The 1,153,433-nt window shown below is 39.0% G+C and overlaps 1 protein-coding gene and 1 non-coding gene across 2 annotated transcripts; both read right to left on the bottom strand.

Moving 5' to 3' along the window:
* Positions 1–32,008: 32,008 nt before the first annotated feature.
* CNTNAP5 (contactin associated protein family member 5) lies at positions 32,009–892,121 on the bottom strand. Its single transcript, XM_037849799.1, is given in 26 exon segments — positions 32,009–39,165; positions 41,714–41,785; positions 45,884–46,102; positions 86,913–87,000; positions 94,448–94,578; positions 144,646–144,870; positions 155,261–155,500; positions 173,087–173,305; positions 181,556–181,726; positions 181,914–182,041; positions 207,052–207,208; positions 304,667–304,867; positions 330,693–330,732; positions 330,734–330,777; positions 330,780–330,812; positions 383,857–383,963; positions 424,458–424,629; positions 427,465–427,614; positions 445,064–445,325; positions 474,416–474,559; positions 492,604–492,788; positions 506,256–506,459; positions 527,081–527,228; positions 679,641–679,834; positions 701,157–701,261; positions 891,723–892,121. Coding segments are annotated over 26 exon segments (3,918 nt in total). The 5' UTR covers positions 891,805–892,121; the 3' UTR covers positions 32,009–38,968.
* Positions 892,122–921,541: 29,420 nt separating this feature from the next.
* LOC119545090 lies at positions 921,542–921,648 on the bottom strand. The gene has a single exon (XR_005219064.1). It is a non-coding gene; the product is annotated as a U6 spliceosomal RNA (small nuclear RNA).
* Between the last annotated feature and the right edge of the window lie 231,785 nt (positions 921,649–1,153,433).

Here is a 1,153,433-nt window from a genome sequence, read left to right on the forward strand (position 1 = left end):
TTTATTTCCATAAGGTCTTCTATTTTTTTATTTACTCTTGCAATGTCTTCTTTATGCTCTTCTAGGGTCTTCTTTATGTCGCTTATATCCTGGGCCATGGTCTTCTTGATGTCCTTTAAATCCTTTGCCATGTTTTCGTTCCTCAATTGTAGTTCTTTGATTAATTGTGCGAGGTACTTTGTCTCTTCTGATATCTTGATTTGTGTGTTTGGAGTTGGATTCTCCATATCGTCTGGTTTCATCATATGCATTAAGATTTTCTGTTGTTTTTTGGCCTCTTGGCATTTGCTTTGCTTGATAGGATTCTTTCAAGTTGTTAAAAAAAAATACTTATCTAATTTTTCAGAAACACAGTTTGGTGGCATACACTTTCTCTAACTAACCAGCAGATGGTGTCTGTGAGTCACCTACACCCCTCAAGTCAGTTCTCCATCTTGTCCCCACAATGTGTGGGGAAATGATTCTTGTGGGGTTCAGTTGGAGAACTCAGTTTGGGTGTGTTGCTGGAGCCATCTGCCCTGAATGTGGGGTGTGTGTACAGATGGCCAGGCAGGAAGGGCAGCTTTAATATTCAAATCCCCCAGGTTCCCAGAGATTCAAGACCACTGCAAGAGTCAAGCCTTCATTTTATTTCAGCCCCAGACCCTCTCCCTCACTGTCCCACAAACCACCAGACTTGGCATAGGGTTGAGATCATAGACTCTACACCAGATTCAAATCTAAGTGATGTTATTTCCTAGCAGTATAATATTCCATATGCTGAATCATGTTTGAAGCTTATTTTCTTCTCCTCCTCCTTCCATTTGTTTCTTTTTCTTATAATGGGGAGGATGATACTATTACACACTGGTAAGGAAAATGAGTATTCCATAAATTATTGTAAAAAATGAATTGATTCATGAGAAGTGCTTAACTCACTGCCTGCCTGGCTCATAGAATGGGCTCCAAAATACGTCATATTTCTTTTATTATTATTATTACAGTCTTTGCCTAAATAGTAATTCAACAGAGACTTTCCTACTAACTTTATTTAAAATAGCATTCCCTATCACTTATTAACCCCTTACCCTGCCTTATTTGTTCTCCTAGTACTTTAGGAAACCACAGATTTTTTTTTTTTTTTTGCTTTGTTCACCACTGTGTTCTACAAAGTACTGGGCAAATGGATAGAACTAAAAAAGTGAATAATTGATCATCATAGAAAGAAAATATCTGCTGAAACCACTTTACCTATTTGTCTTTATGTCTACTTCACAAAGGAATTAAGGTAGTTTTTAAAAGTAAGCACAATATAAACAGCCATTAAAATAAAAAGCACACATAAAAGATGATAAATTATACTCTATTGAAATAAAACTTCCACTCATCAAAAGATATCAGAAAGAAAATGAGTGTGCAAGTCACACAGTGTTAGAGTATATTCAAATACACACACACACACACACACACACACACACACCCCTTGCAAAGAACTGGTATTCAGGATTTATCCAAAGCTCTTAGAATTCAATAATAAAAGGGCAACCAATCCATTAAAACATGGATAAAATATTTTAAAATACACCTTACAAAAGAATATGCAAAATTGCCAATGAGCACATGAAAAATTGTTCAACATGATTAGAGAAACAACCATGAAATCTACAAGATAAAACTCCACTCCACTAGAATGGCCCACATTAAGAAGGCTCACAAAACCAAATGTTAATGTGCATGTGGAGCAGTAACTCTGATACATTTTTATAAGTATATTGAATGATATTACACATAACTTCCCAGAAACTCTAAAGTACTTCCCAAAAGAAATGAAAATATATACCCACAGAGTACTTATACATGATGTCCATAGACACTTTTTCATGGTAGCCAAAACATGGAATAGCTAAATGTCTCCAACATGGTAATTGATGAATAAAAAAAAGTGTGTCACATTCATGCAAAAGGATATTACTCCAATGAAAGGAAAGAACTACATACAACAACATGGGTGAATCTCAAAGATAATATATTGAGTAAAGTAAGCCTTGCATAAAATTCGCCATACTGTATGATTCTATTTATATAAATTTCTAAAATACACAAATCTAATCTATGGTGTTAAAATACACATACACATTCACACACACACACACACACACACACACACACACAAACCTCAGAGTAGTGACTGTCTAGGCAGAAGGTGCACAGAGGCAGGGATTAATTTGGAGAACATGAAAAAAAGTTTCTGGGGTGGTGGGAAAGTTCTTATATTGATAAATGCTTGGTTACATACATGTACTAATTTTTCAAAAGATAAGAAAAGAAAACTCAAGAATTGTACATTTCATTGTAAATTTTATCTCAAAGGGTTCCCCCTTTTGAGATAAAATTATAAATTAGTTAATGACATGCATACTGGAGTATTTAGCATGCACATTTAATTAATTTATTTAATTTACTTTGAAATAAGGTAATATTGATGGATGGATCTAGAGATTAATAGAAGAGCAGATGTGATAAAGCAAGTGCTATAAAATGCTAATGGTAGAATCTTGAAGGTGGTCACTGTAAAATTCTTTCAACTTCACTGTATATTTGAGAATTTTCATGATAAAATGTTATAAAAAATAAAATCAGATTTTGAAAAATAGAAGAAACAAAGAGATTGTAGGTTTTCAGGGCCCCTAAGGCAAGTTAATTAGTCTGTTTGGCTCCTTGAGTTTCCAAAATGCCAAACCAAAGGTCAGATGTGCTGAGTTATAAAGTCTATCTTTCCTGGAACCAAATGGCCACTGGCCAGGCAGCAATCTGAGTGAGATGTTATATAGGACCTACCTGGTTCTCAAAGTATCACTTTAGCTTGGAGATAATCTAATGCAAAACACAGTCTTTCCCTTATCTTTGAGAGATAAAAAGTAATATATGTTTTCCAAGAAAGTTCCATTTAAATGTCACAGATGTGGGCTACATTCCAAGACCAGAGGATACTTGCTGGTGCCCTCAAATGAAAGCTGGCCCAATTCTGCCCATGTGAAATTGCTCAGCAGCAATCACACACCCTGCAGTTAAATCAATACATCAAATTCAATACCTGGAGTTTTGGTGTTTTATCACCACCAAGGGTTTCCAAGCATGCTGTTTCACATAGTTAGTTCAAAGACTATTATTTGAAGATGCTTGGGAAGAAATATAAGGCTATAGGTCTCCTGGAAAATAAAAATAAAAAATAATAATAATAAATATAAGTGACCACTGATGCAAATGTTGCAAAGTAGAAGGTAAGAGTTCCATAATAGACATACTTTACATTTCCCATCTGAAACTTTCCTCACTTTGCAAGAAAGATCTAGAAGCTACAAGCCTAGGAAACAATTGCTCTTAGCATTTCTTTTTTTATATTTATCACCCTGTATTATAACTATTTGCATATGGGACTTCCTACTCATACGAACCCCATCAGGAAAGGCCAATCCGTTTTTCATCTTAGCTAGGTGCTAGATGTATTTGCAAAGTTGAGGTAAAATTAACTGCTTGCTAAATGAATAATGAATGAATGAATGGTAAGTGAATGAATATTGCAGGTCAACTTGATCCTATCTAGGGTTTGATTCTGACTATTTATGATATGATGCCACATCTGAAGTTGGTGTATCCATTTGGACTCTTAGTTGTTATCAACAACATGAACAACAAACCAAATTGGCTTAAGGAAAAGCTCACAAAATGAAAAATTCGGTTGTCAGATGGGCTTTAGATGTTTAAATTCCGAGACTAGTGCAAAATGGATTTCTCTTCATCTCTCCATTCTCTTCTACCCTGCTACTCTTCATATCTTGGTGTTACTCACTGTCATACTTGCATCTGAGGCCCCAAAGTGGCTTCCTGAGTTCCAAGGTTAGACTCGAGGAGGTTCTGATCAAGGCGGGGGAGGGCAAGGGATCTTTTCCCTGTACCCACAGCAGTAGTCCTGAGAGTTGCACTACCTGTTCCAGCTTGTGCTTCCCCCACCTGTTAGCCAATCAGCATGACCCAGGAACATGTTGCACTCCATGGCTTACCAAGTCCACAAAACCTGCCCCTCAGGCCTGGGGTGCAGCTGTAAGTAGATCACTTGGCAATCCGAAGCACATCCAGGAGACGAAGGGAAGGCAAGGCGTTTGGAAACCACTCCGATGGGCCGTGATAGAAGGCTTGTGTTGACTTCTTCAAGGATGATACTTCAAAATTTTTCATTTCAGCATCAATTTCCAATTGATACACAATCTACAAATTCTTATTTGAAATACATATATAATCACATTTTTGACATATTCTTCATGCAATATTAGATACATCAAGGGCCTGAATAAAATTACTTTTATTAATTTTTCCTCCAAATATGCTTTAGGCCAGACAATGTGTTATATGTAAAATCACCTCCTTCATATTTTTTTCCTCCTTATAGGCAAAACTGAAGAACTAGTTCATTTTGCTAAAGCCATTTCCTTCACCCTCTCATCAATTACCTGAATACCACGCAGTCCTCTTTCAAGAATCAGCTCAAATCAGCCTTTCCTCCAAATCCTTTCTAACTATGCTAGTTGGAAGGTAATATTTCCCATCTCTGAACTGTGATGATATTTAGGGTCACTGCTCATCATTGTGTGTAACCCATAATAAGCATACTGGCACACTATATGGTCCTTGGTTTGGTCAAAGCATTCTGAGTGAAATTAATCTGTGTCAATTTCTGTCTTCCCCAATTTTTCTTAGCTTGCAAAATGAGGAGAAAACATGTATGTCATAAAATTTGTCCAGAAAATCATCAACAATGTATCCAGAACTGTGTCTGATGTACAGCAAACATTTCAGAAGTTGTAGCTGCTCTAGTCATTATTTAGTTATTACTCTTGGTTATTCTGAATCATATTTTAACAACAAGTTTAAATAAAGTTGTAAACTCTTTGAGGACAGATAATCTGAACTATAGATTTTCCTTTCCTTAGCATCTACCACAAGGCCTTGAAGATCTAAGAGGGTCCATAAAATGGGATTTTATACTCCCTCTTATCTTCTGTGGGAGATTTGTGTAATGGAAACTCAAGCTGGTCGAGATGTGTGTTTTCAGTAAAATCAGTGTTGATGGATTTCTTATCTTTCCTGAGATTGTTTTCTTCCCAATACATTCTTCTCAAGGGCCCTTGTCCATAGATGTCTATCCATGTAGACCATGGTTATCTGTAAAATGCTGCTATTTCTACCAATAGTAACACTTCCCTTCCTTTGTCTTGTTGTGATAGAACGTTGACAGATAAATGATTCAGAAGGGAAAAAGAAAGTGTTCTTCGTAAGTGATTATTTTAGTATATGTAGGCTCCCTTTTTTAAGAACATCCTTAGAAAATGATTTTCAGCAAATGCATTTGTCTTCATTGTACATATATCTGGAAGATCGTCTGAGTAAGGAGGCTTACTTTTTAGCTATTTTTAAATTAGTACCCTAAGTAGAAATATGGTTTGTTTTGACATGTGATCGTGATTTGCTATTGTAGCAGGTTTACCACATTTGCAAGTTGCTAGACAGGCTTGCCATCAAAAAGCAGAGTCTACTTCACCTGCCCTGAACCTGGATTGCCTCTGGGACTGCCTCGATTCGCGTGAAATGGTAGGAATGACACTGCATGACTTCCAAGGCTGGTTTAGAAAAGGACATGTGGCTTCTGCTGGTTTCTCATGGGACACTTGCTCTGGAAGCTGGGAGCTGAGAAGTGAAATGTCCCACCCTGTTGAGGTCCCCATGTGAGGAGACCGAGTGGAGAGACTTCATAGAAACAGATCTGCGTAAGGATCCCCAGCTGTTCCAGCCCTCCATTGTTTGAGTCTCTCCAGCCCAGGAGCAGACATGCGAGGGAAGGGGCTCCCAAAATGGCTCCATCTCCCACCGCCATCTTCCCACAATGACATGAGACACCCCAGGTGAGAACTGCCAAATTAAGTCCCAATCTGTGGAGACATGGAAAGTTCCCTGGCTCCATAGATTATACAGTGGGCCCACTTCCCAAGCTCCAGATGCCTGAAGGCAGGAGACAAGTGGGGAAAAGGCCAAAGCTTTGCATGTCTGAAGGCAAACAGCAATTTAGATAAGGGCTCCTTGCTGGGCTCCTTCTGTGCTCCTGTCTCCACCCCTGCTGTTTCCCATCTGGCCCCAAAGAAATTGTCCCTTGAGATTAAAGACTTGTAAACACACCTTATGGCCTTAGAAAAAATGTACCCTCCCTGAAATACCTGAAAACAGTCACATAGGAAACTACCTTGTATGCTATAAAAACTGTAGAAATGAGTAGAATAAAACTTTCTTTTGCAGGAACACAGAGGATGGAGTGTGCTCCCCTTCTTTCACAATTGGCGCCCCGTGTGAGGCCTCACCAATCCTGACCATGACGTTTGGAAGCTGCACAGAAAGTACAAGCAAGTTGTCTCGCGGTGGGTCAGAAGTTTCAGCCACTCAACGATATGGGTCAGTCTCTCAGTGTTCCCCAGCGCCGGTTTGTGTTAATTTCACAATGGCTGCTGCAGACTAGTGAAGCTTCTGTTTCAGAAGATAATTTGTACTCTTTATTGTATGATGTTGTTCAACATAACCCTTTGTTTCCTGAGAAAGGCACATTAGACTTAGATGTGTGGGAGTGCACTGGACAAAATTTAAAGTGCCACTTTGAGCGAGGACAAAAAGTTTCCTCTAAAACATTTGCTACATGGGCTCTTATTGGCACTGCCCTGGCCGCTCTTCATATTGCCGAGACTGAGAGTTCTAGAACTGAGGTCCCTGAGAGAGAAACCGCCGCTCTCTTCGATAACTGCCTCCCGCCCCCCAAGCCCTCGGTCCCCATACCGCCAGCCGATAAAGGTGGCGGGGAAACGACTATAGCCTCGCTCCCTCCCTTTCCTCTTTTATCGCCACCACCACTGCCTTCCCTCCCTAAAAGTGCCACACCCATTTTGCAACGCTGTCTTCACAAGGCGACATTAGCTGGAAATTTTGTTTGCCCTATTATGCTTAACCAGTTGCCCAGAAATTCTTCCTAGAGTACCGGGACTGGGAAGTCCACATAAAAGTGCCTGCCACAGACAAACACCAAACACAACTGAGTTAAGGTAGCTTTGCAATTCAATCTTTCCCTGTGCTGGGTAAGTGTGTAATTTTTTGTTTATTGTCTTTACCTTGCTTTCTTTTGTTTCAATTAGTCTATTGCATAGTAAAGCTAATTAAGTTAATCCAGGAGTCATGCATGCAAACTCAGTGGGTTTGAGCCCCACTAACGGTAACCCCAAATTTATAGTTCTCCTTTTAAATTTTGTGCAGTTTGCACAGTTTGCATTTGTGTGAAAAACCAGTGTCATAAAATAATATCTCTACTGAGGAATCTGATAATGAGAACTTTAACTCCCTCTCTCTATAAAGAATGTTTTGTTTTAAAATATTTAGCATCATTCTAACAAGTTTAATTTTGGTAGTAATAGCATGTTGTATAGAAGGCATAAAGAATGTTTTTCTAATTAAGGGAAAAAGGCAAGTAACTTTGTCCTAAATGACTGATTGCTTAGGAATGTAAAATAAAGCCTGGAAGGATAGGAATGTGGGATAAAGCTTAGATGGATACAGAAAGTTGTAGAAGGTTTGTAGAGTGGAAAATTTATTTCTGTAGTCAAGGTTGAAAGATAGGTACAGAAAGCTGTAGAAAGTTTGTGAAAACCATTATTTCTGTGGTCAGAGTTAAAAAATGGTAAAAACTAGTAATAACACTGCTTAACAATAAAACCTCACAACTTAAAGAAAAAAAGGTGGTTTTATAGAACAAAATAGCTTTAAATATTTTAACCACCACCCAAAGCAGTAATTAATATTCAATGTTGTGGGTATGTGCCTAATAATTCACAAAATATAAACTTTCCTCACCGTACTGCAAGCTCCTCATGTTATGGTCTCCTGCTGTTTTTATTAAGAAAAGGTTTCCTTAAATTATTAAGGTGTTATCTCTTGATAAAAGGTTATAGAAGTGTTTTTCTAAGTAATTAGTATAGGATGCAAAAAGTCTCTTTTATCAAAATAACTTCTTGCACTCAATGTATGTAAATTTATCATGTCCTTAGTTGTTTAAAAATACTGTCTTCTCACTTTTAAAAAGGCTAAGTCTTTTCCTTAACTTTAGCTAAATAAAAAATATATATATACTGTTTCAAACCTAATAACTTTTAACATTTTACTTTCTCAAAATCAAACCCTAAAAAAATCTTTTTTTATTCCCAACAGTTACAAAGAATTTATTCTTTCACCTTAGAAAAATAAATAAACTACTAAAAAATGATTAAATTCATGTAATATGTTATAAATTGTAGAAAAATGTTTAGACAATGTTATAAAAATTAAAAACGTCTGAACTTCTTTTGGTTCCTAATGTGTATAACATCAAACAACAATGTAATACTGCTAATTATAATCTCAGTTATTTTTAAAAGGTTATCTGTCACAAAACAGCCCAATGGAACCCTGGAGCCCACCTTTCTGTTTCCCAAAGAACCAACAATGCTGCGCTATAACAACTGTACAAAGAAGATACCTCCCGAAGCTGACTCCAGTGCAAATGGACCAGCCTAAAAAAATGTGGCACCCATTCCTGGATCCCCCATGATATCCCTATGAATGAGCTTTATGTCACTACACTAAATTGTAATCATAATAAAAAGGGGGGAGGTGTGGAGACATGGAAGTTTCCCTGGCTCCATAGATTATACAGTGGGGCCACTTCCCAAGCTCCAGATGCCTGAAGGCAGGTGCCAAGCTGGGAAAAGGCCAAAGTTTTGCATGTCTGAAGGCAGACAGCAATTTAGGTAAGGGCTCCTTCCGTGCTCCGGTCTCCCCCTCTGCTGTTTCCCGTCTAGCCCCCAAAGAAATTGTCCCTTGAGATTAAAGACATGTAAACACACTTTATGGCTTTAAAAAAAATGTACCCTCCCTGAAATACCTGAAAACAGTCATGTAGGAAACTACCTTGTATGCTATAAAAACCTGTAGAAATGAGTAGAATAAAGTTTTCTTTTGCAGGAACACGGAGGATGGAGCAGGCTCCCTTCTTTTGCACAGATCAACAGATTACAGTTAATGCTTTAAGCTACTGCTCTGTGGTGGTTTATTATGCCTCCACTACATAAACAACTGTCTTCACCATTGACCTAAGGCTCTTAATGATGTTGAACTTGACCCAAGCCCTGTGATCCTGCTAAATTCCACCTACCCTTTGTCTTTGTATTCTTACTGCAAAGAAACACCCTTTCTTCTATGACCTAGATAAGACTCATAGGTGATCCCTTGTTTACCTTTGACAAGACCTGACAAAGACCCTTCAAATTCCCCTTCTTTGCCTCATAAAAGACTAGCTGAACCGTGGGTACCCACTGACCAATCTGGACAAAAGACCTGCTACTTTGACTTGGCCAAATTTTAAGATTCTCCCCTTCCCCCAGACCTCTGAACTTTGACCTACCCTCATCTCCAGAGCTAGCACATGGCTCCTTCTTAAAGGCCCCTCCTGAGAACAGGCTGGTCTCAGGGAAGAACATTCTCAGATCTGCTATCTGATCATGCCACCCTGTTCGTTCCAATTCCCCACACTAAATTCTTTGAAGATTCTTTAGTCTTCCCGATAAAGAAAAGCCCTTTTCTTTCTAACTTTTGGGACACTTGCAGAACTCATCATCAGAGCATCTTCTTTATTTGAACAGTCCCCTTTGACTATTGCAATAGACTCCCTGCTCTTTTTGCAGTGATCTTTTTGAATAAAATCTCTCCTTACCTAACTCTGGTTTTGATTTTTATTTGACACTCTATTATCAAAGTATTCCAATGAACCAAAGTTAGGATAGAACCTTTTCAGCGCCTACATGGAGGGGTTAGGGTGATCCAGAAGTAGTTGATTAGGAAGAAGATAACAGGTGATAAATCTGACTAATCTGTTTCCCTAATTTTTGATTAGATTCAGTGTTCCCTTTCACATTCTGGATATGACACAGGGATATGATATTCTTCTGAAGATTTATACTTTTGCTAATTTACTTCTTTATTGCTGATTTTGTTTATTGTCGGTATCCATTGACCTCCCAGAAACAGGATTCTTTTTCTGATTTGTTCACTGAGGTATCCAAAGAGCCTAGAGCAGAACAGGTCACAGAGCAGGTGCTCAATGTATATGTGTTGAAAGAAGAACAGATTACCCTTAGCAGTAATTAGGGGGAAATGCAAATTAAAACACCAACATTTTATCTCACATCCATTGAGTTGCTGGTACTAAAAAAAAAAAAAAAAAAAAAAAAAATCCAAGTGCTGACAAAGAAGTATAGAAACAGGAACCCTTGAACATTAGGGATATGGGAATAAATTAGTACCATGGTTTTGGAGATCATTTTTATAGTCTCTAACAAAATTAAGGTGCTCAGATCCCAGAGTCTATATGTTTAACTTCTGGTCATATACTCTACAGATACACACCTATTCACACACCTAATGAACTTTGTTTACATTTGTGAAAAAATGATGGAGACCAGCCCAACTTTCCATTGTTAGGTGAATAGATAACTCCCATCACAGATAAATAGATAATTTGTGGCATATACAATAGAATAGCTTATACAATAATTTTCATCAATAAACCTGACCAGATGAATAAAAACTGAAGACATGATGGTGAGAGGAAACAAACAAGTAGCAAAAGGACACAAGCATTATGATACCATTTATGTTAAGTAAAAAAAGAAATTTAAAAATGTATATACATGCTATGTATTTATCTAATATCTATATATCTATATCTATATATGTACTTATATGTGGTCTATTTTATGGCCATGTACATATAGAGTAACTGTATCAAACATGAATCAGAATAATACATAGCAATTTCAGAATACTGGTTACGTCTACCGATGTGTGGAGGGCAATGGGGACGGGAAGGAAACAGCATTCAGTGGAATATGTTATACTTGATGTCCTTAATAACAATAATAATAATAATAATTGATTAATAGTACTTAAAAGATCTGCACCAAAAATGGCAAACTGTTACAATTTGTTACATCTGGTCGATAGATGCATGGGAATTTGCTATTTTTTCTGTTCTTTGATCCATATTTGAAATATTTAATTAAAAAAGAGCTAATTATAGACTCAGGATGTATTTGAAACATTTCACAAAAAAGAAGCTAGCTCCACAGGTCTCAGGGTAGGAGTATGTGTTGAGGGCAGGGAGGCTCAGATAAGACAGAACAATTTTTCTATAGCCATGACAAGGAAGACTTCATAAAGGAGACAGAACTACCTTTAATGTTGTTCACCAGGGATGCATATTGGGAGAGGAAATTCCATTCTTCAGAAACTGCACCACCAAAGACATGGAGGCGGGAGGGTAAGTGCTGTGAAAATACCATATTTAAAGGAAGTCTTAGGCGGGGAGTGAAGCAGAGGGAAAGTTCAGGCTGAGCTCCAAGTGGACAGAGGACGGACACTTACAGGAGCTCCTGGGTGTGGAGATCTCTTGGTCACAATGCCAAGTCCAAGCCAAGCCTCTACTTTACCCCAGGGGCACAGCCAGCTTATTTTATAATCACGCCAAGTCATATTTTTATCAATCTCATCCTCTACAGTACAAAATTGTTTGCAGAATTAATAATTTAATAAAACTAAAATTATCGACAGCATGGTCTGTGAAAATGCCCTTTTAAGGATCTTTGTTTACATAATCATGGCAATAAGAAATGTTATAAACATTCAAAATTAAACTGAACACTACAGTACAAAAAAGGGCAAAAAAATCACAAGAATATATTTCTATTTTAAATGTCCTTCTCATGGATGAATCATATTTCATGTATGAATTAAATGTTGTGCTTATCAAACAAAAATGTTGTAACTTGCAGTTTCTATTTTAAAAAATTTTGAACTAAGAATTCCACTTGATCCCATAGAATAATAAATTTGAAATAATGGACATTCCATTTCTTCTTGTTTTCTATTATCGTGTTATCATTATCCACACATCCACCCCACCACAGGAATATGTGTGATGCTGCAGATCCAGAAGCTAACTTGAACAATTCCAAACCATCACCATCTTACTCTTCAAACGAACCTGTTTACTTAGTCAGGCAAGCCATGTCAGTCCCTGACCCCTTCTGCTCTCCCCTCAAGGAATTGGAAACAGCAGTTTGTGAGCACCTGGAGAGTGCGGGTATTTGACCAAGAAAAGATGCTACATCCCCTACACCCTGCACCGCAAGCAGCCCTCTAGCCAGCAGCTACAGCCCCAGATTGTGAAAGGCAGATGATTTAGGCTTAATACAGTAGAGTTCTAGCTGATATCTGGTTCTGGGCATTTTAAATTCCACAAATGAGACCGTGTTTCTCATCTATTGTAGAATTTCATTACAAGAACTACAAGAACCTCTTGTAGTTACATAGGTACTATAAGACCATAAGCAGAGGGTGGACCACCCCATACTAAAAAATCATTAAAAGAACACTGAAAGAGAGAGAGAAAAAGAATTTGTCATTTTGATCATAACCGGCAAGTCCTTCAGGTCCAACAAACTGGCTGTATAATCATGAGTTCCTTGAGTTTATCACCTAAGTTCCCCCAGCTAGAACATCAGCATGACACATGAGTGGAGGCCTCAAGGTTGCTACCTCCAAACTGCCTTAGACTCAGAAATGAGTTGCCTTTTCTACCTCTACCCTTTTGTCAGTGCCCTTCTTTCTCCTTGTGCCACCTCTTGAAATTGATGGATGTTTGAACCACGCTTTCTGGACTTGCATAGTCCCAGGCAATTTACTTGTGCTTTGATCAGGGCCATTACTGAGCATCCCCTGCTGTGCACGGCAGCCCACCCAGTCTTTGTTCTTTCTTTCCTTCCAGGCTGACAACTCCTAGAGATTAGTGGGTGGGTTCACTCTGCAGGATCCAGCTGAGAACAGTCAGGAATTAGTTGGTAAAAAGTTGTTCTCATTATCTGATAGCCCTAAGAGAGACAACACCTCATTGGCAAGTCCTTTTGAGGGTTGTTTTTATTTCCTAGGTATGGGAAACCTGTGGGATTAGCTGATGAGACAGGTGGAAGCAGGTTAACAGCTCTTTTTGAGGATAGGGTCCCCAGGAAGCAAGGAGACCAGTAAATCCACTCTCCCCCATCCCCACTGCTGTCTGACTCATTCCCTCTGGGGAGCAGCATTTCCCTGCCCACCTTATAAACTTAAATCTCAGCAAATCTGGCTTAAACAGGACATCCTTTCTGAAAGCAAGTTTGCATTCATAAGTTTTTTTTTCATCACAATTTCATTACAAACGTCAATTTGAGAGAAAGTGTTAGAAGGGTTTGCTCAAACTCATATGTGTAATGCAGTTAATATTGCTGAAGATGACAGAAGATAGAAGATTAAGAAGAACAGGATGCTATAATAAAAGTAACATACAGATAACTAAAAGGATTCTTGGAAATTAAAACTATGATGACAGAAATTAAAACTTAAAAGGGGAGTTGATAACATTGAGGAAATGGCTCAGAAAGAAGAGAAAAATGATGGAAGAATAGAAAAAAAAAAAGAAGAGAGATCAGTCCCATATGGCAAAAAGATTTTTTTTCCAGAAAGACAAAGAAATCTGAAAAGAAGAAGTAGTGGTAGAGCTTTTTCAGAAAGGAGTCTGGAGAGGTTTCCTGGATATACAATGAATGGAGAAGAACCCATGCACATCATGGGATTACAGCAACAAAGAGAAGACTCTAAATGGTTGGAGAAAGGGAAAAATAAGCAGTCATTCCATAAAGAGTGAGGAGATTACAGAGTAAATGACTTCTCAGTTGCTGTTTCACAAGCTAAAATTGCAGTGGAGCACTAACTCCGAAGTCTTAAGGGAAAATATGTTCAAATTGAAAATTCTAAACCTCACCCAACGACTAATCAAGTGTGAGAGCAGAATTAAGACTTTGCAATTGAGCAATATTTAAAATTTTTCATTTGCCTTATATGTTTGTTTCTGGGTATATGCTCCCAAACTGGGACAGAGAACCAAGAAACAAGAAGTCATTGTATCTAGGCAAAGGGACTACAATTCAGAATAAAGCACGGTGTATTTCCTAGATGATGGTGAAGGGAAAGCCCAGGAGAGTAGCTGAACAGCAGACCCGGGGAGCAGAGAGCCTGACTGGAGCAGTAAGATCAAGGGCTTCACGAGGGAAGGATGAAATGAAACCGCATACCTGATGTGTGTTAGCGTATAGAAAGGAGACTCATACTTCAGGCAATTTAATGATGAACTCATGAGAAGCATAGATAATCAGGGAAGTGAGAGCATTAGGGAAAAAAGAGATTTACAAAAGAATAAATGTAATTAAGGTGCAGCCATGGCTTCAGTTGGCTACAGGGTCACACAGATATAAACCCTGAATATTGATGTCATCAACAACTCTAAATTAGCTCTTCTGGGTTGATGGTGCAGGGGGTTGGGGAGTGGGGTGAAAGAAAGCTAAATCTTTATTTTCAGCAATAGGAGAACCAGAGTAATATCTGAAATTGAAAACTTAGCATAAACATTTTATTTAGAAAAGCAAAGGATATCAGAAGAAACATCTGAAATAGTTTAAAGTGTTTTCTTTTGGGGAGTTAAAATGAAGGAGGGAAGAAAGATGGGGCAGGGGTCTATAATTTCTGTGGAAGAGGACAATCTTAGCATGGCCCTTGGCCTTCCTGAACTCATAAACACATCCTGTACTCAGGACCAGGTGTGTGAGCCTAGTAGGATCAAACACAACTCCCTAGAAGATAAGGGACTGTTGGATCATCCCTTCCCCTATTTTCCCAGGCATATGCAACCATTCACAGGAGACAGTCTGACTCTGTAGGGCATGTTTTATGGCATCTGTCTCATGCGCTGGTGGTATATTTGTCCTTGGCGGGGAGGGAGTGGGGTTCCTCCACTAGCACAGCACATGCACACAAGAAAAAAGGCTGCTGTGTATAGAACATCTCCCTACTTTGGCCACAGACTGAGACCCACTGGCTATCAGAAACTGACATCCATGAGTGAAGCTGACCTCTGTCTGTCTCATCTCTATGTGACAAAAACATCTTCCCGTTTTGGAATGGGTTGACCTCTCTCCTTGTGGCCAACAATTTCCACAATAAAGCTTACCAACTATTTAAGTTTTTAAACTAGGTACATGTCTTAAATTGATTTAAAAAAAAATGAAATTTTAATTAATCAGTGAAAATGAACTGTGGGAAACCTACTATGACCTAGAAATTAAAGTTGGCACCGTGGAGAATATGGGAAATTCTGGAGAAATTGCAATATATGTTCTGCAGAGAAATTGTAATTTAGTTGAAAACCAAAGCTTTGTGCATGAACTACTTAAAGACTTATAATTACGTGGTAGGTTTTCTGGTGCATTATGGAGTATATTTATTACGGTTCACTAGAAAACAGAACCAACAGGAGATATCTGTAAATATGAGATTTTATGAAAGTGTCTCACACAACTGTGGGGATGCACGAGTCCAAATTCCATAGGGCAGGCAGCGAGCTGGCAACTCCGATGAAGGTCTTCAATGAACTCCCAAGGAGAGGCTGGCTGGCTAAAGAAGAAATGAAAGTTCTCACTCTTCTCCCTTAAAAACCCTCAACTGATTGGATTAAATCCAGCTGATTGAATTCTCTCATTGCAGAAGACACTAACTTCATTGATGTAATCAGCCACAAAGGCAATCAACTGACTGATGATTTAATAAACCAGCCTTCTGGTTTATTAACCAGCCACAAATGTCCTTGCAGTAATGGTTAGAACAGTGCTTGCTTGACCAGACACCTGGAGGACCATCACCTGGCCAAGTTGACATGAACCCAACCATCACATGAGATCATGGGTAGTCAAAGATGGCAGTCCCATGTGGGCCAGTTAGACCTGGGACACTTCACCAAGATGCTGATTTTCAGGGCTCTGAAGGAGATGTTTGATATGAACTGGAATTTGCCAGTGCTTACTGAATAGTCCCACTGTGCCATGTGCTATCCTGAGTGATTTCTATCCATTATTTCATTTAATTCTTGATTGAATCCCATGTAGTAGGTTTTATTATTATCATCTATCCTTCTCAGTTGAGACACATGAAATTCTAGGAAACTTTGGGTCCTGCTCACAATCACATAAATCAAGTAGCCAGTTGGGGTTGCATGAACAAGTCATGCTTTAGTTTGCATATTTTGCAATTTGATATTTTTCTTATCATAAAAATAAACATTTTAGGCTAAGTGAACTGCAAGCTCTCTTTCATGGCTTATTCTTTGAACTTAGAATCCTCCAAATTTTGAATTTCATAGGACTTAGGAAGGGGTAGTAACAGGCACCCAATATGCATGTGTCTGCATTTTGCAATTTGAAGACAAGCACTTATTTCCTTCCAAGCCCCCAGTGTTAAAAAATTCACCAGTGCATCAGCCGGTTAGCTCTTGTGATCCCAGGTCCTCTCCATTACCATTGAAAGGTAGCTACTGCTTAACTTCTATGTCAGTGAGTTCTAGGTTTGGAAAACAGCCCAGTTTATAGGTCCAAACATTCCTAACTTGTATTTTAATTGAGGTGGGTCTCTTGGTTGAATGTTTGACAATGCAAAGCATTGAGTCTCTAGATGATTAGCCTCACTTGTGAGCTCCTTGTACACTTAGTGTGTTCATGTCCATGTGCTCATTCAGCACAAAGGCTAACACTGGTATTATCAGGTCTCAGCCTGGGCTTTCTCATTTGGGTGTATTTCCCTATTGGCCACTGCGAGGAAGTAAAACACAGAGGTTAAGAGCATGGGGTTTCTTGTATGATCGGTTTATTCAAACACCATAATTGCACGGAACTTTGAATAGGGAGTGAAATCTGGTTGGTTTTTACAGGTTAGTGTGAAGTCCTGATACATCCCAGAGTACTTTGGGCACAGAATAAAATGTATTCCAAAACCCACTTGAGGGATTGGGGGAAAATGTGGAAATATTAAACTTCCCCACCTGGGGAATTACTAACATTCTCATAAGCATTAGGGACTACCGATTCAGAATGAGAACCCTTGATCTTGGGGCTTGCCCTTATGAAGTTTTTACTGCAATGGAAAAGTTAAGCCTGCTTATAATTGTACCTAAGAGTTACCCCCTGAGAATCTCTTTACTTCTTTTGTTGCTCAGCTGTGGCCTCTCTCTAAGCCAACTCTGCAGGTAAACTCCCTACCCTCCCCGCTGCTTGGGACATGACCCCCAGGGATGAGCCTGGACCCAGCATTGAGAAAGCCTTGTGAACCTAAAGGGAGAAGAGAAATGAAACAAAATACAGTTTCAGTGACTGAGAGATTTCAAATGGAGTAGAGAGGACATCCTGGAGATTGTTCTTGTGTTATATAGATATCCTTTTTAGTTTTTAGTGTATTAAAATAGCTAGAAGGAATTACATGAAACTGTTGAATTGCAATCCAGGGGCCTTGATTCTTGAAGATGATTGTATAACTATATAACTTACACTGTGTGACTGTGTGATTGTGAAAACCTTGTGGTTCATATTCCCTTTATCCAGTGTATGGACAGATGAGTAGAAAAATGGAGACAAAAAGTAAATGAATAATAAGGAGGGAAGGAGGAGATGGGATGTTTTGGATGTTCTTTTTTACTTAGTTTTTATTCTTATTCATTTCCTGTGGTAATGAAAATGTTCAAAAATTAATTGTGGTGATGAATGCACAACTATATAATGGTACTGTGAACAACTGATTGTACACTTTTAATTGTATTGTATGTGAATATATCTCAATAAAATTGAATTTAAAAAAGTAAAAAAAAATGAAGAGCATGGGTTTTCGATACAAGAATATCTGGCCTCAAATCCTTGCTTTCACTCTAACTGTATGGCCCTGATGCTTAAACTCTTGAAGACTCTGTTCTCTTATCTGAAAAAAGAGACAAGAAACACAAAATAGCACCTACCCCACAGGGATGTTTTACCAAGGGAGAAAGTGAATGTAAAAGTTTTAGCACAAGGTCTAATCTTTCAAGGTTTAAATAAGTATTAGGCATTGCTTTTTATGTTGTGTTTCCTTCTTTTTTTTTAATTTATTTATCTGGGACTTCGTGTATTTCCACCCCAACCCCATTCAACTCACTGGTTATTTTAGGACCACTCCTGAGTAATCTGATTTCAGAATCGACTATTATATATTACCCAGCACCTTTGTACAGAGTCCCAAACTTAGACCTCCAGGTATTGTTCATTACTACTTTGAGGACCATTTTTCAAGATGGCACAGGTAGGTTAACATGGTAGGGTTGGTTACACTAAAGACTGGAACAGGGAGTCAAATTTCCTGCATCCCACTTCTCCCTGCTCCAGCAATTACTAAATGAGTAGTAACTGGAGCAGTTATATAATCTTTTGGAGACTAAATTTCCTCATCAGCAAAATGGGAACACTGGTTCCTTTCTAATTGCACGAGAATTAGAGATAATGCATAATGTGTAGCACAAAGAACATAAACTTAATAGAAGATGCTATCACCATCTCAGCTAGAAGTAAACAAGAATTATTCGTTATGTTTACTTCACAATCTGATTATGATAAATACCAACATTTCTTTTTATTTTTAGGGTGGTGGGGTGTGTTAATAACATAGCTAGTTTCAGTGTTCAGTTGATTTGTCAAACACACACTAGCCTGATTGTTAACATGAGGGTATTTTGAGGATTTAAATCATTAGTCATTTAGTTGCATCTATGGTTGATTGCATCTACAATCAACAAAGGAGATTGCCTTCAGCAATGAGAGAAGTTGAAGGACTTAAAGGGAGAACTGATGGTTTCAGCAGTCAGAATGGAGAATTTCTATCTCTACTTCAGATAGCTTGCTTCTCCTGGGGAATTTAACATCATCTTCATTGAATTTCAAACTTGTAGCCTACACTATGGAATTCAGATTTGCTAATCCCTGTGGTCACATGAGCCAATTCCTATAATAAATCTCTTCTGTTTCCCTGGAGAACCCTGACTTAATATAGAGGGAAAGGGTTAAGTTTTGTATTCCGTGATTTTCCTGCAGATTTTCTAAAATATTTCTTGAACTTTCAATAGACTTCTATTTGTTTCAGAATAGAATTGTAAAATCGTGAAATGAGTGGAGAAGGGCCACAGATCTGAGGCCAAGTGGGAAAAGAACCACCCAGCTGATTTGAAGAAGAATTCTGCTTAATCAGAGGGGCTTCACATCTTTCTGGGGCAGCATTTGTGATCTGTTCTTTGCTGAGGTTTAATATAATGCTCTGCTTTTAGAAGCCTCTTCAGCATTCAAGATGATTCAAATTTGTAAAACGAACACTAAGAATGAAGTTATGATGCTGTCCTCCTTCTTGCCTCTCCCTTTGCTCTCCAACCTTACCACAGCATCTTTTCTGCCCAGAAAAGGAAAACTAATCCTTCCAGTTAACATCTTCGTGCTGATTTGGATATATTACATTCCCCAGAAAAGTCAGGTTCTTTAATGCAATCTTGTGGGGGGCAGACTTATTAGTTTTTTGATTAGGCAGAAACTTTTGATTGAGTGTTTCCGTGGAGATGTGACTCACCCAACTGTGGGCAAGAAACTTTGATTAGATTATTTCCATGGAGGTGTGGCCCACCCATTCAGGGTGGTTCTTGATTAGTTCATTAGTGTACTTAAGAGAAGCTAAGAGCCAACACAGACCATTGGCTTGGAGACCGTTGAAGATACAGACAGAAGGAGGTTTGGAGATGCTAAGCTAAGAGATGAAGCCCAGAGTTTGCCCTGGAGAAGCTAAGAGACACTTAGAGAGAAAAACCCCAGGAGAACCAAGCAGAGAGATGAGAGAAGCTAAGAGAGATAAAAGCCCAGAGACATTCTGGAGAAAGCCATTTTGAAACACAACCCGGGAGCAAAGAACCAGCAGATGCCAGCCACGTGCCTTCCCAGCTGACAGAGGTGTTCTGGATATCATTGGTTGTTCTTCAATGAAGGTATCCTCTTGTTGATGCTTTAGTTTGAACACTTTTATGGCATTAGGACTGTGAATTTGTAACCAAATAGGCCCCCTTTATAAAAATTGATCCATTTCTGGTATTTTGCATAATGGCAGCTTTAGCAAACTGGGACAATCTCTATCCTGCTTTAAACCAAGCTTCAGGAATAGTGATCTTATCTGAGAACTCATTCCAGTTTCCACAGAGCTACTCAGAAAAAGTGTAACTTAAAACTATCAGTCTAGTTTCTGATTCTATGAATATGCTTATTATAATTATTTTTTATCACTGAGGTCATTCAGAATACAGATTACCAGGGGCTGGGGTTGGGTAGAGAAGGGGGAATTGATGCTTAAATTATTTGGGGTGATGGAAAAGTTCTGGTAATGGATGATGGTAATAGCACAAATTTGTGAATGTAATTAATAGCATTGAATTACATATTTGAGTGTGGCTAAAAGGGGAAATTGGGGGTTGTTTATATATAGTTACTAAAATAAAAAGAAACCTTAGAATTGTACAAAACACACACAAACAGCTAACAGTTTAGCTCTTGTGAGACTGACACTTCCCTACTCAAATTTCTGAAACTGGAAAACAACCATTTACCCTTCTCTATTTTCATCTGAATAATAGCAATCCTCCTAATTTCCTTTTGGGATCTACTCTGCTGGTCCATTACTTCCTCTCCATCTCCTCTTTTCACACAGCTAGAGAAACCCCCAAGGTATGACAACATTTTATTTATTTAAATAGACTCAGTAAGTAACTTCTTCCTGAGAAGAGGATGTGAGGACAAGCTAAGCCAATCGGGAGTCTTGAAGTTGGAAAGAAACAATAACAAAAAAAAAAAAAAAATCAAGAGATGCAACCTAATACCACGACTGCACCAAATCTTCCTGACATTTTGTAACTAAGACCATTTCCTGTCCTCAAGTGTGATAGAGAAGGGGAAGCTCGGAGGGGGCTCAGCCATGTGCCTGTCCACGCATCCTCCACCAGGTGGCGCTCTCCCAGTATTCTGCTCCCTCCTTCAGCCTCACCTGCCTTCAATTTCTGGCCCAATCACAGCCGGACTTTGGGCACGTGACTTCATCTGTCCTGTGCTCAGTTTCCTTATGTAAGAAGGGGATCAGAACACCCTGCATTCTCTAAGAATGTGAAATAACAGTGCTTGTCTCATTCATCATCTGGTAGGGAAGAGGCTGCTACGGCTGTTGGTGGAAAATTAGGGAAAAATGAAAGTATTCATCTTAAATTATTGGGGAGAGTGAGGTCCCCTTAATCCTTCAGATTATTAGTGTTGGTAAAACAAACAAACAAAAATAGTCTTTCATGTTCCCACGGAACCCAAACCTATGGAAGTAACTGCTTTGGGCAAGTTTTAGCAGCTAAATAAATGTATGGGCTGAAGAAGGATCGTTGGAAGCTAATTAAGAGGGATATGGGATAAATGGGGAATGAAGAAGGTGAATTGCACCTTGTGAAAGATGCCATGTTAGTTAACTAAACTTCCTTGCATAATGCCTTTCTTGGTGTCTTCTTGCAAAATGTTATAATCCCAGACTCGGAGGAATATTGATTTCACGCAAGGCACAATTCTTAAAGTCTTAATGTTTTGTGCCTATGCTATTTTTAAAAGAAATAATTAGTTCTATCCGTCCTAATCATTAATATAATTATTATGTGTCCTTTGGCTTTACCTAGACTCATATTGAAAATCTCTACAGAAGCAGCCTCCTTTCTGCTTAGGTCTTTTCAACAAAGTCACAAAATGTGTCAGAAATAGATTTGAGGCTAGGTTCCAACCAGTAAAGCTTTTGACTCCCAGACCAGGACACTGTTCAAATTTATAGAGTAGAAACTAACTAATGAGGTTCGGGAGAAAATGACCCATGATCAAAACATTTGATGGAGTGGAATAAGCAAATTTCCTCATGTTTCTTTACTGAAGTGTTTCTTAGAACACGTCCACTGGCCAGATTTGGAGAATATATAGTTCTCATCAAATGTTATTTGCTAATGTAGTCCTTTTTATTTTATGGTATTTCAGTTTGCCATGGAACATCTGTGTACAGCTTTCGGAACTCTTCTGCCAACCACAGTTGAGACGAAGCTGCATCAATTATCCATGGCCTTATCTCAGTCTAAACTTAATGTCCCTAATCACAGGAATTGTATTAAGTATCCCTGTACCCTGGAGACCATTGAAGATGTGGCACACAATGTGAGTTCTGAGTAGCTCTGTTTATTTTCATATCCATAATAACAAAAATGATGCTGATGTGCAGTTAGCCAAATGACTGAAACTAAATGGAAATTAATGATCGTGTGATAACCCACCAAGCACTCATGGGACGCATTTTAATAAGTTGCCTAGAAGTCTTAAATCTCTATCAGTTAGAAACAATCAATCAGAACTTCTGAAATATTTTTCTTAACATGAAGTTAAGATTTAAAGGATGTTTATGAAACATAATGTAAGGAAATTCAATAAATTTTCATGAGAAGAAACTGATAATAACTCATTCTTCCAGAGTAAACCAAATTATTTACTTTCCCCTTCTTCAAGGTTTACAGGGATTCATGTCATATATTTTTGTGTTTATCAAATCCAAATTAACTTGGGGGATCTACTTTACAGTACCTTTTATTATTTTCTAAAGAGTCATCGCAGTCTTCCCATGTTCCATATTTCTCACTATAGTTTACATGGCATTTTAGTCTAGCATTCGACCACTGAACCATCCAGTAACATCAGTAGAGAAGCCCCAAAGCCTTCTGTGTGCTCAGCAGTGTAGAAATGAGGGTACCAGGGCTCAGCCATGATCCCCAAGTGTGCCAGTTTGAATGTATTGTGTCCCCCAAACGCCATTATCTTTGATGTAGTCTTGTGGGGCAGATGTTTTGGTGCTGATTAGATTTGCTTGGAATTTGCCCCAGCCAGCTGTGGGTGATGACTCTGATGAGATATTCCCATGGAGGCATGGCCCCACCCATTCAGGGTGGGCCTTGATCAGTGGAGCCATATAAATGAGCTGACTCAAAGAGAAGGAACTCAGTGCAGCTGTGAGTGATGTTTTGATGAGGAGCAAGCTTTCTAGAGAGGAATGTCCTGGGAGAAAGCCATTTTGAAACCAGAACTTTGGAGCAGATGCCAGCCACGTGCCTTCCCAGCTAACAGAGGTTTTCCGGACGCCATTGGCCATCCTCCAGTGGTGAAGGTACCCGATTGCTGATGTGTTACCTTGGACACTTTATGGCCTTAAGACTGTAACTGTGTAGACAATGAACCCCCTTTTTATAAAAGCCAATCCATCTCTGGTGTTTTGCATTCCGCAGCATTAGCAAACTAGAACAACAAGTAACTGAGATAAAGAGGGACAAGCATGGAAACAGATCATTGTTAAGTATAGTTCTAATCACGGAGTCAGATCTCCACTGAAATGGAAGAAAAGCTGAGGAGCAGACATCTTCGGCATATTTGAAAAATTCAGCGTGCACAAAAGTTCCTTCATTTCGCCATTTATTCATATTAAATATGTCTTTTTCTTTGATGTTCAGTTTATTTTCTCCTATGCAAATCCCTCCCTTTTCTGAATTTATGAGTGTTTGCTATCTTTCCTCATGCTCATCAAATTTCATCATTTTTTTCCCTTTTTCAATAGTAACATTTGGCCAGTGTATCATGTCATGCTGAAATATATCCATTTCTTCTGTATTAATATTGCTACCTCATGAGGTTCATCTATATATTTGATGAGCATACTCTCAATATCTTGAGACAGGTTATCATAAGTTGTGTAACATAACGTACTCTAGAATTGATTGTTTTAAAATAATATTTATGGCTTTAGTTGAGAATGAGTTATCGATAATCACTTTCAACATCAGTTTTTTTCCTACCAAAATATTATACTCAATTCTGCACTATTCTTGCTTATCAAGAAGAATGTCTTTTAAGATAGAATTAATCAAACCTTTGTAAAAAGAAGATAGATGACTTTTATTGTTTCCATCTTGTTTCTACATCCCTGCACCTTTTCACTGGAAAGAAATAAAAAAGACCTAAATTGGCCTAGAAAGATTTGCTCTTTTCAAAGTTTTGTGTTCTAATACCATGATATCCCATACCCTTTCAGCTGACTACGGAAGGGCTATTTGATGATTTTCTAGAATATTTCTTTTTCTATGAATTGCCTGTAACTTTCTAGAATTTTGTTTTTTCCCCTCTTAAGGATAGTTACTAGAGACAATGCCAGGGATTGTGGCCAAGCCCATTGATTTGCATATGGTGCTGCTGTATCTTCTTTATCTTTCAGCATTTAGAGTTGACCTTGCAACCAAAATGACAGCTGTTCAACTCAAAAATTCACCTCAAGCTTTCTTAAAAATGAAAAGTGAAGGAGTCATTCAAAACCTCAGAATTCTTATGGCCTTCTCTTAAAGATATATATATGTGTGTGTGTATGTGTGTGTATATATATATATGCACACACACACATATTATATTATATTATATTATATTATATTATATTATATAGCAGAGCACACTTTTTGATCAATTGTCTTACAGAAATTTTGACCTTTTTTATTAACTTTCTTTGTTTAGCATTCTTTTGCTAACTGTACTTTTCCTTTTTTCTTCCTTAAGTAGCTGTTCATTTGGTTTTGTCTCTCCTAACTCCAAAATGTAGATCTGAGATTACAGACCATCCCCTATATTTCCCACTCCAATCAGGCCATGATTTCAGGAGTTTGGGAAAAGGCCATCAGCTTGTGTGTTCCAGCCACCCTAAGCCCTGCCATATCTCCCTGGGAAGGTTCAGAGAATCAATATCTTACTACACACCCAAAACCCATACAAGGCACACAGGATTGGAAGCTTCGAATTGTACTAGTGACCTTCCCATACATTAATGTCCTCTATACCAAGCAAACAAGATCTCTCTCTCCTTAGTTATTTTTATATTTTTTTAAAGTTATTCACTTAACCTAATTAACTTGATTGTGCAAGTAATGGTACAAACCAGTCATATTCCTGTGGATTCTTTGGAAGTTTCTAACTGCCATCTTCCCTATAAGCAAAGTCTCAGAAAAGAAGAGAGTTTATCATACCTCATATGAACATATGCTTTATGGTTAACCGGTATTTTCATCTTCATAACATCTTTTCTTTTGATTTCCATGTCAACTCTTTGAGATAAGAAGAAAACTGAGGCAACCATTTCATGCCTATACAAACTGTGACCCAAGGGCACCTCTGCCCCAAATCCTTGTCTGTTCAGATCATCCAAGGGTCATCTTGATCTCTTTTGAATTCCACACCAGTCAGGGAGCTCTCTGCAATTCCTTGTTTTCTTAATTTGTGTGCACATTTTAAGGGGATTGGTTTCCCAAAGAAAAAGAACATACATTTTTTTGTTTCTACTTCCCACAGTAAGAGAATCTAGACTTCAAGTTTAGTAAATGTTTGTCTAATACAGGGTTCAGAAAACCTGGCCAACCTCCCTTTTTGTATGGTGAGTGAGTAAAGAATATTATTTTGACTTTTTAAATGGTTGAAATAATCAAAAGAACAATACTTCATGATATGTGAAAATTTTAGGAAATTTCAATTTCAGTTCCCATACTTAAGTTTTATTGAAACACAACTACAACTATTCATTTGCACATTGTCTATTGCTTCTCATTATGATGGCAAAAATTGAGTAGTTTCAAAGGAGATGTTATAGCCCTCAAATCCTAAAAAATTTACTATGTGGCCCCTTTCAGATAAGAAACACAAATCCATATTGTAAATGATGGATATTGTTGCTTTCTCTTGGCTTACAGATGTAATAATAACAACTAATATTTGTATTTCTCTGCATAGTTTACAAAAGTACTTGTACATTTTTTATCATATTAATTACTCATGGCAATTCAGCAAGGTAAATATTTTATACTCATCTTACAAATTAGACACCCGAACTCAAAATGGGGATTCGATTGTTTCTGGATTTCAAAACCACAAATGGGATTGGCAGGCATGGAAAGGAAGTCTTCTGAGACCAAATCTCTTCTAATGCTTTCTCGGACAGGATGTGGACTAAATATAATTCTATTTCACTCTTACATGTACCCTATTTTTTGCCTTTGCTTTCCTTATCCCATTGCAGAAACTATGATGAAAAAGGTCATTTACCCATCTTTGCAGGGCTGCCTGTCACTTCTGAATAACAACTTTCTAACCTTATTCGATGCCTTTTTGAGCATTGCACAACTTCTGGAATTGTCACACTCACCCTGCCTGTGCCTGTTTTTGAAATGCTGTTTTTCCTCTTTTACTTGCCATTTTGCCATTTTCTACTGAACATCCTAAAGTCTCAGCATCCGCCAGACCTTCAAGACCAAATTAACACAAAACCTGAATCAGACACCTGCCTGTATGTGCTAATTATTTCCAGAGCCTTTTTCATAGTACTTGCTATATAGTTCTGTTATTTTCACACTGGCCTCCCTCCTGACACCATGGCCCTTTGGAAGCAGATTCCATGACCTATTATGTGATTATTCTCACTCAAAATCCATATCAAAAGTGCTCACCAGTATGTATTCAATTGATGAATGAATGAATTAGGAAAAATAACAGTAACTCTCAGATAATACATGATAATAGAGAGGGTATTATACTGTAACATTAACACTGTTATGCCTATATTACAAATCTAAAAATAAAATTAGAAAGATGTTTGTCATCATGATTACATGGGACTTTGAATAGAAACTGAGAGCTGGTAGGTTTGTATAGGTTAGTGTGAAGTAGCAACACATCCCAAAGTAATTTGGGCAGAGAATAAAAATATGTATGCAGGACCCCCCCGAGGAGCTAGGGGAACATGCAGAAGTGTTGAACTTCCTCACCTGAATTGTTGTTGTTGTTCTCATAAACACTGGATACTGATGGCTTGGTATGTTGAGCCCTCTGTCTTGGGGTTTGCCCTTATGCAGCTCATTATTACAAAGGAGAGGCTACACGTGCCTATAATTGTCCCTAAGTGTCTCGCCCTGAGTACCTCTCTGTTGCTCAGATGTGGTCCTCTCTCTCTAGCTAAGCCAGCTAGGCAGGTGAACTCACTGCCCCCACCCCCATGTGGGAACTTACTCCCAGGGGTGTAAATATCCCTGGCAATGTGGAACATGACTCCCAGGGATGAATCTGGACCTGGCATTGTGGTATTGAAAATGACTCCTTGACCAAAAAGGGATGTGAAATGAAATGAAATAGTTGCAGATTTAAAATGGAGTTGAGAGGTCACTCTGGTGGGCATTTTTGCACTCCATATAGATAACCCTTTTTAGGTTTTAATGTATTGGAATAGCTAGAAGTAAATACCTGAAGCTAGCAAACTCCAACCCAGTAGCCTTGACTCTTAAAGATGTTTGTATAACAATGTAGCTTTCAAGGGGTGACAGTGTGATTGTGAAAACCTTATGGATCACACTCCCTTTATCCAGCGTATGGATAGATAAGTAGACAACTAGGGACAAAAACTAAATGAAAAATAGGGTGGCATGGAGAGCATGAATTGGGTGTTCTTGTATACTTTTATTTTTTTATTCTTTTTCTGATTCTTTCTGGTGTAAGGAAAATGTTCAAAAATGCATTGGGGTGATGAATGCACAACTATATGATGGTATTGTGAACATTTGATTGTACAACATGGATGATTGTATGGTATGTGACTATATCTCAATAAAACTGAGTTTAAAAAAAAATCAATAAAAAGATGTTTGTCCTATAAAATGAAACGCCAAGGAACCTGAATACACACATTGATTTACTACCCATATATCTGATTTCCTGAGTTTGATTTGTAAGTTTGCCTTATCTTTTAGAACTTAAATAGAGAAACCAGAAATGGGCAGTTCAGTATCTATTGCATGGAAGATTCTCAATTCATGCTGTGTCTTAAAGTTTGATTAATAAACTTACCAGTTCCTTCATAGAAAACCAAAAGGAAGAACTTCAGGGCTTGGGGTACACTGTGACATGAGTTCAGAGTCAATATGCCAAGACAAGCACCATGGCAGATGAGAGAGCCCTATCTGTTTATTGGGAGGGACCAGTTGACTTCTACATGGTTGACATTTATGTGATTAAACATGTTTCTGTTGGCCCCAAGTCTAAGTGAGATGCTACCGCCATTTTCGGCACCCATCGAGAACCTATTGGCCTACTCACCCATTCATGGGGGATTGATCTGATGTGGCTACGTCATGGAGCTTTTCCTGCAGGCACAAAGTGATACTTATAGCCCCATGATCCACCCTAATGCTATTTCTATTTCCACATTCATCCAGTGTAACTGGTTATAGCCCAAGAAAGCCTGTTTGGTGTTATTGCTCTTTTACAGCTCTCTTTAGCACCTGTTAGCCTATCTATTTAAAAGGGTTTCCTCTAGTTCATTGAGCAGCAGAAGTGGAGAGCAGAGTATTGCACCAGAGACAAAAACACATTGTTTGCATTAGTCATAGCAGTAGCTAGGTATAGCTAGGTATGCCTTAAAGCAGTATCCTTACTCCCCATTTATAAGCTGTTATGACTCTAGAAAAGAGGCATTACTGATACTGTTTTCCAGATGAGAGATTGAGTCACAGAGAGGGTAAGAGCCTTGCCCAAGGCATAACTGGCAGAACGGACATTAGAATCCAAATATATATTACATCAAAGATGAGGCAGTTTCTTTAGCAAATGAATTTAATTTTCTCAGGCTGGATACCTCTCTTACAGTTTTACTATGACAGAGATAAGACAGATATAGTGCTTGACACTCAGCAGGCCAGCAGCAAATGGTAACTATTTTATTAAAATATTATTACAGTTGTCATCGATGAGAAGTTTTGATTTGTACTAATTATCTCCATAATGTCAGTTTTTCTTAAACAAGAGAGTCACACACGACACAAGCCCTGAAAGACAAGGGCATGTTGTTTTACTGTTTTGTTTTATTGTTTTCCAAACCAAAGTGTCACGGAAGCGAGAGCTGTCGTATCTCCTGTTTCGTGGAACACGTTCCTGTGCAGTAGTGTTCAGTGACATTTCTGCTCTTCTCTAGTGGAAGATGCATTCTAAGACAGCCTTTAATTCTCTAAGGCCCTTCTGAATGGTTGACGTGCCTCAGAGGATGGAGCTGAACTGGATTTACCTCTCTGACTAGTCAGCGCTGTCGTTAGCCCTGCTTTGTCCTCCGATGGGATGGATCTCACAATCACAGACTTGACTTTCACAGCCTCCAGGTGCTGGTGACAGAATTGTGCACGGCCACAGCTCACATACACACAAAATGCTTTTAGGACTGGTCTCTGGCTGTGATTTATAGATGCTGGGACAGAATTTACTGATCAAATCCAGGCCCACTGAAATTTGTTTTTCTTGAGCAGTTACGAAAAATAAAATCCATTCAAATGCTGTTAAAAATTAGCTTACTAGAAGTAGTGTGAGTTTTTCCCCACATGTTATATGTCTGTTTGGATGAAGAGACATCCTTTTCTTTTATGTTATAGGCCTAAAAAAAACAAAGTACAGATATGGAAAGGAGGATTCAAATTAACAGAGCCCTTCACTAACTTCTAATTTTTCTCTGATTATTTTCTGTGACTGGAAAGCAGATTATGAAACCGAAGGGAGGGAAGCAAATATTTTTTTGAGTAATTGAAGTAATGCGTGATGACTAATTAACCTCTGAGATGAGGATGGTCTTATTTACTCCCTGTCCTTCAGCTACCAGTTGGAGGAGATGGAATTTGAAGTCGTGGCTCTCTGGCCAAAATTGGAAGGGCAACTGGAAGGGCAACTTCTCAAACATCACAAATTATTGCAAATATTTAAGATAATTGATCTGTTTCATAATTTAGAATCATATATTGCCTTTTGTGGGGATGTCTGAAAACTTTCCATAGATCGTCCACAAATGATGTAGTCAAGGTCAAAATGTGAAGCCGTGACAAAGCCTGATCTAGAACTCAAGAAAAAGTCTGGGTCAATCCTCTTTCTAATAGCAACTGAGCTCCATTGCTGAACAAAGCATGGACTCCCTTTTCTATGCATCATTTCATTTAATTCTGAGTGATATTTGTCAGTTGCTTTCTACAAATCACAAAATCTTAAAGAAAGAAGTAATCATAGCTGGTTTTTATGGTAGGCTTTGCTGATCATGTACATGGAATTCTACAGAGAGGATTGTGTGTATTATTTAATCTAATCCTCAGAATCTAGGAAGTTTCTGTTTTGTTTTATTGTTTTCCAAATTCCATATGAGAAAACTGAGGAATACAGTGGTTAATTTATTTCAAGTGACAACACTAGGGAATTGGATTGTATGGGATTTGAACTCTGGTTTGCCTGCTTCTAATGTCCATGTCTCTACCATATTACACCCTTCAAGCCTCATTCAGTTCTGTCCTGTAGCTTCTCCATCCCCACAGCTGACCCCAAATCCAAGTTCCTCCCTACTTCTCTACTAAGTGGCTCTGAAGAGGGTCATCAGTGCTTGAATCTTGCTAAACCAATGGTGTACTATTTATTCCACTCTGACTTAGTTTCCCTGGCATCTGATTAAATATTTTGCTCTTTGGGGTCCAAAATACTCATACGGTTTTTCTCTTTCCTCACTGGGCACTTCTAAGTCTCTTTGGCCAGCTCCTCCTCCTCTAATAGATGATTCCCTCCCTTATTTTCTGGTTACCCTTACCCCTAGGATAGATGATCTCATCCCATCTCCCACTTTCTTTCCTTACACACACAGGCATACACATGTGTGCACATATATACCTGTCTATGTATTATACATAATATGTATATTATTATATGTATTATACATAAGTATTTATAATATATATACATGTGCATGCATATATACATATATGCATACAACTCCCAAGAGTCCCTCCAGACTCCTGAGCTGCAAACACATGTATCCAACTATCTATTCAACCTCTAGATGCCTCATTGGAATCCCCAACTTAACAAAACCAAACTTGAACCCATTACCCATCCTTCCGACGTCACAACCCTCATTCCCCAAAACAAAACAAAACAAAATAAAACTAAGATTCTGCTCCAATCCATTTCAGTTGCTTAAGCCAAAAACTTGAATCTTCCTTGATTCTTTTCTTCCCTCATACCCTCTCTCCAATCCATCGGCAAACCCTATTGGTTCAGTCTGGACCCAGCTCCTTGTTACAGTACCTACCATTAGAACCTCTTGTCCAAACCATCGTCACCCTTTCCTGGACTTCTGAAAAAACCCCTAACAGCTCTTCTTCCTCTACTCTTGCTCCCCTATGGCCCATTGAGCAGCTAGCTGTTTTTTTAAAGGGCAAATCTGCTAGTATTACCCTCCTGTTTAACACCCTCTGTCAGTCTTTAATTTCTGTATGCTGGCTGACAAGCCCATTCACAGAAGTCTTAACAAACACCACGTGAAATGAATTATATTTCACTACAATGAATGTTTAGTTTCTCAAATGTATAGAGTCCACTTGGGGTCAATGCTTTGTGAGAAGAAGCAGCGGGAAACATGAGATGGAAAACACAGGGGTGGTTGACCAGGCACAGAGGACCGTCAGGAGAGGCCCTGGGGTTGAGTGTGTGCAGCTGAAATCAGGAGGGCTCCAGAGCCCTGAGCTTGATGTTTTATCAAGTCAATGAGCTGATCTTATGCACATTGGAGCTAGGCAGGCAGACAAGGCTAATTCAACTGAGCAATGAGAAAGCCCATGGCAGTACTTATAGGAATGCTGAAATCAATAACCCCAAAGAGTGCAAGTTTCATGTTTCTCCAGCAGCCCCATAGGTCGTGTTGTATGGGAGTTAATGATCTAAGGAATGATAATGGGGGCTAAGGGATTAATTGTTTGATTCTTCATTAACCCAAGAAAACACAGCAGGACACATTTGTCTTCCACACAAAATCTTACAAAATTCTCTCTTTATTAAATATACATTATTTACAGTTTGAGTCTTTCTTCTGTACAACAATAACCATAGAAAACAAAGAAATCTAAGGCTAACTTTTATTTTTCCCCATACAGTGTATTAAGACATGTTACATCGTCTACAAAACTGACTTGGATTGAGGCAACATCACTTGGGATTTTGTTTTAGGAACAAAAAATCAGAAGGTGGAAAGAAAAAGTTAGACTCCAGGAGATCCACAAACAGAGGTGACCTATTTTGTGCTTTTACCATAATAGAGTCTGACATAGATATATATATGGGAGGGGGCATTATTTTGCCTTTCTATGGTTTACTTGTTAAAAGTAATCTCCCTACTGTCTCTTATTCCTTAAAGAAGAGGACTCCTACATGCCAGAGTGAGACTGATTACACATTTGAGATAGATGCAGTAATGATCTACATAGAGATCAGCAAACTACAGCTCATGGGCCAAATATGACCAGACACTTTTTTTTTGGTAAATAAAGTTTTCTTGGCACACAGCCACACCTATTTGTTCATATATGGTCTTTGGCTGCTTCTTGCCATAATGGCGGAGTTGAGTAGTTGCAACAGACACATCTAGCCTGCAAAACCTAAAATATTTGCTCTCTGATCCTTTATAGGAAAAGTGTGCTGCCTTCTTACTTATCACGTTCTTGGCTCTTGGCTCTTGGCTCCCCCTTCACCTTCACTCCCATCTCCGGTGACAGCTCTTTGCCTTTTTTTACCACTTCTAGTTGACAGAGGGAAGCAACAACCCAACAATACAGGATATCTGGAGATCTGTCAACCACCAGATTCAGAAGGTGAATATTCTTGGTCTTGGCCCTTACTAGACATGGAGTCTCTCTCACAGTATGACTACATTGCTTTAAGCATGGTTTGGTACTTTTTTTGCTTGGATATCTTAAGGCAGGACAAGGTTATACACATCACCACTTACTGCCATTCAAAGAGAAGAGACTATGTTAAAATTTCATGTGAAACCTTTGGGATGGGGGTTGATTATAATGGAAAAATATGATTAGCCAAGTGCCCATAAGTATTATCCTTAAAGTTGCAACAAAAGAGACGACTTATAGAGTGGCCCTTCTAAGAGACTGTAGGGTAATAGAATGATCTTGTTGCATTCCCAGTACCTTTTCACGCCCTCTGAGACCATGGCTGGAGTCTGAAGCACGTAAAACTAGGATGCTAATGAAAATAAGACCATGGTCTAATCACTAAATAAGGTAGCTTCACCTTTGATCATGGCCTCTGATTGTTCTCCTAATTGTGTCTTGCTATATTTTGAAGGATTTCCCTGGGGAGGATTGAAGAAGCGGGTGTTCCTAGATGAACTCAGAAGGTGGGTGTCTGTCAGTACTCACTGACAGAGTGAGGGATGGACAGTCTCCTACCTTCTTATCATGACATGCCTAGGGACATCAGCGCCAACAAAGGAGAGAGATGATCGTGCAACTGATTCCATAACCCCAATACTTGCATCCAAGGGTGTTTAGATTCAGGATATGGATCTAGAAAGTTTTCTAACAGGTTCTTTTCCTTAAAGCATCTGGGTGAGGACATGCTCAGTCTGGGCAGCTGAGATCATTGTGGTGATCACTCTAAAGCACCGTGGAAAAATCCTGATGGAATGAAGCATTTAAAACGAAGGGCTGGCCCAAATGTCATGCAAAGGTGAGTAGCGAGTTCCTCATGCAAAGCCAGTGATATTGCCTCTTTCCTTGATGTGTGAGATCATGATTCAAATGCACTAAAGAGACTCCAGAATAAGGAGCCAGGAAAGTCGGGAGAGCTGCCGGCACTGGTGGGAGCAACGGCCCTCCTCACCTGGGACAGGAGCCCCCCTTCCTCTTGACATGTGTGTGGCCAGGTGTGGCCTAAACACAAAATCACTCCTTGCCTAAATCCTTGCTTATGTCTGCTCAGCCACTTTGTAGATGATAAACATTGGAAAAGGCTGACAACTGGCTTACAATGTATGATGTTTCACTAAAAAAGATGTTTTTCCGTTCCTCCTCAGTGTAAAGAGAAAAATTGCCCAAAAACGCAACACAGTTAAACAGTAGAACTTCATATAAAGGATTCGAATATTTGTCAACACAAAATGGAATGTGTCTCTCCCCACCAAACAAATCTAAGTTGAATTTTGCTTAAATAACAGCCCTATTTTTACAGAGATTTTTTTGTTTGTTTTTTGTTTTTTTCCCCTTCAGGAGATTTAACTACTTGGAATTTGTGAAAGCAGAGCTGAGAACTAGCAGCAATCAAAAAACTATAAGCTAGATAGCTTACCAAGTAAGAGTGTGGGTGTGGAGATGGAGGAGAGGTTAAAAATCCTAAGAACAGTGTATAAAAAGAATTCAGTGGTGTTAAATGTCTTTTAAAGACATTTTCAAACTGTACGAGAGACATGAAATAGCACTCAGTTCTCCTCCAAGTATCCTGAAGGTTTTGAGTTTGCCTGAACCTTCTTTCATTAACCACCTTTGTCATCTACGGGAACAAGGGAGTTTATTTATTTATTTGGCCCCCGGATGACCTGTAGGGTGATTTAGGATTGAGTATGTCCAAGCCTTTCAGTCAAGGAACAATGAATGGCAGAATTGCACACTGTATCTCCAATTCCTCTCGGCAGGTTGGTGTTACAATAGGGTTTTAATGGATTGTAGCTATGGGGGAATTCAAAGGAAGCCTGGGAGTTCAGAGCACAAATTGGCAAGGCTTTTCACAACAAATAATACAACAGACCTGATGCTTATCTCCCTGAATGCTGGTGCCCTGCTTGTGATGCTCTTGTGAATGAACGAGCTCCCTGCATGGAGGTGACACATGACCTTTGGGATTCGAAAAGTTGACCCAAGACACAGAGGGAAACCTGTCTTGGAGAACAATTTTCTGTCAATTATTGACTCAAGGATATATGTCATCTGGTTCTGAGATCTTCCTAAAGAGAGTAAAGTGGTTCATTGGAAAAAGGAGGTTTTAGGAAAAGCTGGATACAACAAAATCCCCCAATTAGTGTCTCTGAGTCTCTAAGAGAAGTGACATGTAGCAGATCATAAAGAGACGGCAGTAAAAGAACTGGGCAAAGGAAGGAGCAGAAGTGGAGGTCCCTTCCTCCCCAAAAAGTGTCCATCTGGTCACTTAGGTATGACCCTGAGAAGGAGAATTTTGTAGTCTCCTGGCCAGAATTGAAACAAGATGGAGAGAAGTCAGCATGTCAAAAAGTTCACTAGAGATGGGACCATTTATTCTGGCTGTCCCTAAAAAGACTCAATACATCTCCTTCCTTCCCTAGGAATGTGTTGGCATAAGTTGACATTTTCCTTGAGGACGAGAAACAAAGTAGCCTATAGAGGGTGGAAGTAACCAAAGAGAAATCAAATTATAGATATTTAAGCAGAATTTTGTTTTTCTTTCAGTCTCTAAATAGTGCTTCACAAAAAAATAGTAATTTTTCAGGATCTGTGTTCTACATTCTATAGCACTTCATGTGTACCCCTATTATAACATCTGCCTCCCCTACTGGTCTCTAGCTCCCCAAGAGCAAGAGCAAGGTATTTATATTTGTATATCTAATGCCTAGCACAGTCCCTGGAGTATGGGCCGTTCAATAAATTCTTCATAAAGGAATAAAGAAAGGAAGAGAACAATCTATTTCTTTTGTTCCGATCCTACTACTGCTACCCTGTGGTGGGCATGGGTCTGATAAAAGGTAGAAGAGAGATGAATACCATCCCTTTATTACTAAGGGAAGCAAAAAATGTTGTTTTAAAAAATCAGCCCCTGCATTCTAAAGATAAATCTCCCATGTGCAATTGAGAGTGAATACAAGGGACTAAGCTATTCATAAAAAATATCTCTGGAGAAACAACAAACGTCTTTCTCCAGAGGAATTCACATAGACACCATGGCAATCTAACTTAAGCACACAATGAATGATGTGGCAGGTGTAAATACGTTTTAGGGTAAGTGAATGTAGTGTCCCTGACATATAGAAAATAGGTTTGTTTGGGGTACATGACGTCAATGAGACAATCCCTTTAGAATACGAAATTGCATGGGTATTCTTTTTTTGTTTTTTGTTTTTACTGTAAATAACTGATTCCATAAAACCTTTTTGTAAACAGCAGTTACCAAAGACTAAAGGTTAAAAGAGAAAGAGATTATGTGGCTGCACATGGCCAAAGTATGCAGTCAGGAGACCAGAACACAAAAGTGGCAGGAAGTGGCTTAGAAGTGATGAGAATGCTTTCAGTATCTATACAGTTAGTTTTAGCATATAGTTGTCCAAGGATTGAAGCCCTCACATGATTGAACGATCTAAAACTACATGGATCTTGGTACCACCAAGAAAATCAGGCAGTTAGCACTTATTTCTAACTGTAAGTTGTGTTTAGTTTTGGAGGATGCAGCTCACTTGCTTTTCACATGCATTTAGTGAAAGTTAGAGTGTTCTTGGGCATTATGCAATAATCCAACTCTGTAAAAATTGTTTATGAATTAGCCCTGAGCCTCCACTTATAAGAGTGGTGTGCAGAATATGCTATGTCTTGGCATTTGTCTTTAGGTATATGGTACATAGTCCATGGATGTGGGAAGGTTGGTATATGTGAGAGGAGCAAATTCTCCCTCTACCAATTTATATACAAGCATATTTAAATAGATAAGAAAAGCAAATACTCTGAGTTGGCTTTTGCTAGTTTTCCTTTTTCTTCTGTCCTCGCTGTCTGCAAAGCATATCCCTTGGTTCTCAGAGACCTGAATAATGAGGAGTTCCAACTTTATTACTCACCCTTCCTTCTCCTTTCCATTTCATTACTGGAGACACAGCAGGCCAGACCAACCGCACTTCATGGTGACTTTTATTTCATGGGACAAAGGAATATGTAGCCAGGCAAAAGGCTGATTTATATAGCCTTTTCCTGGAAATAGAACATTCTAACGTGAAAACTGGAAATAAGGGATAGCAGAGCAAGGAAAAGCTGGTTTCAAAGACTATTCCTCTTATTAAAGGATCATTCATCTTATTGAAGTGAGAGGGAAAAAAATGATAGAAAATAAAACTATGCCTTGGTGTAATCACATTAAGATAAATTTAGTAGGGAAACGATATACTGGGGATGCTGAGATGATGAGGTAAGAATCTACATAAAATTTTAAGGAAAGAATGTATAATCAGAACAATACCCTAAAGTTGAGAAAGCACAATTACAAAATAAATCCTTAACTCATGTTTTCTGCTACTGGAAGAGAAGCATGGCCTGGAAATGGGATGAATGAATGAGCTTGCCATTGTGAGTCTCTTTATGCAAGGGGAGTGTTAAATAATCGGATGCAACACACACACTGAGGACAAGATAGAACACTTGTCAACAATCAAGACTGGCAAACAGCAATGAGGGAAGTGTATCCTCAATCGAATCTGTCTTGCAAAGATAGTGGGTCAGTACTTTCCACATCTATGGATCTTTTTCTCCAAGATGGTCCAGAGACAAAGTGTTAAGTCACAAGGCTACAGCAACATCATCAGGATCTTTTCCACCACCTCTTGAATGAGCTCAAGTTGTCTTTTAAAGGGAATGGCTGTGTTTCTTTGATGCTTTATCAAAAGGGACAAAGACCCTGAAATTTGTCACCACCTCATCTGCAAGTTTAAGCCTGCAAAAAGATGTGTGTCCTCTTTATAGGCAGAGGATGTAGCAGATTTGAAAATGCAGTGTGCTACAGAATCTAAGGACTCTTCTGAAATCAAGCCTAGAGTGACAATAATGTCATACATCAGTCAGTGCACCCTAAACCTCTTAGAAAATGGTTCAGCCAACAGAGGTTGATTCATCAATTGTGTTCTAAAATGTGAAACCTGCATTCACTTTTTTTAGCATATCTTTAATGAGTGGATTGAAAGGAAGAATTCTGTTTGGGATCTCTCTTCTTCCATGCAGCTTTTTTTTAAAAGCTGAATTAAGACAGATTTAGTTCTTTTATGGAACCAGGTACTATTTTAGACTTATTTGGAGTTATGCTGCAGCATATATATATATATTTATGTACTTTACCTTGGTAAATAATCCCAAGAATAACCTAGCTAACATTTCTTACAAAATGGAAGAGGCGTTTGGAAGTTACAGAATATCTACTTCATAGTAGCCTTCTTTTTACCTCCTGGTTTCAAGCAACTATTTCCCATGCTTCCCCTTGACTGATGCTATTATATGCTGTTCTAAAGTGTCAGCCCCATGGAAAAGTACTTAGAAAGGAGCAGAGAAATTGTTCACTCCTATCAGAAGTCCTATATTTTGAAATTTTTCAGGGAATAAGAGCCAGAGTGCAAAAGGAGGATGGGTTAGAGCCCTGGGGCTGCCGATGGAAAGGAAAATGAAACCAATGCAAAGCAAACACCTCTTGTTCCTTTTAAAATGTTGGGGAACCAACCCAGGCCTCTAGGATCTTCTCTTTCTACCCTGGGTTCCCTGCTATGAGTGATCTTGAGTTGGAGAAGGATGTCAGGGAGGACATTACAGGACTAAGTCACAGAGCTCAGGGTGAAGGTAAGCCTGCAAGACTGAATGGCCGCGAAACTGAGGAGCTCGTTTTGGAAACTGACAAACACAGAAATGAATATGCACGTGTGCACACATCTCTTCCTGGGTCTGAAGTAGCAGAGTTGGTCTCTTGAGTGGTCATTGTCACCGCGATAGGTGATGTCAGAGAAGAGGGCAGCAGCAGTGACTGTCGGGTCTCCTGGGTGGGAAAAAGGGGATAGATGCCCAGGTGGAGGCAGGTATTTCCCAAAGAAGAAATGGCAAAGAAATAAAGGGAAGGGGATTGCCAAAATTAAAGACAGCAGAGAGAGAGAGAGAAGGTAGAAGAAAACAGTTACTTTCTTAAAAAAGAGTATTAGGTGACCCTGCAGTTTTTCAGATGAAATATTCCCGCTTGCACTCGCTCACTGCATTTTGCAAATCAATGTCATTTCTAAAGGAACTGTCCAAATTTTCTGGATATTCTTTCTCCTTCATCTGGTTCGTGCGTTGCGACTGCTTGTGCTGGTAAAGGAACCGGGTCATGATGCCGATGATACAGAAAATGATGAATATCACCACTGCTATTACTCCTGTAGAAAAGGGGGAAAGGAAGAGAGAAGAAAATCATCACAGACCTTTGAGGCAAGGACAAGACAAGAGATGCTCTTAGGAGGAAACACTAAAACCCCAAATCTCTGCCACACTCCCAGAAATAAAGACCTGCTTAAATGCTCTCAGTCTCCAGTAACTAAAAAAAATCTCTTTCCTCAGATTAACTAGGGTTTTAAATCATAGAAGGGCTTGTCTGACGAAACAAGAATGCCATCACATAAATATGGAACTGTAATAGCAAAGGATTTCTTAGTAAATTTCCCCAAGACCTGCTTGAAATATGTGTCAGAATGGTTTGTAATTAACACATGCCTTTGTCACCAAGCAATTATTTTAGAATGACTTTAGGATCCTAGAGACAATGTTTCAGTATCACACATCCCAACACAATGTTTCAATATAACACATCCCAACACATGCTCTCCTGCTGGAAATTTGTTTATGCTATATGTTTGTTTTGCCAGGAAAAAAAAAAAAAAGGTCCATTAATACTTAGATGGTTACCAAGCATTTAGGGAATTCCTGCTCTGCTCTGCACCCTTTTAGACCCAATGTAGTGCAGAGAAGATATGCCTTTGCTCTTGAGGGTGTCAGAATTGACTGAGATGACAAACTACTGTCCAGCATTTCAGACTGTCCCAGAACTGACTGCATGTGGTCTCACTGAATCTGCTTTGCAAGCTGTCCTTGCTGATCCTAAGCCCTCATCGAATCTTTGCCAGGAAGGCTCTTAGTGAAGTCAGCCAAGGAAAGTCAAAAATTTGGAAGTGGGAGAATGTGTCTCTGCCTGAATCTAGATTTTTCCACATTAAAAATATTTGAAAAGAACATCTGCTATTCAAAGACGTTTTCCTAATGATTTTTATGTTTTGCTGTTTTGTTTTTCTAAGTAGAATGGATATTGAGACAAATGTTTATTTTAGGGAGTTATTTTTGGACACCCTGCAGGATGATTTGTATCAGCATGGATATTTGCTAGTTAGATACGTTGAATACATATCTCCTACTAATTTTGTGTAGAGCTGAGGCCTTGATTAATGTCACTTACTTTTTTATATTCCTAAATCGTTTTGTGGCATTTGCTGCAATGATTTCAGAAAATGGCAGAGAAAAACTAGCCAAGTAATAAACATGAATAAACAAGGCAGTAGTGAGTGTGGCCCACTCTGGGTGGACTGCAGATTTAAGAGAGGAAATATAGAGCTGGTTTTTATTCCTTAGATGCCTGGGGTTTTCAGGGTTGGGGACTGCATTCCCCCTGGGGATGAGATGATTTTGCTACATTTCAAGAGACCGACAGAAGCAAGAAAACAGTGGGAGGAAATCAGCAGTGAAAAAAGTCTTTCTTCCTCTTGTCAAATGGGAAACAGTAAGAAGAGAAACAGGTACCATAGTCTGATCCATGTTTCCCGAGGCCAAACAATTATTAAGTTGAACTCTCTTCTCTAAAGCAGAAGTTTAGTTCAGACCTTTAAAAAACTTGACTCCCAGCTTGGCTTTCTTTCCTTACAACGCTATTGTAATCGCCCAAAGCCGTTAACACTTCCCTTCTTTCAACACTCTTCCAGTTCTACAGCTGTGTGTTAACCCACCCCTTTTCCCAGCTGGGTCGTGAGTTCTTGGAAGACAGCCTTCCTGTTTTCCATCCCCATAATTATGCTTAGCACAAGGTCTGGCCTATAGTTGCTGCTCATTAAATATAAGTTAAATAAATGGGCACTGCAGACTTATAAAAAGAGAACTCCATCTGGTATAGCTCAGTTACTTTAGGCTTCTAGAAGGCAGGGATGGGGTCATCAGCTAGGGTTATGCTTCTCAGGTGGAAATGAATTTACTCTCTCCCAGGCATCATATGTTAAACAAGGTTTTGGAAGCATTTTGTGTAGCAAGACACAGGTGGAAAAATCAAGCTCCTCCAAGCAGCAGCCAGACTGAGGCAGAAGAAAGAGGAGTGAGGGAAAGAGGCAGTGAGAAAAGGGAAAAGTGAGTGAGATAGGGGGAGCGGGAGAGAGCTGAACCCATAGCAGAGCAGAACAACCTGTATCTGTAACCATCTGTGCAGCTGGATTGGAAACCCAAGTCGTGTGGGTTTCACCCTGCTCATTAGATCTAACCCAAATCACTTGGTTGAGAAAACCCGACAGGAATGCAGCTTTGCCCATCTGTCTGCCCCAACATGGCTTCTTCCCCATACGTAGTTTTATTGGCTTGCTTTGTCTGTGCTTTAGGAAAATTGACAACTGGATGAGACGCACAGGATGCACGCATGCTGCCTGTCGGTAAGTAAAGGCTCCAGCTGTTGACTAGTGCTCAGATGCCTAATGGATAAGGAGCTGGCTGCATCCGCAGGGCAGCTGGCGCTGGGGTAAAGGCCTCCTTGGATCATGTAGCACCCGTGACGATCATGCAAATCCACTGGGACTCTGACTGCTGGACGGCCATAGCTAAGGAAAGCTTCCGATAGCTTTCTCCACAGACCAGGATCACTGATGTCTTTTCTGCTTTCAGAAAGAAAGAATGCTTTACCTCCAATGACGGCCGAATCACTGCGAATGGCATTGGTGAGCGGTTCCCGCTCATCTGTCTTCCCAAAGGGATCTGAAAGGGGTCAAAGACACAAAATCTCATTCCTCACTCAAGAGAACTACAGTGTGGAAACGAGGAGCAACTCAGACAAACATACACAAACAAGAAGCATATGAATTATCCTGCCTCTGCCTCATAGCTCCACAGCTGTTAGTTTGCATGTAAATTATAGGATAAGGGGTTAAATCAGCCCTCTGCTGGCCCCTGATGTCCCCTGCTGCTTTGCTCCTCAGATTTTATGCATAGCAAGGACTTCTAACCTCAGGCACTCTTGTCTCACTGCCTAAGGGCTCTCTTTATCTGCAAGAGGATTCCATCAACAGAGGACAAAAGTATCAGAGAATCAACACCCCACAGGAGCAACCCTAATTGGTGAAAGAGGGACTGTGCTCCATGTGCATATATGATATACATATATATAGATAGATATACTGTGTGAACATTACCACACATGGTACCAGCAAAAGAACATCAAGCTTAAAGGCACAAAAACTTTTGTTCAAACCTTTGCTTTGCTTCCTGTTGGTCCCATTGAGCAAGATCGATAAATTTTTCAATAAAATTTTGCACGTGCTAAAAAGGGGGTAATTCCACCTATATGGATGTTTAGAGTGCATGTGCAATTTCAGGACCTGGTGGGTACTATGCATTCAGTAAATAGCTGTTATTATTGCTGTATCATTTCATCTTCAGGAAATGACTGCAATAGAAGTATTATTGTTTTATTTATTTTTTCTTATTCCAAAGATAAGGAAACTGAATCTGAGCCGATCAATAACGTGTCCAATGTCCCGCAGATCATTCATGGCAGGGTTAGGATGTAAATCTCCAACTGCCCAGTCAGGCCCTTTCTATTATTCTTCACTGATACTTATAACAAGACCAAGACTAGTGATAAGCAGGTAGCAGAAGAATTCAATTTCCTTTCTTTGCTCACAATTAATTACTTAGGGAGCAATTAATCATGTCCTGCCTTGTGACACCATTGGGTTGCCATGCATCATTTAAATTTTCTTATCTGTAAAATGGGGAAAAAATGATAGTCTATCTCATATGGCTTTGTAATAATTATGCAAGTTTGTCAATGGTTTAATAATGGTGCATGATACAATGAAGGTGCTCAATAAATCTTGCTGCTTATTAGGTTTATGTTGATTATCATGCTCCTTTATAAATACTAAAATTGTAACTCTCCATCAGGGTTCAGATCATGGCCTTCTTTTTCTTTCTCTAAACTTCACTGGGTTCTCCCATATTTAGTCCTTGTACCTCTTTTAATATTGTAAACCTCGGTAGCCTTGATTTTCACCAAGTTTTCTAGATCCCAGACATATGTTGATGATATGTTGTTAATGGTATGTTGATACCCATGTACTCAGTTTGTTGCGTCTAACCCTCTAGTGTTTATTTAAGCTACAAATGAAACACTTCAGCTCTGATATGACGAAAGCTTCAGTAATACAACCACAAAATACCAGCATCCATGCTCAATGATCACCATCCTGCAAGGTAAGCCCCAGGAGAGACATCCATTTACTTCAATTGTGCTGCCTCTGTTCACGCCATGTCTCAGTCGGCTTTAACAGCTTTAAAAACATCCTTTAGTTTTAATCCCTCCCTCCCTCCCCTCTTTGGGTGAAAAATGAATGACTCAGTTCAGTAGTATACCTCATAAATGCTGTATTGAAAAATCATCACTCTTTGAAGAATCATGTGATTTTTGCAAAGGCTGAATGTTACTGGAAACCAATCAGTCCTTAAAGAGTGACTATTTTTGTGCCAGTTATGATAGTGAAAAAAATATACTATGTTCTCTTCATTTAATACCAGAAGAAGAATTTCCAAAATATTTGAAACACTAAACAAAATCATAGCCAAGAGCCGCATTCATTTAGAAGGAAGTGTGTGTGTGTGTGTGTGTGTGTGTGTGTGTGTCATATACTTACATTCTTAAAAGACAAAAGCCAATCATAGTACATTAGAACTAACCCTATACAATAAAAAATTGATCTGAAATAGATTGAGGTTATGGAAAAGAGTTTGTAACAGGATTGAAATGCCTTATGTTTTTTGGAGTTTTTTTTTTTTTTTTAGGTCCATAATGCATGATCTAACATTTTATAGAACTCACTATTTTTGAAATGTCTGAGTCCCCCACCTGTACCTTATGATTAATCCTCAGAGGGTTACCCCTGATTATTAAACATTCTAAACCCCTCCAGGAAATGCACCTCTGCTTACGTAGTATTCTTTGTAATGGTTTTCTTCCTTCTGAAACCTGCAAAAGCCTCCCTATGCAACTGTGCATGACCCGATTTTCTCTACATCTAACATCAGTTCTTCTGAGAAGAATTACTTGCTCCTTTCTCTGTGTTCCATACCCACCCGGAACTCTGCTCTTACTTCTGCTGTAGCATTCAGCCATTGGGCATACAAACTCATCCCCTCACCTCCTGACTCATCAACTTGCACCAGATTTGCAGTTTTCTGACATTAGGGACTTTGAGTGTTTGGTTGTTTATATATTTATTATTTATATATTATTTATTTATATATTTATTTATTTATATCTCAACCCACCACTGAAGTTAACACAAAGTAAGACCTTAATAGATACATAACGAATGAGACAAAAGGAGAACCCCTCATTGTGCAAGACACCCCAAGATGACTTTTTAAAATAAAATGATAATACTTAGTGTGTAAAAGGATATCCAATACATTCCTGGAAGAGCAGAATGGACGGGCATATTTGATTTAAATATTTTCTAAGCTATGAAAAAGTAAGAAGCATTTCTTTAAAAAATAATTGCCTTGGCACTAAGGGTCCTTGGCCAAGGGTTTTGGATAAAGGTGCTCTCATCTGAAACAGAACCTGTGTTTTTTGAGCAAATTTCTCAAGTTATTGAAATCCCTTTGGTGTGTTCAGTAAATAAAGACTTTTTTCTTCCTACAGACACACCAAGTACCTATCACAGATCACTGTTGGGAGAGTCCCTAATTTGCAGGAAAATCATGATAGTACAAATACTTTTGTAACAGTGGGTTTTCAACATCCACCATCATTCTCAGTGTGTGTTGTGGGAGGGTGTGGGTGAGTAGGGCAATATCAGAGTAACCTGGAAAATTTTATAAAAAAGCACTCAGACTTATCCCCAAACTCCACAAGTCATATCATATGAGCAGTCAAATCTGAACAAAGCATGTGTCCTGGATATTTAGAAATAGCTCCCCAGAAATCTCTGACAAGGCCCCTTCACTGAGATTAGAACCACTTCAACTGCATAATGTCAATGCACATTCTATTACTATTACTTTTCTATCTATACAGTAACAACATATTGATGTCTCCATTTTAAATAAGGAAGATGGTGAATAAAAAGTGATAGAAAACCAGTTTATGGGCAGATGAGTAATAAAATAAAGACTCTCTCTCTCTCTCTATATATATATATATAATAGGGGGATAAGTAAGGGGCATGGGATGTTTTGGGTGTTCTTTTTTCATTTTTATTTTTTTAATTTATTTTGAAGTAATGAAAATATTCTAAAATTGATTGTGGTGATGAATGCACAACTATATGAAGATACTGTGAGCCATTGATTTTATACTTTGGATGGATTATATGGTGTTTGAATTCATCTCAAACCAATTACGTTTTTAAAACATGACAGAAAAGATACTTTAGAAAGTGGAAAGCAAGATGCATGATTTTGCTCTGACAGTGGTGGTGTGGGAATTCCTGATCTTTATAAAAGGGATCATTTTAATGACATGAATTATAACCTTAGTCCAGCAAACCAGCCTGCTTCCCTGCCCCTTCAACTTGCCAATCCTCGAAGGAATAGCCATTTAAACAGTTGTGGTAATACATATATATATGCAAATATTCATTTACTTCTAATTAGTTATCATATTTAAAATGCAATTATATTAAATATGTTTGAAGCGTCACCCAGGAGAAATGAGTCATATGTCTTAACCTCCTGTAATCATGCAAGGTAAGAATCCCTTCAACCTGGAGGCTTCTAGAAGATAAGACACATAAGTCCTAACGAGGAAAATTCCTTTGAGAATTCCTTTGGCCTTTTTTTTTTGGTTGGGTGTACCTGATGAGGAATGCACCGTGGTCACTGGATTCACGTCCAAATCTATCATGGAGCCACAGCTGGATTCTGTCAATGCCCCCAGGACAGTGACAGGTGCAATGGTGGCATGACGCAGGGCTGCCTTCAGCGGGGCTATGTGGTTGTACTGGACTGAAGACAGACACCCAGCAAAACCCAGAGTGTTTGCTTTGGCGACTTCAGGATCCAACCCAAGATTCTCTGCAATGTGAAAGACAATCAATCAGAAGGTGTTTTCCATTTTCAAACTCTGCATGGCATCCCTTTCAAGTAATGTCTGAGAGTACAGAAATTACCTTGTCATTCTTTGAGAAAGGAAAACCCTCTCCTATTTCTTTCTTTATTTCCTATCCGCAAACCCCTCCCTTGCTCCATGCACCAATATATCAACATATTTCATGGAAAACTTCTAAGGCTATCTCTGCATTGAGGTAAAAAAAAAAAAAAGTAAAGAAAAAAAGACTTCACACTCCTAAACATTCAATCAGGAATTATATAAGGAGTAGCAACAACTTAATAAATCCATTCTAAATAATAGACTTTTATAAACTTTCTATCATCTCCATCAACATTTAATGATGGCTGCCTATTATTAGTCTAACATACTACAAAGCTCATTCTGACATTTCATGTGAAAACATAGCAAGAGAAAACTTGAAAAGAAACAAAGAAATCAGAAGTCAAAGTTATCCTCCCAGAGTTTTACGTATCCATTATTTTAAGTCTTCCATATAGACTGACCACCTATTCAAGATTTCCACCTGCTTGGTTCTACGTGTGGGGTTTATTGATGAACATGGGTTTTCTATGACAGCACTCAACTCCCCAAAGCGTCTTAGAGTCTTTAGAAAAGATGAAGATGCAATCATTTGGGATTCACAGCAAAACCACTTGTCTCGTGTTTCAGGAATTATTGGTAATAAGATAATTCAGTTTCCCATTTTTCTCTTTTAACAAGGAAAACTTACAGAAAATGCAATGATGCAATTATATAAAACCAAATGATCACAATGAATGCTTAATAAACCATTTATTTTTTATTATTTCTGACATACCTACATGTTTCAAACAGTTATTCTCTAATGAAAGTCTGTTTATTTTCTGGATAGGGTAGGGCTCTCCTATCAGCCAGGGTAAATTTTAATTTAATCCAATTCATAAATGTTCAAAGAGTGCCTCCAGTGATCTCCAAGTATATATTATGTTGGCAGTATTGAGGAAGAGAAATGATTAAGAGAATATAGAAGAAAATGAGAAATGAGCATTCTTTAATAATGCCCTTTCTAATGTATGTCCTCATTTAGCCTTTCCCTTCAACATTCATTCAAACTTCATCAACATTTCGTTCCTCTCTTAAGTATACAAAAAGAGAAAGAAGGCATGTGTATTAGTTTTATACAGCTGCTGTAACAAATTACCCCAAACATGGTGGCTTAACATAAAAATGTATTAGGTCTCAATGGGCTAATATCAAGGTGTTGGCTGGGCTACATTTCTTCTGGAGGCTCTAGGGGATAATCTGTTTTCTGGCCTTTTCCTTCTCCAAGAGACAACCTACATCCTTGACTCATGGTCCCCTTTCACTATCTCTAGAGCCAGGAATGTTGCATCTCTCTGTGACTTTCTTCCACTGTTCCACCTCTTTCTGACTCTCCACCTCTGCCTTCCTCTTCTACCTGTAAGGAGCCTTGTAATTACATTGGACCCACCTGGATAATCCAAGATAATCTATTATAAAGTCATCTTATATGCAACTGTAACTCCCCTTTGTCTTGTAACCTAACATATTCACAGGTTCTAGGATTTAAGTTGTGGACATCTTTGTGGGCCATTATTCTTACTTGCATACCATGTCTGAGATTTTGAAATAACTTTCCAAGTGACAGTAATGAAAATACAATAGAGATGTGGAGCAACCCTCTGCCTCATTGTGACGAGGAAAGAAACTTCCACAACTTCTGTCTTCCAAATGGTCAGCTAAACATCCTACAGTGGGGGTACATATTTGTCACTTACCCATGAAATTACCACATATGGGAAATTCTTATGACAACTTACAATGCCTGTGTCCCATAAAAGACTTATTGGATGTTGTTACATAATAGTCATCCAGATGAAAAATAAATAGATAAATAAAAATCTTTAATAAAGCCTGGGTGCTATTTTCTTGGGTAGCAACAGAACTCAATGTACCCAGTTATAATCCAGAATACACTTTTGTTACAGATTGGAAGTTAGCAAGGGATAGAGTTAGAGATCAGAAGTATTTTAAGAGACAATAGGAAAAACAAGGGCATCATGAACGGGCATGAGGCCTTCACTTTACAGGATTTCAAAGCAGTGGAAAATGACATGTCATTGTAGCCTTAAGGGTCTACCTAAAAAATGACAGATCCCATTCTCAGAACTCAGCTGGAAAGAAGTCTACACTTGTGCCAAGGTCTTTGGAGGACATTACTATAGTGACTGTCAGAAACACAAGCTCCAGTTACAAGAATAGGCACACAGATAAATTTGGGGAGGGCCAGAACATGACATTCTTTCCTTAAAGGAAGAATTGTTGTGAGTAACATCTTATCTCCAGGGAAGTACGGGTATCCTAGATGTGTAACAAGGATAGAAGCCTTGAGATGTTACCAAAAAGAAATGAAGAGAACAAGAGTCTTTGATAGGAGAATATTTTCCATATGGGGGCTCATGCAGTGGATTCTTACATTCTTACATAGATGGAAAGGGAAAAAAAAATAACACGATAAGGATGGTTCTGAATTATTTTTGCTTCTTCACATTCTGTTGAAAAATAGATGGTGGGGAATTATTCTTAGCAAACAAAAAGCTGCAAAAACTCAATATTTTACATTTATTTATATCTACTCTATAATGTTGAAATAATTCTTCTAATAATATTATTTTTATTCCTCTAGAAAGTTGTTTCAGCTACATGTTATCATCCTCCCAAATTTACAGATGAAGAAACTGAGGCTCAGAAAAGTTAAAATGTGTACTGGAAATAACATGGCTGTGTTGAGGTTTAAACCACAGTTTTTAAAACTTTAAATGCCAAACTCTTCATTTAAGCTCTGTTGTCTCCCTAATAACCCCCTCCCCCAATCTCATAGAATAACTCAATTCTATGAGAATAAGAATCACAAATACTAAGGTAAGGTAAGCACAAGTTATTAAGATCGAATGCTTTACAGAATTCACCAACTGTATATTATATTAAAGACATAATGCATTTCCTAACCTATTTAGTTCAGTTTTTAGGTTACAACTTGTGCCAGTTTGGATGTATTATGTCCCCCAAAATGCCATGTTCTTTAATGCAATCTTGTGGGGGCAGATTGATTAATCTTTCTGATTAGGGTGTGACCAGCTGATTGAATGTTTCCATGGAGATGTGACTCAATAACCCATGGGTGAAACCTTTCATTAAATTCTCTCCATGGAAATACAGACCACCCTCACTCAGCGTGGGTCTTGATTAGTTTACCGGAGCCCTATTGAAAGCTCAGACAGAAGGAGCTCAGTGCTGCTGCAGCTTAGAGAGATATTTTGAAAATGGCCACTGAAAGCTGATGTTGACGATTTGGAGAATGCCATTTTGAAACGCAACCTGGGAGTAAGTAGATGCCAAACACATGCCTTCCCAGCTAACAGAGTTTTTCTGGATGCCAACTGCCTTTCTCCAGTGAAGGTACCCGATTGCTGATGTGTTACCTTGGGCACTTAATGGCCTTAAGACTGTAACTTTGTAACCAAATAAACCCCCTTTATAAAAGCCAATCCATTTAAGGTATCTTGCATAATGGCAGCATTAGCAAACCGGAACACAACTGCACTGACTTCATGAGGACTTGGAGGGTGGAACTAATTTTGTGCTGAATTAGAGGTTAAATATCAGAGACAAACATAACAGTGAGCACAGCAACTCAGAGGCAATAGAATGAGAACGTAAGCAAACACCCCTCCCCTGGAAAATACCAGAGTTCCCTTTCTCACTCTGCCTACGATTTTCTGCTGACATGAAAAATTCCCATCTGAGCAAGATTACCAGGCTTCTCCTTTATCACTTACTCCACTCCCTTGAGAAACCACATGAATCTTATAAAGAAATAACTACTGCATTTCCAAACTTCTTGTTTACAGTTGCCTTAATTTCTCCCTCTCAACGCACTTTAAATCACTGAAATGTAGTTTCCGATTCTCATTAGATCAGAGGAACTCTGACCTCAAATACTGGTGTAGAAGCGGCTTGCTGTGCTGAAAAAGAACATTCTGGAGATTGGAAAGTCCTGAGTTAAGGGAATCATGTCCCTGCATACACAACCCATGTTTACTCATCCCTGAGCTTGTTATGTCACCTGTGAAAGAGTGAGGATAGTATATGCCAGGTGAATTGTGATGGAAATAAATATAATAATGCAAGTAAGAGTCTTAGCTCAGTGCCCTTAATTACATTGACTATAATGATGATATTGATGATGATGTTGATGATAATGATCTTTTATTCCTCCTACTAAATATTAGTTCCAAACTTCTTTGCCTGGGTTCAACACCCATGTAATGCAATGCTCAAGTAATATTGAATTTATATGCAAGAACTAAGTTGTAAATGCTGACCTGCTCACAGTGAAGTTTCTCCACTAAAACTTTACTTCATATTGACTCACAACAGAATAAAAGTAGTATTCAAACTTTCAATGCTTAGGTCTTTGTTCGTTAATTTTTTATAGACTAACTTTTTCAGGTCCTTTTCAACTTGGCTTTCTACTTTATCTGCAAACACCCTTATTTTTCAAAGCAAAGCTATGCTCCTCCATTAAAGCAGGTAGATTCTGAGATGCCAAGAAGAGCAGAACGGAAACAATTTTAGCTCCAGAATGTGCAACACTTAACACAGTCACAATTGTTCGACATGAAGAGTGACAGAGCCAATCCAGACTCTTTATGGATATTAAAAAGAAGAAAAAAAAATCAGCTCTTTGCTAAAAACACACATGGCTTTAGGATGTAATGTGATATCTGCTATATGGCAAAAGCCATTTATGACATTTAAATCCTGAAGTGTCACAATAGCAGCCATGCAGAACCAGACAAGCTGGGCTTCTAAGAGAAAAGCACTGCACCAACATAAAATGTAAGTTAAGGAAACCAGTGTTAATGCAAAGTGTTAGCAGCATACACAAGTAAAGAGCTTTCTGCTCCAGGGCAGAGTTGGTGGTAACCTTCAGTTAAGGGAGGAATCATCTGAAAATATAACTACCTGGAGAATCAAATGCCCGAGAACCATATCTCTCAGAGAAAGCACATCCAGTTTTTGGGACATACTTTCTTCAGTAGCATAAAATTTTAATCCTGAAAGGGGAATCTCAAATTGTATTTAAAAAATAATACTTGGCATTTGCTTAGTGTTTCTATGCTTGTCATGGTGTGTTCATTTGTATACCCTTATGTAATGATTATGACTTGGTGAAGTCAGAAAATCTGGGCTAATGAAACCCAATTACCAGTTAGGAAAATAAAAATCCAGAAGATCAAGTGATTGCCTACAGCTAATTAACCATCCCTGGCCAATCCAGGCCTGGACCAAGGTTTCCTGGCCCCTGGCCTACTTTTTTCTATATTTAGTTCCCTTCAGTAAGCATTTAGGGGAAGTTGCTAGGGATAAATGTTTTTAAATAAATGCCTAAAAGGTGAAAAGATGATAACCATGCATGACTGGGTTGGGAGAATATTCCAGATATAAAGCAAAACCTGTATAAGGCTGAGGGTTAGAAAATCCTTCACATTGGAGACACTGAAAATCACATTAACGCTGTCTTAAGTAAGGCAAGAGATGGGTTGAAGAGAGAGGCCAGAATCAAATCGAGTTAAGGACCTGTTCCTTCGTATCCCTAAGGCATTTGCTTAATTCTATTCCACGGCTTTTATATCATGATAATAGTTACAAATCGGTCCCTTTTCACAGGGTGAGAAGCTCCTTGCTCTCAGGAAGCAGGTCTTTACTGGGTTTCTATCCCCATTCACTTCCATATAATGCTCAGCACACAGCACCAGGGCTCAGTAAACATTAATAAAAGGAATGAATGAATGAATGAATGAGTGAATGAGTGTTTCCTCATATCAACAGTAACACAGCCTAATCAGAGATACTATATAATTATACACACACACACACATATACGTACATATGTATAAATATGATTCAAAATCCTTCATTTCATTCTTCCAATTTCTAAGCACTGAGTTTCTTCACTTTTATGTTCACACTCCTGCCATCTCATGCAGAACTCTCTCTTTGATGAGGCAGGCCAAGTTCTGATGAGAACGTCATAACAATTTCTTACTGCTCTGCCAGGAATGCATACGGAATGCTTCTCTTCCTCATCTGTAGCATGTTGTTGGTCAGTGCTAATTGGAATGTTGGTGTGGGATCCGTGTGACCGCGGCCGCTCCGCATCACAGCGCCTGTTCTGTTCACGGTGCCCCGCGCTGCTCACCGTGCAGGATGTGCAGCTCCTCTCCGCGCTGCCAAAGAGGCTTCCCCTGAATGCTGCCTGACAGGCTCTTTTGCTTCACCTCTGGAACTAAAGTCCCCTCCCCTGGCAGGATTTGCTTGGGCTCCTTACCAAGGAGCCCCTCCTCCTTCCTCCCAGTCATTGTCTAGCACTGCAACCGGGTGTTTTCCTTTCTAAAGCTGTCCCACAAATTTGTGTGTCTGTGCATGTGTGTGTAACTATCAGCGCATTTCATATGTATAACTCCAGACTATATGCTTCACGAACGAAGCGTACCTCTGTGGTTTACCCCAACCACCTAATTTCTAACATAGAACCTTGAGGACACAGAAGATGCTAAATAAATATTTATATGATTTTGCATTTCACAGGGTCTGGCACGTGCTGGGTCCTCCAAGACTCTTCCTTAAGTAAATATATGGAATCTTACTTATGCATTAATTAAATCTCTCTCTCTAGAGAGAGATGCTGATGATACAAGAATCTCCATATCCACAAACAAAAATAACCAAGTCAATTTAGTAAACTAAAACAATGCCATTTGAGAATTAATTATTTCAACTGAACAACTGTCTGGCTAAACTTTACTTTTCATTTTTCAGTTGAGGTGCTTAGCTACATGCAGTATGTATAGGCAACTCTATGGATATAGGACAGCAACTATTGGATCAGTAAAACTTCAGCAACATATCAAAATTTTTAAAGTTCTATGTTATCACACATCCAATGCGAATCATGCTTATTTTCCATATTAAAAAAAAAAAACAAAAAACACTTTTCTGGCCTTCAGACAGGTATTTGTAAGTTGATGTAGAAAATCATTCCTTTGGATTTGAAAAGAAACAAAAGAATCCCTCCCAGTGCTCTGATTATTTGTTTGATGTGGGAGCAGAACCAGACAACTCAGGTACACGGTTTTATACCTGTGCCTTTACTTACGCTGTTAAAGGAAATGAGCAAAACCAGGGCATCTCACGTCCCCACAGAGAATCTTTTATCAGACTCCAAAAATAACAAACAAAAATACATTCTTGTATTCAGAATTGCCAATTGTGGAGTTAAAAGCACCAAGAAAATTGAAAGCCACAGTAGGCACCTTGAGTGATTCAATGGTATTTCTGTTTTTGTTTACGGAGGTAGGCACATTTTATTTGTTAGGAGGCTTTCTGCGGCAGGTAACAGAAAATCCAACTCGCAGGGACCTAAACAACACAAGGATTAATTATTTCACATCACAAGGGGTCCAGAGGCAAGGAGGGCTCTGAGCGCTGAGCAGCAGGGCTCCACTTCTCTGTGGCTGCCTTTCCGCAGGCTGGAGCACGGTGGTCCTGCAGCTCCAGAATCACTTCCAGATGTGGCAGTGTCCAGAAGCAAAAACATGACAGGGCTGTCTCATCCTGTGTCCCTTTTTAATACTTTTTCGGGCAACAAACACCCGTGCACCCTGCAGATGTCCTCATTGGCCAAAATGTGACATAAGTTTATGCCTAATCCAAGCACTGGTGAGGGATATGGACCATAATCATTTATCTGGGCCAGCTGTCTCAAGCTCCTTTACACCCAAACATCCTGAAGATATTTGGAATATCCATCTAGAGCTATGTTTATCTATCAATATCTATTGCATTAGAAGATAAAATTGGGACTTTTTACAGCAAGAACACACAAGTGCATATTCTATCAGGCATCAGAGAGATGACAGCACTGAGTGTCAGGCAGTCTCTGGAAAAGGCCACACTACGTATGTGAGAATGAGAGTGAAAAGACTCAAAATATCTGTAGTGAAAATAGTTTCAACACATGGATTCCCTGGAAGAGTCTCAGGATCCCACCCCCATGTCCCCCACCAATGTCCTTGGACAAAACTTTGAGAACCACAGACTGAGACCAATTAGGAAAAATCTGCAGGGATTGTAGATGGAGAAAGCCTTCCCGGGAGCACATGACTTCATGGAGGAGGGAGAATGCTTGAACAAAATTGAGGTTTTGTTAGGAAGGGGAAAGGGGATCAAAATGGGTGTTGGGTAAGCAACCAAAAATGTTGGCTATATTCATGCGAGCCAATCTCTGTAAGCCAAGCAAGTTTGACATTATTTATATATACATACATATATGCATGTATGCTTGTATAAAAATGAGGTACTTTTAATGCGTTATATATAGGCTTCTATAAAGACCCTACTGCTGAAGTTGAGTGGCCTAAATTCAGCAGCTGTCAAGAAAGACAATTGGGGCAATTCTCTTGAGACTGAATGACGGTCGAAACCATGCACAAAATTATCCCATGGGTAAGTCTCATATTCAATTTTTCTTTTTGTTGGTGCCAATTTTCCTCCATTCTGCTACCAAACTGTACCACATGACCTCATACTACCAGACAATAATATATGCCACTCAGGATGCCCTTGAAAGACTGCTACACAATAATACAACAGATACTAACTATTGAGCACCTTCCAGATTAAGTGCTGAAGTATCACACAGACAAATGCACACATTAGCTTTAAGACCAAGTGATGGGGCGTTATACTTATATGCAGAGGAGGAAAAGGATTTCATAGAGATTCAGCAAGATGCCTAAAGTCACACAGTGGCTAGAATTCCAAGTTCTCCCATTATTAATTATTTTTTTTCTCCCCCTTATGCATTGTTCTATCCTTTTGGATCCATTGACTAGTGAAATAACCAAGCCCCCAGAGTAGCTTACCCACCTTTACAAAATGGCTCATCTTGTAGTTCTGAACAGTCTTTCAACTAATATGAAATAGATAATTGTGCCAGTAGGTTGTGTTATCTAGAAATCCTTTAAAGAGAAACCATTATCAGCTTGTCGGGACAAAGGTCAGGGTTTGAGGCTCGAAAGAGCAGAACCTAGGGTACAGAGGCCAGCAAAGGGCCAAACTCTATATACTGTGAGCCAGGTGCCTGGCACTCAAAATTTCTAGAAAACAAACACCAACTGTGTTGCTCCCAAGGCTGGGAGGAGAGAGGATAAGACTTATTTGTCAGTGTATCTCTAGATTGTAATGGTGGTACAGGACAGTCTGAGCACAGCCTGCTACGTTTCCTGGTGCCCTCAAATAAACCCTCTGCTCATGATTCTGTTAAACTGGAGCCTAGGACAGGTGACACATGTGGGCTGGATCCCTTCTTGGGAAGGCCTTGAATTAAAACACATCTCCTAGCAGATGAGGATGTGCTGGCACATTCCTCCTATTGCCCTGAATATTTGGCTAAAGCAGATCTGTTCTATGGCACCAGCTCACCTCCATTGCTGTATCTGGTCCTTGGGGAGGGAGCAGAGTCCCCCCACGATGATGTGAGAACTGTGTATAGACTATATGCCTGTGTCTGCCATGGATTTTGACTAATGCCCAAGAGGGCAGCTGAGCTGCTCTGTCTCTTTTCTATGTGAGTAAATGTTTTTCCATCCAGAGCTTGTGTGAGCCATGCTTTAGCTGGAGACCCCAACACCTGCAAACCATGGAGGAGGTTGAGCCCCTAGGACTGCTTTTCTAGGTGGCAGGCTACCCTATGCCACCCTCCATACAGTGAGAAACATCCCCTGGAGGTGGTAATAGGTGTCTCTCTTTCTGCCCAATAACTTGGCATAGTGAGCTGGGTGCAGACAATAATCCAGTATTACATGGATGATTTTTATACTAAAATAAAAGAACCAATTAAAATAACATATTTGTATCACGGTGGCAATGAAGAACACATTTCAGCCTCAGGTTTTTTAGGTAAAATTCAGCTGAGAATGAAGTATACCTTGGGGTTTGGTTTTCAAGACACCAGCATAATCCATGGGGTGTCAGAATAATGCCCTCCCTCCGAGATGTCCATGCCCTGTTCCCCAGAACCTGGGAACATGTCCCTTACATGACAAAATGGGCTTTGCTGATGTGATTAACTTTAGGGTCTTAGTGTGAAGATCTTCCTGGAGTGTCTAGGTAAGCTCAATGTCTATATGAAAACCCAAGGATTTATATAAGAGGGAGACAAGAAGATCAAAGGCACAAGTAGAAGATGCAATGGCAGAAGCAAGAGTTTGGAGTGATTCGAGAAAGGGGTTGAGAGCCAAAGAATGCAAGTGGCTGGTAGAAACTGGAAACGGCAAAGAAACGGATTCTACTCTATCACGTCCAGAAGGAACGCTGCCCTGCTTTTAGCACAATTTTAGCTTTTATTTTAGATTTTAATTTTAGACTTTAGCCCAATGAGACCTATTAAATATTTCTGACCTCTAGAACTGTAAAACAATAATTTTGTGTTGTGTTAAACTGCCAAGTGTGTGGCAATTTGTTATGCCTGCAATAGAAACTATACACATAGGGACACACTGAGTGTGATAGCAGTTCTGTGTTTCTACTTCAAAACTCTGCCCAGATATTAATATTTTACTGACTAAAATATAATGATAATTTCCCCATTTAAATATTTCTATTCAATAAAGTTGGTCATTTCAAGCAGTCTTCACTTTGCACTGTTGCAATATGCATGATTTTCACTTGCCACAGTTTACTTAAATGTTATTAGTCTTCCAACATGACTCAAATTTCAGTTTCCATGAATATTAAGAGGAAATAATTGCATAAAGTCCAAACTTTGCTGCAAGTCCAATGTCATAGCTCCTCAGTCCACCAATCACTGTGTAAATAACAGATGAATGTTATGGTCAGTGACCAGTCACATCACTTCTTGCAAAATCTGCTGTGACTGTTCACTTCACATCTGTCAGTTGGTGCACAGACAGCAAAGCAAGTAGTTGTGTTGCCTCCTTGCATCTCAGAGGTAAACCTACCTGCTTTTTCAGTGCAATTGATAAATGAAAGAAGGAATTTGTCAACAAAGATGGAATTGCAGCAAAGAACCAAAAAGCAATAACATCAGAAGTGAAATCCAGATGGAATGTAAATGGTCTTATAAAGAAATAATTGACATTGGGAATGTTTACACCACTGTTTGAGATACTCTGGATATGCAGCCAGAGGGACTTAGTGAAGGCAAATGTATGGATATAAAGGAGGAAAGTAGTCTTGACAAAAAGTAGGATGATACTGCGAAGGAAGAGATGCTGACAAAATATTTCACATTAAAGGAACTCCCCAATACATTTTATGACATTAAGGGTGTGAAAGATAACATTTTGAAAGCTTAACCAAACCTAGAGAGGATTATGACAATTCACGAAAGCAAGAAAAGTTGCCACAAGTTACATTATGTGAAGAAAAGGCAAGAACCGTTCAAACTACTCTTGATAAGTTTTTACAAAGAAATAAAAAAAACTCAATAAAAAATAAATCAATATTTCTAAAGTTTTAAATTACAATGTGCTAGATAATTTAATTTTTAAATTTCTCTATACAGTAAGAAGGTTTTAATGCTTTGATCAAAAATGTTAAAGGTCATGGGACAATAGGAATTTTCTCATAAATTATTAAGATGATTTTACAGTTTAGTCTTGCATGGTCATTTTTAGCTTCCTGCACTACTATGCAAACCAAGGACCACCAGTATAATATTCTTGTGCAGATGGACTAAATTATGGTTTAGAGATTTGAAGTAACTTGTCCAAGATCTCAGAGTAAATGATGGCATCTAATTCCAGACAAAGGGTCTAGTGTGACAAATATAGTAACTCAAACAATTTGTTGAATGAATTTGTTGTGATTTGACCTTTAAATACTATACTATGCATTTTTCACAGCAATTGGTAAATATTCCTCCCCTGAACTTATTAACTCCTGTAACCAAGTTTTCTTATCTCAGACAGCCAATGCCCCTTCCTTCCTGAACTGCCCCCTTTCTTCAGGGGCCTGATGAAGATGTTAACTGACTGACAGTATAATCATGTTTGATGATTGCTTACTGTGCTCATCTTTAAAACCGTCCAGTAACATTTTAAAAAGAATCTTCAATGGCTTTGAGAAGAGAAAAAGCATATTTCTGGGATTTCAGTACAAGAGGTATTTTGGAACTATTATGTTTTGAAGCCTATTTCAAATCACAGCACAAATTCAATTCAATAAATACTATTGAGGATGAAGTGTGCACAAAGCATTGGCTACATTGTCTGCATAGGAGGGTGAGTGGGCTTAGCTCTTAGAACATGCACGACACAATTGTAGTGCAGCACCCACCAGTGGGAAAACTGCCATCTCAGACTCAGATGCCTCCCACCTGAAGGTGGTTTGGAGAGAAGGCTCTCTCCTCTGCCCCCTGGAGAGTTCCACACCTATGGCTCCTTCTTTAGATCAAAGCTATGCTTCTTTGTCCAGTCTCTTGAACGGATTTCTCTGGGTGCCCTCCATTTTTCCAGTATAAAGGAGTTCAAACTGTTTTTAATGATCCAGATGTGATCAAACATAAGTTCACTCACCCACTGACATTTCTCTAGGGCAGAGGCCTCAGGAGGGGTTGCCTCGACCCCAAAGTCAACAGTTCTCAGTAATTTATATCGATTTTATCATTATTCTTTTATTAGAACTTTTGGATTTGTTTAAAATAATAGCGTATCTTTTCATCTTTCCTCATTGTGTCTTGGGAGCCCCAAATCACAAATGATACCTGTGATTTTTAATTTGCATTTGACAGCATGTGTCAGAACAAACAAAAAAACTCGCTTAAATAAAGCAAGAGTTTGTTTCATTCTAAGTTAAGAAGAAGTCTGGAGTTAAGCAGTCTAGGGTTGGTATCTCACCTCCAGGTATCATCATGGACCCTGAATTTTTTTCAGATATGCACAACCCTTCCTCTCTGTAGACTGTGTCCTCTGTCTTCCTTCTTATTAAATGACTTTGGAGCTCCAGCCATCAACCCTATTTTCCAAACAAAAGAAAAGGGGGAGGGCTAAGGGCAAAAGTGTACATACTTCCTAAGTTGGGCCATTTAGAAAACCCTAGAGACATCTGCTTGTATACCATTGCCCAGGCAAAAATCTCTTGCCCATTCATAGCACAATGGAGGCTAGAAAATATAGTGGTTTTAACTACGAGCCTTGCTCCCTAAAAAAAGAAGGAAAAAACTGTCCAATTAGTAAAGAAGAGGAGGAGAATGAATATTTAATATTGGGTAGACTCTTAATAGTCTCTTCTCTTTACCTTCTTTCCCTTAAACAATTATCTATTTTACTTTCTAGTTACAGGTTTTCATGCACTGTGAATTGGACTCCCTGATTTCAAAGCCCAGCTCTTGTACTTCCTGCTATGACATCTTTTTACAACTTACCTGATATCTTTTGGGCTCAGTTTCCTCATCTATTAAGTGGGGATGGATATAGCACCTACCTACAAGTGGGAGATTGAGGAAAGCACACATCTTTTGAGTTTTCCCATTGAAAGGAAGGTTAGTTCCTTTCCCCTTGAATCTGAGCTGATTTGTGACTGCTTTGATCAACGAAGTGATGGTCTGCTGGTTCCAGCCCTAGTCTTCAAGAGAACTGGCACCTTCTTCCTTGGTTGCTTGGAGCCCTGAGTCTCCAGGAAAGAGGCCTCTAGCCCTGCTACAGAGATCATGTGGAGACACCCTGAGACTAAATGGAGAAGAGCTCTGCTGAGTTCATCCTTCCAGATGTCCCTTCCAAGGCCACAAGCATTCAAGCGAAACCACCTTAGATCCTCCAGGCTGGCCCAGCCACTGGCGGGGCACTACAAAGTGACTCCAGTCAACGGCATGAGCTGCTAAAGAATCAACCAGCCAAGCCCTGCCCCCAAATTCCTGGCCCACAGAATAGTGAGATATTATAAAACAGATGTTGGTTTAAGCCCCCAAGTTATGAGGTAGTTTGATATGCAGCAATAGATACTCAGAATTCTTAATTCACGGGTTTGTTGTGAGGCTTAACCGTTAAAATGAAAGTAAAGCTCTTGGCTTATTGTCTGGCACGTGCTAAATACTCACAAATTTTTAACTTGTGTACTATCTTCTAAAATCCCATACACCTGCCTGTGGGATGAGACTCCCATTGTCCAACGTAGGCCTCTCCTTGGGAGTCACGCCACCACAGAAGTGTCTGTGTTAATTAGCCTTTCAGCTAGTAGTTTGCTTAGATTTATGTTTCAATACTTTTTCCCTCTTCATGTACTAATTTTCTGTCTTCCTAAGATCGCAAGCTCTGGGAAATGAGGTTTATCCCTTATATATTTTATTTTAAGGACAGACGAATCCAGTTTTGCATATTGGGTCAGCCAATTAGTATAGGTATTGGTGGACTGGACCACTTCACTTTGTGTTCCTCCAGAAGCAGACCCCAAGGCAGGCATTAGCTTGCAAGTAGTTTATTTGTAAAGTGAAGAAAGCGCTGGTAGAACAGCAGAAGGGGCAAAGATGAGAAGGAATCCAGTAAGGGTGCATTATCAAAACAAACAATACTGTGGGCAACTAGTAGGGCTTTGTCTCACAGAGGAAATCCTGGAAACCAATGCAGAATATACCCATCATCCTTATCCAATTGACAACAAGGCAGCTGGGGCATGGATAAACCAGTTCACATTATCGTTGACTGAGGATTGTTCCCAGCAGGCATTAAATACTTGTCAGTTCTGGCTTTCCAGGTACGCAGGCAAAGCTTGCTTCAGTGGCAAGAGGAAGCCCTCCGAAAAAATGATGTTAGGTGCTGGAAATTGTAAATGAGCATTCATTGAAGTGGGAAAGGAAAGGGGATAGGACAAAATAGACCAGCTACATCTGCTACAGTGATGCCCAAGTGACTGACCCTCAATTTCTCCATCTCTCAAATCAGGACACAAATAATACAAAGAGTGATTGTCTTGAACTCTACATACATTATTTATAATGCTCACAAACTCCTGCTCTTGAGAAATCACAGAATAGAACTGGGGAGATAGCTGGAATGAAAAAAATGTTAGTTGACTGAAACTCAGTGACTCTACTTAAAAGCATAATAATACATGAAGTTCTTTACAACATTTATTCCAGTCACCCTAAGGAGAGCAGGCATAGCACAGATAACACTGCTGTGGTTTAAATCACTCAAATACTTTAAGAAAAGCAAAAAGTATACACGGAGCAAAAGGAAACAGCCTATGGGAACTCATGATAATAGAAATGTAAAGCACCAACTGCCGTTTTTATCATCGCGATTTTTGACATTAGCACTAACAGATAAGGTGCTTATTCACATTTTAATTTAATCATTAAGCACCAGCTATTTTGGTCATTCACGGAGCACTTGAATGACTGTCTACAAAAATAATCTAATCTGTGATTAAGGCTCTGAAACAAAGCACAGTCTTTCAAAAATATAATCTCACAGTTTAAGAAAGAGAGGTCTTGAAAAAAAGGCAATGAAAGTGTTATAACTATGAATTCCATCACTCCTCTGTTCAAAACTTTCATGTCTTCCCATGATATTTCTTATGAAGTGAAACAACCCCAGTCATATTGGTCCTTCTATCCCACCCCCTGCCTTCCCTGTTTCTGGCTTTGCAGAACTACCCCTCGACTCATGGGCTCCCCAAGAAAGGAAAGAAAGATAATATGAAAGAGAGAGCTCAGAGGCATGGAATTTCTCATCTCCTGACTTTTCTTTCAGGTCTGAATTCCACAGGAAATATATCTTCCATTTCCATTTGCAGATTCCCCTTCTGTAGCTGTGCCTCTACATAGCAACTAAATATTAAGCGATCTCTATGTGTTGAGCAGTTTGAACCCAAACATACAAGTGCACGCATATTCACAAACACAAACAGTATTACTTAATCATCAAAACAATCCTGAGAGGTAGTTATGATTATTTCTGTTTTACAGATAAGAAAACGGAGGGCCCAATAAATTAAGAAACGCATCAGAATCCCACAGCTAATGGGTTGTCTTACTTTTCCAGACTCATATGACAAATACCATGCAATGTGTTGGCTTGACAATGGGAATTTATTGGCTCATGGTTTTGAGACTAGAAGAAGTCCAAAATCAAGGTTCTGACGAGGGTTGTTTTCTCCCAGAGTCCGGAGCTTTCTGTTGCTGGCCACTGACCATCTTGGGGTTCCTTGGCTTGAATTTCTACATGGTGGTGTCCTCTCCTTTCATCTGCTTTTCCTTTTTTATTTACTTATTTTTTCCTGACTTCTGGCTTTTGGTTCCTCTTATGTTTCTCTGACTTCTGGTTTCTTCTCTTTATAAGGCCTCCAGTAATGTGGTTTAAGGCCTACCCTCATTCAGTGGGGACACACCTTAACTAAAAAATAACATCATTTTCAAGAGGTCCTATTTACAATGGAGTAATATCCACCAGAATACAGATTAAGATTAAGAACATGTCTATTTTGCAGTACATATTTCAATCCATCAAGCAAGTGGTAAACCCAAACTTCAGTCTCTATCTGCTGCCAGAGCTCATACTCTCTTCATTGTGCTCTCCTGCCTTTATAATCCTTGCAAATTTCTCTGCTGCTTGGGTGAGTCTCTAGCTGATAAATGAATAAATAGCTATCTCCTTCCATAGGGAGAGTTCCAGATTTAGAGACAAGCAATATTTTGGGAGGTAGCATGGGCTGCTAACTATGATAAAAAAGTAAGCTAACCTCTTCCTTCACTGGCTGTGGAAGCCTGGGATAGAAAGATATTTTAAACTGCTTAGAATCATTGAAAGGTAATTGTCCATGATCTGAAGTAAGACATTGGAGATCACAGGCTATAGTTGAAAATTTGAATTCACTTCTTTTCAATGGTATTTTCATATTGAGATGCAAACTGCAATTGTTACTAACAAGATGTGATGCCTAGAATTCTAGAGCTCCCAGAACCAGAGGCCAGACAAAGATCTATGTTTATATCTCATTTACAGAGAAGGAAGCCATTTTTTTCTGATTGATATCCAGCTACCAATGGCAGTTTCAGAACTGGAACCCCCATTTTCCACTAGGCTAGCACATCTTGTAGCCTCCGTTAATAAAAATGACTTCCTGCAACTGAGGAAGTTGATGCTTACTGAGCATCAAAGCTTCACAATGAGTTACTCACAGGGATACAATGTGCATGTCAGGTTTGGGACCACAGAGAAAATATCACTGCGGTTTTCTGATAGAATCAGATGGGATTCAGTCCTATGCAATGCTCAGGAATAGTTTTTTAGATAGAGCAAAAAAGGTGACTGAGAAACCCTTTCTTGAGGGCTCGAGTCCCATGTATTAACTCAGCTTTTCTTCTCCCTCTTAAATCATCTTTAGATAGCCCACACTTTTAGTCTCAAATTCCTTCAATCCACCACTACTAAAGTGGAACTAAAGGCATTACATAACTTGAGTCACTAAAGTACCAGGAATTAGGAATTTTTATCCAAGAGGTTTAAGGACTCTCAAAGCAATTACATGGATGAATACAGATTCTGTTGGAAGTTAGTATAGTGTGACTCCAAAACCAATATTCTTTCCACTATGTGAAGAAAAAAGGAGAAATATCAGCATTGGCCAGGATGACCACACAGAGAAGGAACAATGTATTTCCGAAGAGAAGGAGAGCTCACTGACAGTCAAGCATTTGGCATGTGCTTGCTATGGGCAGAATCTCTGAGAAGAGGGCTGTCCTGACAATCTGGGATGTGTGGTCTGTAAATGCACAGGGGAGGGCATAAAAGCAAGTGAGCTTGCCTCTCTGTGGGTGGGGAGAGAAGGCCTGTAAGCCCACAAGCTCGGAAATGAAAATATCCAAAGTTTTGTCTTCGTGTGATTTTTAAACGCTTGACGATACTTTAAGGGGGAATATCATCAAGCTCTATTTCGTTTTGATCAGATATTGGAAAGTTTGATTAAAATCTAGCAATCCACCCATTTGGGTCATTGAAATTGGCTTTCAGTACCCCTTGTTTTTTGTTTTGTTTTTAAATAGTATTGAAATTCGCTTTGGGATCTGCTTCGGCATGAGAATTATCCAAGTCAAAGTGTATAAAATTTCCATGTATCACAGAATCTTATAGTGTTCAGAACTAGAACACTGGAGATCATCTGGCTGTCTTTGCCATTTCAAAGAGGCTGAATCTGCAGCCCAGAAGTTTTAAGTGGCTGCTCACTGTCCCACAGCTCCTATGAGTACAGAGATACTCCTGCCTCTAATCCCACCACTGGCCTTGAGTCTGCTTGCTAATAAAATCTCCTTGAACCACACGTTATAGAAAAAAAAAACTTGGAATTTTACCCAGCGATCATTCTTATCCTAATTATTTGATAATAAAGGGTTAGCAAGGTAGAGTGTGTTTGTCTGCTCAGGGATACGCAGGGTATGGTCACAGAGTACAACTAGGAGCACTCTTTGAAGACCTCTTCATACTGGCCAGGAGGGAGATGTGAGTTAGTGGGTAACACAGATTATAAGATGAGATTTCCTGTATTGACCCCATTAAACTAACTGTAGCATGAAGCGGCTTTCTAAAGGAGTAATGGCATCCTTAGTGTTATACACAAAAGAATTGAGAACAAGTATTCAAACAAATATATGTACACAATGCATTATTAAAAATAGCCCTAAGGGGAAACAACCCAAGTATCCATCAACTGAAGAATGGATAAATACAATGTGATATATAGTGGTTTTGAGCTATGTACCCCATAGCTCCCCAAGACCATGTTGTTAGGCTTCTCCATTCTTGTGGGTGTGAACTCATAAATAGGACCCTTTGATGAGGCTATTTCAGTTCACTTGAAGCCTCCTATTGCTGAAGGATTTATAGAGATGGTCACAGAGAGAGAAAAAGCCAGAGAGAGCAATCAGAAGCTGAAAAATCAATAGTACTGAGAATTCAGGAGAGGCTACCATGTGTTCTGCCAAATCACAGCAAAGCCAAGGACCAAGGATCACCAGCAGCCAGCCGCAGAACAGCACAGTTTTCTAGAAGAAAGCATTGCCCTGATGGCACCTTAATTTTGGAATTCTCCTAGCCTCAAACCATGAGCCAACAAACTGCTGTTGTTTAAGTCAACTTACTGCATGGGATCTGCATCAACAACAAGGAAACTACAAGGTTTGTTTGTTTGTTTGTTGATCAGGAGTAGGGTACAGCTATTGCAAATACCAAAAAATGTGGAAGTGGCTTTGGAATTGGGTAATGGGTAGAGTCTGGAAGATTTATGAGCTATTTGATGGAAAAAAAAAAAAAAACAAAAAAAAAAACTGCATTCTTTTGACGAGACTGTTGGTGGAATCATGGATGCTAAAGGTACTTTCAATGAAGTCTTAGAAGGAAATGATGAATATGTCATTGGCATCAGGAGGAAAGATGATCCTTGATATATAGTGGCAGAGAACTTGGAAAAATTGAGTTCTGATGTTGGACGGCAGGCAGAACTTCATAGTGAAGATCTTGACTACTTAGCTGAAGGGATTTCCAAGCTGTGTGTAGAAGGTGCAGCTCAGTTTCTCCTCGCAGCTTATAGTGAAATAAGAGAGGAAAGGAATAAGCTGAGAAATGAACTCCTAAGTACAGAGAAACCAGAAATTGACTTTTTGTAAAATTCTGAGCCTTTGTAGTTGGTGTGCTTTGAGATAAGGATCTGAAACTGCTCAGTGAGGGACCCCCCTGAGCTTCAGGAAAGTGAATCCCTCAAGAATAGAGCTCCATGTGAGGGATCTTTATTCTCCCTGGACCTGGGAGCTATTTCAGTGGAAGTCATGATTGGAAATGCACTAGTACAGGAAGGAAACATGGAAGGTTCTACTGTCTGATGGTGGTGCATGCAAAGCCAACAAGTGCATGCCATCCTGGATTGAAAAGGACAGAAAAGCAATGAATTAAAGAAGAATGATTTCAAGGCAGAATCATGAAAGCCAAGGTCTTGACTGAAGAGATCTCCTTGTCAAGGGAGTACAACCATCCAATTGTGTGGAAAGGGCAAGTTCATCCCTGCGTTTGGAGTGGGCAGGCCACCTGCTTCAGAGATTGAAGGTGGTGGGCCATGCACCCCATTGTTTAGGAAGAGTGCTACCATCCAATGCTTGGACACAGTGAAACCCTATGCCCCAGCCTTCACAGAAGGCCTGTCTACCACCTCAATTCTCAGAGAGAGGGGGGTCTGCATCCCCAGAGTTCATGGAGAGAATGGCCATTATTCCATTGCTTAGAGAGGGGGAGCCTGTGTCCTAGCATTTTTAGAGCACCTGGCCACCATCCTGATGCTAGGAGAGGGCGGTGCCTCTGTCCCAGGATTTGCAGAAAGATGCACCATCCTCACAATGCTTGGAAAGGGTTGGCGCCTTCACCCTAGTGTTACAGGAAATATTGCCACTGACCAAGCATTTGGAAGGGGTGGTGGTGTTGCACCATCAGTCTCAGAGGACAAAACATCAATCCACAGATGTATCTCAGAACTTAAAATCTAATGGAGTTGGCCCTGCTGGGTTTTGGAATTGTTTGAGACCTATGATCCCTGATTTAGATTTGTTTTCCCCATCTGGAGTGGTAATGTTTATCCTGGGCTTATCTTGTATATAGCAACCAGATAACCTGTTTTCTAGGTTTCATTGGTCCATCTGACAAGGGAATTGTGGCCCAGAACAGACCACATCCATAAAAGATTTTCATGAGACTTTATACTTAGCATTGTCTGAATGTCTTAAGGCTATTGGGATGTTGTGATGGAATGACTGTATTTTGTGTGTGGAAAGAACATGTCTTTTTGCATCCAGAGGGCAGACTGTGGTGGTTTGGAGATGTATACCCCAGAGAAAAACAAAATAAAATATGTTCTTAGACTTCCTCCATCCCTGTGTATGTGAGCTTGTATAAATGGGACCTTACGTTGAGATTATTTCAGTTAATGTGTGGATCAGCTGAGTTAGATGAGTCTTAAACCTATTACTAAAAAACTTATAGGGAAGGTCACAGAGAGAGAGACAGAGGGACTAGCCAGAAGCTGGAAGTCAATGGAACCGAGAAGCTGGAGAGGCCATCCTGTGCATTGTCATGGGATAGAAAAGCCAAGGACCAGGGATCACCAGGAGCCAGCCCCAGGACACCACAGTCTTCTAGGAGAAAGCATTGCCTTGATGGCACCTTAATTTTGGAATTCTCCTAGTTTCAAAACCATGAGCCAAAAATTACTGTTGTCGAAGTCAACCCATTGCATGGTATTTACTTCAGCAATGAGGAATCTGAAAAAAAAAAAATGTATACACACACACACACACATATACATACATATGTGTGTGTGTCTGTATATATATATATATACACACACACATCTACATAGAGAGATTGATAGATAGATATAGTATAGTAGAATATTATTCACCCATAAAAAGGCATAAAATTCTGATCTATGCTACAACAGGGATGAACCTTAAAAACAATGACAAGTGCAATAAGCCAGACACAAATTATTTTACTCAATTTATATGAACTATCAGAATAATAAAATAAATAGAGACAAAAGGGATATTACTGGTTGTTAGGGGTATAGAGGAGAGGAGAATGGAAGTGACTGATTAATAAGTACAGTGATAAAAAAGGTTTGGAACTAGATAGAGGTGATGAAGCCATATGTGCCCCAGAAAAGATCATGTTCTTTTAATCCATTTCTGTGGGTGTATACTTATTGTAGGTGGGAACTTTTGATTAGGTTATTTCAGTTGAGGCAGGCCCCAGGTGGGTCTTAATCCTGGAACTGAAGTCCTTAATATGAGGATAAAAGTCAGACACACACATAGAGGAAAAAAGCCCCAGAGAAGCTGAGAGAGGAAGCCCCTGAAACCAGCAGCTGAAGCAACGAAAGCTGGGAGCAAAGGCCCAGCAGACACCAGCCGTGTGCAATGCCACATGACAGAGGAGTCCAGATATCATCTTATGAGGGCTTGATTTGGACATTTTTCACGACCTAAGAACTGTAAGCTGTAAAAGCCAACCCATTTCTGGTATATTGCATTTCGTCAGCTTTAGTAAACCAAAACAGTCATACAACATTGTGAATGTACTAAATACCACTGGGTTGTTCATTTTAAATTGGTTAACTTTATGGTATATGAATTTCACCTCAGTAAAAAATAAATAAAAATAAAAAAGAGATACTGTGATATGCCTTGGCTAGGCCATAGTTCCCAGTTATTCAAACATTAATCTTGTGGCTACTGTGAATGTATTTTTTAGATGAGATTAAAGTTCTTAATCACTTGACTTGAAGTAAGAGAGATAATCCCAGATAATCTAGTTGGCCCTCATCCAATCATTGAAAGACTTTAAATACAACTGAGTGTTCCTTACCAGATAGTTCCAGCCTGTACTTCCTGATGGCCTGCTCTACCATTTTGGACATCATACCCAGCCACAGTTGAGTAAGCCAGTGCCTTGCAATAAATCTCAATATGCCATCTCCTACTGGTTCTGCTTCTCTGGTTGAACCCTGGCTGATACAGATTGGTTTTAAATTCAGGAGAAATGGCATAAAAAAGCTGTATACTATTCCTTAGCCAACACCTCAGCTGTCCCCTCATCTAGAAATACTAGAGACAGGAATTTGTTACAAATAGAACTTTATATCCTCAATAACCCAAATTTCTTAGAGAAATGAATAAATAGATGCTATGAGACTATAGAATTACAGAAGAGAGGTTAAGAAAATTCTCACACAAAATTTTAGTTTGATTTTAGTTTGGCAGGCTGCGAAAAGCAGATACCATAAAGGGGTTGGCTTTTATCAGTGGAAATTTATTAGCTTACAAGCTTACGGTTTCAAGATGGAGAAAAATGTTCGAATCAAGGCATCATCACGCGATGCTTTCTCCATGATGGCTGGCTGCTGGTGATCCTGGACTTCTCTGCCACATGGTCTCCTGGTCTTTCCCTTCTGTTACAGGTTTTGTGGTTTTCAGCTTGTGGCTTCTGTGGCTCTCTCTCTCTCTGTCTGAATTGCATTCTCTCATAAAGGAGCCCAGAGAGAGAATTAAGACCCACCCTGGGCCACACCTTAACTGAAGTAGCCTCATCCAAAGATCCTACTTACAATGGGGTTTGCCCCCAGGGATCGATTAGCTTTAAGAACATGGTTTGCTGGGTTACATGCAGTTTCAAAACACCATGCTTTACCCTCTGGATCCCTAAAAGACATGTTATTTTCATATGCAAAATACATTCATTCCATCACAATATCCCAAGAGCCTTAAATCGTTTCAGCAACAATGCTTAGTACAAAGTCTCACCAGAATCAGTTACACGTGTGGTCTGTCCTGGGGCACAATTCCCCTCAGTCTGTGGACCTGTGAAACCTAGAGAAGAAATTATCTGTTTCCAATATACAAAGGAGGAACAGGCAAAGGATAAACATTCCCATTCCTATAGGGAGAAATTGGTAAGAAAGAAAACAGTGGTCACAGATCCCAAACAATTTGGAAATCCTACAAGGCATCCTCCATTAGATTTCAAGTTCTGAGAGTCATCTATTGAATGTAGTCTTGTCCTCTGGGCCTGGTGGAGTAGTAGCCCCTTTGCAAAGTCTGGTGCAGTGGTCCTGTTCTCCCCAAACACTGGGGTGAAGGATCCAACATCTTCAAGCATTGGAGTGATGGCCAGGCTCTCAGCTCCACTTCACCAGGCCAAGCTCTCTGCAATCCCCCAGGCATCTGAGAGCCCTGGGGTGGTAACAATCTTCCTGAACAATGAGGCAGAAGGCTCTCCTTCTCCAAGCTCTAGGGCAGACTCACCCTTTCCACATAAAAAGGTGGATCCACACTCACAGCCCAAGAATATATCTTTGGTCCAGACCTCAACTTCCACGGTTCTGCCTCAGAAGTCACTTTTCCTTCAATCTATGCCTTTTCTGTCCCTTTTAGTCCAGGCTAGCAGTGGTTCCATTCATACAGATCTCTAAAAATGCTTGTGGATTTTGCATGTAGTAAAATCAGGTCCAATCCTTCAGGGAGGAGTACTTTCCACAGATCCTTCCTGGATAGCTGCATTTCCAATCCCGACTTGCACTGAAACGGCTGACTGTGTCCATGTCAAGTTAAACCATCACATGGAGCACTATCCTCTGGGGACTCACTTTTCAGAAGCTCAGAATTTTCCAAACCATCAATTTTTGGTTCCTTGTGCCCAGGAGTTCAGTTCTCAGCTTATCCCTTTCCTGTCACATTTTGCTATAAGCTGAAAGGAGAAACCAGGCAGCACTTTCCACAGTTAGCTTGGAAATCTCCTCAGTTAAATATCCAAGCTCATCACTTTCAAAGTTTGCTTTCCCATCTGACATCAAGACTCAATTATGTCAAATTCCCTGCCACTTTAAAACAAGGATCACCTTTTTTTCCAGTTTACACTGACACATTCATCATTTCTAAGACCCCATCAGAAGTACCATTAGCATCTGTATTTCTACCAATAGTCAAAACAATCTAGGCCTTTTCTACCAAGCTCCTCACAATTATTTCCACCTCTACTCATTACCCAATTATAAAGCCATTTTAACATTTTTTGGTATTTGCAATAATAGCATCCCACTCTACTGCTACCAAGACCTGTTTTATTTTGCTAGGCTGCCAAAATCAGATACCATAAAAGAGGTTGGCTTTTAACAGTGTGATTTTTTTGCTTACAAGCTTACGGTTTTGAGGCTGAGAAAAACATCACAATCAAGACACCATCAAGCATTGCTTTCTCCCTGAAGACCAGTTGCCAGAGACCTTGGGCTCCCCTGTCATATGACGAGGCACATGGTGGTGTCTGCTGGTCTCTCCCTTCTCTTTTGGGTTTTGTCACTGTCCCGGTTTGCTAATACTGTCATTATGCAAAATACCAGAAATGGATTGGCTTTTGTAAGGGGCTTTATTTGGTTACATGGTTACAGTCTGAAGGCCATAAGGTGTTCAAGTAAGGCATCAACAATTGGGTACCTTCACTGAAGGATGGCCAATGGGGTCCAAAAACTTCTTTTAAATGGGAAGGCACGTGGCTGGCATTTTCTTCCTTTGCTCCCAGGTTGTGTTTCACTTTGGTGTTCTCCAAAATGTCAGTGTCAGCTTCCAACGGCTGTCTTCAAAATGTGATTCTAGCTGCAGCTCTAAAATGTCACTCTTAGCAGGCTCTAATTCCTTCTGTTTGTCAGCGCATTTATATGGCTCCAGTGATTTAATTCGGACCCACCCTAAATGGGTGGGGTAACACCTCCATGGAAATTCTCCAATCAAAGTCTTGCCCACAGTTGATTGAGTCACATCTCCATGGAAATACTCAATCAATAGGTTTCAATCTAATCAACACTAATACAGTCTGTCTCCACAAGACTGCATCAAAGATAATGGCATTTTCTGGGGGATATAATATATACAAGCCGTTACAGTTGCTTTCAGCTTCTTGCTTCCCTAACTTTTTCTCTCTGTGTCTGAATTTCATTCTCTTTTAAAGGAGCCCAGCAAGAGGACCACACTGGACTATGCCTTAACTGAAGTAGCCTGACCAAAAGGCCCTACTTCTGATAGGTTTACACCCCTAGGAACAATTAGCTTTAAGAACATGATTTTATGGGGTACATATGGTTTCAATCCACCACAGATACTCACGGAAAACATGGGAAATAAATTAACTTATGCCCACCCGATATTGAGACCCACTAGCTCTTTTACCCGGTTAAACTTTTAGAACCTCCTCCAAACAGAAGATCAGAAGAGTCTTTCCTAGGAAATCAGCCTGTCCTAAGACGAATGACCTGAAGACAAAGACATTGGAGATTCTCTAACTAAAAGGGCCAGATATATCTTTTGGACTGCGAGACTGTACTTTCCAGTCTATCCATTCTAGCCACCCTACTCTTTAACATGGGCAGATAGCCCAGGATTATCAGAAATCTGAGAAAAATCTCTAAAAGGAAAAGAGAGAGCCAAATGACATAAACAGAGAAAAAACAACTTGGGAAAAGTGACTATGAGGAGATAAAATGCACTGGTACATATGTGCACATGTGTGTGTACGCAATCACACACATACACACCATTAATAGATTAAGAGTGATAAAAGAATATAATGCAACCTTGAAATTGAGTCTTAATCTCTAAGAGCTGGTTTTCCTGCATGTATCAGCTTCCCTTCATGGCTGGAAAAAATCACTCTACCCACACACACAACTAAGGCCCCCACCTTCCAGGACATGCCAAAATGAACTCTGCAGTTACCAATAATAAAGTAAGCCCTTGCAGGAATGGAAGATAAGAAACTTCCGGTTCAGAGATCTGGAGCAGCTGATGCAATTTGCATTTGAAATCTATGCATTTGCATTGTGTCTTCCAATTGGAAAGACACCGCTGTTCTGCATAAGCTAGAAATAATGTGTCACCCTGAGTCAGCTGGGACTGTGAACAAATGGAGACTTGATTAATCAGGGTTCCAACCCTTGAGTTCAGTCTCCATTAAACGTTTCAAAACCCATAAAACTGAATATGGCTTTGGGTGACCAAACAACCCAGTCTGCTCAAGACTATTTCAGGTTTAGCACCAAAAAGTCCCACATCCCAGCAATCCCCTCAGACTTGGACAAAACAGAATGGTTGGCCACCCTAGAATGGATTATAAAATCAGGAATATAAACAGGCATTTTTGCTCTGGATTAAAAGTAGACACTTGACTCATTTACTCATCAAAATAACTCCTATTGTAAACTTGAATGGAGAAAGGCAAACAAAAGAGTCTAGGCTGTGAAGTGGGTGTGGTAAGAATGTGGATAGCAAAAGTCCCTATCTGCAAAGGCCACAGTCTTCTCCAGGGAAGCAACTACATGCCCGGATGAGAAGTATAAGTCAGTAAATTGTGAGCCGACTCGGGGTGGGGAGAGAAACTTCACGTGCAGGAATGAAATAACGTGGAAATATCCACTGAGAAGGGTCCATATTGGGCTCCCTCTATCTACTCCTCTTCTCTTTGTCTTCCTCAAACCCTGAAGCAGCTGAGCAGGCCTGCAGAACTGACTACCAGGCAGAAGGTAGAGTATCTGCTTCACGATTCATTGCAACCTGCAGCCCATGTTAGGGAGCCTGGCCTCAGACCAGATCAGAGTTGTTTGAGTTCCCTCTGCAATGACTGGACAGGGCTGCAACCCTTTTATTCCTTTCTCTTGTCCCCTGAATCCCAATTCCCTTAATCCCTGCCACCGACCTACCTGGTGAATTGCCTGCATCTTCCAGTTCCTAGATTACAAACATCACCTGCTCCTCTGCAGTTGAGTGCCCTCCTGTAAGTCCAGATTCTTGCCCTTTTTCACCTGCAATGTGACCTCCACACTAGCCCCTCTCCACTTCATCCTACCTGCTACCCACAAAGGACAATGACAACAGCATCTCTGACGGTGAGAGTCCCCTTTGATGGCTTTCTTACCTATACAATGAAATCTGCCCCCTTCTGCAGCCCAGCAGAGGTCCTCTGTGATGTCCTCCTGGCTTCACTTTCTTTTTCTTGCCTCTCTCTACTACTCTGCATGTACCAGACATGCTGAAGATGGCCTATTTAATGTATCTAGCACACCAGCTTTGCCTTCCTACCATCTTATTCAGTTCACACCATTCCTCCTTCCCAGAAGGTGCTTTAACTATTGAGACAAATGCTATCCTTCAAAGACTAGACTCAGGGGTTAGCTCCTTAGGATGCCACTTTAAGTCATCTCAACTGGAAATGGTCTCTCCTTCTTATGAACCCTAAGACGCACACTCCATCTATGTAGCACTTATCAAAATTATTCATAGTGTAATTAGTTAATACTAATCACTTTCTAGTTTACTAATTTAGTTAACTAATAGCTAATTAGTTAAATACGAATTACACATATCTGTCTTATCTCTACAGATATGTGTTTCATTACCTGGGGACAAAGGATCCCTCTGTCATACCTTTATAAAATTTTCATAGTTGTACTTAATGTCTTGCTTTGTACATAATAGCTGCTCAGAGGTATCCATTGAAAGAACTACCCACAAATAATGTTAGGGGGTAATTTTCCTATTAAAACATACATATGCATATCTCTTTAAAAGAAGCATGTCTTTTGCAAAGCTTATGTCCTGTGGAAGCATTTTGAAAAAGTTAAAGAAACAAATAGAAAAAAAAAGTACATATCCTAGTCTTTGGGTTGATTAGAGTAGGCAGCAGTTCATTTTAAGAGAAAGAACCAGAAATTTCCAAGATAGAATAGGATTTCTTCAATTTTCCTCCCCACTGGAAAGCAGGCAATGCAACTCTTTATCAATCAAAAGATAGAGGATTTTAGGATATTGGAACCTGGCCCTGACACTGACCATGGGAAATAATCTCTGTGGAAGTGAAAAGGAGAGCTCCAATGATTGAGATCCTATAATATTTCCTAAGGGGCAATGAGCTTCATGCTAGTTTTAAACTGTTCTGTTCTGATACTCAATTTATCATCATTAATAGCATCCTCCGAACATAATACCCAATAGACTGAATGGCTAACCAAGTGGCCCCATGATGCTCCTTGTGCCTCCGTGTCCTCTCCTTCTCCCTGGGAAAGCATCTGGAATTCTAACCTGCACTAGTCCAACTTGCTCCTTGTGGCTTCTGACCAGTTAGGCACTTCCTCTTTCCCCAAGCCTTGGGAGAGATACCTAAAGGCTGCTGCAAGGAGTTCATTACTCTTAGCTCAGAGCCTCTTGACTTCATTAACTTGTCAACACTGACATTTACAACATGGGCCCTGATTTCCCAGGCAAAGGGCAAACAAATCAATAGCAGTGCCACTGGCAGGGAAGAGGGATACCGGTCAAAGAAAATCATTAGGCAGCGTGGCTGTGTGATCTTATTCACAATGGCTGCTGTTTCCAAGTGCTTCTAGGTGCCAGATGGTCTCTCATCTTCCTAACAGATCCGTAAAACAGGTATTATTATTCCTATTTAACAGATGATGGAACTGAGGCTCAGAGAGGTGAACTTAGTGGTGTGACCTTTGTAAGATTTGAACTCAAAACTATCAGATTCCAAAGCCCATTCATTTTCCACTTCACTGCTAAACACCATCATGAGATAAAACACAGTAGGATCTGAGAATCCTCACCCAGAATCTACCTGCAGTTAGGAAGATTGGGTCAATAATGTGCAGTAAGGTGCCCTTTCATGTCCCTATAGCTCTAATATTTAGATTATATGCCAGTTTTTCCTTCAGGAAACATTAGGGAGCACTTACTACATGCTGGATAATATGGTAGCAAGGACAATAAAATCATAAATAAAATGAAGGTCCTGTCTTTGGAACCTCATAGCTATCTAATGCTGAGAATGGGGTAATCTAATCTACCACTTACTAGTCAGGTAAGCTTGGACAAGTTAGTTAACTTCTCTGTGACTTAGTTTCCGCATCTATAAGATGGGGATGACAATAGTAATTATAACCTGGGTTGCTATGAGGAAAAAATATGAATTAACCTCAGAAAAGAGCTTGGACCAATTCCTTCCAATTATTATCATCATCGTTGTTGTTATTTGGTTCCAGTGAGAAAAACTTAAAAACTTAGTATTCAGCACAGCCTAAAAGAGGTATTCCAAAATTGTGAAAATTTTGAATGTTCGCCACCTTACCCTGATAACTGCCCTGTGAAAGTAATAACTTTTAGTCAAAAAAGGACCATCTTTAGAAAAGGGACACCTCCTTCCCTCCCTCCCCCCCCCCCACTTCCATCCTTCCTTCCTTCCTTTCTTCTTTCCCTCTTTCCTTCCTTCCTTTTTTATCAATACAGCCCAGCACATTGTGTGGCCTATATTAGTGCTCAATCCCTTTTGTTTGAAGAGAACTCATCTAAAATTTGTAATCACTAACAGCCATGCCATGTGGCCTCTGGTAGTGCATACAAATAATCCTTTGCTAACACAGTCAGATCAAGTGGAAAGTCTGCCACTTCCTCGGAAGGCCACCCATTTTGGGAATACATTAGCAACTGCTCCTTCCATCCCAGGAAGGTCTGTATTAGGAAAGAACCTATCATTTGATAACTTTGCTTGATTCAGTATTACCCACTAGTAAAGACAGAGCAGCAACTGAGGATCTCAAATGAGTTACTTGGGACATGCTGTTCAATGGGGGCTTTGGGTCATGCAAAAAATAGCGTTGACTTTGACAGACCAGCACGAGAATGGGCTCCCAACCTGAAGTGATGCATTTAAGATACAGAAATAGGAGGCAGGCAAGATGGCGGCATAGAGAGGAGTGGAAGCTAAGTAGTCCCCCTGGAACAACTACAAAAAACCAGAAACAACTAGTAAATAATCCAGAATAACTGCGGGGGGACAAACGAGACCATCCACTCATCATACACCAACCTGAATTGGGACGAATGCCCGACAACACAGCATAAAATCTGTAAGTAAAACCTGCGGATCCAAGTCACAAGACCCCCTCCCCCATAGCCCGAGCTGCAAAGCCTCGTGGTGCCAGAGAGAAGCTCTCTCCCAGCAAGCGAATATAGCTCAGCTGAGCTCCAACTGGGGTTTTAAGTAGCGAGTGTGAACTGCTCACTACAGGTACGCAGCCCCAAAAAACAGACAGAGGCTTTGGGTGACGACTGACCTGGGAGAGCCGGAGGGTCGCCTTGGACTGGGTCTGAAGGTGACTATCTGTTTCTTTTTCGGCTCAGTGGAGAAAGCCCCAGTCATTTTCAGTTTCCAGGGCTGTGACTCCTGGAAGGGTGGGGACAGCACAAGCAGAGAGCCAGACCATTGAAATGCTAATAACCTCCACCTGGGGGCTCTGTCTTCTCTAGGAGGAAAGGGGTGGGGCCCTTTCCATTCAGAACCAGACCCCAGAGCCTGGGGGAACAAGGCCAGACCTCCTCACACCAGTCAAGAATTATAGGCTAACAGGCATCACCTGCTGGGCAGAAAAGCACAGTGACCCAAGGCATCAAAGGGTGGAGCAATTTTCTAAGACACACCCACAGGGAAACCAGATACGGAATATTTCTTCCCTCTGGGACCTGAGCCTGTTCTGGTCTGGGAAAACCTGATTTGGATAACCAAGGAAACCATGCCTAGACAACAAAAAATTACAATCTACACTAAGAAAAACAAAGTTATGTCCCAGTCAAAGGAACAAACGTACCCTTCAACTGAGATACAGGAATATAAACTAATGCTAAATCAATTAAAAAAGTTTAGAGAAGATATTGCAAAAGAGACAGAGGCTGTAAAGGAAACACTGGGCATATATACAGCAGAAATCAAAAGTTCAAAAAAACAACTAGTAGAATCTATGGAAATGAACGGCACAACACAAGAGATGAAAGACACAATGGAAACATACAACAGCAGATCTCAAGAGGCAGAAGAAAACACTCAGGAACTAGAGAACAAAACACCTGAAAGCCTACACGCAAAGGAGCAGATGGAAAAAAGAATGAAAAAAATATGAGCAACGTCTCCGGGAACTCAAGGATGAAACAAAGTACAATAATGTACGTATCATTAGTGTCCCAGAAGGAGAAGAGAAGGGAAAGGGGGCAGAAGCAATAATAGAGGAAATAATTAATGAAAATTTCCCATCTCTTATGAAAGACATAAAATTACAGATCCAAGAAGTGCAGCATACTCCAAACAGAAGAGATATAAATAGGCCAATGCCAAGACACTTAATAATCAGATTATCAAATGTCAAAGACAAAGAGAGAATCCTGAAAGCAGCAAGAGAAAAGCAATCCATTACATACAAAGGAAGCTTAATAGGACTATGTGAGGATCTCTCAGCAGAAACCATGGAGGCAAGAAGAAAGTGGTGTGATATATTTAAGATACTGAAAGAGAAAAACCGCCAACCAAGAATCCTATATCCAGCAAAGCTGTCCTTCAAATATGAGGGAAAGCTCAAAATATTTTCTGACAAACAGACAATGAGAGACTTTGTGAACAAGACACCTGCCCTACAGGAAATATTAAAGGGAGCACTACAGGGTGATAGAAGACAGGAGTGCATGGTTTGGAACACAATTTTGGGAAATGGTAGCACAACAATGTAAGTACACTGAACAAAGGTAACTATGAATACGTTGAGAGAGGAAGGTGGGGAGCATGTGAGACACCACAAGAAAGGAGGAAAGATAAAGACTGGGACTGTGTAACTTGGTGAAAACTAGAGTGTTCAACAATTGTGATAAAATGTACAAATATGTTCTTTTATGAGGGAGAACAAGCAAATGTCAACCTTGCCAGGTGTTAAAAATGGGGAGGCATTGGGGGAGGGATGCAATCAGCATAAACTAGAGACTGTAACTAATAGAATCATTGTATTATGCTTCCTTTAATGTAACAAAGGTGATATACCAAGGTGAATGCAGATAAGAGAGGGGGATAGGGGAGGCATATTAGACACTTGACATTGGTGGTATTGTCTGATTCTTTATTCTACTTTGATTTAAAGTTATTTTTCCTTTTGCTGCTTCCTAGCTGTCATTTTTTTTTTCTTTTTCTTTTGCCTCTGTACCTTCTTTGGCTCTCCCTCCTGCCTTGTGGAAGAAATGTAGATGCTCTTATATAGATAGTGATGAAGGTGGTGAACACATAAATGTATGACCATGCAGAGAACCATCGATTATTTACTTAGGATGGAATGTATGGTGAGTGAACAAAACCATATTAAAAAAAAATGGGTTGATGACAAAACCTCGAGGGCAATATGCTGAGTGAAATAAGCCAGACACATAAGGACAATTATTGCAGGGTCTCACTGATAGGAACTAATTATAATATGTAAACTCATAGACATGAAATATAAGGTACCAAGATATAGGACGAGGCTTAAGAATGGGGAGTGGTTGCTTAGTATGAGCAGAATGTTCAATTAGGATGAACTTAAATGTTTGGAAATGAACAGGGGTATTGGTAGCAAGATGTGAGAATAACTAACAGTGCCGAATGGTGTGTGAATGAGGTGGAAAGGGGAAGCTCAGAGTCATATATGTCACCAGAAGGAAAGTTGGAGGTCAAAGGATGGGAATGTATAAAACTGAATCCTATGGTGGGCAATGTCCATGATCAACTGAACAAATACTAGAAATCGCTTCCATGAACCAGAACAAATGTATGACAATACAATTAGAAGTTAATAATAGAGGGGCATATAGGGAAGAAATATATACCTATTACAAACTATATACTACAGTTAGTAGTATTTCAACATTTTTTCATAAACAGTAACAAATGTACTATATCAATACTACAAGTCAACTATTGAGGGGGGTTGGTTAGGGATAGGGGAGGATTCGAGTTTCCTTTTCTTTTTTTTTTTTTTTTTTTTCATCTTTCACTTTATTTCTTGTCTGGAGTAATGAAAAGTTTCTAAAAATTGAACAAAAATTAAGTGTGATGGATGCACAGCTGTATGAGGGTACCCAGGGGCAAGTGATTGTACACTTTGGATCTTTGGATAATTGCATGTTATCTGAACAATCTCAATAAAAATGAAAAAAAAAAGATACAGAAATAAAATTCCATTTTAAAATCCAAAGATAGCACACATTCATTTTTGCATGAGGAGAAACTAAATTATCTATTGAATTCTTCCATGGGAAAAAGTGAAATTCATTATTTTCAATATTTTTAAAAGAGCAGTAGTCAAAATCCTATGTCACCCAGTTGCAATTCAATGTAGGTTCTCTACAGAGTAGAAAATTCAAGATGTATATATTTCGGATGTGTGAATTCTTACTGAAATCTGATACTTCAGGATGTTTTAAAACACATCATTACTTCATGATAGCCAGAAGTCAGATTTAAGTTATATATCTGAAATATTTTATTAATCACAGAGTACCATTAAGTATTTTGGGCACACGGTATGAGACAATTACACACAACATTAGAACTTAGCTCAGGAAAGGGCTATACTTCAGGAGCTTTTCTTTACTAAAGAGGTGGGTTTGACTGTTAAGAAAGTGAAACATTTGTTTAAGTAACCTGTGCATTCAAAATGAAATAATTCTTCAATACAGTCAATTGGGAAGCTACAAACTTGTACCAGAGAAGGTAACACGTATTTCTGAAAACAGTATCTATCAACTAAATTTTTGCAGTTGCGACAGAAAAAAAGACTTGTTATACACAAGCACAATGCATTCCCCAAATTACCCACAATTCCTAGGCTACCTACCGGCTGTAACTTCATCCCCTTCTTTCTTGCTTAAGACACCACAGCAGAATGCAAGTGACAGAAAATGTGGGTATTGTTAGACAAGTATGGATTTTGCCTCCTGCCAACACGTCTCATGCTCTTGATTTCCCTGTGAGGAATAACCTTTTCCCCACTTTCAAAGTGTGTGGTTAATGCTGAGCTGACCCCATCACCCCTCCAGAGTCACAGCGGGGCACGTAATCCAGGCATGACTACTCACTGTGGTCGTCTGGGGTTGTCAGCTGGCACAGATTGGTCCTTTGAGACTCGATCTCAGGATTTTTCTAGAACTTTTAGAAAGGAGAGGCTTTCTTTCCACTGGGGTAGCTAAACTGATAGTATTTTAAGCCTGGAGTTGCTAATTTCACCTTTGTTACCACTGACATCCTGCCTGAGAATGAAGTCCCACCCAGAGGTAAGTAGAATCAAAAGTGGAGGGAGAAATAGACAGACAGATTGACAAAAACAGAATCATGTTAATAATTGATGTCTGAACCCAGCCATGCCTGAAGCAAGTCCTACCTCATAAACCTTTCAGTTTCACTAACTATTACATTCTCTATTTATGTTAGTGTTTAAACTGCTATGAGTTTCATAAACTCTTGATAAAGCATTAAGCAATAAGGAAGCCCATGGCCTCATGATTCACCATGGGTAAGAACTGCAAGTTGGGGAGTTATCTTTATAGCCATCTTTTCTGACACATTTTTTAAAACCAGTTTCCCTTTACTTTCCCATAATCTTTAAATATCAACACCAGTTTCAACCAACATGTGCTGAGTGTGTACTAAATACCAACTACTTTGCATATATTGTCTTATGGTTTCCTTACAAAGCTCTTTGAATCAATTGTTACCATCCTCATTTTACTGATGAGAAATTACAAACAGATTGGGGAACTTCACCAATAATGTCTCACAGCAGTTAATTACAGCAGAGAGATTCAAATATGGGTCTGTTTGCTTCTAAAAAGCTGAGCACATTCCACTACATGATTTTGCTTCCTCATTTAATATTGACTCCATTAGATTTGAATCATAAGAAGGCCGCAACTGTGAACAAAATCAAAAGGGAATTAGAGAACAGTCTTCAAAATGAGAACTTTGAAGTAGGCACCTTTCATTTGTATGCATAAATTCTGCTGTTCTCTAAAAATGGCAGCCATAAAACTCACCCTGCGCAAGACGCTCGGAAAATGATTTAACATGAAAGCAATCAGAATATTTATTCAGCAATACTGTGAAGTTGCAGAAGACACAGTTGGCTTGAAGTTCAAAATTGAGGGGTTGGGGAGAATTAAAGGGACCCTGTTCTTTAAAAGCAATCACATCCAACTTAGCCTTAACACGACAAAAGCATATGCAAGTACCTGCGGATAGCCCTGCAATTTCCAGATTAGCTGGGTTTTGTGCAGGTTGAGAAGAAATACTGCCAATACCCATTTTTTTTTTCTTTTTTTAGAGCCAAGGGATGGTTTGATGCTCCATGGGCCAGCAGCCAGCAGGCAGCAGAGTACAATCTAGGGGAGGTGTGAGCTTTTGCCTGTCAAGCCGGCTAGTAGGCAGGGAATGAATAAATGCTGGTTGCATGGGTAAGTAACAGTGTCACCATGCGCTGAGTGCAAATTCAATTTTAATGTCTATTCATAACCGGGGAGCCACAGTTCAAACACAGTACCATGTCTTTCCACCTAAACATAGATGTGTCGCCACATTTTAAAAAATAACAACTTCCTAAATCTGCCAGACAGTAAGAAATCTCCTCTCAGGGAAATAAATAAGTAAACTGATAGATAAATAAATGAACAAATATATCTTTAATTCTTTGTTAGACACACACAAGAATATTTTAATGAAATTTTATGCTATATTTGGCAGAATAAAATAGAGGAAATCAAGAGAAAAAAACAAAAACAATGGCATGGTTTCTTCTAGCAGTTTCAAGGCTCTCTGGTTCAAAGGCCAGGCTAGACAAAACTTACAAATATTTAGATAAGGCACACTTTTGAATCTGAAAAATTCATTTTTACACTTTCTAATGAATTAAGCAATTTTCCAGAAATAGATGAGCTTGCCTAAATGGATGATTTCCCCAAACATGCTCTCTTTTTTTCTTTTTAATGCTACTTTGTCTTGATGCAATATGCCACAACCATGCAACTCTCTCAAATTCAAGGAATGTCAGTAAACCAAGGGGAAAAAGAAAAAACTAGCAACATCTCATCACTTATCCTAGAGACACAACAATGCATTTTTAATATCCATTATTACATCTGCTACTTCCCTGAGCTAGTCTCTACGCCGTAGGAGCTCTCAGGAAAGATAATGCTTATTCATTGTGGTATCTTAGCACTGTAGTGGGTACAGGGTATGTACTAAATCTGTGTAAGCAAGAATGGTGAATTGATACCTCCTGTTAGAAAAGGAAAACAAATAAAATTTTTCTAGCTTTATGCCAGGGTGTTCTCTATGGTGTTGAAGAAAACAGCAACGGTAGATTTGCTAAATGTTTTCACTGGTGGTGTCTACTCAGAATGCTTGCATATTCTTATTTTCAAATGGTGAATGCCCTACAGAGTGCCGAGTCTTTTCTAAAATTATGGAATATACTTCAGTTTGTGTATCCATTTCTATACTATCCTTTCCTATTTCCATCTTCTATGACTCTGAACTCCCTTTCTGATGCTGGATTATTGTTCCTCCTTGGGAGTGAAACTAATTCCCAGGCTTTCTCTCCCTTCACCTCTAGCTAGAGACCTTTCATAGACCACAATTCTTGATGTTATTTGTAGCTCCAAATCCTCCTCTCAGTTTGAATGGGAAAGAAGCCCAGCAGGCAAGAATTCTGCGTCCTTAGTACACTGAAGAAATTTCACTGGGTATTCCTCGTCAACCTGAACTGGGTTCTTTCCTGCATGATAATCAGAAAATTGTGTTCCTCAATAAGGTGGACCCTTACTTTAAAGTTTTATCATGCCATCCTTATGGATTATTGGTTTAAGTTGAGGGGTATGGGAATGTCATACACAGTGGCAAGATTCATGGAGGGAATTTTTTGAAACGAGGGTGCTTTTGGAGCTCCCATTGTGCAAAGCAAGTGTCATGGAAAAGCTTGGGCTTTCTGGTCAGAGAGCTCTAATTATGTCTCCTCCCAAAATTCTTCTGGTTGAAATGAGGATTAAATGACCCCAAATATATAAGCCAGCATAAGACAATACGGTAGACTAGATACTCTAGAAGATACCTCTGTTTGATTGAAACCAACAGACATATTTTAATGCCTTGTTGAGATTCCAGGAAATGAAGAAGAATACTATTAAATTTGGGGGAAATATTTGGGGGGACAAGGCTGAAATTAAGGCAAGGAGTCACGAACCAGCATTAGGGTTGCCCTGGGGAAAATGCCTGCACCATCATGAAGATGTATGAGAGTCCAGCCTTGAGCTCTTGCAAAGCGAAGATGCTGAATCTGAAACCTACATTCAGATTTAGTGAAAAGCAGATCAGGAAAAAAAATGCCAAACAGGAAAGGAAACAAACAGGAAAACTGACTGTATCTAATATGGCTCTGAACTGAAAAAAATAATACAAATGATATAATATTTATAGTGGCAACATATCCCGTGAAAATCTTCAACCAGAGGCTTGTTCTCAGGCAGATGTGGAGTTCATATTTTTTACTCTCCTTTTGTTCAAGTTAAAAAAGAAAAAGACAAAGTGAGAAACTGAAATAGTTCAAAATTTGTAGTATCTCTGGGCACCTGAAAGAAGCAAACATAAATCTTTCCTGTAGGAAAGCTTTCCAAGTTTTGATCCTCAATGTTTCTACAAGTTTATTTCAACCAAATATGTATTTACATACACACAGAGATACATATACTCACAATACAAGGAAATAAGCTACCACAGGAAAACAACAAATAATAGATTTGGACCTTCACAGACTTCAGATATTGGAATTATCAGAGATAAAATAGTGAATAACTATTAATGTTTAAATGCATGAAAATGAAAACAAAGACAATAAGTGGGAAAAGGAGACTACCATAACTGGAACTCTTGAAAATGAACAAAATGCTACTTTAGAAATGAAAAATATAATGAGCAAATACTTATTGAATGAGTTTAATGTAATACTAAGCATAGAAAAAAGAATTAATGAATTTGAAATTAAAATCAAATAAATGTCCCATAATTCAAGATAGAAAAGAGTAAAAAGTATGAAAATAGAGGACAAGAGACATGGAAATTAGAATTCAGAAGTCTGAGCTTTATCTACTTAAGATCTAGGACAACTGAATAGGGAGAATAAAGAAGAAGCACTATTTGATATGCTGAGGAGTTTTGAAAAAGGTGAAAGGCAATCCATAGATATTGAAAGAATAAGTATCAAGAGAGATACTAAAAAAGAAAGTTACGACCAGATGAATGACAATAGAACTTTAAACCACCAAACAAAAAGAGATGACCTTAAAATAGTGGGATGGGTAAAGAGGGATGGGTGGTCAGCTAATTTTCAAAGGCAGGACAGACTGATAATAGACTTCTCAACAGCAACAGACAAGCCAGAAGAGAAAAACACCAATGATGTGATGGTAAGCATTTTAAAAATTGGAAATTGGCTCTACAGAAAAGGCCCCTGTGGGGTGGGGGTGGGGGCAGTGGTACCAATTTGTAACATTTCCTATTTCCATGATGTGAATACTCCCACTATGACCAATTTCAAACTACCATCAGGGCACCTCTGAATGTAGAGTTGGGAAGAGATGTGCATACGCAGCTTTCATAAGCTGGGGTGAACTGTCTCCATCATACCCCTGGAAAATCCCTTCAGTATCTAAGAGGCAATGTTGCTCAGTGTAGTATTGGGTGTCTAGAAAGATTATCTTTCAAGGAAGAAAAATCTTTTTGCAGCTAAAACTAAAGCATTTACCACCAAGCTACCCTTAACCTAGAAGACTTTCAAAAGGAATTACTTTGGAAAGAAGGAAATGAAACCTGGTACAAAGTAGAAAGTTCTGAGATATAGGGAGGAATGGGGAGTGAACAAATCAGGGGCTAAATGAACAAAACTAAATAAAACTTGTCTACATAAAATAATAATTACTATTAAGGACAGGGATTGGAATAAGAAATAAACAAAAAGTTCAATCCAGGAGATAGTTACTGCCAATTGGGCTCATTAAGATGCCATTTGGGAAACTAAAATTGACGTTTTCCATACACTTCTGCAGCTAGGTCTAGAGGCACATTTTGTTCTGAAAATCAGATTCCTTTCTGGATCTGGAAGTGTTGTAGTGTGAAAAAGTCATTTTCCTGCCCTTTCAGCTGCCCCTACTAGTGGGTAAAGTCATGGTAACATGAAGTGTCCTTTGTAGCAGCTTTCCAGAGACTTTCTCCTGACTCTTGGGTGTTGACCAGCAGCACATGGGGCCACAGTGTCCCCTGACCTCCATCTAGATCAGTGCTGTCTTCCCATCAGTCAGCTGTTATTGTAATCATTCCTAGAGACGCCAACATTCCTAGAGACTCTTGCTTTAGGTGCTGCCACAATTTTGTAAGTTGATCTACCATGTGACCTCTGTTCCTTCTTGAAATACCTGGTGTGAATAATGTTTTCTGCACTGTCCTCTGAGTGATGTAGTAATAAAGGAAATGACAGAATCATGGGAAAAGTTGTGCAAATAGAAAATAAGGAGGTAGAAATAAGTCCAACTGTATAACCAACCCCAAAATGTAAAAGGACCTGCATTCCTCAAATAAGGAAAACAGAGATGGCCAGATAGGATATAAAAAGCAAAATCCAGCTATATGTTGTTTAATCTATAAGCTTAAAAAAAGGAAGGGTGGAAAGTAAAAGGATGGAGAATGTAGATGAGGAAACTAATAACTAAAGCAGAACGGCAGTTACTACATAAAAAAACAGATAAATGAGACTTAAGCACAAAAAGATATTATTGGAGTTAAAAAAATCACTTCAGAGTGATAAAACGTCCAATTCATCAGGAAGATATAACAATTTCAATTTTGTAGGTAACTAATACATGCCCTCAACATACATAAAATGAAAATCTACAGAACTTTCAGGAGATAGAGTAAGCCCATCATTATGGTAGGAGAATTCAAACCTCTTTCAACTGTTGATTAATTCGTAGAAAAAATGAAGGATTTCAACAACCCGCTTAGCAGCATCTCACACAAGCTTCCATAAAGTAGATATAACTACTGGCCTTTGCACTGTTGCACACGTATCTTAGCTTCTCCCGTACCAGAAATCTTAGCTTCTAGACCTTGGATATTATGGGACCAAGAGGTTGCTGATTTAAATCAATCAACCACCCTGATGGAAACTATTCATTCATTTATTTTTAAAAAGTGCACTGGAAATATGCAAGGTAGGACAACTCACCTGTTACCTTGCCCAAGGTGAGTGACCTTACAGCTCTGAACTCGACATCTGAGGAGAAGTTGTAACTGATTCGGAGCTGCTGATCCATCTGAGGGAAAACAGAAGACAAAGTCACATCAGCAGAGGTCTGTGGGTAAAGGGCATAAAACACTCCCATCTGGAAAAAGCTTCAAAACGCACACAGAGCAGACCCCTTTCTGGGGTTTTCTCTCTGGAGAGATTAGACATGCCTGGATAATTTGTCCACTAAAACACATAAAGTATCCCCTTTCTGTCTTCTTCTCAAACAAAGGTTTGCACACAAGTCTCCCTGGGAAATCATATACAGCTTTTGACAGGTATTTATCTCCCACTGAGATTTTCTCACCAAATTCTTTGCTGCAAACAAGCAAACAAATGAAGCCTTCCCAGGAGCTGCCTGCAGGATTAGTGCTAAGTGGGAAGCAGGTACCCATCTGTCATTTCTCCCCCCTTCTTCCCATTCTGTCTTCAGGATTATGACTGGCGGAATTTCCTGGGCAAGGGTTCCAGTTTGACAGAAGGGTCATTGGCACTCCCCTAAGGAGGACAGGCTAGTGGGCAGAGGCCACTAAACTGGACTGCTCTTAACAACACATTTGTCAGGGGACCAAAGCCATCACCCGGGATCTATTAGCACTCCACAGGCCTGGGCCTATTCCCTATTTCTAGGACTGTCCTTTAAAGGATGCTGCTTTTCTCCCCCACTGCCAATTGCAATTACATCTGCATGTTTCCCGCCTCCCCAATTCCCATGCAGTACTCCACACCCATCCTAACTTTTCTCCATCCAGTCAAATCACACCAGTTTCTTCCATGCCTGACCCAGAGTGTCCATAGGATGTTATCCCTGGAGAGGATCCTCATTGTCTTTCAGTTCACCTGTATGGACCCCTGTGGAGGCTTTCATACACAAGAGGAGATGAAGGCCCCATCAGCTGGGGGGGTTGGCAACTGATCGAGGTCTGACACCTGTTCTTCCAGATACCCCCTCTTCAGTTCTCCATTCTGACCCCCCTTCCACCTAGATCAGCCCTCCTCCAAAACACCCCTGGGCTTGAGTGCTGTGTCCTGGGGCAGAAGTCACTTGTTATGCCCTGCAGTACATGATTACATATTTTATTGCTATTTTATTGACTAAAGAAGACAATAATAATATGCATTATTTATTGAACACTTAGTGAGTACAAGACACCATACTAATGGATTCTCAAAATGTATTTCTCCCTAAAATACACCTGGAATAGGTGTTATTATCTCTGTGCTACAGATGAGTGAAAAGATGGTCACAGAGATCAACAACTCACCCAAGGCCATACAGAATCTCAACAGCAGCACCCCATCCATTCCATCATCACGAGGATCACCCTCCACATAGCACCGTATCTGCTCTACTTGTCCATTCCCCTCTAGATGTTTGAGCAGCTTGTAGGCAACACTGTGCCTTTTTATTTCTGTATTTCTAGCAAAGTTATTTCATAAACGTTTGATTTTTAACTGTATGCCAGACACTTTTAGTGCACCCAGAGTTCATCTCCTCCAGGAAGCTTTCCTTGATGTGTTGGCTGGGTTCATTGACCCTCTTCTCTGCTCTCAATGCTGTGCTTCTGCCTCAAAACTTGAAAATGCAGCATTGTTTTTAGTTTTCACTAGACTGTTGGTTCATTAAGAACAAGGACCCCATTTGATCCACATCTGTTTTCTATAGGGCCTACCTCATAAACCAGCAAAATCACACCTAACACAGGTTTGTTGGATGAATAAATGTTGATCCTGTACTGATTCTCCTCTGAGCTAGTGGGCTATGAAGCAAAATCCATCACAACTTTGGGATGTGTCTTGCTGTCCCAGTGGTCCCTATACATCTTTAGGTGCAACACAGGGTCTTTGGTGCCCTCTGTCTCGTTCAGAATATCCTTGATACTCCTTGGTTCAGATTTAGTCTTTGCTCTGAAGGAGTTTTATCCCCACCCTCCCTCAGAGCTCCCCCTCTTGCCTTCTCTCTTTGGATCTGCTCATTCCAACAGGGGTGTAATAACTTCCCTCATGCCTTTTTCCAGGCAGGAAAAAGGGCTGAAGTGAATGGAAATTTCCTGTTGCTGGGGATTGAATCATGCCCCCCCCCCCAAAAAAAAAAAAAAACAAAACATGTTCTTTTTCTTAATGGCGTAAACCCATTTGTAAACAGTATCTTTGAATATGTTGAGTCAGGGTGGGGGATTCACTTGTAAACAGGATCTTTGAAGATCCTCTTTAATATGGCCAACTGAATCAGGCTGAGTCCTAATCCATATTATTGGAGAGCTTGAAAAGAGAAGAACTGGATGCCAGAAGTCAGTAGAAAGAGGGAGATCAGACACAAGGAGAGAGATGGCCACGTGACAGGAGGCAGAGATGTAAGCCATGGAACCCCGTGGATTGTGCCAAGCCAGTGCCAGTGCGCTACAGACTTCAGGAAGAAACCACAACCTGTCAAGACCTTGATTTTGGACTTCTAGCCTCACACACCATGAACCAATAAATGTCTGTTGTTTAACCAAAATATTGAGTGACAGTTATCATAGCAGACCTGGCAAACCAAGACATCTGGTAAGCAGAGAACAGTAGAAAGATTCTTAGAATGGGGAGTTGAGATGGGATTCCCCTGGCTTTTGTTCCTTACTACCTCCCACAGGCTCTATAGGGTCAGACACACAGCGGTTTGCCCTGTGTTCAAATGTCTCACACAGAAGAGCTCAATGTTCTTGATGTAGATGAATTGAGCCTGACCAATTTTCTGCCTTGTGGGAACTTGCCCAATCCTTAGCATTTAACCAGATCTCTAAAGAAGGATGGAAGGAGGTAAGTGAATGTTTGTAAAGGTTTGGAGAGAAAGGTAGAGACTTAAGGCTATTGGTGGACTGCATATGGTTGGGGCAAGAATTTGAGCCCCCACCTGGCACCTGAAGTCTAATACTAGTTAGGTGCTGGGCTACCTAGTTGAAAACCTAAGCAAATGCAAGGGGCAAAAGCAAAAAATGTGTACCACAAATATGTGTTTTTAGGATTTTTGTATTTATTATATGTGCTATGCAATCATTGATATGGTCAATGGGAGAATCATCCTTTTGTTAGACTTCATTATGCCATTTTATGGTCTTATATTGTTATGTTTAATTAATTACATTTTAATTATGTTTTTGCATTTAATTAAAATTGGCAGGGTAATAAGGGATTAAGCACAATTCTCTTTTGAGCATTTAGGATGTCCAGTGTTTGTAGTTTGGCCTAGAAAAGCTTGGTCAATCTTGGAGCTTTGGACACTTGGTGACCTTGATCAAATTATTAAATGGATGGGAAAAGGGAAGGAAATGGAACAAAACTTTGTTGAGGAAGTCCTGTTTGCTAGGTTCTGTGCTTGATCCTTCATAAAATGCTCAGAACGAACTGAGGTCAGTTGCATTCACCCTCTTTTTATAGACAAATAGTCAAAAGTTCAGAAATGTGAGTGAGCTGTCCAAGAAGGCACAGAATAAGTGATGGAGCAGGGATTCACATCCAAATCTGTCTCACTCTAAGAATGTCTCTTTTTGCTTCCAGATTTTCATCTCTCAAAGGAAGGAATTAACCAATTGGTTTAAAATACTCCTTACCTCTCTTTCTTTACAGTTTAGTGTTCTTTTGACATTTGGTTAAGCTGACTTAATCTGCTTAATGTCAGCAATGCATTTTAAATAGGGGCATTGAAGTTCACCCCCATTAAAGCATTTGTGGGAGGCACCTGCACTTAAAAACACAATGCAAATTCCAACTGTCAAATCATTGCCAGTTCTTTCTTTCTCCCGGTTGCAGACCCAGGCCCCCACATCTCCTTTCTAGAGTCAAAACCAGCAGAGAGGAGGAAAAAATAGCATCTCAGGACTTAGGGTTGGGGGAAATTTATTCTTAAGGATGGCTGAGTACAGTGATAACAGCCTCCCCTCCCTCTCTAAGAGCTTCTGAATATGCTTGTGTCCTGGCTCCACAGGGCCTAGGGGTGGGTCTGGGGTGCAGAAATGGCCTGCCCTTTACGGTTTTCATTGAACAGTTTGTTCTAAGCAGTGAGATTGGTGGGTGATTGCTGTCAGAGAAGCAAGTGTGCTGTGCTACTGCATCAATAAATTGATTTCAAGTTTAAAACAAAACAAAAACAAAAACAAAAAAGCATCTCCTTTTGCTTCCCGGAGTGCTTTGGAAAATAGCATGTTCTCAACCAATATGTGCTGACTGCTGACTATTAACTGATTGTTGGAAATTCTTTAGATGGAGGAGAGAAGGAAATGCTTCTTGCTGCTCTCTTGCTACTCTGCCTTCGCTTGTGAAAACATGAGAAAGAGAGGAAAAGGCGCCATGGACACAAATGCCTTCTGGAATGCTCTCAGGATGCCCCATCTAGACCTCAGTCAAAATATATTCAAATCAGAATTCATCATTCCCATTCTTCTCTCAATTTGGCCCCAACTCTGTCTTGCACCAAAGGCTCCCCTATGTCCTATTTCAGGACTAAATACTACAGGTAAAAAAAACTCTAAATTCTGATTGCACAGTGGTTGGTATTTTTACCATATATCCAGATATTTGACAATTATTCCTGAATCTCCACCCAATCAAGAAAACTGATAGCCATTCTTGATTTCTCCCATATCCCATACTTGAAGGGTCAACCAGTGCTACTGATTGTACTCCTACAACACCTCTCAAATCCTCCTCTCCAGGAATCCTACTACTATATTATTTGAGGCCCTCACCATCTCTTCCTGACTGGTCTTTCTGCCTTATGTCTCACCACTGTCATTTTTTTCTTTCCATGCAGTAATCATAGCGAGGCCCTGAAAATCAAAATCTAACATACAGCTCCCCTGCTTAAAATCCAATTCCACAGGACCAATTTTGATCTCTCCCACATAGTACATTAAGCCCAGTGCAATTCATTCATTTATCTATATTTGTCAAGCACATCTTATATGTTAGGCAATGCTCTACAAAGTGGGGATTCAGTGCTAATGAAAAAAGACAAAAATCCTTGTCCTTATGAAGCCTACCTTCTTAGAGAAGGGTGACAGTAACCAATTAGATAAATAAGTAAATTACACAGTATGTTAGGTAGTTTTAAGTGCTAAGACAAAAAAAAAAGTAGGTAAGAGGGTTAGGGAGTGTAGGGTTGAAGTTAAGGAGGTAGGTGGCATCATTAAAGAAGGTGATCAGAGGTGGTCTCATTGAGAAGGGATCCCTTGAGTCAAATCCTGAAGAAGTACAAGAGCTAGGCATGCAGCTACATGGGGCAATAGAATTCTAGGCAATGAAAACAATGAGTTCAAGGGTTCTGGAAATAGCCATGAGGCCAGGGTAGCAGGAGGGGGTTTACGGAGTGAAGAGTAGTAGGAAATGAAGCAACAGCTGGATATGGGGCAGGGGACGCCAGATCAAGGTGAACCTTGTAAAGTTTTTCTGTTTAGTTTTGTTTGTCTTTTTTATATTTTATATTTTTTATTATTTTTTTTATAATTGCTTAGTCTGCATGAGAAGGCAAGTGATTGGGGGAGTTTGTTAGAGAGAAGGGTACCAGTATCTGATTATTATTTTAACAGGATCATTCTTCTGTGTTGAAAATAGGATGCAAAAAGAAGCAGAGGTATGCCAGTCAAGAAGCAACTGTAAACTATGAAAATATGTAATAAGTCAAGGAAAGGAGGAGGGTGTCTTGTGGCAGCGTTGATGCTATTGATCAACGGGATGATCATGTCAGAAAGAAAACCACAACTTTGACCCTGAGCTACTAGAAGAGTGGAGCTACCATTAACTGACATGTGGGAGGCTATGGAGTGGGAGGCTTGTTTTGGGAGGACTCTCAGGAACTCAGTTTTAAAAATGTTACACTTGAGATGCCTAATAGACATTCAAATGCATACGTTAAGTAGGCAAGATATATAGGTCTGGAATTCAGGGGAGAAGTTTGGAATATAAATATACATTTGAGATTGATTCATCAGCAAACATGTGCCATTTAAATATGTGGGATGAAATGAGATTAGCCAAGAAGTGAGTGTCATGAAAAAGAGAAGGAATCTGAAGTCAGAGTACTAGGATGCTCCAATGGGGGGAGTCCGGGGAGATGACAGAGAACCGGCAAAAGAGACTGAGAGTGGGAAACCAACAAAATCAGAAGGAAAGTCAGAGGGCAGTGGTATCCTGCAAAACCAGTAAGAGTGTTTAAAGAGCATAGGGCAATGCTATGTCCAATGCCTCAGCGAGGGGAGGTAAGACAAGGGTGAGACAAGACCACTGGATTTTGCAAGAGAAGGCCATCGGTGGTCTTGAGAAGAGAAGTATATGGTATATTAAGAGGGAAGTGGGGTCAAGAAAGAGTTCCTCCCTGCCTGTGAGAGTTGTTTTTTTTCCCTTTAATGGGTATAATAATTGAGTGTTTTATGCTTTGTTGAACCATCCAATACAGCAGGACAATGGTGAAAAGGGGTGGGGTGGGGGGTGCAGGAGTGATATCCTTGAATAGTGAGAAGGTACAAGATGCAGCACACAGGTAGGAGGGTCAGGCCTTAGCTAGACCAGGAGCAGCTCATCCACAGCAAGAGGAGGGGGAGAGAACCCATGGACACATCCAGTTAGGTGGTCAAATGTGGTGGTGAGACTGTGTGAATATTCTCCTCTGAGTGGTATGTTATTCTCAATAAAGAAGAAAACAAAGTCGTCTGCTGAGAGTGAGGATGGGGTTGCAATTGTTGGCAGTAGGAGAAGAAAGAAGGAGGCTTAAAATGGTCATCTAGGAACATAGGAGAGGGGATGGACTAAAGATTAATGAGCAGATTTCAGGGCTCCCTTGATTAAAGGGGATGATCTGAACTCTGTCTAGTAATTCTGCTCTCTCATTATCTGCCCTTAAAACACATCCACCATGGTCCTGCCTTCCAGCCACTAGCTCTAGCTGTGCTCACATGCACACTCCTGAGCATTCTCCTCTCCCTTCCCCATCCAGCCAGCCCCTACTCGTGATCAAGGCTTTGTTTACTCCTAACATTGCCCAAGAAGCACGTACTGATGCCCTGGTGAGATCAGTCCCCTCCCCAGTGCTCCCATAACACCTATGCACATTTCCATCCTCACCCTCACTATAGTCTCCTGCAGTTTCCTCTTCTCCTGTTTGTCTTCCTCATTACACTATAGTTCAGGGGTTCTCAACCTCTAGCAGCCATCAGAATCACCTATGTTAAAACACAGACTGCCACTTCCCTTACTCACCCCAGTTTGAGATTCAGTAGATCTGTTGTGGGTCAACAATTTTCCAGGTACTGCTGATGCTGGGGCAGGAGGGGATCTCCCTTTGAGAACCACTGTTCTTGTTCTTTAAAGGCTCGGATTGAGTGCGATTAATATCTATATCCCCAGCACTAGACACCACAGCTGACTCACAGCAGAAATTCAGAAAAGTTTTGTTAAGCTGACAAGGCACACTTCACTGACTAATAAGAAGCAAAATAAGGTACCTGAATGGTGAGCTCTCTCCCTTCTCGGTTAATTTTCAAGCGGTGCATCCTTCGGTTGGCAAAGTTCTCTACATCGATGGTGAATACATGGCTTTCTTCTTTGCTCAGCTGATAGCGAACCTGTAAACTTCCTTGAAAGAAAAATATTGGAAATTAGAATTAAAAGTATGACCCATAAAATACAAAAGGGTGGTAAGATTATCTTTAATGTTTTAAAGGGAGCCATGTCTGAAATCCTTCTGTCAGTCATTTTTTAAAAAGATATAGCCTAAGTTGTTACTATAGCATCAGTTTCCATATAGAAAATCCTGTGAGTACAGATACAAAATTAAAGTGTATGTGTTTGTATTACCAGGAACCAAAATAGTATTTTAGAAAAAACAATCAGATGCAAGCCTATTTTGTATTTGAATTGTGAAAACTTTAGTAAGGTAGAGTTAAGTGCTTTCCACTCTTTCTTTAATTTTTACCACTTCCTGTAAAACTCCTTTCTCCCTCACTGGCCTCTCCCTTTTAGACCCACGGCAGAGAAGGAGAACTTCATACTATCTTCATCCATCGATGCCCCTGATTGGAGTTTGGTCTAGTTAGGGCACAGTGACACGTTTGAACCCTGAATGACCCATTGGGACATTCAAATTTCTCTAGTATCATGTTTTCCAATTAGCTGTTTGAAATCCATTCGTGCCCAGGAAATCAATTTCCTGGGTCTCAATCAGCATTTCTTACAAAATGGAACAGATTGAAAAGGAAATATGAGAGTCCCAAGAGAAATATTAAGGACAAGAAGTGTATCAACTATGTGTCTGTGTGTGTGTGTGTGTGTGTGTGTGTGTGTGTGTGTGTGTGTGTGCATGTGTGAGGGAGAGAGAGACAGAGAGGCAAGAGAGAACTAGAGAGAATGTGAGCATTGCATCCCAATGCAAAATGTGTTTTGTACTGTGGATCACATTCAAAACAGTTTGAAACCCACTGTTGTAGGAGAAAAACACCATAGAGAACAAATGTTTATCAGTGGCTATTTTTTCCCAGGTGCTGTATCAGGCACTTTTTCTCCTGCAATCCTTGCCACAGTGTCATTGGTTGAGAGTTGGATGGACTAGACAAGTGCATGCTGCCGTGTTCCCTTCCAATATTCGCTGGTAATTGACCTAGTGTCATCAGAGCCCATGCACACTGGATGACAAAGTTGCTTTCCCTGTGCAAGCCTGGGGGCTTGAGGGGCTGTGCCATAGGCTCCTGGCCATTAGGGAGAAAGGACAAGTCACACAGAGTTCATCCTTCTTGGATGGCCCCTCAAAGTTCCTCAGATTCCTGAAACAACTCTGTGACCTTCCTAAGATCTCCCATCCTTCCCTGGATGCTGATTTTAGGAAGACAAGAGACTCAAGTAAACCACCAAGTATTTGATTTTTTTTTTTTAAATCAAAGGCTGTTCATTTCACAAATAAAGCATGCTCATGAAATTCCAAAATACCTGAATATGAAATAAGATTGTAAAATAATCTCAGAATAGAATGGGAGAAAATATTTTGGGACTATATTATAGCACTACCCAAACAGAGCCTGCCCAGAGGAGAAGTTCATTACAGCCAGTCTTGGTTTCCCCAGTTCTTCTTCTCTTCTTTTGGTTCAGAACATCACAGATTTTTCAGATATGAATTCTTTGTTCCCTAGAAGTAGCATCTATGGTGAAAAGAAGAGGTGGGAAGGGTGAAGTGCAGATATGTGTGTAGGGAAAGACCCGTCTCCTGCACAAGTGGGCTGTGCAAGTAGTATGTTCTTCCTGGCTGCTTTTAATTCTAAGAATAGGGGTGTTTCAATTCAAGCCAATAAAGTAAACCAGGGTGTGAATATCATGTGCCAGGAATGGTGATAAGTAACATTCCTTGAAGCCATCTGAACTCTCTTCTAGTCCCACTGTCCTGTTAACACATTCACAAGTCCACATTCCCCATGTATTTGCTATTGTAGATATCACTTCCATTTCAGACATCTTTACTAATAACTATCTTACAACCATCCTCTTTGCTTGTCAAAGTATTCTAAAGTTTCCCCAACAGTGCAGATTCTATCTAAGATGTAACGGCTGCTGCTTCTTAGAAACATACAAATATTTCTCTCTCCTTCCAGGAGGTTTTGATGCAATAAATACCCCTCAAAGTAACCCAATATGATATCCTGAATCCTGCAAACTCATTTTCACATGACTTCTAGGAGAAGAAAACTCAGTCCATGACTTTTCATAGTAAGTCTGACAACAGTAAAGGCTGACTCCCAGGGCTCTCTGCGGCCCACAGGTGAGATGGAGAAGAGGGACTAGGCTTACTAACTGCCTTTACCGGCATCCTCTTCAGCTGCTTGGCCAGGGACCCATGAGCCATTTCTCCTGTCTTGTATTGCACTCTGGTTATTCAGCAGATACAGCAGCTTCTTGCAGGGATGGTCACATCTGTTAGTCTCTGCAGAACTCTGTTACACAAATAAGTTCATGCTGCCCTCGGGCTCTCTTCTGCATGCTCCATCTCCACTCTTCCACTGCCTCCCAGGAGATTTCCTTTCATAATGGCAGACATTGCAGGTTTATAGTCCCATAGGCAGTGAACTGATTCTGAGGGAAGGTGCCGGAATAAATCTAATAAACCAAAAAATGGACTGCCATGGAGAAGAATTCACTGCAATTTCTCTAAGGTCCTACAATGAATTTCTCTCCTTTTTGGTATCATTTATTTTTCCTGTTAGTATGCATCAACATTGCTACATTATAGAGGCCATACATCTTTGCGTGTATCCATATCCAGGGAGGTAAGATGTTCACAACATGGAAATTAGAAATGAGACTGATTTGAGCCCCAGTCAGGCTCTCCCCTGGAAAAAAACATAATTATAATGGAACGACTTTTTGTCATCAGCAGGGACCCTGTAAAAGTTTGAAAGCATTCCATTAATGTTGTAGCATTCAAATGGCCTCAATTATTTCAAAATTGAAATGATACATTCATTATTATTTTAGAACTTTAGGCAAAATCTATTTCATTATTTTTAGAATTAAGCAACTGTTATTATCAATGCCACTTTTTAAAAAAAGTGAAAATCCATCATTTTTTTTAAGTACTTAAAATCAGTGACTTTGATTCCTCAAGTGAAAGAAGGTTGTTGCTAAACTTCCTTGTTGCTTTCCAGACCAAGTTACCACATCTTGGCTTTATGCACACACTTCATCATGACTGAATTCCTCTTCATCACTGTACTTTCATCTGGTATCTGTTTAAAAAAATTTTTCTTCATTTTGCAGGTGAAGAAACAGAGGTACTTTCTACCATTCAAAGTTAGTAAGCGATAAGAGTCTGATTTTTAAACTACAGTGGTACCTCAGTACTCATCATTAATTGGTTCTGGGAGGCACAATGAGTACCAAAAATGATGAGTACCAAACAAATTTTTCCCATAAGGAATAATGTAAATAGATTTAATGCATCCCCAAACCAAACACAATGCACATTTTTAAGACAATATGTAAAAAGATATGGTTGTGTATCATTACATCAGAAATAAACTTAAAAATTAATAAATACTTAGATTAAATAAAATAAAACCTTCACTTTACCTGCACTGAGAAGAGTCCATGGCCTAATGGGATGCTGGGAGGAGAGCTGTGAGGAGAGGCTACTTGAACATTGGAGTGTTACCAATAGAACATCAGGCACTTGCACTTCAGGTAATCTTTCTCTTTTCTGCCTTTTTTCACAGTCTCTGACACACTCTTTGTCACCTTCACTAAAAATTTATCCAGTGAGGACTGCTTCTGTCTTCTTTCCAGAATTCCTCAAAAATGTGAAATTGTTTGGTTACTCAATAAATTCACATTTCTGCTTGTCAGAGCTTTGTCTGGGTGGTACTTCTCCACAAAGTTTTGAACTTCTGCCCATTTTGCGCACATTTCTTTTAGCAAGGAACTGGGGACGTCCTCCCTTATCTCCTCCTCATCGGTCTCATCACAGGTAAAAAGTTGGTGGGGAATAAAACCCTCAGCTCTACATAGTCTTGAAGTGCAATGACCAATTCCTCAGGAGCCTTTTTATTAGCACTCGCTGCCTTGCAATGCCTCACGACACTGTGGATGCCAGTCCTCTTTTTAAAATTATCAAAACAGGCATGGCTGGCTTTAAAACACTTCAACACTCTAATCACCCGTTTCCCATTTGTTTTTCAATACACTGTTGCCCGCTAACTGCTTCTCCTTTACACAAATTAATAACAGCTTTTCAACTTCCAACAGTAAAGTGTTGCTGCTTTGTTAATACTTAAACTCCTTTCACAGCGTCAGCCTTTTTTTAATCACTTCTTTATTCTTAATGATGGTGGAGACCATTGTTCTAGGCATACCGCATTCCCTAGCAGGGTCTTTAATGTGAACACTGCTCTCATATTTGCCTATTATTTCTTTTTTTTGCTCAATGGTGGTGCGAAGTAATTTTCTTTTTGCTCAGCACTATCACTGCCCATTTTCTTAGGACCCATAATGAGAAAAAAAAGCACAAAAATATGAAAATGACCACAGGGGTTTGTGCACAGGGCAAGAGCTATCACGTGAGTAATGCGTGAAACTTTGTTTCGGCTGGAAAGGGTAGCGGGTCAAGAGAGAACTGACACCGGCAAGTTCTAGCATGCATGCATAGCACCAAACAAATGACAAGTGACGAGTACCGGGACAAAATTTTCACATCAAAATGCATCGAGTACCAAATTTGATGAGTTTCAAAGCAGTCGAGTACCAAGGCACCACTGTAAATCTAACTGGTTCCGAAGAACGTGGCTGCCCTTGAACCAAGATGACCCCATGTGATCATTCAACCTTTCTCACTAAGCTTCCTCCCATCCTGCAAAAATCACTGCAAAGTCAGTTCTTCCAGGAAGCCTTCCCTGACTTCTTTAATGTAACTTCTTCTGCTCTTTTCTATCCTAACATATCTATTTCTGTGCCTGTCTCCCACACAAATCTATAAACAACTTGGGTTTGGGGTCATACCTTATACTTGGATTTCCATTGGCTGGCATGGAAAGAATACATTTACTGAATACCAGAAAGCATTCAGTAAATGTGGAAATAAGGAAAGGAGGGAAGGGGCAAGGAAGGAATGAGTGGCTGACTAAAGGAATGAATGCCTGATTAAAGGAATGAAGAAATGAAGGAAGAGGGAGCCAAAAATATTCAACAAGTCTTAGAAATGGTTCGTGCCTAAAGGAATAACCTCTATGGAACAGTACAAATTTAAGTAGGACCTATTCTCATTAACTCCAGAGACCAGTTGATCTTAAATATTGCCTCATCTTGGTGTTTACTGGCCAGGAGTTGGGCCACATCTGTCTAGGAAATCCCAGTGGTGACATGACAAAGGGAATGAATAATTCCAGACAGTGTGCCAGTCTAAATGTATTATGTCCCCCAAACACCATTATCTTTGATGTAATCTTGTGTGGGCAGAACTATCATTGTGAATTAGATTGTAATTCTGAGTGTTTCCGTGGAGATGTGCCCCACCCAACTGTGGGTGATGACTCTGATTGGATAATTTCCATGGAGATGTTGGCCCACCCATTCAGGGTGGGTCTGAATTAAATTACTTGAGCACTGTATAAGCTCAGACAGGAGGAGCAAGCTTGCTACAGCCAAGAGGGACACTTTGAAGACACATAGAAGCTGAGAGAGGAGCTGCAGATGAGAGATAGTTTGAAGATGGCTGTTGAAAGCAGACTCTTGCTCTGGAGAAGCTAGGAGAGGACAAACACCCCAAGAGCAACTAAGAGTGACATTTCTGAGGAACTGCAGCCTAGAGAGGAATGTCCTGGGAGAAAGCCATTTTGAAACCAGAACTTTGGAGCAGATGCCAGCCACGTGCTTTCCCAGCTAACAGAGGTTTTCCAGACGCCATTGGCCATCCTCCAGGGAAGGTACCCGATTGTTGATGACTTATTTTGGACACTTTATGGCCTTAAGACTGTAACCTTGTAACCAAATAAACCCCCTTTTTAAAAGCCAATCCATTTCTGGTGTTTTGCATTCCGGTAGCATTAGCAAACTAGAACAGACTCCAAGCATCTGGAATATTGTGGTCTGTCCTTTCTTCCCACCTGTGTCTGAGGCCATTGTATTTCAGAAATCTTATTATCTTTTTGAGACTTGGACTCCAACAATTGCCTTGAAGTTTTTCCATCTTGTTAGTGTTTATGGTTCTATGTCTTTACCAAGCATTTGGATATGTCTTACATGCTTAGTCCACTGGTTTTCAAATTTGCTTGAAATTATAACATTTTATTCAAGTGAAAACTACAGTGAAAGTTATTATAGAAAACAAAGGAAACTATGGAGCTGCCGGAGCTGAAGTTGGAATTGGTTTCTATAGAGATCTGCTCACTGTCACTGCTTCCCCCACCCCCTGCTTCTCCCAACCTTTAATGTTGGCCAATGGAATTCCTTGGGCTCGCAAGGAACCCTACCAGGATTTGGTCACATGTCTTCCATGGACAGTGTCTTGTAACCCTTATGTGATCTCTGTGAGCCACAGTCCAGAAAGCAGACCTTTCCCCTGCAGTCCAGACCCTTGGGACCCCACATTCCTGGTTTCTGGAAGGTCACAGCTCACCACATATCCATTGGGAGCTCACCACTGTATTAGGCTTGGCTTAAATCAATCAATACTAGTGTCTCTGTGCATCTAAGTAGATATAAATGGCTCAGGAAAGAGACCTGTAGGTTAAAGAAATGATGCTCACCTTGGAAGATGTTGAACCTATTTTCAAAGCTATTCTAATACACACCAAAGTATGGCCAAGTACCTTTTATCAAGACATTTTACTCTTTATTTATTGTTTGAAAATCATCTACACATGATTGGTTTAATAGACTAGAAACTCAGAATTTAAAAACCCAAATTCTATCTAGTTCTGAGTCTTGAGATAAAGCCAAGAGTAAAGATTATTGCACCCCGATTTTTCAAGAACATCATTATCTGCTTGTTTGCTTTAACTTTTTCCGCTTTTCCAATCTTATTCCTCTAATCTGTCCTCTCTTTTGCCATTAGTGTGACTACTAGAACACCTATTTGGCCATGTAATTCTAAAGCCTAAAAAATTCCAAGGATCTCTAATTCTACCTGATAAATTCCAATTTCTTTGTATTAAATGCAAGACCATTTCCCTACCTTTCTAATTGTATCACACACCATATTGTTCAAATCCGTAGTTACACCTGCACATTCAGCATGCCCCCATAAAGAATTCTCTTCCTTGTTTCTCAGCTCAGAACATGTTCCTGCTCCCTTATCTGCCTGGTGATCTCCTCCTCATTCTTTAATAGTCAGCTCAGGTGACCCAGGTCCCCACACACCCTTCAGACTGATAAAATCATTTCCTTCACTAGATCACCACTGGGCTCACTCTTAGAACCAGTCTCATTACATCCTGGCCCTTTGGTCTTTCTCCTCCTTTTGAATTTAAGTTGCCATAGGAGGAATAGTTGCTTATTCATATTTGAGTCTTCAGAGAATAGCACAGAGCCTGCTATTTTAAGTTCCCGAAAGTCATTTATTGAATAAAATAGCTGTCTTGTTGGAATCCACCACTTCACCAAATTTACACATGAACATTTATTCAATGCCTACTGAATGCCAGGCACTACAGAAACAGTTATAACACTATATCTCTATATTTAAAGGGGTTATAATCTGGTTGAAGAAAATGTAGAAAAAGTCACACTTGCTTGTTATTGTGTGCCTGTTGTGTAATAGGTACTCAACCTTGACTATATATATATTTTTTTCATTAAATTCTCAGATTAGAAATGTAATTTCATAAAGGTAAGAAACTTCACAAGTGAAAAAATGGTGAAATCATATTCAAACCCAGGAGTACAGAACTTCAAAGTGTGTGTTCTTTCCACCACACCATGCTATCTCCAAAGAGATGTACGGTAGTGTAGATTGATAAGTGAATGGAGAGACGGATGGCTGGGTGGGCATAGTGAAAGATGGTTGATTTCATAGACAATAAATGCTTTCTGGATTGAAAATAATGGCTAAAGTGATCAGGGAGAGTTTTACAGAAATGGAGGTGTAAGGAAGGGAGGGCAGAACTAACTAGGCCAAGGGGGAAAAAGTACACTTGGTATAGTTGTAGAAATAAAAGCAGAGCAATGTGACTGTATTTCAGCATGCTTGCAGCCATAGAACTGTAAGCCATTGGCACTATTGAGAACCTTGGCAGACATCTGCCCATCCAAGCTACTCATTTTAGATGGGGGCACTATGATTCTTCAACACCAAGTGGGAACTTGGAGGAGGGTGGCAGAAAGAGAGGGCACACTGGGAAGTCCCGTTCCAGAATGCCAAAGAATTTGGACTTGTTCCTGTAAAGAGGGATCCCCTAAAGAGCTTTAAGCATATGAGTGGTTGGACCAATCTACACAAAGCGATATTTTAAGAAAATTAGACTGGGTACCACAGTGTGCATGTCAGATCGAAAGAGGAAGACATGAAGCACTGTTGACTCTCACAACATCAAACACTGGTCAAAAGGAAAACTGAGCTAAGCATTGTAACACCCCTGAGGCACAAGAGCCCATTATCATATTATTTGGGGGCTTGATTTACTTTAATAGGATTTGCCAGTTACTTTCTTTACCACATCATTTTGAAAGAAGCGGCTCTTTTTAAAATTTTATTTTATGAGTCTTATTAAAAATGGTTTTAATGGAAGCTACTTTTGGTTAGTTGATTTTTTAAATTTAGTTTTATTTAGATACATTCACATACCATGCAGTCATCCATGATGTACAATCAACTGTTCTCAGTGCCATCATATAGTTGTGCCTTCATCACTCCAATCAATTTTTGAACATTTTCTTTACACCAGGAACAATAAAAATAACACAAAAAAAAAAAACAAAAGTAAAAAAGAACACCCAAATCATCCCCCTCAAACAACCCCAATCTTCATTTAGTCCCTGTCCCCATTTTTCTACTCATCCATCCATACACTGGATAAAGGGAGTGTGACCCACAAGGTTTTCACAATCACACTGTCACCCCTTGTAAGCTACATTGTTATACAATTGTCTTCAAGAGTCAAGGCCACTGGGTTGGCATTTGATAGTTTCAGGTATTTACTTCTAGCTGTTCCAATTCACTTATACTTAAAAAGGGATATCTATATAGTGCATAAGAATGCCCACCAGAGTGAACTCTCAACTCCATTTGAAATCTCTCAGCCACTGAAGCTTTATTTCCTTTCATGTCATATCCCCCTTTTGGTCAAGAGGATGTTCTCAATCCCACCATGTCAGGCCCTGATTCATCTTTGGGAGTCATACCTTGCATTGACAGGGAGATTTACACCCCTGGGAGTCAGGTCCCACATGGGGGAAGGCAGTGAGTTCATCTGCCAACTTGGCTTAGCTAGAGAGAGAGAGAGGGCCACATCTGAGCAACAAAGAGGCACTCAGGGGGAGAATCTCAGGCACAAATATAAGCAAGTTTAATCTCTCCTTTGCAGCAACGAGCCTCACAAGGGCAAGCCCCACGATAGAGGGCTTGGCCCATCCAACTGTCAGTCCTCAATGTTTGTGAGAACATCAGCAACAATCCAGGTGAGGAAGTCCAACACCTCTGCATTTTCCCCCAGCTCCTCAGGGGGGCCCTGCATATATATTTTTATTCTCTGCCTGAATTACTCTGGGATGTGTCACTATTTCACACTAACCTGTGAAAACCTACCAGATCTTACTTCCTATTCAAAGCTCCATGTAATCATGTTTGAACAAGCTGACTGTACAAATTATTTTGTTTAGTGTACTACAGAAAATATAGATCCTACTCCAGACAACCATCTCTTCCCTTGTTCTCACATCAAAGTTGAAGTTTTAAAACACAGTCACTATCATCCTTTACCCTTTGGCCCGATTTTCCTTAATCCTAACCAGATCTGCTTCATTATTCTTTCTGTTTGAAGTCTAGACTGTTTTTCAGCTTTCTAAACAGTTGCTGTATGCGCTAATAATGATGTTCCTATCTGCTGAGCTCTAGCTCTGAGTTTCAGGTGTCACACAGATATCCCACATTCCAGAGACCAATCAGGCCATACACAAAGTGATCAGCATCTCAGAATTTGGAGATAGCCATTACAATTTAGGAATAGATATGACTGTTGTAAGAGCTTACAGTCTAGGGTCCATTACAGTGAGCATTCCCCTGACAAGCTATGCTCTAAGATTCAATTCTGAGTTTACACATTGTAGTTAGCCCATATTGGTGAGGAGTTATAGTATTTGCCTTTGTTTCTGGTGTACTTCACTCAAAACGCTGTCTACAGGATCCATTCACCTTGATAGTATTTCACAGCTTCACTCCTTTTCTCAGTTGCTCAATATTCCACTGTATACACATACAATAGTTCACCCTTCTGTTTCTGTTCCTCAGTGAATGTACCCTTAGGCCACCTCCACCCATTGCAAATCAAGCATACTGCCTCCATAAACACCAGTGTGCAAATGTCCACCATTGTCCCTGCTCTCAGATCTTCCAAGCATATACCCCATAATGAGGTTGCAGGACCTTATGCAGCAACTCTTCTTTATGTTAGATCATTTCCATTCCATGCCAGTACCCTGTCCCAGATTTACGCAGCTTCTTATGAACCCTTTAGTTTCTACTAATCCAGACCATCCCACCAACTAGCACTTCTTCTAGTCTTCATCTCTTCTTTTAGTGGTACTGGTTGCTCAGGTCAAAACTCATCCTTGCTTCCTTCATTTCCCCTGCCAACACTGCCCCACACTTACCCCATATACAAATAATCCATAATTCCTATTTTCTTTATGTTCAAAATAAATCCTGCATCTCCACCCTTCTCTTTAGCTTCACTGCCACACCCAAACCTAGCCCATCATCCTCTCACCTAAACCATTACAACAGTATCTGAACTTGTTCCTAAGTCCAGTCTTACCTTCCCATCCCCCCATTCATTCTCTAGATGGCAGCCAGAATAAGCTGTTTAGTGTGTAAATCAGACGTCATTGCTAAAAATGTTGTATTGCTTCCTCAGTGCACTTGGAATAAAATTCAAATTCACTGTCATTGCCTGAAAGACCCTAAATGATCTTCCTCTGCACGTCTTGGATTTCCCTCCATTCCCCACTTGCTCTCACTGACTATATTCCAACACTTGACCAACTTATGATCCTCAAGCTGCTGAGCCCATTCCTGCTGTAGAGTCTTTACACCTGCGGTTCTCTCCACCTGGAATTCTCCTCTTCTAGATCTTTTGACAGAAAGCTCCACTTCACTCATTATCTTAGGTCAGATATCACCCACACATTGATCCCTTCTCTACCCATCACATCCATCTTTGTACCTCTGTCTAATGATGCATCTCAAACTGTTGGTAATGATTGATTAGTACTCCATGGAATCAGTATCTGAATTTAGTGTTTGTTTTGACTAATAATGGCAATGCCTCCATAATCCCAACTACTACCTCCTACCTTTCTGGGTCACTCCTGCTAGTACCTGCACTCTAATAGTCCTTGGTCAGTAGATTAATCTCACCACTTTTTCATTGTCCCTCAGCCCCTGCCTGTCCTCTTTTCTCTCCTTACTGAGCTGAAATTGCTTGGGCAATCACTGAACTCAAATAGCTTGGTCAATCACTACATCCTCTTGTAATATTGCCTTAATTCCATGCCTCACTCTTGCTTTGAGTGAGATATTCATCCAACTTTGAATATTTGCTCAGCAGAACCATATCTCTGCTAAAATCCATACCTCGCCTAATCTACTCCAGCAGAGAGCAGCTGGCTAGGGAAAACACAAACCACACACACATTTCCTATGCCACTTTAAATTCATGACCACCAACTTCATGTTGGCCTTTATTGTGTCCTTGCTTATCATCCTAAGTCCACTCACTCAGTCGTTCAGGTCATTATTTAATGCTTCTCCTCTTACCTCAAATCTCCCATGCCACCTTCTCACTCTCAGCTGATTACCTTGTTCCATGCTCCCTTTAGGAAATTGAAGCAGTCAGAAGAGAAATTTTACAAACTCCTGCTACCCTTTTTACTGACGTACCAATTTCTAAATCCATATTCTTTGCCTTCCTTCCTATTAATTTAGAAGAACTATCCTTGCTCTTTTTAAATGGTAACTTATGTACTCCTTTGTGTCCTCTCACCCATTCAAAGTCATTACTCTGGCACCCTCCCTTAATGTTTATTTATTTTTTTTTCTGTCTACCAAATCATTCCCACCAGGGTTTCTCCTTTTGTAAAGGGAAAAAATGAAACTTCTTGAACTTTTTTAACCTCAATCTACTGCCACATTTTTCAGTTAATACCCCTGAAGCATTATCTATCCTTCCTGTCTCCAATTCCTCTTTCCCATTTACTCTTAAAATCACATCAATCACATTTTACCCACCCAAGGCCTCCACCCAAACATCTACTCTCAAGGTAACCAGTGACCTTCGTGCTGCTAACTCCCAGTCTCCATCTTACTCTCACGAGCACTGACGGTCACTTTCTTCTCCATATGACGAAATTTTCTTGGCTTCCAGAGCATTTCACTCTCGTAGTCTTCTTCCTACTTCACTGTACACTCCCTCCCCTTCTCCTTTGCTTGTTCTTCTGTTTCTCTTTGACCTAATAATGTTGAAGTACCAGGGCTCAGTCTATGGATTCCTTCCCTTCTTAATCAACATTCACTTGTTTGGTAATCTCATCTAATCTTATATCAGACCAACACCCAAATGCTATCTCCGTCTTGGTTTTCCCCCCTCAACTCCTGACTACTCTATTTGATTATCTTTTCCACATCTCTACTTGAATGAATAATAGGCACATCAAACTCAATATGTCTGTCTTAGCTTGCCAGAGCTGGAGTGTTTTGGCTTATGTTTTTGAGGCTAGAAGAAGTCCAAAATCAAGATGTTGCCAAGGCTTGCTATCGCCCCCAGTATGTAGCATTCTGTTGCTGGCTGCCAGCAATCCTTGGAGTTCCTTGGCTTGCTTCTTTGCCTCCTGTCACCTGGCAATGTCCTTTCCTTTTCTTGGCTGTTCTGGTCTCTGCTGACTCCGGGCTTCTTCCTGTGTAGCCTTCTCCAATGCCTGGCTTCTGTTTTTTTTCCTCTTTAGAAAAAGCCTCCAGTAATATGAATGAAGACCTATTCACATCCAGTTTGGGTCACATTTTAACTAAAAATAACATCTTCAAGAGATCCTATTTACACTGGGTGCACACAATGAAGATTAAGATTAAGAGTGAGTCTAAATTGGGGTACATAAATCGATCCCCAAGACTGAACTCATAATTTCTCCTCAACCTGTTCCTTCCACAGTTTTTCTCCTCTCAGGATATATGGCAACCCCACACTTCCAGGTTCTCAGCCAAAAGAAAACTTGGAGTCATCCTTGACATCTTTTTGTCATACCCTGTCTCCAATAGGTCAGTGAATATTGTTCACTCGCCATTCAAAATCTATCCTGGTCCTAACCACATCCCTCACTTCTCACCAATCTACTACCACCATCCAGGTCCAGTTAACCAACACATCTCACTCAGATTATTTCAATAGCCTACTAACTACTTTTCATTACCCCCAAAACTTTCCAGACTATTCTCTCCAGAGCATCCAGAGTGATCCTGTTAAAGTAGTAATCAGACCAAGTCACTCCACTGCTTAAAGCCCTTCAGTGGTTTCCTGTCCTACCCAGAGTAGGAGGCAGCACAGTTGTGACTACGTAAGGCTCTCGTTACCTCGCTGTCCTCATCTCCAACTACATTGCCCCCTCTCTCTGGATCCAACCACAATGGATTCCTTCTGGTTCTCCAACTACAAGCACACATCTGTGCTGGGCCTTTGCCCTTCCTGCAGCATCTGCTTGGGATGTTCACATGGCTCACTCCCCAGCTCCTTCAAGTCTTTGTTCAAATGTCAGTTTCTTAGAGAGTCCTTCTCTATCGCATAGAAAACTGTGATGATTTCCCACCCCACATACACACGTGCCTATTTTCCCCTGTAAAGCAATCAGCTTATAGCATTCTGCATATTTGTCACACTTATTGTTTACTGCTTACCTCTCTTACATTAGAATGTAAGTTCCATAAGGGCAGAGATTAAATGAAATTGAAGGGTCTAGAACAGAATATATGAATATGATTCACCATTCATAGGGTATATATTGTATCAGGCACACAAACACCCACAAACACAATCTGGGTCACCATATAAAACCATTTCTCACTGTAGATGATGGTCAAATGCATCTGGAAGTTCTGATCTTTCCACTCACTTTGTTTTATAATACTTATTACCATCTTGTATATTGATTTTTTTAATTTGTTTAGTGATTGTATTCTACCGTTGAATTATAAGCTTTAGGAAATGAATCATACCTGTATTTTTCACTGGGGTATTCCCAGTGTCAAAAAGAGTGCCTGCATACAGTGGGGTTCAATAAATATGTATTGAATTCTTCATTTATAAAATGAATGAGAGAATAGGCAGTTTGAGTGATATTTTAAAAATATTTCCTTTATCTCTCTCACACATGAATATATAATGCAAGTAATTACTTAAGGGTCTATAATGATAATTTTAATAATTATCATTGTTATAACTATAAATGTTAGCTAATGCTGTTGTTATTTGGGTCAGTACAATCGAGATGCCATGTATGGCTTGCCCATTTTATTTCAGGGATCATCTTTAATGCTTTTCAGACATTAACTAATTTAGTCCTCAAAAATATGATATATGGGTCATTATTTTCTGCCAACTTTACATATAAAGGACATATAAGTCTGTCAAACCTGCTTGGACACTGAGCCATTAGTCATTTCACAAAATCTTCTCTTTAAGGGCAGTAGCTCTGCTTTGCTTCCTCTTTTTAGTGCCAACCATACAAAGAGAAAGCATTTAATAAAATCTCCTTGGATGAAGGCATATTTACTCATGATAACCCCTACTCCATTAGACTCAAAGAGAAAATATGAAAAACCAGTCTGTGGTCATTCTGAAACCAAACCAAGTTGCCCAAGACTTGTCCTCAAGCTAATGCACACACGATTAAAAGCTAAATACAAAATGTCTCCTAATTAAGAAAGTAATAATAATTTGTATTTTTAAATTTTCTTGGAAAAAGAGACATTTCATGATTTAAAAAGTTACAGACTCAGTGGAAGATAAAGTCAGTTCCCATGGCCAAGTTAAATGTTAAGGTTGTTCTCCATAGTTTCAATCTTGGGCAAGGTAAGGGCAGATTATACCTGACAAGAATCAGCTCTCCTAAAGAAAAAAGTCAGCTATTTGAGAATTTCTCATGAGTCAGTAACTGCGATGCTCTGAGCATTCCCAGATCCACTTGGCTAGGATGATTTTCCAGGGCTCAATTCATTTCTTATTCAAAATCAACCTTGAAAACTCTCAGAGGAAGTAATAAACAGGTACCAAATCCTGCAGTCTACTCAATGATGGGTTCGGCTTCACTTTATTCAGCCCTATTCTTAGCAACTTAATAAGTAACAATTATCTTCCTCTCTTTCAGAGGTTCTGTTTACCTTTGCACAAAATAGTCCACAACCTGTTTTACCTTTTACTGGAAAGCCATTTGCATAGGAAAAGAGTGTCATTACTGGGAATGAATGCAAACCAACTGCCCCTCTGTCAAACCATTCTGTCTCTGCTGTTTTCCCTATTGCCTGTTTAATAGAATGACCGCATTTCCAATGAAAGAAAAATACATTGGGTTACAAAATTAGGGGTTTCTTTAATTTTTTAATTTATTTTTCAGTTGACATGTGTGAGTGAAACCAAACAGTCTCCTTCAGTTCTGTCTTTATAGCACATGTCAAAGGCCCACTCCATAAAATTCCATGGGACAGACCTGCTGATGCTTTAAGGACGTAAAGATCTCAAGGAGCTACTAAAGACCCTGTTTTCCTTTCTTCTGAGACCCACTTAGAGTTCACTTACATTTAAACACTCTCTCCTCTTATTTGTATATGATTCATGGAGCTTGAAAGCAATAGTCATTAGGACTCAACATAGTTAATTAGTCTTTAAAGTATTCAAGATGAAGCAGCTTTGTAAATTTTATGTTCACTTTTTATGGTTCAATAGCTTTTGAATATAGATGCTTTTGATCATGACATAAAATTTTACAATATTTGGAATGAATGCTCACTGTGTGTGTGTGTTTGAACATTTTTTTTTTTTTAAGCTTTAGCAACACTGATACTGACAGTATAAAGCGATGCAAACTCACAGCAATATTGGGTCATGGTTTCTGGTGTGTTTCCTGGTTGTTGAAATGACACAGAGTCCACTACTTCTCTTTATCAAGGAGTTTTTCTCCTTTTCTTATATTTCCCAGTACAGGACTTGGCCAGAGCAAACCCTCTGTCAATATGCAACAGACAGAAGGTCAAAACCCATTATAAGCCAGGAATGGTGTCATGAACACCGGCTTAGAAAAGAAAGACACACCTTTAGTTTTTTGTCTTCGTTGGCTATGACAAATACCACACAATGAGTTGGCTTAAACAAAAAAGTAATTATTGCCTGATGGTTTTGAAGGCTCCAAGTCCAAAATCAAGATGTTGGCAAGGCTGCAGTTTCTCCAGGGGTCAGCTGTGTTCTGGAGATGGCAGCGGTCCATCACTGGAAATGTCCCTCTCCTCTCTGGCTTCTTTTGGCTTCTTCCCATGGTTTTCTCTGCTGACTCTTTAGATGGCCTATTGCCATGTGGATTAAGACCAACCCTGATTCAACTTGGCCCCATCCAAACAGGATTTTACAAGATCCTATACACAAAAGAGTCTGCAACTTGAGTAATAGTAGCATCTTCCAAGGGTCCTATTTACAAATGGGCTCACACCCACAGAAACTCATATTAAGATCTGAACATGTCTTTTGTGGAGGACATGAGTCAATCCCCAACACAGCCTTTGGCAGTCTAGCCAGCATAAGCCAACTATCAAAAAACAATAAGGAGGAATGATGGATGGAGGATGAACACATTTGAGAAAGCTGGGAGATCTGGGAAGGCTTGCCAGGTATGATAAAACTTTAATTAGTGTCTTTAAGGACATATAAAGTTTAGCCATGAGGATGAGTAAAAGAGAACATGCCAAAGGCTGGTGATGGGAAAGAGGATGGAGTGCATGTTTGTGAATGGGAGAAGGTAGGTGTGAAGGTGGAGAGTAAGTAGAAGACAATACATGATGAAAATCTGGAATGTGAAACGAACTATAATTCATAAGGACAACATCTCCTCTATCCAGGCATGATTTGCTTTAGCCCATTGTTTTGCTTACTCTAAATGTTATTTATGATAATAATTTCAAAAGCACTGCTCTGGATGACTGCTCTGGCACATTTTCCCATCACGTCATTCCTGGGAGTGGGATGGGTAGTGATTTGAACCACAGTAAAAGCCCATCCACATACTAAAGAGCTGAGCCACAACTGCACTTAATAAGCAATTCTGAAACTTATCCTTAGCATCTAATATTGTGTGCATCACTTAATAGACATCCCAAGAAATGTCTGTTGTATGTAGAATGATGAATTTTTAAAAGTTTAGACATATGATAAGCATAACTTCATCAGAATGCTACCCACACTCCCGGCCTCTGTGATGTCCTAATGTCTGTCAGTCCCACGCAGCTTGGCAAATGCAGAGAAGACCAAGCAGTTAGTGCTGGCTTCAGGCACTTCCCTAAATGAAAATATAAATGATGGTCAACTAGTGATGACTTCCTAAACCATTTTCTAAAATCATTAACAGATAGTATAACTAGCGCATGAATAACTTTAGGCACTTTTTACGATGCAGTCATCAGCCATAACCATAGAATCCTGGTTAATGGCACCAAGACAATCAATGGAGTTGTTTCCAGGGTCCTGGGGCTCTGGATTCTGCTGACAGAGTCCCACCTGGTCAGAGGTGGGAACCCTGTGCAGGGTGCTGTCCCTTCTGGGTCACTCATCCTTTCTTATTCCAACATGGGCTTAGAAATGGAATTGTTGATTTGCTTCTGAAAGGTCATTCAGAATGGAGGGAAGTGAGGTTTGTAGAGAGTCAAGCCTTGTTGTACTTACTTATGCACATCACAGTTGACGCTTGTGGTAACAATTTGCAAGAGTTATTCCTCTCCATTACAAATGAGAAAAAATGAAACTCAGTGATATTTAAAATTTCCCTAAAGTCTCGGTCACCTAAACAGCGGTAGCAAAAGGTTTTGAACCTGAACCCTCTATTCCTCCTTCTACACAACAGAATGGGTTTGGAGTAGACGAGAAGTTAGCGAGAGACCCCACCCACCAAATGCATGATGGGTCTCTGTGAAGAGACTGAAACAGCAGCCTAAAAGTTGTATATTTTTTTCTCATCAATCCTTCCTTCCTGAGCATGAGGTGCAACCGAATGAATTAAAAGAATAATTAAGAACAACATCACCTCGCAACATATAAACACACACACATACTCACTCACATACAACATTTTTGTGCACAACTATTCTGCTGACTCTTTCAAAAAAGATTTAAAGGTTGTATACACACTGAAAAGTAATGAGAAGTGATTTTGTTTTCTAGCAAGCTGTTGAATATCATGGAATATGCCTGAAGAGAAAACAACAGCAAACATTAATAATGATACTTGGAACAAATCAGAGACCAACTAATGATCCTCCCTATTGTTACTGATGAGAAAACTGGTATGAAAGAAAGCTGAATGCAAAAACCATGAGGGATGCAATGAAAATGAGGTTACCCATCAATCATACAGGGAGGGTTTATCAAGTGCCCACAATGCGCCTCTCCTTTGGTGAGTGCTGGTGTATACAGCCATGGTTGCTTCTCTCAAATGGTCACCCCTAACAGAGAGGACTAATAGTGAACCCACACCACCAAGCAAAACAAATGCCATGCCACAGAGGAAAAGTCCCAGGCTTTAGAAGAGCATAGGATGGGTTCAGAAGGGGCTGACTTATTCCAGGAATGTCTCCCATATTCTCTAATGCTTGAGTCATTGTGTGGTCTTCTTACAACCATCCTTTCAATAGCATCCTCACCTATATCAATAGCAAATGCCCCTTCTTTCACTATATCTGTGATAGTATTATTGCATTTTGAAGAAACCTCCCTACATATGTATATAAGCGCATCCAAATGACTGATCTATATGCACTAATCTCATTTCAACATTTCTCAACATGTTTGTTAGCCAGATCTCCAAGAATCCCATTCCCATGCCTTATATTACAACCAAAAGAGACATACATCCTCACAAGGTTTATTGTTTTTCTGTCCAGTGTCCCTTGCATATAGTAGGTGCTGCCTAAAACTTGTCAAATGAAAGAATAAATGCATTTCAGAAAACCTATGCATAGAAAGAAAACACGCTACTTTTTCACCATATCAAAGACATTTCTTCACTTTTAGCAAAGTTGAAAAAGGAATCAGTGTGCATTGTTTGAAAGAAGAATAGCATGTGATTGTATTTGAGTTTTCCCAATATTTGGCCAAGATCCCCAGCACTCTCCAAGAAGACTTTCCTAATTGACAGTGCTTCCTGGTTCAAAGGAAAGGGGTCAAAGTGGGGAAGTTTCTGAAAGGAAGCTCAGTTCACCGTGTAAAGCTGGGCTAGGGCAGATGCTCTTTAGCATCTGCCCATTCATTTCAGGTTTTTCCTGAAGAGGTTGAGGAGCCAGGGAATGTTCCAATGAAGAGAATATTGCAAGACATAAGTTAGGAAAAAGAAAAGAAAAGATCTCAGACTTCTGCAAATACAGTGTCTTATGGTGGAGAAGGATGGAGGTTGGCAAATTTTCTAAGAGACTATGAGCAAGTTAAGGCAAGATTGGAAACCATAATAGAAAAGGTGATTTTGAGAGGGAAATCGATGTGGGATCAACAGGGATTTGGTGGCAGGTTGTGTGTAGTAAGGCAAATTGAAGAACAACGACACTTGGCTTCCTAGTTTAGGGGTGAACTGGTCTCTAGCCCCCATCTCACATCATTCACCCCTCTTTCCCTGTGCTTGGTTAGACCTTTCGGTTCCTCCACACACTGTCCTCTCTCCTAAGTGGACCTTTGCACATGCTGTTCTCCCAACCGGAACCAACCCCACCCACCTCAGCCAGCCCTGCTCATCACCCATGTCTCAGCTCCATTGTCTTTATCAGGGAAGTTCTCCTTACCCCTTGGTTTTGACATGATCTCCTTGATAAGAAAACCTTATATTTTCTCACATCATACTTTTCACACTTTGCAATTATATTTTAATAGTGTGGTTATTTTATTAATATGTGACTCTTCCAAACAAATGTAAGCTCCAGAAGGACAAAGATCCTGTCTTGTTTGCTCATCTCTTTTTTACTTATCAAAGCATCTGGCACATGGTTGTTAAGAAATATCAATCTAAAGAATGAATAGACAAATGAGTGAATGAAAAGCTTTAATAAGACAGGGAATAGAGGAAGAAAAAAGGCAGATTTTACAATATGGGACAAATTAGGTTTTAGCTATTGAATTTTATGTGGGAAAATATTTAAAAGATGGTGAAGAAATGGCAGGAAATGTGAGATTGGGGTCTTGGGGAGATGTGGAGGCTGGAAATGGAGATCTAGGAGCCATCTGCAGAGAGGGTGTGTAGACCGCGACCCTGTTGGATTCGCAGTCAGCCATGTTTGATAAGACACTGCTTTATAATGAGAGTATTGCCTTTGGGTTAGCTCTTTGCAGCTCCTCAGCAGAAAGATTGGTTATGAGGTATGGGAATCAAAACCCTGTTATTTCATAAGACGCCCCGTACCTGTTTCAGTGACAGAGTCCTTGTAGAGTTCCACGACATGGCCTGGTTCAGATCTTGAGCTTTTTTCCTTTCAATATTTTTTCTGAGAGGCAGGGGTGGTGCTTAAGAGCAAGGCTGCCTGGTTTGGATCCCACCCTCTCCACATACTACCTGTGGGACTCGGGGCAAATCAAATGGACTCCGATGCTTCACTTCCCTGGTGAGCAAAACGGTGATAATCATAGCATGTGCTTCACAACACTGTGAGAATAAAGGCCACATTAATACCATTTAGAGTATTTGGCACATAGTAAGCATTAGTAAATATTAACTAATATGACAATTGTGATTATGATGGTTTAATCTCTTTGCAACCATATCTGCAGGAATGCCACAAGGAAGCAGGATAAATTACATATACCTGCCACACAGCAGGCACTCAGTAAATGATCATCACCATCATCATAACTAGTTGCCTTGAGCCCGATCCTCTGTGCCATCATTTTTGTTTTGAAAGTGATTCTGAAGAAAGCTCTACTCAGGCAGCGCCATATTTAAGAGCTCCATTTGCACAACAGGGTATTGGAAAGAAACAAGTGCGCTGTTGAATGCAGAAATTGCTGCCTGGAGAGCTTGTCTCATTACCAATTGATATTAATTGAATGTGTACAATTTGCTAGGCAGGCAAGAGCCTAGAAGAATTCTAGAAGACCTAATCTTCAACTCAAGTTCAATTACTGCCTGGTAGAAAGGAAATTTTGGAACAAATGATTTCTTGGGAGAAGCAGGTTTATGTAGAAAGGAACTAGGGGTCTTATTTATTTATTATTTACTAACAAAACCATGCGTAAAATATTACATTTGCTAGATACTAATTCAATTGCAGCCTAACTGTATGCTAAACCAAAGAACGGTCCAAATAATTCTCTCACTCCTTTCCCTGGGTGAGTGAGGGACTAAAAGTAAAGCAAGCCATGAAACAAATAGGGCCAGCTAGATAATTTCCTTCAGTAGAAGAAATGAGTTATTTTAGACAAAGGTGGAATTCAGTTACTAACATGCTTCAAAGCCAGTAATTAACTCAGAATTCTAGAATTGTGGCCCAGCTTTTAACATACCCTTCCCCTTTCCTTTCAAGTTGGTATAGAGCTATTTTTCTTCTAACACCCACTTAACGACATCAATCTGGTTTTTAAAACCGAGTTACAAAGTTAGTGCCTCACAACTTCAAGGACCTGTTGATAAAATCAGCCTTTGATAGTCCACAATTCCCTCCTGCAGGGGAAAATAGGGTAGTTATGCTTATCCTTGGATTATGAGGACTTTGATCCTCTTAGAAAGCTGAGAGAGACGTGGTCTTGAGTCCTTAGAGATGGGCGTCTTGGAAATCAAAGGCATTATTTATTTTTTGTAATTCATATTTGCAAAGTGCTCTGAGCTCCCCCGGAAAAGCTGGAATACAAGCACGAGGTATGTGTACAATTAATGACTCTTCACTGGAGATTGTGGCCTCTCTGGGATGGAGCATATTTATACATTGACACTCCCTCAAGATAGTTAAACCATTTCAAGACAACCCAGGGTCACTTCCCTCTGGATCTAGGGAGAATTCATCTCTAGAATGCTCAAGAACACGCAAGGAAGTTATCACAGTCAGGGCACGTCTTCAATGTGCTCTCATCCTCAAAGAATACAGAGCAGTTTAAGCAGGGAGATGGTTTCCTTGTAGATGGGTGAGAAGGAGCAATGATGTTCTCTAGGTCTAAATATGCAGAGAACCTTTCTCTGAGAACAGTAAGCCAAGAGACACCCAAATCTCCATGCCCAAGTCTTCCTTTCTGTAAACAACTCAGTCCACACCATTGACATATGTGCCTGACCTGAACATATGAATACAATGGAAACCCACATGGGATGAGCTGTCTGTGGCAGAAACAATTTCAGTCTCCAGGCCACTTGGCATTATTTTTAGATGACATTATGATTTAAATGTCTTCCCTGGCACATTCAGCCCTGAATAATAATAACAAAAACAATGATGATGACAACATTATACAACTGTATTTGTGTGGGGCTCTGAGTTTGACAAGGCACTTTGTGAACCATACATTAGCTCCAGAATCTTGCATAATAGCTCCGTGGTGAATAACTTTTTAAAATCTGCTTTAGCCATTCTTTTTTCCCTGTAGCCATCCCTTGGGAAAGGTCTCTTCTTTCTCTCTGCTACCTTCCCTGTCCTTAAATCATTCCCTGGCTCACCACTGACCACAGAGTAAAGACAAAATTGCTTATTATGGGTTACCAAACTCAGTTGCAGCTCTCCTTTTCTCCCTATGTTGTTCCTTCTAAGTCAGAGGAAGGCAAGAAGGTGACACCTTCAAAGTTCAAAGTTGGGGGGGTAGAAGGGTCACTCTGGTTTTCATGGCCTTGGTGTTCTTCTTATTGATAAAACATCTGTGTGAACTGGGAAGAGTTGTGCATCTTTGCATCTCTGGTAGGGCAATCAGAATACAAAGAATTGGGCAGTCATGCTTAGCTGTGTGAGCTCTGACAGGTCACTCAACCTCTCTGTTTCCTAGCTGTGAAGTAAGGCGATTGGTACCTACTGCACAGGTGTTTTGTTAAATTTGATAACATGGAGCATGTTCCAACCTTGCGCAGCACATGACAGACATCTAACAAATATTAATTGTCCAGAAACCCCTCACCCAACACTGTGCGTAGTTACAGGGTGATGCTAAATACCAGGCCGTGGTTGGCTTTTATGCTCAGAGCTCATCACTGCCACGCTCTACCTTTAGGGGTCCATCTGGATGTCCCATCAGATGTGGGCATCCCCAAGGACACTCAACCTGATGCAGGACCCTCTGAGTTCTGAAACGTGGCCAGGGATTCTAGAAAGGCCATGCAAGGACCTAACCTTTGCCAAGTTCTACCACAACCCTTTTGCAAACTAGTTGTCTTGTGTCACTGTAAGGTAAAATGAGTAACACATAGAAATTGGTAAAATCGAATGCCAAAGGACAATTTGGCAACATATATCTAAGGCCTTAAAAAATGTGCATAGCTTTTGACTTGGCAATTCCACATCTAAGAGTTTACCTGGGGAAATAACTGAATTACCAAAGATCCAGAAGTAAGTAATTAATCACCACTTTTTTAAACAAATTGAAAAAGAGCGTATTCAAGCTAAATATCTAATAATAAGGAAACCTAACAAACAACATGATCTAATGCAATCTATTTGCTAGTATATAACAATATAATATGTGGACGTAACATGTCCACAGCTTCTTATCAAATGAAGATGTAAATTCTACATGGAAGATATAGTCAGATTATATTTGTATTTAAACATAGATTGGTAAACAGGTAAATTCATTAATTATGCTCTCTCTGCTAGGTGTTGTGTTAAGTGCTTTACCTAAGTTATCTTATCTAATTCTCACAATAAACCTTCAGGTTATGTATTATTATTATTCCCATTTTTAAATGATGAATCTGAGAGTCAAAGAGTTTGACAACTTGCCCAAGGACGCATAGCAAGTAAGTTGGAGAATCGCAATTCTTGCCCAATGCTTGGCTCCCATCTCTGCTAATGAGTAAACAGGTAGCTCTACAGCAAGATATAAACCAAAATCTTAGCCTATCTGGTTTGGTGTTTTGGTGATGTGATGAAAGGTGATTTTTTTCTTTCTTCTTTTTGTGTATATTTATTTGTTTTTAATTTTCTTCAGTGAATATGTATTAATTGTGAATTATTTTCAAGAGATTTTCAAAGCAAGGACAACAGAAGAAGGTGTTGAGGATGCACCTACCAGATATGTTAAGCAACACTGTCAAGATCACGGTACACTGGAACCCAGGATTACCGATTTTGGCCAGCACGTCCTCAGCGTGATTTAGAGGAGCCTGCTGTCCTATTACTTACAGATCACACCGTGCCAGCCCTTACTTCCAGAGCCATTCAACAAAAAATGTCTCCTGGCAGCTTGCAGAGTCTTTCTGCCCCAACCCCCACCCCACCACCCCCTTTATGTCTGGATATTTAAACAAGACCCACCTCTCCCTGCGTGAAACAGCTGGCTAGGAAGCCTGCACCTTAATTAGGCGCCGCTCCCTAGGGGTTTGTGCTCAGTAAATTCACTCTTCAGAGAAAATAAGGCTACTGAGATGAATCAACAGAATCAATTGCCTAACATTTATTTTAGTAACGTCATTTGTGACTTTGCCTGTGGGGGTGGGGTTGGGGTGGGGGTTTGTCTGAATAAAGATCCTAGACTGAAACCCACTCAAAGCTAAAGTCTGTGCCAAGAAGTTGAGAGCACAGATTTTAGAGCAGAATTTCTGGTGCAAATCTTGGGTTTTCCACTTTATCAGCAATTTCTTTAAACCCGCTCTACCTGTTTTATCACATGTGATGTGGAGATGATACTAATATCTACTGCCTCTGATTGTTATTAGATTTAAATGAGTTTAAGACATGAAAAGCATTCAGTGCAGTACCTGGAATGTGGTAAATATTGTATATTTTTGTAAACATCTTTTTTCTCCTGTGTTGGTGTGCAAGGCACACAATAGGCCCTCGTTCAAACATTTGTTAACAAACACCTGTTTAAGGAGACACCACTTCTCAGGCAAATTCAACTATCCAAGCACAGCTAAGGAAAGACTGAAAGCAGAAGGGAATTTGCAGTTTTGAAAACCTGCCAAGTGGTAGGCTTGGTTTTTGGTAGTCTATATAATCCCTCTTGCTCTCATAACACACACAAAAATGAGTAGACATTATTACTGAAACTTACAGCCACGAAAACAGCCTCTGTGAGATTAAAAATTTCATGCAAGCTCACGACAATGGTGACATCAGGACCTCAGTGAGGACTGTCAAACTGCAAAATTCCTCTGTCACCAGGGCTGAAAACCAAGCCCCATGGTCCACTGTTCAGGCACCTCAGATCTGAGCTCGAGCCCATTTAATCTAAGTTCACCTCCACTCCTGACACACAGGGAACAGTTGAGGCAGACCACAGACGATCAGGGGTGGCAGGTAAGAGTCCTGCACACACACACACCTCTACCCTTGATCGAGAGAGTGACAACCAGGAAGGCATGAGCAAAACTGCAGAACACAGACACCAGAACTCAGCTGCCTTAAGAATCACTCTGTTGTAGTACACATTAATCATCAGTGCTTATTATCCAGATCTGCCTGGAACTCCTTACGCAACGATATGTCAAGTTCAGTTGGTAATTGCAATGAAGAAGCAAAGTGTATTCCACAAAACAAATACTGAAATAGTGGTATTTTATTAAAACATCAAAGAAAAACATGAGTGGCATATGGTCTTCCCAATATCTGCCCTTTGTCCTCAGATATTGCTCCACCAATGAGATGCCCAGGGTCCAGGAATGAGGTGAAGCTGTCTGTTTGGGTTGTGTTTCTCCAAGGAACACAATCCCAGGAGAAGGTCTGGGTTATTGTTGGTTAAACCTTGGGGAAGGAGGGATCAGGCTGGAAGAGCTCACCATTTAGCTCATCTTAATCTCTGTAGAGACACTGGAGTAAAATGACTGGGAAGTTTAGAGATGCACAGCTCTGGGACTGCAAGCACCCATCCCTCCTGGACAGTGGGATGGCTGAGGGAACCAGTGCCGACACCCCCTGTGACGTATCCACAGACAGTGGGCCATGGGAAGTGGTTGGATGCTTGCCCAGTGCTACTGCCAAAGTTTTCTGATGATAAGTATCTCCTTGGCTACTTCCTAACACTAAACAGTTTCTGGGGTCTTGTCCCAGACCTACCGCATCAGAATCTTTAGGAAGAGATCTTAACCAGCTGCTCAGGGAAGTCCTACCTCGAGGAAGTTTGTGATTAAACTGTGGTTCACACACCGGAGCCGGCATTGGAATCCCCTAGAGGGTTTAAAAAAAGTCTTCTAGGGTGGAGCTTCATCATTTGCATTTCTAACAAGTTCCCAACTGATGCTGATATTGCTGTTTCAAAGACAACATTTGAGAATGGCTGAGTTAAGAGATCATCTCTTGCCCTGGAGAAAAACAAGAGAGTGGAGAAGAGAGAATCCAGGGAAGGTTCCAGAATAAGGAGGTCAGGTTCCTGGGGAGGGTCTGGGAGTTGAGTCTGGACGCCTCACACACCCACCTTCTCCCTCTTTAGTGCCTACCCCACACACCTTCTAGTTTCTTTATCGTTCCCCCTCCCAGTCTAAGCCTACTTCATCCAAAATCTGAAAATCTCCGGGGTCTATACTGACTCAGAGAAGACCATGCAACTAGAACATTTAAGAAAAGATATTTAGCTTCACTAGTAACTCAGGAAATGGGAATTAAAACAAGACTGGGATGGTATATGGGAATTCTGTATTTTTTGCATGATTTTTCTGTAAGCCTAAAACCTCTAATAAAAAAAAAATAGTAATAAAACACACACACACACACACACACACAACACACAAAGATACCTAAGATTAGGCACCGTGGACAGGTTTTAACCATGGCAGGGAGGTGGTCATAGTGTTTCTTGGAGGCAACTTTGTCAGATTTCAATTTTTAATGCAGTCATAACTCTCTGGGTCGAGTCTCAGAATTCAAGTGATTCTGATTTCAGATGTTTACAATGTTATAGAATATTAATATATGAATTATATTAATAGGATACACAGGCATTTTGGTGATTAAAAAAAGAAAAAAAAACAGCAAAGTGTGCAAAAATACAGGAGTACCCAAAACAGGTATAAATTCTCTATCCTTTACTAAATAAGCCAATATTTAGAAAGACTCGAGAGACCTTCTATTTCTGCTGTTGCAGACACTTTTGAGGTTCTAATAAAGGCTATAACTATGGGCCCTGTCCACGGAAAAATCCCTATAGACACAACGCACATGGATCTAACCCAGGGGTTCCTGGATTCCTGAGTGCCACTGCCTACCCTCTTCCAAGAATGCCTGGTGCAGATGTCAGAGCAAGTGTTCAGACAAGAATGTATTCCACCCCCCTCAATTCCAGAATTGAAGGAGACCTTTGATCAACAGTCACCTCCAGCTGCCAAATATAACTCCCTCCATCTCAAAAGTTGTTCTGATGGGGAAGTAGGTCCAATTAGAACAAGAAAGAGATTTCATGATACATTCATTTCTCCCACCGTTAGGTTCTGCTTCAAGCATCGGGATATCTTCACTATCTCTAACCCCTGTACAATTTGTTCCGTGTTCAGTTTGAAATTTCTATGTTTGCTTCTCATTGCTTTCCCTGTTACCTCTAAGGATCCTTCTTGGGGAAGAGATCAGCAATTATTTGGAAACATTCCAAATGCTGGCATACAGATAACTATCTTTACTACATAAATAAGGATACAAACAAGTGCTTGATGGGAGTGAGGAATAAAAAATAGGGTAATACATCCTGTCAAAAGCAAATAAATTACAATTTTCCGATTATTTTGAGAACATGAGTTATTTTTCTCCATTAAGGTTATTTATTAATTACAGAGAAGGGACCACATATGTCGTATGCTTGTTGTGAGAGAAAATAGATTTTAACAGAGTTGTATTTTTACATAGAGCCCTCAATATATATGGTTTAATTTATTATTACCTTTATTTATCTTACAGTTCTCAGGTTTTACCATTGTGCTTTTTACTGGCCATTCTCCCATATCTACAACAGTGAAGAATATATGAGTCCCTGCAATATTTGCAGCCTGAAGTTTATTGTTTTCAAGGGAAAAAAGAGTGATGGAGGGAACACCATGGATTTAAACTAAAATTGCTTTCATCTTGGAGATCGCATTATAATATCTTCCACGCAGAGGTACAAGAATTATTGGAAAGTGACTAAATAGATAAATGCAGTGTAAGATCTTTTGCTTGTGTGATAGTTCTGTGACATGCGATTAGTTCAGGGATTAGGACAGGGACATCAGTAAATAAAGCTTATGTACTTGCCCCTTCCATCCAAGGATGATATTCCTAATCGCCTTCTTTCCAGCCAGAGCCGAAGTGGCTTGGGCATTACTAATCAATGAGTGCTGTCGCGAAAGCTGCCATTGCTGGACAAAGTATTATTTTAAATAATTAACATGGGTGCATTTTTATTTCATGCCAGCACACACCAGGTGCTATGACTTCGGAAGACCTCTCCTGATCTGTCTGCCTGGGACCCCCTGCAGCACGAGTTCTCTAACTTATGAACCCCATTTCCAAAGTACAGGGATAAAACGTTCTAGCAAGCTGTGTCATCACAGCTTTTTGTTTATTTCTTTCAGTCAAACAGCCAACACCTGCCAGCAAGCATGTTACTTTCTATTTGGAAATGCAGCAGGAGAATGAGCAGCAAACTGTTTCTGGCATTTTAGCAAGTAATTGAAAAGAACATGAAAATATGACCAAAAGAAAAAAGAATAAGAGATGGCTCCTGGAGAGGGTTTGGTCACTTGTGTAAGAGACGGTCATAATGGTCACTCATTGCTCACCCCAAGGTGCAGTGAGTGCCTACATTATCAATAATGTAAAGATCAACTCTTTACCATGTCTGAATACTTTGCTGTATTTGCTGTAGATACTCTGGTGGGCTTTCACATAGACTGAACTCATTGCCCTCGGTCCACCCAACAGCTACCTGTGCTACTGTTATTACAAATGGGGATCCTGTGCCACAGAAGTCTTCTAGGACCTGCCCAAGGTCACCCAGCTAATAGCTGTCAAAGCTATGATTCCTACACAGGTCTATCTCTATCTACTCTACCACTCTTCTGTCTCATGGGGGCTCCAAAGAACAATGTGAAGGTGGACTTATATTTTCCTCCTTGTAATTAGAGGAGTTGACTGATTTGAAGAAAGTTGCATGGCTGGTTTGCAGTAAAGTCAGCGTTGAAACCCAGATGCTTCTAAACCTGAGCTTGTAACTCTTTCTGCATTGAAGTCTCAGGGCACGTGGTTAGTGAGGTGAAGGAGTTGACCAAGGTGGGGTGTGTGATAGTGGTGAGGAGAGTTATTGGCATGGGACTACTGGTGTACTAGGGTTATTAAGCATTTGATAATGGGTTGGCTTTAAAAGGGGATCCCAACACCCAATACAATAGTTCATAAATTTGTAATGAGTGGCCCCAAAGATAAACAGGACAGTTAAGCAATACAGTTCTTTTTAACACTTGCTCGGGTGTCTTAGGTAGCTTGGGGGAATCTTCCCCAATTACAAGGTTGAATCTAAGCCTACTCCATACCTATAGAATATAACTGGTGTACCAGGAATAGTCCTGAAATAGACCTGCTGTTTGGATGGAATTGTTATCATCTTTTTGTACTCTGTTCCAGTTTGCTAATGCTGTCATTATGCAAAATACCAGAAATGGATTGGCTTTTATAAAGGACATTTATTAGGTTACATATTTATAGTTCTAAGGCCATAAAAGCATCCCAACTAAGGCATCAAGAAGATGATACCTTCACTGAAGAATGGGCGATAGTGTCCAGAAAACCTCTGTCAGCTGGGAAGGCATATGGCTGGCATCTGATTGTCTTTTGCTCCTGGGTTGTGTTTCAAAATGGCTTTCTTCAAAATGTCTCTGGGCTTCTGTCTTCACTCCTCTCTCTCAGCTCCTGTGCATCCTTGCTTCTTTCTCCCAGGGCGTTTCTCTCTAAGCATCTGGAGGTCCTCTGTTAGCGTCTCCAGGGCAAACTCTGGGCTTCAACTCTAAGCTTAGCATCTCCAAACATCTTTCTGTCTGCATCTCCAAGCATCTCCAAGGGTCAGCATCTGTGTCAGCTCTTGAGTGTTCTTAAGTAGTCCAGTGAACTAATCAAGACCCACCCTGAATGGATGGGGTCCACACCTCTATGGAAATAATTCATTATCAGTTCTCACCCACAACTGAGCGGGTCACATCTCTATGGAAGCTTTCAATCAGTAGGTTCCACCCTAACCAAGATTAGTGAGTCTGTCCCCATAAGGTTACATTAAAGAACATGGCTTTTATGGGGGATATAATATATCCACACTGGTATAGACTGTCAGAAATTTCCCTGTTTTGATGATAGATTATTGGTTGTAATATTGACTTTTTTTTTCCTGTGTCATTTTTATTCTGCAAGACCATGAACTCCTTGAGGACAAAAAGCATGCTTCCATACTATATCCTCAAATGTCAACACATTTGAGGTACACTTGGTTCTGAGTAAATGTTTGCTTATGACTAAATGGCATCTTCCTCAATTTTTTTTTTTTTTTACCTGAGATGCCCCTAAATCAAGTTCTGCCTGAGAGCTAGTTTTTTTTTGTTTTTTTTTTTTTAACTAACAAAGTAAAATGTCTCTCAACAGGCAAAATACGCACATTCTAATAGAGTATCTCAAGAACATTTTCCATACAAGCCAATCCTTTCAGCGAATGCTCTAGAAGTGAGTAAACGCAACATCTGCATTTGCTACATAAACAATCCAGATTTGGAGTGAAATGATTCAGAGTTTGCTTAGAAATTACTTGCGATGCTCATTTGTTTCCCTGGTTTCATTGTCTGTAGCCTTGTGTGTGTGAGTACGTGTGTGTGTTTATTATTTTACTTAAAGAAAAGACTAAATGACTTCTGGGTGCAGAAACACTGTTCAAAAATGGCAATAACACATCTAGTTGAAAAGAGACTGCTAATAGCATAATGTTTTCCATGAAGAATTAATGCACAGGCAACCAGCCTCTCATATTGGTTCTTCAGATGATTTGTGTTCCAGAAATACAAAATAGTATGACTATAATTATTTGTGTAATAGATTGGTTAAAATTACCCATAATGCTGGCTCAGAGAATGAGGGAAGCATTAAAAAGGACCATGTTGTAATGAAGGAAAGTTAAGGGTCTTCATGGAAAATGCAAATCAGGAGAGTCAGAGGTTTTCATGGATAGGATTCCCCCATCTAAGCCTTCTGACACCCACCCAGCAGAGAAGTGGGTGGGGAAAGATTAGCTGGGGCTAATCTTCTGGGGACCAGCATTGGCCAGAAGACAGGCAGTGATGAGCCCTGAGGCTACACAGCATGGAAACAAGGGTCCCCATAAAATAGCATTTGGGGCAAAATCATAATTGAAAACCAAGCAGATAAGAAAGTTACAATGGTAAGACTGAGCGGGCAGGATAGAAAGATAGAAGCCAGGTACTCTGCAAAGACATTAAAACTGAGAGATGGAGATGTGTCAGCAGGTGGAGCCTGAGATCCTGCATTTCTAACAAGTCCTAAGTAGCAGGAATATTGAGGACAGACACTGAAAACCTATCCACAGGTGACATAAAGCAATCACAGTGGTTTCCAGTTCATCAGAATCATCTGAAGGTCCATGTCCGCTCCATGGGGATTAGAGATCTGTAGACCTGGGATGGGGCCAATAATTTGCAATTCTAATAAGGTCTCAGGGACCACACTTTGAGAACTACTGCTGTAATCCCTGCAGCCTCTCCCAAGCTTCAGGGAGGATCTATTACAGTTATAGAACCAGTTAATTTAAGTCACTGTTCACTTTTAAAAAATAAGGCACCAAAGCAAAATCTAATTCTATGTGCTGTACATGACACCATTCAAAGCTCCTGGGAACTAGTGAAAAGTGTGAATTTTTAAGCCCCACTTCAGACCTACTGAATCAGAAACTCTGGGGTTGGGCTTCAGTGAACTATATTTTAAGGAGCTCTACAAGACACCTGCTAAAGTTTAAGAGCCACTACTTCAGGTAGAAAGAGACACAGATAGATGCAAAGGCCAAATCGATAGGCTAGAGATTGTATAACCCATGATGTAAGTCATGATCTGTTTGTCTTTAGTTTTATGAGCCTAGGCAGACTTCTTTAGCTCTCTATCCTCAGTTTCCTAATCATACAGTGGACCCACCAGCTCTATGTACTTAGTAAGGTGTTAAGGTAGATTGTATTATTGCCCCCAATACCTCCTCTTACTTCCTTTAGAAGGATTACACACCTTCACCCATGGCAATTGGACTGGAAGTGCCTTTTGGGAGAAAAGTACACTCCCCACCTGGATGACGATGGCCTTGTCTATTTGACTTGATTTGGCCAATGCCTATGGTCAGAAGTTTAAGAACATTTAAGAACCATTGCATGTTTCCACAAGCTCCTTTGCTCTTTCCCTCTGGCACAAGAACAGCAAGTCAACTCCAACTCACAGAGCCCGAGAGCAGAAGCTGACCCACAGGGATATAGTATGAATATTCATTGTGAGATCTGAGCATTGCTTGTTATGACAATAACTTTGATGGCACATGCGTGATATAGAGATCAAAGGAGATAGTGCATGTAAAATCATATTGAATAAATAATAAGGGCTGCCATGTTTAGGGGAGGATTATTAAAACTTTGGAAACTATAAGGACTCCACTGATAGGCTTTTCCTTATTACACCTATTTAATGAGCTTTCTTCATTTTGACTTCCTTCTTTCCTCCTTCCTCTGTGCCATATTCATTTCCCCTTTCCTCTTTCTCTCCCTGCTATCTGACCCCTTGCATTTTTAATTTTCTCCTTCCTTCTTGCCACACCTCATTTGATGGATGGAGTTGGTTCTGCAACTAGAGAGGGAGGACACATATTGTCATCTTGATTACTTATTAGGATTTGAGTTAGATATCATTCTGGTTTAGAAACCCTTCATTCCCCTGGCATATGATAAGACGGGTCAACAACACTGGACCATTTATTCTAAATGGGTATAATCTTTGATTGTTACAATGATGACACTCCCTTGTATTCTGAGGCCTTCAAAATGTCAAATCTACCTTCTGAGTAAGAACACAAATGGAATCAAGATTTAATAAAACACAGTAGATAGCAGCTAGACAATGTGTATGTCTAGCAGGGGCAGGGGTAGGGGAGAAGGTGCAATTTAGAGCCAAATAATCCTAGGATTTCACCCATATCTGTCCTCTTTCTACAAGGAAGACAACTTTCTCAATTCCAGGTAGTTCTATTGGCCTATGAAGTTGTGTTGCTCTAAAGGCTTAAAGTGATATGGACCTGTCACGGCAAAATCCTTAGAGGCCTGATAAGTAAGAAAAGCATGGGAACCAGCAGAAGAAATTTTGGGTAAGGGCACAGAGTAAGAATGTGTCTCTATGGGGTAAGTTTCTACTGTTAGGAAACCTTAGAAAACATGAATCAAGATGGCCTGGATTTTTCCCCCTTTTGTCCCCTACACACTCTATTTTTCCATTGCTGTTTTTTATGTTTTTTGCTCTTCTGGCTTTCTGCGCTTGCTTTCACTTCTTTCCCTAGAGTCTGTATTCTCCAAGCTGGTTGTTTAAGTTTAGCCCCAAGTCTTGAGAATTAAAACATTCAAACAAATGTCACCTTATCAGGTCCCACAGACCAATCATTACTTCGCAGATAAATATTAATTTCAGAATGGGATGGATGCTGATTTCAGGTAGGTGCTCAAACAACAGTGCAACCAATGGCTTACTGATATATTCAAACAAACAAAATTACAAAGGGACTCTGGTAACAGATGATTGAAATCCCCAACAAACCCCAGGTCAAGGTCTCTTACAGATCCATACGGCCTGTGTTGGGAAATTTTTAGAAATAAGATACAGGAACACCCAGTGGTGGGAGGGATTTAATATGGCTAATGTAATAGCTAAACCAAATTACCAATTATTCAGTCCACTAATAACACACTGAATGTTTATAATGTGCCCTATGATTGAATCTAGAAAGAAGGCCTGGGTTTAACTCCAAACACCAAACACTTTTCTAAGAACAGGAGATACAAGAAAAGGTCCATGCCCCCTGGAGATTAGGTTTTGGTTGGGATGACTGACAACAAACACAGGAATATGGAATATAATGTCAGGTAATAAGTTGCTGAAGAAAAGCCAAGCAGAATAGAAGGCTGGGAGTGGAGGCAGAGTGTGGCCTCTGGAAATCCCATCCCTTCGAGTCCACAGCCCACAGCCCATGGACTCTCTGACAAGGTGACTTTACAGAAGCCTAAATGAAATCCAGCCATGTGGCATCTGATGGATGTGGGCTGCAGGCAAAGAGGAAGTTATTCAAAGTCAGAAGCAGTGGTTGCTTGGCATACTCTGGGAATGGGAGCCAGGTGAGAAAAGGTTAGGCATAAAGTCCAAGGCCAGATCACACAGGATCTTGCAGATCCAGGATGGAACCTGGATTTAATTCTGAGTACAAAGAAACATCATGGGCAGTTTTGAGCAGAAGAGTAAGGTGATCTGCCTCATGTTCGAGAAGCATCCCTCTCGATGCTGGTGGAGCATGGTCTGCAGCAAGGGCAAAAGCAGAGGGAGATGGAGTTGTGAGGAGGCTGAGGCAGCTGAGCAGGAGAGAGGTGGGCTAGCCCCTGAGTGGTACAACTGGTGAGAAGTGTCTGGATTCAGAATCTGTTCTGAAGCTCCATGTGAATGGATTATCCACAGATTCATTCCATTAGTTCACTGACAATTTTAACTTAGGCAAACATCTCTTCCAGCCTAATAGTTCCAGGGTTGCGGTTGGACAGTGGGGTTTGGAGGAGGAAACTGAGGGACACATTAGTGTCCCATCCTGTTTGAGAATTGAGACCATCCTTTGAAGGAGGGTCTTTGAAGTAAACATCAGTGTCAGCCAAGTACACATCCACGTTCTCAGTTACCTGTCACATTTTGCAGCATAAAGGGACATATTCTAATTATTTTGAAGTGAATATTTAACATATTTTCTGGTAGCGGCACACTAAGTCAGGGGCATGGTGAGAGCTGTCTGCCTAGTGGGAGAGAGTCTTTTATCACTGGTGTTGCCTAGAATGGCAGATCTATGGTGATAATACAAAGAAGACTGATTTTTATTCAGTTTTATTATTGTTTTAAATTCTGTTCAATGCACTCCCATTTGCCTGTTCCCAGAGCACAACCCTCCACTGCCCTGCTTTCTACTCTTGGTTTGCCTCTGGTGCCTTGTTTGAAAAAGGTGTCCAATCCATGGACCATAGATATTTTTTGAGCTGACAGAGACCTTAAGAGAACGGAGGTAACTTGAGCTGATTTAATTTCCCAAGGCTGCACACTTTGTAAGTGGAAAAATGTGTAGGCTGAAGGGTGTCCTCCTTCAGTAAGGATTGTGTTTGAGACAATGAGCATTCTGGGCATTTCCTAACAATCTAATGAGTTTTGTAGCCCCTCAATATTTCATACAATTCTAACTGCATTGCATTAGAGGGGTGTGGCAGGTTGAATTACATACCCTCTAAGACACATTTTCTTGGTCTTAGTCTACATTCCTCTGGGTGCGATCTCATTGTAAATGGCATCTCTCGAAGATGTTGTTGCAGTTAGGTTGTGGCCCAACTGTATGTGGGTGGGCCTTAATCAAATTACTGGAGACCTTCATAAGCAGAAGAAATTCAGGCAGATAGAATGCCAAGGGGGGAAGCCAGAAGCCTGCAGTCAACGGAACCCAAGAAAGAAAGAACGGGGCATCACCATGTGATGGGAAAGCCAAGGAACCCAAGGATTGACAGCCAGCCAGAATGCCACCGACCACAGAAGGAAGCAAGCCTTCTATCCTCTGAAACCATAAGCCACTAAATTCCTGCTTTTTAAGCCAACCCCTGTGTGGTATTTTTCACAGCAGCCAGAAAACTAAGGCAAGAGGCCTTAAAAACCATCAAGGACAATCTCATTATAAGTATTCTAAAACTGAGATCCATAGAAATTCAGTGACTAGTGTAAGTTTATCCAGATGCGTTTTTTTTTCCTATTGTTTACTTGTTTTTTATTGAAGTATAACGTATAATTATATTTATCTATGGGAAAGTGTACTTCAAATGAGTATATTGCTCCCCATCTTTTCACAAACTGAATATACCCAGACAAGAACATTCCAGCACCCCAGAAGCCCCTCATATCTCCTCAGGTTAACCACTATTCTGATTTTTAATGTTATAGATTAATTTTGAATGTTATTGAAATGTATAAAAAGAGGAGTCATACAGAATGTACTCTTTTGTTTCTCTTTTCCTTCAACATTAATTTGTGCAATTCATCAATTACAGTATACAAATATAAATCATTCATTCTTGCTGCTCTGAGTGAATAGATAAGGGTGTCTAGATTTTAATGATCAAGAAGCACTAGAAACGTGGCAGACAGACCCTAGAGGGGCCCCCTTGTTCATGGCCTCTCTATAACCCCTTTGCCTGAATATAGTAAAGGTGATGGGATGTCACTCACGTAATTAGGTTATGTTACGTTTCAAAAGTCATGGACAATCACTACCATACTTAGATTTCAAGTTACATATATGCACGCACATACACATGACTGAGCTGGCTGACCCGAAGAGACTTGTTCTCCCTTGCTGGCTTGATGGAGCTAGCTGCCATGTTTGTTCAAGGGCCTATGGAGAAGGCCAAATGGGTGAGGAACTGTGGGCAGCCTCTAGAGCTGAGAGGGAACCCCGCTCAACAGCCAGCAAGAAAATGGGAACCTCGGTTCTACAGCTACAAGGAACTGAGTCCTGCCAACAACCTTAGTGTGTTCAGATGCAGACTTCTCCCCATTGGAGCCTCTGATGAGCCCACAACCCAGAAGACAACTTGATTGAAGCCCTATGAGATACTGAGCAAAGGACATAGTTCTCATCCAAGGAAACTGTGCTGTTTTAAGCCACCGATTTTGTGGGAAAGTGTTACACAGCAAGAGGAGACTAACACAAGAACTCAGCTTTCTAGCTCCAGCATAGTGATTTTTGTACATTACACCAATTGTCTCATTCATTCATGATTTAAATGTAAAACAAACACCCTATATATACCTCAACATCCCTTCTCAGCAATAGCCAATTTGGCAAAGGTAGTTCACTCAGTACATTATTCCCGGTATTATAATTTTAAATTTATACTATCCTCTTACTATTGGCCATACATACATGAGACACCAAGTAGAAGAAGTTGAGGTTGAACATCTCAGGACAATTTCCTAGGAAGCATGAGTTTAGAAGAGGAGTTGGGGAAAAAAAAATACAGAAGAAACCAGGGTTGTATATTTTCACGATGCTATTTTAAGCATGTATTTCCGATAGATGCATCTGAAGCACTTTGGAGCAATTCCAACCAGGGTGCAATGTAGATATAAGTCAATATCGTTACAACACAGGCACTTAACAGGAAGACATGAGTGATGCTATTCACCTGATCGCAGGAGAAGAAAGCTCACCCGCTATGGGGAAATAAGTTTCTGATAGCCCATTTCTATTCCTTTTCACTTTGTCCTTGATTTATTGCCTTTGCCCGGCTTCGACATGAAAAAGGCTTCAGCTTTCAGCACTAAATGATATTCCAGACTGCACTAAATATATTTGTAAGACAAGGGCAGCCAACAAAATTAAACTGCCGGCACAAAGACCGGCTGTTATTTAAGCCTGGAAAGAGATTATGGGGGATTATTACTTTATCAAAAAATATTTCAGCTGTGAAACCAGTGCTTATTTCTCCAGTACCTTTGGCTGTGTGCTAATTTATCTCTCACCTTACGTGGATTTAGTCTTTCATTGCCAATTTAATGAAAAGCCTGAGAAATGTCAGTGGAGTATGTTACAGGACACCCAGGCTTATTTAGTTATTGCTGTGGGGAGCTGGACCTTCAAACGGGAATTACGTGCACTGTTTCTTTGATTTTTACCGATGCTCTTTTCATTTGAACTATCAGACATTTGTTTTTAATCTCATTTGTCTTTTCAGAGATTCCATCTAAGGAAAGAAATAAAGGGCTAGATTAAGGCAAGGCAAACAACCAAAAACAGCAGTGTTAGCATGACAGACCTGATCACTGGTTTCATTTCTCTCTTATTTTTGTTTTTAAATGCAGTACCTTATCTGCTTTAAATTGCCTCCCTTTGAAGATTTTTCTTCTCCCTGAGCTCTTTAACATCTTTAACATCCTTTGAGAGGATAAACACCTCCAAAAATTAGAAATAAGGGGATGAGAGTAATCCATTTCTATTATCATCTGTAGCTTCTTAAAGTCTTTTTTTCCTTCTCATTTTAGCTACCAGCTTTTAAGTAAAGTTGCTATCCAATTTAATTTCTTCTATTTGATTCTTAGGTGTGCAGATAGAGCACCACAGAAATAAAACCGTAAACTATTAAAAAATTAACCACTAGAAAATGCTTATTAAAAAAAGGCTCTTTTGCTTGAAAAAAAAAAGAAATGTGCTCTGTTGGCCAAAGAAGCCCTTAAGTGATCTCTCTAGGGTAAGTTGCCTGCCATGTTGGAGTATTTACGAAGTGCAAACACTGGGCAGGTTAGTGCCAGGCCATGCTGAGTGCTTGAAAGAGAATCAGGATGGTGGATATGAGTCATGTGTGAGGGTTACTATAATAGGCTGCTAAGGAAGCCCATTGAATGGACACTTGACAGCTTCTTTGGGAAGGGGAAAGGGATGCTTTCCAGAGGACGTAACCAGGGCTGGAAGAAACGTTTACTAGTGAAAGGAGAAGGGAGGTAAGAAAGGAGGGTACATTTCAAATAGAGGTAGCAAAGTTGTGCAAAGTTCTGAAAGTAAGACAGAACACACTGCACTCAATGGACTGAGCATAATTCAGCACGTTAGAGGGAGCAGTGGAGCAAGGGAATAAGGAAAATTGAAACGTTACTGGGAAGCATGAACTGTTCTAGAAAAACATGAACTGCTCACTGTGATGGGTAATGGGGTAACTTTTCCATTAATAAACTCGTTCTTTTATTCTGTAAAATATTTTCAATTATATCTTTGCTAATGGCTGCCATCTATTCTCTCTTTCTATAAAATCCTATTTGTTATTGAGCACTCTGGTTTTTTAAAAATTTTTTTTATTGTGATTGTTCACATACCATACAATTATTCAAAGATCCAAAGTGTGCAATCGGTTGCTCCTGGTACCGTCATAAAGCTGTGCGTCCATCACCACAATTAATTTTTGTTCAATTTTTAGAACATTTTCATTACTCCAGAAAAGAAATAAAGACAAAGAAGGAAAAAAAAAAAGAAAAAAGAAGAAAAGGAAACTCAAATCCTCCCATATATCCCTAACCACCCCCCTCCATTGTTGACTCATAGTATTGGTATAGTACATTTGTTACTGTTTATGAAAGAACACTGAAATACTACTAACTGTAGTATATAGCTTACAGTAGGTATATATTTTTTTCCCTATATGCTCCTCTACTTTTAACTTCTAGTTGTAGTGTCATACATTTGTTCTGGTTCATGAAAGAGATTTCTAATATTTGTACAGTTAATCTCAGACATTGCCCACCACAAGGTTTCCTGTTTTATACATTCCCATCTTTTAACCTCCAAGTTTCCTTCTGGTGACATACATGACTCTGAGCTTCCTCTTTCCACCACATTCACACACCATTCAGCACTGTTAGTTACTCTCACAACGTGCTACCATCACCTCTGTTCATTTCCAAACATTTAAGTTCAACATAGTTGAATATTCTGCTCATACTAAACAACCACTCCCCATTCTTTAGCCTCATTCTATATCTTGGTAACTTATATTTCATGTCTATGAGTTTACATATTATAATTAGTTCTTATCAGTGAGACGCTGCAATATTTGTCCTTATGTGTCTAGTTTATTTTGCTCAGTATATTGCCCTCGAGGTTTCATCATCAACCCATTTTTTTTTTAAGATGGTTTTGTTCACATGCCATACATTCCATCCTAGGTAAACAATCGATGGTTCCCTGTATAGTCAGATTTTCAAGTGTTCACCACCCTCACCACTATCTATGTAAGGACATTTACATTTCTTCCACAAAGCAGGAGGAAGAGCCAAAGAAGGTAGAGAGGGAAAAGAAAAAGAAAAAAAAAAGAGAAAAAACAAACAAACAAACATGACAGGTAGGAAGCAGCAAAAGGAAAGATAAACTTAGATCAAAGTAGAATACATTTACCTTGGTATATCGCCTTTGTTACCTTTGTTACATTAAAGGAAGCATAATACAATGATTCTGTTGATTATAGTCTCTAGTTTACGCTGATTGTGAGCATCCTGTTTTTACTTTTCTGTCCTCGTATTGTCCACTCTTACATTTTTTTTCAATTTTCTGGGAGATCTCTGTAATTTTATCTTCTGACTTTCTAGATTTGTTTTTATTCCTCTATCACATTTCTAAGAATTCTTTCTTATTGCTTGATGGTTTTATTTTATAGCCTCTTATTCTTCTTTGATGGATTTACATATTCTCTGCTTCTCTGAAGATATTCTTCTTCCCCCTGAATTATTTCTGTTTTCTCCAAGTACCTTTGTTGGCTTATTTGTTTGTTTGTTTGGACATTTATCATCCACCATTGAGAATTTATGGGAATATCTGAAGGTCCTTAGTATCTAGTCACACTGATGAGTGAGACGCTCAAAACTGGGTTGGAGTTTCCATGTGAAGGTCCCATGCACCTGGGATCAGCTTGTCCCCTGGTGGGCCTCGTTGTCAGAAGATATAAGGGCAAGTTGATTTCTTTTCAATGAGGACGTCTCAAAAATTCTAGTGATCATATGTCTTTTCAGTGGGTTGTCCAGTTCCTTAACAGAGAAACACAACCGTCTCCTGGGTGGAGAAACATAAGCCTGAGAGCCCTGAGAGCAAGACAGAAGAACAAAGCTAGGGACCTCACAGCCCTGGGTGCAGAATGTCACTCTGTTTCTGTCATTAGCCTGGTCAACTTTGGGCTCAGTTCAGATCAAGTCATACAGGCTAGGGAAGAAGTCTCTGGTCTCCCGGGGGTGGAGGTGGAAAGGAACTTGCTTAATTGCCTGGGCAGGGAATAATGAGTCGAGGGTCAAGCAGCTCCCTATATATTCTTTACCCAATTCCCCATCTTCTGCCTCAGCCCACCCTCTGTGGTATAGGACAGAGCCCACTTCTGAGCCCCTCCCAGGACCACCAGGTATATCTGCTGCCCACCTATTAGCTTGCCTTAAGCAGGGACTTCTCCTCCATCTGCTATCTAATTCCCCAGTATGTGCTGTTATTTCTTACCTAAGCCAGTCTGTCTTCTGTTTTCTTTGTCTTTTTGCATTCCTACTTTTTATTATTTAATTGCTTTATTGCCATTTTGATGGAGTTTAAGAAGAGAGAGAGGATGCATTGGTGCACCATCCCCCATGTTTAAATAAGAACATGCATTTATTACAATTATTTTTTCTGAACCAAAAGAATGCTGTTGAGTCCTATTAATATTTTTTAAAATCCCTTTTTGTACTGAGAAAGTAGTACTCCCCCATGTGCTATTCCATTTTAAGATTTCAGTGGACTGTGACTATCATGTTTAGCTGGCTAGTCTCCGAACTGCTGGCTCTCACTGTCCCATGAAACTTGCATCACACAAATCAGCACCAACGAGGAATGTTTTGCTTTGTTTTGTTTTTACTTATAGTTGTGTGTGCTTCAATGTGCACCAAAGTATAGTTTGCCAAATAGATGAAGAGATGTGCAGCTACACCTTTTGTTGGCAGTGTGTTTCTAAACATTTCCAGTGGGGTTTTAGTACTCCTCATATTCTGCTCCCACCCCACCTGTTGCCCCCAAATTTCTGTCCGGTGCATCTTTTAAATGAAGGTCTGGCAAAGAAAGGCACGGGGGCTACAGGACATGACTGTGACCTTCCTGAGGGATCAAGCAATCGAGATGAAAGCTAAGCCAAACACCAGGAAGAAAATGAGAGGTACATAGACAGAGCAGAATCCTTTCCCAGTTAAAAAGTGATGCCACCAATTCCTTGCTGTGTCTGCTTGGACAAGTCATTTAACTTTTTTGTGCTTACGTTTCCTCATCTGTCAAATCTTAGTACCAACTTCACAGTCATTACGTGAAAATTGAATGAATCCGAGTACGTGGAGTGCTAAAGCTGTGTTTTAGCGTGTATAAGGCACTTTATAAGTATTACCTCTCATTAGCTATTTTCTGATTGGGGAGATTAAGAAAGTTTCTGTGTGGGTGGTGGTGGGAATTTGAACTTGACTCTTAAGGTAAAAAGACCATCATTTCTCCACTTCAGCTAAAGGGCAGCAAATCTAATTTCTAGAGCCTTCATTTCTAAACATCAAGAGGCCAAGCTATTTACTAAAGTCAACATGCATCTTCAGTAAGTTTGAATTAAGAGAAGTAATGATAATTCAGGGACTTCTTTGCTGCACAAAAGGTAATTAGCAGCAGAGAGAACTGAACAAGCCCCAAGCTTGAACCTTCTGCTGAATTTGCTTCACATCTCAAGATGTAAGTATTTACATGTCAAGTGCTCTAGGAAGAATAAAAACATGTCTTTTCTCTGAAAAAAGCTTTATTCACACAGACTCCAGCCATTTTCTTAATCCTTAGGCCTCTAATTAGAGTTCTAGTCCAAAAGTTAAACAATCAATCTCCCCTTCCCTCCGCCCCTAGCTTAAAAAAAAAAAAGAAAAACCAAGGTGGTTCCTTATCCAGCCAGCTCTTTCTCATGTTTTTTGATAACCCCTCTTTATATTTATCCCACATTTTTCATTTGAGTTTCTTCAATTCCATTACAACAGGATCTCATTAATCCCTTACAACCCAGCTTTAAGACCCTTAACCAATAACAATAATCCCAAACTTACAGAAGAAGAAACCAAGGCACACTGAGCTGTCTTTTTTTTTCTCTTTTTACAAACAAGGAAGCATCTTAAGAATAGATAACAACTATTTCAGGTCTCACACTGGTGGTGGTAAGCAACCAGCCTCCTGGCAAAAAAAATAAACAGTTGCTCAAATCTTGGAAAATGTCTGAAGAGTAATTTAAACTGGGAAAGCACAAATTGAGAGGACCCAGAAGGCACCCAGAAAACAAAGTCACGGAATGCTAGCTCCACAGGTACTTGCTGCTCAAATAGTCCCTGCCCCTTGCACGCTTGTTACAGATGACAGAATGGAATAGCAGAATGAATATTATTAAAGGCACTAATTATCACATTAGCAATGTAATTATTATAATTTGCATTAATGGCCATCTCCACTGAGAAGCCTTTTGTGATGCTGCAGTGGGAATGGCTATCCTTTCTCCCTTCTGTGGCCCCACTGTCATCCTATAAATTCTTCTCACGGAAAATGGGAGAATTTCCCACACTTGCTAGGTGTATTCTTGCATCTCCTCTGAGGTTCTAAAATATGTAACTCAATCCAAGAATACTCAGGGGTCAACAATGTACTAGGTAAAGACAAACGGTATATAATCCTATCCTCAAGAATCTCCAAGAAGCCAATGTTACCATATTCATATTTTTCTTACCAGCATATGGGAAAGCATCTAGTACATTGCAGTTATTAAATAAATGGCTGTAGAGTTCATCATATCCCGTTATTTTTGCTAGCCTTATTTCTATAGGCTTTGATTACTCTCTTAGCTCTGGGCTGCAGAAGACTGACTCTGCTAACTGCTACACCCCCCTATTTTAGTTTTCCTTGACGTTGTCACATGCTACCCGGCTAGCTCCACACCTGCAGTGGTTGGGGTTGAGGAGGGGAGTTCCCTCAGTATCTGACCATGGTTTCCCAAGCAGTATCTTGTAAACCCTGGCTTTGCAGTGAGCAAAGTTTCATTATTCATGCCCATATCTTTTTGCTCAGTTTTTTGTCATTGTTTTCTTTCATTTTTTCCTTTTTCTGCAGAGAAAAATTATCCGACATGTTCTCCTAAGGCCTGGTTCAGAGAGCACTTCAAAAGTCATTCTTAAAGTTACTAGTTTTCATGCTCTTGTGTATCCACATCTGCTGCCTGTGCCTAATGAGTGCTGGCCAAGGCGCCAGGGTGGGCATCTCCTCTCTCTCCTTCCTCATGGGGCTTTTCCACTCGTGAGGAGTTCACCCTCCAGCCTTGGGTGATTTTCATTTTCTCTTTATATTAAATTTTAATTCCACATGTCCTGAATCCCGGCCTTCATATTCATGCTCCGATTACCAAAGAATAAGGATAATTCATATTGTTATTACCAACAACAACAAAATGTGCTTTGTGCTTTATAGTCTACAAATCACATGGGCTTGCATTATCTCATTTGATCTTCAGTGACCAATGGGCACATCACAAGATAAGTTGTCCAAGAGAACAGGAGAGATGACTCAGATCCAGTTCTACCCACCATGCCTCTTTCCCCCTAGGCCAACCCACCCCTTGGCACCGGGGACTGACTCTGTGATGCTGGAGATTCCATTTGTCCCTGCCCAAGCCCTTGCCCTTCCTCCATGGAGGAGGCGTGAGAGCTCTTGATCGCGCCCTAGAGGCTGCAATGTGTCATAACCACACTATGGAAAAAGGGAGGATGGACGCACAGCAAGAGGTTACCAGAAAGCCCAGGAATATAGGAAATGAACCAATCAAAGCAAAGACTGGGGGGATCAAAGCACACTTGAAGATTTCAAATTCAAAAACATCGAAGTGTTGCTTGGCAGAAGCCCTGAGACAGAAGTGATTAGGGCTTAGTAAGGCCAAGGAAGCAACTTTCCCAGGCAGGCCTTTCTCAGGCTGTTTATGAACAATTCCTACTTCCCTGAGGAGCTGAAGCAGATGCTGGTGTCAGGGATGGGACAGCAGGAGATGGCGTTAAACTTGGAAGAGTTTCCATGAGCAAGCAGCAAAGGTAGGGTTGCCCTAATGTCAGCACAGCCCTGGCAAGCAGTTGTAGAGTTCTGTACTTTGAAGATGTCCCTTCTCTTGATTCTCCCTATCCCTGCCTCCCTTGAGTCAGTTTGTTCAAAATATAAAGTGCTTGAAGGTATGCACAATCACCAATGCAGCCCATGTGCTTTGTAGACTGTAAAGCATCTTTTAAATGCAACTGTTTAAAAAGACTGATCAAAAGGAAATGCTGAAGCCAAGTCAGACAAATCATTTAGTGCTACAGGACAGCTCCGCAGACAACCTGGGAAGGTGACCTGGGAGCCCAGTTTGGATATCATATCCAAATGAGTCACCATAGATTGATGGCTTTAGAATTGGCACATATTCTGAATTCAACGTTTTATTTCTGCCGTCAAGGAGCTAAGAAGAGCAAATGATGAAAGAGTAGAAAAGAGAATAGACTGGAGAATAAAAATATTTATACAATAGGAATACAATGGAGAAAATGAGGATCAATCAAAGGAATATCTTATTTGTATTGGAAAATAAAATGTTTGCCTAGAGAACATTTACTGATCTTTCAAGTCCCAATTCCAAATGTCAGTCTCTCCAATGTCTTTTGTCACCACCTCCATAGATAGAATCAATCTTTTTTTTTTTTCTTTCCCTGTTTTACCCAAAAGAGACCTCTCTATCCTAGCATTAATGACAGGGATTTGTTTATGTGCCTGTCTCCAGACTAGAACCCTTAAAAGCAGGATTGTGCTCTGTCCATGTCTGTCCACTACATGAACTAGTATCTGAAACAAATTAGGTTGCCTGGGAGTATTTGGTAAATGACGAGCTTGGAAGAGAACTACAGGGCAGCATGGAAAAGGCAGTTCATGCACTCTGGAAAATGCTGAGAAAGTTAAGTGCATCTTTTAAACATTCTCACCTTCCATAGACTGTTTTCCTCCTTGAATAATCCCTTCTCCTCCAGTTGCGAAGATGTCAAAAGCCCCAGGCTGTGGATCCCAGAGTGTCTTCCATTTTCTAGGGGCTCCCTGACCCTCAAATGTCTCCATTTCTGCCTCTACTCTTCCACCCCCCCCCCCCCCCAAATTAAAATCCTTTTCTTCATTTGGAAAGCAGGGCCTGTCTTGATTTGAAAAGACAGGGGCACCTTGAATCAGGCTGTAGTTGGAGAAATTTCAAGAATAATGATAAAGGGCAAGGATGAATTTGAAAGCTGTCATGGAGAGATAGGTGAGTGTGATTTCAAATCACATGGCTCTGGAGTTTCCCTCCACTGGCCTGGGCACCAGAATTAAACAAATCTGCAAGCCAAGAACTTTGTTCAGCATTTGCACAGTTCATCACCTAATTGCAGGCCCTGGCTTCTTAACTCAGAGTGCTAAAATTGGAGCCATTCTGTAGGATGTGACTGTAGGCATCTTCTTCCTCTTGAGGGAGACAAAGAGGACTCCTTTTAAGTGTGACCCTCTCATAATTTCCACCAGATTCTTAAATAAAAAAGTTTGAGGAAACTGTATTAAGAAAAGACTCCTAACTCCATCTCGGAGAGGTATAACTCAATTCTAGTTATAAAAGCCCCTTCAGAGAAGGACCTTCACCATAATCCCTTCCATATCTTTGCTTTCCTGATCTGTCTTCCACTTCTAAGGATGTTTAGCTTGCATTAGTATTTTCAGAGATTATTTCTTCCCACTGAGATGTATAAAAGTCACATTAAAAATATGCCTAGCACTTCATAATGCAGTACCCTTTCCCTCTCCATAATATTAACTGTTGTAAGTATTAATTAATTAGGTTATCTAATACCATGAGCATTCTGAGGAAAAGTTATAAGGATATCAATACTTAATTCCTCATAACAGCCTTTCAAAGTTCACAAATGAAGTTTTAAAAGAAAGAAATGACAATGCAAGAATACACAGGAAGAGGACAAAGAATCAAAAGACCTAATTTGGGGAGAAATTTAGAGGTTATTTTTCTCAATCTCCCACCCACTGCTGGAATTATCATGGTGGTTTCTCCAAGAAAGGAATATTTAATAATTGTTTGAACAACTGCAATGACAAGGAATTTACTACCACCCAAAGTATTTTATTCCATTGCTATAATCCCTGAATTACTAGAAGTTCCATCCTTACATTTAGCTAAAATATACATTCTAGTTAGATTGTTTGAGAAAAAATGGACAACTCAAGTCCCTCTGCTATCTAGATTGTCCTGTTGCAGGCAGTTTCTGAGTCTTTCCGTTTCCTCCATAATATCTGATCCTGTACAGTGGGACAAGTAATGACCTAGAGAGTTAATGGAAGAAAGAAAAGGAAGGAAGAAAGGAAGGTAGGAAGGAGGGAGGAAGGAAGACATCTCTTAGTTGTATCTCTACGGTATAAAGAGATGGTGAGAAGTACCCAGGATCTGAAATGGTTGGGTCCTCCACCACTGCTTACAGTGAATGAAGATTTCCTAGCACAATGTACAGAAGGAAGAGTCTGAGTCTGAGTGGAAAGGGGGGCACTCTATTACTAACCAGGGCTTGGACACCAAACCTTCAGTGACTGCACTTTCAAACTTGCCCAAAGACCTAAGCTTAAAACAAACCAACAACCCAAAAATACTCAGGTAACTCTTCACCTCTTCAACATTTAGCCAGTGTTGAAAAAATCCAAATGTCTATGGGGCGAGGCAGACCTCCTGATGAAGTGAGGTTTCAAGGAATCAGAGAAAAGAGGGGAAGGCACTGTTCAAGAATGTCCTCTATTTAAATAGATTAAAATTTATTTAACACACCGTGTAGTGTGTTAGACAAACAAAACACTTTTAGTTTAGCTTTTGTGGTTAAGAACATAGAATAGGCTACCAGAATGGGGGAAGAAGGTGATTTCCAGTTCTGGTCCTTACTGGATATGAGATCTAATTCTATACATGTCAGTGTCCATAACTGTAAAAAATCAGGGCAGATTTATACCACCAACCACATAGGGTTGTGTGAGGATTACTTAGAATAGTCCCACTATAAATATCTGACATTATTATTCCTGTTTTGCATTGTCTGCATTCATGGCAGCTGTATGTCTAAAGGTATGGTCCCAAAGGTACAAATGCACCTGTGGGAATCATATCCAAAGATGCTTCAGGGAGAATCCCAAATCTCAGTGCTCCCAAAGCACCTTATCATGGTCCAACAACATCATAACAGGGTAATCTAGTTTAGAGGAAAAACTGCAGGGACCTGGTTCTGGTACCAGCTAGGTCATTAATCAGCTGGCTGACCCAGGCTAATCCACTTAAATAACCATGCCTCAGTTTCCCCAGTCAGCTTTATAAACATCACAGAGACATGCCGCAGTCAAGGTTTAAGAACTTCTATGTTGACATAATGCTCCTTATCATTCAAAACTCTGCTCATAAATAGGAAAGATCTAATAACCCAAATGTCCCCCTCTCTCTTGCAGACTCTTTAAGACCAAATAGGCTTTGAATGACCAATCATCACCCTAATTTCTCTCTCTGTCTTGTTCTTTCTTTTTATTTCCCGTGCATGTTGCTCTTAGAACTGGAACAAATCCTACTACATAGAGTTAGCCATGACCATTACTGTTTCTTCAGGCCAGATTCAAACCAAAGGGCACCCAGTTTTGATCCTTGGCATCCATCTTTACTTTCAATGTCATAAATCATGCTAAAAGAAAACCAAGAAAAAGAATAGCTAGAGAAATATCTAGGTTTTCTTCCAGGGTTTTGGGAGGTCACAGTATATGTTACATAGCCCAGATTTCCTTTCTGCTATGCCCACCACACAGTTCACACTGAATCTCAACTGTGTGAGTTGGGTGGGATTGTTCCAAAACCAAGACTCATCTCATTATACCCACAAATTACAGGAGGAGGAAGGACATAGTATTGGTCATGGGCAGAGTTCAATGAGACCCTACTCCACAGATATCCATGTCTTTGCCCTCTTTGCCTATGATAACAATTACTCCATCTCCCAGGATTTTGATCAAATGTGCCTTTGGCAGAAACTTGTCAACAGTCCTCATCCCTGCAGGGTGAGTCTGTAGTGTGGGAAGGAAACCCAATTTCTCCATCATCACTGGATTTCTTCAGCAATCCTCCTATGTAGTGGATTCCAGCCACTTTATCACTCTAATATTCCCATATTCCATTTTGTGCACACTCTTTTCAAAGTCCAATGCTCAGAACCAAGCCCCCTGTGGCACACAGTAATGACTCTTGTAAAGAAGAATTAGACATAATTCTTCTTTACAAGAATTAGACAATGGGCTTCTATCAATCCAGCTTGCAATTATGCTAGTTGTTTTTAACAGCCCTCACTAAAGGGAATGGCAGCAAAGATGACAGGATATATGTGACAAAGTGTTCTTCTGAAATTCAGATATGGTTTTGATCTTCTTCTTTACACTTATTGGATTCTAGCACAGGATAAATAATAAAGAATCATTGCTACACAGTTGAGAAAAATTCAAGCCCATGCATTTCAGATTTTAGCTGTGAATTGACACTGGCCCTGAATAGAACTTGCAACTTGTGAAGCTAAAGTCTAATCAAGAGTTTGGCTGGAAGTCTGGAAATAAGCTGCCCAGGTGGGACCAAACTTAGGCTGAAATTATGCAGAGATCTGGAGAGTATGCACAGTACCCCCAGATCAGCCTGGGGTTCCACGGGACCTCATGCTGTTGGCACTCACCATTCTTGCAGAGCAGGACAGCCAGGAAATCCGGAGCAGAGGAATTGAGATAGAGCAAGAGGGTGGGTGCCTGAGCCGTGGTAAAGCTAAATGCAATGTTTTCCTTGGATGGCGCTGCATCTGCATAAATAGCTGAGGACCCGTGGCTTACGTTCTTGGTCACAGGGTAAGGTTCTTGAAACATGTAAGTAACTGAAGTTCCAGCCTCGAAAACTGCAGAAACCTCTGCAAAATATAAGAGGGGAGAGCATGCATTGAAACAGTCAGTCAAATTTTCTGGATAATAGTAGCTGCATGTTTATCGTTTCCTATGTACCAAGTGCTGTGGGGAAGTGTTTTGTTTTGTTTTGTTTTTTTTAATATGAATTATATAATGTGCTCCACAATGGTGGGAATCATTATTATTATTATTTTTTTTTTTTTTACATATGAATGAGAAATCTAAGTCTCCCAAAGGTTAAGGGCCTTGACCAAGGTTGAATAGCTAAGGTTTGGGCCCTGAAGTTTACTCTATATTTCAACATGTCTTAGTAGAGAGGATATCATATATCAGGTTGATTTCTTAATAAGCAAAGGTAATGTCCCTGCCTCCTCCACAGCTAGAAAGATTTTACTAGGATCATCTTACATCTTACTTTCAGCACTGGGATCTTAAAAGATCTGGCTTGTTTTTGTGGTGTGTCAGGAGGATTCAACTGGACTCCAAGTTACTAAGAGTGGGACACCGGATGGATGGGTAGGAGAACAGTAATTTTCTATGGTTTGGGGTACAGTGTAAAGAACCATGGAATGAGAAAAGAAGGGATTCAAGAAAACAGTAAACAAAACAAAACAAAACAAAAAATTGGTATCAACTCCTGGACTCGTTTTTTTAGTTGTATAGGAATTGGTGCTCTATTAAAAAAAAAAATAGCAAAAATGGGCAAATAACCCTTGCTATGGAAACAGTTCCTACAGAAAAGCAGATTGGGTGGAGTTCTGCCTCCATTATGGAGAAAGGTGGCATCCTCAAACTGATGAAATTCAATTAGCACAAACATGCAAATCGTCCAAACCTCTCAGGATAATGTTCTAGTTCCAACTGTTATTGTTTTAGTTCAGTGGAACTAGCACAGGATTTGGCTTCAGCACTGGACCTGAAGTCTCAGTGGGTTTCATACCAGCTCGGTGATCCCAAGCAAGTTAGTGAACACTACGGAAACTCTGTGTCCCTCAGGTGGTCAACGGGAATCATAACACAGAACTCATGCACATTCCTGTCCGGATGAATGCAATGGTTTGCATAGAGCACTACATATAGTTCTCCAGCACAGTTTGAACTCATAGATTCTCCATGTTAGAAGAGAGCATCCTTCGTACAATGTATCTGTTTATTGACTGCACATCTGTCCAAATGCCTACTCTCTTACTCTCTTATCCAGAACAGGGTTGCTCTTGACTTGACCTGAAATTTTATCTCCATAAAGTTCTAGGGTACGGAGGAAAGGTTTTTCATGGAACAAAATAGCTGAGCTGGCAGGAAACCTCTGCCATAAAAGTAGCACAATAGGCACCCATAGCGATATGATTGCCTTCCCTTTTCTCCTGAAAGATATGTGGAAAGTTTGCAAATCCCCCTGCAATTCTCTGATTGAGTTGGTGACTCCTAGAACATAATCAAACCTGGCTTTTGTTTCCTAATTCTATTGCAAATTTGTTCCACCTTGTGAAAATCTGTAACAGCGTGTAACACTGACAAAAAAATTAAAGTTGCATATTAATGCATATTGCCTAGCAGACTGGCAATACCGGCTCATTTTTACTAAAGGTTCTGAGAAAGTGTTTTGCATTTATTATGCAGGTTAAAACATCAGTACTCCCGATTATAAAGATATGCAACAAAGACTCCTGACACAGAGGATTCTGGTTAGTCATTAGCTTGATTCAAGCAGTTTCTTTGAGTGAATTTCCTCAGGGACATTTGGCTCAAATTCTGAGATATCATCTCCTAGTTAACAGAATAAATGGCTTCTGTTTGATGTTTGTGTGTGTATTCCAGCATAAGTCTAACTAAGAGCATTCTGTCATGAAGAGCTTATTGGATATGGCCAAATATATCACATTTCTTTTTTTTATATTTGGGACAAAACATAAAATAAAAAAACATTTTGCAACTAGAAAAGTCAAACCAAATCTCTATTCTCCCTCAACCCCTTCCTCAGGTTTATTTATTTTTAAAGTTTTAGGTACTGCCAATTTCAACACAGCAATACACCTGTACATTATTATTCTCTCAGTTTGTGCAAGTTTAAATGTAAGAATTTAAGTTCTCAGATCAAAGAGACTCAGTTGTATGGACATCCAAAACCTTTAGGATAAGTGAAAGAAAAGTCTTAATTTAAAGGTGATTATCAAGGATCATGCTACCCCACGGTCACAAGATCAGTAGGAATGCATCCCCTGGAAACCCATCTGGGAGAGGGACTATGCTAATTAGGTTCTGAGAAGACAAGACACACATTTAAAAGACAAGCACTGGTGAAAGGCAGCTTGGGGTGAGGTGTATCTGGGTGACCAAGACAATGATTCCCAGAAGACGGAATGCAGATGTAGGTTTCTGTGGACAGCGTAACCTGAGAAGACCTGAAAGTGGAGGTCAGCCTTGACTGGGTCTTCAAGGGTTGAACCCACTCAACCTCAGGTTATTCAAATGTAGTAATGAATTGAACCTTGCAATAGTTTTGGATTGAAAAAAGTGGCATACAAAAGCATGGCATATAGTAGCTACTCAATAAACCATGGCTATTGTTGATAAAGTAATAGAAAATAGTTTTACAACAGAGTTGGTGATTTCAAGACACTACTTTCAATACTGAATAGACTTATCTAGATGGAAAGTGAACAAGGAAATAGAGGACTTGAACAATATTATAAGCCAACTAGTCCTAACAGACATACTTAGAACAATTCACCCAACAACAGCAGAATACACATGCTTTTCAGGTGTAAGTGGGTTATTCTCCAGGTTAGACAATATGTTAGGGCACCAGAGGAGTCTCAATAAATTTTAAAATATGAAATAAGATAAATTAACTTCTCTGACCAAATGGAATGAAGCTAGAAATCAATAACAGAAGAAAACCTGAAAAATTTACAAATATGTAGAAATTAAACAGCACAGAATTAAGCGATGAATGGAATAAAGAAGAAATTATAAGGGGGATTATAAAGCACTTAGAGATGAATGAAAATAAAGACAAAACATACCAATATCTATGGGGTAAAGTGAAGACAGTGCTCAGAGGGAAATTTATAGCTATGAATACGTATTTGAAGGAAGAAGAAAACCTGAAATTAATAACCAGAATATATATTGTAAGGATCTAGAAAAAGAAGAGAAAAATAAATCCGAAGGTAGAAGACAAAGCAAAAAAAATTATGATTAGAACAGATGTAAGTGAAACATACATCAGAAAAACAATTGAGAGAATAACCCAACAAAAAGGGTTCTTTGAACAAAAAATTGATAAAATTGATAAACTTTAGCTAGACTGACAAAGGAAAAAAGAGAAAAGACACAAATAACTAAAATCAGAAAGGAAAGTGGCAAGATCACTACTGACATTACAGAACTAAATCAGATTATAAGAGAATATTATGAACAATCATACACCAAAAATCTAGATAATCTAGAAGTGGAAAAATTCTTAGATACGCACCAATTCCCAAAATTGACTCAAGAAAAATAGAAAAATCCAAACAAACCTATAACAAGTACAGAGACTGATTCAATAATCAAAAACCTCCCACCAAAGAAAAGTCCATGATTAGATGGTTTCATTGGTGATTTCTATCAAACGTTTAAAGAAGAACTAACACCAGTCCTTCTCAAACTCTTCCAAAGAATTTAAGAGGAGTGAACACTCCCTAATTCATTCTGAGACCAGATTACTCAGATACCAAAGCCTCCTAAAGACATCCTAAGATAAGAAACTTACAGGCAAATTTCCCTTATGATTAAAGATACAACAATCCTTAAAAAATTAACAAATGGAATCCAACAAAATGTTAAAACAATTATGCGTCTGACCAAGTGGGACTTATTCCAGGTATGTAAGAGTTGTTTGAGATATGAAAATCAATCAATGTAATACACTCCATAAAAAGAATGAAAGGGAGAAAACACATGATCATCTCAATAGACACAGAAAAGTCATTTAATACAAACCCAACACCCTTTCTTGATAAAAATTACCCAGAAAAGTAGGAATAGAAGGAAACTTTCTCAATATGATAAAAGGCATTTATGAAAAATGCACACCAACATCGTATTAAATGATAATGGACTTAAAGTCATTGTATTAGAAGTTCTTGCCAGAGCAATTAGGCAACAAAAAGAAATAAAAGCTGTACAAACTGTAAAGGAAAAAGTAAAACTATCTCAATTTGTAGTGGTATGATCTATTATATAGAAAATTCAAAGAAATCCACAAGGAAACTATTAGAGCTAACAAATGAGTTCAGAAAAATGTTCAGGTTCAAAATCAACAGGCAAATTTGAATTGTTTTCCTATAGAGTAGCAACAAATAATCCAAAGAGGAAATTGAGAAAATTCCATTTACAATGGCATCTAAAAATGAAGTATATAGGAATTAATTGAACCAAAGATATGTAAGACATGTAGCTGAAAACTAAAAAACATTGCAGAAAGAAATTAATGAAGACCCAGTTAAATGACAAGACTTCCCATGTGCATGGATTGGAGGAAGATAATGTTCTTTGGATGTCAATATAACCCAAGGCAACATACAAAATCAATGCAATCCCTAAGAAAGTTCCTGCAGTCTATTTTGCAGCAATAGAAAAAACAGTACTCAAATTCATTTGGAACTACAAAGGCCCTAAAAAGACACGATGATCTGGAAAAGAAAGAACAGAATTGGAGGGCTTAAACTTTTCAGTTTTGAATTACACTACAAGGCTACAGTAACCAAAACAGTGTGGTGTTGTCATACTGTTAGATAGATCTAAGGAACAGAACTGAAAGTCCAGAAGTAGTCCCACATGTCTGCAGCCAACAGATTCTCAACAAGGGTGCTAACTATATGCAGTGGGGAAAGAACAGTCTCTTTAACAAATGATGTTGGGAACAATACATATCCACATGCAGAAGAATGAAGTAAGACCCTACCTCACACCATACACAAAAATCAACAAAAAATGGATCAAGTTCCCAAATATAAGAGCTAAAACTATCAAATTCTTAGAATATAATGTAGGAGAAAATCTTCTTGATCTGGGATTAGGGAATAGATTCTTAGATATGACACCAAAAGCACATGCAACACAAGAAAAAATAGGTAAATTTGATTTCAGCATAACTAAAAGCTTTGTTGTGCATGGAAGGAAATCATCAAGAAAGTGAAAACACAACTTACAAACTGGGAGAAAATAGTTTAAAACCATATAACAGATAAGGGAATAATATCCAAAAAATATAAAGAACTTTTACAATGTAACAACAAAAAGACAAACAATACCATTTAAAAATGGGTAAAGGACTTGAATAGACATTTCTTCAAAGAACATATACACATGGCCAATAAATATGTGAAAAGATATTAGGCATCATTAGCCATTAGGGTCTCAAGCAGATACTTGTACCCCAATGTTTATAGAAACATTATTCACAATAGTCAAAAGGTGGAAACAACCCAAGAGTCCATCAACAGCTAATGGCAGGACAAAACATGGTACATAAAGGCAACAGAATGTTGTTCAACCATAAGAAAGAATGAACTTACAAGACATGCTGCAATATGGAAGAACCTTGGAAATATTATGCTCAGTGATGTAAGCAAGGCAAATAAGGAATAAGATTGTGTGACATCTCTTATAAAAGATGACTATAAATAGCAAACTGCAGAGACAGAAAGTATATTAAAAGGTTAACAGGGATGGGAGAGAGGAAGTATTTATTTGTCAAATAAATAAATAAATAAATAAGAACAATTTTTTTAAAAAAGATACTATGAGGTGCAGAGGCAAACCAAGTCTTCTGAGGATCTTGTTCATAGTGTATGTATATTTTTCACATTGTTTCCAACCATCATTTGAAACCTAAACAGTAGCCTTTCTGCCATGAAGACTCCAAAAACTATATTTTAATAGAATTAGTTATTAGAATAAGAACAAGCACAAAGACCAGTTCTGGGTAACAAGTAGTTTGGTAGTTACTAGAAGTCAGTCAGATTGTAATTAATTATAAAAGAATCAAGCAAAATAAAAGTAAGTGGAACAAATGGAAATTTGAACACTGAATGGATATTTCATAATATTGAAAAAATTATTTTTCTTATGATAATGGTCCTGTGAATGTGTTTTAATGAGCCTTTATATTTTAGTAGTACATATTGAAACATGTATAGATGAAATGATATTATATATGAGATTCTCATCAAAAAATGAAGGAGGAGAAGAGGAGTTTAGACACATGAAATAAAAATAGTCATGTGTTGAAAATTGTTAAAGCAGGGTAATGGTTGTATGAGAGCTCATTAAACACTTCTCTCTACCACAGTGTCTGCTTGAGTTTTTCAATAATAAAAAGTTAAAAATTATAGAAGTTGGCAAGAATGTAAATTATTAAAGAATTTGGACAGCCATTTGGCAATCTGTCAAAAGTACCTAAACACATATACAATGTTTTTCACTAAAATTCCATTATTAAGAAAATAATTGGTACTTGTGTTTACCACAGTATAATTACTGTGAAAAAACTGGGACAATCTAAAGTTCCAAAGCAATAACAAGGGCAAGCATTTAATGAGTCTTTGTATGCCAAGAATTATCCCAAGTGCTTTCTGAAGCCCTCATTTAATACACATCACAACTCTTTTTGAAGGATCCCTGCATTGTCTCCATTTTATAGACAAAGAAACCAAGGAGCCATGAGGTCAAGTTCAGTGTTGCACACCTAGTAAACAGATGAAGCAGAGTGGCAGCCTATAGGCAGGTCTGGTACCAGGGTTCCAGTATTATACTCTAAGCTATAATATTTTTAATGATAGGATGGATTAAATAAGCAGAGACAATTCCATCAAGTGAAATACATTACATTCATTCAAAAATATTTACAAATATTTATGATTTTTATGGGAATACTTATGGAATGAAATAAAGAAAATTCAGTATATAAAATGTAATGGACAGAATTATCTCAGTTACATCAAATGCAAAACAAAAGTACTAGAAGGAAATCAGATTTTAATTTTTGATTGTCTCTGAGTAATTAGATTGGAATTTTAACTTTTCTAGGTTTCCCAATATTCTATAATAATGTATTATTTAACATTTTTAATTAGAAAGAAAAATAAGTGAAAAAAAATGTGAATTTGCGTGATAGCCACACTCAGATTCTTTATATAATAATGGGGTAGTAGGACTGATGGCACAACTGGATATCAACATGAAAAAATGAATCTGAACTCCTAAATAACACTTTATATAAGAACTAACTCAAAATAGACCAAAGATATAAATGAAAGAGCCAAAACTATAAAAACACATAGAAAAAACCATAGGTATAACTCTTTATGACTTTGGATTGTTTTCACCAAAGGCAAATGAAAACAAAGGCAAATCATAGATTTGATAAGGGAATTTTATCCATAATATATAAAGAACTTTTACAACTAAAAATAAAAAGACAAATACCCAATTAAAAATATGGACAAAGGATATGAATAGACATTTCCCCAAAGAGGATATACAAATGACAAATAAGCACATGAAAAGATGCTCAACATCATTAGTCACTAGGGAAATGCAAATCAAATCCACAGTGTGATGCCTCTTCACAACTAATAGGATGGCTATTTTGAAAAAGACAGGCAATTCCAAGCGTTGGGGAGAATGTGTAGAAATTGGAAACATCTTATGTTACTGTTGGAAATGGAGAATGAAACAGCTTTGAAAATCAGTTTGTCAGTATGCCAAAAACTTAAACATAGAGTCCACATATGACCCAGCAATTTCCAAGAGAAACGAAAATATATATTCATACAAAAACACATATACGAATGTTCATAGCAGAATGAATGTCCATCAGCTGATGAATGTATAATTGAAATGTGATGCATCCACACAATGGAATACTCTTTGGCAATCAATAGGAATGAAGTAATGAAAATGCTACAAAACGGATGAAACTTGAAAACATTATGCTAAATGGAAGAAGCACAAACTATCACGTGTTGTATGATTCCATTCATATGAAGTGTCCAGAACAGACAAGTCCATAGAGAAAGATCATGCCCTGCCATGTTGCCAGATTGTCTTGATCAGTTAGGGATAAGAAATATACATTGCAGCCAATAATTATTAGCTAATTTTATTATTATTCCTTTATGCTATTATCAGAAATGCAAAGCAAGTCAGTTAATGGATCATGGTTCTAGCCCAGACATGGATAATAAAACAAAAGTTTATCATACACGCCAAATTTCTCCATTATTTGCATGTCATTTCTGTTAAATATGTGGTGCCAATGTAACTTAGTATGGAAGATTTCCCCAATAGAGAGTACCTTTGAAAAGGATCATCTTAAACCTTCTGGCTCTCCATTCAGTTCCAAACTACCTTTCCCAGTGGCAACTGGCATGGATAAAGGCCTTAGTATATCCTACAGACATTGCAAATATCATATAAGGAAACCATTTCCTTAGGATTCTGAGAAAGGAGGGATGAGTTTGGAAACAGTGAAATATGAAGCAAGCTGAAAAGGTTAAGCACGGATTTATTTACTTAACCTATAGATCAAAATAAAAGGTGGAGAGGGAGCACAGAAGACGTTCCAACATATGTAGGCAAAAGATGCAGTGGCATGAAGTGAATAAAATTAATAGGTGTTGTTTCAGAGACATGAACCAAGAAAAAAATTAGGCTAAATTTAGAACAATATGATATATGAGATGTTTTAATAATATCCCTGGAGAAGTACTTGGAGGAGGTCTACTGTTCATTTTTTCCTCCAAACAAAAGTCTTGGGTATACATCTTGTGAAATTAATCTAGGATGCTTTAGTGACTGTGTCTAGTAGTGATAATTCTAAATGTGCTGCTTCTAGCACATGGGCTCACTCTTAGGGTGGCATTTGACTTTTTCAGGGGAAATTATTCAAAGACTTCCCTTAGTGTGAAGATGCAGTTGCACTTTGCTTGTCTTAGCTCACAGTATGAGGCTATTGGGATGGAACCTGCTTTATTTCAAGCCCCCATGCAGGGCCCAACACACTGTTGGCCCTAAAATGTATATTACTTTTCTCCCAAGGAGCACAACATGCTTCCCAGAAATAATAAGCAAGTAATTCAAACTAATTGAGGAGAAGGTCAGTGTCAATGAATGAAGAGCTTAAATTATAGAATGCTTCAAAGAAAACACCGGGTGTTGTTTGTTTCTATTGTTTTTAAGTTCCAACAGTAAGATGGTTTAAATAAAGTACTTGTTTGGTGGTACTTGGCAAATGCGTTTCAATGAATTAACAAGTATTATTTATAATCGGCATCATTGTTTCTTTGTAAAGGTGAGTTAGAGTGATTACAACATTTTATTTTAAAAGTTTAAATGCTGGTCTTAGAATATTGTTTATGTTATTTGCTCAACTTTTTCCATCAATAAAATAAACTTAAAAATACTGCCAAGATGGATAGCAAGCCAACTCTTTCTCCCTATTTTTGAAAAAGCTACTAGGTATTTGTACCGAATAATGAGATTTTAGAGTTATCTAGAACGATCTTGAATTTCTCTAAAGAATTTACACCACGGACATCATTCCTTGTCCTAGGTGAGCAGCTAACATTGTTAAATTTGTCAATAGAATACAGTCATGACATTGAGAGGGAAAATGAAAAGAACAATTGGGTAGGAATTTTGTCTCCTGTATTCCAGTCCCAGCCCTCTGGCTAACTCAGTGTAGACCTCTGGGCAAGGCTTTTCAAACCTTTGATCCACCATCATCTCATCTATAGAATATGGAGATTTGACTACATGTGCAAAAAATTTTTACTAATTTATCTATATTCTGCTCATTGTCAAAATGATTCAAGATGGCTTAACAGTTTCGAAGCGTACTCAGGGCTAGTTTTCGGAGTGATTCGATTATGTTGGTATGTTAAAGAAATAGAACTGGGAAGACTAGAGTGACATTAACAATGAGGCTAATAACACATCTTCCAACCCCCAGCTGGCTCCCCAGCCATGGAGACCCTGCTGTCCCGTTATTTACTGTCCAGTTCAGCAGCATGGCCAGGGCACAAACACAACGACCATCAGTGTATGTCATGTTCAGGAGCTATGTAGAGTTTCTGAACAGGAGGAAATCAAGGGAGAGTACATGATTATAAACTATGCATTGCTATTCATTTTCTTTTTTTCAAATTTCATGTCATTTTACCTTCAAAATATCTCTCAGTGTTAGTTCTCACTGACACATACATGAACAGTGAACCCTATAGAGGTGGAGGAAGAGATCACAGTAAACTGGAGGATTGCCAAGAGACCTAGTCATCCTGTGACATGCCCATGCGTTGGGTGACCAGCCACTGCACATGGGGGAAGCCAGAGCGCTTTGTGTACCTTTTTTGCAAAAGGGCCCTTCATATGGCGAATTGGTGCAGTCACAGAAGTAGCCGCTGAGCTTTTCCACGCATTTTCCCCCGTTGTGACACATGCTGCCGTAGCTGCTGCAGTGACCAGGGCAGCCCGGCCGGACTCCGGTCGTGACCTTGGCCCTCTCCTCCAGGTCCAGTTTCTGCCCATTCAAGTGTAAGGAGCGAATGCATCCCAGGAAGCCTTTCTGTCTGGATGATGTTCCCCCTTAGAGATGGAAAACAAAGAGAAAAAATGTAAGGCGGCATAGGGGTCAATTTTTTAGGTTTTATACAGATATTGCTGACAGTTAGCTCTTATTCATGCTGAGTTGAACTTTTCTATTTAAGTTTTCAGTGATTGCTAAAGTTCAAAGAACCTGGAAAAAAAATGCATATCCTTCCAGGCTGGGAACCACACACAAACACACACACACACACACACACACACACACACACACACAACAAAGGAACAACAGCAACAAAAATAAAGCAAGATGGCATTGTTCTTGTAGGGTGCTGTACTTTACATGTTTGAGAGTAAAATTTCAGGTGGGCAGATTCTTTGAAAATATCACATTTTCTTTCACAGTATATAGCCAACTCCAGTTAGAAACAAAATGGACTGAGACTGCCCTACAGCAGCATTTTCCCTTCTGACAAGGTTAGAAGCAAGACTGTTAGGGGTGCCAAGTTAGAAATTTGCAGCAAGCTTAGTAATATTTATGCAGCAAAGCCCACGGTGCTGGAAAGAGGGTCGATTCTAGGGTTAGGCAGAAATGGTTTCAAATTCCATGTCTGTGGCCTATGAGCTATAATGGCTCCTGAATCACGTAAGCTTCAGCTACTTGATCTGTAAAAATAAAAATAAGTCTATTTCTTGTGCCCGTGGTAAGGATTACTTAAGAGGATGGAACACTGCTGTTGCTTTATCACTTCTCTTGAATCCTTGCAATGGCTTGAATTAGCAGGTCCTTGTGTTGATTGATTCTAGAGCTCACCCCCAAATTATTATTTTGAAAACAAATTTCTCCTTCTGGAATACAGAATAAGATTGCAACCCAACTTTCTTTTGAGGGTACATCTTGAAACCTTGAGAAAGATTTACAGAGTTCTTTGCATATTATTCAAGGAAAGGGCACATTCAAAGTCTTGCAGGGTTTTTGTTTTTTTAAATGTAAGGAGGAGCCTAGCCCTTTGATATCAGAAAAATGTGTACTGAGAGACAGCAAGCCAGGAAATTAATTTAAATCCTATCCACAGATATTTACTTAGTGCATTGAATTTGGGGGATCCCAAAGAAGTCAAAGGTACAGCCTATCTTTAAAACTCCAATGCACTGGGGTTCAAATACAACAACATGTATAAGTGGGGAGCACAGAATTTTTAAAGGTTGACAAACTATAGTGAAAGAGGAGGCGAGGGGATGTGGGAAACCACCAAAGGCAGGACTTGCTTGATGTTTGTTTTCAGCATCCTCAGGCTCTCCTCCCAGAGTCTTACTCATTTCAACCCCATATCCTACAACTCTGTTAAATCTTGATCTAGCTAATGATCAGTTAAAACTATGTTCACACTAAGGTGGATACAGCTGAGAATTCCAAATGTTTTATCTCAGATAGGGAATATAGCTGTTAAACAAGAAACAAAGCCATAAATTAAATAAATGAATCGGTGATCTGAAGAATTTATGGCACATCAGTCTGGTAGGGTGGGCAAGGAAATAAATGGAAATGGGTGTGGGGGTTGAGGTTGGGGTCCTGCCTTCCCAAGTCATACCAGGTCATCAGATTCACATGTGTGATGCTCACTGGCTCCATCCAAAGACCAAGAGAGCATGTTTTTAAGGGATAAACCTAGCTTCTTACTCTGAAGTAATGGCAAAACTCCTCTCCATTTTCAGTTCTGATAAGTGATGCTCAAGCAGACCAGGAGGTCGAACCAAAATTGCATTCTCTTGTCTGTTTCAATTTTGGTGAGTATATTTGCTTTCAACAAAAAGATAAATCAATTATAAACACAAGCAGATCATAGAGGCAGGTTCATTATTTCTTTCCTAGAGACTGTGTAGACTAAAGAGGGGAGGATTTATGTAGTCAAATGTTTGGTTTGGTTTTGTTTTTCCCTATTTCATAGTCACTCCCTGCAGTGCATTTGAATAACTTTTCATATACCTTGTTAGTGACATTTTTCTTCCAGCAGAGTTGAAGAATGCAAAATCTATTGCACAATTTGCTCTGTGTGGCTTAGTCAACACATTTATAAATGGAGAAGAAGGTGACTGGACTAGTTTCACTGACAGAATTGTACTCTTTGAGGTGTGAGATATACAGAGCATCATGAGAAGGACTCCAAACCAGGGGACCACATCAACCCAGGAGGCCAACAAAACAATGACAAAATGAACTATGAACTAAATTGCACAAGGAAGTAAATTGCGGTTTTCACTAGATTGTCTATTATTATTATTCCTTAAATAGTAGAAAAACTAGAATTAAACTCCTTTGTCTTCTTTATGGAGAAGGAATAATTTGGACTACAGATAAATTAATATTAAAAAGACACCCCCAACCAAACACACACACACACACACACAAACACCAGTGAAATTGTTCTCAGCATTCTCTGATAGCATTGCCTACTTGTGTAGTGTGTCTAAGATGTGAATCCTTCTGCAACATTTGAATACACTGCACAAATGAGGGCACCATCTTTACTCCTCTTCTGCTTCACAGCCCCTCTTCCCCCATCTAACCTTGTGAATTTGCTCTCTCCCATATCTCTGGATTTGTCTTCTTTCTACACCAAGAGCCACAGTCTCAGTACAGCACCCCCCAACCCCCACCTCCATCCCTGCAACTACCTGCTCTCAGACTTGACCCTTATCATCCATCCACAACCTTGCAGCTGGTGGGATCAACCAAAAATGAAAATTTTATTTTTTCACTCCCTGTCCAATGGCCGTCAGAGACTAGTCATTGTTCTAAGGATCAACACAAAATTAGCACAGCCAATCTGACCCTAAAAGAACTGGCTTTGACTTAACTCACCAGCTTCCTCTCCTTGATTCCTTGCCCTTATTTCATTGCATGAGGGTCTCTGAACTACTTATAGCTCCCCAGTGCCCCATGGTCTGCCTTAACTTGGGACCTCTTCATATATTTGGCATTTACTTGTATGTTATCATCACCAAAGTAGTCCGCAGCTCACCCTACTCTACCCTACATCAGAAGCATGTATGCATGTACTCATATACTCACATGTGTTATTCTCCTACCCAGTATTTAATTTTTAAAAATCAGTTGCCAGGCAACACAGGGTATGACTCCCAAGGATGAACCTGGACCCGACATCATGGGATTGAAAACATCTTCTTGACCAAAATGAAACAAAATAAAGATTCAGTGGCTGAGAGATTTCAAATGGAGTCAAGAGGTCACTCTGGTGGGCACTCTTAAACAGTATATAGATAACACTTTTTAGGTTTTAATATATTGGAATAGCTAGAAGTAAATACCTGAAACTGTCAAACTCCAACCCAGTAGCCTTGACTCTTGAAGATGATTGTATATAACAATGTAGCTTACAAGGGGTGCCAATGTGATTGTGAAAACCTTGTGGATCACACTCCCTTTATCCAGTGTACGAATGGATGAGTAGAAAGATGGGGACAAAAACTAAATGAAAAATAGGGTGGGGATGATTTGGGTGTTTTTTTTTTTTTAATTTTATTTTTTATTCTTATTTTTACTTTTTCTGGTATAAGGAAAATGTTCAAAAAAATAGATTGGGGTGATGAATGCACAACCATATCATGGTACTGTGAACAGTTGATTGTACACCATGGACGATTATACAATATGTGAATATATCTCAATAATACTGAATTAAAAAAAAATGGAGTAGCTTCATGGGCATAAAAGTTTGACCTGAATGTGATAAAATATAATAGTTCTTTAATTATGGCTTATATCATTTGCTATACAAGTATAAACCACATTAAAAATATTATGTCACCATCTTAGAAACAAATCAGTTGCCAGAGCATAAAAAGCAGGAAATATTTTAAATGTCTAGTTAGCCTTTCACTGGAAAACCAGAAGATCCAGTAACAACGAACTTGGCTTTCCTGCAGGACACATCTCACCTGCAGCAGCAGTGAGCTCCTTTAGAAGAGGCGTGGGCTTGCCACTTCTCTCAACTGCACACTGCACTCATTTATGTTTCCCCCCTGGGTCCTGTAGGTATTTGATTTTTTCACTGTTATGCTAATACAATTTTCTCTTTATTTGTCTGCATCTTGTCTGGAGTTCACCATAAGGCTGGAACAGTAACCACAACAACAACAATATCCTTAGAGAAGGTTGGAGTCCATTTTTTGAGGGTCTTCTTTAATCCACAAGCTATTTGAGAATGAGAATGATGACTCTAATTCTAAAAACAAATCAACAACCAACCAACAGCCAAAGAGATAACCATCCTGGTTATATGCTAGAATCTCTGTAATCATCTTGTTGATTCCTCAGTGGGAAAGATTTTCTTCACAATAGTTACATCACATATGTGAGAAAACTGAGGGTCAGAGGGTTTGCTTCAGACAGAGTTGTAAGTGAAACTGAATTTTTGTGACAGAGTATGAAGTCAGACCTGGGTGGAGTGACCTTCAAATACACAACTCCACACCCTAAATCCCTAAAATCAACTATCCGATAAGACAATTGGGGTCATCACTACAGTCGGGTGAGTCTTCTCATTTCGTCCTCTGGTCTCTTACGTAGTTTCTTCTACCACATAATACACACCTATGAATTTCTCTTCCGGGCTTCAATATCACTCTTCTTGACACTTACACTATCAGTTAGCTGGCCTAGCTGGAAGCAATTTTGTATGAAACTCTCCAGCTGGCGCGAGGTATGTGGTGCATTCATTTCAATGCACCAGGTATGAATCAACCCTTAATGCCTTAACCGCCATCATTCTAAGCCTGTCTTGAAAAACCACAATGTGTCAGTGCAACAAATGCTCATTGCTCTCAGAGAAGCATCTCAATTTCTAGTGCCCTCCTTGAGCACAGCATAGAAAGCCACCATTTCTCTCTTCTTGGTGCCCTCTCTCTCTTTCCTGCACATGTTCAAACAAAACTCTTCCCAGGGATTTCCTTTCCTGTGAGAATACTTTGGAAGTCCAGTGGGCTTCTGTTTCACAATGCCAGCAGGACGTTCTCTCTCTCTCTCTTTTTCTTTTCTGTCCTTGCCCCTAGAGTAACTTGTTTTCTCTAAGAACTACTTTTCCTAAAGTCAGTGGCTTGCTGAAATGCAGCTGCACAGGCCACTTAGATTTCAAATTCTAAAGTAGCAGCAAGTTTAGCATATATATGAGGAATAAAAACAAATACACCAACCATTTATCCTGCTCCTCCATTTGGCAAAATCTTGGTACAGGAAGGAAATTGTAATGGAGACTTTAATTCCAAAATGTGATTTATTTAAGGGCAAGGGATGCATCTTTTTGAGTTTTATCAGATAAAGTTATTTCTTCCTCATGGAGTCACTGAATAGACACTATTTAATAACACTGATGGTACTAATTGGATGCTCAAAAAGGCAAAATAATGATAATGGTGGTAACTCTGAACTAAGAATTTACCTCTCATCAAGCACCTTCTATGTCCTTCATCAGTATTTTCTGATTTAATTCTTACTATAAATTGTGACAACCCAAACCAAATACCATCCCCATCCCATTACAAGTGGGAAAGAGCTTGTAGATGATTCGGAATCATTTAACAACACATTAAAATTATATCCTTCTTTTTTATTGGTAGAAAGGGATGCTGTGAAAAGCCTTATGAATAATATTTCAGTAATACATACCAAGAGTCATTAAAGCTTTGCAATCATTAGCCTTAGTCCACTTTGTTAAGGAAATAACCCCAAATGGAGCCATAGCAAGGATTGCATCCAGAGAAATTTAAGTTACCTTTATACACACTCATTAAAAATTGAAGGAGATATGTGTCTGACAAAAGGGGGTTTTAAATAAATCATAGTAATTACCAGAGAACTACTGTAAAACAATTCAACTTTATGATGATGAAAAAACTCAATTTTAATGATTGAGTCTCCTCTGTGTTTCGTAGCGTCCATACAAGAAATGCAGGAGTCTACAAACAGATAAAATTTCACAAACTGAATATACCCAAGAATCTAACTCCTAAATTGTAAAGCAGAACTTTCCCAAGACTCCAGAATCTCCTGTCCAGTCACTAACTACGTTCCTTCAAGGGCACCACTGATCTGTTTCTTAAACCAGTCATTGAATACTATTTAAATGAATACATAGAGTATGTATTCTTCTGTGACAGACTTTTTTGCCCAGCATTGTATATATGAGATTCCTCTATATTGTTGCATGCAGTTGCTCGTTCTCCTGGCTGTAGCACCTTAAGAGATCATCTGGTGAATTGTTGCCAAAATTCCACTGCTGATGGTCATCGTAGTAGAGTTTTCAGCTATTATGAATAGTGCTGCTACAGACAATCTTCTATAGTTCTTTGGTACATATTTCGGATGTGTGTATAACTAGGGATAGAATTGTGGAGAATAGGGTATGCGTATTCAGCTCTAGTAGATAATGTCAAACAGGTTTCCAAAGGTATCAATTTATACTCCTACCAGCAATGTATTAGAGTTTTAGTATTCAGCTCTAGTAGATAATGTCAAACAGGTTTCCAAGGTATCAATTTATACTCCTACCAGCAATGTATTAGAGTTTTAGTTGTTCGTATCCTCAGAATTATGGCTTTTTAATTCCTCTTGTGAACATCCAGAATGCCAGTGATTAGTCAACAAACTGTAGATGGAAAACACATGTGAAGATTTGGGCTAATATTCTCCTTGTCTTAAGACATTTATTGGGAATCCTGATTTGTACTTTCCTATTCTACCTGTGGTTTGTGATTAATTTGGAACCTCCCTTCCACTGGGTTCAAAATAGATTTTTCCTACTCTTTAAGTCCAGATGACCTTCTATCATGTAAAAAAAAACACCCCTAACTTAAATATTACAGTTTGAATCTTGCACTGTCTTAAAGAAGAACATCTCATGAATGAATACAGTTTATCCAGGAAATACAGAGATGCCTCAATGTAGGGAAACTAGCAATCAGTGCAATCCCCTGTATGACAAAAAAAAAAAAAAAAAAAATACTGTTACTGTAACACTTAATAACATTTCAGGCACTTTGCATAAATACTAGAAAGGAAGACATACTACTTCATTATTTGCACATAGTATAGTTGTCTACTCAAACACCCCCCAAAATAATAATGACAAACTGTTACAATTAAAATGGAAATATTAGAATGTGGTTGGAAATAAATATTAATATAGAAAAATCAATAATGATCCCATATAGCAACCATATAGCAACAATAACCAATTAAAAAATGTAATAGCAAGAAAAATGATCCTATTTCATCACAAAAGTAGCCAAACACCCAGAAATAAATTTCACTAGATCATTGTGCATATGAAGAAAACAATAATACTTACTGATGGTTCAAAAGAATAAATTTAGAGATAGATCATGTTTCTTTACGACTCAATAATGTGTTGTTATAATCTATATGGCAATAAAATTCCGATCAATAGCCCAAGAAAAAATCATTTTCATAGAACACGAAAAGCTAATTCTAAAATTGAAAAGAGGAAAAAATGCTTGAGAATAGATAACACAGTGTTACAAAGAACAAAGGGTGACTTATTTGTGTGTGGAGGGTGGAGTGTGGCTGGGTGCTTTGCCCAAAGCCAAACCCAGCACAAATGTGGTATTGTTGCAGGATTTTGGAAAAACAAAATCTATTTAAATAAAATAGAGTAGGGAATCCTGAAATGAATTCTTTGCAAAGTGGGCATTTTGTATGGTATAATATATATTGGGCTTCTAAATCACTGGGGGAAAGAGAAATCATACAATAAATGGAGATAGGAAAATTGTCTACCCATTCTGGAAAATACATAATGTTACAAACTCTGCCTCAAATCCTTAAATAAATTCAAGATGAATTAAAGACACAGAGAAACAACAAACCAAATGATGAAACAAACAAACAAAGCTAAAAGTATTAGATATAAAATAATACATTTAAATAAGGCTACAAAATTATAAATAAGCAAAACTTCAATAGACATGTTTGTAAAAATTAAAATTACTGTATTCAGTTACATAAAATAAAGTCAGAAGATGACTGAGAGACTGGAAATAATTGTAACCTACATAATAAACTAGGGTGTAATATCTAGAATATGTAAGGAACTCCTTCAAACCATTAAGAAAAAATAAATATATAAACAAATTTTGAAAGTTTGCAATGGAAATGAAAAAGCAATTCACAAAAGTGAATATAAACAGAAAAACATGTATTTCAACAATTGGGAAATTATTACTTGCCCATTAATTAAATTTTCCATTAAATAATGGGGAAATGTCAAAACAATGAGTTACTTTTTATTTTTATCAGATAGAAAAACATTACAACTATGAAAATATAATAATGGCAAACATGAGGAAAACAGATACTCTCATGGTCTTCAAATTGAAATGAAAAGCACTATATCCTTTAAGCTGGGTAATGCAGCAGGAAGACATATATACATGTGCGCAAAGATATTTTTACTGCATTGTTTGCAATAGTGAAAAAACTGTAAAGGGCCCAAATTCCATATAAGAAGCAAGTTAAACAAACTATTGTGTGCCCTTACTGTAAAATTTATGCAGCAGTTTAAAGGAATGTGAATTTACACTCATATGGTAAGATTTTCCAGAAATACATTAAGTAAAAAATAAAGAGAAAAACAAAGAAAAACAGTAAGCTGTGGTATAATACATATTAGCATATTGTTTATATAAAAATATCCACAAAGAATAAAGCTGCATAATGTTTCCCAAGAATACTTTGATATATGTGAATACATCAAACAAGGTCCCAAAACTTTCATACTGCACTAAATATTATTGGTTACCTCTATAAAGGGGACTAGGATATTACTGAAGAATTTTAAAGCCAATATGTGCTTGCATATTGACAGCATAACTTAAAATAAGTTACTTCATTTATTATGCATATTGTCTAAATATGTTGTCCATCTTCTTCTCCTAAAAGTCATTTAAGAGCTGATTTCCAGTATCAAGTCTCAAAAGAAACTTCTTGGTATAGAATCATATATATCTCCAAAAGCCCTTTGTTAATTCATGTGGTATTTGGATATCGGGGAACTCACCTTTTTCAGTGTAAGTGTGTTCGTGTTTTGTATGAGGGTTGGTGTGTGTATGGATTATTTATCTCACCCCTCGGGTTTTATGCAAAGGGGCTTGCTCTTTTTTTTGGAGACAAAAGGCAAAGAACAAACGCCTTCCTTCTATTTAGCAAAATGGTGGCAGGACACATTTTGCCCAAACCTAGAGATACATGTGCATTCTACACAAATGTCAACTTGCTTATGATTTACAATTCAGGAGGAAAGGAAACAAGCAAGCATCTGAATCCTACCTCTGTTTCTTGTTGCTAATGTGGATTAACAGGGAACAAATCCCACTGCGGCTAAAGGTAGCTGAAATAGTGGCCCCAAAAATCTTGTGAACTCTTGTTTTGCACCACATTTGGTGGTTCTTCTAAAGATCACCAAGGTAACACGGCAAGAATGCCACCATCCTCCCAATCATGGTTTGGAATAGTCATTTCCTCATGTATAAGGAAGAGGGCCATCCTGCCTAAAAGTGAGAGCCAAGTCCCACCTCATTAGGCTCCCCTCTGCCAATGATTTTGGAGATGAAATCAGGTAAAATGACTATCAAAAACACTCTTAAAGTAGGAAAGTTGCAAAAGGCTATTGTGAAAGAGGAGGAATTGTTGTCCTCCTTGAAGAAGCACTAGATGATGTCTGGTTCATCAGCTGGAGGATCTACCTCCTCCTTCCTGGCTGGTGGCCTGGCTGAGTCCTTGCCCAGTGGGCAGCTGTGTCAGGATTCCCTGAAATCCTGATTAGTTTTCTCCAGTGTGACCCTGCCCAGAACAGATAGCCCCTCAGGAGCTCAACAACAGACTCACTCAAAGAAATAAGTAGAGAAAGAAAAAGCCTACAGGGATAAGACTTAAAAATTTATCCCTACTCATAGTGTCACCTGGCCCAAAAGGATAGTATAATGAGCTCAGGGAGCCCCAAGATACACCAAAAGCCTACAATAGAAACCCTAACCATCAAGCCCCATCCACATCGTAAACTCCTTGATGTCTTTGGGATTAATGGATTCTATTGGCATTGCTATAGAAAGTCAGACTGAGCAATCACAGTCCTCTCCCCAAGTTTAAATCTGAAACCTACAATATAGCTGTCACTCATCAACTTCCAAAAGAACAAGGATGCAGCCTCCAAGCCAAAGGTGGAGGCAGGGGGTGGGAGTCCTGCAGGGATATATTAGTTGTCAGGAAAAGGAAAGTTGCAGGAGCAGATCAGGGCCAAGTAGTTCTCAGGAGCCATTCTGTTAGAACTTCCTGATATTTATGCAATTATGCAATGATCTCTGCAGGGCTTTTTCTCATTCCTGCTTGTGGAGGTGATGGAACATAAAGAAAAACACAGTGCAATATCATCGAATTTGAGTAGTGATTCTCTGTCCAAAAAATGATCCAAAACTTGGAATTATAAAGCAACAAACAAGGGTGATATTTGGCCAGTGAAGAGGTGAATAATTTCTGTCCAGTGTGACAGATAACTCCAAAGACAGCCTGTTGGACATGACCTATTTTTATATGAACCCAACACATTTCTCCTAACATTTTTGTTTTGGTTAAATTGCCTACAAATTCCTTAGTGTTTCAGATGTTCTTTGAACAGGTAATAACATCTTACTGGTTCTCTCTTTAATTAGTGGGTTGAATAAAATCTTTGACATATGTTCATTTTCTATTCGCCTGACATTTGTGGTTTTACCTTTATGGAGATTATACTTTATCATGTGATGCTCGTATCAATTAAAATTATGTTAATTATCATGAGAAAGTATAAACCTGCGATAGAAACTGTGTTTGCCCTATGGTATAATTTGACTGGGACAGATAATGATAATAACAATAATAATAATGAATACACTGAAAACTGAAATAACCAGAGGACTTTTACTCTTTTGTAAGCATGAGACAAGCTGTACACACTGTCATCCTCATTGTTCTACCGAGAGTGCAGGTACCTAGAAGTTATATGATTGTCAGGAATCAAGAGGTGGAAAACAAGGTGACATTGAAGAAGAGAAGAGAGATATAAAAGGAGAGTGAATAAGCAAAGGGATAAAAAGAATGACGGCACCAGAGCAAACACATAATACTGCACAATGTGTGTGTGTTTGTGTCAAGGCAGCCCATTGCCCTCCACTGAGTTACTAGAGGTTGGGGGCATGTCCTCTAGGGCAGGGACTATTTCCTGTTTGTGGCTGTATAGGTGAGCTGCAGGCATCCTACACCTAAATCTGGCTTCGGCTGACCCGATCCTGCCAGCAGCCCTGAGCTGCATCTTTGCAGCTTTAATTTCCCCAGGGAATGATGGGGGGTGAAAGGACTGAGAGAAGGGATCCTTGAGAACAAAGGTTTATGGGGCCAGGGAGCAGAATGGAAAGGAGACAATAGCTGTGCCCATAGTTGCAAGGGGCACCATCCTACTGTTTGAAGGTAAATCCAGGCATGTTGTGGGACCCTGGAGCAGTGCAGAGGGTTGGTGGGGTAAAGAGTATCCCTGAGGCTACGTAAGAGAATGTCCACTTGAAGTTACCTGAGTAGGCAGCAGGGCAGGGAAATGCTGGTTTCTCTGGGGTCTTGAGGAATTTGGGCTTTGGTTGTGTGCCTCTAAACCTGACTAGGGGTGGGTTCAGTGACGTCTGAATGAGCCAATGACTGGCTAAACCAAGGGAAGTAATTTGCTCTCTACAACTGAGTGTGCGCTGGAGTTCCAGGCTGCGTTCCAAAGGCTGATTCCCTCAGAGTCTCTACTAATTTTCATATTAACCTTACTTCCCCAGTTTTAAAAAAGAAAGAGGCTAATATTTTTCACCATGCATGAGCAATGGAGGCTCCAGGTAGAGTTAGGGGTAACCTTCCCTCTGCCCTGCTCAAGCCACTGGGAAATACACCCCAGTGGTGTATCCATTCAAAAGAGATCCATGCTAAGGATCTCTTTTGAATCCATTATTCCTCATAGCCTGTATTCCTTAAATAGCCAATGCTGATTATTTATCTTCCCGTTCCCACTGCTTAGCCCAAGGTTGAGAACAGAATGTACATTCAGAAAATTCTTGTTGGATGATTGACATCAGAATAAGAATATGAGGGGGGAAGGAACAAGAGCACAGAGAAACAAGTGGAAGGTTGGGTTGGGACAACAGCCAGTGCTTCACCCTCACTCAGCACATGATGAAAATTCAGTTGTGAAGAACCCGCTGGTCTTTAAAGGGTCTTTAGACAAGAAAGTAGGACAAAATGAAAGTGTTATTTAATGGATAATTTCTGGAAGAAATGAAGAAAAAATTATTCTAATAAAAATTATTCTAATAAAAAAACACAGTTTGGCTTTTTATTGCTGCATTATTCGCAGCAAATCTAAGAAAAGGGCAGTAGCTAAGAAAGGATCATGGCTTTTCAGACTGAGCTACAGATGTGTAATGGATTTGGTTGACTGTCAGATCATTTCATGAAAACAAAGGTATCTTTGAATCACAAATGGAGCAGCCATCTCTGGTCTGGGCACATTCTCCACTACCAGATCTGATGGAATTTTCTCAAAATAAGCCCGTCCTTATTGAACAGAGCAAGAGGGAAATACAAATCTGGCAATAACACCTCAAAAGCCACCATGTCTATGCCAGATGCAATTTGAAGATGGGGTTTATGAAAATTCCTCTCCTCTGGAGATGGTTGCTATGGAAACAGCAATCGCAACTTTCCCTTTTAGAAAGGCCCTACCTCTAGCTTGTGAGACAGTCACACATTACTGTGATTGAACTGCATCCCCCCAAAAGATAAGTTGAAATCCTAGGCCCAGTACCTCAGAAATCAGCCTTCCCTGGAAATAGAGTTATTGCAGATGGCGTAAGTTAAGATGGGGTCCTATTGGAGCAGTGCGGGCTCTTAAAGCAGAGTCATGCCCTTAGGAGAGAAGAAGAGACTGGAGGCAGCTACCAGCTGTGGAACCCCAAGGAGTGGCATCCACCAGAAGCTGGAAGAGGCAAAGAAGGAGCCTCCCCTCGAGATTTCAGAGAAGCATGGCCCTGCCAGCCCCTTGACTAGAAACTTCTGGACTCTGGACATGTGAGAAAATACATTTCTCTTTTTTAATACAACAAGTTTGGGGTTCTCCTTTGCAACAGCCCTAGGAAACTAGAAGGCACATCAACATGTACTGTCATCACTTTTGCTGATTTTGGGGAAAAAGGAATAAAAGCCAACCTGGGGCAGGATCCCTCCCCTTAGGCTATTACACCAGTGAAAAATGTCCTTTCAATGTCAAATCCCCCAAATTTCCAGGTAAAAGTGTCATTATTAAAGCATAATGTTTGGGGTGATGGAAAAGTTTTGGTAATGGATGATGGTGACGGTAGCACGAAATTGTGAAAATAATTAACATCACTGAATTGACTACTTTAAAGTGGTTAAAATGGGAAATTGTAGCTTGTATACATATTACCAGAACATGACATTTTAAAAACCCATAGGATTGTACAACTTAAAGAGTAAATCCTAATGTTAGCTATGGACAACAGTTAATAATATAATTATAACATTGCTTCAATTGTCACAAAGATACCACACTAATTAAAAATGTAAATAATAGGGAAAACGGTGGGTGTGGAGGTGGTCTATGGGACCTCTGTACTCTCTGCATGATTTTTCTATAAAGCTGAGACTGCTCTGACAGAAAATAATTCTTAAAAAAAAAAAAAAATAAGTGCTTCTTTATCCCAGTGAAGTAGAAACACAAATCACTCCCCTTTTGAAATGATCTTTTGCCTATAACTCTTATTTAATAACCCTTAATTGGAGATCCCAAATGGGAGAAGAAAACATGCACATTCTTTGCAACTGATTGCAAAGTGTTGATTATTAGGCCCAGTCAGCAGATGGAAAAACTGAGTTGCAGCGAAGGTAAGTGATTTGCTTAAAACCATGAAATTATGCATTCATTCTCCTTCATTAATGCTCCGGGCATTTACTGAACACTACATATATCAGGGAACCTACACTAGATCCCAAGGATATAAAGAGAAATTGGGCATTATGTTGCCCTACAAGGAAACCACTATACGTGAGAGAGGCAGTAACCAGGAAATTATAACACACCATTATGAGTGTACTTATAGACATATTGCTGGTACAATGCTGATGAAAATGAGGGGTGGGGTGGGGAGTGATGAGTACCAGAATAAACTCCCTGGAGAGAAGACAGTTAATGTGAAGCATTGAAATGTGTATCATCAATGAAAAAGAATCTTCCAGGTAGATTGGTGGAGTGGGGTGAGAAGTCCATTCTAATTTGAGATAAAAGACTGTCAAATGGGAATGAGGTAAAATGATGTGTAGTAGACGCTGAATAACCCACTGGTCTCTATAGAACCTTTAGGACAAGGATAGGAGACAAGGAAGCACTGTTTTATGGTTAATCCCTGGGAGGAATGAAGAATAAAATTTGCTTAAGAACATTAATTTAAAATAATTATACATGAGTGTAAATGGCTGGTCCTTTCAACCCTTGCCTAATTGTTCATTGGATGTGGCCCACAAGGGCTTGGTGAGAAGAGTGATTGTCATCCCTGATAATATACTTGCAGATTGCAGGTCATCAAGTCATAAGAGATCAGCTACCAAGACTATTCATTTGCATTTTTAGATAACGGTAATGAGAACATGTAGACTAATTACTTTTCTACTAAGTCTTATGGTCTGCTTTCCGCTGACCTTGAATTCCTCCTCAGACCTCCTCATTACACTTCCAGGGACAGGAGGGTGTGAGTGCTTGTACTTTTCCTGCCCCGCACAATGTTGTAAGGCATGTCATAGAGAAAGCAAAGCAGAAGGGGGGTTCCCAGCAGGATCTCCAGTAGGGACAATACCACAGGTGTGTAAAATTCATTTCAGAATCTCTGCCTTGCACTTTCTCCTACTCTGTTAAAGAAATGTGATCAATGAAACAGCATAGGGCTGCCGAACTCCCTAACTACTATGGTGATAAAATAGCCCGCAGTTAAAATATTGATTCTGGAAACCTAGCATGTGTTGCATCACGTATCAACACTCCATCCTGTCACATCTCCATGATGGGACCAGTGCTTAAAGGTGCATCCTAGTGTATAAAATTCAACCCATTTATGGTACTCAGCAAGCACTCATGACTATGGTGGCAAGGCAAGTGATTTAAATGCTGAAAGGTGCTCAACATCTTGATCAAAAGATCCTTCAATGGCCAGAGGTATCTAGACAGACCTATCCAAATTAATATTTAAGTAATACCTCACTCAATATACCCCAGAAAAGAAGTATGAACACAGATGATACCTTCTCCTGCCTAGGAAATATAAATACCCAGGGTCTCCAAATGTCTGAATGATAGGGGATGCAATTCTTCAGTTTGGCTGCTATAGCTAAGTAGATTTTTTTTTTTTTTTTTTTTTTAAGAATTGGAATTTACAAAATGGAAATGTTGGGGCTTCAGCATTTTTGGCCACCTGGCATTTCTAAATGGGCACATCACTGAAGACTAAGCAACGAAATTCCAACCAATAGCCTGAAATGACTCCCAACGGTACTTTTTCCTTCAAGTACATTAAGACAAATTCAATAAAGCTGAGTAACATCCGAGATGGGACTTAGCAGAATGAAACATAACAGAAGCAGGTGCTTTCACCACAGCTGACCTCAGCTCCAGCTCCAGCATGATCTTCTCCTGACACGTTGAGGAGTTTTTACAACTCATTGCATTTGTGATCAATTTAAGGGAACTGTCTGCAGTTAAAAACCTCACCATGAAACACAGCTGCATCCTTTCCCTTTTGACTTGCACAACTTTTATCACATATTCAGGCCATATGATAATTTCACAGCTACATGAAATTTGCATGAAAAGATAAAAATATTCTATCTTTATATACTCCTCTCAGCCAGAAGGATTCATAAATACTGCCTGATGATAAATTAAATTTGACATGGAATATAATTAATGAAAATTGCAAAATAACTTGGATTCTACCAAAAATGGTATTAAGTTTCGATATTAACAAGCTTCCTTAGAGAAATAAAATGCTTTTTAAATAGAATTAAAACAGCAATACAAATTTTAAAAAATATTTTAATAGTACATCATATCACTTATGTGGGTTATTAATTAAGTAAATGACTTGTAATCATAAAACTGATTTTAATCACTTATCTTTTAGCTTCTGGTGGAAATGTAAAAATTGACAGATGAAAAAATATATGAGGAGAGCAAATATGACATTCTCATATTTTGTTATTCTGTTCTTTTAGGGGGTATGCCTTTAGCGATTCTTTTCCTCAGAGTTAAAAAGTTACACAAACTCAAATGGAAATGAAGCAACTAAGAAATCCCCATTGATTGCTGATGGCATTTCATTATCACTGGAGATATGTAGTGGGAGAATCTGGTAAAAAAAAATGAGGAAAGAAAGCTAAATATGGATGGACTGGTAAATTTTGGCACTCATTTATATCACTGTCATAAGCAAGTTTTCAAGTTTTATATTGGAACAGCCTCTTGGTTTTGATATTACAATATTTCTAACATCTGAGGTCCTATTTTGTATTTTAAAGTTTTACAATCCCTGTTAAACTCGCTTTTTAAAAATCCTTTCTAAATTAAAGATACAAGGTTGACCCTTTCCACCTGGGCTAATATGGTTGAAATAATCCCTTTCTGTCTGTGTCCGTCTTTCTGTCTGTGGTCTGTCTCCCCACAGCCCTTCATGCTGAGAGCAGTGACCTTGCACAATCCATCTTTCAATCCCCACCGTACAACAAGGTGCCAAATGCGTGCTTGATAACTGTATGGAGTGATTCATTGAATGTTGTCCAACAACTCCACTCTCCACCACCAGCAGAGGTAGCCCATTCCGGCAAACAATCTGGTTGAAGGTTAATTTCAAGTCTCACTGGGGAAGACTCATGGTGAGATAACTGTGTGGTGAGCAAGGAGGCTTTCTTCTGCAAGCTGTAAGGCAACCACCTACCTTGAGGGCTATTAGTGAGTATCAAGGGGGCCCCCTGGTGTAAAAAGAATCCCTCCTCCCACCACCACATTACTGTAGATGGAAGGAAATCCCTTCGAAATGGCATGACATATTCCATTAAACTGTTACCAATAATTATCAGGAGGTAGATATTTTTAGGAAGGTTGTCTGTTGTCTTAGAATCTGTATCTATTAAGGTGTAGCTCACCATTAACATCCTTTTCCTAAGAGTAAATTTTGATTAGAAGGATGGAAAAGAGAAGGTATCCCTTGACATCTGAAGGTAACATATACAAGGGAAAATGATAGAAAAGAGTCTGAGACCACCTCAAAAGTTGCTAAGAGGTGTCATGATCTCTTATTGATATAACTAATGAAGCCAGAAAGGAAGACTTTGTAAAATTAAATTTATGATTATAAATGCCTTTTGGCATATTTTAATTATTTCCCAGGCCTAAAATGAAAGAGCAGTTTTCAGAGACCTGGTCACATGGTGGCCTTACTGGAAGGGCACCTCAACATATCCCCTACCTACAAACAATTGGGTGTTGAGCTGCAATCGGTAATGGCCCTCCTCCGAAGTCTCCCTGACCCTCCTTGGGAGGCTGTCCACCTGGAGCGAAGTCTCCTTGAGGTTCCTCTCAGCCCGGACGTAGTGCCATTGGTTGTCATTCAGCAGAGAAGGAGACTGCACTGTGAGCTCCATGGGGCCATTCCCAACATCGATGGCAAATGTGATCTCAGACGGAGCTGAAATCAGAGAGGAAAACAGGAGGAAGGATGAAAGAAGTTATCTGACTATTTAGGGCACATGTCTGTCTGTAATGAATGGGAGACAAGATTATAAATATAAAGTACAAGAGAGAGGACTTCCATTGAAATTCCTGCAGCATTGAAATGATCATTAACAGTAACTTCCAAATACTGAGGATCCACGATGGTCCTGAACTTGTGTGTGTGGCCCAGTTGGTCTTTGTTTTGCAAATTCCCAAAATGCAGTAGAGACCTGTGCCTCCAATGCTGATCTGAAAACCTGCATCATTGTGCAGGTTCTGGGTTCTTTGCATCTACTATGGCTTTAGCGGTACCCTCCTGAATATCTATAGTCATTCATTGAGCTCGGCACCTCCACTCTAGCTGGGAGAAAACCCATGCCTTGGGAAGCCTAACGCCCTCCCCTCCACGTTGTTTCATTAATACATGTGATACAAGTTTCAGTGTATCACATGATTTAAAAAATTAAATAAACAGAAGGAGCTCAAAAACTTGAAGTGCCTTGCACAAGGAGATGTAGCTACAAGTGGTCATCCCAAGAATCTGACCCAAGACTCTTGCCATCAAGACTGGGGGCCTTCTGCTACTCTTTCTGCCCCTCTACAACAATCTACATATCAAGGAATCTGGCGGACAGCCATTAAGGAATAATACCCATACTGATGATGATGATGGTGATGATGGTGATGGTGATGATAGTGACGATGGCCATGGTGATGATATGGATGTTGATGATGATGGTGATGGTGATAATGGTGGTGATGATGGTGATGATAGTGATGATGATGATGATGATGGTGTTGATAGTGATGATGTTGATGATGGTAGAGGTGACAGTATAGTGATCAAAAGAGGGAGAGAAGGAAGGGGCAGCACAACAAGAACATTAACTCTGTGACATTGTGCTTATAGTTAAGTGGATTCTCTCATTTTCATCCTCAAAAGAGCTCCATGAAAAAGGTGTTATTTGTATTACCACTGAATTTGTGAGAAAACAAAAGTTCAGGGAAATATAACTAATCTGCTCAAGGTTTCCCAGAAAACAAAAAGGATTTGACTTCAAAGGCAGAATTTATCACCATTTTGCCCTATTGGGTATATCCTCTTATATGTTCTGTCATTACACATGGATTTTCTAAATCTCACTGAAGTGAAGAGGGGAATTATAAATGGAGGTTGAGTGGAAGCAGGGTCAGTAACTGGAGCCTTTATGTAGCAGACCTTTCCTTCCTTCTCAGAACCTTGCATTTCTGAAGCCCTCTTCCACTCCCCCGACAGGAAATAGGTGACTGGCAAAGTTATCAATTGCTGGATCTGAATTATCAGAGATAAAAAGATCAAACGCCATCCTGAGCCATTCCCTCCCCAGCCTTTAACCCCAACAGAAAGCCATACTTGGTATAAGAAGCCCTCAGAGGCGGAATTCAAGTAACTCAGAGCTGGAAGGATTTGCTTTCTGGTGAACCTGAGCTCTCTCAGATGTTAAAGAAAGGCAGTGAGACTGAGGTCATACAACTGCTTGGTGCACAGTATGTAGTCAATAAGAGCTAGAGATGATGGGTGATTGCCTTAGTTTCATATTTCATCAATGCAGGCAAACTGGCTTTGGCTTTGAAGGAAACAAAGGGAACAAATTGGGTGCAAACAATTAAAGGATGAATGAAGAGTGAAGTGGCCCCTTGAGCCATCCCTTGCTTCTTACATATTTGACAGCACCCCTTGCAGTCCTGTACATCTCAAAATCAAACTTGCACTGACTGAGACATGGCTGAGTCCCAATTTATTTTTCTCAAAACATTGCAGCTCCAAGATTGGTGAAAATGTGAGAAAGGAATGCTAAATATTTTGTAAAAAGCCTTCCTGCAAAGCTGATCTTGTAGATATTAAGTTCTACCTGGACAGCACACTCTTGTGGGTATCCCCGAGGAATGTCCCCAGTGATTTTGCATGCAAAATTTTAAAAAGCCTCTGTAATCATAAAATAAAAAAATGCCCATCGCCCCTGCCATCCTGCCCCAGGTTGGGTTTCTTGTCTGCATTTAATTCTGCACTAACGTTTCCCCCCTCTGTTGAATAGTGATCTGTTTACATCTGCTCCCCCACTAGTCTGCAAATTCCCAATGAACACACCTTCTAAGTGCCTCATTTATTGTATACCCAGTACCCAGCCCCTACCTCGTACACAGGAAGCTCTCGCTAAATTAAAGGTATACTCAAGAGAGCATTGCTACATTGTATGTACCAGATGCACTTTTGAAGTTCTCTTCAGAGTATTAAGTTTATTAAGATATAAAGTTCCCTGGAAAATCTTTTTATTTAATTTAATTCAAGTAACTGTTAAAGATCTACTCTGTTCAATCCATTCCTTCTAGAACTAGGGGAATCAGTGAAATTCAATAATAATAGCTAATATTTATTGAGTGTTTGCCATGAGCCAGATACTCTTCTAAGCATTTTTCATGAGTCAACCCAATGAAGTTTCACTACAGTTTTATGAGACAAATATTTTGCAGGTGAAGGAAATGAGACACAAATAGTTAAATAAATTGTCCCAACCAGGAAGGGGCAGAGTTGGAATTTGAATCCAGATGATGTGGTTCATATTTTAAACCACCTTCATACCAGATAGCCCCTGCACTCAAAAGGTATGACGTCCAATTAAACATTCAGTCAAAGCAAAAATTTAGAACATAGATGACTGGAAAGAATCATATGAATAAAATGTAAGTAAACAAATGATACATCCAGTGTCAGCTAGTGATTTTGCAGATGGAAAACTTGAGTGGGGAAGTTAAACCTAAGCTTGCTCTTGACCTGCTGGAGGAGGTGATATAACCCAACCCCTGGATTGGAAGGAAGGAAATCACTCACAGCACTGCCTCGCTCATGAACATACCCTCTGGCCTCTCCTTTCCCCACTTCTGCTCCTTTATGGTTCAAGATAAATAAATAACCACCTCAGGCTTTTACCAGTTTTTATGGAGCCAGATTCTGTGCAAGGCACTGAGAATTCAGAGATGAATGAGACATGATGAGCTTACGGTTTACTTGGAGAAGACTGACAAAGGAGAGGACTATTTACTGGCAGAAAGTGCCAAAGCGAGTTGCTACCCAGTACCCCTAGGAGAACAAAAGGAGACTTCCTAATTGCATCAGGCTGTGGGAGATGGGAGTAGTGGGGAGAAGAGGGAAGGGCAGGGAAAGCTTCCAAGAAAAACTCCTGTATGAAATTCTTCCCGATTTGGGCAGGAGGAACTGACTACTGTGCCTTGTAGAGAATTCTTAGTTCCCTCACTGCCCTACGGCTCCTGGTGCTAAGCTCTGAACCTGACTTCCATTCCTGACCTGACTTGCATTTCTGGGTTCTCAGCCACCCCCCTCCCCCCACCAGTGTCAGGCAGAAAGTGCTCTCCGGGACCTGGTACAGAATGAAGAATTTGCAAGACCTGCAAGTAGTCGATTGACCTCGCTGATTTTCGATGTGTTTATCTGTAAAAGGAGGAACATGGACTGAAATAATGCTTTTAAACATTTTGGAGATGTGGAGACTTTGCAGATCTGATGGCAGCTGTGGTTCCTCTCTCCAGAAAAAGATACCATACAGTTTTGCATACAATTTCAGAGACTTTCTGGATACCTCAAAACCTGGAGGAAAATAATTCCATGTTCTCTTGCAGCCCTAACATTCTCCATTTTTGAGGCAGTTTTGCAAAGCAGTAGGGGAGTTGCTCTGAAAAGGAGATAGACTGGGTTGAAATCTGGATTCTACCCCTTAGGAGCTTGATGATTTCTAGGGGAGCTGCTTTCCCTCCCTCAGTGAGTTCCCTCCTCTGCACATAGGTGGAAGAATTATAATGATAGTACAATACAGTGATGATCATAGATAGGTGTGCTCCAAAACAAAGTGAAACAACAAAGGTGAGGTATTTAGTAGTGTCTGGCACAAGTTTACCATAAATATACTGATTATTATTATTATTAATTTTTACTATTCTCTTAGGATGTTATCTTCAAGTTAACATCACATCTGGTAACATTTTTGATATGATAACCCTGAAAACCAGGACTTAAGTGTCTTCATGCGGGTATATGTTATAGCATAGCATAACATAGCATAGTATAGCATCTTATGCATATGTAAAATCATCTCTGTTTTCTCCGATTCTCACTAAGCAACTCAGGAAATTTTTGTTTCTATTTCCATTTAATTCACACTGAAATGGATTAGAGATTCAACTGTTTTATTAGAAAGCAGCAAGGGAATTAGAATAAGATGTGCAAAAGTTTATGTCTCCATCAGTAAGAGAAAGGGATAGTGACACATCCTCTATCAGCTCACAGCAAACAGTACTGGAATTACAACTCTACCTAAAATAATAGTGATAACAATAATGAATACTTTCAATATGTCCAGAATAAGAACAGCCATTCATTGGGTCCATACTCCTTTCCAGGGATTTATATATAATGTATTTTAATCCTGACAATAGGTTCAGGGAATCACCCCAGCTCCCTTTCTAACAACACCCAGACTTTGCTTTGCGGAACCCTCTTCCCCTTCACTTTGTCCATGGGCTTTAGAGAAAGCCATCCTCAGCATGAGGTCTAGGGTGGGCCCTGGCATCAACCGATCTGCAATCTTTCTCCCCTGGTCACAGTCTTTAGTTCCGGGGTGGTTAGAAGACTTGCACATGTCTTGGAAGTCTGGGGGAGAAGTGATGTCCCCCCACCTGGGCTGTGGCTTTCCCAGAGAGGAACCAGCCTCAGAATGAGGTTAATACTCAGAAGTCAGAGCAGGGACAGGCAGATATATTAGATCACTGATAACACGGTTAAGCTGCTGACTTGAACCAGTTACCTACCAGGTCCCAGCTAACGATTTAGAGGCACATGTCCCAGGACCAGGAAGTTCCCATGATTGGGGCTGCCAGTTCAGATAAGGTTTTCTGGAAATCACAGTCAAATATGCCTGGTGGATTTGTGGGTATTGGCAATCCTGTTTTGCATAAATAAGTACTGAAGGGGTGAAGGAGAGCCCAAGACAGCTCCCAAATTCAACTTGGAGGAACTGAACTTTGAATCCACATTTGACTCTAAAATCTTGGCCGTTGTACATGTATTGTGACATAATTGTCAAAATAGTTATTTTTTTCCTTAGTTCCATTTGAAATGCATTTACTAAGACTTGAGAACATAGGGAAGTCTCTTCCTTTTCATGGATATTGACTAACTCCAAGGCCAAAAAACCCAAATGTGTTGGTTACAAATGACCCAGAAGGTGAGGAATGGAAAAGTTCACAGAAACCTGTTGTTTCCATTCAATAAATCGGACATATCAACATCAGAAACTACTGCTCAGATAGTTATAGAAGAACACTCCTTGGGGACAGGAGCAGAATCCATTCTGAGCTGCTCATCTGTTAAAAGGCGATTTCCTTTCCAAGGAGCTGATCTGTACAGGTTTCTTGTTATGAACCCTTTAGGGTAAAAATTCCACCTGCCGAAAATACATAGCATGGGTATAACTGTTAAGGAGGAATGCAAAATCCCCTCTTCAATTTGGGCTTTATTTTCCCTTTAAATAGTAATAATAATAATAGTAAAATAATTGGAAAATACAAGGCCTTGCACCTTTAAAATTTTTATACAATGTGTTCTTGTTTTGGAAAGTATATGTTCTCCAATCTGGGTCACAAATGTGTACAGCAAAAAATTACATCAATGGATTTTAACTTTTTTTCAAATTTAATAACTTCCATTAAAAGGGCTTTTTGTACAACCCAGAGGACAAAATCAATGCCACCAAGTATGAACAATTTAGACATTGATGTGTAATTAACACTAAATCAGCCCTCATTACCTTATGGTAATATATCATGACATTTACCAGTGTTTTAATGAATCAAAAGGCTGTGAGGTCAGATTTTATTAAATTTATGTCAAGGTTATTATAACCATATTATGAAATGGTTGGTACTCAATGCCCCGCTGTCAGAGCTTGGCCAAGATAAGAATGAGGGCATCTTATTCACACCAAAGCCGCAAGTGCTTCCTCCCATAATTAGTCTAAATCATTGGAGTAAAAGGAAGTTAAAACTACCAATTAAGGAGATCTCTTCCCTTGTAGGTATTATGCTGTAACTGCAAAAGAAACACTTAACTGCTTGATGATTTGTGAGAGACTTAAACAAATACCATGCACCGTCTCCTCTAGCCAGCTCTTTTGTCTCCTTCTCTGGCACTCTCGAATTTCCACATTTCTGTTGCTAAGACATGACTTCCGCTTGCAAGATTTCATGCTGTCAAATCATTATTGTGATATGATCAATTGCCTCTATCAGGCTATGCAAAAAATTCACTTAGACTTTGATAGATGAATGGCAAGCACAAGTCTTTACAGTCAAAGGTGTAATGAAAGCCAGGCTTTGGGAGCAATTCACCTTGTGTATAAGAAATAAGGGGGTGCACTGATACCCAGAATCTAAAAACAATAACAGAATGACTAAAATTAGTCTTAATTATTAATTTCTTCTCCTTTTCCTTCTCATCCTCCTCCTCTTCCTCCTCCTCCTCCTTCTCCTCCTTCTTCACCATCATCATCATCATCATCACCATGCACCAGCAATTTCTAAACTATGCAGTGGTAAGTGCCCCTCAACTCAAAAAAATTGGGGAGTGGTCTAACTTCTTACAAGTGCTAGGTTACAGTTTAAGTTTTAACTGTGTATAAGTAAGCTCCAAGGTAGCACATTTTATTACTTACCCTTTAATATTATATTCTATGCAGAAATTAATAGAGTATTCCAGACATGCTGTTGGCCCTGAACATGCAGGCTCAACTATATGTGTTTCTTTTTGAGAGTCAGAACTCAAGTTTTCATTTCTCATCTTTATAGTTACTGTGCTATCATTTTTTACTCCAATCTATTGTTTTAAGTGCATGGATGTATAGTGCCCCAGGGACTGGAGACACAAATTGCCCCCAAAGAGGGCTCAAATCATTCTAAACCCTAAGAAACGTTGTAAGATTTTTCACCAAATAGAGAATAAATCTATGACGAATCTTCTGATGAAAATATTTTAGTACAAATTTTCAACTACAGACATATTTGAAAGTTGTTAAGAATGACCCTGAAAAAAAGATATAGACAGTACTGCAATTTATGGAATTTATTGCAAAATGGAATTTTTATGAATCTCAATGGAACTGACCCAAATTTTTATGTAATCTAGTGCTTCATGTGAAATAAAGCTTTTCAAATATAAAATTAAAATAAAAACCCTTCTTTGATCAGTATGAGAGAAGATAGGTTGGACAAATGAGACTATAGTCTCTTTTGAACATGAAGATGTGATGAAAATCAATGTTACTGAAGTCATTGGCAAAGTTGTAGAAGCTAAGGCTCAGGAAGAGAAACTTTAATATTATTATTATTTCTTATTATTACAGAAACAAATGAATATGTAAGTATGTTTTTTTCCCTTTCTATAAAAAATACATTAATGTAACTAAAAAAGCATTAATCCATTACATTTTCTTTCCCTTTTTTGGTACAGTTATATATTATTGATGGCAAGATTACTCCATATATAAAGTTCAGTAATAGAAAATTTCACTCTCTGAATGTCTAGGCTTTTTCATTTCACTTCCTGATTATTACTGAACGTAAAATGTCTAAAAGGGAAGGAATGTGAAAAGATGATCCACTCCAGCTGTCAAATTCACTAGATCTGTGCTGCTCATGGTAGAGTGGTAGAAAAACCAAGGGACTTCTGATTGGATAGTCACCCACTCACAGTGGTGGGAAGCAAGACAGGGGATTACTTTTGGAGCAAAGTGCAACAGAAAAAGTAATACCTGAATATGAATAGAAGGCATATTAATAATTCATTAGCTTTTCATAGAAATTTAAAGAAAATGTCTTATGGCATGACAGCTTAAAGTCAGGCTAAGGAATCCTCCTGGGACAGATATGGGACACCCATAATAAGTATGTAAGGAAATTTTTGAAATGCATGATTTTGAAGACAGAATGACTGCTTAATTAGATACTGATATGTGACAATAAATCATGAAGCATAACAGGAACCCTAGAGATTATCACTCCTGATTTTACAGATGTCCAGTGCAAGGTCCAAATACCCACCCGTTGTTTGTGTCAAAGATAAAGACTAAAATGCGTTCTCTTGACTAGTTAGAGTAAATTCATAAATGAGGGCACTTACAGCTTATTTCAAGTCGGATGAAGTCTTTAATGCCAAGGTTTTCTAGGAAAACTCCAGATAAAGCCGTGGTTTTAAAAAAGAAGGAAATATCAGCACTGAACTCCGCATGGAAGGTAGGGAAGTGGAGGTAAGAGGCTTCTGTATAAAATGAGACCGCATTCCAGAAGTGTCCTGTAAATGAAAAAATCCTTAAGCATGGTTTATTGGTTTGGAGTGGGGGACAGGAAAGCACTGGGCATGTGAATAATTTTCAAGACTGGGGGCCACTGCAGGGAAAAGGGATAAAGGGAGTAAAAACATCTTGCGCTTATGCACGTATGCAATGCAGAAAGAAAGCTTCTTTCAGTTTAGTACTCACGGTCACCATAGCAACGCAAGGGACCAATTCTCCAAGCAGCTTCTGAGTTTGATCTGTTGGTATCAGTGATAACTATCTGAGTGACAGGCAAGTGGTCTTTGAAGGAAAGAAGGCCAGTATCATTTGTCCTGCAAAACATAAATTTAAGAAAAAAAAAAAAAAAGGAAGGGAAAAATGGGGATCATCTAGGGACTTGTCTGCCAAAACCCCTCTTTTCAAATGTGGTTGGGTGGTCGCAGCAGGGCTGGGATGGAGGAGGGGTAACAGACGGTCTTAAATCTCACAAGGATGTGTGAGAGGCAGGGAGGGCCAATTACAAAGCCCATGACCAGCTTCCGAAAACAAGTGGATTTCACTTCTTCCCTAAATGCCTTTCCAGAAGCACAGATAGATTGCCAGGATTACCACTGCTTGCCATATCAAAGAGTAACCCACGCAACCAATGCGGCACTAATCTGAGATGAAACATCACCTCTCTTTCCCATAAAGAGATTGTCTATCTCAGTAACTAACTTGAAATAGACATCACAAACCCCACTTGAAATCACTCTAAGGACTTGTTTCAGCCACCTGCCAACAGGTTTTAATCAGCTTTGAACATTCCTTATCACCTTTTCACTCAAGGTAAAAACAAGTCTTCATCATTGCTGGTTGGTTGCTTTTCATTGTGTTCTGCTTTTCAAAGTTCTGATGCACTTAAGGACTCTGGCTCTGTTTTTATTTATGTCTGTGGGGAATGGCTAGTCATCCTTTGACAGGAAAGTTTAAAATGAATAAGCTTAAGTCATTGTGTTTTCCGTTATTCCAAGTTGTGTTTTTGGCCTCAGGCTAAGAGTCTCACTTGGCTGAGAGTAAAATTTGATGGTAAGAAATTGGCTTTGAATTGATTACAAATTTGAGCCAGAAATATACTAGTGGAATACACACACACACACACACACACACACACACACACACATGCATTTTGTCCTTTCAACAGCCCTATACAGTGAGCATATTTATCATCATTTCCAAAGAAAACTGAAGCACAGAGATAACTTGCCTAAGTCACATGGCAGAAGGGACAGGATTCAAGTCACATTCTTAGTATACCAAATATCTATCCAATATCTAGATTGAGTTGACATGCAACAAACATATGTCAAACTGAGCTGAACTGAATCAGTCTTAAGCTGTCTGAGAATTGCACACAGGTCAGCCAGCCTCACACACTACCTCAGTTAAGCACAGGATAGAATAATGGACCTGAAAATAGGAGCTGGGTATCACAGCCTCATGCATAGATATTCAGGAAAAAGTATACTCTGATGCAACAATTTGATAACAAAAACACAAAGGGGTTGATAAGTATTGGTTTCTCTCTATAGGCACAAAGAAGTCAAAGAATCACCCAAGAAATACTCAAAATTAATATTATATTTCATGATCTATTTAAATATCTATGACTCTGGGTTTACTGAAAAGGAAAATAATATTCCAATTATTAATTGGGGTAGCATGACAAGCATTCAAGAAGTGTGAAGAAGTCATTTAAGGACATGGCATTCGAATCCCAGATTTGTTCTGGAATAAGTATTAGCTGGAGCAAATATTCATTTCTGAGATCCCTAGTGTGCTCAATTTTAATATTGAAATAGCGCTACCACTGACATTACAGCATTATTGAGAAAATTCAATGAGATTATGTAGGAAATCACTTAGCGTGGTGCCTGGATCTATAGTAAATGCTTAGAAAATGGTAGCAAGTACTCTTATTTTAGTTTTCATCTTTGTCCCTCACACAACATGTAGCTTTGGGCAAGTGAATTCATCTCTTTATACAACAAGCCATTATTCCCTTGTTGGAAGTCTCATACTATGTCATACATCGTGAAAATTTTAATTTTAAGATTTTGTATCCAACTCTTTTGATTTAGAGAAAAACAACCATGTCAAATCATATCTGTTTTATGTAAATCAAATATTCATCTGCACACATACTCTTTGAGATCTATTCATCAAAATTGTAAAGACATACATTCTCCAACATCTGTAGTTTGAGGGCCAATATTTAGGAGACATACATTGAGGATCTGGGAGAGGTTCTTTGTTTCTGGTTAAAAGCACATCTTTGAGTGTTAGGCAGCTACCTAACAAAATTTAAGTATGCACACTCAAGATTTTACAAGCAAAATTCAAGTAGCCAAAGAGAAATGAAGACCAAACTCAGATCCTGTCCTGAAGAAACTCTATATTCCTATAGAACATTATTTCTCTCTGTTTTCATTTTCAAGGTGAAAGTGGCAGATTCTGAAGTCTCTCCATCAATGCTAACTACTGTCTGTCTTACACACCTTGGCATCTTGTCTCCATCAATTTCATGACCTTGTGTCAAAGTGCTGGAATATACAAATAGCACGGTGAGAATAAAAGCCTCTCACAAATAGCAGTGGACAAAAAGCTTCCTATTTCATTTGATGCTGAGAGGCACACTACCAAGAATATTTTTCATCTCATCTGAAAACTAAAAAAAAAAAGAAAGCGCCTCTCCAAAGTTGTTTAAAGCAGCAGATACAAACTCAAATGCCTACAGGGACCAGGCAGGTAGTAAAAATGAGTGAAACCTGTTTCGTGTAAGATGATAACTGGGGCCTGACACACAACTTCAGTTCAGGGAAAAATGCAGAGTGTTTGAAAGCTCATGTCCTTCCTAAAGGGGGGCAGCCGTAACCATTAGCAACAGGTGATTATGCCGTTCACAGGAATGCAGAACCAGTAGGTCAGTCTCTGGAACATCAGTGGGAAGCTTCTCAAACTTTAAATGTTGGCAGTGAATTTAAAATTCTTATAAACCAAACAAATCATGGTAGGAGCCAGCATTGTGCATTAAAACATGTGTGAGGGCTGTCTTCAGCCTCTAGTCAATGGTTCCTTACCTAAGCCTCAAGGGGCACTTGCATTTCTGTTCATGCCCCAGGGTCACACTGAGAATAAGATCAGACTTAATTCAATTTGTGAGTGGCAGGTGTGCTACAAACATGTCAAAACAATAATGGGTAGAACATTTGGGGGTAATGGTAATGGTGGATTTTAGCCATCAGAAAATGATGCAAATTATGGTGGCACCTAGGGATAGGCAGGAAATTGTCAGCTGAAGATTTGGCTTTCTGCACTCTGTCTTGTTTCCTTTCTCTTTGGTTTGAATCTACCTGTTCAAGGGCAAACTCTTCATAGATTTTGACTTTCTTTGGAAGAATGCACAAGTTCCTCTGTAAGTACCAATAGAAGGCAAGATGTTTTAGTGGGCTGGCTCTATGAGATCCACACACTAGCTGTGTGGTGCTAGAGAAGTTTCTCCGGGTCTGTTCTTTTATCTCTCAAAACAGGCATAATAACAGCAATTTGATGTTGCTGTGTAAATCAGAGTAGAAGATGTATGCAAACAGCTAACACACTGACTAGCACTTAGGAATTACTCAGTAAATCTTTGTCAAAATTCCCAGTAAAATTTACAGTAAAAACAGGAAATACAAAGGATAGTTAAAGGGAATATAAGAAAGGGAGGCCTGCTGTTGAAATGACTGAGCAGGCAGGTCAGCGGTTCCAGGTTATGGAGGCCAAAAGGGCTCAGGGATAGTCATGTGGTTAGCAAGAACCATGTCTGTCCCAAAGAATAAAGAAATAATACTAAGAAAAAAAAAACAAAACAGAAAAACCTCATGTATGCTCTTAGAGCAAGGGTGAGACCCAGAATTCGTCAATGTGGTCTCTTCTTAGTTTGTCTGAAACTTAAGATTTCACCATATTCAGGAGAACAAAGTAGAGGAGGGGTAGGGGACCCTAACTACCTTTGGGTATCTTTAGAATAAAAGGTGGGAAAAGTCCACCTAAAGCCACTTATTTTCATCAAGAAATTTTGATTAACTGCTACTCTGCAAACCTATTTTAGTAGAGTCATTTGGGACACAGGGTCTATTAAGAGAAATGATTTATTGTTATGCTTTTCCTTTTTATCTCCTTCCATCTCACAGTTACTCTAAAAGGAACAAATGAAACATTATGCATGAGAAGATGAACTTAGAAAATTATGTATGCAACTCAAGACCTCAGCAACCTTTGAAGTCCTTGCTGGACGTGAGTGGATTCACCTCAAAAGACCCCATGTGCCCTTTCAGGGTCTGTGAAGAGGAACAACCAACAGGACTCCTGCAAACAACTCTCCCAAGTCTAAAGTGCTATATTGATGCTTGCCAGTAATATCCTAGCTTTGGTTAAAAGGCAATTATTTCCCTTGTTCCTGCCTTGATACTGAGTCAGGATAGCATAGGGCACCAAGGCTGTGGTCCCTGGTCTTCTATTCAGTTTCAAAAGAGTTAATACAAACCTGCAAAGCTTCAACTGCAGACTTCATGGAACCAAAATTTCCCCCAAAGCTCTGAAACATCCCCAAACCATAAACACTCATAAAAGCATGGGCCAAAAGCAAAAATTTTCAGTTAATGACAAAAAGCATGGAGTCATGAAGGTTACTGAATACCTGCCCAAAGACAGATTTCAGATAGGCAAAGGCAGGTCACAAGTTCTGAGAACTGTGATGGCTTTCTCTTTCTAGAACAAAGGAGACACCTAGTTAATGCAAAACATGGTTAATACAAACCTTTTAAACCCCTGGTGTTCAAAGGTTACTATGGAAATCTGCCATCAGCAAAACTTTCCTATATAACAAGGTAACTCACTCCCACTCAGTGCATGCTTCTCCTCGAACATGCCCACATTATATCTTTAGTGTGTTTTCTTTCTCTTTTTCTTCAAAAAGCTTTACTACTTATTTCTACTGACCCCCTCTTGTCTCTGAATTCTTTCCAAGGTGAGAGTCCCAAACCTGGAACTGGGTTCTGCATGGCACTTTGGTCAGCAGGCATTGGTTACAATAAGCCTTTCAGACAAACAGAGACCTAGGAAATTAGATGAGAAGAAGCACAAAATGAGCTAAAGGGTTAAATTGCTGCTAGTGAAAGCAAGTACAAGTGTGAACTCTGGTCATGTAGACAGAGTCTGCACTTGAGATACATACATTCTGCTGTGCCCCGAAGTGATCAGATCATATCTGAAGTACTGTTTTCAATTCTTAGCATAAGAACATGAGGAAGAAAATGCAGTGTTGGACTATGTTTTGAAATTTCAGAAATCACATTTCTTCTATGAATACACTAGAAACATGAAACCCTAGAGCTCTTCTCAAGTTGATCTGAGAAGACAAAATCAGGTCTTGGTATATAAACACAACCAAAGTTTACCCAATGTCACTTTACTATTGAAAATTAAAATGGTCCTCAAAGACCTAATGGGTATAAAATTCATAAAAAAAAATGACTATCACAGATGAAGAAATTTAGAGGCATAATTTGTTGAGAATGTTCTCGATGTGAAGGAAAGAAACATTCAGTATGTCATAAAAGATCCTGTTCGAGATTGCAATTCATGAAGAAATAGGATTCAGGAAGCAAGCAGAGGATTCAAAGATGAAATTGTTGAATTACATAACACACACTTGTGATTGAACATCACTTATATATACAAATATATACTGTGTATCTCTGATTCTCTGGAACAAATCAATCTTTCTTGTCCTCCAACTATTCAAACTTCATGAAAATCAAATCCGGTTCCTCCTCAATAACATCCCCTTCTCATCTATCTGTTCTTTCCTGCTGTCTCTGAAACTCTGTCAGCATTTCACTTTCCATACAACTCTTTCCGACATTTATTCATATACTCATATATGGACTTGTCCGTGTAATTACTATTTTTCCCATTGCAAGTCATGCAGATGTTTTGTTGACAATAAGCTCAACATCGATCAATTAGCACAAGTATCCAAAAAGTTAGACCATCTGACCCCAATGAGATTCGCTCCCTCTTGCCTTGAGGAACCCTCCCCATGCACGTGGCTGATAATTTGTACTATGGTTTGAATCCTGTCTTCTCCTGCCTTATCTGGGCTCTTCCTCTCTCCCACACTTCACAATCTAGTTACTTCCTTTTTACTTTTTCTCTTCAGAGCCAAAGTTCTTCAAAGAACTGTGAGCATTCGCTCTTATCTCATCCTCCTTATATGGAATGAATCATGTCCCCCATGAAGACATGCTCAAGTCCTAAACCCTAGTCCTGTGGGTGTGAACTCATTTGTAAATGGGATACTTGAAGACTCTACTAAGATGAAGCCAAACGGAATCAGGGTGGGCCTTAATCTGGAATGACTGAAGTCCTTATAGGCAGAGGAGATCTGGACATAGTGATAGGAGGGAGGAGATGACAGGAGACAGATGGACCTGAGACAGAGGTAGAGATGGAGTTATGGATTGCTGGCAAGCACCGCAAGAACCTGGAAGGCATGACTTTGGAGACAGCATGGTCCTGCAGACACCTTGATTTTGGAATTTTAGCCCCCAATATGACATAATAAATTCCCATTTTTTAAGCCAATCAGCCTGTGGTGCTTTGTTACAGTAGCCTTGGCGGACTCAGATCCCCTCCTCTTCATTTCCTCCTCAACCCACAACAACCAGACTTTTTACTTTCATGCACTGAAACTTCTTTCACTAAATTATTAACATCCATGAAAGATTTCAGCCCCTATTTGACTTGATTTTGTTGCATCATTTCAGTGTTGCTTTCTTTCCTGTTATACACCCACCTACCCACTCACCCCCACACACAAACACATTTACGTGCTTTCTCCATGAGTTTCATTTACCTGCTTACTAAACATCTCACTTGGACATCAACAGGCACCTCAAACTCTTATGCCCAAACCTCCTTGTCACTTTCCCGACAAAAAGATGAAATCAGCCTTCTGATGTAACTGCATTACTTACCTCTGTGTATGTCTTAGCCCCTGCACCAAAATTTGCTGAGGCTGAGTTTGCACAAATTCTTGCTTAGCCTCCTCATTCCTCACTTCTCACTTCCTCCCTCATTCTTCATTAACATCTCCCATCCATTTCACTTTTATATGCCAATCATTTCCACTGCCTTGTCCTTAGCCTCTTCTCCCCACCTCAGTTTATTCTGAGGCCTCAGGCTTAGCCTGGGCCTTGGCGATGGTCCCCTAAACTGGCTCTGTTTCTAATCTCTTCACTCTCTTCCCACCTTTCATTCTTCTCCATACCACTCCTAGAAACACATTTACAAAATGGAAATCATGATCTATATGTCAATGTGTAAAACCCTTTAAAAGGTCTCTATCTCTTACAGGTAAAGTCCAAGCTCTGACATAAATATGGACAATAAAATGCTACTTAAAACCACAGTTGCCTTTTACAGAAAGGAGTTCTCTCTAAAGGGAATGGTCCTTAACTTAGAGACACTGCTAGAGCACGGGGCCCCTATGCTTAGAATCAACTGATGTCTCTTTGCTTCAGCTGAGCACCTGACACCCCTGGAGCCGAGCATGGGAGATACTTTTCTCAGATTACCTGAACATTAAGATAAAGCTCTTTACACATTCTCGTTTAATCCTCAGCACAAGCCTAGGATTATATAATCAGTACCTATATTGCATACAGAAGAAACTGAGGTTCAGAAAGGGGACAGACATCTAAGGCTGCATCATTTGCAAACAGAGAGGCCAGGATTTTCACCCAGATTTGGATGCTAAAGCTTTTGATTTTAACCCCCATGCTGTCCTGTGCTCCAGCCTTTTTCTTGCTCATACGGAGCACAGCTCTCTGTTAAGTGGAAGGTGTTTCACACATTTAGTCTCCATCTTCTCTGGACAGTGCTGGAATAACAGCACCAGGCCCTGAGTCCTTGAGCTGTCCTTGGTGGGCCTCCAGCTGACCATCCCCATTCTGTGCACATAGGCTTTCTCTACCCAAGATACAAGTCAATTGATTAGGTTTCAGTTTACTAATTTGCAATCATTTTCGAGCCCTGCATCCCCGAGATTACATGTGGGTCACCTTGAAAAGAGTTCTGGGAGTCACAAATTCTTCGATCACACATTTACAAGCAATCTCTTGGTTTATTTCTACCAAGGGCAAATCCATCCACTACGTGGTGAATTTTACCAGTCAACTTTGTAAAACTTCGCAGCCTGTTTGGGGGAGAGGGGACCTCAGTGCTATTTCCTTCCTCCAACCAGGGTTTGAGGGTTGAATGGTGTCTGTGGCTGTATTGGCATATTATTTAATTCTCTTGGGTTATGTTATTGCATATGTGTATGCATGCTTTTCTTAGTCATTAGTTTAGCCTCTATAAATAGATGTTGCCCCATAGTTATATAAGATATTATAAAAATAAAGAAAATAATAATTAAATGATTGCATTAACTCATTCTTGAGAACCAACTACATGTCACTTCTGCTTGATACTTTGCACAAATTGTCACTAACTCAGCCAGCATTCCCCAGAGGTGGGTATAATTTCCCTCCCCATCCCCCCCCCCCCCACCTTCCAACAATGAAAAGGGAACCTGAAGCTCAGAAAGGCAAAACAATTTAGGCTCTATCATTAATAAGTGACAAATTCGGGATCTGTTCTTCTCATTACATAATGAAACATTACTTAGAGATTCATTACATTTCACATACAGAAAATGAGGGTGCTTTCAGCAAATATAGCTACAATTGTGTGCACTCTAAATGTATTCTGTGCATCATGCTCATGGCATCTTCACCACAAACTATGAAGCAGATCTGCAAAGAAAATAACTCTTTATTATTTTAAAGGATGAAGACTTGACACTTTGAAAAGTACAGAGTCATGGGATGAGCCCAGAGCATTTCCATGGGCTTCAGAAGCAGCACCAGGCAGCGTAAAAATGAGGACACAGAGAGAAGTAACTGAAGACTCCTGGCCAAGGACTCCAGCAAGTTCTGGACCAAAAGGGGTTGTACCTAGAGTCCCCCTGTATGGTGCTGTTCTGACTCTAGTGAGTTCTGAACATCCCTGTGCTAAAGTTAACTCCCCAGTTAGAGGACCCATTTCATCCCACACAGTAGAGCTTGACGCCTTTCTGAGCTGACTCCCTTGTGGTGTGCATAAAATCCTAAGTTCCTACAGCAATTAGGCTGTATCCATCAAAACCGAAATATACCTAACTGAGCAATTATAAGTTGGTGTTCTATTGAAGAGATATAATGCTTTTAAAAGTTGGAGATGATATAAATCAGGAATCAAAAATATTCATTGCAGTATTGTCATATAGTGAAAAATCATTTATAATTCAAATGTCTGTCACAAAGGAATTGTAAAATAAGTTAGGATACAACCATGCTATGGAATATTGTGCACTCTGCAACCATTAAATGGATGGGGTGCTTTCATAAGCATGCTTATTTGATGACACCAAGAAAAAGATCTCCATTACGAATTTCTTTTTTGGAAAAAGCAAGTTGCAGAAGATTACGTTTAATATGATCTCACATTTAATGAAAAATGAACAAATGTACATGTTTATAAATATAGTATATGCACAAAAAGATAAGTAGAAATCCCCTACACATCCATGTTTTATCTCTAGTAGTGAGATTTTGCAGATGGGATGAAATTTACAGAATTCAAAAAGGTGGTAAGGAGGGGAATTTCTACTTCTTCATTTAAACACATCTGAAATAGTGGAATTTTTATAAGTGTATATTACATGTATTTTTTTGTTCAAATAATGGAACTCCACAGACAACTTGGAAATATTTTGCATATTTGTTGAGCCTGACAGACAGCTGATATAAAAGCAGACTCAATCAACATCTTTAATTGTTTCTGTCTGGCAGAAAATGAGTATCTTATAACTGAATTTTGTTTTTCAGAACCCACAATTCTTAAATTTCAGATTTTAGATACTTTTCCCAACAGAGGATAGGATGATGGCATTATTAAATAATAAAAACCTCCTATTGTGCTACTCTTGGAACAATATCAACTATTTTACTCCATTTGGAATCTGACAAGATTGTGGTGTGATATTTTGGTTTTGAATATTCAGCCTCTGTTTCTAAGCACTTCTTCCCCCATCCCGTTTTTTCACTTTTCTTGTTCCATTAAGCGTAAATGGTCTTCTATTCTCTCTGCTCAGCTGCGTCTCCTCACCACAAATCATTTCATCTAAAAGAATCTGAAACCCAGCAATGGGAACACAAGTGTAAAAAAGTCAGTGTCAAGTCTCCCTGGAAGTGTATTTTAAGGGAAAATTCAGTCAATAGAGCTGCAGATGATAATTGGCAAGAGGTAGTCACGTTTAGCCAGGAAGAGAGAATGAGCAGGAAGGAAATCATCCCATTCATTCATTCACTCATTTATTCAGCAGTGAATGCATGGAAGACCTACCACATGCCTAGCATATTTCTCTTCAACTCAAGCTGCTGGATCTGATCACATTATAAGGTGCAGATGGAAATTCAGGGGCTGAAAGAGCAAAAACCCAGATAAACCCTTCTTTATTCTTGCCTGCTTGCAGCCAAAGGCACTTCCAAAACTCAGTAAGCAGTAGAATAGCTCATGAACAGTTTCATGCATAATGAAGTTCAAACAGCAGAGATTTGCAATATTATTTTTTAAATAAGGGATAGAGTCCTAGAGTGCACTTAAACAGTCTCTTCCTTTCTCTCAGGATTCAGGATTCCAGCCTCGACTCAGCATCTTACCTGACAGGAGGCACCCTAACTGCTGCAAGCCCAAGGAACCCGGAGACAGAGGTTTTGAGGAAATCAAAGAACTGCCTCCATGAGGAAACAGCAAAATTCCAAGCCCCTTGGATGTATCCAGCATCATCCTTCTCAAAGGCAATATGCTGTCTCTCTCTGTCATGGAAAGGAGAAGTTCCCGGGACAGAATCAGAAACGCATTTGTCAAAGTGAAAAACTCATCACCAAGGCAAATGCATAAAAAGATATTTTTTTTTTGGAGCATAGTGACCACTTATGACTATTTTTGATATCCAGGAGGAAATTAATCTGCAGCAAAAAGGGTTTAGGTTAAATTTAAAGGCAAATATTTCTTGTGAAATTGTGAAAGAGCTAGCCATGAAGCAAATACCAGTTTATTCTAAAATGGCTGTGACCTCACCTTTCAAAAGAGAGAGGTAAAAATATGACCAGCAGAAGTCATTTATCTACCGGTCATTCATGGACGCAGCCCCATTCCTTAAATCACTTCTCTGTGGCAGAGAAGCAGAATAAAGTGACAGAGGATGGCTTGGAGCTAAAGGAATCCACACATTAAAATAAAAGAAAGAAAAAAATATATCCTAAAAATATTTTTTTCTTTAGAAAGAAGAACAATAGGTTTCTTTCTTTGGAATTTCATATGACCAGCATTTCAAAGACTACATCATTTTCTCTTCCCATTTTTTTTTCCCATATCATTTTAGACAAGGGTGCATTAAGGGCAAGAGGCAAAGAACAGAGTTATTAAAAGGCAAATAAAAATGTCTGCACTTTCTTCTGAAATAAATAATAGAATGTTTGACTGAGAAGCAAGGGAGTTTCGCTTTGGTGCAACCAGATTGTTTGGAAGAGAAAATTACTCATTTGGCTCTCTCCAACCCTCCGCCCCAACCATCCTGTTTTATTCCTCTCCCTGGATCTTTCTATCACCTACATAGCCTATCCTTTGTTATTTCCATGGACCATGAGATGGAGCTGTTATCAGTTTCCTTTCCCATTTGCAACAGCCTAGTTGAGTCAGAAGACACCCAAGGTGGAAGTCTTCCTGAAACTTGGGTCACTAAATTGAAAAGAAGTTCCTTTGCAGCAAACAGCCATTAACTGTGGACTTGTTATTTGTTACAAGTTTTTGTTTGTTCTGCTTAGATCTTTGGTGGGGATGGAAATCCCTCAGAAGTAAGCTCCATAGTACACCTTGTTCAGATGCCCTTTACTCTAAGAAGGAAATGTGCTTTTTTGTACGCTATGAGTTGCTTCTTTTTTCTCCTCCACCTGCCTTCCCCTCCTGAGCTGCCTCACTGTCATCCACCCGTACAACACTCATTTTCCTAACTTTCTTGGCTCTCATTGACATATAAAACATGAAGAAATTCAATTACAAAGGTTTATTAAAATAGAAAAAAGTATGATCAATTATTGGAGGCTAGGAAGTCACCTTAGGCTCTCTGAGCAGCCTGACAACAAAAAGAAGCACAAATGCCATGATTGTGTGGTTCAAGAAGCCATGGAGACATCTCTGTAGCATCTTCACTGGTTGGCTAAGCTTCCTCAAAATCCCAACATGAGCAGCTCCTTTGATGGAATCAACAAGAGCTTCCTTGGATTCAGCTGGAATCCCAATTCTGCCCTCTTAGTCAGGTGACCTGAACCAAGCCACTTAACATCCCAGAGCCTTAGTTTCCTTTTCTGGTGACTGGAGATACTACAGTTGACCTCAAAGTTGTTGGGACACCTTTAGGGGATAAAGTAGGTAACGTTTTAAGAATAGTGTAGGGGAAGTCGGGGCAAGATGGTGGAGTGGTGAGGAGCAGAATTTCGTCCCTCCCCTAGAACAGCTGGGAATTACCCAAGAACTATATGAAACAGTGTTTTCAGGGTCTCCAGTAACCAGTCACACATTGGACACAAGTTTGGAATTGGAGGAAAAGCTGAGATCGCAGCGAACATTGTAAGTTCCCCAGACCGGGGGTCTGGCGCCCCTCCCCACCCAGACCTCACAGACTGTCTTGCTGCCGGCTCCATGAAAGGGGGGAAAAAAACAACCAAAAAACAGCAATCTGCTGAGGGCAAGAAGGGAGGCTCAACCCAGCCTCAACTGCAGAATTAATTAACAAATTAATTAACTAACTTCGGGAGCTGGGGTGCTAAAGAAGGGCTGGGCTCCAAGAAGTGGGGGCACGTAAAAGCGGGCACCCATTCCCAGACTCCAAAAAATCCATTTTTTTTTTCCCACTACATTTTGTCCCTTCTGGCTTCTCACTGATCCCTTATCTTTTGCATTTCAATAGCCCCCAGCAGGGGTGGAACTGAAGCTATTGGAGAGTAATTATCAGACAATAGCCCAAAGCATATCTTTAAATGCTTTATTCTGCCACTGACAAAACTTCCAGGCTGGGGAAAGACTTTTAAAAGAGACTCTTTTTTTTTCTTTTTTCTTTTTCTTGTTTTTCTTTTCTATTTTTTTTTTTTCTTTTAATCTAAAAGTAATATATGTGGTTATTTTCTATCAGAAAGCCCAGGTTGAGGGACTAGGCTGGGCTTGGGGGGAGACAGAGTGCCCACAGTGTCTTTGAGTTCCCTATTCACTACTGAAGGCCTCCACCTCCGTCTTTAATTGGCAACTCAGGCTGACCAAGGAATCTACCTGGAGAGGCCCCAAAGAGGAGAGGAGAGAAGGGAATAGTGCCCCTGAGAGACAATTGGAGTTCTGAGGATTGGGAGAGTGGAGGGAGGTGCAGTTCAACTGGCAGTCCTCCTTCTGGGAACTCAGACCCCAGGGGCTGGAATTCAGATTCCAGCTTCAGTCAGCCACACCCCCAACAGGATCACAGTCACCAGGAGAACTAAAGTCTACATACCTCCTTACACTGGTGGGGGAGCTGCGGGCTTGCAAGCACCACCTGCTGGACAGGAGAGGAAAAGCACCAATTCTAAAGGCCTCATAGGAGGGTCTCATTCTCAGGAAAACTCCATACCCTCCCAAAGAGACCTAGGCCTCTCTAGACTGGGAAAATATGACTAGGGTCGACCATATCTGAGGAGACCCACTCACAAAAAGGTTACATAGAGGCAGAGCAAGAAACAGAAAAAACAAGAGGGAAAAAATTCTGATCAACTAAATAGAACCTAAGTTAGAGGTCTAGAATAAGTTGAACTGAATAACAGAGGCCAGAGAACAAAGCCAACCAACAAGAAAACCACTAGGTAAAAGACAGAAAACAAGCTCCAAAATAAACTAATCAAGAAAATCAGATGCCTAGACAACTTAAGATAACAAGTCATACCAGGAAACACAAAAACATGGACCAGCGAAAGGAACAAACTAATAGCTCAGCTGAAACACAGGAGTGGAGGCAACTAATGCTAAATAAATTCGATCAAATGAAGAAAGATATAGCAAAAGAGCTGAAGGATATAAAGAAGACACTGGATGACCATAAAGAAGAATTCATAAACTTAAAAAAACAAATGGCAGAACTCATGGGAATGAAGACCACAATGGAGAAGATGAAAAACAAAATGGAGGGACACAACAGTAGATTTGAACAGGCAGAAGAAAGGATCAGTGAACTGGAAGACAGGTCATTTGAATTCATACACACAAAAGAACAGATGGTGAAAAAAATGGAAAAATATGAGCAGGGTCTTAGGGAGCTGAGTGACAACATGAAACGCACAAATATATGTGTTATGGGTATCCCAGAAGGAGAAGAGAGGGGAAAAGGGGCAGAAAGAGTAATAGAAGGCATATTCACTGAAAATTTCCCAACTCTTATAAAAGACAGAAAATTAGAGATTCAAAAAGTACAACGTACCCCAAATAGAATAGATCCCAATAGACCTACTCCAAGACACTTACTGGTCAGATTGTCCAATGTCAAAGACAAAGAGAGGATTCTGAAAGCAGCAAGAGAAAAGCGATCCATCACATACAAGGGAAGGTCGATAAGACTATGTACAGATTTCTCTGCAGAAACCATGGAGGCAAGAAGACAGTGGCATGATATATTTAAGATACTGAAAGAGAAAAACTGCCAACCAAGAATTCTATATCCAGCAAAACTTTCCTTCAAAAATGAGGGAGAGATTAAAACATTTTCAGACAAATAGACACTGAGAGAGTTTGTGAATAAGAGACTAGCACTACAAGAAATACTAAAGGGAGTGCTACAGGCTGATAGGAAAAGACAGGAGAGAGAGAGTTTGAGAAGAGTGCAGAAATGAAGATTATCAGGAAAGGTAAAAGGAGAGGAAAAAATAAGATATGACATATAAATTCCAAAAAACAAAATGGTAGTAGAAAGTGCTGCCCTTACAGTAATAACACTAAAAGTAAATGGATTAAACTCCCCAATAAAAAGACACAGACTGGCAGAATAGATTAAAAAACAGGACCCATCTATATGCTGTCTACAAGAAACTCACTTTAGACACAAGGACAAACATAGACTGAAAGTGAAAGGTTGGAAAAAGATATTTCATGCAAACAACAACCAGAAAAAAAGCGGGAGTAGCTATATTAATATCAGACAAGTTAGACTTCAAAAATGAAACAATTAAAAGAGACAAAGAAGGACACTATATATTAATAAAAGGGTCAATTCATCAAGAAAACATAACAGTCATAAATATTTATGCATCAAGCCAGAATGCCTCAAAATTCATGAGGCAAACACTGCGATCACTGAAAGGAGAAATAGATACCTCTACAATAATAGTTGGAGACTTCAATACACCACTCTCATCAATGGATAGAACATCTAGACAGAAGATCACTAAAGAAACAGAGATGTTGAATTGTATGATAAATGAACTAGACTTGACAGACATTTATAGAACACTACATCCAACAACAGCAGGATACACTTTTTTCTCAAGTGCTCATGGAACATTCTCTAGGATAGACCACATGTTGGGTCACAAAGCAACTCTCAACAAATTTAATATCGATATTATACAAAACACTTTCTCAGACCACAATGGAATGAAGTTGGAAATAAATAAAAGGCAGAAGGTCATAAAATTCACAAACATATGGAGGCTAAACAACACCCTCTTAGAAAACCAGTGGGTAAAGGAAGAAGTTACAAGAGAAATTAGTAAATACCTCGAGGCAAATGACAATGAAAACACAACTTATCAAAACTTATGGGATGCAGCAAAGGCAGTGCTGAGAGGGAAATTTATTGCCCTAAATGCCTATATTAAAAGAGAAGAGAGAGCAAAAATTGAAGCGTTAACTGCTCACCTGGAGGAATTAGAGAAAGAACAGCAAACTAACCCCAAAGCAAGCAGAAGGGAAGAAATAACAAAGATTAGAGCAGAAATAAATGCAATTGAGAACAGGAAAACTATAGAATCAACAAAACCAGAAGTTGGTTCTTTGAGAAAATCAATAAAATTGATGGACCAATCGCTAGGCTGACAAAAAAAAAAAAAAAAGAAAGAGAGCAGATGCAAATAAATGCAATCAGAAACGGGAAAGGAAATATAACTACCGACCCTGCAGAAATTAAGGAGATAATGAGAAGATACTATGAGCAACTATATGCTAATAAACTAGACAACTTAGATGAAATGGACAACTTCCTAGAAAAGCATAAACAACCAACATTAACTCAAGAAGAAATAGATGACCTCAACAAACCAATCACGAGTAAAGAGATTGAGTCAGTCATCAAAAAGCTCCCAAAAAGGAAAAGCCCAGGACCAGATGGTTTCACATGTGAATTCTACCAAGCATTCAAGAACGAATTAGTACCAATCCTGCTCAAACTCTTCAACCAAATTGAAGAAGAGGGAAAGCTACCTAACTCTTTCTATGAAGCCAACATCACCCGAATACCAAAACCAGACAAAGATACTACAAAAAAAGAAAATTATAGAACAATTTCTTTAATGAATATAGATGCAAAAATCCTCAACCAAATACTCGCAAATCAAATCCAGCAGCACATTAAAAGAATTATACACCACGACCAGGTGGGATTTATTCCAGGTATGCAAGGCTGGTTCAACACAAGAAAATCAATTAATGTAATACACCACATCAATAAATCAAAGCAGAAGAACCACATGATCATCTCGATTGATGCAGAAAAGGCATTTGGCAAAATTCAACATCCTTTCCTGATGAAAACACTTCAAAGGATAGGAATAGAAGGGAACTTTTTCAATATGATAAAGGCAATATATGAAAAACCCACAACTAACATCACACTCAATGGGGAGAGACTGAAAGCTTTTCCTCTAAGATCAGGAACAAGACAGGGATGCCCACTATTACCATTGTTATTCAACATTGTGCTGGAAGTTCTAGCTAGAGCAATTAGGCAAGAAAAAGAAATAAAAGGCATCCAAATTGGAAAGGAAGAAGTAAAACTTTCACTATTTGCAGATGACATGATTCTATATGTAGGAAATCCAGAAAAATCTACAACAAAGCTACTAGAACTAGTCAATGAATACAGCAAAGTAGCAGGCTACAAGATCAACACACAAAAATCTGTAGTGTTCTTATACACAAGTAATGTGCAACAAGAGGAGGAAATCAAGAAAAAAATCCCATTTACAATAGCAACCAAAAGAATCAAGTATTTAGGAATAAACTTAATCAAGGACACAAAAGACCTTTACATAGAAAGCTATAAGAAACTGCTAAAAGAAATTGAACAAGACCTGAAAAAATGGAAGAACATACCATGTTCATGGATTGGAAGACTAAATATAGTTAAGATGGCAATTTTACCTAAACTGATTTACAGATTCAATGCAATACCAATTCAAATCCCAACAACTTACTTTACAGAAATAGAAAAACCAATAACTAAATTTATTTGGAAGGGTAAGGTGCCCCAAATAGCCAAAAATATCTTGAGAAAGAGGAATGAAGTGGGAGGTCTCACACTACCTGACTTCGAAGCATATTTCAAAGCTACAGTGCTCAAAACAGCATGGTACTGACATAAGGACAGATATACTGATCAATGGAATCGAATTGAGTGTTCAGAAGTAGACCCTCGCATCTACAGACACCTGATCTTTGATAAGACAGTGAAGCTGAAGCAACTGGGAAAGAGCAGCCTGTTCAATAAATGGTGTTTGGAGAACCGGATATCCATTTCCAAAAGAATGAAAGAGGATGTCCACCTCACACCTTATACCAAAATTAACTCAAAGTGGATCAAAGACCTAAACATTAGCACCAAGACAATAAAAACTCTTAGAAGAAAATGTAGGGCAATATCTTAAAGATCTTTTGATAGGAGGTGGTTTCTTAGACCTCACACCCAAGGCACGAACAACCAAAGAACAAATAGACAAATGGGATCTCCTCAAAATTAAACACTTTTGTACATCAAAGGACTTTGTCAGAAAAGTAAAAAGGCAACATACAAAATGGGAGATGATATTTGGAAACCACATATCAGATAAGGGTTTAATATCCCGAATATATAAAGGAATCCTGCATCTCAATAACAGAAAGACAAACAATCCAATTAAAAAATGGGCAAAAGACATGAACAGACATTTTTCTGAAGAGGAAATACAAATGGCTCAAAACCTTATGAAAAAATGCTCAACTTCACTGGCTATTAAGGAAATGCAAATCAAAACCACAATGAGATATCATCTCACACCGACCAGAATGGCCATCATCCAAAAACAGAAAATGACAAGTGCTGGAGAGGATGTGAAGAAAGAGGCACACTTATTCATTGTTGGTGGGAATGTAGAATGGTGCAACCACTCTGGAAGACAGTATGGAGGTTCCTCAGGAAGCTAAACATAGATTTGCCATATGACCCAGCTATTCCATTGCTAGGTATATACTCAGAGGAACTGAAACTTAAGACACAAACGGACATTTGTAAACCAATGTTTATTGCAGCATTATTCACAATTGCCGAGAGATGGAAACAGCCCAAATGTCCATCAAAGGACGAGTGGATAAACAAACTGTGGTATATACACATGATGGAATATTATGCAGCTATAAGACAGAACAAAGACATGGATCATGTAATATGTGGATGAACCTTGAGGACATTATGTTGAGTGAAGTTAGCCAGAAACAAAAGGACAGATTCTATATGGTCTCACTAATATGAACAGATATTAATGAACATACTTTGGGAGTGAAAAGCTGACAACACAGGCGACCAGGAGATAGAAAGAGGGCAGAGATCAGCCATTTGATGCTGAAGGACTACAGAATGTTTAGGATTGATTGCATAGATCCAGAAATAGATAGCATAATACTGTGTGATGGTAGCACGGTATTGTAAGTACACTGAACAAAGATGTCTGTGAGTAAAGCTGAAAGAGGTGGGATAGGAGAATGTATGACACCAGAGGTAAAGATAGATGATAAAGACTGGGACTGTATAACATGGCAAAAACTGGGGTGGCCAATGACTGTTACTAAATATACAAATATAAAAATGTTTTTGCATGTGGGAAAGCAAATGAATGTCAACCATGTAGAAATTTGAAAAGGGGATGGTATTCAGGAAAAAACATAATCAAAGCAAACTGGAGTCTATGGTCAACAGTAGCATTGTAATATACCTCCATTAAATGTAACAAAGGCAATACGCCAATGCTAAATATATATGAGAGGGGGATATAGGGGAAGAATATGGGATTCTTGGTAGTGGTGTTATTTGCTGTCCTTAATAGTATATTGTATTGTATGACATGTTATTTTTCTTTTTATCATTTTTTTCTTATTGCTAAAAAAAAGAAAAAACAGTTTTTCTTGCAGTAATCAGTATGTTCAAGTTCTGATTGTGGTGATAAATGTACAACTTTATGATGATACCATGAACAACTGATTGTACACTGTGGATAAATGTATGGTATGTGAATATAACTCTATAAAATTGTAGGAAAATATATATATAGGAGTAAAAGTGTTGGAGAAAACATGGTGAGAGGGATGATGCCTCACCAACATGGACTAACTACAATGTGTAAACTCAGAATTGAATCTTAGAACATAGCCTAACGTGGACACAATAATTGTAATAGTCCCTAGATTGTAAGCTCTTACAGCAGTAACTCTATCCCTGAAATGTAATGCCTATCTCTAAACTTTGAGAGGCTGATCCCCTAGCGTATAACCTGATTGGTCTCTGGAACAATGCATATCTCTGAGACACCTGAAACTCAGAGCTAGAGCTCGGCAGATATGAATGTCAGTATTAGTGCATACAGCCACTGTCAAAAAAAAAAAAGCTGAAAAAGAGCCCAGACTTCAACTAGTGATATGAATGAAGCAGGTCTGGTTAAGACCAGGGAAAGCCAGGCCAAAGGGTAAAGGTTGAAACTGATTGTGTTTTAAAACTTCAACTTCCATATGAGACCAAGGGAATAGATATCTATTTGGTACAGGATCTAAATTTTCTAAACGATACAACTCTACAGTCGATTTGTTCAAACACCACAATTGCATGGAACTTTGAATAGGAAGTGAGATACAGTAGGTTAGTATAGGCTGGAGTGAAATAGTGACACATCCCAGAGTAATTTGGGCAGATAATAAATATATATATATATATATATATATATATATATATATATATATATACACACACACACATATATACAGCCTCCCCCTCCCCAGCCCCAAGGATCTGGGGAAAAGTGCGGATGTGTTGGACATCCTCACCTGGACTGGTGTTGATGTTGTCACAAACATTGGGACTGGCGGTTTGATGTCCTGAGCCCTCGAGCATGGGACTTGCCCTTATGAAGCTCATTACCACAAAGGAGAGTCTAAAGTTTTATGTAATGGTGCCTAAGAGTCTCCCCCTGAGTACCTCTTTGTTGCTCAGATGTGGCCCTCTCTCTCTCTAACTGAGCCATCTCGACAGGTGAACTTGCTGCCCTCCCCCCTACATGGGACCCGACTCCCAGGGTTGTAAATCTCCCTGGCAACGCAGAGTATGACTCCCGGGGATGAATGTGGACCCAGCATCGTGGGACTGAGAGTATTTTCTTGACCAAAAGGGGGATGCAAAATGAGACGAAATAGTTTCAGTGGCTGAGAGATTCCAAATGGAGTCGAGAGGTCACTCTGGTGGACATTCTTATGCACTATATAGATAACACCTCTTAGGCTTTAATGTATTGGAATAGCTAGAAGTAAATACCTGACACTACCAAACTCCAACCCAGCAGTCTGGACTCCCGAAGACAATTATATAATAATGTAGGTTACAAGGGGTGACAGTGTGATTGTGAAGACCTTGTGGATCACACCCCCTTTATCCAGTGTATGGATGAATAGAAAAATGGGGATAAAAACTAAAGGACAAATAGGGTGGGATGGGGGGATGATTTGGGTGTTCTGTTTTTACTTTTATTTTTTATTCTTGTTCTGGTTCTTTCTGATGTAAGGAAAATGTTCAGAGACAGATTGTGGTGATGAACGCATAACTATGTTATCATACTGTGGACAGTGGATTGTATACCATGGATGATTGTATGGTGTGTGAATGTATTTCAATAAAACTGAATTTAATAAAAAAAAAAGATGTGGGATAATGGTGGAAGAAATATAAAGTTGAATTATGCTGAATTTATGGATGCAGTCTATTAAACAGAGATTCTCAAAAAAAAAATAGTGCAGTGCTGATATGTAACATTTTAAAGTCAGAATATTATCTAGGACATGTAATATGTTAAACTGCTATCCACTAGATGTCACATTAGTCCAAATAAATTTTCTGATTAACCTTACCAAGAGCAGAAGCTTGAGGGAATTTTATGGCACAGAGAGAGTGGAGGTTTCTTGGAAGCACCCAAAAGGCAAGCGATGCCAAAAGGGGCATGCACACCTGAAACAAACTTTGAAATGTGTGGAAAGCCAGCTTGAACATATGTTGGCCAAAAATGAAGGTAGAAGAATGTTGATTAATGTGATTCACAATTGCATGAGCTTCTGTAGTTTTCCTTCCTGAAGTAAAGAGTAGAGTTGGATAGACAAATAATGAATGTATTTCCACAAGGTTCTACCAGTTTCCGTGCCTGAATGTGTACTGTACAACCGAGAATCATGTACAGTCAAAGCTACTTCGTTTCTATTTCACATATAAGGAGCTTCACAATCTGGACTCAACCATCCTTCCTGGTTTCATGTTCCATATATTCTGCATGTGAAAATGCACAACTATCATACCAAATGAGTTATCCTTTGGGGAAGTTGTATTTACATATTGTTCCATACTCTTCTGTCTGTGCTCGTGGAGGTACCTGCACTACTTGAGCGTTCATTGTGTTAGCAAACTTCTTCTGGTCCTTTGAAAATTAGCATAACTACCACTTTTCTTTAAAAACTAACTCTCTCACCCCATATCCATCTTCAGTCCAAGCAGGCTTGTGCTTCCTTCTATTACCAATTGATGACACCAATCCATTTCTTGTTTACTCACTACTTTTTCTTCTACCCTGTTCTGTGGGCTCCTCGTGGGAAGGGACATTAAAGCCCTTGATTTTGATGCACAGCCCACTGCCTATCTGGCCTGGCGTTGGTGCCTGTTAAACCTGTGATGAATGAGTAATTGTCAGAATGAGTAGTAAGTCTAGTTGCTACTACAGCAATTTATTTTCCAAAATCATTTATCACAAGGATAAGAGTTGTCCTCAGACAGTGAGTGAAATCCACAAGAGTTCACTCAGAATCTCAGCCTCCACACCCTCAGGAGAATGATAGAGGGAACTTTCTGACCTCTTCTCACCCAAGCTTCACCTTGAGGTGCTCAACATGTTACCCTGAAACACTCATGGGTGAAATAGGCATCCCCTACAAAGGAAAGAATTCATTCAATTATTTCCTTCTCATCCTTGCGGATCAGTTGTCAAACAAAACCTACATCTAATAATAAATTTTGACACTCTAATAGAAATTGCTTGCTGCAGAAAGTGGCAGAGGAAGGGGCTTGTCCCCTGGCCCTAAAGGAAATTGAGAGGGTCAGTCATGAAATATACAGTGACATCTGTGAGGACAGAAGTGCAGTAGAGCTGAGATGAGCGAAAGGGCATTCTGAAGAGCTGTGAGCACAGCCTAAAGGGTGAAGTCAAAAGAACATACACGAGGCTCAGAGGTTAGAGTGAATCAGGAAGTAGATAAGGGAGGGGGATGCTAGGATGTGAGTGGAAGAGATGACCACTGGAGAGTCTGGAGAAGAGAGTGGTAGAGACACGGCAACATGGTACTCTAACATTCCACTCTTAAGTGATGTGCTGTCATTGTCCTGCTCTTTGGTTCAGTAAATTAAGCCTTGTTCAGCTACTCCTTGGGAATTGAAGGCACTGAGGCAGTGTCCAGTAGGAAAGGTAGTATAAAGAAAGGGGCCATTCACATAGGAAATGAAACTGTGATAAACGATCAAGAATTCAACAAAGAAAGGATTCAAATGTAACTCAGAGAAATGCTTCCCATTTTAGCAACTCTTTATGTTCCATCTCCTATACCATTTTCTCTAATTATACACAAAAGAGTGGATGCATTTGCATTCAAGTCTAAATCTACAAAATAATTTCCTATGTCCTACACAGTGAAGGTGAATTAGTGAATCAAATAAATGAATGAATCAAGGCTGCTCGGAGCAGAGGATTCTGAATGTTTCCTGGCAACACAACCATCTAACTCTTCCACATGTATCTCTCAAGCATGCGGCTGCCATTTTGTGATAATTTCTTCTTATCAAAGATGTTCTGAATTCATCTCTTCAAGTTACTACCAATGAATGTCTACTGAATGGGGTAGGCATTGAGGGACATAATGTTAAAAGAGATATGATCTCCAATCAGTACACAGGATGTATTTGCTTTGCAGGCATCCATGATGCTAAGATAGACATCTCTACAAAGTAAAGTGGGTACATACAGAATAGAGCAGCCCATTTCACCTCCAGTCAACTTTACTCACTTAAAAATCATGGGCTTAGAAGACATCCAGGTAACCTGCCTCGCCACCCCCTAGCCCTATGATGTTCTGAAGACATAGGCCATCTAGTGGAACCTAATAGAGTCAAAAGGTCAGTCCTATCCTTGCTGAACAGGGATTCTGACTCAGAATTTCATTGGAAACCTTCTCTGCTGTTAACAGTTTGAACAGTTCAAAGAAAAATACTGAAAAAGAAATTTCGACTGGTGTGAGAGCAGCTTGACATAGGAATTTTTGCCTACTATTAGGCAGCATTTGATGAAGCAAGCAAAAGTAAAATACCCAAACCAAGAATGCCTCAAATTCAGTAAAAACAAAAGCATGTTTTAGGTTCTAATGAATTGGGGTAGCTGGTGGTGGATACCTGAAACTATCAAGCTACAACCCAGAACCCATGAATCTTGAAGACAATTGTATAAAAATGTGGCTTATGAGGGGGGACAGTGGGATTGGGGGTGGGGGCATAGGGATCATACTCCCGTTTGTCTAGTTTGTGGATGGATGAGTGGAAAGGTGGGGGAAGGAAACAAACAAACAAACAAACAGACAAGGGCACCCAATGTTCTTTTTTACTTTAGTTGCTCCTTTTCACTTTAATTATTATTCTTGTTATTCTTGTGTGTGTGGTAATGAGGGTGTCAGGGATTGATTTTGGTAATGAATGTACAACTACGTAATGGTACTGTGAACAATCGAATGTACTATTTGTTTCGCATGACTGCGTGGTATGTGAATATATCTCAATAAAATGAATTAAAAAAAAAACAAAAGCATGTTTGGAAATGTTCCCCATATATTTTCAGAATCACTATAATGAAACATAAGCAGTTCTTCTGGAGGACAAAAGAAAAGGAAATGTAATTGACATGGGAATTTAGAACTAAACTGTATTTTAGAGAGGCTCCCAAGTTCACCTGAGTTCTGCACACCACAGTACACATTCTGGCTCTTTCATTTGATAGGTGTGGATGACCTTTGGAAAATCATCTAACTTCTCAGTAATCTAGGGTCTTCAACTTTAAAATGGAAAGTTGAGACAATTATACATAATTAAAAGTGGTTTTGAGGATTAAATAGATGCTCAACAAATATAAATTTCCTTTGTTATATTTTTCTTGGTAGTAAAAGAGAAGGCCAGTGACAAAAAAAAAAAAAAAAAAATCAATGGGAAAATGGGAGAATGAAGAAGAGTCTCTATGATCACACATCCTATCTTCCACCCTCCTTCCTCCGAGACTTATATTCCATATACTACAGAAACACAGACCAACTCATAAAGCTAAACATGACATCCTATTCTTTAGATTAAAATGGACTCTTCAGACTAGAAGGAGGCTAAGGGGTGAGCACATGCCTTCATCTCATCACCTGAGTGATCACCCTCAACTGCCAGGAGCTGTCAATTTTCAGAGTTAAAAACGATCAGCCCAGCAGGGAGCCCTAGTTCATACAGAACTACTCATCCATGTCCTTCTCTGTTTGGGGAAATTCTATGCCTCGATGGATGTGCTTGCTGCGCCCCTCTCCTTCCCATTACCATTCGTCCCTGTCGGCGTCACAATTGCAGAAGTATCGCACGTCCAGGCAGCTCTCGTCCAAGCCGCAGTCACACTGCTGCACGCCAGGCGGGGAGCCGCCCCAGTAAGGGTGCGGTTCTCCGGACCGCCCGATCCACCAGGTAAAGGGCGTGCCGTCTGAAAGACAAGATAGTTCACAGTCACGGTGGCGTAAGCCTGAAGTGGTACAGAGGGTGCCTCGGAAAACCGCAATGAAGACATCTTATGTATCTATAATATATATGTATACCTACTATATGCAAATACATATGCTCTCTCCCATTGCATAAAGGTGTACATACAGATATGGGTACATATACATTTAAGCACACTTATATAGTCACATATTTGCAACGTTTTCATCAAAAGCATTTATATGGTAGAATACTGATTAACTGCAATGCCCAGTAGAGGCAGTGTTGCAGACTTGAATGCTTACTGGAGTAAACAATCATCATGATTGAATAAATAGGGCCAGAATTAGGGAAAAAAAAAAAAAATGAGCTATGGATAAAAGAAATACTTTGTCTTCATAATCTACTAAAGAAGAAACAACATCACCAGGGCCAAGATGAGTCTGACCTTTGCCCTCAGTTTTAGGCAGATGGTGGGGATAGGTGGAGACTAGTAACTAGAGAGTACTGGACACTGAGCTACAACACATGGATTTTTGACCTTGTCCTGATCAGTTTCTTTCTTTACTAAGTTTAGTTTTATGAACACTGTTGGCGTTTTCTTTACTGATTGGAAATATTAGAGTAGCTTAAAATGGACTGTCTTTCAGAAGACCATAATGATTCCAAAACCTGCTCAGATAGAGATGGAGGTATCATATGTCATTAGGCTGAATCAATAGGTGTTAGACCTGGGTACCTCCCAGGAATAGCTGTTTTGTTTCTGCTTGGTCTATGGAAGATGCCTGTTAAACAAATTAATTAACTCTTTATTTGGATCCATTTGTCATGCTTTACCATTCAAATAAAATAATATTTTCTTGAGGATGCTATTAAGTAGGAATTTTGCCTAATTGAGATTTTATTTTACAGGCAACTCCTGGCATGCAAACATATAATTTACAAATCATCCACATATACAAATAGCAGCAACTTTTTCTGAATTTTTTCCACTGCCAATGTCACCTGCTAAAATCACTGAAACAAGTAGGAATAGACAAGAAAATCTAGAGCATTGGAGAATCGCAAGGCTTGGAGTTAGTAAGTTCAGCATTATGTATTTGAAATTCAAACATTCTTGGGCAAGAATCTATGGGTTATGTTACTATGCTCTGGTATGTGGCAAATAATTCATGGTGGAAAATTTAATACCTTTTAGGAAAATATAAAGGGGTGGACATAAGTTAGGAGAGATAACCCAGAAAATTTTTTAAGTAATAGATCTTTTCTTATATTCACTAAAATAAATGAAGACAACACAATAAGTAAATAAACCTCTGACCTGGTATACATTCCCAAGCAATAATGCTAAAGCAGGATTTTCTGTTAGTTAACTTGCTAGAAACTTTTTAGGATTTCCCCACACCAATTACTAGATCACCACACCAATTACTAGATAATTACTAGAACAGTGGGTTTGGCTGGTTTGCAGTCAACATTTGAAAAAAGAGGGATGCTTACACCTTGTAGCTGACCATCTTTGCAAATGTTCATGACCTGAGTTTTTGGACTCAACAATTTTATGTCCATTTCCTAGGACCAGAAGTTTTTCCCAAATTTTAAAGTGACTAGGTTATTTGATGAAGACGTTAAAAATTGAAAAATGTTACACAACCTATCTTTAACCCACTTGCAGAGAGGGCTGCCTTAGATTAGCCCACTACGATTTCTTGCCAGAGCTCTCCCTTCAGTTCATAAAAACACAGTGTGTCTGTTTCCATCTTATTCATTGCAGGGGTGAATTCCAAAGGCCCTGCCCACTTTCTCCATCCCAGGGATCCATCAGTATCTATTTGTGCAATTATCTCCAGTAAGATAATACAGCATCAATTTGAAAAAATATGTTCTCATAATTCTCTCAAAAGAAGACAGAAATAAAACTGTGTATTCTAGAATATCTTATAAAGGGAACTGGAGTTTGGGAGGGAATGTTTGTGAGGGAGAAAAAGAGAGAGAGAAGGTAGAGGACAGGATGGAAAAGGAGGAGAAAGAGAAGGAAAATGAGTGTTATCCCCAACTTCTCTTATTCTACTTGTAACCTCAAAAATTTGAGCCCCATATTAAGTATTTTATGAATTCTTTTGGAAAAGTAACACATCTCAATTTAAAACATTTCAAAGACTCAAATCAAGTTTTGCTAGCATGTGCATGAGCGCAACATCTTGTCCCTAAGGATTTCCTCAGTTTTGTCTCAGGGGTTCAAGGAGAGAAAAACACAAGTAAATTTTATAGAAGGCCTAAGCACAAATACAACTTGCACCTGCTTAGCTCAAACTATGATTTTCCAAAGGTAAGAAATTCTGGGGAAAACATGGAGCAGGTTGGTTTTGCAATTTTATGGCTTAATCTCAATGGCTGTTGAACAGAATTCAAATTGGAGATCCCTGTGTAATCTTGTGATTGTCTTAAATTAAGTCTTGACAACTTGGAAAACAGCAAACACAAAGCCTCACAGTGATAGCTACAATTACAGCCAAGAGAATCTGGCCTGTTCCTACCAGCAGGAAGAGCCCAAGCATAATTCCAAACAATACCAGGATGGAGCTGGAAAGTTCTGTAAATATAGAGACAACTTCTATGTTGAGCGGTTTTTTGCTGTCATCATAGTTACTGTTCTTTATTTTGAAGTTTACACTCATAAGCTTAGATGCTGGTAAACTCAATATGCCAACAGGAACAGTTTGAGCTCCATTTCTCTTATTTTTACAGTTTCAAAACAATTATATTGGTCAACAATTATTTGTTGTACTGTGTTCCCAGAGGGAGTAGACTTCCCTGTTTTGGTCTTGTTACCTGCTTTACCCCATGAAATGTGAACAGAAATGACCATGTCAGTTTAAGTCTAGACTTAAGAAGCATGCGTGTTTCTCCTTGCCCCTTGGGTGCTTCTCTGATGTTAGCATTAAAACATGTCTGGCTAGACAAGCCTTTCAAACTTGAGCCCCACAATGAGAAACGCATGAAGCTGAGCCATCTAAGCCAACCCACATGAGGATAAGTGCTGGATTCTGATGGACCCTGAGTTTTGGCTATTGGGTATACAGCATTATTTTGACAATAACTGACAAAATAATATCAGATATCAACCACAGGAAAAAATTCAATAGTGATTGTAAAGGAATGAATAGAAAAGTCAACTATGATCTTCTTTTGAAAGAGTTTGCAATTTGGTTAGGAACATAAAGGGATGGATATATGTATGAGAAATAAAAGGAAACATCAACTCTATTTTTTTTAAATTCAGTTTTATTGAGATAATATTCACATACCATATAGTCAGACATGGTGTACAATCAGCTGTTCACGGTACCATCATATGGCTATGCATTCATCACCCCAATCTATTTTTGAACATTTTCCTTACACCAGAAAGAATCAGAATAAGAACAAAAAATAAAAATAAAAATAAAAAAGAACACCCAAATCACCCCCCCCATCGCACCCTATTTTTCATTTAGGTTTTGTCCCCATTTTTCTACTCATCCATCCATACACTGGATAAAGGGAGTGTGATCCACAGGGTTTTCACAATCACACTGTCACCCCTTGTAAGCTACATTGTTTTTCAGTCATCTTCAAGAGTCAAGGCTACTGGGTTGGAGTTTGGTAGTTTCAGGTATTTACTTCTAGCTATTCCAATATATTAAAACCTAAAAAGTATTAACTATACAGTGTGTAAGAATGTCCACCAGAGTGACCTCTCAACTCCATTTGAAATCTCTTAGCCACTGAAGCTTTATTTCGTTTCACTTAGCATCCTCCTTTTGGTCAAGAAGATGTTCTCAATTCCATGATGCCAGGTCCAGATTCACCCCCAGGAGTCATATTCTGCATTGCTAGGGAGATTTACACCCCGGGAGTCGAGTCCCATGTAGAGTGCAGGGCAGCGAGATCACCAGCCAAGGTGACTTTTCAACTGTATTTTGGCCCATCTCTCTATCTACCTGCAACTCTATAAAGGTAAGGACTTAGAGCAGGCACTTTAGCAAGTGCTCAAGAAGTCACTTTTAATGCCTATCTCCAGTTGGCCTACTTCCCCTCCTATGTATCCCTTACTTGAACTCCATCTGTGTTCACTCTGACTCTGTGATCCTGTCCCAACCCAGTTCCAGTTATTGGCAGTGTATCCCCTGACTTCCACACCTACCTTTGCCCTCTTCAAATATGGTGCTTGGTTTTCTGTGGAGACATGGAAGGTTCCCTGGCTTGATAGCTTTTACAGGGAGGCTGCCTCCTAAGCATTGTGTGCCTGAAGGCGGGCACCAGGCTGAGAGAAGGCCAAAGCTTTGCATGCCTGAAGGCAGGCAATTTAGATAAGGATAAAGACACCGGGCTCCTTCCGTGCTCCTGTCTCTTGCTCCTGTCTCCCATCCAGCCCCTACGAGATTGTTCCTTGAGATCAAAGACATGCAATCATGACCTCTTGGCTTTAGAAAAAATGCACCCTCCCTGAAAAACCTGAAAACAGTCACGTAGGAGACTACCTTGTGTGCTATAAAATCCTGTAGGAATGAGTAGAATAAAGTTTTCTTTTGCAGGAACACAGAGATGGAGTCGGCTCCCTTCTTTTATAATTGGTGCCCCATGTGAGGAGTTCCAGTCCTGACCATGAAGTTTGGAAGCTGCACAGTAAGTACAAGTGAGCTGTCTCACGGTGGTTCAGTAGTTTCAGCCACTCAACGATATGGGTCAGTCTCTCAGTGTTCCCCAGCGCCGGGAGGTTTTAATTTTACAACGGCTGCTGCAGGCTAGTGGAACTTCTGTTTCAAAGACAATTTGTATTCTTTATTGCATGATGTTGTTCAACACAACCCTTGGTTTCCCAAGGAAGGCACATTAGACTTAGATGTGTGGGAGCACATTGGACGAAATTTAAAGCACCACTTTGAGTGAGGACAGAAAGTTTCCTCTAAAACATTTACTACATGGGCTCTTGTTCGCACTGCACTGGCCCCGCTTCATATTGCAGAAACTGAGGCTTCGGAAACTAATGTACCAGAGAGAGAGACCACCGCTCTCTCCAATGAAGGTCTCCCGCCTCCCAAGCCCTCGATCCCCATACCGCCAGCTGATAAAGGCAGCGGGGAAATGACTATAGCCTCGCTCCCTCCCCTTCCTCCTTTATTGCCACCACCGCTGCCTTCCCTCCCTAGAGGTGCCACACCAATTCTGCAACGCTGTCTTCGCAAGGCAGCATTAGCCAGCAATCTTGTTTGCCCCATTATGCTTAACAAGCTGCCCCAAAATTTTTCCTAGTGTACCGGGACTGGGAAGTCCAGGTGGAAGCACCTGCCACAGACAAACACCAAATGCATCTGAGTTAAGGTAGCTTTGCAATTCAAACTTTCCCTGTGCTGGGTAAGTGTGTAATTTCTTGTTTATTGTGTTCACTTTGCTTTCTTTTGTTTCAATTAGTCTATTGTGTAGTAAAGCTAATTAAGTTGATCCAAGGGTCATGCATGCAAACTCAGTGGGTTTGAGCCCCACTAAATGTAACCCCAGATTTGTAGTTCTCGTTTTAGATTTTGTGCAGTTTACACAGTTTGCATTTGTGTGAAAAACCAGTGTCATAAAATAATGTCTCTACTAAGGAATCTGATAATGAGAACTTTGACCCCCTCTCTCTATAAAGAATGTTTTGTTTTTAATATTTAGCATCATTCTAACAAGTTTGATTTTGGTGGTAATAGCATGTTGTATAAAAGGTATACAGAATGTCTTTCTAATTAAGGGGAAAAGGAAAGTAGCTTTGTCCTAAATGACTAATTGTTTAGGAATGTAGGATAAAGCCTGAATGGATAGGAATGTGGGATAAAGCCTAAATGGATACAGAAAGTTGTAGAAGGTTTGTAGAATGGAAGATTTATTTCTGTAGTCAAGGTTGAAAGATAAGTACAGAAAGCTGTAAAAAATTTGTGAAAACAATTATTTCTGTGGTCAAAGTTAAAAAATGGTAAGAACTAGTAATAATACTGCTTAACAACAGAACCTCAGAACTTAAAGAAAAAACTGGTTTCATAAAACAAAATAGCATTAAATATTTTAATCACGACCAAAAGCAGTAATTAATATTCAATATTGTGGGTATATGCCTAATAATTCACAAAATATAAACATTCCTCACTGTAATGCAAGCTCCTCATGTTACTGTCTCCTGCTTGTTTTATTAAGAAAAAAGTTTCCTTAAATTATTGAGGTGTTATTATCTTGATAAAAGTCTGCAGAAGTGTTTTTCTAAGTAATCAGTGTAGGATGCAAAAAGTCTCTTTTATCAGAATAATTTCTTGCACTCAGCATATGTTAACTTTATCATGTCCTTGCTTGTTTAAAAAATATTGTCTTCTCACTTTTAAAAGAGTTAAGTCTTTTCCTTAACTTTAACTAAATAATATATATATATACTGTTTCAAACCTAATAACTTTTAACATTTTACTTTCTCAAGGTCAAACCCTAAAAAATATCTTTTCATTCCCAACAGCTACAAAGAATTTGTTCTTTCACCTTAGAAAAAAATAAATAAACTATTAAAAATGATTAAATTCATGTAATATGTTATAAATTGCAGAAAAAATGTTTAGCCAATTTTATAAAAATTAAAAACTTCTAACCTTCTTTTGGTTACTGATGTGCATAACATCAAACAACAATGTAATACTGCTAATTATAATTTCAGTTATTTTTAAAAGGTTATCTATCACAAAACAGCCCAGTGGAACCCTGGAGCCCACCATCCTGTTTCCCAGAGAACCAACGATGCTGCGCTGTAACAACTGTACAAAGAAGATACCTCCCGAAGCTGACTCCAGTGCGGATGGACCAGCCTAAGAAAACATAGTGCCCATTCCCAGAACCCCCATGATATCCCTGTGAATGAGCTTTATGTCTCTACACCAAATTGTAATCATAATAAAAAGGGGGGAGATGTGGAGACACGGAAGTTTCCCTGGCTCAATACGTTATACAGGGAGGCCACCTCCTAAGCATTGTGTGCCTGAAGGCGGGCACCAGGCTGAGAGAAGGCCAAAGCTTTGTGTGCCTGAAGGCAGGCAATTTAGATAAGGATAAAGACACCAGGCTCCTTCCATGCTCCTGTCTCTTGCTCCTGTCTCCCATCCAGCCCAAAGAGATTGTCCCTTAAGATCAAAGACATGCAATCACGACCTTATGGCTTTAGAAAAAATGCACCCTCCCTGAAAAACCTGAAAATAGTCACGCAGGAAACTACCTTGTATGCTATAAAAACCTGTAGGAATGAGTAGAATAAAGTTTTCTTTTGCAGAAACACAGAGACGGACTCAGCTCCCTTCTTTCACAGTTTTCCCTGCAAATTAGATATCAGCCTTTCCCAGTGGTGATAATCCTGGTTCATCCTTTTGGGTCCCAATCCCCCACCCATGTATTCAGTAAGAAACTCCTCACAGAGCTTGGAGAAACTTTTCACATGGCTAGCCACTTGACTTCCACCTGGCTGACTTTCACCAAATCTAGTACCTCCCTCCCACAGCTTCTATGCATAGAGGGATGCACGATTAAACATTGAAATGTATTCATATGAAACATATTTAAATATATATCCACACATATATATCATATGCATGTATTATATGATATTTTAGAAATAGCTTTCCATAAGTGATTTCATATTTGTATGCTATGTGAAGGTCAGAGTGTGGTATAGCAGTGATATAAATTTTAATAAGATATTACCTTCCACTAATAGAGCTCATGACATACTGGGAAAGTTGGACATGTAGGCAGTAAATTCAATACCAGGCAGAGTGAGATTATGTGCCAATGCAGAGCTTGCTAACAACATGCTAGGGAACCCTAGAGTAAGAACTATGACTTTTGTGCAGGTGGCCCGAGGAAGATCTCTTGGAAGTGGTAGCATGTGAACATAGATTCCGTTCTGAAAAGAGTCTCAGAAAATGGTGCCTTGGGTGAAAATTTTGTGTAGGAAAAGAATAAAAAAGAAATGGGTCATTAGGTAGCAATGGTTTGGAACAATGAGAGATTTCTGCACATAATGAATATATTTTATTTCACTGACTGTTGCTAAGCCTTGTGGGCTTAAGAAACAGAGGAGAAAGATGTCACTGAATTTATCAAACCAAGTGGTGACTGATGATTGTGCTCAAATAGTTCAGTCCACGATCAGAATGCAAGTCAACAAAACACTGGTTAAGGATAGAAGATTCTGAAGACCAAAGAAAGTATTTATATACTCTTTCCTTCCAAATAGAGTAATAATTATGAGGAAACATTTAGTCAGAAAGGAAAACAACCTCATCCGTATCAGAAAATAATGGTAGACATTCATCAAAGTCAATCTTTGTCTTACTCCTTGCTGGTCAGGATCATTAAATCAGAACATATGTCTAATAGTGTGACTAAGCACTAGCCAGTGACATTAGGGATTAATATTTCTACAATGTTGTTCAACATTCTCTTCTCCCTGCCTAGTTAATTGAACTGAGCCTAAAAGGGCGGGGGATGGGCGAACAAAAGATTAATGCTACCGCCTCAGAAACCAATGATAAAAGTCACTTTGATGGGGTCCTTTAACGCTGGACTTGACCAAACTCTTTAGAAGGTAGCACAGGGATTTTCCATAGTTAGGCACAGAGATGAGAAGAATCAGTAACTTAAATGATTCTATTTGCATGGTTTACATATTTGTGGGAGGATATAATAACACTTTGCATTTTGATAGCATATTTTATCTGAAGAGCTGTAATGATGGACCCCAGCAAGGTTAAATGGCTTATGTAAAGTCACACACAATGAGGGCAAAGCTGGGCTTGAGTTTCCGGGCCCCCGACGGCCAACTCGGCATATTTATGTCTGAACATCTACATTCAAAATGACTCAAATGACTTTCTGCTTTTTTAATGTCTAAACACGTATGAGATAATGTGTGTTGCACAGATGAAAATGACCAGAGACACTATTATAAATTTGTTGGAAGTGGTAATAATAAAGGAACAACTTAATTCGGGAATGAAGTCTCCAGTTTACCACACAATTTCTCTGATATGACAAATTAGGAAGCCACAGTTTTCAGATGTGGGGTGACAAGAGTGGAGAAGGAGCCCCAAACCCAAATAATTACTTTGTTGAGCTGATGACTTTTGGGGGATGGGGGATGTTTCATGCCATTGCATCGTTTAACCTAGACTGATTGATATAATCACAACTTAATGAATGAGAAACAGAGTTGGAAAATTGAAATACCTGATGTCTATGCACAATCATAGAAATTGAGAATGTCAATACATTTGGGTGATAAATCAATCTGTATATTTATACTAGTAATCCTTATAAAAACAGCAAGACTTTAATGAGCATTTAAAATATTCCAGGCATTGTTTTAAGCTCTTTTTATGTCCTAGTTCACTTAATTCCTGCAGCAACTCTAAGATATGTACTTTTAATATCCCCATTTCACAGGTGAAGAAACAAAGGCACAGAGAGAGGTTAAGTTATTCCCAAGGTAACTGTGGTGGTCTGAAGCTGTATGTACCCCAGAAAAACATGTTCTCAAATCTAATCCATTCCTGTGGGTCTGAATGCATCGTAAGTAGGAGCTTTTGATGAGGTTACTTCAGTTAAGACATGACCCACCTCAGTCAGAATGAGTCTTAATCCTTATACTGGAATTCTTTATAAATGGAATGGAGAGGTGGCAGGGGTGGGGGGGTGGGTAGAGAAAGTCATGGAAGCAAGAAGCTGAAAGCAACAAAACGTGGAAGAGAAGGGAGAAAACAGCAGACGCTGCCATGTGCTTTGCCATGTGGCAGAGAAGCCAAGGATCGCCGGCAGCTGGTCTTTGAGAAGAAAGCATCACTTTGATGATGCCTTAATTTGGACTTTCTTTTAGCCTCAAAACTGTAAGCTAATAAATTCCCATTTGTTTAAGCCAACCCATTTCATGGTATCTGCTTTGAGCTGTCTACGAAACTAAAATAGTAAATCAGTTAGTAAATGACAGATCCTTGCCAAAGCCACAATAATCTCTTTTCTAGGTAATAGGACAACCTCCAAAGTAAAATACTTTCCTCCACTTATTCCATCTTGCCAAAGTTACTCTTATAGCATTTAAAGGGACTTCTGAAAGTATATGCCAAATGATTTCTCTCTCTAATTAAAAGCTTCTAGTATTACGAGGAAACTGGCCTTCTCCCAAAATACTTGGGAAAATGAAATCCCTGAATTCCAGACCAGGTTCTACTGCTTAGCAGACACATGAGCTGGATGAGCTTCTTATACTCTCTGAGCCTCTGTTTGTGTCTCTGTAAAATGGAGTTAAACATGCCTCCTGCCTAAATAACTATGAAAGGTAAGCTTAAGTCCACCCTCTGACCCAACAGTTACACTCCCAGGTGTATAGCCAAGATAAATGAATGCACATCTCCAACAGACATGGACAAAGATGTAAATGGAAGTTGTTCACAGGACTCCCAAACTGGAATCAACTCCAATCTCCATGAACATAATAATGGCTAAATAAGGTTTAGTATAGTCATGCAATGGAATACTACCTGCACACACACACATACAGACACACACACACACAACTACTGACAGAGGCAATAACAGGGATGGATCTCACATTTTGTTGAGAGAAAGAAGCCAGACACAAAAGAGGAGGCATTGTGGGATTCCATTCATATGACGTTGGAGAGCAGGAAAAGTGATCCATGGTGAAAGAAGTCAGGAAGTGGTGAGCCTTTGTGGGGGATATGACTGGAAGGGGGCTTCGTGGTAACTTCTGGGGTTTTGGGAATGTTTTGTATCTTGATCTGGGTTGCCTCACATGTTTAGACATGTATAAAAATACACTGATCTGAACACTTGAAATTTACGTTCTCTTTAGGTTATATGTCCTTATATTTCAATAAAACAGTAAAATGAAAAAAATAAATCCTCTGTTAGATTCCCAAGGCAACGAGAGTAAAATACAAACTTGTTACCATGACATGCAAGGCCTTGTATGTTTGGATTTCCCCGTCTTATTTCATTCCACACCTCAGCCCATTCACCACCGTCCAGCTGCACTGGCCTTCTGGTCAACCTCACACACGCTCTTTTCAGCCTGCTGCTTGCTCCACATTAACCCCTCTGTCCACAGGTCTTTACAGAGCCGGATGACATTGTATCATTGGATCTTGAAATCACATCACATCTCTTCTCTGTTGACCGTATCTAAAGTACTCCAAAATCACTCCACTGGTTTCTTAGGAGTACCTGCTACTACTATCTGAAACTGTACTTTTGTTTGTTTTTCTTTGTTTGGTTTATGTTTTCCTCATGTGTTACCCCTTACTAGAATTAGGTCTAGGGCTTTTAACATCTTTTTCACAGCTATATCCCCAGCAGGTAGAACAGTGCCTGCTTTATGGTAGCTACTAAGTACATATTTGATGAGCAAACAAATGACTACATGCTAAGAAAATGAAACATCATCCCAGAAGGATTTTCCACAGACTACATTTTAAAAAATAACTCATTTGCAGGAACATATGTGATTATGAGGTCACCAGTCTCTATACAGGTATATTCCTTTTTGTCATTTTAACCCATCTCTAAAGATATCGTGTATTTTTGTCATTTTAGTGGTAGCACTAGAGAATGATATCTATCAAGCTGCTGAATAAGTGCTTGCTATAAATGTGACATAGAATAAGATCCCCATATATAAAGATATTCACATTACAGTTCATTAATGTATTCAACAAAATGACATAGAACATCTACAGTGGGCAACACAATTGACCGGTTAGAGAATATGAGCACAGAACAGGTATACATGGGCCTTGCCATCAAGACACTTGCAATGTAGTAGGTGAGGAAAGAATGTTCTATGTTATGCATTAGCTTTAATGCAAGTTAGAATAAAAAAGATTTGAAGTAGAGTTTTAAGCAACTAGGGAAAGTCAAGGCTAATCTTTAGTGGGGAGTACAGTTCCAGGGGAAAAATCTAAAGTTGATCTTATATGAATTTACTTGCTATTTATCTTTTCCAAACATTGAAGTAAAATTAGATTTTGATACCATTAGCATTCAAAATGAGGTTCACATAATTTACTATATTAAACCCTCCCAACACTCGGGAAAGAGTTTCATTCTCATTTTACAGATAAGATAATTGAAGCTTAAAAAAAACAAACAAACAAAAAAACTTAATTTCCCAAGATCACACAAAAAAGAAGATTTGAATTTTGGTCTAATAGCTCCAAACCCCAACAATGCTTATACTATACCACATGAAAACTAGTCCCATATAGACAGAAAACAAAAGGTTATCAAATTTTGCACCCCAATTGCTCTTGAGTCAAAAGTGTAATAGTATACATCAAATTACCAATGTATTGATAAAACTGCAGGGCTTTATTAAATATGTATCCCCAATTCTCTTGGGGATATTCCCAATTGTATTGTATTCCCAGCTATGTTGGTCTATCTATTGATTAACCTTAAAAAAAAAAAAAAAAACAAAACAGAAATCCATTTCATAATTTGCAGGTGTCAATTCAAACAGGCTCTGATGAGAAAATGTTTATTCACATGGAGAAGACATAGATCAACGTCAGCTTCACCAGTGGGCGTGGGTCCCCCGTGGCCAGTGGAGCTCTATCTGTAGCTGACGTTGGGAGATGTCTACACATATCGCGTGCTTGTGTAGTCCCTCCCCACTGGGAAGAGATATAACAGCATGGTGGGCTGAGTGTCCTAAAACTTACACACATAACCAGATTTTCCCAGTGGGTGTTTACAGATTCTCATAGCAAAGGGGGAAGGAAAGGGCTGGCATTCCACTATCCGCCAGGGGATGTGTTTTACTTTCTGGTGCCCTTAGAAGGGAATCAGCCACATTCCCCATCCATCCTTGATGACAGGCTGATGCAGCTGGTCCCAAGCAGTGGACTTATTCTTAAGTCACAGGGAAAAGTGGCAGGTTGCTCTCGGACCTACCAATCACTGTTTACACAGTTTGAATCTTATTCAAAATATTTAAGCTCTTTAATTTCCCCCAAAGAATTCTTGATTAGTGATGCTGCAGATTGCTAAGTACTAAAAGTACTTAGTTTTAGATTTAATTCCATTACCAAAATACTTGCATTAGGTTATATTTGCTCCATCTAAAGAAAGGTATATATGGAAAAAAAAAAAAAAAAGACAAATAAAATAGAGACTAAAAATGAAGTTTAAATTGTAACTGAGGAAAAGATCACTGAAACATACGTATTAACTAATTTCTTAACTACTGTGTACCTGCACGTCTTGGTCCAAAATAAATTCAGTTAGTGGGCATTCAGCACCATTCATCTTCTCATGAATTCCCTGGAAAATTCCCCAGGAAAGTATGATCCAAACTCATTCATTCTTTTCTAGCCCCTTTTTCCACCCACTTCAATTCATTCTCCGCAGTAGATGCTGTTACATATTTTGAAATGATTAGAGAGGCCCATTTCAAGTACTCTTATTATTCTTCTACACTCCCTCAAAAAAAAAAAAAAAGAAAACGTTACCAAATCCTACTCCCTGTTAAAGGAGTGTTAAAGGGCTCTCCCATGCTCACTGCTCTTTTGTTTCTAAGGGAAGATGATGATGTTCCGCTCTCCTTTCACCTACCCCCTCCCATCATCTTTTTGGGAGCTTGGCCCTTTGGAGACTCAGATTGCTTTTCTATGCTCTTCTGCATAGATATTTCATCTTTTACTTACACACAAATGTCTACAGAGACTAGACTCCCCAACCCTGCCTTCTTTCCCGAGTGACTTGGTGGCCGTTGGCACTGACTGCTCCATCAGAACTTCAGAAGTGATGGTTTCCTCATTCTCACCCAGGTCTCTTCCATGCGTTCTCATTTCCCAGGTTTCCAGGCTAAGAAAATCAGTGCCATATGCAATAAACACTAGCTTCTTGATGATCCAGGGCCACAAACTCTGTTACTGTTCTCATTAAGCCTCTCTTTTACCCTGATCCCTTTCTTTCTGAATCTGCTGTCACGGCTTACCATTTCCTGCTCACATTCCAGACTCCCCTCTCTCTAATCTGTGTTGCACACTTATGCTCAATGAGCTTTCCTTATGAAACTCTTCAAGTACCATTTTTCTTTACAGCAAAACATTCCATAGCATCTCATTTCCAAATGAAATTGCAAACAAAAACAAAACAAGCACACTCTTAACCTGATATACAAGACCCTTTCCTCCCCACAAAGTATCTTTTCAGGTTTGTCTGTTGTCCTTCACATGTTATTTTTCAGTCAAACTGGATTATTCTTCATTTTGAAATAATTATCTCGATATTTGTTTGCTTCTGCTGATATAATTCTACCCTCCAAGAATGCTTGTATGTCTTCTTTTCATATTTTAATTCTATTTATATTCTTTTTTTTTTTTCAGAGCCCCACTCACTCCCTTTTTTCTAAGAAGTCTTCTCTGACATTTAGCTGAAAGTAGTTATCCTTAACTGTATATTACCTTGAAAAAGTGTCAGGATTGTTGATTGCGTATTCTCTTATACTGGGGCTCTGTTAATTGAGGACAAGTCATATTTCCCATAAGGCATCAAGACTAATTATGAGCATGAGATTCCATTTTTCCAATGCTATCTCAGAGAGCCTAAAGAATATCAGTTACACACCATCTTGTATTTATGTTATAAAATGTGCACCCACAGATATTCACACATACATGTTTCCCAATAGCCTCTAATCTTTTTTGAAAATAAGGCACTGGATAAATCAATAGCTGTGTGTTAAATAAAATGAGAGAGGAACTGATGTAGCATGGCTAATCAAAATGTCATTGTGATCATTCATGCTAGTAAATCCAGCTCTCAGTTATGGTTACCATTTCTCAAGACAACAAACAAACCCAATGTGGTTGTTATCACGAGTGCTTCCACCAAATTATCAATTCCTCATGGTGTTTGCACATTTTGTGGGACTTTGTATACTGAAAAATATGCTACAGAGGGTGAGAATGCTTATAGAAGGCACTCAATAATGTCTCGTAATTTGATCAATTAATGCACATTCACTGCAAATTGCAGAAAATTGAAACAAACACTCTGTAATGGAAAATTCTAAGTTCAGTAAATTTTTTTCTTGCAAAAATAATTTTGGTATAAATTTATTAATCTATTAATATTTTCTAAGAGAAACAAGTTGTCAAGGAAAGAGAAGTAGGGTATAAAGTAAGTTAAGCAACTGAGATTTTTTGGTTGTTTTTTTAATGCAATTTTATTGAGATATATTCATACATCAAATAATCCATCCAAAGTATACAATCATAGGTTCACAGTAATATCATCTAGTCATGCATTCATCACTGCAATCAGTTTGGAACATTTTCCTTACACCAAGAAAAAAATAAAACTAAAAAAGAACGCCCAAAACATCTCATACCTCTTATCCGCCCCCCCTCCCCATTATTTATTTATATTTCATCTTTATTGTATTACTGATCTGCCCATACACTGGATAAAGAGAGCATCAATGACAAGTTTTCACAATCACAGAGTTCACCATATAAGCTACATAGTTATACAATCATTTTCAAGAATCAAGGCTACTGGGTTACAGTTCAACAGTTTCAGGTATTATTCTAATACACTAAAAACTAGAAAGGCATATCTATATAATGCCCAAGAACAGCCTCCAGAATGACCTCTCAACTCCATTTGAAATCTCTCAGCCACTGAAACTTTAATTTGTTTCATTTCTTTTCCCCCTTTTGGACAAGAAGTCTTTCTCAATTATGCCATGCTGGATCCAGGCTTATGCCTGGGAGTTATGTCCCACGTGGCGGGGAGGGTAGTGAGTTAATTTGCAGAATTGGCTGAGAGGCCACATCTGAGAAACCAAAGAGGTTCTCTGAGGGTGACTTTAAGGCATAAATAGAAGTAAGCTTAGCTTCTCCTTTGCAGGAATAATTTTCATAAGGGCAAGCCCAAGATCAAGGGCTTGACTTATCAAATCGGGAGTCCCTAATGCTTGCGAGAATATTGGAATTCCCAAGGTGGAGAAGTTTAATATTTTCACATTTTCCCCCAGTTCCTCAGGAAGACTTTGCAAGTACTTTTTCTTTTTTTTAATTTTCTGCCTCAAATACTCGGGGATGTATCTCGGTATTACATTAACCTGTATGTAATAACAAGATCCCGTTTCCTATTCTAGGTTCCATGTAATTATGTTGCCTAAATAAGCTGACCGTCAGGAGCAACCAAGATTTAATTATGTATTTTCTCTACAAATTTCTCCATAATCTTGATCAAATTTTTATCTCAAAATCACCCACTACAAAATAAAAAAGAATCACATTTCCAGCCAAATACTCTAGAATAATAAAATATTGAAAACAGACAGGCTGTTGTTTATAATGCATTTTATTTAGGAATTTTGCTTTGTTGTTTGTTTAAGTCAAACAGTAACATAGAAAACTAAACTTGTTCAAAGTAAGAGAATGGATTTTCACCTAGAGGTTGAACAAAGAGTTCTAAACAGAGTATATACTCTATTTAAATAATATATTCTTCAAATATTTTATCCAACTTAGAATTGCCTTCCCCTCAACACATATACACACGTGCACATACCCTTCCTCACCCTTTCTAGCATGAATGCTCTTTATTTATTCTTTCTTCTTCTCTCCCCATTCTCTTTTCTTTAATTTACTCGCCTTGTGGCCCCTCCCTCACTCCTCCTTCCTTCCTATTCTTTGTCCCTCTCCTTTATTCAAATTGTTTTCCTTCTCTTGTTTCTTCTTCTCTCGTCCATTTCTTTCTTTGATCCACGTCTAACAATAACTCCTACTTTCTACGATTGAAACATGCAAACAATCCCAGATACAGGGATGACTATAATATAGTATTTTATCACTGATGGTTAATAGGCATTATCTGGTTACGGTTAAAAAAAAAAAAATGTCAACAAGGGCCGCTTATATAACTATCTTCATGAATCAAGTATTGCTTCACATTTTTAAAACAGGTGGGCAAATACATTAAAGAGAACATGAAGGAGATAAATTGAGTTTGCATTGTACAGTGCTAATGAACAAACAAAATCCCCTCTGCATTTACTTCTGTACTTGAAACATAATGGATGGCTGCAGGTCGAATATTCATTAGAAGCTTGAAAAGGCCTAGACAGAAAGTTGATGGAGCTCACAGCTCACACCCATTAGGAAGTGCTGGAAACAGCAGCAAGCAGCAACATAAGAAGAATAAACCCAGAGCAGCTCTTCTAATGAATAAAATATGAAGAACTTTGCAGTTACACAGACCAAAGTGGCCAGAGGATCATAAGCTTAATGATAGTAATAAAATAGGATTTCATGCCTGTATCTCCTATTTTACATCCCCAAATCTGAATAATATTTATTAACCACTCTCCGGTTTATGGTTATTTGCAGGGTACATAACAAAAAAAAAAATAAAGCAAGGCAATGGATTTCCTGCCTTCAAGGATTTTCTGTTCCACGATAGCCTGCAAAGGTCATTTAATTATTCCAAAAGATAGTTTACAGTCAGATATATATGAAAGAGGTAATTTTGGTTTCTGAGCAGGAACACACCATTTAAAATAGCACTTTATTTTTAAAAGAAATATATAAAATGGCCAGTTAGAATAGCTGATTAGCTATGCATGTCAATACAAAGTAATTTTCCAAATAAAAAAAACATGAAATTATTGACTCCTGTTTACTCAGGATCAGTGATGCTCTTTGCAATTACGGTCTATATCATAAAAGGTAGCGAGAAATGAAGCTAAGAGGTTGACAATAATACACTTGAGGGCAAAGATGATTAGTAATCTTATACACCAGCAAGTGAGGGCGGGGCAAGATGGCAGACTGGTGAGCTGTATGTTTTAGTCACTCCTCCAGGAAAGTAGGTAGAAAGCCAGGAACTGCGTGGACTGGACACCACAGAGGAATCTGACTTTGGGCATACTTCATACAATACTCATGAAAACGTGGAACTGCTGAGATCAGCGAAATCTGTAAGTTTTTGCGGCCAGGGGACCTGCACCCCTCCCTGCCAGGCTCAGTCCCGTGGGAGGAGGGGCTGTCAGCTCCGGGAAGGAGAAGGGAGAACTGCAGTGGCAGACCTTATCGGAAACTCATTCTACTGATCCAAACTCCAACCATAGATAGACTGAGACCAGACACCAGAGAATCTGAGAGCAGCCAGCCCAACAGAGAGGAGACAGGCATAGAAAAAAAAACAACACGAAAAACTCCAAAATAAAAGCGGAGGATTTTTGGAGTTCTGGTGAACATAGAAAGGGGAAGGGCCCTGAGGCGCATATGCAAATCCCGAAGAAAAGCTGATCTCTCTGCCCTGTGGACCTTTCCTTAATGGCCCTGGTTGCTTTGTCTCTTAGCATTTCAATAACCCATTAGATCTCTGAGGAGGGCCCGTTTTTTTTTTTTTTTTTTTTTTTTTTTCTTTTTATTCCTTTTTTCTTTTTCTAAAACAATTACTCTAAGAAGCCCAATACAGAAAGCTTCAAAGACTTGCTATTTGGGCAGGTCAAGTCAAGAGCAGAACTAGGAGAGCTCTGAGACAAAACGCAATAATCCAGTGGCTGAGAAAATTCACTAAACACCACAACTTCCCAAGAAAAGGGGGGGTGTCCGCTCACAGCCATCATCCTGGTGGACAGGAAACACTCCTGCCCATCGCCAGCCCCCATAGCCCAGAACTGCCCAGACAACCCAGTGTGACGGAAGTGCTTCAAATAACAGGCACACACCACAAAACTGGGCGTGGACATTAGCCTTCCCTGCAAACCTCAGCTGATTGTCCCAGAGTTGGGAAGGTAGAGCAGTGTGAATTAACAAAGCCCCATTCAGCCATCATTTCAGCAGACTGGGAGCCTCCCTACACAGCCCAGCAGCCCAGAACTGCCCTGGGGGGACGGCACTCACCTGTGACATAGCACAGTCATCCCTCAACAGAGGACCCGGGGTGGCACGGCCTGGAAGAGGGGCCCACTTGCAAGTCTCAGGAGCCATACGCCAATACCAAGGACTTGTGGGTCAGTGGCAGAGACAAACTGTGGCGGGACTGAACTGAAGGATTAGACTATTGCAGCAGCTTTAAAACTCTAGGATCACCAGGGAGATTTGATTGTTAGAGCCACCCCCCCCTCCCTGACTGCCCAGAAACATGCCCCACATACAGGGCAGGCAACACCAACTACACACGCAAGCTTGGTACACCAATTGGACCCCACAAGACTCACTCCCCCACTCACCAAAAAGGCTAAACATGGGAGAACTGGCTTGTGGAGAACAGGTGGCTCGTGGACGCCACCTGCTGGTTAGTTAGAGAAAGTGTACTCCACGAAGCTGTAGATCCGATAAATTAGAGATAAGGACTTCAATTGGTCTACAAATCCTAAAAGAACGCTATCAAGTTCAGCAAATGCCACGAGGCCAAAAACAACAGAAAATTATAAAGCATATGAAAAAACCAGACGATATGGATAACCCAAGCCCAAGCACCCAAATCAAAAGACCAGAAGAGACACAGCACCTAGAGCAGCTACTCAAAGAACTAAAGATGAACAATGAGACCATAGTACGGGAGACAAAGGAAATCAAGAAGACCCTAGAAGAGCATAAAGAAGACATTGCAAGACTAAATAAAAAAATGGATGATCTTATGGAAATTAAAGAAACTGTTGACCAAATTAAAAAGATTCTGGACACTCATAGCACAAGACTAGAGGAAGCTGAACAACGAATCAGTGACCTCGAAGATGACAGAATGGAAAATGAAAGCATAAAAGAAAGAATGGGGAAAAAATTGAAAAAATTGAAATGGACCTCAGGGATATGATAGATAACATGAAACATCCAAATATAAGACTCATTGGTGTCCCAGAAGTGGAAGAAAAGGGTAAAGGTCTAGGAAGAGTATTCAAAGAAATTGTTGGGGAAAACTTCCCAAATCTTCTAAACAACATAAATACACAAATCATAAATGCTCAGCAAACTCCAAATAGAATAAATCCAAATATACCCACTCCGAGACATATACTGATCACACTATCAAACACAGAAGAGAAGGAGCAAGTTCTGAAAGCAGCAAGAGAAAAGCAATTCACCACATACAAAGGAAACAGCATAAGACTAAGTAGTGACTACTCAGCAGCCACCATGGAGGTGAGAAAGCAGTGGCACGATGTATTTAAAATTCTGAGTGAGAAAAATTTCCAGCCAAGAATACTTTATCCAGCAAAGCTCTCCTTCAAATTTGAGGGAGAGCTTAAATTTTTCACAGACAAACAAATGCTGAGAGAATTTGCTAACAAGAGACCTGCCCTACTGGAGATACTCAAGGGAGCCCTACAGACAGAGAAACAAAGAAAGGACAGAGAGACTTGGAGAAAGGTTCAGTACTAAAGAGATTCGGTATGGGTACAATAAAGGATATTAATAGACAGAGGGGAAAAATATGACAAACATAAACCAAAGGATAAGATGGCTGATTCAAGAAATGCCTTCATGGTTATAACGTTGAATGTAAATGGATTAAACTCCCCAATTAAAAGATATAGATTCGCAGAATGGATCAAAAAAAGGAACCATCAATATGTTGCATACAAGAGACTCATCTTAGACACAGGGAAACAAAGAAACTGAAAGTGAAAGGATGGAAAAAAATATTTCATGCAAGCTACAGCCAAAAGAAAGCAGGTGTAGCAATATTAATCTCAGATAAAATAGACTTCAAATGCAGGGATGTTTTGAGAGACAAAGAAGGCCACTACATACTAATAAAAGGGGCAATTCAGCAAGAAGAAATAACAATCGTAAATGTCTATGCACCCACCAAGGTGCCACAAAATACATGAGAGAAACACTGGCAAAACTAAAGGAAGCAATTGATGTTTCCACAATAATTGTGGGAGACTTCAACACATCACTCTCTCCTAGAGATAGATCAACCAGACAGAAGACCAATAAGGAAACTGAAAACCTAAACAATCTGATAAATGAATTAGATTTAACAGACATATACAGGACATTACATCCCAAATCACCAGGATACACATACTTTTTCTAGTGCTCATGGAACTTTCTCCAGAATAGATCATATGCTGGGACATAAAACAAGCCTCAATAAATTTAAAAAGATTGAAATTATTCAAAGCACATTCTCTGACCACAATGGAATACAATTAGAAGTCAATAACCATCAGAGACTTAGAAAATTCACAAATACCTGGAGGTTAAACAACACACTCCTAAACAATCAGTGGGTTAAAGAAGAAATAGCAAGAGAAATTGCTAAATATATAGAGACGAATGAAAATGAGAACACAACATACCAAAACCTATGGGATGCAGCAAAAGCAGTGCTAAGGGGGAAATTTATAGCACTAAACGCATATATTAAAAAGGAAGAAAGAGCCAAAATCAAAGAACTAATGGATCAACTGAAGAAGCTAGAAAATGAACAGCAAACCAATCCTAAACCAAGTACAAGAAAAGAAATAACAAGGATTAAAGCAGAAATAAATGACATAGAGAACAAAAAAACAATAGAGAGGATAAATATCACCAAAAGTTGGTTCTTTGAGAAGATCAGCAAGATTGACAAGCCCCTAGCTAGACTGACAAAATCAAAAAGAGAGAAGACCCATATAAACAAAATAATGAATGAAAAAGGTGACATAACTGCAGATCCTGAAGAAATTAAAAAAATTATAATAGGATATTATGAACAACTGTATGGCAACAAACTGGATAATGTAGAGGAAATGGACAATTTCCTGGAAACATATGAACAACCTAGACTGACCAGAGAAGAAATAGAAGACCTCAAACAACACATCACAAGCAAAGAGATCCAATCAGTCATCAAAAATCTTCCCACAAATAAATGCCCAGGGCCAGATGGCTTCACAGGGGAATTCTACCAAACTTTCCAGAAAGATCTGACACCAATCTTACTCAAACTCTTTCAAAACATTGAAGAAAATGGAACACTACCCAACTCATTTTATGAAGCTAACATCAATCTAATACCAAAACCAGGCAAAGCTGCTACAAAAAAGGAAAACTACCGGCCAATCTCCCTCATGAATATAGATGCAAAAATCCTCAACAAAATACTTGCAAATCGAATCCAAAGACACATTAAAAAAATCATACACCATGACCAAGTGGGGTTCATTCCAGGCATGCAAGGATGGTTCAACATAAGAAAATCAATCAATGTATTACAACACATTAACAAGTCAAAAGGGAAAAATCAATTGATCATCTCAATAGATGCTGAAAAAGCATTTGACAAAATCCAACATCCCTTTTTGATAAAAACACTTCAAAAGGTAGGAATTGAAGGAAGCTTCCTCAACATGATAAAGAGCATATATGAAAAACCCACAGCCAGCATAGTACTCAATGGTGAGACTGAAAGCCTTCCCTCTAAGATTAGGAACAAGACAAGGATGCCCGCTGTCACCACTGTTATTCAACATTGTGCTGGAAGTGCTAGCCAGGGCAATCCGGCAAGACAAAGAAATAAAAGGCATCCAAATTGGAAAAGAAGAAGTAAAACTGTCATTGTTTGCAGATGATATGATCTTATATCTAGAAAACCCTGAGAAATCGACGATACAGCTACTAGAGCTAATAAACAAATTTAGCAAAGTAGCGGGATACAAGATCAATGCACATAAGTCAGTAATGTTTCTATATGCTAGAAATGAACAAACTGAAGAGACACTGAAGAAAAAGATACCATTTTCAATAGCAACTAAAAAAATCAAGTACCTAGGAATAAACTTAAACAAAGATGTAAAAGACCTATACAAAGAAAACTACATAACTCTACTAAAAGAAATAGAAGGGGACCTTAAAAGATGGAAAAATATTCCATGTTCATGGATACGAAGGGTAAATGTCATTAAGATGTCAATTCTACCCAAACTCATCTACAGATTCAATGCAATCCCAATCAAAATTCCAACAACCTACTTTGCAGACTTGGAAAAGCTAGTTATCAAATTTATTTGGAAAGGGAAGATGCCTCGAATTGCTAAAGACACTCTAAAAAAGAAAAACGAAGTGGGAGGACTTACACTCCCTGACTTTGAAGCTTATTATAAAGCCACAGTTGTCAAAACAGCATGGTACTGGCACAAAGATAGACATATAGATTAATGGAATCGAATTGAGAATTCAGAGATAGATCCTCAGATCTATGGCCGACTGATCTTCGATAAGGCCCCCAAAGTCATTGAACTGAGTCATAATGGTCTTTTCAACAAATGGGGCTGGGAGAGTTGGATATCCATATCCAAAAGAATGAAAGAGGACCCCTACCTCACCCCCTACACAAAAATTAACTCAAAATGGACCAAAGATCTCAATAGAAAAGAAAGTACCATAAAACTCCTAGAAGATAATGTAGGAAAACATCTTCAAGACATTGTATTAGGCGGCCACTTCCTAGACTTTACACCCAAAGCACAAGCAACAAAAGAGAAAATAGATAAATGGGAACTCCTCAAGCTTAGAAGTTTCTGCACCTCAAAGGAATTTCTCAAAAAGGTAAAGAGGCAGCCAACTCAATGGGAAAAAATTTTTGGAAACCATGTATCTGACAAAAGACTGATATCTTGCATATGTAAAGAAATCCTACAACTCAATGACGATAGTACAGACAGCCCAATTATAAAATGGGCAAAAGATATGAAAAGACAGTTCTCTGAAGAGGAAATACAAATGGCCAAGAAACACATGAAAAAATGTTCAGCTTCACTAGCTATTAGAGAGATGCAAATTAAGACCACAATGAGATACCATCTAACACCGGTTAGAATGGCTGCCATTATACAAACAGGAAACTACAAATGCTGGAGGGGATGTGGAGAAATTGGAACTCTTATTCACTGTTGGTGGGACTGTATAATGGTTCAGCCACTCTGGAAGTCAGTCTGGCAGTTCCTTAGAAAACTAGATATAGAGTTACCATTCGATCCAGCGATTGCACTTCTCGGTATATACCCGGAAGATCGGAAAGCAGTGACACGAACAGATATCTGCACGCCAATGTTCATAGCAGCATTATTCACAATTGCCAAAAATGGAAACAACCCAAATGTCCTTCAACAGATGAGTGGATAAATAAAATGTGGTATATACACACGATGGAATATACACCAGCAAGTATTAGGAGCTCAGTGATTTTCTAAATTGATAAATAATTGAATAATTGAAAAAATATATATAAATATGTCTGTAGGTATATATATATATATATCATTGTGCGTGTATATACATACACACATATGTGTATGTATATACATATATCCTATAAATATCATCTTCCTTAAAAGCTGTAGCAATACAAACACACCTAATGATAACACCAATACAATTCCCCCAAATATAAATTATTTTACCTAGGATTTGAGACCGAAATTTATAGCTATATTGCTCAGTCAGGTAATTTTTTCATTCAGATGATATGGTGCAGGGCTTCATTCTGCAAGAATTCAGTCTGTTGCCAACATGAGGAAAAGCTAAGTGATCAGAATATAATATGATATACTACATCTGGCACTTAATTCCAGTGCAGAGAAACTTATTCCTTGCCTCCCATCAGGGTAAGCCATTAACAGAGGCTGCCTTCTAGGATCTCAGTCAATAGGAACAAGTCAATTAAAGGGTCTTTTAGTTGACAAAGACAGCTAATTCATTGTTGGTTTCTCTTATAAGTTTAGAATCAAATTAGAGAAATGAGAACATTACATTTAAAAAAAAAAGTTTTTGTGTGTTAACAGGTTTCCAACAGGACAGTGCAACTCAAACAAGATCTAGAACTCATTTCGGCGTATATAGAAAATCTCTCAAAAGAGAGGGTATTATTGTATCTTAAATATCTCTTTGATTATTCTAGGATTGTAAATAAAGATTATCATATTCCATCTAATGATACTTGCCGACCATAATGAGTTGGACCATCATTTTATGTACTACTAAGGAAGAAAAATTGCTGCCAATTTAACTAAGATGTACCATTATGGTAAGATTTATTCAAATTTCAGGAGTATTAACAATGTAAAAGGAAAGTTTTTTTTAAATTCATAAGACAGCTTACAGATATAGTCAAGCCTCATGCCATCTGTAATCAATGCTTTTTAATACCTACTCATGAAAATTGCTTAGTGTTTTTTTTTGTACATCTAACAAGTATAAAGATGATGTGTACAATGGAAAATAATTAGCAGCAAATCCATCAGGATTCTATTAATAGTTGTCTTATGTAGAATAACATTGTTTGGCTTAAATTCAACTTTGACCTTTCATACAACCATTGTTAAAAAATAATTGAAAACTTGATTTCACAAACAAAACTAAAAAGGTAAGCATGTGGTGATTTCAAAACATGTCTCCAAAATTCTTCGACACTCTTCTCCCTGGGAGATAGGGTTTGTGTTTCTTCCCCTTAGATGTAAATGGCTTTGTGACTCCTGCAGCCAACAGAGCAAGAAGGAAGTGACACTATGTGACTACTTAATTAAGGTCATAAAGTTCATTTCCAGTAGTTCCTGGATGATGACTTCAAGAAAGCCCTTGCTGATTCCATTCTGAGAACCTGGGATGTTCTCCTGTGTACTAGCCAAATAAATAATGGGACATGTCATTAGATCTCAAAATGGCCTTTACTAATTGGAAGGTGACACTGGAGAACAGAAAATAACTTACTTTTACACAGTGGACAGTGTACTTTGAGAATTACCAGATTTTAGAAAAGCATCAATCGGAGTATGCAGAGGAGCTTAGACTAGCCTTAAATATTTTCATCCCATATTTTCATTCCTCAAATTTTATTACAAGTTTTACCTTTTTGATGAAACTTTTTGATCAACTCAACTATCAAATAGCTGCCACTTACTTGGAACTTTTGTGACAATAAAATGCATTTGCAAGTAAATTCTATATTCTAAATTATTTTAAGTTCTTTGAGGGGGAGAAAACAAACTTATTTGTATCTATTCATTTCTTTGATGTGAGATGATTTTCAATAAGAACACAATCAATACATTGATGATAAAGTATAAATTAGGACTGTCTTAATAAGAACCAAAGTTATGAAAAGAAGTTCTAAAAATCAGAAGGCTAAAATGACCATGGAACACATTTTATATTCATATTTCAATTTTGGCTCTGAGCTTCCTTGCAGTAATGGAGAAGAGAAAGATACCATCATTTACACATTTCTTACTTACACAAAGAAGGAAGCATATGAACCTCCAAATGAAGTGAATGGTCAACAAACTTTGAATTTGGAAAGAAATTTCTCATCTAAGACTCTTTACGGGGGACACAAAGGAATCTACTGGAAAAATGTTCCCAGTAGACTGCCCACCACAAAGCAAGCACGTTGAGTTCCATATGGAGGGATTTCCAAAAGGAATTTATATGGAGGAATTCCTTTGGTAAAAGCTAAAGTTTTAATGTTAATAAGGGAATTTATAACAGAGAGGGAATAGCCTTCAAATTACCAAGTTTGATCCAAAGGTAGAAATTAAAGAACAAATAGGCCACTTATCCTTTCCATTATGAGTGTCCCCTCCCACACTACTTTTCTGAGCTAGGCTTTGAGTTAGTGCTTGATAGCAGAAACTTTGCAAATGTCCTCTCTGATTAGGGCCGATAATATAAAATGCTGCTTGAAACTAGGTCCAGATGTTTGAGTGAACAGATGAGCCACTGACATGGCCTTCCATACTGTGTTTTAAAGTTGGCTATTGGAAGGAAGGAGAAAGCAAATGGCATATTGGACTGTTCAGCTATATCTATATACCCTTAAATCCCCAAACACATTGCAATCATTGTGGTTGTAACAAAATAGGCTCTCAGAAAATATATGTTAACAGGCTGAATGATCATATGTGTAATTATTTTTAGTTTTTGGTACCATTTGGGATTCCTCCTGGGTTTTTGAGAGTTCTGAATTTTAAAATCCCCAACACACTGAAGGAAAACATCTACTTGCCTTCAATCACTAAGGGGAGTGCTGATAATTCATTAAAAGGAGTAAGGGCAATACAATTTTAGTTGGAAAGTTTTGTTTTGTTTTGTTTTGTTTTGTTTTGTTCAAAATCTATGGACTTTGATGTCTTCTTTGATGTTTGTTTTTGCTTCTGTTTTGCCTCTGCCCTTTCCCAGCATCCAACAAAGGCTGTCTGGCCCTTCTGAAAGCTGTAGTATTTGCCCACCTACCAGGTTCAAGAGGGACTTCAGCAGAGGCGAAGGTGAGTGTTTGAGTGTACACTGTCTTCCTTCATGTGCTTTAACAGGCTTTGCCATTTCCACACCTCGAATGGTAACGTTAGTGTTGCAAGAAGATGGAAGCAGAAATTCTAGACAAATGAACTAGTGTCTGAGCCCACAGAGGATGGAAGAGTATTATTTTAATTGGTTGTGAAAAACAATTTTTACCCCTTTACAATACATCAAAAAGGAAAGAAAAATAAGGGGTCAGTAATTATATTCTCAGTATGATCTGTTAAAAATGTAAACTAATCATTAACCCTCAAAAAAATTTAGCAATTCACTCTTCTATTTTCATAGCTAAAGTGGTATTGGCACAAAATGATGTTTTGTTATTTTGAAAAAAAAAAAATTGAAAGATATATTTTGCTAAAGCACATTGACTTGACATGGCCATTTAATTCACAAAGGAGAGTTTTGTTTTTAAGGTTCCCAGAAAGGCTTGTTCAATTATAATGAGATTCCCAGTTCTGCCTTTTTTAATTTTTATTTTTCATGTCCCAACTCCATTCAAAGTGGCCCTAAAAGTAACAGTCACCTGACCATTTAAAATAAAACTCAAAGAGTGATTTTCCGAAGTCACTGAAAATATTGGGCTTAAAAAAAAGTTTCCTGAAATACCATCAGCTGCTAAGTTATTTCTTGCTTCATCAATTGCATGCTCTAAACTCATCTGAGCAAAATAGGGAGGGAGAGAAGCAAACAGATGTGACTTCAGCTTCAACTGGAGAAACAAGAAGACATTTTCAGAAAATATTCAAAGGAGGAAACCACTAGGTTTTTCAACAGCTTTAGTGACAATACTTAGCAGTTAACATGCTTCAGATATACACTCTGAAAACAACTAATAAATGAGCCAACACAACACAACTAATAAACTAGCAGCATAAGGCCTTCCTTCACAGATGAAGGAAATGAAGCCCACTTTTGCCAACTGGATTAAAGGTGTGGGGTCAGCATAAGAACCAAGATCCCGAGCTAGAGCTCGGCAGATATGAATGTCAGTATTAGTGCATACAGCCACTGTCAAAAAAAAAAAAAAAAAAAACAGCTGAAAAAGAGCCCAGACTTCAATTAGTGATATGAATGAAGCAGGTCTGGTTAAGACCAGGGCAAGCCAGGCCAAAGGATAAAGGTTGAAAGTGATTGTGTTTTAAAACTTCAACTTTCATATGAGACCAAGGGAATAGATATGTATTTGGTACAAGATCTAAATTTTCTAAACTCTACAGTCGATTTGTTCAAACACCACAATTGCATGGAACTTTGAATAGGAAGTGAGATACGGTAGGTTAATATAGGCTGGAGTGAAATAGTAACACATCCTAGAGTAATTTGGGCAGATAATAAAAAATATATTTACAGCTTCCCCCTCCCCAGCCCCGAGGATCTGGGGGAAGGTGCAGATGTGTTGGACATCCTCACCTGGACTGGTGTTGATGTTGTCACAAACATTGGGACTGGCGGTTTGATGTGCTGAGCCCTCGAGCATGGGACTTGCCCTTATGAAGCTCATTACCACAAAGGAGAGTCTAAAGTTTTATGTAATGGTGCCTAAGAGTCTCCCCCTGAGTACCTCTTTGTTGCTCAGATGTGGCCCTCTCTCTCTCTAACTGAGCCATCTCGACAGGTGAACTCGCTGCCCTCCCCCCTACGTGGGACCCAACTCCCAGGGGTGTAAATCTCCCTGGCAACGCAGAGTATGACTCCCGGGGATGAATGTGGACCCAACATCGTGGGACTGAGAGTATCTTCTTGACCAAAAGGGGGATGCAAAATGAGACGAAATAGTTTCAGTGGCTGAGAGATTCCAAATGGAGTCTAGAAGTCACTCTGGTGGACATTCTTATGCACTATATAGATAACACCTCTTAGGCTTTAATGTATTGGAATAGCTAGAAGTAAATACCTGAAACTACCAAACTCCAACCCAGCAGTCTGGACTCCTGAAGACAATTATATAATAATGTAGATTACAAGGGGTGACAATGTGATTGTGAAGACCTTGTGGATCACAACTCCTTTATCTAGTGTATGGATGAGTAGAAAAATGGGGATAAAAACTAAAGGACAAATGGGGTGGGATGGGGGGATGATTTGGGTGCTCTTTTTTCACTTTTATTTTTTATTCTTGTTCTGGTTCTTTCTGATGTAAGGAAAATGTTCAGAGATAGATTGTGGTGATGAACGCATAACTATGTTATCATACTGTGGACAGTGGATTGTATATCATGGATGATTGTACGGTGTGTGAATGTATTTCAATAAAACTGAATTTAATAAAAAAAAAAAAAAAAAAAAAGAGAACCAAGATCCCTTGGGATCACGGAAGGGCAGAGCCACACTGACTTCACCGATAATTCAAAACTCCTTTTGATCTCAGGGCCTCAACCTCATCTGATCCCCCTGGCTGATTAAGCTGTCCATAATTTTCAATTCATCTGTGATAGAATCTCAGTTGCTGAAGTCTCCATCATTTCCTTCTTTCTCCTTGGCTCCTAAGGGGCCTTCAAATAGAGTAACAATTGCATAAATTGTTGCACAACCACAAGAGTCTCTGCAGCACTGTAAGCCACCCTATTCAAGAAGCTTCCTGAATTTCTACTATGAAATTTTCACTCAGAAAGAAAATTAAAAGTAATTGTCATTTATGGCTTGACGTGCTGAGCCCTCTGCCTTGGGGTTTGCCCCTGTGAAGCTCATTACTGAAAAGGAGAGGCTAAACCTGCTTCTAATTGTGTCTAAGCATCTCCCCCTGAGTGCCTCTTTGTTGCTCAGATGTGGCCCTCTCGCTCTCTCTCTAACTAAGCCACCTCAGCAGGTGAACTCACTGCCCTCCCCTCTACGTGGGACCTGACTCCCAGGGTATAAATCTCCCTGGCAACGCAGGATATGACTCCTGGGGATGACTCTGGACCCGGCATCGTGGGATTGAGAACATCTTCTTCACCAAAAGGGGGATGCAAAATGAAACAAAATAAAGCTTCAGTGGCTGAGAGATTTCAAATGGAATTAAGAGGTGTTCTAGTTTGCTAATGCTGCTGGAATGCAAAACACCAGAGATGGATTAGCTTTTATAAAAGGGGTTTATCTGGTTACACAGTTACAGTCTTAAGGCCATAAAGTGTCCAAGGTAACACATCAGCAATCAGGTACCTTCACTGGAGGATGGCCAATGGTGTCCGGAAAACCTCTGTTAGCTGGGAAGGCAAATGGCTGGCATCTGCTCCAAAGTTCTGGTTTCAGAATGGCTTTCTCCTAGGACGTTCCTCTCTAGGCTGCAGTTCCTCAAAAGTGTCACTCTTAGTTGCACTTGGAATATTTGTCCTCTCTCAGCTTCTCCAGAGCAAGAGTCTGCTTTCAAAGACCGTCTTCAAACTGTCTCTCATCTGCAGCTCCTGTGCTTTCTTCAAAGTGTCCCTCTTGGCTGTAGCTCCTCTTCAAAATGTCACTCACAGCTGCACTGAGTTCCCTCTGCCCATCAGCTCATTTATATGGCTCCACTGATCAAGGCCCACTCTGAATGGGTGGGGCCATGCCTCCATGGAAATATCTCATCAAACTTATCACTTACAGTAGGGTGGTGCACATTTCCACGCAAACAACCTAATCCAAACATTCCAACTTAATCCCCACTAATATGTCTGCCCCACAAAATTGCATCAAAGAATATGGTTTTTTCTGGGCGGCATAATACATTCAAACCGGCACAAGAGGTCACTCCGGTGGACATTCTTACGCACTAAATAGGTAACACTTTTTAGGTTTTAATATATTGGAATAGCTAGAAATAAATACCTGAAACTACCAAACTCCAACCCAGTAGCCTTGACTCTTAAAGATGATTGTATAACAATGTAGTTTATCAGGGCTGACAGTGTGATTGTGAAAACCTTGTGGATCACACTCCCTTTATCCAGTGTATGGATGGGTGAGTAGAAAAATGGGGACAAAAACTAAATGAAAAATAAGTTGGGATGGGGGGGATGATTTGGGAGTTCTTTTTTATCTTTATTTTTTATTCTGATTCTGGTTCTTTCTGGTATAAAGAAAATGTTCAAAAATAGATTGGGGTGATGAATGCACAGCTATATGATGGTACTGTGAACAGCTGATTGTACACCACAGATGACTGTATGGTATGTGGATATATCGCAATAAAACTGAATTAAAAAAAGAAAAGTGAATGTCATTTAGAATCTCCCTATTTTATACACCATGGACTGAAAAAAATGAAATCTTCACCATCACAAATCCTGTAGAAGCTCACTACTAGCTGGTGTGACTGCTTTTTATATGTGTGCTTTCTATTTCAGTGAGATTGTAACCATCCAGAGAAAGGAACTTTGATTTCATTTGTCAGACATTTCTTTGTGTCAGGCACAGCACTGAAAACCTGCGTGATAAGGACAGATGTATAGACCAATGCAATCGAATGAAGAGTTCAGAAATAGACCCTCTCATCTATGGCCAATGGATTTCTGACAAGGGTGCCAAGATCCTCAATTGGGAAAGAATAGCCTTTCACCATATGGTGCTGGGAAAACTGGATAACCATGTGCAAAAGAATGACAGAGGACTCCTCTCTCACACCATATATAAAAATTAGTTCAAAATGGTTCAAAGACCTAAATATAAGAACCAGGACTATAAAACTCCTAGAAGAACATGTAGGGAAGCAATTCAGGACCTTGTATTAAGCAATGGTTTCTTAGACTTTATATTAAAAGCACAGACAGCAGCAGAAAAAAATAAATAAATGGAAATTAAAAGCTTTTGTGCATTAAAGGACTTCATCATGAAAGTAAAATGGCAACGTATAGAATGGGGGAAATATTTGGAAATGACATATCTGATTATAGTTTAATCTCTAGAATTTATAAAAGAAATCCTACAACTCAGCAACTAAAAGACAACACAAAAAATGGGCAAAAGACTTGAACAGACGTTTTTCCAAAGAAGATATAAATATGGTCAAAAACCACATTTAAATATGCTCAACATCCTTAGCCATCAGGGAAATGCAAATTCAAAATCACAATGAAATACCATTTCAAACTCAATAGAATGATTACTATTTAAGCAAACAAAGAGACAAATAATAAATTTTGGAGAGGATAGGAGAAAAAGAAATTCTCATTCATTGTTGGTGGGAATGTAAAATGGTGCAGCTGTTGCAGAAAACAGTTTGGCAGCTCCTCAGAAAGTACAGAATTCCGAACGGTCTGACATTCCACTTCTAGGAATATAATCAAACAATTTCAAAGCAGGGTCTTGGATGACATACTTGCACACTGATGTTCATAGTAGCATTTTTGACAGTTGCCAAATGATGGAAGCAACCCAAGTGTCCATCAATCAATAGATGAACAAAATGTGATACATACATGCAGTGGAATATTACGCACCTATGAAAAGGAACAACATCCTGATACATGCGCCAACATGGATGAATTTAAAGCCATCATGTTCAGCGAGATAAGCCAGACACCAAAAGATACATATTGTATAATCTCACTGCTTTGAAATAATTAGAATAAGCAAATTTATAGAGTTAGAAACCAGAACAAAGGTTTTCAGGGGCTGGAGAGGGCTAGGGACGGAGAGTTAAAACTTAATTGGTAGAGAGAGAGTTTCTGTTCGGGCTGGTGGAATAATTTTGGCAATGGATGGTGGTGACAGTAGTCCAACATTTTGAAAGCAATTAACACCACTGAATTATATATCTGAATGGGGTTAAAGGGGAAAATTTTAGATTGCATATATGATACTAAAATAAAAATTAAAAGAAAAAACTTCCCACCCAGAAAAAAAGGACATTATTTGGACAACTTAAAAAAATTGTAGTGTGGACTGGATGCTTTACATCAATATTAGTTAAAGTTCTTGAACTTGATAGCTATTACTTACCGTGATAACAGAGTAAGTATCCTTGTTCTCAGGAAATGTACCTGGAAGTGTTAAGTATTACAGGATGATGATGTATGGGGCCTACTCTCAAAATTTTAGGTACTAGATAGATAGATAGATAGACAGATAGATAGATAGATAGATAGATAGATAGATAGATAGATAGATAAAATGAATGACGGAAAATGCTGAAAGTTGGTAAATCTGTGTATTTGATGAAGGGTGTATTGAAGCCCTATGTATTTTTTATTATTATTATTATTTTGCAAGTGTCCTGTAAGTTTGAAGCTATTCAAAAATTTAAAGTTTAAAAAAAATGTGTGATACATGCACAACACAGGAGACAACAGGGAATTAAACATTTCTTACAGCATGCATTATTTGTTAGTAATTGTAGAATGCAATTTAGCTATGTCATTCTATTTTATCCTTTCAGTATCCTATGAGGGGAGTTTTATTATACTCATTTTAAAGCTAGAGAACCTGAGAGTCCCTGAGGTTAAACAATTACCCAAGGTAAAAGAAGAACATGAATTTAGACCTGGTCTTGTCAGACTGTACCTATGCTTTTTTTCCGTGACACAGTCTGTTTCAACTTCTATGGAAGAGGCACTCAGGAACTTGTGTTCAGTAAAGTTACTGGCTTGACCTTTCAGGAGGCCAAGCCGTTCTCTTTAGTCACAGTGGCAGTCGGAATCATGCCTCCCGTAAACTCCTTTGGGTGTGGACTCCTTTGAAGATGTTATTTGAATGAGGACAAGGTGAATCAGGGTGGGCCTTACTCCATGTGACTGGCATCCTTATGAGCAGAGGAAATGTGGCTTCAGTCATTTAGCAGAGGACTGAGGTCAGTGGGAACCAGAGAAGCAGACACGAGAGAGAGAGATGGCCAACTGTGGGAGAACTGCCGGAATGTTCCGGAATCCAGGAGACAGCCCGCTTTGCCAGTAACTTGATGGTGGGCGTCTAGCCTCCAAAACCAACAGACAGTACATTGCTGTTGTTGAAGCCAGCCTGTTGTATGGCATTTGTCACAGCAGCCATGGCAAACTAAGACAAACACTCTCCAGGGTTCAGCAAATTTGTGTACCTTGTCTATGAGGAAACAGAGTATGAAAATTTACCAAACAATAGGAACAGCTCAGGGTTTATAATCACCAACACTGCTTCAGCAGCAGTGACATTTTTAAGGACGGTCGTTGAGATTTGTTGCTTTGTTTTCCAGTGAATGGTCAGTTGAGCCAGTTTTTTTCCCCTTCTATTTTTTATAATCCGATACTTTGTGACCCAGTCAACACACATTCACAAAAGAAAAATGGGAAAAACAAGGGCCAGAGAAATTCATTGAAGATAGCCTCTACTGAAAAGTGAAGAGTATGTTGGATGGATTTTTACACATTTTTCTAGGTGGAAGGTGAACTTATGAGGAGACAGTAGGAAAAGTCATCTCTCATAGAGAAGACTCCCTTATCAAATCCAAATAAGACAGCTATTTTAGGCATAGAGAAGGTACTTAGCAAATAAAAACACTTTGTATCTTTATATCTATCTGATTTAAAGTTTTCATATTCTATATCTCATTTGATAAGAATAAGGCAGGATTGGGAAATAGGGCCTTCAGACAAAATCAGTCAAGCAGCCACTCTCTTTGCCTCTGTTAATGTTTTATTTTATTTGGTAACAAGGCATAAAATAACTGGTGTGGGTAGATTGTAATAACACTATGTGATTAGTGCTGTCCTGTGCAAATGCATAAACTTATGCTCAAACTTTAATATTGTTTTCAGGAGTGGCCAAGCAATGGAATGTCTATTTACTTTCACTGTCAGAAAGTCCATTCTAATTTATGCTGTAAAGTTGTATTCATATATGTGTATTTGTATCTATCAGTCAAGCAAACATGAATTTAAAGAGAAACAAATCATCTACCATCTACTGAATAGTAACCTGTGAAAATCCCATGTCCATTTCCCTTTAAATTTCACATATCATTGAAACCAGCATGGCTTATATAGCTGGAATCAGATTTCCCAAATAATCTGTAAAAGTGGAAGTCTGTGTTCCAGCTGCAACAGACTCACACGTGGTTCAACTTTCACTTCTTTAAATTGCAAATTCCAGGGTCTAACTTCACAATGATTGAATCAGAATTTCTGGAGATAGAACCTAGAAATCAGCATTTTAGCATCCCACCCACCCCCCCAGCTGGTGATCTTGTGCACAGCGTAGTTTGGGGGACACAATGTCAAGTCGACACTTTCCTTTACACTTGTCTGTGCTTCGTCTATTTAAACCAGGATTTACTGAGTGCTTCTTAGCAGGTGCTAGGTTCCAGACACTGAAGCACAACATTTGCCACTCCTCAAGCTTCTCCACTTCTCTGAACGTGAACCTGATGCAAATTCTACAATTCCACCCTGAAATAAAAACCTTTCATACGGGACACATTATGTCAGCCTGACAGGGTGCAAACCTGATATTCATTATGCCACCACGCAGCACACATGCCTGCCCACCTCACGGCAACTCAAATTGGATTCTAACCATTTTAATTTTCAACCCTATTCTGGAAATAGTGCCATTTGCTATCGTGGTTAAAGGAGATAGTGTTCCTGATTAAAATAATTACATGGTGGGAGCTTGGCCAAATGAAAATAAAGTGCAAGGGATGACCATCTAGAGATTTAGAACTGTGTTCAAGAGGACATGCACTTGGGATATTTAGGCAGGGGGTGATTATGTGTAACGGGACTAAATTAGGCAAAAGAACACTCACACTGAATTCCACAGAAGTTTTGCCAGAACAGCCTTATTTTAGAGTGGGATGATTTCCCAAGGGATGGGTATTTATCCACAGGTTGTTGGAAATTGCAAAGAGACCAACAGCCTAATTTTATTTTCTTTCATCCAAATTAGGTAACTTGCCAGAACAATATATCAGTTGATCTATACCTATTTACTTCTCATCCAGCATTTGCCATTCTAAAAACTGTGTGTACATGTGTGTGTGTGTGCTTCTCATTCACCTCAACATACCCAACACTGAGCACAGGTCTTTGCACATAGTAGGTGTCTAATTGTTGTTTAACTATGACAGGAATATAGTGAAATAAAAGATTATTTTTCACTGCCTTTGTATTTTTTACAGTCTAATATAATTTAAAAAAATTTAAAAACACACATTAATAAGGTGATATTCTATTAAAGATTATTTAGGTATCATATGTGTTACTACTACTACAACTAATTCATCCAGCAGTTTTGAGAGGAAAGCATTTTGTAAGTGAATTTTCTAAATAATAGCTGTGGCTTTCTATCATGCATTTTTAGAAAAAAATATGAGAGTAATATATTTTGATAGAAATTTTTAAACTGCTCCAAGCTTTCTTAAAAAGAATACGGCCTGTGAGATGCAAGGCCATTTCTATGAGCAACCATTATATGTCTCAAATTCTGCTTAAATATTGAAAATTACTTTCCCTTTTGACCTGTTTCTTAAATCGGTTTCCTTTATTTGTGATGGTGTGGGTGGCTTGGCTGGAGTAACGAGAATTTAAAAGGAAAGAACTGGAAATGGGAAGAGAAAAAAAGGCGAGAATAAATGGAAGAGTGAGAGTAGGTGATTTTTTTCCATGTAGCCTTAAAGAAGTTTAAAAAAAAAAAAAAAAAAAGGATGAAAGCAAAGTACACCTGGGGTTGAAACTATGTAAGCATACATCTAAGTGGGATTGGTTTTGGATGGGGTGGAGATTTGTTCTAGTCTATTTCTATGTGAGGTTATCTTAGGTAGAATTAAGCCTAGAAAATCTATATTTTGGAGAAAGGGGAGTGTAGGTCATTTACGTGTCTGCTTATTTCTTTACATGTCCATTTTCCTCTATCAGATGATGGAGCAGAGATCAGTAATTGTTTCTCCATATCCACTCTTCCTATAGCAATGGAATTTTAGTAGAATATGGCCTTCCAGATAAGTATTGTAATTCCAAGGCTTCTTTGTAGATAGGGAAAGCCATGTGACTCAGTTCTGGTCAGGGGTATTTGAGTAGAAAGGGCAGTCGTCTTTTAAAGGAAGGGGTCATCCCCCTTGCTTCTCCCTCATGGCAGCCACCCAGGATCATGAAGAGAAGTTCAATTTGGGGGGCATGACAGAGCAACAAGAAAGAAGAAGGCTGAAATGAAGTAACCTGGATAACTCATTCCAGCGCCATTATGTGAGAGACTTATAAACATATCTCGTGTTCAAAGCGTTGACTCTTTCAACAGTCAAATGTGCTTTCTAAGTAATAAGAACTAAATGTCATGTCTAATGTCATAGACATTTTTGCCTCATCAATGACTGCTCCAAAACCTGACACATAATAAATGACTGAATAGTGGAGGCCAAGGGCTCTGATGGGATCCCTCTCTGTGAAACAACCATTTAGTGCAGCTTCTATGTTTGTCTGACCAAAGACAGGACACACTCTGCATTTCTGGGGCCAACGACAACAATGCCGCTTTGCCTTTTTTTATTACAATTTCCTACTGGCTTGTTTTCTTATTTCTAGCAGTCCTCCCTTCCCTTATGCCCTCTGTGAAATAGCATTTCCTAAATTATCTTACAAACTCATTAACAAAATGCACCAGGATTAAGTCTAAAATTAAGTGCCATTTGGGATATTTTCTACAACTCAACAACAGGCCTTTGTAATTTTATCTTCACCAACCAGAGGCTTTTCCAGATCGTCTCTGGATTCTGGTTTCTTATTAGTGTTCAGAGAGTTAAAATGTATACAGAGGTGGTCCTATTAAAATATTTAATGTAGAGATGGCCCCATATAAATATATTTTTATATTTAATTATTATGCAATATAAAGTATAATATGTAATACATAATGCACATTCTGTAACACATTTTACATTATATAATATACACTTTGCAAACTCAGAAATTACATCATATTCAGAATTTCTTCAAGTGGGTAGTTGCTCTGGGCTTGCTTTAAAGAAACAGGAGCTTTTCAAAAATATTAAGTACTGGTGAATCTTGAATACCAACTTGAAGGTAATGACTTTGTTTTTGAAATAACACCTTGCGTGAAATATGTCCTCCCCTAAAGCCTGCCAACTTCACTCAAAACCGAGGTTATGGTTTTCACTATACCGGTCCAAGCTTTGTTTAGACTTTATCTTATAAAAGATTGCTGTTGTCAGCTCAAAATCTCCTCAGTCCTCATTAAACATGGTCAGGTTGGCCTGAATGAAGAAAGGTCCAGAGGAGATGTTCAGATGCACATAAATTGGGAGACATTTCACGTCTCCTTGAAAGCAGAAGGGGATGAAAGGGGTCAGCAAAATGGGCATCTGAGAGCTGTCAGCTAGGCTGAGAAAAGGTACTCAAAGTCAGTGGTGACTCATCCAAGTTTGTGTTATCATAGGGATTCACCCTACTTAAAAAGGGAATATGCACCTAATAAGATGCATAAATGCAGACTGAAACCTTTACAGGTGTTTAACGAACTAGATTTGTAAGTCGGGAGAAATTTCATTCACTATCATCTTAAATGCGAATGCTGAAACCCTTTACGCTTAAAAACTGAATGAAGTTTTTAATCTAAACATAAAAGCCAAGAAAAAAACTTTTAAAAATCTATAACTTTAATAGATACATTGAATAGCAACTGTTTAAATAATAACAGTAATTTTTTTAATCAATACTAAACAGTAGTAATTGTTTAAATTGTTTAAACAGTAATTGTTTAAATCGAAAGTAAACTGTGAAAGAGACATTTGTAGGTGTAGGAAAACCGTACTTCAAAGCAGCAAAAATACTTCACACCATCACCATCATTCTCATTTCCACATTAAAAGGTAATTGGGTTACAGTGAGCCCCACCCCCACACGCGGAGTTTAATGTTACAAACCCAGTGAGGACCAGTCTTAGGCACCTGGAGTGCGCTGTTGAATTGCACAAAGCCACTCACTTTGGCGCATGCATTCTCTTGCTTTCCCGGGTCGTCCACGCACACCCGGGGAGGAGCCCACTGTCTGCACGGAGCTGAAGGCTGGAAATCGCACTTTGTCAGTCATCAGCACGCCCCTCCCGTCTGCCGTGAATCCCAAACCTCGCGCAACCAGGGTGCGCTTTTTTCCGGAATCGAGGTTTCTGCAACGCTCTTTTAAACACCCTCCAACAAGGAGACTCTGAAGCCTGCAGGGCGGTCTTCAGAAAACCAGCCAGTGTCAAATCCATGTCCGTCCTTTATTTAATGAGGACGCAGCAGCTGCCCGTGTCCAAGGGGCACAGGCACCTCCCTTGGTGAAGACAGTTAAAAACAACTGGAGCTGGGTTGTTTATTGCAGGGGAGCTAAGGTTATCGACGGGGACGCAGGAAACATAAAAGGTAGATGGGAAGGGAGGCAAACCAACACACCCTCACCTCCTTCCCAAGTGCCCTTCTCTGACAGCCAGTTCATAAACACATTCCTGCATTAAGCATCCCATAAAGGGCTGCTCCAGGCTCTGGTACAATCCTGGGGTCAAGGCGCTCACGGAACAAATGCCCTGGTACAATGACTTATTTGCTTGTCTCTCCATCCTCCCAGACTGAGAGAGACACAAGGGCACTGCCAATGCGATTTTTTTTTAGATTACTGTGTTTCAAATGTCTGGTACGTGATTTGTGGTCCATTACAAATCATTTAATAAGAAGATGAATCAACTCATTGCTTCTGCTGTTCCGCATTGAACCCTCACATTAAACAAACTGTGTGATAATTCATTAAGCAAAATGGACATAAATTATTAGAGGTTAATTAAATTACAGGATTGTATTAACCTGTGATGGGGATCTGTTTTTGAGCCTGTGGTGTATTAGGACATTCCCCCTCTATATAAATGCCTGATTTCAAATATCTGCCTCACCTTACTAATATTTGCGCCCCTGAAGGGTATGTCTGAGTAGTTGTTCAGTGAAAATGTAGTATTTCCTCTATACTGAGATAGCTATGAATTCAGAGGTGACTAAGGCACAGCAGCTGCCTTCAAAGGGCTTACACTGCCCTCGAAGAGAGGGACAACTGAGAAGACAAAGGACATCATAATTAATAGACAGAGGGCGACGGGGGGGGGGGGGGACGGCACAAAGGAATCTTGTTAAACCCAAAATGGAAATGATGTCAGAGAAGCAAATATAGAGGAGGTGACATATTGATTGAATTCTGAATTTTGAATAAACACGAGTAAGCTAAGAAAAGAGAAGGCCAAGGGCATTTCTGGCAAAAAAGAGATAATAAGTGCAAAATCCAGAGGGCGTGACAGAATATGGCACTATCTGAGATCTTCAATTCATTAGAAAATGTAAAACACGGAGTACTGGGAGGGATATTTTTTGGACTAGGGCTGAGAGATGGGGGTCAGATCATGATGCGTATCATTTGTCCTGGAAAAAGAGGATGAGATTTGTCCTGAAGGTAATAGGCATTGAAAGTTCTGCACCACAGAAGTAACATGATCAGATGTGTGTTTTGGAAAGGTCCCTATGCTGGCGGTATGGAAGGTGGCTTGAGAGGGAGGTAAGAAAAGGAGCAATAAAGGAAATAAGAAAAAAATGATCACACAGTTACAGTAGCAAAAACATATCAGAGACTGTTGGCAACTCTCCTGGCAGCTCTTCTTCCCACATGCCCTTCTCTCATGATAATAAAATGTATATTTGGTGGAATGTAAGTGGATAAGAAGAGAACTCTGAGATCACACAGCTTTGGGTGTAAATCCTGGTAGCTGCATAATTTTGGACAAAATCCTTTGTAAGCATTAGTTTCTACATCTGTAAAATGGGAATAAAAATGCTATCTATGCAATATGGTTATTTTGAGGTAAAGGAAGAAATACAAGTAAATACTTAGAACATAATTTAGCATGCATTCAATGCTCAGATTTAACTATTGTTATTTGATTCATTCACCTATCCTACATGGTCTTCAAGGGAGGTGCATCCCAGAAGAAAAGCAAAAGTAAATCATAGCTGATCAATGTGTTTCAATTTCCCTTGCAATGAATGATTTAGATATAAGTATATTCTATAATTCTGCCCAATATGATACGGAGGATATCAGGCAAGGGACTTATAATGAGATGTGAGGAAGTCCTTTTCTGCTAGTGTATACCATTCTTTCTAGGGAGATGCTAGAACTTCTATATACATCTGCATATCATGAAGGCAAGGCTCAAGAAAAACAGAGTCGGAAATGGAAATAAACTTGTTTGTGATAAGATGCTGAATTAAAAACCCTAGAACACTCCAGATTACACAGCTTTTTATTAATGAGATAAAAACAAAAAAGATCTTGTTGTATGGCATTTTGCATTGAGTTTTCTGTTACTTGTGGTAAAAGAATCTTGACTGCTACAACTAACACAACCCAAAAAGAACCAGAACTAAAGCAGATTGAGATAAGAAAGGGGGTGATTTTGTGACTCAAAGATATAGAGTATAAAGGACTCAGAGACCATTTGGAGGTTGAAAACAAGGAGAGAGGGAGCAGAGTTCGTTGGTGCTACTCACTATGATGAATTTTGTTGGACAAAGGAATTTAGTAAAGTGAAGGAACGATAAATGCAAGGAAGTTGAGAAGAGAAGAAAGAGAAATCCCCTAGGATGCTCATATGCAATCTCAGTGAGATGAGAAACAGTAGAAAACAATTTCCTGAACACCAAGGAGGAATGATTTCCAAAGAAATCAAAACAAGTTCAAATGCCCCAGCACAGTTAGGCTGAAGAAAGTGATCAGAGATGGTCCTGAGAAGAGCAGTTTCAGGGAAGTAGAGAAGGTGGAAACCACCCTGCATTGGATTAAGGAGTCAAAAGATAGAGACTGGGAAATTCTGCAGCAAAGAGTCAAAGAAAGATGGAATCATATTCTTTTTCATATCTTTTACACAACATTTGGCATATCGTCGATACTCAATAGGTATTTGCTGGCTTGGTGGATAGACGGATGGATAGACAGATGGATAGATAGACAATAGATGTCTGGTCTCCTTGCTGGACTGAGAAGCCTTAAGCATTCTAGGCTCAAGGATTCAAATTTAAACAGGGCAAATCCATTGGTTTCCTCCTGCAAGATGGGTACAAAGGCAACGGATAAACTATAATTCTCCCACCAAAGCTTGTTTTATTTAACTTAAGGAAGAGGTTACAATATGGCAACTCCCTGATCTGATGCAGCCTGCAATTGTCCCCTAGACAGTATTTTTAAATTTTTGAATTAGATTGTCAAAATTCTAAAAAATCAAGAAATTAAAAAAAAGAAAAGCAACAACTGGATTTCTGAACTCTTGGAAATCAGGTAAACTGACAACACTGGGCCCACATTCTCACAAACTGGTGTTCCATTAAGGATTGTCTTGGGATTTCCTCTTTTCCTCTTCCTGTTTACCTTAATCACCAGAACACTGCATTGTCTTTGGGCTCTGAGGTCAAGTGTCTGCTACCATCTATCCATTCATCATGGATGATCAAAAAAAAAAAAAAAAAAATAGATAGATAGATAGAAAGATAGATAGATAGATAGATAGACCTGGTTCATTAAAAAAAAGAGAATAATATAAAGGAAAGTAATTACTTATTATTTTCACATTTAAGTCTATCAAAGATAAGCTGGTTGGTTCTGTGTTTTAAAAAAACTAGAAGACAGCATATCCTTTGTTTCAAAGGAAAGACAAAATGATTACTGAGGTCCTTGCAAAGCTATATTGATACACTGTTTAATAGGCCCAACAAATAATTAAATATTCCAGGAGATTATTTAATTATCCAAGGGATTAATTATTTCTTTAGGAGCTTTATCTTTGTTTGACTTGGTCTTTACTACTGATGAGGCCCACACTACCCAGTAACTGGCAGATTCTTGTCCAGTAGAGAAAAAAGGGATTTCTGACCACAAACGTCATGATTTTATTGCCCTATAACACATCAACAAGTTTGGTCTCCAACTAAGCCAATAAATTGTAGCTTGCTTTCCTGACTAACTAGATAATCTCTGCCCTTAGTGTTCTTTGAACCAACTTTGCCACCCTGCTGGTTTCCTCAGCAATGAGTTGCATGCATCTTTGACACATGCTCATTCCATGTTGATATGAGCCCTATTTTTAACTTTATGCAAATTATAATTTGACATCCTTAAGAAAGACTGGACTTTTCCTAGATATTTTTTTTTTTTTACCCAAATTGGCTCTTTATAGAAAAAATGTCTTCACTCATGTGTGTCACCTGCTTAGACTCTAGAGACATTTTCATTTGGGATTTCCATTAAAAGGTATCAACCCTCACCCTCACAGGAAGTTGGCAGGGCTGTTTCAAACTATTTTCCTTTCCTTGCATCTCAGTTTGAATGAGAGTTCAGACTGCAACTGGGAAGCCCAAGGAAACTTGCAATTTTTAAAAGGGCCTGAGGCAGACGTAGCAAATAAAACTGATGTCAAATATTGTCACTTCACAGTTTGCCCAGGAAAGACTGCTCCTTGCTGTGGAACTGAGCACATTACACTGCGAGTGAGTTAGCCTTATAATTTCCTGTATAGAAGGAACACCACCAGCTGGTACAGGGTGCATAACAGGGGGAACTCATTTTTGAAGCTTCTCTGCAGTCAGGTAAGATCCCATTAAAAAGCAACTCCATATAAATAATATCTCATTTGCCACAGTTGTCAACTGCTGAGCAATTCTGTTTCAAAGAACCCAGCAATTAATGCCAATATTTAATGATCAGTAAGTGACGGTATGAGAATCCGCCACTATAAACAAGCAGTCACACTCATTCTGAAGAATTAAGCAGAAGCAAGGAAACTATTTGTAGCATCTTTTACTCTAGGGAATTTCAGAGAGCTATTTTGCAAATGCAGTTCCAGCAAAGACACATAAATATGTCAGCGTCTGGCAAAATAAGGGACAGCAATGCAATTTACACCCCCATACCCCAAATACACACACAACATGGGCTAGTTATTCTCCCAGAATCTCCAATCCCAAATACACTCCTGCTTCTGTTTGCCTTTCTTTAAGCCCCAGGAGGCTGACTCTTGCAGACTGCAAACATGCAGATTCCCAAGCCCGCTGGCGAATGGGAAGCATGACCAGTAGATTGAGAAGAGAAGGATGCCAGTGTTTCTTTCTGGCTCCCTCTCTGCTTTGGTAGGAACTACCAGTGGTTGAGCCCCTTCACTGATTCCAGCTCTTACTTGCAAGCCCCTCTTCTACTGCCCCAGCTCTCCTCCAGGACTCTTTCCTTCCCTGCTTCTTCTGCTCCAGGACTGGGTGTCTTCATTTTGCCTGTCCCATGCCGGGGTCTTCATTCCTGCTCTCACCTCTGTAAGCAGTTCCTTTAGTAATGGCTACGTCATTTTAACTACCTGAGTTAAAGTCTAGTTCATGCAGTAATAAATGTGAAAAGAAAAGTCCACTTGGTTTTAACCAAGTATTAGTTATAAATTCAAAGAAGAGTTATCAGTCCAATTGTAAATCATAGGCTGATTCGGAAGACAAGAAAAAACAACGCCATCCCAATAGCATTTGGGTCCAAGTAGATACTTGACATATCAATGCCCTTTACTCAATCCAGCATTTTCTATTGATGTCATTGGTGATGTAAATTTCATTTTTAAATGTATTCTGGTAGCAACTGGCTAGCTTGTGCAAAGCTATTCGTCTTCGCCTATATTTTAAGATGTCCAAATTGGAATAATAATTTGATGCAATTTTGCTTATATTGAAAGGAAATTTTCAATGGGTGAGGCTGATGAGAGAACCTTTAGTTTTGTAACAATAATTTAAAAAGATGAAGACATTCTTATTTTATAGAAATGCAAAATGAGATAGAGAAGTGCAAGGATTGCTCGGTCCCATGGGAAAAGCCACTCAGAGCTGGGATTGGAGCTCAGTAATCCATGCTATGCCCATGCACCCTCTCTCTGAATATGCTGGCAAGTTGGCCATGGTGTAAATGTGACTATTTGTTTGGATTATCCCCTAAATGGTTTAGTGATAGCAACGATGGGATAGACAGAGAAAGTTGAGGATTTTTTTTTTCCTTAAGTTTTATTTGCATTTATTGCCCTTTGGATTTATTTAGAAATCTGATGCAAAAATGCAATATAGCTCAATAAAAGAGCAGTGCTTACTAGAGAGATTCTCATTTCCCTTGCTTTGAAAATAATGGTGATTGCCCATATCAAAATTATAATTTGTGGTAGCTTTGATGGAGATTTTTGGAGGAATCTAAGCTTTTTTCCTCCAAGCTCTGTGTTCTCCTCCTCCTCCTTAGCATCCACTCTGGACCAAGTTCACCTCCCTCTCTCTGCCTCAGAATTCTCTAAGGGTCACTAAATCATGACAAGTAAGCAATGGACTAAGAAATGCTTTGGGAGAAAATGCACATATTATCAGATTTTAATATAAGTGTACATTCTCCCATAATTAAATTACACTGAAATTAATAATTTGCATTGGGTTTTAGCTGTGGCTGAGAGAAACAGAAGAGCTGACACTCCCAGGAACTTTAAATTCTCTCTTTTCCTTTCTTTCTAAACTGATGGACATTGATCCCAAGACACACCAAACCAATTATTTCCTACATTTGGATAGGGAACACTTGTATTTTTGGTAGCTCCCTTTGCTACAGTGGTGAAATCTCAGATGATGTAGAATGTTAATTTAGAATCAGAAGTACTACTTCCTAATTTTCTCGTTTCAAGGTCAAATCTACAAAGAATCACTCTTGTCTTCTGGGGCCAGTACCTGTTACGCAGGTCAGAGGTACCAAACCTGGGCAGAAGGAAGTGTTAGACTTTTCCTCTGTGTGCAAAGATCAAAGGCCTGGAGGGAAAGAGCCATAATGAAAGTCCATAGTATTCTCAGATTAAATATCACGAAGGGTAAGGAGGAACAAAGCATGGCTCACCAACGGCTTGCTCGTGAGTGAAGAATCCAGTCTATATCCAAGTGGTAGAACACCTCTACTTTGATTTTTATGCTGCTTAATTTATTCAACAGCACACCCTCTCCATTTTTAAAGAATTATTTGATGTATATTAATACTGTACTCTGATTTTACATCATTGGTAACACCACCCCCATTAGTTCAATGAATATGTAGAATGTCCCTGTGATATGCTATTCTAAGCACAACTTCTAAGTATCATTCTAAGCATATAAGATGCATCACTGGAATTAAACAGAAAAGAAAAAAACAAGATACTCCTGCCATCATGGAATTTACAGTCTGAAAGGAGAGTTATACCCCCCACTATATCTATCTATCTATCTATTTATCTATCTATCTATCTATATAATGCACAAGTACATATAATATGTACTATAATACTATAATAATATAGACCGCAATTAAGTGAAAAGTAATAAGAGTAATGAAGCAAAAGTAGAACGTACTAGGAGAACTGCAAGTGATTGAGAGGAAGAGTCAGGGATGGTACAAAATAGAGGGGTTGCTATGAAGCAACTCCTAGAGAAAGTGGTATTTGAGTCACCCTTGAAGGAGGTGAGGCAGTGAATTAAGCAGATCTGTGCAAGGAATGAGGCAAGCTGGTGCAAAGGAGTTAAGGAGAGAGTTGGGGGATGCTAGCCAGCAAGCAGGCTGGTATAAGCCGAAGCAAGGACAGGGAGGGTTGGAATAGGGGTTGGGGTGAAAGATAGGGAAGGGGACAGACAAACTCTATAGGGATTTATAGGTGATTGCAGTCTTGTAACCAAGACTGTAAACATTCTGGTTTTCTTTGTGCTTGACTTTTTTCTCTCTGCTTACACACAAATATTTTAAATAGGTTGCTATCCCATCAAACATACAAGAGGTAGCTTCTCTTTTCAATGAACAATATGCTAAAATTACTTTCCATGGTCCAGTACTTCAGCATACACACATTTAATGACCACATACTATTCTATTCATCCTTCCAATGGACAGGCTTCAAGTAATAGATATAGCTCTTGGCATATTGCTGGAAGAATGAATGGTATCATGGGCTTCACAGTTCAAAAACTCTCTTATTATATTATTTATTTATTTTGAGGAAATTAGGAAATGAGAAATAAAGCAAAAACTTCACTATGGAAATAATGATCTCTTCAACACTGATCTATGTTTCCACATGAAAATGTCCCTTGGGGAACCCCTGGAGCCATATTTTACCAGCAACCACTGGGCAGCATTTGAGATTCCCAATTCTGTAGTGAATCAAATCATCTGCACTGCATTCCTTAGTGAGGAGACTTCAAACTTCGCAAGGTATGTTAATAAGGAATATTGAAAAAAAAGCAATTTAATAGGGGAGATCCGTGATCTTCTATCTTATGTAACATAACCAGGAAAAAAGCAGGTGCAGGCAAGGCTGTTCAAATGGAGACAGCTGCCAAAGTTGCTGGCCTATACAGAGGAACCAACCCTTCCCAACTGTGCATGGAATCTTGAAAACTCATACCTAAGTCTCAGATAAATTCCTTTAATTGGATTTTGTCCTGTGCATTTGCTGAGCTCTCTGATACCATCAGGCACAAAACCAGGATACATTCAGAAAGAGCAAACATTTTTTTCCAATAAATCTTGATTATTTCAAAAGAAAAAGAAAGGAAAGGGGGAAGGAAGGAAGGAAGAGAGAGGGAATGAGAGGGAGGGAAGCAAGGAGGAGGGAAGGGAGGAAGGAGGAAGAAAGACAAGCCCCAGTTCTATGGAAGTTTAAGAACAAAGAGGTTTAAGGGCTTAGCTTTACTTTTAAATAAAATGCATGGATGCTTATTCTGACATGAAAACAGCTGCCACATTTAACATTATAATGTAAACATCTGTTCATGTTCATGTGTTGATATAAGCACATCAGAAGGTAATGGTAAAAATTTCAGATTGGTCTTAAAATAGTAATTGTTGAGAGCTTCTGAAGTAAATGACAAAATCCAGAGCAGACAATGAGGGAAAGCGGCAAATAAAGTCTTTCGTTGTTCCCCCAACCCCATGAATGCCACATCCCATTCCTTTACCAATCATCTTAAATTCAGTTGTATCTTCTTAATAGCTGCGCCAACAGAATGGGAAATTTTGTTTCAATTCTCTTTCCCCCAGTGCTGTGCAATATTGATATAGGGAACACATTGCTTGACTTGCAATTCTCCAGCCCCTTCTGAAATTCTGCTGAACTTTCTCTTTAGAGAAAATAAAGCAGGTAAACTCAAAGGCTGTGGAATTGGTACTATTAAATTTGAGGACATAAAATAAGGCAATAGAGGAGATAATTTCTCAGTCACAAAGACCTAACACTAAAATGTCCACATCCCCAAGGGATTCCCTTAGCTGCTAGAGTACACATGATTCGACGGCTGCCGTAAGGTCCCTTGCTACTGTGAAGTCCCTCATTTAACAAAAAGGAGGGATTGCAAATAGGTCCACAGTCAGATTTCATCATTCTGAATTGCAGATGATTTGCAGGACAGAAGTGCCTGGGCTAACTGGAATTCTTACTACAACTGACTGGACCCTTAAAATTCAGATCTTCGTGATAAATTCCCAAACTTTGAGGAAAACGTGGTTTTGTTGTTGTCAGGGTCATTGCTGATGATACTTTTCTCTTTCTTGAATGGATTCATGCTTTGTTTGGTGTAGAGAGAAAGAAATTTTGGAGTTTAGGAAAGAGGAGGAGAGCCCCAAAAGAAAGTCCAGGAAGGCTGAAGAAAAAATACAAATAACATTTGTAGATGGATAGTTGTGTGTTAAAACAAACGGAGCAAAATATTAATTGCAGAATTGAATAAGTGAGTATATGGGTGTTCCCTCTACAATTATTTTTATACATATTTGAAAATTTTATAATAAAGTTTTAGGCAAAAAGTAACATCAGCAAAAAGTGTCTGTAAGTCAGTCATGCAAGAAAGTGAAAAGACAACATGTAGAATGGGAGAAAATATTTGCACATCCTAGGTCTGCTAAGGGACTTGTATCCAGAATAGATGAAAAACTCTTACCACTCAGTAATGAAAAGACAAATATCTAGTGAAAAAATGGACAAAGGAATTGAATAGACATTTCTCCAAAGAAGATACAGGAATGGGCAATAAACATACCAAACGATGTTCAATATCATTAGTCATTTGGAAAGTGCAAATCAAAGCCATAATGAGATACCTATTCTTATTCACTTTGGATAGCTCTAACCAAAAAGACAGACAATAACAAGTGTTGTTGAGAATGTGGAGAAATTGGAACACTTATATATTGATGGTCAGAATGTACAATACTATTGCCACTTGGAAAAACAGTTGGGCAGTTCCTCAAAAAGTTTAACATGGATTTACTCTATGACCCAGCAATTCCACTCCTAGATATATACCCAAGAGAACTGAAAATAAATGCTGATGCAGATTTGTATCCATGGATGTTCATAGAGCATCACTCCAAAAAGTGGAAACACCACAAATGTCCATCGACTGGTGAATGGATAAACAGAGTGAAATAGCCATGTAACGGAACTGTACCAATTGGACAAATATGATTCCTAAAAGGGAATGAAGTTCTGATACATGCTACAGCATGGAAGAACCTTGGAAATATTATGCTAAGGGAAAGAAGGCACACACAATAGGTCACATATAATACGATGCTTTCATATTAAACATCCAGAATAGAGCAACCTACAGACACTGAAAGTGGATTAGTGGATGCCAGGGTTGGTATTAGTAGGAAGCAGGAGTGACTGCTAATGAGTACATGGATTTATTTTGGGGTGGTGAAAATATTCCAAAGTTAGATGATGTTAAGTGTTGCTCAACCTTATGAAAACACTAAAAATCACTTAGTGGTGAATGTTCTGTCAAGGAAATTATACTTCACTTGAAAGAAAAATAAATCAATCTTAGGAATCTAAAATTGCCAATTTTGTCTAAAGAGCATGGCAGTTACTTTCTTGACATGACCAAATGCTCCTTTGCCTTGATAATCTGGCCCTACTGCTCTTAGAGGTTTGCTAAGGATGTGCATGGTGAATGTATCTTGTAAGCACATTGTCTGAGCAGTGAGAAACACAAGAAAGGGGTTGGTAGGTGAGCAAGGAAGGGTGGGTTGGCACATCCAGCACAGCCAGGAGGAGTCTGAAGTCCCAATGTACAGCACATGCTGCTTTTGTGACTCTGTTGTGTGAAGTGGTGGTAAAGCTGACCTGCCCCCCCGTGAACATTCTGGAACTCTGTGTCCCTCCTGAATGGGGTGGGAGAGGGAGTGAGCACAGGGCCTGAAGCAGTCCTTCCAATGTGGACGCAATTATTAATTTGAGAAGCTCTGGCACCTTTAAACAGGTACCAAATCCAAATCATGTAAGTCCATATCCTATGAGAATGGAAGAGAATATCTAGGTGTCAAGAAGGTTTACTGAGATAGCAATTTGCATGCCTTTCCCTCCCTGATCACAGCAGGTGACCAGACCTCTGGCTCCCAATCTTAGTGGTGATTTTCACTGCACTGCAGAAAGCACAGGTTGCTTAGAACAACCTCCTTCCAGGTGTTTCTCTCTCTTGCACTGTCTAATATTTTTCCCACCAGCCATATGTGGCTGTTTATATTTCCATTTGAATTAAGTAAAATGAAATAAAAAAAAAAAATTGTTGCTCATTTGCACCAGCCATGTTTTAAGTGATCAACTCTCACATGTGTTTAATGGCTCCAATATTGGATAGTGCAGAATAGAACATTTCCAGTTCCACAGAATGTTCTTTTGGACCTGCCTGCTGCAGTCCTTGTGAGGGATAGAGGCAGAAATAAGGAAAAGAGAGAAGATGCTCTTCCAAAGGAAGAGGACTGGGTGGGTCTTACAAGCAGGCTTAATGATGGCCTGGGGGTGGTAATACAAAAGAAGGCTTTGGTAGACCTGGGATAGCCAGACCCTGTCCCTCAGGGCTAGCAGAGACCAAGATTGTGGGCCTCTTGGCACAGGGGTCAGCAGTGGAAGCCCTTGCTTCAACAATGGAAATATGAGTGATGACCATGACAAAACGAAGTTGAGAAGTCCATCATTCATCACAGGCTATTGTATAAGAATTTCTAAGTCCTCATGCCCAGGGAGATTACCAAATAATCACCAAGATTGCATTCCCTGTGGGACCAGCCAGATGGGGGCTCAGAAGCAGAATGGACATAAAGAAAATGCACACACAAAAAAACATTATAGCTCTTGCTTACCAGGGGTCATGAAATCTAGATTCATATCTGCTACCAGTCAAATATTTTTTTGAAAGGTGACAGAAAAAATATATTAAGCTTAGGAGTATTAACTTCTAGAAAAATGTTTCCAGTTGCAACTCCAAGAGACATGTAGAGAATGAGGGTGAGTGAGGCCTTATGGAAGCAAAATTTCCAAGTGATTCAGATGTTTCCATTGGCCCTGCCTTGGGACAGACTGCCATCTCTCTCACCTGTATTACTCAATTGTGTCCCTACTCTGGGCTTGCCCACACCACAAACCCATTTTGCACACTTGGATTATCTTAAAATATAAATCTGAGAAGGCCACTCATCTCTTCATGACCATTGCATGACTACCTATTTCCACAGAGCCTAATGTGCCCTGAGGATGGTCAAAAAGAATCTTCAAAAGGTGGCCCCAACTCTTCTTGCCATCCCTGTTGTTGACTCCTTACTCCTCTTTAGGCTTCACAACTGCAAAAGTGCTTTATATTTTTATAAGTCTCCACCATTTGTCTCTCTTTGGTCCTCAATGCACTCTGTAGCCCAACTACAGCCCCTGTCACGCAACCTTGTGGTTAAATCTTGGCTCCCCTACTTGCTAGCTTAAAGCGAGGTCACCTGTAGGAGGCTCAGATAAGAAAATAAGCTCTGGAGCTCTGAATCTTCACTTTGTGCCTTGGTTTCCTTGGGCAAAATGATATTAGTAGATCCTACTTCATAATGTTCTTGAAAGGATTAATCAGCATAATTGCATAAGGTAGTACCTAGCGAGCACAGAAAAAAACAGTAGAATGAATTTCATAATAATTGTGCTCATTGTTAACTGATGACCCAGGGCTCTGCTTCGGAAGCATCTGCACTCAGGAGGCCACTCCCAGATGAAGGGACCTCTGCTGAAGGACACACAGACATGACACCCAATCTCTGGAAGGGATATGTCGTTATTTTTAATTAACAGAGGGCCTTTCAAATCTATCCATCTAATTACTCATTAACATTGTCCCCTTCAGATAAGAGAGTCCTTGTCAAAATTCCTTGAAATAAAATAAGACAGTATTGAATAATTGGAGAGATAAGATTGGACTGGAAATCAGGGCCTCATCCTACAAAATTCTTGACCAAGTCCTCCTCTCAACTGGCAAGATCATTTAAAACAAGGAAATTCTGAGAAACTGCCACAGTCAAGAGGAACCAAAGAAGACAAGACAAGAAAACTGACTGTGGGATTCTGGAGCAGAAAAATACACAAGATAAAATCTAAGTGAATCTGAATAAATATGGACTTTAATTAATTATAATGTATTAATATTGGTTCAGTAATTGTGACAAATATATCTCACTAATATATCACATGTTAACAATATAGGAAAATGGGTAAGGGAATATAAAGAACTCTGTGTACCATCTTCTCAATTTTTCCATAAAGCTAAAACAAAACATCACGGCATCAGAGGTGTAGAAGCAGTCCCATCATCAAGTGGATTTATGACTTTGGGGCTTAGATTTAAGTTAATTAACCTTTCTGAGATGTTCTTTTCTCAAAAAAAGGAAGTGGTTGAAAGGGGAAAACTATTTTCCCACAAAGCTCTAAAATTTTAATTCATATCTAAAAATTGAAAGGGAAGACTCAACCCATGTATAATGGACCAGCTGGGACAGAAACCATTTTGTTGAATCACATATGAATCTGAAAATTCAAAGAAAAATATACTTTTGAGCATGTATTTAAGTGCATGCATGTGTGCTTCAGTGTTTGGACATGTGCATATTTGTGTGTATGAATGCCAGTGCATCCATATGCATGTATGGGCAGATGTATTTGCATGTTCATGTGTGTGGGCACATATGTATCACTGTGCGGTACACACATGTGCATTTGTGTATGTATGTGCCTGTGTGACTATATAGTTATTAGCATGTGTTTCCATTTCCATGTGTTTGCATGTGTGCGTGTATGCATGTATTCATGTATTGTACATATGTACATGTATCTACGTGTGTGCATCCCTTATGTGTGTGAGTGTGTGCCTGTGGGGGTTGTGTTGTATGCACACATGAGCATGTGTGTGTTTCTAATGATGTGGTGGTTTCTGGGGTGAGGCATGTGTCTGTGAGTTGAAGGATGGCTTTCCCTCGTTTTACTCATTTAGAGGCTTCAAAAGCCAAATGGGGAGTTGGAAGAAGACGGCAGTATAAAGAGTAGTGGAAGCTAGTTATTTCCCCTGGAACAATTAAACAACCAGAAACAGCTAGTAAATAATCTGGAATAACTGCTGGTGGACAAACGTGACTATCAACATATCATACAACAACCTGAATGGGGAGGAATGCCCAAGTTCACAGCATAAAATCTATTAAGTAAAAACTATGGACCTGAGCCGAGAGCCGCTCCCCCACAGCAGCCCAGACTACAAAGCCTCACTGTGCTAGAGAGCAGCACTCTCTGAACAAGCAAATATACCTCAGCCCAGCTACAACTGAGGTTTTAATTAACAAATGTTGATTGCTCAATGCAAGCTACAAATTCCCATAAAGAAGACAGAGCTTTTTGGTGATTGACATTGGAGGGTCAGAGTATCTCTCTGGGAGGGAGGGGGAGCCCAGAGGACCAGGTGCGATTTCTGGCTGATGGGTGAAACTGAGGGTGGCCATGGACTGGCCCTGAAGGGGGGCTTTTTGTCCCTTTTTTGTCTCAGTGGGGAAAGCCTCAGCCATTTCAGTTCACAGCTCTCTGACACAGACAAGGCTGGAAATAGCAGAGGCAGAGAGACTATCTGAATGCAAATGATATCTCCACAGGGGGTGTATATTCTCTAAGAGAAAAAAGGTGGGGCCAAGCTCTACTACCTGCCTTCTATTCAGAACCAGACCCCAGAGCCTGGGGGGAAACAGCCATGGGACACACCTCCTTATATTAGTCTGGAGTGACAGCCTGATAGGTGCCACCTGCTGGGCAAAAAAGCACAGTGACTTGAGGCCTAAAAGGGTGTATCAATCTTCTGACACACCCTCAGGAAAACCAGATACTGTTGCCTCCTTCCAAGACCTAAGCCTGTTCTGGACTGGGAAAACCTGATTGGGGTAACCAAGGAAACTAGATGCCTATACAACAGAAAACTACAGCCTATGCTAAGAAAAACAAAGTTATGGCCCAGTCAAAGGAACAAACTTACACTTAACTGAGATACAGGAAATGAAACAACTAATTCTTAATCAAGTCAAAAAGTTTAGAGAAGAGATGGCAAAAGAGATGAAGCATATAATGAAAACACTGGGCATGCATAAGGTGGAAATCAAAAGTTCAAGAAAACAACTGGCAGAATCTATGGAAATGAAAGGCACAACACAAGAGATGAAAGACACAATGGAGACATAAAACAGCAGATCTCAAGAGACAGAAGAATACACTCAGGAACTGGAGAACGAGACACCTGAAATCCTACACACAAAAGAACAGATAGAGAAAAGAATGGAAAAATATGAGCAATGTCTCCAGGAATTGAATGACAACATGAAATGCAGGAATGTACATGTCATTGGTGTCCCAGAAGGAGAATAGAAGGGAAAAGAGGCAGAAGCAATAACAGAGGAAATAATCAATGAAAATTTTCATCTCTTATGAAAGACATAAAATTACAGATCCAAGAACCACAACATACCCCAAACAGAATAGATCTGAATAGGCCTATGCCAAGACACTTAATAATTAGATTATCAATCATCAACGATAAAGAGAATCCTGAAAGCAGCAAGAGAAAAGCAATCCATCACATACTAAGGAAGCTTGATAAGACTATGTGCGGATTTCTCAGCAGAAACCATGGAGGCAAGAAGGAAGTGATGTGATATATTTAAGATACTGAAAGAGAAACACCACCAAGCAAGAATCCTATATCCAGCAAAACAGTCCTTCAGATATGAGGGAGAGCTTAAAATATCTTCTGACAAACAGACAATGACAGTTTGTGAACAAGATACCTGTTCTACAGGAAACATTAAAGGCAGAGAAAGGAAAAGACAGGAGTGAGAGGTTTGGAACACAATTTTGGGAAATAGTAGCACAGCAATGTAAGTACACTGAACAAAGATGACTGTGAGAATGGTCAAAAGAGGAAGGTTAGGAGCATGTGGGACACCAGAAGGAAAGAGGAAAGATAAAGACTGGGACTGTATAACTCAGTGAAACCTAGGGTGCTCAATAACTGTGATAAAAGGTACAAATATGTTTTTACATGAGTTAGAACAAATGAATGTCAACATTGCAAGGTGTTAAAAAAGGTTAAGATTGGGGGAAAAATACAATCAATGGAAACTAGAGACTATAATTAACAGAAACATTGTATTGTCCTTCCTTTAATGTAACAAAGGCAATATACCAAAGGTAAATGCATATAGTGTGGGGAATAGGAGAGGAGTATGGGACTCTTGGCATTGGTGATGTTGTCTGACTCTTTATTCTACTTTGGCATAATGCTATCCTTCTTTTGTCATGTCTTTTTTTATCTTTTTTTTTTCTCTTTCTTTTTTTTTTTCTTTTGTTTCTCTACCTTCTTTGACTCTTCCTCTTTCTGCATGGAAGAAATGGAGATGTCCTTATATAGGTAGTGGTGACGATGGTGAATACATAAATACATGACTATACAGGGAACCACTGATTGTTTACTTAGGATGGAATGTATGGTGTGTGAACAACACCATCTTAAAAAAAATGGGTTGATGAAGAAACCTTGATGGCACTATATTGAGTGAAATAAGACAGACACGTAAGGACAAATATTGCAGGGACTGATATGAACTAGTTATAATATGTAAACTCATAGACATGAAATATAAGTTACCAGGATGTAGAATAGGGCTAAAGATTGGGGAGTGGTTGCTTATTACGAGCAGAATGTTCAACTAGATTCAGAATAATTAACAGTGCTGAATGGTGTGCGAAGGTGGTGGAAAGGGTAAGCTCAGAGTCACGTATTTCACCAGAAGGAAAGTTGGAGGATAAAAGATGGGAATGTATAAAACAGTGAATCTTGTGGTGGGCAACGTCCATGATTAACTATACAGATATTAGAAATGTCTCTCATGAACTAGAGTAAATGTATGACACTGTAACTAGAAGTTAATAATAGAGAGGCATATAGGAAATAATATATAACTATTGCAAACTATATACTACAGTTAGTAGTATTTTAACATTCTTTCATCAACAGTAACAAAAGAACTATACCAAAACTATGAATCAATAATGGAGGGGGGGTGGTTAGGGGTATGAAAGGATTTGAGTTTCCTTTTTTTGTCTTTATTTCTTTTCTGGAGTAATTAAAATGTTCTAAAAATTGAAAAAAAATTGTGTTGATGGATTCACAGCTGTATGATGGTATCTTGGGCAACTGATTGTACACTTTGGATCTTTGGATAATTGTATGGTTTGTGAACAATCTCAATAGAAACAAACAAACAAAGAAACAAACAAAAAAGTCAAATGCAAGGACTGCTATTCTATCTGAGCTATAGTTGTCTTCATTGTACCTTTATATATTGATGAAGGAAATATTTGAGGGATCTATTTAGTGAACTCAACTTCCTGCTCGCCTTCAGTAACATATAACTCCGTAGTCAAGGAAAGAGAAACTTCAAAGGTCAGGCTGATTAAGTTCACCAGAGAGAGAACAACTTTTTATTAGCCATTTACAGTCCACTTCTCATTGAGAGGCAGAACGAAAGGAAGAAAATACATGAACATAAGGGGAGATGTGAATTTAAAGGAGTTACTAATCTAGGAACGAATTTATCCCAAGTCATCTCATTTAATTAGTCATTGAAATTCTAGTGTAAACATGAAGGCGGAAAATGTGAGATGAAAAATAAAATCCATAAATCTCTGCTTCTTGGAAGAGATTGACTTTTCAACAGAGGAGGCCTGATTTTTGGACAAGGACACATGAAAGTTGTGAAAAGCCTTCTTTCTCCACCAGAACCTCAAATGCAAATGTTTGAAAGAGAGCAAACTTTCTGCTGATGACTTCCTCACTTTTTAGAGGAAGTCTTCTCTGAACCACTGAAACAGGCCCTACCGGTTCCATGGTGTTTATTCACCATCCAAGTCCCTCCTGATCCTAAGTAGTTTTTACTGTATCCAAATCTCCAAGATGAAAATAAATAAATAAGTGAAAGCTTTGGAGTTCCACTCCAGGTTCACATTTTAACCCCACTTCTTAACAAATAAGTGATTTCGAGCAAATTACTTGGCCTCTTCTTCCACCTGTTTCATAATTTTAAGAAATGGAAACAGTACTATTACCTGGGAAATTTGCTTTAACAATTAAAAGAGAAAGCACGGCCAAAGGACCTTGCGAGATGCTAAGCAAACTATCTGTGCTTTTTCAGTTTCAGTCCCCTGCTTTCTCTTCCCCACTCCTCTGACATGGTCTTGCAGAAAACAGCTGTCCCGTGCTGCTTCTATCCATCACTCTCTAGGGACAGCTTTAGTAACAGGGACATTGCAGTGCCAGGCTGTTTGCCAACACTCTCTCTTCACAGACCAAACATGGTATTCGGGTTCAAGGCTTACCAACCCCCCTTCAATTGACACATTCTTCTTTAGACATATCAAAATGCCCTTTATATCCTTCTTCAGTTTGGTAGCTGCTCTGCCTCTTTTATGTACTTTGAAAATATCTGATACGTTAGGTGTGTATTTTAAAGTCTAATGAACAATGGCGATTGCTTTCTTCCTACATCCAAATTCTCCAGGTACACCCAGGGGTGTGCTATAGCCAGCTTGTCCCAGCTTGAGAGCCAATTACCAAGTTTTTAGAAATTTTGTGAATTGACTGTCAAACAGCCATTATTAAAAATTAGATTATATAAACTGCAATCAAATACGTAGTAAAAACAAAGAGAATAAATACTGAAAACTCATTTCCTAATTATTTTTCTGCACTTTACAATTGCCGATGCCATTGAGATTATTCATGTGTACTGTATCTCTAGGGGAATACTATACAGTGGCAGCTACTGTACATCTCTTCCCAGTTCCTTCCCAATTCCACCTTCTAAAACCTGAAATCAGACACTACAAACCCAGCTTTGATTAATTGTTTGGTTGACTGTCTAGACTGAAGAAAGTGATGATAGCAGCATTATTCACAATAGCTAAAAGGTGGAAACAACCCAAGTGTCCATTATCAGATGAATGAATGGCAAAAATGTGGCATATACACACAATGGGATATTATTCATTTGTAAAAATAAATGAAGTTCTGATACATGCTACCATATGGATGGACCCTGAAGATAGCACATTGAGTGAAATAAGCCAGACACAGAAAGAAAATTTTTGTATGATCTCAGTTACATGAAATACCTAGAATAAGCAAATTTATGGAGACCTATATTAGATTATAGTTTACAAAGGGATTGGGCCATGGGGGAGAGGGAGTTATTGCTTGGTGAGTACAGAATTTCTGTATGAGGTGATGAAAAATTTGAGTAATGGGTGTTGGTGATGATAGACAATATTATGAAAGTAATTAATACCACTGAATTGTACACTCTGATTAAAATGAGAAATTTCAACCATAATAAAAGTCAAAAAAGAAAAAGTGATGGAGCAAATGTTAATGCAGATTACATTTCAAAGTGTGTCATCTTGCAGCCCTTACATTGTAAATGTTGCACAAAAAAATTGAGGACACATTCTACTAGTATTTGAAAACTAATTTGATTCAACAGAGACACTCACATCATTGACAAACAAGTGAAGTTTCAATATGAGTCTTCATTGTTTTACTTCGTCTTATGAATGCAAATGAAAATACCAACCAAGATTCAGGTCAGGACAACACTCTTTCATCAGTTGCAACTATGGTTTACTATGAATACCAGAATTTTTCAAAATTAGCAAAAACATCAATAGTTAGATGGAATTAAGGAATTTACTAAAAAAATAATATATAGTTTTACTATTATCTGCAAATCATATGCAATGCAGTCTTTTTATCCATAAATTAATGATAACCTCATGTACATACATACACATGCATACTTTTTTTTTTTTTCCTGGAAAGCTGGTTGTTAAACGTTTACATCACACTACTAGGGACACCAGAAAATAATATCTCTAAGTAGATTCCATGCATTACAGTGAGTGATTCTTATCTTTTCCTACTACTATGGTCCAGTCAACTGTGGAGATCATTCCAAAATGACTCAAAATACTTGTCATTTCACTGTAGAAACGAGCCTGGTGTATGATGTTTAACTATACACAGGAGAGCATGGTGACAGACTGTGCATTTGACTTCTGGAGCCAGAATGCTTGGGTTCAAATCCCAGCCTTGCCACTTACGAGCTAATGTCTTCAGACAAATTACTTATTCATGTAATACCTTGTCAAAGAATAAAACAAGTATCTTAAATTATAATGCTGATTCTATTCATGTGCTAGGTCACTGAAGAACTAGTTCACTGAGGGGGGAAGTCAGGGCTTTTCAAAGGCTGGAAAGAGAAGTCCATGGGGTTGTGCCAACTCAGTAATGTAAACCAGCAGTCTGGATAGGAAGAATGAGTCCATAGGTCTGTAGAATTTAGTTAAAACAAGTCTCATATTTCTTGGTTTAGCCAAGAGTCCTCACTTAAGGTCAATCAAAATTCGTGATCCCAGTTTGGACTAGTTAGAGCCAGTGGTGATGAAACATAGCAGTTAAGTTGGTTGGATTTGTTTAATTTTCTTCATTTTGCTTTGGTAATATAAACATCATTTAATGTGTTTTATAAGGTTCAAATGGAGAGGGAAAATAATGTTTGATTCGGTTGAAAACAGATTGGTTTAAGCCAATCAGGTGACAACAACTCCTAGTGCCCATTATGGAACATTTACATCACAGACAAGGGCTCCAAAGGATGGTGAAGAGTAAAGGAACTAATCTATGCAAATCACTTAGAATTTAGTAGATGGCAAATGCTCAGTGGATGTCTGTTCTTAATATTCTACTTTGAGAAAATACTGAATGAAAGCCAAATATTGCCTTATATCCCAGTAGAACCCACTCTTAATGCCTCTGGCTCCTAATTTAAAAATGGTCTCCATCACTTCTGATATCCATCATTGTAACTTCAGAGTTTAGCACAGTCTTGGACACACTTTGTTCTCCATAAGTGATTATATGCCTTTTAACTGCTCTGAATGAGCGGCAATATTCCTGGGATTTTTATTTTGAACATTGTAGGAGATCATTTCTCAGCATAGTAAAAGAATCCGTTTTCACCATAAAAAGCTTTAATATGTTCCAAGTATGTTTCCAATTTTGTCCATACTTTATAGAAAAGTGATGCACAGAAAGGTGACAACAACTTTTCCAGGTCCAAACAGCAAGTAAATGGTCAAGCCAGGATTTGAACCTGCAACTCTGTGACTTCAATACTCATGCTTCTGCCTCCACACCTCGCTGCCTCCTTTCTGTGAACCAAAATTTGTCTGTAAAGAATTTCAGAATTCATGAGAAAAGAGTCATATGCCATACTGTTACAAAAGAAAGAAAATTCACTATCTGATTTCTAAAGAACAGATGGATGTCCCCTTTGGGGATTCACAACGAAGGGCTGAAAACGAGTGAAAGAAGCTACACACAGAAGAAACCTATTCATCAGTCAAGCCACTCCCCAGAGACCATTAAATCTTCCTCCCCTGGCTTCTGGACAGTTCATTCTTGAATTCCATTTGGTAACAGCAGAGTCTGATGCCTTAAGCAACTCTAGTCCCACCACAAGCACAGGGTTGGGGATTTTTACTTCATTCCCTCTACTCTGTGTTAACAGTTTCTTTCTCACTGCCAATAAGAAAGGAAAAGAGGAAAAGTTCTAGAACAAAAAATGCATTGAATTTTGTTTGTATCGAGCTACATGTACCCTCACCAACACCTTCTCACCTGAGATATCTTTTGTTACCACTTCACCCTCCATGGATGAGCTGAAATCTGAGAGTTGTTTCAGTGACTGTTGCTGCTTTTGCAACTACACAACGTAGTGCCTTAAAACAGGGGTCAGCAAATTTTCCTGGCAAGGGCCAGATTGTATAAATTTTGGGTTTTGAAGGCCATATGGCCTAAGTCACAGTTGCTCAATGTCACCCTTGTAATGCAAAAGTAGCCATGGGAAATACATACACTAATAGGTGTAGCTGGGCTCCAATAAACCTTATTTACAAAAACAGGAAGTGGGCCTGATTTGTCAACTCCTGGCTCAGAACAACAATTTATTAGTTCTTACATCTTTCCAGGCAGTTCTTCTCAACGTGGGATATTGCCTGTACCTGTATCAGTATAGGAGCTTGGCTGGGGCTGGAATATCCCAGAGGGCTTCACTCCCAAGCTGGTGCCTCAAGCGGGATGGCTGGAAGAGCTGGGAGCTTTCCGGTCCTTTCCTGCACTATGTGGTGTCTCATCATTTAATAGCCAACTCCAGGCTTCTTTACGTGGCAGTAGGATCCCAAGAGCACAAAGGGAATGCTGTCGAGGCCACTGAAGGCCTAGACATAAAATTGACATAGAGTTAATTGGTCAAAGCGAGTCATACAGCAAGATTCAAGGGGAAGGGAAATAGATTCTCTCTCTTCATGGTAAGAGCAGGAATGGAAGGCATTGTTTGGTGGTCATCTTGTCAGGCAACCTACCACGGCCACTGTCTCCCACATCCCACAATTTATTATATGAGGATGGTGTGAGCAGAGGTTTCAGGGCACAGAAGGTTCATGGTGTAAATGAAGAAAAGTGGGCCCACAGGAAGTGTGGAAAGAATATTTCATCCCTCAAACATTTATTTTCAATTGCTGCCAGTCACCCTTCTAGAATGTCAGGGACACAACCAGAACATGGGCACCTCCCTCCTTCAGTTCACAAGATGACCAGATAAAGATGGGCCAGAAAGAAAATATTTCCAGCCATTTAATAAATGCTACACTGGAAATTTATTTAAGTAAAGAATGATGGGTACATCCAAGGGGATCCTGCCTGGAGCTGTTAGGAAGGATAATATAAGAAAGAAGCCTTGGCTAGTCAGGGGAACTATACAAGAACGGCAGGGGAAGGGCTGGACAGGGGTCAGACATAGGGGGCTTTCAATGAGGCGGGAAGGTTTCTAGCATTTACCCTGGCAGCAAAAGCTATCTGATGCAAGGCTGGAGAAAGGTAGGAATTTTTAGCAACACTGTAGAGCAGAAATCTGCAGAACTAGAAACTAGAGACAGAAAATCTGTTAGAAGGCTACTACAGTATTTCAGGCAAGGATTGGTGAGGAGTAGGGGGAAAAAAAAACCACATTTCAACATTTTCTGTTTATTAATGTTGCTAAGCAAGAGGGAAAATTGTTGGAGACAGTTTACAGAGAAAAATACCTGAGGAAGAGGGGCCAAAGAAATAATGAATGCAAAGCATGTTGTCTTGTAGTGGAACTGCTTGAGTAACACTTCCTTCTGAGTGGATCTGAAGAATTAACTTGACCTTCAAGAATTGAATCCTTGTTAGTTTCAATAATGGACCTTTTACTGACACGTAATACATTCTTTACAGATATAGACTGCTGCTGTTGCTTTTTTTTCCATGCCAATAAGAATTCATATTGGTGGGAAAAAAAAAAAATTAACATGCTTTACAAACATTCCTTGTGTCTTCCTGCATTCTAAAAGAAATGTATATTCATTGTAGAAAATTTCCCAATAAGTGAAGATAAAAGAGAGCAGTAAAAAAAGAGGGAGTGTGCAAAGGAAAGCAGAAAAACTTCTCCTTTCAGTTTCTCTTACACTTTCATCCTTCAGTCCCCCCTTCCCTTTTTTCTATGAAAGTATAAATATTCATTGCCCTACATTGACCACAATTGGGAAAAACAGAAGAGAAAAGAGGCAATAATGTTAATTTTCCTTCTTATAGATGTATCTGGTTGTGTGATCAGACGAAAAAACAATTCAATCAAGATTCAAAAGACCATAGGTATGGGAAATTGAGATTAAAGTGCCTTTATTTTCTACCCTAACAGATGCTGGTCTGTCTTTTGTCCCACCTGCCTTCCCACCGTTACATGCACATACACACACAAACATACGCACACACATGTGCATACACACAAAGGCACATGTACACAAACACATGTGCACACACACATGCTATGAAACATGCACACATATACACCTGCCCACACACATATGCACTCACAATATACATGCACACATACACACTGCACATGCATGTGCATATATACACGTGCACACAAACATGCACACATATGCATACACACATCTACATGCACACATACACATACGCACACATGGATAAACATATACATAAACACATAAACACAATCCACATACACTCACATAAACACATCCATATACACATACAGAATACATCCATTACATATACACATATATACACGTACATACATACACAAAAATGCTGTTTCATATGACAGTCTTTGCCCACCTTCCCTCCCCAGAGACTAGTATCCTCCAAGCTCATCCTCTCTGGCTAATTCCCACTCACCCTCAGAGACCTGTCTCAGACTGAGTCATGCTAAAGTCTCCATTCCCTGGGCCAGGCCTCTAAATGCACTTCCAATCCAACAATGATCATTCTGTTTAAAATTATGTATTACCTGTTTATCTCCTCCATTCGACTCTAAGCTGCTGAGTAGCAGAGCCCTCATTTTACTTCTCGTTATATCTGCAGGAGTTAACATAACGCCAGGCAAACAGTAAAGGCTTGATAAATTGTTACTGAGCCTGGCATGGTAGAATGAAAAGTAAAAATAGCCATAGTGCTAATAATGATAACGTCACATTTCTCAGGAGCATAAGAGTGGCCAGGGGGAGACGTGTTCATTTAGAAGGACATGTAATGGGTGATTCTTTATGTCCTAAGTGTGAATGTTATCCACCTATAATTATCTGCCTGCTATTATCTAAATACATTACCAGCGAATTCAATGTTTTCTCCACCTTTTATTGTTAACGTGTTTTATAGCTAACTTTTACCTGTGAACTATTCATAATACATTTTAAACTGGATGTAAGACAATTGACCTTGCCTGCACAGCGCACCCATAATCTCTCCCTGTAATAATTAACTCTCAGATATGGGCCATTATTTACGGGTAATGACTTTTCATCAGTTTGGCCATATAATACTGTTTAACAAGTCCATTTGATTCTATATTTCACATCTGTGCTTCGTACTTTCCTACCCAAGATATAACACTTGCTCCTCAACTGAACACCCACAGATGATTTCAGTGTAGTATTTCCAATCACACCACGAGAATCTTCCCACACTCCTTGGGGTTAACTGGATTGCCATCTACCTCTTTTATTTAGCCAAGAATTTAAGAGTCATCCTAGAACTCCAGAACATTCTACCTGTCTCACTGTTGCAGCTCTGCATTTTTAAACACCACCGAGGCTTACTGACTATTTTCCTCAGATTTACTCCCTTCTCTGCCTTCTCACTGAGAGTTTCTGACTTAGACTATAATACCAGGCTCCTAACCATCTCCCTATCTCAGCCTCCCCCCCGTCAAAACCAATTGCTGATGGCCGCTGCCAGAGAGTTTTAACGCACAAGCCAGACTGTCACTTCACTGCTCAAAGCATTCCAGAATCCCTAAAAGCCCCTGGGATTCTGCTTACTTAAAAAAAAAAAAAAAATGCATCACCACCTCCAAAAAATTTCATTGTCAAAGGCCCAATCGTGATTGCATTTCAGAATAAGAAATGTCAATTAGAGATTTATTTTGTTGGCAAACAATATAGCATAGTTATAGTATGGGATTTAAGGTAAGTGATTACTAGAAAGATCCCACTCAAGAGTATTGTATGGGTGTCAATGTGTTCTCCAACTTACGTAAGAAAAAATGGAGGACCCGAGAGCATGGGACCCTGGGAATTCAGCATGCTTTCCATACATATGGCAGGTTCATATATTTGGACTTGATTCAGACTTGGTGCCAGTAAAACATACTTGAACCAATTCCTCAATCTGTGACTAAACATTCTGGTAAGTAAATGTCTAGCTCAGAATAAGCAAACAGGAAACATTAACTTACTAAGGAGACAGTGTGTTTCCCAACATTTTAATACTCTTCTTGTGTATATATGGTTACTAATAACCACAAATGATCCTCCTGTATTTGCTAAAATGCAGAGTGTATTCCCGGAAGAGAATGCATTCCCTAAAGGAAAAAAAAAAATGGTTCTTTTTCACACAGGCTTTCATAATTCAATCGTTCCTTCCTGCCTGCCATTTACGGCCTTTTCTATAGTCTCCATGCACAAGAGGTACCATCTTTTCTGAATATAGAAATTGCTTCCTGTGATTACCAACCACCTTTTACATCAATATTCTCTAAGCACTCGAGGGAGGAACTTAAGAAGAATGCAATTCTGGGTGAAAGGAAACCCATGAACCATAATGAAACTTCCAGAGCAGTAGGTTTCAGACACATAAAAAGATAATATTTAAAGGGCCCTGGGCAGTATCTAACATATCTAATGAGATGCTTAATAACTTCAAGAAAGCCTACCTGAAGACATTTCTGTGGCCTTCTGATAAGTTGTATCATCTGTAGATGAAGAGTTGTGTTTCCCAAAGTGGGTGGCATGTGGAACCCCTGAACACACAGCAGCTGGGGTCCTTGGACCCTTTATGCAGAAGAACGGGGTGGGGCATTTTAACAAGCACCCCAATCATATGTGCCACAGTGTGAGCGCTACTGACAGAGAGGGTCCTTTAGCTGTAGCTACATGACTCCCCACCCTGGTCCTAGCCATGCAACTTGTCACATGTTGTGCTGGGATGAGCAGTGTTCCCAAAAATTCACGTCCACTCAGCACCTGGGCAGGTGACCTTATTCGGAAATAGGGTCTTGGCCAATGTTACCACACTGAGATGAGGTCAGACAAGATTAGGGCGGCAACTGAAATCCAAGCATGGGCGCTCTTATTCGAAGAGGGACATTGGACACAGAGACACACAGACCCATGCAGAGGGAAGACAGCATGTGAAGGCAGAGGCAGAGATTGGAGTGAGCAACTATGAGCCCAGGAATGCTGAGGATGTCGACAACCCCCAGAAGCTGGGAAGAGGCAAGGAAGGATTCTTCTTCAGAGCCTTCAGTGGGAGCATGGCCATGATTTCAAAACTAGCCTCCAGAAATGTGAGAGAATAAACTCGTATTGTTTTAAGCCACCCAGTTTCTGGTAATTTGTGGTGGCAGCCCTAGGGAACTAATAACAGTGCAAAACAGAAAGGACGCAGCCACAAAACTGGCCCATCCTTAGCCTCTCAACCCAACTCTTGCATGGCCAAAGTGAACAATAAAGTAAGCCACTGCTCAAATGCCTCTCCTTCTAAAGCTTTAGAGCTGCATTGTCCAATGTGGTAGGCAATAGCCACATGGGTTATTTTGGTTTAAAATACAATTAATTGAAATTAAATAAAATTAAACATTCAGCTCCTCATTCCAAATAACCACACTTTAATGCTCCACAGCCACATGTGGTCAGTGGCTACTTACTGGAAAGTATAGCGAAAGAACAGACAGTGCCACCATTGCAGTGAGTTCTATTGGGCAGTGTTTATTTAAAGAATCTATTTGGAAATTTAAATAATTCATTTAAAACTGGTATCAGGGATCAACAGAGGTCAAATTATTTCTCACAACCTAAAAGAGCTAATAATAGATCTGTATTTATATACATTGTATCCAAGCGTCAAAGTGCCATTGTTTCACATACTCACTACCACAGAATAACAACCACCCCCAAATTGCATGGCTCTAACCAACTATTTTTCTAGTTCTCACAAATCCTTGGGATGTCTGGGTCTCAGTTGGGTGGTTCTTTATCTAGTCTTACCCGCAGTTTGTCAACAGGCTGACAGGTGGAATATCCAAGATGGCTTCTCCCACGTGTCTGGCACGTTAGCAGGAACTTTGGGGAGGCTGGGCTTATCAAGGGCTCAGGGAGAGCTGGCTCACTCTCTCTCTCCATGTAGCCCAGATCCACCCCTCTGCAGGTGGGCCATCTTGGGAGAGGATTTGCCACATCCACCAAATCACACTTCTCCAGAATTGTTTTTTTTGTATCACTTAAGTTCACATTTCTCCAAATTTTTATGGGACAAATTTGCTTCTAACTTTGCTAATGGCTTTCATTTGTGGACCTCCAACTTTCAGGTCTCCTTCTCCATCCTCACTGCTCTGAAATATGTATGTTTCTGGAGGAAACGGATTGGATCCTAAATATCTAATATCTGTCTGCCTCTCCTCCACTGCAAGCACTTAGCTGAGTGCTGTGGCCACACTCAGCCATAAATAAATAAATGGTTGAGTGAACTTTCCCCAGACCAGGCGCCACTGTCTCTGTGAAAAATACGAGTGTCCATCAATTGCTATGGGAGCTATCGTGACATCAGAAAACTTTGGAGCTTTTTCCCAACTTCTTGTTGCATCACACTGCTTCACAGGCAATCATGAGATCTTTGCAAGGTAATTGTAGAGGAGACATAAAGCTATGAAAAGTTAATTATGGTGTAAGATGTGAACAACAATAAAGTGTAACCAGAACAAAGATGAGAACTCTTACAGGAATTGGAACATTTTAGCTTGTGTGCCATTCTTTCTTTCTCACAGGAACACTCAAATACACCCCCACACACACACGCAAATGCGTGTGCATGAATTTAGATGCTCGTTGCCTCTGCAGTCTTTAAAGACATGAACCATATAGACAAACTTGCCAACGATGACTGCCTAGATAATAAATTGCACTCATTTTAAAAACCTCAGTTGTAAGCTGTGCAATTTGCTCTACTGAAAATTCAGATTTTAGTGATTCTCGATTGAACACCATAAAACTGCTTTTGTTGGCATTAGATATTTTCACTACCTGAAGTCATCACAAATAGCAAATGTAACTATTTTTCTTTCAATGCAGAGATGCTGGGATAGTCAGACTCATAATCTACAAGGAAAAAATTTTACCAGCTGCCTTAGCCTTTGACACAAATATTTCTATAGGTGATTGAGATGATCTATGTGGGTGCTAAGAAATAAAGTGTAAGCAGAAATGAGCCGTTTTATAGTATTTATTCTGCACAGTCTCCAAAATTGTGAGGAGGGCAAGCTCGGAGATGGGAAAATGGAAATCATGTGTCTTCTTTAATTTATATGAAAGGAACCCCTGCACTTTGGCAGTCGGAATTAAAAGAAGCATCTGAGAGGATTTTCATCCAGTGCACCTCGGCTCTCAAGCAATTTACATTTTGAGGATCAAGAGACTTTACCAAGCAATTTGAAGATTGTGTACCTCAGAGGTTGCCTAGGAAAGTGCTCAAATAGAGTTTTAATCCCAAGGTGGAAATGTGGGGTGAAAGTGGTAATAAAAGTAAAGGAAGGAATCCATCATTGGCTGAGGGTTACTATTTGCAAGGGCAGTATTGTCTTGCCCCACTGACAAGTGTAGTGACCTTGAGCAAATGACTTTTCAAACCTCAGTTTCCCCAAATGCAAGTTGTAGATAATAATAATTCCCTCCTTGCAGGTTTCTTGTGAGGATTAAATGACACACAGCAGGTAAATCCCTTAGCACACTGATGGGCGCATACATTAAGGGTTCAACAAGTGCTATTAATGATAATCTTTGATATTGATTTTCTCATTTTGTCATCCCATTAAACCACCATACAAGGCAGTATTATTATTTTCACTTTACATCTAATGAAACGAAGCTTCAAAGAAGAATTCGAAAAGCTTCCCAAGGTCACCCAGCTATGAAACAGTCTGTTTGAAGGCAAGTCCTTGCTCTTTGTCTGTATGCTCAATGGCCTTTTGGTGAGAAAGGCAGCAATTTTTGCTCCACACAAGAGGAGTTAGCCTCTAAGTGGAAAAAATGGTCACACCCAGAGCATTTGAATAGAGTAAGGGATATTAAAATTTCAGCACAGCAAGGGTTCAATAAATACTTTTTGAGGAAATGAAGACATGGTTAGTAGGAAGAGGCTCTGGCACTTCTGCTGCAGTAGAATGCTTTCACCACACACTTAGTGACAAAGATTGCTAGCTCCAGGGTTCCAGGCGAGCTTTCCCCAGGTGAGCTGTGCTGAGGCTCTGGGAGGACCACACATTAATAGCAGGTTGCTGGCTTCTTGAGTGACCACAACTCTCGGCCACAGACCAATAGTTCCGTCATTTCAGGGAGCATCTGTTGACACGATTTAGCTTCTGCTTCCTTCCCCCAACCCAGATTCTAAATGATGGCACTGGGTCTAATGGCCTGTTACACTTTGCTAATTTACCTATTAATTTTGCAAATGGTCTGTTTCACGGAAGATAAACTTTATCCTTTGGAAACATGGCATTCTTCAGTGCAAGCTGGCCAGAAGGGTCCCCAGGCCTTGTGCCCAGAAGGAAAATGAAATGTCCAGGATGGGATTTCACAACTTACTACCTCCCCAGTGGTAGCGCTGTAGACAAAGTCATTACTCAGTCAACAAGGTAAGGTGATTAGTCAGTCAGTTAATAAATGACAGTTGCCTTACATTTTGGAGGATTGTCTGGAGGGCTATTGTTTTATCCATTTCTGTCATGAAAATGGTAGAAAGTCTAAGTGCAGTACATATAGTAGCTGGTTTGTCTACAATTCAGTGGGGTAAAGAATTTAACAGGAGCAAAACCACAACTGTTCCCTTGCTCCTGGTGATTAATGGAACATAAAGATAAACCTCAGTAAAACTAGTGGAAGATGCTTCATAGGTTTCCTTGTTTAAAGAGCCCACAATAGATAACCCAGCTGTCTAAACTGCTGACCTGAGTAGTGTTCAGGAAAGAAGGGACCGTTAAGAGCACCCCAACAAATCACACTAACATCAGCCCTGCTCTTCTTATAGGGACCCCTGATAATTTAGATTAACTGGAAGAAACACCAGATCAATGATTTCAGGTTTTGGAAATAGTTGATTTTACCCATCAACAACAACAACAAGCAAAACCTACAAAATTATTTTAAATATATGGGAAAATTTTACAATGATCATTATAGTTCGCATGCAAGTAAATATTTACAGAGTGATTGAAATAATTTGTTGCATCAGAGACCTAAATAGCTTGTATCCTATTTGTTTTCCTCATCACTTAGCCAACATCATTTTCTGTAGCTAGGAAAAAGGTGTGATTCACTCCAAACTCGCCCTAAACTTGCACAAATTCAAAATGACAAAATCAGCACTTCTGCAATGGCACAGCAAGGACCTCCATGAACTGATTCTACTTCTGTAAAAATGAAATTACAGGTAAAACTTCTAGCATCAACCATTTCAGAATTCTAGCAATTAGCCAAAGCCACTGAATGAACTGAAAATCACCTATTCGAAAGAAACTAAGAACCTCAGTAAAATAGCAGGGAATGTGATATTCCATCCTCACTTCCTCCCTCCGCAGCTCAGTGGCCTAGAAGCCAAAATCCCACAGCTCTGCAGAGACTGGGGACATCTGGCTACTTCTGGAGCTTCATTAAATACCCTATCCTCAGAGCCCAATCTGCATTTTCTTCTAATTTGCTATTCCCTGGGAGATCTATCCTCAGAATCTGAAGACTATTTGCTTTAACTCAGAGTTCAGCAGGGGTGGGGACTGGAGGGGTCCAGCCATTTCCAAAAAAATAGCAAACAGTTGGCAACATCTCAGCTGCCTGGGGCTGTGGGCAAACAAGGGCAAGGCTGTGAATTTAAAAGCAAATCCAGAGAACTAGACTTTCCTAGGGAATTTTGAAAAGCTCAGGCATGTTCCTAGGGCTCAGAAAGGCTGTATTCAAGTGCAAGGATTATGCAAATCCCATAAAAGTCCTGTGGAAGAAGAAGGCATCAGGCACTCACCTCTGGCTGGCCCTGAGGCAGTGCACAAGCAGTAAGTAAAAGCTCAGGCTGTTTTGCATACTGCCTGAACTTCAAGGGCCTGCCTTCTCCCACTTGGCAAAGGGTGGAAGCACTGTCAGCCAAGCAAGGAAATCTTATCATTGGCTGACCACAAAATTGTATGATCCTTGTATGACCCCTAGGAAGCCAGCTTTAGAAATAAAAACAGAACGTAAAACAAACAAACAAACAAAAAACCCCAAGCTACACACTGCAGGGAAAACAAAATACACAGAAGTAGTCCAAGAAAATCACTATCCACAGAAGCACCAATGAGATAAACAAAGCCATATAAAAGAGAAGGAAGGAAGGAAGGAAGGAAAGAAGGAAGGAAGGAAGAAGGGAGGGAGGAAGGGAGGGATGGAGGGAGGAGAGAGAGACAGAAAAGAAAGACAGAAACTAAAAAAGAAAAAAAAGAAAGAAAGACTAAAGTAACCGGCAACAACAAACTTTGGGGTGTGGAGAAATCTGAAATCTGATACCAGAGTTGCTACAATATATTAAGTAAAACGTGCAGTTTTCAACAACAAATCATGAGACATGCAAAGAAAGTAGGAATTTTGTCATGCACACAGGAAAAAAAAAAAAATCAGCCAACCTAGGCCAATGAAGGGGCCTAGATTTTGGACCTAGGAGACATGAAACTACGGGACCAGAGAATCCCCTGCCAAAGAAGGTCCTTCTGGGACCCATGCTGACAACTAGAATGATCAGAGTCAATCATTTAGAATATGCCTATGAGTGCCCACTAGATGTCAGGATCTGTGTGAGGCAACAGGAAAAGAGTTGGGAGCAAGAAGTTATTCCTGGTCTTCCCAGAACTTTGACCTTTGTAGGGAGCCCAAACCAGAAAAAAACGAGAATGAAATCACAGCATTTCAAGGATAGTCGCAGAAGGTGATCTTGTTAGTGTTTCTGTAGACAAGATTAGAGGATGTCAAGGAAGCCAAGGGTGGGGGTGGGTGGGGGTCCAAAAAGTCTTCCCAGAGGTCACAGCATCTAAGGTGAATGTTGAGGGACAAAAGTAGAACTGACCCTCTTATAAATAAGAAATCTGATAGGACCTTGAGAGAATCTGACTAGAAATAATGCATTTTTTTTTTTTTTTTTGGCTTCCTACTTGAGGATCAGTTTATAATTTTCACTTCTCAAAGCTTCAAAGTCTGAGACTACAGAGATCTGTGTTTTAGGGGAAATGAACTGCTTGAGAATGTGAACAGCTCTGTGCATGAAGGAATTAGCAAAGAAAGGCATTTTGCTTTGAACTCAGTTGAGACAGTTAAAAGAACAGAAATCTAGGCTCCAGATCCAGTCTTGCCTCTTGCTTTCGTTAATGATTTGGGATAAGTTCCTCAGTTTAAGTTTCTGCACGGTGGAGAGTAAATCGCCTATCATGAGACCCTCACATGACTGCTGTGAGGATCACTATATGTGACTGTTTTGTAATCTCTGAAGTGCTTTGGAATAAAAATGGGATGAGACGACACTGGTGGTGGTGATTATTTCAACAGCAGTGTATATCTGAGCAGGCAGGGTAGGCTATTTCTGTTAACAAAAGATAAGACTATGGGGCCCTTGGCAGATTCTAACCCTATGTAGTCACCATCAACTAAGGTGAGCAGTTAGCTCAGCTCAGCTCCTTGAGGAGATCTGTCATTTACCAGGTTTGTTTGTTTTGCTTATCACAGAGGCATCCTCACAAGCCAGAAGGTTATGCCGCCTTTGGCAGCTTTGTCCTGACCATCCATCTTTCTGACAATGTACATGTGGGCAGAGCTGGCAGCTTTCCCTTCTTTGCTTTCCTGCTTGAAATGGATTTCAGGACCCCCACCCATCATAGGGTTGGATTTTTGAAATGAATGGCTTAGGTAGTTCATTTCATGTCACAGACTTTTACTGAGTGACTACTATATGCCGAGCTTGACTGTAACACCCAGGGATGCAGAGTGATCAGAAAGTGTTCTTGTCCTTGATGGAATTCACTTTCTGGAGAAAGGACAGAGAAGCAACAGTTGAGGCACTGGGTGATCAGGGCTGGGGTAAAGATTAGCATAATCATGGAAGAAACTTAGAGAAGGCAACTAACCCCACCCAGGAGCAGTCAGAAGAGGGAACCAAGACAAGAGCAGATGCATTCCTTTCCTAACCTCTCCTTTGCTTAGCAGAAGGTTCCTTTTCATATAATTTCTACTCTTTCTACCCTTCCGAGATGTTCCAGTGAGTCCCCATCATAGGAGATGATATTTAAGAAGGCTAAACATCAAGACCTGCAGTAGGTGCAAAAATCTCGCTGCAGAGAAGTACTTCCAGAATGGCAGGGTAAGGACCTCTGAAAATCCACTCCTTCATAAAAGCCAGAGGAACAATGTGAAAAGTTGTCAAAATCAACTTTTTTTCAGAAGTCTGGAAATTAACCAAAGGTGCGCAACAATCTGTGGACCATTCATTCAAGAAAAAATAGCTGAGTCTTGTAAGAAGAGTGAGCTTTACGCTGTTTTTACTTGTCTTACTCCCATCCCCCTCCCCCTCTTCCATGGTAGCCTTCAAATTTAACAGCCTCACATCTGCAATAACTATGAAAGCCACCAGCCTAGCAACAACATGTGGGGACAGAATAAATTTAGTACCCCCAAAAAGTCCCAACTCCAGAGAACAGCCACCATTTGATCTGTCTGGAAGCTCCCTGAGAAGCTTCATTTTCAGCATTTTTGTTTATTTGAACTGACTTAGAGTTTGTTCAGTGTGACCAGACATATCCCAAGGGTATTTGTCAACAAACAACAATTGTTTGATATTGAAGGTGCCTGAAGCAGTGATACCAGTTGAGATTAACAAAAGGATGCCCATACAAGATTGAAAACCTCCAGCATAGTCCTGGGAATCTAGAGGACCACACACATATACAGGGCTATGCATAGGCCCACAAAAATCTTCTCCTGTGGCTAAACTTGAGGATCTGTGCAAGCAGGAAGTGAAGGCTAAGGCAGAGTTGTAAACTGCACTGAAGGCATGCCCCGACACACAGTTAGAGCCCTCATTAGCTGCAAACAATGCTTGTTGAGCAGATTTCAGTGGCCATGTACCATAAGGTACACAGATTTTACAGGATTAGTGCAGTAAGGAATTTACTATATGACCAAAAAATTTTACTCCTAATTATATGCCCAAAACATTCATGAATGTTCACGGCAGTACTATTCATAATAGCCAAAAGGTGGGAACACATATATACATCAACTGATGAGTAGATAAACAGTGTGGTATATCCATACAATGAAATACCATTCACCAATAGAAAATAATGAAATACTGTATATGCTACTGCATTGATTGATTTTGAAAACATTGCCTTAATTAAACAACACAGCCACAAAATACCATGTACTGTCTAACTTCATTTAGGTGAAATATCTTAAATAGACAAAACCATAAAGATAGAAAATAGATTAGTGTTTGCTTGGGATTGGGGTTGTGGACAAGGATCAGAAATGGGAAATGGCCACTAATAATAGGGAGTTTTGTTTTATATTGCTGAAAATATTATGAAATTAGATTGTTGTGATGTTTGCAACTCTGAATATACTAAAAACCACTGAAATTTATGCTTTGCATGCTTGAATATTTTTAAAGGAATGGAGTATTCCATTTTTAATTTATTTAAAGAAAAAAACATAAAAAGCTTTGTGTTCAATTAGTGTGACCCTATCTCATAGACTTCTTTTCTCTTTTCCTTTTGCTAAAATCTATCAATCAATATCAATCATCATTTATTGGGTTCACTTTCCTTATTTGTAGTTTCCCTCCCTCTCTCTCTCTCTGTCTAAGTTTTATACACACAACTTACAATCCATCCAAAGTGTACAATCAGTGTTTCTTGGTATAATCACAGAGTTGTGCATTCATCACTGCAATCAATTTGAGAACATTCTCATTGCTCTGAAAGGAAAAATCCCATATCCATTTTGTCCACTATTATTGACACTTGGCATTGATATGGTACCTTTGTTACATTTGATGAAAGGATATTAAAATATTACTGTTAACTACAGTTCATAGTTTGAATTAGGTGTATTTTCCTATATGCCACCCTATTTTAAACACCTTGTAATAGTGAGGTATATTTGTTCTATTTCATGGAAGAACATTTTTATATTTGTCCTATTATCAACAGTTCATCATCCACAACAGGGTTCACTGTGTTTTATAGTCCCATTTTTATCCTCTAGCTTTCCTTCTAGTGACATACACAACCCTAAAATTCCCCTTTCAACCATAATCACACCCATAATTCAGCACTGTTAATTATACTCATGGTAACATGCTACCATCACCTCTATCCATTTCCAAACATTTACAGTCAACCTTATCAACAATTCTGCACAAATTAAGCATCAGCTCTCCCTTCTTACCCTCATTATCTATCTCTTGGTAACCTATACTCTAGATTTGAACTCCATGAGTTGGCTCATTATAATTAGTTCATATTAGTGAGACCATACATTATTTGTTCTTCTATGTCTGTCTTATTTCAGACAACATAAAATCCTCAAAGTTCATTTTAAGACATGTTAACATATCTCAATAAAGCAGTAAAACACCAGACCAAACTAAATTGTAATCTCCACTTTTCTCTTTATAGCTGTGTGATTCTGGAAATGTGGCTTGCCCTCTCTGTGCCTCAGTTGCTACTCTATAGAATTGGAAAAATAGTTTATGTGATGATTTAATTATATAGTGCCAATAGTCATTGGCATGGTATTCTAAAACAGATTAGGCATTCAATAAATGGATACTATTTTTATTTTCCTGGGGAATACCTTAGTGTGAATACAAGTGAGTCACAACAGATGAAGCCTACTGGGAATGTTAATAAGTACCCTCCTACTTGCAGCCTTAGAGAAACATAAATTAGCTGAAATATTTAGGAAATCATCCTCAGTGCCAGAAAAAGTGTAACTCACAAATACATTGACATTGTTTATGACATTGCGTTACGATGATCCTTATTAGGAACTGTGGATTCTTAATTCAGTTTGGTTCACCTTCATCATCATCATTAGTGCAATCACCACTACTGCAAGCACCAAATTAAATGCATTCTGGAAGCATATTGTGAGCATTTGTTAATTTTTTAAGATGAGGCAGCACTTTCAGAATGAGCACTCTATTAGGCTCAGACAATACAGTCATGATTACAAATAAGCTCAATAATGCTAATAACAGCACCATTTAAAGTACTGTGTGTGAGACTTACTGGCAGAAGAAACCCACTGCACACTTCAAGCCACAAGTGGTCTCTCAGAAATGATTTTCTTTATTCCACACAAGAACCCCATTTTACAGACAAGGAAACTGTGGTTCAAAGAAGCTGTAACACTCAGAACACAATGAAAGATGCAGAGGTGCAGAGGTGATGCTTCTTATGCTCATTTTTTTGAGTGAAAAAATAGGTCACATTGTCTAATATACTTATTTTAAATCAAGAGTGTCCTGGAAAAGCACAGAATGTGTGGATCTAGACCTATGCTTAGCTCTCCACCATGAGGAGGCCAAACTTTCTATATATTGCTTGATGGTGGTGATTAAGCTAAGATTTACTTCAATGATGAGGGGAAGAGTTGGCATCTACTATATGCAAGGAAAGGTACATAAATACAGATCAGACTCCTGGTGAAAGGCTGCATTCCCTAATGCTCAGATGTCCAGAGCCTTCTATGGATGGACTCTGTTCTAGGCTTGGGGAACAACACAGCACATGTACAGTCATGGAGCCCTGCCTTATGCAGCTTTCCGCATGCGAAAAGATGGAAATTACATCTGTGGGTCACAAAAGAAACCTGGTACCCCTTCCAGGACAGGGGTCTCACTGCATGGTAGGTCCTAAGACTATTCCAGTGCCTGCCCTGGGGAGCAGCAGTTCTAGGGTCCCAACCCACACCATACAGCTGGCAGGGTTGCCATCAAAAGCCCCACTCACACAGGAATGCAATGACGGTGTTACTCACACAGAGAAGAGACAGACCGGGTTAGCTTCACCAGTGTGTCTCTATCTAAGGCTGATACAGGGAGACAGTTTACACACACCCTGTGTTTGTGTCATGGTGGTGGAACCTTGCTCCCTCCAGGCAGGGACAGAGAGAGCAGCAGGGAGGGCCAAATGCCACCAAAGGTCTGGGAATGTTTACATGTGCTGAGGACAAAGGAGGAAGGAACTCCTGGGGAGGTGTTTTGTGTCAAGATGCCCCTGAGAAGGCAGTCAGCCCACATTTGTCACCCTGTCCTCGGAGCCAAGCTAACACATCTCATCCTGAGCCCAGGGTTTATTTGTGGGACAAGAAGCCATACCACGCTCAGCTTCACAATATCGTAAAAAAAAGTGCCGAAGAAAAGTCAAAGGGGGAAGGGGCCTAGAGATTGCTGGGGCAGGAAGGGTTGCAATTTTAAAGGGAGGTGATCAGTGAAGGTCTTGCTAAGGAGGTTTATATTGAGACAAAGTCCTGAGAATGGAATAGGAGCAAGGGCATGTTGGAAATTGGAAAAGAGATTTTTCAGCAGAGGAACCACGCACGCAAAAGCTATGAGGTGCAAGTTGGCCTGAATGTCTAAGGAACACCAAGAAGTCCAGAGGGAGTGAGCAGGGAAAGGAGGGAGATGAGGACAGAGAGAATGAACAGGTCCAGGAGATAGGAGGCCTGCGACACCACAGACAGGCTGTGCAATTCTGAGTATAACTACTCCGAGTCATTGCCGATTTCACAGATCAAGAGCACAGTCCCCACAAACTTCCCTCCCTTCATACACTAGCTGCACATTTGGGGGCTTCCAGGGCCATCCTTGCTTCTGACCAAATTCAAGGGTTCCCAGGACTTCCCCAGTTCGGTAATTCTCCAGAATGACTTGCGGAATTCAGCAAAGACTTAAGACTTATGACGAAAGTTTTATTATAGCAGAAAGGAACACAAATCAGGAGAAGCCCAAGGAAGAGACACATAGGAAGAGGTCCGAGGGGTGTGTGTGTGCGCAGGGGGTGGGGGTGGGGGGTTTCAAATGCAAAGCTCCTCTTCCCATGGAGTCAGAATGCCTTGTTTACCTTGTATATGGATGTGCATTACCAACCAGGGAAGCTCGCTTGAGCTTTGGCGCCCAGAGTTTTTATTAGGAATATTTTATTGGCCTGATTGAAGCAAGGCCCATGGAGATGAATTCCATCTCAGTCCTCATGCCCACTTCCTCTGCTTCTGACCCTCTAATCATGTGGTTGAACTTTCAGGCCTGGTCAAGCCCCCTCACTGTCCCCCACTTGGCCCTACCCTGACTCACCGCACTTGTACAAACTGTTAGGTATGATCTGGGGGCCTAACATGAATAACCAAGACAATATTATATCTCAGGACAGTCCAAGGATGTATAGTTTACTCTGCAGTGGGCAAGACAGAGGCTAGATATCTTACTTTACTAGGAGCCATTGCATCATTGTTTTTAGGGAAGAACCATCTCGTTGGCTACTGTGTTGATAATGAAATGGAGAGACCAAGGGAAAGGAGCAGGAAAATCTATTTAGGAAGCAGTCATGATAATCAAAGGAAACACAGTGTGCCTTGGACCTGGAGAGTGGCAGGGGCTGTGGTAAGAGTGGTCAAATTCTAGATATACTTTCAAGAAAGACAACAGAATTACAACCATAATATGAGTGAATGAGGAAAAGAGAGGAAGCAAGTGTTGTCCCAACATTTTTGGTCTTAGCATTAAGAAGCATGAGTAGCTAGCTATTTGAAAAGATGGGAGAGAAGGGTGAAGACAATTTAGGGTAAGAAGATCAGGAAATTGTTTCTGGACATTATAAGACCAGTAGGCAGGTGGATATATGAATCTAGCCTGGAGATCTAGATTTGAGTCACCAGCACATGCCTAGAAGACAACCCAGGAGATAAATGCTTAGATGAAGAGAGCCAAGGACTGAGCCCAGGCCACCTCCTCATTTTAGGTGTGAGGAGAAAAGAGCCAACAAAGAAGATAAAGTATAGCCAGGGAGGGAGAGGTAACCTGGAAGACTTTGTCTCCTCAAAGTGAAGTAAAGCTTGTACTTCCCAGGGGAGAAAGTGATCAACTGTGTCAAATGCTGTTGAATCAAGAGAACTTCACTGAACATTGCCATGGGATTTGACATTGAAGACCTCATTGGTGACTTTGAGAAGTTCTGGAAGAATGGTGTGTTTAAAACAAATCACTCCATGTCTTGTAAAAGTTGGTCCAGGCACTGAGAATATAAAAATGATTACCATCTGCATGGCTGCTCTAGTTATGCAAATAATTACAATAAAAGCAGATAAATAATAATATGAAAATATGAACAAGCTAAAAGGGGAGCAGAGAAAATGGAGAATAAATCAGCCTGCATGGATCAGAGTAAGCTTCACAGAGGGTTAGAGCTGGGAAACCACGACATTTTACCCCGTGGCAGTGCAGGAGTATTATGGGTCTAAGATTGTCCCCCAAAATGACACGTTCAAGACCTAACCCCCATCCCATGAATGAGACCTTATTTGGAAATAGGGTCTTTGGAGATGTAATTAGTTCAAGTGAGGCCAAACTGGGTTAGCATGGGTCTAAATCCAATATAAAGGCTATCCTTAAAAGAAGGGGAGGAGAGACACAGACAAATACAAAAGGAGACAGGGTTTGAAGAGATGCTGCTACAACCCAAGGCATGTCAAGAACTGCCGGCCACCACGAGGAGCCAGGAGGCAAGCATGGGACACGTTCTACTGTAGAAACACCAGCAGGAGCACGGTCCTGCTGACAACCCCTAGAACTGTGAGACAGTAAAAGCCTGTTGCCTCCCAGTGTGTGATACTTTGTTACTACAGCCCTGGGTAACTAAGAGGGGTTGGAAGGCACCTCAGGGGGTAGAAACGGTGAGTAAAGCAAGGTTGAAGGTATAATGGAGCTGATGTTTCTGGGGAAGGAAAACTGCTGGGAAAATCCTGTCTTTCAGAACTAGCTTCCTGTGTCTTACCATTTCTACCTACACTGTCAGTTACTTTATATATTTTTCTCTTTTATTTAATTGTCCTTAAATGAACAATTTCTGATTAACTTATACCACTCTGAGTAACAATAGATTTAATTATATAGTTTGTTTTTCTAGTGCATATTAAGATAACAATCTGAATAACATTTAAAAAAATGTCCATCTGGGTATTACATAAAACCTTCTTGTGTTTCATACCTTGAAAATCCCTAAGCTCAACAAAAAAAACAAGAACAAACAAACAAACAAAAACCATCAGAAAGTATGGAAGGAAATAAGACTGGAAGTTAAGCAAGAATCTGTCAAGTCTTAGTAAATAAAGTGGATTTGAAGGCCTTACTCCATACCACCCAGTTTCTTGGGTAATTTCTTTCTAGAAATTATTCAGTATAATACTCAATTTATTTGTTTGCCTTTGATGCCTCTGATCAAATGTTCTGCTAAATAGCTCCTCTGAACCTTTCAATTAGTTCCTTAAGATCTTTCAGTTACTCTGACTCTTGTCCCTCCCTCCCCAGGGGAGCCCACTTGCAGAAGTCCAGAGGGAAATTCATAGCATAGAGCAACTCCAAAGACTTCTCACTTGGGATACCCCTAGGCCAGAGGATTTTCTGGCTATAGCATGCTTTAGGTGATGTATCTGAGTCCCTAATGGTTGCATATAAATCGAGGCAGGCAAAAGAGAGCCTGGCAGTGTGACAGGGTCACGGAATTCTCTGACACACTGCCATCAGTCACTTACTTTTAACCTTCATGAAATTCACTCTCTACTCACATGCCCTTCCAATTCCAGGATGAAGGAAACGTTCACATCCCATCATTTGATGGGCCAAGATTCTATCACTTTATCTGCAGCAGAGGTTTCCTGATGCCCCCCTCCCCATCCATTGGGTCCCTCCTCCCCTGGAATGACTTTGATCTGTAAGACAACCTTGTCTCCAGGAAGCTGAGTTTAGACACAGGGAAACAAGAAAGAGACAATCAGGGGCAATTATCACACTTTCTCTTTCATCCACACAGGTGTCATTGCTGCCATTAGATTTTCATTAAGTGGTGTGGGAAGAAAAAATAGGAGAGAGAGAAGAGATATGGAAATGGCTAGTGCTTAAAAAATGAAGCCATGGGGAGCTCTTTCCATGCACTATTAATGTTAATGTAGTGGAATTGTTCCATCCTCTTAATTAGACTCATAATTCTTAACCTTTAGGTAAACTGTGTACTCAGGCACGATGGAGGGGGAGAGATGAAATGAGCATTGCCCTGAGGCAGGGAGAGGGTACCCAACCAGGACCTGGGTGTGGGGGCTGGAGCAGGTTATATGCTCACTGTGACCGGATCAGCACTTAGAGCCAGTGCTAATCAAGCCGGTTTCCATCCCTGGACACTGCTGTTCACACTCCTTAAACCAGGAAAGCATGGCATCACTGAGACACCGGAGACCTGGGTTATCACACCAGGGGCACAGAACTCCAGAGTATCCACATATAACTAAAGAAGCCCCTGAGACACACAGAGCAGGCACCCTGCAGGCAGCAGGAGGGAAAGAGGCTTTTCTTGTGTTAATTAGTCATCTTATAGAAACCCTTGCAAATTTCTTGCAGTCCTGAACCCAACCCCCACCCCCCGCCATCTTTCCTTCTGGCTCCGTTCATTTCCCGGTTAATCCTCCCCAAGCTGCCATGTTGCTTCAAACCCTTCATTATATCGAGAGACTTCCACCAATCTCTAACTGCCTGGACACTTTTATTCTGTTTCACCTGTTTTTCTTTCAGAAAGCACCTCAAGGCTGCCTTAAAATGTGTATTTTCGCATCCAGCAATAATCTTCCTTTGGTTCTCTGCTGTAGTTCATGCTCCATCATTTGGACACATTTGACAGTCTTCATGATCAAATAGCTCCCCCAGTTGTAAAATAGGGAGCAAAGAGGCCACTGAGGAAAGTACCCCAAGCTGTCAGAATGCACTCAGAGCAGGATGGCTTCTGCCAGGGCAACCTGCGTTGGGGCACTGGGCAGCCTGTGTTGGCTGAGAAGGTCCACATGGTTGGGTCATCCTGATTGGCACTTCCACTGCCAGAGTGAATAGGCTGACCCTCAGAGGGTGAGGGGAAATATGGCAACGGTGCACTGTGATGTCCTGTTTTATACAAACACAAACTCAACAGAGATGGATGAGACATCAGAGGCTCTACAAAAGCAGCATTAAAAGGGATATTTGTGTGAACCAAAACTATATTATTTTGTTCAGTTACATACCAACACACAGAGACCATTTTATCCACATGTATTTATGCTTTGTGACCAATCACAGAATTAATTTTTAAATTTGCTTTGATTTAAAAAAAGGAATAAAATGATGCCTTCCAAACATTAGCTCTCCATTTGATACTAACATTAGTAGGGATTGATGTGGAAACTGTTAAGATTAACTAAATACTAAAGCTAAACATTAGCCAAATATTTGATTTTAGCTAAAACTAAAATTTAGGATATAGCTATTCATTGATACACAAATATCTGTGAAGACTTCCAGGTTTAAAAATATCTGGTAATATTTTAGAGGTCTGCTATATTTTCCTTTTGTCTGCTCCAAGTTAAAAAGCAGTATACCCATCTTCCAGCTGAGGAAATGAGAAGAGAAAAGCAATATAGCAAACATGCCCTTTTATTTACATTCTTTTTTGGGTATAACTTTTTTTTTCCTGTGTGTTTTATTTTGTTTTCACTCTGTGATGGGCATTGGGCTATTCATCTGTTATTTCTCTTCACTTTCCAGGCACTTGGTAGGAGTACACTTCCTGGTTCCCCTGAGGTTTTATGAGTTTCATTCTGGGTGATGAGTTGCAAGCAAAAGTCACAGGTGTCCCTGCCAGGCTGCAGCATTTGCATGTTGGTTTGAGGCACTCTAGAGAGCTCTCTTCCAAGATAATGAGCAGCACTTGGAGGGGGAACTGGTCCATCACCCAGAGACCTGGAGGAGGAAGGTCTAGAGCAGAGCTCCAGAGCCAATCTAGGATGAACAACTGGCCCACTTGAGAAATAAAATTTCATTGTTTTAAACCTTTGAGATTTTGGCATATTTGTTGGTATTTGCTTAGTGCAGCATCATTTAGCCTATCCTGCCTAATATAGAAAGGCCCATTTTTGTTTTCCAAAATACCCTTTTCAGTCATGATATCACAAGGTCTGCACATAAAAGAAATATCTTTTAAGCCCCTGCTTTGAGCCAGGCACCAAGCAAGATCCAGTGGCTGCTGAATAAGATGAATAAGATCCAGCTGCTGTCCTTGAAGAGCTTATAGAGATCGAGATGCCTCACTTCAAAAGGAATTTTATTTCAATTTTACTATTGAGGAAATTCATGTCTTCTGTGCCTCTTGGCTACTTATCAGTTGCCAACCTAGGACTCCTCTCGCCACCATATCACTCTCTCCCTTTAAGAAGCCATGTGGGCTGGTGCCACTTTGAATAGTTGGGTCTATATCATGGATTCTTAATTTTCAACACCATGATTTGGGATCCTTGAGAATATCACACAAGATTACTTGCCTCAAGTCATGGCTCCAGGTTGAGAATCTGCTAAACTTTACTCAAGATGCAAAATGGGACAGAACGCAGGATTCTCATTCAGACACAATTCCCCAAGGCCCTTCCCTTCCCTGCCTCCATCCCCCTCTCTCTCCTTCCTTTCCTTCCTTCCCTTCCTCCCCCCTCCCTCCTCTCCTTCATTCTGTCTTTTCTTTCTCTCTTTATTCCTTTCTCCTGACAATGTGGTTTCTGAAACTACTCCAATATTCTGACATTTTATCTTTTCTGAACTCTAATCCAAAAATTCTGCTGAATACACAAATGGATTGTAAGAGTGTCAGCAACTTCGTTTCTGATTTTCTCCTTATCTAACTTCTTTCCGTGTCAGCAATGTGCACACATAGTGGAATAGTTTTCTATTCTTGGGGCATCTTACGAAATGATTACCCAGTTGGATTTTGGAATGACTTCTGGCTGTTTCTATATAATACTGGTTTATGAACCAAATCCAGTCTGGGCTTGACCCAGATCAAGAGAATATTCTATAACCTGCATCTTGGTATCTGGTTACCTGAACAACTCAAGCAAGGATTGCTTTGCCTGGCCATGAAACTGAATTAGTCATAACAGTTTTTGACCAGATTCATGTGTATTTCTACAGCTACAGATAAGGTCATGCTCCTCATTCTTCACTTAACCACTCTGAACCTCAGTTTCCTCATCAAGAATAACATATACCTCACAGAATAGTAAGGATTAAACCAGATGGCTTTGCAATCTGTCAAAACTAGAAGCTAGAAATACTTACTACAAAGCCTGGAACACTGAAGCTATTAGATTCAAAGGCTAAACTAATATTAATTTCTTTTCATTTTCTTTTCTTCTACTTAAAGTGCTTACTACATAGTGACTGTGGATCTGAAAAGGAAAAACAAACAATGTATAAAGTGCACATAGAAATAAATATGTGTGTGTGTATATATACATTACATATAAGGATATGTATAAGGATTTGTTTTATAGTTTTATATACATATGCCCATGTAACCAACCATACATATATATAAATGTGTTCTTTTCCCTCAATGTACTTCTTCTCAGTTGACATAACCATCACACAGGACAAAGGCGAAAGTTCAGAGGCTGATCTTAATCCTGTTTTCCCTTCATGCTTTCTTGGCAGATGTCTACCACTTGTAAGAGCAGGTATTTTGAAGTCAGACCCACCTGGACTCGAATGCTTACTGTATGACCCAAGGCAAGTTGATTCACCTCTGAGCCTCCATTTCCTCTTTGATATAATTGGAATAAATAATACCATATTCAGTGGTTATTGTAAGAATACAGAATTATGAGTATATATGTGTGTATATATGTGTGTGTGTATGAGTGTGTGTATGTGTGTGTGTGTGTGTGTATTACAGTGCTTGGCCCAGTGCAAATGGTTATTGTCATAATTGATCATTGTTATAGTGATGTCACTGTCATAATAATTAATGGTAGTCCTAAATCCTGACTTTCTTCATGGCTTGTCCTCAATATTTGCCAGCAGAGACTCCAGAGTCCCTTTGTGCTTTTAGAGGGTGAGAATTTGGAATTCCTAAATGTGAGTCATCTTTGGGGCTCTGGAGAGACCCTTTGCATCTGTTCTTTGGCTGTTGCTTGGAATCTTTGCTCTCTGCACCCCTGTGAGCCTCTGAGGCTCAGACACTGTTTCCTTCCCATGGTGTTCACGTCATCACATCATCCTCAGCCTCCATTCTCGGTGCTTGTAGCCTTCCCTGACCACATCCATCTCAGTCCCTGCCCCTAACGTGCCATTTGATGGACAGGTGCTGATCCAGCTGACTGTCCCTACTCTGTTTTCTCATCATGTCTTTCTATCAACTTAGCTTCTCCAGCTTTAGTGTGGTGTGTCACTTGACCGTCCCATCTATATCTTAAAATCAGCATGCTGAGTGCAAAATCTGCCAACTTCTTCCCTACTAGAGTCAACTCTTTCTCCAATTTCTTTCCTTCTAGCTTTCTGTTAATGGTTCCTGCATTTTCACCCTTATCCAGAGTTAAAGACACTTTAGAACTGTGCTGAACAATCCTAGACAACCCTTGAAATACGGTCACTATGAATGAAGATATACTGTCATGTCAGTGCTAAACCAAAGTTCAAATATTTAGTATGAAAAAATAAAGTAAAATAGCTTTAATATCTTTTATTCATTACACGTTGAAATGATAACATTTAAGAAATATTGGCATAAATAAAATATATTCTGAAATATATTTCACCTGCTTTTTTTTTTTACTTTTAATAATGTGACTACAAGAAAATGTTAAAGTACTCATGTGGCTTACCTCATTTTTCCCTTATTCAGCACAGTTTTAAAATCTAGTTTTTCCTCAAAACCAATCTCTCACCAGGCAATGCTTCCATCTAAGTGTTATTATGTCATTATTTCCCTTCCTATGTCTACGAAGAGTGGGATGGACATGTAGACATAGACTACGGGGATAGATAACTAACTCATCTTCCTGTCTGTAGTTTCCCCGATCTTATTCTTCCTATTACATTCCTTTCCAGTTCAAGCATCTTCTTTCAGTGATGACAGATGACTTAATCTGTAGACACATGCAGCAAAATATGTGAAACATAGAAAACGCTCCATTTTCCTTGCTCCCTTTTTCCTTCTCTTCCTTCTTTTTATCTTCTCTGCCATATCATTTGAAATAAATAGCAACAACTTTAACTGCTTCATTCCTACATATGATTTCTGCACCGTTCCTTAAATGTGAATTACACAATTCTTCCCCCAATGCCTTTTCCCTGATGTTCTCGCAAACCAAAATTACCCCTACGCCCCTGTGTCTAAGGAGGGACAGTGACTTTCCATAGGAGACCTCTGAGATACCCTAAGGGTCTAAATGCCTCCCTTCTGGGGTACTTTACAGCTCTCTCAATGTATAAATACAATCCAATTCTGCCCACAAGAGCAGAGGCTCCTTAAATGGTAGCAGCTACTGTGGTCAACCCTTTAACATATGAAAAAGCCCTGAAAGTTAGGATGAAATGCTATACCCAGGCTGCAGAGGACAAGGCAAGATTCAGAGATCAGGTTACATGCCCTGACAAAGGCCACTCAGCAAATAAGTAGAGGAGTGGGAATTCTTGGTTTTCTTTTGCTTCCCCTGCACCATTCTGAGATGTAGCTTGACTATCTCTACAACACCTATTTCACTACCTGGAATTACTCACCAGGCACACACAAGCACATAAAGACACAAAATCATGATATGTTTTGGGAAAACTTAAGAGAGCAACAAAATTTATGTTTAGGAAGCACTTCCATTATTTCAAAAGAACTTAGGTTTATTGAAATCTTCAATTAAAAAGACTAATTTTTCAACATTTGTGTCCTTCTAATGATGAAGGTAAAATTGTCATTTATGTCATCCTTATCACAGAGTGGGGAAATTGAGGCTGAGAGCTGCTGAATACCTTATCTAAGGTCACTGACTAGTAAGTAGTCCACCCAGCTCTAGAACCAAAGCAAGTGCCACCCCACCCTCGGCCGTTCACTAGCAACCTGCTGCCTTCCCTTTCGGATGACTGCAGTGAGGAATCAGGAGGAAAGGAAATCCATCCCTGTCTCCACTAATAGCAAACTGCGAGACAACATTTTAGTACAAAGTCTGTGCACACTCACTAACTCATCTGTGCAGCTGATAAATTCAATTTACTTATCTACCACATAACTCACAGAATTGGTGGAAAATGCATGAATACTCAGAGGATAAGAAACTGATATTCTTTCTACTCTTGACTTGTTATGACCTTGGGGGGGGGGTTCATAATTCTCTGAACCTTCCATACTATCATATGGAAAGTGTGCTCTGGAGTGAAAATCAGGTAATTGTAGGTGTAAAAGTAAAATCACCTACTGTATAAATAGATTCATAAATTTTATGGCTTTCAAAGTCTTGCAAAAATCCTTCCAGCCACTTACTTCCTTGCTTCCTTGCTGTGACTCGAAAGTAATAAACTGTGACAAGTATTTTTACTCAGTTTGTGCTTGTTAGTATAGAGTCGTGAAGTGTCAGGGTGGAAAGGACACTTGGAGAACATCAAATCTAACACTCCAGTTTTAAAGATGAGGGAACTGGGATCCATAAAGTCTAAGTAACTGGCTCAGTGTCACAGGGAGGTGATGACAGAGGCAGAGGAAGGACGGCTGCCCCACACCCGAGGCCAGCCCTTTCCACTCGGGGAGGTTTCCCATGGCAGACTCAGCCAACACGGTGGCTTCACTGTGGGTCCTCTGATAAAATACGAACGCTAGCAATACTTACTGTTAATTGATGGGGAACCTTTTATGCACTCAACATCTACTTACTAAATTTTGTCAGGTGCTGGGTACCATTTTAGGCTTTGAGGGGATAAAGCGGTGGAGGAGACAGAGAAGTTCTCTCATGGAGCTCATGTTCTGGTGATAAGGGCAGATAGTAAAGAAACAAACAAATAAATAGAAAGAAAATATCAGATAGTTATAATGACTATGAAGAATATATAGATACAAAAGGGAAAGTGAATCAGAGGGATTGAGTGGAGGTAAATCTAAGGTGAGATTTAAACACCATGAGAGAGCCAAGCAAAGGGAGGAGCTTTTGAGTAAACGACCAGTGCATCGGTACTAGGTGGTGGTGGTGATGGGGTTAATCTCGGGGAGGAACTGAGAAAGGGAAGTGGGCTGGAGTTTAATGGTCTAGTTAGAGAACAGGATCTGATTAGGGACTAAGAGCTGCAGAGCTTTGTAGGTTGCAGAAAGGCATCTGGGTTCTGTTTCAAGGGCAGTGGAAGGATTTTAAGCCAAGTTACATAATCTCATTTTGAGAAGATCATCAGTTTGGCTCCTGTGTGGGGTATAAACTGTAGAGAGGCAGGGTGCCAGATGGGATAAGAGAGGCAGTGGGAGCCAGCTACACTTCTCCGGTCAGGAGATGATGGGGGTTTGAAGTAGAGGTTAGCAATGTTGACTTGGAGAGAAGAGGTTGGAATCCAGTCCAGCTGTGATGGGTGAGTTCAAGTATTTTCTCATATACTGAACGGGGAGTAACTCAAGAGATGATTTATTGAAATGAGAGAAAGAAAGGCTGAGTGGATTCAGATTTTAGGTGGTTTGGGGAGGAGGGGAGGGTGATGTGGATGGAATCATGTACCCCAGTTTGGACATGTTCATGGTCTTGACCTGCATTCTGGTGGGTGTGGACACCTTGTAAATAGGATCTCTTCAAGATGTGACCTCAGTTAAGGTGTGGCCCCACTGAATCAGGCTGGGCTTTAATCCAGATTACTGGAGTCCTGCATAGGCAGAGTGAATGAAAGATGGAGAGAGAAGCCAGGAGAGGCCGCCATGTGTTTTGTCATGTGATAGAGAAGCCAAAACCCAAGGATCACTGGCAGCCAACCCCAGAATGCCACATTCTTCGGGAAGAAAATCATTGTCTTTCCGATGTCTCAATTTTGGACATCTCCTAGCCTCCAAAGTGTGCACCAATGAATAACAATTGTATGGTATTTGTTTAACCTGTTTGGAAACTAAAACAGTGGGGAAATAGATTTAACACTTTTACCAGTGCTATAAATTGGTAAATAACTAAATTTACAAATGAGCAAACTGAGGTTTAGAAGGTAAATTTGTCCATGGTCACAAGCCTGCAAGAGACAAACCCCATCAACTCTTTCATGGCAACACTTCACGGGCTTCTGAGACTCTGTACTGTTAACTAGGGGAGCTAATGCACCCTTGCTCCTTGGATAATGTGATAAAATAATGGATGAGAACACAGCAGTATTTTGACTATCTACTATGTGCATCATACAGCATCACATCTCATTAAATTTTACAGATAAGGAAACTGAGGCTCAGAAAGTCAATGTAATTTGCTCAAGGTCTTAACACCACCATGGGGAAGAAGCAGAATTTAAGTCCTGGTTTTATGATACCAAAACTCATATTCATTTGATACTTCTACTGTACCATATCTTAAAATTAGAAATTAGGATTCTTCTTCCTGTAAACACATTAGAGATAAAATAACTGAACATAGTCTTTCAGGAAGCAGCAAGAAAAATAAAATCCTTACCTTATGCTTGGTCTAAGTGTTGATTCTTGGGCCAAGCACTTGCAGTATTTATATAATGAATGGTCTGAACAGCAATTCATCTCTTGAATTTATATGGGGTAGTTTTTATGTTTCCTCAGACACACACCCACCTCTTTAGCTTCATTAAGGTATATGGCTTCTTTGTGAAATGTACCCACCTCTAATATTGACTTTATGTCCCCAATGAAACACCAAGAGTGAATTATGAGGACATTGGGAATGGTGGCTTTCATACACAGTAAAATGTATGGACTTGATTCATGCAATGCCCTCTTTATTTTTTTAAGACCTGTAGCCAACTCTTACAAACCCACTCCAGCCATATTACTTTAAAGGAGAAAACAGTTCCTAAGTGAAGACCAGACTCATTTCAAACATGAATTACAATTGACTCATCAATGGCTGGTAGGACACAGAGTGGAAACACCTAGATTTTGAGTTGGAGAGACTTGGGTTTGACTGCTGATTCTGCCCCTCATTCTCGGGATTTCCTTAGCCCAGTTCATGACTCAGGCAAAAATCTGTAGAATATATGGAAGTTTAAAAACATGTCCCTAATTCTTCTGCACTTGTCCTATTAAAAGATGGAGTCAAAATTCCCATCCCTTGAATCTGGACCAGACTTAACCACTGTCTTACTGTCTTCTAATCATTAGAAAGTGGAAGCAGTAATGCTACATGGCTTCCAGAGCTAGGTAACAGAATATGATACAGCTTCCACCTGGCTCTCTCCCTCTCTTGGAATATTCCTCCCTGTAACCCAGCCACCATGCTTAAAAAAAGTCAAGCAGCCACCTGGAAAGGCCATGCATCCAACTGAAGTCCCATCCCTGGATCCAACTGAAGGCCCCAGCCAACAGCCAGCACAGGCTGCCACACAGGTGAGTGAGCCTCCAGGTCAACCCAGTCCCAACCTTCAAGACATCCCAACCAACGGTGGGTGCAGCAGAGAGGAGCAGGTCCGATCCCTGTCCAAATTGCAGATGGTTAAGCAAAAGAATTTATGTTGTCATCATTTGAAACCACCAAGTTTTGTGGTCATTTGTTACATAAGGATAAATAACCAGAATGGAAGATGAACCTTTTCTTTGGGGACCTGAACTCCCCTTTTTCTTTTTCCTCTGTGAGATTTTTCTTCTTTTCCTACATGTTGCGCTGGAATGAAGATGGAGGTTAAAGCCAGAGAAACACTTATTTGAAACCGGTGGCATTTAGTATCTGTAAAACCTTGGCTAAGCCACCTAACTTCTCTGAGTCTCCCCTTCCATTGATAAAATGAGACTGATAATACAAACTTCATTAGGCCATCCAGAGGATCAAATGAAATAACATGTTTGAAATTCTTAGCAAAAAGAATGTGCACAATAACCAAGAGCAAATATCATTAGCACTCCTGGAACTATTAGAAAGTCTGTGTTTCTTTATAATTTCTTGTTATATGTAAAGTAGGAATAACTTTGGAGTGAAGAAAATTCTAATATTGCCCTGATATTTATTTGTCTTCCAGATGTCATGGCATAAGTTTATTATTATTATTATCATTATTATTAGTCTCTTCCCAAAATAAAATATGTTTTTAAGTAGCACAGTAGCAATCTGGTGAAGGGAAAGGAACATGGATTTTGGTGTCAGTTGTATCCACACATTCTGTGTGTTTCTGGGTGTGTGTGTGGTTTGTTTGTTTTCTTTTATCCCCACTCAAAAATGCAGCCATGCAGACAGGAATTTGCTTTTGTTCATTGTTTTAGTGCCACTGTCCAGAGCAATGTCTGGAACATGATGATACTCAATAAACACTTATTGTCTGAAAGAAGATGCCATCATCAGCTAATTGATCTTGTTTGATACAAATATTGGGAATCCTGAAATTTGAGTTTTAGTAAACCTAAGAGGGCTCTGATACAGTGTTCATTTTCTATCAGTAATGTGATTTTTCTATATCACAATTCCTTACTTAGATTTCTAAACCTTATCATTAGTTTCATACACATCAGAAGTTGACTATCACAAAGGGAGCATGAGAGTTTATATGCAGACATACATTTATATATCTATTTGAATATACAAACAGCAGAGGATGAGCCTATATAATAGCATATATTGTATAGATGTCATATATTATATATTTAAATTATATATGACATGTTTTACACACATTCAGTTGTATATTTATTATATTAAATAAGGGAAAAGAAGAAATCTGAGAATTTTATATTATTTAAAAATAAATAGGATTTTAACACTTTCAATTCCATATGAACTATGGAGAACAACTGTCACCAGGTAGAAACCACTCCCTTGCCTGCATAAATCAGTGGAGAGGGATGTCTTCTAAGCAGCTGATTGTTGGTGGCAAATAAGGCCTCTAGAGCTCTGTAGGATACTGAATCATTGTTCAACTAGAGAGCTCGGGTAATCCTCATGTTAAACTATTTGCATCACAGGTGTGTTCAGCCAAGTCTTCCTGTTCAGATCCAAGCTAACTTCAACTTAAGCGGCCCCACAGCTATTAGATTCCAAACTGATGGAGTCTGACTTCTCCAGGGTTTGGTGTGTATCAATACTGACTTCTCACCTATGCTTAGAGAACTCACAGGTTTATTGAGGAGAGTATCCCCAGGCACACTCAGAGTGGTAAGTGCAAGAAGTCGCATGCATAAGACACTTGCACCCCAGTGAGTAAATCCAAGGAGAGACTTTTAGGCAACATGGAGTCTGTTGCAAGAGAATCTAGGAAGAGGCAGACTTTACCATCTCCATTCCCAGCTGGGAACTGGGATTCGGCTTCCCCATGCCATCACCTTCCTCTGCCCCTCTTGATCTTGTGTCCCTCCCGGAGAGAGTTGAAGGTTATGGAGCTGATTAGCCCTGGGATGAAAGACTCTTCCTGATGGGGCTGCTGTGCAAGTGTTGCCTGAGCTGCAACCTATTTCATTTCTTATGCTCACCCCATGTCACCTTCAGGGCCCAGCTTCAGGAAAAAATTCCCATGAAGGTGCTGACAAAGGAAGACGGGACCTCAGGGCAATGTCCATGCCTCCCTCCCGGGCCTGTGTTGCTGAGCAAGGCTAGGCTGGTGATCCCTTCTGGGTCTTGGAAGCTGCTCTGCAGTGTGGGGCCTCAAGCCCTGCATAAAGCTAAAGATAGGAAGGACCAAGCCTAATGACAAAGATGCACGGGAACAACAAAGGCACATTTCCTGTACACCCTGATGTCTCAGAATCCTGCTCCTTCAGAGAGTTTCTGGTAGAAATCTTCCCTTAAGGAGAGAGATGACAGATTTCACTGGGCTGGCACTTATCAGTAGTTCAGGGGAAGAATATCAGAGGAAACTGTCGGAAAATGACAGTGTCATGGTTCAATTACTAACTGAATGGAAAAAAAAAACACAGTTTTGAACCATGCATGACTTTATCCTGCCTGTCTTCAGTCTCCTTATTTCTCAGCTGCTGCTGGATGAATGAATTGAAGCTGGGGCTGAGAACAGGTGGAAAAAGGCCCTAGGGATGCAGTCACGGGGATACCCTGGGTGAACCATGGAAGCTGCTGGCAACCAGGCAAGGATGAAACAGACACATTGTTGCTGCACTAGGAATTAGGGCCAGTTCAAACTGACCCTGACAACTGCATGACTTTAGCAGGGGCTGCTCCAGCTTCTCTGCTCTTTTTTTGCTCTATATTCTTCCGCAAAATAAGGAAAGTTATTTACATTCATGCTTTCCCTGGCTAGTTTATTTCCTTACAATTCTTAGCACTTCGAGGCTTTGCATGGCATATCAGAAATCATCACCCCCGCATTGACTTACGGCAAGGCTGAATGTGGTAAATATAGTGGACCCTCCCCAGCCTTGTGGCAAGAAATAAGCATCCTCACCTCTCCCGGATTCTATTATCTGAACTACCAGATGGGGTCATGACCCTTCTTTGCAGATTTTTTGTTTAGATTACAGATGATGTCTGTATAGCACCCTGCACATGTCCTCAAAGATAAAAAATTATGCTTAGTAACTGGTGTTCAATATGACTATGTCTTTATTTCTCTCTCAACTTTCCTTCTTTTATTTCTTCCACTTAATTCAATATAAACCATATAAAATAGTATTTTTTGTGGAGTATTGAGAATCTATGGCAAGAAAATGTCCTTCATATTCCCTTCTTATTGATTTCATTCCACCTGGATCCACAATTTGTATTATTTAATTGCTTCTACTAACCCTGCCATCAGTAGCACCTCCCTTCAATAAGCTGTGGGAATCAGCCTACACATTTTTTTTAAATTAACAATGAAAATATTTATAATTGTCTTTGATCCCCCTTTGTATTATCAGATTGCCAAAGTTGAAACAGGTTGGAAATATCCATAGTTGGGAAATGGACATGTAATCCCACAGTGTTGTGGGGACTATAAATTGATACAATGGTTGATACATTGAAGAGGTCAGTGCATCAAAAGCCTCAAAAACCATGAAAAGGAGATTTGTTAATTATGGTACATTCATATACTTGGATATTCTGTCGCTCATACAAATGAGGGTTTAACACATATAACCATATTTCTTGATATGGAAAGTGTGTGTTCATTTTTTGAGTGTGACAAATACAGGTTGGAAAACCTTATCACAGAGGGATCATTTCTTTTTCATGCACCCTGGCTTCAGCTCATAAAAGAAAATCTTGCTTGGCTTTTCCAGACTCGCAGGTAAGAAAGGAAGAGGTGGCCTCTGTCCTTTTTACTTTTCTTTCTGGGTAGGGAGTGACTCATTGATTAGGGAGAGCAGGAAATTTCCCTGCAGGTGCATGCGGTGGGCTGTGGCTTTCCCATCCATGTGACTACCAGGACTCACTCTTCTCCCCACCCCTGCTTCTACCAGGTGAGCACACCTGAGTCAGGACCCAGGCCAGCTCTGTCCCTGAATTTAAGGGATGTTACCACACTTCCACAGGGCTGCCTGGGTGGGTGAGTGCTGGTCTAGATGTGGAAGTGGAGGTGCCAGGAGCCCCCCCCCTTGGCTCACAGTCTACACTGTGTTCTCTGAGCCAGCTCCCCAGAAGAAAATTGATGCTGCATGTGAAGGTCCATTCACCCACCACATGTGCTTCAGAACCCATAGCAAAAAAGATTAACAAGTAACCTCAACCCCCCAGTGTCTGTAGAGTATGTTCTCATGTTTTTGGGAATGTGCATCCAGAAAAAAAGTCCAAAGGATAAACACATCTCAATGTAACAGCTGTTACCTCTGGGTGGGGGATGCTCTCCATATGGGTGTTTACTAATCATGAGGTTACTGTTACATAAATATTACAATATTCTATTTATAGTGTTAAAAGTAGATATAAAATCCACCTTTGAGCTCGGTTCCCATGACAGCTCAAATTTTGGATCTTCCCTGCTGGGACAGAAGCTGTGAGCAAGGAAGGAAAAGAGACCAGTAGAGTTTGTTGGACACCGACTATGAGCCAGGCATGGCACGGAGCTCACACTATATTTTTCTGTCAGTTCTCACAAATTCCTTATAAATTAAAATTTCCATCCATATTTTCCAGGTGGTGAAGTATGTGCAAGTGCAGAAACTTGTACAAGGTCACAGTGGTCATTAGCAACAGGATCAGAAACTCAATCCAAATATGGCCTTTTCCCAAATGCATCCCTTTCCTTCTGAAAAATGCTTGGGTGATTAAAGACAATTGAGTTAAGTTTTGAAAACTAAATAAAACAAAAGAAAAACACAAAACAACAGTACAAAGTCAATGATGTGGTCAAATTGATAATACAAAATCCATATGCTAAAGAAGATCCATCACCTACAAAACTACCAAACCCAATCCTTAGAGAACTAGAAGCAATGAAATAAAAAGAGTGTAAGGTGGTTTCTAGAGACAGGTACCCTGACAATAGGGCTGACAGTGGGAGATGCAGTTTCCTTAGCCAGGGAATAGAGAAATACGAATAAACGTATAAAACAAATGCTGAATCTCATAAGGTAGCGTGCTCTGAGGACACTGGCAAAAGGGAAACCAACTGGAGCCTCCAATCTTACTGGTTTGCGAGCTTGGCTATATCCAAGGAGAGTATAATAATTGATTTTCATAGTGATGTTCCTGAGTCATCAAGAAAAGGTTACATTTCATGTTCAGAATTCTCTGTTTAAGAAGGCAACGAGGTGTATAATCCATTTGAGAAAGATTTTCATTTAAAATAGTTACAAATTCCTTGAAAAGATTTTTGGTGCTTAAAGGGATAAGTGACAGTTACCTGGAAAATTCACTTAGGTGGAACGATCACTTCCTTGAAGATTCTAGATCAATGAGACAGTGTGTTATATTTAGTTGGGCTTTTATCACTTCTCCTTTGTTGACACTTCATTGTCTCATTTCTCAAGCCGTTCAAAGGTCCTAACTTCCAAGCATATGTCTGTAAGATTCTTGAAGCTAGAGACTCTGACACCCTTTTTTGTGTACTCAACACCCCTGGGGTTCTCAGCCTTTTTTTTTTTTTTTTTTTTTTTTTTTTTTTAGAAATGGCTAACTCCCAGGGTCTGCATAAATTTTGACAAACCCCTTTTTGCAAGAACATAAAGCAATAGTCCAACTAGCCTCTAGGTTTTGGTAAGCAGTCCTAGAAGCTGTTTTGCAAACAGGTTAATAGTTAATCCAACTGTTCACTCTAAAAAATAAAATAACCCTGGGGGTTGTGGAAATAAAGAGGGTTAATATAATATTTTCTAAAAGCAAACTTTATTTTAAAATAGAGTGGAGGGACTTTTACTTTTCTTGTACCATTAGCTCACTGAGAACATACAGGTCTGTCTCCACCTGCCCATTGCCTAAGCCTGCTCCCTTACTCATGTGTTACCCCAGATGTACCACCTTTCTCTTTTCTCAATGCACTGGATCCTTGATGCCTTCTCATATGCTATTCCGTTTGCCTGAAATAGCCTTGCCCACCTCCACACTTGCTTGGCCCAGTCTCAAAGGCTCTGTTCAAGTACCATCACTCTCAAGAAGCTTTTCATTCTCACAAACATTGCAGGATGAATGTTGCCATCATTCTCTTTAGGAAGGCAAGGAGAAAACCTCTGGGGGCTGTGCAACTCGCTCCGGGTTAGAGCCTGGAGATGGGAGTTAGGAGCAGGATGTCCCGAGGCCCCTCCTGACCCCTCTCCATTGCACAACACAATTGCAACTTCCTCCATTCCCTTCTTGGCAAATGCCCCTCTCCTTGATATGCCAGGTTGGAGAGACCCCGGTCATACCCTGGCCATCCTGCGTGGATCACACAGAGTGCAGGGGCGAGGGCGAGCCTTACCGGGTGTGTTGAGCAGGCGGGATCTCCTGCAGTGGAAGGCCACTTCTTGCTCACAGTGCCTGGAGCCATCGATCACGGCCTCCAGCTGCTCCATGCTGCCCGCGTAATCCAGGGCCATGACGTAAGGCTGAGCAGGGTCAGAGCCCCGCACACGGGTCAGCTCCATGCCGTTGTGTTGCACTGTTGTCCAGATCTGGTTCTCTGCCCAGACAACACAATCCAAAAAAGGAAACGTTAGAGGGGAGATCTGGAGAGGGGCACATGCAAGCAGAGCAACTGGTCACTCACCATGCAACCATTAACTGCCTCCTGTGTGCTCAGTTCATGTAGAGAATTTGTGTTCCCCAGGAGCTGAGCCTAGAGCTAGACATTCTGGGAGTCAATAATTCAAGAGTTGACGTTGTGGAGTGTTTCCTCCACAGGCTTTAAGCTAAGTACCTAACACCAACAGTCTCATTTGAAATTGGAGGAGAGTTGATACTGCCGTGTCAGAGGTGAGGAAAATGAGACTGAGGGGCGTTAGGCAGCCAACACAAGAGCACAAAGATAGGAAGTGACTAGGCAGGAATTTGAACCCAGGATGTCTGTCTCCAAAGCCTGTACTTCAAAGCAGATACTGACACACTGCTGTCAAGAGAAGCTCTAGTATGGATAATGTCTTCAGGGAACCATGAGTAATGCATTGAAGATAAGACCTACACCCAGAAAGCCTTTGTGAAATATGCCTCATTAACAGATCTGTGCTCTGTGTGCAATGCACTTACATTGCAGTTTTCTTCTGTTATGTATTCTTCATGCCACATCTATCTGACAAAAATATTTAAAGAGGCTTACAATAAAAAGACATGCAGAGATGAGGACCTTTAAAATCAGGGTGGAGAAACATGTTTTGCCTAATGCAAGGAAGAATGGAAGCCCTGGGGAGAGGAGAGGTTTTAAAGCTTGAGTGATTTCTACTTGAAACCTGTTTCTGCCACTAACAAGCTTGGGCAAGTCACTTCACTTCTCTGCAACACATTTTTATCATCTGTGGAGCCAAACAAAATAAAACAAACAAAAAAGAGAGAGCAAAACCAGTTTTCAGGAATATAAAACGAAACTAAGAATTTGCAAGGCAGTATCTGGAATGTATCAGACACTTGGTAAAAATAACCCAGGCTGCTATGTTTACTGCAACTGGGCATGTGATTTAATTCTGAACATCCTCATGAATGAAGCAAAAGAGGAAATAGGAAGACTTGAAAGGCTTTTGTCATCTGAGAATCTTGCCCACAAAATCACCTCATCATTCTCATAGATTCTCAGGGCTGAAAAACAATGTAGCGTAGAAACCAGGTGGTTCCTTCCCTTCTCATCCCTCTTAGTTTTACAGATAGGGTAATTAAGGGTCGTTGGATAATGAAAGGCCTATTAGGCCATTGTGCTGAAGCACTCATCCCTAAAGTAACTGAGTGTTTAGTACTAGTTGAGGCAGTAGCATGGGTGTTGGCATGATGTCGTTGAAAAAGAAAAGAAGCAGTCACCAAAATCACTGGTTTTAATCCCATCTCTTTCATTAACTTCATCTCCCTGCATCTCAGTTTCAACATACAAGAAGGAGGAAGAGGAAGAGGTTTTGCTTTCAATTATCTCTGAAGTATTCCCCAACTCTAAAAAGGAAATACTTCTTGCAGCATTAATTTAAATTATGCTCAAGAATTCTGACTCATCTTAAGACTGTTTGCTAAAACCAGATCACTGATATGCGAGGTGTCCCCAGTGTTTAATTGAGGTAGCATAACGAAAGTCTAAAAACAAAGCGAAAACTGCTTAATCTTGAAAATAAAAATAGAGCATAATTTCCATTGGTGAAGGTAATAATGTTGCAAATTAACCCCAAACTCCAAAAATGTTGTTGCTGCCAGTATAGAAAAATGCTGATAAATAACCAAATAAAAATAACTTTTCGATAAGGCAATGTGGCACAAGGAAAAGAAAAAGACTGATAGTATTGAAATATCCAAGGGGCTAAGAAGAAAAGGAAAACCCAGTATTCATCTATTACAAAGGATACTATTTATTACATTCCACACTAGGACATGACACATATATTGTCTCTAGTACTTATTACAGCTCACCAGAACAGACATTACTATTTTCAGTTTACAGATGAGAAAATAACAGCTCAAGGAGACAAAGTAAACTTGTCCCCAGTCTCAAAGTGTTGAAATGATTCCAAAAGTGGCCCCTACAGAATCAACAAATTATATGGATTTGGATTTTCCTCTAAGTGTACACAGATTTTCATACCCATATACTTATTCATCCAGTTGCCCATATATTCATTTATCAATCAGCTTAGTCATTGATTCATTTTCCCAAAATTGTTATCCCATCTTTGCCAAGATGGAAAAGGAAGTTTCATTAGACAATCATTCATTTCACAGCCACTGATAGCATTGCCAACCCTGTCTTCTGGACACTGAGGTGAAACTTATAACAGTTCAACAATTGGCAGATAGATAGATAGATAGATAGATAGATAGATAGATAGATAGATCTAGATGTATAATTTGCAGAAGATATAAGGGGACAATTGAGGGCTCCAATTCAGTTAATGGGCTCTAGCCCTAGCTGCAAGCCCAGCATACGCAACAGAAGAGAGATGACTGCTCACAGCTTAAGCCCCATAGCTGGCTCCTGATTCAAAGCTGCCTTGTGTCTTCTGATTATTTTTCTTAATGGAAACAGCAAGACAAACTCTGAAAACAAGGAGGTAGTTGGATAATATTCTATCTACCTTTCTATCTTTTGTTCCCCAGTCTTCTTGGTAATAGTACAGATTAAGCCCTGGACTCTGGCTAAATATTGAAAGGCCAATAGCCAATGCCACACTCGCTGATGAGGGCTTTGCTGGTTACTACTTCCGATGCCGATCTAGGAGAGCACAGAGGGTGTTTTGAGCTGGGGAAGATCAGCTCCAAAGGATTTTCAAACATGCGAGATTGCTTTTGAACAGTCTTTTAGATGGGTGGGGGAGGTGGAGATTCACTCCCAGGTGGACCCATGTGTGAAACCACCCCAGGTTTTAACTAAAACTGAAACCAAATGTTCATGATGGTCAACTTAGTGAATGGGAATAAGAGGTTAATAGACAAAGCTTGTGCTCTGGGGTCAGAAGATCTGGGTCTGTGAGCCAGCTTGACCATTACTAGGTAAGCAACCTTGAGCAAATGATTATCTAAAGTCCAGTTTCCTCATCAGAACATTTGAAATACATCAGTGATATCAACCATGCAGGATGGTTGTTAAGATTAAGTGTAAGAAGATTCATTATTAGTAAATTACTAGATATTTCACAGAAATTTGTGTGCTGTTAGTTTGTGGATGATTAACTCTTCCTTAAGGTGCTCACAAATATTAACAAACTCATTGAGGAGAAGGAGAAGGTGGGGCTGGAAGCAGGTTAGTTTTCACAATAGCTCGTGCTAGCAGGGTTCTTCCCTGGAGAGTAGTCAAGAAACCCAGACAGCTAGAGAGGAGACAGACTGAGCCCCCTATCCTCCATCTGCAGATCCATGGAGGATCATGCCACAGGTTAGATGACCCGGAACAGGAAATGCTCCCCTCCCCCAGGTCTGTGAACTCAGCCTCCACAAGAGAAACCTGCTCAGGTTTCCCTGTAATGCAGGTCAGTGCAGTCTCATGTACAGACTGAGGGGTGAATCAGCTTTGGAGGTGCATCACCAAATCCCCTAGACTCCAAATACCACCCTTCGCTGACATGGCCCCCCCACCAGTCTACCGAAAGACATCTTTTCTTTTCTCTAGAGATGCTTCTGGGGCTTCAAGGTACAACGAAGCACCCTAACTTTACAACCAGTCTGATCCAGACTCAAGCATTTTTGCTGATACAAGTCAGTTCTGAGGATTTGGGCTACTGTTATAATATGTCGCTGAAGTTTGCTCATTAGAAAATGGGGCTATTAATATCAATTCTGCCATCATGAGATGCAAATGATTTGATGTCGAGTTTTACAGGAGCACTTAACAGATATTCGGAAAACAATATTAATAATCATTTGCATTTGCTTTGTTGCTTTATTATGAAAATTTTCAGGGATATTAATTACGATTCTGACTTTTAATGTGACTGCCAATTGAAAGCAAATGGTAATAAGTTTTCCTCCAGAAAACTGCAATAAAGAACCAAGACAGAAAATGTTGCACATGATTTAAGGAAGAAAGAGTGCACCAGAGAACATTATCCAATATCCCTTTTCTCCTTTATGAAAAGCAGAGCACTGATTTTGTGGAGGCAGCCGTGTATCCAATTAAGACAACAATAATAAAGCAAGAACAACAACAACAACAATGTATTAATTTCCTTGAGAAACGGGTACAGCCACGTGTCTAAGTTCTGGCTCATGGAATGTAAGTGGACTGCGGTGGGTGAAGCCCTAGGAAAGCCACTCAGAGAAAGTTGACTCAATTGGCTTGCACTCTCCTTGTCTTTCGCCCTTCCTTTTCACTGGAATACAGAGAAGGTGGCTCAAGCTCACACAATCACATTTCAACTATATTATGGTGCTAGGTCAAAACCAGAAGTCTGTATCATTTCAACACCAGAAAGCCACGGAATCAGGGATGGACCACCCCCCTCCTGACTTCATAGTATGTGAGTGAAAAAGAACCTCCTTACTCATTTACTGCACCCCTCTCCATATACAGGTACCTTTCATTCATAGCTGAACCCAATTCTAATTGATAGAGTAGATGTTAGATGAAGAAACAGTGGGAGGCAGAAGCACTTTGGGGACGAGGGTACCAAGCTGGGTCCAAAGACTTCTGACAAGGGAAGCGGGCATCTATTGCCTCCTTACAATTTTCCAATTTCCTCTAGTTCCCTGGATGATCCCATCAAATATAATAGAATCCCATTGTGCATGGACAAAAACCTATTTCTAAAATTTGCAAAATCATTCAAGTGGAGGCTATTTGCCTGGAGACCATGAATGGGCTTAAGACAATTCACTAACCCACTGAAATTATATGAAAAACATTAGGAGTGTGTGTATACGCACCATCAATTGTGATCATGCATAACACATCTTTATCGGGACTCAGCAGCCTTCCACACTGCCACCAGCTCAGGCTTCCTTATCTCAATGAATGGCGCCATCATCTATCCATCCTTCAAGCCGGAAACCTAGAAGTTCTTCTTGCCCCCTCTCTTACCTTAGCCCCACATCTAAGCTATAAGGAAGGCCTCCAATATATATCTTGGATTCATGCAGTTTCTCCATGGACTACTGAAAATAACTTGTATCTGTTCTCCCTCCTGCCATTTTTGTTTCATCACCACCACTAAATTCCTCTTTCTCCCAGCAGCAAAACTCTTTTTCTGAAAACAATATCATAAAGTAGCCCACTTGAAATCGTCCATAAGCTTCTCATGAAGATCCAAACTCTGTTCCATGTCCACCAGTCCCCTCCCTCCCCATGCCCTCCTCCCCTGGCCCTGACTCATGAAGCCCTAGGAAGTGGCCCTCACTGATGTCTCGGAGACACTAGATACTTCCCCACCGTGGGCTTTCACATATGTGGTCACCTTCCGCTGTGTGCCTTCCTCTGATTATCAGATGATCACCATCTTCTTTTCAGAGAGGGCTTTCTGATCCTTCTCCAGCCAAAAGAGCCCTTTTGATATTTTTCTCGGTGGTACTTAGAATAAGTTTTAATAATTTTATTAGTTCCTGTGCTCTTGCTATTTTGCCACATATGACAGAAAGGGCCCTCGGTTCATCTTTGCTGAATGAGTGAATGATGGAAAGCACAAGTTGGATTTGTCTGCAGTCAGTAACTGTCATCAGGTTTTTAAAGGAGTCTGGCAATCTAAATAGTTAAACTACATATTGGAGCCTTGTTATATCATTATAGTGGGGACCTGGATGTCAGTCCATTGAGAGTTGGGAGGGGGTGGAGAAAAGCTCATCCTTCAAATTGGGTTAAGTGGGATGAACTGAAATTTCTTTGAATATAACTGCAGCTACATATGATAAATTATTACCATCTAGTTCAATTAGTTCTTCATTGTAGAATAGCCTCATGCATCCCTACCGTCATTCATATCCCTTGCATTTCCTCAAATTTCTTTGACAGAATTGGCTTTTTAATCCTCATGGACCCATGAATCTGGCAAAATGCATGATGGAGTTCTAAAGTCCCATCTCAAAAACATGACTGAATTTTTATGTAGACCAGCAAAACATTTCCCAAATTGCCTTGTGAATTTTAGCTTTTCAGTCTATCTCCCCGTAAAGCTATGAGATCTCCCAAGATGTGAAATGCATCATTTGTTTTTGAGTTAAAAAACGTGCCCAGTTTGTTCTCTGCTAGTTACAAAGGAAGATAATGTCCTACCTAACTCCTCAAAGAGCTCTCCTTCTTTTGGGGGAAAAAGTTTGACAGATGACTCATGTGGCATATGTAATTTCAAAATTAGGTGGAAGGGAACTGCTCAGAGATTTGGTGGGGGCTGGTTTGCTAAGAACAGAGCAAGGCTGTTAAAGATGCTTCCCCAGTCAACATTGTCCACAAGTTTACCTTGATTGCTGACAAGTCAACAGGAGTCTTTCACTCATTCATTCTCAGATCACCAGAGTCGAGGCTAGCATTGAGCACCTAGTAGGACTTCCAGATATCTTTGTCAAATGACAAGATAAATTAATCACCACCATCTGTATTCCACCAGGTTCTTTGTTCCAGGATTTCCAAACAGCTCTTCTATGCATGTGTTATGTAATGGTCCAAATTTAAAAGGAGTTTTGCATTGCAAGATCAGAACATGTACAATTACAAATATGCACAAAAGAGAGAGGAAGGAAAAAGAATTTCTACAAAGCAGAGTAGTAGGTATGGAACCTTCTGTACCATCATCACCATGGGGAAATCCAACTGGGTCATTACCTCTGGAAAGACCCCTAGCAGCCCACAGTCCTGGCTCTCTAGGAGACCCAGCTATACTTTCAATGGCTGTAAATTATTTAATCACTGAGCCACAATTTAATTTTCTTTCCTGTTTTTTTCTCATTATATCTGATTGGTATTATTATTGTGATGATCATTATTATTAATAATAGTGATGATAAACTCTATAAGCTGCTCCATCTGTTACCATGGGGACAACCAGTCAGAAAACAAACAAATAAACAAACAAAAAAAAATGGGAAAGTAAAAAAAAAGGGGGGGGGAAGGTAACTCTGATTAATGAGCCCTCCTTCTACATACATATCTGTCTCTTTTCAGAGCCAGAAAAACTGTGATTTTTCTATCACAATGCTTGGAAGGAAGAGAAGCTACAGATTGTCAATACATAGCCCAATTGAACTTAAATCACTGTGGGGAGCTGCTTAGAGCCCTTTGAAAAGTGTGCCAATTCACTTACACTTCTATTGTAATAAACTGAATCTATATTAAGGTCCCTGGGGTCACTTCTGGTACAGTTATCTATGTTGACAAAGTGAATTTTCCATGCCAAGGGTAAAGGAGAGCTTAATAATCCTCAAAGTGCTGTCTCTACCACTCATTTGCCATCTAATCATGTACATCTTTGTAACATCTCTTGTCGTTCTGCATTGAGAGCTATTTAATTTTTCATATGTTTGTACCTTATCTCCCCATTTAAATCATAGGCAATGACTGCTGAGTAAATACAGGCTTGGAAGGGCTGTCGGCGGCTAATGAAGGCAGATGTTACAGGGGAAAGCATGGGCTTGGGGACTGTCAGTCCTGGCTTCTGATGACAGCTCTGCCACTTCCTCGATTCCTGAACATGCATGAGTCATGTAACCTCTCCAAACCTCAGTCTGCTCGTCTGTCAACTGGACAGAACCAAGCATTCAGTGTAGTTATGAGACATGTTTAAAAACATAGGACTGATTTCTAGCTGAGGGGCTGGCCCAGAGTAGAAGCTGTGTACCAGATATCTCTTCTTAGCCCTTAGGTGGTCCCTGGCACCAAAGCAGAGTTGAACTGCTATTAGTTATTTTGATGAACCAATTGAAAGGGAATGTGATGGGCTCCTTGAATTCTTAGAAACAGTTCTGGGACTTGTGCTGAGGGGGTCCATCCCACCACCCCTCTGACTTTGAATGGGGAGGAGACAATTGATGCAAAGCGACTTTCAACTCCTTTAAAAGGCTCCGGCATCCTGGCAAGAGCTGTTTCCTTTCCCTTGGCTGGGTATGAGCCCAGCAGCCTAAGTGAGCATCTACGCCTTGCTAAAACGGCTTCAGTGGCAGCTGTTGGGAAAGCCTTGGCTTCTGTCAGGGAAGCAGCAGTGCCATTACCAGCCCGCGACCTGCCCGCTGCACTGCTCCTTGGCGCACCTGGACTCGGCAAGGCGGGCTGCGCAGGGCAGGCTCCCATCCCTTACCATGCTCACCTCACCTGCCGTCGCGGGACCGGCTTTACCACTACTAGACAACACACTTGACTGTGATTTATTGTCACACTTCGCTTTAGCCTTTATTTTTTATGGACCTTGTTGGGGGATTATTTTATCTCTCCCTTGCTTTAAAACAGGTGGCGTGATCCAAGAGAGCTGGGAAATCAGTTTTATGGTCTCAGCGCATGGTGGTTTTGAACCGACTCCACCTACACTCTGTCTTCCTTGGGTGATGTTCATTGATTTAATACAAATGCATTAAAGATCCAGTGCGTGTAGAACACTGAGTTAGGTACTGGGATGGGGATGGTGAGCCTACGTGTTCTAAGCTGACTGGGGAGGGAAGGCTTTGGCACTAACCCTTGATGCTAAATTATTGGCAGCAGAAAATAGTGGAATAGGGCATGGATGAGCCTTCTGGCCATTGACCTTCAGTGCCGCTGCCTTATGGGAAACGGACAAGGAGAAACGGGACACTAAATCTCAGTCATCTGATGGGAAGAGGGCTGTGAGCTTTTGGGACAGGGCTTTGGTTGCTGATAGAAGATTTTACAGGGTCTTTGAGAGTATCTTCCTGGCAGACAGGATTTTGGTGCGTTTTGAGGCTCAAACCAGGGATTCACTCAGACCTCAACTCAACTCCTAGATCTCTTGCTTGTGACAAACTTGAGTGGGCTTCTTAATGTCTCCAAGTTATCGACTGGCTCCAAATACAAATGAGAAAGGATCTCAACCTCATATTTGATCAGATGATTGAAACGAGATAAACTCTAGGAAGATGTCACCCAGCGCCTGGGACATGGGTACATAATAAATAGCAGTTCTCACCCCTTTGGAAAAGCTAACATTGCCAGGATTGGATCTAGAGGAGTTCATAAGGTAAAGATAAGCCTTTTACTTAAGAAGAGCTATCTAACGGGGATGTTTTATCTCCTTTCATCAGGTGAGCAAAGAAGACAGGCTTCCCCCCCGCCAATAACACACACACACACACACACACACACACACACACACACACACACACTTCAAATTAAATTATCTACTTATTCTGCTCTCATGCAGCTTATATTCTGACTCTGGAGGTGAATGAGAGCAAACAAACAAACAAACAAACAAAAACACCCAGAATCAAGTGGAACAATTTATTTCCATTCTAGCTGACATCCTCCTACTCTCTCCTCCAGGACTCATAAGCAGCTAAATGATATCGGTAGAGAGCCAGAGTCCTCTCCAGGGGGAAACCTTTTGTTACTCCATCAGCATCTTCAGCCTGCCTCCCTCAAGCACTATTATAACTATCTGTTTACACAGCCCCCATCCCATCCCTGCCTTGTAAAACAGTAAGTACTACAAAGGAAAGCACTGTCGCATAAATTTTGTTATTCCTAGCACCTGCCAAATAGTAGGTGTTTACTTAATGCTGAACTATAATTTCAATAGACCCCCAGGATTTTATCTGACTTAAGGCACAGTTCTTGAAAGCAGCAGGCTGCTGTGCAGTCAAGATTATTTAGTCTAAATGGCAAAGTATTGGAAACAATTTAAATGCCCATCAAGAGGTGTCTCTTTGAATAAAGTATCATTAATTGTTAGTGAAGTACTAGGCAACCCTAACAAAGAATGCATAAAACTCTCTTCAAACTGATATAGAATGATTTCCATTATATATTGTAAAGTGAAAAAATCAAGATATTGAGGTGCAGAGTATATTCTAAATTATGTGTAAAATAAAGGAGATATAGGAATATACATAGGAAACAAACATAAATAAAATTGGTTATTAAAAGAGGTGGGTCAGAACAGAGAGAAGGCAAAGAAATGAGAGTAAGACATCTCTGGTCAATTACTCTATATATGTTTGAATTTTGTAAGATGAAAGTGTTTTACATATTCAAAACGTAAATTAAATGAAAAAGGTCAGAAAAAGGCTAACCCTATAACCGAATGTTAAACAGAAACAAAAGAGCATAACTGATATTAAACAGATAACCACTGTGAGGTAAAACACAGTTAATTCAAGTAACTTTTGAACACATTATTCAGCCTGACTACACAAACTTAATGGGATAAGTCAAAGAACAAAAAATAAAGCTAAATAAAAACTTAAACTTTACTTTGTTATTGGTGGTGATTTTGCAGGTATGATTCTGAAACTATTTTGTGTGTACTGTAGGATAGAGTAAATGAACAAATATATAGATGCTGTGGGGCATGTTTTCACCATGAGGGAAGACAGATATATACAGAAGAGAGAATGATGAGGCACAATCTAATGGTGCTTGGTTTGCATTGCTTGTAACAGTATGGACTCATAATTTAAATACATACAAATATGCATGCACACACACACACAGCTTTTCCGGCTCTGTCCTCTGAAACGGCCTAGACGCAATGAGCAAACCTAGTTCTTAGATCTAAGTTTACAAATTCTATTCCATACAAAAAGGGACCAGATTTCTTTTGGGTCTGGGGCAGGTAAAGTGAGCCTGGAATAACTTCTGTGTCCGAAGCAAGGAAATGCTTCAAGATGAATGGGGAGAATTGAAAAAGACACAGGTAATTCTATTTTCAACTTTCTGAGAAGCCACCAGACTGATTTCCACAGTAATTGTGCCATTCTCCAGTGCTACCAGCAAAGTATAATGAGTCCCGTTTTCTTTGCATCCTCACTAACCCTTCTTATTTTATGATTTTTAAATATTAGCCATCCTTGTGGGTGTGAAGTGGCATCTCATTGTGCTTTTGATTTGCATTTTCCCAATAATCAATGCTGTTCAGCCATTCCACAAGCAGTTGAAAATAGAATTAGCATATGACCTGGAAATCCCACTTATTTGTATGTACCCCAAAGAATTGAAAGCAGGGATAAAGCAGGTGTTTCTACATGAGTGTTTATGGAAGCATTATTCATAATAGCCAGAAGGTAGAAACAGCTCAAGTGTCCATCAATGGATGAATGGATAAGCCAAATATTATTCATCCATAAAAAGGAACAAAGTTCCGACGTATGCTACAACATGGATGAACTTCGAAGACATCATGTTGAGTGAAATAAACCAAACACAAAAAGACAAATATTATGTGATCTCATTTATATGAAATGGCTAGAAGAAACAACCTTCATACAGACAGCTGATGGTTTATAGGTTTACAGGGGCGCGAGGTGAAATGGGGGCACGAGTGGAGACGGGCAGGAAGAGGGAGCTATAGCTTCAGGGATGATAGTCGCTGTTTGAGGAGATGAAAAAGAGGGGTAACAAGATATCAGTGATGATAGCACACTATTGTGAATGCAATTGATACCACTGAATTGCACTCTTGAATATGGCTAAAAAATGGGAAATATTGTGCCATGTATTTGTTACTACAATAAAAAGTTTAAAAAAAGACAAAGGAGCAGAATTAATGTGGTGGCCTTGACTAGTTTCATTTGGGACAATTTGAGCATCAAAAAGAATAATCATGATAATATTGATTAAATACTGAAATAATATAAATCCATACTGACACAAAAGGAGGTGTAGATGTTGTGGGAAAAAGAAAGCTTTTCTGTATAGAAGAATGTAGAATGGCAGTTCTAAATATGGGAGGAATGATAGAATTAGAGAAGCAACATTGTACAAATTCCACTGTAATCATTTATAAGGCTCACGATCACTGATGGATGGGAGGAAACACTGTGGAACAGGATATCCACTTACTGTGCATGTATATATCCCCCCTTGGATAACTCACTAATTAAAATGCACCTTCACCATGCAGAGAGCTGGCAGACACTACTTTAGCAAAATTTAGGAGCAGCACACCCCAATTAATGAGACAGACAGACACACACACCTCCTGATGTGACACGAGGAAGACAGAAAAAGATCATGAGGTTTTCTTGCCAAAAATGTTTAAGCTAAATCAAGCAACGAGGAGGTAATCTGAAAAGTCCAGATTATGGAAAATTTTGCAGGACAAGTGGCCAATACATTTAAAAAAATATATATCAACATCACGAAAAGCTAAAAGAAAAAGAGGTAGGGTAGGAGTGCTTGTTGATTAGGAGACTAAAGGTATCTGACAATCAAATCCAAGGTGTGATCATTGTTTGAATCCTGAATAAAAATGCAAAAATAAAAGTTTCCATAGAAGACATTACAAGGACAAGATAGACTATGTTATCAGTTAATAGTGTTGGGTTAATGTTTATTTTGTTATGTGTGGTTATAGTATTATGGTTATGTAGGAGAGTAACTTTGTTCTTATGAGTGATATAAGCTGGAAAGACATTAGATGTAAAGTAATTTGTATGTCTGCAAATTACTTTCATATGGATCAGCAAAACAAAAAACACACATTTTATATGAGAGACGGAGATAGAAAGGGGAGTTGGGCAGATGTGCAATGGAAAATCTAAGTGAAGAATATAGGGATAGTCTTTTTACTATTTTTTCAACTTTTCTGTAGGTTTGAGCATTTTCAGAATGCAAATCTGAAATGCAGTTTGGCATAGTGATTGACATATAAAAATGAGTGCTCAAAAATTATCCTGCTATGCTCCCAAAAACCCTAATACCAAGACACGCACATACACCGAGCTAAAGACAGATCAATCAGCCAATTCAGTCATCTGGACCATGGTAGGCTATCCATTTTCAAATGTAAGTATCTATTAATTCTATTCAATTAATTTTCTGTGTGTTGGGTACTAGATACTCATCAAAGTTATTAGTAATTATTTCCATCGCTTTGTCCCCAGAAACACCAAGAAACCAGAGTCCATATTTCTGGGCACACAGTGATAAAAATAATAATTGAAATTATAGTTAATAAAATAGTGACTGCATATTGAGCACAGAATGTCAGGCATTTTTTTTTCTTGTGGTTTACATGGATTATCTCAGAATCTGCTCAATAACCCTATAAATAGTCTCTAGTATTATTTACAGAGGAAGGAACTGAGGGACACAGAGGCTGTGCAACTTACCCAAGTCATAGAACTTGATAAAACCAGGAACTGTCGGCACTGGGATTCAAACTAAGACCAAGTTCTTCATGACTATGCTGTATTTGGTAGATGGTCACTGATGACACAAGTTCAAGGAAGAGACACAAGAACTGTGATAGACAGTGAGAGGTTTCTCAGGAGAAAAGAAGTAGAGCTTGGTTAAAGAAGGAGCTGAAGGAAAGATGTTCCAGGAGAGCCAAATGGGATACAAGGCATGACGATTGGGCAGATGTTTCATAGACTACACATTGGAAAATCAATGTGGATATGGTCCCCAGGGATGGTCTAACCACTCAAAACATAGACATAAAAATAACATAGTCAAACTCTTACACACTGAGATTAAGAGGCTGATGGCTGCTCCTGTGAAATGAGTCCTCATGAGGGAGGGGTAACGGGAAAATGGCTCCCAGACCAATGGCTTCTGTGCCCTCCCCCATTTCACAGAACCCAGAATCACAAGCAGCAGTACATTTGGGCCTTTATTCTTTGGCATTTCAAGACCGACTTTGATTCATCATCTCCCCCTGGAATCTCGGGCTCAGAGCAACTGTGAACCAGATCCAGCAAGCTTCCTGGGAGACCCCTTGACTTCCACTTGTCATTTCCTTCTTCTGAGGAAGAAAATATTCAGCCAAACCCTTGCACTGTGTCAGAACACACTGGTTAGCCAAGAGTGCTAAGATAAGGCAAAGGGTACTGAGCACCTGCTCATGTATCTCCATATCCTTGATTCTCCTGTGCCCAACAAGACTGATCATTCTTTGTTTTCCTCCTGTCTAGCCCCCAGAAACCCATCTTTCCAGGTCAAACTCAAGTCCTAGCTCTCCCTCACAGCTTTCCTTGACCACTCTGAATTCCTTCGGCATCTAAATCTTCCTGTGATGGTGGTGGTACTGCTGGCTGATGAGGACTTCCATTTCAGAAGCTTTTAGAGAATGCCAGATATTGCACTGGGCATATTAAATACCTTGGCTTATTTAATTCAATCTGAACATCAACCCATTAAGGTAAGAACTACTGTTCATTCCTATTTTACAGATGAGGAAATTGAGCCTCATAGAAGGTTAAGTAACTAGCCCAGGATTCCACAGCTGTTTTCTGCAGGATAATTGTATGAATTAAATGAAATGGTCCAGATGAAAGGGCTTTGAGAGCCAGATGGCTTTATTTTATTAGAGGAGGTGCCAATGGCTTATCATAGCTTGCACAACACTGCAGACAGACAGCTTCTCAATAAATCCTTGTTGGCTTCTGATCCCCAGGGCACCAAAAGGAAAGACTCAAGGGGGATCTGCAATGAAAGGTTGCTGTAAACAGTCCATCTAGAGGAGTCAGGCTAAGCCCTTTGTTCAGAGTTTAAAGAGAGCAGGGATTGTAGTCATTGGCAAGTCTCCCCCCTCCCCCATAAGCCTGGGCAGATAAGAAGAAAGGGCCCTTTTTAAGTATTAGGCACTGTGTTGATCATTTTACATAGGTATTTCCCAAAGGCCAAAGGTTTCAGGTGCTTGCTTAAGATCTATTTCTTTTTATGACCCAATAATATTTATTCAGGGGTAAAAAGGAATGAAGCTGTGATACAAGTTATGACATGGATGGACCCTGAAGACATCTTGTTGAGTGAAATAAGCCAGACACAAAAGGAAAAATGTTGTATGATCTCACCTGTATGAAAATAATTAGAATAAGCAAATTCATAGATTCAGAAACTGGAATACAAGTTACCAGGGGCTGAGATGGGGGGTGGAGAGGGGGATTTAATGCTTAACAGGTACAGAGTTTCTGTTTGGGGTGATGGCAAAGTATTGGAAATGGATGGTGGTGATGCCAGCACAATATTGTGAAAGTAATTGATAGCTCTGAATAACACATTTCTATTTGGTTAAAAGGGGAAATTTTTGGTTGTGTCTATGTTACCAAGATAAAAGCAAACAAATGAACCAAATGCCACAGAACTATACAAAGAAGGAACCCTAATGTAAATTATGAACTACAGTCAATGGTATGATTATAATAATATTGTTTCATAAATTGTAACAAGGGAAGCACACTAATGGAAAATGTTAAAAACAGGGCAAACTCCGCTGTGGGCTGGGGAGTAGGGAGTCATATGAGAACTCTACATTCTGCATGATTTTTCTGTGAACATACCAGTGCTCTAAAAATAAATAAACAATGAATAAAAGGGAAAAAATAAAACAGCTACAACGACAACAACAAAAATATGATTTCTGATCGCTGTCCTAAGCCTACTAAATAAAAATCTCCAGGAATAGGTCTAACCAATGGCATCTTAAACATACATTGCAGATCATTCTTCAGTGAATAAAAATTGGAGAACCTCTGCACTCCATCATTCTCATTTAATTCTCAGAAAAATTTGGAAGGTAGACACAGCGTCCCCATTCCACATATGAGAAAATGGATGATCAGGCAGGTGAAGTGGGTGCAGTAAAGACTTCCATTCTTCGAGACTACTTCCAGAAGGTGCTTTTCCCTGTGGGAGTGAGCTGAAGGAGGGAGTAGCCCCATTTGCAGGGACCCACTGACTGGGCAGTTCAGGCAGAGTGGGAGTCTTTCAGACACGTGGGTACTTTTTGTGCCTCAGGGCCTCTGTGTCCCCTGACCCTGGCCTGAGTAAGCCAGACCTGGGAATCACACATAGCTTTACCACATTCCCAGTGTCCTCCTACCCCTAGATTTTAACACTGGCACGTTTGTGCTATTTCTTTATCACCTGTTGGCTCTGTTTCTATTCTCCCCAACAGGTATAAATTAACTAGCTCAGGGTTGGATATTTATTCAATACTCAGAAGTTTAGTTGGATAATTTAATTTATGACTGACTGATGGAATGAATGAATAGTTGGATAATTTGTCAGTAAGTGAACACATGCAAAATAAATGAGGAAGTGAATGAATGACAGAATGAATGAATGCATAATTGAGAGATTCATCAAGGAATTCAGGGCGTCGGCAAGTGGGTTAGTAAAGGCAGATGAATGAATGAATGAATGAGTGAATGAATGAAAATCACAATGGCCAGAGCACCCCTGATCCATGTCCCGGGTCTGCTCTTCTCATCCACATGGGGATGGAGTCAACCATCCCTGCTAACGGGGTGTGTAAGAGGAATTCTTCTAAGTACCTGTTAAAATTCTTGGCAATTCAAAGGTGACAATGCTTTAATTTCAGGGTAATTCTACAGCTTTATTGCTTAGTAGTTTTGTTTAATGACCCAATTTAGCAGGAGATTATGCCTTCTGCCTCCAGCCCAGACAGACCACTTTAAAGCTTGGGACTTCAACACATGCAGATCCCCTCCCTGCTCCTGAGCTTTGTCTAAGACACCAGCCTCCAGGCAGCCCTGTGCGGTCACCACGCCTCAGCTGACAGAATAATGTACTAAACTGAGAGAGAGAGAGGCACACACACAAAACCTTCCCTCCTCTAAACTGCTGAATTACTACTCTTCTTCAGCCTAAAATAGTCCTCTGGCAAACACTTCATTTACTGAAAGCAAATTGTCCCTCTGAAATATAAGCAACACTACAAATATTATTCCAGCTGATTAAGCTGCTAGTGAGCCAAAACACATATATCAGCCACCCACGGGTCTCAACCAGGAAATGATGCCGTGCCACCTAGGGACACAGCTTGGGGTTGCTCCCGGACGTGAGCCGACCTGCCTCCTATAAAGACAGCAGGCATGTTCCAAGAGAAGGGGAAAGCAAAGAGAAGGGGGAAGATCCAAATTTCAATTAGCACTTGCTCTGTGCCAGCCACTCTGGCACTTAACTGACCACATTCTGAGCATAAGAAGATATCATCACATCCCCCATTTACAGACAGGGAAACTGAGGCATTAAGCTCAAGAGCCCTGCTCATGGTCCCACAGACAATCATTTGCCAGCATTTGGGGGACACGTAATAAAAGTGCCAGGTGCTGTTCTAAGAGTTTTAATTCATGCACATGAACTCCTATCTTTATGATGTCCTTCAATAACTGCAAACCATGAATGAGGAGCTTAGAATTTATGCAGGTGGAGATGGAGATGAGAGGGGAGGCATGGCCAGATCTGTGGTTTTAAAAGATTCCTCTGGTTCCTGTGTGAATTATGGGTCAGGTTGGGGATGGTTTGGGACTTTTTTTTTTTTTGCCACAGGGACATGAGAATATGAACTCTCTGAACTTGAGTGATCATATCTTAGTCATTTCTGTATTCTCAGTGTCTTGTCAGAGTCTGGCTAAAGCAGACAAGCAATGCATATTGGTTCAAAGGGATGAAAAAATGGAGAGAGGTAGAGGAAGTTTGACTCCCACCCCTTGGTATGCTTTGACAAGTTGCACTGCACACTGGACAGAGCAAACACTTTTGATCTAGCAGATTATAATTTGAATCCTGTTTCTATAACTTACTTGCTAGGTAACTATTGAAAAGTTATTGAATCTGCCCTAGCCATGTGACAGCATATGCAAAATAAAAAAAAAAAAAATTACAGTTTGAGATGGATGATGAAAGAGTTGAGGTAATGAATGTTAGTGATTATAACACAATATTTTGAAAGCATTATCACCGAATTGTATACTTGAGAGGTTAAAATGGGAAATTTTGAACTGCATATATGTTACTACAATAAAAAGTAAAAAAAAAAAACATATATGCCAGCTACTTCACAGTGATATATCTTTTACTAGCCTGGTACCCAGCAGATACTCAACACAATTTTGTGCACCCTGTAATCAAGATGATGATATCTTGGCAACAATACTTTTACAATGATGCTTACCCAATTTATGTAAAGAAAAACAAACTTGAGCCTGGCTTATTCTTCTGGAAGCACTTGGCAATGGAATTAGCAGTGGAAGCTAATACTGACCATTTGTTCTGGTTTGGCTTGGTTTGTTTCTTTGTTTATTTTTTCTTTATCTTTGGAATCAAGGTCAACAACTGTTAGCTCTAATCATGTGGACACCTTTCTTTCTTTCTGTCAATAGCTTGGATGATAATCTATTACCTGCAATCATACTGCACAATTATGTTCAGGGATATTGGAGAGACCTCAATTGCAGCTTCTCTACTTACTCCATTATGCACGCGCTGATGAGTTTGAATGAAAACAGAGCCTGCTGCCAAAAGAGTGAGGGACAGAGCCTCATAATAGTGAGGGTGATAAGATATGGAGGCATGTAAGGTAGTTTGCAAATGGATTATGACCTGTTTGAGAATGGAAAGCAAGTTTTGTTTGATAGATTTGACTAAACATTCCTTGCAAATCCCTTGCAATGCTGAATGATTGCAGTAGAGGTCCAGATGCATGAAATAGGAATTATATCCATCAAGACAGGTAATAAATGTGTTTTTGTTAGTGTTTCTAGACAAACAGTTTTGCATATAGAAATGCAATTGTTCTGTGCAGAGGAAACACAGTGTGCAGTTGGGAACAGTTTTTTAACATTTTGACAAGGTGTCTTGTTCACACTAAAAAGGGCAAATTGCACACTAAGTAAAATGAGTTTAAATGTCAAGTTCCAAGGAAAATCTTTTCAGAGCACCTCATCCTTCTAATTGTGTATCATCAATACTAGAGGCTCCCCCTTAGAATTGCTCCCTTGGGGCCTTCTGATACCTCATGGGGCCTGCAGGGGGTGGAGAGACGATGGCTAATAAGAGGAAACTGCTGTCTTTTAAGGTTGGGACGATCCTTCTGAGGACATGTGTGATATGAAAGAGGGCACCACTAATAATTACACCATGTCATTTGGTTACCTTATTTCATGACCATCTACTTTTGGGGACTAAAGACTTTGTATGTATATCCTAATCCTCACGTTAGTCTTGCAAGGCAGTCATTTTTATCATCTCCATTTTATTGATCAGGACACCAAGATCCAGAAATATTAAATGACACAGCACCAGAATTTGAACTCTGGCTGAGCTCCAAAATTTGTTCTTCCATCTTTGCAAAGAAGAAGGGATTTGGAGAAGTTGGGACCTTTCGATGAAAGGTCATGGAGGCAGCGAGGGTCAGACGGACACGTTTTACTCTCGGACTCCTTGGAGAGGTTGCAAATTGGTCGCAATGACTCAAGCCCAATAAAGGCAAACGTTGAGGGTGTTTTCAGGTTTCAAATTGTTATTGATTCAGTGGAAAAGGCCTGAGTCTCAGATAAATTATGGGACATGGGAAGAATAAAATTAGGGAGAAAGGTATATAAAATAGACTTCATTTGGTCGGGTTTCTTGGGGTCCAATTTGCACTGGACTCATTTTGGGGGTGGTAAAAGTAGATCCAGGGGTGACTCACATCTGTCAATTACATCATCGAAGAGTTCAGAGCCCATGCGGCACGTAAGTCAACACTGATGGTTATAATTCAGTGTAGTCAGTAACAGGGTGGAAATACCGAGAAGATGAGATGGAACCATTAAGAGACCACCTAACCCAGGCTGCAGGGATTCCAGATAGTTGACTAAGATCCCTAGAAGCCTTGTTCTCAGGTCATCGTCCTGTTTCCTCTGTTGGTACATCAGCATATGCTCTTTTTGTACACCTGCCCTTTCTTTTATATCATTCCCAGAGCCCTGAACACCTTCATTTCCTGATGGCATCTCACCTGCACGTCCACCTCATAAACATTTTCATCCAGCACCCCCAATCTGAGTCCAACTGGATACTTTATCTTCTCAAAGACATCCCTCCCTCCTTGCTCACTCAGATTGACTTAGCCAAAGATGATCACAGAACTCTCATGTCATTGGCCAAAAGGTCCACCCACATCCAGTCCGGGAGACATGACCTAATGAGGTCCTGAGATGGTGGAGTGAGGCCCAGATGCCCCTGTTAATAAAACATTAAGTTTGAGTGACATCCCAATATCTCTCCATTACCTGCTTTGCAAGGATATCAAAAAATTTCAGCCACTTCCAGTCCAACTTACAACACCAAGTGCAAGTGCTACTGTAACTCAATCAATTCAATTCTCACCCTTAATTGCCCAGAGTTAGGCAAGAACATAAAGGTTAAGGGCTATCCTCTACAAATTTGTCCTTCAGGCATCAGCCACAAGTTCAGGTCCCAGGTCACTCACACCTCTGTTCAACTGGCTACAAATTCAGGTGCTGCTGCCACCCTTGGGTTTGATAATTTGCTAGAATGACTCAGCAGAATTCACTGAAATTTCTATGCTTACAATTATAGTTTTATTACAATAAAATTCTACAAATAAGAAGAAGCCAAAAGAAGAGACTCACAAGGTGAGGTCTGGGAGGGTAGCAAACACAAGTTTCTATATACTCTCCACTTGGAATCAAAACATGTGCCCCAGCTTCAAGTGCCCTAGATTTATATGGGGTCTCATCAGATGGGCAAGAGCGATAGAATTGACACCCACATGGTTGACCTCAATCTGCAGCCCTATCCTCTTCCCAAGGTCAGGGAGGTGAGCTGATGTGGCCTGGCTCAAATCCCTAACTCCTTCATCACCTGCTTGGTCTTTCTGGTGGGACCAGCCCCCAAAATAAAACTGCAGGTTTGACTGATCCTGCCCTGTAATTATCTGGTTTAGTCCTTGGCCCGTCATGAAGAAAACAAAACAGTCCTATCACAGGAAATACTTAGCAACGTTGCTTCCCCAGACACTGAGAACAAAGACTGATCATAGTCTCTATTATACTGCATACTTGTTCCTCAGTTGTCCCCAAATGGAGTGTCTGGATAAGATCTTGGGGTCAGTTAGTCCTCTTGGTCTCTTTTTTGCCATGTGCTTTTTGCATTCATCGTAAACTTAACACTGTTTAAACTGTGAAGGGAGGTCTTTTCTGGTTTAAGGATGGAATCCATTGAAAAACTCCTGGCTTCGTTTATTTGCATGGTTTGTGAATTTCATTCCCAACCCTGGCACCCACACCTATCCTTGATCCTTGATAAATTCTAATCAATTTTCCCCAGAATTCTTTGGAGAGTCCTGTAAGTAGGCTAAGATGGAGGTCTTCCATCGGTCCCACCAGGCCCATGTTCCACTCTTCTCCAGCCTTCTCTATGCCCAGGAAGGCTGGCTAAATGTCATACCCCAGTAGGCACTCCTGCCTTCTGATGTCCTGTTGGATTTGATCAATGGGAGTAGGGGGGCATAGGCAAGGGAACGGAAGGAGCCAGGATGGAGAAGTCCATGTGGTCATGCCCGAGGCTCCTTCCTGTGTCTGCCTTTGAGCTGGCACCTTCACACACAGGTGGTCGTAGGTTCTCTCAAGGCACAGCTATCCACCTACCATTCTCATTCCTGCTCTCACACCGTGCCTACCTCTCCCCTCTTCAGGCCTGTCGGTGGGAACAGCCCCTCTGCTAGTAGCTCTGCAGTAATTCCCTCTCCCACTAATTTCTCTGGCATGCCCAAACCTCTGCAATCAGACCCTAATGTGAGCAAGTGCTCACTTTCCCACAACCCCAACTGTCCTGAAGTTAGAGGCAAGGGTTGTCCCTATGATCCCATGTTTGATGGGGCGATGGCCATTCGCTAGCTAGGACTTAGAATGTGGTCCATCTTTTGCCTGTGCCAGTTATATGGGCTTATTGCTATAGAACAGTCCATGAAAAATAATTCCTTCTCTTCCCTGGAACTGAGACGGCAGATTTTTCTTACTGGGAAACTAGACTGATAGCTTTTTCAAGTTAAATGAATCCATTTCTTTACTATTTCTTCACAGTTGCCTGAGATTTTCAGTGTGGTAATCTGGTGACTCAGCTTGGCTGGATCCCTCCCAGAGTTTGATGGCCCCCACAAAAGTGTGAGCTTGAAGGCCAGCTCTGTTCCTCATCCTGGAACTTAGTTCCTGTTGTTCATTCTGCCTGGAAATTCCCTCCTTCACCAATCCTCCTGGCCAGTTCCCCATCAAAGTCTCAGCAGCAGGACCTGCTTGCTCCATGGCTCCTCCAAATCACTCTAGGCTGGGTTAGGTGCCCTTCTTGGGGGTTTCCAAAGCAACCTGAAAATTCTCTGCCATTGTCCTTCTATCATACTTTGATTATCCACATATCTGTTTCCATGATTAACCTATGAAAGAGATGGAAATGATACATTTTTTTTTTATCCCCAGCACCTTGTACAGTGTCTGAGATATACGAATTTTTATTGAACTGAACCATAAATCATTTATAGAGATGTGAAAAGTTGGCCAATATGCATTCCTGCTGAAAACTTACTCTTCATCATCATCATCCATTACTTTATTCAATTCTCCTCCAAAAACTACCTGTTCCCCCACTTGTTTCACCCATGAGACCCATGAGGAAGCAACTTAGAAAGCAGCTCTGGGGATGACACACTGTCCAAAGTTCATAGTGTCAGAGGTTCATCCACTTTATGAATAAGTCTGATCCCTGCCTAAGTTACTCCAATGTACCAGCCTGCTTCCCCCGTGCAGAGAGCACACTGCCTTACATCACTTAGGGTAGTTGTTGCTTGAGCAGGCAGGGGATCTTGCTCCCCAGGATTACCTGTATGCAAGTGAGATGCACAGGACTCCAGAGGGTTAAAGTATCACTTTGCTTAGAGGAATGGGGGGCATTTACATTGTGCATAGGGAATGCAGGTTTCCAGTCAGATTTACTGCTTTTCCACAACTGCAAACTCCCTTCATTACCCTCAGTACCTTCACTTAGAAGTATACATAGACTTCATGGGAGAAACATCACCTTTTCTACTGAACAATCAAATGATCTCTCAAGGAATTATGAATGAGGAAGGACTTGTGAGACCACCTGGCCCCAGATCCCTATTTTAGAGACCTGAAACTAGGCCCAGAACACTCCAGCACAAGGTTCAGAAGGAGAGTTCAATTCCCTTCACCCCATTGCAGACTTCCTTCCCCCTTCCTCCCCATTGCAGTCTTTCTTTTAATTTATTCTTTCTCCTTCCTTCTTTCCTCTTCCCATGCTACTTTCTTCTCTGGACGACTTTGTCACACAATTAACAGTGTCATCAGTCACCCATATTTAAGGAAGGTGAATATTTAAAATCTACAGATAAAAAGTGTTTGACCATCATTATCTTTATGTATTAGGAAAATGTTTGCCAGTTAAAGATGAGAATTACAAAATTCAGACTGCATAGAGGTTTCCTTTTAGTACTATATGTATTTTAGGGAAAAAGAAAACAAACACCAAAAATCTACGTAGTTTGCAATTGCTTGGGACCAAAGAAAATCATATTCAACATAAATACCCATTCATGCACCATCAAGATGACAATTACAGGGCACAACCTCAGGATCACATCAGCAAAACAGCAGCTATAAAATAAAAAGGCATTCACCTTTACCCATTCCTGGACAAATTATCTAATAAAGCCTGAAAGAAGTCTGCCCCAAAGAGAGGCAGAGGGTTTCATGTAAATGAGAACTCTGAATTGATAATACCCTCTATATCATTGTGCTCACATTATTTTAGAGAGTTTAAAAATTATAAACTACACTGAATACGTTTCAAAATATATATTAATTATATTGGTAAATGCCCATACCTGAACACAAAACTTAAAATCATGATAAATACATGTAATAAAAAATATATATATACACATATATACATTCATAGGAAAAAGTCCCAAGGAAATTCTATAATGTAGTAACCACAGCAATCTCTGTATTGCAGATTATAGATGATTTTAATTTTTTTTATATTTTCCTCCTCAAATTTTCTATAATTAACATTGAACACTTTGATAACAAAATTAAAATATCCTTCAACATAAAACCTAAGCAATAAAAAACATCCAATTACTGTCTCAGTGATATGGATTATTACAGAACCAGAGGCTGTGTTCGCTTTTGGAGTTTTGACTGTGAGTCACAGTATTTATTGCCTCGGGAAAGTCATGAAATTCTCATATTCCGTTTCCTTCTATATGAGACAGAGATGCACATATCTACTTAAATTTTTGTTGTGAGGATTAAGAGAGAGATGATCTGTATAAACGTCCAGCGTAGTTTCCAAAGGAGCTCAGTGAAAGCTATCTGACCATCGCTATCTCTGTTAATACAAGTCACATCTGATCACTCATCAGCAGGAACTTAACACCTTTACCTGATTCTGCAGCCAGATCACATCCTCTATTTTTGGTTAAGGGTGGACCAGGGTCAGTTTGCATCAAAATCACTTGGAGAGCTTGGGCAATGTTGTATTTACTGAATTGTTATTTCTGGAGCTGGGGTAGGGCCTGGGAGTTCTTCTTTATGACCAAGAACCCCCAGGTATCTACAAGTTAATTACATTTTCAAAACACCAAGGTCACCTAGAAGCCTAGCTCTTGCTCAAGTTGTTGAATGCTATACATTTGCCACAAGGATGAAAAGGAAATAGTGACAACCTTTCTAATCATATTTCTATAGAAATGACAACCATATGCCCAGTTTGGAGAGATGCAGTATTATGGAAATGCAGTGCAATGCAACTCAAGGTAACAAGCATTTTCTGCAGAAAAAGCATGGCCCTTTGTATTCAGATGAACAGATTCCTAAGTTCCTGTAATCAGTATTCCTTGCAATGGTTTGCCTGCATTTCTGCATGCAGATTGCATAACATACATTCAATATGATACAGTCAGTGTTTCTTTGCATATCCTCAGTGACCAAGCAAATGTCTGGCTACAGGAAGAGCTTCATAAATGTGGTTGCCTTGTTTCAAAGAAGCCTGGGCCTGAGGACTCAACGACTCTTTGTAGACTCCTTTTCTGCTTTATTTCATGAAGCCATTGGCATCTCTGCAAATCAGTACTTGGGACTCAAGAATGTGTAGGTACCAATTAATGAATGCACAACAGAGGGGATGCTTCCAGAGCTGTATTTGTGCATAACTATTATACAGGGTTTGGCTTTGTACCAATATATTTTCCTAATAATCAGTGAGCACATGCTGTTTTGAAGTCCATCTAATGATTGACTCCTATTTAGTGCTTCTGCAGTTTAGAAAGAAGTTGCAAGATATCATGAGATTGCCAGGAAAAATGGAAACAGCTCACTTTTGTTAGGCATTCTGCTGGGATAATGAACCTGGGCTGATTCCACCTATATTACAATTGCATCTCCTCCCCACAGCTCTGGGAGGTCAGAACTATTATTCCCATTTTGCTGATGAAAAACTGAGGTTCAGGAGAATATGGGGTCACCCAGGTCACACAGCCCTTGAGACCAGACCTGGATTTAAGCATCGCTATATCCCAGAACGTTTCTCCTGGATCAAGCGTCCCTATTTCCTGATTCAGGGATTTTCCTGGCTGCGGGGTTCTTGTTTTGGGTTTTGTTTTTGTTTTCCTTTTTCCTTTCTGTTTTGGAGATTTAAGAGAACAGAATGTCCCTGGAAAACCCTAGAGGAGGCATTTGATGATTAATCCTTGGTTTCAATGAAACTTTATCAAGACTCTGCAGATGCTATTCTCATGAAAATAACCGAGCTGCTAATTTTATCTATCAAACTGCATTTATTTTTTGCCCAGAAGTTGGTACTTTAAACTTTTATTCCTACAGCAATCCCATTCCCAGTGGAATCCCTCTTGCTATGCATCATGCAGCAGCTAGGTTAAGCATGGGTGGGAATTCTGCGTCCTTACCAGTGATATTGCAGTACACTTGGAGGGGTCCCAGTGGCCCCGCTGCCATCCGAATCAATGTAGAAGAAACCAGCGGTGTTCCCTGGTGCCTGTACGCCTCACAGGACTGCTCGTAGAGGGCTGAAAAGACACAAAGGCAGCAGAGAGGAAACTTGCTTTGCTCTGCATATCCCGTTGGAAGGATCAGTGACTCCTCCTTATATTTGCATTCCATGTTAATTCCTTTCTCTTTTCCTTTAGCCTTAACTTTCTCCCCACACCTTAACAAACCAGCATCCCAAATATTCAAGAGTCACATCGCCCATTCGTCCTAACTCGTCCATCCTTCTAAACTCAGCTTGGATGTCACCTCCTGTGGGAAGTCTGTTCATACTCCAAGATGTCCCTCCTCTATGAGTTATGATCATCAATGCTTTTCTGTACCCCCAATGGGTTGGAAAATCTATAAGAGGGTCAGCAATGTCTTATTTGATGCTTGTATCCTCAGCATCTAACAGAGAGTCACACTCAAAGCATGGGTTCAACAATGCTTGATTACTGAATGAATAAGTAAATGAATGAATATATGCAATCACATCTTTTCTTAAGTAACAAAATAAAAGGCAACCATTTTAGCTCTATATACCAGTATTCAGCACTGTTACTAACATATGGTAGGTGCCCAATCCTTTAGTTTATTTTGATTGAACAAGTATCTACTGGGTCTGTAATATGTGTCAACGGGTGTGGGTGCCACTAGAGGACAAGCCTCAGATCAGGCAGCCACTCTGAGCCTTGGAAATCTCCCAGCCTGACTGGCAGCCAAGGGGGTGCTTTGTGTGCTCAGATAGAGACAGGCCCAGGTGCCCTGAGATAGTGTGTTTTGCACAACCTACAGGTTTGAGAAATACATAAATCTCAAGAACCCAATGTGAATGAATGCTGTGGGATGTAAAGGAGGCACTTGCAGTCTAATGCAAGTAAAAATTCACAGAAATAAAGCATGTCATTTGATACTTCCGACTAATTGCAGTTCAGAAAGAACAGGCTCCCCATCCGATCATGTCATCCTCCCCTGCTTAAAACATGGCCAGTGGCTCCCAAACAGTTTTGAGATACAGTACAAAGTCCTCAACTTAACCAAGATTCTCCTTGTGATTAATGCCCTGTCCCAGAAAACAGAAATCTGCAGTTTGCAATGATCAGTGCAAGGTGTGCCTCAGCTGACTCAGTACAGTAAACGTCTAAAGCCAGAAATATTTTCACTTTTTTATGAAATCTTAATTGAGATATAGTCAAATACCATACAACCATCAAAAGTGCGCAATCAATTGTTACAGTACTATTCATATAGTTGTGCATTCATCACCACAACTTTTGAACATTTCATTATTCCAAAAACAAATAAAATAAGAATCAAAATTAAAATAAAAGTTAAAAAAATACCCAAAACATCCAATAGCCCTCACTCCCCAATATTCATTTACTTTTATCCCCATTTTTCTACTCATCCGTCCATACACTGGATTAAAGGGAGTGTGAGCCACAGAGCTTTCACAATCTCATGGTAACATCATATAAGCTGCATAGTTATACGATTGCCTTCAAGAATCAAGGCTCCTCCTCAACTCAGCTTGTATGTTACCTCCTGCAGGAAGTCTGTTTGTACCCCAAGATGTCCCTCCTCCATGAGTTATGATCATCAGTGCTATTCTGTACCCCACTCCATGGGTTGGAAAATCTATAAAAGGGCTGGCAATGTTTATTGAGATATATTCAAATACCATACAATCATCAAAGTGTCAACAGATATTTGATTGTCAAACAGTTTCAGGTATTTCCTTATAGATATTAAATACACTAAAAGCTAAAAAGGAATTTTTTTAACACATAAGAATAACCTCCAGAATGATGTCTCAACTCCATTTGAAATCTCTTAGCCACTGAAACTTCATTTTTTTTTTCATTTCACTTCCCCCTTTTTGTTATGAAGTTGTTCTCAATCCCACCATGCTAGGTCCAGGCTCTTCCCTGGGAGTCATGTCCCATGTTGTCAGGGAGATTTACACACCCGGTTGCCCTGTTCCATGTAGTGGGGAGGGCAGTGAGCTTATCTGCAGAGTTGGCTTAGAGAGATAGAGGCCACATCTGAGCAACAAAAGAGGTTCTCTAGGGGAGACTCTTAAGCACAATTATAAGCAGGTTTAGCCTGTCCTTTGTAGTAACAAGCTTTTTAAGGGCAAGCCCTATGATTGAGGACTGGCTTTCTAAATTGGTAGTCCCCATGTTTGCAAGAATATTGGAATCACTATGTGGGGAAGTTTTTATACTTTTTATAAATTAGGGGGAATTCAAGGTTTCCCTTGTGCTCATGTAATTCTTCCCTGCATTCCTCCACACTTTCTGGAGCTGGAGGTGAATGGGAGCTGTCACAGCTTGCACCCTAGATTTAGAACATACCAGGCAGCTTATTCATGCTTGTCCAGCCCTGATAACACATCTGTGGGTGCACCCCACATGTAAAATGTAACTCTTATGTGTGTTGCCAATAACCAACCTCTCCCATCCTTCCAAGTGGTGACAACATGTGGAAAGCCTTGCAGTTCCCCAGGCAAGCATATATCGCAAAGGGTAAAAAAACACCCAGGCTCCATGCAGGTGGTTGCCAGAGTGGAATCACATGGGGTGTTTTGATGTGGGCTACCATTTGCCATCTATGGAAGCTTGGATAACCTACCTAATCCATGGCAGGCAGCCTCTGAGATGGCTCCCATGGTCCATGCTTCCAGGTATTCACATCCCATGTACTGTCCTCCCTTTGAGTGTGAACAGGACTTAACGACTGGCTTCAAACAAACAGAATAGGACAGAAGTGATAGGTGTCATCTCCAAGAGTAGATTATGAAAAGGCAGTGGCTGCCATCTTGGAGACTCTGGGTCCAGAAGCTCTGGGACAAGCCAGCTGCCCTGTCATGAGTCAACCCTGCAAAGAGGTCCAAGAGAACAAGCACCAGAGTAGACCCCTCCATGCTTCCCACCCCAATTCCCTCATAACTGCAGCCTCGGCTCATATCTTGATTGCAGCTTCATGAAAGACCCTGAAGCAGAACAGTTTAGCTAAGCTTCTCTGGGCTACCCAACCCACAGAAACTGTGAGATAGAGAGGGAAAGTGCTTGCCAGGCCTCTGATACCACATTGGCCAGAGCAAGTCCAGATAGAGGATCCCAAGTCCTAAAAGGAAATGGAGATACAAGATAGAAGGGGATACTGCCCCTGTATGACTGCATGGAGCAGGGCCTTGCTGCCCTGTGGTGCCAGCAAAAAAAGAGACTTTTTTTTTGCTAAGCCACTGAGATGTGGGGGTAAATTACTTCCTTAGTTAGCCTACTGTTCCCAATACACTTGCCCCTTAAAATTGGGCTCAGTTACTGGGAGATCGCTAAGAGTAAATCCTGGCAATAAACATTCCCCTTGAAAATGTAAGAGCTTTGGCAAAGGTAACCCGGCTGGGAAGGAGTTAATATAGTTTATCACTGCTTCATGATTTATTTGTCTTAATACTTTATAAAAATGAAACATCCCTCAACAATTATTTGGTTTCCTTGAAGTCCCAAGATTTATATAAAGAAAGCAAGATTTGATGCTTTCCCTTTAATTTATTACAAGTTTCAGAATATGGAGGTAGTTTCCTAATACCCTCCAAAACAATGAGAATATTTTTACTATTATTATAAACTACATGAATTTAAACATATGTGATGTTAAAATAGTACTTTGCGTATCCTAATAAGATACATCTTTTCTGGAAAAAAAACCAAAAATCTTAAAACACATTAAATAAATACATAATTTTAAGCAGTATTGTTATGGTTTTATGAAACTATTATACATACTGAAAGCTAATGAATAATTTTGTTAATATAAACAGAAAATAAAATTTTTACTATAAGTGATAAAATATAACATATTAAAGTTAATAAAATTCTGTGACCTTAATTTGAGCCAGTAATATCAGTATGAAATCATTATTTAATATTCTTTTCTTAATGATGTATTTCCTAGTTTGCACCACTGAAGGAGCTAGAAGCAACACTTGTGCTCCGCTTGTGTTCCCTAAATACAATTTTCCACTAAAAGGAATGAGGATTTTTCTGAATCCATGTTTGGAGCAAGAAAAGTACAAGATGAGATTTAAATGCCTTGATTTGCCCAACAGCAAGAAAGCTATCAAAGATTGGAATCATGCCAAAATGACACAGGAGCCAATTTAATGGGACAATTTGGACACCAAAAAGAATAATCACTGCTATTATTAAAGAGATGAGACACAATTCCCTAGTTTATATATATCATTTCTATCACATCTATCTATGTATGTATCTTTCTATCTATCCATCAACTATCTATCATCTATCTATCCATCAACTATCTACCTATCTATCACCTATCTATTATCTATCTATCTATCTATCTATCTATCTATCTATCTATCTATCTATCTATCTATTTAAATCCAATGGTCACCTCTGGAGGTTGCTAGAGAAGAATTTCATATTCTGAAAATTGGAAAAAATACAAACCACAGCCTGCCTTTCTTGTAAGGACTGCATTTGAGGGTAACCTGGGAGTCTATGCAAAATAAATCTTTAGAGAATAACCAAATCCAGAAAGTGAGAAATGAATAGTAGAATTTGAAACTCACTCTTTTGTAATCTCTAATGAAATAAAGGATTAGACAGTGATCATCAAAGACTGCTAAAACCATTAGGTAAAAAGTTGATGGGGAACATTTTAATGGTTTGATTAAATTAACCACGCCCCCATTCAAGGATCAATTGTAACATCCCTAAAAGTGATTAACAGGTGCCTCAATGTGATGAAATAATAAATACACAGCCCCACCTAAGATAAATTCTGGCCGAAAATTTGAAACTTGATTTAATCTAGCCCTTAGATCTAAGCACAGTTTTAAAGGAAGAGGTAAAGAAACAGGTTCAACCACAAAAGAAGCACATAATTAGGTCAATTCAGAACATGTGAACTACCGGTTTCTAAAAGAAACAAATGGCAAAAAGGTAGAAGTGATACAGGAGACGCGTCACTCAAATGCTATGTTGGCCCTTGTTTGGATCATGGCTCAGAAAAACCATAAAAGACATTTTAAGACAATCAGGCACATCAATATCAAATTTGGAATCAGATGATATTAAGAAAATATTTTTAATTTTGGTTTTATGTGATAAGGTATTTTGTTTTGTCTTGTTTTGTTTTTAAAGAGAAAGGTCTTCTGTTAGACATACATTCTGAGGTATTTATAGGGAAATGGTAAGATTATATTTTTTTAAAAGCTCCCTTAAAAAAGGAAAGTGGAGATATTAGAAGTATAAACGGCAGAATATTGATAGACCCTGAGTGAAGGGGTACATGGAGGACAATTAGTCTTTGTTTTTGTGTATATTTGAAAGTTTCTTTCATAACAAAATTAAAAGTATATTTAGGCACCAGTTATTCTACTGATTTCAATTTCTTTAAAAACAGCATGTTTTGGATCTTTCTGACATGCTTCAATACGAACTGGCTGTGGTCCCTTCTGGTACATAGCTGTCTCCCCGAACACAACCTCATCCTGCTGGGAATTCCCTTTTGAGATTCGTTTTTTCACTCAGCAAAATTCCCTTGAGATCAATCCAAGCTATTTAGTGTATCTGTAGTTTCTTCCTTTTATTACAGGTATGGACATGGTATATGTTTGTGTAATCAATCACCTGTTGAAAAACATTTCCGTTATTTCCAGTTTTTGCCTATTTCAGTTGCAGCCTTTTCAAATTTCAGTTGCATTTTCTAAACATTCTTCTTCTAAGAGCATGCAATTCTTAATTCATTGATGCAATATTTCTGAAATATCTCTGAGAATATTAATCATTGTTTCATTGACATATTTTTTCTCTCCATATAATCTGTTTTTTCCAAGTCGTGTGTGTTTGATTAGTTGGTTTGTATTTCATTTTGGCTTCTATCATATCTTTCATGTTAGACTCTTTTCCTAATATGTCTGGAAATCTTTGTAGTCCTCTCATATTTGACAATTGTCTGTAATCACTGATTGTAAACTCTAAGGTGTCTGTTGGCTTGCCTTCCAAGGACTTTATTGTAGGATATTAGTGTCCTTAGGGCTTGTCTCTTGGTCTTGTGGGATTCTCAGATCTAGACAGTCTGCACTTGGCTATATATATCTAGAGGAGTCTCAGCATTCTGTACATAAATGTTTATGAGTGTATATAAATGTGTTCAGTATGGCACCTTTTCCTTCAACCATGTGTTTTCTTCCAGTCTCAGAGACTCTGGTTTTTCCCAGAAGATAAATCTCTACGCTTTCTCGGGGTGGTGAAAAGAGAATCACCAAGTTGTACAGAGTTGGGGAGAAGATTGAGAATCTCTCTACTTCTTACACAGACTTAAATTAGTTTCTCATAACTACTCCACCTTACCCTCTACTTTCACAGGTAGCTGATATCACCAGTCCTTATGCCTTTGGGGGATTTTGCAATGTAAATCGGGTTATTTTTTGGATTGCCCTACTTCTAGATTAGGATTCAGCTGTTCAGATCTGCTAATCTGTCCCTCCTATGCATCTATTCACCTTCCAACTTTCCAATTTTGTATGCTTTTTACTCCTATTTTTTCCTTGTGAGTTTATGTTAATTTGATGAATATGAGTTGTATCAATCTTAGCAAAGCTCAAACTCCGTTTTCCAGAATTCATATCCATGCAGAGTTTCAAGTTAGCATGCATCGCAAGGGAGATTTTATGCAAGATCTGGAAAGTAGGAATAACACCACATGAATGTAAGGCCAGTTCAAGTCATGAGGTACTGTTGTAGATCATACAGCAGTCAAAGAAAATGTAAAATGTAAACTTATTTTTGGACTTAAGTTGCTAGTATGAGGCAGGCCACCTGCACAAACCTGAAATGAGCTCCTTCCCTAGTCAGTTTTCTTGGATTCTGGCAAGGTGCATATTTAGGTGCACTAATTTCATCCCATCACAAAAGTTGAAAGTTACAAGGTGGTAAGAATTAAGGTTCTTCTCTGATCAGACTCTAACTGACTGAACAGTTTATTAAAAATCATTTACTATTGTTGATGTGAAGTATTAGAAGGAAGTAAAAGTAAATCCATGTGTTCAATTCACCAACTCTTCCAGGAAATGCAAACATGCTCTCTTGTTTACTACATTGCTACATTACATAAAAAAGTCATATTTGTTTAATGAGAACATACTTATTTTTCTACACATTTTCTACCTATTTTTCTACATGTTTATAGAAAATCTTATTTTTCAGGGACTCTACCTAAGCTCTGAGAATACTAAAAAGTCAACAACAACAAAAACAAAAACAATAACCACCACAACAAAAACTTGGTTCTAGAACTCAAGTAATTCAGGGTCATAAACTTGACTCCAAAAGAAATAGAAAGTTTAAATAGACCAATCACTACTATTCATACTTATCAAAAAACTCAGAAAAAAAAGGAAATCTCCAAAATTTGTTTTATAAAGCAAGTATAAAACAAACCTGAAACCTGACAAAGATCACAGCCACAAAAGAAAACTACAGACTCACAAATATCAATATAAAATTTTTAATTATAACATTAGCACTAGCACATAGCAATAATAATGACCAAATGGGTTTTAATTCAAAAATACAAGAGTGGTTCATTAGTAAATCCATTAATATACAGACCATCATAATAATAAGGCTACAAAGAACAATCATATGACTACCTCCAATCATTAAAAAAATACTTTATGTGAAAATTCCGTCCAGGATTTCCTATTAAAGTCAAGAAAAAACAAACAAATAAACAAGGATCTTCTCTATATCTACTAGTATTTAATAGTGTGTGGAGTTTTAGCCAAAGCAATTAGACAAAAGAAAGAGATCAGAAGTGTAAGGACTAGAAGGCAAGAATTACTACTACTTCTGGTAGATAATCAGATCTTGTATTTGGAAATTCCAAGGGAATCAATGCTAAAAACTACTACAAACAACACAGGAAGTAATAAAATTAACATACAAGTATCAACAGCTTTCAAGTTTATAAAAAAAAAAAAAATAAGAGAATATGAAGACCCCATTAATAATATCAAAAGAAGGAAGGGATGAAGGAATGAAGGAGGAGGAGAGAGACAGAGAGAGAGAAAGAGAGAGAAGGAAAGCAAGAAAGAAATCCAAGTGTAAATTTTATAGGGAACCTCTCAAACTGAAATGACTATAAAATATACCTGAAAAACACATCAAGTTGAACATCCTCATGAGATTTCTCCCAGAGTTAATGAAAATATTTAATGCAATCAAAAGAGCATTAGATTTTTAGTTTGTTTTGTTGTTTGTTTGATCTAAACAACTTGGTTATAAAGTTCATTTGGAAAAACAAACAAGCAACCAAAGAGCCAGGAAAATATTGGAAAAGAAAATCTGTATAGTGGAGCCAGCTATACCAGATTTGCAAACATAATTTAAAGCCTCTACAATTTAAATAGTTAGGTATTGATCCATTAATCTACAGAAAGATGACCAGAACAGAAAATCCAAAATATACCTAATTGCATATGGAAATTTAGTATATGAAAAAGGCAACACTTCAAATCAGCAGGAAAATTTTTAACTTTTCAGTAAGTGGTGTTAGAATAACTGGGAAGTCATATAGTTTTGTACTCCTCACACTGCAGTCTAGGCTTAAACTCCAAATGAATCAGAGATTTAAATATCACAGAATAAAAATCATTCAGAAACTAGAAGAAAGCTAGAATGAATTTCTTTGTCAACTGGAAGAGACAAATTCTTTTCTAACAATGATTCCAAATCCTGCAGCAGTCAAAGAAAATACATGTGACAAGTAAATGGACACATTTTGGAATGGTAAAAGATATCATAAGCAAAATAAAAAATTATATGGACAAACTGGGAAACAATGACCATTTATATCACAAAGCATTAATATCTTTAATATATTAAAATAGAGTAGAAAAAGGCAAGAATCTATAAAAGCATATGATGAAGATATGAAAGTATCGTTCATAGAGAAATAGCTGTAAATAAATCTTAAATGAAAAGCTCTCAAAACTTGCACAGAGTGAAATAAATGCCAATTAAAACTACACTAAGATTTTATCTTTCACATATAAGAATTGCAATGATCTAAATGTTTCACAATATACTGCATTGGCAAGGCTGTGAGGCAACAGGCACTTTAATATATGGCATAGAAGGATGAAAAATGGTACAAATGCTAAGTTACAGAATTTAGAGATATCTAGCAAAATTTTATATTCATTTACTCCTTGACCCAGAAACCCGACTTCTAGTGATCTATCCCAAGAAAGTTTGGCAATAAGATGCCAAAAAATAGATGTATGCATAAGGCCTATTTTTACAGCTCCATTGGTACTAGCAAAAAAAGAGGAATCATTCCAAAGATCCATCTGGTAGAGTCTGGTTGAATAGACTATTGTACCCTGACACAATCAAGTACAGAGGTCAGCTGTGAAAAAGAATGAAGTTGCTTTCCCCCAGCATGTCAAAGTGATCTCCAGGATATTTGGTTATATGAGGAAAACAGAGAGGAGAAAATTATGAGCGATCTGCTAAAATGTATCTATATTTACATATTTTTGAAATGTAACAGCATTAAAAAGTTACCTACCTGCTGACAGGGATAGAAACAAGATTTCTTAGAATAGACCTTGTTTTGTTGATTTTTATTTGGAACTGTGTAGATATTTTACATACTTACAAGGTCATTGTCCATTCTGCAGGGGTATGGGGTAGAAGAGACCCCATAATGGTCAGTATCTTGATGCTAAGCTTTAAAAGCTGAGTAGACATTGCTCATACGGATGTGGTATGAACAAAGAGCAGCAGATGTGCAGACGAAGGCAGGGGGTGGTGATTTGTGTGTGACATGCATGTCCTTTAATATTATATTCCAGGGTCCCTTCCTCCAGGAGGCAATTCCTGTATCCTTAGCTTGAATTGGGCTCTTCCTCTCTCTTTCCTCAAGGAGCACCTATCTTTTTTCTCTATCCTATTTTTTACTCTGTATGGTCATCCTTGGATGCACATTTTGGTTTGCTTTGCTTGACCATAAGTTCCTAGAGTCCAGGCATTTCTTTCTTCATTGAACAGGTCAACACTTAACGGATATTGCTTGATTGTTCCTATTGATGCTAAAGTTGACCTGAGCTAATGGAAAGATTCTCTGGCACTCTCTATGTTCTCTGTAATACCTACTAGAGCTCAAGCCGAAGAGCTTTCCATCAGCTGTATAAGAAATGACATGAGGTGCACTACACCAGTTCTAAGTTACTGCTGGAGAATGTCTATGCAAAAACCACCATGTTTTCTGTTGGGATGAAGATGGGAGAGTGAAGGAAAACAAAAGAAGCTTTATCAGGGGCAGATACTCTCCATTAAGAACAGACAGTATTAAAGGCTGGTGCTACATTTGAAGGTCTAATATTATGGGTACACACAAAGATAGGAGTTTCTCTATGAAAAGGAAAATGATGGACATATTAAGACCCTTTAGAATAGATTTTTATATTAATGTGAGCAGATGTATAATGTAGCTGGACAGAGCAGATGGATCCAGGTTTTCATATTTGAGGAAAATAGTCTGAATCTAGTTCTGGCAGCTAATTTATTGCCTAAGGTACAATTTGAAATGTCCTTGCTATGCCCACTCTCATTAAAGATAATGATAGCATTCAGACAGCAAAATAGTTTTATTTAGGTCTCACCTTTTCAAGTACCAAGGTCAGAGCTGTAGTTTTTCTGCCCTGCCATTTATATTGCTATTGTAAAACTATAGCAATAGACAAGAAACTTACTCAGTATATATTTTAAGGCCTTAAAACCATTCCAGCCCTTCCTTGTTCCCTGTGTCCCCAGCAATCCAATATTTACCCCATGAGTGCATATTTAGTTACAGACCTAAGTATACAGCCTGCAGACGTACATAAGATCAAATTAATTTTAGTAATTATAAATGCATGTAAAGTATTTTGCAATTAACAACAAGTTATTTAATTAAGTTTATCAAACCCCTTGTGCCGTAGATCTGCAGGATGTTGCATTGGCCTTGTTTCAGTGAAGAAAAGAAAAAAAAAATGATAAAGATGATAGCTTTGCTGAAATTAGTTCAAAAAATGTGTCAGGGGATTAAATTAGAAAATAGAGCTTTTGATGTCCCAGTCTGTATGTAGCTGGCACAGGCTGAAAATAGACATGGCTTTTGTAACATTCTCATCACTTAAAACAGAATTTAGTGGAGAAGGAGAACAGACTAGTAATTTCCCAGTTAGGGATGGGGGTGAGGGGTTAGATGTGGCTAGAAAGGGATAATGCTAGGAATTGATCTGATGAATCTCTTTCCTATCTTGATTGTGGTAGTGTTTGCACAAATCTACCCATGATAAAATTGCACATAACTCTACATACATACACTTACTGACGGCAGCATACATAACTGATGAAATCTGAATAAGCTCTGGGGATTGGGCCAAAATCAGTTTCCTGGTTTTGATATTGTAACCTGGTTATGCAAGATGTTATCATTGGGGGAATCTGGGTGAAGGGTACACGGGACCTCCATATGTATATGTATATGTATATGGATATAGATATAGATATAGATATAGATGTGTATATATATATATACATATATATATATGATATATATATATATATATGTATATACATATATATATATGATATAGATATAGATGTATATAGATATAGATATAGATATAGATATAGATATATATAAAATATATTATGAATTATCTCAAAATAAAAATGATTTTAATATGGTGAGGGCAGGGATACAACCCAGCAATTCTACTCCTAGGTATATGCCAAAGAGAATTGAAAACATATGTCCACACAGAAACTTGTACCGGAATGTTTATAGCAGCATTGTTCATAATCGCCAATAACTGAAAATGACCCTCATGCCCATCAACTGATGCAGGGATAATTAACAACCTGTCACGGAATATTATTCAATCATAAAAATGAATGAAATATGCTATAACATGGATGAACCTTGAAAAAGTTATGCTACATGAAAGCATCCAGATGTAAAAGATCACATATTGAATGATCACATTTATATAAAATGTCCAGAATGGGGACACCTGTAAAACTGAAAGAAGAGTAGTGGTTATCAGGGGACATAGGGAGGAGACCTTCTTTTTGGTGTGTTACAAAGGTTGTAAAATTAGGGGTGATGTTTGCAACTCTGTTAAAATACTAAAACACTGAACTGTATACTTTCAATGGCTATATCTAACAGTATGTAAAATATATCTCAATTAAACTATAAAATAATAAAGTGGAAGGGCAAGGTGTCAGGTTAGAAGGCAGGACCTAGAGGTGTTTTATTTTCCTCCAGGGCACACAGTGCCATGCACAGAGTCTCTTAGGTTTGTCCCATGGTTTCCGATTAGGGTATTGTGTTCCTGGAGTTAGAGAAAGAGAAACATAGTCATCTCCAGCATCGCATCCAGTGAAACCTACATGTCTAAATCTAGATCTTCTTCATTTTCTCCTTAGCAACCATGGCCTATTTCATTATGATGAAGACAAATGAAGCAACAATTGCTAAATACAAATTGAGAATCTTGTTTCTAATATGACAGCTCTACATAACATCTATAAATTTTGCTTAACTTCCATGTCATCCTGACCCTCTATGATTCTGTCAATTAATCTTCAAAACTTACAGCAATTGTCCTGAATGATGTGTTCCATTGGAAAGATAAATATGTCAACACACTTGATACAAATCTTCTGTGTAAACCACATCTGAGTTAAGCCTGACTCATTGTGTGTAGGAAACGAAAGCAGCTGGTATCCCCAACTGAAGCAGTGGGTGGACGGGCATGGAGCTAACAGGGAACACCCAGCTTCTAAGGCAGTGATTCTCAACAATGTCAGCCTCAGAGTAGCCACACTTGGTATCACTTATGACTTTGCTAGAAATGCAAATTTCTGTGCCACGTCATGACCTACGGATTCTCTGTAGACAGAGCTGTGGAAACAGTGTTTTATCAAGATGCCCAAATGATTCCTTTGCAAGTTAAAATTTCAAAAGTATTTTCCTAAAGAACCTTCCTTGATGAACCTTATTAGAAGGTGGTGGATATCATGTGTCTAACAATTGTGTCTCATTTTGGAAAAGTCCACATTCCAAAAATTATTGGCATACCCCTAGCCTAAATAATAATTTCTCCTGTTGCCCAGAATGCTAAATCCCTCTATAATTTACCTGTCCCCTTTTGTTTTCCCTAGTTATTCTGAATTTCCTTTTAGGGGAAAGAATCATCATATAAATGTATAAGTCAAGAGTGTAAAGAGTTGAGCTAAAAGAGTGGAGCAGAGCTTGCCAGTATTGGTGGAGCCAATGAAGAGAATCAAAACCAAAATGGAAGCCTTTAATCACATACTTTGACAGCATAAGCCGGAGGGTAAACTGAGGAAAGATGCCAACACGCCATGCATCATTTTGCCCCAAGGCCCTGCATCACTGGGTGATGGTTACATGTATCAACAGAGATCCATCAAGAGTCCTGCAGATTTATGGACATGAGGGCTTAGGCAAGCTTGGAGTGGGGAGGCAAGCAGTGGAGAAGTACCAAGTCAGAGTGGAGGAAAGTGTTTTCAAGGCCCCCTATTGTCCTTGGTCTCGTCAGAGGTGCCTGGGGTTGGGTTAGAAATGTAGGTTAGGAAAGAGCCTGACTGGCCAGGTGGGCCTGGGTCCATGAAGACCACTCCCCTTAGAGATTGTGCTGGCTGTGCACCAAGTCTGGGGGGTGAGGGGGGCAGCTTTCCCCTATGAGAACCACGAGGTTCCTGTCCTAGGGTCCGTCCTGAAACATCATATGTAGAATTAGAGCCAAGAGCCGAGCTCCTCAAAGAGCTGTTCCCAATTCACTTATTTAGTGACCAGACTCTTGGTTAATAATTTTATCATTTCCCCATCTGATATCTTTTAATAAATGATCTTGGTAGGCTCACAGCTCTGAGTTCAAACACCAGGCACACCACTGACAACTCATGAAAACTTTGGCAAGTTTCTTCATCTCTTGAGTCTCACGTTCCTTGCAAGGTTTTTATTGGGATGAAACAAGGTAATGCATGGAAATTGGTTGACCCAGATCTTGGTCCACAGGAGGCAATCAATACATGGGAGCTCTCCAGTTATCATTGATAAAACTTCTGAGACGATTAAAATGGATAAAGTCCATTTATATTGTTCTTCTGGGGATTTATCAAATATATGTCACACTCCAACCATGTGCTAAGTATTGTGCTGGTTTGAATCTACTATGCACCCCACAAAGGCCATGTTCTTTTAATCCAATCTTGTGGTGACAGACCTATTGTGGGTAGGATCTTTTGATTAGGTTGTTTCCATGGAGATGTAACTCACCCAATTGTAGGTGAGACCTTCTGATTATACCGTTCCCATGCAGATGGGACCCCACTCATATGGGGTGGGTCTTAATTGTCGTTACTGGCATCCTCTATGAAAGGATAAAAGACAGAGACATTTTGTATAGAGCTCAAAGACACTTAGAGAGAAAATTTTGATTGAAACCAAAACTGGGAGAGAAGCTAAGAGATAAAATCCAGAGTTTGCCCTGGAGAAGCTAAGAGAGGACCCCCAGACACTTAGAGAGAAATTCCTTGGGAGAAACAAGCAAGAATGCACAGGAGCTGAGAGAGAGAAACTATGACACAAGCCCAGAGACATTTTGGAGAAAGCAATGGAAACAAGAAGCTAAACCTGGGAGAGGACCAGCAGACTCCAGCCATGTGCCTTTCCATGTGACAGAGGAACCCCAGATGCCTTCGGCCTTTCTTCAGAGAAGGTATCATCCTGTTGATGCCTTAACTGGGACATTTTCATGGCCTTAGAACTGTAAATTTGTAAACTAATAAACCCCCCTTGTTAAAGCCAATCCATTTCTGGTATTTTGCATTTTGGAAGCTTTAACAAACTAGAAAAAGTATAATGTCTGGGGATGCACAGATGAATGAGTTAGCATCCCTGCTCTCAGACTGAGTCAAGCAAGGGAGTGGGTTAAGTTATATTCTCAGTTTATGTATCTGTTTCCCTAATGTGATGAATTTCTTGGAACTCAATCCTGAAGAGCTCTATATTCCCTGCAGCATTCCTATCTGGTTCATAGTAATTGTCCAGCAAATGAATGTTGGGTCCTTTATTAGGACAAATATAAGACTGTTCTTTCATGAATTATAAAAAATGATGACAACATTATTATGACATGTTAATAGCAGTGTGGTATATGGGAAAAATTCACCTAATGTAAAGTATAAAAAAAAAATTAGCTAGAAGGCAGATTTATATAAAACAAAAGAGAAACATCTGTGTTTCCAAGACATGATTCTGCCTCAGAGAGCAGCTTTACCAGCCCTGTCGCTTCTACCCCAGAACAGGAATGGGATGAGCACCTTGGCTCTTGGGTCAGGGGATATGCGGCCACCCATGGCGAAACGAGTCACAGTGACACTATTATCAGACATAACCTCACTTTCCCTCAGACATGAGCCAGCTCTATCCTACTTGTGTGCTGGGTTTGTTTATTTTCACTTGGCTTCATGCCCACAGAATGGCGTTGTGGGCCAGTGACAGTGGAAACCCCTGCCCTGGCCCCCCATCTCAGAAAGAACGTCGAAGTCCTCCCTGCAACCCCTGGGCACAGTGGGCATCACCCTGCACCACCTGCTCCCATAATCTCCTAGACCTCTTGTCCCCCTCAATCACTCTGTTCCAGACACACTGGCCTCATCCAGGCCCCCAAGCACAGTCCTGCCTCAGAGCCTTTGCACTGGCTGTTCCTTCTGCCTGACTGTTCCTCACACCCTAGCCCCATCAGGTCCATGCACAGCTCCCTCCCTTGCCTCCCTGGGTCTCTGCTCAAATGTCACATCCTCAGCAAGGCCATCCTTGACCTCACTGCTTCAGTTAATACAACCCACCCATCCTACCTCTCCCAAGACTCCTTTCCTACTTCATTTGTCTCCATGGTACTTATCTCTACCAAAACTATTATATGTTTTCCTTGCTTATGCTTTTATCTGTCTCCATCCATAGGCTGGGAGCATCAAGGAAGCAGGAACCATGTTTGTTTTGTTTGCTGCTCTTTCTCCAGTACCTGGAACATGGTATATATTCAATAAACATTTGCTACATGAGTAAATGAATTTCTAGAATGAATGGATGAATGAATTAATATATAGCTGTTATGGGTGAGCCATATCTGTTTTGTTCACTGCTCTTTCCCATGTGCCTGAAACATGGTATATGTTTAATAAATATTTGCTAAATGAGACAAAATATATACTTATGGGTCTAATATCCAGAATATATAAAGAAATCCAACAATTCAACAATAAAAAACAAACAACCCGATTAAAAAATAGGTAAAAGACTTGAATAGTCTTGAATATATGCAAAGAGGATATGCAAATGTCTAAAAGTACATGAAAAGATGCTCAATATCACTGGCTATTAGGGAAATTCAAATCAAGCCACAACAAGATACCATTCCACATGCAATAGAATGACTACTATTAAAATATGGAAATTTACAAGTGTTGGAGAGGTTGTGGAGAAATAGGAACACTCATTCATTGCTGGTAGGAATGTAAAATGGTACAGCTTCTGTGGAAGAGAGTTTTCTGGTGCCTCAGGAAGTTAAGTATAGAATTACTATGTGATCTGTCAATTTCATTAGGTATACATCCAGAAGACTTGAAAGCAGGTACGCAAACAGATATTTGCACACAGAAGTACATAGCAGCATTATTCACAATTGCAAACCAAGTGTCCATCAATAGATGAATGGATAAACTATAAATGGCATATACATACAATGGAATATTATTCAGCCAAAAAAAGGAACAAAATCCTGATACATGTGACAACATGGATGAACCTTTAAGACATTATGTTAAGTGAAATGTCTGACACAAGAGGACACATATTGTATGATCTCACTGATATGAAATAATTTGAATAAGCAAATTCACAGAGTTAGAATCTAGAGTATTACTTACTAGGGGCTGAGTTGGGGATAGACAGTAGGGAGTTAATGCCTAATTTTTATAGAATTTCTATTCAGGTTGATTGTGAGGTTTTGCATATGGGTGGTAATGATAGTATCACATTATTTTTAGTGTAATTAAGAGCACTGGATTATATATGTGAATATGGTTAAAAGAGAAAATTTTCGGTCATATATATGTCACTAGAATAAAAATTTAAAGACAAAAACAGGAATGCATAACACAGTGAACCCTATTAGAAATGATGGACTACAGTTAATCATACAAGTATAAGAATGCTCTTTCATGAATTATAACAAATGTATGATACTATTACATTGTGTTAATAGTGGGATGGTACATGGGAAAATACACTTAATGTAGACTATGGACTATAGCTAATAGGACAATTTTAATTAGTTACCACACTAAAGCAAAGTGTCAACAATAGGGGGCATGTGAGAACACTAATTTTTACATGATTTTTCTGTAAACCTACAACTGATCTAAGAGAAAAAAAAATTAAATTGAAAACAATCACAAACAAATAAAACATACGGACGAACAGGTAAGAGAGCTCCCTCTGGACCCAGGTGGGCCACACAAACTTCGGTAGCTGATGTGCCTTTCAGAGAACCTCTCTGGAAACTGGGACAGAATTAGATGAGGACAGAGGGGCTGAGGACAGGAAGACAAGTTCAAAGACACTGCAGTAACCCCCTGAGGAAGAAAGAAAGGAGTGTCCCTGGTTCAGGCTGTTCTCTCCTCGGCAGACAATTCTAAGTCTTTTAAAAGCAAGGCCTAAGTGTGGTCCAGGGGCAATTTAATGTACTCTAGAAATTGAAGACAATGATTTTATAGCTAATCTAAGACTCCATCTCTCTGGGTATTCCCCTAGCTGAAGAATTAATGAGACAGCAATTAAAGAGAAATAGGAAGAATTTTTCCTTTTTTTCTAAGGAAAAAATGATTACAAGTTGATTTGATACAACAGTGATATTTAGGCCTGAAATGTATCTGCCATTCTAATGCAAATATCCCTATCAAATTACCCAAATATTCAGTGCAAGCCAGGGGTCATCATAAAAAGGGAAGCAAATAAAAGAGTGCAAGTGAGAGGGAGATGGGTATCCATCCAACGTGATGCTGATGAAAAACTCCAGGCCTCAGGATAATGTTGCAGGCCTGCCTTGTGCCTTTCAAAGCCTGAGGTTCCTTACATATGGGAGACTTTGTCACAGATCCTAGGACTGAGCCTCAGTTTTACAGAGGATCCAACCCTAGGTGTGATGTGTAGCTATGCTCTCAGCATGCTCTCCCATTCACAGAGGGAGAGATCCACACATCTGACTACAACCCGTTAAATATGAAAACCAAATATGAAACTCAGAGACACATTTGCAGGAGAGACACTCCAGCAAACATTTACCAACTTTCTGAGGTCCCCTCTAGTTACCTTTCCAAGTGCAGTTGCCCTTAGCCCTTCAAGTTCTTCAATGTTCCCAGAAGGACCTAGGAAGCTGATCGTGAGTTTCTAGCTTCAATCAAAATTGAGATTGTTGATATTTTTCATTCTTGCAAAGCACTCCCCATAGACAATGTTATTTGTTTTTGCATTTGCTTGATGCCTCTTCCTGGGTCACATCGCTTTCTTTAAGCTAAAATTGAAGAGGCTAATAAGAAATGACTTTCAAAAAGAACTGAATGTGAAGGCAATATTTTAATCTCCATTTTATGGATGAAAAACAAAGCAAAACAAAAAAACAGAAAACACAAAGCACAGGATCTGAGGTCCTGAGAAGTGAAAGCATCTTCCACTGCCCCAGATTGCTGGATCTGGGTTGAGCTGGCTTCTCTTCCTGCTCACAGGGACTCAGAGACCCCTGACCCATATCATTCATGCCCTCTCGTGCAGAGCACAACCTCAAATGCAGAAGGCTGGGATGTTACTGACAGATCAGATAATCAGTACAAATTGCTGGTTCATTCACAAAACTTGAAAATAACCTCAAAAGAGAAGGTAGCCCAGCCCACTCAATGAACCTTGGCTCTGAAATTGAAATCGCCATCTGGTGAGTGAGGACTTTGAGAATCCCCATCTTCCTCTTCCCCAGCAAGAGGGAATAGTCATGAAATGGTAAAATAAGCCCAGATCCCCAAGGCCCCATTTCAGCCCAGCTTTTTAGGTCTGACTTCCCCAAGTCATCTCCCTCTTACAGCATCTTGTCAGACCACAAGTTCAGATCCAGATTTGTATCCTGTTTGGCGTATCTTATTGCTTGTTTCACTGGAGTAAACTTTGACCTCACAACCAAACGGTAAATTCTCTGAGAGTAGAGGTCATGCAGTACTGAGGAAAAGATCATTTTAAACTAAGGAGGCTTGACTTTAAACTGATGAGTTTCAGAAACTTGTTCCCATTACTATTCTAAGTTTCAGTTCTCTGAATTATAAAAGAGAAGTAATAGATCTACTGCAGAAGGTCCATAGTGAATTTCTGAGCTAAACCTAAGGCAAGTGATCAAGAATGATCAGTGGATGAAAGGTCAAGAATGGTCCTATCCCTTTTCCCCACTGCCCCCTGGGAAGATAACTCCATGTGTGTTTCTCAGATATTGACAGAGAAACTTCCAGCCCTGTGTACCCACAGCCAGTATTCGCAGTCCAGAGGTTTACGTGAAGCAGCCATTCCCAGTGGGTGTGCAAATCCTCTCAACAAAAAGCATGCCACTGCCCCAGTTGTTGCATCATCTGCATATCACTCTTGCTCTTCAATTGCTAGTAACAACATTGGGTTTTGGGGATGTGAACAAGAAAGACATTTCTGCTCTCAAACAGAACAATGAAGAAATAGACATGAAAGCATTTACAATGTGGTTTATGGTGAGGAAATGTTGAAAGTCTAGTCTACACTTGAAAATGAGAATATCTGGTCTACTAAAGATGTTGGTTAGATGGCTGAACTGGGAATGAAAAAATGAATAGAAGTTTGCTAGAATGACAAGCAAAAGGCAGCCTTCCCAGCAGAAATGACAGCATGGTTTAAGGTTCAGAGGTATGTCAAAGCAAGGCGTGCGGGGGTACTAAAATAGTTTGGTGGTGTCTGAGCAGAAATGGGGTGGGGACATGTGCCCACTTAAAAGCCTGGCCCTTAAAATTGTCCCAGGTGCAATTCTTTATTTCCAGTCTTACAAATGAATAGAAGATCCCAGGGACATAGAAGGAAATGGCACTATAAGAGAAGAGGGCAGTGTCCCCTTTAAGTGCATGGGTCAGTCATTCTGCAGTGTCATGCAAGCACAAAAGAAACTTTCATTTTGCTAAACCACCCCCAAAAAGAAATTTGGGGATTGTGTACTACTTTGTTTAGCCAGCCTTTCCTTAAAGGGTAGGCTCCTTAAACTTTGACCCAGTTACTGGGAGATCTCTGACTGCAAATCCTGGTGACAAGCATTCCCTTCTATGGATAATGCAAATGAGAAATGAGCTCATGCAATGGGAGAGCCTTGCACAAAGACACCCCAATTAGCAAAAGGTTGATCCAGGAATTGGACTCTGGTTCCTTCTCTGACTCTAAACTCCTTGATCCTCTCCTCTAAACGCTGAAAAGAAACAAAAACTCATCAAATGCTTATATTATGGCCATACGTTTCCAAAACTGGTGTCAACTAGACAGTATAATAAGGGTATTCCTAGTGAAATTTCCTTGAAGGCAGTCTTGGAAATAACTACACAATGTTTATCTGTCTATATTTTATCACCATTGTTCATGAGTCCTGAATCCGCTCTGCAGAGGCCAGGACAGTAAAATAAGTGAATGTTTTGGATTTGCACACCATATAGAATTTTTCTTCCTGTATGAATTGGGGGATGCCTATATTTTAAGCTGTGAGAAAGACACTTTACAATGAAACATGCATGTTTCTTAGTGTGTACAGTCCAAATGATAATCAACATGAAATTAACAAAAACACCCTGAACTACCCTTGCTGAAAGGATGTTAAATTTGTTACCCAGGATGCCTCCTGTTGGTGCAACATGGGATACCCATTTCCAGATTAAGCTCCAAGCCTGTTATAATTCTCCTTGCATTACCTAATGCTTACAAATTCCTTCTCATTTTCACAGTGTTCACAGAATACTACTTGTCATGAAACAATGCAACCACCAAAGTAGAAATCAAGACACATCTCTGCTTGAGATGAATTTATTGTAAAGCTAAAGAAGATTAAGCTTCAGGTCCTCTCCATAAAGCTCTAAATGGTGCCCTAGCAATGTGTTTGCATGGTCATAAATTGAGTCATGCTGTTAATAAAAATATTTTTTCTAATTTTTATTTGGAAATTTCTATGGTACTGGTCGGCTCTTTTTTTCTAAATGTACCAATTGTAGTGAATTCTTTTCTCATCTAAGAAAAATTAGAAAAATATTTTTTTTCTTAAATGGAATCTCCCATCTTATATAAGCTTTGGGTCCTCTGGAATCTGGATCTGCCAAGCTCAGAGCACAGCATCGGGAAGCAAAAGTTTCCTACTTTCCCGGAAAGTAGGAAGGCTGCCTTTTGCAGGGATGTGTCTGAGCTCCTCCACATATGTTGCTGGACAAGGATTTTCATCCTGTCTTTCGACCTCACCTCAGGTGAAGCAATGGGACTGACAGCATCTTGGAGAACTGAAAACCAGGTAGATCCCTGGAGCCAGCCAAAGAAGGAGGAGTTAGCCAGTTACTATTGCACCTCAATGTCCTCTTCTCCAAAATGGGGACACTAATACTAATTACCTCACAGGCTGTTTTTGAACATTACATGGGATAACGAGGCAATACATGTAAAGAGTCCCCCAAATTATATATGCTCCAGGCTCCTTGAAGCCTAAATCTGTCCCAGATAAGAGCAAAGAGACCTCGCACAGCATCGGGAGTTGATCACCAGTGAGCAGGCATAGATAACAAGCACGGACTTCCAAACAGGAAAGCTATTTCAGCCTTGGTGTAAAGAATGTTCTTTGAGCCCATGCATAAACCTAAGCAGGAACTCTGTGCCAAGGGTACTTGAGAAAGGCGCTGCCATCTCTGGGCAGATGGTGTAGGGCAGACAGGCTGGACAGGGGGACAGCTTTGGGATTTACAGAAGAATCTAGTAGACATATCCCCTGGGCACGTTATGTGGTATACGCAGTGTTCCATCAAAGGGGTCCCAGAGCCTGATTTCATCATTCACTTCACCTATTTTCCACTTATTCATTCTTTACATATTGAACTGAACTTAGTTCCCATTCTAGACTGTGCATTTAGTATTAAATTATCATTTGGTCCTGGTTAGAAATCTCCCTTTCATTAAAACTCCCCTTGGGAAACTTATAAAGAGATGGCTTGCTTGGTGAGCTCTCCCTGCATCTTTTATTTTTTTAATTTGGTTTTATTGATATACTCATCCATGGTGTACAATCAACTGTTCAGAGAACCATCATATAGTTTTGCATTCATCACCCCAATCTATTTTTGAGCATTTTCCTTATACCAGAAAGAGTAAGAATGAAAAATAAAAGTAAAAAAGAACACCCAAATCATCTCCCCATCCCCCTTTATTTTTCATTTAGTTTTTGTCCCGATTTATCTACTCATCCATCCACACACTGGATAAAGGGAGTGTGATCCACAAGGTTTTCACAATCACACTGTCACCACTTGTAATCTACATTGTTATACAATCATTTTCATGAGTCAAGGCTACTGGGTTGGAGTTTGGTAGTTTCTGGTATTTACTTCTAGCTATTCCAATACATTAAAACCTAAAAAGGGTTATCTATATAGTGCGTAAGAATGCCCACCAGAGTGACCTCTCGACTCCATTTGAAATCTCTCAGCCACTGAAGCTTCCTTTTGTTCCATTTCAAATCCCCGTTTTGGTCAAGATGTTCTCAGTCCCATGATGCTGGGTCCAGATTCATCCCCGGGAGTCATATCCTGTGTTGCCAGGGAGATTTACACCCCTGGGAGTCAGGTCTCACTTAGGGGGGAGGGCAGCGAGGTCACCTGCTGAGGTGGCTCAGTTAGAGAGAGAGAGAGAGGGCCACATCTGAGCAACAAAGAAGCACTCGGGGGAGACTCTTAGGCACAGTTATAAGCAGTTTTAGCCTCTCCTTTGCAGTAACAAGCTTCATAGTCTCTCTGCCTCTTAGAGTCAAATGCTGGTTCCTGGAGTGGACAAAGGCAGGTAATCAAGGAGTCAACCACTGGAATATTGTCCTCCTGAGGCCAGTCTCTGTCTTCATGTCCTATTTGTACCTTAAAAACATGCAAAGTCACAGACAGGAGATACAACTGCCAACGCCTTGAGACCCAAAAGAAAGAAACAAGCACATTCTCAATGACATGCGGCTCCTTGATAGAGAAAACTTCACCAGATTTATACAATTTGAAATTATAGATGTCTCATACCACTTGTATCTCAATCTTTCAAGATTCATTCTAAAGTAGATTTAAATGAGATTTCACCATCTGTTTTATTAAGTAGTTTCAACTTCAACTCAAAACTCCTGCCTCTCTCTATAAAAGAACCCCAGCCTGGGTTTGCTTTTCTTTCTTGGACTCCAGAATGGCGTCCCTGTAGTAGTTTTTTGTCTCTTTAGGGACAATGGCCTTGGGTACAAGGGAGAAAGCCATTCTCTTCCTGGAGACCAATTATGTGAAAATATAACAGGATTTTTCTTTCTTCAGTTGGCTAAGATGCCACACTCAGCACTGCACAATCCTTCCTGTAAAGCTTGCGTTTCGAGGCATCCATTTGAAACCTGGTGGGTCTCCAGAGTTGAGGGAGTGTCTCTTGACTGATCTTGGCTTGTGAGATTTCCCTTTATATTCAGTTTCAGCTTCCTGAAAACGTAAACCTGAAGTTATCCAATTTCTTCACAAGCACTTGAGCACTTTTTCTCAATCACTGCTGCTTGAACTCTGCCTGATCTCCCCCAATATTTGACAGAGTTCTTAATGAGATTGTTTTATGTTGTCATGCTAGAAAAATTGAAAATGGAGGAGCTTTGATTTCTTAGTAGAGGAATCACATGAAAGAGCCCATGCACTTACTTTTATTCTTTACCTTCTAATTAGATGATTGGACTTTGTTTAAGCAGGAAGAATGAGAGACTAGAGAAAACTATCACACTGACATTATTTGAACTTTTGCTTTTTTCCCCTTTCACTTTCTTTCCTTCCTTAACCTGACTTTAATTTACAATTAAGAAACCTGAAATGATCTCCACTAATAGAAAAAAAAAAATTGAGTTGCTCAGAAAAGAATTTTAAAGAATTGCAAAGTGTAAAAGAGGATGCAGTACAAAGAAAGCCCTTTGCTCCATACATTTCCACCCCAAATTGCTGGTGACTTCCAGTCTGGTTGCCATTGCCTCCCTCTAGATATCCTGCTGTAGTGAACCATATCTGCTCATTAGCCCCCAGCCCAGCTGCTTGTGTCCCTCCCTGTCGTCCCTATCAACATGTCCTGATCCTCTAGAGAGAGCCTTTGAGAGTGAAAGCAGGGCATTCCCTCTTCCTCCAATGACTCCCACCCTTCATGTCCTCCCCAACTTAAGAAAACACCTGGATTCTGCAAGGACATGCTCCTCTTTGCCCTATATGCTTCTGAACTCTTAGAGCTTATCTATCTCACTTGTTTGACAAAAGAACCAGTGTCACCTCATAAATTACTCCACATGTCTATATTTTGCCCTTTAAAATTCTTAACAATAGAGAAGAGTAGAGTAGATGAATGATAGAGGTAGAAAGATGATAGATAGATGGATAGATTGAAAGACAGACAAACAGACAGCATTCCTTCTGACACCACGACTAAATGTAACTCTCAAGCAAATTGGAGCTGAGGAAGAGGACCAGACATCACTGATGGAGCTCTCCTACCACTTGTTAAGAATCCCCAGACCTTTGCATATTGTTACTTCCATTTTCTCATGAAATAATTACCCAACTGGCAGAGATGCAGAAATCTGACAATTCCTTTGTTAGCAAGCCAGTGGGGAAACTGGCATTCTCATGCATTGCTAGTGGGAGGTGAAATTGGGCCACTGCCTGCGGCAGCCAATTTGGCAATATGCAACAAAATTACATATACCCTTTGACCCAGCCACTCCTCTTCTGGAAATTTCACCTGCAGATATACTTGCAAGTATGTGAAATGACATATATTCAAGTTTATTCATTGTAGTGTTATCTGTAAAAGATTGGAAATAATATAAAAAGTCTCTCAATAGGGTTCTTGTAAAATGAATTATAGTAAACTCTATAATAGATTACAAATCAACTGAATGAAGAAAGAAGAAACTCTTTATTTGTTGATATGGAAAGATAAGCTCTAAGGTAGATTGTTCTGTGAAAAAAAGCAGGGCAGTGTATATAATATTCATTATGTTTGCTTGAATTCCCAGAAAGAAATTCAGTAGAAGACACGAGTTACCTGTTGTAGGCTAGAGGCAAATTCAGGTAGATAGAAGACAATGATGGATATAAGGTTTTTGATTTTATATCCTTTTATATGGATTGATTTTCAATCTCTGTAAACATATTGCCTATTTGAGATTTAAATTTAAAATAATCCATATGTTTTAAATTTAAATTTAAAATAATCCAATGTTTGTTAATATATTTAAAAGTGGTACTTGTAAAATCTATAGGAGGATTTCCAGTTCAGTCAAGATGACGTAGACTAATTTCTATCTGATCTTCCTTGCTAATTGCACATATCAATTCATGAAATAATGCAGTAAGCAAATACAGGAGATCTCTGAAAGGCGGTAAGAGGCAACACGCTGGTTTGTGACCCCAGCACCGAGGGTAACACAGTAGCAGGACATCTAAATTCCAAACCCAACAGAAGAAGGTAACTGAAGTCCAGCATTTCCTGATTCACGTCTAGGAAGAGAAGGCAGCACAGGGTTGTATCATTCCTGCGCCAGATTGAAAGGTGACAGCACCGGTTGAAACTGGCAGCACCATGGCAGCAAGGTGGACCAATCAGGAGCACTGACAGCACCATGGCAACAAGATGGACCCATCAGGAGCCCTGATGACAGGAAGCAGTCAGCAGAAGTACTGCCTTCCCCAACCAGACTGATACTCCCCTTCCCCACTGCAAGACACCTGGGCAGCACCTGTGGTAAGGCTCCCACCAAAACAAGCAAGTGTCCTGACACAGGAAGCCTGAGAATCCCCTCACCTGTCCACAGATACCAGGGTGGCCAGGTGACGCAAGCAAGGGGGAGTCGACTACCACAAGTAGCTGGCTCAGGAAGCTTCTGTGTCCCTGTGAATGAGACTCCTGTCCCCCATAGAGAGACACCAAGGTGATTGGGGTCACAAGTAATAAGAAGCCCATCACCAAAAAGGCTGGCCTTGGTAATCACTCTCTGAAGCCCACAAGGGGGGAGATCCCACCTTGAAAAACACCTGCCATGGAAGCATCTTCACCCTAGGAGTCTGAGAATCTCTTTCCCAGTGAGAGACACTGGGATACACAGCTTGGGGAAACCTTCCTTTGCCCCTTTAGCCAGTACCAGCAGCCCTAAGTGACCACATAAATAAAGAAGACTGTTGGAGATTGAATCATGTCCCTCATGAAATCAATGTTCAGGTGCCAACCCCCAGTGTGAACCCATTTGTAAATAGGACCTTTGAAAATATTATTGGTTAAGAAGTGCCCAAACCAAATGAGAGAGGGCTTTAATCTAATATGGATGAAGTCCTGATAAGCAAAGGAAATTGGGGAAAGAGAGAGAGAGAGAGAGAGAGAGAGAGAGAGAGAGAGAGAGAGAGAAGCCATGGGGAGCAGTCAGAAGTTGGAAGTAAACCAAATCCAGAAAAGAAAGAAAATGCTGCCAAAATATACATTGCCATATGATGAAAAATCCAAGGAACCCCAAAGATTGCTAGCCAGCCAGAAGATACTGATCTTCAGAGGAAGCAAACCTTACAGCCTCTGAAACTGTGAGCTAAGCAATTCCTGTTGTTAAACCAGTCCATTATGTGGTATTTGTTTTAGCAGCCAGGAAACTGAAACAGAGATCAAGATTACAGGTTCCAAAAATTGGTCTATCATTGGAATTATAGACTACCAAATAGACTAGGACCTCTGGGCTAAACCTGAGCAGCTGTAACCACCTCCTAAAATAAAATATTTAAATAGAACTGAGGTTCTCCTAACATAAAGGCAAAATATCCATAATACCTTAAAAATTAGATGTCATACCATGAACCAGACAAATCACAACTCAGATTGTGATTGAGAAAATAAATGAGAAAATAAAATCATCTGATACCAACACTGAGATAAATAAAAGATTGAAATTATCTGACAAGTATTTCAAAGCAGTCATTATATAGTGTTTCCGCAACTGAAACTGCAAATTTTCTTGAAATAAATAAAAATTGCAATGAAGAAATAAAAGTTATAAAAATGATCCAAATGGGATTTATAAAACTGAAGCATACAATAATAGAAATAAAATTTCATTGGATGGTATCAACAGTATTGTGGAGAATTTAGAGGATATTATGAAATAGCATTTGAAGAAATAATGACTACAAACCTCCCAATCTGCTGCAAGACAGAAACTTAAATATTCATGGAACTGAATAAACTTGAAACAGGAGAAATAAACCCATCAAAATCTACACTGACACATCATAATTACACTTCTGAAAACTAAAACCAAAGGAGAAATACCTTGAAGCAGCCAGAGAGAAGTCACACGTTACCTACAGGGAAGGACCAATTCCAATTTAAACAGATTTCTCATCTAAAACTAGAGAGGCCAGAAGGAAGTGGCACAACAATTTTGAAGTGTTGAAAGAAAAGAACTGTCAACTGCAAGTTCTAAATCAAGCAAAATTATCTTTTAGTAATGAAGGAGAAAAAAAGACATTCTCATTCAAAGGAAAACTGAAGTAATTTGTCTCTAGCAGACTTACCTTTAAGGTCTGTCCAAAAGAGGTTTTTAAAACAGTAAAGCAAGAAAGAATCTTAGAGCATCAGGAGGGAAGAAAGAATAGCAGAAAGAAAAGACATATGAGTACATGTGATAAATTCCTTTCTTCATGGATTTTCTTAATAATACTTGATGGCTGAAATAAAAATTACAATTCCATCTGATATGCAAGAAAATTATATTTAAAAGAGGGGATGGTAAAGGAACTTACATGGATGTAAGTTTTCCACATTTCACTCAAAGTGGTAAAATGTTGATTTCAATAGATTGTGATAAGTCACACAATTAAATTGTAATACCCAGAGTAACCACTATGAAAGCCTCAGAATGAAATTCACTCAAAAAAAACTATATATGTATATATATATATATATATATATATATATGTGTGTGTGTGTGTATATAGATATATATAAAATGATTGAATCCTATAAAAACATTCAAGCAGACCAAAAAAAGTCAAGAACAGAATAAATAAATGAAAAGCTAGTAATAAAAAGAAAGACTTAAGTCTTAACATGTCATTAATCATCTTGCATGTAAGTAGTCCAAATACATCAGTCAATAGACAGAGACTGGCAGAATAGGTAAAAAAGAATCCAACTATACACCTACTACAAGAAACTCACTTCAAATTCTAAGTAATAGAATGAAAAGAGATATCATGTAGGCTATCAAAACAAAATAAAAATGGCTTTCTACTTTCAGGAAGATGGAGAAAATGTACTTTTGCTATTTCTCCAGCTAAGCAAAACTACAACCACTGGGCATTACATACAAAGCCAACCTGGGGAATGTCTGAAAAGTGGAGAGAAGGGGCAGACCAGCATGAAAACTTGGGATCTGAGTAATGACACATGGTGGGTTGCTTGCATTTTCTTTTTGCTTCATATTTCCCAAACTGGATAATGGAAAAGCTGTCAATTCAAAAATAACAACAACAACAAAAATCTCCAAGAAAATCCTGTTTTATTTTCCAAAGGACCTGGGAAGGATCGTGTAGAAAGACAGGAAACTTTTAGACAATATCTGCCTATCACAGTCAATCACAGAAAAACACCGTGGTCCTATCCCCACTGCATCAGCAAAGGGCAACTTCCTGACCTGGAAGTAAATGGGTGGCACCTCCATTCACTCCCTAGATAAGTGCCAGAGGAAGTCTGCTAAATCACAAGATATCCAGGTGCCAATCAAAAGTTACTCATCATATCAGGAAGATCTCAACCAAACAAGAAAAGTCATTTGACTGATGCTAATAATGTGATGACATATGTCAAATCATGTGATGAGGATTTTAAAGCATCCATTATAAATGCTCAATAACACCTCAACCAACAGGAACTGATCAACACTTATAGAACAGTTCACTCAGTAATAGTGGAATACACATTCTTTTCAAGCACTCGCTGAATGTATACAAAGATAGACTATATCCTGTACCATGAAACAACCCTTAGCAAATTTAAAACAACTGAACTCATACAGAGTATGTTCTCTAATCATAATGGAATGAAATTAGAAATCAGTAACAGAAAGATAATAGGAAGATCTCCAATACTTGGTACTTAACACACCACTAAACAATTCATAGATCATAGTGAAAGTCTCAAGGGATTTTTTTTAAATATGTTAAAATGCATGAAAATAAAAATACACATACACATTTTTGGTACACAGTTAAAGCAGGGCCAAGAGAGAAACTCATAGGACTAAATGCTTCTATTAGAAAAGATGAAAAATAGGAAATGAATAATCTAAGTTCCTTTCTCAAGAAATCAGAATAAGGAGCAAAATAAAAATGATGCAATTAGAGTCAAAGAAAAATTAAGAGCAGAAATCAATGCAATTGAAAACAGAAAATAGCACAAAACAATGAAAAAAATTGTTCTTTGAAAAAAGCAATAAAATTGTTGCAAATTCTAATATAATAAATGAAAAATGAGGTATCACTACAGAAACTGTAGATTTCCAATGGATAATTTGGGAATACTAAAAGAGCTCTACACATACATATTTTGACATCTCAGATGAAATGGAGTAATTTCTTGAAAACAAAGTACCACAACTCAAGAACTGTGAACTAGATCATTTGAATAGCCCTATAATGATTAAGGAAATCACATTCATAATTTCTATAAAAACGGAAATCCCTGGGCCAAGAGGGTTGCAGAGTAGAATTCTACCAAATATTTGAAGAAGAATTAATAAAAATTCTACAGTCTTTCACATAAAATAGAAGTGAAGGAAACACATTCTGTGCCATTTTATGAAGTAAGCAATACCCTCAAACTGAAATCAGACAATTATAACACAAAAACATTTTTACCCAGTATCTCTTCTGAATAAGATACTAAAATTCTTAACAAAATATTAGCAAACTGAATTAGGCAAGATATTAAAGGAAGCATGTGCTATGGCCAAGTAGAATTTATGTCAGTGATGCATGACTTGTCCAATATTCAAAAATCAATCAAGTTCATAAACCATATAAAAGACCAAAGGAAAAAAAAATTACATGATCATAGCAATTGATGCAAAAAAAGTATTTGAGAAAATTTAACAAACATTGAAGGTAAAGACTCAGAAAGATAAGAATAGAGGGCAACTTCAAATTAATAAATAATGTCTACAAAAACATCTACACCTGATATTATAGTTAATGGTGACAGATTGAATACTTTCCCCCTAATATCTGGAACAAGGCATGATTGTGAACTCTTACTGCTCTTATTCAACACAGTGCTGGAAATCCTAGCCAGTGAAATCAGGGCAAATAAATGGAATAAAATTCATAAAGATGGAAAGGAAAAAAAAAAAGAAAGCTGTACCTCTTTGAAAATGGTATGATTGTCTTTGTTGAAGATTCCAAATAATAAACAGAAAACAAAAACAAAAACAAACAAACAAAAAAACTAATAAGATAGTCCACCAAGGTCACAGGTTCTAAATATAAGGTCAACTTATAAAATTCAAGTGTATTCCTATTATCTAGCAATGAATACATGGACATCAAAAATAAAAATATGGTACCATTTACAATTGCTCAAAAAATGAAATATTTAAATGTAAAATGACCAAAACTACAAAATAGTGATGAAAGAAATCAAAGCATATCTAAAAATTGGAGAGACATTCTGTCTTCCTGGATTGGATGACTCAGTACAATAAGGATGTCAATTCTACATAAAATTGTATACAAGTTTAACACAATGCTTATAGAAATCACAGACAAATTTTTGGTAGAAGACTACTCTAAACTCCATATAGAAAGGCAAAGAAACTAGAACCTAATCAAAGACAATTCGGTAGAAGAAGAAAAAAGTGGGTGGAATCACCCTACCTGATTACAAGACGTATGACACAGCTACAGCAATCAAGACTGAACAGTATTGGCAGAAGGATAGGTGCAAAATCAATGGAGCAGAATGGAAAATCCACAAATCCTTACAAAAGTGCAGGGATTTTTGACAAAGTTGCACAATTCAATGGAGGAAAGACAGTCTTTCTAACAAATGGTGCTAGAGAAAGAGGATGTATACATAACTAAATACACTTCTACCTAAACATCATAACTTACACAAAAATTCGAATGCAGCATAGATTTAAAGGTAAAATGTAGAACTATAAAACTTGGAGGGTAACATATGGGAAAATCTTTGTGATTATGTCTTGGCAAATAATTCTTAAATGACACCAAAAATAGGCTCTATGAAAAGTTATTTTTTCTTCATTTAAATGAAAAAATATTGCTCTGTGAAAGACTATGAAAAGAGGATGAAAAAACAAACTACAGACTGGTTGAAAATATTTGCAGGCATTTCCAACATAGGGCCAGGATATAGACTACATAAAGAACTCTCAAAATTTAACAGTAAATGAACAAACAAGCAAAAATCCAATTAGAAACTGGACAGAGACATGAAGAGACATCTCATCAAAGAGGATATGAAGATGGCAAATAAAAACATGAAAAGATACTCAACATCATTCACCATCAAGGAAACACAAATTAAAACCATAATGAGACATTACTACCTGTCTATTATAATAGCTAAAATTAAAAAAAAAAAATAGTGACAACATCATATGTTGGCAAGGATGCACAGAAAATAGATTATTTGTATATTGTTTGTGAGAATGTGAAATGATAGAGCCATTCTGGAAAACAGTTTGGTAGCTTCTTATACAACTAAGCATGCCATTTGGCATATATTCCAGTGAAATGTAAACTTATGTTTACATACACACACACACACACACACACACACACACACACACACAAATGTGTATGTGAATATTTTTATATTGATATCCATAGCTGGAAGAACCCAGGCATTCTTCAACAGATTAATGGTTTAGCAATCTGTGGTGGATAACGTGATACTACTTAGCAAAGTAAAGGAATGAGATCTTGGATGTATCTTCAGGGAATTGTGCTGAGTGTAAAAAACCAATCCCACCTATACATTTCTGACCTTCTCCCAGGTCCTTTCCTGCCACTAGCTTTAGCTAGAGGAAGGAGTATAGAGGAAATCTTACCTTTGAATAAGATTGAAGTATTGATGTCTATCTTAAATTGGACCCTTTTAAATAGCTGAAAGGAGGCAAATGACATGGTGGAAATGTAACCTATAATATCCTTTGAAATTATAGCTCTATACCTCTATAGCTACTTGTTGTATTTTGCTTTGAAAGTCTTCACCTTTCTGTATATACCCAATATTGCATATTGGGGAAAAAACTGAGACTGTGGAACTGTAACCCATAACAATTTTTGAAATTACCAATATAAATGCTTGTCAAGTTGTACATTGGAAGTTAACACCTGTTTATATGTATGATATATTTTACAATGATGGAACTGAAGTTGTGGAATTGTGACCTCTAAAATCCTTTGAAATTTGCTCTCTTAACTACTTGTTGAATCGTACTTTGAAGGTTATCACTATTATGTATATATGATAAAGTTCATAATAAAAAAATTAAAAATAAAAAAATTGGACCCTTTTAATTCTTGCATTGAGGTTATGTTTAATGATATAAAACAACCATAAGAATACTAACCACCTAAGATAAGGAAAAAAATACTGAGTCTTTCCTAACTTTTTAGCCAAAGTTAGTGGATATTTATACCGACTAAATGAAAATTATTGAAAGAGTTGGAGACAAATATAGAGTTGTGCTTTGGTTACTGTAACAGTTTGTATATATTATGTCCCCTAGAAAAAAACATGTTCTTTGATGTAGTCTTGTGGGGGCAGATGTATTAGTGTTGATTAGGTTGGAACCTACTAGTTCAGTGTTTCCATGGAGATGTGACCTAATTAACTGTGGATGAGAACTTTCATTGGATTATTTCTATGGAGGTGTTGCCCCACCCATTCAGGGTGGGTCTTTATTGGATCACTGGGGTACTATAAAGAGCCACAGAGGCCCAGACACAGAAGGCAACTGAGAGTGACATCTTAAAGAGGAGCTGCAGCTAAGAGAGGACAGAACACCCCACGAGCAACATTTTGGAGAATGCCATTTTGAAACACAACCTGGGAGCAAGCAGACACCAGCCATGTGCCTTCTGAACTAAAAGAGGTTTTGCTGGATGCCAAAGGCCATCTTTCAGTGAAGGTACCCTATTGTTGAGGCCTTATGTTGGACACTTTATGGCTTTAAGACTGTAACTTTGTAACCAAATAAACCCCATTTATAAAAGCCAATCCATTTCTGGTATTTTGCAAAATGGCAGCATTAGCAAACTGGAGCAGCTATATAAGCTATCACTTGTACAACATCTTCATCACACCAGGGCTAATGGAAATAATGTTAGGACTAGTGATATTATTTATTTGCTACACAAACCAAAAAAGAAATGTCATACAAAGGAGAGTTGTGTCATGTTAGGCAGGCATATGACTTTGTTACTGTCTTTATTTAGTGATTAAATATGGTTAAAAGAGATGTGGATAATTCCCAAATTGACAGGGGGTGGAATGTGATGGTCAGTTTTACCTGTCAACTTGGCTAACTACAGTCCCCCAGATTTTCAATCGAACATCAATATTGCTGTGAAGGTGTTGTGTATATGTAATTAAAGTCCATAATCAATTGACTTTTAGTAAGAGGAATTATGCCAGATAATCTCTATTGGCCAATTCAGGCAATTGAAATGCCCTAAGAGCAGAGCTGAGGCTTCTCTCTATGAGGAAGAGGAAATCACACCTTTGAACTTCACTTTCAGGTCGTGATTGAGACTGAAATCCTGCAATTCCTGATAGACTCCTCTCTGGATTTTGGACTTGCCCAGCCAGGTTCAAAGCTGCATAAACCAATTCATCGCAGTAAATCTCTTATTTCTCTCTGGCTGGTTCTGTTTCTCTGGTCATTCCCTAACTGATACAGATTTTGTTTGCCATCATTTCTACCATTAGCAAGTACCCTCTGATCTATTCAAGTTGGTCTCCTCACTAATCCTAACTCCAACCAGGTCAAACACACCCTGGATGCCTGGTCCTCCCCCTGCCCTCTCTGGCTGTGGACAGATTAGCAAAGTCCAGAATTTTCTAATGTTCCATCTCCTTCAGGTCTCCTCTCCTCCACTTTGCCTGGTACATATATTTTGATCTTTCAACAAATTCAATTGATTCTTTGACCATGAACAATCTTGCATTATTGTATTAGTATATAACACAGTTTTATTTGAACCCTTTCTCATCTTTAAATCCCTGTGTACAGGAATCCAATCTTTGATCTCTCAGACATCACCAGCAGAAAGCCCAGCTCCCTGTTAGACCAAGAATAAACATCTATTTATACATGCCTGATAGAAATGTGTGCTGTGTGGATGGATGAGTGACCTGAAAATAAGAGAGATTTGCAAGAATTAGCACTGGATAAAAATAAATAACCTCAATGGAATCCAAACAGAACAGGAGTCAAAATAAAGTGCAGATTCAGCTATGTTCACTGGTTTGGGGACCAAGTGTCATTATTAGAATGTGATAATGATAATTGTGCTATATGCTAAATAATATATGTAAAAGCAAATTTTTAATCTGATAATTATATCCTGAATACTTTCTGAATCTAGTGATTTCAGGAACTATGGAGCCCATGAACGTCATATTCAACACCAGGTAACCAAGTGGCGATAGTCATGGAAAACAATAGTGGTGATTCCTTTTCAAAACCCTGTGAGGAGGGCTTCACTGGCAGGTTCAGCATAGTAGACTCATTGCTGACATAATTAAGACTAACCAGAGTTAGAAGGCGGCAGATTTCAGCTTCTAAGAAGAACAAGTCTTCTAGCCAGGGGATATTGATCGTCCTGTTTCTAAGCATCAACTGGGAGAAAGATGTGAAAGACATGTTTGCATTCAAAATTCTCCTCTAAGCATAGAAAGTAGCATTTGTCACTAATCCAAAGTTATCCACAGCAGTTCAGGGAAGGTTGAAGTGTAGAGGATGATGAAGCAAAAGAACTAGATTTAATTGAGAATCTCTTAAATAGTGTTCCGGTTTGGTAATGCTGCCATCATGCAAAATACCAGAAGTGGATTGGCTTTTATAAAGGGGGTTTGCTTGGTTACAAAGTCACACTCTTAAGGCCATAAAAGTGTCCAAGCTAAGGTGTCAACAATAGTGTACCTTCACAGAAGAATAGTCAATGGTGTCTGGAACACTTCTGTTGTCTGGGAAGGCACATGGCTGGCATCTGCTCCAGGGTTCTGGTTTCAAAATGGTCTTCTCCAAGCACATTTCTCTCTAGGCATCTGAGGGTATTCTCTTAGTTTCTCCCAAGCAAACTCTGGAGTAGCAAATATCTACTTTTAATGGCCATCTTCAAAATGTCTCTCTTGGCTGCAACAGCGAGTTCCTTCTATCTGAGCTCTTATAGGGCTCCAGTGATTTAATTAAGACCCATGCTGAATGGGTGGGGCCACACCTCCATGGAAATATTCTAATCAAAGATATTACCCACAGTTGGGTAGGTCACATCTCCATGGAAACATCTAGTCAAGAGATCACACCTTAATCAACACTAATACATCTGTTCCCACAAGATTGCATTAAAGACCATGGCATGTGGGGGGACATAAGACATCTGAATCAGCACACATAGGTAGTATCCCTGATGCTGTAAGTGGGCTCTCTTATTTAATTACCACAACTCCCTAAGACATATATATTATCATCCCCACATTTAGAGATGAGAAAACCATGGATCAGAGAGGTTGGTAGACTTTTACTATATCACCTAATTAGTAATGGCCAGAGCCTGGAATTGAACTCAGGGCAGTAACTTTCAAAAACAATTTGCTTTCCACTACCATGTGGCAACTCCATGAAAGGCTATATGCTTACTTTCTATTTCTTTTATTTCTAGTGGCTAGATTGGATGTCAATGGTCTAAAATCTCCTGTCAAGTAGAAACTCTAGAGAATAGATCCTTGCTCCAATTGCCTGTGAGTCCCAGGCAGTTCTAGTCTTCAAACATTACACAACAGTTATACCATCAATTGCCCAGCAATTACATCAAATGTTCACAGACAGAATGACATGCTTCCTCTTTTAGCCATTGAGGTAGGGAGATGGAAGAGAAGAAGTGATTGCCAAGGACTCCATCATTACAATTGCTGCCAGCAGGAAATCTGTGCTCCTGAAAACATACTCTAACAAAATCTCCATTGACAAACTGGTAAACAGTTACATGTCCTGCTAGGACGACAGATGGCTTCATTTCCTTTTTATGTTTTCTCCACATATTTACTTATACAAAAGTACTATTTATGCTGGTATTATAAAACTATGCGCTACTGTTGTACCAGATAAAGGATGATTTATTTACAAGTCAGTTTGAGAACTAACGGGGAACCTGATCTTTAAAAATTATCCTTTGAATTCAAAGCAGGTGCCTCAGTTCCTTCATCAAATTGTAAACAGGAAGCTTCTCCTCATGGTGGCCAAAGAGAAAGCCTAACAGATAAGTTGGGTCATCAGCTGATTTATTGTCTTCTACCTTCCCTTAAACAATCCAATTAAGTGCCAGCAAGTTGAAAGTTGGGAATCCATTTTCGCAACACATACTTTGCATGTACAGTATTTCAGGGATGGTGCTAGATGTTGGAGACACATACATGAAAAACCAAAGTCCATGACATCACAGACCTAAAAACTGATGCCAGAGAAAGATCAAAAGATCAATAATTACAGCCACATACCATATGGGGGGCATATTCAAACAGCGTGTACAGGTAAAAGAGGGAATTATCTGTGAAGACAAACCAGGGAAGAATATTCCAGGCAGAACCAACTGTTGGTCAAAAGAATGGAGTGATGAAAAAACCCAGTATATTCAAGGAATCAAAAGCAAATCAGAGTTGCATAGCATGGATGACTATGGAACCACACCTTAAAAGAAGGGATTTTTATCATTAGGATAATGGGGAGACATAAAGGATTTGAAGATGGGCAGTGATGTAATCAGGGCTTGTTCTAGTTTGCTAATGCTGCAGAACGCAAAACACCAGAGATGAATAGGCTTTTATAAAACGGGGGTTTATTTCACTACACAGTGACAGTCTTAAGGCCACAAAGCGTCCAAGGTAACACCTCAGCAATCGGGTACCTTCACCGGAGGATGGCCAATGACATCCGGAAAACCTCTGTTAGCTGGGAAGGCAGCTGGCATCTGCTCCAAAGCTCCGGCCTCAAAATGGCTTTCTCCCAGGATGTTCCTCTCTAGCAAACTTGCTCCTCTTCAAAACATCACTCCCAGCTGCACTCAGTTCCTCTCTTCGAGTCAGCTCATTTATATAGCTCCACTGATCAAGGCCCACCCTGAATGGGCAGGGCCACACTTCCATGGGAACATCTCATCAGAATCATTACCCACAGCTGGGTGGGGCACATTCCAAGCAAATCTAACAGCATCAAATGTCTGCCCCACAAAACTACGAAGACAATGGCATTTGGGGGACACAATACATTCAAACCGGCACATTCCACCCCCTGGACCCCAAAATGACATTATCTTTCCAAATACAAAATACATTCATTCCATCACAATATCACAGAAACTTATATCATCTCAGTAACAATAGTCAAGTACAAAATCCCATCAAAATCAATTTAGGCATGGTCAGTCCTAAGGCACAATTCCCCTCTAGCTTTGGATCTGTGGAGTCAGAAGAAGTTATATGCTTCCAACATACAAAGGAGGGACATTTATAGGATAAACATTTCCATTGCCATAAGGAGAAACAGTAAGGAAAACAGGGTTAACGGGAGCAAAACAGTTCCTAAAACCCACAGGACAAACTCCATTAGATTTCAAAGTCTGAGAGTCATTTACAGAACAATGTTGCATCCATGGGGCTTGATAGAGTGGGAGCCTAACCCTTCTTAAGGGCCTTTTTGGCAGCCCTTTCCTCTCCAAATGCTTGGGTGAGTGCTCCAACATATCCACACATTGCGGAGACCACCTTCTCAGCCCCACCCTCCTCAAACATCGGGGCAGCTCCCGGATTCCCTTCCATCTCTGGCGCACACGCTCAACTCCTTCAGAACAGTGGGGTGGCAGCCAGGCTCTCCCCAATTCCCTGGAAATGTGCTCCACCCTCTTTGGGACCTGAGGTGGCAAAACTCTTCCAGAGCATCGAGGCGGAAAGCCCGCCCTCGACCTCCAGGGCAAACTCACCCTTTCCATGCATGTGGGCTGCTCCACTCTCCCAGCCCGAGACCTCCTGACTCCAGACCTCAACCTCCATGGCTCTGTCTTTGAAGAGATTTTTCCTTTAATTTTTTCCTTGTCTGTCTCCTCCAGTCCAGACTGGCAATGGCTCTGTCTATAAAGATCTCACAAAAATTCTGTTGGCTTCACATGAAGCACACAGGGGTCAAAGCCATTAGACAATAGGACTTTCCACAAATCCTTTCTGGATAATTCCATCTCCAATCTTGGCTTGTACTGAAATGGCGGCTGGGTTCCGTGTTTGGTTACATCCTCATGTTGGGCTATAGCTTCTGGGATTCCACCCCCTGGAAGCTCATAATTTTCCAAGCCATCAGCTTCTGGTTTCTTTGTACCCAAGAGTACAGTTCTAAGTTTATCTCTCTCCGCTCGCATTTTACTATAAGCTGCAAGGAGAAGCCAGGGTATATCCTCCACATGTAGTCTGGAGATCTCCTCAGCTAAGTACTCCAGGTTGTCACTTTCAAATTCTTCCTTCCATCTGACACCAGTATTCAATTTTGCCAAATTCTCTGCCACTTTAAAACAAGGATCACCTTTCTTCCAGCCCGCAACAACACTTTCATCATTTCTGTTCAAGGCCTCATCAGAAGTATCTTTAGAGTCCACATTTCCATAAACAGTCTCTTTAAAGCAGTTTTGGCCTTTTCTATCAAGCTCCTCACAATTCTTCCAGAATCTTCCCCTTATCCATTTGAAAAGCCACTCCAACATGTTTGGTATTTGCAGACTTAGCAGCAAAAGCACCCCACTTCTCTGGTGACTCGTGGGGAGGGAACAGAGTGCAGCTGTGAGTGATGTTTTGAAGAGGAGCAAGCTTGCTAGAGAGGAACGTCCTGGGAGAAAGCCATTTTGAGGCCAGAGCTTTGGAGCAGATGCCAGCTGCCTTCCTAGCTAGCAGAGGTTTTCCGGACGCCATTGGCCATCCTCCGGTGAAGGTACCCGATTGCTGAGGTGTTACCTTGGATGCTTTATGGCCTTAAGACTGTCACTGTGTAGTGAAATAAACCCCCGTTTTATAAAAGCCTATCCATCTCTGGTGTTTTGCATTCTGCCGCATTACAAACTAGGACAGGGCTGCTTTTAGAAAATTAAATTTAAAAATAACCCTAGAATTTCACTAATACTCATCTTGCCTAAGGCATAATTTGCTGAAGAAGCTAAGCCAAGAATCAGAATATCTAGGTTCTATTCCTCTGCGGCTCTCGTTCTTGAATGACCTTGGCTTCTCCATTCTAAACTGCCCTGCATCACAGGTCCTTCCTTTAAACACTAGGGAGAAAAGAAAACCTGTCTTGTCTCACACCAGAGTTTCAGCAGGAACAAAATGATGTAAATAAATAAGAAAAATGAACTTATAAGGAAAGGCTGTGATCATACTTGTCAAAGGGATTTCACGCCCATTGACTCAAGAGTTTATCCCAATAGCAATAGGGGGCAGATCCTATTATTTTCCCTTGGTATATGGCACAAGTGAGTCCCAGTTGGTGAAATTATTTGTCATAGTTCACAGTGTTTTGTGCTATAGAATTTTAATGAGTGAGGAAATATCTTTTGAATTTTATCTCTGAATTACATAGTCAAAATATTTTTGCAAGGTTCAAACTAAGCTCATTGGCAATTTTTGTTTTATTTCATAATAATCTGGGTAGTCAAATCTCTGGTTAAATAGCTTAAAATAAAATTGATATTGTATATCGAGCAATCACGCTGGTTTTCTCACTCTCTTATTGCTTACTATTGTTATTGCTCCTTTATTTGACCCATTGCTCAATTCCAAATGAAAGCTGCCAGTGGTTCAACTCTACAAAATGTTTCAAGGACAAGCTCTTAGAGCTTTAAATATTTGTAGCCCTTATGAACTCTCACTATCACCCCAACATGTTTTAACTTGTCTATTTTCAAGGGTATTTGAGGAATAGTGTGAATGATCTCATTGGTTTCTAAAACATGAACAAGGGGTAAACTGTAAGATCTTTGCACATACTATTCTAGGCTAGAACATCAGAAAATGTATAAGCTGAGAAATAGGAACTGGACAGCATGATTAAAGCACACCACAGAGAGTCAACATAGATATGTTCAGAATCCAGCAGCTGGAACAAATCAAATGGTTCTTTCTTAGATAACATATTTAATCCAGGTCCCATGATGTACCTGTGAGGAGTCATGGGTTTCAAGAAAAGAGTGACTTTCCTAAGGTCATTGGTGGCAGGGACAGATCTGCCTCCTGCCTCCTGAGCCTGGGTTCTGTCAGAGTCATTGTGCCTCCCAGTTTTCCATTGATGGCAACACCTATGCTAAACGCTACTCTGCCTAGTGATCTAGAGTGTAAAAAGTGTTTAAGCAGCCATGAAGACATAGAATTGGTGGTAGGGTGAATCATTGGAGGACTCTTACTTCAAAAACATGTCTCCCAGTATTCATGATTTGCAATGCACAGATGGAGGTGGCCTAGGAGAACATCAATGGGTGAGTGAAGGACAAACTGTGGTGTCTACATACAATGGACTATTGAACAGCTGCAAGAAGGAATGAAGTTGTGAGACATGCAACTAGATGAATGAACCCTGAGGACATTATGTTGAGTGAAATAAGTCACAAAGAAAATGCCAATATTGTAAGGCCTCACTAATATAAACTAACTATAATGAGCAAATGCTGAGAAATGAATTCAAGAGCATAGGTTACCAGGGAATAGAACATGGGCAGAGCTTGGGCAATCGATGATGCAGGAGTACCAATGTTCAATAAGATTTATATTAAAGGTTCCAAGACTGTAAGCTCTTACAGAACTCACATCTATTCCTGAGTTTTAACTGTTATTTAAGAGATGCTTATTTGGTGCAAAATTTATATTTTTATAAATTAATTATAATTAAATTAATTATAATTTAGTTACATGGAACCTAGAATAGAGAATAAGATCTCATTATTCTATACAGGTTAATGTAATACCCTGATACATCCCAGAGTATTTTGGGCATAAAATAAAAAGGAAATATATGCCAAGTCCCCTTGAGGGACTGGGGGAAAATGTGGAAATATTAAACTCCCCCACATGAGGAATTCCTTATTTTCCCACAAGTGTTAGGGACTCCCAATTTAATAAGTCAAGCCCTTGATTTGGGGGCTTGCCCTTATGTAACTTATTCTTGCAAAGGAGAAGCTAAGCCTACTTATAATTATGCCTTGGAGACACCCCCAGAGAACCTCTTTTGTTGCTCAGATGTCACCTCTCTCTCTAAGCCAACTCTGCAAATAAACTCACGACCCTCTGCCCTGCGTGGCATATGACTCCCAGGGATGAGCCTGGCTCTGGCATCATGGGCTTGAGAAAGCCTTCCTGACCAAAAGGAGGAAGAGAAATGAACCAAAATAAAGTTTAGCAGCTAAGAGATTTCAAATAGATTCAAGTGGTGATTCTGGAGGTTATTCTTATGCATTATATAGATATTCCTTTTTAGTTTCTAGTATATTAGAATGGCTAGAAGGAAACACCTGAAACTGTTGAACTCTAATCCAGTAGACTTGATTCTTGATGTTGATAGTATAACTATATAGCTTTTATTGTGTGACCGTGTGATTGTGAAAACCTTGTGACTGACACTCCCTTTATCCAGTGTACGGGAAGATGAGTAATGTAATAAAGGCAAAAAATTCATAAATAATAGGGGGTATAAGGGTTATGGGATGTTTTGGGTGTTCTTTTATTTTTATTTTTATTTTTTTCTTTATTTTGGAGTAATGAAAATGTTCTAAAATTGTGGTGATGAATCAAAACTATATGATGATACTGTGAGCCATTGATTGTATACTTTGGATGAATATATCTCAAAAATTGCATTAAAAAGAGAAGTGAAAGATGGGACATAACTACTGACTTTATAGAAATAAAACAGAGTACAAGAAAAAAACATGCCTCTGCTTCATGAAAATATTTTTTAATATCTAATAGATATCATTTAACATAGAAATACCAAATCTCAAACAGTGTGCTAGATACTTCCCACTTTTCACTCCTAATCCACAAAATAATTATGTAAAGGAATTATTATTATTATTTTAGAAATCAGGCAAATGGAACTGAAAGAAATTGAAAAATTAAGCAATTTATCTATGACCAAAGAGCTATCAATATAATCTATATCTGCTTGGATCCAAAGCCTAGGGACAGATGTAAAATATGTCTTCATATACTTAGCTTAATTTGTATGTATTTTCCTGATTACATCTTATTCATGGGACACACTAGAGATTCATATTTCTATGGCAATTAGTCTGCTGATTAAAATACATGAAAAATACATACTCATTGTTTCAGCACAATGTTCAAAGTAAATATCAATGGTTTTCCAAAGGAAAGCAATATCAAAGAATAAATTATTTTCAGTTAATTACCTTCTTTTATAGTTTGGGAACTTTTATTGCTTCTAGGGGATATGGAATAAAGCCAGAATTTGTGATTACATTGCCCGCACTTTTCCAATCCCAAGTAAGTATTTTAAGTTGGCTTTACTATAGCCTAATCAAAAGACAGTTATGGGTGGGTGAATGTGTAAGAAGGAGAGGAAGGGAAGAGAGCGAGGGAAAGAGAAAAGAAAGAACAAATTAGCATATAGGAGATTACTGTGGGAACTCTTAAATCTATGAGATGTGAACAAAAGGAACAAAAGGAAGAAAACTGCTCTAAGGTGAATATATGCACCCTAATTCCACCCCCTCTCTGATATTAAATCTTTGCATAAATTTTGTTTTGAAGTCTGTTGGACTGCCAGAACTTTGTTTCACCTAGTTATGCTGAACTAGATTTCAAGCCTTCTAGAACTGAGTTTAAATCCTATTTCCACCAGTTACCAGCTCTGTGACTTTATGCATTTTGGTCATAGAAGGATGTTTACATTCATTAACCCTCAATCATGGACCAGGCACTCTAATAGCTGCCAGATATACAAAGAGGAATTCAAGGAAAATATGTAGTTTGAAAAGGAAAGCAAAGAACCAAACTGTCAATTTTAATATAATAGAACAAGTGCTATGATAGAAGGTACTGAAGGAGCAAAGAGGAGCAATATCTAAGAAAGATACAGGTAGGCTTCTTGCAGGAGTTGACAAAGGTTACTTAGGCAAAGAAACTGGAATGAAGTCATTCTGTCAAGAGATTTGCATATGTGAAGGATCAGTGGTTTGAAGACTTGCCATAGTTTCATGGGATCAGAGCTAAGTGTGTGAGGGTGGCATAAGAAAATAAGATGACATATATAAAGCACTTAGTACAGTACAAGGCACAGAAAAGGGGCATAACATATGTCTGTTCCCTTCCCCTTAGGCTAATGCCTTGAGTGGATCCCAAGCACTCTTCCATGCTCACCCTATTTCAGGTCCCTACTCTTATCCTTGCCCTTGAAATGTTCTCCCGAGCCTCCTCTGTCTATACAAATCCAGACTTTGTCTACAGACTTGTGCTGGTTTGGATATATTATGTCTCCCAGAAAAGTCATGTTCTTCAATGCAATCTTGTGGGGCCAGACTTATTAGTCTTGATCAGGGTGTGACCTTTTGATTGAATTATTTCCATGGAGGTGTGGACCCCACCCATTCAGGGAGGGGCTTGATTAGTTCACTGGAGTATTTAAGAGAGTCAGGATCCAACACAGGTGCTGACGCTGATGCTTGGAGATATTTGGAGATGTGGACAGAAGGACGTTTGGAGATGCTAAGCTAAGAGATGAAATTCAGAGTTTGTCCCAGAGAAACTAAGAGAGGACCCCCAGATGCTTAGACAGAAATGCCCTGGGAGAAAGCCAACGGAATCAGAAGCTGAAATCAATGCAACCCAGGAGCAAAGGACCAGCAGATGCTAGCCATGGGATTTCCCAGTTGGCAAAAGCTGTTCCGGATGCCATCGGCCTTCCTTCAGTGAAAGTATCCTCTTGTTGATGCCTTAGTTTGGATACTTCTAAGGTCTTAGAACTGCGACTTTGTAGCCTAATGAATCCCCTTTATAAAAGCCAATCCATTTCTGGTATTTTGCATAATGGCAGCATTAACAAACCAGAACAAGACTTAATCACTCCTCTAAGAAGTCTTTCCATTCAGTTCAGCCCACTCTGACCTCTGTCTTCTCAGAGTCATGGAGCAGCTACCCCTTTTACACTCAGTCCTGTACACTTAATTATATACTGACATGCACTGTTTGTTTATTTATTAATGGTTTCAAGGATGTTGGTCTTTTCTCCTAAAAGAGTAAAATTATCTCAATAGTAGGGAAAATCTTTTTGACTCACCTGTTTCCTGACACCTATGATAGAGATCAGTCAACAAATTCTCTTGGAAGATCAAAACCCTCAAATCATTCCATCCACATAGCAGCCTGCTACAGCAATAGACTGCCTATTGGGAAAAAATGGTTTCTTTTCTTCTTTGTTCCCTGATTGTGCCCTGCACCATGTTTTTTTAATTCAACAATTACCGACTACTATGGTGAAGAAATAATCTGAGGAATATTCCCTTTGACATCTCTGTTCATAATCTATTCATGAAACACTTCTGGCAACAAGGTCACCACTTTCCCTTGGTTCACTTTTTTCTTTTCTTACTCCTTGTGATGGTTAATTTCATGTGTAAACTTGGGTAGATTACAAGGTAATGTTGTTTGGTACTGCCAGCACTGGTTCCATTGTAATTGTGAGGGTATTTCATGGATTTAAATCATTAATCAGTTGATTGCATCTACTGCATATTGCATCTACAATCAACAAAGGAGATCACCTGCGGAAATAAGAGGAATGTCTTCATCTAATCAGTTGGAGGCAATAAGGAGGGAGGGTGGGGACTAAGGATTTCAGCAGTCAGAAAGAAAAAAATTCTATTTCTACTTCAGGCAGACAGCTTCTCTTGGAGAATTCAATGTCACTTCTTTGAGTTTCCAACTTGTGGCCTGCCCTAAGGAATTTGGCCTTGTTAAGCCCCATGGTCATGTGACTCAATTCAGGTTCTGGGGAACCCTAACTAATACAGCATTCCTTCTGAATTTTGTCTTAGTTGTAACTCTTCTTGAGTACCTTAAAATGTTTCACTTTCCAGGTTCCACCCCAGTCTATCACATTTGACTGATTCCATCTACTTGAAGTGCTTCAGAAACCATACACCTACTGATTCTGATCTCTCCCTGGGCCTACACTCCAGAGCTGTCCAGCTATTTTTGCACAGATAGCACCACTCCAGACAAACACAGTGCTCCAGACTGAAATACTTACTGCATCTGCTAAATCTTCTGTGCTTACCACGTCCTCTGTCCATTAAAGCAATAGCTAACATGGAAAAGGGATTTTGCATTCACCTGGCATCATGCTAAATAGTTTGTCTAGTTTATCTCATTTAATCCTTATAATATTCCCATGATGTAGTTGCTATTATTAGCCCTGTACTACAAGAGGAAATTAAATCACATAGAGTTCTCATAATGTGTCCTTGATCATGATTTTTGTAAGTTGTAGAGCCTGTATTTGACACTAGACTATCAGGTTCAGCCAGACCTGACCAGTTACTTGCTACATTCTTTGTCCATGAAATCTTCCAAGCTAAAAAGCTAAAAGTCATCTTTCTTCCTGCTATATCCAATTTGTCTTCCAGTCTGCTTGATCTAATTTTAGACATGTCTTTCAAGTCAGGACCCTTTTTTCTAGCTTGCTCAGCTGCCCAGACTTTGCAGATGGAATCCAGTATGTCTCGCTCACCCTGAAATCTTCTAATTTCTGTACATGCTCTACAGTATCATAGTACCATCACAGTTATCATTCCCAAACAACCAGAAAAGCAAATAACAACAAAACAAATGCCAGCAAGTCATTTCTCCACATTAAAATGAAACCAGCAAACCATGACTGGTTCCTGTTTGCACAGCAGATAAGTAAGCTCCTTCTGAATTTCTCACCTGCCTTCCATTCTGGAAGGCATCCTCTGTTTCTCCATCTTCTCCTATTTTACCTGAGATTTGAGCTGTCCCAGATGTGTACTCTCCCTCTCTTGGTTGCATGATCTTCCTTATCTGTCTGCCTTTTCACATGTTTCTCATTCTTCCTGGAAGGCCCTTCTTGTACTAGGTCCTTCATGTCCTTCAAGACTCTGCTCAAAGTTCAATTACTCTCCTCCCCCAAAAAGTAATGGTGTCCTTGCTGGATATTAGTGTGTGCACTGTCTCATAAACTCATGTATTTGTTTATGCATCAAACAGAAGGTATCTATTAAGTGTCATGGATCAAACAAGAAGCTGGAGATACAGAGGAGGTTCAGACACCATCCTGTCCCTCTGAAGTTCCTATCTAATACCACACTAAATTTTATTTTTCTGCTTAATTTTCTGCCTCACCACTAACATGCTATGTCCTTTATGTCACCAATGCCTTGGACATGGTTAGTGCAAATATAAAGATGACATGATTCCTTCTCTAAAAGGAGTTCCTAGTCTCAGTAGGGAAGTTAACATGAATACAAGTAATGATGACACAAAAGACTGTGGTTAGTGTATAAAACTGAAGCAGGGTGTGGATTCAGCAATGCATGACTGTGTGTGTGTGTGTGTGTGTGTGTGTGTGTGTGTGTGTTTCTTCTTTACCTGTTCAGTTGCAGCTGGGAACATCTGCTGATAGCATTCACAGTTAAGATGCAGATGGCTTTTCTTTAGATCTTGATAGGAACCCACAGGATAATATTAAGACAGGAGTTCGTCTGAACCAATAAACCTTCTTGTCACCAGAATCCTCTACCTTCTCCAATAGTTCATTCCAACCACCCAAATGCCATGCAATTAGAGGACAATGTACTTATGGTTAAAATATCAGAAGGGTTCTCTCTCTATGAAGACTACTGTAGAATCTGATAGCCAGACAATTTGATATGCTTCCAATCAATACCTGGCCATTGACTGCTCAAGAAGAGAAGCAATATATCAGGCTGGAGAAAGGAAGGAAGCTGACATATTCTCGCCAAGGTGAAAAGTGAGCTAAAAGGATTGTTAGGATGTCAAGAGGCTACTCTGTTGAAAAGGGATTAGCAAAGGCTCAGAAATGGTGACAAGGACAGATTGAGCCCCATGTGAAGTCATCAGACACTGATATGAGAAGAGAAAGGATGGTCCCACTCAGTAGGAGACATAGACAAGATAAGTAATTACTTGCATCACCTACTGAGTGCATTCAATGTTAGAGTGATCATCAAATGCATGGTTAGTGACACCAGATTTGCTTTCAAAAGGTACTTGATGAGTGATAAAAGAAAATTTTGTGGGGATGATCTTATTCTTATTGTATAAGTCATCTAAAAATTCTTCTCTTCTTCTGGAACACACCAGGATGGTCAGTGATAATTTATATTTTAATATGCAAATGATTAACTAAAAAGAACTGCCCATTGGTTTTATCTATTATAGTAAGCAATTTTGGCAGAGGAGTTGAAACGAGATACCAGGAAATAGTGGTCAGAGTCAAAACTGTAACAAGACTTTAAAAAAGCAAGTTAAAAAAATACAAATCCAAATTAAGACTATTTATATCTTTGACACAATAATGTCATTTTTCAGACTAGTTCTGGAAAAATTATAGAACATATGGGGTTAAAAATATTTAAGCACAAAGTTGCTCACTGTAGAACTGGTTTTAAGGAAGAATATTTGGAAACAACACAAAAATCTTCCCTTCACCCCCAAAAAAGAAAAAAAAAAATGTTCAAGTGGTTGAATAAAAACAAAACAAAGTCACTAAATACAATTTTTATTATGTAGTCATTAAAGTGGTGTTTATAGATATTGCAATAGCAGATAAAAAGCTTTGATTGTAATAAGAAACGAGCTCATGTTCTCCTGGGGAAAGTGCTTTATAGGAATCCCATTTGGACTTCAGGCATGAGTTAACAAATGTAGACATTTTTCCTTTCTTGAGTCATGCAAACATCTGCCTTGTCCAAAAATTCGTCATATATATCCTTACCATCATGCTTTGTCTCTTTCCAATCTGCCCATTTTCAGTGGGCTTCTTTTTTTTCCTTATACCTATTCCAGATTTAGCTTTCCTTCAAATTCTATATCTTTCCATGATGTTCTTTCATTTCTCAATCTTCTGGAATTGAATTTTCAATTATGGTACCACAAAATCCTAGTGTGTCTGAAGTAATATGAAGGATGTCCTAAGTGTTGCATCCATATACAGAGATTTACAAATATTGTATTTCTTTGAGAAAGGAAGTAAGACATCAGGGCTAGCAATCTGGCATCTGTAGCTAAGATGCCTCGGTTCAAGCCCCAACTGCACAATTTACTAGCTGTGTTACCTTAGGTATGTTACTTAATGTTTCTGGGCCTCAATGTACTCATCTGTAAAATGGAGATACCTCACTTTATCATGACATTTTAGACCACCTTATGCACTAAGCTCCTATAATCAAAACCTGTTCCTTTTCATCTAACTTGGATTCCTAAATAAGGTAGACAAGATATACCACAACCAAGAAATGCCCTGAGTTCTTAGAAATCTGACTTCAATTATGCAACCTTCTGAACTTACACATTATATAAGATCGATAGCTATTTTAACTGTCTCTTTTGGTCTCAAAGCCCTGAATATTGGTGGGGTTGCCAGGCTTGGTAAGGACTGTGACGATTATTTTACTTTCAGTTCTTCTCTGGAGAATAGAATACAATGTAGAGATGAATATTACCAAATGAAACAACCTACAGACTTGATATAATATTGTTCAATGGCCATTAATGGGATAAAATGTAGTCCTATGATTCTTCCTCACTTGGGGAAGGTGCCATAGATGTGATAGGAATTGCCTATCACACTCATCCCCTCTACCATAAAGAGGTTGTTTTGAACAAAGTGTGGTTGAAAAGTGACCCAACCTGTAAACCCAAGTTCTTTATGAATCATCCGGTGTTTTAGTCAGCTAGGCAACCAGAATACAATATATCAGCAATGGACTGGCTTTTAACAATGGGAATTTATTGGTTTACAAGCTTACAGATCTGAGGTCATGAAAATGTCCAACTCTAGGCATCATTAAGTCGATACCGTCTTCCTGAAGACTAGCTGCCAGTGATCCTTGACTCCTCTGTTGCATGGCCGGGCACCTGGTGCTGCCTGCTGATCTCTCCTTTGTCTTCCATGATTCACTGCTTCCAGCTTCTGGCTTCAGTGGCTTCCTTTCTGTTTCGGTGGCTTACTCTCTCAGCTTCTGTGTCTTTCTCTCTGAATTTCATCCTTTTATAAAGGACTCTGGTAAGAGGATTAAGACCCGCCCTGAGTGAGGTAGGTGACATCTTAAGTTCAGATCCTACTTACAATGGGTCCAAACCCACAGGAATGGAATAATTTTAAGAACATAATTTTCTGGGATCCATAAAGCCTTCAAACTATCATATTAGGTAAAGAAGAAAGAAAACTGAAATGGAATAAACACTTCTCCCTACCTTTGACAGCCAACTGTTGCTGTATCCACAGATTCTGTACATTCCAATTTTGCTATTTCTTAAAAAGGATATGTCCTCTACCTTCCCCTGGTTCCCCTCTCCTATCCACAAAGGCTGGACAGAAAGAATTTGATCCTGTTTGTCCTAAGATGGTCCCGTTGGTTCACATTTACTAAAAACACCCATAATCAAAATAACAAAAATGGGTGGAGTATTTGCTTGGAACGTATAGAATGTTGGTAAATAACACATATGGAACTCATGCTTGCTGTGGACATGGAGGCACCAATTCATTCACTCAGTTTGCAGAGTGATTCCAATCAATAATCCCCTCCCAATTGGGGGATGGCGAGAGATTAGTTAGAAGGATGGCAGAGTCTTGAATTGTACAGGCATCCAACGTGTGCCCACCAAACGTCACAGCCATCCAAGCACCTGAGATTTGTCCTGGCTGCGTGCCCAGAAGGGAAGATGGATTTCACAGCACTGCAGCCCACTGTGCAGGCATGGAGAGATTTCACAGAGAGGGGCCAGGAGGGTGTTAAACAGAGAATGATGTTCTTAAGTCTTGGTATGTTGAGTCTCATGCTTGTCAGCCTTCACAGGGTTCCTTAAAAAATCATCACCTCACCTCCATTGATTTTCAACTTCACACTTTTTTTTTTAGCTAGAAATCTTGTATTTTTAGCCTGATGGATGGAGTAAATTAAAAGAGAAGAGCATCCTAAAGATGAACCCCACAAAAAGCTGCTAAATTACTCTTGGAGAAAGTGAACAGAACAAGATTTTAAAGTCATAGGGATGCTATGACATGATTTGTCTGAAATTTGAATAGCTTCAAGTTATATCTTCTGCAGGATTCCTATGAGATTGAGGATAATTTTGGATGCCTCCAAGCTTCTTACAGGAACACTTGCTTTACAATCTGGACAGTCCTTTATATGGTCTACAGCGTTTCTATACAAGTACATGTTTAGGTTAATATTTATAGAACCAGGCTTGAAACCTAAAGGCTGATATTTCTTTGGAATTGTAGATTTAAAAAAAAATGAGATTTTAGCCTTGGAAGGGCCCTCAAGAAATCCTTAGTTTCTTTCATAGCAACTGTGAAGAAATTGAGATAAGTAATGACAAAATTATGTACTTGCTCCAGGACAAGAGCTAGGTAAAAGGTTAGTCCAGTCTCAGTCCCAATGTTCTCTTCACTGCTCTAAACTTCTAAATAGCGTTTTTAAATAAGACTTTTCATTTTAAAGCCAGATAGTATTTTTCATTTTTCCAGGAAACTAAGAGCAATAACACCAAAACCCCATGATGACAAATGGGTTATTTCTTCTCTGATTTTATAAGGCTCTTCTCTGGGCATTGTTGGTGAGTGCTACATCCCTGGTGTAGAAGTTGCCATGGAAAGTCTGAAGGATCTTCAGGGAGGAAGACGTCAGCATCACTCATCCTTGATCAGAGTCTGATTCTGGCCCAGCTGGTACTCACTATTCCCTTTCTCCTTCTCTGAGTGTGAGCCAAGCAACAACAGGAACTGGGAAAAACTGGTGAAATCTGCCCCAAAGTGAGACTCTACTGCTGTCTTCAGAACAGTGCCAGGCTTTGTCCTGGCTCTGACCTCTTCCTAGAAGGTTCTTGTTCCCATCCCTCTACCTTCTAAGTCCATTTCAAGTTTCCCACTTTCCATAAAATCTTCCCCTACAACCACAGCCAGCACCTACAGAGCATGTCTTTCTCTGAATTATACTTACAGTACAGAATTTGGCATAGGATTCTTTAATTGGCAAATCTCTACTTTGTCTTGTGTTTCAGTTCGTTGTTCCCAATCAGAATATAAAATTATGGAGAGCAGGGCTCATGTTCTACATTTTTTATTCATCATCCTTTGATTCTTTGTGTGCTCTACCCATGCCCCCATCTCCAGGCTCCTCTCTTTCCTCCTCACTGCCAGCAACCCCCAGCCATGTGGAACTACTTGCAGATTCAGACATTCCATGGTAGACCAGTTTTTATGCCTCCATTGGTTCCTCTGGTCAAGAGAATTCCCTCATCATATTTTTTTCTTCTATATTTCCACCTCAAGATCAGCTCAAGTCTTCCCTTTGAAACCCGTCTGTCTCCCTGGGATTGATAAGGCAATCACCGTTGCTTTTTGCCAATGTTCTCCTTTTGTTGTCCAGATCCCATGGGACAATTCCACTGCATTCCACTTTGAAGCTGGATGTGACAACATGACTCTATTTGACCAATGGGATGTGAGTGGAAGTAACATTTGCACTTCCAGGTAGAGGCTTATAAAACTAGCCTATACTCCCCTGTGTTTCCTTCCCTCTGCCATGGGAACATTCCAGATGATAAAGCCTGGGGCCCGGAATGAAGACAATGTGGAGGGGAAGCCTTGACAACAGGTGATGAGCATGTAACATAAGCATGACCCAGAGTTGGTTACATAAGTCACTGAGATGTGAGGTTGTTTGCTACAGCAGCATTAACTTAGCCTATCCAGATAATAAGGTTGGCTTCATAGCTCCCCTTTGTGCTCCTACAGTATCCTTTCCACCCTCCACCTCAATATTTATCCCAACTCTACGGCAATTATCTCATTTCCCATCTGTCTTCCCAGTAGACCAGAGGCTCCACAAGGATATAACTTATGTCCCTGTATCTTCCATGCCCACCACAGTGCCTGGCATGTACTATCCTCCCAAGAAGCGCTTGCTGAATGAATGAATAAAAAGAGCCTGCCCCATGCTGCATGCATCCTGAAGTTAACACTGACATTCCTGGATGGCAGCCAACCCGTCATTGTCAAACCATGAATCCACTCACAGTTATGGCAGGTGGCACCGCTGTAGCCCGTATTGCTGCAATTACAATGAAAGGTAGACCAGGACTGGGAACAGATTCCTCCATGTTCGCAGTAGTTTGGCAAACACCTAACGAGAGATAATGCAAAAGCAAATAAAATAATCCAAATCGGTTGAAGTTAAAGGGCAAATGAAAACATCTCAAATACACCTGTATTAATTCATAATGGAAATTGATCTGCTGTTCTCCTATACCTGAGTTGGACTCAAATGGCATAAAAATAGTCCTAGGGTTTTGCTGCAAGAGGTGGACCCAGCTATGAGTCCTAGAAATGAAATTCTCAGGGCTGTTTTAGGTGAACAAGTAAAGGATTCCAAAATTGGGGCAAATCTCATTTGTTTAATTTGAAGTGGTCAGAATCTGCCAGGCTTTTCATTTACCACAGAAAGAAATGTATAAAGAGTTTTATTTTGAATTTTTGAAAGGCTTTGCATTTTTAAAGGAAAGTGGAAAGTGGCAGGTAATTGAGGTCTCTGTCCCCATGTTCCTTTTGGGGGACGGCCAGGAATCTATTTTAAACACAAAATTTGAAAAGATGAAACCTGCTTATTTAACATTCAAGGAAATTCTGTCATTTTTAAAAGGGCTAATGCTACCCTTAAAACAAAGCCTTTACTACCTGTGATTCAAAGAAGTATGGCTATTCTGGAAAATATTTCCACCATATACTTTCAAAACTCTTTAACACATTCATATAACTTAACCCAACAATCACACTAAGATGACTCTATTTTAAAAATATAATTCAATATATGAAACAGTCTAAATGGTTGTTAGCATTAGATTAAATTAAATAGATTTTATTCCTACTGTTGAGTCAATGTCAGTGCCCAACATTAGAAAATTTCTTAGGTTACTTATAGCACAGAAAATTAATGGGATAACATAAAGCCACTGGAAAAAATATAATAGCCTGGGGCTAGATTAAGTGAAAATGCATGCTATGAAGTATTTGTACAACAAAATAAAACAAACACTTTATATTGCACAAATAATGGGAAGGAAAAATATTAAGAATTGCTTGAGTGAATGGTAATGTTCATTTCATCTGGACAGAGATCATGGGCTTTGAGATCACATCATTCTGAGTTCAAATCCCACCTCAGCCATTTATTCCATGGTGTCTTTCAGTACTCTCTTTTCCTCTTACATGCAAAGTTTAAAATCTCTACATTGCAGGTGCTATTTCCTCTGGGAGATAACCCAGCAACTGAAACTGATCAATAAATGTAGTGATAAAAATTAAAAGTAAAAGCAATGATAATTACTCAAATTCCTGAAATAATCTTTACAATGTGTTTGAGAGAGAAAAAGGGAATTAAATCCCATGAATTTTAAAGGGGAGAGGGTGTACAGGTTGGAAATATGGAAGCAGTATAATGCAATTAAAGAGTTTATTGAGGAGCTGCATGAGGCAAGCAGAAGTAATGGTTTACCCTAAATGTCCTATAGAGATAGAAAACCCTCCAGCAATGATTGTTTCAAAGCCCCAAAACTAATATTCCTGCATTTGTTCAGACATACTATTAGAAATTTTCTGCTCAGCTCAGCAAATTTATGGTTGTGCTGATGGGACTCATGTTTGCACAGAGCTTGTTGATAACTCCATTGTATCCAAAAATGGCTTAATGAAAGGCAGGGGGAAAGGACACGGTGATTCTGCGATTGAGCGTGCTTACAAAAAACAAACAGAGGAACAAACAAATAAAAAAGAAGTGCCAAACCTCCCTTCCAAATCTAAGCATCCTTTTAATTCCCATGCCCAGGTCCTGTCCTTGGTGGACACAGGCTTCTGGCTCAGCTGACCACTGCCCTATGCACTGGGGAAGTTACATAAACTTGGAGCATCCAGTTCTTATATACAAAATTGGAGTAACAGTAGTATCTGCCTCTGGGGATGTCCTGAGGGAGAAGGTGTGGAGCTAGCATTGTTTCAAATGTCCACATAAACCCCATACCTTTTTTTTTTTTTTGCATCCCAGCATCTTCCTGCTTCTGAAAACTGCTTCTCCTACACTTTACCATTCTCCATAGTTTTCCTCTCTGAAGCTGCCATTTCTTACATGCTCTCAGTTTGCTGATCACAGATCCCATGACTGGTCAAGAATGGATTTTCCAACACTCTCTTCTGCCAACAAAAAGTTAATTCCTTGAAGGAGGGAAAAGCTGAGCATAGCCAAATAAGTAGGTGTATATCCTACAATTTTTTGATTTAGCATCAAAATATTTCAGGTCAGTGTCTTTTTGGTGGCAGAAGCTACAAAATAGCTCAGTGGTCATGTTTTCAGTCATGAGAAGAAAGCCTGTCTGCAATGACAAAGAGAACAAGGAAACAGTTATATGTGGTATGCTGTGGAAAGGAGAGATGGAGAGAGTCCTACATTGGCTGGCTTGTTCCTGATGCTCCCTAACCCAGTTGCACCCTTGAACTTCCTGAGGGCTGTGGTTGAATCTACACTGGATGCTGTGAGATAACTGAGAGCCTGAATATACAAATGGATGATGACTAGGGAATCTGACCCACTATCTGCAGCAATGAGACAAGGAAACTGTCTTTCTCCCTTTAACAATCTTTCCAGGAAACTGGTTGATATCTGCAACAACCAGTCCAGGAAATCAAACCACAATCCCTGCAACAATCAACCACCAAATAGCCAAGACTTAATCAAAGCCTACAGCTTTCTTAATTTTTGTCCCTGCTTCCAATTTAGAACCAACATAGAACCATAAAACCAAATATGATCCCTTAACAAATCACGTAAGATAGCCAACTTCTAGGTTGCCCACCACCAGCTTCTCCAGGCCAACAGCCTCCAATGAAGGCATACTGGAAATTTTTTCTTCTGTCCACTATAAAGTTTTCCCACTCCTCTGCCTGCCTTTGAGTCTCTGCCAAACACAAGTGATGGTGCTGAATAACTTTGTATAGTAAGTTCTGAATAAACAGTCTTTGTTCTCATTCACGTACTCTTTGTTTATTTCCATATAACCCAGGGTCCTTCTAAAAACTTTCATTTGTTCAGTCTAGTTTGAGTTGAGATTCTGTTACTTTCAACTAACTGAATCTTATAACATGGAAGGATTGTATAATTATAAAAAGAAATGAAAACATATTTTTTCTTATAATCTGCCTTTAAAATATTTTTAACAAATCAAGATTGCTAAATTCAGTTGGGCAGGTAGGGGGAGGGGAATGGAGAAATATGTAAGAAGTACCTGTGCTTTTTGAATGGGTCCTTAATAAGCCTCAAAAAACCAGTATTGCAATGTTAATAAACACAATTTACCAATGACAATGTAAGCTAGAACTGTATTTGTCCATGGTCACTCAGAAAACCAATGATGCACATCTGGGAAGGAAAAAGAGTATTTGGGTAAAGAAAAATCTAATATTTCTGGAATGAAAAAAATAAAAAAAAAACATGAATTAATGTTTGTAGGGCTCTCTTTGGGCTTGGTTCATTTTGGTTCAAAACACACTGTGATAAGAAAAACTTAGCTGTAAGTTGACACTCAAAATAAAAAATGCATAACCTCAATTTGCTTATTTATAAGGGGCAGTTTTATGATTATTATTTCCATATCCTTTAATCAGTTCATTTTAGCTGGTGTTTGGTTTCCTTTTTTTCTCTACTTGTCATAAACTGAACATGTAAAACATGTTCCTTCCCAGAAGGAAAACAGTGTAGAGCTACTGAAGAGAAGTGTCCGTAAGGATGAGGGCAGCCACAATCTTAGCTTTAATGCCCTGAATTGCATTTGTTAGGAGACAATCACTCTGTACCTGTGACTTCTAAAATCCTAAAAATATTGTGCACATAACCAGATCGGGATGGTTGTGGCTTCTTTGGTTATATATGTTTAACAAAGAAAATTTCAGCATGCACGCTACAGCCTTCTCCATATTCTTATGAAACTACTTTAGCTAGCATGGGATGCTGTTTTACCTCTGTGTTAAATCAATGTGCAGGCTTGCAAAGAAGATGAAAGAAAGAGTTGAAAGGAAAGCAGGAAGGAGTGAGCAGTAGAAGGAATAAAAACAACTGGGACAAAAATTACAGAATGAGAATTTATATTATTCTGCCTAATCCAAACCCTTCCTAAAGGAGAAGGGTCTTTGCTTGCTAAGGCTGAGGACAACCCAGATAAGAGATTTGGGAAGAAGAGTAATGCAGAGTGGTCCACAGATCTCATCAGAGCTCATGGTCCAGTCTGCAGAGGCATCTGCTTCTGGCCTCATGGTGATTGTGTGGTATGCTTGCTATGTTAAATAAACAAGGAGATGAGAAGGAACAGTGTTTCTGTTTAGATGCAGATGCATAGCAGGAGACAATCTCCAAAGAAACTGCTTCAAAGAAGGGAAAGGATTCTATAGGTTGTCGGGTGATTATTGAGCCAGTTGGAAAAGCAGCGGTAGAAATTTCTGAAAAAATAAACCAGGGGCAAATTTCAAGCATCCTGGAAAGCAAATTTTCAATATAACACACTATTGGTTGACATTAGCAAGAACAAAAGGACCCCTGCAGTTTCCCTTGAAAAAGGTCAGAGTGGTTATTTCTCAGTTACATTGCTTTAACTGGGCCAAATATAAGTTTTCCCCTTCAGAGAAAGTTGCCTGGGAAAAACATTGTGAAAAAACAGTGAGATTCAAGATAGTTCAGGAAAACGCAACCTGCAAGTTTGTTTTTAATTTGCAAAGTTTCTTGGAGGAATATGAATTTCTGGCTTCTTAAAAATATCAGCTTCTTCAAAACACTTATAGCAAATCTCATGAATATAAATAATAGTCACTCCAAATTTAAATTTTTAGTTCAGTCCTCTCTCTCGAATTCTGGACTCTCATATCCAGGAGACAGCCTGGCATGTGCATTTGATGGTCTAATAGCTATTTCTAATCTCTCGTGTCCAACCCGAATTCCTAATCTCCTCTATCCCACCTGCTCCATCCATACTGGATACTCTGCTTATGCATTAATTCTGATTTGCTATCTGTCTCCCCCCTAAAGAATATCAGCTCCGTGAGAGGACTGTCTGTTATCTGTTTGTTCACTGATGTACCCAAAGTAGAAAACAAGATAAGCACTCAAGAAATGACTGTTGAATGAATGAATGAGCATTAGACCCACATTTCTGGTATGAAGCAGTCAGCTGAAGCTGCCCCCCCCAACTCTTTTAGATAAGCCTCTTCAATTAACCACAGCCTATCTCTATCTGGTCTTCATAGATTTAATATTACCTGACTTTCCCTCAGCAGCACCATCAAAACAGGACAAGAGGGAAGACAAAAGAGCTTCATATTTTTCTTTGAAGTGTTGAGGTAAGGGAGAGACCAAAAAAGAAAGACTTCTGAGCAGCCATGGATGATGAGCTGTTTGGAGAGGGGAGAGAACTCAAGGTAAGGGAGTGGAGAACAAGGTGGAACTCTGAATGGGATCCTCTTGGATAAATTCTTAGGGATGCAAGGGAAGGATGCGATTCCTCTTGATTCCTCATGGCTGTCAGACTGTAATGTTGAGCCTTAATAACTTCGTCACCTATGAACTTAGCAATAAAATTGACACCAAATTGGTCAGCAGCAGAAGAGTTTTGCATCATGCAACATTGAGATCCTTTAGCGAAAGAAGTAGGTAGCATTCCTGATAAAATCTGCGAGCAATATTTGATAACTTTCAATGAGATAAAATATCTCTTTGGGGGAATTCCATGTACCTATCTAGCTCGCCTTGATTCTGGTTACCTTTAACCATATCTTCAAAGATGGAACAATCTTTCCCCAGCCTTGTGACACCCTAATACTTTTGACCAGGTGGTGTTTTTGAATCTAGTCTCCTTCAAAGTAACTCCACCAAGAGGCCATCTTTATCTTGGTTTTCTTGAAGGCTTTTCCCTACATAACAAGCTTGAAATGAATCCTTGACATGTGCTCACCATTACGTCTGAGGTGCCCCTTTAACAGTCTCACTTGCCCCATTTTAGAGATGAAAAATGTGAGGCCTGATGAGTTTAATAATTTATTCAAGTGGGAAGTGACCGGGTCATGGGTAGAAGTAAGTTATCCCTCCGCCAAATAATAGGAGAGCCACCTCCTTAAAAGTGAATTCTAAGCAGACTTCTAGGGCATCACTTCTGCAAGTTTGCCCACTGATTCTGGATGCTTGCCGGCAAGCTTGGAGCTCTCCATTTAGATTTCCTGACGATATTTTTGGTTGGAAGAAAGGGGTCTTAATGATATGACAAATGGATTAATTGCTCATTAATATAATGAATAAACTCACACTGGAGAATTACTTCTCTAAAGATTTACTATATAATTAGAATAATAATGCATAATACATTCTATAAATTCTCTGTGGTGGAGAATGTCAGAGAAGGGAGATTTGGATTGTATTTTCCATCTCTCTGCACTACTAACTTCTGAAACCCTTAAAGAAAGTAGCCAAGAGGCAGCTCGGGCTCCTGCCCTGTTCTTTTCTTCCTTCAGATGATATAGCTCATCCTAAGCCTGAGTTACCATATTTGCTTCCTATTCTTAATACTAAAGTAAGAAAATTTTCAGGCTCTACCTTGCTTTCAGTAGAAGGACCTTATAAGTTATTATCGCAAGCCAGATAAAGCCATTTAATCTATCCTATATTATATTGCATGCCACTTAAAATAGACTTAAGAAGTGTATGATCCCACAGAGAGAGAGTGCAAGAAGCCATTAAGGACTAAAGTAAAACAGCAAAATTTTGCATCCATCTTTGATCTTTGAATTTAGGTGGTGTTTATAATTTGAATCCAGGATATGGGCTCCATGACCAGCCACTGATGCTGTTGTGGGGTCCTTGACAGACTGTTCATAAATAGGGCAAAGTGCCATGAGGCGCACCAACAAATATCACAACAAATCTTCAGTACTAAGCATGACGAGTGTCTTCCTTAGGTATAGACTTTTCTAATCCAAGAAATTTCTGAATTCAGTATTGTGCCAGTTTGAATGCATTATGTCACCCAAAATGCCATTATCTTTAATGCAATCTTGTGTGGGCAGATGTATTAGTGTTGACTAGATTGTGACTCTTTGATTGAGTGTTTCCATGGAGATGTGACCCACCCAACTGTGGGTGATAACTCTGATTGGATAATTTCCATGGAGGTGTGGTCCCACCCATTCAACGTGGGCCTTGATTAGTTCACTGAAGCCCTATAAAAGCTCAGAGAGGAGTGAACTTGCTACAGACAAGAGGGATGCTTTGAAGAATGCACAGTAGCTGAGAGAGGAGCTGCAGATGAGAGATAGTTTGAAGATGGCTGTTGAAAGCAGACTCTTTCTCCGGAGAAGCTAAGAGAAGACAAAGACCCCAAGAGCAACTGAGAGTGACATTTTTGAGGATTTGACACCTAGGGAGGAATGTCCTGGGAGAAAGCCATTTTGAAACCAAAACTCTGGAGCAGTTGCCAGCCACTTGCCTTCCCAGCTAACAGAGGTTTTCCGGACCCCATTGGCCATCCTCCAGTGAAGATACCCGACTGTTGATGACTTACCTTGGACACTTTATGGCCTTAAGACTGTAACTTTGTAGCCAAATAAACCCCCTTTATAAAAGCTGATCCATTTCTGGTGTTTTGTGAAAAGGCAGCATTAGCAAACCAGAACAAGTATTAAAGCTTAATAGAATCAAAGCTATAGTATTAATAAATTTGAGTGAAAAAGGGTTATGGTACTGAGAGGGAAAATGCTCCCATAGCTGATCTGCCAGAAACTTTTGCATGATGCAATTCACAGCTTCCTGGGAAAAACTTAGCATCCCTGACTTTTTTTTTTTTTTTTCATGCTTAAACAAATTTAAAATGGATTTTAAAAGATTAAGACCCAATGTTAACTGACTCTCAGTTTGGGGATGAACCTTAATTTGGAACTTTAGATAGTCTTGCATGAAGTCAAGGAGTCTAATAATCATTAATTGGATTTCATTTTATTTCAGTTTGTTTTCAATCTAACAAAGAATATCTCCGTGTTTCTTCCTGTAAAATGTGTCTGTGAAGAATGAATCTAAATTGTCCTGCTAGGGACCTCTTCCTTTGCAATAAGATTATAAAAAAAGTTTGAATATTTTTTTCTTTTTTTGTTGTAATTTATTTTTAGCTTTTTATTTTGAAATAATTTCAAACTTACAGGACAATTGCAAAATTAATTAAGACCCCCTATAGAGAACTTCAATATACCACCACACCTCACCCAGATATCTATATCTATCTATCTATCTGTCTATCTATCCACACACACTATCTTGGTAAAAGTAAAGAAAAAAAATGCAATGGTCCACCCATTTTGGCATGGTTAAATAAATAAATCAAGGTAATTGGTACATTCATACTATGGAATGCTATGAATCAACTAAAATGAGTAAGTGCATCTATATTTATGGATATTGGAAAGTTCTTCAACATAGAGAATAATATTAAGTGGCAAAAGCTGTTTGCAGCATCAAATGTACCATTTTGGCCATTATTGTTGTTATCATTATATGGAGAGAATAAGGTCTGAAATATACCAAGTGTTCATAGTGGTTAACCATGGGAGAACATACCTTATCTCATTTCTTACTCTCTATATTTCTGGGTTGGTCATGGTTTTAACAGTGAGACTGGGAGTAAATATATACATGGGTATGCTGGTTTGGATGTATTATATCCCCTGAAATGCCATGTTCTTTCATGCAATCTTGTGGGGGCAGACATAGTAGTGTTGATTAGGTTGGAGTCTTTGGATTAGATTGTTTCCATAGAGATGTGACCCTCCTAACTGAGGGTAATACCTTGATTAGATTATTTCCATGAGGTGTGGCCCTGCCCATTCAGCCTGGGTCTTGATTAATTTACTGGAGACTTATAAGAGCTCAGACAGAAGGAGCTCAGTGCTGCAGCTTAGAGAGACGTCTTGGAGATGGCTGTTGAAAGCAGACTTGTGCTGATGCTTTGGAGGTACTAGCCCAGAGTTTGCTCTGAGAAGCTAAGCCCAGAGACATTTTGGAGAACACCATTTTGAAACACAACCTGGGAGCAAGCAGATGCCAGCCATGTGCCTCCCCAGCTAACAGGTTTTGTGGACGCCAATGGCCTTTCTCCAGTGAAGGTATATTCATGTTTATGCCTTGGTTTGGATACTTTTATGGGTGTAGAATTCTAACTTTGTAACCAAATAAACCCCCTTTATAAACAATCCATTTCTGGTGTTTTGCATAATGACAGCTTAGGAAACTGGAACAATGGGCATATATATTTATTTTTTGTTTTTCTCTTCAATAGCAGCAAAGAGAACCTCATCCCACTTAGGAAATGGTCTCTAAAGAAAGAATTAAGACCTTGCAAGGCAAAATCAGAGCCCAGGGATGACACCTGGAAGGAGAAGGGGTTCAGGTAAGAAGGACGAATGGGAAGGTGTCCCTGGAAATGGGGTGCCAGAACCACACAACAGCAGATGTGTCCAAAGACTTGGGGCACGGCCTGGACTCAGCTCTCCCAATAACCCAGTGAGGTGTATGGTGGAGTCACATTTTACGTTTAAATCTCCCAAGGCTCTGTGGGCTGCCAAGCTCACCAGCTGGGGCATAACGGGCATTCAAACCCAGGTTTCACTGAGGACTCCCTGCCTCCCTCCTCAAACTCTGGAAACACAATGAAATGGGTGAGCCCTCTGCTCTTTTGGAATAACTCCCATCGTATAATACACTCCCGATGCCCACCATTCATCATGGCCCTCTATCGATCCATGTACATTTTAAAAGTCACTTGTGAAAAGTAAAAGAACAGGTTCTTCTCTCTAAACAAATCAACTCAGAGGTTAACCTGGTGCACCTGTCTCTCCATCGCTCTACTGCAGTGATTTTGTCATCTGCACCGTGTAGATCCAAGCACACCCAAACCAAAACCTCAGCTCCAATAAACCTAGAGGAAATTGTCCTTTAAAAGATAGATCAGCATCAACAAAGCACAAGATCAGGTCAGTTACAATACAAACTCATGGAAATAATTTTCCCTGGATGTCAAAATTCCCTTTTCTCCATTTCCCATAAGAGCCTGAAATGAATAAGACACCTATTAAAAAGCCTTTGAAATTCCCAATTATTCAATTAAACCATTCTCTGTAAATGAGTCTGAATATATTTAGGCTCCACGGAGTTAACTCCTTTTTAAGAGTTCGTCTTTGTACAGCTGAAGGTCAGTTTCAAAATCTATATGCTTTCCTTCTCTAAGGAAAAGAAAGAACAAAACATTTCAGTAGTCCTCAAAACGCAAGCTGACTAATGTAAGCCTTCTAATGAAGCTCATACATTAAAAATCAGTTAGGTTGCGTTCCTTTTGTCTGCTTGCTTTAATTAGCAACCAACTGCATCGATCTTGTTTTGGTCAGATAGCTTTTTTGAAAGCTTTTGGAAACTATTTCTATGCCTCTCCATTCTAACAATTACTATAATCCCATTTTACCCCCACAGTTGGGTATTCATTATAATTGAAATCTGTTGTAATTACAGCGGAGGCAGACATTAAGGATTATGGGAATAAAAAGAAGTGTCAAAAGTCAGTTTCCTAAATTTTCCGGGGTCTAGATCACAGCAGGGAATCAATTGTGGATAGTTGCTGAGAATTTCCTCAGACAATGGACAAGCAGGGGTGATCAAATGAATTTGCAGTGCAAGTGGGCACTGGGGTTTATGGCTGGGGTTGAGGACAGAGCCCATGGCTTGTGCTGGTGACCGAGGAGCAAAATGGGAAGGTCTTTCTGCGCACCACTGCAAACCTGAAGTTTATGACAAAGAAGTTCTCAGCCCCTTCAAAGGCCAGTCTTCAAAGACAGCGGACATTATTACAAAATCAAGAAAAATTGGTCAGGGTTATCCATTACGATTGTAAACATGGAAAACAGTCTGAAGCAATGAAACAAAGAGCAAGTTATTGCCACTTCGTGGCTGGATGTGCAAAGGAACACACCCCACCTCCAAAACAATTAAATTATATTTAAAAAAAATCACAAGAGAAATTCAATTCTTATTATTCGAATTTGGGACTTTTTGGCTAAATAGGTGACAGTTGAATCTTCCAATCCATCCATTTTTCTCATTGGCCTGGAAACACTCCATCAGAATTAAAATAACACCCTACAAGTTTATAGATGGGCGCTGGTTTGCCTGGGAGGGAAATCGGATCTGGTTGCTCTGCCTCATACTGATTACATACAAGGTTTTGTTTTACTTGCACCAGCATAGCATGATATTGTTTAGCATAATATACGGAGTCTCAGTTGGAATATTGGGTTTAATGAGGAAACACATGGGCAGTCTCGAGCTCTGCAGATTATTATAACTTAGTCTTTAAATTTTAGGGCTTCGCTCTCATCGCTCTTTGAATGAGAACAGTTCTGTTAGCTGGCTCAATGCTTCTCTCACTTTAGTTACAATGCAGATGCTGATTTAGTAGGTCTGGGGTGGGGTCTGCAATTTTCTGAGGCCAAAGTTGCTGGTCTCCAGATAGCACTTTAAATAACAAGAGACCAGACTGCATTTCTAGAACATTCTGCAGAGGTGATTTAGGGGTATGTATATCATGTATTTTCCCCCCTTTTCTATTATTCTATTTCTTGCAAGTTTAATTATATTTGTAAGTTTTAAATCAAAGCATAAAAGTTTTTAAACACGCTGCATGTCCAATTTCTGCACAATGGACTGGCAATGTGTTAGTTTTGTACTCCAGGTTAGCTATGGGGACAATGAGGCACCTCCAATCTGTCATGGCTGGGTAGTCATGGGAACTTCATGTAAGTGTGGCATCCATGGAGAAAGATATCACCCTCCACCCACCATCTCTTATCCGGTTTGCTGCAGCCCACAAGAGAAGCCAGTCACTATCCCTATCCCTCAGCCATGTTCACTTAAAAACCAGTCAGGCTCCTGAACATCTTTTTGCCACATGCTCTTCTCACTGCATAATAGTGAGGCAAAGACAAGTGAATGGGTGAACAAGACATCAAAATTATATCACGCTGTTGAAGGTGTTGGAACAGATGATATACTTCTCTGGATTTTGTATTTATAAGGCATGAACAAAGATCTCAAATTTGAACTTTAACAAAAAACTACATCTACTTTTTGGAAGTTTCTGGACGGGTCTTATTGACTCGTTGTGGTATTCAACACTTTAATATCACTTTGTTCTAATATTGAGAAATTTCTCAGTATTCAGCAACCAAAACAGAACAGCCAAATAAAATGGATGCGGAGGCTAATGTAAGACCACAATTTTAATCTGTGACTCCCAGATCAAAGTGCTGTCTTTTTCTCATAGATTGAGTTTAGCAATATTTAATTTTGATTTCAAATATCACTTTTATCTGTAATGGGTAGATCTAACTTTTTATTTGGGGGGAATAAAAGGATTTCACTGCAAAGAAAATTGAAAACCACTCATCTAATACAAAGCCAGAAGGACATGGGTTGCAATCTGCTCCATCCATCTCCCTTTGGGTTTTGTTATCCAGACTCTCCCAAGGTTTTACTCTCCAGTGGGGACACATGTCCTCCAGAGTGAGTCTTGCTCATGGTCACTGATGGACCTAAGACCCACAGATGACATGAATGGATGACACCAGCCGGGTCCAGATCACCCAGGATGCTGAACCATTTTGGCATTTTGTACGTTCTTTTATTTTCCCTTTAAAGGTCAGGCAATAAAATTAAAACTGAGCTGGTAGTTGAGAACCAGAGGATTAGGAACAGTGCCCAAGGCTCTCACATCTGAGCATGCAGGCAACTTGGGGACGCTGCTCTGATGGGGCAGGATTTGGGGGGTGCTCTGGGACTTGTCCCTTGTATCCCAGTGGCCATAGAGTGTGGGTTCCTTCACAAGGGTGAGGTGGTGGGCAGAATATTAACCAGGGTTTGGGATTAGAGAAACCTGCATTCAAATCCCTTTTTTGCCATTTTTGAGTTTTGTAACATTTGCAATTATTTATGCCTTTCCACACTTCAGTATCCTCATTTGTAAAACAAAAACAAAAGCAATCTCTGGATGGTTGTGAGAATTAAAGAAGATCTTGTAGAATGTGAATGTGTTAACCCATATTATTATTGTCGTCTGTTCTTGCAGGCGGTTTATAACCCAGGCACAGACTGTGGTACTCTTTCTGTTTGTTTGTTTTGTTTTGTGAAAGTTTTGATCTTCCCAATCCGAAAGGGGGTGGAGGGAATATTTGCTAAGGTTGCCATTATGGATTGAATTATGCTTCTCAAAAAGACGTATTTAAGTATTTATGCCCAGGTACATAGAATGGGAATTTATTTTTAAATGGGATCTTGAAGATATTATTAGTCAAGATGAGATCATACTGAATTAGGGTGGGCTCTAATCCAGGATGACTAGAGTTCTTATAAAGAAAGGACATTTGGACACCTGGACAGACAGAACATAAGAGAGAAGGCCATGTGAGGACTGAAGATGGAATTATGCACCTACAAACCAAGGAGCGCCAAGGATACTCAGCCACCTATGAAAATTCAGGAGAGAGGCACGGAATGGTTTCTTCCTTTTAAGAGGAAGCCCAGTCCCACCAACATCTTAGCTTTGGACTTCTACACACCAGATCTAAGAGAACATGAATCCTTCTTCCTTAAAACAGCTAGGCTGTGGTACTCTGCTACAGCAGCCCTGGCAAACTAAAGCAGTCAGACTGCACATTGCTAAGCTCAGTTTGCTACAGTTATCTAGGCAGATCCGATGCTTCTTTTCTTCCCTGCTGCTAACCACAGCGGCTAGTTTTGCCTTTATCCACTAGAAAATGCAAACACAGTTCACATTTCATTGGAAAAGATAGTGAATCCTCCCGTCTATAATTTTTTCCCCTTTTAACCTTTTTAGATTCTTCAGTGTCTTACTTAAGGGTGTGAAAAACATGGTTGAAAGATGTCTTATATTATCAGAGCCATTGGCTGCAAATGTCCCAAACCCAATTTATGCCCTCCTAGGTAAAGGAAGAGATATTGGCTCACAGATGCTAAGAAGAGCTGAATACTTTTGAAAGCAGGAAGAGCAGGGTGACACGTGGGCCTCAGAAAAAGCTGAACATGGCGTCTTGAATACAACCAGGGGACTTTCTCTCCAAGGCCTTAGCTTTCCTCCCTGGTCCACTTCATTCACTTGCTATGGCAGGGAGATGGAGGCCACCTGTCAAGTTCTGCCACCCAAGGATCCCACTACCATAAAGAACTCTCTCCTCAGTCTCCCCCCTCCCCCGTCTCTCTCTCTCTCTCATTTCCCAAGTTTGAGAATCCCAAGAAGGGGTCTGACCCAGCATGAATCAGTCAAATCTGGTCAACAATTGTAAGAACACAGAGCTCCCATGGAACCATGTAGTGGGATGAAGAAAATAGAGCAATCCTTGACAATGACTACAAGGTTGGTCTCTGGAAGGATAGAATTATAGAAGGCTTCCAAAAGATTCCTCCAGTTCCCATTTTAACACACTAATTTACCCTCTGTCTTCATGGTCCCTCACCTTTTGATAAAAATCTCTCCTGTCATTCTGGGCCCAATTTATGTTTTATAGCCAAAATGCTTATTTTCTCCAAGTCTACATCTTTTTCTTCTCAAATTAATGATCCATGTCATAAAGCCCAGGCCTTAACTGTTCCTCAGTTGTCCCTTTACTTAGTTGGAATTGAATACCACATTGATAGTCAGCACTTAGATGACAGAGGCCACCTCTCGTTCTTTTATTTTTAAAAAATTTTTTCTCTGCACAAATAAGAAAAAGGTTGAAACTCTTCCTCCTATCCCACCTTCCTTCCCCTCCTTCTATGGAAGATACCACTAATGCATCACTATATTCTTCTCGGCTAAGCCTAAGACCTGTCTTAGAGTCCTTTGTACTGACTAAAACCACCATAGCTACTGTCATGGTTGGTACAGAAATTGCAGCCCATTTGCCATGTCTATGGCTATAGCAGTAAAAGCCTACACTGTGCTCCCTCCGTCATCTTGCAACGTTTCCCGCAAAATATTGACATATATAAAATATTGTTAACATTCCTACCATTGATTAAGTGCTTTCAGTGTCAGCACTGGGCTATCCATAATTATCCCACCTAATCCTAAAGCCATCCTGCAAGACTGGTGTAAGTAGCTCAAAGAAAGTGAGGCTCCCAAGGTTAGGGGATCATTTGAGATCATAAAAGCTCTAAGTTATAAAGGCAGCTATAACTCCAGACGTGTACAAATCAAAAGCATGTGTTCTGGGCCCTAGAATGAGAAGGAAAAAGAACCACAAGAAGTTACCGAAAAGGTTAAGTGTTTGTTTGGTTGAGAAGAGGGGAAAGGGATGGCTACTGTGTGTTTTCGACCCTCCAGGATTTGCAGTCACTTTATCTGCACTACTGTTCACCTCCCTGAGACCCTGCCCCCTGCCAACAGGGAGCACACAAGGGGCTCCTGATTGGTTTGTAACACTCAAGGGCAGCATTTTCAAGAGTGTGTTAGTTATATCAGTAGCCCGGTGGAAAGAAGAGTTGTGTGGTCAAATATATTTGCGAAACCGCAAAATGCTTCTAATGAATCTCCCTGTTGCACAATCTATAATTGCACACACATACACACAAAATACACACACAAACATAGAGAAGAGCTGCAATAAAGAAAGCCATTTAACTTTACTTATTCTAGCATTTCTCAGATTTATTTTAAACCATTTTCCACAGAACACCAATTAATATTAGCCAGAACTAGGAGTACTGTTTCCCAGTGTAGATGGGAAATTTGGATGAGACTATATTAAGGTGAACTCAATAAGGAAATGTCTTTGTTTAATCTGCTTACACAATATTTCTTAAAGACACATGCACCGTCATCTTGGGGTACTTTTTTAAAATGCAGATTCTGTCTCTCCTCCCAGAAGGACTGAATCAGAATCTCTGAGGTTGTAGTGTTCAAAATCTGTATTTTAAAACAGCTTTCCAAGTGATGCTTGTGCATTCTGAAATTTGAACTCAATAGCCAACATAATAGGGGTCAAATTTTATAATTACCTTTAACCTACTTGATAGGGTCAGGAATGTTTCAAGTTAATATCTGCAGTGTGGTGAGTGTCTTCATTTGAGACCTTGTGTGCTAATACAAAGACCCAGCTGAAATCAACTAGCTGGCTACAGAGACCGTAAGGTGGCCTTAAACTTGGCATAATGATCCCCTCCACTGATTGTGCTCTCAACCTAGCAAGGCCTGAAAACCAACCGTTATTGCCAGGACTATTAGTCACCTGGTTCTTGACTTGTCTGTGCAAACTGCACAAGACACTAAGGTTTACTACTAGAATTCCAATTTATGAATTCACATTGAATACTATAATTAATTGTCAGAGGGGTCCAATTTATCCATCAGCCTGACCATGTGTTTTGTTTTTGTTTTTGTTTTGTTTTTGATTTTGTTTCTTTTTTTTAAATTTCCTTTAGGTAAGTTTTTTGGAATTCTGAAATGTTAATAGGTTGTAAGTTAAACTTGAAATCACAGCAAGCGTAGCTACACGATTTCTGAGTTTAATGTCACTATTTTCTGATGGACTGATTTATCCAAATCCACACTAATGAGTGAACTCATACAGGTTTGTTGGCCGAATTTAGTAATTTCTTACCCCAAATTGTTTGGATTTGGGCAGACAGTTTTTAGAGGTCTATCAGTAACTCTAACATGTACTATGATATTTGGAATAAAAAATAATAAGTGAAGATGCTCTCCTTAAAAAAAAAATTACAATCCACAGCCTTCTTGAAGGCCTATATTTAGATTTCAAGGCAGTATTTACTTAAAATGTACCATTATTTAGCAGGTCAACTTTGAACTGGTCAATAGAAACAATACCCCAGAAATGAAAGGGTTTTTTCTGTGTCCCTTGTTAAAGAAGTCTTAATTTAGTTCTTCAGCTACAGTTAACCTTATCTAGTTGATTTTCCTGATTTTTGATCCAGTTTCACACCAACCAAATTTATTGTGATATTTTTTCTTTAAAACTATCTGCATTATGTTAAAAGGGGAAATGTTAGATTGTATATATGGTACTAGAAAAAATAACATAGTCTTAATCCAGGCCTGATTCAAGCCTTGCTTTTTGGATGTTAGCCTGTATCTTTGAGAAAATCCTTTAAGACTAATTAGAGGTTAGGCTTAACTTTTAAAGGGCAATGTAATTTATTTCCAAGTTTTGTAGGGACCCATTTATTTCTAATGAAAACACTAACTTTATAATTCTGGGCAAGTCCCCCTAATATCTGTGAACCCCAATTCCCTCTTTTGTAAAATGAGATGAGTCTATTTTAAAACATTTTAATGCAGCTCTCCATAGATCTAAACATAATTTGTAGGGGCAAATCCCCACAGGGCATCTCACCTGGCACATATCAGATGCTACTAAACTTAGGTGACTCTAGTTAAGAGTCTAGTGCAGAAACAAGTAAGGGGGGAACCTCAAAGGAAAATAAAGTACATCTTCTTTATACTCTTAGAATTATTATATTTTCTGCAAAGAGGCCTTAGGTAGCATTTGGCAAAAGTGGAAAGTAGCTCCCAAGGTTAGTAGACATTAGAAGTTCAACATAGTCAATCAAATAATAGCAATGTTGTTTTTGTCTCTGATGGGCACTTTTGAAAAAAAAAATGAAAGATAAAAGATGTACAGACAGTGACAGAGTATGGACTGAATATGATTTCAGTGATCTTCTTTGCTCATGTGAAATCCTTGTTCTTCAAAAACTTCATTTTCAGATAATTAGCTGATAAGGCTACAGACACATTGCTGCCCTCATTAGCCATTCTTGATTCCACTCCTAATAAGTAAACATTGCCAACTGTACAAGCTTTCCTGGATCAGCATTCATGAGCTGTTTGGAGGTGCACTGAAGCCAGAGGGTGCACTCCTCAGATTCTACTACCAGGACATTGTTGACATCCTTTAGCAATCACCAAAGACATTTTGAACATTTCTTTAGAGCCATCTTCTGTTCACACTCATCTCCTATTGCAGAGCTAAACCTTCCCTTCGTTTTTCTCTTAAAGCACAAGATTGTAATAAGGGTAATGTGTTTGCATGCTTCCTTCCACTGTATTATTTATAGACTACATTGCTCAAATACATTGCTATGGCTTGCTTGTCTAATTTTATGATAGCCTTGCTAAACAAAAATACTCTTGCTAGCTAGTGCTTACAGAAGGAGCACTTAACGCTATGTGAGCGATGACAGCTGGCACCGGCGTTCCTTTTATTAGGCACTCTTGCTATTTAAATAGAGCAATATTTGGCTTGAACCACATTGGGAAGTTTTCAAGATAAGAAAGAGGTGAAGGGTTTTGACTGCCAAATCTTGGACAGCAGTCTCCAGAGGAGGGGTTTGCAAAGATAAGAAAGATTATCAAGTGCATGTGCTATCTTGAGGCAGTACTACACCCAACTCTGAGGTGCATGTTGAGTTGCATAAGCTTCCCATGCAGTTCATCCCCAACTGCTGAGAGCAAATTCTGTTATGGTGCGAAAGGTTCAAATTATTAAACAAATCATTACAAAGCACATGTTCTCAAGTGGACGGCATCAGTAGAATTCAAAAGCTTTCTCTAGGAAGGCAAAACTGAGCTACAAAGCAAGTAATGATCATGGTTGCAAGATAAGTGAAACAAGGATGGAAAGTGCCAAAAAACCCTCCAATAAGGAAAGATCAGTGAGAATCCTGGGGGCAGTCAGTCAGACCTCAAACAGTAGGTAGGATTTGAGCTAGACTTTGAAAGAAGGGCAGGATTTGGGCAAAAAGAACTGTGAGGGAGCTTCAAACAAGTGAAATTGCAGCAGCAAGTGCCAGAGACTGGCATGGGGCTTGTTGCTTTGAAGCAGCAGCTATAAAACAAGTGCTCTACTCCTGGAATGTTCTTCCCATGCCTGTGATCATTTCTGCTTGCCTGACAAAAGTCAGTTGAACAGTAACTCCATGTTCCCCAGCGCCATGAGCTTCCCCACATAAAATGTCTATATTTTATGTCTAGCTAGCCTGCTCTTGAGCTTTGTGAGGGCAGAGAGCATATATTTATTTGATAATAGTAATTATATATAGATATATAAGTTTTTTCTTTCTGTGTTCCCAGTTTTTACACAATGCCCGGGGCATAGTAGATGCTCAGTGAATGCATCCAGATGATGAATTAAAATAGCTAGAGTTAAAGGTGGATAGGTAGGGACAGGACAGTTCCAGGGGAACTTCAAAAGACATACCAGAAGATAAGGATTTTTGTGTTTAATGCTATGGAGTCCATCATATGCTGGATGGCATGTGAAATACATATGAAGAATCTGAAGTTTAGAATAGCTAGAGTTGCCATAAACTATGTATTTTGATTATTGGGAGGTGTGGGGGGATTTGCCATGAAGGGAATTGTTCTGAGCTATTTTATATCCCTATCTAAAAAGCAGTTATATATTTTGGATAATTCTATCAGGAAAAGTTGCATTGAGATTTCTAGGAAGATGGTGGAATAAGAGTGGTGGAACTCATTCCTACACCCAAACCATATAGAGAACAGGAAAAACTACCCAAAGCAGCTGTTCTGGGGCTCAGGAGACCAGGAGAGGACCCAGCAACTTATAGGGAAGAGCTGGACAAAGATATTGAGGAGCTGCAAAGGAGAAATGGCAGTGCGTGGCTCAACCATGGCTCCTGGTGCACCACACCTGTGAGGCCGGCAGTTTCTGGTCAGCACGGCTCCTGACAGGTTGACTGCTGTGGACAGGGAGAATCAGGGAAGCCCTCCCCACTGGGAACACAGGGGGATGCAGCACACTCCAGATCCAACTGCTGGCTGCTGAAATTGGCCTCAGGGTCCCACTGCTTTGGCCCTTTCAAGACAAGCATGTGCAGCACCTGCAGTGCCATCATTTCCACCTGCCTCTGAAGAAGAGGGGGACAGAGGGCTAAAAATAACTTACCCTTGTAGGGCTGTGGGGATCAGTTACGGAAGAGCACCTTCTTCTGGGCAGTCTGGAAGAGTGCAGTCTTGGGAAACTGCTTACTTGACCCTTTCCCCACAGCACTTTGAAACTGATCTGCACCCCCTGCTGGGAACCCTGGCCCCAATTAGGCTGGGAAATACTTAAGAACAGGTGCCAAAGAAGAGCTTTAACACTAACACAATGAACAACAAAATCTTAGGCAAGAGAGGGAAACCAAAGTTCAGAATAATCTCATCAAGATAATCAGACACCAAAATACCAGCAAAAACTATAAGACATACTAAGAAACAAGAAATTATTGCCTACTCAAAGGAACAAATTTAACAGTCAGAGGAGATACAGAATTTGGAACAACTAATCAAAGATTTTCAAACAAATCTCCCAAAATAATTCAAGGAGATTAAAAAAAATATGGCTAAAGAGATAAAGGATATTAAGAAAACACTGGGTGAGCATGAAGAAGAATTTGAAAGCATGCAATGAAAAATAACAGATCTTAAGGGACGGAAAGGCACAATAGATTAGATGAAAAATACAATAGAGGCATCCAAAAGCAGATTTAAATAGGCAGAAGAAAGGATCAGCAACCTAGAAGATAGGACATATGAAACTGAACAGACAAAAGAGCAGATAAAGAAAAGAATGGACAAATTTGGGCAGAATCTCAGGGAATTTAATGTCAACGCAAAGCATGCAAAGATATGTATCATTGTGTCCCAGGAGGAGAAAAGCATTATTACAAAGGGGCAGAAAGAGTATTCGAGGAGTGAATGGACAAAACATTCCTAACTCTTATAAAAGACATAAAGATATGAGTCTAAGAAGCACGATGTACCCCAAACAGAATAAACCCTAATAGACACACTCCAAGACAGTAACCAGAATATCAACTGCCAAAAATAGAGAGAATCCTGAAAGCAGCAAGAGAAAGTGATTTATCACTCACAAGGGAATTGCAATAAGATTAAGTGCCAATTGCTCATCAGAAACCATGAAGACAAGAAGGCAGTAGTATGACATATTTAAGGAACTGAAGGAGAAAAAACTACCAGACAAGAATTCTTTATATGGCAAAATTGTCCTTCAGAAATGAGGGAGAGTTTAAAATATTCACTGATAAATAGAAGCTGAGAGAGTTTATTAATCAAAGACCTGCCCAACAAGAAATAACAAAGGGATTTCTGAAGGCTAAAAAGAAAAGACAGTAGAAAGAAGTTTAGAGGAGAGTGTAGAAATGAAGGTTATCAGCAAGGGTAGCTAAAAGGGTAAAAAGAGAGACAAAAATAAGATAGGATGCATGTTCCAGTTTGCTAACGCTGTCATGATGCAAAATACCAGAAATGGATTGGGTATTATAACGGGGGTTTATTTGGTTACAAATTTACAGTCCTAAGGCCATAAGAGTGTCCAAGCCAAGGCATCAATAAGAAGATACTGTCACTGAAGAATGGCCTATGTCATCTGGGACACTTCGGTGAGCTGAGAAGGCACATGGCTGGCATCTGATTGCTCCCAGGTTGTGTTTCAAAATGACATTCTCCAAAATATCTAAGTGTCAGCATCAGCTAACATCTGGGCCGATCAGCCCCTTTTAAAGGACTCTAGCAAACTCATCAAGACCCACGCTGAATGGGCAGGAACAAATCTCCATGGAAACATTTGATCAAAAAGTCACACACTAATCAAAAAGATTAATCAATCTGACCCCACAAGATTGAGTTAAAGGCTATGGCTGTTTCTAGGGGACATAATATAAACAAACTGGCACAATATATAAAAACCAAAGCATAAAATGGACAAAGTAAGTACTGTTTACAGTAACAACATTGAATGCTAATGGATTAAATTCTCCAATCAAAAGACACAGGTTGGCAGAATCAATAAAAAAGAATATGGTCCATCTTTATGGTATCTACAAGAGACTCACCTTACACCTAGCTACAAGTAGGTTGAAAATGAAAGGCTGGAAAAAGATATTCCTCATAAACAGCAACCAAATAAAAGAGCTGGGGTAGCTATACCAATATTGCAGAAATAGACTTTAAATGCAAAAATGTTATAAGAGAAATGTAAGGGCATTGTATTTTAATAAAAGGGGTAATCCATCAAGAAGAAATAACAATCATAAATTTGTATGCACCTAACCAGGGTGCCCCAAAATACATGAGGCAAACACTGGCAAACGGGAGTTATAGACATCTCTATAATAGTGTATAATAATAGTTGGAGACTTCAATACACAACTCTCATCCATAGATAGAACATCTAGACAGAGGATCAATAATAAAACAGACAACTTGAATAAAACAATAAATGAACTAGACCTAACAGATATTTACAGAACATTAACCCAAAAAACAGCAGGAAATACATTCTTCTCAAGTGCCCGTGGATCATTCTCTTGTCTTGAACACGTTGGGTCACAAAGCAAGTCTCAATAAATTTAAAGATATTAAAATTATACAATGCACTTTCTCTTATCATACTGGAATAAAACCAGAACTCAGTAACAAGTGGAGAACAGGAAAATTCACTCAAACATGGAGGTCAAACAACACACTCTTAAACAATTTGTGGGTCAAAGAAGAAATTGCAAGATAAATTAGCAAATATCTTGAGACAGCTAATATTGTATTCAATGATGAAATACTGAAAGATTTCCATCTAAAATCAGGATCAAGACAAGGATTCTCACTGTCCCTATTCTTATTCAAGATCATGCTTGAAGTCCTAAGTAGCTCAATTAGGAAAGAAAAAGAAATAACAGACATCCAAATAGGAAAGTAAGAAGTAAAATTTCCACTATTTGCAGATGACATGATCCTATATTTAGAAAGTCCTGAAAAATCTATGATAAAGCTACTAGAGCTAATAAAGGAGTTCAGCAAAATGTCAGGATACAAGATCAACAAGCAAAAATCAGTAATGTTTCTATACATCAGTAATGAACATTTCCAGAAGAAATTCAAGAAAAAAGTTCCATTTACAACAGAAACTAAAAAATTCAAATATCTAGAAATAAATTCAGTCAAGGATGTAAAGGACCTGTATTCAAAAAACTGCAAAACATTGCTAAAAGAAATCAAAGTAGGCTTAAATAAATGGAAGAACCTTCCGTATATATGGATTGGAAGATTAAATATAGTTAAGATGTCAAATCTACAAAAACTGATTTACAGATTCAATAAAATCCCAATCCCAATTCCAATGGTATACTTTGAAGAAATGGCAAAGCCCATTACCAAACTTAATTGGAAGTGTAAGGAGCCCTGGATAGCAAAAAACATCTTGGAAAAGAAGAAGTTGGAGGACTCACACTGCCTGACTTTAATGCATATTACAAAGCTACAGTGGTCAAAACAGCATAAAGATCAACATGTTGATCACTGGAACCAATCTGAGAGTTCAGAAATCAACCTGCACATTTATGGTCAATTTATTTTTGACAAGGCAGACAAGTCCACTCATCTGGAATAGAACAGTCTCTTCAATAAATGGTGCTGGTAGAACTGGATATCCATATCCAAAAGATTGAAAGAGGATCCTTATCTCACACCTTATATAAAAGTTAACTCAAAATGAATCAAAGATCTAATTATAAGAGACAGGACCATAACTCTCCTAGAAGAAAATATGGGGAAGCATCTTCAAGATTTTGTGGTAGGCGGATTTTCTTAGACTTGACACCCAAAGCACAAGCAATGAAAGAAAAAGATAAATTGGTCCTCCTCAAAATCAAATACTTTTGTGCATCAAAGGACTTCGTTTAAAGGTGAAAAGGCAACTTACTCAATTGGCAAAAATATTTGTAAACCACATATCCAATTAGGATTTAATATCCTGAATATATAAAGAAATCCTACAAGTCAACAATATAAAAGACAAACAACCCAATTTAGAAATGGGCAAAAGACTTGATAAGATATTTTTCCAAACAGAAAATGCAAACAGTTAATATGCACAGGAAAAGGTGCTCACCATCACTATCTATCAGGGAAACACAAATCAAAAGCACAATGAAATAACATTTCACATCTACTAGAATGGCCACTATTAAACAAATAGAAAACTACAAGTGTTGGAGAGGATGTGGATAAATAGGAACACTTATTCACTGCTAGTGGGAATGTAAAATGGTGCAATCGCTGTGGAAGATAGTTAGGGGGTTCCTCAGGAAGCTAAGTACAGAATTACCATATGATCTGACAATCCTGCTACCAGATATATACCCAGAAGAACTGAAAGCAAGGACTCAAACAGATATTTGCATACTGATGTTCACAGCATTATTCAAAATTGCCACAAGATGGAAACCACCCAGGTGGTCATCAGCTGAGGAATGGATAAACAAACTGTGGTATATACATAGGATGGAATATTATTCAGCCATAAGAAGGAATGAAGTCTTGAAGCATGTGACAATATAGATTAACCCTGAGGACATTATGTGGAGTGAAATAAGTCTGACACAATAGGACAAATATTGTCTGATCTCACTAACATGAACTAATTGTAAATAAACTCATAGAGTTAAAATCTAGAATATACGTTTCTAGGAGAGAGAGAATGAGGATAGAGAATGGGAAGCAGATGCCTAATGTGTACAGAATTTTGAACTAGGTTAAATTTAAATATTTAGATATGGATATAGGTAATGGTAGCAATTATGGTGAGTGTACTTACCAGCACTGAATTATGCATGTGATTATGGTTGAAAGGAAAATTTTAGAGTCATGTATGTTACTAGAAGGAAAGTTAGAGGATAAAACCTGGGACAGTATAGCATAGAAAGCCCTGTTGTGGACAATGACTGTGATTAATAGTACTAATATTAAAATGTTCTTTCATGAGCTACAATAAATGTTCATCACTATCATAAAGAGATAAAAATAGAGGGGTATATAGGAAAATGCAGCTACTGCAAACTATCGATTACAGTTAGCAGTAATATTTTAATATTCTTTCATCAACTGTAAACACACCACACTGATGCTAAGGGTCAAAAATGGGGGAGGAGTGTGTAAAGGATATGGAATGTTTTTTTTGTGTGTGTGTGGTGATGAATGCACAACTATGTGATGATACTGTGAACCACTGAGTGTACATGTTGGGTGGACTGTATCGTATATGAATAGATAGATCTCAATAAACTGCTTTAAGAAAAAACCCTCAGCACTAATCTGAAAAAAAGAAAAGAAAAGTTGTGTTACGGATTCACTAGGATGCAGAGTATGACCTGGTTGCAAAAGGAAATTTTAATTCAGTTGATAGCATATCCTTGAAGCCCCTTCTTCTTAGTCTCCATCTAATTTTGCCAAATGTAGATTCAAAGAAAAAACATGCAGAATCATAGGCTTTTAGAGCTGTGAGGCTGTGTCCTACTCAGTGCCAATGCTTGGCTTTCCTTTACTTCTCAGATGTGTCACTTGTTGATGAATTATTTAATATTGAAAACAATAGTAATCTGTATTATTCTCCTTACTATTTGCTCAAGTCCCAGCCAACCACATGTTCTCTCATTTTTCCCCCGAGTGTGGGATTTCTCTGAGAAACTCCGGAGTTGCAGGGTTAGGTGAGTGAGCATGGTAATTGGAATGACCTTTAAAAAGTATATTCCTCTTGCCATTTTCAGATTCTCAGGCTTTACCAAGCTGCCAGCTGAAATATCATTTCCCACCTTATGCTGATATTTATGGGTGGGCACACACTTTTTCCCCTCCCCTAAGCATAGATGTATTCTCTATGCTATTAGGAAGAAATTACCAGAAGGCACACCCTTTAGCCCTGATGGCTGAGGGGAGGGGAGCAGCTAAAGGCAGACATAGGGATTCCCAGCACACCCACGTCTCTGGAAAATGTGGGGAATTTGTTTTCAGATAAAACCCAAGTAAAAAACAACTTAGTACTTCTTAGCCTCTTAGACCGCACAGTAAACAGTGATTTCAACAAAGGATACACAGACAGAATGTTCAGATCAGAATCAGCAGCCAGAGCTTTTTTGAAATCATTGGAGAGTGCAAACCTCCAAGAAACTTGCTGATAAAGATTTGCATTGACCTCTGAAGAACTGTGTTTGTAAAAGCTGAAGAATATAACATCCACCTTGTGCCAGATTGATGTATTATGGCCCCCAAAATGCCATTATCTTTGATGCAATCTTGTGGAGCCAGACATATTAGTGTTGATTAGATTGGAATCCTTTGATTGAGTGTTTCCATGGAGATGTGATTCAATCAACTCTGAGTAAAATGTTTGATTGGATAGTTTCCATGGAGTTGTTACCCCACCCATTCAGGGTGTGTCTGAATTAAATCACTGGAGCCATATAAATTAGCTGACAAACAGAAGGAGCTCAGAAAAGCTAAGAGTGACATTTTGAAGAGGAGCCGCAGCTAAGAGAGGACAAAATGCCCAAGAGCAACATTTTGGAGAATGCTATTTTAAAACACAACCTGGGAGCAAATGGATGCTAGCCACATACATGTCTTACAAGCTAACAGAGGTTTTCCGGATGCCAACAGCCATCCTTCAGTGAAGGTACTCTATTGCTGCCTTACCTTGGACACTTTATGGCATTAAGACTGTAACTGTGTAACCAAATAAACCCCCTTTTATAAAAGCCGATCCATTTCTGGTATTTTGCTTAATGGCAGCATTAGCAAACCAGAACACACGTCCCACGCCTCCCTTTTCTGACACGCTGTCCCATCCCCAATGTATATTTATCAGCCCCCATTCTGACACTCTCCCAGTGCTCTTTTTACTTCCTTCATGCTACTCATCACATCTGGGATCATATATGTTTATTTCCATTAACATTTGGTTGGAATCTATGCCCCTCCATGGAGTCAGGGATGGTCTGCTGTGTCCATAGTCACCACCTAGTACCTGGCATAGGGAAGATGTTCCAAATATGAGAAATGAGTTAATGAATGAATGAATGATCCGTAATAGTAAACACAAGGTCCCTGGTCCAAATTCCCAACGAAGACTAGGGCAGGAGATCTGAGAAAGAAAGTCATGCTTTCTAAGATCAGAGACCCCTGTCTTGTTCATTCTTGAATCTCCAGGGCAAAGAAATGTGCCTGACACACGGTAGGTACTCAGAAAAATTTGCTGATTAAATAGCTGGGTCGTAGAAGATTAGCAGCACATGGGCAGTCTCTTAGTAAGCTGGAACTAGGAGTGGATATAGGGACTCACATGACATTGTCATGTCATTGGGTGTGGTGCATGTGAAAATATAAACACTTCTCTGCATGCACAAACCCAGAGGTTGATGTACAGGATTCTCATTTCAGAGCTTGTGGTTCTGTAAATCACAAATATAAATCCAGAGTTGCATAAGAACCACACTTGGGTTATTTTGATACTTGGCAAGGAGAGCCCCCTTCTGAATTATCACAGCGAGAATTATCTTTTCCAGCATGAGTGAAGCAGGGAGCAAAGTAATCAAGAAATTTTGCTTAATAAAGTTAAGGGTCCTCTCAAGTCACTATCCCTTTCAGGACTGTTTGATTCCCTTTGCATTTTCCAGGCAATGAGTGATCTATTGCTTCTTCTACAGTGTATCCCAATGTTAGGAGAGAAGGCGCTGCTGTTTGCCTAGTAAATCATGTTGAAGCCATCTCTTTAAGATGAAGCTAAACCTGCTGGCGAGATTTCAAATCTGTAACTGGAACCAAGTGAAAACATTAATCACTTGTCCAAAAAATGAAACAGGTTATGTATGTAGAAAATTTTTTTGGAAGAGTGTTATCCTTTACTGCCGGGGTGTATGTTTTCTAGAAGTTTGGCTTGCTGAGATACATAGCCATCCATCCATTTCTGTCTCTCTAGAATTTAACATGCAATGCCTTCATCTTCCCAAACTCACTGAATTCTTGCCACAAGTCCAAGGGGGAAGCAGTAGTAATAATATATGGGTTTTGTTCAAAACCTTACCCCTTTAAAAATGCACTCATTATCTCTGTTTGAGAGCTGAGGGGGCGGAGATGCTAAGATTGATGTTCTGTTGCAAAGTTAGATAAAATGTAAAGAGCATGGGCTCAAAATCCCAGGCTTGATTCCATTGTGGGGCAAGTTATTAAATTTGTGCTAGCCTCGCTTTCCTCATCTGCCCACAAGGGTTGCCAAATCTTCCCTTTGGGGCACAATGAGAATTAAAGTGAATTGTCTACAGGATGCTGACTTTGCCCATGATAAGGGGATCATGCATGTAATCCATAAAGAAAGGTCATAATCCAACTAGGAAGCCTCATTCTTGCTTGATGATTTCCTAGGAGACATGTTAATTGCAGAGAAAAATATCATGGGAGCTCATTTTAAATTTATGTTTCACTGTGGATCCACATAAAAAAATTTTATTGCAAGACAGACCTGTTTTTCCTTCAACTCAAAACATATTAAACTCATTTTCCTCCTTTCCTCTCCCAATTAAGTCCGATAGTGGCGCATACAAAGGATCACCAATGGGTGCTTTTGGACTAGAAAAGAAAAATAAAAAATGTTAGAAGGCCACAGGTCCTTTGACTCAGGGGCCCAAAAAGTGGACATCGATGTAGATGAGGAAAAATGGGAATGTATCATTGGCTGCAAATGTGGAAGCACTGTTTAGAGAATGTGAAAACCCTTATCAGGGTTTAGGGAATTTCCTTAGCCAGCCTTTAGATGGGGTTTATTGATATGATGATTGTGCAAAGAAAGCAATGAGAAAGAATCTTTCTTCTTACTTTTGCACAGTTAAATATAAGTACCACACCACAGAAGCAACTTGAGATTCTAAAATAACCTTTTCATTGTGCTTCCACCCAGAGCAAATCTACGTTGGCTTCCATGTGATCCCAAGTATCCAAATTTCTGAGCTAAGAAGTTCAGGAAAATTCAGGAACTCCAGGAAAGAGGATCCAAGAATCTACTGATTTTGATAGACATTTTCTCACCACTATCTGACAGGGCACACTTCATCTCCACCTCCTAAATCTGGCTCTTGGAATGAATCCCTCATCTTCAGAAGTGCTTGTCATTTTGGCTTTGTTTTCTGCATCAATATTTCAGATTACCTCTTGGTGGGGGAAGATTCTCACTGTCTCCTGACATGCCAGAATGAAGTGCCAACCTTGGCTTTGTCCGTCCTCTATTTTCCATGAACCACAGGTGCCTTTTCATCCTTCCAGAGGCACAGGTATGAGGCACCATTTCATCAAGTTAATGATGAACTTTTGTTGTGAAAACAGGTGATTGGAGAGACGAGTGATTGGTAACAGAACACAGACACACTGTTTCAAGGTCACTTACTCAAATCAAAATTGGGTTTTCTATTCTTCCAAAGCTACTCTTCCTTACCAATATCCTATTAGATGGGTGATGGGAGGAAGCTCTTATTAATAAACCATTAACAAAACAGTATTTTTTCTGGGTAGTTTCAGAAGGAAAGCTCTTACCAAATCAGCTCAAAATCTACCTCTTCAAGACCAATTCCAGGCTAATTCTGAGGATACTCTAATTCCCCTTCAGTCCAAAGAAATAGATGACGTTGGATCAATTTTTCTATTGAACTCTCTGATTTTTCACTGTTGGTGATAAGCTAGGGCAGTGAGCTGTACAAATGACTCCTGTAATGCTCGAGGAGCTCCATTCATGACAGCTCATGTTCTTTCTTCTCCTTTGTCTACTTCTGGTCCCTGATGAAGACTGTTGGGTGTCTCCTTCCATAAATACCAAAACACTTTTGCGTGCTCCCCAGCATCCATTTCACATTGGCTCAGCTTGCTTCAACACTGACCTTTGACCTGATCAATAATCAGCTTTCCTACCCTGGGGCATAAACATCCCCATAGCCCATACTTGCACATGCAGCCACCGCCCACACACGTCACCCAAAACCCAGAGCTGACCCCAGTGATGGGCTACCCATCCCCTCTGCTCTCAGACCCCCAGTCCCTTCACCTTTTTGCATGTGTTTGCTTTAACCTAACCAATCCTTGACTCCCACTGGAAACCTAAGAAATGGCTTCACGTTGAGTTGCACCTTGCTTCCATCTGGACCCAAATTAAAATCCAGCTTAACCAATTCAAAACATCTGTACTGCAGTAATAGAAGAAGTGCAGTGCTATGACAGCACCAATCTCTTACATTAGGCTGCCTGGTGTGTGAACTTGGATATGCTACTCAGTGTCTCTGTCCTTCAATTTCATTATCTGTAAAATGGACTTGATGATGTTACCAGCTCCTCAGGTTGTTATGCGCACTAAACTTATATATAACACATATTTGGTTTAAGTCCTTGTTCCACCAAATACTAAACATGTGACCTTGGGCAGCTCACCAAAAGCTCACCTAAAGCTCTTAACAATCTTCTCTTTTAAATGGTGATCATGGAAAACAGACCACTGGTTCTCAAATGTAAGCCCTCATTAGATTCACTTGGGGGATTTACTAAAACTCACTTCCCACCCCACTTTCTGATGCAGCAGGTCTGGGTTGGGGATGATAATTTGCATTTCTCACAAGTTGCCTGGTGATGCTGATGCAGCTGGTCCAGGGCCCACACTTGGATCAGGACCTGTGGATTGTGTAGGACTTGTTGAGAGAATTACATGAATTGATATTTAGAGAATGCTTGCTCTGTAATTGTTACATAAAATATAAACTTTCCATTTGCTCCATAAAATGCAAGCCAACATGATAAATTAAAAAATAAATCAGAAGTGATTTGGCCCCATCCCATGAGTGAAGAAAGAACACCATATTATAACATTTCTCACTACAGAGTTAGAAGCTGAGATTGTGTGGGCATTGCCCTTGCAACAGCTTTTCTGGCACCTCATGCAAAGGCTTTTGGTTTTAGAGAATAACTGAAACATATGCATTACCCTTCAGTGTTATCTTTTTATATTATCCTCTATTTTTAACGAACTCCCACAGGCAGGGTGGGATTTAGCCTGAGTCTGTTTATGGGAAATTATCCAACACATTGCTTTCCCACTCTCAATGTTTATAATACTCCAAACCCAGAGCCGAGAAGAGAAGAATCTTGACCAGACACTTCAGCTTTTCTTAAAAGACAGTGCGTTGGCAGAAAGGGAAGTAGCTATTGGGGGACAATGTACGTTTCATAACTTAGGTGACTGCAAGAAATTTCAAGCAGTGTTCCACATGGGATTCACTCATTGCAACATCTAAATTGTTTAATTTTAGAAAGGGTTGGAGCAAAACATTTCCATGGAATACAGTAGCAAAGACCCTAGGAGCAGAGCCCCCACTTCCAGCTTTTGTCCCTGCTTCGCCACCTTCTGGGAACTTCCATTTTCTCCTGTGCAAAACCAGAGTTGGATGAGCCCCAGTAGCATCACTCTATGAGAAAGGGACCACCTGGGACTGGTGCCTGACCATGGAAACACTTTTCCAGGGACCTGAAGTCCAGACAAAAATCAATCACTCTCGATTGTCATGGATATGTAGACAATGTTTTTTGGTGGGTGGAGACACTCCCATTATAATGGCACCCGAATCTTCCCCTTTAACCCCCTAGAGAGTGATGCTTTGCATAGAAGGGAATATCAAACTGGTGCTTTCTTTGGGGCCAGCAAGTGAACTACCCTCAGAATTAAATAGAACAGGAGGGACTAAGCAAGATGGAAGCTTAGAGAGGTGTGGAATTTAATTAGTCCTCTAGAGCAACTAGTAAATAACCAGGAACAACTAATAAATAATCTGGAACCACTGTTGGGAGACATCTGTTAATGGACACATATCGTATACCAGCTTGGAATGGGTGGAGCAGCTGAGATTGTAGCACAGAATTGTAAGCAAAATTCTGCAAACTCGGAGCTGAAGCCCCCCCCACCCCCCACCCTCAGACAGAGCAGGCCGAGCTGAAACACTGCCAGTGAAAAAAACAAACAGGTTACAGGGAAAGTAATTCAACCAAGCTCCAATTGCAGTTTTAATTAACACATTTGGACTACTGAAGACAAGCTACAAGCATGGAAAAGGAAGGGAAGCAGATTCCTTCCAGCAAGAGGAGGCAGGGCTGGTGGAAAAAAAAAAAAAAAAAAGTATAAATATATAAAAACAGAAACTTTTCAGAATACTGGAAGATGGCTGTGTCCCAAGAAAACTGAGGGACTGGGGACTGGCTCTGAAAGGGGCTTTTGCTCTTTTTCCATTTTTTTTCTCTCACTCTAAGCAGCCCATTAGAGAAAGCCTCAGGCATCTTCAATTCTGTGCTGACTCAAACAAGGGTGGAGTTAACAGAGCCAGTAAGACAAAGGAGGAATTCAAATAGAGAAGATAACTCCCTTGGGGGTATATCTCCCCTAAGAAAAGAGGGGTGGGACCAGCCCAAATGGATGCCCTCTCTAAGAGAATTCAGACCCCAGGGCCTGGGGGAAAACAAACAAAACAGAAAAAACTTAAGCTTGGCTTCTGACACTCTTGGCCCCTCAACAGGTCAGGGACCACTGTGAGTTAAAGGAACCACACCTCTACTCTCTGGTGGGGAGCTGTGGGCTGACAAGTGCCACCTGCTGAGCTGGATAGGGAAAGCACAGAGTCTAGAGGCCTCACAAGAAAGTCTGTCTCTCTTCTAGGACCCACCCTCAGGGAAACCTAATACTGATACAGCCTCCTCCTGAGACCTGAGTGCCTCTGGTCTTGGAAAATCTGATTGGAGCATTCAAGGAAATCAGATGCCTAGGGAAAACACACACACACACACACACACACACACACACACACACACACACACACTAGGAAAAACAAAGATACGGCCCAGTCAAAGGAACAAAGTTACACTGAGATACAGGAATTGAAACAACTAATTATTAATCAAAAAAAGCTCCTAAATCAATTTAAAAACCAATCCAAAAATCAATTCAATGAGTTGAGGGAAGATATGGCAAAATAGATGAAGGATATAAAGAGGACATTGGGTGAATAAAAGGAAGAAATCGAAAGTTTGAAAAAACAATTGGTGAAACAAATGGGAATAAAAAGCACAACACAGGAGATGAAGGGCACAATGGTGACTTACAGTGGAAGATTTCAAGAGGCAGAAGAAAAGATTCATGAACTGGAGAACAGGACACCTGAAACCCTACACACAAAAGAACAGATGGGGAAAGGAATGTAGAGATATGAGCAACATCTCAGGGAACTGAGTAACAACATGAAGTGCATGAGTGTATGTGTCATGGATGTCCCAGAAGGGGAAAGGGGAAGAGAAGGAAAAGGGGCAGAGGAAATAATGGAGGAAATAGTCACTGAAAATTTCCCATCCCTTATGAAAGATATAAAATTATAGATCCAGGAAGCACAGTGAACTCCAAACAGAATAGACCCGAATAGATTTATGTGAAGACACTTAATAATCAGATTACAGAATGTCAAAGCCAAAGAGAGAATCCTAAAAGCAGCAAGAGAAAAGTGACCCATCACATACAAGGGACGATCAATACAACTATGTGCAGATTTCTCAATAGAAACCATGGAGGCAAGAAGGCAGTGGTATGATATATTTAAGATACTGAAAGAGAAAAACCACCAACCAAGAATTTTGCATATGGCAAAACTGTCTGTTAAATATGAGGGGAGTTTAAAATATTCTTAGACAAACAGACAATGAGGGAGTTTGTGAACAAGATACTTGCTCTACAGGAAATACTAAAGGGAGCACCACAGACAGATAGGAAAAGACAGGAGTGAGAGGTTTGAAGCACAGTGTTGGAAGATGGTAGCACAATAATGTAAGTACATTGAACAAAGATGACTGTGAGTATGGTTGAAAGGCAGAGGTTAGGGGCATGTAGGGCACCAGAAGCAAACGTAGAAGATAAAGACTGGGACTCTGTGACTTAGTGAAACCTACAGTGGTCAATCATTATGTTAAAATATACAAATATGTTTTTGCATGAGGGAGAGCAAATGAGTTTCAAGTTTACAAGTTGTTAAAAAGGGGGTGGTATTGGGGAAAAACACAGTCAATGCAGACCAGAGTCTATAGTTAACAGTAACATTGCAATATTTTTCTTTAATTGTAACAAGGGCAACAGACCAATGCTAAATGCCTATAGGAGGAGAGCATAAGGGAGGGGTATGGGATTCTTGTAATTAGTGTTGTTGTCTGACTTTTTAATAATATTTATTTTATTTTAACCTGTCATTTGTGGCTTTTTAATTTCCATTTTTTTCCTCTTTCTTTGTGGTTGTATGTTATCATATTTTTACTTTTCCTTTTATCCTTTTTATTATTCTTTTGTTTCAATTCTTTCTCTGAGTAATGAATATACGTAATTGCTAATTGTGATGAGTGCAAACTATATGATGAATAGTTGTAAACTATTCATTGTACAATGTAGATGATTGTATGGTATTTGAATATATCCCTATAAATTTGCAGGAAAAAAAATAAACAGAGGGACACAAAGGCTAGAGAGAACTTGAAGAGAGAGATGTATGTATTCACTGTTGGTGGGGAAGTAGACTAGTGTAGACCTGGAGGACAGTGTGATGGTTCCACAAGAACCTAGGTATGTGTGTGTCACAAGGTCCTGCAACCCCACTATGGGGTATATCCTTGGAAGATCTGAGAGCAGGGACATGAGCAGACATTTGCACACTGGTGTTTATGGTGGCAGTATTCACAATTTGCAATGGATGGAGGTCATCTAGGGGTACACTGACTGAAGAACAGAATGGTGAACTGTGGCATATGCATACAATAGAATGTTGAGTGGCAACAAGAAGGAATGAAGCTGTGAGACACGCAACTAGCTGAATGGATCTTGAGAACAGCATTTTGAGTGAAGCATGCCAGAAATGAGAGGACAAACATTATCATGCCTCACTAATAGGGACTAATGACAATGTGTAAAGTCTGAGAACTGAATCTTAGGGCATAACTTATCAGGGGAATGCTTGTTGTAATGGTCCCTAGATTGTAAGCTCTTATAGCAGTCACATCTATTCCTGAGCTGTAATGGCTATCTCTGAATCCTGAGATTCTAAGCTCCTTGTGTATAACCTCGTCGATCTCTGGAACTTTGGGTCTCTGTGTGATATCTGAGACTCAGAGCTAGAGCTTGGCAGCTATGAACATCAAAATGACCCCATAAGGCAACTGTTGAGAGAGCTGAAAAAGAGTTCAGACTTTGTTTAGAGATATGAACTAAGTGGAGATGGTTAGGACTAAGGCAAATCAGGCCCAAGGGTAAAGGATGATACTAACTGGATTTTAAAACTATAACTTTTGTGCAAGACCAAGGGAGGAGATATTTATTTGGTGCAGGATCTATGTTTTCTGTAGCACACTAGATAATTTAACATGTATGATCGGTTTGTTTGAACACCCCATAGGTGCATGGGGCTGTGAAAGGGAAGTGGGACTTGATGAATTTGTACAGGCTGGGGTGAAATCCTGATACATTGCAGAATGATAAGGGCAGAGTGTAAAAGTATATTTGTAGGGCTCCCTGAGGAACTGGGGAGAAATGCAGAAATGTTGGTCATCCCTCCTGGGTTGTTGTGCATTTTGCTGCAAACGTTGAGGACTGACCATTTAGTGGGCTGAGCCCTCTATCTGAGGGCTCTCCCTTGTGAGGCTAGTTCCTGCAAGGGAGAAGCTAAGCCTACTCATAATTGTGCCTTGGAGTCCCCCACCCCCCACCCCGGAGAGCCTCTGCGTTGCTCAGATGTGGCCCCCTCTCTCTCTCAGCCCACTTGTCAGGTGAAATCATTACCCTCCCCTCTATGTGGGATATGACACCCAAGGGTATAAATCCCCCTGGCAACACAGGAAATGACTCCTGGGGAAGAGTCTGGACCCAGCACTGTGGTATTGAGAGTATCTTCTTGACCAAAAGGGGGAAGAGAGATGAAACAATATAAGGTTCCTGTGGCTGAAAGATTTCAAATGGAGTTGAGAGGTCACTCTGGAGGGTATTCTTATGTGCTATATAGATATTGCCTTTTAGTTTTTAGTGTTTTGAAATGGCTAGAGGGAAATACCTGAAGCCATTTCAAATGGCTTCAAGAAATTTATTCTTGAAGATGATTATATAACTTTGTAGCTAGCACAGTGTGACTGTGATTGTGAAAACTTTTTGGCTCTCACTCCCTTTATCCAGTGTATGGACAAATGAGTGGAAAATTGGGGACAAAGATTAGATGAAGAATAGGGTAGGATGGAGGGGATGGAAAGATCTAGGTGTTCTTTTTTGCTTTATTTTTATCTTGGAAAAAGGAAAAAGTTCAAAAATTGATTCTGGTGATGAATGCACAAATGTGTGACGTTGCTGTGAATAATCAGTTGTACACTGTGGATGACTTAGGGAGGGTGAATATATCTCAATAAAGCTGTATTTAAAAAGCAAATGAAAAATGGGAGGAGGGGGGAAAGGAGATGTTTTGGAAACATTTAATTTTAATTTTAATTTATTTTTTTGGAGTAATGAAAATGTTCAAAGACTGTGGCAATGAATGAACAACTATATAATGATACAACTGATTGCACACTTTGTATGATTGTATGTTATATGAATATATCTCAATAAAATTGAATTTAAAAAATTAAATACAGCAAACAGGTGTAAAAAGCATTAGATAGTTTGCTACACACATTAAGCTAATGAGCAGAGTGGCTAGCATTTAAACCCATAGAGCTCATAATTTCTGCTTCTTATATCTCTTAAATTTGCTGCTACCACCTGGCTCGGACTCAGGAATTTCCCTTTGCATGACCTCAGCAGCCTCATTAATATCCCTGGGCCCTGGGCTTTGAGTCTCTCAGGACTGGTCAAGGCCCCTCTGTGTCTTGAACCACTAGGACTTGCTGCCTTCTCTTCATCCAGCCCCTGCCTGCCATTGCACATGAGTGTGAATGTCCACCTTTAAAGGAAATCTCATTGGGCACTTAAGTTTTACAAGGAATAGGACATATTCCATATCCTTGACAAACATATTACCTGGCTGTGCAAAAATGGAGTTACATATTTAGAGCCACACAGAATGACAGCTATTTTGAGATAGGTGACTTTTTGGTAGATGGTGCAGAGGAGAGAACAATTGTAGTGTTCAGTTCTTGACTGCAATGTCAACCCTGCATAACCTTGGGAAAGTTGAGGCAACTCTCTGTGTCTGAACTTTCTCTCTTTTATAAAATAGGAGAATTAATGTACCTTTATTCCCACAGTTACCACATTCTATCCTATTCAGGTTTTCACATATGACTGTCTCATGCATTGACTCTTTGCCTGATCCCTCTCTATAAGCTTGGATTGCAGAAGTTGTGATAAGGAGCTGTTTACCGAATGGAGCAGTTTGTAAGGGTGCCTTTGCCATAGGATAGTTTAGAATATTATGTCTTGCCTACTTCAAGTTCAAGAGTATGGAATAGATAGATATAGTTCATGAAGATCAAGCTTGGGGTATGGAGAACATGAGACTGTGATGGATGGAACAAACAGGGGAGCAATAGTGGCAGTGTGATTTATCTAGAGGTTTAGAAGGAATATGGAAAGACAGATGGGCTCTATTGGGAATGCTCTGTTCTGATCACACTGAGATCATATAAGCTTTGTCTCCATCTCTCCATCCCATCCTTGGACTAAACAGGGATCAGCAGATCAAACCTCCTCAAGCCTAGCACTTCCCCTGTCACCAGAAGTTGTGGGCTCCAGACCAGCCTTTCCACCTCCTTTCTTCCCAGAAGCCAGATGATATGGTCATTCGTCCATCATAAAGATGAGAGGCAATTTGGACAGTAAAGATCCTTGGTGTTTAATTCTTGGTATTCATCACAGGATAAAAAGCCCTCATGGCTTTTACTGAAGATGATATCTGACTTAAGGGTGGTTTAGGAACAGCACTAGTCAGGGCCTCCATGCACATCTCGAAATATTCCCACTGGGTGAAGCTCTTAAGAGTCTTGAATACTTACACATCTTCCATGAAGGCTACTTTGGTTTTCCCATATCTGAGTTTTCCCAGAGAACTAGTGGTAAGATCCTCTAAATGTGTAAGACTCCCAGGGAAGGGAAGCTGGGAGGGCTGTGTCCCACTTCACAAATGGGTGTGCCAGTTTGGGGAGAGAAGAGGGAGTTGTGGATGGGGCAGCCACTGAAAGGAGGAGGAGGACTGGGTTTCCACAGCCTCTGAGGAAGGTGTGATAAATGGTCTGGTGTATAAAGAGACCAGGAAAGGCTCACAGGCTGTACAGCTTGGAGCTCCAGACACTAACACAAGTAAAAGAAATCACAGCCTGATCTTCTCTCCACCTGAATAGCAAGCTCATTGAATGTGGAGATTTTGCACTTGCCTTGAAATCAAGTCCACATTGATTAGCATGTTAAAAATAGAACCCCAAACCACCTGCCCTTCCAATCTCTGTCACTCCCCAACAAATGTTAATTGTAAGTGCAAGAAATAATTACTCAAGCAAAGCCTTTTGCCAGTTTTCCCTTCTATTGGGGCACTGCCTGGTAAATACAATACCTTATTATACAATTAACCAAAACACAACTGTATGTAATGCAATTATACAGACTACAATTACACAAAAGTAATGATGCAGTGTGGACGACAATGACATTTGCGTAATCGAAAATAATGGGAGCTTCCTTGATTAGGAATTAAGGTATCATAAGAAATCCCAATTGGTAAATGTTCCCTCAATCAATCCATAGACTTTATCATGGTTGTATGTGCTGGCTAATGAAGTCAGATGCTTCCCCCTTAATAAAGGCTGTAGGGCTGGCGAGGATCCTATGTACTGTCTTCTGTTCTGAGGTCTCCAAATTAGCACATTTTAATGAAGCACACATTTCATTACCCACTTTTCCAGATGATCAAATACAAAAAAAAAATGAAACAGAAGAGCCAGGGAGTCTGTAATGTGTTGGTGGTCCCATGTGTAGTGGTGTTAACAGAGAAACACACAAGCAACAATCCACCAAGTTATATTGGTCATTCTGAGCATCAGCAGAGAATGATGATGCCATTCTGCATGGCCGATTTCTGTGCCACTCACAGCAGGCACGTTCTACTTCTCATCATTGCTTTCCTGGACTAGGACAGTCACCTCTACACCTCTGTGCTGGGTGTTTTCCAACCCATCGCTCTCCCTTCTTCCTGGATACTTTTCCTACCAGGCAAATTTGACCACTTCCTTCCTGATTTCTCACCTAGAGCATGAAGTTAAATTTCATCAGCATACAAGGTTCTTCTGCTTTATCCTGACTCACATTTTATAGCTATGTTCACATACAGAGCTACCATCCCTACTGAGTCATATCTTATTGAATCTAAGACACTATTAATTGTAAGAAATACCATTAGTTTATGTGTCACTATAAAAAGAATGCTTCCAAGTAAAAGACTGCACACTATTAGCTGTAAAATGCATCCCAATATTAGAGATTTTTAAATGAAAACTAAGTGTCTTGAATTGAAGAAATATTTACAAGCCATGCTCTCTCTTGTTTCTGTGCCTTTTTACATGCTATGTCCTGCCAGCCTACCCTACCCTGACATCCCTACCCTTGGCATCTGCCAAGCCTGCCTGTACACCCTCCTTTAAGATTCAGCTCAGGATCACCTCCTAGAAACCATCTTGACCCTATTCTCCTGAGGCCAGACTAAGCCAGCTGCCATATGTCCCACAATGATGGGTGTATTGCTTGGTCATTTATCTCACTTAATTGTAATGACTATTTTATACCCTACTGTAACATGAGCAAGATCCTATATTACCAACACATAGAAGAGTGCTTGGCACATATTATTCACCCATTTGCCCACTCAATAAATGATATTTTTATTGAGGTGAGCAGAATTGGAAGAGTGAAGGAGGTAGGAACTAGGGGAGAAACATTTGGAAAATGAGAATCCTTCCTGCAAAGTCAGGATTTATCTTCCTTTGTGGTCTGCAGTGGGAGGGGGATCTTTGAATCTGCAAACTTCCAACGAAAGAGGAATCAGATCTCAGGAGAAATGAAGAGAGAAACTGAACTTTTTCTGGAGCTTTGTATGCAAAATAAATGCTCTGATTCTCTCTAGCTAGAATCTGGTCTCCTTTGGGCCAAAGACACTTTTTTTTTGGGGGGGGGTGGTAATTTTGTACTATTGAGTGCTATAGGGTTCCCAGGGGGACTAAAGTTCATGCCCATCTGCATTATTAGAAATGATACCCACTGCAGTGAAGAATGAAATAATTTAGGAGTGAACTAATTTCTGCCTACTTTTTGCTTTACTCTTAACTTCAAAGTAATCAAATGTTGTTTATGCATAAAATGTTAATCCTTTCACAAATGTGTATTTTGATTTAATTTGCATATCCCATTTACTGCAAGTCAACATGAGGGGAGAATCAACTAATTTAAACCATTTTTCTCTGGGCTTGAAATCCTTTCAGAAATATTTTCCATTAGGCGACTCAATTACGTCTAATGTGGCTGATGTTGGTGGACTAGAATTTTGCTTAAAGAAATTCGTATTTAGAGCAGTGAGAAGGGGAAGGGGGTGAGAGGACAGAGGAGACGAGACAATAATTACCTGTCTTTGATGCTACACAGATCAATGTGTAAATCACTGAAATTCCCCAGGGAACCTTGCTGAACTGAAATGAGGTCTTTGGGCTGGTTATCAATAAAGATGAGCCTCATGCAGCCTTGGAAAGCCTTAATGGGATTTAAACATTGGGAATCGGTGAGATTGCCGGGGCACCCTGTGGGACAGAGAAAAAAGATGAAGAAGAATACTGAAATGATCAGTCATTGCTTTGGCAATCTATTGATGGGAGACCTTGAGGTCTAATTATTTCGGTGCTTTTTCATTCATAGTCGTGCACAGACTTTTGTTGTAAATCCTAGCATTCTGAAAGAGGGGACAGAATAGGTACAAAGCAGGGCATACTCAATCACTGTATAGAAAAAAGACAAAGTGTGTTAAAGGGAATACCAATATTATAACATCCATCTCATTCTTCTTTGTTTTTCTTGTTTTTTATCCCTATTGGTAAGCTATTTGCCATTCCTTTGCATAGTGCACCTCACCTCCCAAAGTAGCAGCGTATTATAACTACTTGGGTATTTTGGTTCTGTCTTGAAACACATGCCTAAATGCACAATTCAGTTCTGAATTACACTTTCAGAGGAAATTATGCTTTCGGAAAGGATGGCAGCAGAGTAATTGTCTGGTTAATTGTTAGTATTAACAGGCTTAGTTCCTGAGAAAGGTACACCCAGGAACACAACTGGAATTTTGAAGTGATGTACAAAGCAAATGCAGACTCCAAGGGAACTAAGACTAAATGCACATAGTTATAGGGCTGTAATAGCAAGCGTGAAAGGTTAAAGCCATACTTTGTAAAGAGTCTTCTTTAAAAAAAATGCATTACAATGATTTAGCAGCGCTTGCAACCAAGTCTTATCAACTTCTCATTAAGACAGGTATAGAGCAACGCAGTGCTTTTTAAAAACCCCATCCTGATGGTTTTAATAGGTTCAGAGCATATGGGAATGCGAACTTGAAAACATGGCAATAACCCATAAATAATTGGGAATTATTTCAGCCATCTCTAATAGACAGTCACTGCTGGGTTGAAGCACAGCAGCTGGTTAACTGCTCACAGGCACGCTATAAAATAAAGAGAGATGCTACAACTTCTAATTGAAGATGTAGAGAGAATTTATGTAAGTTGACTATTATTACTGAAACTCATTTTTCACCTTCCTTAAGTTGAGAGTTTATATGTAGGGCGTTTGTTTAAACACTGTTCAAATCACAGATAAATCTGCATCTCTTAAGCCCAGCAAACTTTAAGGCCCACCTTGAAGGGCATTTCTTCAGCTGGGGGTTGGGGATCATTTTGCCTTGAAAGCATTCCAGATGCTTATTGTACCATAATTATTCAAAATCATTCATTTATCCCAGAAATAAATTCAAGAACACTTTCTCTCTTAGTTCCTGAAATTTTGCATTCAATGCAGAATTGCAAAGTTTCTGAGGTTTATCTCTGGAGCCCCCAAGAACTTTCTTCTGCAGTTATTCTACTCCTGCCTTCACGCTTTTGCTCACACCAGTGGAAAACACAGATCTGACTTTGAATCCTGGCTCCACTACTTACTAGCTCTATAGCCTTGTGCAAATTATTTCATCTCAGCAAATCCTTTGTGAAACGTGAATAATATTACCTACCTCACACGTTGCTGCATGAATTAAATGAGGTTGGACACATAAAATATTTACAGAGAACAGAAGTGTGTTTCCTTCTTAGAGGAATTATTATCTCCATGCTCATGGAGGAAGATTTGTAGTGAAGGACAGAAGCCCTTTTTGAGGCCCTAAAAATCAACCTCAATGGTATAGTTCCACTCTGCTTTCCTTTCAGGAGACCCCAATATATATACTGTGTCTGTACAATGTCCTATTGTATTTCAAAGCTGTACCCACATGTCATTGGTATGGGAGAAGTGATTTGTAAATTCTATTTAAGAGAGACTGCACTGTATAATTTTGCACAGTAATTCTGTTCAGTCCCCTAATGCAAAAGCAATTGGTGACTATAGACAAGACTCAAGCTCATGCCTATAACTACGAGAGCTGACAGCATTTTGCTGATTCCCTATTATGTGAAAGCCACCGTGCTGGCTGGGCATTTAAAACCTTCTCTTACTTAACCCTCCCAGCGAATCTGAACATCAGCTTTATTTCCCCATGTTCCAGATAAGGAAGTTCAGGGATAAAAAATGCCTCGCCCAAGGTCACACAGCTATGGAGGTTAAATAGTCTTTAGAGATTGTTTCTGTAATACAAACAACCACCTAAGAAATTAAATATTAATTTTTAATGAAAGAAGTAGCTTGAAAAGGTAAAATGTAAATGCATCTATAAAAAAGTAGTAGATGACTAATCATGTGTTTTTCCAGATCAAAGTTTGTCCTTTTGTTTTTTCATTGTGGGAAAGTTTCCCAAGAGCCACCAAACATGGGAGCAGACAGGGTTGCTCGTGGCTGCTACATGGACATGGGTCTTCTGGTTTGTCCAATTTCTAGATGCCCCATTTCCTGGGCATGGCCTCTGGGATGGAGAGGGAGCTATAAAGAAAGCAAAGTGGTAGGGGAGTGGCCTAGAGGGCCGAGCGTGCTGGTTGTTTGTCTTTCCACCTAGATTTCTCCTCCAGTAAGTACTGCTGACCCTAGTATACTTTCTCCAAGTTTTCAGCTGAGTTTCTCCTTTCCCATGTGGTCATGGAGCTTTGGTGTGGCTAAAAAAAAAATTCTCCTTTGGACGCGTTATGTAACACCAGCTCTTATAGCTAAAATTCTTTTCTCCCTCAGCATTGACCTAGATAATTTATATTTGCACAGCTGTGAGAGAATTTGCTCCTCACTATTCTGGGCTTGGGGGCATGTGCCTAAGTGTGTGGGGGGTGGGATGGAGGTGGAGCTGGGTGGGAGTATGGTCTAATTGACAAAGCAAGGATGATCATAGCAGAATAAGTCTCCACTGCATACACCCTCCCGTCTTGATCATCAGTCTCAAAGGCTGGGGAATTTACCTCCAAAGTAGTAGCTATTTCCAGAATAAATTTGCAGCCGGGAGGCGTCCTGAGCCAGAGACACTGCCTCATTATCCAGAGTGAGAGTGATGCGGTTCCTTCTGGCGTTGATGCTAACAGAATGCCACAGGCCATCATTCAAGTTGGTGCCTGTAAAAGAAACAGGAAGGACAAGCACAGGGATGATTGATTCCAGGAAGCTTGCAGAGCACAGGGCTGGGTTGCCAGCTTGCTGTGGTGCAGGTGCATTTTCAGAGCGATACTCACTGCCCCAGCTGCTACCCAAGAGCCACCTTTCTTCCTCTCTTTACCCTTTAACTACATTTTCCTTTTCTCTTTTAAAAGGGGCTAAACCCTCAAGTTCTTTTTGTTTGAAAACCAAGGGGCAAGACTCAAAATTGTGCATACAAGACAATTAAAAGTTTGTCATATTAATTGATCTGTTAATGCACACACAAATGCACAGAAAAGGGCTTAAAAAATACCTCCAAATATTGCAAGCAGTTTTATCTCTGGGTGGTGGGGTTACAGGCAATGCTAATTTTCTTGCACTTTTCTACAAATAGCTTATATTCCTTTTATAGGTAAAAATAAACTTTTTTTAAAGAGCCTAATAGATGAGGAGAACTCAATTCCAATGCCCTGCCAGGAGGAGGTGGTCTCCTTTGTAGAGAATTCACAGACTAGTTCAATTTCAGTCGTCTTCTGTAACTAGTTATGCGACACTGGTTAAGTTTCCTACCTTCATTTTATCATCTGTAAATATAATATCACTTACTCCATACCATTGTTAAAGAGATCAAATGAGATCAGGTGTGAAAGTTCCTAGGTATAGTGGGTGCTTAATAAATTTTCATTCTTTAACTCTTCTTTTCTTAGACATTATACTGCTGAGATACCTTAATGAGAAAACTCTTTTGGGAAGTGGTCAGGAGTGTTTCAACAACTTCATCATAAAAGTTTACTATCTGTTACGGCACTGTCATTGCAACGTACTTGAGAGAGACACAGTCATATTAACCAAGAGGGTCACAAAGATTTGCCTGTGACAAAAGTACACAGCTACACACTGCACCATTCAGCAGACATGTATTGTGCCCTGCTATGCTCTGAGTTGTCTTCCTTCTCAGTGCATCAGTTTCCTTCCCTGCAAAATGGGGACAACGATGGTGCTTATCTGTAGTTCTGGGGATAAAGTGAGCTAAGACAATGGCGCTTGTAGAAATGTTCCTATCACATCATAAGCATACAGTAACGTTTGCTAAAACAGACAGAGACAACAATTCCTTGGCTTTGAGAGTATGGATATTTGCATTGCAAGGTCTCTATCCAGGGTAGTTCATAGTTAAATGGAAGAGACCTATGCACAGAGGATTAAAATACTGTCCCTTAAGTTCAGGCCAGTGGGGTGAAAAGAGAAGCAAATAAACAAGAATAACAGCACTTGCAATGCTGGGTTGAGTATGGGAGCACAGAGGAAAGAAGACCTATTTCCAGGTGAGGATACCAAGAAAGGCTCCCAGGAAAAGTGGCGGCAGTTAAGGGAAGCTTTGCAAAATCAGCAGGAGTTCACCATTCAGGGAGAGTTCCAGGAAAGGAGAGAGCTGGCACAAAGAAACAAGGGTGTGGGAATAGAAGATGGAGAATACCATAGGAAGGCAGGTGGGAAGAGGCTCTAACCACCAGGGGCTTTGGATGCTAGGCTGAGGAAGGGGTCTCAACACTATACTTGGACAAGCCATTCAACAGAGCACTTGGCAAATGCCCCATGCCTACAGCCAGCCCAGACTAATTCCATCAGAATCTCCGGTGATGGACCCTAGGCATCTGCCTAAAATCTTCCCAGGTGATTCTCAGATACAGCCACAGATGGAAATGACTGCTTTTGAACCCCACAAATCTGTGAGGGCCTCTAGCATTGGAATGACCTCATGGGAGGCCCATTTTCAAAGACCCCACTGGCAGCAGATGATGGGAGCTGGGGGGAGGCAAGTCAGTCGGGAGAACTGGTAGACCCTAGGGTTTGCACAGCCTCCAAGCAACCAGAATGATGCACTTCTCAGCTAAGTTGCAGTAGCAGAAATGGAGAGTAAGGGATGCGGTAAGAGCTATTTCTGGAAGTACAACAGACCAGACTCAGTAAAGATTACCAGAGCAGTCTTGAAGAAACCCAGTTAGGAAGAAAGTCATGGAAATCAGAACAGAGGTCTGCAGGCTGCAAGAACCCATGCCACCAGCTGGATGGAGAAGACCCCAAATGGGCAACACTTGCTGAGAGCCCAGCTGCTTTCTCACCAGGGTGGTTCTGCCCCATCTGCTCCAGTGAGCCAGATCTAAAAGACTCTCGTGTGTTTCCAGGCCTCTCCCTCCACAACAGGTTCTGCAGCCGTCCTGAACATCTGCTTGGGGTGGAAGGGAGAACCCTCAGGCTGCTCAGAATGGTGTCCAGACTTTCTCCCAAAGGCAGGGGCCCTCTGACAAGGCCAGGGTGTGGGTCCCAGCCACAGGGACTCCACTAATGAGGTAGAGGCTCTGTCAGGTGTTTCCTGGAGAAGAACATTACACTTCTGTCAGGGGTATTTGGAGGGCACAGCCAGCTGCGGGTCCTCAGTTCTTTTTACTTTCATTTACATACTCATTTGAATACATCTGCATAACATATGAGGCTGCATCTGCAGACAAATTCTAGACTGTTTGGGCAGGAATGGAGTCAGTAACTAGTTCCACACAGAGGGTCTAAGTGGCTCCCTAAGGACCAGGCACCCTGCTAGGCCCCTGCTAGGCAACACGGTGCATGCAGAGGCTGCTGGGACTCTCCTTTCTAATCAGAGGCTGATCATCCAGTGATTTTTACAGATGAATGAGGCCCAGAAAGGAGAACAGCTCCCTGGGCTTTGCAGGCAAGACTATTAGCCTCTGTTCTGATTCTGGGCCCATCCTCTTTCCACAGAGCTCTCCCTATCTTCCCGTCTTTGAAGTCTGCATTTAATGAGAGTTCCCTCCCTCTTCTCTCCCTCATTCCCTTCCTCCCTCCCTTCCTCCTTTCTTCCTTCCTTCCTTCCTTCCTCCCCTCCTTCCTCCCCTCCTCTCGCTCTCGTGTTCTTCATTTTTGTCTATTTTCCTTTCTGGTTTGATCTTTCCCTTACATGGTCCACGATTCCTATAGTGGAAGTCTATGTGAAAATCTTGGCTCTTTAAATGAGAATTATCAGATTAGTGGTTCTTGGTGCTGCCCACACAAATGAATTGCCTCAGCAAACTTTAAAAATACAAATCCCTGGGCCCCACTCCAGGTCAATAAAATCAGACTTGTGGGGGTGGCCTCAGTCCTTGGAATTTTAAAAGATCTCCAAGGATTCAATTGTGAAGCCAGGGTTCAGAGAGGAGGGAAAGAAACTTGGGAAAACAAGGCTGGATTAGGGGAGCTGACCAGGAACTAGATTCCAAGAAAATGAATTGGCAAATTCTCCTCCAGAGACCTTTACTTTCTACCTCTGCACACTTTTCCACTTCATTCTATTAACATACCCAAAATAACACCCCTAGAGATTCTCCCAGGGTTAGTTATTAAGAACACTCATTTAAAGGTACAGGATGAAATGCTATTAATTATTTACAAATTAGGAAGAAGCAATTCCATTTAGGTTGCTTGCTTTCCAACACCTGCTGAGATAAATAGCCCAGAAAGAATAGCCATTTTCAATGGGAGATCAGAAAAGCAGGTACTTTTGCAGCCAGGAACACTTTGATGGGGAAAAGCCAGTGTGGGTAGAAAAGTAGGGGATTTGGGCCACTTTGGGGCAGGGAACACGTGGATGATTTAGGAACTACAGCTGAAAAGGTGGTATATGGATTCTGGGAGGAGAGTTGGATGATGACCAACATAAACTTTCTGAACATTAAAGAGACATCTGGTGATATCTGTCATTTCCCAGATTGGCAAAGATTATAATCAATGTCAGTGGATGATGTAGAGGGAAACAGGCAATTTCATACACTGCTAGTGGCAACATAGTCTCCGTATTCTTTCTGGAAGGCAATATGCCAATATGGATCAAAAACCCAAAAAATGTTCATACCATTTTTCCCATGAATCATATTCTGAAGAATTAATCTTTACATAATAATAGAGCTGCAGCTAAGGTTTATGGCAAAGAGAGTTCATGGCCATGTTATTTATGACAGCAAGAATTACAACCTCCTATATTTCCAATAGCAGCAGGTTATCTAAATCAAATATGTGTTCATAATATGGGAGATCAGGTAGTCATTGAAAATCAGAATGTCCAAGGATGTTACTAATATCCTGATAAGTGAAAAAGTCTGTGCAACAGCACATGTGGCATAATTCCAATTTTATTAAAAATATGTGATCTAATGATGGAGGAGAAAAGGCTGAAAAGGACATTACTTGGATATATAATAAACTAGAATATAGACTGTAGGCTTTATATGAATATCTTGTATTTGCTAACTGTATTTAAGGTGGTTACACAAGAGAATATCCTTTTTCTTAGGAAATGCACATACATAGTGTTCAAGGAGTATATACAACTTAGTCTTAAATGTTTAGAAAATGATAGAAGATGAGGAGATAAAGAAAAAGAAAGGAGATAAAGAAAGAAGGGAAGGAAGGCAGGAAGGAAGGAAGGAAGGAAGGAAGGAAGGAAGGAAGGAGGAAGGAAGGAAGAAAGGGAAAAAGAAAGGAAGGAAAGAAGAAAAGAAGAAGATGAGGCAAAAAGTTAAAATTGGTGACCATGAGTATCCAGGGTTTGGGGTATGTTGGAGTTTCTTGTATGAGGTTTGTATGCTTTTTGAAACTTGCTTATAAGTTTAAAAGTATTTCAAAATTAAAAATTTTAAGAAAAATTAACAGAAAGGCAAAATAAAGGAAAATATTTATGCTTTTGACATGGAATGATCAAACCACAGATTGTTTTCTGTTTCTTATATACAATTCTGGAATTTTCAATTTTTATTTTATAAAAAGACACCATACAACCATTACAATCATTAAAAAAATAATAATAATAAAAAAAACTATGTAAGCTGAGATAAAGAGTAGGAAAGTTTTTTATCCTTTTCCCACTTATTTGCTTAAAGTGACTCCTATCAGGTCCCAGAATTTAGGCTAGCAATTTAACATAAAAGATCCTTACAGAGAGAGTTAAATAGGCCTCTTTGCATTTGACTGGGAACCAAACCAAAACTTAAAAAAAGGCTGTTTCCATATTTGTAAGTGAACTTGCAAATGAACTTCTGAAACACAGCCAAGTTGTAATAATAGCTAATTAATAGCACAAACTGACTCTGTTGAATTCCTTCAATGTGCCAGGCACTTTGGATATATAATTCCTAATTTTCACAACAGCCCTGGAGGTCAAATTTATTGTCGTAGTGTTATAGATTCTAAAACAGAAAGTGGGAGAGCCTGCCAGAATCATGTGGCTGGTGAAAGGCAGAGCCAGGGTCCAAGGGCAGGCATGTAGTATGCAGGGGCTCCCAGGCTGGGCCCCCCTTGCTCTCCACATCCCCAAAGGCAGCCCAGCCCTGCTCTCAGAATTGCTTTGATGGCCAAGTACCTCTGCAAAGTTCTATTTTCTGCTACTAGATGCAACTTTGCTTTTACTTTTATTATTTTATTTGTGGCAGCATTATTGAGATATAATTCACTTACCATACAATTCATCTATTTAAAATGTATAATTCAGTGGTTTTTAGTATAATCAGTTATGCAACATTTATTAGAGTAAGGCTTGGGATTAAATCAGGGTTTCTCAACAGCAGCACTTTTGGCACAATACTTTGTCCTGGGGAACTGTAGGATGTTTAACATCCCTGACCTCTACACCACCACCACCCCCTTAGCAACAAAAACGTCTCCAGACATTGCCAAATGTCTGCAGGGAGATGAAATCACCCTTAGTTGAGGACCACTGGGTTAGGGAAATAATGATTTTGGAGTTGCTGAGCTTTGATTAAATCAATCTCCATCTGAAAGTCCTCAATCAAATTCCTGCCTGGGCTTTGCACTTGAACTTATTTCAGTGTCTCTATTTTAATCATTTTAAGACAGAAGGAAAGACAGAATCATAATCTGTAATGCAATGTGCTAATGGATTTTGAAACGGAGTGGTTCTCCCAGGACCCTGAGGCATCAGCCATGACCAGGGGAGGACATCATAGCCTTCTGCACACTCAGAGAGTCAAAGCCCAGGCCGGGGCACCATCCCCGATGAGTCAACTTCAGACCCTGGAAATAACTTGTCATGAATTTCCTTGATGCCTTTATTCACCTGTTCCCCCGTGTTAAAGGCCCTGCCACTTATAATTTCTGGGAGCTCAGAGAGATTTCTTAATCTCTCCAAACTGGTTCCCTCAATTATGAAATAGAGATAGAGTTGCCTAACCCAACTTGGAAGTTTGTAGTCTTTTTCTGGCCCAGAAAATCCAACTCAGTGGTTTTTCCATGTCCGGTAGTACCTACCCTTAATTAACTGTTCAAAGGTAATTTCAATTTTTGGGAGCACAAAGTGAGGAATAAACCAACAATTGAATAAGGTGGTCTTAAAATGTTAATCAAACTGTAAAAGAACATAATGCAATTTCTAAGCGTAATTATACTACAACACAGGGTCTAGTTCTATTTTTCTTGGGCACCATCTATCCACCAATTATCAAACCCTGTTATCACTTCTCTACAAAAAGTAGACTAATTCTCACATTCCTTCAAATCTTTCTCCTACTTTTATTCTATCCCTTATCACTACAGCTTGGCATTTTCACGGTATCCTCTGTGTCTTCCCAGCCTCCTCACAGGCAACCTTCCTAGGTTGACCTACCTGAAGAGCAAGGTAATTATCAACCTCACAGGAAATACCTCCGGTGGCTCATGGAACCCAGATGATGAAACTCCAAAACCTTGGCTTGGCAGCCTGCACCTTCTGCAGTGAAGCTTCTACCTGACCTCTCATGCTTACTTCCCGATATTCCCAGACAAATGTCCTCCTCCCCCTGGGCCACTGTACTCATTATGCTCCAAGTAAATAGGCTTTATGTACTGTTGCCTCCACTCCCAGAGTCTGATTGCCCTGCTTGCTTCCCTCCTAGTTCTCCCACGTTCTAAATCCTATCCTCTCCCCTCCAAGTCCTAGCTGTAATCCCCTCACTTCCTCTTTTCAACTGTAAGGACAGGGAGTGTATCTTTTCTGACTTTCTATCACCAACTAGCACAGTGCAGGGCATATAAAAAGTATGAAATGAGGGAAGGAAGGTAGGATGGAAGGAAGGAAGGAAGGAAGGAAGGAAGGAAGGAAGGAAGGAAGGAGGGAGGGAGGGAAGGAAGAAGGAAGGGAAAGGAAGGAGGAAGGGAGGGAGGAATAAACCAGAAAATTAAAAAAAAAAAAAATGGCTTTTCTAACTAGACCAGAGCACAGCAATTTCTTATTCTAAATTCCAGTGTCTAAAGCATTCCTTTAGTCCCTATGATTTACTGTCTTGTCCTATTAATTATCAGTCCCTCCTTGGAAGTTTCATCTCCCCCATGAGATTACAAGTTCCTGGGGGTCAGAGTCTGAGTCATGTTTTAGTACTCCGTCAGCCTCATCTGGGCAACATCCCGCCCTCTCCAAATGCTCATTGATTGATTGAGCGACTGACCAGCTGACTTTTCACTGCCACAGTGTCAGCAGCAGGGACCTCTGGTGCCCACTGGTCATAAATCACAGGCTAAACCCTTCCTAGTGGTGAAAAGCTGGCTCATATTTCAAGATAACCTTGAACCTGGGTCCTGAAAACCTTTGATCAGCATATGAAGGGAAGACGTCTGGGTTTACCATCTATTAGGGTCAGATAGGAAGTTGTGACATGTTGGTGGATGATGATGAAGATGTTGTTTCCATAGAATAAGACTTGAATGCTCAGCTCAAAACACCCATGTGCCAAAAATTAAGTTCAACTCTAGCAACAGGTAGCTCTCTATCACCTTCAGGATAATGCCCACCCTCCGGTGTCCTGGAACAAAATGCTGCTTCATTGTTTTTTTGGTCCTCCCTTCCTATGTGCTCTAGGAATCCTAAGCCACCCATGGAGCTTTGCACCTCTGTCCCTCCTTCTGTGTACAGTCAGCTCAGACTGGAGCATCCTTGCCCTGCCTCTCCAGCTGGCCAAATTGTGTTCATTCTTCAAAACCAAGATGTCTTGTCCCACCTCCCTTTCTCATCTCGCCTGGTGCCTCTCCTCTATGCTGCCCAGCATCCTTACATCCCTTTTAATCCCATTCGGGTGCTTCTCTTCTATGCTTCCGAGCTTTCCTGTGTCCCTTTCTGTTATTTCCTGGTGCCCCTCCTTACGCTCTCCCAGTGTGCCAGTTTGAATGTATTATGTCCCCCAAAACGCCATTATCTTTGATGCAATCTTGTGGGGGCAGACATATCAGTGCTGATTAGATTGTAATATTTTGAGTGTTTCCATGGAGATGCGACCTACCCAACTGTGGGTGATGACTCTGGATAATCTCCATGGAGGTATGGCCCCGCCCATTCAGTTTGGATCTTAATTAGTTTACTAGGGCACTATATAAGCTCAGACAGAAGGAGCGAGTTTGCTGCAGCAAAGAGGGACTCTTTGAAGATGAACGCACAGGAGTTGAGAGAGGAGCTGCAGCTTACAGAGACATTTTGGAGATGGCCTTTGAAAGCAGACTTTTGCTCTGGACAAGCTAAGAGAGGACAAACAAACACCCCAAGAGCAACTACGAGTGACATCTTTGAGGAGCTGAAGCCTAGAGAGGAATGTCCTGGGAGAAAGCCATTTTGAAACCAGAACTCCAGAGCAGACGCCAGCCACGTGCCTTCCCAGCTAACAGAGGTTTTATGGTCTCCAATGGCCATTCTCCAGTAAAGGTACCCGATTGTTGATGCTTTATCTTGGACACTTTATGGCCTTCAGATTGTAACAGTGTAACTAAATAAACTCCTTTTATAAAAGCTAATTCATTTCTGGTGTTTTGCATTCCAGCAGCATTAGCAAACTAGAACACCCAGCATCCTGAGCATGCATTGTGTTGTTCACCTCTTTCAGAAGCCCCTATGAGCTGCTGGAGGACAATACCCATGTCCTTGGGGTAGATTCTCACACTGATGCAGTCTGGGTACTTCAGATGCTTTCTGAATTAAAATGGAAGCAAAATTAATTACAGGAGAAAATTTTCAAAGTAAAAAATACAAAGAAGCAAGGGAATTGACAGCATGCCTTGACTAGTAGATGATTCCACTGTAATGATAAAATTCTAGGTGCCTCAAATCCTCTCTTGGAGGGAAAAATACAAAGAAAAAAGCAAGTAAAGAAGAAAATGTTTCCTCCATCATTATCTAGGACTAGAAAAGTTACATTTGTGGAGATCACTTCTTTGGTAAATGTCCCAAACCATTGTCTGTTATCTCAGAGCTCAGGCAACTACACTGCTTGGTTTCCCATAAAAATGGAATGCTTTATCTTATTTTTGTCTTTTGAAACTGGAACTCTGTGCTCAGCCAGGCAGCTTGTTATAAGAGGCATAGCCCTGTGACTATCTACTTATTTGTCCTCATTAATGGGAGTTTCTCATCAACGTTATCTTAGCTAAAACACAGAGGCATTTAATGACAACTTAATTGAAGCAAGGGATGGAGTTCACAGACACAACATGTTTACTTGATGTGCAATGGTGGCTAGATACAAATAGCTTATATGAAAAAGGACAATATTTGGGGAGCAGCTCTGTTAGTTGCAGGGCTATAGCCTATAACCATCTGTCCGCTGGTAGTAATCAGGTTGAGCCCTTCTATCCAGCATGACACAGCTCTCCGGGCCATCTTCCCACCTCTGGGAACTCTGTTGGCCTTTATCTAATTAGTACTTCCCCTGAGTATAGCTCATTCTTGGGTTTGGCTCATTCCCCACCATGTAATTGTTGTAATATGAATGTTTGTTTAAAATCACTATGAACTCTTCTTTCATTGTGAAAATCACATTCTTCAGAAATGCTTCTGGGGTCAACTTGACTAGTTCATTCATTCGGAATGTGGCAATCTCATAATGTGGCAAATCGTTATTGAGGACCTCGCAGAAGCAAGTGCCATACGAGGCCTTGGATGAAAACTGGTGTGCATGGCAGACAGTGTTCTTATCCTCACAGTTGTGGAGAAAGCATCAAACAACCAATTATAGATGCATATAATTAATATGTGCATATCCAGGACAAATGCTACAAAGAAGAAAACTAGAACTAGAAGAATGATAATGAGGCATCTTGCCTACTTTGGGAGTTTCTTAACAAAATACTAAATGATAAATTCTAAAGGATAAGTGCGATTGTGTTGGCTATAGCTGCTGGATAATCCATTTAATTTAAACAGAGTTATCAAATAAACATCTATTATGCTGTTTTTCAAAGGATATGTCTCTATAATCTCATCATATCTTGAGCTACAGAAAGAACAAGTCAATCACAGCAGTCTACTGAGCTGATTAGAGTGGATTGTTTAATTGGCGTTTGTGGAATGCCTGCTGTTTAACTAGTATATTCAAAAAACTATGGAGCTACTGAAAAAATTATACAGTGCTTGAAGACATATGATGAGCCCTATTGCTCACACCTAGAAGTTAAATGGGATGAGCTGAGATGGTCTGTGCACTAAGCCATTTGTCTTAGCTGGAAACATTTCCATGGCAACTAGATGACTTCTGGCCCTTTGCTAGCCATCTTTCTTTTGTTTGGGCATTCTGTCCTGTCCCTGATGGTTGGTTCATGCCTTCTGTCTTTTCCTAGCTTAAAATCATTCCACTGCAGCCAGATACCAGATTAAGATCTCTCAGGCTGACACTCCCTCCTATCCTTTCTGGGTTTCATTTAGTTGTGCTGATACCATGTCTTTAACCCTGACGAGCCTGGTCTGTGTTTGATGCCTCTATAGACATAAAGGCAATATATACCAGAGATGGGAAGACTTGGGTGTAATGTTCTCTAATGAAAAACCAAAAGTGGCTTCTCTGCCATCTGACTTTATTGGTGTTTGTTCTACTTTCTGAAGTGACATGAACACACACAAACCCTCATCTATGAGAAAGGCTTTCCAGTATTCAGAGATCCTTACTATATCTCTGTCTTATTTTCTCTCAACTTGAAATAGTTTCATTACTTACAATTGTTCCTCTATTAGCATTGTTTGAAGACCCTATATATTCTGACCGTATATATTCTTACCAACACATACACACACTCACAGACACACACACATACACAGCAGGTATTCTAGTGTGATTGAAAGTTGATTGCAAACAACAACAACACAAATTCACAGATTTGAGTCTTTGGCCTCAAATTCTCAATAGATCACTGTGAGTCATAAAAAATGATCTTTCTGGGACATGCAAGGCTCTCAGAGAAGCCACAGTTCCTGGATTGACGATTCCCTTGAAGATAATAAGGGGCAGTGTTGCCCTATTATTTTCCTTCAAGGGCTCATAGAGAAGACTAGGGGAGACTGTTTCTATTCTGACACAAGACTAGAAGGGACCTTTATGTTTTTATTCCTACACCCTTTTTTAGCAAAAGAGGACAGTAAGTTCTTACTGCAGTATGCATATCACAGCAAAGCTGAAAACGAAATCATTAAACTCTGAACTCATGAACTTTGTCCAGCCCTGTTTCTGACCTTCAGGGGAGAGTTGGTAGTTTCAGAGGCAATACAATTTAAAAAAAAAAACAATTCAAAATTTTAAGACTGAGACCCCACACTTTTTTGCTCCTACTCTCACTACCTATCAGAAAAACAAAAATAATATTGAAATCTCAGTTCACTTTCCAAATTATTCCAGCATGCTGGCTTTCTCTTAACATTATTTAATGTTTCAGGTAAAATTCAAAACATTCAGCCCCTATTCACCTAAGAAAATGAAGCAGGTTGTCTCTTTTTCCTTTATAAAATTTCCTGTTTTCTTAGAAATTTAGATTAGTTTGGACAATATCAATGTCCATTCCAAGCTTCTCTTTAAAGAAACCTTAAAATGGCCATAGCTTCCTTCATTGAAAATTAGAACATGGTATCTGTTGCCCCAACAAACTGGAGTGGATTTTGAGAGATTGTATTTTGACCTCAAGACTCAAGTTGCCTCATGAGAAGACATGAACAACTGAGAATTTGAAATGTGTAAAATAGGAAGCCCAGGTGTTTGCTCATTCATTTAAGATTTGCTTAAGTGGCTTCTCTGGCTCCTGAGAGTGAACATGGCAAGGCCCACAGTGAAGCAGGACTTTTTCATGGCGTTCTCTCTGTTCCAGTATAGCACTGGATTTTCAGATGGGGTATGAGACAGTGGGGGTGTGGGGAAGGGAGGGGGACTATAATGGCAAAGGCTGAGCAATCCAAGCAAGGCTTTTGGGAGGAGACAGACTCCTGCTCATACCTTGCATGTCATGTAGTAGCTTTAGTCCTTAGTGATTGCGCCGGTTTGAGTGTATTGTGTCCCCCAAATGTCATTATCTTTGTAGTCTTGTGGGACAGACGTTTTGGTGCTGGTTAGATTTGCTTGGAATGTGCCCCACCCAGCTGTGGGTGGTGACTTTGGTGGGATACTCCCATGGAGGCGTGACCCCACCCATTCAGGGTGGGCCTTGATCAGTGGAGCCATATAAAACATGCTGACTCAAAGAAACGGAGTGGAGTGCAGCTGTGAGTGACGTTTTGAAGAAGAGCAAGCTTGCTAGAGAAGAATGTCCTGGGAGAAAGCCATTTTGAAACCAGAACTTTGGAGCAGACGCCAGCCACGTGCCTTCCCAGCTAACAGAGGTTTTCCGGATGCCATTTGCCATCTTCCAGTGAAGGTACTTGATTACTGATGTGTTACCTTGGACACTTTATGGCCTTAAGACTGTAACTGTATAGCCAAATAAACCCCCTTTTTATAAAAGCCAGTCCATCTCTGGTGTTTTGCATTCTGCAGCATTAGCAAGCTAGAACAGTGATCAATGCTCTGAGGAATTAGTACTGAGCCTTTAAAAAAAAGTTTGAAAAAAGCATGGCATGTGGACACTCAGAGAATGTTGTGGGTGCATGAGTGTTTATGTGTGCATACTGATATGTAGTTACATATGATTTCCTTTGTGATACTATAGAGGCCGCCTTAGCTAAGGTAGAAAGGAATTCTATAAAGAATGGGCTCACCATCATCTGTCAGTACAACTAACCGAAGAATCTTTTACCAATAACACACTGAGTGAAGCATTTTGGGCAGATACAAATCAAGTCCTAACTAGGACTTGATTTTCTCAATAGCCTATTAAACATGTGTCTGCACATCTTTCATCTAAAGCAGATGTTTCTTTACATTTGAGATATTTAAGCAATTGACAGTGTAAGTAATGAATACAGGTAGAGTGGTAAGACTATGAACTCGGGAATGGCCATCTTGGTCATGTTATCTTAATTTCTGATTCTCCATTTCCTAATATGCCTATTGGTATGACAAAAACCACATCATGAAATTTCATGAGCTTTGTCCTGCAGTATGAGGCGAAAAGGCCCTAGCTCAAAGTCTGACCTGTAGGAGATGAGCACAAATTGTCAGTTCCGTTCTCCCATCATTTATAGTGAATCTAGGTCCCCAGCCTTTCCACAGATCCCCATGCATAAGGCTTGCAAGAAAAGAGACTACAAAAATAGAAAATAAAGGGAAATATAAGGGAAGGATTACACTGTCGTTCTTCATCTTCCTGAAACTTCACCCCCCACCCCCTCCCCAGGAACAACTAAATTCAGATGCTTTCTATTTTGAGAATGCATTTAGTTTGCACTTCTCTTCCTGATCTCCAAGCAAAAAGCCCCAAATAACTTCCCAACCCAGCCTTTCACTGCAGATGGAGGTCTAGAAGCAGGAGTGAGGGTACCAGGCGTCTGTTTGTCCCCTTTATCCATGGAGGTTATCATTTCTGTTAAAGCCAAGATATTAGTAGTATCAGAACTGGTCTCAAATAAATCTTTAAATATTAGGACTCCCTGTTCCATTAGTAAAATCTTTGTGTTCTTTTCTGTTTCCAAGACATGCCACATGTGAAGGCAGTATCACCACCCTCAAAAACCAATGGGACAGTCACCATCATTTTCTAGTGTTTCATAATGGGATTTTCATCTCTTATGAAGCCAATCCGATCCTATGTGCTTTGAAACCAAGTTTACTCACAATGTAAAGGAGAAAACTGTTTCAGTCTGTTTGATCATGTTTTGCTTGTTTCTTTGTTTTTCCCCACCCCCCTCTCCTTTCCAGGTAGGAAAGTGCCAGCACGCACAAAACCTTTATCCGTTTCAAATTAAAGCAAAATCAAGGAAGATCAAATCCCCCCATGCCAATTTGAATGTATTATGTCCCCCAGAAAAAGCAATATTCTTTGATGCAATCTTGTGGGGCAGACATACTAATGGGGATTAAGTCGGAACATTTGGATTAGGTTGTTTGCATGGACGTGTGCCCCACCCAACTGTAGGTGATAACTCTGATGAGATATTTCCATGGAGGCATGACCCCATCCATTCAAGGTGGGCCTTGATCAGTGGAGCCATATAAATGGGCTGACAAAGAGAAGGAACTCAGTGCAGCTGAGAGTGACATTTTGAAGAGGAGCTACAGTCAAGAGGGACACTTTGAAGAAAGCACAGGAGCTGCAAATGAGAGAGAGAGTTTGAAGACGGCTGTTGAAGGCAGACTCTTGCTCCGGAGAAGCTAAGAGAGGACAAATACCCCAAGTGCAACTAAGAGTGACATTTTTGAGGAACTGCAACCTAGAGAGGAATGTCCTGGGAGAAAGCCATTTTGAAAGCAGAAATTTGGAGCAGACGCCAGCCACATGCCTTCCCAGCTAACAGAGGTTTTCCAGAGCCATTGTCCATCCTCCAGTGAAGGTACCCGATTGTTGATGTGTTACTTTGGACACTTTATGGCCTTAAGACTGTAACTGTGTAACCAAATAAACCCCCTTTATAAAAGCCGATTCAACTCTGGTGTTTTGCATTTCAGCAACATTAGCAAACCAGAACACCCCCAAATGCAGAAAATTCTTCCCAGGGGAAGAATCAAGAGTTTCCCAAGATAGACTTGAGGAACTCAGAGTTCACAATTTTAAAACTTCCTTTGACTTGTTTCGTTTTCTGAGAGACATATCTGAAATAGCTGACAATGTTCCTTTCCTGTTGCGGAGCTGGGCAGAGTAGCAGGTTTTAGCAGCCTCTCTCTCCGTCATAAACGTGTTTTAATGCACTTACATGTGCTTAATAATACAGGCAGCACCTGGATTCTTTAGAGCAAAGTGCAAATGGGGCCTGTAAAAAATTAAAAGTGCATTTTTGACCTGAGGACTCCAAGTCTCTGTACTCAAAAATCTCACCCATGAGCAAGAAACTGCCTGGTGTCAGCTCACATTTTTCTTCTTCAAATAAGAAGGGTGGAGATTTCACTTTTATAACTCTGAGCAAGAACAATGTTAGGATTCTAAATGATTAACTCACCTCCATTACTGGAAATCGAATCAATTTTATAAATTCCTCTGACTGCACAAATTCTCTCTTAGCTTTTGAGACTCTGTTAGGCCCAGTCTACTGGCCTCACAAGTCAGTATGGAAGGAAAAGAAAATTTTCTGCATACCTTTGCAACACTGTGCTACCTATTTTACTTCTACTATCTCATTTCAGCCCCACAGAATCTAGTGAAAAATATTTTTCACCCCACATGACTGGCAACCTCCATGATCATCCCCAATAACCCACAAATCCTAACCTTCGCTCCATCATGTAATCCCCTCCACTTGAGTATAGGGTAGACTTACTTCCTTGCTTCTAATGGAGAGAATATGGTGGAAGTGATGGGATGCCACTTCTACTACCAGGTTATTAAAAGGCTTTGCCTTGCGACTTGGATGCTCTTTCTTGCTCTCTTGGATGGCTCACTCTGGGGTAGGCCAGCTGTCATGCCATGGGGTAGCCTTCTAGAAAGCCCTACATGGGTAAGCTTGGAAGCAGATCTTCCCCCAGTTGAGCCTGAGATGACAGGATCCCCAGCTAACACCTTAATTGCAACCTTGCATAGCAGGAGACCCTGATCTAGAATCACTCAGCCAAGGCATCTCTGGATTCCTGACCTGCAGAAACTGAGACATAAAAAAATGTTTCCGGCCACTAAGTCTTGGTGGAATTCATTATGCAACAATAAATAACCAATAATTCCCAGTTGACCGATGAGACACAGTTAAGAAGTTTATCTAGGCCATACACTAGTCAGAAGAAGAGGAAGCTTTGGAACCTGTCCATCTGACTACCAGAGCTGGGTCCTTCTGCTATTCCTAGGGGTTCAGTGGGCCTTTCTGCTCACTCATGGACATCAGAGGCTCTCGTCTGGTCTGACCTGATCTTGACTATCTAGTCAGATCCTTTATTATTTATTTCACTTTTCTCTAATCTATTTGAATAATGAAACTCACATTCTGGCAGGGAAGACGTATATTTAAATTAAAGTGCAAAACAGCGTAATCTGTGATAAGCATTAGCCCTGGTGCACAGAGGTGGGTTTTGATCCAGACTGTGGAATCAGAGGGGCTGCACAAAGGATTCGTTGATGGAGTAACTCACCTTTGCCCTGAAACTTATTCTGACCTCCGTAAGTTCCTGTTTGCTAAACAATCAGTTGGTTTCTTGAAGGACTGGGAGAAATTAGGGCGATAGAAGAAGAAAGAGGGAGAAGGGTCAAGTATTTCAGGTTGAGTCAGGGAGAGTCAGAGGTGTGAAAAAGCATGACTTGCTCATAGCTCTTTTCAATAACATTACACATTAGGATCTATGCTGTATTGCTATAAAAGTGAGTGCTTCCCAAGCCTCGGTCACTGGAGGACCATTTTCTAAAGTTTTAAACGTGCCCCGGTGCCACATGTACAAATATTTACCTAATATTGCTTTTAAAAATAATATTTTTTAAAAACTCACTAATTTTTACTTGCAATAGAATGTTGGAGCTGTAAGGAGCCCCAACGGGAGCCCAATGTACAGGGAAAATACAGACTTCAAAGTCAGACAAGTTCAGAATGAAATCCCAGCACCATCACTTATGGATACGTGATTATGGAAGTTATTAAGTCTTTGTGGCTTTACATGTTTTCATCTACAAAGGAGAAAATAATACCTTCCTTGAATGAGCCGGGGGAAGATTCCATGAGATTATGTATAGAGTGCAAGTCTTGCCTCTAGAGGACCCAGCAGCGTATTTTTTAAACAACCTCTGGACTGCTGAACAGTATTAGATAGGAATTCTTATTCCCATTTCTGAGATGAGACTGTTGAGGGACAATGAAATTAAGTGTCTTGTCAACGGTTAAGTAGCTAATTATAAATTTGGTCTTTTTTTTTTGCCTATAAGAAAAAAAATCACAGTCTCTTCAGACTTGGAGTAAATTTGTGAACACTGGCCCACCCCACCCAGCTGGGAGCTGGATTCTGGATGTTTTGGTCAGAACCTCAACCTTCGTTTGATTCGGCTGAACAAGAAATGGACCTTGAGGAGTGTGTCAGCAGATGGTACCTGTGAGAGTCTCTGCCGCACGTGTCATTTTCTGAATCACGAGTCTCAGGGTTCCGCTCTCCAGGCTCAGCAGCAGGGTCCCCGAGCCCTCAGACAGCTCTGTGGACAGAAGCAGACCGTCCTCGTTCCACGTTCGAAACTGGAAACTCACTGAGAGCCCGTCGATTTGGGGGGTGCCGGGCAGCAACAAATAGCTGCTGCTGGAGCTGACAAATGTGATGGGAACAATTTGTGGTTCAGAGCAGGAAAAGGTGACATTGCCCTGGAAAACAATAAAAATCAAACATGTAAAAGCCATTTTTTATTCTGCAATCTGACAGCCGATATAAACAACCACCTGGCGCTGACCTTAATTTCAGGATCATTCCACATTCAGCTGCAAGATCTTAAAGAAAAAAAAAAAAAAATACACCAGCTTGGCTCAGAGACACCCACAAGATTGTTCTCCTTTCCTGTTTTAAGTGCTATCTGCAAGTAGGGCCACGTTTTCTAGGATCCAGTGTAAGAAAAATAAATACATCCATCCAGTGTACAAATATGGACTACAAGTCAACTATATGCCAAGCACTGGGCTAACTTTTAAATCAATACATGTGAAACAATTTTGTTACAATGTGGAATGCACTAAAAGAGAGGGGGAAACCAGTAACTAGGGCATCTGGCAGAAGTCTAACCATGGTTAAGTGAGTGAGCAAAAGACAGCCAAAGAGAAGAGGCTGAGGGGAAATACAGGATTTGGCCAGGTGGAAAGGAGGATGGGGGCAGGGAGTAAGTGTGGACTGGGTAGGATTTTAAACAAAGGGAGAACATGTGCAAAGTCTTGGGGAAATTAGCAGAAGGGGCTCCCTGCAGAATTGCAGAGAACTTGCCATTTCTAAGCATAAAGTAGGGCAGGAAGGGCCAGGAGGAATGGAAGGTGCTGAGGCTAGAAAAAAGGTGAAAGGAGGCAGAGTCTGAAAGACGTTTAATGCCTCGCTGAATTGTTTCCATTCAAACCTAGAAGTAGTACAGGAACATCTACCAGATTATCAATTTACTGAGAATGTTTTCAATATCATGGGGAGTGAAGTAGAGGACTGGGGTGAGGAATATTAAACGTAGATAGACTAGAGCCAGGATGAAGAGTAAGATTATACTTTGCGAAAGTGAAGGGGACACTGGTCTAGGTTTATATGAGAAGGTCTAGAGTAAGCTTGAAGGTCAGGAATTTCCTGGAAAATAAAGAAATGGATGCATGTGCCCAACCGATCCTTGTGCTGGGGTCACTCCTAATAGATGAGGAAGGAGAAAGCCTAGAATACCTTATCAACTGTAAATGGGTGTGTCTTAGGAAAGCATTTAGAATTTAAATCATACGCCCCACAGCCGTCCACATCCTAGTTTCCATTCCTACCATTAAACTCCAAACACTAATCTTCAAACAACTGCAGTGAGCTTATTCAGGTAAGCCTAACACATTCAACTCATCCACATCATCATAGACACATTATATTCCTTATAAATTGTCCCTCTCAATGCCACTGAACAACCAAATTTGGATTATATGATGGCATGACCAACTTGGCATTATATGGTGGCTCAGCCTTTCTGAGCCAGCTCCCAGTGCCATTTGTGCAAAAAAGAGGAAAGGATTTCACACGGAGAGCATGCTACCTGGAATGGCTGAATTCAACTTTCCGCAGAGGTGATCAAATGGTGGAATTAGAAGTGAGAACACCTTTTAGAGCAGGTTAATGGAGCAACTCCCCAAACCTGGTAGTCCAAATAAACCTCCCTAGGTCTCATCCTTGTCTATGGGACTCTTATATTCCTGAAAACAAATACCACTGCCCACTCTTTCTCCTTGGACTAAAAGAATGCAAACTTCTACTGATGGTTTATTACTAATGATCCACTTATCTGTCCAGCTGCTATGAGAAAGTTCTTGCATGAATCATTGATCATTGAGGTTTAGACATTTTTCTCTCTTTCGGTTAAAATCCTCAGAAGTTAATTTAGATGTCAAAGGGTAGAGTCTTGATATCTGTCAAGAAACTGCTTCCAGAAAATTCCCCATGTTTTATCTTGCCCCACCCTGCCAGGCAGTAAGCTAAGCATTTCTGTACATATCTCATGCATTCTGCACAACATCTCTGCAACACAGCACTTTCTTCATTTAAATGATGCATGCACTGGGCTTAGGAAGGTTAAGCAACTTAACGAATGTCATATGCACCCACTAGCAGTGAGGCTGGGAGATGCATCAAGGTGTGATTCAGAATGTTGCTTTTAGCCACTGTCTCTGTGACCTCCCTCCTCTACACTGGGCACCACCATTTTGTAAAAACTACCAATTTGCTCATGGAATCTTATTTTTGCTTTTGATTTCTTTCAAAAGAATGAAAACATCCCCACTGAAAAGAGATTATACATGGCAAAGCTGTTTTCGGGAAGAAGCAGACACACAAATGCTCCTATAGCAAAGTCAGGAGATGGTAGTAAATTCTCTTCCCCCTTTCTTTTCCTGAAGTCAGGGTCAACTCTGCTGGTACCAAGTTTTCTGGAGTACAGCTGTATGCAAAGTTTGAGGCTGTGTTGAGAGGGGGTGGCTGGGAGGTAGTGATGATTCAACAGTGCAGAAGGTTGTAAAAAGGCCTCTTTCTCCCCATTGATTTAAAACTTGATGCTTAGCTCAACCCAAGCTGTCTTCTGAATGACCTCTGCACCCAGAGCCAGGGATGATTGACCTTAGGACAGTAAGGTGTCTCATTTTCCCAGCTGCTAAGACAAATACCACACAATGGATTGGCTGAACAATAGGAATTTAGTGGCTCATAGTTTCAGAGGCTGGGAGGCTGGTTTCCTCCTGTAGTCACTAGCATTATGGCTGGCTGGAAATCCTTGGTTTCCTTGACTTTCTCATCACATGGCAATGTCCTCACCTTACTATTCAGGGTTCTATTGACTTCTTGCTTCTGGGTCCTCCCTGAGGATTTCTCCTCTATGTTTGGATTTCTTCTGCTTATAAAGAAATCAAACAATCTGGATTAAGGCCAAATTTATTCAGTTGGCCACATCTTAACTAAAAGAGCATCTTCAAGGGATCTTATTTATGATGGATTCACACCAAGAGGAAAGCAGATTAAGACAAGAACATATGTAAATTGAGACACATACTTCATGTACCCCAGGGGTGGCCAGAGTGACAGAGATTCCTTTCTCTTTGAATTGATTCACTAATATCTGGAGCTCTATTCCCCGTATTTCTTTCACTCCACTCTATGTTTAATGAGCCCCAACTGCATGATAACTATCCTGGTGTGTTCAGAATCCTAGGAGTCCCCAACTCTGTACCAGTGGCAAGAACTTCAAATAAATTGTTTCAGGAATGCCCATTGGCAAAGGTAAGTCTATGTATTTGGGGATCACTGCTTTGCTCACCAGAAAGCAGGGAAACTCTGAAATGCATTATGTCGTGTTTCCCCTTCTTCAGTGGGTTTCCCCTGGTTCACTGTAGAACAGGCTCCTCTCCCTTCTCCACGTCCACATTCTTTCACTCTGTCCTTTGTCATCTTCACCCCATGCTGCTGCTTGGCTGTTTTCCCCAACACTGTGATCTCCAGTGGTAAATTCCAGGGCAAGTAGAGAAGAGATGTGAGTATATAGGAAATGTCTTTTCTACTGAACCTGACCCGTGTCTCTAGTTGAATGTGAGTTTCAAGCTCAGCCTCCTGCCACTGCCATCTCAGCTGGGCTTGTTGCTGACAGAAGTGCTGCAAAGCCTTGAAGACCATCAATACCCACCTCCATCCACCAAAGTGGGGCAGAATATAGGAAAAAAATAGCTACATGAAAAAAATGCTGCTTTAAAAATCAATATGGTATATTTGATCTTTTTCAATAATGCCTTTTGTGACCTCTGAATCCTTCTAAACACAGCATTTGAGGAGAACCCGCTCATCAATTTAAAATTTCTTGCAAGAATGCCATTCACTTAAGAATTGTGTCAAGATAGCATGGAAAAATTGTCTGTATTCTACCTTATATACTTCTTTAACCTATTTTCCATCTTTCATTTTTTTTTCCTTAAGAAGGAGATTTTTTTTTAATATTCCCTTCGAGTTCTAAAACATTATACAATGATGCCCTAAGCACAGGGGTTTATAGATTATATGCCTGTACATCTTCTTGGTCCTTTGCCTTCTGTGTTCATTAGTGTTCAGTATGATGTCATCAGTATGGAATATGCTTTGACAGCTGGGGTCACAGTCATCAAATCTCTAAGAGAACTCAACTGGCCCTGGTCCCATATGCAGGGAATTATCACTGAACTAGTTGACATTGAAAGGAAGTCAGTACTGTTTTCTGTGGTCCCTTTTCTTGCTTCCATATCTTACAAGACCTACAGGTGTTTTACTTCATCCACATGCCCAGGCTAAATCCTTAGGGTCTGCTCTGCCTCTCCTCGCTATACTACTGTGTCTGATTTGATGTGGACCTCCACCATCTGACTGAGGCTGCTGCTTAAGACCATGGTAGGGGACAATCCAAGCATGGTCTGATGCCTTTCTCCATCATCTACAGATAAACATGTGCTTGGGACTGTGTGATGAATGTGGGATGACTCCCTTCTCTGAAGTGTCTGGAGATAAAACTAACCACCTGGCAGACAGTGGCCTACCTACATTTTCCCCCAAGCATATGCAAGCATTCACTGGAGACTACCTGCTTGGTGTGTGCATTTTATGGCAACTGGCGCACCCCTCTTCCTATATCTGTTCCCAGTGGGGAGGAAATGGGATTCCTTACCTACAGCACACAAGAGAGGCGTGCATGCAGACCATCTCCCTGTGTCAGCTACAGAGCAGACTTGGTGGTCAGTGGGGATCTATCCCCAGTAGTGTTGACCTTGCTCTGTCTCTTGTCTATATGAGTAAACCTTGTTACATTTAGTGCTGTGTAAGTCATGTCTTTGGCTGGTGACCCTGACACCTGCAAACCATGGAGCATATTGACATCACTTTGCTCTCCTCCACATGGTAGGACTCCTCCCCCTGGAGGTGGTAACATGTGCTTTATCTCAGAAAAAGATAATGATGAGGCCTCCCTAGGGCAGCAATGGCCATAGGTCACTAATACTTCAAAGAGGGACCATTCCTTGGTTCCCATGATGACAGTTCTCAGTACCATTTTCTTCCATTCTCATGCATGCCCATCCTTCTCCAAAGGGTCAAGTCCACGGAAGAGCTTGGGGACCCTCAGACAATGTTTGTTTTCCTTCTCTGGGGACCCACCCAGGCCTTTTCTTTTCAGCCTTCAAGTCACAGAAGTTTACTTTTCTCAGACAAAAGAGTTTAATTTCTACCAATAGAAAACAGATCTTTGAAACCCTCAAGACATTTTTAGACTATCTTAAAAAAGTGTCCATATCTATGTAAAAACAACAAAAGCTGATTGCTGTCCCCTCCTTGACCAATATGGCTGGAGGACCTCCTAAGGATGGTCAAGGAGGGCATTGCAACATGAGATTCAAGTGCGTGTCAGTGGCTGTATCACTTTTCACTGATTCATCCTTCAAAGGAGGGCAAGGGGTCTCCCTGCCACCTGTCTTCTGAGAGCAGAGAGAAGCCCTCATTGACTAATTGCTATGAAGAGAAGTACATGAGGCCATTCAAACAGAAACCTGTCTTAATCCAGAGTATTGGGAAAATTTCCTTGGGGAGTAACATCTAAAGTGAGATTATGCAGGAGAGTGAGGAAAGCAATATCTGAATAAAGGAGGAAAGCATGTGCAAAGGCCCAGAGGCAGGCAGGTTTGTAGTCTGTTCAGGAAAAGAAGGTCAGGTGGGTGCAGGTCAGAAAAGCAGGAGAACATTAAGCAAGGTGAAGTTGAAAGGGTGGGCAGGGACCTGGTCATGTAGGCGGTTTTAACCATAGTAAGGTATTAGAACTTCATGGTGTGGAACTCTGGGATGGGAAGACATTATGGGTTGAATTGTATCCCCCAAAAAGAAATGTTGAAGTCCTAACCGTCAGACTGAAGATTGTGACCTTATTTGGCAATAGGGCCTTTGTAGATGTGATCAAGTTAAAGTGAGACCATACTGAGTAAGGTGGGCCCTAATCCAATATGATTGATGACATTCTATGAAGAGGAGAAAGACACAGACACACAGAGAGGAAAGACAGCCATGTGAAGAAGGGAGCAGAGACTGGAGTCATGTGTCTACAAGCCAAGGAGTGCCCAAAGTTACCAGAGGTTGGAAGAGGCAAAGAATAATTCTTCTCTAGAACATATAGGGAGCATGAACCTGACAGACCTCCAGATACCAGAACTATGAAATAAGTTACTGTTCCTTTAAGCCCCTCAGTGTGTGGTCCTTTGTTAAGGCAATCCCAGAAGGAGTGAAGAAAGAGCTGATGTAAAGACTGGGACATAAGGTCACTTTTGTTCTTTGGGTAAAACAGTCAGGCTCTAGTTAGGGAGTAGAAAGTATATTCTGTTCAGTAAAGAGTGGACATGGCCAAGCCTTCAGGAAGTTCTTGCATTATAGGCATGAGACGCCAATGGCTCAGTCCAGAGAAGCAAAGTAGGGAGAGAGGAAAATAAACAGATTCTTAGATGGTTTGCAGTGACATTGACAGGAGGTGTGCAGGTGAATGGATAGGAGGGTCCAGCTTGGCTCCCGCTTTCTCTGTTTTGGACAATGGGGTGGTTGGACTTCAAATGGGGAAGAACAGAGATGACCCCTGCCTGCTGCAAGATGCTCACGCATCTCCTGGTTGTGGATACCACCCCCAGTAGCGTATGAGGACATACTAACATCAAGTAGATGAATTTCAGCATGCTCAACCAATTTGTTTTGTTTTGTTTCTATGGCAACCCATCCCCTAAATGCATTTCTTGTCTTCTTCCCTTCATCACAGTGACCTCTTAGGCTCTGCACCCCAACACCAAGGTGGAGTCCACCTTCCTCCTCCTTGCCTGAAGGCTTAACCCCCTCCCCAATAGAGGATCCCCTCCCCACAAGCTTCCATGGGCACACGTTACCGGTGGAAATTCACTATATGTGATGGTTAGTTTTGTGTCAACTTGGCCAGGTGATGGTGTCCAGGTGTCTGGTCAAGAAAGTGCTGCCCCAACCATTAATGCAAGGATGTTTGTGGCTGGTTAATAAATCAGAATGCTGGTTTATTAAATTGTCAGTCAAATGACTGCACCTGTGACTTATTACCCTAATGAAGGGTGTGTCTTCTGCAATGAGAGAATTCAGTCAGCTGGATTTAATCCAATCAGCTGAAGACATTTAAGGGAGAGAGATAGAGGACCTTCACTTCTTCGGCAAGCCAGCAAAATGCTTCCTGAAAAGTTCATCGAACACCTTCATCAGAGTTGCCAATTTGCTGCCTGCCCTATGGAATTTGGACTTCTGCATCCCCGCAGTTGCGTGAGACACTTTTATAAAATCTTATATTTGCAGATATCTCTTGTTGATTCTGTTTCCCTAGAGAACCCTAACTAATACACATTATTTCTTATAATGACTTGCAATAATTGGCTACTTTTAAAATATCTGTATAGGCTTTACATTTGTAACTGGGTATAGAACAGGCTTTCTTCAAATTCTGAGAAGGAAGTGTGTTAAATTCAGGCAAAGCTGGATTCTTATCATCAATATTTACTTGGAAAACCATATATATTCTCTCCAAACTCAGGCTTAGCTACTTCAATTGGGAGATTAATGATTGAGGGTCAGTGAGGATCAAATGAGACCACATACTAAGTATCTAGCCTTGACCCTGGTTAGTTGTTTTCTGTTTGTCCTGGTCTGCCACTTTCCTGGGTAACCTGAGGCAAGTCACTTCTAAAGACTTAGCTTCTTCTTTCATAACAAGAAACTGTTGGACTGGACAATATCAGGTTCCCACCAACACCTTCATTCTTTGGGTATCTGAGACTGAACACCCACACCTTTCCTCTCTAGTTTTCCTCAACAAGGAGACAAGCATCTCTCTGAGTCATTTTTATTCTTGGCTTGAGATGCACAATCAACTATTTACACTTAAAAAGACCTTTCATAATAATGATTCTGGGCACAAAGAAGGAAATCCAGACGTCTTCCCTACTAATTCCTGTGGAAACAAAGCAAGAGTCACCATAGATGATCATAATATCAACACAAAATAGTAAGTAGAAGATGATGTTACTCCGTATTAAAGAATATGTGGTCCACGTCTTTCAAGCACACTTAACATTTCATAGCAACAAATTGAATATTCTCTCACCACCCCCAGGAAAGGCCTCCTAAAATAATTTGCAAATAGAATGATAGTTTAATATCAAACCATACTAGTAATTAGAGAGTTGAAAACTCTCTTGGAGATGATAAAATGGGAGAGCTGATATGCAGCCACTTAGTTAAGGTGCTGGGCCAGAGCTGTGCAAAGACAACAGGAAGAAAACAACAGAGAATGCAGATTCAGGTCAGCTGCTTTCCTTCCACGTGATGCAGGTTTGTTCTGCCACCACATCTGAAGCTTTTTCAAAGGTTGACCAAAATCCAGTAAAACCCATCCAACTAAAAGCTTTCCTCTGCAAGTGGAGTGGCTCATTGAAAACGGAGATCTTGCAGTAATAGCATAATCACTATAATCTCCTGATAGCTGATGGACCAGTGTGTGATGGCTGGGACTTTTCCTGCCTGGAGACTTGTGACAGAGAGAACATGGTATCATTTGAGTCTCTGTAATGTGAATATAGATAGAATCAGATGAACTGACATAGAACGTGCTTATGGAGGGACCAATTTCAGAAGACTCTTCTCTGCCGAGGGACACAATGGGTGAAATCCCATAATGGTCTGAATGTTAGTTTGAAAGAGACGGGACAGATTGAATAGTGCACTAATGGCCTTCTGTATTTGTCAAATGCTCCTAAAATGAGATCCGTCACTTAATCAATTGCCATCTAGTATTAATGCCAAGCCTCAAATAGCACTGACATAATTGCCATAAGTTACTAGGAAAGAACAAGGAGCTAGAAGAACTGAGAAGACACGCTAAACAAATGGCTTAATTTGGACTCATTCAACAGTGCTGTGATTGAACACAGTCATTTATTTATTTCATTTGGTGTCATCTACATAAAAACTTCAGACTTTAGCAGCAAAAGATAATCTGGCTTGAATTTCATACCCAGTTATTGCCTTTTTTAAATCCCTGGGCTAACGATCCACCCACTTTCAAGATTTTTTCTCACTTGTAGAACTTCTCTTGGCACAGGTTGTGGCTAAAGCTGGTAAAGCACCATGAGTCCATTTCTGAAAAGTTGCACCTAAGAATTTCTTTTTGATGAGCATTGTTCCCCAAGTCAATATTCGGCCAACGATGACTTGTGCCATCTTTTTCTAGTTATCTTGGTTTTGCAAGTGCATTCCTTTTCAACTCTTTCCACTACCCAAAGACAGCTGCAATGGCCTACTACTAGTATCTCACCATTTAGCTGTCTTATGGAAGCCTCCAGGTTGTTATCATCTGCTCTTATTTACATGATCATCTGCAAATAAAGAAGCTATAAATCTAAGGTATGTGAGGGTCATGCCAGACCAATGGTCTGTAGCACATTCTCTATCAAGCTGTGCCGATGCTTCTTGACTTATCTCCTTGGACTCCATCTCACCCACCCAACAAGGCTTACCAGTTCAGCAATACAACCCTGGCCTGGACTTAGGTCATCTGGTAAGAATAAGACTTGGATAATGGACCACTTTCTGCCTGTTGAAAAAGGACCTGACATCACATGTGAGGGTTGACTGGCCATAGATCTTGGCCTGGTAGGATGAGTCTGAATCAAGCCTAGTACGAAAGACAGAGGTTAGAGCAAGGGATGGCATGAGCATGTGTGGGCAGGGTGAGTGAACTGTCTACTCTTGTTGGTACTCATCAAATGCAGCTCCAAGGATGTCCTGGTTCATCCCCTCGGATGGAAATAATAGGTCAGGTATGTCCTTCCTGCAGCACTGGAAAACCAATTTGGAAGATGCCAAAGGGATACAGCAGACCCAGCTTGAAGTTCTGCCTACCATGGCTGGCTTTGGAGTTTCCTAAATGTTCCACTTGCAGGGGTTATGTTACTGTGCTGTGCTGTTATTTATGAAGCATTTTCATCATGGGTGTTTGTTTTGTTTTTTAATCATCATCCAGACATCAGAACACTCTGGTGAATACAAAATAAAGCCAGCAGAGCAAGGCTGAGTTTCAATCAGAAGGGATCAAACAAATCCAATCAAGCATTTATAAGCTGGAGAAAAAATGATCTTGATTTAATCTAATTTGTGGGGAAAGATTTCAAAGTCAGGGCTTGATTTTTCAAGTGAGTATAACCATTTCTAATTTAATTCATCTGAAAAGGACCAGGATTGACTGGCATGTTATCACCAAATTTAGGAAAAAGGCCATTCTTTGAACTAAATTGATTTTCCCAATTAACAAACTAAGATTTAAGAATAATTCAACTGTTTACTCAACAGATACTTATTAAGCAGATTGCAGGGGCAAGGACTGAATCTAGTGGGGAGGGACACAGCTCGCGAGATAGATGGCCTCTTGGGGCTTGCATTGAAGGGGGCTGTAGGGAAATCAGGAACATGAAATAGGAAGTCATAACCATAACTGAGTGTCCTGAAGGAGAAGTACATGTTGCTGGGTGAGTATGTAACAGAGGCTCACGAAGTAACTTTTGATCTGAGTGTCAGAAGATTGGTAGGAACACGTGGGGTTGGGAGCAGGATTTGGTTGGAGGGAGACAAAATCAGAAGGGAAAATCAGTGGGAAAAAAGAGCAGACTGCACTGCACGATTTTGAAGGGCACTAAATCACGAATCAGCTACATAGGAAACATTTGGTTTCTGCCGAAGGAGGCCTTTGAGGATAGGCATCCTGCACCATGCGGTGTCATTTGAGGACACCCAGCAGAGACCTGTCTTTGGTGTTGGAGGGAAGGCCCTGCTTATGGCCAAAGCTTGTGGGCAGCCTGCAGGTGATCTCCCACATGGTCACCCTCTCCTCTGGCTTCTCAGGAGTGGCTGCCTAAAAACACCTGCAAACGATGACCCACTGGGAGCCACATATCAGATACACTCTTCACTTTGTCTTGCTTTGCCCTCCCAACCTCCCCAACTCAGCTCCCCATTTCAGCCCCTCGGCTTCGGACTCAGCTTTTGGACTCAGCTTTCTCCCTGCCTACTTGTGCCTCTTGTTTCTGGCCCTGGATTTTGTGCTTGTGCCCAGAGCACTAAAGACGAGCATCCACACTGAGGGTTTGGCTTTTGCAAATAGAGGTGCCTTTTCACCCAGAGACAAACACTACAAGAGGGACCAGGAGGATGGGGGTGCAGAGGGAAAGAAGGAATGAAAAGCAGACCAACGGCTGACCTGAAATCCTCTTAGTTATAAGGTGGGAAGCGAAGCTAGAACTCTTTCCTGAATGCTCTTTCATTTCTGTTACCAATTACGCTATTTGGAAATACATATGAATCAAGGAGCTTACAAATATTCATTCTTTTTGACATTTTACTTTCACAGCTAGAAATCCATTCTCAGGAAATGATCTGAAATTCAACTAGGATTTATGAACTGAGCAACATTATTAATAATAATACAGAACTGGGTCTAAAATCAAGGAAATTGTTAAGTAATTTATGATATAGATATTTTATACTATTTTGTAGCCACTAATAATGAGCTTTATGGTAAATATTTAAAATGCTTATGATACAATAATAAATGAATAGAAAAAAGTTGCATGTGTGAGTCAGGTAAAATACATGTATATACAAATATAGACAAGAAGAGACATTAATCTGATAAATAGTAGCTATCTTTGAGTGACGGAATCAGTCTTTTTTATTTAAATAATGACAGTTTTCTGTATTTCCAATGTATTTAAAATGAGCAAGCATAACTTATAGAATAAGAATTTTAGTTAAATAGTTTTACATGTAACTTACAACTTTATTTAAAGCTTTCACAACAACAATATTCAGGATTAATAATTGCTATTGGGGGCATTACGTGAGTTATTAAGAGAAAGAAATAACAGCAGTTAATCCAAGTAAGGGTTAGAAGCAAATGGATATGAAGTTTGAGTACTGTGTTTCAAATGGTGTCTACTCCTGGATAATTGCAGAATGTTTTCCCTTTACTGGAGATCTAACTCATGTGTCTATTCCACTCGAGTAAACAAAGATGATGAGTCATTAAAAAGGGCCATGGCAAGGTGGCGTGGGTGTGTGTGTTTGTGAGTGGGTGTGTGCTGTGTGCATGAATGTGTGTGTATATATGGATATGAGTGTGTATGTGTGTGGATCAGTGTGTGGGGATGGGTGACTGTGAGAGTATACATGGGAGTGTGTGTAAAGTGTGTGCGTATGTGAGTGTTTGCATTTTCTTTTGAGTAAACTCTCATCTCCAGACTTTCTTGGAAGTATTCAGATTATTCAGGAAATAATCTGAAATGTTACTAAGATTTATAAAATAAACAACATAAATTATAATAATGCAGAACTGGGTCTAAAATTAAGGGAATTGTTAAGTAATTTATGAAGCAGACATAAATAAAGCAAATTATACTCCACAAGCATGTGCTGTCATATGCATGCAGGGCTTTTTTAGACCTAATTCACATTAATGAGGAAAAAATGGTCTTGTCTCTGAAAATGCATATGGACTTCTTAGCTCTTGGGTAAAGCCTGAGAAAGAAATAAGCAGGTATAAAGAGCAAGGGCCATCAACGTAAGCAAATTATAGATCAATAATGAGCATATTATAAAAGTCAGTTTCTCAATTTCATCAATAATGATTTCTGACATATGCAGATATATTTCCCATTCTGATTATTATTGTTATTACTAAATAACATTTAAAATTTTTCTTTATAAAAGATTTTAAAAAATGAAGACATTTGGAGAGATATTCTAGAAGAGTTCTACATTAAAAATATATGAATCACATATATAATATAAAATTTTCTGATAGCCATATTTTTAAAAGTAAAAAGAAACAAATCAACTTAATTTTAATGTTGGCTATTTAACTCAATTTATAAAATACTATTTAATCATGCAGTCCATATTGAAAGTATTAGTGAGACATTTTATTTTATTTTTTGTGCGTGTATTTTACCCTTACTAGCCACATGTCATATGTTCAGCTGCCACACCGGGCAAATCTAGCTCATCATTAGAATGGTAATGGTAGAACTGGGCATTGCTACCTTGACATGGAGATAGATGTTGCATCATTTCTCACAGGAGAATGCCACGTACAGACCTTTATTGTCCCAAGGGATTGTGGGAAGATCCACAGTTACCTATTCAAAAATCCATTCTCCCTGAATGTCCAATTTACTCAAGGCAACAATATGCCCACCTGGATGACATTCCCCTATTTCCCTTGCAGGTAAGTGTGGGCAGGTGAAAAAGTTCTGGCCCATGAGGCATCGTGGAGCACTGGGAGGACCTTCCTGGAAGGCTCAGCTGGGAAGAACACTCCTTTGGCCTCCGCCTTTCCCTCTGTCCTGCAGCCTGGGGTGTAGCCACACTGCCTCACATCCCAGAAGCCTATTGGGTGCCCCAGGATGGAAGCTGTGGGGGAGGAATGTCTGAGCAGAAGAATAGAGGCTCTGGGTCCTGACCATTTCATGGGGCTGCCAGACCAGTTAGTTCAGTATGGTCTTCTCTGGGCTTCTTTATTCGAGGGAATAAACTCGTGTGTTTTTAGACCCCAAAGTTTCTGTTTTGTTTTGGGCGGAGGGGGTATGATAGATAGCTCCTACAGGCATGCTAATCAAACCCTAGCTGATAGAGGAAATTTAGGTGGTTCTCTTTAATCAAATATTTGAGTTGGAGATATTTTGAGATCATCTAGAAAACAAGCTTCTCAGTCAAGTTTATGCAGCTATCTTAGGACACAACTGGAGAAGCTGCCTTTTCTGATATATACATTACCTGTTCTGTAAGCCATAGCACTTCTGCTGAATTGTAAGGTAGAAAATGTCGGTGATTGAAGGTACCCCAAAAGACTGTCTTCTAACCCTTTATCTCCAGCAATCTAAGAGTTAAATGGGGCTAAGAACCTCTCAATCATATGTATAGATCTCTAGACCTGGCAGGGGTCAGCCTCCCTACCTAAGTTGTTCCAGGGTTAAACAGAGAGCCAACCAGACCCATAAGTCTATTTTCATATAATCGTTACAGCATTAAGTTTAAATAAATATTTATTAAACATCTACTATTTTCAGTATGCTACATTCCCTACTGAGAATTCAAATTACTCCTTTCTCTCATAAAATATTCATTGACTTATTCAACATTTATTGGTCATCATTTTCATAATGTAATTTTATTTTAGTTAAAATTTAGAAACTACATGTCAACTTATAAAGGAATGGTTACAGCAATTATGGTAAATTATTAAGGCAAATTGTAATATGTATGAATAATTTTCAGTAAACATGGAATAGTTCAGTGATAAGAGCAGGGTATAAAGTCTGCGTAAAGCATATCACAGCACTGGGTCATGGATTTGTCATCAGAAAGACCAACCAGAGAGAACAGGTTATGGTATGTACCGATTATGAATCCTGGGCAAGTTACTTTAATATTGCCAAGCTTCATTTTCCTCAAATGCAAAATGAAGCGACAATTAGTAATCCATTTCTTTGGGTTATTTCATGGATTTAAGTTGGTAAATGTGAAAATCACCTCATGGAGTATCTGGCAAATGCTACATGCCTAATTAGTGGTAACAGTTTTTTCATTACGCAGTATATTGATAACGAGAAAAAAATAAAGAGTATATTTTTTAAAAAGAAAACTGGGAAATCTGTATCTATAATGGCATTGATGGTTGGCTTGTATGATGAGAATGCAGGATTTTCTTGTCCTTGCCAACTGCCATGGTGAATTAAAATTCTGATAAAATTCAGTTGCTTTCTGTTTTACTGGAAGCATACAGAAAAGATAATTGCTATTGGTCCATTATAAGGTACATTTGTTCACATAAGAGGAATGAAGAACAGTCACCAAAGGATTCTTAAAAAACTCAGGGCATCTTCAGTGGCTGCCTGACCTTGCATTCACCTTGAGAAGTACATTTATATAATGCATCGGATGGACGTTCTACCTCATGGTCTCATTCTCACCTGTGATTCTTGCACTGCTCTAGACAAACACATTTTGCTTGCAAACTTCCACCTCATGGCATGCATAACTGAAGTAAAATGGTGGTATTTAGGGCATACAGCCACCCCCAAATCTTTTTGGATATGGGATTTCATCAGGCATAACAAATGCAAATGATGGAGGCCAAATATGACCATTTAGCCTTGTTCTTGATCTTTCCTAAAAACCCAGTTACTTCCCTGGAGTTACTTTCCCAAAGTTACTTTCCTAAAAAAAGTAAAATTACTTTCCTAAAAGCCCAGTCAATCTTTCGGTTTTCATTTTTAAATTTTTATTATTATTTTGTAAAGGTGAGATGTTTATTTAGCTACTGGATTATATTGAAACGATGGTGATGAAAAGGAATGCCCTTCAAAGGGTGTCCTTCCTTGTCTGAAGCAAAGCAAATTTTGAACCTTGTTACAACCCCAGGGAGGAAACTGAGGTAATTACTGGTTACCTTGGGGGAGATTCGATAACTCCCTGGGTTGACCAAGGGATGGAGCAATGAGCTTAGCTAAAGCATTAGAGAAAATGTAGAAAAGGAATGTCAGGCCAAGACAATAATTGCAAAGGAGGAGTTAAGCTGCACCCCAAATTCTTAGGTGAAATATGAGAAAGAAGTTTTGTGAGAAACCACTTCTCACACAAAAAATTTGGGTTCTTCCAATGCAATGCTACTTACAGAGTAAACTAAGTTTTTTGAGTATTAAAATCTCTTTTTACAATATTGTTATTTATTCACACTCTATATCCAGCAAGCAATTACTACCCCCCACCCACTTTCCACCCTTCCCTGCTAACATCTAATCTACTTTCTGTCTTTGCAAATTTTCTGTTTACTGACTGTCTCACGATAACATATTGATTTGTGACCTGGGCTCTAAAATACTCCCTGAAATAAGATATCTGCCAATGAAGGAACTGTCGTTTTCTCTATTTGTCTATTTGTTGGCGGGGGTGGGGGGCATAAAAACAGGATGTTCAGTTCAAGAATTAGAAGTTTTGCATAGAAGAAAAGCCCCTGGGTTGACTTCAGCTTCTATTTAGCTCTACTCTTTTAAAAGACACTTGAATATTCAAATGACTGGAACATGTGGGGTAAACATGACAGAATAAGCAGGCTGCATTGGACACTCCTGGAAATTATTACAGCCTTTTAGGGGGTGAATTAACAACACATATTGAATAAAAACATCCACATCTTGGACCCAATAAATCTTCATTTCTAATCCTCTATTCCACAATTCAGTATTCAAGTCATGATTGTAATCTCAGTATTATGTTTGGCAGTAAAAATTCAAAAAAACCACTCAAGTTTTAACATGACGGATTAATAAAGGAACTCTGGTGACTTAATGTTTAAAAAGCGCTTATAAATAAAGAGCTTGCATTTTAAAAATATGTAAAAACAGAAACTACTTTAAGAAAATATTAACCATAAAAAGCAATTTGTAAAATTCCCAATATATGATCTATGCTATTATATAAAATGTTCATTTAAAATATTAAAATGAAATGCATATCAATAATGACAGTGCTTTCTTCTCTGGACAGCTGGGTGCTCTATCCTGTATGTTTTCATCGTGGAATACATAGGAAAAAATTCAAACATGCTAAAGAATTCTTTTTTAGTAAATTCAAGTAATAATTGCTTCAGATGAGCTAATGAATCTGATTACCTTAGCAACAAAACCCATAACGCCATCTAAGGTCAAACAATTTCCAGAGAGGGTGACCATTCCACAGTTGGATGAACCTTGAGGATATTTTTAAAACTTTAATACATATTATTTCTCATGTGATCTTGAAACCATTTAATTCAATTTCCCCAAAGAAGACAGAGAAGTTCTTCAAGCTAATCATTTGAAAATACTTTTTCCTGAGTATGAAGTGCTTGTAGCACAGACCCTTGCTATCCCAGGGTCAGACTCTCAGGGACAGTGGGAGAGAGTAGGGGTGGAAAGAGGTGATGTGAGGGGTTGCCTGCATTTTCAAAGGACTCCTGCCATCAAGGGAAAGCGTCTTTTATCACAGAGCTCATTCATGGAGATGAAACGTGAACCCAGGGACACACTGATGAGATTACAGACTTCAGTAGAGAGTAGGGAGTTTTCTGTGGGCAATTTTCATGAGCTTCTTGGTCATAGGAAGGTAAGACAAAGGAGGCAGCCACTGTGTGTGCATGTGTGTGTGCATATGGGAATGGATGTGTGCTCCCAAGTGCATTTACAGGCTTATCGCTGTGTGAGTTTTTTCTTGGCCTCAGAGCTTCTAGAAATGAGTAGCCGCACGCCAGTGGAGTTGCATGGTGGCAGAAGTACAAATAAAAGATGATAAACTTCCCTAAATACCACTATTTCTACTCACAATGTGCTTGTTACATCCAAGTCCAGAAGGCAACATCTTTTATAAATGCCTCCTCTTAATGGAGTCCATCCTTTGATCAAATCTGGACCAGGGCTGGTCCTTAAGTTTCCTCAAATGAATGAGATATATCCCCAAAACCCATTTCATGATGTACCCCTTTTGGGAACAAACCAAACTTTAGATTCAGGGACTGGAACATGATCTACATCTACTCTACTTTTATTATTTGTTGGAATCACGGAATGTAAGAACTGGTTGTGAATTCAATGATTATCTAATAAGGATGGCAAACAAATCTTGGCTCATATGCCAACTTCAGTTGAATGAGTGAGGAGGGATTTTACTTACTGACAACTCCAGCTAGCTGTGTAATTACTGTGTGCCATGCACTGTGCTAAACACATTATAAATGTATTTAGTATTCACAATAACACTGTGAATGTGAGCGAAGTGCTATGCTTATCCCCATTTTTACATAAGAGGATACCAAAGGGGGCAACTTGTCCAAAGTCTCATAGCTAAGTGAACCCTGAAACAGGGATTTGGAACCTAGGGGCCTCTCAATTTTTGTGCTACTTCTGTTGCTGCCAGGAGCACTGGCTTGTGCGAGACTGTCAGACTTCGCTCTAGGTTGAGCGGAAAGGCAGTTTGTGATTGTTCAGCAATTTCAGCCGAAGACTTGTGAGTACCATTAAATGTGCTAAGTATTGGCCATTGCCAATCCATTTCCTTGATTTCAGTTATTTGGAGATGAAGGCAAAGAAGTGAATTGATATGGCCAATTAGCTCCAAAGCCAGTACTATAACCAGATCCTGCAACTGGCCATTTAATTGGTTTTTCCTCTATTGAGGTCATAGTACAGTAACATGAGCATTCACTCGATGCTTTTCTTTTAAATGAAAAGAATCTATTTTTTAAAAATCTATTTTAAGACCAACGATGGAGTGAGTAAGGCCTTAGCCAACTCCCAGACAATCATGTTGGTCTCCTTGCCTCTGGGAGAGGGAATGTAACACTCAGAAATGAGAGCTCACAGAAAGCATCATTTCTTATGGAGTGGGAGGTATGAAATTAATCATTTTCAGGAAAGTAACAGGGCAATGTATTTCTTATACTATGCATGTAATAATTCACATTACAGGTGCGATACACACACTTCAATGGGCCATTTGCTTTCTGATTGTTTATTACACGGCGCTGTATTAGCACAGGATGGTGGATTTGAGGAAGAATAGTGAGGTATTTTTTATGCCTACTTTAAGCTGTTAGTTTTACTGCATTTCAGGATGTGGAAGATCGTCTTGTAGTCAAATTGCGCTGTAAAGACTAAATTGAGTTATCCCCATGGAGCAGCTGTTAAATCTCCAGGGAGTGGGCAGGTCCCATGAGAAAGGAATGATGGATGACAATGGCAATGACTCCTAAATGCAGCCTCTAGAGAAGCTTGTGCGGGATGAGGCAAAGGCTGGTACTTCCGTGAGTCTTGAGTGACATTCCGAAATTTATGGGTATTACCATACTCTTGCTGCCTGATTTGTTGATTCCTTGCATCGCCTGCTAGACTGTGAACTTCCCAAGACTCAATAAATGGGAAAGAGTCTGTAAACACTGTAAAAGTACAGAAGCACCATTCCTTCCGAAAGCCCTTACTTAGCACCACAGTGACTTAGTGAATTAAAGCAAAGCTGATTTTGTAGCTGATACAGTGTCTTTGGGGGTAACTTTAAGACTGGCTATGGGGACAAAGGAATTTGTACTTCAGTAATTAACACTGCAAACCATTCTTTCCCATATGGAGATTTTAAAGGAAAAAGACTAGGGATGTAAATGTGTATGTGTAGTCATGTGATTTCTTAAGCAAGGTGATGGAGGCAATTTGGAAGAAAATAAGGTATTTTTTCCCCTTTAAATTGTAAAGGTTAAAACTAAGATTGTCTCCTTGCACAGGAAAACTATTTTTATGGATTTTTTTTTCCCCAAGTATATTAGTGCTATGGATTCTTTGTGCCTGGTATGCACAATACTGCCAATTAAACCCTGAGGAATAAACTACTCTAGCAAAGTTTTAGGTAACCTGGTAAGTGCTACAGCAGTTTAAAAACATGAAAGCATAAGTTAAAGTTTTGGCCTATGATTCCCCAAGAAATGCATACTATGGAGGCTGCCGACAATCAGAAATTCATGTTTCTCTTTGCTGTCCCTTATTTCCCCTTTGCTGCTTTGCTCATTCAGTGCCTGTATTTATTATACCTTCTTGTTAAAGACATTTTCTAACACTTTATATGGATGGAGGCTTCCTTTGGGAATGTTGCATAGGGGTCTTAATTATTTATAACTAAGGCTCAGGGGCTCACACTTTCAAGCTACTGTTACGAATAATGAAAGTAAGCAATATTTCCTTTGGCTTCTTATGGTTCAACTTGCCCTGCCAACCCTTAGCACAATGGCACGTAATGCTGCCATGCTTTTCAGATGCATCAGTGTCCACAGCTTTAGTCTAAACTCCTCTAGTGCATGATCCCAGTTTAAGTACCACTGTGTTGGGTGGACTGAACTCAAAGGAACTGAGACATTATGAAATAATTCTTGGAGATAATATTGGAGAAGGATAGGCATGCATGTGCTTTACATTGTCCAAGCCTCAACCTAAATTCCAGAAAAATGTCATTAGCAAGCCAGTGCTTCGGTTAACTGGGAGATGACAAGGTAAGCACATGAGGAAGGAGGGTGCTATCAGGAGCACATGGGGCAGTTTGTGTTCTTTGCTTGCTCCCCTGTCTGTGGGCTGCTAATCCTTGCTCTAGAGGGAGATTAATCGGCAAGGAATATCACTGGATCTCCCAGAAACCAGAGTCAAGAACCTTTCTTAGCACCATCCAAACTAAAGGAGTCTGGAACTTGGCACAGGATATTTTAAAACACTGACAACCTTCCACCCAAGTGAAATTTCCCTCAAAAAAATAAGGCTGGCTTATACCCTGGAATCCAGTGTCAACTTTCATAAAATGGGATAGGATGGAATCTAAAGACAGGAAATAGTCATCCAGAGAAGAACTAAAAATCAAGGTAATTTGAATACAATTGTCCCAGACAATAAAATTGCCAGATCACAAAGAGAATCAGATTAGCCTGTTAATAACAGATAGGCCTACTCTTGCCATGGGTTTTAGAAGGATGGAAGATTAAGGGATTTCTACTTGTGGGAATTGGATTAGCATACTATTCCTTATTATGCCCACTGGGTACAACTCAAAATGCTGGAAAACAAATATGAAGACTGAAAGGTGGTCAGAAGAAGGCGGGCTAGCTAGCTAAGAGCTTTAGGACCCAAGGAACAATATATGGAGAGTGCTCTGCATGTTCTTCATACATTTCAGACATGGTGCAGAAGGAGCTAGCCATCTGGGAATGGCAATGCGTGCAGACAAGACATGCCCCAACAAATGAACGCTAACTCCAGTCAAAGGATCAACCTAGTAAGGAGCAACCTAGAAAGACAGAAAACATTTAGAAAACTATTCTACTTCAACTAAACACCATGGGGAAACAAAACAAAACAAAACAAAACAAAACTATACCTGCACTTCTGTGCACAACAGCCAAGGATGAGCAGGAATCCTAGACTTCTACTCTCTAGGCTATGATGACGCATTACAAACCTCTGCCTCAGTAGGGTCAGACAAAGCCCAGCAGGGAACTGGGACTTGCATCTCCATTAGACAGTGATGCTCCACTTACCCACACCAAGGGTGTCAGTGGGGAGCCTGGGCTTCCACCTTCAGCAGTGGGAGGCTTAGTGGAGGATCAAGATTTTAACAACTTCTGAGCGATGAGGGTGCACTCCATCCTCTGTCATGCCAAGAGCAGATGTGTGCCAAAGAGTAACTCCTACCCCTCCAACCAGAAGGTACCGCTGAGGGCTGAGGGGGATGTTGGAGCTCCATCCTCCTGCCCAGAAGTTAAAAGGGGTTTCTTGCCCTAAGGTGTTGATGGAGGATAAGTGGAGAACTCGGACATCTACTGCCACCTGGCCATCATAGGGTGGCACCCCTCTACCCCTGCCAGGGTGATGTCAGGATAAGACCATTGAAACAGAGGGTTTACATAAGAGTCATCATAATCTATGGCCAAAAATGCCTGCATTTCAATAAAAAATCAGTTGCTGTAATAAGAACTAGAAAGGTCTCAAACTGAATGGGAAAAAGAAAAAGTATAGATGCCAAAACAAAGATAAAGGAGATACTCAAATTATCTGACAAATATTTTTAAATATTCATCAGAAAAGTGTTCTAGGGAGAAATTAGGAACGTGCTTGAGACAAATGAGAAAATAGAAAGCCTGCAAAGCAATAGGAAATCTCAATACCGATACAGAAGATATACAGAAGAAGCAAATGGAAATTTTGGAGTTAAAAAATACAGTATTTGAAATAAAAATATTTAAATGAGTGGATACAAAAGAAAAATGGAGAGAATGGAGGAAAGAATCAGTGAACTTGAAGACAGAACAACAGAAATTACCCAATCTGAAAAAGGGAGACAAAATTAACTAACTAACTAAATACATAAATAAATAGCTTCAGGGACCTGTGGAATTGTATCAAATGATGAACATTTGTGTCATTGGGGTCCAAGAAGTGAAGAAAGATAGGAGAAAGAGTATAGGGCTTAAAAAGTACCTTAAGAAATAAATAATGGCTGAAAACTTCTGAAATTTGGCAAAATACAGAAATATAGGTTCAAGAAGCAGGGCAAGGCCCAAACAGTTTAAAATCCAAAGAGATTCACTGCAAAATATATCATAGTCAAACAAACCTCATTGAATTTAAATAACTGAAGTCAGATGAAGTTTGTTCTCTAACCACAATAGAATCAAACTGGAAATCAATAACAGAAAGATAAAAGGGAAATAACTAAACCCTTAGAGACACTTCTAAATAACTCATGGTTGCAAGTGAAAGCTTCAAGAGAAATATAAAATACATTGAACGCAGCGAAAATGAAAATACAGTGTATCAAAATATATGGGACATAGATAAAGCAGTGCTGAGAGTTTAATTCAGCACTGAATGTGATGGTTTGGAGGTTTTATGCACTCTAGAAAAGATCGTGTTCGTAAAGCTAATCCATTCCTATTGGTGTGGAACCTTTCATTGGTGGAACATTTTGATTAGGTTATTTTAGTTGAGGCTGTTCCCAGGTGGGTCTTAATACTCTTTCTGGAGTCCTTTATAAGAGAATGAGGAACAGACAGAAAGACAGAAGATAAGAGGTAAGGACACAAACAGAAGCTCAGAAAAAAGCCACAGGAGCTGAGAAAGAAAGGCAAAGACTGAAGAGCCAGAAGCTGAAACCTGGGAGAGAAGAACCAGCAGATACTGCCATGTGCCTTGCCATGTGACAGAGGAGTACAGGATCATCTGTTGATGCCTTGATTTGTACATTTTCACAGCCTCAAACTCTAAGTTGTAAACTAATAAATTCCCATTGTTAAAAGCAAGCCCAATTCTGGTATATTCTATTTTGGCAGTTTTAGTGAACTAAAATATTGTTTATATTTATAAAAGAGGAAACAACTCAAATCAATATGCTAACATAACACTATAAAACCTAGGAAAAGAAGAGCAAAATAAACCCAAAGCAAGCAGAAGGAAGAAAATATTAAGGAGCAGAAATTGATGAAACTGAAAAAAGGAAAACAATCAATGAAACAAAAAACTGGCTCCTTGGACAGATCAATAAAATTGAAAAATGCCTAGCAGGACTGACAAAGTTGAAAGAGAAAAGACACACATTACTAACATCAGGAATGAAACCAAGGATATTCTTATAGCCTCTGCAGACATCAAAAGGGAAATAATAGAATATTATGAACAATCCTGAACATATAAATTTGAAACCTTAGATAAAGGAGACAAATTTCTTGAGAAACAAAACCCTATCACCACTCAACTGATATGTAAGAGATAGTTTGAATAGCCATATAACTATTAAGAAAATTTAATTAATAATTTAAAAACTCCCCAAAAATAAGTCTCCAGGACCAGAAGGTTTCACCATAGAACTCTATCAAATGTTTAAAGAAGAATCAATACTACTTAAATGAAACTATTCAAGAAAAATAGAAGAAGAGAGGACACTTCCCAGGACACTTTCTGTAGACAGAATTATACAGGTAACAAAACCAGAAAAAATTTGAGTTGAAAAAAAAGAGAAAAAAAAAAAAAAAAGAACAGCAAAGGCCAGCATTCCCCATGAATACAGATGCAAAAATCCTCAGGTAAATATTTGCCAGTAGAATTAAATACATAAAATAACTATATGTCATGACAATTTGGAGTTGACTCCAGGGATATAAGTATGGTTCATCTTAAAATGTCAGAGAAGAAAAAAATCACATCATATCCCTTAATGCAGAAAAATAATTTCATAATAGTCAACACCCATTTATGTTAAAAAAATACTCTCAAAAAAAAAAGAATAGTGATAAAGGGCATTTACAAAAATTCCTTTAGCTAACAATATACTTAATGGTGAGAAACTTAACGTGTTCCAGGTAAAATATGGAACAAGACAAAAATATATGCTCTCACCACTCTATTCAACACAATGCTCAAATCTCTAGTCAGTGCAGTAAGGTGATAAAAGGAAATACAGGGAATAAAATTGTAGTACCATTTATAATTGTTCAAAGATGAAATAATTATATATCTTTAACAAAACATGCATAGAATTATATAATGATAACTGCAAAATGGATGAATGGTAACTGCAGAATGATGAAAGAAAACAAAGAAGATTTAAATAACTGGAAAGACATACCATGTTCATGGATTAGAAAACTTTACATAGTAAAGATGTCAGTATTCACCAAATTGACTTACAGGTTTGTAGACATATTCAAGATTTTTCTAGAATTTATAGGGAAAGGCAAATGAACTAGAAAAGCTAAATTAATTTCGCAAAAGAATAATAAAGTGGAGGAATCAGTCTACCTTATTTCAAGACTTAACAGCTACAGTAATTAAGACTGGGTAGTATTGGAGAAGAGATACATATATCAAAGGAACAGACTAGACAACACAGAAGAAATACACAAATATGCCCAACTGATTTTTGATAAAGTTGCAAAAGAAATTCTATTGAGGAAAGAAAGCCTTTTCAACAAATGGTGCTGGAGCAATTAGATATCTGGTAAGCAAGAAAATAAATTTACCCCTCACACCTTATTCAAAATTAATTCAAAATGGATCGTAAGCTTACATGTAAAACACAAATCTATAACATTTTTAGGAAAAAAAAAATAAAATTCTTCAAGTTCTAGGTCTAGGCAAAGAGTTCTTAACTTTACATCAAAAGCGTGATCCACCAAAAGAAAAATTGATCAATGGGACCTCATCAAATTCAAATGCTTTAGCTCTGTGAAAGAAAGTGCAGAAAAATTTCACTGAAGAGGATACATGGGTGACAAGCACATGAAAAGGTGTTCATCATCATTAGCCATTGGAGAAATGCAAATTAATATCCTATGCTGATATCACTCCTAGCAGAATAGCTACATAAAAGAAATATATTTACAACACCAAATGCTGGAGGAGATGCGAAGACATTGGATCATTGATACATTGTTCATGAGATTGTCAAGTGTTTCAGCTATTCTGAGAAATAGTTTGGAAATTAAAAAAAAAAAAAATCTAAATATACAACTACCATACTACACAGCAATCATACTCCTGGGCATTTATCTCAGAGAAATGAAAACTGTGTTTCCAAATTGGAAACAACCCAGATATCCTTCAGTGGGTGAAAACAAGCTGTGGTACATTCATATCTTAGAAAACTACCCAGCAATGAAAAAGGATGCAAGAACCTGGATAAGTCTCCAGAGCATTACGGTGAGTGAAAAAATTCATTCCCAAAAGCTAGCATACTGTATGCTTCCATTATATAACAATATAGAAATGACAAAATTATAGAAATTGAGAACAGATTTAGTCATTGCCAGAGGTAAGAAGAGGGTAAGGGTGGGAAAGAAGGGAGCGTGACTATAAAATGGCAATGTGAAGGAACTTTGCGCCGTTGGAAATGTTCTGTAATTTTCCTGTAGCAATATTAATATTCTGTTTGGGACACTGTACTCTGGTTTTGCAAGCTGCTACAGCTGGGGGAAACCTAGTAAAGGATACAAGGGATCTCCCTATATTATTTCTTACCACTGCATATGAATGTACAATCAATTCAAAACAAAATTTAATTTAATATAAATAATGGCAGTTTGCCTCTTGGTCTAGAATACTTGTCTAATAAAAGAACTTCCAAGGTTAGGTTTGGCAAAGCCAGGGGTTCATGGATGTATGCCTGATCCCAGTAATGCAGACAGCTTCTCATCTCCAAACAGGTAGCAGAGTTTAAAACAGGACATGAGCTCCTTTTGATTAATCAGGGTCCAAGAATGGTTCAGATTTTCCTCAATTTGATTAACTTAGCTGTTTTCTCATCTGATTTTGCTTAGCTTGGGATTTCTGAAAGATCCCAAGGTGAAAATCCATGACAACGATGATGATGATGATGATGATGATGATGATTTTTAGGAGAGTTAGAAAACATAATTTGGAATTCCTTTTTAAGGCTATCAAAAGTACACATGAGTGGACAACTGGATCCATCCATTTGGGAAAATGAATGTGTACCTTATTCTTGCTATGGGAATGAGAGAAAAACACAGGTGTAAGACATATGGAAAACTACCAAGAGTCTAAACATCATATGCAAATTAGTTTCAGAAAAGAAAAGTCAAATGTACATTAAATAGTCCATAACACATATTCACCTGATGTAAGATTTGTCTCAGGCCATTTTATTTTCTTCCCTTTTCTAAGAAAAACATTTGCGTCTTGCATTTGCTCAAAGGACTTCAAATTACTTTAACTTAAAATCACACTAGAGGTTATGAGTCAACCAGCTAATTTCATTTATGGAGCCCTTCAGGTAATTGAGCAAAAAGGAAAATTCAAAAGAAGGAAAAAGTGCCTCCAATGCATTTCCTTCATAGGTAGTTCTTAAGTATTAAACTGGGTGTACTAACTGTGGCCTTAGCCCCAGCCGCAGCACCCCATGTAGAGAGAGCACTCAGCTCCAACCACGGGTGGTCTTACACTGGCTAAGGCTGAGGACACGGGGCTGGGTGCCTGACCCAATGTGGCCAATTCTTGGGCTGGCCAGCCATGGATGACATGACCTGGGATGAGAGGAACAGGTATGCCCGTCATATACTCTCTCAGGAAATGAAAATGGAAGTATGCAAGGAAAGTGACCAGACAGTAGCAGGAGCAAAAGAACAGAGAACAAATAAAGAAAAGCCTCGACTTCTGAGAAATGCCAAAATGTAAGACAACCTGCTGCTGTGAAGACACCCAAGTTAAGGGCAGGCACAGCATGGGGTGGGAAAGCCAGCAAGAAGGCAGAGGATAATGGCAAAGGCAAAGAATGGTGGCACAGCAGAGGGAGAACGTGCCAATGGGGAAAATGCCCCCTCTGTGCTGTGATTTCCAAAGCTGCTCACATCTTAGACTACCCTCCAGTCCCACTCTCGAGGGACATGGACCTCCCTTCTTGAGGTTTCTTTATTGTTCCACATCTGTACACATGCTCATCATCCCTCCCATCCATTCTGAACTGTCCTGAATGAGTCTTTATAATCAAGAGGATAACTAGCTCAAAGTTGTATTTATTTTGTGAAGTGCTGCCTCAAGTCTGGGATTTGGACTTTCAATTCAAGTGTAATATAAAAGGAAAGAAATCATCATCATCATCATCAACAACATCATCATCATCATCTAGAAGAAAAGGAAGTTTTCAAAGTAATGCATGTCATAAATATTTTTTATTTTTTGCGGGTTGTGAGGGAAGATGAAAAATATATAATAGATTTTCCTTAAAATCCTACAGGATGTAAAATGAACATGTATTCTCTCACAAAATCCAGAATAAGTAGCTCTCAAGGGATCTTGATTAAGGTTAAATGAGATCATGCTAAGAAAAAGAAAGAGGAAGAAAGGGAGGGAGGGAGGGAGTGAAGATGGAAGGAAGGACGGAAGGAAGGAAGAGAGGGAGGAAGGGAGGGAGGGAAAAGGAAATAAGAAAGAAAGGGAAGGAGAACCACTGACATGCAGATACCAAACATTTAAAACTCTGCGAGTGCCCACACAGAACACTACAAGCTAGTTTATTGTTTAGATACAGATATTGAAGATTGTTTCAGCAAAATTACATTACATACTGCATCTGATATAAAATTTTACAACACAGTATATCATAATATGTCAGTATATATTGTCTCTATATATTCTATATCTGTGGAGAGAGCAAGAGAGTGATTTTTGCCTTCTAGGCATCCTGGGAGTACAAATATGTGAGAGCAGCAGCAACTGCTGTGAGTTCAGAAGAGGGAGACGTTTCCATGGATACAGTTTGTCCAACTGTGTCAGGTGCTAGACCCTGGGCGGGGTGCGAGGGAAATAGGGTGATGTGATTTGGAAGTGTTTGGAAACCGTCATGAAGAAAATGGAGTTATTTTAGTCAGGTTTCACCATGAAGAAATGGAATAGATTTCAGGCAGGAGGAAGAGAATGTGTGAAGGCATGTTAGATCTATTCTGTTGAAGAGAGGAGAAAACAAGCCTGGAAAGAGGACATGGTGAGATTGCAGAAGTCACAATAGGTAATTTAGGGACCCAACAGGGGAGGCTTGAGGAATTTCCCTAATCTGTGACTGCCTCCATGGGGGCGGGCTAAGATTTCCTAGCACCCTCCAACTCACAGCTTAAAACACAGTTCAGAGTAAGCCATTGGGGAGATACTCATTAATGCATTTTTTATTAAAAAGAAAATAATGAATGCAAATATACTTTGTATGACACTGAGCAAATAGCAAGTGTGTTGAGTAAGAAAGTCAAGGCAGAAAGTTGCTCTCTCATGCCTCGGTAATGCAATATATGGTAAAGAATATAACAGTGCATGGGTTGCAGTCTCTTTCCTCATTATAAGGGAATTGAAAGGAATCTCTCAATAAGTGATAAAAAAAAAAGACTTTCCCGGTGTGTTCATGCTCTACTATAAAGCTTTATAGATCTGACTACTGTGTAAATTTATGCCAATAAACCCAGTGCCCTGCATGCAGTAAGTCCTAATGAACGACTCTTAAATACATTCATATCTATATGAATGCCCATTCATAAATCCAGAGTGAAGTGCATGCTTGCATGTCTTATCACCCATCACCCAGGGATTTCCACAGCAGCACACTTATTCATTCAAATATTCCACAAGTAATTATCAAGCATTTATTATGTGCAAGGTGCTGTCCCAGGTTCTGTGGACACAACAGTGGAAAAGAAAACACAAGCCCTCATGAAGCTCATAGTCTATTGGTGAAGATGAGCATTAATTAATTAGAAAATTGATTAATTTGTCAGTATGATAAACGCTATGAAGGAAATCTCAAAAACACCAGAAATGTAAACTTTCTGGTTCAAAAAGTCCTACTTTTAATATCAACCACAGGTGGAAAAATACATACTGTAACCACAGTCGGCACATGACACACAGCCAGGGAAATGGAACATTCTGGATGCCCCTGTACATCTGTTTCTCTGAATAACTCTATCCCCACTGATTTAGTCCCTCCCGTTCTTCCTGCTCTCCAGCACATTGTAAACCAGAAATGAAGAGCTATGGGGAAAGCAAGACTGACCCAAGTTTCTGAGAAAGATGGGTTGACTTACCACGGTATAGATCTGATGCTTTCTTCTCTTAGCCAGGTCGATTATGTTTACTCCATTATAGTAAAGGTTTTCGATACATCCATGGAAGTTTTTCTTTATAAAGGTCCCAGGTTTGCCTGGTACTGGAATTCCTCCAAAACTAAGCTTTATGGGGGAAAAAATAAAAGTCTTCTCTTAGTTATGGGCCCTGAAGGAACAGGAAAGGAAAATAAACAATTGCATTTCAGTAGATTCAGCTGTATGCAAGAGCCGAGTGGCTAAAATAATTATAGATGCCACTTGATTACACATTTAAAAGGATACTGATTAGCCCACATAAAAATAACTGTAATTGCTTGCTTTGTAGGGGCTTATTTTACAAAAGCGTTTTCACTTCTTTTCTGAACCTTAATATTAAATAAAATGATAATGTACAAAAGGATGTAAAAAAGAAAAGGAAATCAATGACTTTCTATTTATCTCTTACCAAAATATCTTGGCGACGATGGCCAAACTAAAGGCAAGAGACAAACAAAAGACACCTTTGTTCAGCTACAGAGGAACCCATTTAAAAAGCCTCCTCTGCAATGTGAAAGTCTTATGCATGTTAGATCTATTCTGTTGAATAGATCTAACATGGTGCATTGATGCACCAAGATCATTCCCCAGATTATTATTTCTAAAGATGAAAAATGGGAAATAACTCAAATGTCCAATGCAGGTTCTACAAAGCAAAGAATCAAGAATCAATATGATGGAATGAAATCTTACTTAATAGTCAACAACAAGGCTTATTAAACATTTGTGAGAAAACAGGAAATGATTGTAATGTTGATTGAAAAACACAAGTTACAACTGGGCATCAAGTATGATGCCAGCAATAACAAGTAGGTTTTTATATCTTCCTTGATTTCTAAATGACTTATTTACTGTTCTACTTCACTCTGTTTTGATGTAGGGCAATATTTGAAAAAGAAAAACAGGGAAAATATCTTTCCTTTTAAATAGCACGTGATGTAGGCTAGAAGGAAACACACTGAACTGCTAATGGCAACAGTCTCTGGACAAGAGAGTTTCCTTTGCCAATTTTTTTGTTTGTTTGTTTTACAGTATTTTATACATTAACACAAATTATTTTTAATGGAAATATTATTTAAAAAGTAAACCTGCTGTGAATATTCTTCCTGTTATACAAGAGAAACAGGGCTGTTTCTATCTATGATAATGATGATCACAACAGGATTTAATGAATAAGCCTTCATTTTTCCTTTTCCATTGCTTTGGAATGTTACCTTCAACAGGTACTTAAACTCTATTAATTGCTGGGTATGCTTCAGGAGAATGTGTTGACTCTCCAGAACATCATATCCTTATTTGAATAGCTACATATATATCAAGGCCTACTTCCAGATGTCTGTTTATTTCACAAGTTCTACACTATTTTAAAAAATATATATTTCTTAAAATACAGTAATAAGTGATAAGAATTATTAATCCCCGTACTCTATTTTATTTATCACTGTTTTACAAAGACAATTATTTTATATTCTTGCCCATTTTATTTTAAAATTTAATTTCAGAATGATTTTATTTATTTTGACCAAGAATGTGCTATTTCCATTAATGTATTTACTTAGAGAAAAGTGGACAGTTTTGCAATATTTCTTCTTTCTATCCAAGAACCTAGTATATTTTTCTATTTTCAGAGTATTTCTGAAAAGTTTCCTCACCTAATGTTCATTTTCTTTTCGTAGACCACATATTCCTCATTAAGTTAATTCTTATGCACCTCATGCCTTTAAAAGTTTCCATTGTAAATAAATTGTTCTCATTCATTAAACATGTCATCATGAAATTGATATACTCTCCCTATTGGTTCAGCTTATTTTTCCTTATCTGAATTTTAAAATATATTTTAATATTAAATTCTAGTATATTTTTAGCTAATTTCTTTGAATGTTTGAAGGGAAGAATGATATGATGTATTTTAAACAATTTACTCTTTTCAAACTTACTTTTATACATGTTTTTCTTTGTTTCATTTTTCTGGTCAAAACTTCTCAAGATCTAACCAAAACTGCTTGAGCAATAATAAATAATAATAATGGTGGTATAGAACTTTGTTAAAAGAAAACAAATAAAGGCACAATTTTTTATTATGTTTCCCAAGTACACATAATATTGATTCTGACTCCATGCCATATTAAGGAGAAATCTTTCTATTCCCATTTTACACACAAATCACATGTGTATGCACATATTTAAAATTAGAAATGGATACTGAATTTTATCCATTGGGTTCTCAAGAATCCTTATGACAGAATATAAGGCATTTTATGTTTAATCTACTGATGGGTTAAATTCTATTGATGACTCACAAATTAATAGATTCTCTCTTATTGAACCACACTTGAATTTAATTTGCTGTAAATATGTATGTTCATGTTTTAAGTAGTAAATGAATTTGGGCTCTAGGTATTTTCTGTTTTGAAGTATTTATATCAAGACTAGATCTGTCTCTGATTAAAACTATGAGGGTTTTAACATGGACTATAATTAAGAATGGCTCAGAAACTTGGGAAATACTTCTGAAACGTTTTAGAGATTTTACCACTGAACTTCATTCTACAAATATTTTTGGAACAACATTTATTTGCTAACTTTCACAGTCTTCCTTACTGATTTACTGCAATATTCAAATGTTTGTCAATGTGAGTCATTTACATTTTAAAATATAATCCATTTCTGATGTACAAATTGTGTGCATAAATCAAATTTATAATATATATATATAGACAATTGAATATGTGTTACTTTTCTTTTTTTATTAATTGACATATAAAATCGTAATTGTATTCCTTATTTTTATCCTGGCCTCTTCCTCAGTTTCTAAAGTATTTCTTTAATGCTTTATTTTGCTCAGTTTTGATTTAAGGAAAGGTTAGTTGCAGTGTAATATTTGACACACAGAGAGAAAAAAGAAATCCTTCCTTTAAATAGCAAAGGTTAGTGTTTAAAGGATCAAAGGTACAATGTGGTGCTTTGTTTTAGTTGTTTGTCTGTTTGATTTTATCTATTAGCTAGAGAGTATAGATGATACCATGTATAACAACATTGTTATATTACATCATACAGAATCTTTTTAGCCTGGGCAGAGGGACTTTGGAGAGATTTGGCAGGGACAAGAGTAGTTAAGCAGTTGTGTGTAACCTACTCTCTGGTTGTTTCCAGGAGGTTGAAACCTAATGGGGTGGGTGGGTATGGATAGATAGAGGAACCAAGGTAGATTTTAGAAAGCACAGAGAGGACGCTTCTCTCTCAACATCCATAGCACAAGTGCTGCAAGCTTATTAGAGATGCATCAAGTTCAGCTGGATTAAGAGTGTAAATACTATTCACGCAATTGTGGCAAAGTTGAAGGGCACAAGGGCTGCTTCACAAGAACCAGGTAATTCTAGCAGAATGAGAGGTAGGCTGCTGAGGGTCTCCAGACACAGGAGGAAAGGATGGGTTATGGATGGGCTGAGGCTCTCAGGAAATGTGAAAGGGGCGAGTAGCTGGATTTGGAGGGTTGGGGGGGGGGAGGGGAGTCCAGTGATTGGACTTCACAGCCTGAGGCCAGCACCATGGAGAGCAGGAGCAGAAGCTGACAGCTGATCCCAGAGTCCAAAAACCTTGTGGGGAAGAGTGGATGGCTTTCAAAGCAGAGTGAGAACAACACAGACACACAACGTGCTTCCCCGGCTCCAGGACAATGTCCCAGCCACCGTGCCAGTGATTCACATAGGGGAAAAGAAAGAAGGGGAAAGAGGAAACCTCAGTATAACTGAATATTCACACAATAGTATAGTAGGTTTTGAAAAGGCATTAACAAGGCTATCATTCATTGTCAAGGTTAGATTTTACAGCCATCAGCAGAAATGGGGGCTGATGAGCAGATAGAACTCAGGTAGAGATAAGACACAAAATTACATTTCTGCTACATTTGAGTGGGACTGCAAATTTAAACCTGCTCTATATTTTAAAAACTTTCAGGATTTGAGGTTATAATTGTACTACTGAATCATAAATTTAGTTCATTATCAGACAATTTAGTATGGAAAATATTTCTTTATATATTGACACTTTTCTTTTTCCCTAAAATACTAGTGATTTTTCTAAATATATCGTGAACCCTCATAGGCTCTACTTGACATATACCTCTTAATTCTATATTAATAAATATATCCCTCAGATCATTTAGATTCATCTTTTTTTGTCTCCCTTATCAAAACTGATACTAAAAAATAAAACCTTGCTCTAAACTGTGTTTCTGCACTTATTAAGGTAAGTCTTTCCTCTGGATCAGAACATTTCACATCTCATCCCTGCCCTCCCAAGATCGTGGAGGTCACAGGGCACAGCTGGGCATGGTCTGGGTCAGCCAAATTATTGTAGCTATTATTTGCAAGAATTGAATATTGATCAGTCTTGAGCTATCCTCCTGCTTGTTGCAGCTGATGTGTGATTGTCTCCTGCCCAAGTTCCCAACCTTGACATTTCTCCCTGAACCCCGGCAGGATAACTGGAAACCAACAACCAGACCCAGGGCTTCTGCGTCTTGCAGATGCTACACAGGTAGCTCAGGTCAGGTCAGTTTTGCCCAACATCTGAACAGTAGAAATGGACAGCTGTTACTTATGCATTTGATTATTTGCTTTATCGTTATCATCATTTCTTCAATTATTTTCTCAAACATACACTCCCTTTCCCCTGTTGAACTTTTTCCTTCAACTCCAGTTAATCATTTGTTCTGATTTTTTATTTAATATATACATTTATTTACGATCAGTGTTTTTAATTAAGGACCAAAATGATAGATATTTTATGGTGAATTATTCTACCTCAGCTTTCTTTTTGTATAAATTTACTGGGTGCAGCTTTGTTCACATTCCAAATTTTTTGTTGCTTTTTTTTTCAGTTTTTCTGCCCTAAGTGTTACTCTTGTAGACATCATATGGCTAGATATTGTTTATTAAAGCAACATGAGACTATGTGCCATCTCAAGGAATTTAGAGAGTTTTAAATGTTTATTGTTCTAATTATAAATATGATCAATATTGCATTAGGCTAGTTTCTTCTTTTTTATTGTTGGTCCTTTTATGCTGGTTGCTTTATAGATTGTGCATAGTGGACTTTTTTTTTTTTTTTTTTTTCTTTTGACTTGGAAGTTAATCACTATGGCTATCTGGATCTTCAAACTAAAATGTTTGATTACTTTCTACGAAGCAGAAATTCTTTTTCCTTCAACCCCAGTTAATCATTTGTTCTGATTTTTGATTACTTAAACTATTATTATTAATCAACCTGCTGACCTCTTTCCACTTTTATTTCCTTTTAAAAAAAAATCTATTATGTCAGAATTATGTAAATTAATGAGTTATATCGACATCCAATTTTCAATTATTCATAGCAAAGTGGTTCCAAGCAACATCTCAGGAGCCTCTCAGCCTGGGTTCAAATCCCAGATCTCCCATGCATTTCCTGTGAGAGCTTGGGCAAAACACTTAGCTTCTGTGTGGTTTATTTTCCTCGTCTATATAATGGGATAGTATATCAATAACTCAGCTTGAATGGGCTAAAGTGATAATTAAAACAATTCCTAAATCCAAATGATTTAAAATGGAAACTGGCACATAACAATCACTTTAAATGTTTGCTGTTTTAGTGCCACTATCTTCATTAACAGCATCTTCCCAGTAATAAGGTTCTTCTTAAATGATATTTTGAAACATAATTTTCAGTTATTTCTGAAGAACAATATAGATACTAACTCTAATATTTTTCAAGACTGAGGGTTGCCTTCTTATATCGATGACAACTCAACTGAATCAAGTTTTGCAAATTGATAAACAGACAAACATTTGTCCAATTTTCTGTGGAAGTTTCCTTCTGTTGTTAAGATTTTTAGAGAGCTGGAAGTAAATGTGTTGTGTGCAACTTCTAAAAGGCTTATCTGTCATTCTAGTTTCATATTTGTATTCAGAGAGAGAGAAACAGAGAGAGAGTCAGAGAGAGAAAGACAGAGACAGACAGAGCGAGCGAGAAAGGCCTTGCTTGCTAGAACTCTATAATCACTGTCTGTTTTCAGTGAGAATCTCCTCAATTTTAGGAAGACAATCTTTACTATGTGGTTGAGTATGACATCCATTACTATGTATTCTTCAACTAGGAAAAACACCCTCTCAGGTCCACCCATCCTTCTGCATTCTTATTCAACTATCATCCTAAAAATGATTTTTTGCTTGATTTCCCAAATTTCCATCCTAAAATTATGTCTTTTTTCAGTTAATTCAATGGCTATGTTGTACAAAATATTCTTTTAATTGCCACACATTTCACTAGTAAGTTTATAATTGCCCATGTACTTCTTCTAAACTTTAATGAGTCTTCTTGAATTCATCTTTGTTTTAAAATAAAATATGACTGTATTCTATGAACCTCTATGTTTCCTTATTCAATTGTCTAGGGAGGCTGATGATTTGATTATGCTTTTCTATTTGGACTCTGGCATATTTCATTATGGGGCAGATATTGGTGATATAGAGATCGTATTTCACAGGAATTGTCTGCATGAAGTAAACCAAATGCCTACCATGTATGGAGCACAGAGCTGGAAACCCATCTTTCATTGGATCAGGAGCTCTCCCATTGATTGTCAGATTTTAGTTGTAGACTTTCCAAACAACATCTGTCTTATTAGATCAGGGATTTTCACTTAATTTTAACCAAACATGCAGTACTTCTTATTCTGTTATCAACTTGCAGAAAACTGGCTGTTTGCTAATATTTCTGTCCCAAATGACACTGATGGTCTCCCAATTTACTTCATATTTCCTATGGTCTGCAGAATTGTATTACATTTCACAACTGTCCCTTCATTTTTATAACTGCAATGACTAATTCCAAATCTTTGGTATAAATCCAATTCACTTAGTAGTTGTTGAGCCCCTACTTTCTAGAAGGCATGATTCAAGGTAGATTTAAGTAAAATTCATACACCTTTTCTTTCCTCTAGGAATTTAGGGCCAGCCACCAGAGACCAATACATCCTCCAACTGATTGATGGGAGGCAAAGCATGACCAACACAAAGCAAACAGACAAGTGCTATGCAAACAATGGGGTAGAAACTAGTGGTTTTTACTGGAAGGTTTTTGTTTGAACTATCTAGAGAAGATACCCATTGAATTAGTCTGAAGAGTAAGCAGAATTTTGAGACATGCATTTATGGAGATAGGCATTACAGAAATGGACAGAAGAAAAGTGAGGTCGGTAATAATATAGGGTTGTTTTTCCCAGGAAACAAAAAGCGATAAGTTTGATGATTTTCATACTAGTAATCTAAAGAATAGGAAGCCATAGAGGTTGAAGTTGTATGTATAATTAGCAAGAGAAGTCAGAGCCATGTGACAAAACCAGGCTGAAAAGAATGTAGAGCCACTGAAGGATTTCTAGCAGGGAAATAAAAAGGATCTTTGGGAAGATATCACCGATTAAATTGACAGCACAGGAATTAAATTCAGGAGACTCATTTTGGTCTCAGATGAGAGGTGATGGAAGCCTGAAATATACATTATAGTTTTTATCATGCGGTGACCTAGATGCCCCAGCTAGGTCTTCTCTAGGTATTGGCATTACAAAAGCACGTGTTTCCTTTAAGGCTTTGCTCAAATGCCAGCATCTTGATGACCAACATATCTAAAACTATGAGCTTTTCTTCTCCATCCTCAAACTACCTATTCCCTTACCTCAATCCATGTCTGTTTTTACTTTCATAGCATTTATTGTATTCTTACTTACTATGTAAATTATTTATTCATTATCTTTATTGCTGGTAGTTTTTCTCTCCTGCTAGAATGCAAGCTTCAGGAAGGCAGGAATCTTTGTTCTTTTCCTCGGCATATTCCATGCACTTAAAAAGGTGCCCAATACATAGTAGGTACTGAATAAACATTTGATTAATATTTCGGAATATCTCCCTGAAAAAATTTATTTTTTCACCTACTCCAGGGCACAGACAATATCTTATTCATTTTTGTATATGTAATCCAAGCGACATGATTCAAACATAAAAGATTAAAAAAAATTGTTGAATTGCATCAAACAAGGGCACTAGCATTTTCTTCTAAAACTTCTTTTACCTCATTGTTCTTCTTTTTGTCCATTCAGCTCCTTTTTTTTCTTGTGTGTTTAGTCTTAGCAAATTGCATGATGGGCCTTTCATCAATTTTAGTCATCCACAAAACCAGGTGTCAGATTGCAACATTTCACTCACAATTTTATATCTTGGGCCATGTGGCCCATTTGAAAATAGCAAAGGGTTCACTGGTGCCTCAGTAGGCTCATGCTAGATGAACCCCAGGAGAAGGATGTCTTTGATGTTAAATGTGTCCCCAGAGTCTTCCAGTCACTTTTCCTTTGATCTTATGTCCTCTCCTTTTATCTGGCATTTGCTTGCTTTTTCCTTTCTTTTTCTTTCTTTCTTTTTTTTCTTTTCTTTTCTTTTTCTTTCTCTTTCCTTCTTCCTTCCTTCCTTCCTTCCTTTCTCTTTTTTGTTTATCTTTGATGTTGCTTCCGTGGCAAAGAGCTCATTCCTCCTTCATTGGTGTTTACTCTGACCCTATTTAAACTTGGAGTCTTCCTGTTCTGAAAATTCCTTTTTCTATCTGACTGGAATTTCTGCTACTTTTGAAAATGCTCATTTGTGAATATGTGTCTCAATTTTGCTCTAAGAGCCAACTTGGTAAAGGAAGGGGAATGAAAAAGGATCCCATCTACTGTCTTCTTCTTCACCTTTTACAGATTTTACCTACCCGGTGTTTATCAAGCCACATGGAGAGTTCTTGCCCCATCTGGATGGGCAGTCCAATGCTAGTCAGGGGTTGATGAAGCTTCTCACATTTCAAATGAGGCCAGAAATCTGGATTTTTGTGAGAAATCTCTTTATTTTTATATACTTGCCTGAATTCAAATGTTGAAAACAAAGCAAAACACCGTTTAGGCAAAATGAGATGCTGGCAGGCCTACTCTGTCCCAGAGTCACCATCTTTTTTTTGATGATTGCTCTACAGTTTGACTGATAATGACTCAGTCTGTAACTCCTTTGGAACTTCTGATCTCTAGAACTTCAATATGCTTATAGTGCACATGGTATCATATTTTTGTCCCTACTTTGTGGTCTCATATTGAGTGGAGGCAATTGGAAACATTTTTTGCCAAAAATTATCTATTCTTTGTTGCATCCATCACCAATTCTCTCAAAAACACCCATTGTCTCTTTTTTTCCACATGAGGATTGTCCCATTTCTTTTTTTTTCTGGGGACAGAGAGTGGAGGATATGGCCCCAGACAAAGAACTGTATTCATTTAGGGGAAGTGGTAATCTCAATAGCTTCCTTGCTCATAAAAGGTGCCTGATCTCACTTTCCTTGCTCCAGTTTATGCTTCCAGCCTAGTATCCTAGGTCCACATCTATCCTTCCCCACATCTGCTTTTGGTTTCTGCCTGAGCCAAATAGTGACCCCTTATGGCACCCTTTTGTGGACAAGGGTTTTTTATAGTAATGACAACAGCTAGCATTTATTGATTATTTTCATATATTGGATACTATTCCTAGAGCTTCCTTTTACTATTTTTCTCTAACCTTTGATTGGGATACTATTATTTGCTTCTTACAGCTGACAAAAGCAAAGGTTTACAGAGGTTATGATGTCACAGCCAAGAGGTAGAGGAACTGGAAGGCAAAGCACTTCCATCCAGAACACCCCACCCCCCTACCCCACCCGCTTAACCACCACACATACTGCCTGCCTTCTGGCTTCTTCAGTATCTTGGTTCCATATAGTAACCGTCTCAGAGAATCAATTCTCATTCTAGGGAGACCACATTGTCCCAGTTCACCTGGGACATCTCTGGTTTTAAAATTGAAGGTCTCTTCCAGGAATCCCAGCACAATTTGTCCTCCTATCACAGACAAAGCAAGCAAACTGGACAACATTATTATGTGAGTCTGCTGCAGCACTCCTAAGGGAGCAAAAAGAGTAGCATGCAATTATGGTGGCAGAAACACCAATATATTCTCACCAGCATAAATCAGCCCCTCCCACTGTTTCTGCAAGGGTGTCTCTGTTCTGTTTATAACCAGCAATATTGGGCTGTATTCAAACCATTGTTGCTGAGTTGTGGTGGTTATCTCTGCTGCCTCTGGCTGGAATCTGGTCAATTGCCTGACCTATGGTCCCTTTTTCCAAATGGGCATCCCCAAGTGCAATCAACAGTTGAATCATTCCAGTCCATATTTATATTGTTTTTTCTGAATGCATTTGGTCAAGTACTCGGTAGGCACATGAGAGGCTCATTTGGAAATCCCCACACCCAGGTAGGAGAGGCTCCAGCTGTGCATCCAGCCCTGCAGAGGGCACCCCCTGGGCATCGTGTACCACAGGGGAAGATGTTAGTGGGCCAAGAGGAAATGCTAGATGAGGCTGGAAACACGTTTCCAGACCGGGGCCCTCACCCATGGTCCCCCAGGGTCACCTGCAGAAACAGCTCTGAGACCGCATGGAGGTCTGCATGGTTTCCTTGATGTGCCCTCCCAAAGGCAGCCGAAGAGCAAGGTGTTCACACGTGGACAGAGCTTGACTGTGGGGGGTGTGGTGGTGAAGGGTATTTGTCAAGGTTGGAGAGTGGTGCTTATCTTGATTAAACAGCTCAGTAGTTCAATTTGTAATTTTTTAAAATACTTATATGAACAATGACTGGGCCTCCATTTGTAGCATGAGATACTTTTATCTCAGGCCCTGTAAATACTTAAGTAGGGCCTAACTAACTTTATAGTACTTAATTTATGATTATATTAATTTAGCACAAATTCAGTCTGTCTCCAGATGTCCCATTAACCACGTCCACTGGAAGTGTCAGGCTAATTAAAACCTATTGCCATTTCCCTATTAGCACCTAAAATAAAACAATTAGGACTGCTATCATTTATTCCTGTAGCTCATGTTTAAAAAGATATATTTTTCTTATAATACCAGTATTGAACTACTCCCTCCAACATACTCAGTACATTTAGTTTACTTTCCATAAATATTTAAAGGAAGCCTTTATGAAACTTGAGGAAACACCAAATTAGCAAGTCCAAAAATCACAACAATTTTAAGTTCAAAACTTCAAGGAAAAACGACACTCAGCCATGTGATTCCAAGTCATCTAACCATGCAGGACCTCACAATAAGCCCCGTAGATGATGCTCACATCTGAGGATTCTCCATCAGGAGCCTGGTTGAATGGCTCACATCCTCTTTCTGTTACTTGGTGGCTATAATCATGGGGAAATGCCTCATGCTGTCTGAGTCTTGATTAATTGAAGATGGTGAGTCAGGAGATAATAACACTCCCTTCAGAGGGCTGTTTTTTTTTTTTTTTTTTGGAGACACTATTTTTATTTCCTTCTTCCATTTGTCCTCTGCACTTCCCCTTTATACTTGTTTTCCTTTACCTCCCTTTATTATCTTCAGTTTATTTCCCCCACGCACACCTTCTGTTTCAGCCTTGCAACTGAGTTTGCAAAGGAAAAAGGATCGATAGCAATTATACAACCGCATGATTTAGAAAACAGTTTTCCTAGTGATCTGTAGTTATTTTGATCACCAAATAAATAGTTTTATTATGTCTGGCCAGTCCTTTAATCTTGCCTAAGTTCGAGAGGAGTGTCCATCAGGCAATGTCAAGCAAAAGGAAAGGTGGCAGCAAGGGGTGGGGAGGAGGGGGGACGCTGAGCATAGGGGATCTGTCAGTAACAAGTTATAGGAAAAATGACTTTATCTTTTATGACTCACAGAAAGAAAGTTCATTCATTCACCAAATATTTATTGTGTATTACATGTCAGACATGTCTACAGAAATAAATAAAATGAAAAAGAATCTCCACAATTGTGGTAAGCTTAATTTCTGTGGCTAGATGAAGATAAATACTAAAGAATAAGTAAATTAATATATTATATGATGACATATGTGTTTGAAAAAGTATTACTAAAATAAATGAGGAAACACAACTTACAGAAATATCACATAGTCTTTGATTCATTCCATCAGTTTCTTTTTATTTAGATATATATTTTCACATGTAGTACAACTCAAAAAGTTTAAAGGGAGAATAAATTAAACAGTGAGGTTTCCTTCCCCTTTGTATACCATTCTCTGAGTATCTGTCTTATCCATCTCTTTAATATCCTTTAAGAGAGTTCTATGTGCACACATGCTTTCAATTATTTTCTGTTTTTTTTATAATCCATCCATATCTCACACTAGTTGTACAATCCTCATCACTTTCCATTTTAAACAATTATCATGACCCAAAACACCTCACAGTTCTTTTCAGCCCTTACTTATTTGTCCCTGGTATTTGTGTGGTCCTAGTATGGCATTCCTATTAATTATGGTCCCTATTATGCTGTAGGTAGATTTTCCCATGTACCGTTCTGTTGTCAACTCTCTATCCCAGTGTCATACCTTAGAAGTTTATCATGCAAGCACCTATCTATTTGTAGTGCTGATCTGTGGGATATATGCCTTTAACAACCCCTTTCAATCCTCTTTTCTGTTTTTAAACACAATTCTGTTCTCACTGTACTGTGCACTGATTTTACTTTTCATTTAACAGTTTACTTCGGAGATAATTCAATATCAGAACATACAGAACTGCCTCATTCTTTTTAATTGGTGCATAATATTTTTGTCTGGATTTGTCCGTCACCCACATAAGAGAAGACAACTCCAAGCCTGGCTGATTCATCTGGTAAAGATAAATAGATCACTTTTAGATACAATTTATTACTTACATAAAAAGCAAAAAAAATCAGACAAATATACCTGGTCCCATGGTCCATGTCCCATCCATCAAAAATAGTGACACCTAATCAAAAAGGGCTGGATATCTCAACATGAGTTGTGGGATACCCCCTTCTATGGAGCCCATTCTAGACTGCAGCTTTATCCCTGACAGCTCTACCCCAAGGGAGGTAGGACAGAAAGCCTCACACTTCAGCAGAACCTGTGAGGCAAGGAGAGACTGTCTCATTACAGTCTTGCAGGATAGGTGGGAGATGGCCTTGGAGCAGCTCCTTGCACGCCTCCAAACTTTCATGTTCCAAGAGGTTCATGAGGCACCCCACCAAGACTCAGATAAACTGTGGTTCCAGCCTTTGCCAGCTTGTCCATATGGATACGTGCAAAGGCACTGGGGCACCAGGGCAGAACCACGCTCTTATAAAGCTCACCATCATTTTTAATTAGTCTCTTATAGATGGACTTCAGAAAATTTCTAGTATTTTATTATTCCAAAAAGGAATAGCCTAGCATATACCCCATTGCAACATTTGCTTATAACTTTAGGATAAATTTCTAGAAACAGAATCATTGAGTTGAAGAGTATGTGTCTCTAATTTTGAAAGATATTGTCCTGGCTTTGATACTGCAGTAATTACAATGCCCCTAACAATGGCAGACATATTCTGATTTTTTAATACATATACCAATATAATTTTTTTAAAGTTGTTGGTGTTTGCAATCTGGTAAGTTAAAAATGTCATTGTAGCATGAGTTTGCATTCTTTTGCATTATGAGTGAGACTGAGCATCTTCTGAATATTTGGAAGTTGTTTGTGTTTGAAAATATTCATGCCCTTTACTCATTTTTTCTATAGGGTCATTTAAAAAATATTTGTAGAAACACTTTATTTATTAAAATATTATGATATATTTTGCAAGTACTCTTTCCAGGTTATTGGGGGTGGGGGATGATGTCATTATACATTTTGTTTGTTTGTTTGTTTGGGGAGAGGTCATGGGAGTTTTAAACAATTTTATATAAACAAGAGTTTTAATATGTTTTATGTTCTGGTTCCCAGAACTTATGTCATACTTAGAAGCCACCTCACCACACACACTCTTAGATTATAAAATTATCTCATACTTTCTTCAAAATTTCCATAAAACTTATTTTGAAGATACATGGATACATATGTACTTCTTAAATGCTTAGAAAGTTTATTTTGGATTTTTACAATAAGAATTCTTATTAAAATATGTTTTGTTTTGATCAAATGCATTTTCATTATCTATGGAGTGATATATAAATCATCTATTTTAAATATATGTTTTTAACACTTTTGGTGTTATGTAAAACAGGATCACTGAGTGCTCTAGATAAGAAAAGACTTAGATTATTTGGAACTCACAGAAATGGGATCTCAGTAAGGTCCTATAAATATCTCTTTTCTAAAGTCCTTCTATTCCAGGCTAGGAATGAAAGTGAACTGGTTTAGTCTTTTCCAGAAGCATTTGGAGAATGTCATATGGGGAATGATGTGAACTGGGATAATATCCCGAGGAGATTCAAAGGTTGTACATTCTTTCTGCTTCTTATATTTTGACAGGAGATTTTATGAGCCTTTGTTGATGTCCCCTTCTTGGTTGGAAGAGGAGCAGACAACGACATGTGCCTTGGCATGGCAAATTTCCTACTAGTTGCCTCATAGGAATGATATCACTCAATTAACATCCTAAAAGTAGTCTAAAACAGGAGGATGAAGGCTACTACATCTTCTTGCCAGAAATTACTACATTACACTAAAATTTGAAGAGGAATATAGATTTGCATAACATGATTAACCAGATATAAAATGTGATAGGATACTGCAGGACATGCTATGATGGTGTTGGAAACTTAGGGGCAGAATTTATTCATCCCTCTAGCTGGTGACATGCAGGGCTCCTATGTGTCTATCGAGTTCCATGGCAGAAAGCAGATCCATAACCTAGATCCTGATTAGTAGACAGCATCGGTAAAAAATAGATCTTTGACCTAGACCTTAGACCTAGATGTCTTGCTTAGCTCTGCTACTTCCAATCAAGTTCCTATTTTTGCTTCTGGTTAACTGAAGTAAGAGTTTTGATTTCACAGGTTTCTACAGCTTGTTAGTGATAAGGTATTGGTGAGAATCAGGACTTCTGTCTCCAGCCTTTGAAGTAGACTCTTCAAGGCTGGAGAGCTCAGTTGTTCTGAAGACTTCTTCTGACCTGTAACCCTGGTTTTCCAGCATAGTTTATGTCTAACGTCACCATTACAATCAGCCTGTCTTCCTTTTTATGATCACTGGGGCAAGCTAGCTGCACAATCTTGAAGAGGCTTGAATTCTCTCAAATGCAGGTTGCATCAGAGGAACATTTCAAGGTGGGTTTCTTGGGAGCACATTTTATAAGGCACTAGGAAATTCAGACATGACCTGAAGGAATGGGCACCAGTTCATAAATTGAGCAATATCACTGGGTTTCATTTCCCTAAATGCTGACATTCACTATATATCCCTCAGTGGTGATCCCATGCAGAGACCAGAAAATAGTTAAGGGAAATGAGGTTCACAAGTTTCAAATTAAACAACCGAGTGAATTTTTAGATTTCATTTCTTAGGCCATTGGAGGGAGAAGATTGGATCAGATAAATCTATGTTTTTTTGTTGTTGTTTTCATTGTCTTAAAATTCATAGAAGATGTCTTTTTGTTACAAGATGACTCCATGTGTGCACATGCTTTGTTTTGTTTTTTGTTTTTTATTTTCATTTTCAATCAGTTAAACAAGTAGGTAAAGCAGAATGATTGATATGCATAGACTTCCAGTTATCAGCAACTCAAAAAATCGACTTTTTTTTTAGACCTTGCATTCTGAATCAAAGATTGACAAACTACCTTTTCATTTTAGTGAACGGTGCATTTTACCAACAGTCTGTTAAATTAGGATTAGGATCAGAAGCAGAGATCTTTCTTACAGATTTGATACTGTTTTCAAACAGTAAGGCAACTCTTACATCTTCACTTTTTCCTGTCCACCTAGACTGTCTCATTTTCTATACCACTGGTGACAGAAGTTGCCTCCTTTCAGGGCTTTCTACCACTGACCCAGCAATTCCCCCTCTCTACCTTGCCCACACATCCAAGCTACACATAACCTTCAAAGTGTGTGTCCCAAACAGTGGTTTTTGCACATTAGGATACATCAGAATCACCTGGAAGGCTTATAAGAGCAAATTGCTGGCCTCATCTACAGAATTTCTGATTTAGTAGGTCTGGGTAGAACCTGAGTATTTGCATTTTTCAGAAGTTTCCAGAGGCTATTGATGCTGATGGTTCCTGGACCACACTTTGATAATCACTCATCTAAAACCAAACTGGCCGTATCACTATCCCGCAAAAATCCTTTGGTGGCCCTTCTTCCCCAATAGTTTAAGTTCTTTAACATAGTCCCCAAGGCCCTCCACTATCTGGGAATTGCCTAATGTTATGTCTCATCTTCAGGACTGTGCAGGCAAAGATTTAAAATCTATATGTCAGGGGTGGAGGGTAGAGATAGATAAATAGATAGATACATGACAAACAGATGGCTAGAGAGAGATAGATCTAATAAATATAGGTCTATTCTACTCATATAAAGCATGTGTAGCACATAATTTGCAAATAATAAAATATACTATACTATACTCTTATTCATTACTAATTTCATATAACCAGTCGGTTCTCACAGAGCACTTTTGTTGATTTTTGCTGGGTTCTTACATCTGTAGCCACATATGATCTCTGTCACGTATTCTTTTTGTTACTTTTTGTTGTTTTGTCAAACCCTTGAAAATATAAAGATTATTTTTAGTCTGCTGGCTGCACACAACCAGACCTCAAGCTGTATTTGGCCAGTGGCTTCCACTCCTGGTTTAGACAATCAAGAGAGAAATGAATTTAGCCCTAATTATAGTGTTTGCAATTTCCATGGTGTAAATATTCCCCCATGATTCATTTCAAGCTTTCACACAACCTAACTGAACATGGAGTTGGGAAAATGCACAGTTGGCAAAACATTGTATAGTATTTCCACCATGGAGATACAATAGACATAACCTCAAGATAACAGTAAATAGTAAACCTCAAGATAGCAGTAAAACATGTAAAATAATTAGGAATTGACAAATTTATGATCTTTGTGAAAATGCCTTATTTGATTGCTAAGTTTATGTAATTGCATTTCTAATAAAGGCTGTGTTGAGCAGCCAGCTCACAACATTCCTGACAATCTAGGAATAGGCTTTTGTGCATCAGTACAAGCTGCACCCAATACCCCATTGCCTGCCCCTTGTGTTCAACTCCAGAAATACCAAACTGTTTGACATTTCTTGCCCTGGAACTGGATACTCTCCTGGTCTGGAATAACTTTCTGACCTTCCTCATCAGCTAACCTACACATTCATCAAGCCTTGGTGGCATCTCCTGCCAGAAGCCTTCTGCCGTTTTTCTGGGCTGAGCCAGTGCCCTCTCCCCCGTCCTCCCGCAGTGCCCAATTCTGCTCTCCACTGCGGCTTCTGCCTTCTTGCTCTGCCATGGGTCATGTCCAGACTGACACTGCTGTTAGACTGCAACCTTCTCCAACTCCCAGACTCTGCCTGGGTCATCTCTGTGTATCTATTGCCTAGCACAGAGCTTGGTGTACTGCAGATGCACAATACACTCTTTTGAATTAAACTAATCTACACAAGATGACAAGTGTTGGCTGCCAGTTTGCAGACCTTTGTGCAACTTGTTTTGCAAAGTTGGTTCATTTCGTGGTGCTCTGACCTCTTCTGCAAGAGAGCTCTCGGGACAGTGATGATGAGGGAGAAACAGCTGTCAGTGTGTATTAGTCAAGTGTCTGCAGAGAAATGAAGATTAAAGCCTAGTGCCTAAAGTGCAGGTTTACATTCCTTTAGATTTTGTTTCTTTCTGATTTCTGTATCTTCCACTTCCCCAGCTAATGGAAGTAGTTTTTAGAAAAAGAATAGCTGCATGTAACTAAGAGATCAGACAGTGAGTCGGGGAGCCTGCAAGCAGAAAAAAAAAAAGTAGAAAGAAACCAACTGATTCTAAAATGCACACTATTAGCTCCTGTGGGATACGATCGTCGCTGCCAAAGCATTTCACTCCCAGACTCTCTGTCTGAATTCCTTTACTTGTAGTTCGCCTGGGCACAGTTGAATAAGCCCCAGTTGAAATCCATCCCTGGCCCGGCATCCACTCTCAATTGCTCTGTTGTTTCCTCACTTTCTATTTGCACCACAGGGACCTGAGGATCTCAGGGAGAGTCAGCTCACCTCATAGTCGATGTCCAAGGCATCGGCCTCACCCTTTATCCGGAAGTGCTGCGTGTGCTTGTCCACGGTGAAGTTCACTTGTTTGCTGACCCTCTCGATGAGCACCGAGTGCCAGTGCTGGTCATCCAGGAGGCTGCCCAGCGTGGCCGAGGGGACGCTGCTGCTGAGCCGAAGTTTGCTGTCATCTATAAAGGGCAGAGGAAAACGGGTTGATATCTGTGCCCAAAGGCAGCCTTGGGCTGTTGTGCAAGCAGGGCCAGCACTCTCCATCCTAAAGGTAATGGCTGCTTACCCCCGTCTAAGCCCAGAACCGTGCTGGGCTACACAGCAATTACAGGCTTGGCCCGCAGATTCCAGGATGACCTTCTAGGTTAACTCATATACCCACCCTCTGGAGGCCAAATTACATGTTATCAGGATTTGAGTTATTATATAATTAAATACAAGACACTATATCCTGATGGTCACGTGAATCATATTGAAAATAGGAACCATCACTTTTTTAGAAAGAATGCACTTTCTTTGCATTGGAAAGGCCCTACAGTAGAGAGAGATCTTGATCTGGGTTTTGAAGGAAGAATAAATTTTGGGTAAGTAAAGGCAAGAGAGTGGGTACGTTGTGTTAGCTGAGTCTGTGGAGAAAAGCAAATGAGAGAATATTGCCATTGCAGCTGTCATTTTTGAATGCCTACTCACTCAAGTGGGAGTTTTGTAACCTCTGTCTTTAATCCTCTAAGGGAACATTGCTATCTACATTTTACAAATAGGGAAACTGAGGCACAGTGAGGCTAAGCAGACATGCCAAGTTCACCCTGCTATGGAGAGGTGCAGCCAGGATTCGAATCTGACCTGCCTGACCTCAGTCTTGAGCACGGCCAGCGTCGTCCTTAAGGAGTCAGCCAAGGTTGAGCTCAGGAAGGCTCCTTGGGAGGATCTGAGCGATTGACGTGGGGAGGCACGTTCGTCAATCCAACTGCCTAGTTCCCATCCTCTGCCCCTCCAAATTTATGGAAATCAATCCCTTCTGGCTGCACCCTTCTGTCAAAAAGATTTCAGTTTTTTTTTTCCTGCAGGATTTGCCTCAACAGTGGCAGCATGAATAGTTCAATGGAAATAATTATTACATACACACATATGTATAAACTTTTTGACATTTGGAATATTGTATGTATTCAGTCCCCTTAGTAATTCTTAAATGTCTCCTTTCTCCTAAGATGTGCTTTTCCAGCGTGGCTGCAGCAGTCTGCTCAGCAGGGTGGAGCTAAAGTAGGAGTTGTCATTTCCCCTGTTGGTTGCTCACTCCTGCCTCCTTTATGGCCCCAAGTTACATTTTACTTCTCTGAGTGAAACTTTGTCGCTTTGTGTGGCAGTGATGATGAAGAAGCAAACTTACAGTAACTGGAAAACTAGAGCTAGTGAATTAACAGCTGACTTTATTTCCATGATTTTTTCATTGCTATTTGTTTCACAACTTTGACATCTCATGATTAAACAGATTATACTAATGAATTAGGATTTTTGTTTCTTTTTCTTTCTTTTTCCTCTCACCCTCCTTCCTTTCTTCCTTCATTCTTTCCTTCTTTTCCTCCTTCCTTCCTCCTTCCTTCTGTCCTCCCTTCTTCCCTCCCTCCCTTCCTTCCATCCTTCCTTCCTTCCTTCCAACTAGGTATTGAAATCTTCTGTGTGTTGATTATAACTCCATCTAATGAATAAAGGAGACACAGTGTTAAAAGCTACACCCTCCTCTTCAAAGACATTGATGGGACACTCAATAAATAAATCAATTAAAAGAGCATGCTGGCTGTAAACAGTGATGGAAATGCAGGGTAGGGGGCTGCTAAGACCTCCTCTAGGGTGAGTGGCCCATGAGAAGGAGCAGCCACACAGCCAGCAGAAGCCTGCACCAAGGTTTGGAGGCATCCAGGAAACTGGTAGAGGGATTCCCTGCAGCAGAATGTCAGAAAAGAGGCTGGCCACTCTGGGTCCAACGTCCACCACCCAGGACTTTCTGTGCTGGGATACACTTTGTATTCTACCATTGAGAAAGGGGAGCCACAGATGCACTAGCAAAACAAAGATTACTAATACAGGCTAACATTTAAGAAAAGGTCCTTCTGGAAGCTGTATGAGGAATGGATTAGAAGGCAAGTCTAGTGTCCTGGAGGTGGCTTAAGTCACTGTAGGAACTGACCTAGATGGGAGACAAGGTGGCCTCTGCAAAGAGGGAGCAAGAAGGACAGAAAGGGATGTTGAATGATGATCAGGAGTTAGCATGTGGTGCCTTAGATGCCACTGGAAGTCATGTGGATGTGGGGGATGGGAAATAAAGGGAAGATTTAACCAAGGATGACTTCTAGGTTTCTTGCTTGAGCAAGTGGGTAAAAACCGGTATCAGTCGTGAGATCAGAGACAAAACCAAGAGCACATTGCCATCTCTCTCTCTCTGCACACACACACACACGCACACTTCCATATGCACACACACACATATATATATATATATATATATATACACACATGCACCCATATATATGTTTTATTTATAAAATAAGATTAGTGCAGGTGCTAATGAAAGGTTAAAGGAAATCTAGTTTGCCTTATAAAATTGTTGCTTCTAGGTAATATCGAGACAGGTTTAATATTGGGGTTTTCATTTTAAACTTGATGGGCAAGTATATTTTTTTCTTCTTAAGAGGGGGAAAGGAAATATACAATGATTTCTTAATAATAAGTCTAAAAGATGAAAGACTTGAAAATTCAAAACTGCTGTATGTCACAAAAGGAAAAAAAATGGAAGGAATCACATGCTTTCCTCCCCCAATTTATTTGTGTTGTGTGTGTGCATGTGTGTACGAGCTTTAATGTTCCACTGAGTTCACTAATAGAGCCAATAATAATGATTAAAAATATTTTAACATCTGCCCATGCTATGATTCCTGTTTCAAAAGATGCGTTTAATTATGCTGACTACAATTTTTATTTAACTTTTTGGCTAGAGTAACACATCCCAGTCCACCATCCATACAGTTCTGTTTCTCCTCTTGTTAATTACTCTTATTGTCTTCTTTACGCTTCCAGAAAATTTTTGGGCATATGGCAGCCAGCAAAAATAGATATTCTTTATTTATCCCCATTTAAATTTTCACTGTAATGGCAAAATATGATGCACATTTCTCTAGACCTTTTCTTTGTCACTAATAGATCCTAAAAATCTTACTTCAGCAAACATGAAGAACTTTCTCAACCATATTTATAGCTGCATAGCATTCCATTGAATGATAGATATGATATTAGATTTAACCAGTTTCTTACTGATTCTGTGTAGGCTGTTTTTTGTCTCTTTTTGATATTTAAAACTGCTGAAATACTTTGCACATAAAGACCATTTTGCACGTGGGCAAGCATATCTATAGCACACATTCTCCAATAGGAAGTAAAGGAGGCCACATTTGTAGTTTTGATAGACCCTGCTAAATTGCCATCTGTAAGCATAAATGCATATTTAAGCCCCTGCTAACAGATTGTGTGAGTGCCTTTTCCTCACAGACTGGCCAACAAAATATGTGAATGGATGAACCAACTGTGGTAATCCATATAATGGAATAATATTCAGTGCTAAAAATAAATGAGCTATCAGATGACCAACAGATATGGAGGAAACTTAAATGCATATCACTAAGTGAAAGAAGCCAGTCTGAAAGTGTACGTACTGTACGGTTCCAACTACATGACATTCTGGAAAAGGCAAAACTAAAGAGATGGCAAAGATTGGAGGGTGACGAGAGAAGGATGAACAGGTGGAGCTGAGGACATTTTTAGGACAGTGAAATTATTCTGCATGACACTGTAACAGTGGATATACAACATTACATATTGTCAAAACCCATAGAGCAGTACAACATCAACATTGAACCCTAAAGTAAACCATGGACTTTAGTTAATACTACTGTATCAACATCAGTTAATCCATTAAAAAAATGTGCCACACTAATGCAAAATGTGAATAATAGGGGAAATCTATGCAGATTGGGGGCATATGTAAACTTTCTGCACAACTCTTCTGTAAACCTAAAATCACTCCAAAAATAAAGTTTATTGTTTAAAACAATTGTATTTGTGGTTAGAAGATTCATTTCCCTTGGTATGAACGAGATTGACAATCTTTTCATTTCTATTTCTTTCTCTGAAAAAAGTTTCCTCTTATCTCTTGCCTATTGTTTCTATCAATTTTCTTATTGTTTTGCATTTAGGTATTTTCTGTGATATGAGTTTTGGGTGTAATTTTTTTGCTGTTCTTCATTTCTCTTTTAACTTCGCCATTTCGTTTTGTTTTGTTTTTTAACACTCAGACACTTTTTTATCTTAAGAATTTATTTTTCTCTTCACTTAAGACTCCTGAATTTTTGTTATAGTTTAAAAGGTTCTCCCCATTCTGAGCTCATTAAAGAATTCTCCAAGTTTTCTTCTACTTCATTTAATTTGGGAATTTATTCTGTTTCATGGTACAAGGTACATTTCTACATGTAATTTTTGGTTTTAGGTGGCTACTAATTGACAATCCTTGGGTGATATTTTTTGATTATGAAACAAGGTGCATAACTCTCAAATGTAATACAAACTACTACTAAGTTGGATGAGGCAATCTTTTGGTTGATTAGATCAAAGTTCTCTGAACACATGGATTGGGATAGTTATGTTAATCCTGGAACTTCTAGTACTAGATTTCCAAGGAGGTTGCTGCCTCTGTACTCTCCCTTCACCCACTACCACCAATCTCTACCACCACACAGGTGGGCCAGACATCTGGACAGGAGGGAGCCAAGCCACCCTTGTCACCTCAGCCTTAGTTTCCTCAAGATTTTAAAAGTAGTCCCTTCTTCTCTGATCTCCTATATTTGGCTCTGAAAGTAGGCTACCATCATCCAGTCCAAAATTATGTTCCTCATAATTTTAAGACCTTATGGGAAGAAAAATGTGCATTTTCCTCAAATAAAGTGTAGCAACTTCTCTCTCATTGCGGTTAATGAAATTAACGCACATCATTTCATGCAAAAAGCTCATGAAATTTTTATGAAGACTTAAAGTCATGTGTTTACCCTTCCTCAAAGGTGGATTAGCATTGTTCCTTGTTTACATCATTCATTTACTTAGCCAATTCTTTTACTGTGCCCAAAGATAATGCAAAATTAAATCCCAGTGATCATTTTGAAATAATATATGTCAATAAGTATTGAGGACCTTAAAAACATTCATAACTTTTTACCCAGTAACCTACTGTGGTGGACTGAATTGTGTACCTGGTTTGGACAAGTTCTTGGTCTTGGGTCACATTCTGGCGGGTGTGGACCCATTGAAAATAAGATTTCTTCAAGACATTACTTCAGTTAAGGTGTAGCCAAACTGGATACAGATGATTGGAGTCTTTTAAGGCAGAGTGAAAGTCAGATGGAGAGACAAGCCATGGGGAGCCACCAAAAGCTGGGAGTCAATGGAACCCAGAGCAAAAAGGAGAAGACGTGAGCATGTGCACACCCATGTGACAGAAACACCAAGCACCAGGGATCCCTGCTGCCATTCTTAGAACACCACAGTCTTCCGGGAGAAAGCATCGCCTTGATGACAGTTCAATTTTAGATTTCTGCTAGCTTCAAAACCAGGAGCCAATATTAAATCCCACTGTTTAAGCCAACCCATTTGATGGTATGTTTTAACAGCTAGGAAACTAAACTACCTACTTTCTGGAAATATTCCCTAAGGAAACAAAATGAAATTTGAAAAATATTTCAAAATGCCTAGTGATCCTCTCTCTACCTAAGCCATCTTGCCCTTCCCTCTATGTGGGACCTGACTCCCAGGGGTGTAAATCTCCCTGGCAACACAGGATATGACTCCTGGGGATGAATCTGGACCCAGCATCGTGGGATTGAGAACATCTTCTTGACCAGAAGGGGGAGCAAATTGAGACGAAATAAAGCTTCAGTGGCTGAGAGATTTCACATGGAGTCGAGAGGTCACTCTGGTGGACATTGTTACGCACTATATAGATAACACTTTTTAGGTTTGAATACATTGGAATAGCTAGAAGTAAATGCCTGAAACTACCTAACTCCAACCCAGTAGCCTTGACTCTTGAAGATGATTGTATAACAATGTAGCTTACAAGGAGTGACAGCATGATTGTGAAAACCTTGTGGATCGCACTCCCTTTATCTAGTGTATGGATGGATGAGTAGAAAAATAGGGACAAAACCTAAATGAAAAATATGGTGGGATGGTGGGCAGAGGTGATTTCAGTGTTCTTTTTTTATTTTTATTTTTTGTCCTGATTCTGATTCTTTCTGGTGTATGGAAAATGTTCAAAAATAGATTGGGGTGATGAATGCACAACTATAAGGTGGTACTGTGAACAGTTGATTGTACATCATGGATGATTGTATGGTATGTGAAGATAGCTCAATAAAACTGAATTTAAAAAATGCCTAGTGAACAAAAAATTGGGGGTACCCTATGCCCAATAATTTGGAAAGAGAAAGGGCATTTTTAGTAAACTTAGTGAGATTCACCAGACAGAATGTTATATAGCCATCACACTAATATTTATGAAGTATTTATTTTATAAGTACACTCAGTAGTGACCAAGATAATAAGAGATGTTTTGATTTTCTTTTACCCTTTTTGTTTGTATGGTTTTTAGAGTGAGCCTAACTATCTTTGGTAATGGGGAAAATAAATATAATTAATTGAAAAACAATATGCATCCTATAGAGCTGTTTCTCTGACAACTATAAATCTATATGTGGAAATTAATGAAGATCTCTCATATTACAAATTACTTTTTAACTGACAGAAAAGGGGCAGTCTCCATGGAGTTTCAAGTTCATCCAATTAGTTATCCCATGCTAATACCCAGAAATCTTGCATTAAAACAAGTTGAATGAAAATTGGGGGGATGGGTTAAATTATTTGGAAAACAAGGGATATCTGCTATTCTTCAAAAAGGATGTTTGTTTGGAATTGTATCTACACAAGGCTTTAAAATGAAGGAGGACTAGTATGCTAGCAAATGCTCCATCTTACTAGATATGTTATTAGAAATTACAATGAAAAATTAGTTTCCAAGAAATTATCAAACTCAATTTTGTAAGTCTTTCCTGGAAGATAGATAATAAATTTTATCTCAGTGGCATTTGAGTTTCAACTACGATTTTGAAACAGCTTCCAATTTATGAAGGAAAGATAGAAACTCCCATAGGCAATCGTGAAAGAAAAAAAAAACTACAATAACAACCAGACAACAAAAGCAGCCAGAAATGAATGTATTAGGAGGAATAAAAACTAATTTTGAATTAAATAAAAAACTTTTTTTTGTATTGTATGAGATAAGTTAAAATGAAACAATATAAGCACTACCCAAGGCTGTGGGGCATATAACAATTTTTATGGGATGCTTGAAATGTTTGTAAAACATTTCTGAATTAATCTTTACATCCCCTCCCCCTCCCCCAATGCACTGTGGATAAACGTCTATTTTTTTAGTCTTCCAGCTGACATTTTCTGAATAAGCGTGCCTCTATTATAATGTTTTCACTCGAAGCCTAGTTTGATTAAGTCTTCTTACATGGTCCTATCTTTATCGTTCAAACGTAGACGCCATTTTTAACTTTCAAAATTTATGAATTTTGGAGAGCCTTAGAAAGTGGGGCTAGAAACTCTCGTGTTGCAGACTGTATTTCAGCCAAAAAAGTCCCTCTTGGGAAGGACTTGTTTTACTACTGATGAAATAGGAAGCCACTCATATGGAAGTTACCCATACTTGGTTCCATCTGTTCCTCGGAATCTACTTTCCCAACTTCATTTATCAGATTATCAGTGTTGGTGTGCATTTCCATTTAACCAAGTTTCTCCCAGGAGACAAGCACTTTAAATATGTTATTTCAATTATTCCTGTGCATAACCCTGAGAAATCGGTCTCAAAGAGGTTACGTGCCTTACTGATAGGAAAAAAATAAATAAGCTTGGAGCCTAGCACATAGTGCTTATCTATTATTTTCCATAGTTGTGGTCAGTCTATATTTATAATACTAAAATGTATGATTTAAAGTTCATATTGTTTCCACTACTCTTACTGGAGAAGTAAAAGGAAGACTCCACCCTCCCACATTTCTTATGTTCTCACCATCCCCACCCAACTATGTAGCTCAGTAGGAATGGAAGGTGCTAGAAAAGATTTTGTCTAATAGGATAGCAGACATCAGAGGAAAAGAAAAAGGGGCAACAGTAAGAGGGAAGGCAGTGATGGAGAATGAAAAGGCAAGTATCATCTCCTCAAGTGTTTTTCCTTAGCTTAGCATTTATTGTAAAGGTACCCCCTTCCACCCTTGCTTTGAAATATGCAGGGCTAAAGAATGGTTTCCTAAGTACCCAAGTGAGACACTCCAAAAAATATAAGGAACTAAGAAGTGATGTAATTAGTAGTAGGCTTAACCCCAAGCAGAGCAAATCTCTTTCAGTCAGTAAAGCATTGAAAAACATGAATATACTCATTAAGAAATTTCTAAATTTTATTGAATAAAAACACTCACTAGATTTAAGAGCCATTGATCAAGTAAGACCTAGGGATCAGACTTTGTATCCGTTTTTTTAACATCCATCTTCTGTGACTGGTATATTAGAAAATGCCACCTCAAGACCTTGATGTTATGTGTTTTTGATGATACACTGGCATTTTATTTTTATTTGGTACCATACAGCTGGAAGGTAAATGGAAATAATGATTTCACTAACTGGGAGTTATTTGAAAATTGGGACTGGGAAACCCATCTCTCCAACTGCAGTGCCAGCCTGGTGCCTATCTCAATGTACTTGTTCATTCCATTCATACTGCATTCAGGGCAGCATTTAAGAAAAATGCTGTGTGCCTTCTCCCATAGATATTTGTCTGAAATGCCTGTCTTCCTATATCCTTCATAATAAAATCTCCAGATTAGTCCAGGTTAACCCATGAAGACTCCCTGAAATTTTCTGTGCCACCCTAATCTCACCGTTCTCATAACTTAACACATGAATATTGACTGCCTGGTATTTAATATATACTTATATTATAAGGATTTATAATTTTGCAGCCATCAATGACAAGGAAATGGGATAGGATTGAGGAGGGCGATAATGCCAGTTTACAACCATACAGCTATGTAACCTTGGACATGTCACTGGACGTCACTCACCATCAGTTTCTTCACCTATAAAGTTGATTTCCATTTTGGCTTGAAGGATTGCCATGAGATTTAAATGAAACATATATTTTTAAATGTCTGGCATAGTGCCTAGTGTGGGCTCTCAGAATATGGCAACTTGAAAAAAAACTCCCATGGTATTTAGTATAATTCCAGAAACATAATAAACACTCCATAAATACAAATGAGTTGGCTTATTAAAATGGACTAAATGTTTATTTGACTCTTGGTGAAAATGTGCAGAACATCCACTGATATCACAATGAGTTGATCATGCAGTCCAGTGCTTTGGACTCTGAATCTTATTCCTGTCCCTCTCCCGAGGGCATCCTGTTCTGCAGTATTTATGCTATTTCAGGATTCTTACTTTGCTGCAACTGCGTGCATCACAAATCACAGGAAGATTCTGCCTCAGTTCAAAGTCACTGAACTTTTGTAAGGATGAGTGACCTGCATGTACTATTGATGTCTTGTTTAGTTCTTAAAACAGTTCTCCGGTCACGTAATACTGCTGTTCTTTGGTTCGTCCACCTGCATGTACAGGCTTGGGCTTTTGCAATTCTATAGAGGACAGACGGCCAAGAGCTGATCTGAATGATGTGTACAGAAAGAGGTAAGGGGGATCTCTTTAACCTCCTTACAGATTGAAAGAAAAAAATTCTTTCTCAAGTAGACGCTATGGAAAAATTGTTCTCCCCTAAGAAAGTAGTCAAAAGGAAACCCTCTAGTTCAATTTCACCATAGAACTAATTCTGTCCAAGTCAGCCGTGGTAAGGGGGTAACATAATAAAGTGAATAGGAGAGTAAGCAGAGAGGATCACTTGAAAAGCACCACAGCATCCTCAGTTTGTCCCCAAGGGCCATCCTCAACAACTGACAATGGTGCTGAACCCATCACTCTTGGCCGGAACTTCTGAATTGCAAAGTCAAGAATGAGATAATGTACAGTCACTGGGGATTTGTCACTAAAGGAGAAACTGGTTGGAGGAATGTCCATATCAGCTAGGGAAGGATAAAGTTCCTCCTTAATTTACTCAGCATGATTCTTTATAAAGGCCATTAACCTCCTTCCTTCCTTCCTTCCTTCCTTCCTTCCTTCCTTCCTTCCATCCCTCCATCCCCCCTCCCTTCCTCCCTTTCTTTCTTTCTTTCTTTCTTTCTTTCTTTCTTTCTTTCTTTCTTCTTTCATTATTTGTTAAACCTTGCATGGCAGTGTGATCACTTCTCACTTTGGAGGCTGTGTGGAAATTGGAGAGAACATGGATTTTATGTAATATACCAACATGCCTACAGGAGGAATCAGGGGGTTGTAGAATTTGGAGTGACTTTTCTTTCCTTCTTTGTAATTATTTAAGTTTTCTCCCCAAGTTGTCAACAATTGACACATATTTTATAATCTGCAAATAACAGTAAAAACAAATTAGATATACCCAGATAACTAGCTGCATCAATTAGATAAGTGATCAATCCTTTTAAAGCCTAATATTCCTATCTGTAACTGGAAATGGTGTTTACTTACTTCCTAGGATTGCTTTGGGACTGGATAGGTTGGTAGCACACTGCAGGTATTTTGTATATATCCAGGCCCCATTGTTAGTGAGAACTTGGCCTATGAGGGGGCCATGATGGGCTTGTGGAGGGCAAGTCCAAATGGAACTAATATTTATTTGTGTCGGTTCTGATGCTAGCCCAGCTCTGTACTGGAGCCTCTAGAATGCTCCTTCGTGTCATAGACCTCGCTAAAACCCTAGTACTGAGATTTTTAACTCAAGTCTCTTTCTCCAATGTACTCATTCAATTGAAATTTGCCCCAAGCACCCACTTTGGGCAGCTTCTGTCTGAGATATTGGAGTTACAACAACAAAACACCCTTGTGGAATCTAAATTCCTGTTTTCCCTTTAAGGGCAAATCAAAGCTGCTTTCATTGCCCTTTACTCAGTGTTTCCAGAGATGTGATGGTTATCAGTGAATTATGAAAAGCTAATGTACTAATCTAGGCAGAGTTTCTCTAGGGGAGGGACATGGAAATCTGTGTTATCTAACAAGTATCCTGGGTGACTGCTTAGAACAGATAAGTACAGGAAACACTTAAGTATGGTAAATTGATAGAAGAAAAAGTCATAAGAGGAAAAAAGACAAAGAAATGCCCAAGTTGTACAGAAGATAGCCCAAACATATACTTAGTACTGAATCATTCACTAAGTGAGGTTTTACTTCATCATCACCAGTTGGGAAGGGCCCCAGGCCATGGTTGGGGATCTAAGGCAGAAGGAATCTGCCAAGGATTCCCAGGGATCAAGCCAAGGAACCCCAGGGATCGCAGCAAGCAAGTAAAAGAAGGCTGGCATTCTGGGAGGAAGCAAGTCCTTTAGCCTGTGAAGCTGTGAGCCTATAGATTCCCATTGTTTAAAGCAACTCATTGTATGGCATTTGTCCTAACAATCCTGTTAAATTGAGACAGTGCTCAAACTCTCCAAGACAGTTATTATTAGCTCCAGATCAAAAATAAGGAAACTGAGGCTCAGAGGTTGTGCAACTTTCTCAATAACAGCTAGGAAGCACATGCCTGCAATCAAAATGATATATATCCCACTACTATTCTATTTCCACCAGGCTATACTACAACTGAAGCTGGTTTCCCACATTGGATTATTAAGATCGAAGCAGTACGTTGTGGTTGGAATAGCTTATCTGAATTGGGAATCTAATTGACAGGGACAGAGTAGACAACGGCAGATCCCACAGTGTCACCAGTAAGAGAAACCCACTTTACTGCTGAGAAGAAATAATAACTCCCACAGTCCATTATGCTGTATAAGCCACTTGCAATTAATGTGTTCTACTCCATTCATCTGCTCCACTTTCCTGAAAACTGAAGGACAGTTTATGGACCTCATATATTTCTGATGAGTATATATATGCCCAAGCTATGATAGTCCATTGATACATTATTCTTTAGGTATGCTTATACAACCCATTAGGTTACTAGCAAATCCTCATACTGTTCTCATCAGGGTGAGATTCTGCTTCTAAGGGTGCCCTTTGCATATATTTAATGCATTACGTGTCTATTTTACTAATTAAAGTTGGACTTCCAGAGGTTCTCACCATTAACCCTTTTTTATTGCCCCTATGCACTGTGGAGGCTAAGAAAGTATTCAGAAACGCCTCCAAATAAAGACATTGTTTGGTTTTTGTGGTCAGTTTTTGTCTTTCTTGCTGGTCGTTTGGTTTTTGGGGTGAGTTTTTTGGGGTGAGTTTTTGTCTTTCTTGCTGATTGCTAAAGAAGATGCAGCTTGTGATATGTTTCCAGTCTTCCAAGCAACTTGAGCATATAACCAGAATCCTGCTATGTCTTTCCTTCCTTACTATTATAAATGGTATTTCTTTTCCACAAATATATTGTCCACCCCCTATATCTTACTATATATCAAATGGGAGGCAGGGAGTCATTCTCATAATTAATAAATAAATAAATAAATAAATAAATAAATAAATAAATGTCACTTTAATTTTTCTTCTGCTTGGCTATTTTTCTTTTCTTTTTTTTCCCTAGAGAAGAGCTTTTCTGGTTTGCCTTTCATCCTTGGGTTACTCTGCTCCCTGCCTTCTATACTGGGCTTGCCCTTCCTGCAATAGTACCTTTGATAACATAAAAAAGGCACCATCCCAGTTCTCTTTCCCTGGGATAGGGAGTCGATTGCAGTGAAAGCTGACCTGTCTCTGGGGAGAGGGGCTCCGATGGACCCCAATCACAGTGGGAGGCTGTATCCCAAACAGGCAATCCTACTAAGTCATCTGGCATTCGGCAAGTCTGGGGCTCACCACGACATGCTCAGGGCACATAACGTAAACAGTTTTTCCTTAACTAGAGATGGGGGTGCAAAGAAACTTCCAGCTTTTGTTGTCCCCTCACACATGCATCCCACCCCTCCAAAAAAAAAAAAAAAACAAAAACAAAAACACAGAAGCAATTAAAATGCTTTTCTCTCTGTTCTTCCTCTGGAATTTAGCGTCTATAAATGTACCAAATAGATTGCAAGCAGGCCTTATTTCTCTCTTTCTCTGCATGTATGTGTGTTTGTGTGTGTATGTGTGTGTTTAAACCTACTACAGTTACTTTAAAGTCTGATTTACTAAAAGGAATAAATAGGGAGATAGATACACAAATAAATAACAAATAGCTTTCAGTTCTCTCTTCCTCTATATATTATTTCATTTCAAAGAGTTATCTATGGCTTAAACATTTCAAATATGGTCGTTTTCAACCCCAACCTGCATGAGGAAAATATGTCCCTTAGATTGTGCCCCAGTGACTTCCCTCTGACACACTGGAAGTGTTAGGGACTGTGAACTGGTACAAAAAGGAGCTTCCCACAGCCCAGCTTAGAAGGGAAGGGCTGACAGCCTGACCCTACCCAAGCTGAGGTACAGGGACAGCCTCCCTTTCTGGAGCTCCAGGGTGATATGGTCTCCACGTTGACCTTCTCCATGAAACAAGACCCCGTCTCCTTGCATGCTCTTGAACTTCAGAGAAATCACGTCCTTCAGAGTGCTCATCAGCTTCTGATTGAACCTGTACAGAAGGGAGCTCCGGCCATCGAAATCAGCAATGTCCGATTCTGGGCACAAGGAGAGAACGGGAAGAGAGAAATCAGTGCATATCCCCATGACAGGTGTTCCTGTCATTTATCTTTAGTTGTTGTTCAACTCACAGGAACGGGCTTGACATCCAGGATGCCCTGGATCAATGGGAAGCATACAGATTAGACCCACCTATGTAGATTCAGGGGGATGGTTCATTTACAAGCAACAGCCACACAGTGAGTCGAAGCCAGCTGGTCATCAACATAGAAGAAAAGCTTTTCATTAGTGATGTGTAAGGTCTGCTTGAGGGGACAGGGTGGGAATACCATGACATCTATGTCAGGCTCTACTGTGTCAGATGCCTGATTTGTAAGAATCTCTCAAGTCGCATCCTCCTTAGTAATTCATTTTGGACATTTGAAGCCAATTGATCCCCTCCTGTCAGGCTCAAGGTTAAGGATAAAAATAGATACTATCTATAAATTATGCCAACTCTGACTGACTAGTACTTTCCTCCTGGAACCCTGCTTTGAGAAGGATTCTGAGTCTCACTGTGGATTCAGTAGAAAAGAATATCCAGTAGAGAAAGACTTGCTATTTGAACAGGGAGGGACAATGCACAGGATCTTTTCTATCCCATCCTATGCTGGCAACAAATATCATTTTGATTTTTACAAACAAAAATGCTTATTCATTATTGTTAAAGCAAAAAAAAAGGTAAGGTCAATTGATCATGACTTAGGTAAATATAGACATGGATATATAAAATGTTGGATGTATATAGATTAATAAGTTAGCAGAATTTCTATTTGGGAGGTGTTATTTACACTGTCTTTCTCCTGTTACTTTTTTATTATAAGAACTTTACAAGGAGCATTTATTTATATACTAGGAAAAAATGAGACTACTTAATTATAACTTGAAACAGATTCATTATATACCATCTTCTGTGGGTGAGAGGATGGTGAATGTGTGAATGGAGGGGTGGGGTTAGTCTTATTTGAGTTCAAGCATCCAGGAAAACTCAATTTTCCATTATTCACCAAGCAATTAAAATCATCAGCTTGAGCATATACAATGATAAATTGTTTTTTTTTGACCAAGTATCTAGAAGCACCCTTTGTAAAGTTGAAATTCTATAAAGAAAAGAAAAATGAAATCAGACTTTCACCGTAGTTAGTTTTAAAAACACAATTTCACCAATTGTAGGTATTGGCCTACCCCACCTCGATGGTTGATAACATGACCACAGACATAGGAGACTGGTGGTTTGATGGGTTGAGCCCTCTACAATAGGTTTTACTCTTGGGAAGACGGTTGCTGTAAAGGAGAGGCTAGGCCTCCCTATGGTTGTGCCTAAGAGCCTCCTCCCGAATGCCTCTTTGTTGCTCGGATGTGGCCCTCTCTCTCTAGCTAAGCCATCTTGAAAGGTGAAATCACTGCCCTCCCCCCTACGTGGGATCAGACACCCTGGGGAGTGAATCTCCCTGGCAACGTGGAATATGACTCCCGGGGAGGAATGTAGACCCGGCATCATGGGATGGAGAACATCTTCTTGACCAAAAGGGGGATGTGAAAGGAAATGAAATAAACTTGAGTGGCAGAGAGATTCCAAAAGGAGCCGAGAGGTCACTCTGGTGGGCACTCTTACGCACACTTTAGACAACCCTTTTTAGGTTCTAAAGAATTGGTGTAGCTGGTGGTGGATACCTGAAACTATCAAACTACAACCCAGAGCCCATGAATCTCGAGGACAATTGTATAAAAATGTAGCTTATGAGGGGTGACAATGGGATTGGGAAAGCCATAAGGACCACACTCCCCTTTGTCTAGTTTATGGATGGATGAGTAGAAAAATAGGGGAAGGAAACAAACAAACAGACAAAGGTACCCAGTGTTCTTTTTTACTTTAATTGTTCTTTTTTCATTTTAATTATTATTCTTGTTATTTTTGTGTGTGTGCTAATGAAGGTGTCAGGGATTGATTTAGGTGATGAATGTACAACTATGTAATGGTACTGTGAACAATTGAATGTATGATTTGTTTTGTATGACTGCGTGGTATGTGAGTATATCTCAATAAAATGAAGAATTAAAAAAAAAAAAAAAAAAAACACAATTTCACCAATCCTTCCTATTCCTATGAAGAGTTCTAAGCAGTAGGTTGATGGTGTACCACAAAACCCTAAAGAGAAACAGTTGAGATATATTTTCTCAAACTCCCACCACTCTCAGAATCTGCCCCTCCCTATCACTTTGATACACATATACTTGTCCTCTGAATTGGACTTTGATCCGCGCCAAATGGAGGCTACCTGCAAAAAGCCACCACAAATTATGAAGCAATGAGAATAATGGTATTGACATGATTATATAATGGCCATAGCTTGTTAGCTGGGTCTCCGTGGGCAAGCAACTTCATCTCTCTAAGACTCAGTTTGTTCATCTGTAAAATGGGTACAATTATATCCGTCAGAGAAGACACATGAGAATTAAGTCTTAGAAGTATAAAGTGATAATATATGCAAAGCTCTGGCATTGCAGTCTGTGTAGTACCTCTGTTAAACTCTGTTAAACAAGTACTAGCCTTTAAGAGTATTAGTAGTAACAGGGATGACCAGAGAGCCCCAAGCTACTGACCAGTCCACTGAAGTGGCTGACACTCCACCTGCTCACCCTAAAGAAGCTTTTCCATTATTTGATTCAATGGTTGACTTCCAAGGGGCTGTCACATTAGTCCCAAGTTCTCTGTTCTGCCCTGTTCCAGCTTCTTGCATCCTGGTTGAAATTTGCCATGTTGGCAGGGGGTGTGCATTGTGCAGTCAGGTCCTGGTCTGAAGACTTCCCATTCGCCCCTGTGCCTGGCTCTGGGTTAGGAACTGGGACCTGTGGACGATCACCCAGTGACTTTTGATCTCTTTGAGCTAAATCCCAGGACTGCACACAGAGGGACACTGACCCAGCTCAAACAGGACACATCTGGAGAGAGTTCCTTAGAAGGAGTGAGCAATGTGCTGACATTGAATGGTATGTGGGAAAGAAGAATTTGTGTCTCCTGGAGGGGACAAAATGCACTAGATGGTAGGGTGTGTCATAGAGCTGCAAGGAGGCCAGTGTGGTTGGAGCAGGGGAGGGCAGAAAGATCTTGGCTTCCCAGTGTGGTCATTTCCCTGTGTGCTGAGTCACTAAGCACCAGGTGGGTCTTCCAAGGAGCAGCTCCCATTCCATGTTTATTCATGGAAGCATTTGCCCACAGGATACAGATTCTCAGTTTGTGTTCCACAGCTCTTGGCTTGACCCTCTATTTTATCCCATAAGATACCATATTAGGGTCACTGCCCACATACCGTATGGACTAGCTCCACTCTCCCTCACCACCTGGTGACTCTGAGCCTGCTGCAAATCACCAGCCCTGAGCACTGAGTGTGAAACAGGGCAGACTCTGCCCAGTGTTTTGCGAACTGAATGGACATGGATGAAATTTGCCTTTTGGACTCTGGAAGCTGCATTAGACTAGTAGAGAAGGCTGCTTAGTAGGGCAGATCTCCTGCTGGCCTAGTGTCTACCTGGGGGGAGAAATAGCACCAAAACTCTTACTCTCTCTTGTTTACTTACTATCTCTTGTAAAATGTTGCAAAATAATCTGTTCCTTCATGCTTAAAACTGATTGTAATGATGCTATAAGAAAGCTTGTGTTAAAATGATATGTGTGTGTGTGTGTGTGTGTACAGAGAGAGATAGATATATATATTCTCTATCTATCTATCTAATCTATCTATCTGTCTCTGTGTCTATAGTCATTATTTCACTGCTTTTCTTCCCCAACCTTCTTCATTTTATATCAAGGTATCTCTGATCACCAGGACTCCTCAGGAAGATCTGAGTCCTTTGGTAAAGTTCTCTGTTCCAGGTCTTTCCTTTCACCTCTCCACTACCCTCCCTCTTGCCCATCACAGATGTTATGATGTACATCCCACTGCCTCAAAGGCCTAGCTAATCAAGTCACTTAATTGATGACATAGGTTTCAATGATGTAAGTTACCTCTGAGAAACACATCTCTATTGTTAGGAGACCTAAAGGAAATAGAGCCAATCTGTAAAATACACCAAAATAATTGTCATTAGAGACAGAGACCTGGGTTTAAATTCTGGTTTCATTACTAGCCGGGGGGGGGGGGGGGGTTGGGGTTGGGGTTGGGGTTGGGGGCTGTTTTCATGATCCCTCTGAACTTCAGTTTTCCTACCTGTACAGTGGGGCTAATGGGAACCAACCTACAAAGCCATTGTGAGAATTATTTTAGCTTGGACCATCAAAAGCACCTGGAAATGCATAGGGGTTCAGTGAAATCTCATTCCCACATGCCATCATCAATGCAAAGGAAGTACTACAGGGTTCAGATTGCAAGCATGGTATGAAGTAGACAAAGAATTTGGGTTGAGTATCCTTCAGTCACATGAAGCAAACCTTCACAACTGCCATCCCTGAGCCAATATTTGTCACCTTTCCCTGCTCCATTCTCTGTCTTTATAAAATATAATAGCACATTACACCTCTGTTAAAGCCTTTCAGTGAACTTCTTTTGCATTAGTAATTAAATCCAAACTCCAAGAACCCCTCAAAATCTGGCTCTGCCTACCTCTCTGGCCTCATCCCCTACCTCTCTCCCCATCCTCCTTCCATCTCAGGTACACTGTGATTTCTTTATGTGTGTGTGTGTGTGTACATGTACCTGTGGATAGGATATTTATGGAGTGTGCACCACCCAGGCCAGAAATGTTCTGAGTGTTTTTCATGTTTGAATTCATTTACCATACCAACCACCCTATTAGGAAGACACCGTTATAACTTTTATTTCACAAATGAGGAAAGTGTGGCACAGAGAGGTGAAGAGGTACACAGCTAGCAGGTGGCAGAGCCAGGATTCAATCTACCTGTCTGACTCAGTCATCTTCTATGAGATCTGAGCTCCCTCCCCAGTGCTGCTCTTGACTTGGAAAACTCCCTGCCTGGTTCTCTGACTACTTGGTCGTTCCCTGTAAGGGTTCCTTCTCTTTGTATCTATCTGAGTTACCAGCTATTCTCTTCATTGTTCACTTTACAATTGAATCTAGAGCCTTATTTGTTTGCAGATCAGCCTTCAATATTTCTGTGCATCCCATGAGGATAGGATCAGGTGTGTGTAACAGTTTCCCAGTCATTTAGAGCCCATTCTTGGGCACGGAGCAATATGCTGTCCAGAAACACCCCTGAAATGACACAGTGACTCAGGGAGGTGCTACTGCACTGTCGTTACTTCCCCCCATATCCCTGCCCGATGCTGAAATCTGCTCCCAAGTTGGCCCTCAAATATGATGGTAAACGTGTGCTGCACTTTCACTCTCAGAGCTCTCACTCCTTCTGGGGGCTCAAGCTCAGCCATTTGGGATGTGGTTCCTGTATCACTCACATATGCTCATCAGCTCAGAGATGAGGCATCCCCCCAGGAAGCAGGAATTAGCCTGGTAGGACAGTGGGAGGTTTTCTCCAGCCCACCAACCTCCTATGAGAGCAACACACTACTGATCTAAGAGAACTCACCCAAGCAGCCTGGACCTTTCTATCTTAATTGAGTTACACAAAGAATGTGTTAGCCATTTCACAGATGGGCAAACAGATTTTATGAAGGATGAAAGCTTTCCCCAACTGAATGCACATATTGGTTTTGTGAAACCCTTAGTGTTCCAACCCTACTTGGATTAGATGGAATTAGAATAATAATGAAGGCCCATGTTTTAATAATTTTCTCTTATGTAAAACAGCTCCATTACATGCTTGTTTTTTTCCTCATTAGATATAATTGCAATCATTTTGTCTTGATCATCTATCTCATTGAAACTTAATTTGTGATAAGTGGACTGGTGATGGACATCAAAATCTTCCTTCATGTTTTACAAGTGTCTTGAAAAAGATCCTCTTTAAAAATTCAAAAACAAAAACAAAACATATTAAAAGAGATTAGGGAAGAGAAAAAAAAGTATAGGAAAATCCATGGATGGTAGAAAGGGCTGGGGAAACATGTGATTAGCTCAGAGTATAGTTTTAAAGGCAACAAGAAAATAACTGACAGAACTAAATATATCTTCCACATTCTCTATCACAGCTTCTCTAAGCGGCTCATGCATATTTCCTCCTCTGGATTAAGTAATCCATTCCCCATGAGGAAAAAAGTTCTAATTAGCACATATTGCCTAATTTCATGTTCTTAACAGCCTTGCAAAGTCCTTCTATTTTTTTTTTCCTCATTTATAAATTGGGGAATCCAAATCTCAGAATTTCTGTCACATGTCTTGCCCGAAAGCACATGAAAACTGATGGGCTGCTCGGCCCTGAAGCTATACATTTTTTCTCATAAAAAAACTGCATTGTACAGACACATCAAAATAAAGAGTGAATTTTAATGCAAACCATAGGTTTCAGTTAATAATAATGTTCCATATTGGTTCATCATTTGTAGCAATGATACCACACTAACGCGAGGTATTAATATTGGGGAAACTGCGTGGGGGTAGTGAGGGAAGGATATACAAGAATTCTGTACTTTCTGCATGGATTTTCAGTAAATCTACACCTCTGTAAATAAATTAAAGTCTATTCAAAACAAAACAAAATAAAACAAAAACTCCCTCCCTGACCAAAAAACTCCACGGGATCATTGTAAGGTTTACTTGAAATGTAAAGGGCTTTGTGCCATGAAAATTAAGCACGCACATGGAGCACATGTGTGTATAAGAAAGAAGATGACAACGTAAAGAAAAAGTAATATTGAATAGGAGCTGTCTTTTCCTTAAAAGTCAATGTGAGTTTTCCTGGTTTCCCTGCCTTTTGGCATTTGCCACTCCTTTCACAGACCAACTTCACTCAGACTAGTGGTACATACTGGGAGAGCCAGGGAAACAGCACAATTATCTGGGAGACTTTTTAAAGGTAGATCTGTGATGTCCTCCTGCTCCCACCAGCTCCGCCAAGCTTCAGTGCCCTTCCCTGGTTGATATTTGTGGTCTCACCTCCTTCATAACATTCTAGAATTCAAACCTTCATTGAGCCCTTTCAGAACAGTGGACCCCATGCTCATCTGTGTAATGGATGAACTTGGTGGAGGTCCCTGATCTCGGGGTGAAGCTGGGAGACAGCACCCACACACCCACACATCGGTGGGAGGGAGGTGAGCACTGTGTGCCAAAGGACCCCAGAGGACAGGTGCCTGGCTCACTGCAGGGGGTCAGCAGGGCCGTCCTGGAGGAGATGACAGCTGTGCTGAATCCTGCAGGCTGAGAGGAAGTCAGGGAGGTGAAGTGAGGAAAAGGGCATTGCCAGGAAAGCAAAGACCCTGCTTTTGGGGAGCCAAGGGCCTGGTCAGATATTGACTCCCCAAGAAGTCAGACTTGCTGGAGCCATGGTTTTCGAAGTGTGCCCACAGGCCAGCAACACTAGCTTGGCCAGGGAGCTTGTTGTAGGTACAGAATTTAGGATCCCAGTGCAGAATTACAGAATCAGAGACCGTGAGTGGGTGCCCAGCAGTCTGTGTGTGCCCAAGACCCCCAGGTTATTGCCATGGGCTGAAGTTTGAGAACTTCTATACTAGAGCACAGGATGGTAGCGCCAGCGGGGATTCAAGAGGTGGGAAACAGTGTCAGGGGCTTATGATGGGGGACCCTGCAGAAAATAAAATGAAATGAGTTTCACCTGGTCCCTAAGGTCAAGGGGGAGATATTTACTAAAGTATTTAAAGGAGGGGGAATAAATGCATGGTCAGTTGGGTTTTTAGAAAGCACCATCCGTATTTTAGGGAGTCCATCTATATTATCTGCACAGGTCAGCTCATGTTCCAATATAATCTACCCCCCACCACTTTCCAGAGAATTGTTCACTTTCATTATCTCTTGTCAAGGTGGTAAAATCTTAATGTTATATATTTTTTTCCTGCCATTAAAATTCAGTGACAATTCATCACAGGTACTTATTTCTTCTATAATGCCTATGGTCTAGAATCCAGCTATTAGTTATTTACTTCCTGGAGTGGATGAGATTTCTCCCTCTTTCTCAAATCTGATTTTAGGATCTCACTATTATAAACCCAATTCAATTTCACATTGGTGATACATTGGCAGATTGTTCTAGAAGATGAGGGTTAGTCTGATTGTGTACCCAAGGAGTACCCAGGATAAGGGCAGACCCTACAGTTCATCAACTTCTTCCTGTAAAGCCCAGCATGCTTTATCTGGCCACCAGCCTGGAAATTGCTGACAGAGCTGTCAGAGCTTGTTTTCTGAGAAAGACAGAGGTCTGGAGGCATAGTATGGCGTATTTGATGGATGTTGGTAGCTTGTCAACAAACCAGCTAAAAAAAAAGAGTTCCACTGAATAAAAGACTCAGAGCTCGAATCCCCAAGTGAGCTGAGAGGGCTCTTGTGTGGTGCCTAACACAGAGACTATTTTCTCACAAGCCAGTAAGCCGAAGCTCAAAGTTGACAGGAGAGAGTATCGATTCACCCCGAGACAATTAGTCCCACTCGGACTCTTCGGCTGTTCCCCATAAACATAATTTTCAGTACAATTGCATTTTGAAGCTTATCTCATTATATGTTGTATAAGAAAAATGATTATTATTCAGACCATACACTTGCACCAAAGACTCCAGGGCTTTTACTAAGCAATCCATAAACCACAGACGTTCCCACAGTCAGCTCAAATTTGCACAGATTTGCCACCAATTCTCTGGCTGTTCAGAGCATATCAGACACTCCTGATAACCTTAGATAAACCATGAAAATGAGGAAAGTTTCCCAAGCTACCTGGGACAACAGCTAAGAGTGGCTTTTCTTACAAACTTTCTGACATTTTTAGGTATGATATCGGTTTTAAAAAAACAGGGTAGATCTTAAGATGGCAACATAAAAATGGCCAAAATACAAATAAAATAGAATAAAACTCTGCATTCTAGTCCTAACCATAGCAGGCATGGGTTTTGGCCCTGACAGTCTGACGTGACTTATCTTCTGGGTTTTTTGTGTATCTTAGAGGTGTAGATACCTCTGAGAAGACTTAAAATGTGTACTTCCGATACACTGTTCACTAACTACAAACGATTGCACCAAAATAATGTATTAACACTAGTGACCTCCCAAAGTGGAAGAAATCCTTTCGTTCATTTACTCATAAGGTAATTGGAAGGTGTTGGGGATATTCTGAACTCTTTTCAGGAACTGTGCTGAGCCTGAGAGGCCAAGATGATTGAGACACAGGCCATGGGGCAGAGGGACACAGGCCCCACAACACTGACACAACAGATGCATCACTTTGGAGGACTGTAGTGGATAAAGGGGAAGCATAAGTATGGTGTTCGTGTAACTTATAAACCAGATAGGGGCTTGCAGGAATGTAAAGAGGAGCCGTTAATAACTGATCATGGATAACAAGACTGCACTACTGTATACAGCAGGCAGGGGCATATGGACAGTAAAAAGTAAAAGGGGCAGGGTGGGAAATAAGGGAGCGATCATTGCCCCCCACTAAGGTGCACACAGGTTAACAAAGAATTCCGTGAAGAGGGTGATCTTTCACAAATTCATTTTCACAAGCTATTCACAATTTCACAGAGGGATAGGAGAGACGAAGGCAAAGGCCAATCCTTGTCTTGAAAATGCTGTAATACAATTATGAATGGCTCTTATTTGCTTCATACAATTGTCGGTGGTCTTCAGCAACTACACACACTCATTCTCCTAAACGGTGGCTGTGCTATAAGAGACATTTAAATAACAGCATCCAAATCTGAGATGGGAGCTACTATTTTTCTCCCTTATGTTAGTTGATATTTTTTGATAAAAAGACTCATCATGTTTTTTTGTTCATTTGTTTTGTTTGGGGGAAATTAAACACTCCTCACTAATGATCCTACCTGGGCACAATTTAAGGAATTTGGTGTTAGAGGCCAGTGGGGGGATAATGTAAATCACTCCAGTGACCATTTCAGCAGAGAGTAAATGTAAAACAAACTATAAGGGGCTGAGGCCTTGACATTTGTGTGGAAACCCACTGGTGTATAAAGTGGTTGATCTAACTAGTAGGTCCTTTTCCCTTTTAAGGTTTCTTTTAAAATCACCACCATTAGCATACGGGTTATGGGCATTGGAGTGGTATGAACAGTCAAAACACATTGGGCAGCTGGGCATTAATTCATCAGGAAAAATGGTTAGCTGGGGAGTTTCCTCGCATTTGCTGGCTTCACAAAAGTCTTGGTTCGCTTAACCCCTGCATTTACTAGCACTTATTTGTCTGCCTTCTATAGCTTCTGATAGTCTGTGGATTCCTGACAGGCAGATATTGTCATAGTCATTTCTATATATCCAAAGCCTAGCAGAGAGGGAGCTATTGAATATCATTTATTGGTTAAAGAAGGATTCTTGAGATCCTCAATCAATCAAGAAAGTTCTAAATAAGCCATTGATTTAAGACAGCGAACCACAGATTTAAACTTAGCTAACGCTTTTTTATTGCACGTATGTATGCACATTTGTCACTTCATAGAAGAGATCTATCTGCCATTCTTATAAGAACTTACGGAAAGGAAGCTAGGCAGATCCCCTTCTTTGTAGAACCTCATTATAAGATGTTTCTGGGTCTCAGGTAACCTATCTGTACATTGAAGGAATTGCAAAGAATGGTCTTGGAGGTTTTTCCAGATCTAAAGTACTGTCATTTCCAAAGTGAGATTCTAAATTCATCCTGAAGCCTTTCTTACTTCCATTCTGCCCCTCTATCACTGCAGGGTGCACACAGCTATAAACTAGTCCTTCTGTGGTTCCCCATGACAGGACATATGGGTCTGAGCACACCTAAGAAGAGATTTACAACTCCACGGTCTCTACGATGCATGACAAACGACCCAGATGATGAGAACAAAAACAAAGAGGGAAGCTGAAAGCTGGGATGACAAAAAAGATTTATTTGGGGAGTGAGACTATCGCTTCAATGCTGAAGCCGATGAATTTTGGACTGCACAGCTCGGCATTAATTAACCAAATAGGATCAAGGTCTTATGTGGAAAGGAGGTTATCTGAGGAATCAAATGAAGGTTGTAACTCTTAATGAGATTGGGAAGTCTGACAGATCATTACACTTTCTCAGAATTTATAATGGTTTTTAAAATTAATTAGTTCCCCATATTTAAAGAAATTCAAATAGAAGCCCCAGACAGAAAACCACAAATCTACCGTATCCAGACTGCCCTTTGGGACCTGGTGTGGAGAGAAGTTAACCTCCTTCCCTGGAGTCACAGGAAGGATGTGGCCTTAGAAGTTGGTGACCAGCTGAAATATCAGATCAAGACAAATATGCTGTCTTTATCCAACACTCTTTGGGTGCACACCGTATGACGAGCCCTATTCCGTGCAATTTACATGTGTTCTGTCTTTGCATTGTCACAACAAATCTGTTGAAGTAGGCTTATTTTAACTCTACTTTCATAGAAAAGGAGACTGGAGTCCACAGTGGACCTATTATTGCCCAAGATTACACAACAAGTAGGTGGCAAAGCCAGATTTCCATCTCTGCTGGTTTGAATCCAGAGCCCTTCAGTTTAACAGTACTCTAGACTGCCTTTAAAAGGTTTTAGATTTCATTGAGAATCCTTAAGATGATCCATCACAGGTATCAAAGTGCAGTGCAGTCTAAGAATGAACTGACCCTCAGAATTATGTAAGAAGAGGAGTTCGAAACAAAGGTTTTAAATTCTGGCTCTGCATGGGAATCATGTGGAACAACAACAAATACTTCTTATGCCAGGGCCCCTACCCAGAAATTAGGATTTCGTTGGTGTGCGGCCAGAGTAGGTAGATAAAAAAAAATATATATATATATGTACACACACACACACATACATACAAACATACACACATACATACATATATATATATATATATTCTTAGGTGATTCTTATGCATAGTTAAGGTTGAGACAAAGGTGAAGAGAGAAGGGAGGCAGTGTGTTAGCTCAGTAGCAACTTGTCCCTGGAGCATCTTAAAATCAAGAAATTGCTGAAGTGACTCTTTTGAATCGATTATGACTTGAGTCTTGTGGATCAATTATGGTGTTTTCCCTCCAACAAAATGTCCCCATGTCAGATGGCACTTTTAGATGCCTTGCCACTTACAGGGCATGGTGGAAAATCCATGGTTACAGGAAATAGCACTGGGTTCAAAGCCTGTCTTGGAAGCCCCCAGGTTGTGGATCTTTGGGGCGGTCTGTTCATTCAACAAATTCAATTGCTATTAGTTGAAATGAGCCTTTTCCTATGCTGAGAACTGGGTATCTAAGTAGATATGAACCTTGTGCTTAAGGAGCTCATACTCTGGTAAGTGAGAGATAACTCACAAGTAAAGTATGTATGTGTATATATGTTTATATTTAGTGATATATATGTATAAAATCATACATATATATATTTGGTGATCAATGCTGTGAAAAGATAAATGGTGTGTTCTAAGGTAGAAAAACAAGAATAAAACTAATTTAAATCAGGAAATTAATCATGATCTCTTTGAGAAATACTCATGCTGAGGCTTGATTAGGGGTTGTGCGGGGGAAGGTGGAGTTGGGATGTAGGGGAGGGCCTTTCCCGATAGAAGGAAGAGCATACACAAGGGCCCTAAGTTGAAAAAGAGCTTGTCATGGCTGATTGCTGGACAGAGGGCCATCTGGCTCTAGCCCTGATGGGGAGGCAGGCATTGCTGGCTGGAGAGGCTGGTAAGACTGTCAGAGGCCAGGCCCTGCAGGACCTGAGCATCACACACAGGACTTTAGATTTGTTCCTCAGTGCAGGTAGACACCACTGGAAGGTTTACATCAGACAGTGGCTTGACTCTATTTTATGATAATCTTACTGGCTAGAGCAGGGATAATGGACTGAAAAAAGGGATGAATGACAGTGGGTTGCTCAGTAAGAATTTCAAGAGATTCAAGATGGTAACTGAATGAGGTTTGTCACTAAGAAGATAAAAAGAAATGGACATATTTGTGATGGTTTTTGGAAGTCATACTGCCAGAATTTGCTGATGGATTTACTGTGAGAAGTAAGGGAGAGGGGAGATTTCAAGGAAGGCTCTAAGTTCTGGTTTGGGATTTATAGTATTTTTTGAGACGGAGAAAAGTACAGGAAGATGATATTGAGTACGTTGCAAGGTACAAGTTGATTAAGAGTTTCTCGGGGGATACGTTAAATTTGAGATATTTATGACATAACCAAATTGAGATAGCAGTTGGGCAAATGAATATGAATTTGAGCTCTCAGAAGAAATCTTTGACTAGGGATGCAAATTACTTAACTTTCTGAAAGTTACCTCACCTTTATAAATTTGTTTCCGTTTGTATAATGCATAGGAATACTAATTTCTTTCTTGAAAGTTTGTTGCAATGTTTGGAGTGTCTGTTGCATAATATTGTGCATTCTAAATTGCAAGGTGAGATATACTGATAATGGTTGTTATACATTGAATTTGTGCCCTCCCAAAAGATACACTGAAGTTTTTGAAAATAGTAATGTTACAGATGGAATTAGTTAAATTAAGATGAGGTCATACTAGAGCAGTGTGGGCGCTTCTCCAATATGAATGGTGTCCTTATAAGAAGAGGAGAGGAGAGACAGATAAGTACTTGGGAAAAGCCATGTGAAGATGAAGGAGGCAGAGATTAGAGTGATGTTTCTATAAGCCAAGAAATGCTGAGGATTGCTGGCAAATACCCAAAGCTAAGAAAAGCTAGGAAGGATTCTTCTCTGTTGGTCCCAGATGGAACATGTCCCTGCTGACAGCTTGATTTAAAGTTTTTAGGCTCCAGAACTGTGAGGCGATAAATTTCTGTTGTTTCAAACCACCTGGTATGATGTGCCTTGTTAAAGCGGCTAGACATTGATTGTGATGATGACGATGATGATGATGTGATGATGAGGATGATGGTGGTGGTGGTGATGATGATAATGATGATGATGGTGGTGGTGATGGTGATGATGGTGGTGATGATGATGATGGTGGTGATGATGATGGTGATGATTATGATGATGATGATGATGATGATGGTGGTGATGTGATGCTGATGGTATTACTAATAACAATATATAATGAAGGAAAAGGTGCCATCAATGGGGAAGATACTAGCTCTCTCCTCCAAGAGGGGTCTCCTTTAACCCCAGCTGAGATGGTTCTCCTCATCTCCCTATCTCTTCTTCTCAAATATTCTCTATATTAGATTCATTATTTTACCCAACTCTCTATTGGTATATTTATTTCTGATGTATATCTTTCTATCACCAACACAAAGACCTAATAGAATCTATGCCCTTTATTTACTTGGTTCACCAATAAGAACATGTGTGGCCAATGACTAATCAATCTTAAAATTAAGAGATAGAAAACACCCATGTAAAACTGAAGAATCAGACAGTGCAGATAGCAAGAGAGATGACATAAGGGAAAAACTGTAATGGAAGCAGTGTCCATACTTCTTATAAGGAAATAATGTGGCAGCATGCAAAGGCTTGATTATCTAGATATTAGTATATGGGAGGCACATAGTAGACAAAAGATCCTTAAAATACAGCAAGAAACTTGTTCTCAATATCTGTAAGAATTTTAAACTTTTCTTGGTTTGCCATGAGCACTCCATGGAGTTACTTATTAGTAATATCTTTAATATGATAAAGCCATGTGTGTTCGGGCCTTTGTAGATTGCAGCTGGGGACTGAATCTTATCTCACTGTGGGATAAGAGACCCCGGAAATGGTAGGAAGTGAGTTCCCAGAACATAAGACAAAGGAAATGTTGACAACTGCAGACCCTGATGAGAATCTGAGAGACGGCCTTGTGGCCAAGCAAGTGAAAGCCTCATATGCATCTTCCTAACAATCATCAGTACCAAATGCAAATTCCTGGACTGAGGGAGTCAGGGAAGCTTAGTAGAAAATAGGGGAATGTGGGAAAAGGGAGAGGACAAAGGCTTATCATTCTGAAATCATACCACATATCCCTTCCCTATTGCAGGATATGCTTAATGCTTCCCAAAGAGGCAACTTATAGTGGCAAGAGAGGGATTTCCTCTGTAAATATACACCTATGTTAGTAATTGCTGTCATTTACTAGGTATAATCAATCTGTTAAATAGTTTATATATAAAATTAAATTGTCACATTATTTGTGTAAAGTCACAATCACTGTCATTTTATAGTTGAGGAAAAAAGGCTTAAAGAAGTTAAAAACATCTCTGGAAGGTTCATCTTTTAACTTCTGATCAGTTGTTTGCTGCACACATTTGAGCACACAAAAGGAATCTTTTATGCTAGACTTCACTGTGACCGTCCTCATGACACGGAAGCAACAGGAACTTCAGCACAATATATCAGGTAATCCTGGCATTTACAAGAGGGAATGAAGGCAATTGAAGACAAAAATACATAAAAAATAGAAAACTTAGAGAAAATAGAGGCATGCTTTTACTCCTAGACATTCTAAAACAGAATATACCTGAATAGGCTTTAGGAAGCTCCAAACACCTTCAGTATGGGAATTGCAACCTTAAAAATTTTAATTATTCAATGAGAAAAAATGTGAGGTATTTAGAGAAAACCATGTATAAGGAACATTCTGATAAACTTATAATGTTTAGGACCTATAATACAGATATGTACACATATCTGTAAAAGGAGGTTCCCCCATTTGAAATAATACTGAATTTTCAAAAATATAATTAAAAAGTGCAAGCATAAGTAAGGATGACTAATCCCAGGTCCAATAAAATAAATAATCACTCACTAAATATTCCCTGAACTGATAGTAAGTATCAGACATTGACCTAGGTCCCAGGAACAGAGAGACGGCTCAAGGTCCCCACCTTTACAGAGCAGATTGGAGAAAGGCAGGGTAACAACTAGTAATCTGAATATAACAAGATGAGACCTAGGATTAAAGCATAAAACATAAAGGAGAGGTCAGGATGACAAGGAGTGCTTTAAAAGTAGGTGGTGCGTGAGCCAAGAGGTGAATGACCGCTAGGGGTCAACCTGATGGAGGAGAAGGAGGACATTTCAGACAAAGCCAGAAACAAATGTGAATGCATAAGATCAGGGCACAGACTCACTGTCCACACAGGGAACTGGGGTAGTGCATGTATTGGAAGTGAATATGGGATGGGGGGAATGTAGGAAATCAAAGTAGGGGGAAGCACAAAAGCATTTCAGAAGTGTGGGTTCTTCCAATGGCTATGAGGAGCCATTGATGGAAATGAGCCAAATGCTCATTTCAGAAAGTTCTTGGAAGCACAGGGATCATCAGAGCAGCTTCTGAAGGTGAGGAAATATGGAGGCTGAATTTTGGCAGCAGTAGATTGGCTGAGGCATGTAGAAAGAAGAATCGCCAGAAACGAGTGACTTGAAGACTGAGGGGCTTGCAAAGAAATCTGCAGGTATGAGATTTTTTAAGACAGGTTTGGAGAAAAAAAGAAAGGGGATAAACCAAACTAAACCTAAACCTCCTTTTTGGAGAAGACTGCAATATTGACTGAAAGTCACCCAAACTGGTGAGTCTACTTTGGACTCTCCAACAAGGAGACTGCTTTCCAAACTGGAAAGAGTATATTTTATTAAGAGGGGAATTAAACCCAAAAAGTTAGAAAGGGCTATATCATATCATAAATGTCTTTACTTTTGAAGGCCACATGGATTCTATTTTAAGGTAATGAAAGAAGGTGCAGACAGCATAGGAAATGCAAGATCAGAGCTTGGCAAATACCTTCATTTCATACTTTCTCCTTCCTTGTCTCATATGCACTAAGCATGACAAAGCCATAAGGCTTTCCCCCTGCTTCCCTTGGTGCCGGGAAATTTCTAGACTCCACTGAGGTGGCTGATGCTGTCTGATTCTTTCTGATACCAACAGCAACACTTGCTTACTTTCTCCTCTTTGCTTCCTCTATCGCCTTTAAAGATTTCTATTGGGACTCATATATTCCCTTCTTCCACGTTTTATTTACATGCTTTTTGCATACTAGGCTAGCAGCAATGTCAATCATTCAACCAACACTTACTGAAAGTGTACTATGCACTCAACACCATGAAAAGCCCAGGGATGTGTGAAGGGAGCTCACCTATTGCCTGTGCAAAGCCTACAGTTTAGTTGTAGTACACAGACATCAAACCACCACACAATGAATTGATGAAACGCAATTATAAAAAATGCTTCCAAGTACCAGTATAGGGGATCCAATGATGCAAATTCTGGAGAACAGAAAGCACGAAGGCCCTGAGGTAGAAAAAGGCATGTTTTTGGAACAGTAAGAAAGTGCATATGGCCAAAGAGAAGTAAAATGACGTAGAAGAGGTAGATAAGAAACATTTGATGAGGAAACATTAAATGCCAGTAAGGAATCTCAATTTCATTTTAAGTGAAATGGGCAGGGGAGGGACATGATTAATTTATTATTATTAAGATCACTTTGACTACCTTGTGGGAAATAGTTTGGGGAGGGGGGTGGATTGTGACATGGAAGCAGGAACTCCAGGCAGAGAACTATTTAAGGTGAGTACTTCCAGAGGCTTTTTCTCATAAAGGTAGAAGGACTATGACTATCTAAGATATGCTTTGGCAGAAGTTCCAATGGGTTGAGTTAATAAAAACTGTCGATAGGTTGCATAGGAATAGGAGTTACTGAAAAGTGGGAAACAAAGCACCTTGCTAGGCTCTTGCTCTAGCAAGTGGACAGATCATGATGCCATTGCCGAGATGGGCAAGATGGAAATGAGCAGGTGGTTCAGGGAATGGTCACAAAGAGTTCTGTTTCTATTGGATTCAATATGAGATATTAATTATATTTTCAAGTGAAGATACCAAGTAGGCAATTGCATATATATATTTAAAGAGGTCAGTCCTGGAGAAACAGATGTGGGGGTCACCAGCATTAAATTTATGGAACTCTACAAATTCAGTTAAGGGTGTAGATGGAAAGGAGTAGAAATCTAACTCCAGGGTCTGAGAATAAGTAGGGATAACAAGTGGAGTAGAAAGAAAAGTTGGGTTTTAAAATATGGAAGTAGTTAATTGAGCCAAATGCTATTGAGATATTGAATGAAATGTGAAAAGTGAAGGGCCCATGGGATTTGGCTTCCTGGAGGTCACTGGTGTTCTTATTGAAGTACCTTCTTCTATATAGCAATGGGTCTATATTAGTCAAGGTTCCACCAGAGAAACAGAACCAGTACATGTATGCATGTAGGTGTTTATGCATATGTATACGTCTATGTACATGTGTATATGTGTATATGTTTCATGAGACTTATTGCAAGGAATTGGTTTATGTGATTATGGGGGTTGACTAGGAAAGCCCAAAATCCATAGGGCGGGCCATCAGGAAGGGCAGGCTGGAACTCTCAGGCAGGAGGTGAAGCTCCTGCCCACAGGTAGAAGTTACTCTTTCTCAGGGAAACCTCAACTCTACTCTTAAGAGCATTCAACTGATTGGATCAGGTCCATCCAAATTACATCCTTTACTTAAAGTCAACTGATTGTAGACGTTAATCACATCCACAAAATAACTTCACAACAACACCTAGATTAGTGCTTGGTTAAAAAACTGGGGACTCTAGCCTAGCCTAGCTGACACATGAAACTGATGATCACAGTCTTGAGACCAGTTGGGATCACCTGCAGTGAGACGGAAGCAAGCAAGCTCTCTCTCTCATGGAAGTTTCAATGGTACATATCTATAATATGGCAATTAAACTTTTTAATGAGGTAATTTTAAGTATAATTGCTATTCTAACTTTGCATGTGAAGTTTGGTTCATAATAAAGTTCCCATATTAAAGTTTGTGTATTTTAAAAAAAAAAGACCATTCTGTGTCCACGAACCCCCCAAGGTGGTTGAGTTCCCATCACTAGAAATGTAGAACCATTAATCTGAAGGCAATTTAGCCCCTTAGAGGGGTAAGTGTACACGGAGAGAGGTGGGACTGGGCTACCACAAAGTCAGCAGTTCTTGGTTCATGGACCGGCTTTAGCAGATCTGTGAACATTTTGATATTGTAGGAAAATGTGTAAGTAACTATGGACATTTTTCTGAAGAGAGTTCCCCTCTCTGTCATTAGGTTCTCCATGGGATCCAGTACCCCACTCCCAGAAAAAAAAAAAAAAAGGCTCAAAATTCTAACTCTATATTCCATAAAGTAACTTGATTCTATGAATCTTTATGCAATATCATAGTGTGTGAACAGTGGGCATTTGAAATGAGTACAACTCTTAGGACTTGGGAGAAAATTAAATTATGTGGGAAAGTTACACGGTAATAAGGATTATTAGGCCAAAATGGAGGTCTGGAGCAATAATAGAAATACAAATTTTATTTCAGCATGAATGCTTCATGTTGCATTTAAAAATAAACCTCCTAGACATGACAACTTATTATCAAGAGAAGAGGTAACAGGAGAATCTGGATGCACAGAAGAACCTGGGAAGGAAGCAGATATCCATTGAGGTTTCTAAGCCTGGTGGTGAAAGGGATAGTGGGGTTGGCAGTCCCTTGCCACCCTAATAGTTTTCTGATATATGTATTCCAAAATATTTTCTTTCTGAAAGTGCTTATCCAAGAGAAAGGTAATCCTTTCACAAGTTGTTTATCTGGGGGAGCTTGTTACCCACGTCCCCAGCTTTCTAGATCCCCATTCCCCAGATATAATTGGTAAGTAGGGCATGGGCTCTAGGGCAATAACTTTTTAAGGGACACCCCAAATGATTCTGCTACAGGCAGTCAGCTGACCACACTATGGAAAACAGTACAAGCATGTAACCCTTTGGGCACATCTTAAACCAAAGATGGGAATTAATTTATTTTAAACTGTTAGTGACCAAGTGTGTTTATCTATTAGGGGTCATAAGGTTTTAGCATATAAACAGGACCATGCCTCTGCTTTAGTAAGAAAAATAACTTATTATGATGCAATTTTAGGTTTTAATATCAAGGCTATAGAGGAGAATTACAGGAATGGGAACATTCCCTGCATAATCTTTGACCTTATTCTAGAAGAGACAGCCTGTTCTACTCATACTTACAACTTTCCTTATATGCAAGATGAAACTCTACTTTCAAATTCAGTGCAAACAACTCACAGACCATGGGTGGCTAGCATATTCCAGGGTAGAAGTATTCCATGGTTTATACTGGAAAAATTTCCTTCTCCTCCTCCTTCTAGAAAAAGTGAAGAAAGAGAATTTTTTCCCCTAGGTCCTGGGGAACAGGAGGATTTTACAATACCTCACTTCACTTCTGGAGAAGAACTGAACTTAAATTTTTCTTTACTAGAAAGGACAAATGGCAGCTCAAACTCTAAGAGCCCTTAACTCTGAATTTTTTTTGGTAAGAACTTATCGCCTACCATCTCCAAAATTCTCCACCACCAAACAGAAGAAACGTTCCCTACCTCTGAGTTGAGCTGTACATTTTCAAATTTGTCTGTGCTGTTAAAGCCATCAAATGACTTTAAAATAAGGTGATTGTCAAGATCAACATAGATGAGCAGATATCATGGATAATGTCATTCACGAACAGATACCCGGGTTAGACGCTTTTCGTGGGTACTTACTATAGGAACATCCGTAGACCTCGACCCTCATGCCAATTTTTCCATTTGGATTCCATTCCAGGGGCACAAAACGGATGAAGCGGGCCCTCACCGAGTGCAGTAGCTTATGGTGCACCACGCTGTCTGCATTCATATTTCCTGCAAAGGTCTGGAGAGAGAAAAGTTGCCCCATGAGGTTGGAGACACTGTCCTCTTTCAGAGCTCAAGGAACATCAGTGGAAATCCACATATGCTCCTCCTCTTTCAGAGAAAACCTGGAATATCTCAGATATTACCAATGAAATCTGACTTGGGTAGAAATGCTGCAGTATGTGTTGTATTTTTTTAACTGAAATACTATACATCATTCTTTGAGAAATAATTACCCCCAAGGGAATTTTGAATAAAACAATCCTAGCTAGCCATAAGACATGACACCTAAAAGTTAGCTTTGCCAATTAAATGTTACAATGAAGTTCGATCACTCATAATTACTGTGGGGTGAGAGATAACTGACAATTTCCTCTTAGAAGGAAAGGCTTTACTGAAGTAATTGTTACCATTAATTGAGCCCAGTCACTGTGTTAAGCACTTTCCATGATCATTATCACCATTTTACAGATAAAAACTGAAGGTTAGAGAGAGAAAGAGGGAGGAAAAAAAGTTCTCCAAATCACCCAGTGACTTGGTAATTGGTCTGTGATTCAGTTCCAAGCTTATCCTATTCTAAAGTCCATGCTTTATCTTCAGCCCCACACTCTTCAACTATCCCACTGTTAATTGTTTCTGGAGGGAGAACTTGAGACACAGATTTACATGTAGTTCATTTCCATATTTCCTTATGGAGTTTAAGCAAAAGAACACACAGAATGGGAGCTATTTGGCCCACTAAAATTATGCATTATAGTTTTTATTTGGAGGACTGATTTCTGGGGAAGAGATTGTTCTACAGTCAAATTCGCAGGCTCATACCTAATGTTTAACATAGGATCTCAGCTTGCATGCTGATTTACTCACTTCATTACAACTCATCATCGGCCTCCTTTCAACCTTAAGAACTTACGGATAAAGGATGCTTGCAAATGTGTAGTGAAAAGCCAACCAATAACAAGAAGATCAGTTGGTTTTTCAAATGGCCAAAGTGGGCACCAAGGAAAGGAGTTTGTCTAGATATTGGGATACATTTTCAAAGATTCAACTTTAACCTTGATTTTATCCTCACGATGCCTGTATTCTAGGGTAACTTGAACAATCTCTGACACTTCTGCTACACATAAAACAGTCACCAGCTAATAATTATGACAAAAGGAATTTGATATAGTCACTATGATGTATCACAAAGTGGCATAGGAAAAGGCAATGCTTCTTTACAGCTACCCCTGTAAATGTCTCCCTGCAGGAAAACACTCCTGTAAGAGGATAACTTGGTAGAGATGATAGTCTTAGTGTGTAGTACTTCTCAAGATTCAAATCCAGCTTTCCAACCCACAGAGGTGTCAAAGTTTTGGCCATTTTCTCCCCATCCAAACAACAATAAAGACAACATGGCAGGCGAGTTCTTCCATGTGCCCTATCCCCCAACTTTAGCAACTGGCACAGGTATGAAACTGTCCTCTGTCCCTTGCTCACCTTGGAAGGGTTCCTCCTTATGGAGTTTAGTACTTTTTTTCAATTATTTGTGTTCATATGTCTTTGGTGGGGGTGGGGTATGATTTTGGGATTTTTCATTTTTGTGTTCTCAAGGTATTTCATATTTTCTATTGCCTAACTAGTAGCCATCTATTCAGTACTTTGGATTTCTTCTTTATTATGAGTGCCATATCCCAATTCCCTAGGCCATGAAATCTCTGGATCAATAACATCACTTTTCTAACCCAAACTTACAAGAGAAACTTATCTATACTGAGAGTGAGTGGGTGCTTCTCATGGGATCTGTGCAATCTGTAGACTGAATACATCTTTAAAAATATTGAAATCATGACTGCATAATTCCATATACAAGGTGTATTTTGTGGGCTGGGAATCCTTTATAGGGTCTTTTAGCTCACAGAGTGTATGCGGTGAAGGGAAAGAATTCTGGATTTTCAATCAAAGGAAGAAGCATCCTGGCACTATTGTGCGGCATTGTCAACAAGTTACTCAATCTTTCTGAACTTCACTGTCTTGAAATCTCCTGATCTCAAAGTCTCACAGTCTCACAGTCCTATTATCTTAGAGCCATATCATTGGCAGTTTCATAGTTTTACATGTTTGAGTCCAAGCCAACCTGAGGTCTCACAATTTTGAGATCTTTAAGTTACCAATGTTTGGTCATAGGGCTTACTTGGAGCTACCAGCCTAAATTCAACTTGAAAACACTGGGAGCTAGAAGTGAACTGAATCTAAACAAAGCTGCAACCAAGCCCTTACTAAGATCAAAGACAATCAGCCAGTTAGCTATTCAGCAAGCTGTATGCTGGGATGACAAGCAAGAAAAGGCCACTTAGCCTCATGGTGCTTGAATTCTGAGGCCCCATTGGATGGATTGAAGCCACCACTCCACCCAAACCAGCTCAACTGCTGAATATATATATGCAAACCACAAGAATGACAGCTGACTTCTCATCTGAAACAATGGTGACTGAAAATATTGAAAGCAAGAAACTGTCAAGCTATCTTTCTATACCCAGCAAAAATATCTTTCAAACATGAAAGATAAATACAGTTTCATATAAACAAAAGTGGAGATAATTTGTTTCCTGTAGACTCCAATGCTACAAAATGGAGGGAAAATTTCTACAGGCTGAAGAAATATATGCCAGATAGAATTTTCATTGTTCAGGAAAGAAGAACAATAAAAATGATAAATATGTGGGTAAATATAATATGATTTAATTTCTTTTCTGAGACATTTTAAAATTCAATTCACAGTTTGAAGGGGAAAATAATAATATATTGTGATGTTTATAACATATTTAAAAGTAAAATATATGTCAACAAAAAATATTACAAAGAATGGAAGGTAAAATAAATGATAAATATTGATAATTTAAGGATGCATAAAAATTAAACAATGTTTAGCCACAAAGCCAACAGAAGATTATGAGTGGAATACTCAAAAAAAAAAAAAACCTTAAAAATTTAACAAATGAACTGAAAATAAGTCAAGAAAGGAGAAGCAAAGGAGCAAATAAAAGAGAAAATTAAAAAAAAAAAGAAATAGCAAGATGGTAAGCTTAAATTGATCCAATTGATAACACATACTTCTAAGTAACATAGGTCAAAGGAGAAATCTCAGGGGAAATAGAAAATAGTTTCAATTGAATGATAATAAAAGCACTGTATTCCACTGTGTGGAATACAACCAAAGCACTCCATTGAGGAAAAGTTACGGCTTTACATGATTTTTAAACAAGAAGAAAGATATAAAAGGAAAAAATCTAAGCTTCCACCCCAAAAAGCTAAGAAAAGAAATAAAGTCAGAATATATATAGACTTGAATACTACTTAGCAATAAAAAGTAATGAACTACTGATAATGGCAACAGATCATTTTGTTGAGCAAAATAAGATAGCCATGAAGAACACACTGTCTGAAATGAAGCTCTGGAAAGGTGAAGATCAGAGCCATAATTTTCTTGATGATGGAAGCAGAGAATGAAAGCAAAAGAACATTCATCAGTTCATTTTATTATAACATCCTAGTGAGGTAGGCAGATGCATTATCTTCATTTTAAAGAAGAGACTACAATTTTGGAAAGGTTGAGTAGAGTTTTAAGTCATGAATCAAGACATAAGTCAAGAAATCATCAGAAAATAGGGCTAAATTGTAAGGATTTTGATTGAATCCAGTGACTCTTTTGCTTTGCTCCCACTATCAACACCAAATGAAAATGAACTCTGGTTCTGTAACTAAATAATTGTTGTGGGTACAATAACAGCTGCCATTTTCTAGGGCCATGCCATGGCCCTTTACATTACATTAGTCTATTTATCCCCACTTATTCTTTTTTTTTGTAATTAAATTCAGTTTTATTGAAATACATTCACACACCATACAATCATCCATGATATACAAACCACTGTCCACAGTATGATAACATAGTTATGCGTTCATCACCACAATCTATCTCTGTACATTTTCCTTACATCAGAAAGAACCAGAACAAGAATAAAAAATAAAAGTGAAAAAAGAACACCCAAATCATCCCCCCATCCCATCCCATTTGTCCTTTAGTTTTTATCCCCATTCCTCCACTCATCCATACACTAGATAAAGGGGGTGTGATCCACAAGGTCTTCACAATCACACTGTCACCCCTTGTAATCTACATTATTATATAATTGTCTTCAGGAGTCCAGACTGCTGGGTTGGAGTTTGGTAGTTTCAGGTATTTACTTCTAGCTATTCCAATACATTAAAGCCTAAGAGGTGTTATCTATATAGTGCATAAGAATGTCCACCAGAGTGACCTCTCGACTCCATTTGGAATCTCTTAGCACTGAAACTATTTCGTCTCATTTTGCATCCCCCTTTTGGTCAAGAAGATACTCTCAGTCCCACGATGCTGGGTCCACATTCATCCCCGGTAGTCATACTCTGCGTTGCCAGGGAGATTTACACCACTGGGAGTCGGGTCCCACGTAAAGGGGAGGGCAGCAAGTTCACCTGTTGAGATGGCTCAGTTAGAGAGAGAGAGGGCCACATCTGAGCAACAAAGAGGTACTCAGGGGGAGACTCTTAGGCACCATTACATACAACTTTAGACTGTCCTTTGTGGTAATGAGCTTCATAAGGGCAAGTCACATGCTCAAGGGCTCAGCACATCAAACCGCCAGTCCCAATGTTTGTGACAACATCAACACTGGTCCAGGTGAGGATGTCCAACACATCCGCACCTTCCCCCAGATCCTCAGGGCTGGGGAGGGGGAGGCTGTAAATATATTTTTTATTGTCTGCCCAAATTACTCTAGGATGTGTCACTATTTCACTCCAGCCTATACTAACCTACCGTATCTCACTTCCTATTCAAAGTTCCATGCAATTGTGGTGTTTGAACAAATCGACTGTAGAGTTGTACCGTTTAGAAAATTTAGATCCTGTACCAAATAGATATCTATTCCCTTGGTCTCATATGAAAGTTGAAGTTTTAAAACACAATCAGTTTCAACCTTTACCCTTTGGCCTGGCTTGCCCTGGTCTTAACCAGACCTGCTTCATTCATATCACTAATTGAAGTCTGGGCTCTTTTTCAGCTTTTTTATTTTTTTTTTTTTTTGACGGTGGCTGTATGCACTAATGCTGACATTCATATCTGCCGAGCTCTAGCTCTGAGTTTCAGGTGTCTCAGAGATATGCATTGTTCCAGAGACCAATCAGGTTATACGCTAGGGGATCAGCATCTCAAAGTTTAGAGATAGGCCTTACAATTCAGGGATAGAGTTAACTGCTGTAAGAGCTTACAATCTAGGGACTATTACAATTATTGTATCCACGTTAGGCTATGTTCTAAGATTCAGTTCTGAGTTTACACATTGTAGTTAGTCCATATTGGTGAGGCATCATCCCTCTCACCATGTTTTCTCCAACACTTACTCCTATATATATATTTTCCTACAATTTTATAGTTATATTCACATACCATACATTTATCCACAGTGTACAATCAGTTGTTCATGGTATCATCATAAAGTTGTACATTTATCACCACAATCAGCACTTGAGCATACTGATTACTACAGGAAAAATTGGTTGTTTTTTTTAGCAATAAGAAAAAATGATAAAAAGAAAACTAACATGTCATACAATACAATATACTACTAAGGACAGCAAATAACACCACTACCAAGAATCCCATATTACTCCCCTATATCCCCCTCTCATATACATTTAGCATTGGCATATTGCCTTTGTTACATTTAATGGAGGTATATTACAATGTTACTGTTGACTATAGACTCCAGTTTGCTTTGATTATGTTTTTTCCTGAATACCATCCCTTTTTCAAATTTCTACATGGCTGACATTCATTTGCTTTCCCACATGCAAAAATATTTTTATATTTGTATATTTAGTAACAGTCATTGGCCACTCCAGTTTTTGCCACGTTATTCAGTCCCAGTCTTTATCATCTATCTTTACCTCTGGTGTCATACATTCTCCTATCCCACCTCTTTCAGCTTTACTCACAGACATCTTTGTTCAGTGTACTTACAATACCGTGCTACCATCACACAGTATTATGCTATCTATTTCTGGATCTATGCAATCAATCCTAAACATTCTGTAGTCCTTCAGCATCAAATGGCTGATATCTGCCCTCTTTCTATCTCCTGGTCGCCTGTGTTGTCAGCTTTTAACTCCCAAAGTTTGTTCATTAATGTCTGTTCATATTAGTGAGACTATACAGAATCTGTCCTTTTGTTTCTGGCTAACTTCACTCAACATAATGTCCTCAAGGTTCATCCACATTATTACATGATCCATGTCTTTGTTCTGTCTTACAGCTGCATAATATTCCATCATGTGTATATACCACAGTTTGTTTATCCACTCGTCCTTTGATGGACATTTGGGCTGTTTCCATCTCTTGGCAATTGTGAATAATGCTGCAATAAACGTTGGTTTACAAATGTCTGTTTGTGTCTTAAGTTTCAGTTCCTCTGAGTATATACCCAGCAATGGAATAGCTGGGTCACATGGCAAATCTATATTTAGCTTCCTGAGGAACCTCCATACTGTCTTCCAGAGTGGTTGCACCATTCTACATTCCCACCAACAATGAATAAGTGTGCCTCTTTCTCCACATCCTCTCCAGCACTTGTCATTTTCTGTTTTTTGGATGATGGCCATTCTGGTAGGTGTGAGATGATATCTCATTGTGGTTTTGATTTGCATTTCCTTAATAGCCAGTGAAGTTGAGCATTTTTTCATATGCTTTTGAGCCATTTGTATTTCCTCTTCAGAAAAATGTCTGTTCATGTCTTTTGCCCATTTTTTAATTGGATTGTTTGTCTTTCTGTTATTGAGATGCAGGATTCCTTTATATATTCGGGATATTAAACCCTTATCTGATATGTGGTTTCCAAATATCATCTCCCATTGTGTAGGTTGCCTTTTTACTTTTCTGACAAAGTCCTTTGATGTACAAAAGTGTTTAATTTTGAGGAGATCCCATTTGTCTATTTGCTCTTTGGTTGCTTGTGCCTTGGGTGTGAGGTCTAAGAAACCACCTCCTTTCACAAGATCTTTAAGATATTGCCCTACATTTTCTTCTAAGAGTTTTATGGTCTTGGTGCTAATATTTAGGTCTTTGATCCACTTTGAGTTAATTTTGGTATAAGGTGTGAGATGGACATCCTCTTTCATTCCTTTGGAAATGGATATCCAGTTCTTCAAACACCATTTATTGAACAGGCTGCTCTTTCCCAGTTGCTTCGGCTTCACTGCCTTATCAAAGATCAGTTGTCCATAGATGTAAGGATCTACTTCTGAACACTCAATTCAATTCCATTGATCCGTATATCTGTCCTTATGGAAGTACCATGCTGTTTTGAGCACTGTAGCTTTGTAATATGCTTCAAAGTCAAGTAGTGTGAGACCTCCCACTTCATTCCTCTTTCTCAAGACATTTTTGGCTATTCGGGGCACCTTACCCTTCCAAATAAATTTAGTTATTGTTTTTTCTATTTCTGTAAACTAAGTTGTTGGGATTTGAATTGGTATTGCATTGAATCTGTAAATCAGTTTAGGTAAAATTGCCATCTTAACTATATTTAGTCTTCCAATCCATGAACATGGTATGTTCTTCCATTTTTTCAGGTCTTGTTCAATTTCTTTTAGCAGTTTTTTATAGTTTTCTATGTAAAGGTCTTTTGTGTCCTTGGTTAAGTTTATTCCTAAATACTTGATTCTTTTGGTTGCTATTGTAAATGGGATTTTTTTCTTGATTTCCTCCTCTTGTTTCACATTACTTGTGTATAGGAACACTACAGATTTTTGCATGTTGATCTTGTAGTCTGCCACTTTGCTGTATTCATTGACTAGTTCTAGTAGCTTTGCTGTAGATTTTTCTGGATTTCCTACATATAGAATCATGTCATCTGCAAATAGTGAAAGTTTTACTTCTTCCTCTCCAATTTGGATGCCTTTTATTTCTTTTTCTTGCCTAATTGCTCTAGCTAGAACTTCCAGCACAATGTTGAATAACAATGGTGATAGTGGGCATCCCTGTCTTGTTCCTGATCTTAGAGGAAAAGCTTTCAGTCTCTCCCCATTGAGTGTGATGTTAGCTCTGGGTTTTTCATATATTGCCTTCATCATATTGAAAAAGTTCCCTTCTATTCCTATCCTTTGATGTGTTTTCATCAGGAAAGATGTTGAATTTTGTCAAATGCCTTTTCTGCATCAATCGAGATGATCATGTGGTTCTTCTGCTTTGATTTATTGATGTGGTGCATTACATTAATTGATTTTCTTGTGTTGAACCAGCCTTGCATACCTGGAATAAATCCCACCTGGTCGTGGTGTATAATTCTTTTAATGTGCTGCTGGATTCGATTTGCGAGTATTTTGTTGAGGATTTTTGTGTCTATATTCATTAAAGAAATTGGTCTATAATTTTCTTTTTTTGTAGTATCTTTGCCTGGTTTTGGTATTAGGGTGATGATGGCTTCATAGAAAGAGTTAGGTAGCTTTCCCTCTTCTTCAATTTTTTTGAAGAGATTGAGCAGGATTGGTACTAATTCGTTCTTGAATGCTTGGTAGAATTCACATGTGAAACCATCTGGTCCTGGGCTTTTCTTTTTTGGGAGCTTTTTGATGACTGACTCAATCTCTTTACTTGTGATTGGTTTGTTGAGGTCAACTATTTCTTCTTGAGTTAATGTTGGTTGTTTATGCTTTTCTAGGAAGTTGTCCATTTCATCTAAGTTGTCTAGTTTATTAGCATATAGTTGCTCATAGTATCTTCTCATTATCTCCTTAATTTCTGCAGGGTCGGTAGTTATATTTCCTTTCTCATTTCTGATGGCATTTATTTGCATCTGCTCTCTCTCTTTTTTTTTTTTTTTTTTTTGTTAGCCTAGCCAGTGGTCCATCGATTTTATTGATTTTCTCAAAGAACCAACTTCCGGTTTTGTTGATTCTCTCTATTGATTTCCTGTTCTCAATTGCATTTATTTCTGCTCTAATCTTTGTTATTTCTTCCCTTCTGCTTGCTTTGGGGTTAGTTTGCTGTTCTTTCTCTAATTCCTCCAGGTGAGCAGTTAACTCTTCCATTTTTGCTCTCTCTTCTCTTTTAATATAGGCATTTAGGGCAATAAATTTCCCTCTCAGCACCACCTTTGCTGCATCCCATAAGTTTTGATAAGTTGTGTTTTCATTGTCATTTGCCTCGAGGTATTTACTAATTTCTCTTGTAATTTCTTCCTTTACCCACTGGTTTTCTAAGAGGGTGTTGTTTAGTTTCCATATGTTTGTGAATTTTATGACCTTCTGCCTTTTATTTATTTCCAACTTCATTCCATTGTGGTCTGAGAAAGTGTTTTGTATAATATCAATATTTTTAAATTTGTTGAGACTTGCTTTGTGACCCAATATGTGGTCTATCCTAGAGAATGTTCCATGAGCACTTGAGAAAAAAGTGTATCCTGCTGTTGTTGGATGTAGTGTTCTATAAATGTCTGTCAAGTCTAGTTCATTTATCATACAATTCAACATCTCTGTTTCTTTAGTGATCCTCTGTCTAGATGTTCTATCCATAGATGAGAGTGGTGTACTGAAGTCTCCAACTATTATTGTAGAGGTATCTATTTCTCTTTTCAGTGATCTCAGTGTTTGCCTCATGAATTTTGGGGCATTCTGGCCTGGTGCATAAATATTTATGACTGTTATGTTTTCTTGATGAATTGACCCTTTTATTAATATATAGTGTCCTTCTTTGTCTCTTTTAATTGTTTCACTTTTGAAGTCTAACTTGTCTGATATTAATAGAGCTACTCCCGCTTTTTTCTGGTTGTTGTTTGCATGAAATATCTTTTTCCAACCTTTCACTTTCAGTCTATGTTTGTCCTTGTGTCTAAAGTGAGTTTCTTGTAGACAGCATATAGATGGGTCCTGTTTTTTAATCCATTCTGCCAGTCTGTGTCTTTTTATTGGGGAGTTTAATCCATTTACATTTAGTGTTATTATTGTAAGGGCAGTACTTTCTACTACCATTTTGTTTTTTGGAATTTATATGTTATATCTTATTTTTTCCTCTCCTTTTACCTTTCCTGATAATCTTCATTTCTGCACTCTTCTCAAACTCTCTCTCTCCTGTCTTTTCCTATCAGCCTGTAGCACCCCCTTTTGTATTTCTTGTAGTGCCGGTCTCTTATTCACAAACTCTCTCAGTGTCTCTTTGTCTGAAAATGTTTTAATCTCTCCCTCATTTTTGAAGGAAAGTTTTGCTGGATATAGAATTCTTGGTTGGCAGTTTTTCTCTTTCAGTATCTTAAATATATCATGCCACTGTCTTCTTGCCTCCATGGTTTCTGCAGAGAAATCTGTACATAGTCTTATTGACCTTCCCTTTTATGTGATGGATTGCCTTTCTCTTGCTGCTTTCAGAATCCTCTCTTTGTCTTTGACATTGGACAATCTGACCAGTAAGTGTCTTGGAGTAGGTCTATTGGGATCTATTCTATTCGGGGTATGTTGTACTTCTTGAATCTCTAATTTTTTGTCTTTTATAAGAGTTGGGAAATTTTCAGTGAATATGTCTTCTATTACTCTTTCTGCCCCTTTTCCCCTCTCTTCTCCTTCTAGGATACCCATAACACGTATATTTGTGCGTTTCATGTTGTCACTCAGCTCCCTAAGACCCTGCTCATATTTTTCCATTTTTTTCACCATCTGTTCTTTTGTGTGTATGAATTCGAATGATCTGCCTTCCAGTTCACTGATCCTTTCTTCTGCCTGTTCAAATCTACTGTTGTGTCCCTCCATTGTATTTTTCATCTCCTCCATTTTGGCCTTCATTCCCATGAGTTCTGCCATTTGTTTTTTTAAGTTTATGAATTCTTCTTTATGGTCAGCCAGTGTCTTCTTTATATCCTTCAGCTCTTTTGCTATATCTTCCTTCATTTCATCAAATTTATTTAGCATTAGTTGCCTCCACTCCTGTGTCTCAGCTGAGCTATTAGTTTGTTCCTTTGGCTGGTCCATGTTTTTGTGTTTCCTGGTATGGCTTGTTATCTTAAGTTGTCTAGGCATCTGATTCTCTTGATTAGTTTATTTTGGAGCTTGTTTTCTGTCTTTTACCTAGTGGTTTTCTTGTTGGTTGGCTTTGTTCTCTGGCCTCTGTTATTCAGTTCAACTTATTCTAGACCTCTAACTTAGGTTCTATTTAGTTGATCAGAATTTTTCCCCTCTTGTTTTTTTCTGTTTCTTGCTCTGCCTCTATGTAACCTTTTTGTGAGTGGGTCTCCTCAGATATGGTCGACCCTAGTCAGATTTTCCCAGTCTAGTGAGGCCCAGGTCTCATTGGGAGGGTATGGAGTTTTCCTGAGAATGAGACCCTCCTATGAGGCCTTTAGAATTGGTGCTTTTCCTCTCCTGTCCAGCAGGTGGTGCTGGCCAGCCCACAGCTCCCCCACCAGTGTAAGGAGGTATGGAGCCTTTAGTTCTCCTGGTGACTCTGATCCTGTCAGGGGCATGGCTGACTGAAGCCGGAATCTGAATTCCAACTCCTGGGGTCTGAATTCCCAGAAGGAGGACTGCCAGTTGAGCTGGACCTCCCTCCACTCTCCCAATCCTCAGAACTCCGTTTGTCTCTCAAGGGCACTATTCCCTTCTCCCCTCTCCTCTTTGGGGCCTCTCCAGGTAGATTCCTTGGTCAGCCTGAGTTGCCAATTAAAGACAGGGGTGGAGGCCTTCAGTAGTGAATACGGAATTCAAAGACACTGTGGGTACTCTGTCTCCCCCAAGCCCAGACTAGTCCCTCAACCTGGGCTTTCTGATGGAAAATAACCACATATATTACTTTTAGATTTAAAAAAAAAATAGAAATGAAATCTAGAAAAAGAAAAAAGGAAAAAAAAAAAAAAAAAAAAAGAATCTCTTTTAAAAGTCTTTCCCCAGCCTGGAAGTTTTGTCAGTGTCAGAATAGAGCATTTATAGATATGCTTTGGGCTATTGTCTGATAATTACTCTCCAACTGCTTCAGTTCCACCCCTGCCTGGGGCTATTGAAATGCAAAAAGATAAGGGATCAGTGAGAATCCAGAAGGGACAAAGTGTAGGGGAAAAAAAATGGCTTTTTTGGAGTCTGGGAATGGGTGCCCGCTTTTACGTGCCCCCACTTCACGGAGCCCAGCCTTTCTTTAGCACCCCAGCTCCCAAAGTTAGTTAATTAATTTGTTAATTAATTCTGCAGTTGAGGCTGGGTTGAGCCTCCCTTCTTGCCCTCAGTAGATTGCTGTTTTTTAGTTTTTTTCCCCACCCCCCTTTCAGGGAGCTGGCAGCAAGACAGTCTGTGAGGTCTGGGTGGGGAGGGGCGCCAGACCCCTGGTGATCTTACAATGTTCGCTGCCATCTCAGCTTTTCCTCCAATCCCAAACTTGCGTCCAATGTGCGACTGGTTACTGGAGATCCCGAAAACACTGTTTCATATAGTTCTTGGGTAATTGCCAGCTGTTCTAGGGGAGAGACGAAACTCTGCTCCTCACCACTCTGCCATCTTGCCTATCATCTGCCCCCACTTATTCTTTAGAGAAGATTTTAGCAAACTTCCTCAACAAAGAGGAAATTTGCCCTCCCCCCATATAAATTTTCTAAATGTTTGGTGCATCTTACAAACAGTTAATAAGGTTAATCAGTTGATACAGTGTTCCCCACCTCACACCACCAAAAGGTAGCATTAAATTGATAATGCAAATTCTGAAAGGGAAACCTGGAATGCAGAAATTTCAGTGGCAGGAAATCAAACTATTTCCATTTACCCATGCTGAGCAATATTACATATCTTATTTTTCAAGAGTTTTTTGTTGTGGTGGTGGTGGTGGTGGTGGTGGTTGGTTTTTTGGTTTTGTTTTGTTTTGTTTTACTTCATATACGTTACACTGATTTGGGGCAAAGGCTCTATACTGTTGTAATGAGATAACTTTTCTTATTATTTTTCAATTCATCCACATGCTTCTTGCCAAAGCTCTACATTGATTTTAACCATACACAGGAACACAGGGCAATAATCAGTCTCCTTTCCACTCTTCAGCCCATAGAGTTAAAGAAACTTGAGGATCAGAGAAGTTAAGTTTCTTGTAAAGATCCCAGGGAGATGGAAATCTGCTCTTTGATGCTCAGTCTCCCATGTTTCCCTCCAGAGAACTCTGTACTGCATATGGCCAAAGAGTGATAAAATGAACCAAGCACCTAGAAGGGGGCTTGCAGGAGGAGCTTATTCGTAATGACGCATGTGGAAGGATATAATGGCAGGAAAGAAAGGAGAGGGCCGGAGTCAACAGTCTGCTCCTTGTCCTTTGACACTTACTGCTTGACATTAAACACCACTTTGGTTTATGAGTGGAATAACTTGTGTCACAATGACAGTGCAATGTTCTCTACTGACTTTATTGGGCAAGTAATGGAGAGGGTGTAAACTGTGAGCTTATGCTGGGACCTAGCCAGTTGCCTTATTAATGGAGTGTGGACAGATCTGAATGAATTGGTACACCATGAGCAGCTCATTTGGATACAACAAACACACCTTATGCAGCTGGTCTGCACTCACGACTGACTGGCAGTGAGAGTCAAGGCATCCAGGGGCCAACAGGCAGATGTTCTTCATTTGTCTAACTATAGTGTGGTCAAGAAAAAACAGGGGAAATTGTCAAATTCTGCTTCAGTGACCTGGACAGGGAAGTCTCAGGGATTCTCAAGGAGAGTTCCAGCTCAAGTCTGCTGCACTTCTAAGCATACCATTTGCCTAAGGGGCTATTTTAAGAAGAGTTGCAGAGTGGGAGAGAAAAGGGGTGAGCTTTGGGTGATAATCCTGACAACTTTGCTTAATTCACGGTGTCATCTCCAGCAACATGCTTGGATCATAACTCCCTTGGGGATGTAGATTGTATCATTTTAAACTGCGATGTCTACCCTGACACATATTTCTTAAATGTCTTTGAAATGGCTTTTGGTAACCAAAAAACAAATCTGTGCAGTTCTTTCAAAATCAGGGAATTTCAAAATGTCCTAATATTGGTTACACTCATATTAGTCTTTTGCTGAATGCCTGAGTGAATGAATGAATGAATGAATGAAGGGATCATAACCTTTCTGAATCTCAGTTTTCTTATCAGGAGGTTGGTGACAATAAAATCTCCAGGGTCGTTGTTAATTTTTCATCAGATACAATATGCAAATGTTTTCACCTATACACGTGCAGAAATGTCCTCGGAGACAGATAGAGAAAGAAGAAAGAGAGAGAGAGGAAGTGGGGAAGACAGAAAGGAACAGACAGAGGCAGACACAGAGAGAGGAGAGAGAGAAACAGAGAAAGGCAGAGGGAGAGACAGACCGAAACGGTTTCAATAGCTAATACTGGTGAAAACATCTTTGTGCCATGTTCTGTTGCAATGACCTCTCCATACCCTCATGCGAGGTATTTGTCAACCATGCTCTTATTTTCTAAATGACATCCAGAGTGCTCCTAAAGAACAGAGCACAAACTAAGGCTGTGGAAAAACCAGCAGCCCAGGGCTCGTTGGCAATGCATTGTCTGTTATTTAACGAAGGCAAAGAGTAATTAACATGCAAACTGTAGAGTTAAAACTACAATTGTAAACCCACTCAGGCTTCCAAGTTCTGAGCTGCTGTTCAGGGATATGTGAAGAATTGGATTTCAGACAGGCAATTACAAAAAAGAAAATAAGAGTGGCACACGTTAAGCATTGGCCACTCTTGGTGACCTAGAGGAGTTCAAAAATGATAGATTTTAGGGGCGAAGGGGAATTAAACTATCAATTTCTTCTTGTTTTCTACAATTCCAGAGGAGCACTTATTTAATTAGGTGTGAAGGCCACCCAGAACTTGGCTGCTGGGCAAGAATGTCCACTTCACTGGGTTTACTTTAATAGTAGGCAAAGTAGGGGACTGATCCACACATCCCACCCAGTTCTTCTGCCTGGCCAGGGCCTCCAGGGTAGGGGCACAAGGCAAGGGTGCCAGGCAGCAGCAGATAAAAATGTTATCACCACTAGATCTCCACCATGATTAAGTGGTCCAGTGCTTATTCAGCTCATCAGACAGAGCCCTGGAGCTACTGCCACATGTCCACACCCTACCTCCTTAGGAATCCCATCCCTTTCTTGGTCTAACCATATCACTGATGCACACACTGAAGTTCTGGGACAGTATAACTCCCCTTTGGGGTGTATGTCTGTTCCCCACTCCTATCCCAGCTGGGACATAGCCTTTAGGATACGGGTGCTGTTGGGCAGTCAGTGGCCAAGTTGTCATTTGTCTCCTAATCCCCTTGTCCTGACATTAGCTGTCAATCATCCTCCCATAATCTGGTTAATGTGCAGTTGGTCCAGAAAACTGAATCTTAAATAAATCCTAATATTGGCAACTCAGCTATTAATTTGCCAATATCAAAGCCCTCTGAACCAATTACCCATACAAGTCTCGTGGGATAGAAAATCTCCCAACACACTCCTAAAATCACATTCTAATGCAGTGCATGTGTTGCTAAAGGCAAGGACAAGGCTTATTCTCAGGGAAGGTATTGTAGGATTTGCCAGTAGGAGTCACTGAGTAACCTACAAAGACCGTGTGGCATGACTCTTGATAAATTAATTTCCCACAGTCTGATGTTTTCAGACTGAGCAGCACCCAAACCCAGGCAGAAAATGTGGCTTTATGCAGAGGAAGCACACACCTACATGGACATGGTGCATTTGGACTTTTATCCCTGCTTGGACACCCAAAATATATTTTTCCATGTCTTAATTCTTAGAACCTGTGATTATGTCCTTATATGGTAAAAGAGTGAAGATTGCTTTCTATAGCAAAAAAAAAAAAAAAAGAAAAAAGAAAATGTAATTAAGTTAAGGCTCTTGATTATCCAGGTGAAAACTAAATTCTTTCCTTAGAACAAAGAAATAGAATTTTGAAAGAGAGCAGGAAGCAATGTATCTACAGAAGCAGAGATTGGAGGGATCTGGCCACAAGCCAAGGGATCTTAGCACCACCAGAAGGTGATAAAGGCCAGGAATAGATTCTCCCCTAGAGAACCCTCATGACCCTACTGACAGTTGACTTCAGAACTCTGACCTCCAGAACTATAGGAGAATAAAACTATATTGGTTAAAGCCACCCAGTGTATGGTAATCTATTAAGGTAACCCCTGGAAACTATGACCTTTCCTCATCATTTTCCTAGTCTGATGAACCAGGATGCTCCCCTGTAATATATTTCCATGAAAACCATTCCACTGATAACCCAAATACAGAGTTCATTGAATGTCAGGGGCTATAAGCACTGGGGAAGGACATTGGTAAAGCCATTTTAAAGTAGAAGTTGAAAGACTCACAAACTATCATAGGTGTCTGTCCATTTATAAGAGGAGTGAGTGCAAACAACAAATCACCAATTGTTTGAAGGAAGTTTCTGAATTAAGTTGCTTAAAACTGTTGCTGGATCAATAGAAACCTTCTGTAGACCATTAGGCTATCAGCTTTCCTATGTCAATTATTAAGTGTCTAGGTCACTTACTATTACTAAGAAACAAAATATAATCAGTATGCTGGTTTGAAACTGTTATGGACCCCAGAAGAGCCATGATCTTTTTACCCAATCTTAGGGTGGAAACTTGTGATTGGGTTTTTCCATGGAGATGTGACTCAGCCAACTGTGTGTTGATAACTTTGATTAAATTATTTCTGTGGAGGTGTGGCCCCAGCCCTCAGAGTGGGTCTTGATTGGTTCACTGGATTAGTTAAGAGAACTCAAGAGCTGACACAGACACAGATGCTGCTGACACTTGGAGAGGCTTGGAGTTGTGATCAGAAGGACGTTTGGGAAAGCTAAGCTGAGAGATAAAGCCCAGATTTGCCCGAGAGAAGCTAAGATAGGACTCCCAGATGCTTAGAGAGAAGCACCCTGGTAAAAAGAAGTATGGATGCACAGGAGTTGAGAGAGAAGAGTGAAGACAGAGGCACAGGGACATTCTGGAGAACACCATTTTGAAACATAACCTGAGAGCAAGGGAAAAGCAGAAGCCAGTCACATGCCTTCCCAGCAGATAGAGGTGTTCTGGATGCCATCAGCCTTTCTTCAGTGAAGGTATCTGCTTTTTGATGCTTTAATATTGACACTTTCATGGATTTAGAACTATAAATTTGTAATCTAATAAATCCTCTTTATAAAAGCCAATCCATTTCTGGTATTTTTGCATAACGACAGCATTAGCAAACTGTGACAATCAGGTAATATAGAAATCATACATATCCCAGGGCCAAAAGGAAGTGTGGCTTTTTTATGTACTGAGACATATATTCTACGTAGATAACTACTCTTGAGGGCACAATGGATGTAAAGATAAATATTTGTTCAATAAATGAGTGTAGGCATCTGACACCAAGCTCCTGAGTTGCCCTGCTGCATTTGTTCTGAAATTCTGATTTGTGTGTGACTTCTGCTGTGTTAAGTGTAAGAGACAATAAAGAGACTGTTGACAACAGCGTCATACACTTATGTTTCCATCTTTGCACAGAGAGCTGTAACACCAACATGGGATGGCAGTTTGACCATATGGTGCATGACTGGAAAAGACTTAGCAAACGCAGACTTTTCGCACTTCACTAAAGCAAAAAGAAACAATGCCTTTGGCCTTCAGATTTCTGAAAAACAAATGGAAAGCTTTCTCAATCCACTCCCTGATGAAGCAGGGGAAACTAGAGCACGGGAGCTAGAGTCAAGGAGAGAGATCGCTGCCAGGGCTAGGGCCAGAGCTAAAAAGAGACTAACCAATATATCCAGAGTAGACAGGGCCCTGACTTTCTCCCCAAGCACCCTGAGAGCAGGCTCATTTCCTAGAACCACAGGTGGGTAGGTGGCCTGTAAATATTTATTGCATGAATGAATATTACATGGCATTTGTTTCTCTACTAATCTTTATTACAGACCCCATATTTTTTCATGGAGCATCTTGAATAACAGTGCTCCACAGAAATGCACATATAATCTCATGATGGTAGAACTTCATATTCACAACTTTTGGTGGAAAGATAAAAAAATAGGAATTTTAAGTCATTTTCTCAATGCTATTTAATTATTTGAAGGGGACACTGGAACAATGCCACAGTTCAGAGTTCCTTCTACACCTCAACTGACCTTAGGGCTCTTAATTCCCAGACTAGGGTGCTTCAGAGATGCAAATACTCAAGTTTTCAATGAATATAGTTTGGAAACTCTATAAGAAACTACTTGAAGGAGAAGTACCAAAGCAATTTGTGGGCCGAGCCCGCTGTCCATATTTCCTCCTTGAGGATGATCTGGTAATACAGGGGCTGCTTGACAATCCTGATAAATCATCAACCTCATTTCCTCCTGTGCAGAAATGCTGGAACCTTCCAGCCTGTACCATAGGACTAGGACAGGGGCTGAGACTCCGGAAACTGGAGTGAGGCCCATGCTACCTCCTGGTCAGGAGCCCAACTGAGTTTTTGATTGTCCATCCTTGACTCTCAAAATTGGCCTTTCCCTGCACAGGTTGATACATTTCAACACAGAAAGGTCAGGAACAAAGAGTCAAGGGATCTGTGTTGTGACCCCAAATGTACATTGTGCAGTTGTTCTATCGTTATTACTATTTTTGTTGATATTGTTAATGGTTTGATAAGCATATTGCATATACATGTACATAGATCCATCTATAGCCCAAGTAAACCTTCACATTACAAGTGAATTTGCACAGCCAAGAATTTCTGTGAATTTTTGCTCATTATCCTGTCTTCCTGGCCATTCACTAAAGACAAATATTACATTGATAGCAAAAATCTAACACTTTATTAAAATAACAGGCTATTTCTGAATCTTTGTGTGTAGTCTGCATTTCATTCCAAGTCTTTGCATTGTATTAATTAAAGCTTCTCCTATCCACAAAGAACTCCTAAAACCATAAATTGATTAGTCCTTCTCCAGTAGTTTGCAACTGCATCTTCCACTGCTGACATCTATCATGCTTCCTGCTGCACCCGTGCATAAATACGGGGATTTGGCTTGCTCCCGATCGAATGCAGAGTCTTAGCGCTGGGTAAATGTGTTTCTACCTGGCTGCATCAAGGAACACACAGACCCTGTTCACACTTTGTTTTATTCAAGTTTAAATAGGGATTCTCAGCTTGTCCAGCATGGTTGATTCTACCACCGGTCTGACTTCTTTGCGGACAGTTTGTTTGAACCAAGCCATACAGGCCTCTTGAATTCCTTAAGCTTACTGCTGAAGCCAGCCCTATTCTATTTCATGAGTCTTATTTCTTTCAATCCCTGCATGCCCTGAAAACTCCCCAAACTAGATTCCTTACTGTCACTGGCCACACATATTCCATACACTCTTGTTTCAGTATCTTTGTGCTGTGCCTTCTTGCATGGTAGTATGTGTTGGGAAGAAGAATTCAGGAAACATGGGGCTGAGGTTCTGGGAACTTGGGCAATTACTTAAATTTTCTGTCCTAACTTTTGTTTTGCCATCTCTAAAATGGCATAAGAGTGCCTTTTTCAAAGAGTTGTTGAAAGGAAAATAAATATATACATATTTGGTAGGGGACAGCCCTAGTGCAGCCTGCCGTCGTTCGCTGGGACCCACACATACATCCTGTGCTCAGGACCAGATGTGCCAGCCTGGTAGATATGGGGACTTCCAGTACATTCCTTCCCCTACAGTCCTGGACTTATGTAAATACTCACTGGAGGGTCTGACTCTGGTGGGCGTGTGTCAGGACATCCAGCTCACACCCCGGGGGTATGTCTGTCCCCAGCAGGGAGGGAGCGGGGCTCCTCCACTAAGGCTGTATGTAGAATATCTCCCTGCATCAACCCAGAATCGAGAGCCCCTGACTCTGGGGAACCGATGCCCACTAGTGACGCTGACCTTGCTCTGTAGCTTCTGTGTGTGAGTGAAAAGCCTTCCCATCAGAGCCTGTGTGGTTCGTGCTTTTGTTGGCGGCCCCGACACCTGTATGGGAGTGTGGGTTGGCTTCTCTTTAGGTGTCTGTTCTTCTGACTGATAAAACTAATTGCATATGTGTGCGTATGCATCTGTTCACATGTATACAGCTCATATTTTGCATCATAACTATTGTAGGTGATACCAAATATACATCCTGCATATTGCTTGGGTACTGCTTAGTTCTGGCATGGAGACAGAAGTTCTGGAATGGTGAATGAGTTATATAAGTGCTCATTAGTATTATTGTTTCTGCATGTCTAGTGAAACCATAATCATTCTCAAGCCTGTGTCAAATATTGATCCTTTGTGAAACACATCCTACTTCTCCTGGCAAGAGACAGGAAAGCTAACATTTACTGAGTGTAGAGAACGATTGAAGGGCACATTCTCACATCAGCTATGCCATAGCCATATCCTATAATGTTTATGAGCATTTTGGAAATGAGGAGATGGAGACCTGGAGGTTAAATCTGTTGCCCACAGTGGAACAGGTATTTGAGCCCAGGTCTGTCAAATTGTGTGAACCTTTCCACTCTCCACTCAGTAATGCTGCTTCTCGGGAATCATAATCTTTCTGTCTCTGAGCTGCCATCGTAAGTTATTTCTAATTCTATTATGGCACTTAGTACCTTCTGCTTTGTGTTATAGCTATATTTATGTATGCCCGACCTTCACTACAAGAAGAATTAACTCTTTTTCATATCAGGGATCATATATATGTATAACATTTATATTTTCCCATCCTGTTACTTCCACATTTGCCTAGCACCGTGTATTAAATATGTGCTTACCACTCGACTTTATACAGCCCACACCCAGTACTCCCTATAGCCATCTTTGTTCATTTCTTTGCTTTATCAATGGACATGTTTGCCTCCCTTATAAGATTCTAAATTTCTAAAGTTAATTTAATTTTGGATGACACTCTCCCCAAGCATTTATCACGGGGTAGATCCAAAGTTTAAATAAGTATCTTGCTGAATTGAAAGTAAAAATAATAGTAAATAAAAGACTGCTGTGACATGAGTCCTTAACGCTTTCCTGGAAAATTTAATATGAATTTAAGCTTTACAAGATTCCCCTTGGAGTGCAAGCTAATGAAGCTAATGCCTATGCCTAAAGAAAGCAGTGTCATCCAAAGGAAGGTGAAGTTCAACCAAATGGGCTGCAGTCTTGTCTCCATCACATTGGGTCTTGGGCAAGTTACTTTACCTCTCTGTGCCTCAGTTTCCTCCTCTGTTAAATGGGGTACCAACACTGCTTTTTTCATGGGATTGTGATAAGATTAAACAAGATGGTGCATGTGAAATACTAAGCCCACCTCTGCCTACAGCAAATGTTCATTTCAAGTTCACTCATCATCTTCTCCTTCTCATTGTTAACATGCCATTTATCAACATGGGGTGTGGTGAGGGTCAAACTATCTTTAGGCATTAAAACCACATTCACCAGGGGCTTGTCCAGTGATGAATCACTGCTGCCTCACTTGCTTTCAAGCTCTTTACTCTCTTTATGAACTGCAAGAGAGAACAGGTGTAAACATTGAGTATTAGAAATGCATGAGGTGACTGGTGTGTCATTCATATTGTAACTGGGTTCTCTAACAGACCCAGAAAATTTTTAAACCTTGGTGGCTAAAGCCAGGACAAACTGACTATTTAAAGCTGAACATGCTTTTTGTTGCTTTCAGTTCCCACATTAATATTTAGGGAGAAATTGCAGAAGACACAACACTTCAATGGGATCCCCAGTTTTGCCAAAGAAAGCCAGCATCCTGTTCCGGCAAGACTGTTCCCAGAGCCACCCTGAGCCTGGGGAGGGGAAACCACAGTCCGCCCCTCTTCCCCGGTGCTCTAGAATAACCTGAGAAGTATGCACCCTGGTTTTACAGCACAGTAGGGTCTGATCAAAGACACCCCATAGGGGCAGTTATGAGAATATCTGCAGCAGAGTGATGTGTGGGGAGTGAGTGAGAGATACTTCAAGCAAGATCTTGAATATGTAAAATAATTGGAAGGTTTTCTATGTCATAATTTTCTTTTACTCATTCCCAAGCGTTCCCCTTATCTCCCAACCCTACATTTGAGTCTAACCTGATCTTTGGGGAACATGGTAGGCACCTAGAGAAGGAGAGCCTCATGTAGAAAATGGCCACAAGTCCTGGCTGCAAGGGTAAGTAACAGATGGGATGGATTTACAGAGCACACAGAGCATTCCTAAGGGAGTCTCAGAAATAGTTAGGGATCTGAGCAGTCATGGAGCAGGAGGCTCAGCTAATTTGCATTTGCAATTAAAGGGAAATGTCTGAAACCAGAGAGCTCGGGGACGTCACATCCCATGAGCCTCCAAAAGTTCCTCAGCAATACGAAGCAGTGAGCCTGCATGGATTCAACTCTAAGGAAAACTATGTCCACTTGACTGGGTTCGCCTCTTCCTATACCTGGATTAAACTGTCATGGGAACAAAGTAACACAAATTAAAATAAGCTAGTATTTGGAAATTGTTTTCAAAGTAAACTAAAAAGCCAAACAACTTTTAGGAGCATCCTGGGGTTAATACAGATGAGGACCAATTGTCTCTACTTCCCTGAATACATTTAAGAAATAAACACAAGTGTTCAACTAAAAGCAGTTCCTAATAATTCCTCAGTTAACCAGAGACTCAAATTGCTAAAGGAAACTGGACAACAAAGCAGGTGTTTTGTTCCTTCCTTCCTTCCTTCCTTCCTTCCTTCCTCTCTTCCTCTCTTCCTCCTTTCCTTCCTTCCCTCCCTTTCTCTGCCCCCCTTTCCCTCACCCCCTCTCTTTCTGCAAACAGCAAGACACAAATACAAGTCAAAAGTCAGACTTATCCAAATACTATAGTAGGAAAACATATCTGAACAAGTTATTCAGAGCATGAATTTGGGATTCTGAGAGAGAAGACAGGGTTGGGAGAATGCATTTTAATATGGCTCTGCCTCTTTATGATATAATCTCATTTTAATTTCCGGTGTGGTTGTCAAAATGCATTAGAGCTCTGTCTCCATTAAGGAGATTTTGGTTTTGTGAACTCACTTACTGAGCTATTTGGAGATTTCCTTTAATTAACCCATTCCTAGAGACTTGTAAAGACAACTGGCTTAAAGGATTAGCATTCTTTTAACTGTTTTCCTCTTAAAAGCAATCAAAGCCATTTCTTTCTATCGTCAGGGTTATTGTAGAGTATACACCATTTTATTCTGTCTAGCTGATTTGACCTTTTCCTTGTCAGCTTTTATAGTTCCTCATTCCTGCTAACATTTCTTCACAGTAAGCAATCTTGGTGTATAGTAAATGCCAACTGGCCCTTTAAAAGGTTCCCATGATAAATATCTTTATGCTGCAGTTTAAATTTTCTGGGCACAGAGCAGAGATGGGAGAAGTCATTTTGTTCTGTGTCCTTCATCCAGATTCATCTCAACTGTCCTTTTTCTTGGGCTGAACAACATTTGATTACTTGCTCCTCACTTTTTGCACCTGTCATTTCTGGCACCTGGTCTCACTTTCTACATTTATTTATTTATTTATTTATTTATTATCAGAACATTAAGTGCTCTGGATTAACAAGAGTGTACTGGCCCCATTTGTGTTTTCTCCATTAAAGCTAAAATAAAAGACTCAGAGGTTGCAAAGAAAAGCACTCAGGTGGATGGTCAAATAACAATTTGTCCAGGCCAAGTGACAACTTATTGAGGGCAATGAGTGCAGAAGGCTGCTTTCTTCTATTTTCATGGCCTGAGTTACACCAGCTAAGAGGGATGTGAGTAGGTATCTGACTTTAACTCTCCAGAAAACTGTATCAATTCCATCCATTTTTTCAAAAAGATCAAATTGTATTTTCTTTTCATTTTAAATTGTCTAAATTCTCTATTTTCATTAACATGTCTAAAATACCTTACTCTCTACATCCTTCTTAACAAATATTTTGGGTCCATTAATATATATATTATAATATGTATTAATATTATGTATATACAGTGTAATATGTATATACGTATTATACTTTTATTATTTCAGTTAATTCCCTAAATAGTCTCTGTGTTATAGATGTTATTTTACCCATGCAGTAGATGAAACTCTGCAGATAAATGGAGTTCAAGTAACTTGATCAAAACCACGCCTCCAGTGCCTGGTAGAACCAGGTTATAAACCCATGCTGATTTTGCTTCAAAATTACCATGCAGAGCAGTACAAAAACCTGTAGTTCTCTGAAACTAGTTCAAGTACAAATACTTTTGAACCCCCTTGCAGTGACATCTTCAGAGAATTGTTTCAATTCTTGAGCTCTGCCTTTATAGAGGGTGGCTATGCTTGCTGAATGTTGGGCAAATACATTATCTGATGGCTTTTTTGTTTATTTGTGGACATGGCTTTTGCATCTCATTTAAAACATTGTCCATGTGACACTCAATGTCTTTATATATGGGTTTAACAAAACAATTCCTTTTTGAATTTAATTATAGGAAAAGTCATGAACTTACCACAAAGATGAATGGGCATTTTCTATTCCTAGTAGAAGAGAGCTATGAACCCCAGCATGTTGCCATTTTTACCTTACCTAAACCTAGTATTTCCCAGGTGTTTTAATCTATCCAATTTTATGCCTCCAACTATGTTCTACTTTTGCATTCCTCAGGATGGCTCCATTTATCTTTCTCTTCCATGGTTTTATTTCTCATAAGCTAATTGGGGCCAAGAGGCAATGGTCCAATGAAACAAAACAGAGACTAGTGAACTACCATGGGTAACACTGGAGAATTCTGTGCTGGAAGGTAACATTGCCTGCATTGTGGAAATAGATCCAACCAAATTTAAGGAGCCAGAGAGAAGTCAATCATCAGATTTATGTGCTAAGCTGTTAGCTAGACAGGTAAGACAGGGAGTTCAATCAGAGGATGCAGAAGCAAAGCCAAATACAAACTACAGTAACAGTTCACATTCATAAGGATGGCTATTATTTAACAAAAGGAAAATAACAAGTTCTGGAGAGAATGCTGAGAAATTGGAACTCTTATGTGTTGGTGGTGGGAATGTAAAATGGTGCAGCCATTGTGGAAAGCAGAATGGATGCCCCTAAAAAGTTAAATATAGAATTTCCACATGATCTGGAAATTCTGTTCAGATGTATATACCAAAAGAATTTGAAAACAGGGATGCAAACAGTTACTTTTACACCAATGTTCATAGTAGCATTGTACCGGTTTGGATATATTATGTCCCCAACAAAAAGCCATGATCTTTAATCCAATCTTGCGGGATATTGGGATTAGGTTGTTTCCATAGAGATGTGACTCATCCAACTGTAGGTGAAACTTTTGATTGGATTATTACCATGGAGGCATGGCCCCGCCCATTTTGCATGGGTCTTGATTGCTTACTGGAGTCCTTTAAAAATGCTGGTGCAGACCCAGACGCTTGCTGGCTTAGTTCAGGGATGCACTGGAACTGTGGACCCCTGACGCGGCTGCATCCAAGAGAGACATTTTGGAGACAGCCATTGAAAGTACACTTTTGCTAGTCTGGAGTTTACCTGGGAGAAACTAAGAGAACACACCCAGACACCTAGAGAGAAACGTCCTGGGAGAAAGCTGTTTTTAAACCAGAACCCTGGAGCAGATGCCAGCCACATGCCTGTGCTTTCCTGCCTAACAGGAAGTTTTCTGGACACCATCTGTGTTCGTCAGTGAAGGCATCCTGTTGTTGATGCCTTAGTTCAGACACTTTTATGGCCTTAGGACTGCAACTTTGTAGTCAAATAAGCCCGTTTAAAAAAAAAGCCAGTCCATTTCTGGTATTTTGCATAACAGCAGCATTAGCAAATTGGAATAAGCATCATTCACAAGAGCCAAAATGTAGAAATAACCCAAGTGACCAGAGATGAATGGGTATATACATATAATGGAACATCATTCTGCTATAAAAAGGCATGCAGTTCTGATGCATGCTACATGTATGAACTTTGAATGCATTATGCTGAGTGAAATAAACAAGGCACGTAAGGATAAATTCTGTATGATTCCACTTACATGATATAATTAGAAATAGCAAATTTATAGAGACAGAAAGTAAATCAGCGTCTACCAGAAGATGGGGGAATGGAGGGAAGGGGAAATTGTTGCTTGGTGGATACAGAGAACTTGTAAATTTTAGAAATTTAGAAGTAAAAAAAAAAAAAAAAGGAAAAAAATAAAGGAGAAGGCAGAGAAAGATCTAGAATTTTTGCATCAGTTGTTGGGTGATCTGAAGCCAATAGAAGGATTTAGCATGTTTTGTCAATAGAATTATTGAATAAAATTCACCTCCCTTTCACTCTATATAGTCAGGCATTTGGGAGACTGACCTCCGATTTTCTAGCTCTGGGGCTAAACTTTACATCTGTGAGCAGCCAAAATGCTTTTTCTACTTGCTGCTGTTGAGATTCTTTTTTTAAAGAAGGATAGGTAAAGAGCCTTCTTTATATCTATTTGCATCTATACCACTTATGAAAGGTAAGTATGATTTGTTCACTGTCCCAAATCATCTGATCCCAGAATCTCCCATTAGATGAATAAATCAGTCAATTTTCTTATTCTATATGTACCTTTTCTCTGTCAAAAACAAAACTGGTCCTTTTATGGGAAACACAGGCAAAAATATATTTTAGAAGGCAAGAGATATAAATTCTGGGCTAATTAACCATATCTGGGACTATGTGAAAAGTATAAAATGAGTACAAAGATGCTAAGTATTATGTTCTCATTAGTAGTAAATGATCATCATTTAAAAAAAAAAAAAACAAACTTGCAGATTTTTTTTTTTTTTGGGTAAGGGAATGGAATTAGAGAAGGATGATGGTGAATTATATTAATATTTCCAACACACAATCTTTTCTCCAAAATTGTAACAACTCATTTTTTTAAGCAAAGCATTTTGACAGATTTTTCTAACTCCCTGGTTGCACTTTTATTATCTAAACATTACAGAACTAAAAAATCATCTTTTTCCAGCTCTGTATCCTTTAATTCATCCATGTTAAGTATGATTCTACTCCCAAGGTTTTGCAAAACAAGGTGTTTGTGGGTGATAGAGGGGCTCCTCTAGGCTCTCAGGACCCATTGACATGGTACAACTGCTTCACTCCAGGGACAAATGAAGCCTGAAACCTCTCTGTGCCCAGCTTACAGCGAGGTGTGGGGGTCAATGGGGAGCCTAACATAGTAGCCCCTGAGCTTGGAGCTTGTAGTCAAGTGGGAGACAGGCATTAATCAAATATTCACACTAATGAATGTGTGACTATGAAGGGAGAGGAACAGGAACATATATGTGTTTGGGGGGTATGTGAGCCAGGAACTGAGATCAGAAAGAAGACTCAGGGATTGCCTTTGCAGGGAATTAATAGTTGAGAGCAGACTTGCTCCCTCACCATCTGAAAAGTCAAGGCTTCAGTTTAACATGGTAAGGCTGTAACCTGCATGAGATGTAACTGAATCCACTAAGGGTCCTTGAGGTGGTTGGGCTGTCTGTCTGGAGGCTGCTGTCAGTTCAGGCCAGGAGTCACTGTTCAGTGGCTGCTCCCCAGTCCTTGGCTGTCCCAGCCACAACCTGACAGCCCCTTGTTCCAGGCCCACGTCTCATGCCTTACACCTCTTACCTCCTGAGATACAGTCTGTGCTCTCAAATTCACAACCTGAAAGCGTGGGGTGTTAACAGATTGTGGGAGTTAACAACTGTGATCAATGAAATTCTCTCCTTCCTTCCTCAACACACTGTTAGAAAATGGACTAGCTTCATAAGGTCACTCTGAAGCCATTTGAAGAGGTCCCAGTAACCAGCTTAACCTGAAGTTCTGGCCAGCTAAGGAACCTCACCCCTTATGACAGCTTTCCATGTCTCCCTTCCTTCCTTCCCTTTTCCATCACTCCCATTTCCTGGAATTGCCTTCCCCAAAGAGTGTAGTCTGGGCTTTTATTGCTGAGATCACACTGGCTAAGATAGGAGGGCTATTAACTAGACTCAAATTTGGTCCCCATTCTACTTGTTTTATCTCAAGGGACAAATTCAGGGTTTAAAAAAGAAAAAAAAACTCAGGTAGGAGTAACAGCTGCTAAGAAAATTAGCAATGGGGGTTAGTGGCCCAAACAGCCAGCACATGGCTGTTTTGTCCCCAGCAGGAGAGCAGGGAAGTTGACAATTCCCTTGCATTCAGCACTCATCAGGATCCATCTGGAGTGTCGGGTGGTGGCACATATTTAGGGGAACACCTACAGAGCTTGATCAGAAGAAAGAACAGGCCCAAAAAGACATTTGGAAATGATCCATGAGGAGCACAGAAGGAACAGAGGCAGGTTATACTGTGTTAAACACACAAAGCATAGGGAAGGGTGAAAGGGAAGACAAAAATTACCATAGAATAATTATTGAAGACAGACACAACTTCTTTCTGCCTGGGATTAAACTATAGAACTTGTCCAAATTGGAAGAAGTTAGTATGAGAATGATTGCACTCAGAACAATTTAAATGTTTTCTTCGGAGTAAGTGTTGTTCAACGGAAGAAGAGACTGCTTGACAAGGTAGCCACATCATCGCTCTGTGAGTTTTCAAGTCTTTGCAAGGATGTTACAGAGGAGAAGATTCCTGCAGGGCATGAGAACTGGGTTGGAAGATTGCCAAGGTCACTCACAATGGGAAGAGCCCACGAGTATGGTTTTCTCACAAGATTGGTGCCTCATTTAGAGGAAACCTGTATTGCAAGCCACTTCAGGTCATGGACCTCAACCCCTTATGGAAAATGGCCTTCACACAATGGAGAAGGTATTTGAATAGCATTGTTCTGGAGCCTTAGGGAACTCCGTCCGAGCAGCTATTGCACAAATGCAGGTTTTTGGTTTCAGGAGACAGGATGAGAGTTGAGGACAGTGCAGCATAATCCATCACTGCAATTCAGAGCCTGCTGTCAGCTGACAGTACATCTCCTGGTACATTCACCCCAGACAGTTCACATGCTCACTCACTCATTCATTCATTCTACAAACGCGAACACTGTCTGTGCGCTGGACACCATGGAGATGCAGGTGATTTTCTAGGAATCCATAGCCAAATAGAAGGAAATGGGCAGGTAAAGATGCATCATCATGGTGCATGATAAAGAGGGTAGTGAAGACTGGGCAGAGCACTGAGCCCCCATCAGGGCGACAGGGCTCAGAGGACACTTTTTTGGGTAGGAGCATATTGACCTGTCTCAAGGTGTCTATGAAACTGTTTTGGTTCAAAAAGATGCACAGGTTTGTTTATTTTAGCATTTGAAATGCTTAGGGAGACCTGAATTGTATCCTGATCCTGTCCCTTAATTGCTATTTAAACATCAGTAAAAGCAGATTGACTTATTTAATATATGTATATGTGAATGCTTATTCATGCACTAAGCATTGTGCAAACAGAGTTATGACAAGAAAGACATGGACCCTGTCCCCGTAGAGAATCCACTCTTGGATCCAGTAGTCATTAACGCCAGATTCTTTGTTTAAATACTTACCTAGTGCACCTGTAAAAAGAATGTGGGATCTAACCTGGCCATGGTGCCAGGACTGATGTAGGAGTAAAATGAAATGAGATATGCAAGATGCCCAACCTGCTGCCTGGTTCACAACAGGTGATGGATACATGTCCATCATTTATACAATGCCAGTGATGATGACGATGCTTACTCTTCTCCCATCAGTGCCGCCATGGGGAAAACAAACACAAACACCACCTACCCACATCCACCAACAGGTCTTTTTCCCTGATTTTCAAGATGGACTTTACTTGTGCATGTACCAAAATAATTCATTCCTGAAGTCACTGTCCAAATGAAAACCTCTTCTGTAGCAAAAACTGAGGTAGGATCCCTGCCTTGGCAAAGTTTCCTCCAATCTTTTGCTAAGTACCAGTTGCGTCTGTGGAAATCCTCAAGCTAGCGAGGCAACCATGTCCCACATTGGAGTTCATATGGCACCCCTGTCTTCTGGATTCTTCACCTGTCCACATCTCATCTGTCAGGACTGGAGCCTTGGGTGGGAAGGCAGCTAAGGGGAGGGGGCGAGCCGGGAAGGATGGGCAAGACAGCTTTGCACCTTAGTGCACACCTGCCCCCTCTCCCTTTGTAGTTATAAGACCGAGGAAATTAAAAAGCAGAGGAATAACAAAGCCGAGCAACAAGTAATACATGGCTTATTCAACATGTCTTTTACTGCTTTTCTACTTAATCAGAAGAAAGATATAGGTTTTGCTTTCTGACAGACTTGGAATGAAATCTCAGCACTGTAATTAAATACGTTTTATGACTTTAGGGAATTTCTTTATATTTTCTAAGCCTCAGTTTCCTCATTTTCAAAATGAAGATACTACACCTTTCCCTAAAGGGGATTAAGACAGAAACTTTAAAAGGAACTCACAAATGAGAGTTACGCAGTAAATTTCTTCTCCCTTCCTTATTGCCCAATGTTTTCTTCCTTTTGCTATTCTCTAGCTTGCATTTTCATTAAAATATATCTTTCTAAAACAACCCAACTGAACTTCCCAATTTTCCACTACGAGAACCCATAAATATGGAATTAAGTAAGAGTAGAGCATGAGACGATGAGTTTTAGGCACATGAAAATTTTATTCAATATGACCATGTAAATCGAGGATAGTCAAGAAAACCCGTTTTTCTTCAGTACCCTTGGCATATTTATAAAAATCAGTTCTGCATAAGGCCATAAATTAGCCCTCAATGAATTCCAAAGAATTAGCCAAATGCAGATATATGTTCTTTGACCACAATTGAAAACAATAAAAATGCATTAAAAAGAATACATTAAAAATAAACATCTGGAAACTCAATATTCTATTAATAAAAAAACTATATTTTAAAGGATGATTAATAAGAGAAATTACAATATTTTAGAGCTGATCACCAAGTAAAAGACTCCATATGAAAGTTAAAGCATCATTTAGAGGAAAATTTGTAGCTTGATTCAGAAATGTGACAGCATGAAGATGAGTGAGCTAAACCCAAACCTAAGAATCCAGTTCTTATAACGTGATGTCAGTCATATCCTGAAGGACCTAGTTATTCTTAAGGAAAGAAGAGGAAATTCACATGAAAAAATCAGCAAATGATAAAACAGAGGTTGATTATAACTCATGGGTTATAATTCATCAAGTGCCCATACCTCAAATTAGGTATGTATTTTATGCATGGTAGGGACTATGTCTTTGAGGCAGTTTGTGTAAATTAGCCTTAACCTTCACAACAGCCCTGCCATAAGGAAATGGAGGCTCAGTGATTTTAAATAAAAGCTAGAAAATAGTGAGGGGTGCTTGAAGCTCAAGAAGCTGATGGGAGTTCTTTCCATTCTATGGGGCCACACTGCCTCACCCTGGGCTGGGATACCAAAGTGCACAAGGATCTCAGGGATGTCCACACCCAGGGATCAGAAGCAATCAGCACTGTGCCTCTCAGGGACAGTTCCATTGGTGCAGGGAGGATGCAATGGGCCTCCAAGACTGCTTGAAGCTAGAATGTGAGGAAGAAGAACATCAAAAGCAAGTAATATGGCTGTGCTTGTAAATCCTGAAGACCTCAGTTTCCCTGTCTATGAGTCTAATTCTAATGTTTGCATCAGGATATGGCTGGAAGAGCAAATCAAGTAATATGAATGCATATCGTAAGCTCCAGGGAAGGCTGGCACTCTGCAAACCTAAGGAACTGTTATTAGTACTCCAGAGATAATGTTTGCCAAGTGCTCTAAACTCCTTGAAAAACAGGTGACATGGAAATGTGCAGGACCATTGTGATGGGCGAATTGGATAGTGGGAGCTGGGGCTAGGAAGTCTGGTGCTTAAATGAAGGTGTGTGTGCAGAAGTCATGAAAGCAAATGGGGCAACTTTGCAGCTGGTCTGCAGGAGAGGAGTATGTTTGAAAACTTGACATTTCAAAATACATACCTAATTTTATTGTATGAAAATGCCAGAATTGGTGGAATGTTCAGCACACTTTAAAAGAAAAGGGGAAAAAATAGCAGTCTTCTCTGTATTAAATATCTTGTTTTGCTTTAAAAGAAACAGGCTCAACTGTCAAACTTCAAATGTAGGAATTAAACCAGAGGGATGCTAAGCAGCAATCAAATACCAAATGGTTTAAGCTAGGTGTTTGAATTTGCTAAAGTTGCTGAAATACCATATACCAGAAATGGGCTGGCTTTTACAATGGGAATTTGTTAGCTTACAATGTACAGTTCTGAGGCCATGAAAATGTCCAAATCAAAGCATCAATAAGCAATGCTTTCTCCCCAAAGACCAGCTACTGGTGATCCTCTGCTCTTCTGTAACATGGCTAGGCTCATGGCGACACCTGCAGGTCTCTTCCTTCTCTCCCAGGTCTTGTTGCTTCCAGGTTCTGGCTTCAGTGGCTTCCTGTCTGTTTTTGTGGTTTATCTTTGTTTTCTGTGTATCCTCTCTCAGCTTCTCTGGCTCTTCTCTCTGCACTTCTCTGTGAGTTTTTAAGAATTTCCCTTCTTATAAAGGACTCCAGTAAGAGGATTAAGATCCACCTGGGACATGACTCAACTGAAATAATCTAATCAAATGGTCCCACCCAAAGTAGGTCCACTGCCACAGGAGTGAACATAACCTTAGATTAAGAACATAATCTTTTCTGGGGTCCATAAAATGTCAAACCATCACACTAGGTTTTACAGGTAAGGATACTAGTAGCAAAGTATTTTAAGTGCCTAGTTTCAATGCCCATTCACATGTATTTCTGTGCGTGTGTATGTGTATATACATATATATATATAAATATAGTTCCTCCAAATAATTTCCCTTCTGGTAGCACCATTAGCCCTATTTTCTAGGTTAAATAGGAGGGTATATTGGAAGGTGCCTGCCGTCAACAAAACTGGTATACAAAGGTGCTCAGTAATTGTTATTTTAATTCTACTGATGGGGAAACTGAGTTAAAGGGTTTAAGCAATATGTTCAAGATAATGGAACTGGGAAACACACTAAACCTGAGTTTCATATTTGTTGTTCAGATTTTTAAAATAACCCACAGATGCTTCCAGAGGTAAATTCACTCTCTTGCTATCCAATAAGACACTTTCATGCCATCTTCTCTCTCCACAGATCCCCATTATTAACTCCTCAGCCCCACAGTTAGATGATGGCATCCCTCATGGTTTTAGACAGAGAGAAACAGACCAGAACTACTGCATCTACTTAACCCCAAAACCACTTCCCTGCCTGCTCCTACAAGCACATGCTACCTTCCCCCCAAAGCAGAGAGTAGGGACAAGCACCCCTACTTCGTATGGCAGGAACAACCTGTCCACTTTTGTGGCTTATCTTAAGCCCCTGCTTGCTCTGTTCTGCTGTTACCCCTTCACCATCAATTATTTTTCACAAATACGCTTCCAAAATGCTCATCTCATAAAACAAACAAAAACAGAAGCAAACAAGAAAAATAAGCTCGATCCCACTTCCCCTTCCTGCTACAGCCCTGTTTCTCTGCTTTACTTCATTGCTTCCTTGACACCACAGACATCTTCCATGCTTTCCTCCTCCTGCACCGTCTCTCTTTCTCAGTTAGCTTCATGGCTGTGCCACTTCTGTTTCTAACTGGTGGAGGCCCACAGCTGCTTCATGCAGAAGAAGGGCTTTTCTGAGGTGGTCCCATGTGCACCTGTGACTATAACTACCACTGACATTCTCGAAGTCCCCTACTTCTATCTCTTCTTCCCTCTAGTCCCTTAGTGTCCCTTAACCAGTGACTGCCTTAAAGCCCTCCATTTTACACAGCCTGAAGCCATCGCCTCCACTGTTTGAATCCCATACTTTGTTTTTCAGATACAGGCACAATAAAGTATCTGGCTCTAAGCGACAGCTCCCTTTGGATTTCTGTTACTTGGATCAAATATTACAGAGCTGAAACACAACTTCCCTCCTCCCCCTGACAAAACAGCTCTTGCTCAACAATTCCCCATTTCAATAAATGGCTCCATCACCCACAGAGAAGATTCCTGGAGAGGCTCAGTTTTAGGAGCCATCCTCAATTTTAATCTTTCCTCACACCCCAGAGATAATCCATCAGCCTGTCACATTGGCTCTATTCATATCTGTGATGGTTAATTTCATGTGTCAACTTGGCTAGGTTATAGCACCCAGTTTGCTCAAGCAAGCACTGGCCTGATCATTACTGAGAGGATATTTCACAGATGGATTTGCATCTACAATCAGTTGACTGCATCTGCAATCAACAAATGAGATTGCCCTCAACAATGTGGGGAGTCTCTTCATTCAAACAATTGGAGGTCTTAAAGCCAGAACTGATTATTTCAGAAGTCAGAAAGAAGAATTCCTGCCTCTACTTTAGACAGGCATCTTCCCCTGAGGAATTGAACTTCATGTTCATCAGTGTTTCCAGATTATGCCCACCCTACATTCCAGCTTGAGGCCTGCCATATGGAGTTTAAACTTGCCAGACTTCATAATCAAATTTATTGGACTTTCCAGCTTATATCCTGCTCATAGGAATTTGGCTTTCCCATGCATGAGCAAATTCCCATAAGTCTCCATATATATATAATATATGTAATATATATCTTATCTCCTGTTGGTAATGTTTCTCTGGAGAACACTGAATAATATAATATCTGATCTTTTTTTTATTTCTTTTAGTTTATTCATGTTTAGAACCCAATCATTTATTTCTTACAGCATAGCAATGGCTTCCTAACTCATATCACTTCTTCCATTCTTGTTCTGCCTTTAGTCCATTCCTCCAAAATCACTATAATTGTTCCAGTAGGCAAAACAGATCAAACCACTTCTCCATGTAAGAAACTGCATCGGTCGCCCATTCCAGTGTGAATGAAGTTCCAGCTCCTATCTCCTTACCAGGTCCTACAAGATGCCTATATTATTTGGTAGCTACATTGCTCTCTGACTCTGTCATTACCATCTTTCTGCAATGTTCACGGTCTCCAATCACCTAGCTATGTCAGCCTTTTATCTGTCACTAAACACACCCAGCTTGTTCCCATGATAGATCCTCTGTACTTTACATTGCTTCTAGGTAGAATCCACTCCCCTGATCTTACCACGACTTCCTGTTCTGAAGAGGCAAGTCTCAGCTCAAGTGTAACCTTCTCATGGATTGCAACCCTTCTATATCTGATGAAATACTGTCCCAATCTATCCGATGCTGTTTTCAATCACAATGACCAGTATTTTACTTTCTGCATGGCATATATCATTGTCGATAATTACTTTATTTATTTATGTGATGGCATGTTTATCTTCTCTTTTCTTTACAGTAGAATGTGAATTTCTGGAAGGTAGACGTTCTGTTTTGATTGATGCTCTCTCCAGACTTCACAGCCGTGTCTTGTACCTTGTAGATGCCCAAAGGGGAAAATATTTATTAGATATAGTCTTTATTATGTATTTAGGAAGAGACAATATAAATCCATGGAAAGGAAAACAGTGAGTACAAGGATATGTAATTAAATGCTTAAGTACATGATATGTATGGCAGTGTTGTAAGGGATATGCTAATTTGATGGAGATGAAAATGGGCTGAAGTCTAAGCTTCTATGATATCCAGAGGATCACAGCAATTATCTGTCCCTTTCAAACATAGTATGGAGACACTATATTCCCCATAAGCCCCAAGGACAAATTCAATAAAGGATGAGCAGTTCAGGAAGACAAACCCGACCACTGGCTCAGCCATGTGCCAGCTCTAGAAATTTTCATTCTTTCTCAGATCTTTAGTTTTCTTATCTTATAAGATTATTGTTAGGATTAAACGGGATGCTATACAAAATGCTTAGTGCAATCCCTGTCACAAGGTTAGCCTCAGTAAATTGTGGCTATTCATAACTGGCATAATTCCTTCAAACATTGAAATGCACATGAAATTCACATTAATTCCAACAAACGGAATAAGTGTTTTGGACACACAAGATGAATGAACTGTGTTAAGAGAGACAGAAGATTAGTTTTAAGGAAAACAGTAAAACAAACAGATATGTTATTCCATGTCCTAATTCTTCGCATGAATCCTGATTCACGTGTCGAATATGGGAAGAGTTTCCCACAGCCAAATTTCCAGGAACAATATATTTAAATTCTAATAGCCCTGACCATCTGCTGTCCCTGTGTATCTTTCTGGTGTCCCATAATATATCACTGATGTTTCTGCCCAATGATGTATCCATTTTCAGAATGGACTCCATTAAGGAAGCTGCAATTTTACTACCAACAAGAGAGAATCCCAAGGCCAGATGCAATGTCTGACACAGGTGGGGAGTTTTCAGGGCAGCCAGTAACAGCACGCTGTGCTACCCCACAAAGTAGTTATGCCAAGGTAATAAAAAATTAGCAGCAGCTATTTAAATAGGGCATGGGAGGAAGCAAGCCTCCTATGCAAAATAATTTGTATGGAAAATGAAATTTCTGAGATGGAATGTCCTTTCCCTCTATTGAAATAAAAACAGACAAGCAAATGTCAACAAATGGTAATGATAACTGAAATCATCAATACTTCAACTCAGAACAACGTAAACAAGAACAGATACATAAATGTACTCACCCTGTCCCTCAATATTTCACTGCTGGTAATTGATCAACTGACTATTCTCACACAAGTACGCTGAGATAAATGCACGAGGACGGCAACAACACTATTTTTGAACTACGGAAACATAATTGATGTCAACCTGATTGTCCAAAACTCAAGGGCTGACTAAATAAAGGGGGTAAGACCATAACATGGAATTCTAAGCAGCTGTTGAAAAAATTAGGCCAATGTACATGTGGTAATAGGAAAGCTCTTTAAAAAGTTTTGTATTTATTTGTATATAATTATGTTTGTATATCTGGAGGAAAAAATATGGAAAACCATATGGAATACTAAAAATGATGACCTCCATAATCCTAACTATAGGAAATAGGGGCATAGGAGGCTATGCAGAAGGGGAAATGGAGAAATTTACGTTCTCATGTATTATTATGTAACATGTGCTTTAAAATTCTTCACATATTACTTTCTTTTAGTATATATATGTAGTATATGTGTATATTACTTTCTTTTAATATATACGATGTATGGTTTATTTCATAGTGTGAGTTCAGCCCTTTTCAATGTTTTTGGTCTTCGTAAAGTCCTTCATATATGTATACATATATATGTATACATATATATATATATATGCATATACATACTTGGACTTGGATTCCAGTTCAATCTTCTGATCTAGTAAAAATTCTGACACCTCAAGTGAGCCATGCTAAATAAGCATTGGTCCTTGCTTACAAAATCCTGTGAGCCTACAGTATATGATGGAACTGAAAAAGGTACAAAATAAATAGAAATCCCAAAATAACATTTGCAGAAATTAGCATTGGCTACTAGAATCACTAGTGGCAAAGAGTATGGATCCAAAAGCTAGCTATCTACCGGCTCAAACAAGAGACTCCCATGAATCAACATGGCACTTAATTAAGATTTGCATTGAAAGTGGATATGCAAGCTTGCTCTCAAAGTCCATTCACAAATGTAGCATAGAAGAGCCTGTACTTCTTTGAATTAAAAAAAAAAATAAAAAAATTAATTTGTGGATACTATATTCTTTGGTAACCATGAATTTTTCCAAAATCATTTCCATTTTTTCCCCAGTAAATTACATTACTATTCTTAAAATACATTATCCCCATTTTTGGTTGCAGATATTATCAATGGCTCTTAATATGATTTCTCTTTCCAATTCTGTATAGTTTCCACACACTACCATACTCCTCATTCTTTGTCTCTAGGACTGAGTGACTCATGTGCTGGCTTTAAAATTATTGGACGAGACCCTTTTTTTGAAGACTAAATCCTCCTACTAAAGCAAATAATTATTTCTCAAGTGAAAGAAGTTGCTCATAATGTAAATAACCAGTGAGCTTGAGTTTTGCCTACCACATTATCATTGAAAGCTGAGGCAGTTACTGCCTCTGAGGTTGCTTTAAGGCTATTAGCAAAGATTTTTTTTCCAGCTTCATTCTCCCTAAGGCCTTTTATTCTTAATCCCTCACGCTTCTTACTTTAATGCCATAAAATCCAAATCTTATTTTAATTCAAATACAAGGCACAGCCTCACATCCCCGAAACCTCAGGAGAAACCTGTTTACAGGTATCAATATTTCCATTTGAATACAGGAAATGAGCTGAAGAAAATAAATCAATAGTGCTTTCCCCAGCAGTTCTCTCGAGGAGTGAAGCCTGACTCATCCAAGAACTCTAATTCATTTCTCATTACTTTCTTAAGCTTAAGAGAAAAAGGTTGGGCCACCTGGACCCTTTGAGGAAGCTCACACCAGAGTAAATATCTTCATTAAAATAGGAGAAATTGGATATTAACATGGAATGGCATGCTTATAAAAAGACATTTATGCAATCAGTACTGTTATGGCTATTTCCAACAATGCTGGCTCTTCAAATGCTAAACTTTTTAATACTAATAATGCTAGCACATCCAACTTTGTATTACAGAAAAATAAATGAAAGAGTGCATACTCTATTGTCCCAGCATCATGGAATTTTAGTTTAGATGGATTCTTAGGAATTATGGAAAACTCAACTTAGCACAGTAAATCTTGTCTCCATTAGTTCCAACAGTGGCCTCCCTAGTCTGCTTGAATACCTGCATCTACCTGGAACTTGGTATTTCATCAATATCCATGGCAGTGGTTTCTTTTTCTGAACCAACATTTACTACCCAATGACTTCTACTCTCATTCTTACTTTTGCCTTTGAAAATAATAGGGGGAAGAGAACGCGCCATACTTCTCATTATAGACTTTTCCATCAAGCAAGATCAGTTTTGTTAAATGACTGGCGCCTGTCATTCATGCATTTCATTTCATCTGAATTCATGACAGGCAGCTTCTTTCCATTTCTGTACCAGTGTGGATGGTTGTTTTAAAACTAGGAGCAGCATTTCCCTTAATGCCTCTTAAAGTCAATTTGTTTTTATGGACCCAGCTCTTCCAGTTAATGAATTTTGGCATCCAAGGATCTTTTATATACTGTATTATGCCTCCTTCCCAGTTTACAGCATGTGAAAAAGTTGCAAGTTTTATACTTGTTCCCAACCTGATTATAAAGTGGAGCAAGAGGCCACACTCTGGAATGGCCTGCACCTCCTTCTTGAGGACTGCCCTAAAGGTGAGGCACTCAGCAAAGCATTTTGAGAATTCCATGGTCAACGGTTTTGAATTCATCGGAGGTACTATCTAGGACATTACTTCATTTGACCTCCATGGGTATATGAGGACATGTTAACCTCGACTTATCTATTCTCTTTTTTTCAACTCTTCATTTTGAAATAATTTTAGACTTACAAAAATATCACAAAAGCAGTATAGAGAATTCCTGTACACCATCCAGCCAGTTTTCCCTGATGTTAACATCTTGCATAACCATGGTATAATTATTAAAACCACAAAATTAACATTGCTGCATTCTTATTAACCACAGTATATTTCACATTCAAATTTCACCAGTTTTCCCACTAGGTTTTTTTTGTGATTCAGGATCCAATTCAGGATTACACATCCCATTATTTATCAGGTAACCTCAAATCTGGGGCAGTTCTTCAGTGTTTCCTTACCTTTTCATGACCTTAAGACTCTTATGGGTTACATATTGATGAGTGATTTTCTAGAATGCTTCGCAATTTTGGATGGTCTGATGTTTTCTAATAATCAGATTGTGGCTATGCAGTTTTGTCAAGAAAGCCATAAAAGGGATGTCACATGTGGGTCAGTGCATTGCATTGTGGGATCAAGACCCCAAAATGTTTTATTACTGGTGATGTTAACCTTCTTTACTTGGTTATGGTGGGATCTGTGAGTGTCTTTACTAATTTGCTATTTTCCCTTTGTAATTAATAAATACATTTGGAGAGATACTTTCAGATGGTGCAAATATCTCAAAGTAAATGGGATGCAAATTTCTCAACATGATGTAAATATCTCAATTTAAGAGATGATGCTCCTGAAAATTTTACCCACTAATTTCAACATTCAGGGATATTCTCATCTGCAACAATCACTACCGTGGCATTCTCAGGGTGATTCTCTACTTCACTCACTTATTCTACATTTTAATAGATGTAATATTATTAATTTACAATTCTTCTGTAAGGAAGAGACGTCTTTTCTCCCACTTTTAGTTATTTATTCAATTATTTATTTATATTACGAAAGAGTTGTGGCTATTTAGATTATGGGTTATAATCTAATACAGTCATCATTTTTTGTTTCTCAAATTGTTCCAGCTTTGGGAGATTTTTTAATCTGATTTCTGTGGTCTTTTGATATTCACTTCCTTACTTTTCTGCATCATAGGATGTTTCAGGCTCATGTTTTCTCCCTGCCCCAGCCATAATCTCAATCACTTCTCCCAGGATGCCTGGTTCTCTTCATTGGAGAATGGTGTTTAGAAACCAAAATCTTTCCACTAGATGTACTCATTCCTATAGGAGTAGGATTGACTTATTCTTTTTGACCTCTTGTTTGATTGTAGTGATCACCATTTCACTTGATAAATGCTCACACATCATTTATTAAGTCATTCAATAGTTTGGCCCAGGAAAAGTATTTCATTCACTTTCTCATATTTATATGAGAAAAATCTTTACTTTATCAGAAATTAGGATAATTTGGGGCCATTTCCAGTATTCCAGTCAATTTCTCCTCTTTTCTTCTCAGAGAATGTTATTGATTTCTTCTGTGGGCACCCAGCGATGTGATGTATCTGGAGAACTGGACCCAGGAGATACGGACTCATTTAGAACAATGAGAATTGTTTTTTGCAATCTATCTACTATCTAGGATTCAATTCCCTGTTGACTCTGTTGGGTCTACTCTTTCCAATTTGAAGAAAATTCTCTTTGATAGGAAATAGATATTTTGCTTTCTACTTATTTGTTTTTTGAATCTATTTTTCCTCTTTTTATAACCACATTTTTCCCTATTGTAATCATTTCTTAAAATAACAAATCATAACTCCATTTTATATTAAAATTTAGGAATTTAACTTCATTTAAAAATAATACCCTATTTTTTAATTACAAAAAGTAGTATAAGGTCACTATAGAATTTAAAAAAATCCCATAATTTGACTTCCAGAGGTAAATATACTCTACTTACTATATACACATATACACACATACACACAAATGTGAGATTACATTGCATATATATTACTGTACCCTTTTATTTTCACCTAAAATATAATGTAAAAATTTTCACATATAAATTACATGTAGCTATAATTTTAGTAATAGCATCATAGGTAATTTTATGTGCTCATTTAAATTGATTTAAATCTCTACTATTAGACCTTACTTTTCTTTCAATGTGCCATTCTAACACTGTAATAAACATCTTTATATAAAAATATTTGTCCACTTTTATAATCTCTTCCTTAAGATAGATGCCTAGAAATAGAACCACAGCTATATTCAGAACCATTGACCTAAATATAGCTGAAAACATATTCAACATAATTCTAAGTATTGGCTTTATTTTGTTTTTCTTTGCTTGCACATTTTTGTAAGCCTCCATTATTCTGGGTGTTAAGCTTATGAATAGTATTCTTATCATCCTCTACCATGGTCATGTACTTATCCTTTATTACATGCCTTTCATGTCTATATAATTTGTAGACATCCTGCTAAAATCTGAATTTATCCTCATCCAGTCACTTCAACCACTTTACTTTGTCCTTGTCAATTCATTTGACATAATCATAGAGGATCTTTTTTTATTAAAATGGCTGTATTGAGATATAACTCACACCCACACAATCCACCCATTTAAGTAATCAGTTCAATGTTTTTTATTATATTCAGACTAGTGCATCTATCATCACAATCAATTTTAGAACATTTTCATCACAAACCACCCCCCCCAAAAAAAAACTGTACCCAGTAGCAGTTACATTCCATATCCCTGAAAACCTTCTATAATAGACAACCACAGACCTACTTACTTTCTCTAAGCATTTGCCTAGTCTTTGCATTCCATATAATGCACCCTTTGTGACTGGCTTGCTCTACTTAACATAATGTTTTTTGGATCATCCATGTTGTAGCATGTATCAATACTTCATTTATTTTTTATTTTGTTTACTTTTTTATTATGAAGTATATACAGAAAAGTGATAACTTTCAAAGCACAACTTACAAGTAATTAGAGAGCAAATTTTGAAGAATGTTATAGGTTACAGTTCTACAATTTCAGTTATTTCCTTCTAGTATTTCTAATAACCTAGCATCTAAAAAAATATTTATATGAAGATTCAGTATTTGTAATCCTTTGTTAAGTCCTATTTTGTCTGTTTTTAGCCCTTCCTTTTGTTTAATCACTTTCTCAGTCTTCAGGGATGTCCAGGCAGTGACCACCCTAACTTGTTCATATTTGACAATACAGTTGGCATTATGGGGAGGGGAGCTGAATCTGATTGATGTTCTTGAAGAGGCTATTGCCTCTGATTTTGGGGACTTATCTGGCATAGGAGCTCTCTGGAGGATTTAAGTTTTGGAAAAATAAACTTAGTAAGTGAAATTTTTATAGAATCTCAGATAGGGACCTAGGTATTTTGGGACTACTGTTGGTTAGGGCTTGGCATATTATGAACATTTGGGATATGTGGCTGGAGCTTGCATAAAAGAAACATCCAGGATAGCCTCTTAACTCTATTTGAATTCTCTTAGCCACTATAACCTTATTTTGTTAATTTTCTGTTCCCCCTTTTGGACAATAAGCCATTTTCAACCCCTCAATTCCAGGGCTAGTCTCATTCCTGGGAGTCTTGCCCCATGTTTCCAGGAAGATTCACTCCCCTGGGAATCATGTCCCACATAGGGGAGAGGTTAATGGATTTATTTGTAGAGTTGGGCACAGAGAGAGAAAGTCCACATCTGAGCAATAAAAGAGGTTCTCTGGAGGTGCCTTTTAGGCATAATTATAGGTAGGGCTAGTCCCACTCTTACAGCCATAAATTTCACAAGAGCAAGACTTAAGATCAAGGGCTTAAGTTATTAAGTAGGGGGTTCCTAATTTTACATAGCATATATTCTGTCCAAGATAAACAATCAGTGTCTCACATTATCTTCACTTAGTTGTACTATCATCATAACTCTCAATTTTAAAGAATTATCCTAACACGAAACACCCCAGAGCTCTTATCAGCCCCTAATTATTTATTCTTAGTATTAGTGTGGTACTGGTAAGGTATCTGTATAAATCATAGTCTATAATATGAAATGAGTAGTTTTTTCCCATATACCACTCTGCTGTTAACTCTTCATACCAGTGTCACACCATAGTAGTAGATTATGCAAGCAAGTATTTACATTTGTAATGCTAATCTGTGGGGTAGATGCTTTTAAACAACCCCTTTCAATGATGTTCACCTTCAGTGTGGCACTGATACTTATAATCTCATTAATAAACCCTAATCACCCCTGTCCATTCCCATACCTTTAAGTTCACCACCATTAACATGTCTGTACTTATTAGGTAATTATTCCCCCCTTCACTAGCTTCTGTCTACCTCTAGGTTCATTATATTCTACATTATAAAACACTGATTTTACATTGTTCAGGGAGTTCATATTAGTGAAAACATACAATATCTCTACCTTTGGTTTGACTTATTTCACTCAGCATTATGTCTTCAAGGTTCATCCTTGTTGTCATGCATTTCAGGACCTCGTTCCTTCTTGCTGATGCATAGTATTCCATCATATGTACATACCACATTTTGTTTATCCACTTATTTGCTGAAGAATATTTGGATTGTTTCCATTTCTTAGCAATTTTGAACAATGCCACTATGAACATTGATGTGCAAATGTCTGTTCATGTCTCTGCTTTCAGAATTTCTGGGTATAAACCAAGAAGTAGAATTGCCAGATCTTAGGGTAACTTGATATCTAGTTTTCTAAGGACCTGCCAAACTGTCTTCCACAGAAGTTGTACCATTATGCAGTCCAACCAAAAATGAATAAAAGTTCCAATTTCTCTACTTCCTCTCCAGTGTTTGTAGTTTCCTGTTTGTTTAATGACAGCCATTCTTATTGGTGTGAGATATTTCATTGTGGTCTTAATTTGCATCTCCCTAATAGCTAGTGAAGATGAACATTTTTTCATGTGATTTTTAGCCACTTGTATTTCCTCTTTGGAAAAAATGTCTTTTCATATCTTTTGCCCATTTTATAATTGGGCTGTTTGAACTGTTGCATTTGAGTTGTAGGATTTCTTTATATATAATTGAATATCAGTCTCTTATCAGATATATGGTTTCCAAATATTTTCTCCTATTGAGGTGGCTGCCTTTTCATGTTGTCAACAAAGTCATTTGAGGCACAGAAGCTTTTAGCTTTCAGGATTTCTCATTTATCTATTTTTTTTTTTTCCTTTATTGCTTGTGCTTTGGTGTAAGGTCTAAGAAGCTATCTCCTATTACCAGATCTTGAAGATGTTTCCCATATTATCTTCTATGAATTTTATGGTGCTGTCTCTAATATCGAGGTCTTTGATTCACTTTGGGTTAATTTTTGTTTAAGGTTTGAGGTAGGGGTCATTTTCATTCTTTTGGATATAGATATCAATTTCTCCCAGCCCCGTCTGTTGAAGACTGTTCTGTCCCAGTTCAGTAGATTTTGGGGCCTTATCAAAAATCAGTTGACCATAGATCTGGGGTTCTCTTTCCAAACTCTTGATTTGCTTTTTTGAACAATATGTCTATCTTTGTGTCAGTACCATGGTGTTTTGACAACTGGGGCTCTATAGTAGGCTTTAAAGTCAGGAAGTTGAAAGTCTTCTCACTTTGTTCTTCTTTTTTAAAATGCTTTTGATAATTTGAGGCAACTTTCCCTTCCAAATAAATTTGATAGCTAGCTTTTCCAAGTCTATAAAGTAGGTTGTTGGAAATTTGATTGGAACTGCATTGAATCTGTAGATCATTTTGAATAGAATTGACATTAATGATGTTTAGCCTTCCTCTCCATGAACACAGAATATCTTTCCACCTAATTAAGTGCTCTTTGATTTCTTTTAGTAAAATTTTGTAATTTTCTTTGTAAAGGTCTTTTGCATTCTTGGTTAACTTTATTCCTACGTACTTGATTTTTTTTTTTTAGTTGCTATGGTGAATGGATTTTTTTTTCTTGATTGCTTCTTCAATTAGGTCATTACTAGTGTATAGGAACATTACTGACTTTTGTGAATTAATCTTGTATCCTGCCCTTCTGCTGAATTTGTCTATTGGCTCTAGTAGCTTTGTCATTGATTCCTCAGGATTTTCCAAATATAAGATCATATCATCTGCAAATAATGACAGTTTTACTTCTTCCTTTCCAATTTGGTTGCCTTTTATTTCTTTGTCTTGCTGAATTACTCTGGCTAGAACTATTAGCACAGTGTTGACTAACAGCGGTGACATTTAGCATTCTTGTGTCATTCCTGATCTTAGGGGAAAGGCTTTCAGTCTTTCACCATTGAGTGCTATGCTAGCTGTGAATTTTTCATATATGCCCTTTATCATGTTGTGGAAGATACTTTTATTTCCTGCCTTTTGAAGTGTATTATCAAAAAGGGATGTTGTATTTTGTTGAATGCTTTGTCAGCATCTATCAAGATGATTATTTGATTTTTCACTTTTGATTTGTTAATATGTTGTATTATATTGATTGATTTTCTTATGTTGATCCACCTTTGCATGCCTGGAATGAACCCTATTGTTCATAGTGCATAATTCTTTTAATGCACCTTTGTATTCAATTTGCAAGTATTTTGTTGAGAATTTTTGCACCTAGATTCATTAGGGAGATTGACCTATAGTTTTCCTTTCTTGTAGTATCTTTTGCTTGCATGGAATATTTTTTTTCCATCGTTTCACTTTCAATCTCTTTGTGTCACTGGGTTTAAGATGAAACTTTTATAAACAGCATATTGATGGACCATATTTTTTAATCCATTCTGCCAGTCTGTATCTTTTAATTGGGGAGTTTAATCCATTCACATTCAAAGTTATGACTGTAAAATCGGTTTGTGAACCATCCATCTTATCCTTCTGTTTTTAATTATCAGATCCATTTTTCCCTCTTTCTCTCTTTTTCCTTTAAGTTTCTCTTACTCATATTCTTCAGTTCTGTGCCCTTCTCTAGACCTCTCCTTTCTTTTATTCTCAGCTGGTAGAACTCCCTTTAGTATTTTTTGCATGGCAGGTCTCTTATTAACAAATTATTTTAGCATTTGTTCATATGTGAATGTTTTAAACTCTCCCTCAATTTTGAAGGAGAGCTTTGATGGATAAAGAATTCTTGGCTGGCAATTTTTCTCATTCAGAATCTTAAATATGTCATATCACTGCCTTCTCGCCTCCATGGTGCCCACTGAGTAGTCAGTACTTAGTCTTATGTTGTTTCACTTGTATGTGGTGAATTGCTTCTCTCTTGCTACTTTCAGGACTTTCTCCTTCTCTTTAGCATTTGACAGTCTGATCAGAATATGTCTCAGTGTGGGTTTATTTGGATTTATTCTATTTGGATTTATTTGGTCTTCTTTGATTTCCACATTTATGTCATTTATAAATTTCTCAGAGTGGGTCTATTTGGATTTGTTCTATTTGGATTTATTTGATCTTGTTTGATTTGCGTATTTATGTCATTTATAATGGTTGGGATGTATGCCAGTTTGTATATATATTATTTCCCCTAGGAAAAGCCATATTCTTTAATGAAATCTTGTAGGGGCAGATTGATTAATCTTTTTGATTAGGGTGTGACCTCTTGATTGAATTTTTCAGTGGAAATTTGACCCCACCCATTCAGGGTAGGTCTTGAATAGTTTACTGGAGTCCTTTAAAGGGAGCTCTCTGAGAAAACAAAGAGAGGAAAATGGGATATGCTAAGCCAGGACACACAGATGTTAGACTCTTGGGAGTTGACAGAGTTGCTAGCTGATGCTTTGAGATGCTAGCCCAGAGTTTGCTCTGGAGAAGCTAAGAGAGCAAAAATGTCCCAAGAGATGCTTAAAGATGCTTAAGAGATTACTGGAGATGCAAACAGGATGTTTGGACATGCTAAGCTAAGAGAAACCCAGAGACATTTTGGAGAAAGCAATTTGGAACCAGAGCCCCAGAGCAAAAAGTCAGCAGACACAAGCCACATGCCTTCCCAGCTAAAACAGGTTTTCCAGATACGATCAGCCATTCTTCAGTGAAGGTATACTTCTGTTGGTGCCTTAGTTTGGATATTTTCATGGCCTTCAGTCTGTAAATTTGTAACCAAAGAAATACCCTTTATAAAGCCAATCCATTTCTGGAATTTTGCATAACAGCAGCATTAGCAAATTGGAACAGGATGTTTTCCCCAACTATATTTTCAAGTACTCTTCCTAGCCCTTTACTCTTCTCTTCTCCTTCTGGGAATCCATTGATTCTTATATTTGTTAGTTCATGTTGTCCATCATTTCCCTAAGATGCATTTCATATTTTTTTTAGTTTTTTTCCCATTTGCTCTTTTGTACATTCACATTCAATTGAATGTGAGGACAGATCCTCTAGTTCACTTATTCATTCTTCTGCCTCTTCAAATCTGCTGTTGTATGCCCCTAGTATATTTTAAAATTGATCTACAGTATCTTTATTTCCATAAGATCAGCTATTTTTTATTTACTCTTTCAAATTCTTCATTATGCTCTTCTAGAGTCATCTTTATGTCCTTTATGTCTTTAGCCAACCCACTGAAGTTGTTTTGGAGATTTGTATGTACTTCTTTAATTTCTCCAGATTCTGTGTCTCCACTGGCTTTTTAATTTGGTCATTTGACTTATCCATATCTACTTGGGTCTTCATGTGCTTTTTTAAATTTTCTGTTGGCTTCATGGCATTTGCTTATCATAATAAGGTTATTTTGAGAGAAGCAGGATTACCTGGCCATTTATTTAAAATTTGGCAGAACCACAGTTTGCTGGAGTGCATTTTCCATGTCTTCCCAGCAGTTGGCACTCTTGATCCAATGCTTACCCTCAAGCCAGATTTTCCTCAACAGGGCCTGCTCACTGAGAGGGGTCTCCAATCAGTACACTAGTTCTCCTTGTGCACTGCAGGCTGCAAACACTGAAGGTGTGGGACCACCCTGTGAGGTTCAGCAGGGTACCCACTTAAGGGCCCACTGGGTCTTGTGATTTCCAGGCCTCCAAGTGGATCACTGTCAGACTGTGGGGCTGTGCATATCACCCTTCATCTCAAATGCACCTCAGTCCCTGTCTGCTGTGTGCTTGTGAGCCTCTGGGATTCTGGAATACAGGAGAGGCTCTTGGTGCTTCCATGCATTGTCCTTTCTCTCATTTTTTCAGGGAGGAGGAGTTTGTGCTGCCTCTTCTATTCTGCCATCTTCCTGGAAGTCACAGATCATTTTTTTTTTAATCATAATTTCAGTTTGGACCATCTCCCATCTTTCCTGGTATATTCCTTTCATATTTCTCCTTCCTGGGAGTCATGATTGTGGTCACCTTTGAATGATTGAGCCAGAATCCTTTTTACAGATGAGATTCAATGCTTTCAAGAGTCTGCTATTGTTACTAATGGATAAGAATTACGGTTCTCTTCATGCTGTATGTCTTTCAAGAGTGTTAGTTTGCCTGTAAGGCAAATCAAAATATATAGAATGTTCCTCTCTATGCTGAATGAGACTGCCAGCTAATGTCAACAGCCGTGATGCTCCTTCATCACAGTGATATCTTCCATCTGTAGCAGACCTGTTAGCTTTCTTTGGAGCACCACATCCTTGTCTTCAGTCTGAGTGGCAGCATGTTCCTCAAGGATATCTTTTTGTTGCCTGTCTTTTGCATGCATGCCATGTTTCTCACATGTGCTTATACCCTAAGGTTTACGGAATTTCAGATAGTAGCATAGTTGATTCCATTTCCTTTTTTTTTTTTAACATTCTAATACTTTTGTGATGCAGTCACATTTTCATGCTTCAGTGATGAAAGTCATAGTGCTAATACTTGGTGTGTGTGCCAGTTAGCACAATTTTATCTGCAATAACAGAAACCCTAAGTATAATTGATTGGAGTAAAAAGTGAATTTAATACCTCACATTATTAAGTCCAGAAGTTGGAAAAGCTTAAGGGTTGGTTGACTGATGATTCTATGGTATCATTAGAACCTATGGTCTTGGCAACTGTCCTCACTGCTGTCTTTCATCCCAGCTTCACCTTAAGGCTGTGTTACTTCATTATCAGAAGTTTGCTGCTTATAGCTACCACATAGCTCATTGCCAGAGAATTACTAAACAAAAATTTTTCCCATATAATATTAAAATATTAATCTTTCTTTGCAGTCTGATTTGCAAATTTGGGATACATAGCTCTTCCCAGTGCAGTGGAGTTCCTATATTATCAGCTCCATCCTTCAAACTCAGGATGCTGTACACACATTCTCTTCCTTCATAATCGATAGATTGAACATTAATATATAAGTTAAGATCATGTATAAGATTGCTTGTTATATCTATCAAACTTCTTTTGTGTGATGCCTCAGCATCAGCTTACTTTGATAAGCCACTTGCATCAGCACTGACCTTTGGCCTGGGGCTTAAACTCCACAGCTCAAAAGGGCATCTGAGGCCACCACCCACACACCTCCCCCAAAACCCACACCTGCTCCCCAATGATAAGCTAGCCATCCCCTTATCCCTCTCAGACCCCCAGTTCCTTACTCTTTTTGTGTATGTGTGCTTTAAACTAATCAATCCTTGACCCTCACAGGAAATCTGCTAACCTCCACCCCTGGACCACAATAAAGGCAACACCGATGGGTCCCTCTCACTTTGCTGCTGTGATCTCCACCAGCTGATTGAGTCCCCAGAGCCCATCAAGCTTCCCATCAATGCCTCATGACCCCACCCCAACCCCACTCTGGGACCTGTGAGTAACAAACTCTATTTTCTCATGTATTATGGTCATAGTCTCCCATTGTGTTATACTGACCTCCACGTGCAGCCAACTTAACCAATTTGGAACATTCCCCTTATCCTCCCACATTACCCCTTAAAGTTATTGATAGTCTATCATTAAATGCTAGTGCAACATGTCTGTCAGAGTGTTTTCAGTTGCATGAGTTATACATATTTATGAAATGTTGTGTTCTATCTATGCTGAAGACATTCCTAATGCATATATAATGCTGAAAGTTATGAGAAGTCCTGTAGTTAAAAATAAGAGTCCTGTTACCATTTTTTAACCCAGTCTTCTCCAAATTTACTCCATCATGAAGCTCTCATGCTTCATATCAGACATTTAATTATATGGCAGTAATGATCTCAAAAAGCCGATTTGGGGAAAAGCTACTCTATTGTATATAATAGTCATCTTAATTAGACATTTTTTCTTTCACTCCATACTTTAGACTAAGACATTTATGAAAAGATTGCAGAAGTCAGAACAAATGCATTCTTCCCCAAGTCCACGAGCTACTCAATCCCAGCCAAGAGCTTCTAAGCCAAGAGGCTGGAAAACCAAATCCTTATGCCAAATACCAGATCCATAACCAGCTCTTTGCAACCATTTTCCAGTTTCTCCTCTCTCAGTTTGGAGTGGGAAACAGGAGATAGCAATGTTCTGAGGATCCAAGTGTTCAATTTTTGCTCAAGGACCTCACAGTCCCAAGAGCTGCTGTCCACATACCTTCTGTTAGTGACCTTTGTCCTCTGTGTGGCCCTGAGAAGAGGCCATCAAGTCACCATTTTTGAGAAGCTCTAGCAGCAGTTTCCAGTGGAGAGGATCCCACATATCCCAGATTACATGACCACCTCTTTCTCAGTAAGTCACACAGCCCACCACATCCACTCCTTTTTCTTTCGACCAATCCCAGTAGTCCCTCTTCTTAGCACTGCATGGCCCTAATTGTCCACAGAGCAGAGGTTGCTGGAAGAGGGTGTGGACTTTTCCTCTGCAAAACCTGCCATCCATGTATATAGCTTTTGTTTGCTGTTTTCTTTTCCTTAGTGGAGTGTTTTCCCGCTTGATAACTATGGAACTACCTTTCCTTTTTAGTATTTTGTATTATGTTTCCTTTTCAGTTTTTGCTTTAGTCTCTCTAGGATTATTTATATGCTCTTCATACATTGGCTTGCTTTAAAGATAGTGAGTAGTGCTTTTTTTTTAAAAAAAAAAAAAAAAAAAAACTTCTAGAGTAACTGTGTCCCTAATTGTTCCAACAAACTTGCAAAGAAAGCATTGGTATGGCCACTCTGGAGCTGAAGAGACTATACTGTGCCAGTGGCCATACAGGAAGTGACTAGTGAAATTGACCCAGTATCTCTCTGATTCCAAATTTGGTATCCTTTCTACTATGCCTGAGGGACCTGCCTTTACTGGGTTTTGGTGGTCATATATTATAATCACAATAGATGTAATTAGTTCTACTTCACAATTGTCCCATGGAGATTTTTAAAATACATATATGATAAATGTCTAAACACCATTTCTTGAGTATGTTCTATTTGCTGAACTCTGCAGCTGCTCTTTGAAACCTTGTCTTTATTCCTAGAACAAACTTATGAGGCAGAAATGTGTCATTGCCCACTTATTATGTCATTTGATGTTTATAAATCACATTTTCACAAGCTATAAATCTGCAGCAAAACCAGGTTTTTAAGCCTAGCTTCGATTTGGAATCATCTGGATGTTTTTATATATATAACAATGTTTAAGTCTCTTCTTTAGAGCGTTGATTTATTTGGTTTGATGTGAGGAACTGGTATCAGTATATGTTTTAAAAGTTCCCCTGTTGAAGTATAACTCTATAGTTGGTTTGTTCAAACAACACAATAGCATGGAGCTTTGAATAGGAAGTGAGATACGGCGGGTTAGTATAGGTTAGAGTGAAATAGTGACACATCCCAAAGTAATCTGGGCAGAGAATAAAAAATATATTTACAGCCCCCCGCCACCCCCACCCCAAGGAGCTGGGGGAATGTGCAGAAGTCTTGGACTTCCTCACCTGGACTGGTGTTGACGTCAAAAACATTGGGACTGGCAGTTTGATGTGCCGAGCCCTCTATCTTGAGACTTGCTCTGGTGGGTCTCGTTACTGCAAAGGAGAAGCTAAACCTGCATATAACCATGCCTAATAGTCTCCCCCTGAGTTCCTCTTTGTTGCTTAGATGCGGCCTCTCTCTCTCTAACTAAGCCACTTCGGCAGGTGAACTCACTGCCCTCCCCACTACGTGGTACCTGACTCCCAGGGGCGTAAATCTCCCTGGCAACACAGGTTATGACTCCTGGGGATGAATCTGGACCTGGCATCGTGGGATTGAGAAAATCTTCTTGACCAAAAGGGGGATGCAAAATGAGATGAAATTGTTTCAGTGGCTGAGAGATTTCAAATGGAGTAGAGAGGTCACTCTGGTGGACATTCTTATACACTATATGGATAACACCTCTTAGGTTTTAATGTATCAGAATAGCTAGAAGTAAATACCTGAAACTACCAAACTCTAACCCAGTAGTCTGGACTCCTGAAGACGACTGTATAATAATGTAGATTACAAGGGGTGACAGTGATTGTGAAGGCCTTGTGGATCACACTCCCTTTGTCTAGTGTGTGGATGGATGGGTAGAAAAGTGGGGACAAAAACTAAATAACAAATAGGGTGGGATGGGGGAATGGTTTGGTTGTTCTTTTTTTACTTTTATTTTTTATTCTTATTCTGATTCTTTCTGATGTAAGGAAAATTTTCAGAAATAGATTGTGGTGATGAATACATAACTGTATGATCGTATTGTGAACAATTGATTGTATACCATGGATGATTGTATGGTATGTGAATATATTTCAATAAAACTGAATTAAAAAAAAAAGTTCCCCAGTTGAATCCAATCTGCATCAAGAGTTAAGAACCATGAGATTGGATGGTTATACTAAAACCACAAGACGTACAATTAGATCTTGAGTCTCCTCATTCAATCCAACTGATCTTTCCATCAGGACTAGTAGCCTCCAAATATTTTTTTCTATGTTAATATGCAAAATAAGATGTAAAGACACTGTGATTATAACTACCTGAGTCTCCTGAAATAATTGGATGGATGGACAAAGCTCCCTCTTCACCTCCTGTGGGAATAACCTTCTCCGGCCACACTCCCCCAATGCTCTAGGGATAGTCCCCTGTCTGATAGAAACATGGGAGCTAATTGAGGCAATATTCACCATTTCCTTTCTTCTTACTTTTTTCTTATTTCTAATTAAATTAGCTTTTCTTCAAAATAGCAGTCAAGCTATATTTTGAAATTGTTATTTGTTTCAATTTGACAACAATTATACATCCTTTAAAATTGTGAAGGATCAAATGGCTATTCAGGAAAAAGCTTTCCCCCTGTACTACTGCTCATTCAGCTCCTCAGTTCTAACACTGTCCAGTTTCTTCTGCTGTCTTTCCAGGGATTTTCTATGGCTACACAAATTGATATTTATGTATATTTTTCCTTTTATATGCAAATTATAGCACACTATACACAATGTCTTGCATCTTGCACCAGATAATATAATTTGGACATCTTTCATATCAGTACATAAGAAGCTTCCTCATTCTTTTTTATGTCTCTGTGTGTTCAATTATTTTCCATTCTGCTCCTAATGGGCATTTGGTTTGTTTGCAACATTTTGTTATTCCAGACAAGGCTGTAAAATAATTTATTCCATTAGTTTGCCCATGTGAAGTATATTTCTAAGATGAATTTCTAGAAATGAAATTGGTGAGTAAGAGTGTACATTTGTATCTTTGATAGATATTACCAATTTGATTTCTTTAGAGGTTGCACCAATTTACATTCTGACAGTATAATATACATAGCATATAAGAGAGTGGCTTTCCTCACATCCTCACCAACCCAGTGTGTCATTAAACTTTTTGATCTGTATATCAATAGAACAAGTGAAAATAGCATTCCAGGATAGTTTCACGTTACATGTTTCTTACTGGGACTTGTGCCAGTTTGAATATATTGTGTCTCCCAAACGCCATTATCTTTGATGTAATCTTGTGTGGGCAGATGTTATCACTGTTCATTAGATTGGAATTCTTTGAGTGTTTCTGTGGAGATGTGCCCCACCCAACTGTGGGTGATGACTCTGATTGGATAATTTCCGTGGAGATGTTACCCCACCCATTGGGTGGGCCTTGATCAGAGGAGCCATATAAATGAGCTGATGGGCAGAGGGAACTCAGTGCAGCTGTGAGTGACATTTTGAAGAGGAGCTACAGCCAAGAGGGACACTTTGAAGAAAGCACAGGAGCTGCAGATGAGAGACATTTTGAAGATGGCCGTTGAAAGCAGACTCTTGCTCCGGAGAAGCTAAAAGAGGACAAATACCCCAAGTGCAACTGAGAGTGACATTTTTGAGGATCTGCATCCTAGAGAGGAACATCCTGGGAGAAAGCCATTTTGAAACCAGAACTTTGGAGCAGACGCCAACCACGTGCCTTCCCAGCTAACAGAGGTTTTCCGGACACCATTGGCCATCCTCCAGTGAAGGTACCCAATTGCTGATGTGTTACCTTGGACACTTTATGGCCTTAAGCCTGTAACTGTGTAACCAAATAAACCCCCTTTACAAAAAAAGCCAATCCATCTCTGGTGTTTTGCATTCCAGCAGCATTAGCAAACTAGAACAGGAGTGAAGTCTTAGAAGCTAATATTGGAAGCTATACTTTTGCCTGTTTCACTTACATTAATTGGTAGCATTGCACTAATCAACATTGCTATTTATTGTTGTCATTATTTGTTTCAATACACATTTAAATGATCAATGGAAGGGCTAGCCTGGGAAACTAGCCAGCAACATTATTTATGGGGAAAAAAATTCACCTATATTTCCATATAACTGAATTATAAACACTCCTTTTATAGTGTGGACACTACCTATGCTTCCCTTCACACATGTGCTTCATATTTGATTGGAATTAAATATCTGCTCAAATTCAATGTTGAACAACAAGTGCATTCAGAGATTATCTGCTAGTCCCCTTTCAAGAATTGATTTCTTTCCCTAAGTAATTGCTCTTTGAATGAAGGTCATTAAATGGCCATAATAAAAGAGTTAGCATTTCAGAAAGCTTTGTGAAGTTTATAATTTTCCATCACATCAGGGAGCCAAATCCTTTCTGTGGTTCAGATAGAATACACGTCAAGTCTGAAGGCCCTCAGAAATCAATTTATGCCAATATAGGACATTCAGATGTGAATTAGGGGCCAGAGGAGCTGAGGAGCTTGTGTAGGGTCCTGCCAGGGTGGGTGGCCAGAATCGGAAACCAGGTCTTGTGGTCTCTGCACAAAGGCCCCCATCACCACACCCTGCATTCATCAGTCTCTGTCTGTAGAGCAACAGACCCACGCTTAAACCAGTAATTATCATCGGGAGTCAAGTGTAAACTGAAGGGTTGTTCTGAATGGAAATAACTCTTTCACTCTGACTGTTCACCAAGTGTGTGCATTCACATGACGTGCACTCAGGGAGAAGGTCCAGTTGTTGGTTGCTGTCCTGCATGGTCCACAACACCTCAGAACTGAGGCTTCCATTCCCCGGTTGACAAGCGTGTTGGCAGCTGTCAGCTGAGGGAACTTCCTCTCTCAGAATTTCCCTCAGTAGAAGAGAACCTCCTTGCCCATGGCCCAGGAGCAGGCCCCATCTACCTAGGCTGATATATATGCATGGAGGTTGGCCCTGTAAGGCCAAGACCCCTTATCACAACTTGGGATGACTTGGAAGAGTTATCCCAGCATCGGAGCTCCCTGTGACACTAGCTGAGGACTTAGTTGTGATGCATTACTGCCCAACTTCTCTCTCTGCCCAATCCTGATGCCTTCTCTTCCCTTCACCTGTCATTGCCTTCAAGAGTGTTCCCCAGATAAATCCCCATCATATGCTCTTCTCCATCTCAGTGTTTCTCTGGAAACCTCATCAATTTCCAGGACACCTGTCTGACTTGCAGCATGAAATCTCTGGTTTGAATGCACCAATGCTGTGCATATTATCTGACCCATTAATCATCAGGCATTCACTGAGGCCCCATCATGCCCCATGTCCTGGCTAGATACTGAGGATAAAGGATTAATAAAAGTCAAAAGACCAAGTGAAATACCCCTGAACCTCAAGACTGGGTATTCTTTTTCTGGTGAAGACTACTTGGTGACTGCCTTTGGATACATCAATGTGTCTTGCCCTCTGCAGTTCCAGAAAATCTTCTCTGTGCTGGCCCTTAACCTTGTACATGTCCCAGGTATATTCCTTATGATACTGCACACTGAACTGATCCCCTCTCTCAGCATGTGGCTAGTTTCAGAATTATCCAGAGTTAGAGTCAAACACTGAGGGGTTTCATTCCTTTATTATTGCTGGAACGAGGAGAGAACATATGCAGCCTCTTGATGATGTGAACATAAGCCTGTCATGTAATTGGAGGGAACTGAGGATACAATCTATGCATTTTCAACCACTGGTATCACCAAGAACCTTCTGTTCTCTGTGCTTATGGAGGTTTTATCTTCGTTTTGACTCAGCTTTGCTTGAGACTCTCTTTAGCCATGGTAGCAGGAGCTAACACATTTTGAGAAGTGTTCTGACCCTATAATTTAGGGTTTAAAGAACATGGACTTCGAAGGTGTATTGATGGAGGATCAGTTCCAGGCTCTGACACCTTAGACTGATTCACTTGCCCTCTCTGAGCCCCATTTTCTGCATTCAGAAGATGAGGTACTATTATCTAACTTATACCTTTTAAAGGACAGAGGTTTAGAGCCTATTCTAGAGCACCCAGAAAATGAATGACCTTAAATCAGTGACCCCAAATGCCATATATTTACTGGTAGTAATACATTTCCTCTACTCTTGTAATTTGAGGACTTCCAGGTTGTTCTGGAGGAAAAGGTGGTTGGCAAATTTGCTAATGTGGCTTTTCTTTAGAATAAGGTTTGGAGAAGTAGTATTAAACAGAGCTCCAGCTGCTACTTCCCCTCAGAGAAATTTCCCTCCAGAACCAGCCTAAGGGAAGTTGGCTTCTCAGGAGGATGCAGACTTTGTAGTGCAAAGGAGGTGTACCTGCAGCTGGAATGCCATTGTTTTATTCCTATGGAACCCCCCACATGGCTGTTTCTCCTCTGACACTTTCTTTAGCATATTAATTTCCATGTGGATTGAAATTAGATGTGATTATATCTCATTATATTTTTAAAGTCAATTTATTGGCCTAAAGGAAATAAGTGCTTAAAGGGGAGGATGTGGAAGGCAAGGACTATCAACAACAGTGAAAACAAAGTTGTCCTTCAATTGTATTTTTGGTTACATGCTGACACCCTGCTATGTGCTTTACAGATATTGGTTGTTTCAACATTTCAATACCTCATGGAGCACTGTGGTTCTGGCTTTATATTAAGAGACTAAGCTGAGAGAGGTTACAAGCTAGGCTGAAGTCAAACAGTTAGTAAAGGGAAGAAAAAGGATTTAAATCTGAAATTCCACCTCCAGCCCATGCTAGCCCCTCTCTAGCTTATCTCTCTCTCTTAAAAAAGCAAACGATAACAATCCACTTAATGTAACAGGAATTATGGGATTAAATAAGAAATAGTTGAATAAGAAGAAATAATTTATATGACCTTAAAAATGGATCTCAGTAGAAGTTTGAAAATTAAGAATATAGGACATATAATATCCACTTGTCTCCAGGTGCACACTCATGGTGGACTATTAGATGCAGTGGCTCCTGGTAAAGATGGTGGATCTAAGATCAAAGAATGGGATCTTGACACTCAAAACGCATGTGTCAATGACGTGGTATGAGTGGTATGAGTTGACTGTCTTTCATTTGCATTGACTAATCCTCACAGCCATTTGGTGAAGAAGTTAATTATTAATCTCATGTGGCATATGAAAAAGGCAATGCTCAAGAAGTAGAAAAGACTTCCTCAAGGAAACTTTTCTAAGAAGTAATAAAACTGGAGCTCAAACTCAAGTCTTAGGACTTCAGTTCTAACTCTTGTTCTGCTTCCCTACAGTGTGGGTGTTGGAAGGGACTTTTCAGGGCCATCTGGTGCAATGTTTCCAAAACTGTGTCTTATGCAATGCCAATGTTTTATGAGAAATTTGGAAAATACTCAGCTAAATTCTGCTAAATTTGCTCCCTTATTGCAGCTAAGAAATTTACTACTCTTACATGATAACAAAAACTGTGCATTTCTAAGAAGTAGCAAAGTATGAACCACCCCCCCCCCCCGCCCCAGCAGCTGACATTTATGATGTACCCATCATGTTCATGCAACATGGGAAAAAGAGGGAGAATATTAGGGAGTACCTCAAGAAGAAAACCTCATTGCCTGTTCTGTCTCACACTCCTTGGAATTAAAGTTGTAATGCATTATCCTCCACTAAATTCCTTTCTTTCCCCTTATATCTTTTCCTTCCTTCCTTTTTTTTTTTTTTTTTTTTGATATTTTACTTAATGCAGATCATGTGTGGAACCAGAGTATTGTAATTTATCCTATCTCAGGAAATTAACAAGCATTATTATCATTATTATATTTCTTTCCAACTTTAGGAATAAAGAACCACTAAATGTATTAATTCTTCTTTCATCCATTCATGTATTTACTGAGTTTTTATTGAGCCCTACTTGGATGTCAGGCATGTTTCAAGGCATTTGGGATACATCAGTGCACAGATTAGTAAAACAATTCTTATATTCACAGAGCTTATTTCTTAACAGGAGGATAGATGTTAAGCATAATCAGTGACTAAATTATATAGTATGATAGAAGGATGTTATGGACCAAAGTAAAAGCCAAGCAGGGTAAGGAGGGTTAGAGCATTGAGGTAAAGGAGAAGGGGACAGGTTGCAGGATTAGAGGTTAATCAGGGAGTGTTTATTGAGAGAGAAATCTATTCAAATAATTGAAGCTAGTAGGAAGTGAGCCATATAGTTACCAGAGGAGTGATCCAGAAGACGGTGCTTCAAGCCAGAGCAATGTGGCCAATGTGTTTCGAGGGAGTGAGAGGACAGTAAGGGAGGGAATTAGAGGGGTCTCAGGAAGTCATATCAAGCGTGGCTCTATAGACCACTATCAGAGCTTTATCTTTTACTCTGAGTTCAACAGTGAGCCATTTCTGGGATTGAAGAGGGAAAAAACATAATTTGACTTAGGCTTTGAAAGGATGCCTCTGGTTTGTGTTGAAAATAGACTCTCTTTTCAAGCAGGACACTTGAAAGGCCATAGTAACTTGAAGCAGGATGACAGTGGTGGAGGTGGTAAGTATTAGAGGGATTCTGAAATTTTGAAAGTAGAGCTGATGGATCAGTTGTGAGATAGAAAGATAAGAGAGAGGGATATCTCTAAGGTTAAGGGAATACTGAAAGAATGGAGCTGCTATCCACTGAGATTTTAGGAGCTGAGAGTAGAGTAAGTTTGGGGTGAAAACCATGTTGCTTTGGGCATGTCAAATTTGCAATTGCAATTGCAGGTGTGAGGGAGATGTTGCCGAAGTAGGTGGTTCTATGGGTCTAGGGCTTAGGAGAAGGGTCTGTTTGGAAATATAAGTTTGGAAACATGAAACTAGATAAAATCAAGTTTGAGAAAACAGGAACCATCTACAACAACATCTGACTACTGAAACAGTATCTACCCATGAGGAAGGAGAAAATCCAAAGAGCGGTATACAGGAAGCCATTGAAGAAAGAACTGATCAAATGTTAATTAGAGTGGAATTAGGGTAGAACATGGCCTGATTGGGAGCTGCCAACTGGACAATTACTGCAAGGTGTTATAAATAATCCTAGCATCTTCATAACTGTAATGAACAAAACGTATTTATTACCAGTTTAATATTAGTCTCATCCAGCTAAATAAAAGCCACATTTCTCGATTGTTTTCTGTAATATCGTGAGCTTGCAGAAGAGACTGACACAAATAGGTGTGGTCACACATAGTTATTAAACTGTGACTGAATGTGTACAAAGAAATCAAATGCAATCAATTACTAATTGACAATGCAGTATGTGCTCATTAGGCATAAAATCTATTGCTAAACAGTGGGGTGTAGACTCAGCTAAGGGAGCTAAATAGAGGAGGCTCAGGGCACTTTCTCAAGAAGGTCAGACTTAACGCTGGGCCTTGAAGTCTGAGAATAATGAAAAGTGACAGCCAGATGAATACAGAGATATCCAGGTAGCATGATGAGGCTTGTTTCTACAAAGCCCAGGGGGGAGACAGTTTCCTTTTTCTATCATTATACATTGCAACCATCCATGGTAGAAAAGGCTAAAAGACATGCCCAACATTATGAGGGAAACAGTGATTAAAGAATCATGGTGGGAGCCTGGTTTTTTGAAAGTAATATAAAAACAAGCAGAAATGTTTGTCAGATTTATGATAAAATACTAAGTGGTGAGATAGGAGCCTGGAAGCCAACATTATTTAATAGGCACATCATACTTATCTCTTTCAATAACACTTGGCTGTTTCTAGTTAATGATAGTACGGCGTTGGGATTCTATGGATCAACATTGGTCACAGCACATTTCTAAAAAGAAGTGCTAAAATCATTGAGTGTATACATATTTTAATGAAAGCAAATTATCATCTTTTATTTTTACATCTTCTAAAGAATTTGTTATGATTTCACCATATTTTTATAAGGGTTGCACAGTTTCAAGCCATGAGACGTTCTTGGTTCTGTCATCTGGTCCTAATATATTTATCCACACTGTCAAGGTTTAAGAGAGGATTTTTTGTTTCACTGTTTCACCTACATTGTTTGTTCTCACCCACTCTTAACGCCTTATAAAATTCAAGAGTATTATCTTGGCAGTACACCTGTCCTTGTTCGCATTGGATATTCCAAAGGCTAAACAAAGCTCCCGAGGTCAGTCTTTCTGATTATGGAAACCATGAGTTTGCTATCATCTCCAGTGACGAAGAATTAGAAATGCCAAAGTTTCACTTTTATGTTTGGATTTCTTAACTTGGAAAAATAAAAATGGGCCCTGGCTACAAAACTCTCAGATTTGCTCAGCCACTCTGCCCACTGTGAACCTTGGTTATACTATTTGAAGGTGAAGGCAGGATCACCTTGAGTCCAGAGAGAGTGATTGGAACTGGGATCTGGGCTCACCTGTGAAATGGTCTAAAGGCAGTCACTCATTTTTCCCAGGTTTTCCGTAAAAGAGGTTCATGTAGCCCAAAGGGTTGCTATGGAAAATTTGTTTCAGTGAGATAAAAAGGTGCCTGCTGATGTGTCATGGTGCTGTTTACTGCCACCTTTGTCAGCTTTACTCCATCACACTGGTACATCCTCCTTCAATCCCACACTGCCTGAATATTTGCACAAAGTGAGGGTAGGAACGGAGGGATGGAAAGTTAGATTTTTCTTTTTTTTTTTTTTTGTAAAATTAAAGTGAGAATTCCCACTATGGTAAAAATCATACCTGTTCCTTAAAGAGACATTAAAAATAAGAACAGTATATTTTAAACATTTACTTACTTGGTCCTCAACCCAGAGAAACAGGCTTTGTAAACACTCTAGCATTTATCTTATGGTTCTTTATTTTATGCATATATTTAAATGCCTATTTTTAATTTTTAAAAGTACCACTCTCTTGTAGAAAGGATAAATTATACCAAAAATAAAAAAGGAGGAGAGAAAAGATTATAGTTATGGATTTTAGAGAACATGGACCAAATTTAAGAATAACTGTTTCTATAAAAGAAAAATCTCCCAGTACACAAGTTATATCTGAGACACTGGTGATAAGCCTCCCTAACTGACAAGCAAAACTCAAAATTGATCTTATTGCACTTTTTCTACATTCTTGCAAAATAAGTGACTCTTCTTCATTATAGGAGAACCTAGAGATGCATCTAAATTAGAAGAAAGAATGAAAAAAATCTAATCACAAATAATATTAGATAACCTATTGAGAACTGAAACCAACGTAATCTTCTGTCTCTGTGTTAAATAATACTGAGAACAAACAGAAGTGACTTAACTCTTGGCCCAGGAAGTGCTTGTTTGGGAAGTTAAGATGGTAAGCCAACTCAAAGAGTTTACAGATCAAGACTAACAGCTTGCTCATCAAGAACTGCTTCAAGATTCTTAATTTCTGTGTCCACCAATCCAAAGCTGTAAATGTGTAATCATAAATTACCCAATCCCAAACCCTTGTCTATCTTGCAAGATCAGCCTTAAAATGACCCAGCCAAGGCCCTTAACCCCTAGGGGAGGGAGACCTTACAAACATCCATGGCTTCAAATAAGATCTGCAATAGGTCAGGGCCAAGGATTCAGTGTGAAACATGCATTTCATTTGTGACCCAGTAACACTCAACTTTCAGGCTGGCGGGATGCTGTTTGCATTGCATGTGTGATTCTCTGATTCCTCTGCACAATTCTCTTTCCATAGACTCCAAGTTTGGACCATTTGATGAAATGTCACATTCTGTGGTGTTATCAAGGACTTAATTTTTCTTTCTCTTTGTCTTTTTGTGGCTCTTTTTGTGAGAAGTTGGGAAAGACTGGTCTTAGATTCACACTAATGCCTCAAACCCTGGAGAAAGAGCTAAAGCACAAGAAACTCATTAAATTAATTCATAGTAGTCTCAGCTTACATTGCAAGCATGCTTGCTCCATCTGTCATTCCACTGTGATCACTGTGGCCTTCTGCAAGAAAAAGAGCTAAGGCTCCCCATTCCCTGGAGACCTAGTTCAATGGAGCCTGAAGCTCAGCTCTCTATTCCTGCCAGATGCTTCTCTACTATACTTTGTTGTTTAAGCTCACAACTTTGTGTCCATCTCAATCCAGGAATGAAACCTGGTAACTTCATTGGTTCATTGGTCCTTCCCTCCCATTAAAAAAAATCTTTACCCAAGTATTTTATGAGTTTAATGACTGTACCAGAGATTTGTGGAACTGTGAGGGGGGATGATATGCCGGTTTGAAACTGTTATGTACCCCAGGAAAGGCGATATTCTTTTAATCCAGTCTTGTGGATTTGGACTTACTATGGGTGGACCTTTTGATTAGATTATTCCCATTCAGGGTGGGTCTTAATTAGATCACTGGAGTCCTTAAGAAAGTTGAGAGTCCACACAGACCTAGATGTTTGGAGACACTGGAAGACACAAACAGAAGGATGTTTGGAGATGCTAAGCTAATACATGAAGCCCAGAGTTGCCCCAGAGAAGCTAAGAGAGGACCCGCAGATGCTTAGAGAGAAACCCCTGGGAAAACAATCAAGGATGCACAGAGGCTGAGAAAGAGAACCTAAGATAGACAGAAGCCTGGAGACATTTTGGAGAAAGCTATTTTGAAACCAGAACCCAGGAGCAAAGGACCAGCAGACTCCAGCCATGTGCCTTCCCAGCTGACAGAGATGTTCCAGACGCCATTGGCCTTTCCTCAGGGAAAGTATCCTCCTGTTGATGCCTTAGTTTGGATACTTTTCTGACCTTAGAACTGTAAATTTGTAGCCTAATAAATCCCCTTTATAAAAGCCAACCTATTTCTGGTATTTTGCATAATGACACTGTAGCAAACTGGAACAGGTGAGTTCATGGCTTCTCAGCTTTCAACTATCCTGCTGGCTCCACTCACACTTGGAAGTAATAGCCAAATTATTTTTCTTGTCTCATGAAAAGAGTAATGTTCCTTATACTCTGGCCCTTCCATCCAGAAATGTGCTCATCAAATAATATTTGCCAGAAAGTTGCTAAAAAATAAAAAAATAATAAAAATCATATCTCTCTACATCTTAATTGCAACACCCCTGGGTTGGTATTTCTGCTTTACAGAGCAATTGCAGAAATGCAGAGAAGTTAAGTGGCTTCTTTAAGCTTGCACAGTTAGTGAGTGGTAGTTGTCCTAACTTTGAGGACAAGCTCTCTTCCTCCAGACATGTGCATTTCCTTTCTTTTTTTCTTTTTTCTTTCTAAAGTACTGGTTTGTCCTTTCCAGAAACTTCTGGCACTCACTGCCTATGTATATCCAAAGTAAGCTACTTAACTAACTTGAAGCTCAGATCTTCGTGTGTAACATGACAGGGATGTGTGTCTGAAGAACAGTTGTATGATTAAGACTTTCTGTAAGTAAATCAGTGATTGATTCTGACATATTGTTAGATAATGTTAATTCCCTCATTTCTTGCTAGATAATCCCTTCCCCAACATAGTGACCAATACACAACGTCACGTGAAGCAGGGAAATGAAACTTCACGGCAATGTTTTTTTCAGACGTACTTGGTAGAATGGGTCAAGGCTATTGAAGAAGATAATTATCATGTTTGACTCTCCTATTTGGATGAGTGCACTGCAGTTCCCCAGGAATTTTCTCTTGAGTGATAGCTTCACACCACCATTACAGCTCAGTTGTCACCTACTCTTAGAATCCTTCCCCCACCCCCAAGTTTAAGCTCTGTGCCTTTCCTCTGTGAGTCCTCCCTTGCTCTATCCTTCCATTTACTTTGTTAAATTGTTTACCAGTTAACTCCTTCTTGTAAATACCAGGGATGGAATGCATTTTATTTATTGCTTTTTCACCATAGTATCTATAATGCTTAAAACACACTGTGTGGTAAAATTTAAGAAATTTAATAGACTTTTGATGAATGAGTGAATGAACAAATGGATAGCAACCACCTTTAATTCCAAAATAAAATATTCTTTGGTACTATGGGAAGAAGTATAAGTTGCCTAAATTCCCTTAACTGTACTTGGCTGGGTTACTCAATAGATGTAGGAAAACACTTCTTTCTTATTGGCTAAAGCTACTCTTCTGCTTCTCTTCTTAATCTCTTTCCTTCTTCATTTCCTGTGTTCTTTTATCTCTTTCAATCCCTAGCTTCCAGGATGCACTCCTTGCTTTAAAAACCTCTCAGATAACTCGTTAATGCAAAGGAGAGGCTAAACTTGCATATAACCATGCCTAAGAGTCTCCCCCTGAGTTCCTCTTTGTTGCTTAGATGTGGCCTCTCCCTCTCTAACTGAGCCACCTCAGCAGGTGAACTCACTGCCCTCCCCACTACGTGGTACCCGACTCCCAGGGGTGCAAATCTCCCTGGCAACACAGGTTATGACTCCTGAGGATGAATCTGGACCTGGCATCGTGGGATTGAGAATATCTTCTTGACCAAAAGGGGGATGCAAAATGAGACGAAATAGTTTCAGTGGCTGAGAGATTTCAAATGGAGTCGAGAGGTCACTCTGGTGGACATTCTTATGCACTATATAGATAACACCTCTTAGGTTTTAATGTATTGGAATAGCTAGAAGTAAATACCTGAAACTATCAAACTCCAACCCAGTAGTCTGGACTCCTGAAGACAATTGTATAATAATGTAGATTACAAGGGAATACAGTGTGATTGTGAAAACCTTGTGGGTCACACTCCCTTTATCTAGCGTATGGATGGATGAGTAGAAAAACGAGGACAAAAACTAAATGAAAAATAGGGTGGGATTGGGGGGGATGGTTTGGGTGTTCTTTTTTACTTTTATTTTTTATTCTTATTCTGATTCTTTCTGATGAAGGAAAATGTTCAGAAATAGATTGTGGTGATGAATGCATAACTATATGATTGTATTGTGAACAGTTGATTGTATACCATGGATGATTGTATGGAATGTGAATATATGTCAATAAAACTGAATTTAATCTAAAAAAACAAACAAAAAAAACCATTCAGATGAACTTCTCCAACCTACTGACTTGAGCCTATTCTTTGTACCTTCCATTGGCTCTAACTGTAGAGGGTAGAGAAGAGCTCGTGCCAGCGTTACAGTCCCAACAGGCAGGTGATTGGTTTTCCACTAAAGAGGGTAAAATTTACAAATAGCGGACAGCTAGTAAAGGTAGGGTGTATGGTCACTACCAAAAGAGTGGTCCCAATATTTGCTCTCTTGCTTGACTTTAGCCTGTGCCTTGAGGTGGTAGAAAGAGGCTGAACTGAATGCAATTACCCCTGAAATCAGAACACTCTCAGGAATCTGCAAAGTGTTAGATAAAGAATTCAAAGGATATCTTTGGCTCCAGGAAGTGTCTGTCCTATAATATTTCTACAGATACTGTTCCCCCCAAAGGAATGGGTCTCTTGGTTTGATGTTCAAAGCTTATTCTCTTTTCTAGAGAAATGTAGCCATCAAAGGCGGTAGCTGTGGTACACAGATAAGGTGATATCTGGGGACAGGAGAGAAGAGTGTGAGCCAGTGTAAGCTGACGTCCTTGAAAAAATGGAAGGTTTAAAAGGAAACATTTCTAACGATGTTCAGGGCAATAGCCTCTTTGGCAAGACATGCAAAATCCCAGTTTGTCTGTATTTTTACAATATCAGGCAGAAAGTTCAAAGAGGCAGCTTTGAAAGAGAGGCCCATAAGGTAGAGCTACTCCTAGCTACTCTCTTAGGATGCACAAAGAATTCATTATATGTGTTCTTGGAGCCCAAGAGTTTTCCTCTTAATCATTTGTGTTTGGCTAGGGGAATCCAGGATCTCACTTATAATATATACTGAAAAACTTTGCTACTTGATTTAGAAATTATAGATAAGATAATCTAGTAAAGAAATTATTTCATGCCTTCTGCCTTTTTCTTTTAAAAAGTTATTAAGGGCGTGTGTCTTCAGAAGCTCTAGATATTGAATTTTGTTTTTTAAGGTTCAATGGCTCTGGGTAAATTTGTTTCAGAAGCATAAAGAAATAATAGCATTTTATAAGTGTGGAGGTTTATGAACTGATGATGAAGAAATGATGGATTGTTAACAAATAAGCACCAAACGTTTATAATATTGGCATAAATAGCTCTACATCTATACATGTATCTGTAAATGTATTAGAAAATATAGTGTTTATTTTAGCATTCTAGTAGCCATATTGGGGAGGAATTCAATTTTCCCAGTAATGCTAACATTGCTTAGAAGAGTTTGTGACTCTTTTTCTTTCTAAAAAGTTAATTTTAGAACTAATATCTCATTCTTTCGAATACTATCAATGTCAGCAAATGTTTACCCTTTGAAGGTGGATTTAAGTACAGAAACAGCCAGAGTCATTTCAAAAGTCTGGGGAATAGGCTAGTGAGAAAGCGGAACTGAGTTCATGGTGTCAAAACATGCTGGTTTAATTTTATGGTTTGCATTAAGCTCTTAAGAACCATCCAGAATAAAAATATCTCACAGTATTTTAATACATTTAACATCATTAAAATAATTGCAATTTCCCATTGTGACCCTTTGTAAAGAAATACTACTTATTGCATGTGTAATATTTATGTTAAAAAAGAATCAATTTTCTTAAAGCTGTGGGAGACAAAGGATTGTTTTTATTATATAAAGAGCTCAAAAAAATAAAGATAAAGGACTAACAACCTAATAGATAGATATGTAAAACCCATGCACAGCAATTCACAAAGGAAGAAAAATAAATGTCTCACACAAATGGGAAAATATTTGGCTCAAAATAATTTTTTAATCTGGAGTTGTCAAACCAAACCAATGATTGCTTATAATATCTACTATTTAAATTAACAAATAGTAAAAACAAAATATCAAAATTTGGCAAAAGACCAAAAGGAAAACACACACTTTGGGAGAGTACACATTGAAACAAGAATTCTGGGAAATCAATTTTTATCTTGCACGCATTTTGCACACACACACACAGAAAAAGAAAGCAAGCAAAAGAGAGAATTTTATATACTGATGGATGCAGAGAATGAGCAAGATTGACACACACCTACACATACACATATACATATGTGCTATATTTATTTCCTTTAACTCCATAACACAATTTCTAAGAATTTTCTTTCAGAAAATAATCTATAATAATGGAAAAAATTGTTTACTCAAATACAGTAATCACAACAATACCTACAAAGTGAAAACTAGGAAACCAATATTAAAATCTAATATCTTACTCTGGATATCTCCCATATTAAATACTTGCAATGGTTTTGTTTAGATGATGTGTTTATGGCTTCTTTAAAATGTTCTTCTTTCTACCCAACAGTCTTTTCCAAATTTAATATAATGATCATATGTTCTTATTTAATCAGCACAATTAAGCTTTATTACTAGAATGCCCCATAAAAAACACACTTCCTAAACTTCCTCAATTTTATAAAGGGCATCTATGAAAAACCCATAACTAAAATCGTATTTAGTGGTGAAATACTAAAAGTTTTCCCTAAGCATGAACAAGACAAGGATATCCACTCTTACCACCTCTATTCAACATATAATGGAGGCTCCAACCAGAGGAATTAAGCAAGAGATTGAAATTAAATGCCTCCAGATTGAATAGGAAAACTACCTCTAATTGCAGATAACATATCTTATATATGGAAAACCCCACAGGAATACAAATACACACACACACACACACACACACACTCTTACAGCTAATAAATGCATTCAGCAAGGTTATAAGATACAATGTACAAAAAAAAAAAACCATATTTCTATACATTAGCATAGTAAATAATCCAAAAATGAAAAAAAGACAGTGATTTTTTTCATTTAAAATATCATCAAAAAGAATAAAACAATTAGGAAAAAATATAACTGAGGAAAGACAAGAGGTATCGACTGAAAACTATAAAGCATTATCAGGAGGAATTAAAGAAGATCTAAACAATGGAAAGACATCTGGTATTCATAGACTGGAGGAGAATACTGTTAAGCTGGCAATACTCCCCAAATTGATAAACAAATTCAATGAAATTCCTATTAAAATTCTATTTTTTTTTCCAAAAATTGACATACTGATTCTAATATTCACATGGAAATGTAAGGTACCCAGAGTAGCCAAAATAATCTTGAAAAAAGAAAAACAAAGTTGGAGGACTCTCATTCTTTAAAACCTACTACAGGGTTACAGTAATTGAGACAATAGGCCTGGCAATAAAGATAGAAATAGAGATAAATGGAATAGAACTGAGAATTCAGTAATAAACCCTTACATTTACATCAATTGATTTTCAAAGCAGTCATAAGACAATTCAATGTGGAAAAAACAATCTTTGGGTAAAGAACAATCTTGTTCAATCTTGTTTCAAAACAAATTGGGCTGGGACAACCAGATAGTAACATGCAAAAGAATGAAATTGGATTCCAACTTCATACCCAGTACACAAATTTACTCAAAATGGATTAAAGACCTAACCCAAATAGCTAACACTATAAAACTTTCTGAAGAAAACATGTATGCATATCTTTATAGGTTTGGATTAGTTAATAGTTTCTTACCTGTAACACCAAAAGCACAAGTGACCAAAAAAGATAAATTGGACCTCATCAATATTAAACACTCATGCATTTAAAGGGCACTAACGAGAAGGTGAAAAGACAATCTATGGAATAGGAGAAAATATTTGCAAATCATCTAGCTTAAATGGGACTAGTATCAATTGTACATAAAGAACACTTACAACCCAAAAATAAAAAGACAAGCAACCCAATTTAAAATGTACAAAGGATTTGAATAACCACTTCTGCAAAGAAGATAAGTGAACAGCCAATAAGCACATGAGGAGTTGTTCAACATCGTTCATCATTAAGGAAATGCAAATAGAAACCACAATGAGTTGCCACCGACCCATTATAATGGTTAAACAACAACAGATATTTACAAATGTTGACAAAGATTAGATTACATACATTGTTGGAGGAAAGTAAAACAATGCAGCCACTGTGGAAAACAGTTCTGCAGTTCCTCAAAAATTAAACATGGGGTTACCATGTGGCCCAGCAACTCCACTCTTAGATGTATGCCCAAGAGACTTGACAACATAAGATCACGCAAAATCTTGCACTTGAATGTTCATAACAACATCATACACAATAGCCAAAAAGTTGAAAAAAATCCAAGTTTCCATTAACTGATGAATGGATAAATAAACATGGTGCGCCATGCCCTGGAATTCTATTTGGTCACATAAAGCAATGAAATACTGATAAATGCCACACCATGGATGAACCTTGAAAGCATTATGCTGAGTGAAATGAACCAGACATAAAGGGCCACATATTGTATGATTCTATTTATATGAAATATCCAGAGTAGGGAAGCCCATAGAGAAAGAAAGAAGTTTAGTGGCTCCAGGGTATGGGGCTAGAGGAAGCTGGAGAGTGCTGCTAAGAGATGTGGGACTTTGTTCTGGAGTAAGGGAAACATTCTTCATTTAGTGGGTGGTGATGATTCACAACTTTATGAGTCTACGAAAACACACTGAATCATATACTTTAGAAAGGTTAATTTTATGATATGTCAATTACATCTTAATACAAATTATATGTAGCATTTCAAAAAATAAAACTAGTTCTTATATATTCACACACAGACACAGATACACACGCACACACGCACACATACACTCATTCACCTTTTTAACCACATAAGGTATTGGTGGTGAAGGACATTATCTATAATGTTAGCTATAAGTTATCAGCTCATAAAGCATCTGGATTAACTGATATGTAACATTAAATAGATATGTCAATCAAGGTGGGGAGCGCCGAGTACAAAGAAGTTGTGTAAGTAGAGGGAACCACGTGTCCCCTATCCTTGGAGACGGGGAATGAAGGCTGAGCACTGCAATTCAGCCTCTGGCAGCTGCAGCCCAACTCATAGCTCTACTTATATTTAAGTCAGTTAAAAGCACCTCGCAAGAATGACCCCACACAGGGCAGCTGCATAGCTTTCTTCTGCTCAGTTCTGCAAGCCTAGTCCTCCCCCTGACTTCTGCCTCTGAGGCCAGGACTCCTCTTGGAACTGTGCTTCTGCCTGGGAAAACCTTCCCAGCACCCAGCAATCAGCCCTTAACCCTGAGTCATCAAAAAGGTCAGATGCCCTCACCCTCTACTCTTCCAGAATCCTTTGTGTCCTCCAGTTAAAAAGAGGTAGGAAGGTATGGAAACCATAAACTCCAGTCAGGGAAGACCCAGCCTGTCTCTCTCAGATGACCCTGAAAGCCTACCTTGGAAGACAGCCAGGAAACCATTCAGACTTGTTGACTGCATCAGTTTCCTACTGCTGCTGTAATAAATTACCACAAACTCAGTGGCTTAGAAAAACACAAATTCATTATCTTACAGTTCTGGAGGTCAGAAGTCTGAAGTGAGCCTTACCAGGCTAGAATTAGGTATCAGTAGAGCTGGTTCCTTCTGGAGGCAGCTAGGAAAAATCTACTTGCTTGCTTTTCCAGTTTGAGAGGCCGCCTGGTAGTTGCTTCATCCATATTCAAAATATGTCACTCCAGCCTCTGCATACATCACCAAGTCTCCTTTTGCTGACTCTGCTCCCCATGCTTCCCTCTTATAAGGGCCTTTGGGACTATATTGGCTAACCTGGGTCATCCAGGATAACCTTCCAATCTCACAAACGTTAACTTAATCACACGTAAAGTAACAGGTACACAGGTTCTGGGGACTGGGGCATGGACATTAGAGGGGCTATTATTCAGTCGACCACAGTATTCAGTTGAGACGGGGCAATGCCACCAGCAGCAACTTCAGTGTTTCCTGAAAGAATATTTTCAACCTACTTTATATTTTTCACTCCTCTACTATGATATGTGGCGATGACTGAGGATGCATTTCTTCACTCTATATTGAGTTCAGACTGATGACGTCCAGCACTAGACAATGATTTTGCTGTTTTAGGAAGCATAGAATGGCCAGTGACCTATATTAGGAAAACAGAAGGAAACCAAAGCAAACAACTGGCAGGGTGGAAAGCATAGGTATTTTCTGGTTGGTTCGGAGTTTGGTGTTTAAAAATTCAGTCATCCAAAAACAGCCATGCCCTCAAAGAGTCCCTGAACATTAATTAGTGCTTGATCAACCATGTTAATTATTTACAGTGGGTGTTAATGGTAGTTCAGAAGGAGGACTGGAAGGGATCAGTAACTGTGTCATTCAGGAGCTAAAGGATGATAATGAAAGAGCCTCCAATAGGTATTCTTATTTTTACTGACATTTTGTAAGTGATCAAACTGATGCACAGAGCACTTAAGTGACCAGCAGAAGTAGACTTTGATCCACGCCAGCCTCTTAGGTTCCTTGGTCCTCTCCAACCTGGCCTAAGCCCCAATCAGTTTCTGAGTGTCTGGTCATGTAATGAACCACCCACTCACCTCTGCATCAGGATCTGGCCGTGCTTCTCTACTCATCATGTCCTCCTGGACCTCCCTGCTGACCTTCACCTAGATTTTCATTGGATGCATGTTCTTCCTGCACATTCAATCCAAAAGAAGCCACACAGGCTGCTATTTATTTGCTGCCAATATGAGCTTGAAGGTCAGGCAGACCTGAGTTCAAATCCTGGCTCCTGACCATGCTCTTAGGAAGGATGCTTCAGCATTCTAAGCCTCATTCACCCGTATCTTTAAAATGAAGGAATCTGGAATACAGATGAGGTGGGTATAGGGAATAAGGAGTTAAGACTTAAAATGCACAGAGTTTCTATTTGGAATGATGAAAATGTTTCAGTAATTGATGGTGGCGATGGAAGCACGATGCTATGAACATGATTAACAGCATTGAAATATATATCTGAATGTGGCTAAAGGAAAAATGTTAGTTTGTATATATACTAGAATAAACGTGTTTTAAAAAATTCCATGGAACTGCACTCCACAAAGAGCAAACCCTAAATTAAGCCATGGACTACGGTTAATAGCAGAATTATTAAAAAAAAAAGATTTCATCCATTGTAACAAATGTTTCACGTGGAAGCAAGGTGTTAATAATAGGATGGTGGTATGGGAAACCTGCATTTTATGCATGATTGTTCTGTAAACCTACAACTCCCCCCCCCCCAAAAAAAGAAGATAAGGCTAGGCTATCACTTAATTCTCTGTAGGAGAGGTGAAAGTTAAAATCATAATCCTCTGCATTTGTAAAGCTCCCACAGAGCTTTTTTGCAATATGTCTTGTTAGAGAGGAGGGGAAACTGAGGCTCAGAGAATAAATGTGGCATGCCAAGGGCATGGAGTAGCACAGTGAAAGCTGCAGCCTAGGATAGACTCCAGGGTCAGGCTAATCCCACCCACTACTAGTTGAGCAATTTACACAAGTTCATTCACCATTCCAAGCTCCGGAGAACTCTGCTTAGGGGCGGTGGTAGCTAATAACAACAAAAAAATCTATCTATGGTTAAATTGAAAAGAGCAAAGAAACCTAAGTAAACCAAAACAGTCATGAGTCACAATCCATGCTAATGGTTTTGAACTTTGCAACTAATAATATATATCGGTAACATTACTTATACATTGCTGGAGTTTTAAGCAGTTCCCCATTTTCTACCTTTCCTGCAAAGCTTTTGTTCTTCTCACCCAAGACATCACACATGGAATTCACTTGAAAGTGATTGAGAATAATATTCTTGATATATTATTGAGATAACCTTGAATGTATCTTAATTTGTTTTAAATGTAATTCCCAAACTTTATTGCTCTATTATGATAACATAGTATGTGCAGGACACTTCAGAAATAGTTTCAACTCACTGGTATTGCAAATTGTTGATTTAAAACCCACACTGAGATTCACACAGTTAGGCCTTACCTCTTGTTTCACCATTCTCAGAAAAGAACTGCAAGGTCAAGCAAATTTTTCTTATTGTTACTACTGAATTTTAACAAGAGGTTCAAAACCAATTGGAGCTTTGGATAAATGTAAGGGAGTGGGAGGAAAATGGTTGGAAACAGGAGGGGAAATGAAAATGTGGATGAATATAGTAAGAAAACAAGGCCATGCTAAAGCATGAAGAGGTTTGGCTGCACAAGGGTGAAGTCAGCTTAACACTGGTCTTTATTTCCTCCTCTGCTGTGTCTAGTTCAATAAGTTCTGCTGAACAAATGAGACAGGAGGTATGAAAACACTTTGAAACCTAATTTCTACAATGCAAATGTCAGAACATAGGAAGAAAGTTAAAATGTAAGGACATATTATCATTGCATCCACTTTATTATTTTATTTATGAATGCTGACAATAAAAATGTTAAATTTCTTTGTCTACGTTCACATTTGCATAAGTACGTCTTTCCATTTCTGTTCAATTCTCAACTCTTGCTCAATTTTGCCACATGATTCCTCTTTGGGAAAGTCAGAATTTTAGCATCTGTCCTCCCCCATGCTAATGACAGCAGTCTCCACCTTCACACAACAGATAATGAGCTTGCCATGATGTTGTCCTGCTTTCCACTAAGTTTTTATTTGGGTCACAGTGATAGAGGAAATTACGAGTGAGAGGAAAACTGTTTCTTAGAAGCCTGCCTGACAATCCTATCATGGAGGTGGTGAAAATTCATGTTCTGACATGTTTAAATATTTTAGAAGGAAGAAAATTTAAACCCTGCTAGTTAAAACAAAATGTTCTGTGGCTTGAAGTCAAAGGACTTTAATGCCTTTGACTCCAAGCCTTTGTAACTTGTTGATGTTTCTCACAATAATCTTTGACGTCTGCAAAACTAGTTCAGGCCCAAGGTGCCATATGCTTGTCCTACAGTATTATTCTTTACTCTGATCTCCCCATTACTTCTCTTTCTCCTCTCCAACTCAGTCTACTAATGTCTACCAGCTCAATCTTCTCCATTCATAACTTTAATCTTATTATACTCCTGTTTAAAAATTGTCAAAGACTAACCATGACTTATTATTGAACAAAGTCCAAACCCTTTCCTGACCTTTTATAGTGGATGGAAGCCAAAGAGGTCTACCAATTTCTAGCTGAGTGATCTTTGGCAAGATTTTCAATACTCTGAGGATTTCCTTCATGTAAAATTAGTATAAATCTTATCTCTCAAATTTATGGTGTGATTGGATAAAAGTGAGTAATTATAAAGCACTCATCTCAGCTGATAGTTCTTCTCTCTTTCTCGCCAACCCACCTAATTCCATCCATCTCCATGTATCCCAAGTCCCAGACCAAAAGAATTATTGATTCTTTAGTACACATGATACCTATTATCCTCCACACCTCTTCTTGCCTTGCCCATGATGTTTTGCCTGCCTGGCAGACCCTCCTCAGACACAACATCACCTGACCAAATCATGTCCATCTTCAGGACATGGTTTCAACACACTGTTTTCCATCCAGTTTTTCTTTCTCACCTGATCCAGGGAAAGTCTTTCTTCCTTGAAGCTCTCTAGCATTTCTCTTGTACCTCTCTTATAGAAACACTTGCCTAAGCAAGTTGTTCAGCCAAAGTTTTATTCTCCCAGTGAGACTGCACACTTCATTCTTCTCTTTACCCTCTGCGGTGATCAGCATTTCATCAAGGAGAGGTTTTGCAAGGGAACAATACTCATAAGTATTAAAGGGAATAAAAGAGAAGGGACCTCTAATCAGCCTCCTGGGGTGTGAGGAGGGGGAGAAACTAATTTATGGAACAACAGGAGTGGGTTGGGATGGAGCTTTGGGATAAGAACAAGAAATGAGTAAGCTCATACAATTATGAGGAAGAGAACAATTAGCCCAGCCAGATATTATAAGTAGTACCCATGGTAAGGACAGAATCAGCTGTGAGCTCAGACCCAAATGGAATATGAGAATGAAAACAAAACTACTGATTTGAAAAATGGAGAACACCATAAAATCTGATATTTAGAAATTGTCCCCAACCATGACCTTCTAGCTCATTCACTTTGTATATGATATAAGAAAAAATGAAAGCAAAGTTTCGTCCTTCAAAATAGATATATTTTTGGACCTAAAATTAAGCATAAGTGAAAAAAGGGCTTCTTTGTTTCTGCTAAATCTCTGCTTTTTAGTTTTCTTTAAAACTTCCTTTCCATAAAACTTTCAGTTTTGAGTGCTTAATATATGGCAGACCTTATTCCAAGTTTTTTTTTTTTTTTTTTTAATCTGCAGTAACTAAGTTCTTACAACAATCTTATGAGATAGGCATTTTTATAATGCTCATTTTACAGATGAAGAAATTGAGGCAGAAAAAAAGTTAAGTAACATATCCATTGTCACACAATTAATGTTTGTCAGAACAGAAATTTTAACCAAAAAAAACTGCCTGATTTTAACCACTTAAATAAGTTTTATTTCAAATATAATATTATGTAAATTGGCTCACATTCTCCCCTCCTCTCTCAAGTATAGAACTTATCCTCATTGATTAGGGCCATATAAGGTTAAGAAAAAAATGTAATGCTTTACTTTGGATTTTTGCTCATTGCCAGCACATATGTGCATGCACACACACACACACCACTAGCTCCTGGCTGAAAAGCAAGCATGGTGCTTTAAAATTCATTCTTGAAACTTCAGAATGATAGCATTACTTTAAGGAGAAAGCACATCTTGCACAAGCCATGCACATAGTTTATCAAGAGTTTTAAGCCCATGAAAGAATCCCTGGGGGCGAATTCTTCATCATGAGCAAAGAAACATCATTCTCACCAATGCTCTTGTTTCTAAACTTAATGTTCTCCTGGCTCTCTCTCATGACTGAACTCACCCTGGTACATCCTGCAAATATTTGCTCCTATTTATTTGTTATCTGCATTTATCCTCCTTAGACTCATTTAAGTTTTACTTTGTTGGAGCCAGAGTGGCTGCACTTGAGTCTTAAGCTTCTGGGTGGTATGGTTCCTAGATCAGGTTCCCAGTACAAAGCCCTGGAACATTCCTTCCACTTTACAGGGATGTGAGCCAACACACCTCCCCCTCCAGTATACATTTACAGTCTCAATGTCTCTAGACAAATTAGATTTGAGGCAGTCAGCCTCCTAGTTAGAAACCCTCATCCTCATTTGCAATATGAAATAGTTAGAATGTAAAATATTCAATTGGGAAGGGATCTTAGAAATGACCACAACTCGCTCTCGCATTTTGGAGATGGGAAATGGAGTCCCAGACATTAGAAGTGATTTGAGCACAATCTTGAATTATGCTAATGAGGGCCAGAGTTGGAGCTCGCGGCCAGTGGTTTTGACTACAAGATTCATGTTTTTTAACAAGTTTCACTGTATGCCAAAACAAAAAATAATAATGCTTCATGGAGACACCATGTATGTCAGATACTTCATTGATGAGGTTAGGCTTTTATATGATTCCATAATATGACTGCATATTGGTCTCTTCCTTTATGTATTAGTAGTCACGATACTGGTTCAAATTCTCACCACCCCACTCTTGGAAACTCTGTTACTGAATGAATCATGCTGTTTCTTTTCATTCCTTGGCAAACTACCCTTCTCTACCCTTTTTAGAATTGAAATTAATCCATATTTTACAAACTATGTGCTTATGTCATTCTCCACTCAAAAGATTTCAATCAAGAACGCTTTAGGTATGGCTGAGAGATTTCAAATGGAGTCAAGAGATCATTCTGGAAGTTATTCGTATGCGTTATATAGATATCTCTTTTTAGTTTTTAATGTATTAGAATAGCTAGAAGGAAATACCTGAATCTGTTGAACTGCAATCTGGTAGCCTGGATTCTTGAAGATGATTATATAGCTTTATAGCTTATATGGTGTGAACATGTGATTGTGAAAATCTTGTGGCTCATACTCCCTTTATTTAGTATATGGACAGATGAGTAGAAAAATGGGGACAAAAAATAAATGAATAATAGGGTGGTATGGGGCTTATGAGATATTTTGGGTGTTCTTTTTTACTTCTACTTTAATTTTTATTTGTATTCTTATTTTTTGGAGTAATGAAAATGTTCAAAAACTGTGGTGATGAATGCACAACTATATGATGACACTGTAAACAACTGATTGCACACTTTGGATGAGTGTATGGTATGTGAATATATCTCAAAAAATTATATTAAAACACACACACACACACACAACATACACACACACAAACAAATAACTCTTTAGGTGCTTCCAAAGTCAGAGGACTATGAAAACTTTGAAGTTGATGGGATTTTATTTTATTTTACAAAATGTCCCCTTTCCATGGAGAAAAGCTAGTTTCTCCTTTTTCCTTCCTGGGGTTCCTTCCTGGAAGCCTTCTTACAGACCCCTCTGTCTGATCAATTATGTCTGTCGCTTGGAGGGTCCCTTTCAGCACACTTACCACAGTATTTTATGGTTGCCCATTTACAGATCTCCCTCACTCATTGGGCCACAAACTCCCTAAGAGCAGAAACAGCTCACCCTTGAACCTCAGTGGTTAGTGTATATCTGAATTGACTCACTACCTTTTATTTATAACCCTGAACCTCAGTGACCCAATAAACTGCTAAAGCACTTCAGGCATTCTCTCTAGATCCCGCTGTCCATTTGTGCCCACATCTGCTCACTTCCTTTTACTCTCTTGGTTCCAGTCCCATTTTTCCATTTTTTTGACCTTATTTTTACCTCCAAAAGACCCACGTGGCTCTGACCTATATACAATGGAGCTTCATTAGACCTATTTGGATATGAAGTATGCATCAGGGATTCATCAGACCCATTTGCATTTGAAGTATACATCTATAAATTGGAAGCACAGGGGCTCTGTCCCACTCCAGCCCCATGTCCCTTCTGCCTTTGGGAAATCTCCCTGTGTCAAACCTGCCCAGGAAGTTACTTCAGACCTTCAGGATGAAATGGAACTGCTCACAGCATTCCCAGAATGCATGAGCTGGTTACTTGTCAAGTTGTTCCTTTGAGACCATGAGCTCCATGGGGTTCAGCCATACCTATTTTGCTCACCTGGTACTCTCAACTGTCCATCTCAGTGTCTGGAACATACTAGATGGTTAATTGAAAAAAAAAAAAAAAGGCAAATGGGTTAGTGGATATCAATGATTGTAACCATTTCTGGCTCTGACTTTTTTGTTTTCAGACTCCATCTACCTTTCCCAAATTGTACTTCAGACCCCTTCTCTCTCTGTCACCTAAAATCTCAAACTCTTTCTTTCATGTACACACACACACACACACACACACACACACAAGACACACACACAGAGGCCATCATTTTCCCCCTTTGTTTCAACATTCTTTTTGAGCAATTGAAGGTGGAATGTCAAATGAGCCAATGCAGGGATGAGGTAATGCTTTCCTGCTTCAGCTATCACAGTCTTGACAAACATCATCTAGTTAATTCTCAAAGCCTCCCCAGGAGGCAGGGGTTGGCAGGCCTGGTTTAGCAAGCCTGATGGAACTCATGTTTGTCCTTTTCTTGTGATCTAATGGTACTGTGAAAGTTGTGTTGGAGCTACACACAGATGATGCTTGAGTCTCTGCCACAGTCTGGGTGCTTCTGTCCCCTTTCTAGGCCCAGAGATGTCATCTTCTCCTGCATTATAAGTAGTAACCCAACCCCAGACACATTTTCTACTCTTGATTTCCTTGGATAACTTAGTTGATCCAAGACATGTGCTGTTGAATGGTTGGACTCATAGACTACATAGGATTCTATCACTTATACCAACTTGCTTATTCACTTTTGTCTATAAAGTGTAGGTATTGACTTGAATCTGCAGAATTCTTTGTTAGGATTTCCCTGTAGCCTTAGGATGGAGTCAGGGAGTTGGAGATGTTAAAAGTTAAGGACCTGATAAAGGAAGAGTCCCTTGTTGTCTAAATCTCTGACTTCTGTGAGGACTTCAGTCCCCAGACAAAGTGCCTCTCCTGGGAAGGTGTCTGTGATCCCTCTAGATATGTACACTTTATATATCACTTTCCACAATAGCATAAAGTGACCAGATTATTTGTTTTAAAGGTCATGACCTCCTCTAGCAAAACAACATGTTCTCATTTTAGTAGTTACACATCCGAGTACCAGGCATGGTGCTAGTCACATATTAGGTTCTCAGTCAAGGTTTGTGGAGAGGAGAATGTGGGTGCAAGGAGACTGCAGTTCTACAAGGTGAGGTTCTGGGATCCCAAGGGAACTGGCACTCCTAATGTCTGAAACCTCCTGCTCCTTGGGCATATGCTCCACAGAATTTTCCAACTGTGCAGGTGTGCTGTTACAAAGCAGCTAATAACATGCCATATCTATCAGTCAATATTTTAGCAGAGACTCCCCAAACATGGTCAAACCAGATCTACCATAGTTCACACACAGTTACCATCCTGACTCCTTCACCTTGCCCACTTCTTTCTCCCCTCTTCCCCCTCCTCCTCCTCCTCCTCCTTCTTTTCTGATGCTAATGCTGATGCTGATTTTGTCTCTATTTGAGAAAGGAGGTTCTCAAAATTTTGCCTTATTTGGCTGTAGGGAAATTTCTTAGTTTAACAAGAGTAACTATAGATGATATCATAAGCTTAAAACTGACTAATTCTTGCCAGTGTATGATTTGCCTAACTTCAGACAGAACTGTAAATGGACTCATTTTTTTAACCTGCGCAGTATGTACCATGCCCTGGCCAATTCAGAGGTTGCTATCCATCAAATAAGTATAAATTGCTGTCTTTATAGACAGATCTGTTTTGAAAAATAAGTCAACAGGGAATAGTTTTCATAAGCAATATAAAAGTTCCAGATTGCAATTAGGGCCTCAGATTTAGGAGATGCTACCACAACCATTCCCATTCCTGTTTTTATATTTGAAAATATCCAGAAGACATCAAAAACTCACACTAAATATACCCAATGCCAGAATCTAGGAGGCATTTTCACTAGCCTCCAATCAGCCTTGCTTTAAAAAGCACAATCCTCAGACCACCCCTGTAAGATGTTTATTAAATATGTATATGTGTGTGTGTGTGCGTATGTGTATATATATATATGTATTCTTTTTTTTAGTGAGTATGCGTTCTCTAGCAATGGAAAAAAAAAATTTTAAATAATGTAAAGCAGACAATATTTTTTTTTTCCTTCTGTTAAAAAAATAAAAGCACAAGGTTCAAAAAGTTCTAAAACTTTCCTTTATTTGTAGCCCCCATCGCTTCTTGGCCTTTGGCCTAAGATCAAGTGTATTTTTACCCCCACACTGAATTCTTCCTCATCCGTCTTGCTGTGTTGTAAACCTATTTCCTCCAGCCTACCCACAGTGGAGGTGTACTGCAGTCACTGCTTTAAAAACTCTACTAGAGCTCCCACATGTCGGGTCATCTATACCCCAGAATCTGCCTACCCCAGACTGCCTCACAGAGCTTTCCGTCTCCCATTCAACTAAAACTGCCAGCCATTCATTTCACAATTGCTCTTGTTTCCTGCTGTGACATATTCCTGAAAACTGAGAATACTTAACATGGCATCAGAAATGCATGCACAGTGAACATGACTCAACTTCTCCATTAGGAAGGAACACACATACTCAACACGCCAATTCCCACAAATATAAAACATGAGACACACTTGACGAAAACAATTTGATTTGTGAATACAGTAATTTTTCTTCTGGATGATGCTGAAGAAAATACCCAAATCTTCATATATTGTTTCGGTACGTGGAAAGCTTGTTTGCAGACGCTGGAAGCCTTCTAGCCTAGAGCATCAACTTGATGTGTGTCAAGTCTGGGCCTGACCAAGCAGTAGAGTCTATGCAAAAGTATCCAAGGCAGGGGCTCCCCAAATCAGGGGTGGGAAGAGGACCTGCAAGGAGGGGCCCTGCAGGGGTCTGATGTCACATTTTTTCAGTGAGATACTCTGCTAAACCAGTTCTTCAACATTGCCACCAGGCAGGGCCATGCAAGTTATGGCAAAATTGAGACATCACTTTAGACTTATCTGTCTGGGAAAAAGGTGGAGTCCTGACAACCAGTGCCAAGGGCAGGCAGGAGGATGTGTGGGTACTCTCATACATTGCTGGAGAAACTGTTTATTGTTTCAGTCTTTTAGAAAAGCAATCTATCAGCCTTCATTTAAATTAATAAGCACATACCTAACAGTACAGAAATCCCAATCGGGGGAATGGAGATCACAGAAATAAAAGCAGCCACATGTATGTATGTGAGTGCAAAGGTGCTTTTTGCAGCCCAGTATATGTGGTGCTTGGGAGCCTTATGTACCCCTTATGTACCCCAGAAAAACAAGTTATTAAAGTTAATCCATTTCTGTGGATGTTAACTCATTGTATGTAGGAGCTTTTCTGTGGTTACTTCAGTTAATATGTGGCCCAATTCAATCAATATAGGTCTTAATCCTCTTACTGGAGTCCTTTATAAGCAGAGTGAAATGTAGACAGATAAAGAAAGTCATGGGAAGCAAGAAACTGAAATTCAATGAAACCCAGAAGAGAGTAGAGAGGCCAGGAGAGGCCACCATGTGCATTGTCATGTGACAGAGGAGCCCAGGGCCAGGGATCGCTGACAGCTAGCCCCAGTATATATCTTTGGGAAGAAAGCATCACCTTGATGAAATCTTGATTTGGACTTTCCCTTAGCCTCAAAACCATGAGTTAATAAATTCCCATTGTTTAACCAAACCCACTCATGGTATTTGCTTGAGCAGACAAAGAAACTAAAATTGTATATTTGGATCCAATAGAAACAGAGTGAATGTCCACAAGGGGAGGATTGTTAAAAGATTGTAACACATCCATAGCAAGGAATACGGTGCAGACATTAAAGAAGAGCAAGGAGGTATCACATCTATCAATCTGCAGGGAGCAGAGAAGGGGATGCCGAAGTATACTGATTTATAAAATAAAACTAAAAAAAATTAAACATCATACGTGTGTCAATTAATATATGGTTGTAAGATTGGAGAATGAATAATAAAGGTCCTTGATGTTGGCTGTCAAGAACAGTAGTATAAACTTGAGGGACATTTTCCCCTCCAGGGGATATTTGGCAACGTTTAGAAATACTTTTCATCGTCACAACCAGAGGTGGCAGCTGGTGCTAGCAACATGTTGTGGATAGGGGCCGGGGGTGATGCGAAACATCTTACAATGCACAAACAGCCCCACAAAACAAGGAATTTTCTGGCTCAAAATATTAATAGTGAAGCTGCTGAGAAACTCTGCTCTATAGAAAAGGGATGGGAGGGGGAGGAAAGATTGAGAGGGAGACAAGTAAAGTGGCAAAAATAAAAAATAACTAGCTTTTAGTATAGGAGTCTATGCCAACACACATGCACACACACACACACACATGCACACCAAGTCATCAAAGATAGACATCATCGTGAAAATGAAGAGTTACAGTGGTCAACACGAGTCAGGTATGTGCGCCTTAGAAATATGAGGCCGTGTGTCTGTCTTGAACTGTCCCACTTTGGAATTTACCATCTCTTCATGTGGCCAGAAGGTGGAGTCCTGACAAGGAAATATCTTTGATACCTCACAGACCTCATCCATTTGCTTGGTTTCGTGTTGAAAATGAGTTGTTTGTACACATTTTTGCCATTTACCATATAAACACCCGAAAATCCCAAGGGTACAGAGTTGCCATCTGCTTTGGCCTCCTGTATTAACACGCAAATTAATTAATATGAAAAACCACTTACAGAAATTAAATAATAAAACTACTGGGCAGAGAGCATTTATGAGTGTTTATCATTTGCTTAGCAAATACTGCCTGATCAGCTTCTGCGTGTCAGGCAGTGTGCCAAGTCCAGGAGAAAAAGTGACAGTGGCACCATCTCTGCTTTCAAGGGCAAGATGCAGACTGGGAGGGGAGAAAGACATGTGGAAAGAACATGCCTTAAAGTATTATACGGATTCAGGTGTGAGAATAAAGAAGGGCATGGCCAGTTCTGTCTGGGTAGAGAAGTCACAGGAAAGCTTTATGGGGCGAGCCCATTCAAGTTCAGTCTCGGTGGACAATTAGAGCCAAATGGATTCTGTAATTATATTAGTGGCAATGGGATTTGAGAAAAATGGAGGGAGACATATGCAGGACATGGAAATGACAGTGATTGGAAGTGGGTCTGAGGAAAGAAACTTGAAGGAGACGTCTAAGTTTCTGGCTTGGGAAACAGAGGGGATTATATAACCAGTTATTTATATTGGAGTAAACTAAAATACTGCAAAATATTCTGCCCAAAGATTTTATAAAGATCCTGTTTCTATTCTCAGACACCATCTGAATCATTAAAATAAAAGTGTAAGTGCTGTTTTTCAAACTTTTCTGTTGGTTTATTAATAGCTCCCACAATTAAATTTAATAGAATTTTAGACATCCCTTTAAAAATGAGAAAGCCAGACTGTGGAGCATAAAGTAATGTAATTATGTCATTATTTCCTGATGACAAATTCATGCCCTGTACCTGGAATACAAGGCAGAAGCATCCATACATTGAGAAGTTACTGATTACAGAAGCAATACGTTTAGCAAAGGACTTTATAAAATTGGGTGGAATGAATATGTGTTTTGTTTGAATTGAAGGCATAGTTTAACGGTGATTACTAGCTTAGCATTATTTGAGTTTTAGAGACTAACTTCAACAGAAACATATCAGCTGTTCTGCAAAGCAAAGGGCGCTTTTATAATTTGGTCCTTGTTCGCTTCCTCCATCTCATCCTTGTCAACATCCCCACTCTGAAGCTCTGCTGTCCAGCAATAGTGAACCGGGGTAGAAGTGTAAACACACTTAAATCTGCTCTTCACACTCCTGGAACTCCTTTCTCTGCTTCACACCCTCAAGAGAAATCTCAGGTCGTCTTCCTAGACTTGTTGCAAAGCTGTTTCTCCTGGAAGAAATCTTTTCGATTTCTCCTAGAAGTTTCACATACACTTCCACTCCAGAATTTACCATTCATATTGCAATTTTTAAAAAGAGACAGGGCAGAACTGTGTTTATCTTCTCTATCATACTGCCAGCTTCACATCTCTGAGACAGATTTTGGTACATAATAGGTATGGCACACACATATGTCCTATACAAATAAAGATGCTTTTATATATATATATATATTTTTTTTTTAAATCGGTAATCTCAATGATCATTAAATTGGCCCCTGTATTACCCAAATACCTCTTCAACTTTAAATTGTCCAGCTTCTCTTTACAGCAAATAACATGTCATACAGAAATGATTGAAGCAGAGAAAGTAGGAAATAATAGATTTGTTTATGCTCCTAGCCAAAGGATAATTTCTGGGATTTGTTTACCATGGTTATGATGTTCTAAAAGTCCTCTAAAAAGACAATACAGGTAAATACATTTAAAATCCCCTAAAAAGACAATACAGGTAAATGCATTAAGATCCAGGTTAGAGACAGAGGGGCTCATATGGGAACCTTTTGTAAACCATGGTTAGCACAGTGCTTCAGAGCCTGGGCTGTAACCTGTGAAAGTTTGCTTACCCTGTGTGTGCTTTAGATTTCCATCTTTAAAAAGGGAAAAGTGCAGCATGGTTTACACCTCTGAATTTCAGCAAACTTTGAAAAATAGTAGTAGAGGTAGTAGTAACTCATTTGGTGGCAAATCCAACCAGAACTTAATCTGAAATGATGCGAGACTATATTTACAGTCGTCATGGCAGCCACTTGGTGTGACTAGTCATATATATATATGTCTATGGCAAAGTTATCAATGTGTTTGACTATGACATGCTGCCCCATATAACCTGCTTCATATAACCTTTTTAAAACTCACAGCCTATTGGATTCTAAACCACATCTGGTCCCAAGAGTTTCAGGTAGGAAACTAAGAATGTGTAACTACCTCATAAGTTAGTTTTTTGTGTGTGTGTGAGCTTAAAAACAAAATATTTTGCCTAGAGACTGGCATACAGTAAACACTCCCTAAATGTTAGCTATTTTTTCAGGCACTTTAGCCATCATGAGCATGAGAAAGCAAGCTAACATTTTGTATAGTATATTACTTGCTATGAACAAAATGGAAGCAATTTCACTTGGAATCATATCCTGGTGCTCTAACCCCAGCCCGGTTCTCTTTCATCCTCAGCAAGACACCAGCTAAGTTACAGTCTCCAGGAATGTTCATGATCACATTTCACATCAGTTAGCATTTGCACAGTTAGAACACCTGGCTCACATTGTCCTAACTAATTATGGGTAAGGAGATAAAACACTCTCTAGGTGAGGCCAGTTTGTGGTCTGTTTCTGTCTCTGTGGTTCTCCTGGCTTTGCCCTCAGTATCTAGCCCATCTCAGGCTGTTATTGGGAGTGACAAGAGCTGTTTCAGAACTCACATCAGCAGAAAGGAAGAGGGGCATCTTTTTTGAGGTTCTTTCTCAAGGTGAGAAGCCTTCTTTCCCAGAAGCACCCAACAAAATTCTTCTCATATATGTGCATTTGATGCAAAAGGGAATATGCATCTGTCTCCTTAAAGTAAAACCTCACATGGGGAAGGTGGATTGTTCTGGAATCATGAAGGGCCCAAATGGAGCCAGGGGTTTGTATGCTGAGCAGCAAATGACTGGGAGGTGAAGTAGGACCTAGAGAGCCAAATGCCAAGCTGGTTGTGGGGTGGACAGACACCATGGGTAAGAAGCCGGCAAAAACCAGAAGTTCTCAAAAATTCCTTTTTAAGAGATAGAAATCTTCATGCAAAAAAAAAAAAAAAAAAAAAAAAATCATTCTGAGAAACTTGACACAATTTATAAAACAGAGAAGTGGAATTGTAAAGCCCTGAACACCTCTGCCTGGGCCTCAGGCTATCTCTGATGCACCTCCCTGGAACTTTTAGGGTTTGAAAACCACAGGCTGTATGGCCTCTCAGTTCACTTTCAGTCCCCAAATTGTCTACTCCATATAATCAAGTTTTTGCTTTAATGGCAGAAGTAAAGCTCTAGGAAGTGGCATCCCAAACCAACCACCAACCAGAAAGTCTTATTTGCCTGGTGCAGGCACTTTGCATGTCATTTACACAAGCAGGTATACTATATACACATTCCAGAACATTGATCTTCTTAAAATGTGTTTTCACATTCTCAAAGTAAGAATTACTGTAGATACTAAAATCCATTCAATTGATGTGTATTTTATTTGATGGGAAAATTTTTATGATATCAAATAGGGTGCCTTAAATATATTCTCAAACAAAGCAGGGTGGGCGTGGGTGGATGGGTGAGTGGATGGATGGATGAATAAATGGATAGATGGATGGTTAGATAAATAGATATATGAATGGTTAGAAGAATATTACGCTCCTAGTATTAACTCTTATACCTAACTATAATTCTATTTTTAAAACAACAAAATATTAATGGTGGGATTGTGAGAGATTTTTATTTTCTTCTTTATATTCTTTGCATTTTTGCATTGTATGAAATGAGCAGGGGCTACTTTTATAAATGGCAAAACAAACCCATAAATATCATTAATTTTCAAAATCAAAATGGGATTCCTGAGCTCAGACCCAGAGAAGCCGGCTGTGATGGAGTGGAGGCCCCTTCGTACATTATCCACATGAAAATAAGTCAGTCAATTGTGTCCCCTCAGCTAAAATCATGAATCAATTCTGTGTTGAGCCTGCTCCCAAAGAAAAAATATGGGTCTCTCTGGGCCCACTATGGAGAGTCAAAGGAGTCACTGCAAATCAAGGAGAAATGGCTTTTTTTACCGGCTTTGGCAAGGCACTTTCTAATTTGAGCTATGCTTCCTTTTCCCCTGAAGACTGGTAAACTACAGGTTGTGAAACACAAAAATCAGTAACAGAATGCAGGTGGAAATTCCCCATTTAAGTAATTCAGATGAAGTAGAGTGAGATTGCATGTTGCCAGCTCCAGGCCTGTGTGTCTGAAAGCTTGAGAAAAGAAGGCATCATTATCACATTACTCCTTATGAATTCAGTACTTTGGAAAGACAGAGCATCTCGATTTTTCCTACAAATCATCCATCCACAGTATTTCTTAAAAGAAACATTGGGGCAACAAATCAAAAGCTACTTTGAAGGACAGGGAATAAATGTAGTATAGTTCTGGTTATTACAAAAAGCAATTGAAGTCTGTAATTTAGCCCTATCTCTGAAGATGATACAAAGATGAAAACTAAGAAGTTCATCCACAAGAGCAGCTTTGGGGTCCTAGGCAGACAATTAGCAGTTGAACGGAGAACAGGAATCATTTAGATTTAAGGGGCCTGGTATTTTGCACCCACTCCCTCCCAATAGCTTTGTTTGATTCCAGATTATTCTTTTGGGGTTTGAGATGGACCTGTCCAGTTGGGTCAAAGCAGAGGGTTGGGCCAGGAGAGCCAGTCCAAGCCTGCCTGGGCTACACGCAGTATCAACAGTAGGCCACATGGACATGAATAAAATGATCTAGAGAATAGCATAAATGCAGGGGTCAAAGAGGTGTGAGAGCAGAGCCAGAAATGTTCCTTCCTCTTCTTCTTTTTTTTTTTTTTTTTTAAGCCAAGAGCCAAAAGGAAGCATATTAATACATAAAGAGTTATCTGAGAGCAGAAGCTAAATTTTGGGTTTCTAGACAATTCTATGAACAGAAGCTTGATTTTCAGTTGGCTGCTACTTGGGTGTGCTTTCTTAGGTGGCCCTTTAGCCTGATGTATCATCCCAGGCTCAGTGCTGGAGGGCTGAATGTATCTAATGAATTTCAAGGTTATTGAGACATAGGGACTAACTCTTGAACAAGTTCCCATTGTGGTAAGGGAGATTCTCTAACTTTTGTTTCTTTTGTTACAGATATATTTAATAATCTGGATTCATTAGAAGTAATTTAAAATAATTTTCCCACCATCCACCATCCCAGATTGGTGATTAATCTCATAACAATTGACATTAGTTACCTCACAAGACTATTTTCAGTATGAACTGAATGAGCAAGCTGAGTGACTCTTAAATACCGATGATGGTACAGGTTAATTGAGAAACAATGACGAATGCTCCCGATAAAATGGTAGGAATGGCTACACTGTCATTTCCAGCCCATTTAGAGCCCTGATTCATGTTCACTGAAGAGGCCCCTGATGGAAGGGCTGAGCACCAGCATTTATAATGCTAAATTCATTTTCACGTGGAAACCTCACTCTTGTCCCATCCCCATGTATATTCAACCCACTTATTTCAAGTGCTTTACTTTATTGCGAAAATATACTTAATGTCTCCAAGGACAAAGAAGTTGCTCTTCAGCAAGACATAGAAGGTCTCCTATAACCAAGCCCCTAGCTGAAATTCTAGCTCTATAGATCACTGAATCACCCACTTCCAACCCATCTCTGGACACTTTAAATGCTCTGCGGGTTATTTCTAGCCTTCTGTGTCCCCTCTACTTCCCTTTTCAATAATATTTCAAGACTCCTGGGAACTTCCATTCCAGCCATAAAGAAAGGCTCCCTCCTTCAGACTCCAGTGTCATTAAACTTTTCCTATGATCACATCTGCAATATTCTCTTGCTCCCATTTTTTTAAAAATGCCTGGCTCTCCCTGTTAGATCTGAGTCCCTTAAGGGTAAAGGTCATGTTTTATTAATCAGGGTAAACCCAGAGCCTGGTATAGAGCTCAGCATGTCAGAGAATATGAACCCAGTTGTGGTGAATGGACACACACTACATAGTGATCATAGTGTGATTTGTACAAATGGTTTACTGCCTCCCATGGGAACATTAGGAAATCGAAGATCCTGAAGGCTGTGGTCTTTGAGCTGGGTAGCAAAGAAAAATGATAAATTTTTCGATAAAGTCTAAGAAAAATAGAGAAGGAAAGAAACTCCTCTGAAGAGACTCTAAGGAGGGGTAAAATGATAATAAGACTTGAAGTTCTCAGATGTTCTTGGAGTGACAAAAAAAAAAAAAAGAAAAAAAAACAAGTTTTTGAATGCTTTTATGTCTATCAGGCACAGGCACACATACTATGTTTTGATTTGCAGATGCTGTTTCATTTAAATTCAAAATTTAAAAAAAAAAACAGTAAAATAACTAAAGGAGATGGCAATTTCACAAGGGCACAGAGCTAGTGAGTATCAGGATTCAAACCTAAGCTTGTCTCATTTGTACACTGTCCTGCCAACTTCAAGCTCCAATCCTGAATGTGGAGCTTGATGAAACTTTTTCTACTTATCCATGGTTTTAAAAATAGCTCTTTTGATGACATTTGACACTGTCCTTGAAATCATCGCCTATTTTTCTTAATGAATGTTTCCATAAATCCCACGGAGCCTCTGACAACCATCTAATAGGAGCATTGTTTGAAAATACCTAAAAATACAAAGTTAAAAAAATGGCTTTTTGAAAGAGTCATTAGGGAAATTGATGGGCCTGTTTTCTTTTCTCTCTCTCTCCAAGGACTCATTAAGGGGAGGGGTTGGATACAGTAAAGGGGGCACTGAAGGAAGGAAGGGAATTAAATCTATAATGGGAAGTTATGATATGGGCCAATCTTGACCTTTCCTTCTGAAAAGAGGTAAAGATAAAAGTTATTAATAGAGAGGAAAGCATTTACCAAGTAGGAAGTTCCACACATTTGTATCTTCTCTTTTCTCACTAATCACCTTCTTCCTACAGACACACAAACACACGTGCACAAATGCTCATACAAACACACACACACACACTCTTTCACCAGATTCTAACACAAGGATCTCAAAGTATAGCCCATATATGTCTGCGTTAATCCCACTGCAGAGACCTGAATCCCTCTTGACACACTGAACTATAATTGTTGTCATTGTAATTGTTGTTTTAATTTAATTTAATTTAAAAATTTCCTAAACTTACAAACACTCCATTTCCATGGCTTTAAAAAATAGCTCTTTTATGGCATCTGACACTGTCCTTGAAATCATTACCTATTTGTCAATCTCTAATCTACTTTGCACCTCTATGAATTTGCTATTTCTCTTTATTTCATTATAAATGAAATCATACAGTGTTTGTCCTTATGTTCCTAAATTATTCCACTCAGCATAAAGTTGTCAAGATTCATCTATATTGTAGCATGCATCAGAATTTCATTCCTTCTTACAGTTGAATAATATTTCATTGTGTTTGTGGGCTGCATTTTAACTACCTATTTGTCTGCTGATGGACACTCAGCTTGTTTTCACCATTTGGCGATTGCGAATAATGCCGTTGTGGACATCATTGTACAAGTACATGGTTCAGTCTCTGTTTTCACTTTCTTTCATATATACCTAGGAATGGAGCTGCCAGGTCACATGGTAATTATATATTTAACTTTTTGAGAAATGACCTAGAATAGGTAGGAATTCCTAGGAAGGAATAAAAACCTACAGTTTTGACAACCACCTCAGGGCATTCATATATTTGAGAACCACTCATCTAGCTGAACTTAGGCTTATGAAATGTAAGTGAGTCAGATCCCTTGAAGATGAAAAATGGCCCAGATCAAGCAGATGGTGTAAACTACCCACATTCCCTTTGTAATGAAAGATCACATGCTTATTCATTAACCCAAGAAATATTACAGCTGTCTGTTACATGCTAGACACTCTTCCAGGTCCTTGGGATAAATCTGTGAGAAGTGAAAAGAATACTTGCCTTGTGGAACTGACATTCTATCAATTCTATGCAGATCTTCTTTTCTATTCCATATTTAAAATAGCTTGGAGAGACTTGAATGGCAAGGAGCAAGGGCTGTGGGACATAGGAGACATGGGCACCAGGTGTAGAGAAGCTGAAGCCCAGGGGAGGTGCAATTCTGCCAGGAGGTCCAAGCCTCTGATGTCAGGAAGCCCTGTTTCCAGGTTCTACCAAACACTGGTGGGGAGACTTGCAGTCATTGCTCCTTGGGTTCCATTGCTCCTCATTGCTCCTTGGGTTCCATCTGTGTCTATTAAGTTGGAATAATATATACCTTTCTGACTACAGAGAGTGGTGTAGAAGATCAAATGTGAAAATGGAAGTGTGTCTTAGTTTGCCACAGCTGCTACGACTAATACCACATGATAGCTGGCTTAGACAAGAAAGCATTGTCTCAGTTTGAGAAATCAAAATCAAAGTCACAACAGGCCACCCTTTTCACAGAGACTGTAGCGTCTGGGGCTGACTTGCCATAATCCTTGGGGTTTCTAGGTTTGTGTCTCTGCCCCATCCCATGGATGAGGTTGGTCTCTTCATGATGTTGTTGGTTCTCCTACTGTGGCTTTTTCTGACTTTTGGATTCAAGTAGCTAACCAAGTCAGAATTCTCTTTTATAAAGGCTCCCAGTCATATGGATAAAGAAGACCCCCTTGATTCTGTTAGGCCACATCCAAATTGGATCTTGTAAGTTCCTATTCACAATTGACCCACACCTTACTCACTTTAACTTATTCAAAGATAGTGATTACAAATGGATTCACACCAAAATGAAGGCAGATTAGACTTAAACTCGTCTTTGGGGGTCCACTTGATTCAATCCCCACAAAGTGACTTAAAACAATATAAGTGGACTTGGCAAATGTTCCTAGCTAACACAATCTCCCACTCCTGCTATCCCTCCTCTTCCCACATTTTCTCCTAATATTGCTAGCTCCCTTTACTGAATATCTGTAGCATATGTCAGCCTCCACCAGTAAATTATTTCATTTAATCTTTACAACATCACTTTATGGATTCTATTACAATTCCCATTTTTCCTTCAGGAGGCTAACTCAAGGTTGAAGGAGGTTGCCCAATGCATCACAGCAGATGCACAGTGGATCACGATTTGAAGTCAAGGCAATTTATCTAGAGACACATGTGCTTTCCCTATTTCACAAAACCTCTATTTTAAAGTCTTAAAAATCCATGAAATAATTCTTGAGTACAATATGTGAAAATTTTATCAGCTGAGTGCTTTTTATTTATAATTAGCTCCTTCTTAATTTTGGAAACAATAAAGCAGCCAGTGCTTCATTAGGAGATAGAATTATGGATCAAGAGGTGGATTTTCTTTCTGATTCAGCTTAACTTCTATTTCATCACTCAAACAAACTGATCCTGTTCTTTTCCTTTTGGTAACCTTTTAAGCCCATTTAAGTAATTTCTGGATTAAATCTTCTACGCTTTAATTTCTGATTAATTTGGTTTGAACTTTCTGGTAATTCAGCCTCTTACTTAAAATAGTAAATAAAATTGTTAGCACATCTGGATGCTTTAGTAGCAACATTTATTTGGCTGTCTGTGCCAAATAAAGTAGGAACTGAATACATTCAGTCTGCTGGCCAAGCAGGTAATAAAGGATCACATTAGAGATCAGGGTGGAGAATGGGAAAAGCTCCAGCAGGGATTGGAGCTGTGGGTATGTGGACAAAACCAGACAACCTGGGCTTATGATGTCAGAACTATCATTGATCTGTGTTTAACAACATTCAACTTTCTTTTTTGAAAAAACCTTCCATCATTGACAAGGGAGGAAGACTTTTCATGTGGGTAGGTACATTCATGCAGGCCCCTCAATATTTCCCCTCTGAAATTTCATCTTGTCTTTGAGGAGAGCTTGCTAAAATGTATCTCCCACTAGCATCATGGCCAAGTGTGGACAATGGACACTCTCCCAATGGCCTGAAGCACAGGATAAGTGGACTGTAATTTTTAGAGCAGGATCTAACTGTAGAGCGCTTACAAATCACCTGGGTATCTTGTTAAATATTACAGGTTCTGTTTCACTAGGCCTGGGGTAGGGCTTGTAATTCTGCATTTCTAACAAGATCCCAGCAATGTTTTAGAGAAGACTTTGCTAATGATATGGAAGACCAATGGAGAAATAGAGAAGTGAGTATCAAGAATCATACAATCTTGTTGCTAAGACTTCCCCTGCTCCCTAATCAGTCTCTCCTTCCTTGTTTGAGACTAGCAAATACTCACTGAGCATGCATTGTCCCAAAGCAGACAGCTAGCCATCTTCAAACTTTGCCATTTATGCCCAAGGAAGCAAGTGTCTGCCCTCCTCCATTCTGAGTCCCTGGTTTCTTGTGTATGGTGTGGTAAGTTGAATTATGTACCTTGTTCCAGTTTGCTAATGCTGCCAGAATGCAAAACACCAGAAATGGATTGGCTTTTATAAAAGGGGGTTTATTTGGTTACACAGTTACAGTCTTAAGGACATACAGTGTCCAAGGTAACACATCAGCAATTGGATACCTTCAATGGAGGATGGCCAATGGTGTCCGGAAAACCTCTGTTAGCTGGGAAGGCACGTGTATGGTACCTGCTCCAGGGTTCTGGTTTCAAGATGGCTTTCTCCTAGGACGTTCCTCTCTAGGTAGCAGCTCCTCAAAAATGTCACTCTTAGTTGCTCTTGGGGCGCTTGTCCTCTCTTAGCTTCTCCGGAACAAAAGTCTGCTTTCAAAGGCCATCTCCAAAATGTCTCTGTAAGCTGCAGCTCCTCTATCAGCTCCTGTGTATCCTCAAAGTGTCCCTCTTGGCTGTAGCAAGCTCGCTCCTTCTGTCTGAGCTCATATAGTGCCCCAGGAAACTAATCAAGGCCCATGCTGAATGTGTGGGGCCACATCTCCATGGAAATTGTCCAGTGAAATATCTCACTCACAGTTGAGTGATCACATCTCCACAGAAACATCCAATCAAAAGTCTCCAACTCAATCAACACCAATACGTTTCCTGCCCATACAAGACTACATCAAAGATAATGGCATTTTGTGGGACACAATACATCCAAACCAGCACAGTACCCTAAGAATAGTCATGCTCTTAATCCACATTCCTCTGAGTGTGGACCCATTGCAAAAAGAACCTTTTGATGATGCTATTTTCAGTTAAAGTGTGACCCAACTGAATCAGGGTGGCTCTTATTCCTGATTGCTGGAGTCCTTTATAAGTGGAATAAAGTCAGATGCAGTCATTCACAGAAAGCCACAGGAAGAAGCTGAAGTTAGTGGACCCCGAAAGTGCAGGCACAGGAGAGAGAGATCAACATGTGACGGGAGGTAGAGATGCAAGTCAAGGAACCCGAGAACTGTGGCTGGCCAGTGCCAGAACCCTACACGCTTTGGGAGGAAATGATGACCTTGGCAATAACTTGATTTTGGACTTCTAGCTTCCAAAACCATGAGCCAATACATTCCTGTTGCTCAAGCTAACATCATGCGGTATTTGACCTTGGAGCTCTGGCAAACTGATTTGGAGTTGTTGTTCTCCAGAATGATCCCAAAGGTCAATGGCTACTCTTTCCCTGGATGGCCAGAAATACCAACATTTTATCAGAATACCAGCTATAGACAAATAGGAACTGGAGTCAAAGTCAGAGTCCCCAGAGTCCACAGATTTAAGGTCGAAGATAAAATTCTGGTGTCAAAAATCAAAGGGGAAATCAATGTCAAGTAAGGTGAGTAGCAGATGTGGGTGATTTCATTGAGTACAGCTTTCCTAACACCTTCCGCCACTGGAGGAAAGAAATTGGTGAGAAAGTAAGTCTGCTGCAAGGCAGAGCTCAGCATGAATAGATGTGTCATGGGGGAGCATAATGAATACTGGCTTATATCTATCTCCCATTCTGGTGATGCCACCTTGAACTCTCCTGGGGAAACTCCCGTCGTTCCCACTATCAGCCCATGCAGTTTGGAGAGAGCAGATGTCACACCCCTCCCCTTCTGGGGGAGTGTTTGACAGTGGTCTCACAACCAGCTTATCTCTTTTTCTTGGTTGCAGTAATTAATGGCCTGACCATGGTGGACCACGTGGAGCTCAGTCCTGGACTTCTGCCGAACTACTGCTAAAGGAAAGACTGCTTTCTCCTGGGGTTAACAGACTGCTGGGTTGTAACCGTGGGACTACTCATGATTAATTTGCCTCCAAGTAGGAAGGTCTGCCTGAGAGTGAGGCAGAAGTGGGAGCTACAGAGTGACTAAGACTGAGAGTAATTTGGGGGATAGGGGAGGAGAACACTTCCCCAGGATTTTGACTCATGCATCTAGAGTTGCATGGAATGGGTCTAGGCCTAAATTATAAGCTAGGTGAACTAACTGTTCCTTCTTTTATTAAGCCATTTGAGTAGGGGTTCTGTCAAATGCAGTCTCATGATCTCTGACTAATGTTTTTGAAAAGATATTAAAGATACAGTGGTAAGGGCAAGAAAGAAAGGTTGCTGAAGAGGAGTGGGAAATGAGTGAGTAAGAAAGAAGAGGCCTGATTGAAATGGGATTTGAGAACTCAGCAGGGCATGTATAGGCAATTAATAGGGCAAGCAATAAGGGATACAGACATACAGACATGATAACTGCATTTTCCCCCTAAGATGATTTAATTAATTTTTTGACGGTTTGAGAGTTTTAACTTCAATTCTCCCAAGTCCCAAACTAACAACATACAGGAAAAAAAAAGGTCAATGCCCATCAGAGACACATTGCTAACTTTTATTCTTCCTTCAGTTCTATGTATCTGCATAAATGTTCCTTTTCTGGAACATTCCTGATTCCCCTTTGAAATGTGACTATATTTCTCTCCTGCCTATTTCTCATAATGGTAGAGGAAAAAGCACCACCCTATAGTGATGCTGTTGTCTGCTTCCCTCAGATGCTACTTTGGGGCAGGGGTTGTATGTTCCCCTGGTGAACCCCATGACCTCTCACAGGGTCAGGGAACAATAAACGGAGGCTGAATGTGTGAATTAATGACTGAGGTCATCATTAAACAAACATCTGGGACCGTGAATATTTTGAAAATACAGAAAGCATATTAGAAAATGCCTGGACATTCTCATATAAAAACATGGACCAAGATACATCACTGTCACTTCTTGGTGGATGATTGCATTAGTTTCCTCCATGATTTTCTCATAACTACACTTGCTTCCCTCCAATTCATTCTCCATACTGTCGCCATGATGCTATTTGTACAAGGGGGATCTGATCACACTACTCCTGTCTTAAGTTGTGCTGATAGCTGTCCATTGCATCCAATTACTTACTAAACTGAAGTATCTGGCTCCTTCCCTCATGGCCTCTCTAATCTTCTGTAATTCTAAGGAGCTCTTCTCCATTCCAGGTTTTCACATAGTCTGTTACTTTTCTGTGGTCTACCCTTCTACATTCCTCCCCCTAGTTACTCCTACTCATACTCCAGGACTCAGCTTAAATGTCACTGTTCAGAGACATTTCTTGGGCCCCCAGCCTAGGTCAAGTGAAAAAGTGATAAATTATCCCAGCACAAAGTACTTCTCCTTCTTAGCATAGTAATTTAAATGACTTATCTTTCCAATTATTCGCTTAATGTTTTTCCTTAAGTACCCCTGTTCTTAGAACATACAGTTTATATAATTTGGGTCTCTATCTGTCTTGTTCAACTTGTTTCCCCAGCACTTAGCCTACTTTCTGGCACATATGGAAGGTCTGATGATGACAAGTCAGAGAGATGAGTTAGATCTGACCCACTGGCTCCAAACAATTGAGCCCAAAGAAGACGCTCTTAGAAAATGTGTGCCCTGAGTACCCAGATTTAATGTATATCTTCCAGAACCCTCTGGCTGTGTGTGCAAGCAGGCAGCACCATATTTGAGTCAATTCTGGGAAGTGACACTGTGTTCTCACCCCACCCTAACATGCTGTAGACATCAGAGCAGGCTTTACCAAAATGGAAAAACAGACTTTCTCAGCGGTTCACTAGAGGGATTTCAACAACACAGGAGAAGTTGGTGGAAAGCATGATTTAGGGTGAACTGCGGTCAAGTACTAGAAGAAGGATTAGCGGAGGGAAGACAAAACGTAGGTAGGCATTTCTATGTTTATGTAGGCAATGATCAAATCTATGTAGTCGGACTATAGAAAGCCAAGATCAAGAAAGGGTTACATTCCCAGGAAGAAGCTCTAAGCAACCGGAGAATGAGGTCTGGACCAAAGATCTGGAAAAGAGGTACACTGCACAAAGGGGAAAAAAAGAACTTGGCTTTGGACTAACAACTTTCCAAACTAAGTACTCCTTATGCCATAGTCAGCTTATCTAGGCTGAGAATTGTTTTAATGGGTCGAGAGGAGAGAGCGGCCAAAGCTGCAGATGGAGAAAATTGTCTCTGAATGTAAAACAGACCAAAGGGTAGAGAGACTGTTTTTTTTTTAACTGACATTGTTCACATACCATACAATTATCCAAAGATCCAAAGTGTATATTCAATTGCCCATGGCACCATCATACAGCTGTGCATTCATCACCACAATTATTTTTTTTTTCAATTTTCAGAACATTTTCACTACTCCAGAAAATAAAGACAAGAAAAAAGGAAACTCAAACCCTCCCATATACCTAACCACCCCCTCTCCATTATTGACTCACAGTATTGGTATAGTACATTTATAACTGTCCATGAAAGAATGTTATACTACTAACTGTAGTATATAGTTTGCAATAAGTATATTTTTCCCTATATGCCCCCCTATTATTAACTTTTAGTTATAGTGTCATATATTTGTTCTAGTTCATGAAAGAGATTTCTAATATTTGTACAGTTAATCATGGACATTGCCCACCACAAGATCATTGTTTTATACATTTCCTTCTGGTGACATATGTGACTCTGAGCTTTGCCTTTCCACCACATTCACACACCATTCAGCACTGTTATTCTCACAATGTGCTACCATCACCTCTGTCCACTTCCAAACATTTAAGTTCACACTAGTTGAACATTCTGCTCATAATAAGCAACCACTCCCCATTCTTTAGCTGTGTTCTATATCCTGGTAACTTCTAATTCATGTCTATGAGTTTACATGTTACAATTAGTTCATGTCAGTGAGACCCTACAATATTTGTCCTTATGTATCTGACTTATTTCACTCAATATAGTGCCCTCAAGATTTCTTCAACAACCTATGTTTTAAGACAGTTTTGTTCACACACCATACATTCCATCCTGAGTAAACAATCAATGGTTCCCTGTATAGTCACGTATTAATGCATTCACAACTATCACTACTATCTATATAAGGACATCTTCATTTCTTCCACAAAGAAAGAGAAAGAGTCAAAGAAAGTAGAGAGACAAAAGAAAAAGAAAAAAGAAAGAGAAAAAAAAACATGACAGCTAGGAAGTAACAAAAGGAAAGATAGCATCAAACTAAAAATGTGTAAAAGAGTCAGAGAACATATCCCATACTCCTCCTTTATGTCTCCCTCTTATATGCATTTAGCTTTGGTATATTGCCTTTGTTACATCAAAGGAAGCATAATACAATGTTTCTATTAATTATAGTCTCTAGTTTGCATTGACTGACTGTATTTTCCCCCCAACACCATCTTATTTTTAACACCTTGCAAGGTTGACATTCATTTGTTCTCCCTCATGTAAAAACATATTTGTACATTTTACCACAATTGTTGAGCGCTCTAGGTTTCACTGAGTTATACAGTCCCAGCTTTATCTTTCCTCTTTCTTTCTGGTGTCCCACATGCTCCTAAACTTCCTCTTTCAACTGTACTCACAGTCATCTTTGTTCAATATACTTACATTGCTGTGCTACCATCACCCAAGATTGCGTTTCAGACCTCTCACTCCTGTGTTTTCTTATCTGTCTGTATTGCTCCCTTTAGTATTTCCTATAGAGCAGGTATCTTGTTCATGAAATCTGTCATTGTCTCTCTGTCAGAGAATATTTTAAACTCTCTCTCATTTTTGAAGGACAGTTTTGCCAGATATAGGATTCTTGGTTGGCAGTTTTTCTCTTTCAGTATCTTAAATATATCACACCGCTTCCTTCTTGACACCATGGTTTCTACTGAGAAATCCGCACATAGTCTTATCAATCTTCCTGTGTACATGATGGATCACTTTCCTCTTGCTGATTTCAGGATTCTTTCTTTGTCTTTGATGTTTGATAATCTGATTATGAAGTGTCTTGGCATAGGCCTATACAGATCTATTCTGTTTGGGGTATGCTGCACTTCTTGGATCTGTAATTTTACGTCTTTCATAAGAGATGGGAAATTTCCATTGATTATTTCATCTATTATTGCTTCTGCCCCCTTTCCCTTCTCTTCTCCTTCTGGGACATCCATGACACATACATTCATGTGCTTCATATTGTCATTCAGTTCCCTCAGACGTTGGTCATATTTTTCGATTCTTTTCCCTAACTGTTCTTCTGTGTATAGGATTGCAGGTGTCTTGTTCTGCAGTTCCTGAGTGCTGTCTTCCACCTCTTGAGGTCTGCTGTTGTATGTCTCCATTGTGTCTTTCATCTCTTGTGTTGTGCCTTTCATTTCCATAGATTCTGCCAGTTGCTTTTTTTGAACTTTTGATTTCTACCTTATGTTTGCCTAATGTTTTCATTTTATGCTTCATGTCTTTTGCCATATCTTCCCTAAACTTTTTGAATTAATTTAGCATTATTTGTTTCAATTCCTGTATCTCAGTTGAAGTGTAAGTTTGTTCCTTTGACTGGGCCATAACTTCATTTTTTCTTACTGTAGGTTGTAGTTTTCTGTTGTCTAGGCATCTGGTTTCCTTGGTTACCCTAACCAGGTTTTCCCACACCAGAATGGGCTCCGGTCTCAGAAGGAGGCAATATTCAGTAACAGGTTTCCCTGAGTGTGTGTTTTAGAAGATTGACACACCCTTTGAGGCCTCAAGCCTCTGTGTTTTTCCTAACCTGCCCAGCAGGTGGCACCTGTCAGCCTGTCACTCCTGACTGGTGTAAGGAGGTGTGGCCCGCTTGTTTCTGTTTTGGCTGTTTTTCTGCAGGCTCTGGGGTCTGGTTCTGAATGGAAGGCTGGTAATAGAGCTGGGTACCACCTCCTTCCTCTTAGGGAAGATACACTCACTAGGAAGTTATCATCTGCATTTAAATAGGTTCTTTGTGTCTCTGCCTCTGCTATCTCCACCCCTGTCTGGGTCAGAGCATTGCGAATTGAAAATGGCTGAGGCTTTCTCCACTGAACTGCTTGGGTTGAGAGAAAGAAAAAGGGACAGAAAACCCTCTTTTAGGGCCAGTCCATGCCCCCGCCCCCCCCCCCCCAGTTTCACCCATCAGCCAGAGATAGCACCCGGTCCTCTGACTCCCCCTTCTGGCACAGAGAAGTCTTCTGTCTCTTTAAGGTCAGTGATCACTAAAAGCCTCTGTCTGCTTGTTGGGGATTTGTAGCTTGTATTGAGCAGTCCACATTTGTTAATTAAAATCCCATTTGAAGCTGGAATGAGGTATATTCACTTGTTCAGGGAGTACTGATTTCTACTACAGTGAAGTTTTGCAGTTTGGGCTGCCATTTGGGGAGGGGGCTCCCAACTTGGGTCTTCAGTTTTTATTTACAGATTTTATGCTGCAATCTCAGACATTCTTCCCAATCCAGGTTGGTGTACAATGTGTGGACAGTCACGGTTGGCCCCCAGCTGTTATTCCAGATTATTTACTAGTTGTTCCTGGTTGTTTATTAGTTGTGACAGGGAGACAAACTAACTTCCACTCTTCTCTATGCCACCATCTTCTTCCACCTCTTCCAGAGTCATCAAGACTATTCTTTTAATATATACCTTCTTTTTTTCCTTATGAGCAGATAATCCACTTCAGTAAAGGTTTTTGTTTTGTTTTGTTTTGTTTTGTTTTGTTTTGTTTTTTCCTTAAGGGCTCACCTATGGTGGGTAATATCCTCCAAATAATCTGAAGTGGAGTCCTTAAGATAGACCCACAAACTGCTCCCAGAGAGATGAAACTCTATGGCAAGGATGAAGAACCAGGAGCATTGCCAATGGCCTGATGCAGTACCAAGAACCTGAACAGGATGGACAATGGCATCAAAGCAGACATTCAGTGGGAAGGAGCTCTTAAGATCCACACAATGAATGAAAATATGAGTGGGTATCCTGATTTGCTTTTAGGGGTTAGTGTGTGGGTGGGTGACAGGCAAAATTAAAGGTAGTGAGCTGAGCTGAGCATGCATAATCCAATATGGCAATATATAGAATAAATAAAATACCATTTTTCAAAGTAATAGGAATAAAAGTTACCTATAGAAGGATAGACAATAATACCACACTATGCATAAATCCTACATTGATTTACCTTCATATATGGTGTGGGGTAGGGGCAGTGGAGTGGGAATGAAGCAAGAGTCAAGTGTGATGGATAAGGGTCACATGAAAAGTGTAATGTTAGTTCACATATTGCATAAGACATGATGTTTTAAGAGCTTGATCTATACTATGTTTTATTTAGCAAGTACAGCTGTCCAGTTTTGGAGATTACAGACTGCTTCTGCAAATAAAATAAATATCCAGGGAGTTATCAACTGTAAGTGTTATATAGTACATCACTAAAGCAAAAGAGTTGGTGGTTGTAGCAATTACCAACCAATGTCCTTGTAAAACATGCAATGCCTAATCAAATAATTACTAAAGCACAAACTGGAGAAGAATCAAGCAAGTCTTTTCAGATTTCAGCTTCTTCAGCTGAGTTCATTTTGCTCAAAAAGATGCAATGCATTTCTTATATTTTACCTTTGATACTCAGTACAAATATATTCAAGGATAAACTCATATCTGAAGCAGAAAGACATTATGAATAGAATGCATGGGTTTTATAATTCCTGTCACTCAATCTGATGGAAAAGCACATTTATCCAGTTTCTCAAGGTTAAAACTTCAGGAGTCACCTTTGTAGAACCAGCTGGAGGACCCGCCTCCTTGGAAATATTGGCCCTCAAGACAAACACGGTTCCAAGTCATTAGAGCCCGCAGTGCATCGGAGGAAGCCAGAGGAATTGAACAGTTCCTGGCAGTAGTTACGATAAACCTTTGTCCTCAGGATAAACTCTAAACCCCTTAAAGTGGCCTGCCACATCTTTCGTTCTTCCTGCCTGACCAGTTTCCACACTCACCTCCCACTGCCGCCTCTTTTCCTCTTTGCACTGCAGCCTGCTGAGCTCCAGTAATCAGAGGAAAGACTCATGCTCTCCTCTTCCTCCTTGCTTACTCTCCTCTCTGTACTATGAGTAGACCACACTCCTCCTGACATGGCTAATTTCTAACCATCCCTTATGCATCAGCTTTAAGCCTCATCCTCCAGGAGGTCCTTCCCATCCCACAGAATAGATAAGGTGACTCTGATCTGTGTTCCTTTACCATACGGTATAATTTATTGGAACTATTTGCTTTTCTTGTGATTATATTCCCTTTTTAAAAATTCACCTTCCCCCACCCTCCCATACCCCATTATCTGATAGCCTCCAAATCTACTTTCTGTCTGTGAACTTGCTATTCCTCATCATCTCTTATAAGTGAAATCATATAATTTTTGTCCTTATGTGCCTCGCTTATTTTACTGAGCATAAAGTTTTCAAGGTTCTCCCATGTTGCAGTATGTCTCAGAACTTCATTCTTTCTTATGGCTGAATAATATTCCATCATGTGTACGTACTATTTGTTTATCCATTCATCTGTTGATGGGTATTTGGTTTGCTTTCACCTTATGGCTATTGCAAATAATGTTACTATATACAAGGATCCATCTGAGACCCTGTTTTCACTTTCCTTGGGTATATTGACAAGAAATGGAATTACTGAGTCAAGAGCATATGCCTTCTTGATTGCAGGATTGGTTGTGCCAGGTGATAATGTGATAAGAATAAGAATGATCTCTGGGCTCACTAAACTTAAGGTAGGAGGGAAAGCTATGAAAGACAGTACAATCAAAACAGGTATGGCTACAATGCTTTTCTTATTCACAAAACTGGAATGAATCACTCATCTCTGGACTCACTTCTAAGAGACAGTTTACATTAATATTAAATCATGGATGTGTGAGGGGTTTTAAAAAGGTACGTGTGTTTGCAATGATGTGACACAGAGAATAAACCCTCACCAAATATGGCATGTGTTCCATATATGCCCAAGGTGCCCTTGAATTTTGATTGGGGTGGTCAAACTAGTCCACACATAGGCAAAAGCAGAAGTGATATGTATCACTTTGGGCCAAAATAGTTAAAAGCCAGTGCACCTCATCCACCTCTCATGTCCTTCCCTGTGGAGACTGCACCCTAGAAGTGCATGCACCCCAGATGGCGAAACCAAGAGAAAGAGGGCTGCCCCAGCCACACCCAACGATAATGTGAGAAACGTGTTGCTGTGCTTAGCACTGAGATTTCAGAGGTCTGTCCTCTGTAAGTAGTTATATTAATTACCTAGATCAATAATAAAGAAGTTGGTACTCTGAAGTCAAGCATTGCTGAAATAAGAAAGAAACAAAGAAAGAAGGAAGGAAAGAAGGAAAGAGGGAGGGAGGGAGGAAGGAATTCCATGTGGTGGCCTGGCTTAGTGGCTCTTTGATGGATGGTGAAGGGTCTCAGATTGGAAACTGGAAAGATGGATATCCATGTTTGCAGAAGTCAAACACTTAGTAAAATTATTCATTTGGAGGGCAGCCATATACCCAGCAGACTTATGGCTCAAGGGAAGAGGCTAGAAATCAGAATAAGAGAAGTGCATGTTTGATAAGGTTTAGAAGAAAAGGTAGGCTCAGGGAAGAATTTACCAGCTTACAGGCAGAAATAAAAGGAACTTACATGATGTCAGCAATTCAGAGTCTTCCTGATTGAAAAAATTGAGTGCCTTACATACCCAAAAGAAATGATGGGATTTTCCAAGACTTTGAGTGACAAAGACCCAGTAAATCCTCTCAGTCACATAAAGCAGCCCAGGGCAAAGATCAGATTAGATTAATGGTGTATCTTTCTTACATAATTTTCCAAACAACTATATACCACTAAGTTGAGAGGGAAAAGGCTTGGGGAATGGGGCTGCTGAGACAGAAAATAAATATTTGTAGCAGAACTTTGAGTGTGGTTCCTGGCACATAGAACTAACAGAATTCCTCTCGGTTTTTGAGAAAAATATATTGTCAGGCCTACCATGAGTTTGACCCAATAAATACTTTTAGTACATAGCATTTAAAATATTTCTTAGGGCCCCAATTTTCTGTGACCAGGAAGTCAGATGAGGAAGCTATAAATAAAGTGGTCTATCTCCTAATTCCCAGTTTGCTGATGCCAGGGAATATAATAGAAAAGGAAGAATCTTCCAGGGAGGGATCTCAGAGTCAAGATGTTGACAAAGTGGATACCCAGGAGAGCAAATCAGGCCTCCATTCTCTAGGGAAAGACTGCAGTATTTGCTGAGCAGGATTTCAGGCTCGTTATAGACCAGACACAGCTGAGTGGCATTTCCTGCTTGCTCAGTCTTCTCCTGACTACAAGGGTGAGTGTTGATTGTGGTTATTTTGTCCCTGTTCTACCATGACATATTGGGTGCATATGTATGTCTCTTGGTAGAAGGAAGATGCCAAGTTGTGGAGATGATAATTACTGTTACTATATTTTAATTCATGATTTTTGTACCAGAAGAGCTCATATCCCCTTATGGAAGGACTACCATGCTCCAGGAGTTGGAACTGGATGAAGTGACTGGATGAGACTGTAAGATGTCTTCTTTCACATGGCATGGCCAATGAGTGGAGAGATTGAGGAAGATGGGAGTGTGGTGGGGGTGGGGGAAGGGTGGCAAACATTGAGTGACAGAAGAGCAGGTTGTGAGAGAGCTTGTGCTCTCCAACCACTCCATGTCCTGTATTGTACTGGCCACGCCACCAGAGCTGCCCAATGGACTGGTAGCAAAAGTATTGCTTGCCATGTCTCCTCTTTTTGTCCCCCTGCCTTTGCAACTTTGCAGGGAACTTGTTCTAACTCTCATAGTTCAAGATGGCACATGGCCACCCAATCCGTATCTGAGGACACTTGAGAAATAATTATTTGTAGCATTAAATCACTGAAATTTCAAGTTGCTATTGTTGTTGTTGTTTTCTGTTTTGGGCAACTAGCATTGATTAAGTTGAAAAATAGCATGAAAAAAGATACTCACTAGGATTATAGTCAAATGAATAACAGCCAATATAACAGGAACAAGACATGACACATGCAAAACATGCATAGAGAAAGACAGGAGAAAAATACACCAAGATATTAATAAAAGGCAAAGGTGCTACAACAATGTACATAATTATTTTTCAAGGTTTCCTTGCTTTTTGAATATAAAAACAAAATATACTACTCAGGGTAGGATTATCCACAAATTAAGTTTTTTTTTTTTTTTTAATCACCTACAGGATTCCTTTAATTGCTCATTTCTTGCAGATGATTGCCTCATTGAAAGAGGCCGAGGCAAAATCAATCAAAATCAAAGTGGTGGTAACCACTGACATAAGGACAATCAGAAGGAAAATTAACTCATTTCTGAAATAATCATGTACATTAAGAAAAATGGTCAGAATGGCTCTGTTATATATTCAGGCTTATAAGGCTGAAACCTAGTCCTCCGCTTGGCAAACTGTGTGCTCTCCTCCACACCACACAATCCTCCCACATCGGTGACTCACCCACCTCTCCACAGGGGGAGCCCCGGAGAGCGAAATTTGAGACAGGAGAGCATCCTTCTCAGTAAAAAGCAATCCAAAATGATCAGCACAACTACTCAAAAGAAAAAGAAAGAGAGAGAGAGAGAGGAAGAAAAGATGTGACAACCATGTTTACATTCTACTCTAGTTTTATGCAAAGCTATATGACCAAATATTAAAGATAATCAAGGGATGCATTATTTTGGGTCACATTTGTGGCTTAAACTTCCATCCCTATTAGAGTGACCGTGTAAGTACATTTTTATTATAGGAAAATAAATTAATAAACTTGTAAATCATATCACTTTGCTCTATAAACTTCCAATAGCTGTCCATAGAATTACCATAAATTTCAAACTCCTCACCAAGACTCTAGAGGTAATTTAGTGTCTATCTCTGCAACCCCTTTTGTACCGCTCACTGTCGCTTTGCTCTGCATACTTGTCACTAGTTTTCCTCCAGTGTTTCAAACAACAGGCTTGATCCTGCCCAGGTGTTTGCACTTGCCATTCCCACGGCCTGGAATATTTTCCCCTGGTGCTATAAGGATGGTTGAACCCTTCTTGGCATTATTCTGTAGTCCACATATCACCACGTATGAGAGAGGCCTGCCTTGACGTCTTAAACTAGAACATTTCTACATCTAACTCCAGCTCAATCTTTTTTTTTTTAATTCGGCCCTGTTTTATTTACATTGTAACACATGTGATTTCTTAAAATTGTCTTACTGTTTTACTTGCTTATCGGTTTTGTGCTTGTCTGTTGTGCTCAACAGGGGATTAGCATAGCATCCGACACACGGAAAACAAGATGACCTGCATGTTTCTTGAATGAACATTCTCTTTGGAATATTAGCACAAGTGACAGCCTCAACTATGAAAGTGTAATTCTGTACATTGAGGGCATCCATAGCAAGGCAAATAAGATTTATCCCAGTTTGGTCCTGGACATCCAGCCCCGTGAATCCTGGGATTAACTTCACAGTCATCTCTCTGTCCCTCAAAACACATCACTCTTTTGCAAATCCAGGGACTTTGTCCATGGCGTCCGTCTTCATTTATGCTCCCTTTTCTGTTGTCAAACTGCTCAGCCTCCCAGACTTAGCTCATGTCCTCTAGGACATCCTTTCACCAACCCCCCCTCTCCAGCAGGCAGGGTGGGTCACACTCGGCCCATGATCTTCAGTTGCTCTATTATAACAATTGCAGGTATTGACGTTAATTATTTCTGTCTGTGGATTTTGGCCATTACCAGATGAATCCCTTACATCCAGGCTCTCTGTCGTCTTTATCTTGGTATCTACAGCATTGTACTTACTGCCAGGAAAATGGCACAAACACAATAGCTGTCTTGGATAAAAACACATATATCATTGATCGAACAAAAAATATAATTATTCAATGATAATTTCCGCAAGTACCATTCACATAATTTGCTCGACATTATCTTTCCACAAAGTGCTATTGATACTCTTTTAGTTATTTAAAATCTATTTGAGAAAACTTTTTATTCTTTAAATTATGCATTGGATTTTTATTACTATTATTTCCTGATACTTAAGGAGCATATAAAACCTTTCAAAAGACTTCAATGCAATTTAATTGAAAAAAATGTTCATATTATAAGATTAAAAAATTCCACTACTTGGTATCTATCATAACAAAATGGTCAGGATTGCAAAGGGAGAAGTATCCATTTAATGTGTGTAATATTGAGTACAGTAGAGGAAATGAGAACACCCTAAATGCTCTTTAGTAAGGAAAGTGTTAAATATTTTAAATATTTTATTGCATACAATAGGATAGATTATTTGCAGATGTATAGAAGATGTTAAAATATATTAAAAATTTTATTTACTGTATAATAAAATGATTATATTATATACTGGGTTTTTAAAATGAAAAAAAAAATTCATTAATAAAATTATTTCTGAAGAATTAAAATAGCAGCTATCCAGTATGTGGAAATAAAACTTTAAAAGCTTGATATGGATTATTAGAACATGAAAGACACAAAATAAAAATAATTATTCTTGTTACCTATCATGTAATATAATTAGTGTCTTAGCCCTGTCTGTAACACCTCATAACTGACATTTTTCTGAGAAAAAAAATATTTTTTCAATGTAGTCATATTTTATTTTTAAAAATAAAATTGCTTACAATTTTCTTCAAAATTAAAGTTGTTGGTTTATATATTAGAAATTGCTGACATATCCAATTGACTCTTCTGAGACAATAATATTTTTAATTCCCAAAATATTTTCTCTACAGATGCTGAGGTTTCTGAAAAAATCAGACCAAACTTGTTAAATGGAGATATTCTCAACTGTAATATTTTTGCACTGAATATTTACATATTTCAGCCTAAATATTTTATACATGTAGTCTTTTTGCCTCCATTCTTATTTCTCTGATAAATATTTTTACACAACAAAACCTGTCAAATAAATTGCCTCTATAATTCTCTTGAATGTATCATCAGAATTCAATTTATGTGAAATCATAGGCCTTCTCAAATTCAGTCCATTCTGATTCAGAACATAAATTTATTTAATTAAAAATAGGAGCTCCTTCAAAAATATTCTTCCCAGAAGTCAAAATACTATAACATGCAATTACAGATTTTAAAATTAAATCTTGAACACCATTTGAACATTCATCATTTAATTTGTTCAGTTCTTCCCTTTCTTTTTTAGGAATAATTTTCTATACATTCCTGTTTGCAAGCTTTGATTTCAAACTTGTAGTTCTCTAAAAACCTTAAGAGCTAAGGTTTTTTGGCTGTATGTTGGTTTTTTGGAAAAAAAAAAGATTTTTGAAGCATTTTGAAGATACTGGTAAATGTTCCCAATTTAATATTGAAAGAGAAGAAAAGGAGAAAACAACCACCACAAAAAAGCACCCGAAGAGAAAAATTATGTAAATTATGTCTTTTTCTCTGATTCTAAGATGTATATGTTTTTCTCGCTGTAGCATGGCTGAAGTTGAGGTGTATATTCCTATCCATGGCTCACTCTTGGCCATCTTGGAATTGGGCTCGTCCACGTGAAAGTTGGGTAAATCTGGACAGAGCTTGGACATATCTTTGTCACTATATGGGTCAGGTGCATGGTTGGGTCTACAAATGTTGATTTTAACTGCTACTTAAAATGTCTTTAGAATATGATGCCAACATTCAACATTGGAAAAAAACATTGTTTATTAAGAACAGTAGCACAGAAGATGATATTGTGATGGACATACAGACACGATGTGGCAAAGGTGAACCAGGAGAGGCAGACTGAATGCAGACAATTTTATTCAACTTAATTTGCATCTATTTTGTTTTATCTGTGCATAAGAATGACACATTAAATAGCTCAATGCCATTTGAATATGACATCTTGTTAGCCATTCGTTGACTTTAGGAACTGCTACAAAAGTGGAAGTTTCATTAGATTTGACTTAATGTGTAGTTTATTTTAGGATATGTGATAATGAGTCAGGCCGGTGATCCCCCCAGTCAATAATTCAGCTTCCTGCAACAGTTCCAAAGGACAGTTGAGGGAAGCAGATTAGCATCTTTGGAATCAGTCTACAAAGATTTGTAGATGCCCTCCAAATAATAAAAATGGGTATTTTTAAATTCAAGTTTTAAAAAGTAACATGTTTCTTGTAGAAAATTTGAAGCAATAAATATAAATTAGAAAATAACAAAAACACTCATAATCCTACCACCACACATCATATATGTGTGTGCATGTGTATACACATATATAAGCATATATATACATATTTATATGTAATTTATAACATATATACTTTATATATATATAGTTTTCTTCATATAGCTTCCCAAAGCGACACCGTTGTGTAAAAGGGGACAGACATATCTAACAACAGCTCAATAACTCTTACACTACATGCAATTTCAGGCTATAACCACAGAGGGCAGTGTTGCCGAGAGTAAAGAGCAAGGTGTAGTCAGCCAACTTGGTTCAAACTCCAGATTCTGTTCCATCTCTCTGACCCTCACTTTCTGTATCCATAAAATGGTGATGACATACCTATTGTGTATAATTATAATAAAAGTTAAATGAAATAGCATACTTTGAGTGCCTAGCCCACTGTCTGCCTACCAAGTAGATATTCCTAAATGGCAATTGGTAAAAGAGTCATGAATGTACAACCTCCCTTTTATTTCTTCTGAAACTAATTTTCTTATGCATTAAGAGATATGCCCTTGTGTTAATATTTGGGGACTGATGACAAGTTCGTATACACAAACACATACTCTTTCATACTCTTGAAGCACACTTCTTGTCATCGTTCTTACCTTTAATTCATGTGAATCCAATTTTATGCTTATTGTCATCTACAGCTGAAAACTCTCCAAACATCCACTCCTCTAATCTGATGTTAGCAATAGTCTAGTCACCCACTTCATTAAAAACAATCTTCATTAAAATAATTTAGAGGACATCAATTTAGAGCCTTCTCAAAAATGAAAGATATCGGCAATTAGTGAAATGGTCTCCAGGAGGTGCAATAGAGAAAATAAAAAAATGTCAGACATCTTTGAAGACTAAAACACAGAACTACACAATAGATGACACCATACTAAGTGCTGTTTTCCTATGATTGCATCATTCTTGGGTCACTGGCCCCATAATCACCCATATTGGCAGGCTCAACCAATGATTATTATTAATGCTAATCAGGAAAGTGAATTTTGCAGTTCTCAGATCGTATGGTTAGAGAGAGAGCTCTAGAAATAACCACTTCTCAGTGCACAACTCATTTATGCTGCATCCATGACCTATATTCATTCATCCTTGAATCAATCATTCATTCAAATCATTCAGTGGGTGACTACTATCTTGTAGGCCCTGTCGTTGGCTTTGAATGACACACTATCCCACTAGACAAAACCTTTATGGCCATAAAGCTTGTACCCAGGTAAGGGAAGATTGGAAAGTCAAGATATAAGCAAATACTTCCACAGAGTGATAAAATCCCAATGAAGAAATAAAGCAGGAGACAAAGATGGAGAAGCACTGGCAGAGGGAGGCTTAGGAAAGTATTTTAGCTAAACTAAAAGGGAAAACATCTCTGAAAAGATATCTTGTTACACTTTTTCAGAGATGTCCCCAAGTCTACAGTTCAGAAGTTTGCCAGATTCATTCTGAGATACTTATCATCATTATCAGTTCATCCATTATCAGCCAATATATACTTCCTTCTGTTACACTTTATCCTTTTTTCTGCAACAACACTGCTCTCTCTTCTCAATAGCTTTGAATGACAAAATTTGGGTAACTTATTTATCTTGTGACTAGGCCAACACTTATTTATATAATGCTTATTGTCAGTTTCTTCCACTAGAATGTGAGATCCAGGAATTCTTTTGTTTATTGATGTATATCATCACCGGAAGATCCCTGAAGGGGGCTGACCCGATAGCAAAGTATCAGAGTTTATAGGTCTTTTAAAACAGGAGAAAAGACTTTCTAAGGGAATGAGCAAACATTCAATTAAAAAAAAAAAAAGGAATATTTCCATTAACAAGAAAAGACTAAAGCTCTATGTTGGCAAGGCTTATGTATGGACCATTCAATTCCCAGTGCTTACGGAGTTCCCAATATTTGGATTTGTCAATAAAACATCTGTGGCTAACTGATTGACTTACTGTAGGGTAAGAGCATAACTAATGAATTGGGTAGAGAAAGCAGATGGGATATACTTCTGAAAAGGGGCACTATCTGGTACCTAATTTTCAGCAATTTGGCTTTACTACTAAATTATATAGTCCTCAAACAGTCACAAAATCATGCTTGTGTTTTTTTTTCCCATTTTAGTATTCAATTTTCACTATAAATTTCAAAATTTATATTCTAAACAAATGAGCCAAATGAATGTAATGTTCCCTTGAATTTGCTCATTAAAAAGAAAATATCTGCGCCTAAGTTTCTTAACTCATGGAAATAAAGCAGACTCCACTAGTCCGTGCATCTGAAATCTAACTAACATTGATGGGGAAACTCCCGGGTCAGTAGAAAGCCTGAAAGCATTTCCTTGTAAATTGACAACAAATCAAAAGGGTCCCAAGATGGATATAACAGAAGGACAAGGGCTCAGATTATGGTAATTAAATCTGAAGATACACTTGTTGCTCATCTTGGATGTAGCAGAAAAAAAAAAATACTCCAAGTATTAAATGGTTGATCAGTATTCTCTCTATAATCTTTTTTTTTTTTTTTTTTTGAGGGGGTGGTGGTTGTTATTTCAATATAATGATGGTATGATTCACGCTTCTCTAAAAGAGCAGGGAATCAGTGAGGCAGTGACATCATCATAAATTATGGGGACAAGGCAGAGAGAGAGTCAAGAAGCAAGGCAAGGCCCAAGTTCAAAGAAATATTTTTAAGTTTCCACCCCTAAAATGCCACAAATCATTTATCCCCACTAAGCCATGCTCTTCAGCATCCAACATGCAAGCTGAGCCCTTGCATTCCGAGTTGCTTCACAGGCTGCCTCTTATCCAAAGATAAAAATCATGAGCCCAGTTTTCTCATCTATAAAATCTCAGGGTGCTGGGGGGTTTCTCAAGGGTTCAGCACAGGGTGTGGCCCATGTAAGCACCCGATCACAGCTGATCTTGTTATTTTTCCTAGAAAGAGGGTGCTTTGGGCCTTTGGATGAGCGGGCATCAGAGGCAGGCTGCTTTGCAGGTGAGTAGTTTGCACGTGCTGGGTGGAGCATCCCTCAGGGCTAATCATGCACACCTGTGCAAAGGCTAGCCGGGAGAGCAGGGCTGGGGGTGGAGAGAAGTTAAGTGGGTCCCCTGGGCACAGAACTCGGGTACTGAACTTGTGACCTGGCCTTCATTACCAGCCACGCTCGATTCCACTCAGCTAGCAGGTTTCTGTTGAACTTAGCACAAAACTCACCCAGCCCTTCTGAAAGAGAGCAGCCAGTGGAGAGCACAGTGCAAAGCCCTGGACTGGAGACTCTCTCCCAGGAGGAGAGCAGGAGCAGCGAAAAGAGAGGGGAGGGGTTGGCTGTGCAGAGAAGCGAGGGACATTTTGCCACCCTGCTGACCCTGTGTGCTTTGTGGGCCAGCAGCATCCCATCCCTGGGAACTTTCTGGGAATGCAGAAACTCAACACCCCCCACCCCTTCCCCTTCTGTCCTACTGAATCAGAATCAGCGTTCAACAAATCCCCAGGGGGATCGGAAGAGTGTTTTGCTCTAGAATGAGGGTTCCATGTTGCCATGCATTAGCATTGCCAGAAAACTTTCACAATACCAGCTTCTCAGAATATCTGACCCTGGCATTAGTAATTTTTAAGGCTCCCCAAGTCATTTTCGGGTGCTGCAAAATTTGAGAACCACTGCGGGAGAATGTTGCTGCAAGGAGGGCGTGCCTGCTTCCCCAGCTGAGTGTGGTCTGCAGAGAAGAAGCAGGACTGATCTGAGAAGGCAGGAGTCAGGGGGGATGAGGGAGGTGGCACCCCAGCGCCTCAAGGGAAGGAGATCGGGGAGCTGGAGTCACGCAGACGGGACATGAATCCCAGAACCGCCAATTAGTAGCTCGATGGCCTTGGGGAAATTATTTAACTTCTCTGGCTCACGTAAAATGGGGATAAGAATACCTAGTTTGGAGAATTGTGATAAAAATAAAAGACAATGCATTTAAAGTGCCTGCCTTATGGTGGGGAATCAATAAATGACAAGTATATTAATATATATGGTAAGTATAAATGACAAGTATGTAATATGTTAATATTATAAATATATTATTATTAATGATATGTTTTATCATTGCTGATGAAAAGTTACCCAAATGAGGTCTTATGAAAGACCCAACTCTCTGCCCTTAACACAGTTCTGGGAAAAGTGTGAACATTCGAGAGAGTTCATCAAGCCCTGCCCACCCAGGATTTCATTCATGAGAACAAGAAAGGGATGGAGAGTCCAAAAATTATGGATGAGAAGAAAGCCAATATGTAAAATCAGGCCCACCATTTTAATAATAATATTTAATAATTTAATGATAACAATCACTTACCCTAACTTTTAATATATCTACTACATAACATATAGATACCTTCAAATCTTAAGATAATTCAGCAAAAAGAAAGCTCCTCCTATGCTCCAGATATTCCCAGGAGTTCCAGAGAAGAGCTCTGGAAAGCTGGCCAAGTGCTTCATGAAACTAGTTAGCTGGAGGGCGCTCATGGAGCTGCACTGATACACGTTATGAAAGCCCAGTGCAGAAGGGTTATTTGGAAAATCGGTATCAACAGAGAGTCTCAATGCATGATCTTACAAACTAAAACTAGTCATGGTCCTTGGAGATTAAAAAAATAATAATAAAAAAGTAAAAAGAAAATTGGACCCACACCATTTAATGTATATTCGCACTCCTACCTCTGGCCTGTTTTAGAATTACTATCCTCCAAGTTCTTGAAGTCAGAGGATGTTCCAAACCCTGGGCTAGGAGCTAGTGCTGAAAGAGTAAGCTAAGCATAGTTCCTGCTCTCAATAAGTTATGGCCAAGATAAGTTGAAGCAATTACAATAGTGTGATAATTGCTTCAATAGGGGCAAGTGTAATATTTAAAACACCCAACAAGTCCTTGCCCCCACCAGCGGGCCAGTACCCCTTACCCTGGCTTGGGGATCAAGTCTGTAGGTGGGCCATGGAGGCCCCCTGCTGCTCCTTTTCTATGCTGGATCATTGGGAGATTCAGGGGTCCCTGGGGAGAGGTGAAGTTGGCCACAACATTATGGAGACTCTTTGGATAGCTATGGTATTATACAAATTGGTGAGGAAATATTTCGATATTTTGACCAGTGCTTTCCAACCTTAGATGGGTAAGCACAAGTGGTGGCCTAGTCCCCAGCAAAGACCCTTCCCAGCTCAAAATGAATACTGAGAAAGCAGAGTCTATTTCCTGTTGTCATCTGAATTTATTTTGCTTGGCAGGCTGGAAAAGTGGCACCCAATGTGCTTATCTGGAATTTGCATCCCGGCCAGGCTTACAAGGGTCCAGGACCCACGGAACCCACCCCCGGGCTCCAGAGGCCCAGTGGGCCAAGATCCCTCCAGTCTGGCACTCACAGGGGTGCTCCAGTAGATTGCACGGATTGCTCACCTTTCTGCTCTTGAGCTGGTGATACTTGCAAACTCTTTCATTTAACTCCCAACAGCATCATCCCCTCCCATAAATGTCATTGTGGAGAAGTCTAAGGGGCACCTGCACATCATAAAAATGACTGGCTGCCTGCCAGAAATAGAGAACGTGCTCTCCAGCAAAACACAGATCAACCAAGCAGGAGACAGCTGAACCCAACTCTCCAATCAAGGCCAAACCAAGTCTTTGGCAAGACTGACTCTTAGAATCCAAGGATTAGGGATAGTTCCCTCCTAGATCAAGCAAATCCTGGGCAGCCAGCAAAAGCTACAGGTAAGATGCTAGGCATATCCTGAGAAAGGCTTTCATGGTGAACAGACAGCAGGTGACAAGGAAGAAATACAGGACATCTATTTGGAGACCTGAGTGAAATAGTTTTGCCCTATCTATCCAGGAAATTCTTTCACCTTCTCTGAGCCTCTTTATTTATCTGTAAAAGAGATGATGATAAAGAAATCATCATCTACCACCTACATGACTTAAAGGAAATTGTTCTTTCAGAGCCTCAGATTTTTCACCCATAAAATGAGAAAACATCCTTTCTGCAGGGTTTTAAAGATTTCATTCAATCTATATATATTGGGTGCCAATTATGTGCTATTCATCCTTGTGAGCCCTGGGGATGTTTGGCCAATGCAAAAAAAAAAAAAAATCCTGCCCTCAAGGATCTTATAGTCTAGTAGGAGACATACATTTTAACTAAGTACATGAGCAAATAGAAGATTGAAACTGATAAATTGAGGAGAGGGAATCAATCGGTGCTATAAGTGTTTAAGTTGGAGGGAAATGAACCCATCAGAGAAGACTGGCTGTGAAATGTCTCTCACATGCAGGGCGCATATTATCCATCACAGACAATTCCAGTGATTAATAAAGGGAGAGTATCTCCAGCTAAGTATATGATTTTCATTTCAACCACATGGTCTTTGCTCACTGAGCACCTGCTTCGTTATACTCATTAATTCTAAATCTCAGGATCCAGTAGTATTCCCATGGTAGAAGTCAATAAACTGAGGCTCATAAAGATGAAATGTGTGGCCCTGGACACACAGTGAGTGTATCAAAAAACGGGGATTCAGAGAGCTCTGATTTGAAAGCCGTTTGCCCTGCCCTTACGCTGTGATACAATACCTACATTTATGACAGCTGGGTCCTGAAAGCCTGAACACTGCTCTACTTTGGGTGTTTGCATCTCAGACATGGTGGACGGCTGCTTCACTCTCAGGAAAGGAGAGGGAGCTCAATGGCTGAATAAGAGCGAAGGTGTAAACCGCCCGCAGATGAATGCCATCCAGGGCTCCTGAGTGGAATTGTTCTCGCATGAAGCGAGTGCTTGGGGTTAGTTACTGAAAGAGCCAGCTGTTTGGCCTGAGCCTGGGAAGCAGAGCTGTAAATGACACTTTTCACTTCCTTAAAAGGTCCCATCTGGCTTCCAGACTTGGTCAGCAACAACCCTGCAGCCAGTCTGCAAAACCCTGCTGAAGGAAGAAAGCAAAGGCTCATTTCTCCTATTCTTATGTAATTGGGTTTGGGAAATAAGTAAGCATGGAATTAATTTCAATTAATTTACTTAAAATTTAAAAGCATGTTTCCTTCCATAGACTCTTTCCTTTTAATCTCCAACACAGTTTCGTCTAACTGGGTGGGAGAAGAGGGTGTGGATGGGGTGACCTGGCCTTCATAATCTCTTCCTCCTTTTTAACTGATCTTCAAGTTTGCTGTCTTCAACTGGCTTGAAACCTCCTTAAGGATCCATATACAATGCACCTTCATAGCCCCATAATCTTCCCTTCATTGCTGGAGAATTTTAGATGCTCAATAAATACATTCTTAGTGATTAATTAAATATATTTCATTTCTATAATTAGAGGAAAATTGCTGGTTTAAAAGATGTCTGCAGCATTTCCTCATTCTAGAATGGCAGCAGAAAAGGAGATTGCTCTTTTGTTTATGAAAACACATCAATGACTATTATGGGAAGGTCTAAACAAAGGCAGTTAAAACACAGAGTACTATAACAGAAAAGTGCCTTCCTTCTTCCGGTTAAGAGGTTGTTATGATGTACAGGAATTTCTTGATGATAGAATTGTTTTATAACTGGATAAAATCAAAGCATGTTTTTTCCTAAGACTTGGGGCCTTCTGCAAAGATGGGATAAGACAAGGGACTTGGTTTGAAGACATGACATTTGCAGGGTGCTAGGAATTATGAAAGGGAAGCCCAGATAGATATCAAGAGCCAGAGAATGGCTGGTGAACAATGGGGAGAGTGAAATCCAACCTTCAATGTCATGTTGTCTCCTTTTGGTGATATAATCACTCTCCATTGCCATCAATGTTTCAGCAACAACCCACTATATACAACAAAAGAATGTGCAAGTGGTGTGGGGAACAAAAGAGAGGGGACAACATGTTTTGGAAATGGAGTACCCCAGAGAAGGCTGCCTAACCTGGAGTGAAGGTGGAAAGTTAGCAAGAAGTGATTGCAGCACAGATGGCTGGGATATTTACAAACCAGTAGGAAGTTGAAGATAGCAATCAGGTCTTGGGAGCCACACAATAGAGACTCTCCAAAGTGAGTAAAAGAACACTAAATTTTACAACCACTAGATGTTTAAGTTATATGTCTTTGTTATTAAATGAAGGATCATGCTAAAAGGCTGAAATGCATGGGGCAAGGGTTAAAGCACATTGCTTTTTGGTGACAATGCGTGTATACTGGCATTGGAAAGAGTGGAAGTAAGGAGGTTGGAGTGTGGATCATAAGAGAGAAGGAGTGGACGAGTCTCTGAATCCAACAGATTCCACCAGAGAATGGGGAACCATTTGAGGTCATCAAATATAATGATCATTCCTCGGTCCCAGCTCATTCTCCACATCATATCCAAGTCAAGTGAGAAAATGTTTCTGTATAAATTGTGAATAGCACTTTTTAATACATTGAATCCATATATGCTATCACCTAGCTCAGTTCTAGCGAGACTATAGGTGGATCCCATGGACTAATCACTGCACTATCAGAGCCTCAGTGTCCTCAAAAAGAAAATGAAAATAAACATGCCCACTTTGTCAAGTTGTTGATGAACGTAAGATGAAGCACTGTGGTGGTACATAGTACACGGTCGATACATGGTCGATATATACTATATAAAGGAATTGGCTCATGGGACTGAGAGGGCTGACAAGTCCAAATTCCACAGGGCAGGCAGCAAGCTAGAAACTCCAATAAAGACAAAGTTGAATTTCACAGGGGTAGTTGGTTGACTGAAGGAGAGGCAGAAATTCCTCTTTCTGACTTCTGAAATACCTCAGTTCTGGCTTTTCAGACCTTCAACTAATTAGATGAGGAGACGTCCCTCATTGCTGAGAGCAATCTCCTTTGTTGACTGTAGATTCAGTCAAATATAGATGCAATCAGCTGATTTTAGAAGCAAATCCATCTACAAAATATCCTCATGTAACTGGACACCTTAACCTAGCCAAGCTGATGTACGAAACTGCCCATCAAAGGTAGGTATTGAAGCTAGAAGTTGTAAGTGAGCAATAGCCCTATTGTCATCAGATCATGTGATCTGAGGTTTCTCATTTCAAATTGGAGACTGCATGGCACATTTGGGTAGACATGTTGACATGCTCACCAGCATAAGAAACCACACTTCCTTCAGTTTTAACTAGAATGTCCTTATACTCGATTCCAACCTAGGATACCTGCTAAAAAAAGAATCACTATAAATAGATAAGCTCAGACAATAGGCATAAACAAAGACTGTCCCAAGAAACATATAGCTCTATCTGGCTGTAGGGCAGCAGACAATGGAGCTCCTGGTAGCTGTCTTTTTCAGTTCTCCTGAGAGAATGAAGCCAAACTTTTGACACCTATTGGATATGCAGTAAATATTGAGGATGGGAAGTGAAGGAATGAATAGAAGCAAACTTCACGAATCTCACAAACACTGATGTGCATCAAACCCATAGTAAATTATGTTAGAAACAGTCTTTAAGGAGGTATATATTTTCTCATACTGAACTTCAGGAATAATTGGAAGAGGGAAAATGGGAAAAGAATAAGAGGGTTGGAAGAAAGATGGGAGTAAGATTCATTTAAAACATTGGTAAAATCAAATAGAAACCAACTATAATTCAATATGGGCACATAGCTCTCTGAATTAATTCAGGCTATTTGTTAAAGGTTGCCTGCTCATCAATCCAAAATTACAGCTTGGGATGAGATGATTGTTTGATGTAACCACCTTTTTGATTGCTCAGTTAGGATACTGCATCCTCTCCAAGAGGCCTAGTAGTTCAAAATATCTCCTAATTTGTAGATAATGTTAAATTTTCTATCTGTCTAGGGTTTTGTTTCATTTTGGGCAGATAAGCAAACACATGATTGGCCATGTGGGGTATTAAGATTCAGTCATTTCCATATAAAGTTGACTGTAATGAATAATTACAGAAAGGTAAATGTTTTCCAAAGACTGTTTGGGATACTACTCTGCAGGAGTAAATGCCTTATTATTTTTATTGAATTAACACATTTTACAGTATTTTTTTTCTTTCAAAAATAATTTGGATTCCTTTGGTAGGAATTACCCAAATGAGTCAAATCTGCTTATGTCTTGTTACGAGCTTGTTATTTTCCAGGTTTATCCTTAAATAGAACATGGGGTCTATTAGGAACCGATGATCATGGAAATTTTGGGCAAATCTGATGCTCTTATTATCCCATCTAACTTAAGGACTGACTTCATCTGTACTTGTGAAAAATGCCATCTCAGCCCTGAAACTTCCTTCAGCTTTTTTTTTAAGACTAATCACATCTGAGTGAGGAGACTGCAGACATTTAGTGAGGGATCAACTGGCCCTGACAGTTTAACACAATGAGAACGGAAGCCCGAGCCCTGAGCAGGAGGGCGACAAGGTTAGTTATGGAATTGCCTGCTTGCTGAGGCTGGCCCCATTTGGATATCCATGTGGTGACCACTGAAGAAACTTCAGCTCCTGCCGCTGATGAACCTGGATTCAATTCCTAGCTCCTGCACTTACGGGTTAGTTGACATATGCTGAATCAGCCCTGAATTCCCTGCTCCCAGATATCTAATTGCAAAAGAAAAATGAGCTCCTCTCTGTCATTAAAGCTGTTGCTGTTACAGATAAACATATTTCTAACTGACGCATATGGTTATTTTGATAACTATAATGATAATGTTAATATTAACAACAAGAATAACAGTGATAATAATAATAGCAAAGGATGAATGGTTCAATATTTATATTAATATAACATGGTTGTATAGTAAACCTCTTACAGCCTAAATTAATGAGGTTTTGGTTTTCCCCAATCATATATACAAGGAGCAAATGTTGGGGTGTGCTGGAAGCCAGAATAAGCATACAGACAGTTTAAGCAACTGTGTGATTTATCCACTCTGAAAATATGGCAAATTCAAAACCAGGGCTCACAGTTTATAGGACTCCTATGGGTTTTTCTCCTTTGGCTGCAGATTACTGATGACAAGTGCAATCAATAAAAGCTTCCTTGCACAAGGCCAAAGAGGGCCTGGGTTTTCCACCCTTCAGATATCAGGCCACACAGCCAGGAGGGTGTGATGAGGCCAAATCCACCTTGCGTGTCCATGTGCCTGGTTGATTATTTTTGATTTATGGTCAAACTCCTCACTAGCAGCCTTCCCTTTGAAAAGCAGGCTGTCCTTGTGGGGGTTTCAGGAAATAAAATTTATATTTTACATGTGATCAAGGGAGAGGAGTATTTAATCATAAAATTTCAAGGCTGGAGGATTGAACAGGCCATTCAGTTGAAGGCCCCCATTGGATGTGGGCACCATCACTGGTGAAGGAGATCTGACTACCTGATGCTTCATGCAGCCCCCCCTTATTTATTTGTGATTTCTCTTCCTTGTCTTTGGAGCCATGAACCATCTGCCCTTAACGCTATCCAAATGACAGCCTTCGGACTGGACAGCCATGTATGTTTTCACCCTTTCTCATGTTCCTTGGTGTTTAATGTGTTTGCTGTCCTAGTCCTTCCCCACTGGGTATATACTCATTATTGGAATCATACTTTAAATATACAATACCCCCAGCACACACCAGACCCCCAGTTAAGATTTGGCCTGACACCCTCATGGAACAGCACCAAAGCCCATTTCCTTGTAGAGAGTCAAAATTGATGAATTTGAGTTTTCCACTAAAGAACATCACCTAAAGTAGAGCTGGTTAAAAATCCCTAACTTTCCCACATGTGAAAGTAGTTTTCACCCAGACTCTGAACTTGGCAGAGTTCAAGTTTCACACTCAGTGTCCCCTCCCTGCTTTGAATCCATCATCCAAACATGTACAGATTCTGATGGATCACATTTTGACAGCTGCCCAATGCAGGTATAATTTAAATAAATTGAGGGGCATATTTGTGTAAATATTAACTGGGAGATGGGCTGATCAAATTTTTTTCTTGATTAGTTTTTTAATTGGACCAGTCAAACCTTCATTCAAGTTAAGATCACTGAGAAATCTCACCCGTGAGGGACTTGTGTTTGTAATTCACCTTCCTGTGTATAATCAGAATCATGCTCGACATCCCCAAGGCACGAAACACTAGTTTTCTTTCCTCTTTCTTTCTTAAGGCCCTTCTATGTGCTAACTGCAGAATCGCATTCTGTCACACACATGGCAAATTTAAATTCATGGGGAAACTCTTGTTTAGGTAGTTGTTCTCATGCACATTTGGCATTTGTGGATCCTAAAATATTTCCCAGGAGTACAGAGTGTTTCACTATGAAGTAGGCTGAATAAGAATGAAAGGCTTATTTCTCAGAAGCCTTATAGCACTTGAAATGAAGGAGAGACAACGACAACAACAAAAAGAAGAAAAGAAAACCTTGCCACTTGGCAGACGTCGAATGGTTACCATTGGCAGCAGAGCTTGACAAGGCAACTGACTGTCACATGAGGATTTCAAGTGAGGAGAAAGTCTGAAGACCATCTCTAAGATTGGAGTCCCTTGGGTAGACCACTGGGGAAGGTTTCCCTTTAGGGATTTAATCATAGTCCCCAAAAAGACATGTCCAAGTCCTAAGTCCCAGTTCTGTGGATGAGGACCCAGTTGTAAACAGGATCTTTGAAGATGTTATTAGCTAAAGTGAGGACAAACTGAATCAGGGTGAGCCTTATGCCAGTACAATGGGCTACTACTTATGTAGAGGCAATTTGGACACAGGAGTAGAAGACAGATAGGGAGAGGGATGGCCATGTGGTGAAGACAGAGATGGAGTTATGGAAGGCTGGCAAGCAAGCCAACACCAGAACACTACAGACTGCAGAAGAAGCACGGCCTGCCGATACCTTGGAAAGGGTCTTGCATTAGCTCATTTGATGCTTAAAGAAAGTCTTTAGAAGATTCATGTTTTGAATTCCTTGTATCTCCAAACCTTATATCCTATGTACCTTGGATTTTGTATTCCAAATTCATTTTTATAAAAATAATATTAACAAAAGAATAATAGGTGGGTACGATTTTTTTGAACACTTGGTGTTTACATACTCAATGTTTTTTGGTCATTCCAACGGTTGTGTAAAGCAGATACTATTAGTAATTGGACAGATGAGGAGCAGGCTCAGAGAACTTATGTGATTTGACCATAACTACACAGCTAATGAATGGTGAAGGAGCTATATTAAAATTTTTGTAATTCACTGACTCTTTCTTCTTCTTTGGTAAAATGATGAAACAAGCTATGATATCTTGACTCTAAAATTCTATGATTTAACGTGCTCTCTCTTTTCTTTTTCTGAAGAAAAAGCTACTCAATGCAGTTATAATTTAAATAAATTGACATGCATATTTGTGTAAATACCAAGTGGGAGATGGGCTGAAGAGGTGGGGGACAGAGGAACAGGTTTCTGGAAATTTCTTAGGTTTCAGATTTCCTTTCTGTAAGTATATTCTGTATAAGAATGTCTGGTGTATATATGCTACAGCTAGTTCCTATCAGAGAACATTTCAATCCACTTTCAGAAGATATTTAAAGGTAGAGTTTATTGCCAGAAAAAGTACCTACTTCATAAGCCAAGGCAATTCATCTTATGTGAACTGAAGAAAATAAATGTAAACTGGAAGTCCAGATAAGGGACTGGGAAAACTAAAAATATCTCAGAAGCAAGCTCATTCTCTGCTTAATTTTTGATGACAGCTATCTATAGCAAAGTCTCAAACATGGAGGACAAGAAGAATAATGAATGACACACACAGTTAAAACCGCAAAATAGAACCAATATGAATTTCTCAAGGAGAAAATGATTTATTTATTTTTAAGACAAAGAGGCAATTTACAAAAGAGAAAACTAAAGCTGTATCTTTTTTGACACCAAACATTTGGATGAAAACTAAAACTATATTCTCAGAGAACTTTAGTGAATTGTCTTGACTCATTTCCTTCTCCTCCCATCCATCCTGCATGCAGTTACATGGTGCATTTTCCAAAACCTCAAATTCTTCTTGTCACATCTTTGCCCCAAGACCCAGTCGGTTTGCCAGCTAGTTCCCTTTCTCCCCCACAAACCTATCAGACCACAGGGATATCTGTCCTCTTTCAGCAAGAACATGCCCTCCAGAATATCAGTAACTATTTCCTTCAGATCTTCTGTGCACTCCTAATTGTGTCTCTAATTTTTTCTGTTATTCTCCTCCTCTTGTGTCATCTATTCTCCTCCCTCTTTAATTTGAAATTTGGTGCTCTCCCTAAGGATATACAAGTAAAACCTAACTCCTCCATAAATGTTCTTTGATTTATTCAACCCAATTTCATCTTTCCCTTTTCTAGACATGCCTGGCGGTGTGTGCCAACATTTTCAAATCCGAACACTCACTGGAAATGATTATATTTGTACATGACAGCATGAGTTGCTCACAGTCATAGGGAAGGGGCCTGACCCTGGCCCTGCAGAAGGCAGGCTTGAGAGAATTGAGGGCACCATATAAAAAGAACATATTCCTTGCTGCAACCCAGCAGTTGAGAAGCTCAGTTTTATGGGAGTGGAACCAAAAATCTGGGGCATATAGTGTGAGAAGTATGAGTGCAACAAAGCTGGGACACTTGGAGTGGAAAAGTAGGGGGTCTGTCCTTTGAGCTCAGTCATTTTGATATGACCACTTAGATGCTCTTTGGAACAGATGTATTTGCCATGGCTTCTTTGACCGCAGGATTTTGATGAGGGGATATTTGGTCTCGACTCAAAAAAGCACAAGGTCATGTAACTTACACATTTAAAAATTACCAAAGCACGTGCTCGACTTCCCTTTGAAGCTTGCAGAATCCAAATATTTTGCTTTGTTGAATGGATGTGGGCATGGACCTTCTCTGTCCATGGATGGAATAATACACAGGGGGACTCAAACTCACCTTTGTCCAGCCACTATCCCAGGGCTTCACCTCTGCTGTTTTAGCCTCACCATAATCTGGTGAAAGAGGGGAACGCTGTGACCTGCAATTTGTAGCCTTTATGCAGCAGTGTCACCATGACCCTTCCCACTGGGTGATCTAATGTTCTCTTAAAAAATATATAGATGTCTCATGGATATTTGTCAGTTTCTTGAATGTAAGGACTGTTATGCCCCCTCTACCTCATTATCACCCATAGACATAGTTTGAGTAAGTAGGATATCTACCTGTCCAAACAGCATCTGCAGTTTTCCAGTTGAAAACTGCAGATTATCTTATGCTCTGTCAAGCTGATTAGATGTTTTGACCTACTTTAATAGCAGAGACCTTGAGATATTTTTTATTATATAAAACGTATATATATATATATATATATATATATATATATATATACACACACACACACATATTCTGTCTCTGCTGAATGCTGTAGGATAAGGTTCTGAATTGAATGGATGGATATCCTACAGTCAGTTACCAATTGTGAACTGCCTTATCTTCTTTTATTCAGGACTCCCTGTTGTTCAGCTTGCATTTGCTTTTGGGGTCAGTCTGCAGCGCCGTTCCTCTCTTATCACTTTACATGTTCCCATGACAGGCAAGCAAAATCCCTCTCCCTCTATTGAGTCTTTTCCAGTGATTGCAGCCACGAAGCCTCCCAAAGCTCCTATTGCTCTTTGGAAACACAGTCCAGAAACCTGCAGAGCCCTGGATATCTTATCTGTGGCACTACCAGCAGATAATCATCCTGGGGTGCCCCTGAGGCCCCAAAGAAAGAAACCCAACTCAACTTAAAAGAAGCCCTGGTTTGGGGTTTGTGGCCACTTCCCCAGGTCTCAAGGTAATCTGAGGCTCTGCCCAGAGGCCTGATCCTGAAAGCTTTTATTTTGTTCCTGTGAAAAGAGTTCCTGAAATAGCAGGTAGCCAGAGTTACATTTTTTATTTTATTTTACTTTATCTTTTCTTTTAAAGCACTAGGATGCTAGGAAGAGAGAGTGGAAAAAATACCAGCTTTAGTGTCACATAAACTTGGGTTTGAATTTCAATCTTAACTTCCAGGATATAGTATTTCCCCTCCAACAAGGCAGGGGTTGGGGGTGGGGTAGCAGGAGTCCATCCTGAATTCCCTGCTCTGGTCCTCTTCTGCTTGATGGTCCTCTTCTGCTTGAGTTTCTCCCTGGGGGAGCATAGTCTATAGTTCCTGGCAGGCAATGAGCTCACCTGGAGCTCCCCACCTTATACCTATCACACTCATTCTTGTCTAACCATGTTTCAGTTATCCAGACATCAGAATTCTCTGAACAAATGTCCCTCAGCCCACTTCCTGGGCCTGGGTAGGTCCCCCTCCCCTCATGTCCATCCTTCACAGGTGCATGGTTAACTTCACTGGTCAACTTGGTTTGATTATGATGTTCTGTTGTTTGATCAAGCAAGCCCTGGCCTGATTATTACTGTCAGGGTATTTAGTAGATGGATTTAAATCACTGGTCAGTTTATTGCATCTACAGCTGATTGCATCTACAGTCAACAGAGAAGATTGCCTTCAGCAATGGGGAGAGTCTCCTCTTCCAGTCATATGAAGGCCATAAATGGAGAAATGAGGATTTCAGCAGTCAGAAGGAAGAATTTTTATCTCTATTTCAGCTGCCAGATTTTCTTGGGGAATTCATATCACCATAATTTCCAGTTGGTGAGCTGCCCTAAGGAATGAGAATTTGCCAATTGCTGCGGTCTTGGGAGCCAATTCCTCTAATAGATCTCCCTCCCTCTCTCCCTCCCTCCCTGACTCTCTCTCTCTCTCATAGAGATATGAAGATGAACCAGGCCATAAGACCAGTGTGGACTCATAGGATCAAGGTATGGCTAAGGGAGAACTGGGGAGACAGGGGTATGGGAAGACTTTGGATTTGTGGATTCAGCCCCTCATGATGTGCCAAGTGTGGGAAGAGATAGTGGTCACAGATAGCATGTGTTCTGATATGAAAATCTGAGTCATTCAAGAATTCAAAATTTGAACTTAGACTGCCATGTTGTTATGAAGGTAAATTTGTTAACAAAGGAGGATAGAATGTAAGTTATCAAAGAGTCTGTTAGCTCAATTTATATCTTTTACAAATGTAGACATATGGTATATGGGCTTACATTTATAATTTTGTCTCTGGCTTAACTGCTGTTAGGAAGAATGCTATGACTTTAAGCACATTTCTTAATTTTGATGCAACTTAATTCTCTCTCATCCATTAAATGGGGACAATAATACTTATGTCTTGCTTGAATTAAATTTTATGTTTGTAACCACACATATCATATATTAACTGGTCATAAATACAATGTGTGCACTTCTCAGAGGGACTGAGAAACAAAATACAAATGTTGCAACAACTGAAATGATTGGTTTTGACAACATTCATTTACAATCACTTACACATTTCCTGTTACTCTTTCTCCTGGTTGACTCTTTGCAGGCAGAAACCATATTGACAACCTCAAAGAATTGACTTGTTCTTGTCTTTGCCAATATCAGTTGGACCAAAGAGAGAGACACTCACCCAGTGTGCATAAAGGAAGGATCAGTCCATTTGAAATTAGTTCCTCTTGTACTGAAAGCATTGCCTTAAAGAATGAAGCTTGATCTTGATGTAACTAGACACCTTCTCATTCATTCCATATATCCACATGCTTTGCATACCTAGAATCTTCCTGAGAGGCTTTGCTTGGATTGGGAGTCAGCACTGTGAACTGCATATTTTAAAATTTGAGAAACTGAGTTTCATTAGGTTCTCCCTCTGCTCCTGGGTTTTCCACATTTTCTTCTGCTCCTGGGTTTTCTACATTTTCTTCTTCAAAACAGTTTTCTTGCTAAGAGCATTTTCCCCAAATTCTCCCAAGCTGTGAACATAACCTTATATACAGAGCATTTTATATTATCCAAAGGTGCATTATTAGAAAAATATATATTTCTCCCTAGATACGTATGCTGTATAAACAATGCAAGTCATTCTCTTGGAAAACTCCATAAATTTATATAGTTTTGTACCAAAATGCTCCCCCTAATTTAATCAAAATTGATAAATGAGTGCAGAAACAGAAGCTGAAGCCCCAAAGACTAATATATTTAGTCTTCTCGATGTACAATATGCATATTTACACTTCCCAATTAAATGATATACAGGGAGACATGCAATATTCCAAAGAATCCTGACAGCTTTATTAATTCTGCCGACAGCTCACAGCTTATGGGTCACAGGGGACATTTACCAGATTTCTTGCCTGTAAGAAGAGTTACATTTGGAATGGAAATTAATCAGCATGACCCCAAAGGTGAGGATTTGAATTTATACTTTAAATGTTCACACTACATAAATTCAGCAGCCAATGCTTCCAAAATAGTCTTCTCAACAGTATCTGCTTTGTTCAGGACCCATTTGTCGCATCCCATCAAAGCACATTTCCTCAACTTTTTCCAGTATGCTTTTACGAAGGCAATTGGACATCTAGCAAGCATCACTCTTCTCCATACATATTCCATGCAGGAGCGAGTGACATTTTAAAATTATGAATCTTAAAATAGAGTTTCACCATAAAAAAAATCAGAGAGAGAGAGATCAGATAATGCCTGCTTCCTAATGATAATGAGGGCAGTAAATAATTTGAAAGCCTTTGCAGCAGGTTAAAAAAAAAATCTCTCATCTATCTTCCCTGTAATAAATCCATATTATGCCTAAGTCAGCAAAAAGCATAAGTAATTTCTATTCTATGGCGGGGTGTATTTTTGGAAAGGAGAACAAGATGCTGTCTTTTCCCCATTCCTGGATTAGCACACAGAAGACAAACTGTCGCTTGTCAGATGAATCCTAATTGGCCGATGGGCCAAGTTTCATAGTTCCCTTCATCAGAACATGAAGACCCGAACATCAATATGCAGGGAAGTTAAACATGCTATAAAGTTCATAGCGTAGGAGTTAAAAGAAGAACACCAACACATCAGTTAAATGTGCTCACCGGAGACCTGTCAAGAGAAAGTTCCAGGAAAAATACTCTGCCTGCCCGGGAGGTTGAGTGGGTTATACCAACCAAGTCCCACACAACACACACATTGAGTAATCTTTTGACACATGCAGTAAAGAAAATGAGATTTTATGCATCAGAGACCTATTCATAAATCATTCTGAGGGCTGCCACCTTTTTTTTTTTTTTTTGGTAGGAGAAATTTAACTCTCTCCCAGAGGCATGTCGAGTCAAGTCAGTGTCCAAAGTCTGCAGATAAATTGATATTAGATCCATCAACACCAAGGTGTTCATTTCATCAAGCTAGCTAAATGACATGTTGATTCAGTTTTCTAAAAATGGTAACCTAGTCACGTAGAATAGAAAACTGTAACTGGCTAGCACACATGAGGATACTGGGGAAGCAGAGTGTGAAGATACTAGAAACAACCATCCAATTCTATACATAAGAACAATATCACTGGCCATTGGTTGAGCCCTCACCACATCAAATTTATGGGGTCAGTAATTCAATTTGTTTCATTTTATAAACAAGGAGACAAGGTCTGGAGAAATTCAGCAACTTGTTCAAAGTCACACAGCTAATAGGGACGGTATCACCCCACTCCTCCACCACCCAATGGTGGAACTCCAGAGACCAAACTCAGAAACAGAGACTATGTGGTAGGAGCAGAGAGAAGGATGTCAATACAGGATACAGGCAGGGCTTTGGGGTTTCTCTCCTTGGGGCTACTGAGACATCTGTTTGAATCGGCTTGAACATTTTTGACTTTGTGCTGACCCAAAACCTGATCGAGTGACTCTGTTCTTTTGACCATTCTTGTGCTGCAAATGGAAACGTGAAGGCCCATTAATTTTGTATAGTCCAGCCAGGACTGCTGGAGCAGAAGACAGGTCCCAAGGTCCCAGCCCGGCCCTCTGTCACCTAGATAAGCCAGACTGTACACAGGCTCTGCCCCAGCTCCAAGTTTGAGTCAGGATCATTTACTCACGAATTGGTTTCATTTGCTGCATCTAAAAACCTTGCCCCAGAGCCTTCTCTCCTCCCTAACTTGCTATAATCTCTCTCAGGCATGTTGCGCTTGGACCCTCATTCTTTCGTCTCTGAAAACTTCCAGGAAGTGCAGACACAATGCCTCCTTTTTAGATAGAATTTCTTGAGTTCTAAGAGCTGTTGGTATGAAGGGCAGTGATCTATTAGGACAGATGTGATGGATATAGAATCTGCCCCCCGTGGGCATGAGGGTGGAAATGACCCCATTAGCATTGCTAGCAAGCCATCATTAGCATAATATGGGCATGCAGAGGGGCACCACATCCATTTGGACCTTAATGGGCACAGAAGCCAAATTGACACTAAGGGATGAGACAAACCAGTATTGGAAAGGCACCATTGCCACTTTGGAGATTCCAGATGCTGAAGAAGTGCACACTGGGAGCTTCATTCGGGGCCCTTTCTGTGCCTGGGTGTGGAAGAGATGGCTGTGCAACTCAGCAACTGCAAGAGAGCTCGAGTACTATTTATCACAGCCTTTGGCTGACATGTACATTCCAAAATGGTGAATTTGCATGTTCTCAACCAAAGCATCCTGAATGAGAAGGCTCCCTTGGGTCCTGTAGCAACACCCCTAAAGGGTGAGAACAGTGATTCTCAGGTCTCTTAGGAGGATCTGCATTTTATTGCCTTCATCACAGAGCAAACTCACTTGCGAAAAGAAATCGCTGTATCACCAAATTCACAGCCTGGCACACAGACGCAGACTCAACCACACAGACAGGCCTACCCACACACATACTCACAAGCAGAGACAGGCAAACTTACCCAGCAGCATTCTAGTGTTATTCAAGGGCAGTGAAGAACACAAATCACATAACAAGAACAAATATGGCAGCCTTTGACTCTCTAAGAGTCTGCTCTACTTTAGATCCTTTGAGTAATTTAACAAACCCACCGGAGATGGTTGGAGGTGAGCAGGCAGGACCCTCCCACATCAGGCTGGGTTTGTCTCATTCCATTCCACTCCACATGAGCCTGAGATCTACAACTGACCAAGCAAGTTTGTTCTTGCCTCTGAACCTTTGGTTTGGGGCTTGATACTGCATCCCTCAGATAGCTGATGCTAGCCTTCCCCAAGACATAATGACTGGGCTGACCCCTCTGGCTGCTACACCCAGGTTGCCTTAGGAAGGTCCAATAGTCCATGTTCTGGTGTCTTTGAACCTAGTCCTGACACTGAAGACTGGGTATGGCAATGGGTGAGTGTGTATGTGTATGTGTGTGTAGGCACGGACGTGTGCATGGATGGGGGTTGGTTTGGGCATCACGTGGTTTACTCAGCAACTCTCCATCAGAGGATTATTCCTGTGTCGTTTCACAGGAAGAGAGCAATTTAGGCAGCTCCTTACAAAAACATAATAGGTTCAAGTATTTACTTGGTTAAAATATATTCATTTTACGAATTGGTTAATGAGTCTCTCATCAATGCCTGTGGTTCAAGAATCCAGATAACTCTCAAGAATGGGTTGTACAAATGCCTGGTTTTCATTAGTCCGGCATCTAGGGGTTGGAAACATTCCTTATCTATGTGTTGCCAACCAAGTTATTGTCAAGCAAAAGTGTCTAGGACACCCACTGTGTGACAGACACAGATATAGATAGCTATAGCTATCTGTCTACACAGAGACATATAGATAAAGATACAGATACAGATAGAGATATAGAGATAGATATGGGCATAGGTATAGACATAGACATGACTTCTAATCCCCTGGTTATCTAATTTGTGAAATATTATTAATTCCATTCCATAAAAAAAGCAAACTGAGAAGGGGTGAGTTGCAATAATCAGTCTAAGAGTGTAACACTTTGAGGTGGTAGAGATGGGATCCGAACTTCAGACTTCTTGCCTATATCCCCCATGCTCTTTCCAGCATCACTATGCTTCCTTCAGTAGGATTTTGGGAATGAATTTTACATACAAAAGAGTGTCAGTAGAGAGCAATGAGCCTCCAAATCATGTATGACATTCAAAACATTGTCTACAGTCACCAAGACACGTTGGCTACGAAGCTATCTACTTTTTGGGTGGGGGGAGTGGTGGTCCTTAGAGTTTTACCCATAGAGACCCTTGAGCACTTCTTATCCACTAGAGGGAAAAGAGGTAAATACACATAGTTCATGTACTGTAGAATCCTCTCTCTTTATGTCCCTCTACCTACCTCCTTCATCTCCTGTTGCCTCCTGGCACAGTAATTCCAAGCCATTCATTAACTGAAGAAAACTCACCTCCCCTTATTATTGCCACTTATTACCACTTTCCAAAATGCTTTTGGGAGAATCGCATGTTATCCTCCATCAAAACAAAACAAAACAAAAACCACTATGTGTTTTTCCTGCTGACCTTGCAAAATGTCTGTCCAGTTTCATCATTTTACTAGCACTTAGAAGTAAAAGGTGAAGGAGGGGTAAGATAAATTATGAACATTTCCATCTTCATTTCTTCAATTTGCAGAGGGATATTGGTTTTTCATATGCAGTAGCAATATTAGCGAAGATAACACTTGCCATAGGAAAACTTGCTATGTGTTCAATCTAATTTGTTGCATTAGCTGTACCCTGAATTTATTTTACTTTTGTACCGTTATTTCTTCTTTTCCACAATTTCCTCATGGATTTATTTCATACTTTTTTTTTATTATATGCCTTTTTAGAAGCCATCTTACCCCTGTTTAGAATGGATTGTGTTACAAATAACCAATAAGCTCCTACAATAATCAGAAAGAAGCTGAGAATTGCACTTGTCCAGTTATCCCATGCTTTCCTGACCATTTCTGTTAGGAAATCCTGCTTGGGTTGAACCTGCACCCCTCCTACTACAGACATGGCAATTTTTCTTTTATTCAAGAGCATGAGGACGGGTACCTGAACAGTCAGTGCTTTTGACAGCCAAGAAAGTAAGAAATGTCACTGCAGAAATAGCCTCCTGCCTGTAGCTCCCAAGTGCAGAGTGGTGTGGTTACAAGGCAAAGGCTGCAGCAGGGAGCAAGCAGGGGACTGTCTCCTGGGGAGGAGAGTGCCTGGAGCCAGTGACAGAGACCCTGGGAGCTCAGAAAGCAATGAGGAGGACTTGGGAATGGGGCAGGGGGTGGGGGCATGAGATTGGGGCACTTATCATCACTATCATCAATCATTATTGATATTTTCACATGAATTGCAGTTCCTGTCCTCTCTCAAAGCTTCCTCTGTTTTGGTGAGACAGACAAGAGGAAAGAGCCTTACAAGGCAGCGTGACATGTGCTCTTCAGGGGGCACTAGAGGGGGAAAAGTGTCAGTGATCAGTTCTGCTAGGAGGGGAGTGGTTATGGAGGAATTCCCAGATAAGTTTGATGCTGGGAGAGTATCTGCATGTTAGAGACCTCTGTTTAAATGGGCCCTTTCATAGGAAACTCATTCCCTTTTCAGTTGCCAGCCTAACTGAATTATTCCTTTAAATACGGCCCTGGGGCAGCTTAGTCCATCACTTGTCAGAATGTTCAGAATGGTTATTTATTTATTTTTAGTTGCCAGAAGGGAATTTGGGAATTTCTGATATGCTGAACCCTTTCCCCACTCTAATTTTATTATAAAATTGAAGAGTATGCCCACAGAAATAAATAAATAAATAAATAAAAAGACAGAGCATATGTCTCTTAGGATATTCTAATAATGACATATTGAAAGGGAATGATGCTTCAGTAAATACAGAAATTTGTCAAAATTATTTAAGGTGTGAAAATTTTACTCTGCATGTGTGTTACATGTGTGATATATATTATATTTCCTTGCAGTCCAATATTCAGGCAAGGAATTGCTTTGTATGGTCTTTATATTTCATTATATAGATCTTTCTCTATATACAAATGAACAGACATTTTCTTTTAAACTCTAAGGACTTATGCATCTTATCCAAAGTGTTTTCTTTTTGGAAAATATTTAGCTATGCTGGTTGGTATTATTGCTGGTTATTGATATATGATTTAAAATTATTCACCATGGTTTAATGTCAAATGATCACTGATTCAATTTGCCCTGCTATAAGCAGAAGGAAGGTGGATGAGCCTTACAGGGCAATTATCATGAAGTCCTCTTTGCAAAAATGTCGCACTTTGTTTGGTGATTTCCTTTAAGTGGAGCCCGGTCCCAACTTCATACCTACTTGAATATTAAATATCACCCCGAGGGTCAATTTCTTTCTGTAACACAACATACAGCTGGCCCCAATGAGAGCTTGTGCTTCTAAACATGCAGCATTGTTTTATAATCTTCTAATTGGGTCTCAGACTCCAATCCAATGGGGCACTCTAATGCCTTTTTGCATTTGTCCAGCTCTTTTGTCCAAATGCCCCCTTGTCACCCATCTATGGAAACATATTCACAATATTCCAATGGGGTATAATGATCCCACTTTCCACAGAGGTGTCATCAATCCAACAAGGACCCTTGTGAAATGCCTGTCAGCCATAGGCAGATTATGTTTGTTCATTCTCAAGGAGTACATTCTCAGTATCATTATGTGGCTAATCTTTGCAAATTGTTCTCTGGGAAGAAGTTAAGGAGGTATTGCCCCCTCTTCTTTCCCCTGACAACTCTGGGCTGCCTTCCCCAAATTAGCTCATCCATGGCCCATACCCCAGATCCATTGCCACCCAGTAGGTGCTACACGCTCTGCATTGCCGTGTGTGTGTTTTCATCATGACAGACCATTTGCATGGGTCACTTTTTCACTTGGGGCTAATGGTTAGCTGTTCCTACGAATATCTGTTGTATAGGAGGGCATCTATAATAAGCTTTGGGCAAAAGATAATCCCTAGCAAATGCATCAATTGCATGGCTTTCAAGTCAAATTTATAATGATGGAAAAGTAATTTTAGAGAACATTTCAGTTTTATCACTGGGGAATGAGGCAGCTGGGCAAACAGTCAGGGCATTACTATTAGAGGTTTACTTTGTACAAAGCAAAGTAGAGAAATGGAGATACAATTCAGGTTGGGCTCTTTGGCTTCAGAGATCACACTGTTCTGTTTTATGGACAAGACTAGTTCATATGGAACCAGATTTGGAGGGATCATAAAATATTGGGAATAATTGTGACAAGCCATAAAAGGTGACCAACAAAGAGGAAAGGGAGCACTGATGTGGAAGAGATCATTTCTACTTAGAGAGATTGAATCAGGAAATGTGTCATCTCAGACATGGGATTAGATTTTGAACTCGGTCATAAAGTATGAGAGATAATTTGCAGAGGTGAATATTCCTGAAGTTGTTATTCCAGAGGACGGGGGATCAATTCTAAGTGAAGCGCTACAATGAGCAAAGGCTTAAAGATGGAAATGTGTCAAAATGCACAGCCAGTTGCAATTGTTTTGTGTTGGGTGCTATGGGGGAATACAAGAGCTTGTTACACCTGGGCTGACATGCATGGGGCCCACAGCTCAACAGGGCACTCAGTTTAACATGAGGAACACAAGCAGACAAAACAAGACCACCAGAATCTATAGGTGTTGCCCAGCTTCCACAATCAGTTTCTGAAATGGTGTTGCCAAGTCCATTTGCACACAAGTTAAAAAAGTGAAACAAAGAAGACGGTTTAATCTTGTCGCCTCTACATACATTGACTGGAAGAGTGAGTTGGTTCTTCTGAAGTTTTACAACCAAGTACATTTGCTGTTCACCTTCTATAGGCTAGCTCTTCCCAAAGTAGACTAATTTTTCTTTAATGAGAATTGATAGATGCAAGTAAACCATCTCCTTGATTATCTTCATACTCTTCTAGGGCAACTCCTTACTATACTTGTTGCATTATTGCCCACCCACTCTGATTTCTACAGACTTTGGAGTTAGAAACCTTTGGAGGTTGTCTTAGTTCACCATGCTGCTCTGACAAATCCCGCACAATGGATTGGCTTAAACAGAAATATATTGGCTTATGCTCTTGAAGCTAGAAGAAGTCTAAAATCAAGTTATTGGCAAGGGTTGCTTTCTCCAGATGTCTGTAGCATTGTTCTATTGCTGGGTGTAGATATCCTTGGGATTCATTGGCTTTTATCTCTGCCTTCTCTACTCTTCAAGCTTCCACTCACTTCCAGTTTCTCCCTGTGGCCTAATTTATCTCTTTGCTTCTGGTTTCTTCTCCTCACAAGGCCTTCAGTAATGTGGATTAATATCCATCCTCATACAACTGGGCCACACCTTAACTAAGAATAACAACTCCAAGAGATCCTATTTGCAATGGATTTGTACCCATAGGAATGTAGACTAAGATTCAGAACATGTCTAAATCGGGGTTCATAATTCAATCTGTCACAGAGACTTATAACCAAAGTTTCATCCATTGGTATACTTTTACTATGCTTAAACTTGAAACTCTTGAAAAAATTTGTGATCTTCTTCAGAATTGACGTCAGGCTAAGAATTGTTCAAAATCAACTAATATCAGTACCCATTCTCTAGTCATACACACAGAACAAAAAGCTAAATTTAAAAAACAGTACGGTATTCCCGTAATCTACTTTCCTCATGAGTTAGTTATAAGTGGCACCCTCTGAATCATGGCCCCTAGAAATATATTTGCCATATCATTCATCATCCAAACCCGGACATTTTTGAGAGTGAAAGGGGGCTCAATTTTTAATTACACTGGAACAAGTGTAAACAAAGAAAACTTCCCAAACAAACCCAGCAGATGCATCAGTAAATATAAATATCCAGCCTTATCTCCTACTTTCCTAACACATGCCCTGTGTTTCAGTCAAATGGATATTTTTGTTATTTTATGAGCACATCTAATGGATATATATATATATATACACATACACGCACACACACACAAATATATATACAAATATATGTATATTATTTCCAGCACCCAATCTTAAAACATACTCAGCTAACATGTTTTTTGAAAATTATATAACATTTACTTATCCACTTAGCATTTATTGTCCCAACTAGTGTTGAGACTGGGTGCATACACTTCAATAAGACACAAGCTTAGAGGCTCAGAGAGGCTGCGAGACTTTGTAAAGTCATGCAGCAAGAGAAAAGGTCAGGACTGGGACATAGGTTGCTCAATTCCAAATCCTGTGCTAATTTCACATGATATCTCTTATAAAAGGTTCTTTAAGTTTCACCAGATAAGGAATGATTCTGACCTTAGATACTAACAACCTCCCAGAGAATTCTTTAGTCCTTGGCTCCTGTTCTGGATCCAGAATTGGTGACTTCCCTGAGCTTATTATTGTGCCTTCTTTCTTCGGGTCTTTTTTTGTGTCCAGAATCTGCTGTACTTGTCTTTAGGTAACAACATTTTTGCACATGGGCATCTTTGTTGGACAATATATTTGGGGGTGGGGGGCGTTAAGGAATCTATGTCAGGAGGATGTCAAATTGCAAAACAAGCATGTGCTTCTGAGAATCAGGCAAAAATCAGTATTTTGATTAACTTGTTACTCTGACCCACTAGGAAGCCGTTATGAAATGAGCACGCAGTGTCTCTGCTATTAACTAGTGTTACAAGAATAGCTGTTGATAAATGGTTTCTGAGATCCTGGACCTCCAGCAAGATGCCTCACGGAGCAGCATCCCATCCTCATCCAAGGCCCCCAGCTTTTATTTTGAAGCTAGGCTCAAATGATTTTCCTGGGAACTGATTTGAACAAAATGCCGATGGCTTAAAATCTGTCTGTGTTAAATTCCTGGCCCTCTGGGTGTTTTACCTTGCTTCCAGACCCACTTGCATTTTCTGTCATGTTCGTTGGGAACCCTCCTGCAAGAATGGCACATGCCTCGTCCATCCTGGGAGCAATTTGAGCAGTGTCACCCCCGAGCAGGAGAAGCACTCAACTGCTCAGGAGACACGAAGGCCCTTCTCCCCTTCTCTAACCAGCAGACATCTGGCATGCCACGGTCTCCAGAATTTACAAGTGCTACTCGTCTAGGAAAGTACACCCAAGAATCTGAGCTGGGTTATTTCGACAGTACTTATCTTACATTTGGAGAAAGAAAGGTGCCTTTTGAGATTCTGACAAACACTTGTTCAGCCTTCAAATTTGCTTCCAAAACAGGATTCAAATATTGGTAACTTGAGTACCTCTTACATCAGAGACCTACACAGTTCATTGCAATGAATTCTAACGTCACTGTGAGGTAGGTTTTACAAACTTTTTTTTTCTCACAGATGTGAACTCTACAGCCCACGAAGATATAATGCTTCTCAAAGTGGCAAAATTATTAAGCAGCAGGCATTCAAATTCAGATTTGCCTAAATACCAAGCTCATGCTCCAAACAAGCAGAGCCTATGTATTTTCAAAATGCATTAAAAATAAAATTTCTTTCCTTTAGCTTTGATTTCTTATATAAATAAGAGAATCACCCACACCGATGAAGAACAGGAAATGCACACAACAATTCTTAATTGTTCATTGGAAGTTATCCCGATCAGGGAAAGCAAAGGATTATGACTGCCTCAAAGATGTGTGATTGCTACTTTTTAAAGTAAGGCAGCTGGCACATCTGTATTAACAAGTAGGTTGTATTTTTGTTTGTTATGGGATAAGTCTAGGTTGGTGGGAAGGGTAGGGGTTTGTGGCTTGGATGGCTCCTTCTCCAAATTTCAGCCTTTTCCCATCATGGAGCTGGGTTTATAATTAGTCCATGAGCTTAAGTGCCTCTTCTTTAAATGGGGGCAATCTCTGCTTTGCAGAATTGAGTTTATAAAGCATGCAGCACTAATGTGGCTCATGGAATCTATACAATAAATGTAGTCAGTATCATTCTGATATCCTTGAAAGGTGGATTCTTGCAAAAAAAAAAAAAAACCTATCAAATTAATTAGTGTCACTGATTCATAGGTAGATCAAGCACCACATATCCTTATGAACATAAATCTCAAGGGGACAAGAACTGAACTCATAATGTTTTCTTTTCCCTTATCGACAAGCTTGATGTAACCTCCATTGCCAAAAATTAGCATCTGGCTTGGTCATTATGTCTTTATACCTACCCTGACTCAGAATTACCAGTCTCAGAATGCAGCCAATGTCCACAGAGGCGAGTGGGGATAGGATATAGCTCATTGTGTTTCTTTGCTGCAATTAGACATTGGCGATTACTAAAAAAAACTTTTAAAAATTTGGGAGAATTTTTATATTACAATTATTCAGATAGCTAATTCCAAGATCAAGAGTTTAATTCAAAATAAAAGGAACAAAAATCTTCCAAATCCTCTAATGACTATCAGTAAGACAAAAAGTTTGAAAGATCAGAATTTTAATCAAGGAGAAATCAAGATGAAGCATGTTAGGATTTATTTAAATGTGTATATATATATTAAAATGTTTTGAAGATAGTCATGCATATATACATATATATTTAAATCTATAAATATATAGACACACATCTCTCTATATATATACATATGTCTTTAAATACTGTATTTTTAAATGTATGTGATTATGTGTATGTGTGCCTATAAACATTAAGCTAATTTATCAATCCAAGCTTAAATAATAGTATCACATTCTAAAAACAGTGGCAATTTCATTCACATCTCTACATTTAAATAAGGTCATCTCTAAGGTTTCAAGTTTCCAGACAGAAAGGTTTACAGGCTGCTCTTGATGATCTTGGCAAGCTAAAATACACCAAAAGGGTTTTCAACTATGTTTAAAAACTTTCTGCAATTTAGAATAGGGAAGATTCTTCATTTTCTTACATGGTAATTTGACTTTCCATAACACACAATTGACAAAGCCATTTATTGAGTTGTCTTTTTATTTTCAGAAATTGTTCATTAAGTGACAAATCTATGTCAAAAGGCAACGTCCATTACATAATGTGGAATGGGGGAGGGGGTATAGAGGTATCCCCACGAATAGATGAGACTAGGAGGGAAGCAAGACTTCAGGGCTCTTTCAGAGAGAAGACAGCCTGGGCTCAGGTGGCAGCATGGCCATCACCCCCCAAGAACACCTGCAGGGTCCTTGTCTACCCACACATAAACCAGTGATGGCAGCTTCGGTATTTCTGGACATGAGTGTTGTAGGGGAAGAAAGCTTTGTGGAAGGGAGACAGAAAGACTGGCCTCCAAGCAGGGCTTGTTTGGCAAGTGCAAGGTCTTTCCTCAAATTATCTGTCTATAAAGATGGCTCACGAAGACCCTTCCAGCCATGGCTTGGTGCTGCCACTATACACACACATACTTAAATTCCCACATACTTAGGGCACTTACAGAAACTCTGTCTCTGAAATACAACATAACACCTCACAGAAATGTGCAGTAGAGGGAGGAGGGCTGGAGATGGGGGACTCTACCTTGGCAGCAGAAGGTGGAAAGCGTCCACCCCTCAGAGTGCTATGGATGTATGTCCCGAATGCTCATACGTGTGGTGCTCGTCATCCTTTCACCTACACTCAGACTTCCCCGTATCCCTGGAGGTTACCACACACCATCAGCTAATGTATTTTGCACCTGGTGCTGATTTATTCACGTTCACTGCTTCTTCTATATCTCAACATCTCATCAGTCCTTCTACTGTGCTTCACAGTCCACTAACCATACTCTGGCCCTCAATTACAGTGTGTCGTAAATGAGAATGGATAGGACAAAACATGGATGAATCATTGAAAAATCAAAATAGCTAGTGGGAAAAAAAATCATAGCACTTATTCTACTGACAATTCAGAAACTTCATTCTCTCATCTCTATGCCCATCTGTCTTTGTATAACTTCCCATGCGTTTATCTTACCTGACACGGGCTTTCCACATTTTACTCTTGAAGCCTCCTTAATTTATTGAATGCAGAATGTGCCTAACAGATGCATGATACCCTAAATTACAATCAAATGCGACAGGATGTTAGAGGTCCATGATTCTCCAGTATAGATTTTTTTTGCAAGAATGTTACTCTTCTCCTAAACAGTGCCTAGGACATTCAGGTCATAAAAACTCAAGCCCAATTTTTATTATTCCTTCTCTGTTTTTCCCATATTAAAAAGAAAAAAATGCCTTTCCAATTTTCTATGAGTTTTTGGATTAATTTGTCAAGAACCCTTGAGTCATTAAATTAGAGAACGATTAGTGAACCAAGTCTATAGAGCTATGTAAATTTAGTGACATGATTCCACTTATCTCTCTAGTTCAAAGAGCTGCCACATCAGCAGTGCTGCATTTTGATTTCATGGCAGTGGGTCAGATGTTCTCCTGTGTGGTAGATTGAGTCCTGAATCCCAACAAAAGACATGCTCTTTATCTTAATCCCTGTGCCTGTAGGTGTGAACATACTGATAAACAGAATATTTGAATATGTTAAGGTGAGTCAAACTGTGGACTCATTTCTGAATAGGATCTTCAAAGCAGATCCAATTTAGATGTGGCCCAACTGAGTCAGGAAGGACCTTAATCCCTATTCCTGGAGGCTTTATAAAGACAGGAAATGCAGATGCAATCAGAGATAGTCACAGGGGGAAGCCAGTAGTCAGCAGAAACTGGAAGAGCAGACACCAGGAGAGAGGGAATGCTATGTGTCAGGATGCAAGGATGCATCGACAAGCCAAGTAACCTCAGGATTGAGGCTAGCCAGCAACAGAAGGCTACAGATTTCGGGTGAAAAGTAAGGCCTTGCTGACACCTTGATGTCAGACTTCCAGCCTCCAAAACCATGAAACAATAAATTCCTGTTGTTAACCGAACTCATCATGTTGTATCTGTCACAGCTACCAGGAAACTAAGATGCTCACTAGACAATTGCAACTGATCAGAGATTTGAAGCACAAGATCAGTTCCCATTTCTTCTCTCCCTTTGACTTTCGCTCTCAATCTCTCCTTTTCTTAGTATGTCATGGTGATCCTTTATTACATGTTGGTTACCCTTATTTGCAAGTAATATTAAGGCAACAAAACTGGAAGCCATACTGAACAGTGGTAGAAACTTGTGGTTACTATATATTGCCTTTCCATTGTCAACTGCTATCATTGTAATAATAACCTTAATGAAGCCTCCTTTCTTTTATCTTTTTTTTTTTTTTAAATACTTGAGAGACTCTTCATCTCTTTGAGGTCTCTGCCAGGCCTGGAATCTTTCCATCTGGCTAGAGTCAAACAGACACTTGGGGCTTTCGGTTTTGGCCTAGGCGTAAGAAACTCCCCCAGGAGCTTTCCCCAGCTCCTCTGTCTGCTACCAGGACTCTCTGCTAATTGTCTTTAATGAGCCTGCTTAGATAAAACTCTCACTGCCTGTAGCCATGAGGAGATCTTAACGTTCTCCACTGACAATTTAGTTTTGTTTTTTTTTTGTTTCATGGCTGAATTATTAAGCTTACTTTCCCTCTCGGTACTTTTACCAGGTATATCACATGCTCATACCTTTAATAGTCATAGAAATCATATCCCTTAGTTATTTAGCACCATGTTAAGCTCCTTACTCTAATTAACCTGTGTGATGATTCGAAGTTGTATATATAAACCCTGCACACCTATGGGTGTGAACCCATTGTAAGCAGGACCTTTTGGTGAGGTTACTTCAGTTAAGGAGTGGTCCAGGATGGGTCTTAATTCCATTAATGGAGTCCTTTATAAGGAGAATGAAATTCAGACACACACAGAGAAAGCCACAGGAAGAGAAGGGAGAGTCCAGCCTCCACGTGCCTTGTCATGTGACAGAGGAGCCAAGGATCTCCGGCAGCCAGCCCAGAGCACCAACCTTTGGAAGAAAGCATCACCTTGAGGTGATGCCTTGATTTGGGCCTTTATCCCAGTCTCAAACTGTAAGCAAATAAATCCCCATTGAGCAAGCCAAACCATTTCATGATTATTTCCTTAAGCAGCTCAGGAAACTAAAACAACCCATTTAAAGTTTTCACAGTGTTCTCAAAGTAAGGTCAACCAACCCACCAACACCAATAGCACTGTCTGGTTATTTGTTATAAATGAGAACTCTCAGCCCTACCCCAGACCTATTGGGTCAGAAACTTGGCAGATGGAGCCCAGCAACCTGTACATTAACAACTCTGTGGGACATTTTGATGCACAGTCATGCTTGAGAACCCCTCATTTACAGTCTACATGAGGTAAGAACCCTCAATATACCCATTTTGCAAAGGAGGGGTCCAAGCCACATAGGGTTTAAGTCATGTATCAAAGTCACAGAATCTCAGTCAGATTTAAAAGCCTATGTAAATAACACACACTTGCATGGGGTAATTACAGACCACAGGACTAAAGGCCAGTTAATAAGATTCTGTCCCCTCAGTCACTACACCCCACTAATATAATCCAAGTATTTACATAAAACACCCTAATGCTTTGCTCCATTTTAAAGTTGAGATAGCAACTCTGGTTCATATGTATTGGAAATACATTTGTAAGTTGAGTTTCCTGTGAAACACTAAGTACCTTAACAATGAGATTAATGTAATAGCAGTAATAGCCGTGGATTTGAAAGAATTAATTTGAAGCAGATCATCCTCTTCCTTTGATTTCAGCTGTTGGATCCCTGCATTATAAATGCAACCAGTTTGTAAGGGAGACTGCAAACATCTGCTCTCCGCCAGAAAGTGTCTCTATGAATATTCATCCTGAACACAATGCGTTGACTCCCTGTCCATGTAATATGTTAAATGCTGCATGTGTAAAAGTGGGACAGCATTTACTCCTTAAAGAGGCTAGACCCCATGTTGGGAAGTTCTCTGAAACATCTCAGCAGCCCATAAAATCTAGCATTTGGAAGGAAAAACAGATGGGCATCACCGAGGAACTTTCAAGGGCTAAGTATGGAGCTAGAGGGTTGAATGGAAGCCTGCTGATGGGGGGGAAGTACCAGCTGTTGCTTCCCAAAGGCTGATTGGCTAGTTGTTCCCTCTCTCCTTTCTGCAGAACCTTATCTTTTAGAAAAAAGAATCTAAAGTCAGCAAAAATGCTGAGGACAGAAACACTGGGATTATTTAAGGGGCATATTAAGGTTTAAGGACCTTTATTTGATTGTCCTAAGCTGGAGCCATAGTGAATTCAGTCTTTATGTTCTTGCGTTTCCCACAGTAAAACAAAGAGCAGCCCAGATGTCTGAGCAGAGAAGTATGGAGGATAGAGGTGATGGGCTTGGAAGTTTCCAGATATATGTGCTTTTTTTTAATATATATTTATATTTTTTATTCTGTTTTATTGAGATATGTTCACATACCATAAAATCATCCATGGTGTACAATCAACTGTTCACAGCTCCAACATATAGTTGTGCATTCATCACCACAATCAATTTTTGAACATTTTCAATACTCCAAAATGAATGAAAATAAGAATAAAAAATAAAATTAAAAAAACACCCAAATCATTCCATCTCCCCATCTGCATCTGGGGAGAAAACAGATATATGTTTGACACAGATGGGCGAATCATCCTCCACAAAGAGGTTGAGTAACATTTTCAAGGTCATACAAGTAACCAATGGTACAAGTGGAATCTGACTCTAATCTAAAGCCCCTGCATTTCCATCTACCCCTTGTGTCTTTTGGCCTGGTGCATGGTGTTCACTTGCTTTTGCATTGGTGGACTCCATTAAATCAGGGATGAGATTCTGGGCATGCTACATTCTTAACTGAGTTTTTAACAATGACCAAATATGAAATAAACAACTATCTATGTTAGAAGCTTATATGTATATGTATGTGAGTGAGCAAAGGAGAGAACTATTTCAAAATCACTACAAATATATTAGATAACATTTTTCTCTATGTGGTCTTTATTATTTAACAAAAAGTATCAAAACAAAGTGAATAACAAATAATGACTTATTTGCTTTGGTCTTTAACTGAAGAGAATATTGGAGTGCTAATGGTCTATAATCTCAAACTAGCCCATCTCTCCAGATTCATCTTGTGTAACTGAGCAGGAAAATTGTGTACCTAAATTTATTAAGTCTTCTGTCCTAAGTACACCTTATGTATCTTCTTATAAGGTTTTGCATATAGTATTTTTCCTGCTGGGAATGTTCCTCCTTTCCTACCATTATCTCTTCCATTCTCCTTCCTACATTTGTTGAGTTTTTATTAGGCATACAGCGTGTTGTAGTTACTGGGATGCCAAAGTAGCTTTCACATGGTCCCTGCCCTTTTGACACATCTAAGTCCCTCTTGGTCATATAATCCCAGACACATCTCGCCTGACAGCTTCATGCGTGTGGACTGCCATCAATACTAATCCATCTGCACACATGCTGCCCTGCACTCTTCTTTAACTGTCTCCTTAAGGAACCGAAAACCCAGGGAAGGAGGAGACCACATTGTAAGCCCCTTTGTATGCCCAGCACCTAGCACAGTGCTTGGTGTATAATGAGAGTCAAAAAGATATATGTTGATGGTAATGAGATTCTCACTCCCAAATTGTTTTCTGAAATTGGTAGGCTTAAAATACTATATCAAACAGTGATCAATATCCAGGATGTTCTAGGCCAAATTGGCAGAATAAATGTGTATAAATCATGAGGATTGGATAGCATCTCCGAGAGAGTTTGGGAGTCACTCAGGGATGAAATCGGGGAACTGATGACAAAAATGTATAAGCCATTGTTTCAATTGACCTCTGCATAAGAAAAGTGCCAGGTAACAAATGTGAGCCCTTCATCTAAGAAAGACTCAAGAAAGCATATTGCATAGGCCAAAGGATTCTATAATAAGGGACCAGATAGCTGATGTGTTTGAGGGCATGATTTTTATAAGAGAAAACTGTACATCAAATATTAATAAACTATAGCATATTCAGATGGGGGGATAGACTAAGGAGGGGTCTTGAAGTCAGCCACATGAAGAATAGGTGAACATGTGGGGACAGTATACAAGAGGGGAGCAGCCTTGCTGGAATTTGTGGGAATATAGGAAAGGGATACATAACTGTAGCTATTGCTAAAAGACACAAAATAACTTTTTGTAGGAGAGAAAGTAGACATTTTGGACCCCATTTGTGCTGGTCTGAATGTATTATGTCCCCCCAAATGCCATTATCTTTGATGTAATCTTGTGTGGGCAGACATATCAGTGTTAATTAGGCTGTAATTCTTTGAGTGTTTCCATGGAGATGTGCCCCACCCAACTGTGGGTGATGACTCTGATTATATAATTTCCATGGAGGTGTTACCCCACCCATTCAGGGTGGGTCTAAATTAAATCACTGGAGCTATATAAATGAGCTGACAAACAGAAGGAACTCAGTGCAGCTGAGAGTGACATTTTGAAGAGGAGCCACAGCCAAGACGGACACTTTGAAGAATGCCCAGAAGCTGAGAGAGTAACTGAAGATGAGAGACAGTTTGAAGATGGTCGTTGAAAGCAGACTCTTGCTCTGGAGAAGCTAAGAGAGGACAAACACCCCAAGAGCAACTAAGAGTGACATTTTTGAGGAACTGCAGCCTAGAGAGGAATGTCCTGGGAGAAAGCCATTTTGAAACCAGAACTTGGAGCAGATGCCAGCCACGTGCCTTCCCATCTAACAGAGGTTTTCCGGACACCATTGGCCATCCTCCAGTAAAGGTACCCGATTGCTGATGCATTACCTTGGACACTTTCTGGCCTTAAGACTGTAACTGTGTAACCAAATAAACCCCCTTTTGTAAAAGCCAATCCATTCTGGTGTTTTGCATTCTGACAGCATTAGCAAACTAGAACACCACTGTATGAGAAAAAAGATGGGTTCAATAGGCAAATACTGGCGAGAGACAGATTTTGGCTTCATATGCATCAGTAACTCCCAACTTGAGTCTTGATTATCAGTTATTCCAGAAGAGTTACACCTGAAAGCTAGTTCTAACATATCCCTGAAATGATTCTGAGCATATCACAAGCTTCAGAGCCACCAGCAAGGGGACTCTGGACTTAGTTGACCAGGATATAATGTGTTAGGTATAATTCCTAGGTACCTCCATGCCATTCAAGTGTTCCCATGAAGCTCACGGTGCTGGTTCAGTCCAGGTAGGACTTTGGTTTGGTTTATCAGGTTACTTCCCCCACTGGAGCAGAAAGTGTCCTCAGTCCCAGCCCTGGTAATACCAGCCCTTTGTGGAGGACACTGGGCCTTAACTCTCAAAGCATCAACCATTGGTTAGAGGATTGTCTAGTGGTTTAGGTATTTAGGCTTCACGGAACAAACAGATCAGGGTTTATATCTTGGTACCACTATTATAGTATTTGTGTGATATGGAATGGGTATCTTGAACTTTCTAAACCTCAGTTTCTTCTTCTATAAATAGGAACAATACTCTCTTGTTATAATTATTTAGAAGGAAAAGTTAAATAGCTTCTTTGGCAATTTTAGCAGAGTGCCTACTCATATTGAGTGTCAAATAAGGAGTAGCTGTTCCATTGCATTAGATATTCTGGGATTTAGACATCCATAGAAAACAAATGAAGTAACTATAATCATCTGAATGCTGCATTTCAACTACTCTTATAACATTTATAGGTGTCAATATTGCAAAATTGCTTGCCTTCCTTATGTCCTCAACTCTTTAGGTTTTTCCTTCTACAGTGGTACATATCAGTATGGTCCTTGCATCCCTCATGAGTTAGACCTTCCATGCTTGACAAGGAATGATTAGAACGGCACCAACTTGGAAATAGGAGCTGTATCAAGCAGAGGCTGATTGTGCGCAACTAATTAAATGGAGACTTCGATGCAGTGAGTGAATATATAGTTAATGCAGGACCCACTCAAATCTCTCCATGGTCACTACTGAGGAATCCACCACAGCAGTTGTTTGTTTAAATCAGTACTGGAGAAGAGCTCATTGGATTATATTTGTAAAAGACAAGTAAACTAAGTTATCGTACAAGGATGAATATTAATTATCATCATCAAATATGAGGATTCTACGTAGGAAGAGAAAGCAAATGGTTGGGAGAAAAAGAAATTTAAACTTCCAGGATTCTCAAAGATTGCTTTTAGTTCTTGTTTTGTGTCATCTTGCAAATAAAAGGCATATATAAGTGTGCAAAAATACCCATATTTTAGGGGACATTAAGGTTTTCTAACTAGGAAAGAGTTGCAGTTGGATTATAGAAAGAGTTCATGTATGTTTAAAAGTGGGCAGGAAATTAGCAAGTATTTTATCCAACATGCCTTGATAAATAAAGACCTAATTATTAATCTTTACTGAAAATAAGGAGCTGTAGAGCAGATATAAATGCCTTTGGGGACCTAGAGAAGGCATTTTTTTTATTTATTTATTTTTTTTTTTGACATTGTGGGTTTCCTGTGGTGAAGCTCCTGGATATTAAAGGGCAAGAAAATGGCATTCTTTATATCCTCAAAACAGGGTGGAGGATGAAGGACCCATGACAATGGAAATTAACTTTGAGATGAATAAAGTACATTTTTGGTATCTACTGAAAGAGCCCATTCTACGAGTGGAAAATCTTTGTAGTTGCTTCTTGTCTAGTCATAATAAGAACATATTAAATTCTTGTGGGTTCATGAACTGGAAACAATATCCCAATATTTTGTTGCAGCCAAAATAGCTACAAAATGATGAGTGCTATTAGGGAGGAATTTGGATATAAAACAGATAATATTTGGAATCCTTATATAAGGCTTTTGTGTCCATACTAAATATAATTGGCATACTTGATTGTCCCAGATAGGTGGACAAACAAGAAAAGCTTGAGAGAAAGAGAAATGAAATTGTCTCTGAAATTTTACAATGGAGTGAAAAAATAGGGATACTTCAGTGTGGTATGAGAAGAGGAAAAAAGGTCCTAACTGAATTGTGCAATATCATGAGCAAAGTGGATATGCTGATTTTTAAATTGGGCATCATATATTAAAACACCATATATAAAAAATCCTATTAAATTAGGACAAATAGGATTTGTAATTTAAAGGGATAAGTATTAGAAAATGAATGAAAGTGCCAAATGCACAGAGTAGAATATATTTTTTAAAAGACCTACATGTTGCATTTAGGAAATATGAAAAGATTCACGAAGGGCTTGACCCAAGTGGTTATGCATGGATAAAACAGGCGCAGAAAATGTTTGTCTTGACAATCTTGTCAAAACAACTGATAACAGGATCCTACTCTGGGTGGATTTAATTAAGAGGTCCCTTTTGTTCCAAAGGAGTTGATCCACTTTACAAAACATAGGCATATGTTGCTTCTCAGAGCTATAAACATAATAAACGTATCACTTTAGCATGTCTACTCACCAACCAGAAAGATGTTTTGGATCTGCTCAGATTCTAAAAATTGTTGCTATATTTGTCCATGAGACACCTTCACGCCTGGTTATTTAGTGAAGTAGAGAACTCGGGCTTTTTCATAAATCACAGTGCATTGCTCAGCACTGCTTGGTGGCCTCATTCTTGAACATTCCATTCAGTGCCTGAACAGAAACTCTCCAAATTGGATTTTTAAGGCATGAAGATTTGCTACTGTACATTGGAAAGGCATCCTTTCAGGATTCTCATTCTGAAGTGAACTTTATAAAATAAAATATATCTCTTGAGTAGTGGTAAATTGATGTCCCATCCATGGCATGTGCTATATTTGTGTTGTCCGGTGAATCAATTTAAAAAGCATTACAAGCTCCACATCATCTAAAAATTGAGGATCTGCAAAAGGTCATGTGAAAGTCTGCATTCAAAAGATCCTCTACTTCCTTAAAACACCATTCTTAATTAAGTCAATACTTGATATTGATGTTTTTAGGTATTGATTTTTTCTGAAAAGTCAAACAGAATAATTTAGAGTTTTAATAAAAAAAAGCTTCTTGTTTGACTATTGCTCTTGTCTTGTTTACAAGTCTTAACTCTGGGGAACCACAGACTTACTGCTCATTTTTAATTTAAAATAAAATGTAAAAAGAAAAACTCTCCAGGTAATCTATTACATCCAACAGCCCAATGTGATAAGGTACAAATGAAAATTAGTCTCAAGTCAGAAAAAATTTCCTGAGGGCCTACACAGTTTCAGTGAGCTTGATCATTGTTTGCAGCATGTAGCAATACAGTTTTTGAGTGCTCTCTCACCAATATATTTTATAATTGTAAATTGAACAATGACATTAATATTATTAATCTATCTTATAGAGTTTAATATTATTTTTACAGAGTGGACATATAAGGTGAGAAAAGTAAATCACTTTTATGAAAATTAAAAAAAAAATACAGTGTAGTACAGGAGAAATAGAAAGCATATTTTTGCAATCAAGCATATTTAGGACTCCATCTTAGTTTTGAATTCTGTCCCTACCCATTTCTGGCATCTGTGTGAACTTGAATCACCTTCTATGGGCCTCAAGTCTAATTTATAGGGATGTTAAGTCCGAATCACCTGAGTTTATAGAATGATGCCCATTTTAAGAAATTGCTTCTGCTTACAAAGAAGACGTGTTGTAAGTGTCCAGTTTCCCCCAAATAAACTTAAGTGCACATTTCTCCCAAATTTGAGCTTAGCAACTGTAGACCGGTTAACAGTGCTCCTGCCAAATGTTGCTTCATTTCACTCTTTAAACCAGAAATTTGACATTCCTCCTCCCAGCCTTGCAACTGATGGTTGGTCTTGAATCTGCCTCCTCTCCCAACTGCCCTGCAGGCATTGCATGTCTATCTGGGGGAGATTTAGCTGGAACTTACAGCCTCAATGAATACAGTGGTTCCCTGCCTCTTCCTCCCCTGCCTAAAGTGTACCTTTTCCCTCCCCATCAATTTCAAGCCTGTTTTGGGGGACTGAGGTATGGGGTAGAGATATCCTCCACCCCCTCAAATTTTGGGGGCCGTAATAATTCTGCAGTTCTTTGAATAACCATCAAAAATTAGTTCCTGGTCTGTATCCAGTGATGTGTTAGGCATGGATGCTGTGAAGTCATGCAAGGCAGGTGCCTGCCTTTAAGGATCTTGGATTTGGAGGCACAGGTCTACCAACAAGGGCAAGCAGGTGAAATAAGCTACTGCCCGCTGCACACAAGCCCAGAGAAAGTGTTACCCTTTGAAATACTTCCTGATTCAGAGGATCAGCTTAAAGCACATCATTTGGTGCTAAAGAACATGAAACCCAGGGTCTTAAAAAAATTTAGGCAAAATATCTCAAAACTGCAATTCCATTTATAAAAAAAACTGGTTCTGATTGTAAATGCCAGAAAAAAATAAATAATCACACACCTATTTATCCTTCTGTAGTCAACAAAAACCTTAAAATTGTTCTTCAAAATGGAAGGGATGCTTGTTTCTCTTTGCAAACTAAAAGTAAAACAAAACCAAAGAAAAAATCATGAACACTTAAAGGATTCAAAATTAAGAAAAATAATAGAAAGGTACCCCAAAGACTACTTTATAGTGAAGAAAACCCATGTTCTCTATGAATAATATTGCAATCTAATATTACAACTGACCCAGAAGAAAGAAGAAAAAATATTCTCATGATTCAGTCTGCCATAACTAATCTTAATCCTTAATTTACTATTATTCTCAATTAAAAACCCAAGTGATGTGAAGGCAATGAACAAATATCAATGAATAAAAAATAGAAGAATTTTTTTTTCAACAATGTGGGGCCAACATAGACAAATGCACATGCAAACAGCAGCAATTTGAAATCTTAATTTGTATTGAGTCAAGTGTGGAGGTAACTAAGGAGATTCTGAGAAGGAAAGAGTATGCTGTCAATTGCCTGAGATTCACACTGCATATACATTTAGAAGAAAAAAAAAACCTTTGGTGATGTTTTTCCTAAACTGAAAGCTACATGAACCAACGAGTAAATTATTTTATTCCGTGCATGAGTTTCTGAAGCCATTGCTCTCTGACTCTCCGCTTTTCTGCCTGCATGGAGTTTGCTGAAAGCCTTTCACCTAGATGGTGAGGTCAAGAGCTAGGACCTTGGGGCCAGGAAAGAAAGTTCATTTTTAACAACTTGGAACAAACCATCTTCCACTTCCAAGTTGAAGACTGCTTAAAATGACAGAATCATTCCAAATTTTATATGTTGTTTCAAAGGTTTTCAACCCTCAAGTAGAGGCTGTTCAGCACAGCCACCTTAGAATGAGACAAACTACAAATTCCCGTGCCAGGATTCACAAACTGGGCAACTTTAGTCGAGTCACATAACTGAGTAGTGGGGTTGTTACAAGCTATGTAGAGTGCATGGCATGTAATAAGCAAATATGTAAATAAGTTAGTAAACAGATATTCAGTAAATAAATACACACTTGTTAGCAATCAGACTGGTGATGTGTTCAGCTGTTTTTATAGATGAAGGAACTGAGCCTGAGAGAGTGAATCACCCAGGTTACCAGAAATGGAGGAAAACACTAAACGCCAAACTCTTTACAACAGACCATTCTAATTTCCCTTGAACTGGAGCCATGCTGGTACATGGTGCAGCTATTTCTGAATTGGCTCTCAACAGTCATTAAGCTACCAACAATCTGGGTCTCGGAAAATGACAGACGCCTTTACTGTTGCTGTTAGTACGTTTCAGTTTTATTCATTCCAATAGAAAAGGTGTCCTACCCAGATGCTGTCTTCTTGCTTGTACTGTTTCCAATTGCGTCCTGTGTCACTGAACATCAGGCTGTAACTCGTCACCCAGTCAGAGCTCCCGTATCTTCCCTGCGTGGCCACTGCTGTCACCTCCACTCTGTTTCCCAAGTCCATCTGGAGCCACTGTTGAGCGTTGGAATCTGCTGGAGACCAACCGCCAGTTCCTGGAAAAGGATCAGAGAGAGAGACAGTGAGAGAGAGAGAGTTGTAGTAACATCCCACATGGCTACAACTTTCAACTCTCAAAGAGAAATAAAACAGTGTTCAACTAGGATATCTTTTCCCCCAAATGACTCTGCCCTTCTCTGCCTTTGTATTTAACATACCTTGTACTTTCTTTGGCTATGAATGCCCATTCTCTTTCTCTCTTGACTTTCCTCTCATGATTTAAGACTCATCTTAATAGCTGTTTCCACCATGATTCTTTCTCTCTGCATTTGTCATTATGGTTTACATCTCCTGAATTCCTAGTGGAACTTGTTTTATGTTTTTTTTTCCTTTTCTTACAACTTTAGCCTTTGCTTGTAGCTATATATGAACATGCCTTAAATCCTTTGCCAGGCTTATGACCCCTTCCGTTCTTCTTTCCTTCCTTCCTTCGTTCCTTCCTTCCTTCCTTCATTCATTCCTTCTTTGATTCCTTCCTTCCTTCTTTCCTTCCCTCCACCCTCCCTCTCTCTCTTTTTCCCTGTCCCTTATATCTCTCCAAATACACACTATGGACCCACCATGAGCCAGACATTTTGCTTGTGAATATAAACATAAAAGGATCACTGACTATGGCGTTTAGTGGTTACCCTTCATTCATTCAGTAGATATTCATTGAGCACCAGCAGTATGCTGAGTGCCAAAGAGAGAGAGAGAGATACAAACAAAACTGTGAAATGGATTGTAAGAGGAAGCCTTAAGAGAGCTAAACACAAGGTACAATAGGAGCACAAGGGACAGAGTACATCAGGCAGTGTCCAGAACAGCCTTCCAAAGGCAGTGACCACAAAGCCGAAACCAGAAGCAAGTACTGGCATTTCCAAGGAAAACAATAGGAAATCAGGGTAAGAGCAATCAGAGAAGAGGGAATAGTATGTGCAAATTCTCACGGAGACATGGGACAGTCTGACAAGTTCTTGAATCTACGTGTGTCTCTGTATATGTGATACACAGGGGGCATTCAAACATAAAAGAAAAAAAAAAAAACTCTTCGGCCCCAGGATTTTTTTTTTTTTTTTTTTTTTTTTTGCCACATTTGAACTTTGTTTGCAGAAAATCAATATGAACACTTGATTAGTTGGAAGAATTGTGGCCTACATTTTCTGTTTTCATTCACGTTGGAATAAAGAAGTCAATATTCATCTCTACTCACTGCAGAGTTCATAAAACTTCTGAAACCTTATTGGGAGCCTTTGAAGAATTTTTCACACCATGGGTGGAGAGGGTGGGAGAGCAGTCCATTTGTTAACTGCCTTGTTCACGCTATCAGGTGAGGGAGTTAATTGAATTTTTTATTTAAAAGAGTTAATCAATAAACACCTTTTTTATTTCAACTTATGTCACTGAGAGCCATTCTAATGATGCCCCAGTATACTTTCCTGCCATCTTAACAGGAGTCAGTTGAGCTCCTCCTTAGCAGCGGAGCACATGCACTACCTTAACTCACAATGTAAAGACAGCTCCTCATCATATGGCACTGGACACGCAGATCCAGGAGATGAAGGGCAGAAGGTGGATCCTACACTGCACAAAAGGCACTTCCTACAGGTTGTGGACTGATTTTCTTCCAGTAAATAGCTAGTACCCAGTACTTTGGATCAATAAACTCTCATGCCCTTCACAAGTAGATTCCAATGCAAGGTAAGGGAAGAGAAGGGTCTATGTGAAGCACCTACTCTGGAGTATGTTTTATTACGTGTTTCGTGCATATGTGGTCATCACGAATACAGAAGCAATATTGCTGCCTGTTTCCTATCATCCCATTGTTCTCCCTTCTGTAGTACTAGGATTGCAGTGGATGCATGGCTTAATTGCATTTTTCAGCTTTCCTTCCTATGACAGTTGTGGTCATGTGACCAAGTTCTCCACAGTGAAAACCTCGGTGGAATGAAATGTGCCACTTCCAGGCCAACATGACTCTTCCCTGGTTACTTTCCCCTTCTACCACTGATGGACGCACTGATTGACAAGGCCCTAGATGGTGTCAGAACAGCAACATGGAAAGATCCTGAATCCCCGAGGTACCTCATGGAGGAAAGTGCCTGCCAATTTGAACACCTGCCCTGAACTATCATATGAGCAAGAAATAAACATCTATCATGCTTCATCCCTTGCATAATGGAGTCTATTTGTTACTACAGTTAGTTAACTAATGCAAATACAATATCCTGTACAGGAAATTGCTGTATCCAACCAGGCAATTTAAGAGACCCAACACCCAGTTTGGATAAATCCAGTAATTTGAGACTATTCTTTAACAGAAATGTTCCTCAAAATCCAGAAAATCAATAAGAGGTTATTGGCAAGGAGGAAAGGCAATGGGGGAAGGATTCTGGGATGTCAGAGAGAAAGTATGTTTTATCAATCAGTCCTGTCTTTACCAACATGCCAGCACTTCCCAAACCACTCCACCTTCCCCCAATCTCTCTAACTGACAGGGAGGCTTAAAATAGAGGAGGTTTTTACATTTGCAAGAAATCCAAAATTATTATGAACCTACTCTTCATTTCTATCCAATTTTTCCAGTAGCTCAGTGCATGAGGCCTCTTCCTTTTTTGTTGAAGAAAGCTAAAGTAGAAACTGTATGATTTCAACAATATTAAAATGTGATAAAAATAAATCTTTAGGGTGACTTCCTCTGAGCGGTGAAAATATAAGTGATTCTTATATTCATGTTTCTACTTCTTGCATGTTACATATTTTCTGTTAACAGCCTGTCATTCTTTCATAAACTGAGATTCTTGTTGCCCATATTTTTGGGATTTATTGAGCAAGGAATATGTATATCAATTTGACAGCTGATGTTTTAATAGAGGAATTTTCAATTTTTGTGTAACCATCACTGTTTTCTAATTTTAAATTCTTAAGTCTTAACAATTTCTCTTCTATTCTCACTAGTCCACAACTAGATGTTGTTCTTAAAAATAGCTTTCTGGGTATCTTTTAGAATTTTTCCTTCATTTACTCGAATTAGCATATAATAGACATTTATATTTGGTATGGAAGAAACAGAATAAAATAACACAGAACCATTCCCACCACCTTCATGAAAAGAATAAAATCACAAAAAAACTGACCAAAACCCAAAGCCAAATTAAGCAAAGCAAAACAAAAAAAAAAAAAAAAAAAAAGAGGGCGAGTTAGTGCTAAAAAGATTTCTACAAATGTGTCTAAAGCAAATAAGAGCTCCCTTCTGCCCACAGTAAAAAGCTTAGCTTATTAATTCCCCAAAATTTAAAGAAAATGGAATTATAACTGTTAGCATTCGTTAACACATCAAGTTAAAAATTCCTGAACCCAAGAACTTCAGCCCAAGCTGGTAAAATGGAGGTGCACTACTGAAGTGATAATTCCAAGGACTCTTTCCCTGCTGTTGTAGATGATCCCTGCATTACAGCTAATAGGCAAAACACCCAAGGTGGCCCTGGTTGCTATGACAAACATTTTGTTCCTTCCACCAAACAGTAAATGTGTTTTCGCAAATGACGAGAGTGGTCTGAAGATACTATTTGCAGTTGCTCCAGAGACACGCTGCGCCCACACTGGCTTCCTGTTTCCAAATCCTTCTCTAAATTGGGGGTGTAACATACACAAAAAAGTATGTATTTGGCAAGTTGAAGGTGTTAACTGAGGCCGTTGTGTGTGTAATTGTGACTGCAGTAGCAATCGTTATTCATTGCCATTCCCATAAATGCTGCAGTTTGCAGGAAGCAAATGAATTTCAAGGAATTATAAGCCCCCTTTTGGTTTTTAATAGCATTTACTATGTTTCAGGAGTTTTTTTAAAGCTCTTCCTCACCTGCTAATTCATTGTACCCCAAAATACCAGAATTAAGTACCCAGAAAGAATATGATCCCATTCCATAAGTGAAGACATGGGATCCTAGATGATTTTGGTGCTCTATCTTAGCTTATTTCTAGTATATCCCAAGTCTCATACTCTAGATAGTTTATTTTTGTAAAGGTGGGCTCGGGAAGGTTTCAGATAGAAAGTAAAAATCCCGGTTCTGCCCCTAAGGCTTTGAATAATTTTAACTCTTTGCTTAACTAACCTGACTCAACTCCCTCTATATAATAGACAGGTTAGATTAGATGAGAGAGTCCCCAAAGTGTGCAATCATCAGAAATGCCTAGAAATCTGGTGAAGAAGACAAATACAAGTGTCTCGGCCCATTCCCTGATAACTTATGCAGGAGTCTAGTTTGGGATCTGTATTTTTTAAAAAGATACTCATGACATGCTGAGTGGTTTGGGAGCCACTGAATGAGATAGAATCCAAGGGAATTAAGGTTTTAGTCCAGATATTTTACTGACAAGAGTTGCAATATGTGTATTTAATGCTCAAAATTAGCCTGAGGTCAATAAGATATTTTTTTATTAGTAAGAAAGTGATAATAACCATAGCAATATCAAATTGCCTCTGGACACTTCCTTAATTTGATTCCCAACTCCTTGCACCCAAACAGAGCTGGATACTTGAAGTGAGAGCTACAATTACCAAGGAAATCTGAGAATGTGTGAATTCAGAAACACCCTTCTTTGCTCTGGCTTGGACAGCTCTTTATCTAACACTTACACAGCCCTTGCTCAGCACTTGGCAGACATCAACTCATCAGTCACCTCAGTAGCCCTGAATAATGGGTATTATTCTCCCCATTTACAGATTGAAAGACTGAGGCCAGAATAGTTGAGTAATTTGTCCAAGATCACACAGCTAGTAAGTGGCAGGGCAAGAGATTCAACCCCAGGAATCCTGAACCCCAAGCTGAGGCCCCTCACCACCTGCCCCACTGCCTCCCCATGGCACCCACCCAGCCATCCTTCCCTAGTCTTCCTCTTTCCTCATGACTTATTAGAAACAGAATTCTTACTTGACACTTTCTCATTATCTCATTTGATTCTGAGAGAAATCAACCAAAATATTTTCAATTTCCATTGGATAAGGAACAGAACAGCCTCAAAGGGCCAATTACTTATGCAGGTTATATGGTGAGAGCCCAGTTCCATTGCTTTAAAGTTCCTACCAATGGTTTTAACAGGAGCCACAGTCTTCTGCTAGGAGAAAAGACTCACACAGAGATTTCTAAGAAAGGCTTAATGTAAAATAATTAACCCAGGTCTTGTGACCCCTCTTTGGTCCCCAAGTTGACCACACCTTAACTAAAAATAACATCTTCAGAAGGTCCTTTATATCGTGATTCCAAACTTTGCATCACAGGGTATCTTGGTTTGCTAGGTCATTATGACAAATCCACACAATGGATTTGCTTAAACAATGGGAATTTATAGGATCATGGTTATGAGGCCAGAAGATGGCCACCATCAGGATATTGGCAAAGCTTGCTTTTCTCCAGAGTCTGTAGCGTTCCGGTACTGGCTGCAATCCTCGGGGTTCTTGTCTTGTATCTCTGTCTCCCATTACATGGCAAGGCCATCTCTTTTCACTGGCCCTTACGGTTTCCTCAGATGTGTAGCTTCATCCTGTGAAGTCTTCTCCACCCTCTGGCTTCCAGTTGCTTCCCTTTAGAAAGGGCCTCCAGCACTCAGGATTAAGACACATCCTCATTCACCTTAACTAAAAGCAACATCTTCAAGAGGTCCTATTTACGATGGGTTCACACCCACAGGAATGGGATTATGATTAAGCATGTCTGAATTGGGGTACAAAACCCAGTCTACCACAGTAGGGTGAGCTCTACGTATGAACCGGAATAACTGGTAGAAGCTGCAGAAATTCCTCAGTTGTTACACTGATTCCCAACTCTAACTCAGAAAAGGAAATGAGAATTATTTGAGGTCACACACTGGAAATGGGCACAAAACATTTTATACAGGTTGCTGCTAAGCAATAATTTCACAACTGTGGTAGTACAAGACCAACTGGAGCTAAAGTAGTCACACACACAACACACACTGCATTTTCTCACCTAATCTGTTTTAAGAACACAGACTGGCCATTTTTGAAAACCCTAAAATAAACCCTTCGGAGAACAAGTTTCCTAGACAAGCCTGCCCCTAGTCTTACATAAGGCTCCATAAAGCCAAGGATATTCTCACAAATGATTAAGAGTTTAGCTTGAATTACTAGTTGTATCTTTAACTATTAAAGGACTGGTGACTCTGTTGGCAAAGGTTCTAGATTTTCCAAGGACAGAGTTACCTAGTAATGGTAATGAGTCAAGAAGGAAGGCTGTCTCATAAATATTTGAAATTATACAGTATGGTGGAAATAATAACATTCGCACACATGCTTGGAGTGCTCAGGAAGCTTCCTGCATTTACTCTCAGAGAATTGCCATCCATTTGGAATGGGAAGCTTGGCCGGACAAGGACATCTGAGGCTTCAAAGCTCTTGGCTGGAACATTCAGCATCACCCTTGTGCTACTGTACAGGTGCAGTGTGACTTTGAGTTTGCAGCCCAGCTCTTCCTACCCTTCCATCCACACATTAATTTAGGAGCAAAGGAGCCTCCTGGGAGAAAAGAAAATGGGAATTTGGCCAAACTCCTCCAAGGTTCAGAAAGATAAGTACCTGGAGTGTTCCTACTTGAGGGGACTTTGCAGGCTCACAGAAGGAAGTTTGGGTCAGAGGGTCAGACCCAGTTATCCAAGTCAAGGGCTGCACCAGAGAAATGTCTGGGGGACTGGCTCTTGGTATGTGACTTAATTTGGCTTCTCCCTCATCAGTTATGAGACAAGGATTTGAGGGCAAGTAATTTATTTGGTAAGTGACCCAGGAAGCCGGGTGAGGGGAAGGAGATGAGACAGGGAAGGGATGATAACCAACCCAGGGTGCTTCATCTATCAGTCACTCCTGTGGGTGAGCTTATCCATCCAGCTGGTAGCCAGCTTAAGTTTAGTTCATTTAGCAGGAGAGAGCTGGGGTTTTCCTGCAACAGCCTACTGTCAGGCTCCTTCCAGCAGCCTGTTGCAGGTAGCATGGAAAAAGCCCTCAGACAGAGAAAGGGAGAGAGATTGTTGGGGTTGGAAGTGGGTACCCCAACCAGATGCTCTTCAGCTATGATGCTGGCCCACAATAACCCAGGGCCAGCCCCTTCTCCAGAAATTTGGCTTCAACCAAACAGCAGCCTCCTTGCTTAGTATCTTAGTTTTCCAGAGCTGCTATGACACATGCCATACAATGGACTGGTTTAAACAGCAAGCATTTATTGGCTCACAGTTTTGAGGTTAGAAGCAGCCTCAAAGCAAGATATTGGCTTTTACCCAGAACCTATAGCATTCTAGTGCTGGCAGCTGGCAATCCTTGAGGCTCCCTGGTTTGTATTTCTGCCTCCTGTCACATGGTGATGTCCTCTCATTTCTCATTTCTGTGACTTTGGGTTCGATTTATAAGGCCTCCAGTAAGTAACCCAGATTGAGGCCCACTCTGGTTCGGTTGACCATACTGTGCCAGTTTGAATATATTGGGTCCCCCAAACGCCATTATCTTTGATGTAATCTTGTGTGGGCAGACTTCATCAGTGTTGATTAGATTGTAATTCTTTGAGTGTTTCTGTGGAGATGCGCCCCACCCAGCTGTGGGTGATAACATTGATGAGATAATTTCCATGGAGGTGTTGCTCACCCATTCAGGGTGGGCCTTGATCAGTGGAGCCATATAAATGAGCTGACAAACAGAAGGAACTCAATGCAGCTGAGAGAGACAGTCTGAAGAGGAGCTACAGCCAAGAGGGACACTTGGAAGAAAGCACAGGAGCTGCAGATGAGAGACAGTTTGAAGATGGCCATTGAAAGCACAGTCTTGCTCTGGAGAAGCTAAGAGAGGACAAACACCACAAGAGCAACTAAGAGTGACTTTTTTGAGGAACTGTAGCCTAGAGAGGAATATCCTGGGAGAAAGCCATTTTGAAACCAGAACTTGGAGCAGATGCCAGCCACGTGCCTTCCCAGCTAACAGAGGTTTTCCAGACGCCATTGGCCATCCTCCAGGGAAGGTACTGATTGCTGATGTGTTACCCTGGACACTTTATGGCCTTGAGACTGTAACTGTGTAACCAAATAAACTCCCTTTTATAAAAGCCAATCCATTTCTGGTGTTTTGCATCCCAGCAGCATTAGCAAACTAGAACACACACCTTAACTACAAATAATGTCTTCAAAAGATCCTATTTACAATGGATTCACAGCTTTAGGGAAGTAGATGGAGATTAAGAACTTGTTTTGGGGGGGAACAAAATTCAACCTACCACAACTGGGAAGCTACTACTCCCCCTGCCCCACTTCAGTCACTTCAGACTGACTCATATGGGGTTCAAAATGTCAGCTACATACTCCAGTGTCCTCTAGCATTCAAAGGGAGATAGACATCAGGTGAGAGCACAGTTTTGCTAGCTTTTCCTCCTTCCTCATCCCCCTTCTCTCACACACTGTGTCCAGAGAGCACTCCCCCAAAAATCACTGGATAAGAGGTTCCCATCTCAGTTCAGTTTCTAAGGAATCCAATCTACAACTTGCCTAGTTCTGATGCAGGGAGGCCCAAGTGATAGGGACACCAACGTCCTCTGACAGTCCTAGCACTTGGCCAAATCCTTGTGCGTTTGTTAGTCCCTGTTGGCAGTGAAAGCCATGCTCTTACCCTGAAAATTTCTGATGCTCTTTACTCAGGCAGTTTTGCTGTGAGACCCCACACTACATATATTCCCTGTCCAAAAACAGAGACATCAAGGCCCTGACAGATGAAGAAAGGGTTCCCAGCCACACATTTGGCAGCTCAGAAGTTATATAAGAAATAAGGGAGATAGGCTAGGGATGTTTGGAACTCAGAAGATTTGGAGTTCAGCCCCAAGGAAGATCTCTCCATTCTTATGCTCCCTCATAAGATGCTCCATCATACATGCATAAGAAAAACAGGTATTTTTACAGATGTTGGTGGGACAGTTAAATTGAACAGACTCTGGAACTATGCACTTCAATATGGTAGCCACTAACGACAGGCAGCTATTTAAATTTAAATTAAACTTTTAACTTAAATCAGATTAAAAATTCAGTTCCTCAGCTGCATTGGCTACATGTTCAATAGCCACATGATTTAGTTAGAGGCTACCTGACTGGGCAAGGCAGCTATGGAACTTCTCCATCATTGCATAAATTTCTATTGGACAGCACCAGAATTTACTCTTATAAAATGGGTAGAAAGTGGACTCTATTTTAATTTAGCAAATCCATACAATCTTACTTTCCCATCTGCTGCTGCTCAGGCATAAAAGAATTTTAGTGGATTATATATACCTTATTTATTGGCTTTGTAATTACTGAATTCACTCCATGAGTAAAGCCCTGTTGAAGATACAGCAGCAAGACAAGATTCACTTACCTCTTTTAGGCATGTAGAGAAAAAAATTACTCTCCCAAGGTCTTCAAAAGAACAACAGAGAAAATGGAACTGGAAGTCAATTTTTACTCATATTGCTGGCATTAACACTTAAACTTTTCTCTTGTGATCAGCATACATTGTAATCAGCTGACATACTACATTTAGCTGGGTCTCTTGGAACAGTTTTTTTTTTATTTTTAGAAAGACAATTTCCAGTCAAAGTTGGGTGTTTGAGTTAAAGGGATTTATTTCTACCTCTGTGACTTTGGGCAAGTCATTTCCCTTCTTCTATAAAAATAAGGTTTGATTAGGGTTTACCCTGCCATAAGTCAAGAAAAGGTAATACCGTTCAACACATAGGTATCATGAATATGAAAATGAAATTGTTAAAACAGATATGTGTTTAATTGTGTCACCCCTAAAACTTCATTTTGGGTATTTTTATGCAAAAGAGGAACTTTGATATCAGTTCAAATCTCCATCAGGAAGTTACTCTCTGGAATATGTGCAGTATAAACCAACAGAGTGGGGTGGAGGTAAGTAGTAGATGCAGTTCATTAAGAGAGTAGAATGCAACTCAAAAGCCATCTGAATAAAGCAATGTGAGGAGGAGGAGGAAAAGAGAGAGAGAGAGAGAGAGAGGTAGAAAGAAAGAATGAAGGAATCTTTACAGTCATGGTCCATTATTTTCTTACTCCATATCAGATGATATAGTTTAAAACCATTCATGCAAGTGATTGGTTCAGGAGTGGATGCATGGCCAAATTGTGGCTAATTATCATGGAAGAAAATCTGCTGGAGATGGGGAGTATAGTGGTGTCAGGAATCTTGAAAAGAATCCTTTGCTCTAAGCAGAGGTTCCCTGAAATTAGCAAACATCAAGAAGAAACACCTGAGAAGCCTGTAAAGCTCTAGTTGCAAGTCCCACCATCAGAGTTTCTGATTCAAGGGGTCTGGGATGATGCAAGAAAAAGTGCATTTCTAATAAGTTTCCAGTTGCTTCTCATCATGCCACTCTCCAGGTACACATTTTGGTAGCTTCAAAGACAGCCATTGGAGGTGGTGGTGTATTTGTTTCTCAGATAACTACTGTGCCTGGGTGAGATGTTGGCACGGTTAGACTGAGCATGATGCCCACGCTGAGTATGACATTGTTGAGCTTAATCTCCCCCCACCCTTGGAGCCTGCCCTCATGACAGACTTCTTTTTCCATAGGATAATAAGTTTTATTAATTTTAATCTTTTTAGTTGCAAAATAAAACACAGATACTGAAAATCACTCAACCCAAATATTTTGCTTAATAAATTGCTATAGGGTGAATGCTTGTGACCACCACAACTCTTCAAGAGATAGAAATATTGTCACCCCCACACACAGAAAACTTCTCCATTTGCCCTAGTCTCAGTTATGTAATATTTTTTCATAACATAAACTAGTGTGAGCTGGGTTTTCTGTTACATGCTGTTATTTGCATACAAAATGCCCTAACAAAGATACCAGTCTCCAGAAATAGTATCTGATTGCTGTGGAAATTTTTATGGAAGAGACTCATCAGAAGCAACTTCTTAGTGAAAGAAATGAGAAAGATTCTGTGGTTGGTTGAATTATGCACCTCAATTTAGACATGTGCATAATTTTAATCCATGTCCCTGTGAGTGTGAGCCCAATGTAAATGGGACCTATTGAAGATGTTGTTTTTAGTTAAGGTTTGGTCCAAATGAATGAGGGTGAGTCTTAATCTGGATTACTGGAGGCCTTATAAAGAGAAAGCCACAGGGAGGAGCCTAAAGCAGAAAGTCAGCTGGAACCGGAGGAGAAAGGAGAGGACACTGCCATGTAATGGGAAGCAGGAGATACAAGTCAAGGAACCCCAAAGACTGCAGCAGCCATCCCAGGATGCTACAGACCCTGGGAGGAAGCAATCCTTCTAGCCTCTGAAAATATGAGACAATAAATTCCTATTGTTTAAGCCAACCCATTGTGTGGTATTTGTCATAGCAGCCTGCCAAACTGAGACTTATTCCTTTATAGAAATCTGGATGTTCTTGAAATGTGCACATTGATTAGAAAAACACAGAATGCAATCCAAAAGCAAGCAAACAATTCCACAGACATGTATAGGTGGGATAAGTATAGTGTGAGACACTCAAAAGGGGCAGCAGAAAAGGGACAACCATAGGAGGAGGAGGAGGGCCCAAACTGCAGTCCTGGAGAAAGATGAACTGGAGGTGTGTATCAGCTCTCATTTCCTTGTTCTTTATAGTATATTATCTGTTATCACTTTCACTCAGCAGGGTGGATACAGTAACCTTTATCTCATCTTTTTAATGACATTTCCAGAATGTCTTAAGTGGAAGACTTCTTCTAGAAGGGTCTAGGATCTAGACTGAATACTTCCTATGTATCTGCATGAGGTTAGATAAAGCAAGAATATCCTCCATGCAATATGCTATTTGAATACATCTTATTTTCTCCTAGGTGTGACACTCATTGCAACAACAGTAGTAAACCACCAATCATAATGCAAATATACATCATTATTAACCCTGCTCTTTAATTCCATTTTTGCTTTTAAGTTATATACAATGAACTTTGAAGTGAAGATGCTCTTTACTCTTCACAAAGTATTAGAGACATCAAATTGGTGATTCACAAAACTAGCTTTTATGTAGTGCTACTTAGAAATATTCTCAACTGGGCCCTTCAAAGGAAGTAACTAAATATCAGGAATATAAACAAAGGGTAAAGTATATTTATTTATCTACATGACTTATCTACCACTTTTGTTGTGCCAAATGGTGATTTTTAGAATGTGTGAAAAATTATATTATGAACAAGCAAATGCATTCATATGTTCTCCCTTCCCTTTCTCCTCCTCAACATCATTTTGTGTTGCAATTAGCCTAGCTGAATAGAGAATCATCACATTGTCTATATTTGATTCGTCTATATTTGAGAAAGGTCCCAAGGCTCCTATTAAATAGCAGGAGAGTCCTATACTGTACTTCTCAACGATCTATGGCTGTCTCTGCAAGAGAAGAGGCCCTGGGCACCATTTAAATATCTAGGTCAAGGTTAGCTTTGCCCACAGGCATATTAGGCCACAGATACACAAATCTCTTCCTCATACTTGATGCTTGAGAATACAGTCTTTGGGGTTAAAAGGTTGACATCCATAGTTGAATTGCCAAAATTACCTGAAATTATTATGCCAATAACACCTTCACTCAGGATAAGATCTCAGATCAATGTGACTAAAACTATTGGTTAATGTAGTGTAGACCAACCTGGATTCAAATATAAGCCCTTCTAAAAATTAGTCATGTATCCTTGGGTCAGTGACTTAATCTGAGTCTGTTTGCTCATTCTTAAAAATTGAGAATAGTAGTGAATATCTTAGTACTGCTGTGATAATAAAAAGTATAGAAGTTAAGTTCCCAGCACAGTCCCTCATTCACAAAACCTCAGCCAATTCTGATTTGCCTCCATCTTCCCATACCTTTCAGATCCAGAGTGAATAAGGTGCAGAGCTAAGAAATGATGAGGCAGAAGATTCAGGGGTGGATGAAGATTGAACCTCCAACTTGCATGCATGAATGAAACACTCATTAAGGTACAGGTTCTGATCTATTAGTTCTGGAGGACAGGCCAAGATCCTGGGTTTCTAACAAGCTCCCAAGTGATGCCAATGTTGCTGGCCAAGGCCCCCACATTGGTGAACAAAGAACATTCTCAACAAAGAGAAGCCTAGATCTTGATGGCTTCTATGCCTGGGGCAGTTAAGACAGGGCAACAGAAAGGAAAGGTGCTTAAGAGGAGGAAAGGGCCTTGCCTTGGTTTGCCAGGGCTGCTGTAACAAACAGAAATTTAAACAATAGAAATTTACTGTTTCCCAGTTCTGGAGATTTTAAGTCTGAAATCACGGTATTGGCAGGGCCATGCTTTGAGAATCTATCCCACGCCTTTTTATGTCATCTGGAGGGGCCAGAAATCCATGGTGTTCTTTGGCACATGGTGATACAACTCAATCTCTAGTCCATCCCATGACCTTCTATCAGTTGGTTTGTGTCCAAATTTCCTCTCCTAATAAGGACACCATCTTCAAAGATCCTATTTACAATTATTTTCACAATCACAGGACATGGGGTTACAATGTCAACGTGTCTTTGTGGGGGAGGGGGAGCTCAGTTCAATCCAAACACGCCCTTCAAGGGGAGGGAGAGAATCCAATGACAACTTTCAGTGTATTTCACCATCTTTTTTAAACAGATTAGATAATATCCATATCACGTCTGGCTCAGCAAGAGCAGTACTTTAGTGCTGCCTGTGAAATTGGAGCTTTGAGATTCTCACCGAGCTATCTGGAACAAGTCCCCAGAGAGCTGATATCATCCTAACTGTGGGAGCCCTTACTCCTGCTTTGCTCCTAGTCTCACCGTGACTCCAAATTGGAAACTAACTTCCAAGACCTTCATGGGTCCTTCGCTTTTTGCAACCAGGGCTGCCCAGGGGAGGGCGGAGGTGTGGAGGATGCACAGATTCTGTGCCAAGGGGAGGAAGGAAGGGGAGAGATTGAAGTCTCTCCATTTGCCCACAAGCCCAGGAAGCCAAAAACGCCTTGACATAAGAAATCAAATTCTCCATGGCAACAAAATTGTCATGCTAGAAACACACAATCTCAACTTACACAGGCAAGCATCTTGAAAATACATTGAGCAAGGAAGAAGGATTAAAATTTCAAAGAACGAATGGTAAAATTAATTGTTTGCAAAGCTATATTGGAGGAAAGAAAAATAAAAGGATGGGAAAGAAAACACAAGCCTCACCTCTCCTGGGGCCAAAGGCATCTGGTTCCTATCTGCCTTTTAATCATAAAAAGAGTAACTTAAAACCTTCCCCTCAGTTTCAAGAAAGTCTAAGCCACAGTTCAGGGGCTCCACGCTGTGTCACCAGATCTAGCACTTCCTGCTGACATTAAGTGCGTCTCCGCAGCATGGTTGAATTTAAAGCCCAGATCAAAAGCCTTCTGGCCACAAAACAAATCACATTTGACAAAGACAGATCCCTCCTAAGCCACAATTACATAGATTGACCCGGCAACCTAAGTTAATGGTGATCTGAGCTCCGCTTAATGTATTTTGTCGTTTTCTTTCAAAAATAATTAGTTCTCTTCCTTAGCTTTTCATTTTCTTTTGTGTGGTGGATGGAGATGGGGGCTGAGGGGTTTGTGGAAGTGAGAGAATAAAAATTCCATTTGGCAAATCCCTTCCGTAGATGAGATAGCAGTGTGAAGACTATTATGGTTGGGGTTTAACCATCTAATCCCACTCTGCGTATGGTGAATTGCCCAGACCTTGGCTGCCAGAGCCCAGCTATAGCTCAACATCTGTTTCCAAGGGCAAGTTTCTACTTAAAAAGATTAGTTTGTCACTGACAGAACTCATTACACTTGTTTTATTCTGGGTCTGAGGGTGCCCGTCAGATATTTGCCCAGCACATCCTTCCTGGATTCTTTTCTTAAAAATTCTTACTGTGGAAACATAGATACAGCCATCCCCTTTCAAGTACACATATTCTAGGTATACCATGATTATAGGTAAATAATGCATATTGTAGGCGTTTCATCTAAGTGCAACCATGCAATATGTGTCCCATTGTTTCTGGCTTATTTCACTCAACATAATGTCTTTAAGGTTCATCCATATTGTCATATGTATCAGAACTTCCTTGCTATGGCTGAATAACATCCCACCGGATGGATATACCACATTTTGTTTATCAGTTCATTTGCCACTGGACACCTGGATCACTTGTACATTTTGGCTGTTATGAGTAATGCTGCTATGGACACACTGGTGTACCCACATCTGTTAGAGCTCCTGCTTTCAATTATTTGGGGTGTATATCAAGAAGTAGAATTGTCAGGTCATATGGTAATTGCCTTAGTCTGCCAGGGCTTCTATAACAAATACTACAGACAGGTTGGCTTAAACAGCAGGAATTTACTTGAAGGCTAGAAGTTCAAAGTCAAGGTGCCAGCAAGCCACGCTTTCTCTGGAGGCTCTCACACATACAGGGAGGCTTGCTGGCAACCCACAACTCAGTCTCTGCCTCTGTCACATAATCATCTCTCTCCCCATCTGTCTCTACTCCCTGTGTCCAAATTTCCTCTTTCTCTAAGGACTCCATTCATATTGGAGTAAGGCCCTCCCTGATTCAACTTGGCTTCATCTTGATAGGATCTTTGAAGATCCTATTCATAAATGAGTTCATACCCATAGGACCAAGAGTTAAGACTTAGACATGTCTTTGCAGTGACATGATTTAATCCATAACAGTAATTCTATAATGAAATTTCTGAGGAACTGGCAAACTGCTTTCCACTTCCCACATTCTTTGCTTTGCTCTTTGGACTGGAACCCTGCTTTTGTCATGAGGAATTTTCTTGCTGTGCATCCTTTCTTCCTGGGTACCAGTCAGAGCAGAGAGCTGTTCAGTGGCGATCCAAGGGCACACCAGGAGTAAAGTTCTCCTTAATCACCCATGTACAATGCATGCCAATGGTTTCCATAATCCCCAAGAGATCCACTGATTTTAAATGGCGCCGAGGACTGCACGGAATTTCCTGTCTCTGAAATAGCTCAGCAGGGGTAAGCTGAAAAGATGCTATTTGAGCCTGCACAATTCTATTGAGAATAACTTACTTTTATGTAAGCCACAGCTTTTGTAATTTGGGTTTCATCTTGGGTGGAACACCAGCAAGTTCCTTGACAAATGTGAGGAAGACTACATGGTGTAGAGCTCAAGGAACTCAATAAATACTACGATGAATGAATGAATGGAATAGGTTAAGTAAAAATTATCTAAACCTGGAAATCCAAGGAGAGTACAGCATGTCCTTTCAATATCGTATTGGGACATTTTTTTTTAAACCAGTCCACCCAATGATTATTTAATTTCCTAGGATGCACCTGTCCTTTGACTTTGCTATTCACTATTGATCAAATCCCAGGTGCTATTAAAATACATATTTCTAAATATCTCAGGGCAATAGGAAAGTTTACTTACCTTTTAAGAAATTAGTTTTCTACTTACCTAGAAATTTTATTCTAACATTTTCTCTTTCCAAAAATCTCCAAATACTCATCCCTTAAAATACTCCTTGAACCAGTTTTACCATCTTACCAGTTGTTTCATGAGTTGCATATTTTTTGATATGCTCATTCTTATTTGCATGAGAATTATGTTTTTAACTTACTAAAAATCATACTTTGACAAGTATTTGTTGCTCAACTATGTTAAATTATTCCCTGAGAATCAAAAAATGTGAATGTATACCTTGGTTCCTACTGTTTATGAGTTAAAATCTAATTCAGAAGAGGTGTGTGTGTGTGTGTGTGTGTGTGTGTGTGTGTGTGTGCACGTGTAAGAACTGGGATTGGAGAATGGGGTGTGGGGTGGTATTGGGTGGTAGAATTGAAGAGTTATGCTTTGTGCAGTGCCTTCCTGGAAGAGAAAAAGAGATGACACTGAATAAAGCAAGCCCACTGCAGTAGAATTCTGGTGCAGGGGAAAGCATACGATGAATTACAGGGTTGAGACAGAACACAGTGAGATAGGGCCACGGATATTGAAAAAGGCAGAATGGAGAAACCCACAGTGCACTCGTCGGATTGCTCATTGCCTTCTGAATTAATTGAACCAATAAAAACAACCCCAAATTTTCCTATCTAAAATACTGAAGTTTTCCCTGATCCTTTGGGCAGAACAGCGTCATGTGGTGGTTAAGAGCATGAACTCTGGAGCCAGAATTCCTGAGGTGAGATCCTGGCTGTGATGCTGGTTTACTAGCTGGACAAGATACATGACCTCTCTGTGCCATGACATTTTCCATTTATGAAACAGAGGTAATGATAATACCTACATGGAGGTTTTTCGGGAGGATAGAGTTGATATACAGTAAGGACATAAAGCAGAGAGGGCTTGTGAAAAATGCAGAGTGTATGGCTGTTATTGCTTTTATTTGTGTCCTGGGAGGCCTAAGCTGACAATGAAAGGAGCGTGAACTCCTGTGCACACACTCTCACCACTCAGGATGGAGCCAAACCTGCTAATAGCAATGTTGAGTAGTAATCACTGAGCATCCGGCTGTGAACTTGCTGTTCCAAACACTATTACGGAGAATTTAAAGTAAAAACAAGAAATTGCCATGTATAACTGAAGACATCCTAGATTTCAAACCTTGTGGTACAATTTGCTCTTTTGGGTACATTTGATGTCTTTCCTCTTTTAAAATAAAAGGGAAGTTTTGAAAGAAGACATTGAAAAGGGGGCGCTCACTGAGACAGAGCTCTCTTTCTTCTAGGCTGTTGCAGTGAAGAGATAAGGCATAAGCCTTTAATTAGAAGGGGAAAAATAAGTCATGATTTTATACTCTTATTTCCAATGCAAATTAAAAGTTACAGGTTGTTTCCTTTACCTTCCTAAAATCTGTTCCTAACAACATTAACATAATTACTTCTCTGTGTTATCCTAATATGTATGTATGTTACATGTGTATATATTCCATATGTGCATGTGTGTATATATTATTACATGCATCCTACTAATTACAACACATATAATCCTACAATATATGAATATATATGACTTTATATATCCAACCATCTCTATATATTTGACTCTATATACCCAATTATATATACGTATGTGTGTGTGTGTGTGTGTGTGTGTGTGTGTGTGTATATATATAACAAAATGACAATACAAATATTGTCACTAACAACAAAGGTTAGCTATTAATTACCCTCACAGTTACGAATATAAACTCTTTAAGAAAAGAATTTATGCCTATTTTTGCCAACTGTGTGCCAGGATTTTAGCATATCTGGCACACAGGACATGCTAAATAGATATTAGAGGAAAGATCTCTTACTCTTCAATTCACTCAATCTAGTGGTGTGCAACCTTTGTCACATTTTAGAATCACCTAGAAAGCATATCTTTGTTCACTCTGCCAAAGCTTTTACCTGGGTCCCATCCTAGAGCACTTAATTCCGAATATCTGGGAGATGGTCTTGGACACTGTGGCTTGTAAAACTTACCAAGTGATTCAAATATGCATCCCCGGGATGAGAACAAGTGACCTAGGGCCCTCTTCAACCTGCCTTTCATTCCTGAGGGGTGGGTTTGGGCTTGGCTATCATCTCCTTGGGAGCTGGGTTAGAGGATGAGTTCCAGAGCATCTTAGCTCTATGGACTGTATCTCCTGCCTGGCCTTTTCTCCTGGCAAAGCACCCAGATTCCCCAAGCAGCAGGACTATTATAATGAGTAGGGGCAGAGGCCTCCATGTCCCACCAATACCACCCATTAGGGAAGGAGCTGCCCCTCCTCACACGCACAGCTGGGTGGCACTGAGGCAAACTCCAGCTCTGGAAGCCCTTTCAGAGGGCATGTTACATAAAGTCCATCCACCTATGTTTCTTCCTGAAATGAAAAGTGTGCCTCAGCCCAGTTCTCTATCCTGCACTGAAAGGAATGTTTTGGACATGCACGTAGGGTCCCAGTCTACACATAATGCTGTGAGGCAGGCGTTATCGGTCTACTTTACAGATCAACAGCCGAGGCGCAGATTGGTTAAGGGACTTGCAGATACTCACATGGCTTGTCAGTGCCATAGCCAGCATTTAAAGTTGGGCCACTTAGTCTCCAAGTCTCTTTTCTTCCTTCTGCACTCCCTTTTAACACTTGCTGGTGAATTAGTTTACTACTGTCTTGGTTTGGACCATGAATGTTGGGTACAGATCCCCAAGGTTTGAATACAAGCATCTCTCCTCCCTAGCTGTGTGATCTTGGGTAAATTATGCAACTTCTCTGGGTGTGCCAGTTGGAATGTATTGTGTCCCCCAAATGCCATTATCTTTGATGTAATCTTGTGTGGGCAGACGTTATCAGTTTTGATTAGATTTCCTTGAGTGTTTCTTTGGAGATGTGCCCCACCCAGCTGTGGGTGATGACTCTGATTTGATATTTCCATGGAGGCATGGCCCCACCCATTGAGGGTGGGCCTTGATCAGTGGAGCCATATAAATGAGCTGATGGGCAGAGGGAACTCAGTGCAGCTGTGAGTGACATTTTGAAGAGGAGTCACAGCCAAGAGGGACACTTTGAAGAAAGCATAGGAGCTGCAGATGAGAGACAGTTTGAAGACAGCCGTTGAAAGCAGACTCTTGCTCCAGAGAAGCTGAGAGAGGATAAATATCCCAAGTGCAACTAAGAGTGACATTTTTGAGGAACTGCAGCCTAGAGAGGAACATCCTGGGAGAAAGCCATTTTGAAACCAGAACTTTGGAGCAGATGCCAGCCACGTGCCTTTCCAACTAACAGAGGTTTTCCAGACACCATTGGCCATCCTCCAGTGAAGGTACCTGATTTCTGATGTGTTACCTTGGACACTTTATGGCCTTAAGACTGTAACTTTGTAACCAGATAAACCCCTTTTATAAAAGCCAATCCGTCTCTGGTGTTTTGCATTCTGGAAGCATTAGCAAACCAGAACACTGGGCCTCAGGAAGGTAAAGGATAAAGATGTTTACCTTACAGCATCTTCGTGAGGATTAGCTACTATAATACAGGTAAAAGGCTTAACAACATTTTTGGCAGAGAGTATGCAGTAAAGGACATTAATATGTAAAAAAGTTTATTATTATTACTATTATTATGTTTCGGGGAGCTTATGATTAGCCATTCTTTTCCCTTTGGAATAACATTCTGAAACTCCTTTCTCAACAAAACCATTGAAGTGGTATCTTTTAAAAATACTGCCTCATTGTAACAGAAAACTTAAATGTGCACACAAACAACAAACGTACAAACAAAAACTACAAATGGTTCTCACAGTTAATGGAAATTCAAAAATAAAAATGAAACGGTTAGCAAATTAAATCCATCGGCACTTTATAAAATAACATCCATAAAACCACAACCAATTAGTACTTATTCTAGAATGACAATAAGTTGGTTTAATATCAGAAAACCCTACTAATGTGGCTGTCTTATATATGAACAGAAAAATATAGTCAAGGGTACATAAACAGAGCTCTCATTGAACACCATGAAATCACACACAAAATTCTATATGTTTTTTCTCCACTTGGAAAAGTGTTTATAATATTCATGAGATAATCAAAGGGGTCTTTAAAACTAAAAAAAAATGCTTATATATAAATACATAAATATATAAATATATAAATTTATTTATATATATATATAAATTGAATATCCAAATCTAATTTTTAAAAAGCACAAATTTCAGTAAGCTATAACAGAAGCATAATTGCTTTACAATAATAAAGAATATCTACCTAGATATCCAACATTTTTGTTAAGGTCATTTCACATTAAAGTCTAGTTAAGGTGTCTGCTCTCACTTCTCCCACATACTGGAAAGAGCCACAAAAGACAGTCAACTACCATTATCTCAAACTGGAAGGAATACAGATTATTTGTATTTTCTTACTTTTACTTAGTAGAATTTTATGTGTTCTTAAAATTAGCAATATTTAGTGAAAAGTTATTAAAGGGAAAAATCTCAGCAGCTTCTGTGCATGCTTAATATAAGCAGGCTATCATAATATGTTTTGATAGCTTTTTATTTGCTAACTGTACATGATATGGAAAAGCAGACCAATTTTCAAAATAATTATTTTTGCAAAGGTCTTTTATGGTAAAAATATGGATTTGGGAAACAAGAATCAGTATATTTTGAATATCCACCATAAGTTGGGAAGTATGGTAGAACTAAAATTTGCAGCCCTTCTCTCAAATCTTGCAAACACTGCTTGTGGATGTGAACCCAGAGTATGACAGTGTTGGCTTCCTCCAGTTTACTCACCATGTGCTCACTTAGGACCTGGCTTTAGGGTCTCAGGCACCCCAACTTACCAACTTTCCAGTTAAGTTGTGCTGGGCTGTGTGTGCCAGTGAGGTCTGAGGAGCTGGAAAAAGCCATTGGGGAGAGCAGGGATGCTAATGGGTCATCACAGTTGTCTAAAAAGTGACAGAAAGAGAGAACAAGATTCTATTAGCAAGGGATATTCCCAAATGAGATAATTCATTGCATTAACTACCATCAGGCATTAACCACCCTCTCTGAACAAAGTCATGGGTCATTTATTTACATGTGTCATTTCATCTTCTCACAGCAACCCCAAAGGACAGATATAGCTTCCTTTCCCTCACCAGGGAAACAGAAGTTCAGGGATGTTAAGTAGGTTGTCCAAGGTCACGATGCTAGAAAATAATGGAGCCAAAATTCTCACTCAATTTTGTCTTACTCAAAAGCCGGGCTATCCATTCATTCCTCCAATCTACCATCTCAGCAAAGTTTCATGACTGCTAAGTGAGCCTATTCTTTAAGAAGGGAGACCTATTAAAGAGGGGATTATTGTTTATTATTTCATCTCCAGTCCCTAAGTTCCCCTGCACTAATTGTATCTAGAAAGAGAAAATAATTTAAGGTGTCATACTCCCAGATGTGTTAAAGCCTTTGGAAAATAAGGTACAATTTTAGTAATTTGCTCTATTTCCTGAAGTAGGAGGGCAAGTCCCAGAGCTTCTAGAATGTTGAATCTGACTTTACTGAAGTAGCTACTCCTCCAGCCCCAGTCCCACTCTGTATCTTCCCTAAATGCAGTAAGGATGCTTTCTAAGGCTCCATTGATGCTGCCAAAATGTGGACCAGGTTGGAGCCAAAGACAGAGGTGCTGGTTTTGGCAACAGATCTATCTCTCCAGGTTGACACTGACATCCTTGACACAGCAATCTCATGTAGGGACCCTTCCACTTCACTCCTAGCATCATGGTGATCCAAATGTTCTGTAATCATCAGTTGATTTGTTTGCATCCTCCTCTAAGGGGCAAGCTCTTTGTGGGACCTTAGCAAAGAATCTGGTGCATCATAGGCCTTTAGTCATGGAGCGTTGAAAGAATGAAATGGCGAACGAAGGAAGGGAGGAAGAAAGAAAGAAGGGGATGGTTCCATCAATTAGTCAAAATAGCAACAACTAACACTCTTCCTATTTTTTCCGTTCTGAAGGATGTTGCTATATGACTGCATGGAATCTAGACATACCTCATTCAAAACAAATTTGAAACATAACTCAGTTTGAAAGCTAACTTGGAATGAAAGGCTTTCAAAGACAGGTTAATTTGGAATTTTTTAAAAGGAAATTTACATAGGATTGTAAGACTGCTTGTTTATCCAGCAGATTCTTAGAGAGCAGTATTTCAATTAATTGCAGGAAAATTAATCAGAAACATAAGGATTAAATTCTTGTTTGTTAATTATGTTTAAAAAAAGTCAATTGGCAAAGTGTATTTTGAGTTTTTTCCCAAACACAAATGTTTGAAAAATATTTTGAGGTATTCGGCAAACAAAAAACAGAGCCAGATACTCCCTGAGAGGGATAACATAAAAATCACAGCAATGAATGCTTTGCAGCTCTGGTCCATCAGCAAATACAAAGCAGAACTCTGAGCCCTTTCTCTCCTGGCAGAAGACGCAGGTGAAAGTTGGTACATGCACACCTCCAGAGCACCCGGCCTGAAAATGTAAATTTGTTATTTCATTGATATCTTAGGAAATAATTTCAACCTAACACCAGTTGTCTGTGTTTTTGTGCCCCCTTTCATAATGAAAATGTGGTAGGTGAATGCAGAAAACTAATCCCAGCTGAACTGAGCCACATGGGAATATGCAAAATATACACATGGACGCCTCAAACAACCAGGTTATCAGTTCTTGCATGCATTATCCGTCACACCCATCCCTATCTGGTAGTAAAATCTCAGTCCAATTTCAGATAATATCCTTTTCTCCACTTCAGAATAATTCACAAGCTGAAATCCTTTTGATACCCACCTCCACAGACAACTGCAGATCTGTTTCAAGGTAAAGTATTACCATACTTAGCATTGTAGCTTTCTATTTCTTAAACAGTTGACATGTAAAATGACACTATCATTTTATTAGTTTCTATTTCTTTCTATTAGTTCCTAATAGAAACTAATAGAAACTAATAATCCTTCAATGTGTCACTGATGATGCTTTTTGAGTATTGTGCACCTAACTCCATTTTTCCACTTAGCTTCTTCTCAAAAGTTTTATTCATTCATTAATTCATTCATTCATTTTAAAAACTCATGCCTAGAATACGGGATTCCCACATACCACCCTATTGTTAACACCTTTCAGTAGTGTGGTACATTTGCTGCAATTGATGAAAGCAGATTGTTACAATTGTACTGTTAATAATATTCCATGATCTAACTTAGGGTTCACTGTTTGTTTAGAGCAGTTCCATGGACTTTTTAAAAATTTTATTCTATTACCGTATATATACAACCTACCATTTCCCCCTTTTAACCACCTTCAGAGATGTTTTTCAGTGCTGTTAAATGCAATCACAGTGATGTGCTATCATCACCACAATCCATTACCAAAACAATTCCATCATTCAAAATAGGAACTCTGTACAAATTAAGCCTTAAATTCCCTTTTCCTATCCCCACCCTGTCCCCTCCTAAACTATACACTAGATTCCTACTCTATGAGTTTGCTTATTCTAATTATTTCACATCAGTGAGATTGTACACTATTTGTCCTTTTGGTCTGGCTTATTTCACTCAACATGATGTTTCCAAAGTTTATCTATGTTGTCACAGGTATTGGAACTTTATTTTTTTTTTACAGAAGAATAATATCCCATGGTTGGTATAGATCACATTTTTATTTTGTTGATGCATTCGTTGATGGACACTTGAGTTGCTTCCATCTTTTGGCAATTGTGAGTAATGCTACTGTGAACATCGATGTGCAAATATCTGTTTGAATCCCTGCTTTCAATACTTTGGGTATATATCTAGTAATGGGATTGCCAGGTCATATGGTAATTCTATACTTAACATTCTGAGGAACCGCCAAACTGTCTTCCACAGTGGCTGCACCATTTTGCATTCCCACCAACAATGAATGAGTGTTCCTATTTCTCTGTGTCCTCTCCAAAACTTGTATTTTTCCTTTTTTTTTTTTTTTTTTTGTTTTAATACTTGCCATTCTAGTGCATCTGAAATGGTATCACATTTTGATTTTCATTTGCATTTCCCTGATGGCTGATGATGTTGAGCAACTTTTCATATGCTTTTTGGCCATTTATATACCTTCTTTAAAGAAATATCTATTCAAGTCTTTTGTCCATTTTTTAGTTGGCTGGTATATGTTTTTGTTTTTAAGTTGAACAACAATATATAAATTTTTATATTTTGGATATCAAAACTTTATCAGATATGTGGTTTCCAAATATTTTCTCTCATTGTTCAGGCTATCATTTTCTTTTCATAATAAAGCCCTTTGAGACACAAAATTTTAATTTTAATGAAGACCCTTTTATCTATGTTTGTTGTTGTTGTTTTTGGGCTTTGGGTGCAAAGTCTAAGAAACCATAGCCTATTACAAGGTCCTGAAGATGCTTCCCTATGTTTTCTTTTAAGAATTGGATAATTCTGGCTCCAATATTTAAGTCTTTGATATATTTTGATTTGACTTCTGAATAACGTGCAAGGTAAGGGTCCTCCTTCTTTGTTTTGCAAACGGAGATCCAGTTTTCCCAGCACCACTTGTTGAAGAGACTATTCTTCCCTAATTGAGTAATCTTTGTCCCTTTGGCAAAAATCAGGTGAGCAAAACTGTGAAGGTTGATTTCTGAGCTCTCGATTTGATTCCATTGGTCTATATGTCTGTCCTTGTGCCAGTTCCATGTTTTTTTGATTACTGTAGATTTGCAATAAGTTTTCAGATTAAGAAGTGTTAGTCCTCAAACTCCATTCTTCTTTTTCAAGATGGCTTTGGCTATTTGAGACCCCTTACCCTTCCATATGGTATTTGTTGATTGGCTTTTCCATTTCTGTAAAGAAGGTTGTTAGAATTTTGATTGAGATTGCATTGGCAATGGATCTATAAATCACTTTGGGTAGGACTGACTTCTGACCAATATTTAGTCATTTAATGCATGAATATGGAATGTCCTTCCATTTATTTAGGTCTTCTTTGATTTCTTTTAGCAATATTTTGTAGTTTCCTTTGTACAAGCCTTTTATATCTTTGGTTACATTTATTTCTAGATTTTGATTCTTTTAGTTATTATGTAAATTGATTTTTTTTATTGATTTCTTCTTCTGATCATTCATTGCTTATGTATAGAAACACTACTGATTTTGGAGTGTTGATCTTGTGCCCTGCCACTCTGCCATTTCTTCTATTAATTCCTATATTTACTTTATTTATTTATTTATTTATTTTTGCATTTTACCATATTAAGTGCCTTCTCTTTTCTGTCTGTATATTTTTTCATTTATTTTGCTTGTGGTTACAATGGGGTTAAAATTTAACATCCTAAATTATAGCAATCATATTTGGTTTGACACCAATTTGACTTCAATAGCCTACACGTATACTTTTCTTATACCCTCTGCCTTCCCACCTTTTATGTACTTGTTGGCACTTATGTATGTACATTGAATGTATAATACCATAATTTTATCATTACTTTTTCTGCATTTGCATCTTAGCAACTATAGGAAGTAAGAAGTGGCATTACATACCAAAGAATACAATATAATAATGCTGGCATGTATTATTTCCCAAATAGTTACCTTGGCCACAGGTCTTTATTTCTTGATGTCACTTTGAAACAATGTTTAGTGTCCTTTCCTTTCAGTGTAATGAACTCTTTTCAGCATTGCATGTAGTACAGACCTAGTGGTAACGAATACCCTCAGCTTTTGTTTATCTGAGAATGTATTAATCTCTCTCTAAATTTTGAAATCTTTGTTGAATATAAAAGTCTTCACTGGCAGTTGCTTTCTTTCAGCACTTTAAGTATTTCCACCCACTTGCCTGTTGCCTCCATGGTTTCTGATGAGAAATCAGCGCTCAATCTAATGGGGACTCCCTTGTGCATCAGAGGTTGATTTTTCTCTTGCAGCTTTCAGAACTCTATCCTTGTCCATTGTGTTCAATAGCATAACCAGTATATGAAATGTTATATTTCTCATCATATTTACTCTGTTTTGTGTTCTCTGGGCTTCATGGATGCTCATATTCATGCTCTTTGTTAAGTTTGGGAAGTCCTCCACCATTATTTATTTGAATATTCCTTCTTCCCCTTTCTTTCTTCTCCTTCTGGGACTCCCATACTATATTGGTATGCTTGATGGTGTCCAAGAGCATTTTAAGCTATTTTCAGTTTTTATAATTAATTTTTATTTCTGCTCCTCGGCCTGACTCATTTCAATCATTGTGTCTTCAAGTTCACTGATTATTTCTTCTGCCAACTCCAATCTGCTATTGAAATCATCCTGTGAATTTTTCATTTGAGTTATCATGGTCTTCAACTCCAGTATTCTTTTTGGCTTGTTTATAAATGTTTTATCTCCATTCTAAGATTTTCGTATTGTTCATTCTTTTTTTTTTTTTTTTTAAGTGTTTGTTAGGCATGACCAAATTCTGGTCTTCTTCATTCATGTTTTCTGATTTTTATCCTCTTTCCTGGGCTGGACCATCATTTCCTATCCTTTGTCTGGTACTCTATTGTTGCACACTGCACACATTAATATTTTAGAATTTAACTCTGCTATTTATTCTCTGAGATGTCTGTTTCTTGATTTTGTAACCAGCTGGTGACACAATAGAGATTTTCTTGAGCTTCAGCCCTCCTATCAGGAAGTTCAGCCCCAGACAAATGCAGGGTGCAGACACCTCCCTGTTTCTATTCCTGGGCTTGTGCTTTGCTAGTTATTTAGGAGTTCCCGGTGTACAGGCATTTGGATATACACTTTATTTCCCAGGTGACAGACCTCCTTCTGCAGGCTATTTAATGCAGGCAACCCTTTGCCCCAGAGTGTCTTACAACCCTTTCATTGTCCTAGAGACAATTTACATTGTCTTTCACCTAGAGACAATTTACATGAAGCAGGGGTGGGATGGGGGGGCTGGAGAGGGTCATCCTAGAGAGGCGTTTCCCAAGTCAGTCTTTCCAAGCTGGAACAAGACCAGGGACCCACTAAGGGAGCACAGACAGGCTCCAAACTGACCTGGGAAGGGGAAGGGCATCAGGAGCATCTTCTGCATCTCCCCATAGCTGTGCTTTCTTGATCTGCCCAGAAAATGCAGCCCTTGAACTTGTTCCCACAGCCCTGAGGAAGTGTATTCTCTTTACATCTCCTCCACAATCAAAAGCAGTGATCAGGGATCAGCTGTGCTCACCCCTAGTCTTAGGGAAGAGGAATTTTACGTCCTTTTCTGTCACCAGCGAGCTAACCAGGGGCTGGACCCCACAGCTGCCTGGTCCAGCAGAGACAGTGGGGGATGGGCACCGATAGCTGCCTGGAGAAAGCAACGTAGTGTTCTTTATGATAATTTATCAGCCTCTTCCTCCCAACCTATCTGGATGCTATACAGTGTTCTACAGGCCCCAGAACTTCAAAATAATTGTTTCAGACAGTTCCTGCTTATTTAATAGCTGTTCTGGTGGAGGGACTGAATCCTGGAGCTTCTTACTTGTCCATCTTCCCACAATGCTCAGTGAATTATTTTCAAAAGTGCCTATGTCATTATGTATCACAATCAACCATAGCCCTGTAGTGGTTTCAAGTCAATTGAAGTCAAACATAACTCAAGAAACAATTCTGGAATTTAACTTTTCTCCTCTTACTAAAGTAATACTTGGTTAAATCATGAATTGTAAAAAATGTTCATGCGATATTAGAAACGGAACTGGTCTAATCATTTCAATTTAATTCAATCAACAAATATACATTAATCTCCTACTTAGTACTTGACTTCAGTTAGGTACTGGGGATAGATTTTAGTTAAATATAGCTTCAGACCACAAGGAGCTCACAGAGTGCTGAGAAATACAAATAGGTAAATAAATACATAAATTGGTGGGAAAGTTTAAGGGACATTTTTCCATCAAGATCCCACTCAAGCCAGTAAAATTTGTATGTAGGTGTCCAGACTTCCAGGACACTTTTTTCTGTCTGCTCCAGCCCTGTGTGGTATTCCCCTAGCTTTGGAAGGCACTGCCTTTGGGGAAAATTGTGCTTCCAGAGCTGTTGGTCTCTGACACCCAGCTGCCAACTTCCTCTTATGAAACACATCTGCCCTTTATCTTAGTTTGTGGGGTCGGATGTTATATTTCGACTTTGGAAATTAGTAAAACCATTCACTAAAAAGTAATCTGTGCTATGTGATCATACTGTGGAAAGTTGATTGTATATTTTGGATGATTGTATGGTGTGTGAATGTATTTCAATAAAACTGAATTTAAGAAAAAAAAAGAAAAGTAATCTGTGCTAACAAAAGGTCTAGAGGAGATTCCTCAGGACCCTGGCCTCTCAGACCCTGTGCATTTTCAAGTGGCTTCTTTGGGTAACATATCGGAACTTTCCCTCTCCTATCACTAAAAGTGATAAGAATGGGAAAACTTCAAATCAGAGAGGGAGACGATCCCCCTGCACACACCGCTACCCACCCCAGGGCAGATAGGTAGCTCCCTCTCCTCTTTCTGTAGCATGGACAAATCTAGCCATCTCACCCAAATTGACAATGGATCAGGCCTCTAATCAAATTAACCCCTAGCCACTGGGAATTAAAGGTTTATCTGTATAATCTTTGTAAATCCGAAACTATGCATTATTTTTAGACATGTGTCCTATTCTTAAAGCAGAGGAGAGGTGACCTAGCATAAATGAGAGCAGTAATTAGGACTCATGATTTGGAACAGCCTGGGGTAGTGGAAAGTGTCAGGAGTGCTAGAGCTAGAAAGTCCCAATTCTAGATTCATTTGTTCTAGTGTCTTTTTGGTGACTCTAGACACCTCCTTCAAGTGCCTGAAGCTTTATCTCCATTGTCTGCAAAATAGAGTCGTCTCTGCCAAATCTAGCCATAGAGTCATTTGAAAGATGGAATAAGAATAGATGTAAATGTTCCCTTTTAATATAAAAAACACAGAATGAAAACAGGAGGCAGTACATGAATTATGGTATTATTCAAGCAATCAAGAGTGAGTAACCTTTTGAACAATTGTTGCTCTTTGTCAGACAACGTTTATGAAACTTGGTGACACAGATAGTTCTTTCCCACTGACGGGTTACAATTGACCAGATAAGAAGGCAGACGTGAGGTGGAGGAGAAATGCAGGGGATGAAGATAGAGGCAGGAGAGGACAATGTCGTGTGGGGCAAGCCTAACCTTCTGGGAACCGGCAGCTGGTGGGAACTAGGTCAACGACACACCAAACACGTGGCTGGGAAGGAAAGAACCAAAACTCCTTTTGCTCTACTGCCAAGCAAACCCATGCTGTTGAATTGCAGGCTCCCCTCAGTTTTCTGAGTTGGCTAAATCCACTAACCAATTCCTCCAGCACACATGTAGATGTTCACCTCTGTTTACGCAGGTAATGAGGGAAGGCGGAAGAGGAAAGAAACTGGGGACAGCGGGGGAGTGTTTGAAGTTGACCAAAAAAAACAACTAAAAGTCAGTAAAAGTGTAAAGGTCAAGCCTAAAACTCCCTTCCACTGGGGCACACATAACCTGAGATAGCAGGTAAAAGTTTCCGCCGCAATTACTTTCTAGAAATGAACCAACCTTCACAGATGCATTGGTATGGTAGAATATTTCCAGATGTGCTCTTTAAAAGCCCTCTCATGGGCCCTTTCTCTAAAATATGTGTTGCAGAACACAAATGAGATAAAAAGAGACTTAAAAAATGCAAACCCTTATCCACATGCCTTTTATTATTCTCCATTTTTCTCCAATCAGTGGTTTTTCTGCCATCTTTGTTGTTATCCTTCATACCATTAAGTTTGCCTCCTGCCATCCAACCCAGATTCCCTTAATGTAGATAAAAGTCTCTGCCCGTGGGTGTGACCCAAAACACCTCAGATCTTTCCCTTCGATAGCATTTTGACAACCCCAGTCCTACTTGAAAATGACCCTTAGTTTCACTGATAAACTGAGACTGTATCAGAACTGGAAGGAACCCCTGAAATTACAGAAACCTCATGTGACAAAGTAAGAATTTTCACCACCCTGTGTAAATCTAGTGACCATTAGTTATATTATTCTTCCATAGCATTTGTTTAACTCATGAATTTATTTCTGCAAAAGGTAGGACATATGTTCGTTTCCTTGGCAACAGGAAAACATTGAAAAATAGTCTATAACTTTCAAAAGAATCTGAATTTCTTCTCTATTTTTCTCGCCTTCCTTATTTCTCCTTTCAACACTCTCCTAACTAGCAAAACCAAACAAATAAGAAAGAAGGAAGAAAGAAAAAAAAAAAAAGAAACTCAATGGTTTCCTTTTTAATATTTGCTTGCTTCCTCAATTCAAACACATTTTTTGATATTTTTCAATCTGAAGAAGTAGGGATAATACATTATTCAGTATCTATATACTGTCAAATACTAATGGTCTTTCACATTAATTAAACGGTAAGTCACAAAAGAGAATTCTAAATAAAGATGATATTTGCACAGCTTCTTAGAAATTATCACTGAGTCTTTAAGATGATTCTATTTAAGATTTTTTGCTGCCAATGTATATTTTTATTCATTATTAAAATATCCATAGAGTTACAGATGGTACTGAGCTTAAATTGTGTGCATCATTTTGATTACCACAGTAAATTGTCTGTATAGGGGGATTTGGTGCTTAAAAGATTCACTTGTATTTATAGGTGAGATAAAATTCCTCTTAGCACTGGACACTTAATGGCCTACTTCGTTTAAAAGACATAAAATACACATTTTGTGTAGTGCCTACAATGGTGCTTAGAAGTGACAACTCATGCTTTTAGCCTCATTTATTTTCCCCCTCGTTAGCTATGATTTTACTTAGCAAACAAATAAAATAAATACTATAATATTACTTTCAAATTTGACCCCATCCCCCTTTTCTACCATGAAACCCAAGAAGATAAATTACTTCATAACGAACAGACCGAGAAACATAGTTCTCTAAAATGAGTCATGAAAAGAAAATTAAACCTTCTCAATCCTGTCATCCATCTCCAATTTAATGCAGTGATTGGTTTCTGATCACCTGCTCACGGCTGTTTCTTGCCTGTGGGAAGACGGAATGAAGTCAAAGACACAGACTTAGATGCCATGAAGCCAAGCATCTGTTTGGGTTGAAAGATGATCCATGTGCACACATACATACACCCATACACTACGTATATATCCTTACGTTTATGAATAATTACGTGAAGAAAACCATTGTCATGGGATCTGCGAGTCCTGGGCTCTCTTTCCTTTAGCTGTGAATGCTTTCTATTTTTACCTCTCTGCATTTCATATTTCTCAACTGTAAAATGGCTTGTTCAGTCAACAGACTTTAAGTGCACGCATACTCAGTGTCAGAGTTATGGTGCCATCCTCAAACATGGTGGAAGTGGGCACACCAATACCAACCAACACTGCAATAAAGCTCAGCGATGAGGCAGGTGGGGGCACAGCAGGCAATGGAAGCACCAGGAGAGAGGGGCTAGTCCTCTCTAGGGATTAACAAAAGGGCCCTAAGATTCTTCCCAGGCTTTAAAAATGATCCTAGTGCAGATTTTAGGAAATATTTATCTGGAAGTATTAAACTTTACTTAAAAGCGGCTTTCTACATCACATCATAATTAAACCCAGTACTTGTAACAACAAAACCAGCTGATGCCGCTGACTCGGGATACTGTCTGCAGTCACTGCAGCAACTACAAGAGGGACCCCGTCATCCTCATTTTAGGGAGGAGGAGGCCACAAGTTCCTCTGTCCATTTTTACATGCTAGTCAGTGTCCAAGCTCATCTTTGAGCCAAAGTCAATGAGGCACTTTGTGCATTACCCCTCTTAAAACCTGGTTCAGATCCCTAAAGTGATGCCAGTTCTGCAAGAGTACAAGGGCCAGACTCCTATTTGACTGAACACCTTTTGTAAATAAACCTCCTTCTCTTGGATTTTTAAGAGCATCTGTATATGCAAGCCATGCAATTATCCCAAACTCAATGGCCCCAATACATACTTCCCTAAGTTGCTTTCCTCTCAGACTACCCGATGTTTCCCCTACTGCCACTGTGCTTTGTTTTGTTTTGTTTGAGATGGATCTCAAATTAGAGAAAGTGGGGTCACAGTTGACTACTTTTTTGTTTTTTTTGCTATCCTGAAATTTAATTTATTAATGATTTAATCCAATTCGATAAAAGTTTTGTAAACCCTCAAAAATGAGGCACATAGTGTGTCAATGGTGTGGGAACACCAACATCATTCTGAGTAGGGATTTTTTTCTTTTCCACAAGTACTGAGACTATATAAATATTCAATAAATCTTTAATTAAAAGATGAATGATACAGTCCTGTTGTTTTTTTTTTTTCTTTAGAAATATCTTTCCTTTTTTTTTTTTTTTTTTTTTTTTTTTTCCTATTTCCCATACTTAACCCTACTTTGGACTTTTCAAATGTTATACTACAATTTTTTCAAGAGTCCACTCAGTTAACTAACTACCCAGCTCTACCCCCATTAAACCCTTCCTTTCTAAAACCCTTTCCTTCCCAAGAGCATAGTAGGATGTTTTCTACTGAACTGACTCCCAATGCTTTGGGTTCGCATCCAGAAGTGGCATCACGAAGACGAAAGAGCGAAGAGGGAGCTAGTAGCCCATGGGGTTCATGAGTACTATAGGATCAGGCCGTTCTTTGCGGAGTGGCAGGTTGCTCAGGGTTGGGGATGAGGTCCAACAAGCAGCATTAGGGATGAGGGCCTGTGATTGGGATGAGTTTTGGTGAAAGGGTCAAGGACCTTACCCCCAAAGCATGACACTGACCATGACTACGTCTAAGTATACAAACGCTGTACAACCTTTAATATCAGGAATGCTCCTTCATGGCTAATTGGAAAAGCCAGAAGACACAGCACCTTTTATAAGATTTTATGAGGTACTGTAAGAAAGGTAACATTCACAGAAGAAAAGGATTAAACATTTCTATCAAATGAGAAGCTGGGAGTGGTGGCCAAGCTATTTTGGGGAGTTAGAGACTGATTAAAAAAAAAAAAAAAGAAAATCTTTGAAAAAATAAAAATTGAACTATTTAAAAAATGTTTCTAAATCCAACTCTGCTTCTAAACATGACTACCACCCTCCACCTATCCCTACCTCTCAAAATACACACACACACACACACACACACACACACACACACACCATTACAAACTACAGTGCCAAATCAGGTTCAGAATTTATTGGATTTCAAGAAAAGCTAAATAAAAAATCAATTAAATGAAGACTGATAAGATGGGGGAAACTGAGGAAATAAAATATTTGAAAAATTAGTAGTAGAAATTGGCTTTTTACTTTAGAAAGTGTACTGTTCAAATAGTAATGCACGGAAGAGTAAAACAAGAGAAAGGAAACAGCCCAAGTCCTGCAAATATATTGTCTGTGTCAATTCAGTGCTCATCAGAGTTGAGGCTTCTTTCTCTAGGGCTGTGTCTTTTTCAGTAGATATCTATTCTTTTATTGAATTCAATGGAGCAAAACTTCCAACAGCTGATCATGATCTTGCCTTGAGTGCTTCTAAATTGCACAGGAAATCCCAGTTACTCAGGAAACCATGATCTGAAAGTGCAGCTCTATCAATCCATACACATACATAAAACCCCCTCTTCTCTCATGGGTCCAGCCAGAGTGTCCCTAAAAGGAAACCTAACATTCTCTGATGCTATCAATCACCTCATTGAAATTTAGGAAAATGCCTGGTTAAAAAAGAGAGGCGGCAAGATGGCAGACTGCTGAGCTGTATGTTTTAGTTACTCCTCCAGGAAAGTAGGTAGAAAGCCAGGAACTGCATGGACTGGACACCACAGAGCAATCTGACTTTGGGCATACTTCATACAACACTCATGAAATCATGGAATGGCTGAGATCAATGAAATCTGTAAGTTTTTGTGGCCAGGGGACCCGCACCCCTCCCTGCCAGGCTCAGTCCCGTGGGAGGAGGGGCTGTCAGCTCCGGGAAGGAGAAGTGAGAACTGCAGTGGCAGCCCTTATCGGAAACTCATTCTACTGATCCAAACTCTAACCATAGATAGACTGAGACCAGACACCAGAGAATCTGAGAGCAGCCAGCCCAGCAGAGAGGAGACAGGCATAGAAAAAAACACCATGAAAAACTCCAAAATAAAAACGGAGGATTTTTGGAGTTCTGGTGAACATAGAAAGGGGAAGGGCAGAGCTCAGGCCCTGAGGCTCATATGTGAATCCCGAAGAAAAGCTGATCTCTCTGCCCTGTGGACCTCTCCTTAATGGCCCTAATTGCTTTGTCTCTTAGCATTTCAATAACCCATTAGATCTCTGAGGAGGGCCCTTTTTTTAATCCTTTCTTCTTTTTCTAAAACAATTACTCTAAGAAGCCCAATACAGAAAGCTTCAAAGACTTGCAATTTGGGCAGGTCAAGACAAGAGCAGAACTAAGAGAGCTCTGAGACAAAAGGCAATAATCCAGTGGCTGAGAAAATTCACTAAACACCACAACTTCCCAAGAAAAGGGGGGTGTCCACTCACAGCCATCATCCTGGTGGACAGGAAAAACTCCTGCCCATCGCCAGCCCCATAGCCCAGAGCTGCCCCAGACAACCCAGTGTGACGGAAGTGCTTCAAATAACAGGCACACACCACAAAACTGGGCATGGACATTAGCCTTCCCTGCAACCTCAGCTGATTGTCCCAGAGTTGGGAAGGTAGAGCAGTGTGAATTAACAAAGCTCCATTCAGCCATCATTTCAGCAGACTGGGAGCCTCCCTACACAGCCCAGCAGCCCAGAACTGCCCTGGGGGGATGGCACTCACCTGTGACATAGCACAGTCATCCCTCAACAGAGGACCCGGGGTGCACAACCTGGAAGAGGGGCCCACTTGCAAGTCTCAGGAGCCATACACCAATATCAAGGACTTGTGGGTCAGTGGCAGAGACAAACTGTGGCAGGACTGAACTGAAGGATTAGACTATTGCAGCAGCTTTAAAACTCTAGGATCACCAGGGATATTTGATTGTTAGAGCCACCCCCCCTTCCTGACTGCCCAGAAACATGCCCCATATACACGGCAGGCAACACCATCTACACACGCAAGCTTGGTACACCAATTGGACCCCACAAGACTCACTCCCCCACTCACAAAAAAGGCTAAGCAGGGGAGAACTGGCTTGTGGAGAACAGGTGGCTTGTGGACGCCACCTGCTGGTTAGTTAGAGAAAGTGTACTCCACGAAGCTGTAGATCTGATAAATTAGAGATAAGGACTTCAATTGGTCTACAAATCCTAAAAGAACCCTATCAAGTTCAGCAAATGCCAAGAGGCCAAAAACAACAGAAAATTATAAAGCATATGAAAAAAACAGACGATATGGATAACCCAAGTCCAAGCACCCAAATCAAAAGATTAGAAGAGACAAAGCACCTAGAGCAGCTACTCAAAGAACTAAAGATGAACAATGAGACCATAGTACAGGATACAAAGGATATCAAGAAGACCCTAGAAGAGCATAAAGAAGACATTGCAAGACTAAATAAAAAAATGGATGATCTTATGGAAATTAAAGAAACTGTTGACCAAATTAAAAACATTCTGGACACTCATAGTACAAGACTAGAGGAAGATGAACAATGAATCAGTGACCTGGAAGATGACAGAATTGAAAATGAAAGCATACAAGAAAGAATGGGGAAAAAATTGAAAAAATCAAAATGGACCTCAGGGATATGATAGATAATATGAAACGTCCAAATATAAGACTCATTGGTGTCCCAGAAGGGGAAGAAAAGGGTAAAGGTCTAGGAAGAGTATTCAAAGAAATTGTTGGTGAAAACTTCCCAAATCTTCTAAACACCATAAATACACAAATCATAAATGCTCAGCGAACTCCAAATAGAATAAGTCCAAATAAACCCACTCCAAGACATATTCTGATCACACTGTCAAACACAGAAGAGAAGGAGCAAGTTCTGAAAGCAGCAAGAGAAAAGCAATTCACCACATACAAAGGAAACAGCATAAGACTAAGTAGTGACTACTCAGCAGCCACCATGGAGGCGAGAAGGCAGTGGCACGATATATTTAAAATTCTGAGTGAGAAAAATTTCCAGCCAAGAATACTTTATCCAGCAAAGCTCTCCTTCAAATTTGAGGGAGAGCTTAAATTTTTCACAGACAAACAAATGCTGAGAGAATTTGCTAACAAGAGACCTGCCCTACTGGAGATACTAAAGGGAGCCCTACAGACAGAGAAACAAAGAAAGGACAGAGAGACTTGGAGAAAGGTTCAGTCCTAAAGAGATTCGGTATGGGTACAATAAAGGATATTAATAGAGAGAGGGGAAAAATATGACAAACATAAACCAAAGGATAAGATGGCTGATTCAAGAAATGCCTTCACGGTTATAACGTTGAATGTAAATGGATTAAACTCCCCAATTAAAAGATATAGATTCGCAGAATGGATCAAAAAAAATGAACCATCAGTATGTTGCACACAAGAGACTCATCTTAGACACAGGGACACAAAGAAACTGAAAGTGAAAGGATGGAAAAAAATATTTCATGCAAGCTACAGCCAAAAGAAAGCAGGTGTAGCAATATTAATCTCAGATAAAATAGACTTCAAATGCAGGGATGTTTTGAGAGACAAAGAAGGCCACTACGTACTAATAAAAGGGGCAATTCAACAAGAAGAAATAACAATCGTAAATGTCTATGCACCCAATCAAGGTGCCACAAAATACATGAGAGAAACACTGGCAAAACTAAAGGAAGCAATTGATGTTTCCACAATAATTGTGGGAGACTTCAACACATCACTCTCTCCCATAGATAGATCAACCAGACAGAAGACCAATAAGGAAATTGAAAACCTAAACAATCTGATAAATGAATTAGATTTAACAGACATATACAGGACATTACATCCCAAATCACCAGGATACACATACTTTTCTAGTGCTCATGGAACTTTCTCCAGAATAGATCATATGCTGTGACATAAAACAAGCCTCAATAAATTTAAAAAGATTGAAATTATTCAAAGCACATTCTCTGACCACAATGGAATACAATTAGAAGTCAATAACCATCAGAGACTTAGAAAATTCACAAATACCTGGAGGTTAAACAACACACTCCTAAACAATCAGTGGGTTAAAGAAGAAATAGCAAGAGAAATTGCTAAATATATAGAGATGAATGAAAATGAGAACACAACATACCAAAACCTATGGGATGCAGCAAAAGCAGTGCTGAGGGGGAAATTTATAGCACTAAACGCATATATTAAAAAGGAAGAAAGAGCCAAAATCAAAGAACTAATGGATCAACTGAAGAAGCTAGAAAATGAACAGCAAACCAATCCTAAACCAAGTACAAGAAAAGAAATAACAAGGATTAAAGCAGAAATAAATGACATAGAGAACAAAAAAACAATAGAGAGGATAAATATCACCAAAAGTTGGTTCTTTGAGAAGATCAACAAGATCGACAAGCCCCTAGCTAGACTGACAAAATCAAAAAGAGAGAAGACCCATATAAACAAAATAATGAATGAAAAAGGTGACGTAACTGCAGATCCTGAAGAAATTAAAAGAATTATAAGAGGATACTATGAACAACTGTATGGCAACAAACTGGATAATGTAGAGGAAATGGACAATTTCCTGGAAACATATGAACAACCTAGACTGACCAGAGAAGAAATAGAAGACCTCAACCAACCCATCACAAGCAAAGAGATCCAATCAGTCATCAAAAATCTTCCCACAAATAAATGCCCAGGGCCAGATGGCTTCACAGGGGAATTCTACCAAACTTTCCAGAAAGAACTGACACCAATCTTACTCAAACTCTTTCAAAACATTGAAGAAAATGGAACACTACCTAACTCATTTTATGAAGCTAACATCAATCTAATACCAAAACCAGGCAAAGATGCTACAAAAAAGGAAAACTACTGGCCAATCTCCCTAATGAATATAGATGCAAAAATCCTCAACAAAATACTTGCAAATCGAATCCAAAGACACATTAAAAAAATCATACACCATGACCAAGTGGGGTTCATTCCAGGCATGCAAGGATGGTTCAACATAAGAAAATCAATCAATGTATTACAACACATTAACAAGCCAAAAGGGAAAAATCAATTGATCATCTCAATAGATGCTGAAAAAGCATTTGACAAAATCCAACATCCCTTTTTGATAAAAACACTTCAAAAGGTAGGAATTGAAGGAAACTTCCTCAACATGACAAAGAGCATATATGAAAAACCCACAGCCAGCATAGTACTCAATGGTGAGAGACTGAAAGCCTTCCCTCTAAGATCAGGAACAAGACAAGAATGCCCGCTGTCACCACTGTTATTCAACCTTATGCTGGAAGTGCTAGCCAGGGCAATCTGGCAAGACAAAGAAATAAAAGGCATCCAAATTGGAAAAGAAGAAGTAAAACTGTCATTGTTTGCAGATGATATGATCTTATATCTAGAAAACCCTGAGAAATCGACGATACAGCTACTAGAGCTAATAAACAAATTTAGCAAAGTAGCAGGATACAAGGTTAATGCACATAAGTCAGTAATGTTTCTATATGCTAGAAATGAACAAACTGAAGAGACACTCAAGAAAAAGATACCATTTTCAATAGCAACTAAAAAAATCAAGTACCTAGGAATAAACTTAACCAAAGATGTAAAAGACCTATACAAAGAAAACTACATAACTCTACTAAAAGAAATAGAAGGGGACCTTAAAAAATGGAAAAATATTCCATGTTCATGGATAGGAAGACTAAATGTCATTAAGATGTCAATTCTACCCAAACTCATCTACAGATTCAATGCAATCCCAATCAAAATTCCATCATTCTACTTTGCAGGCTTGGAAAAGCTAGTTAGCAAATTTATTTGGAAAGGGAAGATGCCTCGAATTGCTAAGGACCCTCTAAAAAAGAAAAACGAAGTGGGAGGACTTACACTCCCTGACTTTGAAGCTTATTATAAAGCCACAGTTGCCAAAACAGCATGGTACTGGCACAAAGACAGACATATAGATGAATGGAATCGAATTGAGAATTCAGAAATAGACCCTCAGATCTATGGCCGACTGATCTTTGATAAGGCCCCCAAAGTCACTGAACTGAGTTATAAGGGTCTTTTCAACAAATGGTGCTGGGAGAGTTGGATATCCATATCTAAAAGAATGAAAGAGGACCCCTACCTCACCCCCTACACAAAAATTAACTCAAAATGGACCAAAGATCTCAATATAAAAGAAAGTACCATAAAACTCCTAGAAGATAATGTAGGAAAACATCTTCAAGACCTTGTATTAGGCGGCCACTTCCTAGACTTTACACCCAAAGCACAAGCAACAAAAGAGAAAATAGATAAATGGGAACTCCTCAAGCTTAGAAGTTTCTGCACCTCAAAGGAATTTCTCAAAAAGTTAAAGAGGCAGCCAACTCAATGGGAAAAAATTTTTGGAAACCATGTATCTGACAAAAGACTGATATCTTGCATATACAAAGAAATCCTACAACTCAATGACAATAGTACAGACAGCCCAATCATAAAATGGGCAAAAGATATGAAAAGACAGTTCTCTGAAGAGGAAATGCAAATGGCCAAGAAACACATGAAAAAATGTTCAGCTTCACTAGCTATTAGAGAGATGCAAATTAAAACCACAATGAGATACCATCTAACACCGGTTAGAATGGCTGCCATTAAACAAACAGGAAACTACAAATGCTGGAGGGGATGTGGAGAAATTGGAACTCTTATTCACTGTTGGTGGGACTGTATAATGGTTCAGCCACTCTGGAAGTCAGTCTGGCAGTTCCTTAGAAAACTAGATATAGAGCTAGCATTCGATCCGGCGATTGCACTTCTCGGTATATACCCGGAAGATCGGAAAGCAGTGACACGAACAGATATCTGCACGCCAATGTTCATAGCAGCATTATTCACAATTGCCAAGAGATGGAAACAACCCAAATGTCCTTCAACAGATGAGTGGATAAATAAAATGTGGTATATACACACGATGGAATACTACGCGGCAGTAAGAAGGAACGATCTCGTGAAACATATGACAACATGGATGAACCTTGAAGACATAATGCTGAGCGAAATAAGCCAGGCACAAAAAGAGAAATATTATATGCTACCACTAATGTGAACTTTGAAAAATGTAAAACAAATGGTTTATAATGTAGAATGCAGGGGAACTAGCAATAGAGAGCAATTAAGGAAGGGGGAACAATAATCCAAGAAGAACAGCTAAGCTATTTAACGTTCTGGGGATGCCCAGGAATGACTATGGTCTGTTAATTTCTGATGGATATAGTAGGAACAAGTTCACAGAAATGTTGCTATATTAGGTAACTTTCTTGGGGTAAAGTAGGAACATGTTGGAAGTTAAGCAGTTATCTTAGGTTAGTTGTCTTTTTCTTACTCCCTTGTTATGGTCTCTTTGAAATGTTCTTTTATTGTATGTTTGTTTTCTTTTTAACTTTTTTTTCATACAGTTGATTTAAAAAAGAAGGGAAAGTTAAAAAAAAAAAAAAGAAAAAAAGAAAAACAAGGAAAAAAAAACGATGTAGTGCCCCCTTGAGGAGCCTGTGGAGAATGCAGGGGTATTCGCCTACCCCACCTCCATGGTTGCTAACATGACCACAGACATAGGGGACTGGTGGTTTGATGGGTTGAGCCCTCTATCACAGGTTTTACCCTTGGGAAGACGCTTGCTGCAAAGGAGAGTCTAGGCCTCCCTATGGCTGTGCCTAAGAGCCTCCTCCCGAATGACTCTTTGTTGCTCAGATGTGGCCCTGTCTCTTTAGCTAAGCCAACTTGAAAGGTGAAATCACTGCCCTCCCCGCTACGTGGGATCAGACACCCAGGGGAGTGAATCTCCCTGGCAACGTGGAATATGACTCCCGGGGAGGAATGTAGACCTGGCATCGTGGAACGAACATCTTCTTGACCAAAAGGGGGATGTGAAAGGAAATGAAATAAGCTTCAGTGGCAGAGAGATTCCAAAAGGAGCTGAGAGGTCACTCTGGTGGGCACTCTTATGCACACTTTAGACAACCCTTTTTAGGTTCTAAAGAATTGGGGTAGCTGGTGGTGGATACCTGAAACTATCAAACTACAACCCAGAACCCATGAATCTCGAAGACAGTTGTATAAAAATGTAGCTTATGAGGGGTGACAATGGGATTGGGAAAGCCATAAGGACCACACTCCACTTTGTCTAGTTTATGGATGGATGAGTAGAAAAATAGGGGAAGGAAACAAACAGACAAAGGTACCCAGTGTTCTTTTTTACTTCAATTGCTCTTTTTCACTCTAATTATTATTCTTGTTATTTTTGTGTGTGTGCTAATGAAGGTGTCAGGGATTGATTTGGGTGATGAATGTACAACTATGTAATGGTACTGTAAACAATCGAAAGTACAGTTTGTTTTGTATGACTGCGTGGTATGTGAATATATCTCAATAAAATGAAGATTAAAAAAATATATATATTCTAGATATGTATAGCACATTATCTATAAAATCAACTATAGTAGCAGTTTATATAAAAGAAATTTTTTAAGTGAAAGCATTTGGATCTCAAGGTTTATTTCCATATATCAAGGGGGCAGTACCTACTGGTTATATTACTATAATTTACCACTATAAAATTTGGATAACAACAAAAAAAACAAAAATGTGAAAAAAATATGTAAAATTAAACAATATGCTGTTTAGAGTACATACATGATGTGTTTAAATGGTAAAGAAAGGCAAAGAAATGATAATTTTAGAATGATGGCTGCCTCACTGGGGGCAGTCAAGTACAACTGGGGCAGGGAATGTCAAAATTGTGTAACGTCCTATTGCTTATTTTGGCTGTTTGATATTTGGATGCTCCCTGAATTATTATCATTATTCTTTAAACTGATGTATATATGCCATATTTTCCTTTATGTGTTTGAATAAACTCATAATAAAAGTTAAATCAAATATGAAAAAAAAAAAAAAAAAAAGAAGGGCAAGTTAAAAAAAAAAAAAAAGAAAAACAAGGAAAAAAAGATGTAGTGCCCCCTTGAGGAGCCTGTGGAGAATGCAGGGGTATTGGCCTACCCCACCTCAATGGTTGCTAACATGACCACAGACATAGGGGACTGGTGGTTTGATGGGTTGAGCCCTCTACCACAGGTTTTACCCTTGGGAAGACAGTTGCTACAAAGGAGAGGCTAGGCCTCCCTATGGTTGTGCCTAAGAGCCTCCTCCCGAATGCCTCTTTGTTGCTCAGGTGTGGCCCTCTCTCTCTGGCTAAGCCAACTTGAAAGGTGAAATCACTGCCCTCCCCCCTACGTGGGATCAGACACCCAGGGGAGTGAATCTCCCTGGCAACGTGGAATATGACTCCCGGGGAGGAATGTAGACCTGGCATCGTGGGACGGAGAACATCTTCTTGACCAAAAGGGGGATGTGAAAGGAAATGAAATAAGCTTCAGTGGCAGAGAGATTCCAAAAGGAGCCGAGAGGTCACTCTGGTGGGCACTCTTACGCACACTTTAGACAACCCTTTTTAGGTTCTAAAGAATTGGGGTAGCTGGTGGTGGATACCTGAAACTATCAAACTACAACCCAGAACCCATGAATCTCGTAGACAGTTGTATAAAAATGTAGCTTATGAGGGGTGACAATGGGATTGGGAAAGCCGTAAGGACCACACTCCCCTTTGTCTAGTTTATGGATGGATGAGTAGAAAAATAGGGGAAGGAAACAAACAGACAAAGGTACCCAGTGTTCTTTTTTACTTCAATTGCTCTTTTTCACTCTAATTATTATTCCTGCTATTTTTGTGTGTGTGCTAATGAAGGTGTCAGGGATTGATTTAGGTGATGAATGTACAACTATGTAATGGTACTGTGAACAACTGAAAGTACGATTTGTTTTGTATGACTGCGTGGTATGTGAATACATCTCAATAAAATGAAGATAAAAAAAAAAAAAAGAGAGAGGCATGGGTTGGAAACTGATCAGCTGGCAAGTAAAACAACCAAGGAGATCACAGCCAGTCACTTCTGGGTGGAAAGGATATGCATGGACTGATCATTTGAGAAAATGCTGACCTTCACTGGTCTTTGTAGATGAGAAAATAACGCCAGCTTTTTGACAGATCTGGAAGCGGTGGTCCTTCAAAATCAGAATCTGGCATGGAACATGTATATTTTCCTTTGGGACCAGCGGGAGACTGTAGCATATTTGGAAAAATCTCAGACATTGGAATCCAGCCCAGTCTGTGTTCAGATCCTGACTCTGCAATTTACTAATTATATATCCTGGGGGAAGTTATTTGCTCACAGTTTCCTCTGTGCAAATGGGGATCATCACTATATATATAAAACATCTAACCCAGTGATGGACACGTAACTAGATGCACGTTAGTTACCTTCTTTTTCCATCATTCCCTCTTTCTTAGATTCAAGCTCATCATGACAAGTTCCAGCCACTGCATTTGAAAAATAATATCTCTGGCACCTGCTCCTAAGTCTTTTAGATTTTGCTTATTCAAATTGTTTAACACTGTCTCTTTGCCAGTTATTTAGGTTTCAGTGGATAATTCTGTACCAAGAACTTGTTCTCCTTCTGCATTACTTATGCTCCAAAATCAAATACAGAACCTTCCTAAGTTTTATCACCTTTCTCTGTGTCTTAAATGAATGTTTGTTAAGCACTAGGTGCCAAACCTTGTGCTATCTGGACACAGACTTTAAATATTAAGGGGAATAGGAAAGCACAGCTCTTGTATAAATTAGAAGGCCTGGGGCAGAGGGGGGCAACAGGCTAGCAGAGAATGTGTGGTGTATTAAAAGAGGGCTGCCCATCTTTGTGTTCTTAGATCATAAGGTTAGAAAGCTGAGAAACACTGCATTGGGTGAGAGAGTAAGAGCAGTTTGCATTTTAGAAAGTTGGTCTGATTTCAGTGTATAGAATGGTGTGTGTGTGTGTGTGTGTGTGTGAGAGAGAGAGAGAGAGAGAGAGAGAGAGAGTGTGTATGCATCTGGAATGCGGGTGGAGATAGGGTAAAAGATTGCAGTAGCAACACCTGATCAAGGGCTATAGAAATAGTAAAGAAGAAATAATGAAGGCCTGAACTAAGGCAGTGGCAATCAGAATGGAGGAAGGGAAAAGAAATTTAGTCTTATTGTATCAGAATCAGCACGACCTGCTGAATTGAAAGGGAAGTCAGAAGGAAAAGAAAGAAGGATAACTTCAAGACCTCTGGCTTCTGTGACTGCTTCTTTTGTCATATTGGAGATGGCGGCAGCTCACAGATCAGTTTCTAAAATTAACAAATCTTTAAATAAAACAAAACAGAGGTGAGAAATGCCTACGTATCAAGGTGAAATTACTTTCAAATCATATTTAAAATGCCTTATCTTTATTTTAGGTAAGTGTAATGTCATGGGAGTAAAATTATATATACATAAAACTATATATATATGACATAACATATATTGTGTATATACATATATATGTATATGCCTGCAGGTATACACACACACACATATATATACACACATATATATATATGCCCATGCATATATACACACAGATACATAAACACACACATATGTTAGCAAGTCACAAGCTGTCATAAGGTGATGCATTCTTCATTGCCCAAAGAGAGGTGAGCCATGAATACAGTACTCAAGAGGAAACAAAGATCACATTGGCCTGAGGAAAGTAGTTCCCTTGCCTTTAGAATAAAATTCCCATTCCTTGCTCATGTATATCCTTTCATAGCAGACCCTGGGTTCCTTCTTCTTCCGACTCTCCTGATTTCTCAGCTGGTGTCCAGCTTGCAAATGTGTTGGCAGTCTTTTGGCCTTGCTGAGCCTCTCTGTATTTGTTGAATCTGTCCTGAATGCCCCTCCACATCACCTCCCTTTTGCCCTTGCATCATCTCTTACTCACTGTACCACACAAAAAAACAAGCCTACTTCCTCCCAGAAGCCTTCCTTGAGAAGGGCACAGAGAACCATTTGTCATCTCTCAATCTCTGGCTCAGCACTCTCCCTCCATCAGGAGGCCCCCTCACAATATGGGGCCTGTGTTGGGATGCTATCGTTGAACACCAGGAGAGTTCCATGGGAGCAAGGCCCATGCCTGCCTTAGCCTCGTATCTTCCTTGCCTCTCACAGTGGGGATCACAGAGCTGTGCCTTAATAATTATCAGTTATGTACAATTTTAGAGAAATGGAGGAGAGTCTTTAATTGGTCCTAAAAATCTGAGTAAGAATTGGGACGCTTCCTAGAATGGGTAATATCTGGGCCATAGAAAAGAAACGTGTCTTAGATTTGCCAGACTGCCATGACAAACACTGCACAGTGGATTGGCTCCAATAATGGGAATTTATTGGCTCATGCTTTTGAGGCTAGGAGAAGTGCAAAATCAAGCTGTCAGCAAGGCAAGGCTTTCTCCCTGAAGTCTGTAACATTCTGGTGCTGGCTGCCAGCAATTATGGGTTCCTTGGCTTGTATCCCTGCTTCGCATCAAATGATGATGTCTTCTCCTTTCTCTTCTGGTTTCTGGCTCCTCCCCATGGCTTTCTCTCACTCTAGCTTCCAGTTTCTTTCTCTTTAAAAAGCATCTGGTAATCTGGATGAAGAAACTAACATCATTCCATTGGGCCACACCCTACGTAAAACAACTTCTGCAAGGGATTCTCAATGGGTTCACACCCAGAGGAATGCAAATATTAAGTGCATGTCTAAATTGGGGGACATAATTCATTTCCGTATAAGATTCATGTGCCTGAAACAGGGGAGTGAATTCAAGATCTTCAGTGATTGGGGAAAAGTTCGATGTGATCATCACCACCATTCTTTATATGTGTGGTTTCTTAACACCTTTTTATTTGGTCTTTGCAAATCTCATCTCAGACAGGAGGGCAGTCATTATGGTCACCAACTGGCAGATGAGGAAGCACAGGTATCAAGATGATACTGTTATCATCTGGAAAGCAAAGACATCTTCTCTTCAAAGTACTTGTTCCAACATCAAACACCCCCTCCTTTTGTAGGGAAAGAAATGAAGGCTCGAAAGTTGTTGGGATAATGCTGGGGATTGGAAGGTAGTCTGGATGTGCAATGCCTTCCATTCAAGGTCAGTGAGGATATACACACCATGGCAGGTGTGTGGGTGTGAAATAGGGTGAAAGGAACACGACAGGGTCCCAACAACCTGTGTGCACATCCTAGTCATGCCACCACCTATCTTTGTAGGTGTGGGCAAATCCATCTCCTTTCCTGTACTGCTGTTTCCCTCCCTGGAAAATAAAGATGATGCCACATGTTCTCACGGTGATTGTGACAAATAAGGATTATGATGAACTACCAAAGAGAGAACAGGCACATAGAAAGTGCTCAATTAATGGTATCTACAACATTATAATTATTATTATAGTGAAGCCTACTGTAAAGATTTTTGTGTAAGGAAGGAAATGATGTTTAGAGAGGACATAAATTGAGAATGCTTTTCAATCCATTGGTCATTCCCCTTGCAAATTTATCATGATATCTGCCTTGGCCTGGTTGTCTTTATTACTGAAATGGGAGATGGGGAGGGAGGTCAAAAACTGGCCCAAGTGTTTCCCACACACCAGTTGGCTACTTTTAATCTATGACGGAAGATTCTACTTATAGACTTATTCTGTTCTACAAAGATCATTTCATACTGGAAGGAAGGAACCAAGGCAAAGCTCAGAACTCAAAATCCTTAGTCCGGCCCCAAGGTTTTTGACTTCTTTTTACATGTGATTTTTCTTATAAAATTTATCCAAGCTAAGGCAATAGAGAAAAGAGCTTAATTTATTCCATGGAGATAAAAATGAACTATTCCGAGGTTTGAGGTGACCAGATTTCAATTTTGGAAATGCTAGCTTTCATAATAACTCAATAAATATCCTGGTTATAATTTAAGATTCACTGTGTGGTAAGCTATCTGTCAAAACTCTATACTCGGGAGACTGCATGTCAGAAGACAGAGGGGAAAAGGGTTGGTTCCTAAAGAAAACCCATCCCACCAATTGCTTCTGCACTCCAGAGAATGTACCCATCCGATATCAAATAGGCTCCTATGGGACTCTCTGACATGACCTTCCAGGCTCTCTAATATAATGATTTTCTGAGACATTTCAAGCCTCTAGATAATGATTTTTTGGGGACACGCTAAAAATAAAAGCTTGTTCCAGGCAAAATGCTTCAGCATGCACTACTTTTCCTTATAAAATGTTCTTCTCGCTCATTCTAAATTACAATTCTGATTCTTAAGCAAACATTGGCTGTAACTATGAAGACATAAAATGCTATAAATGTTCTATGGACATGTCCAGATATTTGGTGATGTAATTTAAAAGCATCAATAAATTTTGAATTTTATTCAGAGTTTGCAAATCTGTCACAGTCAGATGAGTTCAATTTCCATTTTTCCCTCACCCAACCCTTCAAATTATGCATGAACAGATTAAAGTAGCAGGAAAATACATTGCATTGTGTTCACTAAATTTCTTCCATTTTGGAGTAAATCTTTAGCAATCTAATAACATGAAAAGAGGCGTGGTAGGAAGCAATTATAACAACGGGAAATTTTCATTTCATTGCTGAAGACAGAAAGTGGTGTATTTAAAAACTATGAGCAAAGATTAATGGAGATGATGGGAGTGGTAAAAGCCCGAGAACCAAGACATTTAACTTTAACACCATTGCAAAACCTGAGAAGTCATCATTTCAAGTCTCAGCATCCTCAAACTGAAATGAAGTCATTGTTATTTTTTTCTGTTTTTCCCACCATTGTATTTCACAAGTTGAATGGGCTTGACAAGGAGTTGGTTTGAAAGTTAAGGGTTCTTTTCCTGAATAGAGTTAAGTTTGATTTTGATGACATCCCCACTTGGAAATCTCCTGCCAAGCAGGTCCTCTGGACGGGAACGCTGAGCATTTTCACTTTCTCTGTCAACTTTATCTCTGTGTCAATCGGTGATAAGTCAAGTCTTGAAGGGAAATGACAGAAAGAGGAAAAGAAAATCTTTAATGCATAGCATTAGTGCGAGAGTTAAGACACAACTACTGAAGTTCATTTTGATGAACTGGGTCACCGAGTCTACTTCCTTAGAATCTGTGTAATGTATGAGAAAGGGACTCTGGTTTTTTTAAACGCGACAGTAATTTGGGAGTAAATTTAGTGCACTAGATTAATTTCAATACAAAACATTTGTTCTTATCCATTATATTTGCCTATGCACTTGGACTGAATCTAGATGAATGTTGAAAAAATTCAGTTGTTTATTTATGTTTGGTGTTTATTGATAATTTTACTGGCTAGCCTTTTTGTTCTAACTATGGTCTGTGGCTTCCAAAGAGACTGACCTTGATAGAATTCCTACTTTGGATCACTGATCTTTAATAACTCATCCCATTCCATCACATACTTGGCTGCTGTCTCGTGTTTCTGGCACAGATGCATACTTTTGATGTCCTAGGGTACGACCTGGGATAGTGCATCCTGAAGTTTATTGCAAGCACAAGTCACCTGGGGATCTTGTTACACTGCAGATTCTGACTCAGGATGCAGCTTCAAGATGCCTCTGATTCTGCTGGTCCATGAGCCACACTTGGCACAGCAGGTCCTAGAACACTGGTGGCCTCTGTCCTCTGGCTGTCCTTCATTTGATGCTTCATCTAACCGTCCCTGTGACCCAGCTCAGACCTCTGGACTCTAACCCTTGTGACTGATCACAGAGAGCTTGGTACGCATGTCCCAGCCCCATGGTAGAGTGAAAAGGGGTGCGGAAAGAAAGAAAGAGGGGATTATTGGTGTGGATGTTAAACAGACCAAGTTTCTCTTCCCACCACAAAATATACCACCATGTAGGGCATAATTACCCTGTTCCTTTTCTATAACCGTCATCATTTTAATAGCACACGTATTTGATATAGACCATAGGACAAATGTGACAAGTGATTTACCTAAATTAGCTCACTGACTCGCCTTAGTACCAATTATGACTTAGGCAATATTGGCCTGGCTTTATAAAGAAGCAGGAGCTCAGAGCATTTAAGTAACTTCCCCAAAGACATGGAGATGCCATTGCAACCAGGTCTGTCTAATTCCAAAGCCTCCTGACTTTAACCAACTCATTGCTCTCCAGCAGAATTGACCCAAGACTCTTGACCAATCCGTTCTATTCACCTGTCCTAAAACTCGTGTGCAATCTTGGAATGTGTAGGAAAAACACAAGTAATTTAATCATGCATTCTGCCAAGCACTGTTAAAATAGGTACCACAATCTAACCAAACAACTATAAGTAAATCATGAAAACAGGACTAAATCCTACTGTTAAAACTTCCCAAGTAGACTCCATCCCAGGCTTTTCCCGAGATATTTGATCAGAGGTTTTACTACCTCAAAACCTGGAATTCTCCTGAGCATACACATTACTATATCTCCTAGGAAGAGAACATCTCCAGAGTCAGCAAGACATAGAGAAGTGGTAAAAGGAAAATATTTTCCAAGAATGAGTTAGGTACACTCTACTTCCTTTGCTTCAGGGACTACAATTAATTGGTTTCACCTTCTTGGAATTTGGAATTTTGTCTCCCAGGACACTGGAGAGAGAGTTCATTTTCTGAGCTTTACCAAATTTCCCAGCTTTATATGCTCACGACCTTGACAAGAGTTCACATTGGACTTCAAGATTCTTCCTAGACAACTTGGTCTGGGCCCTCAGATTCTGTGTCTTCTAGCCTCACTAGGATGTTGATGTCTGGATGCTGCTCCTGAAGCCAATCCTGCCCTGTTCACGTGAGTCTAACCTGTTACCACTCACAAGCCAGCATGATGGGTTTTATTCTTTGACTTTACACTATGGAAGAGATTTCAACATTTAAAAAGTCAAGGTTTTCCTCTGGAAAACTCCCCAAATGGCCATTGAATCAGCTTTGGGAGGCTGTATTGACACTCCCCAAATTCATATGCAATGTAGCTCTAAGGGCAGTTTTTAATTATCACTGAAACAGCCACACTGAGAAGAGGAAATTGGAGAAGGCTGAGTCTAGAATGAAAGGGACAGTAACCCAAAGATGGAATTCATTCTTCTATCTTGATTTTAGAAATAACTTCAAATGATCATATTATATTTTTTTTACCTTAACTCTCTCCAGGAATTCAGAGCACGCAAAAACAATTACATTAATATTTGAATTAGCATCAGACTCTTTCCATAACCACATAACATTGCTTTAAGACACGCTTCAAGGACCTTCTGTTCATAAAAGGCCCACATCTCGATTATGCAAACACTTCTTGTAGGGGCAAAGGAGAAAAGAAAACAAAACAATACTGATGATAAGGCGAATGTACACTCTGTAATTCCTTGCCAATTTTGACACATAAGATGATCCAATGTTTTGCAGTATGGCACATGTCTTGAAATATTGTTTTTGCAAGCCTATTTTGGAGATATTTGAGAACAAATCCAATATGCAAAATCCTGATCTTCAAGGTCAATTTCAAACACTGCTTCCTGAGCACGCCAATTACATACCTTTCCACTGTTCCCAAACCCACCTTACAGGAGCACTGGTCTCTTACTAGTTTACATGAGAGTTACTGTCTATCTCTACTTGATTGGCAGACTCAGGAAGAAGTTTCTGCATTACTATGTACTCCAGAGTGAAGACTCCCTCGGGGCAGATGGGGTAGGGTAAAAAGAGCAGGGATTTAGTCTTAAGACAGTTCTTTTTTCAGATGTATGATCTTGAGTAATCCATTTAACCTCTCTGAACTTCATGCTTTCCATGACATAAAATGAGAGGATCACCCTTTCTTAGTATGATTGTTTTGAGGAGGGTTAAATGTGATAACATATAAAGAAATTAGCCTCTTATACACATTGAAAAGTTGTTACTTCTCTTTCTGTTCCATAAGTCAGTGATGGTCAAATATATCCTGATTAGTTGACTGCTTAATAGTTCCCATAATTGTTAGAAATCCTTACACCGTAGTCTTGTTTTCTCATACTCACTGAGGATTTTTACCTCTTGCTCCAATGTAGTTATCTTTAAAGACACTTCTATCAGTGCTTGACAGCCTCTGCACTCTGAGGTCACATAGACCGATGTGATATAAGTCTCCATATCCAGAGACGGCCGAGTGTCGGAAGGCATACACCTGATGTCATTTCCCCCATGACTAATAAGAAAGATCCATCGACCAACTTATTTATGATCCTTGGTCCTCTCTGGTGATGGAACGGGCTGAATGATCATTGAAGATATCTCTGAACTTCCAGTATTCATTGGAGGAGGAGACAGCTTCAAAACTGATGGAGCAAATGTTATATATTTGGGCACATACATATCATTGGATTTTTATCAAAAGACAATTTTCCTCATTTATTGTTTTTCTTTTAATTCTCAAGAGCTTAAAAGAAAGCTATTTATTGGTTTGACTAACACTGTCACTAACATTAAATGATTTTATGTTCAATAGCTGTCTTTTAAAGGAAGATAAAAGAGTAGTAATATAAATGGCTTTTATGACTCACATCTCCGTTGAAATGATTGCTGCGGGAAAGAGCCAATTACACTCATATGTAAGTGAGTCTGTATTTAACTCACTTCTCTGCAGAATATCTCTCCTCCTGCAAATCACTCCCCATCAGAGAAACATCCGCCTCAGCCTCTTTCCCCAGCTCCACTTCAAGTAAAGAAATAAAGGGAGGAAGGAAGGGAAGAAAGAAAGCATTAAAAAAGAAAAAGAAAGAAACACCAGTTTTCCTTAGTTAAATTTTCTCAAAAATTTATGAATACCAGGGTCATTTAGAGTTTTATAAAACAAAGTGACATTTAGCTAACAAAACTGGAAGTCAGTGCTAAATATTACATGAAATACAGAGAAAAACAAAGCACAATGGTACAATTTGTCATCTCACTCCTCAAATGCTGGCTCCTGGTGAAGAAAGCATTTAAAAATGTTATTTTGTCACTTCTAAGTAAGGACACTTTACCAATTTCCTCATCTGCCTCTCAGCCTCACCTGTTTAAACTTGCTGCGATTTTCCAGTCGGACAAAACAAACTGGGCTTGTTTTTTACATCACCTTCTTCCAGTCTGTTGTTCACCTTTAGCATTTCATTTGTTTAAGATTTCCCACACATTTTCACATTAACTCTGTAATTCTAATCTGAATTTCTCACCAAAAACACACCACTAATACTGTTTGGAATTCCTTCTCTCTACCATCTTCTTTCCCAATTAATAAATTCTTCCCTGTTTTCAGGTCTCACCCTGACCTCATTACATATGGAAATCTTCCTTTATACATACACCTCCCTGTTAGGCTGAGACATGCCCTTTTCCTTTCCACTGTCCTTACCAGCACCTCTTTCCTTGATGTTGACCTTCAGTATTGCATGCGTCTGTTGACTGTTGACTCACCTATTTTAACAAATGCTCATCTTCCCGAAGGCAATGACTCTTTCTAACCATCTCCAGTGGTTAACACAGAGATAGACTAATTACATGAGCTCAATAAATGTGTCTTAAGAAGAAAAAAACCTGAGATACAGACAAATAATCCTGAGAGGAAGTGGAAAGTGACTTGCTCATTGGGTCCTGGGGAGTCTGGCTTGGCTGGAAGAGGCGGCTCTGGCTGAAGACAATAAGGAGAAAGTTTGAAGGGGATGGCAGGTCTAGATCACAGAAATCTTAGTTTACTTAGACAGTCCCTGGAAAGGGAAGAGAATTCCAGTGAAGAAGCAGAATCTTGGAAGGTGGAGTGATTTCAGTCACCCAGTTGAGCATAGAGTTTTGTGCAGGAACATGGAGATAGAAGAGAGAGGGAGAGAAACAGAAAGAGAGAGAGAGAGAGAGGGAGGGGTGGAGGAGAAGGAAGAAGAACAAATACAGTTTTTGAGAATGGCTCATTTCCCTGTGATTGTGGAGCAGAAACAGACAGGTTTAGGAAATTGCAGCTGCAGCCTTGGAACGTGGTACTGCAACTCTGCACTCTGCTGGAAGGGTGTTAGCTCCCCTGGATGAGGAAAGGAACTATGAGGCATCCTCAAGGGTTTATAAGGGCACCCATGGTATACAGGCTAAGTTGGGCAGGGGAGGTAGGGCATCGGATCAATGGAACTGCCAGGCAGTCAACAAGGCTGGCACCAGGAGAGAGCAGAGTGGTCCAGGCTGGATGAGGTGACCGGCAGGAAGGGCAGTGCTGTGAGCCAAAGGTCCACACCTGGCAGTAGCCCTCTGAGAGAACCCTCTGAGTGAAAATCAGTGGTTACCTGATCCTTATTTCCAATCCATGCTCATCTATTCTTAGCACTTGTTGATGGAGGCAACCCAGGAAAGGGAGAAAATGAAAAGTAGCAGGATGCCCCATATTCCTCAGTATGAAAAAGATGCTGAGAGAAGTTTTTGATGCTGCATGAGTCTGTTCCAAAGGACTCAGGGATCTCAGAAAATTCTGTCTGAATATGGTTGTGCTAAAGAGAAGGGATGATGGAGGCCCCATAAAGTGGGGCTGCAAAGCAACAGGAGATCCAGCTTTCAGTCAGCATTAAGCTGTTAGCAAACAGCTGGGCAGCTGTCAGCTCCTGGGAAATTTGTGCCAATGTACAAGTGATACAGGGTAAGACATGAAAGGTAGGAGAGAAGTGCCTACAACCCGTGAACAAAGTTCGAAAACCGAGGGATTGAAATAGGGGAATAATGTAAGATGCGGACTGGATTAAGAGTCATTAGGATATTCTGAACAACTTCTTGTCAATAAATTTGAAAACTTAAATAAATTTGAAAACTTACATAAAATGGTTATATTCCTAGAAAAAATGCAGCCTGCCTATATATCCAGAATGTTTCTCTAATACCAAAAACATAAATGAGGAGTTAAAATATCCCACAACTTGCTGCCCTCCCCACTACATGGAACATGACTCCCAGGGGTGTAGATCTCCCTGGCAACGTGGAACATGACTCCTGGGGATGAGCCTGGACTGGCGTTGTGAGATTAAGAAAGCCTTTTTGACCAAAAGGAGGAAGAGAAATGAAACAAAATAAAGTTTCAGGGGCTGAGAGATTTCAAATGGAGGCAAGAGTTCATTCTGGAGGTTATTCTTGTGCATGATATAGATATTCCTTTTTAGTTTTTAGTGTATTCATATAGCTAGAAGGAAATACCTGAAACTGTTGAAGTGCAATCCAGCAGCCTTGATTCTTGGAGATGATTGTCTAACTATACAGCTTATACAGTGTGACCACATGATTGTGAAAACCTTATGACTCATATTCCCTTTATTCAGTGTGTGGACAGATGAGTAGAAAAGTGAGGACAAAAAAGTAAATGAATAATGGGGGCAATGGAGGAGATGGGATGTTTTGGGTGTTCTTTTTTACTTTTATTTTTATTTTTATTTTTTTGGAGTAATGAAAATGTTAAAAAAATTGATTGTGGTGATGAATGCACAACTGTATAATGATACTGTGAACAACTGATTGTACACTGTGGATGACTGTATGGTATGCGAATATATCCAAATAAAATTGAATTAAAAAACAAAACAAACTATACTAAACTAACTCCTACAAAGAAAATGCTAGGACAAGAGAGTTTATCATGGGATTCTGCCAAACATTCAAGAAACAATAATTCCATGAGTCATTCCAGAGAATAAATGATGGCAGCTCCCTACAATTAATTCTGACTCTAGCAGAACCTACTGAAACTCAACAAGTACAATAAAGGATAGTTCTAGACCACAGTCCTTCACAAAGTGCCCCAACAGATCTGACAATGTATTAAGGAAAGCAGCATGACCAAGTTAGGTAAATCCTAAATGGAGTTCAGTAATACGTCAAGTAGGGTAAATCCTAAATGCATTTAGCAATAGTCAACATATAATAATATAATAAACATATTATATATATATATATATATATATATATATATATATATATATATATATAAAATGATCTTAGCAAATTAGAAATTGAAGGGGATATATACCTAACCCATAGCAAATCTCATCCTTAATGATGAAATGCTGAAGGTATTTCCTTAGGATCACAAAAAGACAAATATGCCAACCACGATCATTTCTTATTCAACATTGTACTGGAGGAACTAACTAGCACAGTATGGCAGGAAAAAGAAAAGAAACACCTGATGATCAAAAAGGGGGAAACATTACTTGCATGTGATATGATTATATACTTAAAAATACTAAAAAAATCTACATAGAAATTATTAGAATTAAGAAAGTCCATTAGGTTGCTAGGTATAAAATCAATGTGCAAAAATCAATTGTGTTTATACACACCAGTTTATAGCCTTGGAATAAATCTAAAAAAATGTGAGATAGAGTAAATTAATCTATTGGTATGAAGTTTAAAAGCACAAAAAACTAAATACCAGCACCGTAGATGGTAAAACTTTCTTAAAGGAGAAAAGGGAATAATAAACGCAGAATTTACCAGGTTATTGACTATCTACAAAGGGGAAGGAAAGAGGAAGATAGGATTGGAGAGGGGCTCAAAGGCAGATTCCCACATATTGCAGGGTTATTTTTCTTAAACTGAAGTGGTGGGCATAGAGATATTAGTTCATTGTTATTTTTTTGTTCTTACACGCAATTTATATTCTTTATATACTCACATTTAATAAGAAGAACTTTAGAAGGAATAAAGAAAATACTGAATGTGGTCATGAGCAAATATATATTATTTGGCATGGATTTAGGAATTAATAGTATCTACCTGACCAACTATCATGCCCTGGAGTCTTTGCAGAGGGTTGGTATGGACTGGGGCTTCTGAGCCGAAAGACACTGAGAAATGGGCTGGGGTAGTATCCTTAGGTAAAGCTGGCATGGTCCCCATTGGGGATCCGAGAGGGACTAAAGAGAGACGACAGTTTGCAGACTGTTTTGGGCCTTTTGGGACTGAGAGATGATGTGTGTCCTTGACCGTCCCAATGAGTTTCTTTTGTACTTTACTAATTGGCTAATTCATTAATTTATGGATTAAATTACTAATTTGCCAAAATTGCCTTTTCTTTTAATTCAATTTGCTTCAAAACATTCTGTGTTTACAGTAAGAACTAGGATACAGAGTCAGCAATGGCTAGAAATTTGCCTTTTCTTCTAGCTTCTGGTCTGGAGATCAAGACAATACCTGGTAGCAGATCTATCAAATATGCTTTACTTTTGTGGCCACAGGCATCTCCTATGAAAGGGTTAATGAGTGTGCCATCTTTGCATGGAAATATAAAGAGCAGTAGAAATTAGGAATTGCTAACCATATAAAGTATTGATAAGACTTTTATAATAATATTATTAGTTACTGTTTATTAAGCATTGTCCATGTGCCCTGCTTCTTTTAAATATTGAGCCCCTGAACCTCAAAACAACACTTCAACCTGGATATTATCATTCTTATTTATAGCATGAGGAAACTGAGGCTTCACAGGCAGAGTAATTAAGTTCTTAATAGGAAGATCTGGAATGTGAATTCCCAACTAACTCCAAATCCTTGCTCTGTACAATTGTAGCCTGCTCACACTTCTCAAGCATGAACAGGATTTTCTTGTAAGACAGAGCTCCATTTCTTCTCTATCAGAGATAATATTCTGAACAATTTAAGCCATTGTACATGTACCTTGACAGTTTTCTTTTCCCCTTGGACATTTTTCAAATCATTATTTCCTGATCAAAAAAAAAAAAAAACAGGCTGCTATTTTTATCTGATGCCATTTATTTTTCCAAAGAAGCACATTAAAAATGATTTGGCACAAAGTATCGTGATTCCCAGCTACAATTAGGTCCCTCATCAAACCAGATGCCCAAATTTTATATTAACTCACAATGGTCCATTTGGCTGCACTTAACACAGAAACCCAGTTCTTGAAAAGTCATAAGCAAATCAGAGTTCCTCATCCAAAACCATGGCTTTGGGGCCCTTGTTTAAAAAAAAAAAAAAAAAAAAAATTGGAGTTAGGTACAGAAACTTGAGTACTACTCCTTATCTTCTAGTTCATTATCATCATTCATCCTCTCTCCCTCTCTTATTTGTTTTAAAAGCAGCTTTATTCAAATATCACACAATCCTTTCAACATGTACAATCAGTGGCTCTCAGTATAATCACAGAACTGTGCTTTCATCACCAAAATTAATTTTAGAACATTTTCATTGCTACAAAAAGAAAAAAATACCTGTACCTCACACACACCCCCCCATTATTGACACTTAGCATTGGTGTGGTAGCTTCATTATAATTGATAGAAGAATATTATGATATTACTGTTAACTATAGTCCATAGTTTGCATTGGGTGTATTTCTCCTGTAGACAACCCTATTAGGAACACCTTGTAATAGTGACATACTTTTGTCCTAATTCATGGAAGAACATTCTTATATTTTTACTATTAACCCCTTCACTGTACAAAACAGAATTCACTGTATTATACAGTCCCATGTTTCATCCTCTAGCTTCCCTTCTAGTGACATACACAACCCTAAACTTCCCCTTTCAACCATAATCATACTCACAATTCAGCACTGTTCGTTACATTCCCAATAATATGCTACCATCACTTCTATCCATTTCCAAATATTTACAATCAACTTTATTAAAAAGTCTGCAAAAATTAAGCATCAGCTCCCCATTCCCTATCCTTATTCTCTCTTCTGGTAACCTATATTCTACATATTAAACCCATGAGTTGCTCCTTACATTTAGCTCATATTAGTGAGATCATACAGTATTTGTCTTTTTGTGTCTGGCATAGTTCACTCAACATAACATCCCCGATGTTCATCCATGTTGTTGCATGCATCAGGACCTCATTTCTTCTTACAGCTGAATAATATTCATTTTGTTTATTCATTCATGAGTTGATAGACACGTTAGTTGCTTCAACCTTTTGGCAGTTGTGAATAATGCCACTATGAACATCGGTGTGCAAATGTCTCGTGTCCCTGCTTTCAGCCCTTCTAAGTATATACTTAGTAGTGGGATTGTCAGATCATACTTAGCTTCCTGAGGAATTGCCAAACTGTCTTCCACAGTGGCCGAACAATTTTACATTCCTGCCAGCAGTGAATAAGTGTTCCTATTTCTCCACATCCTCTCCAATACTTCTAGTTTTCTGTTTGTTTAATAATGGCCATTCTAGTAGATGTGAAACATTTCATTGTGGTTTTGATTTTCATTTCCCTATGAGCCTGTGATGCTGAGCATCTTTTCATGTGTTTTTTAGCCATTCATACTTCCTCTGTGGAAAAGTGTCTATTCAAATATTTCATTCATTTTTAATTGGATTGTTTGTCTTTTATTGTTGAGTGGTAGGATTTCCTTATTTTTTCTAGGTATTGAACCCCTATTAATGTATGGTTTCCAAATAGTTTCTCCCATTGAGTAGGCTACTTTTTCACCTTTTTGAAAAAGTCCCTAGAAGCACAGAAGGATTCAGTTCTGAGGAAGTCCCAACTAACCCTTTTTTTGTTTGTTTCTTGTTCTTTGTGTGTGAGGTCTACCACAAGATCTTGAAGATGCATCCCTACATTTTCTTCTTGGTGTTTTATGATCCTGGCTCTTATATTTAGTTCCTTGATCCATTTTGAGCTAATTTTTACATGAAGTGTGAGATAGAGCTCCTCTTTCATTCTTTTGGTAATGGCTATCCAGTTCTCCCAGTACAAGTGTTGAAGAGACTTCTCTGTCCCAGTTGAATGGATTTGGCAACCTTGTCAAAAATAAATTGACCATAAAAATGTGGATCAAATTCTAAACTCTCAGTTTGGTTCCATTGATCAACATAGCTATCTTTATGCCAGTACCATGCTGTTTTGACTACTGTAGCTTTGTTATATGCTTTAAAGTCAGGATGTGTGAATGCTCCAACTTTATTTTTTCTTTTTCAAGATATTTTTGGTTATTCAGGACCCCTTGCCCTTCCAAATACATTTGTTAATTGGCCTTTCCATTTCTTCAAAGTAGGCCATTAGAATTTTGATAGGGGTTGCATTGAATCTGTAAATAAATTTGGGTAGAATATACATCTTAACAACATTTAGTCTTCCAATCCATGAACATGAAAATTCCTTCCATTTATTTCTTTGATTTTTTTTAGTAGTGTTTTGTAATTTTCTGAATACAGGCCATTTACATTCTTGGCTAAATTTATTCTTAGATATTTAATTCTTTTAGTTGCCATTGCAAATGGACATTTTTCCTTGATTTCTTCCTAAGATTGCTCATTAACAGTATATAGAAATGTTACTGAGTTTTGTGTGTTGATCTTGTATCCTGCTACTTTGCTGAACTTGTTTTTTAGCTCTAAGTAGCTTTATTGTAGATTTTTTAGGATTTTCTAAATTTATGATCATGCCATTTGCAAATAGTGAAAGTTTTACTTCTTCCTTTTCAATATGAATGCCATTTTCTTCTTGCCCAAATGCACTGGGTAGAACTTCCAATACAATATCGAATAACAGTGATGAGAGTGGGCATCCTTGTCGTGTTCTAGATCTTAGAGGGAAAGTTTTCATCTTTCAACTTTGAGTACAAGGTGAGCTGTGGGTTTTTCATATATTTCCTTTATCATATTAAGGAAGTTTCCTTCTCTTCCTATCTTTTGAAGTGTTTTTTGTCAAGAAAGGATCCTGAATTTTGCCTTTTTGCATCAATTGATTTGATCATGTGGCTTTTTCCCTTTGATTTGTCAATTTGTCATACTACATTAATTGATTTTCTGGTGTTGAACCACCCTCGCATACCTGGAATAAAACCCACTTGATCAAGCGTATAATTCTTTTAATGTGTTGTTGGATTTGATTTGCAGTATTTTGTTGAAGATCCCCTAACTTATTTTTTATACCACTCTGCTCTCTTACCCTATTTCACATAAGCTGCCATTCAAATATGATTGATGTGTATTGTTATTATATTTAGTCTCACAAAATGTTTACTGTGTTAACTATGTGTGTGTGATTTAAATTTTCATAAGGAGCATATATTGTACAGAATTGGGCAAACCATGGGGTGGCTGAAATCCAGTCTGCTGCCTGTTTTTGTAATTGAAATTTTATTGGAGCAGAGTCACAGTCATTTGTTTGCCTCATGTCCATGAGGGGTTTTCTTGTTACAATTGGAGTGTTTTACTGTTGCGTATATTTAGGAGAGACATTCTAGCTCATGGAACCAGACCTACTCATTCTCAGGCCCTTTACAGAACAGGTTTGCTGACCCCTGCTCTAGAGTGATCACTAACCATATTGTACCCATCCACTCCTGCATTGATGCTGGCCACAAGCCTCCCGTCACACCAAAAGCACTAGAACAGGCATTTTCTGGAGTGTTCTCCTAGGAAACATATGAGAACTTCTCTAGGGCATATGCTCGAGATGGGGATGGTGGGTCCTAACTTCATAAGCATCCACCCATGCTGTCTGTCTCTACCAATGCCACTGCTGCCTCATGCACTCTTACCCTTGATGTTACTCAGCCCTCTGCTTCTTCCTAGAGTGCTAGATGTTAATTGAGACTTCCTCGTTGTACACATTTGCATTATTGATTATTTTAATACTGGGATTGACTTTCTTTTCTGAAGCTTTCAATATGTTTATATTTCTTTTCACTTCCGAAAGGCCCAGAGATCTATTTGGCCATTGTGGTGGTTAAGAGTTATTTGTGCTCCAGGAAAGCATGTTTGTTCTTAAACTTAATCCTTTCCTGTGTGTGTGTGTGGGGGGGGGGGTGAACCCATTGTAAACAGGACCTTTTGATGAAGTTACTTCAGTTATGGTGTGGTCCAGCTCAATCAGGATGGGTCTTAATCCTATTTCTGGAGTCCTTTTATAAGCAGAGTGAAATTCAGACAGATTGAGAAAGCCATAGGGAACAGCCAGAAGCCAAAATTCAAAGGAACTTGGAAGAGAACAGAGAGGACAGGAGAAGCCACCATCTGCACTGGCATGTGTCACAGAAGCCCAGGACCAGAGATCACTGCAGCCTGTCCCAGAATACCAGTCTTCGGGAAGAAAGCTTCACTTTCATGAGAGCTTGATTTGGACTTCACCGAGCCTCAAGACCATGGGCCAATAAACTCCCAATGTTTAAGCCAACCCACTACATGGTATTTTCTTGAGCAGCCTAGGAAACTACAATAGCTAATTTTTTTTCCATTGGTGAGACTATCATGACATCATTATTTTTGATTTGCAGGATGCTTATATATTTTAACAGCAATCCCTTACTGAATTGCAATACTGCAAATAACTTGTTATCCTGTCATCCATCTATTAATTTTCCCCATCATGTTCAATGTTGATAAGAAACCCTTGTTTTGGAGGTCTCCATATTAATCAATTTTTGTTCTATTTTTTATTTGCAGTGATGTTTACAAAGCCCTTTTCTAGCCCTAGTTATAAAGTTATTAATCTAGAATTTATTCTGTTCATTATCAGTGGAACCCTCCACACATGGGTTCCTGATGCATTTTTGTCCACCTCTGAATGTAGAATTAATTAATGATCTGTTTTTATTCTCTCTGTACTATGAGCCAGTGTTTCTTCTGAAAGCAAAGAATCCTCTTACTCATGTAACTTAAGTAAGTTTGGTGTTTCAAATTCAGGAAAATCACAGTAGTTTGAAGATTTTGGAGTGTAAATCTTATAAACAGGAAAAATAGCATAAAATGCAATTTGGGATCTGCCATTTGAGGAACTAGGTATGCCACAGGCAGTGTGGTGTCATCTCACCTGGTCACTTATTAACTATAGGACCATCAGAAATTTGCTCCAGCTCTTTTAGCCTCAGTTTCCCTAAATGTAAAACATGAATCCTGAGACCTATCAAGCAAAAAACATGATGCTGTGTGCAAAGTAACTTGAGTCAGGAAAGACTGGAGAGACTTTATCAGTGCCCCAAGAAACCTGTCAGTTTTGGAAAGAGGGAACAAGAGAAAGGGAGAGAGAGAGGGACAGGAAAAGAGAGAGACAGAGGTGGTGTCTCTCTAGGAAACACGCTGACAAACTAACCCAGCTGAGGGGAGGGCAGTGGTTCTCAGACTTGAACATGCATCAGAATCCCCTGCAGGGCTTGTACAATACAGACTGCCGGGGACCACCCCTTGAATTTCTGATTCAGCAGATCTGGGGTGGGGCCTGGGAATGTGCATCTCAAGCAAGTTCCCCAGTAACACTGATACTACAAATCCAGGGTCCAAGCTGGGAGCCACTGCTGTAAGGGTGAGGACACAGATTTTGTAGGTGAACCTGCCTAATTTGGGGTCTGGTTGTTACCAGTAATGGAATGACTTTTAGCAAATTTCTGTGATCTTTAATTTTTAATCAGTAAAATGAGGATAATGACAGTTGCTATAGAACATATTTGAGAGGCTCAAAGATCACAGTAAGGTACTTGGCACTGAGTGATGCTGAATTGATGGAGCTATTATTATTATTATTATATTATGTAACAACCTAGAGTAATAGAAATATTCTGAATAAATTTCTCATAGCTATGCTTTATTTCTAAATAATATCAATTTCCAACTGGTTTAATTATTGGAACTATGTTTAAAATCATTTTAAAATCATTTGCCAGTCTCTAAAGGAAACATGTAAAAAAACAGTGATGTAGCCTTGTCAAATGATCGTGTGTTCTAAATGACAGCAACCTGTCCCAATGGGTTATCAGAACACAAGGCACACCTGTATGAACACAGCCTGGCTTATATCTGTACTACGTGCAATTTGGGTTTCATTGAAATATGTGACATTTGGTGGTCTCTACTTGCATTGTTCCAAACTGGCCTTCCTAAATGTAACAGGCAGCATAGTTATCAGAGACAGTGGAAGAAAGTGGATTTACCAAGTGTTGGGAAGTTTCAGTCATCCGAAAGGGAAAATAAAATGTGTGTGTGTAATGATGGTGGTGGGAGGTGGGTGGGAGGCAATCTGAAATGAAAATATGTTGCCACAGCTCCGTGCTGGAACCCGTAAAGGGTTCTGAATGCATTTGCCAAGGCCTGGGATGAGGGAGAAGTGGGGCCATGTGCAGTGCCAGGCATAAAACTTTTGCCAGAGAGGTTTGAGGCTATGGTAGATTAGGCTACTTCTAACCCTGAGCTGTTGGACAATGATAAAGCTAGCTCCACACACGGTCCTGTTAGGCCTCACTTCTGTTTATTTGCTGGAATCTGTTCAGGAGTGATGTGGAAGCCCCTTCTCCCTCCCCTCTCTGTTTCCTCCCTCCCCACCTTCGCTTCTTCTTTTCGGTGCATATCAACCATCTGCTGGAGTCAAGCCTCAGATCGGAAATATGGAAAATTTAGTAGGAGTTGGTCTAAAAATAAGTGACTGAAATTTCATGAACAGGCTGTGGAGTAAGGAAAATAAATCATTAGGGGAAGATGTGGATTCCCACACGCCCGGTGAGGTATCATTTTCCAAGCAAAAGTTGAGTGATTTGATGTCCTTCTACGTGCTGGGTTTTTAAAACCAAGCATGTCAAACCAGAACTCCAAAGACATTTTATTTTCATGCTGAGTAAACTCCACAACCCTCTTCATCCTCAAAACAGCCTGCTTTAATTCAGCCTTGTCCTTCATTCAACAGATGTCTGTTGAGCATCCGCTATGCTACTGCCCTAGATGCTTGGGGTGGAAGAGACCCAGCTCCCTAACCTTGGAAATCTTAACTCTTAGCCAGTGGAGAAGGATAATAAACAAAATAAGTTCTGTAAAAGAGAGAAAAGTAGAGCAGGACCAGGAGAAGGAGGAACTTGGCAAGAGGCAAGAGACAAGGTATGACATTGAAAGTGGCATTCTGGGTAGGACTCATTGTGAAGTTAACCTCTGATCAGGAGTCAAGGGAGGTAGCCCAAAGGGGGTCTAAGGGAGGAGATTCAGGCCTGAGGGTTGCTGGATGAAGGTCCTAATGGGGGAGAATACCCAGTGTAGTTGGTGCATAGAGTTAGTTAGCACAGAGTGAGTGTGAGGGAGGTTGGTAGAAGGTACCAGAAGTGGGGTGCTGCTGTGAGTTTGCAAATATCAAACATGTTGTAACAGCTTTTTAAATGAATAAGGGGGGAATTCTGGAAGAATTGTGAGGAGCTTGATAGAAAAGGCTTAGATTTCTTTGAAGAGACTGTTGGTAGAAATATGGACAATAAAGACAGCGCTGATGAAACCTTGAGCAGAAATGATGAATGTGACATTGCCAACTGGAATGAAGTTGATCCTTCTTTTAAAGTGGCAGAGAATTTGGCAAAATTGAGTCCTAGTATCAGATGGAAGGCAGAATTTGAAAGCGATAAACCTAGATACTTAGCTGAAGAGATCTCAAAAATGTGGGAAACACAACCTGGCTTCTCCTTGCAACTTATAGTAAAATGAGAGGAAAGTGATAAGCTGAGAACTGAATGCTTGGGTACAAAGAAACCAGAAATTGATGTTCTGGAAAATTCTGGTCTTCCAGAAAGTGAGACCCCAGGGGATAATGTGCCATGTGAGGCTATAACAAAACCTGGAAACAGCTAGCCATTTCAGTACAAGCCAGGATTGGAGATGTAGTTATCCAGAAAGGATTTGTGGAAAATCCTATTGTCTGATGGTTTTGACCCCTGTATGCCACATGCCAAGCCAACAAATTTTTACTGGTATCTGTATAAATGGAACAACTGTTAGTCTAGACTAAAAGGGACAGTAAAGGGACAGATTGAAGGAAAAATTTCTTCAAAGGTGGAATCACAGAAGCCAAGGTCAGAAGCCAAGAGATCTTGGGCCAGGAGAGCAGATCCACCCATTGCATCTGAAGAGAATGATTTTGCCCCAGAGTTTAAGAGTGCTGCTACCTAAGTGTTCTCAATCCCTGAGGAATTAAGGGGAGATTGATAGCTCCATTTTTCAGAAACAAGCCTCAGAAAGGGTGGTGCACATTCCCTGGGGATTGGAGAGAACCTGGCCACCACTCCATTGTTCAGAGAAGGGAGAGCCTGGGCTCTGGAGATGGCACAGAATCTGGGTGGCACCCCGATGTTTGAGGAGGATGGGGCCAAGAACGAGGTGGTCTTCCCAAGCATGGATATGTTTGAGCAATCACTCCAGTGTTTGGAGACAGCAAGCCTTTGGAAAGGGTGGGACTGTCCAGTCTCTAAAGCTTCCATGATTCAAACTTCATTTGATAAATGACTCTCAGACTTTGAAATCTAATGAAGTATGCCATGTGGGTTTTAGGAATTGTTTTGGTCCTATGAACCTTGTTTTCCTTTCAATTTGTCCCTATGGCAATGAAAACATTTATCCTGTGACTGTCCCTCCTTTGTATATCAGTGGCAGATAACTTTTTCTGATTTCTACAGGTCCACAGCCAGAGGAAAATGCTGCCTTAGGACAAACCATGCAAGTAACTGATTTTGATAAGACTTTGTACTTATCTATATTGTGAATGAAGGAATGTACTTTTGCATTTGGAAGGAAGATGTCTTTCTGTTGTCCAGGGGGTGGAATGTACTGATTTGAAATTGTTATGGACCCCAGAAGAGCCATGATCATTTAATCCAATCTTGTTGGGTAGAACCTTTTGATTGAGTGTTTCCATGGAGATGTGACTCACCCAACTGTGGGTGAGAACTTTGATTAAATTATTTCCATGGAGGTGTGACCCCACCCATCCAGGGATTAGCTCACTGGCATACTTTAAGAGAGCTCACAGGGAGAACTGCAGAGAAGCTGAGAGACATTTTAGAGAGAAGCTAAGATATATAATCCAGAGTTTGCCCCTGGGAGAAGCTAAGAGCTGACACAGACCCAGATGCTTAGAGATGCTAGGAGATGCAGACAGAAGGATGTTTGGAGATGCTAAGCTAAGAGATGAAGCCCAGAGCTTACCCTGGAGAAGCTAAGAGAGGACTCCCAGATGCTTAGAGAAATATGCCCCAGGAGAACCAAGCAGAGAGCTGAGAGAAGCTAAGAGAGATAGAAGCCCAGAGGCATTTTGGAGAAGGCCATTTTGAAACCATAACCCAGGAGCAAAGGACAAGCAGAAAACAGCCACATGCCTTCCCAGGTGACAGAGGTGTTCTGAAGCCATTGGCCTTTCTTCAGTGAAGGTATCCTTGTGTTGATAACTTAGTCTGGACACTTCTATTGCCTTTGAACTATAAATTTATAACCTAGTAATTCCCCTTTATAAAAGCCAATCTGTTTCTGGAATTTTGCATGACAGCAGCTTTAGCAAACCGGAACAGGAACCATGGCCTGCTTACCTCTTTGACCTAATAGCTCTCTTCTCACCCCTGGGCCACCAATCACATTGAATGCCTTTCATTTATCTGTATGGACCAAATACTTTCATACCTCCATGGACTTGGAATGCTGTTATTTCTTCCTGGCATTCTCTCCATCCTTTCTGCCGGGACAAATCCTAACTACTCTAAATAAGTGTTGTAAAATCTAACAGTTTTTCATTATGAAAACTCTCTGAGCCACCTGCAGAATAGAAAGTGGGAACAGGGAGAGGAGTCCCTCTGCTTGTTAACTGGGAGGAGGGGCGTGACAAAATCATGGTCTACTTTCATTATTATTTATTTTTCCCCAGAGGGCTCAAACCCACTGTGGCCAGCCTATCTGTGTTAGGTACTCTTCTTCTGTGGACCACTAATGCTCTATGATTGCCTCTTATTTAAATTATTCTACTGTCATACTTGGAAATTCATTTACCTGTCTCCCAACCTTGACTTTAAATTCACAAGGGCAGGACTGTGTCTTCAGTAACTTTTACTCCAGTACAGACTTGGCATCTTGTTGGTATTCAGTGCCTCTGGTTGAATGGATACTTGCTTGAATGCTCTGTTTCTAGATCCCATTTTTAGTTCTCTTAAGGGAACATAATCCCATTATCTGGTTTATTCTGTCCCTTGGAGTACCCAAAGCTGAGTTCTCTTCCAGGTAACAACATTTCAATTGCCTTCAAACATTATTTCTGCAAATGTCAAGATACCCAAGAAAATTATGCAATGTTGGCAAAGTTTTTCTTATTCATTTCTTTTCTTTTTAACTTTTCTCCATATAAATTTTAGGGTCTGAGACCAACTGGGAGATTTCAGAGTCTGAATAAGGATATGAAATATAACACATTCTTTCTGCCTATTTCAAGATAGTCTATTTCATTTGTAAACCAGAGTCACTTTTGTTCCAATACAGGAAAGCAAGAGAGATACATATATTCTTAACTAGAAAGATAGTATCTCTCATTTTAACATCAACACTGGCTCAAATATGGAATGTGATTGGGTAATTTTATTCAGAGATGGTTATTCTTTGGAAGCATCCAAATGTTACAGGATTAAGAAATAAAACAAGTTCTACGTCCATTTTGATCCTATAAAATATGTTGATCTAAAAATAAATATGACCTTACATTATAAAATTGGATCATTAAAAAAATTATTCTGAATATAAGATTCAAGCTAATGCTATTAATTTATAGGAAACACTTTTTCCATGTTTATTTTGTTTCAGGAAAAAGTTAGACATGTTAGTTATAAGATAATGTAAAAGAAAAATTACAGATTTTTTGCCTTTATAAATCTGGTCAATTTCTTTTAAATCAGCTGTGTAATTTGTGTTTATTATGACATTTTACTTGAAAGTGTAACCCAAGAACAACAATGGTCAATATCATGAATGCTACCTTAAAGTACCCCAATTTCTGTAAGGCAAGGGAAGTGTTTCTCAAAAATGACTAAGCTCCAGATTCCAATAACTTAAGAGCAGTTCATACTAAAGGGAGAGCATCTATTCTACAAGTTGAATAAAATTATCATTGATATTAATACTTATAATTGCCCATTACTAACTTATTAAGCCAAATCTCCCCCAAGACATCTATTTCAGTCAAGACCAACATTTCCCAAAAAGTATGGTTTTCATAAATAGTACGACTATGAAAAAAGAAATTTCTGCCTCTTTTTTGAGGAAAGGAAAATAAAGAATAAATTATTAGTAATGAATTAAAAAATAAACACTGAACTTGCATAATGGTACTAAGCCCGGAAAGTGGAGACCTGAGTTTTAGTCCTTGCTTTGCTTGTAACAAGCTGTGTGGCTCCATCCAAGTTTCCTGCCTTATTTGTCACGTTTCTCTGTTGGGTTAAATGATAGAAAGACCCCTGCCTATGAATCTGTGATCTTTTCTGTTTTGAAGCTGAAGAAGAGACCAAACTTAAAAGGTCCATTTGGTGTGTGCTCACCAACCCCAAATGAAAGAATAATTATATAATTGATTTACTAGGCTTTATAAGGCCCTGAATCATGGTGGAATAGACCAAAGCTGAGATCATGAAGTTTCTGATTTGAGTTGGGTGGAAGGAAGTAGAGGTGGGTAATGGAAGGAAGGAGGGGGGAGACAAAAAGAAAAAAAAAAAAAAAAAAAAACTTGGTTTGGGATGACTTAAATGGAATACATGGAAACTGTAGACTGTTCTTATATGGTAATTGATCCTTATGTTCTGGTTCTGTAATTGACCATAAATTAGAGGATATTTTTAGGAAACACAAGTGTAGAAGCATTTTTACAAAAGTAATGCTAATCAAGTGTTTTGCTTATTGGCTGAAAGCCACACAAGTAAATAATCTCAATTAAGGAGAAAATGTGGAAGCTCAAGACTCCAAAGGGCTGAGCAGACCCTGAGATGCAGAACCCAGGAGTTCGCAGAATCTGCCTTCTGGGAGGACATCACCCTACCCATACCAAAAGAGAGTGTGCATATAATTAGGTTTATGTCATTTACTTACTTGCTGGTTTGAGGAAAAAAGTAGCATAAAGTAGTTGCTCAAAGTCTTTTGCAGGGCTTAAGTCAGGAAATTAGCTAAAGGAGGGGCAGAATTTGGGGCTCATAGTCAAGTGACCTCTGGAGGGTCAGGGGACTAGCAAATTGCAAAGCAGATGAGGACAGACCATGCCAAACTGCAGGGTGGTTACTCATCAACTGCTCAGGGGCGGCTATGGGGTTACTCTGGCTAACAAAGCCGAAGAGGAGCCTTCCATGTAGGTTTTCAACCAGACACTGTTTTCAAAATATTACCAATTTATTTTATTTCCCTCCATTAGAATTCCCACTCCATGAGTTTGGGGATTTTTGTTTGGTTTACTGCTGTATCTCCAGCTCTTAAAAGGATGTCTGACATAGGGCTCCTTAAGTATTTATTGCATAAACAACAGGGATCCAAACTTTAAATAATGATTCCTAATTATCTAGCAGATTCATATGGTTAGAATATGCATTCCGTCAACATTTTGGTTAATTTCAGTTTGACTGCTTACTCAAAATGCTAAAATCCCATTATACTGGTCTCAAATTCACTCATCCAGGCCAGATGTAAGATACTCTGTGCCAGTTTGGATAAATTATGTCCCCCCAAAAAAGCCATGATCTTTTAATCCAATCTCTTGGGATATTGGGATTAAGTTTTTTCCATGGAGATGTGATGCACACAACTGTGACACCTTTGGTTAGGGTGTGACCTCTGATTGAATGTTTCCCTGGAGGTGTGGCCCCGTCCATTCAGGGTGGGTCCTGAGTAGTTCACTGGAGTCTTATAAAGGGGCTCACAAACAGAAAGCCCCCAGAGCAACAGAGAGACACATTTTGAAGATGGCCGTTGGAAGCTGACTGACATTTCAGAGAATGCTATTTTGAAATGCAACCTGGGAGCAAGCAGATGCCAGCCATGTGCCTTCTGAGCTAACAGAGGTTTTCTGGATGCCAATGGCCATCCTTCAGTGAAGGTACCCTATTCTTGATGCCTTACCTTGGACACTTTACAGCCTTAAGACTGCAACTGTGTAACCAAACAAACTTCCTTTATAAAAGCCAGTCCATTTCTGGTATTTTGCATACTGGCAGCATTAGCAAACCAGAACACGCCCCGATATGAAATCCCTTAGGCTATGGTCAACCTCACTCTTCAGGAGTGCGGGAGGTATAAAGCACAGCAGGTGCTACTCTGATTCTGGGCCCAGGGGCGGGGGGAGGGGCAGGATAACATTATTAAATGGCATTCTCTTTCTCTCTCTCTCTTTCCCTTTCTTTCCTACTTTCCTATCTGTTCCAGTTTGCTAATGCTGCCATTATGCAAAACACCAGAAATGGATTGACTTTTATAAAAGGAGGTTTATTTGGTTACACAGTTACAGTCTTAAGGTCATAAAGTGTCCAAGGTAATGCATCGACAATTGAGAACCTTCACTGGATGATGGCCAATGGTGTCTGGAAAACCTCTGTTAGCTGGGAAGGCACGTGGTTGGTGTCTGCTTGCTCCCAGGTTGTGTTTCCAAATGGCATTCTCCAAAATGTCTGCATCAGCTTCCAATGGCAGTCTTCAAAATGTCTGTCCCAGCTACAGCAGTGAGCTCCTTATGTCTGAGCTTCTATAAGGCCCTAGTAAACTAATCAAGGCCCATGCTGAATGGGCGGGGCCACACCTCCATGGATATTATCTAATCAGAGCCATCACCTACAGTTGGGTGGGTCACATCTCCATGGAAACAGTGAACCAGTAGGTTCCAACCTAATCCACACTAATACGTCTACCCCCACAAGATTGCATTAAAGAATTTGACTTTTTCTGGGGGATATAATATAGACAAACAAGCACATAACCTTTATAAATTAATCTTTAATCCACTTGTTTCATTTTAAGAATCACTCTGAGTTTTGTTAAAGGATCTGATTCCCAAGCCACTCCCCAAGGGATCATTATATACAGGCACGTTTGGGAAACACTGGATTAGTCGACCTGTAAACCTCTTTACCTCCCTGCAAGATCACCTGTTTTCCACACTGGGGCATTGCTTTCCTTTCTCCTCATGTGTAAAGACTTTAAGAGAAATGCACCCCAAAAAACAAGTGCCAGGAAGGCAGTTGTGCATAAGGTCTGCCAACTCCAAAACCCCAACCTCATCTTTACTTTGCTGAAGTTCTGCTCATAAAACCAGTTGCCAGGAAACTGGTGAGACCAGCACATTTAGCCTTTTACCACTTGATTGTCTTATTTCTATGCCCTGCCCCTTACCCTGAGCAGATCTGCACTGACTTTCTCCGCCTCTCTAATAAACCATAATCTCAGAAGATGATCTGCCATTGATTATTTATACTTTCAGGTGCTGAGTTGATATGTTCCCCCTCTCTCTGAATTTTGCATTTAACCTTATCTCAGCTTATGGAATAAAATCTTATCCCCTATTGAAAGAATATCAGGCCTTAGAGAACTTGTAGAGGAAGACTAATTTAAAGCCGCCTAACTCAAATGAGCAATTGAATTAATGAGAGTTTCTGGTGAACTTACCACTGGCCAAACACCCACATAAAAGCTATGGATGTAAAAGTACATAAATCTCAGTCTCTACACCAAGGTGGTTCCCAGCTGGACGACTGACCACTCTAGATTGGATGAACACTGGTGTTGACAGCTCAACACATATACCAATGCCCCTCATCCCTCACAACCCAGATTTATTTTTCTTCTTCATAATACACAAACCCACCATGTCCTCTCCTACTATCCCTTTCATCCCCACTGGAGATGAAATTCCTGGGGATTTTGATTCATTATCTAACCTTCCCCTGCAGCTCACCTTAGGCAAGTGCTAGCTAAGTTTCTGGATCTAAGCTTTGAAATCAGACAGACCTTAGGTCAAATTTGGGCTTTGAATTTTTTTTTTCTGACTTTGCCACTTTAAGTTGAGAGTCCTTGAGTCTGTTACTAATGAGCTCTGCATCACAGCTAACACACCTATGTATTAAGAATATTTACTGAAATACAGTGCCAGGAGGCACAAATAGGATCATAATGACACCCATGTGGTACAGTGGTTAACAATTCATGTTGAGCTCTTCCTCCTATCTTTTCTGTTCTTCTTCTATGTTACTTGTCTCTCTCTTCCATCATGTTTGAAGACCTTTAGGATAGGGGAGGATTGTGGTGGAGGGAAAAGTGAAGCTAATATTGTACATGTAAACTTGGCATTTGCATTTTTCTTGTTTCTATCTATATCTTCCTGAGTCTCATTCTTTCAAGATGACATTCCAAAAAGATATGTTGAAGCCCTGAGCCCCAGTACCTCAGAATGTGACCGTATTTGTAAATAGGGCCATTGTAGAAAGAATTAGTTAAGTCAAGATGAGGTCATCCTGGAGAAGAGTGTGGTCATTATCCAATACAGTTGCTTTCCTTACAAGTGGTTGTGAGGGTAGCCTGAAACGGCAGAAGTCTGTACCTCAAAAGCCATATAATTTGTGGCTTACTTTTTATTCTGCCACAACTAGTCTGAAAATCAAATATTTCTTAAGAGGCTTTAATATGCCTGGCACTCTCTAAGATACTATGGAAGATTCCAGAAAATATACAAGAACTTGTCCTTACCCTTTGACAATTTACAATTTTGTTGGATTTTAGTATGTATGCACAGAACAAAATCAAATAAGGTTCTAAAGGTTGTGATCAACTCAACAATTCTGACAGTCAACAGAGAAGGGGCTGAGGGTGTCAGGTGAATAAAGAGTGAACACTGAGAGCTTTGGTGGAAATTGCGGTGTTTGAACTGGGCTTTAGGAAGGAAGAGTAGTTTAACAGGGGGCTAAGGCCGAGTCCTCCTATACATGTAGATGTCCTTGTCTGTCAATTTAGTGCAATAAGAACTCCCTCAACCCCAACCCCCACAAGGACATTACCGTGAAGATGGAGGATTATGAGGTTGAGAGTGATTTGAAAAGTTAATATGGTGCTCTGGTGCTCATTTGGAAACCTCTCCTTGAGACCCAGTAGAAACACCTTGGGCCTTTGCATTCCTAGACTTTATTCAAACAACCTCTGTGTCCGCTGCTGTGAAGGAAATTAGCAAGTGTAAATAGGATGTTTAGGGGAGGCCTCTTGGAGGAAGTATGGCTGCTAGCTGTGGCCTAAAGGTGGAGGAAAAGCCACCGTGTGAAGAGAGAAGTAACGTCCCAGGTAGAAGGATCAGCAGGCACAAAGGCCCCAAAGTACAGAAGTTGCCAGAGTGGTCCAGGGAATACAGAAAAGCCAGGATGCCTGCAGTGTGCACAGTGAAATGGGAGAGACATAAAATAGAAGAGAACTCTATCAACACAGACATCAGCGGCCAACACACATGAATGGACCCTGCCCCCATTTAACATAATGTTGCTGCCATAGGTCCAGGGCTCCATTCAACACTGGCTGGGAAAATCCTCTGTTTTCCAAAATATCCACTGGTTTCTGAATAAGCTCTACACTTCTGAGTCTAGCATTTCAGCCTTCTCAGCAATTTATTGAGAGCAAATATCAACAGGCCCCTCTGTCTCTGATCACCAGGGGTTTTGTCTAGTTGCCCTAAATCCTTCCAACAACCTGTGTACGTACTTTTATTCTTGCTGTGCCCTCTTCCTAGGATACTTTCTCTGTGTATCCTCTCTACACCTGATGATTTGAGAAGAGAGAGAACAAGGTGTGTTTTCTGAGAACAGTGAGTGGTCTGGCATGGTTAGAACAATTTATATTGGGAAATAAATAAGGCAAAGAATTAGAGTAAGTCCTGCTGATGGTGAATTTTGGATACTGGGTATTTCATCTTGTATTAGTTAGGGTTCTCTAGGGAAACAGAACCAACAGGAGATATCAGTAAATATGAAAATTTATAAGTGTCTCGCACAACTGTGGGGATGCATGAGTCCAAATTCCATAAGGCAGGATGCACGAGTCCACATTCTGTAGGGCAGGCAACAAACTGGCAATTCCATTGAAGGTCCTCAATGAACAGCCCAGGAGACGCTGGCTGACAGAAGAGGAGATGAAAGTTCTCTCTCTTCTCCCTTAAAAGTCTTCAACTGATTGGATTAAATCCAGCTGATTGAATCTCTCATTGTGGAAGGCACGCCCTTCATTGATGTAATCAGCAACAGGTACAATCAATTAACTGGCAATTTAATAAACCAGCCACAAATGACCCTGTAGTAACAGTTAGGCCAGTGCTTGCTTGACCAGACAACTGGGCACCATCACTTGCCCAAGTTGACACATGAACCTAACCATCACACATCTTTATTATTTTTTTTTGATAAGATAGACACAATGCCTGTCAAGGAGTGGGTTAGAATAGGATTATAAATGAATGGGGAAAAATGACAAACACAATCCTTGTCCTCTCAGCACTGCCACATGTCCTATGGATAGCCATCCCCTTCCCAATGGGCCTTTGCATGTCTCAGCTCCCTTCACAAAGTGGCTCACCCTGAAAGCTGGCACAATGCAGTCCTAACTGTCACTGGGACCCAAAGGGTAAATCTAGATTTTAATAACTGGTGCCCCAGGTGGCCTCTCTGCCTTATCTTTTCTTCTCCAATCCATTCTGCACACTGTCACCTGGTCGGTTGCCAGATTTAACAAATAAAAATGAAGAATTCCCAGCTAAAGTTGAATTTCAGTTAGGATATAGTATGCCCCATGCAATATATGTAACATTTAATACTAAAATAGTATTATTTATCTGAAATTTAACTAGGCGGCATCTTGCATTTTATCTGGCACCCCTATGCCAGAACATTTCTTCCAAAATACTCATTTGATCACATAACTCCTCCTTTTAAAAATTTTCCCAAAGTTTCCATCCCACATTACGGAATGGGAGAGCAGACATGATGATTTTTGTGAAGTAGCTCCTCCATATCCTTTTAGATTTCCTTCTCTCAGATATACAAATCCAAAGTTCCTTTAATCCTATCTATATGTTTTCAGTCCTCTGAAAATGCCTCCGCCGGATCTGGCCTGTATGTCTTTGCACAAAGTCAGTCTCTTTTCCTCAAATGCTTCCTCAAGGCCTCCCCTTACACACACACACACACACACACATACACACACACACACACACACACACACACACACACACCCTCCCCCCACAACACACACACACCTCACCCCACCCCTATCAGCAGTTCCTTACACATTAGCAAATATGTAACTTCCTCTGGAACTCTCCAAATTCCCTGGTCCTACCAGCTTTCCCTTCTGCTCTGTGTCAAAAGATACTGGGAAACTGTCTGTTTTCGACTCAATGACACATTCTGTCACAATTATCTACTTACTTATCTGTCTCCCCACCTTAATTGGGAACACCTTGAAGGGGCAGATGGGGTCTTTCATCTTTTTTCCCCAGCTGTTTGGGAAGCTCATCAAACAAGACATAAAAAAACTGTGTTTTGAATGCAAGTGTGAACAAATTGTCAACTACGTTATAACCTTTCTTAGAGCAAAAACAAGGGGGTTGTAATTAAATGCATTAACTGTGTTTTATCCATTTGCCAAATGAGAAAGGACTGACTGTGATTCACTCTTTGATTGGATTGATTAATGCAATGGGTGATGGTTTCTGAAAGGCAGCTATTCAACCCAGCACAAGCACAATGACATAAATTCAATATCAATTGATTCTGCTGTCTTACAACATATTGACTGTACATTTCATTTTCATTTCAGCCTTTCATAAGACTTGAATGCATTTCAAAGGAAAAATAGACATTTTTTTAAATATTTCTTGAAAATAGTTAAGATGGAAGACCCATGCAAGATGTTCAAGGTTACCACAAAATAATTAGCAGAGAATGTGACTTAGAGGAGCTGACATTATAGCATGACCGGAGAAGTAGAGAGCTTTTAAGCCACACCTCCTTTGCAGACATACATTTCATTCATGCATTGAATTGTTCACTTGTCTTTTCACTGATGGAATGATATTTATTAGGCCAGGTTGTAGGGATACAGGAATAAATAGCTATCAGAAAGAGGAATCTAAATCCTTCTGATGCTCAGATAGACTTCCTGGTAGAAGTGTTAGCCAAATAAATCAAAGGACTAGTTTGGATTACGGAAGTGAATAAGCAAAATGCAGAAGACTTCCAGGTGGAGGAATGTATTTGCTACTTGTTTGCTACTTATGAGAATGAATAATAGAATCCTACATCTCATATGCAGAGGTGCCCTGGAAGGGAAAATACAAACTTTAAGCATAACAGAACTAGATGTGTAAAAGGCAAATAACTTGGCAGGGACAAAATGGAGGGCAGTGGAGAGGTCAATGGATCAAAGTTGTCTTATTGGTACTGAAGACATTGGCAGAAGTTTCCTGGAGAGAAAATGCAACACTGTGGAGATTGACTTCAGGGCAAGAATGTGATGCTTGTTACTTGTCAAAACCTTAGAAAATTTTGGTGGACACACATTTATGTAAATGACAAATACTTAAGCATAAACACATGATCTCATAAGAAAGTGAAGGAAAAGGAGGGATGAGACTGAAAATTTAATTCCAGGATTTGTCACTGATGAGTTAGCTTCCAGAGCATCATTTGTTCTACTCAATGGGTTTGACTCGATTCATACAAGCCTCAAGCCTCTGTGAGGTAATTGGGCAACAGCGATATGGGTTCTATAGTCAAATAACACTGGGGTCAAATTCTAGATTTGTGCCAGCTCTATGAGCTTCAGCAAGTGACTTCATCTTCATGAGGCTCAGTTTCTTCATCTGTAAAATTTGGGTAATCATATCCCCCTGTTAGAAATATTTTGACATTTAAATGAGCAGTGTTTATATTTTCACCTACCATAGCACCTAACAAAGAAGACCTATCTAGTTTTACAACTGCATGTCCATGTTCCCTTTGAAGAGAAGTAAGGGTGATTTCCAATGCTGATAAACAATGTTCCTATAAATGCTAAAATATTATTGGCATTAAAGTAACAGACACATATCTATTTTTTTCTATCACAATGAAAGAATTGGAAGGATTTAGTGCCGAAAAGTGTGCTCCTATAGTTGATCATTTTGTGGAGGGAACATATTTGCAAAGGTTTCAAATTAAATCCGATTTTCCTAAATTATAGATAATTTAAACCCTTATGAATCAAGTTGGAACTATACTTAGCTGTTTGAATGACTTTCTTTCTAACACGTTTTAAAATCATTGCATGCCCTCCTGTCCCTATGCCAACTTTGAAATGCAAAATATCTTAGGGCCAGGAATAGCTGCTGATTAAATCAGGATTAGAGGGAGAGAAGAGATTCCTACTCTGTTTGGTAAGTATGAGTCTACCACATAACTATGCTATTATCACAATTATATTAATAATGTTATTTTATAAATATCTAGCATTTTCCACACCTGAGAGCACAGCAATAACCTCATTCTCATTTGATCCTCACAATAAACCCATGATGCAGGTGGGAGATATATGACTTTTTCTGGATTCAGAGGCAATATAACACATGAAGTGAACTTGCCCAAGGCACAGGGACAGTGAAGGAAGGAGACTCAGCTTGAACTAAGGCTCCTTTTCATCTAATTTGCTGGACTCCTTTCCCATCTGACCTGGTGGCTGGACCAAAGAGCTTCAGTGGATAAAGGATGAAAACACATTGGGAGATAGGTAGCTAGCTACCTACAAAGAAAGGAAGAAAGAATGAAAGATAAACCTAGTTTATAGGTTTATTTGCATGTACTTGACATCTATTCCTAGAATATCTTCATGGTGCTTAATATTTTAAATTGAATCCTGTAGTACCATAGCTTGATTATGTATGAGAGGAGGAATTCCTATAACATAAAATTTTGACTCTGAAACATAGCAAAATCACCCATAGGAATACAGGGGATCTGATATACTTCACCTAAATTCATTCCACAATTATTCATTAAACTCCCAAAGCAAAGTGCTCTGCTAATTGCTACAGCTACTCAAAGAAACATCAAGGGTCTTGAGAAAGATATAATATTAAGTATGAAATTTAATATAAATAGAAATTAATATTAAAATGAAATTAAGTATGCAATTATATCAGAAAACCTGGAAAGAAAGAAGAGCTAGTTCTGTTTTCTGTTAATGCATTAGACTAAATAAGCAGACTTCGTTAGATGAAACTCTCTGAATTCTCTCAAATTCCCCTTCGTATTCTCTTACCGAAGGAGAATTCGTGGTATACTTGAGTTTCTCTGATCCAGCTCTTTTCTGTGGAAGCTGCTGGATTTTAACAAGCTCAGGACATCTGAAGGGAGAGGAAGGCACAAAAATGTGGCCTAGGGGCCCATTCGAAGTGAACAATAAGAGATGAACTGGCAGGGGAGGGTATTTTCTGTGACTTACACAGCAGAGCCTGAATTATCTGGGGGCATGATTTTTATTTCCTGAAATCCAGAATTGAGGAAATGAAAACATTTCCTAACTGTAAATTTTCAGGTAATATAATACCAAGCAATATCATAACTCTCTAAATGATTTCTATCAATTGTTGGAATTAGATCTAATGAGTGGTAATAAAATGCATATCTTGAATTTATGTGCAATTTTAACCTTATCTAAATATTTCTACACCTCCTATTTTATGTTCAATTTACATAGGTTAGGCTTTGTGTTTCTACCAAGCAGAGGGTTGGAAGGAGTTAACTTGGGCTTATTACTGAAGCTTTGTCTTTTCTTTGTCTCTCACTAGCATTTGTGTTCATATTGCAAACAGGGAGTACTTAACATTTATCTTTTTAACTGTATTGAGTTTTTCTAGCAACAAAACTGGGTCTAAAATATGCATAAAATATTAACTTTGATATCACTAATGATGAAGGAAAGAGAGAAGAGAAGAGGAATTAAATGATGGTACAAATTATCTATTCAAATTTCCATCAAGTGCTTCTAGAAACCAAGCAGAAAATAAACTCTGGAGAATCACATCTCAGGTTGGCCTAAAATCTTTGCTTCTTCACCATTTACAAGAAATTGATTTTCTGTGAAATCATCTTAGCACTACAGTCTCTTTGAAGTCCTGTCAGAGACCATTGTGTTTTTTCATGCATTGTTTGTAAGCTACCAGAATACTCTTCCATGAAATTAATTGTTGGATAAGAGATCAGAAGCCAAACATTTTTTTGTTTTCAAATTTACAGTCTTAATGTTTCCCAAATCATGTTTTTTCATCTCTTTCATTCACTGTGCAATCATCCAAATCACATTGGGACAAAAAAGAAAAAGTACCATAGTTTTATTTTTCAGAGAAGCCCTCCTTGGTTTAGATGGAAATATAAAATATGTGCTCTGAAATAACCATATCCTCAGGGAGCAGAAATGAGCAGATGAGCAGTATAAAGCACAGGCACAGGGCCAACTATTGAAATCTAAAAGTCAAACTTATCGGGAATGCATGGGAATCCTATTAATTCTGCCAAAGCCAGAGAGTTTAGATTTTAACAGCTGGAAATTGGAAGTGTATATGTGTTTAGGTGCATTGGAATAAAACTCTCCTTGCACTGCATGTGGTGTTCAGACTGACAGTGCAAATAATTAAAGAAAGCATCTTCACCTTGAAAGTTGATCACTCTTGATTTTGTAGAATGCAGCATCTGACAATACTTTAATCAGGCTAAGAAAATCTTTAATTTCATTGTTTTGTGATTAAAAGAAGTAAGAAAAACTTGCATGCATTTCCCTAAGTGAACTCCAGGGGTGTACATCACCAATATATGACTGAAGTCGAGTGAGCATGCATGCAATGAAGTAAGGGATATGGAGGGAAAGGGGAGAGAAAGAGAGAAAAACACATTTGCAGTGTTTTTGGAAACTTTCTGAAATGCATACTATCTTCTTATTCATACTGCTGCCTCTAACATGTATTTACAGGTTATATCAATTCTATGAAAATGAGCAAACTGTAAGAGATCCAGAAAAAAAAATAAATGTGGTGTGTTAAAATGTCTGCCTTACTCTCAAGAGTTAAAAAAAAATGAAATCACCTGCCAACTTCATCATCACAACAACAAAACATTTTCCAGCCCAAGCAGGAGAATGAATACTGCCTCTAAGGGACTGACACCAAAATGGGCTTGAGGTCTTAGTGGAACACAAGCTAAATAGGAGTTTCCAAGAGCATATTAAAACTATCACATTAAACAAAGCATTGGAATAACTATAGGAGATCTCAGCATGTGGGAACAACCAAGTAATTCCCAAATTTTGGTCAAATAATCCAAATGCTAGGGCCAATTTGTAGTCTTAGTAATTGGTGATATAAGAACTACGGTTAAGTCTAGTGGAAAACAACACTAAAATTTAAAAGATAAAAGAATAAAAAATAAATTGATTTCATAACCTGGCAGATGCCTGGATTGAGTGAGGGTGCCAATTTTACATGTATAATGGGTTCAGTTGAAGGGAAAATGTCTCTAAAAAAGAGAGATTGTCAGCATATACAATATCCCAGGTGGCGATAAGAATAAATGCCAAAAAGGGGAACATGAAGGGAAAAAATAAATCATAGAAAAAGCTAAGATAGAAAGTAGAGAGTTTTTAATCCAATAATTGGAGAAACATTATAGTAGAGTACTTACTCTAAATATCCCCTTGCTGTGAGACTCCAAGGGAGTTGCGTATGTGCGTGCGTGTACATTCATTAAACATCTGCCATGTGCCAGGCACCATTTATAGGTTTGCATCTCTATTCTTCCCAAACACCAGGTTAAAACACCACTCCTTACAGAAGAGGAAAATGATGTGAAGAAATAGAAGATTCATTTACAGATTCACGCCTCTCGGGCGTCAGGGGCAGGATCTGAGTCCAGAGCTGCCTGACTTCAGAGCCTCTATTTGCTCCTCACACTCTTTCAGAGAAAACCCAGCAGCCATTCTCGAACAAGGTCAGTTGCATCTGTCTACCTTCTAAACTTGAGGGAGTCGCCTGGCTTAACGTCCATAAGAGCCCTAGGAGGGGCCTCCTTCAGAAATCTACCCTTTCTGCTTTGAGAAGGCATACATCTTCCATCGCCAAAGTTCATAAATGGTTACTCCCTTCCTCTTACTCTAGCCACACTAATTAATCCATGTCCCCCAGAAATCAGAGTTTAAAAGAGCAGTACTGTTCCTCATTCAATTCTCATCCATTGTGCTCTAAGAGAATTCAAGCCTATGGATAGTCTTCCTTTCAGACTAGGGATGTGGAGAGCAATGAAGAGGTGGGAAAAGAGGAGGGAGAGCCTGGAGGTACAGCGGAAATGACATAGCAAACTTTCCCACAGATGCTGACTTCAGCCTCCTCTTGAACCCATGTGGGAACTTTCATTATGACAAATGTAACTCATTTGAAATCACTTTGTGAGGGAATATTTAATGACATGGTGAACAGACGACAATATAAGCAAAGCATACAAAATCAGGATACAAATTACAAACATGCAACTTTCTATCTTGGAGATACACACATGTATATGTGTGTATATGTGTATGTAGAGCCCAGTTGTGATATATTTGTGTGTGTGTGCATATGTATGTATATACAAAACCATTTTATTTATATATTATATATATATATACACAGAGAGAGAGAGAGAGAGAGAGAGAGATCATTTAAAACACTGCAAAATAAGGCCATGATATCAAAACATTCATAATTATTATTAGCGATTGAATTACAGGAGTTTCATATTTTAAAATTTTTAAATAATTTACCAGTTTCTAAAATGAACATGTTTACTTTTATAGTCAACAATATACATAAATATTTTAGTAGTTATTTAGCAATGACTTCCCCCAAATTAGTAATAATAACACCCATCTCGATGATCATATATTTCCCAATACCCTCAGGAATTCTTACCACTTTTGCTGAGAGAAAATACATCCTTCCTCTTTCTCTTCCTTGAACAAATTATTCAATTGGTCTGTACTAAGGGCATAAGGAACAGAGAAACTTTGAAAACTTAAACTAAATGTGAGCTATGTTTAATCAAATGACAATAGAGAGAAGTAAACAGGACAGTTAACCATTGTTTACTCGATCATCAAACATTTTGGTGTCATTGATGGGTAGGTGTGTGGCCAGGCTTGGAGAATACAATGATAAATGAGCCTGGTCCCTGGGATTGTAAACTGGCTGATAGAGACTCTCACTTGCATGGAAGTTGGGGGTCGTGGATGGCAGTGGGGGATAATGGGGTTGCTGTTTGCTGATAAAGAGCCAGAGCATGAAATGGAACCAAGTTTGCCTCACAGAAAACCTTTCTGAACTGTTTGCCTTAGAGAAGCCTTTTTCAGCTTTTACAACATGGATAAAAAACGCTTGACCTTTACTCTATCGAATGCTTGGCAGGGCAAGGACAACTTGCCCTTCCTGCTAGTAAACAGGCTCCAGCTCCAGGGAAACAGTAAATTTCCCAACAACAGAGATAGAAGAAGGTCAAGTATCTGCGAGGAAGGCAGAATCTGTAGGCATTAATATGGCCTCCGAGGACCTCTCAGGTAGCAGGATGAGCCCCTGGCTTCTGGTGATGCCTGATTGTGGCCAGACAGCCAACACCAGGAGGTCCTTTCCTTTTGATGGCTCTCGGTGCCCTGCCAGGAGCCGTCATCACAAGATCTTGTCCTTTCTCATGTCTGGAGAATAGCTCGAATTAGCTATGTGCTGATGGTTGGCTGTGCTCTTGTTATGCCAGCCCCCAATTATCCAAAGCGATAATAGTATGCAAGCACATTTTGCAATTGGAGAATTGGGGTGCTGCGATTGTGTGTTCAGTAACTAGCAGAAATTAAACTTCACCTCCTTTATCTGACCTTGCTCAAGGAGAGACAAGGCTGAATCGAGCCAGTGGGCGGGGAAAGAGAGTATTTGCAGAGGGCAGAAGCGCCAACGGGACATCTGAAATGACTTGATGGGAGCCAGCATTTTATATTCCTGCTGTAACTCTATCCTGTTTTGAAAAAGCAATAACCTTCTCTCTAGCTGAGTGACAGCCATATGGGGTTGTTACTATAGTTCCCAGCAACTTAGAAATGGAAAAATCAACCCACATGGCAGGGTGGCGGAGGTGAAATAGGAAGTAAGAAGCTTCTCAAATGGCTAATGGACCAGAACATCACCACAAGAGTCTGCTGGGTTTCCAGTTTAAGAGTGATGAGAATAATGCTCAGAGAAGTCAGAATAACTGACTCAAGGTCACGCTGCTGGAGGGGCTGCATTGTGGAATCTGTGGGTGCCCAATTTCCATTCAGTCCTCAGTCTGTATACTTGTATCTGGTTGTCTGTCTCAGTGGGCTCTGACTTCCTTTTTTCCTGCAGTCTTCTTAACACTCATTCATGTATTTAACCCACAGTCATCCTTCACCACAGAGTGGTAAAGCTTTTCTTCCCTATGAGTGGGAAAGTCAGACATGGCTTCCTGCGGCTCACAGCTGCCACCCTGCCCTTTCTCTACCATCTTTTCCTCCAACAGCACCTCACCACAGTAGAAATTCACTCCAGACATTCCTGTGCAAAGCCCGATGGTTACTCAGAGGAGGGCATCCAAAAACCACGGGCACTACCACCACCACTTTTCTAGCAAGGCAGGGGACACCGCTGCGTGATTTAATAGCCCCGTCTCCACTGCTGTCCCAGGGCACCACTCGTTTGAGAAATGTCTGGACACAATGCTAATACTGGCAAGATTTTTGAAAAGCTAACTCAGGTACTAAATCAAGTCAAATGAATGAATCAAACCCATATGGGGCTTCCCTCATGATAACTCTGCAAGAAATATAAAGGTTATATCGGTGACTGAAATAGAAGTCAACCCAATCCCCTTTCAGGAAAAAAACAAAAACAAAAACAAAAATAAAACAAAAAAACAGTATTTAATACATGTAAAATCTTACAGTGGATTTCTTTATAATTCTATCCATGTGCTGTCTGCCACTCTTTATGCTCTAGGTTCCCATCCTGACTCTGCCCCCTCTTTAGCCCACCTCTACTAGTGTGCTACCTGCTTTTCCTGCCTCTCCTCCCTCCAAAATATGAATACTTAGCCTGCTCTCTTAAATACAGGCTTTCATCAGGCTTGCCTTGACTATAGACGCTGATGTTGCACCCAGCCAGGATCTTGTGTGATATCTTTTATTACACGAAGAAAAGTCAAAAGCAGATCTATACAGTGTGGGAGAGCTGGCCTTCAGCTCAGCTAGAAATAGAGGCTAAAGCCTTCATTCATTCTGCCACCTGCCCCCTACATATTAGCTGAAGCCTGACTAAGAACACTAAATACACCGTCACTTTGTTCTGCATCTTAAAAAAAAAAAAAAAAAAAAAAAATTAATGATTGGGCATCATATTTAAATTATTAAAAGCTTGTGATTCTAACAGGCCAGGTTTCTTATATCTCATAAATGTTGGTGTTTTCCAGTGAGTCTTGCTGGAAATACACATTGCATCAAATGTTCTATTTTTCTAAAACTAAATCACTCTATTTTATCCAGCATTCCTTGAAAGTGCACAAGGAATGTCAGGTCTTTGTAGTTTCTACTCATAATCCAGGAGTCTACACAACTTGCCCCACTTTGATATTTTCATTCAGAAAGAAGCCTTTACATTGTTGTGTTTTTCCATCATCGTCACAATCTATTGTCCCTTATGTATAAATTGGTTCTTCTTTCCCATATGTTCCTTTGTCCTTTGTGTGAATGGATAATTGCAAAGTGCCTCTCCACCCTCCTTGTGTCAGTCCAGTCTCAGTGCCATGAGGACACCAGTGCCACCACCACGCACACTTAAAGAGCGAGCAGCCCTGGTTCCTCCACATGCTCTGCTGTTATCACGCATGGGGGAAATTAGGGGATCTGAAGGATAAAATCAGGGCAATGGTAAAGAAGACATGCATGTAAATCAAACAGTGGAGAGAGCCAAGGAGAAACAAGCAAAAGATACAGTACTGAGCAGAGAAATAACTGACCTATTGATTCCAAATTTGGCATGGTAATCCAATTCAGAGTGGCACCTCTGAATGCCACCTTAGGATTGCAGTGGTCGTTTGATGTGTTATTCACATTGTAGGGAAGTTCAGATGGAGTGATCTTTTTAATCCTGCTTCAACATCAAAGTTGTGGATACTATACTTTTAATACCCAGTTCACAGTTTTGATTAATATATAAAATGTTCTCTTTTTTTGGTGGGGAATAAGCATTAATCAATGGTCATGATAATAGCATTATTTTTATTTGCTTATGCTCCCTATTTTTATGCAGAGGATTTGAGGGAGCTAATGTTATATGTCAATATTCCTAGAACATAGACAATGGCTATACAATTCTAGTTGCTTCTTTCTTTTTCACTCTTCTTTCTATTCAGCCCAAATTTAATCTCCAAATGATATTCTTGCAGATATTTGAAAATACCGAGAGAGATTTCATACCTTGTCCTTTCCTTTCTCCAATTGCTGCAGGGACGACTTGCTCCAACTTATTTCTCAACACTGATCTGACTGTTTAATGAGTAAAGACTCAGGGCTACTGGAATTTTCCTTCTTCCTTTTTTTTTTTGGCACCACGACTTCCAAGTAAACAAGACCCATACCAAGCACCAAGAAGAACTTGACACTTGGGGTGGATGCTTTTAGCCATCTCAAGTTTACCCATCTGCTCTCCAAGAGCCCAAGGTCCCCTCACCCTCCCAATGTAAACTTTGAGAAAATGATTAGAATCTCATCTGCACTGTCATGTGAACTGTAGACCCAGAGCTCCAACTTTTTGGTCTCCTATAGGATTCATGCTTTATAATGGGGCAACTGCTTCAGGGGCAGGAGAAGGAAACCTGTAATTATGTGTTATCCAATACATAGATATCCTCCCTGCAGCATGACTTTGTTTGATCTTCACAACAGTACGGAACTGACTTCCCCTAAGATGTACATCCAATAAGAAGTTGAGAAGGATTAGAAGTTAGATTGCCTCTTTCCTTCCTCCCTCCTTCTCTTCCTCCCATCTACACTCCCTTTCTCCTCTTTTTCTCCCTCTCTTCCTTTTTCCTGTAAATGTGTTTTGACTTCCTGCTTTGTCCAAATACAATGTTTTGGGTGTGCCTCACTGGGGACCCTCCTCGTCCTTCTCCAAGTAAATTTGGGGCATCAACAATCAGCCCAGAGGGAGGACAGCTCTTTGTATATATTATCCTTCATGCTGGGCAGGTCTTCCTGCATTTATGGCAGCATTTCAGCTGCCCTTCAGAGTCCTCTGTGGGCTGATTCTCTGCCACCTGCCTACCAGGGTATCTCAAAAGACAATCCATTCTCCAATGAATGGCCTGCAATTATTTTCAAAATACTAGGGAGAGTATGTGATAATGAAATCAGTTTCTCCACCTTGTGTTTATGCTTTAAAAACAAAAGTGAGAAAAATATTTTTTGAAGACTTTTTATACAGTGTTGAGAAAAAGTGAGAACCTTAAAAAAAATGTTTTGTTTTTAACTTGACAACTCCAGGTGATGAGTTGGAATTACCAAGTAAAAACTGAATCTGGAGTGTGAAAGAAACTTTTTTCAATCTCTTATGATTTTAACTGTAAAACTTTACTTTCTAAAAATGTGATGTCTTTGGATAGGAGGGAAAATCAATAGGGTATGGCGGAATATCAATTAGAAATCTTTGCTTTGAAAGAGGAAAATGTGTAAGGTCTCCTTTACAACATAGAATTCATTAAGTTGGAGAATTTAGGAAAATAGTGGGAGAAAAAAGACAAGATGAAAAGGAGAACAGTGGAGAGTTTTTACCTTTATAATTGCAAGAGGCAAGGTGAGCAAAAAAGCCAACTTAATTTCCAGCATTGGAGCAGAGCCCTTAGATATAACTGATCTTTCCAGGAACAGTGCCATAGACTGCCTCCATATGCAAATGATAATATAATGGACTGCCTCCTTATGCAAATGACAGTAAAATGAGAGAAGCCCCATCCAGATAAAGCGAACAGGAAATAGGGACTCTGTAGCACTTGACCTGTCTACTTCATCTTGGGGGAAGTTTTGGGGAGGAATCTGAGGCAGTTCTGTCAAAGAACCAAGCCTTGAAAAAGGAGGAAGTGACTTGAGTTGTCAACAAAAAGAGAATAGACTCAGTGTCTGTAAATTGGGGGACTTCTTGGATTTTGTAGTCATCTTGGCTGTCCCAATGATCCAGTCTTTGTCAATATAAATATCCCCATTGTTTGAAAATCCCAGTTGCCTTATTCATTGTCCTCCTGGTGAATATTACTTCATGGAAAGAAATGTCAAGAACTGGAAATGGTAGCATTCATTCTTTCTATGGCTTCTGTTAACTAACTTGTATTGCTGCATAATAATTGTGATGGTACCACCAATTAGAATAAGTAAAACTGGAAGCCAATAAAAGAGCAAGGCAAAATGGAAAACTGGCAAGAATTAGCTAAGTGATGGAGCAGACAAGACTTCAAGATCAGTTGGTCTAAGCAGACCTGTCTGTTAGTGGGCTGATCAAGTCTAAAGAGCAGTGATGTCCATTTCCTCATCTTGGGGGATCCCCGTACTTAAACCCTAAAGTAAGCAAGTATAACTAGTTCCAAGCTTTAGATTATTAAATGTGATTTAGGTTCTTACTGGGCTTTAATGAGAATTGCATAAAATTATTATTATAAAATCTCCCATATGATGCTTTAATCAGGATTATGGCACACCAGTTTTAAGCAAAACAACAGTCCGTGTAATTCAATCCTGTGTACAAACTCACAGATGTTAAGCCATAGGAAGAAGGGATGATGAAGCAAAATGGGATAATCACAGCCAGACAATTGGCTGCTTGAAGATTTTTGTTTGGGTTATTAACATTCATGTTTCAACCAGATAAATGGAATCTCAGGGTGGAAGGTAATTTGGAGAGACTCCATGTCTAGACCATATTCTTTGCTGGCATGGCTCAGGGTTTCATATTCATACTACTCTGTGTGTCCATGAGGTAATATGGGTAAATGAGTGGGCTGAGAGTGGAAAGCAATAAGAGTTTTAGGGATTGTGTCTAAATGAAATGTGCATGCCCCATGGAGAAAGCCAGCCTCTATAGAGTTCCACACAATTATCATAACATATTCAGACTTTTACAAAGTACAGTCAGGCTTTTTTTTTCATGTGAAAATCTCATGATTGTAAACATGAAAAATAATAGAAACATTTAATTCATTGACAACTCATGGGCTATCAGTTTGGGACTTCTGCCATGGATTGTGTGCATTTCCAGAGTAGATCTCATGTCTACTTCCTCTTTTGTGATTGTTTTCAAGTATCTAGTTGGGACAGGAAACAGAAGGAACCCAGGGATGTGTGGGGAATGAATTAATGGAAAATACCAATGGGTTTGAAGATACCAAGAGGTTGGTGATGTAAAGGCAAGACTATTGCAGACATTCATTAGCCAGAGTATCTAAAACCTCTCAGAAACCAGATCTTTAATGTGAAAGCATGGGGGAGGGTGAGAGAAAGGGGCTGCTAGTGCTAATAATATGAGCTAGTAATAATAATAATGAGGTAATGATAATATTAACACAAATTTTTGAATCTAAACTATATGCCAGGCACTCTGCCAAGTACTAGAGATATAGTTTCTTACTTGAATTTTACTAACCTATCAGACATTCCTATTTTCTGGAAGGAACTGTGGCAAACACAGATGATGGGACTAGTTCAAAATCACACAGCAACTAAATTGCACCATGAGCTGATGTCATGATGACATGATTAAGAAATATGTTTCACAAAATACTCTGTGATATAGTTGATTGCTCTTATTATGATTACAGTTATTAAATCTCCTACTAATATAGTAACTAAATAATTCCTAACTTAGTTTTCAAAATGGGAACGATATTTTTCTTTTCTCTTAATTTTACACAGAATCCTAATTTGTTTGTTTTGTTTTTAAAGCACTATCTTCATTATCTTATCCTTTATCTTGATTTTTCCTTTTGGCTCCTCAGTTCAAACTCTGGATGGGAGGCAGAATGTAATGAAGAAGAATAATGGTATTTTTTTTTTTTCAATTTTAACACCAGCCCCGTGATCCAAATCAAAGACGAAGGTTGTAACTGTGTATCATGGACAACTTGGTAAAACTAACTGGTCATCTCATGGGTTTGCATGGGTGGGGTGTCAAATATAAAGACCAGCTCAGACTCTTCCATTGGTTCAAAATTTAGCAACTTAACTTCTTTGTATTTTGGTTTAGTCATCAGCAAAATGGAGATAATCATATTCCCTACCTCATATTTCTTGTTAGAAACATCAGATGAGGCAAACAAAGGACTTTGTGCAATACCAGACACGAGTTAAAAATGCCATCCAGTTTACTCGTAACATGGGTTTAAATGGTTTTGGTTTTTGGTGGTGGTGGTTATTGTCCAAAGAATCATCTCTTTATAAGGAGGAAGATAAAAAGCAAATAAAATTTTATCTACAAAAATAGTCCTCTTTTGATGATATATTTGCATATGGCTCCTCTGTAACCTGCCCTCCACTTCATTCAATTAAGCATGGGGATGGTCTCCAACATTTACGGAGCAGTTCTGCGTCAGGCTCTGTGCCATGAACGTTAAGTGCACCATAATATTTAACCTTTACATTGTGGGATATTTACAGAGTGGATATGCATAGAGAAGGTTGTGAATAAGTTGCCTACAGCCTTTGAAGTAGTCAACGGTACTCAATTTCGATCCTCAACTACAGAGGGGAAATCTCAGCCAAGTGTGAATCTGCTACTCTTCATCATTTTTCCTTTTGTCCACTTTGTTTTCTTAACTCTTAAAATCTTAAGACATGATTAAGGAAAATGTTTTGAATGTCACCTCACCTATGAGACATTTTTCAATCACCCACAATCATCTTTTGAATACGTGGATACATTTTGAAATGATTTCCAAATTTTCATCATTGATATATGTCCAATGTTTTTCATATTTTTGTTTGCCGATAGGTAGTAGGCCACTAAATCATTAGCTCTTGACCTAGGGCAATTACCATTTGTTGTGTGTGTTTGTGTGTTTTGCTTGCATTTTCAGTGAGCACAGAGATCATAATTATTCAAGATTGCTCTACATTGAAGTGCAGAAATCTTTTTAAAGTGACGAAGAGAATCACATTAAAATGAACATATAATAATGTCAATTTAATAACACTCACCTACTTAACACCTTTTCTGAAACATCTATTCTCATTGATACATCATTACATACATGCTGAGTGGTTGCCAACCATTAGCCTCACACCAGCTACGAGGGTCTGGAAGAGGTCTTTGTGCATAGTTCCTTTAGACTGTGTGTTTCAAGGGCCACACAAGGTGGCCAAGTACTCCTGTCCTCAGTCCACCTCACAATTCTAGATGCTGAGAATTCAAATTTTCTCTCTGAGAATTAATTTTCTCACAATGCTACATGCATTGTCTCCCTCACTGCACCTCAGCCCACCTCCCCTCGACCCAGCACAATGCACTCTGAGCTTCAGAATCATACAGACTGAATTTTCATCTTCACTCTATTAGTTCATAAGTGAATGAACTTAGTCAACATGCATTTGTCTGTCTGAGCTTCTCTGTACAATGGGAATTAGGATATCTACTTTCAGTGTTGGTAATAGAATTAGAAATAAATTAATGCATTAGGTACTCCATTCACAAAAGTTATCAACATCGAGCCATTGCTCAAAGAAGCACAGTCAATTTTCAGCCTCTTTTATGGTCTAAACCTTTTCTTATTGATGTCTTCCCTGGTCCTACTGTTTTGTTTACCATGGTACATGTATTTTTTCCCTCTATGTTGTATATGGTAACTACAGATTCTCTCCGAAGCTTTTGTATAATTGGCAGGGCAGAGAATAAATGAACAATATGAGCAAACAAATAAAATTAAATAAATAAATAAATAGAAACTTTTGGCTATGGATTCCAAAAGCCCTGTGCTCTCCAGCTATACAATCTGTCAACAACGATGATAATTTATAATTCCCAAAGAACCCACAAAGTGAGAAATGTAAAATTTAACACAGGGCTTGCCTGCACAGAAGCAATACTAATTACAGTCATTTATGTCAATAGCTTCCCATTTATACCTAATTACCATGTCTCAAAATTGCATTATGTATATCATTAAGTGTGTGTCAAATTAACTCTGTTGTACGTTTTATTGGATTATGCCAATGTTCTCTACACCTGCATGCTCAGTTTTATAGTTTGTTGCTCATGTACCATGGTCAATTGCACCTAACTTTCAAGGAAAAATAAAAAGACGACATATATTGGAGAGAAAAAGACTAAAGTTTGTGACATCTACCACTAAATACTTGATTGGGGATGGGGGGCAGGAGGGGCACGGCCTTTTGAATTGGAGGACCCACTGTAGCTCTGGGATTTCCATTCCCTTTGGCTGGAATATCCCTTTTCCTCTCCAATAACCTAAGAAAGTCTATTGAACGTGGCAAGAACTAAATGACCTTGGGAATGAGTTGACATGGATTCAAAGCTCTACCATTGACTAGCATGTGATCTTGAGACAATTTCTTAATTGCTCTGAATCTCAGCTTCCTCACCTATACAAATAAGAATACTGATATCTACCCCATAACCTACTTGTAAGTCTAAACACTATCTATTGTTTAGCATTTGGGAGGTTCTGAATGAGTAGTGGGCCTTCTCACCCCTCTCTTTCATATGTATTTATCCTTCAGGCCTTTCAAAACTCAGATAAACATTCTTTTTTCCTTGTAAATTCCTTAGAATCCTTGATTCTTTCATACAGGTAGATATGTCTGTTGATATTTGATAGTGAGTTTGGGAGTGAGTGTTTGCTTTCAAAACAAGGTGACCTTGGTTTTCAGCTATACCTTTGAAGTGTCAACCTGGAATCACAGAACATGACATTTTAGATATGGAAGGAAACCTAGGAGTCACCTTGTCCAGTGCCTTTGTTTTCCAAATAAGGAAAATGAGGATGCAGCAAAGGCAAATGACCACCCTGTCTCACAGTTGATTAGTGAAAAAACAGGACAAAGTATTCAAAATAATCTTTTCAGGGATTAACAATAGGGTCAGCAAACTATGAGCCCCATGCCAAATCCAGCTGCCACCTATTTGGATAAATAGAATTTTATTGGCACACAATCCCCCCAGTCACAGCCTCATTCTTTTACTCAATACCTCTTGCTTTTCCTGCCATAACAGCAGAGTTCAGTAGTGGATACAGACACCGTAAAGGCTGCAAAAAGATTTATCATCTACTCCTTTACAGAAAAAGATTGCAGACCCTTGATTAAGAAATTGGAACTAGAATTATGGGATTCCAAAACTCCAACTCAGGTAGTGAGATCTCACACAGACCTTCGTTTACCTGAACGAGCAGAAACAAAAAGAAAAAACCAGCCTAGAGTCTACGTTTGGTGTTTCTACCATAACAGAGTTTTATATCCCAAAAGACACAACATCAAAAGTAACGTCAACATTAAAGAAGCTTGCCCTCATTAGGAGACGTAACTGAAGGCAACAAATGTTGAATCCTATGAAATATAAGGAGAGAACAAACATTGAATTCTATGAAATATAAGTTTCTCTTGAAACCTCTCCCTCAGTTTTGTAGTGGCCAGGAAGGACTTCTTATTTAAAGCAGACAGAGGGTGAACTTATAGGATTTTTGTGGCTTTGTTCATGCATGTACAAACACTCTGGCTACAAACAACATTCCTGCCCTACACCTGCCCCACACCTGCAAGGGGCTATTCAGTTTCACCTACCAATAGAAAACATACCAGTCTATCTGATGGTTAGAAAACCAACAACCAATATCTAGGATAGGCGTATAACTATTAAGTAGGTGAAAAAGAAGGGAAATGCCTCCCCCTCATCCCCACACCATAACAGCAAGAAATGATAGCTGTCAGAAAGTCATCAGCATTTGTAGAACATGTTAACATGCATGGCCTAAATATGTAAAAGCTAGGTATTATATGTTATCTCATCTAGTCCTTTATTCACTCAGTGGTACAGATAACAATCACCAAGAGTTCTTTGGGTTGTAGTAAGTACCAGGAAAGGCCCAATTGCCTGATGTACACAAAAAGGGAAATTTATCTTCTCATGTAACATGACAAGGAAGGGACAGGGGTTCAAGGATAGGATTGGTTAATTCATTGACTTAACAGTGTTATCAGGAATCCATGTTCTTCTTTTATTTTCCCTCCAAAGTCTTCAGCATGTCATCACCATTTTCAAAATTGCCCAAACTACCATGGTTATGACAGCAGTCAATGGGAGAAGAGTTGCTCTTTGTGCCCATATACCTTCTTTTAGGGCAAGGGAATCTTTCCCCACTTGGCTAGAATTTTGTCACATACCTCTGCCAGGGAGCAGTTCACCTCCCGGAAGAGAAGCATCAGGCAATCACACATGATAGTCTTAGACTTTGGGGCCAGGGTTAGGGATGGAGGCTGCCTCCCCAAAGTACAGAGCTATGTGGAATAGGGTGAAATCTTGGACAAAGTCATGGTTCAGGCAGGAAGGAACCAGAGTATTTTGAACAGGTTACTAATTACCTAAGGAAGGGATTTTTAGACAGGTTGTTAAAGCCACCTCCTGTAGATCCCATTTAACAAATGAATAAAACAGCTCAGAGAAGTTCTATAACTTAAATTAAAAAAAAAAAAAAAAAAAAAAAAACTTGTATTTTCTGTCTAATTTTGGTATTTATACATTTCTTTCTTCCAGAAGGGATTGTAAATAGTTAGAATATTACCTACAGTATAAAAAGATATAAAATAATTAAGTGCGGAAACCTCAATAAAGGGATCATAATGATAGAATAATGGAAAGAAAAATAAGGTAGAAAAACCAGGAAACCAAAGGGTCAGAATTTGCCTCTTGGTTTCCTCACTCTAAGAGCATGACACAGCTGCCTCTCTACAGAGAGGTAAAAAATCCAAGCCCAATGCCATGGAAAAACAGGCATTCTTAATTTCTATATGCAGGACTTCATTCATTCACTCAAAATCATTTACCAAATACAATCTAAGAGGCCAACTAGAAAATACAGACTCAGCCTCTGCCCTCAGGAAGAAAAGTTTACTCTGAATGAGACGGAAACCCACCCAGATTCACAGTGCAACTTGCTAAATCTACAATAAATAAAGACTCACAAGACTGGTCTCCTTATGATCCCCGTTTTGCCAATGAGGAAACTAAGGCACAGAGATGCTAAGTGACTTCCCTAGGATCTCACTGCATGCATGTGGCTGGATTTTAGACCCAGGAGTCTGGGTCTATGAGTCCTCAATTATGCACATTGTTCAGTCAGTGTAACATGATCTCAGAAAACAGAGACAAATAGAGTTGGCAGCTGGCCACAACCAGTAATTTTGATCTTGAAATAGGATTAAGACTTTAAGACTCTCTTTCAGATGCACTTTGCAAAGGCCAAATGGAGTCTTGTTTTATGCCAGGAGTGGGGCGGCCAGGCCGTCTCACTGTCTGTAGAGAAGAAAAAGCTTGCTCTGTCCAGCCTGCTCTCCCTCTGGAAGTGGGGAAGACCTGGTCACTGAGATGAGAATAGTTTTGCCTGGAGCATCCCTATAGTTTAGCCACTTTCTCTCAAGAATACATTTATTAGTTTTTATTTTGTCTTGTTTTGCAGTGCATGAAATATGTAGCTCAGCACTTGTGTAAAGAATGGGGTGATGAACCTCAAATGGAAACCCTCTCCCTGCCCCCACCCCACCCCCCACAACATCCAAGTGAAAGATGTATCTGCATTGTCCTGCAAAGCAGAGCAAGGATTGAGGTATCCAAACAAGTTAGCCAAGGGGGGACCATGAACAGGATTAGAAAAAGCAAATCCTGGGAGATAGGAAAGATTGAAAACCTTATTTTTTTCTGATAAGGCAATTAAAGCAGATCTATTTTAAGTAAGCACGTCACTTATAACATTACGCATACGCACATCCACAATTACATACATACACACTATTCATTTAATACCCAGTCCCCTATACCTAGCTATGGGCAAACTTGGGCCACAGGCTCTGTTGTGAATTCCACAGGATAAAATTGCTATTGGCAAACTCAAATACGAACAGAGGAGGTTGCAGAGCAGTTACCGGAGGAGCTGAGAATGTTCAGAGTATAAAAACGAAGGTCAAGTTGGGGTAATGTTGCTGCCTTTGAATATCTAAAGGGCAGTCATGTAGAAAATGGAATGGACTCATTTTGCATTGTTCCAAAGTGCAGAGCTAGGATGACTGATGGAAGGTAGAGAGGCAGGTTTTGGCTCAGTATGAGGGGGATAAAATGGAACAATTAGTGCTGTCAGAAAGGGAATGGTTTGCTTCTGAGAATAGAGAAGTCCCTCCCCATGAAGTATTTCAACAAGAAGCTTAGCTGACCATCTGTCAAGGATTCTGTAGAAAGCATTCATAAATTAATTGAGTAGGAGCAGGGGTTCCTAGTCCTGGCTGCATACTGGATTCGTTTGGTAAGCTTTGAAAAATTGTAGCATTCTGGCCCCACCCCACAGATTCTTATTTAACTGGTTTGCAGCACAGCTGGGCATCGGGATTTTTAAAACTTCCCTGTTACGGGTTAAAATTGTATCCCTCAAAAAGGTATGTTCAAATCCTAACCACCAAGTCTCATGGTTATTACCTTATTTGGAAATCGGGCCTTTGAAGATGTGATTAGTTGAGATGTATGGCTGGCATCTTTATAAGAAGAGGAAATTTGAATACACAGATGGACCCAGAGAGGAGAATGCCATGAGAATGGAGACAGGAAAGAAGGACATGTGGGGCCTAAGGCAGAGGTTGGAGTGATGTATCTCCAAGCCAAGGAAGGCCAAGGATTGCCAGGAACACCCAGAAAATAGAAGAGGCAAGAAAGGATTCCCCCCAAAGGTTTCAGAGGGAGCGTGGACCTGCCAACACCTTTATTTTGGACTCGTGGTCTCCAGAACCATGACACAATCATTGATCTTGTTTTAAGACACTCCCCATGTGGTTTTAAAGTGTGGCCAGGGAAAACACGACAGGGCTGGAGGATGGCTTCATCCAATTGAGCATTTATACAATCAAGGCTGGGGAGCCTGATACTCAGCTCTGAGCAATGGGTAGTGCAGCAGATGCTGGTGATGTCTACCCATATCCACTGGCCCTTCAGCAGAACAGAACTTCCATCTTCATCTGAAGTTCTTCTCTTCCCACCAAAGGCCTTTTTGACCAACACAGTGTGTCAGAGAATTATTGCTCCTCGGAAGAATCCCTCAACCCAGGACTGATGAGAACTCCCTCATCTTGCAGGGACATTTGTATCCTACACTGGCCCACAGAATTTCTCCAGTGGAATTAAGCTCTAATCCCCTACTGTCAGCTGCCTTGGCAACTCCCTTTCTGGGCTGCCTGCCCTTCCTTGTTTCACTTCTCCAACCCCTACTGCTGCTCCCTTTATTTCCCAAGCAACTCCTTGCACTTATACTTGTCTCAGTGTCTGCTCTGGAGGAGTAATAGCTAAGCAGTTAAGGAAATGCATCCAGGCTTGGAGGAGCCCACCCAGTAATAAGGAAAGGCAACAGCTAAATGAACATGTAACTAAAGGAGATCATATCCTGATTTTTCAGAAGTAATCAAAGCTTAGAAAGTTTAAGTATCTGCCCCATTTTACTCAGTTCCCATAAATCCACAAACCCCATGTGATTTGATGCTGAAGGCCTCTCTCTAAACCAACATTGCCAGATTCCCTCTCACTGTTAGAGATGATCATTTTACATATTTATTAACCATCGTTTTTGCACATACCCTCTCCATATTTGATCTGTATCTTTTTTTTAACTGAATGTCACTATCCTTTCTCCCTCCTTCAGAAAATCAACAGAGGTATGAATTATTTAAGCCATGCCATTAGGTTTTGAAGGGTTAGTTTCTATAAATCTACTGTCAGTAATCCTGGCCTCAACTTTCAACCTTAGACTAAGGGTAGTTTTAAAGTGAGATAATTACTCCTGAAATACTCTTGTAGAACTAACCCTGGGATGGGCCAGATGAACTTGATCCCAGGATTCTGTATGGAGCTTTAACAGTAGTTTCCACAGTGATCAACATTGATGAATGAGGATGATCTCCATTTGCTTGTCTCCGAGTTACAACTTTCTTTTAATAGGAAACTAAAGGAGAAATATGATCCCCAAGCAGAGGGGCATATGCTATCCTGGATAGGATCAACAGCTATTTTCTGCAAAACTGAAAGTTGAAGTGTTGCTTGTCTGTTCTCTTCACAGTCCCTCAAATCTGCCACATTCCTCTCCAACACACCAACTTTGCTCACGGTGTCCCCTTGCTTGGAACACCCACCCTTCTCTCCACCTTTCTGAATTCTCTCCTGCTTACCAGCCCCAGGGCCAATGCTCTCTTCCTCCAGTCTTCTTTGGCTGATATCAACTCTGAATGGTATATCAATCTTAATTTCACCCAGTATATATAATGATTATATCATTCTACATAAGTGTAATGGTTAAGAATAAAGGCATTGGCAAAAGGCAAATATGAGATTCCAGCTCTGCCATTTTTTTTAGCTATGAGGTCTTGGATTATTTGCTCAACCTACCTGAGCCTCTGTTTCTATCTGCAAAATGTGGATAATAATAGAACCTGACACATGGATGGAAGGGAATCAATGGGATAATGGATAGAACACACTTAGCACAGTAGCTAGCTTACAGTGTGCATTGAGTAAATAATAGCTAATATCATTACCAACCTTTACTGTTATGTCACTTCATGGGGCAATACTCATGGAAGGCGCATGATAGGAAAGACAGGTAAACCATATTTTACAACTCTACACTACATGTATTGGTATATATGAGCTAGAGCACATTCCACAAATCGCTTTATCTCTTAAAGGCTCCATTTCCTTATCTATAAAATGCATTTGCCACTGTCTACCTCACATAACTTTGCTCAGCTTTATTTTAGCAAATCACTATATGAAAAACACTGTCATTGGACTTTGAGTGGGTGCCCAAAACATCAATTTCCCTTGTCCAACTTACCCTCTCATCCATCCTTTAAGAAGCTGTGAGTTCCTTAAAAACAGGGAACAGCACAGAGTATGCATTTGGCGTTTACCAGATAATTAATGCATTGTGATATTCCTCAGGACACATGTTTATTTGCTACAAGTACATCCAGTGTGTGTCCAGGCTAAATCCAAAGAAGGGGTTATTGATACATGGTTCTGAGCTATTTGCCCGCCTTAGAAGAAGGACATAGGGATTATTTAGGCTGAAGAGACAAGGATGCACCTTCATCTACACTAGCCCACTAGGAAGAGCCGGGTCCTGTGCCATCTCTCAGGCACAGAAGTCTTGAAACATATTTTTTTAATAAAAAATATGTATTCAGCTTGGCAATCCCATTAAGGGCCTTAGGCCAGCAAGTTAAAACATTTGATTGAAATTCATACAACAACGGCAACAGAGAAGACTATTTTAAAAGTGTTGAAACAGAGACTTAATTATTAGCCCATTAGGAGGTCCAATTAAAGAAGAACATCTTAGCAATGCAATGTCTGCAATCACACAAGTTGCGAATGGCAGAGCTGATTTTTAAATCTTGTTCACCAGCTTTCCAAGTCCTCTTGACAAGGTTGCCAGCATTTATGAATCCTGAAACAATGTCCAGGAGGACAGCCAGCAATGAGATGGTCACCATGGCAAGCCGATAGGGCAAGGTGGGCATGGAGGATACAGACGATGCTCCAGTCATTACCCTACTTAGAGACCTTCCATGGCTTGACATTGCTCTTAGGATACAGCCCAGGTTCCTGGCACCCCACTGTGATCTCCAGCCCAATTCACCTCATATCAGATACCGCTCTAGTCTTGCATGCCATGATCCACTTACCCAGGATTTCTTTCAATGGCAGGTGCTCTCTCCCCTGAGCCCTCCACAAGGGTTCTTCCTACTTCCTGAAACAGTCCTGTTCCTTCTACTCTGAGATCTTAGCTATGAATTCACATCCTAAAGCACGTGTGGTTCTCTTCTTAGAGCTCCTCAGAACATCTTAAGAGCTCTCCTTATCTTGATTATTTATTTTTAAAAATTAGCTCTTGATTTCCCACAATGAAAGACAAAGATGTACCTGTCTTTCCTCTGTACTCACTGCTATCCCCGGAAATGCATATCCTTCACCTCCTTCACCCCTTAACTCACGAAAAAATAGCACGAAAATTGTCAGTCCACTGAATAATCAGTGTTTCCAATATCAGGACATTTTAAATGCTATTGACAGCCACATAGTCAACTGATTACTTTTACCTTTCACCACAACTTTTCACTTTTCCTAGAATTAATAATTAGCATTTTGTTGTCATTTTGGTTTGCTTTATTTTTAGTGTTTTCTGTGGACTTGTTATTGTGTTCACCCCAAATATCTTAGAACATTGACACATCTGGTATTGTCTCAATTTCATCTTCTTGGAGACATCCTTCCTGAACTTTCTGAAACACTTTTCATCTCTCAAAACACTTCTGAGTCTCTATGACTCCCATGTGTCTCTCCAGCACAGGTTGGAATCTGACATGTAGTAGGTGATACATGGGCATGGTTTTAAATGACTGATTAGAGCTGGGCATGTCAAAAGAAGGACAGAGAGCTCTTCAGAAAGGGGGACATGGACTGAATAACAACTACCCAATATCCATTTTTGAATATCTCTAGATTTGCTCCCATCATTCAAATCTCTAGCCAGTATGTAAGTTACCAACAGAGGCTCTTGATTGTGAAAATACCCTCCATTGGGTAAGTGAGTAAATGAATGAAAATAAATACACAAGTGGAAGGTGAGACCTTCACACCTTGAGCAGATTTTGAATCACGTGCTGCTTCATTTTAAGTCTGAGTTGTTTAATACACGCACTTAAATAGAGGAGACACCATTCAAATGTTTTGATATAACAGCAAGCATATACTTTCCAGTTTTGATCTCCTTTTTTGATCAGAAATAAATTTTACCGGTGCTGGTAGAAAAAAAAAAAAAATAGATATTCTGATTGTTGTTGGTTGCTTTACTTTCTGTTGTGTCTTTGAAGAAACTACAGTTAAGGACATTCTCCCCTACTCCACCCCCCCACACACCCTCGTGGAGTCACGTGGAGGTACATCAGCAGGCTGAGGCCTCCATTACCCAGGAGCAGGACAGATTCATCCCAACAGAGTAGTGCCAGCTGGGGCGGAGCAGGAGAGCCTGGGCCTGCCCCAGTGCCGGGCCCCAGAAGGACAGGGAGCTGCTGCCATTCACTCCCGATGCCCAGGGGAGTGTTTGGGCATCAGTGAAAGATGCACAGGTGGCCTGGCAAGATGTGAGTTGCTCAGAGTTTGTTGGCTCTGTAGAAGCTCTAGGAGTTTTATTTTTATAGTCAAAGCAACCAAAGGAAGCAGGAGTCCTGGCAGCCTCGGGGATGTGACTTTGGCCTCAGATTCTCTCAGTCCGTGGCATGCCTGCTCTCAGAATTTGTGATGGCCCTTAAGATGGTGCAGAGTTTTATGGGGTATTTTTGCATTTTTTCCCCTTCTTTTTGAAGAGAATTGCTTTGCCAATGAGAAGTAACACAAAAAATCATGCTATTTGCTCTGACTGTGCATCTTCAAGAGATTTCTGAACTCAGAGAGTGTGAGTGGAAAGCCAGTTTTCTTGTAATGCTAGCTTCCATTTTTACTGACATTGGAATAAAATTATTCTGTTTTTCCCTGAGCTCATTTTCTCCTTGATACACAGTACTTTGGATCACATGGTAGCAATCTCTTATTTACTTTAATTTCTTCATCTAATTATTCTTTCTTATGGCAAAGCATCAAGATTTAATGTCTGAACAGATCACATTTGTCTCCTTAATCATTTATAAAAATTAAATATAATATTCAGGGACCTAAAATATATCACTGGACGAATGGAAAGGTTGGGATGAGATATAAGCCAATGTGAGGGAACTGGATGATGGAATCAGAAGCAAAGATGATGTTACTGGAACATCCACAATCTTGAAAGATTCCAAGGAAGGTCATTTATGTGATTAACGTAAAAAACAAACAAACCAACAAAAACAATTAAAAAGGCTAAATGAAACATGGGACTGTATAACATAGTGAACCCTCTTCTGGGTGAAATGGTCTAGAATTCTAGAATTGATTGTGGTGATAAATGAACAATTCTGTGAAAATACTAGAAGACTGACTGTACACTTTAGAGGGGTTCCATGGTATATGAATTTACCTCAGTAAGACTGCTTAAGAAAAAAAGCTAAATGGCTAGTTGAAGGACATTTGCCCTCAATTTTGTAGGGATTTGATATATTCAATGGAAATTGTTGATAATATTTATTCACACAAATACACATATCATATCGAGTGCCTGCTTTTTTTATAGACAAAGTTCAAGGAACGGGATATAGCAGAAATCTAAAACAGCACAAATTCCTGTCTCATGGAGATCTAGTATCCCTGTGGCAACATATTTTTGCAATTAGCTACTGGGACATGTAAACTAAAATTAAATGAGTATGTTTAAAATCATGCAATATCCTGGGAATTTTGAAGTGTGTTCACCAGTAAGATTTAGGTCAAAAATAAATAATAATAACCTAATAAAGTAGTTTACAACCTTTGAAAACATGAGATAATTAACTGAGTAGAGCTTGGAGTGGGACAAGGCATAGAGATGGGGTTAAGGAAGCATGCACCAGTTGCAGTCACACATTCATTCAAACCAGATCCATTGGGTCCTTCATATGTATGCACATCACGTTTACAAATGTAAACTGTGTGCTTCATTCAACATCTCTCAAACATTTCTGTGGCAGTACAGTACCTTTGGAATAGGCACTTTTAAGGTATTCCTTGAGAGGTGACTGGAATATATTTAGGTGTTTATGGACTCGTATTATCCTAAAGTGGAGGAACATTTAGGGATAACCATCCCTGGCCTCTCTGCAATGAAAGGATTCTCTCTAATAAGAAAGTTGGGCCATTTGGCAACTCCACTGATAGGAAGCTCATTAGCAAGTCATTCAGTAGCCCACTGCAATTCTTAATGTCTTGAACAGTTGGCACAGGCTAGCCCAGGGGCTGCAGGGTTGTCAGAGGGCACCCGAGCAAAGCAGACATGAAGGGTTATTTCAGATGGCACTACTTCACTCAAACTGTGTAGCACAGCTTTACATATCTGCATTTCTGAAACCCAAAAAGATCCAAAACCAAGTTTTGTTTTGTTTTCCATAACTCAATTGTTGGAGAAAACTAAACTGAACTAATGTAGGCTAATATACTCTATATATATCTTACTTTGTGGGAATATTCCTACATTTCCCAGGGGAAAAATATTAAAGTATTTGATTAAGGGTACTGCCATAGACCCCAGTGGGGAGTTAGGTAACATATGGTGCATGCACCAATTACATCTATAAATTTTAAAAAAATTCTGAAAATAAACCTGGCCCCCAGGTTTCCAGTAAGGGGTTTTGACTTGGCTAATGCACTCCTATCTCTCAAGTCTTTGCTCAAACATTACCCCCTTGATGAGAAGCCTTCCTCTGATCTCCTGCTTTAAAATTGCAACTCAACCTCTTCCTCCAAGCCCTGCATCCTGTCCAATTATTTATTTTCTATTTTCCTTATCACTTCTTAGTTAGAGTAACACCTGACAAAGAATAAGCAATATGAAGCTTTTGTTAAATAAAGAAGGGCTATGCCATTTCCTTAGTATATTTATTGTATACTGTCTCTCTTGCTCTCCACCTCCCAGCCCTGTGTCTCACCACCAAACCCCAGGCAAATGTACACTCCAAAAGTGCAGGGTGTTTTTTATTCATGCTGTATTCCAACCCCTGGGGAGAAGGGTGTCTGGCACATTGGAGGATCTCAATGAATCATGTTGACTGAATGACTGCATTCATTTAGTTGATCATTTTTACCCATAAAACTTAAAACGTCATTTTTTCCTTATTACTCAAATTTTTGTAACTAAAACAAAGAAAGAAGAAAATAAAAATTACCAGTCAGTATTAACAATTTGAGGAATCTTTATTCTAATTTTTTATTCAAGAAGCTGTGGGCTTATAGAACACCATGCATAAAATACAGGATTCCCATATTCTACCCTATTCTAATTTATTTTTGATTGATTTATTTAATCTTAAATCACAAGCATTTCCCAGTTTGTGTAAGATTCTTTCAAAGTAAGATTTTTAACAACTTCATTTGGTTCTGGCACTTGGATATAAGATAAATTATTTCAGCATTCTTCTAAAGTTTTAGAGTAAATTCTAAAATTCCTATATCCTACCTCTCCAGAAACATCAGGAGAGAAGAGGTGTTTTTTTTGGGGGGTATTTGTTTGTTTGTTTGTTTTATCAGTTTGGAACCAAATTTGGCACATTCAGTGTTCCAGGCAGTTAGTGACGAGGATTCAAACTGTGGTGTGGTGGCAGCTTCCAGTGGAAAGTACACTTGCCCAAGTGTCAGGAGAGCTGACACCAGCTTTCGATCTTCAAATACCTATCTGCTCTTCTCTGTGCCTCGATTTTCCCCTTCCCTTTGTTAGTGGAAACAGTGGCCTCTGCCCTAAATGCTTCACATGGGCTGCTCTGAAGATGAAACAAAATAATCCTTATGAAAGGCCCTTTAAAGTAAAAATTACTGTATAACTGCAAGGTATTATTAATTCAACAGAGCAGCAATGGAAATTTTTGTCAGCTGTGTACTATTTACAGTCACCATCAGCATGTATCAAATTTCAATGCCTTCCATGACATCCAAAGCTCAAAATTCCACTAAATATGCTTTAAAACATCAAACCCTCCCTACAATTAATAAGGATCATTGGGCACAGAAATCTCATTCAGCAACAGCGCACAGTAATGAGGGACAAAAGGAAGCCGATAATTATACATCAGGGTCTCCTTTGGCACTCTCAGGAGAACACTGAGCATCAGCAAATTGAAACCTACCTCATGTGACAGACATGCTGTCGCTGAGTGTTTACACTGAGACTCCGTATTTCTTTGGGGCAAAGAGTCAAGGGAAGGAGGTTATACCAAGAGATGGGAGGTCACTCAGCAGTTAGGCAGGTTAATTTGATTTCCTTGTCTTTAGAATCTTTTGAATGGGAACAACTCTTTGCTCCCAAGCATGAAGGTGACCAGATGACTTCTTGAGGACTTTTTTTCAGTTCTTAGAATGATGGTGTGTGTATATGGGGTGGTTGTTGTACAATCAGTGGAAATAGAGAGCTTTTATATTACATACTTTATTCTATACCTTTGTGGTTCTAGGAATATGCTAGGATTGGGAGATTAAAGATTAAAAAGAAATCCTGGCCTTTACCTTTGAGTAGCTCATAGTCTTATAAGAATAAAACAAAATTATTTGGATAATTGTCCTTCAGGGTCATTTCTGGAAACCTGAAAACTGCAGTTCTATAGTGGAAGGGAACCTGTCTCAGCCTCAGGACTCAATATATAGCACCCAGAGGAGCCCTGTAGTGGTAATGATAGTTAGGGAAATAAAAAGGCAAAGAGTGTGCTAGAGATGGAAAGCCTCAAACGCTAAGGCTGATGAAGGTGTTAAGAGCATGGAATCTTCCAGAATTACGAGTGATTCTGTAGGGATGACACACAATGGTGTGTTTGTGTGAGTGTCTGGCAGAGAGGGGAAGAACTGGAGACACTCAAGTTCTGTGGGTTCTTGTACATCAAATTAAGCAGATTAGGTAGGAGTAACGGAACCACTTATTTCTCTGTCAATAATTGAATTAAATAGGTTTTCTTTCAACCTCAGGGACTAATTCTTCAATTTATTCTTGAGTAGAGAGCAAAGCTCTCCCTCCAGCTCCAGATGTTATGACAATGCCAGATCAGTTGAAGTTTCACTGTTTGGCAGTTGAGGGATACAATGGTGATCCTAGAGACAGACACCCGCAGGTAAAAAAAAAAAAAAAAAGTTGAAGGCCTCCATCACAAGACAAGTATCTTTACTGCTGAAAAGTCATACTCGACTAACATTTGTGAATGAGGCATCAAACAAAAACTTCTTTCAATACTGCTCCATTAAGAACACAATATCCTCTTGGAGAGTAATGTTTAAGTCTTTCAAGTGCCCTGAATGAAAACAAGGTATTGATTACTGCTCCTTATGTAATCATGACACCAAAGTTTTTAAGCAGCAGCAGACGTGGCAGACGATCCCTGTCTTCCCCCGGTTGCTTATTGTCATGTAGGAGAGGATGCATGACAGAGGGAATAGAATGGAGAACTCAAAGACATTTCAACCCAGACAGTGCTGGGGTCTTATCAGACTCTGATGACAAATCCCTTGTGAGATGCAAACACAGATATGGTGTTTTGGTCTCCAATCCAACGTCCTTTTGCTCTAGGTTTCCTCATCTGTAAAGGATAATCTCTAAGTGTCCTCTTTAACCTAACATTTTGTAATTCTTCATTTTCCATCAAAGAATCTAATTTTGGGAAGACAGGGTCTCATTGCTGCAATCTTCCAAGAAATACAGCGAGATGAAATTGCCCCCAAATATGCAGTCAATGGGGTAGAGAATTCCCCTTGACACGACATCCCCTTGGCTTACTTTTCCAAATACCCTCCTCCACGCACTCCTCACTTCAGACTTGGAGATCTCTGGGTTTCATAATATTATTTCTTTCACCCAGAACGGCCAATGGACTTCTTTTTCCGTTCATGTCTTGCCAACTCTTCAAGACCAAGTACAAATTCACCCTGATCTCCACTGCTCATGATACAGTATTACACCTGTCAGCAGCAGGCCTCTCCTGCAATGTGAGCTCCTTAAAGTTAGAGACACTGATTCAATTCCCACTCTAACTCCTTTAAAGCAGCCAAGAAAGCCATTATCTTCTGTGTGTTCAATACATGAGTATCGATGAAGGAACAGTTTCTCTGGAATCAGACTCCTTTCATATAATTTGGTTGTAAATTATGCTATTAAATCTGCATACTTAGCGAATGGGCTCAGGATTGAATGGTAATGTGAAACTCATTTGGAGTTTTCTCTATGCCAAGTCATGTTTGGATCCAGTCGGCATTGAGATTTTTTTCTTTTTTTTTTTTCTTTTTTCCTTCTTTTCCTTCTGTTTTCATTTATATACTGAAAAAAATCTGTTTAAAGTTCACCATTTGTAGAGCAAAGTTGGAGGGATAAAAAGGGATAAAAAGATACAAAAATATAACATATAGCTATTATTAATTTATATATTTATTCATCCACAAATTCACCAAACACGATGTAGTAGTGACACTAAATCAGACCCTGTTTAAGAAGTAGGATGCAGAGATGGAAGGCACCATCCTGCCCTTTGGGAACTCATGGCCTGGTGAAGAAAACAATTCAATATGAGGCATGCTAAAGACAGGAGAGAGGAGCTGGGGAACCCAGGGGACAGACATATCTACATCTCCAAAGAAGGTGAAAAGGGCAAACCACCATAGGAAGTTGCAAAAGAGAATAGGGAATGTTCAAAGAAGGGCATCTTGTTTGTCATGACCACGGATTTCTGGTGAAGGGACACTTCTTAGAGCAGGTGACAATTAACCTGAGGTGTGTGATTGGAGAAGTACACTTCCACTGCTGTCAGTCAGCCAGCTCCAGTATAACCTTGACACGTGCACCCACACATATACACATATATGCTCTCCTTTGTCCTCTGGTTAGCGCTACTTGTGTTTCACTTTTTTTTTTTTTCCTTTTGTTAGATCCCCTTCCCATTCTAGCTACCCTACGGCTACAGCAATGAGGAAGCTCAAAGTATGAAGGGTTGGTATCATTTTCAGGTTTTCTCTGATTCAGCTGGAGTTCCAGGGATATACATGATAGAACAGACTTGGCAGTCATCCTTAAGAGCCTCAGGTGACCACAAGACAAGACTACACACCTAGAAAAAATGGAAACCTGCATTTAATTGAACATGGGACATCATAGTCTGTAAGTAAGAAGACAACATGCCATGCCCAAGATTATCTGTATGACACAATTTCAGTGCTCCTGGCCTAGTGTTTAGCATTTCATCTAGATTTAGGTTTCACTGTCACCACAATAATAAGTTGTGCAAGAGGCCAGTGAGTGGCATAATGAATAAAGATCAAGGTCATCAGTAAGTCTACATGAAGGAGACGTGTTTGTCTTAGCTTTAGAGGATGAAATAGGAAGAAAGAGAGTTTAGATGTGACAAAATTGTATAGAGAAAATGCTAGGGGCCCCTCAGACTCACACACACAAAAGCCAACAAAAACCCACCACCAACAAAACCCATGCTATCTTTTTAAATTTGAAATTCCTACCAGGGCAGCTGACCCAGGGAGACAATCAAGCCCATAGATCATTACCTTGAACCCAGTACATAATAAAGCCCACCTGCCCTAAACCCGCCACTATAATAAGGACAAACCCTTGTCCAAACATTAGGAGTCAAGCCTACTTCCTTTACATATCTACAAAAATCGTTTGCCACCCTAGAACCCTGAAGCTACTTCCCTTCCAGCTTCCTTTGCTGCAGCAAAACTCTGGTGTCCCGAATAAAATGCCATAAACTTCCAACTTGACTCCGATGTGTCTTTCACATGCAAAAAACAGCGTGGATTAAGAGACACCAGCAGGAATCACAGTCTGTGTAAACACTCTAGGAATAAACCAAAATTAAAAAAACAGGCAAAACCTGGGTCTCCATACCTAACTTTTGGCAGCGCGAAAGACGGCAACGTGTATGCAGATGTGGATAGAGGTACAGATCTCAATAGAAATATTTCTGTAGAGAAAGGCATAGGGGTGGAAATAGCTCGAGGGTAAGACACCCTTGAAGTCTACATGAGAGGAAACAGGTTATTTGCAGTTTCAGCAGGAAGCAGACATTCCTTTGAAAATATAACTCCTTCCTATGAGCACATGCATTTCCTGTTCTTTTTATTTGTGTATTTATTCATTTATTACTATATTTTTTTATCTCCCTTCAAGCTTCAAGCTCATACTTACTAATTCAGACTAGACAACTCAAAGAAACACAATGGAATTGAAGCAATAAAGAGTGCATCTTCCTTGTACAAGTAGTAAGAATGGAGTTCATAGAGGATCCCAGCTGCCCAGGGTTCGACTAGCTTTTCTGCAGCTGAGTCTGGGCATCTGAGTCTTAAAGTTCTACAGTTCATGGGCTTTCTTGAAACACACCTGACCTTCCATTAGAGCAGGCTTGGGAAACTGCCCTACCCTCCAGCAGATATGAATTCTCAGACACAATGCAAATTATATGGCTTCAGAAGAGGTGACAACCTTGTCTGTTCGTTAGTGTGTACAGAAGATGATTATATAATTTGTGGGATGTCTTGGCTTTCTTACTTCCTGTCCCTCTTGCCTCTCTATTCAGGGAGTCACTACTTCTTAGGGGAAGGAATGAGAATTAAAATGAATGTGTGTTAGTCATGTGGACATACTCTATTCCTTTAAATTGAATTTAATTTTTCCAGCAATCTGCATTCTGGATGTTTTTAGTCTAATTACACAAGTGAGGAGAGCAGAGTGCTGATATAAAATCCCAGGTCACACAAACAGGAAGAGGGAGAATCACAATTTGAAGCCTACCTTCTCTTACTATGAAGCTTGGTGATCTTTCTACAATAGCATATTTCTTCCTAATAGATGAAGTCTTAGAAAGGGGTTAGTTCAGGGGGAGTGTTTGGAAACAGTGGCTACTAAGACTGGGAAAGGGTACAGAGAAGTACAGACTCATCTAGACACACAGTTGGGAAAGACCGTTAGAACTCTTGACTAATGCCAATTATTTGTATTTCTGTGTCTTTCTCTTCAGTTATCCACATGATTTCCAAGCCGCGTGACCATGCATAATTGAGCTTTATTAGATGGTGGGTTTTATTGACTAGAAGTCGACAATATGGATTTTATGAGAAAGAAAGAAATAGCATTGTGCCAGCCCCCTTGCTGGGGATATTTAAGCAATAGCATGCTCTCTGAAAAAGACATTGCCATATAATAGAGCCCACTGCAGTATTGCTTCCCAATGAATTTTTATTAATAGCCTCCGTAGTTTCTGTCTGGAACTCCAGTTCATTAACATACTGTCAGGCAAGGTCTTACCAATATTCCTTTTTTTCCCCATGAACTTCTCAATCTGGGAGTATTTCTTAATTGTGTCAGCCCTCTTTCCCTTTAATGGAGAGAGTTGCATCATCCTTGTAATTTTTTCCTTTACTCTAGAAAGAGAATGATCATGAGATTAAGTGACTAATAGACCCATGGATTGAGTCCCCACGAAACCCACCAGTGCACAAGGGTAAGGCATTTGCAACACCTCAACTTTGGCCTTTCCAGCTGAGGGCAACAAGAATTAGACTCCACGCACATTTGTAAAATGTGTTTGGATGACACGAAGGAAGAACTAGCACATTACACTGGTAATGTTGCAGGAAAGAACAGCAATTAAGGACCTATGAATAAAAGAGGCGGCTGCTTTAGCCACTTCAGCTTCTATCAGGAAGAGCCGCTTTATTGCAGTGACAGACTTCTGGCCCCTTAACAGAAGCAACAGGTTTCCCTGGGGGTTTTTTATGCATTCATTCAAAAATTTACCATGCGTTTATTGTTTCCTGTCTGCTATGCTGGGATATGGACCACACAGAGGTGACCAAGGTAAGCTTCCAGCTCCCAGGGATTCCACAATCTGGGACAGAAATGTGACTATAAGGGGGAGGTAAAGTGTTGCCAGCTTTTCACTGAAAGTCTCTGCTTTAGACATGAGGGACACAAAAGGAGCAGTACTCGATGAAGGGGGCATCCAGGAAAGGCTTCCCAGGAGAGCAGACACGAGTTGCAGCTTCAGAAAAGCCAGCTACATAAGAAGAGGAAGAAGAATTTCCACAGAGAGCGCAGCATGACATCTCAACTTCCAACTACTTGACCAGGACTTGCAAACAGAAACAGAACCATTGGCTGCACACACAGGAAAACCTCCTTCAGACTGTAGGGGGCGTCCGTTCACCTTAGGGCAGCAAAGAGTCTCTCAATAGCTGAAAGTTTTGAAGAAGGCATAGGGGCTCTTCTAGGCACTTTTTAGGACAAAGAGGGCTTGGAGAGGAGAGAGACACTCACTTGAAGCAGAGGCAGCTGCAGAGTCAAATGGAAAGATCTGAGTGTGACTGACAGTTTGCCACCAGGGTGAGTTGGGAAATTCAATCTGTATGAATCTCAACTACCTCTTCTGGCAAACAACATTATGGAGATATTTTGTTGATCAAATAATAAAATGTTTTGTGAACAAGGTAAGTTTCTGCATTGGAAGAAATGTATTATTTTCATCCCTCATAGTATTGCTGCTATTGGAGGTGTTACTTAGGAATTAAGGAGGGAAATGCATGTAGAAGTGCCTGAGAAAATAGAACAGACATGGGGGTAGCCTGGAGTGGTTCAGGGAGCTAAGGAGAAGAATTTATTTGTACAGTTGATAGACAGCTAAATGATCACATACAAGTGAATAGTATTTACCATGCCGAAACACTTTCCCTTGTACCACTGCATCTAACCGTTTAGCAATCCTGTAAGGTAGATGGACTGGTAATTATATCTCCACTTTGCAGGTGAGAAAATCAAGACAATTCTTAGCTCAGTGCCTAATACCTAGTGAATGCTCACTCAATATTAACAATTGGTAATATTGTTATATCAATATTACTAACACGAATATCATGATGGTGAATGCCCTTACAGCTTGAATATTTGCTTAGCCCGAAGAGCAATGATAATAATCATACTCTATACACTGGTTTGAAATTGTTATGGACCCCAGAAGAGCAATGATCATTTAATCCAATCTTGTCGGGTGGAAACTTCTTGATTATTTCCATGGAGATGCAACTCACCCAAATGTGTGTGAGACCTTTGATTAAATTATTTCCATGGAGGTGTGGACCCCACCCACTCAGGGTGGGTCTTGATTGGTTCGCTGGACTACTTAGGAGAACTCAAGAGCCAACACAGACCCTGGTGCTTGGAGACACTTGGAGATGCAGACAGAAGGACATTTGGAGACTCTAGGCTAAGAGATGAAGCCCAGAGTTTGCCCTGGAGAAGCTAAGAGAGGACCCCCAGATACTTAGAGAGACATGCCTTGGGAGAAAGAAGCAAGAATGCACAGGAGCTGAGAGAGAGGAGATTGAAACACAACCTGGGACCAGCAGACACCAGCCACGGGCCTTCCCAGCTAACAGAGGTGTTCTGGACACCATCAGCCATTCTTCAGTGAAGGTATCCTCTCTTTCATGCCTTAGTTTGGACACTTTCATGGCCTTAGTACTATAAATTTGTAAACCAAATAAACACCATTTATAAAAGCCAACCGATTTGTGTTATTTTGCATTCTGGCAGCTCTAGCAAACTGGAATACCTTATAATTAACCAAGCTTCTGATCTGTAAAATGTAGTTAATGGAGTCATTCTATTTAACTCCCAGAATTATTACATTGGTAAAGTCAGATGACCCATTTAAAAGTACAATACATAATGAGGCAAGATGAATGTAAGTCAGTAAGACTGTGTTCTATGAGGGATATTTGTTACCTGTATTTGAGTACTCTGCACAAGAAAACCTTTACTCTGGGAGTTGAGCCTAGTTTACGTCACTAAATATCTAACTACAGTAGCAGAGCCCACCAACTGTGCTTTATAAAGCCAGCAGAAGGATTTGTCCACCCACCACAAAAAGCATCCTATGCAGTTGTAAAGGGGAAGCAATGACCTCAGATCTCCAGTCCTTTTCACTAAGGAGCAAGTGACGACTATTAACCATCCTGAGCGAGGACACAGCTGAGGTTCCGTGTGTGGTTCCTTCTGCACCAGGATGCCTGCTTCTTTCTCACGGTCTTGATTGTTGACCTCAGATTGTTTACAAGTCCTTCTTGGCCACCCTGGGAAGGGCACAGGACGCTGCAGCCTTATCTCTCTAGCTTCACCCTGACTGTTTTTGTATTCTCTAAAATGCCAGCTCTGTGGCAGTCTCCTCTGACTATAACTTGTTGGAGACATTAAAGCCCCTTTGATGTGCAGGCATTTTTTCCTGGCTCAGATGTGATCTGAATATGGACTCTTTTTTAAACCCAATGGTGCTAATCGTGCAGCATGTTTAAACATTCTCCTTTCTTCTGCCAAGATAGAGAAGGAGATTTCCTTTTTCTCAATTGACTGTGAACACATATGAAAGCCTAAATAGATTTCCATTACTCCATTTTTGCTCACACCTCTTAGAGGGTGTTACCTGCAGAGGACCAAGCCCTGGGTTTTCATCCACTCCCTCACAATTGGTGCGTGCTTGTGTGTGAAGCACAGAGCCAAGACATGAAGCTAAATGAAACATCGCCCTTGTCCTCCCCAATCTAAAAAGGAGAGCTCAGAAGGAGCCTATGCCTTTCTAAAGCTGGTATAGTGGGAAGGAAAAATATCTCCAAGCAAAGGAATACTTATAATATACCTATGAGGCTGTTTTTCCTATAAAATTCTTTCATTTAACTCTTACATAGAAACCACACATTTTTCTCAATGGAGGAAAAAAATAACAGTATCATGTAGCTTATACTACCAAAACACATTTAGATTTAATTAGCATACTAGAGTCACCAAAGCTAATTTGAGTCCTATGATCAATTTGTAATATATTACCTCCCAATAACTTACCCAGTAGACCACTAGATTTGCAAGGATGCAATTCAATTCCTGATTATAGAGCCCAATTCAATTCTTGATTATAAAGCCCAATTCAATCCCTGATTATAGAGTCAGATGGAAATGAGCTTAAATCTCAACTCTGCCAGTCATAGTACTAACTTGGTCAACTTATGTAACCCTTCTTCATCTCCATGTCCTCACCTGCAAATGGGTTTAGTAATACTTATGACATAGATTGTTGGAAGGATTTAATGGTTCCATGTGGGAAACACTTTGTGATATTCCTGAGCAGGATGAATTGCATTAAGAGCCTCCCTTATAGAACATGATCTTAATGAGGTTGTGGGTTTAAACAAGTATGGCTATTAGGGAAAGTATACTAAATTAACCCCATTTAGTCATCAGCAAAGTGGGGCCCATCCACTTCAAATGGCATATTTAAGATGGCACAGTTATTCCATCCAGGGAAGGACTATAACCCAAATCAACTAATGTTCTTAAGCCAATGCTCTTTCTACTAAAACACAATTCACTCATAATTCATTTTGAATTTCCTAAAACAGCTCAAGCTTTAAAAGTGGCAGCTGTTACTATTATTCTCGGGTTTTTAAATACTTCTGGGGATTGCTACTGTTATAACAGTATCACCTTCCTTCTTTCTCATTTACAACAGGGAAACCATCCACATAGGATTTTTTTAAATTTATTTTTTAAAATTTATTTTGATAAATGAGGCAATTCTGTCTGTACTGAGTCAGTGCTTGAATGTCTACCCTGACCATTGCAAATTCCCAGACATTAAAGGAGTAGCGTCTCTGTGCTGAAGTTGGCAGCCTGGTTAGTAAGATAAGACATATATTTGACATGTGTAAATAATCATGTAAAAAGTGAAAGAATAAATATCAAAATGAGTCTGGGACTCACAGTTAGTGTTGGAGGAATCTCGAGGATACTACTGGGACCACCAATGAAAATTTAATGGAGGACATTTCAGCTGAACCCTGAAGGATGGTAGAGTAGCATGGGTGGGGAGACCAGATGTCCTGGTCAACCCAGAAAGCTCTTGGCCTATTCATTTTTCCTGGTTGGCTCAGAAGGGTCTCAGTTTATGCATCTTCCCAGGCATAATTATTAATTGTGTCCTCACACTGTCAAAGATTAATGTCAATCCATGGACAGGCCAAAGGGCAGTCATTCAATGTAAAAGATTCCACTTGGTTGAAAAGAAGGGACAAGTGTGGCTTGGTGAAAGACTGAACAGCAGAGCTGTGGGAATTGAGGCCAACAGTCAGGTGGGCCAGGGACTTGACAATGAAGCCTGGAGCTTGGGAACCGTCTTGGCTGCCAAAGGATGAATAGAAGCTAGGAGTCTTTCTTGTTCCCTCTCCCATTCACCCATACCAGACTTAGCACTTTCTAGGCACCCAAAGTCAACACTGAAAACAACGGCAATTTCTGGAAACCTAGGGAGGAAAGGAAAGATGATCAGGTGCAGACCCTGACGATATACTTTCAATTCATTGTTTTAAGTAGTAAATCCTTGTCATCCTTGTCAACAGAAAAAGAAAAATCACAAAAAGGTATTCAAAGTCTAATTAAGACAATAGCTTGTGGCCTTGGATTTGGCAAGGTGACAGTGCAGATGGAATGAAGATGAGGTCCCAGATCAGGATGTACAGCCAACAGACACTTTATTTTCCTCTTGTGTTTGCAATTTACTGTGATGCCTGCTGAGCTCTCAGGATTAGCAACAGTATCAGTTACTCATTTGCAATAGCGACAGAAAGCCTTCTAGAACATAAGGTTTGTCAATTGGGGGCACTCTTCCCTTGATGATCAGGTAGGAAAATAATAAAGCAAGATAAAGAGGTTCTAAAGCAAACATTTTGGAGTTTCAATTATGGCTTCTTTATCCTCTTTAACATGAATGTCAGGCCTTCCATCTGAAACCACAATTTTATTGTGCTCAGTCTAATGCCATGAGCTGGAACACTGTGTCTTTCAAGTTTGCCAACATTTGTATGTATGCTTTATTTAAGGCTACCTTTAAACAGAGAATATGCAAACACTCATGTGAGTACAATTTTAGAAATGTCTGGGAAGTCCTATTCTCTGCCCTCTCTCCCCTTTTCTTTATCTTCTTGTAAATATTGAAAAGTATCTCCACTTTATCTTCTTAAACAATAGTGAAATAGGTGTCATTTTCCCATTTCAGAAAAGGGGAGTCATGCTGATGATAACACAGTTCTCAGACTTACTCTCCCACTGGCTTTAGAGATGTATCCCTTTGGAGGCTTACCACCTCAGGTGAATACACCTTCATCCACTCCTTAATGTAAGAGATGTTTTTCTTAGTCTCTCTGAGCATCAGATTTAAGGGTTTTGATAGACAAAACAGTAGAGAACATGGGAGGAAAAGATATCTCAGATGAAGTGAAATTGGCCCTTTTGGGAGAGGCACTGATTTTGGCATCTGGTAGATCCCAGCTCAAAACTTGATGTTGCCCTTTATTAGTCTGGCAACACAGAGAAAGTTTTGTTGTTGTTTTCTGTTAACATCTCTGTACCATGGTTTCCTCATCTATAAATGGAGACTGGTACCCTCAACAACCTGAAGATGTGATGAATGTGGTGTGTAATAGTTACTGAGTAAATTATAGCTGTATGACTTTTGTCTCTTCCTTCTACTGTATCTCACCACACACTTTTGCTTCAGAAATTTCAAAGTTTGAAACTTGCTAATTCGAAAAGTAAGCAAAGCTCATATTCACAGAAAGGTTACAGAGTAAAGGAGAATGGGAGATGAGGGAGAAACTGCTTTTCAGAGCTTGGATTTATTTTTAAATGCCTATATGCTTGAAGATACCATGAAGGGAGCTCTTTATACTTGGTCTGATAAATAGAAACAATTTCACCAGAATCATTCAATATGCAAACACTTTAAAAATAAGCAGGAGCTGTGATGCCTTTAAATATATCTGTGCTTGACAGTCTGCCTAATGTTTCACGATTTAATTAGTAATATCATTTCCCTGGACTTAAGGTTATCAATCATGTTGCCGTTATTTCATTTCTGGCTGTCTAAATATAGCTGGATAAAGTTCTGGCATTGTTCCCTCTGCAGAGATGAGTGAGAATTTTCAAGGAGAAAATGGCGATGAGAAGAAAATGAGACCACTGTACATAACGAGACACCAATGAGACCCACCAAGCAATTCCATCTTTAATAAATCCACAGCTATTTCGCATCTCCTCTCTTTTCACCATGAATTATCCTACATGGAATCTCCAGTAGAAAGCTTACAAAAGAGCTGTCGAGAAAAAATGAACATACAAAGACCAATTAATCTAATTAATGGTGGTAATCGTACCATGCATCTGTCTAGTACAGTTCACAGCGGGCACTTCTACAAAAGTGATTTTATTTAACCTCATTTAATTAGCACTAAGTGCTAAACTGTTTGGTACACACTGCAAAACTCAGCTGATGTTCAGATAAGGGAAAGATCAACGTGGGTTGTAGTCTTGTAGACGTAGGGAAGGCTTTAGGATTTGACGTGGATTGTAGAAGTTTGGTGGCATTGGATAGTTTGGATAGGGTGGCAAAGGATGCAGTGCATTTGCTAGTTCATTTCCGCTGGTACAGCTCATGACTCAAAATACATCAAAACTCTTTCCAACTGTAGGCTCTCTTTAAGCCTAATTCAGCATTTGACCACAGAGACATGTGCTTTTTCTTTTGCATCGCTCATCAATGAAGATGAAAGTCCTGGAAGCCGGACATTAAGCAATAATTGCGTTGACTGTGCAGACGCACCAATCACGATCAGTGTCCTTTCCTGCAGCCCGATTGCCTTGGCTGAGCTGAGTTCAATCAAATAAAAACACAGAAAAAGGAGAAAGCCTCTGACATTGAATGAAAATAAGTCTGGAAAACAGGGAAAGAAGATGGATCCATTTGTGCTCCATTACCAGCTGGGGAGAAAGTGTTGTACTTGTTGTTCAATGGTTTGCCTTGTTGACATGTGCTTTAAATGGTCAGTCCTTATCAAAGGTAGGCAATTAAGGGATTCACAGAAGGCTTGTGAAAGAATTTAGCCTAGCTCTTTTCTAAGCAAGGTGTTGTGAGTGAGTGTGTGTGTGTGTGTTGGGAGAGGCACTGATAACAATAGCTTTGATCCTTTGAAGATAGAGAATTGCCACCAGTAAGAGAGGTAGCCACGGCTAGGAACAGATTGAAACATTGAATGATCTGTGTAACCACATGACACAGAAGAACAATTATTACGGCTCTTTGATTAATACCTATAACTTTCTAACCCCAAAATCCATCCTCTTAAACCACACCAAAGACCATCAGAAGATTTAACCCAGAAATCTTCCACACTTACTCAATTAAAAAAAAAAAAAAAAAAAGTCATCTTCAGAAGACTAGAGCAGGAACAATCACAAACCCAGGGACTTCTTTGAGGTCATATAATAAGGAACACACCACGTTTGTCCCTATTTGGTTGGTGTCTACTTTTCTTTTATGTCAGAACTCTAATCTGATTGTCTCACACACACCACCCTCTTTTAGCTTCTATGAGCAATCATTTCTCCTGGCTGCACAGCAGTGGTTGAAAACTTGCCTGGAAGCCTCAGGTCTGTATTTCTGCCAGGCTCTATCCTGACATGATCTGCTTGGTGGTATTTGGGAGGTCAAGTAACTGTTATGCCCTCAGTTGTCTCACCTGTAAAATTAGCCAGTGGAAGCAGGTAGTTCCTGAACTCTTTAAATCTCTAGTTTTCCCTAAGACTATGATAACTTCCTTTTCTCTCGGTCTATTCATATTCTCTCCATCTTTGAGGATATGGCTCATGTCTCAAGTCCTTCAAACATACATATCTAGACTTGGCTGTTTTCCTTTCTCTCTTCTGCCATTCCCTATGCCTCACGGAAGCCAGACCACATCTCAAGTTTCCACTTGAAATCTTTTCTATTTCTGCCTCACTTATCCTTTCCCCATTTTTGCCTCTTTGTCTTTCCTGTCTGAGCCTTGGCTCTGAGAAGTGATGAGTGGCCTGGCTGAGGGCACCCACTCTTTGCTCCCATAGCACCCTCAAGCCACCATCTTCGTCAGACACCACTTCTTTCCCTCCATCATAATTGCCGTGCCTACCACCTCCATCAGACTTTGAAGTCCACGTTCAGGTGCGGTAACCCCAGAGCCACAGCTCTCAAATCCGGCTTCAAAGTACAGCCATCTGTAGAGCCTTTAAACCTCCCAGTGCCCAAGTCACCCCACAGAGCAATCATATCTGAAACTATGGGGTAGACCCAGCCAGGAGTATTTTTTTAAGCACTCCAAGTGATTCAGAAATGGAGACCCACTGCTTTGGAGTAGTCAATGGTACATAAGTATTCAGTACTTATGTTAATGCATAATAATAAATTGTGATGACTATATGAAAAATTATTAAATATATATAAATATTAAAATATAAATTATCCCCTGATGAAAACAGTTAGCAGTGGTTTCTTTCCTTTCTTTCTCTTCATGGTAGTTTTTGCCCATACACTCTGATCCTTAGATTTTATTTTTTTAAATGCTATATTGTAGTCTATTTTAAATTATTCTTGAAAATAGCATGGCACCACCCACATAGAATTTGACTGGTAAATTTCTTTCAAAAGAAATTCACTATCAGTCATTTAGAGCCATAGTGTTATAGACAAAATTCTTAAACCTAAAAAGTGTTTTGTTTTTACTGGGGTGAATAGGATTGATTTGTTCCATCAAAATAGGCAATTTGTACTAAGTGCATACTCTCTGCCATGGATTTTTCTAAGAATGTGGCATACAACAGTGGGTCTGAATGGGAGCTCCCTGCTCTTATGGAATGTGTACTTGGACCATGGAGACAATGAACTAGTTGTAAGACATTCCAATTAATAACTGCCAAGAGGACAATAGTGTGGGGTTATATGGTGAGGGTGACTCGGGAGCTTCTGTTACTCCAGGTGGTCAGAAGAATTCTCTAGATAGATTGCACTGAGCCTGAGACTGGAACGGCATGAAAAGCCAGGCCGGCATTGACCTCGAGACAATGTCCCAGGCAGAGGGAACAAGTTCAAAGGCCCTAAAGAACTTGGCCTGCTCAACAACCAGAAAGAAGGCCAATGTGACAGATGGAAGTCACTCTGATGCTTTCAATTCTCCCAGGTCCTAGAAAGTATTGTTTGAGTTAAAGAACATTTGGAGCCAGGCAAACTTGGATCAAATTATTCCTACCCCATGTATCAATATATGACCTTAAACAAATTATGTGGCCTGTCTGAACTTCAATCTCCTTCTCTAAAACAGGGATATAATTGTTACCATGTAGGCTATTATAAACATTAAATGAGATGTGCAAGTAAATAGCCAACCGGTTAGCAAAAGTTGGTTCTCTTTCTCTCTCTTATCTCCCTCTAAGTGTCACAGAGCAGGTTTCCAGTGTTCTGTTGCAGGTAGCTTGGATTAAGAGCCATGACCTGTAATCAGAGAGCTATCTTTCCTTGACCCTCCATTACCCTTACTTCCCTCCAAAATGTTCTTTCCATGTTCTCTTTAACGCAACAAGCAGATTTTGGTCATCATGGTTTACAAAGTAGACTGGCTTACTGTCATGTCACTTCCTTTCAGGACAATAGGCTCAATATTCTTGAGTCCTCTTTTCTATCCCTTCAATCAGCCCAGCGTCAGAGATGTCTTCTACAAGGGACAGGTCTAAAAATGACTTGTCAACTCTTCTAAGTTGAATGCAAGTCACGTAACTTACACACAGAGCAATCTGAGGCAGATGTGGTAGCTTTTGCTGATCTTCAGTTATCAAAACTGTGAAGGATGTACATTTGGCTTTTAAAAGGATATGGATATATCTATATCTACATCTATACACAATACATGTGTTTCTGTATATTTGTGTATATATACACACATATTTAACACACAAATATATAGATATATTTTAAATTATTTCTTAGATATATAGATATAGAGAGACATATTTTAAATTACATCTTCCATAAATGTGATCTTCCCTTTTTTGCTTATCTCAGAAAAACTTACAGAAAAATTGCATTAAGATAAAACAATGGTCTCTTTTCCTAGAGAAGAGGTAGACCAAGGGTTCTCAAATTTGACAGTGCATGGCAATCCCCTGGAGGGTATGTTAAAAACTCACATTGTTATGCCCCATTCCCAATGTTTCTGATTTAGTAGGCCTAGAGTGGGGACCGAGAATTTTCGCTACTGTAAATTCTCCACGTGATGGTGATGGTGCAGATCCAGGTCAAAAACCACACTTTCAGAACCACTCCTCTAAGTGATGCACTTACTTTCTTGCTTTCCCTGCTTAACCAACAGGAGAGTTGGTCATTAAGTGTTTGTGAAGGATTGACATTACAGAAGGAACTTCACTTTTCCCGAACAAGTCCTTTTTGAGCTAAGAGTACTATCTGATTAGAAAATACATTGAGTTAAGTACACATTGGATTATTTTCCTTTATTGCAGACCATTTGAATATACTTTTCCCTCATCCGTAATCCTAATTCCTTAACCCAAACCAGGCTTTAAAATTGAGAATTCAAGGACTTTTTTTATTAACTGAGATAATTATTATTCCATCAAATATTTCTTTTGCACATATTATGTGCCATGCACTGTTTTAGGCACTGGGGAGGCAAGTATTCACAACTCTGCCTCCAAGAAATTTATATTCTGGAGACAAACAACACACAAGTCAATTAAATAAAATATGATTAGTGTTAAGGAGAAAAATATCAAATGTGGCAATGGAATAGGAAGTGTTGAAGGTAGGTGTAGTTTTAGAGAAGCCATCTGGAGTAGCCTCGGATTTCCACTCTGGAAGGACATGAGAAGTAGGTCATAGGAAATTTGGGATCTGGAACCCTGAGACTACCAACCTGCAGCAGAAACAAACAAACAAACAAAAGGCTCACTGGTCGCTGATGAAGAGCCAACCAACTTTATTTCATGTCATGGCATATAGAGAAAATTATAATTATTTTTACAGGGGTAGGAGACCAATAACATAGCCCACTGGAAGGGACACTCTCTCCTGAGAGTTATCATAAGAGTCTTGCTTTCATCCTGAACTGTGGATGCCTGAGGAACATGACTTAATATGTATCTTTCTCTTATCATCTACCCAGTACAAGAAACACAGGTAATAGGGAACTAAGGCTTAAAATAGACAGAGCTCCTTTTCTGAATTACGGGAATGTTTTGGAAATCGATGATGGTGATGGCAGCACCACGTTGTGAATGTAATCAACAGTACTGAAATATATTTGTAAATGTGGTTAAAAGGGGAAATGTTAGATTGTATATATGGTAATAGAATAATTTTTTTTTAATCCATGGAATTGCATCACATAAACAGTGAACCCTAAATTAAACTACGGACTACAGCTAGTAGTACAATTATTAAAATGTGCTTTCACCAACTGTAACAAACGTATCACACCGATGCAAGGTGTTAATAACAGGGTGGCATATGGGAATCCTGTATTTTATGCATGATTACTCTATAAACCCACAACTTCTCTAATAAGAGAAAGAAAAAGAAACATGCCTGGTAGACATTCAGTCAGTATTTCCTGGATGATGGGTTTATATTAATCAAGGGCAGAGATAGAGAGAAGGAAATTAACATTTATTCAGCTTCTACACACTAATACATTTACATCCCTTAAGACTATTGTAAGGAAGGTAAAAATGTCTCAGTTTTATAGATGAGCTCTCTAAGTCTCAGGGAAATTGAATAAAATACCCAAGGTCACAGAAATAGTAACTAACAGCCTTGATCATTTTCTTCCTCTAGATTTGCCTGTGGCTCTGCCATGTCCCCCTCTTTTTTGCTTCCTAAATGTATCACCCTCTTCGATTAGATCTGTAAGTTGAGGGCCTGGCTGGCCCTTAGGTGGTTAGAAAGCCAAGAACTTTTATGCTAAAGATCTTTACTGCCAACCCCCTTACTTGAGCCCCGTGCTTCTAAGTGTGGAGAGTTGTGAAAATTATTTCTGTAACTCGGAATCTGTTCATGGTTTACAAGACTGATATATGCTCATGAATCTGGTAACATCTTAAAGTATTAGCAAATTAGTTACTAATTAGCTAACCCAACTATGATTTTTGTACTTTTCTGTTTATATATGTTAAAATTTAAAATATATTAATATACTGAGTCGAGCAATATATAAAACGATACCATGACCAACTTAAGTTTATTTTAAAATGCACGGTTGGTTTATCATTTGAAAATTAATCAATGTAATTAATTATATTAATAAATTTAAAATATCCTCTTAGATTCAGAAAAAATAATTTGGTAATAATCAACCTCAATTGCATATACATATATATGTATATATAAACATGCATATGAACATTCATTATATATTTAAAATCCTTTTTCCATACCTACAGTATTGCATCTGTTACAGGAAATTCTTTAATCTAACGAAGGGACTCTATAAACCTATCTAAACTAGCATCAAGCATAATGAAAGTTTGAGAGATTTCATTTTCAGATCAGGAATGGAGAAGGTTGTCTATCATCCTCACTCCTACTGAACATTGTACCAAAGGTCCTATCTGATGCAGCAAGGCAAGAGAATTATTTTTAAATCAGGGCCAGACTGGAAACATATATAGCTACCATTATTCATGAATGTTATAATTGGGTACATAGAAAATAAGAAAGAGTCCATAAATAAATTATTAGGATTGATGAATTTAACAAGGCTGATGGATTCAAGGCCAAATACTAAAATTAATTTATTTCTGCATACTAGCAACACACCATTAGAAAATATACTTGAAAATAAGATAGAATTTATAATATTATCAAAAATAACAAATACTTAAAAATAAACCTAACAAAAGAAGTATAGTCTTCTGCACAGAAAATTTGAAAATGTTGAGAGAAATAAATTAAAAAAATAATAATAATACCTAAATAAATGAAGAGAGAAAGATAGACAATGTTCAGTGACTTATGACTCAATATTGGTAAGATGTCAGTTTCGTTTCATTCCCAAACTGACCTAGGAAATCAATGCAATCTCAATCAGTCAATACCTCAACAAGCTTTCTGGAACTTGACAAGCTGATTCTAACATTTATATGGAAATTAATAAAAGAACAAGAAGAGCTAACCATGATCTTGAATGAGGGTAGGCCTTGCACTTTATTTATTGACTCATTATAACTACAGTAAATAGGACCATTTATTAATGGCTTCAGCTCAGACAAATAGACCAATGGAATAGAATTAGAAACCTAGAAAGAGATCCACATCTATAGACATTTGATAGCAACATTGGTGCTGCAGAGCAGTAGAAAAATGATGACATTTTCAATAGTGCCAGAGCAACTGGGAAAAAAAATAAGAAAACTTGGCCTCTACTCCATTATTATCCACAAAAATAAATTCAGGAGGATTGTCGTTCCAAAAGTGACATGTAAAGCCATAGCATTTCTAGAAAATAGTAGAATATCAGCTGATTTCCTAAACAAGAAACAAGATGCTGTGAAGTAAATCATTGTTGAATTTAATCATTAAAATTCAGAACACCTCCTTGAATTTAATTAAGAAAGTGAACAAACAAGCAATAGAATGGAAGAAGATATTTGCAACACATAACAGACCAAGGACTTCAATCCAGGATATCAAAAAGAATTCCTACAGCTAAATAAGGAAGAAATATATAACCCAATAAAAAAATGGGAAAATGAGTTGAGAAAGACTAGTATTTCGTTTACCCAGCACGCAAGTGCAAATTATTCCTTCCATTAGCATTCAGTAAATAAAGTTGTTTTTTATTTTATTTTATTTTTTCACTTTATGCATGTGAGAAATATAATTCAAGTACAGAAAAGAGCACACAGAAAATGTAAAATAAAGATTTCTCGCACATCATAATCCATTTTATGAAGATGGAATAATTTATCTTTCTACCCTTGATATTCACTTAGAGTGTTTCCAGTTATAGCTACCATGAATGATGCATGCGACACGGATGTCTTGGGGACATACACCTGCGAGTGGAGTTGCTGAGTGACATTTTAGTAGGCAAGCAAACTCTTTTCCAATGTGGCTACATGTATTTACGTTCCCACCCATCTCGTATGAGCTCTTTGCCAATGCTTGACATAATCAGTTTTGATATTGTCAATCTTTAATTTTAGGCATCCTGCCAGTTGTATATAGAATCACATTGTAGTTTACTCTGTTTCCCTAATTAAGTAATAGAAAGAAATCAAAGATAGTCACAAAAAACAACTTGAAAGAATCCTAAAGACAGATAATATTGAGCAAAAGAAGCCAGACACAAAATGATGCATTCTTCTTATAGTGTTAAAAATGTATAGTATCGAGGGATGGATGTTTCAGAGGTAAAACTATAAAGTAAAGTATGAAAGTGGTTACTGCAATAGCCAAGATGGTGGTTATTTTAGGGGATAAGAAACAGTGGTTATGGGGTCCCAGGGGAAACTTTTGGGCCCTTGGCAAGGTTTTCTTTCTTGACATGAATGGTACCTAGAATTGTTATTACATTGTAATAAAGCATTAAACTGAACATTTTTGATTTGTGACCTTATATTTAGAAACAAAAATTTAATCAAAATTTAAAAGGTACAAAAATCAATACATGAGCTCATTTGGTATACGGAAGGAAGGCAAAGTCTAACTGTGCTAGTTAAGCAGGATGACAAGCAGAACAATAGCAGCTAATTGTTCTCCTTTACAAGGAGGCTGTAACAAGTCAGCTCAGGAGACATGGGTCCTCCAGAGCAAGGCAGGTGGTCAGAAGTGTCCCTTAGACAAATTATGGGTCTTCTAGCAAGTAGGAGAAAGATGCTTCATGTTTGAGACACAGTCCTGGGTCCAAGGTAGACATCCATGTTTACAGAGACATCAACTCAAGAAGAACCTGGGACTTACATAAGGAGCTAGGGTGGGAAATGAAGTCTTTAAGGACTAGGAAAATGATATCAAGGAGCAACAGGCCAAAATGAGCAGTGTTCAAGACAATCTTTGTGAATATTGAAATAAAGAAGCCAGACAATGGAAAGCAGAGTATTGCTTTGATCTTTTAGGCTGGCAACTGGGCAACATTCTCTCTTTGGCATCAAGGAGTTGAATATTTTCTTGGGAAGATGAGGTTAATCATCCAACATTATACTCATAACAACACAGAAGATTCCAGCAAAATTACTTGGGTGGGAAACTCTCATATTTAGAGCAGTAGAAGCTATTGAAAATGTTCTCCCCCACTGGGGACATATCTCAGGGCAGAGTGGGAAAGGAGCTGCCTAGCACTCAGCAGTGTGTATACTGAACTACTTAAACAGTGATGAAAAACTCCAGACAAATTCTGATGACTCAGAGCCTTTGGATTTGGAGAAATTGTGAAGTCAGGAATGAAAACTGCTACTGTGAAGGGAGCTGTTTATCTTAATGTGGAGAAGGGCTGGACAGAATGAGAACATGGAGTCAGAGATATTTTTATGACACCCACAATGTATCATCCTGTCTTGGATGTTTGAAGGCTTAGTGTTTCCTCTTGTGGCTTCCCTTCTCGTTTTGTTCCAGTCATGTCACACTTTCTCCTTGAGGGCCATATCCTGTTATCTACACTGCTACGGGAGCCTGGGGTAAAGGTACAACGATTTGGGTTTCTAGGAGAGAGCAATAATTTTTTGTTACATGTATTGCCAAATGCACACAATAACAGGCTCATGTTTATCAGCGTGCAAGTGGCAGCCCATAAACAATGTCAATATCAATCACAATGGACTGAAAAATTATGGAACAACCCAACCACCATATCATAGTCAGAAAGCAGACTCCCGTGTACCCAGAAACACAATCATCAATATAATTTCACTCTAAGATACACAGCAAAATTTTGTCCTATTTATGTAACAGGCCTCCAGCAGTCTTGGGAACCCAAGTTCACTCTAAACTCTCAACAGTTCCCCCTCTTTTGTGTGTGTGTGCTCCTTCTTTGTTCTCTGTGGCCTTTCCCAAGTGTGTATGGAATTTGTCCAAATTTCATTTCATTTTTTGATTGTTTTCCAGCCAGATAATAACAGGCATCTGATCAAGGGTTTAGTTAAGGCTCCATCCAGCAGTATTTATGCAGCATAAATTATTCATGCAGTACCACCCTGGACAAATCACACTTTGATTATGCAGTCATTTTTCAGTGCATTCATTTACCAGACAAGTAGAGATCACGGGAGATCAGAGGAGCTGCACTTGTGAATGGATAATGAACTTCTGCTCTTCACCCACTCTGTGTCCTCAGCTCCCCTTTCTAGGGGTGAGCTCTCTATCAAGGACTTTGGGGAACATCAAATGAGGTAATAGATGTAAAAGTTCTTTGGAATGGTCAATGCACTGCCTAAATATAGACTATCCTCCTTGGGAGGTACCCTCTTCCAGTGGAAAGCTTTGGGTCACACAGGACTTTGAAATACCTTTGAACGCCAACCGGTGTGTGACTTTAGGAAACAAACGAAGCTATCTGAGCTGCCGTTTCATTGTCTCTAAAGTGATGTCTCTCAGGATATGGAGGGAGGAGGAAATGCAATCTTGCATGAAAAATGCTAGCACCAGCCTCACCTCCCATGGGGATTCAATAAAACGTCTCTTTTCAGTTGTTCTGTGTTGGTCTTACTCATTGGGCAATATCATTAAATCATTATTATTTTTCTTTTGCTTTGTCTTTTGAAATTTTTCATGGTAAGTATACACAACATAAATATTTCCATTTTAACCATTATTAAGTGTACCATGCAATGGCGTTAATTACATTCACAAGGTTGTGCACGCATCACCATTATCTATTTCCAAGATTTTTCATCACCCCAAACAGAAAGTCTGCACCCAATAAGCAATGATTTCCCATTCTCCCCTCTTTCCCGCCTCTTTTAACCTCTAATCTACTTTGTCTCTATCGGCTTGCCTATGATAGATATTTCATATAAATGAACATATACAGTATTTTCTGGTGGGCATGTAAAATGGTGAACACAGTGTGGCCACTATGGGAAACAGTTTGGCAATTCCTCAAAAGGATAAAGATATATTTATCTATGATATGGCAATTATACTCCTAGCCACATGCCTAAAACAATTGAAAGTGGGGACTAAAACAGACTTTTACATTCTGATGTTATAGCAGTATTATTCACAATTGCCAAAAACCAGAAACAACCCATCAGTGGAAGAACATATAAATAAATGTGGTATAACCATGCAATGGAATATTATTCAGACATGAAAAGGAACAAAGTTCTGATACATGCTACAGTATGAATGAACCTTCAAAAAAATATGCCAGGTAAAATAATTGAGACACAGAAAGACAAATATGGTGTTCTTTTTTTTATTGTTTTCTTTTGTTTTTGTTTTTGTTTTTTTAATGTTCATATGTGCTTGGCTAAAAACTCAATTCTATGCTCCTGAAAGTCAAGTCTTCTTGATAGTTTTAGGTTCTTCCCTTCCCAGCACCAAACACAGTGCCAAATAAATTCACGTGAATTTATCGACTGTAAGAGTCTGTGGGGAAGGATTAAAAGATGCATCCCCATTCAGTATTTTACTTATCTTTGCATATATCCCACCACCACCCCCCCCTCAAATACCACACACTGGGCTTAGTACAAAGGAATTAGTCATGCATATATCTACATGATTTAATGGAAAGAGAATAATACAGACAGATTTAGATGCTTTCTGCAAGCTGACAGCAAAAGCATCTGAAACTGTGGTATTCTACAGATGACTGAACTTACCAGAGCAAGGAAACAATACAAAGGTTGATTGACTCCTGTTCCCTGTACCTTTGGCTTACTGAGTATAACCTGCAATGGTACTTTTGAGCACTTACTAAAATTTCATAAACTTATGTCCTAAAACTTATAGTCATTAGTTAAGATTGCTTGTCTTGTACCCAAATTACTTCTGCGGCAGATGACATGATTTGAGGAGTCTGGTGAAAAATTTAAAAAAAAAAAAAAATGGGACCCCTTATTGAAAAAGTGCAATTGAAAATGATAATATATATACCGATATGTGTGTAAATTTATATGTATACATATAGATAAGTGTATCTGTATATAGATGTATGTGTTTATGTGTGTGTGTATTTTTTTTTTTACCCTTTCTTTCCTGATCTCTCTCTTGACCTGTCACAGTGTTTTTATATTTGTTGTTTAAAGTTGCACTCTATTTGGCTAGGGGATGTTCCTGGATGAATACGGACCCTCACAGGGGCCCAGGTTCCCTAAGGTGGGGCCCTGAAAGCGCAGGAGGGGTGAACGGGCAGCTGTTCGCCCCTCCTGCTACTATTGGACCAATGTTCCACGCTCTAGCTGGAGATGGGTAACCTGGTCTTCTCTTCCCACAAGCCTGCACCCCAACACCTATTGGATGGGTAACCCCCAAGGGATTGTAACCCCCATTTCAGGATATACTTGGTAATTAGATTGGGGGTGGACAAGGGGCTTGCCCCCACTAAGTCACCCATGTAATGTGCTGTGGTGCTGCCAAGCTGGGATGGGGACAGCCACTGCTTTGGTGCCTGGAGATGCCATTCTGTGCATGTGGCTGACCCTAGCTCCATCCAGATATGTGCCTAAGCCTCTGCTGACAGGACTGAGGGTGACAGCTGTCACTGGGGGACCAGGAGAAGGGGAAGCAGGTGGCTGAAAATCCACCTGTGAGCCAAAGCTCCAAGTCCCTGGCATAGACTCCCATTGACGTCACTTACAAAGCACTAAGTCAAAGATAAAAGTATTAATCATTTCAAGGTGACAACTGCAGATCTTTAAATGCTTCCAAGCATGGGGTCCTGCTTGACTGCACACATTGCCTGCCCCTGAAGCCAGCTCTGGTTACCTCCTTTTGCTATCCTTTCTGGGATCTCCTTGCTTGCTGTCAGGATATAAGCTATCATTTAGTACTCTCTCCCTCCAAAATTCTAATTTTATGCTTTTAATGTGCTGATAGCTTAATAATAACCTGGTTTGTTAGATTTGTGGGCACACGGCAAGGGCATGGGACTGAGATCCTAAGGAAATCTCCTATAAGGGATATGCATGAGTTTTATGACCTCAATTTGGAGAAAACATTTTCTGATTCCTTTTTTGTTTCTGGAAAGTGTTAAGGAAGTTGCTATCATGTCTGTACTACAGAGACAATTCTCTACTGCAGGGGTTCCACAACTTGTTGGGTCCCTAAAAATAACATGCTATATGATAACTCATCTATTTTTAATATCATCTAAAGGAATAATTTTGGAATTGTGCATTTCAAAAATTATTTTGAACATATCTAAAATCATCCATATACTTCTAATGTGCACATGACAAAGTAAAGTAACATTCACCCTTCTCAACTGCGAAATCAAACAAAAGCAATAAGGAGAGGCAGTATCGGAAACACAAACTACGTTGAACCATTAACAATATAGAGTAGATGTAAAAGAGAAGAGCTAAGAGGGGAAAAGGGTTAGAAGGTGGGAGGAAGTCATTTTCACTCTTCTCATCTTTGATAGATAGTCCTCAACTACTAACATTTAAGTTAACTGAAGAATACATATATTTGATGCCACAAATGGAAACACTAAGAGAATATAATGAACTAAGATCAAGTGGTGAAGGGTAAGTGCAAGTTAAAGGAAAGATATTAATGTACAATTTGCTCATAAACTAGAAGTCAATAGATGCTGTTTAAAGAAATAGTGGTTTAAGAATATATCAAGTTGTAGCTCAGAAGTGAACATGAGAATAAAAACATTAGCTTTCCAAATTATCAGAAATTAAAAAACAAACCCACAACACACACATACATACACACACACATACACACACATACATCCAGGAAAATCTACTTGGAAAAATATTTTTATAAAGCCAGGAGACACAAACTTATAACACATATTTGAAGAACTAAAAACAAACATTTCTGCCATGTAATTAAATCTTTAGAGCTAAACTCATCTATTGAAAGAAAAAAATCCATGACTGGATAAAAGAAAACCCCAACTCTATATTGTTTGTAAGAGGTATACCTAAAACAAATGTTTCAGAAAGTTTGTAAGTAAGCAAATGACCAATGGTGAGCTGGATTGTGCTGAGCCAGCTTTGTTAAGCCAGGAACTATATTTTCCAGAATTGTCTTTCCTACATGGCTCTGGTTGACAGCTGGCTAACAGGGTAACTCACTCGATACTCAGGGATCTTCTGGACGCCTTTGGAAGGTCTTCATGTTCAGGTACAATGACAATCAGATGCAGTGGATTCAGTTGCCCTCAGTGTCCCCTGCTCCCAGTCTAGCCCATCTTCCTCAGAGGCTAGCTGCAGACCACAGAGGGGGTCATTGTACATAAACTCCAGCTTCCCTCTCCATGGGCTCCCATTCAACCGTCCCACCTAGGTAACTGCACATGTTAGCTTCTCAGAAGTTTCTGAAAGCTCCCACTTGCCCACCACACTGGTGCTTTGGGATAGCTGATTATTATAGAGGACACTTCCTCTCATCCTCTCACTCTACCTCTAGACCTTCTCTTAGACCTTCACATCTCCAGCTTCTCCCACAATTACATAGGCCCAATTTCTATAATAATAGTATTTTTAAAGGAAAAAGGGAGGTACATGGAAAAATAAACACAAACAAATTAATATTAGAAAACATTAATACCATACTTTCATTCCATGAAAGATCAAGTGGACAAAAAAGGACATAAATGACTTAAGTCCTATAATTTGAAAAGTAGATTTAATTGATATATACTACTATCTGTAGCCTGAAAAGTGGGAGTCAACATTTTTCAGATGGTCTCTTGAACATTCCCCAAACTAGCCACCAAGAAAGCACCTATACATTATCAAACATGGCAGTACTGCAGACAATATTATCTGATTACAAGGGGGTAAAACTAGAATCAATATCAAAGCCAGAAATCCAATCAACTACACCATTTAGATGAAAACAACAACATGTTAATTCCTAGGTTACAAGTAAACAATAAAGAAGAAAAGATGCAAAATATTTAGAAAATGACAATGATGAGCATATAACATATTAGAACTTAAAGGATACAGATAAAGGAGTGTTAAGACAGAATGCTAATTAATTAGACCTAGACACCATTTTTCATTAATTAGGCTTGAACAGATCAGAAAGACTAATAAAAAAAAGTGTTTTCATGAGAGCATTGGGAAAAAGCCATTCTCATAATTGCTGATTGGAGTGTATAGTGGTACCAATTCTCTAGAGGACAATTTTGAGGCAAGCTCTAAAAATAACAAGTGTTTATATGTTTTGACCCAGCAATTCCACTTCTAGAAATGTCTTATACATGTACTCAAATATTTGCAAAGTGCAGGGTGTACAAAGTTATTTACTGAAACATTGTTTACATTGGCAGTGATTAGCCACAATCTAACTGTCCATTAGTGGAAGACTTGTTAAAGAAATTATGGTATGTTTTTGTGCATCTTATAAAAAAGAATGATGTTCTTTATGCACTGAATCTGTAGGGCCCACAGTACATGTTCTGGAGCGAAAAAAAACAAGGAATAAAAGAATGCATCTGTATCCTGACAAATGTATTTTTAGAAGGGTGAAATATCTACTTGTGCTTGTGTATGTACAGAACATCTCTGAGTGATATAGAGTATGTTAGAAATCAGCTGTCCTCAAGGAAGGAGCCTGGTTACCTAGGGGGTAGGGAGATGAGGAGACTTTTAACTGCATACCTTTATGTACATTTCTAACATGTACAAGGTGAACATATTAATTCAAAAATAAATAAAAATTAAAAATAAGTGCAACTCTTCTACCAACTAAACAAAGCTATCAATATGATAAGCTCCTAGGCTTTTTCTGAATGAGAAAGCAACAGAGTGGAACTTGTTTTGTGCCTGAAAAATTGGCTATAACCTCTAAAGCCTGTCTTATTTATAACAGCTCTCAGGACCCACCCACAGCAACATGTTCTGTCTATGCTGGGGGTGGGAAACGATTAAACAAAATTGTAGAAAACTGCTATACTTTGCCATAGATGAGACATTTAATCATAGAGTAAATAATTATATATACACATATACCCAACCCCCAATGATCTTACAACACGTGTCTGATCAGGACACTCTCCCTATCCCGACAGGTGTTGATAGTCCATCATCATCGTGCTTCACGTGGTCACCAACGCTCTGTGCATCATGGCAAACCCTTTCATCTAGACTTAGCATCCACCACTCTCCACAGGATACCATGCTCTGATTAATCAGAAATACTAATCTGTTTATTACCAACAGTGTTTTGCTCCCTTGAATCCAATCCACTATTTTCTCAAGCTATTGCCCATACCTAGAATCTCACAGTCACTCCAACCTTACTTACTTCTGCGTCTTAGCATCCCTCCTAACAATAAACCCACCTCTTACATATTACATCACATTTACCCAGACTTCTATAGGTGAAACCTCTACCTGTTCCCTAAAAATCTGTTCTTATTCTTTATATTTCATTTAGGACATTTTTCACATATGGTCTTATTTATATATGTCTCATTTCTTCTAGTTTATATATATCTTTAGGTCAAGGAGGAAAATCACATTCAAATTTTGCTGAGCAATTAATGGGTTATCTTAGACAAAGTAGTCATTTAGTAAATAAACTGTATTAGTGAATAAATATGCAAATGAGCACATTATCCTTCTCTAGGGATGGTGATAAGGATAATGATAAGGATGATGGTGGTAAAATTGTACTTGCTCATCTCTCAACCTAATGAAATGCATCTAGCCCTATTTTGTTGACATTGTAACTTGAAATTGGACCTAACCCAGACACTCACACATGTTATTTTTTGCAGCTATAAAAGCAATAAAAACAAGATTGTCGTTGTCCTTCATACAGTCTCTCAACTTCAAATAATAATATAAAAATTATCTTGTTTGGGCATTAATATGCTTAATATTTTTGGGATCCTGTGAGCCAGGCACTAGGCTTGGGACTGGGGTTATTGAAAGAAAAGATGAAGACCTATTTTTTGGTAAAAGGAGCTAACAGTCCAGGGGAGAGGCCAAACAATTAAACCATGGCAATTGAGCACAAACACTGCCGGTGTGGTAGGACAAAGTATTAAAAATATTGGTGGAAATATCTTGTGCTCTCCTAACACAGATTCATTAGCAAGAAAATGAAAGTCATATTTTTCCTCATCCCTACTCTCCAATAGGGTAGCTGGCTCTTCCAACAAAAAATAATATTCTGTGTGTGTCTCGGTGATGTGAGTTACTAAAATAATTCGGGTATGTGAGGGGACTGATAGAGGTAGTTTGGGGTGAATGATGAGGAATTTTATTTTCGGAAAGCTTATGAAATATTAAATGGAAATACCCACTAGTGGACATAAGAGGACTGAGTCAAAGAGATTTGGGACAAATGAATGGACATGGGAGTTGAAACAATAACCACATTAAGAGTTCTCCAAAGAAAATTATGTAAAATGCCAAGAAATAAGGCCCAGATCCAAAGCCAGAATACATCAACATTTACCAAACTTGTGACTGAGAAAGGGACTCTGAGATTATGATGGGTAGGGAATAAACCAGGGAAGCAAGATATCATGGAAACCAAATCGGGAAAATAAGTAGATTAATAATATTAATTCTGATTCATATAGGAAAGACTTATGCCAAGAATTCTGGTGTGTGACTTAGTGAGTTAAAAAAGTGAAAGTTACCAAAGCTAAGTAATTTATCTCAAATGTTAATATTAGTCCATATCTGTCTCATTGCAAATACCAGAAGGCCACAGAAAAGCAAATACAATTGTGACTGAAAGATGCCTATTGGCTTTGACAATGTAGAGTTCTTTAGATACCTTACAAAATGTCTTTCAATGAAAATGGGGCAAGTAAGGCAGAATACTGTGGCGTTTAATCACATTTCCAAGGAGGTTGTCACCTGATACTGCCCAGAATGTTGAGGAAGAGCTGCCAACCTGGGGCTCTCTCCTGGGTCTGGAAGGGATGGGTCTTCCCTTCCTGAGAAGTGAATGGAAATGGAAAAGGTTGAGACAAAATGCCTCTCCATGATATACACACTTATTTATGGATAAATGATATGTCAGTAATTTGTTTCAAAGTAATAGAGATGAGGGAAAATTGGTGAGGTATAGATGAAATATTAGTTGATAATTGTTGAAGCTGTTTGACTGGTACATGGAGTTCACTGTATTTTTATTTTTCCTTAAAAAAATACAGACATGAAGATTGTCAATATTAACCATTTGGTCAAGAGTTTTGATACATATAGGAAAGTTGAGTAATAAAATAGTAAGTAGTTAGAGGAGGATAAGAGTCAGAAGAGGTTAAATAACTATATATATGTATAAACATATAATGGATATTCATTATTATTATGTATATGTACAGAATAGTATATTATAATTATATATAAATATTAACTATTTATTAGATACAACATTTAAGATGATAGGCACTTGGGAATCTCCGTATTTGGAGAAATAAGAGTCAAAAATAATAAAAGCTAACATTTCTTAGGCACTTTGAATGTGCCAGGCACTGTTCTAAGTGCTTTATCTGATTTGTTTCATTTATTGTCACAGGGGCCCTCTGAGGTAGATACTAGGCTTAATCCAAATCCACAGATGATTAGCCTGGCGCTTAGTAATTTTCCTAAGCTCCGATTTCCCCAAGGCAGCCGGAGGTTGGTTCCAGAACCCAGGTGGAAAGATCAGCTTTAACCAGAAGGAGGAGACGTTTTCTTGGAACTGGGGAGTGGAACTTGGTCCCCATTTAAGTTGATGTAGTGCAGGTAGAGAGAAAGACAGAAGAGTTGGCTTCATTATTGTTTTCAGGTCCACCTTGTTGACTTTCGTGATATCATTGATCTGCAAGAAAGAAGTAATCTGAACCCCAAAGAGATTAAGTGGTTTGCCCTAGGTAAGGTCACAAAGCCAGTAACTGAACAGAGCTGGGATGAAGTCCCTGTCACTTAACTCCTTGCCCTGTGCTGTTGTCTGCTAAATCAGCCAGAGTCCAGCGCAGAATTATCCCCCAAGGATGATTTAAATTTCTTTATTTTATTATTCAACACTTTTAGCCAGTAGTTTCTTCATTTGTATCATGCAGACATTTACTTTTTTTTTTTTTTTTTTTTAATTTCTGTTTTGAAAAGCGGCCCTAGGGACTTGAGTTAGTCCCTGTGCCTGTGGCATTGCTTTTAATATTTGCAAAAGAGAATTCAAAGGTCACATTTTCTTTTTATACAGTGCATTTGATTCCGGGATATTTAATTCTTGTTTAGGTGGTGGTGGAGGGGATCTGGAAGCCTCAGTGTTCAGAAGGAGCACAGTCTGGGGGAAATTCAAAGTTGCCTGTAACCTCTTCAGAGGATCCTGCAGGACTTGCTGTGACTGGTCAGTAATAATGCTGTCAGGGACCCCATCAGCCAGGGAGAGGGATATGTCAGTCACAAGACATAAGCCAGGACAATTGAGCCACATTACAATGAGCACAGGTCTAATAAAATCAACCTGATGCTTTTTGGAGAAAGGCCTGGAAAAGGTGGTCAACATGTGTAACCATTTAGGTAATCCATGCCTGTAACATTAACTTGCTATTTCTCTCTTAGTCCAGCTTTCAGGGGTATGTTGACACAGTCTCAAGACATTCTGCCCAATGGGTTTATTTTGGCTGAAGTGGGTGAATGACTGAATTAAATAATCTTTACAACTTAACTTTGGTATCTTCAATAAGCAGGACAGTCCCTTTTCTGGCTCTTTGGCACCTACCTCTACACCAAGTCATGGGTAGAAGAGACAAGATTCACAGATTAAATTTCTAAACCACCTGTGCATGCACTCTGTCTTGTCTGATCTTGTGTCATCTTTTGGGTGCCCTTAGCTGGGATTCTCGTTCTCCTTTCCAGCTTTGCTCTAGTAGACTGACATTCCCAGGAATCAGCACCTAGTTATAGGTCAATGATAGTGAGGCAGAGTAGGATCTCAGAGTGGGATCTAAGTCAAGGCAGTCTGATTTTCAGTTTGAAGACTGGTTCTTCCACTTAACTATGTGTGAGCCTGGGCAAGTTACTTAATTTCTCTCAGATTTCTCATCTAATAAATGAGCATATCAGACATGCAAAGCCATTAAAACAATGTTTAGTAGTAAGTGACACAATAGGCTAGGTATAATTATGATCATTATCAAAAGCAGTGGCGTTATTGTGACTCATTACAGGAACCTCAGACCTCCCCAGTGTCTGTGATCCAGGCATGACCAAGTTCAGGGCATCCTACCCTTTTCTGGATAAACCATGGATGGCAAGACAGAAATGTATAAGACATTCCATTGAGTCACATGATTCTTGATTCTTCTGCTTAGTTTCCCAAACTTCAACTATCACTTCCCCTCTTGGGAAGAAAATCAGTGTGACACAGTGTACAGACCTAGGAACCCTTGTCAGGCAGAAAGACCTGGATTCAAATCCCAAACCTACCACTTACTAGCTAAGTAGTTTTGGATATGTTACATAATTTCTCTATTAATTTCTTCATCTGTAAAATAGGCTTGATCGGAACAAACTCATGGTTTAAACTGGGAATGGAACTGGATTTAGAATGCCTTAACCAGAGGATGACACCTAATTCAATCCCAAGTTCTTGGCACTTGCCATGTACCAGCACTGTGCTGGATGCTAAGACACAAACGTGACATGACTGACCTTGTTCTCCGTGGTCTCGGGCTTAGTGGCTGATAGTTACACTAACTGACATCACCATTATAATAAGTTAAGTGCCCAGACAAACTGAAGCACTTGGCACTACAGAGGTCCAGAGAAGTTGCATCTCATGTAGTTTTCATGCTAAGAAAATCCTTCTTGTGTGTGCCCATTTGGATGTATTATGTACCCCCAATGCCATGTTCTTTGATACAATCTTGTGGGGGCAGATGTATTAGTGTGGATTAGAGTGGAATCCTCTGATTGAGTGTTTCCATGGAGATGTGACTCAATCAGCTGTGGAGACTTTTGATTGGATAATTTCCTTGGAGGAATTACCCCACCCATTGAGGGTAGTTCTGAATTAAATCACTGGAGCCATATAAAACAGCTGACAAACAGAAGGAACTCAGAGCTGAAGCTGAGAGACGCATTTTGAAGATGGCCATTGGAAGCTGACACTGACATTTTGGAAATCTCCCTTTTGAAATGCAACCTGGGAGCAAGCAGATGCCAGCCATGTGCCTTCCCAGATAACAGGTTTTCAGATGCCACCAGCCATCCTTCAGTGAAGGTACCTGTGCCAGTTTGAATGTATTATGTCCCCAAAAATGCCATTATCTCTGATGCAATCTTGGGTGGGCAGACATATTAGTGTTGATTAGATTGTGATTCTTTGAGTATTTCCACGGAGATGTGACCCACCCAACTGTAGGTGATAAATCTGAGTAGATAATTTCCACGGAGGTGTGAACATGTCCATTCAGCGTAGGCCTTGATTAGTTACTAGAGCACTATATAAGCTCAGACAGAAGGAGTGAGCTTGCTACAGCAAAGAGGACACTTTGAAGAATGCACAGGAGCTGAAAGTGGAGCTGCAGCTTACAGAGACATTTTGGAGATGGCCTTGGAAGCAGATTTTTGCTCCAGAGAACTTAAGAAAGGACAAACGCCCCAAGAGCAAATGAGAGTGACGTTTTGGAGGAGCTGCAGCTTACAGAGACATTTTGGAAAATGCAGCCCAGGAGCAAGCAGACGCCTATAGAGGAGCATCGTAGGAGAAAGCCATTTTGAACCAGAACTCCAGAGCAGATGCAAGCCACATGCCTTCCCAGCTAACAGAGGTTTTCTGGACACCACTGGCCATCCTCCAGTGAAGGTACTTGATTATTGATGCCTTACCTTGGACACTTAATGGCCTTAATACTGTAACTTTATAACCAAATAAACCCCTTTTATAAAAGCCAATCCATTTCTGGTATTTTGCATAATGGGCAGCATTAGCAAACTGAAACACTGTGTAAGAGAATATTTGGATTAAGGCTGAAAGAGTTGTCCAGTAAAAGACAACAGTAGGTCTTTCCAGCCAGAGGTGGAGTATAAGCAAAGACCAGAAATTTAGGAGTGTAGGGGAACACTGCACTGATATTATCAGAGCTCAAGTGTGAGTAGGAGCATGGAGGGAGATGAGTCTGAAGAGAAGCAGAACCTAAATCATGAGAGCTCTTGAGTGGTATGCAAAAGGACTTTATTAATAGACAATAGGGAGATATTACCAGTCACAGAATTTACTGAATAAATGGTAGGTGTTTTTATTGTTGTTACAATTAATAGAGTGATTGTGCAAAGCCTTTTCCAGATCACAACTGATTCTGCTGACACAGGCTCGAATCCCTTGTAATATCATTACAGCTGAGCTTCTGACCACTATACCTCTTTCTGACTTTTCTGAGAGGAAAGAGGTCAGTTCCTCTAAGGCTCTAAAGACATTCCCAAGGCTGTCATCTATTTTTTTCCTTTATCCTAGGCTGAGATAGTGGTATAAAGCACAGACTGAGGTAGGATTACTGGATAAATATGCCAAATCTAACAATCATTGGCCTTGCCCCTTGATGAGTTTAACCATTCTGTGACTCCATTTCCTTATCTGTAAAGTGGGGATAATAGTGGTACATTGACTCATAGAGTTCTTTTTGGGATTGAATGACTCAATGTCATCAGAGCCATCTCTAACCACATAGTAAGAATTCAGTATTTTTTCTTGTTAATGTCTTAATTGTGCGGATCCTACCACCCCCATCTTGGGATACGTGCTTTGAAAGTTATTTTCATTCTTCTTCAACTAGAACACCAAGAAAACAATGATTGAAGAGACAATACAAGGAGGCTCATGCCAAGTGTCAAGGGAACAACACAAGCACAGGCTCTGGTGGTGTCAAAAGTCTTTAGTAAGGAAGTGATTAAAAGGCACAGATGGGGGGAAGGTGGTTATGGTAGAGGAGGGAGCTTGTCTTGAATTCATTCTTGCATAAAGAACATACTGTTTGGGGGTTTTTGCATGTGTTTATTTGGTTGTTCATATGATAAAGATTATGGGGCTAAAGAAGATACCTCCTGGTGACACCCAAGGATGTAGGAGTTGTATGGAGAGGATGATTAGAAAGCAAAGGCTTCATGGTGGACATGGAATTGGGTGAGGCAGCATGACAGAATTAAAAAAAAAAAAGTGACTTTACAATCAGGTTGTCTGGGCCAGTATCCCAATAAAAGCATTTATTAATTTAGCATTCCCTGGGCAAGTCACCTAAACTCTACTTGCCTCATCTGAAAAAAATACAAATGCTTAACATATATTTCTCACAGAGCTATTGAGAATCTGATGAGATAGTATATTTGAATGTGCTTCAGAACTCTAAAATAATGCCCACATTTGACTTATTATTAGGAAAAAAGTCATATTTAGATGGCAGAGAAATATGGACAGCCTAGATTTCAAAGAATAATGTAGACAAATGAAAAGATTTGCTTTTTGGGGGCACATGGAGGAAAACAATTTTCCAGAATAGTTCATTGGGATGAATAAAACATGTTTTTTCTCCTTAAAGAGGATACAGGCTAATTGGGAAGATAGATATGTGAGGGTTATATGAGGGAGTTTATGTCAAGGAGTATGAAGGAAATATGCTTGCAAATGGGCATCTGGTCTCCCAGTGAAATTGGTCCTAAACTGCAAGCAATGTTGCCTATTGAGTCCCAGGAAGGTGCTATGAGAAGGTTTTGCATGAGAGGGATGGAATCAATTCTATTTTCTCATGCATACCTCTTTCCCAAAGTGGTTTTCCTGTAATATTTTCAACAGGGTTTCCAAATGCCTCAAATGAATGAGTTTTGATGGTTAAATATATCATGGGGCAAAATTAAGGCAACTAGTATAGGTTTTTCATCTAAGCACAAAGGGGAATTAATGGCAATTAATGGAAGTTGAGTTACTCACAAGGCAAGGATACTAGATTTGTCTGGAAGTTATATAAGGAGGTGACACAGCAGAACTTTTGAGAGTAGAATGGGGTAGATTGCTCAGCACACCACTGAGATGCATGTTAAGGAGTAGGGGTGAAGAGCAGTTTGGAGAGAGGCAGACTTAGTTCTGGATCTCTGCTCTGCTATTTGCTCAATGCATAAACTTGGGAAAGTTGCCATTTCCTAACTAAGGCCCAATTTCCTCTTGTGAAAAACTGGGCTAATGGTGCATACCTCACAAAGTTGTTTTAAAGATAAGATAAAGATGGAAAAACGATTGCCATAATGACCATCAACCAGTCCACATGCAATAAATGTCGGCTGACAAAAACTAGAAAAAAAAAGATAGAAGGAAAAAAGATCATGTAATTATAAGCAAAGAGAACTAAACCTAGAAATACAACATTGTTTTCAATGGAAAACAGCAAAAGAGAAGTTCATTCATGAATCAGAATCATTCAGAAAGAATGTACCAAGATTCTACTATGCTGCAGGCACTTTGCTGAGGAAATAGGAAGATTAAGATTTGTTCCCAGCCTTTCAGAGGGTGCACACCCCAGGAAAAGAGCCAAAAAGTAAATTGACAATTGCAGGGCAGCATTTTAAGTGTAGGGTTCCCCAGGAGCACAGAGAATGGTAGTGATTGCCCTGAGGTTTCTCCCATTGACCTTCTTGGGTCACTTTACTCTCTACTAGTCTGTGGCTTCACAATGATTGCTGGCCAGGTGGCCATCATCTTATCAGTGGACAATAGCAATCTTGTGGGAACTGGCATCAGAGGTGTGACCACACGTCACTTCCCAACTGGCCTATCTTCGTGAGCATCTCCTGTGTCCACCTGCCTATCTTGACTCATGTAATCATCAGAACCTCATCAGTTCCCACTGTACCTTTGCAATTTAGACTAGGGCCCTTTCTCAATGTACTCTACTTCCAGGTATTGGGAATTTTTATACCATACTCATTTTTTACACACATGAAGCTTTGGGGACATCTGTAATAAAATCATTGTAATGAAATGTATGCATCTATGATGTGTCCAGTGTGAGAGATGGCCCCTCAGCTGAGGTACCCTTGCACAGGGTTCAACTGACAAAACCATATCAGCAGGTCATGGCTCAGGCAAATGAATAGAATTGTCCCAAATCATCTGACTTTGAAAAATGATAGAGTGGAAAGTAAATCTATAGAGACCTGACTCCAAAGTCCCTGCTCTTTCCTCTGTCTGAAATGCTGATTACTCAAAAGTGTGAGTTACCACCGGTGACAACTTTTGCCTCTCTCTGCAAAGAAGAAACAATTTGAGTTGGCACGTTGATACCATCCCCAGTAAAAACTCACCAACCTTCTCTGATTCATTGTGCTACAGCACTTCCAATTCATTAAGCATTCCTTCTCTTTAGTCTGTGTTTCAAAACTCATTATTCAACATTTATCTACACCAAACTGTATTTGCTATCTATTAGCCTGAGGTGCCAAATGAGCAAATTTCTTCTCCATCAGAATGCATTGTGCCACATTATTTGTTGTTCCCCATAATTTAGTAGCATCTGCAAATTTCAAAGCTTGGTTTTGAACGCTGAGGCCATGATATCAGTAATACAAATCATGCAAGATAATGCTGAGTTGAAATAAGCAACACTATTTTCACTCCCATCAAGATGACATGCAAATGTTATGCTATTACTATGGTAGTCCATATTACATGAGATATTTTCTGATCTTACACATGATTATAGAGTTTAGAAAGAGTGCAAAATAGGAAGTTCAAATTGGAGTTTTCCAAGATGAAATATCAGCTGTGGCTTTGTTGTGCTTTACCTTTACAATGCCAAATGTGCTTTAATTTATATATTGATATATACTTATATATATAGATAGATATAGATATAGATATATTTTATTGAGATTGTTCACATACCATACAACTATCCAAAGTTCCAAAGTGTACAATCAATTGCCCATACCAACATACAGCTGTGCATCCATCACCACAATTATATTTTTTCTATTTTTAGAATATTTTCATTACTCCAGAAAAGAAATAAAGATAAAAAAAGGGAAACTCAAATCCCTCATACCCCTAACCACCCCTCCTCCATTACTGATTCATAGTTTTGGTATAGTACATTTGTTACTGTTGATAAAAGAATGTTAAAATACTACTAACTGTACTATACAGTTTGCAATGGGTATATATTTTTTTCCTATATGCCTCTCTATTATTAACTTCTAGTTATAGTGTTATACATTTGTTCTAGTTCATGAGAGAGAATTCTAATATTTGTACCGTTAATCACAGACATTGTCCACCACAAGATTCACTGTTTTATACATTCCCATCTTTTAACCTCCAACTTTCCTTCTGGTCAACATACATGACTCTGAGCTTACCCTTTCCACCACCTTCACACACCTTTCAGCACTGTTAGTTATTCTCACAACATGCTACCATCACCCCTGTCCATTTCCAAACATTTAAGTTTACCCTAATTGAACATTCTGCTCATGATAAGCAACCATTCCCATTCTTTAGTCTCATTCTATATCCTGGTAACTTATATTTCATGTCTATGAGTTTACATATTATAATTAGTTCATATCAATGAGACCCTGCAATATTTATCTTTATGTGTCTGTTTTATTTCACTCAGTATAGTGCCCTCAAGGTTTCTTTATCAATCCATTTCTTTTAAGATGGTTTTGTTCACACACCATACATTCCGTCCAAAGTAAACAATCGTTGGTTCCCTGTACAGTCACGTATCTGTGTATTCACCACCATCACCACTATCTGTATAAGGACATCTCCATTTCTTCTACAAAGGAGGAGGAAGAGCAAAAGAAGGTAGAGAGACAGGAGAAAAAGAAAAGAAGAAAGAAAGGAAAAAAGAAAAAAAACAACAGCTAGGAAGTGACAAAAGGAAAGACAGCATTAAACAAAAGTAAGATAAAGAGTCAGATAACATCACCATGCCAGGAGAATGAAAGGTGGGTAGTAGAGCTGGGCCCCACCTCTTTCCTCTTACAGAAGATAGACCCCCTAGGGAGAGTTCATTAGCATTTCAATGGTCTCTCTCTGCCTGTGCTATCTCTACCCTTTTCTGGGTCAGAGTGCTGGGAACTGAAAATGGCTGAGGCTTTGTCCATTGAGCCAAAACAGGGACAGAAAGCCCCCTTCAGGGCCAGTCCATGGCCAGTCATCACCCAAAGCCTCTGTCTGCTTGTTGGGGATTCATAGCTTGTATTGAGCAGTCCATATATGTTAATTAAAACTCCAGTTGTAGCTCAGCTGAGCTGTATTCACTTGCTGGGAGAGTGCTTCTCTCTAGCTCCACAAGGCTTTGCAGCTCAGGCCATGGGGGAGGGGGCTCCAAGCTTGGATCTGCAGTTTTTACTTACAGGTTTTATGCTGCTATCTTGGGCACTCCTCCCAATTCAGGCTAGTGTATGATGAGTGGACAGTCACATTTTCCCCCTGCAGTTATTCTGGATTATTTATTAGTTTTTCCTGGTTGTTTATTAGTTGTTCCAGGGGGACTAACTAGCTTCCACTCCTCTCTATGTCACCATCTTAATTTGTAATGTTACTATGAATGCTTACTTATCCTGAAAGAGAAATATCCCATACTCTCATATCTTAACCTGGAACATCTAGTGTCTAGTCATTCATAGTCAGGTAGTAAAAGAGAGTCATTAAGTGTTTATATGTTGAATACCAAATCAATGGTGAGTTGCCTATGCCTAGACAAATATTACTCCATGAAAATAAAATCCACAGACAATAATAATAATAGATTCTATTTATTGAACATGGACAACAGCCTAGCCTCTAATAGAGGCTTCACATTTATTCACTATTTTTTGCCATAACCCCTCAAGGTAGCTCTTTTCATCTCTTATTTCATATATGAAGACACAGAGGGAGACAGAAAGGTCAAGGGACTAGCCAAAAACACATAACAAGAATGTACCTTGTTTCTACATGCATAAATGAAGGTGGATCCATACCTATACCATATAAAAAAATTAACTCAAAATGAATTAACAACTTAAATACAAGGGTGAAAACCACAAACCCCTTAGAAGAAAGCATTGGGATAAATATTCATGAACTTCAATCTGGCCATGGATTCTTAGATATGACAACAAAAGCATGATTAAAAAAAAAGAAAAAATAGAGAACTGGACTTCATTAAAATTAAAAACTTTTGTACACCAAAAGGTCACTATTAATAAAGTGAAAAAACAACCTATAGAACAGGGGAACATATTTGTAAAATATATATCTGATAAGAGTTTAAATATCCAAAATATATCAAGAACTCCAACAACACAAATCAACAAAAAGATAACCCAATTAAATTGTGGGCCAAAGGCTTGAACAGACATTTCTCTAAAGAGTATATAAAGTTATAAATAAATTGTGGTAGTTTGGAGGCTGTATGTACCCCAGAAAAGATCATGATCTTTTAATCTGTTCCTGCAAACCTATTGTGGATGGGACCTTTTGATTAGGTTATGTCAGGTAAGCCTTGCCCCAAGGTGGGTCTTAATCCTCTTATTGGAGTCCTTTATAAGAGGATGAAGAACACACAGAAAACCCAGAGAGGCTCAGGTAAAAAGCTCCAGAGAAGTTGAGAAGCAGGTAAGCAGCCAGAGAAGCTAAGAGAGACGGAAGCCAGGAGAGAGAAACACACAACCAGAAGCTGGAAGCAATGAAACCTGGGAGAGAAGGACCAGCAGACACTGGCTATTTGGCTTGTCGTGTGACAGAAGAACCCCAGATGCCAGCAGCCTTTCTTTGGGGAGAAGGTCCCATCCTGTTGATGTCTTAATCTGGACATTTTCATGGCCTTAGAATTGTAAACTTCTAAGTTTAAGCTTTATTTAAGCTAATAAATCCCCATTGTTAAAACCCAGTCCATTTCTGATATATTGCATTTTATCAGCTTTAGCAAACCAAAACGGAAGGTATACAAATGGCCAATAAGTACATGAAAAAGATGCTCAGCACCATTAGTCATTAGGAAAATGTACATCAAAACCACAATGAGAAACCACTTCATAACCAGAAGAATGGCTATTATCAAAACAAACAGACAAAACAAACAGAAAATAATAAATGTTGGTGAAGTTGTAGAGAAACTGGACCCCATGAGTACTGCTGGTGGTAATGTAAAATGGAGAAGCTTCTGTATATAGAAGTTTGGCATTTCCTCAAAAAGTTAAATATAGAATTACCATATGACCCAGCAATCCCACTCCCAGATATTTATCCAAAAAAATTGAAAACAGGATAAAACCCTACAATGTTCATAGCAGCATTATCCATAGCAGTTAAAAAGAGAAAGCAACTCAAATTTCCATCAACAAATGAATGGATGTACAAAATGTGATACATACACACAATGGAATATTATTCAGTAATGAAAAGGAATAAAGTTCTGGTACATGCTGCAACATGGATGGACCTTGAACAGCTTATGTTAAATGAGATAAGCCAGACATAAAAGTCCATATATTGTTTGAGCCTACTTATATGAAATAGCTAGATTGGGCAAATTTATAAACTAGAAATTCATTGAGAGGTTATTAGGGCCTGAGGGAAGGAGATAAGGAGTTTCTGCTTCATGGATGCAGAGTTTCTGCTTTGGTTTCTGAAAAAGTTTAGAAATAGATAGTGGTGATGGCTGCACAACATTATGTGTTGTAATTAATGCCATTGAATTGTATACTTAAAATGACAAATGTTCTTTTATTTATATATATATATATATATATGAAAAAAATATAAAATTAAATTTTAAAATAATATACTGGAATGAGGTTCCAACACAAGCTTGCTTAATGCCAAAGGCCATGGTCTAGCCAATCAACAATTCAGTCTTTTATGTAATAATTTTATGAAATCAAAACTGTTGAACAAAAAGCATAAGACCTTATAAAATCCAGCCACACAAACATGTCTGCTATGTGCTGTGCTGAAAGACCATCTTCTCCTAATCCTGTCTTCACTTGCTGACAAGGATTATGTTGGCAAAGGATGATGCCTTTCATTCTATGAGTAGAAATAAAGCTTCCACTGCACAAATATTCCCAAGATGGAATGAAAGACTGTCGAAAGGTCCCAAGAGCCAGCAATGCAAAGACAAAAAGGGATAATGACTACCTGAAGAATTGAATGCAGGGTGTTCTGTTTCAGAATATTACATTAGAATCAAATTCCAGTTATTTTACTACTTTGATTAGTGTTGGAAACTAAATATGCAAGCATGAAAACTATGTCAATTGCTAGATTTCTCTGTGATTAGAAAAGAACCACAAGTTCTTGTCTCATTCACCACTTTGCTCTCAGGTCCTCTAATGTGCTCAATAAATACCCACTTCAGGAATGACTGGTCCCCATCCCCATCCCAGCCTATGTGCACAGCATAAGGACAGGTTTAGGTCTTAGAGAAAGGTGCAAGCTGTATCCAGATGGACAGAACCCAATAAGCACGACAGTTCTGAGAAGGAGCAGGCAGAGTCAAGTTCATTCACAAGGAAATGAGGGCTAAGAGGCAGAACAGGCTCTGATTGGCTAATAAAATGAGGTTGGGCAAGAGATCAATGAAGGTGTATAACTGGGTTGAGACAGGAGAACAAAGAAGGAACAGGAAAAAGTTCCCTCCAGAGGACATAGACTGAGGAATGGGGGAGAATGTGTGTAGATGCCAGGGAGGGTCTGGGACTGGGCAGAGATGAGGATCAGAGCTCCCTGCTGTGCAACTTGGGGCTTGCCAATGTGAAGACAGGCTGTGACCACATCAGTGAGCAAAGGGATAGCAGAACACCAGTCATACAGGAAAACTTCAATGAGCTCTGCCCTGAAACTTTGGAAACTCACAAAATACTTGTGGTGGAACAAATGTCAGGGGAAGGCAGACAAAAAGTCCAGTAGTAGTTGGTACCTGTCATGTGCAGTGCCTTTGGCAATTTTATGAAAAAAAAAAAAAAAATACAAGTAGTGGAAAGGTGGCTGCTCCTTATAAGGAGAGTTTTGGTTGGGAAGGCATTTGCTTCGCCCAGGTTTAACGCCAACCACCCTCCCTTCACCCCCCAGCCCTACTTTGGAGCTGATCTGGCCAGATCTGGTCCCTAAGGCTTCATGCCAGAGGGCTGAATGACCTGCCCAAATATCTTTCTTCAATATCTCAAACTTTGCAGCCCATGAAGTCAGAGGGCAGAGGTTGTTATTACTGGCAGCTGGCAGCCCTAGAAGCTGAGGGTAAGAAATAGAAAAGTTCATGTCTGGTAGAGTGCAGAGAATCAGGTTCCTTACTTCACTTGCAAAAGTATGAGAATTCCCGTTCCCAAGTCCTGGAGACAAAAGAACTGAGAGTCACCAGAATCTGCACAAACATCCATGTTCTTGCCATAGCGTTCCACTTGGCTGTGTGGCCTGGATCACCTTGTTGTGTCATACCACCTCCATGAGGGCCATTGGGGAAGTCTCCCTCAGATCTAAAAACTATGAAACTGTGTGTGTCAACAAGCAACAGTTTCTTTCTTAACTTATGGACCCTGTGGCTTTCGTGACTAAGCATGAATCCGTCTCTGCACCAGCACTAGGGAAGACCAAGGCAAAATTTATTACCTACTGCTGATCCTTTTCTGGGCCATTATTATTCCCCTATCTTATTTTTGGCATCACAAGTTGCTTTATTTTATTTATTTAATTCTTGTGGGCCATTTATACTCTTGTGCGCCAAGTCAGACACTTTGTGGACTAAGGTGTTGCCTCACGGTATTAAGAAAAAAAAAAATGAGTTATGGGATCAGACACAGAGAGGGGGGAAAGACAGAACCCTGTGCGCAAATCTCCACCATTCTTCAAGCAGCTCCGCTGGAACTGTACCCCACAACCAGCAAGCGTACAAGAAGTCAAACCATGAGGAGGAGGAAAATGAAAGGGAGGAAACCAGGGTTCTTGCCCAGCCCTGTCACTCTCTGTCTTGGTGATATGGGGGCTGTGGGCATCTCCCTCGATCTATGTCTTCCTCACCTCCCGTATTAAATGAAAGCATTGTTCTAGCTCAGGGGGTCAGACAACCATGGGCCATGGACCAAACCTGTCTTGGGGTCTGTTTTTGTACAGCCTGCAAACTAGGAATTTATTTTTATATTCTTAGAGGGTTATTACATATATATGCAGCAGAGAATGTATGTGACCTGCAAAGTCCTAAACTAGTATCTGCCCCTTACAAGAAAAGTTGTCCAAACCCTGGCTGAATTCTAAAGTCCATTCAAACCTCGATTCCTCCTACAGCTCCCTAACACTGGATTTACTCTACTAGGCTGTTGACCCCAAATCAATCCCTTTGCCTTCCCAGATATTCATTTGTTCCACTGTTTAATGGTATAAATTACCTAACATTTTAACAAGACAGCGGTAAAGTCCAGAAATAGAACAGAAGTTTTTTTGTTTTTTTTTTTTAAAGGAGGGGCTACTCAGAAAGCATAAGTGTAATAAAAAAAGGTAAAGAAGCATTAGCAGGTATGTAGGGAATATTATCCACCCAAGCTTAAAGAATGCCAGTCCAGGTTGACACAAAGATGGCACAGAAGCCAGTGACATGCCGTATGCAAAGCAGGAGGCTCCTCATTCCCCAGAAATTTCAGGTAGTGCATATGTGACCTACTTTGGGGTTTTCAATTCAGCCAGCTGGTTCAACAGAAGCCATTCCTCAATCACTGGCACTGAGAGCTCTGTGCTGCTTTTACGTGAGACTCTCAGGAACACAGAGTCTATTATCTGATATCTAAGATCAGGGATCCCTGATCTATTCACATCACATGTCTTCCTCCAGGTATGTGTGTAATCTCTGCACAAACACATGATAGGTTTCCCAAGCCAAGCTCAACACCTTTCTACTCATCTATGAGCCCTTCCTCTGCTGAAAGGCACTGCCATTCATTCAGGGTTATAAGCCTACAGATGTTGGGAGCCTCCAAGGGATGAGGTGCTTTACATATTTTACCTCTTTTAATTTTCATATCAAACCTGTGGAGTGGGTCCTATATTCCCACTGTAATGACGAGGAAACAGATTCAGAGTGGTTACCGAACATTTTCAGGGTTACAAACTGGTGTATGGTGAAGACACAACTACCATCACAGTCTTGTACTGTTTTTGCTTCTTCTCATGCTCTAAGAATCTCCTAAGTCTGAGCTATGCCAGTCATTCCTTTCTTTCCCTCATATTTAGTTCATCATCAAAAATCTGGGAAGAAACCCCTCATGGCAACACCCCTCCTTTCTCAATGACTTTATCAAAATCTAGACCTGCACAAACTGCTCCAAATCCCAGTTGCTCTCCCTCCCTGAAGATAGTCCTTTACTTGGATCCATCCTGCCCTAACTGCAAGGCTACCCTTATTTGAATCATATGGTTATTATACCACTCCTCTATTCAAAGGCCTCTTACGACATTTTAAAAAAATTCCTATCCCATCAAATCCAACCTACACTCCTTCTTGCAGGTTGAATTTTGTTGCCCAAAAACATATGTTGACGTCCTAACCCCCAGTACCTTAGAGTGTTTACTTAATTGGAAATTGGATCATTGCAGATGGAATTAATTAGATTAAGATGAGGTCATACTGGAGAAGGATGCATTGTCCCTAATCCCATATGGCTTGAGTCCTTATAAGAGAGGAGACACAAACAGAAGAAGATGGCCGTGTGGAGATGAGGGAAAGATTGAAGTGCTGCAGCAGCAAGTCGAGAAGGCCAAGGATTGCTGACAAACCCCAAGAAGCCAGAAGAGGCCAGAAAAGATTCTCTGCTTGGTTCAAAGGGAGTCTGGCCCTGCCGACACTGTGAGTTGGACTTCTATACATTTCTTTTGTTTTAAGCCACCCAGATTGTGATAAGTTGTTGTACCCCCCCCCCCCCAGAGAACTAAAACACCCCCCTGTATATTACTTGATTCTACCAGGTGAAGCTTCATTTGTTTCCCATATGTATCACTTTGCTGGTCAGAATACGCTTCTGTATTAGGAGAATCTCGTGCCTTTAGCCAGGCCCCCCACTTTCTCTTCCCCTTGACGCAAACCCCACACATCTCTAAAGCCTGATGAATCCTCATTCTTCCTCCATGCACACTTGTCTTCCTGCTCATTCTCTTTCTAATTCTTAAAACACTATTCCTTTTTAAACTCTTACTGAGAAATCAGCTCAATGGGCTTGGTGTATTTGATAGAGCACAGGTTTTGTTTCAAATTCCATTTTTACCTATCTCTTTTATTTACATGGTAAAATTACAAATGTATAAATATAAAATTATTTGGCCACTCAAAGCCTCAGATTCCTCATATGTAAACAAGGAGGTAATAATGTCAATCTGGAAATGTTTTCTGAGGCATAACATATGAAAGTGTCTTGTGTAATGGCTAATACATGGTAGGCAATCAACATACATTTCCTACTTTTCTTTTTAAAACTACTGCAGTGCTTGTATAATATGCACTACAGAATACAGTGCTCCACTTCCAGAATAATGTGTTTTCTCATTATCTCTTCTATAAAAACTGTGCTTTTCAATAAAATGTAAATAACCTAAAAGAAAGAGCCATGTCTTATATTTCTTATTGGTGTCCTTGGCCCTTAAGATAGTTTTCAATGTATATGAACTAATCAATAAATATTTGATATTGACTATTTACAGTTTTATAGTTAATGGGAGAAATCAATGGTTTTGCTCTCAGCCTCTTCTAAAGTCATCCATATAATATTGTGGAAAAGTTTACCCTTCAGGCAGTGCTTTGTAAGTTTACTTCATTAATATTTTACTGGAGGAAAACAAATATTCTCATTGAAAGTAATTGGTTCTTTTCTGAAAAAGGTAAGAAGAATTTTAGAGCATGTTGCAACTGATATTTTGGGTAAATTTATACTATATCCTAAATTCTTTCTCCATCGAGGCAGTAAATTTTTGCTAAATAAAGTACAGCCCAGTCAATAAATACCAAATAGCATCTCACACATATAGGATGACTTTTTGCTGATTATACTTTCTTTTCCTCATCCATACATTCATTCTTATTGTGTATTGAGACCCTACTAAATAATGGCCAATTCAGGTCCTAGCAAGGCAAAGAGGAAAAATTTAGTCCATTCCCTCAACAATCCCCCAATCAGGGAAGAGAGCTGTCCTGCAGAGAAGCCACAGCAGTATGAGATATTGTCACGATGACAATATGTGCGAAGTTGGCTCTGGAAATGCTTCACAGCCCTGAGCTGAGAAGAAAGAATGAGTGTGAAGGTACTAGCAAGTCTGGGATAACAATGTGGCCAGGTCATTTCAGGCACCTGCTGCCCTTGCAAATGCCCTCTTATCTTTTTAAAGCTGTGCTCAACTGAGCTGTGTTTAATTCATTAATAAATGGATTAATTTCTTGCACTCTGATTCCAGGAGAAGGTGAAACATGAGGCAATGAGACCTCAACTACGTGACTTGTGTTTTGAGTCCCCGCCTTTTCCTAATCAGCTGTATGATTTTGGGTAAATCAAATATAATTTTATGGATTCATTTTTTTCTCACTTTCTGATAAATAATCCCTCCTATAACTGACCTCACAGTTATTCCATTACATGGAAATGGTTTTCATTGAATTGCTTTGCAAAACACTTGCGGCTCTGAAAATACGAGAGCACATTGAAGGAAAGAAGCACTGAGAAGTGGGGTAAACATGAGCTGGTAAGTAGCCACCAGTGGCTCACAAACTCAGCTATCTCAAATTCCAGCTGTGTGACCTGCAGCAATTTTCTTAAGCTTTCTGAGATACAGATACTTCATTTGCAAAATTAAGGCAGCACTATCACACTATGGAAAGATGAAATGAGACACTGCAAGTCAAGTGTCTGGTGCTGAGAGTGCAATAAAAATGTTTGTTTTCTCCTCCTGTTCTTAAAAAAAAGGTGGGGGACTTCTGCTTTTTACAACAGGGAGTAGATGTACATTTCTCTATTCCTTCCCCAAAGACAACTGAAAACACTGGCTTATAAGGAAAACAAATATAAAAGGACTTGGAAAGGTGAAGAGAAGATCGACTTGCTAAGGAATTCTTTGGAATCCAACGAATGACACAGTGGTAAGCTCACTGGGCTTTTGTTTTGCAAACACAGACTTGGAGCAGAAGAATTCAGCAATCTGGAAAAACCAATGAGGGCAACAACAAAAAAATATCCTTCCCCTAGAAAAGCCTTCTCTTTCTAATCAAAGATGAAGAAAATTAAACTTACAGACAATAACTGCTTTACTCCAGTCAAACATCACAGGGAAAGCTGTGGCCCCATCTCTACTCACACCAGCAAAGGCCAGGGGTGGTGTCATAAAATGCCAGTTAGAGAGCACAGACACTCATCCTCACCAGCCTGTGACAAGCTCTCCCCTCAAAGTGTCAGTGGAGACCACATAGGGAGTCAGAATTCCTGTCACTGCCTAGTAGCTATGAGGACCCCCTCCTCAGTGTCACTGGGGGTTGAATGTGGAACCTGGGTTCCCATATCCACTTGACTGGAATAAGGTGATGACCCTCTTTCCCCTATTAGAATCATATAAAACAAAGTCAGTTAAAGCAGAGGACTTAAATAAGATCCAGAGTGGCATACCATAATGCAAAAATATACAGGTTTCAATTAAAAATCACTCATCATACCAAGGACTAGGGAGGTCTAGAAAAAAGACAATTAATAGGTACCAACTCTGAAATAATGGATGTTAGAATTATCAGATGAAGATTTGGAAGCGACCATCATCAAATACATCAAAGAACAATTATGAGCACACTAGAAACAAATGAAAAAAAAAAAAAAAAAATAGAAAGCCTCACCAAAATAAATAAATACATAAATAAAAAACACAGAAATAGAAAAGGGAAGAACAAAATGGAAATATTAAGATTGAAAAATACAATAACAGAAATAAAAATCTCATGAAAAATATAATAACAGAAATAAAAATCTCAGTGGGTGGAGTGGGCTCAACAGCAGGATAAAGGAACAGAGGAAAAATATCAACAATATATCAATATAAATTATCCACAATTAAAAGCAGAGGTAAAAAAATGAAAAAAACAAAAAAAAAAACAAAAAAACTGGAGCCTCAGGGATGATAGAACTATAGATATATGGCACTATAACCAAAGATCTAATGTTCACATTATCAGGAGTCCTAGAAGGAAAGAAGAAAGAGAGAAGGACCAAAAAAGTGCTCAAAGAAATAATGACTGAAAACTTCTCAAGTTTGGCAAGAAACATATCTTATAGATTCAAAAGCTGAGTGTACCCCAAACAGGATAATCCCAAAGGAATCAATGCCAATAAATATTGTAATTAAATTTCTGAAAACTAAAAACAAAGAAAAATATTTAAAGCAGCTAGAGCAAAGCAAAACCTTATGTATAAGGAAAAAACGTAGATTGGATTTCTCCTCAGAAACCATGGACAGTGAAGGAATTGAAGCAATATTTAGTTTATGTTTTTGTTTTTGTTTTTAGGGGCTGAAAGAAAATAATTATCAATCTAGAATCCTAAACCCAATGTAAATGTCCATTAAAAATGAATAATTAATAAAGATATACTCAGATGAAGGAAAACTAAAATAATTTGTCACCAACAGACCTACTCAAAAGTAATGGCAGATCTCTCTCTCTAAGCCAACTCGGAAGGTGAACACATGGCCCTCCCCCTACATGGCACATGACTCCCAGGGGTGTAAACCTCCCTGGCAACATGGGATGTGTCTCCCTGGGATGAGCCTAGACCCAATATTATGGGATCAAGAAAATCTTCTTGACCAAAATGTGGAAGGGAAATGAAACAAAATAAAGTTTCAGTGGCTGAGAGATTTCAAATAGAGTCAAGGGGTCATTCTGGAGGTTATTCTTTTGCATTATATAGATATCCCTTTTTAGTTTTTAGTGTATTGGGGTAGCTAGAAGGAAATACCTAGAACCATTGAAGTGCAACCCAGTAGCCTTGATTCTTGAAGATGAGTGGATAACTATATAGCTTACAGGGTGTGAACGTTTGATTATGAAAACCTTGTGGCTAACACTCCCTTTATCCAGTGTATGGACAGATGAGTAGAAAAATGGGAACAAAAATTAAATGAATAATGGGGGGGGGATTTTTGGGTGTTTTTCTTTACTTGTATTTTTATTCTTATTTTAATTTTTTTGGAATAATGAAATGTTCAAAACTTGATTGTGGTGAATGCACAACTATATGATGATACAGTGAACAACTGATTGTACACTGTGGATGATTGTAGGGTATGTGACTATATCTCAACAAAACTGAATTTAAAAATAAAATCTAAAAAATAACAACAGAAAGGATGTTATTGGAACAGAAAGATGACAAAAGAAAGGAACCTGGAGAATGAGGAAGGAAGAAAGCATGAAAAGAGAAAATGTGTAGATTCATTGGACTTTGTGTCTTCTATTGAATTTTCTAAAGTATGTTTGGTAGTTGAAGAAAAAATCACAACACTGTTTAATACAGTTATAAATGTATGTTGAGGAAATATTTAAAACAATTATAAATGGAAGGGTTGCAGGGGGGTAAATGGAGGTAATGTTTCTATACTTCACTCAAACTGGTAAAATCATAAAACCAATAAACTATGAAAAGTTGTTTATATATAAATATAATGTAATACATAGAGAAACCAGTAAAAAAATTATACAAAGAGATACACTTGAAAACAGTATAGATAAATTGAAATTCTAAAAACTATTCAAGTTATCCACAGAAAAACAAGAAAAAGAAAACAGAAATTTAAACACAGAGAGAACACACAGAAAACAAAATATTAAATGGCATGCTTAAGCTCTAAGGCATCATATTAAATGAAAATTAAACATAATGTATTAAAAGAATAATCACATTAAATGCAAATGTTCTAAACATACCAATTAAAAGACAGATAGGAAGAGGAGATTATAAGCTATGACACAAATATATGTGTCTACAAAAGCTTACTTCAAATATAATGATATAGGAAGGTCAAAGTAAAGGAAAGGGAAAAGATACATTATGTAAACATTAGTCAAAGGAAAGGAGTGGCTATATTAAAATCAGATAAAGTAAATTTTAGAGCAAAGAAAATTACCAAAACCAGAGACGGACATTAAACATTGATAAAAGGGTCAATGAAAGAATAAGATACAGCAACCCAAAATTGAATGTACAAGAAAAAAAAAAAAACAGAACTGGAAAATGAAAGGAGAAATAGTCAAATCCACAATTACACTTGGGAACTTCAACATCAATCTCTAAAATTGACAGAGTTACTAGACAGAAAATCAGTAAGGGACATCAACCAACAGGATCTAGTTGACATATATAGAACATGTCACCCAACCACAATAAGATACATTTTCTTTTCAATTGCCATGGGGCATATACCAAGACAGATGATATACTGGACCATAAAGCAAACTTCAACAAAGTTAAATGATTGAAATCATACACTATGTGCTATCTGACTATAGTGGAATCAGACTAGAAATCATTAGTGGACAGAAAAAAAAAAAAAACCTTCAAATACTTGGAAACTAAGCAAAACACTTATAAAACATGAATCAGAGAGTAAGTCTCAAGGGATATAAAAATATTCATTGAACTGAATAAAACTGAATATACACAATAACAAAATGTGTGGCATACAGCTAAAGTAGTGCTGAGAGGGAAATTTATAGTACTAAATGCATTAATTAATGAAGATTTCAAATCAGCAAGGCAATCTCCAACTTACAAATCTTTAAAAAGAAGAGCAAAATAAAGTCAAAGAAGTAGAAGGAAGGAAACAATAAAGAGAAGAGCAAATATCAATGCAATTGAAAGAAAAAAAAGAAAAATCAATTAAAGAAAGAGCTGGTTCTTTGATAAGATCAATAAAGTTGACAAATCTCTAGTGTGACTTATAAAGAAAAAGAGAGAAGACTCAAATTACTACTATTAGGAATGAAATAAGAGATATCACCATAGATCCTGTAGATTTCAAAAGGATAATAAGGCAGACTGCAAACAACTCTGTACACATAAATTTGTAAGTTGGATGAAATGGGCCAAATCCTTGAAAAACACAAACTATAACTCAACCAATATGAAATAGATAATGGAAGTAGCCCTACAGCTAATAAGAAAATTGAATTAATAATTTATAAACTCATAAAAAGTGAAATCTCCAGGCCAAGTTGGCTCCACTGGCACATTATACCAAATACTTTAAGAAGAATTTATACCAATTCAAAACAAACTTCCAGAAAATAGAGGAGAAGAAAATACTTCCAATTCATTTTGTAAATCTAGTATAACCTGTATACCAAAATCAGATGAAGATAGTACAAAAAGCAAACTACAAACCAACATCCTGCATGAATTCAGAAATATATAAAAAGAAATACGCACCATTATCAATTGGTTTTTTTGTTTGTTTGTTTCTCCAAAGATGTAAGCTGGTTCAATATTTGAGAATCAAACAATGTTAACTGTATTAACTAACTAAAAATGAAAATTACATGAGCATATTAATCAATGTAGAAAAAACACTTAAAAATTAACACCAACCCATGACAAAAACTCTCAGAAAACTATAAATTGCAAGGAATTTTCTAAACTTGTTAAGGAGCAACTACAAAAAACCTACAGCTAAATTATACTTAATAGCAAAAGATAAAATGCTTTCCCCTCTAAGATTGCAGTAAGTGCTGGGAATTCTACCCAGTGCAACAAGGCAAAAATATGAAATTAAAGTTATCCAGATATTAAGAAATGAGGAAAACTATTTCTATTCGCAGCTGACTTGACTGTCTATGTAGAAAATACCAAGATAGGTACAAAAACCTCCTAGAACTAATTAATGAGTTCAGCAGAATCACACAATTCAAGATAAATATAAAAATCACTTATATTCCTGTATACTTGCAATGAAAGCATGGATCTTGAAAAGAAAAATACAATTCTGTTTACAATCCTTAAAAAAATTGAAGTACTTAGATCTAAATCTAAAGTGTAGGATGTATGCTGAAAAATACAAACACTGATGAAAGAAATCAATGTGTATTGCTGTAAACAGACATTCTATTTTCATGGATTCAAAGACTCAACATAGTAAAGAGGCCAATTTATCCCCAAATTATTATGCAGATTTAACAAAATTCTTATCAAAACACCAGCAAGATATTTCTTAAAATACTGACAGATTATTCTAAAATTTACATGGATGTGCAAAGGAAATAGAATGCAAAGGAAACAGTTTTGAAAAAGAAGAACTAAGTGGGGAAAAAAATCTGCTTGATCACAAGACGTATTATACAGCCACAGAAATCAAGATTCTGTGGTATTGGGGATAGACCCTAGATCAATGGAATAGAAGGAAAGCAATAAAATGTATCCTTGCCAATATGGTGCAAAGTCAATTTGATAGAGGAAAATTGCCTTTTCAACAAATGGTGATGTAGCAATTGGATATCCATGAATAAAACAATGAGCCTCTACCTAAATCTCACATACTATACAAAAATGAACTCAAAATGGATCATGGACTTAAACATAAGAAATAAAGCTTTTAGGAAAATTAAAAAACATAGTAGACAATCTTTGGGATTGAGAGCTAGGTAAAGAGTTCTCAGGCCTGACATCAAAAGCACAATTGATAAAAAGAAAAATTGATAAATAGGACTTCATTTGTATTTAAAACTTTGCTTTCTGAGATATCCTGTTAAGTGGATGGAAAAAAAAATCTAGAGTGGCAGAAAACATTTCCAAGCTGCATAGCGACCAAAGGACTAGTATATAGAATATGTAAAGAATTCTCAAACCTGAAAAGAGAAATGGAAATTGATACCATAATGAGATGTCATATATACCTATGTAGTGCAAAGCTAAAGTAAACAACAGCAACAAGATGAAATGTCGGAGAAGATGGAAAGAATTAAGATCATTCATACATTGCTGGTGGGAATGTAAAATGGTACAGCCACTCTTGAGCAGTTTTCTTGTTTCTTATATAACTTAACAAACAATCAGCACATGACCCAGAAATTGCATTCTTCATCTATCCCAGAACAATGAAAACACAAGTGTGAATGAAGTTTTACTATTATGAGCTAAAAACTGGAAACAAGCCAAAACTCCATCAAAAAGTGAATGGTTAAAAAGGCTCCACCCTGATCAAGATGGCACAGTAAGGTGCTTCAAGATTTTGTCCCCCAATAGTAGCTTTGAGCAATCAGCAAGGTCTCGCAAAAAAACTCTTTCTAAAAGCTTCAGAAAATAAAGTACTGCAGTAAAAGGGTGAGGACCAAATCAACAGAAGGCTACTTAAAAGCAGTAGGAATTCTTCTGATGCCATGGAAGGTCCCTCCCCGACCCCTCACCAGCTCAGTGCAGAATCATCCCAGGATCCCAGTGCAGATCCCTGGACCCATTTCCAAAGGGAGTAGAGTAACCTGTGTGCAGGTACTGAGAGCTGTATGCCTGGCCCGTCGGTTCCAGAACATGCCCTGTGTGTAGATGGTGACTCACCGAGCTCTCCTACAGAGAGCTGTAGGAGAGTAACCAAATCACGCTGCCTGGGTCGGGGGACTGACCCTGCAGTGCCTGAACATGCAGTGCAGTGTGTCCTAAAGAAGTGAGTACACTCGTATCTGTATAAGCAGAATTCTGCAGCCTAGAGAGGAATGTCCTGGGAGAAAGCCATTTTGAAACCAGAACTTTGGAGCAGATACCAGCCACGTGCCTTCCTAGCTAGCAGAGGTTTTCCGGACACCATTGGCCATCCTCCAGTGAAGGTACCCGATTGCTGATGTGTTACCTTGGACACTTTATGGCCTTAAGCCTGTAACTGTGTAACCAAATAAACCCTCTTTTATAAAAGCCAATCCATTTCTGGTGTTTTGCATTCTGGCGGCATTAGCAAACTAGAACATCTGTCTTTCAAATATGAAGGAGAAATAAAGACATTCCCAGACAAACAAAATCTGAGGGAGTTCATTAACAACTAGCCCTAAAAGACCTGCTAAAGGGAGTTCTGTGGATTAAAGGAAAGGGACAATATAAAATTGACTGAAGCCATATGAAGAAATAAATACCTCTGGTAAAAATGATGATGTGGATAAATATAAATACAAGTACTATTCTTTTTTTGAATTGTAACTACAATTTTTACTTCCTACAGATTTAAAGGGCAAATGCATAAAATGTAATGATAAATCAATGTTTTGGAACTCATAATATATAAATATATAATGTGTGACAAGAACTATATAAAGTCAAGTGGTAAGAGGTATATAGGAACAAAATTTATGTGTGCTGTTGAAGTTGTTAAGTTGGTATCAAAGCAAATGAGATTGTTAGAGATTTAGGATGTTAAATTTAAGCCTCGTGGTAACAACAAAGAAACTATCAGACAAACTGAAAAGTCATAGACAGAAAGTAGAGTACAAGTTACCAGAGGATGGGGACAGGGGCAATGGGAAGTCGATGCAAATTGAATGTAGGGTTTCTTTGGGGGTGAAAGGAAAGTTCTAATAATGGATGGCAGTGAGGGTTCTGCAACACTGTGAATGCAATTAATACCATTGAATAGTGTCCTTGGGAGGGGTTGGGATGGGAAGATTTATGTTGTATATGTTTCCACAGTTTTAAAAAAAAAGAGAAACTGAAAATTTAATGAAAATTAAATGCACTACATGATAATGAATGAGATTCTAAGAATGGAGGAGAAAAGGCTCAAAAGAACATTATTGTAACATAAGAAGAAACGGAAAATAGGATATAAGCTTTGTATCAATTGTTAAATTGCTTGAACTTGATAACTTCAGTTAAGGTGATTATATAAGTGAATACCCTTGTGTGTAGGAAATGTACATGGAAATATTGAGTTCAAGGAGTATGATGTGTGTAAACTTCTCTCAAATGTTTATGAAATAGACGTTTGATAGATAATAGACAGAATGATGCAGCAAAACTGGCAAAATGTTAAAAATTGGTGGTCCTGGGTATCTGGGGTTATGTCATGAGAATGGTGAGTGCTCTTATAGGGTTTGTATTATTTTTGCAACTGTCCTGTAAATTTGAAATTATTTCAAAATAAAAAGTTTTTAAAACCTGAATGCTTTAATGATTTAAATGATTCATGATTTAACTATCATACTTCCATAACATGGACTACTACTCAGCAATAAAAAGGAACAAACTGTTTTTACATGCAAAAACCTGTGTGACTCTCCAGGGATTATGCTGAGTGAAGAAAGCCAATGCCATAGGCTGCACACTATATCATTCCACTAATGTAACATTCTTGAAATACAATTATAGAATTGGAGAATAGATTAATGGTTGTCAGGAGGGAATGGGTTTTAGAGGGAAGCGGCTATAAAAGGGAGAAATGAGGGATCTTTGTGGTGAAGGAAATGTTCTGTAACTTGACTACATCAAAGTCAATATCCTGATTGTGCTATTGTACTGGAGTTTTGCAAGATGTTATTGTTGGGAGAAACTGGGAAAAGTGTACATGAGATCTCTGTGCATTATTTCTTACAGCTCCATGTCAACCTACAGTCATCTCAAAATTAAACATTTAATTAAAATTGGGAGAGGGGAGGAACATTTGGTTTATGTTCAACTTTCTTGGAAAACACTACAAGTTTAATATTTTTTCCTATGTCTTCAAATAGGGGTAAAACATCACCACCCAATCCCCTATCAAAGAAAAACAAAGAGAACTGGTAAGCACCTGTGATGGTTAGGTTCATGTGTCAACTTGGCCAGGTGACCCAGCTGTCTGGTCAAGCAAACACTGGCCTAACAATTGCTGTGAGGACGTTTGAGGCTGGTTAATAAACCAACAGGCTGGTTTATTAAATCATCAGTCAATTGACTGCAGCTGTAACTGATGACTCACCAAAGGGCGTGCCTTCCACAATGAGAGAATGCAATTGGCTGGATTTGATCCAATTAATCAGTTGAAGACTTATAAGCAAGACAGATAGAGGACCTTCACTTCTTCTTCAGCTGCCCAGTAAAGCATTTCCTGAGGAGTTCGTCTAAGTTGCCAGTTTGTTTCCTGAGGAGTTCATCGAACACGTTTGTCGAAGATCCCAGTTAATTTCCTGAGGAGTTCGTCGAAGTTGCCGGTTCGTTTCCTGAGGAGTTCATCGGACATCTTCCTTGAAGTTGACAGTTTGTTGACGGCTCTACAGAATTTGGACTTGTGCATACCCACAGTTGCGTGAGTCACTTTTACAATTTGACAACCAGAGACACCTCTCATTGATTCTGTTTCCCTAGAGAACCCTAACAAATACAGCACCACAAGAAATTCCCCATCCTGTGGCCAATTGATTTGCACTTTCCCAAAGAGGGCCCCTCAGCTAAGCCTATGCTCAGAAAAAAAAGGTGTAAGGGAATTGCTTTCATTTTCTGAAGACAAATAATAAATTAACACCTTAGAGAAGCTTCCACAATTTAAAAGCTACTTTGACAAACCAGAGAGCAAAAAAAAAGGTTGCTAGGATGGAGAGCAGTTAAGAAATCATATCACATGAGGAACAGGCAAGAAAGTTAGAGATATTTTGCCTGGAGAAGGAAAATGTTAGCAAGTATATGTATTTGAAAGGCTGTTAGGTGAGACAAATAGGACACTCATTTCCTCTTACTCATGAACGGTGTTTCCCAAAGGATCACTCACATAGATGATTTTATGTGGCACAAGAACTAACATATTTCACAATAATTGTTATGCTCTCTTTAAATGTATTAGAAAAATAAACCTAGTACATCTTCCAATATAAAATTTCCAACTATGGTATGTGTGCCGGTTTGAATGTATTATGTCCCCCCAAATGCTGTAATCTTGTGTGGGCAGACCTATCAGTGTTAATTAGATTGTAATTCTTTGAGTGTTTCCATGGAGATGTGCCCCACCTAACTGCGGGTGATGACTCTGATTGGATAATTTCCATGGAGGTGTTACCCCACCCATTCAGGGTGGGTCTAAATAAATCACTGGAGCCATATAAATGAGCTGACAAAGAAGGAACTCAGTGCAGCTGAGAGTGACATTGTGAAGAGCAACTGAGAGTGACATTTTTAAGAGGAGCTACAACCAAGAGGGATACTTTGAAGAATGCACAGAAGCTGAGAGAGGAACTGCAGTTTACAGAGACATTTTGAAGATGGCCATTGAAAGCAGACTTTTGCTCCAGAGAAGCTAAGAGAAGACAAACACCCCAAGAGCAACTGAGAGTGACATTTTTGAGGAACTGCAGCCTAGAGAGGAATGTCCTGGGAGAAAGCCATGTTGAAACCCGAACTTTGAAGCAGACATCAGCCACGTGCCTTCCCAGCTAACAGAGGTTTTCTGGATGCCATTGGCCATCCTCCAGTGAAGGTACCTATTGTTGATGCCTTACCTTGGACACTTTATGGCCTTAGGACTGTAACTGTGTAAGCAAATAAACCCCCTTTTATAAAAGCCAATTTATCTCTGGTGTTTTGCAATCTGGCAGCATTAGCAAACTAGAACAGTATGATATACACATTCTTTAAAAATATAGCTCACTTTTAAAGAACAATCTGCAAAAATAATAGCATAGGTGGTTCATGACTAGAATGATTTTGAAGCTTGTCTGTGAATGCAACAGTGGATTTTCCTTAGAGACTAATGCTTGTCTGTCACTAGACAGATCTGTCAAACACTATTGGGGATGCTGGAAGGGACCGTAGTGGCTGGGACTTTGGTCTAAGTGATCTCTTAGATCCTTTCCTGACATTTGAGAAGGTTAGGATCCGTGATTGTTTGAAGTTGTCTTTGGAGGCATAGCCGAATTCAAATTGCTGTGTAATCATTGCAGATACACTGAAATACTTACAATGGCACTATTTCAAACCAACAAAGTCAGCAAATTCTAGCCCAGGCATTCTCAAAATTGCTTAACTTTGGATCCACCGTCACTTTCTCTGAGCTCTTTTCACAGAATGGATTTGGGGGCACTCTCCAAGTTTATATTGCAACTATTCCAGTGTACAGCTCAGTAAACTATTTTCAATGTTCATCTGTGGAAGAAGAATTTCATGTACATTCCGGTTCAGGAAGCACTGCTCTCAACTACAAAAACAGAACACACCCACACTCATACAAGGTCACTATCACAATCACAAAGCCCAGATTACAATGTTCTTTCTGAGCTAGAAGGTATGATAATTTTGTCTTTGTTTGTAGCAATTTGAGAGTCGTATGTCTAGACTGCAGACTATTTATCGCATGGACCATGCTGGACAGTTTATTTCTTCTCCACAATAACCGGCAAATGCATATATTGAATGGAATTTAGCTTACTAATATAAAATGTTTACACTGAATTTCCTAAGACAGGCATGGTTTAAATTAATAAGTATTGTGTTTATAGAGCTAGATGGTTGATTAGTGATTGGGTGTTTGGGAAACAATACAAAGAAAATTGCAGGACATTTCAATTTTAATTCATTGCTAACAATAATTCTTTGCAACATTTCAAAATGTGGGTGATTTCCTTCTCCCTTGTTCCATAATGAACAAAGTTTGCATGTAAACTTTACGCTTTGTGAATTATTTATTTATTTACAATAAAAAGAAGTAACATTTACCTAATGCTTTGTACACATGAGGCACTGTCCCAAGCATTCTGTATGTAGTAATTTATTTGTTATTCTCAACAATTTAGTAATATCTTACTGATAGGAAGACTGAGACAGCCAGCTATTGTGTTGTGGGTAGGATTTGAACACAAGTGCTTTGAATATTATCAAACACCTACAAGTCAATGGCTTTCAAAGTTTTATATCCATGACCCATCATAGGAAGTAGGACCTTGTACAGAAAGTCAGTGTATGTACAACACATACATACATACATACACACACACACATACCCCAGAATGAAAGATTTTTGAAATGATAGGAGTTATGCCCTTTTGATATTTTTCTCTTCTATGTCATTTTAGCAATTCTCATAAAGACCCACTTTATTCATTATCTTTGCTAGGTGGGAATCAGAGGTTGCGAAGGTCCCTATTACCAAGTGCAAAGGTTAAAGGAGGCTTAGGAGTTGACAGGCGGTGCACAACAGAGCAAACCACCATTAGATGCCCAGGCAGCTAGGAAGGAGAGCTCAGTGCCTGGTGCTTTCACATAAGCTCAAAGCATTGGTGCTTTCTTGGAGGCACTGTGGTGTGATGGAAAGGTCATGTGCATTGAAGCCAGGAAACCAGTTTGAAGCCTGGATCTGCCGATTATTGGCTGATTGTCTGGGGCAAATTAATTAACCTCCCTGATATAGAATTTCCTGCCTATTAAACTGGACTCATGTGGCAGGTGCTTTTGTTGCCCCAAATCACATCACTTTGCCCCATTTTGTGATTTCATCCACACTTGCAGTGGATGTTTCCACGTAAGCAGGACTGAAAGGGTCCCATTTCTAGGTCTGGGCTGTGTCTCTCTGTTTCAGGGCCTTTTCTGAAGCTCTTGGATCTGCTAGACCCATCCACATGCTTACCGTCCAGGGTATAAGCTTCATCTTGCCCAAGGAGCAAACTTTAAATGCCTGTCTTAGTTTGCCAGAGCTGTTATTACAAATACCGCACAATGATTTTTCTTAAGAAATGGCTATTTATTGGATCATCGTTCTGAGGCTAGGAAAATTTCCAAATCTAGATTTCAGCAAGTTTTGCTGCTTCCCCAAAGACCGCAGCATTCTGGTGTTTGCTGCAAGCAATGCTTGGTGTTCCCTGGCTTTGCTCCACAGCAATGCCCTCTCCTTCCTTCCAGCTTCTGTGACTTCCTGGTTCTCTTTATAAGGCCTCCAGTGATCTGGATTAAGTCTCACGCTCATTCAGTTAGACCACATTTTAACTAAAATTAACATCTTGAAGAGGCCCTATATAAGATGGAATGTGGATTAAGATAAAGAATATGTCTAAAGTGCAGTACCTAATTCAATCTATCACAATGTCCCAGCTTCTTGACCTTGTATAATTCAAATCTAGGAATTTTTCTTTATCTTCCCACAGACTCAAGTCCCTATTGCCTACAGAAGCTACCTGGCTAATGCCCATTTTACTACCTTTCCTCCTTCCCTATCCCACCCTTCCCTACTCCCTCACTCCTACTTCCTGGGATCACCTCCAGATAAACTATATGCACCCAATTTCTTGATTTAGTCTCTACTCTCAGAATATCACAAATAATAAAACTAACTTACAGTTTTAAGGATTAAGTGACAGAAGTGTATTCTATCCCTACTAGAATGCCTAGTACATATGGAAGGAATGGTCGATACCTGTAAATTGTTTCAAATTGAATTCTGTGTGACAGTAGGAAAATGATCTCTTGGCAGGTAATAACAAAATGTTTGGGTCAAAGAAAAATTTTAAAATAGGAGCTAACATCACATTGTTAGTAAGTGGAGGAGTTGGAATTCAAACCCAGGTTAGCCCATAAGTATCAGCAATTGAAATATTTTCATAGGATTTATGCCAGCATTTCTCTAGGATTTAATCTAAAAGTTATAACTAAGGATGTGCACAATGAAGTCATTGTGCCTATATGCAATAAAAGGTTTACAAACCTTTAAAAATGTTTACAGTCTAAAGATTTTCACATCATATTTTTGAATTAGAAAGTAACAGTTCAATATGTTGTTCAAGGTGTATACCATGATCCTATTTGTAAACATATCATCTACATGAATAAATGTACATGTAATAATTATAAAGGAGATTTCATATTATGTACTTTAATTTGAAGAGTGGTTCCCCTTTCATTTGAAAGGGTAGAATTCTGGGTTTGGAATTTTCTTCTTAAATTTTTTCTCTATATTTTACTATATTTTATTCTTGAAGTCAACTTGTATTAACTCAATAAATAATACAGCTGACTCCAGAGCATTTGCTCATTTCATGCCACTAAGCGATCTTCCAGTAGGATTTTGTAAGACAATTGCAAAATGCCCTCTTGTTGTGTTCTGCAGTCTTAACCACTAAGCAGCCCAAAGGAAGAGCTCCCAGTTTGAATTCCTTCAGAGTACTGCCAAACATCTAAGTTCCAAAGTCTGATTAAAGTCAAGCTGTATCACAAACCAACGATAATCTTGCTTGAATCTATCCACTTTCTTGAAAGCTCCTATTAGGGACTAAAACCTCATGCTTAAATATGTTTCATCAGAGAAAAAGAGAGTCAGGAGAACCACTCCAAACAAAGGCATGATAAAATTAAGAGATAACTAAACAAAGTTACAAAACTCAAAGGAAAAAAAAGGGCAAAGCTTTGAGGTCTGACCTTGGGTGATGAAAGTTTTTGGGGGTTCTTTTCTTCAGCAGTTTTGGGGTCCAGAGCTGGCCTATACCAATATATACCAATATATGCTTAGGTCATCAAACACTCTTATGGGACCATAGGACGTTCTTAAATGAGACCTCCTAAGGGTTGGTGACAACACAAATGACAGGAAACTGGAGCTGGGCTTTGAATTTGGGCAATTATCTCTGGTTTGTCATGTAGCTTGTCTTAGAAGGTCACACCAAACTGCCAAGGAACTCTTCCTGAACAAGGTTTGAAATTCTGATGGTACTCCTCCGGCTATACCTGTCACATTGCAGGGAATATATTGGTGCTTATTTGAAAGCATGCTCACTAGGGTGTAGCTAATAAATTGCTCTTGTGACCTTTCTTGCAAGGATGATGGAAAACATATATTGGGAGATACTACAAAAGAATTCTAGAAATACATTCATACATATATGCATGCAAACAAAACAAAAAGAAAAAGGAACCTTTAAGGACTGTATATATTATGTTTGATTACTTGGCCATGACACTATTTCCCACTCCTCCCAGCTCTATTAATGAGAAACCTACTACGTGCCACCCATCTCCATGCTGAGTCCATCTCCAGCATGGTGTTGTAGAACAATCAAGAATTTCTTTGTAAGCTCTAATCATTTCACTTTATTGAGAATGGGTTTGAAAGTGAGCCGATAGTGGTCAAATTGGCACTATGGGAAGAGTAGATGCTAGTAACATGGGCAGAAGAGATAGATTTATCCCCTTCAGTGTTCTCCACCATTGCACACTTTCTTGATCCCTGCCAGCCCCAAATACTCATGTTTAGTCTGTTTCTTAGTTACAGAAGGAGGGTTGGTGCATTTTTCTCAAAGTGTTAAATGCCAAATGCAAAAGAACTATCTGACAAGAAAATTGGGGGCACATATGTTTCTCTTCTGCTTGCAGAGACTATGGAGGGAAAACTTCAAAGATATCAAGGAAACATTTGTAGATAACAACCCAGAGCAGAAGAGAAGCTGATAGAGGGCCCAAGAAAACCCAGTGGAGGAGGAGAAAAAAGTCAAGCTTGACATTCCCACCCAAGAGGGTATGAGAAGAGGGTTGGGGATACAAGAATAAGCATCAAATGTGAATATATGCACTATACTGTGGTTTTATTTCCCTGGGTTGTTCAAGCAAATACCATGAAGTGGGTCAGGTTAAACAACAGGAATTTATTTGTTCATGGTATGAGGCTGGGAAACATTCCAAATCAAGGCGCCATCAAGGCATTGCTTTCTTCCTGAAGACCAGAGTCCAGGGAATGGCTGCCAGCGATTCTTGATCCTAAGTTTGTCACATGGCAAGGCACATCGTGACATTACCTGTTCTTTCCTTTCTCCTCTGGGTTACATTGATGTTCTGTGGCTTTCTCTCGCTCTTAGCCTGAATTTCATTCCACTTATAAAGAACTCCAGTAATAGGATTAAGACCCATCCTGATTGAGGTGGGACATGCATACCTTAATTTCAGTAACCTCATCACAAGGCCCTACTTACAATGGGTTCACACCCACAGAAATAGCTTAAACTTAAGAACATGTTTTTCTAGGGTACACACAGCTCCAAACCACACAGTTGCTCCATAGATTTCCCTGCAGTTGGGGGAAAACTGACAAGCTGGAGGCTTTGGTATTAGCAGGAGGTAGGGTCTTCCCTGAACCAGAGCTGCTGCAGACCCTCCCCACCAAGAGTGTGGTCAACTGAGATCAGCAATTAGGCCTTATCTGATTTTTAAGAGAGCTGCACATATGGATCCTGGCCTGGAGTTCTTTAGGGGAGTTTTACTAACCTAAGGGAAGCTGAAAGCTATAAAGGGCAAGAGTGAGTCTACATGAATTTTAATTATGGCTTCACCACTTCAGTTCCTTGGGCAAATCATTTAATCTTGCTCTGCTTTAATTTCTTCTTCCATAAAAATAGGCAAAATTGTAGCCTCAACTTCAGAGCACAAGAGCTCCTCACTTTGCTTGGTTCTGATATGCACTGATTTCAGCTAATTAACATCAGTGTCTTAGCACGGTTCAAATTTCATTTATGTCAGTATATTAACAAAGAGCAATTGCACAAAGTACAAAATTGTACTTTGAGTATCTAGCAGATCCTCAGTCCACAGATCACGGCATAAGTGGCAGATGAACGTCACCATCAATGACCAATCACATCACTTCTTTCAAAGTCTGCAGTGGTTTGGTCACTGCCCATCTGTGATTCCATTCATGCACTGGCAGCAAAGAAAGCGGTTGTGTTGTCTCTTGTCTCCCAGTGATAAACCCATGAGATATTATACAGTAATGGATAAACGAAAGGGAAAATCGGGCAACACAGATGAAACTGCAGCAAAGAAACACGTAGTGATAATGCTGGAGGTAAAATTTAAATAAAATGCAACTGGAGTTCTAGAATAAACAGCTGGCTACGAGAATGTCGACTTTGCTTCCATTCAAGAGACTCTGCATATGCAGCCAGGGGAACTTGATGACGGGGAATGTGTTGATGTAAAACAGAAAAGATGTTGAAAGGTACAGGATAAAGGTTTCCCAGAGGAAGTGAAAATGGCACAAATTTCACATTGGAAGAACTCTTGGAGATATTTCACACCACTCAAAGTGCAAAGGACAAAATGTTAGAAGCTGATGCACAGTTAAAAAGGAGTATGACAGATTTGCCAAATCTTAGAAAAAAATTCTTGCTCAATCTTATAAGCTATTCACTGAGAGGAAGAAGGCAACACTGTTCAAACTACTCTTGATAAGTATTTTATAATGAAAGAAAACATGATAGTACTGAATGTTTCTAAAATTTTAAATTAGAGACTGTCCTAATATTAATTTTACTATTTTTTTCATATCTCTATGCATTTGTAATGCATGAAAGTTTTTAATGTTTGACAGCAACAGTGCTGGTTTGGATGTATTATGTCCCCAAAACTCCATGTTCTTTGATGCAATCTTGTGTGGACAGATGTATTAGTGTTGATTGCACTGTAATTCTTTGATTGAGTGTTTCCATGGAGATGTGACCCACCCAACTGTGGGTGATAACTCTGATTGGATAATTTCCATGGAGGTGTGGCCCTGCCCATTCAGCATGGGCCCTGATTAGTTTACTGGAGCACTATATAAGCACAGACAGAAGGAGCGAGTTTGCTATAGCCAAGAGGGACACTTTGAAGAATGCACAGGAGCTGAGAGAGGAGCTGCAGCTTATAGAGATATTTTGGAGACAGCCTCTGAAAGCAGATTTCTGCTCTGGAGAAGCTAAGAGAGGACAAACGCCCCAAGAACAACTGAGAGTGACATTTTGAAGAGGAGCTGCAACTAAGAGAGGACAAAATATCCCAAGAGCAATATTTTGAAGAATGCACAAGAGCTGAGAGAGGAGCTGGAACATAACCTGGGATCAGCAGATGCCAGCCACATGTCTTCCCAGCTAACGGAGGTTTTCCGGATGCCATTGGCCATCCTCCAGGGAATGTACCCGATTGTTGATGTGTTACCTTGGACACTTTTATGGCCTTAAGACTGTAACTTTTTAACCAAATAAACCTCCTTTATAAAAGCCAATTCATTTCTGGTATTTTGCATAAAGGGCAGCATTAGCAAACCGGAATGGCAACTTTCAAATATCATGCAACAATTGTACATTCTCCCCATGATTATTGTTCGCTCTGCAAAGTTTCCATTAGTATAGGGAAAGTGAGAAGAGCCTGTATTGCTGTGAAGAATGAATGAGATAAACTATGTAAAGTTGATAGCAACATGATTTTCCCATGGTGAATAAGGAGTAGGAATAATAATAACAACAGCATAAAGACTAATGACAGTATGATAATAGCAGAAGTACAATAACAATTATTGATGAATCTGATACCAAGGTAATTGTTGGGGGTGCTATAAGATGATGGGGTTTATAGCTCCTACTTTACCCATTCTCCCCACTCCCTACTATCTACTGAAAAATGTAGATTCCAAGCTAGTAAATCCCATTTACAAATCTCAGGGATCTACGACCTATTACATTTGCTGTATGAAAAGGGTACGGGAACAGGGGTTTCCCAGTGGCACCATCTTCTGTTTCTGCATTGTTCTCTCTGTGTTTTATCTTTCCCCTCCTTGTTCTCATTTTTTTTTTTAACTTTTCTCTCCATTTCTCTACTTATATACCATAGGATTATTTTTGGAGGCATTCAGGCTATACCCACCAAGTTTAATTTTAATAAGAATAAATACAACATTTTGATCTCAAATAATGAAATTGAATAATATTGAGTTAGAGAGGCTTTTAAATCAGTCTAAGATCAGAAAATAATATCTTTCATTTCTACAAACACAAAGACTTTGTCAGGAAAAGGGAGGTTTAGGAATTACAGGCTATAACTCCCACCCTCCTCAATCAACACCTGCCCATGACCTTTTCAGGGTGTAGAAAGAAAAGAAATATTGTCTCTTGTATTGCACCAACACCCTGTGCCAGCTAAGTGGAGATTTTCCAGGGAGCCTAAGCACCAAAATAGGCAGCCACAGGGAGAAATTCCTCTGATCGTTGAAACAACTGCTTTGAAATTCTACCTCAAGAGCATATCCACTTACTGTTAATAGCTCTGGGAAGTATTTCTCAATTTGAAACCAAAATCAGGCTGTGAACACATCATCCTTTTTTTAGCTTTCTAAAGCAGATGGACTCTAAGCTGATAAACCTCCAGACTGAGACTAACATTAGTGTCAATACTGTGAACTAAATGGGATTTTTTACTTTTGATTATGAGTTATCTCATTTGTAGATTATAGCTCAACCAGGTTAAACTGAAAACAGCAACCACGAGGGGTGTTAGCTATTGCTCAGCACTTGAATTCCTCTGTTTCTTTTGGTTGGCACTACCATTCTGCCAGGGTTCTAAATTTGGAAACTTTGTGTTGTCATAATGACAATTTAAATTTTCTTTTGAAGACTTAGCTAGAGGCTGAACAAGGTGGTTACTGTCCTGTGTCTGAAGTCTGCATTTGGGCAACTCCCTAAAGAGTTATTAATTGTAATTTTTGAGATGTGGAAATGGACACTCAGGGGTAATTTCGAAACTTGACCAAGGTAACGAAGTTCATCATGCCTCCAAAAGCCAATCACTTCTATGCTCACAATCTGTCCTATTTTGATGGTGGGCAGACTTGCTAGTCTCTGTGCAGCCCAAATGGTTAGGTTGGATAAATTCCTTCTCCTGCTTTCAGGACGAGGGCTGGTGGGGTAGATTGAAGCTGTATTTACCCCAGACAATCATGTTCTTAAATCTAATCCATTCCTGTGGGTGTGCACTCATTATGAGTAGGACTTTTTTGATGAGGTTACTTCAATTAAGGTGTGGCCTAGGCCCGATCAGGATGGGTCTTAATCCTATTACTGGCATCCTTTATAAATGGAATGAAACTCAGACAGAGACAGAGGAAGCCACAGGAGGCAAGACGCTGAACATCAACAGGACCCAGCAGTGCAGGGAGAGACCAGGAGATGCAGCCATGTGCCCTGCCATGTGACAAGCTAAGGACCAAAGATCAGCCAGCCTTGATGAGCCTCGATTTCGACTTTCTTTTAGACTCAAAACTGAGCAAATAAATTCCCATTGTTTAATCCAACCCATTTCATGGTATTTGCTTGAGCACCCCAGGAAACTAAAACAGCTGGAAAAAACTGGAATTGACCAAGAGGAACCACACAGCATAAGGTCTTACTCATAAACCCTACCTGCATTGTGTGTGTATGCTCTTGAATGCTAGTCTTCCTTATCAGCTTCTTGACCATCTGGTTCAATCTCTGGCCATTCATTGGTTTGATCTTAAGACAGAACATTCAGTAGTCAATTGCTATTCTTTTGCCTGAATTCTTACCACTTTTCCCTTATCCTCAATGTTTATGCCTGACCTAACCTGGCTGCTTTGGGAGGGATCCCCTGCCTGATTCTCCACAGCCTTTGTGGGATTGATGGCCTCAATAAATGCAGAGCACCCAATGTAAGAAAGCACTGGGGGTTACTAGAGTGCGGGAGGTAGAATGAAGAGAAATAAATAAACAAATATTATACTAACAAAGGATAGGAGATCATGAAAAAAGAGACTATGGGAGTCTCTTGCAGAAGGTCACAATCTAAATTAGGGCCCAACAAAACCTTTCACAGGAAATGACATTGTAGCTTAAATCTGAAGGACTGTAAGAGTTAGTCTTGCAAGAAGGAACAGTATTCCAGGCAGTACGAAAAACATGCATGAAGGCCTTAAAGCATACAAGAACATGTGTGCATTAGTAGTATTTCAAAGAAACTCAAAATGAATGAAATGGAATTGAATGAAAATGAAATGCAAGACCTGGTCACAAGAGGTTACAGACATGAGAGGGGTACACAGAAACCTGAGTCTTGAAATCCTCATAAGCCATTTTAGAGAATTTTGTCTTTATCAGAGAACAATGAACTACCATTGAAAATTTTATTTAAACCAGGGAACTATCAGATATATTTGGTAAAGAATAAAATAGAGGGGAGAAAAGTGGATGGATTCAGTAGATCAGTTAGGAACCTGTAATCTTGATCTCAGAAGGCAATGTTGGCAGCTTGGACTGGGTTGGTGCAATTAGATATGGAGAAAAGTATATAAGATGCATGAAGGTTGTAGGATTGATGGGATTTGCAATTGATTAGATATAGTGATTGAGGTAAAGAAAGGCCTGTGGATCCTTATCTGAATCCTACCCCACCTTGCCCAAAAAACAATTCACAATGGCCCTAAAACCATTGACCCCATCGGAAAGTGCTTTGGATTCTTGGCCTTTAATACAGAGTTAGTGACCATTCCTAGTATGTTATATTCTTTCTGCTCTAAGCAGTAGAAACCCCAAGTCAGATGTACTTAAGCAATGCCAGAGGGTTTTATCTTCCATATCAGGAAGTCCAAAGGGAGAATAGGCTTTAGGAGTAGTTGGACTAGCCACTGCATTATATCATCGGGGATATAATTTCTTTCCATATTTCTTTTTTGCTTTCTACAAGCATCAGCTTCATCCTAATTCTGATTCTGTTTGTATTCATAAGATAAGCCCCTGCAGGAATGGGAATAACGTGTTTCCTTATTCATTTCTGACAAGAGAAAGAGCCTGGCTGCTGTTACCCAGAAACTTATAAAGATCTCTCCAGGCGTCTTATTGGCCCAAATGATCATAAGCCTACTCATCTCTGAATCTGTCTCTAGCACTGGGTATGGAAATGCTATGCTTGCTTTACACTGATCACCCAGGGTGGAATGTCCACCATGCCCAGATTTAAAGCACCACATTATCAGCACCAATCCTATCCTGGGGTCTGAAGCTTTTTCCAGCTCTATTTTCATCATCGGTCCTGGACATGAAGGATCCACCCATACTTGTGCAACCTCATCCTTACTGGGTCCATTTTTACTTAATCCTTACTAGGAATGGAATCTGCTTCACATCCTTACTCTCTATTCTACCTGCTTCCATATTAACCAAGGCCCTCATCTCTCAGCTGGGCAATTCTTAAAGCTCCCTAACTGGGATTCTACAAGTAGACTCACTCCCCAGAGAATTCCCCACCCCTGCTCCTTATAGCATTCAGCCAGTGGATCCTGCACACAGCTGACAGATTTACCTGCTGCTTTAATCAGACCACCAAGCTAAAGTTACTCTGTGACTGAGTCAGCTAATTGTCCCCTAATCTTCTCTTTAGTAGATTTCTGCTACGTTTCATCTGGGCACAGGGCTCAAACAACTAGATGCTAATTTTCCTATGCTTCCTCAGAGCTGTAAGTGGCATAAAACTGAGTTCCACCCAATGCAATAGAAGGAGAATGTGATTTTTGCAATTTTCGGTCCACCTTCTTGAAAAGAAGCTGTTCCATCTCATGGGGGTAAAACAGGGGCACACTTAGAAGCCTCCCCCTTTATAATTTCCTTACATCTTATGCTTATTATTAGTATTATATACTTAAATAGAAATTAGCAATTATTTGAATAACTGGCTGTTTCCCTTGCTTATTTCTTCTTTGTAATCCAGGCATTTATTGTAGTACTTGGCACATAATGAGGTTCAAGAAGCATTTGCTGAGTGTGTTGAGTACTATATGTCAAAAACAGCCTACATTTTCTACAGTTCTCATTTCATGTTCCCTCTATATTAAACTTTTCTTTCCAACATATAACTCATTAAGAAAAAGACTTCTTATTTTGTGTCTGACATTGTTAAGTGTAAAGGTTTCAGCAATTACCTTGGGTATCATTTAAATTGGAATTGAAGAATTTAGAATCATAGAATGCAGAAGCTATAAGGGATCTTAGAAATTATATAAAGCAACTTTCCTATTTAATAGAAGAGGAAAGTGACATCTAGAGAAGTGCACTAGTTAGTCTGAGATGACATGACAAGATGTGAACAAGCTGGAAAATATAACTCGATCATCTAACTACAAGTTCAGTATTAAATGACTGTATAATCTGTGTTGTGATTTCCGCTGCTTCTTAAATTAGCATTTCTGAGTTCGTATTTTGGCTATATCATTTTTCTAGCCCGTATGGGGAATTTAAAAAGAAGATATTAATACTCAGGAGTTTCTCTTGCTAAGACAAGTCAACCATTAAAAGAAAATCACTAAAGGTCAGAAAGAGAAGGAAAAAAATATATAAAGCATACAAACATTGAACAGCAACAACAACAAAAAAAACAATAACAGCCTGGATCTCTTACCACTAAGGTTAGAGCACATGATAGTCATTTATTAGATGAATTCAGAAATGACTCTGCTGCCAATGCTGAGATAAAAATGTGAATGTTGAGCCCCACAGGGAAAAATGACAAAAGGAACCTCTTCTTTTTTTTCTTCCTTAAGAAAAAAAATCTTCAGAGGAAAGGGAATCTTATTTTTACATGTCCTCCTGACAGCAGGCCCTGACTGAGCAATAGGATTTCCCCACATGGAAAACTGAAAACTGTCCTCAACCCCCATCCTCAGCTGCTTATTCATGTCACATGCCATAAGAACTTATCAATTGTGTTTGGAAGTATTTCTTGATCACTTACTATATGCTGAGCACTGTATTAAGTGTGGATCCAGCTTTCAACAAGGTGACAGTTTAAACAGTGAGTTAGGTAGGGAGGTAAGTCAATTCCATACAATGTAAACACAGTTCTGGGAGTTACAAGGGGGAGGTAGATTGCCCATCCCAAATTCAGGTACGGCCTCCTGGAGGCAACAACTTCTATGCCCAGTTTTAGGACATAGGTGAGCAGTAGTTAGTTAGGCAAAGATGGCGAATAACATTCTAGGCTAAGGGAAATGTTAGCAAAAAGGAAGTTTTCCAAAGAAAATGGGACATTTTGGTTTAAGTAAGGAACTCCAGGAAGTTCTGCAGTGTAAGCCCTTTGACTGTGAGGAGAGGAGGGGAAGGGAGCAGTGTATGGGAATTGTGGTTTTAAGAAAAGCAATAAGGGTAGGAATGAGCCAAATCATAAAGGGTCCCATGTGCCATAGTGAGGAGCTTGAGATATATCCTATAAACCACAGGACAGAAGTAAAGGTGCCAAGCAAGAAAGCAACGTAATTAAATATGCAATCAAAAAAAGATTGGGCAACATGGTATCTGGATTTGGTTGATAGAGAAATGGTACCCCTGGAAGCTTTAAGTCCTTCAGGAAGCTGTGACAATAGCCCAAGCCAAGAGATGACAAGGCCCTAGACTAGATAGGAGCTTATAGAGGAGAGGAAGGAGGAGAGAGAGATGTAGGAAGTAGAATAAAACAGACACATTAATTGGATGTGAGGGTAGTGAAGAGGGAGGCTCTGAGTGTTTCCACTTGCTTGATCTAGAACGAGAGTGGTCGCCATTCAGGTAGACACAGCAGACTTGGAAGAGGAGATGCTGGGCATAATTTTGGACATACCAGGGAGACTAGAAATCAGAGACTGGATTTTAAGCCAACTCTGATATTATTTAGTTGGGTGGCCTTGAGTTAGCTATTTAACTGTCCTTATTTTATCTTTATTTGCCAAATGGTGGTTTTTATGTCTAAATTTAAAACTTAATTACACAGTCTTAGAACCATGGAATGTATATTCTGCATTTTTTATTTTATACTATTTGAGTATCATCACCTGAACGATAGTGAAGCACCCAGTAAAGCATCCCCACCCCAAGGTCTTCATTGAAGCAAGTGACAAGCAATAAGCCCTGCAGGTAAGCCCTGCAGATACAGGGACCAACAAGCATTTCCAAAGTCCATGCCCTCCCCACTTTCCTTCCTTCATAGCTTTATGTTCAGAGTAGCTTCTATGAGAAAAAGTGAAATGATGAATACTACTCATCAAAGATCATATAGAAGCTAAAAGGATTACCGGCTCCTGGTCAAGACAGAATCATATTTTGAATGATTTGCGTAGACCAAAAAGTATATTACATGACAGATTAAACGTAATACATAAGTTTCTCTGCTTTAGAAAATGCTTTTCTGCCTTTGAAGAAGAGATACAATAATGTAATAAAAAAGAAAGCTTGGTTCACTCAAACATGGTCAGATAAGACTTCAGGGTGAATAGTGCCTGGCATTGTTCTACTTCAGGCTTCCTAGGAATTTGAGAGCCTGTGTTCCTAATGTAGACAGCACAGGATCTCCAGGAAATCCTGAAAGGGAAGTGTGCCCAGATCTCGGTGCAAGTAGCTAAACAGATTGGGACAGGCAGTCCAGACGTCCTAAGTGGCCCCTCAGTTGTAGCTGGAACTGGCATCGGCAAAGTCCATCCACATTTGGGTCACCACGTTTCTGCATGTTGTTCCTGGCATTGGGCTGCCAGTGAAAAATCCACCAGGAAAAGTTTAACTCAGTTGTTAACCTAGATTGTCTGAGGTCACAGTCTTCATGTAAGAAACCATAGCTTTGAGCAACTAACAGACTTCTTTGGGCACTTGAGGAAGTGTGTTTGGAAGACCCTATTTTATCTTTAGAGTACATATCTGAATCTCTAGGTGTGATGGTTAGGTTGATGTGTCAGCTTGGCCAGGTGATGTTGTCCAGGTATCTGGTCAAGCAAGCAGTGGCCTGTTACTGCAAGGACATTTTGTGGCTGGTTAATAAACCAGAAGGCTGGTTTATTGAATCATCAGTCAAGTGATTGTATCTGTGGATGATTACATCTAGGATCAATTAAGGGAGTGTCTTCTGCAACGAGAGAATCCAATCAGTGGATTAATCCAATAAGTTGAAAACCTTTAAGGGAGAAGAGAGAACTTTCACTTTTTCTTCAGCCAACCAGCCTCTCCTGGGGAGATCATCAAAGACCTTCATCAGAGTTACCAGCTTATTGCCTGCCCTACAGAATTTCGTGCATCCCCACAGCTGTGTGAAATACTTTTATAAAAACTCATATTTACATATCTCTCCTGTTGGTTCTGTTTCCCTAGAGAACCCTGACTAATATACCAGACATGCACTTTTCTTTTTGTAAGAAATGCCTGTTCTGCAAAGATGACAGAAATATTCACTCTTTGACTTGCTCATCACTTCTCCAAGAAAGATGATGACATACTTTGGGGGCAAGCCATTTAGCCAACAAAATTCCATCCATGCATTCCTTCCTTCCTTCCTTCACTTATTCATTCATGTGGATATTCATTCAACAGTTATATTTAAGAGAATGTACTCTGGACTCAGCCTGTGCTGGTTGGAATTCAGTACTGAAGCATTGGGTATGTTACTTCACCTCTTTGTACTCCCTATTTTTATCTGTGAAATGGGAATAATAATGGTTCCTATATCATAGGACAGTTGTGAGAATTAAAGGAGTTTATATATAATATATATATATATATAAACTATATGTATAGTGTTTCAAAAAGTGTCTGAAAGATAACAACCTCTCAGTAATTCCGACCTATTATTGTTAAAATTCTAGTCTCCTATTTCATCCCATTTCATTCTCAGTAACTACCTTTTACTCTTGGACTTTTAGGAGAGACAGCACAGGATTTTTGCTCATAACATGTTCATGATTAATGAAATAAACACACATTGGTAATACTAAAATTATATATGTTAAGTACTTATAATTCACTATGCACTGTGCTGAGTCTTTTATGAACATTATACTCTTTAATTGGTTGATTCAATAAATTATGCAGGTCCTGTGGGTGATAGGCAGAATAATGGACCCCAAAGATGGCCAGATCTTCATCTCCAAAACCTAGAAAATATTAGGTTACATGGCAAAGGGGAATGAAGGCTGCAGATGGAATTAAGGTTGCTAATGAGGAGTGACCTTGAGATGGGGAGAGTTTCCTGGATTATCTGGGTGGGTCCAACGTAGTCACAAAGGTCCTTAAAGTGGAGGGGAGAAAACCAAAGAAATGGCAGCATGAGGGGAACACAGAACAATGTGGCCGACCTTGAAATTGAAGGAATTTTCTTGAACCAAGGAAAGTAGGCAACCTAAAGAACTTGAGAAAGATAAGGAGACAGACTCTTCCCCTAGAGCCTCCAGAAAAAAATGCAGCCATGCACTCACTGGATTCCAGCCTTATGAGACTCATTTCAAATTTCTGAGCAAAGAGAATAAATATGTAGTTTTAAGCCAACAAATTTGTGATGATTTGTTATAAAAAAATAGAAAACTAATATATCAGGAGTTACCGTAGTGCCAAATATGCCCCCAGATAATTTACTTATTGACTCTTTTCAAGAAATTTGCTCTCTGGTTGGGAAGATAAGAAAGCAGTATGCATAGTGAACACTGAGGGTAGAAGAGGCCAGAGAGCTGAGATGTCTGAAAACTGAATTTCACAAAGTCTGGCTGGAGTAACTGTGGGATTCTGGAGTAATGATGGGATTCTGGAATAACTGTGGCATTCCAAACTCTAGGAGAAAGAGAAAGGGAGCAACTTGGAAAGCTCTAGTCTTTTTTTCAACATGGGGGATATTTTTCACATGAAAAGGGTTTAGACTTACTTTCCGTAATTGTTCTAGAAAGGCAAAGTGGGATTCATGGGTTGCAGAGGAAGAGTCTAATTCAATCACAAGTAAAAGCCAGTGGCTGTGGATGCTCAATAGCAGAGTTTTGGTGAAGAGGGTACTTCTGCCAGCAATCGAGATGCTCCAGTAAAGACAGAAGAACGTCACTCAGGGATGGCACTGGGAGTCCTAGTCATTGTGCCACCAATGGGTCCCAGACGTGCCAAGGTATCTGCACTCCCAGATATCCAGTAAACAAGGAGGGCCTGGGTTGGCTAAGCCCCTAACCAGCTGCTTATAGCCGAGAGCAGCCTAGTCCCTTTACCCCAGGAGACTGTGCTGATACTTTCACCTTCTCTGTGCTCTGTGATGTGCAACGATCAGGGGCGTCTTCATGACATTGAAATAAATAATCTCTCTTCAGGGTCTCGAATCTTCAGACTCTATATGGGGGCTTAGAGAATAGAAGTTAGAAGAAGAGCAGAACGCATATTTATTGAGCTAATCTTTATCTCATTTGTTACCTCATTCAATTCTCACCACAATTCCACAGGTAGGCATTATTTCTTTCCAATCCATTTGGAGCAGTACAGCCACTATGCACATATCAATTAAGAAACAATCAATTAGAGAAATGTTAAACAGCATGAGGCTGGTTAAGTGGGGGAGGAGAACAGAGAGGAGAGATCTGTCTTGGCTTCAAGACAGGAACTGAGACTCTAATTGCCACTGATAAGGAGGACCTGGCTAGACTGGCACAGTGGGTAGAGAAGACGGTGATTGTGGGCAAAGAAGGACATGAGCACAGACTTGAACAATGGGTAGATGAAAGCAAGCTGGGTATGAGGACTGGAAGGAAATGTGGCAGACATATTTAGCCAAGGGCAAGAGAGTCAGATTTAAAAGGTTTTGAGTTCCAAGTGATGAATTTGGACCGTATACCACTGGCATTGGGAAATATCTGTAATAATAATATCAGACTAAAAATGAATTGGGAAACCACAATCCATGAGTTTCCAGATAAGAACCTATTACGACAACTTCTCCAGCTTGATTTTCATTTTCTGCTCAGCTGCGATTTTCACTTTCCAAAAGACCTCATATCTCATTGGTCTCATAAATAAAGGACCTCAGATCTCCATTGGTATACTATTTTATACAAACCATCTCACTTTGACCTAATTTAACAAATATTTATTGAGAATATACTCTGTGCCAGGCCATGTTCTAGGTATTAGCAATACAAAAATGAAGGAAACACAGTTCTTGTCTTGATGAACTCATCATCCAGAAATACAGAGAATGACATAAGCCATACACAGCACCCAGGACCATCCAAGCAACACTTCCAACAAGGCTGCCCTGGATGGTGAAGGTCTCTGGATTTTTTGCACCCTTCATTTTGGCAGCACCCAGAGAATCTCCTAAATTGCCAATGTGCCCTCCTCACCTCTCCCATCACTCACCTTTCCTAACAAGCCTTTGAGAACCCTAGGCAGAGCATGCCTGCTCATTTATGGAAACAAAACACAGTGACTGACACACGATTGGTTCCCCCAAAAATGTTTGCTCAAATTTCGTGCTTTTAGTGGTATAATGAGCCATCTCTCTCTCAATGGGGGTGCTCACTTTATCAACGAGTCTTCTGGCCTTAAACATACATGCAAAAAAAAAAAAAAAATGATGAAAATTTCTGGCCATTTGTAAGATTTGGGGGAAGATAATTTTGTAAAGAATGTTTAAATGCATAAGAGGTTGGAATGAGAGGTTGACATTTTTTTTTTTTTTAGCAACTACATGTGAAAGAATTTCGTCTCATTTAAGCCTTATAATAACTCTGTGAAGCATGGCTTATTTTACCAATGGAGTAACTGAAGTGTAATGACTAGCAGAAGCTCATATATCCTGCAAGTGGCAGAACCAGGATTCAAACTAGTCTGCCCAATGTCAAATTTCATGCTCTTGTCATACCCCAAGTGGGCCCTTCCACTCTTGGGTAGACTCCTATATGTAGGTGGACATAGCGATGTACCCATAAATAGATTATTTATAGTGCATGCTTTTGATTACCTGAGGTTGCAATTTCTGATTGTATTATTCTGTCACTAGGCTTCTCAGGTATTAGTATCAGTTTTCCTGTGGATTACAGAAGAAGCTGCCCATGAACAACTGAATAATGTTGCAGGTTTCCCAGTCTGTTTCCACCTGGTAAGTTGCCATCTCCAACTGCCTTCCAAATTAATGTGATCAGGGCAGGACTCAGCAGCAAAATACATCCACTCATGCTTTCCTTATTGAGAATTGCTTAGCCTGATTAATCATGACGGATAACTTCATAAAGGATGGATTTAGGGTACTGTAAGTGGATACAGGCACCTCTCTCCTTGAACTCACTCTGGGCTCTGCTGACTCATCAATTCCAAAGTAGCAAGCCCACCATGCTCTATACAGCAAATTAAGTTCTCCTGAAGTTGCCCATGTGTGTTAGTTCTTAGAGGTCATAGACATCATTCAACTTTGGAAAAAAAAAAAAAAAGTTTTGTTAAAATCAGAGACTATTAGAATCTGAAAATATTTGGAACATTTCCATTTCAAGCCCCATCATTTAAAGAAACCATGTTTATGAAAAGGAACATTACTTTCCCAAGCATAATGCCACTTCCCTCATATGGCAATACCTCTGCATTTTCTTACTGTCTCCATTGGGTATTTTCATTTACTGAGCACACACTCTGTGTTGGCACTCATGAGCTTTTTCCCTTGAGGAACTTGGCTCCTTTTTGAGACCATACATTTGTTGAATAACTTTACAGGCTCTCAGAAAAAGATAATGTTAACAGAAAAATAATAAAGTGAGAATAGTAGGTTCTCAGTTCTTTCCTAATGGGTTATATGGGGAAAAAAAATCTTTATCCTACCCCGATAGAAGAGATAAAAATGCACCAACACAAGTCAGTAGTTAATTGTGCCATGTATCACAATAGGCAATCTATTTTATTTTAAATCGACCACCACAGTCGTGAGATGTTTCCATTTTACAGAAGGAAAATCTGAAGATCAAGATGAGAAGTATAGCCTGGCCACATAGCTATTAGCTAATAGGTTACAAAGTCAAGACCTCTCAAAATCCTGTACTCATTCCATTGTGGCACACAGCCTCCTTTTGGGGAGAAAAGGCAAAAGCACAACTTTCTGAGGACATTCATATGATTAGAGGGTCTCAGTTACTTCACTCTTTGCTCACAGAAAGCTGACGGATATACATCATTTAAATAAACAGTATTATTGGGAATCTATTTTATAGTTACAGCCTTAAAATACAACCAAACAAATCAAATGAGTCCATCAGCATTTGAAATTTTTCATAATATTGCTGGGAACAAATTTTACTGCTTAATGTAACAGTATAGAACAAAGATCATAAATAAAAAATATCCTAGTCTTATTGAAAATACATTTTATTTCTATGACTTAAAACACCTATAAGGAACAATAAATGCATTAATAACTGAAATTTTAATAACAGTGTTGACAATGATATTGTTGATAATTTTACTTCTGTAACTAAAAAACTGCAAGATAAGAAATATTTCTATCAACAGAATAGGTAGGGCAATAATTCAACTTACCAAATACCAGGGAATGGGCACACAGCCAATTAAATATCCTGGCAGATTGGGTCAGCAGGAAGCAGCTTGCAAAGCACATGCTTAGAAGTAGCAGCATTGGACATGAGGATGGAAACTTTCCATCCAAGGTTATTACTTGCATTTCAGAAGGTCATTGATGGAAAATATTTGACCCATAGGACTGTCAAGAGAGTGTTGGAAGACACAGTGATTTTAAAAGATATCAGTATTCAACTGCCAAATAATAAACACCTAATGGATGCCATGCACTTTTGTAAGTGCTAGAACACTCGGGCTGGTGAGGAAGACAGGAAAATACACAAACAATTAAAGGTGGTAAATTTGTACATCAATATCCATGACCTTGAGCTAGCATGGGGAGGAAACTAAAAGTGACCTCTGATGCCCTTGTAGTTACAGGAGCACAGATGACGGACATTGTCAGATTAGATGGGTGGTGGCTGCAAGTTGAGACTCTCAGGGCAGTCTCACTAAGTTCAATCTATGTGGGAAGCAATGGATGCATGAATTAAGGCTGACATTAATTAAATAGAGGGGACAAGAAAAGGAGTATTAAGGGGATACAGGAAAATATATAGACTTAAGTGGGGAAAGAGAGTGAACCCAAAGAGATATTCTGTGCTTGGCCCCTTCCAAACAGAGATGTTGGTTGGTATAATCAAGCTCAAGAGATCAGTGTTGGACATGGAGGCTTGATTATTAGTTAAAATCAAAGAATGGATAAGTAAACTAAGAAGAAAGCAAAAGAAACAAAGACAATCGTGGAATTCTGGGGAATATAACATCTAATAGACAATAGAAACTTGGAAAAATTAAGAAGGGATATCCAGAGAGAGACGGGCTTGTGGTGAATAGAGGCTTGAACAAAATGAAATGAAAGTTGGAAGACCTTCTTGAGGATGTCAGTGGTGGGTGTGGGAGGTCATGTGGAATTATTACCAGACACTTTAAACAGTCCAGCTCAGGATGGGGCCAAGGACCTGGAATGCTATCAAGTCCCACAGTTATGTAACTCTCAGCAGTTGATGGCCAAACCACATAATCCACTTCAGACAACCTCTAAGTTCCGCCAGGAAGATCACTCACCCACTGTAAGCCTAGAACATTCTGAGGAGGCAACATGAGAGATATGAGGCTTGAGGTGGACTGTGAGCTTGAACAGGATGTGAACTTGTGGAAAAGAGGGAGACAGAATAATCCCAGGGGAATGAGCAAGCTCAAAACAGGGAAAAGGGTTAGTTGCAAGCTATGAATTAACATGGAGTGAGGAGTAGAGAGCTGTTTATGAGGAATACTGGAAAATGGAATTATACAAGTCTCAGTCTCTAGAGAGATGTCCACTTTATTGGGCCAAAGTCACCAACAAAGGAAGCAGAGGGGTCAGAGTTCACTGCCACCCATTTAGTCCCATACAATAATCCCTCCTAGAGACATAATTAGTGAGGAGCATCAATAGGCTCCATCTAATGTGAGGTCGTCTGGGCACAGCAAGAAGAGTGTCTCTGTTTTGTTAGCAGGAATGATTTTTGGAAATCAATGGACAGTTGTTTCTGGGGCTGTGACATAGAGGAAAATTGAAAAGACAAGTGGTTATTTCACCAAGGGCAGGTGAAGGAAGCTTACCAGGGAATGAAAGGAAAAGGTTTGGGTGCCGTGCATTATGCAGTTTCCGTAGGGTTAGGGGCTTATGGAAAGGGTAGCTAGTCATGGATTCTTAAAGTTTCTAGGGGCAGGGTCTGCTGCAGGAAGCTTGGGATTTCATAGAGATGAGACCCCAAGAAATCAAAACATATTTATTACTTCCCCTCCTCCTTCTTGCTTTCTGCCCCCTTCTCTTTTTACCAGTCTTGCCTCTGGGAACTTTCAGCCAGGCTGCTGGGGGTGGAGTGCTGACATTGCCAGCTATCCTAAGTTGCCATGGCCCTTGGTCCTTTCAAAGCACGTTCTAGGTTCTCCTTTGTTGTGGGTGTGTTGAGGGTGAAGGACCTCCAGAGCCCAGAGATCCTAATGCATCAGCTCTAATGTGTTCTTTAATATTTTTTAACATTTTCCTCATGATTTTCTTAGGAAAACCATAAGCATTTTTCTACTGCCCCAATCCTCGTATTTCCTAAAGAGTAAAACATAGTCCAAAAAGACAATCAACCCAAACATTTATAAAAGGACCTGAGAACACATTCTTTTTTTTTAACTTAATTCCTTTTTATTGAGATATATTCACATACTATGCAATCATACAAAGCATACATTCAATTGTCCACAGTACCATTATATAGTTGTGTGTTCATCACCAAAATTAATTTTTGAACATTTTCATTACCACACACACAAAAAATTAAAGTGAAAAAGAACAATTAAAGTAAAAATAGAACACTGGGTGCTTTTTTTTTTTTTTTGCCCCCATTTTTCTACTCATTCGTTCATACACTGGACAAAGGGGAGTGTGGTCCATAGGCTTTCCCAATAACATTGTCACCCCTCATAAGCTACATTTTCATACAATCATCTTCAAGATTCATGGGTTCTGGGTTGTAGTTTAATAGTTTCAGGTATTTACTGCTAGCTATTCCATTTCATTAGAACATAAAAAGGGTTGTCTAAATTGTGCATAAGAGTGCCCACCAGAGTGACCTCTCAGCTCCTCCTGGAATCTCTCTGCCACTGAAGCTTATTTCATTTCCTTTCACATCCCCCTTTTGGTCAAGAAGATGTTCTCCATCCCACGATGCCGGGTCTACATTCCTCCCCGGGAGTCATATTCCATGTTGCCAGGGGTATTTACACCCCTGGGTGTCTGATCCCACGTAGGGGAAGGGCAGTGATTTCACCTTTCAAGTTGGCTTAGCTAGAGAGAGAGGGCCACATCTGAGCAACAAAGAGGCATTCAGGAGGAGGCTCTTAGGCACAATTATAGGGAGGCCTAGCCTCTCCTTTGCAGCAACAGTCTTGCCAAGGGCAAGTCCCATGGTAGAGGGCTCAGCCCATCAAACCACCAGTCCCCTATGTCTGTGAGCACATCAGTGACTATCAAGGTGGGGAAGCTCAACGCCCCTGAATTCTCCACCAGCTACACATTGTTTCTTGAGACATGGCAGAAAGCATGAGTCTCTTTCTACCCCCAATTTGAGGACTGTTTGTTGTCCCCTCTGCTTTGCTTTTTTAGTTCTCCTCTGAGCTAGTTGAAGTGCTTCAAGGTCTGTAACCATGTTAATTCTATCCCTGTATGTGGTGGTTTGGCAGTATGTACCCCAGAAAAACATGTCCTTCAACTTAATATATTGCTATGTATGTGAACGCATAGGATCCTTTGCTGAGGTTATTTCAGTTAAGGTGTGGCCCAGCTAACTCAGGATGGGTCATAATCCTATTACTGAAGGCCTTACAGGGAAGGTCACAGAGAGAGAGAAAGCCAGAGGGAGCATCCGGAAGCTGGAAGTCCACGGAACCCAGAAGAGAAAGGAGAAGATGCCATGATGCGCATTGCCACATGATGGAAATACCAAGGACCAAGAATTGTCAGCAGCCAGCCCTAGAATGCAGCTGTCTTCTGGTAGAGAGCATTGCCCTGATTATGCCTTGATTTTGGACTTCTCCCAGCCTCAAAACCGGGAGCCAATCAATTCCCATTATGTAAACTGACCCATTGCATGGTATTTGTATTGACAGCTGGGAAACTAAAACCCTGTCTAATCTACAGTGCTCTCTAATGTCAAAACAAAGTCACTTTCCTTCAATTAATTACTTTGATATATTCCCTTTTGTTTATTTTCTTTCATCCTAATTCCTCAGAATGGGTTCCAAGATCTGCCACAATTTGGAAGAACTCAAGAGTTTCCAATATCTTTGTGAAAAGAGACAAGACGTTCAGGGGACTTTATTATATCAGATACTTGTTTTAATTTCTAGCAATGGCTTTAAGATGAGTAAGGACAAGCTTCGATGGGCCTTCTGGTGTTTATTCCCTCAAGCTTTATTTTTGTGATAATGCAACATTAGGCTGTGAGAAATTACATGGATAGTAATATTATGCAAGCTTTTAAGTAGAATATAAATAACTGCCTCTGATCATAATAACTACCATTTGTTGTGTCTGACACTGTAGTAGGTTTATGTAAATCATGCCATTTACCCTCAAAATAATCCAGTGACATGGGTTGTTATCTTTGTTATGTGGTGGAGAAAACCAAGACTCTGAAAGTCAAAGCTTGTTGAGCTACTTATAACAAGGCCAAAATTCCAATCTAAAGCTGATGCCCCATCCATTATTCTAGAATGGGCCTTGTGTCCCCAAAGTGGAGACTTTCATCCTGATGACTGAGGGTGCCCAGTTGATTGTACTTAAAACATATGCACATGTATCTGGTTTATCTCCAAGGGGAACCAGGACAAAGAAATAGAAGGGGTGTCTACGGGACTGAATTGATTATGTATTTCCTGTTTTACAGATGGGTGAATCTGATGTTCCTTGGTTCTGCTTTCCCTCCTTCAGATTTGTACAATGAATTTTCCTTTTCGCTTATCAGTATGCAGATCTATTATTGAGTGTTGCTCAACGCACCCATGACAGTTATCATCCACTCTCGAATATTTATTGGGCATTTGTTGATGAATAAGAAATGAGGACAAACAGATGGCTTTGGAATAATGTGGCCGGTTCAGTGGTCAATGTATGCAGAGGAAAGGGTGGGCTCACTGAGAAGGGACATTTAGCTTAGTTTGGCAGTCAGAGAAGACTTGCTGGAGGACATCTGAACTAATTCTTGAAGGATAACTGGAAGTTAGCCAAGCAAGGAGGGGAGACACTGGCCCATGCAGAGAAAACAGCATAAGCAAAGAAAGGTGCAGAGGTATAAAAACACACTGAGAGGGCAGGGAACTGCCAAGAGTTCAGAACAATGAGAACAAAAAAAAAAAAAAAAAAAAAAATGCAGAGCTAATTGCAGAGGTAGGAAGGAGAAATGAGTTCAGGGATCAGTCAGCACCAAGCCAAAAAGGATGTTCTATGCTGCCCAAAGGGAGTTGTCCATTTTATATAGATCATTCTGCATCGAGGTGGAAGATGCATAGAGAGACGCAGGAGGTAGGAGCTCAGAGCCCAGGGATAAGAAACTCCACCCACTCAAGACAGCAGAGGGATTATTAATATTTACTGAACGGAAACTTTGGAACGGAAATCTACAAAACACTAAAAGTTCTGTACCACAGAATTCTTGCATTAATTTTCACTTCCTCTCTGCAGTGAATACTGGGATCCTTGGCTGAGAGGAACTAAGGGAAATAAACAGGCTGCCTCTGACTAGTTCATCTCTGGTTCTTTTGTTAACTCTCGTCTGAAAATTTTTCAGCCTGTGGCCTCCATGTCTGTGTGTGCATGATTATTTCCTTGGATCAAATTTTTTATAATTGTTACTTGCATATGATGGTTGGTCTTTCTATTGATTTGCTTGAAGGATGGGCTTCGAATAGGGTAACTCAAAGTCCTCTATTCTTAATCAGATTGAATTAAAGAAAAAATGATATGACTGACTTCTGGGGAGTGCTACTCCAAGTATGATCTGCAGACAAGAGCAGGTCCAGACACCCTTAGTCGGTTGTCCATGATAAGTGCAAAATGGGACAGTAAGCATCAAGGTTTCTGGAAGAACTTAACAGTATAATTTTATCTGTGTTGACTCTAATAATGACAATCTGGCTTGCATGGTTCATGTCTTTGGTATTTTCTTCATTCTATCTTTCTAGTAGTTCATTTTATTTTACTTTACAAAAGTATTAGTCTGTGATAGATGGGGCCAGAGAGAGAGGGTCAGGAAGGGGTGGTCCATCCCCAAAGATAACTTGAGAAGCACGGCTCTAGCTTATGTTGCATAATAACTGTAATGAGAACAGAGAACAAAACGAGCAACTCTAGCATTCTTTGAGTGCCTTCTATGTGTCAGGCAGGTAAACATGATGCCTTAGTTGATCTTTACCAAAACTCTACGATATGGACTTCCATAAAGTCAATTAGAAAATGAGGAAACTAGGGTCAGGAGAGTCATGTTGATTATTCAGGTTGGAATTTAACCTCAAATCTAAGCCCATACTTCAAGCAAATCTAAGTAATCTCAAACGCAGTACTCTTATTAATCCTCCTGCATACCCCTGCTACAAAACATATAATTTGGGATGAGGCTTACCTTCTCCAAGTGACGATAATTTCAGTAAGATCAGCACCCAGACCATATGCCAATTTTAATGTCTGTAATCCCTAGCTTAGCACTAGAGGCAATTTCCAATTTTCAATATATTCTGGGTGATTGATGCTACACGAGAGTTACCCTTGGTGTTAAAATGCTTCATTTCAGGTAAAAGGAACCAAGTATTCTGGGATGAAACAAGTAAGGTCCACTCTCCAGTTGCTCACAGCTTCTATTAGGGAGGAGTCTTTGCATGATACCTTTATCTAGAAGCAATTAAGCCTTAGACCATCTCTTTGCATCCAACAGGATGCTTTGTTTGTATCTATGAGCTCTGTGTTTGTATATGCTTGTGTAGTTTCAGGAAAAAAGGGAAGAAAGGGAAATAAACTAGGCAGGACTTGAAATTTTTAAGACCTCAGATTACTTCAGATGAACTCAAAGGAATAACAGTACTGCAATATCACCAGGAAACATTTTGTCATATGTCATTATCTCTGATTCCAGTCCACCTCTGATATCTGTAATGCTAGATGAACCAAACAGTTGAGCGCCCTTTTATTTTAGATTTTAACCATGAACATTTAACACACCACAGTGCAGGAGAATTCTCCACACCGCTAAGATTAATCACTGTAGACGCTCTCCCTGTGTCTATTTCATTCAGAACGAACACACTTTGAAGAGAGTTTATCTCTCTGCTCTGGTCCCTACAATAAATTATATTTCAGCACTTACCAGCACCCCGAGCAGAGTATGCTAAGTGTAACCAAAGCTGCAGACAGTTGGTGAGATTGATATTTCAGAGAAATTGAAATTCAGTCAAATGTATTTTTCATCAAAGTGCAAAGCTATATACCCTGGGATCCCAGAGGAATCAGGAACCTGAAACTGTTCGACTTTCTTGACAGCATGTCAAAGGCCCCACTACAGAGGAAAGAGCAGTACAAAGGTAAGAATGAAGAGAATGGAGTGAGACCCCATACCCTGGGGGATTTGGAATCAGGGCAGCCCTAGAAAATCCAGGCGTCTAGTTACTTACCATTGTGACATGCCCTTCTCCCCAACTTACCTTTCCAAAATCCTGCCATCTTAGCCTAGTTATTGCAATGTTCTTAAGAATCATAATCTCACTAAGAATATCTAGTGATATCTGGATACTCAATGGATATTAAGTAATATGCTTAAGGTGTAATGTAAAGGTTAGCTCTTTTTACTCTCCCCTTCATCTCTAAAGGTAGGTACCTTTACCATCATCTTTTAGATGAGGAAATAGGAAGCTCAGGGTGGGTAAGTAATAAACCCTGGTCACAGGACCAGTGAGTTACAGAGCCTGTATTTAGAGTCAGACTCAATGAATGTCTAAATTGTTGTCTTTTTGCCATTACATTTTCCTCTAACAGGAAGTCTAGCAGACCTGATAACAATATTCTGGCTTGAAAAATGCAGAGCTTTACACTGGAAAGTCAAAATTGTATGTCAAACTTTTGGCTTCTCAGTTTGAGAATGGGCGCTGGAGTATTCTTTACAAGAACACTAGCTTTAAGGTTTGCACAGGCACTACTGCCCCTCTGCTTGTTACAAGGCGATGCAAATAAAGCACACGACACCTCTCTTTGAACATGTGGGATTGTTTCCCTTCAAAGTCCAAAGAGGAAGATAAGGGTTCATAGATGGTAATAAATGTCCTACTCCATCCTCTTCCAAATTACTGCAGAACGTTCAAAGGGAATAAAAGACAGTAACACAGAGGCTCGTGGTCACACCAGACAAAGGAGAGTACAGGGACAGGAACAGCTACGTCAAAAAGCCCACAAGTCACTATTGTTCAAAGTGTCCTCTGCAGTGCAGCCATCCTGGCAAATGAGATATTAGACTAAGCCAATGGGGGAAGCACTGCTCTACCCATATTTTAGAGATTCACTCTTGCAAATCAATATATCAAAAGCTCTGGGAGACTCTACCATTGAAGAAAAAACAAGCTTTTATTTGATGTAGCCCAATGCCTTGCATAATGCCCATAAATAAATATATTTGCTTTAATGATACGCTCTAAGAAACACCAGTTTCACTTTCTCCTATAGGCTTATTAGACCTTTCAGAAAGCTTTAGGTTCTTGGCGTATCCAAAGGAACATGGGTATTGCCATTGATCGCCATATCCTTCTCTGGATATGTACACTAACGTCATTTCTATCCAGGTGAACAGAGAAATAAAAGGCAGGTTAAAATGGAAAATAAATGTAAAAACATAAATGATAGGGGCCTATTAATCTTGTTGTTTTTGGACCTGTAACGCTTTGCAAGTATGATGACTGCAACAGGACATACAAACTATTTTGAAAATAATTTAAGGAAATTTATGGACATCCAGTAGGTGTCCATTAGCACCCCATCCCCAGCTAACAAACCCCTAAAGAATCATTAGAGGCATATAGAGCATTAAGACTTTAGCTCTCAGTTAATATCTTGGAAAGAATCAGCAATTACTAACCGCAGAGAGAAAGGAAAGAGCAACCAATTAAAGAAATATGAGTATTGTGCCTGGCAGTAATGTGCACAATGAATATTAAGAAAAGAAGACTACTTATTTACTGATGGGATGGGGGGCATTTAAGAGATTTCCTAAGGTTATAATCCTATGACACAGCTAGTATTTAAGTCTAGCTCTGTTTGAGGTTCACAGCATGTCCTTGCTATACCATGTGACCAGTTTAATGAGAACAAGAAAGATGGGTATGCAGTGGCTTCTAGTTTCAAGGAGTAATTTATTGAGGGGGGTTAGAGATATGCATATGACAGGAAAATTAAGAATACAGACAGAAGAATACACTAGTGGCCCATGAGACAGTATGGTATGAAAGAGAAAGGAAGGTTCAGTTCACGCTTAGGAATGAAAGAAGAATTCTTTGATGTGTGTGTGTGTGTGAAGTGTATATGCATGGTTTGTGTGTACGTGTATGCAGTGTGTGTGTGCATGTGTGTGTGATACAGTGGCACAGCCAGTATGAGAGCAATGAGAGCACCAGAGTCTTCCATGGGCTTCCCTAACCATGGCTTCTAAGGGTCATGTGGACAGGAGCTGGACTCTTTACCACTGTCTACCCTGCACATGGCTGCACACAGTAGGAACTTAATAAATGCACATTGAGTGCATGAAGTGGCAAGGCTGAAAAGAGGGGCCAGCTTGTAGGAGACTGACTATGCCTACTGGCCATACTTGAATGCACCACTGACCCAGGAGAAGACTAGATTGGAGTGAGCAGGAATCCGTGGGATGTTTCCCAAGCGACAGTCTTAACATACTGAGTCCAGTCAAGCTGTAGCTTTTCTCTTTGATGGGTTGCAGTCACCAGAGTTAGAGACCAGTGTCCTTCCCAGGGCTGAAATTCAACTCCCAGCAGATGCAAGATGCAGCTTCTGTGAAATGGTGTAGAAGAGGGAAAGTACCATGGGTTTTGCAGACAGACAGACAGACCTAGAATCAAGGCTGAGCTCTGTATGACCAGTGATGCACCTTGGGGGTAGTAGGTTCTTTTCCTGCCAGACTTTCATTTCCTTCATTTTCAGATGGGGCTCATAACACCAACCTTCTGACATGAAAATTGTGGGCACTGGAGCCAGACAGACAGTGGTGACGCTCCTTACTTTCCAGCCGAGTGATTTTACCTCTCTGTGCCTCTGTTTCCTTATCTATAAGGTGGGTTCAAACTATACTTACCACTTTAGGGTATTATGATGATTAAATATGCTGATAGACGTAAATGCTTAGCATGTTTCCTGGACTGTAATAAGAATCATCAAAATACCAGAGCTCTTTTGCAATTATTATCCTTGCTATTATGGCTTTCCAATAGTAGGCACTCAATCATACATCCTTAGGTCATGGTTGATACAGAGCAAGGGTAATTTGTACAGGCCACTCACTCTCTACAGCTCAGTCTTTGGGATTTTCAAGATATCAGTATCAAAGGAGTCTCTTAGAATTGAGATTTTAAATGCCAGTCCAGTATCAACCCAATAGTAAACTTGTGACCAAGATTCCTTCTCCCTCCCTATGCAACTTCAGTTTCCATCCGGAAGAGGCATTGGATTATGCAGGTAATTTCCAAGCTGACCAGTGGAGCCTTCCCCTATTGTGAAATCCGTTTTCATCTCTAACTTCCCCTTAGCATTTCACAACCCAATTATCTTCTTTTCTCCTGTAAAAGGTGCCTCATCTTATAAATTGACCTGGTAGGGGTGTGATTAGTTAATTGCTGTGAACACATGACAGTTGAAGGAAAAAATGGATACCTCAGCCATCTTTCTTCTGATGCAATAGAAAATGGTTAAGGTTCAGTGGGTTCTCAGTAGGGGGCAGCTGTTTGCAGGTGGATATTCAGAGACTTGCAAATTCTAGATATTAAGATGTTCTTGTCTGTCTTTTTATCTTTTTTTTTTTTTATTTTTCTTGAGGGAATGGCAGGAGAGCAGGAGGAAAGGACAAAGGGGCAGGCCCTGAATAACTTTTAAAAAATGTCTATTCTTTGTAATGAAAATGTTCATCCGTTTTAATTCCAGATGGTTTGCAATATGCAGACTGGGCCACTGGCAAAACTGTGGAAGTGCCAAACTTTCCCTTTCCAGCCCTTGACCTTGACATCCTATATGCCATTTCCCCTTTTGGGGGCTCTTTCTTACTCCCTTCAGCCCCTCCCCTCCCCCCAGAGCTCACAATCAGCCCGTGGAGGAGCTGGGAAAGGCTATGCTGTACATTCATACGTAGGTAAAAATCACTGGCATTTAAAGTAGGACTGTCCGCTCCTCCCCTCCTTGAGGACACGCAGGGTGAGGTAGCCTCTGCAGACTTCCCATCCTTATCTTTTTTGGGTCATGGGCCTGCTTTGGAAACCAGGAGAAATATAAGGACTTTTACCTATGAAAAATGCACAGATGCACCCACGTCCATGGAGATTCATGCAAAATTTCAGGAGATTCTCAACACCTCCGAAACCCAGAAAGGAAATCTCATGGTCCTAAAGCATCAGACTTTCAGTAAAAAACTGAGAAATGGGGGGGGGGGGGGGGGGGGGGCATAGGAGAAATGGACTTTTTATTAATAGCACTGCATTCCACTTTCTGCCCAAACACATAAAGCCAATACTAGTGGCATGCCTAAATAATTGGAATTCAAATAAAAGAGAGGTAGGTATTGACATTATCATTGCCCACACAATATCTTTTAATCCGAAGATGTTATGAAATTAGACATACTAGGATAACAGCATTCTGGGTTGTAACACTATCTTGTAATGGCTTTTTGCAAAAATGTTGTGAGAAGAGAGTTTTAAACCAGAGGCCAATCTGAAAGGCTTGCTATAGGCCCGTAGAAATTGATTCAAGTGTACTCTTTACAAAGTTTTCTCCCAGGTGTCCCTAAGTCAGAGAAGAATGAACTCATTAACCTCGAACTTCTGGTTATTTTGAAAGAGAAGCCAGAGACGTGTTCGAAATTTCATGTTTTGTTTGAAAATTCTGTAGGATTTATATTCTACTCTGGAATATACTTGTGTTTGGGTTAATATTAAAATAATGTGCATTTCTTCACCTTTGTTTGAAACCCATGCCCCAGGAAGATGGGCCTTGCCCATTATTCTCTCTGCATATGTTTGAGTGTGTGGGGGTATATGGGTGTATTCCCTGATCACCCTTGCTCAAGTCCTTGTTATGGGAGATTCTTGGGTTCAGAGATGAGGCCACCCAGAAGGATATGTGTCCCCAAAACATGCTGTGATAATTTCATAGCCTCCAACCTCATGAAAGTTGAAGAGAAATGAGCAACCAAATGGCTTTATGAAAAATCTAAACAACATTAAAAGCAAAGAGGGGAACTGTGATTAGGGGCCAATATAAACCATCATCTCTCCATGGCCTTGGAGATAGAATCTCAGGTCTGTGGAAATTCTGCTTTCCACCATGAAAAGTAGCCATGGCTCATCAGACCAGTTCCTGTGCTGCAACAGGTACTCAACACATATTTGTGAAACAAATGCAATTTCCTTTGGTCAACCAGAGAGCTATATTGAGAGTGAAGGCAGGTGGCTTGATGGTACTTGGGCACTGACTTGGGTACCATGGAAAAAAGCATGTCCTGTTAATTAAAATTTTTGTTGATGAAGTGGGCTGTCCTGTGGGATAATATTTCTGAACTGAAAAGAAGTTAAGTAGAATGGAGTAGCCAACTGTCTGGAAGGCTTTTAGAGGATGTGGAGATATACATGGATATGACTGGACTACATAACTTCAAAGGTCCCTTTTCCAACTTGGTTCCTCTGACTTCTGATCTTAAAACCTGCCTTGTTTAAGAGGCAGACACCCAGTAGAGGTCAAATTCAACCAAGCCATTTCCACTGAAAAGACAAACTAAAGATTATATTTACGATTTAATTGATTTTAAAATTTGAAGATTGGATTGGGGTTGATGGATAATCAAATCCAGGGTCCTTATATCACTGATCTTTGAGATGCTAACTGAAGCAGAACATGTCATCTGAATAATTTGTTCATGGGCCACAGGGCTATGTCACTTCAAAAGTCCTTGAATAGCCCACTTCGACAACTGTAATTTTATACCAGAACTTCTAATGTGTATATGTGTGCTAGAAGGGGCCCATGGAAAGAAAAACTGGCAAATGGTCAGGAAGTGCTGTACTATAAAACAGACTTTAGCTATTGCATGACAGCAGGTGGTTTCCTGCCAAAGGTGGCCTGGGCAGTTGACTTTCAAGAAGAGATTGAAAGTTGAACCTCAAGAGACCCAGAAAACACTGAAGCATCAGTGTGAAATTTATCTTTGCAGTTCCCAAACTAGGAGAAGTCCCTCAGTCACTCTCCACAGCATGCCCAAGTCATCTGTGTTATCCCCTGACAATCTCAAGTCTTTTAAGGCCAGTATAGCCAAACCATTATTCTCCAAATAATAAAAATTATACTGAATATCACTTTCATCACTATATATATATATATATATATATATATACACACACACACACACACACACATATATATATATATATATATATATATATATATATATATATATATATATAGCTTCCTATAAGAGACTCCCTGTCACACTTATTAAATATACCAGCTGACAGGGTAGGTACCATCACTCTCATTTGGAAAAAAAAAAATGTAATATGGAATGATGTGCCCAATGTCATATAACCAGTAAGTGGCAGAATCAGGAATCACAACTTATTTCTTCAGAAGGCTCTATCTACAGGGCTAGATGCCAGAAGGAAGGCTTTTTTTTAACTCACGATGTTGCATAAATGACCAAGAGGTCCAACCCAAAATTTCTCAAAGCTTGGCAATCTTGACATTTTGAGTCAGATCATTTTTCGTCATGGGGGACACCATGTTCGTGTTAGAGAGCTTACAAACACCTCTGGATTCTTTGCACTAGGTTCCAGCAGCAAACTGCCATTTTGGATGAACAAAAATGTCTCCAGATACTCTCAAGCGTCCCTTGTAGCAAACTTTCTTCCAATTGAAGATGCTCATTTAACCCAGGTTTAATTTCTTTTAAAAGAAGAGCACAAACTAAATTAATTGGCAGTGTGGACGAGTGTGCTGTGTATAGGCATGACTGCACAAGTTCAGGTAACTGATGGATAAGGAAACTACCTGATTCCATTGGCCTCTTCTAGTAACCCACCCTTCCTGGCGAGGACAACAGAAAACAGTGGTGCCATTTTGGCTTTGATTTCTAATTTAGGAGAAAGATTGATGACATGGAAAATGAAACTTTCATTGACCATCAATTGAGATATCTTTATTCCTTCATACACAAAATCATGTCATAAGTCCCAAAGAAGCCAACAAACACTCAGCTATAGGAACCCAATCAGTCAAATTGAATTTGCCAACAAAAATTGATATTTGTGCAGAAAACACAGAAATCTTTACCCCAAACAATGTATCAACAAGGGTGAGAACATCAATAGTCATACATTCTCCCCTTGAATTGATTTTGTTTCACTTACTCAGATGTTTCTTGGATTAATTTTACTAATGAATTTTCACAGTGGTTTAGTCGCTTGACTACTAAGCTGCAGCCTGTGCTTAATTATGATATTTTTTCCTCTAAGTCTAGGACTTTTATCAGGCCATTAATGCCTAAAGAGGATATGCCGAGAAGACAGCTATTCTAATCCATCTTGTTTGTATGGGGCAAAATCAAAATGCAATACATGTGTCAGTATCTTTACAGAAAAGTATATACACATTCAATGCACGTATAACATGTCGTCCCCTCACTGACATACTTTTATTTAATATCTGATCAGCTCTTTTTCAGCCTGAACATGACTCAGTGCATGTTGTTACTCAGTATCCAAAATTGAAACAGAATTGACTAAGAGCAACAGGAAATATTTCTACGTGGACTCATAGTTTTAGAAAGAATTTTTCATCCCAGTTTGATATACTAAAAGATCTCCAAACATGCGTTACCAACTTCTGCTAATAAAGAAGTGAACAGAGTTGCAAACACACACACACACACACACACACACACAGGCACATGTACTATGATTTCAAGACACACGACATACCATAAGGTTGTTTCACAACAAAAAAAAGATCTCCAAACCAAAAGAACCACTTTGTAATTTTATGTCTCTTCTTGTAGTCTTCATTTAATTAGATCGTTGTTGAAGGAGCTTTGTATTTCTCAGGTAACAGCATCTTGGCCTAAATAGATTGCAAGACCAAGGTGCTCATTAACCCAATGTACTCGTATTATCCATATGCTCAAGTACCTCTGTCTCTGATTATATTACTGAAATGTCAAGTTGAATATACTGGAAGTTTTGCATTCTCCCCATTAGCTAAAAGAGCACTGTGAATGAGCTATAAAAAAACAACCACTGTAAATCAAAATGCAAAGGGTGTTTCCTAAACAACACCCTGAAACAGGGGCAGCCGTGGTAGATGTTCCCACACACCTCCTGGCAGCATGTATGCCAAAACACTTAATTTCAGAAAATAGATATTAATTTCCATCCAACTGCCCATTTCAATTCATTATCTAGAGAGGTAACTATTCACAAAGGTGACTCACAAGTCAATATTGACCTTGGGGGATAATAAATCTTGACATTCACCAGAACAAGCAGTTTGCATAGGTTTACACATACACAATTCTACCAGGCATATTGACCAAAATAGAATAATAAATCATTACCATTAAATATGTGTATATATTCTCATGCATATATGTATATATATACTGTCTTAAAGTATTTATTCTATTAAATTCTATTTGAAATGCAAAGCAGGGGTATTTGGGGTCCATCAAGGGTTTATTTTCATATATGAGAACAAGCCAGGTTTTTCTGATGTCTGGTATGCAAAGCGAACACACAGAGATGAAATTAAAATGAACAGTCCATCCAGAATCAGAAACCAAAACCAAATCCAGGCATGCAAGAGTTTTATTTTATTTGTGTACCTCCCCTTTCCTAGTCACACTGATTAAGATCAGCAGTCACTGAGAAGGCCTCACTGGTGGAGGATCACCCCTCTCATAAAGATCGGGAGGTGGTAGCCAGAGATCATAGGGGGTGCACTGAATTGGGAGCCTACGGGGTCCCTAAATCCAGTCTTGCTGCCTGTGTCTGGGGTCACATAACCTCTCTAGGCTTTACTTTAATTCATCAAGCAGTTATTTTGCCATTCACTGTGCTAAACCCTGGAAATTTTACCATAACTTAACATGAGACCCCTTCCTTTTAGGACATCCCAAGGGAATGTCTCGGATGATGGTAGATAATTTAAGAGCCTCCACAAGAGTCTTCCTCTTTAAAATAAAAATAGCTGTTGACTATGAGTGAAGGAGATGAAAATGAGGAGACTTGTGTTTGTCCAGCTACTATCTTTTTAAATCAGTAAAAGCTGATTAATTTTTTTGCCCTAAGATTCATACAAAATAGCAGCAAGGAACCCCATGATTACAAAGGGTTAGACAATAGCACCTGTATATTAATTGTGATTTAGGACAGAGGTGATATTAAAAATATGGACAGCAAAACAAACCAAACAGACACGGTTGGGAACACCCAGTGTTGCCTCGCTGGCACATGCCAGCCAAGCATTGGCCCTGACTGAGGGCACATCCCCACCCCTCATCAAAATCTTATTATAATTAATCACTTTTGCATAAAATCATAAACTTAGAGAATACTGCAATTAAGAATAAAACAGGGATAGCCCCACAATTCCCCTTGAAGAATCAGAGTGGGGGGAATAAGCTAGGGAGTAGAATCCTACATCATCTCTCCCTGTAGTCTCCAAAGCAACTCTCTGTAATTTTTGAAATTTTTTACATACTGAAATTCTATGTAAGATTCTACCCAGGAAACCAACAGGTTCTGATCCTAAATTAAAGTTTAAATATCTCAGGCCTCATTCTTTAATTTGATCATTTTAGAGAGCTCATATTTTGCACAGCATTTATCGACTGCATCAGTGTTAATGAATTCAGGACTCTGTATTCCCTGTCTTAGCAGCCACTGATGGGGAAGAAGGACAAGACTTTCAGAGCACTGGGCAATTGACAGGTGTTGTAAAAAGGTCCACTGAGTCAACAACATAGCTCAGCAAGAAGACACAGGAGACACAAAAGCTAGAACTCACTCCGAGTCACACCAAGCAGTAGCTCAGGTTGAAGGAACAAACTCATGACAGCTTGAGAACAAAACACAGAATGCACCAACCTGCCCTTTCTTACAGCTTAGGATGAAGGGAAGTCCACAGACAGGATGCTCCTCCTCTACCAAGTGCATGCTCTGAGAACAGCAGGGTAAGAGCTCGTCACTGCTCTTTGTCAGTGGTTTTGAGTATGCACTTACTTGTCAAAACCCACTCTCCTAACTATCTCTGCTGGGTGACAGGATAAACTCTAAATCCCAAAGATAGAGGACCTCACGGACAGGTTGCTTCCAGATCCAACTGTCATCCAATCCTTGCTTTGCCCGACACTATGATTTATCTAAGTACCAAGAAGAGAGATTTCCTCATTAGCTCTATATATATATTAAAGGCAGAGCATCCATTCAACAAAATCTAGGGGGAGGGACAAAATGATGGATTGACGAAAACGCTGCCCTTAGTGAGGGTCTCAATGGAACATAAAGTGGAAACAAACACACTGAGTGGGCACTGAACCTGGACTGCACAAGGCCATCACAAGGACACTTGGCCACAATTCATATAGCTTGACCTGGAAGAGTTGAAAGAACCAAGCTTGAGTGAATAACACAACTAAAACTTTAACAAAGGGTTACACCTACCAGTTAAATAGTTAGGCACTGGTTGCCATAGTGACTTCTAAAAATGGGGAAAGAAAAAAGACCACATGCAAGGTTAGGATAAGATGATCTGCACACTGCAGCAGGCATCTGTGGGTCTGAACAGATTAGGCTTTGCACGCGCTGGATCACAGAGAATGATGAAGTCTGCACAGGTGAGCGTCTCCTCCCCGTTTAAGGACAGCCCAGCCTTAGCCTTGAGTTCAGGGAAACAGCAGGTCGAGGGGAAAAAGTAGACTTTTATGTCAAGTGGGTTTGAATCCCAATGCCACAACCTCCTAGCTGTTTTTTCTTGAGGAAATGACCAAGCCATCCAAGCCAGCACATCCCCACTCTAGAATGGGAAGAGCCACCACTTTATAGTATTGTGGTAAGGAATCAAATGAGACCCTGGCATGCGGAGTCGGTTTGAAATCCTGCCAAGGAAGCAGCCCATTACTTAACTTTATCTCTAATCTCTAATGTTCCAACATTCCAATCTGCCAGATTCATTTATTTCGATTGTGTGAAAAGATTCCCAATTGTTGCAGAGTGAGAGGCATTAATCTCTCTTTTAATATCCTGGTGGTTTCAGCCTGTCTCCAATCCAAATGAGTCTGTCCTCGTTGACTCTAATCCTGTAACCTGGCAGAGCTCATTCACTCACATGTAAACATAATGGATGTACTTCTATACTCTGAGGTCTCTGGAAAGACGGACAGCGCAGGTTTGGGGAGGAGGTGATGATTTCACTTGCCCTCCACCCCTCTAAGAAGGCCCCATTCTGTTCACTGAGCAGGCATGTGGGTTTCCTTTCTTCCTGCGAGTTAATAAGTGCTTCTCATTTCCCATTATTGATTAATCATAATCTGCAGCTCACAGATCTGTTCTAGTTGACAATGGGAAATAAAGCCACCTCAACCAGTTTTTCTGAGTTGAGGCAGAGAGAGTCAACATCGGTCTTTCTCATATGGAATCCCAGAAGGCATGCCAAAAAAGTAATCTGTGCTCCTGGGGATGTTGCCCTCAGCCGGTAGTTAAGGGAATAAATTTAGCGCATCAATTTTAATTGGCGATTTTGGGGAAATATTTTTTATCATAATATAAACAGGGATAAGATATGAAGCAGAATGCAAATTAGCCTCAGTGTTTAAGATAAAATTCAAGATATTTCATGCTTCGGTGACCACTTCAAGCTGAGCTCTCAGGTTCCCTTGGGTTTGCATGCACTCCTTTTTTTTCTAGTGAGCTGAACTTTGGTGGAAAAGCTTGAAAAACATTAGCTTAGGCCATTATATATATATATATATATAAAACAAGTCATTTAGCAAGAGTCAGTTGAAACAGGCAAAGTGAAGGGAAGAGATAGAAGGGAAAAACAGATGGTGAAACAATAAAGGAAAAAAAGAAAAGTAGGAGGACTTGAAGAGGAGAGAAAAGGGGAAAGAGGAAAGAAAAAGAAACAGGCTCAGAAAGAAGGCAAAGGAAGCAGAGAGAAAAGGCTAAGAGAAAGGAAAGAAGGCTTAATAAATAGAGCAAGGAAAAATGGAGGGGTTTTCAGTTCCATGGCTTTGTTTTGAAGCAATGCTGGTACTTCATGTTGTTCCTGGAGTTATGTTGAAAAGCAGTCCTAATGCTTCCTTCCATCGACTGTGCAGAGAAGTGTACAGTGGGCATTTCATAAATATATGTTGAATAAAAGAATAAAAAAAGGAATGAATGAGGCACTTGGCAGAGTAAGCATTTATAATTCATTGCATCAACACGTGAGATTTTTTACTCCCAAAATCAATAAGACCAAAAGATCCCTTCGATTTATTCACCAAAAGCAGGCTTCAGCAGTTCACGGAAGGGTAACTCATCTCTCCCCCACCTTCTGGTTTTACTCCATCTACCAGGGTCTCCTGCAAATGACTGGCTACAAGAGCTGAGCACACATCACACGTATCCCTCCCAGTTTCACTAATGTTCTGAAGGATTTTTTACAGATCCTTCGCCTATAACACTGACCTCTTCTGCAAGGTCTGCTCAGTTTTCTGGAGATTTGCTCATTACTTTTCTAGATGAGCTGTTTTTCCGCTCTCTGATGAAGCTCCCTTCATGAGTTTTTCAGCAACCAAGTTCACTGTCCTAGAAGCAGTAGTCATTCTGTGACAGCCCAAGAACCAAGCGAGAAATCCAGGAAGGTCACATTTCACTGTTAGATTGCACCTGACTCTACGCACAGCTCCTCTGACACAGGAGATAAAATGAAAACAGCTTTCTTTCCATCTGCTGTGGCAATCATTCAGCTCTCTGACTACCCAGATGAGGGAAGATAGAATCATTCTATCGTTGCTTAAGAATGGAAATGCAGTTGCCCTTGCCCTATGTTGTATTATAAAAGATTTCGAGAGAATTCATGTTGAAATTCATACGAATTATAACAATAGGTATAATTACTGAATGCCCAAATCACTTACATTTGATACAGTGTAATTCACGTTATACTTAAAGCTAACTTTATGAGGTCCATGTTAGTGCCTGAAGCAAAAATGCAGCCAGTGAGATTTAAATCAATCCAATACCACGTTTCTTATGTCCTTTCCACTGACCGTTACCATCTCCCTATTGCCCACTTGTGGTGCCTTCAGCTTTGTGATATGGACAGTTAGACCTGGAAACAAATCAGGAAGTTGGCCACACTATTCTTGGATGCCTTTAACATTCCTACTCTTTGCCCTTCCCCAGCTTAGAACATCCTCTTCCCCTCCTCCGGATACTCAGTACTATCTCTTCTGTCAAATTTTCTTCTGGAAAGAGTCTGCTTCTCTCCATAAAGTAGAGTTTAATATAGATTTTCATTCCTCTATTTTCTCTCGCTGTGGGTAACTGTGCCTTACAGTTTACTTCTATGAATTCAGAGGATGAATGGAGTAGGTAGGAAAGCTGTTTGGGGACAGATGGGTAGAGGTGTTGAAATCAAGTGGGTTTTCCCAAGTGCCATGTGGGTGGAAGATATATGGCAGACTTGACCCCATATTGTGCACTGTTGGGAGATTTCTCATTTGGTGACTGTGCCCACGTAGTTTAGCAAAGCAGCCCTTGAATCCAACAGACTTTTCACTCCCCTCCTCTCACATCCTTAATACATCGTAACTCAAGGAAAAGCCAATGGTAATACACAAAATACATGGCCAAATGACAGAAAGATGGATTGGAAAAGAAATAAAAGAAAGGCGAGAGGGAGGAAGGGAGACACAGAGAGAGAACTGAGTGCATATATTCAGCAATCTGGCCTAGATCAACACCTACACAACATCTGTCTGTTAGGCAAATTTCTTTAGACTGATATTTGCTTTGGACAATCTTCAGAAGGATATTTCTACTCCCAATGTTGGAGAGTTAAAAATAATATACATCAGGAGCAGTGTTTTGGCATTGTACTTCACTTTCTTTCTATCTTCAACAGCACTCTTGTCAGCCTTTAAAACTCAATCAATTCAGCTGATCCACTGAACAGATGGCATTAATCAACCCCCAAGAACATGAACAAAAGCAATTAGAAATATAGAGACATGGAATTTATGCCAACCAATCAATTACCAATGAGAGCAAATCAACATAACACACCCAACTTCCCCTTCTTTCTCTTTGCTCTGAGCAGCCACTGATGTCAGTAATGAAGCCCTGCTTTATCCCCCTGCCCGAGGGGAACTGAGAATGGGCATGTTGAGGTTTAATTATACATTCCTTAATGAGGAGTTCTCACTCTGCTGACAAATACCAGCATAATTTACAGACTATAGGATGCATCGGGATGATGGATGTAGACAGCAGGTACTATATGATGTCATGCAAATATGAAATATGCTGCACTGAGAATATGGTTGTTTGGTATTCCCAGAGATGAACTTCATTGCAAAGAACAGAGCACCTTTTCTAGCATCTGTAGGGCTCATTTGTCAAAAACAATGGAAACAGCTATAGAATACATTTTAAGCACAAATCTGTTCCTTCTGTGAGTTTATGAGCTCATATATCCCTATGTCTTGAATTTACTTGGCTGTTATTTTCTTTCTGATACTGTGCAACCCTTGCAGATTCTGAAACTCCTTTCTTTAGGTCTTTACTAATTATCCCTTGAGTTACTGTAATAATCTCTTAATTGCTTTTCTTACCACTAGTCTTGACCCATTCCATTCTAATCTTCATGTATTGTGATTAAAATTAAAAACTTAATTGTGATAATGTCAATTACATATATATAAAATCCTTTACTGTCTCTCCATAGCTTTAAGAATCAAAAGAGGAAGCTCCCATGCTTACCTACTCTAGTTTCTTCTTCTGTCCATAAGCCTATAGACAGAACAGCTCCTACAAGTAGTCACTAAAACAAAGTTAACTAGTTGACTTTGTTTAGGCATTAGTTTACATTACGCTTCCCTCAAAGAGCCCACCTTGATGCTACAGGCAGTCAAAGATGTTCATTTTATGTCTCACATATTATACTCTGCCTATACTTGTAGAATTTATCATTCTGATAGCATCATAGATTTATTTATTGGCACTCCTGTGTAAAAAAATCCTTTAGGTCATGGACTATATCTTCTAATCTAAGTTTATACCTCCAACTTCATAGAAAAATTTGAGATTAGGAAAAAAGATACTTTTGTTGGGATTCATTCATTCAGTAAGTCTTTGGGATGAGTAACGCACACAACACTGGACACTTAAATAAATCTACTTTAAAAAAGAGTAACACTGAATATGTTCTTCCTTAAGGGATGACATGGGGGCCTCAAAATATTTTAAGATTACGTGGGTTTGCAATAAATAAGATTTTTATAGAAGTTCAGTACTAAAACCCATTGAATGGGATCTAAATTTCTCTTTCTTACATGTTGGGCTATGAGAAATGATTTTTATAGCATTATGCTTGGGAATTTTTTTAGACTACATAGGTAATAACACTCATTAAAATTATGCAGATGAAGTTAATAAAATTAGGTCAAACTTAGTACCAAGGTCATATGATGAACAGATTTTCCTCTTTGATGGACAACTGGCCATTTTAGGACATAACAATATTGTCTCAGCAATGCAGTCATGGATGTCGTAGGCTCCTATAGAGGCCAGAGCCCGTTCTCCAGCTCCTACACCCAGTCAAGAGGTGAGAACTTCTGCTTTTCCATTTAATGGTCCCACAAGCTACCATCTTTTCGACATTCTCCAGACGTTAATAAGTCATACCTTTTACTTTAACAAAAACAAACAAAAAATTAATTTAAAAAGTAAGACTCTAGAAACAAGGCCATAGAAGAATTTTAGTTTAGAAATGGAAATTCTTGGATGGAAATCATTCATTTATTCCCTAATCAATTCATTTGCCCAATGGTCTAGATGTCAGATATAGATATTTATATAAAAGATGGCCATTGGGAAACTTTTTACCTAGTTTGAGTAGAGGGATTATAGAACTTGTTACAGAAATTTAGCATATAAGGGGAACTCTACCCAGTCTGGGGAGATGTGTGTGTATTGGTGTGAGTGTGTGTGTGTGTGTGTGTGAGAGAGAGAGAGAGAGAGAGATGGAGTTGAGAGAAATTAAGGGAAGATTAAAAATGGGAAAGAATATTCTAGACCAAACAGGTAGCACATACAATAAATGCAAGGAGCTGTGAGATAACATGGCCTATTTGGGGAATGTAGAGGAGTTCCATAAAGTTGGAAATTAGGGGATGTGGGGAGAGCAATGAGGATGAGGTTTACAGAATTAGAAAGGGCCAGATCGGAACTAGCCCTGTGCTGGGAAAAGGAGTGTGCATTTGCTATTTAATTAATATTCCTTGGACTCACATCTACAGATTTCCAAGACATGATGTCAACAGAGGTGACTTTCATGGTATTGCTATGTATTTGCATTTGCACAAGTCTTCAGCAGGCTGTATCCTTTCCTTATTAAGTTTTTTATTGAAACTGATAAAAGAAAAATAAACCATCAGTTGTTCTCCCAGATACAAGTCTCTTTTCTTTGACCATAGGGATATTTGCTTCCTTCCATCAAAACTAGATTCCAGATGTTTTGGTTGTTTTATTAAGCATTTATCAGGTCTTGGCCTTGATAGAAACTGCTATTTCCATACCTGTTGTCATGGATATAGATACAGATCATATAGGTAACCCAAGGCAACTTTCCACTGATGCTCATATACTCAGCCTAACTGAATACATGGGAATCAGTTCCATACATTTCAAAATTTGGTCTTTGGAGACAGATATTCATTCAAATTCTGATTTTTTTTTCATTGCTTATCTTTATGAACCTGAGGAAATTATTAACTTTTATTAAGCTTGAATTGACTCATCTGTAAACTGGATTTAGTAAAGCCCACCAGCTGCGCCGCCTTGCTAAATTCCATGGACACGGTATGTGAGGTGAGAGATAAAAAGTGAAAAGCCATTAGTAGGAATTAAATCCTACTATTTTTGTTACTGTAAATATGATTGTGTAACAATTTTGGAGTATCCGAATGGAATGAGCAGTATTCAGCATCAGCAGTTAAAGGCAAAAACAAATTAGGACTAGATATGACCTTAATAGTCACTTGATCTAATTCTTTCATACTTGATCTATTCTTTCATTTAATATGTCAAGATCTTCAGAAGAAATATATAACCTTTACAAGGTCACGAGCCAGAAAGTGGCAGAGATTTGATGAATGAGCTCAGCTTCCCTTTTGAACTAAAAAGGTCACTGTTGGCTCCAAATGAGTCCACTCTAACTTCACAATAAAGTCCTTTGCATGAATCTCTATTGTATTCTGGCCTTTTGGGTAGGTAGACCCCCTTTCCACCTGCCTATCAGAGAGAGAATAATTGGCATGATATATATAGTCCATATTTCAGCAGAGTTTCGGCTTATAAGGTAAAAGGCATTATATTGCCAACTCTACGTTTTAGGAATATTTCAGATCATATCCCATTACTTTGCTTTATAACAAAGGAACATTGCAAAGTGGAACAATTTGTTAAAGGAAAATGAGGTCCCACTAAAGAAAGCAAATGCAATTGGGCAGAGGAGCAGGGAAAAAAGAAAACTGCAATTTGGAAGACAGTCATTCATTGGAGTAAGAAAAAAAAAGGGGGGGTCAGTTTAACTGTTTAGAGTTGTTCCTATGGCAGTTAATTTTCTCATAATTGTGTACCCTTGTGTAGAAACTGCTATTCAATTATTTAATCTATATTTTCCAAATACGAATATGGGTTGGAGATGGGGGAGAAGGGACATGGGAAGAGAAAGTGAAGGGGCATATTAATTGTCAAAGATAATCCCATTCAGCCATGGGGAACTCTTAGTACTGTTTCAGATGGATGAGCTTTATACTGCTTCCTTCACTTCTACTGACAATAAATACTACCAAAAAAGTGTCCTCAAACACTCTCCTTCTGTAAAAATCAGCCTGATCTTTGTTTATTTATAGTATTGCCTATTGATTGGTTTAATGCATATGCCTCAGTCAATTCCAGGCATGGTGAAACACTTTATTTGATGATCTGTGATACCCTAGGATATTTTAGATATGCTTCTGCCTGTGAGCAAACAGCCAGAATAAAGAGTTTTCAAATCTTTACTCAGCGCTACCTCTGTGTGAATCAGATATGTAGCAACCAACTTACATAGGTGCTTGGGGATCATTTGAAGTGATTTATTGTTCAAAATCAAGGCTCTTCATAGGCATATAACACCCATGTATTGTTAAAAAGAAAGTAAGTAGGGATCCTGTACTTGTTACATCATTTCCTATTATCTTCTGAATACAAGTTCTACTGTTACAATAGCCTTTTGGCATAACTGATACTTAAAGAATCTTCCAAGTATAATATTGAGGTGCTGCTATCTTTTGGAGTAAATATATATTCCGATTGCTGTTTTATACCAAAACCTGTGAGCAAAGGAATGGTACATAATCTGATGGACCTTTGACGCCTTAGCCATGGCATAACTAGAGCTAGAACTCTTAAAACTTCTGACTTAATTTAAACCAACTGTCAAGTCAAAGCACTTTTTCTTGTATCAAAGGAGTTGACATTATATGTAAAATGGTTTTTCATTTAACATTGGCCTATTATATCTACATTTGAAATTGACTAATACCCTCTGGGAAAACCCAAAGGAAATGTTGTAGCTATTTAATATCCTGAAAATCCGGAATGGGGGAATTTCCGGAATTTTTATTACTGGTAGATAATTATGCTCTCTGCACAGTTTCATAATATCCATACTGCAGCTGCCCCTTCTAACCTGACTTTATTTTAATTTTGTTTAATTAGAAACTTATGAAATCTTTCATTGGGTAGGCACACATTTTTCCCCCAGAGATAAATTCCCCCGTTTTGGTCATATTATAAGAAAATTAAGAACACACACACACACACACACACACCCTGCCCATAACAACCCCCCACACACACAACAACAACAATAAAATCAACAGCAGCAGTAGGAGCAGCAGCAGCAAATAATTTTAAGAAGAATGGAAAAAATTAAAAGTTATTTTGTTTGAACAAAGTCTGCTGGTATAGCTAGATACCATGGAGCATCTTGGGTAAATAATCCACTTTCAAGGCTACATTCTCAAATGATTTGAACTATTGTGTCAAAATATAGCAAGAACTGAAATATTGGGAAAAAAAGAATTTCTCCAGTTCATTCATACACTGTGCAAATTTACTCTCTTTTAATAGAAATTCCTATTCCTCAATATAAGCATTAAATTTTCATGGATTCCAGATAAAGAATGAACCAAAGTCCTATAGTTCACAAATAAAGTGTGTAGACAACAGACGTCTGGACTAATTGAATTGTGGGAAATTATTATTTTTTTCTTAGAGGTGCTACATCATAAGTTTTGAAGACCACCAATACATACTGAGTTCTGAAGTAATCTTCTGCTATTCTATTGTTCACTGAATTAATACACTTTTCACAGCATAAAAAAAAAATTTATCAATATTCCTTAAGAACATTGACCCCAAAATATTTAGCAAGCAGCGTGCATTCAATTCAAATGTTCATGGGAAACGGGGAAATTAAACTGTCACTGATGAAATAGTAAAGCTCATTATCGCAAAGTTTCCTTTTAAATGTTCAGAATTAGCTTTATTGCTGCATCAGTAATGATAACCATGAGCCTTAAATCCACGCTCTTTAGGTTTTATGAGCATTACTAAAACATATTAACCATAATTCAATTAATTTACAGAATGCCATTTCACAATTAATTTCTTGGTTGTTTCAGAAAAGGTGCTGCATGAGAAAGTTCATCTAGCATTCCTGTAGAATTTGTTCTCTCTATCTTTTCCTCACTCTACCTTTGTGAATCTTCAAAGATTCACTCTCATGGGAGACGTAAATGTGCTAGACAGAAGACACAGCTCTTTTGCTACCACCCCTTTGCATCATTAGGACAATACTGACCTCTAGCGTTCCCGGAGGTAGAAAAACTACCTCAGCACCATGCCTAACTTCATATTAAACCACTTAGATGTTTTTCTAAAGCACTATGGGAACAATTTCATTAAATTAAAAAAAAAAAATTGAAGCAAAGAAGATTCTAACCTGTCCCTATCTATTTCCCGACATAGTATCTGTACCAAGGGCCTTTCGCTCTTCCCTTTTAGAGACATAGACCTCTTCCCTCCTCATTCAGCATATAAACTTTAATAAAATCTTCCTAAGACATTACCACTAACTATAGATTCTGGACCTCCAGAACTTCCAGTCACAGATATAAATCCTGGCTAAGTTTGGGGCCATTTTCAGTATATAGCATTTGTCTAATTGTGTTCCCTTGAGGTATAATTCTGGAAAGACTTATTCTAGGTCCCCTAGGAGGGTTGGGGGTGGGGGCACAGGGGGAGGACCCTAAAGTAATAACAGTGTGTGTGCTGATTCCGAAGATAAAAATAAAATCAAAGTATTCCAATGTGGTTTATATTTCTGAGGTTCCTGGAGGGGATGAGGGATAGGGAAGCAAGTCCAGAGACTTGAGGGACCTTGCTAAACCATCTTTGGAAACAACACAGATGGCTTAATTGCATTCTTTCTCATTTAGGAGTTCCCAGAGCTGGAAAAACTTCCCTTCCTCTGCCTAGAGACGCAGCTGAGAAATTGAGCTTGAATCTCTGATCGCCCTAGCGATTTATTCAAGTTTGAAGAACTGGATTCTTTAAATACACAGTGCAGGTGGCGGATCCCCGGGTGTCCAGCCTTCCTGCCTATTAAATTAAACGTCCTACATTTGCCCGGGTTAGGATTTGGACGCCAGATTATAGACTTACGGCACACATTATGTGTTCGTTGGCACGAAGATTTTGGGGGTGGGGTGTGCATCAACTGGGTCTCCTGTAACAGGGGCAGCCATTGATCTGGTTTGACAACATTGGGGCCATGCCTCTTAGGCCAAAATTCCCAATCCTGTGAAATCGATACCCCTTGGTTGCAAGACACCCCAAATGTAGTCTTCTGCCTAGCGGAGAGTGGAAAGCCATGAATTGTGGGGCGCTGGGCAGACTGCAAACCCAAGGCAGCCGCATTCGGAGACGGAGACGAACTGCTGTCATCGAGGGCGGTGACTGGGAGCATTTCTATCGCTGGAAGCTCAGCTCCCCAGTGCCTGCGGTCAGAACCCGGGGCCCTTCTCCGGAAAAGCCCTGGCTGAGATCAGGCAGGCGGGAACGCGGAGCTAGCGGAAGGCTGAGCGAGGACAGCCACCCGGTTTCCCCTGAACTTTGCGATTCGGGGAGAATGGCAGGACAACCAGCGGGGCTGGCTCATCTCAGCCCTGCTAACTTTTGGGAGGGTCGGGGTGGTGCTAGAACCACACCAATCAGCATTTCCCCCTCCTTTTCCTCTGTTCGGAGCAGACACAATTGAACACGCTTGGACAGTTGAGTGCCTCTCCGAATGCTACCATTCCCCACCTCCTCTACCCTCCCCCAGCTCCTGGTACTCACAGTTTGTCGCTGTTAATCCTAAATGCCACAAGCCGGAGAACAGCAAAGTCAAAACGCCGGTCAGCCGTGGTACAGAATCCATTTCCCCCGAGTAAGCGGTCCCTCCCGATCGAATGCCAAATTCGCAGGCGCCAGCCGCGGCTTCTCCTCTCTCTCCTCCGCACCGCCTGACCCCCAGCCCTCCCCGCCTTGGAGAGGCACTCGCCGCTTTACTCCATCCCGCGCCCAGTCGCTCCACCAAAACCGTGACGGGGGCTTCCAGCCACGCTGCGGCTGAGGCTACAGTCCCTGCAACTGCCGCTCGCCGCTTCCTCCTCTCCACCGCCTCCTTAAAGCTGCAAATCCAACCCCAGTTGCAGCAACAAGCGCCGAGCTCCGCGGGCAGCCTGACTCCACCTCGACGGGCGCGAGAGCTGGAATCAGCACCCGGGCGGCGGACACCTCCTTATAGGCGAGCGGGGCCGCGCAGCGCCGCCCCCGGCCAGGCCCGCCCCCCGCCCGCCTGTAAGAGCCGCCTGGGCGGGTCCTCGCCGGGCTCCGGCGCGCTTCCCCAACGGCGCGCTCGGCTGCGGTGCGCCTCGGCTACCCGAGAGGGAGGGCGAAAGGAAATCCCTCTGTCTTTCCCCTTCTCTGTCTCTCATTCTCTTCTCCACCTCTCTCTGCCTCCGTCCCTTCCGTCCCTCTTTGGGGGACGAGTAAAGGTGCTGGAATTTAAGGCAGATTTTAGAAGAACGCTGCTGAAAGGGCTACTAAAAGGAGTGGAAAGACAGAACGTTTTAGGAAGAGGGGATTGCCCACGGAAAGATTTGTAACAAGCTAACGAGGTGGATTTATTTATCTATTTATTTATTTGATTTTTTTTTATTTTAGAGAGGAGACTTGAATTATGCGGTTTGATTCCTCCTGCGTTTGTGCTCTGGTAGGGAAGGCAGATGGGTATTGATGTTGTTGGGGTTTCTGATTTAGCTGTTTAACACGGTGTCCACTCCCCCGATTTCTGAATCCGCATCCTATTTCCATCGCTTATCCTTTCACCTGCTCTCCACGTCTGCCGTCTCTCTCCTGGCCGTTGGCGTGTGGCTTCTTGGCAAGTACTGCACGGTTGGTTCTTGGTGCTTTGATTCTGAACTTCACTGGAGCCTGAGAGGGAGGGAGATGGGGAGACACACAGCGGGTGTGGTAGTGAGGAGGCTTAGAGTGGGGGATCGGCTTGAGGGCTTTAAATTTTTAAAAGAGAGAAGGAGGTAGCTTTGCTTTCTTCCTGGAGGCTCTGTGTTAGAAACCCTGCTTCTGTCTTTGGGTTCTAGTTGATAACTGGGGACTCTCCTGTTGTACCATAAATCAACTTATTTTGTCTTTATTGGAAGCTGTCAGAAGGCTGTCAAACCTTAACAAAATAAAGGACCATAATGATTTCTCCTCTGTGAAGCTGAGAATCAAGTTAGAGAAAGGCTCTTCCCACTTCAGGGCAAGTTGATGTCGCCCTCCCCCCACCGAATAGTAGCAATTATGCAAGCTTATTTTGCACCTTAGAGTCCGCTCAACCCCTGGTCTTCAATGGCGGCCCTGCTTATAGCAGATTGGAATGGGTTTCAGGCAGCTCCTCCCTGAATCTTGAGGTTAACCTTGTAGTTCTGGTTAGAACTAGATTCACCTCATGAAATACTGAGAGATAGTTGAACGACGGTTAGATTAGTGGCCACATTCTTTTATACCAGAGAAGAGAATTTTGAGGGTCTTCTCACTTGCAAGTGAGTGCCCCTACCGTCTCTGAACTTCTAACTGAAAATAATGATGAAAGTGTCTTGATTCTTGAGCACCCCCAGCAGAGACTTCCACAGCAGAGGGTTTGCTTGTGAGGGAAAGACCGTGCCTAGGAGAGATGAATCATAAAATAGCAAAGCTGAAATGACCCACGGAGCTGCCCTGTTGGCAGGGAGAGGGGCATGGAAGGAACTGAGGTTCAAAAGTCAGCCATCTGGTCTCCCCTTGTCCTTTTACCCAGGGTCCTGAAGGACTGTAACCCAACCCCTGTTATTTGAGAATCATCGTTTGAAAAATACCTGTCTGGCTATTTTAATCACACTAAAGAGTCTAGAGAAAACTTAATGAACAATAATCCAGCTTTGCCAATTCTTTAATCCTTAGGCATTTTTTAATGAAATAAAATATCACAGATATAATTTAAGCCCCCTTTGCATTCTTGCCTGACCCCATTCTTCCCCGAACATAACTAAAGGTAAACACTTCACCAATTTGCTGTATGTCATTCCTACACAGGTTTTTATACTTTTTATACTGCATATGTCTACATCTCTAAACAACATATAACATTGCTTTGATTAACTTCCAGCAATATATGAATGGTATCATACTATTTGACTTTGCACCTCACAATTTGCTCAATTATGTTTTCGAAATGTGTCCACTAGGATAGATGTGGTCATAGTTCTTTCATTTTAACTGCTGTATTATATTTCACTTTCATTAATATGCCACAATTTATTCATTAATTCTTCTGTTTATGAACCTAGAGATTATTGCTAGCCCCCCACCCCAGAAGAAAGCATACAACCTTGTACCAATTTCCTAGTTTTTCCTGGGATATATATATACTTAGGAGGAGATTTTTTGGAACCCAGAATTGCCTACCTTCAATTGTATTAGATGTTGCCAGTTGCTGTATGAAGTCATAGAACCAATTCATAATCCCCAGCAACATGTGACTCTCTGCTAGCTCCACATCCTCACCCAAACTTCAAGACCTCTCTTTTGACAAATGGGAAATGAGACCCAGATAACACAGGTCTTTTGTCACTAAATTTAATGCTCTACTATATCATCCCACTGTCTGCACTGCCACCCCTCCAAAAAAAGTTTAATTAAATAAAATATTGCAAGAATTATAGAGAAAGCTGACTTCATGTACTGGCAGAATGACTTACGACAAATTTATCTGTGCCAGTACAATGTGATGGCAATATATATTAAAAGGCAGTCAGGGAAATTTGTTCCCATGAAGCCTCCAAATATCTTCTAAGTATTAGTAAATGTTGGAATTCGCATTTGGATGTCTATATGTAGACCCATTGTGTAGTATATAAATTTCACTTCATTTAAAGTCCTATTTACAGTTGTAGCTCTTTCCCTTCTATCAAACACACCTGTTCTCAGAGCAACATTGAGCCACAAACAGCAGACGTTTTTCTGAGATTTGTTAACATTTCAGTAAGAATACTTCAGCCCTGAATGTAGTGAAGGGTAAACAGCTGTTCCTCTTAGACAATAGTGTAAGCAATGCCATCTTCTGGGGGCATTTTGCCAGCAAGTTTTTATTAGCAGTAGAATATTGATCACTATTAAAACCGTTTTCTGCAGACTGATACTTACGTATTGAAATTCTTTTGTAAACCTTTAGTCTGATAAATCCACCTTCCAAATGGTGGAATAGAAGCTGACAAATCTCCCTTTTCTTCCCATATTATCTCCTTATAGGGTAACTCATATTTGCAGAGCACCTTGTTTGTTTCGTTTTGCTTCGCTTTTCAGAGAGAACTTGTGGATTTACAGAACAAACATGCGTAAAATACAGAATTCCCATATGCCGTCCTATTACTAACTAACATTTGTGTGGTACATTTGTTGCAATGGATGAAAGCACATTTTTATAGTTGTGCTATTAACTGGTAACTTAGGGTTCACTATTTGTGAAGTGCAATTCCATGGATTTTTGTTTGTTTGTTTTGTTTTGTTTTTGAGCACCTTGTTTTGAAGAGGCTTAAAAGTCCTGCTGGGATAGAGCAAGTTGCATGTTAATAAGAAATAGGGAAATAGGGATAATTGAAATCCTAAAATGTCTATATTTGAAAATGCTAAATCTTAACACCTGCTGAAGCCAAATTTTATCTGATTTTTCAAAGGTTTAAATGGATAGGATTGAATTTCCTGTCTGTCTGATTTTCCCTTTAACATTCCCACTTCTTTTCCCCTTATTGGAGCAGAAGGAAAAGTATCATTCATTAACCAGAATGCAAGCCTTTGCATAGTCAACAAGTGGTGTGCCTCATTGATTTTATAACTCTCCTGTGAGGCATATAGAACCTATGTATGGTCATCTCCATTTTATTGAGGGCTTCCCAAGAAGAGACAGATATTGACATGTTAAATATCACACAGAATTAACAGCCCCTAACCCATAGGGCACATGAAAATGAAAAAAAAAAAAAAAAAAAAAAAAAACTATGGCATATCCTTTGTCTTTAGAAAGGTTATAGGAAAAAGAAGGAAGGTCCATTCACTATGACTTATAGATGTAGAAGAAAAGAGTTGCATGTGGTCACCATAGGCTACTTTGTTTGGAGTGTCATTTTGAATTATTTTGACTTCACGTATTATGATTTTTTTTGCAATGGTTGAAAGATGGCTCCTTTTGCCAGCCATAACACTAGGATAGTTTTTTTATTGATGTGACAGAAAATTGATTTATCTTTCATTCTTTTTCTTTCTTTGTGTTTTATGTTGTGTTGTGTAGTTTTTCTTTCTTTATTAAGCATATGGTATGTTGCCAGTAATATCCTACAGGATATAGGAAATGAGGAAAAAAAAAGTATCCCTGCTCTCATGGAGCTAAAATCAATTTGGGGAAATAAGATGTAAACACATTAAAAAGTTAAGATAGCAGTATAAGTTAACATGTAATTATGTGCCAAATGGCTCAGATAATAAGTGCTATAAGAGTTTTAAAGTTGACAAAGATTGCTTCCTCTGGGAAGGAGAACTTGCAGTTAGCATAATGAATCAGTTCTTTGTCTCTTTGGGGGTAAAGGGATTTGAGTCACCCTGGGCCATGAAGCTCGTTATTCGGGTCATGTCAGGTATGTTTACTTTAACAGCAAAGCCAAGTCTTAGAATACTGGAGGCAGAAGTCTACTTTTGCAGAAGAGTGCGTTTTCAGATTCAGATCTATCAGTTTGAGTCAAATGTTGAGAAAAAGTCGCTCAAGTGATTCCCTGCCATTTGCCTGTCCTGGTTCAAAATCAAAGTCAATCTTGCCATTCGATAGTCATCCTAGAGCTCAAAACTAGTCCTCTTCTATCATCTGCCATCACCCAGTAGAACAACCATTTAAGTACCTTAGCTTGAAATGCATGCTCTTCAGGGGGTAATAGACCATACGGATACTGTTTACATGTATATTCTGTTCTTTCCTTGTTCTCTAGGCTTCTTCTTCCAAACTGGCTAATTTTTACTTGCTGTTCAAGTCAAAACTCACCTAAAGTCCTCTCTTGAGGACTTTGTTCATTATTTGAATGTTTCTGTTCTCGTATCTTTTTCTTTAGCTTGGAGTATTCTTTCAATGGGCATTCAACTTCCGGTCTTCAGCATACATAGGAGGTTTTCAAGAAGTCTTTGATGAATGAATACTGTTAGAGATGAAAATTCCTGTCGATCTTTTATAGAACTTACCCCCATCCCATAATCCACTCCTCACTCCAGAATGCAGAAGCTCCTTGAAGACATTTATCCTTACTTACCCAGGAAACAAATATGTCAACTCTGTGGAAATCTATGGAAATTTTATGGAAATCAGTGGGAATGCAGTTTGGGATAATATTTTGATAGTTCGTTCTGATCACCATACATTTCCAAATATTTGGATTTATTTTGAGAGACGGGGTTTCACCCTCTAAGGTGTCATGCCAAATCCAGAAACAGATTTCCAAAAGGAGCTCTTTTCCCCACTTCTTATTTCTGGCTCTTTCTGGAGGTAGTCTGCCTACAATCACCAAGAAGTTTATAATATACATCACTCTGATAGGAGAAAACTATTTGGAGAGGTTTAATGAAGTGTTCTGAGCATAATCTTGTGGTATTTGTAACCTACTGTGTATGAGTTCTTGAGTATGTAAATTGGTCTCTTTGAGGATCACTCCCCTCATCTGTGAATTATGATGATTCCTGGCTTTGATATTTATGCATATTGAATAGAATTATACATCTAAGAGTACTTTTGATATAGATACATGTTATAAGTGCTATGTCCTAACTCAAAGAATACAATTGATTCAGTCTATATCTATAGGATTTCTCGTGTATTTCATTTGCCATGTATCCTTGGAGTAGAACTAACTGCAAACATCTAAAAATATTCCTTATTCTAGGGGAAACGTACATAAACTCAGCGTTCAAATGCATCATCTTAATTCAATCAAGCAACATTGACTTACTGAGCAAGACTAAGATGTGTGTCATTTGTTCTTGGTGAATTAAGTGCCATAAATGACCTGTTCTTGCCTCTGAAGTACTTGTACTCCCCACAATTTCTAGGTGGGGAAATGACGTGTACCAACATCAAGTAATGAGTGTTCTAGAAAGGAGGGAAATGAGTAAAGTCAATGTTTTTCCAGTCCATCAAAGTTGCAGACATTATTGATTTCCTGATTGTTAAGCATTTCCAGTTTCTTCCTTGATTTCAAACCAAGCTGGTGAAATAATCATGATTGGATTCACCTACCACAGAAATCCCATTTCCCCTTTGTGAGTATCTGGTGCTTGTTATGTGGCCCAATTCTAACCAATAAAACTCAAGGGGAAGGGGATATTTTCTTCTCTGAGAAAAGACTGAGCAGTGCAAAGAAAAGCTCTTTGCCCCTGCAAATTTCCCAATGGCCTGGACATGTGTCATGAGGGCATGATGTTTGTAATTACAGTGGTCCACTTGGAGCATGAGGCCAGAATGGCCAAGACAATGATCTGGTAGAGGGCAAAGAGAGACATTCTCTGGGTCCTTAAATACAAAATTGAGTTGCATCCACCCTGGAATAATAATTGTCTGTATTGGTTAAGGCATTAAAGTTCTCCAGCAAAAAATAAAACAATATTTATTGAATATCAACCTGCAGTAAGAATTTTGACTTTATTTTCTCTTTTAACATTCGTGGCAAAATTCTGAGGTATTATTTGCTACATTTGGAAAATAAGGAATATGAACCTCCTGAAATTTCAGTAACTTTGCCCAAAACACAGCGCTATTAAGTGGAAGTGCAAGGAATCAAACCTAAGACTTTCAGGTTACAGAATCTTCATTTATTATTCCATTTTTCAGTGCCACAAATGTTCAGAAATGAAATAAAACTACTAAATCGTGTGTGTGTGTGAGTGTGTGTGTGTGTGTGTGTGTGTGTGTGTGTTTAATCTAGAGCTCCAATATGATTGGCAACAATTTAGCTTCTACTAGGGAAAAAAAAAAAAAAACTCGAGTAAGCTTACCAATGCACTGCTTTTGTCTCTCTGGGAAAAGCTGTCGCCGAAGCCGATGTGCTGTTAGTAAGTTCATTAAAGAAAATTAATGAAGAACAGAAAGAATCCTTTTTATTCCAGGTGCTCACCTAATCTTTAGGTAAGTCAGGCTAACATCTGAGCTTGAGATCTGTGCTAGCCACAACCCTGGAAACTCTTCTACAGAATTGTAACATTTTCCAAAGGAGTATTTTCCAGGAAATGAATTATTTGGAAGGAGCTGATTTCAAGGGATTACTTAATTATGTAACCTAATCCCTAGCATTTATGTCCTTTTATCCCTTTGCATTTAAATCAGCATAGAAAGCATGGTGCAAAACAGCTATAATTTGCTTTTTATTGGCATTTTTAATAAGGGGAAATGAATGTTAGCCTAGAGCCAGCAGGGGGTGTGTTGACTAGTTGGAAATAAAAAGAACCAGAGCTTATTTGCAGCAGCAGTCTGGGAAATTTCATAGATTGCTGAATTACTGTTCATTTGGAGGAGGGTGGAGAGATGATGCAGGAAAACGTAATCAAATAAAAACAAACCTGCTGATGACTTATTTTAAATTTTTGCTTCTGTCTCTGATATGTCTACTAAGAAACCATAGAGGACTGAGAATAATAAAAGTTTATAATCCAACACATTGAACAAAATCTATTATCTTAGTTATTATTATTGTTATTAAAAAAATAGATATACTCCTTGCATCTTCCAATGGAGAACTTAGAGATTTTTTCATTGTTTGAAGTTGTACAATTTAGAAAAATATATATTTTCATGGTTAGTGATATAGGCACTTAGCATATTTTTTCTGAATAGTCCTGTTTTTATTTCTATTTTTTAATATTCAATTCAACCATCATTTTCTAAGTGCCTACTCAATGCCAGCAGAGCAAGCCTGTTTGAGGCACTGCAGATGCTAACTGAATCAGCCAAAGCTGTAGATTTTGAGATCCCAAAATATCAAATAGCAGGAAACTTTTTATAAGATAAGTACACTTTATAATTTGTTTTAGCAGGAAGGGACTTTTATTTTAAAGGCCAAAATAAAATACAAACATGACTTAAGAAAATTTCCCTTTCCCTTGCAAAATTGTTAAAATAGGGACATTTGCAATAAGAGTCAGTTATGTAAATTAACTTGAGTAGCATGTATCTTGATTCAATTCATATATGATTTCTCTATTAGGGATCTTTCATAAATCTGCTAATCTATAACTAGATACTAGGTATACATAGGCATCATGTAATTTAAAAGAGAGTATAGTATATAGAAAAAAAATGATATAGCCCAAGGATGGGCAAACTCTGGCCCATGGGCCAAATCTGGCCTATTGCCTGCTTTTGTACAGCAAATGAGCTAGGGATGGTTTTTTTCATGTATTAATGGTTGAAAAGAATCAAATAAGAATAATATTTTTTGATACTAGAAAATTACATAGATTCAAATTTCAGTTTGTAAGTAAAGTTTTTGTTGTTGTTTTTGAAAACAGTCATGCTTATTTGTTTATGTATTATCTATGCTGCTTTCCAGTACAAGTTCTGTATTAAGAAGTTGACACAGAAAACATATGGCCTACAAAGACTAAATTACTTACCATGTGGCTCTTTACATAAAAATTTGGCTGCCCACTGATATAATCTACTAAGTATAACTCTAGAACTGATTACAAGGTACAGAGTATGTGATATGGCCTATTCATCCACTCAGAAAGTTCTGTCAAATAATTTTGATGTGCCAGATACTGAAGAATAAGTAGATTAATCAACAAAAAGATTCAAAAATATCTTCAACAAAAAGATTCAAAACAGTGATTGATGCCTTGGAATGTATAAATTGCATATGTAGACTGTTGATGCTAGTTAAAGTATGTTGAAACCATTTCTACTGAATAACTTGAGTTTGGAAAGTACTACCCATTTCACTTCCCTTGAAAATATAGACTGCTACAGAGTAGTTGTCATTCTTCTAGTCGTTTGTTGATTATTGATCATTGGTCAGTATTTATTACCTTCCAGTACATTTCTGTGGCTTAGTATTGGCTGCATATTATTCTGGCAAGCTTACATTTTTGTATTGTGCTGGAATTTCAAGTAACTTTTGATGTTGTTTCAAACTTACAGAAAAATTGCAAAAATAAGATAGAGAACTACCATATACATTTACTTTCACCACTTCTTTTTTAAAGTTTTTCCCCATTTACTTTAAATTCATGCTCTTTCTCTCTTTTACTTTTCTCTCTAACTATGGCCACATCCCCCATAGTTTCCTCAGTTCTCTGACTCACTCCAATATCTGTATCAAAACAAGGAAAGAATGGCCCCCACCCTAATCAAGATGGTACAGGGAGATGATTCAGAGCTCTGGTGCCCCACAGAACTTTGAACAATGAACTAGAACTGGAAGAAACATCCTTTCCAAGGCTCTAAAAGACAGTTGAAGAAATGTAGTTACAGGGTAAGTTCTGAATCAAGGAAAAAAAGTTATTTAAAATGGTAGGATCTCATGGCACCACTTACTAGCTCAGTGCAGAGTCAACCCATTCTCCCAGGGTGGGTCCCTGGTACTGATTCTGGAGGAGCAGAGTAACCTTCATGAACCTACCGAGAATATGTATGCTTGGCCCAACCTGTCTGGTGGTGGCCTGAGGGAAACGCTGCACTAGAACTTTCCCTGCACAGAGAAGTCAGCTCATTGAGCTCTCCTGCAGAAAACCACAGGGGAGCAGTTAGTCAAGCTGCCTGGGGCAAAGGATTGCTGGCTGGAGGACATACACTGCAGTACCAAGCACCATGAGGAAACTGTTTCCTAGGGAAGAGGGATTCCCTGGGCCATATACACATGACCAAGACAAGAGACATGTGTAGAAAAGATCAGGGAGGCTGTTACTCTCTGGCCTCAAGCTACTCATTCATTGACTGGATAAACCCTGATGGAGAGCATTCCCACAGGTCAATCTGAAAAAACCGGGAAGGATGTTTTCATTTTTTCCTTTTTGTTTTTTGTTAGCTCCTGGCATTCAAGGAAAGCTCTCCCATAATACTAGGTAGATAATAGCTTAAGAAAAAACCCTCGGAGAATAAATTCCAGTAATAATAAATGAAAATATAAAAAAGTCTAGGTTCCAACAAATGATTCAAAAACATATGAGGACGCAGGAAGTGATGGTCCAGGCAAAAGAGAAAACTAAATCATTACAAAGCATCAGTGAGGAGAACCAGACCTGGGACACACCAGACAAAGACTTTAAAAAATAAATGGTCCTAAGTATGTTCAAAGAGATAAAGGAAAACATGGACAAAGAACTAAGGGAAATCAGGAAAATGATAGGGAGATGGAAATTACGGAAAGGAACCAAATCTGCTGAAGACCACAGAGTAGAAATTTAAAATTCCCTAGAGATTCAACAGAAGCTTAGAGCTGGCAGAAAAAAGAATCATTGCACTTGACAATAAGACGTTTGAAGTATTCCAGTCTGAGGAATGGAAGGAATAAAGAATAAAGTAAAATGAACAGAGCCTGAAGAACCTGTAGAACACAATCAGGTTTACCAACATGCAGATTATGGGAGTCCCAAAAGGAGAAGAAGGAGAGGAAGGATCAGAAAGAATATTCAAAGAAATACTGGCTGAAATTTTCCCAAATTTAATGCAAGACATGAATAAATACATACAAGTTGCTCAACAAATTCCAAACAGCATAAACCCAAGTAGACCCATGTTGCAGCACATTATAATCAAACTGTCAAATGCCAAAGATAAAGAGAGAATTCTGAAAGCCACAAGGGACACTCAACTAGTCATATACATGGAGGCCTCAAAAGATTAAATGACAATTTCTTATAGGAAACAATGGAAGCAAGAAGGCAGTAGGGATACATATTTGAAGGGCTGAAAGCACAAAAATATAAAACATACCTGCCAACCAAGAATTATATATCCTTCAAAACTTTCTTTCAAAAATAAGAGAGAACACTGTGGATGATTGTATGGTATGTGCATATATCTCAATAAAACTGGATTTAAAAATAAATAAAGTAAATTAAAATGAAATGGCAAAAAAAATAAAATAAAATAAAATAAAAAAAATAAGGGAGAAATTAAGACCCAGATAAAAGCTGAGGGTCTTTATCACCATTAGACTTGCCCTACAGGAAGTGTTAAAGAGAGATATGCAGACTGAAGTGAAAGGATAATATACAATAGACTGAATCTGCATGAAGAAATAAAGATAAGATTAATAAATTGATAAATATAAATGCCAGTACTATTGTATTTTTGGTTTGTAACTCCACATTTTACTTCCTACAGGACTGAAAAGACAATTAATAAAATGCAGTGATAAATCAGTGGTTCTGGGCTCATAATATATGAACATGATCTATAACAAGAACTACAGAAAGGTTGGGGATGGATAGGTATAGTAACATAGTTTGTGTAAACTACTGAAGTTAAGTTTGTAAAGAGGCAAACAAGATTATAACAGATTTAAGATGATAAATTTAAAGCCCATGGTAACTACAAATAAAATAACAGATTATGCAATCCCGTAGAGACCGAAATTACAGTACAGGTTTCCAGGGGTGGAAGGCAGGGTGATTGGGGAGGAAATGCAAAATAAGTGTAGGGTTTCTGTTTAGGGAAATGGGAAGGTTTTAGGAATGGAAGTTACCGAGGGTATGGCAACATAGTAAATGTGATTAATCCCACTGAAGTTTATGCTTGGAAATGGTTGAGATGGAAAAGTTTATGTCGTATGTTTATTCCCTGAATAAACAAACAACTAAAGAGGCAACGACAATTAAAGGCAATACATGATCCTGGATGGGCTCTAACAAGCTAACAAAGGAGGAGAGAAGACTCAAAAGGATCTTATTATAAAAATGAAAAAAATAGAATATAGACTGTTAAATTTCTTGATAACTACACCTAAGGCATATACAGAGGTGAATATCCTTGTTCTTAGGAAATTTTCATGGCAATATACAGTGTTCAAGGAACTTGATATATACAGCCTACACTCATGTGTTCAGAAAATGGATTGATTGATAGATATACAGATAGATGGACTGATGTATTGATGGGTACATAGATAGAATGTTATGTCAAATGAGGCAAAATGTTAAAATCTTTGGGTAACTGGGGGATAGAATTATGTTTGAGTTCTCTGCATGGGGTTTATATTACTATTGCAACAGTCCTAGAAGTTAGAAAGTCTTTCAGAGTAAAAAGTTTAAAATTAAAAACAAAAACAAAACAAATACAAGGAAAGGCCCTGTTAATGGGCAGAGAAGGAGATCAGCCAGGGAGGCTCATGAATACGTATGATCTAATATATTTCATCCCTAAGGAGATTAAGTACATGGTGCTAGGCACTCATGCCTGGAAGAGGACTTGAACTTGTCGTGTAGTCCGGAAAGATTCTATAGGAAAATAAGTTATGAGGAGAGCTGAGGGGGGTGAGAAAATGATGGTGTGTTTAAGAAACTCATGGGGAGGGGGCAGAATGGTCAGAATGAAGAAGCCAGAATTACTAGTGCTTTTCAAGGCACAGGTGATTTAGCCTAGGGCCAGACCTTATAGAAATTGCTAAGGAATTAGATTTTTATTGTGGGAGAAAGTTGAAAGTATTAGAGTGTTTTTAAAGGAAGGGAGTGGTAAGTGGTTCCATATTTCATAGTTCTTTGGCTCCAAATCTCAGCGAGCCCATGTCTAATATGATAAACAAATTCTCAGGGGGCCATTAGTGTTTATGGTGAGCTAATGCGTTACTCCTCCATTCATCAGATGTTTTCACTTTGGCTGTCCCTAACTCCTTACTCTAACAAATAACTGCTTATGGGGGCCAGAGTTTTAGGCACATATTAAGTTTTCACTTCATTTCAGGTGTATGACATAGGCGGTAAATTTTTATCTGTAAAATGGGATGATACCAAAATCGCAAAGCTGTTGTGAAAACCAGTGTCAAAGTAAATGACAAAGCAGTGCTTAGTGCCTGGATCACTCATTAAAAGGTTACTGTTATTCAAAGCTTGATGTTAACTCCCAGCAAATCCTGGTGGAGATTACTTAATCCCCTCAAGTAGCAAAAAACATCATAGGTGTAGCAAGATCATAGCCATTGTCTTTATCATAGACAATTATATTCCCTTGGGGGGAAAAGATGTGTATATTATGGCCGATGCAGACGTTTCAAGTGTTTGATATTTGTATGGCAATTTTATTTTGGAGGACAATGACTTATTTTCTGAAGAATTAATAGCAAGTTTCAGAATCTAAATGATAATGCCTCACCCTCAAAGAGAATCTGTTTTACTGGAGCCAAAGGGAACAAGCATAATAAAGCCTGCCTTAAAAAAGACAGATGGAAAGCAATTTATTTAAAGAGGACTTTTGAGCCAAAGCAAAAAGTAGTTCAGTGAATTTTGTCAGAGTGATAACATCAGGGAAGAACAGATTTGTAGGTGTTGAAATGCAAAAGTTTGGTACTAAAGTCACTAGACAAATACTTCTAAAGAAATTCCACCTCTCATAATTTACCGATTCTATCCATACCTCTCATAAACAATTCTTTTTTGTTATGATATTATTTCCTGGATTGGCAAAGAATCATCCAGTCTTTACAACTCCAGGAATCACTTGTCCTTAGCAGTACTGAGGATGGAGAAACTTCAGCTGTTTTTTTTTTTTTTTTTAGGAATGGTCTTGCAATACTCCTAGAATTCTATAGAGAATGGTGTTTCCATTTTTTCTTGTTTGTCAGAAAGTCTGATTAATGGATTTCAAAATCCACATCTTGGTTTTCTGGCAATTTTTCATTTGGTTAAAATGAAAACTAGACTCTAAATGAGCCTATGAATTACCAGTGTGCAATTTCAGATTTGTGTGATTAGGTGGAATTCAATTAGACTTGGGGAAAAGGGTTGTATGAATAAAGGATGCATTCAATTTAATCTTGATCAAGTTTTTCATATGGGGGATTTTAATTATTTCTGCTCACAATCTTTGAACCATTTGCATAACTCCAAATGACATTTGTTCTGCTATGAATCAGAAAATAAAGCGAGTCCGGACCAAATGTGTTACAGGCAAACAGGGCAAGAAGATAGCATCACTTAATAATGTGTAGTAGTAACAGAGAAGAGAAATTAAAGGTCTTGTAAACTTTGATTTAACCCACAAAACACCACATTTCCGCGCTTGGAAAGATTTAGGAATTCAGGTTAGTTGGCTACTGTTATCAAGTACATCCTTTTCTGCCCATGTGAGTTAATTCCACACGATGTAGATCACGGGGACATTGATAGTACCATTATACTTATTTTCTCATAGGGCAATTTCCATAGAAATGCTCGTTGAGGCTCTTAATGCCTTATCAGAGCCCTGAGGATCTATTACTGATGTGGCTCTAAACCTTTTTCTGTCTGTGGACAGGAGGAGGAAAATGATTTGGAGTTTACATAGTCAACAGAATTTTTGAACACACAGTACATACCGGGTGCTATGATAGTTGCACTGTATATACGATTTCTAAGACTTGTTCCCAGTGTCAAGATGTACCTTCATGTGGATCGTGAAGCAGGCACAGAAACAACTAATTATATGTGAAATGAGGAATGAATGAGGGAAACTTGAACAGGAAGAAATGGACTCTGCCTTCCTGGGACTCAGCTGTACTGTGATTTGGCGAATACAGAGCTGATGAGTAAAAGTTCATCTAGCGTGGAAGAAAAAAAGGGAGTTCTGGGGAAGGCAACAACCCGATGTTTTGAGCATACCTGCCACATGCTGGGGAAAATTTTAAATCTTCCAGTATATTTGAATGAATTTTGTGTGCATGGAATGTGTGCAGACACAATGAGAACTATTAGTGAATGTGTCAATGTTTTATGTATTTTAAGTTGATAATAAAGCAGAAATGGGGCATAGAAAGCAAAGTGTTAACCTGAGGTAGGGCCATTTTCACGTTTAGGTTTTGAATACACTATAGGTATTGCTACTGGAGTGTAGGGATAGAACATTATGACAATATTTTTAGATGTCTTAGCTTCTAATTATTTGCAATTACATTATTGGTTTTCTCCCTTTCAAATGTGCTTATATGTAATTTTAGCCTAGAAGAGAGTAAGACCACAAATATTTAGCTAGGTCAGGGAGTGATTTAGAAGGGAAAGCAACTCCAACCTTGGTTTCCATAACTTCTTAAATTCCCAAAGCAGCAGAAGTAGGGATACAGCCAATTGCAAAATGATTTTGCAAACAATCAAGTCATTTATTTCAAGAGATGTTAAGCCCTAAAGAAAAACCAACGGATATTTTTGCTTTGTCCAAAACTGCATGAAACATTCTTTAGACCTGAAATGGCTTAGGACATGTTCTTTTACAAAAAAACTAATGAAACATTTTTGTCCCTAAAGCTCTATGATAACACACTTACAGAATTCTAAGAAGACTGGTTACGAAAACCTTAAAAGGATTATACTGAGTAGGACCATATCCACAGAAATGTCTCCTGCAAAATCTACCACAGGGAACAATGGTTCTGCGTGCAGTTGTGAATAAATTGGAGAGATCTGAGGTTTGCTCTAGATTCTAGCATCTTCATAAAGAGGTTGTTTGTTGTTTCATAGAAGCATTTAATGCCTCTCAGGCATCCTCCAGTCCTACTGTGCTTAGAAATGAGAGGTTAGGGAGATATGTGGTATGGGGTGACTTTGTCTTCTAACTCATTCTCAGTCTTGGGGATCAGTCGGATGTAAATGGGGAAAGGAGAGAACCACAGACCTCTTTGAAGATGTGACCTGACTTAAATCTCCAGTTCTACTTGAACCTTTCCCACTTTGCCATTTGGACCTAGGGGACGGAAGTGAACTGGTGTCTCATTTTCTTCCCTTAAGAGTTTCCTGAGGAAAGAAACAGCAAACTATATCCCAGCAGAGCAGCTTGGCATCCACCAGTACATAACTAACTTGGCTTTCCTTCTTATGCTAGAAAGCTCACAATTATAAAACCTAGAACAAAATGGACTAGCTATGGCCCACAACTTCAGAAATGTGTGCAAGTGGAAATGACACTATCCTCTGGGAAGGTAATAATGACAAACATTGAAAATTGCCAAAATGCTCATATTTTGTCACCCTGTAATGTCACTCTTGTGGATTGACACTAAGGAAATCCTTCTAAATATAGAGTTTATTCTAAGGAAGTTTTCCTAAATATAGAATGTTAAAAGTGCACAAGGATGATAATTGCATTATTTTGAAATAGTAAAAATTATAGTGTGCTTATTCAGTATTGGTAAATTAATTATAAATATACATAAAATGAGATCTTACACAGCCACTATCAATTATAGTTATGGGAAAATGTAGACTTAAAAATTATATGATATGCAAAGGGAAATGCAGCATAAAATATAGGTTCAAACTTTAATAAAAACTGCGGCTATTCTGTATGCAGTGGACAAAGAACAAAAAGGAGTAAGCAAACGTTCAAACAGGTTAAGTTGGAATGGAAACATCATGGGATTTTCCTTTTAGAAAATTCTCTTTAGAGTTATTATATCCATTAGTGATATAAAATAACTGCAATGGAGATCATAGAACCAAAGAAAACCATAGAGGATGAGTAAATAAAATAATATGTTAGCCTTTTAATTAGTATTGGTTAATGATATAAATGGAATCCACAAATTTAGATAACCTCTTGTAAGAGCTGGAAGTTCAACATGAGATTTCATTTTATGTTTTCCAGTGCAGAAGACAGAATAACATGCATGGCTGGACAGAAAGTGAGAGAGGAAAATTGAGAAAACCAATATGATTGTCTTTGTGCTGTGTGTCGGATTTGTATTATGCCTCCTGTATATATCCTAGGTTTACTAACAGTGATGAATAAGAGCCATGTTCTGGTTTGCTAAAGCTGTCATTATGCAAAATACCAGAAATGGATTGGCTTTTATAAAGGGGATTTGATAGGTTACAAATTTGCAGTTCTAAGGTCATGAAAGTGTCCAAACTAAGGCATCAGCAAGTGGATACTGTCACTGAAGAAAGGTCGATGGCATCTGGAACACCTCTGTCACTGGAAAGGCACACGACTGGTATGTGCTGGTCCTTTGCTCCTGGCCTACATTTCATAATGACTTTCTCCAAAATGTCTCTGGGCTTGTCTCTCTTAGCTTCTTCAGCTCCTATGCATCTAAGCATCAGGGTCCTCTCTTAGCTTCTCTGGAGCAAATGCTGATCTAGCATCTCCAAATGTCCTTCTGTCCACATCTCTGAGCAGCAGCTTTCAACAACCTTCTCCAAAATGTCCCTCTCTTATAGGACTCCAGTGATTTAATTAAGACCCACCCTGAATGGGCAGGGCCCACATCTCCATGGAGAAAATTTAATCAAAGATCTAGCCCACAGTTGGTGGAGTCACTTCTCCATAGAAACACAATCACAAGATTAATGTCTGCCTTCACAAGATTGCATTAAAGAATATGGCTTTTGAGGGGGACATAGGATATCCAAAAGGCACAAGCCACTTTACTGGGAGACCATGAATCTTTCAAATTTCCCTTCTTCTGTGTCTTTGATTGCCAGGCTGCTGTGACAATTGACTTACACTGAGTTGGCGTAAATAACAAGAATTTATTGGCTTGTGGTTTTAAAGGCCAAAAGTCCCAGATCAAGGTATCAACAAGGCCATACTCTCTTCCAGGGTCAGGAGGGCTCTGGAGGTGGCCATCCTCCATCTCATGGTAACGTCCGTGGTCTCCTCCCATGATGATCTCTGACTACTGGCCTGTACATGTTCTGGCTTCTCTGTGTCCAAATTTTCTCTCTTCATAAGGCCCTCAATATTATGGATTAAGGCCCACCCTGATTCACTGTGGCCATGCATAAATAGGATCTTAGAAGGGCCTACTCACAATGAGTCTATACCCTGATGGTACTACATCCTCAAAGAGTCCTATTTACAACTGATTCACACACAGAGAATGTGGATTAAGATCAAGAACATGCCTTTGGTTGGGATACAGGAGACAATCTACATGATCAGTTTCTATTATCAGTAAACTAAAGGAATTGACCTGATAATTTAAAGGCTCTTCTAAGCTTTCATGAGTCTGCTATCAGTATGGCTCTAGATAGAACTCTAAGTGAGTTTAGGAGGAACATTATAATGGATGTGTTTGACAGAAAAATGTCAGCTATATGGAAATCATGGACCAGTTCTAGTCCTGTAGGGTAGGGTGAATCTGTCTTCATGACTACATAGAGGGGCTCACCATGCAGACACAGCCAGGTGGGACAGAAGGAGAATGAATAATGTGATGGTAGCCTGATATGGCCGTGTCTCAGTTCCTCCACTTAGTGACTTTAGAAAATTGACTTACCTGCCATTGACCTCAAATTCTCCACCTATAAGGGTCAAATAATAGTTTCTCAGCCTTCTTTTCAAGGTTTTTGAATGAAATAATGTATTGTAAGCACTTATTAAAGTATAGACAGTAAATGAAGTACTAAATACACTACATGCACTTAATATAAACTAGCCATCAATGAAAGAAGTTATTTGCTCTTCATTCCCAGCACTGTCTAGAGTGAGACCCATACCAGACAGCCCACTGTTGAAATTCCAAAGTTGTAGAATCATCTTGGAAAGCAATCTCACAATGTGTATTGGGAATCTTAAAAACTTTGCCAAGCTTTGACCCAGGAATCTGAATTCCAGGGATTGATTTTAATGAAATAACACTAGAAAGCTGTCCATGAAAAAGTTAAATTTATACCTAAAGAATTTTAAAGCCAGATAAATGCAGAATTATACCAGATTGATTAAGTAAATTAAGGTGTTATTGATTAGATGATGATAGTCATTGTTAATATTTACAAAAGATAAGAAATGCTTCTTTGTATTTTGAAGAAGAAAATTAAGATGCAACATTGTATGTCAAATATATATATACTCTGGGTAAAATGTATGAACATGAAATCTGTAAGTATTTGTCTTCAGGTGATGGGATTGGTTTTGTTTATTGAATTTTCTGTTACCTACAATTATCATACGTGTATATATACATATACATACATATATATATATATAAATATATATATATATATAAATATATAATTCAGGAAAACAATTTTCTTTGAAAACAAATCTGAAATGGCCAATTGTCATCAGATGCACAAGGGTATGAATGGTCAGTGTTATAACTAGGGAAATTGTTACTTACATTATTTTATCTGTTCCTTTTATGAACATTGCATGTTTCTACTTATTTAAGACACTGTGCACACAAGTTGACTGATTCATTTTATTTTTATTTTAGATTTTTTAAAAGAAAGCCAGTGAGAGATTAAAAATCAGAAGACAAGATGAAATACTTTAAGATTTAAGACATATAATGGCAATTTTTTTTTCATTTTTATTGATATTGTTCAGATACCATACAATTATCCAAAGATCCAAAGTGTACAATCACTTGCCCCTGGGTACCCTCATACAGCTGTGCATCCATCACACTTAATTTTTGTTCAATTTTTAGAAACTTTTCATTACTCCAGACAAGAAATAAAGTGAAAGATGAAAAAAGAAAAAAAGAAAAGGAAACTCTAATCCTCCCCTATCCCTAACCAACCCCCCTCAATTGTTGACTCCTAGTATTGATATAGTACGTTTGTTACTGTTTATGAAAAAATGTTGAAATACTACTAACTATAGTATATAGTTTGTAATAGGTATATAGTTCTTTCCTATATGCCCCTCTATTATTAACTTCTAATTGTATTGTCATACATTTGTTCTGGTTCATGAAGTGATTTCTAGTATTTGTACAGTTGATCATGGACATTGCCCACCATAGGATTCAGTTTTATACATTTCCATCTTTTGACCTCCAACTTTCCTTCTGGTGACATATATGACTCTGAGCTTCCCCTTTCCACCTCATTCACACACCATTCGGCGCTGTTAGTTATTCTCACGTCTTGTTACCAAAACCCCTGTTCATTTCCAAACATTTAATTTCACCCTAATTGAACATTCTGCTCATACTAAGCAACCACTCCCCATTCTTAAGCCTCGTCCTATATCCTGGTACCTTATATTTCATGTCTATGAGTTTACATATTGTAATTAGTTCCTATCAGTGAGACCCTGCAATAATTGTCCTAATGTGTCTGGCTTATTTCACTCAGTATATTGCCCTCGAGGTTTTGTCGTCAACCCATTTTTTTTTATTATGGTTTTGTTCACTCACCATACATTCCATCCCAAGTAAATAATCGATGGTTCTCTGCATGGTCATACATTTATGTGTTCACCACCTTCACCACTATCTATATAAAAGCATCTACATTACTTCCACAAGGCAGGAGGGAGAGTCAAAGAACATAGAGAGGCAAAAGAAAGAGGAAAAAAAAAAATGACAGCTAGGAAGCAGCAAAAGGAAAAATAACCTTAAATCAAAGTAGAATAAAGAATCAGACAATACCACCAATGTCAAGTGTCTAACATGCCTCTCCTATCCCCCCCTTATCTGCATTCACCTTGGTATATCACCTTTGTTACATTAAAGGAAGCATAATACAATGATTCTATTAGTTACAGTCTCTAGTTTATGCTGATTGCATCCCTCCCCCAATGCCTCCCCATTTTTAACACCTTGCAAGGTTGACATTTGCTTGTTCTCCCTCGTAAAAGAACATATTTGTACATTTTATCACAATTGTTGAATACTCTAGATTTCACCAAGTTACACAGTCCCAGTCGTTATCTTTCCTCCTTTCTTGTGGTGTGTCACATGCTCCCCATCTTCCTCTCTCAGCCGTATTCATAGTTACCTTTGTTCAGTGTACTTACATTGTTGTGCTACCATCTCCCAAAATTGTGTTCGAAACCACACACTCCTGTCTTCTATCACCCTGTAGTGCTCCCTTTAGTGTTTCCTGTAGGGCAGGTGTCTTGTTCACAAAGTCTCTCATTGTCTGTTTGTCAGAAAATATTTTGAGCTCTCCCTCATATTTGAAGGACAGCTTTGCTGGATACAGGATTCTTGGTTGGTGGTTTTTCTCTTTCAGTATCTTAAATATATCACACCACTTCCTTCTTGCCTCCATGGTTTCTGCTGAGAGAGCCACACATAGTCTTATTAAGCTTCCTTTGTATGTAATGGATTGCTTTTCTCTTGCTGCTTTCAGAATTCTCTCTTTGTCTTTGACATTTGATAATCTGATTATTAAGTGTCTTGGCGTAGGCCTATTCAGATCTCTTCTGTTTGGAGTATGCTGCGCTTCTTGGATCTGTAATTTTATGTATTTCATAAGAGATGGGAAATTTTCATTAATTATTTCCCCTATTATTGCTTCTGCCCCCTTTCCCTTCTCTTCTCCTTCTGGGACACCAATGATACGTACATTATTGTACTTTGTTTCATCCTTGAGTTCCCGGAGACGTTGCTCATATTTTTTCATTCTTTTCTCCATCTGCTCCTTTGCATGTAGGGTTTCAGGTGTTTTGTTCTCCAGTTCCCGAGTGTTTTCTTCTGCCTCTTGAGATCTGCTGTTGTATGTTTCCATTGTGTCTTTCATCTCTTGTGTTGTGCCTTTCATTTCCATAGATTCTACTAGTAGGTTTTTTGAACTTTTGATTTCTGCTGTATACATGTCCAGTGCTTCCTTTACAGCCTCTATCTCTTTTGCAATATCTTCTCTAAACTTTTTGAATTGATTTAGCATTAGTTGTTTAAATTCCTGTATGTCAGTTGAAGTGTACGTTTGTTCCTTTGACTGGGCCATAACTTTGTTTTTCTTAGTGTAGGTTGTAATTTTCTGTTGTCTAGGCATGGTTTCCTTGGTTATCCAAATCAGGTTTTCCCAGACCAGAACAGGCTCAGGTCCCAGAGGGAAGAAATATTCAGTATCTGGTTTCCCTGAGGGTGTATCTTAGAAAATTGCTCCACCCTTTGATGCCTCGAGTCACTGTGCTTTTCTGCCCAGCAGGTGACGCCTGTTAGCCTATAATTCTTGACTGGTGTGAGGAGGTATGGCCCTGTTCCCCCAGGCTCTGGGGTCTGGTTCTGAATGGAAAGGGCCCCACCCCTTTCCTCCTAGAGAAGACAGAGCCCCCAGGTGGAGGTCATTAGCATTTCAATGGTCTCGCTCTCTGCTTGTGCTGTCTCCGCCCTTCCCCGAGTCACAGCCCTGGAAACTTGAAATGACTGGGGCTTTCTCCACTGAGCCGAAAAAGAAACAGATAGTCCCCGTCAGACCAAGTCAAGGCGACCCTCCGGCTCTCCCAGGTCAGTTGTCACCCAAAGCCTCTGTCTGTTTTTTGGGTATGCGTACCTGTAGTGAGCAGTTCACACTCACTACTTAAAACCCCAGCTGGAGCTCAGCTGAGCTGTATTCGCTTGCTGGGAGAGAGCTTCTCTCTGGCACCACGAGGCTTTGCAGCTCGGGCTATGGGGGAGGGGGTCTCCCAACCTGGTTCTGCAGGTTTTACTTACAGATTTTATGCTGTGTTCTCGGGCATTCCTCCCAATTCAGGTTGGTGTATGATGAGTGGATGGTCTCGTTTGTCCCCCTGCAGTTATTCTGGATTATTTACTAGTTGTTTCTGTTTTTTTGTAGTTGTTCCAGGGGGACTGCTTAGCTTCCACTCCTCTCTATGCTGCCATCTTGCCCCTTATATAATGGCAATTTTAAGCAATGTTTTCCTAGAAGTGTGAAAGAACTGGAAAAGAGAGAGTGTGAATTGAGGGTTCCAAACAAAAGCATTGTCTGTTAAAAAAATAATCCAAAAGTATCACAATGTGAGTTAAGAAATAAAGGAGAAAAGGAATGAGACAAAATTGACTCATTAAAAAAAAAAAAAATCTAGGTGCTATTTCTACCAGTTACTTCAATTAAGTCTTTTGATAATGTGGTCACTGGGTTGTAGTTTGAGGTGTGGTGTCCTTGTTATTTTTGCACTTCAAGGAGGTTTCCCTCATTTCACCCACACTTATCCTTGCCAGATTTCTATTAAGGAGAAAATGAAAAAAAAAAAAAAAAAAAAGACAGCAAAGGGGAAAAAAAAAGCCTATACTTTGACATTCTAAATATATCTAGAAGATGTGTTAAATTGCAGTGACTTCTTAAGGACACCAAGATGCCTGGGACTCAGACATTTTAATTCAGGCCAACCTTATCTGCAGTGTGCAAAATCTGAACCATCCACAGGGCTCAAGCTGATTTAACTGTGTTGAGTTTATAGCTTACGTCTATCATTTTAACTCCTTCATGTGTAAGAATGGAAGGCAATGAGGTGTAATGGTTTGGAATCAAGGCAATTCATATCCCAAACCCCAGCTCTGTCATGTAATACTGTCTAACTTGGAGAAAGTTGCTTAACCTTCCTGAGTCTCAGTTCCTCATGAACTAAGTGGGGTGACTAGTTATCACAATGCCCAGCAGGTTACATGGACACACATGGAACTAAGCCTGGAACTGAATGGGTTCTCAATACATAAAAGCTATTCTCAATATGTATGATGATGCTTAAGAAAATAAATGTGACCAAATTTGTGCTTGAAAGAACTTAACTTAGCATTAGGTCTTTAATGAGAGATTATTTGCTGGGAGATAAGAGGCCATTTTCATGACCTATAGGTGAGCTAATAAATGCCAGTGGGGAGCTAATATTTACAGGATGCATTTGGGAAGGTATTACAAGAAAGAAATGAGCTCAGGAAGGAATTGGTCAGGTGTCAGGTAGAAATGGAATGGAATAGAGTGATTCCAGAGATTCAGCTTTGCAGTGATGGAAAAACAGATATCCGTTATCCTAAAAAATAGGAAATAAAATTGAAAAAGCTTCTTGACATAGATCAGATAGATATGGCATCCATACCTGTTGCTAAAAACCTGTCAAGTGATAAAAGATGTTGCAGGGGGGAAATTCAGGTTAAGGATATGTCGCACAAAATCTTTTCATTGGATTAGCTGACACAGGCAAGGATCAATAAGAGTATAACTTTTCAATAAAAATTCTGTAGATTCATGATAACCCTTTTCAAATGGATAGGAGAGTGGAAGGAGGGAGGGGGCAAGAAAGCAAACAAAACAGATCACAGAATACTATCTTTCAAAGAATTGTGGTACTAGTAAAAATTAAATGAATGCCTCAAAAAGCAATGGAAAATGGAACTAATTGAATTTAAACAGACAAGAAGCCTACTAAATTTTTTCAGTGAGTTTTATTGCGAAGATACTGGGAGCTTGGGCCAAATTATAAACATTTTGACATTCAAAAAAACTCTTGGGCCTCTTACTTCCTGATGAAACTTATCCAAGGAGGATTTAATCCTCAACAACTACTTCAGATGTGTCCAAGGAGAATAATTTCAGAGAGTAAGAACATTCCAGAGAGTAGAGGTAAATGTCTTGGTGAGCAATGAACTGGGGGTCATTTTGGGGGAACAGACCAGATTTTATCAAAAAATGTTCCCTAATTCAGGACAGTAGACCCTTAGAGATTTTAGCCAAGATTTTCAGTTTCTATGGACCTAAGTGCTTAGTCTATCTTGTTTTTCCCCTTTATGAATGGGGTGGGAAGTTTATCGTGGTTGTCCTGTCCTTGTTCCATATCATAATTTGAGTATGTGGGTGGGTGAGGATGACTTGTCTTTGTGTTTCATAGATCTCTAGTCTAAAACAAGGTGTGTTTGGATCCAATGTAGAGACTATAGAACATCACCCTGAGATCCCAGATTTTGATCCAAATATCCTGGAGGGATGTGACTTCTGGTTATTTCACTCAGTGAGTAGTAGAGGATGTGTACTATAGAGGACAGTCACAAACATATATGTTTCTCTGAATTCCCCAGCCCCCTTGCAATTAGCCAGGGCCATGTGACTTCTCCTAACCACTAGAACTGTTGGAGGAAACAACAGAGCACCCAAAACCCAATATCTCTGACTTTATAGACTGGGGAAGTTGTGGTTCCAGATGGTACAATACAGTGGATCTTCTATTAGCCTGGATTACCACTTCCCCTATTCTGAACCTGACAACAACCTGATGACCTTGTCAACATGTAACAAAGCAAAAAACTGAAGACTGCGGATTTTGGTTTTGCTGCATAAGCTTAGCCTATCCTGATTATTACAGAGATTAACTGGTGCATGAGTTAAGAAATTGGGGGGAAGGCTAACAGGATGTTGCCTTAAGAAACTTTTTTCTCTTGCTGTTATTTTCCAGAAGAGAATGCACTTAAAGCTTCATCAATTGAGACAAAGCAAAATACATCCAGCTGAGCATCAAGGTCAAACTCTGCTACCCCAGAGTAACAAAACGCTGTCTCTACGTTGGGATTAGACATAAATTACCTGGTTTCAGAGGCCAATAAAGCAAAAATACAAGTCATCTGTCACATACTTACTCAAACCACAAAATATAACCAGGAATAGTAAAACTGCAAGGAATTCTTTAAAGATTTTGCTAGAAACTTGAACATATCCTTATCTTCTTCCTTCCTGGTAAATTGCAGGATGTAAGAATGTGTTTCTCTGCCATTTAAAGCCAATACCTACACTTCTGCACTTGTCTGTTTCACTTTCTCAGGAACTTTGATATGTAGATTAAACTTTTTCTTTGAACCTTTCCTTCAGCTTTTAAATGTGCTCAAATCTTTATAATCTTAAACATATATTACCTTGACCTCATTTCTCTATCAAATTACCATATTCTTTCTCTTCCCCTTCAAGACGAACATACTGAAAAGGATGATACTGTGTTTTAAAACTTCAACTTATGTGTGAGACCAAGGGAAGAGATGTTTATTTGGTGCAGGACCTATATTTTCTATAGTACACTAAATAAGTAAACATGGACAGTCAGTTTATTCAAACAGCATAATTACATGGAAGTGAGATCTTGCAGGCTTGTACAGGTTAGTGTGAAATTGTGATACACCCCAAAGTAATTTGGTCAGAGTATGAGGATATATTTGAGGAAACCCTGGGGAACTGGGGAAGAATATGGAAATGTTGGACTTCCCCAAGGGGTTGTTACTGGTGTTCTCGCAAATGTTGAGGACTGAGGGTTTGGTAGGATGAGCCCTCAATCTTGGGACGTCCTTGTGAAGCTTATTGCTGCAAAGGAGAGTCTGAGTATACTTACGATTGTGCATAAGAGTTTCCCCCAGAGAACCTCTTTGTTGCTCAGATGTGGCCTCTCTCTCTCTCTAAGCCCACTTGGCAGGTGAACTCACTGCCCTCCCCCTATATGGGACTTGACTCCTGGGGATGAACCTGAACACGGAATCATGGGATTGAGAAAATCTTCTTGACTGAAAGAGGGAAATTAAATGAAGCAAAACAAAGTCTCAGTGACTGAGAGATTACAAATGGAGTCGAGATGTCACTCTGGAGGGTATTCTTAATGCACTATATAGATATACCTCTTTAGTTTTTAGTGTATTGGAATAGCTAGAAGTAAATACTTGAATCTGTCAAACTGCAACCCAGTAGCCTTGATTCTTGAAGATGATTGCATAACTGTGTAACTTACACGATGTGACTGTGTGATTGGGAAAACCTTGTAGCTCACACTCCCTTTGTCCAGTATACGGACAGATGAGTAGAAAAATGGGGACAAAAACTAAATGAAAAATAGGGTGGGATGGGGGAGACGGAATGTTTTGGTTGTTCTTTTTTACTTTTATTTATTTATTTATTTATTTATTCATTTAAGTAAGAAAAATGTTCAAAAGTTGTTTCTGCTGATGATGCACAACTACATATGGTACTGGACTAGTTGTACACTGTGGATGATTGTAGGGTATGCAAATATATATCAATAAAACCGTATTATAAAATAAAGAAGAAAAACTTACCCAGAAATCTCCCAGATTTACTGTCTAGGTTTCTTTACTTCCCACTCACATGCAAACTCAGGACAAACCATCAAACTGGCTCCAGCTTGGTCACCAAGGGCTCAGTGATGGTAAAGGATTAAATAAAGCTGATCCTCTACCCACTTGGCCTCTCCCAAGCATTTGATATTCAACCATTTTCTCTTTCCTGATGCTCTCTTTCTTCTTGGCTTCTATAGCTATTCATTTCCTTCTGCTTTGTTGATAGTGCCTTCCTGACCTTTTTATCAAATCCATCCTCTTTTACAGAGTCTTTAAAGTTTGGAGTTACTCAGGTCTCAATTTTAGGTGGTTTTATGTTTTAACTGTATACTTTTTACTCCTAAGGTTTCAATTATAATGAAAATTATATCCTAAGCCAAGATACCTCCTCTGAGCTCCAAATCAGCATATTCCACTACCTTCTCAACATTTCCACTTAGATGCTCTAGAGAGAACTTCTTTTATAAAATTCTCTTCCAAATACAATGCCTTTTATGCTTTTCTCTTCACTTTAATCTAACTTCAATTTACCTTTCACATGTCCAAATTATATATATGTCCCCAATCATCTTGATTACAGTATCCTTCCTCCACTTTTCTTTTGCAGCACTTGACACATTTTAATTTTTTTAATTAAAATGTATTTTTGAAGAAAATATAGATTTTCTCTCTTGACTGTAAGCTGTGTGAGTGAGGACATTATTTTCCTTTTTCACCAATATATTTTCAGTCCTCAGGATGGTGCTTGCCCCAAAGCTGGTTCTCAGTAAACAGTTGTTGACTTATCAAGGAACACACGGGTTCACTTACTACAAAACCAATAGGGAATGAAGCGAAATGGACATACTGAGAATAGAACATCATGAATGAGCTACGAATGAGTGTGTCTGTCCCTCCTTTCCATCAGCGGAACCTGTGGTAGACAAGAAGACAGTTGCCCTGCCCTTCTCCCGTTCATGTCTCCTCTCACCTTGAAAGATCATGGAGAATCCTATTTGCCTTGGCTGGAGCTGAAGGGAGAGGCAGCCTGGAGCAGGTGGCTGGAGACAGGACTCTGGCCAGATCTAAAACTCCAGAGTGAAAAGGATCCCTGAGATTTCCTTCGTGATCCTGTTTACTCACCACTTGTTAGGAATCTGTGGTTTGGACCAAATAAATAGTTAGGAATTAACAGCTTGCCTTTGCAATGATTGCCCCTGGTTAGTAATTCTTCTGTGTAAGAAGCATATTGAGTAATAAAATAAATTTTTTCACTAATTGCTAATGTGGTGCCAGGGGACTCACTATCCTGAGCTTGCTGTGTGCACGAACTCATTTATTCTTAACAAAAACCCTGTTGAGTAGGAGACTCTATACCCGTTTTATAGATAAGGAAACTAAGCCACAGGAGTTAATTAACCTGTCCAAGGCACTCACTATCTGCAAGCACAACCTGTTCTCAGAGCCACCGTGCATTTCCTTGTAGACCAAATAACGGTGCTGGGCTTTCTTATTCCATTTTTATGTGAACTTTGCAGACTATGAATGCTAGTGTAAATATTTTTCTTTTAAGTTTTGCCTCCTCCAGTAAAGTGATTCTCCAAGTGTTTCTGCACACAGGAAAATCCTTAGACATTTGGCCTTAATGTTACAAACATTATTTAAAGACTCGAGTGTGTCCATTCAGCTTTACAGGGAAAAAAAAAGCCCACTACATTATTTTCAAATCAGTTACCTGTGGTTTTGACACTTACAATTGCATTTCCTTTCTAAACCTTTCAAAGATGCCTGTATGTCACAAGGTTCTAATTTATTCTCAGATTTACAATGGTAGAAATCAGACTTCATTGTCCGTAAAAGCTAAGGCGCAGGAAGGTTCCTAACTGGGGGAAACAATAACTTGATAGATATCATCAGAAAGGGCTAAATGGATTTTTGATTAAATTTTCAAAACTGTTTTTCATGTGGATGGGGCAGGAAGATTTTTAGCCTAATAGGTAAATCTTCTGCACCCATAAATGTGTTAAAAATAAAAGCCCATTAATGCACTTTCCTCCAAGGTGGTGTGATGTGATTTAGTTTGTTGGAAACAACACGTCGGCCCCAAATATCTACACACAAAAATATGTATATTGTTTAAAATCCCAAGAGGATCATTCTTTCAGGTTTAGGTGATATCCCTAGCTAAAATGCAAATACTCCAACTAAGGAAATATGCTTATGCCAAAACCAGCCATTATCACAGTAGTGTAAGTTGTTTCTCAGTCACTCTCCAGTAGGTCAGAGTTGAAGATAGTATTGTAGAGAACAGGAGAGGAAAAGTGAATGAGGGAATGGGACACCGATACATTGAGCAGACATGCTGTCCAGTCTGGACAAGGTCCTAACAGCAGTTATCAGTGAACACCATGGGAAAGGAGAAGAGAAACAAAGAAGAGAAGGGACATCAGGCTTCGCAATTTTGCTTAGGTCTAAGCATTCTGACTCTCTTTTTATGTTTTCATATTTGTGTTATTATGGTAAATAGATAACATAAAATTACCCATTTTAACCATTTTTAGGCATGCAATTTGTGGCATTAGTAACATTCTCAATGTTGTACAACCAGCACCAGTGTCAATATCTGCATTTTTTCATCACTCTGGACAGAAAATAAAAAAAAATATGGAACACTTCAAGAACTTGCATGTCATCCTTGTTCGGTGGCTATGCAAATCTTCTCTGTGTCATTCCAATTTCAGTGCATGTGCTGCTGAAACGATCACCTGACTTTGTTTCGTTTTAACACCTGCAGAGGAATTTTGGAAAATCCTGAACTTTGAGAGTGTTTCCATCTACCACCCAGATGTGAGGGTGCCTTAGAGTCACAGAGTTATCTGATGTCAGCGTTAGGCAAAACTTCCCACCCCCAACACAAATAAAACCCAACCTTGCAAATATTCCAAAGCTCTCCCCACCCACAATGGACATGACTATTTACACAAAACCTGCTCTTAGCTAACGTAGCAGTCTGACCAAGAACAAAAATTAAAATGTTCCATAATGTAATAACCTCCCTGATGTCAGCTCCTTATCTTACCCTGAGAAAAATAATCCCCTGATGTCGACTCCTTACTTCTCTCTTACCCCAACCCCCCACCCCAAAGCTATCAAATTGTACTGCCTTTGTTCGGGGCTGTCGCCATCTTAGGCTGCAGCCCACCTGTGCAGAAATAAAACTTTCTCTGACTGAGCTTACATCTCTTCTCTTACCGATCAAAAAACCCAACAGTCAGAACTGGATAAAAACTGGGAGCCCAATTAGCCCAGAGTTTCCTAAACATGTCTGGCCATACACAAAGCCTGGAACATCCTCCTTGGCTCTCTGAAGAATCTGAGTTAGTCCTCCACGTGAGTGAGACCTGGAAATCTGTACCTTTGACAATAGCTCATGTGATTCTCACAATCAAGCAAGTTTGGAAACCACCAGACATTTAACAGATCTGAAAACTGAGTCTTTGAGAGGGGAAGGAACTTGCCCCAAATAACCCTGAGATAAGGTTCCTGCTTAGTTAAAAAATCTAACTACCTCAACTCAAAATGCAGCCTTCTACGTACATCTCTCAGCCCTTCCAAGCTGTGTTTGATTTATCTAGTAATAAAACCGGCCTGATGCTTTGTTTTGTTTTGATTTTCCCCCTTTCCTTCTCTCTGATTTCTAATGTCTGCTACAGACTTAGATAAACCAGATGAGAAGGATGGGGAGTAAAAATTAGATTGCTCTGCTGTTAACCTTTTAATTAAATCAATCCCTCCTGCCTCTAATAAAGGGAGTGTTTAAATGGAAAACAGAAGAAAACTAGGATGACATCTTCCAAGCCCCACTGAAGTGCCAGGAGACAGAAAGTCTTGATTTGAACAGACACCTTGTCCAGAGACTAAAAACACTGTAGGATCCTATTGTCCTTGGAAATACAACTTCAAGTCCATCCATGTCTCAGCAGAGGCTCCACTCAGCTGGAGGGAGGTGGGGACCATCGTCCCCTGAGAATACCTATAAGCAGGTTGGAGCCGGCCCATGAAAGCACGACTGTCTTGTTACGGATGGCAATGAACTGTGGAAGACACTACCAGCTAACCTCTCTCTGTCCTTCCCAAGTTCCCCAACATCGTTCCCCTCCTGGTGTTGTTTTTGGAATTTTGCTCAGACTGGTGCTTCCCTGGCTCTAGAAATGGCTGGTAGCCAAAGTGCTTTTGCACTGAGAACTAATTGGGGGTGAGGAGAGGCAGTGTGGTCAGCTCCTGGAGCTAGAACAAAGGAAAATGTCTCGAGGACCTATTTTTAAATGCCTTGGCGCCGAAATTGGCCTCTCAGTGGGGGTAGACTGCTCAGAGTCGTGGATAAGTAGAGTCCTAATGTATCACACCTGAAACAAATTGATGCTTGCTATTATGCACTTTATTATAGAAAGGGCATGCTTCTCACCATGATATAGTTCAGTTCCCTTATCTACCACCACTTCCTGTTTATCAAGGGCAGTTGAAAAAATAACCAGTTTTAAGATGGGACCATCTGGGTTTGAACAAGAGGTCTGTCCCTTTTTAGATTATGATTTATTACTAAAACTCCCTGAGCTTTAGTGTTCTCACATATAAAATGAGGATATTGGCTATTAAGATTTTTTTCCTCTTAGGTTTGTTGTAGGAATTCATTAAAATCAATATGCATTGTTTAGCATGTACAATGTTAGACTGCATCATATAGAATATGCAATGTATGTTCCTTGAGGACCCTTAAGAGCCTCTTGTGGTCATTGTCACAGTCCCAGAATTTATTATGAAGCATAGTACAGAAAAGAAGCTTAATATATATGTTGGAGTGAATGAATGAATTAATATTTAAAAATGGCACTTGATAAATGTAAATTCTTCACACATTCTTAATAGCCTACTTATTCTCACATCCTTTGTTTACCCTTTTCTAATATCACCCCCTGTTGATTACTCTGTCCTCAAATTTTTGTAAGTAGTTAATATTTCTAACATTTATTCAACCTTGAGTCTGTTTCACTTGTATTTGTTGAGAATAGCTTATATGCCAAATTCTGTGTTATTTGCTGAGGGAAACTTCAGTTGAATAAAACACCACCCTTATTCTGAAAAAAAGGAAGAGTCTACACAGATTTACACTAAAATAAATTGCAGTTTAACCATCATGCATTGTTTTTGACAGAAGAGACATGGATGTTAGGGGAGCACAGAAGTAGAAGCCCTTTGACCACAAGGGGAATTTGGGATGGCCTCCAGAGGCTAATATTGCCATCAAAACCCACATATAGATGTCCAAATACATTTCTCTGTAGAAGTGTGTGTGTGTGTGTGTGTGTTGTGTGTGTGTGTTTATGTACATATATATAGGTGAGCACACACAGGTCTTATGTGTTGACATTTTAGGAGTAAATTTCTTTATATTTTAGTCTGAACTCAGTAAATTCTGGAAGAGAGAGAGATTAGGTATCTCCAATGGATGGTTTAAGCAGTGGACTTAGTCCGTTTGTAGGGTATTCGTCTTATACTTATCAAAAGACTGAATCAGAGACTAGAAAGATTTTTTTGTAAGCCCTGGAAATACATTTTATCTAATAGCTGAGAAAGCCAAATTCCTATAGAAGTTGGGCATTATTTTCTTGCTAGTGAACAATTCATTAGTTAATGTAATATATGATGGAAAAGAATGTATTTGCATCACACATGGCTATCCTCCTAGAATGATGCTTGCAGCTCACAAAGCTGAAGAGATGCCCACCCCAAATGGGGCTAAACAGATGTGCTGCCAGAAATGATCATTTTTTGTTGTGTTGGGCAAATTTACACAGCATTGCAAACACATTACAGTATTAGACTTACCTGCGTCCCTGCACATAGCACAGGCCCAAAATAATTTTTGATTGACTTGTATTTCATTTTGAGGTGGAACAGGATATTATGAGCTCTCAGCTCAAGCTCAGGCCAGACCAAACTCCATCAGCAGATTTCTTAATAAAAATGCGAGGCCCCTGAAGGAGCTTTGTCTTCGGCCTTATATCCAGAGATTGTAATTCAAATTCTGAGACAGTTTCTTCCTGCCAGCTGATGCCAGAGATATATTCTTGGGCTGAGGTTGCACATACTATTTAACTGTACTCAGAGATTAAATGAGGAGAAAATTCAGTATACTGTTTAACTCTTCAGTCCTCTCCTTGTAGTAACAGAGATGGTATCAAAGCAGCTCTCAGCCTAATACATTGACGTCCAAAAAATGTGAAATATACTCAACTTTCTGGACATATACTTGGGATGGATAATTTAGAAGTAAATAGCTTCCAAATTCTAATAATATGGAAATGTTCCTGTTTCTTTATAGCCAAATGCAATGAGCACCCAACTCCTATGCTTTCTCCAAAATCCATACACAATCCCATGTTACTTGGGAGGCTTGGGACTTGTCTGCTCAGCATTTTGACATGGAATGGCATATGGAAAGTTACAGCGGTCAACTGTATGAGGCACACAGGCAAGAGATGGTGTATTATGACAAGAAGTGAGGCAAAATATTGCATAGCTGCCATATTATGGATGGCTTTAAGCACAGGGCAGACAAGATTTATATTGCATCATTTATTGAGCTCCTATGATGCAACAGCATCTTGTAAGACACTCAGTTTGCTGTATCACATTCGTAAATGCCCCTACAACAAGACACATCTTTGTTTTCCTCTTTCTGTTAAAAAAAAAAAAAAAAAAAAAAGATGACACTTAGAGAGACTGAATAACCTTCCCTGAGTTACACAGTTAAGAAATAGCAGAACTAAGATTTGAATCAGATCTAATTGACTCAATGTTTGCGTTTTAAATAAAACGCCCATGATAAGTTCTTTGGTAGGGGGTAGAGTAGCTCGGGTTGGATTCTGTGTAAAACTGTGATGTTAGAAATACCTGTTTGTGCTGCTTTCCTACTTCTGTCCATTGTTTTGTTTTGCTTTTCCTCTTTATTTTACGATACTCTAGACTCTCGTCCCTATGATGTTCTGATCCTAAATGACCTAAACTTTATATGGTTGCCACTGCTAGAAAATACACAAGAATATTTGGTACTAACTAGTAGTGTCTCAAACAGTCACCCTTTCCAAGGAAATTGACATTTTAAAGGGGTGTGACAAAAGGCCTTAAAGATATAAAATAAAGGTTCAAAGACGGATTCTCGGTAAATATGAAAGATGGACTAGAGTTTCAGGTGGGAGGAAGGAGGAAATATTTTCTTCCCAATGGTCCTCAAAGCACATTTGGTTGAACACTTTCTAATGGCTGGTACCCAATTAAGCCCTGCTGAAAGAGACTAACATCTGTTCATTCAACAAATGGTTATTGAGCATCGGCTGTGCCCGGATTGGCAATGGCACCAGGGACACCGAGACGAAAGGGATAGTGCCTGTCCTCAAGGACCATGCCAGGAAATGGAAGGGACTGCCCAGCAAACAGGCAATTGCAGCACAGGGTGATGGGTCAATAGTGCAGCAGCATAGCGTGGGGCCTTGAGACCAGAAAATGAGATCAGGGATTGCTCCTCAGGAAACACAAGGCTTGAGCTTAGTGGAAACATGAAGAAATAGCCAGGTATAAAAGTGGGAATTTGAGGAGGAAAAAGTTATGGACCCAACTCTGGGGGAAACTTGTAGTCTACCAGCATGTCAAATGAATGCTTAAATTGATTCAGATCTTTCTTTTGACACTCAAATCAATATTGCCCTTCTTCTTTAGGTTGATGTTATCTAAGTGATGACTGAGTCAAGCAAGGTGAATACATCCCAGTATCCCGTGGAGCTGCCCTGTCACAATGGGAGCCTGTAGCCACACGTGGCCATTGAGCATCAGAAATGAGGCTGGTGTAACTGAGAAACTGCATCTTATATTAAATTTGAAAGTCTTCTAAGTGCAAAACATTCAGTGGAGTTTGAATACTTAAGTCTGACAACACAAAGGTAAAATGATGCATCAACAATTTTTGACTTTTGATTACATGTTGAAGGAAATACAGGGTTAAATAAAATATGACATTTTAAAAAGTGGAGAGAAGGGCAGCCCATGAAAACAGAAGGAATCACACCTGCCCAGGCAGAGAGGCATGGGAGAGCAGAGCACATACTGGTAATTGCAAATTGCACAGAAAGGCTAGAGGTTGGATGCATGTAAGGGAGTATCGGAAAATGATCTGAGACAAGGTTAAAGACATAAATAGGAGCAAGGTCAAGGGGGAACCTTTTGTAGCTTTTTGAGAAAATTGACATATTTATACCCCAAAGACTATGATGCTACTAGAGGTTAGAAAAGAGTCAGTGAAAAAGATAATTCATGCACAACATTTCCACTTAAAACCATGAGAAATGCAGGTTTTAGTGATAGTGATCCATGAAGTACTATTTAGGAAGTCTCTTTGAGAACACATAACACATGGTAAGTGCTAGTCAACAAATAGGTGGCTGGATATAGATTTTTTTTTCTTCCAAAGAACAGATAATGCAGTGCATTTATAGTTGTTAATCTGTGCTCCTATCAGTAGATCTGGAGTCATTGGCAGAAAATGCAGCCAGGGAGCTAAGTTTATTGATCAGAGATCTTTCAAAAGCAGGAATTTGAGATTATTTTGCAGTGAGGGCCACTGTCCACCAGATGGCAAACAGCAATGCATCCTGGTCCAATGGGCAGACTCACCACTCATTCTCTTGCCTCTTCAGTGAGAAAGATCCAAGGCAGGATGATTTCATAGCTGGGGCATTGTTGTGTTGTTATTTGACATTTGACTCATCTGACTTCAGAAGAAGCCATTTGAAAAGGAAGAAAACAGGAGGCTTTTATTTTTGCAAGTGAAAAGAGGCTGCTTCATTTGGAACCAACTTTTACTGGAGTTTTGAAATGGATGTTTTGAAAAGAAGGCTTTCTATCCATGATAAAGGAAATTGGAAAAGGTAAACGTAACTTGTGAATTTTTGATGACAGCCAAGAATGGTGATTTCTACAATATTTAGGGTCCACTGTCTTCTGCCCTAAAGCTCCCCTGCTTTCTCAGAGTTCCAAAAAGGAAAAATAAAGTAAAATAAAGATATTTAGAAACTGTTGGTTATATGAAGCATTTGCAGTTAACGGCAAACTCAAAGTTGTGGGTTTTGGACCTGAGTATGTTAGGAACTGGCAGTGTGACTTGGTGAGCCTTGCCTTCTCTGAGCTTCAGTTTTCTCATCTATAAAGCAGGGAGACTGGACAACTGCTAACATCGATAGCTCTCATTTAATGCCCACTAATTAAGAGCCAGATCCTGTGCTAAATAATTTGTGACAATATGTCACTTACTTTTCACAACAAGCCTATGAGGCAGAAATCATGATGTCCCCATATTGATTTTGATGAAGTAGGCACACAAAACAGTTAGGTGACATACCTAAGGTCTTAAAACTGGGAAATGATGGAGCCAGGTTGAAGATCCTGGTTTGGCCAACTCTGGAGACCCACACATAGTCAATTATTGGATGATATCTAAGTACCTATTTTTTTGTAATAAATATAGTTGGGGATTTAAAAGAGCATTTGGAATGAGTATTTGGTAAAATAGCAGTTTTATAAGTTGACATAAAACTAGAAGGGATTTATTTGCTTTAAATTGTTGTTTAACTTTCTTATTGATGCTGTAACAAATTGCCAGAAGCTTATTGGTTTAAAGCAACACAAACACATTATCTCCCAGTTGTGGAAGTCAGAAGTCCATGAGTTTTACTGGCTAAAATCAAAGTGTCAGCAGCACTGGGTTCCTTCTTGAGGCTCTATGGGATGATCTATGCCTTTGCTTCTTCATCTTCTAGAGGCTCTGCAAATTCTCTATCTCATGGCCCCTTCTTTCATGGTTAAAATAAACAGAATATGCTCTTCACTTCTTTCTGTCACTTGGACACTGACTCTCCTGCCTCTATCTTTTGTGTATAAGGAAGGACCCTTGTGGCTCCATTGAGCCCACCTGGATCATCCAAGATAATCTCAAACTCCATAACTTAATCCCATCTACAAAGTCCTTTTAGGTAAGGCACCCTATGCACAGCTTCTGGAGAGAAGAGAAGAGAAGAGAAGAGAAGAGAAGAGAAGAGAAGAGAAGAGAAGAGAAGAGAAGAGAAGAGAAGAGAAGAGAAATCTTTGGAGGGCTATTACTGTACTTAAGACAAGAACTAACATGCATTGAATTCTTACTGTGTCTCAGTTACTGTAAAGTGATGTAGGCACTTGACAAAGATTTCCACTTTCCAACAGCTCTGTGAAGTAGCTACTACTATTAACCCCCTTTTTAAATGAAGAAACTAAAGGATTGAGATTTTACATAATAGCTGAGAAACATCAGCTAATTAGTGGTATAGTCTACCCTATCCAGAACCTCCACTGCTACTATTTTATACATGAACAAGGTCTCTGCAGTAGAATTATGGAGACTTCAGGTCTTCTACATTACCAGATCCTCTACAGTCTCCACGAGGTCCACTACATATACTAGACAAAGCTTCGGTATTGTGCTGGCAGAATGGTTCTTTGGCTTCCCCATTAAGTTGATATCTTTATACCATGCTTTAAAGAGATTCATGATTTCATGCCAGATGACATGGTTATTGTTAAAAATACATTTGTTTATAATGGATATATTTTTGTCTTTGTCTGCCTCAATTTAAGTAGCTTTGCACGTGTTTTTTTTTTATTAAAAAATTTTAAATTTGCATGCAGTAACATTGACTCTTTTTATGGTATACAGTTCCATAAATTTTAAAACATTTCTATTGTAATTGCCACCACAATCAGGAAACAGAACAATTCCACCATCTCCCAAAACTCTCCCTTGGGCTGTTGCTTTGGAGTCATACCCTCCCCTTAACCTTAACTGCTGGCTTGTACTAATCTCTGTCCCACTCCTATATTTTAACATATCAAGAATGCCAAATAAATGGAATCATAAACTATCTGATTTTGAAACTGGTCTCTTTCTCTCAGTATAATGCTTTTCAGATTATCCATGTTTTGAATGAATCAATAGGATTTTATTTTGTTTCCTTTCTCATTTTTATTGCTAAAGAGAATTCCATTGTGTATGTACCACAGTTTGTGTATCCATTCACCTGTTGTGGGCATTTAGCTTGTTTCCAGTTTACAGAGATTATGTGTAGAGTTTTTATGGAAATTCAAGTATAGGTTTTTGTGTGAACATAAGCTTCATTTACATAACAGAATATCTTAGAGTGGGATTGCTGGGTCATATGGTAAATGTCTGTTTAATTTTAGAGGCTGCCAAATTGTTTTCAGAGTGGCAATACCATTTTCATTCCCACAAGCAATGAATAAGAATTCATCCTCAGAACCAGATTTTTATTATGTTAGTCATTCTAATGGGTATGTAGTGATGTCTCACAATTTTATTTTTCATTTCTGTAATGGCTAGTGATTTTAAGCATCTTTGCATATGCTTATTCACCATCTGTATATATTCCTTCATGAAATTCCTGTTCAACCACTTTGCCCAAATTTTTACAGTAATATTTTTTTTTCATTTTCTTTCTGTTGAGTTTTGAGAGCTCTTTATATATTCTTGATACTTTCCCTTTGTTGGCTATGTGATTTGCAAATAATATTTCCCAATCTGTACTTCCTCTTTTCATTCCTGTAATACTGTCTTTCATAGATTGTTTTTTTTTTTTTTTTAATTATGATGAAGTCAAATTTACCAAGTGTTGGCTTGTGTGGACCATGCTTTTTAATTCTTTGTCTAACCAAGATCACATGGGTGATTTTCTCCTATGTTTTCTTCTAAAAATGTTACATCTTTATGTTTTACATTAAATCTATGATCTATTTTAATTTTTGAATAAAGTATGAGGCTTAGGCAGAGGGTTGGTTTTTATTGCATATTATTGCCCAATGTCTTTAATATATTTGTTGCAAAGACAATCCTATCTGCATTGAATTTGTTTTGCACATTTGTAAAAAATTGGGTGTATTTTTGTGAATCTACATATGTATTCTATATTCTGTTTCATTGAGATATATATATCTATCTCTCCACCAAATCACAATTATTAATTACACCAGTTAAGTAGTCTTAAAATAAGGAAGTGTGATTCCTCCAAATTTATCCTTTTATTTTTTTAAAATTATTTTATCTATTCCAGTTCCTTTTCCTTTCCATTTAAATTTTAGAATCAGCTTGTTTATATCTACAAAATACCCTGCTGGAATTTTGGTTGATATTTTGTTATATCTATAAATCAGTTTGAGGGGAAGTCATATTGGTATTGAGTCTTACAATCCATGAACATGACATGATTGTCCATTTATTTATAAATTCACTCTTTTCATCAGCATTTCATGGTTTTTAGCATACAGGTCCTGCACATATTTTGTTAGATTTATATCTAAGAATTTATTTTTTGAGATGTGTCAAATATCATGTTTTAGGTTTAATAATCCCAGTTGTTTGTTGTTAGTATATAGAAATATAATTGATTTTTACATACTGATATATCTTATATCCTTGATAAGCTCGTTTATTAGTTCTAGGAGTTTTATGTTTGTTTCTATGTGTGTGAATTCCATGAGGTTTTCTACTTAATCATATGCTCTTTGAATAAGATCAGTTAACTTTCTTACTTTCCAATCTTTAAGTTTTTTTTTTTCCTTGTATTATTGGGCTTTTTGCTGTTGAAAAGAAGTGGAGACACTGGACATTCCTGATCTTAGAGGGACCATTATGTATGATGTAAGATGAGGTTTTTTGTAGACATCTTTTATTAGGTTCAGGATGTTTCCTCCTATTACTAAGAGAAAAAGGACATTCAATATTCTTGAATACATTTTCTTTATCAATAGATATGATCATGAGCTTTTCCTTATTTGCCTATGATAATGTGATATATTATATTGTCTTGTATTTCAACACTGAATCACCTCACATTCTTTGGATAAATGTACTTCCTCATGGTGTATTATATGTATTTCTGGATTCAATTCACTGATACTTTGTTGCAGATTTTTGCATCTATAGTCAGGAAGCATACTTTTCTTACCCTATCCTAACTGGTTTTGGGATCGGATGTTCCTGGTCTTCTAAAGTGATTTAGAATGTGTTTCCTCCTTTTCTATTTTCTGAGAGAGATTGTGAGAATTCTATAATTGATGTCAATAAAAATTAATATTATTTATTCTTTAAATGTTTGTTAGAATCCACTAGTGAGACCATCTGGACATATACTTTTCTTCATGGGAAGAAATTTAACTATGAATTGAATTTCTTGAGTAAATATAGGACTATTTGAATTATCTATTGTTTTGAGTGAGTCTTGATAGTTTGAGTCTTTGAGTAAATTGGTCCATTTCATCTAAGTTGTACTATTTAGGGGCAACTAAATTGTAGTGGGCTATCATTTTAATGTCATTTATTATTCACCTTTAATTCTTGAAATTGTGATTTCTGTCTTGTCTTTTTTCTTGGTCAATCTGGCTAGGTTTATCCAACTATTTGTTTCATTGCTTTTTCTATTTTTTTTTTTCATTTTCATTAACTTTTGATCTTATTTTCATTTATTATTTCATTTCTTCCTTACTTATGCCTGCTTTAAATTCATTTACTCCTTTTTTTGACTTTCCTAAAGATGTTCTCTGTTGGTTCAGTCTTCAAAAATATATGCAAAATCCAGTCACTCTGCACCTTCTCCATGACAGCTCCCCTGGTCTAAGCCACTGCCAACTCCTATCTGGATTATCACGGAAGTCTTTTTTTTTTTTTTTTTAATCTTCATTTTATTGAGATATATTCACATACCACGCAGTCATACAAAACAAATCGTACTTTCGATTGTTTACAGTACCATTACATAGTTGTACATTCATCACCTAAATCAATCCCTGACACCTTCATTAGCACACACACAAAAATAACAAGAATAATAATTAGAGTGAAAAAGAGCAATTGAAGTAAAAAAGAACACTGGGTACCTTTGTCTGTTTGTTTCCTTCCCCTGTTTTTCTACTCATCCATCCATAAACTAGACAAAGTGGAGTGTGGTCCTTATGGCTTTCCCAATCCCATTGTCACCCCTCATAAGCTACATTTTTATACAACTGTCTTCGAGATTCATGGGTTCTGGGTTGTAGTTTGATAGTTTCAGGTATCCACCACCAGCTACCCCAGTTCTATAGAACCTGAAAAGGGTTGTCTAAAGTGTGCATAAGAGTGCCCACCAGAGTGACCTCTCGGCTCCTTTTGGAATCTCTCTGCCACTGAAGCTTATTTCATTTCCTTTCACATCCCCCTTTTGGTCAAGAAGATGTTCTCCGTCCCACGATGCCGGGTCTACATTCCTCCCCGGGAGTCATATTCCACGTTGCCAGGGAGATTCACTCCCCTGGGTGTCTGATCCCACGTAGCGGGGAGGGCAGTGATTTCACCTTTCAAGTTGGCTTAGCCAGAGAGACAGGGCCACATCTGAGCAACAAAGAGGCATTCGGGAGGAGGCTCTTAGGCACAACCATAGGGAGGCCTAGCCTCTCCTTTGCAGCAACCGTCTTCCCAAGGGTAAAACTTATGGTAGAGGGCTCAACCCATCCAACCACCAGTCCCCTATGTCTGTGGTCATGTTAGCAACCATGGAGGTGGGGTAGGCGAATACCCTTGCATTCTCCACAGACTCCTCAAGGGGGCACTACATCTTTTTTTTTCCTTGTTTTTCTTTTTTTTTTTTTTTTAACTTTCCCTTCTTTTTTAAATCAACTGTATGAAAAAAAAGTTAAAAAGAAAACAAACATACAATAAAAGAACATTTCAAAGAGACCATAACAAGGGAGTAAGAAAAAGACAACCAACCTAAGACAACCGCTCTACTTCCAACATGTTCCAACTCTACCCCAAGAAAGTTACACAATATAGCAACATTTCTGCGAACCTGTTCCTACCATACCCATCAGAAATTAACAGACCATAGTCATTGCTGGGCATCCCCAGAACGTTAAATAGCTTATCTGTTCTTCTTGGATTATTGTTCCCCCTTCCTTAATTGCTCTCTACTGCTAGTTCCCCTACATTCTACATTATAAACTATTTGTTTTACATTTTTCAAAGTTCACATTAGTGGTAGCATGTAATATTTCTCTTTTTGTGCCTGGCTTATTTCGCTCAGCATTATGTCTTCAAGGTTCATCCATGTTGTCATATGTTTCACGAGATTGTTCCTTCTTACTGCCGCGTAGTATTCCATCGTGTATATATACCACATTTTATTTATCCACTCATCTGTTGAAGGACATTTGGGTTGTTTCCATCTCTTGGCAATTGTGAATAATGCTGCTATGAACATGGGCGTGCAGATATCTGTTCGTGTCACTGCTTTCCAATCTTCCGGGTATATACCGAGAAGTGCAATCGCTGGATCGAATGGTAACTCTATATCTAGTTTTCTAAGGAACTGCCAGACTGACTTCCAGAGTGGCTGAACCATTATACAGTCCCACCAACAATGAATAAGAGTTCCAATTTCTCCACATCCCCTCCAGCATTTGTAGTTTCCTGTTTGTTTAATGGCAGCCATTCTAACCGGTGTTAGATGGTATCTCATTGTGGTCTTAATTTGCATCTCTCTAATAGCTAGTGAAGCTGAACATTTTTTCATGTGTTTCTTGGCCATTTGTATGTCCTCTTCAGAGAACTGTCTTTTCATATCTTTTGCCCATTTTATAATTGGACTGTCTGTACTATTGTCATTGAGTTGTAGGATTTCTTTATATATGCAAGATATCAGTCTTTTGTCAGGTACATGGTTTCCAAAAATTTTTTCCCATTGAGTTGGCTGCTTCTTTACCTTTTTGAGAAATTCCTTTGAGGTGCAGAAACTTCTAAGCTTGAGGAGTTCCCATTTATCTATTTCCTCTTTTGTTGCTTGTGCTTTGGGTGTAAAGTCTAGGAAGTGGCCGCCTAATACAAGGTCTTGAAGATGTTTTCCTACATTATCTTCTAGGAGTTTTATGGTACTTTCTTTTATATTGAGATCTTTCGTCCATTTTGAGTTAATTTTTGTGTAGGGGGTGAGGTAGGGGTCCTCTTTCATTCTTTTGGATATGGATATCCAACTCTCCCAGCCCCATTTAGTTGAAAAGACCATTATGACTCAGTTCAGTGACTTTGGGGGCCTTATCAAAGATCAGTCGGCCATAGATCTGAGGGTCTATCTCTGAATTCTCAATTCGATTCCATTGATCTATATGTCTATCTTTGTGCCAGTACCATGCTGTTTTGGCAACTGTGGCTTTATAATAAGATTCAAAGTCAGGGAGTGTAAGTCCTCCCACTTCATTTTTCTTTTTTAGAGTGTCTTTAGCCATTCGAGGCATCTTCCCTTTCCAAATAAATTTGATAACTAGCTTTTCCAAGTCTGCAAAGTAGGTTGTTGGAATTTTGATTGGGATTGCATTGAATCTGTAGATGAGTTTGGGTAGAATTGACATCTTAATGACATTTAGCCTTCCTATCCATGAACATGGAATATTTTTCCATCTTTTAAAGTCCCCTTCTATTTCTTTTAGTAGAGTTATGTAGTTTTCTTTGTATAGGTCTTTTACATCTTTGGTTAAGTTGATTCCTAGTTACTTGATTTTTTTAGTTGCTATTGAAAATGGTATCTTTTTCTTGAGCGTCTCTTCAGTTTGTTCATTTCTAGCATATAGAAACATTACTGACTTATGTGCATTAATCTTGTATCCCGCTACTTTGCTAAATTTGTTTATTAGCTCTAGTAGCTGTATCGTCGATTTCTCAGGGTTTTCTAGATATAAGATCATATCAACTGCAAACAATGACAGTTTTACTTCTTCTTTTCCAATTTGGATGCCTTTTATTTCTTTGTCTTGCCGGATTGCCCTGGCTAGCACTTCCAGCACAATGTTGAATAACAGTGGTGACAGCGGGCATCCTTGTCTTGTTCCTGATCTTAGGGGGAAGGCTTTCAGTCTCTCACCGTTGAGTACTATGCTGGCTGTGGGTTTTTCATATATGCTCTTTATCATGTTGAGGAAGTTTCCCTCAATTCCTACCTTTTGAAGTGTTTTTATCAAAAAGGGATGTTGGATTTTGTCAAATGCTTTTTCAGCATCTATTGAGATGATCAATTGATTTTTCCCTTTTGACTGGTTAATGTGTTGTAATACATTGATTGATTTTCTTATGTTGAACCATCCTTGCATGCCTGGAATGAACCCCACTTGGTCATGGTGTATGATTTTTTTAATGTGTCTTTGGATTCGATTTGCAAGTATTTTGTTGAGGATTTTTGCATCTATATTCATTAGGGAGATTGGCCGGTAGTTTTCCTTTTTTGTAACATCTTTGCCTGGTTTTGGTATTAGATTGATGTTAGCTTCAAAAAATGAGTTAGGTAGTGTTCCATTTTCTTCAATGTTTTGAAAGAGTTTGAGTAAGATTGGTGTCAGTTCTTTCTGGAAAGTTTGGTAGAATTCCCCTGTGAAGCCATCTGGCCCTGGGCATTTATTTGTGGGAAGATTTTTGATGACTGATTGGATCTCTTTGCTTGTGATGGGTTGGTTGAGGTTTTCTATTTCTTCTCTGGTCAGTCTAGGTTGCTCATATCTTTCCAGGAAATTGTCCATTTCTTCTACATTATCCAGTTTGTTGCCATACAGTTGTTCATAATATCCTCTTATAATTTTTTAATTTCTTCAGGATCTGCAGTTATGTCACCTTTTTCATTCATTATTTTGTTTATATGGGTCTTCTCTCTTTTTGATTTTGTCAGTCTAGCTAGGGGCTTGTCAATCTTGTTGATCTTCTCAAAGAACCAACTTTTGGTGATATTTATCCTCTCTATTGTTTTTTTGTTCTCTATGTCATTTATTTCTGCTTTAATCCTTGTTATTTCTTTTCTTCTACTTGGTTTAGGATTGGTTTGCTGTTCATTTTCTAGCTTCTTCAGTTGATCCATTAGTTCTTTGATTTTCGCTCTTTCTTCCTTTTTAATATATGCGTTTAGTGCTATAAATTTCCCCCTTAGCACTGTTTTTGCTGCATCCCATAGGTTTTGGTATGTTGTGTTCTCATTTTCATTCGTCTCTATATATTTAGCAATTTCTCTTGCTATTTCTTCTTTAACCCACTGATTGTTTAGGAGTGTGTTGTTTAACCTCCAGGTATTTGTGAATTTTCTAAGTCTCTGATAGTTATTGACTTCTAATTATATTCCATTGTGGTCAGAGAATGTGCTTTGAATAATTTCAATCTTTTTAAATTTATTGAGGCTTGTTTTATGTCCCAGCATATGATCTATTCTGGAGAAAGTTCCGTGAGCACTAGAAAAGTATGTGTATCCTGGTGATTTGGGATGTAATGTCCTGTATATGTCTGTTAAATCTAATTCATTTATCAGATTGTTTAGGTTTTCAGTTTCCTTATTGGTCTTCTGTCTGGTTGATCTATCTATAGGAGACAGTGATGTGTTGAAGTCTCCCACAATTATTGTGGAAACATCAATTGCTTCCTTTAGTTTTGCCAGTGTTTCTCTCATGTATTTTATGGCACCTTGATTGGGTGCATAGACATTTACGATTGTTATTTCTTCTTGCTGAATTGCCCCTTTTATTAGTATGTAGTGGCCTTCTTTGTCTCTCAAAACATCCCTGCATTTGAAGTCTATTTTATCTGAGATTAGTATTGCTACACCTGCTTTCTTTTGGCTGTAGCTTGCATGAAATATTTTTTTCCATCCTTTCACTTTCAGTTTCTTTGTGTCCCTGTGTCTAAGATGAGTCTCTTGTATGCAACATATTGATGGTTCATTTTTTTTGATCCATTCTGCGAATCTATATCTTTTAATTGGGGAATTTAATCCATTTACATTCAACGTTATAACCATGAAGGCATTTCGTGAATCAGCCATCTTATCCTTTGGTTTATGTTTGTCATATTTTTCTCCTCTCTCTATTAATATCCTTTATTGTTTCTCTGTCTGTAAGGCTCCCTTTAGTATCTCCAGTAGGGCAGGTCTCTTGTTAGCAAATTCTCTCAGCATTTGTTTGTCTGTGAAAAATTTAAGCTCTCCCTCAAATTTGAAGGAGAGCTTTGCTGGATAAAGTATTCTTGGCTGGAAATTTTTCTCACTCAGAATTTTAAATATATTGTGCCACTGCCTTCTCGCCTCCATGGTGGCTGCTGAGTAGTCACTACTTAGTCTTATGCTGTTTCCTTTGTATGTGGTGAATTGCTTTTCTCTTGCTGCTTTCAGAACTTGCTCCCTCTCTTCTGTGTTTGACAGTGTGATCAGTATATGTCTCAGAGTGGGTTTATTTGGATTTATTCTATTTGGAGTTCGCTGAGCATTTATGATTTGTGTATTTATGTTGTTTAGAAGATTTGGGAAGTTTTCCCCAACAATTTCTTTGAATACTCTTCCTAGACCTTTACCCCTTTCTTCCCCTTCTGGGACACCAATGAGTCTTATATTCGGACGTTTCATATTATCTATCATATCCCTGAGGTCCATTTCGATTTTTTCAATTTTTTTCCCCCATTCTTTCTTTTATGCTTTCATTTTCCATTCTGTCATCTTCCAGGTCACTGATTCATTGTTCAACTTCCTCTAGTCTTGTACTATGAGTGTCCAGAATCTTTTTAATTTGGTCAACAGTTTCTTTAATTTCCATAAGATCATCCATTTTTTTATTTAGTCTTGCAATGTCTTCTTTATGCTCTTCTAGGGTCTTCTTGATTTCCTTTGTCTCCCATACTATGGTCTCATTGTTCATCTTTAGTTCTTTGAGTAGCTGCTCTAGGTGCTGTGTCTCTTCGGATCTTTTGATTTGGGTGCTTGGGCTTGGGTTATCCATATCGTCTGTTTTTTCACATTCTTTATAATTTTTTGTTGTTTTTGGCCTCGTGGCATTTGCTGAACTTCATAGGTTTCTTTTAGGATTTGTAGAACAATTGAAGTCCTTATCTCTAATTTATCAGATCTACAGCTTGTTGGAGTACACTTTTTCTAACTAACCAGCAGGTGGCGTCCACGAGCCACCTGTTCTCCACAAGCCAGTTCTCCCCTGCTTAGCCTTTTTGGTGAGTGGGGGAGTGAGTCTTGTGGGGTCCAATTGGTGTACCAAGCTTGCGTGTGTAGTTGGTGTTGCCTGCCCTGTATATGGGGCGTGTTTCTGGGCAGTCAGGGAGGGGGGGGTGGCCCTAACAATCAAATCTCCCTGGTGATCCTAGAGTTTTAAAGCTGCTGCAATAGTCTAATCCTTCATTTCAGTCCTGCCACAGTTTGTCTCTGCCAATGACCCACAAGTCCTTGGTATTGGCGTATGGCTCTTCAGACTTGCAAGTGGGCCCCTCTTCCAGGCTGTGCACCCCGGGTCCTCTGTTGAGGGATGACTGTGCTATGTCACAGGTGATTGCTGTCCCCCCAGGGCAGTTCTGGGCTGCTGGTCTGTGTAGGGAGGCTCCCAGTCTGCTGAAATGATGGCTGAATGGGGCTTTGTTAATTCACACTGCTCCACCTTCCCAGCTCTGGGACAATCAGCTGTGGTTGCAGGGAAGGCTAATGTCCACACCCAGTTTTGTGGTGTGTGCCTGTTATTTGAAGCACTTCCGTCACACTGGGTTGTCTGGGGCAGCTCTGGGCTATGGGGCTGGTGACGGGCAGGAGTGTTTCCTGTCCACCAGGATGATGGCTGTGAGCTGACACCCCCCTTTTCTTGGGAAGTTGTGGTGTTTAGTGAATTTTCTCAGCCACTGGATTATTGCCTTTTGTCTCAGAGCTCTCTTAGTTCTGCACTTGAGTTGACCTGCCCAAATTGCAAGTCTTTGAAGCTTTCTGTATTGGGCTTCTTAGAGTAATTGTTTTAGAAAAAGAAAAAAGGATTAAAAAAAAAAAAAAAAAAGCGCCCTCCTCAGAGATCTAATGGGTTATTGAAATGCTAAGAGACAAAGCAACCAGGGCCATTAAGGAAAGGTCCACAGGGCAGAGAGATCAGCTTTTCTTTGGGATTTGCATATGCGCCTCAGGGCCTGAGCTCTGCCCTTCCCCTTTCTATGTTCACCAGAACTCCAAAAATCCTCCGCTTTTATTTTGGAGTTTTTCGTGTTGTTTTTTTTCTATGCCTGTCTCCTCTCTGCTGGGCTGGCTGCTCACAGATTCTCTGGTGTCTGGTCTCAGTCTATCTATGGTTGGAGTTTGGATCAGTAGAATGAGTTTCCGATAAGGGCTGCCACTGCAGTTCTCCCTTCTCCTTCCCGGAGCTGACAGCCCCTCCTCCCACGGGACTGAGCCTGGCAGGGAGGGGCGTGGGTCCCCTGGCCACAAAAACTTACAGATTTCGCTGATCTCAGCAGTTCCACGTTTTCATGAGTGTTGTATGAAGTATGCCCAAAGTCAGATTGCTCTGTGGTGTCCAGTCCACGCAGTTCCTGGCTTTCTGCCTACTTTCCTGGAGGAGTAACTAAAACATACAGCTCACCAGTCCACCATCTTGCCCCGCCTCCCCACGGAAGTCTTTTAATTGTAGTCAGGGCTTCTATACTTCCTGCCCTATAACACAGCAGTCAAAATGATCTTTTGAAAACAGAAGTTAGATTGGGTCACTTTTCTGTTCAAAATGCTGAATCAGGTCCCCCCTCTCACTGTTATTAAGAGTCAAAGTCTTTACAGTGACCTACCAGGCCTATGAGATCTGGTGCCTTGGGATTTCTCTAAGCACACCTCCTACTTCTCTCACCCTGGCTCACTCCTCTCCAATTACACTTACCTCTCTGTCAGTCCCAGGGTGTGCTAAGCATGTTCCTGCCTCAGGCCTTTTGCACTTGTGCTTCCCTCTTCCCAGAATGCTCTTCTCCAAGATATCCACAAAGCTAGCTCCTTCAGCCCATTCAAATCTTTGCTCAAATGCCACCTTCTTAAAGAGACTTGTCTGGGCTTCTCTATTTAAATTTACAAACACCTCACCTCTAGCACTACAGATCCTCTCCTGATTGTTTTTTCTTTGTTAGAGAAGTTATGGGTTTACAGAACAATCATGAATAAAATACAGGATTCCTGTGTACCACCCTGTTATTAACAACTTGCATTGGTGTGGAACATTTGTTACAATTGATAATAGAACATTTTTATAGCTGTATTATTAGCTGGAGCCCATGGTTTAACTTAGGGATCACAGGGTAGTGTAGTTCCATGGAGTTGTTTTTGTTGTTGTTATTGTTTTAATTCTTTTACCGTCTGCACAATCTAACATTTCCCCTTTTAATACATTCGGGTATATATTTCAGTGATGTTAATTATGTTCACAATGTTGTGCTGCCATCACCATCTACCATTACCAAAATATTTCCATCATCCTAAATAGGAACCCTGTACATTTTAAGCCTTAACTTCCCATTCACTATCCCCACCCCATCCCCTAGTAACCTCATTCTAGATTCTGACTCTGTGAGTTTCCTTATTCTAATTATTTCAAATCAGTGATTCATCCAGTATTTGTCTTTATCTCTTTTAGCACTTGTGTCTTCTAATATGCTTATTAGTATTTACTGACTTATTTCATTTACTCTTTCTCCTCAACCAGTCACTCCCCCTTCCTTGATCCTTGAGGGGAAGAAGGTGTTCATTGCATAATGTCAAGTGACTAACAAAGCCTTGGCACATTTTGACATTCAATAAATAATTGTTGAATAATGAACAAGAACCTCCATTAAGGCAAATACAATTTATGGTATTGGATCTGGAAAGAAGCCTGATGATGTGGGCCTAAACCATCATCAGAGCATAAGTATTCTTACCACAAAGGTTGCTTTCTCTACAACTAAAAAAATTGCAATTTCTTTTGCAGAATGAATTTGAGCCAGATTTATCACAACTGAAACAGTCTAGAATTCTTAAACAACTTTTCATCTTGAACTTTAATTAAAATTCTAAGAGTTTGGAAATCTCCCTTAAAAGAACAAATATTTGATAAAGTGAAAAGAAAGAAATGAAAATAACATAAAATACAAATAAAGTGAAATGAAAGAAGATTCATTGATTGACTTCAATGAGTGTGCTGTTTGATAAGGAAATATAAAGGAGAGGGAGAGTGATGAGTGAGAGAGAGGGAGGGAGGGAGAAAAGGAGGGAGAGAAAGGGAGAGAATAAAAAAATTCTAAAAGCATAAAAGTTTATGAAGCAGGAGGACAAAGTGAGGAAAGTTCTGTTTGCCAAATTCTTCAAAATTCATCTTTCCCCATCCCCAGCCTACACATTGGCCCATTTGAATCTTGAAAGTCCAATAAAGAATTCCAAAAAAAAGAAAAACTGCATAATAGTGCAACATTGGTGTCATAGGAAACAGATGTGCATCCTTTCAAAAAGGGTGTGAAAGCATGTTCCATAAGACACAGTTTTGTAAAGCGAAACATAAAATGTATAGGTATAGAACCAAAAAGCTACCCTCTGAAATATGAATATTTTTTTCTTATTTTAAGGCAAGTTCCTTGTTCATCTTTTCATCTCAGTATTTTCTAATTCTTCTATAAGAAATATTTATTACTCATGGATTAAGAAAATAGTAAGATCATTTAAAATAAGACCAAGAGAAAAGGGTAGTGAGTTAACTTAAAAGTCAAAAACTTTTGCTTACTAACTGGCTACAGATGAACACTGGAGATGTCTCAAGAGCTGTCCCTAAGTACTCGAGTCTTTGTTTTAGATATAGGCTCTGGCTTTGCAGCCTCTCATCTAGCATGACTTTAAAATGTTTATTATACAAATAATGCTTACCTATTTGTACGCTAACAAAATTTAAGATGTCCAGAAATCATCCAAGAAAATAGAAGGGACAGAGCTGAAGATAAACTTTAACAGAGAAGAGAAAAAAAAAAAAAAAAAAAAAAAATGGCTAGTAGATCTCCTCTTTGTTTCTGTGAGGCCAACATCCTTTTAAGGAGACACATGGTGTGGAGCAAGTATATTTGTTCCATTTGGGGCTGTCCAGTAATATTTATGTTCCCTCTGGAAGTAAAGCACTCACTCTTTGCCACTGGATTATTAAGGCTGAGAGAGGGCGGCATTTGGTTAGATGCCACAGAAACAATTATTGCTGCTTCCAGTGAGAGACATCTAAGGGCTTCTGAATATCTTTGCCAATCCTGAAAAATAATGATTTGGGTATGACGGTTAGATGGTACTAGTCTAAAAGATCCATTTGGTTCCTTGAATGATCTCGATAAAACATTGTCTAATTATATAATTCCAGAAAACTTTTTTACTAGTATCTATGTATAATAATTTCAGGGAAAAAGGTGAGAACAAACATCTTATACCTATTAAATCCAACATATATGGGTGTGTGATGCGTAGCATACATATTTTATGTACGTACCTGTATATTTTTAGAACATGAACAAAAGTTTATAATTATTTCTTTTCCAAACCAATGCAACCAAAACAATCCTAGCCAATAATATGGCCAACTATGATAACTCTAAAGAGAAACTGACATAATAATTTTTATTCTTACATCTGCCATGTTAAACTAGAGTGCAAACACTTGCCTGTTTTTTTCAGAAACCCAATAAATTGCAGTAACCTCTTTGCAAAATCTAGGTGGAATTGTGGAATGAATATTGGGTAGCTACACTGACATTCTCTGCCTCTTCAACTGCATCTGCTGCTGGTCATCCATCCCACCCTACATTTGGGCTTCCTCTGGCTTACTACTTCTCCTAAAATGTAAAGCATGTGTCACCTTTCTTAAAAAGTATGTTCTCTCTGGGCTATAAGCCCTCTATGGAAAGGACCAACATCTTCACTATCATATCCCAGGTTTCTTGTAGTGTACCAGTTTGGATGTATTATGTCCCCCAAAATGCCATGCTGTTTGATGCAATCTTGTGGGGGCAGACATATTAGTATTGATTAGGTTGGAGTCCTTTGATTGAGTGTTTCCATGGAGATGTGACTCAATCAACTATGGGCAAGGCCTTTGATTGGATAATTTCCATGGAGGTGTTACCCCACCCATTCAGGGTAGGTCTTAACTAAATCACTGGAGCCACAGAAAAGAGTTGACAAACAGAAGGAACTTGGAGCAGCTTAGAGAGACATTTTGAAGACGGCCATTGAAAGCTGACACCGACATTTGGAGAATGCTATTTTGAAACACAACCTGGGAGCAAGCAGATGCCAGCCACATGCCTTCCAAGCTAACAGAGGTTTCCCAGATGCCAATGGCCTTTCTCCAGTGAAGGTACCCTATTGCCGATGCCTTACTTTGGACACTTTATGGCCTTAAGACTGTAACTGTGCAACCAAATAAACCCCCTTTATGAAAGCCAATCCATTTCTGATGTTTTGCAAAAGAGCAGCATTAGCAAACCGGAACATGTAGTGCTTGGTAAACAGACATACTCAGGATTTACACTGTAAAAATGAGCAACAGATCCCAAACTTTGACTTTCAAATAAAGAATCTCACAATAATTAATTTGGATATTCTTAACAATCTATATTTCGTAATGAGTAGAGGCTGGTGGCATAAAACTTCCACTGCCTAATGTTAGAAGGGCTTTTTGCTGATGATATTCTCTTTCTGCTCTTTCCTCCTTGCTTCCCTTCATTCTTTCCTTCTCCCCAATGTGGTCCTTAAAAATCACATGCTACTACAGTTGAAAATAGTATTCTCAAGAATGCACACAGCCAAAGAGAAATTTTTGTCATGTTGATCATAAGGATGGAGGATCGAAGTTACAATTGATGTATTTCCAAACTTCCTTTTTCATAAAAATTTAAAAAAAGACATTTGCAAGTTGCTTTCTGTTCTCAGTACATTTAGCTTTAAATTATATTAGTAAGAAAGCCCTAGCCACCTCAAATATGTGGAAAACCGACTAGACAGAGATCTTCGTGTTGATGAATGTGACTAAGCCTTGTTTCTCTTGGTAAGGACACTTATTCAACCTGTGCTTACAGGTTTTTACTTTCATTCACTCATCTATTTTTAGATTGTCTTGTAAAGTAGTTCAGTAAATAGTGACTGCAGTTTGGGGACAGACACACTCAAGTTCAAAATTTATGTCTGTCCTTTAAGAGCTGTGCCACCCTGTCAAATGTGTCACCAAACTGAGTCCAGAGTACTTGGCCATAAACTGGAAAGAGTGGGAGCCATTTATTTGAGATTTAAATCAGATGAGGTATATAAAGGGACTGGGAAGATAGCAAAAGCATTATAATTATTAGCTTGATATTATTAAAAGATATTTTGGGGAGCTATTACCAGTGAAGTGGAATAATTTGAATCTCATTTATACATTGATATTCTATTTTAAAGCTTATTTTGAGCTAATAAACTATGCCTGGAACAACCACATAGAAATAGAAATTCTACATGTCTAAATAGAAATAATCACCAATAATCAGCATATTGATAAAGATTGCCTGAGGTGATGTTTTGTGTTCAAAAGAGTTTCACTATCATCAACAAGGTTTTCAGCATTTCTCATGAACATCCAATAGCCCAAATACAGTGTTTCTCTCCCGCTCCCAGAAAACCCTATGCTGAGGTGTTAACAATTTCTAATACCATCAGGTGAACAGAACAAATGCATACATAAAACCATCAAGTTTAGTTTGTTTGTGATGCAGAGTTAGTCTGAGCATCCCAGTGTTCTGAGTTCTAGATATCTCAGCTGGATCTAAGTCCTGGGGACATCTAAATTCTCCCCTAGGATTCCTTAGAAATCCAGATGGCATCACATCATGCTCTGCTGAGACTCAAGTTTCCCACCTCCTCCAAATTAAATCTCTTATGCCTTCCTCTATTGTATGTGCTGTTCCTTTCCTCTACCACCTCACTCCATGTGGGCATCTACCACTTTCTAGATTTCAAACAAGATAGAACAAAAAAACAAAGTGAAGTCTGAAATAAGGCATATGTATATGTACTAGACTTTAGTGGAGAGGGACAGGGGTCATGTCAAAGCCACATAATACTCTTCAAATTGAATAAGTGTCCTTGGTCTTAAAATGCCATCTGGCCACCTGTCTCTTGGCTTTTCTGACTGCTTCTCCTGATGGAATGCCCAACCTTAAGTCTCCAGCTCTGTCACCACTGCACAAATGCTTCTTTCTCAGCCTTTCTCTTCCTGCCTCTCTCTCTCCCTTTCTGAGCACAAGCCAAGTTTGCCAAAGGCCCCCAGTAGCACTATTGAGCCCTTTTAGTTCTTGCTTGGCTCCTGCCAACATTCATGCCCCAGAGTTTCTCCCTTTCTCCCCAAGCAGGTTATCAAGGTAGTTTCCCAGACAAAACCATCTCCTTTTCTAAGATAAATTATATTTCTGACAGGTAAGGTAATTAATTGTCTAAAACTTCTTTCCCTCATGTTTATCTTCTTTGGCCTCTGGTAGGGTCAAGGATCTCTGGCCACAATGATGTTCGATTGACTATAAAAAAGAAAATAGTCTGGCTTTGATTCCAATCCCTGGCATTAGGGGGCTAGCAGAGATGCACGAACTGGGGCATTTCCCCCAATGGAATCAAGTTGGGTTTGGGTAGAATCTACCTGCAGGCCAAGAATTAGACTACTTTAGGCAATATCGAATCATCTTCAGTCTAGAAGCTGACAATGATGGGGGTAGGCAATGCTGAGGGACTAATAAAACTTTCAGTATTTTATGCTATCAAAACTGGAGATTGCAAAACATCCCCTCTCTTTCTCTCTACTTCTCAAATTGGAGTGTTACGGAGCAGGCTCTGTCACGGGTTTCATCCCCAGATCCAAGATAGCTGTAGTCTATCTACAGTTTTCCACTCGTAAATTCATTGTATGCATCTTTCCAGAACATGGACATTCAGTTTCTTCTCTGCCCATCTCAACAAAGGATCTGGATATTTTAAACCAATTAGAGTGTCATGGTAGGCTTTGGGGACATTAGGAATCCTGAAACTTAAGCTCAGGATGGGGCAATGGAAACAGAGAAGTTGGGATTTTACTATAGTTAATTTCTGAGAGGTAGCAGACTATGGTTTGTAAGTCTGAATACTCTCTGGTGAAGCTCTCAGGGTTCAAATCCCAGCCTTCTGCTTGCTAAGCTGTGTCACCTTGGAATAAGTTATTTAATTTCTTTTTCCTTAGTTTTTTCATAGTGGTTAGTCTCTAAACTATCACATGATAAGTGCTCAGGAAGTCTTACCTATTTTTCATATTAGTTCAACCAATTATTTTTTTAATTCAATTGCAAATATTTATTAAAGGCCTAACAGGAAGAAGCACTTTGCTGGGGTCTGGGAAGATAAACCAGATATGGTCCCTTCTCTCACAGAACTTTCATTCTAGTGTGGAAGTCCCACATCACAGTTGCTTTATAATTGCAATTTTCATCAATTGCTTTAATAAAGAAGGAAGAAAAAAGGAAGATGCAATGTTAACATATGCAAGAGGAGTCAGTTTAAACTGAAGAGACAGGGAGGCTGTTCCTAAGGAAGGGATATTGAATCTGAGATCTCAATGATGAGCCGAAAAGAGCTAAATGGGGTATAATGGAGGAGAATTAGTTGAGGCAGGAGAGAGGAGTATTCCAAGTAGAGACCAAAGCATGTGCAAGGATCCAGGATGGGGAGTAGCTTAACGTGGAAAATAAGGCATAAGAGAGAGAGAAGTCACCTTGGTAGCATTAATTTGAGTTGCGAGACAGCATGAAGAGTGGAGAACCTGTTTATGGGGGCAAGTGCTATATCATGCAGGGTCTTCTGGATCATAGTAAAGATGTTGAACTTGATTCTAAGACCCAGTGGGAAGTTGTTGAAGAAGAGTTTTTACTTCTCTTTCTCTTTTTTTTTTCTTTTTATAGTAAAATAATTTAGTATGTTTCTCTTCTCAAATGATTACCAAGATATTGCGTGAACCTGAACTTACATATGCAGGGCACATTTGAAAACATGTTGCTTGTTCAGCCTGGAGAATAATTAAGGAATACTTCAAATATTCAAATATTTGAAATCCTGCCATGTGTAAGTGGTGCTAGAACATGTTATCAGGCCTATAGTGGATTTCGTTCAGAACCTCTCTCTCCAGCATCCATTCTCCTTATTTCCAGGATTTATCCTGATTTTTATTTGGAGAATCTACTCTCCTGGTTCTCAACCATGTGACTTAAGTGGGATTCATTGGACCCACACCTGTAGAAGTGGAATACAAGTGGCTCTAATAGTGTAGACATCCCATGGTTCTCTCTCAGGGTGAACAGATTAGGAAATACATCCAATCAAGCCAATGGGAAATTGGATAGAGATTCTAGGAATGGAAAACACTGCCTTTTCTGTAAGACTTGAAACAATTCTTTTTTCTATTTTGAAGTTAATTTGATTTTAGGTTTCTTCCTTCCTCCCTTCCTTCCTGTCATTCATTTGTTTTTCTTTTTCACTGGTGGTAGGAAGATCCCTAACTAATATAACACGGATATAACTAGGAACACAGACACAACTAGGACCAAAAAATAGAAGCTACAGGAAGATCAATATGGCTCAATATCAAATGGAAATTAAAAAAAATAAAGGAAAGGGAGAGAGAAAGAGCTTAAATCTCCTGTATTCCAAACTGCTTGTAGTTTTCTGAGCATTCATTTACATTTCCATGTTTGATGATGATGTTTATTTTGCTCAAAACCTTTTTTTTATTATCACCTCTGATTAATTTGTATTCTTCCTTTAAGGATCAGATTTGGACCCTCTCTCCTAGGAAGTCTTTACCAAAGCCCAAAATCTCTGGGCTGGGTGAGTTCCATCTTCATACAGATTCTGTGTAATCATCTTTGTAGCTCTATCCTCCAACAGGGCCTGAGCCACCATCCTCACTCCGTCAGTTTTCAGATGATGCCACCAAATTGTCTCAATGTAGAATGATTTTGCTAGTAACACTGAGAGTGTTCAAGTATGGTTGAACCAGTGCTCTACCCAACTGTTTACTACCAGGCTAAGATGAGCTAAATAGAGAAAATGAGAGAAATGATTAGAAAAATGTTAGAAGTTGACATTAACCCAACATCCAAGTTCATGATTTAATATTTTACAAAAGTATAAATCTACAAATGTGTTTGGAAATTTCAAAGAATAAAGAGGGTCCTTCACCATAGATAGCTTAATGTTTGGGATAATACAGTAGAAAAATTTAAATACCAGTTGGGGAGCTACATGAGATGAATTGTTGGGTCTCTCTATTTTTATTCTGAAAATAGATAATGAAATAGAAAAATCTATTCTTCACCTTTGGAATATTATGAAGCACATGTGAATCTCTTCATGCTTTCCACCTATCCAATGTATTGCTCCATTTTCACCAAGTGACATTTATGGTGTTTCAACCATTGTTTCAATTGAGAACACAAATGTATGTTCAAATGATTGATTCTTAAGCACCATCCAATCTCAAGGTCAGATGGGAATGTCTAACCAAGAGGGAAAGCTACTAATGGTGGCCCTTCATACTTTAGTGATGGTGCATGCAAGTGGAGATTTGGGGGTATACTGGAGTCCTTCATATTCATATCCACAAGGACCTGCTTCCTCTCACAATGCACTAGTCAAGCCCTAGGAAGCATCACTTGATTTGGGAGTAAAGGCAAAGCACATGAGTTACTGCCACTCACTCTCTTTCTCCTAAGTACTTCCTGCTCCATACTATTTCTGCCCTAGTCCTTCTTACTGACATTATGATTATTGTTATTTGCCCAGTTTTCCCATTGCATGTTTGTAGATTGGGGATAAAATATCTGTATATCTCAGTAGCCATTGTATAGACTTGTGTGTGTGTGTGTGAGTGTGTGTGTGTATACATAGGTATATATCATCCAAGTTTCATACATTTTTAATGGAGAGAAAGAGTAAATCTGCATTAAACTTGCTACAGTAAGTAAACTGTTCAGGTTCTTCCTCTTTACATGAGAACTCACACAGCCCTAACGAGCTACCAGATCACCACTGTGCAAAGATCGCAGGTCTAATGACGGTGTTGAGTTTTGTGAAAATGGTTTAAAACAGCAGTTGTGCACAACACCTTCAAAGTTAACTGCCTAACTGAGTCTGTATTCCCACTTCAATGAGCATCCAGTCACCTTCACGGGCAGGCACGAGCAATTCTGGGTAAAAGGTAGAAATTATTTCTTTACTTTTCTGTGAACTGCCTCTACTGAGAACTCCTGCAGACTTATGAATAGATTGTTCATCCCCTGGAGAAAGCACTGATTTTCACGTTTTTAATAGTGCCGGCCCAGGCTTTTAGGTTGGGCATACCGGTGTTGGAATTCTATCTCCAAGAAGGAGTGGTTCTTTTATTTTGGTTCATTTCCTTATTCTCCTTAACCCAGTATTTTTCAAACTTCAGGTGTAGTGATTATAAAATCAATTTAATGGTTATAATATATTAAAAAGGAAATATAAAATATCAGAGCCAATCACATATAGTCTTGTGAACATTTTGCTTTATTTATACGAATTATGATAGTCATTTAGATGTATATGGATCTAAGTTTCTAACTATGCTTTAAAACATTGCTCTGAAATTAAGCTTCAGCATCTATAAATTTACTTAAAATCACATTTCAGAACTTAAAATCTATTTACAATCAAAGTTGATTTTATCCTCTTACATCCTGCAGGGAGGGAACTAATTTATTTCTCAAACATGTAGCTCCATGTTAAGGAAAATAAGACAGACTGTGTGTGGTATGGAGGGCAGGACCTATTAGCAAATACTATCAGTGGAGGCCCTGGAAACAAAATGAGGCTCAATTTCTCTACTTAAGCAATAGGGTATGGGAAGGGTCAGGAGTAATTTGAAAACTGATGGACAGACTGGGAGGAGAGAAAAGAAGGAGCCCAGTGACGTGGTGAAAATTGGGCCAGAGAGGAATTCCCAGGAGTGAGAATGGCCAAAGCATTTTCAAGAATACTGACCTCTAACATTTAGTTTTAAAGTATTTGTTTGTTTATTTATTTATTTTGTAGATCTCTGTTCACAGTGCCAAAAAATAAAAACCAAAAAATTAATCCAATGGAAATAAAACAATACAAGTTTCTGATGGCCATATTTTCCAAACTCCTTGTTTTCAATGTAACTTTTCAGGGAAGGTCTGGACATTTTTAAATAGTTTTTATTGGTCTTATGAAGTAGTATTTGGGAGCAATTGTGAACAAGGGCTGTGTGTGATGTTTGGGCTTACAGCCATATATGTATGAAGTGAAAAAATACATATAGGTAGATATATAAATATCTAATCAAGATTCCAGTTTGCCAAGATGGTGGTGTAAGAATTTCCAGGGTGCTATCCCTCCACAGAATATTTTTAAAAACTAGCCAACTCTGGAAGGGCCGTCTTCCTCAGAATTCCAGAAAAGGGTTGCAGTTACTGGGTGAGTGCTGAACCAAGAAAATACAGCTTTAGAAATGGTAGAAGCTTGCAGTGCACTTGCTGACCCCTTAACCACCCCTCCCTGGCATGGTGTGGAGCCAGCTTGTTCTCCCCTTGGGGGCTCCTGCCCCTGTTCCAGAAGAAGCAGAGTAACACCTATGCACCGTAAGGCAGTTTTGGTCCAAAAGACAACGAGGGACAGAGTCGAATGCCACAGGCATCAAAAAGTTTATTAGAGTCAATTGAGATAAGCAGGACAGCCCTAAGCCAGCAGGGAAAGGCTGCTAGAGAATCATGCGGATGGGTGGTGGGATTCTCCTTTTATATGGCCTTTTGTCCACGAGAAGATTACATGGCGTCTGGACATGTAAGACATGTGATTTTTGGCCAATAGGGAATTAGAGTATTTTATCTTGTAACTTTTGCCAGTGCCTGGTTTGCAGATTCTAACAGGAGAGGCGAGAAAGGGAGGGAGTAGCTTGTGGTGAAGTGGGGGAAAGGATGGGAGGGGGCAATGAACTTTTAAGAAAGGCAGTCAAGTTGTGGCTCCAGATGGGAAAGGAAGTGGGAGTAGGCAGCAAAAAGCTTAGCAAGGACAGTGAAACAGTGAAGAGAAAGGAGGAGGCTGCAAAGAAGGGGAGGAGACAGCAGCAGATGGCCTGGCTTTACATCAAAAGAAATGGAATGGTCCAAGACCCAGACCTAACTTGCACATGTTGGGGTGTCTGTGTGTAGATGCTTATCTGTCTGCTGGCAGACTGGAGACTGAAGCAAGAAACTCATCTCTGGTTTGCCTTCCCAGAACTTGTCATGCAGGCAGAAGCAGTTTGCAGACAGTTAAAGCAGTATAGCAATTAAAGCAGTATAAGAAACAATTAAGTCAAAGTGGCCTGGGGCAAAGGATTGCATGCTTTAAGTCATAAAATAGATCACCTATTTTGTAGGAAGTAGAGCGATTATCTGAATTCCTGTAAAAGGGGAAGTCCCTATGGCCTGGAGCAAGCAGGAGCCCAGGTCAAGACACAGATTCAGAAAAGACAGAGAGGACCTTGCACTTTGCCTTTGCCTCAGGCTAATCTTCCTCAGAGAAGAGCTAAATTTGGAAAGAAAGCACCAGGGAACACATAGCCAATTTGCAAAGCTTGTGACACATGCATTGGTGTGTTAGTTTTTGTTAGCTCTTGGCCCTCAAGGAAATCTCCGTCATATCACTAGCTGGATATAAGCAAGAAAAGATAGCTCAAGGACTAAAACCCATAATTAACACATTAATATATTAAAAGATACAGTGCACTGTAAAAGAATACAAGGCACACACACACACAAAAAAAAAAACAGAGAATGATGGCCCTTCCAAAGGAATAAGATAAAAATACAAGAAACCATCAATATAGGATACCAGAATTCGCACATACAGGAAAAAGACTATAAAAAAATGATCATCAGGATATTCCAGGAGTTAAAGGAAAACATAGAAAAATTAGTAAATGATACTAGAAAAAACAATTAATGAACAATATGAGAACCTCAATCAGGAGATAGAAAATTTAAAAAGGAAGCAAATAAAAGTACTAGAATTGAAGGCCACAAAATTGAAATAAAAAAATTCTCTAGAGCGTCTCCAAAGCAAATTGGAGCTGGTAGAAGAAAGAATCAAATCAAAGAATGAAACAAACAAAAATAGTGAACAGAGAATAACAGAACTATGGAATACCATAAGTGAACCAATATACACATTATGGGAGTTCCAGAAGGATAAGGAAGAGAAAAAGGAACAGAAGAAATAATCAAGGAAATAATGGCAGAAAACTTCCCAAATTAATGAAAGACATGAATATACACATTCATGAAGCCCATCAAATCCCAAAGAAGATACATTCAGAGAAAACCATGGCCAGACATAGTAGTCAAACAGTTGAATGCCAAGGGCAAGAAGAGAGTTCTTATAGTTGGAAGAGAAAATCAACATTTTGTGTAGAAGGGAATCCCAATAAGAGTAAGTGCTGAAACAAGAAGGTAGTGGGATGGAATATTTAAAAATCAATGTCAAACAAGAAATCTTTATCTGTCTTTTTAAAATGAGGGAGAGACCACATTCCCAGGTAAACAAAAGCTGAGGGAGTTTGTCCTCACAAGATCTGCCTTACAAGCAATACTAAAGGGAGTTCTTCAGACTGGAAGGAAAGGTTAGTAACAAGTGGATCAAAGCAGCATGAAGAAATAAAGCCTTTCAGTGAAGGTAATCATATGAGCATTATGTATTTTTTGGTATGTAACTCCACTTTTTACTTCTTACAGGTTCTAAAATGCAAATATATCAAATGTAATGATAAAGCTAAGGCTTTGGACACACAATGTATACAAATATAATTTGTACAAATACAACAAAAAGTTGGGGGTACTGAGGGACATAGGACCAGTGTATGTGTATGCTATTAAATTTAAGTTCATATCAAATCAAACATGCAAGTTGTTTATTTAGGGTTTATGTTTAAGCTCAATAGTAACCACAAAGAAAATATAGGAAACATATGCAGAAATAAATGAGAAGGAATTCAAAAGGCTGCACTACAAAGAAATCAAATAAATATGGGAGTAGGAATTAATGGAAGAATAGGGAACAAAAAGTTATAAGACTTATAAAGACCAAATAGCCAAAAGGCAAAAGAAAGTCCTGCATTATCAGTAGTTACTTTAAATGTAAATGGATTGACCAGTAAAAAGGCAGATATTGGAGGAAGGGATAAAAAAAAGCATGACCCATCTGTATAACTATACAACGTTTTTAAGAGGCTAACTTTAAACCCAAGACATAAGTAGTTTGAAAGCAATAAGGATAGGAATACATCCTTATATACACATACAAACATATATATGCAAACATATATACATATATCACAAATAGTACTGCAAAGAGATCTGGACAGCCATACTAACAATAAATAACTCAAGTATTGTTAAGAGGGACAAATACGTTTATTCTACATTGATAAAGGTGTCAATTCAGCAAGAACACATAACAATGATAAATATATTTGCATCTAATGGCAGAGCCCTAAAATGTAAGAAACAAATATTGAAAGATTTGAAGTGAGAACTAAAACCATCTGCATTAATAGTAGGAGACTTCAATACACCACATTCAATAATAGAACTTCTAGACAGAAGACCAATATGGAAATAGAGGACTTGAAAAATTCTTTAAACCAAAAAAACCTGCAGAACTATACAGTACACTTCACCCAATAGCAGCAAAATACATTTTCTTTTTTAGTGCACATGGGTCATTCTCCAGGGTGAACCATATATTAGGTCACAAAACCAGTCCCAATAATTTAAAGAAAATGTTGAGTTCATATAGTATATCTCTTCTGACCAAAATGGAATGAAGCTAGAAAACAATAATGGAGGGAGAACTATAAAATTCACAAATCTTTGGGAATTCAACAACACCATCTTAAAACAACAAATGAATCAAAGAAGAAATCAAGAAAGAAGAAAGACCTCAAATGTGAGACCTAACCTCACCTCAAAACTGGAGGACATAGTAAAAAAAAAAAAAAAAAAAAAAGCAAAGCAAACTCAAAGCAAGCAGAAAAAAAGAAATAACAAAGTTTAGAGTGGAGAGTGGACATAGATAAAATAGAGACTTAAAAAAAAAGGACTATTGGAGGAGCTAAAATGGTAGCATAGAGAGGACTGTAAGCTAGTTAGTCCCCTTGGAACAACTAATAAACAGCCAGGAACAACTAGAGAATAACTGCAGAGGGAAAAAAAGTGACTGTACACTCATCATACAGCAACCCAAATTTGGAGGAATGCCTGAGATTGCAGCATAAAATCTGTAAGTAAAAACTGGGGACCCGAGCTGAGAGACCCCTTCCCCATGGCAAACTGCAAAGCCTGAGAGCCCCCTTTTGCTGGTTTGAATGTATTATGTCCCACAAAATGCCATTATCTTTGATGTAATCTTGTGTGGGCAGAGGTATCAGTGTTGATTAGATTGTAATTCTTTGTGTGTTTCCATGGAGATGTGCCCCACCCAACTGTGGATGATGACTCTGGATAGTTTCCCATGGAGGTGTGGCCCCGCCCATTCAGCATGAGCCTTGATTAGTTTACTAGAGCACTATATAAGCTCAGACAGAAGGAGTGAGCTTGCCACAGCCAAGAGGGACACCTTGAAGAACATACAGGAGCTGAGAGAGGAACTACAGATGAGAGATAGTTTGAAGATGGCTGTTAAAAGCAGACTCTTGCTCTGGAGAAGCTAAGACAGGACAAACACCCCAAGAGCAAATAAGAGTGACATTTTTGAGGAACTTCAGCCTAGAGAGGAATGTCCTGGGAGAAAGCCATTTTGAAACCAGAACTCTGGAGCAGGCACCAACCACATGCCTTCCCAGCTAATGAGGTTTTCTGGACACCATTGGCCATCCTCCAGTGAAGGTACCTGATTGTTGATGACTTAACTCGGAACTTTATGGCCTTAAGACTGTAACTTTGTAACCAAATAAGCCCCCTTTATAAAAGCCAATCCATTTCTGGTGCTTTGCATTCCAGCAGCATTAGCAAACTAGAATAGATTTTGGTACCAGAAATGGGGAACCCTAACCCCTTAACTGCCACAGCAAACTGCAAAGCCTCCTGGTGCTAGAAAGTAGCACTCTCCAAGCAAGTGAATATAGCTCAGCTGAGATACAACTAGAGTTTTAATTAACAAGCATGGAATGCTCAATTCAAGCTATGAATCCCCAACAAGCAGACAGAAGCTTTTGGGGATGACTGACCTTGGCTAGCTGGAGGACCTCTCTGGGAGGGAGATGGGGAGCCCAGAGGACCAGGTGCTGTCTCTGGCTGATGGGTGAAACTCAGGGGGCTGCAGACCAGCCCTGAAAGGGGGCTCTCTGTCCCTTTCTCAGCTCAGTGGAGAAAAACTCATCCATTTTCAGTTCCCAGTGCTCTGACCCATACAACAGTGAAGATAGCACAGAGTGACTATTCGAATGTAAATGACCTCTCCCCAGGGAGTGTGTCTTCCCTGAGGAAAAAGGTAGTGCCAAGATCTACTTCCTACTTTCCATTCAGAACCAGACCCCAGAGCCTGGGGGAAAACAGCCACAGGCCACACCTCCTTACACCAGTCTGGAGCTACAGGCTGACAGGTACCACCTGCTGGGCAAAAAAGCACAGTGGCTTGAGGTCTCACAGGTGCATCAATCTCCTAAAACTCACACTCAGGGAGATGTGATACTATTGCCTCCTTCTGAGACCTGAGCCCATTTTGGTCTAGGAGAACCTGATTAGCGTAACCAAGGAAACCAGATGCCTAGACAGCAGAAAACTACAACCTACACTAAGAAAAACAAAGTTATGCCCAGTCAAAGGAATAAACTTACAATTCAACTGAGATACAGGAATTTTAATAACTAATACTAAATCAATTCAAAAAGTTTAGGGAAGATATGGCAAAAGAGATGAAGCGTATAATGAAAACATGGGGCATACATAAGGTAGAAATTGAAAGTTCGAAAAAACAACTGGCAGAATCTGTGGAAATGAAAGGCACAACACAATAGATGAAAGCCAAAATGGAAACATACAATAGCAGATATCGAGAGGCAGAAGAAAACACTCCGGAACTGGAGAACAAGGCACCTGAAAGCCTACACACAAAAGAACGGATAGAGAAAAGAATGGAAAATATAAGCAATGTCTCTGGGAACTTAAGGACAAAACAAAATGTAGGAATGTATGTGTCACTGATGTCCCAGAAGGAGAAGAGAAGGGGAAAGCAGCAGAATTAGTAATAAAGGAAATAATCAATGAAAATTTCCCATCTCTTATGAAAGACATAAAATTATGGATCCAAGAAGCAAAACATACCCCAAATGGAATAGATATAATTAGGCCTACACCAAGACATTTAATAATCAGGTTATCAAACATCAAAGATACAGAATCCTGAAAATAGCAGGAGAAAAGCGATCTATTACATAGAGAGGAAGCTTGATAAGACTATGTGCTGATTTCTCAATAGAAACCATGGAGACAAGAAAGAAGTGGGGTGATATATTTAAGATATTGAAAGAGAAAAACCACCAACCAAGAATCCTATATCTGGCAAAACTGTCCTTCAAATATGAGGGAGAACTTAATATGTTTTCTGACAAACAGACAATAACAGAGTTTGTGAACAAGATACCTGTTCTACAGGAAATGCAAAGAGGCCAATACAGACAGAGAGGAAAAGATAGGAGTGAGAGGTTTGGAACACAGTTTTGAGAGATAGTAGGACAGCAATGGAAGTACACTGAACAAAGATGACTATGAGTATGGTTGAAGGAGGAAGGTTAGGAGCATGTGGGACACCAAAAGGAAAGAGGAAAGATAGAGACTGGGACTGTATAACTCAGTGCAACCTAGAGTACTCAACGATTATGATAAAAGTTACAAATATGTTTTTACATGAGGTAGAACAAATGAATGGCAACATTGCAAGGTGTTAAAAATAGGGTGGTATTGAGGGAAATACAATCAATGCAAGCTAGAGACTATAATTAACAGAAACATTGTATTATGCTTCCTTTAATACAACAAAGGCAATATACCAAAGCTAAATGCATATGGGGGGAGACATGCAGGAAGGGTATGGGACTCTTGGCATTGGTGATGTTGTCTGATTCTTTTTTGTACTTTAGTTTAATTCTATCTTTCCTTTTGGTGCTTCCTAGCTGTTATTTTTTTTTATTTCTCTCCTTTTTTTTCTTCCTCATTCTTCTCTTTGCCTTCTTTGACTCTTCCTCCTTCTTTGTGAAGAAATGGAGATGTCCTTATATAGATAGTGGTAATGGTGGTGACTACATAAATATGTGACTATACAGGGAAACATCAATTTTTTACTTAGGATAGAATGTATGGTGTGTGAATAAAACCATCTTTAAAAAATGGGTTGATGAAGAAACCTTGAGGACACTGTCTTGAGTGAAATAAGACACACACATAAGGACAAATACTGCAGGGTCTCACTTTTATGAATTAATTATAATATTTAAACTCATAGACATGAAATATAAGTTACCAGGATATAGAACGAGACTAAAGAATGGGGAGTGGTTGCTTATTATGAGCAGAATGTTCAACTAGTGTGAACTTGAATGTTTGGAAATGGACAGAGGTGATAGTAGCACATTGTGAGAATAACTAACAGTGCTGAATTGTGTGTGAGTGTGGTGGAAAGGGTAAGCTCAGAGTCATGTATGTCACCAGAAGGAAAGTTGGAGGTTAAAAGATGGAAATGTATAAAACAGTGAATCTTATGGTGGACAATGTCTGTGATTAACAGTACAAATATTAGAAATCTCTCTCATGAACTAGAGCAAATGTATAACACTATAACTAGAAGTTAATAATAGAGGGGCATATAGGAAAAATATACCTATTGCCAACTATATAGTACAGTTAGTAGTATTTTAATGTTTTTTCACCAACAGTAACAAATGTACCATACCAAAACTATGAATCAATAATGAGGTGGTGGTGGTGGTGAGGTATATGGGAAGATTCGAGTTTCCTTTTTTTGTTTCTATTTCCTTTCTGGAGTAATGAAAATGTAGTAAAAATTGAAAAAAGGAATTTGGTGGTGGATGCTGTTCTAGTTTGCTAATGCTGCTGGAATGCAAAACACCAGAGATGGATTGGCTTTTATAAAAGGGGATTTATTTGGTCACACAGTTACAGTCTTAAGGCCACAAAGTGTCCAAGGTAACACATCAGCAACTGGGTACCTTAACTGGAAGATGGCCAATGGTGTCCGGAAAACCTCTGTTAGCTGGGAAGGCATGTGGCTGGCATCTGCTCCAAAGTTCTGGTTTCAAAATGGTTTTCTCCAAGGATGTTCCTCTCTAGGCTGCAGTTCCACAAAAATGTCACTCTTATTTGCTCTTGGGGTGTTTGTCCTCTGTTAGCATCTCCAGAGCAAAAATCTGCTTTCAAAGGCCATCTCCAAAATGTCTCTGTAAACTGCAGCTTCTCTCTCAGCTCCGGTGTGCCCTTCAAAGTGTCCCTCTTGGCTGTAGCAAGCTCACTCCTTCTATCTGAGCTTATATAGTGCTCCAGTAATTTAATTCAGAACCACCTCCATGGAAATGGGTGGGGCCACACCTCCATGGAAATCATCCAATCAGAGTTATCACCTACAGTTGGGTGGGTCACATCTCCATGGAAATCAAAGAATTACAATCTAATCAACACTAATAGGTCTGCCCACACAAGATTGCATCAAAGGTAATGGCATTAAAGGGGACATAATACATCCAAACTGGCACAGATGCACAACTGTATGATGGTACCATGGGCAATTGATTGTATACTTTGGATCTTTGGATAATTGTATGGTATGTGAACAATCTCAATAAAAAAATTAAAATATAAAAATAAACAAATAAGACAATCAATGAAACTAAAATTTTTCCTTTGAAAAGAACAATTGACAAACTATTTGCTAGACTGACAAAGTAAAAGAAAGAGGCTACAAATAACTAAAATCAGAAGTGAAAGGGGGTGGAGGATTCCCCCCTTTCACTTTTATAAAAAAAGATTATAAGGAGATTCTATGGACAAGTTTAAACAAATTATATATTCTAGATGAGATGGAAAAACCTTCAGTAACACAAACTACCTGTTCTGATTGAAAACAAAGAGAAGAGCTCAAAAGACCAATAACAAGTAAAGAGATTGAATCAATAATCATAAAACGCCAAACAAGAAAATTCTAGGACCAGATGATGTCATGGGTAAATTTTACCAAACACTCCAAAAAGAATTAACATCAATCCAACTGAAATTCATCCAAAAATTTAATGGAGGGAATACTCCTTAACCCATTACATGGGGCCAACATCATCCCCATACCAAAGCCAGAGAAAGATATGATAAGGAAAGAAAATTACCGACCAATATCACTTATAACTATACATGCAAAAATCTTCTACAAAGTACTACCAAATGTAACTGAATGCTTCACACGTACCAGGGATTGTGCTATATGCTTTATATTTGTTCTCCATTTATTCCTAATAACTGCCTTATACAGGGAGTCCATTATTCCTTTCATATTACAGATCAGGCCACTGAGATCAAGAAAAGTCAGATAACTTCCCCAAGTTCCTCCAGCTAGTGCAATTTGGAGCCAGTACTCCACTAAAATGCACCCAACCCCAGAGCTGGCCCTCGTTACCATTAGATGGTATTGCCTGTTGAATCAGACGACTAGAGGCTGGGAAGGTCAGCACTTAAAGAAGACAATCAGAATCATCTTTTCTGCATTCAAGCTGAGAAGACACCCTGTAAGCATTCAGATTCACAGGCAGAGCAGGCATTTGGAATTTTACAGTTGCTGCTTAAAGAATTACTTAATAATTTCTCTTTTATACTAATCCATTGGGTTAAAAAGAAACCCATGGCCCAGTTTACCCCACAGGCTAATTTCTTAGTTCAGAAACATTCAAGATAAAACACATATCCTTTGATTATATAGGCAATTTTGGTGGGAAAAACCAGTCAACTTTTTTATTCATTGATGGATTGATTTTTTGGAATGCTGATAGGTACGCAGTCCAGACTCCACTACAGGAGAAGAAATTAATGAAAGAATCAAAAATAACACAAAGCGAAAAGTCTGCTCTATGGGTTCGTGCATTTACAGGTAAGTCTAATATTTTCTGAAAAAGTAAATACTGAAAGCAGTTTACTTTGGGAATTGTTTCATAATCACATCCAAGGACAGCATAGACATGTTTTTCTACTTATGTAAGAGCATCCTGTCAATACTTTCTCGGCATGCATGTAAAAAGTGTCCCATTCCTCATGAAAACCTTTTGATGCTATCTCAATTCTACTCACAACATGTTCTTCAAGAGCTAGCCCTGAGCCAGAAATTCTCCTGAGCTCTGCAGAGACCATTGCTAAAGCAAAGATCCTGTACTGTAGGTTGGTGGGCTCCCACAATTAGATTGTTTTATGTCTCAGAGGCTGGCTAAAGTACCTCAGGGTGCATGACAATCACCAATTAAGTTTCCAGAATGGAGCCACTGCCCAGGTGTTTCTAAATTGGAGGAAAATTTAAGCCTGGAGCAAAGCAGTGGATGTTACGTATGCCTACATGAATAGAAAAATCTGGCAGAGGGGAGACACCTAGGGAAGAGAAGCAAATGGGCAGTTTTAGTTATCTAACTCTAAAGGAGAAATAAGACTCCGCACTCTCTCACGTACATTGCAGCCTATTAAAAAATAATGGGAGAGATAACCATAGAGAAAGTTCAGTTGGTACAAGGGCAAGCAGGGGCGGTTTTCTGAGTAAAAGGAACACTGTCTTGCCAGGCTTTTGTGAAAGGTTTCTGAGTCTCTGGATCTCTGGAGCTCACTTAAATGGATGAGGGGTTCCTCTTTTCACACAAAAAGAGTCCAGGAAATGCATGTCATCAGTTTAAATGTCACAGCTTAAAAAGCAAGCCCTTCTGCTCCCGACCTCTGCCCCTCTCAATCGTGAACATCAAATACCCTGGAAGTGGATTAAAATGATATCTTGTAGATACTGTGGCAAAAGCTTGTCCATATCCCCTCTAACCTCTCCCCCCTTTGATTCTTCTGAACTGCAGAAGTCATCTGAATTCAACGTCCATGCTATTCAAAGACACTGACTTCTGATAACTTCATTTCCTTAGGTCCCTGCTGAGACCTCATCACAGCTATTTTTATCAGCCTTATTAAGATATAATACACGTGCCTTACAATTCCCATATTTAAATTGTATCATTAAATGGTTTTTAGGATATGCACAGATATATTCAACCATCACCACAGTCAACTTTAGAATATTTTCTTCAGTCCAAAAAGAAACCTTGTACATTTAAGTTACCAATTTCCTAATCCTTACACCCGCCAGTCGTAAGCCACCACTCATCTACTTTCTGTCACTATAGATTTGCCTATTTAGAACATTTAACATATATGGACTCATATGATATATATGCCATTGTATAACTGGCTTCTTTCACTTAACACAGTGATTTTAAACTTCATCCATGTTGTAGCATGAAGAGGTACTTCATTCTTTTTCATGAACAAATATTATTCCTTTGCATGGATGCACTGCATTTTGTTCATCCATTCATCAATTGATGGACGTTTTGATTGTCTCCACCCTTTGGCTATTTTGAATAATACGTCTATAAATATCCATGTACAAGATTTTATATTCCTAGGGTACAGACCTAGGAGGCGAATTTCTGAGTCAAACAGAAACTTTATGCTTAACCATTTGAGGAACTTCCCAGACTGTTTTCCAAAGGACTGAACCATTTTACCTTCTCACCAGCAGTGTATGAGGCTTCTGATTTCTGTACATCTTCGCCATTACTTGTTATCAGGGTTTACAGACTATAGCCTGTGGTCAAACCCCAGCCACACCCACTCACTTACATATTATCTATGATTCCTCTCATACTATAAAAGGCAGACATAGGTGGCTGTGGCAGAGACTATATGGACCACAAAGCTATAAATATTCATTATCTGGACCTTTGCAGAAAAAATATGCCAATCTTTGCATTAAACCAATCCCCAAATCTTATTTTTGTGGGTCTGTTTCCTGGGACTGCTCCTGTTACCAATTTCTGTATCAAGTAGAGTGTTAATAGAAAATACTAGGCTGTCAATGAGGTTACAGATGAAGGAAGTAGCTGCCAGCTCTGGGGCTGAGTAAACAAAGGGGCAAGGAGCTGGAATTATTAAAACTTGGAAGCCTGGAGTAGAGACCCTGTGGAGCGGAAACTCAGATTTCTGAGAATGGGGTGCTGCTGGGCATGTTTCTGAAGGGGCATGATGACACTTCAACAAGCATTGGGAAAACTGCTAACTGAATTGAAGCTTTGCTCCTGGTATGAACTGCATACCAGGAGAAGCAAGCAGGAAGCTCACAGAAACAGGAAGCGGATCGAAAGGCCAAAGTCCCTCCTTCATGCTCCAGCCTTGCAGGCTACACATTTGCAGATTCCAAGAGGGAGCAGCTGGCAAAGCAGAAATGTGGTTTTCATAGCCCCAGCCCCAACATCAGAAAGCAGAGTATAAAAGGATGGTTTTAAAGCTGACGTGGTGGACTGAATTATGCACCTCAACAAAGACATGTTCTTAATCTTAATCTGCATTCCTGTGGGTGCAAATTTATTTGTAAATAGGACTTTTTGAATATGTTATTATTATTACATTGTGGCCAACCAAATCGGGATGGATCTTAGTCCGTATTACTGAAAGCTTTATGAAGAGAAAGCCACAAAGAGGAGCCAGAAGACAGAAGTCAGCAGAAACCAGAGTAGCAGACATGAGGAGAGAGAGAGATCAGGCTAAGATGTAGGCTAAGGAACCCCGAGAGTTCTGGAAAGCCAGCGCCAGAGCATCACAGACATCAGAGAGAAGGTATAGCTTTGCTGAGGCTTTGACTTTGGATTTCTGGCCTCTGAACCCATGAGACAATAAATATCTGTTATTAAGCCAACCCATTGGGTAGTACTTGTCATAGCAGCTCTGACAAGCTAAGACACTGAGAGGCAATAGCTTAACAACTGGAACTAAGCTTCTTCATTGAGTAGACCAAAGGATAAGCATGAAGAGAGGAGCCAGTGGGAGGGAAAGGAGCAATTTGAAGGAAAACAATCTATACAAGGGAGCTGCAATGAAAAGGGCACATAATTCCAAGGCCATAATGATTAAAAATTGCAGTTAAAGCTTAGATGGTGTGATGGTTAGGTTCACGTGTCAACTTGGCCAGGTGATGGTTTCCAGGTGTCTGGTCAAGCAAGCACTGGCCTAACCATTATGCAAGGACATTTGTGGCTGGTTAATAAACCAGAAGTCTGGTTCATTAAATCATCAGTCGATTGATTACAGCAACAAAGGGCATGTCTTCTACAATGATAATTCAATCATCTGGATTTAATCCAAACAGTTGAAAACCTTTAAGGAAGAGAGAACCTTCACTTTTTTGGCTAGCCAGCAAAGCATTTCCTGAGGAGTTCATCAAACACCTTCATCGGAGTTGCCAGTTTGCTGCCTGCCCTATGGAATTTGGACTTGTGCATCACCACAGTTGCATGAGACACTGTCATAAAATCTTATATTTACAGATATCTTTTGTTGATTCTGTTTCCCTAGAGAACCCTAACTAATACAGATGGAAATAAAAGTAAGCATTGGGAAATTGAGGCATGTCTGAAGGGAGCGGAGGAGGTAATTGGCAAGGGGACTGGTTACAAAACTGCAAGCATTCCAAACCCAGACCAGCTTTAATATCAGACAGAGCAAATGTGGGCTTCAGAGAAGTATTGCAAAAAAAAAAAAAGGCAGTTGAGTTGCTTGTAACCTTATTTTCTTCTTTTTTTATATATTAAGAAGAAGAGTATAGGAATATCACAAGATTTATAACCAAGCAGAAGTGAGAGAAGTAATAAAGGATAATTTTCCATACATTTGTAACCAATCAGAATTGCTTGATGTTGAGGATGTTAGAACTGTTTTAATTTAAAGTACAATGAAATATCGCCAACTTTACCTGGAATTACCCTTACAGTCTGAGAGTCTATGAGCGATACTGAAGCACAGCTATAAAGCATCTTTGCAGACATTCTAATCACCCCTGAGGGTATCTTGTACCACCATATGCTAGCAGGGATTGCATGGGAGGAAAAATCAGAGAATAATTTCCACATGATGCAATAAGGACCCACTATGTCAACAATATTGTTACTATTATTTTGGCTACTGACAATACTATCATGACCTTGTATTTATACTGAGCACTGTACCTGTTAAAGCAATTTCACTTCTGTTGCTTCATTTACTTTTTGACATAACCGCATAAATTGGGTAGGGAAGACTATTAATCCATTTACAAAACATTTTCAGCACCCCCTATGTCGAGAGCTCAAGGAACCACATATAGATTATGTAATTTCTGTTATAAAGCTCACAGTAAGGTGGGAAAATCTTATGATTATTGCCCATCGAGTTAAGTCGTTTGATGAAGGTGTAGGAAATGCTATAACTTGAAGCACATCTCAGGAGGGTTCCAAGAAGACTTGCTTGCTATGGGCTTTGAAGGTAATGGGGAGGCATAAGGCGAAAGTTCTGAGAGGTAGAAGAGTGGCATATGAATGAAAAGGCACATAATAAATTCACAAGTTATGTTAGGGGCTAGAATTCAGGGCTGGGACAGGAGTGCAGCAAGAAATGAACTGGGCAAGTTGGAAGGCCCTTATATGCCATGCTGGAGAGATATGATTCCAGGTTGTAAGCAAGGGGAACAACTGAACAATTTTATTCCAGATTGACAGGATGGAATTAGCATTTTAGAAAGATCAAAATGCAAACATCTCTATATAAATATGCATTGGAAACATATCACTTCAGCAAGGAAGAGGCAAATGAACATGTAGAGAAAGCTGCCAATACTATCAATTTTAAAACACACAGAGCACTACTATATTGATTGTGGAAACTTTTATATGAGTGCAGTTATTAAAAGTACAACTACATGCCATCTTCAGAAACATACTATCTATGGAGAAGATGGCAGGGAAATGGGATTGGGAGGGTTACACTGGGGGCTTCAACCTTGTATTTCTTTAGAGAACAAAATCTGAAGTGTACATGACAGAATTCAAGCCTGAATTACGTCTGCCTGGTGTGTATCTGCTATATAATTTCTTGCATTTGTATTGCTGTAAACATTTGCCATTTTTTTAAGGAAGCCATTCTATCAAGGAATGGAGACGTTAGATTGGGCATAAGTCAACACTGGATAATCACATTTTCTAGGTAAATAATCACCTCCTACCCTCCACCTCCCTTTTTGTGTTTCTTGAGAACAACTCACAGGCTTTACACCTGACCAGTTCCAGCACACAGTAAGTGATCATTAGTATAATACTGTGACTGTAGCAACAACAATGTCACTGTTCACTCATCCTATTGCCAGGAATTCTTGAATGATGACAACTTTGATGGCTAAGGGAAAAGCAGAGAATCATCTGCTCAACTATTTGTCTGCCTTGGGAGAGTCCTTAATGAGCTTGTCAATTGGTTTAAGTACATATTAAAGAGACCAATTCTCTCAGTCCAATATAAAAAAGTTGCTGTTCTGCTTTTAGCAAATGTGTCTCCTAGTTCAGTAAGGTTATGTGGATCATGTAAGATGTATCCAATGGTCATTGGAATGTTGGACTGAAGAGAAAGCTATGAGCACTTTGAGTATGGTCAAATGTTACATGAGGTTCCTTTACAGAGCTTGCATTCACGGTGCAATGCACCACTGGTATAGCCCCAGACTCCGCCTTGCTCCTCTTAAGACTTCTGGGAATACTGGTGTCTCCCTTTGGCAATCCTGACTTGAGCAGAACTTTAATGAAGAGAGAATAACATCTAACAAGTAACAAGTAGTCATGTTATATGGAACCACCATAATTTGAGGCTGACAGTTATGTTTTCATACATAGCATATTTCTGTGGCTAAAGAAAAAGGCCTCCAGTGTGGGTATGATCACTGGTCCTTCTAGAATTCACTATCATCAACCTAATCCACTGAAGAGAGGACTTACCTGCCACCTGTAGTCTGTTCTTGACCTACCTACTCTTAGGCAAGTCTCAGTATAGCTCACAAGCTAATTTCAAAAGCATATTTGATTATACACAGCAAAAAGATTGGTTCATTTATTCAAAAAATGTTTGATGACTGCAAAGCACATGCTAGACTCTATTCTAGGCCTTGGTGATTCAGTGAACTTGGCTTGTTTTACCTTCATTCTTGCTCCTTCCAGCTAGGGATTGGGACACTCCAGGGAACAGCAGGGATATTATGCCAAAAGCAGGAGCAGTTTTGCATCCCTGCCCATATGGTGTCAAGGCCAAAAGGAAGTTTGGTCTCATGTGTCCAGAGCTTCCAAAGAGCAGCAAGCAGTTCCTCTGGCAGCCAGCCTTTCTGGGACCCCACTAGCACCGGTGATGCTGAGATTTACATCAATTGCCTGTCCAGGTGTACTTAAGCAGACAAGGAACCTGAGAACCCCTGGAGGACTGAGAGTGGAAAATGGGTCACCTAGGTTTGAAGAAGATGGGAAATCTACTTAGATATTACTCATTTCTACATCTTAAAACCTGTACATAACTTGGAACAATCGATACTTATTAGATACCGATGAAAAATTTCATTGAATGGAATGAACTAATTATAGCCCTAGTGCTATTACCACTTAAAATGAGTATAAGTTAACTGCAAAGCCCTGGCTAGTTATTGTCTTAGTACAATGAGTGATAATGATATTTCAAATTACTTTTTAATTAAACATTTTAAAATGCAGATACGATTGTAGTTTCACATGCATCTATAGGAAGTAATGCAGAAAGACCCCATGTCCCCCTCCCCTAGTTTCCCTCAATGGTAACTGTCTTAGTTTTTCTTCTATGACAAATATCACAAAATTGGTTGGCTTAAACAACAGCAATTTGTTGTCTCATGGTTTTGGAGGCTAAAATCCAAAATCAAGTTCTCAGCAGGCTATGCTTTCTCTCTGAGTCTGTTGCGTTCTGGTAGTATCTTGTCGGCAATCCTTGGGTTCTTTGGTTTGCATCTCTGCCTCCGTCACATGGTGATCTGCTTTATTCTCTGATTTCTCCTGGTTTCTGGCTTCTCCTTTCCGTGTCCAATTTCCTTTGCATATAAGGACTTCAACCCCATTGGATTAAGACCCATCCTTATTCAGTTTGGTCACACCTTAACTAATAATAATATCTCCAAAGTTCCTATTGACAAATAGGTTCATATCCACAGGAAAACAAATTAAGACTCCAGCATGTCTTTTGTGGGGAATGTGATTCACCCCAAAAGGGTACCATCTTGAAAACTAGAGTATGTTATCACAACCAGGATAGCAAAATTGATATAGTCAAAGCCAGAAAAGTTCCATCACCACCAGAATAATTTGTATTACCTTTTTAGAGCTATACACAAATTCCTTCCACCTCCCTCCCTAACTGCCTAATCCCTAGCAACCAGTAATCTGTTCTCTATTTTTATAACTGTGTCACTTCAAGGATGTTATATAAATAGAATCATACATTATGCGAACTTTTGGAAATGGCTTTTTATTTCACTCAGCATAATTCTTTACAGATCCATCTGAATTGTTGCTTGTATTGATAGTTTATTACTTTGTATTGCAGCATAGTATCCCATGATACGGATGTACCTCAGGATATTTAAACATTCATCTGTTGAATAATATCTGGATGGTTTCCATTTTTGGCAATTGTGAATAAAACTGTTTTGAACATTTGTGTCAGGTTTTTGTGTGAGCATTCATTTTCATTGTTCTGAGATAAATGCTCAAGAAAGCAACTGATTGATCATATGGTAGTAGTATGCTTAGTTTTATTAGAAATAGACAATCTATTTACCAGAATGGTTGCACCATTTTGCATTCCACCAGCAATGCATAAATTAATTAGTTTTTCTGCATCCTCACCAGCATTCAATATAGTCACTTCATTTTTTTTTTTTTTTTTTAATTTTAGCCATTGTGATGTCTGTAGTGATAGCTGATTGTGGTTTTAATTTACATTTCCTGATGAGTAATGTTATGGAATAGTTGTGCCTATTTGACATTTGTGTATCTTCTCCATGAGAATGTTTATTTATATCTTTTGTTCATTTTCTAATTGGTTTGTTTTTATTTGAGTTTTGAGAATTCTTTATATCTTCTAGATACAAATCTGTTGGCAGATATGTGGCTTGCAATTATTTCCCCCACCCTGTTTTTCATCCTCATTTTTCATCCTCTGAAAATAAACTTTTCTGGGCAAGAGTTTAATTTTAACAAAGTACAATTTATGGATTATGCTTTTGTTATCTAAGTCTAAGAACTCTTTTTCTAGCTCTAGATCCCTAAAATATTTTCCTGTGTTTTTGTTTTAACATTTTATAGCTTTATGTTTTACTTTTAAATTTGCAATCCATTTTGAGGATCAAGATTTAGATGGAGGTTCATTACTTTGCCTACGGCTGTCCAACTGCTCCATCATCATTTGTTAAAAAAGGTTATTCATCTCTGCTGAATTGTTTTGCATCTTTGACAACATACCTCTTGGATAAATTTGTGTGGCCCTTTCTCTGGGCTCTCTATTCTGATCTATTAATCTATGTGTCTATGCCTTTGCTAATACCATGCAGGCTTGATTTTGATAGCTATATATTAGGTCTTAATATTAGGTACACTGATTCCTCCCACTTTATTCTTCTTTGTCAAGGTTCTTGAATATTCTAGGGCATTTGTAGTTCTGTATAAATTTATAATGATCTTATCTCTGTCTGCAAAAATGTTGGCTGATCAACTTGGCAGGTGAAGTCACTGCCCTCTCCCCTATGTGGGATGTGACTCCCAGGGGTGTGAATCTCCCTGGCAACTTGGTACATGATTCCCAGGATGAGTCTATACCCGGCATTGTGGGATTGAGAAAGCCTTCTTGACCAAAAGGGGGAAGACTAATGAAACAAAGTAAAGTTTCAGGGGCTGAGAGATTTCAAATAGAGTCAAGAAGTTATTTTGGAGGTTATTCTTATGCATTATATAGATACGTCTTTTCAGTTTTTGTTATATTGGAATAGCTAGAAGGAAATACCTGAAACCGTCAAACTGCAACCCAGTAGCCTTGATTCTTGAAGATGATTGTATAACTGTGTAGCTTATACTGTATGACTGTGTGATTGTGAAAACCTTGTGGCAGACACTCACTTTATCTAGAATATGGACAGATGAGTAGAAAAATGGGGACAAAAATGTAAATGAATAATAGGGGTTTGGGGGAATGGGTTGTTTTAGGTATTCTTTTTTACTTTTGCTTTTATTTTTATTTTTATTGTTATTTTTTGGAGTAATGAAAATGTTAAAAACTTATTGTGGTGATGAATGTACAACTATATGATGACACTGTGAACAATTGATTGTACACTTTGGATAATTGTATAGTATGTGAGTATATCTCAATAAAATCGCAAGGAAAAGAATGCTGGCTGGTATTTTGATAGGAATTTCATGAAAACCGTAGCTCAACTTGAGGAGAGTTGACTTCTTTGCAATGGTGAATCTTACAATCCATGACTGTGATCTATTTCTCAATTGATTTAGGTTTTCTTTGATTTCTTATATCAGCACTTTGTAGTTATTACATACATATTCTATACATGTTTGGTTAAGTTTGTAACTCAGTATTAAATTTTATTTGTAGTGTTTGTAAATGTCATTGTGGTTTTTTTTTTAATTTTGGTTTCCATGTTTGTTGTAAGTTTATAGAAATGCAATTGAATTTTGCCTGTTGATCTTGTATCCTGTGACTTTGCTGAACTCACTTATTAGCTTTAGGATTCTATTTTTTTAGGTTACTTTGGATTTTCTATGCAAACAATTATGTCATCTGCAAATAATGACAGTTTTATTTATTTCAGATAATTATGCTTTGTGTTTCTTTCTTGCATATTTCAGCAGCTATAATTTCTGTACTCTCTTGCATAAAGAGTGATGAGACTGGATCCTTGCTTTTTTCCCAGTTTTAGAGGGAAAGCATTCCATCTTTCACCACTAAGTAAAATATTAGCTGTAAGTTTTTGTAGATGCTCTTAATCAAGTTGAAGAAGCTCCATTCTATGCCTAGTTTGCCAAGACTTTTGAGAATGAATATTTCGGATTTTATCTTCTGCATCAGTTGTTATCATATGGTTTCTCTTCTTTAGACTGTTGACATAGTGGATTACAGTAAATGATATTTGAATGTTAAATCAGTCTTGCATAACTACAACAAATATCATGTGAGGGTGGTATATATTTCTGTTTATACATTGTTGGATTTGATTTTCTAGCATTTTTTTTAGAACTTTGGCATCTGCATTCATGGGAAATATTGGTCCCTTCTCTGTTTTCCCTTTCTTTCCTTCCTTCCTTCCTTCCTTCCTTCTTTCCATAATGTCTTTGTCTGGTTTTGATATCAGAATAATATTGGCCTCATAAAATTATTTGGAAAATGTTCTCTTCTATATTCTGGAAGAAATTGTGTAAAATATTCTTCTTTAAATATTTGGTAAAATTCTCCAGTGAAACCTTCCGCAGTTGAAGATTGGGGAAGGGGGAGCTTTGAAATTACAGATCCAGTTTCTTCAAGGGGTATAGGACTATTGCATTTTGGCTGAGCTTTGGCATACTGTGGTTTTTGAGCAGTCAGTTCATGTCTTCTAAGTCATCAAATTTATGAGCAAAAACTTGTTCACAGCATTCTGCTATTATCATTTTTATGCCTGCCAGATATTGTGTGAAATCCCTGGTTTCACTTCTGATATTCATGATTTATTTCTTCTTGCTTTTCCCTTTGTCAGTGTGTATTGATTTTTGTGAAGAACCAGCTTTTTATTACATTGATTTTTTATTAGATAAAATTCATGTAACAAAATTATTCATTATAAAGTGTACAATTCTATGGCATTTAGTACATTTAAAATGTGTGCAACAATTACCTCTATCTAGTTCCAGAACATTCGCATCACCCCAAAAGCAAAATTCCTACTTCTAAAGCAGTTACCCGCATCCCACCCCCTCCTCAGCCTCCAGCAACCACCAATCTGCCTTTTTTCTCTATGAATCTACCTATTCTGGATATTTCATATAAATGAAATCAATACAATATGTGACTTTTTTGTGTCCAGATTCTTTCAGTTAACAATGTTTTTTGAGGTTCACTTATGTTTTAGTGTGTATCAGTACTTCATTCCCTTTTATGACTGAATAATACTACATTGCATGTATATACCACATTTTGCTCATTCATTCATCCATTTATGGAAATTTGGGCTATTTTCACCTTTTGGCTATTGTGAATGGTGCTGCAGTGAACATTCATCTAAAAGTATCTGTTTAAATATGTGCTTTTAGTTATCTGGGGTATATACTTAGAAGTAGAATTGCAAGGTCCTGTGGTAGGAGTATGTTTAATGTTTACGGAATAGCAAAACTTGTTCACAGTGGCTGCAGAATTTTAAATTCTCAAGTGCAAATTAATAGTCTCCCAATTTCTCCAATCCTTACTAACACTAGCCATTTTCCTTTTTCCTTCCTTTCCTGTTTTTTACTTTTTTTTTTTTTGATAAACCTCCTAATGGATGTGAAGTGTTACCTCATTGTGATTTTGATTTTGATTTCCCTAATGACTAATGATGTGGAACATCTTCTCATGTGTATATTCACTATGTGTTTATGTTCTTTGAAGAAATGTCTATTCAAGGCTGTTCCAGTTTGCTAATGCTGCCAGAATGCAAAGCACAAGAAATGTTATCCTTCATTTGTTTAAAAACAAACAAAACATTCTTTGTTTCTCTGAAACAGTTTGTGTAAGGTAGGAATTTTACTTCCTTGAAGATTTAGCGATACTTGCTTATACTATAACTAGTTTTATAAGAAAGGATGGTGGTACTGTGTGGAGAGGTTTGTTGATGATGAAATTTCTCTAATGGTTTTACATCTATTCAGATTTTATCTTTTTTGTCAATTTTTAAAATTATTTATTCCTAGAAACAGCTGTTTTCATCTGATTTGTCTTACGTATTGGTTTGAACTTTTTAAAAGTTTTTCTTTCAATATTTAATCTAAAGCATATCTCAAATATTTTAAACTTTTTCAAACCCAATATTATTTGGGGGTTTCTTTACCTTTTTTAATTAATAAGCCATGATAGAGTTTTGCCCATGTCCAAGACATCAGCCTTCTCCTTTGCTTTGTACTTCTATCTTGTTTCCAAAAGAAGCTTTATATTTACATTGTTTTCTGTATGCACACACACACAATTCAATGCTTGTCTGTAAGTATAATTTCTATGGATTTGGAACACAGTAGTGTGTGTTACAGTTTAAACTAACTGCCCCTTCTTAACTGGAAGTCAATATTATCTTGTTAAATGACAAAGAATGTTTGAAAATATTACGCTTCTGGTGAGTCCATTTTAATAATTTATATACTTTTTATATGTATGGAATAAATGTAGATTTAAATACACAGAAGTATTAGCAATCCTTACCCCTATGTAGTCAAATTAAAGGTGATTTTACTTTCCTTATCTGCAATTTTTCATTCCTCTATAACAACCACATACTGCTAATTTCCATTTTAACTGAAAAATTTTGCATTGTATTGACAGATTAACATTTCAAAAATATTCTTTTCTAATTATATCAATCATTTTCTCAAAATGCTTCAATGATTTGCCATTGCCTAAAGGATAGAGTTTAAATTCTTTATTCTTGTATTCAGTCCTCTGCAAGCTGGCACCAAGTTACACTTTCAGTCTGATATCTTAACTCTCACTCTCAAAACATCAATTGCAATCAAATGCTTTTACCAGCTAGCTTTACAAATTTCCCTCTTCCATCATCTTAGTTTTGTTCAATCCATTTCAGCTATCCAAATGGAAGTACCTCAATGACTTTTTTCACTTATGTAAATCTTACCTATCCTTCAAAATGCAATTATTCTTTCTTCATCTTTCATAAAGCCTTTCTGAAAAAAAATCCATCCTAAAGGATGTTTTCCTTCTTTGGAAATTTTAAGTAAAATATTGCCTTACTAATTTTTGAATTAATCTTTTATTATGCTGGCATTGATTCTAGTAGCATCAACTCGTGGATGCACATAATCTCCTGCAGTGTGGACCTGCCCAAAGGGGCTGAGGTAAGGAGGTGTGTGAGCCTGACATCCGTCACAGGGCAGCTCCCAAGTCACATCCCCTGGCTCAGGGTTGCATCTGCCCAGTGGAACGGAGAACTTAAAAGAGATATTTCCATCCAGAGGGGACATCATCTTGCAATTACAGTCTGCATAGAGAGGGTGTTCTTTTGTAGCCCACAGAAAGCTCTGTATAAATGATTGATCTCATAGTTTCTAATCATTAACATTTCAAGAGTTATATCTGAACTATTGAACTAAGATACAGATTATGTTTTATAATTTTTTTTATCTATCAGATCACCTTGCACAATGCAAAGTACATTTTTAGGAACAAATATGCACCATTCATTTATATCTTAGTACAAAATGAAATCTCTGGGGCCTCCGTCAAATATTGGTCTGTGGATATGAACTCATTTGTAAATAGGGTCTCTGAAGATCCTATTAGTTAAGGTGAGGTCAAACTGGATCAGGATGGACCTTCATCCAACATGACTGGGGTCTTTATAAGAAGAGGAAATTTTCACACAAGTGTTGGAGTGAGGAGGAGACAGAAAGAGCCAGATGCACATATGACGGAGGGCAAGACTGAGTTATGGCTTGCTGACCAGCCACCACCAGAATGCTACAGACTTCAGAGAAAGCATGGCCTGCCAACGCCTTCCTTGATTTGGGACTTTGACTCCCCAAAAGCTTAAGACAATACATTCCTGTTGCTTAAACCAATCAGCCTGTGGCATTTGTTGTAACAGCCCTGGCAAAATAAGATAATATTAATCACCACGTATACAAATCCGACATTGCCTTTATCACATAAATGAGCAAACTGAGATCAGATCATAAATTGCAAGGTCAGTAAGTAGAATGCTTCTTTTACTACAGCTTACCTATTATAAAGGGTGGGGGGGGGAGTGGTGCGGGGAGCACATTTTCTACTTAGTATGGGTATAAAAAAATTATACTAAGCTACGAAAATCACTAAAGTGTGAATAAAGTCTGAATATAGCTAAAGGATTTTAAAATAAAAATTTATTTTCCCCCAGATCAGTAACTATTTAATTGCAGAGGCCATGTCTGCATTTATTTGAGCATTAAACACGTTAATTTTCTGGTAGTCAGGGACCCTAGCAAGTGACAAGTACCCTGCAAAATCCCAGTGACTAAATATACACTTGCTGTCTTTTGATCAATATTATTAGAAATAGCCATTTTGGACATCTATTCTCTAGTATATTAATTGTAGAGATGTCACCAAGGCTGCCACATACGTTTATGATGGTTGTAAAAGCAGAAAGCTTGGGAGGGCTTTTACACAAAAATGATGCTTTTTGTGCTCTGCATCCCTGCTGTTGCTGGGTCAATGCATGCAGCTTTACACAGGGAACACATGGAGGGCTTATATCACACATTGGCACACGCAAAAAAAATGCTTTCCTCCTTCCAAGCATCAGGGAGGCAGTTGCTTTTTTCCCACCAATATGAATCTTGTTACTTCTAGTATGTCTCTTTGGTCTTAGCTTCTAGGAAATTCCGAGCTAAACAAATTGCCCGTCTCTAAGAATTGTGCAAATACTTCCTGGATGCTCTTCTATATATTCCCTTCAACTATGGCTTCATCTAAATAGTGTATCTTTATTATTTTATTTTTTAATACTTATTTTATCTTAATTGTTCACATTTTTAGTAAGTTTTCTAAATGTCTTTGAAAGAAACAATATATTTGAGTAGATAAAAAGAGGAGTTCTCTACTACAAGCTATAAAGCTAAAGAGTAGCGTCAGAAAATGTTAGAGCCCGTTTAACAGTGAGAGAACCTGAGGCACTGAGATATGAAATAAGTTTCCTGAGGATAAAATTGGTATTCTGAAACCAAAGCGGTTTTCTCTTCTCACATGGTTGTATGTCCCGTGTTTTCATCAACCTGGCACAATAAGCTTCCCCTCTTCACTGCTTTCCTCCCTGTGATGGTATGGAGCAGTCTATACACCAGAAAACACATGTTGTTAGACTTAATTCATTCCTGGGGGTGTGAGCCCATTGTAAGTAGGTCTTTTTGATGAGGTCACTTCAGTTAGTGTGACCCACCTCATTTAGGATGGGTCTTAATCTTATTACTGGAGTCCTTTTTAAGAGAATGAAATTCAGACAATAAAAAAAGAAAGCCATGGGAATCAAGAAGCTGAAATGGAATCCAGAAGAGAAGGGAGAGACATGGAGATGCCACCTTGTGCCTTGCCGTGTGACAGAGGAACCAAGATCACCGGCAGTGGCCTTGGGAAGAAAGCATCGCCTTGAAGATGTCTTGATGTGGACATTTCCCCAGCCTCAAAACCATGAGCGAATAAATTTCCATTGTTTAATCTGACCCATTTCATGTTATTTGCTTAAGCAGCCTAGGAAATGAAAACACTCTCTGCTTTAATCAAGCTGAGTCAGGCTGTTTGATGTTTTCATTCATTTGAACACATAGGAGAATAAGGTTCATGAGATCATAATTAGGCCTTGACCTGACTGTGTCATTTGTGGAAGTTAAAACAGTGAAGAAGAAAGCTGTTATCTTGGCTTAGATTTTTGCCCCCAAAATACTCAGTTTCTTTGTTCACAGTTAGAAAACAAGCTGACTTATTTTTGAGGTGGGTGTTTCCTTTTTAAAATTTTCAACTGGGAATCTCAAAAAAAATGCTTAATATTATATCTATAACTTGAATGCTTTTCCTAGGATTTCTTATTAGTGAGAAATTTTGGAGCAGCGTATTCTTAACAGGGTATATTTTATTGTAATACCCAGTATCATATAAGTTAAAGTTCCCTAGTTAGACAAAGTTGACAAAAACAAAGAATGACATCAACATCAGGAGTATGCCAGAACCTGCATCAAAGAAGATCAGAAGTTAATAAAGTTAATAAAGACATGACCAGGCTCCACAAGGCTAATTAGTGTGCTGGGTCTTCTTGCAGAGAAAAACTGCTGGCATCACCCCTGGGTCCTCATTTGGGAATGACCCTAGTCACACATCCCAAGGTGGCATCGAGGAAAAACCACTTCAAGGGCTCTTGATGGATGTGCAAAGGGAAATATTATCCCCATCCCTAAATAAACTTGTGCCTTACCTGCTAAAGTTAAAAGATTTATTTTTATTGCAGGTCTCTCACAGCCTTGATGTTTAAGTGAACACAGGATTTGATGGTTTGCGTTTTTCCATCTTAGGTGGTCAAAGATGAATACTTCCTGCAAATAGTTCTCTGTGAGTTACAGTTTTTGAAATAGTAAGAAACCTAAGAGTAGATATGCCACTTTACACACTAATATTCCAAAGGATAAAAAATACGAGCTCACAGATACACAAAGTCATAAATGCATATTTTAGTCCTTAAAGAGTTTTGCTGGAGGCGGGGCAAGATGGCAGACTGGTGAGCTGTATGTCTTAGTTACTCCTCCAGGAAAGTAGGTAAAAAGCCAGGAACTGCGTGGACTGGACACCACAGAGCAATCTGTCTTTGGGCATACTTCATACAACACTCATGAAAACGTGGAACTGCTGAGATCAGCGAAATCTGTAAGTTTTTGCGGCCAGGGGACCCGCGCCCCTCCCTGCCAGGCTCAGTCCCGGGGGAGGAGGGGCTGTCAGCTCCAGGAAGGAGAAGGGAGAATTGCAGTGGCTGCTCTTATCGGAAACTCATTCTACTGATTCAAACTCCAACCATAGATAGACTGAGACCAGACACCAGAGACTCTGAGAGCAGCCAGCCCAGCAGAGAGGAGACAGGCATAGAAAAAAAACAACACGAAAAACTCCAAAATAAAAGCAGAGGATTTTTGGAGTTCTGGTGAACACAGAAAGGGGAAGGGCGGAGATCAGGCCTTGAGGCGCATATGCAAATCCCGAAGCAAGGCTGATCTCTCTGCCCTGTGCACCTTTCCTTAATGGCCCTGGTTGCTTTGTCTATTAGCATTTCAATAACCCATTAGATCTCTGAGGAGGGCCGTTATTTTTTTTTTTTTTTAAATCCTTTTTGCTTTTTCTAAAACAATTACTCTAAGAAGCTCAATACAGAAAGCTTCAAAGAATTGAAATTTGGGCACATCAAGTCAAGAGCAGAACTAAGAGAGCTCTGAGACAAAAGGCAATAATCCAGTGGCTGAGAAAATTCACTAAACAACACAACTTCCCAAGAAAAGGGGGGTGTCCGCTCACAGCCACCATCCTGGTGGACAGGAAACACTCCTGCCCATCGCCAGCCCCATAGCCCAGAGCTGCCCCAGACAACCCAGTGTGACGGAAGTGCTTCAAATAACAGGCACACACCACAAAACTGGGCGTGGACATTAGCCTTCCCTGCAACCTCAGCTGAATGTCCCAGAGCTGGGAAGGGGGAGCAGTGTGAATTAACAGAGCCCCATTCAGCCATCATTTGAGCAGACTGGGAGCCTCCCAACACAGCCCAGCAGCCCAGAACTGCCCTGGGGGGACGGCACTCACCTGTGACATAGCACAGTCATCCCTCAACAGAGGACCCGGGGTGCACAGCCTGGAAGAGGGGCCCACTTGCAAGTCTCAGGAGCCATACGCCAATACCAAAGACTTGTGGGTCAGTGGCAGAGACAAACTGTGGCAGGACTGAACTGAAGGATTAGACTATTGCAGTAGCTTTAAAACTCTAGGATCATCAGGGAGATTTGATTGTTAGGGCCACCCCCCCTCCCCGACTGCCCAGAAACACGCCCCACATACAGGGCAGGCAACACCAACTACACACGCAAGCTTGGTACACCAATTGGGCCCCACAAGACTCACTCCCCCACTCACCAAAAAGGCTAAGCAGGGGAGATCTGGCTTGTGGAGAACAGGTGACTCGTGGACGCCACCTGCTGGTTAGTTAGAGAAAGTGTACTCCACGAAGCTGTAGATCTGATAAATTAGAGATAAGGACTTCAACTGGTCTACAAACTCTAAAAGAACCCTATCAAGTTCAGCAAATGCCACGAGGCCAAAAACAACAGAAAATTATAAAGCATATGAAAAAACCAGACGATATGGATAACCCAAGCCCAAGCACCCAAATCAAAAGACCAGAAGAGACACAGCACCTAGAGCAGCTACTCAAAGAACTAAAGATGAACAATGAGACCATAGTACGGGATATGAAGGAAATCAAGAAGACCCTAGAAGAGCATAAAGAAGACATTGCAAGACTAAATAAAAAAATGGATGATCTTATGGAAATTAAAGAAACTGTTGACCAAATTAAAAAGATTCTGGACACTCATAGTACAAGACTAGAGGAAGTTGAACAACGAATCAGTGACCTGGAAGATGACAGAATGGAAAATGAAAGCATAAAAGAAAGAATGGGGAAAAAAATTGAAAAACTCGAAATGGACCTCAGGGATATGATAGATAATATGAAACGTCCGAATATAAGACTCATTGGTGTCCCAGAAGGGGAAGAAAAGGGTAAAGGTCTAGGAAGAGTATTCAAAGAAATTGTTGGGGAAAACTTCCCAAATCTTCTAAACAACATAAATACACAAATCATAAATGCTCAGCGAACTCCAAATAGAATAAATCCAAAAAAACCCACTCCGAGACATATACTGATCACACTGTCAAACATAGAAGAGAAGGAGCAAGTTCTGAAAGCAGCAAGAGAAAAGCAATTCACCACATACAAAGGAAACAGCATAAGACTAAGTAGTGACTACTCAGCAGCCACCATGGAGGCGAGAAGGCAGTGGCACGATATATTTAAAATTCTGAGTGAGAGGAATTTCCAGCCAAGAATACTTTATCCAGCAAAGCTCTCCTTCAAATTTGAGGGAGAGCTTAAATTTTTCACAGACAAACAAATGCTGAGAGAATTTGCTAACAAGAGACCTGCCCTACTGGAGATACTAAAGGGAGCCCTACAGACAGAGAAACAAAGACAGGACAGAGAGACTTGGAGAAAGGTTCAGTACTAAAGAGATTCGGTATGGGTACAATAAAGGATATTAATAGAGAGAGGGAAAAATATGGCAAACATAATCCAAAGGATAAGATGGCCGATTCAAGAAATGACTTCACGGTTTTAACGTTGAATGTAAATGGATTAAACTCCCCAATTAAAAGATATAGATTCGCAGAATGGATCAAAAAAAATGAACCATCAATATGTTGCATACAAGAGACTCATCTTAGACACAGGGACACAAAGAAACTGAAAGTGAAAGGATGGAAAAAAATATTTCATGCAAGCTACAGCCAAAAGAAAGCAGGTGTAGCAATATTAATCTCAGATAAAATAGACTTCAAATGCAGGGATGTTTTGAGAGACAAAGAAGGCCACTACATACTAATAAAAGGGGCAATTCAGCAAGAAGAAATAACAATCGTAAATGTCTATGCACCCAATCAAGGTGCCACAAAATACATGAGAGAAACATTGGTAAAACTAAAGGAAGCAATTGATGTTTCCACAATAATTGTGGGAGACTTCAACACATCACTCTCTCCTATAGATAGATCAACCAGACAGAAGACCAATAAGGAAATTGAAAACCTAAACAATCTGATAAATGAATTAGATTTAACAGACATCTACAGGACATTACATCCCAAATCACCAGGATACACATACTTTTCTAGTGCTCACGGAACTTTCTCCAGAATAGATCATATGCTGGGACATAAAACAAGCCTCAATAAATTTAAAAAGATTGAAATTATTCAAAGCACATTCTCTGACCACAATGGAATACAATTAGAAGTCAATAACCATCAGAGACTTAGAAAATTCACAAATACCTGGAGGTTAAACAACACACTCCTAAACAATCAGTGGGTTAAAGAAGAAATAGCAAGAGAAATTGCTAAATATATAGAGATGAATGAAAATGAAAACACAACATACCAAAACCTATGGGATGCAGCAAAAGCAGTGCTAAGGGGGAAATTTATAGCACTAAACGCATATATTAAAAAGGAAGAAAGAGCCAAAATCAAAGAACTAATGGATCAACTGAAGAAGCTAGAAAATGAACAGCAAACCAATCCTAAACCAAGTAGAAGAAAAGAAATAACAAGGATTAAAGCAGAAATAAATGACATAGAGAACAAAAAAACAATAGAAAGGATAAATATCACCAAAAGTTGGTTCTTTGAGAAGATCAACAAGATTGACAAGCCCCTAGCTAGACTGACAAAATCAAAAAGAGAGAAGACCCATATAAACAAAATAATGAATGAAAAAGGTGACATAACTGCAGATCCTGAAGAAATTAAAAAAATTATAAGAGGATATTATGAACAACTGTATGGCAACAAACTGGATAATGTAGAAGAAATGGACAATTTCCTGGAAACATATGAACAACCTAGACTGACCAGAGAAGAAATAGAAGACCTCAACCAACCCATCACAAGCAAAGAGATCCAATCAGTCATCAAAAATCTTCCCACAAATAAATGCCCAGGGCCAGATGGCTTCACAGGGGAATTCTACCAAACTTTCCAGAAAGAACTGACACCAATCTTACTCAAACTCTTTCAAAACATTGAAAAAAATGGAACACTACCTAACTCATTTTATGAAGCTAACATCAATCTAATACCAAAACCAGGCTAAGATGCTACAAAAAAGGAAAACTACCGGCCAATCTCCCTAATGAATATAGATGCAAAAATCCTCAACAAAATACTTGCAAATCGAATCCAAAGACACATTAAAAAAATCATACACCATGACCAAGTGGGGTTCATTCCAGGCATGCAAGGATGGTTCAACATAAGAAAAACAATCAATGTATTACAACACATTAAAAACTCGAAGGGGAAAAATCAATTGATCATCTCAATAGATGCTGAAAAAGCATTTGACAAAATCCAACATCCCTTTTTGATAAAAACACTTCAAAAGGTAGGAATTGAAGGAAACTTCCTCAACATGATAAAGAGCATATATGAAAAACCCACAGCCAGCATAGTACTCAATGGTGAGAGACTGAAAGCCTTCCCTCTAAGATCAGGAACAAGACAAGGATGCCCGCTGTCACCACTGTTATTCAACATTGTGCTGGAAGTGCTAGCCAGGGCAATCCGGCAAGACAAAGAAATAAAAGGCATCCAAATTGGAAAAGAAGAAGTAAAACTGTCATTGTTTGCAGATGATATGATCTTATATCTAGAAAACCCTGAGAAATCAACGATACACCTACTAGAGCTAATAAACAAATTTAGCAAAGTAGCGGGATACAAGATTAATGCACATAAGTCAATAATGTTTCTATATGCTAGAAATGAACAAACTGAAGAGACACTCAAGAAAAAGATACCATTTTCAATAGCAACTAAAAAAATCAAGTACCTAGGAATAAACTTAACCAAAGATTTAAAAGATCTATACAAAGAAAACTACATAACTCTACTAAAAGAAATAGAAGGGGACCTTAAAAGATGGAAAAATATTCCATGTTCATGGATAGGAAGGCTAAATGTCATTAAGATGTCAATTCTACCCAAACTCATCTACAGATTCAATGCAATCCCAATCAAAATTCCAACAACCTACTTTGCAGACTTGGAAAAGCTCGTTATCAAATTTATTTGGAAAGGGAAGATGCCTCGAATTGCTAAAGACACTCTAAAAAAGAAAAACGAAGTGGGAGGACTTACACTCCCTGACTTTGAAGCTTATTATAAAGCCACAGTTGCCAAAACAGCATGGTACTGGCACAAAGATAGACATATAGATCAATGGAATCGAATTGAGAATTCAGAGATAGACCCTCAGATCTATGGCCGACTGATCTTTGATAAGGCCCCTAAAGTCACCGAACTGAGCCATAATGGTCTTTTCAACAAATGGGGCTGGGAGAGTTGGATATCCATATCCAAAAGAATGAAAGAGGGCCCCTACCTCACCCCCTACACAAAAATTAACTCAAAATGGACCAAACATCTCAATATAAAAGAAAGTACCATAAAACTCCTAGAAGATAATGTAGGAAAACATCTTCAAGACCTTGTATTAGGAGGCCACTTCCTAGACTTTACACCCAAAGCACAAGCAACAAAAGAGAAAATAGATAAATGGGAACTCCTCAAGCTTAGAAGTTTCTGCACCTCAAAGGAATTTCTCAAAAAGGTAAAGAGGCAGCCAACTCAATGGGAAAAAATTTTTGGAAACCATGTATCTGACAAAAGACTGATATCTTGCATATACAAAGAAATCCTACAACTCAATGACAATAGTACAGACAGCCCAATTATAAAATGGGCAAAAGATATGAAAAGACAGTTCTCTGAAGAGGAAATACAAATGGCCAAGAAACACATGAAAAAATGTTCAGCTTCACTAGCTATTAGAGAGATGCAAATTAAGACCACAATGAGATACCATCTAACACTGGTTAGAATGGCTGCCATTAAACAAACAGGAAACTACAAATGCTGGAGGGGATGTGGAGAAATTGGAACTCTTATTCATTGTTGGTGGGACTGTATAATGGTTCAGCCACTCTGGAAGTCAGTCTGGCAGTTCCTTAGAAAACTAGATATAGAGCTACCATTCGATCCAGCGATTGCACTTCTCGGTATATACCCGGAAGATCGGAAAGCAGTGACACGAACAGATATCTGCACGCCAATGTTCATAGCAGCATTATTCACAATTGCCAAGAGATGGAAACAACCCAAATGTCCTTCAACAGATGAGTGGATAAATAAAATGTGGTATATACACACGATGGAATACTACGCGGCAGTAAGAAGGAACGATCTGGTGAAACATATGACAACATGGATGAACCTTGAAGACATAATGCTGAGCGAAATAAGCCAGGCACAAAAAGAGAAATATTATATGCTACCACTAATGTGAACTTTGAAAAATGTAAAACAAATGGTTTATAATGTAGAATGTAGGGGAACTAGCAGTAGAGAGCAATTAAGGAAGGGGGAACAATAATCTAAGAAGAACAGATAAGCTATTTAACGTTCTGGGGATGCCCAGAAATGACTATGGTCTGTTAATTTCTGATGGATGTAGTAGGAACAAGTTCACTGAAATGTTGCTATATTATGTAACTTTCTTGGGGTAAAGTAGGAACATGTTGGAAGTTAAGCAGTTATCTTAGGTTAGTTGTCTTTTTCTTACTCCCTTGCTATGGTCTCTTTGAAATGTTTTTTTTATTGTATGTTTGTTTTCTTTTTAACTTTTTTTTTTCATACAGTTGATTTGAAAAAAGAAGAGAAAGTTAAAAAAAAAAAAAGAAAAGAAAAAAGACAAACAAGGAAAAAAAAAAAAAAAAGATGTAGTGCCCCCTTGAGGAGCCTGTGGAGAATGCAGGGGTATTCGCCTACCCCACCTCCATGGTTGCTAACATGACCACAGACATAGGGGACTGGTGGTTTGATGGGTTGAGCCCTCTACCATAAGTTTTACCCTTGGGAAGACGGTTGCTGCAAAGGAGAGGCTAGGCCTCCCTGTATTTGTGCCTAAGAGTCTCCTCCTGAATGCCTCTTTGTTGCTCAGATGTGGCCCTCTCTCTCTGGCTAAGCCAACTTGAAAGGTGAAATCACTGCCCTCCCCCCTACGTGGGATCAGACACCCAGGGAAGTGAATCTCCCTGGCAACGTGGAATATGACTCCCGGGGAGGAATGTAGACCCGGCATCGTGGGATGGAGAACATCTTCTTGACCAAAAGGGGGATGTGAAAGGAAATGAAATAAGCTTCAGTGGCAGAGAGATTCCAAAACGAGCCGAGAGATCACTCTGGTGGGCACTCTTACGCACACTTTAGACAACCTTTTTTAGGTTCTAAAGAATTGGGGTAGCTGGTGGTGGATACCTGAAACTATTAAACTACAACCCAGAACCCATGAATCTCGAAGACAGTTGTATAAAAATGTAGCTTATGAGGGGTGACAGTGGGATTGGGAATGCCATAAGGACCAAACTCCACTTTGTCTAGTTTATGGATGGATGTGTAGAAAAGTAGGGGAAGCAAACAAACAGACAAAGGTACCTAGTGTTCTTTTTTACTTCAATTGCTCTTTTTGACTCTAATTATTATTCTTGTTATTTTTGTGTGTGTGCTAATGAAGGTGTCAGGGATTGATTTAGGTGATGAATGTACAACTATGTAATGGTACTGTAAACAATCGAAAGTACAATTTGTTTTGTATGACTGCGTGGTATGTGAATATATCTCAATAAAATGATGATAAAAAAAAAAAAAAAAGAGTTTTGCTGCTTGGAGTTGAAATTTGACTTTGCCACTTACTGGCTGTGTTGTATGGGACAAACAGCAGAATCTCTGTTCCTCGGTTTCCTCATTGGTAAAAGGATAATGAAAACACTGATCCCGTTGGTTTGTTATAAGACACCTTGCAATGATAGATGTATTTTGAAGTCATAGCTGGGTCTATTTATTTTCAAGTTCTTATTCAGTTTTCTTCTTCTCACACAAGTGTTTGTCTAGACTGTGCATCACCCTGGCACAGAGCACTTTCCCTCTTCACTGCTTCGCACATCTCTTCCGGCCACTTTCCCTATTCCTCTTTCATCAGACAGAGCTGGGCTGTTTTGACGGTTCCTCTGCATTTGAATACATTGAAGAGCCTGGTAAAACAAAACACTCAGCAAAAGTTAGCTAATATGCACAGACTTTCTTTTGTCAAATGATATATGTGCATTACATTAATTTAGACTGATTGTTATATTATGCATATATATATATTTCGCATCTAAATTCTTTACAAATAAATTATATGATGTTTGCCATGTTATATTAAATCATGTTTTATATTATTTTTAAATCATGCCAAAATTGTTAGTTCTTATTTTCATTGTTTGTTAAATTCAACACATGTGCAAGAAGCCTCTTGGGTCTGCTGTCCTGTAAAATCTCTCAAGCATGCCCCCAAACCCAGAAGTCCTTCATATTCAGGCTCCGTGGACTCCTCTGAGACTAAGTGCAGACACGGATTCCTCCAGGAAACATTCATCACAGCACCAGGTACCTTCAGCCAAGTCCCCATTACGTGCCAGGTGCTTCACACCTGCTGTTTCTAATCCTCACATTAGCCAGAGGAGGCCAGTAATCTCACCTTTCAGATGAGGAATCGGACACCTAAAGATGTTCCAGTGCTAGTAACTTGTGAAATTGGGATCATAAACGAGGACTGGTGGATGCTAAAGCCTGCTCTTTGGGTCCTGTGGTTTCTGAAAACAGATCCAACCAGCATCTCACACTTGGGGGGATTGGGTGGCTAGGTAACAGAGAAAAAGCTGATCAAATGAAAGGAGCAAAACACAGAGGCAAGGATTTATCCTAATGACTTCAAATAATTCATGCCATTCTGTAGGTTAAATGTTGTAAAGTTTGGGGAAAATTACTAAGGGTTATCTCCCGTCTTTTCTGTTTTGCTACTCATTGTATTTTTGAAAAAGTCTCTGTAAATAATTTCTATATGTCAGTTGCCTGTCTTGGTCTGGACTTGTGAGGATCACTTACGTTGTTACATTACTTGATGTAAAGGAGGATTTCACAGATATAGGCATAGCACAATTGTGCAGGGGTAAATTCAGTACTTCATGTATTATTTCATTCATCTCCTTCCTTAGTATTTCTGGAATTTCTAAGGAAGTTTCTGGCTATAGAGAGACACCAGGAGAATTGGATTTAAGAAAAGCAATATTAATAAAAGCTTTAACTAGTCAAGCTTGACCCAGCTTGGGGAAGTTCTTCTCTCATAATGTCATCTAAAAACTCCAGATTTCCTCAAGAGTCACAAATCAGTAGATACATTATAATTTATAAGGGTTTGGTGCATGGAAGAGACTATTTAATGTTTTCAAACGTTGCGTAACTTAACAAAAACCTAAGGTGTGCTGGCATTGTTCTAGACGTTGCAGATATATCATTGAACAAACAGGTAAAAATTCTTGCACTTATGAAACTTGCATTCAGTTGGGAGAAGGAAATAATAAATTTGCAAATCATATGTGCACATGCATGCACCTCCACCACCGCACTTATGAAACTTGCATTCAGTTGGGAGAAGGAAATAATAAATTTGCAAATCATATGTGCACATGCATGCACCTCCACCACCACATGTAAGATGATGATAAATGCCATGGAGAAAAGCAATGCAGTGTAGAGAAAAAGCAAATACTCGGAAGAGAGGGACATACAATTTCAAATGGTGTTGCCAGGAAAAGTAACTGTGAGAAGGTGGTTTTATTCTTTCTTTTTTACTTTCTTCGTGTCTTCCTATAAGTCTGTCTGTCTCTATGTTGCTATTTTGTTGTTATTGTTTTAAGATTTGGAGGAGGAAGGGGAGTGAGTGATCCATGCTAGTATTTGGGAAGAGTATCCCTAAAGGATAAAACAAAAAGGGCAAATGTGGGAGTGCACCCAATGGGTCAGAGAAATAGCATAGAGACTACTGCAGCTCAGGCCAAATGAGCAAACAGGAGGAAATGTAGGAACAGGTAGGTCAGACATTTAAAAGAAGTCCAGATCTTGTCAGTCTTGAATGCCATTCTAAGGATTTTGGTTCTGGCTTAGAGCAGACGAGAAGCCAGTGGAGGATGATGAGAATAATATAATACTTTCATTTAAAAAGGTCACACTGTACCTTTTTTGCTTCTAATAAGGCTGTGCATGAAGTTGTAAAACATTATTTCACTAATATTGATAACAACCAAAAAGATAAGCTAAAAAATCACAATTAAAAACATAACCAGATAGCAGAATACACAAAGAAACAAAATGAACTAAGTTCCTAAAAGGGTCATGCCCTTCCTTGGAGACTAGAGACCCATGGATTTTTTTTTCTTTTTTCTTTTTTTCTTATCATTGGGTTCCAGAGCTAGAAGTAACAAACATAAAAGGAGATAAGGAAAAATCAGCCTAGCAACAAAATAAATTAATAAATAAATAATACAATAATGGACATGTTTAGCCTGGTGTGAAGGATTAGATTTCTGAGGCACCTTAGTCATAGTGTAAGTCTGCAACCACGAGCACATCCCTTTTCATGTATCCTTTGCAATGAGTAGTTGCACAGCAAAGATAGGGTGATCAATAAAAAGAAATGACCAAAGCATCCCAAATTCTCACTTAATGCAAGATACCAGCCTGAAGAGGGACTTTAAAATAATTTAAATAACTATGTGGAAGGCTTAATGAGAAAGAAAAGGGATGCATTGTATGCTCACAGATGGGGAATTTTAGTAACACAGGGGAAGCAACAAGAAGGAAGCAAAAGAAAATTCCAGAATGGAGCTATACATCAGAAACGAAGAATTCACCTGAAGGGCTTGACAGCAGACTGGCCACAGAAGAAAAAAAGGATTAGAGAACAGAAGTGCGGAGAAATCTGACTGAGAAGAAACAAACAAAAACTGAACTGACTTGTAGGAGACTTGTGGGAGAATATTAAGTGGTGTAACACACATGTAATTGGACTACAAAGGCACAGATAGGTTAACATTAAAAGGATGGGGGAAAAAGTACAATGCTAACACTGCTGGAAGGAAAGATGCAGTGGCTATATTAATACCAGATAAAGTAGGTTTCAAATAAAATATATAATAAGAGATAAAGAAGTTATTTTATGTTGATAGGAGTTAATCCATCAAGAACACATATAATCATAGACATTTAGGCACTACTAATTGATATTCATTTGCATTAATATGCCACATTTTATTTATCCATTTATCAAATGATGGTTATTTGGGCTGTTTCCACTTTTTGCTGTTATGAATAACGCCACTGTGACATTCATATTCCAGCTTTGTGTTGACAAATGCTTTAATTTCTCCTGGGTTTATATTTTGGAGTGGATTTGCTGGACCATATTATAACATAATGTTTAACATTTGGGGGAACTGCCAAATTGTTGTCCAAAATAACTGTACCATTTTTCATTTTCACCAGCAGCGCATGAGGACTCCAATTTCTGCATATTCTTACCAACACTTGTTATCATCAGTCTTTTTGATAATGGCTATAAAGTAGGTGTGAAGGCCTATCTTACAGTTTGATTTTCATTTCTCTAATGATAATGATGTTGAGTATTTTTTTCTTGTGTTGATTGATCCTTTGGAGAGGTGTTTATTCAAATAATTTTCCCATTTTAATGAGATTTAAATTTTTTTTCCATTTTGTTGGGGTATTTGTCTTTTCATTATGGAGTTGTGTTTTAAATATTTTGGTTTTAAGTCCCTTATCAATTACATGATTTATAAATATTTCTCCCATTCTGTGGATTATCTTTCTTACTTTCTTAATGCAGTTTTTAATTTTAATGAGGTCCAATTTATCTATTATTTCCTTGGTTTCTTGTCTTTCTTAATTATTAACAAGTCATTACTTAATTCAAGTTCAGGAAGATATACTCTTTTATTTTCTCATATGAATTTTATGGTTTTAGCTTTTACATTTAGGTCCATGATCCATTTTGAACCAATTTTGGTGTATAGTGTGAATGAGTAACTCAACTTCAGTCTTTTCTAGATGGCAATTCTGCTGTCCAAGCACAATTGGTTGAAAAGGCATCTTTCCTATCAAATTTCCTGGGTTCCCCCTGGTCAAAAACTAACAGACTATAATATAAGGGTTGATTTCTATTGGTCTATATGTTTATCTTTACATCTATACCACACTGTCTTGTCTATTACAGATTTATAGTAAGTTTTGAAATCAGGAAATGTGAGTCTGAACCTTTCCCTAGAGTATATGATGTTAAATGTGTTTTTTTTTTTCATTCACTACCCTTGCCAAGTTAAGGAAGTTCCTTCCCTTCTATTCCAGGTTTGTTGAGCTTTTTTTTTTTTTTTTTTTAAATCAAATATATGTGGAATTTATCAAATGCTTTTCTGTTTTCCTTTTATTTCTATTTGTTATTATTATGAATTCATTGATTAAATTCCGTATGTTAAACCAACCATGTGTTCCTGACATAAATCCCAGGTTGTGATGTAATATTGATTGTATATATTGTTGGATATTTTTAGAATTTATATTGTTTAGAATTTTTATGTGAAAATGCATAAAGATTATTGGCCTATAGTTGCTTTCTGTACAATGTCATTATCTAGTTTTAGCATCAGGGTAATATTAGTCTTACAGATTGAGTTGGGAAATTTCACCTCCTCTTCAAATTTCTGGAAATGTTTTGTAGAATTTATATTATTTCTTTCAGAAATCTTTGGAAGTTTGCAAGGGTATATCACAGTTTCTTTAATAATTTACCCATGGAAAACATCTTGTCCTTTTCTAGTTTTTGGCCATTAAAATATTTTATGTACATATTGTATGACCATAAGTTTTCATTTCTTTGTGATAAATTCCCAAGAGTGAAATTCTTGGGTAGAATAGCAGTTGAATATTTAGTTTTATATGAAACTGAAAAATTGTTCCTCAGAGTGGGTGTGCCATTTTAAGTTCCCACTAGCAATGCATGAGTGATAGTTTTTCTTCCTCCTCTCTAGAATTTTGTTCTGTCACAGTTTTGTTTCTTTTTTTTTTTGAAAATGTTCTAACTTGCTGGTGTATAGTAATTTCATATTTTATTTTAAATTGCATTTCTCTAATATTGAATGATATTGAACATCTTTTCAACATACAGGTGCTTATATGCTACTTGTGTGTTTTCTTCAATGAAATATCTGCCCATGTCTTTTGTCCATTTTCTAATTGGATTTTTTAAATTGTTGAGTTCTATGAGTTCTTTATATATTATAGATAGCAGTCTTTTCAAATGGGAGTGATTTTTGTCCCAACTCCTACCCCAGGACATTTAACAATGTCTGGGGTCATTTGTCACAACTGTGGATACAGGTGTTACTGGTATATAGTGAGTAGAAGACAGGGAAGTGGTTAAGTATCTCCTAATGCTCAGGACAGCCCCCACCAACAAAGAATTATCTGGCCCAAAATGTCAATAGCGTTGAAGTTGACGGACCCTTATATAAAGAAACATTTAGAGGTAAATTGATAAAACTTGATGGTAGATTGGATATGTATGGTATGAAAGAGGGGGGTGTTGAGGATATTCCGTAACAGAAAAGACAGTGACAACACTGGGGAACACAGGAAAATTATCAAGTTTGGGGGAAAAATTGTCAAGTTGGTCATCCAAATAGACTCATTATGCTGTCAGCTGATTTTAGTTAATTATTGAGGACAAAGGAGAGCTCTGTTAGAGAAATGTATTGTGAGTCATCTGCATAGAGATATTTGAAACCATGGGTGCAAATAGTATCTCCTAGGGATGGAATGTAGACTAAATTAAAACAATGGATTGGGACCGAGCCTCGAAGGGAGTTCAACATTTAAGGACCTTTTACAAGAGAAAGAGCAGGGATTGGGAAGGGAAGAAAGAAAGAGAAATAGAGAATGGTATCAATGAGATAGGAATAAAATGCAGAGAATGTGGGAAGAAAATTGTAGAAATGTGGGAGTAGTGCCAAGGAGTCGAGAAAGGTAAAAAATGAAAAAAATAAAAATAAAATAAATTCTGGTTCAAGGAAGTGGAAGCCAGTGGGACTTAATCAAGATCAAGTTTGAATGGGGGTTTCTGGATTGGACTGGGTTCAGGCACACAACAACTCACACCACTACAAAAATAACCCTACTAAATACATTATCGATTACTTGTACGTAACTTTATTCCAGACCCCATACATGCAAAATCTCTAATCTTCACCGACATGCTACACGGGATGTTTCACCATCCCCATTTTAGAGATGAAAAGAAGACTCTGAGATGCTAAGTGATTTGACTGACTCCACATAAAAGACAGATTTTGGGACTTGATTTCTAACCCAAGTTTTATAGGCCCCAATGTCTTCACTCTTTCTTTTACCCAGCACAAAAAGGAAAAGCTCTAATTCAATGGCATTTGCTTATGTTGACTTAATATTCTTTGCAAAATTTGGATTCATCTCGCTCAGACACAAAATTGTTTTCACATGTTATCTCTCTTTTCATTTATTTTTTTGGTAAACAAAATTGACCCTGGTGTTATTAATCATTGTTGCAAAAGAAAAAGCTGACTTGTAAAATCTAATCTTCATTATTCATTTGAAATCACATTATGAATTGAGATACTATATCACCAAAGGAAACAGATGATCTGTGTTCCTGGTAAAAACACTTGACAAGGCTTTCCTATTTGTGGTTCACAGTTTCAGAATCTGATCCTATCAAATGAGGTACTCACAATATCAACCTTTATAGTTAACCTTTTATTAGTAAATGATATTTAGAAAAAAGCACATTAAGCTTAGAACGAATATGTAATACAATTAAATATGAAGTATTCTTATTTCAGATCAGGAATGAAGAAAAACTACACTAATAAAATTAGTTCTGTAACTTCTTTTAATTGCCCTCTCTTTATCCAACTGGACTCCTCAATTGTAAGTTTCATCCTCTGATTCATAATACTTTCTAAAATGCAAATCAGATAACTCTACTGACCTGTTTAAAACCTTTAAATGGCTCCCTATCACCTAGAGTTGCATGACCTTGAGTAAGCTACTTAACCTCTCTCTAATTCAAGATCACACAGCTAATACACTGACAGTTTTCTAAAAACAAGGATCAGTAAATTACTTCCCAAGACCCATATCCAGCCTGCTGCTTGGTTGTGAATAGCCCTCAAGCTAACAAAGATTTTTTAAATAATCAAAAAGTCACAGGAAGGATAATATTTTGTAAAGCATATATATTACATTAAATTCAAATATTGTTTATAAACAAAATTTTATTGGAACATAGTCACACCCATTTGTGTATATACTATCTATGCTCTGCTTTCATGTAACAGCAGACCCATGTCATTGCAACAAAGTCTGCATGGCCCATAAATCCTAAAATATCTGGCACTTTATAGGAAAAAAAATGTGTCCGTGCCTGTTCTAAAACAAAGATTGTAGTTTGGAAAGAGGAAAGTATGAAGCTAGAAAGGTAAAAGGAAGTCAAATTATAAATGCTCAAATGGTTTCACCAAGGAATTTGGAGTTTATTCAAAATAAGTCTGGACTTTTCGCATAAAAATATTTTCTTTTTCAGCATTAACTCTTATAAATTGATTTGTATAAAATATACGGATATATGTGTATTATGTTATCTATTACAGATAAACATGTCTGAAATACATATGTATAATCACTAGGTTATGTGCACTATAATGAATGATGTGCATTAAACAGAATACAAGATGATATGATAAAGGATGATATATACTAGAGATAAACACTAGAGATGCTGTTCTAGTTTGCTAATGCTGCCAGAATGCAAAACACCAGAGATGGATTGGCTTTTATAAAAGGGGGTTTATTTGGTTACAAAGTTACAGTCTGAAGTCCATAAAGTGTCCAAGGTAACACATCAGCAATCGGGTACCTTCCACTGGATGGATGGCAATGGTGTCTGGGAAACCTCTGTTAGCTGGGAAAGCATGTGGCTGGCATTTGCTCCAAGTTCTGGTTTCAAAATGACTTTCTCCCAGGACGTTCCTCTCTAGGCTGCAGCTCCTCTTCAAAATGTCACTCTCAGTTGCTCTTGGGGCATTTGTACTCTCTTAGCTTCTCTGGAGCAAGAGTCTGCTTTCAATGGCCATCTTCAAACTCTCTCATCTGCAGCTCCTGTGCTTTCTTCAAAGTGTCCCTCTTGGCTGTAGCTCCTCCTCAAAACATCACTCACAGCTGCACTGAGTTCCCTCTGCCTGTCAGCTCATTTATATGGCTCCACCGTTCAAGGCCCACCCTGAATGGGTGGGGCCACACCTCCATGGAAATATCTCATCAGAGTTATCACCTACAGTTGGGTGGGGTGCATTTCCATGCAAATCTAATCAGCACCAAAACGTCTGCCCCACAAGACTGCATCAAAGAATAATGGCTTTTGGGAGTCACAATACATTCAAACTGGCACAGATACCAAACACTAGAGATGATTGTTCAGAATTCCAGGAATTTTTCCATATGTATTTGGGGCATCTACCTCCAACACCATATGCTTACTCTCTCTCTGCTTACACACAAAACTTCAAGACAGAAGATCTTTTGGTTCTTTCAAACATGGTGCTCAACCATATGTCTTTGGAGAGTCAAACTTCACATGCATCCTGAAGCTCCTGATCTTCCCAAAGACGGGCTAGAGTGGTTTCTATGGAGGACATCAATGACTATGTTCTTCCATTTATCCATCCATTCATTTACTGGGTATGTAGCTTTCATGGGCTAGGCAATGGGAATTCAGAAATAAACCATATGGTCCCTGATAGCCATGCTATTCCTACTCACGGGCAGCTGATGTGTAATAGATGCTCTGGGGATGATGGGTCCCAGGAGATGCCGTATCTGGGCCAGACTGCAGCAGACAGGGGAGGCTTTAAGGCAGGGGCAGAATCTAAGTGGAGAAGCTGGCAAGATGCTGAAGTGTGCCAGGAGAAGTACAGAGATGGCAGCACAAGCAAAGGCATAGAGAGTGTCCACCGTGTCATCTTTAGCTACTAGTAGCTTATTGAACAAGGAGTGTGAAAAGAAGACAGTGGGGTGGAGGGTGAGGTGAGGGGCTGTGGTGCCAGCAGTGACATGGACACTGTACTAAGGAAGCAAACATGCAGGGTGAGAGTGTGGTATGGGGATGGGGACAGCAGCAGGGTCCTGGGATCGAGGCACTAGATGGCTGAGAGCTGTCTTCTGTCATTTTGGAATTTGCTGCTCTGCAGTCAGGACTATCAACTTCCCAGGAGACAAGAGTTCTTGCTGAGTTGGTAGGTGGTAAAAAAACAGGACCAAAGGTGATGTGAGATTACAGAGGCAGCCGTTGATGCTTCTCGTTCAAAGAATGAGGTATTATTCTGGAGCTTGTTAAGCAGTTTTCATGAAAGAATGTGCCGTTCCACTGCAATGTTTTCTTTTTAGTCCAATGTGCATATGTGTGTGTGCACATGGGCACAAATGTGAGTATACGTGTGTTCATGGTCATTCACCTGCATGTGAGTGTGGGTGTGTGCACGTTTGTATGTTTTTGTGCGTGAGTGCATGTGTGCATGTGTTTGTGTGTGTTGTGTATAAATGTGCTACCAGTTTTGTAGTTTCATACTTTTCCTTTTTTTTCTCATCTTGTCATATCATACTTTAAATTGAGCACAGACATTTCATATGTGGGTGGAAGATAGATAATTAAGATTGATCATAAAATGGAAAATAAAAGGAAACCTTAACTTATAAGCATGGTTTTCAAATGCTGAATTACTAAGACAGGGGAATCAAACATTGTAGTTAATCTATCAAAATTCTCTCCTTTGTAGTAATTTGCCACCATTTTTTAATGAAAAAAGAAAGCATTCTTATGAATAAATGGATCTGTAAAAATATACTCTTCTATTTCATTTTATTGCAGAGTAATCAGAAAAGACCTGCTTTGTTTTACCATAAAGGGGCACACTAGATGAGGTAGCCCAATTTCCACTTGGAAAGTTAACAACTGCTGAGTCCCTGAAGAGGAAACATTTTACTATCTCATTTAATTATTCTAACAAACTTATAAGATAGGTCTTACCACCCCTCTCTTCATATAATGTAACTGAATCTCAGAGAAGTTAATTATCCTACCCAAGGTCAAATGCAGGTCTAACTCCAAAGCCGTGTTGTTTCAGCATTACCCAATACACAGAAAAAGTAATTTTAGGCAGAAATGCTCTGCCCTCCACAGCCACAGCTTGAGTATAAACACCAATAAATCTTCTGATAGCTGAAGGTGCTTATATGTGTTTAAAAGACACGAATCTTCTCTCCACCCATGGATTATGGGTAACAGCAATATCATACCCGAAGGCTGGACCCCATGTACCTGAGGACTGTTCAAGGGGCAGCTTTTAAACCTATGCACTGTTCTAAGGTGACTCTTAGTGATTTTTTTTTTTAACACTCCCAATCCATCAAATCATGTCATCGTAAAGCCAGAGAAGACCTTGAGGACATCCATTCATAATCCCACCATTTTTATATCTGATGGAACCAAGGACCAGAGGAAAGATGAAATTTTATAGAATATTACGTACTAGCCTATTTGGTCAAAATATGTACGATCTATATGCTAAGTGTTTTATGAGTAGCATTTGCAATGATGAACACAACATAACAAGATTAGCCTTGATATTCTTGTAGTAGAGATGAGAACCCCAAAGCTGGGTGACTTTGGGTGGCTTCCTCAAGGTTACATGGCTGTTAAAGTGGCAAGATTGGTATTTAAGCTGAGCTTGTGGGGCTCTAATTTCTGCCCCTTTTCATCTCTCACCTGCCTCTCTGAGGTTTCCCAGCATCGAGGGTAGGATCAGTACTAAAACCACCATGCTCAGTAGAGTGTGTCTTCTCCTGGACTGGGCGTCATACAAAAACTCTCCCAACGAGACTCACCCGATGCAGTGATGTGGAGGGTGAGGCAGGAGAGATGAGCAGGTGCAGGCAAAGGACACTCAGGAGCAATTCCAGTTGATTGTTATTATGATTTTGGTCTTCTTAAAAGACCTTCGTGAATATCTTCCCTGTCCTGAGAGCACAGAACTGCACCGTAAAAGGCTCAAGCGGTTTTAAGTTCTGTACTTGGCTTCACTCGTGATTCCTTCCATGACCTTGATCAAACCATAAGCCTTTCTTTATCTCAGTTTCTCCATCCATAATGTGATTATAAATAATCCATGTCCCCTGGCTACTTCTCAGGGGTCACAGAGGCATTAATAATGTAATTATTTATAAAGTACTTTGAAATCCTTGAGTGAAATATGATATTAAAAATACCACTGCACTCAAAATATTCCCTGACAGGCAGACTTAAATGAGAAAACTATTGCTCTCTGAGTGGAAAATATGTCTGATGGGGTATATAATTTTCCTGGAGAAAAATGCCTTTCAAACCAGGATCTCAAAGCTTCATTAGTTTGCTTTAAGGTGCTTGCAACTCTGTGGTTTGTAGACCATGGAAAGGGGTCTCGGTAGGCTGTGCTCTTTCCTCTTTACTTTCATGGCTCTATTCATGCTAGAAGGTGAATATGTTTCTAAGAATCTCAAACTGGGGTTGCCAGATACAGGGGTGCACAGTTCCATTTGAATTTCAGATAAACAACCGATAATTATTTGCATAAGTACATCCCAAATATCACACGGGATATGCTTATATGAAAAAAAAAACAAAACATTATTTATGTGAAATTCAAAGTTGACTGGATGCTCCTTAGTTTTATTTGCTAAGTCTGGCAACTTTACCTCAAACTCCACCACTTTAACTAACATGATTGTTTGTCAGTATGAATTGGTTAAAAAAAAAATCATTTGTGGAATGATCGTAAAGATAAACAACTTAATTAGTTTTGGGTAACATGAAACCTAAATAAATTATTTCAGTAGCCTGCTCCACTAAGTTGTGATTTCCTCCAAGGCAAATTCTGTGCCTGGTGCTTCTTTATATTTTCCAGATTCAGCATGATTTCCTGCAAAATTGTAAACATCAGAGAAATGTGAATAAATGGTTGAATGAATGAACAGACCAAGTTAAGCTGACAGAATTTAAGACCCTTTGAAACCTTATTTAAAAATATATGTATATTTGGATTGTAATCAATATCACACAAAACTTTGTATAAAAGGTGATTCTAAGGTGAGGAAATTAGCTTTTTAACTTTCTTTCCATGCAAGATTTCATTAAATTCAACAAACATTTACTGAAGGCCTTTTTACATGCAAAGTGTTTATACTGGTGCTTGATTGCACTACTAATTACCAATCAAGCTACTTCTTATTAATTCAGGGGCAAATTCCATCTTTGTCCTCAGCTATAGAAATGATCACATTGTGTAATAACTGCTTGTTTACTTATAATTCATTGCAGAAATAGGGGTACGCTTAACAAAGCCAGGAGCAGTGAGAATAGAGAATATGGAAGGATTTCGAAAATGATTTGGAAGTCAAATTTGGAATAAACACATGTAGGGGAGGAAAGAAATGAAAGGGGAATAAAACCTCCACTGAGACATGAAATAGATTTTGGTGTCCAGAGGCAGGCAGCTTGGGTTTATATCCTGACCCCATTCCAACTCTATAATCTTGACGAGCTTACCTCTTTGATGGTTAAGTTCATGTGTTGACTTGGCTAGGTCATGGGGTCCAGTTGTCTGGTCAAGCAAGCACTGACTTGATGGCTACTGTGAGGATGTTTTGTGAACTTAAATCATAGCTCATTTGATTGCATCTATGGCTGAAGGCATCTACAATCAACAAAGGAGACTGCCCTCAGCAAAGAGAGAAGGCTCATCCAATCGGTTGAAAGCCTTAAAGGGAGAACAGATGATTTCAGCAATCAGAAAGTATTTCCATCTCTACTTCACCCAGCTTCTACTGGGGACTTCATTGAAACCTTCATTGAAGTTTCCAGGTTGCAGTCTGCAATAAGGAATTCAGACTTGCTAATCCACAGTCATGTGAGCCAATTCCTACACTAAATCTCATAATATTTATTTCTATCTACATCTATCTATATCTTTATCCGTATCTAACTATCCTATTGATTTTGTTTCCCCAGAAAACACTAATACCACCTCTCCAAGCAGGCTCTGTGTCTACAAAGTACATATAATAGTAGACACTAGTAGGGGATAATAGTAGATATTAGAAGATATCTTCCACTGAAGTCATTGTGAGAAGTCCATAGGATAATGCAAACTAAGTGCTTGCCATTTGCCATGGAGTGAATGCCCCACATCTTTCAAATTTATTTAAAATATTTTATTTTACTTATTTTACTTTATTTTACTTATTTAAAGTAATTTAAAATTTAGTTTTTATATATAATGAATATATTCTACATTTACATTTATAATTCACATAAAATTAACATAAAATGCATACTTTCATACCAACAATGTTATCTGCAGTCCACACTGCTGGCTCTAGATTGTTGTAGTATTGCTTAATCTCCTGGGTTATTAAAGTTGTGACATTGGAAATGTTTGAGAAACTCGACAGTTAAAAACAAATAAACAAGCAAGCAAACAAACGAACAAAGGTAACTAAATAAGGTAGGTATTTAGTGCAGAATAGGCAGTCACTGTACAATGACTATTGTTTTCCTGGCACTATGTATCTGTTATCAGGTTTAGCTCCCACAGTGAAGTGTTGGGGTAGGTTTCATTATACCCATTTTACTTATGAGAAAATAGAGGCTCAAAGAGGTCAAAAAACTTCTCCAGGGCAGAAGATCTATGTTGGCCTGATACCCAAACAGTTGCCTTTTCATTTCCCACCATTTTTCCAAGAGGTAAGGAGCCCTGTTGTCCTCCCTTGGCAGGGAAAGTGGCCCCATCTGAATCTAGAGACAGGGTGCCAGGGTGGAGTTTGGAATTTGTTTTGTCCGTCAGTGAGCTAAGCCAAATTGGACCTGGATCTTCCTTAAAATTAACCTCACTAACAGGTAAAATAAACTCATACACCAAAAAAATTATCATTACAGACCTTGACAAACAACTATTATTAACACAAATGATAATGACCTTAGGAACCTAATTGCTTCTGATTCTAGCCCACCGCTCCCATTGGGCTCCTCCCGTCTGCAGAACATTCCCTGCCAGGGGCCGGACGTAGCATCCTTGGGTCTCAGTGGGGTGATGGTCGGGTGACAGTGTTAATTTCAAGCTCTGTTAAATACTTGAAATCATAAGTGTACAATATGTTGTTCAGAACAAAATTGAACCACCATTAACTGCCTCAGCAACAGTGAATAAATTACCCTTTGACACAGAGCTTGCATTACTATAGCTGGAGGGAGAGAAGACTTCTGATCACCCTCCGGCTCTCTTCTCTGGGCCTCTCTGGCTTTTCTGTCTGCCCTCGTTTTCCCATCCCTCCTCTCTGTTAGAAACTGCCTTGCTTCTCGCACTTGCCCCACTCGCTCAGGCCATTTCTGACTAATGACCATACTACTGGCCTCACCCGTGTGCTGCCTCTGAGATCTGTTTTGGCTGAGTCAAGTGTTTTTCTAACTTTTTAGTGTGCATCTGAGTCATGGGGGTTGGGAACATCTTGCTAAAGTAGATTGCTCTGGACAGTAAGAGTTTCTGGTTCCTGGGCCCAGAATTTGCATTACAAACAAGCTCCTAAATGGGGGGCCACACTTGGAGACTCACTTGCTAGCCAGAGAAACCTGATCGTCCAGGGCTTTGCGATGGATGAGTTACTCTAATTGAACCCTTTGCTCACAATCTGAATCTTTTGCATCCCCATCCTTTTTTTTAAGAGGGCAATTATTTTTTATCATTGGTTTATATTGTAAAGTCTATACTACTACATCTACAATTTAACCGAGAAGAAATGTTTTGCATTCACACCAAGGACACATTTACTCTAGTGGCATAAAACAGACACAGACAAAAGACCAAGTACATTTTAAAAAATAAAAGACTACATGTTTTACCTGGTCTTACTTTTGCTATTTTGGACCACACTTTTCTTCTTAAGAGAATTGACCTTACATACATGTTAAATTTGATTTATCTTCTCAGATTTTTAAACATTAAGTGCAGTTTCTCACAATTTCTAAATTATAAACAAGATTGAAAACAATATGGGAAACAAAGTTTAAAAACAAAGTAAGAACTGCAATCACCAAGTAGTGGAAAGGTTGTGTAAAACATGGCTCCTCTGGGGCTCATCTTAAAGAAACACTTTTACTCAGAGGCAAGCATTTCTGATTTACATCCTCATCCTTTTTAAGTCTTTGACTAACACCTTCTCCCACAGCATCTATGGGGGTCATGTGTACAATACCTGTCTTCCTTTTTATTTCTGTCAGTAATATATAACTTATAGTGCCTATTGGGAAACTGTATCAGTCAGCATTCTCCAGAAAAACAGAAGTGACCAGATATGTATATATAATAGGAACTGGTTCACAAGTCCATGTGGATTGGCAAATCCAAAACCAGTAGGGCAGGCCATAAGCTGAAAACGCCAATAAAGGTTTTTCTGAAATCCGGCATATCCAAACTCCATAGTGCAAGCCAAAGGCTGGAAACTCTGATAAAAGTGAAGTTAAATTCCCAGGAGAAGCTGGCTGGCAAAATAGAGGCAGTAATTCTTTTTTTTGACTTCTGAAATCCTCAGTTCTGGCTTTTAACACCTCTAATGGATTGGATGAAGAGATTCTGCACATGGCTGGGTGCTATGCCTTTTGCTGATTGTAGAAGCCATCAGCTGTAGATGCAATAACTGACCATAGATGCAAATCCATCCACAAAATACCCTCATGGTAGAAATCAGGCCAGCACTTGCTTGACCAGACAACTAGATGCCATAACCTAACCAGGTTTACACATAACATTAACCATTATGGAAACAGTTTGGAAAAATAGACAAGACGCAGGCTCTGAAATCAGATAGACCTGGGAGTGAATATCAGCCCTAATGTTTACCTCTCAATTGTTCGTCATCTCCCTGGGTTTGCTTCACCAACTTAAAAGTCAGCTTTCGGGGCTGTGGTAGAGATTATATGAATTAATACAGTAATTCTCAAACTTTAGGGTGTATTAGAATCACTGGGAGGGTTTGTTTTTAAAGCACAGGTTGCTGGGTCCCATCCTCACAAGTTGTGATTCTGTATCTGGGGTGGAGTCTGAGATTTACAGTTATAATAATTTACCAAATGATGCTCAAGCTGCCAAGCTGCTGGTCCAGGGACCACATTTTGAAAACTACTGAAGGAAAAACAAAGTGCTTGCAGATCACCTTGTAGCATCTGCAAGGGATCAGAATGTTATTTTCCTCTCTTCTGTGTTGGCTGATCCTCATTATCTTAATTAACTGACTTATCCATAAAAACTTTCTTGTCCCTCTTGGCCAAAAATGATTTCTCCAAGTTTGAATTTACCAATTCAAATGTTTATTCCATTTTTATATTCCTCTCTCTAGTGATGGATCTGATCCCATCAAACCCAAAATTCTTTGTAATATGTCATCTTTATGCCCATTTCAGTCTCTTAATATCCTCTTGGTCTTTCTCATTTTCTGCTACATTTGGCCTCTCCTCAGAAGCTTTCCCATAATTAGGCACATACTTTGGCAGCAGGGGCAGTGTGAAACTGGATTATTTTCTGCTCCAGGGGAAGGCAGAAGATCATTGAACTCTCACTGTTCAAGAGGCTCTGAGTGCAGCGTTCTGTTAAAACAAACAGAGTGACGCAAGGTAGACAGCTGCGGCTAACCCCAAACACTTTCAGCTTTTGAAAAGCAACAGCAAGATAGAAGAGCATCGAATCTATCTGGAAATCTGTCCTCTGGTGATAAGCTTCTTGTTTCAGACTCTGGAAAGAAGCTTTTGAGCTTCCACTTTCCTTTTCATCTGTTTATCCCCATCTCCCTTCCCTGCACGTGGGCTCCCCTGCCCTCCCCTACTACCTCTTCTACCCCATTGTTCCCAGCTGAAGGGATACAAAAGGCGCGATCAGTCTCTACTTCTAAGAGATAAAAGCCAGTGAACTCCATTTTTAATGCCTTATTCTTCTAAGGCATGTTTCATCCAGGAATCTCCAACCACTACATAAATGCTTTACAAGACTTGCTATTGTCCCTCTTACCCAAAGGGAAAATTGAACTCCAATGACTCTACATGATATGGCATCTCATCCACAGCATGGCTTGCAGGGCTAATTTAAAGAACCCACATGCTTTCTGAAGCTGCCATCGGTCCTCTGAAATGAACCCATTGTTTAAAGGGCAATGGAGGTAAGCATTCAAATGTCGTTTCTTGGCAAGTGTGGTCTCCAGAATGAATTTTGGAAAATCATCTGTAAGACCAACTTCATATTAGGTATTAATATGATAGATCAAGTGATTACTTTGAAAATAAGCTCTAAAATAGCATACCATTACAGAATCCACTCTAGGTAGTTAATACACCCAACTAGATTAAGAATCAAAAGCCTATCATGAAGTTAAATACAGAGCTGCGTTTTAGAAACACACCCCCCACCGCCACCACCACACACACATTGGACACCTCAAAGAATGAATATCGGCTTCAAGAATGCCATCCTTCCTTGTAGTGTTTCAAAGGGTGATAAACACCCAGTGTAAAACCCAACTTGCTTCTCCTTCCGGGGTCAATGGAATGTTACAGAATGAATCTGGGAGAAAAGACCTACCCCCTACCCCCACCCCCAAAAGTGTCCTTTACCCTTCTTTGTTTCTACATATTTTCTTTTACCAACATTTCTTGTTTCTGTTTTCCATTAAGGCAAATTAGAGTTTCTAAGGTATGTTTTATTTTATATGGTTCTCTCCCATTATATTTGTTAGAATTTGATCAATCAACAGAGGTTATGGTGTATTTATTAAGACATAGCCATTCAAAATCCAATTTCTATGTTTGAAGTCTCACGGTCCATTTACAGGAAAGCCTTCTATCGAAAGTACACTGACATTCGTTGAGGGTCTCCTTTTTTTTGAGCTTTTTATTTAAGTTTATTTTTCATTTGACTTTTAAGACTGCTATAGTTTAATAATAAAAACAAAAACAATAGCAAAAAGTGAGTTTTTTGAGCTTTTATATTTGAGTTGTCTTCATTTAGCTTTTAAAACACTACTGTGATTGATTATTAAAATAAAAACTATAGCAAGTCGTGAAAATGTATTACCTTATTTGTACTGAACAACAGCGCTGTGTGGCAAATATCAACAACCCTATCTTCCAGATTGGGTTAGAGACTTAGAGATTTTGTGTAATTTACTCAAGTTTATACTCGCACTGAAAGAGTCAGGATTGGAATCCAAATCTGAAGATCAAAAACCTATATTCTCTGATCAAATGAGAGGGAGGAGGTGTAACTGAGAAGTTTGGATTTAACAAATGATTATGATTTATATTTCTTTTTAGTTTCTAGTGTATTAGAATAGCCCGAAGTAAGTACCTCAAATTGTTGAACTGCAATCAAGTAGCCTTGATCTTTGATAACGATTGTCTAACTATATAGTTTTTATCTTGTGACTGTGTCATTGTAAAAACCTGTGACTGACACCCCCTTTTTCCAGTGCACAGTTAGGTGGGTAATAAAATAAAGACATGCACAGAAAACACACACACACACACACACACACACACCAATGTCATACACACACACAGACACACAAATAAAACATTTCACTCTCCAGGAGATTGTTGCATTATCTTGAATATGTAGCCTAAAAACTAAGAAATTTTTGCTCGTACTCTGAAACTCAACCAGTTACTTCACCTTTATGGTAAGAGTTCCTAACATGGGTAATCTTCTTTTCTCCCTTCATAGTGATTCAGTTAGGGAACACCATAATTGATTAATCAAACTATTATATTTTCATTACATAATATAACCACTTAAATCAATAAACAGATATATTTGGCAGAAAAATATCAGACCATAAGCTGTACTTACTAGCTATGTAATCTTGGATAAATCTACCTCCATTAAACCTCAGTTTCCTTACTTGTAAAATGGGAATATAAACATTGACTATGAAAAAAAAATCACCTATATTCTCTATTCTCAGTGATTACTGCTGCAGTCTACCATAGATGAAAAGAGTGAGGTCAAATTCTGACATCATCAAATGTAGTCTTTTTTGTTTTCTTCCTGGATGTACATCATAGTTTAATGTATGTGATTTAATTGAAATAAACAATTAAAGTTTTTATTCCAGCTTGGTCAGTAACTAGTTACTGACTAATTTGGAGAAGAAGATTTAACCATACTCAAAACAGTAGTAGCATACTTAGATGTGGTTTCAAAGATCATTTGACCATGCCAGTGGTTTTCAATGTCGAGAGGGTGTTTCAGTTGTCACAATTTGCTTATTTAATGGGGTGCTCCAGGCATTTATCAGCCAGAGGAAGAAATAATACACCATGAGTTAGCCCCATAAAATGAATTGCCTTGCATTCTGCATCAATTTCAAATATCTTAATGCACATTAATGCAATGGAGGAAACCTGTTAAAAATTGTGAGCCAGTAATTTAACTCCATTTTTCATTAAAACAAACAAACAAACAAACAAAAAAATGAAACATACTTTCTTGGCCTGGTTTTAATATTACTGACTTTTCAAGGATGTAACAAACTTGTCAACTTAGGCAAGGTTTTACTTTCTGTTAAGAACTTCGCCAAGAATTGTCTACCCTTTTGGAAATGCACATGCTGTACTATTTGAAATAATAATGTACACCTCTTTCAGACAGCTTATATCGCTGTTTCTTTCATTATGATTCTATATACAGATGCAAGCATTTATTTTATTGTGTCTTTTATTATAGACCTTCCTGGTCATTTACATATTGAAAAGCTAATTATTTTATTATAAATTGCTTTCCTTTTGTTTCTGCTTTATATTACCATTGGAGAAATATATTGCTTTTGTAAAATATTATGTTGATAAATAGTATTATCTATAAATTCCATTTCAGATTAGTAAAGGGGCATTATTATAGCAGGGTATGTGGGTTATTTTGGGGTTGGGTGCCAACAGGCTAAGTTCCTAGTTGCTTATATGAGTTCCCCACCCTCCCCTTTTTTAACATCAAAAACAGTTCTGAAACATGGAGTCTTATTGATGCAACGGCAAGGAAAGCTATTTTTATTTTATTTTTTCCCCATGCTCACTGTAAACAACAGTAACTTTGGTTAAAAAATAAAATCTTCTACATAAGCAGAGCTTTGTGTTTTCAAATAGGGTAGGGGTCCTGAGAGGTGTAAAGTGAGCACAAGGAACAGAAAGGGTGTTCAAAACCCAAAACAGTTAAGACATACACCTTCCTCTTGACTGTAACAGTCTTACTGGCTTTACTGTAAATGGAAAGTATATGTATGTCGTGTTTATAAAGTTGTACCCTATATTGATAGCTGAAAGAATGCTGTAAAATTTTAAAAACCTGTTGAAACACCAGTTTATACCCATTAACCTGGCAGAGACTGAAAGATGGATAAAACCAAGAGTTTGCAGTAATGGAGGAAAGAGGGACCCTTATTTACTGCTGAACAGAGGATGGGCTGGAGCAGCTGTCCAAGACTGGTACCAGAGGGTCATGTGAAATATATGTGCACACTTTTACTTAATAATTCCATCATTGCACCCGTATCCCAAATATATTCATGTATATGTGTCTCAAATAAATTTTCCTGCAAGTTCATAGAGGAACATGTGTAATAGTGTTTATTGCAGCTTTATGTGCAGTGGATGAGAATTTGGGGCAACTTGGGTGTCCAGCACCAGGAAGCAGGAGAGGTAAAAATTAGGAGTTTTATGCAGCAGATGAAGGCTTCAGGTTAGGTCCAAAAAGCAAGAGGGATGGATCTTAAAATCCAACTGAATAATAAAAGCATCTAAAAATGAGATACATAGTGTGGTAGGCTGATTTATATACCAAGGTTGGGGAGGAGAGAAATACATGTTCTTAATCTTAATCCATTCTTGTGGGTGTGAATCCATTGTAAATAGGATCCTTAGAAGATACTATTTGTAGTTAAGGTGTGGCCCAATGAATTAGTTTGGTCTTTATTCTGGATTACTGGAGTCCTTTATAAATAGAATGAAATTCAGACCTAGAAAAAGCCACAGGAAGAGCCAGAAGCTGGAAGTCAATGGAACCTGGAAGGGAAAAGAGAAGACACTGCCATTACATTGCCATGTGACAGAAAAGTCAAGGACTTCAGGACCATGGCAGCTAGCTGCAGAACTCCACAGTCTTCACATTTTCCTTTGCTTCAATATTTTGATGATGAATTCAGTTTTCATAGGCCTGGCCTCAACATGGAAGGGCCTGAATATGGAGAAAAATATTTCAGTAATGAGAAAGAAGTACTCCCAATCATGCCATGAAAGACATCACTGGTAATGAGTGTATAGAAGAGAGTTAAGTGAATTTGGTTTACGTATATACACTTGGATCCAATTAAGTTGGTTGTTCTGATAAAGTCAATTTATGATACTGCAAAAATGGGAACCTAACCAGATGCTGACTACATGTTAGTCTATGTCAAAAAGGCTTGCTGGCTTTTTTGGATGCTCTCTTTCTTCTTTCTTTAACTGTAGCTAGGTGAAGCATCTAGTATCAAGCATAAAGACTTAGGAGCATAGCTGAAAGCAGTGTACATGTCTAAATAGTGACATTTCTCATGTATTGCATGCTTTTGTTACTAAGAGAAGGGACTATTTAATTAAAAGACTCAATCAACAGCACCTGGCATACCACTGTTCCCTTAATAAAAATAGGAAGCGAATCAAGACTAATACAGGACAAGGATTTTTTTTTTAATTGCTTTCAGTCATAGAACTTTATTTCTAAATCAATTTTAAGTAAGAGATTAAGGCTCATAAAACAAAAACAAAAGAAAACATAAACACCTACAGTTGTCTATATGCTGCTTATTCTACCAGCTAAAGAGGAATTTTAACAAATGCCAAACAATTGATGTCTCTGAACTAGAGACAAATTAAATAGTTTTGTTATTGTTGAGGTCATTGGTGTTTGCTTTCTTGCAGGAACTCCTGCTATTTCTTTCCCATTTAACAGCCCTCTGTCTACTTCGTATCATGGTCATCTTTCAGGAAAAATCCCCTACCTATTGCAGATTAAAAGAAAATTAAACATACCCACCTTACACAAGAAAGTAAATGAAATAGGCAGTCACTGGATGTTTTAAAGATGTCCTTCTTAAAGTTTCCCTAATCCTTTCTGCAGAACTTCACTTCCTTTTGTGCAACCATCTGAAATCACCCCAGCTTGAAATGAAGTTGATTTAGTGCATTTCTTTCCTCAAATGGAAATAATCCTGCATGCGTTGGGGATAACATGTGTTCACTAGAGAGTGACTAAGATGGCCTTTCTGGAATGGAGGTTGCCCCCGATAACAGAGTCAGTAATTAAGCTGAAACAAAGTTTGATTTAAGATTGGCAATGATCTAAATGTGTGACCTTTATCTAGCAGGCAATGGGGAACCAGTGAAGGGGATTTGATTGGGGAATTATATGAAAAAAAAAAAAATTTTAGTAATCATCATATGGCAGTGCTTTGTACAATAAAAATCTCTAAGTCCAGGAGTTAGGAGGACCTAAATTCAAGTCTACCTCTGCCAGGTATCAGCTGTGTGCGTTGAGCCTCAATTTTCTCATAGTGAAATAGGCGTTCTCATTCTAACCTTTCAAGGGTGCTGTTAAGATTGAACTAGTTAACATTTATAAATTCCTTAACACATTGCCTTGCATGTGGGTATTTTTAAAAATAGTAAGATACTATTGGATACAAGCTTTGGTAGTGTTCACAGTAAACACTGAGTCAAAATGGGGCAGAAATTGCAAGCAGAAAAAACTCATTTTCCAAGCCATGTCTTTCTTGATCCAAATTGTTTCAAGGTTTGGAGCTTGAAATGGAGATTTGTCTGGTTGAATCTGAACCAGTGTACGTAACTTATTTGGATTAGATGAGTAAACCATATTGATGACTGTTTTATGTCATCAACAACTGTGCAATCTTTTTCATGTCTGCTTCATGCAAAAAAAAAAAAAATTGAGTGTGCATTTGAGTGCTTAGTACTTCAGGGACAGAATGTGAAATCATATTTAGTTAGGATATAGCTGAGAATGTCAGCCAAATAAGCTGAAAGCAAATGTTCCTACCTAAGAAATAGCAGCATGTGCCAATAGCAGTACATCTGCTAATGAAATGAGGATGCTAATAAAAAATGTTAAAATTCATAAGGATTTTGGAATGTCAAATCATACATCCCTTAAAGAGATAAAACTTTTGAAATATGATTTGTCTTCAGTCTGTTGCAGAAGTAGCTGCTATTTATTAAACATGTAAAACATCCCAAACTCTTTGCATACATCACCCCATATCTCACAATCCTTCTGGGTTATAGATTTTTTTCCCCATATTTATACTAAGGAAACTGTAACACCAAGTGACAGGTTCTGTGTCTGAGATCACACAGCCATTATGTGGTGGAATTGGTAAATGAATTTGTTTCCAAAGTTCATGCTTGCTCTAGCACAGGGTTTTGTGTTTTGCTGCCATTATTTTAGAGGTCCAAATTACTAAATAACATGAAATGCAGCAAGGTGTTAACCTGGAATAACAGAAGAAGAAAGGCAAACAAAACCAATAACTTCTTTTAATAATGATTTTTGTCACTATATTGTCTATAAGAGAATCATGTAGGAAACATCCTTGTTTCACTAATTCTGATTCCATCATTGTGATTTCCTAGCAAATAAGAGCTTTCCATAATAGCCACAAATTCCTGAATTTCCTGCATACACAATAGCTTAGTACAATGAAGTACATGTTCAGGGCATTTTCTTTGATTTCCCTAACAGAGATCTACAAAGCTTGGAGGAAATGTTACAACCTTTATAGCCATTACATTCCACCACAGGAAGAAGAATGAATAACCAAATATTTAAAATTTCCTTTAAAAATATAATTACTCGCTACTGGTGTTTTTTATAATACATGGTAACTATATGCATCTATTTCATGTTGTCTGACAGATTATAAATCAGCCTTGCTCAGTTCATCTCTAGCACACAAACATGGCACAGTCCTCTGCTGACTGCAAAGAGAAGCTAATGAGGCAAAAATGATATCCTTTAAATACTTGTCTGTCCTGGTAATGGTCCAAGACCTCCCCACTCCATGCTTGTACATCTCATACTTTTTGGAGAGTCCATTACTCTCATAGTCTCTAACTTGCGGTGTCAACCCCGGGCTCTCCCTGAATCCTGCACTTTCTATTGCCCAAGTGACACCACATTTACTTCTCTACCGTCACTCCAAGCTCATTGGACCTGAAACTTACATAACCCTCTTTCTTCTCTGCTTTTATGGTTAATAATGAATGAGACTTCTTAGTATGAATAAAGAGCTTACTAGGTGTTTAGAAATTGTTTTTAACAATGATAAAAGTTACCATTGTAGTATAAATATTACATTTATTTTAAAGTAAATATAACAAAAGAAAAACAAAAATGAAATTTTCGCTAAAATCAGATAAATGGCTAATCATCCCAAGAAATATTTATTTCTAAAATATTCATTTGATTAACAAAAAATTAATATGAAAAACAATGTTTTGCCTTCAGAGCTATTTTACATTAACTACATATTTCCATTTTACAGATAGCAATTTTCTCCCTACTTTAAAACTTAAAGAATAAGTCAATATAAGCTTTTTCACCTATCCCTTCCTCTGACCTTCATATTTTTGTTAATTTTTTAACTTTAACCTCCTTCTGTTTCAGCACATTTGCATTCCTTTCTGTAACTGTAATTACCAGATGGCTTTAGTCTTATTTTAATATCTTAGTGGGTTAAATATTCACTGTCAGTTCTGTTATCAGGGATTTTGCATTTCTCAGTCTTTTATTTTGGTCTATATATGTTTTTGCTTATTTCATTATGGTATAGCTATTATGAAAATGACTCATAGTTGGGATAGTCTTGCTTTATTGGAATTGTCTGGATGTTGTCTTATTTTACAAGGAAAACGTGGCAGTATATGAATTTCTTGGACCATTTTGAATTACACAGGAACTTGGAGACGTGGCTCCACATCTTCTCTGGTTAAGTACATTTTTACCACAGCTGTTTTTGGTTGTTTGGGTTTTGTTGAATCATGAGCTTCTCCTTTTCCTCCTCTCCCTCCATGTCCTTTTTTTTCCAAAGAAAGGGTCATGCATTCAGGTTTCATTTCGAGTTATTTCACATTTGATTTTATCTGTCATTCCTATTATCTGTCAATGAAAGACTGGCTAGGAGTGTTATGTGCCCATAATCATTTTCCTTCCTTCCATGTCACTCCGTTTCCTTCTGGAAGACCACATGTGTGTTTTAACTTATAAATAACTTGATTTAAACATTTTTTTCATTCTTTAGAAGTTTAACAACTCACAAAAGTTTTCCATACTTGCTGTCTCCACTTCTGTCATTCTCTCATGTCATCTGGAAAATCTCTAGTCACTAGGGACTTCCATAGTCACAAGGAAGGGTTAATTCTCAATCCTTATCTATTTTAAATACCAGCAGCAGTGGATATAACTGACCCTTTGTTCTCACCTGTCCCCTACATCTATTACATTCTGTCTACTTCCATTAATCTCTTTGTCTTTTTCCTCTGCATTTACTTTAATCACCTCAACTTCTTTTTCACTTCAACATTTCCATTTTTAGCACATCCATTCTTTCCCTTACTGTTTTTAACTTTTATTCTCCTGGATAATTATGTTTGATCTTTCAATTTCTGCCTCACCCGCAACCAAAAAGAAACCCTACTCTTTTTTTTTTTAACTTAATATGCATTTTTTCTTGTTTTAGCTCTTGTTTACTGAATTCACGTTACCAATTTCTTCTAAAGCACACACATAAAACAGGTGAAAAAAGATATGGCAAGTTAACTAGAGCCAAGATAATATTAGTTTAACTATAATAATAAAAGTAAGACAAAAACATATTTACAGATAAAGTGGAAGACTAAATAAAATTATAAAAAGAGAACATATCAATGAAATAAAAAAATTCTAAGACTATAAATAGAATATGCTGTCAACATAAACCAAAAAGTGGCAGAATTATAAGTAGAGATTAACACACTCGCAAGTAATTGCTCTCAGTAATATTAATTTTGTTGCAACATAGACCTAGTAAAGCTCCAAATGATTGAACCACCCTATCATCAATCCTAGTATATTCAGTAGATAGAGACATAGACCCAAACATTAGGGAATAGACAGTTTTTCAAGCACAAAGAGGATGCTGATCGTATACTATGTCACAAAGAAAATCTCAAAAAAAAAAAAAATCAGTATCATACACATCTTATTTTCTTATCATGATGAAATAAAATTAGAAAACAATAAATATCTCCACCAAAATATTTAGAAATTTAAAGCCACTTTAAACACTTCCAGGGAAAATAATAAATCTATCTTTCTTTTAATACTTTTAAGTAACACTATACATTTTCCTCTAAGAAGTATTTTAGCTGTATGTTATAAGCAATGGTAGGAGTATGTCCCTTATCACTAAGTTCTATGAATATTTTCTAAAAATCTATTAGGAGGAGAACTAAGAAGTGGTATTTTAGCTTGGCAACCAAATTGAGGTCTCTAATCTCATCGGGAAAAGCAATTGGAGGAGAGAAGTGATGCTCAGATGTCGAAGTGCATCAGGATGACCCGGAAGGCTTATCAAAACGGGTGGCTAGGAGTCTACCCCACAGTTTTGAATTCCTTAGTTTGGGGCAATGACCAAGAACTTGCATTTTTAGCAAACTCCCAGGTAAATACCAAAGTCAGCTGTCTAGGAACCATACTCCGAGATCTGGTGTAGAGCAGTGAAGTGCAGTTGATAAAGTGTAGGCAACAAATGTAAAATTCTTCCAAGAAAGGAAGGGGCAAAGCAATATGGCATTTTGAATTATTAGAGGGGTCAAGAAAATATATTTTTTAAAGAGGAAGATTAAGTGCATTTATTAATCTAAAAGCAAGAAGCTGGTTGGAAGATGAGGTATTCAAAGCAGAGATGAAGAATACTTTATTGAGCAAGATTGTAGACAAGGACAGAGAGGGATCAGAAAAACAGATTTTTAATTTTTTGTTTGTTTTTTGTTTTTCTTTAGTGATGCAATAAATACTTTCTGAGAACTTACTATGTGTCTCATGCTATGGGAAGCACAGGAACGACCAAAGGGGCCATCTTCTCTGAGATCAGAGGCGAGTGGAGTGGGCAGCAGAAAGTGAGCAGCCTTTACAGTAGATTTTGCTAATGGGAACAGTTAGCTTGTGGTCTCTGATCCTTAAAAAGGAAGAATCCAAGTTAACCTGAGGAATTCAGGGGACACTTCCAGTAGAAATGACACCTACATAGATCCCATCGGGGGGAGAAGAGAGACACTTCCTCTGAGACAGAAGGGAATTTCCATTAGAATGTAAATTTCTTGGACTTATAAGTGCAGATAGGTTCTACGAAAATTAAATAAAAGATTGAAGGGAGCCTAAAGGACAAATGTGGAAGAGTAGAGAAAGGAAGGACAGAAGGAGAGCTAGAACAGATAAGGATAATCTTTTTGAGGTAGAAATGCTGCTGTGAAATGGCCTAAATTGTCATCTGCTGAGAGCAAGAGGATGTCAGCACTGAGGAGGGTCAATTGCATTGGCCAGAGGTAGCTGGGAAGCCACTGGAAACAAATAAAAGAATTGCTGAGGCACTCTGGAGCTCAGCTGCGGTCAGTGCAATTTTATGGGATTCCTAGTATGAATGGCATTTTCCAGAAAAATCCAGTAGTCTAAGGCTCTCAGTGAACTTCTGACAGAAGCCAACCTAGCTTAGGGGTTGCCAAATGAAAACCAACTAATGGTATCGGCTGCTTTTATGAGGTCAGTGAGCAGTGTCTGATGTTTGCTCATTAAACTTCTAAAATGAAACAGCTAACTGATTTCCAGACAGGTTTGGCAGCTCCAATTTCCCTGGGAATCACAATATCTATGATATTGTGTAGAAAATAACCGTATTCTGGCCACTCATGGGTCCAAATAGATGATTCTGAAATTCCTAGAGCTAACAGACATATGGTTGGCATTTTTCCTAAGTAAATTCCTAATACCTAAGCAGAGTTAGAGTATTTCCAGGAGGGAGATAAACAGCTTCTTGGCTGTAGCTTAAACGGTGATGGTAACATAACTGAAGCAGGAAGTATCAGGAAAGTGTAGGTGTCCTAGACTGAAATACGTAGTCCAATTTACATGCTCTTACCTTAACCCAAGTTCCTATGGCTGTGAACCCTTGTCATAGGACCCCTTGAAGATATTTTTATCAGTTGAGGTCTCGCCCAACTGTATGTGGGTACCTTAATCCATATTACCAGAGGCTTTGTAAAGAGAAGAAACCGGAAGCCAGGATTGGGAGAAAGCCACAGGGAGAAGTCAGAAGTCAGCAGAAACAGAGAACAAACGAAAGGAGAGAATTTTGCCATGTGACACTAGGCAGACATAAAAACCAAGAAACCCTAATGATTGCCAGCAGCCAGTGCCAGAAATCTGCCAACTAAGGGAGAAAGCAAGCCCTACCACAACCTTGATTTTGAACTTCTTCTAGCCTCAAAACTATGTGCCAATCAATTCCCTTTGTTAAGCCAATCCATTGTAGGTTGTTTGTGATAGCATCTCTGGCAAACAAAGACAGTAAAGAACATCATGAACAAATAAACAAAGACACCAAGAGCAGCAGGAGGTCCTACAGTGTCCAAGAGAGATGCTAAAAAGTGACATACGAGCATTCAGGTCACCAATAAGAGTTCTCTAGGGTGTTGCCATGTTCCCGGGGAGAACAGCTCATATGAAATTCTCCTGCTTTTCCCAGGCGGTCCACCTTCAGAGATAAAGTAATTTGGAAACTCATCAGAGACATACATAACAACGTTGGGTCTCTCTTTTGCCTGTATTATTAGAAAAGGAAAATTAAGCATTGACCCAAAGCAGTAACCCTGGGCCCTTACCTGATATGCAGGGTTACCAGGTTCTCCTCCCCAGCACTCAGCAGTGCAGGGCAAACACCCTCTTCTGACTGCATCCCTTGTACTAAATCTGGGTCAGCCTCCTGCCCTCGATTAGCAGCACAGGCTCAAATCTAAGCTTTCTTCAACTATTCCAAGCCCGCATTGTAAAAAGCATTGGTTGCCACTCTGCTGTCCATTTCATCTCTTTTTTCCTTAATCGCCAGTGCTCTCAGTGATACCCTAAAGAATTGTAAGAAACAAGCACTGTTCCTAAAAAGGAACAAACGCTCACCCAATTGTGGAGAAGAAAACAATTTATTCACGTCTTGCAAGAACTGGCGCCCAACCAAATGTCAGAATTAGCCTGCAGAACAATGGATTCAGCAGTATTTATTCCCTAAACCTAACCACAAGTCCCTCCCCTGTTTCTCCATTGGCTGGATACTCCAGAGGTTATATTCTATTTCACAAGCCTAACTAGCCTGCGGAAATTTGAAACATGCAGCCGGCCCAAATTGGAAACATTTGAAATATGTTTAGTACAAATTTGCAACATTAGGAACCTTGGAACAAATCCCCACCACTGACTATAATGGTTATGCCCAGGCCTCTTTAGAGCCAGTCTGGGCTAGTTTGGTAACAAGTTATGAGGCTATTTTGAGAACCTCTATTCCGAGGCTCCACCCTGCAAAGATAGTAGATAGTGGGCGGATAAGCAGGGGACTGACTGTGGATAGTGGGTGGATAAGCAGGGGGACTGACTGTGGATAGTGGGCAGATAAGCAGGGGGACTGACTGTGGATTACAATTTGTCTTTTTAACCTTCTATCAATTCCTTAACTGCCCCACCCTGCTAGGCACACCTGTCCTGTGTGAAAGCTAAACTTAATCTCATTCTCACAGAATTAAATCCTGACTTAGCTTCAGTGATGTGGAGACATGGTCCTGAATCTGACCCAACAGTAACTCAGATTCTCTATTAAATATCCTGCTCGCACATGCACACTCATGCTTACATTAGCAAGGAGATAACCGATTTGGTTAGCCCCTTTTCTAGCAAAGCAACTGAAACTTCCAGAAGATAGATAATTACTCTAGATAATAGGATGCAATAAAATTTGCAGGAATGTTTCAGTTTTGAGTAACAAAATTAAATTTGCTGCAGGGATTATGATGCGTGTGGGGCCAACCTCATTTAAGAAAGGGAAAACATACACCATAATAAGACATCCATTTACAAGAAAACTAGTTACAACTTTTATGTGTCACTCTCTGTTTAATTTCAGCAACTTCTATCCCAAAATAAAGTAAAGCATTTTATGGATAATGAACAAGAGATTTAATATTGTCTGGGTGACGAATTCGGTTACTTAAGAAAAGAATCAGGAATGAACCGGATGTTCTCAACTTGATTAGTGTTTCTGGCATTAGCCTGACAACAGTTGAAACTCATAGCTTATTATTTCTGTATGGCTTTTCCATTAGCTGTACTTCTTAGGGTTTCACCGCTCTGTTGGAATTGTTAATTTCTGCTTCTTGCAGAAGTTTTGCTTGGCAAAGTCAGATTTGAGGATCCCAAATAAAACAAAATTGAGGCAATTATGTAGATCACTCTGAACCCAGATTCCTCCTTCTGTCCCAAAGCTTTACTACTCCCCCAACCCCATCCCCCATCACTATCTTTCTCTCTCTTCCTCTGAGTTTACCTGAAATTTCATATCAGCTGTGATGACCTGGACTGAAGACAGACACTTTTTTTTATATACAACAGAGTTCATTAATGTACTTGAGAAAACTCTAGCAGGTCCTATCTGCTCCTTTGCCATCTGAAATCCTTGACTCTCATTGTCATTGAGAAAGAGTACTTCAAATGACTAAGTTATCACATGTCCCTTTTACTGGACACTGAATCTAGGACAGTTGGTAACAGCCTGCCCAGAGGTTATTAACCCCTGGAGTCCAGGCCCAGGAGTAGCTGCTGCCCCCTGGGTTTGATTTCAGAATGTGTGCATTTGTGGGAAACAGGACCCTTAGGGAGAAGGAGCAGAGGCCACCCCCAGGGGGCTGCCTCAGGAGGTTCACATCCTCTTCTTATTCCTGATGGCTCATAACCTTTGAATGCTTACCTTTAGGTCAGAGTCCTTCAGGAATCCACACAACGCAGTGAGTCAAAGTTTAAGTATAAAGTTTAAGATTTATCAGAGGAAGAAAACAGGTGGGAGCCAGCAGAAAAGAAGAAAAAAGATAATGGCTACCGCTTTCTATCTGACAGCAGTATATTTTTAACAAAAAAAGGAACCCACATGGGGAAGGGTGTCTGCTGTGGTGTTCTGTGCCTCAATTGGGTGAGTGCCTATCTAGTTTTGGGCTGATTGGTTGGTAGAGTTCGAAGACAGTATTCTTTTTAGGAAAGCAGCTGTGTTGTCTAGCTAGGAAGAGCAGGCCTTTTTGGTTGTTCATCTTATGGACATAACTGATCTTGCCTTACCCACCTTTGAGGCACCACTGTGGCTGGAACAGCCTTGAACGGCTTTGAACAGCCTTCATTCTTTAGTTTATGGGGCACCTGTTTTCTGTGAGATAAGCTGCAGGGCTCCTGGGTTAGAAACTCCTTCTATGTGTTAGTTTCTTCTTCTGGGATCTAACACCTACCTCAGTCCAAAAGGTTTGAATGCCCTTTTGTTGCCTGATGGGTTGCTCAGGCATGGATCCCAGAGCCAGTGGATAGCTTTGGCAAATCAGTATCAACAAACTGGCCTCGAGGGAATTGACCTAGAGGTTTTTGGGTCCCCTTTGGCCCTCTACTCAGAGTTCCATCACAGATCCAAAGGCTGATTTGACTCCTAGTTTGGAGTCCTTTAGGAAGTGATAAGGCAGGATCTCCACAGCAGTTCAACCCCTGCCAATTACTCGCCCAGCACCTACTTTCACTTCCATAAATGAACAACAGCTTTTCTTAGCTCTTAAAGCCTTAGATATTACTGCATTTGTACAAAAATGTCTTCCCTTTTTCCTCTTACTTAGTTTCTTGAATCTCATTTCTCTAGACAAGGCAGGAGGTTGGGAGGGGGAAGGAGGGGATGCGCTTTCTTCTTTGCCTCCAAACCACACCCTCCTTCCTCTTAGAGGCTATATCCAGGCTAATCTTTATGCTCTTGTCTTTGCTCCTGAATCTATTTATCATCCACCGTACTTCTACCTCTGGACTTGGGTTCCTCTCTGAGTATTTTCGACAGGCAGCTTCCTGGGGATTGGCAGTAAACTCTGCTCAAGGCAGGCTGAGCATCTATAGCTCACCTCTTCAGTCCTTGATGCCTCACGTGTACCTCCCAATACTGCAGGCAGAGGGGCACTCTGAGACTGTCAGCCCCATCTTGAGGCAGGAAAGGGGAGAAAATGTTGGTGGAGCACACCAAAGTGCCAGGTGCTGATGTTCTTTGCATACAGTATTTAAATTAATCTTTATCACAGGGTTGTTAATTGTTTTTTTCTCCAATGTTGTGAGTTTTTTGAGATGGCAAAGGAGCCTATGAACAGCCTGTGAGTACAGGAAGGGGTCAGGGTGATACACTCATAGAACTAATAGTTCATGAGACTAAACATGCAGGGTAACTCGCCAAAGTATGAAATGGTATGGTGGGTATATATACTCAAACATACCTGCTGACACTCAGGATCAGCGTTACACAAATGCGTTTCATCATTCTCAGTTCCATGTCAGTCTTGGGTGACAAAACAGTTCTATAAGGCAATCAACTTGGAAACACTGGGTTAAATAAAATCATACTCATTTACCACAGGGTGTCTCAGATCCTTTCTTGTGCTCAAGTGTATGGTATATTCTAAGAGGAGACAAATTTCTTATACACTTTTGACCTCAGAGCAGTATCTGGAACTCCTGTTCCTTAGAACACAAACTAGAAAATTCTGTGTTAGTAAATCAATGAAAAGCTAGATCACTAGAGAATTTAGTGTATAAGGAAGGACTGAGGCCATTGTTGAAGACTGATCTATTTTTAAAAGACTAGGCCATACGTACAAACTGAATTCAACCTTCCTACATAAGACTGTCATTGGTAAATATAATAGAAGGATTTTCATAAAGTCTCCAACTTTCTCAAAATGATCTGGATTGTTTGCAGAGCTAAATCTGAAGCCAGGAGAGGCCTGTTTTCTCTAATTCAAACAATTGAGCATGGTGGGTGCTAGGCAGGGGGTAATTAGCAAAGCAGTTTGAAAAACAAAAGCTATGTATAGTGTCTCTATTTTTATTTTATCGAAGTAATAATTACCTTGCTTTTTAATCATGAATTTTTTTTTCAAAAACCTAACCTTAATTCTGATGTTTTGAAAAGGGAAATATATGCCTGCTTTTAGGATGAAATTTAGTCAGTAGTTTTGATTATTTCAAATTAAAAACAAAGAATGACTAATTTTATCCTATTAAACACTGTTTTTATAGAATGACATCAAAAACAAACGTCACTTGCAGATTCAAGTACTTTTTCCCCCCAAAAGAGAATATATGATGTGGTAAGCAAATTAGCTTTCTCATCTGTAAATAGCAGTGTGATTTCTACTGTACTATATTGAATCCTCTCCACAAGTGGACATGAACTGTATGAGCCTCCTTAACTGGGATGACATTGTCACACACCTCTATTAGTCAGCCTGTTGCTGCTGAAATAACTAGCTACTTACAGATCTGTTCTACAGACTTCTATATTTAAATATTTGAAACACAAATAAAATAGTATCTAGGACCATAGCAATAGAGGAGTAAAATTATAGTTACACAAAGCATGTGTTCACAATACTGCCTTATTCCTTCCCAATTGTCAATCAAATAGTCAATCAAATACACTCTGTAGTAGCGATTCTAAAATTTTAAAATGCGTTAGAATCATCTTCAGACCCTATTAAAATTCAGATCCTTGAGGCTCAAAATAAATTCCTATTCTCTAGAACTAGGGTGCACTTTTCATAATCACATCATATGTTTTGGATGTCAGAGGTCATGGACAATTTTAGTGGTAAGTATAGACAGAACACTGAGAGCATCAAGTTTGTCACAAACTTCTTCAAAGACTAAATGAGACAATGTTCACAAGTGCCTAAAAGCCTGGGGACACAGAGAGGCAATATCAGGTGGGGTCCTTTCTGGCTGAGGTATTTATGGACCACTGGCTACATGTGCCCAACATTATTTTCTGGACCTCTTGAAGATGCTCATTTGGAAGGAAGGGAGTAGGATATGACATACTAAATGTTTCCTTGGGGAAACACAGTGGCCCTGGCAGAGCACAATCGCTCCTTCTCCTGTCTTCTGTATGCCTCTTACAGCTACTCTACTCTGGTAGTTTAACTCAAAAACCTTCCACCGTCCTGGACACTGCTTTTACTTTCACGTGCCACCTCTAATCCATCTGACATATAACCAGAATCTGACTACCCCATGCATGCACTCCTTCTGCTCTCCTCTCTGGTTGCTCTGTGCCCAACATCCCACCCACAGGCAGTCTGTTTTCATGGAGTAGCCAAAACCCACCTTGTTCAAACCCGTCTGCTGTCAGATCTGGTCACTTCTCTGACCAACACCCTCTGTTCTTCTCATATCACTCGGAAATAGAACTGAGATGCTTTATTTGTTTCATGGTTGGCCCCACTACCTCTCTGCCCTCACCTTCTGCTCTCTCCACAGCTCCTTCTGTTCCAGTCATGCCATTTTCCTTGCTGTCTTGAGACTGAGACAGACTGACTCCACCTCAGGCCTGGAAGTCTCTCCCCTGGGGCCTCAATAGCTCACTCCTTCACCCTCTTCCATGTCTGAGCTCAATGTCAACTTGTTAGCAATTTGCTCACTGACCACCTTCATTGAGGCTGAAATTCCTTTACCTTGGACACTCCCTACCCCTTTTGCTTTATCCCCCTCCCCCTGCAATTGTCATTTGTATTAGATGCTCTATAATTTACTTTTTTTTCTTTAACTGCTTGTTTTTACACTTCCTCTCCCCTGCAGAATGTAAAAAATATGAAGGTAGGGGTTTTTGTTTATTTAATTCACTGAAATAAACCCAGTAGCTAATACACGTAATTATCACACATTGAATATTGCAATGAATAAATGAATAATAAATGAATGACTCTAAATAAATGAATTATAATAAATAATAGCATTTATTGGTACCCAGTATATTCCAGGTACTATACTCTACATTTTATAGAAATTCTTTCTTTTAATCTTTACAATGACCCTTTGGGTAGATAAGGCAATTCCCATTTTACTGATGAAATTCAGACTCCAAGATATATACTTCTATGATAGTAGTGAAACAGTTACATGAAATGAGAGCCATCTGGCTTCAAAGCAGATGTTGTCTTTTCTAGAAGGAATCATCTCTATCATCTTTAGGAGTATCCTGATCAGATAACGTAGTCAGGGATACACAAGATTGTAATATTCTAGTTTGATAAACTTATTTAATTTGTTTTAACAGAAGTCACATATTTGGCCTCATGTGTCTGCGTCTAATTAGTCATGTTCACATGACCTTATGTATTTTTAGACAACATTGCCAAAGACATTTTATTAACTCTTATTTTTGAACATTGCTAAATCTTCTTGAATGTAAGAACTCCTCTGTTAACAAATTTGCATCTCCATTTATCATTAATTGGGAAAGTAAAGCCTTAAGGTCATCTGAAGATTATTGCAGAAGCTCATCATTGCTTTACTGGGCAATAACTGTGCTTGACTGATGAATGTTGGAATGCCCATATTTACTTGATGTTTCTTGTAATGTACCTTCAAGGTACTTTGGTTGCAGCTGTGAACGTCATGTAGGATTGACTGGCTGGATTTACACACCCACATGGCTTTATTCTAACCAACCTGCCTTCAAAGATGCTAGTTTTCTTCTCATTAGCATGTCTGTGCATGACTGCAGCTTAAAGCAGCTACCCTCCTTCTGTCCCTACCCAAAATGCAGGGTCTTCCAGGGCCTAGCTAGACCTTCTCATTATCTAAGAATATCTGTCTATCTATCTATCTATCTATCTATCTATCTATCTATCTATTTAATAAATTTGTATCACAAATTACCAAAAAGTTCATGGCTTCAAATAATAGAATTTTATTTCCATTCCCTCACAGTTCTGCAGACCAAAAGTCCTAACTCCAGATGTGGCAGGGCCCAGTTCTTTCAGTGGCTCCAGAAGCTTCTGCTCTGCTGGCTGTTGGCCCTCGTTGGCCTGTGACTGCAGTCCCAGCCTCCGTCTTCACACACGACCTTCTCTGTGTGTCTCTTTTTGCTTCCCTTTTATAAGACCACTTACCTAAATGGCGGCATTGAGGGCCCATCGTGATAATCCATGGTAATCTCCTAATCTCAAAGTCCTTCATTTAATTGAATCTGCTAAGACCCTTTCTTCCAAATGAAGTTACATTTACAAGTTCCGGGGATTCAGACTTGATATCTTTGTGTGGCCGTTATTCAACCCACCGGAGTTACCATGAGTATCTTCTTTCTTTATTGCTAAACACCCAGAGTGTGCTTCCCCTCAGTTTATAGTCAGTAAATTTACTGAGTTCCTGCTCTGCCTCAGGCTCAGGGTTCCCTTGGATACAAACTTGAATAAGATGTGATTCCTACCCACATGAAATGTACAGATGCTTGGCATGAGTTTCTCTTCCCTTCAACATTGATTGGACAGTTACAATATCTGAATTATATTCAGAATATAAAGGTAAATAAAATATAGTCCTTGCCATAAAGTGTTTGCAATCCAGCAAGGGAGAAAGGCACATATATCTTTAATCAGGGTAAACTCAGTAAGTTCTATAGTCAAGATAAGTACAGAGTGTATCGGAGCAAAGAGGAACACTGGTCCCATTTGGGAAGAGGAGCCAAGAAAGGAAGAAATGATACTTGGGTTGATTCTTAAAGGAATCTTAAGAGTAAGCTCAACAAAGTCTGACCAGGGAGGTTGGACTGAGAGAATGTTTTAGTTTTGTCTTGTTTTGTTTTGTTTTTTTCCCTCCCCAACCTTAAGAGATTTTAAGCTCTCAACAAGCAAGAACCATGCTCTCTCTTAAAAGTTAGCTTGTTGTGAGACTTGCAATACGTACTAAAGTACTATGTTCTGAGTAAAAGTATTAGCTGATTAACAGTAATGCTATTTAAGTGAAGGGCAATTGTGTACTCTCCAAGGAACTTACCTGAGCTCTTTGAGGAAAGAGCTCACAAAGCCAAAACTATCATTCTAGTCCCCATGTGGGCCTCTTAGGCCCAAATTGAATAAAAGACCCATTTTTGTTTTTTCTATTGGAACAAATAGCAAAAGAAACTAACACCAGTGTACTACTTGTCTAAGTTTTGGTCCTTTTAAAAAATGCTCTAAACTTTATATAAAGTTTTGTTTTCTATATTTTGTAACCCCATAGGTGAGCTGATTTCTTTTCAGTGATACTTTCCTCCCACCTGTGTTTTTTTCCTACCAGGGTCAATTGCAGCATAACCTTCCAAAAATGCATGGGGATAAGGAAAAGAATCTGTTCCCCATCACATTTTCAAGAAAAGTCTTGAAAAAGACTCGAGATGAAAACATGTCCCTGAAATACCTCACTGGTGTGTCACAGCACTTCCCCTTTTCCTTTATGACTTTAGACCCTGCCACATACTGTGGAGTCAAGAGGCAGAGGGTCTGGTTCTGGTGAAAGAGCTAATTAATGGTATAGCCTTTAGCAAGTGACTTGACCTCTCCAAGTCTCAGCAAATCTGATCTATAAATGGAAGGACGAGGTGCTTTCAAGCTCTAAGATTCTAGTCATAAAATTATATGAACGTTTTGCTAAAAGATATCACTGGTCTCCTCATTTCCCTGTATTCTCAGCCCACCACCTTGGCTTAGGCATGGCAAGAATCTCACAGTGAATAGCACGTTTAATGAGGAAGAATCATCTCAAGTTCCTTTTCCTCCAGAAAACCCATGGCAAATTCCCTGGGCTGATATAATTTCCCTCTCTGGTGTCTCCCCCAAGAGCCTATATAAACAGCTACCTTTGTGTTCTCTGTCTGTATCTCATTTCTGTATCCTCAGCTCTGCTGTAAATGACTTGGGATAGGAAATCTGACTCCTCTTTGTACCCTGTGTGCCTGTAACTTGGTAGCTGCTCAATAAATTTCCATAGATGAACAAATGGATGAATATATTGTTATTGCACACTGAACATATATTACATGCACTGCCATGTTGCTGCATTACATTACAAGAAGAAATATTTTATTCCTAGTGAGTTCCAAATGCAACTTTAACACCATATTATTGTATTCTCTCATCAATTTAGATCATTTTTATTTCAGAACCCACATAGCATGGGCTATTGACCACAAATCAGTATAAATGTGCCCTTATTATCAATTTTAACATCAAAACTATACTGGCTGAGGAGAGTTCTGTGGATCTTCTGTTAATCTGCATGTTCTTTAGTTTCCTAAGTCAAAATCTGTTTGCAGAAGACGTTCTGGGTGATGAGGGAGAAGCAGGGAAGCTGTCAACTTGCTACTCTCCAGTCTTCCATATATCCAGGGAAGTGAGACATCCCTCTCCTTGTCACTGAACTTCTTCTCCTTGGAGTGTCAGCTCAGATGGAACTTTCCCAGGGAAGTTTGCCTTCACCCACCAAACTAGGTTAAAACACGCATTATATCTCATGACTCTGCTCTGTAGCAATTTTCACAGAGGTAACTTTACATAAACTTGATTATTTTTGATAGCTTGATTATTTGATTACTTGTCTCACCTTTTTAAATTTTCATGAAAGTCTATGTGTTCACTATATATTAAAATATAACATATTAAGGCCTAATAAGTAAACAAATACTGACAGTTCTTCATAAGTAAAACACACCAGGTAACTAAAAACCAATCTATTTCCTCTTAAGGAATCTAGCTAACCGAAAAAGTCAAGTTGGACCAGTTGGCCATTAAGACACAATGTGAATACAATGCTCTCATCAGTAACTTACTGAATTCAGTTGAAATGAAGCCAAAAGGCCTTGAAGGGCTACTGAGAATTTAAACCTAGAATCTGAATGAATTGAATGTTTCCCTTATATCTGAATGATGGGTGAGAGGAGCATCTGAAAAGCTTGAAACTTTTCATTCTATCCTTTTTCTTTTTTTTTTTTTAAATTCACAAGACTGTGTACAGTGAAGAGAAGAGAGACGCATAATTGTATTTAGCACATTTAATTCCCACAACATCCCCCTGACATATTAAATCACTCTGGCAGATGAAAACACTGAACTTGGAATAGTTAAATGATTTGCCCCAGATTCATATAGCAAGTGACTAATAGACAACAGCCTGCTTTTTCCTACAACATTCTGCTTCCTACATTCTGCTGTTGCAACAGAAAAAAACAGCATATGCTCACTTAGTATGCAGAACATTCTCTACCTTTCATGAGTAGTGTGTTTAGAGCACTATATCAAATGATGTAGGGAATTCAAAGGAGTTTAAAATATGAATCTCATCCACAAGGAGTCAAGAGTCCATCTGGGAGACAAGGCATATATGGGACTTATATTGCTAAATCATCTGTTTAGTCATATATTGGAGAAGAGGAAAAGCATGTATCATCTTAAAGGCAGTGTCCAGAATTTCTCTTCCTTTTAGATATGTCAGTAGGGGACTCTTAGGGGGACGGATGCAAATCTAGGTACCTGAATTATCCTGAGCCTGTGCAAAAACAGAGGAACAGAATGACAAAGGTAAATATGTAAATAAATTATCTGCATTGCAAGTGAGTAGATACTGGGAAATGGGGGTTAAGATAGAAGATTAAAATATGGAAGGAGAGAAGAGGATCTGGAGTCAAATTTTGCAAATGGGTGCAAGTTGATTTTTAATGATAGAAATGCCTAAAATTCAATTTGAAAAGGTTGGCTTGCTGCAGTTGAATCTCTCCACATGCCCAAACATTCAGAAGAGTTTGGTGGCAGTCAAGGGAAAAAACCTCAGTGGTAGAGGAACTACTGGGCACATAACATTGAGCTGACCCGTAAATTACTAATTCTGCAGAAATGAGAACTTGGAACCAGGAATGAATGTGAAACCATAAAATCTATGGGAATATATAGAAATTACGGAACATTTCTAGAGGTACAGGGGTTTGAATGACAATACCTAGAACAAAATGTTGGGGACAGTGAAATCAGAATTGCCTTATTCGACTATATTGACTTCTAAAATATGTTCTATAAATTCTACAAATTTATTTTGAAATGCCTATCATGTGAATAAAATTCCCCAATTGCCCTCTGTCCTGCCAAGTTTCTCTAAGACCTATGCTCAAGAAGAGATTGAATATTAATGCCACAATGTGAAATGCTAGGTCTTCTCAGTAGCCTATCTTAATTCCAGAACCGATCTACAAATATTTCCATGCTTCTTCACTAAAGCAAGTATCAGGTAGAAGGAAGATCTTTGTGCTTATTTCTACCAGTACTAGATACTGTCTGTCTGCTTCCTGAGAAGAAGGGTGATATCACTCATTGCTGAACCCTCACTCCCAAGAGGTATGGCAGATAATTGGAAGATGAGTCAACAGTGAATGGTCACTGAACTGAATGTCTTTGGGGTTGAATAGACTTGACCAGGTAATCAAATTTAAAGGGGCATGGGTGATAGTCTTAGTCACTGAAGAATTTTTTGGAAATTCCTTCCGATTTTGTTAAGCATAAATATCCCAAACTTGACATTATTCCCTGGCACATTCATTCAAAGAACTACTTTGAAGTTCATTCAAAGATAGTGCAGACTCTCTGTTCCTCTAAGACTTTTTTTTTCTTTTACTATATTTTATTTTGAATTATTTTATTTTTTATATTTATTTATTATTTTATTTTACTTTATTTTCTTTAATATTTTATTTATTTTTATTTGGTTATTTGATATTTTGTTTTATCTATTATTTTGTTTTATTTTATTTTACTATTTTTTCATTTAATTTTACTTCATTTTGTATTTTTATTTTTTTTTTCCAGTAAAAGATTTCAATTGTTTTTAGGCAATTATGACTATAATTAGAAATTCTACAACCTGGTCTTTCCTAGCTCATGAGGGAGGTTGTCAGTAATTTACATACTATTTACTCCCTGAATAGCTCTCAGTATTAGAAAGAAAAAGATGCTATAGGCATGCTGTTATTTTCCCCAAGCCCTCAGACATTTCAAAGAGTGGACGCAGACCAGGAGTTTCTTTTAACCCTTCAGCAGATGTGATTTTCCTTGAGCTGGTCATCATTTTGTAACCACTGCCCAGTCTGTTTGCTTAAGGAAAGCCGACTACTCCATAGATAATTACCTGCCCTGGATGGTTCTGTGGTTGTTTCTCAGTCGCCATTTCAATAAACAGTCTCAGTGGTTCCTAGATATTCTGCTTGTATTTGAGAATGGAGTTTTTATTTTTAATAGTCTCCTTATTTGTGACTGGTCAGAGAAGGAGGTTATGGGACCCGAAAATGAATGTGGAGTTTATGAAAACCTACATATCCATACCATTTGCAAGAGTCCATTTGCTTTAGTTTTGAAAGGAGCTTGGGCACGTCTGCTTTCACATCTAGTGTCTGCCATGCATTAGCTCCATAATCTGTGCCTGAGTTGGTTCACTGCCCAAGCCTTGATTTGCCCATCTGAAGAGCAAAAGTCATACTTATTCTATTATAATGGATTTCTAATCATCAGAAAATTTGTCTGGAAAGCACCAAGATGATGAGTGAAGCAGTAAGTAGATGGTCAACGTGTTGTAGCTATTTGGGGTGTTAATTTCAAACATGGGTTGATTTTAAAGCACAGAGTATCTTAGCAAATCTGGGTCAAAAGATCTGCTTTTCTTTCTGTCTATCACATCTTTAACACAGGTGGAAACTAACTGCACATCTTTAACACAGGAAATCTGAGATGAGACAGGAGAAACTAACATTGGAAACTAACATTTATTTATACCAACCTCTTATTTTAAATACATTATCATCATGGTTATCAAAAGCGATTCATTATTGGATGTCCGCCACTGTGATAAGATTTTTATATTCATTATCTCATCAACTTCTTATAAAACCATGTTGAATCTATTTTTCATATCAAGAATCTCAGGCTCTCTGTAGTTAAATATATAGGCAGTAAATTGGGGATATAAATCAAAATATGCATGAGTAAGGTAGCTAAAATTTTCTGAGTGTTTATTATCTGCTAAACAGCCTTTTAAGTATTTTATGTGAATTAACTCATTTGTCCCTTATAACAAAGCATCTGATGCAATTACTATTATCAGCCTCTTTTATTGATGAAGAAGATAGGACAAAGAGAAGGCAAGTAATATTTCCAATGTCTCACAGCCAAAAAAGGTTGAACCTGGAATTTCAACCCAAATCATCTGACTTCAAAACTAATATTCACTGCCCGTTGTCTTCTGGGGGAAGAGTCCAGTTTTTATATGCCATTTTAACTTACAAAGGATTTCTTCTGCCCCTGAAAATAACCAAATCAATGATGCCTCTAAACCAGACAGTCAGTAATTAAAGTGTCTTACTTTTGGGGGAATTTTTCTCTTCTTGCAATATGAATACATTTTCGAGAACTGTATATTGGAAAGAACTATATTTGTATAAATTAGCAAATTAGACTTCAAGAATACAAGAAGAATGGCAGATGATACTGTGAAATCTTTCCAACTAACTCAGTGGGAAGGAAGGCTATGGGGACAGCAGAGTGACCCCTTGTTTGCATCAGAACTTTGATTCACGTGGTTGAGGTAAGCAAGTATGGTGCTGGGAAAAGCAGAACTTTCCCCATGAATGGGCCATGCATATGAGACCAGAAAGAGGTGGATCTAATCAAGAAGTGTCTAATCAAGAAATACATTGCTTATTTATCCTTGTGGGCAGCGTGGGGAGGGCAGGTCAGTAGGTATGCTATGGAGAGCTTGTTCCTTTAAAATGATAAGGAATGAGATCCTGAAAAGTGGTGGCAGAAGGCTAATAAGTGTACCTCTTGAAAACCATGTGAAATAAATATACTGGCAAGGCCCTGACCCTTGCCTTTTTTCTGAAGACAAAGGAGGCAGGACTACAAATGTTTTTGCACAATGGGCTAATCAGCCAAATTGCAACATGGCATTATAGTTTAGTATCCACTGTACATGGAGCTCCATAATTTTCTTTATTAACAGACAAAGAAATAGGCAGAATAAGTCTAATCTCTGCTTAAAGCATGGCAGAACTGAATGAAAAATGGTACGGCTCGATTCGTGCCTGAATTTCATCCGTGAGTTTAATTTTGTGGCTTTTACACAAAGACCCTTAAACCATAAACACTGAGGAAAACAACTCTTTATGTCATATATTATTAACCCCACAGAGCTGCCCTTGTGAGCCCAGAATAGGGCAGGAGAGAGCTGGGTTTATTTTGGGCCTTTCTCAACATTGAAGGATTTCAGAATGATTTTAGGAATGGTCAATTTATAGCTTAAGCCTCTAACTGCTGGGAAACTAGACGAGCTGTCAAGGAGTTGGATCAGGCACGGATGCCAAGAAGCAATTGTGCAGAGGGGATTCGACATATGCAGTCCAATGTGTAATAAATGACGACTCAGTAAGAGACTGCTTGGCCTGCCCCAGAGGCAGACGGGAGCAACACAATCCAGCAGAACATCATGATGGGACCCAATGTTCCACAGCCTAAGCTCCCTGACTCCTTGGAATGAATTTACCATTGTTTTCTCTAGTGTCTCTCCTGAAACCCATCACATACAATGTATTTTTGGCATCTCTTCTCTTATCTTCCCTTCCCTCTTCCCTTCCTCTCTTCCCTTGTCTTCTCTTCTCTTCCCTTCTCTTCCTTTCTCTTCTCTTCTCATCTCTTCTCTTCCCTTCCCCTTTCCCTTCCTCTCTTCCCTTCTCTTCCCTCTTCCCTTCCCCTCTTCCCTTCCCTGCTCTTTCCTTCCCTCTTCACTTCTCTTCCCTTCTCTTCTTTTCTTCTCTCTTCTTTTCTTTACTTTCCCTTCTCCTCCATCACCTTCTCTTCCTCCTCCTCCTTCTCTTCCTTCTTTCTGTGTTTTTAATTTAAGTCTAGACTAGGGGTCTTAAACTTGAAGACTGTGGGTTGAATATATTCTGCTGACTGATTCTGGTTAGCTGATAGAGTGTTGACTGGTTGGTTGGTTTCCATTTGAATACTGGGGTCTCCATTCTCAATTCCTCTCATTTCCCTTACCTTTCTTTGATGTTCCATCAGTGCCTGCCTTGAAGAAAGGCACGGTAGGTTGAATTATGTACCCTGTTTTAGATAGGATCTTAATCTTAATCCACATTCCTGCAACTGTGAACTCATTGTAAACATAATCCTTTCAAGGTGTTATTTTAGTTAAAGAATGGTCCAAAGGAATGGGGTGGGGTCTTAATCCGATTAACTGGTGGGTTTATAAACAGAAAGGAACTGTAAGCCAGACTGAGAGAAAGCCAAGGGGAGGGGCCAGAAGACAGAAGTCAACGGAACCCAGGAAAAAGGAGAAGACTTTGCCTTGTCATGATAAGATGTTGAGATCAAAGACATGGAACCCCCAGGGTGGTGTCAACCAGCAACGGAATACTACAGACTTTGGGGAGAAAGCACTGACTTGCTGATTCCTCAAGTCTAGTCTTCTTGTGGCCTCAAGACCATGTGCCAATGAATTCCTGATGTTTAAGCCAAACCAGTGTGCATAGCAGCCTATAAAACTATGGCAAAGGGTGTGAACTCACAACTCCCAAGTGTGAGCTCCTTGAATGCAGTTACATTTTAAAAATTCTTGGTTTATATAGCAAAGGCACACAGCACAGCACAAAGTGGGCCTCACTGAATCCAGAATGAATCTTAAATGAGTGGATGAATGAGTGGGGAGAGCATTACTGTGAGAAAGCAATACATTGCTAAAGCCTTAAAGAAAAAGGTTAGGAGAGAGAACAGGACTTCAAAAAAGTAGACGAGGAAAGGCTTCATGGCAGAGCAGAAGGATTCTTCAAGAAAATAAACAATATGAGCAGAAGAAAGAGACCAGGGAGGATATGTAGCATAATTTAAAAAAAAAAAAACTAAAAAAGAAAAAAAGAAAAAAAAAGGGAGAGTTTGCCAAAAGCATTATGAATATTCATATGGGAACATTATTATGTGCTATAGGACTCTTAAAATTCTTAATATTTAATCCTCCTAAGAACCTGGTGAGGTAGATACTACCACCATTTCACACTTGACAACTGAAAGCACAAGGTAGTTAAGTTACATGCCGAAAATTATACAGTTAGCATGTAGAGGCAGAATTTGAAACCAGGTTGCTTTGTGCTACCAACCCTGTTTTTTCCCACCAGACCATCTACAAATTTCATCACTGCAACAGCTTTATAACTAGAGACTCCTTTTTACTACATTTTTATCCAAGTGAAAAGTAAGGTAGAGACAACATAATTAATTTGCCTAAAACTACACAGCCTCAGAATAGGATTATGTATCTATCTTCAGAGCCCAAATGCTTCACCACTGTACAAAATCCACTAGAAATGTCGGAGGGGCAGCTTTGTGAGACAGTGGGTTGCTACGCAAGGAAAAGTAGATTGAGTTTTGCTCTGTAGAAAATTGGAGACCCTTGAGGGTGTTTTTTCCTTTCGTTTTGGTTTTTGAGTGTGCCTGTGAACTGATCTGTGATTTAGGAGATTTATCTGGCAAGATGTTGAGAAAGAAGGGAAACTTCTGACCTTGTGCAGGGAGGGCCTAGAAGACAATGCTAGCACTAGGAATGGAGGGCAAAGGGGAAAGGTAGAGCCCTGAAAGCACACGTTGAATACAGAACACAAAGGAAAAATGGATTGGGCAAAGTGGTGAAGTCTGGCTTTCCTTTAGGTAATACGCTGTAATTCTAGCAGCAATCGGGCGGTGTCTGCTTTTGTTCAGTCAATTGAGAAATATTTATTGAGTGGCCACAATATAAAAGACACTGTGATAATTATCATGTTGGGAATTCTTATATATATAAGGAAGTATGAGAAGCAAGATTTTTGCCATCCTTCCCTGTCTCCCTTCTGTGTTTCCCCTCTCTCCAGCCCTCTCTCCCTCTCTCTTTCTTTCCTTCCTTCTTACATTTTTCTTTCTTACCCTGTGCCAGGAACTATTCTAGACACCGGAATTTGGGTGGTGAACAATACAATACCCCTGCCTTTATGGAGTTTACTCCTTGAGGGTGAAGACAGCTAATAAATGGATAAACCAGTTAATTAAAATATGATTTTACATGCTAATGCATACTTTAAAAAAGAGAAAAAAAGCAACAGAGGCTGAGGACACAGACATTGGCAGGAGAGATGGGTGTGGCTGTTTTAGATGAGGCAGTTGGGAAAGTGCTCCTTATAATTTCGGAATAATTCCCCAGGATTGCTAACATAAGCCTCTACTTGACAAATGTGAATTAGCACTTCTTGAACAGTTTTCTTTTGCCTTGCAACTCTCCTAAGCCAGGCGAAAGTTTCCAGGCCCCTTCTCCCCCTGCCCTTCATATATTTTAGGTAATTAAAGACACAGTGTTATCAGAGAATTCAAACAAAATCTAAGTATTTACAGTGGAGCAATTACAGTGGAACAGCAATAGAGAATCTAATACTAGGGATATTTTAACAACTACATTCACAGATAGCACCAGCTATCAATAACCATGACTACCTCAAAACAAAACGTGTGTTTTCATAAATTGCAGCTATTCCATTTATCCATTTGTGAACACAAACAAGAAAGGGCATGTGACTTGTGCAAAAAACCAGGACTGGTAGCAAAATATGCAATTCCTGCCCTCAGAAAGTATTAGAAATTTACAAGTTTCAGTTACTAAAGACCGAGTTGTAGAAAAACTAACTTAAAAAGTTAATGGTCAATAGCCCTGAGGAGAGTATCTTCTCCCAGAAAAATTATCCTTGGAGAGAATCTAGAGGATAAATCCAGCTCTTTATTTTTAGAAAACTACCCATGCATTGTTTCTCAAACTGGGCATCACAGCTAGTACTTTCAAGAGGCACTAAGGAATACTCAAAGGAAAGAAAGATGGCGGGCCTACCAGCAGGCACCTGCTCAGTGCCCCAGGCTGGCCAGTTCCTAAGGCCTGTTACCATGTCAAGACTCTCAGAAGCATCTTCAACAAGCAAAGAAATAATGAAACTTGAATAACTCTATTTAACCTAAAATGTCTTAAACTGATTTAACATGTTTTCTAACACTTTATTAATACTCTCCTGAACAGTGATCCTAGGGACATCAACTTCGGTCTGTTGTTTTAGATCACTCTCTCTTTCTCCCCTAGAGTTTCCTCTTCCTTCTAGCTGGTAATCTAAGAACTATGCTGCCTACTTTCTATATTCTTCAACAACACCTTATTCCAAACACTGGTCTTACCCATTCTACATTCTCATCATCGGTCAAACATGTTGCCTTTTCATTTCCTGAGTATTGTTGCCATACCGTGCCAAGTGCAGAAGTGGCGATGTCACAAGTGTTGGAAAGAAGATGGTACCATACTCTTCTTCCTCACATATATGTGCCCCCTTCCTCCCCAAAATAAATAGCAATAAATAAACAAAAATTAGACTAAGCTCAACTACAAATAGCACTTTTTTTTCCTGATACTATAATTACAAAATGCTCACATCATTTGGTGCCCCTTCTCTGCAGGCATTCCTCACCACTTGCTTTGCCTGCCATTGACAAGCCACACTGCTCCATTTCCCAAGTCCTTGTCATTTCTCATTTGGATTCAAAGTAAAACAAATGCCAGCCCAAGGACTCTATCCAAGAGGAAATTAGTGGGTGGCAATCTAGCTGGATGGTGGAGTTAGAGATGTGCTTTGAAGCTACATTTAATAAGCAGGGACACTATTATTGCTTAAGCTTTCATCCTGTTTTGAGTAGATTTTGGAATGCTCATTGGGATCATGGGAAGGTAAAGTTCTTTATCTCTCAAACCTTCTTTCAGTGATGCCACTATATCTACCTACCTACATATTTACCTACTTACCTACCTATCTCTTCTATCTATCCATCCATCCATCCATCCATCTGTCGTATGGGTTTTTCCACATAATCTTCAGAATGATGCCCAGCTGCCTACTCTTGGCCACAGAGCCTCCATCTAACTCTCCACTCCTTTGATATTGCCACTCCTCCACCATTCTGTTCTGCAGTCCTATGGGACTATTGGTATCTACTTTCATATTTACAATGAAGAATCTTATCATGACAAACAACGTGCTACATTATCTGTCTGCTTCAGTGCCCTTGATTCCTTTGTCTTTCCCCTTCTACTTGAGCCACACTGGAATTCTAGCTGGTGCTTTTATGGGCCTGATGTACTTTGCCTGCAAGATCTCCCCAGTTTTATAGTACCCCCCAATCTGTGATATTCAGCACCTAGCTATTCATGCAACTTACTGCCTCACTTTTTTCACATTTGTTCAAATATTACTTCCTCAGAGAAGCTGTTCCTGATCACCAAAGGAGAACCTCATCATTAATTTTTACCTCCTACACCATTAGAATTCATCATATCTTATAAGTTTGGGAACTTCGGTTTTTCTACTACTGTATTCCCAGTATCTAGACCAGTGTTTACCATAGTAGGCACTCATTAAAAACTTGTTGAATAAATGGATGGATCCTCCTCAAATTCAATAAGGCTGTTACATGACAATGCCGAATTTTAACCCCAGCCCTGTGATTCCAGAAAACAGCAGTGGCTAAAGAAATCCCCTTCCCTTTGTATTCTAGAAGGACTGGCTGCCAAGAGCCCCCCTTCCCCATATAACTTAGCCAAGACTCACAGGATTCCCTCCTTGTTTCCCTACCACAACGCTGGGCACAGATCTTCCAAATTCCCACTCTTGGCCTCCTAAATGCTTAGTTGTGAGAAAGAGATTGAATTTAGCTTTCACACAGGGTGGGGGTGGCTCGGGGGGATGACAGAGAGTCAAGAAGCCAAGCCGTAGATGGCGGCCAGTCCTCCTGTTTATCTGCCCACTGTCCTTGCAAGGTGGAGACTCAGGAGTGGAGGATCCTAAAATAGCCTCATAATTTGTTACCAACTGGCTCTCCAGTTACGGAGCAAAGGAAAAAGGCCACATAAGCATAGGAGTGGTGTCAGTGCCCTATATGGGCATAACCATTACAGTCAGGGGTGGAGACTTGTTTCAAATGTTTCTTGTTTCAAATGTTTCAAATTTGGGTGGGTTAGTTAGGCCTGACGAGTAGACTGTAACCTCTGGTGTATCCAGCTAATGGAGAAACCGGGGAGGGACTTGGGAGTTAGGCTTAGGGAATAAATGGTGCTGTGTTCTACTGTTTGGTGTGCCAGCCACCATGATTTGGTTGCACGCCCGTTCTTGCAAGATCATGAATAAACTTATTTTCTTCTCCACAACCGCATGAGCATTTATTCCTTTTTAGGTATTGTGCTTGTTTCTCGCATTAGTGGACCTATTTTGTTCCTACAGATCAGTCAGAACAAAATGCTTGTTAACCAACCTTGGTCAAGATTCTGTCTTTTCCCCAGGCCCTTGAACTGTGATCCACCCTCAGCCTGAGCCAGCAGACGGCCCCTTCTCAAGGACCTTCCTGAGAATAGGCTGGTTCAGCATCAGATTCTCTGAAACAGTGATAGCAACAAATTCTCCTCCCGCTCTCCCACATCTACTTCTTTCTAGCCTTCTTCACTTTTCCCTAAAAAGATATATCCTTTTTGCATAACCCTTGAGATACTTGCAGATCATTCTCCCCATTGCAGTGGTTCTTGATTCTCTAATGTAATGATTCCCTCCAAAGTCTCCTGTGATAATCCTTTCAAATAAAACCTACCCTTACCAAGTCTGGATTTGTTATTTTTTTTTTTTATTTGACACACACAAATGCATTTTTGCAATGCTGCTTTCTGCCTTTAGACCCTTCATTTATTCTCTATTTGGGAAATGATGAATTTATATTTCATACATGACTCGGGTATTGTCTTCTCTGGGACTCTTTCCTGACTTCCCCCAAACAGTTATAATGACATCCTCCTTGCCCTCTCCACTCTTTCCTGGACATTTTTCTCATATGGCAACTCCCAAACTGTAATGAAATGTTTTGACCTGGCTACACCCCCCATTAAACTGTGAGAGCTTTTAGATGCTAATTTTATCCTATTTGCCTTTGTACAGTTAGTTCTCAACACAATGCCTGGCCACTTATCTAGTGTTCAGTAAATGGTTGTTGACATAAACCAACCCATCTTACAATTTTGCAAAAAAGAAAAGCACAAAGGATCTTGGCCATTTTGCATTCACAAGCATAATTTAGTGGAACTCTGCATTATGCTTTTAATAAGAACACACACGCTCACACACACACACACACACACACACACACACACACACACAGTAGCAGCAGCAGCAAAAGAAGCAGCCCGCTTTTTGCCAATCCCTGCATGTATTATTTCAGTGAAAAGATGCAGGTCTGAAAAAATTCAGATAGTCGTAGTTGCCCACAATCCTGACAAGTTCAGTGTTTGCTTCTATCTTTCTTCATGACTATTCCTTCCTATTCATGTTTTATTATTTTTTTAATTTTTATTTTAGTAACATACATATGCAACCTAAACTTTCCCATTTTAACTGCATTCACATATAAAATTCAGGGCTGCTAATTACATTCTCAATATTGTGCAACCATCACCTCTGTTCGTTATCAAAAGTTTACAATCCACCAAAATAGAAGCTCTACAGTTTAAGCAATAACTCCCCATTCCATACCCTGGCAATCTATGTGCTAGATCCTGTCTCTCTGAGCTTGCTTATTCTAATTAGTTTATATGAGTGAGATGACACAATATTTGTCATTTTGTGACTGGCTTATTTCACGCAACAAGATGGCTTCGAGGCTTGTCACGTGTATTAGAAGTTCATTCCTTTTTATGGCTGACTACTATTCCATTATGCTGGTTTGAATCTCTTATGTACCCCATAAAAAGCCACGTTCTTTAATGCAACCTTGTGGGGGCAGACCTATTGTGGGTGGGATTTTTGATTAGGTTGTTTCCACGGAGATATGACCCAACCAATTTTGGGTGTAACCTTTTGATTAGATTATTTCCATGGAGTTATGACTCCATCCATTTAAGATAGGTCTTAATTAGTTCACTGGTGTCCTCTATAAGAGGATAAAAGGCAGAGACATTTTGAAGAGAACTCAGAGAGACACTTAGGGAGAAAATGCCCACAGACATTTAGAGATGCAGTCAGAAATACCCCAAGAGATGTTAAGCAAGTACTCTCAGAAACAGCCAAAACCTGGAGAGAACCAAGGGAAGCCAAGAGATGAAATCTAGAGTTTTCCCTGGAGAAGCTAAGAGAGGACCCACAGATGTTTAGAAAGAGAAAGCCACTGAAATGAGAAGGTGAAACTAATACAACCCAGGAGTAAAAGACCAGCAGATGCCAGCCACGTGCCTTCCCACCTTACAGAGGTGTTCCAGGTGCCATCAGCCTTTCTTCAGTGAAGGTATCCTCTTGTTGATGCCTTAGTCTGGACACTTTTATGGCCTTAGCAATGGAAATTTGTAACCTAATAAACCCCCTTTATAAAAGCCAACCCATTTCTGGTATTTTGCATTTTGGCAGCTTTAGCAAATGGAACATACATCATATATATATATATATATATATATATATATATATATATATATATACCACAGTTTGTTTATCCATTCATTGGTAGATGTACACCTGGGTTACTGCCACCTTTTGGTAACTGTGAATAATGCCACTATGAATATCAGTGTGCAAATACCTGTCTGAGTCCCTGCTTTCAGTTCTTTTCAGTATGTATCTAGTAGTGGGTTTGCTGGGTTATATGGTAGCTTTCTGAGGAACCACCAAACTATAGTCTACAGTGGCTACACCATTTTACATTCCCACCAGCAATAATCAAGTGTTCCTATTTCTCCACTTTCTTTGCAGATGATTATTTTCTGTTGTTTTTGTATTAATAATAACTATTTTCTGTGTTTTTTTTTTTTTAATAATAGTCATTCTAGTGGGTGTGAAAAGATAGATCATTGTGGTTTTGATTTGCATGTCCCTAACGGCTAGTTGAGCATCTTTTCATGTGCTTTTTGGCCACTTGTGTATCTTCATTGGAAAAATATCTATTGAAGTATTTTGCCCATTTCTCTTCACCACATCTCTGTGGCATTTATCATTTGACCACACCCTGCCCCTCAAAAACATCTTCTCTTCTTGACTTCTTTGATGCTGCATATCATCTCATCTTTGGTTACACCCACAGACATTCCAGTGGCTTTAATATTACCCGCATGCTGATAGCAGTTACGTTTACAGCAGCACAGATATCTTTTCCCAACTCCAGACTCATACATTGACTAAAACCCTCATCCGTATGCCATATAGCCTTGCTATATTTAACATGCCCAAAATATAATTTTTGATCCATATCTCTTCAATTTCTTATGCCTGCCCTCTGCTCCTCCACTAACCTTGCTGCTCGAACCCAGGCTCTGTAGATTTTAATCTCCAAACATGATTTGCAATTTGTCCACTTCTCTTCACATGTAGCACCAACAGTGTGAAGGCCATAGTTCTGCCTTGTTCTCAATTTCCATCTCATGGGTTTCTCACCATGGCTGTGTTGCCATGTCAATACTTTGGCTCAAAGGTGCTCAGCTCTTTCTTTCCTCCACACTCTCAAATCACCTTGTTCTTTTGGCCAGGAACTTTGTTTTCTTGCCATTTGGTTAATCCTTAGTCCCTCATATATCCTTCAAAATTTCTTCCACAGAGAAGCTTTCCATGACAATTCCTCACCCCTCTTACCTAATTTGGGTCCACTCAATTATTCTTTCTTCTTGTGTATTTATTTTTCTGTATGTGACTTAGCATTCTTAACACTACAGCATGTTTAAAATTGGTTTTAATTTTTTTCTTTTCCTCTGCACTTGACCTATTTAAACCTTCCTGTCCCTGACTCCCTAGAAATCACTGACCTTTTTAATCTCTGTATAGTTTTGTTTTTGTCCAGAAGTTCATATAAGTAGAATCACTGGACTGACTTTTTTCAGTCAGCAATATGCATTTAAAATTTATCCATCTATTTTCATGGATTGATAGGCCATATTTTAAGAAATATTTTCATTGTATAGATGTACCATGGGCAGTTTATCTATTCACCTATTGAAGGACATCTTATTTGCTTCCAATTTTTGGCCATTATGAATAAAGCAGCTGTAAAATGTGCATGCCAGTTTTTCCATGGACATAAGTTTACAAATCAGTTGAGTAACTACCTAAGAGGGCAAAGGCTTGGTCATATGGGGAGGGTATATTTAGCTCGGTAAGAAAATGCTAAGCTATCTTCCAGAGTCTCTATACGATTTTGCATTCCCAACAGTAATGGATAGCAATGAATGAGAATTACAGTTGCTTTTCATCTTTGCCAACGATTGGTATTGCAAGTGCTTTCTTATTGCTGTTTCAGTTGATAATTTCCAATGACATATGATGTTGAGCATGTTTTATTAGCTTGTGTATTTTTGTTTTTAGTTATTTGTGTTTTGTTTTTTTTTTTTGCCACCTGTACATCTTCTTTGGCCAGATGTCTCTTCAGACCTTTCACTCCTTTTTGCCATTGGGTTGTTTGTTTTCTTATTTTTGAGCTGTAAGTGTTCTTTGTATATTTTGGATACAGATCCTTTATCAGATATGTGTTTTGAAAATATTTTCCCTATGTTTGTGGCATGTCTTTTCATTTTTTAAATAGGGTCTTTACCAAGAAGAAGTTTTTTTAATTTTATAGAAGTCCAATTTATCAATTTTTTCACTCTTGTATTGTGTTTTTGGTGTTGTACCTGAAAACTCATCACCAAACCCAATGTCACATAGGTTTTCTCCTACACTTTCTTCTGGGAGACTTATAGTTTGTATCTGATGTTTATGTCCGTCCATCTTGAGTTAAATTTTGTGAAAGGTATAAGGTCTGTGCATAGATTCATATTTGTTTTTTTGTTTTGTTTTGTTTTTGTGTTTTGTTTTCTTGCATATGGTATGGACATCCAATTGTTCCTGCCCCATTTGTTTAAAAGGCTGTTCTTTATACATAGAAATGCCTTTGCATCTTTGTTAAAAATTGGTTGATTTAATTTGCATGGGTCTATTTTTTTGTATTCTTTTCCATTTGTCACTGTTTCCATATTTTAATATCATGCTGTCTTGATCAATGTAGCTAATAGTAAGTCTCAAAATCATCTAGAGGGAGTCCTCCAACTATGTTCTTTGCTATTGTGTTGGAATAAACCTTAGAAGCAGTTTGCATATGTGTACAAAAGTGTTTGCTTATATTTTTATTGGAAAATTTCACTGAGTCTACAGATAAAATTCTGAAAAATTAGCATCTTAACAATATAAAGTCTTCCAATCTATGAATGTGAATTATTTTCCCTTTGAATAAGAACATATTGATTTCTTCAGAATTTTGTCATTTTCTGCATATAGATCCGATATATTTTTGTTAGATTTATACATAAATATATTATTTATTTAGTGCTATTGTTATTGTTCTTTTACTTTAACATTAAATTCCAGTGGTTCATCATTGTGATACTCAAAAGCAATTGACTTTTGGATATTAAGTTTGTGTGCTGCAAACTTGCTATACCCACTTATTAGTTCCAGGCATTTTTGTTGTTGATTCTTTGGGATTTTTTTTCCATAGATAGTCATGTCATCTGCAAATAAAGACATTATTGCTTTATTTTATGCCAGTTATTTTCTTTCCTTATCGTATTACGTTTGCTGGGACTTCCAGGATGATGTCAAATAGCAGTGGCAAGAAGACATTTTGCCTTTTTCCCAATCTTAGTGAGAAAGGATCTGTTTTCTAATGATTAGGTATGTTGTTAGTTGTAGGGTTCTTTCTTAATGTTCTTTACCAAGGTAAGGACATTCCAATTGATTTCTAATTTGCTGGGAGTTTTTATCATGAATGGATGTTGGGCTTTTTTGATGTTTATTGATATGCTTTTTTGATGTCTATTGATATGAGTAAATGATTTTTCTTATTTAGCCTGTTATGTGGTGAATTGCATTCAACTGATTTTCATACATTGATCCAGCCTTGCATACCTGGAACAAATTCCACTTTATCATGGTGTATAATTATTTTTATATATGTTTGTATTAACTAATATCTTGTCAAGGATTTTTACATTATGTGTATGAGAGATATTGGTCTATAGTTTTCCTTTCTTTTATTATCTTTATCTGGTTTTGGTATTGGGGTAATGCTGGCCTCATAGAAAGAGTTGGAAAATGCTCTCTCTGATTCTGTTTTCAGGAGAATATTGGAGATAATTGGTATCATTCTTTCTGTACATGTTTGGTAGAATTCACTAGTGAAACCACCTGGGTCAGTTGTCTCTTTTCTAGAAAGTTATTCATTATTGATTCAATTTATTTAATAGAAATAGGCATTTTCAGATTATCTATTTCTTCTTGTGTGAGTTTTGGTATTGGTCTATTTCATTAAGTTATCAAATTTGTGAGCATAGATTTGTTCATAATACTGTTTTTTTTTTTAATGATTTTAATGTCCTTGTGGTCAGTAGTGATGAACCCTCATTCATTGCTGTTTTTGGTAAATTGTGTCTTCTCTTTTTTTCCCTTGATTAGCTTGGCTAGAAGTTTATTAATTTTATTGGTCTTTTCAAAGTATTACCTTTCGGTTTCATTGATTTTCTTTTTTTTTTTTTTTTGTTTTTTGGTTTTGTTTTGTTTTGCTTTGTTTTTGGTTAGATCTCTTTTAAAGTAGTATTTTCTTTTTCTCTTATTTTTATTAGAGAAGTTGTAGTGTATAAACACACAAACACACAAAACGTGCAGAAAATAAAGAGTTCCCATGTACCCCCAATGGTAGAACATGTGAACATAATTATCAGCACTGAATTATACATTTAAATGTGGCTAAAAGGGGAAATTTTAGGTTGTATATATATTACCAGAATTAAAATTAATAAGATAAATAGGACTGTACACCACAAACAGGAACTATAGTTAATAGTACAATTATAATAATATTCTTTCACATTCATTGATTTTTTGATACTGTTTTCCTATCTTCGATTTCATTTATATTTTTTCTAGTTTTATTTATTTTATTTTCTTATGCTTGATTTCTGTTTAAATTCCTCTTCTATTTCTAGTTTCTTAAGGTGGAAGCTTAGTTCAAATTGTTTCTTACTTTACCTTGAGACTTGTTCATTAGCTCATGTGTTATTTCAAAGAGTGTTGTTAACTCCAAATATTTTGGGATTTTCCAGCTGTGTTCTATTTCTGATTGAGTGCCAGTTTAATTCTGTTGTGGTCAGTGGCAGTTTGAAAAGGTATGTACACCAGAAAATCATGTTCTTAAAACTAATCTATTCTTGTGGCTGTGGACCCATTGTCCATTGTAAGAATGATCTTTGATAAGGTTACTTCAGTTAAGGCTTAGCCCAGATTGGGTCTTAAACCTCTTACAGATTTCTTTTTTTTAATAAGGTAATGAAATTCAGACACAGAGAGAGAAAGCCATGGAAGCAAGAAGCTAAAAGCAAGGTAACCTGGAAGACAAGGGAGAGAGCAGAAGACCCCACCATGTGCCTTGCCATGTAGCAGAGGAGCCAAGGATCACCAGCAGCCAGTCTTCAGGAAACAAGCATTGTGTGATGATGCCTTCATTTGAACCTTTTTCTTGACCTCAAAACTGTAAACTTATAAGCTAATAAATTTTCATTGTTAAAACTGATGGATCTCATCGCATCTATTTCAGCAGCTTAGCAAACTAGAATATGGTCTAAGAAGATATTTTGTATTATTTCTGTGTGGTCTATCTTTGTAAATGTTCCACGTGAATTTGAAAAGAATGTGTACACTGCATTTGTTTGGTGGAGTGCTCTATGTCGGTCTATCAATTGCTGATGGAGAGTTGTTGAAGTCTTCAACTATAATGGTTGATTTGACTATTTTTCTCTTTGCAGATTTATCTGTTTTTGCTTCATGTATTCTGAAGTTCTGTTATTAGGTGCACATGCACTTAGGATGGTCATATCTTCCTAGGGAACTGACTCTGTTATCATTGTGTAAGGCCCTTAATTATCCCTGATAATTTTCTTTGTTTTATACTTTGCTTTGTCTGAGATTAACATGGTTACTATAGCATACTTTTGACTAAAGTTAGCATGGTATTTATTTCTTTATATCTTTACTTTTAACATTTCTGTATCTTTACATTTAAAGGGGTCTCTTATAGAAAACATATAGTTGGCACTTGTTTATGTGTCCACTCTGGCAATCTGTCTTTTAGTTAGTCTATTTAAACAGTTCGTATTTAGTATTTATTGATACGGTTGGATTAATTTATAGCATGTCTGTAACTGTTTCCTCTTTTTAGCAGTTGTTTGCATTTTACACCCTCTTTCTTTTGCTTTCTCTTGTTTTAATTGAGCATTTTATATGACTCCATTTTTATCTCCTTTCTAAGCATATCAGCTATACTTCTTAAAAAAATAGTTAGAGGTTTCCCTGGAGTTTGTAATGTACCATTTTAATTATGGAAGTCCATCTTCAAATAATGTTATCCCATTTCACATGGAGTGCAAATACCTTCTAACAGAGTATTCTCAATTTCTCTCTCAAAATTCCTTGTGATGTTTCTGTCATTTGTTCAACTAATCCTATATATTAGATGATAGCTAGAACCATCCAATATAGTTTAACCATTGTACTTTAAACAGTTACCTTTTAGATCAGTTAAGAATATGAAGAATAGAAACTTGCTCTCTTTTAATTTATTCCTTTTCTAAGTTTCCTTTCTTTGTGTAGGTCTGAGTTTCTAATATATATCATCTTCATCTTGCCTTGGTTGAAAAGAAGGTCTGTTAGTGATAAATTCCCTCCGTTTTTGGTTTTTTAAGAATATCTTTATTTCTCTTTCAAGTTTGAAGGATAATTTCACTGGATATAGAATTCTAGATTGGTGATTTGTTTTCTTTCTGCAGTTTAATATTTCGCTTCACTCTCTTACTGCTTGCATGGTTTCTGGTGAGAAGTCTGCTATAATTCCTATCTCTGTTCCTCTACAGGTAAGGTGTTTTTTCTCTCTGGCTTCTTTCAAACTCTTCTCTTTTGCTTTGGTTTTCTACAGTCTGAATATCATATGACTAGAGGGGGTTTTGGATATTTATCCTGTTTGGTGTTCTGTTAGCATCATGGATTTGTGGCTTGACACGTGTTATCAATTTCGGAAAGTTCTTGGCTATGGAAAGACTTCACATATGTCTTTTGCTATGTTTCTTATTCTCTGGTATTGAATTACACATTTGCTACACTTTTTTAGATTGTCCCAGAGTTCTTAAATGCTCTATTCTATTGTTTACATACATTTTTATGGTTTGCATTTCATTTTGGGAGATTCCTATTTATTGACCTGTTTTCCAGTTTCCTGATTCTTTCCTTGTTCATATCACTCTATTGATAAACCCAACCAACGCATTCTTCGTTTTGCTTATAGTCTTTCTGATTTCTTATATTTCCTTTTGATTTTTTTCCCTTGGAATTTCAGTCTTTGTGCTTTCATTTCCCATTTGTTCTTGTACATTCTCTACTTTTTCCATTCAAGTCTTTAAAATAGTAGTCATAGGTATTTTAAATTCCTCATTTGATAATTCCAACATGTGTTACGTTTAAGCCTGGTTGTGCTACTTGTTTGTCTCTTCACATTATCATTTTTTCTTGCTTTTTGAGGCTTTTAATAATATTTTGTTGAAAGTCAGACACGCTGAATGGGCTAATCAGAATCGACATTCACAGGCCTTCTTGTGTGACGATGTATGTTAAGGTGGCCTGACTTTTGGGTTGTGTTTCATGTTTGCTGTATTTCTCAGTGTCTGGCATTACAGATTCCTCTAATGTCTTTATTTATGTCTCTTCTCTTTACTTTGAGTTTCCCTGAGTAATCGTTTGGAGAGAGATTCTGTGTCTTGAATCTCTTTCTGCTGTAATTCACTGTTATTTTACTGGAGCTCTTTTGCACTGGCAGTGAGGTATGTGGGAGAGGAAGGATTCTATAACATTATGATTAAACCTTAGTTATGTAGACAGCTTGGATTTCAGGGCTGTGTCCTTCACAACTTTTTCTCCAGTGGTAAAACTTTTCTCCCCATGATCCCTCCTCTCTCCTCCTCTCTCTTGGTTGCCGTGTTCTCCGTCTATCTCCTTAGAGTCCCAGTCTTTGTTGATTATGTCCTCCCTCTGTGTTAGTTAAAACAGGAAAACCAAGGTCTTCAGGTATGTGTGGAATAAATCCCCCCCTACCCCCCCAGTATGATAAGGCGCTGACAAAGTCCTTTCCCCCTGGAAAGTACACCTTCATGATGGTGAAAACTCTGGATGTATTTCACAATCATTAAACCACTGTCTTTCCCCAGCCTGGAGAGTATTTTTCCCAGATCATCACTGTGAGAACTTGGTGGGATGTCTGGAGATAAAGCCCACAAAAGTTTGGGGATCCCTCAAGGATTACAGTTCCCAAGTGTTTTTCACTTTCATGCTAGTCAACCTCCAGCAATTCATCAAAATTGCCATTTAAGTGTCTGTGCCAGTTTGAATATATTGTGTCCCCCAAACGCCATTATCTTTGATGCTATCTTGTATGGGCAGACATTATCAGTGTTGATTAGATTGTAATTCTTTGAGTGTTTCCATGGAATGCGCCGCACCCAACTGTAGGTGATAACTCTGATGAGATATTTCCATGAAGGTGTGGCCCCACCCATTCAGGGTGGGCCTTGATCATTGGAGCCATGTAAATGAGCTCATGGGTAGAGGGAACTCAGTGCAGCTGTGAGTAACGTTTGAAGAGGAGCTAACAGTCAAGAGGGACACTTTCAAGAAAGCACAGGAGCTGCAGATGAGAGACAGTCCGAAGACGGCCATTGAAAGCAGACTCTTGCTCCGGAGAAGCTAAGAGAGGACAAATACCCCAAGTGCAACAAAGAGTGACATTTTTGAGGAACTGCTGCCTAGAGAGGAACGTCCTGGGAGAAAGCCATTTTGGAACCAGAACTTGGAGCAGACACCAGCCACGTGCCTTCCCAGTTAACAGAGAATAAACCCCCTTTATAAAAACCAGTCCATTTCTGGTGTTTTGCATACCAGCAGCATTAGCAAACTAGAATAGTGTTCCTACCAGTTTATGACTCTAGTAACTTCTGCTCCAGGTAGGCAGATCTTATCAGTGACTTTCAGGATGAGCCTGTTTCTTCAGATTTGGGGATGGCATTTTGTCCTGAAATGTCAGTTCACTTATGGATCCAAGATATGTTAAGTGATGTTTCAGTATGTCCAGCTTTTTCTTGTAAGGACAAGTCATCACTTCTATGCCTTTTACCTGTCAGAGCTAAGCCCTAAGTTAGATTTTAGGCTTCATAGGAATGAGACAGCTGTTGTTTATTATTTATTAGCAAGTAATCTTTTGATTATTACTGCATGTCTAGTAGCTAACACAATGCCTCATGCATAACAGATTTTTAATAAATATGTTGAAAGAAAGAAAAAATGATAATAAATGAATAGAAATTCTTAAATCTGCTTGTTGATGTAAAATCCATCCAATTAGCAACAGCAGAAAAGTCCAACTTTGGAAATATCTGCTTTTAGATAGGATATTAGCCAATCACCCACAAAATGTATTATTAAATACTAACATGGACACCACAGAGAAATACAAGACTACTCTTCTTATAGAACCAGAGGAAAGAGATTCTTCTTTTCTTGAAATTTCTTTTTAAATTAACTCTTGACTGTATAGCTCCTGGAACTGGAGAAACTTCTCTGTAGACAATGTAGCCACATAGGCCCCTGGGTGTGGCACTTGACAGTAGATACTCGTGTATAGTTGTTGAGGTTAAATGAAAAAGTGAGTAGCAGCCAAGACATACCATTAATCCCTTTTTCTCTGGTGAATTATTTGGCATAGGTTGTTGATACAGTTCAATTTTGGAAACTCAAAGGACAAAACTGGACTTGGAGCTCCGATACAGTAAACTACTTTAGAATAATTGGTATGAAATCATCATGACATGGACTTTCTTTCAACATTCATACACACAGCAGGTTCATCATAGCCGAGAATTTAGTTGTGTCTATTGCACATCAATCAAAAGTAAATTTCAGGATGCACATAATGTGTGTTTTTTATTAATTTTTACTTGCAGTTGTGTTCTATATTTTAGTACTACCATTCTGCAGAAATGGGGTAGTTTGGACCAAGCAAGATAAAAATAAAGCCAGGGTTTTCTTTTCCAGAAGACTGGCACCGAGATAACTTATGCACATGCATCTAAAGGAGAAAGAGTAAACAGTGAGTGGAACCACAAGTCCCTGGAGAAGTCAGGAAAACCATGGGTTGGATCCAATCATGGCCATGTATGATATCAGGCAAGTTGCTATTTTTACTCATCAAGAAAATGGAATATGTCTCAAGAATACCTTAGACATTAAAACTGCATATATGTTATTTAGGTTCTCCATCAAGTCTTTGGAATGCTGTAGGCATTCTCAAACAGTGAGACTGGGTAATAGAAAGGGGAAAGAAATGAAGAAAAGCAAAAAAGGACCCAGGCAACATGCTTGCCTGGAGAAAATATCCTGACTAAGTTTTAATGTCCTTCCAAGATTAGTGGGTTGCCCAGGTAGGACATCAATCTCAAATTATTTAAACTGACGTCATCCTTGAAAGCTGTTTCAATCAAATGGCACAGCCATATAGGGAGCTGTTCATTTCAACAGATATTGAATGACCATTTTTGTAAAATAAAACCCTCCAGCAATTACTGCTGAGCTTCTTTGCTTCCTTGAATTGCTCCACTATGTAGTGGCACGTTCTCAAGAAATGGACCCACAAAAACACACAGGTGCACAAGCACGCACGGACACACACACACACACACACACACACACACACCTACATTTAGCCATAGTAATTGGATCTGAAAAATATTGTTTTCTACTTGATACATTCTAAAACTTTGATCAAAATTATATCAGATTTATATTTTCTGTCACCAAAAATGCCCAAATGATTCAAAAGAGTAATCTCAGACAATTTAACGTGTGTCTGACTAAGCTGCTTTACCTTAAACTTGGAGAAAAACATTCTTCAAAGCTGGGCTCATGAATTGTAGATATCTTATGAAAGAATGTCAAGCTTAGGTTCCACAACCCTAACAGGACTCTACTGAATTACTGTCTGGCTGGTGGAAAAACGGGTGGCCCCTCTAAGGGATCTTATCTATGGGAGAAAGTTCTTTCTGGATTTAGAAGAGGGTTTATTCACAGCCAGAGCATACATCTGAGTTTTCTAAATCCGTTCTTTTAAATCAGACAGAGGAATGCCTCCCAGCTGAGCTCATTTCCAGAACAATTTCAAGAAGCTGGTGCTGAAAGGGTAACATTGCTATTGGTCATTTACAGTAGAAGTTCTCTGAACTGATTTCCATTTAATAAAGTACTGAATAATATACACCCCATAAACCTTGCAGGCTAGTGCTTATGGCATCTGGAATACTCCCTGCTACTAAGTTCCTGCCTAATATGTCTGCCCCATTTGGCTTCCACTAGATGTACTTGTGTCCCAAATTTTGTCTTACATAATTAAGTTAAATATTATATGTACAAATTCAAAATGAGTACACTAAGGAATAGAGATCCTTCCTTCCTTCCTTCTTTTCCTTCTTTCCTTCCTTCCTTCCTTCCTTCCTTCCTTTCTTCCTTCCTTCCCTTCCTTCCTTCCCTTCCTTCCTTCCCTTCCTTCCTTCCATTTACATTTTTTCTTCTGCAGAAACTACATTGTATTATTGGGAAAGACTTGGTGACATTGGTTTGATAGAAAAATAACTGCAGCCCACTTTCCTTGCTGGGATTGTCCATGGCTTACAGTCTGATTCTTTTTCATTTTTGTCCATATCTCCTGGATGTGCTGCAGCACCGTATGTCCTCAAAACAATTTTATGGAGTGAGCAATAGATTAAAGAATGGTGCCTGAGTTTTTATACTTTGAACAGTGTTCAACAGCATTTGGTAATCAACTAATTTTGTTTCAGTTTTTCTCTAACTTCCTCCCACTTTTTTCCCTCTTTCTTTCTTCCTTTTGCTCTTTGTGCCCCCTTCCCTTCTTCTCTGTCTCCCTTTCTCTTGGTTCATTGTTTTGTTTGATTTAAAGTCTTCTTTTGTTTCCTTCTTTGGCAATGTGGTTTATGGACTCCAGGTTCCCTTATAGCAAACCTGTGTTTCACAAGAAAGCCCTGGGGTTGGAGACAGAACATTCTGGATATGTGCCTGAGTTCGACCAGTTCACAATGAGTATAGGCAAGCCATGTGACCACAAATGTGCCTCAGTGTCCCCAGCACTTAAATAAGGGATGCAAATTTTTCCTACATTGATTCAACATGGTAGTGCTTTGAGAAACACTTAACTATAAAGGAGCCACTCTAACTTACTTCCTTTCCACCACAGAGAAGCATTTTGGGTTAGAAACTGAGTTTTAGGGAGAGACAGCACTTCTAGCCTAGATCCATTTGAAGTAAATGAAATATTTTGTGTTTCCAGCTATTTTCAGAGCCATCGAGCTCTGAACGTGCCTTTGGTGATTGGCAAAATGAATAGACAAGGTAAGAGCTTGCTGAGGCTGCCTGCCTGCCCCTCTACATGGGTTTTTAGAGTTATTGAGTTTGAACTTGCGAATGGCTGCCTGCCACACACCTTCCTGATGATTCGAGTAGTATTTTCCTTGGCTAGTAAAGTCTGCATTTCATTGGTCTATCAACACTGAGTGGACTGAAGTGGAGCCAGGCTCCAAATTTAAAGCCTGTGAAAAAACATTTCCAGGGATCACAGGATCAGGCTGGTTCTATCTATATTTTATCACCTCTTTCCATTCTTCACAATTAAGATATTTCTGGCAACAAGATGATACTATTAAATTCAATAAATACATCTAGGGAAGGCTGTTCATAGTCAATCTTCCAGTATGAAGTAAGAGACCTTAGAGGGAAAAACTATACACAGTGAACGGAGACAGAAGAATTCCAGTTCTTCCAGAATGATCAAAAGTTATGTTTGCAGTGGCTACATATTTAGGGGAAACATCATTCCTTTGCTGTTTTATATCCACTATTGATTTTACAAGTAAACATCACCAGGCCTCAAGCAATACTAAGGTGGAGACACACAAGTCAAAGAGGTTAACTTTCCTAATCGACATCTTAGAAACAATAAGTGATAAAAAGCAGATTATCATTATAAGTCTCTAATTCTTGAATTCAGGAACACACACATGCACACACACAGAGATTCTCACACAGAAATTTCTGATAAAACGCAGGGACACAGGTACTAGCTACTTAGGAGACATCCATCAACAGGTGCTAAATTTCCCAGCTATGCGAACTGACTTACAGACTGTTTCCAGAGCAGTGGCCTCAGAGAACATTTCCCTTCTATTCATTGCCTTTAAAACTAATGTACATTTTCTGGGAACTTCTTTTCTGTCCTCTCCCACCATATGGGGTGCATCCCTATCATTAGGTAATATCATTTTTTTTTTTTTAATCATCATTTTATTGAGATATATTCACATACCACGCAGTCATACAAAACAAATTGTACTTTCGATTGTTTACAGTACCATTACATAGTTGCACATTCATCACCTAAATCAATCCCTGACACCTTCATTAGCACACACACAAAAATAACAAGAATAATAATTAGAGTGAAAAAGAGCAATTGAAGTAAAAAAGAACACTGGGTACCTTTGTCTGTTTGTTTGCTTCCCCTACTTTTCTACACATCCATCCATAAACTAGACAAAGTGGAGTTTGGTCCTTATGGCATTCCCAATCCCACTGTCACCCCTCATAAGCTACATTTTTATACAGGTAATATCATTTTATAATAACTTTGCTTTTTTTCATTTTAACTATAAAACTAATACATGTTTACAGCAGGAATTCCAAATGATATTGAAGAATGTGCAGGAAAAGTTATAATTTTCCTCCAGCCCCTTTCCCATTCTCACATGCCCATCCCCACTCTTCTAATACTAATTTTAGAAATAACTACTGTTAATAGCTGGAACTGTTATCCAAACTTTTGTTTGTTCTAGGGACATATGGACCTTAGTATTTGTATTACCCTACCTTTCCTCTTTTCTCATTGAACTTAAAGCTTACTTAACTTTCTATGTCAATACATATGAATTTACTTCATTCTTTTTAATGATTCTATATTATCCCAAAGGATAATTATACTGTATTTTATCAGGCTCAGTTTGAGCTTACTTAGATTATTTCTAATCTCACTATTACAAACAGTGCTATAACGTACACACATGGTGTACATAAGTCACCAAAATGAACTCTGAAGAATAGAATTTCTGGGTCAAAGGCTATGAATATTTAAAATTGTGACAAAATGGTGCCAAATTGTCCTCCCAAGAGGCTGAAATAATTCCCGCTCTGTACTTTCAATATGTGAAAATAGCCCTTATAGTTCTCTATTCCTATGGCAACCCTCAATATTATTAAACTCTGAAATTTTACTAATCAGGATGGACCTTCCTATTTAAATTTACACTTCCTAAATTACTAGTAAAGTTGGGCATCTTTTCACATGCCCCTAGGCCATACGTATTTCTAATTTGTGAATTGTCAGTTTATACCCTTTGTTCATTTATCTTTTGGGTTATTTGTCATTTCAATTTTTTTATTTCTAGAACTCTTTTATAAATTGTGGACATTAATTCCCTGCCAGTTGTACATGAATAGAGGATTTTCTCCCAGTGTGTGGCTTGTCCTTGCATTTTATTCATGGTTCTTTTTGCTGTCCAGTGTTTTAGTGTTTTACAGTCAAATCTCCTAATCTTTTCTTTATGGCACCTAGTTTTTTGTGTTGTTTGAAAGCCCTTACTCACTTTCAAGCTTTTAGACGAATTTACTAAATTTTTGTTGATTCCTTTATGAGTCTGTTTTCACATTAGATATTTAATCTATTTCCACATATTTTTAGTATGGTATATGTTGTAAGGAAAGTGTATTTTAAAATTATTTTTCTAGAGATTTGGTCATTTATCCCAGTGATATAAATTGGAAAGTCCTTCTATTGCTGTTAATTTGAAATGCTGTAACTAATTCCACATATTTTGGACTCTCTTGTCTGTTCCATTGATCAATATGTCAATTGTTCAATGACATCTGACAGTTTTATTTAATGTAGTTTTATAATGTGTCTTGTTATTTGGAGGAGTGATTCTCTTTGTTATTCTTCTATTAAGAAATTTTGGATAGTTGTACATAAATGATCACACAAATTTCATAAGTGAACACTATAAAGATTTTAACGTGAATTTCATCAAATTTATTTTGGAAGATTGAGTTTTCTCATATAAAATGTGATTATTTTCCATTATTGAGCTATGTTTTGTTGTTTTAGTAGCTCCTTAGACTTCCTTTAAAATTTTACTCTTAGGCAGTTGACAACATTTGTTAAAACCATTGCTAATCTTAAATTTATAAATTGTGTCTTTTTAAAGTTTAATTCTAATTGGTGATTTCAATGAGAAAGGTTTGATTTTTATAAAATGTGTCTTGTATCTGGTAATTTACTGAACATTCTTATTAATTCTAATAACTTTCAGTTTATTGTCTTGGATACTATAGGTGACAATTGCATCACTGGCAATTAATGATAGCTCTCTCTTACCAACATTTGCACCTCATTTACTGCCCTCTTTAGCTACATTGGCTGTTGCCACCAGAACAATGCTGAACAATCATCTAATAAACAGATTGTCCCTCATCTTTTTCTTGACTTTCAGGAAGATAAGCTTTCTGGAGGCAAACAAAGTTTAAAATACAAACTTTATTCCCTGATGAGCAAACAGCTTATCTCCAGAGTGGGTAGGATGGCAGGGAGGAGGGAGATCAGAAAGTTTGGAAGCTGCCTGGTCGTATGGGGCTTTGTAGCCTGTGATAAGGCCTTTGTGTTCATTCTAAATGAGACTGAAGCTCTAAAAGTTTTTTTTTTTCCCCTAAATTATTTTTTTTTCCTTCATTGAATGCCATTATAGGATTTGTGCCTTAAAATGAAAATGTTTGCTCATGTGTTGAGAATGGACTGTAGCATGACCAAATAGGAAACAGAGAGATTACTCTGGATGCTATTGGCCAAAGTTCAGACAAGGGGTGATGGAGGCTTGAATCTGGGGCTAGCAGAGGAGACAGAGAAGTCATTAGATGGAGGACACATTTTGAAGATAAACCTGACTGCATATGGGAAAGAAGAGAAGGAATCAAAATGTTTCCAGGGTTTCGGTCATGTAGAGTTGCCCTTTACCCGAATGGGGAAGACTGGTAAAGGAGAAGCTTTGGGGAAACCCACCAACTTGTAAAACATTATCCACTGAAGCTTCTGGACTCTAAGCAATCCTCCTAGTCATCAACTGTTCTGTTATAAAATGAGTAAACAGTAGAATGAGAGCAGAATGTGGTCATTATTACACTCCTTGGTTGGCTATCTGTGGTTCATGGTGACTTCAGAATGTGGTCATTCCGGCTAAACTTCTGAGGACTTTGTAGGGAACATGTCCTGGAAGCAAAGGGATCAGAGATGTCATTGTGTACTAAACTAGTTGTTCTAGTTTGCTAATGCTGCTGGAATGCAAAACATCAAAGATGGATTGGCTTTTATAAAAGGGGTTTATTTGGTTACACAGTTACAGTCTTAAGGCCATAAGTGTCCAAGGTAACACATCAGCAATTGGGTACCTTCACTGGAGGATGGCCAATGGCATCCAGAAAACCTCTGTTAGCTGGGAAGGCACGTGGCTGGCGTCTGCTCCAAAGTTCTGGTTTCAAAATGGCTTTCTCCCAGGATGTTCCTCTCTAGGCTGCAGTCCCTCAAAAATGTCACTCTCAGTTGCACTTGGGGTATTTGTCTCTCTTAGCTTCTCTGCAGCTAGAGTCTGCTTTCAACGGCCATCTTCAAACCACCTCTCATCTGCAGCTCCTGTGCTTTCTTCAAAGTGTCCCTCTTGGCTGTAGCTCCTTTTCAAAATGTCACTCACAGCTGCACTGAGCTCCTTCTGTTATGTCAGCTCATTTATATGGCTCCACTGATCAACTTAGACCCACCCTGAATGGGTGGAGCAACACCTCCCTGGAAATTATCCAATCAGAGTCATCACCCACAGCACATTCCAAATGGGTCGGGCACATTCCAAAGAAGCACTCAAAGAACTATAATCTAATCAACACTGATAACATCTGCCCACACAAGATTACATCAAAGATAATGGCATTTGGGGGACACAATGTATTCAAACTGGCACACCAGTCCTGTGTGTTTTATATTTACCAAAGGATAGTTACTGTGATAAATCACAGACTCTTTATCTCATTGACCCACTGATATTGGTAAGTCCCTCCTTAAATATTCATTGCCACTTATACTTCTCAATTATAATGGCTAATGCTCCGTGACTTTGTATGTATAGTATGCAGGGGTCTGGCTCCTTTTCTGAAAGGAAACACCATCCAGGAGCAACAGTTTACCAGGAAGCTGAGGGGGTTGCTGAGAGCAGGTAGACCAGGTAAGCTTTCTGTAGCATACAGGAGGCTAACTTAATTCCTGAGGATGCCCAGTGTACAAATGGAAGGAGAGCAGTTGAAACTAGGATGCTTAGATGCAGCATCCAGCAGAATGTCAGTGTCAGCACCCCGGGAGAGCTGACTGCAGGTAACCAGAGCTCATTCCCAGGGTGAGGCTTAGGAATAGGCCTCAAAACTCGGGCAGGATCTGGATGGAGAGTGGTAGGAAATCATTAAAATGAAGGGTAGGGAAAAGGAATATTTTTAAAAACAGACAATCCAGGACAAGGATAAGGCCTGAGAGTTCCTGATTTTCCAAGCATCCTTAATGTCACATAAGAAAGGAATCCAACATTACTTCCCATTTCCACTTGCACTGGTCTCGTTGCTCAGGATTTCATGAAACTGTAGTGATGGAAGGACGCCAGAGCTTGCATGAGAGAAACAGATGTGCTGTGTGCCCATGGGAAAAGGAAACATCATTGTCTCTGGATAAAGGAGGAGTCTAAGAGAGATCTTGGTTTTGGAAAAGGAGACAAAATTCTCTTTGCATGTCCTGGAAGCAAAGGGATCAGAGATGGCCTTGGGTACTAAACCAGTCCTGTATGTTTTGTATTTACCAAAGGATAGTTATGGTGATAAATCACAGACACTTTATCTCATTGACCCACTGATATAGATAAGTCCCTCCTTAAATATTCATTGCCACTTAGACTTCTCAATTATAACGGCTAATGCTCCGTGTCTTTTTATGTATAGTACGCATGAGATCAGACGGCCTTCATTTATTTTTATTTATATATTATTTATAAATGGGTGTTTATGTTCTTATCTGTAGAATGCAGATGATATGCTCAGAGCTAGTGAACTCCGTCCCTTGCAGATGCATCTTAACTCCCTTCCACAGAAATAAACAGCTTGGTTTTATTAATGACAACAGCATGCAGCTCCATTCCCCACTCAGAAGCCCAGTGTTTAGGAGAAGGAGAGCTAGCTCACAGTGGCTGGGAGGCCCAAGTCCAGGTTGACCATGCAACCAGGGAAGCCAGCTTTCTCCAATGCTAACATGTTTCTGAAAATGCCATAGCTGATCTTCTAATGATGAGGGAAGTAAGCCAATGGGACCACCGTTGAGGCTATGCAGCTTTTTCTGACAGTATATGGCTTTGAGCTGCTGTATCTCATTTGACACCTGGCTGTGTCCTTCTATTAACCAATGAAAGATCAACGGATTCAATTTTCCATATCCCACTACTGGCTTTGTTTCCACATAATCTGTCTGAATGATATTTCTCTTTCTGCCAGGCATGAAGTTGGTTGGCATCATTTACTGAGTTTCCATGGTACACAAAGACACTTGAAGTGATATATGAGTGTTAATCGCAACTGTCTGCTTTGAGGGAGGTACTGAATAAATTATTATTTAATTAAAGCTCAAATCAAGGCTGATAATAAAATAAATGTCCAAGCCTTGGATGGTCTCTGCCTGAACCAATTGGGCTGTAATTATGTACAGCAATGGACAAGTCACTTCACTGGAACATGGCTGCCTGTGAAAGTGACTAGCACCAACTAATGGCCACTGTAAATCAAAGGATGGTGATAGCTAATCAGATGGAGGCCTTCCCCCAGTGGAAGTTAAAGTGGAATGAAAGCAATTCTCATCACTGATCAAAGTGAAGACAGATTGTCTTCTTGCTGAAAACATCATGAATGAAGACCTGGGCAATGTCACCTTGAGTTTCCTCACCATTGCCATAAAGCCACCTGCTTTCACAGGAATGGATGTACACTGAGGCAGTGATTCTAAGTGGGAGAGAGAATTGAACTTGGAGTCACACCCATATAGATCCGGATCCAGATTCTGCTACCTATTCGTTGTGTGATCTTGTGCAAGTTACTCAACTTTCTGATTCCCAGTCTCCACATTTGGAAGGGAAAAATATATTAACATATCCTGGAGTGAATTGATGAGATTGGTGAGTCTCTGTAAAGCAATTATGATATGTTAATCTCTAAATGATGGTGTTGATTGCTATAAGTACTACCAATAGTATTTAATAGAAAAAGCCAAATTTGCTATAAAGTAATATCACATTAAAATTCTGGAATTTGGGGGTTTATATGGAACAGCATCTAAAGTTACTTTAATGTGTTTTAATAAAGTTCACATGAATATTTATTCTTTTATCATTGCTTCTACATATTTTCTTTTAAAAATTTTGAGAAAAGCCAAATAAGTTCCCTAAAGAAACAAAAAAACAATAGAACAAAACTCACAGTCTGATATCCAAATACAACCACTTTAAGTTTTTTAATTTTCCAAAAATATACCACAATTATGCTCATGTTATTACACATGACTACCCCTTTCACTGAAAGGTTAATAGTTCAATGAGTGTATGTGTTGTGACATGCTCTCATTTTAGACACTTAATTTACTTCTAATTATATATTATTGCAAATAATATTATCAATATCTACAAAATTAAAAATAAATAACTATCTGTTGCTCTGGATGAATATATAGTTATATCTTACATGTATGGAATATTATCCTATAAGTAAACCATCCTTTTCTGGGATTATGTTAGCTTAGGTTGCAGACTCTTCCTGTTTTTAACAGTGAAAATGCTGGAGGCAGGACTTGTCCTCTCCTGCAGCAATTTCCTTGCTGCTTGTGTCCTCTTCTCCACACCTTCTCCATTTCTGTGCCCCACTTCACTCCCACAGTGTCCTGGTGTCCTGCCCCTTCTTCACATCTAACCCATAATATGCATCCAGTGATCTCTCCCATTTATTCATTATGGTTGATCCCAATTAGAATTTTAGCCTTGCCTTTTCAAACTTCAATATTTCAGCAATCGTTCTGATGATTTTGTTATATTTAATAATCGTTTCCAATGTTTGATGTTTTAACTATTTTATCTAGACCCTTTAGTTTTATTATTTGTATCCTAAATCCCTGTAGTTTGTAAGGTCAAGAATATAGACTCCTCTACATCGTCTAGAAAGATTTGGTAACCTGGGAGAACATATGTATTTTCCCACAGATGTTCACAATCTCAATTTCCTGCAAGAATGAGAAGACGGAAAAAGCCTGACCCTATTGTGTCCATCACAATTTTAGTTTGGGAAAATTGCAGAAAGCAGAATAAGGATGGACTACCTTTAAATTGTGTCCAAGATATCTACCATGGGCAGCCTGCATGCTGCAGCTGTTTATGGGTTTGCCCCACTTTGTGTGGTGCTCCAGGTCCTTTCCCTGAAAATAGACAGAAAAATCATTTGCCAAACAGCGCACTCCACAGTGTTTGGGGAAACTTGCTTGTGGTTTATGAAAACCTCATATTAATTAACCAGACCAGCTTAAGTTTAACAGCAAGAACCAGGCAAAGGATTAAAATATAAAATTACTTTCCCTTACAGTCTTAAAAATGGCAACTTTCTTATACTTCCTGGCATCTTCTTTCTCTACCTTCTTCCCAATGTGACCCAGCTTTTCTCAGTGGAGCAATTCTTCAGAATGTTTCTGTCCATGAGGGGAGCCTTCTGCCACAGTAGAAATGGTGTATTATTTCTCGGGGACAAAAGGCTATTAGGATAAGAACATTTTGAACAATTTTCTAAAATGTCAAAAGATTCTGAACTGATCCTTCCTTGTATAATTAGTTTCAGAGTGATCAGGCCAAATTACGGAATCATTGGAAATAACCCCACTTTGCTGTGAAAGGTGACAATCACATAATGATTGTGCCTCTCTCTTACCACTATTACGCTCTATCACAAAATAATTTATTAATTTCTAGTGGAGTGATTTATTTTCAGAGAGGATTTTGTTCAATCAAAAATTGCTAGTGAAACAAATATAGAATAAACCTATCCTTAGTGATTAGATAATTTAGAAAACACATTGTTACATATTCCATATCGGAAGTGTTCTTGTACCAAGCTACTTTCAGTAAGATTACAGCACATGGTAATTTATACATTGTAGGCATGATATTTTAGGAACCATGATAAAAGATAGCTGCATAGGAACCCAAGGCAAAAAATAGAATCTAGGAACTGTAGATTTCTGGAGAAAATTACTTGTACTGGATTTTATGAGCACTAATAAAAAAAATCATAGAGTTATTAAAATTTTCCCCTTTATGGTGAGATGATTGAACTTTAGATTAGGGAGATTTTTGGAAGCTGTCATACTTTCACAAAGGTGATGATAACCAAAACTTCTCACCTGACAAATTCACTCTTAGAAATAAGGTAAAGAAAAGTAGTCTAAGTCATAATGAATGTGAAGGGAAGAAGGCTCTCTTGAGGTAGGCTGCACTTGATCTCGGTCACTCATATTTTTAGAGCTTTCCTCAAGAAGCCAGAAGGACATACAGAAACTCTGCAAAGCAAAACACAGGGGTTGTGGGGTCCCAGGGCCTGGGCTCCTGCTCCTTATTGGGGAATTAGGCCCCATTGCACATAGCAGCCTGCGTGACCGGGAGAGAAGTTGAAGGTCATCAGATCTTCACAGGGAAAGAAGTCTGTACAAATGGTATCACAAACAAAGCATTGAAACTCCCCGCCCCTGATCACAATTGATGACAAACCTTCAGACCCCTGGGTTATGAGACTCTGCTGAAACTCTGTTCTCATACCCTATGGAATATCTTTGTCTTAAACCCTAATAAGCTGCCTTGGCACTTACTGCCCTTTTGGAGTGATAGTGCAAATTCACCTTCCTTGGACGTTGGCTGCCAACAGCCTCCTCCTGTTCTTAAGTCCTAGTACACCCATGTCGGACTCTGTGCCTGGCATATTCTTTGGTCTTAGGGCTGCTTCAACATAAGTCCTTCAAGAACTGGGTTGGAAGAGGGATAAAACAATTTAAAGAGATACCAAAATAATCATAATAAGAAGCAAAATGATATCACAGAAGACTGTTAGATTGGGCCTAATACAACACAATAAAAAATACAACAGCAATAAAATAATGATAATAATATTCATTTGTATAAGCATTGGATTAGAAATAAATAACATTATATATAGTTACATATTTGATTTTTATTTTTTGTATACATATATGCTGACAAAAACTTGGAAGTTGCCATTGATTTACAAACTCAAGTAAGGAAATAGATTGGTATGAGGTCCAATGGGAATGCTGAAAAGCTAATATAGATCAAACTTGGGGAAAGCTTGAATTGAAGTATATGGCTCCCTTCCTTCCATCCCTGCATCAGTGGCAAAGAGAATGAAAATAGAGAACCCCCACACTACTGGAGACTGGAGAAGGATGATACCCAGATGCCATACCTTTGAGGAAGGACAATACTGTGACTTCCATCCTAAGAGAGCAGCTTGGTATTGCAAGAATAACTGAATGAAATCCTGGATTTCATGGGTTCTCTAGAGGGTGTAGTGGAGAGAGGAGGCTGAAACAACTGCAGAATGTGTCACCTTAGATCCATTGAACAGAATATCCATAATCTAGTTTGCCAGTGACACTGAGGGAACAATTTCCCCCACAACAGAAATTTCCTTCCATGATAAGCAGGCAGGAGCACTTGACCCAAAGCCAGTCAGATGTGAGGAGACTGGAACTTGGAGGTGCAAGGAACATGTAGCTATGCCAAAAGGGAAAGCACCAGCTTTGGCCCTTGAAGGAGGAAAGTTTGGGATGTCCTTGTCTTTATGTTAGGGGGAAGTGTCAGGAATAGGGCTACGAAAATTTGTACATAATAACCCAGCAGACAGACTATTCAGGAAGTCATACCCATGTGCAGTCAATGTGTCATTGTTGGAGTCATGGCAGCATTTTTCACCTGTTGATACAAGTGTTAGAACAGGAAGAAACCAACTAACTTGGCCAAAGTGTAATCAAGAAGTTAGGATTTGGAGGATGATGATGATTACTGAATCCTTTTACAGATATTCCCTTTTACTCCCTGGTACATTAGAGTAGACAGAGGGAAATATCTGAAATCTCTGAACTATAATCCAGCTGCCTTGATCTTTGATAGTATTATATAGCCTTTATCTTGTGCCCTTGAGATTGCAAAACCTTGCTTATAATCACAAAGGCAACCCCCTAATGCTAGTGGAGGAAATGGACTCACCTCAGAACTAACCATTGACTTGCTCTTGTCAGCTTGGTTCTAACACAGTTCCACTCCTTTACATTTGTAAATTGCTTCTGCCTTTATCAAGATGATAACTCCATCTCCCCTCCTTTCTGCTTATTTCCCCTTGCATCTGCTTATACCTGCTATTAAAATGGTTATGACTCCAACTCCCCTTGTTTGAATCCATAAAAACCTTGAACTCCTTAGACTCCAAGAGACAGATTTTTAGGCCAATAGGCCATCTGATCTCCTGCTTTCCTCCTAGCAATAAACTCTTTCTCTTTTTGAAACCCCAGTGTTTCAGGAATTGGTCATTTGACTGTGTTGGGCAGAGAACTAACTCACCTCTTTGTATCAGTAACAAAGGGGTGGAGAAATTATGAGAAAACTTTCCTAAAGAGTAAATGCTATCCCCTGACCCTGGAGGTAACAATAACGAGAAGGTAGGTTAGCTTCACAAGTTTTGGTGCCTGGCAGGGTGTTGAGTTTTCCCCACTCATTTGCCCATGACCATGGCCTTTTGCACTGTTCTTGGCTGCTGGATCAGCCCTCCAACTACAGATCCAAAAGGAAACATCTAAAAGTCAGCACCAGGAATCAAGAAAATTATCATTACTTTGCTTTAGGAGCAAACACTAAACCTACAGTTATTTCATTTTAAAAAGAGAAATAAATAATAAGAAGAAAAAGTAATATAGAATCCAAGGAAATATTCCATTATGTCAAAGAAACAGAACATAACCATCAATGGCAGAAGTACATATTTCTCAACACATTCACTGTAGGGAAGAGAGTAAACTTTAAACAGCATCTGCTGTTATTTAGTGAGGTTTATGAAGCATGGCTTCTATAAAATGAGAGATGAGATGGGATAACAGTGTGAGGTGAAAAGTTAACTGAGAGGCAAGCAGAAATGTAAAACAAAGAAACTAGACATCATAAGGGATGAATGCTATAAAACCAGATATGCATTGACATAATTACAAACAGTGTACATAAAACACGAAGAAAAAGGATAATTCTAAAAGCTAATTAGTGATATAGTGGACATTTGCCTGTGTTTGAATTTGGCTGCCTTAGGCAAAAAAGAACCCTTTGAATTTGGGGGGCTAGCAAAACTAGAAGCTGCAAGGAGCTGACATTCCCCACTTTATCCCTTGGGCAAGCAACAGGGTCATTTGACCTAGGGTTGGCTGAGTAGATGGTGCAGCTCGGGAATTTGAATCTTGAGGGACACACTATGGAAAAGTTAGGGACGTTGGGAAGCTTGCTAGTAGATTCCACATTCAACGGGGTGGCAGGGAGGACCATGGAGAGCACAGTCCCAGAGGATAAAGTCGACGGTCCATCAGATGGTGGCAAAAGTGACCAGTGATGCTGGGGAGAGTCTGTGGTCATGGTTCTCTGCAGTGTGCCTGGAAGACAGTTCTCAGTGACATTCTCATCTGTGCCTTGCCACCCCCTGCTCCCACCAACTCTGAATCTATTTTGAAACCCACTCACTGTTTCAGGGAGCAATTTGAGAACTTGAATATCATTCTTATAAAAGCCTTTTCTGATTCATTCTGCAAAAGTTCATTTCATTTAAAACTAAGAAATGTGACTGATTCAAGTGATTGGGGAGAGGAAACTTCTCAGATGGTTGTGGAAATGTACAAGATAGATGTTAACAATGAAGGAGAGGAAATGTATATTAAAATATATGGCCCAATATTCCTGAAGAAGAGATCAGGAAAACTGAAATAGAGGCAGTAATCAATAATGCAATAGAACAAGGATTTTCTAGACTAAAAATATGATGGTATTTGTATAATGAAAAAGATCACCAGTCCCAGAGTGAATTAGTTAGAAAGCATCGGTGTTAATAAAACTTTTCCTGAAAGCGTGATTTGCACATGGATATGGTTAGAAGCAACAAGAGAAATTGATCAAGTATTTAATTGTATTTGGAGTACATTGGATAAAGCAGAGTTCAACAGCCTTTTTTGATTGTAGGACTTCTCAGAGCCTTGACATACTGCCTTGCCCTGTGTTTCTTCATGAAGAATGATACAATATATTCCATTTGCCAAATTAATGGACCATGAAAGATTTTTTTCAAACATATCTCTTGGGTTTACTGCTTCACAGAACTCATCACCAAATGTTAACACACAGATATCTTCGTGAAAGCCACGAACTCCAGGTTCAGTAATGAGTTCTTTAAGCATCAAGCACAAAAACAAGCAGTACCGTAGAGAAGAAAAATTATAGTGACTTCTGTACAGCACCATTTCTGAGAAATAAATCAAACCCATTTATGAATTCTGAGAGGAAAATGATATGTTTCAAAAATACTCTACCAGGCCAAGTTGTTTTTTGTATGAGAAAGTTATATAAACACACTCTCAGATTTGAAATATCTCTGAAAATAATAACACCAAATTACCCTCTCATGTTTTTTTTGTTGTTGTTGTTCTGAAAGACATGTACAACTCATTCTAGGCCATCAAAAAAAGACCTGATGGAGTTGAATAATATGGCATATCATAAGACTCCGTACATGCTATGGTGATAGGGAAATTAGGGAAGTCTTGATACATTGACAAAAGAGGGATACATCAGCAAATGTGTTAAGATTCCTGCGGCCTTAGGAAAACCAGGCAATGAGTTTGCTTGCTTGGTCTTGGCTGTCTAAGGGGTGAATAAAGTGAACATCAGATACCATTAATATATAATAGCCTATGTGGAGCTTCAAAAATCCTGAGATTGACTAGAAGAGGGTCTGAGGGTTAGTACGTTCAACAGTGTATTATGGAGGCCAAGTATGGGATATACTGGGGGCGATGGAAAATATAAAACATGTCTAAGGCATAACAAGTCCATTTTCCTGAAACGTTTTAAATTCGGGATGAGTTAGCTGCTGAATCAATCATTCCAAATAATTTCTTGTATTAATGACACTTTTAACTATTTAACATGATAGTTAAGTGCATAAGAATCCTTTAAAATTAATACAACAGTGAACTTGCAAACACTGGAATGCCAGTTTGGAAGCAGATGTTTCACACACAACATTGTTGGCTATTCTCATTTCTAGTTAGAACTTGTTTTTACCGTGTTGACCATATGCAGTGATTTCCCCAGCCCTCTGTTTTTATCTTTCTTTCACAAGATATGACAATCACAGCAGAATTGTTTATTCAAACTGCTTCATCAGAGTCATGACTGATTATAACAAGGTTAGGCAGAATTTGGTGTTGTCATCTAAATCGAAAGTTAATGCTACCTGGTGCTGGAGGATGTAAGGGATATATAAATAAATCCTTTTTCTCTGTTTGAAATGCATTTAATTAGATATTTTGACTGCATTCCTTGCTTTGATTTGGAGAATAATGCTATCAAATTTTTATAATTATATTGCAAAGAGACACAATCTTTTATCCAAACTCCTGGGACCAAAAGTATTACAGAAGTCATTTTATTTTGTTGGAACTTAGGAAGGTAATACAGTTTGTTTATGACATATTTATAATAGCCACACCCTGTATTAAAAAATAAAACATGAAAAGTATGAATATCAGCTATATAGGAAAATTTAAGATAATCAATACCACACATCAGTTCCAATCCATTTTGTCACAAATGAGTACACGTAGGGTAGTTTCCATTAACCAAAAAAATATATATATAGATAGATAGATAGATAGATAGATAGATAGATTTTCTGAGTTTTATGAATTTCAAAAAATTTTTATAAAGTATTGTGGGCTTGTATTATCTTGTGGGAAACTCGTTCATATTTATGAGTATATGAACATACCTCATTTAATGCAGCAGCTTGTTACTAAGAAATAATATGTGTAAGAAAATTCTTATAGATTAAAATATCAACTCGTTCTTCTCACATGCACCAACACTGTCCAACCAGATACCAGGTCGTTGAGATTTTCTCTCTGAGGATCTTTTAAAACTCATCATTTTGCTGCCAGTGTGTTCTTCTAAAACACAAATCTATCTATGGAATCACCCTGCTTAAAGTATGTCTGCAGCTCCCCATAAATTCCAGTAGGAAGAGCCAACACTTGCCAAGAACACAAGTCCGCTTTGGCCTGGCCTTTCTGTGATCCTCTCCTCCTGCTATTGGACCACAACACCATCCTCCCCCCAGACTTCCCCATTTTTCTTTCAAGGCTCTTGAAAAGCACCACTTCTCTTTCCATCTATTCTGATTTTCTTTTTAGAATCAGCTTTTCAATTTTGTTTTGCATGCCTCTATTCAGAGTTTCCTTAGATTCCTGAGATACCTTTATCAAAACACTTATGCATTTACCTGTAATTTTTTTCTTTTTGCTCTTTCTCATCTAACTCCAACTTTATTCGTATTGTTTTATATATATATATATATATATATATATATATATATATATATATATAGCTAGTGATGGCTTTTATATACCCTCAAATATTCTACAGATATTTTTTTCCTTTAACCTGTGAGGTAGATTACTCTTATTAGTTTCCCTACTCCATTTTTCAGATGAGAAAACTGAGATTCAGAGAGTAGTACCTAAAATCACAAAGAAAGTAAATAAGCAAGCTAAGATTTTGAGTAGGTATTCTACCTCTAAAGTCTGTACCTTTAGACACTATTCTATGAGTGATTACTAGATTAAGATTCTGAATCAGAGGATGTGGGATGGGTTGCAAAGGAATTATCCCTATAGCAATACAATCTCTCAAAAATATAATTAAAATTGCATATGACTCCTTTGTTTTAGGGTAATAGGATGGATTGCCACAAACAGACATGGAGGAATCACACCCTGCTGAAATGTCTCCCATGTGTAGTCCTTTCCCGTGTTGAATATGGGCTGGCCTTAGGCTTGTTTGGACCAGTAGAATGGGACAGAAGTTTCACTGTGTAGGTTCCCAGCCCAGGACTTCAAAGGCTCTGTGTCACCCTCACTTGCTCTCTTGCTCCTCGGAGATTCCATTTAAAGAGGCTGGAAGTAGTTCCCTTGAGGATGAAGGTCCACATGGAAAGAGAAGTCTTGGAGAATAAAAGGCCTCAGAAGAGAGAGAGGTCCAGCCAGTTCACAATCTCTTCAGTTGTCCCAGCTGAGGCACCTGAAGTGGGAGTGAGCCATCTTGGATGATCCAGCCCAATTGGTCATCAGCTCACTGGAAGATCATGACAGAGCCAAAGGGGCAGAGACAAGACACCCAAAAACGTAAGTAGTAGTGATCGTTTTAAGTCACTAATTTTTCGGCTGATTTTATGTACCAAGAGGTAGTTGTTACAACAATTGGTATCAGGAAGTAGGGTGCTAACTTACCAAAACTCTAAAATTTAGTTTTGGCTTTGGGATCAGGCGGTGGCCCCAAAGAGAAAGTCCCAGGAGGTAAAGACTGGAAGAGAGGTAAGACAACTCTTACCAGAGGCTGGAAAAAGGGCAACCTGTTAATTAGTGCCATATCAGACCAATTGACAGATTGTCTCCTGTGGAACCTTGGAAGTGAAAATACATGTTAAGGAAAGTATGAAACTGGCTGAAGGGATTTCCAGGCAAAATAATGAAAGCAACACTTGGCCTGTTTTAGCTGCATATGAAAAGACAAGTAAAAAAGAATGAACTTAAGAAGGAACTGTAAAGTATTTAAGCAGAATATAGAAATATTCAAGAAGCTCCAGGGCATGTTGGAGATGGAAATTAAGCTGTTTCTCAACTCCAGTCTTCCTGGAAAATATTCCATAGTAAGAATTAGCCCCAAGGCAAGACAGATAAAATAAATAAGCAGCAGAAGACTCTGTGAGACCTCTGAAAGATGTAAGAAAAGACTAGTACAGCTTTTCAGTTAACAAAAAGACTTCCATGAAATGAACCATAAGTATGTCACCCCATAGCAATAACACATAAGAATCAAAGTGGAAAGATGTCTTTTTCCAAGAAAATTATGGATGTGTGTATCAAGTCATGGAGGAAAACCCAATCATGTTCTTAGGGAACCCACGTGTTTTATAAGAGCATTGTATCAGTGAAAATACTGTCAGCTTAGTTTAAAAGAAATTGAGATGATTCCAAATGAAAAGTGACCTTTTTATCCAAATATCTATGGGCAGGAAAAGAACAATGCAAAAATAATTAGCCATTTTTCTTGTTTAAAAAATGTCTTAGAGGGTAGAGACAAGATCCAAGAGGGGAGAGCCAAGACCCACTGGGAAAACAGAGAGAAAATTACTTGCAGGGACCAGAAAATGGTCTTTATCAAGGGCCATATTTTGCTCCCTGCATGGATGGATTTCAGAATTCTGCTTATCAGTGACTGCTATGAACTTCCTGCTTTTTGAATGGGAGTTTGTTGTGAGTCAGGTGGGGTGGGAAGGTAAATGACTGATTTTTCTAATATGCAGGTCTCTTGGTCAACATAAACTGCACCTAAGAAACCCTTGTGAGACTGGATTTTGAGCTAAATGCCATAATCAGATGAAATTTGTGGGATCCATCGAGTGGATGAGCGAATTTTTAATTAAGCACAATGCAAAAATTGTGGTCAGAGAGTCTTCTAAGGTAGTTTGCAAAATATAGGCACCCATTCTTCTCAGTTGGGAATGCATGGCTTCTGCAATATGCCTTGCTTCTCTTCTGATCCATGGGTGGAGTCTGTGTCCCCATTCCTTGGATGTGGGCTGGCTTTTTCACTTACTTTGATCTCTATCATTTAGCAGAAGCTATGTTTGTTACTTCTGAGACTAGACCTTAAGTGGCTTTGCAGTTTCCAGTCTCAGTTTCTTAGAATGCAGCCCCAGGACCTCCATGGAGAACTCAGTCTAGCCTGTTGAAGAATGAGACGCCACATGGAGAAATCAAAGTCCCCAGGCAACAGCCAGCCTAAACTCGAAGAGATGTGAGCAAGGCCATCTCTCCAGACTAACCCTCCAGCTGGTTGCAGATGCCTAAGTAAAACCAGTTGAGGATCAACCTAGAGCCAACTGAACAGGTGATATCATTCCCTGGCTAAGAATCACTGAATGCTGGGCCTATGAGCCAACTCTGGCAGTAGAGAAAGAGGTTAAGAACCATTGTACTATCCTGTGGCCACTCAAACAACAGCTTATACTGTACCCTGGTTAATATTATTGCAAGGTTATTTTAAAACATAAATGTTATAATTTCTGTCAAGTATTTAGAAAATAGGTACTCAGTGAATTCAATCTTATCACGACACATCCTAAATTCTCTGGGATGCAAACAGTGCTTTTGATCTTACATAGGATTTTATATAGGAAGCATTGGCATCTAGAAATATCAGAAATGGCAGAAAATTGCTGATGTGATGAAGAAAAACAAGTAATAACTAAGGTTAGATGTACTGGCCTTGTTTTCTGGTTACTTCTCATGAGAGAGAGAGAAAAAAAAAGTCTAGAATATTGGAAAACAGATATGAGGCAATCTCCCAAATAAGGGGGCATTGAAGGCTTTCAGACGTTGACTATTACAATGCTACATGCTGGAAAGTTCTAATACAGTTGTTTGTAAGAATGATATTGGGCACAAAAGATATCACTGATTTGGTTATATCAGTCCCAGCAGGTGGACATTGAAAACATGCTTTGCTACTGGTGATAGTTTCATTAAAAGGATACCCTCATAATTTTGTTAAGATGACAGATTATTTTAGAAGACAGTTGTCAATATGTATCAAAGCTTAAACATTTTTTAATTTGGAAATTTGATCTCTTTAAATATGCTTTTAGATATTCCAAATTTAAGGGAACAGTTATTTCTGCTTCATTTATAACCATGTCTCTCACCATGTTAAACAAAGGGGAAATTTGGATTCAACATAAATCCCAACAGTAGCAAGAGAATGTTATTTCAAACATGATTTAATAATATGAGTAAATATTATGCAAACATTATAAAAGATGTTCATAAGTATTTTATACTCTACCCTATTTTTAAAAGGATACATTTTATTTTTAGCAAAAATTAAGCCATATTTAACTTCACAGAAAAGGGAACTATAAAGAAAATATCCTCTACATTAATGGTGAATGCATCTGAATTATGAGACCTTGGTGATTACTTCTACTTCTTTCCACAATATTTTTCAAGTTTGATACAAATGAATACATGTATCTTCCTATCACCAGATTTTCAATAAATTAAGTTTACCAAAAACAAGTAAATAATTCTTAGCAATGATGGCAATGATAAATTTGACAAAAAAATGACAACCCTAGAAACTGAATAAATGTCCAAAAACAAAAAAAAAGGAAAAACAAAACCCCAAATTTTCTTATGAATACAATTCTTCTCTTTAAACGGGCAGTACATTATGCAGGGAGTAAGTACAAGGATTTTGGAAAAATGAATAATGTCTCCAGCTGAGTTATAAGGGCTAGAGTATGGATGGTATATGAGAAAATCCAGTGGCAATAGGATTATCTTGCAGATCCAGAATATAATTTAATTGGAACCATTTTTACAGCTGTAGACTAACAGTAGTAAAGTTTCCAACATGTGAGACAACATATGTCATCCTCAAATCAGAATGGCCAAAGATTATCTGATTTTTCTCTAACTCAAGTCTTACCAGCATGACTAGCTAACATACCTAAGCAAGGAATCAAACCCAGAGAGAGGGCTTTGGGTATTCTTTATTATCAGCAAAACTAACCCACAGTTAACTCAATGAATATTACAATAGAATCAACATAAATAAAGTCTTCTAGGTCTCATATTCTTCTCAACTCCAATTCAACCTGATGAATGCATGGATAATATGAATTATGGCAGAAAGAGTTGCTTCCCCGAATTCTCTCTCTCCATTTGATGGCATAATTTTACTGAAAATGGCTCTCCTGCCAGGAACTAACATTTTCTCAGCCCCTCCCTACCTGTATGTGTCCACATGACTAGTTTTTGACAGTGTTATGTGAACAGAAGTGATATGAATCACTAAAGACTCTGCCAATTTTCAGTTTATTAATGACACTCCTGAGACCTGCGAATACTCTTCCTCACCAGTGGTACAACGTTAAAGCCTTGCAGTGGAGGGCACAGAGGAACCCTGGAGAAGGAAAGGGTTTTCTGTTTGTGGTCCCGGTGTGGTTCACACTTCAGACTCCAGCAGAGCACACTTTTTCTCCACTGTGCAGCCTCCTCCAGTTCTAGGTTCCGGCAGGGCACAGCTTTCTCCAGCAATTGGCTGCTGCACACTTTCTCCATCTCTAGACTCAGGCAGTGGCAGCTCGGCCAGGAACCTTGGGGTTGGCTGATGCCCAGTTGAAGTCACTGCTTCCTGTAGCCTCTCCTCAAGCAAGGAGAAAAGAATCAGGGACATTAGTATGGAGGGCCCATTATTAATGAAAAGGCAAACTGTTTTCTAAAACAGTAGCCTACGATAACCTGGAAGGCAGAGCATATAACTTGGCAAGGTGTGTAAGTTGTTGCCTTCTCACTCAGGAGACATTCTTCTAAGTGACCCTGGGATCTTTAAGATAGCCAAGATCCAAGAGCCCAGGAAGTAAACAGAGGTTTGAGAAATAACTTCCGGTGTAATTCCTAGAGCTTTGAACTGATTGGATGTAAATGGCTCAGAAGTCTGCTTGGTGCATGAGGGAATTAGATTGTCAAAGAGGGCCTAGTATAAAAAACCCTGTGATTTAATGGGGACATTCTGCTATGTTCTAAGAATGCCTTTTCAAATTAAGGGAAATAATGACAGGATGTATCTGCAAACCTACGAGGTCCAGTGTTATTGGAACTTGAGTCAAAATTCCAAAATATGTCCCTTTTAACCTGTGTTCCCCAGTATCCAGGACTCAGTAACCAGGGATCAGTGAAAGATCTGCATATTTCCTTCTCCCCAGGCTACCATCACTTAATTAATTAAGCTCTTAGAAAAAGGCTGGGGCAGAGGGTGATTTAAACTGATGGGCAGCAGGGTTTTTGCTCAAGGAAAACCATCCTCTTCTTCACCCAAAAAGCACTGGTCTGAAAAGTGTCTTAGGTCTGAAATTAGGTTGAGAAGCTGTGACGCTCCATTGTGTTGATTCAATTTCCTGTCTCTGGCCACCAGACTTGACTTTATGCTCTTCTAATATATTTGTAGGCTATCCAACTATGTCATTCCTTGGGACACTGCCAAAGAATTAGCTACTGCCAAACACCCTGAAGTTCAAAATGTTCTGATAACCACTTAGTCCCTTTGACAATAAAGAAAAATGCACCTACCTCATCTTTGATGGTAAAGCACTGTCTCTTGGACTCTACTACTCTGGAATCTCCTTGATCTCAGTGAAATTGGGCAGTTCAAAGGAACCCTCTGCCACCATCATTCCTGGTTCACAAGGGAAAACACCACAGAGCTTTCCAGGGGTATTGATGCTTCCTTCACTGACGGATTTTCATTGCCTCCATAAAGGGAGTATTCTTAGGACTATGTTTAGTTATAAGGTAGGGCAATACATATGAATGCCTTAAACTACTAGATGTCTTCCTCTAGTTTTTGCAAGGAAAGTTCTGACATCTCAACCTCATCAAATATTGGTCATTGTTAATTCCAAGTTTCAGTTTATTAACAAACTAAAATGTTGGAGCTAGTTCTAAAGTCTCTAATAAATGCACCCATATCAAAAAAATAGATCTGCTCCAGTGTTGTCTTCTTCTGTGATCTAACACCCTTAGAATCCATTGCACACATATTCATTTGGTTTCTGCTAATTTAAATGAATACATTTTTTGCAATAATTTGTGTAAGTTACTTCCTCCTGGGCCAGACTTGAAACTTGCACCCTGGAGCTTGCTATTATTTGACCCCAGTTTCGGTCCAATAAAAACCTTTTGGTACCTGGGATTGGACTGGGTCTTGGGGAAATAGAAAACTTTTTAAAACACCTACCCTAGTAAATTTATTACAGGATTTTCCAGAAGGCAAAGTTTAATTTTCTTAGACTTGGGGGGCAAGCTACTTCTACTTGCAACGGAGGCTCAGATTTACTTGGGTTTCCAAGATTCTTAACTTCATCTGAATCCAACCAGAAGTCCCTATTCCAAGTTCTCAGGAGTGCTCTAAGTTCTGCGGGAAATATCAGTGTGGCTGTAAGTTTAATTTACATTGTAATTCTACAACCCATGGGTTGGGTATTGAATCATGCCCCCCCAAGATGCTCATAACCCAATGCCTAGTCTGGTGGGTGTGGACTCATTTGTAAATAGGGTCTTTGAAAATTTTATTAAGATGTGGCCTAATTGAATCAAGGCAGTCCTTAATCTAATATGACTCAAGTCTGTCTAAGCAGAGGAATATCAGAATCAGTCAGTCAATAGAAGCAATAAGAGGAGACAGAAAGAGAAATAACTCAAAGTTATGAAGACAAAGATGGATGGTCAGCAAACCCCAGCAGAATGCTACAGACTTAAGAGAAGGCACAGTCTTGCTGACACCTTGATTTTGGACTTTGAGCCTCTTAAACAGAGACAATAAATTCCTGTTGGTTAAACCAACCACTTTATGGTATCTTTTAAGCAACCCAGGCAAACTAGGATGCCAGATAATTAAATTTTGTTTTTGATTTTATAAGTATTGTCCCTGTGGCTACAAAAACAATAAGAGACAATATAGGGTTTCTGTAGAAGTCTGTTGGTTTTCTAAATGTGACTTTAGCTGAGAATTGATGACCCGAACATGTAATTTTCTTTGTGTAGCTGCTCCAGTGCAACTATACATGTCCTAAAAGTCAGGTACAGAGGCCAGTTGATTCCCTGAGGCACCTTTTTATTTGGTACTTTATCACAATCAACCACAATGAAAATCTGTTTAATCAGGATGACATATTTTCCATTGTCAAGGAGGCTGATGATCTGTTCAAGCTCAAGGATACAATTTAACCAATCCTCACTCCCATCTTTGAGGGGCTACTTCATAGCAGCCCTTCTGGTACTAATGTCTGTATCAGTTAGGGTCCAATAAGGAGATGGAAATCACAGGAGTTATTTTAAAAGAGATAATATAAAGAATTAATCATTAGTTTATGCTGATAAGTAGGTAACTACAAAGACTAAACAGGGAGCAGAGGTGGCATCTTCAGAAAGAAGCTACTACACTTAGAGCTGGGGAATCAAGGAGAAAAGGCTGGAATTTTTAAAGCTTGGAAGCTTTAAGGGGGAGGGGAGTGTCTCCATTAACATAAAACTCAGACCTAAAAGGCTGCAGAGCTGCTTGGCTGATGCTTGTTTCTCTAAGGGATGTGCAACCTGGCTAGTTCTTCAAGAAAGTATTGGAAAACCTCCAGACTGGATTTAGTTGCCTCACAGGATGGAATTAATACAGATGTAGTACAGAAGCATTGCTGGAGTATAGACAGGAAGAGCTAGTCCCTTCTCTCTCCTCCTGTCTTAGAGTTTCCCTCTTGTGCCTCTACTGTACCAAGACTAACAGGGAACCAGCTGCCCAAGTAGAAATGTGGTTTGTAGAGCGCCACCATCAATGTCACAAAGCAGAAGGTAGAGGCAAGAGTCTGGAGTGGAGAAACAAGATCACCATAACTGGCATGAGGAGGGAGAAGTATATTGTCCTACAAATCCCTACTCCCCAGTGACCACTGCAAGACGAGGAAGCACACAGCCCAGAAGTCTGGACCAAGAGTATACGGAGAATCCTGGACAAGGTATTTTCCCCAGGGAGGAGAACCATCATCTCAACAAGGAATTTCCCCCATTGCCAGGGCTGAAGCTTTTCATAACACCTGTCTAGTAAGCTTTTACCTTCACTGACGACATGTGTGTTTCCCAGACTTCCTTTTTCTGAATGAGATGTTTTATTACAACTATCTCATCTTTTTCCCACCACTGTACACTGAGTGTTAGAAAAGAGAGGATAAGGTGATCTGTCTTGTGGGAAAAAAGAGCCATATTCAGATCTTATGGGGAGTACTATACCACACCCACAGAGCCTGAACTCCTGAGCTGGTACAGAGAACAGAGAGATGCTGGGTTGTCTTCTTGGGAGAGCGGTCAATGAGAAGGATATTCAGTGATAGTGAACAGAGTGGCAGAATAGGATGAAGACGATAGCTGTACACCAAAGTGGGCAATCTCCCTTCATTACATAGAGAGAGAAAGAGGTTGTCTAGGCAGATGGCATATATCAGCACCCCCACCCACCCCTTTCTAGATGTGACTATGGATCTGGATTTTGTTATTACGTATTAATGAATGGGGTAGGTGTCACTCTGGGCCAGGGCATTTTACATAGCAGACAAATATTTACACCCTCTCATCCTCCTTCTTCTGAAAGGATGAAAAAGAATGTAGGGCCCTAGGGGATGGTATAGGCACAAGACATAATGGGCTCTGGGTTCCTAAATCACCAGAGATCAGGAACACCCACATTTATGTAAGCAGAAAACAAACTTCCGTTATGTTAAGTGACTGAAACTATGGGCTTTATTTGGTACAGCTGAAAGCATAAGTCTATCGAATTTAGAAACCTATGGCACTTGCCCTCTAGCTTTATTCCCAAAGGAGAGATTGAAATGATGCAATGGTAAACGAAGAACATGCCAAGAAAAATCTTTTCAGGGAAAGGACAGACTTCAATAGAAATGTTCCTACTAAGATTAACAAACAAAATAAATAAACCAGAAGACCTGTGAATTAAAAAAAAAAAAAAAGAACAAGAAAAGAAGAAAAAATAGGATGCATTTTCAGACAAGAACACAGTTTGGAAAATTTTAGCTCTAGGGAATAACATAATTTTAGGCAGAAACTGTTTTACTCTCTAAAGGAAAATAATAAAAATAGTAACATGGTGTTGTTAAGAATGCAGACTAAAAAAGCATGTCTGGATGAGCTAATAGAGGAATTCACATATATAGATAATGGAATAACAGATTTGAAAGCGGCATCAGAACTAGTCACTGTCTAATGGAAGATAATGTCACATTAAATTTATGAAGTATGCCTTTTTGAATCAGAGAACCCAATAATGGAAAGGACAATTTTCAATGAGATAATAGGAGAAAAAAAAATTCTTACATCAATGGAATTTGTAGATAAACCTTGTCTAGTAGGTGTTAATGAAGAACGATATGCACTAGATTGTATTTTTGAGTATTTACTTTTAAGCGTAATGAAAAAGAAAAATTTATAATCATCTATACTGGACCAAAATATAAAGGGAAAATAATTAAGCAGTTATCAAACTTCTACTCAGCCACATCATACTCATATTGCAGAACAATGGAACATAGTCTGGAGTTTTGAAAGAAATCTGCACTGAGTTTAGACTTCCACATCTAAAGGAGTGTACATATGTGAATCCAACCAAGACACTCTCAGATATGAAATGACTCAATAATTTTATTGCCATCGATCTGTCATGGGAAAGGGGGAGAAAATAAACTAGCCACAGACAAGCACTTCCAGCTGTGATCTAACAAACACACTGGGAGAAAACTTGGGAATTTGCATATGAAAAAACTGACAGGGAACATTTTGTCCTTTTAAAAATGGAATCAAATTTGTATAACTATGATATATATGGCTATAATAGAGTAAATGCTATAATTCTTAAAACAATAGACATCCAACACAAAAATAATTTAACAATTATTGCATTGGGAAAAAAAAATTCCAAGTTGTTGCTCTTGAAATTGAGAAGTATGGAGATGGGTGGGGGGGAGGGGGAACTACATGTGCTAATTTTCTCATCTTTCGATGAGTGGCATCACCATCAGTGCTCCATTTCTGAAACTGATAACTGTAGAAACACAAATTAAAAATTCTACAGTAAGACAGCACATCCATTTTAATTTTGAAAAGATGGGTACTTTGTCTACAGAGTGGGTAGAATTTGAAAAAATACTGAATTAGTTTCTTTTAGGAGTAAGTTCAGATAAATGGCATGAGAAAATACTTATTTTAATTAATTAAGTTTATTTGGATGAGGTCAGTTGATTATAATAAAATGTGTGACAGCCGAATTGTCCCCTCTCCACAGCTTTTTTGGACACTTTTAAGGCTCTTTTCCCCATGATGAATGAATGTTCTTGCATGAGCAAAGATTGTATTACAGGCTTATATTAGGTAATTACAGTTTTTAAATAACTCAATTCCATTTATTGATGGATTGCATTAATTTGGCAGTTTTTTGCACTTGGCCTCATACAAGTCTGATCTGATAACATAGATACTGGGAAAATGTTAAACAAAAGAATGAAAATTTTATCTATGACTGGCCTACACCATTGAACTTGGCTCTTGGATTTTTAAGCTGATTCAGTGTACCCTAGCACCACATCCTTGTCATTTTATCAGTCTCAGAATGCACTTGTGTTTTCAAATTTTTGTTTCATTTTCTGGCTTTGATCATCACTCTCACTACTTCCTATTATTTGTCCCTAGTGTGGTCTGTCTTTCTTTCCTGAGAACCCCTAAATATTTTTCTCAAGTTTGGGCTCTGTGTGTCATTAAGACCTAGAGACTGCTTTCTTTAGCTCGGACACTTGTAAGAGCAGTTGTTCTGAAGAACTCCCAAGAAAACAAACAGAGAAACTAACAGCAAAACAAAGAAACAAGCAAAAATCCTTTGACTAAACAAACATAATCACTTTCATGAAAAATTTGGCCTGTGGATTTCCGCAAGTTCCTTTTATCCTAAAATTGCACATGTTTATAAGGATCAAGATCCATTTATCTGTCCCTGGTTCCTTGAATCATTTCTTGCTACAGTATAGATTAGTGTTTAGATCACATGATTTGATTGCAGAAACATGGGGATGCAAATTCTGGTTCTGACACAGCACGGCTTTATAAAATTTGTATATCATCTTAAAATATCAGCTTTGTATATCACTCATCGCATAGCCAAAAAGTAACAAATTATCAGGTATTTTTTTGGGGTATTACAATCTTTTTTTCTTTTTTAATATTTAGTGATAAGAAAAAATACATAAAATCTTCCCTTCTTGTGAATCTGGCCATTCTTACGAAGGATTTTATTTCTTTTAATAGTTTTTTCAATTGTTTTTATTGGGCTTTTCTAATATAGTCACGTTACCAGAAAATTATTAGAAGGTTGCCCCCTTTTCCCTATATAAAAACATTCATTTGCTTACCTTATAAGATGAATGGAGATAAAGTGTTCTTAATTTGGATTAGTATGGAATTATATCTCATTTCCCAAGATTAAGCATATTGCTGTATTTTAGTGTGTGTTAATCTGATGAGATATTTGCATGGGTTTTCTGTATTTGTAGAGAACTGATTTCTCAAAATAATCTTATTTGTTGATGGGTTAATATGATTTGAATACACTGCTGGACTCTGTTGGCTAATTCTGGACTTAGTGTTTTTGCATCAATATTCCTAAATTAGGCTGGTTTGCAGTTATCCTCCTGTTCTGTTTTTATTACAATCTATTTAGAGTCCTTCTCTGTTGCCTCCAAGAAATTATTTTATATGAGAAATATCCTTTTTCTTGTACCTTAAATGGAATTCATTTCTGAAACTATTTGTTAACCCTGATAACTTTGTAAGACAGCTACTATTTGGATTCCCATAAACCTCTTGAGTCCAATATAGTAGCTATTTCCTTATCATCCTGTATATTTCATCTAGTTTAAATATGTGTAGTAAATTGGTACAAACTATTTTTTAGCATTATCCTGTTCTTTTTTGTATCTCTCATGTTCCTCATTAAGCCAATTCTGTTTTCTCCCTGTATTTTTTCTTGTTTGAGCAATCTAGGGGTTGCAAATATCTTTTTCAAAGGCATAGCTCTTGAGTGTGTGAATCACTTCTATTGCTTTCTGCTGTTTTTATAAAGTATCTGTTTTATTTTTCTCAATTCCTTTTGTCTGCTTTACTACACTTTTTAAATTAAACTTCTTATTTTGAGATAATTGTAAAGTGACATGCAGTTGTAAGAAACAATAAAGGGATCCCAAGATCATTACCCAATTTTTCCAAATTGAGGCATCTTGCAAAACTATACTGCAATATCAAAATCGGAAAACTCACACTGATATAGTCAAGGTATAAAATATTTCCATCACCACACAGATCCCTTTTATATCCAAACACATATCCCTTTCTCCATCACCCCTCCTTCAGCCCCAACAACCACTCATCTATTCTCCAGTTCCTATAATTTGTCATGTCAAGAATGTTTTATATATGAAAGCATATAGTGCCTAGACTTATGGGTTTGAATTTTTTTTTTTTTTTTACTTAGCATAACTCTCTGGAGATCCATCCAGATTGTCAATGAATCAATAATTCATTGATACACTGGGGTTATACCACAATTTGCTTAACTATTCACCTGCTGAAGAATATCTAGCTTGTTTCTGGTGTTTTGCTATCATGAATAAAGCTACTATGAACATTTATGTACAGGGTTTTATACTAAGGTAAGTTTTCATTCCTCTGGGATGAATGCCCAAGAGAACCATTGTTGGATTGTATGGTAGTTGTGTGAGGAGTTTTATAAGAAACTGCCAAACTATTTCCAGAATGGTGGTAACATTATACATTCCCACAAAAATTGTGAGTGATCCAGGGTTCCCTCATGCTAGCCAGCATTTAATGTTGCTCCTTTTTTTTTTTTTTTTTACATTCTACCAGATATTTTGTGATATGTGATTGCAGTTGAAGTTGCATATCCTCATTGGTTCATCACATTGAAAATCTTTCACATGCTTATTTGCAATCTGCATATCTTCTGTGAAATATCAGTTTATGTATTCAGTGCATTTTCTAATTGGATTCTGTTTTCTGTTTATGATAGATTGAATTGCGTACTCCAGTTTTGACCTGTTTTTGCCCTTGATCTGCATTGTGGTGAGTATGTACTTATTGTAAATAGAATCTCTTCAAGATGTTACCTCAGTAAGGCGTGGCCCCACTGAATCAGGTTGGGTTTAATCCAGATGACAGGAGTCCTTTATAAGAGAGTGAAAGTCAGATGGGAGAGAAGCTACCATGTGTATTGCCATGTGACTTAAAAGCCAAGAACCAAAGATCACCAGCTGCCAGACCCAGGAGGCCACAGTCTTTGGAAAGAAGAAATATTGCTCATTTTTCTCATTCTTTTCTGCTATTGTTTTTCAGAGCATGTAATTTCTATAGCTCTATATCCAAGTTCACTGATTATTTCTTCTGTCCTCTCCATGCTGTCTATTGAATACACCTGTTGGGGGGAGGGGTATTTTAACTTTGGTTCTAAAATCCCCATGTGGTTTTCTTTATATCTTCTTTTTTATTTCCCAAAACTATATTTCTTTGCTGGCACTCTCTACTTTTTCATTTATTTCTAGTGTGCTTGTAATGTTTCATTGAAGTATTTATATGATGGCTGCTTTTATGGTGGTATCTGTAGATTCTCTTTTCTCCATCAGTTTGTCATCTTCCTTTCTCTGGATATATTATGCGTGATATTTGATTGAAGACTGCACATTTATGGAATTATATTACAAGACTCTGATTGTTATTTGAAAGGCCTCCTCTGATGCCACTCGAGTGGATGAAGGAGGCACCATCTCATTTCCAAGACAGAGGACAGTCCAGGACCTACACTCGGCCTCCACTGACAGCTAAGGGGAGGGCTCCTTGTTACTGCAGGACAGCAGTGGGAGTTCAGGCTTCATTCTGCATCCACCTGGTGCAGAGGAAAACAACTACCTTGTTACCGCAGGCACTCACTGACAATGTGGTGGGAGAGGCTTTGTTACCACTGTGAGGTGTTGAAAGTTCTGACTCTCCACTTGGTCTATTTTCATACTGCCCTATGGGGAGAGCAAGGGCCACCTCATTACCGCTGGGTGGAGCTGGAAGTTCAGGTTCCCCACATGCTCTTCATTAAACATGCTGGAGTTTGATCGCCCTATGCCTGAGTGGTGGAGAATGTTTTGAGTCTACACTAGACCTTCTCTGGTATCACCCCAATGAGGCTGAGGAGGAGGAGGTATGCTTCATCATTACTAGTTGGGAGTAGAAATCACATTTCACAACTGATTTCCAGAGATCCTGATGGTGAAGGGATCTCATTACACTTTGACATGGTTGGCTGTCTAGGCTCCTGTATTAGTTAGGATTCTCTAGGGAAACAGAATCAACAAGAGATATCTATAAATATAAGATTTTATAAAAGTGTCTCATGCAACTGTGAGTATGCATGAGTCCAAATTCCATAGGGCAGGCAGCAAACTGGCAACTCCAATGAAGATATTCAATGAACTCAGACAGTGAATTGACAACTCCGATTAATGTGTTCGATGAACTCCTCAGGCAATGAACTGGCAACTTCGATGAACTCCTCAGGAAATGCTTCGCTGGTCAGCAGAAGAGGAAGTGAAGGCCCCCTATCTGTTTCGCTTAAAAGTCTTTGATTGATTGGATTAAATCCAGCTGATTGCTTTCTCTCATTGTGGAAGACATGCCCTTCGTTGATGTAATCAGTCACAGCTGCAGCCAATTGAGTGATGATTTAATAAACCAGCCTTCTGGTTTATTAATCAGCCACAAATGTCCTTGCAGTAATGGTTAGGCCAGTACTTACTTGACCAGATACCTGGGTACCATCACCTGGCCAAGTTGACACATGAACCTAAACATCACAGCTCCCCACTTGGCTATGCCACAATTTTTGTGCATATGTGGTGTCTGAAAAGAATGGAGTGTCACTTTTCTTTTTCTCTTTCTTTTCTTTCCTCTCTCTCTCTCTCTCTCTCTCTTCCTTTTGCTAGGCTGCCCCTTTCCTGATCACTTGATTTTTGAGAAAGCAGACTTTTTTTTTTTTAGGGGGTGGTAGGGAGGGTCTTTATATTTTCCTGTGCCGTCGGCCTGGCTGAGTTTGCCAGCTTCTCCTTTATCCAGTCAGAGATAAATTTAGATCAAAAGAAAGCTGTGGGAACACACCACTGTGTTTTTTTTTGTTTTGTTTTGTTTTGTTTTGTTTTGATATCTAGTTCCCTATGGGGTCTGCCTTTTTTTCTTGTTTTATATATTAATATAGGTGGTTTTTTGTTGTTGTTGTGCTTAATGGAAGGAATAGAAGAAAGTTCATCTACTCCACCTTCCCAGAAGTGGAAGTATACTGATTTCTTTTTAAAATGAAATTGTTAACAGTGATTTTTAGGGCTGATCATTGTTATGAATAGTTCCCATAATTTTTATATATAATGTTATAATATAAAAGTCCATATATTGTCAATTGTGATTTTGATTTTCTGTTTACTTCAAATAGATTACTTAGGCAGCATATATTTTTAAAAACACATTTTCCAAATATTTAGGATTTTCAGTCATTGATATGCTACCAATTAAATATATACTGATAATCCAATTGTTCTACTTCTATGATGTTATGAGAAAGAATAAAAATGACCTGGAGAATCTAATATGGAATTACTTAAGAGGTATTAATATGTGAATATAACAATTGTGTCAATTATTTGTGATTTCTTCAAGCAATTTCTAAAAATAAGTCAGGCCAGGTTATTTGTACTAAACTTTCTGCTTAAAACATGTAAAAGTTCTGGGGAGATATTTTTAAAATATTTTACTGAAAGCTCTGAACATGTAAAGGATAGTATAGAATAATCTGGCCAGAGTAGATGGGAAAGCTGGAATTCAGAGAAAGAAGAGACTTCTTGAGCAGCTTTTGCCCTAAGGGCTATTTTCTGATATGATACACTTTGTTTTGGTGGCCACAAAGGTTACAAGAACCCGAAGTCAAACACCTCAGGCATGTCAAGAGGGTATTCAAGGAGAAACCACCCCCTCCTACCACACCATTAAGCTGAAGACACAAAAGGACTGTACCCTCAGGGTAAGGTTGATTCTGGTGTAAACCTTCCCTCTGCCACACCACAAATTTAGGAAGAATAAATGCTGTGGCTTTGAACTGAGCAGGAGGAAACCTTATTATCCTGACTCTGAGTGGTTTAAAATAAAGAGACATGAATTCAGTTTAAACTATTCCAAGTGATAGCTGCACCAGTTGTTTGTCAGAAGAAGACTTCAAATAATCTATTTAATTTCAAGTGGTCCCAGAGTTTTCATGATTGTAAATAATTTTCAGGAGGAAGACAGCTTCATCCTAGTTAATGCCTGATAGAGTAATAATAATTTTACAAAGATAGAGTTTATAAAACAACCATGCTCCCTGTGTTTAGAGGAAAAAATAAAAGACAACTAGCTTGAAAATTTCTCAATGGATGAGGAAATAAAGTGACTAAGTAGAATTGGAAAATACAAATCAAGTAGAATTTCTGAAAAGTACAATAGCCAGTATTGAAAACTCAATGGATGGGTTGAACAGCAGAATAAACAGTACTCAACAGAAACTTTGTGAAGATAATCAGAAGAACTTTCTAGAATTCAGGAAAGGGAACAAAAAAGCAAAAGACAGATTAAGAAACATAGAGGAGGAAGTGATAAAATGATTGGAGGAGAGAGGCAAAGGGGCAGAAGCAAGATGTGAATATATAACAGAAGCAAATTTTCCAGAAGGGCTGAGACATTGGGTTCGTTTCCTAGGGCTGCTGTAAAAAAATTACCGTAAACCTGGTGGCTCAAAACCACAGAAATTTACCATTTCACTGTTCTGGAGGCCAGAAGTCTGAAATCAAGGTGTTGGCAGCGTCGTTTTCTCTGATGGATATGGGAAAGGATCCCGCCATGCTTCTGCCTGTCTTCTGGTGTTGGCTGTAATCCCCCGTGTTCCATGGTTTGTAGCTGCAATACTCCTGCGTCGGCTGCCATCACTCCCAGCCTCCTCCTCTGTGTGTTTCTGCCGGCATGTGGCGTTCTCCTATTTTTTGAAGGACAACAGCCATATGGATTAAATATCCACCCTATCCAGTGTGGGCCTCATGTTAACAAATTCCATCTGCACTGATTCTATTTCCAAATAAGGTCACATTCTGCAGTCCTGGAGCTTAGGGGAGACACAAGTCAATCCATATCGCAAACCAAGTCATAGGTCTGATTAGCACTCCACCCTCCAACTAGGATAGATGTAAAGGAAGGGACATCTAGGAAAAACAGAAGACAGGACATCTTAAAAGGAGCCATGAGGGTGGGGGGGAAAGACGCATTCACTTCAGTATAATAAAAGCAGCTATCGAAGTCTGCAAACAGTGGAAAAGTATCTCCAATGATATGAAAGACACTGCCGACCTGGAATTTTATACCTACTGAAAATAATCTTCAAGAGAAAGAACAAATTAAAGGCAATTTAATTTGGTACCAACAGAACATCATTAATGGGAAGTCTCAAGTATGCACTTCAAGTAAAAGGATTGTGATCCTAAATGCAATACATGTGGCACAAAAATAAACAATGAGTAGGGAAAGGCATAAATTTATGGTTAAAGCGTAATGAACATTATGTGGATAAAACAATAATAATATCCTGTGGAGCCTTAAAACATTAAATAAAATAGTGAAAATAAATAATGAAAGTTGGGAGTGGGAAAAAGTAACAAAATTGTTTGAAGTTCTTAATTTGCCTGGAAGTTATTTAAAATATTTTTAAATATGCAAGCAGTATATTCTAGGATAATAATCTGAAAAGAATAAGTGCATAATTTCCAAATTATGTATAGGGGAAAAAGAATGGCAAAATATTCAATCAAAAAATTCAAGTAAGGAAACAAAAAGAAATAGCAAAGTTGAGACAAATAGTCTACAATACAATGCAGGGTTTAACCTCAAAATTTATCAGTAATGACATTAAAAATGCAAATGAACTAATTTTGCAGTAAATAACACATTTCTTCAGACTGGGTATTTTTAATGCTATATGCTCTTTAAAAGAGACACTTCTAAAAGTTAAGGTATTTTGCAAAAAAAAAAAAAAATTAGAGTAAAAGTTTGAAGGAAAACAATTGGAAAAAGATAAATACTAACCAGAAGAAGCCTGCATAGATTTCTTAATTCAAAAAAAAAACAGACTTCTAAGGTGAAAAAGTATTACTAGATATAAAAATGGTCACTTCTTTGTACTTAAATATTCATTTAATATAAAATATTATAATTTCAATTTTTGTGTACCTTATAATATAGTCAGAATATTTTTACCCAATACTTAACAGAAGTGCAAGGAAAAGTAGAAAACTTTATTATCACAGTGGAAGAGTTTATTGTTTCCCTTTCAGAATCACATAGAAAAAGCAGACAAAATATCAGGCAATTCATCAAAGTCAGTATAAAAGACCCATTTCAAATTTGACAAATGTGTATAGATCCATGTGGACTAAATTGTCCAAAACAGTTGATCAGACTGGCCTTCCAGGGATATAATTGACTTTCGTGCAAAAATACATGGAAATAAGGAAGAGTTGATGTGCTCAGTCGATCAGTCTTGGTAGAGGCCCAAGGTGAAGGATTAGGCCCCTGGTTTGATGCATCAAATTTCCCTATCAGCAATTATTGAATCCCAGCTTCCTGATCACACCAGGGCAGGGTCCGGAATTCCTGTAACGATGAATGCTGAAGTGGTGGTACAGAGTTGGAAGTGAAAGTTAGTGTTTAGTAGTGATTCTGGGAAAGATTGGTTGCTGGTCTGTGATTCTCCATCAATCATGCCACTTAAAAATTCCACAAACAAAGGCTAAGTTTCCTTTCCTGGAGTCTGATATCTGGTCTTGCTAGAATCCTTAGAGTTGCCCCAGAATGTGCTGGGCAGCGGAGAATCTGCTTATTTGTTATTCCTCATTCTGTAATTTCTAAATACGTATTGTCCAGAACACATTCTGTGTGTGATATCCACCCAATTGCAGTTATTGGCGCAACAATGTGTGGAAAACAGATTTTCAAACATAAACTAAACATTTATGAAAATTGACTGTTATACCGGGTCATAAAGCAAGTCTGAGCAAATTTCAAAGAATTTAAATTATGCAGAGTATATTATGTGATCACGATCCAATTAACATAGAAATAAAAATTCTAAAAGATAACCAGAAAGACTTGGAAACTTAGAAACACAATTCTAAATAACTCATGAATCAAAGATAAATTTGGAAATGCTTTTTAGTGAATTATAAAACAAATATATTATGAATGAAAACTTGCAGGCACAATAATTAGAGAGCACATTGACCCTTAAATGTATATATTAGGACAGAAGTACATAATGAAATTAATGTGCTAAATATCTATTTCTAGAATTTGGAAAAAGAACTACAATGCAGGGTAGAAGGAATCTTAGGGGCTTCTCAGGTGTTTTCTGAGCAAAGCCTCAGACCTGCAATGGTGCATGGCTTTCTAGATTTCCAGGAATATGTGGGAATGTTCAAATCTTGTATTCTTCAAAGCACTGCATTCCCAAGATTTTCAGTTTATCTATATTTTGCCCCCAACTTTTATCCCTTGTCACAGGCAGCAGTGGCTAATACATTGCCATTCAAATGTTTTCAACAAATTCTCCCTGGCTAGCCACCTCAGCCATGGGGGAGTTCTGAAGTAGGTAAATAAGGCAAGTTCTTCAAGTGGGTCTTCAGGGAGCCATCAGACAGAAGAAAAGAAACACTCACAATTGTTTTAGAATAAGGTTCATTCTATTCTCTCCGGTGCTAGGAACCTATACCGACATACAGACCACTGCCTTCAAAGCTACCACCAAGCTGTGAAGAAAGTAAGAGGTAAGGGTAACGTAAAAGCCGCAAAACACTCTTACTGAGATACAGCTGTTTCTTCTTAATTAAATATTTTTCTCAATGCTGCAAACTTTCGATCAGTTTTCATAGTTCAAGAAAAGTTGGTCCTGACAATTTTTGCCAGTTTACTTGTTGTTTTTGTGGGGCAACAGGCTATTGGAGCTGCCCATTTCATCATTTTTGCTTATATTACCAAAGTGTTGCTTTTTCTGGTCAAACATATTTTAACATCAACAAAGTGGGTTAAATATCACACCAGTTTTATGTAATCTCAGGACTGCAAGCATGTTTTTAAAATTATGAACATATAATAATCTTTCATAGTATCAGATAAAAAGAGAAAAAGCATTTGATGGTATAGATTCCCAAAAACTGTTGACAAAATTTAGTACCTGTTCATTTTAAAGGAATTCTTGGTAATTAACAGGAGAAGCACTCTTTCTTGATTACACACAGGATCAGGATCACATGGATGAAGCATTAAATGATTTCTCTCTGAGATCAGGAACATACACTGTTGCTTGCCATCACCATTACTATTTAAGAGGTCTGATCAGCATGGAAGGGCAAGAAAAAGGAATAAAATGTATTAAGTTTATAAACAAAGATGGTAAAAGCTCTTGTTTATTCTCAGATAACTTCACTGTGTATATATAAAATACATTTTATTTCCATATACAAAAAAGTTAGCAAATGGAAATTTTAAAAGAAGATTCAATCTAAATTAACATACTGAAACATTAAATATTTCGAATTCTATCTTACAAAAGATATGTGATACAATACTTTCAGACTGAAAATTTTAAAGTTAATTCAAATAAAAAAATAGACTTTGATTGATATTACGGAAGACCCAAAATTCATGAGGAAACTTGCAAGTTTATAATTCCAGGACTCAATATTACAAATGCATTATTTCTCCCCAATTATATTTATAGATTCAGTGAACTGCAATAACTTGGCATGTTAGATTTTTATATCAAAAGAAGACAAGAAAAACAAGATACACTTGAAAAATTGGAACAAATAAGAGTAGTTGCTCTCTTGGATTATTAGAATTGTTTTAAAACTGCAGTATTTAAGACAGTTTGACATTGGCCCAGGGATTTTTTTTTTTTTTTTTCCTAATTTGCTAGTACAGAAATAAAAAGATCTGCAAGAAGCCACATGTGCCGGTTTGAATGTATTGTGTCCCCCAAATGCCATTATCTTTGTGGTCTTGTGGGACAGACGTTTTGGTGCTGGTTAGATTTGCTTGGAATGTGCCCCACCCAGCTGTGGGTGGTGACTTTGGTGGGATACTCCCATGGAGGTGTGACCCCACCCATTCAGGGTGGGCCTTGATCAGTGGAGCCATATAAAACATTCTGACTCAAGAGACTGGATGGATTGCAGCTGTGAGTGACCGTTTTGAAGAAGAGCAAGCTTGCTAGAGAGGAATGTCCTGGGAGAAAGCCATTTTGAAACCAGAACTTTGGAGCAAATGCCAGCCATGTGCCTTCCCAGCTAACAGAGGTTTTCCGGATGCCATTGGCCATCCTCCAGTGAAGGTACCTGATTACTGATGTGTTACGTTGGACACTTTATGGCCTTCAGCCTGTAACTGTGTAGCCAAATAAACTCCCTTTTTATAAAAGCCAATCCATCTCTGGTGTTTTGCATTTCGCAGCATTAGCAAATTAGAACACCACACTATTTTTAAAATTCAGTTTTATTGAGGTATTTTCACATATCATACAATCATCCATGGTGTACAGTCAACTGTTCCCAGTACTGTCATATAGTTGTGCATTCATCACCCCAGTCTATTTTTGAACATTTTCCTTATACCAGAAAAAGCAAGAACAGGAATAAAAAACAAAAGTAAAAAGAACACCCAAATCATCTCCCCTCCCACCCTATTTTTCACCCAGTTTTTGTCCCCATTTTTCTGCTCATCCATCCATACAGTAGTTAAAGGGAGTGTGATCCACAAGGTTTTCACAATCACACTTTCACCCCTTGTAAGCTATATTGTTATACAATCGTCTTCAGGAGTCCAAACTACTGGGTTGTAGTTTGATAGTTTCAGGTATTTACTTCTAGCTATTCCAATACATTAAAACCTAAAAAAGGTTATCTATGTAGTGAGTTTAAGAATGCCCAGCAGAGTAACCTCTGGATTCCATTTGGAATCTCTCAGTCACTGAAACTTTATTTTTTTTCATTTCACATACCTCTTTTGGTCAAGAAGATGTTCTCAATCCCACGATGCTGGGTCCGGATTCATCCTCGGGAGTCATATCCTGTGTTGCCAGGAGATTTACACCCATAGGAGTCAGATCCCAAGTAGGAGGGAGGGCAGTGAGTTCACTTGCCAAGATGGCTTAGCTAGAGAGAGAGAGGGCCACATTTGAGCAAGAAGGAGGCACTCGGGGGAGATTCTCAGGCACAACTACAAGCAGGTTTAGCCTCTCCTTTGCAATAATGAGAAGCCACACTTTTAATTGGTACTTGGTCACTGACAATGCACTGCAATTTATTAGGAAAAGAATAGAAGGCTTTACAATACACATTGCAGAGACATTTGGATATCCATGTGGGAATAAAGAGGCATGGAATTGGAACTGTACTTCATAAAAATACAAAAAAAAAAAAAAAAAAAATCAAGCCCTTATAGGATAAAGATTTAATGTCAAAAAAACCCTATAAAATTTTGAGAAGAGAATATAGGAGAATGTCTTCATCACTGTCACATAAGGAAAGTGTGGGCAAAGGGAAATGGCTAGAGTTTTAGGATATTGAAGTTTATTTTAGAGCCCCTCCTTAAAACAGTGAAACAGGCACAAAATTAGTAAAAAATTGTATAAAATTAGGCACAAAAGCAAATATTTACTTAGAATTAGAAAAAGTACAATATATTTTATATTTTCAAAAGCTGACAAATGCCATAAATTATCTCAAAATCCAGAAAATTAATGCATATTTTAATTAATTAACTCCCTGTCTCAAAAATTACATACTATTGCCCTACATTTGTTGATCACATGCTTTTTCACTGCCTCTTCATATGACACTGATTTTGAAATCTTTTCTACAGATAGATTACTAATAATTCAATCTTTCCTCTAACATTACTGATAAATATTTTTAATTGATAGTTTGGAAAAGTTTCTTTTAGCTTTGTGATTTGTCATGTAAAATTTTAGGATTGCTATCCAAATTGGGAAACATCTGTCAAATTCGTTTCATACATGAGCTATAAGATTTTGGGACATTTCAAATATATTTGTTCTGTAACTAATTTTAAATATTCTTCAAAAGATTCTCACATATGCCTTTATGGATCCACAGTATGAAATCTTTGCTGATCTCAGCATTCCTTGTGGAATTAGCAAGAAATGCATTCTTTTCCAATGTTTACATGATTTAATCTTTTTCATTAATTGCATTATCAAGCAACCAAAAGACCTATTTGCTAATTCTATTAGAAATCCATCCCTTATGTTTATTGGGATATATTTGAAGATTTTCTCTTAAATTTGTCTTTTAATGAATCACCCTTTTGATATGATTGTGGAATTAGCAAGAAATGCATTCTTTTCCAATGTTTACATGATTTAATCTTTTTCATTAATTGCATTATCAAGCAACCAAAAGACCTATTTGCTAATTCTATTAGAAATCCATCCCTTATGTTTATTGGGATATATTTGAAGATTTTCTCTTAAATTTGTCTTTTAATGAATCACCCTTTTGATATGATCTAAAAAAAATGGCATTACGTATGCTTTTGGGAATCAGAATAGTTTAAGTTAATTTAATCAATCATCTTTATTCCTTTTTTGTTTTTATTTCATCCAGTATTGTAAATTTAAATCCCTTTTTAATTTTTTTTTGACATTTCTCTTAGTCTTTATTAAATCCATGGAACTCCCAGCCTCAGGTGTTTAAGCTTCAGCAAGAACTTTGGTCCTGCACCTTCACTTTGTGCTACAGAGTAAATCATCACAAAGGCCACTGAGTCATTTCTTCACCTGGGTGGCTAGCAGTCATTTAAGTCACACATGGAAACGACTGCCAACCATACTAAGCAATTATCATTAAAAGAGGAAGCTCAAACTTCATTAGCTTGAAAGTAAATCTGCCCCTAGGGGGAAGCAAAAATATAGAAAAATAAAAATCTACAATGAAATATATCAGATTGGCAAAAGTTAAATTCCTGTAGCAAAGGGAATTCACATACACTGCTGGTAGGAGTGCAAACTAGTATATAAATTTTTGAAAGCAATATCCCATTACTTAGTGAAATTTTGAAGATTGTTTTACCATATGACTGAGCAATTCAACTCTTTGGTATACAGCCTGAAGAGAACTGTGCAAATGATGACCAATATACTCATGCTGGAATGTTTACAGAAGCTTTGCTTGTAAAAGTCAGCGCTAGAAGCTGTATCTGCCATCTGTTAAATGTCTATCTAGACCGAACAAATGAATTGTGAAATATTATATAGAGGAAGATGAATGAACTAAAGGAACAGTGCAATGAATCTTGCAAATAAATATTAAGCAAAGGAAGCAAGCTAAAATTGCGTATACATAGTATGATTCCATTCATGCAAATTTCAAAATCAAGCAAAACTAAGCTATACTGTGTAGGGATGCATTTACAGATGTAAACACTGTAAAGCAAACAAATACCACATTATATTTCAGGAGAGTGGTTTCTCCCAGTCGGTGGCAGAGAAGGGTTATGTTTAGGCACAGACATTCTGAGCAGGTTCTTTCTGGGGTTCAGGAAGTATTCTATTTCTGGATTTGGAGTGTGATTAATGGGTATTTGCTTAAGTGTACATATTTATTTTATGTACTTTTCAGTAAGTATGCTATATATTGCAATAAAAACAATGTAAAAATGTGCCCTGTGTATATGCCATTACTACCAACTGCTCATAAACTTGTGCCTTCATTTATCTTCTCAATGCTGCCTTGTCCAGTAAGCATGCCAAAATCAATGTGTTCAAATCTCAACTTCTGATTCTCTTCCTACACACAGCTCTTCCCTCAACATTTCCTATATTTCCTTAAATATAGGGATTTATCTTTAAATCCTCTTTCATTCACAGACCATTTCACATTCTCTAGCAAATACATTTAGTTCTACCTTTAAAATGTATTCTGAATTTGAACACTGCTAACCAGCTCACTGCTAACTGCCCTAGGTCACTTTCACCCATGATTGCATTCTGTCCAGTAAGTTATCTGCAAACTCTATTTTTTCAATCACTTCTCTGAACATTTCCTTACCTTTCTTGCTCTAATTAACTTGGCTTTCCATTGAGGACACTGTGGCTCTTTTAGCCCTCCCAAATGTTGGATCTTCTCCCTCCCACACTTCTCCTACCACCGGTGGGAGAGTAGGTGCCGTTTTTAATCTCCTTGATGATTCTAGAAAATTCTCCCTTTCATTTTCTTTCATTTTAAAATACTCAGTTTTGAATTGCTATCCAGGAGACCATGTCACTCAGTACCCTGGATTTATTTTACAATCAAAATGAGCAATCATGAATCTAGTTCCTTCTCTCTATTTCTTGAATGTTTTAAGCCTTGGGTCACTATTACTGTCTCCAACAAATCTTGTGTTGATTCTTGGTGATTTCAATATACATATACACAATCCTTTCAAAATTCTGGGTGTCAATTTCCTTAAAATTTTACTCTTGGCTTTGTGTTCCACTGGTTATACTTAGAACTTTTCCTTATTAATAACTATAACCCACCATAATCCTTATCCAAAAAATTCCCTATTCTGATCACCCTGTTCTGTAGTGAGCTATTGCAAAGAAAAGTTCACTACATCCAGCACTTCAATCCATCAATTCTAGGGTACCATAGAGAACAGCAATTTATTGATTTTGACACATTTTCCCTTTCACCTCTCTCATTTCCTCCCTTTCTCCTTAAAAAGTTTAAGTCCTATGTCATTGTGCTGCTTTGAATGTATTATGTCCCCCAGAAAAAGCCATTTTCCTTGATGCAGTCTTGTGGGGCAGATGTTTTGGTGTTGATTAGATTTGCATGGAAATGCACCCCACCCAACTGTAGGTGATAACTCTGATGAGATATTTCCATGGAGGCATGGCCCCACCCATTCAGGGTGGGCCTTGATCAGTGGAGCCATATAAATGAGCTGACGGGCAGAGGGAATTCAGTGCAGCTGTGAGTGATGTTTTAAAGAGAAGCTACAGCCAAGAGGGACACTTTGAAGAAAGCACAGGAGCTGCAGATGAGAGACAGTTTGAAGATGGCTGTTGAAAGCAGCCTCTTGCTCCAGAGAAGCTAAGAGAGGACAAATACCCCAAGTGCAACTAAGAGTGACATTTTTGAGGAACTGTGGCCTAGAGAGCAATGTCCTGGGAGAAAGCCATTTTGAAACCAGAACTTTGGAGCAGACGCCAGCCACATGCCTTCCCAGCTAACAGAGGTTTTCCAGACACCACCGGCCATCCTCCAGTGAAGATACCCGATTGTCGACATGTGACCTTGGACACTTTATGGCCTTAAGACTGTAACTGTGTAACCAAATAAACCCCCTTTATAAAATCCAATCCATCTCTGGTGTTTTGCATTCCGGCAGCATTAGGAAACTAGAACAGTCATCATTATAATCACTCCCTTACCTACAACTTCATTCCTTGCCCACTCTTCATCCTCCTGCAAAATTTCAATCCTTATTAAGTCTCACTCAAATCCTAGGGCCTGAAATCATCCTCTGAATGCAATTAAAGAAAACTCACAGTGATGCTAGTTGGTTTTGCCTTAAGCCCATCATCACTAACATCAAGTGGTCTCATAATTCTGACACTATGATCCTGGTCCATTATACTTTCCCCTCTTGCAGATGACAATTTCATCTCTTCTCCTTTCTGCTCAGCCCTCAGCATCTCCTCCCAATATTCTCACTCTTAAGCATTGACCTTATTTCTTATTTCAGGGATAAAATGGAAACAATCAGAAGAGAACTATGGGATTCTTCCCATGGATACAACCAACCACACACATGCCTCTTGATCCATGAAATCTGTATGCTCTCCTGTTCCTATGGACGAATCATCCTTGCTCCTAATTCAGTCTTTTTCATCTGTTTCCTGGCCATTTGAATAGCTATTTTTGTTGTGTATCTTTTCAATTATATTGGGCATTTTTCATTTAGCTTGTCTTTTTCCTTACTGACATAGAGAGGCTTTCTATATAGGCTAGATATGACCTTTTTTGCCTTTTCTGTCATTTTCTACAATGTGCATTTTCTTTCACTAAATGGTAATCTACTGATAAGTAGAGGTTCCTAAATTTGAAGTAAATTAATTTATCAGTTTTTTCCTTAAGATACATGCTTTTTGTGTTATGTCATGGACATTTTTATTGTTTTTATTTTAATATTTGCATCTACAATCCACCTCAAAATAATTTCTGAGAATGGTTTAAGGTAGGGATCAAGTTTCATTTTTTTTCCATATTATATCCAGTGGTCAAACCATTGATTGAAAATATTTTTCTATTTTTACCACTGAGCAATGCCACTTTTGTCACAAGTTGTATATGCACAACTTGTGTTTGTCCCAAGTTTTGTCATATACAATATCACAGAGGATCAGTGGCAATTGATAACTTGGTGGTAGGAAGCTTCAGAAGAATAGAAAAGATGAGGAAACAATGTTCATAAGAGCAGACCAAAAAAAAGCGATGAATTTGGGAGATATTAAATATGGCTACAGCATGGGTGCCTGGTACAAATTGACTAGAAGTGAAATTGAAGTAGAGAATATTGTAGCATACTTTACTTACAGGCTCCTGGTCAACATGTTTACTTACTGCTGTACAGTATAACCCATTTAATTTCTTTTTGGACCTGGCTAATAAACCCAGATGCATGTGCATTTACATATATGATTTTCTTCTCCTCGTCTCCTTATTTTCATTTTGTTTACTCTTTAATTTGAGTTAGTAGTTTTTGATCTCTCTTATCTGATATTTCATTGAAAAGTCCCAGGTCCTTTACTAGACATAGAGCTTAAATCAGTCAGGAATGTAAAAAGAAAAACAAAAGGTATTTAGTTTTCATCCCAAAGTTACTAATCTTAAAAATTATTCTACAGTAAAAGAGGGGCTGTTTGTAGAAAAGAAATCAACATTTCAACCACTGAGAATTAGTTTCAAGGTAAAACAGCTTAGCAATGTAAACATCTGTCTATCCAATGTTTACTATGTGAGAGGCTGGCTGATTTGTGTGTGTGGTTATTTCTGAGATGCTCCATTTGATTAGAATGAATTCTCCCTCTGGGTGCTCTTGCATGCCATAAAACAGAGATACACTGACTTCGATTAGAAAGTCAGGGTCTATAAATGCATTGAGAGTTATAAACAAAATATTGAGCACTGTCAACATTTTATTATTCAATATGTTTTTTGCTGGTGGCATATCTACTTATTCCAAAAGATCCATGTTCCTCTAAACCAGGCAAACATTTAATATCTAATACTTTAAAGCTCCCTTTATATAAACAAACATTCTAAGGTACTTAAAAAATAAAGAATATAGATCCTTGCAGAAAATACAAGAACGTAAGTTGGTGAAAAGAAACAATTCCACGTTCCACAGGGAACTGTGGCTAGGAAAACGAGAGCAGAAGCATTCATTGTTTTCTGCAAGTTTTGCTTTGTTTTATCTTTTACTGCTGTAGCATTCCCTTAGAAAAGTATTTGGTTGTATAGCACAGGGACTTTTAACATAAGATGCCCAGTGAAATATGGTGAAAATGAATTAAATGACTATTCCTGAGGGCAAAACTTGATAAAACTTAAAATGATCTTAGCTATTGAAACAGCAAAGAAATTGTCAAAGCATGGATTAAAAAGAGTTATAAAGACTACTTTCCAAAATTAGACATGGGGGTGTGTTATTTTTTGAGTGATTTTATTTGGAACAAATAATTTTTTTTTTTTTTCAAATTTTGTGCTATTGGTGGGTGACAAGGCAAAGAAATCAGGTGGGAGAGAGAAAGCAAATATCCCCTTGTTTAGGTTCCTGCAAGTTAATGTCCCCTTTTCAAAGCACTTCCAAAACTCCTAATCCAGGATTTGCTCATTCCTAGGAAAAGAAGAGTGATATTATGAACAGATCATGCACTTTGGAATGACATAGATTTATTTGTTGTGAATGGCGACCTTAACTGTGACTTTAGGTAAATCACTTAATATCCCTGAGCCCCAGTTTCCTCATTTATAAAATTGATATTTTAATGCAGAATTTATAATATTTTTTATGTTTTTAATACAGTTTTATTGAGATATATTCACACACCCTACAATCATCCACAGTGTACAATCAACTATTCACAGTACCATCATATAGTTGTACAAAAGAATAGAATCAACTTTTGAACATTTTTCTTAATTAAAAAAATAAAAATAAAAATGTAATATTTTAATATTATGAATATATATATGGGGATTACAAAACTCAATTTATAATATTTTATGAAAATTATATGAAATGACTTATGCCAAACTCCCATCACATAATAAAAATTTAGTCCTTTTATCCTTTTCTCTATTTATGTAGTTAGTTAGCTAGTCAGTTAATTAGTTAGTTAGTTTCTCCTTCTTCCAAGCAATGATCAACTAGATATGTTTAAAATAGAGGCTACGTAGATGTGTTGCTGCTTAATTGTTGTGTCAACAGTAATAGATTGTGCACACAAACTTAGGAAATTTGTTGTTAGGAGTACGGGTTAGCTCATTCAGGAAGAGAATAAAAACCTGTCCTTAGTGGAGCAGTGGGGCAGTGAGGAAACTGTCAGATCTGACCCACAAAGAAGCCCCCAGTCCAGGTTCTGTATTCAGGAAGGGGAATGGGTTTGCTACTGAGATCGACCAAAATATCTCTATGGGTAACTTACTCATGTCACTTATTCATTTCTCACGCATTCAAAAAACATGTGAGTGCTACTCAAGATTCAGGCATTGGCAGAAAGTGAAGATGATGGAACTGGGAGCAGCCCTCATGATGGAAGAGACACGGCCAAAAAGCCTATATTCACTTAATTTCTATAAAAATATATAATTACACACAGTGATGGATGAGGGTGCATGTGTTGTTTCAACTTGCTAACAAGATCTTGAGACCATCCTTAGATTGTCTCTGCTAATCTTTAATTTTGTTATGTACAGGCTTCAAGATTTTAAAGCTCAAAGATTTAAATCTCAGTTGACTATTTGGCTTTTAAAATGGTTCGGTGGGGGAGCTTCAAATAGTTAATAATAGCCACATTTCCCAGTAGAAGAGGGACAGAAAACTCAGTCATGCAAAAACCATTCCAATGAGTTAAGCACAAACACCATGTAAAAATCAGACATTGACATGCTTGGATCCACTTGCTTTAAAAAAAAAAAAAAAGAAAAAAAAATAATGAGAGATTTTGTCTTTTCTTAAGCACATTGTAAGCTTTGGAAAATAGAAGGAAACTGATTATTTTAACACGGAATTAGGCACTCAGATGACTCTTCCACTAATCCACTAAACCCAGCTGGATTTCCCCAACACACACATGGATATCCTGCAGATGTTGATGTCAGAGAACAACCCTGAAGACATCACAGGATTCATTTGCATAGTTTGAGGAAAGAGCTTGCTCATTTGCTGCTAACTGATACAAAAACAGTTCTGTGACAGCTGTCCAAATATTCAAATATTTTAGTTTGGAAGTGTCACAAGTCCTAGAATAATGATGGAAGCTACTATTTAATGACAACAACATCATGTTGTCTCTTTCTCACATCCTTTTAAATTAGGTATTCTTGGAGACTTATTTAAAGTCAAGGTAATTTGCCTTTTTCTATGTGTCATAGATCTTGTTCTTGTTCTACAAGCAGGGAAAATTTATGTCTTGGTTTGCTCAGGACAGTTCCATGTTATGCATGATGTCCTGGTGTTCTCTCTGGGTTAGTATTTATTCCCTCCTCTTTCACTTTCAAAGTTGTCATGGTAAGCCTATGACAATGAAACATAATTGTCTGGGTTTGCTAATGCTGCCATTATGCAAAATACCAGATATGGATTGGCTTTTATAAAGACGGTTTACTTGATTACAAATCTATAGTTCTAAGGCCATAAAAGTGTCCAAACTAAGGCATCAACAAGAGGATACCTTTAATGAAGAATGGTCAATGATGTCTGGAACACCTCTGTCAGCTGGGAAGGCACTTGGCTGGTGTCTGCTGTCCTTTGCTTCTGGGTTGTGTTTCAAAATGGCATTCGCCAAAATGTCTCTGGCCTTCTGTATCTCTTAGCTTATCCACGGCAAACTCTGAGCTAGCATCTCCAAATGTCTCCAAGCATCTCTAAGGATCAGCTCCCAAGTGTCTCTCCAAAAGTGTCTCTCCACTGCTCTCAGGGCATTTTGTCCTCTCTTAGCTTCTCCAGACTCAACTCTCAGTTGGGTTTCCTGGCTTACCATGTCCCAGGGTGTTTTCTATCTCTCTGCTCTCTTGTGAGCTCTCTTTAAAGGACTCCAGTAAACTAATCAAGACCTACACTGAATGGGTGGGGTCAAATCTCCACAGAAACATTCAATCAAGAGGTCACACCCTAATCAAAAACAATTAATCAATCTGCCTCCACAAGATTGCATTAAAGAATATGGCTTTTTGGTGGATACAACATATCCAAACAGGCACAATAATCCACACTACAAATTCTGACACCAAAGACATTAATTAAACCTGGTAAAGAGACTATAACAATTTTTAAAACAATTTTTATATATTAATCTTAAAATAAGGGTTCTTTAGATTAGACTATTAATAAACTTGAATTTGCAGGACAATTTGAGTGCCTTTCAGATGAGGAAAGGCTGCAGGGTTATGTGAATTAAAAATGATGTCTCCTAAGTTTTCAATTAACAAGCTGTGTGACCTTGACCAAATCACTTCCACTCTCTGAGCTTTGTTCCTCCATCTATAAAATGAGTGGCATAAATGCAATTTCATCAAATCTCTTACAGTTCTAAAATGTTACCAAGAAGTATTGTATATGGCTCTTAGCTCTGAACACTCACTTATTTTGGATGCATCATAATAATGCTGATAATATTTTTATCCAAGAAAGTGTATCAGTTAATACTCTTTTGGTTGTAAGGGATAGAATTCCCATTGAAACCTGGTTTAAGTTAAAAAAACAAATAAATAAAAATAAAAAAAGAATTTATAGACTATGTAACTGCTAGTTTCAGGTCCAGGATGGCTTAGGCACTGTGGGTTTAGGGATAAAATGATGACATTAGCCCATCTCTTGGGCTCTGACTTTTGTTCTATTGCCCATGGTCACTTCTCCTGTCTGTCATTAGTGCTAATAAGCATTGATTTATCCTGCTTCTGGTAACCTTGAGAAATACATCCTCAAACAGTTTTTCAGGAGGAACTTCTAATTTAGGTCTATGCTAATCACCCCCTCAAGTAGAAAGGGCAGCAGGATTTGCATTGGCCAGACTTTATATTTAAGTCCAGAGGAAAAGAGCAAGATGACTCCTTGGCCCAACATCCCCAAAAAAGAAGGATGCCAGGAACATACCCACTTGACAGTTTTGGTGCTGATTGGATCACTTATTCATCCCTGAAGCAGTTACTGGGTGCCCTATTTGCAAAGTTGGTGTAACAAATCCCCCAACATGGGTGTGTTAAAAGAGCCAGGCTCATTTACGACATCTCATGGCTTCTGTGGATCAGGAGTTCAGGAGAAGCTTGCTTAGGTAGTTTTGGCTGAGAATCTGACAGCTGATGCTGCTGTCATCTGAAGGCTTGACTGGGGAAGGATCCAAATATAATCACTTACATGGCTGGCAATTGGGTGATGGCTATCAACTGAAGACTTAAGTACCTCTCCATGAGTGCTGCTCCACAGAGTTGCTTGAGCACACTCATGGTGAAGTGGCTAGCTTCCCCCAGGAGCAAGCCATCCAAGAGACAAAGGAGAAAACTGCATGCATTTAATTCCCTAGCTTGAAGTCATGCCCAGTCACTTCACTATTCTAGAAGTCACAAAAGTTCTGACCTAAATCAGTGTAAGAGAGATCAAATAAGAGCATTAATACTGGGGGTCAAAGATCATTAGGGTTCATCTTGGAGACTGGCCACTGCCCTGGGATTGATTAGCATAGACCGGAGTTATATGTTCTTCCGAAAGGACACAAATTGAGAGGCATGGAGGGGCGGATCCCCAGAGGTTATCAGGAGGAGGATAAAAGGATTCTTATGGATATCCATAAAAGTAGTAAATAAATATATGCTGTATATTTTATTCTTTTATGTGTTAAAAAATATGCTCATACAATAGCCAATACAAATTTAATGTAACTGCATTAACTGGAAACAACTATATTTTCAGTACTATGTCATGTGGTGGTGAAATATTATATTGTATGCTAAGTTTTAACTGACTTTGTTAGAGAATGAAGTAAAAATACAAGAGATGGGGTAGAAACATTTTTTCTACCTTGAATATTCTTTCTAAATATTATATAACTGCTCACCTCAAATATTAGAGTTTTAATTTTGATTTTTCTAACATATATTATTCTCTCTGCCTTGATAATCTGAGGATGGATATTAAATACACTCTACTTTTGTACTGGTAGTTCATCATTAGGAACAAAAATTAGGTTGCAATGTCCTTGGGGACTACTGATGTTTGTAAGATTTGGTGCTACAATGGTAAGTGACCTTGTCTGTGGTCCTCTTTCCTTATTTTTGCCTGCTTCCACAATTAGCATAACCCCTTCTTTTCTTTTCTGAAGTATTCTGCACAAAATTTTACCAATACATGAAAATTTCTATGGCTTAAGAAATACATTTTTTGTTGTTGTTGTTCAGTTGGGAGATAACAGGACATTGTTTAGTGATCAGAATTGGTATTATACCTCTCCTGACACATAAAGTGCATGCATTATATCACCATTTTATTTTCTACCAGAAACCATTTGTTTTTCTTTTGCATTGATAAGTGGTTACAGACCAGGAGTATTCATCTAAGACCATAATAGATAGTGTCATTCTAGTCATGAATGAGATTACAATATAAAAACAGTGTTTTGGTTTGGTGAAATGTGTAGACGAATCTGTTGATGTCAGCTAAGTAATTAAATAACTCACATTCTCCTACCTCATCTGCTCTTCAGATTAAATAGTGTTCCAGTCAGTTCTTTGAATCTAACATGTATTACATGCTTTTTTCTCTTCCCACTGATTCTGCCCTCAGGGCCTCAAAGAAAACGAACTACCCTGGCTTGCCTACTAATCCCTTTATCTAAGGTCACCTGAGAATAATTTCCATCTATTTCTTCTCCAAGGTCTGAGCCATATCCAGTCCTTACAGACATTGGTGGGTCCTATCAAACCAAGGACTCGAGAATCCCCTGCTTGGGAAGGAAGAATCGTTTCTAATTTCAAGCCAGAGCATAGATATTTATAAGGTAGCTCCAGTCCTGGGCCCCTCTCCAGGACTTCCAATTTCATGACTATTTCAGTTATTTAAGTTTGGCAGAAACATGATCCCTGCACATGAGAATGCTATTTTCTGTATCTATGTCAATATGTGCATGTAAAACCAATTTTATTTACCAATGAATCAAAATGATAGATATACGTACATAATACATAAAAACATATATCACAATATTATTTCAAATAAAATTTCTACAGATTACGATTTTTTTTTTTTCAAATACTCAACAAATTCTTAACATTTATCAGTAGTACTCAGTTTTATTGGGGCTCTCTTATTGATCTGTCTGGTGTAATAGTGATAATGGTTCCTGTTTACTGAGTGGCAAGGCGCATCATCTGTTTGAATGTTCATCACATCCTGTTAAAGCCAAATCCTAATATCCCCATTTTATGGGAAACTGAGGCTTATACCATCTCTGCAAGGACACAGATCTAACTAGTGGCAGACTGGGATTGAAACTTACCTCCTTCTGATTATAGTAGCCTTATTCTTCTCACTACATATGAAACCCTATCCAAAAATAAAATGAAATTATGCTTAAACATCTATGTTTTGTATCAGTAATACCAGTTGTGTTATGTGCTTTGGAGGGTACATCAGTGACTGGGTCAGCGCACTGCTTGCAACTAGTTAGAAAAATAAAGCAGAATCAAATGTAAAGCTAAACAACAGAAACATACAGGAACTTTGCAAGCAAAGGGTGGAGTACATAAAGTCTTGCCTTCAGAGAGCCAATGGGCAATTCATATGTACGAAAGGTAATTAAGATAGTTAGATTCAGACCAGGGTATAACATAAAATGTTAGAAGAAATGTGGAATAAAGCAGCATTGTATGAAACTCTCAATGCCAGAATTATTCTAAGAAGGCACACCTGTATTTGTTTTTGTAGTAAGACAATTTGAATTTCACAATAAACCAACAGCCTAATTTTATTTTTCTCTCAAGTGACGTTTAATTTGTCCCTTGAAAATGATTTTTCCTTTGTGTTTTATGAAGGGATAAGACTAAAGGGAAAGGAGCAAATGTTGCCAGCCATTTTACACATATTATTCTATTTGTTCATTGCAACCAGCAGCATATTTCTGTCATTGTTTTATAGAGGAAGCGATGAAAACTTTCTGGGTGTCTTTCCCCTCATCTATAATAATCATCATTATTTTTCAGTGCCTGGGTGCCAGGAATTTTCCTACACATTCTACAAGGTGAACTCTTTTAATTTGCACAAAAAAAACTTGCTAGGAAGGTGAAATAATTTGCCTAAATGAAATTAAAAAATAAAAACAGCAGGATTTGAAATGACTGAGCATGACTTCCCGATCCACCCTCTTTTCCTGTTCCAAGCTGCTTCTGATCTATGAAATAATGGGATTAAGTCAAGAGCTCCCACCCAACTCCCCATATCTGTTATACCCCTTAATATATAACTTAAATATTTCTAAGTTTGCTCTCCGTCACTTTCTCTGTATCTCTCTCTCTCTCTCTCGCTCTCTCTCTCTTTCTCTCCATGTAAATATACACTTAATGAAACCTTTTACTTTTTATCCACACAGTTTGAGCACTGAATTTGTACTTCTCTCATAGGTAACTACATAGCTTCTTCTAATTATGCAAAACAAATCAACAAAGCAAACAACCAAAAACCCACACAAACAAAAATATCCTACTATCTCTAGCTTGACACAGTAAAGTCTCATGATGCAAATCAGTGTGATTTACTCTGAGAATAAATTTTTATATCCATAAAATCACAGCGAATAACTGCACATCTGTCATAGATCCAGCATTTGGTCTCTTGTGGCCAAAGATTTTCTTTCCAAGTCTCAAAGGTGCTTGATTTCCTGCTCTCGCTGCCTTACTTTCCATATCCATCTCAAGTTCAAGTGTCTCCAATTCCTTCTGGTGGTCTCTGACTTCTGGATTTCTAAACTTAAAAAAAAAAAAAAATGTCTGAGACCATATCAGAGAAAATGAAATGAAATATCCACCAAATCTGCTTCTTGCCTTCATGGATTTTTTTTTTTTTTTTTTTTTTTTGTAAAATTTACTTTGCCAAATTCTGAGAAACGGTGCCTGTGTAGAAAGTTTTAATCACTTCCATCTATGTAAGTCCATTTCATTTCTTTGACGGAAAAGGTTAGGACTGAGCAAAAATCTTTGATACGAAATCTCTGAAATGGAATATTTGTGATTATTACACCTTTTATTTGGTGTATATAGTTCATCAACTACTACCTATATTATATAAATAACAATTAAAATGAGACTTTTTCCCTAATGGATTTAAATCTAATGTTTTTCTCATTAAAAGAAAAACAACAACAGCAACAACAAAAATCTCTTATTTCATTTGTTTGATTTTGTTTGTTTTCCAAATAGAGTTCATAACTCGAATATATTGCTTGTGAACCCAGTTTTGCAAATACCTCGGATCCAAAAATGACTATTCTCAACAAAGGTTTTGTTTTAGGAGATGGAAGAATAAAACAAAGCCTAGCAATATCATTCCAGTTTCCAATTGTAATGATTCTAGTTTTTTTCATCAAAAGTCCTTATAGGTTTTGAGAGCAGTTTTGTAGAATGAGCCTAAGGTTCAAATTTAGACAGAAATGGGTTTGAATCCCAACTGTGAGGCTTATGGGAATTAAGTAAAATTCCCAAGTTATTATAAACCTTAAGAAATCAATTTCCTTATATGCAAAATGGAGATAAAGTGCCTATTTAATAATTTTAAAAAAAATGTGCTTTGTGCCCATGGGAGATGTATGCTGAATACATTTTTTCTTGCCAAATTGGTAGAGCAAGGCTAAGCTACGCTGCAGAAATAAAACAACTATGACATTTCAGTAGCTTGAAACAACAAAGGGTTATTTCCTTCTCAAGTGACAAGTCCCCTGGAAGGAGCCAGAGGCTTTGCTCCACGTTGTCTTCATCCTAGAACCCAACTGTCAGGGCAAGCTCTATCTGGTACTCTGCCAGTCATCAAGGCAAAAGATACAAAATTTGGCAATCCCGTGCCAGCTTCTGTCTGTCTACAATCAATGTTGAAATGCTATTGTTGCCTCTGCTCACATGGCATGGGCAGAGCTTTAAAAGGATGATGATGTGTAAGTCTACCTTGTGACTGCAAGGCTGAGAATGGGAATATTGGAAGAGCTCTAAGGATTTCCACATCCCCTCTCTCCACTATCTCCTGATTTTAAGACATCACTGTAAGATGGTGCAAGTGACACCAACCAGAAAACTTAAGGGTCTCATCACTGCTATCTCCATATCAACAACTTTTCAACACTGCTTATGGACTATATTTTAGTTCAGCACTCAATTCATATTAAAGGAGAAACATTTATTTTTGCTATTCAAGCTAATATAAACTTACAATAAATACTAGTATTTACATGACCCTGATAATGTACATCATCTGCATACATCTTAAGTTGTAGTTTGATCATCAAAACAATAGATATCACCATCAAGAAAGTATAAAGTCAATAAGTAGACTGGGAATACATACGTGTAAATCATATATCTGATAGGAGATTTATATGCAGAATATACAAAGAACTCCCACAACTCAATAATAAGAAGACAAATAACCCAATTTTAAAATGGGCAAAGGACTTCAATAAATGAATAGCCAATAAAAGTAAGAAAAGATGGCAATGTCATTGGTCATTATGGAAATGTGAACCAAAATTGCAGTGAGATACCACCTCACACCCACTTGGATGGGTATAATAAAGACAGACAATACTAAGGCTTGGCAAAGATGTGAGGAAACTATAACCTGTATACTTGGCTGGTAAGTATGTAAAATACACAGCCACATTGGAAAACAGTTTGACATTTTCTCAAAATGATAAATATCGCTTTACAATAAGAAGTGGCAATTCTTACCCAAGAGAAATGAAAACATATTTTTACACAAAGACACTTGTGCACAAATGTTCATTGCCTTATAATGATTACCAAAAAGTGGAAATAACCCAAATGTCCACCAACTGATGAATGGATAAACAATACATGATATGTCCATACAATTGAATAGTATTCAACAATAAAAAGGAATGAGTACTGATACCTGTGACAATATGAATGAACCTTGAAAATATATTTGCTAAGTGAAAGAGATCAATCACAAAAGACCACATGTTATATGAACACATTTATATAAAATATCCAGAAGATGCAAATCTACAGAGGCAGAAATTTCATTAATGGTTGCCTAGTGCTATGGATAGGGTGGGAAATGGAGAATAATGACAAATGGGTATGACAATGCTTTTGGAGTGATGAAAATGTCCTAAAAGTAGATTGTTGTGATAGTGGCACAACTTTGAATGCACTAAAAACCACTGAGCAGTGTTGGTCATTTAAAGACAGGTGAAATGTATCATATGGAAATTTTATCTCAGTAAAGCTGTTAAAAACTCCACAGACGTTTTCTGGGATTGGGGATGTCTCTTTTCTCTCATGTCTCAGTAAATCTACTCATTGAAGAGTCCTCTATACTGTTATGCAGATCTCCTTCACCCAATTATCGGTATGTTTAAAAACAGTAACATAAAAGCCACAAACAAAACTTGACTTCTATCTCAATTTGTTGACCCAAAATAATCTGATAGAAAGGAAACAGTTTAAATTAAATCTGACTTTATCCTCAGAATGTTATCAGCTTGCTTTTGGAATGTTAACATTAACTATTGAATTAGATCACTCTTCATTAGCATGTTAATCAGAAATAATAAAGAACTGTGAATTGAAGCCCTGAGGGAATTCATGAATCTGTCTTCAATATTTATGGGCACCTGCTGCAAATTTCAGAATCCTAGAAAGGAGGGCAGATGCTAATTCTACCTTTAATCAGTCCATAGCCTTTCAAAGCATTGTTAGCATTATTTTGAGTCATCTTCCTCAACTATTATTTCTAGCTTGCTCACCCAGAATCAATGGCAATATGAAATTTGCTTAAAACTGGCCAGCTCTGGTTCTTGGAAAGGTAAAAGATTTAGTCCCTCTACATGTGGGTTATTTTGAGCATATAAATACTATACTGATAGCTGCTAACATGAAAAGGACATGCAGGTGTTAACAAACAAAATAACAGGGAAATTGGTGATGGTGTTAGAAAATAGCATTTCTCTGAGTGTTTCACTTCATTTTTCCTTTAGGTGTTTTCTACATATTTCATATTCAACATAAAAATATTTATTTATTTGTTTGTTTGTTTATCTGTTTCATTATTTGTTTATTTTTAGTTATTTAAACTGTAGATACTGAATACTCTAGCAAAGGGTACTGGAGAATCACTTAAATTTGCATTGAACTATTTCCTCTAAATAGAGCTATTTTTAATTTTCTTTTTAAATTATCTTACCATAAAGCTTGCTTTTTTTGATGCATTTTTTATGAATTTTAAACACATGTATAGATCTGTATATCTACCATCATAATCAGGAAACAGAACAGTTTTATCACCCCCCAAAATTCTCTTGGGCTATCCCTTTATAGTCACATCCTCCCTCCCACTCACAACCCCTGGTTACCCAATATCTGCTTTCCCTAACTTTAGTTTTGTCTTTTTGAGAATGTCTTGTAAATGAAAACATACAGTATCTAACTTTTTGGAACTGACTTCTTTCACTCAAAGTAATGTTTGTGAGATTCATCAAATTGTTGTTGTTTTGTGTGTGTGTGTATACATATATATATATATATATATATATATATATATATATATATATATATATATATATATATATGTTCCTTTTTAATTCCTTAGTAGTATTCCATCATGCTGATGTACCAGTTTTTTAATGCATCTGTGCTGGTTTGGATCTCTTATGTATCCCAGAAAAGACTATGTTCTTTTTAATCTAATCTTGTGGGGCAGACCTGTTGTGAGTGGGACCTTTTGATTAAGTTGTTTCCATGGAGATGTGACCCTGCCCATTTAAGGTAGGTCTTAATCCCCTTGCTGGAGTCCTCTATGAGATGATAAAAGGCAGAGACATTTTGGGGAGAGCTCAGAGAAGCTAAGGTATGTAATCCAGAGTTCCCCCCCCCCCCCAGGAGAAGCTAAGACAGAATCCCAGAGACATTTTGGAGAAACCCACGGAAACTAGAAACTAAACCTGGAAGAAGACCAGCAGACTCTGGTCCTCTATCTTCCCATATGCCATCAGCCTTTCTTCAGAGACACTTTAGTAAACTGGAACAGATTCTGGAACCAGAAAGAGTGGGGTGCTGCTGAGTTTGTAAATACCAAACATTTTGGAATGGCTTTTTAAATGGATAAGGGGAAGATTCTGAAAAAAAATGTGGAAAGCTTGATAGAAAAGGCCTGGATTGCTTTGAAGAGACTGTTGGTAGAAATACGGATGCTAAAGTTACTTCCAATGAGACTTTAGACAGGAATGATGAATTGCAAACTGGAAGGAAGGAGATCCTTGTTTTAAAGTGGCAGAGAATTTGGCAAAATTGAGTCCTTATGCTAGATGGAAGGGAGAATTTGAAAGCGATGAGCTGGGATACTTAGCTGAAGAGATCTACAAATTAAATGTGGACAATGCAGTCTCACCTCTCCTTGCAGCTTACAGAAAAATGCAAGAAGGAAGAGATAAGCTGAAACTAAATTGAACTCTTGAGTACAAAGAAGCCAGAAATTGGTGGTTTGGAAAATTCTGGGCTTCTATAAAATGAGATCCCACAGGATAATGCCTCATGTGAGGATTTAATGAAACCTAGAAACAGCCAGCCATTTCAGTACAAGCCAGGATTGTAAATGGAGTTATCCAGGAAGAATTTGTGAACAATACTCAAGGACTATTGTCTGACGGTTTTGACACCTGTATGCTGCATGCCAAGTTAACCAATTTTTGCAAGATCCATATAAACAGAACCACTGTCAGTCTGGACTAAAAGGAACAGAAAAGGGACAGATTGAAGGAAAAACAACTTCAAAAGCTGAACCATGGATGCTAACATCTGGAGACAAGAAATCTTGGGAGCAGACCCACCCTTGACTGTGGAGAGGGTGAGTTTGCCCCAGAGTTCAGAGAGTGGAGCACATTCCCTGGGGTTTGGGGAAAGCCTGGCTACCATCCCATTGTTCAGAGAGAGGAAAGCTTATGACCCAGAGATGGCAGAATGTCCAGGTACTACCCTCATGCTTGAGGAAGGTGGGGCCAAGATCGTGGTAGTTTCTCCAAAACTGGGATGTGTTGGCCCAATCACCGCAGCATTTGGAATGAACAGGACCAACTGCATAAGCCCTTGGAAAGTATGGGACTGCTGTTCTCTCAAGCCCCAGCAATAAAATGTCATTCTATAAATGACTCCCAGACTTTAAAATCTAATGGAGTTTACCCTGCAGGTTTTAGAAACTGTTTAGGTCCTGTGACCCCTGTTTTCCTCCCAATTCCTCCCTATGGCAATGGGAATTCTATTCTATGACTGTCCCTCCTTTGTATATTGAAAGCAGGTAAATTCTAAGTTTCATAAGTCCACAACCAGAGGAGAATTTTGCCTTAGGAAAAACCATGCCTGTAACTGATTTTGATAAGACTTTGTACTTAGTATTGTTACTGAAATGATTTCAGGTTTTTGTGATATTGTGATGGAATGAGTGTATTTTGCATATGGAAAGAAAATATCTTTTGGGGGTCCAGAGGGTGGAATGTGTTAGTTTGGATCTGTTATGTACCCCAGAAAAGACTATGTTCTTTAAAACCATTCTTGTAGGGGCAGATCTATTGTGGGGTGGGACCTTTTGGTTAGGTTGTTTCCATGGAGATGTGACCCCACCCATTCAAGCTGGGTTGTAATTCCCTTGTTGGAGTCCTCTATGAGAGGATAAAAGGCAGAGGCATTTTGAAGGGAGCTAAGACAGAAGTTAAGGTATGTAATCCAGAGTTTGCCCCTGGTAGCAGCTAAAAGAGGACCTAAGACAATCCCAGAGACATTTGGAGAAAGCCATGGAAACCAGAAGCTAAACCCAGGAGAGGACCATTAGACTCTGGTACATGACCGAAAGATCTTGACCAAAGATGCCATTGGCCTTGCTTCAGAGAAGCTTTAACAAACTGAAACACCATTCAACAACCAAACATTTAAATTGTTTTCAATTTTGGGCAATAATGAATAAAGCTGCTACATGTCAGTTACTCATGTACAGGTTTTTGTGTGAATGTAAGTTGTCATTTCTTTTGGGTACATACTGACATGTGGTCTTTTTGAGATTTCCAGTTATTTTGCATTCTGGCCACAATTGGTAATACCAGTATTTTTTCCTTATCTTTCTAATAGACCATAAAGAGCTAATTGCCATACATTGAACTTGATCTCAGGACATGTGCTATCAGTTTTGCTATGAATCTGACTAATTCCTTCCTTTGCCACAGTTTCTTTTTGTGTCAAATGAGAACTGAGATACTCTTTCTAGTTTCAATATTTTGCTGTGTGTAGTCAAATTAGATGGATCCAGCAGCATTTGGGAAAAGATGAAATATATTTATGAAATATTTCTTACCACCATTATAATTTTTATAGTAACTGCCAATTTTCATTTTAAGGTAGAAAGAGTGTCAAAGATTAACTCTTAAGCAAGTCTGCTGAGGTTATATGACCTTGTAAGGAGTGTTAGAGGGAGATTTAACATGAATTATCATATTTTATCAGGTTTTTATTTAATCCAGAATGAATAAATATTCTTACCATGTTGAAGAATCTAAACTGGGAGGTGTTAGATATAACTGTGAGGGGTGGATAAGTTTTAGGAATTGAAAGTCAGAATAACAAATCTATTTAAACAGTAAATAAGTAAAAAAATGCATCTTGAGATCAGAGTTATTGCACATATGCAGGTTGTAAATATTGTACCACTAGGTCTCAGGATATTTATTTATTTATTTATTTATATTTAGATTTAGATATAATTCATATATAAATATGTTGATTTATTTGTATTTATATATACATGCTTCTACAAAATTCTAATTCTGTTTTTTCTTTTCTCTTCTTCAAAAAATTTCTAAGTGAAGGTCTGAGTGTGGGATATAAAGTAACAGATTCCATATCTTATGCTTTTCAGAGGTGATGATAAATGGAAAAACCCAAGCACACGACATTGCCATTTTGACCTGCATTGCAAGTTTTAAATTCTAATAAAGGAAATAAAAGCATTAAAAACAGTGTACTCTACAAATGTGTGTTTAAGGGTTTACTAGAAAAACAGATTTTTGCATATAAATATTTCATTGAGTGCACTGGACTATATCTGATAAACATCTTGCTCTGGCTTTTTGAACACTATTTTTCCTCTATATTCCCTAAGGTTTGTTGTTTATGGAGAAAATGAGGTTAGAAGAAATCTGTCACTTTCTAAACTAGGTTAAGAAAACTACTGCCACTTCCACTTGTACACTACAATTGAATCCAACAAGACATTTACCTAATTACAAAGCTTATACTTTTAGAGTTTAATTTTTCTTTTTCTTATTCCATCCCAGTGTCCCTCCTTATTTTTATTTCATGGTGAAGATTTGTACTCAAAATCCATCAAATGATGATGAAGGCCGAGAATAACACTTTTAAGGGATTCATTGATTATTGCAGTCACAATTTATTTCCAGTATTGGGTAGGCCACCTTCCCACCTCAGATAAATATAAAATCTCCTATCAGACTTTGCTTCTGTTTTGAGAAGAAATCTGGATTTAGGATTAGAAGAAGTAGTTTAAGACCTGGCTCAGAAATTTATTACCTCTTAAATCTTAGTCAAACCCCTGAATTTACTTAGTTTAATTATAAACAAAATGACACTAAAGATATTAGTAGCATTTAATGCACAACACTACTGCAAGGAAGAAAATTATATTATGCATCAAAATGTGCTCTCAACTGCAGGTTTGAGAATGTGGCTAATATAATGAATATTACTGAAAAAAAGTAAATCATATGTCTTAGTGGCTCATCTGCTCACACCTATCTATACTTCAATTCAAAATTGATATTTATGGAACACATATTAGGTTTCTAGTATCTTACAGGGTTTTCAATGAGTCATATAAGAGACCTCGATGTGGAAAGTGTTTAGAATCCAGTATTGGTTTGCAGGTGGGTAGTGGAGAAGGGCGAATTGGTGAAGAAAGGAGACCAGCCATAAATGCATGGAACACAGAAAAACATGTCAGCAAACTCTTAAATGATTAAGATAATCACTTAAGTGTTAAGTGACCAGAATCTTACTTTGAGAACTTTCACTTCTGTAAAAAGCATTCAGATTTTTATTATTTTTCCTTCCTACCCAAATGCTCTGATTCAGGAAAACTTTGAGATTATATATCGTTTCAAAATCCTTAAGATCCCCAAAGTATTCTTTTTGTCTATTTGAACTGCAGTGGAAATGGGCTCTATGAAAAAATAATATGCAATTCAGATAAGAGCATCTGAATGAGTGAAAAGCTTGGGGTTGCAGTTTCAAAATCTCCTAATTCAACAGGTCAGGATGTCAGAAAGTGGGCTCACATCAGGGGGTCAATGTGCTAGGCAGATTAGTGTGGCTCAGTTATGTGAGTTATCAGCCTTGGCAAAAGCTTATGCTGCCTACACAAAAAGCAATCCATCCATTTGTAATGAATGGAGAGGAGAAAACAATAAACATGCAAATGTACTCCCACTCTTTTCAAATACATTTCTATACTTCTTCAGTAGAAGAATGGAGGAACAAAAGCAAATTTTAATATTCTCTAGGATGTAAAAAGATAACTTTTGAAAAATTTATATCTTATAATCTGAAAGCATTGCCTGAAAACATTAGACTCCCTGTGTAACTAATGCATGTTAAGTTATAATCAGCTATTAATCTTTTGCTTCAAATTCTAAATTTCAGACAATGGAAGTATCCTCAAGCATGAAAGTTTAAATAGAATTAGAGAAGTTATGGTAAAAATGGGCTAATATTTTTATCCCATTGACATTTACCAAATTTAATAGAAAATCTTCAATGTACAACATGGCAAATTTAATAAACAAAATAGTTAGAAAATGGAAAATATGCCCTGTTGGCCATGTTATGGAACATAAGCAGTGTCACAGGAAATCAAAAATATAGTAATTTTGACATATTATCCACTAATCAAAACTAACAACATTTTTTAAAGAATGGTTTTAACAAAGGATGTAATGAAGCATATTTATTCATATGCTTCTCTTGGTTATGTAAATTGGTAAGACTTTTCAAAATAGATTGAAAATACAGCGCAAAAAGCTTTAAAATGCAAGGACTTTCACCTACCAATCTTCTTTGGGAAACTATTCTTGGGACATAATTCTAAATGCAAAAAAGAGGCATGAATATATTCTTATCATTTCTATGCTTATATAAATACCAAAAAAAGAGAGAAATAAGCCATATACCTAATGATAAGAATGTTTTACTAAGTGCAATATTTTCATAACTCTTAAAAGCGTATTGATGGTGACTTTTTAAAAACATGAAAAAGGTGTGTAGTGAGATGTTTTTAAATGCTAAATACTATATTATCAGAAGTTTGAGAACCAAAATAAGCATCAAAATCATGCATACAAATACATGAAAATACTTTTGTATCTGGGCATCTCTGAATACTTGATTTCCAGTGATTCTTTTTAACTTTTGAATTCCCTGGATTATCCATATTATTTGGTCTCTGTATATGGTACATCCACATTGAGAAAAATAGTTGCATTAAATAAAAATTGTTCTTGGTACTTTAAAGATATTTAGAAAGAATTCCATTACTTTTTTAATGTTTTTTTTTTTTTTAACTGGTATTTATATTTATTTTTCAAAGCATTTCTTTATAGATTTTCTTGTCTGGATCTTTGAGGGGCCGAACAGTGGGTATTACATAGTGACTTGATCCTAGGGATACAGGAAACTTACTGCCAAAGAAGTGGAATAAAATTTAACCCAATGCCTATGTTTTAGATGCTATTTTTAGTATACATGATAATCTGAGAGCACATGGGATATGCTAGCTTGCTTTTATCTATGATAAAAATCCATTATTTAATTCTCAAGTCATACAATCTATATTTTTGTGCACAATGAAAATGAAATACCATTAAGTATTTCCTGTTGGCTTCAGCCCTCAGGAAGTTTAGAACCAAATATCTTTAAAAACTGAGTTATTCTTTAGGGGTCGACATTTCACTTTTTTCAGGTGGTGTTCAAATCAATGGTTCTAAGTTTTATGTTATCTGGTCTAGAATATATTTTTAGCATCAATTTATAATTTGCTACATATTCTATATTTAAACAATTAGGCTCTATTCTTTTGTAAAAAACAAAACAAAACAAAAAAAAAATCAGCAAATAGATAACTACAAGCAATCCAGAAAACAATGTTTAATTAATTAATTGATAGTTTGGAAGGGATTAAATTCTTCCTCATTTTTCTACCTTATTAACTGTCCTACCCAGAGTCAATATTTATATAAAATGGAAACAGTAGGAACATTTTAATATTTTCTCTTGCATTTCATGAAAGTATTTATCCTCTGTTGGAAGCATTCAACAAGTTAGTCTATAGGTATTTCATAAAAGACTTCTGCCCAAAAAATGGAAGTAAATGCATATGTTACTTAGTCCAGTCGGCTTTCTCAGGAAGCTTCAGATGGTGACTCTGTCCCATTTAAGTGTCATTTGAATTTCTTTAGCCTTAACCTTAATTGACTCTCTACTCTACACATCTTCCTATTAAATACAAATTTCCAGGTAGATATTCTCTTATCTTAGGTTGTTGGCCATGGAAACTTCCCTCTCCTAACTTCTTCCTACACTTATTTCCTATTAGCTATTTTCTGAAATGCTATCAAAATTACATCTTCTTTTGTTCCATCTTTGCCCAACAACCAGCGACTGCCCTCAACCAAGCCTGTTAGGTTGCATTTGGAATTCTTGGACTGATCCCAAGTCAATCATCCCTGGCCTGAGTCTCGTCCAAGACACGTTTTACTTGAGCATTTTAGTCTGCAAAAGAATTTTATGTTTGGATTCATTACCAATTTAAAAAGCAGGAGTATTCACGTTAAATAAAGATTTCCAGTTTCTCTTAAAAGAATCAAAAAAGTCTGATAACAGAGGGCCCACATGGCAAGAATTAGCCAGAGATTTGTGGAGAATGCCCCTTAGGCCTGGAACCCTGCCCTCTGGCTCATCCTACTTGTCTCATTTGCAATCTGCTAAACACTTCAAAACCAATTGTCGGCATAGAAAATCAGTTATATTGTGAAGATCAGACAAAGCAATAATATATTTCAATAACTTTTAATAACAACCCTGCAGGGCTTATTTGATTTTCCTGGAACAATCTAATGACATTTATTCTTGTCTCACTTTGCCAGAGCTGATATAAAAGCAATACAACAGACTGGTTGACTTCAGGAAAAGAAATTTATTGTCTCACCATTTTGGAGACTAGAAATCCAAGATCAAAGTGTTGGCAGGGTCATACTTCCTATGAAGTCTGTAACCTTCTGGTTATGGTTTGCTTGCAATCAGTCCATGACTCATCATGGGGCCATGTCTCTCCCTGTCTGTCTTCTCTGATCTCTTACTGTGTCCAAATTTCCACTACGTACAAGAACTACAGTCATATTGTGTTAAGGTCCATCCTGATTGAGCTTGGCCTCACCTTAATTAATAACATCTTCAAACATCCTATGTACAAATGAGTTTATATCTACAGCACCAGGGGTTAGGATATACATCCGTCTTTTTTGGGGGGGCACAGGTAGTGGCAGTATTTTGTTTCTCCTCTCATCATGGACAGAGAATGGGACTCAGTATCTCCAAATCTGCTAAAATTAGTTAGGTTACCTTCCTCCTTATGAGCATATGTGTTTGAGGCATGGCTCAGAAACTCTCACTGAGGGATTTTAAAGAAGAACTCTCAGAAATTCTGAACTATTTTTGGCATCACTGTAATATTCATGGATTTTAAAAGAAGGAAAGCAACAGCAACTATTTGAGGTTGTGGGTTCTGTTGCATTTTTGAAAAGAAATTTAAGTTAAACATATACATATACAACTCAACAGTCTCATTACTTTATAGTGCCACTGCTTTCACTTTTATTGTGTTTGTGGTATTGCACAATCAAGATTATTGCATTTTCTCATGATTTCTGAGTGTAATATGAAGTATTAGCTGTGCATTGGGATGATAAGCTATGCAACAAATTCAGACAGGATGCATTATTTTTTTTTATTCATTTCTTTAATGTGCTTATTGCCCTGTCCCTAGAAATTTCAGTTTGTCTGACTTTTGGTAAGAAAATCCCTTTGTTGTGCTGCTATTGCAGTGTTGTTGGCATCTTCACACCTCAAGTGTTGCATGGTCTCTGCCTTGTGCTCCAAGAGGAAATCCGTGGATTTGGCCACTTGGAATTACTTGGTAAGACAGCCGAACTTTAAGTAGCTTCAGATTCCATTTTCAGCTCATCTTCAGCTTAGAAGTTTGAGTTAAAGATGAATATCATATAAGATTGTTAAAATAAACCTTTCTTTAAAGCATATCTTGCTGAGGAGTTTTCATTGACACTTCACCTTCTCTTTCTAATGTTTGGCTATTTTCTATTACTGCTCTCAATATTTCTATGTCTTTTCAGAGATGCCAAGATGATGGCTCTTGAATTCACTTAATCAAAGATACTAAGAATTATTGTCTGGGCATTTTGAGAAGAAAAAGAAACTACTGCCACTATGCAAAGATGATGAAAACCAAAATAAATGCAGTTAGATTGTCCTGGTATAAATAAAATCAGCCATACAATATTGTTATTAAAATATATTATGATCATTCATTGTGAAATCTTCAGAATACAACTTATTTCCATTGCCTGAGACAAGCCAGATTCTGAAAGGGATCCCAGTATAGATTTGAGCCTGTATATTAAATGGGGCCTGTAAGTTCCTGGTTAAATACAAATAGTTGTCTTTTAAAAAAAATTTATTTGCTTGATTTTCAGGTGTAGTCCCTCTAGTAAGAATTAGAATTTCCTAAGTCTCTGGTACTTCTGATGTTTGTAAGACATGAAGGTTTATATCCGGACTCCATTTTAATTCCTAAGGGTATTCAACTCATTTTAACAACTGAAGCTATTTATTATTTTAGCATTATATACCTATGTTGAACCAGGTCTTTTCAAATCATAAAGAGTAATTAGATTGCCCAGGTATGTGTGGTTGCATGTGTGTGTGTTCATGCAAAACAAACTCAATAAAGATTAAACTCCCATAGAGTGCTGTGTTAATCATTTATTACTATGTAACAGATTTCTCCAAAATCTAGTCGTTAGAAACAACATTTATTATCTATACACTTGGAATCAGGTGTGGCTGAGCCAGATCCTCAGCTTCAAGGGTCTCTTCAAGATGGGATCAAGTTGCCAGTGGGCCATGATCCCATCTCAAGATGTGACTGGAGAAGGAACTGCTTTCAAGCTTACATACATTGCTATTGGCAGATCTAGTTCCTTATGCGCTGTTGGACTGAGGGCTTCAGTTCCTCTTTAGCAGTTGACCAGAAGTTGACATTGGATCCTGACCACATGGCCCTCTCCAAACAGCAGCTAGCAAGAAGGCAAGCAGGAGGGACAAGGGTAGTGCATTACAAGGCAGAAACCATAATCTTTTATAAACCAAGTTGAAAGGGGGATCCACTCACTCTTTTTCCCTCTTTCACATTAAAATTATTTTTTCAATTAATTTTTTTTTATTAGAAAAGTTGTGAGGTTACAACACAATCATGCATAAAATACAGGATTCCTGTCAACCACCCCACCACCAACACCTTGCATTAGTGTGGAATATCTGTCACAATGGATGATAGCACTTTTTAAAAAACAATCATAATTTTTTTTTCACACAGCAAGGAATTTTACTAAGTTTCACAATGAGAAATGTAAAGTAAGATTATTGTAAGGAAACTTAACATCATAAAATAAAACCGTGTATCCATATATTAACCAGAATATAAAGTTAAAAAAATAATGATAAAGCTTCTTTTAGATCTCCATTCTGATTCCTTTGACATGTAGTATACTCTACTCATCTAGGTGTTCTGTGAGCATACTATTTTTTTAACAATACTTACCTTTGTTAAAATGGATGATTACTAAAATTAATAATATCCAGTATTTGCATTAAGTGTATTTTTTCCCATATACCAGCCTATTATCGCCATCTGGTATTAATATTGTGCATTTGTTATAATTTATGAGAAAACATTCTTATATTTGTACTGTTAACTATAGTCCATTGTCTACAATAGGGTTCACAATGTTGTACAGTCCTATGCTTTATAGTTCAACTTTTTTATTGGTAATAATTTCCTCTTTATTTACATGCCAATTTGATGCCACACATTAGTAAGATATTATGGTTATGTAATCAAACATAAAACATGACAAAATGTAAAAGGTTAGAACCTCCTGTTAATAGTTTATCTACATTTTACAAAAACATATTGTTACCCTAGGTGTCTGATTATAAATAACATAGGAGGTAATTTGGTGGTTTTCAACATTTGAATGAATACTCAAAGCATTGTTGGTTTAAAGAAGTGTTTCTACATCACAAGTAGAACCTAACCCCAGAGGAGATTGTATCTTATTTTATTTATTTACTTTTTTTATTTTTTAAAATCCAATTCCATTGAGATATATTCTTATACAATATAATCCATCCAAAGTATACAGTCAATGGCTCACAGAGTCATCATATGATATATCATACGATACAAACAATTTTAGAACATTTTCATTACTTCCCCCCAAAAAATAATAAAAATTAAAAGTAAAAGAAGCACCTGAAACATTCCATGCCCATTATCCCCCCTGTTATTTAATTATTTTTTTTCTTTATTTTATTACTCATCTGCCCATACACGGGATAAAGGGAGTAACAGTCACAAGGTTTTCACAATCACATGGTCACACGGTAAAAGCTATATAGTTATACAATCATCATAAGAATCAAGGTTACTGCATTACAGTTCAACAGGTTCAGATATTTCCTTCTAGCTATTCTAATATATTAGAAACTTAAAGGGATATCTATATAATGCATAAGAATAACCTTGAGAATGACCTCTCGACTCTATTTGAAATCTCACAGCCACTGAAACTTTATTTTGTTTCATTTCTCTTCCCCCTTTTGGTCAAGAAGGCTTTCTCAATCCCACGATGCCAGAGCCAGGTTCATCCCTGGGAGCTGTGTCCCTTGTTGCCAGAGAGGCTTGTCCCAAATAACAGGGAGGGTAGTGAGTTAATTGCAGAGTTGGCTCAGAGATATAGGCTGCATTTGAGCAATAAAAGAAGGTTCTGGGGGTGACTCAGGCATAATTATAAGAAGGCTTAGCTTTGCCATTGGAGAGATAAGTTTCACAAGGGCAAGCCTCTAGATCGAGGGCTTGGCTTATTAAATTGGGAGCACCTATTGCTCAAGAGAGTAGCAGCAATTGCTGAGCTGGGAAGTTAAATAGTTCCCCATTTTTCCCTAATCCCTCAAGAAGACTTTGCAAATATATTTTTATTTTCTGCCCAAAATAGTCTGGGATGTACTGGGGTATTACATTAGCCTGTACAGAGCAGAAAGATCTCAATCCCTATTCTACGTTCCATTTAACTATGTTGTTTAAATAAACTGACCCTACAGTTTATTTAAATTACAGGATATATAAATTTTGTACCAAATAAAGCTCTCTTCCTTTGGTCTCACAAAGAAACTGGAGTTTTAAAATACAGTCTATCTTTTAATTTTTATTCTAGTAATAGATACATTCTAAAGTTTCCTCTTTTAACCACATTCGCTTTTACAGTTTGCTGTTGATTACATACGAATAATGTGCTACCATCACTACCATCCATTTCCAAATCCTTGCAATCAGACTAAATAGAAAATCTGGACAAATTAAACATCAGTTCCCCATTCTCCTACCCCAATCTATCTCCTGGTAATCTACATTCTAGATTCTAACTCTATGGGTTTGCTCATTTTAATTAATTCATAGCTGAAATTATGCAATAGTTGTCCTTTTGTGTGCTTGGCTTATTTCACACAACATTTATTCACATTTGTGTAACCCTTAATACCTTCTGCAGTAGATTGAATTATGCACCCTGATTTAGATGTGCTCTTAGTCTTCATCCTCATTCCTGTAGGTGTGAACCCATTGTAAACAGGAGCTTCTCAAGATATTATTTGAGCTAAACTGTGGCTCAACTGAATGCCGTGGATTTCAATCCATATTACTGGAGGCCTTTATAAGCATAGGGAATTAAGACATAGAGAAATTCACGGGGAGGAGCCAGAAACTTCAAGTCAATGATTCTGGAAGAGAAAGGAAAGGACATTATCATATGACATGAGGCAGGAATACAGAGCAAGGAACCCCAAGGATCACTGGCAGCCAGCCCCAGATTGTTACAGACTTTGGAGTAAAAGCACTGCCTTCCTGATGCCTGAATTTTGAAGTTCTCCTAACCTCAAAAACTGTGAGCCAATAAATTACCATTGTTTAAGCAACCCATTGTGTGTCATTTGTGATAGGAGCCAGGCAAATTAAGACAGCTTCTCCTTGGAGAGTCATTCACTTCTACCTTAGGTAGAATAGATTCTCTATTTTGTTTCTCTACATAAATAAATGAATAAAGGGATAGTAAAGACATTAATTGACAGATTATAGATACATAAGTAGATAGGTAGTTCATTTTAAAAACTTATGTAGACAGACAGTTTATTTAAACTATCTATATGTTATCTATCATTATCTATCATCTGTCTAATGCTTGCTATGTACAAGGCACTGTTGAAACACTTAAATATATATAGATATGTCTGCTAGTGTATTGATTACCTGTTTTTCATTATCTCAAGGAGGAGCTAGATATTAATTTATCCTGTGCAATAAGGTCAGGCAATGTTTTAATACTAAAATGGAATTTGCCCCCTAAAAATGCTACAATGCCTAAATTCAATGATGGCATCCTGTGCAGTGAGAGAGGCAGTTTGTATGTAATTTTCACCAGGTGGGTGTCACTTATCACCTTTTACAGATGAGTGGAAGCATGGATAGGAAAAGAGCAAAAGGTCAGGACCTGACCAAGAACTCCGTAGCACTGTTCTCCCATCAGAGTGGTAAGGCCCAGTCCAGATTAGCCTGATGGCAAAGAGGAGACCCACATATCTGCAAGGTTAGGCAGGACCAAGGAGGAACCCAGGGGTGAAGGGCTCTGAGCGGCTGATGGCTTGTCTTTGGTTCCTGCCGAGCTCACATATGAGAGAGTTTCCTCTGTGCTTTATGACACCTGACCTGACTTACCAGTGTGGTCTGGGTATGGGAAACAAAGAATATGAATTTGGTGCTGGTGGTTCACTATAACAGCTTTTACTTATCTATCTAATGCAAGATTATCATTAGAACAAGGCACAGTCACCATTTAAGCCAAACAAATGCTTCTGAGGAATAAATTTACATGGGTGGAGAGAGTGGTGAATCCCATAATACTACAATAATGTCAGTTAGGGGCAAGTTCAGAAGCTGACAAAGACAATGGGGAAGTGTTGTTAGACAAGAATCCATGGCAAAACCCAAAGCCCTCTTATCAGTCCCTGAGTGATATCTGTTGAATTATATATAAGGGAAGACCAAGTTCATGTCCTTGGTTTATATGTATGTGCATGGAATGGAAACAAAACAAAGAAAACATCATAAAACCTTGAGGAATTTGGACTCAGAAAAACTTAGATTTAAGTTCTAATTCTTTTGCTTCGTAGCTGTTTGACTATGAGCTATTGTTTTTTTCTTTTACATATTTGATACTAATCTATGTCATTCGTTAATGAGTATGATATCTACTTTTTAATTTGTTTTTATGATACCTCCTTTGAGGTATCTATAAGGATTTAATGACAAGGAATATGTAAAATGCCTTGCACAGGGTGGAACAAACATACTTGGTAAGGAAGATTTTTCCTCCTTCCCTTTTTCCTGTGCGGGTGTTTGCCCACTATATCCATATCAGCAGGAAAACTGACTTTGCTGAGAACTGCTCAGCTGATATTGAAGTTGTGCAGACTCAGTGATGTCGGTTGTTGGAGCCTCATAAATCTTATTTGGTGGTAATCACTTGATAAAGATGGTGCTAATAGCATCTCATATTAGGATGCAGAGTGCCTGGCTTCCACGCAACTGTGAACCCCAGTGGTGCTGGCTGGCTTGGAGAGGGAGCCGGGTGGGTGGAGGTAGTGAGGCTTCCTCTGGTGATTTGTTAAAATGACTTTTTAATGATGGCACAAACTGTTTTCACATCTTAGGTACACAGCAGAAATGGAAACAAATAAATCACTTTCTTGAACTCTTGGCACAAAACCAACGAAAGAACTGCTTAAACAGACGAGGGAAAAAAGATGTAAAATTTACATTTAAATATGCTCACTGGTTTTTCATTTGCATACAATTAGTTAACTGAAGAACAAAGGATCCCAGAGGTCAGAAGACACCTTTTTTCAAATGCAAAATTCTCTTTTTCTAGTAATTGCAACTTAGAAAAAAAATTAGCGAGTAATAAAAGATTGACTTGATATATTCTAAAATGAGATTTGGTGACCTTCAAAGAGTTTCGAAGAGGCAGGGGAAGCGTTTTATTTCTCTCTGTTATTTTGTGGCATAATATAGGCCCATTTTATCATATTTCTCAAATAAAAATTACGTAAACAATGGAAATCTTGTTCAAGACTTGCTCTGTGTGTACCACATTCAAGAATGAATACTGACCTTACCCGCTTTCATCAATAATTTCACTGACACATTTGAGATTCAAATTTTACCTTGTGTCTGGTCAGTAAATCTTTTAAATGCAATGGTGTTGTCTCAGCTGGAGACCAAGTGGCACTCAGCTCAACTTTTCCACCTTTTTTTAATTCCTTAACCACGCTTCACATTAACTCATGATTTTCTTCCTATGCTATTTCTGGGCTTCTTAGATTCTTGTTCACTTGGGAAGGGAGACTTTTGATGGGAACACGGCTATGGCTTTTTCCTTGTGTGATTTTGCACAAGCTTTTTGCTTGACATTGACTCATGATTTTCTTCCTATGCTATTTCTGGGCTTCTTAGATTCTCATTCATTTGGGAAGGGAAAGGTTTGATAGAAACATGGCTGTGGCTTTTGGCTTGTGTGATTCAAATTCATGATCCATAGGAAGATACCCCTGAGATAGAGGTAATTTCTTCCCTCTCAAGGAGGACAGGTGATTCTTATACTTTCTGAGGTTAGAGAACATCAGTTATCTTCTGATAACATCTTATAATTTCCATTTAATAATGAATGAACATGGATACACGCGAATAAGACGGCTTTAAAACAAATGACTTGTCTCTTGCTCCTCACTTTCTTCTCTGGCAAAGTGTCAATATTCACACCTGCCTCAAAAGTTCCTGGTGAACATTGGGTGCATGGCCTTTTTAAGCAAAAGGTACAGTGTCTGCTTGATGGTAGATGTTTAGAATATTTTGGTTTAATTTTCTTTCCATTATGGTCAAAGAAATACTGAACTTTATACCAAGAGAAGGGGGTGGCCTGGGGAGGAAGCAGCACAGACATCAATTTCCCTGGGTTGAAAATATTAGAATAATCATAAAATAAAAGGAGTAATGTTATATATATGATCTCTTTTGAGAACTGGAGACACAGCTAAAAATGCCTTAACACAAATAAAATGTTAATATTTATATATTCTGGTAGTTGGTGCCTTTGGTTTGTCAGCAGTTTGAGAGAGGAACTACGCTAAATAAACCGCATAACTTTTTAACAAATCTCAAGACACACAATCAATATTTTCCACTAATCCAAGGAAGCACATATTTAAAAGCCACTGAATTAAGGAATGTGGCTGGTTTTAAAAATATCCAGATGCTTTACACTATTCTGGATAACTTATCTCTCATAAGATAAGACAGATTCCTTGTTTTGGCAAATTTCCCCATTCCAGCACCTGTCTCAGGGGGGCAATTTGAGAGTTATAGTAAACCATCAGCTGAGTCATATGATGTAGGGCAAAAATGAGGTTCTGACTAAAACAAACAGGATTCTGTGTGCCTGTGTGTGTGTGCACATGTGCAAATGCACATGGGTTTTATCTGAATAAAGTAATTCCAGAAGAGGAGTTTGAGAACATTTTAATCAAGACTGAAATATTACACTGAGAGCTCAGTGTTTCATTATACCTACTTGAAGAAAATGTTTGGCACATGGTAGGTTCACTCAATAAATAACGGTCATTCTTATTCACTGGAGTCAAAGGTTAGAGGTCAATGAGCAGCAGGAAAGAATTGATGAGGATACAACAAGATACTTAGGCTTTTTAGATGCTGCTAGCCTCCAGGAAGGCAACTCCAGGTCTTCAAAGCCAGCATTGGAGAGTCTCCTCCTTTAGAAAGAGCCCACTCCTTTTGGGGGGTTCACCTGCAGGGTAATCTCCCTCTCTTAAAGTCAACTCTGATCACACTCACAAATCCTAGGGGTTATTATACAGGGCATGTCTTCGTGGGAAGGGAATCTTGGGCGGATTCTTAAATTCTGCCTACCACAGACAGGATACTTTGAATTGTCTGCAGTAATGCTGCCATCTTCATCTTCACGAGGTGGGACATTTTAGTAACAGGAATAGAAATTAGAGCTGAGTACTGTCTTTGTGCTAGTAACACAAACAACTGATTCATTTTTAAAGGCAAAGCACATATACACACACACACACACATACACACACATATATATGCATATATATATATGATATGGTCTTTAGAAATACTTTAAGTATAACAAATGTTTTTGAGGTTATTCAGACTATGCCAAAAAAAAAAAAAGATAAAAGAAGATAAAGAAGTAAAAAGCAGTTCTGAAGAGTACCATGGATGCTTATGAACAGAGAGAAGAAGTTTGCGCCTTCTAAGGACTTGTACATGGATGCTACGGAAACTAGAGCCAAATACAAACAACGTTAACATCATGAACATGGATGACAACTTGTAGTTGTAGAGTATAGAATAAACTGCACATATTCAGGAGCAGTTGAGGATAAACACAAACATACCCAGGCACCTGAAATTTATTTCACCAACTATTAAATGCTAAAAAGATATATTTTTCAACTGATTCATTGGGATCCATATTTGGCTTCTGCCTGCCTGGAATGTCCTCCCTTCATCTCCCCTTCTCCCCGGAACTCTACGACATGGAGATTGTCTAAACATATTTTAATGTTCTGTTCAAGGAACTGGAATAAATGATACGTATTAACATTATACGATCACCGAATTTAAGTTAGATCACTTAGAAAAACATTAAAGAGAGAGATAAAAACCCAATTGGCATGAAATGTGGGCATATTCACCTACTACTAGTGGAGGTTTAAACAGTTACAGATGTTTGGGGATAGAATTTAGAAATATGTATTAAAAGCCCTAAACATTGCATACCTTTTACCTTAAATTTCAAATATATGACTTTAAAATGAGGAGATAGTGAGAAAGATCTTCAAAGATATTGAGACCTTTATGATACAGATTAAATAATTTACCTATTTAGTCATATACTTTTTAACCAGGAGGTAAATGAGGTTAATATGTGACTTGGTCTCTATGTCTTGATATTTTTTCCAAATACATCTGCTCAGAGAAAAAAAAATGAGAGAAGAAAGCATCCAGGACAAACATCTGATAATAAAATGCAAATAGAATGACTGGCATGTTCTCTCATCTACGTAGCTTGCTTGACTAGAAAGATGTTGACAATATGGTATCTTATAAAATGAAATGCAGGTTACATGATATTATGCATATATTAAATGCATATTTTATATGCATGTGTTATAGTACATATTATGCGCATACATTCTCTAAATCAGCTATGTCCAGAAGACATGATAGATATAATTCACATAAACAAAAATCTTTTGGAGTCCTCAATACATTTTAAGAATATAAAGGGATCTTGAGACAAAAAAAGTTTAGAAGTATATTCTAAGTGATTGAAGAAATAGAGGATATAATGAGAGACATCTATATATTTTCTCCTTGTAAAGCTTTCCCTTCCCCAGATATATCTTCTTCCAGTTGATCCTTTTATTTCTCAGACATATCCACATATTACACATGCTTTTATGCCTCCATGTCAACTAGATCATGAGCTCTCTTAGAACACACCATCCCTACCTAACACATCTTCATATTTAAAAGTGCCTATCAAAGTGCCTGTCATGAAGCATTTGCTTATTGAAGATTTGTTGAACTTAGTCAAACTTTTTTCAGGCTTATTCTGATTATTTCACAACCTATAGACATAGTCTCAAAGATTAAGTTTACCGTGCGGAAGGACTCACTTGATCATGGATAGTTAACTCCCTTTTGTACTCTCCCTAAAGGGAAAGATTACACAATCAGGCCAGCTATTCAACAAATATTTATTTTGGGTAATGACACTACCTGCTGGGCCTGTTGCTTTTTGTATCTTTTTGGCACAATACCATAACTCAAACAGAGCCATCTCCCTCTCTATTATATTAGCTCCTGTCTGCAAATCTACATAGTAAAAACTGCCCGGTTGTCAATGCGGCAGTGAACGTGACTCCCATGAATTACTCGTGTGCACACAGACCAACGGGGATAGGAGACATCATCTTCAGCCCATCCTTGGACTGCATCGCAGGGCCCAGTGGGGAGAACCTCCTCATTCAGAATCAGTGCTATGAGGAAAGAGGCTCAGCAGATTGGCACCTGTGGTTCCATCTGTGCTCAAGATAAGAAAAGATGACAAATATCATGTGAAAAGTGGTGTCTTTATGCATTGTCTATGATTTTATCAGTAAAATAGCTTCAGCCCAGTGCACTCATTACAACTTTGAGCTTGCATGGTTGTCACTTTGTAAAGGTTTAGGAGTTCAAAAATATGTACGGCAAAAAGAGAGCTGATTCTCATTTGTTTCATCAGTAGGTATTTATCAGATACCTGTTCTGCATCCTGCTCTGTTCTAGATACTGTAGGAAACATGAAGGACATTAGACAGAACATAAAGATACACACATACATATTTGTACACATAGCCCTATCTATATATAGTCTATATATATTACATCTAACTTTTTCTTTCTTTCCCTTTCTTTCTTTCTTTTCTTTCTTTCTTTTTCTTTCTTTCTTTCTCTCTCTCTCTTTCTCTCTCTTCCTCCCTCCCTCCCTTCCTTCCTTCCATCTATCATCTTTCTGTCTGCCTATCTGTCTATCTATCTATCTATCTATCTGTATCTAATCTATCTAGCTTCCTTTAATGTAGAGATTTATCCTTAGTGAAAACTGTCTTAGTTTGCCAGTGCTGCGCTAACATAGTACCACAGCCTGGTTGACAAAAACAACATGAATTTGTTGTCTCACAGTTTTGGAGGCTAGATACACAAAATCAAGATGTTGGAAGGATCTTGCTTTCTCTGAAGGTTTTAGCATTCTGGTAGTGGGTTGCTCCTAATCCATAACTCAATCTGTGCCTCTGTCACAAAGCCACCTCTCTCCTTCCATCTCCTACTCTTAACTGTGTCCAAATTTCCTCTGCCTATAAGGAGCCCTGTCATATAGAGTTCAGACCCACTCTGATTGAGTTTGAACCCACCTAACTAATACCATTTTCAGAGATCCTATTTACACATGGACAAAGGCTTAGGATTTGAACATATCTTTGTGGGGACAAAATTCATCTGTAACAGCAGGGTTCTCCAGAGAAAAAGAAGATTAGATAGTTCTCCTGATAGATAGGTAGACCAATAGAGAGACATAAACAGATAGAATATATATATAAATAATGTAAATTTTAGACAAAAAAGATGCAGATATAAATTAGATTTACACACACATACACATAGATAGACAGATATAGACAGATCAATCAATCAATTAATAGATCAATAGATACATAGATTTAAGGAACTGGCTCATGCAGCGGCCAACTCTGATATCTGTAGGATAGGTTGGCAGGCTGGAAACTTGGCAGGAGTTGGCTTTGAAGTCTTGAGGCAGTATTTTTTCTTCCTCAATAAACCTCTGTTTTTGTTCTTAAAGCCTTCAACAGATTGGATGATGCCCAGCCACATTATCTCCTTCAGTTAAAGTAAATTGATTGTAGATGTTAATCAAATCTACAAAAAACCCTCATAGTTACATCTAGTCTAGTGTTTGACCAAACCACTGGGCACTCTAAGTGAGCCCAGACGGCACATAAAACTAGCCATTATAATCTACCCGTTGTCAACTTGTCATCCATACACACCTGCTTAACCTATGTGTGATCTCCAAATAAAGATGATAATCCATACTTCCTCTTAACGTGAAACAAACACCCTTTGTGCAATCCCAAACACTTCAACCCTTTCCTGGAAGAGGATATAATTCCTTGCATGATGTTCGCTCTTCTTCTTGATATACTGTGTCTCAGTTTTCCAGAGCTTCCATGACAAATATCATATAATGGATTAGTTTAAGCAACAGGAATTTATTGTCTCATAGTTTTGGAGGCTAGAAGTTCAAAATCGAGATGTTGGCAAGGCCATGCTTTCTGCCACTGTCAGTAGCAATTTGTTGATTGCGTTGATGGTGATCTTTCCATCACATGTTGCTCTCTCTCTCCTCTCTTCTGACTTTGGCTTCTACTCACAGACTGCAAACAAATTTCCTCTCTTTATAAGGTGGAAATTCATACAGACTAGGGCCCACCCTGATTCAATTTGGCCACACCTTAACAAATAACATCTTCAAAGGTCCTATTTACAAATGGTTTCACACCCACATGAACAGGGATTAAGATTTGAGCATGTCTTTTGTGGGAGACAAAATTCCATCCCCAATATCCTGTAACTTGAGTACTGCAATGTAAAATCAAGACCTCTCATATCATATGATAAGGGAAAAAGAGAGAAAGAAGACAAAGCTATATGCTATACACACATATTCATAATGAAATAAGGAAAAATCTCTCATAACATTTTCAGTCCTTGCTTCTGCAACTGGTCATATAGTTGTAGCTGGTATTTATAACTACTTTCTTCTACTACCCATTCCATGTTCAATAGGTAAACATTAGTGGACACAATAAAAGAAGATAAAGAGAGAAAACAAAAATGCTGCACACATGAACTACCGTCCATGGTTGGAAGACTAATAGCTCCCCGAAGATATCCAGGTCTTAATCTCCAGACCTGTGGACATGCTACCTTCCATGTCAGAAGGCGCTTGGCATATGTGATTAAAGTAAGGGCCTTGAGATTTGGAGACTATACTGGATTATCTGGATGGGATCAACCTAATCACTTTAATCCTTAAAATAGGAGAACATTTCCTGGCTGTGGTAAGAGAACACTGTGAGGGCAGAAAAAAGGTCACAGATTTGCTGACTTTGAGGATGGAGGAAGAGTATCACGTGCTTAGGAACCCAGGAAACTTCTAGAAGCTGGAAAAGGAAAGAAAACTGAGTCTTCCATAGAGGGTCCAGAAAGGAATGCAGCCCTGAAGACACCTTGATTTTAGCCTCGCAAGACCCATGTGGGACTTCTCTAGGACTTTAAGATTATAAATTCATGTTGTTTTAAGCCAGTACGTATGTGGGAATTTTGTTATAGCAGTGATAGAAAACTAATATACCTTCATTCTTTGTAGTTTAGGCAAACCCTGTTATTCCCTTACCTTACCAACACATACATCCTAGCGAATATATTCATTTATTCGTTAGCATAAATTTCCACCCCGTAACTGCCTCAAAGAAAGTCTTTGGATCACTTCACCTTTGAGTCATGCCTTTGTCATCTTAATTTTTTTTCCATATTTGGAAACATTTGTTTGTATGTCAGTTGCCTCTGTTGAACACTTTGATGCCAGGGCTGACTCTTCACCATCTTTTTACTGCCATCTTATAGCACAGTGTCTAAAACAGAAAAGGTCCTCTGGCAATTAACTTTGATAAAGTAAATGACTTCATTATTTACCTGTAACTTAAGTCAGTTCTTGCACATAAAATTATTTATATGGTTGTCCTATTTACAAATATAGTTTATTTTGTTTCACAAGAATCTCTCTTTAACCCAAACAGTCTAGCAGGCATTGTTTGCATTGTTTAGTATTGGCATTATTTATAGTGCTATAGTGTTTTCTAACTGCGTCAAATATTTTGGTTCTCCAATGAAGAAACAAACTGTTTGAAGATAAGGGTATGTTTTCCTTCTCTTGAATTATCCCACTTTAAACTTCACAAATAAAAAATAACGTTGTTTAAAGTTCCCAAACAAGAATAGGCATAATTCAAAGGCATTTTACTATTAATCAAGTGCAATTTAATGGTACAGCATAGTTGCTATTTTTCATAGGATGCTTAATTCCATTGAATCAACACATTCTCAAAAAGAATTGAATAGTTATCTTCAGTTTAGTGAACCCTCACTTGTACAGTAATATAATGACAATTCCTTAAGGATGGATGTTTGAAAAATTATCTAATATTCAATAAGGGAACTGCATAATAAATTATAAAGATTACAGAGTGAAAAATACCAATTACAATTGTAGAAGGAAAAACTACATTTAAAAATAGAGAAAGGGATGACCCTCATATTTATCAAGCATCTTTACTGAAGGTGTTCTAAATGCCTTATGAGTCATAAACAGGAGACACAGTAATCCATTAAGAGGAAAAAAATGTCATATGGATGCCAGCTCACCATTATGACTGCCAAGGTAATTGCAGAAACATATTTTAGTGGCTTGCCTCAACTCACTTAGGGGTGTGACCATTAGTCTCCTAAGGAGTACTTGTAAATTATGCAAATATGCTGCATTATTGATATCGCATTGTCACTTTATTGGATTTTGATAACATGTCAAAACATCTTTAGCCTCATCAATCCAAAGGGCTCTGTTCACTGCTCTTTTTCAATTTATGTGCAGCCTATTGGCTTCCAAATGCTGACAAATTCCAAAGTTTTTGCATTACACGGAAGCCTCTCCACAGTCAGTCATCAAACCACCATCGCTGTGCTGGTCCCCCTTATGAGAAGGGGATATAGTGAGAAAGAGGGACACTCAAGAGTGATATCCAGAAAGGGGATTGTTTTGGTTTGCTAAAGCTGATGAAATGCAATATTCCGGAAATGGGTTGCTTTTTAAAACGGGGATTTATTCACTTATGAGCTTACAATACTGAGGGCATGAAAAATGTCTCAATCAAGGCATCAACGGAATGAAACCTGGACTCTGAAGTCAGGCTGCCACCATCCTTAGCTTCTCTGTCAAATGGGAGGTCACAGAGTTTGATCTTTCCTTTCTCTCCTAGATTTCGTTGCTTCCATCCTCTGGTGTCAGTGGCTTCCTCTCTGAGTTTCTGCATGTTTCTCTCTTTTACCTTCTACCTCTCTTTGTGGGGCTTTTTTCTATGCCTTCTCTTTGTCTTTTATCTTCCTATAAAGGAGTCCAGTAAGAGGATTAAGACCCACCCGGGGCACACATCAACACAAATCACCTACTCAAAACGTCCAACCCACAATAGGTCTATATCCACAGGAATGGATTAGCTGATCTTTTCTGAACATGGTCTTTTCTGAGGGTTTATACAGCTTCAAACCATCACTGGGAGGCTATCAGATGATGGAAGAAGCCAGACTGGCCCTGTTCAGGAAGGCTCATGAATGAACAATCTCTTTTGGGATGCATGCTGCATACAGGATGCTTGTTTCGTGGGGATATTGAGATGCTTTATGTCTTCTCTGTATAACCAGGGACTACGCTTCTTCAGCAGACAGACTATACATTTGCATAATATTTTTTTTAAATCTCTCAGATTGCCTAAAACAGTAACTAATATACAGTAAACACTCACTGAAACCCAGTACAGAATTTATTTTGTTTTGCCTACACAAGTTATTCTCATACACAATTTAAGAATATTATTGTAATGAGACTGATCTCTTTCTATGTCATCTCTATTGGTATAGATTTCACCTAGAGGAAGTGCATGGGAGATAAAAGTTTCGTGACAGTAAATTGAAATATAGGTTTATCCAGGGAAAAACTGGTTTTGGTTACATTCGATATGGCCTAATAGAAGAGCAGAGAAAAATAAACTACATTGTTGAATAACAGTGATGCTCCACAACATAGCATACTGGCCAGCCTTTTGTGATTGGTTTAATGGGTTTGTCTCATTTATAAATGAACTCAATAAAAACCAAAAGAACACTCTGATGGCACTAGTGAAGGGACGCATTCCTGGTGACCATTGTCCCTAGAAGTGATACACAGTGAGGGAGCAGCACAAGACTGGGGTTGTTATCCCTTTTGTACTGTATTCTTTGGTAACCTCAGGGAGAAGAAAGTGCTTATTAGTGTCATGGAGTCACGTGGAAGGGATAGCACAGTTTAGAAAGAAACAACTGGAGTGATCTGATGCCCATGTTCCAATTTGCTTACGTATAAAACATGCATAAAAAATGAAACCTCCCTGAGCAATTTGTCTGCTCTCTGCTACTGATGTGCCTCAGCCCTGCCAGAGCAGCAGTCCTGGCTTGAGAGAACCCAGGGATACCTTTAAATAATAAATAATTTAGAGAACACGGCTTTTATAAATTTAATATTAATTTGACTACAGCATGGTAATTATGTCTGAACCATAAATATGCCCTCATGTTCAGGCCCCCCTTGTCGATGCCACTTGACCTCTTAACGGAAGCAGCAGGAAGGGGAGAGTTCTGTACCAGCTTCATGGAGTGACATCAGATTAAATTAAGCGCTCATGCATTTATGGATCAGCATAGAAAAGCAGGAATACATCCACAATGGATGAATAATGCATCAGGACGTTGCTCTGTAGTTTCTTGTTCATGTGTAGATAATGTGAACTAATGGTCCTGCATGGAACTCCCAATGTGTTCATAATATCAAGGGGTGTCCTTTAAAGTTTACATTGTGTGTTTCCATCTTTTTGTCAAAATTGCTCACCAGGAAAGGAATATTTGGGTCCATAAGGATAATTATCTATCAGTGATTTATTGTTGTTTTTAATTGAATATTTACTATGTGCTCAAGATTGTGTTAAGGACATGAGACAACAAAACTCAACCCTTAAGAGACTAAAAGCCTATATAGATATTTAAGTCATATATACACTTGATACAATTAGAGAACTATATGAGTTTATGCTTAGATACCTAACATATGTAAATGGTATATATGGGAATATAGATACATTTGCTAGGAAACACTGGTATCATAGTACCAGCTGTTCTGATTGATCTGAGGCATCCATTCTGATTGGTTATTGGCCATGCCTTATCAACATAAGCACACCCAAACATGAAACATGCCCATACACAGCCTCCTACTCCTGCAGAGCTGGAGAGAAAAGGGAAGGAGAGGGCAGATAGGAACAAAGAGGACTGATCCTACCAAGAAAAACAATGAGAGCTGAATAAACAAACTTCCTTGGAAAATCTGCCTGTGGCAGAGTGAGTGGGTAGGAAATTGAGCCGGCTGGACCCATCAGTTCAAAATACCAGGTGGCCAGAGGTGGGTTTAAATCCCACTGGATACCAAGAGGGAGAAAACTGAGGCTAGAGAGTAAGGAGGAGGGTTTGGGACATTTTAGAAAGAGATGAAGAGGTACCTGACAACTTGTAATAAGGGGGAGGTGGATCTGGATGGGAGAGAGAGAAGAAGAGGAGGGAGGGAAGGAGGAAGAGAAGGAAAGAGAAGGAGATGGGTGGTGGTGATTTGACATGTTTGAAAAATACAAATAAAGAACTTGAGATAATATGGATAATGTGAAATTACATCTGACCACTGAAATCTTATCCTTAAGTATTTCATATGCATCCTTCACCCAGAAAAAAATGAGTAACAAATCGCATTTGGAAGCTCTGCAACAGTTTTAGTTCCTTACGCATGTGGTATGATAGAGAGGCAACTGGTTTCAAGTTAAACAGACCAGTTGAACCCTCACTTTATATTTTACTATGCAAATGGCCTCTTATATCACCAGAGCAGGAACCAAAAATCTTCCTTGTAGTCAATGAGATCCTATGATCAGATGATGAACTTCTAAGGAAGTTCCTTTCTATTTCTACTTTGCTGGGTGTCTTTATCAAGAAAGTGTGCTGGATGTGCCAAATGCTTTCTGTGCATCTATTAAGATGATCATGTGTTTTTTTTCATCTTTTTACATTAGTTAATATGGTTGATGCATTTATTTATTTTCAAATGATAAACCAATCCTATATTCCTGGAATAAACCTCACTTGGTCATGACGTATTATAGCTTTTATATTGTTGGATTTGCTTTCCTAAATTTCACTTAGGAATTTTGCATCTATGTTCAACAGGAATATTGGTTTGTAGTTTCCTTTATCTGGTTTTCATATGAGAGTAATTCTGACCTCAGACAATGAGATAGGAGGTATTTCCTCTTCTTCCATATTTTGGAAGAGTGTGTTCAATTGGTAATATTCCTTCAATAATTGTTGGGCTCATTTCATCAGTTTTCTTGGGGGAAAGATTTTAAACTGTAAATTCAGTATGTGTAATAGGTACAGAGCTATTCAGGTTATCTATTTTTTCTCAGCTGAACTTTCATAGTTTGTGCCTTTTAAAGAATTTGTCCATTTTATCTAACTTTCATATTTATTGTCATAAAGTTGTTGTTAGTATGTCTTTATTATCCTTTTAATATCTTTAGACTCTGTAGTAATGTCGCCTCTATCACTCCTGATACTGATAACTTGTGTCTTCTTTATTTTTTTTCTTGACCAATCTGGCTAGAGGTTTATCAATTTTATGGATCTTCTTAAAGCTTAGCTTTTTGTTTCATTGATTTTCTGTACAATTTTTCTGTTTTCTCTTCCAATCATTTCTACTACTATAGTTCTTGTTTCCTTTGTACTGCTTTCTTCGGATCTAATCAGGCTTCGTGTTTTAGTTTCTTAAGAGGGAGGCTCAGAGATGTTGATTTGAGATCTTTCTTCTTGTCTAATATAGTCATTTAGTCACGTAAAATTTCCCTCATGAATTCCTTCTGTGAAATTTCTCAATTTTGGATGGGTTGTGTTTTCATTTTCAGGCCATTTGAAATAAATTCTAATTTACCCTTTGACTCATTTTTGGGGCTACTATAATGGATTTTTATTTTTAAATTTCAAATTCCAATTACACATTGCTGGTATAAAGGAAAGCAATTAAATTTTGTTTATTGACCCTGTATCCTGAGACCTTGCTATGCTTGCTTATTAGCACCAGGAATATATTAGATACTCCTGGGTTTTCTGCATAGATAATCATGCTATCTTCAAATAAGGACTCTGAGTAATTTTTGATGCTGTAAACTTTGAATTGTTAATACTTTCACATTTTTGTTTCCTGTGAGAATGCAAAATTACTAACAGTATTAATACCAGGCATAATAATAATAGCTAGAATATATAACATTTATTATGTGCCAAGCCCTATTCTAAACCCTACATATATGAGTTATTCATCTAATTTCTTCCATACTGAGATCTTTCCAGTTTTAATTGTGATTTATAATCAAGGAACAGGTTGGAAGAAGACAGTATATGTTGTACCACTTGCAAGTGAAAAATTATTTGCATTTGCCTAACTATGATTCTGAGGAAAGCCCATTTATTAAACCTCCACAACACTTCAAATCTCAAACACGTTTTCTAATATTCATTCATTTTTATGAATATGTATTCACTTTGTTCATTCAATAGTCATTTTTCATACCCACTACTTTCCAGGCTCATTAAAATATGTGTTATTTTCAGACTGTTTCCACACACAGGTGGCTATCAGCTATAAGCACGGACAAATTTTAACATATTTTTACTAGCCTGGTTGGATAAGGGGACTCAACTTTTCTTTGAAATAAATGTCTTGAGAATTTAGATTTTTAGAAATGTCTGGTCTTTACAACTGAACTAAAATATACCTGAGGTTTCTTAAATGGAAAATCACAGGGACACAACCTGTGTGTGCTGCTGAACTTTAAGTGATGTGTGGGAAATGCCACTTAAAGCCATGGTGCCAATGAAAATTGTTAATTAACAGTAAATTTGGGCCCAATATTCACTTTTTCCAGCATATATTTGAAACATTATGACTGAAGAATCACACTTCTAAGGTTTTTCATTGGCATGAAAACTGCCTTCCTGAATAGATTTTCAGGTTTAAGGAAAATGTGTCTTTTCATTTTGTGTTTACTAATAATATGCACATGAAAGACAGGGACTCCAAACATGCTGATTATCTGGGTGTCAAAGAGAAGGGAATAGAAAGTCACCAGCAAATATTTGTAACTGATATGAATCTCAGTCCATTAACCCAGGTGTACAAGGGATATGGCTTGCTTTATTCTTCTACGTAACTCAACAATTTCTAATTTCAGCTCTGACTCCACGAGGTAACCAAGACCCGATCACAATTAATTCAGTGCCCCCTCATTTCCCTGGGGCTGCTTCTAAATTTTGGCAATGTTACCTGGCACCAAAAGGTGGCAGGGTGTGGTGATAGGGGAACATCTGGTGTTGACATCTGCTGGGAATTATTCCGTCTCATCTTCCAGCATCCTAACTTGGCTGTCGTTGAGTTATTAGACTTCAACCCTGCAATTCCCTTTGTGGTCCCCATCTTACTGTGCTACTAACAGTTCCTACCTGGGAAATATTTGAATACATAATCCCAGACACAGCAAAGAAAATCAAGAGGGAAAACAATAAAGGAAGCAAACAAAAAATGCAATGTTTTTAATATCACTGTCATTTAAAAATATAATGTAAAAAATAACTGAGAAGGCATTGACCTTCCAAATTCTAAGCTAATCATAGAAAGATAGAACTGAAAGAGGCCCTATCTAACAATTGGCTGACTTTTTATTTGACAGATGTAAGACAAAGATCCGTAGAAATAAAGTGACATGCCTGAGACAACAGACAATATAGAACAGAATAATAGCTACTATTTAAATACACGCAACCTCATACACACTATGAATATACACATATGGAACACATAGCTATTGATTATTCACTATGTATCAGGTTAATGAGACAAAGACGAATGATATACAGCTTTGTCCTCAAGGAAGAGAAGATACATGTTAATCAGTGTAATGAGATTAGTCCTAAAAGAGAAACAAATTAGTGATTAAGAACAGCCAAATAGACCAGGATTCCAATTCCAATGCTTATATTTTCTAACCATGCAATTTCCAACCCCAGTTTTCTTATTCAAGAAATCTTGGGCTACTTATGAAGATTAAATGAGAAAGTAAAATGCTTAATTCCCTGTTTGGCACATATAGAAACTTAGCAGTGACAATTATTTTAGAAACATGCAAGGGTCTCCTACTCTAGAGGTTGAGATTTTGAGTAACTCCAATACCTGCATTGTCCAAGGTAAAATACTCCAGCTCCTATATGCTCAGATTAACAGAGAATCCAGACTCTCTTCCATTCCCCTGCTCCCCAACATCATATTCTTTCCTCCACTCCAGGCCTCCCTTCCCTCAAATACCCAAGAATCCTCTTGGTTTTTCCTATATCTGAGGCCAGTTCTGTTCTCCCCATCCCCCACCCCATCTCACCACTAAAACCAAAGCTCAGAAGCAATCCCCTAAAGCTAGAGAACTCCGCAACCACCTCCTATTTGTTCTGGTGACCAGCATCGGTGCAGCCATCAAAGTCAGAATCAATAGATGACCAGAAGGTACAAAAAGAAGTCAGCTCCTTTTGACATGGGTACACTGCACTGATGTGTGAGGCCTCAGCATGGAGGTGCAGCCACTCCTCGGGGCAGCCATGCCATCCAGGATGGAAAGACTAGCCAAACCTTCTTCCCCCAAGTCTCTTTCAAAGCAAGAGTAGCCTAGGACTCCAATACCACACCTCTTTCTCTCACACTCATGTGTAGAAAGGCCCAGTGGAAACGCGGAATAACTGGGATATGTTGTGTGGTGGAGACTAGGGATGGGTGATGTGGAAGGGAGGGAGAGAACACTGTGAAGCAGTGAAGCAGATAGAGAGAATTCTGGGAAGCTAGGATGGGGCTAGACCGTGGAAGAATGTGGGCCTGAAAGCAATGGGAGGCTGTCAAGTTTCAGCTACCTAGCCCGTCACATGAGCACCAGGGGGAAAATGAACATCCAGATTTTCCCAACTCTCAAACCAAGATTCTATCCACCATTCTGCACTGCCTCAAAAATAGCTGAATTTAGCTTTACTCCCAATTTCAGTGGCAACTGAATGCCTCAATAGCAGCAGCAATAGCAGGTCATTTGTCTACCGAAATGATCTTTTCAGTTTCAGCAGCATGTTGGGTTAAAGCTACATGATGGCCTACCTGTGTAGTGTCTGCCCATCAGTAAGCTGGGATTCAGAAGGTTCTGGGACCTTGCATTCAGGCAAAGGGTTGGCTTACAGATGGGACCAGGTCATGTTGGTGGTAATTAGTAGGATTTATGCATCAGACATAGCTGATATGGAAGCTGAAATGAATTTTGGAATGAATGAATGGCATTTAGAATAAAATACCTGTACCAGGGTTCAAATCCCAGTGCTACCATTTGATAATTAGCTCTAAACAACAACAACAACAACACAAACTCAAACCAAAGCCATAAAAGTGATCTCCTCTTCTGGGTCTCTTTAACGGGAATAAAGGGCTGTGCACCTTTGATAAATAAGGTACACACCAGGTACCAGATTCATTTTTCACAATTTCAAACCCAAAAAAGTAAAAGGTGCATTTGCATTTTAGCTGTTTACAGAATTTGAGTGCAAACAGGCTTTATTAACCTAATTCCTCAACTAGCTCAGCAACATAATACAAATGTTCTCAAGGATGGGGACTCTGTTGCTTACTCTGGGTGGCACAGTTGGGGCACCTTTGAAGTACTCAGCAAGTATCATTTGGTCTAAAATAAATTGAACTCGACTTCAACATGCAGAGGCAGGGATGATGGATTCCTGATAATTCAGTTAACAAGAGCAAATGGAATCGTTTATTACCCATGAGTGAACCAATAGTGCCAGGCAGGGGGGAAAAAAGACCTCGCAAAGCTAATCTAACTAACTGGATATATTTATTAGAAGCCTTTGGTGCCATTCCTCCAACAGCCTCCAGATGCTGTGCAAGAAATTTTTGAAGCATGGCATATTCAAAAATAGCACAGAAATGATAGGGGCAAGAAAGTTGGGAAGAGTAAAATCAGCGATGCTGAAGGAAAGTTTGGAAGAGCAGGCCACAGCAACTTTTAAAAATTAACTTTATACTGTGAACTTCAACACATACCGACAATTGAATGAACATATGTATAACTTCACAAATTAAAGTTAGCCCCTTTATATAACTACCTCCAAGAAGAGAGAGGACATTGCCAGCACCCCCAGGTGCCCCACCCCCCACCCCAAATACCACTTCTGGATCCCACTTTTCTCCTCTCCTGGAAGTAACCATATCCTGCCTTGTGTGGAAGTGAGGGCAATGTCTTCTTTTACAGGCTTACCACCTTATGGTGCAGCCACAAATCAAATGATTCTGTTTTGTATGTTCTGAGATTTTTACACAAATTGAAAAATATTATGGGTATATTTTACATCTGATTTTGAAGTTGTTACAATTTTAAGGTTATTTATTGTAGCTCAGCTCATCTATTTTTGGAAGCATATTACTCCATTTTATGAATATACAAAAGGTGTTTACTTGTTCTACTGCCAAGAGACATTTGGTATGGTTTAATGTGAGGCTATCATGAACAGTGCAGCTATGAATATTGTGACTTTTGAATTCTGGTACACATAACCACGCATTTTTCTACGGTGTATGCCCAGGACTGGAACTACTCAGTCATAAAGTATTGGTATTTTCAACTTAACTAGAAAATGCCAAAATGTATTGAAAAGCTTTGCCCACTGACAAGCCCTAAAAATAATGACTAAGCCAGCAGCCATGAGCTCCCAGATAACATATTTTACTAAAAGGAGATTCTTAAATAAATGGCCAATTCCAGGTCTGGAGAAGGAAATATATCAGATGAGCCTGGAATACCCATACCCCAAAATAAGGATGTTATCAAACCCTATGGAAAGGGAAAACACAGAGATAAGGAGGGGCATGCTATTTTTAAGGAATTTTTAAGGAATTCAGCATGGATGCACAGATAGGTAGATGAATGGATGGATGAATGGATGGGTGGATGGATGGATGGATGGGAAAGTAGATGGATCAACTGTTGAATGAATATGCACTCAGATAATCTTCATTCCAACCTTCCTTTGGGTCTGTTTATCCTACAGAAAGTTTTGAGGTTGAGTTGAGATATTCTTTACTCCATAGAACTTTCCTGTTTCCATGGTTCTTGTGATTGGGTTGCCAATTAGCAATTCCATTCCCAGTATCAGAACACCAGATACATGCAATGAGGAAAATAATTGCATAATATCACCACATAAATGTATACAATTACAGCATACAGCATGTTTCCAATATTTCCTAATGGTTATTTTTGGAAGCCTTAGTCCTTTGTTGTTGTTTTGCTTCCCTTAACAAAATAAAATCTTTATGTCTGATAATGTGGATTCCTCGGTTAAAAAACTTTCAATGGTTCTGCTTCACTCACAGGATATAATTCCAGCTTCTTCCTTAGCTCTAATTATCTGATTCCTTTTTACCTCTCATGCACATCTTCCTCTTGCCTTACATTTCACCAGTCATCAGCTCTGAACTGCTATATTAGTTCCTTGTGTATGTTGTGCAATATTTCTCTTTGATGGCTTTGCTGGGAAGCATCTCCACTGTCCTCTAGCCCTCACCTTTCCCAATTGGTTAACTGCTAATGTTTCTTTACTACTTGGGACTCCCTTCTCCAGGAAGCTGTGCTTGACCCTTCTGTTTGTTGGCAACTTGACATCAGAGATGATATTTCTGCCTCTAGGGCCCAGCAAAGAGGCAGGAGTAGAGAAAGTGTTTAGGAAATATCTGCTGCATGAATGAGTAAATGGATGTTGCTTAATAACTTAACTAAATAATTATATTCTAATTTGCAAATGTATTCCCTTTTGTAGTTAACAGTTCAGTTTGTTGTTTTTTTTTTAATTTTCAAGTCAGGAAATCTTATTTCAGTTAGTTTTGGTTGACTAAGTTATATTTACTTAATGTACAGTGCAGAATTGTGCATGGATTCCACACATCTATGTGTTTATCAACAAAGTCTAATCAGGCAGGAATTTTGGAAGTCATTCTACCTAGGAAGGCCCCAGGTCTCTGATTATTATAACAAATGCTAGTTTTCCAGAGTAGACCTGAAAACAAGCACCTGATTTAGGAGAAGGCTAATACTTGGTCACTAGTTACATACATGAGCCTAGAATGAGTTGATAGCCAGAAGAGGCACCTTTACATACAGCCATTTTGGCAAGCACCAGAAACCTCTACGTAAAGTAATTATTTTGTTTAAAACCAGGTGAAGTAACAAGCTTGAAATTCTGTTCCCAAATGGAGTAAATCAACCAGATTTTTGGGCATCCTGTAGTCATAGCGTTTAATGCTTTTTCTTTTGCCCTTAATTTCATACCTTTTTAAACCCAGTGGGAGATCTTAGTTGAACAAATTCTTTTTCCCTTTCTGTTAAAATTTATTATAATTGTTTTTACCGAAATTTGTTCTACCCCCTGAAGTGCTGAGATATTGGCCAGGTGTATCAATCAAAATTTCATTGCATTACCTTGTAACATTTTAAAATAATTGATCAGACAATAAAATAAAAATGGACATTAATTATGTTGAGGAAAGTTTTACTTCCTCTTCAACTTGATGCATTTTTCTTCCACAAACGCTTTGAAATTGCTAAGAACAATTTGTGGTACCAATAATGAATTTGGAGGAACTAAGCTGAGTAGATAAAAAATGACAAATTTAACTGCATTTATATTAAAGCATTTTTTTCTGCTCATCACAGTGAGATGAGAAAATTAATATGTAAACCGTTAAGCTATACCCAGATGCATTGTGTTCTGCAACTGAAATAGGTATTTGGTGATGTTATCACCAACATTTTATTGAAATCTCAAAGAGAAAATGCTTTGGAAAATTTACTTGACTACATTTCAAAGATGTTCATTAAAACATTGCATATTTTGGAAGATATAATCTAGAAATTAATGTTACCTTTTTTTCTATGTCCTTCTTTCGTCTTTTACACGTTTTTCTTATATATATACATTTTTTTCTTGACTGCTTTGTTACCATATTTCCATTAATAGTACAGAAGAGTATATAAAGTGATTCATCAGGAAAATTTTGATTAGTTCTGTAATTTTTAATTCTTGGCTTCCCTAATAGTAAAATCAATTTCTGCATGTAAGTTTGATGAGCTTTTATTAAACAGCAATTTGTGTGCTCTTTGGAGGATTTTAGGTTACAGTCAGATAGATGATCGTTCAACCTAGCTGAGAAAGTTTTGAGGCATGTTGGAGCTTCAGGTTTCCCATTTATAAAAGCAGATGTAGTAACACCTTTCTTAGAGTAGCTTCAGTATGAGTGTGGACACTCCTAGACATTGAGAACCTGTGAAGTCATAACTCTGGTTTTATCACAAAACACAGGGGCTCGGAAACCCCTTCTTTGCTCCTGGGAAAACAGCTTTCTATTAAGTTCTACAATGCTAGATATTTCTGGATGTGCCCAGGAGAGGGTAGCAAATGAGTTCTAGGTATTGCTTACATTTGACCATCCAACTGGCTATGAAGGCCAATCTCTTTCCTCTTGGCAGTCCTCGGATTGCATTGCTGTGATTGCTACTTGGAGGTCCTGGGCTGGTCTTTCCTCAAGATACTTCTTTCTTATGCAATTTCTGAGCATGGACAGGTATCATTTGCTTAATTCCATACAGTATCACCTGAAATCAAATTGTACCCTTTGATAAAGACTCAGTGATAAAAAAAGAAAATAAAGCCCACCTAGTAACTTATAACTAGACCTGCCTTCTCTTAGAAATCACAGGCTTGAACATGACATCACAACTATAGTTAGTTCCACAGCCACTTTCATTCAAGATTTAAGTTTCTACAGCAACTTTTATGGACTAGGCACTGCCATGGATGCTTGGGACACATCAATAAGCAAACGGGTAAAAATCCTTGCTCTTAGGAAGGCTGCTTTCCAGTGTGGGAAACAGACAACGAATGATAAACATAATAAATAAGTACCTTTTATAGTCAGGTAGAATGTGACATGTATTATTAAAAAATAGAATGGGTTCAGTTTGTTTGGGAGTTTCTGGGTTGGTGTTTAGCTAAGTTTGCCAGGACTTCTATAACAAATTCCACAGTCTAGTTGGCTAAAACAACAGGGATTTACTGTCTCATAGTTTTGGACGCTAAAATTCCAAAATCAACCTGTGGGCAGGCCATGCTTTCTCAGAAGTCTGCAGTGTTCTGGTGGAAGCTTATTGCTAATCCATAACTTAATCTCTGCCTCTGACACATGGCCATCTGTCTGTCTGTCTCTTAAGCCTCATTGTGTCCAAATTTCCTCTCCAGTCATGTTCCTAGAACTCCAGTCAAATTGGGTTAAGGCCCACGTGACTCCATTTGGCCCCTTCTTCATGTGATCTTCAGAAATTCTATTCACAAATGGGTTCACATCCAAAAGACCAAATGTTAAGCCCTGAATGTGTCTTTTGGGGAGGCATGATTCGATCCACAACAGTGTTGCAATTTTAAATGAGATGCTGAGGGTTGGACTTATTCAAGAATGACATGCAGTGAGACTAGAAGGGCTGAGATGATACACTGTGCAGACAATTGGGACCAGAGTATTCCAAGCAGAGGGAACTGGCAGGCACTTTTGAGGAAAAGCAAGCAGGCAGAAGTGGGGGGATCATAGTGAACAAAGAGGAGAGTACTGGGATTTGAGTTTAGAGAGGTAATGGGAGCCAATTAATATAGGGCTTTATAGATCACCAGAAGGATTTTTTTTTTTTTACTTTTAACTTTGGATAAATCAGAACAGAATGTCCCAACTGACCTGGGAATATAACAGGTTGTAGGTACCATATGGTCAGGTCCAGGTGGTGCCAGTGAATTGTTGTGAAGTGGTGGGATTTTGGATGTTTTAGAGCCAAGTGGCCTTCCAAAGGACTACAGGCGTGGTGTGAGTGAAAGAAAGGGATCTGTGATGGCCCCAAGGTTTTGTCCTGAGTAGCTAGAAGGACTGAGTTGACATTGATTCCAAATCAGTTTTGGCACATCTGGAATTGTCCTCAAGTTATTTCCATTTAGGGAAGGAAATCAGCTGATACCCATGAAAGTAAGTCCCTTTGAAGCATATAAACTCCAGGACTTCAACCACCTTTACATTACAGAGAGGAACTTTTTCTCCATGCATCTAGTCTATGGCTGGATTCTTCATTCCTCAATCCCCATCCAAGGTTACACCTCATTTCAGGATATTTGTGATAGAAAAATCTGTTTCCTTCAGAAAAAACCTAATTCCCAAGTTAGGTCCTTCCACAGTGACTCAATCCAATAATTTCATCAAAATTCTATAGTCCCGTCTGCTTTACTTTCGTAATTAATGCCTCCTGTAGGACATCAATGTTCCAGTGCAGGCTGAATTGTGGTAAACCTTTGAGAGCTCCTTGTCACAACCTCTTCTGTAGCAGGGAGGAAGGAATTGCACTTCTAGACTTTCTCCAGCCATTTCCATTTCAGCTTCTCATTTCCCAGGAATAATTGCTCAAACAGGAACACACAGATGTCTCAAGATTCCATAATGGAACAAATGTCATATCTGGTGCACACTATATATCCATCGGAAAAAAAAATAAACTCAACAAATAAGATCAACAGTTAGCTGGGGCAGCTGAAACATATACAAAACCTACATTATCAAACCACATCTGGCTGCTCAGTAAGCAACATTCAGGGTTACTTCCTATTTTGCCCAAGAACAGGTGGGTACCTGGTTTAAATATATGTTACTTTAAGATTCTTTTCTAATTACCCTGAACCCAAGATAAAGGAAAATTCCTCAAGGTTTAAATTTAGATTTTATCGCTTACTAGATAGAAACTGCGTATAACCCTTAGGTGTTTTTTTCCACCATAACTTCAGAATTATATTGAAATTAAAACTTAAGTTCTTAGTTTCAGGCTGGCCACCTTTTATGTAATGATTAGTAGTATTTGGAACATATGTAGCATAATTTCTGGTAATAAAATAGGTACTTAATTGAGTGATATGATGGTAGCAATTATAATTACAATTGTTTTTATGTAAGAAGTCTGTTTGAAGTTTGGCCTTATTTTTTTTTTTTTGACTTCTTTTTAAATTAAATTCAATTTTATTGACATCTATACCGTACAATCATCAGTCATCCATGGTGTTCAGAGTGCCATCATATAGTTGTGCACTCTTCATCCCAACCTATTTTTGAACATTTTCCTTACACCAGAAAGAATCAGAATAAGAATAAAAAATAAAAGTAAAAAAGAAGACCCAAATCAACCCCCCCCATCCAAACCTATTTTTCATTTAGTTTTTGTCCCCATTTTTCTACTCATCCATCCATACACTGGATAAAGGGAGTGTGATCCACAAGGCTTTCACAATCACACATTGTTATACGATTGTCTTCAAGAGTCAAGGCTACTGGGCTGGAGTTTGATAGCTTCAGGTATTTACTTCTAGCTATTCAATACATTAAAACCTAAAAAGGGTTATCTATATAGCGCACAAAAGTGTCCACCACAGTGACATCTCGACTCCATTTGAAATCTCTCAGCCACTGAAGCTTTATTTTGTTTCATGTCATATCCCAATTTTGGTCAAGAAGATGTTCTCAATCCCACGATGCCAGTTCCAGATTCATCCCTGGGAGTCATATCCTGCTTTGCCAGGGAGATTCACACCCCTGGGAGTCAGGTCCCACGTGGAGGTGGGGGGGTGGGCAGTGAGTTCACCTGCCGAGGTGGCTTAGCTAGAGAGAGAGGGCCACATCTGAGCAACAGAGAAGTACTCAGGGGGAGACTCTCAGGCACAAATATAAGCAAGTTTAGTCTCTCCTTTGCGGTAACAAGCTTCATAAGGGCAAGCCCCAAGATAGAGGGTTTGGCACACCAAACCACCAGTCCTCAATGTTTGTAAGAACAACAGCAACAATCCAGGTGTGGAAGTCCAACACTTCTGCACCTTCCCCCAGCTCCTCAGGGTGGGGGGGTGGGGGTGGGCTGTAAATATATTTTTTATTCTTTGCCCAAATTACTTTGGGATGTGTCACTATTTCACTCTAACTTATACAAACCTAGCATATCTCACTTCCGATTCAAAGATCTATGTAATTGTGAACAAACTGACTATAGAAGTTATATTGTTTAGAAAATATAGATTCTGTACCAAATAAACATCTCCTCCCTTGGTCTCACGTGGAAGTCGAAGTTTTAAAACACAGTCAGTTTTGACCTTTACCCTTTGGTCTGATTTTCCCTAGTCTTAACCAGATATGCTTCATTCATATCTCTAATTGAAATCTGGGGTCTTTTTCAGCTTTTTTTTTCTTTTTTTGACAGTTTCTGTATGCACTAATACTGACATTCATATCTGCTGAGCTCTAGCTCTGAGTTTCAGGTGTCACACAGATACCCAATGTTCCAGAGACCCATCAGGTTATACACAAAGGAATCAGCATCACAGTTTGGAGATAGCCATTATGCTTCAGGAATAGATTTGACTGCTAGAAGAGCTTACAATCTAGGGACCATTATAATTCCCGTGATAGGCTGTGCTCTAAGATTCAATTATGAGTTTATACATCGTAGTTAGTCTATATTGATGAGGCATTATAGTGTATGCCTTTGTTTCTGGCGTACATCACTCAAAATGCTGTATACAGGATCCATTCACTTCATTGTGTGGTTCACAACTTCACTCCTTCTCATAGTTGCTCAATATTGCACTGTATGAACACACCACAGTTCAGCATTCTGTTCCTAATTCTATGTTCCCTTAGGCTACCTCCATCCATTGCAAATCATGAATAGTACCTCCACAAACACCAGTGTGCAAATGTCCATTCATAAATCTGCGCTCAGATCTTCCAAGTACATACCCCAAAATGAGGTTGCAGGACCTTATGGCCCCTACATACTTAGCTTCTTGTGGAACCACCACACTGACCTCCAGAAACGCTACACTATTCTACCTCCTCATCAACAGTAAATAGGTACATCCCTCTCTCTATGTTTGCTCCAGCACTTTTATCCTTATTCATATTTTTCCTACAATTTTGTAGAGATATATTCACATACCATACAATTATCCGCAGTGTACAATCAGTTGTTCATGGTATCATCATACAGTTGTACATTTATCACCACAGTCAGCACTTGAACATATTGATTACTATGAAAAAAAGTTTTGCTTTTCTTTTAGCAAACAATAAAAAAAAGCAATAAAAAGAAAAATAAAATGTTATGCAATACAATGTAATAGTAAGGAGAGACAACACCACTACCAAGAATCCCATATCCCTCCCTTATATCCCCTTGTTATACAGATTTGGCTTTGGCATATGGCCTTTGTTACATTTAATGGAGGCATTTACAATGTTACTGTTGACCATAGACTCCAGTTTGCTTTGATTATGTTTTTTTCCCCAACACCATCCCTTTTTCAACACTCTGTATGGTTGATATTCATTTGTTGTTCCACATGTAAAAACCTTTTTATGTTTGACATTTAGTAGCAATCATTGGCCACTCCAGTTTTTGCTAAGTTATACAGCGCCAGTCTTCATCATCTATCTTTACCTCTGGTGTCATACATTCCCCTATCCCACCTCTTTCAGCTTTACTCACAGAAATCTTTGCTCACAAAGGTGCTAGTTTGTCCTTTTAATTCAATGTGTGTTAATATTTAGTAGAAAGTGGGGATTACTACATGTTCTGGGGGATAGTTTAACTTTTGGGTGCACTTTCTGAGTTGGAGATTTTAAATAAAAAGAGTGTGGGTCAAATACCCGGTAACAAGATCTGGTAGAGCAGGCTGGGAAGCAAAACCATTTAGATGAGTTCACACCCAAGAACAGTCATTAGGTCAGAGCTAGGGTAAGGGTCCAGGGAATGGAGGAAAATATTCCTTCTTCAGCTATAAAAACAATGTAGAAGCCAGACAAGGATGACAAACCAAATGGCTTATAAACATGGGAAGACTGATGGGTCCAGTAATCACAAATTGAAAAAGAAGGAGGGGCATGAAGGTCCCACGTCAAGAGAAACATATTGTGGATTTCTGCACCAGGGTTTCCTTCTTGGTTTCCTGTCTAAAACGGACCTGATCCTAGATGAAGGTAGGAAGCAGGGAGGGCCAGGCAGTTCCTAGGAAGATTGAGAGCCTAGAAACTGGGAAATTCCTGAAGCCACAAACACACACCTCAGTCTAATTGTGAGTTACTTCCCTCGGGCCTCTACAGCCTCTACATATCAATTCTTACATCTTCTAGAATTATTTTTAACCTTGGTTCTCTACTATTAAAGTGTGCAAAATGTTTTGTAAAGTAATTTGTAAGACAGCTTTTGAACAAAATAAAGCTTAAAATTTGGCAATATTACTGTTGGATAGAAAGTGAATGGATGGAAAATATTGTGAACTATATATTTTTATGGTGTGTGTATTTAAATGCTTAGATTTAATCTCCAAATGGAGTCAAGTTAGGCTGCTCACTTTGATTTAGGTTTGATTAATGGCCTTCAGTCTTTCATTTAGAGAGGATTTTACCATTGATTTGACAAAGTATTTGTGCTATGAAAGTGTTTTGTGGGGGAAAAACAAGACAATTTAGCAGGATATGTTGCAACCACCTCTAAAATTGCTTGCCAAATTGCCTGACTCACTGCATAAAGGTTCAAAATAATAGAAACTCAGAAGCCTGTGCTAAACGAAGAAGTCTGAAAAGTCTCACATGTAATATGAGTCACATGGAGGCAATCTGAGATTTTTAACACTGTTCTCTTCTGCTTTACAGTGTGTTTAAATATATTTATACACCTCTTAATCAGTGTGCCTTTTCAATTTTTGAGGCTTTCTAATTTCTGCAGTGGTTAGGCAGTGCCATACTTTCTGCCTGATTTTATGTCATCTGTTTTTTGAGCATTTTCCATAAGTGCTTGGTGATTTTTCTTTTTTTTAAATAAAGACATTATAATGTTAATGATGTAATTATATATTCACATTTACAATTCTCAGTAGCTGCAAGATAATGCTTTTTGGCAAATGTCTTTTATAAGCTTAAGTGCATTTTGAAAGCTTTGAATTTGCATGTAATGCAAACAATTTCATTTAGAAAGAATTTAGATGTCAGTTTACAATGCTTCTTTAAAAATGAATCCATTATTCTTTTAGTCTATTTAAGACTTTATCATTATTCTCCCACTTCAATTTTGCTGGATATTAATATTTTTCTTGTATAATTATAGCCAGGATGTATTTAACACTTTCTAGTATATAAAAGTACTTTCATATCATCTTTTAACTGCTTTAATCCACCCAACAAGATGTGAGTCAATAGTTTGTGGCATTTACATAACTGACTTAGGAAGGCTCTCTCTCCACTTTGCATGCACACTCACACACACAGGTACACATAGCACACTTCTTATCTTGCATAATGGCAGTTGAACTTCACCATTGATGTGGTTCTTTTTTGGGTTCGTATTCTCCTATTCAAGTCTTCTTCTAGATTAAACTTGAATTAGTTTAGAAATTTTTACTTGTTTTTTTTTTTCAGCTCTATTTTTCTGCCACCAGAAAACAAGCTCCCAAACATTCCCTTCACTCCTTCCAAATTCAAATAGCTGCTTAGGTTTCATCATTTTATTTCCACCATTTTTAAAAAATTTTATTTTATTGAGATATATTCACATACCATGCAGTCATACAAAGTGCACATTCAGTTGTTCACAGTAACTTTATATAGTTGTGTGTTCATCACCAAAATTAATTTTTGAACATTTTCATTACCACACACACAAAAATAATAAGAACAAAAATTAAAGTGAAAAAGAACAATTGAAGTGAAAAAGGACACTGGGTGCTTTTTTTTTTTTTTTTTTTTTCTTTGCCCCCACTTTTCTACTCATCCATCCAGGCACTTCAACCATTTTTTAAATCAAATATTGGATAACTTAATCAGTATCTTTTTTCAGATAGAAGGAAGAAAACTCCATTGGCAATCTTATCTGAAGTATTCATAGTTTTCTGGTATTTCTTTTGGCATTTGTCTGTAACCTATACGTTTTTTCTACTTAGATTTCAGGGTATGAGCCAGACTTGCTAGACTCTACAATTCTGATTTTATAAGTGATTCACTCAGGCTTCTTTCTATTCTAAGTAATAGAAAAAAAAAAAAGAAAAAAAAAGGAACAGAAAATAGACATAAGCAAAAAAACAAAAAACAAAAAAGCCAGAATTCACTTTCTCAGCAATAAAACATCTTTGGGTAGACTTCAGGTGTGCTGATTCAGAATTTGAAGGGATGTCAATGGAGCCCAACATTTCATCTCTGTCCCTCAGCCACACCTTCTCTGTGTTTACTTTGCCTTTAGATAAATTTTCCTCTAATGACAGGAAAATGGACAGTGGTTCCATACTATTTAGCTTCTCAGTTTCAAGGCCAATGAGAAAAATGAAATCTTCCACCATCTGCAAAACTCACCTGGCTCCACTGACCTGAAATGGAGCACATTACCATTGCCGAGCCAACTGGGTTGGAATATGTTGATTTGAAGACAACCCCATCTACTCCCAGTCTGGAGTGAAAGAAGGCAAGTTTGTATACTGATTTATAAAGATGCAAAGGTAACCTACATTCCCTATAATCACGCACATTTTCTCCTTTTTGGCCAACTTTTTGGCATTAGTGATTAAAACACTAATTTAGCGATAACAGTTTTATCAATTGAAACTTACCAATTGAAAGATAAAGTCATAGGAAGAATATGACCCTAGTAGGCAACTGGGCCAAAGATGGCAAACACTCATGCTTCCAATTCTATAGTGATGAGATGCCGGGAGATTTATTTCCCAACTCTGTCCTTGCACCCATTTGGCCTGTAACTAGTTGTCACTAACAGAATGCAGCACAATTTACATATACGGCAAAGTCCTGGGGTTTTTAAGAACTGTTTGCTCCATCGCCATCCTCTCTTCTTCTATTTGCTATCTGGATATGGAGAACTCTGAGGCACTAAAAGATTTCAGAGTCATGAAATGAAGAAAACTTGGGTCTTGGTATTTCCATGTGGAGGTAGGCCAACCCAACCAGAAATAACTGCAATGGACTGTTACATAAAGGGAAACAAACTTCCAAATATTTGAGATTTAATTATCAGGTGCCTGGTGGTACTTTAATACACAAATTAAAGACGGAACCATTTTTATATCAGCTATTTCTATGTATCACAGTTTATCCTATCATTAACATTACTAGAAGAATGAACAAGTCAATGGACCTTCTTTCCTTTTGTAATTGTTTTCTTTTGAAATGGAAATGAACTTAATTTTTAAACCTAAGTCCCCAGATAGTAAAAATAAATCTTTCATTTTACTATGCATCCTATTATAAGTAAATATTACTATATTAGAAAAATTATCTTAGCATTCTACTCTTAGCAACTTAAAATTGTCTTTTGTCAACATAAAGGAAATTCCAGACAGATGTCAGAGGCCTGGAAGTGTACAGGAATAGACACAAAAACTGGGAATCAAGAATAGATATGATTCAGGAAGTCTGACGCCTAGGATACAAAAGAGGAGTTGCGAGTTTTTGGAAGGATCAGCTGGGGTTAGATTGCGAAGGACACTGATGGTCAACTTAAGGTGTTTAGATATAACCCGAAGAGAGGTAAATGCCAAATGTCCTTGTAAGGAGCCTGGGGCCTATGAGACATTATTTCTCCCCAGGTGATTTCCAGCTGGCCCAGAGAGGAGCAAACTCACAGCATTTACAATTGATGACAGGGCCCAAAATCCAATGGTTTTGGGGCTCAGTTCACTCCCTTGGCCTCTCCACTGTCTTTCAACAAATGAGGGGTGCACACAAGACACCCCAATTTCATAATAACCAGAAATGTATCAGTGTGGGACCCAGGTAAAGATATTGCAAAAAAAAGGGGGGGAGGGGAATGTTGCATAAAAAATCCTTGAGAAATGAACCAGAAAAAAAAAAATGCAATGAAGTCAAAGTACAATTTGGACAACATTGCTTCCCAGAATCTGGCTGTAGACAGGGACATCTTTTCCAGGGTCCAGACTGGAGACAGAAAGCCCAATTAAAAACATTTAAATAACCTACAAATATCCCATATTAGGGTGGAGCAGTAAAGCTGGATAAACAGGTCAGGCCAACATTGACTGCACAGGTTTTTCAGGTATTTGTGTGCACAATACTTTGACTTATATTTGCCATAAGCTCAGGCTCTGAAGGGAGCAATAATTGTACAGAAACCCAACCCACTACCTGGAAGGTGGGATTAAATTCAATCGTTATTAAGCATTTAAAAATATATATGCACCAACTCTCAGATACGATACGATTGTCTCACTTGGGGCAAGAATTATAAAAAGCCCTTCCTTCCCCCCAAATGCCCTACCTTCATATTGAAGGTTACCCCTGATTTGTGAAAGATGCTCCACCCCCCAAACAACCCACACTTTTCTCTGGGGTCACCTCTCCTTGATTGGATTCATTTAATATTCATGTAAAGTTCTATAATTTTCGGAATCTTATTTAGAAAGAGAGACAAATCCCCTTGGATATTGTTAACTACTATTAAGTTTGAATCCCTTCAACCACACAGCTTCTAGGGTGATCCAGTTTTACTTCCTGTCTTCATCTGCTAGGGTTGCCATAATAAAGCCACAGAGGGGATGGCTTAAAACCATGAAAATGTTTTGTCTCATGGTTCTGAAGGCTAGAAGTCAGAAATGGAAGTGTTGACAGGGCTGTTCTCCCTCTGAACTCTGTAGGGACAGGTCCTTCCTTGCTTCTTCCTTGCTTCATGTGGTTTCTCCAGCAACCCTTGGTATTCCTTGGCTTGCAGCTGCAATATTTCAATCTCTGCTTCCATCATCCCATGGTCTTTCCCCCTTTCCATGGTTTTCTCCCCTTCCCATGGCCTTCTGCCCTGTTTCCTTGTCTGGGTCTCCTCTCCCCTTTTTCACATTCACCAGTCACATCGGGTTAGTGGAGGTTACCCCACTTTAGACTCATCTTCACTAATGACACTTGCAAAAACCCTATTTCCAAATAAGGTCACAGTCACAGGACTGGGAATTAGGACACAGATATGTTTTATTGAGGGACACAATTTAACCCACAACACTTCCTTATCAAATACACCTGGGGCCAGATGTGTTTTAGAATTCAAGAGTTCAGAATTTTCAGTAGTTTACAAAAGAGCATGGTTTCATTTATTTTGTGACAAGCCAGTTCAGTCTGGAGTAGCATCCTGTATTAATTAATATCTCTGCAGTAAATAATTAATTAATTAATTAATTAATATCTCTGCAGTAAAACAGATGATTGTACACTCCAAGTAGGACAAATAGGAACTACACATGGCCTGCACCATTTCGGATGAGGTACTATCATCAAGTGATTTCGCCATAAATGTTTTACTGATTTTTAAAAATTATTATGTTTGGATTTTGTAAAAGCAGATAAGAAAACAAAAAGGCTCCCAGGGTCCTTTTTTACTTTAATTGTTCTTTTTCACTTTAATTTACATTCTTATTATTTTTGTGTGTGTGGTAATGAAAATGTCAAAAACTAATTTTGGTGAGGAATGCACAACTATATAACGGTACTGTAAACAACTGAACGTACGCTTTATTTTGTATGATTGCATGGTATGTGAATATATCTCAATAAAAATGAATTAAAAATAAAGATGCCTGTTTATTTTAATCAGTGAATGCAAGTGATGAAAAATAGACCTATTAGTTCTTTTATTAAGATAAAATTGTACCTTATAATTATATAGAATAAAATGCTCAGATTAAAAAAAAAAATGGATAAGGATGGGATTGTAGACCCGTTTTCTAGGAATCTAATGTGGACATGATACTCTTTTGCTTCTTCAGTGGCTGCCCACTAAATGCATGATAAATAGTGAAACCCCTAAAATGGCAGAAAGATGATCTGTGACTGGTTCCATCTTACTCAGCCAGACTTGCCTTACTTTGTTCATGGCCTAGAAGCACATAACTCCTTATAATTCTCTCACATGACTTCATTCCTTACATTTCCAGGGAAGTATCATACTATTTATTGCCTGCTTTGGTTTGCTTTCTCTGGACTGCCGATTCTGTTACTGAGCAAGGGCTCGTTGCCCCATTTGTACTGAAGTTTATGCTATGAAACTAGGTTTTCGAGAAAAGAGTTTATTTGTTGCTTGGCAGCCAAGCAGGAGATAGGAGACTAGGTTCAAAGCTGTCTCCCGAGCTGAGGAAGCCTGGGATTTTTATATGATTGGGGGTGGGGGTGGGGGTGGGATAGGGGAAGAGGGGTAGGGTCTAGGAGGTGGAATGAGGTGACACAGGGATGGCACAGCTTGAAGTAAGTTTGGGGGCAGGATTGAGTCGTGCATGCACAGCAGAGATCATGCCAGTTTATATGTCAATTGTTGAAAATTGGCGGCCTTTGCAGGAGGAGGGACGTGTTTTTAATATTATAATTAGTTATAGGTAATTGAGGTCAGAATTCTGTTGCCTTGTGCCTGTGTGGGTAGAGGGAGCCAGAATTTTCTTACTGTACCCACTTTGAACTGGCTAAGGAAGAAGTTAAAAACAAACAAACAAAGAAACAAGCAAACAAACAAAAAAAAAACAGGAACCTGGCCTTCCATGAGCAAGTCACTTATTAATAAACATGAGTACGTGGGCCAGTGAAGGTGGCGGCACTTGCAAGCTAGTGAGGAACCGGTTAGGAAACTGGCTTGCTTCACAGCAGGTTACCACCCTCCTCTCTCCTTTGGTAACATAAATCTAGCACATCCTTTAAGGCTCTTCCAAGACATCCACACCTCCAGTAAGGGTGCTCCTGTATACACCCTGTCATTCACCCTTCCACTCTACTACCACTTCCCACCCAGCCATCCACTCACACAATACCCACTTCTCCACACAGTGGAGGCTGGATGAATTCAGCGTCCCTATTTTATGGTCCTTTAGGATCTTATTTATTTCTTGATCAGTATATTTACCACATTGTATCACATATTTTTGCTTCTATCTGTTTCTCTACCCTGATTGAGTCTTTATGGAACATGACTATATTTTTCGTATTTGAATCTCCCAGTTCTTAAAATAGGTCATGGTACTTAAAAGATGTTCATTGTTGAGAAAACAACAGCAACAATGACAACATATGAATGAACAAATGAGTGAGCCAATGAATGAATAAGTGAATGGATTTGCAA

The sequence above is a fragment of the Choloepus didactylus genome, chromosome 9, assembly GCF_015220235.1.
Source record: "Choloepus didactylus isolate mChoDid1 chromosome 9, mChoDid1.pri, whole genome shotgun sequence".
Classification (NCBI taxonomy): Eukaryota; Metazoa; Chordata; class Mammalia; order Pilosa; family Megalonychidae; genus Choloepus; species Choloepus didactylus.